Below are 1,153,433 nucleotides of genomic sequence, written 5' to 3' on the forward strand. Positions count from 1 at the left end.
GGTTGTTAAAACGTGCGAACTGTGAAATATTGCAGGAAGACCTTAGGAAATTGGAAGACTTGACATCCAAATGGCAGATGAAATTTAATGTGGAGAAATGCAAGGTGATGCACATTGGAAAGATTAATCCAAATCATAGTTACCTGATGCTAGGGTCCACCTTGGAGGTCAGCACTCAAGAAAAAGGTCTAGATGTTGCAGTAGATAATACGCTGAAATCTTCTGCTCGGTGTGTGTCGGTGGCCAAAAAAACAAACAGGATGCTAGGAATTATTAGGAAATAGATGGTAAATAAGACCAAAAATACTTTAGTGTCTCTGTATTGCTCTATGGTGCGATCGCACCCTGAATATTACATTCAGTTCTGATCGCCATATCTCAAAAAAGATATAGCAGAATTAGAAAAGGTTCAAAGAGAGACCAAATGATAAAGGAGAGGGAACTCCTTTAATGTGAGGAAAGGCTAAAGAGGTTATGGCTCTTCAGCGTGGAAAAGAGACAGATGAGGGGAGATATGATTGAGGTCTACAAAATCCTGAGTGGTGTAGAACAAGTAGAAGTAAATTGATTTTTTATTCGTTCCAAAAATACAAAGACTAGGGGACACTTGAGGAAGCTACATGGAAATACTTTAAAAACAAATAAAAGGAAATATTTTTTCACTCAACGAATAGAGGATATGGTAACAGTGGTTAACATATCTGGTTTTAAAAAAGGTTTGGACAAATTCCTGGAGGAAAAGTCCACCGTTTGCTATTGGGAAAGACATGGGAAAGCAAATGCTTGCCCTGGGATTTGTAGCATGGAATGTTGCCAGGATTTGGATTTCTGCCAGGTACTCGTGACCTGGCTTGGCCACTGTTGGAAACAGGATACTGGGTTGGATGGACCATTGGTCTGACCCAGTATGGCTACTCTTTTGTTCTTATGTAACTAAAATGTAATGAACATATATAACTATGCATTTATTTAAATTACCATTTTAGTGTTAATAAATATAGAGAGCACATTAACCAGAAAATTGTTCCCACTAAAACAACACTACAGCTGTTTATTTCTTGATACTATTATGAAGCAGGTCCAGTAATATGTATGTTGCTCTTGAAATATTTGAGATTTTACTGAAATTCTCAACATCAACACATAAAAAAAACAAAAACAAAAAAACCCAGGAACTTCAACAGTTCCAAGAATCCAAATCCAAGTTTAGTCCAAACAGAAACATCACTCTATAGACATATTTATATAGGTGCTATGTAAATAATACATTCTACAGTCAGGGGTGGACTGATCACTGGGACAATAGGGCAATGTCCGAGGGCCCTTAATAGTAGCATAGTAACATAGTAACATAGTAGATGACGGCAGAAAAAGACCTGCACGGTTCATCCAGTCTGCCTAAGACAAACTCATATGGGTATACCTTACCTTGAATTTGTACCTGTCCTTTTCAGGGCACAGACCATATAAGTCTGCCCAGCAGTATTTCCCGCCTCCCAACCACCAGTCCCGCCTCCCATCACCGGCTCTGGTACAGACCTTACAAGTCTGCCCTCCCCTATCCTCGCCTCCCAACCACCATCCCCTCTTCCCCCCACCTGCTCCGCCACCCAATTTCAGCTAAGCTTCTGAGGATCCATTCCTTATGCACAGGATTCCTTTATGCATATCCCACGCATGTTTGAACTCCGTTACCGTTTTCATCTCCACCACCTCCCGCGGGAGGGCATTCCAAGCGTCCACCACCCTCTCTGTGAAAAAATACTTCCTGACATCTTTCCTGAGTCTGCCCCCCTTCAATCTCATTTCATGTCCTCTCGTTCTACCACCTTCCCATCTCTGGAAAAGATTTGTTTGCGGATTAATACCTTTCAAATATTTGAACGTCTGTATCATATCACCCCTGTTCCTCCTTTCCTCCAGGGTGTACATGTTCAGGTCAGCAAGCCTCTCTTCATACGTCTTGGAACGTAATCCCATACCATCCTCGTAGCTTTTCTTTGCACCGCTTCCATTTTTTTAACATCCTTCGCAAGATACGGCCTCCAAACTGAACACAATACTCCAGGTGGGGCCTCACCAACGTCTTATACAGGGGCATTAAAACCTCCTTTCTTCTGCTGGTCACTCCTCTCTCTATACAGCCTAGCAATCTTCTAGCTACGGCCACCGCCTTGTCGCACTGTTTCGTCGCCTTCAGGTCCTCAGATACTATCACCCCAAGATCCCTCTCCCCGTCCGTGCCTATCAGACTCTCCCCGCCTAACACATACGTCTCCACTGTGCCCTAGCCTCCAAGTAGTTTAATTACTTTTGATAAGTGGTTAGTGGCCCATGTCCCTTATTGCCTGGGGTCCTAAATCACTATCAGTCAGCTCCTGCTACATCTCACACCTCAACAACGTATTGCATTTTGCTTAGTGGACGATAAATAATGCAGATCTTCTGCTCAGAACAAGTACCTGTGTGTCACACAATCCTTTTTCCCAGAATAGCTAATTAAGGGGAAGATTGTCTTGGGGACCACTGAGTTGCATTAGAGGCAGAAACAAATAGAGAAGGGTGGAGCTGACACTTTAATGAAGGAGCAGGGCGGTGGGGGAGGGGGTCGACCCTCCTCATATGTATTGCTTTTTCAGTAAGACATTTACAATTAAATGCAAGTGAAAACGATGGTGATGCTTCGTTTCGGCGCTCGCTCTGTCTCGTAGGAGAGAGCCGCTGTTAGACTGACTGGTCCTGAGCCACACTGGGGCTCTCTGCTCTTGGAGCTGTTGGCCCCGTATTTGTTGCTCTGTTTCCTTTCTTGCTTTTGTCAGCTGTGCAGCCGGCGGTGTCGATCCCTCCTCCTGAGCTGCTGCTGTCACCCGCACATCGACATACCGCCCATCCTGTCTGGCCACACGGTGCTTGCGGCCGCTTTCTAGTTTTCGCTACAGCAGATCCCCATTGAGCTAAATGGAGCTGTACGGAAAGGTAAGAGTGGTAGAGCCCAAACTGGGAGCCCGACTAAATCCATTACTAGAATTAAATTAGTAGCACACCGTGTCACTTTTGTCAAATTATTAGGGGGAGCTTAGCTGGTAAAATCTGAAAAACGCGCACGGCTCAGCTGCCTTGTTGTACTAACTGCGCAAATTGAGAAAACCCAAAAGTGCACTGTTTTTAGGCACTTGTCAAGAGGAAACGATTGTAGCCCCGTGCTGGACCCGGAGAGGTTTGGGTGCACTTCCCTGTGCTGGCGGCGGAGGGCGCACTGAAGAGCTGCTGAGCGATGACAGCCTTCAGGCGCTTAGGATGACGGGAGTTGAAGTCCTAAGGGACCGCCCGCTCCTCTCTCCAATACAGCGACTGGGGAGTGCAGGACTACCACCAATTGCTGAGAGCGACGTCGGCGTGTGCTGAAGACCTGAGGCAGGGACAGCTCCGGTGCTGATGCTGAAACCGGGATCTTAGCAAACGCCGAGCTCGAGCGAGTGAATTATTCTCTAGTATCCTCTCATAGTAGCGCCGATTGAAGAACATAAAAGGGCGTCCTTTTCGCGACAATGCGACACGAAGCGTCTATGCAGGTTTGTTGTAATAGATTGCGTTGGCTCGAACCAGATAGCCTCTTTCGAGCAGATATCCAACTAAGTAGACACACAGCTTTGGCCGTGCAAAGTGAAAACAAAACAAAAAAAAAACATCTTTTTATTCTGTGCTATTTAGACGTAACGGATATAATATACGTTCGATTTGCCGAAGGTCTTATGGGATCTTGACACTAGACAATAGTACGCATTTTCTGAAATAGTCTAATCTAGAAAGAGATGTTTTTCTGAGGTTTGTAGTCAAAATATCGAAGTTAAAGTAATTTCAGTTGAGCAAAGCAAGAGTTAACAAGGGAGCATCCTCTTCTAACCGGTTCCACAAACCCTAGTCATCCTAATCTGGATTAATTTGGAGTATATGTAATCAACTGACATTGTTACAGTTCATTATACAGTCAGAACTAAATCGCAAAAACAATGGTAGAAAATATTGCAGCTTTGTAAATCTGTGAATATATTTTAAAATTTATTTGTAACCTATACAGTATGCTGATTCAGTAGCTTAGTATCACTAAAGTACCCCATAGTACTACCTATATATATAGTGATACAGATATATTAGTCTATTCAGACATGGTTAGCTGTAAAACTTAATATACTGGGCATGAACATAACTATTCCTCACATGCATGCAAATGATATGATTAGTCATATTCATTGACTGATTTTATAATTATAGTATTACTTACCTGTACCTTCATAACAAGGAGAGGACATTCCTAACTAGAATCCTAGCTGAAAATAGGAATCACGTTTCAATTTTTTTTAAATCATGTTGACACTGGAAAGATAGCACTGTGAATAAAATAAAATAAGGAAATAAGAGCATAAAAATATGTTCAAATGTATCAGCTACTTAATTCTAATTTATATGAGCATAAACTGTTTTGTAGGTCAGACTGCTAGAACTCTGCTCCCATCTTGTTTTCACATCTATTTCATTGTTTCAAAATCAAATCTTTATACATAGCGATGTACACATATTAAATAGGAAATCAATAATGTTTAGATTCTATTTGAAGTACTTCGTGGCTTGGTTAATTGCACTCTACACACTATATTCTACAAATAAATCTCAATAAATAAATAAGTATGTCCTAAGTCATGTTCTTTATAGACACCTTATTAAAGCTGTAATAAGTTCAGTACTTCATAAATTTGTTGCTGGTTTTTTTTTTATTTCTTTAGGATTTAGCTAACACTTTTTTCAGTAGTAGCTGAAGGTGAATTACATTCAGGTACATTAGGTATTTTCCTGATCCTGGAAGCCTTGCAATCTAATTTTTGTACCTGAGGCAATAGAGGGTTAAGGAGTCTTTTTACTAAGCTGCAGTAAATGGGGGGGGGGGGGGGAACCTGCGTTAGCATCAGTGTGTGTTTTTAATGCGCGCTGAGGCCCCCTTTTACTACAGCTGGTAAAAGGCAGTCCTTTTTGGATGAAAAGAAATGGCCGTGCAGTAAGTGAACCACTTGCCATGTGGCCATGTCGTAGGTAGCATTTACCTCCACCCATTGAGGTGGCAGTAAGGGCTCCCGTGCTAACCCGGTGGTAACCGGGCAGTGCATGGTGCTGCCAAATTACTGCCGGGTAACCAATGGCACTACAGAAATGGAACAGAATAGCACTGGAAATGGCAAGCACAGGTGGTAGGATCTACTGCTGGGCTACCAGAATAGCGAGCAGTAAGCCCACATTGGACTTACCGATGCTTAGTAAAAGGGCCCCTAAGTGACTTGCCCAAGATCACAAGGAGCAGCAGTGGGATTTGAAGTGGGATTCCCTGGTTGTAAACTTGGTGCTCTAACCATTAGGCTACTCATCCGCTTAGTAAATCAACAGTAACAGGATTAGCAAAACAACAACAACAAAAATACATCTCCAGATCTCTGGAAAAACTAGGTACTTGTGAGAAGCATTGCTAATTTGTATCATATACAATTTTGCAAGCCATTGTGCGCCAGATGCATTGAAAGGATTTTCCCGTTTTGGGATGATATTATAAAAATGGTTTTCAAATATATATGACGGTTTACTTGCATAAAATGTGACAAAATTACCCATGCTTATTTATTTTTGATTAGAATAGCATGTTTGGGAGTGAATTGTAGGTGGAACATGGGCGGACTCACAATTTGCATGCAGTGTTTATAAAATGCATGTGTTGATAAGCCAGAGTAACTAAATGCAGCTTCACTACAGCCATGAATGCTGCAGTTTTTCAGGTAATAGGCACCTGATTGACCTCTGAATTTAGGCAACCTGTGATAAAATTGCCCACCACATATTTATTTATATTTATTTGTTACATTTGTAGCCAACATTTTCCCGCATAGTTGTAGGCTCAATGTGGCTTACATGGTACCGGAGCGGCGTTTGGAGACTCCGGTGAGAACAAATAAGTGGTGCTATGGTAAGGTAAAGTTTGTGTGGCACAGCCACAAATGGGAGTCATATGGGGAAATGCTTAGTAAATCTGGCCCAGTTTTATGAGCATACATAAATAGATGGAAATACAGGATACAGTCTAAAGTAATAATACCACCCTCGATATTGAATCCTGATTAATTGCTGGCTAAAAGTGCGGGGTACAAATGCAATAAATAAATATGACACTTTTAAATTAAGTTAAACATTAACAAAATATTACTAATGTAATCAATGTGAGGGAAAAGACATCAATGGCTCTCATAGCTCCAATAAGGAACATATGGAAAAAACACACAATAGCAGAACCATCACCGGTCTAAAAACCCTCCTAAATTACTACTACTACTTAACATTTCTAAAGCGCTACTAGGGTTACGCAGCGCTGTACAGTTTAACATAGAAGGACAGTCCCTGCTCAAGGAGTTTACAATCTAAAGGACAAATGTACAGTCAGTCAAATAGGGACAGTCAAATTGGGCCAGTCTAGATTACCTGAATAGGTATAAAGGTTAGGTGCCGAAAGCAACATTGAAGAGGTGGGCTTTGAGCAAGGATTTGAAGATGGGTAGGGAGGGGGCTTGGCGTAAGGGCTCAGGAAGTTTATTCCAAGCGTAGGGGGAGGCGAGGCAGAAAGGGCGGAGCCTGGAGTTGGGGGTGGTGGAGAAGGGTACTGAGAGGAGGGATTTGTCCTGTGAGCGGAGGTTTCAGGTGGGAACGTAAGGGGAGATGAGGGTAGAGAGGTAATGAGGTAATGACACAAATGAAACGGGCGCTAGCAAGGTTTTCCTCGGCTCCCCTGTAGCCACCCATGTCCAGCGACCCTCCTCTCCCCCCTGCCCCCCCTCCAGCCACCCATATCCAGTGACCCTCCTCTAGACATGGATCAGCTGTGAGGCATGTTCCCCCCCCCCCCCCCCCCCGGGTTCTGAAGTTGACATCATAATGGCTACGATGATGTCAGCCTGATCTACGGAGCCTAGCAGACCAACTCGGAACGAGCCACGGTCCCAGGCAGCAAGTCAGAACACTGGAGGTGAGAATTATTATATAGGATATAAACTTTGCCAATAACACACTATATTAGATCCACTTAAATTTCACCAATACTACTTATTAGAAATAGTGAGCAATTTGAAATTAGTTGTACTGTTTAAGAAATCAAATAAGCTGAACACTTACCTTTAAGCTGACGTAAGCTCCTGTTAAAGATGTTAACTTAATTTAAAATTGTCACATGATCAGTTAGCCAGCAATTAAACATGATTCAATATTGAGGGTGCCATTTTTATGACAGAACATGCATGACACACATTCTATAGAATCTCTACTTTTCAGAGGGAAAACCAATAAAATAATCCGGCCATGCCTTTCCCTTCTCATTGATTGGAGGATCACATTATTTGTTTAGCCAGTTGTATTGCTTTATATTGTTAGACCAGGGGTTCTTAACCCAGTCCTTGGAACACACCCTGCTAATCTGATTTTCAGGATGTCCACAATGAGTTTGCATGAGATATATTTGCACACATTACTTCCATTGCATACAGATCTATCTTCTGCATATTCATTGTGGGCATCCTGAAAAGCTGACTACTGGTTGTGTCCCAAGGATTCAGTTGAGAACCACTTCTTTAGACAGACAGAACTCTGTAAATCCTGGACCTCCCAGTCTTGTCCTAAGAACTGCACAACTAGTCAGGGTTTCAGGACACTGACATTAAATATGCATGAGATATTTTTTGAATATAGTGGATGTATTCATTGTGGGTATCCTGAAGTCTGACTGGCTATGGGGTCCACAGGACATTTTTGGGAAACCCCACTGTAGTGTAGTTTAGTCAACACTATAGAGTTTGCGATGCTGTCTTTTTTTTCATATCTTTTTACTGAAGCGTCATGTGAAGACAGAATTAGCACAAGTCAAGAGTTTAAGGTTGTTAGTGAAAAGCTACAGTGATACAGATGCTTAAACACCTAAAAGGTATTAATATGCCAACTCATTTTTTCAGAGATGGGAAGCGGTAGAACTAGAGGTCATGAGTTTAGGTTGCAGGGTGGAAGACTTAGAAGCAATGTCAGGAAATACTTTTTATGAGAAAGATTGGTAGATGCCAGGAATTCCCTCCCACAGGAAGTTGTGATAACAAAAATGGTGATGGAATTCAAGCATGCATGGGATACACACAGAGGAACACTATATAAAAAAAGAATGGAATCTAATGTAAAGCTTAAATAACATCATAACTGGAGTGAGCTTTGGTGGCAGCATCAGAGGTGGGGAAAGTAAGACTAATGCTTGGCAGACTTCTATAATCTATGTCCCATAAATGGGAAAAACCAGATCAGGATCAAGGCTAGAGGGGGCTTCAACAATAACTCCAGTAGTTTGGAAGTAGGACTGATGCCAGGCAAAGTTCTATAGTCTGTGCCTCAAAACTGGCCAGGAGAGAGAGGGAGAGAGAAATTAATGAAGACGTGGAACTGGTGCAGAGTGCTAGATTCAACTCTGACCATCTTGTTAGGCAGACTGGATGGACTGTATAGATCTTTATCTGCCAACATTTACTATGTTACTATATGTATTCACTGATTTGAGGGCTAAATATGTGTTGGGTTTTCAGGCTATCCCTAATGAATATGTATTCTAAGTATTTTATTGACTCTATTCTGCCCTCATATGTAAAACACAAACTTTTATAATTAATATTTGTTTGTTTATTTATTAGGATTTATTTACCGCCTTTTTGAAAGAATTCACTCAAGGTGGTGTACAGTAAGAATAGAACAAACATGAGCAATAGGCAATTACAGCTGTAAAGTATTCAAATAACAATACAAAATATGGCATGGTATATTACTTACAATGTCAACATGATACATAATAGAACATTTTAATTGATAGTGAAGGGTAAAGCAAAGATGTAACATATAGATGGGTAAGAGAGTAAGAAGAGTTAGAAAGTAAGGTGACTGATTTAAAGAAAGTTGCACACAAGGTCAGAGAGATGGTTAAATATTATGTCAGCTAGGGTAGGAGTGGATAAACATGTCCTGCTGCAGTATGTGCAGTATGTGCAGTATGTGTGTGAGTGAGACTAACAAGTTAGTTACTTCTTCCATTAAAGGTCTGGTTGAAGAGCCAAGCTTTCACCTCCTTCCTGAAGTAGAGATAGTCTTGTGTTAGGTGGAGCCTTTCAGGCAGTGCATTCCAGAGTGTGGGGGCTACTCCGGAGAAGGCTCGCTTGCAGGTATCACATCATGTAATGTCTTTTGGAGAGGATGTGGTTAGTGATAGTCCTTGGGAGGGCCTTAATGTCCTTGGCGGTGTGTGGAGGATCATCCTATTCTTCAGGTACTTGGTGCCTTTCCCTTTCAGGACCTTGAAGATCAGACACAGAGTTTTAAATTTAGCCTTGTATTGTACTGGTAGCCAATGAAGTCTTTGCAAAAATGGTGGTCATGTCACTTGCAACCTTCTATGAGTCTTGCTGCTGCATTCTGAATCAACTGGCGCTGGTGCAGACCCTTTGTAGTCAGATCACTGTATACTGCATTGCAGTAATCCAGTCTTGATGTTATCATGGCATGCACAACTGGGATAAGATTTACCTTCTGAATGTAAAGAAAGAGGCAGCATATCTGTCGCAAATAGTAGAAGCAGCTCTTGAAGGTTGATTGGATTTGGGGAATCTAACTGTATTCCAAGGTTCCTGACTTGTTATTTGAGGGGGAGTTCGTACTTCCCAAAAGGGATTTTGATGTCAGGTATATATCCACTTGTGTTAGGGACTCAGAGGAGCTCAGTTTTACTTGGGTTCAGGCAAAGTTTGTTGTGGTTAGCCCAATCTTGAATTGATGTTAGACAGGTATGGAATAGGTTTGTATGTGTTGTATATGATCTCAATTGTGTGCAGTTCTATCACTTGCATATTTATTACTTATGTACTAACTACAAAATTACATAGCACTTCTAAATATATTACAACATCCAACACTTTATTATGAATCTTTTAAAACCACTTGAATAGTAACAAACTGGCTTAATTGCAATTTAACTTTGATATCATCCTTTAAACAATCCTTAGAGTTATATCATTTAAGAACTTGCCGCTCTCCTCTGCTTCAGCATGAAAACTCATCTTCTTGTCCTTCCTCAGCATTACAACCCGCTGGATTAATGGCAGTCTTAGAACTCTACATCACTTGGCTGTTAATGTACAATAGGTTTTTCTGTTTTCCATTCAAAAAATACAAAGCCGCTATCCTTGCCTTTCAAACACCCAACACATCTAGATTTTATTCAACCTCAGTTCTATATGGTGCCATGTTTTGATTTATTAGCATCTTCAGGAGCTAAGACTAAAAATAAAATAACATATACATACTGCTTTTATTCAATAAATACAAAATAGACCCTCAAAACATGTAAACGTTTTGATAACTGCATCTACTATCTTTACCTTTCAAACACAGGAATATCATTCCACTCAGACCAGCTTGTGGTTTTTCTCAAATGTCCCAAAGGAAGCATAGATTTTTGCAGCAGGTGTGTCCCAAAGGGGTGGTGGAAAAAGCTTATAAAAGAGCAATAAATGTGCAAAGGGAATGGTTATTTCATCAGGGTCCCCCCAGTAAAGGATACATGTTTGACTTGCATTCTTCCCTATTCTGATAAAAGTAAATCAAGTGAGTGCGATAATCCACAAGTATCGGGCCATGTTAGGGTTACACTCTCAATTTAGGGAACATCAGAGGATTGCCTATACTAGAAATCAAAATTTGGGGGAACTATTAGGTGATAGTAAATATGTAGGGATAAAACAAGAATTGAGTTTAAGAGAAAGAGGCCATTTTAAATGTGGGCGGTATGTGTATTGCACTTTCTGGTTGGAAACAGAGGGGCCCTTTTACAAAGGCGCAGGAGGGCCTATGAGTGTACAGGTCTAGCCAAATTGGCACTACCACCTGGCTATTGTGTGTGTGTGTGTGTGCTGGGCAGTAATGCCGAATTTGGCATGCACCAAATCCCACGGCAGAAAATAATTTTCTATTTTCTACCATGGGCCGCTTACCTGACAGTAAACAGTAGTTGGAGTGTGCTCCATGCTTACTGCACAGGTAGTGTGTGAGACCTTACTGCTAGGTCAATGGGTGGCAGTAAGGTCTCAGGCTGAAAATGGATGCATACTGGTTTCAATTTTAGCACACGTCAATTTTCCAGCCCCTAAAAAAAGGCCCCTTTTCCTAGATGCAGTAAAAAATGGCCCAGCGTGCACCTAAAAGACACGCTCACACTACCGCAGGCCACTTTTTTTTACCACAGCTTAGTAAAAGGACACCAGAATGAATTACAATACCTCATTCACAGAAAGACTTCTATTAATGAGATAAAACAAATTGCAACCCTAAGAATGTGGTTTATGGCATTGCATACCCATGTGGGAAGTGGTATATTGGGTAAACAGTAAATTGCCAATAGTGTGACATTTAAGCAATTTGAGATTAGGTCAAATGGAAGCGCTATTAGTTTCTCATTGGTAGCAATTCAGTCATTTACCAATAGATTTGAGGTTTGTGGTGTTAATGAGAGTCAACAGTCCTGGGGGGGGGGAGCAATGTATCTAAGCTCTTTTTTAATAAGGAGCAATTGTGGAACCTTTGGGGTTAAATAAAGAAATAGGTTGGCTGCTGTTTGGTTGACAATGACATATAAATAAGGAAGTGGATACGGAGCCATCCAGACGCTCCACGGGATAGATTCCCGTGGGACATTTCAGTGAAACCATAAGCTGGTCTGAGTAGAATGATATTCCTGTGTTTGAAATGTAAAGCTAGTAGATGAAGTTATTAACAAGTTTAAATATTTGGGGGGGGGGGTCTATTTTGTATTTTTTGTATTTATTAAATAAAAGTAGTATGTTTATAGTATTTTATTTTTAGTCTTAGCTCCTGAAGACGCTAATAAAGCGAAACATGGCATCATGTAGAACTGAGGATGAATAAAATCTAGATGTGTTGGGTGTTTGAAAGGCGAGGATAGCGGCTTTGTATTTTTTTTGAATGGAAAGCAGAAAAACCTATTGGACATTAACAACCAAGTGATATAGAGTTCTAAGACTGCCATTAATCCAGCAGGTTGTGATGCTGAGGAAGGACAAGACGATAAGTTTTCATGCTGGAGCAGAGGAGGGCGGCAAGTTCTTTATTGATATAACTCTAAGGACTATTTAAAGTATGAGATCAAAGTTAAGCTGCGATTAAGCCAGTTTGTTATCATTCAAGTGGGTTTTAAAAGATTCATAATAAAGTGTTGGATGTTGTAGTATATTTAGAAGGGGTATGTAATTTTGTAGTTGAATGGTATGTGAACCAAGGTATTTGTATTGCATATTTATTAGGGATATCCTGAAAACCCAAGCTGTTTAGAGCCATTGAAGATCTGACATAACCACCACTGCATTAGATCTTAGAAATATTTAAAGGCTTTTCACCCAGGGATTCTGATTTTCAATGGATGCAGTGCATGGAAATCTATGTTATACATATTCATTGCGGAGATCCTGAAAGGCTAAATGGGTGTGTTCTGAGGACTGGGTTGAGAACCACTGTGCTAAAATGTGAACATTTTTGTTAAAAGAAATTTCATGTTCATTTCTTTCAGCTATTTTTATTCTAATCAGCAATGTATTCATACTCAAGTGCTTTATACTGTGAAATTCTAATCTAAACTTGTTTTAGATTAGTTCATCTGTAAATGCTGATATCCGGGGGAAAATGCTGATTTTTCTATGAGAATTGGCCAGTTTGTCTATCAGATGATGCTTCCAACTGATTTTATATTGTGCACTATGGCAGGAATGAAAGTCACTTTTAATTAATAGTTTTCTATATGCTTAAAACATAAAACATGTATCTAGGAAATCAAAGTAAAATAAAGTCAAGGCACCTCTTTTAGCACCTTACTGAAGATAAACATTAGTATTGGTTAATTTTATGCAGTAACATAAACCAGGACTCAGTAGTAGTAGTAGTAGTAGATTTACTAAAGTGTGTTCATGTGAGTTCCATCAATATGCATTATTAGTAAACAGGTCTCATTGAGGGGCATAATTGAACGAAAACGTCTATCTCCATGGGCGTTTATCTCCGAGAACGGGTCCGTGAAGGGGCCGACCGAACCGTATTTTCAAAAAAAACAGACGTCCATGTTTTATTCGACAATTTGTGAGCTGGGCGTTTTTGTTTTTCAGTGATAATGGAAAATGAAAGCACCCAGCTCAAAAACGAATAAATCCAAGGCATTTGTTCGTGGGAGGGGCCAGGAGTCGTAGTGCACTGGTCCCCCTCACATGCCAGGACACCAACCGGGCACCCTAGGGGGCACTTTTACAAAAACAAAAAAAAAGATAAAAGAGCTCCCAGGTGCATAGCACCCTTCCCTTGTGTGTTGAGCCTCCCAAATCCCCCTCAAAACCCACTGCCCACAAGTCTACACCATTACTATAGCCCTAAGGGGTGAAGGGGGCACCTACATGTGGATACAGTGGGTTTGGGGGGGGGGGGGGGTTGGACGACTAAGCATTAAGCAGCACAATTGTAACAGGTAGGGGGGGATGGGCCTGGGTCCACCTGCCTGAAGTCCACTGCACCCCCTAACAACTGCTCCAGGGACCTGCATACTGCTGCCAGGGAGGAGGGTGAAAATAAAAAGTTGTGAAACATCATTTTTTTGTGGTGGGAGGGGGTTAGTGACCACTGGGGGAGTCAGGGGAGGTCATCCCCAATTCCCTCTGGGGGTAATCTGGTCATTTAGGGCACTTTTTGGGGCCTTATTCATGAAAAAACAGGGTCCAGGAAAAGTGCCCTAAATTCTAGCTACAAACGCATACTTTTTTTCCATTATCGGCGAAAGGTGCCCATCTCTCCTCGGCCGATAAACCACGCCCCAGTTCCACCTTCGCCACGCCTCCGACATGCCCCCGTCAACTTTGTACGCTTCCGCGATGGAGTGCAGTTGAAAACGTCCAAAATCGGCTTTCCATTATACCGATTTATTCGTTTTTGTGAGATAAACGTCTATCTCCCGATTTGGGTCGAAATCTAGGCGTTTTTCTCTTTCAATTATAAGGTGGATTGTATACAATGGAACTCACAGTAAACAACATACTTCAGTGTGTGCTATTGTGTAGTAACATTAGCATCTTATAGTACATCTAGCCCTAAGACTATTATCCTGTGCTTTGCCCTCTTTGAACTCCTCTCAGATGACCCTCATTTATGGTCCTCTTTCAGTTTAGCTTCCATTTTCTGAGGACAAGCAGGACATAGGATACTCACAAATAGGGTGAGTGGGTGATGTTCCCAAATGGAGGCCTGGTGCGAATGCTACCCTGCATTCCAAACAAACTTCTAGAAGCCTTTGGTAGGCCTGCACTGCGCATGCACAAGTGTTGTCCCACCTGCTTGAGTCATGTGGGACCTGAAATTTCACTTTCTCCACGGAGCTGAGAAGCACGTCTTCAAACGGTCCCCATGGCTTCTGGAGCTGGACCAGACACTGTTGATGCATTGGCTTCGAGGAGGTCTCCTTCTGCCTTGACATTAAGTGCTGGTAGCGGCCGACTGGGAGGGAAGAACTGGGCCCCGCACTGCCCTGGTTGGAAGTCAAGGATGATTCCAAGGCCAAGCTGTTGGCTGTGATTGATTATGACTTTCCTCTTAAGGAGGCTGTGACAGTACCCATTCACAATATCTTGAGATATGTGCAAATGAAAAATTGGGAGACCCTCTCTCTGTGCAGGTGGTTCCTAAGAAAGCAAACTCTAAGTGTGAAGTCCAGAAGGCCCCCAAATTTGAGAAGCCACAGTTGCTGCACCATTCCATGGTGGTTGAATCTATCCTCAAAAGAGCCAGGAGTGCAAGGACCCATGTCTTGGCTCCTCCAGACAGAGATGCTCATAATCTGTTGGGAGGAAAGCTTGATGCTCATTTCACACATCTGGACCTACTAGCACTACATGAGCATTTACTTGAAATCCTTGGTGGGCATTGTGCTTGAGCTTGTGGACAAGCTCCCATCAGAGCAGGCCGCACACCTTCACCATGTGCAGAAGAGTGCAGAAAGCATCTGGCTTGGGCTACTTTTGATACTTTTGATGTGGCATCCAGGCTTTCCACTGTTGGTGTTGGAATGCGTAGACTCTCATGGCTGCATGTCTGCTGAGCCAACGGGTCAGGAGAAACTGGTGGATGTCCAGTGCTAAGGTAATAACCTTTTTGTGGACAAGGTGGAAGAAGTAGCAGACTTCATTAGGAAGTGAAATGATACCTTCTGTAACATCCATGTCTCAGAGTTTTTCAGGTGGGAGTAGAAAGAGTGGCTACTACTCACAAAGGCATAGGTTCATCTATTCCTCCTGTCCTCAGCAAAAGGCCCAGCCTCCCTGCTCCATCCTTGGCAGCAGCAGACTTAGAAGACCCAGCCAGCTCCCCAGTCAAAGCAAGGGACGAGTTTTGACTGACTCCAGCAGAGCATAGCCAAAATCATAGAATCCATCCTGGATGACCTACCAATAGGAAAGAGGTTGTTTTTTTCCAAGAAAGGTGGTCCCTTGTAGCTTCAGATCAGTGGGTTCTACAAATAGTCAGGGGGAGTTACAGTCTCAGTCCTCCAACTGCATTGCCGCCAGTGGGGGGAGGGGGGCTGTGCTTCAATATTGTATTTTCAGTAACTAGGGACAGGCAGATTCCCTGGAGTTCTGCAGAGCTTGCCTGTCCCTCACTATTGAAAATGTAATAGTGAGACAGCACCCTCCACTGGCAGAACAATAGATGGAGGACGCCCACTTAGCTTAGAGGGAACAGTGCATCAACACAGGGAAGTGATTGCAGAGGAACTCGCCTCCCTTCTAAAGGCCCATGTGGTCGAGCCTCTATCACCAGGGGAAGAAGGGAAGGGATTCTATTCCAAGTACTTCCTCATGCCCAAGAAGACGAGAGGTTCCATCTTATCCTAGAACTAAGGGACCTGAAAAAAACATATGATCAAAAAAAAGTTCAGGATGATTTCCTATGATTCAGAAAAATGATTGGGTATGCTCTCTGGGCTTGAAGGATGCTTATATCCACATTCAGATATGTCCAAGAAGTATCTCAGATTTTGAGTGGGGAAACACCACTACCAGTATCGCATCCTGCCATTTAGCCTCATGTCCAAGCCTCATGTCCATTCCCAGAGTGTTCACAAAATGCCTAGATATAGTCATGGCATCGCTATGCAGACTGGAAGTTCACGTGTTTCCCCACCTGGATGATTGGCTGGTCATGAGTACATTGAAGGAGGGTGTAAAGAATCAATGCAGAGATCAATTCCGGTGTTGGAACTTCTAGGGTTCGTTATCAAATACCCCAAATCTCTTCTGCTTTCAGTACAGCAACTGGAGTACATTGGAGCGTCAGGTGTCAGTGGATGCCCTCATTGCCATCACCACTCAGGTTCTGCGCAGCTATCAGGTCACAGTTTGGCAGATGTTGAGAATGGTGGGCCACATTGCCTCCACAGTGCATGTAACGTCCATGGATCTGTAGAGATGTCAAAGGTGTGTGCCACCCTGTGTGCATCTGAGGCCTACATCCACATACAAGCCTGAACCTGAATCATCTGCGTGAACAAGAGTAAGATGGCTGTTTGGACATTTCCTGTTTATCAACTATGTCTGGCTGACCAAAGACACTGTTATTACAAAGACCATCTGCATGTCATCTGAGGGAGCGAAGCAGCTTTCTGGACAGATTTATTACCCCCAGGTATGCGATAACGCCAATGGGTCCCTTTTGGAGGTGCCTATGTGCCCAGAGAGAGTGTCTGGATTCACATTGGACTTCTTTGTTCATTTAGGCCTGAATTCTATCATTCTGGACAGCAGGAATGCATGTTTGGATTGGGCCAGAAGGGTCACCTGAGCACTATGGACCAAGTTCTGCTTGGTACCTGTGCGAAACAAAGAAATCAGATTGCATTTGGGACAGAAAGCGAGCGGTCAGGTTTCCTGATAGCTCCAGAGAGAATTCACTTGGCTCAGAGAGAATAGTCATAGTAACGTGCCGAGGGGCATAATCGAATGAAAACGTCTATCTCCATGGGCGTTTATCTCCGAGAACGGGTCCGTGAAGGGGCGGACCGAACCGTATTTTCACAAAAAATAGACGTCCATGTTTTATTCGACAATTTGTGAGCTGGGCGTTTTTGTTTTTCAGCGATAATGGAAAATGAAAGCGCCCAGCTCAAAAATGAATAAATCCAAGGCATTTGTTCGTGGGAGGGGCCAGGATTCGTAGTGCACTGGTCTCCCTCACATGCCAGAACACCAATCGGGCACCCTAGGGGGCACTTTTACAAAAAAAAAAAAAAAAAAGGTAAAAGAGCTCCCAGGTGCATAGCACCCTTCTCTTGTGTGTTGAGACCCCCAAATCCCACAAGTCTACACCATTACTATAGCCCTAAGGGGTGAAGGGGGGCACCTACATGTGGATACAGTGGGTTTGGGGGGGTTGGATGACTAATAAGCATTAAGCAGCACAATTGTAACAGGTAGGGGGGGGATGGGCCTGGGTCCACCTGCCTGAAGTCCACTGCACCCCCTAACAACTGCTCCAGGGACCTGCATACTGCTGCCAGGGAGGTGGGTATGACATTTGATGGTGAAAATAAAAAGTTGTGAAACATCATTTTTTTGTGGTGGGAGGGGGTTAGTGACCACTAGGGGAGTCAGGGGAGGTCATCCCCGATTCCCTCTGGGGGTAATCTGGTCATTTAGGGCACTTTTTGGGGCCTTATTCGTGAAAAAACAGGGTCCAGGAAAAGTGCCCTACATTGTAGCTACAAACACATACTTTTTTTCCATTATCGGCGAAAGGCGCCCATCTCTGTTCGGGTGATAACCATGCCCCAGTCCCGCCTTCACCACGCCTCTGACACACCCCCGTCAACTTTGTACGCTTTCTCGATGGAGTGCAGTTGAGAACGTCCAAGTTCAGCTTTCGATTATACCGCATTATTCGTTTTTGTGAGATAAACGTCAATCTCCCGATTTAGGTCGGAACTTGGGCGTTTTTCTCGTTCAATTATAAGCAGCACAGTAACATAGTAGATGAAGGCAGAAAAAGACCTGCACGGTCCATCCAGTCTGCCCAACAAGATAAACTCATATGTGCTACTTTTTGTGTATACCTTACCTTGATTTGTATCTGTCATTTTCAGGGCACAGACCGTATAAGTCTGCCCAGCACTATCCCTGCCTCCCAACCACCAGCCCTGCCTCCCACCACCGGTTCTGCCGCCCAATCTCTTATTGCTCTAAGAGACACTTTCCCTCTTAGTGCCAAAGCTTGGGCCTTCCTGTACAGTCTTTTGCAAGAAAGAAATCCAATAATCAGTGCTAATTACCTGTTCTATGGACCCAGTGCCTAGGCTGAAGGATAACGGTCACCTCCATCCTGCTAAGCTCCCAGAGCTGTGAACAACTCTGCTCCTGCCCAAGATAGCCTGCAGCACATCGAAGGGTAAGATTTACAGCAGTGTTCATTTCTACAGTTTGGGGAAGACAGATTTTTATTTCTCTTGCCAAAGGCTGAACTAGAGTCTAGGGGCATGGATATATATCCTGATATATATTTGGTTGTAGTTCTCAGATATAATTCTCTGCACTGTCACAGAGACATAGCTATATGACTATATATATTTATCCTTTGTGTAATCTAATGGTATTTACTGTGTGTTTGCTTTCTAGTTCCACTGAGTATTATATTCTGTTGTTATTTATACAATAAATAATAGATTTCATATATTGGCATAGTGTTTCTTGGGAAAGAACCTGCTGAATAAGAACTTGGTTAGGTGCTGTTTTCTTAATGTAGTGAATAATCCCCTAGACACTGAGAAGTCTATATAATTTATTTATTTATTTGTGACATTTATATCCCACATTATCCCAAACAAGTATGAGTTCAATGTGGCTTACAATAAACAGTATAGGATACATAACAAAGAATAATGCATAAGAAAGTAATTTGTTTTGGTTGAGCCGTGCACAAAGATTGCTGCTTGAATCATCTACTCCTTTTTACTTTAATGAAAAGCGGTCTTAGCGACTTGTTTAGCAACTGAATTTTCTTCTTTAAGAACCCTCTATATTGCTCTGAAGTTCTCTCTTATAATGACGGCAATTAAATCGGGGAAAATCGAAACCTCAAGTCTGATCTCGCCAGGAGCTAAGCACACTAAGCAAGATCCTCTATCTCCACTCAAGATGGCGACTGGGAAAAATAATGCTTTATCATCAGACACATTAGTGGAAGAATTAAGAGCTTTAAGAGAGCTAACTTCGAAACATTATGATACTACACGTGAGCTTAAATCTGACTTACAATCTCTTAATTATTCGCTCTCGACTTTTCAGCTTCGGGTTGAAACACTTGAAACGAGAATGGATCAGGCGGATCTCCACATGGCACAGCAAAATACACAAGTGCAAAAACAACTCAAGGGAATGGAACAAGAGATAGAGGACCTCTCTAATAGACATCGTCGAAACAACGTTCAAATCCTGGGTTTACAAGAGGGAGCTGAAGGTGAAAACATGATTACCTTCCTGCAGTCATGGCTACCGGATGTTCTCCATTTTCCTGCCGAGCCTGTTTTGGAATTTGAACGAGCTCATCGTACTCCATCAAAGTTGAAGCCAGGCTTGGCACACCCAAGACTGGTGGTAGCTAAACTTCTCAGATTTCCTCAAGCGCTTAATACTTTGACTACAGCTCATGCTATTATGGATCTTCGGTTTGAAGGGAAGAAAATTATCATAGTGCCTGACTTAGTGAAAACTACAGCAAGAAAGCACAAATCTTTCTTGTAAATGAGAGCGCGATTAAAATCCATGGGAGTGAGGTATGGTCTCCAATATCCAGCATGTATGACAATTACTATGAATAATACAACCAGATCTTTTGACTCCCCAGGAATATCTTCCTGAATATCGTTTATGGAGTTACAACTCTCCTAAAATGGCTCACATGTGGTCACCATCGAACTGGGTTCATCAGTTGCTTCGTACATTTCATAAAATGTGTAACTTTAATACCAATATTACTTATGATAACATATATATTGGTTTCATACAGGTTCACAGAAAGATATGTTGTGCTACTTGTTTGGTTATTAATGCTTAAGACACTGTTCTGATATAGGGGTAGTTTATTTAAGTGGCTTCTTGTTCTCACTTAACAACCCCATTTTTTAAATTTCTCTGGTTGAATTTTTTTTTTAGTTTTTTATACCTTTTGAATTTTACCACTCTCCCATGTATTGCATCTTTCCCATGGTCTTTTTCTGGACCTTTTTTCAGTCGTTAGTTAACGAATATGATCAGGCTATTGATTTGATTATTATTTTTGATATCACAATACTAATAATGATGTTAATATAATTTCAAGGAATATTAATGGTCTACACCATCCAATTAAGCGTAAAAAATTCTTTTATATCTCAAAAAGCTTCATCCACATATTATATTCCTTCAAGAAACTCATGTTTCTACTACTGACTTGTTTATTAAGGGAGCTAGTTGGATTGCCAATTCTTATGATGCTCCTTCTGAAGGAAGGAAGCATGGAGTATCTATCCTGATTCATAAAGATACTCCCTTAAAAGTATTGGAACAAGATGCTTACCCCCATGGTAGATGGTTAATACTAAAAGTCTCTCTTTATCAAACCACAATGCTTCTAGTTAATATTTATACACCGAATAGTGACTCTTCTGAGTTTTTTCTTTCTGTGTGTCAGAAATTTCAATTATATGACTCAATATCTATCATTATGGCAGGAGATTTTAATTTGCCTTTAGATATTTGGATGGATAGACATTCTAAAACTAAACTTTCTCCTGCCAAGGCTTCTACCTCTCTATAATCTCTTATTTCTCTGTTTAATCTACAAGACCCTTGGAGACTACAACATCCCACAGATAAAGATTATACTTTGTTTTCAGCACCTCACAGTAGTTTCTCCAGAATAGATTATTTTTTAACCTCACAATCTTTAATATCCTCAGTATCTCGCACGGATATATCTCCAATTATAGTTTCAGACCATGCTCCTGTCTCTATTTCTTTAATATGACAGCCTCCTTCACTTCCTAGATCCCCATTATGGAGATTGCTGATGAGGCCATAAAATCTAGAATTCAACAGTTCACTCAGGAATTCTTTCTGCTCAATAACTCCTGATATCTTTCTCCTCACTACTTGGGAAGCTTACAAAGCTGCTTTGAGAGGAGAATTGATATCTATCAGTGCTCATAAGCATAAAGAAGAAAGTGCTCAAATGACTTTGTTATGATTGGGGACTGAACCCCTCTCAAACTTACCTCTTTCCTGGGAGTCGGCTTCTTAGCTGGCTTCTGTTTCTTTCTCTGTCCTTTCTGAGCTGGCTCTGTCTCTCTGTGCTGGCAGCTTCCAGCAGCAGGGCTCTAATTGTTTCACTATACTGCACCTGTGTGGGTAGTCTGAGTTGCTCTTTGGGTGTACTGGCTTCAAGTGTTTCACGGTTTTGCATTGGTGTGGGTTGGGCCTCTCTGGGTCAGTGTGCTTTTGCCTAGGTCTAGGGAGTGTGACATCATCAGGGAGGGCCTTGAAAAGGAAGTGGTGTTGTTTCCTTCAGGGCCTTTGGAACAGTGGTGTTTGTTTTAGGTAGGGTGGTGCAGTGTGTACTTCTGACGTTGTGTCTAGTTTCCCTGCTTGCTTTTGCTAAGGTCCAGGTTAGTGTTAGTGCAGTGTGCACTGGTGACTGTGTGTTTAGCTTTCCTGCTTTTCCCTTATGGTTCCCCTGCTTTTCCCTCTTGGTTTTGGAAGCATTGCTGTGTGTAGGGCTTTGGAAGCTCTGTTGCTGATAGAAGTACTTCAGGGTTTGGTATTGTTAGGAACACTGCAGAGTTTGCTGTTAGAAGTACTTCTGGTGTTTGTGCTATTGGGAGCATTGCAGTCTTTGCTGTTGATGATTGGTGATTTAGAATCACTTTTGGCTTATGTGTTAGCTTCCCTGCTTTTTCCTTGTGCCTCCCCTGTCTTCCCTTTTAGTGCTAGGAGCTCTTCTGGTTGCTTACCAGAGTAGTGCTTGGGAAGCACCTTGTTAGTTGTATCTAGCTTGCTAGAGCAGTGCTTAGGTAGCTTGGTAGTTTTGTGTTAGCTTATTAGTGTAAAGCTCTGCTTGTAGCTTGGTGCTTAGTAGCACCTGTGTTAGCTTTGTGTTTAGTTCCCTGCTCTGCTAGTTTAGGGCTTAGGAAGTCCCTTTCTTGAGCAGGGATTAGGAGCTCCTGTTTAGTATAGGGCTTAGGAAGTCCTTTTGTCAGTTTACTGTTAGGAACACTCCTGCTGGTTTAGGGCTTGGGAGCACGTAGATCAGTTTAGGTTTAGGAGGACTTCTGTTTCCAGTCCTGGTCCCTATGTCATCCGGTATCCAGTAAGTCCTGTCGGTTACTCAAACCCAGGAGCTCAACTTCTGGGGGGCTTAGTAGCTAAGTGCAGGTGAAGCTGTGCGGACCAGTCCAGTGTGCTCCAGTCCAGTGTGTTCCGGTCCGGTGTGTGTTCCAGTCCTGTGTCCTCCAGTCCGGGGGATTGCAGTCCAGTGTTCCGGTTCGCTGGGCAGTGCCTGCAGTCCCTGCCGGTGTGCTTACCCAGTGTTGGTTGGTGGGTTTTGCCTGCTGCTGTCGCTCCTCGTCAGCAGCCCAAGGGCTCACGTTTGCTCCAGAGCCCAGCCCCGCGGGCTCTGAACATGAGAACCTGACAGACTTCTTTAGAACAAAACATTAAAAAGCTTGAAAATGAGTTTTTTTTTATTGTCAATGACTCATCAGTATTAAATAAGATATACAGAGCCAAATTAGAGTTAAACAAATTGATTAGTGTTAAAGCTGGTCAACAATTATTTGATTATCATTGCAAACATTACTCTGAAAAAGATAAAAGAACCAAAGTGCAGATATCTGCTATACAATCACAATCCTCTGTTGTCCACTCTTCTCTGCCAGAAATTTCTCAAGCTTTTCTTAGTTTTTATACTGCACTGTATAAATCTGAGACTACTAATCCTGAAATGTTTATTAAGCACTTTCTGTTCTCCTTACAAGGTCCACACATTTCTGTCTCAGACTCTGATGATTTGAACAAACCCATTACTGATACTGAAATTATGCAAGCAATTCAACATATCTCCAGTGGTAAAACTCCAGGCCCAATGGAATACCGATTGAATTCTATAAACTGTTTAAAAAAGATTTAATTCCCCAATTAATTCCTCTTTTTATTTTGCTGTCTCCAGACGGTATACTTTAGAATCATTTCTCAGAGGTTATTATCACAGTAATACCCAAACCAGATAAAGACCCCTTACTGGTTCAAAATTATTGACGTATTTCTCTACTTAATGTAGATTATAAGATTTTTGCAAAGATCTTAGCTTCTAGATGAAAGAAGATTATAGGCTCCTTAATTCACCCCAATCAAGTTGGCTTTATGCCAAGCCGTCTTATTACAGATAACTCTCGTATATTCTTTCATCTCTCTCATATTGTCCAATCACAACTTAACCCTCTGATTGCCTTGTTTTTAGATGCAGAAAAGGCTTTTGATAGAGTTGAGTGGATTTTCCTCTTCCCTGTCTTAGAATGGTTTGGTTTTCCTGCCTCCTTTATCCAAAAAGTCAAAGTGCTTTATGCTAATTCTTCAGCAAGAATTTTAACCAACAATTTACTTTCTCAGAATGTATATCTGGAAAGAGGAACAAGACAGGGCTACCCTCTCTCACCATATTTGTTTAACCTTGTATTGGAACCCTTGTTAATGGCAATAAGGCAACATCCCCGTATTACGCGTATACCGTTTGGAGACAGTGAAATCAAAATCACAGCCTATGCTGATGATGTTCTTGTATATCTATCAAACCCAGAAGAAACTATTCCTATTCTTTTTCAAATTATTGATTCTTTTTCATTCTTCTCGGGGTAAAAGATTAATCAGCAGAAGACTGAAATCCTTCCCCTGAATTATCTTGCTAATATGGATTTAGCTAAAGCCTTTAATTTAACATGGGCTAATCTTAAAATTAGATATCTCGGTATTGATTTGTATACTTTACTATCTGATACTATTGATAATAACAGTGCATTGATACTTCAACTTGTAAAGGCATTACTACACACTTGGCATCCTCTTCACCTTTCTTGGTGGGGAAGAATGGCAACAATCAAAATGATGATTACTCCCAAGATTACCTTTATATTAAGTATGATCAAAGTGCTGTTTCCACTTTCCTTTTATGTCACATTGGACAAATTATTAACTCAATTTCTTTGGAAAAACAAGCAGCCTAGAATAGCACTAAAGAAACTTAATAATCTTAAAGCACAGGGTGGTATTATGTTTCCTGATTTTCTTTGTTATCATAAGGCTTTTGTACTACAACAAACATGTTTTTGGTTTCACATTAAGTCCGGATATAAACCACTATGGTTAAACATTGAAGAGTCCTTTGTTTCTCCATTGTTACCACAATCTCTTTTGACTGCTTCAGCACTTCCTAACAAATGTTTGAATCCCATTCTCCAGTGCTCTATCTAATGTTTAAAAGAGTTGGATTCCACACTGCAACATCTAATGCATACAACTATCTCTGCTTCGTTATGGTTCAATCCTTCTATAAAGATTAATAAAACTCCTTTTCTATGGAAAGAATGGATTGATAAAGGCATACGAATACTGCAGGATATTCTTATGGAAGATAAAGCAATGTTGTCCTTTACTTTATTGCAACAAAAATATCAGTTGAAAGAAACAAACGTATTTAAATGGATGCAACTCCAACATTGGCTCTCCAAGAAGGATTCTATTGAAAAATTCTCCTTAGAGGAACCCTCTATATTTTCTCTTGCTGAGACATTGCTATCTCTGGACATACTGCCTCAGCTCTCTGTAAGCTATTGCTCTCGAAAACGTTACATACTAATTCATCTCTTCGCTCAGTATGGGAAATAGATGTTGGTCATGATTTATCTGAAGACGTCTAGAGTTCCTTTTGGCTCTCTGCAATGAGGTCTTTAACATCAGCATCATCACAACAATCTCTTTATTTCTTATATCACAGATCCATTTGGACTCCGAATAAACTTTGTAATGCAGGTTTATCTACAAATAATAAATGTTGGTATTGTAAGAGTTCTGCAGGAACTTTACTGCATATGTTATTTGAATGTCCTTTAGTTCAGTCTTTTTGGACACAGATATGGTCTGTAATTCAATCTATATTTTACCTAGATTATGATATCTCTTTCTCCATTGTGGTCTTTAAATCATATTCTCCTCCTGTAGCCTTATCTAGCACTGATGCAAAACATTTTAATGCTCTTCTCACTATAGCACAGATTACTATTTTAGCTAACTGGAAAACTGCTAACCTGTTAAATGTGCATTTTTGGTGGAACTCAGTGTTACAACACCAAAAACTGGAGTTAGGGAGTTAGCTGTGGCAGGGAAATATGGTTTCCGCCCTGTTAAAAAGAAACTGTGGTCTCCTATTGATGATTATTTGCAAAATATCATTTCTTCATAGTAGGCTATTAACCAATAATTTAGATATTTAACTCTCTATTCTCAGTGTTTTTGACTTGACTGACTTGATTTTCTTTTTGCCTTTTCTTTTTCTCTTCCTAATTTGTATCTTTATTGTATAAGATGATGCAGTGAATTTGATTAGTGGTGTTTCTATCCTCTTTTGAGGACTTCTTTCTTTGTTATTTCCCTTTTGTAATGTTTTCCTAAAAATTCAATAAAAATTTCTGGATAAAAAAAGTACTTTGTTTTAAGAATCCAATTTTACAATTCAGTATCATAAACATACTGAGATAACTATGGATGTTAACATTTAGAAATCTGTTATGAATAAGAAATTGTACATGAAGCAAAGAGAAAGTTAATGGTAAATAGAGTAATAACCAATTCAGGTTATTAGTTGAACGTGGTCACTGGGTTTTTGTTTACTATGATTAGCAGACAGCATTCCTATTACAACATGCCTTCGTTTGTGGAATGCCTAATGGACCCTTGCTTCTCAGTAATGCCAGGCCATGGGAAACCTTGAGGATGTCATCATGGTTACACTAGAGTTAGCCCAATCACTTCTCTGGTGGATGATTTGACCCAACCTGACCTTGGGATTCCCATTCCAAATTGCTCAGCTCCAAAAGGTTCTGACTATGGTTGCATCCACCATGGGGAGCCTATGTAGGTAGGCTTCACATTCAGAGGCTCTGGTCTGCTCAGGAGACCAAGCTTCAACTCAACCTCCTACATCTCCAGGCAATCTGGAACACTCTAAAGGCTTTCATAAGTGCATAAGCAGTGGTGTGCTGGAGCTGGCTCACTCCGGCTCGCAAGAGCAGGTTCTTAAATTTTGCTCAGACTTGCGAGCCGGTTGATGAAAAGCGCGAGCCGGCTCTCCCTCCCTCCTCCCTCCGGATCTGGTCCCTCACCGACCCTGCCAGCGCTGACTCTACCCCACTGCCGGTTCGCGCAGGGCCGGTCTGCCACTTATCTGCCCACCCTGGCGCCCTCTTCTCCCCCCAAGGATCCTTTTTATTTTATTTTAAATTTACGGGCTCTGTCCGAGTCCGACCGCATGGGTAGCAGCATCACTGGAAGCGCTCCCCTCCGTCCCAAGTCCCGACGTCGTCTCTAGCAGAAGCTTCCTTATTCGTTCATTCTCAGTGTCCCGCCCTCGAGGGCGGGACACTGAGAATGAACAAATCAGGAAACTTCTGCTAGAGATGTCAGGACTCAGGAGGGGAGCACTTTCAGTGACGCTGTTGCCCATGCGGTCGGACTCAGACGGAGCCGGTAAATTTAAAATAAAATAAAAAGGATCCTTGGGAGGAGAAGACGGCGCCAGGGCGGGCAGGCAGTTGGACATGGGAGTGGGAGGGCAAGGGAGAGAGGACCATCTGGACATGGCAGGGCTCAGGGAGAGAGGGGAATTGCTGGATAGGGATGAATGGAGGGGGCAGGGGACAGATGGGCATGGATGGGAGGGCAGGGCTCAGGGAGAGAGGGGAATTGCTGGATAGGGATGAATGGAAGGGGCAGGGGACAGAGGAGCATGGGAGGGCAGGGAGAGGGGAGAGGGGAATTGCTGGATAGGGATGAATGGAGGGGGCAGGGGACAGATGGGCATGGATGGGAGGGCAGGGCTCAGGGAGAGAGGAGAATTGCTGGATAGGGATGAATGGAGGGGGCAGGGGACAGATGGGCATGGATGGATATGGATTGCAGGGCAGGGCTCAGGGAGAGAGGGGAATTGCTGGATAGGGATGAATGGAGGGGGCAGGGGACAGATGGGCATGGATGGATATGGATTGCAGGGCAGGGCTCAGGGAGAGAGGGGAATTGCTGGATAGGGATGAATGGAGGGGGCAGGGGACAGATGGGCATGGATGGGAGGGCAGGGCTCAGGGAGAGAGGGGAATTGCTGGATAGGGATGAATGGAAGGGGCAGGAGACAGAGGAGCATGGGAGGGCAGGGCTCAGGGAGAGGGGAATTGCTGGATAGGGATGAATGGAGGGGGCAGGGGACAGATGGGCATGGATGGGAGGGCAGGGCTCAGGGAGAGAGGGGAATTGCTGGATAGGGATGAATGTCTGGGAGGGCAGGGGACAGAGGAGCATGGATGGGAGGGCAGAGCTCAGGGAGAGAAGAGAAATTGCTGGACATAGAGGGGAGGGAAGAGAGATGAAGGAGATGAAATGAGGGAAAAGGAAGAGAGGAGAAAAACTGCACATGGATGAAGAAAATAGGCAGAAGCTGAGGACCAGAAATGAAGAAGAAAGGAGGAAAGGAAAGAAATAAATGGAAAGGAAGCCCTGGGAATGGAGTTAAGAGAACAGATAGCAGCAGAATCGGATACTGGGCCAGCATGATCAGAAAAACAGTCACCAGACAACAAAGGTAGAAAAAAATCATTTTATTTTCATTATAGTGTTTGGAATATGTTCACTTTGAGAATCAGGTGCTCAACATTAAAAATTTATATTTATTTACTTATTTATGGCATTTTATCGCACATTAAACATGAATTAGATTGGAACCTGGGATCATTTAATTTTTTTCCCTGGAGTAATGCATTGCCGCCACCCCCCCCCCCCCCCCTTGTGTTTTAACAACTTTCAATAACTTTGTGTTGTCTGCAAATTTAATTACCTCACTAGTTATTCCCATCTCTAAATCATTTATAAATATGTTAAAAAGCAGTGGTCCCAGCACAGACCCCTGAGGAATCCCACAATCTACCCTTCTCCATTGAGAATACTGACCATTTAACCCTACTCTCTGTTTTCTGTCCTTTAACCAGTTTTTAATCCACAATAGGACACTACCTCCTATCCCATGACCCTCCAATTTCCTCTGGAATCTTTCATGAGGAACTTTGTCAAATGCCTTTTGAAAATCCAGATGAACAGTATCAACCGGCTCGCCTTTGTCCACATGTGTGTCACCCCTTCAAAGAAATGTAATAGATTTGTTGGCTCTGTCTCATTAATCCATGCTTTTGAATATGCTCTGTAATTTTGTTCTTTATTATAGTCTCTACCATTTTGCCCAGCACTGACGTCAGGCTCACCGGTCTATAATTTTCCGGATCCTCTCTGGAACCTTTTTTTAAATATCGGCATTACATGGACTACCCTCAAATCTTCTGGTACCACACTTGATTTTAAAGATAATTTACATATTACTAACAATAGTTCCGCCAGTTCATTTTTCAATTCTATCAGTACTCTGGAATGAATACCATCCAGTCCAGGAGATTTGCTGCTCTTCAATTTGTCAAATTGTTCCATTACATCCTCTAGGTTTATAGAGATTTCATTCAATTTCTCCTCAGCTTCGAATACCATTTCTGGCACCAGTATCACTCCCAAATCTTCCTCGGTAAAGACTGAAGCAAAGAATTCATTTAATCTCTCCGCTATGGCTTTGTCTTCCCAGATCGCCCCTTTTACCCCCGGTCATCTAAATGGGGGAACCACACCGGATACCAATATGTGAGTCCTGGCTAATTTTTAGCTGAGACCAGAATAAATGTCTTATGCAGGTGTCAGTGCTTGACTGAATATTGGCCGGGACCCGCATATGTATTTTCACCTGCCTTGAGTCCAATCAGGCCCAGATATTCAGTGCCGGCACCCACACATGGCCCAGCCCTGAATATTCAGGTTTAATTTAGCCAGCAACAGTGTTGTAAAAAAACGCTGCCTGCCACCAGCTGAATATTGACTGGTTAACTATATAATGAAGAAAGAGCACTTTTTGAAATGCCTTTACTTTTTCTGATTGTCCATTTCTACAGTATATGATAAGCTAAGCAGCAAAAATGTAAAGAAGCATCCTAAGGTAAAACAGATATCTACCAAGCTGCTACATCCACATGGGGCTCTGTGGTGTTTTATATGTTCCATTTGATTTCATTTAAAATGTGAAAACTTATTCCTGTATGTGTCTTTGGGCTTTTTGTCATTTCATTCATGGTAGTGTTTCCTATTCAGTTTTTAATTGTTGCTATAACAAGAGACCCAGGTAAAGTAATGCGCCATATGTTTTTCTTCTGGGTCTCTCATTATGATTTTTTATCATAAATGCAAAATGAGAGAAAACTATTACCAAATAGAATTATAAGTGATTTACTGTCTGCTCTGCCCTTCAATTAGCAGATTTAGCAATGAGGCTGTGGACTGGCCAAGCTAATTGATTTTTTTTAAACAAAATTAATCAAAAAGGAAGACTTTCCATTTATCTGATTATATTTCTAAATCTTTAGATGCATCTTCTGTTTTATAATTCTGTGGTTTTGAAGTATTAAAAAAAAAGCTAAAAGCTGCAAAGGTTAGGACATTAAATCAGGCATGGATGTTGTTTAAAAATACCGTCTTGGAAGCCCAGGTTAAAAGGTGAAATGAAAGAGGCTATTAGAGCCAAAAGAATGTATTCAAAGAATGGAAGAAGGACCCAAATGAAGAAAACAAGAAGCAACATAAGCAGTGGCAAGTTAGATACAAAGCTTTGATAAAGAAATTTAAAAGAGAATATGAAGAAAAACTTTCCACAGAAGTAAAAACTCACAGTAACAACTTTTTCAGGTACATCAGAAGCAGACAGCCTGTGAGGGAATCGGTGGGACTGTTAAATCATGAAGTAGCAAAAGGGGCACTCAGGGAGGACAAGGACATAGTGGAGAAACTGAATGAATTCTTTGCTTTCGTCTTTAAAGAAGAAGATGTAAGCAATCTATCTATACCAGAAATGGTTTTCAAGGGTGATGATGCAGAGGAATGGAAAGAAATCTCGGTGAACCTGAAAGACGTGATGAACCAAATCTACAAATTAAAGAGTAGTAAACCACCAGGACTGGATGGCATGCATTCCAGGGTACTGAAAGAATTCAAACATGAAATTGCTGATCTGCTGTTAGTAATCTGTAACCTGTCGTTAAAATCATCTATAGTACCTGAAGATTGGGGAGTGGTCAATGTAATGCCAATTTTTAAAAAGGGTTCTAGGGGTGATCGGAAAATTACAAACCAGTAAGCCTGATGCCAGTGCCAAATAAAATAGTGCAAACTATTATAAAGAGAAAAATTATGGAACACATAAACATGGTTTAATAGGACTAACTCAGCATAGTTTCAGCCAAGGGAAGTCTTGCCTCACCAATTTGCTTCATTTCTTTGAAGGCGTGAATAAACATGTGGATAAAGGTTTGCCGGTTGATGTAGTGTATCTAGATTTTCAGAAAGCTTTTGACAAAGTTCCTCATTAGAGACTCCTGAGAAAGAGAAATTTAAAGAGCCATGAGATAGGAGGCAATGTTCTGTTGTGGAGTAGGAATTGGTTATTGGACAGAAAACAGAGAGTAGGGTTAAATGGCCATTTCTCTCAAAGGAGGATGGTGAATAGTAGAGTGCCACAGGGATCTGTACTAGGACTGGTGCTATTTAACATATTTATAAATGATCTAGAAATTGGAATGACATCTGAGGTGACACAAAACTATTCAAGGTTGTTAAAACACATGCAGATTGTGAAAAATTGCAGGAAGACTTTAGGAAATTGGAAGACTGGGCATCCAAATGCACATTGGGAAGAATAATTTGAATCATAGTTACCTGATGCTAGAGTCCACCTTGGGGGTCAGCACCCAAGAAAAAGATCTAGGTGTAATTGTAGACAATATGCAGAAATGTTTTACTCATGTGTGGCAGCGACCAAAAAAAGCAAACAGGACGCTAGGAATTATTAGGAAAGGGATGGTAAATAAGACTGAGAATACTATAATGACTCTGTATTGCTCCATGGTAACATAGTAGATGACGGCAGAGAAAGACCTGTACGATCCATCCAGTCTGCCCAACAAGATAAACTTATATGTGCTACTGTATGTGTATACCTGACCTTTATTTGTATCTGCCATTTTCAGGGCACAGACCGTAGAAGTCTGCCCAGCACTAGCCCCACCTTCCTTCCACTAGTCCCGCCTCCCACCACCGGCTCTGCCACCCAATCTCCGCTAAACTTCTGAGGATCCATTCCTTCTGAATAGGATTCCTTGGTGTGACTTCACCTTGAGTATTGCATTAAGTTCTGGTTGCCATATCTCGAAAAAAATGTAGCGAAATTAGAAAAGGTTCAAAAAAGAGCGACCAAAAGGTAAAAGTATACGGTAGTACCTCAGAGTTGTTAATTGTATGTTTTTCTGATCTTTTTCTTTTCTCTTTGTGGTTACGAGAAAATTCATATGCCTGCATTTAACGGTGTTCAATCAAAATGTCGTTTTGAGGCTATGTTCTCTTTCTGAGCCATTACAATCTGGAATGCACTTTCTTTATTCGATCTGAAGCTGGTTATATGCAATTGCGTAAAAAACTAAAAACTTTTTTATTTGATTAATTTGATTGTGTTTAATCATTTTTTTCCCTGTGATTTCTCGTGTTGTTCAGAGTTTTCTTTCATGTTAACCTCCTTGAACCTCCCATTGGGACTAGTGCAGTCTACAAGTCTCGGATTAGATTAGATTAGAATTATTTAAAGTCCCTCTCCCTCTGAATCTATAAATGGCACCCAAAGTTAGGTGTGCAATTGAGCACATGATTATAGAATAGGGTCCTTTGTGTACATAAATGAATTAGCCCTATTGGCACTTAATTGGTGATAACCATCAATGATTGGCTTTAACAATTACTAATTGGTACTAATTAGAAATTACACATGTAATTGATCTATGCCTCTGTTCTCTAAACAGCACGCCTAATTTCTATAGCACACATCTCCTAAGGGGGTATGGCCATGGGAGGGGCATGGGCAAGTCAGGGTGTGGCCGGCATTTAGGTGTAGTTTTATAGAATACTTGCATTTACATGCCCAAATGCCAGTAGTTAGGCACAAGCATTTATGCCAGATTTGGCTGGCGTAAATGCTTGCACCTAAAGTTAAATCACCTTGAGTGGACCTGATAGTATTGATGTGGGGACTTACTTTACATATGATTTACTTATGTCCCAATCATCCACAATTCTACATATATCACAGAGAGAAAACTAACAACTTATAGCAGCAGCTTCAGAGAGCATTTTCCATCTCACAGATAGGCTGCAGAGAATACCTTCTCCTGCTTTAGACTTAGCCTGGCCTCAGAATGACATCCTATAGTATATCTCCTATCACCTTCTCCCACTACTCCAACCAGAGTTACACCTAATCACACTGACCACCCTTCAACATCTTCTGTCCTTCTGTGACTGTTCTCTTGTGCTTGACTGCTTAAATATTTTAAATTTAAATGCTTTACTTTTTGTCTATTAGATTGTAAGCTCTTTGAGCAGGGACTGTCTTTCTTCTGTGTTTGTACAGCGCTGCGTACACTTTGTAGCGCTCTAGAAATGTTAAATAGTAGTAGTAGTAGTAGTAGTTCCTTAGTAATACATAGTCTATACTTTTTTAATATAATGGGGATCTTTAGAATATTCAACAGCAGTTCCCATCTGGGCACAGCGTCCCATATACTTATGGCGCTGTATACATCTTCATTGATCAACCCGATTTTTCAAATTATTTTTTTCTTTTTCTTTTCTTATCGCTAATCTTCAACAGTCATATTCCACAAACATTGATTTTTAGCTTTGAAAATAACAAAATAGTAAAGTACTTAACTTTGGCAGCACTTTTACAACGAATCAACGAATCAAACCTCTGCCGACATGGCCAGGTTTCGTAGTTCAAACCAAAAAAAACAAAAAGGCACACAACTGCTTACAAAACAGTAGATAAAAAACAACAAAGCAGTGGAATCAAATGCATTTATTTGGAATAATACCCCACGTGGCCACGTTTCGCCCTCAGGCGGCGTCAGGGGTACAAACTATAAAAACAAAACACAAATGTAAAAACATATATAACCATTTAACAATGTCATAAACATTGGATGTTGTTTAAAAATACCGTCTTGGAAGCCCAGGTTAAAAGGTGAAATGAAAGAGGCTATTAGAGCCAAAAGAATGTGTTCAAAGAATGGAAGAAGGACCCAAATGAAGAAAACAAGAAGCAACATAAGCAGTGGCAAATTAGATACAAAGCTTTGATAAAGAAAGTTAAAAGAGAATATGAAGGAAAACGTTCCACAGAAGCAAAAACTCACAGTAATAACTTTTTCAGGTACATCAGAAGACAGCCTGTGAGGGAATCGGTGGGACTGTTAGATCATGAAGGAGCAAAAGGGGCACTCAGGGAGGACAAGGACATAGTGGCCAGGTTTTGTAGTTCTTCATCAGGGTAGAGGTTTGCTCATAATCTGCTCTTGCAAATGAAAAAAAAATGGCTGCCATTTAGGCATGAGTATGTGGACTTAAGCTAGCAGTTCTACATGAAACTGCCATTATAGAATTTATGCTTAGTGCCCTGAATCTTGGGGCTTATCTTTAGGTGCCATTTACTGAAGCTACCTCTCTCTGTTTGACAGAATGTGTGTCTGTCTGTGTATCTTATGTTTTGTTTGAACTTTTGTGTCTATGTTGTGTGTGTTCTCTGTGTGCTTCTATATCCATATTTGTGTGTTTATATCCTTGTGTATTGTCTAGATGTATGCCTGTTACTGGAGAACATAACATAAGAACATAAGCATTGTCATACTGGGATAGATCAAAGGTCTATTAAGCCCAGTATTCTGTTTCCAACAGTGGCCAATCCAGGTCATAAGAACTTGGCAAGATTCCAAAAGAGTAAAATAGATTTTATGTTGCTTATATCATATCAGATATAGGCAGTGGAGTTTTCCCAAGTGTTTGTCCAGACTTTTTTGAAATCCTGCTAAGCTAACTACTTATATCACATTCTCTGGCAATAAATTCCAGAGTTTAATTACATGTTGAGTGAAGAAATATTTTCTCTGATTTGTTTTAAATTTACTACTTATAGCTTCATTGCGTGCCCCCTAGTTTTAGTATTTTTGGAAAGAGTAAACACGTGAATCACGTCTACCCGTTCCACTCTACACAGTATTTTATAGACCTCTATCATATCTCCCCTCAGCCGCCTCTTCTCTGAGTTGTAGAGCCCTAGCTGCTTCAGCCTTTCCTCATAGGGAAGTCATCCCGTTCCCTTTATCATGTCCATTGCCCTTCTCTGTACCTTTTCTGTATCTCTCTGCATTATAGTTAGCTCACAGTACTAAATAGGTGGTGGGAAGTGCATCCACAATGAACGTCTGTACACTTACCCCTGAATTCTATATATGGCACCTAAATTTGGATGCGCTGCTGTTATGTGTGTGTGCAACCCCCCCCCCCCCCCCAAAAAAAAAAAAAAAACCTGGTTAACAAGCTTTTAGCCATCAATAATTGGGTACAAACAACCAATTATTGATTTTAATTGGCACTCACTAAATTTTGTGCCCACATCTTGCTGCTTGCTATTCGATACGACATGGGGCCTAACCCCCATAGCATGTAACTCAAAAGGGAGCATGGCCATGGGTGTATCATGGGTGTTCCGAAAACCTCAGCATGCCTAACTTGGGTGCCATCATTTATACCAGGTTTCAACAGGTGTAAGTCTGGCGCATAAGGTTAGCTAGAAAAATCAGCGCTATGTGCTATTCTATAAAGGTTCCTACTTTTATAGAGTAGTAGTTAGTGCCTATTGTTTTTTCAGCACCTATTTGTGACTCTCTCTGGGAAAATGTGACTAAGGTACTGGATCCAAAAAGTTGAGAATGGCTGATTTTTTTCATGTCATTGGTCTATAAACAGCCTGTAAAACTTTCACGTTTGAACTTCTGTAACTTTTGTATTTTTCAGGGCCAGCTTAACCATTGGACCAGGTGAGGCTGTGGCCAGGGCACAAGCCAAAATACCCAGCCGCTGACTTCACCAAGCCTTTTGTTCCATACCCCCAGGCCCAGTCTTTACCCTTTTCTCTTCTCCCCTTCGCACATGGATCCGGCACTGCTCTCTCACCTCTCTCACTCCCCAGTGGTTCTGTAAAGTTTACATCAGTTGCTGGTGACAGCAGCAGCAGCATGACAGGCTGCCTTTGGGTCTTCTCTCTGCCGTGTCCTGCCTCCTGTGATGCAATTTCCTGTGGGTGGGACCTGGAAGAGGGAAGGCCCAGGGGCTGGCTGAAGGCAGCCTATCATGCTGCTGTTGCTGCCACCGGTGACTGACATAAACTTCACAGTACCGCTGGCAAGTGAGAGAGGTGAGGGAACAGTGCCACACCTGCAGGGAGAGGGCCAGAGGGGGAAAGAGAGAATAGACCTGGGGGAGGTAAGGGAGGGGTGCTAAAAGTAATATGGTGGGGGGGAGGGACCACCCAAGCATGTTGGTTCAGGGTGCCACTCTCCCTTGAGCCAGCCCTGGTATTTAGTTACCTTTTTCCAGAGATGGTTACATTTTTGAGCACCGTTTACTGAATCTGGTCCTTACTGCAAATAAAGTACTTTTCCGGACATGCTGGGAATTCCGTCAACAGTTGGTGCACAGACTTTGCACTTACCATGCATTAATTTTTGCATTTAGGGTGCTGTAAGTGCAAAGTATTACCATACTTCAGTAAACAGGTCTCTTAGATTAAAAAGGAGCCGACTGATGTGGTAGCAATGGCTGTGCAAACCACACAGGGTATAAAATTGCTCCCAGCACACCATCTTCTCTCATTGGCAGTGGCAGTGACAAGGTGGACGGGGGGGGGGGGGGGCACCAATAGGCAAGTTGCACAGCTTACAACTATAGCTCGGTATTGAGCTACTGTTATAGAATAAGGGGGATATGTTCCTAATTCAGGTGTGTAAATATTCACCACATTTCACTTGGTGCAAATGGCTATGCCTAAAGTTAACATACACACAGAAGAACCAAAGCCCTTGCAGACTTGAAGACACACAGAAAACAGTGAAGGTGACTCAATAAGATACGCTGATGATTCTCTAAATGTCTAAAAAGTTTATTGTCCAACACAAAGACTTGACACGGCCGTGTTTCGACCCACTTGGCCTGCCTCAGGAATCTCCTAATGTTATCTGTATCATCAAACAAAATGCTGCTGGATAATATACTGTGGAATCTTATTATCCATCACTAGCGTTAAACTTGTCGGGAACCACTGCACACCAGAGTATACGCCAGGGGCGTAGCCAGATTTCGGCAGGAAGGGGGGTCCAGAGCCCGAGGTGAGGGGGCACGTTTTAGCCCCCCCCCCCAACGCCGCTGACCCCCCCCCCCCACCATTGCCGACCCCGCCACGCTGCCACCACCAACTTTGCCCCCCTGCCGACAACCCTCTCAACCCCCCTCCCACTGCCAACCCGCCATCGCCTACCTTTGCTGGCGAGGGACCCCAACCCTTGCCAGCTGAGGTCCTCTTCTTCCCGCGCAAGGCTTCCTTCTGTTTCTGACGTCCTGCACGTTGTAGGTACAGGACATCAGAAACAGAAGGAAGCCTTTTGGAGTGGAGGAGTGGCCTAGTGGTTAGGTTGGTGGACTTTGGTCCTGGGGAACTGAGTTCGATTCCCACTTCAGGCACAGACAGCTCCTTGTGACTCTGGGCAAGTCACTTAACCCTCCATTGCCCCATGTAAGCCACATTGAGCCTGCCATGAGTGGGAAAGTGCAGGGTAACAAAGGCAGGTGACAGCGGGAGGGGGGTCAAGAGGGTCATCAGCAGGGGGGTCCAGGGCAAAATCTGCAGGGGCCCAGGCCCCCTGGCCCCACATAGCTACGCCACTGGTATATGCAACTGTGCCATCCACTGTTCACAAGACAACAGCACCATTTGTCTTGTGAACAGTTGATGGCACAGTTGCGTATACTCTGGTGTGCAGCGGTTCCCACCAAGTTTAACGCTACCAATGGATAATAAGATTCCACCATATATTATCCAGCAGCATCCTGTTTGATGATACAGACAACATTAGGAGACTCCTGAGGCAGGCCAAGTGGCCGAAACATGGCCGCATTGAGTCTTCGTATTGGGCAATAAACCTTTTAGACATTTGGAGCATCATCATTGTATCTTTTTGAGTCACTTTCACTGTTGTCTATGCACCTAAAGATAAGCAAGATTCCCGGGCATAAGCGCTATTCTATAAACCATGCCTAACTTTAAGCAAGGCTCATGGAATAATGTTTTTTTTTCAGCGCTGATTTTTTTTAGGCGCCTTATATATAGAGTCTAGCCCTAAATGTTAACTTAAAATAGCTATCTTTAGAGCTTATGATGATGTAGGTTCACTCTACTGGCATCTTTAAATATCCTTTTATTTTGACTTCCAGATGGCTTCTGCTCAAGATTCCAGATATGGACAAAAGGACACATCTGACCAGAACTTTGATTACATGTTCAAACTGCTCATTATTGGCAACAGCAGTGTTGGGAAAACCTCCTTTTTGTTCCGTTACGCTGATGATTCATTCACATCTGCTTTTGTGAGCACAGTTGGCATTGATTTCAAGGTAAAAACCGTGTTCAAAAATGAGAAGAGAATCAAGCTACAGATCTGGGTAAGTTCTGAAACCTGCTGTCTTTCAGTTACTGGTGTTGGTGCGTCTTTTTTTTTTTTTTTTGTCCTCTACACGGAATGCTCACTCTGGGCTCCCCTGCACTGTTTCTGCTACCAGGGCACTCTTGGTCCAGTATGTGTCAGCTGCCTTGCTTGCTGGAACATTACAAATGTATTTTGGAATTCAGCACAACATATCATGCCAGGTGTGGCTTGTAGGGGATGTGGATGGATGCTGGGTCATATGGCAGACACTCTTCGCAGGGCCTCAGGGGTTAAAAAGCAGGGCAAAAAACAAGACCATGTGCAAAAAATGCAGTTGCTCACTGGCAGTGAATGTTTATACATTTATTTTATATACAGGCAGATAAGAGAGAAAGATATACTGCACATAATGCCATTCCACGGCATATTTTCAGCATTTATTTTCTTATCCAAGCTGTGAAAGAAACATTGGGGCCCTTTTACTAAGCTGCATAGGCACCTGCAGGCGTACAACGCACATCAGTTTGGAACTACCATCCGCTACCGCGTGGCCCGGGTGGTAATTCCATTTTTTACGCGTGTCCGCTACACGTGCCCGAAAATATATTTTTATTTTCTAATCCACGGTGCTAGCTGGGTGGTAATTGGCATTGTATGTGCGCTGACAGTTACTGCCCGGTTAGCGCACGAGATCTTACCGCTAAGTCAGTGGGTGGCAGTAAGGTCTCAGACTCAAAATGGACCCGCGCCAATTTTTATTTTGCCGCACGTCCATTTTCAGCCAAAAAATCCCCAGGCCTTTTTTACAGGCACACTGAAGAATGGATCTGCGCGCGTCCAAAATACATGCCTACACTAGCGTAGGCCATTTTTCAGCGCTCCTTAGTAAAAGGACCGCATAATCGCTATGAGAAAAAAGTGCCATTGGTCTAGCATTTTCTCAGTTTTGCAGACTAGTGTGATGCAGACTGAGTTCGATTCCCGGCACAGGCAGCTCCTTGTGACTCTGGGCAAGTCACTTAACCCTCCATTGCCTGCCGCATTGAGCCTGCCATGAGTGGGAAAGCGTGGGGTACAAATGTAACAAAAATAAAAAAATTAAAAAAATGCAGATGAAAGATGGTTTCTCCGGATGTGTTTAAATACTTACAATACACCTGCTTGAAATGGAGCTTTTCATTTTGGTCATATCAGGCATAAAAATTGAAAACAGGATTGGTGATGGAAACATCCCATTCTGTAATAAGTGAGGGATTAAGGAGGAAAGAACCCTTGGGCATCAACTCTGGTGCCGGAACAAACACTGTCTAGTCTACAGCAAACAGATCATTCAAAAGGATTTTACTGCTTTGCCTCAAGCCCAGAGGCTACAATTCTTTCAATGGGTGACATAAAACAATCAAGTGGCAAGCTGCAATTACTGTGGCTTGGATCTGGCTTGCTTTATGCCTGTCATTGTTAGCACCTTCTGGTCTGGCTGGGCTATATTTAATTGGTTTGTCTTTATCTGCAGTTCTGTCGTGGGTGGGGCCATATGCTGTCTACGTAGGTATAAGGCTTCTGGACTTGAGACGTGCTGGGTGACATTACACCTGGATAGATTGTGCACTTTGGGCAGGAGATATTATTTTTGTATAGATTCAGCAAGCTGTCTCCTTCACATCTGCTGCCCTGTGCATGTTTCAGTCCCTGTAGAAGAAAAGAGAGCGAGAATCCCTTATGTATGAGTGTCTTATAAGAAAAAAGGCTTCTGGGTACTGGATTGCAGTGCCATTAATCTTATATTAGTAATTTAAAAAGCTGCAGCCAACTAGATGGCACCCGAAATATTTGCAAAAGTCAAAAATAGTTTTATCACTAGATATCCCATTCATGGTCTAGAACAGGAGTGAATAACCACTGTCCTCCAGGGCCACAACCCAATTGGGGTTTCAAGATTTCCACAATGAATATGAATGAGATTTCTTTGCATACAATGGAAGCAGTACATACAAATCAACAGGATCAGCACGAACATACCTAAATCTCCACTACCCAAGCTGCAAAGGACTCAAATACAAATCAACTTACGCATCCAGCTTTTCCAATTTAAACGCACAACTATGGAACGCACTGCCAAAAGTCGTAAAAACAACATATGACCAGCTAAATTTCTGGAAATCACTAAAAACAAACCTGTTCAAAAAGGCATACCCCACTGACCCAACATAAAAGCCTGAATACCTGCAACACAATGAAACCAAAGCTCGTAATGGACATAACTCAACTCTTCCTGTCTAAGATCCCACAATGTGTCTATCACACATGAACCTTATTCTACCACAATATCACCTTGTATTTGTTCATACTGGAATTGGCGAACGCTGATACGGTACTATGTAAGCTACATTGAGCCTGCAAATAGGTGGGAAAATGTGGGATACAAATGTAACAAATAAAAATATTCATTGTGGAAATCTCGAAAACCCGACTGGGTTGTGGCCTTCAAAGACCATGGTTGCCCACCCATTGTCTACTATTATTATTATAACATATGCCGCATTATCCCGAAAGTAGGTAATGATTACAACAATATAGAAATAATAATATTCTACAGAGATGGAGAAATATGGCAATTTGTAGGAATTGATGTAATTGATAAGTGAACCGCTAAATTTGTTACTACTGAATTGCAATAGAATAAGAAAATGTTATTTTACTGTTTGTTAGAGTAAACTTTAGTGAGATGGATTTTGAAATGAATTTGAAAAGAAATGAGCTTTCAATAATTTACGGAATTGTAGGTAATCTGAATGAGATCTAATAGATTTAGGAATAGAGTTTCAACAGTTGAAATAAGTCTAGAATAAGTTGGGGGGATTGTTCTCAAACAATTTCTTGCATTTTAGCTGTGAGCCATTTAGTCAGGGCAGAGAGTGGTGAGAGCAGAAATACTTTGTAGTTTTGAAAAACGTGCACCTGTGTGGCATATGACGAACCAGGCAAAAGGGGCTGAATTACCACTCATTTGAAGCTTGAGAGCAGTAGTACTGTTTGTTGCAGCATCAGCCCAAGCATGTTGGCATTTCATAATCATAATTCATAATTCAAGTACATTACAAAAATAGAAATAAAAGTATGAAAAGGGCTACAGCCCTGAAAACTCCAGAATCAGCCTTTCACAGCTACTGGGATGAATGAATGAAGGATAGACTTGTATGCTTGAAACTTTCACTTAGGGTGTTGAAAACAATGTTGATGCAGCCCTCTTTTATATAGTACAGAAACAGTTTAAATTGGTGCAAACTTTCTATATATTGATGGAAAACCTGTTTGTGTGATCCGTATTTTGGGGCTCTTTTGCTTAAAGGCGCTAGGGCTACCGTGCAGGTAGACAGTATGTGGCAAAACAGCACTAGCACTGGGCATGTCCAGATACCCAGTGGTGGTTTTGTTTTTGCTGCGCTAGAAAATAATTTTGGGGTCCTTTTACCGAGGTGCGGTAAAAAAAACCCTGCGGTAGTGGCGGGGGCCGTTTTTACTGCAGTATGTAAAAAATCCCTAAAAAGGCATGGCCATGCGGTGATATTTCTCTTAGGGCATGGCCATGCAGGGGAGGTGGGAGCACTTACTGCCACCCATTGAGGTGGTGGTAAGGGCTACCAAAGCAACCCGGCAATGACCGGGCAGCATGCAGCGCTGCCCGATTACCACTGGGTTAGCGCTATGCTAGAAATTATGGAACTGTTTTTTGTAGCACTGGAAATAGCACGCAATCAAGGTGGAACTACAGCCGGCAGCTGCGTTGGGCCGGTGGTAGTTCTGGGTAGCCATGCGTCAACCCTTTAGGAAAAGGGCACCTTTGTATTTTCTAGTGTGGGGGTGGGAAGTAGGTATGCCCATCGGTAATCAGGCACCACGCAGCACTGCCTGATTAGCACTGGGTTAGCACGTGAGCCTTTATCGCTTGCTAAATAGGAGGCGGTGAGGGTTCAGGCAGTAAATGGCCATGCACAAATTTTTTTTATTAGCTCATGGCCATTTTCAACCTCCGTATAAAAAATAAGGTTTTTACTGCCACTGTATTAAGTGGCCTTTGGTGTACAGCAATTCCACACACCCAAGTTACCACAGGCCACTTCCTACCACAGTTTAGTAAAAGGACCCCTTAATTTGCAGGTACACATACACACTTGCAGACACTTATTTATTTATTTATTACATTTGTATCCTACTTTTTCCCACCTATTTGTAGGCTCAATGTGGCTTACATAGTACCAGAGGGTGGTTACAGACTCCGGTGTGAACTAATACTGAGTGGATAGATAGTACAATTGATTTGATTTGGAGAGGTTTGTCCCATGCAGGTTGCAGGGGTGGGATTATGTGTCAAGGGATCGAGAATTGTCCGTTTCTTAGTTTTTAATTGTTGTGTTTTGTTGTTCGGTGTTTATTTTGGTTCTGTGGGGTATGCGTTTCTGAAAAGGTGAGTCTTCAGGCTTTTTGCGGAAGTTGAGATGATTATTCGTGGTTTTCAGGTCTTTTGGTAGTGCATTCCAGAGATGTGTGCATATGTAGGAAAAACTCGACGCATATGTTGATTTATATTTCAGGCCCTTGCATCTTGAGAAGTGAAGCTTTAGGTACGTTCTTGTGTTTCTGGTTGGTAAATCGATTAGTTTGATCATGTAGCCCGGAGCTAGGCCATAGATTATTTTGTGGACCAGAGTACAGATCTTGAAGGCAATTCACTCTTTGATTGGTAGCCAGTGCAGTTTTTCACAAAGGGGTTTTGCACCATCAAGAACAGAGGATAAAATCAAAACATAACTTTCAAAAAGAAAAGTGTACGAAGAAGGATAATAAAAAGGGGTTTATTACAGCGCTTTTCCTGAACAGCTAGAGGAATGGTCCGCAAAATGTTTTACTCCTTTCTCTTTTCCTTCTGCCTTTTAAAAAATGTTCAACAGCTGTAAGAGCCCCACATGCTCTCCCAAATGTTTCAGTTATGCAGAGTGGCAGTGACATGATTTTTCCAGTGCAGAGCAGAATTAACTCATTAGTGGGTCCTAGGCCAACAAGGGCATTGGGCCCTCCATTGTAGTAGAAGCACATTTTATAACTCCCAGAAATTGGGTGCCACCTGGTTCAGACTGCAGAGGAAGCAGCTCTGACAACTCCTGCTGACTGGAGGACAATTCACATGGCCTGGGGATAATAGACAGATCTTGGTGGGTGGAGATGGTCCATAGATGATGTTCTTGGGCAAAAAAACTGGCTTAGGAAGCATTAAATTAGCATATCTGAGTGGGCCTCTGCTAAACATTTGGGGTGCCATTGGGCCCCTGCTAAACATTTGGGGTGCCATTGGGCCCCTGCGTCATCTGAGTAGGCCCTCTGTCCCACTCTGTGGCCGGCCGTACACTCACAGCCAGACCTTCTCTCTGTAGACTTCCTGGAATTCGACAGGCTTGGGAATGGCACTGGATTATGTAAGTGATAATTAACTGGGTCAAGAGATTCTTCCTTCCACTCCAGCTGCAATGGGGAAAGGAAACAAGTTCAGAAAGGTTCTGGCAGAAAATTATCATTGGATTGAAGGAATAGCCTAGTGGTTAGTGCAGGGGCCTGAAAATCAGAGGAACCGCATTCAATTCCCACTGCCTCTCCTTGTGACTCTGAGAAAGTCACTTAACCTTTCAATGCCCCAGGTACAAAATAAGTGCCTGTATATAATATGTAAACTGTTTGAATGTAACCACAGAAAGGCGGTATATCAAATCCCACCCCCCAAAAAAATCAAAGCAAAAGTACACACAGGTTTTTGCTTAGATTTGAGCCCTATTGCAAACTCCATGGACAGAGGTACCATGGAGTTTGCCACAGAGTAGGCTGTTTTAATTATTGCCCTCCCCCCCCCCTTGAAAATTAACATGCAGATTGCACCTGCTTCTTTTAAACATCATTTTTGTACCAGAAAATACATGCATAGTTTTAATGAACCAAAACCATACATGTTTCTCTCATTCTCACCCATCATATCCCACCTCCCCCCCATACCACCATCTCACTCCATGGGTAAAAGTATTCTCATTGTCAGATAACATGCATACTTTTACCTACGGACAGCTTGGGTAACAATCAAAGCCCTGCTTTCTATGAATAAAATGCTATTTTACCTGTGGAAAATTTAGTTTATGACATTTGCAGCTGGTACAAAATACCGCTGCAAGGTTGGTAACTGGAGCTAGAAAATCAGATCATATTACACCAACCTTATATGAATTGCACTGGTTACCTGTTGAAAAATGGATGGAATTCAAGATGTTGTGAATTTGGGTTGCCCTTCATGTGGATTGCGTTCGTCTCAGAAAGGACTTCTTAAACTACCTGGTTTGGACATTGTCAGGTTGACGTGAACTCGAAAGTGAGCGTTTCCTTATATTGGACCCTTATGGAACTCATAGTTGCAGTGTTTTTCTGACTGTTGCGGCCCGTTCTGATTGTTCTTCATATTATGGCTTTCAAAAAGCTTTAAAGACCTTACTGTTTCAGCAATATTTTAGTTGATTCCTAAAAATGTTTTAATGATGTAGTTCTCTGTATGATTTATACACGCTGTGTGATGTATGTTTAATTATTTTGTTGTAAACTACTCTCCATCAAGGAGGAAATATTGACTGTACCAGTTGTCAGGATCTTTGTCTTCATGTTAAGGTGCAGGCCCATTTTGAGACTATGGGCCCTTTTTACTAAGGTGTGATAGAGATTTTAGCGTACGCTAAAAATTAGTGTGTACTAAACCTAGAGACACCCATATATCCCTATGGATGTCTCCAGCTTTAACATGCGCTAAAAACGATAGCACATTTACAGCATGGCTTAGTAAACAGAACCCTGTGTTTCTTCATCTTGATAATCAGATGTTTCATATCATCTTCACTTTCAGCCAATAATGTGGTCTCATTGGCATAGTGAAGGTTGTTGATGAGTTTTCCGCCAATTTTCACACATCAGGTTTCATTATATGGTCCTACTTCTCTGATGATTTGTTCACCATATAGATCAGTGATTCCCAAACTTTTTCAGCCCGCCACCCCCTTGATTCCATAAATGTATTACAGCACCCCTCCCCCCCCCCCCAAACCATTGAGGCTTATACTGAAAACAAATTATTCAAAATTTTGATTAAGGTTTTTATTTAATTAATAACATAAATAATACCATTTAATAATATTAATGATGAGATTGAATTTTTTATTTAATTTACAACACAAAAATAATTCACATTTTTCAAAAGACAATTTTAATAAAATAATGTACCACCTACTTGATCTATTAAACATGTTTATTGGGATGGATGGGCTTGATACTAGTTTCTCAATGTCTGGTTTAAAAGGTACTGTGAGGATATTAGTAAATGGAATTTCCTTGTCCTTGAAAAATTGCTCAACAACACGAAATAATGACTTCCCTTTTGTCTGTTATTAGTTGCCTTGCAAATAACATTTCTTGAGTTCAATTTTCATCTTTTATGAAGTGCACATAAGTGAGAAGCAAGGATTCATTGCCTGGCAAAGTTGATTTGCCCAACTGTAATGCAAATTCTGTTGTTCTTAGTGTACTGCACAATGAGGGGGGTGGGATTCTATATATGATGCCTAAAAAAATCTGCGCAGAAAACATTTCCGCCTAAACCTATTCTATAAGCCTTGCCTAGATTTAGGTGTGGTGTATAGAATAAGCTTGGGAGGAAATTATAGCACCTAAATCAATGCACTTCCGTTTACACCAATGAAAATGTGGTGTAAATCCCGGCACGAGGATTTAGGCACATTTTATATGTGAACTATGTTTTATAACAGCATGCATAAATTTTGGAATGCCCACGAAATGCCCATTTCCCAAACCTGGTCCTGGAGGCACCCCTGCCAGTCAGGTTTTCAGGATATCCACAGTGAATATTCATGAGAGAGATTTGCTTGCAGTGGAGGCAGTGCATGCAAATCTCAATCATGAATATTCATTGAGGATATCCTGAAAACGTGACTGGCTGGGGTGCCTCCAGGACCAGGTTTTGGAACCACTGATATGTTGCCTTTCTGTGGAACAATCAAAGTGGTTTACATGTTGTATTCAGGCACTTTTTCTGGCGTTAGGAAGGGAAGGAGATATTGAACACCTGGTGGAAGGAGGTTGGAAAGGGAACAAAAGATGTGGACACCTTGCTTTTGTAAAATGCTTTGCAAATTATGAATGTCCAGATTTGGGAGCCCGTTTTCTACCTGGGCTACGTATGGGCTTCGCATGTCTTCCGCAAATTTGTTCACCTCACTTATTTCTCCCTTTTCCAGATCATTGCTGAATATGTTAAAAACACATCTGTCCCAGCACAAATCCTTGAGGCACACAACTACTTATCTTCCTCCAATGGGAAAGCTGACATTTTAGTCCTACTTTCTGTTTCCTGTCTTTTATACAGTTATCAATCCAGACTAGGATATTGCCTCTTATCCCATGACTTTTTCATTTCTTGAGGTACCACTGGTAAGAGAAGGCAATCAGAAGAAAGAGGAGGGGAATGAAAGATCTGAAATGTAGGGAAGGGAAGGGAGAGATACATTTACTAAAAATATGGACAGTAGTCCTGTCAATCCTTACTCTTGAATTGTGCCAAGTACAAGCTTCCAATCCAAGCAGCTGACAGAAATGTGGATTAAAGTGCCATGTTGCTATCCTATAGATTTTCATTGTGACTCAATAAATGAAGTGCACTCTTTCAGCCATGTATCTCCGAGTTTTTCCTAAATGCCACAGCTGTCTACACTTCTTTTGTAAAGCAAAACTGCTGTAATTATATTTTTATTGCACTTGAGTTTTGAGTTATTTGGATTTCCTCCACCATTTCCTGTTGCTACAATTTTACTTGCTAAGCAGGATTTGGACAAGTACATTCAAACCACTTACACTCTAATTTGCTTTAGAACACAATAGATTTAGATGCCAGCCACCATTATTCTGCAATTCTTTCTGCACAGCGGATCATTATTTGGATAAGGGAGGCTATGGCAACAGATGAACACATTTCTTAGGAGCAGCATCTAATACCTGCTATATTGTACTGCTTCTGGGGATCATTTTGGTTGAGCATGACAACTTTCATCAGGATGCATCTGTATTCAGTATATTAGCGTTATCATTCTTTCAAAGGTTTGTTCTCTGTCTCCTTACACTCATAGTGTACTAGTTTAGGGCCTGATATTCAAAAACAGCTGAATTCCTACATCTAGGAATTGAAGGGGCCCTTTTACTAAAGGTTTGGCACGCGGAAACAGGTTGGCTGTGTGCTAATCCGGATCTATTGCCAGAGCTCAGCAGTAGTTCCCACCCCCAGTGCACGCTATTTCCGGTGCTACAAATATATATTATATTTTTGTAGCGCCGGTGTGGCGCTGTCCGATTACCACTGGGTTAGCACGGGAGCCCTTACCGTCATGTTAATATGTGTTCTAGCTTGGGACCTATCCACTGGAATGGTGGTGGGCCAAGCTACACAGCTTAAAACAGCTGAAAAGCACTAACTTGAGAGTTGGACGTTTGGTCCCAGTCGAATTGTTATTCATACCCCGGCATTGTTTGGAGGGAGTTTAGGTTTACAAGTAGAGCAGACTGAAGTGCCCCTGGTGAGACCAGAAACTGGTGAAGTAGTGGATTTCTGGTTAATCACATACACCGTGTTGAACACTGATTGGATACCTTTTTTATTCATTAGAGAGGTAGGATTAGGACCTTTGGAGGTATTTAGCCTTTTTGAAATAAGTAGTCCCACCGAAGAAGGAGCTACTAGAATTTACCCCCCCTACACAAGTAGCCCCTGATGATATATCAAGCCTTGGTATATTTTGGAATAGTGATAGTTGTAATTGCAGCTCTTGCTAAAACCCTAGGACTAATTCTGTTACTTACCTTAATCATTAGCCGTCAATTGCCATTCTTACAGTCCTGATACAGTGTTTAATCATGAAAACTACCAACATGATGTGCCTAGTCCTCCTGCTGTGTGTGTTCACCATGCCCAATGTGCAAGGAACGCAGAGTTTAGAAAGTTTTCTGCAGAAAATAATACCCAACTACAAAATAACATTACCCACTACTAAGGAAACGATTACAATAACCCTTGATGTATGTGCCTACACTATGTGTGGTGAACATCCTGTGCAGCAGTATCTGTCAGCTTCTGAGATATACCTGTGTCCCTTTTCCACATGCGGAAGTTGGGCACAAGTATGGTGGTACACAGGTACATGGGTTCCCTATTCAGGTAATGAAATTACAGATCTCAAAAAGAGTATTTCTATTATGAAACTACGAGTGTTTAACAGTTGTCCAATGACCAAGTGTAATCAGGTGGCTATCACTTTCAGAGGAATAACTGCTGTTACGTACAGAACCTATTCCTTAGGAATTGATACCACAGGCAGGGATCCTGTTGGAAAATTTCAGATTATTCCCCCTCCCCAACCAGAACAGAACCCCTTGATGCCAACCAAGATCCCAGAAGTAACGATTCCCTATCAAATTGTACCGATTAATAATTCCAAAGATTTAATGGCACTAGAAACAGGGTTTGGGGATACTAATCTGTGGCTCGAATGGGCCCATTATACTACAAAGAGTTTGAATGTTTCTAACCGTTATTTTTGTGCCCATGCAAGGGCAGAACCAACAGTTGTCCCCTTTCCTTTAGATCTTTACAATGATCCAGATGGTTTTTGGTGTATGTTAGAGCTATTACAGGTAAAAGAAGAAATTAATCAGTCTTGTCAACACCTTGACAAACATCACCCCTACTTACCCCCTCGGATGAGGGTACCACCTGCATTCAGGATTCCAGATCCTGCTACCAGATATCAGACTTGTCTGGAACGATATGGGGTTAGAAATACACGGTTTCTGGGAAATTTGACCAATTGCAATACTACCCTAGAAAGAGGGGCTCTGCGAGGTCTGAACCTCACAGACTTTTCACAGGCTAGAGCAGATGTATGGTGGTATTGTGGAACCCACACCATCCACCATACACTTCACAGAAGTTGGACAGGCAGATGTGCCCTAGTCAAATTGGTAATTCCAATCATTATAGCATCCTTGATTCCTCCTCATAGCAGCTCTTCCTCATGAGTGAAGAGACATGCAATGCCTGGATCCTTTGATGATCGGGTCTATATAGATGCAATTGGAGTTCCAAGAGGGGTCCCTGATGAGTTCAAAGCCAGAAACCAGATTGCTGCAGGGTTCGAATCTGCCTTCTTTTGGTGGTCTACGATTAACAAAAATGTAGATTGGATCAACTATATATATTACAACCAGCAGAGATTTGTAAATTATACTAGAGATGCGGTTCAAGGAATTGCAGCGCAGCTAGACGCCACTAGCAGAATGTCGTTACAAAATCGATTAGTGCTTGACCAGATTCTGGCGGCCGATGGCGGGGTGTGCCACAAAATAGGTACACAGTGTTGCACCTTTATCCCCAACAATACTGCTCCAGATGGATCAATTACCAGAGCTTTGAAAGGCCTTACCTCACTGTCGAAGGAATTGGCTGAGAACTCTGGTGTTGATACATCTTGGACTGGTTGGATGGATAAAGCCTTTGGTAAATGGAAGACATTTATCATTTCAGCAGCCACCACCATAATCATAGTGGTTGCAATTTTTGTATTAGTAGGATGCTGCATAATCCCTTGTGCTAGAGGCTTAGTAGAACGCTTAATTGAAACTGCCATAACAAAAAAGACAACCACAGGACAATATGTCCTGTACGAAAATCTCCTTCCCAACACCACAGGAGATAACACATTGGACTATCTCCCTATGAGATGGACCAATCGCTATGCAAATGCTAGAGACAATGTAGAAATGTCTGCAACTGTATAATCAGGTAATAGCACACAGGGATGCAATATAATAACATAAAGCTTTACAAAATGATGTGATCAATAATCAATATGACTATGTAATCCATGCAAATGTATACTCAAGATATAATCAGTATATAACCAAAGAATTAATGATTGTTAGCAATATATATATATATATACACACACATATGTAAGAGTAAGATTAAACCTGCATATTAATAGGTTGAAAAATATTATTGTTGTAATTATAGTATGTAACTTAATCGCAGATATGGGTAAGCCCCAAGAAAAATTGGAGTAACCGAAGTAGTGCCTATGTTATGACCTGAATTCCAAAATTTAGACCATACTGGTTTTTAATTAGACTCTCCAATTCAATAGTGTTATAGGATACCTTCTGGAATGGATGGTACCATGGTACGTTAACCCTGGTGTCACCCTATGAGATAGGGTGAAGAGGGGAATGTTAATATGTGTTCTAGCTTGGGACCTATCCACTGGAATGGTGGTGGGCCAAGCTACACAACTTAAAACAGCTGAAAAGCACTAACTAGGCCTGATAACCAGCTGATGGCCTTATAGCAGAGAGCCTGCAAGAGCAGGACTGCTTGGTGAGTCTTAATGAAACCTGGTACAACTTTCAAATTGAGTGTAACACTTAAGATGTAGAAATTAATGACAAAAATGGTAAAAAGCTTGGTTCTTAAAATGGAGTTTGTCTTTATAAAATGGCTTCCAGTATCACAAGATATAAAGACACAGATCTCTCTCAGTATTACGAAAGAGGTTTTAAAAGTGTTGAAATTGGCACTATGAAGAAATCTTTGAGAGGAGGGGCAGGTGGGCACCTGATCTGCGGTTAAGTGTGATTCAGAGATGAAGCAAGATTAGAAAAAAAGTCCCTCTCCAATTGAGTTGTATGGGGACCAAATACTATATAAGAAGTGGGCATCAGAGCTATCGTTGGAACGTTTTCCCCAACGCATCTCAGGGAGCGAAGCTCTGGCCGGTTGAATCCAGAATCTGTCCGATGAATGTACCAAACTGAAGTCCTGATTTGGGTGAGAATAAAAAGACTATTTCTTTCACTAAACTGTTTCTGTCTTTGTTTCAATCTATTCTCTCTCCTCCACCTGTTTCACAGAATACTACACACACACAGAAGTAAGATTTCTCACTCACATACATTTCATGTGGGAACATAAATGGCCAAAGATTCACTTAGATCCAGATAGACAGAAAGCTGTGGTCATGGGAATTAGATTTGAACTGCGCCTTCTGTTACCCCCCCAGCGCCGATACCCATGGAATGGGGTGTCACTGGAATTCAGGGAGGCGGTGAACAAGATCTTAGAAGAACAAACCCTCTGTACACCTCCGTGGGGAAGGGTCCTGCGGGGGTCTAGAGAGGGGTAGATAAAAACAGTCACCTCAATGGGTGGCGGTAAGTGCTGCTCCCTGAAATGGCCATGCAGCAAGTGGTTCACTTACCGCACGGCCATTTCTTTTCCAGAAGAAAAGACAACCTTTTACCTGCTTCGGTAAAAGGAGGCCTCAGTGCGTGTCAAAAACACGCGCCGATGCTAGCGCAGTAAAAGGACCCCTAAATTAGGTTCCTAAATTTGTGCCCTATTTTCAGCCCAACGTAAGAGTGTTAGCTTTCAGCTACAGATTCATCTTAATTTAGGAGCTTAAAAGTTATGTTTATAATTGTAGGCCTTTTTTTCACTGCTTTGTCAGTACGATTGACAGAATTTGGATTCTTTTTTTACATGTCTTTTTGTTTTCGCCTTATTGATGCCCAGAATCACAAGGCTTTTTACCATCTATGATCCATTGAGACTTCTGATGCAAGCACATTAGCCGAAGAAACAGTGCTGTATCAAGTCCTTTGAGTACTTTTATGCAATAAATTTGTTTTTACATATCTTCATTGTCCACATGGTTTCTTCTGGTAGTGTCTTGTTGACTACACTACTTTGTTTTTCCAGGATCTACCCTCCATAGTGTTCTACGTTCCTCCACTTTGTGGTACTCCTTTATGTATAATTTTAGGCCTGACATTCATTTGCCTAGATTTACGAGCCTAGTGATGAACTTCTAAATTTTTCCCATCCTACAGTAAATCCACCTGTTGCCACCCACTTTTTATACTCCTCAATGTATGAGTTTAGTGAAATTTCAGTCACGCATTTGATAAACTGTGTTTCTGTGGTACAACCAAATTGGTTTACATATTATGGGCTAGATTTTGTATATGGCGCCTGAGAAATCCACGTAGAGAAAAAATATGCTTAGGCGTATTCTGTAAAGTATGCCTAAATGTTATAGGATAGGCTTAAAGTTCCACGTGGTATATTGAATAATGCTGAGCACCTTTCTCATGTCCAAATTTAGTCACATCCATTTAGGCCATGTTTTACTTGGTGTAAATCCCAATACCTAAATTAGACACAGAGCGGGTGTATTCTATAATAATGCGCATAGATTTTTGAAACACCCTTACCTGCCCATTCCATGCCCATAACCACATCCCCTTTTCAACTGTGCTACTTGCAATTTACACACAGTACGTTACAGAATATACTTATCGAGTTCTGCACATACATCATAATGCCAATTAGTGCTGATAATTGCTTGTTAACATCCAATTAACAACGCTGATTGGCTAGTTATGCACATTGTTATAAAATACGCTTTGTTTCCCACTTGGGTAGAGAGGTGTAGTAGCCGTGTTAGTCCACTTTTAAAGGTAATCAATTGAAATCAAACAAAATAAAACATGGAAAAAAAATAAGATGATACCTTTTTTATTGGACATAACTTAATATATTTCTTGATTAGCTTTCGAAGGTTGCCCTTCTTCGTCAGATCGGAAATAAGCAAATGTGGTAGATAACAGTATATATAAGTAAAACATCCAAGCATTTCATTGATAGTCTAACAGGGTGGGGGTGGGTAGGAGGTATGCATGGGAACATCAAAGCATTTCAGAGATTAGACACAAATCGGAAGATGGCCGGCCTTCTCCTAAAGCCGGCCAAATCGGTATAATTGAAAGCCGATTTTGGCCGCCATCAACTGCTTTCCGTCGCGGAGCCGGCGAAAGTTCAAGGGGGCATGTCGGCAGGGTAGTGAAGGTGGGACAGGGGCGTGGTTAAGAGATGGCCGGCTTTGGCCAATAATGGAAAAAAGAAAGCCGGCCCTGATGAGCATTTGGCCAGCTTTACTTGGTCCATTTGTTTTCACAACCAAGCATCAAAAAGGTGCCCGAACTGACCAGATGACCACTGGAGGAAATCAGGGATGACCTCCCCTGACTTCCCCAGTGGTCACTAACCACCTCCCACCCTGAAAAAAACAACTGCAAAAACTTTTGTCTTTTTTTTTTTAGATTATGTCCTTTGCTATACCTCCATCCCTGCGACTGCAGTTGAGGACGTCCAAAATGAGGATGTTTCTGTGAGAAGGACATCCATGCCTGTGCTATGCCTCTGATACCCTCTTTATTTATTTGGATTTTGGATCACAAGTAGCAACAGTGGGATTTGAACCAGCCACCTTTGGAGTGCAAGACCAGTGCTTTAACCACTAGGCCACTCCCTTCCCTTGAAATTTGGCCATTCTTGTGGGGGGGGGGGGCAGTATGCAGGTTCCTGGGGGAGGGAGGTATGTATGTGTCAGCGAAGGCATAACAAGGGCATGGACGTCCTTCTTTCAAACATTTTGGACGTCCTCAACTGCCCCTCCCCCCACAGGGACGGCCAAATTTCAAGGGAGTGAAATAGAGTGGCGGAGTGGCCTAGTGGTTAGAACACTAGTCTTGCAATCTAGAGGTGAGCAGGTGGCAGTTTAAATCCCACTACTGCTGCTACTTGTGATCCAAAATCCAAATAAATAAAAGAGGGTGTCAGAGGCATAGCAAAGGCATGGATGTCCTTCTCACAGAAACATCCTCATTTTGGACGTCCTCAACTGCCTCTCTTCCCCTCCTTAGGAACGAAATTATGTTCAAATGAGCTAACAGCAAACAGCTCATTTGCATGCAATTTCCTTCATGCATGCCTGTTCCCTTCTGGATCGGTAAGGGAAGGACTTTTTCCATTCAGTTAGTGGGACCAGTGCACTATGAATGCTGGCTCTTCCCACAACCAAATACCTTGGTTTTAGCCGGGTTTGAGATGGCCGGCCTCGGTTTCCATTATCGGCGAAAACCAAGGCTGGCCATCTCAAACCCTGCTAAATCCAAGGCATTTGGCCTGCCCCAACTGTATTATCGAAACGAAAGATGGCTGCCCATCTTTTTCGATTATACAGGATGCCCCACCCCTTCGCGGCGCCGTCCTCAGAGAAGACCGCCCTTATAGATGGACGGCCCCATTTGATTATGCCCCTCAATATCAACTTTACACACAAGTATAGCAGTATTTTGAGCCGATTTTCCCACATTCATATCCAATTCTTTATGGCTATCCAGAGAGTTTCCAGGGTCACCACCTTGGGGGCAGCTAACTCATCAGCTGCCCTACCATTTCTTTGCTCAGCCACCAATTCCACGGGAGAGGTCCTGCCACCTCCAGCCTCTATTCCTGCTTGTGCTACTGAAGCTTCAGTCACCACCTCCACTTTGGCTGCCATTGGACAAGGCAGGTATTAGCCGCTGGGGGGGGGGGGGGGGGGACAACGAAGTGTCATGCCCCAAATGATCAGGCAGTTCTTCATCTGACCTCAAAGCAGGGCCTTCTCCTCAGCTAACTGGTTGGAACTGAGCAGTGTGGTATTCCAACACTTGCTGGAGCATAGGTTGAAGTGGGGATGACACCACTGTGGGCGGCTGAACAGCTTTCACTGTCCCCTTTCTCTTAGTATGTGGCATAGCAATTAGAGGAAAAGAAAACAGAAGTATCACACCAACTCATCAGGAATGAGAAACCACTGCAACACGTCCGGTCGCCATCTTGACCACACACCCACCTAGGCCCTTTGTTTTTAATGCAAAATCCAGACACTTGTATAATCCGTACATGTAAGGAGGTGGCCCGGTTATCTGTTTTAATCATGTATTTTATTATGACTGTTCTGTAAGCCACTGGGCACATTGAGATTGTGCAGGTTATAACTATTTTAAATAAATAAATGACAGTACCTCGCTTCCAGACTCTCCTAAATCCAGGCTAGCAGACTTGGTTAGCTGAGAGCCAGGCGACTGAGCTAAATCCTGTCAAAGAAAAAGGGTAACTTAATATACAATTAGTACCAGTAAAACTTTATACCATTTCCTATTTTACTCAAAGAAGTATATATTTTTAGTTTTTAAGATGCAGTGCTCAGTGTGCATGAGTGTGCCAATATACCATTAATGTTGGTATAAACATTAAGCACAACCACCAATTACCATCATTGCACCGAACCTTCCTGACCTGCCTCCTTGATTGAATTATAGAGTGGTCTGATGTAACTAGCCACCACTGATCGAAAATATACAAAAAAGCCTGAGTACTTAGCTTTTCTTGGCTGCGTGTTGCTGCTGTGTCTCTGTGTTCAGTTAGTGCTGTTAAAAACGGATTAAATCAACTCTTACTTTCTCTTCAGAATGAACTCTTGTAATTCCCTATAATGAAAAAGGGTAGCCAGGTTCTTGAGCCAAGTCTAGGTAGTCTTGGTAAGTGAAGGACACTGAGGGTAACCCTGCTGGCATAGTGGAACCCTTAACCTCACTCATATCATTATACTGTCCACCATGCATGGAACCTGAACTTTCTAAGACGGCACTCCACATAGTACCAAACTATACCACAAACACTAGGGGTTTCTGACATATAGGGGCAGGCAGTACCATTGCAACCATCCCTGGAAGGGGGGGGGGCTGTAATTAGATAGTATTTACCTCCTCTACTCTTACTTGGTATGATCCTGGGTGCAGAAATGTACAGGGATAGTTAGGGTCCTGCAAGGATCCTTAACATATATTTATCCTTACTGCAAAAATTTAAATTTTGGTATATGTTTGAAACTGTACTGTTCCTTTTAATTGTGTATTCTGTTTAGAAAATGTGAAACCTCTAATAAGGATGTCTGGTTTCTGGTTCAGAGAACTGGTGGGCCTTTGTTGGCTCTTATCTGAATCCCTATCAAATGCATTTGATTTAAATTAGAATTGAATTGTATTAGAATCAATGCTGGAAAATGAAAACCGAGGACATCTTCATGAGGAATGCCATGTCACTGTTCCAGGCTTTAAGTTTCCTTAAAGCCTGCTCGTGAGTACTGTTGATTAGATTGGAAACTACCTCATTTATTTATTGCAGTCTTAAACATTACATTTATTGGATTAAGTTAATAAAAGCAAAAGTCATTTGGAATCATCAATCGGCATGGGATTTATGTTTCCTGAGAGAACAGTCTGTCATGCTGAGTGTTGCACCCCAAGTTAAAAAATCTAAAAAGAAAATCTACATTTAATTTGTGTGCTTGAAAGCGAACCTTGTAACAACATCTAAAACTGCACAAGACTCAGGTGGTACAATTTTGGCACCTACCCAAACAGTTTGTTGGGGCATTGCAGCAAGGTTTCTGCCAGTTTGTATGTTCTTTTAGGGGTCCTTTTACAAAGGTGTAGGTGGGCCTACGTGCATACAGCATGTGCTAAATCGGAACTACCGCTCGGCTAGTGCGTGAGCCAGGCCGTAATTCTGAATTTAGCGCACTCCGAATCCCTTGGTAAAAAATAATTTTCTATTTTCTACTGCAGACCGCTTACCCGTTGGTAAACAGCAGTTGGCGCACGAGTAAGCTTAGGAGGAAATTATAGCACCTAAATCTATGCACTTCCGTTTACACCAATGAAAATGTGATGTAAATCCCAGCAGGTAGATTTAGGCACATTTTATATGTGAACTACCGCTAGATCAATAGGTGGCAGTAAGGTCTCAGGCCAAAAATGGCCACACGCTGGTTTCAGTTTTAACAAATTTTCTGGCCCCTTAAAAAAAAAGCCCTTTTTCCTAGACGAGGTAAAAAATGGCCACGCGTGCACCCAAAAGATGCGCTTGCACTACCGCAGGCCACTTTTTACTGTAGCTTAGTAAAAGGACCCCTTAGTTAATAACTGCTGCAAGGGTGGTTTGTTGGAGTTGGAGGAAGAAAACAGATGCACCTGTCCCAAATGATGTAGAGGAAGCGATGGCATACAATACAATACAAGACAATACTACACTTATATTTGCAATTACACTGAAATGGTCCAATGCGGATTACAATAAGATGGCCAGCTAAATGGACTGGGAAAAAAACAAAGAGGACATTAAAATTTCCAGAATTATTCTTTAAAGTATTTGTTAAACAAGTATGTTTTTAGATTTCTTTTAAATCCCAGATAGTTTGTCTCCAATTTGGCAACTGTTGGCAGAGCATTTCAAGTTAAAGCTGCCTGATAGGAAAATAAGAGATTATAAAATCGCTTATATCACATTTGTGCCAAAGTGGGGAAAGGAAGAGTTAGCAAGCCTTTTGAGCACTACTTGGATTTAAAAAAACAACTTAATATAGATAAGAAGAGCAGCTTTTTCTGAAGTTATCCCTACATATGGGAAGGGAGAGGAAAGACTACATAAAAGAGAGGAGTTCAATAAATGGCTTGAAGCTTGGTGTAAAGAAGAAGGTTTCACTTATATAGGAGGATGGAGGCTTGCTGACACAACTTCCTGTGGGAAGTGGCAGAAGGAGGGACTTGCCCAGAGTCACAAGGAGCTGCAGTGGGACTTGAACCCAGTTTCCCAGATTCAAAGCCCACTGCACTAAGCATTAGACTACTCCTCCACTCATGGTGAATAAGAAAAGGATGGCAAGTACCGAGGGTAGAATTGTATTGATGGGGAGCGGGAGAAAGAGAAAGGAATAGGAGGCCAGGGAAGGAGTGAGACAGGAGATGTAGGAGTGAGAGGAGGAGATGAAAAGTTGATAGGTACTGAAAGTGAAATATAGGTGGAGGACTGAAGAGTGAGAAGGTGAAATTTGAGGGGAGAGACAGAAAAACGAGAAAGAGGAAATATATCAGAGACAGATATAGTGAGAGAATAGAAAAATATAAGAAGAATGTGGAGAAAGGATAAATGGACCACATTCACTGGAAAAAGAACAGAAGACAGAGAGGAAAATAGAAAAGAAGAAACTGGGACCAAGAAAAGTTCCCAGACAACAAAGGTAGAAAAAAGTGTTTTATTTTGAATTTATTTGGTGGAATATGTTTGTTTTGGAAAATGTGCATCATGGATGTGTTTGTATTTTTTTTCTTTCAGTACAAGAGGAAATGCATTTCTGTTTTTATTTCTTCTATGTTGTGGTACACACCGTGTTTGACTTCATGGATTTCCCAGTTCAATTTTGTCTTTATATTTCTAATTTGCGATCCCTTGTTCCTTATTTGGTATGTGACCGAGGTGTGGTATTCTGTTGGCAAGCAGCTTCCACGTAGAACTCTGTAGCAGTCCCACTTGTTCTATTTTACTAGCAGTAGACATATTGGTATTCTAGGGCCCTGTGTAATATTTGTAGTGCTGCCTGTCTTTAAGTAGGCTTCTTCTTGTTTAAATCATAGGAATCAGTGCTACTGTTCTATGGTAGATTTGCTACATGGCTGTTGTGTTAGGATTTTTTCAGGTTTTGTGTTATTTTGACAATATGCCTGGTAGTGGAGAGATGTGTTTCACTATTACTGAGATAACGTGAGAATCAGAATTTTTTAAAAAAATGTTGTATGGTGACTTCCATGGTGAAAATGTGTACTTATGATCTGCACCTTTTAATATATAAAAACTGACCTTCTGTATCAGACCAAAGGTCTAGGAGGATCATGTATGCAGTGTGTCACAGATGCGAGCATTGTGCATGAAGTGTATCCTGACTGAAAAAAGGTTGACAGCCACCGATATAAACGAATAATGAGCCTGTAATAAAACTCCCATTTTCAATGTCCACATACATCCTTGAACATACCACAACCAATGGTATATAATTCCGGGGCAGAGGGAGCAGGGAACCAGCGGAGGCGACACCCCCCCCCCCCCCAGCGGCGTGCACCCAGGGCGGACCGCCCCTCCCGCCCTCCCTTCCTACACCACTGACTTGAACCAATATCCAGTGTTCAATGAGAGATAAAGCAAACACCCCTGTAGTGAATTTAGGCTGAAAATAATAGTATCAGCAAACTTCACAATCACAGTCAATTACATGGTAATGAACAAACAGAGGCTGTACTGAGAAAATCCCTTTACTCTGTCTAGAAAGGGCTCATTTGTGTTGAATCTTAAATCCCCTTTCATTTTGGAAAGTTTGCCTCTATGCTTCCATATTTTCAAAGGTGTATACACAAAGGGGTCGATATTCATAAGGTTTGAACTAGGCAGGAAAGGCTCCTTCCTGGTCAAATCCTGCTGAGCTAGGAGGGGAAATTGTAACCCATACTAATTAACAAAAATGTATCCTTAATACAGTGTTTAAACTTTTAGTTACCTTGTTTCTTTAAATCATGTGATCTGTTAGGCATCTGATGTGGAAGAAGCAAAGCCTCTAGTGAGATCTGATGATTATGGACTTTCCAGTTTGGAGAACTGGTGGGTTGGCCCCAGCTGCATCTGATTTAAATTTATATAAATATGAATGCTGAAATGTGAAAGCTCATAAGGTCTTGATAAGTAATGATGGGTATCCCTTTATGTGTCATTATTTCAAGTTTTAAGCATTCTTAAATGCCATCTCTTTCGAATACTAAAGCCTTGGACACAGGAAGGGTAATTTTCAATGTTGTTTCTGCTGGTGCTCTTCTGTAGAAATGGGCTTTCATAAAACTGCTTGCCTCATGTTGGTGAAATGAATTGCATCCAGCCTGTTTGCGCCAAATTTTACCCCTCTAAGAGGGTCTTTTACTAAAGCTTAGCTCAAGTTATCTGCAGCAGGGCCCATTTTATTCCTATGGGCCCTGCTGCAGATAACTTTTACTAAAAAAAAACCTCTTTTACTAAAAGACCCCCTAATTGAGGAGGTGTTCCCGGGGGTCGGATTGGGGAGGGTTAGTGCTTGCACACATTCTTTTGAAAATTCAAACATGCGTGTGTATTTTCATCCAGAAAAATTATACACCCTAAGTAGCAGTGTGATTCAGTGTTGATTGTGTGTGTACAGTTTTTCTGGGATAACTTCACTGTGAAAGCACACACTTTTTTTTCTTGACAAACACAGGGCGTTACAAAATGACCCACTAAGAAGACTGCAGGCAATGATGTTTTTTTTAAATTAATTTTTAACTCTAAAATGGCACCCCGCTAGAACCTTTCTTTCCTTGTGCTTCTGCCTCATTAATAGGTTTTTACTATGCAAGAAGAGCTCTGATATTTTAACATCACTGACCCATTTTATCTACTAACGATGCATTACTCCAGGGTGTATACTGTTGTGCTTCAGTCTTAATTCTCTGGCGGCTGAAGTCAATTGATATTCAGTGTCATATTATATTACACAACAACCTGAAACTTGTCTGTAACTAAAAACCCAGCTTTTCACATGTGATTGAATGATTAACTGCAATCAGAGTAACGTTGGAGCTCATGTACACAGACTGAAGAATATTTCATCCAGGGGGCGTAGGTAAAAGATCCATACTTCTCTGGTTCATTTCTGATAGATATTTTAATAGATAGTGAATTAGCGTTCACTGTTACTGCACAATACACAACTGTTACCAAGCTGGCATGAGGACGTATGCTAACTTTCACAGTAACTGAATGCTATGTAAGGAACAGGGTAGGTTTCGAGTGGAGAAGGGACTGCACATTGAAGCTTGCACATGGTACTGACCAGGGGCATAGGCAGACTTCGGCGGGAGGGGGGGTCCAGAGCCCGAGGTGAGGGGGCACATTTTAGCCCCCCCTGGCGCTGCCGACCCCCTCCGCCATTTTTGACACACCCCCTGGCGCCAACCCTTTCTACTCCCCCTTCCCACCACCACTGTCACCGTTGGGTACCTTTGCTGGCGGGGGACCCCCAATCCCCGCCAGCCGAAGTCCTCTTCTCTGGCGCGGCTGTGTTTCTGGCTGATCTGCAACTTCGTTCTGTTTCTGTGAGTCTGATGTCCTGCACATTGTATGTGCAGGACGTCAGACTCACAGAAACAAAACGAAGCCTTGCAGATCAGCAACGCGGCCGCGCCAGAGAAGAGGACCTCGACTGGCGGGGGTTGGTGTCCCCTGCCAGCAAAGGTACCTGACGGCAGTGGCGGGTTGGCAGCAGGAGGGGGGGGGTCGAGAAGGTTGTCGGCAGGGGGAGCCAGGGCCAAATCTACGGGGGCCAATGCCCCCGTGGCCCCACATAGCTATGCCCCTGGTACTGACCGCCCACTCAAGAAGAGGCGATAAGTGCATCCAGACTAATTGTGAATAGTCTTAATGTTCAGTAAAGAATCTTTTTATTGTTTTGGTGCTTAAACTGCAGAAGACATGCTGGGCATGGCCTGAACAGTTCACACACAGCTTTTGCACTAAAACTTACCACACACTAATAAAAGAGCCTCTAGGATCCTCTGTTTTACCATAGATGAGATTTGTTGCTTTGTCTACTTGTAATTATTGAATATCACTCACATTTCCTCTACTCTTTAGCTTTTGGATTTCCATAAATAGTATGAAACAAAGACCACAGAATGCAAAATCAGGAAAAAAACAAAACTGAGAAAAAAAAGGCATGGGTCATGAAAATACGTAATACAAAAAAGAAAGATGGTGTCAATTATATCAGAAGTCTAGTATCAGTATACAATATATAATTTTATTCTCTTTGGACTTTCATTTAACCTGTTACCTTTGTAGCCATTTTCAGGTGTGTGAAACTCTATGTACATACAGGTGCATTTTAGGCAGGGCCCTCGAGAGGGGGAGCGGGGGGGGGGCAAAATTCCCCAGGCCCGGGCCTCCAAGGGTGTCCCAGCACCGGGGGCTCTCTCTCTCTGTCCTGCTCCTGACGGGACCTCGGTGATTGTGTCCCATCAGGAGAGCAGGAGAGAGAAAACTCCAGTGCCAGGCCCCCCTTGCATTGCCTGCCAAGCAGCTCGGGGCCCTCAGGCCGCGCATGCTCAGTTTTGAAACCGAGAATGTGGGACCTGAGAGAAAAGCAGCCACCGGGGCAGGCAATGTGGCAGCTGGAAGAGGAAAGAACAGCACTGCCTGGGGAAAGACTTCTGCTGGCGGGGCCATGGGATCCTGCCAGCCAAGGTTCTTGCAGTTCAGACGGGTGGGGGAGGCAGCAGTGATCCTGAGGGAGGGGGGCGGGCGGCGGCGATGATCCTGGGGGAAGGCGGCCCTGCCCCGGGCCCGGCTCAGTCTCTCGGCGGCCCTGGTTTTAAATGTTTGTAAAAAAGCAATTTGCAATGTTTTATATGTAACTTCAGAGGACTATCATGCTGTTTGCCTTCTTTGGGTAGACCAGATATTAGAAGGAATTCAATGCCTGATATTCAAAGAAATGTAACTGGACAGGAGAAGCTTCTGCTCAGTTAAATAATGCTGGGCAGGTCAGGAAGAGAATATTCAACAGCACTTAATTGGACAGTACCACTAAATATCTCTTCTGACCACCTGGCACTGCATGGGCAGTGTTGGGGCACTCCAGGGGCAGAGTCTGGGTGCAGGCACAATGCCACTGACCACATAGTTATCCGGGCAAGTCCGGGAATGCTTAATTGGTGTTCTGGATGCCGCCGCTGACCCTGATATTGTGCTGGTGCCTAGATATGGCCCAGCCATGAACATCTGGGTCCAAATTAGCCAGCATCAGTCATTCTTTATAAAAACACTGACCACTACAGGTTCAGTATTGACCTGTCAGTTTTTAATGTGGTGGCATCCTCATGTTGGAACGCTTTGCCTATATATTGGAGATTTGAGACATCCTTCTCTAAATTTAAAAGTAACCTAAAGACACATTTAGCCATAGAGGGTCAGATTCTATATATGGTGCCTAAAAAATCCACACGGTAAACCTTTCCGCCTAAGTGTAATTTATAAGCCACGCCTAAATTTAGGTGAGGAATATATAGAATACACATAGTTGATATCCCAGTGCCTAAAACTACATACGTCTATTTATACCAATGAAAACATGGCGTAAATCCCTGTACGTAGATTTACACGCACTGGGCCATATTCTATAACTATGTGTGTACATTTTGGAACGCTCATAAAATACCCATTTCCCTGCCTATAGCCATGTCTCTTTTGAACTACATGCATTAGAATTTAGGCACAATACATTACAGAATATTCTTAGGGATGTGTGTATGTAAATTCTAATTATTGCCAATTAGTGCTCATTATTGCTTGTTAGGTGCTCTTAACAACTTTGATTAGCTTGTTATGCCAATTAAGTTATGCACGTTGTTATAGAATACGCTTAAACATTTGCGTGGACCTCTAGGCGCACTATATAGAATCCAGGGGAAAGGGGCAGTTCTATAAATTGGTGCTCTGATGTTGCTTGGTGAAAGCTTATTCTACAATGTCCAGATTCCATTATAGAATGTGAGTGTTTTATGTTTATTTAAAATTTTTTAATTGCCTTTTATAATGCATAAGTTAAAGCGATGTACAATAAAAATATAATCATCAATGTAAAAGGAACATCAAAGTCTGACAGAAAAGATCACACTCAAAACAATAACATGCACATCATAAAAAATGTACCTCAAATTATCCTTTCATCCTTTCTCAGTGACTTTGATGCCTTGCTTGCCTTCTTCCATGATCCTTCCTCCCCCTCTCTCATCCTTGGTGACTTTAATATTCCTGCTAATGATCCTTCCAACTCTTATATTTCCAAGTTACTCGCTTTAACATCCTCCTTTAATCTCCAACTATGCTCCACCTCCCCCACTCATCAAAATGGTCACTGTCTTGATCTCATCTTCTCCTCCAGCTGTTCACCCTCTAGTTTCCTTGCCTCTTACCTTCCCCTCTCTGATCACCATCTTATAGCATTCACACTTAAATCTCCTCCCTCCCAGTCCCGTCCTATCTTATCTAATTTATCTAGGAATCTTCAAGATATTGACCCTTCATCTCTATCCTCCCATGTTTCAAACCTCCTCTCTACTGTGGCACCATCCACGTCTGTCAACGAGGCTGTTTCTTCTTACAACAATACTCTATCCTCTGCCTTAGACACTCTTGCACCTTTGATGACCCGCCCTATAAGGCGTACAAAACCCCAACCTTGGCTGACTTCTAATATTCGCTACCTATGTTCCTGTACCTGCTCCGCCGAACGCCTCTGGCGGAAATCTCGGGCCCTTGCTGATTTCTTAAACTTTAAGTTCATGCTGACCTCCTTCCAATCTGCTCTTTTACGTGCCAAACAGGATTATTATATCCAACTGACCAACTCTCTTGGCTCTAACCCTTGACTTCTCTTCACCACATTGAACTCTCTCCTCGAGGTGCCCCCTCCCCCAACTCCCCCTTCATTATCTCCTCAGACCCTTGCTGAATTCTTTCACGACAAGGTTCAAAAGATAAACCTTGAATTCTCTACCTCGCCACCTCTCCCTCCACTAGTCCGTTCCCCTCTCTCTCCTTCCCCTCATTCCTTTTCCTCCTTTCCTGAAGTTGCTATAGAAGAAACTACACTTCTCCTTTCTTCCTCAAAATGTACCACCTTTTCCTCTGATCCCATTCCCACCCACCTTAATGCCATCTCACCTGCTCTTATTCCTTTTATCTGTCAGATTCTCAACCTCTCACTTTCCACTGCAACTGTCCCTACTGCCTTTAAACATGTTGTGGTCACACCTCTCCTTAAGAAGCCTTCACTCGACCCTACTTGTCCCTCTAATTACAGACCCATCTCCCTCCTCCCTTTTCTCTCCAAATTACTTGAGCGTGCTGTTCACCACCGCTGCCTTGATTTTCTCTCCTCACATGCTATTCTTGACCCACTACAATCTGGTTTTTGCCCTCTCCACTCAACCGAAACTGCACTTACTAAAGTCTCCAATGACCTATTAATGGCTAAATCCAGAGGTCTCTATTCCATCCTCATTCTTCTTGATCTTTCCGCTGCTTTTGACAGTCGATCACAGCATACTCCTCGATACCCTGTCCTCACTTGAATTCCAGGGCTCTGTCCTTTCCTGGTTCTCTTCCTACCTCTCCCTCCGCACCTTTAGTGTTCACTCTGGTGGATTCTCTTCTACTTCTATCCCTCTACCTGTCAGCGTACCTCAGGGCAGTGGCGTAGCCAGACAGCCAGTTTTGGGTGGGCCTGAGCCCAAAGTGGGTGGGCACAAAATTTTCTGTGCTCTGCCCTCCCTCCACCACTATACCCACCATTTCTCCCTCCTCTCCACCCCTATGTCTACCATTTCTCCCCCTCCCCACCTATTCCCCTCTGTATGCAGCATGTGTCCCTCCCCTCCATCTCATACACAGCCAAGACTTTCCCTTCCTCACCCCTCCACCCTTTTGCTGCATCTCTTCCTTTTTCCCCGTGCATCTCCCTCACCAACCAACCAAGCCTCATCTTTCCATCTTCCCTCCCCCCTGTGCAGCATCTTTCTTTCCATCTTCCCTTCCCCCTGTGCAGCTGCTGTGTCCCCCGTCTTCCCTCCCCCATGCCACATCTTTCCCCATCATCCCTCCCCCCCCCCCCCCATGCAGCTGCAGCATCTCACCCTCCTTGCAGGCCCACCCAGCAGCAGTGTTCCTGACGGCGATTCTACTCGCAGGCTCCGCTCGCAGTCGCAGCAATTTCCACACGCTGCCTGCCGGCTGCTGCTCAACAATCTCCTTGCGCTACTAAGCGCTAACCCGGAAGTCTCTCCTGCGTGTAGGAATCGCTGCGACTGCGAGCGGAGCCTGTGACTGGAATCGCCATCAGGAACTTTGCTGCTGGGCGGGCCTGACCTGAAATTGGGTGGGCCCAGGCCCGCCCGTGGCTACGCCCCTGCCTCAGGGTTCTGTTCTTGGTCCCCTCCTCTTTTCTATCTACACTTCTTCCCTTGGTTCATTAATCTCATCCCATGGCTTTTCCTATCATCTCTATGCTGATGACTCCCAAATCTACCTTTCTACCCCTGATATCTCACCTTGCATCCAAACCAAAGTTTCAGCGTGCTTGTCTGACATTGCTGTCTGGATGTCTCAACGCCACCTAAAATTAAACATGACCAAAACCGAGCTTCTCATTTTCCCCCCCAAACCCACCTCCCCACTCCCACCGTTTTCTATTTCTGTTGATGGCTCTCTCATTCTCCCTGTCTCCTCAGCTCGAAACCTTGGGGTCATCTTTGACTCTTCTCTCTCCTTCTCTGCTCATATCCAGCAGATCGCCAAGACCTGTCGTTTCTTTCTTTACAACATCCGTAAAATCCACCCCTTTCTTTCCGAGCACTCTACCAAAACCCTAATCCACACCCTTGTCACCTCTCGTTTAGACTACTGCAATCTGCTTCTTGCTGGCCTCCCACTTAGTCACCTCTCCCCTCTCCAATCGGTTCAAAACTCTGCTGCCCGTCTCGTCTTCCGCCAGGGTCGCTTTACTCATACTACCCCTCTCCTCAAGTCGCTTCACTGGCTCCCTATCCGTTTTCGCATCCTGTTCAAACCTTAAGCTTAAGACTTTAGGAATGTCTCCCCTGTAACCTATCTGAAGAGCTGCACTTAAATTCACCAGAAGAAATATCCAGGTGTACAGCTCTAAGGACTGGGACATGCAAATCACAATTTTAGCAGAGTATGTAACAAAAAAACAGGAAAGATATAAAGATATAAATGCAGAATTAAGCCAAAGCCAGAACAATTCTTATCTGTGTGTATCCTTTAGGCAGAAGTCAGTAAAGACCATGTGGTTTAACTGCTCCTCCTTCAAACACAAGCTATCAGCCTCACCTTAACCTACAGATTTACAAGCCAGATGGGGGAAGGGTACACTTTTAGGGAGCAAACAAAAGATCTAATTCTTTTGGTAGTTTTCAGATTAAACAGATATCAAACCAGTTTAAAACACAGCAAGTAAATCACAATATTAGCAGATATACAGGTTTTTTTTTTCTTTTTTCTAGGCAAGCTTAAGACTTTAGGAAGTGTGCTCGCCGAGGGGGGGGGGGGGGGTGTGCCGTGCTGCACCCGGGGGGGGTGCGCAGCGGCGACCCGCCCAGGTGTCAGCCGCCCTAGCTAAGGCACTGGTGCTCACACTGCTGCAGGCCACTTTTTGCCATGGCTTAATAAAAGGGCCCCTCAGTGACTGCAGATTGTGCACAGGAACATAAGGGATAGTGAGATTTGATAAATAGGTAAACTAGTATGGATCGCCTTAATAGCCAACGTAAGATTCTTACACCTAATCCTAAAATGAACTAGGAGCCAATGAAGTCTCTGAAGTAATGGGGTAATGTGATTCCGTCAACTAGTTTGGAAGCGAGGAGCCCAACGTAGATGACATTACAATAATCTAATCGAGATCCAACAAAAGCGTGATATAGCATATGCAGAACATCAAAATCAAGAATACTCTTTAATGACCAAAGTCTGCAGAAAGCAAAAGACCCAGACTTCACAACTGAGGAGATTTGGGCAGGGAACTTGAAATTGGAGTCCAAGATGAGTCCCAGATATTTAAATTGGGTAACTGGATTAATTGGTGTACTGACGAGAACAGGAACAGTTGAAGGGATAGTGTAACCCTTGCATTTCTGTGCCAGCATTTACACCAGCTATAGACCTGACGTAACTGTGGTTGTGTGTAACTTATAGTATTCTGTAACTTATGTGTGTGAGCCTTGCCCATATCTCACCCATGCTCTGCCCACATATACACCCCTCCTTTCATGTACATGTGCCCCTACACAATAGCACTTAGGTGCCCTGCTGGCACTTTAACGGGTAAGTGCTAGTAGTCTGTACATTAACATGAGCAAGGGGTGCGTAAAGCACACACCAAGATTATAGGATTGCCCTTCACGAGTTTTGACCTCTAAATACTTCAACAGTTATGCTACTTAGGATAGAAGAAGCGGAGAACCTGGGATTAACAGCTAAACAACTACTACTACTACTACTTAGCATTTCTATAGCGCTGCCAGGGTTACGCAGCGCTGTACAAGTTTAAACATGGGGAAGGACAGTCCCTGCTCAAGAGAGCTTACAATCTAAAGGTAACAAGCTATGTAGTCAGTATAGGTATCATGAATGGGGAAGGTGGTTAGGCGCCAAAAGCAAGGGAGAAGAGATGGGCTTTGAGTAAGGACTTGAAAATGGGCAGGGAGGGCGCATGGCGTATGGGCTCGGGAAGTCTGTTCTTTTACTTAGTGGTAAGGTCTTATGCACTAACCGGGCGGTAAGCATCAGTGCATGTAAAATGCCGATTACCACCGGGTAAGCCCCATGCAGTTGAAAATAGAAAAATTTTCTACTGCATGTTTTAGATGCACATCAAAAATGGAATTACTGCCTGGAGCACGCGGTAGCCAGGTGGTAGTTCCAATTTGACGCATGTTGGATATGCGTAGACGCCTATGCGCCTTAGTAAAAGGGCTCCCCAATGTTAGAGATCTGAGAACTCCAAAGAATATCACTAGCAACTCAAATGAAACTAAATCTTAGTGCTGGACACCCCTCACAGGAGACAATTCTCCAAAATAGGGGCTATAGCTAAATAATCATTGATTCAAAAGCTTCTTTGAACTATCCATTTATATGATTATTATTTTATTGACACAGTTGTTACAAATATTAAAGGCAATAGTGGAGAAAAAAAAAAGGGAACACAGATAAGTAATGAGATATATGACCATCTCTGAGAAAAGAGGACTAAAATCTCCACAAACAAAAAATGAAGTTTTAATTAAATCTGTTACAGCAAACATCCTTTTGTGTGAAAAAATAAAAATGCAACTGGAATTCAAACATTAAGTTTTTCAAATTGATTATGGACCCATGACATGAAAAATCAGCCATTCTTGACATTTTGTATCTGAGACTTTAGTCATCTTTTTCCAGAGACAGTCACAAATTATCATTCTATATAAGAGCATAAGAATAGCCATACTGGGTCAGACCAATGGTCCATCTAGCCTAATATCCTATTTCTAACAGTGGCCAGGTCACAAGTACCTAGCTACTTGTATGGAAGGTTGATGTCTATCATAGACTATTGGATATTAATTAATATTAATTAACAGGATGATCCTGTACACATCGCCAAGGACACTAAGGTCCTCCCAAGGACTATTACTACCCACAACCTCTCCAAAAGACATTACATGATGTGATACCCGCAAGCGAACCTTCTCCAGAGTAGCCCCCACACTCTGGAATGCACTGCCTGAAAGGCTGCGCTTAATACAAGACTATCTCTACTTCAGGAAAGGTGAAAGCTTGGCTCTTCAACAGGTCTTTAATGGAAGAAGAAACTAATTTGTTAGTTTCATTCACACACACAAGGAGTGACACAGGCTACACATACTGCAGCATGACATGTTTATCCACTCCTACCCTAGCTGAGATAATACTTAACTTACTTAGCTGTAGCCCCTATTTTGAAGCATTGTCTCCTGTGAGGGGTATTCAGCACTGAGGTTCAGTTTCATTTGAGTCACTATTGATATTCTTTGGCATTCCCAGATCTCTAACATTGGGTGATATAATTGAAGGATTCACCTTTTGGATCAACTGTAGCATCCCAAGTGATCCAAGCTGGCTGGAAAAGAAAGCAGAAATAGGTGAGGGAATATATCAAGAACCTTTCGCTTTCATACTGTGTCATTATTTAGTGCTGTTTTTTATTTCCAGTGTATCACTCTAATTACAGTAGTATTACCTAAACAGGTGGCAGCTGTTCCTATTAATGGAAGAACAGCGTAACCTGGTTACATCGTGGTCCCTGTATCCCATAGCTTAGACTTTACCTGTACACACAAGGAGACTTGAAGGAGCATTCAAGGGAGCCAGGGAGCTGCAGAGATGGCATTAGTCCCAAGGTTTCATAAGTCTAACCTCTACATTAAACTATCATTGCAGAAAAAGCAGTTGGTCTGGGGAAAATAGATAATAGTAATTTAACTAGCAGAAAATAAGCACTTAAGATCTATGTGCCCAATATTCAAACGGGTTTAATTGGGCAGGAGAGGCTTCTACCCAGTTAAACAGTGCTAAGCAGGCTGAGGGGGATATTGAGCGGCCTGTAATTTGCAGAGCTTCTGAATATCTCCTTTAACTTGGCTGGAGTTAGGACGGTCCTGAAAGTTGTGAGGGTGCTGGCAATATTTAGTGCCAATACCCACATAGCTAACCGGGTAAATTTTGACTGTTTTAGAATGTGCGTATAGCACTGAATTTTGCAGACCTAAAAAGAGGCACTAAGTGTCTTGCAGAAATAGAACAGAGCAACACCAAAGCAGACAATGTGAAGTCCAAAAGAGTCCGACATGGCCACGTTTCGCCAAATAGGCTGCATCACGGGTAAACATAAACAACTAACCAAGGTTACACAAGATTTACCCTGGCAGAGAAACTGAGCATCCATGATGACTTTAATGCAGCTTATTTATCCACAGAGGGCACAGCAACAACTTCACATGTCTAAGCAGGAGTGACCCTGGTTAGTTGTTTATGTTTACCCCTGATGCAGCCTTTTTGTCGAAACGTGGCCACGTCGGGATGGGTCTGAATAAAGACTCTTTTGGACTTCACAGTGTCTGCTTTGGTGTTGCTCTTAGAACTGAATATTGGCCATACTCACAAACATATGGGTATCACTAATGCCTCGCATTTTCAGTGCTGGTGCCTGGACGTGGCCTGGCATTGACTATCTGGGTCTAATTTAGCCACTGACTGAATATTGACCGGTATATTGATTTTTTTCAGTTTCTTATGGAATATAGCTTTATAACAGCCTTGCGCTTATTTATTTATTCACTGTCCACTTTCCCAAGGCAGCAAGTAGGAGTTCATAAAGCAGAACATAAGAACATTTTTTTGGGCGCACACTAGGCCACTTTTTACCGCGGCTGGTAAAAAGGTCATTTTTAATGGGCCAGGAAATGGGCGTGTACAAAAATTAAAACTAGCACGCGCCTATTTATGGCCTGAGCCCTTACCGCGAGCCATTGATTTAGCAGTAAGGGCTCGTGCTACCCGTGCGGAAACCATGCAGCGAGCGCAAACATGGCCACGCAACCAATTTGGCACATGCTACCCATGCATTAGCCCTCCTGCACCTTTGTAAATGGGCCCCTAGATATTCTATCACTATTATTCTTATGTCATATTATATCTCTGTTATTTGAATTTCAGTGCTGATAAATGTGTATATTTTTGATCTTGTTTCATGGTAGTCCTATTATTATGCTTCAATTTGCCGTTTTCAATTTTTCCTCTTTCATTATTTATGTTTATATTTGGTCATTTTACTATTGTTATGCTGTTAACAAAATTGTAAGTTTGATGTTAAACTGTACCTACTGTGCACGGCCTTGGGTGAATCTCTTCATAAAGGCGGTTAATAAATCCCAATAAATAAATAAGAACATAAGAACATAAGCATTGCCATATTAGGACAGACTGAAGGTTCATCGAGCCCAGTATCCTGTCTCTAACAGTGGTCAATCCAGGTCACAAATACCTGGCAAGATCCCAGAACAGTAAAACAGATTTTATGCTGCTTATCCTAGAAATAAGCAGTGAATTTTTCCAATTTCATCTTAATAATGGCTTATGAATTAACCTTGCTAAGCTAAATGCTTTTCCTACATTCACATTGAGTGAAGACATATCTTCTCTGGTTTTTCTTAAATGTACTACTTAGTAGCTTCATTGCTTGCCCTCTAGTCCTAGTTTTTTTGGAAAGAGTAAACAAACAATTCACGTTTGGCACCTAACTCTTACCGTTCAGTAAATCCAGACTGCCCCAATTTGACTGCCCCTATCGGACTGACCGTTCACTTGTCTTCTAGATTGTAAGCTCTTTGAGCAGGGACTGTCCCTCTATGTAAATTGTACAGCGCTGCGTAACCCTAGTAGCACTTTAGAAATGTTAAGTAGTAGTAGTAGTCTACCCATTCTACTCCACACAGTATTTTATAGACCTCTATCATATCTCCCCTCAGCCATCTCTTTTCCAAGCTGAAGGTCCCTAGCTTCTTAAGCCTTTCCTCATTTTCGTCGCCCTTCTTGGTAGCTTTTCTAAATCTGCTATATCTTTTTTGAGATGCAATGACCAGAATTACTCACAACATTCGAGGTGCGGTCGTACCATGGAGCGATACAAAGATATTATAACATTCTCATTTTTGTTTTCCATTCCTTTCCTAATAATTTCTAACATTTTATTTGTTTTCTTAGATGCCACTGGACACTGAACAGAGGGTTTCAACATAACATCAACAATGACACCTAGATCCTTTTCCTGGCTGGTGACTCCTAATGTGGAACCTTGCATCACCTACTGTGGTTTCAGTTCCTCTTCCCACATGCATCACTTTGCACTTGCCTGCATAAAACATCATCTGTCATTTCGATGCCCAGTCTCCTAGTCTCTGCCCACAAATACAATGAAAGAACAAAATCGTACCCAAGAATGCAAACAACCCAACATACAGCAACCTTAGCTAAAGACACAACTCTACTCAAACTCCCCAAAAGGCAACACGGACTATATAAGCAAAATAAGGCATTTCAAAGAAAGAGGCTTTCAACAATCCTCAAAGGGAAATTCTGTAAAAGACAGAGTTTACTAAAAAAATGTATTCCTTAACAGTGGGACACAGTGCAAAAAGGCTCTATACCTCAGTGTACCTAATTTAGTCTTTTACCCCAAAGGCACAATAAGAAGAAATAATAAATGCCAATAGTCCGGCTATACACTATTTTATGAAAAGGTATGTACATACTGTGGCATGTAGATTGCAGGTGGGTATACATGTGGATGGGGTACACACTTACATGTATAACTTAAATACTATAAGTTGCACACAATTTTCCAGACTCTAAGCACAAACATTCATACCAGCTCTATGGGCTGCCATATGGGCTCGCACCTACATGCATATGTGTATATACCAGCTTATGCTGGTGTTTTGTAAAATAGGCACCTACTTTCCATTATGGAATAGGCTTCAATTAGGTGCCTCTTTAGCACTTATACATAGGTGCATCATTAAGAATTTGGGCACCATTAGACTCGTGCTGTGCTAAAATCATCACCTGGACTCAGGCTAATACAACTTAAATACAATGATCACCATTATTGTTTTTTCTTTTATTATCTTTTAGATCTTCTGGACGTTAAACAAGCAATAAGTGTATTTTTACATCAACTATAATGGATGCTTTATGTTTTCTTTTTTGTTCTGTTTTATGGTTAATTTTCTTGTTGTAAATATTATAAAGAAAAACATTCTCAATAAGATTTTAAAAAATGTTATTTATAACATTTCTTATATTATACATTCAATAATCTAAATTGAATGACAAGAAATAAAATTAAAACAGACTAGATAGATATAGATATATAAAGAGGAAATAACAATCAAATATTAGTCCACAATAGAAGGACCGAGAACATGGTAAAACAAATTTTGCAAGCTGGTTACAGATTAACTATAGGAACTACCAAGACATTCCATCCCCCCCCCCCCCCCCACACACCTTTACTATGTCACGCTAGCAGCCAACACAGCCTATTAGCACACCGGCAGCTGCTAGCGCGGCTTTGTAAACAGGGGGGGGAGGGGGTTTACTGAGCCTTCTCCATAATAATAATAATAATAATAAAAGAATCCTGAAGCTGATTAGGGGTGTGGGAAAGAGAATGTTATCCACCATATGGTACAAAACAGAAACAAGCAAATTAAAAAATAAAATCAGTTGTCCCATCCAAAACCAGGTCTCAAGTTTTTAAGGCCATAGCATTAACAGATAGACTCCAGAAGGCAAAACAGGGTCTTTATTCCCAACCCCCTCCCCAGTTCCCACACACCCATAAATAACTCTTCATTTATAGCCAGTTATTCTAAATAGGATAAGAGTAGAGTTTTTATTAAAGTTTTAATTACATTTAATTAGTTTCTGACAAGCAAACACTAAATAAATTACATATTATACCATATAATCTTAAGGCTCTTTATATTCATCTGATATCCCTAGTACCTTAAGTAGTTTTAATTAAACAACTCTTTTATACTAAGATACAGACAGCAGTCCAGAAGCAAGAGAGGTTCTACCCAGTCTTTTGCATTGAGTGTCACATGTATGACTATTTCCCAGTTGGTGAGAGGTTATATGTGTGTGCTCGATGCAAAGAGCTCCTAGCTCTCAGAGAATGGGTCCGTTGTTTTGAGGCTAGAGTAGCAGATTTGGAGGAGCTGATTGTCAGACTTGTGAGTTCTTGTACCAAGTAGAGCACTGCTGAGCCCAGTACTCGGACCAGGTTCTGCTTGGTGGCCGGACAACCCCGGGTTTCACCTGCGCTGACCGCTGTTCCCCAGAGGTTGAGCCCCTAGGTGCGGGTGGCCTGCAGGACTTACAGGACGGAGCTGGAAACGGGGTGATGAATGTATCGGCCAGGAAGGCAGCAGGTCAAGAGAGTAATCCAGGTACAAGCGGCAGCCAGTAGGCAGGCAGCAGGCGGCAGGCAAGAGATTACTCCAGGTACAGGCGAAAGTCAGTAGGCAGCCGGCAGGCAAGAGAGTAATCCAGGTACAGGCGAAAGTCAATAGGCAGGCAGCAGGCAAGAGAGTAATCCAGGTACAGGCAAGTCAGTAGGCAGGCGGCAGGCAAGAGAATAATCCAGGTACAGGCGAAAGTCAGTAGGTAGGCAAGAGAGTAATCCAGGTACAGGCAAGTCAGTAGGCAGGCGGCAGGCAAGGGAATAATCCAGGTACAGGCGAAAGTCAGTAGGCAGGCAAGAGAGTAATCCAGGTACAGGCGAAAGTCAGTAGGAAGGCGGCAGGCAGAAGGGTAAACCAGGTACAGGCAAAGTCAGCAATGCAGGACCAGTCGATAAGAAGCAGACTACAGAGTTAGAAACACCTACCAAAGTAGAAACCGAAGCATGGAGTCCAGGAAGAGCTCAGCTGATAAAGTGCTGGCATGTGACATCACAAAAATTATCACTGAGTGTGTATGGATGAGTGTGTATGAATGTGACATCAGCAGGGAGAAGGGGCACAGCCATAGGACAAGAGCAGGGGAAGGAGGAACTGGAAGACCAATAGGAGAGAAGCATGGGAAGCCAGGCAGAGGAAGAGCAGACCCAGGTGGGTGGAAGCAAAGCAATCAAGGAGCCTGGAAGCCAGGCAGAGAGAGACAGCAGAAACAGGTGCATGGAAGCAAAGCAATTAAGGAGCCTGCAACCACCGCTCTCTGAACAAACCCAGAGAGGACTACACACACATGGCTCAGGCAGTGCCAGTCAAGTGTGCATGTCGACGGGACCCCACGCAGCCTGAGGACGCTGCTTGCGTTGAGGTGGGGGACATGACACTATGAGAGACAGAGAGGTACATAGAGGAGGCCTGCAGGGATGTTGTAGGGAAGTCCCACTTCCAGTCTGGCAGCCCCTGTTCTACCTTGGAGGAGAGAGGTCTTCTAAAAGGAGATCATCACCCTGGTGAAGCTGGAAGTAATCTTGTAGCCAGGGCCAGCCCACTAGGGGATGCAATATCCTCTTACACCAAGGATGTGTTTTCAGGAGCTTCTGCCCAGGAGAGAAGGGTTAGGATGGCTGTTTTAGTTGGTGATTCGATTATTAGGCATGTAGAAAGCTGGTGGACATGAGGATTGCCTGGTCATTTGCCTGCCTGGTGCGAAGGTGGTGAACCTCACATATTACCTAGATAGGATTTTAGATAGTGCTGGGGAGGAGCTAGCTGTCTGCGTGGGATAAACACAAATGAATCCTGTTTAGAAGGAATAGATCTACGGAATCTTAGCTGACATTAGGTGGCAACGCCAGTAATTAAAGAGTAAAACCAATGCTGGACGGACTTTTACGGTTTATGCCCTGACCATGGCTGAATAGATATGGATGGGCTGGAGTGTAAATTTTAAGGGGCTTCAACGTTAGCTTCAGAACTTTTAGTACAGGAACAGTTCTGGGCAGACCTTTACAGTCTGTGCCCTGAGAAAGGCAGGAATAAATCAAACTCGGGTATACATGTAAAGTATCACATACCATGTAAAATGATTTTATCTTGTTGGGCAGACTGGGTGGACCGTTCAGGCCTTTATCTGCTGTCATTTACTATATGTTACTATGAAAATGTGGGAGGGAGATTCTGGAAGCCAAATATAGGCTGTTAGGTAGAAAGCTCAAATCCAGCATTTTCAGAAGTGCTCGCCATTCTACGTGCAGGGCCCAAGAAAAGCAGAGCTCCAAAGTCTCAATGGATGAGGCGATGGTGTAGGAAGAGGGTTTTAAATTTGTAAGGAACTGGGCAACATTTTGGGAGAGGGGGAGCCTATTCCGGAATGATGGGATCCACCTTAACCAAGGTGGGACCAGGCTGCTGGCATCGACATTTAAAAAGGAAACAGAGCAGCTTTTAAATTAGAAACTGGGGGAAGGCTAACAGTTGATCAGAAGTGCATAGTTCGGAATAAGGTACCTTTCAAAGATATCACCAAAACAGGGAAAATAGAATATCCCGATAGAGAGGTTGCAATAGAGACCATACTAGACCAGGAGGCGCCCAAGGATATCCCGGTAAAGGGGCGGGGGAAACCTGTATTATCAAAACAAGATGGACGTCTATCTTTCGTTTCGATAATACAGTCGGGGACGTCCAATTCTTGAAATTCAGATCATCCCTAAAGATGGTCATCCTTAGGTCGTTTCTGATTTTCGGCGATAAAGGAAACTAAGAATGCCCATCTCAGAAACGACCAAATGCAAGCCCTTTGGTCATGGGAGGAGCCAGCATTCATAGTGCACTGGTCCCCCTGACATGCCAGGACACCAACTGGGCATCCTAGGGGGCACTGCAGTGAACTTCAGAAAAAGCTCCCAGGTACATAGCTCTCTTACCTTGTGTGCTGAGCCCCCCTCAAAAACCCACTCCCCAAAACTGTACACCACTACCATAGCCCTTATGGGTGAAGGGGGGCACCTAGATGTGGGTACAGTGGGTTTCTGGTGGGTTTTGAAGGGCTCACAACACCACAAGTATAACAGGTAGGGGGGGTGGGCCTGGGTCCACCTGCCTGAAGTGCACTGCACCCACTAAAACTGCTCCAGGGACCTGCATACTGCTGTCATGGAGCTGGGTGTGATATTTGAGGCTGGAAAAAATATTTAAAAAAAATATTTTGAGGGTGGGAGGGGGTTGGTGACCACTGGGGGAGTAAGGGGAGGTGAACCCTGATTCCCTCCAGTGGTCATCTGGTCAGTTTGGGCACCTTTTTGTGGCTTGGTCGTAAGAAAAAAAGGACCAGGTAAAGTTGTTCAAGAGTTCATCAGGGACGCCCTTCTTTTTTCCATTATGGGTCGAGGACGCCCATGTGCCAGGCACTCCCAAGTCCCGCCTTCGCTACGCCTCCGACACGCCCCCGGGAACTTTGGTCATCCTCATGACAGAAAGCAATTGGGGATGCCCAAAATTGGCTTTCCATTATACCGATTTGGACGACCCTGTGAGACGGACACCCATCTTGCGATTTGTGTCGAAAGATGGGCGTCCTTTTTTGAAAATAAGCCTGCAGGTGTCTTTAAATAAAATGCAGAAAAAAGATTTCAGATGATCACTGTCAACTGCTGAGTAAGATGTAAATAGGAACAACAAACATAGTTTGAAATGTCTATATGCAAATTCCACAAGCCTAAGAAATAAGATGGGAGAGTTAGACCATATTGCACTAAATGAAAAATTTGATAAAATAGGCATCTCTGAGACCTGGTGGAAGGAGGATAAACAATGGGACACTGTCATACCAGGGTATAAATGATATTGTAGTGATAGAGTGGATCAAATTGGTGGAGGGGTATCACTGTATATTAAGTTAGGCCTTGAATCCAATAGACTAAAAATTCTGCAGGACTCAAAACACATCTTAGAATCGCTATAGAGCAGCTGGTACAGGAGCCAAAAAGAGGTGGAAAAATTCTAGGCCTAGTCCTTAGTGGAGCATATGATTTGGTGCAGGAGATAATGTTGCTGGGACTGCTTAATAGCAGTGATCATAATATGATCAGATTTGATATTAACTTTGGAGTAAGTACACACAGGAAATCCAATACATTAGCATTTAACTTTCAAAAAGGAGACTATGATAAAATGAGAAGAACGGTGAAAAAAAAACTTAAAGGAGCAGCTGCGAAGGTCAAAAATTTACATCAGGCATGGTTGCTTTTCAAAAACGCCATCCTGGAAGCCCAGGCCAGTTATATTCCATGTATTAAAAAAGGAGTAACGAAGTCCAAACAACAGTTGGCATAGTTAAAAAGTGAGGTGAAGGAAGCTTAATAGCTTCCTTCACCTCACTTTTTAACTAAAAGAAAATCCTTCAGAAAATGGAAGAAGGATCCAACTGAAAATAATAAGAAACAGCATAAGGAATGGCAATTCAAATGCAAAGTGCTGATAAGGAAGGCAAAGAGAGACTTTGAAAAAAAGATTGTGGTGGAGGCAAAAATGCATAGTAAAAGTTTTTTAGGTATATTAAAAGCAAGAAGTTGGCAAAAGAATCAGTTGGACTGCTAGATGACTGAGGGGTAAAAGGGGCACCTAGGGAAGACAATGCCATAGTGGAGAGATTAAATGAATTCTTTACTTTAGTCTTCACCAAGGAAGATATGGGAGAGATACCGGTGCCAGAAATGGTATTCAAGCTGAGGAGACAGAGAAACTGAATAAAATCTCTATAAACCTGGAAGATGTACTGGCACAATTTAACAAACTGAAGAGTAGCAAATCTCCTGGACCGGATGGTATTCATCACAGAGTACTGACAGAATTTAAAAATGAACTTGCAGAACTATTGTTAGTAATATGTAATTTATCTTTAAAATCAAGCATAACACCAGAAGATTGGAAGGTGTCTAATATAACGCTGATTTTTACAAAAAGATTCCAGAGGTGATTCAGGAAATTATAGATCTGTAAGCCTGATGACATAGTAACATAGTAAATGACGGCAGAAAAAGACCTGCATGGTCCATCCAGTCTGCCCAACAAGATAAACTCTTCAGGCCACAGACCGTATAAGTCTGTCCAGCACTATCCCCGCCTCCCGCCACTGGCTCTGCCACCCAATCTCGGCTAAGTTCCTTAGGATCCATTCCTTCTGAACAGGATTCCTTTATGTTTATCCCACGCGTGTTTGAATTCCGTTACCGTTTTCATTTCCACCACCTCCCGCGGGAGGGCATTCCAAGCATCCACTACTCTCTCCGTGAAAAAATACTTCCTGACAATTTTCTTGAGTCTGCCCCCCCCTTCAATCTCATTTCATGTTCTCTCGTTCTACCACCTTCCAAAATGGTAGGTGGTAGAACCACCTAAGCAAAATGGTAGAGACTATTATAAAGAACAAAATTACAGATCATATTCAAAAGCATGAGACAAAGCCAACATGGATTTAGTGAAGGAAAATCTTGCCTCACCAATCTACTACATTTCTTTGAAGGGGTAAACAAACATATGATAAAGGTGAGCCGATTGATATTGTTTATCTGGATTTTCAAAAGGCATTTGATAAAGTACCTCATAAAATACTTCATTGGAAATTGGAGAGTCATGGGATAGGAGGTAGTGTTCTATTGTTGGTTAAAAACTGGTTAAAAGATAGAAAACACAGAGTAGGATAATGGTCAATATTCTCAATAGAGAAGGGTAGATAGTGAGGTTCTGCAGGGGTCTGTGCTGGGGCTGCTACTTTTTAACATATTTATAAATGATCTAGAGATGGGGGTATAATACTCTATGAATTCTGCCCCTCCCCCCTAATTTATTGTAGTCTAATGAAGCAGAGATCGATTATTTCTTTTCCTAAACTGAAGCATGTAGTACTCTTTGATTATTAATTTTAATCACTCTATTGCTTGTTTCTGTTAACAAGTGGATAATTGTGAATTTTGTTACATTGACTAAATATAAACAACAAAATATATCATTCTGCTGCAAAATTTGCTAAGATCTAAACTGAGCTGAATGGAGTCCTAAGCAAATAGCTTTTATCAACCCTCACTTAACCATAGAGCTTGGAGACACCTGTTTGTAGGTAAATAGAAAGTATTTAACTAGACAGGTGCCCCAGCAGCTGTCCCAAGACAAAAGGATAGTGCTGGATCTGTTTCCATTTTTTAGTGGTGGTGAAAGAAGAACTCTAGAAAGAGCTCCAGTGACCATATTGTTACCAAAAAGAACTTGACTTTCTGCAAACTGTGAGATCTTTTATTAGTGAAAAGTTGAGGATGCATTGATCCTACTCTCTTCTGAAATGCATGATAAAACACATGGCTTATTCCAGTTGCTTTTTGGCTTACTAGCTAAGATCAACTGCTGCATCAAACATTGGGTTTTGAACTATCCCCCTCATCCTATGACTTGGCACCTATATTTACACATTGATTGCATGCATAAATTTATAGACTACTAACACACCAACATAATTGCTAGTTGAGCACTAAGCACAATTATATCTTTTAGATACTCAACTTGCTTAGTGTGTAAATGCAACAGGAAAGGCATGGGTAGGTCAAATATTTATATGCCTTTTAGAATACTGGAGGATATGGTATCATTGGTTAGTGTATCTGGGTTTTAAAAGGTTTGGACAAGTTCCTGGAGGAAAGGTCCATATTCTGCTACTGAGATAGACATGGGGGAAGCCACTGCTCATCTCTGGGATCAGTAGCATGAAGCTTGCTACTATTTGGGTTTCTGCCAGGTACTTGTGCCCTGAATTGGCCAGTTTTGGAAGCAGGATACTGGGCTAGATGGAACATTGGTCTGACTCAGTATGGCTATTCTTATGTTCATATGTTTTTAAGTTATGCACATTAAGTTCTGCATTTAGATGCACTCATTTACACCTCCTAGATTCTGTAAATGGCACTCAAAGATAGGCGCCAAATTGATGCGCGCCAGGCTAGTATTTGGTAAAGGGCATTTTGTGTGGAATGACCTTTACAAAACACTAGTTTATTTCACATTTCACACCTAATTTTGGGCACAAGCATTTACACCTGCCAAAGGCTGGTATAAATGATCGTGACCAATTGATAGCAGTTAAGTGCACAAATGCAAGCATTCTACAAGATTGCGCCTAATTTCTGGGAAAGCCACTGATCCACCTATGCCTATCCTATGATCATGCTCCCTTTGAAGTTGCACACTATGAAATTTAGGTTCACATGTTATAGAATGGGTGTAGGGCAGTTCTGCACATAATTCGTAATTTCTGCCAATTAAGTGCTTATTAACAATTATTCATTGTTAGCATCTAATTAGCAAATTGGTTTATTTATTGATCTGTATATTTTGGGTGACCTATACAGAATCCAGCACATCAATGGGCACGCTTAAATGTAATGCATGCTAACACTAGCATTCTATAACGTTACCATTGCATCTAGGTTCCAAACTTGTGGTGTCCAATTATAGACTTGCTTCCTATTCATTGTTAGCATCTAATTAGCAAATTGATTTATTTATTGATCTGTATATTTTGGGTGACCTATACAGAATCCAGCACTTCAATGGGCACGCTTAAATGTAATGCATGCTAACATTAGCATTCTATAACGTTACCATTGCATCTAGGTTCCAAACTTGTGGTGTCCAATTATAGACTTGCTTCCTACAAGCTTAGAACAATCTGCTCTTGGATTCACAGCTGTTGAGTATAAAGGACATGATGTTGTGATGACCATTACTAAAGCCAGGGATTAAACATAGTAACATAGTAGATGACGACAGAGAAAGACCTGTATGGTCCATCCAGTCTGCCCAACAAGATAAACTCATATGTGCTAATTTATGTGTATACCTGACCTTGATTTGTATCTGCCCTTTTCAGGGCACAGACCGTAGAAGTCTACCCAGCACTAGCCCCGCCTCCCAACCACTAGCCACACCTCCCACCACCGGCTCTGCCACCCAATCTCCGCTAAGCTTCTGAGGATCCATTCCTTCTGAACAGGATTCCTTTATGTTTATCCCATGTATTTTTGAATTCCGTTACCGCTTTCATCTCCACCACCTCCCACGGGAGGGCATTCCAAGTATCCACCACTCTCTCCATGAAAAAATATTTCCTGACATTCTTCTTGAGTCTGCTCCTCTTCAATCTCATTTCATGTCCTCTAGTTCTACCGCCTTCCCATCTCCGGAAAAGGTTCATTTGTGGATTAATACCTTTCAAATATATGAATGTCTGTATGATATCACCCCTGTTTCTCCTTTCCTCCAGGGTATACATGTTCAGGTCAGCAAGTCTCTCCTCATACGTCTTGTAACGCAAATCCCATACCATTTTTGTAGCTTTTCTTTGCACGCTTCAATTCTTTTTACATCCTTAGCAAGGTACAGCCTCCAAAACTGAACACAATACTCCAGGTGGGGCCTCATCAACACCTCCTTTTTTCTGCTGGTCACACCTCTCTCTATACAGCCTAGCAACCTTCTGGCTATGGCCACCGCCTTGTCACACTGTTTCATCGCCTTCAGATCCTCAGATATTATCACCCCCAAGATCCCTCGCCCCATCTGTACATATCAGACTCTCACCGCCTAACACATACGTCTCCTGTGGATTTCTACTCCCTAAGTGCATCACTTTGCATTTCTTCGCATTGAATTTTAATTGCCAAACCTTAGATCATTCTTCTAGCTTCTGCAGATCCTTTTTCATGTTTCCCACTCCCTCCTGGGTGTCCACTCTGTTACAAATCTTAGTATCATCCGCAAAAAGGCAAACTTTACCTTCTAATCCTTCGGCAATGTCACTCACAAATATATTGAACAGAATCGGCCCCAGCACCGATCCCTGAGGCACTCCACTACTCACCTTTCCCTCATCCGAGCAAATTCCATTAACCACCACCCTCTGGCGTCTGTCCGTCAACCAGTTCCTAATCCAGTTCACCACGTCGGGTCCTATCTTCAGCCTGTCAAGTTTATTCAAGAGCCTCCTGTGGGAACCGTATCAAAAGCTTTGCTGAAATCTAAGTAGATTACGTCTATAGCACGTCCACGATTCAATTCTCTGGTCACCCAGTCAAAGAATTCAATGAGATTTGTTTGGCACGATTTACCTTTGGTAAAACCATGTTGTCTCAGATCTTGCAACTTATTGGCTTCCAGGAAATTCACTATCCTTTCCTTCAGCGTCACTTCCATTACTTTTCCAATAACCGGTGAGGCTTACCGGCCTGTAGTTTCCAGCTTCTTCCCTATCATCACTTTTGTGAAGAGGGACCACATTCGCCGTTCTACGGTCCCACGGAACCTCTCCCGTCTCCAAGGATTTATTAAACAAATCTTTAAGAGGACCCGCCAGAACCTCTCTGAGCTCCCTCAATATCCTGGAGTGGATCCCGTCCGGTCCCAAGGCTTTGTCCACCTTTAGATTTTCAAGTTGTTCGTACACACTCTCTTCCGTGAACGGTGCTATATCCATTCCATTCTCATATGTACTTTTGCCAGTCAATCACGGTCCTTCTCCAGGATTTTCTTCTGTGAAAACAGAACAAAAATATCTGTTTAGCAAATTTGCTTTTTCTTGTGTACCTCGCGCTTTCCCACTCATGGAAGGCTCAATGCAGCTTACATGGGGCAATGGAGGGTTAAGTGACTTGCCCAGAGTCACAAGGAGCTGCTTGTGCCAGGAATTGAACTCAGTTCCTCAGGACCAAAGTCCACCACCCTAACCACTAGGCCACTCCTGGAGGAGCATCTTTCAATCTCACAATTCCCTTTTTCGCCAGATGTATCTCTCTCTTGGCTTCTTTCAGTTTCATCCGGTATTCCTCTACACGTTCCTCTTCTTGAGTTTTTCTGTATTTTAGGAATGCCAACTCTTTAGCCTTTATTTTCTCAGCCACTTACTTGGAGAACCATATCAGTTTCCTTTTTCTCTTGCTTTTATTTACTCTCCTTACATAAAGGTTTGTGGCCATATTTATAGCTTCTTTCAGCCTGGACCACTGTCCTTCCACTTCTCGTATGTCCTCCCAGCTCATCAGCTCCTTCCTCAGGTATTCCCCCATTTTACTAAAGTCAGCATGCTTGAAATCCAGGACTTTGAGTTTTGAGTGGCTGCCCTCTACTTCAGCTGTCATATCAAACCAAACTGTTTGATGGTCACTGCTGCCAACGTGGGCACCCACTCAGACATTTAACACACTATCCCCATTTGTGAGCACCAGATCCAGCATCGCTCCCTCCCTCGTGGGTTCTGTCACCATTTGTCTGAGCAGAGCACCTTGAAAAGCAGCCATGATCTCTCTACTTCTTTCCGATTCTGCAGATAGAACCTTCTTATCTACATCCAGCAAATTGCAGATTGTAAACCTCTTAACAAAAGACAAAGAGCTCTTTCCATGTCAGACTGCATAGTGTAAAATCTTCAGTCTTTGAAAACAGAAATTTGTTTTCACTTGAGTCAATAAGAACATTACTGGAGCTGGTCATGTTAACCTGTAAATGTAGCCTGAATAGAGGACAGGCCTCTGTTTGCATAATGCTGCAGGGCCACCAAACCCCCAAAGTGCAGGATATGAAGGTGAAGAGTTAAAAAAGAGATGGTGACTGCAACAAGATAAGAAAATATAAAAGATTAACTCACGCTAGACTGCAATAGTGCTGTACTGTCAATTATGTTGCTTCTAGTGTCAGATCAGCTAGTAAGAGAAATCGAAACCTGTCTTCAGAAATAATGTTTTGACTGTTCGAACAGCTGTCTTTATCTCTTGACTTACAATCCTTTGATGGAGCAAGCAGAGCAATGTTGATGCTCTGAAAGAGGAATGAAATGCATTTCACCCCGTGTCTCCTGTCTTTTGTTTGTTAAAAATGTGCACCTCATAGCAATGACTGCTGGGTTGGTTTCAGAATTGCTGTAATAGAAATTGTAAGAGCTGTTCTGATTGCCTGACACTTCTGCCACCCTATCTATTTTTTTTTTTTACTTTTTATTTATAAGATTATATCATAGAAATTCCAAGACAATTATTCTTGTAACAGAAAAAGACGAAATAAAAGAAAAAAATACAGGAAAAAATACAAAGGAAATAGCTCACTCTTAATCCATTTTATAGTCCACAATAAAGGCCGGGAACAAGACAGATACCAAGAAACTACGCTTTACAGGAAATAGAAAGGGAAAAGATCCATCAATTATTAATTTCAGAGTAGAGGTGGACACTCCCAAAGAAGGACGGGAAACAATAGCAGGTGACTTATATAACACCCCCTTACTGAGTGCTCCTGGATTCGGGGTCCAACCCAGCTGGAGCCTCCCGAATGCAGTCTTCATCAGTCCCTTACTTATTTGGTGCTCCATGCCTCTACCTGAGGAAGAAAAATGTTAGCAGGTGGGGTTACCCTCTTCTCCCTGCCGGAAAAATAAAAGAAGAAGGGCTGTGAACAGGGCTGGCTGATAAATTAAACAGGTTTTATTGAACTATTTACACACACACACACACACACACATGGAGATCTCAAGAAGAAAAAAAGGGAAGCAAGAAAAGGCTTAACACTAACCCACAAGTTCTTCATGCCCTAATCAGAACTTAAACAATCTTCTTGAGCTCTATGAAAGACTTTAATTGTTCAGGCAAGAAGAAAACATATTTAATCCTTCCAAGCTGTACCAAACATTTACAAGGATAGACCAGCAAAAATGTAGCCCCAATACTCAACATCTCTTGTCATAAGACAAGAAAAGCCTTTTGTCAATCTTGTATTGCTCTAGTGACGTCAGTATCTATCCAAGCCTTCTGTCCTTAGACAAGAACCTTAGGGGCCCTTTTACTAAGCAGTGGTAAGCCCACCGCGGGCTTGCAGCATGGCATTCCGAAACTACTGCCAGCCTAACGCGGGCACCGGTGGTAGTTCTACCCCCAACGCACAGCATTTCTGGTGCTAGCGGAAATATTTGAAAAATATCTCCGCAGGGGGTTGCCTGGTGATAATTGGGCAGTGCTGCGCGCTGTCCAGTTACTGCTGGGTTAGTGTGGGAGCCCTTACTGCCACATCAATGGGTGGCGGGAAGTGCTCCCCCCCAGAATGGCCGCGCGGCTAGTGCAAATGTACCACATGGCCATTTCATTTTTAGCCTCTTTTACCCACTGAGGTAAAAGGGGCCCTAGCGTGTGGCAATATGCATAAACTTGATCTGCATACACTGCCTCCAGTGTATGCATAGTCATGCATACTCATTGTGGATATCCTGAAAACCTGACTGGCAAGGGGTACTCCAGGACCGGACTTGGGAAACACTGGCTCAAACCATGCTGACGCTCAGATTGCTAGATTCTGTGAGTAACATTTATTGTATACATTCAAATAGGAGCTACATTTAGTTTTCCTTTCAAGAGTTTATACAGCTACATCTGCACTTATGCTTCTTTTTAAAGGATCTATGTGTCCCTGCACTAGGCAAATGACTGATAGAAGTCTCCAATAGCAAAATCATTATACAAGGAACATAGTAAGTGACAGCAGTCCATGCAGTCTGCCCAACAGTCATACTCATTATCAATTCAAGATTCAATCAACAATGAACATGAGATTATATACTTGATTGTGGTCTTTCTTTGGTGTTTCTGGGATGACATGGTTTAAGAGTAGCTGGCTTGTTATTTATGCTAATGCTACTGGGTAATTGCCACTGCTAGCTAGTCAAATTGACTGCATTATGATGATAAAATGGCTAATGGCACATGTTCCCATGCTATGCTTCAGTACAACCCACACTCTGGCACTATTTTTTAAAATATTGCTCTTTTTCTCTTTGTGCTTCTGTTTACAGTCTAATGACACTCTTAAGATTTGTGCTACATTCTTTGCTGATTAAGCCAGACCATATGTGACTGGAAGCACTTATGCGTGCCTTTTGAATCACAGCTTATCAATGGCATGATTTGCTACAGCTTACACAAAGGTTGACAACATCGAGCAACCGTGAGCCTGTTGTCTGCGCCAGTCAAAATATTAGAGACTATTAAAAAAAAGCAAAATTACTGAACATATCTAATATAATAATTCGCACCTCCAACATTCTGAAGCTGACTCCATGGCAGGGTGGCAGTGAAGCTGTGTAGTGTTCCTGGGGTTCATAATCGCCCCGCCCTTGAGGGAACTCTATATAGTTGCCAGGGAAACAAAAGCGACGTCAGAAGGAGAAGGGACCAAACGCAGGCAATCGCACTCGCTCTCACTGCCCCGCCCTCGGAGGGAAGGGAAGGCTGCATAGCAACCCGCAAACAAACGTCACTCCATCCTGAACAGCCCTGATCCCCTGCCCCCCCTCCAGCCACCCAGCGATTCTCCTCGCTCCCCTAATTACCTCCGTCGAAGCGGCCGCGTCATTGAAAGCCCTGCCCGTCTCCAGCCTTCCCTTCGAGTTTGTTCCCTCAGAGTCCCGCCTTCTGACGTCATTTCTTCTTTCTGCGAGGGCGGGACTCTGAGGGAACAAACTTGAAGGAAAGTCTACAGATGGGCAGGGCTTTTAATAACGCGGCCGCTTCGACGGAGGTAATCATGGGAGCGAGGAGAATCACTGGGTGGCTGGAGGGGGGGCAGGGGACAGAGGAGAATTGCTGGGTGGCTGGGGGGGGCAGGGGAGAGTGGAGAATCGCTGGGTGGCTCGAGGGGGAACAGGGGACAGAGGAGAATCGCTGGGTGGCTGGAGGGGGGCAGGGGACAGAGGAGAATCACTAGGTGGCTGGAGGGGGGTTCAGAGGACAGAGGAGAATCGCTGGGTGGCTGGAGGGGAAGCAGGGGAGAATCGCGGGGCAGGGGAGAGAGGAGAATCACTGGGTGGCTGGAGGGGGGCAGGGGAGAGAGGAGAATCACACACACTCTCTCTCACACAGACACACTCGCACCCAGTCTCACTCTCTCTCTGTCACACACACACTCGCACATTCACTCTCTCTCTCTCATACAGTCACTCTCACACACTCTCTCTCAAACATACACACTCCGAGGAAAACCTTGCTAGCGCTCATTTCATTTGTGTCAGAAACGGGCCTTTTTTACTAGTATCTCTGTATATAAAACGCACCTCCAACGTTCTAATGAAGCCTCACTTTCCCAACGTTCTAAAAGTAAAGTGGCTGAGATTGTTTTCCTCCATGAGTGTCTGCCCCGCCGTCGCGTCCCAACATGATGATGTCGAGGGCAGAGCACTGACACTCAACCAATCACATCGCTCAACCTATTTGACACGTTGGAGGTGCATTTCACATAGACAGATGACGTCCCATAGCAACATTGGAGACGCAGTATCCGCCCTTCGCCACGCCCCCACAAAGTCGCAGCACCTCACCCCTACACCCTCCCAAGTTGCCACCACTACCACCCTCCCCCCCACATGTTGGCACTGCTCCCCCCACCCAGCCCCCGAGGTCGCAACAGCCACTGCTCCACCCTCCACACCCCCCAAGGTCACACCATCCACTGCTCCACCCTCCACCCCCCCAAACAGGTCGCTGCTGCTCACCCCCCCTCTGTCCTACATCAGCTCAGCGACGCTATCCCCCCTCCGTCCGATACAAAAACAAACAAAAAAAGGAAACTGCAACTACCACCCTCCCCCCCCCCCACATGTTGGCACCGCTCCCCACTCCACCCCCCCAAGGTTGCAACAGCCACTGCTCCACTCTCCACCCCCCCCCAAACAGGTCGCTGCTGCTCACCCCCCCCCTCTGTCCTACATCAGCTCAGCAATGCTACCCCCCCCCTCCGTCCGATACAAAAACAAACAAAAAAAGGAAACTGCAACTACCACCCTCCCCCCCCCCCACATGTTGGCACCGCTCCCCCACTCCTCCCACTCTACCCCCCGAGGTTGCAACAGCCACTGCTCCGCTCTCCACCCCCCCCCCAAGGTCGCAACAGCCACTGCTCCACCCTCCACCCCCCCCCAAACAGGTCGCCACCGCTCACCCCCCCCCGTCCTACATCAGCTCAGTGACACTACTCCCCCCCCTCCGTCCGATACAAAAACAAACAAACAAAAAATGAAACTGCAAAAAAGATTTTAAAAAGGAAGTGGCGCACCGCAGGCAGCCATCGGCTGTCAGCTGTGCATCCGCTCCTCCTCTCACCTCTCACGTCGCTGTGCAGTGCGCTCCTCTGGGGTTCTTCTCCAGGGGCAGTGATGTCAAAGGTGAGAAGAGGAGCGGATGCACAGCTGACAAACAATGGCTAGCTGCAGGGCCCCGCTTCCTTTTTAAAACCATTTTTAAAGGTACAATTTGATTTTTTTTGTTTTTGTATCGGACGGAGGTGTGTGTGGGGGGGGGGGGGGTGAGCGGTTATGAGCTGATGTAGGACGGGGGGGGGGTGACCGGCGGCAACCTGTTTGGGGGGGATGGAGGGTGGAGCAGTGGCTGGTGCGACCTCGGGGGGAGGGTGGAGCATTGGCTGGTGCGACCTCGGGGGGGAGGGTGGAGCACTGGCTGGTGCGACCTCGGGGGGTGGGTAGAGGGGGGGAGCGGTGGCAACATGTGGGGGGGGGTGGAGGGTGGTGTGGTGGCAACTTGGGGGGAGGGGTGAGGGGCGGCAACTTTGGGGGGGCGTGGCGGAGGGCGGATACTGCGCCTCCAATGTAGCAATGGGACGTCATCTGTCATCCTGAGGCCAGAGGGGAGGGGGTTCAGTCCTGAGAGGGGGGAGGGAGATGGAAGAGGGAGGAGGAGGAAGGGAGAGGGGTCCTGAGACCAGAGGGAGAAAGGGGGGAGTCCTGAGACCTGAGAGGAGGGGGAGAGGAGGAAAAGAAGGGGGAGGGGTCCTGCGACCACACAGAGGGAGGGGGGAGGTATCTCTGGCACACACACAGTATCTCTTTCACTCTCATACACTGTCCACCACACACTCTATGTCTCACACTGTGTCACATTCACACACACACTCTCTCACAGACACACTCACACCCATAGGAGCCAACTTTTCAAAATGATTGGGGGTGCTAAGCCCAATGGAAATAACCCCTCCCTAGACACATACAAGGAATTTTCGCAATATTGGGGGTGCTCAAGCACCCACAGAGTCGGCTCCAGTGCTCACACCCACACTCACTCTCTCTTTGTCACACACACACATTCACTCTCTCTCTCACACACAGTCACTCTCACACACACTCAAACATAGACACACCGAGGAAAACCTTGCTAGCGCCCGTTTCATTTGTGTCAGAAACGGCCCTTTTTTACTAGTATATATATAAGCATGGACTAATGGGACAAACCTAATATGGATTTAGTCAAGGGAAATCTTGCCTCCCCAATCTGCTATGTTTCTTTGAAGGGGTGAATAAACATGTGGATAAAGGTGAGCCGGTTGATATTGTGTATCTGGATTTTCGGAAGGCATTTGACAAAGTACCTCATGAAAGACTCCTGAGGAAATTAGAAAGTCATGGGAAAGGAGGTAATGTCTTATTGTGTGTTAAGGACTGGTTAAAAGATAGAAAACAGAGAGTAGGTGTCATGTCCCCTACCTCAATGCAAGCGGCGTCCTCGGGCTGCACAGGGTCCCGTCGACACGCACACTTGACTGGCACAGCCCTGAGCCATGTGTGTGTAGTTCTTCTCTGGCTGCAGGCTCCTTGATTGCTTTGCTTCCATGCACCTGGTTCTGCTCTCTCTCTGCCTGGCTTCCAGGCTCCTTGATTGCTTTGCTTCCACGCACCTGAGTCTGCTCTCTCTCTGCCTGGCTTCCCTTGCTTCTCTTCTATTGGTCTTCCGGTTCCTCCCTCCCCTGCTCTTGTCCTATGGCTGTGCTCCTTCTCTCTGCTGGTCCCTGCTGATGTCAGACGCCAGCACTTTATCAGCAGAGCTCTTCCTGGACTCTATGCTTCGGCTTCTATTTTGGTAGGTGTTACTTGCTCAGTAGTTTGCTTCTTCTCTACTTTGTCCCTCGTTACTGACTTTGCCTGTACCTGGATTACTCTCTTGCCTGCTGCCTGCCTACTGACTTTGCCTGTATCTGGATTACTCTCTTGCCTGCTGCCTGCCTACTGACTTTGCCTGTACCTGGATTACTCTCTTGCCTGCTGCCTGCCTACTGACTTTGCCTGTACCTGGATTACTCTCTTGACCGGCTGCCTGCCTATTGACTTTACCTGTGCCTGGATTACTCTCTTGCCTGCTGCCTGCCTACTGACTTTGCCTGTACCTGGATTACTCTCTTGACCTGCTGCCTGCCTGGCCGATACGTTCACCACCCCGCCTCCAGCTCCATCTCGTAAATCCTGCAGGCTGCCCGCACCTAGGGGCTCGATCTCTGGGGAACGGCAGTCAGCACAGGTGAAACCCAGGGTTGTCCGGCTGCCAAGCAGAGCCTGGTCCGAGTACCGGGCTCAGTAGCGCTCTACTTGGTACAAGAACTCACAATTCTGACAGTAGGTCTATATTCTCAATGGAGAATGGTAAATAGTGGGGATTCCACAAAGGTCTGTGATAGGAACGCTGCTTTTTAACATATTTATAAATGAATTAGAAACAGGAATAATGAGTGAGGTGATTAAATTTGCTGATGATACAAAATTATTCAGAGTTGTTTAATCACAAGTGTGAAAAATTGCAAGAGGACCTTACGAGACTGGGAGACTGGGTGTCTGAATGGGAGATGATGTTTAAGACTAAATTCTAAATAGCAAAAAAGCACCAAGAGCCTTCAAAATCAAGACACAGTTCCTTTAATTGTATAACTTGAACATAAATCTTCCATAAATGACCCAACACAGGCTATGTTTCGGTTCACAGTGCCTGTGTCAGGGGTCTGTATCAAACATATCCAACATTGTAAATTGAACATAACAAATAAAGGTGTTTTTCTCAAGAAAACATATGTGAATACCAAAGAAGATATTAAAATATATAATGAGATAATTAACATATATGAAGAAAGTGAATATGCATGTGTATTATTTAATGCTTTATACGTGCACAGTGAAAATACATGATCAGCATATTTAAATGTTACGAGTTGAGTGTATTTGTCAAATAGTTTAATAAAAATTGAGGGTGTTTAGTGAACAAGGAAAACAGCATATTAAAATTTGTAAATTTCTCTTAATAATGGTTTATTTACTCAGCAATTTGTTGACAGAGAATGTGATAAAAACAGTTAGATGAGCAGGGTTTTTAAAAAGTTTTGGTCAAGTTCCTAAAATCGAAGGCCATAAACCATTATTAAAATGGACTTGGAAAAATCCACTGCTTATTTCTAGGATTGAGCAGCATAAAATCTGATTTAATTGGGATCTTGCCAGGTACTTGGACCTGAATAGACCGCTGTAATAAACAGGATACTGGGCTTGGCTTGATGAACCTTTGGCTGTTCCCATCTGGCAATGCTTATGTCCTTATATAGTAATTTGTCCAGCAGCAATGTATAAATGTCAGCTAGAGGTATCAACATGCACTATCATGCTCTTAACATGCATTTAGTAACTAGGGTCCCAATATTCAAAAGGGTTTAGCCAGACAGGAGAGGCTCCTCCCTGGTTAAACCACTAAGCTGGCCATCTGCCAATATTCAGAGGCACTTAAGTGGATAGTTCTGTTGAATATTCCCTCTGAGCAATCGAAGAGAGGGTCCAAAAGTACACAAAGAGGGGCATAATCGAATGGGGCGCCCAAGTTTTCATGAGGGTGTCCTTGCAGGATGGCCCACGAAGGGGTGGGAAAACCCATATTATCAAAACAAGTATCCACCACCTTCTCTGTTAAAAAAATACTTCCTGACATTACTCCTGAGTCTACCCCCCTTCAACCTCAATTCATGTCCTCTAGTTCTTCCGCCTTCCCATCTCCGGAAAAGGTTCATTTGCAGATTAATACCTTTCAAATATGTGAATGTCTGTATCATGTCATCCCAGTTTCTTCTTTCCACCGAGGTATACATGTTCAGGTCGGCAAGTCTCTTCTCGTACGGTTTGCAATGCAAATCTCATATCATTTTTGTAGCTTTTCTTTGCACCACTTCCAGTCTTTTTACATCTTTAGCAAGATACGGCCTTCAAAACTGAACACAGTATTCCAAGTGGGTCCTCACCAACGACTTGTAGAGGGCCATCAACACCTCCTTTCTTCTGCTGGTTATACCCCTCTCTATGCAGCCTATCATCCTTCTGGCAATGGCCGTCACCTTGTCACATTGTTTCTTCACTTTAGATCCTCGGACACCAACACCCCAAGGTCTCTCTCCTGAGTCAAGTTTAATAATCTCTTCCCTCCTATCTGGTATCTCTCTTTTGGGTTTCTGCACCCCAAGTGCATCATTCTACACTTCTTGGCATTAAATTTTAACTATTAGCTTTATACAGAAACCATACATATGGTTTCTGTATAAAGCTAATGGTTATCCTTTAAGAAACCGAAGAAGTATTTAAAATCCAGGATATTTACTAGAATTAAATTTTAACTGCTAGATCGCTAGTTTGGAGATCCCTTCTCATTGTTACTACTCCCTCCAGGGTATCCACTCTATTGGCTATTTTCATGTAATCCGCAAAAAGGCAAACCTTTCCTTCCAACCCTTCAGCAATATCTCCCACAAATATATTAAACAGAGTAGACCCCAGCACCGACCCCTGAGGAACTCCACTGCTCACCTTCCTTTCCTCCGAGCGTATTCCATTTACCACCACCCTCTGCCACCTGTCGGTCAACCATTTTCCTATCCAGTTCACCACTTTTGGTCCTAAATTCAACCTTTTCAGCTTATTCACGAGTCTTCTGTGGGGGACTGTATCAAAGGTTTTGCTGAAATCCAAGTAGATTACATCTAGGTCACGTCCTTCGTTCCTGGAGGAAAAGTTCATAGCCTGGTTTTGAGATGGACATGGGGGAAGCCACTGCTTGCCCCGGGATTGGTAGCAAGGAATGATTCTACTAATTGGGCTTCTGCCAGGTACTTGTGATCTGGATTGGCCACTGCTGAAAGCAGGATACTGGGCTAGATGGCCCAATAGTCTGACCCAGTATGGCTATTCTTATGTTCTTATGTACTAGTACAAATGGCTGAAAACAGCGAACATTAAGGCATGATCTCTTACATCAGTCCTGTAGTTGGTATAAGTGCTGGAACCCAGATGTTAACATGTATGTGTATAATTAATAGAATTCTATCATTTATGTGTGAGCCTATGCTCTCCGCCCATGCTGTGCCTAAACTCCATCCATGTGCATTGCCACAGGCAAAGTATGTATCATCAAATCATAGTGTGCTCAGTATTATACAAAAGGTCACTTATATGCCCAAGTGGCTAGAATACTGCCATATACACACCTCTCTGCCACCTAAAACTAGGCATCTTCTTCTACAGAGTGGAATCGATATACCTGAATCGCTTGTTTACTCTTTCCAAAAATACTAGGACTAGGGGGCACGCATTGAAACTACAAAGTAGTAAATTTAAAATAAATCAGAAAAAATATTTCTTCACTCAACGTGTAATTAAACTCTGGAATTTGTTGCCAGAGAATGTGGTAAAAGCAGTTTGCTTAGCGGGATTTAAGCAGCATAAAATGTACTTTACTGTTTTTGGATCTTGCCAGGTACTTGTGACCTGGATTGGCCACTGTTGGAAACAGGATACAGGGCTTGTCCCAATATGGCAACACTTATGTACTTATATAGGGTTACGCTATGAATATCTATGTATGTACATCTCTATCTATCTATTTATATATGGAAGAAATATCTCAGTGCTACTCTTGCAGCCAACTTCCCCACCATCAAATAGGTGTCGATTAAAAGTGCTAATAAAGAAGAAAATGTGCAATGTAGAGAGCAGCTTAACTAAAAATAAAACTTCCTGTGAAAAGGCTGATGCTCCGAGAAGATGGAAAAGCCATGTTCATACTATTCAGGTAGCTAAAAAGTCACATGCAATATAAAAGGTAGTTTACTGCTTTACAAATAAAACTTTCTTTGCAAAAGAATAGGAAGTGAACAGTAAGGAAACTAAGGGCCCGATATTCAGCCAGTGGTGATCAGCATTTTGTTGACCATCGCCAACGTTATATCTGGAAATTCAATGCCGGGCCATGTCTGGGCTCCAGCATTGAATTTCCAGATATACAGAGCCCTACTATGTGGAATAGCCTACCATTAAAGCTGTAAAAAAATACAAGAAGTAAAACAGTTTAAGCAAGAGCTAAAGACATCTCTTTATACAGGCGTATGGAGTTGTACAAGATTAAAACTGAGTTGCCAGAAATAATTAGGGGGTCCTTTTACTAAGGTGCACTGAAAAATGGCCTGTGCTATTGTAAGCGCGTGTTTTGGACACGTGCAGATCCATTTTTCTGTGTACCTATAAAAAATGCCTTATCCGAAAATGGATGTGTGGCAGAATGAATATTGGCACGCATCCATTTGGGGTCTGGTACCTTATTGCCACTCATTGACTTAGCGGTAAGGTCTCATGCGTTAACTGGGCGGTAATGATCTACACGCGTTGAATGCCTTTTACCGCCACACACTAGAAAATAAAAATTATTTTCCATCATGCGTAGTGGATGTGTGTTAAAAATAAAATTACCACCCGGGCCACGTGGTACCCAGGTGGTAATTCCAAATTGACATGTGTTGGGCGCACAAAGTCACCTATGCGGCTTAGAAAAAGGGCCCCTTGATCTTTTAGATTTTTATTTGATTTTTACTCTGATTTAGTTTATTTGAAGTTTTATGTTTGTATGATTAATTGTTTTTGATTTTGTATATGTATATTTTATTACCCGCTGAGAACTTATGGATTGTGCAGAATAGAAATGTTTCAATATATAAATAAATAACCAGCTAAGTGCAATATTCGGCACTTAACCATCTATGAAAACTGCATAAATATAGGACTGTATTTGATGATGTCCTATTTATGTAGTTATTTTAGCTGGTTATGTGCTGAAAGCCAGCACTTAACCAGCTACATGCCAACTTCGCCCCCAGAATGGCCCCAAAATAGCCAGTTTGGGCTTTGGCACTAACTGGGCATTTTCAGTGGTGTTGTCTGGTTGTGCCACTCAAAATGCCCATTTAGCCCTAGAAAGGTGATTTAAACAGTCAGTAGCCTCTCCTAGCCATTTCAATCATTTTGAATATTGGGCCCTAATGAAAAGGGGGGATAAAAAGGATATATTTATATTTGGGGAATTGCATTAACCTGCACTGTATACGATTTAAGGACATGTGCTCAGAACATAAGGACCAGATTTTTACCAATAATGTTTATTTATAATACAGGTAATGCAGTTTTTAGGGATTTTAACAACAAGGGAAATGTGCCACAAGATAAATATTGTTAGAAAGTCTGAATTATTAATTTGGCTGGATTAATAGTAACTCACTTTGATTGAGGATCAGATGAATTCTTTCTGCTGCTGGCTGGAGTGGTGAAGGAGGTCCTTGCTGGAAAAGAAATCTTTTTGGCAGATTTGGTGGTGGAGCTCTTTTGGCTGGAGTGCTGAAGGAGCTCTATTCTCTGTAATTGGATGGTCTTTGATTGAGGTTCAGATGAATTCTTTCTGCTGCTGGTTGGAGTGGTAAAGGAGGTCCTTCCTTGCAGGAAAAGAAATCTTTTTGGCAGATTTGTTGAGAATGGAATCTGGCTTATCCCAGAGAGATTCATTGAAGGTCCAGAGAGATGCAGATCATCCAGCAGGCAGGGTATAGGGAGACGAGAAGAGCAGGGGTAGACTGTGTTCTAGGTGTTATAATTTATTGTTGGGCCAGAAGGCTGAAGTCAGGTGGGGTGTATTGATCCAATGAAAACTCAGGAATAGATGAAAACTAGTTCTATCTAGTTTTTGAGATGGAGCATGGTAGCTGGTTACATGCTTAAATTACATCATAATGGTTCATGGCTGGCCATCTGCTGTGGTATACACCCAGAAGGTACTTGACAGGATTGGGTGGGTCATTGTCTGTGAGTTTCAGATAGATGGGCTTTCTTTTGTCAGATTAGGTGGGTCATGATCTGGGAGTTTCACTGTCTTTTGTTAACTCCAGTCTCTGTGATTGCTATCAATATGCAGACTTTATTCTTTTGAGATGTGGAGATTGTATCCACCCAACTTGTTGTATTGTTACAAGCTATCAGTGGCCTTCATGGGGCCAGTTTCTGATTTCTGTTCAAGTTGCTATATATATATATTTTTTTAATTAATTAATTTTTTTTAAATATATATTTGTATCTGATTCCAGCAAAATCAATAACTCTGAAAATTAATTCATATCATGCTACACTAAAGTTATAGCTTATGTAAAGCCACAGGTATAACAAAAATGCTGCTGTGTAAGATTTTGTTAATAACCTGTGTGAAAAGCAGTTGATTGCATGCACTGTCCACCAATTTTATCATGGTTTTTAAATTAGTAATTATATCAGTTACCTTTTTTTCTCTTCAGATAGCCAGGGCAGGTTAATTTTATTAAAATTCTAAGGTTTGTAAGGAGGTCAGGTCTGGGGCCAGCATTCACTGAGAGGTCGTTGACACAAATCCACTGACTACACTCCTCAGTCACACAAAAAGTAAGTCCAGGCCAGAACTGGTGTTCTGAACCAAAGAGTTTATTTAAAACTAGGAAAACAGGCCCATTTCAGAAGCAAATGAAACGGGCGCTAGCAAGGTTTTCCTCCTCAACCCCCCTTCTCCCTCCCTCCCTACCGACCCCTTCGTCGCCCCCTTCTCCCTCCCTACCTACGGACCCCTTTGTCGTTCTGACGGCATTGCTCCGCATTCCGCACCTGCCTCTTGGACGCACCGAACGCCATTGCTCCGCCCTCGACGTCATGGCGTTTGACATGAGGGTGGGGCCCCTAGCCTGGGCGATTTTGGTGGTTTCACCACCATGGTCTTACGAACCGTTCTGGAAGGAAGTGACAGTGACATTACTGTCCTCAGAACGTTGAGGGTGAGTTTTATTATATAGGATAGTATTTAAACAAAATGGGACAAAATCTGAACAATATAATCTAGGCAGAGGCAAAGCAAAAATAGATTACAACCCTTACATTCTCTTATGTGTTTCCTCAGAGCTCTCTGTGTTTGAAAGGCTCCTTAAAAATCCTTACTACAGTACTTTCTTTGGGTTGTGTATGGTACCCAGCTGGTTAGTTTACTTATGGAGTATGACCCCATGAACTTCTCCTTTCCATCTGCTCCTGTAGGTTGGGTCTTCTGTACCTTCTTTGTTTCTCCTACTGCTTTCTCCTGAACTCTCCTTTGCAGAACTCGATGGTGGGCTGGTTCCCTGTTCCAGCTTACCTCTATGGACTTCGTGCAGTACTTCTCAATCTAGTCCTAGGGCATACCCAGCAAGTCAGGTTTTCAGGTTATCTACAATGAATATGCATGAGGTAAATTTGCATGCATCACTGCCTCCATTGTTTGCAAGTTTAATACATATTCATTGTGGGTATCCTGAAAACCTGACTGGCTGGTTGTGTCCTGAGGACTGGCTTGAGAACCTCTGCTCTTAACAAATCAAAGAGCCCCTGGGAACAACCACTACCCACTTTCCATGACCCCTTGGAGGTAATTCTATAAGGATCACCTAAATAACCTCTTATGAAATATCAACTAGCAGATGGACATGCACCTGAGTGGAATTTGGACAGAGAATGCGTGGGGTGCACAGTTACACACATCAATTATGAAATACAGTAGAGTCTCAATTATCTGATTTAAATGGAACCAACAGCTTCATGGATAATCAAAAAGTCAGATAATACAGAAAACTGGATGAGGGGATAAAATATAAGTATATTCTGGATGATATTTAAAGCTATTTAACTGGCCAGCTAAGCGCTAAATTTCAGAGCAAAATAGCCACCAATATCTGCTGAATATTACTTCTTAGCGGCTGGCCTGGTCACTGACCATGTCTAGCTTTGGCCACTATAACTTAGCCAGTCGGTCGATGAATATCGGCTTAACCAACTATGGGCTCTGTTTAAAAATGAGCACTAGAGTTTTTAGTGCACGCTAACCATGTAGACACCCATAGGAATATTATGGGCATCTACACGGTAAGCACACACTAAAAACACTAGTGCACCTTTGTAAACAGAGCCCTATATTTTTAGTGGCCAAAAAACCCCAGAAATTCAATACCAGTCACCGGATACAGCCCTGGCATTGAATTTCCAGGGTTGTTGCTGACCACAGGAGTTAGCCGGTCTCCTTCCCGTAGTCTCAATATCAGCCTTCTTGAATGCATGCTTCAAAGGAGGAAGCAGTAAACAAGAATTTAAAACTTAATGGGCCCAAGAATATTACTTAGTGTAGCCCCACATGGAAAATGAATTCAGACCTTACCTTTCAAAATGTAGTTGAGTCCACCGAGTTACCTCAGTCTGGATTCAATTTGCAGCAGAGGGGTAGAATAAAAAGAAAATACTCCAGCCTTTTAGCTGACACCGGGTGGACAAAAAGTATGTTTATTTATTGTGATGAAGTGATTTTGAGAATGAAATGATGCAACAAGATCATCACACAAAGTAAGCTTAAAGTGCTTGATAAAATATTTATTGCACTGAATAATTCAAAATATTGCTAATTAAAAGTTTCTTTAAAAAAATTAAGTTATTCAATAAATAGATTTAAAACATTTAAAAACTACTTACTGGATCCAGTATATAACATTCAAATAACTTTTCTTCTTTTACAGATAATCAAGAATTAAAATGTAGGTAAATATGATGTTGAGCAAATTATTCGACCTTAAGGACTTCTAAATAGAAGAACTTAATATTTGTCTTCTAATAACCTCTGTCCCTTTCTCTTACAGGGTGTAAATAAAATAAGTATAACAATTAAAAAAAACTATTCTTTAACCAGGTTCAGCTAGAACCTTTTAATTCATTAAATTTCTCTTTTCTGTAAGGGTTCAAGTTCTGTGTTGAAAACCTCAGGTAAGTATCAGGAAAGTCAGTTTTCTTTTAGTGTCTGAATGTTCCTAACATCCTTTATTTCTTCTTTACTTAACTTTGTTCTTCCAGCTCTCTTGATCTTAGTTTCTTCATCTGTCTCCCCAGTCCCGTCCAATCTTAACCAATACATTTAGGAATCTTCAGGCTATTAACCCTTCTACTCTGTCCTCTAATGTTTCTAATATCTTCTCTACCACTATGTTATCCAAGTTTGTCAATGAGGCTGTCTCTTCCTATAATACTATTCTCTCCTCTGCTCTGGATACTCTTGCTCCTCCCATTCCCCGTTCTGTAAAACGTACCAAACCCCAGCCTTGGCTGACCTCTAGAATCCGCTAACTACGTTCCTGTGCCCGTTCTGCCGAACGCCTTTGGCTGAAATCCCGTGCCCATGCTGACTTCATACATTTCAAATTCTTGCTGACCTCCTTCCAGTCTGCTCTTTTACTTGCCAAACAGGACTATTATATCCAGTTGACAAATTCTCTTGGTTCAAACCCTCGACGTCTCTTTGCCACACTGAACTCTCTCCTCAAAGTGCCTTCACTTCCAACCCCCCTTTCACTTTCCCCCCAGACTCTGGCTGAGTTCTTTCATGATAAGGTTCACAAGATTAAACTTGAATTCTCAACCAAGTCACCTCCACCTCTCCTTCACTTGGTCCATTCTCTCAACCCTCCAACCCCTGCCTCCTTTTCTTCCTTTTCCAAAATCACTGAAGAGGAAACTACACATCTTATTTCCTCCTCAAAATCAACTACCTGTTCCTCTGATCCTATTCCCACCCATCTACTTAACACTATCTCTCCTACTATCATCCCTTTTATCTGTCATATCCTCAATCTTTCACTGTCCACTGCGACTGTTCCTGATGCCTTCAAACATGCCGTAGTCACACCACTCCTTAAAAAACCTTCATTGGACCCTACCTGTCCTTCCAACTATCGCCCCATCTCCCTCTTCCCTTTGATACTTGAACGTGCTGTTCACCGCCGTTGCCTTGACTTTTTTTCATCTCAAGCTATTCTTGATCCACTCCAATCTGGCTTTCACCCCCTTCATTCAACTGAAACAGCGCTTTTAAAAGTCTCCAATGATCTGTTCCTGGCCAGATCCAAAGGTCTCTATTCTATACTCATCCTTCTCGATCTATCTGCTGCTTTTGACACTGTTGATCACAGCCTACTCCTTGATACGCTGTCCTCACTTGGATTTCAGGGCTCTGTTCTTTCCTGGTTTTCTTCTTATCTCTCCCAGCGTACCTTTAGCGTATAGTGAATCCTCCTCTACTTCTATCCCACTGTCAGTTGGTGTACCTCAGGGATCTGTCCTGGGACCTCTTCTTTTCTCCATCTATACTTCTTCCCTTGGTACTCTGATCTCATCCTATGGTTTTCAGTACCATCTTTACGCTGATGACTCCCAGATCTACCTCTCCACACCAGAAATCTCAACAGGAATCCAGGCCAAAGTATCAGCCTGCCTGTCTGACATTGCTGCCTGGATGTCTCAGCGCTATCTGAAACTAAACATGACCAAGACTGAGCTTCTCATCTTTCCCCCTAAACCAACCTCTCCTCCTCCCCCATTCTCTATTTCTGTGGATAACACTCTCATCCTTCCTGTCTCATCAGCTCGTAACCTTGGGGTCATCTTCAACTCCTCCCTCTCCTTCTCTGCACATATTCAGCAGACTGCTAAAACCTGTCATTTCTTTCTCTATAATATCAGCAAAATTCACCCTTTCCTTTCTGAGCACACTACCAGAACCCTCATCCACACTCTTATCACCTCTCGCTTAGACTATTGCAACTTGCTTCTTACAGGTCTCCCACTTAGCCATCTCTCTCCTCTTCAATCTGTTCAAAATTCTGCTGCATGACTAATATTCCGCCAGTGTCATTATGCTCATATTAGCCCTCTCCTCAAGTCACTTCACTGGCTTCCTATCCGTTTCCGCATACAGTTCAAACTCCTCCTATTGACCTATAAGTGCATTCACTCTGCAGCTCCTCAGTACCTCTCCACTCTCATCTCTCCCTACATTCCTCCCCAGGAACTCCGTTCACTGGGTAAATCTCTCTTATCTGCACCCTTCTCCTCCACTGCTAACTCCAGACTCCGTTTCTTTTATCTTGCTGCACCATATGCCTGGAATAGACTTCCTGAGCCGGTACGTCAAGCTCCATCTCTGGCTATCTTCAAATCTAAGTTAAAAGCCCACCTTTTTTATGCTGCTTTTAACTCCTAACCCTTATTCACTTTTTTTCAGAACCCTTATTTTATCATCCTCACTTTAATATTCCCTTATCTCTTGTTTGTTCTGTCTGTCTGTCCTAATTAGTTTGTAAGCTCTGTCGAGCAGGGACTGTCTCTTCATGTTCAAGTGTACAGCGCTGCGAACGTCTAGTAGCGCTTTAGAAATGATAAGTAGTAGTAGTTAAATGTGGTGTCTTTGTTTGTTTGCCTGCCTGATACAGGATGCCTTTACTGGATTTTTGCTTACTAAAATAAAATAAAACTTCCCCTATTTTGAGAAAATAAATCTTGTCTATCCTCAATTAAACTTGAACTTTCTTTCCCTCATTTTAACTATAGAGCGATGATGCTTCAATTTGTCTTGTCTTCTTTCTTCAGTGTGACACACATGCAGATTCCATTCAGTTTCTTAATCAAACCATACACTCAGTAGTGACAATAATCTCTTGACTTCAAAACATGAAGTTCTGAACTGCTTCAAATTTAGTCTGAGAAATGTCTTTAAATCTTCTCAGATTACATTACAGAGAGACTCTTTTAATAAATAGAGAACCTCCTATTTTTCTTTTGGTTACATTAGCACTGCCGCCTTTTTAATAAAACATGATGCCGGGAAAGGAAAATAGAAACCCTCATGTATCTCAGTGCCAATGCTGTGATGTCACCAAGATATGTTAAATAATCCAGAACATCGGATAAGTGAGACTCTACTGTGATGTAATTTACACATGTTCTAGTTCACAACTAGATATGGGCATAAGGCACCAATGCTTGTGCCTTAGATATGAGTGTATTTTTGGACATTTGTACTAGTATTCGATAAAGAAATGTAGGCACCTACTTTTCTTTACAGAACAGGCTTGACATAAGCGCCATAACCAGCATCTTTAGTTGGTGGCCTGTTTTTTTGGATAAGTAGAGGAATTTGATTTTTTTATATCACAGGACCAAGATTGTGGAATCCTTTACCTACCAAGCTTTGAGCCTCAAGAAATATGGACAAATTAAAAAAGGCTTTAAAAACTGCGAGTGTTTGATATTTCGTTTTAAGGACAAGTTTTGGATTGCTTGGTTACTGTTACATTTTGATGTTTTAAAACATATCATGATTGTGTTGTGTGTTTGTGAAATGTATATTATCATTATGAATGTGAATTGTTCCCCACTCAGGGTTGTACAAGCACTACTACTACTACTACTACTTAACATTTCTAGAGCGCCACTAGGGTTACGCAGCGCTGTACAAATTAATAATCAAGGACTGTCCCTGCTCAGAAGAGCTTACAATCTAAAGGACGAAATGTCAAGTTGGGGTAGTCTAGATTTCCTGAGTAGAAGTGTTGTGATTAGGTGCCGAAAGCGACATTGAAGAGGTGGGCTTTGAGCAATGATTTGAAGATGGGTAGGGAGGGGGCCTGGCGTATGGGCTCAGGGAGTTTGTTCCAAGCATGGGGTGAGGCGAGGCAGAAAGGGCAGAGCCTAGAGTTGGCGGTGGTGGAGAAGGGTACTGAAAGGAGGGATTTGTCTTGAGAGCGGAGGTTACGGGTAGGGACGTAAGGGGAGATGAGGGTAGAGAGGTAAGGAGGGGCTGCAGATTGAGTGCATTTGTAGGTTAGTAGGAGAAGCTCGAACTGTATGCGGTATCTGATTGGAAGCCAGTGAAGTGACTTGAGGAGAGGAGTGGTATGAGTATATCGGTCAAGGCGCAAGATAAGACGTGCGGCAGAGTTCTGGATGGACTGAAGGGGGGATAGGTGGCTAAGTGGGAGGCCGGTGAGGAGTAGGTTGCAGTAGTCAAGGTGAGAGGTAATGAGAGAGTGGATGAGAGTTCAGGTGGTGTGCTCAGAGAGGAAGGGGCGAATTTTGCTAATGTTGTAGAGGAAGAAGCAACAGGTCTTGGCTATCTGCTGGATATGCACAGAGAAGGAGAGGGAGGAGTCGAAGATGACACCGAGGTTGCGGGCAGATGAGACGGGGATGATGAGGGTGTTATCAACTGAGATAGAGAGTGAAGGGAGAGGAGAAGTGGGTTTGGGTGGGAAAACAATAAGTTCAGTCTTGGCCATGTTCAGTTTCAGGTGGCGTTTGGACATCCAGGCAGCAATGTCGGATAAGCAGGCCGATACTTTGGCCTGGGTTTCGGCAGTGATGTCTGGTGTGGAGAGATAAAGCTGGGTGTCGTCAGCATAAAGATGAAACCATGAGATGAGATCAGGGAGCCTAAGGAAGAGGTGTAGATTGAAAAAAGGAGGGGCCCAAGGACAGATCCCTGAGAAACTCCAACAGAGAGCGGGATAGGGGAGGAGGACGAACCATGAGAGTGTACTCTGAAGGTACGATGGGAGAGATAAGAGGAGAACCAGGAGAGGACAGAGCCCTGGAACCCAAAGGAGGACAGTGTGTCAAGAAGTAGGTTGTGATTGACAGTGTCAAAAGCAGCGGATAGGTCGAGGAGGATGAGGATGGAGTAGTGACCTTTGGATTTGGCGAGGAACAGGTCATTGCAGACTTTAGATAGTGCCGTTTCTGTCGAGTGTAGGGGGCGAAAGCCAGATTGAATCGGATCGAGGATGGCATGAGAGGAGAGAAAATCAATGCAGCGGCTGTGAACGGCGCGTTCAAGTATCTTGGAGAGGAAGGGTAGGAGGGAAATGGGGCAGTAGTTGGAAGGACAGGTAGGGACAAGAGATGTTTTTTTGAGGAGTGGTGTGACCACAGCATGCTTGAAGGTGTCAGGGACAGTTGCAGTGGAGAGAGAGAGGTTGAGGATATGACAGATGGTGGGGGTGATCGTAGGAGCGATGGTGCTAAGTAGGTTGGTGGGGATGGGGTCTGAGGAACAGGTGGTGGATTTCGAGGAGGAGAGGAGATGGGCTGTTTCCTCTTCGGTGATATCAGGAAAAGAGGAGAAAGAGGCCTGGATTGGTTGGTTGAGAGAGTGGGTTATAGGATGAAGAGGAGGAGAAGGTTTGGTGGTGAATTCGAGGTTGATCTTCTGGACCTTGTCACGGAAGTAGTCTGCCAGAGATTGAGGAGAGAGTGAGGGGGGGTAGGAGCAGAGGGCACTTTGAGGAGGGAGTTGAGGGTGGCGAAGAGACGACGAGGGGTAGAGCTGAGGGAATTAGTCAGTTGGGTGTAATAGTCCTATTTGGTGAGGAATAGGGAGGATTGGAGGGAGGATAGCATGAATTTGAAGTGAATGAAGTCAGTATGGGTGCGAGATTTCCTCCAGAGGCGTTCAGCCGAACGGGCGCAGGAGCGAAGGTATCGGGTGCAAGGGGTCAGCCAGGGCTGGGGATTGGTACGCCTTGTGGAACGGGAGATGGACGGGTCAAGGGTGTCTAGAGCAGAGGAGAGAGTGGCATTGTAAGTGGAGACAGTTTTGTCAACAGATTCGGAGGACATGATGGAAGGGAGGAGATCAGAGATACTAGAGGATAAGGTGAGGGTGTCAACAGCCTGGAGATTTCTGGAAGTAGTATTTAGTGTTGGGCGAGATTGAGGGGGAGGGTGCGGGTTATACATTTTTTAAATAAATGCATTAAATAAAAATAGAATTGTAGCCTGCAGGTAAGGAAATGCAGTAAGAACCTTTCACAGTTATTGCTTATCCTAATACTATGGCTTCCATGAATCTGTGTCAGTCAGACTCCAAAGCTCTGTTTTTTTTCACACTGGACTATGTGTTGCTGCTCTGACTCTGTCACAAATATATTCATATTTTAGTGACTTCTGTGGCTGAATGAAACAGAATTTTTCTCTTTGGAAAAATTACTGGAGTGACCCACCCTTAATGCTTTTTTTTAAGATGATGTTTTCTTTGTAATTTTCTTATATGCGTTTTGATTATTACAAAGCACCCTGCACTTTAAATCCAGAGCACAGTCAGACTGGAATGTTCTACGAATTTTAATAAACTCATTAACAACTGCGCAGGAGGAAGGCCATATGCTGTGCAGTTCACAGCTTCACAGCCCCCTCACACTGCAAAATTAACAGAAAATAGAATCACTTTAGGAGGAAAAACAGAGGGGGAAAGGCAGTAACAGCTTGTTGTTATTTAGCTTTCTAAAATAGGAAGTTGTGAAAGAGTTGGCAACGCACATCTAAATTCCCTCTGTAAATCTTGGTGAATTTATGTGAAGGCCTGTATTTTAGAAGCTTTATTCGCAATTTAGACATGTTAATTCAAGCATTTACACATGTATGTTGAATAAATATTGAAAACCTAATTTAGAAGCCAGGATGTTTAAATTTGTAATATGTGCATATGTTAAGGGAGCATGGTGTGAATGGGGTTTGGGCCAGACTAGGGCAGGACCAAAAAGTACACACATATACCCCCTAATTCTACAAAAGTTGCTAAAAATTGCATGCACAAATTTGGGGTTCATACAAGTTAATTGAATAACGAGGTAACTGGTGGCAATAATTGGCTTTTTAACAAACAATTATGGGCACTAATTAGATTTAATTGGGATATACGAGTGTAAATTTAGGCGTGGAATAAGCACCTAATTTTATGCTTTCAAAAAGGGGGTGCAGAAATGGGAGGGTCATGGACAGAATGGGGGCATTCCTAACATTTAAATGCATTGTTATAGAATGAGGGGGATATGCACCTACTGTAGGTGCGTACATTTGTACCATATTTCAGTTGGCTCAAATTGCTGTGCCTAAAGTTAGGCACAATTCCCAGGCATAAGCACTATTCTGTAAACCACACCTAAACTTTAAGCGCAGCTTATAGGATATACTTTTTTTGGCAACATATATAGAATTCACCCCATATTCCCCATTTTCAGAAAGGAATGCATGTGTTGATTACCAATATCAACGTTAGGATATACAGCTGTTCCCGGGTATCTATAGGTTTTGTTAAAGTGCTTGCCTCAGGCAGCGATTTACAGGAAAGTTTAGGGGACTGAACACCCAAAAAACAGCAGTTCCCCCCGCCAAAAAAAAAAATTGATAGTGCTGAATGATTGCAGACTCTGTAATTAAATAGGAACATTTAGACTTGTAGGTTTCCAAAATATAAGACATGAACCTCTATACTGTGGCACTTATATGTCTAGGGTGTGAGTACCCAGGGGTGGTCCAAGGCAATCTGCGGCCAAGGCAGAGATGAGGTGCCGCCCTGCCACTCCTCATGCCCCACCCCCTGTCCGGCTGACCACGGTCCAGCATCTCCCCCCTTCTATCCTCAACCCTCTCTCCACGTTTACCTTATTTTTTTTCTTTTACAAAAGGCGGCAGCTGCAGCGATTCCCATAGGCTGCCCTGTCGCAGTGCCACCGGCACTGGCCTCTTTGCTCTACTGCATCCCACCTCTAAGGAAACAGGAAGTTACATCAAGAGGTGGGCCGCAATAGGGAGAAGAGGCCGCTGCCACTGTTGCCTATTGGAAAAGAAAAAGTAAAGTAAACGTGGAGAAGAGGGTGGAGGAGGGAAGGGAAGAGTACTGCTCAAGGGAGAGTGCCGCCTGAGGCCCCCGCCTCAGTTGGCCTAATGGTAGGGCTGCCACTGTGAGTACCAATGTACAATGTAAGTTCCAAGTCTTAGACGTTTATGTTGACAAGTTGCCTCCATTGATGTTTTAGTTGTTGACAGGTGTAAAATGGTTGCTCCCATCACACCTAGCTGGTGCATTCCTGCATTTAGGGCTTCTTTTACCAAGCTGTGGCAAAAGGGGTCCAATGCTGTCATCGGCGCATGTTTTACACTTGTACCGAGGCCCCCTTTTACTGCAGCTGGTAAAAGGGAAGTCTCGCTTTCCTACAGGAAATGGCCGGGCGGCAAGTAAAGCACTTGCCGTGCGACCATTTTGGGGGGGGGGGGGGAGCCCTTACCGCCACCCGTTGAGGTAGCAGTAAGGGCTCCCATATTAACCCGGCGGTAACTGGGCAGCACGCAGCACTGCCCGATTACTGTCGGGTACGCTCCGGCACTACAAAAATAAATTTTTGTAGCGACGGAAACGACGGCACACAAGGGGTGGGAAGTACTGCTGGGCTGCTGCAGTAGCCCAGCAGTACTTCCTGTATAGCGAGTGGTAAGCCCGCATTGGGCTTATCGCTGCTTAGTAAAAGGAGCCCTTAGTTTAGAAAAGGGTCTATGTTGGCAGATCCTTTTCTAAAATGCTACCAGAATTTAGCATGTACTGACCTGAATGTCTCAATGTTGATTTGTGCATTCTATCTAACGTAGGGCTACATAGGTCTCCAATTCGTTTTAAATTTACTACTTTGTAGCTTCATCGCAAGTCACCTAGTCCTAGTATTTTTGAAAGCGTAAACAGATGCTTCACGTCTACCCATTCCACTCCACTCATTATTTTATAGACCTCTATCATATCTCCCCTCAGCCGTCTTTTCTCCAAGCTGAAGAGCCCCAGCCACTTTAGCCTTTGCTCATAGGAAAATCGTCCCATCACCTTTATCATTTTTGTCGCCCTTCTCCGCACCTTTTCTAATTGCACTATATCTTTTTTGAGATGCGACGATCAGAATTGAGCACAATATTTGAGGTGTGGTCACACTGATAATTGCCACTTAATAAGCAATTCCTGACTCTAATTGGCATTAATTAGAATTTACACGCAGAACTGTCTAAGTATATTCTATAACGTGATGCACATAAATTCTAAGTCACATAATTGAAAAGGGGTGTGTGGTCATGGATGTGGAATGGGCTGGTCATGGGCATTTCTAAAATTTATGTGTGTGGTTATAGAATACATCCAGTCTGTGAGTAACTTAGGCATTGGCATTTACACCAGGTTTTACTTGGCGTTAACTTCCCGCAACTAAATTTAGTTACACAGACAGACGCTCGGTGTATTCTATAAGTCATGCAGAAATTTAGGCTTATTCTATAAAGTACGTCAAAATTTAGGCATACTTTACAGAATATGCATAGGCATATTTCGTTTCTGCACCAATTTTTTACTCATCATGTACATAAGCACATAAGCACCACCATACTGAGAAAAGACCAATGGTCCATCAAGCCCAGCATCCTGTCTCCGACAGTGGCCAATCCAGGCTTCAAGAACCCATATATATTTTAATTTTTTAATAATGTTCAATGGACTTTTCCCTCAGGAATCTGTCCAAACCCCCTTTAAACTCCGTAAAGGCCAGCTGCTGTCACTACATTTTCCGGCAACGAGTTCCAGAGTCCAACTACACACTGAGTAAAGAAAAACTTTCTCCTATTTGTTTTAAATTTACCATATTCTAGCTTCATCTTGTGTCCCCTGGTTCTATTGTTGTTTGAAAGTGTAAACAAGCGCTTCACATCTGTCCGCTCTACTCCGCTCATTATCTTGTAGCCGCCTTTTCTCCAAGCTGAAGAGCCCTAACCTTCTCAGCCTTTCCTCATAGGGAAGTTGTTCCATCCCTTTTATCATTTTCGTCGCCCTTCTTTGCACCTTCTCCAATTCCTTTATATCTTTTTTGAGATGCAGCGACCAGAATGTATAGAATCTAGTCCTAAGTATATACCTTTATCAGCATTTATAGAGAGCAATTACATCAAAATCTGTTCCTTGAGGTAAAGCACCATTTTACCTCAGAAATTGGCTTTGAAAACTACCTTCGAAGTGGCCAGATATAGGACATAACACCCCCTCATTCTTTATAGTGTGGCAAACGTTAGGGGTCAGTTTGGTGCATCACTTCCATATTTCAGTGGCAGTTACAGACCATGATGGGGAATCAAATGGCATGCACATGGAACTACATTTAGGCACTATTCTCATTCTGTAACTTGGCACCATTCGGGGCAAGTCTGTAAACTGGCGCCTCAGTTTAGATATTCCTGTTGGATTATTTGTAGTAAATAATTAGCAGATTTTATACACACAGCTTCAGCTTTAGAAATGTTAATTTCTTTTCTTCATCTCTCTCATACACCCCAGAATAATTCACTGCTGAGTCACTTTAAAGTTGAAGTAACAAAACATCTGTTTACTCACAGTTTGTAGTTAGATTATATTCAGACAGGCTTATATATACATAATACTATACATTTGGATTATCAGCTCTTTCCATGTGCTTAGATGGTAATGGATGCTCACACCACCATAGATCCTCTCAGCTTAGGAGAGATCATGAGCTCCATGTGCTGTGCCTAACCCCCACAGGAAGTTGCATGGGTGTGACCTCTCTAAGTAATTCACATCAGAGGTCACAGAGTAATCACAGAGAAAAAACATTTCTGACAGGCAATGCATGTTAAATACAATACATTCCAACAAACCCCTTCTCATGCATAACTGTCATGCAATTATTAATTCACACAAAGTCCAAGCTTTATACGCAGATTCTCAAAACGTTCTCTGGGTAACGGTTTGGTCATTATGTCAGCTGTCATCTCACTGGTGTGACAATAGTGTAGACTGATGACCCCTTCTTTCGCCAGCTCTCGCACGTTGTGGTATTTCGTTGCGATGTGCTTGGTGCGTGACTGAACCTTGTCATTCTGTGACAGTCTGATGCAGCTCTGATTATCTTCCATTATCTGGATTGGTCTCTGTTCTGCTATTCCAAAATCCAGCAAAAGTTTTTCAATCCACATCAGTTCTCTGCATGCTTCTGATACAGCCACATATTCAGCTTCTGTAGAAGACAGACTCACAATACTTTGTTTATGACTGGCCCAAGAAATTTGTACATTTCTATACATAAACACATATCCACTTGTGGATTTATAATCAGAATGATCCCCTGCCCAATCTGAATCACAGTAACATATTAGTTTTGGATTACTATTGGCTGAAATCTTTAATTTACAATCAATGGTACCTTTTAAATACCTTACCATCCTTTTAACTGCAGTCCAATCTGATTTGGTAGGTGAGCTGACCCTTCTGCTCAAAATTCCTACTGCATTTGCTATATCAGCCCTGTATGTGGTAGTCAGATATAAAAGCTTACCTATGGCTGATCTATATTGGATGTTATCTGGTAAAGGTTCTCTTACTGTTTCATCCTTCAGAAAATCAGTGATCATGGGAGTGCTTACAACTTGGGCATCTTGCATACCTAAACTTTCAATAAGCTCATTTATTTTCTGCTTCTGGCTTAGAAGATAAGAACCATCATTTTGTTTCTCAATTTCTATACCAAGATAGTATGACACATTACCAAGTTCTTTTATCTCAACATTCAGGTTTAAATATTTTACAATGTCCTTGTACTCTTGCTCACTTTCGCTTGCAATGAGCAGATCATCAACAAAAGCTAAAATGTATGCATATTGTCCATTTCTGCACCTAGTGTACAAGCATTTATCTGCTTCACCTTGCTTAAAACCTAAATTTGTCAATATTTCATGCAATTTGTCATTCCAACATTTTGCACTTTGCTTTAATCCATAAAGACCTTTGTTTAATTTACACACTAGCTGTCTTTGTTTTGTATTTATGAAACCTGTTGGCTGTTCCATGTACAAGTCTTCAGTTATATCTCCATGAAGAAATGCTGTTTTCACATCAATGTGGTTGACTTGCATGCCTTTTGAGACTGCATTGCTCAGAAGTGTTCTAATTGTCGTGTGTTTCACTACAGGTGCAAACACTTCATCAAAATCTTCTCCATATTTTTGAAGATATCCCTTTGCGACTAATCTGGCTTTATACCTTTCCACTTTTCCTTGTGCATTCCTTTTTAACTTGAATACCCATTTGCATCCTATAGCTTTCTTGCCAGGAGGTAATTTTGTAAGAATCCAAGTATTATTTTTATCCAATGCATCAATTTCTTCTTGTGCTGCTTTATGCCATTCAGCAGCTTCTTCTGCTGGCATTTTCTCAATCTCATCCCATGTTAAGGGCTCTTGAGCTTCTGCTGACTTTGTTAGGTAAGACAGTCTTGGGGGTGGAACACCTTTGTTTTCCCTGGATGAGCGTCTGACAACAGGTTGGTCCGACCTTTCCGCATCCTCTAAATCTGAGAGTCCTTCTCCAATTGATTCCCCTTCTCCAACTGTACTGTCTCCTGTGATGATCCTTTCTGTGTCTGCTTCCTCTGCCTGTTCCTCGTTAGATACAGATGAGTTGCTTTCAGACATCTGCCTTGGTATGGCATTTATATACACTGGCATGTCTATTATGGTTCTAGTTTCATATTCTGGATGATAAGGCTCATCTGGGATAATCCAGCCTTTATCAACCCTTTTGTTTTCATCAAAATATGTAACATGTCTTATGCCAACAATGCCAGTTTTCAGATTCAAAATTCTATATCCTTTGTGTCCTGGAGCATAGCCAACTAAAATGCCCCTTTCTGTTGTGGAATCCAGCTTATGCCTTCTTTGCTTTGGTACATGAGCATATGCTGTACTTCCAAATGTTCTTATGTGTGACAGGTTTGGCTTCCTACCATGCCATGTCTCATGTGGTGTGCGCTCAGCGCCTTTAGTTGGCATTCTGTTTTGTAGGTACACTGCTGTGAGAATGGCTTCCCCCCATAGTCTTTTAGGGAGATTGCTATCTGACAGCATACATCTGGTCATTTCCACAAGTGACCTAAATTTTCTCTCTGCAACAGAATTTTGCTCTGGTGTATAAGCTACTGTTGTGATATGCTGAATGCCTTCTTGTTCTAGAAATGTGCGCATGCTTTGTGAAGTGAACTCACCACCATTGTCGGTCTGAAGAACCTTTGGTTTTCTTTCAAATTTATTGCTCACCATGGCTACGTATTTCTTCAGCATGTCTGTGACTTGACTTTTTTCTTTCAGCAAATAGGCCACACAGTATCTAGAGAAATCATCCAAGAATATTAGCACAAATCTGTTATTTCCCAATGATGGGACATTAAACGGTCCACATAAGTCACTGTGTATTAAGTCCAGTACTTTATTACTCCTATTTCCTGTGTATGCAGGAAATGAGGGTCTCACACCTTTTTGTGTAACACAGTCTATGCATTTCTCCATTTTACCAGTATCTGCATGTATTTGAATGCCAGTGGCAAGTTGCTTACTGTAAAGATCCTGGATCACCTTAAAATCACGATGTCCCAGGCGGCGATGCCAGATTTCCAGACTACATTTACCATTATTCTTCCTTACTTGCGCCAGATGTGAGGCTTCACCTGAAATACTCAGTTTATAAACATCATTATGCATAAAAGCTTCAGCATACACTTCATCATTTTTAGAGATTGTGCACTTACTGTTTTCAAAATGAATCGCAAATCCCTTCTTATCTAATGTAGATACACTAAGCATATTGCAAACTGCTTGGGGAATATACAAGACATCACTTACAGGAATTTCTTTAACTTCATTAGACACTTTGCATTTTAAGAATCCAATGCCTTTTGCTTGGATCTGAGTAGTCCCTGCGTTTGCAGTTTGAAGAATACCTTCTTCTGGACTCATTTCCTGAAAGAAATCCTTACAATTGGTTAAATGGCATGTGCTCCCCGAATCCAAAATCCAAGTACTTTCATTTGAATTATTATTTACCATAGTCAAAGATTTTTCTGCCATTAGAAAGCCCTTATGTTTATCATTGTCTTTCATACATTTCCTGGTTGGAGAATTCTTTTGTTCCATTGGCTTAGGTGAGCTAGAGGGAGTGTTTTGTGTTTCCTTACACCATTTAGATACATGTCCCTCCTTTCCACATGAATAGCAAATCAGCTTGCCCTTGGGTGGAGTTTTCCCATAGCTCCGCCTTCCTCTGTTCTTTGCCAAGAAATTTGTTTCATTTCTCTCTGACTGACTTTGAGAACACATCTCCTCAGAATCATTAATTATGCATTCCTGCCTCAGTTTTGATGCTGCCTGTTCAAAAGATTGCCCTTCAATGGCTTCATTTACAGACCTAAAAACATCAAACTTCTTTGATAGTGAGGTAAAAAGAAATGCTCTTTTCAATGCATCACACATGGGAATTCCAGAAAGTTCTAACTTTTGAAATGAAGACATAAGATGCATAATGTGATCATTACATTTACTTTTATCCCTTAATTTGGTTTCATTCAACTCTGCTAACCAAATTGGTTGCTGTTTTGCATATGTAGTTGCATACATAGTTCTCAGTTTATATAAAATGTCCCTTGCTGTATCTTTTGGTTCCACCAATATGGCTTGTTTCTCTGAGAGAGCTTCCAAAAACATGCACTTCACATAATAGTTTGCATTGTCCCATTCAGCCATATTTTCAGCTGTTCTGTTTTGGTCTAAGCATATATTTAATTTCTTTGCTTGAAGGAGACATATGAATCTTAGTTCCCACTGCTGATAATTAAATTCAGTTAATTTAGGCACCTTGAGAGAGTAGAAAAATGGTGAATTTCCTCCCTCAGCCATTTTCTTAGCCTTCTGTCTGGTGTGTGGGGGGAGAGAGAGACAGACTGAATCTTTCTTTTAAAACTTAAGAGAAAAATATGGCTTTTTTACTGCCTGGTAATATTTCTCTTCTTTTTCAATTCCTGGACCCTGGGCCCATAACCCTTTTGTTGGATTATTTGTAGTAAATAATTAGCAGATTTTATACACACAGCTTCAGCTTTAGAAATGTTAATTTCTTTTCTTCATCTCTCTCATACACCCCAGAATAATTCACTGCTGAGTCACTTTAAAGTTGAAGTAACAAAACATCTGTTTACTCACAGTTTGTAGTTAGATTATATTCAGACAGGCTTATATATACATAATACTATACATTTGGATTATCAGCTCTTTCCATGTGCTTAGATGGTAATGGATGCTCACACCACCATAGATCCTCTCAGCTTAGGAGAGATCATGAGCTCCATGTGCTGTGCCTAACCCCCACAGGAAGTTGCATGGGTGTGACCTCTCTAAGTAATTCACATCAGAGGTCACAGAGTAATCACAGAGAAAAAACATTTCTGACAGGCAATGCATGTTAAATACAATACATTCCAACAATTCCTAGAGCAACTCTGGTTACACCCAGGGCCGTGCCAACACAGTAAGTGCGGTAAGCGCTGCAGGGGGGCGCCTGCCTTCAAGGGCGCCGCACCGTCAAGTTGTATAAAAAAAAAACCTTACTCCTCCGCTCCATCCCCGATTCCCTGGCACTTTAAATTTACCTCGCTCTGCCTCCGACGTCTGCGCAGCGTCAGTGAAAGCGCTGCCTGTCTGACGTCTCTCCACCAGCCTTCCCTTCACTCGTTCGTTCCCTCTGTGTCCCGCCCTCAAGGAAATGACGTCAGAAGAAGGCGGGACAAAGAGGGAACGAACAAGCGAAGGGAAGGCTGGTGGAGAGACGACAGACAGGCAGCACTTTCACTGACGCTGCGCAGACGTCGGAGCCGGAGGCGGAGAGAGGTAAATTTAAAGTGCGAGGGGGGGTGCGTGCGTATGCGCGCGTGCCAACTGATGGTCTGCAGGGGGTGCCAGAGACCCTAGGCACGGCCCTGGTTACACCAGTTCATGGACTACTCCAGGAGCAACAGGCCCATATGTGGCAGATTCTAGTCTCCTAGTCCACAAACAAAATGAGAAAACCAGCACTTCCACAAATAAACCAAAGAAATATACAAGGGTGGAGGTGAAAAAAAATACAGGAAGATCAAAGTATACGGTAAAAAGATGGAAGACAATTTTCAGACCTTGGGAGTTAGACAGGCTACTCCCAGTCAGCACTGAACCCAGATATTTGGTCAGTTTATTTTTGGCCAGTTTGAAGATAACTCAGACTTAGCCTGTTATCTTGAAACTGGCCACAGATATTCTACAGTTTCAAGCAGCCAAATATGGCCACTAAACTCACTTAAAAAATCAGTGGATAGCCGATTATATCTTGCAATATAGCCAGCTAGCCACTAACCAGGGATATTCAGTGAGGATAGCCAGTGGTGGCGGGGGAGGGTTGGCGGCGGCGGGAAAAGGGGGTCAAAAGGGTTGGCACCGGGGGGGGGGGGGAGGGTCAAAGGTGGTGGTGGTGGCGGCGGAGGGTCAAAATGGCAGTGGGGGGTCGGCAGCACCTCACCTCGGGCTCTGAACCCTCCCTCCCGCCAAAGTCTGGCTACGCCCCGGTTAAGGTAACAGCTAACTTGGCAGACTTTACTGAAAGACTCAACAATTGGTTTGATCCAATCAATCTCAAGAGCCTTGCTTGTGGCTGCAAAAACAAAACAGCCTTCAAATAATTTGGTCCTTCACTATTCAGTGCACAATTAAAATACAAATTCTAAAAGCCACATATTGGGCAGTAGGGAGCCAATTCAAAGCAGCCAAATCTACACATATGATTACATATTCTGTAGTCAGATAACAGATGTACTTAGACATGCTGAACCATTTTCAAAGCTTTGGCAGAGGCTATTGATAAACTATAAAACAGAGAATTACAATAATCTAATCCACAAAGTGCCTGCAAAATAGTTCAAAAATCAGAGGGGATAATAATTAGATACAAAGCATGCAAATGCATGTAAAACAGCTAATTATCATGCATATTGAATAACTCTGCCCCCCCCCCCCCCCCACCTGAAGCAACCCTTCTTGCCCTCCTCCAAAGCCCTGATGGCCTCCTCAGGGCTACCTATTGGCCTAGGTGGTCTAGTGGTCCTTGAATCAGGAGCAAATCCCACTTGCTCTTGGCTCTTTCAGTGCAGTGAAAATGACCATATAACCTCTAGCGAGTACAGCAAGATTGTCACAAGAGATCGCAATGGTCATTGTGAGACAGGACACTCAATAGGTAGGAGCAAATTGGCACCACTCCTTCCTGCAGGAACTCTCTAAATCACCAGGGAGATTTTGGATAAGCCCAGAATGGTCTATGGCGATGAGGGGTGGGGTGAGAGCTCAGACAGGGCTTGAAGTTGTCTTTGGGAGAGAGGGAGGTGGAATTGGGACCAGGGTGGGGGATTGAAGGCTCAGACTGGGCTTGAAGCTATCTTTGGGGAGGGAGGGAGGGGGAATTTGGACAAGGGTGAGGGTTGAAAGCTTGGCAGGGATTGAATTTGTCTTTTGGGGAGAGGGAGGAGGATCAGAACTGGGGGTATGGGGGACTGAGGGCTCAGACAGGGTTTGAAGTTGTTCTTGAGGGGGGAAGGAGGGGGAAGGTGGTTTGAGACAGGGAGTAGGGGTAGAGGTGGGGGGGGGGGGAGGACCAAAGGAAATCTGAACATGTACTAAGGAGTCGCCTAATAGTTAGTGCAGTGGACATTGATCCTGGGGAACTGAGTTCAATTCCCACTGCAGCTCCTTGTGACTGAGCAAGTCACTTAACCCTCCATTGCCCCTGGTACAAAATAAGTACCTGAATATATGTAAACCGCTTTGAATGTAGTTGCAAAAACCTCAGAAAGGTTTCCCTTTCCCTTCCCCCCTTACTCATGTGGGTTCAAGCTGATATTCAGCCAGGGCCCACACAGGCATCTTATGTGGATCTCATAAGCACTGGTGGCCAGCAGATGTTGAATTGGCCCTGGATATTCAGTGTTGATACCCAGACATGGCTGGCATTGAATATTCGTGGATAATTCTGCCTCGACAGTCAGCATTAAAAAAAAAAAAACACTGAACATCAAGGGCTAATTCTTGACCAGTATACTTATAAATTTTGGCCTATCTAGATTTATGAGCCTAATTTATGAGCCACTGAAAACCAGTGCTAACTTTTCCCTTTCTTTAAATCCACCCCTGCTGTCACCCACTTTTTTATCAGTGCTTTTTTAAATAGGAAAATAGGTACCGGTACGCATATAGGGCAACCTTAGGGGGTGGGGTCACTGTGGCTCTGCCCCCATAGCAGCCACACCCACAGTAGCCACATCCCTTTTACCAGCCCTTGGAGCATATAACAAGGCATCATTGAAAACATTACACCAGTATAGGAGATGAAAAATAACTTGTCATGTTTTTCACTATAAATAATTTCTGTAAGCTGTTACAGCTGCAGTACATCCAAAATGACAGAAACCAAGCACACAGGCCAGGAATTAGGAGAACAGTCTTGCCAACCTGTATTATCAAAATCTCAGAACCTAACAAAAAAATCCCTATTCAGACACTTGGCCTTGCAGTCACACATGCAGAACACAGATAATCCCTCTTCAAATACAGGCAAAAAGAAGCCAGAGTCTACATGCAGCACAATTCTAGTAATTCAGAAATAAACTCGTATCCTCCTGCACAGTGCAAAATAAGACAGCAGATGTTAATTCTCAAATTACACATATTACACAGTAAAATGAAAATAAAATGGGCTTTTTTTCTCTGTTTATTGTCTGGTGACTGTTTTTCTGATCATGTTGGTCCCAGTCTCTGGTTCAGCTGCTCTATTTCCATTTCCAGGACCCCCTGCCCATTGATTTCTTTACTCTCCTATGTTCTTCTTCACTTCCTGCCCTACGACCATAAGTAAAAGCGGACTTGACTGGAAAGGGTATAGAGTGGATCCAGCTTTTGCTTATTTTCTCCTTCATGTGCAGTTTATCTCCCCTATTCCCTCCCTCTCTCCCCTTCTCTCCATCTATGTCCAGCAATTCTCCTCTCTCCCCTCCACCCATGTCCAACAATTCTCTCTCCCCTGCCCTCTCCTTCATCCATGTCCACCAATTATTCTTTGTCCCCATCTATGTCCAGCAATTCTCCTTTCTTATTATATATTTATTTGTTTATTTATTGGTTTGTAGCATTTATACCCCGCTCTTTCCCGCTCGATAGCAGGTTCAGTGCGGCTTACAATAAATGGGAACAATGTGTAACAGAGATAACACAATGTATGGATACATTAATTTACAGAGATAACAAGTTGTAAAGAGAATGAGAAGATGAAGGGATATGGGGGCAGGATAAGGTTTGGTTAATGTCCAGCAATTCTCCTCTCTCCCCTGCCATCCCCTCTATCCATCCATGTCCAGCAATTTTCCTCTCTCCCCTTTCCTCCCCTCCATCCATCCATCAATTTTCCTCTCTTCCCTGCTCTCCTCTCCATCCATGTCCAGCAATTCTTGTCTCTCCCCTGGCTTCCCCTACATCTATGTCCAGCGATTCTCCTCTCTTCCCTCCCCTCCATCCATCCATGTCTAAAATTATCCTCTCTCTCCTGCTCTCCTGTCCACTTATGTCCAGCAATTCTCCTCTGTTTCCTCCCGTCCATCCATGTCCAGTGATTCTTCTCTATCCCCTGCTTTCCCATCCCATCCATGTCTAGTGAGTCTCCTCTCTCCCCTACCCTGCCTTCCCAGTACAGCAATTCTCCTTTCTCCCCTGCCCTTCCCTCCCATGCATGTCCAGCAATTCTCCTCTCTCCCCTGCCCTTCCCTCCTATCAACGTCCAGCAACTCTCCTCTCTCCCCTCCCCTCCCCTCCTATCCATGTCTAGCTATTCTACTTTCTCCTCTGCCCTCCCATCCTGTCCATGTCCAGCAATTCTCCTCAAAACTTCCTCCTTCTTCCATTGCCTGCCTCTGAGATTCTGACCTTGGCAGTAATCAGCCAGTACAAGGCCTGGCACCAGCGCTGAGGAGCCTTAGTGCCAACCTCCTTGTTCGCTCCCATGCGCTTGGGATGGTCCTGTTAGTTCCGCCCTCTCTGACACATATGCATCAGAAGGGCATTACCAACAAAGCCTCCACGAGCGGATAGGCTCGAAGGCTGCGTTCTGAAGTTTGTGCTGGTGCTGGGTCTTGGACTGAGTGATTACTGCCAGGGGCCTGGCCTTTCAAGCAGGCAGCAAGAGGAAATGGGATCAGCAGGTGAAAAAAGGTGCTGGCATATTGTACTGGCACAAAAAAAGCCCAGCTTTTTATGCTCCTACGTTGAGGGGTGTAGTGAAATTTTGAGTATAAATTATACACTCAGCCCCAGTAAATTTTCAAAAAGGCCAATTTATGAGCATAACTTTCAAAAGTAGGAGCATAAATCCTTTGAAATATCAGGCAATGAATATTTTCCTTTCTCAAAGCTGTGATAGCATGGGTAAACTGAAGTTCTAGGAATCCATGACATGGTGCATATGCTTCCTTATAGAACTGACAGAGCCAGAATGTTTTAAAGGTTCATAAACTTGTAATGGTGATTGGATTGCATAAATGCTCTGGGATCAAAGAAGACAACGTTATGGGAGGATTATTGAGTGCACTGTGCATGGAAGTTCCTAGAATCCTTAATTTAACATAATTGTTTATAGACTCTGCACAACTGTTCTACAGTTTTATGTTTCCATACCCCTAAATGGATACTAAGGGCAGAGTGCTCTTAATGCTTGCACACTGGTTTGAATTTGTTGATTTATAAATTAATTAGTAGCTTTAGAGTGTTTTCTAAAGCTGGCTGGCGCATTTGCCTCATCTAGGACTGGATTAACAGTTTTTAAACCCCTTGGCAGAGACTTCCCTTCTAAGATCTGAAGAAGAGGAAGATGGATCCCACTCTGAAAATGCATGCTTTTTTTCCCCCTGACCATTGTGCATGACACTTCTGTGGCAGAATCACTTTCAGGTGGGACTCTCAATGGGGAGGTTGACCCAGGTACTACTGGGAGAGTGCTTACTCTACTAAATTACTAAACTGGAATCCCAGGCCTGGCTTGGTCCTAAGACATATTTCAAGACTGTCATTTTCTTCGGTCATTTGAATATGCAGGTGAGGTAAATTAATATAAGTCTATATAAAAATCATAGAACTTTATGATAGAAAATCCACCGTTTTAGTCCAGGCCCTGCATAAATGTTTCAGTATTTGCATTTTATCTTTAAATATGTGAAAGGGGAACAATAATAATGATTATTCTTCCAAGATCCTACCTACTGCTACCAGCATGAAAAATAATTCAGATATAAAACTTTTCATATTTATGGAAAAAGACTTTGATGATCCAGTCCAGTGGTAGATATTCTTTGGAGTATATGCTTGTCTATTTAAACAGCTTACAATTGCTTCAAATGTCAGTTATACATCAAGGGTCACATTGACATTACCATTGGAGTGGAGGAGTGGCCTAGTGGTTAGAGCACCCGTCTTGTAATCCAGAGGTGGCCAGTTCAAATCCCACTGCTGTTCCTTTTGATCCTGGGCAAGTCACTTAACCCTCCATTGCCTCAGGTACAAACTTAGATTGTGAGCCCTCCTGGGACAGAGAAATATCCAGTGTACCTGAATGTAACTCACCTTGAGCTACTACTGAAAAAGGTGTGAGCAAAATCTAAATAAATAAATATAATCCACCCCCTGCCAACTAGCTTTGGGATATGTAGAATTTGCAAAATGATTCTAATATAATGCTCTAGTTGATTCTTAATCAAATACATCAGCCTTTCATTAAGGCTCTCATCAAGGTTTGCCATCTTCCAATTCCAGTCACTGTTCCCTCTAAGCTGAGCAGGAGTCCTCCATCTACCATCTTGCAACTGGGGGGTGCTGTTTCAATATCACACTTTCACTAGTGAGGGGTGTCAGGATTTCAGAATTGCTGGACATACTTAAATTAATATGAAACCAACTCCTGATAACTCCTCCCTCCCTGATGAATCACTGAGGATGGCAAATGGACCAAATTCTGCCCAGCTTGTTTCTCAATTAACATACCTTTTGTCCTCTCTGGGCATCTGGGAGCAGGGCTCTTTGAGAACAAAAGAAAGCCAGACAGATAGGCTCCAAAACTAGGGACTTCAAAGAGTAAAACCTGTGAAAATGGTCACCTTGACTTCAGGAAAGTAAACTGGAGTTTGGCTAGGAAGGAAAGAAGTTATTTGATCCCTTTCTGTTCCTGAGGTATAAAAAGGAGAAGCACATGGCTCTGGGCAGCTTTTCTTTCTTTCTTTCTTTCTTTCTTTCTTTCTTTCTTTCTTTCTTTCTTTACACACACATCTTCAGCCCCTGGCACTGGCCCCCCCTTTCTCCTTCAGCCCTACTCAGAGCACATGGCTCTGTTTTGTTAAGCTCTTTTTCTTTGCACACACACATCTCCAGCCCTACCTCAAGGCTTCCCTCTTTCTCTGCACCCCCCCCCCCCCCCATTCTTACCTTTCTCTCATTGATCCCCATCTAAACCCACACACACAGAATACAGCATTGTAATATTTCCCTGTACTAAGTGCTGTGAGCCTATATATGTACCTACAATATACTTTCTATATATATTCAAACCCGTGTGGATTGTGTATTCTTTGGGAACCCACTGCCTCTACGAACCCACTGCCTCTGTGAATTGGACCCGGGACCATCCCTAGACAACAAATGCTGACAAGGGGCAGGCAAGCTATGCAGGACTCCAGGGAACCTGCCTGACCCTAGTAATTGAAAACACAATATTGAAGCACTACCCCCCACTAGCAGCAGTGCAGTTTATGAGGTTTATATTGTCTTATTAAACCTCTTAGGTATTGCATTATCTCTTTTAGGAGGGGATGAAGGGGGGGGGAGATGAAAGGGGAGTTAGGGGGTTGGAGAGTTTTTGAGGAGTCTGTGAAGGGGGGAAGGGTTAATGTTTTTGTCAGTGTTCCACAGTGGCAAAAGGTAAATGAAGAATACTGCGAGATCCTCGGGAATCCCCCAGATCCTGCTAGTAAACCTTTAAAAACTAACTTTTTTGTTCCACAATCGTTGAGATGCAGACTTTTTACATATATTCTCCATTTGGTTAAATACATTTAGATCTTTTTAGCACTGTGGACTATTCTCCTGGACTTTCCTGCTATCCCATAGAGTGGCGTACCAAGGGGGGGCGGTGGGGGCGGTCCTCCCCAGGTGCACGCCGCTGGGGGGGTGCCGTGCGCCTGTTGGCCGAGTCCGCTCGTTCCCTCCCTGCTGCTCCCTCTGCGCGGAACAGGTTACTTCCTGTTCTGGGGCAGAGGGAGAAGCAGGGAATGAGTGAACTCAGAGCTGACAGGCATGCGGCACCCCCCCAGCAGGTAAAAATGCCGGGGCGGGGGGGTTCGCGTTGCACCCGGGGGGGGGGGGGGTGCATCAGCGATCCGCCCCGGGTGTCAGCCAGCCTAGGGACGCCACTGATCCCATAGCATTCTTGTCAAGTGTGGCGAGCCTCCTTTCTCAATTGCAACACTATATTGTGGATTTCAGTGCTGCGCTATATGCCTTTTTTTTTCATCTCAAAAAGAGAGCAACAGCACCAACCCATGGCCCAGGTGCCTCAGTCTATCCCAGGGTTAGACTTCAACCGCCTAATGCAAAGCAATTTAACTGGGCAGGAAAGGCTCCTGCCTGGTTAAATCGCTTGTGGCTCGTGCTGAATATTGACTGTCAAATTTATGTCTTCCTCTCTCTCCGTGACTCTGCTCATTGTCCCACACACAGAACCCCCATTCCTCCTGGAAGCCTTTCACCGCTCCAAGTGCTCTGTGACAGCTTTTTTATTTGAAAGCTTCCCATATGTAATTCCTCTGTGTACATCCCTATGCTGCACAAGCTGGCATGTTTTTAAATATAACTGAAATAAAACAATGCACAAGGACAATGTGGATGCAGCAGCTGATAGTTTGTTTTGGACATACCAAGATGGTCGCTGTCCCCTATCATTAAACCTCATTGTTCGGTAAGAACCAGTTTCCAGCTTGTGGTATTCTCCTTCCTATAACCCTGGACCCTGAAACTATGGTCTCCACCCCTGGTAGTTGGTGCCAGTGGCAGGGTGAAGAGTAAGCCCTGTTCTTGTGGTGGGTCATCGCCAAAGAGGCATTTTTAAAGGGACTGCTGATTGTGTGTCTCTTCGCTATTGATGAGGAAACATTTTAAAACTGATTTTTATTAGATTGTGTTGTGTTTTATACATAGCAATATTTATAATGTTTATTCAAATGCAATTGCCTAATTATTTGCTGTTAGCAGCTTTGAAAATTATTCTAACTTGAGAACAAGGATATTAGTCAAATGTTGTTGGGCCTAAATCAAATATTGTTCATCCTTGTTTTCTTAAGTGATCATTAGTTTATTACACAAACCTTCTCATACTCTATAATTACACATACAACTCATACGCTATCACTCTCTCACTCCCACCAACTCCTTCAAGGAATGCCTCCGCCAGCCTCAGTCTTCCCACCTGTTCAGTTGTAGCTGCAGCAGGCTGACACAAAAAAATATTTTCAAACCTTTGTATTTCTTAATCTATTCTTATCTCCCTTTGTGTTTCCCCTTTTTTTTTTGTTCTATTATTTAGACATATTCATTTCCCTAGCCTTTTCTCATTAATTCATTATTCTTTTTTCTATGTTTCCTCTTTCCTCTTATTCCTAACTGCTCAATATTTAAATTCTGTGGTTGGCATTTTTAATAAAATGCCAGCTGAGGTGTTCAAACATTTACTTGAATATTTAAATATTTACCTGCTAGCTGATTATCTGGATATTAGCACTGAAGATCCAGATATAGCGGTGAACACACCTGTTATCCGAATGATGGTAATATTCACCACCATTATCCTGATAACTTAGGTCAGCTTTTTTGATGTCCTAAGATATTCTGACAGTGGCACTGAATATCAACTCTATCTGGATAATTCAATTATCTATCCTGTTGCCATCTCAGTTCATAATGGCTGTATCTGGGGTGGCCATGGTCAGTGGCATTTATCTGGGTAACAAGTGCCAGGCAGGAGCCCTTTTACTAAAGTGTGTTAAGTAGTTAATGCATGAATGGGCATAAGCTGTTCTATTATCGCTGAAAAATGTCCAGATTTTAAGCTCACCCTAGTCCTGCCCAAGTCCCACTCAAAACAGTCCTCCAGTATGCCTCCTTGTGATTTAAACAAAGTGTGGAGTTAAAATGTCCCAATTCAGAGTTTTGAATTCTCTTTTGAAAATGAGTACCCTAGGCTCTCAGCCTCAGTTGATTTTTTGGAGGGATGGAGGTTCCACTGGGAACCTCCTCATTCCTTATTTTTATTTGTTTGGTATCTCTAGCCTCTTGGGCACCTTTTTGAGACTTGGTCGTGAAAATAAATAGACCAAGTAAAACCGGCCAAATGCTCGTCATTGCCGGTTTTCTTTTTTCCATTATCAGCTGAAGCCGGCCATCTCCTAAGCACATCCACATCCCGCCTTTGCTACCCTGCCGACACGCCCCCTTGAATTTTGGCCGCCTCCGCGACGGAATGCTGGCAAGTGTGTCCAAAAATCAGCTTTCGATTATACCGATTTGGCCGGATTTAGGAGATGGCCGGCAATCTCCCGATTTGTGTCGGAAGATGGCTGGCGATCTCTTTCGAAAATAAGCCTGTTATTAAACAGGGTTCCTAGATTGTGAGCCCTCCAGGGATAGGGAAAATACCTAGCATGCCAGAATGCTACTTACCTTGAGTTACTACTGAAAAAGGTGTGGGCCATGGGCGTAGACTTGGGGGGGCGAGGGGGGGCTTTGCCCCCCCAAACGACGACGACTCGCAGCGGCGAACGGGCGGCCGGCAATAGTAAAGGCAGCAAGTAGCAGACAGGCTCGACTCCGCTTTCCTGCTCTCTCTGCGTCCCGCCCGAAAGGAAATGACATCAGAGGAAGGCGGGACGCAGAGAGGGCAGGAAAGCGGAGTCAAGCCTGTCTGCTACTTGCTGCCTTTACTACTGCCGGCCGCCCGTTCGCCGCTTCAACTTCGGTACCAGGGGCTGTTGGTAGCGGCGCTGCAGCGATTACAACAGTCTGCCTCGGTCTTCCCTGCCACACGTCCCACCTATGCGGAACAGGAAGTTGTACCAGAGGAGGCGGGACATGTAGCAGGGAAGGCCGAGGCAGACTGCTGTTATTGCTGGCTGGCTGCAGTGCCGCTACCGGCAGCGATCAATGCAAGTGAGTGAGGAGGAAGGAAAAAGGAGAGACGCTGGAACCGGGATGGGGGGGGGGGGGGTGAGAAAAGGAGAAAAATGGAGGTACTGTTCTTTGGGAGGAGCGAGGTGATGGAACCATGTGGGTAGGGGTGAATGGAGGGCAGAAGGAGGATCTACAGGATGGAGGGAGAGAGGTGCAGGTCTGCTGTGCTGGATATTTTTTTGGGGGGGGATGATGAACAGAGAGGAAGAGGTGATGGATTGGGGGGGAGAAGGGATTGTTAGATGTGGATTAGCTGGTAGGAGGGAAGAAGGGAGAATGGATGGTAGGAGGAAGGGAAGAGAAAAGAGAGTGTCAGGGAGACAGAGAAGCGAGATTGTGGTCATTGAGGGAGCATAGAGACAGGGACACAAAGGGACAATGCTGGACAGAGAGGGGATAAGGGCATACAGGGACAATGCTGGGAGGGAAAAAGGGATATTGGAAGATGATGGACATAGGGTGAGTAAGAAGACAGGGGAGATGCTGGAAATGGGGAGGTAAGAAAATGATGGGGGGGGGGTGTGCTAGACATTGTATGGGGATGGGGACAAAGAGGGGATATGCTGGACATAGGAGAAATAATGATATAATGGAGAAGCTGACATGGAAGGGAAGGGGACATGGAGGGATGCTGGATTGAAGTAAGGGAAGGAGGATATGCTGGACAGAAGAGGGTGAGAGAAAGAGAATATACTGGTCAGAGGAGTGAAAATAGGGAGAGAGGGTGCTGTACAGAAAGGAGGAAATAGAAAGAGAGGGTGCTGGAAGAGGGGAGAATTAACAAAAAACACAGGAATAACAGGATGAAGATTGGGGTGAGGGACACGTTGAGGGCAGATACTGAAACTCGAGGAAGGGTAGAGACAGGGCTACTGCATAAAGAAGGCACTGCATAAAACAGAAGACACTGGGACCAAAGCGAATAGAAAAACTAAATGATGAGACAACAAAGGTAGAAAAAAGTATTTTATTCAGAATTTATTAATTGGAATATGTCAGCTTTTGGAAATGTGTATCTGTGATATTTTGCATGTAAGTTTCAATTTTTCTGGTATTGCTGCATGCTGAGTCTGTCCTTGGAATTAGTGCTGTTATGGTTTAGTAAGAATATGAGTGTGTTTTTGTACAAGTTTGTGTATAGCGTTTTGCAGTGGAGAGATTGTGTGTTGGCCTTACTGAGGTGGCACCAAAACATCAGAAAGGGTGTAGAGCCTAAATCACGACACACTACCTCTTGAAGGATCTACATATAGAGCCTATGCATTTCTAAGGTCAACACTGATATGGTATGGGAAAGGGGGTCGGGAAATACTACTGGAGATGAAGAGGGAGTGCTGGGTAAGGAGGAAAGAAGGAAGGAAGGAAGGGAGAAAGAGCTGACTTGATATCTCATACATATTCATTATGGTTATTCCCCCAAAAAGCCAGCTCTTTTTCCCTTCCTTCCTCCATATTAGCATATTCATTTGCATATGTATATATGCAAATGAATATGCTAATATGCTCCGCCCCATCCCTTGCCCCCCCAAATAAAACAGTCAAACTACGCCTATGGTGTGGGCAAAATCTAAATAATAAAAAAAAAGACATGTTAAATTATAGACATGTCCCCTCTACCATAAAAAGTCCCTACCCCACAACCATTCACCATCCATACCTTTAAAATTCCTAAAATGTCATCAGCAACCCCTAGTAGACTCCAGTGAATTTTAAAAGTACTGGTGGAGGGTGTTTTGGGGGGGGACAGGGCTGCAGATGGAGGTGGATTGTTGCAGGGTAATCTGGGGGAGGGGAGGCTAGATTGTGGGTTGTACCTAAATGGCTTTCTGTGTGGGAGGGGGACAGGAATCTACAATTTAACATGTTGTTAATCCCTTTAAGAGACAGCCTGGTGGCTATATCATGGCTTGCAGCATATAGGCTTGGTGGTGTGCACAAGCTGCGGTGTGGGATTTACTTACTAACAAACAACTTTACATGAATATACATATATAACGTGGGTGACTTTTATAATGCTGTGTTAGGGCACCACACCCAGTGTCGGAACCTTTTAACACATGTTAAGGCGTAAATAACGCAGCTTAGTCCCCTATTGCAGCTTGATAACTGTCTCCTCCCCCCCCATGCATTATAACACAAAGTCTGTCTATTCGTTTCACAAACTGGGGCCCTTTTATTAAAGCATGTAGGCACCTTTGTGCATCTAACACACTTCAATTTGGAACTACCTCCCAGCTACCGGCGGTAATTCCATTTTTTATGCTCGTCTGATATGCACAGCAGAAAATGTTTTTTATTTTCTACTGCATGGTGCTAACCAGGCGGTAATCAGCAGTGTACATGCACTGGCGATTACTGTCTAGTTAATAACGTGAGACCTTACCGCTAAGTCAATGGGTGGCAGTAAGGTCTCAGGCCCAAAATGGACGTGCACTGATTTTTAGTTTGCTGCACGTCCATTTTCGGCAAAAAAGAGGCCTTTTTTGCAGGTTTGCTGAAAAATGGACCTGCGCGCATACAATACACGCGTCTATACCAGTGCAGGCCATTTTTTCAGCGCACCTTAGTAAAAGGACCCCTGATTTCAATTAGTAAAAGTTAAGGTTAGAGTTTTCTTTGAAGTGGTCCTCACAGTTTGGAATTGATACTATATATATAACATTGGAGTATCTGACCCAATATCATTGAAAGTTTAAAATTTGGTGATCACTTTTTATCAGCGGAGATGACCTCATGAAGTTAAATGGATAAGGCTCAGGTATTTATTGTGATGGATGGTGTGAATATTTTTTTTCTGTTCAAATTGTCTATCTCCAATGTTCAGGTGTTCTTGTATGCCACCTTGGGTAAGTTTCTTTAAAAGGGTGGTATATTCCTAATGAATAAATAAGTAAATAAAATTAAATAAATATAAACATAGATTTAACTTTCTATCATGTATTTTTGCAGTGCATCTTAAATGTTTGTTACCCATGTAGCCAAAGTGGTTTGATAATGTTATGTGGGCTGAAGCCAATAGGCAGAGTTTGTCGCCCTATTAATTTCATTATTTTGGGTGTACCAAGATGGCGGTGGCAGCAGCAGCATTGGGGAGAATTAAAACCTCCTTGGAGTGGGTAGAGACTGGATTCAGCTTTGTGACATCATGCTGTTTTGTCTTATCAAACCTCCTTGCATGTAGGCGCTGAAAATTGCTGTTTCGAATAATAACTTTTTGACCAGCCTCAGAATACCTTTTTGAAACTGATAACTTTGGCCATTTAGAATTTCTTTTACTAAGCTGTGGTTGAAAGTGGCGTTAGTGCTTCCTTATGTGGGTCTTTCCCATGTGCTAAGGCCATTTTTACCATAGCAGTAAAATGGCTGTTTTTCCATTTTTTCCTTTAATGGCCATGTACTAATGTTGCCATAAAGCAAGCACTCACTAAAAAAGATTGCTGCGGTAGCACTTATGGACACCTATTTTGTAGGCAGTAAGGGCTCCCGAGGTAATCCTGTGCTAATTAGTTAGAACACCACATTACTACATGTTAACTGCACACTCCCCACTTCCAAACATGCCCACTCCACCACGATTAAAATAAAATATTTTGCACCAATTGGAACTTACCACAGGACACCTGGGCGGCTCCCGCAGTAAGCCCTTAAAAGCTGTAGGTTTGTGCCCTTTATAGAATTGCACTTAGCCCTGAATTTTTTCAGACACCCAAATTTGGCCACCAGATTTACACCTGTTGACACCTGGTGTAAATGCTGGTGCCCAAGTTAGGCACACTGAGGTAGTATTCTGTAACAATAGGCATAACTTCTCAGAATGTCCATGACATTCCCATGCCCCTCCCATGGCTACACCCCTTTTTGAGTTGCATGCTATGGGATTTGGGTGCCATGTCTTATAGAATATTCTATAGCCAGATGTGCATGTGAATCCTAATAATAAACAAGATAAATGTAATTCACATTCTTGAAGTGTCCGAATGGAAATATTTGCTCACTGCATACGAGGAATGCAAAAAATAAAAATACAAACAAAAATCCCCTTAGCTGTTGTTAGATCTTAATGCAAGCAGCAGGACTTTAAAAACCCCTTGTATATCTAGGGTGATCCATAGTACAGATCTGCAGGAAACTCAGTATTGTACAATATAGAGAGTTTATTTCTCTCAGCTGGAGGTCTACAGAGCAGAGTGTGCTGCTATCCCCCGCTGCCTGAAGTGCTCTCAAGTGGATAATTCCTTTTATCACGGCCTGTGGCAGTGTACAGTGATTTACACATTTTGGGGGGCTATCTTTTGATACCTCCATCTGGTTCTAGGATGCCCTATTCGATTAACTGTGGAAGGGGCTTTGTTCAGTTCTTTGGCCACACTGGGAAGGATAATTTCTGGAGAGAAATTATTTTTGGAGAAAGCCTGTGTTTTTGGAAACAAAATGCATTTTGGCTATCAGAGCCCCCCCCCCCCCCCCAAATTGCATGAACTCATGCTGTGGGAATCCTGGGGGCCTCTTTGCTCTCCACGGAGATGAAAACATTTCCTATCAGTTTGGGGACAATATTTACAACAGCATTCTCCCAGCCAGTTCATAAAAAGGTTTGTCACAGAGCCATAAGCTTTTACTCTTTCTTGAGTTCAGTGAGTGGGTGGGAAGGGGACATGAGGGGGGGGGGGGGGGGGTTGGATGCTGGTAGAGTTCTTTGGGGCCTTAAGAATCCTGGCCTACAAAGAAGCTGTTATTTCCATTTCTTTACACTGTATTGATTGCACCTTGGTTGGTGATCTTTTGTTGGTTGGGGGAGGGGTTGGGCTGGGGATGCCTTGGGTTTTTATCTGTATTTTAATTCTTCACTAATTTCAAATAAAGAACCCTCATGAACTAGCCTTCTGGACCCCTGCCCAGGACGAACTTCAAGCTTGTTGTGGTCCAGTGGTGTCCTAACCCCCCTCCCCCCAGACATGACTCATAGCATAAATGTTTTTAAAATGGTCCACACAAGCCTCCTGGGGAACCTTAAGTAGTCAAGCAATGTCCTAATGACCCTGCAGCTCCAACCTCCTGTTGAGGCCCCGCCCTTTGAGACACATTAAAGCTGAAGGATGCCTTCTCCTCCCCACCCCTCCTGTAATTCTGAATTGTCTGGGAGACTTTGGAATCAGGACTGATTCTCACTTGATCATGTCTCAGCGGCTGCTGCTATCAAAATGGCACTATCTGACCCCTAATGATTATGCTGGAGTCAGGCAGAACCATTTTCCCAGTGGCAGCTACTGGTGCAAAAGTGAGTAGAGATCATTCCTGTCCCCAGCATTCTCTTGTTCCCTCAGGTGATTCTGGGAGTGGACCAGAAAATCGGGTTCAGTCCTCAGCTCTTGGATGTCTTATGAGCTGAGGGTTTAGAATGTGTGGGGGTGGAGTGGGGTGGGGGGAGGTGTTCTTGTAAAATGTGTGCCTTCATATAGGCCATGAAGGCCCTTTAAGTCCTTCTACTGCCATTCAAAATGGTGATTGTTTTCCCCTAAGCTCCAATAAAAATAAAATAACCACACTTCGAAAGGCTTTTTTTTTTTTTTTTTGCAAGCTCATTTATGCTTATTTTGGCATTAATGAGCTGCTTTGATGAATTTCCATCACAACAGCTCATTAATTCCAAATTGAAATACATTTTCACATGAAACGGACTTGCATGTGAAAGTTTATTACTGTAAAATGACCTCACATTCTAGTAGTACAGGAGGCCCTTTATTTGTTAGGAAATTGTATTACGTATATTAAGTTATTACTGTATATTTTTCTGATGCTATAATCTGTTTTGTACAACCCGTAGACTGAAAAATGCAGACTATAGGTCTTCAAATTGAATTAAATTGTCTCCAGCCTGCCAAAATTAAATTGAAAACAAACTAGCAAAATGGCTGGACAGAGACTATTTGAGGAAGGAAATACAGTCATTTTGAAAGCTTCTATATTTATGGGACACTTTTCAGAAGGTTTTCTCTGGGTTACCTATAGAAGCCCTTTTTGAAAACTGTTCTTTCTCTCCTCTATCCCCATGTATGAAAAAGATGTATACTTTTCATTACAGTGAAAATGGCAAAAGTAGAAATAGGGTCAGGGTAAGTCAGGGTAATTTCATTTTGGAATCCTTATATATACTTTATGCCGCCTGTACTAAAATAGGATAGGTAAAGAATCCTCAAAGCACCAGGGAAGTCATGTCTATTGACCTACTCAACTGGTCTTCGTTTAACAAATTAGCACAAACCATTCACTTTGTATTGGCAGTCTGTCTACATTTAATATTATTTTATTGAAGTATACAGTTCAGCCTACATTTTACTTCCATACTGTTGTACATCACCTTCAGTGAATCTCTTCATAAAGGTGGTTAATAAATCTTAATAAAAACTTACTATATTTCAAGTTAGTTTTTGATTGTTATTTAACACTGGATTGAAGTGCAAGAATATAACATAAGGTATACCATGCTAAGTAAGATCAAGGACCATTGAGCCCAGTAGCTATTACTCAGCAAATTCTAAAAACAGTTTACACTTTACAATTTATTACTTTTTTTTATTAAACCACCTTTCCAGAGACAGTTCAAAGCAGTTTACACTCTAAAATAGAGTTGGAAAAGAACACCAATTATAGATTGGAAAGATCACATACAAGAATACACAATTTATGTATATATACATATATATATATATAGAGAGAGAGAGAGAGAGAGAGAGAGAGAGAGACTGACTGCCACTGGAGGTCCTGACAGCCATTTTGAATGTGGGTCCAGCATGAGCGATTGGGGATTGCTCCTGCCCCAACTAGGCCACTAGACCACCGAGGCTTCCAAAGTAGGTCTGGGGAGCACTTACCGATAGTGGGAGAGTAGCGTTTCTGTTTAGGGGGGGAGCAGCTTTCTGTAGGGGGGCCTGGGAGGCCCGCTTTCTGTCAGGGGGACCAGGGGGCCCACTTTCTGTTAAGAGGTCATGGGGGGGGGGGCATGTTGCTCATTTTTGGTCCAGGGGGCCAACAGTTTCGGCTTTGTCTGAAACTATGCAGCAAATTTCGGCTGCAGATTTGATTTCAGTGAAACCAAAAACCCCAGTTTGGTCAATCTCTAGAGGTATTTACCTGTAGGCATTTGTCCAAACCTTTTTTGAACCCTGTGGAGGGGCATTTTCGAAAGGTCGTCCAAGTCTGAATTTGGACGTCCTCACGAAGTCATCCAAAATCAGGTAGGTATAATCGAAAAATAGTATGGACGTCCTTAGACATTCCAAAATCGCAGTGCAAAATGTCCAAATCAGGGACGTCCAAAGTGTAGTAAAAAAGGACGTGTTTCTCGCAGAACTGTAGAAGGATGTCCATCTTACAGAACCACTGTCCTTCAGCAGTTCTCCAAGAAACACGTCCTTTTTATTGTACTTTGTACTATGAATGTTATTTATATTTCACGTACCTGGATGTTCCGCAATTGCATTCACTGTACTTGCGGAACATCCAGGTACTAGAAATATAAGCAGCATTCATATTTTATTGCATATAAGAAGAGGTTTGCACACTTGATAATGATCCATATAAGGAAGGCTCCGCACTTATGAACACGTACTCATCCATATAAGGCCCTGCATACGTGACCACGGTCCATGCATGTCATAGACGACCATGGTTGTCCACGTGCGGACCCATCGTATATGGGCCAGGACATCCACATGCGGACCCATCCATATATGGGACAGTCATCCATATATGGAACTGTGCATGTAAGGACGTCCATCACGTATGGATGTCCATATAAGGCGATGCACGTTTTTCAACGGTTATTCAGTGAGATGGCGCTCCAACGAGAACCAATTTCAGCATCGCTGAGAGCCTGCTTCTGGTGCACCACCACCACCTGCCCCCCAGGACTGTCTGTATTCAAGCCTGGACTCAAATAAGAGACAGATTGGAAATGTAACTGTTTGTTCCCACCCCCCACTGGTCCTGGGCTATCAGGTCCCCCTCCTGTAGCTACACATATAAGAGCTCCCTCAGCAATGTAAGCACTAACTGTAGTCTGCATTCAAGGGTAATCAGTGATATGTGCACATGCACATTCATTAATAGAATTAATGTACTAGAAAGGAAAAACATTACTACTACTACTATTTAGCATTTCTTTAGCGCTACAAGGCGTACGCAGCGCTGCACAAACATAGAAGAAAGACAGTCCCTGCTCAAAGAGCTTACAATCTAATAGACAAAAAATAAAGTAAGCAAATCAAATCAATTAATGTGTACAGGAAGGAGGTGAGGAGGGTAGGTGGAGGCGAGTGGTTACAAGTGGTTACGAGTCAAAAGCAATGTTAAAGAGGTGGGCTTTCATTCCCACATCCCTACAATACTGCACACAAACAGTACTCTCTGTCCTCATGTCCACCTCAATCACATCACCTGTGTCAATGTAATGTTCCCCCCCCCCCCCCCCCCCCCCCATCATCAGTGTTGTGTGTCTCTACAATTTGGCTGCCAAATGAATTTGTGTTGTGAAGGCAAGAAGGGCCATCCCTGATTCCTGGTGTACAAACTAGTATCTTGCAGATGTTTTGGCAGGTTCCGCCGTATACGGCGGGACAACCCCAACATCATCAGGAGTGTGCGACGGCGCCTCAGGGCTCGACGTAAGTATTGTAAACAGGGCATCTGTACTCATTTGTAAATGTATTTATTTAATAATGCAAATGTCGTGTACAACATCAGTTTCCATGTGGCTAATAGGCAACTAGTAAGCCATAACACCTCTGTCCCAGATCAAGGCCTGAGGTTGCTGCTACCCTCCCATGAGTGTGGCTGTAACTTCCAACTAACCTCCTCTGAGATGAATGAGATGACATGCCTCACTTCTGTATCCCCCTTTCTGGAGTGGATACTGTTTCATGGCCTGATGTGCTGCTCTTAGTGGATGTCATAGCATGATTTGAAAGTAATGTAAAGAAATAGTTCTTCCCCCCCTCCCCCCCCCCCCAAAAAAAAAATGGTCATCCAACTATAGTCACAACTCAAAATGCTAACATGCTGCTGAGGAATGAGTGTGCCCTGCCAACACATCTTGTGTAATCCTTTTTCAGACCAGCTTCCAGGGTTCCCTGTCATGTCATCTCATGCATCTCACACCCCATGTGTATAGCCCAGGCCTCACCACTGACCCCACTTTTCCCCATCCCTGCGTCATACCAGCCAGCCAGCTCCTGCTCTATGCAATCCATGTTGAATGTGCTGATCTCAAGGACAATCCTTTTACATACACAGGGCGGCAGCAGCAGCAGCACCACCACCATCCTCAGGAGCAGGAGGAGGAGGAGGCAGTATTGGCCACGTTGGTGGTGGAGGAGGAAGAGGAAGTGGTGGCATCACCAGGGAGGAGGAGGAGGAGGCGGGAGCAGCAGCGGCAGCGGCAGAAGGGCCACAGTGTGTGGTGGTGGTGGACCAAGGGAAATGGGAGGTTCTCCCTGAAGACCCCTTCCAGGACATGCCTCGCCTTGAGGGGGATGAGGAGGAGGAGGATGTTATACAGCCCCCACCACCACCAGCCCTCTCCACACCATCACCAGCAGCCGCAGCAGCCGAGCAGTACAATGCTGCTGTATTGCACCTCCTGCAGTAACTGGTTGATACCCAAAACCAGTTGCTGCAGGAAGTGGCAGCGATGCGGCAGGCTAATGAGAAGCACTTCGGGGCACAGAGGCAGCTCCTGGTGCTGCTCGTTAGCTTGCTGCAAAGGGCCATGCAGGGAGGAGGACAAAGCCTCCCTTGAGAGACTTTAAAAAAATATATATTTGTACATAGTTCTATTTTTTTTTAATTAAATACACGTTTGATATTTTTCATATAACAGGGTGTGTGTCTCTACTTTGTGCACTACATACTATCAAATGCAGGGGTTGATGTGAGAGGAGGCAGCAATCTGGGTTGCATGACAGGTGAACTGTGACAGAGAAACTTTAGTACATATGTGTCATAAGTGTGGCCATACAGAAGACCACCTGTTCCTTCCAAACTGCATGGCTGTATGGTAAGGGGGGTGGGAGTCTGGGTGGGCATTTCTGTTCAGGAACAGAAATGCCCATCCAGCCTCTCCCTCCTTACCATAGAGCCCCACAGCACAGAGTTGTGTAAATAATAGCCTATTAATAGGTATGTTGTCTAGCACTAGTGATCTGCCAAGTACACACTTGCAGATAACCATAGGTAGCGGCTAGACTATGTTTGCTCTCTGATCACCAGACACCCTTACCCACAACCAAACCACATTGGTGAGGGCCAGGATGGAGCTACAAACAGCTGGGTCATCTTTTTGACATTGAATGTATAAGCAATGGTATATAGTGCTGAGGAGAAAAAGGAAACCAACAGTAAAAGCATTGGATGTTTAGTTCATCATAATTGCAATAGAATACATCAGGTACAGAAGGGCACAGGCTAGGGGAATTATATAGGCACCAGGCTGTAGCCACCTGCAGGTAATTTAGAATAGTAAATGTAACCAGAACCCCTCTCCCTCACCATGACTTAAGGGCTCAAGGCCGTGGTAGGCACACACCTGTGACCACCTTGAAAATGGTTTGCAGGGTAGAATTTAGCAATGTTGTTGTTCCATAACTATGGAGGATTGTAGGACTGTGTTCAATAATGTGGAAAACACATTCAGTGCATATATGCTCACCCCCCAAAAGCAACCTTGAAAATGGGTGGGCACTTCGTAAAAGGGGACTGGGGTTCACCACATAAAGAAGGATGGAACCTACCGGGGAGCGGTACAGTCCCAATGGGAAGCAGTACATCAGCTCCAACAGCTGGAGCACAGCATCGAGGGCCTACTGCGTGACCTGAAAGTACACAGTACAGCCCTGATGCAGCAACAAGTGGCGTCTCCTTCCACCACTGCACAGCAACCACCGGCAAACCTGGTGAAAATAGAGGTAAGATTTGAAAGCAGAGAACATACAGAGCATGGGGAGCCCATGCACACATCCATTCTCAGGGCCTCTCCCCCCCCCCCCCCCCCCCCCCCCCCCCACCATAGGCAGCCACAACTGAGTGTGTCCAATAGAGAACAAGACATCTGTACAATGAATTGGGTAAAAACAATCATGGCTCTCAGAGTCCAGTGTATTAGAGTCCACTGCTGTCCCTTGCAATCCTGTTGACCAGCTGCAGTGCAAGATGCAAGAAGTGTTTGTTTAGCACCTACATAGCAGAAGGAGAAGAGGTGGCTGAGAGGTATGAGCTTACCTTGAACTTGTGGTGCCAGAAATTGCCAAAAGGAACACCAATCTGTTTGCTCCAAGGGCCAGATGCTGGCTGCTTCAACTAAGGAGAGAGAATGGGGGGGTCAGTGAGGGACCGCATCAAACACAGCAAGCAGCTCCTGGAGGGTAGAGGATGGAAAGTTGGTCAGATGCAGAAAATGCAGAGTTATGCTAAGCTGCCAGCTAACACCCACTCAGAAACGTAGCCCACACACTTTGGGCTGTGTCGGCATTGCCATGCAGCTTAGTAAATGGGGGGGGAGGGGGGGGTTAATGATGTTTTCCCCAGTTCTGTGTAGGTAATTTGTGGTCTTAAATCTTTCCCCTGAAAAACTCTTTTTTTTTTTGTCAAGTCATGCAATTTAGTGCACCAAAGTTAGCAGCTTAATATTGAAATAATTTTTAAAAAAGCCAGTTCATAAAACATTCATGTCAAGGTATCACTGGTTAGAGGCTTTAAGCACAAGCAGTGGCTTCATTTAATTAGAATGGCTGGATGAGACAGTAGAAACAGCCGTGTCAAAATTTCAAGGCGTAAAGAGCCAGATTCTCTGTATGGCGCCTGAAAACTCTACATGAAATAAATTTCCATCTAAGCGTATTCTATAAGTGGCACCTAGATTTAGGCGCAGTATAAAGAATATGCTTAGTTGATATCACAGCACTTAAAACTACATGCATCCATTTACACCAAGGGAAGGGTGGCGTAAATACTGCTGCATAGATTTAGGTGTAGAGGGACATATTCTATAACAGTGCACGTAAATTTTGGTATGCCCGCAAAACGCCCACTTCACCACCTATAACCACACCCCTTTTGGGCTGCTTACATTAGAATTTAGGCGCTCTATGTTAGAGATTATGCTTAGCGAGTTGGGCATGTAAATTCTAATTATTGCCAATTAGTGTTCATTATTGATTGTTAAGTGCTGTTATCGATACTGATTAGCTTACTAAGCCAATTAAGTTATGTGCATTGTTATAGAATACGCTTGAATTTTAGCACAGAACACTAGGCATGATGTATAGGATCCAGGGGATAATGTGTTGAACTTTGTGAAATTTTCATATATGATGAGAACAATAAATTTGTATGCCTGTATTGTCAGGATGCTAAAGTTACAGGAAAATTTTCTACAGTGAAGATATAGGGTAATTTATGGAAGCTGGATTTCTTCAAGTGTGGCCTATCAAATAAGTCTCATACCAATGGTGTAATGTGACTTAGAAAGAAAAGCCCTTCTTATTGAGGGGGAAGGGAGTGACTAATTCAGACATGGTTTGGCTGAACTTCCTGCTGGTTTTGTGTGATTTGCTTTAGTCTACTTCTGCAGTTTCTATGGGGAAACGGAAGTGGAGGAAGCCTACCTTTCTCCCAGGCTGGCCCAATCTGTGCAGCTTTGCTAGTCTACCCTTACCTTGTCTGATGTTTCAACACCATGAATAGCCCAGTGCATGCTGATAGTCCCCAAAGACGGCTTTGGGAAATAAAGTAGTGTAGGGTTTACTTTGAGCCCTTTACAAGGAGCACCACCATTGCAAATTGGAAGCTCTTTACTCATCCAGAGTCTGTGGGAGGGAGGACATTTATCCACCTTCTATGGGCAGTTGTTTTGATGCTTAATATACCACTCTTAATACCCAGGATAACAGAGCAGTGTATATACAGATAATAGGATAAGTAAAATCAAAAAGTTAAAAAATAATTTAAAACAGGCAGAAAAAGAACACTAAAAATTGAAAGTACAGGAACGTTTCCAAACCAAAGTTGGTTTAATTATGAATTTATAATGAATATGACTGTTGGACAAACTGGATGGACCATTCAGGTCTTTATCTGCTGTTATCTACTTTTTTTTTTTTTAACTTCTCTTTTATTAATTTTTAACAATCATATACATTTATGAGTGATAATACACTAAAACAGAATCTTTCAACAAAGAAATAATACATTCAAAAACACAATAATATGTTACCTATCGTCCGCAAAAATAGGAAATTGATCCAAGAAAAAGGAAAAATCTTTATACTTAAATAAAGCAAATTTCACAAATAATAAATCAAACGAGCTGCTTAGTTCCTGATTTGTTAACTCTAATCTGCCATACAGTGTTACATATGTGACTAAACTTGTACATTGACTTCTTCTCTGCTCTTTAAGAAATCCTCCAACTGTTTTGGGTCAAAAAATTGATATTGTTTGGATTGAAATTTTATTCTACATATACAGGGGAATCTCAGAAGGAAATCTGCGCCAATTGCTATCACCCTTGGACGTAATAATAAAAACATCCTACGTCTCTTCTGAGTTTCCCTGGACAAGTCAGGAAAAACTCTAACTTTTGAACCCATAAAAAGAGAATCTAAATGTCTCAGGGAAAGTTTGAGCACTGCGTCTCTATCAATTTCCAAAGCAAATGTGACCAATAAAGTGGTCCTCTGAGTGATAACCTCAAGAGAGGATTCTAGGAATGTAGTGAGATTCATTGCACCTTGTACTGGTAATTCGTCGGATGTTTTCACATCTGTTTGAATATAATAAGCTCGTGTTATAGGTGGCAATGAACTCTCTAACATTCCCAGAATTTCCATTAAGTATTTTCTAGCCATTTGAATTGGCACTACTAAGGGAGATCTAGGAAAATTTATAAACCGCAAGGTAAGTCTCTTAGTTTGATTTTCTAAGTATTCCAGGCGTCTTAAGGTAGAGTTCTTGTCTTTAATTAAGGCTTGTTCCACCAAGTCCAATTTCTCCATTTTCTCAGACAATTTCTTAACCTCAGAAGCTTGGAGTTCAGAAGTCTGTATTTGGTTTAACACAGTCTCAGAAAGAACTTTAATTGTTCCCATATTTTTCACAATTAAAGATTGTAGAGCAGATTGGGTCGCAGAAGTTAGGTCCCACAGTGACTCTAAGGTCACTACGGCAGGTTTTGCTACTGTTCCCACTAAGAAATCCGGAAGAGGAGCCTTTGAGACCTGCTCCAGGGTACTCACGTTTTTGGATAAAACGTAAGCTGTTAGCATTCCCGGTCCTTGCTGCTCATCGGATCCAGTTGTCCTCTCAGGCCGGCTCCCTCTCCGCTCTCCATGCATTCCTCCTGGGATCATGGCGTCAGGGCTAGCACTCAGAGCTTCTATTCCAGGTTGTGGGGGTGCCGCACGTTCGGCGGGGCTCAGGGAAACCTCGTCTGCACTGCTGTCTGGCGTCAACGCGCCAGCTCCGGCAGAAGGAGTAGATGCCAAAACAGGACCGAAGGAAACTCCAAAATGCTGCAGTGTCGGCTGGTGAAGCTGGGGCGTTCCGCCCAGGACCTGGGGAGCTTCCCGAACTCTACCTCTCCTCTTCCCCATCGAAGATGGGTAAGGCGCTTTCACCAAAGTAGGCTGGAGCACTTTCAGAGCGCGTCCGGTTAAGCAGCTCTAACCGTCGCCATCTTGGATCGGCGGCCCTGTTATCTACTTTGTAAGTCTAAGTGCTTTGAAAAAATGCCTTCATTAGTCCAAACTTGAGGAGACTCACGTCAACTTGATGATATTAAGGGGGCTAACTTAGCCTTGATGAGAGATAAAGAATTCATGAAGCATAAGGCCAAATTTCTGGAAAATAATGGGAGAAGACTTACATTTCTATATTTACTCAAGTCTTCTCTTTGCTCCTGAGGACATGTTGAAGAAGTACTTTGCTGAAGCTTTGGTAATTTCTCCCAAGGTGATGGCATCTGTTCATTGTGTGTTTTATTTATCCCCTGGAAAAAGGGGATGCAGTGATGCAGTGAGAGGATGTGAATTTGTAAAGAATGTTATTGGATAATTTGGTCTTGATTGGATTATTAGAAACATTGCAAGAAGTGGTGACAACTAGAGAGACTCTGAAACAGCAGAGCACTGATCATCTGACATCAGCAAGACTGATAGGTGATTGGACAACTGAAAATGTCAGATAATATGGAAAAAGCATCAGGGCATCACCAGGATGCCATGAATCTGGCACCTCCATCACACTCAGTGTATCCATCTCTCCATCCCACTCCCAAACAGTAGCAGCCCCCCTCCCAAATTCCCACAAGAGGTCTCAGCAACCATTTTGAAACAGTTGCTGGCATGGTTAAGAGTGACTAGGGATTGCTCCTGCCTCAACTACACTACTAGACCACTAGGGATTGTAGTGTAATTGGGGGAAGGGGAAGGAGAGAGACAGTCAACTGAACAGGTCTGGGAGGTGTGTCTAATCCTGTTCAGGAAAAGGGGGTAGAGCCCAGTTTAGTGGCCATTTGATAAACCTGAATGTCAAACAAGCAAAGGTCAGATAATTGTGAATCTACTGGAGCTGCTTCTGTATTGGAGCCAGATTGAAATGTTGTATTTTGTTTATTGTAACAAGGGGTTAAGAATAAGAGGGGAAGGGAAAAAATAATAGAAATAAATTTTAAATACTTACCTGGGGTCCAGTTTTTGGGAGCGGAGGTTGTCTGGGGGTGCTGCAGGAAGCGGAGAGTTTTTTTTAAGCCCGGGGACAGTTCGGGACGTCCCCGGGTGAAAGGAGTTGGGCTGGGGGTTTTTTTCCCCCTCCGTCGGCGTTTCACGGGGGTTTAGGGTCCTGGTTTGGCCGGTCTGGGGCTGAAAGCGCTGTAGGGAGGCAGCGCTGAAGTTTTTGGCTCCCGGGGACGTTTGGGTACGTCCCCGGGAGTGAAAAGGAGGTCCGGGGCGTGTTGGGCCGGATTTGGAGGCCACACGGTCAGTTTCGGGGTCCGGGAGCAATGGAGCGTGTTCCCGGATCTGAAGAGGGAAACCGGAGGCCGGAGGAGCGCTGCAGGAGGCAGCGCGGAAGTTTTCCGGCTGGGGGGAAGCGCCAGAGTGGGTTTTTTAAAAAAAGAAGATGGCCGGCGAAGGTAGAATGTCGGCGCGAGTGTGCATGAGGCGGCGCGCCTCATGCACGAATCGCGAACGCGCGTCTTCGCGGCTAGGCCGAAGCCGGGGCCTAAATTTTGGGCCGGCTTCGGTGCTTTTTTATTTTTGGCTCCGATTTTTGACCAGGACGTCCGGGACCGGAACCAGGGGAAGTCTTCACGTGTGGGGAAAATCTACAATCAGGTAAGGGGGTTTTTAACCTGAAATTTTAATTTATTGATTTTTAAATTGTACAAATAGGGTTTTTGATTTTTAAAAAATCAGGGATTGGTTTAATTTAAATTTGGTTTTCAGTTTCGGGTTCCGGGGATTTTTCCTGATTTTTCCAGTGGGTTACATTTTGAATTTTAATATTTTAAAGGGGTCTTTTGGGAGGGGTCTGGTTTTAAGGGGTTAGGAAAGGGTTAACTGGTTAAATTCGACGGAGTAGGTTTAGAGGGGAATATTAAAATTTTTGAAATAGGTTTTAAATTTGTTGGGAATTTTTTCAGGGATTTTTAGAAGACTGTTGCGTGGCGGGGGTTAAATGTTGGGATATTTAAATTTTAAAAAAACCGTTTAATAGAGGATGGGAGGTTTAATTGGCATGGGCAATTTGGAGTAATTTGATGGATATTTATAGGGGTTTTATATTAATTGAAGAATTTCCCATTGATTTCTATGGGGATTTTTCAGTTAAAATGGGGATTGAGCAGTGCTGCTCAACATTCCGCTTGTCAGCAGGGAGAGTTGGAATGTTGAGCAGGACTAGGGATTGGCTGGCTGAGGGCGGAATCCCAAGCCAAGCAGCCGTCTCCTAGGTAACGGTCAGTGGGACAGTTGGCAGAGCGCTGGTGACTGTGGAGGTGGAAGGAAGTGTGTTTGGTGGTGTGGCTAATGTGGTGAGTTTGGAGTGATTTTGAGAAGGTTGGAAGTGGGATTTTGACTGAGTTTGGTGATAGGAGGGCAGTGTGTGAGGGGAAAGTGGTGAGTTGGAAGTGTTTTGTAATTTTGTTCTGGTGAAAGGTGTAGGAGGTGTATATATGTTTGTGCTCATTAGTTTAGGAAAAAAATAAGTAAGTTTAGGGGGTTTAGCGAGGGTATAGTTATTTTAATTTTCTTAGTTAAGTGTTGCCCAGTGTTATAAATTATATATATTTAAGTAATTTAGTGTGGGAAGGGGTTGGTTAAGAAGATAGGGTTTTCCTTCCATTTATTTTTATTAAGAGTGAGGTGTAGGGTGACGGGGTCAAAGACAGTGGAAAAGAAGTCTGGAAAACCTGAGCTCCCACGCAAGAAAGACCGTGAAGGATTCTGCATCAGAGGAAAAAACCACAGCTAAGTGACAACACAGTGACAGGACAGAGAAATAATTCTTACTTACCTGAGTTGGGTCACGGGGGTTGTCTTACGAGGACCTGTAAGAAAAGGGAAGAGAAAAAGGACACAAAGTATCAATTCTTTAAAGTTGAGGTACAAGGGAGAGCTAAGAAAGAAGTTAATCAGAAAGAAAAAATTTACACTTAATACTTATCTGACAAGAATCTTGGTATCGATACCAGAGAGGGAAATTCTGAAAAAGAGGAAAAAAAAGTTATACAATTGTAAAGTATATTTGTTTTGCACTAGAATATACATGTGGATATATTATTGTAATAGAGGGAAATTGGGGTATTGAAAAAGGAAATATACTGTTGTAATCCAATTCTATAAATTTAGGGGCTAAAGTATGTTAGTTAATAATTTATCCTTTTAGTATTTGAATTGAATTAAAATATTGTTGTTGTTGATTAAGCATTTTTCCCGTTTGGTTATTTCAAAAGCAGGACAAATCCAAATTTAGATTATTTTCCCCTCATTTTCTTTGAGATTTTGAGGCGTGGTTAGTGAACTGTCGGCCTCTCCGTCCTTGGTGAGGTGATTCTGGGTACTAATAGTAATTTTAAGTACTCAGGGACATTCTACACTGAGGAACGAGGGGGGTACAACGACATTATATTGTAGACATATTAATGATTGGTTTATAGGATTCTCTGTCCGTATTTGTCCTGATTTAGCAAGGGTTATCCAGTTAAGGCAAGAGTTCCTAGATTTCTGTTTTAGGACCCTTGCTTTGTGCACCTATTTTCAATCAAAATTTCCATGTAAATTATGTATTGTTTTGGGGGCTTGCTCACATTTGTTTTCATATCAAGCAGTTAAAATACTTCTTGTGTGCTCCTAGGATTGTTGTAGCACTAACATTTTCAAATGCACTACCCACATGATTCTGGGTGATGGCTTTCCTCTATATTATGTTGGGCTATTTCTTCTGACTGTTTCCTGCTGATTATTATTTTCCTTTGTTTTTTAATCTGATCATGTTCATGCCTTCAGATCTTGGTTTAATTTGCATGCACCTGTTTCCTTTTCCCTTGTTTTTTTTTAACATTATGTAGAGATTCTTGTAGTTCCTGTTTCTCTTTCTTCTTTCCTATTATGTAATCTTGTAATTTCAGTAGTTAAGCAATATGTTACTTCTTGTAATTATAATTCTATAAATACAAATATTAAGCAAAGAAAAAGAAATATGCTTCCTTACATGGAGGATTGCTTAGCATAATGCTTGAAACTCCAGCTGAAAAGAGATGGCAAATTAATCTTGAACAGAAGCATTCAAGCCCAGAAGAAACAAAGGTGCTTATTGACAGTGTTATGTTGGCAATTAAAACAAATAGTTCCATGCTGTCTGTTCAAGATATTAATGAGCATATGGAAAAATATGTCTGTATACCAGAAAGCTGGTGAAATAAAAACTATGAATTTCTTAAAATTATCAGTAACATTGTACAAATTATATCACGCATGAAGTAGCATTATTAGTGTTTCACAATGTAGCTGTTGATAGAAGCGCCAATGTATTTGTTAAATACTTGATCCTGTACTTTAAAATATAGGTAGCCTGTTAATGATTGTAACAATGTGATGCTGTTCCAATTGTTTCTGCAATCAAATAATTCTACAATGCAATTTAATGAAAATAGTAGTGTCCAAATCTGTGTTTAAACAAGCAAAAAATAGGGGTAACAAACTGATACTCAAGACTAAGCTAAGCCTACATTGAGGGGGTCTTTTACTATGATCTAGAGATGGGAGTAACTAGTGAGGTAATTAAATTTGCTGATGACACAAAGTTATTCAAAATTGTTAAATTTCAAGAGGATTGTGAGAAATTACAAGAGGACCTTACGAGACTGGGAGACTGGGCGTCTAAATAGCAGATGACATTTAATGTGAGCAAGTGCAAAGTGATGCATGTGGGAAAGGGGAACCCAAATTATAGCTATGTAATGCAAGGTTCCACGTTAGGAGCCACCAACCAAGAAAGGGATCTAGGTGTCGTTGATGATACGTTGAAACCCTCTGCTCAGTGTGCTGCTGCAGCTAAGAAAGCAAATAGAATGATAGGTATTATTAGGAAAGGAATGGAAAACAAAAATGAGGACATTATAATGCCTTTGGATCACTCCATGGTGCGACCGCATCTCAAATATTGTGTTCAATTCTGGTCGCCGCATCTCAAAAAAGATATAATGGAATTAGAAAAGGTACAGAGAAGGGCAACAAAAATGATAAAGAGGATGAGACAACTTCCCTATGAGGAAAGGCTAAAGTGGCTAGGGCTCTTCAGCTTGGAGAAAAGATGGCTGAGGGGAGATATGATAGAGGTCTATAAAATAATGAGTGGAGTGGAACGGGTAGACATGAATCATTTGTTTAATCTTTCCAAAAATACTAGGAGTAGTGGGCATGCAATGAAGCTACAAAGTAGCTAATTTAAAATGAATCAGAGAAAAGTTTTCTTCACTCAACATGTAATTAAACTCTGGAATTCATTGCCAGAGAATGTGGTAAAGGCAGTTAGCTTAGTGGGGTTTAAAAAGGTTTGGATGTCTTCCGAAAGGAAAAGTCCATAGTCCATTATTAAAATGGACTTGGGGAAAATCCACTGCTTATTTCTGGGATAATGTATTGAGCTTTTTTGGGATCTTGCCAGGTATTTGTGACCTGGATTGGCTACTGTTGGAAACAGGATGCTGGGCTTGATGGACCTTTGGTCTGTCCCAGTGTGGCAACACTTATGTACTTATGTAAAGCTTAGCTCGAGTTATCTGCAGCAGGTCCCATAGGAATAAAATGGGCCCTGCTGCAGATAACTCAAGCTAATCGTTAGTAAAAGACCCCCTAAGTTTGTTAATAAAGGCACCACTCACCCACGATTCTGATACAAAAATTATTTTAAATAAATGAAACTTATCTCCAAGTAGGGGGATTCATACAAATTTCATTTACCCACTACTGTATCAGGAGTCCAGTCATATCATTGGTTTTCATAATGGAGGAAAAAAAGAACCAATGTAAAAAACCTTCCATATTTTAATGAAGAAAAACAATTAGTTCCAAAAAATCCTTCAATACACAACTAAATAGGAATCAGTAAATGAATGCGCTTTAATACATTCAAAAAGGTTCTACTTTCTAAGACTACCATGCAACTTGAAAATAGCACTGAACAAGCAGGCCTGTTGTTAAACATTTACCAGCACACCACTGGTTTAGCGTACACATCTGTCTGTAGCATATTTCTCTCTTTAGAAAGCTACACATCTAAAAAAACTCAAATGTTCTTTATGATAAGTGCAATCAAACCGAATCGAAGGATGGCTCTGATTTATTTCTTGCACAAACTCCATCAATTGCTCCATAGTACCATTCTATAGTACAAAAATATCATCAATATATCTGCCCCAATAAGCCACTTTACTGTAACCTACTGAGGGATACACAATGTTCTTCGAAATCTCTCATGGAAAGATTTGAAATAGAAGGGGCAAAAGTTGCGCCCAGAGCAATGCCAGATATTTGCAAATACAATTTATTGTCAAACACAAAGAAATTATTTTTTAAAGCAAATTCTACCAGTTGCATCAAAAAAGTAGTAGGGACCTGCCAAGAATGCTATCAAGTTCCCAATGTTTTGCACAATTTACTTCAATTCTTTGAAGGAGTAAACAAACATGTGGACAAAGGGGAGCCGGTTGATATGGAGGGGCATAATGGAACAGAAACGCCTATCTCCATGGGCGTTAATCTCCGAAAACGGGTCCGTGAAGGGGCGGACCGAACCGTATTATCGATAAAAAATAGACGCCCATGTTTTATTCGCCAATGTGTGAGCTGGGCGTTTTTGCTTTTCAGCGATAATGGAAAAGGAAAGTGCCCAGCTCAAAAACGAATAAATCCAAGGCATTTGTTCGTGGGAGGGGCCAGGATTCGTAGTGCACTGGTCCCCCTCACATGCCAGGACACCAACCGGGCACCCTAGGGGGCACTTTTACAAAAACAAAAAAACAGGTAAAAGAGCTCCCAGGTGCATAGCACCCTTCCATTGTGTGTTGAGCCCCCCAAATCCCCCTCAAAACCCACTGCCCACAAGTCTACACCATTACTATAGCCCTAAGGGGTGAAGAGGGACACCTACATGTGGGTACAGTGGGTTTGGGGGGGTTGGACGACTAATAAGCATTAAGCAGCACAATTGTAACAGGTAGGGGGGATGGGCCTGGGTCCACCTGCCTGACGTCCACTGCACCCCCTAACAACTGCTCCAGGGACCTGCATACTGCTGCCTGGGAGGAGGGTATGACATTTGAGGGTGAAAATAAAAAGTTGTGAAACATCATTTTTTTGTGGTGGGAGGGGGTTAGTGACCACTGGGGGAGTCAGGGGAGGTCATCCCCGATTCCCTCCAGTGGTCATCTGGTCATTTAGGGCACTTTTTGGGGCCTTATTCGTGAAAAAACAGGGTCCAGGAAAAGTGCCCTAAATTCTAGCTACAAACGCATCCATTATCGGCGAAGGGCGCCCATCTCTGTTCGGGTGATAACCACGCCCCAGTTCCGCCTTTGACACGCCTTCAACACACCCCCGTCCACTTTGTCCGCATCCGCGACGGAGTGCAGTTGAAAGCGTCCCAAATTCGGCTTTTGATTATACCGCGTTATTCGTTTTTGTGAGATAAACGCCCATCTCCCGATTTAGGTCGGAACTTGGGCGTTTTTCTCGTTCGATTATAAGCTGGATTGTGTATCTGGATTTTCAAAAGGCGTTTGACAAGGTACCTCATGAAAGGCTACAGAGGAAATTGGAGGGTCATGGGATAGGAGGAAATGTCCTATTGTGGATTACAAACTAGTTGAAGGATAGGAAACAGAGTGGGGTTAAATGGGCAGTATTCAAAATGGAGAAGGGTAGTTAGTGGGGTTCCTCAGAGGTCTGTACTAGGACCGCTGCTTTTTAATATATTTATAAATTATTTCAAGATGGGAGTAACTAGCGAGGTAATTAAATTTGCTGATGACACAAAGTTATTCAAAGTCGTTAAATCGCGACAGGATTGTGAAAAATTACAGAAGGACCTTACGAGACTGGGAGACTGGGCGGCTAAATGGCAGATGACATTTAATGTGAGCAAGTGCAAGGTGATGCATGTGGGAAAAAAGAACCCGAATTATAGCTACGTCATGCAGGGTTCCACGTTAGGAGCTACGGACCAAGAAAGGGATCTGGGTGTCGTTGTCGATAATACACTGAAACCTTCTACTCAGTGTGCTGCTGCAGCTAGGAAAGTGAATAGAATGTTGGGTATTATTAGGAAAGGTATGGAAAACAGGTGTGAGGATGTTATAATGCCGTTGTATTGCTCCATGGTGCGACCTCACCTTGAGTATTGTGTGCAATTCTGGTCGTCGCATCTCAAGAAAGATATAGTAGAATTGGAAAAGGTGCAGCGAAGGGCGACTAAAATGATAGCGGGGATGGGACAACTTTCCTATGAGGAAAGACTAAGGAGGCTAGGGCTTTTCAGCTTGGAGAAGAGATGGCTGAGGGGAGACATGATAGAGGTATATAAAATAATGAGTGGAGTGGAACAGGTGGATGTGAAGCGTCTGTTCACGCTTTCCAAAAATACTAGGACTAGGGGGCATGCAATGAAACTACAGTGTAGTAAATTTAAAACAAATCTTAGAAAATGTTTCTTCACCCAACGCATAATTAAACTCTGGAATTCGTTGCTGGAGAACGTGGTGAAGGCGATTAGCTTGGCAGAGTTTAAAAAGGGGTTAGACGGTTTCCTAAAGGACAAGTCCATAAACCGCTATTAAATGGACTTGGGAAAAATCCACAATTCCAGGAATAACATGTATAGAATGTTTGTACGTTTGGGAAGCTTGCCAGGTGCCCTTGGCCTGGATTGGCCGCTGTCGTGGACAGGATGCTGGGCTCGATGGACCCTTGGTCTTTTCCCAGTGTGGCATTACTTATGTACTTAAGTACTTATAATTACAAGAGCCTCATCTTGTGGAATAGAGGTATACATAGAATGCACATCCAAAGTAACCAACACGGTCTGATCATTGATCCTTTGTTGTAGTAAAACTTTTTTAAAATGTGCAGTTTCTCGCAAATAAGATGGAATACTGACTTCTCAAGGTCACAGAAAAAAAATCCATATATTTGCATACCTTTTCCATCAATCAAAGAGGAGACTATAGATCTATCAGGGGGCTGTGAAAGGCTCTTATGAATCTTCTGGACGGTGTATAAAATAGGCATACTAAGATGTAGATGACCCAAAAATTGACGTTCTTTCTTTGTAATGGTGTTTAAATCTGACCATTTTACCCACACAGCTTGCACATGCATATTTAAATTCCCCTCCCCACACCCCCGCCTGCTGAAATCACCTAACCCCCGATATTCAGCAGCACTAAACTGGGAAGTGCCACTCGATATCAGCTCTAACCAGCCCCCCAAAAAGTGGGAAGGTCAGGGGTGGTACAGGTGGCAGCATTGGGGAAGAGCTAAGGGTTATGCTGGTGCCAGCAACATTCATTGCCAGGACCCGCATGGTTAAGTGGGTGAATTTAGGACAGCTCAAAAGCTAGGACTACTAGGGCTATTTGGTAGGCTTAGGGGGAGGGGGTTGGGGGGTTTGAGGCTCATGGGATGGGGAGGGGGAAGGAAGGAGGGAGGCTCTTTTTGGGGATGTTGAAGGGGATTAGGGCCACTTAAAAAGTAAAATCTAGTTATACAAGTCCCAGCTGATACTTAGCCGGGGCCAGCATAATTGTCTTATTCGTTTCCTGGCTGAATATCAGCTGAAACCTGCATAATCTACGACAGCCAGTCCCACCGGATTTAGCCCCCAATATTCAGTGCCAGTGCTTGAATATTGCCCATCACTGAATATTTGGGGCTAAATCCACCACCTGCTGAATATTGGCTGGATTATGTTTTGCATTGTCCTGACAACCTTTAAGCTAAAGCAGCAGTAGCTTCCTGCTAAGGCTATTTAATCTTCATTTTTATAGGTAGAATGTTGCAATCTGACCTAGTCTCTCCGGTCTCATTGTGGCTTTTTGACTTAGCCCAAGGTATAACCTTTAGACCTACTAGTCATTTCTGGAGCTCCTAGTTCTTGTGAGTCATCGATTACACTCTTCCCTCCAAGGCAAAAATTTTCATCTTGGACTTAGAAAGCAAATCATCCCATTGCTTTTCTTCCCTCTCCACCCTGGAAATTGCATCATATTTTTTGCCACACACAACCAGCATCCACTTCTTCCACTAACTCAACCCATCCATTCCTATACACAATCAACAGTCCATCCCTTCAGCAATTGCTCAACTAAAGTAGCTACAGAAAGGTTCATCGCATTTGCAATAAACCAAAATCTGTGCAGCACTCTTGGTTTCAATTATCTTCTGTAAGTTCCTTGCTTGCTTTTTATAATAGTTGAAAATTAAGAAAACAAGTCTTCTCATTGTAGTCTTCCCGTAGTACACTTGACTACGTATTATGTGAAAAGTACACTCACAGTGCCTCTGTGATGTTTGGCAGATCCAATGGTGTGGTGGTACAACTGAAACATATTACCCAACACTAGTCCAACAACATTGCATTGCACACAGGGAGGACTTGGGGAGTTTTGAGATGTGGAAAGAGATCAAGCATATAAGGGACTTTGAAACTTCAATGAGAACTGTTTATACAATGCTCTGTTGTTTGTCCACAAAAAAAATCCAAATTTCAAGAAATAGTGGATGTTTCTGAATTGGTGGATTTCAGGCCACTCAATGAGGTGTGCTGGATGTCTAGGCACTTAGCATTCCGGGCAATTATTTGCAACTATAGTCCTCTTCTGGAATATTTTGAGCCAAATAAAGATGATGATGCATTTTCTAAATATTGCCATAAAAGGCTGAAACAAGTAGAATACTGAATAACATTAGAAGTTTTGAATAATGGTTTGTCAGAGCTGGCTTCATTCCATAATGTGGCAGAAACAGGGCTTCACATGCTCTGAAGCTAGAGGTAGCCTAAACAAAAGCAGAAGGCAATACCTTGCAGAGTCAGTTTCATAGAGTGATAAAGACTCTTCTAGAAATGAACTCAAGGAAATATACTAGTTTCATAATATCTTTTATAAAAATCTTGAATGGCCATATGGTAGAAATATTTCCAAGATGAGGTCCAGGAGTGGTCTTCTTTTGGTTATGCAGCAATAGCAAAGTGTGACTTCAGTTTTGGAATACATGATGTCAAACTTCTGTGTTTGTCAAACTTCTGTGTTCAAAATACAGATAATTTTGTTGCTGAAGATGCTGTTATAGTCAGTCAGTACAGCAGGGCCAGTGTTAGGGGGTTGCAACCAGGGAACTTGCTTTAGGCCTCCATGCCACAAGAGGGCCCCAAGCCTGCCTGAAGCTGAAGGAGGCATAGCTTGGGAGCCTCCTTTCCAGTTTCTGCACTGGGGATCCTGTATGTCTAACACCAGCCCTGCAGTCCAGTGACTTCAAGTTTGCCATGGCAGGAAAAATCAAAAGCAATTGTTTTTAAGTTTTCTTGATATGGTCAGCAAAGTGAACAGTTTAAAGATCTTGTACAGTTGATGGTCATTCAAGGAACACTCATAGCATCCAGTGTAAGTACAGTCCCTTAGTTTAGAGCAGTCTACAAGCAGTATCACATCCCAGATCTCCACAAACATTTTTTGATCTCAGTCCTGTCCCTTTCTTCAATTGGTACAGGTGCACTTTTCTCCAAGAGAGCAGGTTCTCAAGGCCAGTGTCACCAAATGGGTTATTTTTACACATATTATAACAGTAATGATCCTTGCTCTTAAGACAGAATATGTGGAGTATGATCTTAGTCTCTCAAATTTACTGCTAGTGCTCACCATAGGACTTGCATTGTGCCAAAGACAGCTTCCTTCTAGAGTTCATAAGAGGTTACATGTATAGGCAATTTATCCAGGTGCACTTGGAAGTTCTTTTTAATGAGGTCCATGGCACCCAAAACAGAGGGAAATATTTCCATATTCTTCTGCCACGTTTTCTTGGTCTTAGACTGCATTTCTTGATACCTGAAGATCTTTTCTCTCTTTCACTGAGTAGTTGTTTGGGACTGACTTCTGTATGAACAATGCCATTGTGATGTTTTCTCTTTCACCACTATGTCCGGTTTCCTGGCACTCAACGTTTTATCTGTCATAATGGGGATGTCCTAAGTGATTATAACCTCTTCATTCTCCATGATTCTCTTAGGGTCATAGCCTCAATGCTTTTCCAGTACAGTGATATTGTAGTGTTTACAACGTTTCTAATGGATGAGATGTGTAACTTTGCTGTGCCTTTCTATATAGAGATTTTCTGCCTTCAGAACTATACAAACAACAAAAAGTCAATCCTAACAGTGTGAGAATCTGGCAACACTATCAAACGGGCATAAGTATAGAACTACTCAACTAAATTCCAAATAAAATAAATTTTAATACATTTTAATACATTTTTAAAAGAGTCCAAAGGAGAGTTCAGTATAGGTTGTACATACAGCCGAGCAACATTTCAGTGAGTCAAACTGCCACAGAAGCGGCTCACTTGAAAAGCTCTATACATCATGAGATACTCTCCAAACGACACTCAAAAGTTTTTATTCAGTGCATAAATACACAGTGCAATGTGAAATCACAACCAAATACAGAAAATAGAACTAATAATGTGCTCTACAAATGTCCTGCGTCACCAGTGTCCACCTAATGGAGGAGAAAAGTGAACTCCTTGTTATTGAGTGAAGTAGTCTTTACACTTCATTAGCTCAAGTGCACACTGGAAAATAGAGAAACAAACAGGAGCAAACTTATCTAAATTTTCAACTCGCAACTCCATTGCTCATTCGCTGTAAGTTTCAAACTTTTCTCCTCCATTAGGTCGACTCTGGTGATGCATGACATTTGTAGAGCACATTGAGGGGCATAATTGAAAGGGATGCCCAAGTTTTGCTGAGGACGTCCTCACAAAACGTCCTGATGGAGGGGTGAGGAAACCCGTATTATCGAAACAAGATGGACGTCCAACTTTCGTTTCGATAATATGGTCGGGGACGCCCAAATCTTGAAATTTAGGTCATCCTTAGAGATGGTCGTCCCTACACTTCGTCGTTTCTGATTTTCAGCAATAATGGTAACCAAGGACGCCCATCTCAGAAACGACCAAATGCAAGCCCTTTGGTCATGGGAGGAGCCAGGATTCATGGTGCACTGGCCCCCTTGACATGCCAGGACACCAACCGGGCACCCTAGGTGGCACTGCAGTGGACTTCATAAATTGCTCGCAGGTACTTAGCTCCCTTACCTTGTGTGCTGAGCCCCCCCAAAAACCATTACTCACAACTCTACACCACTACCATAGCCCTTACGGGTGAAGGGGGGCACCTAGATATGGGTACAGTGAGTTTTTGGTGGGTTTTGGAGGGCTCACATTTACCACCATAAGTGTAACAGGTGGGGGGGATAGGCCTGTATCTGCCTGCCTGAAGTGCACTGCACCGACTAAAAGTGCTCCAGGGACCTGCATACTGCTGTGATAGACCTGACTATGACATTTGAGGCTGGCACAAAATGTTTTGAAAGATTTTTTTTGAGGGTGACCACTGGGGGAGTAAGGGGAAGTCATCCCCGATTCTCTCCGGTGGTCATCTAGTCAGTTCAGGCACCTTTTTGTGCCTTGGTCGTAAGAAAAATAGGACCAGGTAAAGTCGTCCAAGTGCTCGTCAGGGACACCATGTGTTAGGCACACCCAAGCCCCTCCTTCGCTACGCCTCTGACACGCCCCTGTGAACTTTGGTCATCCCTGCGACGGAAAGCAGCTGGGGACATCCAAAATCAGCTTTCGATTATACCAATTTGGACGACCCTTTGAGAAGGACGCCCATCTTCCGATTTGTGTCAAAAGATGGGCGTCCTTCTCTTTTGAAAATAAGCCTGATTGTAAATCATAAATGATACTATTTTATTACCTTCTAATCACCCTTCCATCTCACCCCCATCCCCACCCCTACTTTTCCCCGTGAGACTGTCATTGGACTGCTGTTATGTTTCACTTATATATTCTGATATTGTCCTGACCTGTGGAAAAAGGTTCTGGCCTCTGAAAACTAGTGCTTTTTTTGTGCTGGAAACAGGATATTGGGCTTGATAGACCTTTGGTCTGTCCCAGTATGATGATGCTTATATTCTTATGCTTTGCTGGACTTATCACATTGATGTCCTGTTGTAAAATTCCTCCCCTCCCTGCCACTTGTAGGGCAGCAACACATACTAAGGAGAAAGTGATTGCAAGTGTAAGGTCTTCTGATAAATCATATATCATGCATCATTTTACTACATTTTCTAACTTTTAATGGGACTATGTGAGACATTACATTGCCAAAATGTGACAAATATTCTGTTCCAGCCTGATTCTTTATCATGCAGCTCTTTCTGTCTGGCTTATATTTCTGGGTTCATATGGTTTTATTTTTCTCAGCACCTAAAAATAATTTTCCATGTTTAAGTGGCTAGGCATTAACATGAAAGGGTTTGATTAATCATGTGAATTATTACCCTACTCCCTGAAATAGTATCATATAAAGCACATTATGCCTATTTAAGGAGCTTTCAAATTAGCTTGTACCCCTAGTAACCATTTTAGTAATTAAGTAGGAAAACAATGTGACGCAGGCTTGGGAAATATTCACCTCTACTGCCTGTGTCCAATTCAGGATGTTCACTGCTGACTTCCTGAAGTGCCAATACTGTGAACTATTTTGAACAGTATGTGTAATTGGCAGCCATAAAGTAAACCTTGTTCTGTGCTATAACCAACTGTTCAAAAGAAATGTAACCAACAGAAACCAGGGCCCTGCTGAGAGAAAATGGTGGATTAACATTTTCTGTGTTCTGAATGGTGTAAGATCTTGTGGCTGAAGATGTACATAGATCGCACTGCTATGACCTGGTTGTGCATTTCTGTTCTAGCTGGTTGAGGTTACTGGGCTCTGTACTTGATTTCTTTGTTATTCCGCCGTAGCTTGTGATCTGCTGTTTTTTCTATAGGGTGATAGTGTAATTTTCCTCATGATGAAAGCATTTTTGTAGGCACAGTTGTTTTTCAGCAGTGCTGCCGCTGTCCGCTCCATGGGGGGTGGGGAAGGGAGGGGGAAGAGTGACCTGTATCTACTGTATGATTAATGATACAGAAGCATTTATGCATATGTCAGTGAGCATGATGAATTCTCCTAAGGAAGAGAATATCTAAACCATTGAATGATGCATTCATAATTGTAATTTTGAAATAGAAAGATGAAATTGTGCACTGTTTTCTATAAACAAATTTGTCAGTGTCAGAATACTTAAAGGTAATTATTACAGACCTCAAGATTTTCTGCCAGCTTTTCAAAGAAATCTTTTATTGTCCCTGACCCAAAGAGGATCAGTTTCAGACTCTAGTGTATTTGACCTTGCTTTTGGTTCATGTGAACAATTCAGGCAGTGCATGAATAAACCTTTCTTAAGTGTGGCGTTTTACTAATGGTATAATGACAATAAGAAGCTATTTTTTTTTTTAATCTAAGCGTGCTAGTCTTTCAAGCTCAATGAATCTGATAGTTTAATTGAAAAAGCAGCAAGGCAAGTAGTCCACCAAATCCAACGCGGAAGATAAAACAAGGAGGCAGACCTTGTGGAAAACATACAGTCATTATTTGTTAATTAAAGGTTCCCAGGAATTTAAACATCTGTGTCAGACATAGCCATGTTTTGCCTGAAAAACCAGCTATGTCAGTGGCAAGATTACCAGCTGGTGTAAAACCACAGACTTCACCGTGGCTGATCCAACAGATAAAAGTGAAGCAAGCAGTGCTCCAGTTCCTCAGTGCTAACTCCCATGGTCGGCAGTCAGCCTGGGTTTTCAATGCCAGGCCGTTTCTGGTGACCAGCATTGAACATCCGCTTTATTTTTAGCCGGTTTAAACTTAACTGACTAGGTTCATATTCAAAGATAGCCGGTTAACTTTAAACCGGCTAAAGATATGCAAACTATTTAAGCAGCCCAATGTGGCTGCTTACAATAGCCGGATATGAATTGAATATTCAGGGATAGCCGGCTATATCACGTGATATATCCAGTTATCTCCTAGATGCTAACCGGGAATATTCAACAGGGGATAACCAGCTATCCTCCACTGAATATAGTCGGTAAAAGTGCCGTTTAACCAGCCAGATGCCGTTCCCGGCTGGTTAAATGGTTTTGAATATCAGGGAGTGTGTGTGTTTTCTACAAGGCCTGCCTCCTTGTTTTATCTTCCACTCTGATAATTTAAGGTCATATTGACCAATATTCAAAACAAGTTATTCACAGGTGGCCAGTGAATGCATAACTTGATTATCCCAATAGTATTGGGCTATTTAATCAGTAAAGAGCCAGATATTATCCATATAAGAAGTATCCAGATTTGGGGTGAGTGACCAAACCACAGAAATGGAAAGAACAACAATGTCCCATGTAATATCATAAAGCAGGAGGAGAGTGGGAACAGAATCAGGCTCTTCAAGGAACAGACCAAAGACATCTAATGTAGAAGTAAAATTTATTGAAAGAAGACTCAACATGGTACTATGTTTTGTCACTGAAAATGCCTTCTTCAGGAGTCTTGGTAACATGTACAAAAATTCCTTATGGACAAGGTGTTCAGAAGTTGATCTTTTAGAAAAAGTTGTGGTCTTTAAAAAGACATTTGTGTTGTATGGTATAGGGTATGGCTTCTCGGTGCCACTGGTTTGCAGATTTGGGGTGAGGCATTGTCATGGTTGTGGCCATGCCCTTATGTTCAGACCTACTGTTTCTCTGTATCTAGCTCTGTGACCTCTCCAGTCTGCCCTTTTTTCCTGTTGTTGTTCTTCCTGTAAGCCAAGCCTCGCTTTGGTCTACCTGCTTCTGCTTCATTTCCTGTTATTGTTCTTCCTGTTAACCAAGCCTCGCTTTGGTCTCCCTGCTTCTGCTTCATTTCCCTTGTGGCATCATCAGCCTACCTTATAAGGACCCAGGGAGCTTTCCTACCTTGCCTTTGCAAAAGGTCTCTTAATCTTGTGTTACCTGTTTAGCCCATTTCCCTGCTTGGCTTTGTTCCTAAGAATTTGGCTCCTGAAGGTCTGTTCTGTGCTTTTTTGAGTCTTGTGTTTCAATGCTTTGCTTTGTTTCTGTATCTGCTTTTGAACCTTGATCCTGAAAGCTTGGCTCTGGAGCCACACCCTGTCCTTGGTGTCTGTATCTGTTTGACTCTACCCTTGGCTCCTGCTTTTAGTCTAGCCCTGCTTTTGACTCTTGCTATAGTTAAGCTCAGTGTTTAAACCAACCTCTGTGTTTAGCCAAGCTCTGTTTCTGTATTCCCTGTTCTATTTCCTATGTGTGTGGTTCTTGTCTGTTTATTCCGAGAGTCTGTAGAGGACAGTATCATCCCTGATTACTTCTGTGTTATGCAGCTGTGTCTGCTGCCTCTCTGTCTGCCTGGCCTTTCCCTTTCCAGCTGTGGGTGCTGGAAATGGAAAGGCCCTTCTTTCTTTCTTTCTTTCTTTCTTTCTTTCTTTCTTTCTTTCTTTCTCTTCCCTTAGTCTGCTTAATCCTTTGCCTGCTATGTTTGCTTCCTGGTTTTTGAGTTCTGTTTCTGCTGTTCCTTTTGTATGTTTGAGCCAGATTCTGCCCCTGGTCCTGATCCCCCTCCTCCGCTCGAAGAAGAATGAAGTCCAGGCCTGAGCCCCCAATGCTCACCCCTGTGGGCACCCCCCCCCCCCGGCCTATTTTGAAATGCCCTGGTGGTTTGAGGGGTCATATTGAAAGGAGCAATGCCCACTTGCTCCTGCCCATTGCAGTTCCAGCCACAAAATGGTTACTGTGACCCCTAGCTATTGCTCCATTGATCTGGGGCTGAGGGTGACTCTCACACTAAACACCAAAAAGATTTTTATTTGTATTGTGGCCCAAAAAACACACATGCATCATCTCATCTCTAGTACACAAACTGGAAACTGAAGGGTTGTGATGAAATGGGAGAGAAAACACTCCAAGGGCTTAAGCTGGAACAAGGAAAACCTCCACAAATGATTTTTTATAAAAACTATACCCTTTATTGAACACTACACAGGCGAATAAAACTAAATAGCAGTAAATCAATCAAAGTAAGTAAACAGACAGTCCAAATGAAAGGAATGGCATAAGGGTAAAAAAACAAAACAAAAACTTCCCACTTTATCACAGTTCTCAGGTTGCCTTTGGGTCACTCAGGCATCTCTCCCTCTAGCTGGTGGATGCTTTATGACTCCTTTGTCCGCTCCTCTCCTCATCATGCAGGGTCTTTGCAGTTTCACAGAACTATTCAAAGTTGTTAAAACGCATGCAGACTATGAAAAATTTAAGGAAGACCTTAGGAATCCAAATCATAGTTACCTGATGTTAGGTTCCACCTTAGGAGTCAACACCCAAGGAAAAGATCTAGGTATCATCATGAACAATACACTAAAATCTTCTGCTCAATATGTGGCAGCAACCAAAAGAGCAAACCGAATACTAGGAATTATTAGGAAAGGGATAGAAAATAAGAGAAAGAATACTATAATGCCTCTGTATCACTCCATGATGTAACCTCACCTTGAGTATTGTATATAATTCTGGTCATCACATCTCAAAAAAAGATTTAGCGGAATTAGAAAAAGTTCAAAGAATGGCGACCAAAATGATTAAGGGGGTAGAACTCCTCTCATACAATGAAAGGTGTAAGAGGTTAGGGAAGAGTATACTGAGGGGGGGGATTTCATAAAGGTCTCAAACTCCTGAATGGAGTAAAATGGGTAAAAGTGAATCAATTATTTACTCTTTCAAAAAGTACAAAGAATCCATGAAGTTACATGGTAATACTTTTAAAATCAGCAAATAGTTAAGCTTAGGATGGTGGAGTCACTCCAAGGGAGTGACATTATCTCGCAGACCCAGGTCCAATGGAGACAGACCTTCTAGGGCTCAGGTCTCAGGAGCAGTAGAGGTTTAGTGGAAACAAATTCCTTTGTGTCTTTAGGCCTCCCCTCACTTATTCTGGGCAATTAGGTCCTGAGGCCTCCAGAGTGGGGTCCTGCATCTTCTGGTGGTCTCTCTCATGCAGGAGCAGGATGCGGAGGAGGAACTTGGTGCACTATTCCCGCATGGCTTCTCTTAGCACCTAGAAGGGACAAGGGCCATGAGTGGGAGTAAGTGAGGCTAACAGTTTCTTCTGTGTTTCCATCTTGCTTGGTTTGGAGGGGCCCAGGTCAGGGCCCTGGTACTTTTGATCTTGTGCATGGAAGCACCTGAGTTTCCCTCCAAGAGTTGAGGGTCCTTTTAGAATGTCAGCAGTTCTAGGATTAAGGCTCAGAGGCTGGCTGTGAGTTTTTATAAGGAGTCCTTCCCTTGGTTTCTCCTCCCCTCTCCCTCTTAGTGTTGGGCTTGGTTAGTTCAGCTACGAAACTGGTGGTGATACTGAGCGGGCAGCTTCTTTCCTTCTGAAAAACAGCAGGCATAAACTAAATGGATAATGCTGTTCTGATCACCAGTCAGTCTGTATATTCAGTGTTGCTACCTATTTCTGTATGTTCCCAATTTTCAGCCCATGATTATCTTTGCCTGATAACTGCACTGTTTATATGTCTTATATATATGCCTCTTCTTCTATAGGATGTCAGGTATTTTTATGCTTAATTTAATTTAATTCTGGCATTTATAATCTGCTTAACCATCATGTTCAAAGTGGAGAACAATCTCAGTGTTTTGTACCTGAGGCAATGGAGGGTTACTTGACTTTTGCCCAGGGTCACAGAGAGCTGCAGTGGGAATTGAACCCAGGATGCCAGGCTCAAAGCCCACTTCACTTACAATTAGGCCACTCCTCCCTCCCTAACCTATTTTTCCATTGTATGATTTGTGACTTTGTTTAAATTTAAAAAATAATAATAATAAAAAAATAATCTGTTCCCTGGGCACAGAATGAGAGAAAATACCAAGACCCCTGACTACAATAAAAATGAGTGTTCAAAACCAGGAAATGTTAATAATCTTATTTAAGCTTTTTCAGGAGCTGAACACTGTTAGTTAAATAACTTGATTCTATATGTCAAGGGTTTTAAAAATGAATTAAATATAGATGACCATAGTTCCTCAATAATTGATTAGCTCTTGCAGTTTGTTTGCAGTGTTTCCAACTAGCATTACACACTAATGAATGCCTGCAATTTTTCCTGATTAAAGCTCCTTTCCAGCAGTTGCTTCTCTAATATAGTTAATTATCTCATTCTCCTCAGATCTCCAGTTTAAACATTTTCCTTCATTTTGTGAACTGAAGTATTTCTTCACAGCTTCTCAGGGTAATGAACAGTAAAAGAGTTTAAAAAAGCATGAAACAAGCACAGATGATCCTTTGTTACAGGAGAATGAAGATAAAGCTGAGTATCAGGTAGTCTTAGAGGTACTGTATAGTAGGATGGGAACATGGATAAACTAAACAAGCCTTGAGGTCTCCATCTGCCATCATATAATATATTATGTTGTCATGAACTGGTAGCACTCATGTGTGTGCAGTCTTTCTACAAATCCCATTTATTACTGCTTCTAGCATTTCTGTTTCAAGGAAACCCTCCCATGCTGAAATGCTCCAATAAAGGGCTGCTAGAACTCCTCTTGCAAATAGTTATGCACTGATGAGAATATAAGGGCAAGAGCCTAGGTTATGGTTTTAACACAGAAAAAGCTATTTTTGCTTATAAATGCATGGGTATTGCTGTCTTGTTTAGGAATTCTTCTGTTTTGCATGAGGTTTAACTGTAGGAGCTGGCTCTTTGGGTTTCATTGGGAACTGAGCACCTTCAATACTGAGCAAGCTCCTTCACTGTATGCAGGGGAAGGTAATTTATATTGTGTTTGGCACCCTGAATCATTTTGAAATGTTGGTGCCTGTAGGCTTAATCATGATTTAAAGGGCCATTTTCACAGTGGTTTATAGAATTTGGGGAGAAACGTTTTGTACTATGCTGCAGTATTGGCAAATAATTACAGTTATAAATACAGTTACAGCTCTTATAACCCGCCAATCCCATTAACTGGTTCTATGCGGCTAAACAAAGAGTGGAAACATATCCACACCAAGTCATCTAATAACATAATTATAAAATTTCTTGTGTCATTGCTTCAGATACTTGTGAAATAAGAAGTGTTTTCAAAGTAGTACATAAGTGGATAATCATTTTACATACAAAGGAATCATATTCCAACATAAAACAGCCTGATAAGAAAAACACACTCAAAGATTTCCTTGTACCAGTTTCTCCTGGAAGACGGAGAACTCAAGATTAACTGATCTTCTGATCGAACAACTTTTTATAAGAAAACATTGATAGTAAGTCTCTCAGCTGAGCAAGAGAATCACAGTAGCACAGTAAATGATAGCAGATAAAGACCCACACAGTCCATTCAATCTTGCCATCAAGGTGGCTAGAGTCATGCCCACCATGTGGGCCCTAGTCAACCATGCTTAAATGCTGGTCATCAAGTCTCCACCATGCCAATCATATAGGCAGCTAAACATGATAGGGGTTATATATGGTTATAACAAAGACTCCATTGCTGACAGTGTTCAACTTACCAGTCAAGATGTCTTCCTCTCCCCCCTGAGCGGCACAGCACCCTCACAGCATGTGACAATAAAGTGCTCTACAACTCTAGAGTTGCCGAAGCTTCACCTGTCTTTTGCCATTTGCAGAGCACAGATCGGTATCAGCCTCAGTTCCCCCAGTTCTGGAGATGCTGAATCTTCCTTCAGTGTTTTGACATTCCCCCATGCTGGATTTGGCTAATTTCTTTCAGTCATTTGCCATAGGAATTAGTTACTGGACAGAAAACAGAGGGTAGGGTTAAATGGCCATTTTTCTCAATGGAGGAGGGTGAGTAGTGGAGTGCCACAGGGATCTGTACTGGAGCATGTGATACATAACATATTTAGAAATGATTTAGAAATTGGAACAAGTGAGGTGATTAAATTTGCAGATGACATAAAACTATTCAAAGCTGTCACAACATATTTGGGCTATAAAAAATTGCAGCAAGACTCAACATCCAAATGTAGAAAAATGCAAAGTGCTGCACATTGGGAAGAATAATATGAATCATAGCTAACTGATGCTAGGGTCCAACTTAAGAGTCAGTGCCCAAGAAAAAGATCTAGGTGTCATTATAGACAATATGCTGAAATCTTCTGTCCAGTGTGCAGCGGCAGCCAAAAAAGCAAACAGGATGCTAGGAATTATTAGAAAAGGGATGATAAATAAAACCAAGAATATTATAATGTCTCTGTATTGCTCCGTGGTGCGACCTCACCTTGAGTATTGCGTTTAATTCTGGTTGCTGTATCTCAAAAAAGATATAGCAGAATTAGAAAAAAGGTTCAAAGAAGAGCAACCAAAATGATAAAGGGGGTGGAGCTCTTCTCATATGAGGAAAGGCTAAAGAGGTTAGGGCTCTTCAGCTTGGAAAAGAAATGGTTGAGGGGGGATATGATTGAGATCTAAAAAATCCTGAGTGGTGTAGAATCAGGAAGAGTGAATCAATTTTTCACTTTTTCAAAAAGTACAAAGACCAGGGGACACTCATTGAAATTACATGGAAATACTTTGAAAACAAATAAGTGGAAATGTTTTTTCACTCAAAGAACAGTTAAGCTCTGGAACTCATTGGTGGAGGAAGCAGTAACATCAGTTAGCATATCTGGGTTTAAAACATGTTTGGACAACTTCCTGGAGGAACAGTCCATAGTCTGCTGTTGAGTAGACATGGGGAAGCAAGCCACTGCTTGCCCTGGGATTGGTAGTATGGAATGTTGCTACTATTGGGTTTTTGACAGGCATTTGTGACCTGGATTGGCCACTGTTGGAAGTAGGATACTGGGCTAGATGGACCACTCAGTTCTGACCCAGTATGGTTATTCTTATGTTCTTATGACTTCATCAGATTCTAGCTTAATTTGACTTGTAGAGCTCATAAAAATATTAATAGCATGCAATTGCCAATTAGTGCATTTTGATGCCAACTAATATGCATTAATTGGCCAATAACATGTTATTGCTGTAATGCAATTTAGAAAAGAGGTCTCTTAGACTGTGGACCCCTTCAGGCAGGGAAATAACTATTGTTCTTAAATATAACTCACCTTGAGCTCAGATTTGGAAAAAGAAACACGTAATTAAATCTAAAAATCCAAATCAAAAAAGGGTGCCCGAGCCCCAATGACGTGCCCAGCTTTTTTTGTTTTGTAAATTGCTTTGGGTGATTTTGTAGGTAAGGTGATACCTGAATTTAAATATATAAATAAATACCTTCCCTCTCCCAAACTCACAGGCAGATGATCAAAAGCCCCGCGCTGTTCCAAACAGCGCGGTACGCTATTAGACCTATGATCAGAGATAATGCAGTCAAATTTAAGCAGCGTAATTATCTCTGATTATGGGGTAGAAGTGTGGGAGAATTGTGCCTGAGCATGCGCTCAGCACAATCCTCCCACACTTGTTTGACAGATCTGGGCTGGAGACCAGTGAGGACGTCCTCAACTGCCCCATCACAGAAACGTCCAAATTTTGGACGTCCTCAACTGCCCTCGCTGGCAGGTTTGCTGTAGCAGGGAATGGGGTCCTGCCAGCATGCATGCTGGACAAGGCTCACCATTCCTCCCCAATGATCTGCAAACCCTAATGCCAGCTCGGAGCTGGTGTAGGGTTTGTCGCGGCCAGCGACCCAAATCTTTGGCACGCTGGATGCTGATCATTGGGGATGAATGCGTTAAGCACTGATTAGCATGCATTTGCGGGCTACTTGCGCTAAGAGCTACTTGCGCTAAGAGCATGCATTTGCATGCTACTTGTGCTAAGAGCCCTCGAGCACGTTGTTTCATGCGCTCGAGGGCTCTGATCATGGGGTGGTAGCAAACGCCGACGCTAGTATGGCACTAACAGCCTCTAGCGCCGGCGTTTGCTTTTGATCATCTGCCTGTCAGCATTAGAACTGAGGACCTCCTATAATCTGTCTACCTTCCATCCAATGAAATTGGATTACTAGGCTTGCAGGCCTCCCTTTGCTGTCTGAGTGGAAATAAACTTTTATAGTTGTATTTCAAGCTCCACTGTCATTTCTATCTATTTATTTATTCCATTATTTAGCCTAACCTCCTGATAGCACCCAGAAGAGGTTACAGAATTACATTCATAATATAATAAAACAGCACAACATATAACAAAATTAAATTAAATTAAACAATGGTTGCAGCCTGACAATTTCCATTTCAACTCATCAAATTGCTAGATTAAAACAAGTCATTTTAGCAGCCTTAGGAAATCCCAAAAAGATCTCACAGAGGGAGGAACCTTGTTCCACAACCAGGTCATAAAATAAGAGTAAGCTTGAGAGCAAGCACACTTTAACTGAAAGGATCTGGCAGGAGGTAAAAGAAAATGCCTCTCACTCTGAGAACTTAATGATCGCTTAGGAGTATAAATTGGCAGCTTATTGGAAACATATCTTTGTGTCATACCATGAAACACTTTAAATGCCAACCTTGGTGTTTTGAAAATGCAACATTTTTTTAATTGGACGCCAGTGCAAAGAAGAAAGATTAGGTGAGATATGATCTTGTAAAGCTAAATTCTTCAAAAGTCGAACAGCTGTACTTTGAACATGCTGGAGTCTTTTTAAACTCTTAGCAGGTAACCCCACAAACAATGCATTGCAATAATCAATGCATGAAATTACATAAGCATGAAGCAGCTGAGCAAACTCAGACTCTGTAAAATAAGTATGATTCCTTTGTAATTGGCATTGATAGTAAAATGAAGAAGAGACCAACTGAGAAATATGATTATCAAAAGTTAATCCAGCATTTAGCAAAACTCCCAGAGTACATACTTGGTGTTTCACCACTATATTAGACCCTTTCCATGATAAAGATGGATGAAAAAACTGATAATTACCTCTACAAATTCATAAGCATTTAATTTTGGATGCATTCAATTGCAACTAATTCAACATCATCTAATTTTTTATTTCAGAGAAATTCACAATTTCTCCAATTGGCCCTCTCAGGCTGATCCCAAAGAAATAAATAACTGAATATTATCGGCAAATTCCTTACTCTAATTTCAGTTATTCATCTCATTCTTTCTGGCTTCTCCTTCTTAATTCTCAACAGCCCTTCTCTGGCTCTCCTATGGCACTCCTTCAGTGTATCTCTCCTCTTTTCTCTCTCCTTTATCCACTTCCCTGGTTGTTTGCTTTCAGACTTCTATCACCAGTTTTTGACTTAGTTCCTTTCTTACGTCTTCTTCTGCAATTAGATATCTGCACAAATGCATTCTCTATAGTTGAAGTCATTGGTACAAAGAAGTGTATGTCATCTGCATAAAGACAAATGTTCACATTCAACACAGCAAACAGTTTAGAGAGGGGTTGAAAGTAGATATTCAACAGTGTAGCAGTGAGAGGAACCCCTGTATGATTCCTGTTTTTAATGTGTACCATGAGGACCTGCTGAGTTCATTGTTCCAAAATAACTTTAATTACGACAATTCTGAGGTAGATATGTGCAATTCAATAAGTCTTAATATCAGAACATCATGATTTATGGTATCAAATGTGGTGGAAATGTCAAAGCAAAACAAGCATGAAACTCCAGCCTGAATCAAAACAACAATGGATCACGTCTATAGTAATGGAGTCTCTGTGCCATAATCCCAAAGCTGCTGGATTGGTGGCCAGTAAGAACAGGAAGATAGTGGTTGTTCGCTATTCTCTTCTGAGAGGTACTGAGGCAACCATCTGCCAACCAGAAATGATGTCCAGGGAAGTGTGCTGTCTGCCTGGTGCCAAGATTTGAGATGTAGCAGAAAGATTGCCTAGACTCTTCAAGCCTACTGACCACTATCCTATGCTGGTCATCCATGTTGACAAAAATAATACTGCTAGGTATTCTACTGAACATATCAAACGTGACTTCATGGCTCTGAGTCAGAGGGTAAAGAACCTAGATACTTAGGCAGTGTTCTCATCAATCCTTCCTGTTGAAGGAAAAGGCTGAATGAGGGAAGCTCGCATCCTGGAGCTACATGTGTGGCTGTGTGAATGGTGCCAGAGTGCTTCGGTTTTCTAGACCATGGGATGATTTTCCAAGACCTACTGGGCAGTGATGGTGTCCATCTTTCAAGGAAGGGATGAAGTATCTTCAGTAACAGACTGGCTAAAGTACTTAAAAGGGCTTTAAACTACATTTGCTGAGGATGGGTGAGAAAAGCCCCCAAAGTAATTAATAACCCTCAGGAAGGTAAGATATCAAATACCCTTATAGAAAATGGAGAAAAAAGTAACATCTGAAGAGCCTTGTATATCAGTGCTCGTAGTATGAGAAACAAATTTCTAGCTCTAGAGACTGCAATGATAGAAGCCAACTTGGATTTAGTTGCGGTCATGGAGATATGGCTCACAGACAGAAATTACTGGGATATAGTTATACCTGGCTATAATCTATTCAGGAAGGACATGATAGGAAAAAAGGGTGGAGGAGTGGCATCATATGTTAAGAATAATATTAAAGTGACAGAATTGCAGGACGAATGGGGTATGGAAGAAGCACTTTGGGTTAAACTGCTAAGAGAGAAAGGAAAATGTATTTACGTTGGTGTATTTACGTTGGTGTAGGTCATCTTCATAGTCAGAAGAAATGGACAGAGACTTAATTGAAGACATTCACAAAATAGCTAGAAAAGGGGAAGTACTACTGATAGGTGATTTTAACATGCTGGGGTGTCCCTGCTGCACGGTCATCTAGAAGCAGAGATCTTGATTTTCTACAGGAAGAATTGTTTCAGCAGTGGGTAACGGAACCAACATGAGGTGGAGCTATCCTAGACCTGGTGCTCACAAATGGAGAGAATGTTTCTGATGATACTGTGGAAGAACATTTGGCATCTAGTGATCACCAAATGGAGAGGGTTATTCAAGACTGAAAGTCCTAGATTTCAAAAGAACTAACTTTGCAGAGATGGGGGAATTTCTCAGGAAAAAGTTAGTTGGATGGGAATTGCTGAAGGAATTACAATAGCAATGGGCAAAATTGAAATGAGCCATTTTAAAGGCAACAAACCTTTATGTTAAAAAAAATTACATAAAAGTAAGAGGAAAAGAAGGCTGCTCTGGTTCTCGAACACAGTTGCTGAAAAGGTAAGGGAAAGAAGATTAGCCTTTATACGTTAGAAAGAGGAGGACAGGCAAAAATACCTGGAAAAGCTAAGAGAAGCTGGAAAAGTCAGAAATATCAAGAGGCAAATGGAAGAAAAGATAGCTGATGTGGAGGGGCATAATCGAACGCAAACACCCATGTGTAAGAACGTCCATCTCCGAGAACGGGTCCATGAAGGGGTGGGCCGAATCGTATTTTGGAAAAAGATGGACGTTTATCTTTAGTTTCGCAAATACGGTTTGTGCCAGGCAAATGCATTGGATGTGGGCGTTTTTGAGATGTGGGTGTTTGTTTGAGCTGAGCGTTTTCGTTTTTCAGTAATAATCGAAACCGAAGCTCAAAAACGACCAATTTGGGTCATGGGAGGGTCCAGGATTTGTAGTGCACTGGTCCCCCTCATATGCCAGGACACCAACCGGGCACCCTAGGGGGCACTTTTAAAAAACAGGAAAAAACATTAAATTACTTCCTAGGTGCATAGCTCCTTTACCTTGGGTGCTGAGACCCCCAAATCCCCCCCAAAACCCACTCCCCACAACTCAACACCATTACCATAGCACTTAATGGTGAAGGGGGGCACCTACATGTGGGTACAGTGGGTTGTGGGGGGGGGGGTTAGAGGGCTCCCATTTACCACCACAAGTGGTACAGGTAGGGGGGATGGGCCTGGGTCCGCCTGCCTGAAGTGCACTGCATTACCCACTAAAACTGCTCCAGGGACAGGACTTGTTGCTGCTATATAACCTTGGCACAGCAGTTCACACCGTAAGACTAATCTAGCTGAAAACGTCCTTTATCACAGTTAACTGCAGATCAGAGGTTGTGCCCCACTAGCAACGAGTCTCCCTGGTACTAAGACTAGCAGTAGGTCAGAGCTGGCAGAATGGTGTACAATGCCCTCTTTCAGCCACATTCAAGGTAATAACGTTCTCTAACATGGGTAACACATGAAAGGAATCTAAAACTGGCTTACAAAAATGGCCACTACCTCGTGGACTACCGGAAACAAAACAGGGCACACTCTGACCCAGTAAGCAGAGGGAAAAGCACCATGGGAGAAGAGCCTACCAACTACCAACATCGTGAGACTGTAACACAAGCTAGTGAAATCACGGCGCCAAATACCCTACACCCACCACAATGCAATGCTGATGTGACCCTGCAGTGCACCCGAGAGCCACATCTGACCCAGGGAAAGGCTGTGAGAGGATCGAACACATTCTGCTGTCATGGAGGTGGGTACGGAATTTGAGGGTGGCATAGAGGCTGGGAAATAAGGTTTTTGCAAGTGGGGTTTTTTTTTTGGTGGGAGGGGGTTAGTGACCACTGGGGGAGTCAGGCGAGGTGATTCCCGATTCCCTCCGGTGGTCATCTGGTCATTTAGGGCACTTTTTGGGACCTGTTTGTGAGAAAAAACAGCCTCCGACACGCACCCGTCAACTTTATTCATTCCCGCGACGGAGTGCAGTTGAAGACGACCAAAATCGGCTTTCGATTATACTGATTTGGCCGCCCACGGGAAACGGACGCCCATCTCCCGAACATGGGCGTTTTTCTCCTTTCGAAAATAAGCAGGATAGTAAAATTAGGAGACAGGACATTTTTCACATACAGTGGGGGAAATAAGTATTTGATCCCTTGCTGATTTTGTAAGTTTGCCCACTGACAAAGACATGAGCAGCCCATAATTGAAGGGTAGGTTATTGGTAACAGTGAGAGATAGCACATCACAAATTAAATCCGGAAAATCACATTGTGGAAAGTATATGAATTTATTTGCATTCTGCAGAGGGAAATAAGTATTTAATCCCTCTGGCAAACAAGACCTAATACTTGGTGGCAAAACCCTTGTTGGCAAGCACAGCGGTCAGACGTCTTCTGTAGTTGATGATGAGGTTTGCACACATGTCAGGAGGAATTTTGGTCCACTCCTCTTTGCAGATCATCTCTAAATCATTAAGAGTTCTGGGCTGTCGCTTGGCAACTCGCAGCTTCAGCTCCCTCCATAAGTTTTCAATGGGATTAAGGTCTGGTGACTGGCTAGGCCACTCCATGACCCTAATGTGCTTCTTCCTGAGCCACTCCTTTGTTGCCTTGGCTGTATGTTTTGGGTCATTGTCGTGCTGGAAGACCCAGCCACGACCCATTTTTAAGGCCCTGGCGGAGGGAAGGAGGTTGTCACTCAGAATTGTACGGTACATGGCCCCATCCATTCTCCCATTGATGCGGTGAAGTAGTCATGTGCCCTTAGCAGAGAAACACCCCCAAAACATAACATTTCCACCTCCATGCTTGACAGTGGGGACGGTGTTCTTTGGGTCATAGGCAGCATTTCTCTTCCTCCAAACACGGCGAGTTGAGTTCATGCCAAAGAGCTCAATTTTTGTCTCATCTGACCACAGCACCTTCTCCCAATCACTCTCGGCATCATCCAGGTGTTCACTGGCAAACTTCAGACGGGCCGTCACATGTGCCTTCCGGAGCAGGGGGACCTTGCGGGCACTGCAGGATTGCAATCCGTTATGTCGTAATCTGTTACCAATGGTTTTCGTGGTGACAGTGGTCCCAGCTGCCTTGAGATCATTGACAAGTTCCCCCCTTGTAGTTGTAGGCTGATTTCTAACCTTCCTCATGATCAAGGATACCCCACGAGGTGAGATTTTGCGTGGAGCCCCAGATCTTTGTCGATTGACAGTCATTTTGTACTTCTTCCATTTTCTTACTATGGCACCAACAGTTGTCTCCTTCTCGCCCAGCGTCTTACTGATGGTTTTGTAGCCCATTCCAGCCTTGTGCAGGTGTATGATCTTGTCCCTGACATCCTTAGACAGCTCCTTGCTCTTGGCCATTTTGTAGAGGTTAGAGTCTGACTGATTCACTGAGTCTGTGGACAGGTGTCTTTCATACAGGTGACCATTGCCGACAGCTGTCTGTCATGCAGGTAACGAGTTGATTTGGAGCATCTACCTGGTCTGTAGGGGCCAGATCTCTTACTGGTTGGTGGGGGATCAAATACTTATTTCCCTCTGCAGAATGCAAATAAATTCATATACTTTCCACAATGTGATTTTCCGGATTTAATTTGTGATGTGCTATCTCTCACTGTTACCAATAACCTACCCTTCAATTATGGGCTGCTCATGTCTTTGTCAGTGGGCAAACTTACAAAATCAGCAAGGGATCAAATACTTATTTCCCCCACTGTATATAAATGACAGGAGGAAGTGCCATAATACCATTGTGAGGAGTAATAAGGAGTAGCCTAACGGTTGGTGCAGCAGGCCTTGATCCTAGCAACCTGAGTTTGATTCCCATTGCAGCTCCTTGTGACTTTGGGCAAGTCATTAAACCCTCTGTTGCCCCGGGTACAAAAAATTAGATTGTGAGCCCTCTACAGACAGAAAAAGTACCTGCGTATAACGTATACAGCACTGCGTACATCTAGTAGTGCTATAGAAATGATTAGTAGTAGTAGGCTTAAAGTTGAGGGGGAGGAATATGTAGAAATTGAGGATAAAGCTGAACTGCTCAACAATTATTTCTGCTCTGTGTTCACAGATGAAAGGCCGGGGGGGGGGGGGGGGGGGGAGGACCACAGAAAACAAATGCTAATGGGATTGGATGTATGGTAGACCGGGACTGATTCTCAGAAGACTGTGTTTGTGAGGAGCTAGCTAAACTAAAAGTAGACAAAGCGATGGGGCCTGATGGGGTGCATCCGAGGGTGCTCAAGGAACTCAAAGAGGTTCTGGCATCTCCGCTCTCGACATCTTCAGTGCTTCCTTAGAGTCTGGATGTCAGGCTGGTCGTGAGCCCTTGAGCCTAGGCCGATGCCTAGTATAGCTTTTAGGCCAAGGCCTAGGATGGACCGAACAGGTACTATACGCCACCCCAGCTACCAAGCCCTGCACACACACTCGCGACCAACTTGCACTACCAGAAAGGGGAAGATAGGGCATTCAGGTGGGCCTCACAGCCTATCGGGAACCCACTTGCTCAGAATATAGTCATACGGGCCTCACAGCCTAACCGGAACTGACTCAAACCCAGGGAAGGGAGAAAGAAAAAACGAGGGGTCCCCACGGGGACTAGAGCACCAACACATTAAGTGCTCGCTAAGGACACAAGGGAAAAATGAACTCAGAGAGGTAACTATAGGAAACCCGTCAAGCTGTACCCCACAGCACACAAAGGAAATGATGGACTGAGAAATATGGATACAGGGAGCAAGACCCACAGCAGACAGGAGAGGGAAGCCAGCAAAAAGTAGAGAGCCGAGCCTGAGACGCACCCCGCTCAGAAAGAGCAGTACACAGTAATAGCGAGGGTAGACAGCATAAAGAATAAAAATAGTCACAAGGGAAATACTGCTCCAAATACTCAGCTGCCAGAGGCAGGCAAAATACTGCAGTCAAAGGGTTAACCAGGCTCTGAACACACAGCTGCCAGAGGCAGGAACATTGCAGACAAGGGTTAAGGTAAACACAGGGAAGAACAAACAACCCCCAACACAGAGAGAAACAAAGGGTCCCCACCGAAGGGGAAGCTAAACAAACAAACAGGAACCGGACTGACGGAGGAGGTAGGAACTCACCACACAGCACCACAGCCAAACAGACGGGGAATCCCAGGTGCAGTGTAGAGAGAGGTAATTAGACACACACTAAGAGCAGCAGGCAGACAGAGACAGAGCAATAGAAAACTACAAGCAAGAAAAGGAGTAATCAAACTCCATGAGAGCACAGAGCTAACAGCTCAGACAGAGCACAGGTAAGGCTTCAGCAAGATAGGGATAACGCCAAAGCAGGGGTTGTAGGGAAAGGTAAGCTTAAGTAGATCAGACTGACATCAGCTCAGCCCCTGACGGACCAATCAGGAGTGATTCCAAGCATTTCCCTGTCTGACTAGCAGAATTCTAACAGAATCATAACACTGGAGTGGTCCTGGAAGACTGGAGAAGGGCAGATGTGGTCCCTCTGCACAAGAGCGGAAGTAAGGAAGAGGTTGGAAATTACAGACCTATCAGCCTGACCTCAGCAGAGTTGTGTAACATTAATCTTATTACTCAGCAAGCATATTGAAAAACTGATAAGAAAAAGATCAGACCAAGGCATATGTGCACACATCTACTAACAGATGCCTTATCTAACTAGATCATAATTCAAGAAAACAGGATTGAGAATGTACCCTGCAATATGTGCTAGTTCTTGGAAGGCTTGGTCCCAGTCCAAACAAGATAGCCTAGGCACAATTTTATAAAGATTTTTTTCTGTATATAAAGTTGTTTTGCATGTGGAAAAGGCCTTTCATACAATTACGCTGTGGTATACCTGTGTATAAGAACATGTGTTAACAAGACAGGACGTACTTGTTCAAGTGCAACAATTGCTGGTGTCCGATTTGGGTGCAGAAAGTAAAGAGTTGTAATGTATTTATAAACTATACAAGTACATGTGTAGAGTACACAGCAGGCCAACAGCAGATGGTGCTACTTCTTTATTAACAGTGGAAAAGATGAACACAACAATAAGAAAACCAGAATGATTTACAATGTACATGGGCATGTTCTGGTGCTACTTCTATGGCTGATTACAGGACTCTGTTGGAAATGGAGAAGCACGCATGGTCCTGGCATCTGCACTCTGGTTTTTAGTTGACACCACTGCTGATTTTCATCAATGTTCTCTGAAGCCAGAACAGTCTCTTCTGAGGAAGCAGCAAGGCAACAGCAGATGGTGGTACTAGTTGAGCCAATGGCAAGACTCTGCTGGAAATGGAGAAGCACACAAGGTCTTGGATTCTGCAGTATTTGACCAATGCTGTTGATGACATTTCTGAAGAGGACAGAGTCAGGCTACTTTGCAGTGGTAATAGTCTCTTCTGGGGAAACAGCAAGCCAGTAGCAGATGGTACTACCCACGGAGCTGATCACAGGACTCTGCTAGAAATGGAAAATCACAAATGCATACTTTTCCTATTTTAAAAGTCTGAATCTATTTCCAAATGACATTAAATGTTGGTATATTGTATACACATTTCTCCAGATATTAAAAGTAGAAATATAAGTATTTTTGGCAACTAAAATACACCAGAAGCTATAGACATCAATGAATGAGTGAACACCAAGGCCTATAAAATCTGAGAGTTCTCCCCAACACGTACACATACAAGACCTTAATTAGGAAACTGCCAATTAAACGTCTAATGACATAGTAGAAAGATGAATATTTTCTTTAATTAAACTATTATATTAGTGCTAATAGGCATGCATTTATAAGTAGTTAAAATATACCTTTTTACATGAATCATATTTCTTTACTTTTAGAGTAGTAAATCCCAGGGATTAGTTTGATATTTCATTTCATGTGCCATTGTTTTTGTCATTCCATTAATTTCATGCCATGTATTTCATTTATAAATTATTCACTCTGTGATCCACCTTAACCTCAACTTAATCAATGTAATTAGAAAACTATTTAAATATATTATGTGGTAGGCTACCGAAATCTGCTTTCCTATGCAGCTACAGGAAAAACATTCTGGGCTTCTGCTTCAAAAATGTGCCAATCAAATTTGAATAGCACGTGATCTAGTCTGAGAAAGTGGTTCAAAAGAATTAAGTATTAGCTTCTAAGGGGAAGTATAAAACTCTGAGTTCAGGGAGGAGCCTTTTCTTCCTCCCCTAGGGAGGTCCACAGCGAGGACAGATGTAGAACATCAGTAGGTGGGTTACTCCATTCTGGGGCCTATCTGAGCCCTGGCTTCCTGCTCTATTGGCTAAGGGGAACGGAGAAAATACAGGCATTGCCAGTGTGGTCCACAGCTGAAGCACAGAGGGGGTAATTCCATAAAGAAGGTGATAACATTTACTCATCAAATATGTATGTAAAAGACTTGAATACCGGCATACACGTGCATATGTGAGATCCATACAGTCCGCCATGAGGTCTGTGGATCCCTTGCTCCTACTACAGTCTACTACTGATTCTTATTTCCAAAGTGCTACTAGATGTATGAAGTGCTATACACAAACACCTAAGAGATGGTCCCTGCTCAACAGAGTTTACAATCTATTCAAGACAGGCAAACAGGCCAAATGTTTTTTATTTTATTTTAGTTATATTTGCATCCCGCGCTTTCCCACTAATGGCAGGCTCAATGCGGCTTACATATACAGATACTTATAAGGGATTGGAGTTATATTTATTATGGGAATGATTAGAACAACATGGGGAGTTAACAGCTCAAGAAGGGGGTTAAGATTTAAAAGGAACCCCAAAAAGGGGGCTTTTAGCCTGGATTTCAATAAGGCCAGAAGTGAAGCATGGTGTACAGACTCAGGAATTCTATTCCAGGCATACAGTGAAACAAGATGGAAGGTATGGAGTCTGGAGATGATGATGGATGTTGACTAAAGGGATTCTTTAAATGTGGTTCAAATCTGTTGAAAGATAAATATGAATGTTTATCATTTATTGAGAATTTTCTATACTACTGTAGGCTGAGCTAGCTACAGTAGTGCTTTTGTATGCACTATAAGAATGGGAAGGGTAAATTGTGTAACGGTAGCTGTTATCAGGATTTTTAAAACACTGTCAGACAAACTATACAAGTTCAAGTTCTATTGCTCCAAGAAATGACAAGCAAAGCAACGTGCCAGTTATAATAAAAATAAAGGCTATTTATTTACAAGCAAGTAAACTACCATAAGTGGAAATATGAATAATTATGTGTAAATGCGAGGTAACTCAGGAAAATAAAAGACAAAGGTTTATCAGAGAATTAGTCAGAGTTAACACACATTAAACCCTGGGTCAAGCACTAAAATCAGGCCTCCTATTGTTACATGTTAAAAATAACAGAGCTGGTATAGAACCTGGATATATATGAGGGTAACAGGTGATGTCAGCACAGGAAACCAGATGAACAGCTGGATGCAGGAGGGCTCCAGCAGGTCCCAGCAGTGCAGCAGAGAGGATGGCTGGTAACAACCTTAATGGTGGTAATTCAGGCCTTGGTTTCCAGCACTTGTTTTATGCGGAGGCACTATCCTTGAAAATAAGCAAGCTCCTCCCCATGTCCTGGACCTTCTGACCCTGTAAACCACAAGGATATCCAGTTTGTGTCATTAAGGGTAAAATTCCAAGAACCCAGACTCTGAACAATCTAGTGATGTGGGTGCTATGGCCTTCCCATGTCCAAAGGGCTAGGTCAGCCTGACCTGAGTTCTCCTTATAGTAAAAGAGGATCAGGTTACAGTCCACATCAGATGATCTGAGCAGTCCTTGAACAATTTCTTGGAAAAAGCAGCTCTCTTTGGGTTTATAGACCTTAACAAAATTGGGACACAGTTCATGCTGGGACCGAAGCACTGTTCACAGTAATAACACAAGGTTGTTATACCAAGCTTTCATTGTAGTTGTATAAGCAGGGGCTTTGCCCCTACACTGCCTTCTTCTGTTGAGTAGATCAGTGCAGTTCACAAAATTTTAAAAATATAAATGAAACATGAAAATAACTCCATTTGTGATATTAAAGAAACACAACTATATCAAAACAGAGTAAAGGCAGTCTAACAGAAACCAAGGTCACATCTTAGCTAGCAAAGTTCCAAGGCAACCCCATCTAATGCCTGTTGAAAATGTTGTTGTTCTTTTTTTTTTTTAATGAAGCCCTGAAAGTATTATAGATCATCTCTGATCAGCGGTCATGGGAAAGGGCATTCCATAAATCAGGGGCCAAACAAACAAAAAAAAGCATAATGTCTAGTTGACTCCAAACAAGCCTGAAATGTTGGCAGAAAGATTAAATGATGATCACTTAAGTGCTTATTGTAGAAACTCTATTCATGTTTTGGATGTCTGAAAACCGGCATTTAGATGTCCATATTATATGGACATCCAAATCCAACGCCAGAATATGGACATCTAAAACTGATGTACATTCATTTGGCAAGGGGGTATGGTCTGGGCATGTTTGGAGCAGGACTAGGGAGGGGCAAAATTGTGAACATCCAACTCAAATTGCAGATGGGGAAGGGACATCCATGTTCAAAAACATGGATATCCATAATTCAACCTGGTACTTAGCATATCGAGGTTCCCACTGATTGGAGTAAGGGAAGTAAGTGGATATTGTCCTGTCCCTGAAGGTCTCACAATTAGAAAAAACAATTACAAAAAACTATAGTGGAACTTTAACTGGCAACTTCTGGTTCTCTGCCTTGGTTCATAGCAGGCTGCTCTAACTACTAGGCTACTTCTTCACATGTATGGCTGTATAGCCATTTTATAATATGGAGTTCCTCTGCTGCTACCCAGACTTCCATGTCTCTTGTTTGGCCCTGTTCATAGTTTGGACATTTGAGCTTGTAAAATGGGTGTTCATGTTGGACATCCATTTCTTATGTATTGTAGAACTGGTTGTATGTCAGCAGATCCTGTTCTAAAATACGTGAGAAATGGACTTCCATATCTGATGTACAGACTTGGAAATCCATATTCTGAGTTGAATGTTCTTTAACTTTAAGTTAACTGACTATTAGCAGTCAGTCATCCATTGTTGAATCAGCACAGTATTACTAACTAGTTGGAATGGTCTAAACAATTGTCATTCACCAATAAGAGTTCACACTAGTTGCATATGGTGCAGACTATTCTGAAAGAATATGTCTTATATTTACAGAGCACACACGCATGATGGTTTGCACATACATAATGATTTGCAAATAGTGTGCTCTATTAATGACATTCATTTTGCAATGAGTAGGAAAAAGATGAAGCGAAAATTGTCTAGCTACCCATCCCTATGAAATAGTACATACTATAACTAAGTAGTTCAAATTATCAAATTTCAGTGGGGGGGGGGGGGAATCCTGTCATTTCGGGTAAAACATGACATGGGAAATGTTGGTAACATTTTCTCTGCCATTTCTAATGAATGTACATCCTTAAAAATTGCAGCTAATTATTGTCATATGCTTGTATCATTTCAAAGAGAACTTCCTTCTGGAGTTTATATGACGTAATTTGTACAGGCAACCTATCACCAGGTGTTTTTAGAAGCTGCATGTAATCAATCCTGTGGCTCCCATCACTTGGAAATATTCTTGTATCTTTTTACCACATTTTCATGGTACTTGAGGATTTTCTTCCTCTGCACCTGATTCACAGAATAATTGCTCTGTGATCAGTAGTGTCCTGGTTATTTTTACTTTATCACTATGTCCAGTTTTTTTGCATCCAGCTTTTAATTGAGCAGAATGTGAATGTCCCAAGTGACCATAACTATTTCTTTCTCCATAATTTTCTTAGGTTTTATGTATGGTGGACAACATGACTAGTATAGGAATGAAATTTGATTTCCAGCTGTCAATGCTAGTTGTAAGAGAGTTATAATGCTTTTGTCAATTGAGGTAGTTCCTGACTCAAGGGAACCTAGTTGAGGCTTGTTTGAGTTGTTGTGTTTGGTATATAAGGCAATTTATAGAGGAACAGTGCAATATATGGCAAGGATTATCAGCGTCCAGAATTAAGTATGTGTTTTGAGATTGTCACAGAGAGGACAGCTTCAGTTACCTCTTTCCGAAATTCATTTGTTGAACACAAGAAGATTAACATTACATATCAGGGGTCTGTTTATGACGGAGTTGAATTATCTTAGATTTTGCAAGAAAGTGAAGGTATGATATATTTTTTTTAATAACGTTATGCTATGAATTGATTTTACAGTTAGGTAAGAGAGGCTCAGTCTTTCATTATTGGATATTTACTGTTGTTTCTCTTTTTATTGAATGGTACATCAAAACTGCCTTGGGTGAGTGGTAGTTAAATAAAATCAATCAATAATTTCCAATCCTAGCATCCGCCATTCTTATCCATTTATTAAAAGCATTGCTATGGACTGTAGGAGGCAAGACTTCAACACAGGGTTTCCATACATCTAAAAATCTCAGCTTCCTCCTAGTTCTCCATTGTTATGGAATAAATTTAGTGTCAAAGGCAGATGTAGGCAGCAGGAATTGAACCCTGGCTTCCTTGGTTCAGCTTATGGCTATAACATCTTGGCCTTTCCCTCTAGATCACTGGGTTCCAATCCTGATCCTGGAGACACCTCAGCAAGCCAGGTTTTCAGGATATCCACAATGAATATTCACAAGAGAGATTTACATGCACTGCCTCCACCTCATGCAAATCTCTCTAATGAATATTCATTGTGGATATCCTGAAAACCTGACTGGCTGGGGTGCCTCCAGGCTCAGGTTTGGGAGCCACTGCTCTAGATTAAGGAAGGCCTTGTATTTGTTTTCCAGTTGAGTAGAAATGTCTTCCTCATAAACTGCTTCTGTGAGATAGCTTAGAATATGGGAATATTCTAGAAAAGTTCTGGTAATGGACTGATTTCACAGTCAAATAGATGTTGTGCATAATTTAATATTTAACACTTAAATAATAGATTTGAGGGTAAACCCAAAAGCTATGAGAAAAGATCCACTGATTACACTGCATTTGTTACATATATTGGTCACTTAACTTCAATATCAATCTGCCACAAAAATGTATAATGAACCACTGTCAACAATGTATATTCTACAATTTTACTGAAATTTCTAAAATTCTTTCTAACATTGCTGTTGTAATACTGGTCCCTGAATTGGTTTGCCACTTGACAGATAATTTTTCAGTGGCTGTCAGGGCAGAAACTTTTCTCAGTATCTGTACAGAATGAGGATAATTGTATAACAGGTAGCCTAGGTCAGGAGACCAAATTGACAGCTATTTTGAGGCTGTTTTATAAGAACACATAGGTGCCTATGGGGCTCATTTTTGAAACAAACATTCAAAGAATGGCACAAAGCAACAGATGAATGTTTTTTCCGCAAAACCTCCAAATCTCTATTTTCAAAAGTCATGTTTAAGACATTTTTTGATGCAGTTGTAGGGGGCATGTTGGAGGTGTGCTTTGGGTAGGACTAGGGTGGGCTTATGATATTGAAGTTTTTCTGTGATAATGGAACAGTGTAAAAAAAAAAAAAAAGAGTCCAGGGCAAAAAAATAGGACGTTTTTGGCTAGACTTGTTTCAATAACGACTAAGTGCCAAACAGGTGCCCAAACTGACCACTTGACCACTGGAAGGATAAAGACATGACCCCACCTTAATCCCCCAGTAGTCATTAAACCCCCCCCCCCCCTAAGAGGGAAAAGTGACAGTACATACCAGCCTCTATGACAGTCTCAGATGTTATAGCCAGTCCAATTAGAACAGCAAGCAGGTCCCTGGAGTAGCCTAATGGCCAGTGCAGTGGACTGTAGAGATAGGGACCCAGGCCCATATAATACTCTAACTGGTACATTTATGGTGGAAAGTGTGAGAGTCCCAATAACCACAAAATACCTACTGAACCCACATATAGATGACACCTGCAGGTATAAGGTCTATTCTAGTGGTGTATATTTGGGTACAGTACATTTTTTGCTATTCCTGGAAGGTTCACCATACAATGTAAGGGGGTTATTATGTAATGGGTACCTCAGACTTATTATGTGAAGTTCACTGCTGTGCCTCCTAGACTGCCTCACTGTTCTGCTGGGATGTCTGTGTGGCTAGTCTAGTAGGACTGCTGGCCCCCGGACATTCCAATGGCTTGTTTTTGTGCATTTTTCCCTTGGACATTTTTTTTAAATTTGAAAATGGCCCTTAAAGAAAGACACACCAAGCACAAAAATGTCAAAAACGTGATGATTTTTAAACCAATAAGATAGACATTTTTCTGGTTTGAAAATGACCATGTTTGGCACCGGATTTTGTGATGATTTTTGCAAAATGTCCAAAATTGGATTTGAATGTCATATTGAAAATAGCTTCACAAAACCTGTCAAACTCAGGCCTAACATGCAGCCATTCATTTACACCTGCTCAGGACCTATGTAAATGTATGCAGATACAGTAGGTGAGTATTTTATAACCTGCATACATACTTCATGACTCCACCCTGGAGTATGACAACTTGGCAGAAACAGTGAATTCTTCCAAAGTCTTCTTACACGTATTCCTCCACATTTATTTTTTAGTTTGTATGTTAATATTTTGCTCAAGTCTATTTGAAACTTTTTCACCTTGGCATGAAACGGGTAGATTGAAGTGGAGATGGCCTTCTGCAGTCCCCAAGTAACAACCCCCCTCCCCCCACAAGACATCCACACGCGCACACCCACACACACAGAGTCCAGAATTTCTCATTCAGCCTTCTCCCATTGCCACATGTCCTGGGACTGCAACAAAGCACTGCACGGAAAAGTAGGCTCATGTGCTGCTTGCTTAAGGTCTTGCTGCATCTCCTCCCCCTTTGATACAGATTTCCTGTTTGTGAGAGGTGGGATGTGACAGTGGCGTAGCTAGGGGGGGTGCCAGGGGAGCAGACGCTCCCCCAAATGGACGTCCGCCTATTTTTTTACACAACATGTTGCATTTAAAATGCATGCCGGTGCCAGTGGAAGTCCACTCTCGCACCGCTCTCGCTCCCCCGTGCCTTCAATCTGGCTCCGCTTCTGGGATGTGATAGGACCTTGAGTGTGTACATAGGCTCAAAAGCCCATTTCCTTTTGGTTTATCTTCTTGGCTGAGTCCTGGTTCTTCTTCCAGCAATTCCGTCTCCGCACACTTTCTTTTGGTGTTGCTTCTTGGTTGAGTCCTGGTTATTCTTCCAGCAATTCCCTCTCCACAGCCAGCATCCGAGAGCCATGGATCCCCTTGCCTCTTCGCTATGCAACTGACTGAGCTTAGAACTTAGTTACAGGCTTAAGAGACCACTAAGCAGTAAACACACATACTACTCTTTTCTAAAACTCCTTCCTAAAGTTTTGTGCAATTGCATAAAGCTTATTTTCTAACAGGAAGCCAGCAGCTTCTACCTATAATTCTCTGAAATCCCACAGACAAGTGATGCAAAATGGTTTCAGTTTCTCTTTATGTACTGAACTTCTTCCCTTTCAGGTTAAAAATGTTATCAGGTAAACCAGGATAGACATGCTGAAAAACTGCTTACTAGTGATTGCTCCTGCTCTTCCCCATCCTTCATCTCACTAGTTGACTCAAAATGCATCTATTGCGTCCCATGAGAATTTAATAGTGGATGGGGAAAAATTACAATAACAGTTTCTCTCATTACAAGGGAAAGGGATGGGGATTTGATATACCACCTTTCTGTGGCTACAATCAAAGCAGTTTACATATTATATACAGGTACTTATTATGTATCTGGGGCAATGGAAGGTTAATGGGCTCATTTTCGAAAGAGAAGGATGTCCATCTTTTGACATAAAACGGAAGATGGACGTCCTTCTCCCAGAGTCGTCCAAATCGGTATAATCGAAAACCGATTTTGGACGTCTCCAACTGCAGTCCGTAGCAAGGATGTCCAAAGTTCAAGGGGGCGTGTCAGAGGCATAGTGAAGGCAGGACTTAGGTGTGCCTAACACTTGGACGTCTTTGACCCATAATCGAAAAAAACAAGGACAACCCTGACAAACGCTTGGACGTTTTCACTCGGACGTGTTTTTTTAACGAATAAGGCACAACAAGGTGCTGGAAATGACCAGATGACTACCAGAGATAATCGGGGATGACCTCCCGTTACTTCCCCAGTGGTCACTAACCCCCTCCCACCCTAAAAAAACATATATAAAAATATGTCGTGCCAGCCTCAGATGTCATACTCAGGTCCATGACAGCGCATGCAGGTCCCAGGAGCAGGTTTAGTGGGTACTGCAGTGCACTTCAGACAGGCAGACCCAGGCCCATACTCCCCCTACCTGTTACATTTGTGGAGGAAACAGCAAGCTCTCCAAAACCCACCACAAACCCACTGTACCCACATATATTCCCCCCTTTCATCCGCAAGGGCTATGGTAGTGGTGTACAGTTGGGGGTGGTGGGTTTTGGGGGGGGGGGGGTTGGGGGCTCAGCACACAAGGTAACAGAGCTATGTTCCTGGGAGCATTTTATGAAGTCCACTGCAGTTCCCCCTAGGGTGCCCGGTTGGTATCCTGGCATGTCATGGGGACCAGTGCACTACAAATTTTGGCTCCCCCCACACCCAAATGGCTTGCATTTGGATGTTTTTGACATGGACGTCTTTGGTTTCGAAAATTGCCAAAAGTCAGAAAAGCCCATGTCTAGGGACGTCCAAATTTAAGGATTTGGACGTCTCTGACGGTATTTTCAAAATGAAAGATGGACATTCATCTTGTTTCGAAAATATGGGTTTCTCTGCCCCTGGATTTTGCCGTTTTGCAAGGATGTCCAAATCGCAACTTGGATGTTTCTTTAGAAAATGCCCCTCTAAGTGACTTGCCCAGTATCACAAGGACTGTAGTGGGAATTGAACCCAGCTCCCCAGGCTCTCAGGCCACTGAATTAACCATGAGGCTTACTGCTCCACTCCAAGACAAAACAAAAACACCCCATTTCATTGCATTTTGCTTCAAAAGACATTCACATCCCTGGTGTTTTCATTCTCCTTGGCATGTGTTCTTTTCCTTTTGTATGCCCTTTGAAGCTTTATTTTATTTTCTTAATTATAGGTCTAGAATTTCAGTTCTGCTTGAAAAGACATTTTATCCTACAGAGAAACAGTCCTAGATATGTCATATAATTGTCAGTACTACAGAGTCAGCATATCCTCCAAGTCTCTAATTGGCTTCTGTTCAGTAGTTTGCATAATTCATACCCTACAATTCTCTGACTCACCTGCTTCAGGGGTCCTTTTAAAAAGGCGTGCTGAAAAATGGCTTGCGGAAGTATAGGCACAGGTTTTGGGCGCGTGCCAATCCAATTTTCTGCACGCCTGTAAAAAAAGGCGTGCGGCAAAATCAAAATTGCTGCGCGTCCATTTTGGGTCTGAGACCTTACTGCCAGCCATAGACCTAGCAATAAAGAATTTGGGCGGTAAGGACCTATGTCAGATACCACTTTTGTGCGCGAAAATAAAAATATATTTTTCAGACGCGCGCCAAAAATGAAATTACTGCAAGAGCCATGTGGTAGTAGGGCAGTAAGTTCATTTTGGCACGCGTTGGGTGCATGTAGACACTTACATGGCATAGTAAAAGGGGGCCCTGAGTCTGCTAAGACAAGTATTGGTACTGCAGAGTTAAATATACTTCCATCCTTAACATGTCCCTTATTTACCCACCAATAGAGAAGGGATAATTCAGAAGATCCAAGGGATACAGTCCACAGAGGGATTGATTTAATAAAATCATGTATCATGCATAGTAGTACTGCAGTGTGCAAGAAAATAATCTCTTCATTTGTATTTTTCCTTTTAATAGACACACCTTTCATCTGCGGACAAAAATTTGAACTTGGCACAAACAGAAAACTTCAAATATAATTGACAAACTAAGGGCCCTGTTTACTAAGGTGCACTAGCGTTTTTAGAGTGTGCTAAAAATTATCACGCACTAAATGCTAGAGACACCCATATATTCCTGTGGGTGTCTCTAGGGTTTAGCGTGCACTAAAAACATTAGCGCACCTATAGCATGGCTTAGTAAACAGGGCCATAAGAGACCAAAGGGCTCATTTTCAAAACAGAAAAACATCCAAAAAGTGGCACAAAGCAGCAGATGCATTTTTTTTTTTGTCAAAACGTCCAAATCACTATTTTCAAAACCCATTTTTAAGACGGTTTTCTATGCAGTTCATATTCAGTGTGTCCAAATCACAAGGAGGGTGTTGGGGGCAGGATCTGGGTGTTCCCTAAATTTGGACATTTTTCTGCCATGATGGAACAAAGCAAAAATATCCAGGGCTAAAAGTTAGACGATTTGGTCTAGACCCAGTAAAGACTAAGTCAAAAAAGGTGCCTTAAATGACCAGATGACCAGTGGAGAGATTAAGGCATGACCACCCCCCCCCCTTTCCCCCCAGTGGTCACTGAGCCCCTCCCACCCCCCCCAAAGATGTGAAAGAAACAGTACATACCAGCCTCTATGACAGCTTCAGATGTTATGGCCAGTCCTATTAGACAAACAAGCAAGTCCCTGGAGGACCCTAGTGGTCGGTGCAGTGCACTGTAGAAAACAGGACCCAGGTCCATATCCCACTCTAACTGGTACACTTGTGATGGACAGTGTGAGCCCTCCAAAACCCACCAAAAACCTACTGTACCCACATATAGGTGACACTTGCAGGCATAAGGGCTGTTATAGTGGTGTATAGTAGGTTTTTTGGTGGGTTTTGGAGGGCACCCCATTCAATATAAGGGGGTAACGATGAGATGTGTACCTGAGACCTTTTATGTGAAGTCCACTGCAGTGCTCCCTAAGGTGCCCCGCTGCTCTGCTGGGATGTCAGTGTGGCCAGTCTATGAAGAATGCTGGCCCCCTATACATCCCAATGGCTTGTCTTTGTGCATTTTTCACTTGGACTTTGTTTTTTCCAAAAATGGTCCAAAAAGCTAGATGCACTGAGCACAAAAACATCTGGCAAATAGCTATTTTTGAAACAAAAAGTTGGACGTTTTTCTGGTTTGAAAATGGCCATGTTCTCTACTGGATTTCTGGATGTTTCCAAAAAACAATCAAAATCGGATTTAGACATCATATCAAAAATGCCCCTCCAAATCATGCAAACTCACATCACACAAGCTGATTCTCTTATCAAAAGACTTTTTCCAGACCATCAGAAAAGCAGCTCCAACATGTACTTTATTATGTTGAAGACTGAAGCATCAAAGTTGTCATAGGTCCAATTTTTAAAATACCGTATTTTTCGAACTATAAGACTCACCGCACCATAAGACGCACCTAGGTTTTAGAGGAGGGAAAGGACAAAAAAAAATTTTTGGACTATAAGACGCACTTTTTCCCTCCTCAAAAGCCTAGGTGCGTTTTATGGTGCGGTGCATCTTGTCCGAATGCAGGGCCCCCGATCTCTCCGTTTTCCAGGGGCCCCCCTCCATCCCTCCCTCCCTCGCTCAGTAATTCCATTTTGCAAGGTCCCTCCCTCCCTCCCTCGCTCCATTTTACAAGGTTTCCCCCTCCCTCGGTTTGCAAGGTCCCTCCTCCCTCGCTCCATTTTGCAAGGTCCCCTCTCGCTCCCTCCAAATTTTAAAAGTTTTACCTGGTCGTGGTTGGGGCAACAAAAAGCATGCATGCTGGGTGCGTCAGTCTTCCGTTCTGACATCTCTCTCTGCTCTGGTCCCACCCCTTGAGGGCGGGACCAGAGCTGAGAGAGACGTCAGAACGGAAGACTGACGTGCCCAGTGTGCATCTTTTTTCTGCTGCTGCCGCAACCACGACCAGGTAAAACTTTTAAAATTTGGAGGGAGCGAGGGGGGGACCTTGCAAAATGGAATTACGGAGCTTTTAAAACTACATTCAGACTATAAGACGCACCCCCCATTTTCCTCCCAAATTTGGGGGGGGGGAAAGTGTGTCTTTATAAACCTTTCCCATATTTTAATAACCAACTTCTTCACCAATCTAGTTATTAAATACAAAGTTATTATATTTAATATAGTTTAAAGTACTCATCTCAAAAATTCATGTTGGATAGATGTCTCCATGATGAACTCTTTTAAGGAGAATATTGTTTTCCTTAAAAGAGTTCATCATGGAGACATCCATCCAACATGAATTCATATTTCGCAGTGGCTGTTTCAAGGATAAGTCTCCTGAAAAAAATATGTACAAGTAGTTTTTGAATAATTGAGTATGACGCCAGTTCCTGTTAGTTATTTCAGCTCTATATAATGCTGAGCAGCTATTTTGTGGTAAGCTAAGCAGGATACTTGAGAAAAGCAGCACTCCGAGTGAATAATTTTAGCCACTATTTTGTTATAAAATAATTTGACAAACTATTTACTATGATGTTATCTTATTGTAGAGTGGCCCATGATTTTCCTTGAAGCAGCAGGCTGTCCCGCAAAACAAGGCCCTTTGTTGGCAGAGGGGACCTAGGTACTTTGATATGGCTGACTAAAGTTTGACTAATTAATAAGAAGTTCTGCTTGAAGCTGCTGCGACTTGTGCAGATACGTTTTAAAGTTTTGTTGAACCTTTTATTGGACATTTTGATACTCTATACCAGTAGTACCCAAACCTGGTCCTGGAGGCACCCCAGCCAGTCAGGTTTTCAGAATATCCACAATGAATATTCATGAGAGAAATTTGCATGCAGTGAAGGTTTGGGAACCACTGCTCTATACAAATGTTTGATTTCGATATATAAGATTATAAGATTTTGATATATAAGATAATATAAACATATCACGGAGATTTTTTGGCCAATGACTCAATTTGGTAAGCACAAGTGAGTGCTCTAATATGTTTCTAAGGCTTTTTCCTCTGCTGATATGATTAATCTTGCTTAGTGTATTAATATTAACACAAGTTTTAGTGGGTGTTGTTTATTTTTCATGAACAGAAATACCAGTCAAAGCACATTTAGTAGTTTGCATAAGTAAATGAAGAGTTCTGTCTGCATCTTTGGATATCAGGAACTCTGTACTAGTGCCCATCTTGAGAATACTTGCCTAAACAATCCAGGCTACTACTACTACTACTACTACTATTTAGCATTTCTATAGCGCTACAAGGCATACGCAGCGCTGTACAAACATAGAAGAAAGACAGTCCCTGCTCAAAGAGCTTACAATCTAATAGACAAAAAATAAATAAAGTAAGCAAATCAAATCAATTAATGTGAACGGGAAGGAAGAGAGGAGGGTAGGTGGAGGCGAGTGGTTACAAGTGGTTACGAGTCAAAAGCAATGTTAAAGAGGTGGGTTTTCAGTCTAGATTTAAAGGTGGCCAAGGATGGAGCAAGACGTAGGGGCTCAGGAAGTTTATTCCAGGCGTAGGGTGCAGCGAGATAGAAGGCGCGAAGTCTGGAGTTGGCAGTAGTGGAGAAGGGAACAGATAAGAAGGATTTATCCATGGAGCGGAGTGCACGGGAAGGGGTGTAGGGAAGGACGAGTGTGGAGAGATACTGGGGAGCAGCAGAGTGAATACATTTATAGGTTAGTAGAAGAAGTTTGAACAGGATGCGAAAATGGATAGGGAGCCAGTGAAGGGTCTTGAGGAGAGGGGTAGTATGAGTAAAGCGACCCTGGCGGAAGATGAGACGGGCAGCAGAGTTTTGAACCGACTGGAGAGGGGAGAGGTGACTAAGTGGGAGGCCAGGAAGAAGCAGATTGCAGTAGTCTAAACGAGAGGTGACAAGGGTGTGGATGAGGGTTTTGGTAGAGTGCTCGGAAAGAAAGGGGCGGATTTTACGGATGTTGTAAAGAAAGAAACGACAGGTCTTGGCGGTCTGCTGGATATGAGCAGAGAAGGAGAGAGAAGAGTCAAAGATGACCCCAAGGTTTCGAGCTGAGGAGACAGGGAGAATGAGAGAGCCATCAACAGAAATAGAAAACGGGGGGAGCGGGGAGGTGGGTTTGGGGGGGAAAATGAAAAGCTCGGTTTTGGTCATATTTAATTTCAGGTGGCGTTGAGACATCCAGGCAGCAATGTCAGACAAGCACGCTGAAACTTTGGTTTGGATGCAAGGTGAGATATCAGGGGTAGAAAGGTAGATTTGGGAGTCATCAGCATAGAGGTGGTAGGAAAAGCCATGGGATGAGATTAATTAACCAAGGGAAGAAGTGTAGATAGAAAAGAGGAGGGGACCAAGAACAGAACCCTGAGGTACGCCGACAGGCAGAGGGATAGAAGTAGAAGAGGATCCACCAGAGTGAACACTAAAGGTGCGGAGGGAGAGGTAGGAAGAGAACCAGGAAAGGACAGAGCCCTGGAATCCAAGTGAGGACAGGGTATCGAGAAGTATGCTGTGATCGACAGTGTCAAAAGCAGCGGAAAGATCAAGAAGAATGAGGATGGAATATTGACCTCTGGATTTAGCCAGTAATAGGTCATAGGCTGTTGTGCTTATATGGGCACACCACATTCGTATAGTAATCCAGAACTTTTTTGACATTAGCACTTTAAGTAGGACTGCCAGAAGGATATTAGTCACCTAGGCAAAACTTCAGCGTTATGCTCATTCTAATTAACTTTCAGATTCCTAGCCATCCCAACCAAGAATTTGATAATTAAACAGAACAATCAATCACCCAAACAGTACACCTCATATATCCCCCAATGCAAAAAAACTCTGGCACTGTAGGGAACAGCGCTGGAAAAACACAAATACCGGCCAATGCTCAACACTAACAGCATACAAATTATATGCACGCTGTTAGTTTTGAGCATTGATTGATAAAAAGGTACGAGCACCACAGGCCCACAAGAGCTGTGTGGTAGGCACAGCTCTTGTGGGCATACCAGTGATGATCAGACCCCTCGACCCCCCCCCCCCAACCTTTAAAACTCCTGATGGTCCAGTAGACCCCCCCCCCCCCCCCCCCCCCCTGCCCCCTCCCCTCCCCCCCCCCCCACACATAACTCAAAAAACTTGGTGGTAGTCTAGTGCCCCCACTCCTCCACAAACCTCTTGTGAAAATTGGAAGCAAGAGAGCAGGAGCAACACCTACTCCCTCCTGCCTCTGGGCCCTCCCTTCTCAAAATGGCGGTGTGCAGCACCATATAGGAAGTTTTCCCCCCATATATGGTGCTTAGCCCCTCCCAGTCCATCCCAGGATGCAGTGGGCAAAGGCTGGGCACCACCTTTTTGAAAAGGGTGGGCCCAGAGGCAGGAGAGAGTAGGCATTGCTCCTGCCATCCAGCCTCCAACTCTCATAAGAGGTATGTGGAGAGAAGGGGTAGGTTTTTTTTAGTTGGGGGGGGGGGGGATGAGCCTGCTGGACCACCAGGGAGGTTTCAAAGATTTTTTTGGGGGGTCGGGGTCCGCTGGACCACCAGGGAGTTTTAAGGTTAGGGGATCAGGAGGGGGCGCCACTGGACTACCAGGGATACCGTGCAAAACTTAATGACAGCTCCAGACCTGTTGTTAAGTTTTGCATGATAAAGGTAGGTGCTTAGTGCACGGAAATGCTTATTTTAATTCTGATGAGCTTGTTGTCATATATTTGCATTGGGTTATCAGTAACTGCTATGGGGAACGGCAACAAGGACACAGAACCTCTTTGTGCATTAGATGCTAAATATTGTTTGCTTTAGACTGGCTACAGCCAGTCTAAATCAAGAATTGCAAGCACAGTAAGCTTTGTGCATCAGGCCCATAGGCATCTTTTACTAAGGCGCGCTCACGTTTTTAGCACGCTCTAAAATTGTGGGTGCGCTAAACGTTAGAGACGCACATAGGAATGCATTGGCGTCTCTAACATTTAGCACACCCAAAATTTTAACACACGCTAAAATCGTGAGCACGCCTTAGTAAAAGGGGGCCTCAGTCAGTAACTTAATCTTGGACATATCTTTAAAGTATCACTGCTTACGTATGCTATTCCATTGTGTCGAAGATTAGTGAGGGATATAAAGATGACTGGGTAATGTAAATACGAGAAGTCTGTATTTTCTATTCTCCTACTAAGACGAGTGGATAGATGGTCATTTTATTAAACTACTTTCATTAGTTTCTTTTCACCTATTCTTTATTCACTTTGCTTTGGAATTTTAATCAATAAAGTGGACAGATTTGGCAAGATATGATAGAACTAGTGACCCACAGAGTAGCTTTTTTTTCCTTTGTTCTTCCAAGAAAAGAATCACCATGGAAACGTTCCCATTCTATAATACTCAAGTTTCCTCAGGTATTTTATTAGATTCCGCCTGGAAGAGATGTCAGTATAAAATACAGGCTTATGGTACTGTATTTTGAACTCAATCCTGATGCAAGGGTATTTAATTGGTCTAAAGTATTATTGTTCTCAAGTGAAAATGCAACTCCATTATTACAAAACTTTGGGATGATTTATGGGTACCAATATAAGGAATACCAGTCCAGTTCCTGTAACACAGTAACACACAGTAGCACAGTAAATGACATCAAATAAAGACCTGCATGGTCCATCCAGTCTGCCCAACAAGAAGGTCAGATCTGCACTCGCCTCTCTGTGCAGGTTATAGTCATTCATGCTTAAACAGTGGTTGGCAATTTGCCATCATGCCAACCACATATAGGCAGTTAAATATGATGGAGTCTTGGAACAATATATGTTATAACCAAAGTATTTCTAACAGTATTTAACATGCTATTTAAGATGTCTTCTCCTTCCCCTTGATTTGTACAGCACCTTCACTCACAGCATATGTCTTTTGCCATTTGCGGAGCCCAGACCATAGAAGTCTGTCCAGCATGGGCCTTAGTTCCCCAATACTGGAGTTGCTAAATCTTCATCTGTCTTTTGTCATTTGTGAGCACTGGTCTTAGTTTTCTAATCCACACTTGCCTTTTGAAATTTACGGGACTCAGACATTAGAAATCAGTCCAGCACTGGCCTTAGTTCCCACTACTCTTGCTCAACATAACACCTCAACAGCTATGTGTTTCCATCCTCTTTCTGTTCAGGCATCCCCTGTGTTTATCCCATGCATTTTTGAAATGCCTCTCTGTTTTTGATTCCACCACCTGTCGTGGAAGGGCATTCCAGGCATCCACTATTCTCTGTGTAAAAGTATTTCCTGATTTTATTCCTAAGCCCACTGCCCTGCAATCTCAATTCATGTCCTCTAGTTCTACCTCCCCTACATCTCTGGAAGAGGTTTGTATGTGAATTAATACATTTCAACTACTTGAATGACTGTATCATATGCAGATGCCAAACCTCTTACACAGGTTCTCGCTACTAGACTTAATGGGATGATAAGATCTATAATACATAAGGATCATATGGGGTTTATTAGTGGATAAGGTGTGCAAGGTCCTTAAAGTGATCAATTGGTCACAGCAGCAAGTTTCTCTTAAAGTGCTGTGGAGGACTCACAACCCATCTGCATATCCTCACAGCCTATTCTTGGGTAACACCCAGGTCCACCCATCCAGGGCCTTCACTCCAGGTGCCTAGCGCTTCCAACAGCTGCCTTCCAGGTGCTGTGAAGGACTTGCAGCCCATCTGCATATCCTCACAGCCTAGTGCAGGACAACTCCCAAGTCCACCCTGATCCATCCAGGACCTTTGCTCCAGATGTCAAGTGACGAAACATCTTCTCTAAACTCTTTGTATTTTCTCTCTGCTATTTCTTATGGCTCCAGTATAATTCCTCTTCTTTGAACTTTCCCTTCCCAATCTCTTTCTCCATCTGAAACCACTGTATATTGCAGGAACACATTGCCCACCTTCTGCTTTCATCATCTCACCATCCCTTTTGTCTTTTTCCTTCTCAGCTCTCAACCATCAACGTTTCCTTTCTTTCATTCAACCATCTCCATTCTATCTGAGTACATCTCATCTTCATCACTGTCATCATTCCTCTCCTACTCTTCTCTGTACTCTCTTGCTCCTTCTCCTGCTCTCCACTCGGGATATCAATCCCAATCCTGGTCCTCCACATCAGCTCTCTTCAGGTCACACAGTGATGTCTCCAATCTAATTTCTGTTCCTCTCATCTCCTCTTCTTCTCAGCCTTTCTCATGTGCTCTGTAAAATACATGCTCTGTCTGCAACAAACATTCCTACATCCACAACCTCTTTATCTCTCATACTCTCCATTTGCTTGCCCTAACCAAGACTTGGCTTTGCCCTGAAGACTGCTTCAGCTGCGGCCCTGTGTCATGGAGGTTACCTTTTTCCTCACACTCCTTGCCCGGTTGGCCGTGGAGGTGGTGTTGGGCTTCTACTCTCACCCTCTTGTAGATTTCAGTCTCTTTTTCCACCTCAGTCTCACTGCTTTTCTTCCTTCGAAGTCCATCCATCTATTCACATCCTCTACCTCTCTGAGTAGCTGTCATTTATTGACCCCCTGGTAAGTCCCTTTCTTCCTTTCTCACTGATTTTGACTCCTGGCTTTTCTTCTTTCTTGAACCTTCATCTCCTTCCCTTTATCTCCTTCATCTCCTTCACTTTAACATCCTCTTTCAATCTTCAACTGTGCTCCACTTCCCCTACTCACCAGAATGGCCACTGTCTTGATCGTATCTTCTTCTCCAACTGCTCACTCTACATTTTCTGTGCCTCAGCTCTTCCCCTCTCTGACCATCATCTGATAACTTTCAAACTTAAACACCCTCCCCCCCCCCCAATCGCATCCAATCTTCACCAATACACTTATGAATCTTCAGGCAATTGACTCTTCTTCTTTGTCCTCCAGTGTTTCATACCTCTTGTCAACCACTATGTTATCCAAGTCTGTCTCTCTTTGTTAAATTGTACAGCTCTGTGTAACCCTAGTAGCGCTCTAGAAATGTTAAGTAGTAGTAGTAGTATAATACTATTCTCTCCTCTGCTCTGGATACTCTCGCTCCTCCCATTCTCTGGTCTGTAAGGCATACTAAACCCCAGCCTTGGCTGACCTCTAGAATTTGTCACCTACATTCCTGTGCCCAATCTGCCGAACGTCTTTGGCTGAAATCCCGTGCCCATGCTGATTTCATACATTTCAAATTCTTGCTGACCTCCTTCCAGTCTGCTCTTTCACTTGCCAAACAGGACTACTACATCCAGTTGACAAACACAGATACAATCACACTCAGGAGCCACTCTCATGCACAGAAGTACCCCCTACTGCATTGCTCCCTTGGATTTTTACAGCCTAAATGCATGACCCTGTACTTTTTAGCATTAAATCTTAGCTATCATAGACTAGACCATTCTTTAAGTTTTGCTTGAACCATACCATTTGATGATTGCTGGATGCCAACTGTTCTCCCACCGTAACATCAGAAACATAAGTACATAAGTACTGCCACACTGGGACAGACCAAAAGGTCCACTGTTTCCAACAGTGGGCAATCCAGGTCACAAATACCTGGCAAGATCCCAAAAAAGTATAATACATTTTATGCTGCTTATCCCAAAAATAAGCAGCGGATTTTTCCCAACTCCATTTTAATAAAGGTCTATGGTCTTTTCCTTTAGGAAACCATCCAAACCTTTTTTAAACCCCGCTAAGCTAATTGCTTTTACTATACTCTTTGGCAATGAGTTCCAGAGTTTTCTCTGACTCGTTTTAAATTTACTACTTTGTAGCTTCATTGCATGCACCTAGTCCTAGTATTTTTGGAAAGAGTAAACAGCAATTCACATCTACCCGTTCCACTCCACTCATTATTTTATCAACCTCTATCATATCTCCCCTCAGACGTCTTTTCTCCAAGCTGAAGAGCCCTAGCCACTTTAGCCTTTCCTCATAGGGAAGTCATCCCATCCCCTTTATCATTTTTGTCTCCCTTCTCTGTACCTTTTCTAATTCCATTATATCTATTTTGAGATGCGGTGACTAGAATTGAACACAGTATTCAAGGTGCAGTCACACCATGGAGCAACACAAAGGCATTATAATGTACTCATTTTTGTTTACCATTCCTTTCCTAATATTACCTAACATTCTATTTGCTTTCTTAGCCACTCCCACACACTGAGCAGAGGGTTTCAAAGTATCATCAACGATGACGCCTAGATTCCTTTCCTAGTTGTTGACTCCCAATGTGAATCCTGCATTACGTAGCTCTAATTCAGGTTCCTCTTTCCCACATGCATCACTTTGCACTTGCTCATTAAACGTCATCTGCCATTTAGATGCCCAGTCTCCCAGTTTTGTAAGGATCTTCATGTAATTTTTCATAATCCTCTTGCAATTTGACAACTTTGAATAACTTTGTGTCATCAGCAAATTTAATTACCTGGTTACTCCCATCTCTAGATCATTTATAAATATGTACAGGAGGTGAGCCTTTTTCAAATGAAGGAAAACTCAGGTATGAGTGGGCATATGATGAAGAGGAAGTAGGCTTAGGAGGAAACTATTCACGGAAAGGGTGGTGGATGCGTGGAATGGCCTTCCGGTGGGGGTCATAGAGACAAGGACTATGTCAGGGAATTTAAGAAAGCATGGGCAGGCATGTGGGATCCCTTAGGAAAGGAAGAGTTAGTGGTTACTGAGGATGGGCAGACTGGATGGGCCACTTGACTCTTATCTGCTGTCATATGTCTATGTTTCTATGAAATGGATGAATCTCCATTTGTTATTGCCCCAGGTACAAAATAAGTACCTGTATATAATATGTAAACCACTTTGATTGAAACCACAAAAAGGCAGTGTATCAAAGTCCCATCCCCCTTCCCCCCTCCTTTTTTAAGAGTTAAACTGCACCATGTCTCAAGGTTCTTTTCAGAGGAAAAACATGTTATTAATTCAAGCACTAATATTATAGTGATTTTTGCATTATTACTAGTATTGCTGCTCTCTCTGTAAGTTAAGTAAGGTTGCAGCCTTACATGTACTGTATAAACTGGGGCTGTCATTAAATAATAGAAACATCAGCAGGATGCAGATTTTGTGTGTGAGTTTCAGATTTCACCCACTTTTGCACAAATCTCTTGAGTATAAGCTGCCAATTATGCCTAACTGCATAGTTGCTTTGAGATGTCAACAAATGCTCAGTACAGACTAGGCTAAATCTAAAGCAACCCTTTTCCCTTGGTATCCACCAAAGAGCAATCAATACCATAAATCACTATTGGACTCATTTTCAAAAGAGAAGGGCGCCCATCTTTCAACACAAATCGGAAAGGCATTCTCTCAGGGTCGCCCAAATCGGCATAATCGAAAGCCGATTTTGGGCACCCTCAACTGCTTTCTGTCGCGGGGACGACCAAAGATCCTGGGGGCATGTCAGAAGCATAGCGAAGGCAGGACTGGGTTGTGCTTAACACATAGGCATCCTCGAGTGATAATGGAAAAAAGAAGGGCGTCCCTGATGAACACTTGGCCGACTTTACTTGGTCCTTTTTATTTTTTACGACAAAACCACAAAAATGTGCTCTAAATGACCAGATGACCACCGGAGGGAATCAGGGATGACCTCCCTCTATTCCCCCAGTGGTCACTAACCCCCTCCCACCCTAAAAAAAAAAATTTTAAATATTTTTTCCAGCCTCTATGCCAGCCTCAAATATCATATCCAGCTCCATGACAGCAGTATGCAGGTCCCTGGAGCACTTTTAGTGGGTACTGCAGTGCACTTCAGGCAGGCGGACCCAGGCCCATCCCCCCTACCTGTTAAATTTGTGGTGGTAAATGTGAGCCCTCCAAAACCCACCACAAACCCACTGTACCCATATCTAGGTGCCCCCCTTCATCCCTAAGGGCTATGGTAGTGGTGTACAGTTGTGGGGAGTGGGTTTTGGGGGGGGTTGGGGGGCTCAGCACACAAGGTAATGGAGCTATGCACCTAGGAGCTTTTTCTGAAGTCCACTGCAGTGCCCCCTAGGGTGCCCAGTTGGTATCCTGGCATGTCGGGGGGACCAGGGCATTACGAATGCTGGCTCCTCCCACGACGAAAGGGCTTGGATTTGGTCGTTTCTGAGATTGGCATCCTAGGTTTCCATTATCGCCTAAAATCGGGGACGACCATCTCTAAGATTGACCTAAATGTTGAGATTTGTGCATCCCCGACCGTATTATCGAAACGAAAGATGGCCGCCCATCTTGTTTCGATAATATGGGTTTCCTTGCCCCTTCGCGGGGACGTCCTGCGAGGACGCGCTCAGGAAAACTTGGGCGCCCCGTTCGATTATGCCCCTCCACATCATCTAACTCCACTGTGGTTTGCTGTGTATTGATAAACAGGATAGGCTCTTCTTTAGGAAAGTGATAAAGAAATGTCAGGTCAATATAAAATGATCAAAGTGTGCAGCACTGGTCTCTTCACTGTCAAATTGTATCATACAGTTCACCTCTTTCCAATCTCAAGTGTGTGACTGCTAATGGTTGTATTCTCTAATGTATCTGGTATATCAATGGGGACTTCCAGAAAATGGAAATAGAAAAAGATTTTGATCAGCTTATTCTGAGATAGACAGTTAATGGGGCGGGGGGAGATGTAGCTGCCAACAGGGAAAAAAACATAGAATATGATACCAGATGTGGACTTTAAGGTAATGTAATGTGCCCTGTTTGTATCCCATTACAGTTTCATAAATACCAATTGATTTTTGACTTTCTTTTCACTTTGCAACTAAATATCCTAAGCTTATGTCCATGGCCTTGAATGTAAGCTTAACTTTGTGTGATACAGGATTATAATCCTTCAGTAGTACTTATGTGAAAAGACTCCCTTATGACATTAGATACATAGAGAGAGATATAGATTTTAGGGCTGCAAGTTAATCACACAGTTTACTCTATGATTAATGCATTAATTATTCATCATGATTTAAAACAAATTATCATGTTGCAGCATTGTCTGTCTCCTCTTAACATCTCTTCTGCTCTCTTCCATACCCAACCCCTATCCTCAGTGTGATCTGACATCTTACCCTCCAATTGTGATTCAACATCACCCCCCAACACACACCGGTCCACCTTAAAGTTGATCTTCTGTTGGTCTGTGGCAGCATCGAACCTATGTAGCCTGCAGCCTGGTCCAAAGCTTTCCCTCTGACTCATCTGGCCCTTGCAGAAACAGGAAGTGATGTCAGAGGAGGCCAGACAGGGACCAACAAAAGACTACCTTTAAGGTAGACCAGTGTGGGGGGGGGGGGGGATTGAGGGGTAGCAGATGCTGAACCCCGGGGAATGATCTGCAGACCCTTTGTCGGAGTTATGCTGGCTTGGGTGCCAAGATTCTCATGGTTCCCGGCACAAGTATGAAGATGTAACTCCTCCTCAGTGTGCAAAACCAGTTTTATTACATTGGCCCATAATAAAACACAGTCTTCTTACGAGCCATTAAGTTAGCTTTGCAGTATCCTACCCGGGCTTCCAACTCTATGCTCCCATAGGCCCCTCTTTTAGCCATAACTTCCACCAACCTAGTCTTGTAGCTTCCCACAGTCCTGGCAGTGCACTACTGTTCCAACAAAACACAATTACAGCTTCCTAGGGCAGATTCTCATTGCAGCACTCATGCCTCAACTGGCCTCCCCCATGGGATCTTAACAGTTTATAAAGTTCAAAAGCACTCAGCATAACCATTTCTTAGCACTTGAACAGTCCCACACTATCTTTCCAAGTAAAAAGTTAGCAACAGAAAAATATCCAGCTCTGGTGCTTTTCTATCACTGCCAGCAGAGCTGGAGCAGCCACCTCCCTTGCAGTGTTCAGTACACACGGCCCACCCACAGCTGCCTCAGGAGAAAAATAATACACAGTGGCCAGCACTCAGCGCAATAATAATAACAACCCAATAATATTTAGGGACATACCTCAGTTGCCTTTAGTGGTTAGCATCAAAGGAGGGGGGGAGTTGTATAAGTACATAAGTATTGCCATACTGGTACAGACCGAAGGTCCATCAAGCCCAGCATCCTGTTTATAACAGTGGTCAATCCAGGTCACAAGTACCTGGCAAGTACATTTTATGCTGCTTATCCTAGAAATAAGCAGTGCATTTTCCCCAAGTCCATTTTAATAATGGTCTATGGACTTTTCCATTAGGAAGCCATCCAAACCTTTTTTAAGCCCCGCTAAGCTAACTGCTTTTACTACATTCTCTGGCAACAAATTCCACTCTGGCTCACTGGCCTCTGCTAGGTCCATGTGCTCCAGCTTCATTCCTTTCCAGAGCTTCCTGGCTCAGTCTTACTTTGGGGTCCCTTCTTGCCCCGATTGGGTAGCCCATTTACTCCTGGCTGGCCTTTCTCTCTGTGAAGGGGCTTCAAGTTCTCTCACCACCCTCTACTCTCTCTCTGGGCTAGGGCTCTCCTACGCTTGTCCCACCCTCCCTCTCCCTCTCTCTGGCTGCTGGAGTCTTCCAATCCCTCCCTTCCAGGCCATACCTTTCTTTGATAGGCAGTTAGGGGCTTAGGCGCCTAAAAACTCCTCCCTTCAGGTATGCGCCCTGATTCCTACAGGGATCATTCTCCATCTCTGCAGAGACTCTCCCAGAATGCTTTATAACTCCTAGGTACTACTGCTGCAGGATAAGGAAACTCCCTCCCACTTTGACAGGATTTCATTTTGGGTTGCCCTTTCCACCCGGAGCTCTAAACCCTTCCTGAAGCTCCTTATCTGAATCTAAATGGAAGGAGGGTCACACATAGGGCTGAACTATCCCTTATACACCACACTGTGAGCAGAACTTTAGGGGCCACTGGAGGAAGCTGTGGACAAGGCAATGAGCTTCAGCAGCCACAAGTACAGCTTTATGTTACTCACCATCAAATTTGTGTTGCTGCTCTTGGGGGTGGAGCAAATGAAGGGAGAGGTGCTGAAAATGGGAGGGAGGGGAGAGAAGGAGTTAATGGACCCAAGAAAGATGATATTTGATATACAGTCATTCTGTGGTTACAATCAAAGTGGTTTACATATTATATACACATACTTATTTTGTACCTGGGTCAATGTAGGAAATGACTTGCCTAAGACTCCAGAAGAAATTGGAAAGTCATAGGATAGGAGGTAGTGATCTATTGTGGATTAAAGACTGGTTAAAAGATAGAAAACAAAGAGTAGGGTTAAATGGTCAGTATTCTCAATGGAGAAGGGTTCATAAGTACATAAGTATTGCCATACTGGGAAAGACCAAAGGTCCATCAAGCCCAGCATCCTGTTTCCAACAGTGGTCAATCCAGATCACAAATACCTGGCAAGATCCCAAAAAAATACAAAACATTTTATACTGCTTATCCCAGAAATAGTGGATTTTCCCCAAGTCCAATTAATAATGGTCTATGGACTTTTCCTTCAGGAAGCTGTCCAAACCTTTTTTTAAAACTCTGCTAAGCTAACCGCCTTTACCACATTTTCTGGCAACGAATTCCAGAGTTTAATTACACATTGAATGAAGAAATATTTTCTCTGATTTGTTTTAAATTTACTACATTGTAGCTTCATTGCATGCCCCCTAGTCCTAGTATTTTTGGAAAGCGTAAACAGACGTTTCACATCTACCCATTCAACTCCACTCATTATTTTATAGACCTCTATCATATCTCCCCTCAGCCGCTTTTTCTCCAAGCTGAAGAGCCCTAGCCGCTTTAGCCTTTCCTCATAGGAAAGTTGTCTCATCCCCTTTATCATTTTTGTCGCCCTTCTCTGCACCTTTTCTAATTCCACTATATCTTTTGTGAGATACAGCAGCCAGAATTGAACACAATATTCAAGGTTCGGTTACACCATGGAGCAATACAAAAGCATTATAACGTCCCCATTTTTGTTTTCTATTCCTTTCCTAATAATACCTAACATTCTATTTGCTTTTTTTTTTTTCTTTCTTTTTTTTTTTTGACAATTTCTTTATTAAGGGATGGTACATATCACAAATTGAACCTAACCATAACAAAATTTGTGTAACTAATTACTTAACAGTGTTCTTTCTATTCACAATAGACATGTAACCAAAAGGGCTAACCCACATTATTCCACCATATGATATGATTACCCTACTCCATTCCCAGTTTTTCTTTTTTCCTCCCCCTCCTACTTTCCCCCTTCCCTTCCCTCCCTTCCTCCCTCCCTCCCCTTCCCCCTCCCTCCCCCCTTCTTCCCCCCTTGCCCCCTCCCACCCCCTTCTTACCCCGCCTATCCCTTTCCCCTTTTCCAGGTGTTTCACGATAGTTAACTAGCTCTCATCACTGAGGTCCTCTGAGAAGCCCCTCCCCATCATACAACTGCATGTATGTTTTCCAGAGTTCTCTATACGCCTTGTGTCTGCTTGTTGATGTGAGCCCATACTGTAGTTCTACCCATGCTGCCATTTCATTCATCAAAGAGTGCCAGGTCTGACTTGGCGGCGGCATTGGCTCTGCCCAAAACTGCAAGATGCACTTTTTAACTAGAAGGGACGCCAAGAGGACAAACCTTCCTTTCACTTCTAACAATCCCTCCTCCCTAAGCTGTTTCATCTCTCCCAACAACAAAACCCCAAATGACCACTCAAACTGTTTCCCAATTACTTTTTCCATCGCCTCCAGGGAATGAGCCCATAGCCGCAGCAGCACACTAAGCAGAAGGTTTCAACGTATCATCAACGACGAAACCTAGATCCCTTTCTTGGACCGTGACTTCTAACGTGGAACCTTGCATGATGTAGCTATAATTCAGGTTCCTCTTTCCCACATGCATCACTTTGCACTTGCTCACATTAAACGTCATCTGCCATTTAGACGCCCAGTCTCTCAGTCTCGTAAGGGCCTCTTGTAATTTTTCACAATCCTGGGACCACTGCTTTTTAATATATTTATAAATGATCTAGATATGGGAATAACTAGTGAGGTAATTAAATTTGCTAATGACACAAAGTTATTCAAAGTTGTTAAATCGCAAGAGGATTGTGAAAAATTGCAAGATGACATTACAAGACTATGAGACTGGGCATCCAAATGGCAGATGACATTTAATGGGAGCAAGTGCAAAGTGATGCATGTGGGAAAGAGGAACCTGAACTATAGCTACGTGATGCAAGGTACCACATTAGGAGTCATTGACCAGGAAAAGGATCTAGGTATCATCATTGACGATATGTTGAAACCCTCTGCTCAGTGTGTGGCGGTGGTTAAGAAAGCAAACAGAATGTTAGGTATTATTAGGAAAGGAAAACAAAAATGAGAATGTTATAATGCCTTTGTATTGCTCCATGGTGCGACCACACCTTAAATACTGTGTACGACAGGGGGCTGAGCATTTGCCCTCTGTTTTCTTAGGGCAAATATGGTAACCCTAGAATTGAGACCCATAAAGAAATTACAAAGAAAATAACCTTACAGAGAAAGAGGGAATCATCTTGTCACTGTCGGAACCTCTAATATTGGATCTTTTGGTGGTCGGAGAGAGGAAACAAGCAATGTTCCCCAATTCTCCAATTTCCCTACAATAGAGTGGTCTGTCTTATACTCCTGTGTGAAGGCATTAAACTGCTACAGGAGTCACCTCTCCAACTCTGGTGTTATAGTTCAACTGCTCTACACAGAAAACTGAAAGCCATACAATTCATTGTTTCCTGGGAAATGCAGCCTATTTGAATATCTTCCCTGTAAATAAAGTCAGACTAGTTTGGAGCCACATCCTGCTGGGTATGCCTGCAATTACTAGGAAAAGTATCCATTATATTCACTTTGTTCCACCTGAGGCTCATTACAACTTTTGATCTATCTAGCTGTTAATGGACCCTAAAAGCGATCAAGCATTATCTCTGTGTCCTGGTTACAAACTCACAACAAATGACACAATGGTGTGGTGGGGATGCTTTCAGCTCTTTAGAGGTATGTGAAATTACAATTGTGACATTGGACATTGGGTCATAGCAATTTATGAGATAACAGTTCTCAAGAGAGACATCAGCATTCTTGACTTTTCATTAAGACTGTCTTTAGTTACAAAAGTTAAGGACAGGAGAAATATATTCCTGAATGCATTAGAAAGTAGAGTACCTTGTAAAACTCTTGACACACTTGTATATTTTTCTCATTCTGCTGTCTAAAATATATAGTTCAAAATGCATTAAAATAGGAATTTCTTTCATGGATCTATTTTTATTTCTTTAGTCATGGAGGAGGGTCCCTGAGCTTCTGTTAGGGACCTAGCACTGAAAATCAACAAGTTAAATTTAGTCACTCACATGAAATTTAATAGACATCAGTGGCGTAGCCAGAAGGCAATTTTTGGGTGGGCCAACAGGTTGGATGGATGGGCACTAGAGAAACACCTGCCACCTGATATGCCCTGCCCATGCCCCTACTCCTACCGCACATCTACCCCACTCCCAATAACTTCAATGGGAGTAGCAGTGCTGGCCTCAGTTACATTGAGAGCTAGGAGAAATATAAGAGGGTGCACTCTTCATCCTCCACTGAGCCACAGTGCTCTAACACACATATGCTTCTCTCAAATGTGCCCTAAATATTACAGTGGGGCCCTAAAATATCAATACATCTATGAAGAAAACTGAACAAGCCAAAGTACTATAGAATACTACATAGAAAATTGATGCTAACAGAATACTTTGGTCACACACACAGAACACAAATGCCAAATACAGAATAAGTGACCACAAACCATAAACAAATTAAATCAAAATCCCAAGAGGCCAGACCTTGCATTTAGCACAGCACAGAGAAATACAAAGAGATGCATTTTCTCCTATACTGTGCAAAATATGATAGCATGTGCAAGAGACAGTGTTAGGGGAGGTACAACTAGGGCACCTGCGTTTGGCCCCCTAGCCAGAGAGAACCCCAGGCCAGCTGGAAGCTGAAGAAGGTGCAGCCTGTTAGTAAGATTTGGGGTCCCCTCCTAAATATCTGCCTTGGGCCCCAGCCATATTCTAACACCAGCTCTGGCAGGATGCACATTTCAAATCTGACATATTCTAATTACAAAATAGAAAAATAAAATTCTTTTTTCTACCTTTTGTTGTCTGCTCATTTTATTTTTCCAAGTCATGTTGGTCCCAGGCTCTGGTTTCTACATCCTTCTGTCTTCTCTTAACTCACTCACCAAGGTCTTGTGTCCATTTGATATTTCTACTCTCTCTCCATGTCCACTATCCATCTTCTTCCATCTCTGTACCTCTATCTTCCTCCATGTTTAGTATCTTCCTTACTCTGTGTCCCTATATTTCTCTGTCCAGCTTCTCCCCTCTCTTTGTCCCCAGTGCCATTATATCTCTACCCTCTCTGACCCTACCCCATCCAGCTTCTCTCCCTCTCACTCCCTCCCCTTTCCAGCATCTGGTTTGGTTGCTTGATTCCCTGCCTGCCCGCCCTCCCTTCCTTCCTCCCTCACGCTGTAGGTTTAGTATTTGTTCCCTTTTCCTTAATCTCCTTGGTCTGGTATCTCTGTTTCCCTTCCCTCCCTCTTTGTGCTGTACCAGCAGTTCTCTCCCTTCCCTCCAGTTCTCCTCCCCCTCTTTCTCCCAAGTCCAGCAGCTCTCCCTTCCATCCAGATCCCCTCCTCCTCTTCCTCCCACATCCAGCAGCTCTTTCTCTCCAGCCCCCTCTTCCTCCTCCCACATCCAGAAGCTCTCTCCCTTCCATCCAGTCCCCTCCTCCTCTCCCTCCCATGTCCAGCAGCTCTGTCCCTTCCCCCCAGTCCCTTCTTCCTCTTACTCCCTTGTCCAGCAGATCTCTAGCCCCTTCCTACTCTCTCTCCCATGTCCAGAAGCTCTCCAGCCCCTTCCTCCTCTCCCTCCCATGTCCAGCAGCTCTCAGCCACTTTCCCTTCAGGCCCGCCCATCCAACATCCTTCGCTGCTGTGACGCTGCCTTTTCTCCCATGGCTCTGGGTATGGCCATCCGGGAGGCAGTGTTCTGTCCCCTGACAGCCTTGCACTAGTTCATAACATGATCCTGAAATGTGTGTAATGCCTTTACTGTTATTCCCAGTTCTAAGGACTATCATTGCTGCAGTTTCTCACTGCAAAGATACATGAGCAATGCACTGTGGGTAATGTATGTCACAGGCAGTGCAACCACTCTTGCTTGGCTGTGTAAGAACTATTACTACTGGTTGCGAGGCTGCACAGATCTCCTCTTTCTCTCTGCCAAGCTTGGCTCCTTTGTCTTCCTGCTATCATTTCCTGGTCATTCTCACTATCCCTGTCCTGGGAGGTCAGCCAGGTATGACCTCTCCCTCCAATCGAGGACCTTCTTCTAGGATCACCCCTTGCTACCCGATGGCAGGCTCTGTTCCCATTGGCCTCTATCTGCTCCTCCCTGAGCCTATGTGAAGCCCCAACTCCTCTTTGTCCTTTCAGCCATGAGGCTTTCTTTCACCATCTAGCCAGGGACATGGAGCATGCATCATCCTATGCCAGATAGCTCTGTCCTGCTGAAACTCCCTGTAACGAACCTGGATTTTACCTTGAATATATCTCCTCTCAAATGGGATATTGCACATTTCAGTCACCCAGCTTTGAACTGTTTCTGCCTGCTCAACTATCCTTCCCTCCCCTGCAATATTGCTACCTCTCTTCAGATCTCCAACCCCAGCAACCCTCAAATCAAGGAGTCTCTGTAACCTGAAGCAGCACCTTTGAACATCTGTCTGTGAGTAAATTATCTTTGATTTATTCAATAAAAGAGACTTCATAGAATTAATAGAGACTTTGGGTGGTTGATGTGCCAAGGTTATACTGCATGATATTGAGGTCTCAAGTTACCAAGCCTCAAGAGTTATGATAGGCAGCGTTCAGCATTGCCTACCTGCCCTGAAATAATTCTTCTCCCGAGGCTCCGCTGCATCGGTCCCTGCATCCTCTTTTTTGCCCGTTGCACAGCACTGCCATTCACACAGGCAGCTCCGCTCCCCCCTGACGTGTTCATCCAGCCCTCTCTATGCACTTCCTGTTTACGTAGGGCCAGATGGACGCAGCAGGGGGGAGCAGAGCTGCCTGTGAGAATGGCAGTGCTGCGTGACAGGCGAAAAAGGGAATGCAGGGACCAATGCCACGGAGCCTGGGGAGAAGAATTATTTCAGAGCAAGTAGGCAATGCTGAATGCTGCCTACCGGACGTCCATACCCAGAGCTGCGGTAGGAAATGCAGCGACAGCAGCGAAGGATGTTGGGTGGGTGGGCCTGGAGGGAAAGTGGCTGGGCCTGGGCCCGTCCAGACCTGCCCGTGGTTACGCCCCTGAAGACATGATGCCTGATTTTGCATGGGTCATCTATGCAGAGAAGGGTTGTCCAAAGTCAGGACATTCAAATTAGGGATGTGCACTTAAAACTTTTCATGTACATTTGATTTGGGGTTTAAAAAAAAAATTTTCAAATGAATGTCATCAAGAACACATACCATCTCCCAGATTCTATATTTGGTGCCTAGATATGGGTGCCTAACTTTGGGTGCGATTCCAAAATGCATGTGCAACATTACTGACAAACAAGCAATAATTAGCCACTAACAACTAATTATCGATGTTAATTGGCACCAGTTAGGATCTGTGTGCACATGTGATTTGGTGCCCAAATCACATAGAATGCAACACAAAAGGGGACATGGACATGAACAAGGACGGACTGAGAATGGTCTGGGCCCCCGGGCACTGAGGGTGGTCTGGGCCCCCCACCTGGCCGCTGCCTGACACCCCACTACTGCTGCGCTGCTGCCCCGTACCACTGAAGCCGAAGCCCCCGCTGCCCCAGTCCTACCTGAAGGGCTCTGGTGGTCTCTACAGGGAGTGATGCCACTGTTCCCCTACCTGCCGGCACCGCTGCAGTAGTCTCGTGGGTCTCAAAAGTCTCGCGAGCCTTCCACAGGGATTCTCAGCTGCCATTTTTACAATACGGTGGTGCTGGGCAGGGGAAATAGTGGCAGCACAAAGGGCAGGAAAGAACATGTCCATAACATCCAAAGTCTGACTTAGACGTCATTTCAAAAATGTTCCTCCGTGTAACTTTGTCAGCTTATGCGCTTTGAAAATGAGCATCATAGTGGGCCTGATTCTGTAAATGACATCTAAAAAATAAACGCATCCAAAGACAGCGCTTAGTGCTATTCTAAAGTTAGGCGCGGTTAGGCGCAGCACTTTATGCAACTGAAAACCTGGTGTAAATACCCATGCCTAAATTAGGTGCTGTTCCCCTGAAATCTATAACCACATGTGTAAATTTGAGGAAAGCCCCTGACATGCCCACACTCTTCCCATGGCCACGTCCCTTTTCAGCTACACGTGATGGAATTTACATGCTCCACTTTTTAGAATACACCTAAAATGATGCACGCGTAAATTCCAATTATTGCTGATTATTGGTTGTTATCGGCCAATTATCAGTGCTGATTGGCTCATTATTCATTTAAGTTGCATGTGTAAATTGGGCGCATGCCGAATTTAACACAGGCAGCCACACTCTTTAAGGAAAGTGCACACTATATACACATAGTGCATTCTCTTGATAGCAAACAACATTTGTTTCAAATGATGCCCATCCCTAATTTAGAATATTCAAGACTTATTACAAAAGGCTAATTGAAGTCAGAGCCCTTAGTAAAATATGTAAGAAGCCACAGAAAGCATGTGTGTATTCTGTAACATGTACTACATTAAAAACAAACACAAAAAGAGCAACACTGGGCTTCCAAGATCGGGATAATCAATGTCCTCCTTTACTAAGTGATGACCCGATACGGGCCGTGTTTCGGCGCACAAGCGCCTGCTTCAGGGGTCAGAAATTCTTGTTCGTGACTTTCTTAGAGATGTGTATATAGCCAAAAAAGCGGGATACAATGTCTCTAAAGTAGATAGTATCTCTTAACTCAGAGATCGCTGTGAACAAAAAACGCTGTCGACGCAGAAAAGCCCGCCAAATGCATTGTGTCTACAATAAAAACAGGCATTTTACAAAAAAGAAAGTAGCATTTCTCAGAGGTCTGAACTTCTAAGTAGTGTGAATTTTGCAGCCTGCAAGTGTAAGTGCCAGATTTTATCAAACTGCACATTCGGGGTGGGGGGGTGGGGGTGGAGCAGTTTGGAAGCTGAGTTGCAAAACTGAATTATTTGACTCTTTCAGGTAGTTTGTATGCAGAATTCCTGCTTGATCATTCCTCCAACAAGCACCAGGTCCAAGCAGGTGCCCTTATTAGGCAACTTGACCCTATAGCAAGACTAATGCTAGGAGTCAGAGGCATTGTTTTGATTCATGGCTGCTGCCGACGTAGGAGCAACAGAATGACTCCAGCTCCATGCCAGTCACTAGGGTTCCTCAGTAAGAGTCAGGAGAGTGTCAATGGATGGATGGGAAGGGGGAGGGGTTTGTGGAACTTTGTGAAAAATTACAGAAGGACCTTACGAGACTGGGAGACTGGGCGGCTAAATGGCAGATGACGTTTAATGTGAACAAGTGGAAGGTGATGCATGTGGGAAAAAAGAACCTGAATTATAGCTACGTCATGCAAGGTTCCACGTTAGGAGTTATGGACCAAGAAAGGGATCTGGGTGTCATCGTTGATAATATACTGAAAACGTCTGCTGCTGCGGCCAGGAAAATGAATAGAATGTTTGGTATAATTAGGAAAGGTATGGAGAAGAGGTGTGAGGATGTTATAATGCCGTTGTATCGCTCCATGGTGCAGCCGCACCTTGAGTATTGTGTTCAATTCTGGTCGCCGCATATCAAGAAAGATATAGTAGAACTGGAAAAGGTGCAGCGAAGGGCGACAAAAATGATAGCGGGGATGGGACAACTTCCCTATGAAGAAAGACTAAGGAGGCTGGGGCTTTTCAGCTTGGAGAAGAGACGGCTGAGGGGAGACATGATAGAGGTATATAAAATAATGAGTGGAGTGGAACAGGTGGATGTGAAGCATCTGTTCACACTTTCCAAAAATACTAGGACTAGGGGGCATGCGATGAAATTACAGTGTAGTAAATTTAAAACAAATAGGAGAAAATGTTTCTTCACCCAATGAATAATTAAACTTTGGAATTCGTTGCTGGAGAACGTAGTGAAGGCGGTTGGCTCGGCAGAGTTTAAAAAGGGGTTGGATGGTTTCCTAAAGGACAAGTCCATAGACCACTACTAAATGGACTTGGGAAAAATCCACAATTTTGGGAATAACATGTATAAAATGTTTGTATGTTTGGGTAGCTTGCCAGGTGCCCTTGACCTGGATTGGCCGCTGTCGGGGACAGGATACTGGGCTCGATGGACCTTTGGTCTTTTCCCAGTATGGCATTACTTATACTATAATGGGGTCTGGAGGGTAGGGAGTGTATTTAGAAGATGTTGATGTGTCTGTGGTGAGTGGGAGGGATTTTTGGAAGAATGTCTGGGGGCTAGCACACCAGCACCTTAGCTGGCAGTGGTCAGCATTTTGTTAAACACTGGCCACTGAATTGTGCCTGGATATTCTCTCCCAGGCCCTATATGGCTACTGGCACTGAATATCTAGGCAGAAGGTGACTGCCAATATTTAAGAGTGGTACCCAGATAGCTAAATGGTTAACAAGGTTCCTCTGAATTTTTATCTAAAAACTGGTTGAGACCCATTGCATCATCTCACTATGGGTAAGAGATTGAGGAAAAATTGTGACTGACCATAAAAGTATCAAACTTGTACAGTGAGTTGAGAAGTCTTACGTGCAAGGTCTGCAGTTTAAGAGGAGTAGAAGTAGCAGTGTTGTTCAAAGTACTAAGTCAAAGTACTTAAGTAAAAATAAATGTAAATTTTAATACTTAAGTAAAAGTACAGTAAAGAACACATTAAAAAATTTACTTAAGTAAAAAAGTTATTGCCTAATATTAAACCTTTTGAGTAAAAAGTACTGCGACTCAATGAGTGCAACTATTGTGAATGTTTTTATCCAACAACTTTATTGTTCTACAATTCAATCCACTTTGCTTTTAGTAAAACTATATTTTGAAAATGACTGTGAATCATGTGAGTGCGCTTTAGAGTCATTAATTTAGCACAGCTAAAAAGGTGTTGAACAACTACACTAGCAGGAAGTGGAGTGTTCAGTTTGATAAAATGTTCCTTCAAATCAGACAAGGCTGCAGTATTACTGATATCTTCTGATTGGGTCTGTAGGTATTGATCAGGAGAATCTCTGTCTGAAACACTTGATTTCCTTATAGCAAAGAATGCTTTTATCATCATTGTCATTATCATCTGCATTAAAAGTAGTTCTGTGTAATTCATCACTTGCATCTTTGTTATCATCATCATCATGGTGTCTAGTTACAGAGGAGGCTTTCACAAAGTTGGAATTGTTCTCTGTTGTTGTTCTAACAAATTTTCATCTGATGGCAAACTCTGAATTTTCTCCAAGAACATCAAATGTGTTGGGACTCAAGTCAAGACAAGGAGACTGTAAACACTCTACCAATTCAGTAGACAGTTACTACAATGTAGGATTTTCCATAGGATGACCAGCAGGTCTGTTGTGGTAGAGACATATATTTATTTAGATTGGATTTTGCTCACACCTTTTTCAATTGTAGCGTAAGGTGAGTTACATTCAGGTACACATGAGTGTTCCTGAGGCAATGGAGCATTAAGTGACTTGCCCAAGATCATAAGGAGCAGCGGTGGGATTTGAACTGGCTACCTCTGGATATCAAAACTGGTGTTCTAACCACTAGGCCACTCTTTCCTATATGTTCACCAAGAATTGCAACCAGCTTCAGCTTAATCTCTGCTTCAAAATGACCCAACTCATCAATGTTCTGCTTGGGAGGAGACCAGTAACCAGTTCAACAAACACAGGCAACTCCACTGCTCTTATAGGCTACATTCACTGAACAGCAAAATTTAAGATGAGATGATCCACTGTTTGGGTGATGAGGTTTGCAATAGCAAAATCCTGTTCCCGTCCACTTTTACTTTTTACTTTTAACTGCAAGCGTCAGATGTAACTACAGTGGTGGAAATAAGTATTTGATCCCTTGCTGATTTTGTAAGTTTGCCCACTGACAAAGACATGAGCAGCCCATAATTGAAGGGTAGGTTATTAGTAACAGTGAGAGATAGCACATCACAAATTAAATCCGGAAAATCACATTGTGGAAAGTATATGAATTTATTTGCATTCTGCAGAGGGAAATAAGTATTTGATCCCCCACCAACCAGTAAGAGATCTGGCCCCTACAGACCAGGTAGATGCTCCAAATCAACTCGTTACCTGCATGACAGACAGCTGTCGGCAATGGTCACCTGTATGAAAGACACCTGTCCACAGACTCAGTGAATCAGTCAGACTCTAACCTCTACAAAATGGCCAAGAGCAAGGAGCTGTCTAAGGATGTCAGGGACAAGATCATACACCTGCACAAGGCTGGAATGGGCTACAAAACCATCAGTAAGACGCTGGGCGAGAAGGAGACAACTGTTGGTGCCATAGTAAGAAAATGGAAGAAGTACAAAATGACTGTCAATCGACAAAGATCTGGGGCTCCACGCAAAATCTCACCTCGTGGGGTATCCTTGATCATGAGGAAGGTTAGAAATCAGCCTACAACTACAAGGGGGGAACTTGTCAATGATCTCAAGGCAGCTGGGACCACTGTCACCACGAAAACCATTGGTAACACATTACGACATAACGGATTGCAATCCTGCAGTGCCCGCAAGGTCCCCCTGCTCCGGAAGGCACATGTGACGGCCCGTCTGAAGTTTGCCAGTGAACACCTGGATGATGCCGAGAGTGATTGGGAGAAGGTGCTGTGGTCAGATGAGACAAAAATTGAGCTCTTTGGCATGAACTCAACTCGCCGTGTTTGGAGGAAGAGAAATGCTGCCTATGACCCAAAGAACACCGTCCCCACTGTCAAGCATGGAGGTGGAAATGTTATGTTTTGGGGGTGTTTCTCTGCTAAGGGCACAGGACTACTTCACCGCATCAATGGGAGAATGGATGGGGCCATGTACCGTACAATTCTGAGTGACAACCTCCTTCCCTCCGCCAGGGCCTTAAAAATGGGTCGTGGCTGGGTCTTCCAGCACGACAATGACCCAAAACATACAGCCAAGGCAACAAAGGAGTGGCTCAGGAAGAAGCACATTAGGGTCATGGAGTGGCCTAGCCAGTCACCAGACCTTAATCCCATTGAAAACTTATGGAGGGAGCTGAAGCTGCGAGTTGCCAAGCGACAGCCCAGAACTCTTAATGATTTAGAGATGATCTGCAAAGAGGAGTGGACCAAATTCCTCCTGACATGTGTGCAAACCTCATCATCAACTACAGAAGACGTCTGACCGCTGTGCTTGCCAACAAGGGTTTTGCCACCAAGTATTAGGTCTTGTTTGCCAGAGGGATTAAATACTTATTTCCCTCTGCAGAATGCAAATAAATTCATATACTTTCCACAATGTGATTTTCCGGATTTAATTTGTGATGTGCTATCTCTCACTGTTACTAATAACCTACCCTTCAATTATGGGCTGCTCATGTCTTTGTCAGTGGGCAAACTTACAAAATCAGCAAGGGATCAAATACTTATTTCCACCACTGTAAGTAGTAAAATTGGGCAAAGTATTACTTCAGTAAAAGTAAAAGTATAAAATATTTCCTGTACTTCTTTACAAGTAAAAATAATAAACTTTTACTTAAGTATAGTAACTAGTTACATTTACTTAGTTACAATTCTGGGAAATAGAGACCTCCAGCCATTGGGACCTTTACAGAGAACACAGCAGGGAGAAACCAACCATATAAAAGTAACTGCATAGGAAGTAATCTGCATATGTAAGGTGAAAAACCCAGGAAGAGAGAGACTTACATAGTCAATCTGGAGAGAATATACCACTGCTGTGCTGTTTATGTCTTTCTGCTTCCTGCTATTGCTGCTTCCTTTGTCCCATGCTACAACCACAATAAAAGATCACAGAGCAAAGCTGTAAGATGCTATGGCCTGCGCTTTCCCTGTGCAGCAAGACACCAAATGTGTCTTTCTGTTCAGTTACACAAGGAATATTCTGAGTCCCTCTTCAAACATGAATAGTAGGAGGTCTGTCCTGAGAATATGGCCCAGTAGCAGTGAACTATATCTTTTGGAGGAAAGGATAAAACACTTTAGCCTTTGGGGTTAAGGGGAAGCCTTTTCACTTTTCTTCCACAGAGGATGCCCAATAAGAAAAAGGTAAAACAGCACTAGGTGGAGTCTCCCACCTGGGGGCCTAGCTGAGCCTTAGGTCCCTCCTCTATGGGCTTAGGGAGAACGAAGGAGTTAAAGTAATTTCAGGGATTGCCAGATTGATCCATAGCTCCCTCCTAGTATACCCTGGAGCAGAGCAGAATATTTGTATAACTGATCAACTGTCAGCTTGGTTCACAGCTGCTCCTTAAGGAACTAGAGTGTCCAAAGGAAGAGGAATCTGGTCATGGGGAGATTTTATCCTGAACCTCTGTCAGGAAAAATTCAAAGGAGTCGAGCTGTTTACAGCTGACAGTCTCAGTCAGGGAAGGGACCAGAATGCTGAAAACAGTGGAACCAGAGAGGTGAGTGCTCCACCCAGGGTATTAACCTTAACCTGTTTACAGAGGGAAACCAAAGCACTTAGGGAACATAAAAGTCATTTGACAGAGACAGAGGGACCAGCAGAAAAATAAGAGTAGAGACATATCTGCCAGGAGATCTAAGATGGTGATGCAGTGAGATGCCTGTGTTTTACAGCTCCTGCTATAATATTATTACCTGGCACTTTGGTACCATTTTGTTTTGTTCTTGATGCCTAAGAGGAAAGGGGAGGTCACTGCAGCTGCTCGGCAGCCCTTGAACCCCAGAATGAAGCAGGCAGAGATCACCGGCTTCTTGTCAGCCATTTCACAGGACAATCTGGCTGGCCCGAACGTGAGGGAGAGTTTGGACCTCAGGAGTGAGGCGTCACTCGGACCAGTGGGACTGGTTCCTCCGCAACCACTGTGAGACGCGGCATCAGTGAGGTTACTCTTATCGATAGAAGAACTTGTCGGCAAGCCTATGTTGCTGAATTCACCTCAGGTAGAGTCAGGCTAGTAGACCTGACTCGGAGATCTGGTGTAGGAGAATCTTCACAAGAGAGTGGGCTTGGAGGGGTTATCCCCTCTTTTCCATCTATTCCTCCTATTCTGAAGCCTGTGGAGGTGACATTGGAGGCTATATGGTTAGCATTGACCCTCAACCACATTTAATCAACATTTACAGAGAACTGACAAATGTGAGGAACAGGGCCGTGCTGATGGGGTAAGCGCCGCAGGGGGGCGCTTGCCTTCGAGGGGCGCCACTGCCCTGCCGTCCGTCTGCTCACTTGCAAAATCTTTCACCTGAACTTGTGATTCTCCTATCTCCTGCTGCCCTCCCCTTTTCATGCAAAGGCGTAGTATTAATTGAGGCAGGCACGCTCTTCAAGTTATGTAAGAATACAACCAGATTGCTATTTATGCTTCGGTTTGGGGCTAGCTCCTCAGTCAGGGTGAGTTTCAGAGCTTGAAACAGCATTCAAATTAAAGAGAACCTGAAATTTTAAAAGTGCTAGAAATAAGTTTTAAAAGTATTTGCCTTAAATCTAATTGCAGAATTCAGGTGCTGGGAGTCTGTACTTGGTTGTCATATGCTCAGATTTGTTTAAATCATATGCAAATTAGTCCGGTGTTTTTCACTAAACATTCCCATGAGTGTCTGTATGTTAATCTGCATTCAAATAGAGCTCTCTGATTGGATGATCAGCTTCTGTTAAGAAATCTGCCCGGGAAGTGAACAGAGTGAGAGCTGTCCTTTGCCAAGAGAGACATCCAGCTATGACTTCTGTGTTTGTTGACTGAAGTTATAAAAGAGTGCCTGATTGTGGTAAATGAGAAAATATAAATGAAAAGAGATTGGTGGCGATTGAAGTTTCTCTAGTGAGAAAAGGATCTGAATATTTCAGGATTACTTGAAGTTTATGAAGAATAGAAAAGGGTGAATTTCAGTTTAAGAGTGTTTAAATCCTATAAGCTATATAAAGGCTAGGTAGATTTAAGTGACTGTAAGCAAGGAAACCTTAATATTTGATCTGAAATAAATATTTGATCTGAGATAGTTGATCAGAGATAAATGTTTGATCTGAATTATATCCTTTGGTGCAATAGAGTATTTCTTTCTGTTTACCAGTACAGTCAAATAATTCCATTCCACTTAAATAATTTTTTGTTATATATATGAGGGAGTAGTATCTGGATTTATTGTAAATCAAATTGATTCCATTCACAGGAATTCATATTCACCTTCATGCATTCATCCGATATTATCTTTTAAGGATGAAGTTTTATTTTATGTTCACTCTGTCTCTTGTGAGCTGAGCACAGTTAGTTTCCTCGGCTGGCACGACTACATATTAGAGGTATTTTGATACTGTGTGAAGTTTTACCACAGACGGGTGACATATATAAAACATTCTCCTTGGATAGGATGTGATATGTGAAAATACATTTTGCTTTAATGAAATTGCTAAACTTTAGAGTCAGAGACTTATCAATGAGGGATACATACAGTGCTATTTTTTCCTGAGGTCCGGCTTACTTGCCTGCTCCCTTCTGTTCCTGCTCTGCTGGACGGGGGGGGGGGACGCCAACCGATAGTCTGCAGGGGGGCACCAGAGACCCTAGGCACGGCCCTGGTGAGGAAGCTTTGAAAGCTAATTCAGGGAAGAGTCTCAATTTCATCAGTCCCAAGCATTTCAAGCTACTATGGCTCAGGACAAAATGTTTGTTTATTGAAGACAGAATTTTGATATTTATATGAGATATTTAAATTTACATGTGCTTAATTTTCCTAGACTTATGACTGCATCCCCAAAGGATCTCTTTTACAGATTTTTGAAGGAGAAGTTTAAGTATTCTGATTCAGCTTGTCCACCTCTTCATAAGATATGTGGAGGGGCATAATTGAACACAAACGCCCATCTCCATGGGCGTCTATGTTCGAGAACGGGTACGTGAAGGGGTGGGACAGACCATATTTGGGCGTCCATCTTCCGCTTCGAAAAAATGGTTTGTACGGACCAAAATGCCATGGATTTAGTCGTTTCTGAGCTGGGCGTTTGTTTATTTTTAGCAATAATAGAAACTAAAAACGCCCAGCTCGGAAACGTCCCAGTCCAAGCCATTTGGTCATGGGAGGGGCCAGGATTCCTAGTACACTCGTCCCCCTGACATGCCAGGACACCAACTGGACACCCTAGAGGTCAGTGCGGTGGATTTCAGACAACTGTCAGAGAGTTTCTGGCGGGTCCTCTTAAAGATTTGTTTAATAAATCCTTAAAAACGGGAGAGGTTCCGAGGGATTGGAGAACGGCGGAGGTGGTCCCTCTTCACAAAAGTGGTGATAGGGAAGAAGCTGGAAACTACATGCCGGTAAGCCTCACTTCAATTATTGGAAAAGTAATGGAAGTGATGCTGAAGGAAAGGATAGTGAATTTCCTGGAAGAAAATGAGTTGCAAGATCCGAGACAACATGGTTTTACCAAAGGGAAATTGTGCCAAACGAATCTCATTGAATTCTTTGATTGGGTGACCGGAGAATTGAACCGTGGACGTGCTATAGACGTTGGGCAGACTGGATGGACCGCGCAGGTCTTTTTCTGCCGTCATCTACTATGTTACTATGTTACTATCCTGCTTATAATCGAATGAGAAAAACGCCCAAGTTCCGACCTAAATCGGGAGATGGACGTTTATCTCACAAAAACGAATAAAGCGGTATAATCGAAAGCCGATTTTTGGACGTTTTCAACTGCAATCCGTCGCGGATGCGGACAAAGTTGATGGGTGCGTGTCAGAGGTGTGGCGAAGGCGGAACTGGGGTGTGGTTATCTGCCGAACAGAGATGGGCGCATTTCACCGATAATGGGAAAAAAGTATGCGTTTTTAGTTAGAATTTAGGACACTTTTCCTGGACCCTGTTTTTCACGAATAAGGCCCCAAAAAGTGCCCTAAATGACCAGATGACCACTGGAGGGAATCGGGGATGACCTCCCCTGACTCCCCCAGTGGTCACTAACCCCCTCCCACCACAAAAAATGAAGTTTCTCAACTTTTTATTTTCACCCTCAAATGTCATACCCAGCTCCCTGACAGCAGTATGCAGGTCACTGGAGCAGTTGTTAGGGGGTGCAGTGGACTTCAGGCAGGTGGACCCAGGCCCATCCCCCCTACCTGTTACAATTGTGCTGCTTAATGCTTATTAGTCGTCCAACCCCCCCAAACCCACTGTACCCACATGTAGGTGCCCCCCTTCACCCCTTAGGGCTATAGTAATGGTGTAGACTTGTGGGCAGTGGGTTTTGAGGGGGATTTGGGGGGCTCAACACCCAAGGGAAGGGTGCTATGCACCTGGGAGCTCTTTTACCTTTTTGTTTGGTTTTGTAAAAGTGCCCCCTAGGGTGCCCGGTTGGTGTCCTGGCATGTGAGGGGGACCAGTGCACTACGAATCCTGGCCCCTCCCACGAACAAATGCCTTGGATTTATTCGTTTTTGAGCTGGGCGCTTTCATTTTCTATTATCGCTGAAAAACAAAAACGCCCAGCTCACACATCGTTGAATAAAACATGGGCGTCTATTTTTTCCCAAAATACGGTTCGGTCCGCCCCTTCACGGACCCGTTCTTGGAGATAAACGCCCATGGAGATAGGCGTTTTCGTTCAATTATGCCCCTCCATGTAATCTACTTAGATTTCAGCAAGGCTTTTGACACGGTTCCCCACAGGAGGCTCTTAAATAAACTGGATGGGCTAAAGATATGACCCGAAGTAGTGAACTGGATTAGGAACTGGTTGACGGACAGGCACCAGAGGGTGGTGGTGAATGGAGTTTGCTCGGAGGAGGGAAAGGTGAGTAGTGGAGTGCCTCAAGGATCAGTGCTGGGGCCGATTCTGTTCAATATATTTGTGAGTGACATTGCCGAAGGGTTAGAAGGTAAAGTTTGCCTATTTGCGGATGATACTAAGATTTGTAACAGAGTGGACATCCCGGAGGGAATGGAAAACATGAAAAGGATCTGAAAAAGCTAGAAGAATGGTCTAAGGTTTGGCAATTAAAATTCAATGCGAAGAAATGCAAAGTGATGCACTTAGGGAGTAGAAATCCAAGGGAAACGTATGTGTTAGGCGTTGAGAGTCTGATATGTACGGACGGGGAGAGGAATCTTGGGGTGATAGTATCTGAGGACCTGAAGGCATTGAAACAGTGCGACAAGGCGGTGGCCGTAGCTAAAAGGTTGCTAGGCTGCATAGAGAGAGGTGTGACCAGCAGAAGAAAAGAGGTGTTGATGCCCCTGTACAAGTCATTGGTGAGGCCCCACCTGGAGTATTGTGTTCAGTTTTGGAGACCGTATCTTGCTAAGGATGTAAAAAGAATTGAAGCGGTGCAAAGAAAAGCTACGAGGATGGTATAGGATTTGCGTTACAAGACGTATGAGGAGAGACTTGCTGACCTGAACATTGTTTCTCCTTTCCTCCAGGGTATACATGTTCAGGTCAGCAAGTCTCTCCTCATACATCTTGTAACGCAAATCTCATACCATCCTCGTAGCTTTTCTTTGCACCGCTTCAATTCTTTTTACATCCCGTCTGTATTTCAAATATTTGAAAGGTATTAATCCGCAAACGAACCTTTTCCGGAGATGGGAAGGCGGTACATAAGTACATAAGTACATAAGTAGTGCCATACTGGGAAAGACCAAAGGTCCATCTAGCCCAGCATCCTGTCACCGACAGTGGCCAATCCAGGTCAAGGGCACCTGGCACGCTCCCCAAACGTAAAAACATTCCAGACAAGTTATACCTAAAAATGCGGAATTTTTCCAAGTCCATTTAATAGCGGTCTATGGGCTTGTCCTTTAGGAATCTATCTAACCCCTTTTTAAACTCCGTCAAGCTAACCGCCCGTACCACGTTCTCCGGCAACGAATTCCAGAGTCTAATTACACGTTGGGTGAAGAAAAATTTTCTCCGATTCGTTTTAAATTTACCACACTGTAGCTTCAACTCATGCCCTCTAGTCCTAGTATTTTTGGATAGCGTGAACAGTCGCTTCACATCCACCCGATCCATTCCACTCATTATTTTATACACTTCTATCATATCTCCCCTCAGCCGTCTCTTCTCCAAGCTGAAAAGCCCTAGCCTTCTCAGCCTCTCTTCATAGGAAAGTCGTCCCATCCCCACTATCATTTTCGTCGCCCTTCGCTGTACCTTTTCCAATTCTACTATATCTTTTTTGAGATACGGAGACCAGTACTGAACACAATACTCCAGGTGCGGTCGCACCATGGAGCGATACAACGGCATTATAACATCCGCACACCTGGACTCCATACCCTTCCTAATAACACCCAACATTCTATTCGCTTTCCTAGCCGCAGCAGCACACTGAGCAGAAGGTTTCAGCGTATCATCGACGACGACACCCAGATCCCTTTCTTGATCCGTAACTCCTAACGCGGAACCTTGCAAGACGTAGCTATAATTCGGGTTCCTCTTACCCACATGCATCACTTTGCACTTGTCAACATTGAACTTCATCTGCCACTTGCACGCCCATTCTCCCAGTCTCGCAAGGTCCTCCTGTAATCGTTCACATTCCTCCTGCGACTTGACGACCCTGAATAATTTTGTGTCATCGGCGAATTTAATTACCTCACTAGTTATTCCCATCTCTAGGTCATTTATAAATACATTAAAAAGCAACGGACCCAGCACAGACCCCTGCGGGACCCCACTAACTACCCTCCTCCACTGAGAATACTGGCCACGCAATCCTACTCTCTGCTTCCTATCTTTCAACCAGTTCTTAATCCATAATAATACCCTACCTCCGATTCCATGACTCTGCAATTTCTTCAGGAGTCTTTCGTGCGGCACTTTGTCAAACGCCTTCTGAAAATCCAGATATACAATATCAACCGGCTCCCCATTGTCCACATGTTTGCTTACCCCCTCAAAAAAATGCATTAGATTGGTGAGGCAAGACTTCCCTTCACTAAATCCGTGCTGACTTTGTCTCATCAGTCCATGTTTTTGTATATGCTCTGCAATTTTATTCTTAATAATAGCCTCCACCATCTTGCCCGGCACCGACGTCAGACTCACCGGTCTATAATTTCCCGGATCTCCTCTGGAACCCTTCTTAAAAATCGGAGTAACATTGGCTACTCTCCAGTCTTCCGGTACTACACTCGATTTTAGGGACAGATTGCATATTTCTAACAGTAGCTCCGCAAGTTCATTTTTTAGTTCTATTAATACTCTGGGATGAATACCATCAGGTCCCGGTGATTTACTACTCTTCAGCTTGCTGAACTGACCCATTACATCCTCCAAGGTTACAGAGAATTTGTTTAGTTTCTCCGACTCCCCCGCTTCAAATATTCTTTCCGGCACCGGTGTCCCCCCCAAATCCTCCTCGGTGAAGACCGAAGCAAAGAATTCATTTAATTTCTCCGCTACGGCTTTGTCCTCCTTGATCGCCCCTTTAACACCATTTTCGTCCAGCGGCCCAACCGACTCTTTGGCCGGTTTCCTGCTTTTAATGTATCTAAAAAAATTTTTACTATGTATTTTTGCTTCCAACGCTAATTTCTTCTCAAAGTCCTTTTTTGCCCTCCTTATCTCCGCTTTGCATTTGGCTTGGCATTCCTTATGATCTATCCTGTTACTTTCAGTTGGTTCTCTTCTCCACTTTCTGAAGGATTGTTTTTTGGCTCTAATGATTTCCTTTATCTTACTGTTTAGCCACGCCGGCTGACGTTTAGTCTTTTTTCCCTTTTTTCTAATACGTGGAATATATTTGTCCTGAACCTCCAGGATGGTGTTTCTAAACAGCATCCACGCCTGATGCAAGTTTTTTACTCTGCGAGCTGCTCCTTTCAGTCTTTTTTTCACCATTTTTCTCATTTTGTCGTAATCACCTTTTCTATAGTTAAACGCTAGCGTACTTGATTTCCTAGTTTCACTTCCTTCAATGCCAATATCAAAACCGATCATATTATGATCACTGTTATCAAGCGGCCCTCGTATCGTTACCCCCTGCACTAGATCATGAGCACCACTAAGGACTAAGTCTAGTATTTTTCCTTCTCTTGTCGGCTCCTGAACTAGCTGTTCCATGAAGCTGTCCTTGATTTCATCAAGAAATCTTATGTCCCTTGCGTGTACAGATGTTACATTAACCCAGTCTATATGCGGGTAATTGAAATCCCCCATTATTATTGTGTTGCCCAGTTTGTTTGCGTCCCTGATTTCCTTTAACATTTCCGCATCCGTCTGTTCGTCCTGGCCAGGCGGACGGTAGTACACTCCTATCACTATCCTTTTCCCCTTTGCACATGGAATTTCAATCCACAGTGATTCCAAGGAGTGTTTTGTTTCCTGCAGAATTTTCAATCTATTTGATTCAAGGCTCTCGTTAATATACAATGCTACCCCTCCACCAATCCGATTCACCCTATCACTACGATATAATTTGTACCCCGGTATGACAGTGTCCCACTGGTTATCCTCCTTCCACCAGGTCTCAGAGATGCCTATTATATCTAATTTTTCATTTAGTGCAATATATTCCAACTCCCCCATCTTATTTCTTAGGCTCCTGGCATTCGCATATAGACATTTCAAACTATGTTTGTTGTTCCTAAGTACATCATGCTTAGTACTTGACAGTATTAATTGGCAATGAGATTGAAGGGGGGCAGACTCAAGAAAAATGTCAGGAAGTATTTTTTCACGGAGAGGGTGGTGGATGCTTGGAATGCCCTCCCACGGGAGGTGGTGGAGACGAAAACGGTAACGGAATTCAAACATGCATGAGATAAACATAAAGGAATCCTGTTCAGAAGGAAGTGATCCTCAGGAGCTTAGCCTAGAATGGGTGGCAGAGCCGGTGGTTGGGAGGCGGGCTAGTGCTGGGCAGACTTATACGGTCTGTGCCGGGGCTGGTGGGTGGGAGGCGGGGATAGTGCTGGGCAGACTTATACGGTCTGTGCCGGGGCTGGTGGTTGGGAGGCGGGGATAGTACTGGGCAGACTTATACGGTCTGTGCCCTGAAAAAGACAGGTACAAATCAAGGTAAGGTATACACAAAAACTAGCACATATGAGTTTATCTTGTTGGACAGACTGGATGGACCGTGCAGGTCTTTTTCTGCCGTCATCTACTATGTTACTATATGTTACTATGTTATGTTACAACGCTCCCACATGCATAGGTCCCTTACCACGGGTGCTGAGCCCCCAACCCCCCTCCCCCAAAACCCACTACCCACAAATGTACAACACTACCATAGCTCTTAGGGTTGAAGGGGGCACCTACATGTGGGTACAGTGGGTTTTGGAGGCCTCCCATTTACCAGCACAAGTGTTACAGGTAGGGGGGATGGGCCTGGGTCCGCCTGCCTGAAGTGCACTGTGGTACCCACTAAAAGTGCTCCAGGGACCTGCATACATGCAGGCCTCTAGGACTTGTTGCTGCTGTATAATCTTGGCACACCAGTTGACACCTGAAGACTAATATCTCCAAAAATGTCCTTTATTGGAATAAGCACGTTTACTCACAGTTAACTGCAGATCAGAGGTTGTGCTCCACTGGCAAAGAGTCTCCGTGGTACTGAGATGAGCAGTAGGTCAGAGCTGGTAGAATGGTGTACAATGCCCTCTTTCAGCAACATTCAAGGTAAGAACTAAGTTCTGTAACGTGGCTAACACATGAAAGGGATCTAAAACTGGCTTACAAAAATGGCCACTACCTCATGGACTACCGGAAACAAAACAGGGCACACTCTGACCCAGTAAGCAGACGGAAAAGCACCATGGTAGTAGAGCCTACCAACTACCAACATCGTAAGCATGTAACACAAGCTAGTGGAATCACGGAACCCAATACCCTACACCCACTACAATGCATTGCTGATGTGACTCTGCAGTGCCCTTAACAGAAAAGGTGTCACACTCACCCGAGAGCCACATCAGAACCAGGGAAAGGCTGTCAGAGGATAGAACACATTCTGCTGTCATGGAGGTGGGTACGGCATTTGAGGCTGGCATACAGGCTGGGAAAAAAAGTTTGTAAATTGTCTTTTTTGGTGGGAGGGGGTTAGTGACCACTGGGGGAGTCAGGGGAGGTGATCCCCAATTCCCTCCGGTGGTCATCTGGTCAGTTGGGGCACTTTTTGGGACTTGGACTTGAAAAAAAAGGGTCCAAATAAAGTGGACCAAATTCTCGTTAAAAACGCCCTTCTTGTTTCGATTATCAGCTAAAGACGCCCATCTCTCCTCAGCCGAAAACCACTCCCCAGTCCCGCCTTCGCCACACCTCCCACACGCCCCCATCAACTTTGTTCGTTCCTGCGACGGAGTGCAGTTGAAGACGACCAAAATCGGCTTTCGATTATACCGATTTGTTCGCCCACGGGAGAAAGACGCCCATCTCCCGATTTGGGTCGAAATATGGGCATCTTTCTCTTTCGAAAATAAGCTGGATTATCTTCTAGTTCCTAGACAATATTTGAGTTCCCCAGATATTAATTCTGTTGTGGATGTATCTTCTGACGGTTTAAATGTTACTCAAATTCTTGAAACCTCCATGAAAGAAGTGGTCTCTAGATCTACACTTTTGATGACATTTGTTTTCCTACATGATAAAGAGGCTCTTTTGCACCTCTTTTTTAGGCTTTTAGATTCCATGTTTATCATTACCACCTTAGTAATTCCCTTATCTCTTATTTGTCCTGTTTGTCCTAATTAGATTGTAAGTAGTAGTAGGTAAAATTGCCATATTTCCTTAACTCTGCACAATGTAATCCATAACCAAGTTGTAACAAATTGTATTTCCATCATTTATATCATATTGTAAGCCACACTGAGCCCGCAAAAAGGTGGGAAAATGTGGGATACAAATGCAATAAATAAATAAATAAATATATCTAAATGGACTCAAATACATGGGAAGACGTTTCTAGCATATGTAATTTCTTTGGGAGCTAGGTTCCAATTGAGGATTCTTTGTAAGTGTTTACTTTTCTTGGATCAACGTAATTATGTATTTTTATAAACCCTTTCAGTTACAATTTTTCTTGGAGGGTAGAGGAGCTTTGTTGTCAACCTCCCAGACTTTTTGATCACCTACTAAGAACTAATTCTATAGTTAATATGGCATGGATATACTGCAGGTTTCCACTTTACTTTTATTCTTTACTTTTTGACCAGCTTCCTCAGGTATTTGGATTGGATTTTCTCCTTTAAGTGTGGTCATTTGCTGATTATGTTTAACTTAGATTGTTATGTATGATATTTATTTATATATTTATTTTGTATCATCATGCTTGCTGTGTTTTAGGATTTTCTTAATGTAATATAATTAAATGCTAAATTAAAAAAAAAAAAGAAAGAACAGCATAAAACTGCAGGGTGGTGGCTTGGAATTTTTAGAGGCGATGTCCTTGCTAGTGAGAGTAGGGGGGGGGGGGAGGAACACCTTGGTGAGAGGGTGAGAAGACCAGCTGGTATCAGAAACAGAAGAGGCATCTGTACCCAGGGAGAGCTGGTGGTAACTGTCTTTACTAACTTGTACCTGAACCTGTACCTGAACTGGATCCTAAGGAGCTTAGCCGAGATTGGGTGGCATAGCCAGCCGGTGGTGGGAGGCGAGGATAGTGCTGGGCAGACTTATACAGTCTGTGCCAGAGCCAGTGGTGGGAGGCGGGGCTGGTGGTTGGGAGGCGGGAATAGTGCTGGACAGACTTATACGGTCTGTGCCCTGAAGAGGACAGGTACAAATCAAGGTAGGGTATACACAAAAAGTAGCACATATGAGTTTGTCTTGTTGGGCAGACTGGATGGACCATGCAGGTATTTTTCTGCCGTCATTTACTATGTTACTATGTTACTATGTATCACCATAGAGTTGTTAAGATATATCACAGAGGAGTCAAGGTACTATGTGGAGGACTAAAGACTAGGGCTACCATATTTGCCGTGACAAAAAAAGAGGACACAAAATAAAATTCAACCTGCCCCTGTCACGCCTCCGCTCACTCCCAGTCCCTGCCACCACACCTGTCACACCTCAGCCCTACCCCCACCATGCCCCCTCACCAGAGTTTCACCTTGACCCCCCCCCCCCCCAAAGAAAGCCAGACTCTGTAAGCAGCAAAAATACTGGTAAAGTAACAGAAATGCATTTTCTTCCATGCTAAATACAAAATGAACATGACATACTCATGAAATGCTTAGACATGTACATTTCATGAGCATGTCCACCTTTCTTTTCCCTTCCATCCATGAGCAACATATTCCCCCTCTCCTTTTCTCTCCATCCCCTTCTATGTATTTCCCTTTTTTCCCTCCCTCTTCCCCCCATGAATGTCTTCTCCCTAATCTTTTTTCCAGCCTCCCTCTATCCACCCTTTTTTTACAGCTCCCTCCCTCCCTCCCTCCCTCCCTCCCTCCACCCACCCACATGACTCCATCCATATTCCATCCCATCCCCTCCCCTCCTGTACCTTATTGTGCCTGGTGGTCTAGTGGCCTCTTCAGGGGGTCTCATGGAAGTCTCACAAGGCCGCCGCTGGAACTCTTGGCATCCATTTTGAAGTGGCTCCGGCAGTGAGCGGTCTGCGGCAGCCCCGGGCAGGAAAGAAGGGGATTTTTCCTGCCCTGATGAGGGTACTAGACCACCAGGCATGATAAGGTATGGTACGGTATGGGAGGGGAGGACACCCTGAGACCCGCAAACCTGAACATATGGTAACCCTAACTAAGACCATGAGTAGCAGGCTACATCTGCCAGTGTTGTTGCTTTAGTTACTTATGCCTAATAAATTTGTTGAATCCTTCCTATGTGAATCCTCCTCACCAAGTGTGCATATAATTACAGAATGCTGGCACTTACGCATCTCAAAGGCGTCAGTAATGTGCATTTATGCAACTCGATGCTAGGCTCTACTCTAAGAAGTATGCGTCAATCACTTGGTGCATATCTGCAAGTGACATAGAATGGGCAGGCCATGAGTGTATCACCAATTTATGCATACAACTTATAGAATACTATCAGTTGCACATTCCACCACAGAACCTATCGTCTTAGGGAGAGGAGAGGAACCCAAACGTGTAAGAGTATTCATAGTTCTTTATTTAGACAAAGTGAATTAATTCAACTTCCCCCTGGCTGTAGCAGAGACAAAAAAGTAGAGAGCCACCACTGCACCAAGGGGTCCTTTTAGAAAGGCCCGCTGAAAAGTGGCTTGCAGTAGTGTAGGTGCGGGTTTTGGGCGCACGCCAATCCATTTTCAGCACACCTGTAAAAAGGGCCTCTTTTTTCCCGAAAATGGACATGTGGCAAAATCAAAATTGCCGCACGTCCATTTTGGGTCTCTGACCTTACTGCCAGCCATAGACCTAGCGGTAAAGAATTTGGGCGGTACGGACCTACACGCCTCAGATGCCACTTGGCGCGTGTCTGCTACGTGCGCCAGAAAATAAAAAATATTTTTCAGACACATGTATCAGACATGCGCCAAAAATGAAATTACCACAAGAGCCACGCAGTAGTTGGGCAGTAAGTCGATTCTGGCGCGCATTGGGCACGCGTAGATGTTTACCCGGCTTAGTAAAAGGGACCCCAAGTGACTCAGTTTGAATTGCAGATCATTTCATATTGTGTGAAGCACTGATGCTGTAAGAGGCAAGTGTGTGTGTTGTCAGATTATCCCCATTGGGTTTGTTTTTATGTTGAAACAAAGGCTTTGTCTTGGAACAACAGAATTCCTGGTGGGGTGTATTGATTTCAGTTCTGACACCTGAATGTCTAATGTCTGCACCAGTAGCTTCTCCCCTACAGAACTGAACCCTGCTGTTTATCGAATACTCATAAGAGGATTAAAGAAACCTTGGTATGACTTACAAGCAGGGAGTCTTTCCTTCCTCTTAGCCCTCTGTAAATGTCACATGGAAATATTGCACAGAATATGGCTATAGGCTTTCAAATTTACATTTTTTTTCACAAATAATTGTTACTGTAGGAATGAGGTGTTGAAAGTGAAGAAAAAAAACACATTAGAAGTGTTCATATATTTAAATTGCATGTTAATATGGTTTTGGATTACTTATTTGCAGTCAGTCATTTAAATAATATTTTACATGATTTGCTCCCTATTATTTCATTATTAAATATCATATAAAGAAATATCATATTTTTTCTTCTAGGACACAGCAGGACAGGAAAGATATCGGACTATTACCACAGCATATTATCGTGGTGCTATGGGGTTTATTTTAATGTATGATATTACAAATGAAGAATCTTTCAATGCAGTCCAGGACTGGTAAGTACAGTAAAACTCTTCATGTATATATCCTGGGTCTCAAAGTATGACTGTGGACATTTTTTATGGTTTTCAGCAGTATTTTAATTGACACATCTCAGAGGGAATAGATTTGGCATTGACAATAAAAACATATCCCATGTCATTGCATTGCTTAGTTAAAGGACCCCTTTGTGCTTTATCATGTGCCAAAAATAGTGCACACTTTTTCCCGATAGTGCTCACACGCTCAAACCATCATATGTGCCTGCACTATCGGAAAAGATTGCGTACACTGTGCAAAGAATATACGCTCTTTTGGAAATGAGTGTAATTTTATGACATTGCTTCTGTAACAAAAATAAATGGCCAAAACCCTCTGAATAAAATGAAAATTCCCAAAATGACACAGGAGATGAGACAAAATGAAAAATTTCTGGCTGCCTATCCCTAGTATAGATTTGGAGATTTTAGAGCAAAGGGACTTTAATACAGAGGGAAAACGTTTATTCTGAATTAGCTAAAAGGCAAGGGGTCGATATTCAGTCAGCGGTGGTGAGTATTTTTTAGCCTTTGCCGGCATTATTCCCGGATATTCAGTATCAGGCACCGGCATTGAATATTCAGGTTTATGGGGACAGCTATCTCTTAAGTGGTTTAGTGCAATATTCATCAACACTTCACCACATAAGCGACACCGCATAAAGATGCTAATTTCCCATTAGCATGTGGCCATTACCTCCGGGAGCCCTTACCGCCACCTATCAGTTGTTAAGGCCTCCTGCGGTAATAAGGTAGCACGCTGTAAGGTGCCTGCACTACTGTATTAGTGCAGGCATGCCGACTGTCTGCCCCCAGACACACTTCCTGCCACAAAAAAATATTTTTTGCCACGATAGTAGGGTACATTGCTGGCCAAACTACCGTGAGCTGCCTCAGCACGTCCTACGTTAGTGCCATTTTACCATGTGGTAGGCCACTATGCCTTAGTAAAAGGGCCCCTAAGTATGATATTCAGCACTTAACTGGCTATGAGGCACTGCATAAAGATAGGACTGACTTTCATGAGGTCCTATTTAAGTGTTTAACCTAGCTGGTTAAGTGCACAATATTGGCACTTAACTGGCCAAGTGTCGACTCCACCACCAGAACACCCCAAAATACTGGTTTGCAGTTCGGCACTAACCAGACATTTTCAGCACCACTAACCAGTTAAGTGCCACTGAAAATGACTGATTAGCCCTAAACAGGTGATTTAACTGTCCAGGAGTCATTTCTGGCTGGTTAAATCGCTTTGAATATCAACCCATGAGCTTCTAAATTTATGCTCCTAAATGTGTGGCCTGAAAATTCCTCTTAATTAGGAGCTTAAAAGTTATTCCCCTCATTCATAACAAGACCCCTACTCTTAGGTACCAAGTGTGCATATAATTACAGAATGCTGGCACTTACGCACCTCAAAGGCGTCAGTAATGTGCATTTATGCGACTCGATGCTAGGCGCTACTCTAAAATGTATGCGTCAATCACTTGGTGCATATCTGCAAGTGACATAGAATGGACAGGCCATGGGTGTATCACCAATTTATGCATACAACTTATAGAATACTATCAGTTGCACGCATTGCATGGTGTACTTAGGCGCACCAACTTATGCCAGCCATTGACCTGTGTGAAACCCTGAACGAGGGTTGGGGAGTGGGCCGGTAAAATAACACAGATGGACAACAGGGTGAAACCAAAATAAGTTATTATTCAAAGGAAACCTTGGGCCTGTTCCTTTCACAAGGCCTGAGATATAGGGTAGGAAAACCAGTGGCGTAGCTAAGGGGGGCGCAGGGGGAGCGGTCGCTCCCCTAAACAGATATTTTGAAAAAATGGTGCCTATGTGCCACATGCAAAATCTTTCTCTTCCTCCCCCCCCCTCCCGTGCGAGTCTTGCATCTGTTCTTCTGTCTCTTCTTCTGCCCGCTCCCTCTCCCATCCGCAGCACGTAGTAGTTTTTACTGACCTGAAGTCTTCTCCCTCCGGCACTGGCGATTGACACAGTCAGCTGTTTGCCAGCATCGGGGCCTCTCCTTAGGCATATCCCACCTCTGCGAAAAACAGGAAGTTGCATTAGAGTAAGTGGGACACGCCTGACGAGAGGCCCCGACGCTGGCAAACAGCTGACTGTGAATCGCCGGTGCAGCAGGAGGGAAAAGGCTTCAGGGAAGTAAAAATAACTATGCAGACGGGAGAGAGCGGGCTGAAGAGAGAGAGTTGGGGGTGGAGAAGGGAGAAAAAGCTTAATAGACAGGAGTGGAAGTGAGCCATCTAGTCCACTGTAAGCATGGAAGCCAGTTTGGTTGATTTGTTTCCACTCCCCCGCGCAGCCATCATTGCTGTTCACGCGAAACAAAGCAAGCCAAACGTATGAGCATCTGTGTATCCATGTTGTCGTTCTTTATTGTTGGTCCATGATCTGTCTGTAACAAATCTAAAGTTGTTTCAGTTGGATAGGCAGTGCCTTAAAAGCTGGAGGAGAAATGTAGTAACAATTGAATATCACTAAAACAGCTTCAAAAATTATTGTAGCTGGTAGAAACCGCAATTATAAACTCTATAGTTTGATTTTTCTTCACTGTGCAGGTACAATACAGATATCCAGATTTCAGTGAGGATATCCTGTTTTCTGATGGGTTCATCTTAACTGTTGTTGTAATCTGCCATGGGAAGATAGAATATATTGAAATTAAATGGAAGTAGAATTAAACTCTCCTTTCATTGGGGCACATGAAATTACATTTTCATCTGTTTTGTAGTTTACCTTTAGGTACACAAATGGATTATTCTGTTTTGAACATATTTCAGGGGCAAGTGGTTTTATAAGTCAAAATAAAAATAAATATTTTGTTTCATGCAGATCTCTTTTGCTTAAACATAAATGGGTTATAAATCCCTAATGCAGTCCATTGATTTTCTTATATTTTGTTCTTGTGATGACTTATACAGTGTCAAATCTAAAAGCTCTCTATTTGGTCGATAATAAAAGTAATACTATCTACCCTAAAAAGTTGTTTTGTGGCTGTACATGAGGAATTATGGTATTGAATAAATAAGTGTATATTTGTGTCCCTACTCAAGAAATCCAGTTAATCGTTTAACATTAGTGGAACATAGCCACAGAGGCATGGTATGGTCGCATTTTTAATATAGTAATACTAGGGCCCAGCTAAGGAACAGGTTATTTTGAGTTAGTCTTCACTGGACCAAACTTGCTTCCCTTGTACCATCACTATCTAGCAGGATACACAGAGGGGCATAATCGAACAGCGCCGGCCATCTAGATGGCTGGCGCTGCAAAAGGCGGTCCCGAACCATATTATAAAAAAAGATGGCCGGCCATCTTTCATTTCGATAATATGGTTGGAGCCGGCGAAATCTCAGAGATGGCTGGGTTTGAGATGGCCAGCATCGGTTTTCACTGATAATGGAAACCGAGGCCGGCCATCTCAAACCCGGCCAAATCCAAGGCATTTGGTCGTGGGAGGAGCCAGCATTTGTAGTGCACTGGTCCCCCTGACATTCCAGGACACCAACCGGGCATCCTAGGGGGCACTTTTAAAAATTAAAAAAAAATAAAAATAAAAATAGCTCCCAGATGCATACCTCCCTTACCTTGGGTGCTGAGCCCCCCAAATCCACCCCAAAACCCAAAACCCACTACCCACAATCGTACACCACTACCATAGCCCTTAGGGATGCAGGGGGGCACCTACATGTGGGTACAGTGGGTTTTTGGGGGGGATTTGGAGGGCTCAACACTTACCACCACAAGTGTAACAGGTAGGTGGGAGGGATGGACCTGGGTCCGCCTGGCTGAAGTGCACTGCACCCACTAAAACTGCTCCAGGGACCTGCATACTGCTGTGATGGAGCTGGGTATGACATTTGAGGATGACATAGAGGCTGGCAAAAAAATGTGTTTGTTTTTTTTTGGGTGGGAGGGGGCTGGTGACCACTGGGGGAGTAAGGGGGGGGGGGTCATTCCCCATTCCCTCCGGTGGTTATCTGGTCAGTTGGGGCACCTTTTTGAGGCTTGGTCGTGAAAAAAAAGGGACCAAGTAAAGTCGGCCAAATGCTCGTCAGAGCCGGCTTTCTTTTTTCCATTATCATAATATGATGTCTGTTTTAGTGGCCTTGACCAGGAGACAAAAAATCTCTGCACAGACAAGTTTTCCTCAGAGGTGTAGCCAGGTTTTGATCTCAGGGGGAGCAGACTTTTATAAAATAGTTGGTGTCAGCTACACAGCAGTGTCTGTGTTGTTGCTCAGGGGCTATAGCAGGCACTGATTAATACAGGCTGTCTCTGTTGTGTCTACTACTACTACTACTATTTAGCATTTCTGTAGCGCTACAAGGCATATGCAGCGCTGCACAAACATAGAAGAAAGACAGTCCCTGCTCAAAGAGCTGTGTCCTGCCTACAAGGAAACAGTAAGTTACATCAAGAGGCAGGACGCAGAAGAGATCCCTGGACTGGCCAGAGCAGGCAACCTGTCTTCTTAACTACAAAGTAAATATATTGAAATCCTGACCATCACCTCAGGAATAGCACACACATTCCTTCCACTGCTAGACACCTTGTTTAAATCAGATGGGTGTTTGTTTGTGTGATGATTCTACAGGATGTGAAGAACACTAGTCCTGAGCATTTTTATTTTAGGTCACAAGGGCCACTAAAGGCGGCCTTTGCCCCAGAGCCTACTTTCAAATAGGGCTAGACATTTTGTGAAATAACATAAACCCCTGCAAAAAGACACCCAAAACCTATACTGAAAACTTACCACACCATAACAGCCCTAATCCACCTACAAAAAGACAGTGCTATAAATATTACAATGGGACCTAGAGAAGTGTTTCCTAGGTGGTCCTGGAGTACCTCTTTGCCATCCAGGTTTTCAGGCTATCCACAATGAATCTGCATGAAAAAGATTTGCATGTAATGGAGACAGTATATACAAATCAATGCCATGCATATTTATTGTGGGTAGCCTGAAAACCTGACTGGCAAGGGGGTACTCCAGACCAGGACCAACTTGGGAAACACTGCCCTAGAACACAAAACTTACCACACCATAACAGCCCTAACCCACCTATGAACAGATAGTGCTATATATATGACACTGGGCTCTAGAGCACCAATTAACCTACTATTGGGAAACTGGAACAAGCTGCACTGTTACACATTCCTACACAGATGCTATGTGCTAGCAGAATCCTTCACCTCAGGCACACATGCAGAACATGGACAGACCCTCATCTATATAACATGAGTAGTCATACTGGGTCAGACCAATGGTCCATCTAGCCCAGTATCCTGTTTCCAATAGTGGCCAACCCAGGTAACAAGCACCTGGCAGAAACCCAAATTGTGACAATATTCCAATCTAATACAGAATAGGGAGCCACATCAAAATAAAAAAAAAAACAAACAAAAAGCCCAAAACAAAAGAAACCACCAACAACAACAAAAATTGAAATAGAGAACCCCCTCCTCTCTGCCCAAGGAAGCCAGAGTCTATAAATAGTGCAATACAAAAAATGTACATTTTACAAAGCAGGTACATCTCAGTCCTTACAGCAGGGTTGCTAATTTGAAGGTATCGGAGATGTGCATTTTCAAATACTGTCATATTCTTAATATCAAATTGAAAATAAAATACCTTTTTCTACTGTTTTCTACTCTGTGACCCTACCCCCTCCCCCTTTCCAGTAGTGCCCTGTGTCCCTATCTCCTCCCCTTTCCAGTAGTGCCCTGTGTCCCTATCCCCCTCCTTTTCAGTAGAGCACCTATCTCCCCCCTTTTCAGTAGTGCCCCGGAAACAGATGAGTCAGGTCCACAGAGGGGGATGGGCAGATCGAGGAGAGCGCTTCAGGCCCAGGATCTAGGCTGCACTTGACTTGGGGACCAGCAGTGCAGTGCGAGCATGTGGCAGACAAGGTGCTGGAACTTAGTAAAAGAAAACAAAGCCCTGCTTATACATAGATTTTTAGAACATTGTACACTACAGACAATATTGAACCATTAAAAAAATTATTAAATGGCCAGATATTGACTTTGTAATTATGGGTCAGGATGAGTGAGGTGAAGGCAGGCACAAAATTATCCACATAAGGGCAATGTTCGGCCACTGTCTGGATAAGTTAACCATTTGGGCTATGCCTGCGAATAGCAGGCCTAAACTAAGCAGAGAATGCCGCCACAGTGACTGCACAGCACATATTTTCAGTGCCACAATCTATATGGACAGCGATGCTGAATACACATACTAAGTTAAGCACCAGTGTCAGCACTTAGTACTGGCACCAAACCAGCTGAATATTGACTCCATTATCAATCTTCTGTAGAAAGGAAACCAGATTAGGGCCAGCTCTAGGCTCCAGCATAACAAGTACAAGCTTGAGGCTGAACATTTGGGGGGATGGTATTGCAGCCATCATTTGGACAAGACTAAAGATGTTCATTTGTTAGCATATATTCAATTCGATAATGTACCTTACAAATTTTAGTGTGGAAAAATCTATTTAACATGCATTAGCTTATAAATTAACATGTGTAGAATAGATTTGTGCATTTTAAAAAGTTCTAACACACTTTTCTGAAAGTGGAAAGGCATGGGTAAAAATCAACAAAACAATTTATAGAAGGAATAGCCAAAAATCTTTTGCTTGGGGTGGCAGAAAGCCTAGGCCTGGCCCGTGGTGAATGTAGCATTGTGCAGACACACATAAAAGATGATAACTGCTCCTTAGAGCTTACAATCTTGGTAAATCAGACAAGACACAAAAAAAGTACTGGGGGGGGGTCTAAATTGGTAAATTATAGGCAAGAATTAGGCAGGAGTAAATAAGAAAGAGGCAATTTTAATTGCTTCAAGGAACACCAGGTGTCTAACATATAACAAAGGAGCGCTCCTACTAAAATGAATTAAGTTTTGGGCTTAATGTGCCATTATGCAGGATTTTAGCACAGTAACCCAAAACTAATGTTGCTTCAAGAAAGAACATTCCCATTATTTTTAATGTAGGTGGTGCATTAACATTTAGGAGGCATTAAGTGGTCCCATGTTAACTCTACATTAACCAATTAATGTGCAGTAAGCATAAGGCACTAGCTGGCTAACGCTTCCATGCCCACTCTCTGCCCATGCCTGTTAAGACTTGCGTGAGGGAGTGGGTGGTATAGTGGCAGGTGTCCCTAAGAACACTCCCTCACTGATGTTGCAGTTTAGCCACCTTATGGCAGGTGGCGCTAAGCTGCCATGTCAGAGGGGTGGGGCTCAGACCGGGAGGTGGTTAAATGATGAGGCAAGAGGTCTCCAGGAGAGAAACCCCGAGCAGCGCAGAGACCTCCTAGAGGAAGGCTCCAAGTGAAGGAATCCTCTCTAAAGTATTGGCTGGGGTGCAGTACATGTGGGGGAGTCCCAGAGAAGTAAGGAGTTGCCGTAGTTAATAGGTTTTGCATCATATCGAAACCAAGAGATTGCATGAGAAGGAACAGAGTACTATTTGTTTATTTATCTGTGAAGATCCAGGTCCTGAGTGTCCTAGTTAGAGCCTAGCCTGGATTTATATACGAGTAACTGGAACTGTACTGAAGAAGATAAAGCTGTAAGAGAGAAGGGAGTAAATGTTAATGTGGTTGTTGCCTAGGGTGGAAGGGAGTCTGTAACAGGAGAACAGACTGTCTTGCTTTGATTACTAGTTCCCCAATAAAGCTTTTTCTTTGATTTTATTCTGCCCTTTGCCTGTGTCTGCGAGGTCTTGCAGCCAGCCATAAGCCATGATACCACCACCTGTTAGTTTACCATTAACTCATGCTATTTTAGCACACGTCCAATTTTGTGCAGTGAGACCTAGTTACTAATTACTGGGAATACCACTAAAACAGCTTGTCTTAAAAAGTAGCTCACGATCTGGGGACAGAGCTAAGACAGAACTTGGAGTTATCGTTCTGTCTTAGCTCTGTCCCCAGAATGTCCTGGATCAGAATGGTCAGTGGTATTTTTCAAAGGTATTTTCTAGACAATGCTGCAAAATATTGATCCTTATATTTTTAGACTGCTGTGGGTGGGATGCACAGTTCCATATATAAATTATAGAATGCTATAATTTACAAGCACTTTAGAGCGATCTAGGTGCAAGCGTTTCTGCCAGCTCTGTGGCTGGGGTAAGTGCCTGTACCTATAAATATAGGTGCATATTTGACCTTCTATAAAGCAGGGGTTCTCAACCCAGTCCTCGGGACACAGCTAGCCTGTCACATTTTGTTCCTTCACTATACAAACAGTAACAGGGCAGTTAGAAAAATTTTCAGACTGGCACTATGGGAATAATTCTATAAAGGGGTTCCTAAATTTAGATGCCAAGAAGGTGCGTAACTGGAACCTACTCTGTACAGGAAAGGAGGCACCTATCTTCCTTTATACCAGGGGTTCTCAACCCAGTCCACAATGAATATGCATGAGAGAAATTTGCATGGAATAGCTCCATTCTAGACAAATCCTCAATGAATATGCATTAGATGCCCCTCTGAGTTTCCTAATTGCACTCTGATTACACTTTTATATAACTGATATCTCACTGTAATCACGCTAAATTTTTACCACAAACTTTTATTCAAATGTCTATTTATTCTAATATATTTTTTATCATTATTACACAGACCAAAACATAAGTTATCCTAGTCCTTACATTCATTCATACCCTCATACACTCCTAACACAAGCTGTGTAAATTTAAATTGACAGCACAGTTTTCTCCAATGATGTTACAGCACACATGTATATACCTGCATTGAATACCCGGTTTAACTTTGGCCGGTCCAAATTTAACCGGCTAAGCTGATATTCAGTGCTGGCCAGTTAGTCTGGTCAAAATTATTCCACTTATTGTGGTGGCCAAATATGGCTGCCAAACATGACCAGTTTGACTTTTAAAATTGGTGGATAGCCAGTTATATCACACAATATAACCGACTATCTTTAAGCCACTAACCGACGATACTCAGGGACGGATAGTTGCCTAAGTGCCGTTTTAGTGGCCATATCTGTATGAATATCGGCCTCTATGTTTCTATGTACCTCTTTAGTTTTATTTTTATGGGTTTTATGGGTGAAGCTTTAAAACGTTTTGATAAGCTTTATTCTGGATTGCCTCCGTTTATGTATTATGGAGATGCAGACTCCATACTTCAACATTACTTCAGGTGAGATCTTAACCAATGACCAATACAGAGGCTTTAGTTTACTTCTTTGCATATACATCCTAGCATTCCTCCAGGTCTCAATACTTTCTTGTTGTATTGTTTGCTACCTACTTGAACCCCTCACGTTCTCATCTTTCTTTCTTTCTTTTGGTTGGTAGAGTCAGGATTTGCAGGATAATGTTCTCTCTGATTTTTGTCCCAAATGCATCCATTTACATTTATGCCTTAAATCACATGTGGAAGACTTCAGACCACTCCCCAAACTTTTTTCCACTGCTCATTATTTGTTCTACTCGATTTGGAGTATTGACCCTGTTGCAGGTCTTTTCTACAAAAAATGATGGAAAAGAATCAGATTATTAAATAATTCTACTCTCTGCTTTTCCATGATATGAGAGATATCTGCTCTCTGTAAAGATTTGATTTGAAAGCTATGACTTTTGAGGTGTCCTTGCTTGGACTGCCTACAATGATTTCTTCACTACTCTCACTATTCTCATGCAAATTATGTACCTTCTAGGTGTTATGATGTTGAGTTCCTATCAGATTCAATCTTGAAAATTATATCCTGTATCGGAAGCATGTTTCCAAAAGACTCCACATCAGTGGCATAGCCACAGGGAGGCCTTGAGGCCTTGACCCCCCTCCCCCCTTGGGCTTAGAACCCCTCCAAACCTGCAGCACCCTGTTAAATAGCTGGCAGGGATGCCCCACTAGCCAAAGAAATTTGGTGCCTTAGCTGCTTCCCTCCTCCTTGTGCTACTGTTGTAATGCTGAAGTCAGCAATGTGCCTCCAGCCACCAATGCTGGAACTTCTCTTCATGCATGCTTAGTTCACGCAATTACTGAGCATGCTCAGGGAGTCCTGAGTTGGTGGCTGGAGCACACCATCGCCATCAGCATTATAGCAGCAGCACAAGGATGAGGGGAACATCCTGGGTACCGAATTTCTTTGGCTGGCAGAGCTTCAGAATCCCCACCAGCAAAGGTAATTTTAATATGCATGGAATTGGGGAGGAGGGAATGCATTGCCCCTTCAGTCAACCCCTGGGCTCCCCCACACTTGGAGGGCTAGCTATGCCCCTGCTCCACATACCTCAAGAGGTTCTGGATCATTGGGGGGGGGGGGGGGGGGGGGGGAACAGGCTTTCTTATTAGACAACTTCAGCTATGTTCATTTCTTTAGGTAATAGACAGTAATTAAATGTAAGAATTTGGAATGCTAAATTTATGCACCACAAGCAGGAATGTGTTATCACGATGAGCATCTCTTTAGAAGTGATTTACTAAGTGCTGAATACTTATAGATCAGGATGTGGTTAGCTTCTTTTCCTACTCCATAGCTGGAAGATATATTGTTGTTTTCTGCAATTGTGTTGATCATCTCATATCTTTATTACTTACATAAAACAGCAGATTAGCATTAGAATATATTTTACATAGAAGACACAATTTGAGTTAATTGCAGACACCTCTAGCATACCTAGGGCTGGGCGATGGGGGCGGTCTGCCCTGGGTGCCGGCAGCAAGGGGGTGCATGAGCAGGTACGTGTCTGTTGGCTCTGCCAGTCCCTGCCAGTCCCTGCCCTGGCACAGGAAGTTGATGTCAGAAGGGGCAGGGGACCAGTAGAGCTGACAGCTGTGAGCCTGCTCCGCACACCCCCTTGCTTGGAATAAGGAGGTGTGCACTGCCCGGGGGGGGGGGGGCTCCACTCTAAGTGCCATATAAGATAGGTACGCCACTGGCAGACACTATTACTTTAACTGTCATAATCATTTGACAACCAAGAGGTATGAAATATTGCCTCTAATGCGTGGTGTTCCATTTCCCTCTTTTTTATGTTGCATTGTAGATGATGGCAAGCAATCTAAAATTGTAGTACTGTCAAAGTATTTATTTTTGTCAGTGATAAACGTAAAAAAAACTTTTGTGGCAATAATTATGTCTATTTTTAACAGAACCATTAACATACTTCCATTATCTCTCCAGAATGGTGTTTACTAACAGTTGTGTTGTTATTCGTGCATTTGCAAATACAGAGGCCCTTTTACTAAGCCGCGCTATGATACAGCTAATCGAACAATTCACAAAGCTAAGAAATTTGACCACATTACTCCACTTTTGAAGGAATCTTCATTGGCTACCTGTTGCCCATCGTATTACATATAAGTTTCTCATACTAGGCTTTAAAATTCTAGAGTCAGAAGAACCCTTTTATCTTTATCGCCTCCTATTGCAATGTACTCCCTCTCGATCTCTTCGCTCACAAGATCAGAATCTACTTGTAGTACCAACCTGCGAACAAATCTTTCATGAACACACACATGCTATGATTTTTTCTGTTCAAGGGCCAAACTTTGGAATCTCTTACCTATCTTTTTGCGACATTTTAGTTCTCAGCGTGTTTTCTCGTTTGAACTGAAGACATACCTATTTCAAGATGCATTTACTTAGGTCTGATAGTTTTCAAAATATGCCTATTTTCTCCTGACTCACTAAAGAGCATCCTTTCATTTGTTCTGTCCCTATCTTTCCTCAACCACTACTACTACTACTACTACTACTACTACTACTATAAATCACTTCTATAGCGCTACCAGTCGTACACAGCGCTTTACAATTGAACATGAAGAAGACAGTCCCTGCTCAAAAGAGTTTACAATCTAAATCAGGACAAACAGACAGGACCAAAAAGGGGAAGGGAAGGACAGACAGAAGGACACATAAGGATGAGATAAAAGTTACAAGTCAGGAGTCGAAAGCAGCATCAAACAGGTAGGCCTTTAGCCCGGATTTGATGGCAGCCAGGGATGGAGCTAGACGTAATGGCTCAGGAAGCCTATTCCAGGCATAAGGTGCGGCGAGATAGAAGAAGCGGAGTCTGGAGTTAGCGATGGAGGAGAAGGGTGCAATTAGGAGAGATTTGCCTAGTGAACAGAGTTCTAGAGAAGGAGTGTAGGGAGAGATGAAGGTGGAGAGGTAGTGAGGGGCTGCAGAGTGAATGCACTTATAGGTCAACAAGAGGAGCTTGAATTGTATACGGAAACGGATAGGGAGCCAGTGAAGTGATTTCAGGAAAGGACTGATATGGGCATAATGACTTTGGCAAAATATTAGTCGTGCGGCAGAGTTTTGAACAGATTGAAGAGGAGAGAGATGGCTGAGTGGAAGACCTGAGAGAAGCAAGTTGCAGTAGTCTAAGCGAGAGGTGATGAGAGTTTGGATGAGGGTTCTGATAGCATGTTCAGAAAGGAAAGGGCAAATTCTGGTGATGTTATAAAGGAAGAAACGACAGGTTTTAGCAATCTGTTGAATATGGGCAGAGAAGGAGAGGGAGGAGTCGAAGATGACCCCAAGTTTGCGAGCAGACGAGACAGGAAGAATGAGCGTGTTGTCGACAGAAATAGAGAATGGGGGAAGGGGAGAGGATGGTTTAGGAGGGAAGATAAGGAGTTCAGTTTTGGACATATTGAGTTGCAGGTGGCGGTGAAACATCCATGTAGCAACCAAATGGAATTCCTCCCCCTTTCCCTCACCTCTATTGTTGTCTATATCCACACTCTATTATCTTCCTCTTTTTTACTCTGAAATTGTAAGCCACCTAGATGGACTCGCAACTGGTGGATTAGTAGTGGATTTCCCCATGTGCTGAGGCCACTTTTAGTGTGACTGTAAAATAGTTGATTTTTCATTTCTTCAATTAATTTCTTCACTTTCCCAATTAGCACTGGGCATGCCTAATCTCCATCCCCAAACACGCCCCTTGTGCTAAAAAATACAAAATATTTTTTAGCGCATGGGAAGCATGCACAGATGCCAAAACTACCACGGGACACTGAGCTTGTCCCCCAGTAGTAAGTTTTCCCGCACAACAAGCATGCATTAGTGCTTACCCCTGCTTAGTAAAAGTACATAAGTAAAAGTTTTGCCATACTGGGAAAGACCAAAGGTCCATCAAGCCCAGCATCCTGTTTCCAACAGTGGCCAATCCAGGTCACAAATACCTGGCAAGATCCCAAAAAAGTACAAAACATTTTATACTGCTTATCCCAGAAATAGTGGATTTTCCCCAAGTCCATTTAATAATGGTCTATGGACTTTTCCTTTAGGAAGCAGTCCAAACCTTTTTAAAACTCCGCTAAGCTAACTGCCTTTACCACATTCTCTGGCAACGAATTCCGGAGTCCAACTACACGTTGAGTGAAGAAAAAATTTCTCCGATTCATTTTAAATTTACTACAGACCTCACAGTCTGTAGAGTAATAAAATATTAGTATGAGATTCATTTCATTGATGTACATATGAAAAGTAAACCATAATTTGTATATGGAATATACATCATAATTTGCCACAGCATAAATTAAATCAAGACAGGTCCTCCAGATCCACAAATAGGTTCTGATTTTCAGGATAGCTATACTATGCAAATTAATCTAACTGTTCAACCATGTATATGAAAATACAACTGATGAATATTCTTTGCAAATTTCCTGAAAATCAGCCCTGTTTGTTGCCTTCATCGACAATCCTGATTTATCAGAATGACTGTGCTGCTGACTGTAAGCAAAACAAAGTGACGGAGTCTCTTAAAATATTTGATTTCTTTCCCTTAGTTTCTTTAAAAAGAAACATTGACTCAAAAGCTCTTATAATACTCGTTAATACAGGTCTTTCCAAATCTGTTTTAATAACTTCATAGCCAGTCAAGTTTTCAAAACATCTGCAATGAGCAGCCACTGTTCCTGTACTTTAGTACATTGGCTCCTTACATTGTAACCCATATAACCAATGGCTAAAATTAATTATTTACCTGGAAGGCTGGGCTGTTGCTTAGTGTTCAATGGCTGTGTCCATTTGGGCATGACGACGTTATGGGAGGTGTTGCAAGGTTTTTTGTGGAGGCCTGGAATTGGGTGTTGGGCCAGTATTCGGCACGTGCATCTGTGAGTGTCTGATGTTACATACGCTTGATAAAAATTGGAAGAAGAGGACTGAGGTTGCAGGGATGGGAGAATGAGCCCTGTGTCGGGAAAGTTAGTGAAGGTTATAGTTTGAGAGCGCTGCCAGACTGGCTCTGGTTGAGAATGTGTGATTCCAGAAATTCAAGCATGTGTAATTTCTGCAAATGCACAGAAAATGAGGAAGACCCAGGACCTAACTGGGACAACAGGGTGAATTAGAAACTAGGAGCTGTGCATACATGTGAGAATGTACGTAAGCAGACCTGAGTCTGTCATAGGTAGAAAGATAGAGTTCTTATGATTGAGTCCTTTTTATGCAAATTAGATATGACAGAAGTACAATCTTGTTCTTTCCAACAGCATTATAGCATTACAAAACAACTGTGTTTTAACAAATCATCATACTTACAGTCAGGGTAAAGCACTATATATAAACCTTGTGGTACTGCAATGACAATCCAATAAGTTATATAACAAAAGTGTATATTACCCACACACCATGTATAAACAAGTAAAATGGTTCTGGGACATATAAATCAACATCTCATGCCAATTGCATATTTAAAATCCTACTACAAGCTATATGCGACAGTGTGATCCAAAATTTAACCCTCTGGGATGTTCTAGGGCTTCTACAGCCATCTGCTTAACAATGAAATCATTTGTGACCTCCATTGGGCTAGTGAGGCAGCATCTGCAGAAAGCCAATTTAGCATAATGCTGTTATGTGCCAACAAGGTAACATGCTTCAAAAAGCCCCTGGCTCCTTGAGGAAGGATCAGTTCTTATAAAGAAAAAAGGAGAAGATGAGCATTATGTGAAAGATCATTTTAAAGGAGTCTAGAGGGAAATTTACTGAAATTAAACTGGGAGCTTGCTGTGGAGAAGCCTTGAATAGTAAATTTTCTGTAGTTAAAACAAGAAATTAATATTTATTCATAAATATTTCAAATTTGTACAAATTTCAAAGCACTATTTAAGGGGTCCTTTTACTAAGTCGTCCCAAAAAATGGCATGCGCTGGTGTAGGCACGTGTTTTGGACACATGCAGGTTCATTTTTCAACGCGCCTGGAAAAAAGGCCTTGGTCGAAAATGGACATGTGGCAAAATTAAAACCAGCGCGCATCCATTTTCGACCTGAGACCTTACCGTCACCCATTGACTTGGCAGTAAGTGTCAGCATTTGAACACCGGTGCTTACTAAGTGGTTAGCGCCATGTGGTAGAAAATGTCTAACGCTTGATTTGTACGCATGTCAAAAATGGAATTACCAACCAGGGACCGCTGTAGTCGGGCAGTAGTTCCAATTTGGCGTGCGTTGGATGTGCGCAGGAGCCTAAGCGCCTTAGTAAAAGGACCCCTAAATTAGTTAATTATAAGGTGAAGGGGGTGACAAGATGGCAGCCAGACAAGTTGCAGCAACTGAGCATTCTTACTAAGCTGGAGTATTACTTCATTTTTTCCATTTTCCTCAAGCAATATGCGCCATACCAAGAGGAAGGGGATGGTAAAGACTGTGCCACCACCCACAGTGGCTTCGTCCTAGCTTCAATCTATGCTCCAGCAGGCTTTTGAATGTAGTGCTGCAAGATCCCAACTAGGTACTCCGGTAAGGGACCCTGCTTTGTGTCGGAGGAAGGAGCCTCCAACCTTTTGGGGCAAGACTTTTCTTCGTCTTCCCCGGAGGCTGTTGCACCTCCTTGTCCAGCGGCGATGAGAGAAGAGGCAGCAACCAAAACTGCAGCAGAAGCCACTGTAGCAGATGTCTGTGGTGGTGAGGTTTCTCGTTTGGGGATCGCAGCTGAGCAGAAGAGCTATAGGGCAGCTGAGGAAACCACTGCTCCCAAGGTGGTGACGCTGAAACTTCTTTGGACAGCAATCCAGAAGTTGGATATTACATTGGGAAAGACTGTAGCTGATATTTATTTATTTATTTACTGAAAACAGATCTGTTCAAGAAGGCATACCATAAACACCCATCTTAAACACCAAAAAATAAGACTTTACAAGACATAGACATAATTGAAATCTTATCACTTGACTGATCAACCTCCTTACCACTAATGAATAAGCATAACCACTTCAATCTCTGTGTCAAATATGGTCTCTCCATAGTCAATGACGATACAACCCAATTTCGTACTCAGGAACATTCATGTATTACTATAATTTATTCTTCCAATTTCTTACTCAGGAACTTTCATGTATTACCATAATTTATTCTTCCTTAACATATATATGCACGTGATATATATCTATACCATGATCTGTTCACATATGTTATGTTACATGTATGTTACCATGTATGTATGCAACTTAACACATTACCATTATAATTCTGTTACCTGGAAATGGCAACTGCCATTACGGCAAATGTAAGCCACATTGAGCCTGCAACTTGTTGGGAAAATGTGGGATACAAATACTACAAATAAATAAATAAAATTTATTTACTGCATTTGTATCCCACATTTTCCCACACATTTGCAGGCTCAATGTGGCTTACATTATGCCGCAATGGCAATAGCCATTAACGGAATGATACAGTAAGTATAGAGAAGAGTTACAATTAAGGTACATAAGAATATCAAGCAAATTAGATGTTAAAGATAAAATATCAAGTGAATTAGAAGTAAATAAATAAATAATTCATAACAGGAATGCCCACAACCTGCCCATGCTCCTCCCATGGCCACACCCCCTTTTGAGATCCACGTGGTAGAATTTACATGGACTACTTTATAGACTACGCTTAGCGAGTAGTGAGTGTAAATTCTAATTAGTCCCAATTAGTGCTGATAATTGTTTAACATCCAATTATGTGTGCTGATTGCCTCATTACTCAAGTTATGCACACAAATCGGTTATGCATGCTGATTTGCACATGTAACTCTAGGCACCATATATAGAATCCAGGAGATGGTAATCACTGTTCCCTCTAAGCTGAGTGGGAGTCCTCCAACTGCATTACTGACAGAAAAGGGGGGTGTGATGCAATCTTTTATTTTCAATTACCAGAGACAGGCAGGTTCTCCCAAGTCCTGCAGAGCTTGCTGGTCCCTCATTATTGAGAACGTGATAGTGAAACAGCACTTCCCACTGTCAGGGGGGTGGGGGATCGGTGGAGGACTCCTGCTCAGCTTAGAGGGAACAGTGATGGTAACATCACTGACATTGAATTAATGGATGCAACCCAAGAGAGGCTTGCTTTTATTTGTTTTCCTTACATAAAGGTCAGTAGTCCTTTTTATAGCCCCTTTTGTCTTAGCCCACTTTTTTCAACTTCTCTTATTTCCTCCTACCCTGCCGGCTCCTTCTTCAGATACTTCCTCATTTTACTGAAGTCAGACTGAAATCCAGAACTTTGAGTTTGGTGTGACTAGACTCCACCATAGCTTCTATATCAAACTACACCGTGTAGTGATTAGTGATGCCGAGGTGGACCCCACCCAGACATTAGACACATTTCTCCATTCATGAGTACTAAATCCAGCACTGGTGTGGATGTTAGTGCTACCTCCTCTTTCCAACATGATCCACAGGTCTTTCTCTTTTCCCCACACCACATGCATTTCAGCTACTTCAGTATTGTTCATGACAGAGAGCTACGCCCCCTCCCCCTTTTTGCCATCTTTCTATCTTGAATAGATTGGTTATGGTTTATGTATTCTGATATTCAGGTTGAGGTGGTGTACAACTAAAATAAGATCAAATAAAAATGGAAAGGAGGAGTGGCCTAGTGGTTAGAGTGGTAGACTTTGGTCCTGAGGAACTGAGTTTAATTCCCACTTCAGGCACAGGCAGCTCCTTGTGACTCTGGGCAAGTCACTTAACCCTCCATTGCCCCAGGTACAAATAAGTACCTGCATATAATTGTAAGCCACATTGAACCTGCTATGAGTGGGAAAGTGCGGGGTACAAATGTAACAAAAATAAATAAATCCCTTTCATGAGACTCATTGAACCATATCTCCATAACAGCTACAATGCCCAAATCCATTTCCATCATTAGGGCTCTCAGATCAGGAATTTTATTGCCAAAACTGGGAGTGTTTGTGTTCATAGCCTTCCACTAATTTTTAAGACTGTTCATAAGCACATAAGCACATAAGCACTGCCACGCTGGGAAAAGACCAAAGGTCCATCAAGCTCAGCACTCTGTCTCCGACAGTGGCCAATCCAGGCCCCAAGAACCTGGCAAAAACCCAAAATTTAATAACAATCAATGGACTTTTCCTTCAGGAATCTGTCCAGACCCCCTTTAAACTCAGCAAGGCCAGCTGCCGTCACTACCTTCTCCGGCAATGAGTTCCAGAGTCTAACCACACGCTGAGTAAAGAAAAACTTTCTCCAATTTGTTTTAAACCTACCAAATTCTAATTTCATCTTGTGTCCCCTAGTTCTATTATTGTTAGAAAGCGTAAACAAATTCTTCACATCTGTCCGCTCTACCCCACACATTATTTTGTAGACCTCTATCATATCACCCCTCAGCCGCCTTTTCTCCAGGCTTGGGTCCTAGCCGTCTTAACCTCTCCTCATAAGGTAGTCATCCCATCCCTTTTATCATTTTCGTCGCCCTTCTCTGCACCTTCTCCAATTCCTTTATATCTTTTTTGAGATGAGGCGACCAGTTATATTATGTAATGTTTTTATGCTGGTTATTCCTTCCCTTGTTACTGCTATGTGTATTGAGATTGTCTCTCTTGCTATTTTTCTCACCATCATTATGCTTTTGCTGGGGGAGACATCCTAATCTTGTTTTCTTTCACCTCCCACCATCTTCCTCTAGTTTAAATGTCTGCTAACATATTGATTGAACTTTTTTTTTCACTTAGAATCCTTTTCCTGCCTCAGAAAGATGTAGTCCACCTTTTCAGTACAGCCCATGTTGATCCATCTACCAGCAGCCTATATATCTAAAATCATCTTGCTTATACCAGGCTTGGAACCATATGTTAAAGCTGGTTAAGTGACATGGTCTGTCTTCTCCCTTACTTTGAGCAGGTAAACCTTCAAAAATGCTACAGAATTGATTCTGGGTTTAAGTCTAAGGGCTCTCTTTACAAACTTCATTGTCTACCAGTACAATACAGGGCTAAATTTAAAACTCTATATCTGATCTTCAAGGCCCTGAAAGGAAATGGCTCCGAGTATCTGAAGAATAGGATGATCCTCCACACACCGCCAAGGACACTAAGGTCCTCCCAAGGACTTTCACTAACTACACCCTCTCCAAAAGACATTACAAGATGTGATACCCGCAAGCGAGCCTTCTCCGGAGTAGCCCCCACACTCTGGAATGCATTGCCTGAAAGGCTCCGCTTATCACAAGACTACCTCTACTTCAGGAAGCAGGTGAAAGCTTGGCTCTTCAACCAAGCCTTTAATGGAAGAAGTAACTAACTTGTTAGTCTACTCACACACACAAGGATTGACTCGGGCTACACATACTGACATGTTTATCCACTCCTACCCTAGCTGAGATAATATTTAACCATCTCTCTGACCTCACGTGCAACTTTCTTCAAATCAATCACCTTACTTTCTAATTCTTCCTCCTTTCTTACTCATCTATATGTTACAACTTTGCCTTACCCTTCACTACCAATTATAATGTTCTAGTACATAGTGTTGTCATTGCAAGTAGTATATCATGCCATACTTTGTATTGTTGTTCAAATATTTTTACTGCTGTAATTGCCTATTGCTCATGTTTGATCTATTCTTACTGTACACCGCCTTGAGTGAATTCCTTCAAAAAGACGGTAAATAAATCCTAATAAATAAATAAAGGCATGCTAACGTTTTTAGTGAATGCTAAAACTTAGTGTGTGCTAATTGTGTAGACACCCATAGGAATATTATGGACATCTACACAGTTAAAGCATACTAAAAATACTACCATGCCTTTGTAAACAGGGCCCTAAGTCTTTATCTCAAATTTTAAAGTCTCTTGGTACATCTGCAATACAATTTCTAGCCAAGTCATTTGTTCCCAAATGGATAATTAATGAAAGCCGTTGGTCACCAGCTTATGGTTCTTTTTGTATCTCCTCCAAGCGGTGTAAATGACTATTCAGGGAACCAGAAAAAAATGTATATATATACTTAGGGCTCCTTTTACAAAGCCGGCTAGTGATTCCTGTGTGGTAAATGTGATGAAGCCCATAGGAACTGAATGGGCTTTGTCACATTTGCCATTCCAGAATCCTTAGCATAGCTTTGCTAAAAGAGCCCTTAGCTGTTATTTGCATGCAAGAATAGATCAGGCACTTGCAGTGTAGTCAGGTGCAAATGATACAGCAGACTTTTAACCTCTCTCTGCATATCTTCAGAAAGATGGCTGAAAGGGACTTGAAGGGAAAACACTTACAGAACAGTGTAAGTAAAAGCACACCATGAAGTACAAAGGCAGTAAAATTCTACCCTCTGTCTAGGGTACCAATGCTGGCAAATCAACCAATAGAAAAGTATAGGACCATAAAAGGAAGAGAGGAAAAATGCTTTCAAGCCCCTAGCATGGTGGACAATGGTGCTTGTTTTTGCATGCCTTTAGCACAGTGGACAATGGCCCTTATCAGATAAGAATACGCCAGTCTGCCTCTGTGCACCGATGGCACAATATATCAAATTGTAATAAACGTAGAAACTGTGCTAACCCCTGAGCCTCTCACAGGGCTAGAGGAGAATGGGAAAGACATTAACTCAGAAATATGAACTTTGCCTAGGCTTCTGCCTGTCTAGGCAATGGCCTAACTTTCACATGCTTTGTTTGTTGTAGTGCCCATCATTCCACCTCTTGAAAAGTTAGGCTGACAAACGTATCCTATACAACAGCACATAATGTACTTAAAAAGCAAATACAAATACAAGCAGGATAATTAAGCCTAAAGCCACTCATTGCAGGAGTCCTATTAAATTTAGGCGATCTATTGAGAATTACCCCCTAATAACTTGTCTTGTTAAAAAAATATAATCAGAACCAAATAGTGGAATCCATACTGAGTTGTCTGGTAACTGATAAATAGGTAATCTAAATCTCTTTCAGTGGAGGAGTAGCCTAGTGCTTAGTGCAGTGGACTTTGATCCTGAGGTACTGAATTCAATTCGCACTGCAGCTCCTTGTGACTCTGGGCAAGTCACTTAACCCTCCATTGCCCCTAGTACAAAATAAGTACCTGAATATATGTAAACTGCTTTGAATATAGTTGCAAAAACCTCAGAAAGGCAGTATATCAAGTCCCATTTCCCTTTCCCTTAATGTGCTTTAATGATTAGCTAGATTTTAAATAATTCATGTAATAAATAGAAATGATTTTGGCAGTAGTACTCTTGGTTGCTTTAATAAATGAGACTTAATTGTGCCAGTTGCCTGATCTCAAGATCTTGATATTGCTAGGAAAGGCATTGTTATGTTTTAGATAAATTGTCAACATGAATTATTTTCTTGGTTACCTAAGATCCCAAGTTAATTCAGGAATACAGCCGCTCATATTCTGCTTGGGTTCAGTCATTCTTAGCATGCTTTTATAAGCAAGCTCCTGCAAATTTAAGGACTATTAAGTCTGCAGGGAAAATAAAGCTTGGTAAATTAGGCCCTTGCTGTTAACAATGCAAGCCAATCATATTTTGAGATCTTTTGTTATTCTATATTCTTTAAGCTTGCCAGATGGTTTCAAGTCAGCAAGGACAAAAGAAGTAGTCCCACTTTCCACGCAAATTCTTTGTTCATATACTTAAAGAATTAGAAGCATGCACTTATTAAAGACATTCTCATCAACAATACATTAGCACTCCTTTAGGGCATTATTTATAAAACAATTTGAGAGGCAGGCTCAATTATAATCAAGCTATGTGCTGTAGACCCATGTTGTTGCAATCAAAGAGATCTAGGTATGTTACAACAGATTAGAAAACTACAACCACGAATACATACATCAGATAATATAACTATGTAGTGCACTAAAAGTTAAACACTAAAATGAAAGTTACGCACAACCCCCCCCCCCCCCCCCCCCAGATTCTATATATGGCAACTAAAGTTGTATGCACAACTTAAGGGCCCCTTTTACAAAGTGGCGGGGCTTACCATAGTAGCCCGTCAGTACTTCCCACCCCTAGCATGCCTTCATATCCATCATTTTTGTAGCACCGGTGTGTACCTCCATACAGCCAATGCTTACCTTTTACCTGCTGCAGTAAAAGGGGACCTTGGCGTGTGTTTTTGATGTGCGCCGAAGCCCCCTTTTACCGCAGCTTGGTAAAAGGGGCCCTAAGTGTTTAACAAGCCTATCAGCGCCGATTATTGGTCACTAACAAACAATTATCGGCACTAATTGGCACTACTACTTATATCATTTGTGGGGGAGTTCAGAAGGGAATTAAGAGTAGGAAGGAAGGTCTTAATACTCCAGTTTTATATGTCCAGTGCCTTCGACGTAGTGAACCATAATATACTACTTTACTTGCTAGACAATATTGGGGTAGGGGTAGCAGTGTTAAAGTGGTTGAGAGGTTTTCATAGACATAGGTCTTACCAGGTGACGACGCAGAATTCTATCTCCTCCCACTGGGTTTCAGAATGTGGTGTTCCCCAATATCACCAATTTTATTTAATATTCTGATGGCACCCTTGGGGAGGAAGTTAGAAGCAAGGGGCTTTAAGTCTTTTATATACGCAGATGATGTCATGAAATACATTCCCTTTATAGGAGAAATCAGTGATATACTTGCTGATATTCAATCAGGGTTGGACATCATGGAATTATGGGTTTCAACTTTTAGACTGAAGCTAAATAAAGAGAAGGCTAAATTTCTGCTAGTCTATACTGTCAAACCCCAGACTGTAGTTTCATGCTTGAACAAATCAAATATCCTTTGGAATCAAGGTTGAAAGGCTTGGAGATTATAATAGAACAAAAACTAAACTTTGATGCCCACAAAGTGTTTAGCTGCTCTTTTGCAGTTTGCCATGTCTGCAGCCTTTGACACAATTGATCATTCTTTATTGTTTCATAGGCTTGCGGAACAGGGTAGAGGTGGAAAATTAATAAAAATGGTTCGGAGAGTTTTTGAGTAAGAGAACATATGTGGTTCATAAAAATGATGCTCTTTCTAATTCTTAGTCACCTGGGTGCGGTGTACCTCAGGGGTCACCGTTGTCCCCTCTGCTATTTAATATTAATATGAGGCAACTTGGAACTTTGCTTAATTCTCTTGGGGTAGAAATATTGTCTTATGCAGGTGATTTTTTTTTATATATATAATGACCTGCATTGGACACTTTTGAGCATACTGTAGAAATGTTAATTAAAAATATCTCTATGATTGACTCATGGGCTAGTTAGAATTTTTAAAAGTTGAATAGGCAGAAGACTAACATTGTTTGGTTTGGGAATTGTTATTCTTTGCCACAGAAATTTTTACAACTTGCTTCAGGTGAAACTTTATCAATTACAAATAAGTCTAAGGTCCTGGGCATTATTCTACTACTACTACTACTACTATTTAACATTTCTAGAGCGCTACAAAGTGTACGCAGCGCTGTACAAACACAGAAGAAAGACAGTCCCTGCTCAAAGAGCTTACAATCTAATAGACAAAAAGTAAAGCATATAAATTTAAAATATTTAAGCAGTCAAGCACAAGAGAACAGTCACAGATGTTGAAGGGTGGTCAGTGTGATTAGGTGTAACTCTGGATTCAAGATTGTCTGGATTCAAGATTGTCTTTTGATGAACAAATTACAGCTCTCATGAAAAAATTTAATTTTCACTTGGGTCAGCTTATACTGCAATTTGATCCTATCTCAGTGTTGAAAGCTTCAGATGTATATAGCCCAGGCTGTTCTTCTGCCTTATCTCGACCATTGTAATTCTTTATATGGGGGACTTACCATGAAGCTACTACGAAGATTGCAGCTTCTTCAAACACAGCTGCCAGATTGATTTTTATAGTTAATAAATTTGAGAGAGTATCTCCTCTTTTTAAAACGTTACATTGGCTTCTGGTTTCCACGTGCATAAAGTTTAAAATAGCCTGTATTCATTTGTCTATCTAAGTATCTGATTCTTCTGTCTACTGGTAGGACTTCTTGATCTGCTCATTTAAATACTTTGGTGTTTCCAAATCCCCAAGGTGCTAAGTTTAAGAGCTTCTTGAGCAACTCTTTTCAACATTTAGCTGTAAAAATCTGGAATGATATCCCTCATCAGATTAGATACAGTCAATCTTGCTTTTCCTTTAGAAGACAGCTGAGGGCTTTTTTATTTTCTGATATTTATTCAGTTTAATTTTTAGATGGTATTATTTTTTAGGGTGCTGTTAGTAATTCCATCTGATTGAGATGCTGCTTTTCTTGTAATCTTCAATGAATCATGTGGAGATATAACAGAATATATGTTATAAATGGAATGGAAATTAAGGAGAATCAGAAGTGTTTTTTTCCACACAGACGTTTGTCTATTGGTTCAGACATTGACCCTATCTCAGATTGATTACAGTAATGAAGACTATGCAGGCTGTAAATATAAGAGTTTTAAAATGCTACAAACTGCTGAAAATACTGCAGCACACCTCATTTTTAAAGTCTCACGCTGTCAAAGAGTCACTCCTTTGTTGCAGGCTTTGCACTGACTTCCAGTGAAAGCTAGGGTTTATTTTAAAATCTTAGGAGCTCTGTTTACTAAGCTGTGCTGTAGGCACGCAAACTTTAGCACACACTAAAAATTAGTGCATGCTAACACTAAAGACATCCATAGGAATATAATGGGTGTCTCTATCATTAGCACACGCTAATTTTTAGCACGCGCTTAGTAAACAGGGCCCTTAGTCTTTGTTTATCAAATATTGTATGGATTAGCTCCAGGGCTGCTGAGAGACTGGGCCAGACCCGGGTCAAGGCCGCCCCCGGGTCCCTGCCGCCACCGCCTCCCCCTGAGGTCGTTGTCGCCGCCCCCCTCTGTCCACCACTGGGCCAGGCCCCCCTGAATTCAAATCATAGCGCCTCACCTCGACCTCGCTCCATGTGAAAGAAGCGCAGCAGTGGCAGTCTGCAGATCGCCTCCCTTCGGGCCTTCCCTCCCTATGTCCTACCCTCGTCTGACGTAACTTGCGTGAGGGCGGGACACAGGGAGGGAAGGCCCGAAGGGAGGTGATCTGCAGACTGCCGCTGATGCGCTTCTTTCACACGGAGCAAGGTCGAGGTGAAGCGCTATGATTTGAATTCAGGGGGGCCCGGCCCGGTGGTGGACAGAGGGGGATGAGTGGAGGGGACTGCGGCGCCGGGCCCCCCCTTGGAGGCCCGGGCCCGGTGAATTTTGTCCCCCCTGCCCCCCCTCTCGGCGGCCCTGATTAGCTCCTGATTATATGAGTGCTTTATTAGATCTTCCATTAAGGAACGCTTTGGTGGGTGCTCAAGACTTTTTATTACTTCTTTTTCCCAGTTGCAAGGGTGTAATCTACCAATCTATTCAGGATGCAGGGTTTTCTTATCTTGCAACAAAATTATGGAATTAATTGTTAGGAGAAAAGTTGGATAACTAATTATTATCCTTCCATAAAATGCTTAAATCTTAGGGCCCTGTTTACTAAGGCACGTTAGCATTTTTAATGCACCTACAATTAGCATGTGCACTGTGTAGGTGCCTGTACGGATATTGTAGTCGTGTGGGATACAAGTGTCAGTAAATGAAATGAAATAATTAGAATTTATGTGTATTCTGTAAAATGGTGTGGATAAATTCTAATGTTGTGAATCTCAAAAGAGGGTGTGGCCATGGGAGGGGCATGGACAGGTTGTGGGCATTCCTAAAAATTATGTGCACCATTACAGAATATGCCTGATCTCCTCATCAGTTAAGCGTGGGCATTTACTCCAGGTTTTAGTTGGCGTAAACGGTCACGCCTAAATTTCAGTCATGAAGATGGGGGCTATGTGTATTCTTTAAACTGCACCTAACTTTAGTTGAGGTTTATAGAATAGTGCTAAGTACATTTTTTCAACACCAATTTTTTACATGTCATATATTGAATGTGGTCCAAAATGGGGATAAATGGCAGTTATTTATTTATTTATTTATTGCATTTGTATCCCACATTTTCCCACCTATTTGCAGGCTCAATGTGGCTTACATAATACCGTGATGGCAATTGCCAATTCTGGTATGAGACATACAGAGTGGTATTGCATTAGAGTTCAAGAGTGACAAAGTAAATTAAGTAGTCAAGGAGGAAGAGTCAAGTTTTGTCCAGTTCTGTTATAAGGTTCGTTGTATTGCAGGGTTCAGGTGTTTAGGTTGGATCGTTTTGGTATGCCTTATTGAACAAGTTAGTTTTTAATGATTTCCAGAAGTTTGTTAATTCATGTATTGTTTTCAAGACGATTGGTAGTGCATTCCATAGTTGAGTGCTTATGTAAGAGAAGTTGGATGCATAGGTTGATTTATATTTTACATGCCTAATGGCACTTCGGCGCTATTCTATAAGCTAGTGCCTAAGGGGTCCTTTTACTAAGCTGCACTAAAAAGGGCCCTGTGCTAGCAGAGGGGGCCATTTTTGCCGCAGCGGGTAAAAAGGCTGAAAACAGCAATGGCTGTGCAGTAAGATTGCTCTTACCGCATGGCCATGTGGGGGAGGCACACTTACTGCCACCCATTGAGGTGGAGGTAAGGGCTCCCACTCTGACCTGGCAATAACCGGGCAGCAATTACCACTGGGTAATCCCCTGTGGAAATTGTTTTCAAATATTTCTGCTAGTGCCAGAAATGCCGCATGCTAGGGGTGGAACTACTGCTGGCGCCCACGTTGGGCTGGCAGTAGTTCTGGATTGCCAAGCGGTAAACTTGCTTTGGGCTTACCGCCGCTTAGTAAAAGGGCCCCTAAGTGCTTTAGCATGTAATTTCAAGGGGGCGTGCACATGGGTAGTGCATGGGCAGGTCATATGAGTGGAGGAGTGGCCTAGTGGTTAGCACACCAGTCTTGCAATCCAGAGGTGGCCAGTTCAAATCCTGCTGCTGCTCCTTGTGATCTTGAGCAAGTCACTTAGGCCCTCATGATCAAAAGCAAAGGCCAGCGCTAGAGGCTGTTAGCGCCATACTAGCACCGGCGTTAGCTACCGCCCCATGATTAGAGCCCTCGAGCGCATGAAACAACGTGCTCGGTGGCTCTTTGCGCTAGTAGCATGCTAATGCATGCTAAACAGGGCTCAGCGCATTCATTGCCAATGATCAGCGGCAAGCACACCAAAATTTGGGTCGCTGGCCGCGGCAAACCCTACGCCAGCTCAGAAGTCTAAATAAAATCGATTTGACATCTTTACCTTCTTTAGCAAATAAGTTCCCACTAAATTTTGATACACACCCAATAGATGACCAAATCAAAATATGGAACCAAGTTCTTTCAGCAGCCCTTGACGATATTGCACCGGAAAAAACAATTAATATAACAATGAAACGTTCCCAACCTTGGTACCATCCAGGATTAAAATTATGTAAACAACAGGTACGTAGAGCTGAACGCCAATGGCGTAAGCATAAGACCGCAGAATTACAAGAAAAGTGCAAACAGTGTAAAAAATACTATTTATCACAATTAAAGGATGCTAAAACTACGTACTTCTCAAAAGAGATAAAAGAAGCAGCCAGTTCGCAGAAAAAACTGTTTCAAATTATGAAACGTTTGACAACAATAACTAACGAAAAGAGAGAATCGCCTACTATTGACTCTGAAACTCTAGCAAAGTTCTTTAGCTCTAAAATCGAGAAACTAAGAGTCCTCTTCCCAAGGGTACCAAGGCTCGGTCATTCTGACAACTCCCCAAGTTCACAACTATTGGTACCTTGGAAGGATTTTGAAATTCCGTCTGCCGAATCATTATATACCTTGGTTGCAGGTTTATCTCCTACTTATAGTTCGTTGGATCCTATACCTTCTGCATGGTTGAAAAAACACTCGCTAGAAGTCCAGCAGTTTATGTACTCAATTGTCATGTTGAGCCTTTCTGATGGGATAGTTCCCACTATTTTGAAAGAAGCGCTAGTAAAACCTAGTCTAAAGAAAGCCTCATTGGATCCCTTATTATCTTCTAACTATAGACCAGTCTCTAATCTTCCTTTTCTATCCAAAGTTATAGAGACAGTAGTATTTAGACAGTTGCAAACTTATGTAGATTCAAAAAATTTGTTACATCCCAGACAATCGGGTTTCAGGAAAGGTCACAGTACAGAGACTATTCTGACTTCACTGTTAAGTGAAATCCATGCAAAATTAGAACTCGGTTATATTGCCCTGGTAGTTTCATTAGATTTGTCTGCGGCCTTCGACCTAATCAATCACAACTTACTCATTGATAGATTGAGTGAGATTGGTATTTCAGGGACAACTATGAAATGGTTTATATCCTTCCTAACGAATCGTTCATTTAAAGTAGTTCAGCAGCAATCCTGTTCTAGATCCTACAACTTATCATGTGGAGTTCCTCAGGGCTCGGTCTTATCTCCACTACTGTTCAACCTATACATCAGTCCCCTGGCGCTCCTCATTCAAACAATGGGTATCAGTTTTTACTCATATGCAGATGATTTTCTGCTTATCCATTATGTTAGACCATCGAACATAGATCTTACACCCATTCAAATATGCTTGGATAAAGTAGCAGACTGGTTGACAACACATCAGCTGGTACTGAACCCGGATAAGACTATAACATCTTGGATAGTAGGGCAAGGCACATATCCCTCTGTGGTACCTATGCTATTTGGTCAGAATATCCCAACAGTTAAGTCTTTTAGATATCTCGGGGTCATTATTGATTCCGCATTGACCTTTGAGGAACAAGTATCCGATGTAGTGAAAAAATCTTTCTTTCATCTGAGACGGCTTCGGTCAGTCAGAAATTCAATAAGTAAGGACTCTCTTAAAACGCTGACATCGGCATATATTACTTCACGTTTAGACTACTGTAACATTGTATATGCTGGGATTACTCAAGCAAACTTAAAGCGATTACAGAGAATTCAAAATACAGCAGCACGTATGATCTGTAGGGCCCGGAGGGATGATCGAGCAACACCTTTATTGCATCATCTGCACTGGCTCCCGGTCGAAGCAAGAATAAAGTTTAAGGCTCTTGTCCTGACACACAAAGCCTTTCACACATTAAACCCTAGCTACTTGTCGAATTTAACAATCCCCTACACCGCTATGCGAACTCTCAGATCCCTAACAGATAACAGGTTAGTCATTCCCCCTCTTACTAAGGCTAGGTGGGAATCTACACGGAGATCGGCTTTTTTCTACCTGTCACCCTCCCTTTGGAATAGCCTTCCAAAGGAGATCAGATTAGAGAAATCTTATCTCCATTACCGAAAACTTCTGAAAACCTTTCTCTTTATAAGCTACGTAGAACAGAACTTAGCATAATGAGATAAGGTCAAAAAGACAAAGAAAAATGGGATAGCTTAACTGGATATTAGATTTTTAACTTGTATTGATTTATTATGTAGTTTATCTTGATTGCTGTGCTTTCCTGTCATGAATTAGTCAGAAATTAAGAAATGAACTTATACATCAACTCTACAAGAAAAAAAGAATAATACAAACCCAAAGGGATGTAACCATGAGGAACATGGAGGAATTACATCCACACCTTATGAACCAACTTAAAGAGGACCTACACAACATCCAGGGAGAAAAACAATACATTGCTATCCGCAAAAAGGAAATAAAGCTATATTCTCTTCTTCAAAATCAAAGAGAGAGAAACTGCTTATCCTTGAACAGCTACAGCTCTGCAGAACCAACAGCTCCAGACACTTTGGAGACACTTGGATACACATCTGAGGCATGTGAAAATCAGAGCCCAAACAAACCAGGGAATACTGATCACACCTTTACAGATGCAAACCAAATGGGGATAATAAACCTCTCGAACCATCAATTATCACAACATGAGATCTCTGTGCTTTCCAAAGGGCTCTCATTCTGCCCATCGAATAACCTAGATAAAATCCAGCTATATTCAGACCTAGAAGAATTCTTCAGAAAAATGCGTCTTAAAGCACATTTCCACAATAGAGAGACATCAAATGATCCGAAATACAGTCTTAAACAGAAGAACACTTATTTCACCCCACAGGAGGGACAAAACTACAAACTGGATAACTACATAGAAAGTTTCAGACATAGGGTTAAATCACAACTCTCCAACAAACAAAAAAGAATTCTGTACAATCTTACCCCACCAGAAAGAGCGGCCATAAGAACCCTACAAACTAACGAACGCATTATCATCAAACCCGCAGACAAAGGAGGCGCAGTGGTAATTATGGACATACAAAAATACATTGAAGAGGGCCACAAACAGCTCTCAGACAATAAATACTACAGGAAACTAACTGAGGACCCCACACAGGACTACACAAAACAGCTGAAAGACCTTATCAAAACATTTCCTACACAAGCGCAACCTCACCTGAAGAAACTCATACCAAATCAACCTTCCGTTGGCACATTTTACATGCTACCCAAGATCCACAAACTGGGAAACCCTGGCAGACCAATCATATCAGGTATTGGCACACTCACGGAAGAAATATCTGGATTCATAGAGGGAATTCTGAAACCTCTCGTACACAAAACTAACAGCTTCATACAAGACACCACAGACTTTCTGAATAAATTGAAAAATATCAAGCAACTACCACCTAACACCCTTCTGGTCACGATGGATGTAGAATCACTATACAGCAACATTCCACATGTGGATGGCATAGCTGCATGTGGAAGACTCCTAAAAAAATCCACACTGGACCATCAATACTCTCCAGAAACTATTACAAAATTAATCAAATTCATTTTAACTCACAACTACTTCCACTTTAACAATGATATCTATCTGCAAATAATGGGCACTGCGATGGGCACCAGGACAGCACCCCAATATGCCAACCTTTTTATGGCTGAGCTGGAAGAGACATTTCTGAATACACACCAGACCAAACCTCTAAAATACTACCGGTACATCGATGACATTTTTATGATTTGGACGGAGGGTGAAGAAACTCTGAAACAATTTTATTCTGCATTCAATACATACCATCCTACAATCAGATTCAAAATTGACTACTCTCCAGAAAAAGTCAATTTTTTGGACACCACAGTCTCAATCAGTGATGGCTGTATACAAACATCTGTATACAAGAAACCCACAGACAGATGTAGCTATCTCCACAACTCCAGCTTCCATCCTTCACATACAAAAAGATCCATCATTTACAGCCAAGCCACAAGATACCACCGTATCTGCTCTGACCCAGGGGACAGAGACAGACACCTTAAAACCCTGACTGAATCCTTCAAACAGAAGGGCTACAACCCCCAAATAATCTCCAAGAATATTGCCTCCTCCCTCAAAACACCCAGGGAGAATCTGCTACAGTACAAAAAGAAAAAATCCACAGACAGAATCCCGCTTGTAGTGACATACAATCCAGAGCTGGAAAAACTGAGGAAAATCATAAGAGATCTACAACCTATACTCCAGGAGGATGAATTACTGAAAGAGATATTCCCATCCCCACCAGTACTGGCCTTCCGACAGCCACCCAATTTAAAACACAAGCTAATCAGAAGTAAACTTCCTTCACAGACTGAAAAGGAACAGAAGGGCACACTTCCCTGTAATTTATCCAGTTGCAAACTATGCCAAAATATTTCACAGGACCCCAAAGTCATCCACAAAGGAAAGACATTCAACATAAAGGGATCTTTCACTTGCTCATCTTCCAATGTGGTATATATCATTCAGTGTAAAAAATGTAATGAAGGATGCTATATTGGAGAAACAGGCCAGATGCTTAAGACAAGATTCAATTTACATAGACATCATATAAACAATGCTGGTGCCAGCAGGGTTCCCACGCCTGTTGGGCAACATTTTACAAGACCAGGACACTGCACCAGTGACTTCACAGTGAGAATCCTCAAAAGTAACTTTAAAACCATACAAGAACGTAAGACCTTTGAAGTCAGAATGATTGAATATTTTAACACCCAACAGAAAGGACTTAACAAGGACCTGGGGTTCCTAGCCCATTATAAACCATAAAGCTGTATGTCTCTGTTGATCACCCTCCCCTCACCTGTCCACACCCACCCTGTTAGAATACCAAAGATATACTTTGATGTCCCCATGCATACTTCCTACCCACCCCCATCCTCCCACCCTGTCAGACTGTCATAGCAATGCTTGAATGTTTTTCACTTATATACACTGTCAGCTAGCACATTTGCTTATTTCCGATCTGACGAAGAAGGGCAACCTTCGAAAGCTAATCAAGAAATGTATTAAGTTATGTCCAATAAAAAAGGTATCATCTTATTTTCTTTTCCATGTTTTATTTTGTTTGATTTCTATTGATAACCTTAAGAGTGGACTAACACGGCTACCACACTCCTCTACTGTCATGAATGGAATTCCTATGTCTGTTTATTTGTATATACCAATTTTTATATATATGTAAACCGTTCTGTTTTGCAGATGCAATAAGATACGGTATATAAATTAACATAAATAAAAAAAATAATAAATAGGGTTTGCAGATCATTGGGGATGAATGGTGAGCCCTGTCCAGCATGCAGTTGCATGCTGGCAGGCCCCCGTTCCCCCCCAAAGCAAACCTGCTAACAGGGGGCTGGAGGTCTGGTGGACCTCCGGTGCCCCCGATGATCCCACCCCCCACCCCCCACACCCAGGTTCAGTGAGGGCTGGAGATCCGGTGGGTCTCCAGCCCCCCAAACCCCCAGAAAATGATCCCTGCTGGTCTAGTGGCCGCCAGCCAAGCCCCCTCTCACCCTCCCACCTAGCAAGCGATGGGGGGGGGGGGCTGGAGGTCCGGCAGACCTCCAGCCCACCCCAACTCCCCCCCCCCCCCCAGCGTTGTCCGACCAATCCCTGGTGGTCCAGCATAAAGGACAACCCCCTCCCGGCCCCCCTACCTTAGTTGGAGGAGGGACACAGCCTGCCTCTCTCCTCGTCCTTGGGTTGACGCCGCCGCAAAATGGCGGGGCTACAGACCATGTAAGGGAGCGATTCCCTTACATGGTCTGTAGCCCTACCCAGTGCATCCTAATTCACCCGCACTTCTACCCCATGATCAGAGATAATTGCGCTGCTTAAATTTGCATGCATTATCTCTGATCATCGGTTCAGTAAAGCCCCGCACTGTTCCAGCGCTATTTTAGAGCACTGTTTGGAACAGCGTGGGGCTTTTGATCATCTGCCTGTTAACCCTCCATTGCCTCAGGTACAAACTTAGATTGTGAGCCCTCCTAGCTGAAATATCCAGAGTACCTGAATGTAACTCATCTTGAGCTACTACTGAAAAAGGTGTGAGCAAAATCCAAATAAATATTCTTACACACAAAATTTATAGAATGCTATAAGTTGTGCACACATTTACACCTGCTATAGACATGGCATAAGTAGGCACATTTAAATGTAGGTGCATCATTACCAAATACACTAGTATTCTACAATGGCTTAGAGCATTAAAACAACAGAGGGCTGTTCTGCAACCTATCAAACAGTGTTTTTGAAGATGTATAGGATCCAGCCTAATCTGATGTTAAATAGCAGTGAGTCAACAGGACACTTCTAGACACACCAAGGAGACAACAGTGGCTGCAAACATTCAAACATGTATATATATTCATTTGTATTTTATGCTGTCCTGAGGCAGGCACTCTGACCAAAACACGGTGCTGTGTTGAGTCAAAATATTCTATGGAATAAACTGTTTGCAGCCACTGTGGTCTCTTTGGCGTGCTTGGAAGTGTCATGATGACCACGTTACTTCATTGTTTGACTTGTTTGTATGCATAGTGGTCCTGTTTCCTCCACTTCAGTGATTGTTTTTCAAGTAGCAGTGAGTGTCATAGAAACAGAACTGGGTGAGGTTTTCTGTTTAGTGCTTCTGAGGAGTTGTTCACTATGTGTTGGCACAACTAAAGAAGGCAGAGAGCTGGAAGGTGTGTGTGGTCTGACGGGACAGTGGCGTACCAAGGGGGGGCGGTGGGGGCGGTCCGCCCTGGGTGCACGCCGCTGGGGGGGGGTGCCACGCGCCTGTCAGCTCTTCGTTTTCATGCTCCCTTTGCCCTGGAACAGGTTACTTCCTGTTCCGGGGCAGAGGGAGCATGAAAATGAAGAGCCGGCAGGCGCGCGGCGCCGGCACCCCCCCCCCCCCAGCGGCGTGCACCCGGGGGGGGTTCTTTCGCCGGGGAATCGGGGGTTCTTTCGCCGGGGGGGGTGTCGCGCTGTTCCGGGGGGCGCTGCACCCGGGGGGGGCGGGGCGCATCGGCGATCCGCCCCGGGTGTCAGCCCCCCTAGGAACGCCACTGTGAGGGGATGGTTGAGGTGGTGTTGGCACAGTATTATAGAACCTTAGAGGCTAGCACTAAGATTTTTAACAAGACTTTTTAGAATATTGGAAGCAACTGTAGAAGGTGAGTAAGGGGATCCTATGAATTTTCTCATACCGAGCAGCATTCAAGTTGCTGGTACTAGCTGATTTTTTTTTTTTGGGGGGGGGGCTCAAGGGGCAGAAATGGCATAATTGAAATACAGTAATTGAAAGACTGTTGATTTATCCACTGCTAGGACTTTAGCTTCCATAATGAACTTAGAATCCCAAGCTACAAACTTGATGGGTGGAGGAGTGGCCTAGTGGTTAAAGCACTGGTCTTGCAATCAAGAGGTTGCAGGTTCAAATCCCACTGCTGCTCCTTGTGATCTTGGGCAAGTCACTTAACCCTCTATTGACTTAGGTACAAACTTAGACTGTAACTCACATTGAACTACTACTGAAAAAAGTGCAAGCAAAATCTAAATAAATAACATGGTTCCTTCGATGACCTTGCGGTTTAGGTGGTCAGGCTCTATTTTTCTGATCCACAGTACTTCTGTCACTTGTGTGTTTAAGGCCAGATTCAGTCAATGGTGTTGAAAAATAGGTGCTGCAAAAAATCTGCACTGAAAGCAGTGTTCTATATAGAATAGCACTTAGAGTATGTTTACTAAGGCGATTTAGCGCTTCTAACACATCCTTAAATTTAAGGCACATTAAACGCTAACGCGCCTATACATTTCTATGGGTATGTTAGCGTTTAATGCACGTAAACAATTGACACACATTAAAAACGCTAATGCACCCATAGCGCACCTTAGTAAACATAGGCAATAGAGCAGATTCCTGCACCCAACTTTGGAAGCGAGGACTTACACCTACTGAAACCTGCTGTGAATCCTGGTACACAAGTTAGATGTGCATCCCCCAAATTCAGTAATACTACATGTAACTTTGTGGAATGCCTCTAACCCGCCCATGCTCCTCCCATGGCCACAACCCCTTTTGGGTAGCAAATAAGAAGATTTAGGTGCAGTTCTTTATAGAATCACACATAGGCAGTTGTGTATGCAACTACAAATTAGTGTTAACTATTATTGAGTGTTAATAGCTCATTAATTTAGATACACATGCAACTCAGAATCACGCCCAAATTTGTCTATTAATTTTGGCATATATAGATGACGATATTTTCCTTCCATGCTCTGCTTATCCCTTCCCTTCACTTGCTCTTCCTACCTTATGCACACTCTCCCTACCGCATGGCTCTTCTTCCACCAAAGGAGAACTTCCCTTCTTGTGCCAGCTAGGGTTGGGCCCCTACTGGCACACTGCTGCCACTACCATGGGAAATCTCCTCTTGTGCTTTAGTTTCCTACAGCATCCAGAATTTTTTTTTTTAATGTGCAAGAAGAGATTAATGAAAAAAGTACTGTGGACCTTTTAACCTGATGACTTAAATTTTAGGATTTTTTAAACTGGATAATTTTGGACAACTTTTTGCTTGAACAATATTAGTGGCAACAAATAGTGGGCCAGAAAGGAGTAGCTAGACTAAGTACCACATTCAAATCCCACTGCTGTTCCTTGTAATCTTGAGAAGTCACTTAACTCTCTATTGCCTCAGGTACAAAAATTCTATTGTGAGCTCTCAAGGGATAGGGAAGTTCTTAGTGCACCTGAATGTAACTCATCTTGAGCTGCTACTGAAAGAGATGTAAGCAAAATCTAAGTTAATAATTTCAAACTTGTCCAGGTAAACTGGCATGATCTTCTTAATTCTTTTGTTCAGTCCTGAACATTCATATCTGTAAAAGGCAGAAGGAATTAGTTTATTATCTCTGCTTAGCTCATATTGTAATGTGTATATTGAATTATACTGCCACAAAGTGGCATATAATTATATTTGTTGATCAGTCTATAACCTTTGATCTAGGCTCTGTGTATCTATCCTTATTTCTATTTCCACTTACTGCAAATTTTTTTATGTAATTGCTCTGTTAAAAAAATTGTTTTGGAAATTAAGAAATGAGTCTGTAAACATTTCAAATTAAGTGATACGTTTAAATATCTGTTATTCTGTTCAACACATGGTACAAGGGCAAAACACGATCTGAGAAGGCACCAAAACTCTGTACAAGACTTTACTGTAAAGGGAAGGGGATTTGATTTAACACCTTTCTGTGGTTACAATCAAAGTGGTTTCTGTATTATATACAGATACTTATTTTGTACCTGGGGTAATGGAAGGTTAAGTGACTTGCCCAGAGTCAAAAGGAACTGTAGTGGGAGTCAAACCCAATTCCTCTGATTCTCTGGCCACTGCACTAACCATTAGGCTACTCCTCCACTTCAACTGCACTCATGAGCCAAGTAATGCTAAAAGTGCCCAAATGTCTCTCATACTCACTTTCACTGGTACTTAAGAGATACTATCCCCAAATAAAAATAAAGTCCTGTTGACTTCGACATCATAACTTTAATTCTCCGAGGACAAGCAGGCTGCTTGTTCTCACTGATGGGTGACGTCCACGGCAGCCCCTCCAATCGGAAACTTCACTAGCAAAGTCCTTTGCTAGCCCTCGCGCGCCCGCGCGCACCGCGCATGCGCGGCCGTCTTCCCGCCCGAAACCGGCTCGAGCCGGCCAGTCTTCTTTTGTCCGCACTCGGTACGGTCGTGTTTTCGCCGTGTCGAGCCCCGGAAAGTCGACCTCGCGCGTCCAATTTGTTTTGAACGTGTTTTTTTCCTTCGGGAAAGCTTTGTCCTCGTCGGGAAGTGCTCCGGAAACCCCTCGCCGGGTTTCGTGTAAATCCTCCCCGTACTTCTAGCTTTTTCGCCCCGGTAAGTTTTCTTTCGTCGTCGGGGTAGGCCTCTTTTCGGCCTCGGTCGAGATTTTTTCTCCCTCTAAAATTTGGTGCTCCAAATTTCGCCATTTCGGCTTTTGATTTCGCCGGCGTGATTTTTCCGCCCATGACATCGAAGCCTTCCAGCGGCTTCAAGAAGTGCACCCAGTGCGCCCGGGTTATCTCGCTCACTGATCGACACTCGTCGTGTCTTCAGTGTCTGGGGGCCGAGCACCGCCCTCAGAACTGTAGTCTGTGTTCCCTGCTTCAAAGGCGGACTCAGGTAGCGAGACTAGCCCAGTGGAACGTGTTGTTCTCGGGCTCTTCGTCGGCATCGGCACCGGGATCTTCGAGTGCATCGACGTCGTCAGCGTCCAGACCATCTTCCTCGGCCGCCCCTGCATCGAGTGCATCGAGGCATCGGGCCTCTGCATCGGCGCCGAGACATCGGATAGCTGCATCGACGTCGGTGGTACCAGGACCTCGTCTGCTGATGTCGTCGGACGGTGGTGCATCGGGTGGAGTGCAGGTGAGGGCTGTCCATTCCCCTGCTGGTGGCGGTGAGCCCTCGGGTGGGTCTCCTCCTACCCTGAGGGCTCCTGCGGTACAGCCCCCCCGAGATCGACCTTCTTCAGTCTCGGCCCCGAGGAAGCGACGGATGGATTCGACGTCCTCCTCGTCGGTGCCGGGGAGCTCCGGTGACATGCTTCGGAAGAAATCGAAGAAGCATCGACACCGGTCTCCTCCCCGTGTCGGCACCGAGAGCTCTGGGTCGCCGAGGGATTCGGCACCCAGCAGGCATCGGCACCGAGAGGACCGCTCACCCTCTGTTCAGGAGGTGTCGATGCGCTCCGCTCTGGACAGCCCGGAACAGCCTCCACGCCCGGAACAGGTTCTGACGTCGACGCCTGCATCGACCTCTCAGCCTTTCTCCGCAGCCACTCTAAACGAGAGCCTCCGGGCCGTTCTCCCAGAGATTCTGGGAGAGCTGTTGCGCCCTACCCCTCCGGTACCGGCGGTGCTTGCGCCTCCGGTACCGTCAAGCGTGGCGCCGGCTGGCCCATCGCCCAGGTTGAGGTCCCCGACGTCGGTACCGCGTGCGGTGCCGACCGCGGCCACCTCCCAGGAAGGCTCCCCGACTACGTCGGCGGAGGGAGCTTCGCCGATGCGGGCCAGGGAGTCTACCTCTCGACGCCCCCATCGTGGACGTGGCTCCACAGAGTCGAGCAGGGCGAGGTTGCAGACACAGGTCCGTGAACTTGTGTCTGACACCGAGGGTGAGGCCTCGTGGGAGGAAGAGGAAGATCCCAGATATTTCTCTGACGAGGAGTCTGAGGGTCTTCCGTCTGATCCCACTCCCTCTCCTGAGAGACAGCTTTCTCCTCCCGAGAGTCTGTCTTTTGCCTCCTTTGTCCGGGAGATGTCTACGGCCATCCCCTTCCCGGTGGTTGTGGAGGACGAGCCCAGGGCTGAGATGTTTGAGCTCCTGGACTATCCTTCTCCACCTAAGGAAGCGTCCACTGTTCCCTTGCACCATGTCCTGAAAAAGACATTGCTTTCGAACTGGACCAAGCCATTAAGTAATCCCCACATCCCCAAGAAGATCGAGTCCCAGTACCGGATCCATGGGGACCCAGAGCTGATGCGCACGCAGTTGCCTCATGATTCTGGAGTTGTGGATCTGGCCCTAAAGAAGGCTAAGAGTTCTAGGGAACATGCTTCGGCGCCCCCGGGCAAAGACGCTAGAACCTTAGACTCCTTTGGGAGGAAGGCCTACCATTCCTCTATGCTCGTGTCCAAGATCCAGTCTTACCAGCTCTACACGAGCATCCACATGCGGAACAATGTGCGGCAGTTGGCGGGCCTGGTTGATGCTCTTCCCCCCGAGCAAGCCAAGCCTTTTCAGGAGGTGGTCAGGCAGCTGAAGGCGTGCAGAAAATTCCTGGCCAGAGGAGTTTATGACACTTTTGATGTTGCGTCCAGGGCCGCTGCTCAAGGTGTGGTGATGCGCAGGCTCTCATGGCTGCGTGCCGCCGACATGGAGAATAGACTCCAGCAGCGGATTGCGGACTCGCCTTGCCGTGCGGACAATATTTTTGGCGAAAAAGTCGAACAGGTGGTAGAGTCTCTCCACCAGCGGGACACCGCATTCGACAAGTTCGCCCGCCGGCAGCCTTCAGCTTCTACCTCTACAGGTAGACGATTTTTCGGGGGAAGGAAGACTGGTCCCTATACTTCTGGCAAGCGTAGGTACAATCCTCCTTCCCGACAGCCTGTGGCCCAGGCTAAGCCCCAGCGCGCTCGCTCTCGTCAGCAGCGTGCGCCTCAGCAAGGCCCCCCGGCTCCCCAGCAAAAGCAAGGGGCGAGCTTTTGACTGGCTCCAGCAGAGCATAGCCGACATCCAAGTGTCCGTGCCGGGCGACCTGCCAGTCGGGGGGAGGTTGAAAGCTTTTCACCAAAGGTGGCCTCTCATAACCTCCGATCAGTGGGTTCTGCAAATAGTCCGGCAGGGATACACCCTCAATTTGGCCTCAAAACCTCCAAATTGTCCACCGGGAGCTCAGTCTTACAGCTTCCAGCACAAGAAGGTACTTGCAGAGGAACTCTCCGCCCTTCTCAGCGCCAATGCGGTCGAGCCCGTGCCATCCGGGCAAGAAGGGCTGGGATTCTATTCCAGGTACTTCCTTGTGGAAAAGAAAACAGGGGGGATGCGTCCCATCCTAGACCTAAGGGCCCTGAACAAATACCTCGTAAAAGAAAAGTTCAGGATGCTTTCCCTGGGCACCCTTCTCCCCATGATTCAGCAAAACGATTGGCTATGCTCTCTGGACTTGAAGGATGCCTACACACACATCCCGATACTGCCAGCTCACAGACAGTATCTGCGATTTCAGCTGGGCACACGCCACTTCCAGTACTGTGTGCTACCCTTTGGGCTCGCCTCTGCGCCCAGGGTGTTCACAAAGTGCCTAGCTGTGGTAGCAGCGGCGCTTCGCAGGCTGGGGGTGCACGTGTTCCCATATCTCGACGATTGGCTGGTGAAGAACACATCCGAGGCAGGAGCCCTGCAGTCCATGCAGATGACTATTCGCCTCCTGGAGCTACTGGGGTTTGTGATAAATTACCCAAAGTCCCATCTTCTCCCAGTGCAGAAACTCGAATTCATCGGAGCCCTGCTGGATTCTCGGACGGCTCGCGCCTATCTCCCAGAGGCGAGGGCCAACAACTTGTTGTCCCTCGTCTCGCGGGTGCGAGCGTCCCAGCAGATCACAGCTCGGCAGATGTTGAGATTGCTGGGCCACATGGCCTCCACAGTTCATGTGACTCCCATGGCCCGCCTTCACATGAGATCTGCTCAATGGACCCTAGCCTCCCAGTGGTATCAGGCCGCTGGGGGTCTAGAGGACGTGATCCACCTGTCCACGAGTTTTCTCGAATCCCTGTATTGGTGGACGATTTGCTCCAATTTGACTCTGGGACGTCCCTTCCAAATTCCTCAGCCACAAAAAGTGCTGACCACGGATGCGTCTCTCCTGGGATGGGGAGCTCATGTCGATGGGCTTCACACCCAAGGACGGTGGTCCCTCCAAGAAAGCGATCTACAGATCAATCTTCTGGAGTTGCGAGCGATCTGGAACGCTCTGAAGGCTTTCAGAGATCGGCTGTCCCACCAAATTATCCAAATTCAGACAGACAATCAGGTTGCCATGTACTATGTCAACAAGCAGGGGGGCACCGGATCTCGCCCCCTGTGTCAGGAAGCCGTCAGCATGTGGCTCTGGGCTCGCCGTCAAGGCATGGTGCTCCAAGCCACATATCTGGCAGGCGTAAACAACAGTCTGGCCGACAGGTTGAGCAGGATTATGCAACCTCACGAGTGGTCGCTCAATTCCCGTGTGATGAGACAGATCTTCCAGGCGTGGGGCACCCCCCTGGTGGATCTCTTCGCATCTCAAGTGAACCACAAGGTCCCTCAGTTCTGTTCCAGGCTTCAGGCCCACGGCAGACTGGCGTCGGATGCCTTCCTCCTGGATTGGGGGGAGGGCCTCCTGTATGCTTATCCTCCCATCCCTCTGGTGGGGAAGACTTTGTTGAAACTCAAGCAAGACCGAGGCACCATGATTCTGATTGCTCCTTTTTGGCCGCGTCAGATCTGGTTCCCCCTTCTTCTGGAGTTATCCTCCGAAGAACCGTGGAGATTGGAGTGTTTTCCGACCCTCATCACGCAGGACGAAGGGGCTCTTCTGCATCCCAACCTCCAGTCCCTGGCTCTCACGGCCTGGATGTTGAGGGCGTAGACTTTGCCTCTTTGGGTCTGCCAGAGGGTGTCTCCCGCATCTTGCTTGCTTCCAGGAAAGACTCCACTAAGAGAAGTTACTTCTTTCATTGGAGGAGGTTTGCCGTCTGGTGTGACAGCAAGGCCCTAGATCCTCGCTCTTGTCCTACACAGACCCTGCTTGAATACCTTCTGCACTTGTCTGAGTCTGGTCTGAAGACCAACTCCGTAAGAGTTCACCTTAGTGCAATCAGTGCATACCATTACCGAGTGGAAGGTAAGCCGATCTCAGGACAGCCTTTAGTTGTTCGCTTCATGAGAGGTTTGCTTTTGTCAAAGCCCCCTGTCAAGCCTCCTACAGTGTCATGGGATCTCAATGTCGTTCTCACCCAGCTGATGAAACCTCCTTTTGAGCCACTGGATTCATGCCATCCGAAGTACTTGACCTGGAAGGTCATTTTCTTGGTGGCAGTTACTTCGGCTCGTAGAGTCAGTGAGCTTCAGGCCCTGGTAGCCCAGGCCCCTTACACTAAATTTCATCACAACAGAGTAGTCCTCCGCACTCACCCTAAGTTCCTGCCAAAGGTCGTGTCGGAGTTCCATCTGAACCAGTCAATTGTCTTGCCAACATTCTTTCCCCGTCCTCATTCCTGCCCTGCTGAACGTCAGCTGCACACATTGGACTGCAAGAGAGCATTGGCCTTCTACCTGGAGCGGACACAGCCCCACAGACAGTCCGCCCAATTGTTTGTTTCTTTTGATCCCAATAGGAGGGGAGTGGCTGTAGGGAAACGCACCATATCCAATTGGCTAGCAGATTGCATTTCCTTCACTTACGCCCAGGCGGGGCTGGCTCTTGAGGGTCATGTCACGGCTCATAATGTTAGAGCCATGGCTGCGTCGGTAGCCCACTTGAAGTCAGCCTCCATTGAAGAAATTTGCAAAGCTGCGACGTGGGCTTCTGTCCACACATTCACATCCCATTACTGCCTGCAGCAGGATACCCGACGCGACAGTCGGTTCGGGCAGTCAGTTCTTCAGAACCTGTTTGGGCTTTAGGATCCAACTCCACCCCCGAGGGCCCTGTTTGTTCTGTTCCAGGCTACACTCTCAGTTAGTTGGTAAATTTTTTAGGTCAATCTCAGTTATGGCCTCGCCGTTGCGAGGCCCAATTGACCAATGTTGTTGTTTTGAGTGAGCCTGGGGGCTAGGGATACCCCATCAGTGAGAACAAGCAGCCTGCTTGTCCTCGGAGAAAGCGAATGCTACATACCTGTAAAAGGTATTCTCCGAGGACAGCAGGCTGATTGTTCTCACCAACCCGCCCGCCTCCCCTTTGGAGTTGAGTCTTCCCTTGAAGTGTATTGTCTTGCTACATACTGGACTGGCCGGCTCGAGCCGGTTTCGGGCGGGAAGACGGCCGCGCATGCGCGGTGCGCGCGGGCGCGCGAGGGCTAGCAAAGGACTTTGCTAGTGAAGTTTCCGATTGGAGGGGCTGCCGTGGACGTCACCCATCAGTGAGAACAATCAGCCTGCTGTCCTCGGAGAATACCTTCTACAGGTATGTAGCATTCGCTATATGTGGTACTCCATGACATCTGACCTGTTAAAGCTTGCAATACCTACCCTAATATCTTCAAGTTCCAAATTGTATGTGTGTTGTCTTTCTGCCCCAAATATTGGCAAGTAATGATAGAGCAGTGCAATAATGTAATAGTCTAAAATCAGTGTCCAAATGTTTTTCACAAAGTTGTAGCTTAAATCTTTGTAATGCCACAGTGGAAACTAGGTCAGCATTCATCACCTTGCTGTTTGATGAAAGAAACGAACTGTTTCCAAGGTAACAAATCCCATCTCTAGAAACCTCAGTCCGCCATGCACCTGTTTTGCCAAACTGTCTCTCCTCTCATTTCCTGTCTCTGCCTTTCAGCTTTAGGTCTTACATCTAAGTAGATAGCAAATCAGCAATCTACTGCATCCCTCTACCACAGTCCTCCCTGCAAAGCAAATGAAAATATCGGGATGTCAACAATGAAACTGTTTGTGCAGCTGTTGCCCTGGCTTGTAATGTAGGACTAGTAGCCTAACCTTGAGCAAAATGCTTCCATGATTGCTATGACTAATACAAAAAAAAAAAATAGATTAAATTGATATGTTTCCTGTTAACAATAGTCTTCTGTCTTAGTGATTGTGTCATTTGTGCCTAGATAATAATGAGATCTTGTCAGAATGTAGATAACTGTGTTCAGTTTCTTAAACTTATTATAACTTCATTCTCTCCCACCTGTTTGGAAAACCTGTGGTACTGCACTTCATACGGAATGTAAGCAGTATTCCTTTTTATATATGAAAATAAGAACAGCTATACTGGGTCAGACCAATGGTCCATCTAGCTCTGTATCCTGCTTTCAGCAGTGTCCAATGCAGGTCACAAGTACCTGGCAAAAACCCAAATAGTGCCAACATCCCACGCTACCAATCCCAGAGCAAGCAGTGGATTCCCCATGTCTTTCTCAATAGCAAACTATGGACTTTTCCTCCAGGAACTTGTCCAAACCTTTTTTTAAAACCCAGATACTGTTACCACATTCTCCGGCAATGAGTTCCAGAGCTTAACTATTCTCTGAGGGAAAAAAAACGTTTCCTCCTATTTGTTTTAAAAGTATTTCCATTTAACTTCATTGAGTGTCCCCTGGTCTTTGTAATTTTTGAAAGAATGAACAATCGATCCACTTTTACCCATTCTACACCACTCAGGAATTGTAGACCTCAATCATATCTCCCCTCAGCTGTCTCTTTATGGAGCAGCTGGTACAGGAGCCAACAAGAGGAGGAAAAATTCTAAACCTAGTCCTTAGTGGAGCGCATGATCGGGTGCAGGAGGTAATGGTGCTGGGGCCACTTGATAGCAGTGATCACAATATGATCAGATTTGAGATCGGTTTTGGAGTAAGTACACAAAGGAAATCCAATATGTTAGCATTTAACTTTCAAAAACGAGACTATGATAAAGAACGGTAAAAAAAACAGAGGAGTAGCAGCAAAGATCAAAAATTTATATTAGACGTGGATGCTATTCTAAAATGTCATCCTGGAAGCCCATGCCAAATATATTTCATGTATTAAAAAAGGAGGAAGGAAGACCAAACGACAGCCAACATGGTTAAAAACTGAGGTGAAGGAAGCTATTAGAGCTAAAAGAGAATCCTTCAGAAAATGGAAGAAGGATCCGACTGAACATAATAAGAAACAGCATAAGGAACAGCAAGTCAAATGCAAAGCACTGATAAGGAAGGCAAAGAGGGACTTTGAATGCAAAAACACGTAGTAAAGGATTTTTTTTAAGGTATATTAAAAGCAAGAAACCAGGGGGTAAAAGGAGCACTCAGGGAAGACAAAGCCATAGCAGAGAGATTAAATGAATTCTTTGCTTTGGTCTTCACTGAAGAAGATTTAGGAGAGATACCACTGCCAGAAATTGTATTCAAACCTGACGAGTCAGAGAAACTGAATGAAATCTCTATAAACCTGGAGGATGTAATGGTGCAATTTGACAAATTGAAGAGTAGCAAAATTGTCTGGACCGGATGGTATTCATCCCAGAGTACTGATAGAATTGAAAAATTAACTTGCAGGACTATTGTTAGTAATATGTCATTTATCTTTAAAATCAAGCATAGTACCGGAAGATTGGAGGGTGGCCAATGTAATGCCAATGTTTTAAAAAGGTTCCTGAGATGATCTGGGAAATTATAGATCGGTTAGCCTGACATCGGTGCTGGGCAAAATGATAGAGACTATTATAAAGAACAAAATTACAATGCATATTCAAAAGCATGGATTAGTGAGACAAAGCCAACATGGATTTAGTGAAGGGAATCTTGCCAGGTACTCATAACTTGGATTCGGCCACTGTTGGAAATAGGATGCTGAGCTTGATGGACCTTCAGTCTGTCCCAGTATGGCAATACTTACGTACTTATATGTAATGCAGAGCATGGGACAAGAGGTAACTGTGTGGATCTGCTATTTAGGAAGAGTGTACATCTGTAGGAAATTTTACAGAACAGTCAATGTATAGTATCTATTTCATTGATGTACATTTTATTTAAGTTATGATCCAGTTGGCGGTGGACAGCATTTTTATGTCTGCAACTGGCACTAAAACCAGAAATTCAATACCGGATCTTGTGCAGGCTTCTGCATTGAACTTCCATTTTTTTAAGCCAGCTATCGCAATACCAGTTAAGTTAATATTCAGACTTAACAAGCCATGGGTTAGCACACAAAGAGGGGCATAATCGAACGGGGCGCCCAAGTTTTCATGAGGGCGTCCTCGCAGGACAGCCCCCGCAAAGGGGCAGGGAAACCCGTTTTATCAAAACAAGATGAGCGTCCATCTTTTGTTTCAATAATACGGTCAGGGACGCCCAAATCTCAACATTTAGATCGACCATGGAGATGTTTGACCTAAATGTTGAGATGGAAACCGAGGACGCCCATCTCAAAAACGACCAAATACAAGCCCTTTGGTCATGGGAGGAGCCAGAATTCGTAGTGCACTGGTCCCCCTGACATGCCAGGACACCAACCGGGCACCCTAGGGGGCACTGCAGTGGACTTCATAAATAGCTCCCAGGTGCATAGTTCCCTTCCTTCCCTTGGGTGCTGAGCCCCCCAAAACCCACTCCCCACAACTGTACACCACTACCATAGCCCTAAGAGGTGAAGGGGGGCACCTACATGTAGGTACAGTGGGTTTCAGGTGGGTTTTGGAGGGCTCACATTTACCACCACAAGTGTAACAGGTAGAGGGGGGATGGGCCTGGGTCCACCTGGCTGAAGTGCACTGCACCCACTAAAACTGCTCCAGTGACCTGCATACTGCTGTCATGGAGCTGGGTATGACATTTCAGGCTGGCATAGAGGCTAGCAAAAAAAAAAAAAGTATTTTTAGGGTGGGAGGGGGTTGGTGACCACTGGGGGAGTAAGGGGAGGTCATCCCCGATTCCCTCCAGTGGTCATCTGGTCAGTTTGGGCACCTTTTTAAGGCTTGGCTGCAAGAAAAAAATGGACCATATAAAGTCGGCCAAGTGCTCGTCAGGGATGCCCTTCTTTTTTCCATTATCGGCCGAGGACGCCCATCTCCTAATCACGCCCCAGTCCCACCTTCGCTACGGTGCCGATAAGCCCCCGTGAACTTTGGTCATCCCCGCGACGGGAAGCAGTTATTGATGCCCCAAACTGGCTTTCGATTATGCCGATTTGGGCGACCCTGAGAGAAGGACGCCCATCTCCCGATTTGTGTCAGAAGATGGGCACCCTTCTCTTTCGAAAATAAGCCTGACAGGCACTCTTTTGCAAGAATAAGCATGTATGAGCCAGCTGCATGCAGTAGCAGCACCCATCCTACAATTCAGCAGTATACACATCGTGCTGGCAACTGAAAACTCCACGCAGAAAAAAAATTACGCCTATTCTCTAAAGTACGCCTAAATTTTATAGAATAGACTTAAGTTTCCATGCGGTCTATACAATACGCTGAGCAGCTCACCACGCAACTAAATTTGGTTGCGTCCAATTAAGGCCCAATTTATTTGGAGTTAATCATGACACCTAAATTAGGTGCAGATTAGGTGTATTTTATAATAATACGCATAGATTTTAGAAACGCCCATGCCCCATCTGTGGCCACACCCCTTTTCAGCTATGCGACTTAGACTTTAGGTGCTTCACGTTATAGATTGTGCTTAGTGAGCTGCGCACGTAAATCTCAATTAATGCCAATTAGTGCTGATAATTGCTTGTTAACCTCCAATTAACAGCACTGATTAGCTAGTTAACCAATTAATTTATGCACATTGTTATAGAATACGCTTTGGTTTCCACATGGATGTTCAGGCGCCTTATATAGAATCCAGGGGATAAGGGCCAACATGTAGATGTGTCTAATCTGCCACTTTAGAAACCTGCATGTCTGTTTTCTCAATTAGTTAGCTTGAAAACATTTGGCACTATCACTTTTGGGAAGGTAAAAAATGTTGGAGGAGTAAGGGCGTGACCTCTCCTAATCCCTCTTGTGGTGCACTGTCAAAAACGAGCACCTTTAAAAGACCTAAACATCCCCAGGAACAGGTGTAAATCCTGACATTGATCTCAAAGGTCATAGACCTGCTGAAATATTGACTACATGTGTATTTTTAACCATACCCTTGTCCCACCTAAAACATGGCCAGACCACGCCTCCTTCCCATGTGTACTTATTGCAGATTTCCATGTGTAGACCCTGGCTTTCTAAAATTGGCTTTTCTAGATTGATTCAACAAAGACATGTGTATGACAGGATTTACACATTCAAATCACAAATAGGGCTTCTAAGATAACTATGATAATCCCTTCCACATCGAGTTTACAATCTAATTAAGACAACATAAACAACAAAAAGACTTTCGGAAATGAATTTATTACAAATTTAGTTAAAAGCAACAGGGATGTGAACTGTAGAAACAGGGTTTAAGATTTAAAAGCATCCTCAGAAGCGGTGACTTTTGAAACTGGATTTGAATAAGGCAAAAGGGAGTATGATTCAGTAATTTTCTATTCTAAGCATATAGAGTATCAAGATGGAAAGTACAGAGTCAGGTGCTGGCAATAGAACAGAACAGTGCAAATTAGAGTGAACTCCCTAGTGGAGAGAGTTTACAAGGAGGGGTGTTCAGAGAGATAAGAGAAAAAATAGCCAGGTGCTGCAGAGTAAAGCCTGAATTGTCTGCTGAAATCTCAAGCTGGGCAGACAGTTCAATGTATGGTAATTTTTAGGAAGGATTTCTTTATGTGTAAACTTTAAAATTTCAAAGGTTCAAATGTATTTGATATACTGCGTATTATACTTAAAACAGGGGCGTAGCCAGACAACAGATTTTGGGTGGGCCTAGTTAAGAAGTGGGTGGGCACCAAATGTTCTCCCCCCCCCCCCCCCCCCCCCCCCCACCACCACCACCACCAAAAAAATATCTCAGCCGGCAGGAAAATTGCACCTTGGCAATCTGCAGCAGGCATGTGCTGAAAACTGAGCATGCGCAGGTGCCAGTATTGTGGAGAGTAGAATTTTGTTACTATCAGGGGAAAGTCTTCAGCTGACAGAGCTTGGGATCTTCATCAGCTACCGCTAAACATGTGCTACTGTTGGGTGGGCCTAAGCTCTAAGTGGATGGGCCCTGGCCCACCCAGGCCCACCTGTGGCTACGCCACTGACTTAAAATTATAGTAGTTACAATGTTTCAATTAAAGGGAAGAAATATTTACAACAAAGACATATAATTATTATGAAAGGCAAGAGAGATACATAAGGATTACAAAGTAATTTAAAATACAATCCTAACGCAATACATTTTTTAATTAAATAAAAACAAAGGTGAAAAAAGAAAACAGAAAAAATATAAATAACTACCTAAGAAAATTTAAGACAACAAAAGGATGGGAAAAGGTCATAAGACAAAAAACAAGTCCCATCATTAGCCCACTGCAGCATGAAAGTAGGAAGACTAACCTAATACACATTTGTCCAAAGGCTGCCAATCACAGAGCTAAACACGCTGTGATTGGCTCAGAGACTTCCAGGTCTCTCTGCTGAGTGAAGGACGTCCAAAAAGGTCGTTTTTATTATTGCGGGGGGGGAGGGGGGGGGGAGACGTCCAAAAAGGACATCTTTTTGAATGGGCGTCCTCAACTGCACTCTCCTGCTACGATCGAGCCGCATCTGAGCCTTCCTGCAGCAGGTCGTGGAGGGGTGAGCGGCACGGCGTCTTCCTTTTGGCTGGCACAGGTTTTTATTAAGTGAAGGACGTTAAAAAAAACGTCTTTGGAGTGGGGGGGGGGGGTTTCAGGCGAAGGACGTCCAAAAAGGACGTCCCTGACGACATTTTTTTCTTCCGATTTGCCCCGAGAGGTGTAGACCTCCCATTAGGTTTTTCACGGTAAGGGGATCGGAAAATCGTAGTGCATCTCATTATAATAGCCTTGCAATAGCTTTTGGATCATCTGCATTCCGTTTTCGTTAACTGCTACCGTGGTCAGAAAACGGCTCAGAGAAGCCTTTAGTGCATGCCAGGGTTTACTACTTGCTCGTTAATGGCTCGTTAAGTTTAGTGCATCTGGCCCTTAGATAGGTATTAAATTTAAGCAAGGAAGGTTCCAGTCTAATGTTTAATGACAGAGAATTCCATGAAGTAGGAGCAATAACAGAAAATGCACTAGTACAAGTAATATCAAAATAGACCTTTTTGTGAAAAGGAACTATTAATTGTTGTAAAGATCAAAGAGATCATGTAGGAACATAAGGGATTATGGGGTCCTTTTACTAAGGTGCATGCGCCTGTAAAAAAGGCTTTTTTGCCGAAAATGGGTGTGCAGCAAAATAAAAATTGACGCACGTCCATTTTGGGTCTGAGACCTTACTGCCACCCATTCACTTAGTGGTAAGGTCTCACACGTTAACTGGGCGGTAATCGTCAACTTGCGTCCAATGCTGATTACCACCCAGTTAGCACCACGCGTAAAAAATGAAATTACCACCCGGGCGGTAGTTCAGAATGGATCCGCATAGGTACCTAAACACCTTAGTACATGATTAGAAAGAAAACTAGACATACCAAAATAGTAAACATGGTGTACAGTAACAAGAATTTTATAGGGGGAGACATAAGACGTTACAAGACGTATGAGGAGAGACTTGCTGACCTAAACATGTATACTCTGGAGGAAAGGAGAAACAGGGGTGATATGATACAGACATTCAAATATTTGAAAGGTATTATTAATCCGCAAACGAACCTTTTCCGGAGATGCGAAGGCGGTAGAATGAGAAGACATGAAATGAGATTGAAGGGGGCAGACTCAAGAAAAATGTCAGGAAGTATTTTTTCACGGAGAGAGTAGTGGATGCTTGGAATGCCCTCCCGCGGGAGGTGGTGGAAAAGAAAATGGTAACGGAATTCAAACATGCGTGGGATAAACATAAAGGAATCCTGTTCAGAAGGAATGGATCCTCAGGACCTTAGCCGAGATTGGGTGGCAGAGCCGGTGGTGGGAGGCGGGGCTAGTGGTTGGGAGGCGGGGATAGTGCTGGGCAGACTTATACGGTCTGTGCCAGGGCCGGTGGTGGGAGGTGGGGCTGGTGGTTGGGAGGCAGGGATAGTGCTGGGCAGACTTATACGGTCTGTGGCCTGAAGAGGACAGGTACAAATCAAGGTAGGGTATACACAAAAAGTAGCACATATGAGTTTATCTTGTTGGGCAGACTGGATGGACCCTGCAGGTCTTTTTCTGCCATCATCTACTATGTTACTATAAGGATACCTAGCAGCCAGTGCTCAATGATGTAGAGGCGTAACATGGTCATACTTTACATTATGACTCAAATACAAAATTCACCGCAAAGCTATCAGAGTCTTGCAAGATTTTTGCTGTTTTTTTCTCCCTAGTCAAGTATGATTCATAGAGGCCCTGGTTTGATCTCTCTGCAGCCAATGTGACTCCCATAGCTGATTGAGTATTAAATCCTTTTAACTAATGTATCTGAAATGCTAAAATAATGAGCCTAGACAGCATGCAAGAGCACTTGGCAAATTAATTAGCTCAAGTGCCAGCACCTTAACTTGCATTTCCAATATTCTGCATGGTCATGAGACAACATTTTGAGAGAGGAGAGGTTTATGAGACAAGAAAAAATGACTAACTAATAAAAAGACTTGAGCAGGGCTTTTTCTTTTCTTCTGCCAGCACTTTCTAGTAGTAAGTACTAGTATTTTTTTTATTAGGTATGTTTTAGTTGAGCAATAGGGCCATGGTTGAGAGTATGTCCATCTGTCTGTTTCTGCATCCTACTACTACTACTACTACTTAGCATTTCTATAGCGCTGCCAGGGTTACGCAGCACTGTACAAGTTTAGACAAGGGGAAGGACAGTCCCTGCTCAAGAGAGCTTACAATCTAAAGGTAATAAGCTATGTAGTCAGTGTAGGTATCAGGAATGGGGAAGGTGGTTAGGCGCCAAAAGCAAGGGAGAAGAGATGGGCCTTGAGTAAGGACTTGAAAATGGGCAGGGAGGGTGCACTGCGTATGGGCTCAGGAAGTCTGTTCCAGGCATAAGGTGAAGCGAGGCAGAAGGGGCGGAGTCTGGAGTTAGCGGTGGTGGAGAAGGGTACAGATAGGAGTGATTTGTCCTGAGAGCGGAGGTTATGGGTGGGAACATACGGGAAGAGGGGGGTAGAGAGGTAATGGGGGGCTGCAGATTGAGTGCACTTGAAGGTCAATAGGAGAAGCTTGAATTGTATACGGTAGCAGATCGGGAGCCAGTGAAGCGACTTGAGGAGAGGGGTGATATGAGAGTATCGGTTCACGTGGTAGATAAGACGTGCGGCGGAGTTTTGGACAGATTGAAGGGGGGATAGGTGGCTAAGCGGGAGGCCAGCAAGGAGAAGGTTGCAATAGTCAAGACGTGAGGTAATGAGCGAGTGGACGAGGGTTCGGGTGGTCTGTTCAGAAAGGAATGGGCGAATTTTGCTAATATTATATATATATATATATATATATATATATATATCCAGCAGACAGCTAAGACCTGTCGCTTCTTCCTCTCTGTTTCTGCATCCATCCACAGGAATCAGGTTTTAGGGGCAGATGTATATTGTGATGCCTAGTAAGCCGCCTAAGACTGCACAAAAGCTGGGATTCACTACTCAGTATACAGCATACAGGAAAAAGGCATCCCAACTACTTTCCAAGTATCTCAAATCCCCTCTCAAGCAGAACTAAGAAAGCAAGAGTTCAAAACAATAGAACAACTCATATTCAGGCCATATTTTCATTCCAATCATTCCAAGCAGTAAGCAAGACCACCACAGGTATTTCCTCCTCCTCCTCCTACAACTACTACTACTTATTATTTCTATAGCGCTACTAGACGTACGCAGCGCTATACACTGAACATGAAGAGACAGTCCCTGCTCTACAGAGCTTACAGTCTAACTAGGACAGACAAACAGCATTATTATTCAGGTAGTATGGCAAACTCAAAGGAACAGTTCTCAAAACTCATTCACCATACTCTCTTTACTGGCCAGGTGTTTTATCTTCAGTGCAGGGAACCACTGCTGCTGCTGCTGCTTTGCAGCATTTCAACTTTAAATGCTCCAGCCCCATTGGCTGACACCTGTTCTGTAGCAGCCGTTCATTGGCAGCGCTGCTGTAGCTCCCAACTCCAGTTCACTGTTGGCATTTGGACTCAAAAGTTCACTTGAAACAAGTTCTCCATTTCTAGACTCTTTAAATGGCTGCTGCCCCTTGCAGAACTCTGCTCTGGGCTTTCTCAGAGCAGAGGGGAAGACTCCACCCATTTCCCTTCACTTCAGGGAACCCTCCCACCTTCCATGGGCAAGCAGCAAAACAAAACCAAATTCAACAAGTGCTTCCTTCAGCACAAAGCATAGTGTTCAAAAACTAAACCATGGACTGGAGACTTTTTCATCAGTTTTCCTTCTCATTCAGTTAATATCCAAAAACACATTTCCAGCAGTACCTTGGAGTAACAACAAACAGACTCCTGAGGTCCAGCAGCTTAGCTTCTGGTCAATGCAAGCAAACTGTACCATACTCTTTTCCATGACCTGTATCACCTGGGAGTGTTTTTGCTCTCCTGTGGCTGCTTACATAGGCTACACCCCACCCAGGGTGGCCTAGCAACTCCTCCCCAGGGCTTCAGTTTCAAGGAGGTTAGATTGAGAACAGGAGACAGTATGAGCCTATCTAGCTCATTATATGGGCTGAAGCCAGTAGGCAGAGATTGCCACCATTTTCACTCACCCAAAACAATAGCAAAAGATTATTAGAACTAACAGACTGCCCGCGCATGGTTGATCTGTAAAAAGTCAAAAGCTGTTCCAGTTGGACAGACAGTGCCTTAAAGTGGAAGGCCCCTCTCCCTCCATCCCTCCCTCTCTCTCTCCCCAGGGAGTTTCAGGGTCCCTCCCTCCTTCCGAGTTTCAGGGTTGTCCCTCCCTCCCAGTTCCAGGGTTCCCCCATCCGTCCCTCCCTTCCAGGCCCCCTGCCTCCGAATTTAAAAAGTCATGTTGGACTTACCAAGTTGGGGTTACGTTGTCCGCCAGTAGTGCTAAAAGCCGTGCAGCCTCGGCCCTTCTCTCGCTGTCTGTCTCTCAGCTCTGGTCCCGCCCTTGCGGAAACAGGAAATGAGGGTGGGACCAGAGCTGAGAGACAGACAGCGAGAGAAGGACTGAGTCTGCACGGCTTTTAGCGCTACTGGCGGACGATATAACCCCGACTTGGTAAGTCCAACATGCCTTTCTAAATTCGGAGGCAGGGGGCCTGGAAGTGGAAGGGAGGGACGGACGGGGGAACCCTGGAACTGGGAGGGAGGTTAGGAAATGGTGTTTCCAACATTCCAATGTCTCTGGTGACGTCAGCTGGTGGTTACGAACGCAGCCAGAGACATTGGAACGTTGGAAGTGCAAATTATTGTATTAGATTAGTATGTGATAATATCTTAACAAAAAATGCATGTTGTACTTGCAGTCCTAAAGCTTTTTTTAACCAATCATTAAAAGTTCATCATAAACATCATTGTCTCTATAAGCATTTTCATTCCTTAGCCATTTAACTTTAATCTTACTTTATTGCACATGCTGTGTATGTGTTGTGTAAGCTTTGAAAGCTTCTAATTTAACTGCAGGTTTCTCAGCAGGGAGCAGATTAAAAACCTAATGCCCTTTGTTTATAGAGTGAATTAGCAGTCACTTTCTGTATGGTGAGGTATATCCAACAGCTTTATGCCTGAATATACATCTCTAAAATACAGGATATGCTAATTCTGATATTTATATTAGCATATCCTGTATTTTAGAGATGTATATTCAAGGCTATGTGGCCAAGAAAACAGCACTTGTTTTCATTTAGCCAGTGCAAGGCTCACAACCCAAAACCCTTAGGAGTGGAAGCTAACAAATTGAGCCTAAAGCTACAGGAGGTGTCTAATCCAGCTGAAAGCCAGTGAATAGTTACCCTCTGGGCAGCAGAAGGCGAGACATGCTCTTGGAGTAGTCCATTAGGCCAGCATTTGTGCTGTAATGAAGCATTTGTAATATGGCTTTTGAGTTTCTTTCTAACCCCATGCTTGTCCAGTGGCTTCTCTGGGTGGGGGACATATTGCTCTTTCTGCTGCCCAGAGTATAACTATTCACAGCTTAACTGTGCAGCTCATGCGGCTTAAGCTGTAATGAATTTTGCACCTAGTAGCCATGTATAGTGGAGATACCTTGGGAAGGGCCAGGGAAAAAGTAGAAGTTGCTTGATCTACATTATTTAAACTTTCTGACAAGCCTATCCCAGCCTCACTTCTTCCAAATCCTACAAGTGATGCAGGGCACTATAATTAAAGCGCGATATATAGAATTTGGGGGAAAGTGACCAAACAGAGCATATCAGTCTCATTTTATTAAAGCATTTCTGCACCAATGGCCCTATTTACTAAGCCGTGCTATAAGCGTGCTAGCATTTTTAGTGCATTTTTTAGAAAACAGCAGAGCTTTCATTTTCTCAGGATTAAGTTTCAGTTTATGAGAGTAAAACCAATTAGCAATAGTGCCTAGTTTTCGGTTAAGTACAGTTACAGCAGATGCATTGACTGACCCGATGCAAGAATTTATATTTGAAAGTTTGTTCAAAATTCCAACAGAGCCATAATATTCACATTCTAATATAATATAAATATTTGAATAACTGGAACCTCAAATTTCCTGATAGGGGAAATCATGAAGATTATATTACACTCTATCACATATAGGAGCCCTTTTTTTTATCATTGGCTCCCAAACTGTTTGGAGAAAAACAACTGGTTCTAAAAAAAAATCCCCACAAAACGTATTCAAAATAAAAAACTGAATAAATATGTCTCTATGTAAAAAAGATCAAACAATCTCATGAAATGATTGGAAAAGTGCTGAAAAATGCCAGCTGATAACAAAACCACTAGTGGAAATATGTGCACTTATCTGACAAACAGCAATGCTACTCTTAGACTCTTACTCACTGCCCACAGTCTTCTAATTCTCCAGTGGCTTCACTGTGCTGGATACTGCCCCACAGCTAAATTCCAAAATGTATTATATATTCCTCTACAAGAGCGCCTTGTTTCGCCATTCACTTATGCTGCTTCAGGAAGAATACCATCTCCACTCAAAATTGCCCTTTGCTCCTTTTTTTGGTGCTGTGGGTCTTCATGCCACTCTTAGGGCCTCTGTTACCAAGCTGCAGCAAAAGGGGACCAGCAGTGGCATCGGCATTTGTTTTACATGCACGCCGAGGCCTCCTTTTACCACAGCTGGTAAAAGGGAAGTCTCGCTTTCCTACAGGAAATGGCCGGGCGGCAAGTAAAGCACTTGCTTCAGCCGTTTCGGAGGGGAGCCCTTACCGCCACCTATTGAGATGGCGGTAGTGGCTCCCACGTCAGCCTGGCGGTAACCAAGCAGCACGCGGCACTGCCTGATTACCGCCAGTAATGACAATGCGCTAGGGGTGGGAAGTACCACTGGGCTGCTGTGCTAGCCTGGTGGTACTTCCTGTATACTGAGCGGTAAGCCCGTGTTGGGCTTACCGACGCTTAGTAAAAGGAACCCTTGGTGTCTTGTAGTGCTGTTGTCTCTTTGGGCAAATGCCTGCCAGCATGTTTTATACAATTCATTGAAACCTCTAATGTTAGAGTTTTCCTCATTGACTTTATTGGATTCAAATTAAATTGATAGCAAAACAAAATGAAAACAAAATGAATTTATTCATGTCTTTTGTTATACTTAAAATAGCATTAACTGAATGCTGATTGATCCAAAATGACCCAAACCAAATCTTTCCCATGCACATCCCTATTGCATTGGGTCCTCTGACCTCTTCTAGGCAATCACTGAAGTTATATAATTCTTGGCTTACCCAGAATTCTTCAGTGGTCTTAAAGAAACCTTCTTTAATTTATCACAAATGATGTCTTCAGGTTGCTGTCTTCAGGTGAGTTTGAATCATTTTAACAAGTTTTGTGTGGCAGTAATTAGTTTTCATTGGCATTGCAAACATAATTCAATTTCTACTGCAGATAGCTGCATCACCTGGTGTGACAAGATAAAGTAATAATGAGAAAGAAATATAGTCCCCCTCCTTTACTTGTTCAGCTAAGGCATGTGTGTACCAGTACACATGGATGTACTATCAGGAAAAAAGTGCACACTATTGTACAAATAATGTGCACTCTTTAAGAAATGGACACATTCTCCCCTAGATTCTAGAACTAGCAATAATTGGGTGCTCACAAACAATTACTGCAGTTAATTAGCTACAATTAGCATAAATCCATTAGCTTGCAACTGAAAAGAGGACGTGGCCATAGGAGGGACATGTGTGAGCCAGGAAAGTTCATTAAACATGCATGCAGTATTACAGAATACTAAGGTCTGTGCCTAACTTCCGCGCCAGGATTTAGTTTCAGGTTTCAGTTGGTATAAATCTTTGCACCCAAAGTTTGGCATGGATCCCAGTATTGTACGCTATTCTATAAAAGTTTCCCATCCCAGAGCGCCCTTTATAAAATAGCGCTGAACCCTGATATTTTGGCACCAAATTTTGAGCCCCATTTACTGAATCTAGTCTTAAGTATACGTGGAGGGGCATAATCGAATGGGGCTGGCCATCTATAAGGGCGGCCAACTCTAACAATGGCCCCGTCAAGCGGCATACCTGACTCTATTATCGAAACAAGATGGCCGGCCACCTTTCGTTTCAATAATACGGTCGGGGCCAGCCAAATCTCAACATTTGGGCCGCCCTTAGAGATCGCCGGTGTTAGAGATAGCCGCCATTGGTTTTCGCCAATAATGGAAACTAATGGTGGCCATCTCAAACCCGGCCAATCCAAGCCATTTGGTCGTGGGAGGAGCCAGCATTTGTAGTGCACTGGTCCCCCTCACATGCCAGGACACCAACCGGGCACCCTAGGAGGCACTGCAATGGACTTGACAAAATGATCCCAGGTGCATAGCTCCCTTACCTTGGGTGTTGAGCCCCCCAAAACCCACTACCCCCAACTGTGCAACACTACCATAGCCCTAAGGGGTGAAGGGAGGCACCTACATGTGGGTACAGTGGGTTTTGTGGGGGGTTTGGAGGGCTCACATTTACCACTACAAGTGTAACAGGTAGGTGGGGATGGGCCTGGGTCCGCCTGCCTGAAGTGCACTGCACCCACTAAAAACTGCTCCAGGTACCTGCATACTGCTGTCATGGAGCTGGGTATGACATTTGAGGCTGGTATAGAGGCTGGCAAAAAATGTATTTAAATTTTTTTTTTGAGGGTGGGAGGGGGTTGGTGACCACTGGGGGAGTAAGGGGGGTGATCCCCGATTCCCTCCAGTGGTCATCTGTTCAGTTAGGGCACCTTTTCGAGGCTTGGTCATGAACAAAAAGGGACCAAGTAAAGTCGGCCAAATGCTCGTCAGGGCCAGCCTTCTTTTTTCCATTATCAGCCGAGGCCAGCCATCTCTTAACCACGCCCCCGTCCTGCCTTCGGTACACTGCCAACACGTCCCCTTGAACTTTGGCCGGCCGTGTGACTGAAAGCAGTTGAAGCCGGCCAAAATCGGCTTTCAATTATACCGATTTGGCCGGCCTTAGGAGAAGGCCGGCCATCTCCCGATTTGTGTCGGAAGATGGCTGCCCTTCTCCTTCGTAAATAAGCAGGATAGTGTGCACTCTAAGCAGCGAATGACATTCATTTGAAACAACTGCCCATCCTTAGTTCTGCTCTTTTTATCATCCCACAGTTTCTAAACCAGAGGCTGTTTCTTCCTTCCTGACTGACATGGTTGGAGAATACATCCCTTAAGGGCTATCAATAGAAATCAAACAAAATAAAACATGGTAAAGAAAATAAGATGATACCTTTTTTATTGGACATAACTTAATACATTTCTTGATTAGCTTTCGAAGGTTGCCCTTCTTCGTCAGATCGGAAATATCAATGAAATGCTTTGATGTCCCCATGCATACCCCCACCCTCCCACTCTGTCAGACTGTCAAAGTAATACTTTGATGTTTCTCTTATATATACTATTTGCTACCTCATTTGCTTATTTCCGATCTGATGAAGAAGGGCAACCTTCGAAAGCTAATCAAGAAATGTATTAAGTTATGTCCAATAAAAAAGGTATCATCTTATTTTCTTTTCCATGTTTTATTTTGTTTGATTTCTATTGATAACCTTTAAGAGTGGACTAACACAGCTACCACACCTCTTTCCCTTAAGGGAAAAATCCAGGCTAGTATAAATACCCAGCCCAAAGAGGGGTTTCTTATCTCTGGTTCAGATCCCTGGCCAATGTACCTTCATACAAGGGGACCAAGGTTTGGCCCTAAGCAGTGCCGAAGCAAGGGCGGCTGACACCCTGGATGGGTCGCCGCTGCACACCCCCACAGGTGCAGCATGGCGCCCCCCCCTTAGGCACGCACCCTCCCCCCTCCGGAGCGCACCCTCCCCCCCCCCCCCCCCCCCCGGAGCGCATTCTTACTTGAATTAGGAAGCGAGGGGCGGGCGAGAGGGCCGATCCGCCCCCGAGTGCACGTCGCTGGGAGCTGCGTCGGCTCCGCTGGTTCCCTGCTCTCTGTTCCCCGGAACAGGAAGTAACCTGTTCCGGGGCAGAGGGAGCAGGGAACCAGCGGAGCCGACACCCCCCCCCCCCAGCGGCGTGCACCTGGGGCGGACCGCCCTACCATCCCCCCTTCCTACGCCACTGGCCCTAAGTCACATTTTTGATAAGTGCTCTCTGAATTATCTTTACCTTTTTTTAATATCTTTTTGGAAGAGTGACATCCAAAACTGAAAACGGTATCTTAAATAGGTGTCACTGACCACCTGTATAGGAGCCATTATAACCATTTTTCTACTGGCTAAAAGGTAAAATGTAAGAGGCTATTAGAGCCAAACAGAACATTCTTCAAAGAATGGAAAAAGGACCCGAATGAAGAAGCAACATAAGCGCTGACAAGTTAGAAGCAAAGCATTGATAAAGAAAGCTAAAAGAATAAGAGGCAAAAACTCACAGTAAGAACTTCTTCAGGTACATCAGAAGCAGAAAGCCTGTGAGGGAAATTGTGGGACTATCAGATCATGAAGGAGCAAAAGGGGCACTCAAGGAGGAGAAGGCCAAAGTGGAGAGACTGAATGAATTCTTTTTTCGGTCTTAATGAAAGAAAATGTAGGAGATCTACGTGTACCAGAAATAGTTTTCAAAGCTGATGATGTAGAGAAACTGAAAGAAATCTTGGTCAGCCTGGAAGATGTACTGAGCCAAACTGACAAATAAAAGTAGTAAATCACCTGGACCAGATGACATGCACCCTAGGGTACTGAAAGAACTTGGATATGAAATTTCTGATCTGTTAGTAATCTGTAACCTAGTGTCATCCATAGTACCTAGAGATTGGAGGGTGGCCAGTTTTTAAAAAGGGTTCCAGGGGTGATCCAGGAAATTACAGACCACTAAGCCTGAAGTTAGTGCCAGGCAAAATAGTGGAAACTATTATAAAGAATACAATTACAGAACACATAAATAAACATGGTTTAATGAGACAGATTCAGCCAAGGGAAGTCTTGTCTTACCAATTTGCTTCATTTCTTTGAAGTCATGAATAAACATGTCGATAAAAGTGAGCTGATTGATGTAGTGGGGCCAATTTTCAGACCACGGGAGTTGGCCAGGCTGACTCCCGTGGTTGGTGCTGAGCCCAGATATTCAATATCAGGCTGTTTCTGGTGACCAGCATTGAATATCTGGTTTATTTCGGCTGGTTTCAACTTAACCGGCTATATCAATATTTAGCGATGGCTGCTTAAGTTGAAACCAGCCAGAAATAGGCTTGCTATTTCTGTGGCCCAATCTGGCCATCAAACTTAGCCAGTGATGTGCTGAATATTAGCAGATAGCTGACTATATTGTGTGATATACCTGGTTATCTACTATGTGCCAACCACAAATGTTCAGCAGGAGATAACCAGCTATCTCACGTTGCATAGTAATGGATAGCCAATTAAGCGCTATTTATCCTGGCCGGTTAAATAGTGCTGAATATTGGACAGAGTGTATCTACATTTTCAGAAAGCTTTTGACAAAGTTCCTCTTGAGAGACTCCTGAGAAAATTAAAGAGTCATAGGATAGGAGGCAGCATTCTGTTGTGGATTGGGAATTGGTTATTGGACAGAAAACTGAGCGTAGGGTTAAATCTTACATTTTTCTCAATGGAAGAGGGTGAATAGTGGAGTGCCACAGGGGGACCAGTGCAATTCTGAAAATCAGAACAACAAGGGAGGTGATTAAATTTGCAGATGACACAAAACTATTCAAAGCTGTTAAAACACATGAGGACTATGAAAAATTGCAGGATGACCTTAGGAAATTGGAAGACTGGGCATCCAAATGGCAGATGAAATTTAATGTGGACAAATGCAAAGTGATGCACCTTGGGAAGAATAATCCAAATCATAGTTACCTGATGCTAGGGTCCACATTAGGAGTCAGCACCCATGAAAAGATCTAGATGTCATTGTAGATAATATGCTGAAATCTTCTACCCAGTGTGTGGTGGGAGCCAAAAAAGGAAACAGGATGTTTGGAATTATTAAGAAAGGGATGCAAAATAAGACCAAGAATACTGTAATGCCTCTGTATCACACAATGGTGTAACCTCACCTTGAGTATTGCATTCAATTCTGGTCACAGTATCTCAAAAAAGATATAGCGGAAATACAAAAGGTTCTAAGAGCGACCAAAATGATAAAGAGGTTAGCTTGACGGAGTTTAAAAAGGGGTTAGATAGATTCCTAAAGGACAAGTCCATAGACCGCTATTAAATGGACTTGGAAAAATTCCGCATTTTTAGGTATAACTTGTCTGGAATGTTTTTACGTTTGGGGAGCGTGCCAGGTGCCCTTGACCTGGATTGGCCACTGTCGGTGACAGGATGCTGGGCTAGATGGACCTTTGGTCTTTCCCAGTATGGCACTACTTATGTACTTATGTACTTATATGAGGAAAGGCTAAAGAGGTTAGGGCTCTTCAGCTTGGAAAAAAGATGGCTGAGGGGAGACATGATTAAAGTCTACAAAATCCTGAGTGGTGTAGAATGGGTAAAAATGAATCAAGTTTTTACTCTTTCAAAAAGTACAAAGACTAGGGGACACTCAAGGAAGGCTCCAGGGGAGATCCAGGAAATTATAGACCGGTGAGTCTGACGTCGGTGCCGGGGGAAATGGTAGAGGCTATTATTAAAAACAAAATTACAGAGCACATCCGAGGACATGGATTACTGAGACCGAGTCAGCACGGCTTTTGTGTGGGGAAATCTTGCCTGACCAATTTACTTCAATTCTTTGAAGGAGTAAACAAACATGTGGACAAAGGGGAGCTGGTTGATGTGGAGGGGCATAATCGAACGAAAACGTCTATCTCCATGGGCGTTTATCTCCGAGAACGGGTCCGTGAAGGGGCGGACCGAACCGTATTTTGGGAAAAAATAGACGTCCATGTTTTATTCGACAATTTGTGAGCTGGGCGTTTTTGTTTTTCAGCGATAATGGAAAATGAAAGCGCCCAGCTCAAAAACGAATAAATCCAAGGCATTTGTTCGTGGGAGGGGCCAGGAGTCATAGTGCACTGGTCCCCCTCACATGCCAGGACACCAACCGGGCACCCTAGGGGGCACATTTACAAAAAAAAAAAGGTAAAAGAGCTCCCAGGTGCATAGCACCCTTCCCTTGGGTGTTGAGCCCCCCAAATCCCCCTCAAAACCCACCACCCACAAGTCTACACCATTACTATAGCCCTAAGGGGTGAAGGGGGGCACCTACATGTGGGTACAGTGGGTTTGGGGGGCGGTGTGGAGGGCTCCCATTTACCAGCACAAGTGTAACAGGTGGGGGGGGGGATGGGCCTGGGTCTACCTGCCTGACGTCCACTGCACCCCCTAATAACTGCTCCAGTGACCTGCATACTGCTGCCAGGGAGGTGGGTATGACATTTGAGGGTGAACATAAAAAGTTGTGAAACGGCATATTTTTGTGGTGGGAGGGGGTTTGTGACCACTGGGGGAGTCAGGGGAGGTCATCCCCGACTCCCTCCAGTGGTCATCTGGTCATTTAGGGCACTTTTTGGGGCCCTATTCGTGGAAAAACAGGGTCCAGGAAAAGTGCCCTAAATTCTCGCTAAAAACGCATATTTTTTTTCCATTATCGGCGAAAGGTGCCTATCTCTGATCGGCCGATAACTACGCCCAAGTTCCGCCTTCACCACGCCTTTGACACGCCCCCATCAACTTTGTCCGCATCCGCGATGGAGTGCAGTTGAAATCGTCCAAATTCGGCTTTCGATTATACCGCTTTATTCATTTTTGTGAGATAAACGTCTATCTCCCGATTTGGGTCGCAATATAGGCGTTTTTCTTTTTCAATTATAAGCTGGATTGTGTATCTGGATTTTCAAAAGGCGTTTGACAAGGTACCTCATGAAAGGTCACAGAGGAAATTGGAGGGTCATGGGATAGGAGGAAATGTCCTATTGTGGATTAAAAACTGGTTGAAGGATAGGAAACAGAGAGTGGGGTTAAATGGGCAGTATTCACAATGGAGAAGGGTAGTTAGTGGGGTTCCTCAGGGGTCTGTGCTAGGACCGCTGCTTTTTAATATATTTATAAATGATTTAGAGATGGGAGTAACTAGCGAGGTAATTAAATTTGCTGATGACACAAAGTTATTCAAAGTCTTTAACTCGCGACAGGATTGTGAAAAATTACAAGAGGACCTTACGAGACTGGGAGACTGGGCGGCTAAATGGCAGATGACGTTTAATGTGAACAAGTGCAAGGTGATGCATGTGGGAAAAAAGAACCCGAATTATAGCTATGTCATGCAAGGTTCCACGTTAGGAGTTACGGACCAAGAAAGGGATCTGGGTGTCGTCATCGATAACACACTGAAACCTTCTGCTCAGTGTGCTGCTGCGGCTAGGAAAGCGAATAGAATGTTGGGTATTATTAGGAAAGGTATGGAAAACAGGTGTGAGGATGTTATAATGCCGTTGTATCGCTCCATGGTGCGACCGCACCTTGAGTATTGTGTTCAATTCTGGTCGCCGCATCTCAAGAAAGATATAGTAGAATTGGAAAAGGTGCAGCGAAGGGCGACTAAAATGATAGCGGGGATGGGATGACTTCCCTATGAAGAAAGACTAAGGAGGCTAGGGCTATTCAGCTTGGAGAAGAGATGGCTGAGGGGAGACATGATAAAGGTATATAAAATAATGAGTGGAGTGGAACAGGTGGATGTGAAGCATCTGTTCACGCTTTCCAAAAATACTAGGACTAGGGGGCATGCGATTAAACTACAGTGTAGTAAATTTAAAACAAATCGGAGAAAAGTTTTCTTCACCCAACGTGTAATTAAACTCTGGAATTCATTGCCGGAAAATGTGGTGAAGGCGGTTAGCTTAGCAGAGTTTAAAAAGGGGTTGGACGGTTTCCTAAAGGACAAGTCCATAAACTGCTACTAAACGGACTTGGAAAAATCCAAAATCCCAGGAATAACATGTATAGAATGTTTGTACATTTGGGAAGCTTGCCAGGACAAGATGCTGGGCTCAATGGACCCTTGGTCTTTTCCCAGTATGGCATTACTTATGTACTTAAGTTACATGGAAATACAGTGCACTCCATTTAAGTGCACGTTGGATAAGCTCATGCTCTGTTTAACTGCATGCCATACTTCGGTCCCGTTTTTGGCACCATCAATTTCTATGGGGACAAACTTTGGTTTAGCGCACCACTGATAAGTGCAAGATTCACCTAAATGCATGGTTTAACACCGCTCCTCTGCAGGAAAGACTCCGCATAAGTGCGCAGATGGAATATGGAAGCCAATTGGCGCTTGACAACCAATGAGATTTCAAATTTACCGCCCCTTTAACTGCCACAGGCAGAATAAGTGAAAAAATGTTGTTAGAGTGTACACTGGGGTTGTTGTCGTCACGGCAGCGGAACTGTAAGACTTCAACACTGGCTGAACGAATAGAAGTTCTTAAAAAATTAGAAAACAAACAAAGTCAAGCATCTATTGCTAAAGAATATGGTGTCAATCCCAGTCAAATTTCACGTGTCTTGAAGCAGAAAGACCAGCTTCTGGAAGACTGGCAAATGTTGAAAATTACTGCTTTGTACTCTTTTCTCCAGTTGTGTCTTCATTATTTGAGCTCAGATAATCACCTACTGTAGCTGATTACTGGAAACACTTTCAGCTTTGTCAAGTACCACATCTAGTATTGCCCTTAGCCTCACTGGTTCTGTTACCATTTGTCTGAGGACTGCACTTGAAAGGAATTCAGAATCTCTATTTCCAGCTGGTTTAGAAAGCAGACGAATTCTCATTTTTGCAGTTCACTCCTGGAGCAGGGCCTGTTCAGCCTTCCAAACAGAGGTGAATATTACGAAATGTGCATAAAATGAAGGAAACCATACTCAAGCAATGGGATACATTAACAGCATCATTCCGCTGTGCATGAACTTTACCATTATGTTTTTGATATGCAAAGTTGGTCAGCTGACATTCATAATATCTGGAACTAGACACAAAGCACATATATGATATGATTTATAGATTTTTTTCCTTTAAATATGACTTTATTTAGAAAAAAATGGCTCTTACTAAAGCTGGCGAATGTCAGCTACAGACCAGCTGTCATAGTGATAAATGTGTTCTCTCAGGCTATAAATCTGAGGTATATCTGAGCAAGCAACTGAGCCACTAGTGAGTGCTGAATTCAGTCTAACCCAGAGGTCTGTTCTTTCTCCAGTTCTTTTCAACCTATAAACCAGTGACAGCAACTTATAAATTTATTTGCACTGATGGTATTACATTAGCCACGTAATGTGATTCTATTAAGCCAACAGCAAAAGTGCTTGAAAATGATCTACACGTCCTAGAAGACCACTTACAAGCTTGGCATTTGAAACATGGTGCATCTGAGATGACTGTTTGCTTGCTTTACCTTAACCTGTTTCCTCATAGTCTTTTTTACATAGAACAGAAGAAAATCTATTACGAGTCAGGCTCTAAACCAGTGCAATTGCACTGGTCCCTGCTGCCTCATAAACATCAATGATGCTTGGACAGAGCCATCTTAAGACTTGGAGGGGCATTTTCGATATGACGTCTAAATCTGAATTTGGACGTTTTACACAAAACATCCAAATTCTGAACAGGAAAGAAGGTTCTTTTCAACAAAAAAAGGTCTATCTTTTTCTTTCAAAAATACTGTTTTGAAAAATGTTTTGTGATTTGGATGTTTTTCCTAATGTTTTTTTGAATTGTTTTTTTTTTTTTTTGGGGGGGGGGGGGGGGTTGATCCATTTTGGAAAAAAAAACGTCCAACTGCAAAATGTACAAAATCAAGCCATTGGGATGTAGGAGGAGCCAGCATTTTTTAGTAGACTGGTCCCCCTGACATCCCAGGACAGCAATAGGACACCCTAGGGGGCACTGCAGTGGACTTCATAAAATGCTCCCAGGTACACATCTGACCATTGCTCCCTTATCTTGTCTGTTAAGCCCCCCAAAACCCACCTAAAACCCACTACCCCCAATTGTACACCATTAACATAGCCCTTACGAGTGAAGGGGGCACCTATATGTGGGTACAGTGGGTTTCTGGTGAGTTTTGGAGGGTTCACAGTTTCCTCCACAAGTGTAACAGGACTGATTCTACAGCAGTTTGAACTTTATTATCCTCTATGAATGCTTTCCTGTGGTTGAAACTTTTCTTATGGTCTGTATCCTAATGGCTTGATTTTGTGCGTTTTGCATTTGGACGTTTTTTGTTTGAAAATGCACTGAAAAACAAAACGTCCAAATCACAAAACATTTTTCAAAACAGTATTTTCGAAAGAAAAAGATATACCCTTTTTTTTTATGGTACAGGCCACTGCTGACATCGCTCATAAACTGAGTCTTGTTGCAAATTGGCTCTCAGATAATGGTTTAAAGCTGAATGCCTCTAAGACAACTTCTGCTTTTTCTTCCATTGTGGTTCCTCGGTACTTCCCTGTTTTCCATCTATAGATGATGTTCAGATCACGCTGCGAGATTCTGTCAAAATAGTAGGAGTTACCATAGAGAACCATCTCACGTTTTCAGCTCACATTTCCACTGTTGTTCAAAAATCATTCTATGTCCTCCGCCAAATCCAAGCTGCACGATCTTTACTTGATCACAAACCTCTCCATTTATTAATTCATACTTTGGTAATGACCAGACTTGATTACTGCAATTTACTACTACAAGTCTTACTATAGTATTAACTGGGAAAGCTACAAATTATCCAAAGTACTGCAGTTAAACTCCTCTATGAAACTAAAAAATATGATAGTGTATCAGAGCTATTGATTAAGGAACACTGGCTTCCAAGCTCATACCATATTTTTCTTCACTCAATGTGTGAGTAAACTCTGGAATTCATTGCCAGAGAATGTGGTAAAGGCAGTTAGCTTAGCGGGGTTTAAAAAGGGTTTGGACGGCTTCCTAAAGGAAAACATAGACCATTATTAAAATGGACTTGGGAAAATCCACTGCTTATTTCTGGGATAAGCAGCATAAAATGTATAGAGCTTTTCTGGGATCTTGCCAGGTATTTTCGACCTGGATTGGCCACAGTTGGAAACAGGATGCTGGGCTTGATGGACCTTTGGTCTGTCCCAGTGTAGCAATATTTATGGACTTATGTACTCTTACCTATCAGTTTTTTCATTCTGTTACTCCATTTTTTAATTCAGTTTTCTTATGCCCTACACCCCTTAAAGGCCCCTTTGTTCTATGCATCAGCATTGGCCCATGATTCTAGCACATTTGCAGATTCTTTCTCAACTGGCCAGGACTGCTTGTTTTAGTACGAGAGCCTATACTTTATGAAACTCTTTACCATTGGATTTTTGGATAGAACTTTCATTGAAAAAATTTAAAACATTATTTAAGACTTACTATTTTAGGCCTTTTCATATACTAGTACCTCAGTCTAATGATAATACATAACTGCTATGCCTGTGGTTGTCCCAATGTAACTTCACCACGTGTCTTCAAGATCTTCTACACAGCCTACCCTTCTCTCATGTCTTAGATAGACAAATTCAGTTTCCAACTCATCCCTCTATTCCATTGATTTTCAACCTTTTTCATCTTACGGCACAATGATAAAGCACAAAGATTAAGGCACACCATCAGTTTTTTTATGGATATATATTTTATCATTTAACAAATAAGTATTAAGATTGTGTTTAAAGTTCAATAATTACATTTTTAATCATTATCCAGCTCATTTTCAAAAGTGATCGCCGGCCATAAATCGGGAGATGGCCGGCGATCTCGCAAAAGCGGCCAAATCGGTATAATCAAAAGCTGCTATTTTGACACCATCGCCGCTTTCCCATCGCAGAGCCGGCGAAAGTTAAAGGGGGCGTGTTGGCAGCAAATAGAAGGCGGGACATGGGAGGGCATGGGCGGGGTTAAGAAATGGCCGGCTTTAGCCCATAATGGGAAAAAAAAGCGGCAATGAAGAGCATTTCGCTGCTTTTACTTGGTCCCTTTTTTTCAGGTCCCAGCTTCAAAAAGGTGCCCCAACTGACCACATGACCACTGGAAGGAATCGGGGATGACCTCCCCGTACTCCCCCAGTGGTCACTAACCCCTCCCAATTAAAACAATCAATTAGAAACATATTGTGCCAGCCTCTATCACCAGCCTCAAATTCCGTATCCACCTCCATGACAGCAGAATGTGTTCTGTCCTCCGAAAGCCTTTGCCTGCTTGTGATGTGGCTCTGGGGTGAGTGTGGCACCGTTTCTGTTATTTGCACTGCAGACTCACATCAGCAATGCATTATGGTGGGTGTAGGTATTGGTAGTTGGTAGTCTCTACTCCCGTGGTGCTTTTCCCCCGCTTACTGGGTCAGAGTGTGCCCTGTTTTGTTTCCTGTTGTAGTCCATGCGGTAGTGGCCATTTTTGTAAGATAGTTTTAGATCCTTTTCCTGTGTTACCCACGTTAGAGAACGTAGTTCTTACCTTGAATGGTGCTCAAAGAGGGCATTGTACACCATTGTGTCAACTCTGACCTACTGCTAATCTTAGTACCAGGGGACTCTTTGCCAGTGGGGCACAACCTCTGATCTGCAGTTAACTGTGAGTAAAGGTGGTTATGCCAAGAAAGGACTTTTTCAGAGAGATTAGTCTTCAGGTGTTAACTGGTGTGCCAAAGTTATACAGCAGCAATAAGTCCTAGAGGCTGTATGCAGGTCCCTGGAGCAGTTTTAGTGGGTGCAGTACATTTGTGGGTAGTGGGTTTTGGTGGAGGGTTGGGGGGCTCAGCTCCCAAAGTAAGGGAGCTATGCATGTGGGAGCTTTTCTGAAGTCTACCGCAGTGACCCCTAGGGTGGCCGGTTGGTGTCCTGGCATGTCAGGGGGGCGAGTGCACTAAAAATGCTGGCTCCTCCCATGGCCAAATGCCTTGAATTTGGCAGGGTTTGAGATGGCCAACATAACTTTCCATTATCGCTAAAAAAGGAAACCAGCCATCTCAAACCCCGGCCAAATGCAATGCATTTGGCTGGCCAGAACCATATTATCGAAACAAAAGATGGCCGGCCATCTTTTTCGAAAATATGGTTCTGGCCAGCTCTTTGCGGCACCGCCAAAATACATTGCTGTTCGATTATGCCCCTCCACGTTATCTTTATAGTTGAATATTTTTATTGAAGACACACGTTGGCAAAAGGACAACAATACACTTCAAAGATAACAAAATTGGCCACAAATAATGTGCATTCAAAAACATGGAAGACACCATTCAAAAACTATTTTGATTCTCGTGTCAGCTGAGCTTGAGCAAAATAAACTCCACTACTAAGCATATTATGAAATACAAAACCTAAAAAAATCTTAACATTCAAGTACAAATATGTTATACAACAGTAGCAGTAATTCAATGATTCAAATAGCAAGAACTCTACATATGAATAGGCAGCACTATGAATATTATACTGGACCTAAAAACACCAACACATCTCCTCCTACTGTTAAAATGGAACAAGTGGGACAGCTACAGATCTTTACACAGAAGCTACATTCCCACAGAATACCATACTGTAGTCATACACAAAACACAGACCCTCACCAAATACAGAACGGGATCACAAATTAGAAAGACAAAAAATGAACTGGGAACCACAATAAGTCAAACTAGGCATGTACCACAACATAGGAAAAACAAAAATAGAAATGCATTTCCTCTTATATTGAACACAATACAAACACGTCAACGATGTGTATTTCCTAAACTAACATAGCTAATAATTTCCAAACAAAACACTTTTTTCTACCTTTTTTGTCTGGACATTTTTCCCATCATGTTGCTCCTAATTTTTCTTTTCTGCTTTCCTGTCTGTCTTTTGCTTTTTCCAGGGACTGCTGTCCATTTCTCATTTCTCTTTTTTCCTCCTGTCTTGTTCCGTTCCCTTATTACATCTGTCTCTGACATATTGATCTTTCTGTTTTAGCTCTTTCCTCCCTTTCTTTTTCTGCATCTCTGTCAACTCAGATTTCAACCATTTTCTCACCCCACAGTCCTCCATCTACTTTTTTTTTATTTTTACTTTTCAACTACCTATCATCTTTCTGTCTCCTCTCACTCCCTAGCTCTCCCAGTTCCCATCTCATTCCTTTCCCTGCCTCCTAATCTTTTCCATCTTTCCTCTACTCCCCATTACCTTGTTTTTACCCTCTGTGCATATTATCCTCCTCTCACTCATTACCTTGACAGCCCCTTCCTCCCTTATAGCCTATCTGCATGTTTCTTCCCTCCACCCCTCCCCCTCGGTATCTCCCTGTATCATTTCTCTCCCATTCCTCCCTGCCCCTGTGGCCCAACATCTCTTCCTCTCTCTTCCCTCCCTCCTTGCCCCTGTGCTCCTAAACAAATAAGTCTTCAGCAGTTTTGGAAATTTACCATAATTTGTCTGATGTCTAATCGCACGCGGAAGCTCATTCCATTAACTTTAAGCCTGACATGCAAACATTGCCGAAAAAAGCTTCTTATAAACAATCTTCCTGGGGTTAGGATATTGCAGAATTAAAAATTCCATAGATTCAGGACTTGAGTTTCTAACTGATAAATGAATAAGCGGAAACATACAGATAGGGGTATAATCATGCAGAATCAAGAAAACTAGTGAGCATAGCTTGAATATAATGTGTGGTTGTGCCAGCAGCCGGTACAATTGCAACAACAAAGGCTTGATAGACACATTTGAGCCCTCTCAAATTTTGAAGCTTTAAAAATCGTTTGGGCAATAGTTTTTAACAACGTCTGGATATTCTTTATAATAATCTCTTAACAGCCCAAGTAATGATGTTACAGTAATTGACATGGGCTAGTTCCATTGTTTGTGCAATCATTCTGAAAACATCAGGAGTGAAATTAGTTCTGATGTGTCTCAATTTCCATAATAGCTTAAAAACTTGCCATTACCTATATCTGAGGTTCAAATGTAAAACGCCTATTGAAAAAGTCTCCCAGAATTTTTAATGTAGATTCTATAGAAAAATTGATTCCATCAATGCGTAAATCCTTAACACTAGTCATGTTACAAGAACTTCTGAATAGCAAAAACTCTTGTTTTTTCCTTATTCAGCTTTAACTTTAAAGTTGAAACCTATGTTTCTAAAATGTTCAGCCCCAACTTTATATGTGGTATTATGTCCGAAATTTCGCCTGCAAATGGAATGAACATTATTATATCATCGGCATAAATTAACGGATGATAGCTGTAATTAGAAAGTTTCCTTCCCGAAAACACCATCATTAAATTAAATAATATTGGTGATATGGGGGATCCTGTGGGACTCCACAGCCAGGGTTCCGTGCAAGAGAGAATACGCCCTTCATTTTCACCTTGTAAGATCTGCTTAAAGGAAGCTTAGGACTCATCACCCCCTTGTGTGCCTGACTCAATCCTGCTTGCCAACAGTAAAAATATTGTTGTTCATCTGTGATAGGTGTTTTCCACAAGCAGTGAGATTGATCTCTCCCACCTCCTCCCTAAGAGTTTTCTTTTATTCATGAGCTTGGAACTAACTGAGCAGTTGAGGATTCTGCTGCACAGGAGAAGGACCTTATATGCTCAGAACTTCACACTGAATTCTGAGCTTTAGGGAATGTTGCTCTGTCCTGGCATTGTTTGGGGACTTCACCTTGTGTGCCTGTCAAAATCCTGCTGTCAATGGAAAACATTTGTTGCTGGAGAACAGCAATGTTTTTTCTTTTTTTTTTTTTTTCATACTGGGACAGATCAAAGGTCCATCAAGCCCAGCATCCTGTTTCCAACAGTGGCCAATCCAGGCCACAAGTACCTGGCAAGATCCCAAAAAAAGCACAATACATTTTATGCTGCTTATCCTAGAAATACTGAAAAAACTCCTAAGCCAAGCTCTGCTCTCTTCTCCAATAGTTAAAACAAATACAAAATAGCAGAGAATATTAAATGGGATAGCTTGATTGACTACGTGAGGTAGTGTCTCATATAGCTAACACGGCTGTTTTCATTTCACTCAACGATGAATCGATGCTCGTGTGTATATTTCAATCACTGACTCTTCCCCCACCTGCCTACATCTTTTTCAAATTTCTCATGGACATGCATATACTTAAGAGCACATCAATATGAACAGATAAGCGCTGTGTTATTAGAAAGTATTTAAGTATATGCACCTAATCTCCATACCTTTCAGGAAATCTAGACTGCCCCAATTTGATGACTCCTACTTGACTAACTGTACATTTGTCCTTTAGATTGTAAGCTCTTTGAGCAGGGACTGTCCTTCTCTGTTGAATTGTACAGCGCTGCGTAACCCTAGTAGCGCTTTAGAAATGTTAAATAGTAGTAGTAAGTATATGCATGTCCATGAGAAATTTGAAAAAGATATAAGCAGGTGGGGGAAGAGTCAATGATTGAAATATATACACGAGCATCGATTCACTGTTGAGTGAAATGAAAACAGCCGTGTTAGCAATATGAGACTCTACCTCACGTAGTCAATCAAGCTATCCCGTTTAATATTCTCTGCTAGTTTGTATTTGTTTTAACTATCCTAGAAATAAGCAGTGGATTTTTCCCAAAACCATTTTAATAATGGTCTATGGACTTTTCCTTTAGGAAGCCATCCAAACCTTTTTTAAACCCCGCTAAACTAACTGCTTTTACTACATTCTCTAGCAACAAATTCAGTAATGCAAAATGGCAAAATGATTAAGGGGTCCTTTTATGGCGCTAACATGGGCCTAATGCAGCAAAAATGGCCTGACACAGGAGCACTAAAATGTTCTGTGGTAGTTTTGCTATCTGCAGTTGCTAAGCGTACGGTATTAATTTATTTTTTTGTTTTCTTTTTTCTTTTTGGAGGAGGCATGTCAGGGATGGAGAATGGGCGTGGATGTGCTAAACAGCTAGCACACTGACATTACTGCCATGCTAACTGATTAGTTGGTCCATAACACAGGAGTTCTTAGGCCCAGATGATCAAAACCCTTGCCTTGTTCCGATCAGTGCTCAAAAATTAGCGCCACATGGCCCGCAACAGTGCAGATCAATAACACCCCTAGGATCAAAGATAATAGCATATAAATTCATGTGCAGTATTAGCTCTGATCATAGGGGTACTTCTGTGGGAGGATTGTGCCTTCCCTTATTTCGTAGGGAAGCCCTGCCCAGTGCTTCCCAAGATGCACTGGGCAGGGCAGTGTGCCACCATTTTGAAGGTGGCGCCGGAAGGAGGAGAGAGTGCTACTCCCTCCTCCATCATCTGAAGGTACCAGGAAGCGGGGTACATGGCCGCTAGACTATCAGGTGGGGGTTGGAAGGGGGGGTGGTTGGTCGGGTTCATCGGGGAAGATGGGGGGGCCTCTGCTAGCATCAGATGCATTCTGGACAGGGCTTCCCATTCCTCCCCCATGCTTTGTAAACCTTAACACCAGCTCCGAGCTAGCATAGGGTTTACAGCGGTAGCAGCACCCTTGTTTGGCACACTGCCTGCTGAGCTTTGGGGAGGAATTCAAATGTCTCTGTTTAGAAGGCATTTGCATGCTATTAGCATTCAGAGCCAGTGAGCACATTGATACACGCACTCGTCAGCTCTGATCCTGTGGCACAGGCAAATGCAGGTGCTAATCCAGCACTAATGGCCTCTAGCGACTGCGTTTGTCTGGTCCTTAGTGCCCCCTAAATAGAGTGTGGTAAGTACTCCCATGTTAATTTTTTTTTAATGGCTGCATGCTAATAATAACATTAGCACACAACCAGAAATGCAATAAATAGAAAAAAAGCCTTTTTTATGGCCACACTTGAAATGAGTTTAGCACACGGGAAAAGGCCCACGTAAAGGTGCACTAAACCCATTTACTAGCAGAGCTTAGCAAAAGGGCCCCTAAGACAGGTTTGCTAGGTTGACAGTGTCTAGTGTCGTAAAGATATTTATTTGTGTATGGGGGGGGGGGGGGTTCTATCCCAGTGAAAAATGTGCTCTGCCATGGTTAGTCAAGACTTGTCATGCTTAGTAAGTTCAGAGGTGATTGAACGTCTATCAAACCAAGGATGGTTATTATGAAATTGATTGGCTTATTAGCAGGTAAATAGTAGCCAATCCTACTATGGCAGTCCAGAATGAGATCATGAAAATTATTATTTTTTCTTTTGGCATTTAGTACTAACTGACTTTATCTCTGTTTTTAGGTCAACTCAGATCAAGACTTACTCTTGGGATAATGCGCAAGTTATCTTGGTTGGTAATAAGTGTGATATGGACGATGAGAGGGTAATCTCTGCTGAGCGAGGAAAGCACTTAGCTGAACAACTTGGTAAGGACTGAAATGGTAGGAGATCATTGTGATTCACGAATCGGAGAAAGTTTTTCTTTACTCAGCGCATAGTTAGACTCTGGAACTCATTGCCGGAGAAGGTAGTGACAGCAGCTGGCCTTGCTGAGTTTAAAGGGGGTCTGGATAGATTCCTGAAGGAAAAGTCCATTGATCGTTATTCAATTTTGGGGTTTTGCCAGGTTCTTGGGGCCTGGATTGGCCGCTGTCAGAGACGGAGTGCTGGGCTTGATGGACCTTGGGTCTTTTCCCAGTTTGGCGGTGCTTATGTGCTTATGTCAGAATGGATTCAAATTGCTACAGATCTGCTTTCGTAAATTCAAAAAGAAATCTGTATCTCCTACCTGTTGCTCTTAGAGTGGTATTAGAAATTAAGATTCTTTTTTTTTTAGCATTGACTTTCAGTTATATTCAGTGCTTTAACTGTTATTCGATGACATCCGCTTGAATTATTTAAAATATTCTAATTTATTATTTCACTGGTTGAAAATGAGTAGAGTTACTGTCCATGTATTGAGGCTTAAGAAAAAATCAATCCACCCTATATTTAAAACCATTTAACAGGCCAGGAACGGCTCCTGGACAGTTAAATGGTACTTAACAGGCTATCCGGCAATATTCAAAGGGAGATTGCCAGTTATCTCACATTGAATATTGCCAGTTAGTGCTTAGCAGATAACCAGTTATATCGTGCGAAATAACCAGCTATCTACCGATATTCAGCGCATCATCGGGCAAGTTTGGCATACAAATTCGGCTGCCCAAATAGCAGGCCTATCTTTGGCCAGTTTCAACTTAACCGGTCAACACTGAATATTGGCTTGGCCGGTTACGTTGAAACTAGCCAAAAAAAAACCTAGATATTCAATTCCATTTACCAGAAGTGGCCTGGCATTGAATATTCGGGCCACCAGACTTAAGCACTGATGCTCTGAATATTGATGAATAGCCAGTTATATCATGGAATATAACCAGTTGTTCGCTAAGCGCTAACTGGCACCTAATGTGCTCAAACCAGGTGTAAATGCCAGCACTTAAATTAGGTGTAGATCGGGCATATTCTATAAAAATGTGCATAACTCATAGGAATGCCCTGGAAATGCCCTCTAAACATGCCCCTTGAAATTACATACTATGGTCCAGATTCTGTATATGACGCCTGGAAAATCCGTGCAGAAATCAGTTTCACCTAAACAAATTCTATAAGATTTAGGTGCGTTATATAGAATACGTTTAGTTGATATCCCAGTGCTTAAAACTACGCACCTCCATTTATACCAATGAAAACATGGTGTAAATCCCTGCACGTAGACTTACATGGACTGGGCCATATTCTATAACAACACATGTAAATTTGGAAACGTCCACGAAATGCCCATTTCCCTGCCCATAGCCATGTCCCTTTTGAACTGCATGCTTTAGAATTTATGCGCAATTCATTACTGAATATGCAACTTCTAATTATTGCCAATTAGTGTTCATTATTGCTTGTTAAGTGCTGTTAAAAATGCTGATTGGCTTATTAAGCCAATTAAGTTATTCACGTTGTTATGGAATATGCTTAGATTTCGGCCAGGGCCGGTCCAACCCAGTAAGCGAGGTAAGCATGGCAGGAGGGCGCCAACCTCTGGAGGGCGCCACCACGCCATGTTTACCCTTGCCACTTACCTCAGCTCCCGGACCCCGACAGCAGCCCTGCCTTAGGTTTCCTGCTCTGGTACCCGCGCCGCCCAGGGGCATTTAAATCTTGTATTTAAATTTACCTCCGACGTCGCAGCAGCTGCACAACGTCAGTGAAAGCGCTGCTGCCCGACGTCTCTAGCTTTCCCTTCGCTCGTTCGTTCCCTCTCAGTGTCCCGCCCTCACAAGGAAATGATGTCAGAAGAAGGCAGGACTCTGAAGGAACGAGCGAAGGGAAGGCTGGGAGACGTCGGCAGCAGCGCTTTCACTGATGCTGCGCAGCAGCTGCGACGTCGGAGGTAAATTTAAACACAAGATTTAAACCAGAGAAGAGGGCGGGCAGGTGGACATGGGAGCGGGAGGGCAGGGGAGAGAGGAGCATTAATCGATGGACATGGATGGGAGGGCAGGGCCCAGGGAGAGAGGAGAAATTGCTGGACATGGAGGGGAGGGAGGAGAATTGCTGGATATGGATGGATGGAGGAGGGAAGGGGAGAGAGGAGCATCAATGGACAAGGATGGACATGGATGGGAGGACAGGGCCCAGGGAGAGAGGAGAAATTGCTGGACGTGGAGGGGAGGGAGGAGAATTGCAGGATATGGATGGATGGAGGAGGGAAGGGGAGAGAGGAGCATCGATGGACAAGAAAGGACATGGATGGGAGGGCAGGGCCCAGGGAGAGAGGAGAAATTGCTGGACATGGAGGGGAGGGCAGGGGAGAGAGAGGGGAATTGCTGGATATGGATGGATGGAGGGGAGGCAGCCGGGGAGAGGAGAATTGCTGGATATGGATGAATAGATGGATGGAGGGCAGGGGAGGTGCTGTACATGGGTGGATGGAGGGGAGGGCAGGGAGAGAATTGTTGGACATGGATGGAGGGAAGGGAAGACAGGTGTAATATTTTCAATGATGCCATGGCTAGTAAAAGGGGTGTGACTACTGTAGGGGCGGAGCCATAGTGATCCTGCCCCTGGATGGGTAGGGGCGCTGACTAATAGGCTGCAGGAGGGCGCCAGAAACCCTAGGGCCGGCCCTGATTTCGGCGCAGAACGCTAGGCACGATATATAGTCCTGGCTTTCCTGACAACAAGAACTTATCAAACCCCTCTGGCAGATGCAGGAGACATCAGCCAGGTACCCACCTCACAAGGAGAAAGGGAAAGGGAGTGAGACTTGATATACTGCCTTTCTATGTTTTTCGCAACTACATTGAAGGTGGTTTACATGGTATATACAGGTACTTATTTGTACTTGGGGCAATGGAGGGTTAAATGACTTGACCAGAGTCACAAGGAGCTGCAGTGGGAACCGAACCCAGTTTCCCAGGATCAAAGTCCGCTTCACTAACCACTAGGCTAGTGGATAGGAGTATGCGCACATCATTATAGATATGATGTGCATTTAACTCCCAATTAAAGTAATTTAACACCAATAATTGGTTAGCAGCCAATTATTGGTGCTGATTGGCTCATTAAACTATTAAGCTGCATGCATTTATTCACCATATATAGAATCCAGGAGATGATGTTTAAATTTGGGCGCCAAGTTATAGAATGAAGAGGTATCCCCCCAGATTCTATATAACACAACTTAAGTTGCACATGCAAATCTGGTCATATTCTGGATTTGCGAGCGCAACTTAATTAGTTAACAAGCCAATCAGCATTGATAATTGCCAATTAACAAGCAATTATTGACACTAATTGGCATTTATTAGAATCTACACAGACAACTGTCTAAGCATATTCTGTAACGTGATGCATGTAAATTCTAAGTTGCATAATTGAAAAGGGGGCGTGGAATGGGCAGGTTGTGGGCAGTTCTAAAATCTATGAGTGTTGTTATAGAATATACCCGGTCCATGTCTAATCTAGGCATTGGCATTTACTCCAAGTTTTCCTTGGCGTAACTGCCCTTGACTAAATTTAGTTGCGCAGACAGGTGCTCGGTGTAGTATGCTAAATTTAGGTGTACTTTATAGAATACGCCTAGGCGTAGTTTTTATCGGTGCTATTTTTTAAGTGTGATATTCAGAATCTAGTCCAATATGTATAGCACCACTTTGTATAAATATTTTAAATTGTCTAGATGTCCCACTGAAAACTGGCATCTGTATATGCAGCAATAAATAGACACAGTGCTGAGAAAAGGCTTGGGAATGCCAAGTATAATAATGAGAATTAGAAGTTCTTACCATGATACTATGGTTTAGTTGAAAACAGTCTTTTCTTGTAGAATAAAGAGGGTATAAATTAAACAGTTCTCTGTTTCTTGGGGTCCAATAATGTATAAAGTAGGAACAATAAGACAATTTAAAATCCCGTGTGTGAAATAGCAAATGAAGCTTTAGTTTCTTCAGTACAATTAATTGGCTAATTGGAACCAGGTGCTTAAATAATTGGGTATTGAGACAAAGGCAAGTGTAATACAGTACAAGCCCAATTCCTAATCCAAGTTCTCTGACAATAGATCACCTAGTGCCTTTCACAATTCATGAAAGGATTTACTGCGGCTAAATTACAGTGCACACTGATTGACATATGGTTAAAGTCTTAGATAAACAGTTACTTAGTTGGAGAGACATATTTTTTTAGGGAAAGATTGCAATTGATATTACATCACTCTTAGAATTGTGTTTACAGGGGATTATTTATAAAGCTTTTTCCACGTGTAAGCCTGTTTTATACAGAAAACAGTTGTTATAAAATTGAATGACTACATACAACTGTAGAAATAATACGCACGGACAGTGTATGCCTACTTTTATGTGGTCTGCATGCAGATATTTATTTTTATTTATTTGGATTTTTGCTCACACCTTTTCAATAGTAGCTCAAGGTGAGTTACATTCAGGTACACTGGATATTTCTCTGTCCCAGGAGGGCTCACAATCTTGGTTTGTACCTGAGGCAATGGAGGGTTAAGCAACTTGCCCAAGATCACAAGGAGCAGCAGTGGGATTTTGAACTGGCCACCTCTGGATTTCAAGACCAGTGCTGTAGCCACTAGACCACTCCTCCACTGGAGTGGAGATGGAATTGTAATGTACACATGTATTTTATATGTGCATCGATGTCCACTTTTGGAGCAGTTGTAAATCTGTGCATCAGTATTTGTGTTTTGTTTGGTTGGAGCAGGCAAATAGGTGTTTATGTTGCCTTTAAAAAATGGACACCGTTTTTGGACCTTACATAGGCCACAGATCACAGTACATAGATCTCTAACTACAACTACTACTAATAATAATTTTTATAGCACTACTAGATGTAGGCAGCGCTGTACACATTATATGCAGGTACTTTCTCTGTCCCTAGAGGGCTCACAATCTAAGTTTTGGTACCTGGGGTAATGGAGGGTTGAGTGATTTGCCCAAGATCAAAGTCCGCTGCACTAACCACTAGGCTACTCCTCCTCTGTCTATCCCCAAAGCAAAAGATTATAAATAAACTACAGCTGTATGATACATAGGAGCTCTTCTCTTATCGAGAAGTTATTCAGTTTATGCAAATCTGCTGTTCAAAGTCCAGGTCTCCGACTGGGTTGTGGAAGATGGCTTGCAGTTGGCAAGGCTACTGACAAGGGATATTTATGATACCTGTGCTCTCTCAAGCTGTCTTAACTCTATCCTGGGACAGTGAGTTGGGACTAATCAAGAATGGATTTCAGATGAATAATATGCAAAGGGATAGTAGATAAGAATGAGGTTCAGATGGGCATCATACCAAGAAAATCTTCTAGGGTGGAGACTATTCAAGCAGAAGTCTTTCAAAGTGGAAGATTTCTTTCTGTCTGAGTATTTGTAAAGACATTTATCTAGTCTGATCAGTTCTTTATGCAAAAGTCCAGTTTTTAATCCACAATAGAACACTACCTCCTATCTCATGACTCTCCAATTTCCTCTGGAGTCTTTCATGAGGTACTTTGTCAAACGCCTTCTGAAAATCCAGATACACAATATCAACCGGCTCGCCTTTATCCACATGTTTGTTCACCCCTTCAAAGAAATGTAGCAGATTGGTGAGGCAAGATTTCCCTTCATTAAATCCATGTTGACTTTGTCTCATTAATCCATGCTTTTGAATATGCTCTGTAATTTTGTTCTTTATAATAGTTTCTACCATTTTGCCTGGCACCGACGTCAGACTCACTGGTCTATAATTTCCCAGATCTCCTCTGGAACCTTTTTAAAAAATTGGCGTTACATTGGCCACCCTCCAATCTTCCATTACCATGCTCGTTTTAAAGGATAAATTACATATTACTAACAATAGCTACACAAGTTCATTTATCAGTTCTATCAGTACTCTGGGATGAATACCATTCGGTCCAGGAGATTTGCTACTCTTCAGTTTGTAGAACTGCCCCATTACATCCTCCAGGTTTACAGAGAATTCATTAAGTTTCTCCAACTCGTCAGCTTCAAATACCGTTTCTGGCACCGGTATTCCACCCAAATCTTCCTTGGTGAAGACCGAAGCAAAGAATTCATTTAATCTCTCCGCTACGGCTTTGTCTTCCCTGATTGCCCCTTTTACTCCTGGTCATCTAGCGGTCCAACTGACTCTTTTGCCGGCTTCCTGCTTTTAATATACCTAAAAAATATTTACTATGTATTTTGGCCTCCAACGCAATCTTTTTTTCGAAGTCCCTCTTAGCCTTCCTTATCAGCGCTTTGCATTTGACTTGACATTCCTTATGCTGTTTCTTATTATTTTCAGTTGGTTCCGTCTTCCATTTTCTGAAGGATTTTCTTTTAGCTCTAATAGCTTCCTTCACCTTCACCTCACTGGGTGTAGAAACCCAAAAGAGAGATACCAAATAGGAGGGGAGAGATTAGTAAGCTCGACTCAGGCGAGAGACCTTGGGGTGTGGAGGATATGAAGGTGAAGAAACAATGTGACAAGGCAACGGCCATGGCCAGAAGGATGCTAGGCTGCATAGAGAGGAGTATAACCAGCAGAAGAAAGGAGGTGTTGATGCCCCTCTACAAGTCGTTGGTGAGGCCCCACTTGGAGTATTGTGTTCAGTTTTGGAGGCTGTATCTTGTTAAAGATGTAAAAAGACTGGAAGTGGTGCAAAGAAAAGCTACAAAAATGGTATGGGATTTGCGTTACAAACCGTACGAGGAGAGACTTGCCGACCTGAACATTTATACCTTGGAGGAAAGGAGAAACAGAGGTGACATGATACAGACGTTCAAATATTTGAAAGGTATTAATCTGCAAACAAACCTTTTCCGGAGACGGGAAGTTGGTAGAATTAGAGGACATGAATTGAGGTTGAAGGGGGGCAGACTCAGGAGTAATGTCAGGAAATATTTTTTCACCGCGGGAGGTGGTGGAGGTGAAAACAGTAATGGATTTAAACATATGTGGGATAAATACAAAGGAGTCCTGTTTAGAAGGAATGGATCTACAGAATCTTAGCGGAGATTGGGTGGCGATGCCTGTATTTGAAGAGTAAAACCGGTGCAGGGCGGACTTCTACTGTCTGTGCCCTGATCGTGACTGAATAGATATGAATGGGCTGGAGTGTAGATTTTAAGGGGCTTCGATGTTAACTTCAGAACTTTTAGTACAGGAAGAGTACTGGGCAGACTTTTATGGTCTGTGCCCTGAGAAAGGCAAGGACAAATCAAACTCGGGTATACATGTGTTGCCTAGGGTAGTGGGAGATGCTCAGGTAGGGTTTGTGAGAGGTAGGCAATCAGTCCTTAATGTTAGAAAAGTGCTATTGGCCATGTCCCATTGTCAATCAGAGCATCAGCCGGCCCTAATTGTAAGTCTGGATGCTAACAAACCATCAGGTGGACTGGCAGTTCTTATTTCAGGTATTGCAATATATGGGTATTGGAGGCTGGTTTCTGGAAGCTGTTCAAACTCTGTACTCTGACCCTTGTATCATCTTTTGGTGAATGTGGTGAGAACCTCACTTTTTTGGATTTGTAGGGGTATGCGGCAGGGCTGTCCTTTGTCACCCTTATTGTTTATCTTAACATTGGAGCCCCTCTTGCTGATATTGGAGGGATTACCTTATATGGTACTCAAATCAAGGCACTTGCTTTTGCTGATGATATTTTGGTATTATTAACGATATTTTGGTATTATTAACAGATCCGCAGAGATCTTTGACTCAGCTGATTGCCTTGCTAGAAGAGTATGGTACTCTGTCAGGATTTTGTTTAAATTTCTACAAGTCCAAAGAAGCTATTCCGCTTCTGCCGAAGGTGCAGTCGGGTTAAGCTGGGGGGTTCCCTTTGTCCTGGGAAGGCTGGGTCCTCAAATTCTTGGGTATCTTTATACCAGTGGATTTGACCACTATTTTTGATATTAATATACGTCCCTTGTTATCTAGTAGGGTTCAACATCTGAATGTCTGGTGGGTATAGAGATTGTGGGGTAGAATTCATCTAGATAATATGATTCAGGATTCCGCTGGCTTTATGTTTTCCAAATGTTACCCCTCTATCTATACAGAACTGATGAACAAAAGCTACATAGAGCATTACAATGTTATTTGTGGGGAGGTAAGAGGCCTCGATTGCCTATTTTTGAAGAGAAGGCCGGCGATCTTCCCACGCAAATCGGGAGATGGCCGGCCATCTCCTGAAGCCGGCAAAATCGGTATAATCAATAGCCAATTTTCGCCGGCTTCAACTGCTTTCCGTCGCAGGGCCGGCCAAACTTCAAGGGGGCGTTTCGGCAGGGTATGGAAGATGGGACGGGGGTGTGGTTACGAGATGGCCGGCTTCGGCCGATAATGGAAAAAAGAAGGCCGGCTCTGACGAGCACTTCGCCAGGTTCACTTGGTCCATTTATTTTTAGGACCAAGACTCAAAAAAGTGCCCCAACTGAGCAGATGACCACCGGAGGGAATCGGGGATCAACTCCCCTTACTCCCCCAGTGGTCACCAACCCCCTCCCACCCCCCCCAAAAAAAAAAAAATTAAAAATCATTTTTTTGCCAGCCTTTATGCCAGCCTCAAATGTCATACCCAGCTCCATGACAGCAGTATGCAGGTCCCTGGAGTAGTTTTTAGTGGGTGCAGTGGACTTCAGGCAGGTGGACCCAGGCCCATCCCCCTACCTGTTACACTTGTGGTGGTAAATGTCAGCCCTCCAACCCCCCCCCCCCACAAAACCCACTGTACCCACATGTAGGTGCCCCCCTTCAGCCCTTAGGGCTATAGTAGTGGTGTACAGTTGTGGGGAGTGGGTTTTGGGGTGATTTGGGGGGGCTCAGCACACAAGGTAAGGGAGGTATGCACCTGGGAGCAATTTTTGAAGTCCACTGCAGTGCTCCCTAGGGTGCCCAGTTGGTGTCCTGGTATGAGAGGGGGACTAGTGCACTACAAATGCTGGCTCCTCCCACGACCAAATGCCTTGGATTTGGCCAGGTTTGAGATGGCTGGTATCGGTTTCCATTATCAGGGAAAACCAATGCCGGCCATCTCCAACCCAGCCATCTCTGACATTTGGCTGGCCCCAACCGTATTATCGAAATGAAAGATGGCCGGCCATCTTTTTCGATAATACGGTTCGGGACCACTGTTTGTGGCACCAGCCATATAGATGGCCGGCGCTGTTCGATTATGCCCCTCCACGTCTGTTCTACATAAGCCAAGAGCATAAGGGGGCATGGGTCTTCTGGACATATGAAAATTGAATATTGCCTGTGGCATTCATCATTTTAATGACTAGTTTTGCCATGAATCTCTTTTTTCAGTGACATCTATAGAGACAAGGATTGCCGGCAAAGTACACTTCAGCAGTTTGCTCCATTCCAATGGAGTTTATTCCTCTAGGGTCTTCAAAACATATCCTCACTTGGGCACTTACCGGGCGATATGGTGTTGGCTTTGTTGCTGCCACCGGTTTTCCACTGCTGTGACAATTTTTTAAAAATCAATACGTGGAAACCCAACATTTGCCCCAGGTACGACTTCTAAACCCTTTCGCCGTTGGCGGGTGGTAGGGATAAAATATTTGTTTCATGTGATTACAGAGGAGGGTAAATTGAAACCTTTTGTGGATTTACAAATTGCTTGTAACCTACGCGATACGAATTGGTTTGGAAATCATTAGTTGTGTCACTATGTGCTGGGATTGCCTTGGGAACATCTCTATGAGAATATACAGGAGACCTTGTCCACAGCACTTACTTTGGAATCTCAAATGAAAGCTCCCCTAGCCTTTCACCATTGCTATCTTCAGGAAACAACAGAGGGCATTGATTATTTGCGCCTGGCAGCGGCCTAGAATTATAACTTGCAGAACTCCTTCACTGGTGATTAGCTTCAGCAGTTTATGCAGGCTATCCGCACTGTTTCTGAAAATGTTCAACATTGGGAGATTCTTTATAAATTTACTTTATGTCTCTACATCTTCCCGTATCGAGCTCATCATTCGGGGTTGATACCTTTAGCAGAATGTCCCAAATGTGGCTTGCCGGGGGTGGACTTGAGTCACATATTCTGGCTGTGCCTTGTAGTGTTGACTTCTAGACACATTTATTGTCAACCCTTACTAGACTTTGTCACAGATAAATTAAGAGGGACCCTTTGATGCTTTTTGGACATTTCATTCTGGAAGATCCTACCCAGGTGGCATGAAACATTTCCTGAAGCGGGCCCTGTTGTTTGCTTTAAAGGCCATTTTGCACACTTGGCTTAGCCCTGAAGAATCCTCCCTACAACTCTGGTGCACTGGCATACTCACTATGTTATGTTTGGAGTGTGTACCAATCCATGACCTTGACTCGCCTGAGGGTCGGACTTTTCAAAAGACTTGGGAAAGGTTTTGGGCCACACACCAAGAGCCCAAAGTCGTTCACTTAATTTGTAAGAGGAGGGTTCAACCATCACTGGGAAATAATTTTACCAATTTTTACTACTTTTACCTTGTTACTTCTGATGTTTGCAGTTGAAAGTAAAAGTGGCAGAGAGACCTAAATGATGATTCCTCAGTAAACCAAATGAAACAGCAAAACATGGAACAGGATTTTGCAATTGCAAACCTCGTCACACAAACAGTGGATCATCTCATCTTAAGTTTTGATGTTCAGGGAATACAGTTTATGAAAACAGTAGCCTGTGCTTGTTGAATTGGTTTCAGATCAGTGATGAGTTCAGTCATTTTGAAGGAGAGATGAAGCTGAAGCTGGTTGCAGTTCTTGGTGAACAATCATGTCTCTATCATAACAGACATCCCATGGAAAATTTTACATTGACATGACAGTCCACTGGATTGATAGTCTGCTTGTCTGGCTTTAAGACTGAAGAGTTTCCATACATTTGACATTCTTGCATCAGATGAAAAATAGTTAGGACAACAACAGATAATGATTTCAATTTTGTGAAAGCCTTCTCTTTAATTGGACAGCATGACAATGATAGCAAAGATAAAAAAGAAAGTGCAAGTGATGAATTAGCACTACTACTAATGCAGATGATAATGACAATGATGATGGTAAAATATTCTTTGCTGTAAGGAAGTTAAGTGTTTCAGACAGAGATTCCTTTGATCAATACCTGCAGACCCAATTAAAAGGCATCAGTAATATTGTGGCCTGGTCTGATTTGAAGGAACTTCTTATCAGACTGAACAATACACTTCCCAATAGTGCAGTTGTTAAACACCTTTTTAGCTGTGGTGGATTAAAGACTCACAAGTGCACTCACATGAGTAACAGTCATTTTCAAAATTTAGTTTTACTAAAAGCAAAATAGATTGAATTGTAGAGCAATAAAATTGTTGGGATAAAAATGTTAACAATAGTTGCATTCACTGTAGTTATGGTAATTTTACTTTTTACTCAAAAAGTATTATATTAGGCAGTAACTTTTTTACTTTTACTTAAGTAACTTTTTAATGTGTTCTTCATTGTACTTTTACTTAAATATTAAAATATACATTTGTTTTTACTTTTACTTAAGTACTTTGACCTAGTACTTTCAACAACACTGCTGTTCTCCCACACAGGCCTGGACTAGGGGATAAAAGCAAATTTATCCTCTAAGCTGGCTGAACTTTATCAACTAGAATTTTTATTTTAATATGATTTTTATGAGTCAGTTTTATTTTGATACAGTTTGTTGATTAGTGGGTGATGGGGTGTTACTTTTTTACCTTATTTTATTCTTTTTTTTAATTGCTTGATTGTATTAATATTTTACAAGCAGGAAAAAAACGTCTTCCACAGGGATATTAAACAGCACGACACAAGAGTGGAATTGGATTGGATGAATAAACGACTTTCGGGCTTATTTTCGAAAGTGATCGCCGGCCATCTTCCGACATAAATCGGGAGATGGCCGGCGATCTCTCAAAAGCAGCGAAATCGGTATAATCGAAAGCTGCTTTTTTGACACCATCACCGCTTTCCCGCTGCTGAGCCGGCGAAAGTTCAAGGGGCGTGTTGGCGACGTAGCGAAGGCGGGACATGGGCAGGCATGGGCGTGGCTACCAGATGACCGGCTTTAGTGCATAATGGAAAAAAAAGCGGCGTTAATCAGTATTTCGCCAGGTTTACTTGGTCCTTTTATTTTCACGACCAAGCCTCAAAAAGGTACCCCAACTGACCAGATGACCACCGGACGGAATGGGGGATGACCTCCCTGTACTCCCCCAGTGGTCACCAACCCCCTCCCACACTAAAAAAAAATAAAAATAAAAACCTTTTTTGCCAGCCTGTATGCCAGCCTCAAATGTCATACCCAGCTCCCTGACAGCAGTATGCAGGTCCCTGGAACAGTTTTTATTGGTTGCAGTGGACTTCAGGCAGGTGGACCCAGGCCCACCCCCCCTATCTGTTACACTTGTGGTGGTAAGTGTTGAGCCCTCCAAACCCCCCCCAAAACCCACTGTACCCACATGTAGGTGCCCCCCTTCACCCATAAGGACTATGGTAGTGGTGTAGAGTTATGGGGAGTGGGTTTTGGGGGGGGCTCAGGACCCAAGGTAAGGGAGCTATTCACCTGGGAGGTATTTGTATATATTTTTTTTAATTTTTAGAAGTGCCCCCTAGGATGCCCGGTTGGTGTCCTGGCATGTCAGGGGGACCAGTGCACTACAAATGCTGGCTCCTCCCACGAGCAAATGCCTTGGATTTAGCCAGGGTTGAGATGGCTGCTTTTAGTTTCCATTATCACTGAAAAACAAAACCGGCCATCTCAAACCCGGCGAACTCTGGAATTTGGCTGGGCCAAACCGTATTATCGAAAGAAAAGATGGCCGGCCATCTTTTTCGATAATACAGTTCAGCCAGCTGTTTGTGGCGCCGCCAAAATAGATCGCCGGCAATCTATTTCGCCGGCGCCTTTTGATTATTCCCCTCTTTGTGATCTACTTGAGAATTGTGGTTGGCTTCTTCCACTCTTGTGTCATGCTGTATTAATATTGTAACATGCTTCAGACTTTTGATGAGGCATGATATCAAGTCATGTGAAGTACACCATTTGTGACTGCACAATCTGATGCTCATTCTTTGTTCTACAGGCTTTGAATTCTTTGAAACCAGTGCCAAGGATAACGTAAACGTCAAGCAGACATTCGAGAGGCTTGTGGATATCATCTGTGACAAAATGTCAGAAAGTTTAGAAACAGATCCTGCCATCGCTGCAGGAAAACAGAACACACGACTAACGGACAACCCTCCTCCACAGCAAACCAACTGTGGCTGCTAATAGTTGACAGAGGCAGCTCCCATGTGTGCTATTGCCAACAAGTATTGAATGTTCTTCAAGCTTTTTATTTATACTGTCTAATATTTATTTGGAAGAACCAAAATCTTTTTATTTTATAATCATTGGCTGGTACATGCATAAATTGTTTGAAGGGTCTACTATTGTACTGTATGGCAAGTATATGAAAACATCTACTGTTTGCTTGCAGATGTCATATATTTATTCTCTCTCTCTCTTTCTTTCTTTCTTTCTTTCTCTCTCTCTCTCTCTCTCTCTTTTTCTCTGATCACATCAGCTGGTGCTGCTTTAGCCTCAGTCCGTAAATGATCTGGAATTGTTTCATGTTGACTCCCTTATTGGTGATGACTACGTTTGTACTAAAAGTCTCTCTGATGCTACTTGATATCCATTTGACTGAAAAGCTGTGTCAAACTATTCCCCGTCTATTATAAGCAAACTAGTTTGGCTAACCAGTGATCATTGTGTCCGTGAGAGCTCTTTTCCTTATAGTTTTGAAAACATTCAACACAGGAGCTGAAGCATTTCTTTCTTAGATTTTGAGCAGTGTGATAGTAAGATCCTAGTTAAGCAGTTAAGCACAGAGCAGGTTTCATTGTGCTGTAATTCAATAGCACACCTACAGGTATGTTTGGAGACTGGAGGCAAGAAAGCCAAGTGATCATAATACTTGAAGATGTTAGGTTCTGATTGAATGTTATTGTTACAGGATTTTAAATCCAGCTATAAGGAAAAGCTGAGCTGCAGATATATTGTCATATTATATACAGTGCTGTGTATCCTTTGTGGGGAAAGATAATTGTGAAAATAAGGAATTGCTCCCATGCATTTATGGCTCATCAAGGGTGAAAGACAAAAGCAGGGAACATTTTTATTGATGGACTGAAAAAGAGATTTTTTTTTATTTCAGCTTTCTCAGTGTGTATCTTGTGTGGAATAGAATTTCTGGGCTGGGGATGAGTGTGTGCATACATGGATGTACTGTATCTTCCCTGAGATCCTTTGTGCGAATGTTCTTGTTTTTTAAAATACACGGGAGGTTTATCTTCATGTTGTTTCTTGCGTGTTGAATTTCAAAGGTATAGCCGCTGTACATAAACAAGAAAATCTCAGTCTGCAGAAATCCTCTCAGGGTTAGTAAAAGATGAAATTTTAAAATCTCCGAAACAAAAGCATTTGTGGCTGTGCTATTTGTTCCCACCTGTATGGTTTTGTCTCACGTTCCTTTGACAGCAGATAGAGACCACAAATGTTAGTCTGATCTGTTCTCTTCTGTCTCAGTGATATTACCTTTCTCTCTCCTCTTCCTTACATTTACACAGTGAGGTCCATGAGTCCCATTTCATTGGGGTTAAAGTGCAGGTTCTTCTAGCCCATTTGTTAGCCCGTCTATGGACTTCCTCTCCTCTCTTCACCTTTCATAAGTCTGATCTCCAGAATTAGACACAATAATCCAGTGATTTGTAGAGAGGAATTATTGCTACCCCTTTCTATTAGGAAGATCCCTGTGCACTCTAGGATTCCTCTGGGTCTTGTCACTGCCTTGTTGCACTGCTTTGCAGTCTTAAGGTTCTTAGATGTAATATGGCTTTGATTTTCAGATATAACAAGACAAACCCAATAAAAGCAATGCCCAACAGAGAGTTTGATTTGTACAGTTTTAACTGAAAAACCTTGAAAATACTCCTTCCTTGGGTGATCCGGATGCTCCTATCACAGCTAGATGATGTCATCAGAGCGGGCCTCCTCCTCTCCCCCCCCCCCACCCTTCCACAGCAGTTCACTGTTGTACAGCTGTTGGTAGGTTTGAGCTTCACCATGGGAGCTTCACCATGCAGGAACTCCGACACTGATCTGGCTGTGTCAAGTTTCATAAACTGCAGGCTATGAGACCAGCATTGGAGTATTCCACAGTGAAGACTTTAGAAGAACTCTTATTTTTTTTTCCACCAGTGAGAGCAGCAATAGCAGACATGAAGGGGAGGAACATTAAGCCTTTTGGTGGAGGTGGCTTGTTGAGGGGCAGGGGATTCTCTTTCTTGTGCATCCTACACCAGTCTTTCTTCTATCAGTTTCTTTCATCCATATCACTTTGTTCCAGCCCTCTCATCTCCTTTCTTCCCTCCTTGCTATTCTTTTACATATGTCCCTCTTTTCTTCATTTTTTCTTCCTCCATTAACACCCACCTCTTCCACTCACCCACATACCCCCTTTTTTTACCTTCTCATCACCCCTTTTCTGTCTCATGTTTCCACTGCTAGCACCTAAACTCTTCATCCTTTCTTTTCCTCTTCTCTGCCTCTCCCTTCATCTTCCTCTTCCATCAGCGCCTTTCCTCCTCCCAACCTCTCATTATTTCCTCACTCCTTTTCACACTGCTCTTACTAGAATGTTTATCTCTACCAGCCACACACCCCTATCTTTCCCAAGCTCCCCGTCCACCCTTTATTCCCCTTCCAGACACTCCCATCATTCTCCATGCAAACTGCTAGCTCCATCCACACCTTCCGTTATTCCTCCAAGTGTCACCTTCTTTCATCTCTTTCCTCTTCACTCCCACACACAATACCTCTGTCCTTTAATTCTCCATTTTTCACTGCCTCCAGTTCCTTCATTGCTTCCCAGGCCTTCCGTGAATATCATCCCATTTGGCCACCCCAACAAGGAGGAAAAGGTTCTATCAAGCTTGAGGTCCCACTGTTGGAAATAGGATACTGGGCTTGATGGACCTTCAGTCTGTCCCAGTATAGCAAAGTTTAAGTTGCCAGCAGGGCAGGAAGAAGCAGCAACTGTGATTTGTTCTGTTTCTTTCTCCCCCATGGGAAGAAGAAGGTATTGCTGTTTCATCTTCTATGGGCACCTCCTGTCCTGCAGGGTAGGCAGAGCCAGTGCAATATCTAATAACATAGTTTATCTTGTTGGGCAGATAAAAACCTGTACAGTCCATTCAGTCTGCCCAACAAGATAAACTCATTACACATGGTATGTGATACTTCATATGTATACCTGACCTTGATTTGCCCTTGTCATTTTCAGGGCACAGACCGTAGAAGTCTGCTCAGCACTGGTTTTGCTTCCCAATTACCTCCCAATCTCCGCTAAGCTTCTGTGGATCTATTCCTTCTAAACAAGATACCTTTATGTTTATCCCATGCATTTTTGAATTCCATTACCATTTTCATCTCCACCACCTCCAGTGGGAGAAAATTCCAAGTAGCTACCAATCTCTCTGTGAAAAAGTACTTCCTGTCATTATACCTGAGTCTGCCCCCTTCAACCTCAATTCATGTCCTCTACTTCTCTGCCTGCTCTTTTCTTTTTCTTTTAGCTTTTATGACTGCCCCCACATGAAGAAGAGAGGAGCTGCTCTGTCCTCACCCTTCTGACAGCTCTTGCCTTATCATGGTTGTTTCCTGTGGGGGGCAGCAGTGACTGCTGTGACCTGCACAGCTCCCAGAACACTTGACACCTGCTGCATCTGTTTTAACTAGGTGCCGGAATAGTGCTCCTAGCTGATCTCGCCCCACTTTGAGCCCATTCCAGGGCCCAGTACATTGAAACTCTTCTGTTTTATGCTAGCCACACACTCAAGTTCCTGTTAGAACATACCCTATCATCCCTTTGCCATCAACTCCTCAGAAAATATCACAGTTCTGCTAAACAATCTCCCCCTAAAGGCTTGAAGGCTCTTATACTACCATGCCTGATTCCTAGCTGGGTAATTTTTCCCCAGGTGAACAATGACATCAGTGTCTCTTTCCCTTTCTTCTACTCCAATTATCCTAAGAATCTACATTGCATGCTCTGTAGATCTTCAGATTACAATAAAGCCTTTTCCATGGGTAAAACACTTTTTCTGCTGTTTTACCAGCAAAAATGGGCTTTTTGATTATTTTCCACCTTATATGAAGGTCATAGTGCTGTTCTATAAAGTGTACTTTGATTGTTGTGTTTCTGCTGAACCACAGGTTGTTGCCTTAGGGGGGAACTTTTACACTGCAGATATTGTTGCAAAATCCTGGGGTATTTTTAACCCACAGATTTTGTCTCCATTTTCTAAGGGCTTGCATACTCTCACTTTGAAAACTGCCAAAGGAGAAGGTATCTGTATACATGCCAGCTCTTTCAGTGAGTACATTTTCCAGCCAAAATAATTCAAACTGATTAAATCCCCCCCCCCCCCCACCCCCCAGGAATGCTTCTGCTTAGTGCAGGCAAAAGAAGGGTTACCATACATACTTCTTCAGATATGTCCTCCAGGTTTTTTAATTTTTAGGAAAATACCCTTCTTTTTCTAGTAGTGTACCAAGGACGGGGCAGTGGGGGCGGTCTGCCCTGTGTGCAGGCAGGAAGGGGGTACATGGAGCAGGCTTACAGCTGTTGGCTCTGCCAGTCCCCTGCCCCCTCTGGCATTATTTCCTGTTCAGGGGCAGGGGACCAGCAGGGACGACAGCCACACACCTGCTGCGTGTACCCCCATGCTAGGAGGAAAGGTGGTAGGGTGATAGGGTAATGTGCTTCAGGGGTGTGTGGTGCCTTGGGGAGTGATGTACTGGAGGGGGGGCACAGTGTCAACCCATCCTGGGTGGCAAAAAAGCTAGGTACGCCACTGTCTTTTTCTTTTATGTGCCTATGACCAACACATCTATCCATATAAGAGAAACAATCCATGGCCTATTAATCTGGTCACATGGGGGTGCTAAAGAGAGAGGAAGGCATTGCTAATCTCTCTGTTTTACTGCTGGTTGAATCTGTCACAGGAATTTTGTTCATGCAGCACAACTTTAAGCATAAGTCATGCAAAGGCTTTCTCACATATCTCAGAAGCCATTTTCTGATAAGTACACTTGGGCTCAGACTCAGTCAAACTCAAATCCAGGAGTTTTTGAAAAGTAGATTATTGCCTACTGCTGTACTCTAAGTCAGTCACTATTTGATGTATGTTCATTAACTAAAAGGAGACAGTCTATTGCAAAAGCAGAACAGACAACCAAACAGCAACAGCGATCCAAGGAAGGAAAAACACTGCAAGAGTTTATCCAAATGTCAACTGTAATGGAAACAGGGCCGAACCTTACCAAGTTTCGGAAAAACCTTTGTCAGGGGTCACACAGGTTTCCACAATACATTCACAGATTCAATGCACGTACTGCAATAGCTACACAGAAGCAGCTCTGGTCCAGTTCCAAAAGTCAGTAACCATCAAGTCTCCAGCCCAAATTCAAAAAGCACAGTTAAAGGTGGCATTTCGATAAACTCTTACAGTGTTTGTCCTTCCTTGCATCGCTGCTTCTGTTTGGTTGTCTGTTCATTAACTAAAAGACATTTATACCTTTATTTTTTTTATGTCCTCTTATGTCTCTGCAAACCCTAGGCAAAAGCATCAGTTGTGGAACAGTGCACATGCTTTCATCTTGCAGGCAGGGGAGGAAAGGTTATCAAATAGTTCATTTCCACAAGCAAAAGCACTGTTTAACCCAATGTCCTTGACCCTGATATTGAGACAACAGGAGTTAGACCAGCTAACTCTCGCTGTTGTCGGTGAACCCAGAAATTCAACACTGAAGCCATATCTGGTCACCAGCATTGAATTTCCAGGAGGTTTTATGGCGCTGCAAACCTAGCCGCTTAAGACGATATTCATTGGCTGACCAGCTAGGTTCTAGTGGCCAAAGATAGGCCTGCTATTTACGCAACTCTATCTGGCCACTAAATCAGCAGTAACTGGCTATGTCACGTGACATAGCCGCTGACCAGGCTTGCCTCTGACAAGGATATTCAGCGGGAGATAGCCGGTTATCTCCCGCTGAATATCGGTCGATAGCCGGCTTGAGGGTATTTAACCAGCCAGGCAGCTTATCTTTCTCTCCAGTCCTAACTTCAGACCTATTCTTCTGATAATAGAGTCCATATCAGAAGGAGATAAGAAATGGACTTAAGAACAAGGTATGTGTACTTTTTGAGAAAATATGATTTCTTAAGATGTGGTTTAAGTGGATGAAAAATAGATGCAGTTTACTATAATTTCCAGTACAAATATTTAAAAGAACCATGTAATGGAGTACTGACATAGTTGAAATTGTTCAGTAGGGCGTCATAACAGGAAGAATAAAGAAAATTGGAACATTCAGCAAAATGGCTGATGTAATACAGCAGAAAATGTAGTGATTTCTAAATTGAAACAATTTGTTTCCCGTAGTAGTTAAAATAGTTACGCATAGGCAGTTGTATGGGATGGGCCACTGGATTCATGGTCTAACCCAGTGGTTCCCAAACCTGGTCCTGGAGGCACCCCAGCCAGTCAGATTTTCAGGATATCCACCATGAATATTCATGAGAGAGATTTGCTTGCAGAGATATAGTACAGTTTCTGATCCAAAAACCTAAAGGCTGCTATTAAAATTCCATATTTAGTAGTCTAGCTGCTGAAGTGTATTACAGCTAACATGTTCCCTAAAGCATATCTATGAATGACATTAATGCAACATTATTATCCCAACGCAGCCACAATAAAAATAATGTGGTTGTGTTACATTTTTAATATGGATGCCAGTTTAGATATGCAGATTACCATGGGAATAAACTCATTACTGTTGTTTTGGGTTTTGTTTTGGGGTTTTTTTTTGTTTGCACTGGCAGGCAAGAGTGACAGGCAATCACTTCTGCCTCTTTTTAACACCAGGGCTTGAGGAAGAAGTGGGGTGGAGGGAGGGGAGGCTTTTTTAAGCATTAGGCATGGGGTTAAAGTTTTTCTGAGCACTGGTGGTAGATAGACTCATAATAGCAAAAAATAATAATAATAAAAAGGAAATAAAACCCTGCCACTGATTAAATGAGCCCCCGGCCCCCCCCCCCCCCCCCCCCCCCCCCCCCCACCATACAGACACATTACTTCTAGTTGTTATCGTATGAAATATATATGAGCTGGCTGTTTTTTCTATCACTTATGTGTGTTAACCTGTTATCGGTGTGTTCATGCAATTTAGTGCATGTTAAATAATACAAACCCCATTATTCTTAATGGGGCATCTTTACTAACTACGAGCTTCACTTGAATTAATGCATCTTAATCAATGAGGCCCTATGACTGTTACCTGAACTAGTTTGTTTCTTTGCTCCATGTACTGCCTTTCTAGATTTCCAGCCTAGAGGAGAAAGTTTTATTCCCAGTCTGCTCAGCTCTGTATGTCCAGCTGGGTTGAATGCACTTTATTTACTAGGGATGTGCAGGGAAATTCGATAACAATACACCCATTTGTAGGCACCAAGAATATGAGTAAATGACCAGAACATACATAAATGTGCGAACATTTGCATATAAATGTCAATATTTCAATTATGTGCTGATCTATAAGTTGGCACCTAAATGCAATGGTATGCAGTTTGAAGTGGGTGGGTCGCACACTTATGTGCAGTGGCGCAGGCAGAAACTTTTAACCTGTGGCCCTCCGTGTCCCGTTCCCCCCCCCCCGTACCTTAAAATCATCTTGCTCCATTCCAGTCTTCACTGCGGCAGCGGCACTCATAGGCTGCCTGCGGCCTGCACGGGAACTTGTGAACCATCCCACCCTTCACCAAAACAGGAAGTTGCATCAGAAGAGGTGGGATGGTTCACAGAGAAAGTTCCCTGCAGGCCGCAGGCAACCTATGAGTGTCTTCTGCTTCCCAGGCGATGTTTTTAAGGCATGGGGAGGGGGGGGCAGTCTGGCAGATGGTGCATATGCAACCAAGCACTTGGAATAAATATACCACAGGTTATGTGAATGAATTTTAGAACAGTATAATTTATGTATTTTTTTGGCAATCTAGGTGCAAGTATTTACACCAGTTCTATGGCTGGTGTGCAAGCCTACGTCTAAGATATACCTGCCTATTTGTGATCACCTCTGTGAAATGGTGATTAAAAGTCACCAGAAACAAATTAATGAGGTTTTAATGAATTCCTAGGGCAAGCAATTTGTAATAGAACAGGCCAAACCCCATCCTTTTAGGTGAATACATTTTTAAAAAGTTACAGAAGCTTTTTCAGGCTGTTTATGAACATGAAAAATCAGCCATTCTCAATATTTTGGATCTGCTACTTTACTCACCTTTTTCCCAGAGATGGTCACAGTTGCCCTGCTGTGCTACTATTTCTATGAAGAAATGTAGGTGCCTGCTTTTCCTTTTAGCATAGACTCCAAATAGTTGCCTTCTTGGTACTTAAAAATAGACACTGTTAAATACCCCAAAGTGCTATATAAAGTCTTCTGCCTTTCACCTGAGAATTCTTTTTTTTTTTAAGTCTTCAGTAGAGAAGTAATAACCCCAGTTTTCCATCTCATGCTGCTTTTCTACCTTCAGAAAGAGAGGTAAACTAGTGGGGTGTTTCACATAACTCTGATCTAAGTATCTGAACGACTGAAAATATCCTCAGAATGTAGCGCCATGCATTCATGAACATATCGTCGACAGTGGGATATCACAGCTGCCTTGAAAGCAATTCCGCTGGAACATTCTGCCCCGAGCCCTTACACTTACTAAAGGTGCGTTAGTGTTTTAGCGCACCTATACTTAGCCCGTGCGCTAACCATTTAGGCGCCTTTAGGAATATTGTAGCATGTACATGGTAATGCACATTAAAAGTGTTAACACGCCTATAACGCTGCTTAGTAAACAGGGGCCCTAAGTGTGTGTGTTTCTTTTCCTTAGAAATACCTTCATGGAAGTTTGATCATCGCTAAAAGCTGTCACTCAGCAAAACAGCCATCAGCTATTCATTTTTGCCACAAAATTTGTGTTCTATAGAGTTATAATTTGCCCTGATTCAGTTTTGCGGGCATGTTTTTTTTGTCAGTGAAATTCCTCTAAAATAGTATTTTCTTATTGGGAGCTAATTGAATTATATATACAGACAGTAAAAAAAAAACAATGACACAAAAGCACCAGGAATCACGACTACATTTAGGTGTGACCATTTACACAATGAAAACCTGTAAATCCCCACACATAAATTAGAAGCGGATCCGCTAATTCTATAACAATGCACATACATTTGAGGAATGCCCTGACCTGCCCATGCGTCTTCATGGTTACACCCCTTTTGGGATCCACCTGCTGGAATTTACTCGCAACGCTTTCTAGAATATGCCTAAAAAAATGCGTGTGTAAATCCTAATTGTCAATTAGCACCAATAATTGCTAGTTATTACCCAATTATTGGCACTGATTGGCTCACTAATCTGTTAAGTCACACGTGCAGATTGGACACATGTCCAAATTTATGCATGCAACTCAAGCGCCTTGTATAGAATCCGAGGGGTTTGTGCCTAACTTTAGATGCTAAAGTTACAGAATGAAGGGGAGTTTGTTCAGAAAGAAATTGCTCTTCTTTCTTCCATTTGCTTGATGCTTTCCAGAAACAAGTGAAATTAAATATAAGGGCCCGATATTTAGCTGGTGAAGCTCAGCATTTTGCTGACCACCGCTGGTGTTATGCCTGGAAATTGAATGCTGGGCCATGTCCGGCCATCGGCATTGAATTTACGAGAGTGCGGAGCCGGCTAAATCATAGCCGGTTAAGGGGTCCTTTTACCAAGCTGTGGTAAAAGGACCCTGCAATAGTGACGGGTGCCATTTTTCTCATGCTCTAGGGCCCTTTTTACCACAGGGGGATAATAACCCCCCCCCCCCCCCCCCCCCCCCCCAAAAAAGAAATGGCCATGCAATAAGATTGTTCTACCACACAGCCATGCCAAGGGGGGGGAGCACTTACCATCACCCATTGAGGTAGAGGTAAGAGCTCCTGAGGTAACCCGGCGGGTAGCCAGGCAGCATGCAGCGGTGCCCAATTACCACCGGGTTAGTGCCGCATTAGAAATTTAGGAATATTTTCTGGCGCACCAGAAATAGCACGTGCTCAAGCCGTACTACTGCCGGCAGCTGCGTGGGCCAGTGGTAGTTACAAGTTGCTGGGTGGCAAGCCTGTTGCCACGTGGCAACTAATATTCAGCACTTAAATGGCTATGGGCACTACATAAGATAGGACTGACTTTTATGTGGTCCTATTTATGTGGTGGCCTTGGCCAATTACTGCTGAAGATCAGAATTTCTGACCAAGTGCTGACTCTGTCCCAGGAATGCCCCCCAAAATAGCCAATTGTGAGATAGACGCTAACCAGACATTTTCAGTGGCACTAACCAGTTAAGTACCACTGAAAATGACCGGTTACCCCCCGAACAGACAGTTTAACTGGCCAAGAGCCGTTTCGGCCAGTTAAATTGCTTTGAATATCGACCTGAAATCTATTTTACATGGGGAGTGACTAGTGCTTGCTTCCTCAGTGGCTGTTTAAGGTGATGGATGGACTGGGTATTCCTGATGTGTGCTGTACCACAAGCCTGTGTTGAATGGAAACCAGTTGTGGTGTTTGTTCTTGTTCACAGTGTGTGCTCGTACCAGATGTGATGTGATTCATGTGGACTGTCAGAATGTGTAACTGTTTCTTGGCGTTTGTGGAACTGCAGTGTGTTAAATGTTGCATGATAATATTTTCTAAACATATATCTTTTTTTTGGTATTCTTAATACCTCTCCATGGAGGAACCTGGGCCACTAAGTGCAATATTTAATGACCTACTAGTGCAAAAGTAAGCATGATGGGATCTGAATGTGTGATATGGGGAAATGAGTGTGGTTTGAAGATAATGCCTGCTGTAGCATAAATGTCTAGTTATAAAATCTATACTGTAAGTCATTCCATGTAATATAAGAATAGTCAAATACAGAATGCGATACAAATGTTTTACGATATAATCCATATGGATTTATGCATGTGCAGTTTTGAATTTACAATTGTGAGTGTTTTGAACAGGAGTTCGTGTGTGCAGCATAACTTAAAAAGACATCTTTCGTTTTTAAAAAAAAAACTTTCAGCATTTCTGACAACCATCCTAGGTTAATTTCTAGTTAAGATGTACATTTTGCCTAGAATTGACTTTTCTGAATTATTCCAGAAAAATATAGATCTGTCTTGGGAACCAATATGTGTCCTCAGAACATCAGGGTATGGTACTGGCCACTGAATCCTCAGACCAGCGCGCTTAGGATACAGTCTGATTTTCTTTTCACTTTTGTTATGGTTCAATGAATAGTTCATTGGGTGGAGTTATGGGGGTTTTCTCCTCAAGTATGCATTTATATTTTAGCTTAAGTGCATCCTGTATGCCAGGTTAAGGGCCCTGTTTACGAAGGTGCGTCAGTGTTTTTAGCATGCCTACACTTAGCGCGTGCGCTAACCATGAAGGCACCTATAGGGATATTGTAAGTACATACATGGTTAACGCACATTAAAAACATTAGCACGCCTATAACGCTGCTTAATAACAGGGCCTTTGAGTTTAATTACTTACCTCCATCTTTCCACAACCAAGCTTTCAAAGAGGCTGTTGGACTAGAGAGCACAGAGCTGCACAAATTTGTGTATACACTCAAATTACTAATAGTGGGCATTCTGTTTGTCAGTTTGCAGTTTATTAAAAATTTGATATACCTCCCATCCTTCTCATCTGAGCAGTTTACAATAAATAAAGGATAAGAAAGAGAAAAACAAAACATCTAAAATGTGTTTTAATATAAAGGAGAGAGAAAGCAATTTTAAAAATAATAAAGCACAGTGTTTCCCCTATACCATTCCACATATCTAGCTCTACCTTGGCACCGGACCTACGTATGATGATTTATATTTAATCAACCAGATTTGAAAAAAAAATGATTTAAGGCCTTTCTTAAATTTAGTCAGAGAGCACTCAGAACACTGTTATTGTCCAAATTACCGAAGCAGTTCATTAGCTATGAACACCATATTACATGCAAAAAATCTTTGAACAGGCAATCTTGCAGGAAGCATAAACTACACCTCAGTGTGACTCCCCCCCTCCCCCCCCCCCCCCCCCCAGAGTGCTTGTGTAAATGGGCCGATAAGAAAATCTAGAAATTAAGCTTTTGCAAAATTTCCATAGATTATTTGCATAAAAGACCCAGTGGCAAATAGCATACACTATTTACTAAATGTGTGTGCGAACTATAAAGTTAGCATGCCTCAGTACAGTGGTGCTCACTCTTCCTCCTCGAGGGTCGCCATTGGATCAGTCTCTAGGATATCTTTAATGAATATGCATGAGAGAGATATGCATACAGTGGAGGTGTTAAGCATTGCAAATCTCTCTCATGAATATTCACTGGCAACCTTAATGGACTGGAAGTAGAAACCAAAGCTTTAGTACTTCAACCTCTACAACCAATATTGACAGCCTCCAATGTTCAGACCTAAAACCCAGAGCTATTTTTGCCCCCTCAGATGAACAGATCTACCCTTCCCGTTCACCGATCATAAACCCATATATATATATATAATATATATATATTATATATATATATATATATATAAGACCATTTATTATACATTGGCACCTCAATGCCATGAGCGTAAGTAGCAATTCTATAATGGCATACTAGTGCCAAGATTCCATATAGAGTACTATCATAAGGTGGACTTTGATGTTCCCATGTTAGGTTTGCCCTCTTATGCCATGTCCATGGCAAGTGTAGTATTCTATAAACTACATGACTAACTGGGAGACAAGCCCATGGTCTGCCCATGCTCCACCCACTTTGTAAACCCCTTGCAGCTAAGCGCTAAGACATTAAGGGGCCTTTTTTTACTAGGCAGCGGTAGGCCACAAAACTACCACAGAAGCCCATCAGTAGTTCCACCCCAGCACACACCATTTCTGGCGCCTACAAAGTGATGTCCTATTTTTTTGTAGCACCAGAACTTAACCGGTGGTAATCGAGCGCTGCCCAGTTACCACCAGGTTAGTGCAGGAGCTCTTACCACCATCTCAATGGGTGGTGGTAAGAGCTTCCCACCAAAATGGCTGTGCAGTAAGTGGACAAAACCAAAAAGGCAGGAGAAGCCTCTACGGCAGACCAAAACCAATCACCAAGAAGTAGAGGCTGACTGATGAACAGACCAACTCAGGAGATGATGTTGAAGATGTTTAATAATCAACTTGCACAAAGGACCCGACACGGTCCGTGTTTTGGCACGAGAAGTGCCTGCCCCAGGGGTCACAAATAAAATTCAAACCTCTTGTTAACTGGGAATTTTCCTCTAAAAATATACGTAGTAAAATGAAAAACAAACGAGCTCCTCATCTGAATATGTGCATAAGTACATATACAGTATATAAGTAGATAAGTAATGCCACACTGGGAAGACCAAGGGTCCACCAAGCCCAGCATCCTGTCCACGACAGCGGCCAATCCAGGCACAAGTGCAGCGTTCTGTCAAGGAACCATCAACTCGTTTCCTTGACAGACGCATGTGGTTCACTTACCACATGCCCATTTCTTTTTCCCAAAATGGACAGCCTTTTACCTGCTGTGGTAAAAAGGGGCCTCAGTGCAAGTCAAAAACATATGCTAATGCTAGCGCAGGCCCCCTTTACCACAGCTTAGTAAAAGGACCCCTTAGGCACTAGCATATAGAATAGTGCCTAGTGCACCTAGGCATCAACTGTCACCTTGATGATGCCTTTGATGCACATAGGTGAACACATACCTTTAGGCACCACCTAAAAAAAAAGAGAGCAGCCATGCTTTCCAAATCCTTTATGATCAAAACCATACCATGAACTGAGAATCATAAGAAAAGGAAACAAGCAAGAGAACATTGCCTTTATATAGTAGAATCAGGACTGCCGGGGGGGGGGGGGGGCAAGATTCCCTAGGCCTGGCCTACAAGGGTGGGGCCCGACGCCAGCAAAATTTTGAGGGAGCAGAAGCTTCTTCCTGCCTGCCTACTTCTGGGTCTGTCTCTTTCCTACTCCTGTGTGCCGGGACCCGGATGATTGCATTAATGCGATAACCCAGGTCCTAGCACACAGGAGCAGTAGACGACAGACTGAGGGAGGGACAGACACCGAAAGGTAAGATAAGGGGGTGGGGCGGGGGGGCGGAGTATGGGAGGTAGCCCAAGTGTGTGGGGAGGGTGGTTGTGGCGGCAGCCCAGGTGGGGGGGGTCCTGTCCCAGGCCCAGCTGTGTCTCTCAGCAGCCCTGAGTAGAATTGTTTTCATGCAAGCTATCAAACTTGTAAAAGTCAAAAAGTATGCAATATGTGTATCACAGGGCATAAAGAGGGCAATTGTACAGCAGGATGCCTAGAGCTAGGCAGGCAGAGGGTGCCTATGTGCCATATGTTTTTATAAAGACGGCACCTACTTTCCTTTAAAGAATGCTAACATAATAGGTCAGATGTGCACCACTTACACCAGCCATAGAGCCTAAACACCAGAACTATGCATTTAACATAGTTTTCTATAAGTTAAACACATAAGTCTGAGTGCTGTCAGTGTCCTGCCCAGACTATTCACCCACCTGTCAAAGTAGAACTACGTAACGCTGAGCGAAATATTTGCATGTACGGCACTTTCACGTATATGCCATTATTCTAAACATCTATGTAAAGAATCAGCATGTAAATATGAGACCTACTTTACAGAATTACCCCTAAAGAGTGCAAGTGTTGAAAGGTTCAGTCCTTCTGTGAATTCAGTGCCATGTGCAACACAGATTCCTCACAGTTTGCCAGCTAATAAACTGCAGAACTCTGTACTGTATGTGATGTGTTCAAGATTGCATACAACCATTTTAATTGTTTATTCCCATACAAATGACTCAAATTGAGGAAAGTTATATACTGAGATAATACTATCGGCCTCTCAGATTGATACTGTGGCTTTCTTCTTTGTATAAATCCCCTTTTATCAGAGGACCAGGAGAGAGCATGCATATGAGAGAGAGAGAGAGAATTCATCAGGCAACACAAGGAAGCTACTCTAGCCATAGTGAAGGCTACTGTAATTTAACTGTACGTCAGTATCAGTGAAAACAGGTGCACTGGAAAGAACCGCCAAACACCCTCCAATGGTATTTTGTGTAAGCTGGTGCCATTGAGAAAGGTTAGATGGTTTCTCCCTACCCTGGCTGCTTTTCATTGATCATTAGTTTTTCACCACGGCTCCGCTTGTTTTTCATTCTTTGCCATAGTTTAAAATGCATGTGTTTGACTTCAGGGACAGCCTCTGCTTGCAAGCCAACACCCGTGGTGGTCGCATTTGCTGCCGCTGCTGCTGCTTCAGCTGTCTGGTTTGTATAGCAATTCACTGGCGAAGATCAGATGTAGCAGCTGGTGTTGGTTTTTCACCATTCAGTGCTGTAATCTATGACTGCCTTAAGAAACTGATGAGTTCTACTACCTGATTTTAAAATCTGCCCTCCCATTGTTCTTTGGTGCTTGCAGCCCTGCAGTTAGCAAAGAAAAAGAAGATATCACACGTTACAGAACACATTGAGACTGAGAGCTAATATAAGACCAAAAGCTTAGCTGCTTCGTGAGGGAATAGTTCTCAAAAAAAGATTTCCAGAACACTTTAAATAATAATGGGCATTCCAAACAATGGGCGAGCACCAGATGTGGTATGTTTTTATGACTGCAACTGTGCCAGAGTGAAGCTGAGAAAGGAAGATCATTGCTATAACTAATAATTGATACACTAACAATCAAATAGACCAGATGTTGGTGAGATATAACATACAGATCACTGAAAGACTTAGGATTGTGCAGGTTATTTATGTCAGCTAAGATTTTACCTAGAACCTTTGCATTCATCTGTCAGAAGTGTAAGGGGGTCTTTATTAAAGTGCGTTACATTGTTAATACGCAAATTATGGCGCATTGTTATCGCAGAAGTGCACTAACAGCTACCGCATATTTAACTACATATTGTGTTAGGAGGGTCATGGGTGGAGAATGGTGTTTACGCACTGCATAATGCAATGCGTAAATGGTACTTAACATGAGCTCATTTTTCATTGCCGCAGTTAGTGTGGTTTCACTTAATGCCTCCTCAGTAGTGTCAGTTATGGTCCCCAGAGGGTCAGATGTCAGCTTTGGCTTTCATCTGGATCTGGCTTCCTTTCTTTGGTCTCGGGTCCACTTCTCAGGAGCAGTGAGTTTTGTAGCACAAGATATAACACACAAGTGTGGCTTGGAAAAAGGTATTTTATCTAGAAATAGACATACAGCACTTAGGGCAGAAAAGTATTGCAGCTGTTTCTGGGTGTCTCAGCGTCTGTGTCCCTCTGATTCTGTGTGTGTGTGTCTAAGTGAATGTGTATCTGTCCTGTCAGGGCTAAGGAGGGGTGTGTTTGTGGAATGGCTCTCAGAGAAATAAGGTCAGGTCGGCAAGTAGGCTGAGGTGTGTGGGTGTGTGTGAATGTATGACTGTGGGTTTACATATCTGAATTCTTTTTCCAATCATCAGCCTGTGTATAATTTGATTTGATATCTCCTGATTACCAAGGAGGTGTGCATTCCTTTGAAGGCCCAGTTCTCAAAGATGGCCTGTCTGGCTACCCTTGTCAACTAATCCCTTCAGGCAAATTACTCCCATCAGGTAGAGTAATATCCTATCTACTTACAGTGACATCACCAGGGATCAGACCAGGGAGTGGGAGGAATGTCAGAGCTGCTTGCATTATTTCCCAGAGGCCTTTGGCTGACACTCTGAGTAGGCCCTGAAGCCTTAGTTAGGCTAACTTTCAGGTTAGGACACACTAATTTCAGCCGTGCTAATTGCGACCAGGTTATACATTCACTAATGCAGATGTCCATGTATAAATTAAAGAGGGCATGCTGGGAACACCTCCAATAATTAGCATGCAGCCGTTGCACTAACGCATGCTGATTTCAACTGTAAGGACACATTAAGTGCAAAACTTGACGCACTTCAGTAAAAGAACCCCTATAGCTATTAAACCTATAGAACCAAATACTTCCTCAGAACATAGTACTGCAGCTGCCCCACCCTTCTCTTTACTATCCCTGCTGAACTACATTTTAAAAGGACTACATGTTGAAGTACTTTCCTCAGAGATGGGTATAATTAAATTTACTTCTCTAGTGACTGTGGTTGAAAAAAAATATGTACGTTTTACAAATGCTTCTGAGTGACACTTTGACACACTTTGTGACCTATTTATGTTATAGTGTTTTATAAGAGCTTTTGTCAGGATGCAAAACTATTGCTTTATTCACGTGTAAGGGTTGAATCTTTTTGTCCGAGTTAGTTGCGTTAAAGATTGTGTACTAGATGGGATATTCAGTCTGTATGTGAAATTCTGTATCTCACACGTGTGGTTGTTTTGAGATGAAAATAAAAGAGATTATATTCATGAATTTCCCAGCCTTGGCAATGTGTTTTATTTTACCACGGTTTGCTCCTACTGTTCTCTGGACTTATAAAACTTCCAGTAAATAAACCATACAGTCAGTTAAAAGAAAACCAAGCAAGTCTGTTCATGCTTTCCAAAAATAATAGGACTAGGGGCTGCAATGAAGCTACAAGTAGTAATTTAAAACGAATCGGAGAAACCTTTTCTTCACTCAACGTGTAATTAAACTCTGGAATTCGTTACCAGAGAATGTGGTAAAGGCGGTTAGCTTAGGGAGTTTAAAAAAAAAGGTTTGGGACGTCTTCCTGAAGGAAAAGTCCATAGACCGTATTAAATGGACTTGGGGAAAATCCACTATTTCTGGGATAAGCTGTATAAAATGTTTTGTACTTTTGGGATCTTGCCAGGTATTTGTGATCTGGATTGGTCACTGTTGGAAACAGGATGCTGGGCTTGATGGACCTTTGGCCTTTCCCAGTATGGCAATACTTATGTACTTTTGTACTGAGGTTGCCTTTAGAATAGGGGCATTTAACCTGAGGTGCCCACACATTGATTGGGTTCAGGAAGAGGGCAAGCAGGCTGTAGAGAAAGATCTGAGGCAATTTACTGAAACCTTTTAAACAGAGTGAAGGCAGTTATTAGGACAGGTTTCAAAGAAATTTGCCCAGGTAACTTAAGAGTTAGCTGGATAAATTCCTCAGGTTGAGAACTTCACTTAGTATTCATTATGCAACAACATTTTGTATAATTTGTGTAGCATTGCAGCTTTAAGTGTGACATCATTGGTAGTATAACTATGTACTACTATAATTTTAGTGATGTTAGCAGTTTGCGTTGTAAGCAGCTAACAGCGACACATGTAGTTGTTAGTAGATCACTAGCGGACATGTGGTTTAGGAAGGGGGTGTGAGGGTCTCATTGATTAAATGGGTACAGGAATGAAAAACGGTTAAGAACCCCTGGTTTGGAATATAAAATATAGCAGGCAACATTAAAAGATCTCAGCATGGTATCAGGGCAGGATTAACCATTTGGTGGGGGCCCTAGGCAAAAAAAAATGTAAGATGACACATTGCCCCTCCTTAGATTCATACACAGATTTTATAACTCCCACCAATGTCCCCCATTTTTCCCTGTGAATGTGACTGCAGAGAAAAACCAGCATCCGAGGAAGCAGCAATTGAAAAGCACTGCTGACTCCTCTTTCAAACGGGAGGGGGGGGGCAATGACATAGGAGGGGGGGGGGGGTGAGGAGAGCACACAGAATGCTGAGGCAGTGATGGAACCTGCCTTGCCCCCCCTTCTTTGTACCCACAGTTAACTTGCCCAGGAAAAAATCTACCTTGGAAGCCATTGAATTGGCACATCAGAGAGATCTCCTCCTAACATCGTGTCCTAGCACATGTCTAGTTTTCCTATCATTTAATCCTTCCAGGCATGTTATAAGACCTGTACTAGTTCATATTGTTCCTTATCTTAGTATCCAAACCCCCTTAGATTTACGTCTGAACTTAAAAATGAGTTGCATGTATTTACTAAACTAAAATTCTCTCCTAATTTATTTGCAATATATACTGTACAGTATAAAGTAAGTCTGGCATGATCTAGAGGTGAAGGAAAGAAAGATAAAAATATACATGTTATTTATTAAGATTGATTTTTCATCAAAGGCAGTGTACAGTAGGTGTAATTGGACATAGGCAACGTACATTGTAAGTACAGTATAACTACAGTAAAATATTTATTTATTAGAATTTATTAACTGCCCTTTTGAAGAAATCACCCAAGGCAGTACTACAGTAAGAATAACATAGAGAAAGGTAATATGTGGTTAAAGCAGTAAATAGCATTCAAATACGTGGAGGAGCATTTTCGATATGATCTTTAAATCCGACTTTGGATGTTTTGTTCAAAACATTCAGAATTCAAGTGGTGAATATACTGATTTTTGAAACAGCAAAATGTTTATCTTTTTATTTCAGAAATGGCCATTTGCTAGACATGTTGTGCTCAGTGCAACTATCTCTATGGACCATTTTTGAAAAAAAAAAAAAGTCCAAGGAAAAACGCACAAAATCAAGCCATTAAGATGTAGGAGGAGCAACCATTCTTAGTAGACTGGCCACATAGACATCGCAGCAGAGCAGTGGGGCACCCTAGGGGGCACTGCAGTAGACTTCACCTAAAAGGTCCCAGGTTGAGGGTGGGTCTGTGAAATAACCCACCGTTATCCCCTTATATTCTTTGTGAGCCCTCCAAAACCCATCAAAAACTTAGTGTACCCAACTATACACCACTACAATAGCCCTTATGTCTGCAGGTGGGTACTGTAAGTTTTTTGTGGGTTTGGGGGGGCTGACACTTTCCACCACAAGTGTAACAGGGTGGATTATGGGCCTGGGTCCCCTTCTCCACAATGTACTACACCGACCACTAAGCTACTCCTAAGGGACCTGCTGCTCGAATAGGACTGGCCATAATATCTGAGGCTGTCATAGAGGCTGGTATGTACTGTTTGTTTCACATCTTTAGGGGTGGGATGTGATCAGTGACCACTGGGAGACTAAGAGGGGTCATTCCTTTATTCCTCCAGTGGTCATCTGGTCATTTAGGGTACGTTTTTGTGGCTTAGTTGTTATTAAAATAGGTCTACCTCAAAACATCTTAGTTAGTCCTGGACATTTTAGCTTTGTTTCATTATGGCAGAAAAATGTCCCAAGTGATAGGAATGCCCAAATCCCGCCCTTAACATGCATTTGACATGCCCCTGTGTGATTTGAATGCATTGTTGACGATCAGCATAGGAAAATGGCAAGCAAAACATCTAAAGGCCACTTTATGCCACTTTTTAAGTGTTCTTCTCTTTCAAAAATGAGCTCAATAAGTACATAAGTATTGCCATACTGGGAAAGACCAAAGATCCATCAAGCCCCAGCATCTGTTTCTAACAGTGACCAATCCAGGTCACAAATACCTGGCAAGATCCCAAAAAAGTACAAAACATTCTATACTGCTTATCCCAGAAATAGTGAATTTTCCCCAAGTCCATTTAATAATGGTCTATGGACTTTTTCTTTAGGAAGGCGTCCAAAGCTTTTTAAACTCCGCTAAGCTAACCGCCTTTACCACATTCTCTGGCAACAAATTCCAGAGTTTAATTACATGTTGAGTGAAGAAAAAGTTTCTCCAATTCGTTTTAAATTTACTACATTGTGGCTTCATTGCATGCCCCCTAGTCCTAGTATTTTTGGAAAGCTCAATATTATGCTACTTTCCATGTCAACACAATGCACATTAAAACATCTCTAGCTAATAGACAGCATGGGGATATGCAGAGGTGCAAACCCAAACAGGGAATAACCTCTACACCAGAAGATCCAAGCAGAAAAAAGTACAAGCTGATCAAAGGATGAATCCAACACTGGAGATGTAATTAAAGGCTACTTTATTAATGCAGATGTTCAGGGATCCGACACAGTTCGTGTTTCGGCGTATACAACGCCTACATCAGTGATCAAATTAATAATCTATCAGAGAGAACATGTAGATATGCTGTGAAAATCATAACAAAGGACTGCAATCCTATCAGGCTGGTCGAGAATCATACACAACTAGACCCACACTGACAAACTCTGCGGGGTCTGCTCCATATATGAGCGAACCCCGCAGAGTTTGCCAGTGTGGGTCTAGTCGTGTATGATTCTCGACCAGCCTGATAGGATTGCAGTCCTTTGTTTTGACTTTCACAGCATATCTACATGTTCTCTCTGATGGATTATTAATTTGACCCCTGATGTAGGCATTGCTATATGCCAAAACACGGACCATGTCAGGTCCCTGAACATCTGCATTAATAAAGTAGCCTTTAATTACATCTACAGTGTTGGATTCGTCCTTTGATCAGCCTCTACTTTTTCCTGCTTGGATAAGCAGAGGTGGGACATATAAACAGATAAGACAGAATAACAGGAGTAAAATAAGCATAACTAGCTTAAGAAAAAACTTTAGATGGAGCCATAAAAGGCGTATGTGTTGTAAGCAAGTCCTGCTGCAGTAGGGCACTGAAACTCAGAAGAAAATGCAGGCACTAGATGCCATTAGCGCAGGACTAGCGCACACATTTACCAGTGCAAAATGTTCAAAGGCCCTTACCACGAGAAACAATGAACTCACCTATGATCAATGCAAGTAGCATGCTAATGTAGTCAAAAGCATGCAAATGAGGCCATTTCTTATCCCTCTCCCTACCCCCAATGCTCAAAGAACAGCACAGGGAACAAGGGCACCCGTACCGCTGCACATCTTACACCAGCTCAAAGCTGGCATTAGGGTGTCCAGTGGGACCCTTTCCCTATTAAATTTTTTTTTAAACCTTGCATGGCCCCTGTGGTCCAGTGGAACCCTGGCCCTGGTAGTCCCGACTCCTGAACCCACCCACCCCTCAAATAGATAAACTATGGTGGTCTGGTGGATCCCTGATTCCCCCACCCCCCAAAAAAGTACATAAGATCCTGGTGGTCCAGTGAGAACCAGGCCACCCCCCCCCCCCCGAAGTCTACCCTGATGACCTAGTGGTGGCCCCTTAATCCCTTCATACTCCTTCCTGCTGGGCATGTCATCAAAATGGCTGCACCCTGCCTAACTACCTGTAAGGGTCCTGGCCTAGCCTGGGTCCCACTGGAGCACCAGGGTTTTTTCAAAGATTTTGAAGGGGGGGTAGGAGTCCACTGGACCACCAGGATTTTATCTATTGTGGGGGGGCAGAGGTCCACCGGACCACCAGGGCCAGGCCAAGGTTTTTTTTTTTTTTAAATTTAACAGGGAAGAGGTTGGGGTAGGTAAAGGACACCATGGCATGCTCTTAGCTTCCTGAAGCTCAATTCTAATAGTGAGCCTACTTTTCCATGCCATTAGTGTTGAGCATTAAGAAATTGTTTTGTCACGCTGCTCCAGTGCTATTTTTCTGGTGCTGTTCTGTACAGCACCAAAGTTTTGAGCTTCGGCATCTAAGTGCAGCAGATGTTAGTTCTTGTGTATGTGACTAGTAATTTGCTTCTTCCATTAAAGATTTGGGAGAAGAGCCAGGTTTTCACCTGCCTCTCGAAGTAGAAAAAGAGGGGAATTTTCGATATAACATCTAAGTCTGACTTTGGACAGTTTACAAAAAACGTCCAAAATCTGAACAGGTAAGAAGGTCATTTTCAACAAACAAAATCGTCTATCTTTTCCTTTTGGAAATACTGTTTGGAAAAACGTTTTGTGATTTGGACGTTTTATCTTTTGGTCCATTTTCAAACAAAAAATGTCCAAATGCAAAACGCACAAAATACACAGGAAAATTCACAATAGAGTGAAACCATTCACATGTTCTAAGTGTGGTAAAAGCTTTGGTTGTAATGTAAATCTCAAAGTGCACCAGAGAATCCACACAGGAGTGAAACCATTTACATGTATAGAGTGTAATAAAAGCTTTTGTTAGAACATAAACCTCACAATGCACCAGAGAATACACACAGAAGTAAAACCATTTACATGTTGGTAAAAGCTTTGGTTGGAAAGAAAGCTTCAAACGGCATCAGAGAATCCACACAGGGATGAAGCCATTTACATGCACTGAGAAGGTAAAAGCTTCAGCTGCATTGCGACAGGTAATTAGGGAATGTACACTCTTGCTATGAAATATGGGAAAATAGCACTCTGGTATTTAGATATATGTAATCAGACCTCCTTTTTATCTATAGATATGAATTCAAAGCTCAAATCTACTGATAAACAATAGACTCAAGGCTCAGATATTATAAAAATAAAATAGAAAGCTTGGCAACAGGTAGAATAGTGGAAAAGTGACATACTGTAAACTTTCCAGGAATGGGGAAATACCTACTGTTAGTCATCTTGAATTACAATTGAAAAAGGAGTGACCCAGTGGAGATGTAGGTTCACCAGATCCCAAGAATCAAAGATGAGACAAAGCTATGTGAACCCCTTTCTCCACCCAATCTGCCCATCTGCAGTGCTCTTAAAGAACTTCTGTCTTCAAAGAATGATTGCTAGAACTGTTAATATAGACAACAGAACCCTTCAAAGCTACTTTAATGTCATAGGATGTAACTTATGGCATCTAATATCCTTCTATATTTTAAACTTTTCTAGGTTTCCCACAGCAAAAACAATCTCCAGGATCTGTTCTTCTTCTTTTGCCTTAAGGCAGTAATGGGATCCATGCCTAAATTTTACGCATATAGAAAAAAGGGGATGTAGAAATTGGAAAGTCATGGGTATTTCGGGGCAGATCGGGGGCATGGTTTTGAGTTATGTGCGTAATTATAGACTATATTGGTGCAAATGGTGGCACCTAAATTTATGTGTGACCCCTGGGCATAAGCGCTATTCTATAAACCACACCTAACTTTAAGCACGGTAGAACAGTGCAAGCAGCAGTGAGATTTGAACCAGGCTGTTCTGGATCTCAGTCTGCTGTGCAAAACCTTAGGCTACTCCTCTACTTTCAAATGGTCCTTTGGGCCTTTACCTCACCCTATCACAGTCTGACATCTTCCAAGACATGCAGGCCTGAATCCTAGCCCTCCCTACTCCCTGACATCTTGATGAAGGGGCACTGGACCCTTGACCACAAGAACGAAAGCATGTCTCATTTTAACTACCTACCCTTTCAAAAATCTACAGCAGGAAGAAACATGCCTCCCTTTTCTCACTTTGGTGGGGGAATGAAAAACTAGTGCCCGACGATCTCATGTTTTGCTTTCCACTGAAACATGTGCTGTGGAGGCTGGAGGTGAATCAGGATGTTGGCAACAGAAGGGTGACTTGGGCTTGCATTTCTACATGTTTTTGGGAAGGATTTGGATTTATTACTCTCCTTCTCCAAAGGCAAACTGAAAGTGAGTACCTGATTTCCCTACCCAAAAGGGCTCACAATCTATGTTGTTTATGTTAGTGGGAGAAGTGGGATTTGAACCCTGTCTTCTCTGGTGCTAAGCTTGCTACTCCTCCATCTTTAGCTTAGAAGGGCATTGCTTGTCTATTGGGGAAGAGCTGGCAGGGAGGGGAGAGATTAGGGTTTCCATTAGAGCTCATGCTATCAGTAGCACCAAGACTCCTATATTGAAGGCAGCAGCAATGCTTCCATGTGACAGGGGCGTAGCCAGACACCTAATTTTGGGTGGGCCTGGGCCCAAGATGGGTGGGCAGAAGAACCTCGCCCCGTCCCACAGGTGATTTGGTCTCTCCTTCTCTCGCCTGCATGCCATATGGTCTCTCAAATATCCCCCCTCTCCCGTATAACTTTTAAATAGCAGATTTGCACCAGCAGCAAGCAGCAACTAATACACACTGCTCATGTTTTTTTGTTTTTGGTTACATTTTGTATCCCGCGCTTTCCCACTCATGGCAGGCTCAATGCGGTGGGCAATGGAGGGTTAAGTGACTTGCCCAGAGTCACAAGGAGCTGCCTGTGCCGGGAATCAAACTCAGTTCCCCAGGACCAAAGTCCACCACCCTAACCACTAGGCCACTTCTCCACCCTTCCCTCTGATGCAGCTACCTGTTTCCACCTAGGCAGAAATACATCAGAGGGAAGGCTGTGGGGCCGGTGCGAGCAGTATGTATATCACTGCTCACTGCAGGCGAAGATCTGCTACTTACAAGGTATGCAGGAGGGACACTTGTTGGGAGTTTTCCGCTGGTCGGGCTTGGGGATCTCTGCCAGCCACATCATAGGTATGCTGCTACTGGGTGGGTCTGAACCCAAAGAGGCCCACCCAAGCCCACCCTTGGCTACGCCACTGCCATGTGAATTTTATTTTTAATGCCAGATTCACTAAAGGCTTAACTAGGTTAGTAAACTAGGTGTTAAAATCACAATATAGCCTCTGAAGCAGAGGGCTACATTGGCAAGTAGTGGATAAAGTGGACGGTGCCCATAATGCCAGGTGATCAGAGGTTGGGGTGAGGGAAGGGTCCCTCTCAATGATGTGGTCAATCCAGCTGCTCAGGTGTACTCAAAGCAATGTGTACAAATAAAATGAAGTTTGATTCACTCCTTAAGCCCACCTTTCTCCTCCAACTCAGATTTCCCCCAACACTCTTTGCTCCCAATACACTCTCCCCCAAATCTATCACAATCAGTCTCAAATCCCACCAGCTTCTTCTCCCAGTCAGCTACCATCATCCTGTCCTCTGTCCTTCCAGTTTGGATCTCCCCTGGCTTGTTAATGCCCTCTGACCTTTCCCAGAGTCTTCCCAGCCATTCTGGTTTCTTCTAACATCATATAGCACTTCATGAGCTTATATGGTGTCCAAACTTCTCCACTGTTCACACATTCTTGCAAGTATAGCATGGGAATTTGTGCTCAGTTTAACTCAAACTCACTGAAAGCTGCACGGTTGGGGTGTGCAGTTCAAAAATTCTCATGTTGTGTCATTTGTTGGTGTTGTTTCTGGGAATGTTTTGTTTTGTTTTTCATTTTATCACAGAAGTAATGTCATTTAATAGTGCTCTTTTGAAACAGTGTGCACTGTTCATGAAGAGTAAGCTGTATTCACGGTGTGTAGTCTTTTATAATAGCGTAACACATACACAACGGTTCACGAATGCACACATTATTGGAAAAGAGTGCACACACTCTTATTTTTTTTTTTATGCTGACTGTGGTGGCTAAATTAGCCCTGGATATTTAATGTCAGGCCATGTGTGGGCAATAGCACTGAGTTTATGGAGTTTACTGTCCCAGAGTTTATGTGGGTCCCGGTCAATATTCAATTGGGGCTCACATAAGACATTAAACGGGTGCTGGCTGAATATTGGCCGACCCCACATAACAAAAAAAAAATCTGCAGATTCCCTCTGACCCCCTCTTTCCGGTCATGCAACTATCTTGCAATTTCAATCCCCCCCCCCCCCCTTCCCACTCATCCAACATGCAGGATAGCATCTTCCTCTTCCCCCGGCCTACCTGCAATCCCTGGTAGTCCAGCAGGGGCAGTGGGGGCAGGAGTAATGCCCACTCACTCCTGCCACTAGCGGCTGTCTTTCCAAAATGGCTACTGTGATCTCTAGCAGTAGCCTCATGATATTTCAGCAGTACCTCTCCTGCCTGCTTAAATTGCTTTGAATATCGGCCCCAGTGAATTTTTATGGGGGGTTTTCTGCTCACTTTCTTTTGCCAATAACACGAAACTACATGGGAAATGTCATTTCATACAAATGGACATTCTTACCACACACATCTGAAGGAAAATAGAGCAGTTGCTCTGGAGACAATGCCCACAGAAGCCTCTGGATATTGTGCGGGGAAAATATGTATTACTGAGAGAAGAGAGGGAGCCACATAGATTCAATGGGGGCACCACTAACCCCCCAGCCCTTGAAATGAAAAACACTAAACAGGGCACTGATTTTAATGTAGTTTAAGATTAATCTATGTAGCCTTAGAAACTTCCTGATATTGTTAAGATGAGTTAATGACTTCTGCATGTATAGTGTATGCTTATTTCTGTTCAATCAATATTAAACCACTTCTTAGCCTCTATTTTTAAATTTATCATTGTGGAAGAATAGTGCATTTTAAAGATCACAAAGAACAATATACAGATGTCAATATTTCTTCACTTCTAGGCTGGAATATACAGTGAAAAGGAGTGCAATACTGGGTGACTACCCTGACTTGGATCGCCCTCTGGTGTATTTTTACTGTAATTGCAGTTCATCTCATTGACAAATGATTTTGGGCTCCTTTTAAAGGTAATCAATAGAAATAAAACATGGAAAAGAAAATAAGATGATACCTTTTTTTATTGGACATAACTTAATACATTTACAAAGCCACGCTAGAGCTTCTGGTGTGGCAAATGCGACAAAGTCCACTGAATTATTCGTCACATTAGTCACACAGGAATTACTAGCATGGCTTTGTAAAAGGAGCCCTTTCTAGCTTGCAATCCAGTTCAATTTTCTGTGCACCTAATTTGTTCAATCTATCATTACAATTTAAAGTCAACAAGCTTCAAGTGATACCTACTACTTAACTGATTTGTAACACTCTTTCTTTCGCTTTGATAGCTATATATACCCCTGCTATTAGGTATACATACTTTTTTTGAGTTAAAACATGTGCATGTTTTGAATTTTCAGTTGTGCACATAAGTGCAAACCCTGCTCCACTTCACTCTCAGGAACATCTACACAATCTGCGGTTACTGTAACACACATACATCCTCTGTGCAAGTAACATTACTTAGTATTAGGACGGACAATTTTGTACAGTCAAATTCTGTGGAAAAAGCACTGTTTAACCCACAGAAGTGGCTTTAAATTCCTCTCCCTACAAATGTAGTCTAAAATAGACACTATGTATAAACAGATACATATTAATTTTTCTGTCATGTGTGAGCACCTATCTCAGGTGAAATGTATCCTGTTGTAAGCTTAAGGTTTTCTGTAAATTATGACATGAACATAAGAGCATAAGAATAGCCATACTGAGTCAGACCAATGATCCATCTAGCCCAGTATCCTATTTCCAACAATGGCCAATCCAGGTCATAAATACCTGGCTGAAACCCAGTTAGTACTGTAGCAACATTCCATGCTATCAATCCCAGGGCAAGCACTGGCTTCCCCATGTCTGTCTCAGTAGCTGACTATAGACCTTTCCTCTAGGAACTTGTCCAAACCTTTTTAAAACCCAGATATGCTAACTGCTGTTGCCACATCCTCCAGCAACAAGTTCCAGAGATTAACTATTCGTTGAGTGAAAAAATATTTCTTCCTATTTATTTTAAAAGTATTTCCATGTAATTTCCTTGAGTGTCCCCTAGTCTTCGTACTTTTTGAAAGAGTAAAAAAAATTGATTCACTTCTACTCGTTTTACACCATTCAGGATTTTATAGACCTCAATCATATCTCACCTCAGCCATGTTTTTTTCCAAGCTAAAGAGCCCTAATTTCTTTAGCCTTTCCTCATATGAGAGGAGTTCCATCCCCTTTATCATTTTGGTCACTCTTCTTTGAACCTTTTCTAATTCCGCTATATCTTTTTTGAGATACGGCAACCAGAACTGAACTCAATACTCAAGGTGAGAACGTACTATGGAGTGATACAGAGGCATTATTGTATTCTTGGTCTTATTTACCATCCCTTTCCTAATAATTCCTAGCATCCTGTTTGATTTTTGGGCCACCGCCACACACTGGGCAGAAGATTTCAGCATATTGTCTACAACAACACCTAGGTCTTTTTCTTGAGTGCTGACTCCTAAAGTGGACCCTAGCGTCAGGTAACTATGATTTGGATTATTTTTCCCAATGTGAATCATTTTGCATTTGTCCATATTAAATTTCATCTGCCATTTGAATGGCCAGTCTTCCAATTTCCTAAGGTCTTCTTGCAATTTATCATAGTCTACATGTGTTTTAACAGCCTTGAATAGTTTTGTGACATCTGCAAATTTAATCACCTCACTCGTTTTAGTTTTCTGATCATTTATAAACTGGGCAGAAGATTTCAGCATATTAACATAGTAAATGACAACAGATAAGACCTGAATGGTCCATCCAGTCTGCCCAACAAGATAAACTCATTTTACATGGTATGTGATACTTTATATGTATACCCGAGTTTGATTTGTCCCTGCCTTTCTCAGGGCACAGACCATAAAAGTCTGACCATCACTGTTCCTGTATTAAAAGTTCTGAAGCTAATGTCATAGACCCTTAAAATTTACACTCCAACCCATCCATATCTATTCAGCCGCGATCAGGGCGCAGACCATAGAAGTCTGCCCAGCATTGGTTTTACTCTCCAATTACCAGCGTCACCACCCAATCTCAGCTAAGATTCTGTAGATCCATTCCTTCTAAACAGGATTCCTTTTTGTTTATCCGACGCATATTTGAATTCCATTACGGTTTTCATTTCCACCACCTCCCTCAGGAGGGCATTCTATGTATCTACCACCCTTTCAGTGAAAAAAATACTTCCTGACATTACTCCTTAGTCTGTCCCCCCTTCAACCTCAATTCATGTCCTCTAGTTCTACCACCTTCTACAACGACATCTAGATCTTTATCTTGAGTGCTGAGTGAGTCCCAAGGTGGACCCTAACATCAGGCAACTATGATCCAGATTATTCTTCACAATGTGCATCACAGGCTTTCAATCTTCTATACTTTCAGCTGTAGCCAGTTGTATGTATTTATGTATTCAGCACCCCATCACACCTTCAAAAGCTGAGAATCCCAAACTGAACAGTTTGCATTTCAGTGAGCATGACTGTCATTGTCCAAGGTTCTGTAGAACATAGACGACCATAGCATGTGTCATCATGATTGTAATACCACCATTTTAAGTATTACTCACAAATGGAAATATAACTATTGTACCTGAATCTGCAATTGAGGTTGTAGGGATGTTTCTAGACAAAAGTATTTGGTGCAAGAGGGGACAACAAAAAAGTAAGGTAGGTTAGGTATGGCGGGGCATGAGTCAAAGTAACATATACATAAGAATATAAACATTGCCATACTGGGACAGACCGAAGGTCCCATCAAGCCCAATATCCTGTTACCAACAGTGGCCAATCTAGGTCACAAGTACCTGGCAAGATCCCAAAATAGTAAAACAGAATTTGTGCTGCTCATCCTAGAAATAAGCAGTGGATTTTTCCAAGTCCATCTTAATAATGGTCTATGGACTTTTAGGGAAGAAATCCGCCAGAGGATGGAGAACTCTAGACACCCCACGGACAACAACAAGAAATGAGATAAAAGTGGGAGGACGACCAAGGATTCCAAAGACTGAAAGGATGTATAATAATGAAGATATTTATTGAGGTATCAAGACTCGACACAAGCAGACACCATATATATATATACAAACATTTATTTTACAATGTTTTCTTATTTTGTAATGTATATATAATAATAACAGCTATATACAGAACAATTAAAAATTTTATTTCTAAATGTATTTTAAATAGATATATGGCGTCTGCTTTTATATTGTGTTTATAATTTATGTACTCAAAATTTGATTATAGACTCCTGATGCAGGCCTAACGGCCGAAACACGATGTTGTGTCGAGTCTTGATACCTCAATAAATATCTTCATTATTATACATCCTTTTAGTCTTTGGAATCCTTGGTCGTCCTCCCACTTATATCTCATTTCTATGGACTTTTAGGAAAATATCCAACCCTTTTTAAACCCTGCTAAGCTAACTGCTTTTACTACATTCTCTGGCAATGAATTCCAAAGTTTAATTACACGTTGAGTGAAGAAATATTTTCTCCAATTTGTTTTAAATTTACTACTTAGTAACTTCATTGCATGCCCCTAGTCCTAGTATTTTTGGAAAGAGTAAACAAGGAATTCACATCTACCCATTTCATTCCACTCAGTATTAGATAGACCTCTATTATATCTCCCCTCAGCCGTCTCTTCTCCAAGCTGAAGAGCCCTAAATGCTTTAGCCTTTCGTCATAAGGAAGTCATCCCATCCCCTGTATCATTTTCATTGCCCTTCTCTGTACCTTTTCTAATTCCACTATATTGTTTTTTCAGATGCAGTGACCATAATTGCACACAGTATTCAAAGTAGCCATTTTACACCAGTGCTGCAAGGGGCAGGAGCGAGGGGGCTGTGCTCCTACCCCCAGGATACAGGTAGGTCCAGAGGGAGGGCCTGCCTGCATGGCTGGGGGGGCAGGTCTTGATAATGGCTGGGAGGAGTGAAAGAAAGAAAGGGACGGGCCCAATATTCAGAGCCGGCACCCACATAGCTAAGCAGCCTTATTTAGGACAGCTCTTGAACACTGATTATTACTGGCACACGCATAACCTGGGGCTCCTCCCCATTGCCATCTCCAGCACCACCCCTGACCTCCCACTTTTAGTTTTAGCGGTCCCAGGGGATATTCAGTGGTATTGTCCGATTAAGTGCCACTGAATATCCTCTGTTAGGCACCGAGAAGCTACTTAAGCAGGCAGGAGAGTCTCCTGTCCACTTAAATCGCTTTGAATATCGGCCTCTTAATTTTTTTCATTTCCTAAAGGTAATAGCTTTAATAAAACTAGAGATCCATTTCGCTTGTTTCTCCCTTCTTTTTCTGGACTTAGATAGAAATGCTATTTTGAGGATTCTTTTATATATCAAGGTCCTTATCTTTGACTATCTCTTCCATCAGTTCTGCGTTCTCTGAGTTCTTACTATTTTTCATAAAGATCTGAAAACTTATTTGTTTAAACATTTTTTAGGTTAATTCTGTCATATTATATCTTTGTATTGTTACCCACTTTTAATCACTTTTTGTGGGGCTTAGTAGGATACAAGAGCCATATTACATTACATTACCCCAATAATACCCCAAAAAAGGGTTGTATCTTTATGCGCTCACATGTGGGAGTGGAGCCCCAAGCTGCAACCTTGTGTCTTGGTCTACCAACTAAGGGCCCCTTTTACTAAGCTGTGGCAGAAGGGGGCCTATGCTGCTGTCAGCACATGTTTTTCACATGCACCAAGGACCCCTTTTACCGCAGCAGGTAAAAGAGAAGTCTCTGTTTCCTGAAGAAAATAGCTGTTTGGCAAGTGGCCGTAAGGGCGGTAAGGGCTCCCATGCTAACCCAATGGCAATTGGGCAGCGTGAGAGCACTGCCCAATTACCGCCAGGTAAACTCCGGCACCACAAAAATAAATATATATATTTTTGTAGTGCTGGATATGATGGTGCGCTAGGGGTGGGAACTACCTCCGGGCTGCTGGTGGTACTTCCTGTTTAGTGAGGGGTGTCCAACCTCGGACTTCAAGAGTCGCAGTCTAGTCGGGTTTTCAAGATTTCCTCAATGAGGCTCTATGACGCTTCAGGTATTATGGACATTCTTAACAAAGCAGGAAGCAACTCTGAGGAGTAGTCTAATGGTTAGTGCAGTGGATTGTGAGCCAAGACACCTGCAAGCCTGAATGTTACTGAAGTTGTGTACAATCAGGTACAGTAGGTATTTTTCTGTTCTTGGAGAGCTAACAATTACAAAACAAAAGAGTTAAAGTGGGATTTGAACCTGGGCTTCTTGGTTCACAGTCTACTGCACTAACTACTAGGCTGCCTCTGTACAGATATCTGGGTGGCCATTTGCTAAGAATGCTGCCATAATGACTTCCATGTCCCTTGTTTCTCACTGTTCATAATTTGGATGTTCCAGTTTGTAAAATAACCGTTCATTCTGGACATTTCCAGCACATGGACGTCTATCTCATGTATTTTCAAGCAGTAAATCTTGACATATTTCCTGTTCGAAAATACCTGTGAGATGGTTGTCTGTTTTGAACATTATGACCTGGACGTATCTATTCTGACACAGGTGTCCTTTCGAAAATGACCCTCCACATGAAATGAAACAAAACCCTAAAACTCAATCGTAGCAAATGTATCATAGACTGAATATAAAGTATGGGTGGCTATAGGCATTTGGGGGGGGAGTACTCCAGAAATAATCAGAGGGTACATGGAGGCCAAACCCCAGATTACACCTGCAAGCCATTCTCCATCTTCAAGGATCTCCTACCTCACCTCTGAATTGCTGTGCTGCTCCAGTTGTCATGCAAATTGACTCCTGTCCCTTGGCAGCAGCAGCAGCTGTAGTCAGAGAATTCAGCTCAAGGCCTGCATGCACTCATATGCTTCTCATATGGTAGTTTCACCCTGTTGCCATGGAAACCTATGTGAGGACCAAGGTTGCCAGAGGACCTGTCAGCACAGGAATTGCAGATGCTGTGTGGCCAGACCAGGCTGTATGACAAGCAGTGCAGCAGTGGAAACAGGCCCAGATGGAGGCATGCAGTATTTCTCCCCTTGTTCCCTCTATCCCCATCCGGCATATCTCCATTACCTCCTCTCTCCCCATATGGCATTTCTCCCCTTGCCCCCTCTCTCTCCATCCAGTATTTCTCCCTTTGCACCCTCTGTCCCCATCCAGCAAATCTCCCCTTGCCCTGTCTCTCCCCATCCGGCATATCTCCACTTCCCCCTCTCTCTCCACATCCGAAATTTCTCCCCTTGCTCCCTCTCTTCCCATCCAACATCTTTCCCCTTGCCTCCTCTCTCCCCATCCAGCATTTTCCCTCTTGCCCCATTTCACCCCATCCAGTCTTTCTTTCCCCCTCTCTCCCTATCCAGAATTTCTCCCCTTGCCCCCTTTCTGTCCATCCAGCACCTTTCCCCTCTCTCCCATCCAGCATCTTCCCTTGCATTCTCTCTCCCCATCCAGCATCTCTCTGCCCTTACCCCTCTTTCCCATCCAGCATCTCTCCTGCAGCCACTGCTGCTTCTCCCAATGAGCAGCAGCAGCGGCGGCCAAATCAAGGAGTAAAAGGAATGGGGCCACAGTTCTCAGGTACATGCTGTCAGCTCTGCCCTGGCCCTCTGATGTCAACTTCCTGTTACAGGGCAGGGGATTGGCAGCATGTGAGTTTGCTTTGCCCGCTGCTGCTGCTGCTGCTGCTCATTGGGAAAAGCAGCTGTGGCCATGGGAGAGAGGTGGGAGATGGAGGGGATTTGCGGAGAAGGAAGAAAAAAGGTATTGGTACACTGTACTGGCACAAAAAAAAGCCCTAGGGTCTCATAATCAAAAGAAAAAAAAACCAAAAATGATCTAAGTGGCAGATTATATGTTTGATTATATGGTTTTCATGTGAGAAACCTGTACATGAAAACCATATAATCAAACACAAGAAAAGTTTAAGTCCGATATTCGCCAACAATGAAACATTTTCAGAAGTGGCATTTCAGGGGCCCATCATGGACATGATATGGGTGGCATTATGTGTTGGATAGTTTTTGCGATAATGGATAGCAAAATGACTTCCTGGGTTCGGAAAAAAAAGTCACAATTTAGACCTGCTTTAAAAGAGTCGAGATCAAGGCCAAAACTGTCTTTGAACCCATTTGTGAATTTGCTAGGTTGCAGAGTAAAAGCAGTTAGCTTAGTGTTATTTTGTTACATTTGTACCCCACACTTTCCTACTCTTGGCAGGCTCAATGTGGCAATGGAGGGTTAAATGACTTGCCCAGAGTCACAAGGAGCTGCCTGTGCTTGAATAGGGAATTGAACTCAGTTCCTCAAGACCAAAGTCCACCACCCTAACCACTAGGCCACTCCTCCACATTGTTGTAGTAGGGTTTAAAAAAAGGTTTGGATGGCTTCCTAAAGGAAAAGTCCATAAGCCATTATTAAAATGGACTTGAAAATCCACTGCTTATTTCTAGGATAAACAGCATAAAATGTATTATACTTTTTTGGGATCTTGCCAGGTACTTGTGACCTGGATTGGCCACTGTTGGAAACTGGGCTTGATGGACCTTCAGTCTGTCCCAGTAGGTACTTATGTACTTATGAGGTGGAATTGGTTGCTTGTGAGAAATAGTGGAGAGTTGCTGAGTGGTTTGTTACCTTTGTTTGCACCAGTCTGAACCTTTTGACCCTCACATTTCCTGCCTTGCCTCCTCTGTGTCTCACCACCTCAAATCCTTGCCCATACCTGGCAGCCCCCCAGCCACACCCACCCTTCCTCTGTATCTTGCCCCCTTCCCTCAACCAAACCCTCACTGTCCCCAAACCACCACACCTTCCCATTCTACATCCCTACCTGATTGTCTTCTGTCCAGTGGCGTTCCTAGGCTGGCTGACACCCAGGGCGGATCGCTGATACCCCCCCCCCCCCCCCCCCCCCGGGTGCAGTGGGCCCCCCGCGGCGAAATTATACCCCCCGGGTGAAGCGCGACCCCCCCCCCCCCCCCGAGTGCATTTTTACCTGCTGGGGGGGTGCCGCGCGCCTGTCAGCTCCAAGTCCGCTCGTTCCCTGCTGCTCCCTCTGCCCCAGAACAGGAAGTAACCTGTTCTGCGCAGAGGGAGCAGCAGGGAGGGAACGAGCGGACTCGGCCAACAGGCACACGGCACCCCCCCAGTGGCGTGCACCCCCCCCCTTGGTATACCACTGCTTCTGTCTATCATTGTCGCTCTGTTTGTTCACTATGTCCCAGTGAACAAACAGAGCATTCCCTATTTATCACTGTGCTCTATGCTATTGATGTTTATGTGAGGGCTGTGTGCTATTCCTGGAAGAGTGAGTGCTTTGTGCTGCTGCCATGTGTAAGAGGACTGTTTGCTGGTGCAGGGAGAGTGAGTGCTTTGTGCTGTGTACTAGTGGTGGGTCTCACTAGTAGGTGGAGGTGTGCACAATGGTGTTACTGGGATTAGTCGGTTGCACCTGTGGTGGTGGGACACCTGCTCGTCAATCATGGATGTGCTGAATGATATTGTGGCTGACGCTTTGCTGGAAGTGGATGAGAGTTTGGAGGGGAGGCCCCAGAGGAGATACCCCTATCTGAGAGTATTTAGGCCAGGGCTCGCTTCCTGAACCTCACTGGCCAGGAAAGCTTTACTAGGTACTGCTTTGATAGAGCTGCCATACAGCACTTCTATGACCAGCTACAACCCTTCCTCCAGGCCAGGACACGCAGGAATAATACAGTGCCAGTCCACCGTAAGATCACAGCCTCTCTTGCCTTTCTTGCAACTGGCATTTTTCAGTCAGTGCTAGCAGTCAATGCGGGCCTCACCCAGCCCGCCATCTCTAACTGTCTTGCCCATTTCCTCGATGCCTTCCTCACCTACACTTCACATTATATTACTTTCCTCAGTATCGCCCAGGCCCTCCAGAGCAACATGACTCAGTTGTACACCACAGACTGCACACACTTCGCACTCAGACCTTGCCCCCCTGGGCACACGAGGACAACTCCAGGAATTTAAAATCATATCATTCCATGAACACACAGGTCATGTGTGTTGCCAAGGGATAGATCGTGGATGTGTGTGCTCGCTACCTGGGGTCCACCCATGATGCCTACATAGTCCTGCATTTAGGAATCTACCACAGGTTTGACTGAGGGGAGATCACTGGGGCTGGCTCCTAGGTAAGAAGTATAGGGATTCTTAACTCCCATACCCCCTCCTAATGTCACCACACTCCCTCCCTCAAGATGCCACCACAACCCAAGGTCCCATACCAGCCAATACACACCCATGTCTGTGATTCCTGTTCCCCCCACAGGTGACAGAGGCTACTCCCTGCGAATCTGGCTCATGACTCCCATTGTCCACCCCCAAAATGAGGCAGAAGAGCAACATAATAAGAGTCATAAGAACACCTGCACCCCCTCCTCTCCTGCACACACCCTCTCTCCCAACCCCCTCACACCCTCCCCCCAGCACACACACACACACACACACCCTCCCCCTCCCCCAGCACATACTCCTCCATACCTCCTCCCCCAGCATATACTCTCCCCCTGCAAACACCACCACAGCATGTGAATTAGGTGCCTCACAGCCCTACCTCATCATCCCCTCCCTCTCTCTGTCCCCTCTGGGGCCACCTATCCTACCCTTCCCTCTAGCTGCTGGGGATAGTCCAGGTCTTGCAGGAACAAAAACTGTGTCAGTCCTCCCCTATGGTGCTCCCACTGACCTCAGAGTTGTTAGTACATGCAGGTGCCTCTGTTGCTCCATGGAAATCTGGTAACCTGGTTGCCTCTATGGCTGAGCTGCTGCCAGGCCCAGCACCCAGCAAGGCAGTCTGTTCTGCCTCAGAAGGCCCTGGCCTCAAGGTTGCCCCACTGGCTTGGGCTCCTGTGAGTTGCTTCTGTGTCTGTTTGGATGCTGGTTGATTGGCCACCGCTGAAGTGGTTGCTGTGAAGCTGCTGATGCCACTGGCCGCTGGTGCCACTTGCCACTGGTGTGGAGGGTGGTACTGGTGGAACACTGGCCTCACTGGGTCCAGCAGGAGGGCCAGGCACCTTCTGCATGGGCAGTGTGCTGGACAAGGCCTCAGTGTAATCATGGAGATCTTGCCAGATCCCCAGAAGCTGCTGCCAGATATTATGCCTGGCATCCTAAATTTCCAGCCTCATGGTATGCAGCACCTGCAGGCAGTCCTCTTGGGCTCAGAGCCTTTGCTGCTGAAGTTGTACACCCTCAAACAGCAGCTGTAGCTTCTGGCACCAGTAGTCAGACAGCTGCACATTTTGGCCCAAGAGTTTGGTGGCCAGCCACACAACCTGGAACCTGTGGTGGAAGGTTCCCCTATGAGCCAGCTATGGCTCCTCATCTTGCTCCTCAGCCTCTACAGGGGCATCTGGCAAATCCAGGTAGGGGGTGTGGGTTCTACCAGCAACTGTCCTGAGCCCACAATTTATCTGCCATGGTACATTCCTGTGAACCCTATGATGCCACTGACTCACCCTCCTCCTACCGAGGTGCCTGCGCTGGCTGTCAGTTCTGGCCTCTCCCTTGGAGTCTGAGTCTCATCCTCATCTGCATTGGGAAAATAGAAGAAATATGACTGTTGAATTAGCTAACCTGTCAGTCTTTTGCAGCCTTCCTGAACCTATCCCTCCATGTGCACTCATATACCATAGGACTGCCATTATCATACCACCACACGATGTATGCCTCCGCATTCCACAGTGCAGGAGCCGAGGGTTATGGTGCACTGTGTACCTCAGAAGCTAGGATGCCAGACAGCCACACAGTTAGGTGGGTAAAGGAGAAAGGATAGTGGAAAGGGGTCTGGCGGACACCATGACAGAGCCATAGATGTCTTGAAAGTAGGAATAGCCACTAGTTGGTGATGGTCCCAGGCAGAAGGGGAGGGGGAGGAGAAGACACCTAAAAATGACGAACACTGCAGGCCTCAAACCAGTGACCTGACCTAGACATTAACCACCACTTTAAGCTGAACTGTTAGGACATTGGCCCTGATAACCAGCTTTTCAGCCTGTAGTCTTCTTACCCCCTACCCCCACCTGTTGGATAACCTATAGTACAGTTGGGTTTCCTATAACCCCCCTAAAACTGTCTAAGCTTGATGGAGAGAAGGCTAAATAGAGAGATCAGCCAGCACATCTTTATTCTCCAAACCTTATCTGACTCCCCAGCCCGTGTGGAGGTGTCCTGGGTTCACAGGCCACAGATGCACTCCTTGGGATGGAGCCTGTGCACCATAAACTCCACAGATGTGAGGTTCATGGAGTCCACACTCAGCATGTTGTCTCCACCCTTGTGCTTCACAAGCCTCTTTATCTGCCACCATTTCCTTTTGCAGTCCTCCACCTCTTCTTTAACATGGCGGATTGTATTTAGCTTGTGGCATATTGCCACCCATTCTTTTTGCTTAGTATAAGCACAGTGTTTTTGTCCTTCTGGAGCAAAAGTATTAGCATGGTGTGCCACTATCTCTATCACCAGAAGCTCAATATCAGCATTGCTGAAGTTGACCTTCCTACTAGGTGGAGTTTTTTTTGGATGGCATTGCAAGGGCAAAATGTAAAAGTTTGATAGTAATGAGATGCACATCTTTATAGGGCACTTTAGTCAAGGGCACTTTAGTCATTTTAGCTGCAGGCACTTAGACATTTTGGGTATAGACTTTTATGTTTGATAAAGACCCACACATGAAAACATTTTGGGGAAATTGACGTCTCAGTCAAGCAATTTAGATGCCATTTTCAACCCTCAACCTTGCCTTAACACTGCTAAGGGGGAGGTGGCTTTTCAGCCTGCAATCTGCCATACCTAGGAAACCAACTCATTTGCTCTCCATTCTGTCTCCCCAGAATCAGGCAGCTGAACCCTGGAAGCCATGAGCCAGCTTGATTTCCCTTATGCCACCATCTCCAGGTAAGCAGAGACCTCAGAACCTACCCTTCCCTTTCTGGTAGGGAGATTAACTGAAACCTAGTCTGCCTTATGTTTCTGCTAAGAAAAGACTCCTTGCGTTTTGTAGGACCTGGCTGCTGGACAGCATAAAGCATAGGCACTGGTAGCAGGAACACAATGCTTTCGATGTATTTATTGTTTTAATGCTGAAACTATATAACTGTGGGGGGTATGTGCAGATTCTACTACCAAGGAGACACCCAGTTGTGGCTGCCTGCCTGTGAAGCTGGGGGGGTGGAGTTTCTGAAAACGGGTCTGTGCACCATGTGCTCCACAGGTCTGAGGTTCACAGGGTCCACATCCAGCCTTGTGCTTCACCTCCATCTTCAGCTGGCTTTTTTTTTAGGGGGGGGCAGTCCTCCACATCTCCTTTTATGTGGTAGACCGCATTTAGCTTGAGGCATGTGGCCATCCATTCCCAGTATTGAAGTTGGCAATGTCCAGCATCCTGTATCTTAATCCCTGTCCTGGCTCTCATGTTCAGTATATTATGAGGCCGGGGCCTTTGTCTTAGCTGTTGGATTCCCTATAAGTGGACTAGGAAGATCATTAAAGCATACCACATCACTTTGTGTGTCAGCTCCATAGTCTCGGTAATAAGACGTTGTGACACAGGCTCCCGATGAAGCTTAGATTGGTGAAATGGACTGCCCCATTGAGCCCAGTAGCTTAGATCAGTTTAAAAATAAGTGTTCAGCATATTTGATTTCTTAAGTGGAACAATTAATATCAAGTTGCTCACTATTTTTAATATGTGGCATTGATGAAATTTAATCCTATATAATGTGGGTTTATTGTAGTGTATTATTGGTGAAAAGGGTTATATTATTTAGTATTTGTGTGTATTTAGGAAGGTTTTAAGACTGATGATGGTGGTGTTAGTGTAAGGTTCTTCCGTGTGCTCCTTATTGGAGCTATGAGAGCCACTGAGGTCTTCTCCCTCATATTAATTACACTAGCAATATTTTGGTAATGTGTAGCTTAATTTAAAATTGTCTCATGATCAGTTATCTAATAATTAAATAGGATCCTGTATTTCCATCAATTTGTGTAGTACTGATTTTTTAGGTGCCATATATTGAATCTGGTCCCAAGTACTTACCTCACTTTAGTAACAGGACTCCAACGTATGTAGTTTAGGATTTTTAAACTAACTTGCATGCCTTTGGTTAGAAAAACCGCCCACAGAAAAAGGGGTTGCAAATCTCTGTGGGTACTTTTTCCATCACCAACTTTCAAGTGAAAAGTATGCTCAAATTTTCACTTTGAAAAGTAAAGCAAAGACCACGGTTAAAATGCCTACATGTACGCACTCTCCCCAGACATCTGTGTCATCATATCTTAAAATGGGAAGGATTGATTCTGAAGTGTTCAAACCAAGCCAGGTTTTGACTCATCACCCTCAATTATATGCAGGGCTTCTATTCTTAGATGTTTATAAATTAACTGTGGTAGTCAGTGTTTCTGCCAAACTCTGGCTGCCGCAGTTACGCTCAAAGCCGCTGGGGGGCAGGGGCGGGGCCGCCGCCCCCCCTCAGACTGCTGCCACAGTCGCTGCCCCTCCCACTTAGGCCACAGCTGCCCCCCCCCCCCCCCCGGCCGCCTTTCCTTCCTGAGTCTGCTTCTCCCTCAGTCTGTCGCTCTCCTGATACTGAAACAGGAAAGAGACAGACCGAAGGAGCAGAACCTTCTAGCGCCAGGCCCCACTTGGAGGCCAGGCCTGGTGAATCTTGGCCCCCCCTGCCCCCCCTCTCAGTGGCCCTTGTTACACTTAAATCGTATACCAGCTAGCATTGAATACCTGGTTTTGGCAGTGACCTGGAAGTGCTATTCAGTTAACAGCCATCAGACCACTAACCTGATAGCTACAGTAACCAAACAAAGTTAGGACACCCTTTTTCCTGTCTTAACTTCATCCAATTAGCTATCTGGTTAGCAGTCCTATTATGGCCAATTGCCGGTTAATCCACCCAAGATCCATCCACTGTTTGTATTTATGCCACTGAATATATCTCTCACCAGCAGTTATCTGCTTAAAAGCACCTAATAAATGGATACATGCCTTTGAAAATCTACCCCTATACATTTAGGTGTTTATTTTCAGTTAATTAGGATTTCTTTGAGGGTATAAAAAACACTGTTTTGCGGCATCAGGTACTATTGCTGGGTATAGGAGCCAGCTCTATGGATCCAGTGAGTGTTAAGCACTCCCAATATTGAACAAGCTCCTTCATTGTGTCCAGGGGGCCTGTTCAAGGCGGGACTTGGGCGTTCCTAAGACATGGACGTCTTTCAGCAATAATGGAACAAAACAAAGACGTCCAAGACTAAAGTTTTGAAAAATTGGGTAATAGCTCTTAGAACCACTTTCTTTTTGCATTTCCCTTGTAAATGTTTAATTACATTTCAGGGGAAACAATATAAAAAACACTGTTTTGCGGCATCAGGTACTATTGCTGGGTATAGGAGCCAGCTCTATGGATCCAGTGAGTGTTAAGCACTCCCAATATTGAACAAGCTCCTTCATTGTGTCCAGGGAAGGGTTATTTGTTTTCCCCTCAATAAATCAGCCCTATTTAACCGGCCAGAAAGGCTGCTGACTGGTTAAATAGCGCTTAACTGGCTATCCACCAATATTCAGCAAGGGATAACCAGCTATCTCCTACTGAATATTCCCAGTTATTGGATAGCTGGTTATATTGTGTGATATAACTGCTTATCTGCCAATTTTTAAAGCAAGTTTAGTGGCCATATCTGGCCGTGTGAAACCATAGAATATCTTTGGCTGGTTTCAAGATAACTGCTAAGTCTGAATGTAGAATTTAATGATGAGTACACCTTCAGAGGAAGCTTCTTTAAGCCACTCTGATAGAACTCCGCCACTCCAGCCAAGTATACTGACTAATTCTGAGGTACCAGTTCTGAATATGCAAGAGAAGTTGATGTGCAAGAGCAGGTCTGCCGAGAGGGGGGGCAAAATTCCATGGGCCGGGGTCTCTCTCTCTCCTACTCCTGCCGGGACCCAAGTGATGGCGTCCCAACAGAAGCAGGAGACAGAAAACTCCGGCGCTGCGGCCAGGCCCTCCTTGGAGGCTAGGGAGGACCCAGAGGAGCACCTCCAGCGCTGCTGTTCTGCCCAGCTGAGCGTGCTACTTTTCCTTTCAGGCACGCATGCTCAGTTTTGAAACTGAGCATGCCCTGAGAGGAAAAGCAGCCGCAGGGGCAGGCAATCGGCAGAAGAGAGCAGTGCTGGAGGAGGACATCGTCTGCTCCCCGCCAGCCAACAAGATATTTTGCGGCAGTTATCTGGGGGGGGGAGCGGCGATGATTATGGGGGAGGGATGCTAGCGGCAATCCAGGGGGGGGGGGGCGGCGGTGGCGGCCCTGCCCTGGGCCCGATGCAGTCTCTCTGTGGCCCTGTGCAAGAGAAGTTAATGTCCCCTAAGGTATCTCATCTACTCCCTAAAGAAGTTGTTATTTCACCAGTTAGTAACTTCATTTTCTAACAATGAGATTTCGCTTAAGGACATTTGGGCAGTTGTGATATGGACAGAATCTTTGCTGCAGGAAGTGGCTCCCCAGCTTTGTCTATTCACCACAGATTCTATTTTTAAGTTTAAAGATTTGGACACTAAGATAGAATAATTGTCTTCTCAATTGTAACTATGTTAAAACTAAGATCTCTTTTCAGAATGCTAGTGTATCAGAGATTAAGGATAGTCTATACTTATATCGTAAAGTAGAGACTCTAGAGAATTCTTTAAGAAATAGGAATCCAAGTTTTCTTAATTTTCCTATAACTCATTATTTGTCAGCAGAGATACTGATAAGGAAGTATTTTAAGGAAGTGCTTGATATGTCCAACTCTGAAGAGATTGCCTTGGTTAAATGTTACTATCAGACTCATTTTCAAAAGTCAGCATTTGGACGTTTATCTCACAGAAATGTCCAAATCTGTATTATCAAAACCTCATTTTGGAAGTCTTTCTTTGAAGTCTGCCAGAAGGATGTCCATATCTCAAGGGGGCGTGCCATGGGGCCTGTTCAAGGCGGGACTTGGGCGTTCCTAAGACATGGACGTCTTTCAGCAATAATGGAACAAAACAAAGACGTCCAAGACTAAAGTTTTGAAAAATTGGGTAATAGCTCTTAGAACCACTTTCTTTTTGCATTTCCCTTGTAAATGTTTAATTACATTTCAGGGGAAACAATATATATTTTTATTGATTCTATGGAATTGGAAACATTTTTTGCATGAGTTTGAATCTTGAAATAGCTAAATTGGGAAAGGAGTTACAGATTGTTTACAGTCTTGCATAATTTAGGATAAGATTTCTGATTTGATTTCCTATGTTTAAAAAAATGTTTCTTAAGTTCAGTTTACTCTCCTTTCATGATGTGGGATAAATGTAGGTGAATTTTCCTTACATATTTATCTGTTATGTAACTGTAAGATTTGCCTCTTTGTTATCTTTATGGTTTCCTCTATAATTATGGTGAAATGTAAATTTCATAAAGGCAAATTTTTTTAAAAATACTCATCACACAGTTTTTAGCAGCTGTTTTGTAAACATAAATACATGAAAATGCAAAAACTTGCTAGTACCATAAGGCCCCATTGGCATTACTTATTCAATCCCTAGGGCCTAATTTTTACATTTATGTGAACAACTTTCAGTTGCTGATACATATGGATTCTTTTGCACCATCTTTTCTCTCTGACCTTCTTTTTAGGTTGGATAGGATTGCTGACTGACTATCGACCCATGGGATGAAACAGAACCCAACTAAAACAGAAGCTGTCCTATTCATGTGGAGTAATTCCAACCCAGATTTGGACCACATTATCATACAGAGGATGAGGATAGTACTTTGAGATTCAGTGAAGATCCTTGGGATTATTCTGGATAAGTTTCTCACCTTTGAAACATGTATTTCTGGCTTGTTAAACGGTTCTATTTTACCTTGACACAAATTTGTTGTATCCATTTATTACTGGATCAGTTCTCCCTGAGGATGCTTTCTAAATTCATTGGTCCGCTCACATCTTTGATTATTGTAATTCTTTATATCACTTTATACTACTTGACAATTGCAGCTTGTACAAAATACAACAGTTAAGCTGCTTGTGGGTGCCAGAAAATATGATAGGGTTACTCCTGAACTAACCTATGAAGATTGGGTCCCAGTAGACCTTACAAACCCTCACAATTGCCTTTCCAATTCCATGATGGATCTCCACAGTTCCTTTTCAAAGCTCTTCCTTCAAACATTCCATCCCATACATTAGGCTCTTCTGAAATGTCTCTTTTGGTGATATCATCTCACTTGAGAATTAAATGGGACCACATGAGCTACTTCTGTTTTATAGTGTGGTTGCTCCCTCACTGTGGAATGCACTGTCACTGTATTTTAGTGTATCTAATCAGAGGTTTAAGACAGTGCTGAAAACCTACTACTTCTCTCAGGCATTTCCACCTGACTGTGTTTGCCATGACGACCCTGGCAATAGCACCATATCACACTGTCTGTATTCTGTCAATGGCACTGGCCATTGAGTAATTATAAAACTGTTGATTATTATTAATAATATGATGATTGTAATTCATGTCCCCTCAGTTGTTTCCCTGTCCTATCCCTTACATTTTTTTCAATTGTAAACCACTTAGATATACTTTAATAGGTGGTATATCAAATAAAGTTGAATATTGAACACTAAAGACTGTGGTGGCCATTTTGCCCGATCTTGCAATAGGCAAGAGCAAGGAAGCATTTCTTCTACCCATAGGACCCCCTAGACCACCAGGACTATCAACGGTGAGGGGGATCTATGGGGGGGAGGTGGCCTGGTCAGGGGCTCTTTGGGGGGAGGGATGTAGGACTCAGAGGGTTTGAGGGCACCTGCTTCCCCTTATGTGAATTCCTGTCGATATTCAGCCGAAACTATATGAGAGACTTAAGCGGGCATGGCTGAATATCAGCCAGGGCCTGTATAATATCCAGTACCCTACACATACAGGATAGCACCTAAAGCCAGTAGCCAGCACATAAAGTTAGGACAGCAAGGTAGCTGGGCCCTGGTCTGAATATCAGCTGGTAACCAGTTAATTTCCACATGACTGCATTTAGATGGATATTCAATGCCAGAGCCTGGACATGGCCTGACATTGACTACCCGGGTCTAATTCTGCCCACAGTGGTCAGTGTTTTAAAAAAAAAAACACTGACAGCAGCCAGCTTAATATTGACCGATTTTGTTTTGTGATGCCTGTGGTTTTTGCCTGCTGTTATTTTCTACTGAATATCTGGGCTTAATTCTGCCCACGATGGTCAGCATTTAAAAAAAACATTGACCATTGTTGGCTGAAGATTGACTGATTTGTTTTCTGCTGCCTGTGGTCTTGTGGAGGAGTGGAGACGTGGCCTAGTGGTTAGAGCACCAGGCTTGTAATCCCAAAGTGGCCAGGTCAAATCCCACTGCTGCTCCTTGTGATCTTGGGCAAGTCACTTAACCCTCCATTGCCTCAGGTACAAACTTAGATTGTGAGCCCTCCTGGGACTGAGAAATATCCAGTGTGCCTGAATGTAACTCACCTTGAACTACTACTGAAAAAGGTGTGAGCAAAATCTAAATAAATTGTGTTAGTTTCTATTTTTCTAGTGTTAGGCCACTGGGTGGCACTGTTCAAGTAAAAGAAGAAAATCATTGTACAGAAGAATATCACAACAAAGCCTCAGCTGGTGAATCATTTCACATGGGGACCTCACCTCTGCAGGGCCGTGCCGATGCGGTAAGCGGGGTAAGCGCCGCAGGGGGGCGCCCACCTCTGGAGGGCGCCGCCGCGGTGCTTACTCTCGCCCCGCGAGGCCTTTAAATCTTTTTACCTGGTCGCAGCAGCGTCAGTGAAAGCGCTGCCGACGTCTCCCTTCCCTTGCACTCATTGGTTCTCTCAGTGTCCCGCCTTCTTCTGACGTCAGAAGAAGGCGGACATTGAGGGAACCAAGAGCGCGAAGGGAAGGTAAACGTCGGCAGCGCTCCGCTTTCACTGATGCTCAGAGCTGCTGCGACCTCTTCGTTGCCGTCGCGTCGTCCCACCCCCCACTTCACGCGATTTGCGAACCGCGCTGCCGCTTAGCACTGCTTAAAAAAAAATTTACACGTCAGCAGGAACAGGCTGCTTCAGCCAATCCCAGGAGCCTTCCTTCAGCCCTCAGGGGCGGAACACGCTGAAGGAAGGCCCCTGGGATTGGCTGAAGCAGCCTGTTCCTGTTGACGTGTAATTTTTTTTTTTTAAGCAGTGCTAAGCGGTTCGCGAATCGCGTGAAGGGAGAAGACAATTTGCTGGAAATGGAGGGGAGGGGAGAGAGAGGAGGATTGCTGGCTATGGATGGAGGAGGGAAGGGCAGAGAGGGACAAGGATGGACATGGGGGCCCAGGGAGAGGACAATTTGCTGGAAATGGAGGGGAGGGGAGAGAGGAGGATTGCTGGCTATGGATGGAGGAGGGAAGGGCAGAGAGGGACAAGGATGGACATGGGGGCCCAGGGAGAGGACAAATTGCTGGAAATGGAGGGGAGGGGAGAGAGGAGGATTGCTGGCTATGGATGGAGGAGGGAAGGGCAGAGAGGGACAAGAATGGACATGGATGGGAGGGCAGGACCCAGGGAGAGAGGAGAAATGGATATAGAGCAAGAAATGAAGAAGAAAGGAGAAAAGTAAAGAAATAAATGGAAAGGAAGCCCTGGAAATGGAGTTAAGAGGACAGATAGCAGCAGACTCAGATACTGGCCAGCATGATCGGAAAAAGAAAGTCACCAGACAACAAAGGTAGAAAAAAATCATTTTATTTTCATTTTAGCATTTGGAATATGTCTACTTTGAGAATTTACATCTGCTATCTTATTTTGCAATGTATAGCAATTTGTTTCTAAGAATATTGCTGACAATTCCTGTCAGTGTAGCAAGTGGTGAGCGATCATTTTCACCGGGGGGGGGGGGCGCCAACTGATAGTCTGCAGGGGGGCGCCAGAGACCCTAGGCACGGCCCTGCACCTCTGCGTTTCACCGTCAATCATCATTGGCTCTCTCTTATCACGCTTATCAAGCAAATTTTTATCCCAACTTTCAATCTGTCAACTTTTAATTTATTTTAAATTAAGTTTTAATCAGTGTTAAAAATATCCAAAATGACTTATCTTAAGGACTGATGGCAAAAGTCTGCATCAGGTCTCATTCTTACAAAAAGCAAACAAAATATACTCACTAAAATATCTACAAAATTAATCGTTTCCTAATATTATAAAATAAACTCCCGTACCTGTGTAACTCACTTCTCACTGTAATACTTGCTGCTCTCACTGTCATGTTTTAGACAAGATGGTGGATGCCCTCTAACCCCTCCTCTGAAGACTTTAAACCGGTGGTGTCTACCACTCTCAAACGCACCAAGATTTATTTATTTTATTTATTAGAATTTATTTACAACCTTTTTGAAGGAATTCACTCAAGGCGGTGTACAATAAGAATAAATCAAACATGACTAATCGACAATTACAGCAGTAAAAATAGTCAAATAACAATACAAAGTATGGCATAGTATACTACTTACAATGTCAACACAATATGTAATAGAACATTTTAACCCATTAGTGCCCGATGTACCCATATGAGAACAAATCAATTTGTTCCCATATGGCTTATTATGGGAACATTGGGCACTAATGGGTTAATTGACAGTGTAGGGTATAAGCAGAGATGAAACTATAGGGGTCCTTTTACTAAGGTGCGCCAAAAAGTGGCATGTGCTGGTGTAGATGCATGTATTGGACGCGCGTAGGTCCATTTTTCAGTGCACCTGCAAAAAAGGCCTTTTATGGGGGGGGGCCGAAAATGGACGTACGGCAAAATGAAAATTGGTGCGCGTCCATTTTGGGCCTGAGACCTTACTGCCACCCACTCACTTAGCGGTAAATTCTCATGCATTAACTGGGCAGTAACTGTCAGCACATGTGCAATGCCAATTACCACCCAGTTAGCGCTGTGCGCAAGAAAATAAAATATATTTCCCGGCGCGCGTAGTGGATGCACATAAAAAATGAAATTACCACTCGGGCCATGTGGTAACCGAGCTGTAGTTCCGAATTGGCACATGTTGGGCGTCCACAGGCACCCACGTGACTTAGTAAAAGGGCCCCATGGATAGATAAGAGTAAGAGGTGTTAGAAAATAAGGTGACTAATTTAAAGAAAGATGCACATGAGGTCAGAGAGATGGTTAAATATTATCTTAGCTAGGGTAGGAGTGGATAAACATGTCTTGGCTTGGCCACTGCTCGAAACAGGGTACTGGGCTTGATGGACCTTCGGTCTGTCCCAGTGTCGCAATGCTTATGTTCTTAAGTGCAGCCCGTGTCACTCCTTGTGTTTGTGAGTGAGAAAGCATATGACCTGTAACAATAACCCAAATTAAATAAGTGAATCCCAATCAATTGTCATATTAAGCCCATCTCTATGCCTCATAATTTAGCAGACCATCCTTATCCCTTCCCTTCCCTCCCATCCCGTCTCAATCTTATCAACTATTTGCCACCTGATATCAGAAAGACAATGTCCCTTGTCTCACCAATGAGATACTAAAGGAGATGTTGATGTTTGTCCATCTGTCCTCAACATAAGTCATTTTGGATATTTTTAATGCTGATTAAAACTTAATTTGAAATAAATTAAAAATTGACACATTGAAAGTTGGGATAAAAATTAGCTTGATAAGTGTGATAAGAGAGAGCAGAGAGAGCCAATGATGATTGAAGGTGAAACAAGGAGGTGAGGTACCCATGTGAAACGAATCACCAGCTGAGGCTCTGTTGTGATATTCTCCTGTACAATGATATGACTCTATTTTCACATAATATCATAACGTTGGGTCTTGATGTATATATTGATTTGAGTATACCCTCACTAAAATATTTGACTGGGATATATTTGGTGGAAATCTTTCTCATGCAAACGGCCTAGCATGCTCTTAAGCAGGTCTTTCATGTGCACTAAGGCCATATTTACTGTGCTGTGCACTGTATCTTTTTAAAATACCTTAAACTTTTTTTTTAATCAAGTACTGATGTAACATTTCTTGTTCAATTCTTCATGAATTATTGAATTATTGCAACTTTAAGCAAAGAGACACTTAGCTTAACTGTCGTGCTCAATGGAGTTCTCCGTTTCACTCTTCAATCAAGCTTCATCAGGGGACTAAGTTCACGCCATTATTGCATGGTCATGAAAAAAAATTAGCACGTGAGCACTTACCAACACCTATTTTGTAGGCGGTAAGGGCTCATATGCTAATCCTAGGCTAATCAGATACACTAACTGATTAGTACAGAAACACCCATTCTCCGCCCTAAGATATGCCCAATCCCACAAAAATTACAAAAATATAATTTAGCGTGTGGTTTGTACGTGCAGATTCAAAACTTACCACAGGATGCCTGAGGTCACTTCAACTCTCGGTGGCCATTTTGAATCGGCTCCAAGGATCAGCAACAGGAAGGATGCATGCAGGGCAGTGCTCCGGGCAGGAAAGCGGGGGCTCTTTCCTGTCCCGAAGGCGGGTCACTAGACCACCGGGCACTAGTAAGTAAGGGGAGGGGAGGCTAGCAATCTGCCCGTTTGTCCGAATTTCTGGACAAACGGGAAAGCTGGCGGGTGGGCAGTCCTATAGGACAGCCCACCCACCAGCCTGCCCGTTTGTCCAGAAATCCGGACAAACGGGCAGATTGGAAAAACCCATCCAGTTGCCCGGACATGCCCTCAAAAAGAGGACATGTCCGGGTAAATCCGGACATATGGTAACCCTAGGCCCATCACCAGCAATAGAAAAAACACTTTCTTCAGGCTTCTGGTGGCAGAAGGCTGGATTAGTCTCCTGTCCTGTGTACCAGGTTATTGTGTTATCATGTTAACTCTGCTCTGCCAGCTACATCCCGCCTCCTATGTGAAGTACTTTCTATTTCCTCATAGGCAGGAGAGGATGTGGCAGGAAGAAAGATCCGTGGCTGGCAGAGCAGAGTTGTCGAGATAACCTGGCACACAAGAGCAGGAGACAGACCGAGTGAGTAGTAAGCTACTGCCAGGTGGAGAGCCGGGGGTGGGGGACTGTGGGGGAGCTTTCCTTAAGATTGTTTCCCCCTGGGCCCAGCTTGGTCTCTCGGTGGCCCTGAATGGATGGAGTTGGATGCATGTATGTGCAATCACTTTGTATTTGTTCATACCGGAATTGGCGATCGCCTTTACTATGTAAGCCACATTGAGCCTGCAAATAGGTGGGAAAATGTGGGATACAAATGTAACAAATAAATAAATAAATACTTTATAAAATTTGTACACATGCACCTGTTCTTTCTGGCACATACAGGTGTAGGAGGAATGACGTGATAAAAAGAATGAGGTATATTTGTGTTGCTTCATAGGGACTATGTTAGAAAAAAGCCCAATGTAAAAGTGAAGGATATAAACAATATTAGATTCTGTAACAAGATAAAGTGTGTAGAGCTTTTCTCTGGATTAGATTCAAGTTAGGAGGTAAAATATACAAGGTAACATGTGAGAGGTAATAAGCATATTGTTATTCATCAATTGGGATAATAGTAAAACAAGTGTAATAATTTTCTGGTGTCAGTAGATGTCAGTACGAGCAGTATATAAAAAAGGAGAACTGGCTTGATTAAGGCACGAGTCTTTTTTCTACCTTTTCTCTTGAAGAACAGAGGAGAAAGGAGGAGTTCATTCAATGAGAACGGATAACCACACTAGTCCCTCTCACCAACCCACTCAGTTAAGAAAGCCCCCCTCCTATAATTACCCTAACCACTCCCTTCCTTTCTTCCTTCTTCTTTCTTCCCTCACTTAATTTCTACACAATACTAAATGTATCTGCTATCCTGTTGGAATGGTATCAGTTTATTATATTTTGCTGGATTATATATACACCAATATATTTGTGCAGCTTTTATATATTTGACACTGCAGCAGAGAAAATAGTTTCATTTCAAGCCCCTCTCTCCCCATTCCTTTTTCTGGAAACTTCTGATAGCAGGGATAGTTAATTACAAACACTTAACAAAGACAAAAGAGAGATATATAACTCTCTCTGCCCTCCCACCTAAAAGGACTGAACAAAAGCATGACTAAGGTAGGTACCTGGACACTCATCAGGACATCTCTGAAAACCAAAGACCCAAGAGACCGAAAGTCTGGAGAGCCCATTGAAGACAAAGACTTCAGAGGGGAAACCATAAACAGGACATTTGCTTGTCAAAGGTATACCTGCCCCTCCCATCAGCTTTCAGACATGTGCAGAAAGGAAGGACTTATAATGTGGTCATGTGAACAGACTACATTAACCATAATGCCTTGCAAAATATCCAGGACATGCACACACCATGCTTCTCTGCTAACATTATAAAAGGCCGGGAAACAGCCCAGCTCGCTCTCTTGGAACCTGCCTCCTCTTGGGACCTGCTGCTCTCTTTGGGGTCCACTGATGCCTTGCTCCTGAAACATGTGCTCATCAATCAGCTGGACCACAGCATGCTTGTAACAAGGACTTGTAAGTAACATAACTTTTGATCTAGACCTGCTACTTTGCCTTACTTAAGCACAGATTATCTGTAAAGATCTCTTAAAACCTACCTCTCGTGTGCAATTGTATATTAAATCAACCTTTTTGAACCTAAAAATATGGTCTCTTTGTGTTCTGAGTATATGGTATCTTTTATATATACTTAATTTATTTAATTTATTGCAATTATCACCTTTGGTGATTGGTGGAGAAATTAATATCCTAAAACTTAAATTATAAACAGTAGCGAGTGCTCTCGACCTCTTTTCCCCAAGATAAATCATTTCTTGTAACACTGTAATGACAATGTTTACATACTATGTAAGCCACATTGAGCCTGCAAATAGGTGAGATAATGTGGGATACAAATGCAATAAATAATAAATAAATAAATAAATATATATATATATATATACATACTTCCTTTCAGCTGCCAAGGTGGGAGTGGAAGGGGGAGAGAATTAGGGAGCAGAAGACAGTGTCCGTGGTACAGTGGATTGGTGAACGACTAAGGAAAGAGCCTAGGCATGTTTATCTCTTGCCAAATTAAAGAGGAGGAAGATAGAGGCCTTTTGAAAAATGGATTCTAGGAGTGGAAGAACCACCATTCTAGCTCATGCTTGTGATGGCAGATAAAGACTAGTATGGGCCATCTAGTCTGTCCAGCAAGGTGACTAGAGATGTATCTGCAACTTTGTGCATGTTACAGCCCTCTATTTGAGTGCTAAAATGTTTCTGCATCCCAAAAGAGAATGAAGCTTTGGAAGAGGGAGAACCTTTGCTGCTCATTTGGCATAGCCGCCGAGGGGGGGGGGCAGGGGGTCAAAATTCCCCGAGCCCGGGCCTCCAAGGGGGGCCTGGCGCCGCAGTCTCACCCGCCCTCCATCGTCGACTGTCTGCCACGGGGCTGGGCCCCCTGCATTGAAATCACAGCGCCTCTCACCTCCATGTGAAAACGCTGCAGGCAGCAGATCGCCTCCCTTCGGGCCTCCTTCTTTCCTTGTGTCCCGCCCTCATCTGACGTAACTTCCGCGAGGGCGGGACACAAGGAGGGAAGGAGGGCCGAAGGGAGGCGATCTGCTGCTCTGCTGCCTGCAGCACTTTCACACGGAGGTGAGAGGCGCTGTGATTTCAATGCAGAGGGCCCGGCCCGGTGGCGGACGGAGGGGGCCGGGAGCGGCAGTGGCGGCAACCTCGGGAGGTTGGAGGGGGGAGCGGCGGGGATGGCCTTGCCCCAGGCCCGGCGGCCCTGTCATTTGGGGCCCATTATTACTGCTGAATATTACCCTTATGCTTCAGCTTGGTTTCTTATCAATATATCTATCTATATACATACATACACATGCCCAGAGTCTGTCCATGTACACGCCTGCATGTAAAATATGTACTCATTTTTATAGCACTACTAGACATATGCAGTGCTGTACACATTGGGGCTCATTTTCAAAAGAGAAAAATGTCCAAAAAATGGTATAACTGGCAGATATACGTTTTTCTCATGGAAAAACATCTAAAGTGTATAATCAAACTTACCAGAAAAAAAATGCCCAAGTCTGCTAGCCCCTGAAAAGAAGAAATTCCCAGAAGGGGGCATTTCGTGGCATGACATGGGCGTTATTACATGATGAATGATTTTTGCCCTTAACAGATAGCAAAACAACTTCCTAGGGGCGGAAAGAAAAATGTACGGAGTTAGACCTGCTCTAAAAGTGGCTAGGGTAAGGCCAAACCTGTCTTACATAGTAACATAGTAGATGAAGGCAGAAAAAGACCTGCACGGTCCATCCAGTCTGCCCAACAAGATAACTCATATGTGCTACTTTAAACCCATTTGTGATTTTGCTGAGTTGGAGAGTGGAGAGGAGGAATTGGTTGTTTCTGAGAAATAGTGGAAAGTTGCTGTGTGCTTGGTTACCTTTGACTGTTTGCCCCTGTCTCAAACATTTGACCATTTCACTTACCTCTTCTGTGTCTCACCTACTCAAGTTCTTGCCCATACCTCCCAGCCCCTCAGCCACATCCATCCCTTCCTCTGTATCTCACCCCTTTCCCTCAACCAAAACCTCACTGTCCAAAAAACCCACACGCCTTCCATTCTATATCCTTACCTGCTTGTCTTCTACCTCTCATTGTTCCTTTGTTTGTCCATTCCCAGTTTGTCACTGTGTTGTGTGCTGCTGCTGCTGCTGTTGTTGTTGTTTGTGTGAGGGCTGTATGCTATTCCTGGAAGCATGAGGCCCCGAGACTCAGAACCCACATGCTGTTCTGAACAGCGTTGTAAAAATACAGTCGGAACAGCATGGGGAATGAACTGCCCAATAATCAATGCTAATGACATGCAAATTTAAGCACAGTCATAGCGTTGATCATGAGGGAGATTTTGGAGCATTAAGGGAAGGTTTGTGCCTGGTCATGTGCTCAAGAGCATGCCTAGGCACAATCCTCCAAAAGGTTTGACAGGTCCAGGGGAGGGGGGATTGCACCACTAGTTGTTCCTGCTATTCATCCCCTGCAGGCGGCTCCTGGCTGGTGTCCTCTGGGTGCTCTTCCTCTCCCATGGTGCCCTCCTATAAGGCCTCAGGTGCCACTGATTTACTCTCCTCCTCATGATGTGGCTGCCCTGCCTGCTAGCTGCTAGTTCCAGGTTCTCCACCCAACTCCATGTCCTTGCCTGCACAGGGAATATAGAGGAAAAGTGTCTGTTGCACTAGCTAACCTGGCAGTCTGCTGCAGCCTTCCCGAACATACCCCTTCATGTGCACTTCTAGAACACAGCTGATGAGGAATGGCAATCCAAAGATGTATGCCTCTACATCCAATACTACATGAGCCAAGGGGTATGGTGCTCTGTGAACATCAGACGCCAGGGTGCCACAGAGCCACACAGTCAGGTGAGTACAGAAGGAAGGATTGTGGAAGGGGTGTGGAGGGCACAGTGAGAGGAACACAGAGGTGTGGAAAGCAGAAATTGAGATGGTTGGGTGGCGGGTCTAGATGAAGAAGTGGGGGGAGGGGAAGAAGGCACCTAAACATGATAGATACAGGAGCCCTCCACCCAGTGAGCTGAGTGGCCCCAGACGTGCCTACTAGCCATTACTTCCAGTGGAATTGTTGAGACATGACCCTTGATAACCAGCTTTCTAGCATGTATTCTGGTGTGCCTTCTTACCGCTTCCTTCACCTACCTAAGAACCTGTAATATACATGGGAATGGTATCAATGAGCCCCACCACACCGTGCCTTCTAGAGGAAGAGAAGGTGACACAGAGAGAACAGCCAGCACAGCTCGGTTTGCCCAAACCTACCTGACTCCACAGCCTGTGCTGAAGTGCCCTGGCCTCTTGGGGTAGGAGCCTATGCACCATGCGCTCCATTGGGGTGAGGTTTACAGAGTCTGCACCTGGTGGGTTGGCCACAGTTTTGCACCTCACTAACCTCTTCAGCTGCCTCCATTTTCTTTTGATGTCCTCTATAGATCTATGTGCATGTAGATCACCTTAAGCTTATCACATATACTGATCCATTCTTTTTCCCTGGTATATGTACACATAGTTTGACCCTTGGGAGCAAAGAGATTGTGATGCCGTACCATGATCTCCTTGACAAGGAGTTCAATCTTGCCATCACTGAAATTGGACTCCGTGCTCCAGGCCTTCTTTTTGAGTACCATCATAATAATGGGATATGGAAGACTGAAAAACCTGAGATGCTCATTTTTACAGGGCACTGGAGATGTTTCAGATGCAGCCACTTAGACTTTATGGAGATGGACTTTTTTTTTAAATTATGACCTACACACGGAAACATTTTGGAAAGAATGATATCTAAATCCTGTGATTTAGACGCCATTTTCAAACATCATTGTTGCCTTAGCATTCCTAAGGGGAAGTGGCTTCTCATCTTCCACACCTGGGAAACTAACTCATTTACTGTCCATTCTGTCTCTGCAGCATCAGGCAGCTGAACCCTGGAAGCCATGAGCCAGCTGGAGTCCCCTTTTCCCATTGTCTCTAGGTAACAGAGACCTCTGACCTTACCCTTCTCCTTCTGCTAGGGAACTGACCTGAGTCCTGGTCTGCCTTATCTATTAACAAAGGTATCCTTGCTTTTTGCAAGACCTGGCCGCTGGACAAGATAGAGCACAGGCTCTGGTCAGTAGGAACACAAGGGACAGCAGTGGACTGTGATACAAACTGCTTTCATGCTATTTACCTATATATTGTTGAAAAACTGATGCAATGGGACTGTGGGGATATGTGCAGCTGTGAATGTCATGGAGTTACCCATTTGTGGCTACCTGCTTGAACAGTGGGGGGGGGGGGGAGGGAAGGATGCCCTAGAAATGGGTGTGTGCACCATGTTCTCCACAGGCTTGAGGTTCACGAGGTCCACATCAGGTAGCTTCTCGCCAGCCTTGCGCTTCACTTCTCTTTTCTGCTGGCTCCTATGGTTTACTGCCAGTCCTCCACATCTGCATTTTTGAGGTAGGCCCCATTCAACTTTTGCCCATGTGCCCACTCATTCCCAGGGCTGAGGGGGACCATTTTATTAACGTATTGTAATTGCATAAAAAGTTCACTCTCCCCCACAAGCTTCAGAATTCCAGCTTCTATTAACATTATCCCTGTCCTTCCTCTCATGTTCAGTAGGCCCTGAGGTGGGGCCCCTCACCCTCTACAGGGCCATCCGCAAAATCCACAAGGGGGGTGGGTTCCTGCTTTTCCTCCCCTACAGGTAGCTCCTGGCTAGTGCCTACCTTAATCCCCTGCCTTCTGGCCTTATGAACACAGAGTAAACTCTAGTCTCTGCTATGGCCAAGGACACTTGCTGCTTACTACCAGACTATTGCTATTGTTATGTTATGTATTATGTTATGTTATACGTGTCTTCTATTCCACAAATACCAATAATAGTTCATTGCAGATCACACAAAAGAAGAAAACAAATCTGGATACAGCAGCTAGACCAATACATTAGCAACCATATATTACCAACAATGCAAAATTATACATGCTGTGTAAATAAAAATATCTTTAAGAGCTTTTTGAAAAATCAAATAATTAGTGAGTGAACGAAGTTGACAAGGCAGAGTTCCATGAGAGAACAGACATGTATATAATAGTTCCTTTCTCTTCTCATGTATATATCCCCACCATTGTATCTAGTTTGTTTCCTTCCCCCCCCCCCCCAATATCCACCACTGCTATAAATATATCAATATGTCGATATGAAGCAGCTGATTGCATATCTTCCAGAGTCCTCAGCCCCCATATTCAGTCTCTACAACAGGTAAGTCAGATTAAACTGTGACCTTTCAGTGTCCTTTTGCATAGGAGTGAAGACTTATCTTTGGTCTTTCTTGGAGCTTCTTCTTTCTTCTCCTTGCTTGTACATTAGAGCTCAGAATCTTCTCTTCCAGTACAGGAACCTACTGCCTCACACTTTAAATGAAATCAACAACAAAAAAACCTTCCTTCCTGACTAACAGCAGGAACAGCACTAGCTGGGATTCAGGGATAACTGTGGCTTGCTAACTAACAAAATAAATAATAATTGCATAATCTTAAATAGTTTCTCTGTTCTTGTACTGAGTTCCCTAACTAAGGAAGAACACTCTTCATTGGATCTTGTAGTCACACTGCCCACAGCAACTTGGTCTCTCCAAACTCATGCAATCTTCCACACTAGTACAACAGCAGACCATGCAGAACACACATATTGCAAGCCCAACCTTAAGCTTGGAAACCAGTTTTCCTAATGGCTTAACTGGAATTAATCCACTTGCATAAACCTGTTTTACACAACCTTGCACAGGGTCTCTCCACCACAGTCTTAACTGTAAAACTTTTAAACAACACACAAACAAAAAAAAACAGTTTAGTTCTTTCTTTCTCTTGTTCAAATCCAACACCTTTCACCTTTAGCTCACTTTCCCTGAATTCAGTTTTTCAGTACTAAACACTAACAGAGAAATTCCCTTTCAGATACTTAAACAGCACAGAAAACATCAGTTTTAGAACTTTCTTTCTCTGCTCAGATCCAACACTTTTCACCTTCAACTCTCTTCACCTGCATTCAGAGATTCAAAGCTCACAGAAAAACTTACTTTCACATACTTTCTACCTAGAAATCCTGTCATCATGCAGTCAGAGCTCTCTCAAACACATCTTTTCTCTTCAGTGTCTTCAGCCCCTCCTCCACTTCCTGGCAACTGGCAAGCTGTTGCCAAGGGAGACTGGGTCTCTGAGTCACCAGCTGACCTCTGCTAGCCAATAAGGTGTCAGAACACAGGGTGTTTGCCTCATGGACCCTAATTAAAATTTTTTTCACAATCTCCATTTTGGAATATAACTTTCCTAGGAAATAATAGAAAAGTTATATTTCAAGACAAAAACCCATCAAATTTCTATACAATCAGATCAAAATATCTTACAATCATTGGTGCCATCAAACTATACATACAGTGCATTTTTTATACATTTAAACACACATTTAAAGATATTTACAGACTTTTATCATAGATCTCGGTCAAAACGTCTCTAAAACTAGAAATGTTCACTCAAATTAAATTCTGCATCACCCCACATACACACCCAAGTGATGCCCACTCAAAAAAAACCCCCAATCCAACATTGAGAGCATTGGGGCAAACCGCAGGCAGCGCAGCTACACGCAGGAAGTCCAGAACCGCCTCTGGAGCCATAGCACTGGCCACCAACAATCTCTGGGAGCCCAGAGTCTCCCCCGGACCCCAGGTAAAAATAAAAAATAAATAAATATAACCCACCGGGTTACAACAAGGTGGTATTGGACCTTGCAAGAACCAAAGAACTAATGTCCGCAGGATTGAGGATAGGAACCTCGCCTGTATGGTGGACTCTTTAAAAAGACTAGTTCCACAGCTACCCCTCAACACTTTTGTGATTACCTTGCACTGCATCTACAGCCATGCGCCTGATGATATTGCCCTGTTGGGAAATGATCTCACCTTCCTCCAATTTCATTTGCCTGGCACCACTATTGGATTTGCTTCCTCTGGCTGAGCCCTGTGAGTTTGCTGGCTTGGATGTTTTCTTTTCAGCTTTTGACAGCGTGGACATTGCAAACATTCTTGCAAAATTGTTATCACACAGGGTGGGTTATGTCCATATCTCACAGCTTCACAAAAGTCATCACTGGGCTGCCAACCGGCATAGCATATTTCCATTGTTGAGTCCTAAAGGTAATGGGTGTCAGTTTGACTATCTTCCATCAGCTCCCCCTTTCTTTTTTTCCTTCTTTTTTATTTATTGATTTTTATGAAGGCGGCTTGTTTAAAACTAAGGACTGTAAACTGCAATGATAGACTAAGTAGTCAGAATGGATGTCTAGTAAGCTTTTACAATAAAAATAACATATACCTGCCAATCCTAAGATGGTCCAGAGTTGCCAAGTTACCCAATTCCAGGCTGGAGATTTTGGAACATGTCCTCTTGGATTACTGGCCACTCCATCCTGGTGCATCATGGGACTTGCAGCACTGATTTCAATGGTTAGGATCAGATACTACAAATCCAAAACTGCTTTGGGATATAAGTTCAAAACCAAAATTGCCCCAAAATCTCCATCTTGGAACTGAGTAACTTGGCATCTCTGAGGGTCAGCCTCCTTGATGCTGTCTCTGCGGTACTGCCAGTCTCAAGACGGCTAGTCCATTGGGACTAGGCCCCAGAATGTTATGTCATTCAAGTGGGCAGATTTGGATCAGGAATCAGGAAATAGTTGTCAAGCTACCCAGTTCAAGGTGGGAGACTCTTTGGCCAGTCCTGGTTTTAAACTTGCATCCCAAAGCAGTATGGTATTTATGGTCTCCTATGCATTGAAGTAAGTGCTGCAGGTCACATAATGCATCAGGATAAAGTTGGCAGAAATTCAGGACAGGCAATAATCTCACTTCTCGAACTGAGTAGCTTGGAAGCTCTGGGAAAGTGATATTACTTGAAAGGGGAGACTAGCAAATCTCCAGCAGGAGATGAGAGGCAGCAATGCAGAAAGGAAAAGGAAAGAGTGGCAAGGATCAGTAGGTCTGCAAACCACACAGACACAGCTCTGGAGCAGAAACCTGATACCAGCTCCCAGATTCAAAGCAATGCAAGGCTTTTCCCCTTTATGCAGCCCCCCTACCACCACCACCACCACCACTATGAACCTCTAAACTGCACACTCACCAGGCTCACATCTATGCACTCCACACATCCTGCTGGCATCTGCAGTGCTAGTATGCCAATGTCTTGTATCTACATCATAGACAGGGAGTTCCCTCTTTTGATGCCAGTAGGATTCATTTAGTATCAAGCAGTCTTATGCAATTGAAAATCTTTGGTTTCTTATTCTCTATTACTTTTTGGAATATTTCTATACTTGTTCTTTCACTCATCTGCTCCTCCAACCTAAGACCCCGATATTCTTCATCTCACCTCTCTAGCCACTTTCTGGGAAAGCAGGCTGGATAGTCTCCATGCCTCATTAGCAGGCTCCACCCATGCCAATAACCTCCCCATAACTCCTTCGCCCCCTCTCCTGCTTCCCCTATTCTGTCTTTCTTTAGCCTCTATAACACATGGACTTCTTTCAACCTCATCTCCTTTTCACTTCTTTGTGACACTGTCAAAGACATGAACCCATCTGCCTCTGCCCTAGATCCCTGGCCAGCTCATCTCTTTATCATTCATCATTCATTTATCATTTATTCATTTTATATACCGTTTCTTATTGCTATTTCAAAACAGAGCAGTTTACATTAAAAAAGAAATACTTCTCATACAAACAAACAAATAAGAACTCCGATCATTGATAGAAAAGCACAGCAATCCAAAAAGACAACGAAATACATTTCTAATAAAATCTACTACTCCAGAAAAACAAAAGCGTTTGTTCACCCATCAACTCCTCTAGCTCTTCCTCTCTTCCAGTTGAGCCTATCCCTTGGCATTCTTCTTACCATCTGGAAGCATGCCATTATCACTCGTTTACTGAAGAAGCCTATACCTGACCCCTCAATTCCCACTAATTTCTGACCCATCTCCAATATCCCTTTCCTCTCATGTCACCTCCTTTTTAGAAAAGTCCCTTATATGCACCCTCATCAAGAAGGTTTCCACAAAGGTCACAACCTACCGTTTTATTTCCATGACATAATCATGACCTTCATGGACCAACATTCCTCTGATGTAGTTGTCTCCATAGATCTCTCCTCAGCCACTGATCTTGTCAACCAGAACCTGCTTCTCGATCATCGTCACTCTGTTGGTATATCTGATACTGTATTCACCTGGTTTCACAACTTCTTCCCCAATGTTTCAACTATCTCATCTCCATTCTTTCTCCCCCATCTTCCAGTCACATTCTGGGTTCCACAGGGTTCAATCATAATCCTATACTGTTCAATCTTTTCCTTGTTTAATCTAAAAGATGCTTGCCTTTTTGCTATGCTGATGACAATCAGATCCTCTACCACCTCACTCCCTATCTGAGTACCCTCACTGACCTTAACTTAACCTTTATCTTGATAGTGTTTCCAGATGGCACAAAGGGAAAGGGAATGGGACTTCATATACCACCTTCCTGTGGTTTTTGCAACTACATTCAAAGCGGTTTACATAGTATATACAGGTACTTATTTGTACCTTAGGCAATGGAGTTACAAAGAGCTACAATGGGAATTGAACCCAGTTCCCCAGGATCAAAGTTCACTGCACTAACCACTAGGCTACTCCTCCACTCCAAAGACGACCTTCTCTTCCTTAACATCTCAAGGTGTGAGGTCATCCACTTCCCTTACCCCTATCATCACCTCCCTCCTCTGCTGACTGATGACCAACTCCTTCCCTACAGGAATTCCATTATGATCCTCGGCATTAACTTTGACTCCTGTCCCATATTCAAGCCACAAATAGACTCAGTTCTTCGGGCATCGTTCTTTGCTCTTCATCGTATCTGTGCAGTCATATTCCTACTTCCTTTACCTGAGGTTTGTTTTCTTATCCTCAGTCTTGTGATATCTCACCCTGATGACTGCAATTCCCTTTACCCTGGTATTTCCATTTACTCCATGAAATGCCTCCAACTCATCCAATCCACTGACATATGACTACTACACAACACATGTCCATTTGACCATGTCACCCCTCTCCTGCAAGCAGAACACTGGTTCTCTGTCTTAGCCCACATCAAGTTTAAAGTTTTAACTCTTTTCTTTAAGAGGTATCTTCAATCTACTCTGAATATATTAATAGACTACTCATTTCCTATGCTCCCTCCTACACCCTACGCTCAGCCATACAGGCCAATTCACTCTTCCACCTTCTTCTGTCCTCTGCCTCGACATAACTTGAGTAACTGCCCTTAGTTACACTGGCCCCAAATTTTGAAACTCCCCCACCCCTACTTATGCCTCAAGCCATCCAACCCGAAATTCAAATCCACCCTCAAAACTCTCCTTTTTACAATTTTGGTAAAGTTACCTAGACCTTATCTAGTGGTTAGGGTGGTGGACTTTGGTCCTGGGGAACTGAGGAACTGAGTTCGATTCCCACTTCAGGCACTTCAGGCACAGGCAGCTCCTTGTGACTCTGGGCAAGTCACTTAACCCTCCATTGCCCCATGTAAGCCGCATTGAGCCTGCCATGAGTGGGAAAGCGCGGGGTACAAATGTAACAAAAATAAAATAAATATCTGACCTCCTGTGAGACAGAGAGGAGGGACAGAGGGAAGGAGAGAGAGGGAGGGAGAGGGAGGGAGGGCCTGGAAATCGGAAGGGAAGAAAGGGGACTGTTGGACTTGGAGGGGACAGAAGGAGAAAGCAAGGGAGGGAGAGAGGGATAACCTTGCTAGCGTCCGTTTCATTTCATACCGAAACGGGCCTTTTTTGCTAGTTTTGAATAAACAGCAGCAACAAGTACTTTGCAATAAACTTGTTTCCGATGTACTTTGTTTTTCTAGCTTAGCTTCTCATGTGCTGCATTTCAACAGAGTCTGGCCAAAGACATTATTTGTAACTCTAGCAACCAAGTACTTTCCCTCTTGCTGAAGTTCACAATGAATAAATACGTTATAGATGATAATAACAGTGACAGATTAAACAATTGTGTAGGCGTTTTTGTAATCGGAAGTGGCGTATGACGGGGTGAGATGAGAGACGTAGTGCTTTTTGTGCATTCTTGTAATAACTTCCAAATTTGCTCTTATTTGGTAATGTTAGAGACTGATCTATAAGGTTCATATCAGGCCACACTTGTCCCAACTTCTGGACAAAATCAAATACAATTGTCTGCACTCCCTGAAAACATTTTCTTAACATAAAAGGGCTGGCTAAACCCCACCCCGAGAGACTAAGGGTGGCAGCTTCTGCAGAGAAGCAAAGAGCACCTGCAGCCAAAGTAAAATGACTGAACTAAGGGGCCAATGCAGAAAGCCTAATTGTGGAGCCCCTGACCGCACAGCTTCTACCATAAGCTTTCCGCTAAACGTGAGCTACGGGATGCAAATTACTGTAGCATTAAAACTGCAGCAGTAATCCGCAGCTCATTGAAAAATGTCATCCTACCCGTCAGTGCGTGAGAGATAATTGGCTCGCACACTGACAGGTAGGATGACCAAAAAAACCTACTGCTGGCAAAGTAACTCAACCTGATGTCCCTTCCCTTCACCTCCCCCTCCCTAGTAAAATTATAGTCTTTCTAGTGGCATCCCTGCTGCCCTCCAAAAATTAAACAGAAATAGTCCCTGGTGGTCTAGTGGGTCCCCCTCCAAACCCCAACATCACTGGCACCCCCAAAAGGACTAGTTCCCTGACATGACTGACATACCCCTCACATAATCAGCCCCCTCCCTCCCCCCACTGACCTGAATTTTAAAAAAGTTAGTCCCTTGTGGTCTAGTGGGCCCCCTCCCTTCACCTACCCCACCCTCACAGAAAAAAGTGGAAGAGTAGCCTAGTGATTACTGCAGCAGCCTTTGATCCTAGGGAACTGGGTTTGATTCCCACTGCAGCTCCTTGTGACTCTGGGCAAGTCACTTAACCCTCCATTGCCCCAGGTACAAATAAATAACTGTATATACTATGTAAACTGCTTTGAATGTAGTTGCAAAAATCACAGGAAGGCGGTATATCATGTCCCATTCCCTTTCCCCTTTCCCTGGTGTCTAGTAGCACCCACCCACTCCCAACCCCTCACCAAGACCCCCCAGACCCTCATACCTCAAAAGAGGGAGCAGCAATGCTCACTTGCTCCTGCCTCAGGTGCCACCATCTCGAAAATGGCAGCACCCGGACCTGAACAGTGATTCTGGGACACATTGGGTAGGGCCAGTCTGCCATATGAAGGATGATTTCATCCCCATTCATAAAAGTGGTAACAGAGAAGAGGTGGAAAACTACAGGCCAGTAAGTCTTCCCTCGGTGATGAGAAAAGTCATGGAGATACTGCTGAAGGAAATGATAGTGAACTTTCCAGTATCAAATGAATCGCAAGGTCTGAAGCAACGTGGTTTTACCAAAGGAAGATCTGATTGATAAATTTAACTGGATGATCAGAGAACTAGATTGAGGGATGCATTGGACATGGTCTACTTAGATTTCAGCAAAGCCTTTGATACTCTTCCTCATAGAAGAGTTAAAACTAAACGAGTGCCCTGGGAGTGAGTCCCAAATGGTTGACTGACAAATGATAGAAGGTGGTAATAAATGGAATTTACACAGAAGAAAGAAAGGTGAGTAGTGGTGTCCCTCAGGGATCAATCCTGGAACTCATTCTGTTCACAGAAACATAGAAAAATGATCTCTCTATATAAAAGGCAAAACCAACGTTCTATGAAGCCTCCAACCGGAAGTGTGAAGGGGGCGAGATATCCGGTTTCCCTATGAGTGTCTGCCCCGCCCTCTCTGTAACACAGTCAGTGAAGGAAAACAGCAGAGCACGAAATCAAATCGCTGGCTCTGTAACAGTGAAGGACTCAGAGGGGTGAGGGGAGAGAGGCCAGAGGGCAGGGACACACACACTCCCACATGCACACAGAAGAAAACATTGCTAGCCCCCGTTTCATTTGCATCAGAAACGGGGCTTTTTTACTAGTGGCAAATAAAGACCACATGTTCCATCAAGGCCATATAATCTTACTACCTACTATCCCTTCTTTTCCCTTAGAGATCCTACCTGCTTTTCCCCTGATTTCGTGAATTCAAATACAGTCTCACCTCCATCACCACCCTTTCTGTAAAGAAGTATTTCCTTGTATTACTCCTGAAACTATCCCCTTTCACCTTCATTCTATGCCTCCTTTTTCCAGAATGTCCTTTCAGTTGAAAGATACTTGCTTCCTGTGCATTTATGCCACAGAGGTATTCAGATGTCTCTATCATATTTCCCCTCCCCTGCCTTTCTTCCAAAGTATATATATTGAAATCTTTAAGCCTGTCCCCATACGCTTTATGATGAAGACTATTGACCATTTTAGTAGCTTCCCTCTGGACTGACTCCATCCTGTTTATATGTTTTGAAGGTGCAGTCTCCAGAATTGCACACAATACTCTAAATGAGGTCTCACCAGAGACTTATACAGAATCACTATCACTTCCTATTTCCTGCTGGCCATTCCTCTTCCTATGCACCCAAGCATCTTTCTGGTTTTTGCTGTCACCTTTCCTACCTGTTTGGTTACCTTAAGATCATTAGATACAGTCACACTCAAGACTCTCTCTTTTTTCATGCATAGAAGTGCTTCACCCCTTATAGTGTACTTCTCCCTCAGAATTTTGAAGTCCATATACACAGTCCTGCATATTTTTTTAGTATTAAACCTTAGCTGCCAAATTCTAGACCATTCTTCAAGCTTTGCTAGATCACTCTTCATGTTATCCACAGCATCCAGGGTGTCTACCCTACTGCAGATTTTGGTATCATCTGCAAAAAGGCAAACTTTACCTGCTCACCCTCCCACAATATCGTTTACCAAAATGTTAAGAAGAACTATACCAAGAACTGATCCAGGCAGCACACCACTGGTGATGCCCCTTTCTTCAACGTGAACTCCATTTATCACTACCTTTTGATACCTTCCACTCAACCAGTCTTTAACCTAGTCAGTCACTTAAGAGCCCCTCCCCAGGGCCGCCAAGTGACACCAACCCCATTTTAAGCACTGGCTACTTCCATATGTATCTTTGCTTTCCTGATTACATTACCAGTTTCTCTTAGCTCTTTCAGATATTGTTGCCTGTCCTCCTCTTTCTGCGATCTCTTGTAGTTTTTGAAGGTTAAGCACTTTTTCCTTACCTTGTCAGCTACTTTTTTTTTGAGAACCAAAGCAGCCTTCTTTTCCTCTTACTTTTATTGTATTATTTTTTTATAATTGATATGACTGAAAGGTTAAGTGGCAAAGTTTTATTTTTGCAAATGACATAACAATTTGCAGCAGAGTGCACACTCCAGAGGGAGTTGATAACATGAAAAGTGATCTACAAAAATTTGGAGCATGGACAAAAACTTGGCGGAGTGATGCATTATGGGTACAAAAATCCAAAGGAATTCTATACAATAGGAAGAGAAAAGCTGATGTGCAATGACCAGGAGACAGACCTTTGGAGGCTATATGTTGCTAAGGAAATAAAAATACTTGAAGTGATTCAGAGGAAGGGGGCCAAAATGTTATGAAGACTGAGCCAGAAGCCGTAGGAAAAGAGACTTGAAGACCTGAATATGTATACCTCTGAGGACAGGAGAGACAGGGGTGATATAACATAGACGTTTAATTAATTGAAAGGTATTAATAAGCAAGCAAATCTTTTTTCAGAAATGGAGAAGCTATAGAACTGGAGGACATGAAATGAAACTGCAAGGAGGTATGCTTAAAAGCAACATCAGGAAATACTTTTTCATGGAAAGGGTGGTGGATGCATGGAACACACTCCCAGTAGAGGTGGTTGGGACAAGAACAGTGATAGAATTCAAAAAGGCATAGGACATCAGTCCCCAAACTGTACACTGCGGCAGTGGCGATCCTAGCCGGCATGACACCCGGGGCGGATAGCCGATGCCCCACCCCCCCCCCCCGCGGTGAAATGACACTTCCCCCGGGTGCATGCCGCTGGGGGGGGTGCCGCGGCACGCGCCTGTCAGCTGACTTCGCTAACTTCGCTGCAGCTCCCTCTGTCCCGGCTGGAACAGGAAGTAACCTGTTCCGGGGCAGAGGGAGCTGCAGCGAAGTTAGCAAAGTCAGCGAACTCAGCTGACAGGCGCACGCTGTGGCACCCCCCCAGTGGTGTGCACCTGGGGCGGACTGCCCCCACTGCCCCCCTCCTTGGTACGCCACTGCACTGCGGCACCCTGGTGTGCCATGGGAAATCCTAACCTCCATCACACGAACTGCTACTGCTCCCCCCCAATCCAGTATCTGCTTCCTCTCTGTCTCAGCCCCCCCCCCCCACCCCACACACACACACCAGTCCCTGCCACTGCCATTGCTGCTTCTCTAGATGAGCAGCAGCAGCGGCGGCAAAACATGCTGCAGCCACATGGGGCCAGACACTTCATACATGCGGCTGGTTATTCTGCCCCCCAAACATCACTTCCTGTTACTGGGCACAGCCAGCAGCTATATGTATGGAGATTCTGGATCTGCTTGGCTGCAGCTTGTTTTGCTGTTGATGTTCATCTAGAAAAGCAACAGCAGGGATGTGTGTAGGGGGAGAGCGGGGACAGAGATGAGGATAAACAGAGAGGGAGATTAGGCTGGAAGAAAGTGGGGGAGAGAGAGGGCAGAGGCTGGATGGAAGTGGGGGAGAGGAAGGGTAGAGGCTGGATGGAAGGAGGAGAGAGAGCAGAGGCTGGGTGAAAGTGGCAAGCGAGAGGGACAGCAGAGGCTGGATGAAAGTGGGGATAGAGAGAGAGAGAGAGAGAGAGCAGAGGCTGGATGGAAGGGGGAAAGAGGAAGAAGACTGGATGACAATGGCAAGAGAGGGAGAGATGGAAAGGAGAGAGAAGGGTGGCAGATGCTGGATAAAAGGGAGAGAGAAGGAGGGCAGACGCTGGATGGAAGTGGAGAGAGAAAGAGGGCAGATGCTGGATGGAAGGGGTGAGAAGGAGGACAGACGCTGGGTGGAAGGGAGGAGAAAAGGAGAGCATGCATGGGAATGTAGGTTTTGGTGGTTGAAGCATGCTAACAATTTGTTTGCACAAGCAGCATGGTGCTTGGACTTCAGGCAGTCGATCTCTTCAGCTATTGGGTCTTGGGCATCACCACCAGCAAAGGTAGGACTCAATGCTGTTGGGGGTGGAGGCGGGATGGAGACTTGAGAAACAAATGTGTAGCCTAGTTGCACCGTCACCTGAGAAAGTTTGGGAACCACCAGCATAGGATAAACACATAGGATTAAATATACAAAAGAGGTGTGGAGATAAACAAACAAAAAAATTCAAATCCTAATAAATAATGTTGAACCCTTAACCAGTTCATTCTGTTAAAATGAAATTATTGGATGGAGAACGCCCCAGAGCCACAGTCAGAGTTTAACTTTCAAACTGAGTGACTTCATCGGCAATAACCTCAACAGCATCAAAAATGTGCCAGAGATATCACCAAAACAGAGAAGATAAGGCATCCCAATAGTGAGGTTGCAATAGAGACCATAGAAGACCAGGGAGCTCATTTTCAAAGCACTTAGACTTACAAAGTTCCATAGGTTACTATGGGGCTCATTTTCAAAAGAGAAAAACACCAAAAAGTGTCATAAAATACCATTTGGATGGATTTCTTCTCTAAACTTCCAAATCGGTACTTTCAAAACCTATTTTGCAGACATCTGTCTATGCATTTTGTCACCAGTGCATCCAAATCACAAGGGGGCATGTCGGAGGCATTTTGAAGGCGAGATTAGGGCGTGCCTAACACTTGGACATTTTACAGCCATAATGCAACAAAACCAAAATGTCTAGGGCAAAATCTTCAACAATTTGGCCTACACCTGTTTTTCTAACAAATAAGACACAAAAAGGTGCCCTAAATGACCACTGACCTTAAAAGGTAAACGCACAAAGCACAAAACCTTGTTCAAAATGGTATTTTCAAAAAAAAGACAGGCATTTTTCTTTTCTCAAAAATAGGTATATTTCCCATTTGGATTTGGAGAATTTAGCTCAAAACATCCAAAGTCCAACTTGGACGCACTACGTAACTTCTACGTAACTTTGTAAGTTTAAGTGCTTTGAAAAAACACCTTCAGGTGTCTTTAAATAAAGAGCAGACAGATTTTCAAGATTGCAAATTTTCACTGTCAACTGCTGAGCAAGTTGTAAATAGGAACAGCAAACATTATTTGAAATGTCTGTATGTTAAATACTAAAGCCTAAGAAATAAGATGGGAGAGTTAAAATATGTTGCTCTAAATGAAAAGATAGATATAATAGGCATCTCTCAGACCTGGTGGAAAGAAGATAACCAATGGGACACTGTCATACCAGGGTACAAATTATATCGCAGTGATAGGGTGGATAGAATTGGTGGGGAGAGAGCATTATATGTTAAGGAAGGCCTTGAATTGAATAGACTAAAAATTCTATAGGACACAAAACACATCTTGGAAAACCTATGGATAGAAATTCCGTGTGTAACAGGGAAAAGGATAGTGATAGGAGTATACCACTGTCCATCTGGCCAGGATGAACAGACAGATGCAGAAAAGTTATCAGTAATTAGGGAAGCTAACAAACTAGGAGGGGGAATCTTTTACTAAAGCTTAGCTCGAGTTATCTGCAGCAGGGCCCATTTTATTACTATGGGCCCTGATGCAAATAACTTGAGCTAAGCTTTAGTAAAAGATCCCCTGGGAAACACAATAATAATGGGTGATTTCAATTACCCCCAATACTGACTGGACAAATGTAACATAAGGGCATGCTAGGGAGGCAAAATTCCATGATGAAATCAAGGCCTGCTTTATGGAGCAGCTGGTCCAGGAACCAACAAGAGGGAGAACAATCCTAGACTGTGTCCTTAGTGGAGCGCATGATCTGGTGCAGGAGATAACAGTGCTACGGCCACTTGATAACAGTGATCATAACATGATCAGATTTGATTGAATCTCTGGAGTACATAAGTATTGCCATACTGGGACAGACCAAAGGTCCATCGAGCCCAGCATCCTGTTTCAAAACAGTGGCCAATCCAGGTTCCAAGTACCTGGCAAGATCCCAAAACAGTATAATGCATTTGATGCTGCTTATCCTTAACATTAGGAAAGGAATGGAAAACAAAAATGAGGATATTATAATGCCTTTGTATTGTTCCATGGTGCGACTGCGCCTCAAATATTGTATTCAATTCTGGTCGCCACATCTCAAAAAAGATATAGTGGAATTAGAAAAGGTACAGAGAAGGGTGACAAAAATGATAAAGGGGATGGGAAGATTTCCCTATGAGGAAAGGCTGAAGCAGCTAGGGCTCTTCAGCTTGGAGAGAAGATGGCTGAGGGGAGATATGATAGAGGTCTATAAGATGTGTGGAGTGGAATAGGTAGAAGTGAATCGCTTGCTTACTCTTCTCCAAAAATACTAAAACTAGGGAGCACGCAATGAAGCTACAATGAAGTAGTAAATTTAAAACAAATCAGAGAAAAGTTTTCTTCACTCAACATGTACTTAAACTCTGGAAGTCGTTGCCAGAGAATGTAATAAAAGCAGTTAGCTTAGCAGGGTTGAAAAAAGGTTTGGATGGCTTCCTTAAGGAAAAGTCCATAGACCAATTTTAAAATTGAGCTGGGGAAAATCCACTGCTTATTTCTAGGATAAGCAGCATAAAATGCATTGTACTTTTTTGAGATCTTGCCAGGTACTTGTGACCTGGATTGGCCGCTGTTGAAAACAGGATGCTGGGCTTGATGGACCTTCAGTCTGTCCCAGTATGGCAATACTTATGTAGTTATGCTTGTACACTGTTGATCTATGAGGTATTGTCTTAAATTGGTTTGAATCAAACCTCTGGAATCAGTCCTGTTCTATAAAACGATCAGCTTCAATACCCACTGTACATCCGTTATTTTCTGGTGTGCCACAGGATACAATTTTAGCTCCTATTCTTTTTTTGTCCCCAGTTCCATCACTAATTCAAAGCCTTGGGCTTAATTATTATATTTTTGCAGACCCTGACTCTTTTAAATACAGCCCTTGATGCTATTGGTTTCTGGCTGACATCACAGGGTATGAAGCTCAACACTTCAAAATCAAGAGCAATGTGGGTACCTTGATGCTCTCCTTTGCCAAATATTCAACCACAGATAAATAAGGAATCTGTCGTGTTTTCCAACTCCATAAGGATCCTGGGCTGTAAAACTGATTCCTACTTTACATTTGACTCTCAGATTTCATCAGTTATCAAATCATCTTATCTAGCTATTCATCAGATACGTTCTGTGAAACCTTTTTTCTCACTAGATCATCTGAAAATTCATGCTTTTGCATTCATTTTAAGTAATATTGACTATTGCAATTCTCGGTATTATGGTCTGAATCAGTCTGCTATTAAAAGGCTACAACTGGTCCAAAATACCACAGCTTGTGTACTGACATGCTGGGCAGATTTGATCACATCACATCACTCCTGCTTTACAGGGGCTCCCTTTGCCTGTCAGTTTCATTGAGGATCTGTTATAAGATCTTCTTTATCTTACACAAAGCCATTACTACATATTTAGCTGATTTGTTCATTCCTTATCATTCTCCATTTCCCACCCAAACACAGCACGTTTATCAGGTTGCCATCCCACTGTCTACTAGGTACCACCTCAGTACTATGAGAGTCCACATACTGAGATGAATCATTTACAGTTTAAGGCAGCTCTGAAAAGCCATCTTTTTTCCCCCCAAGGTTTTGGGGAAATAGGTTACAATGGCACGAGGCTCAGAACAAACTTGTTGCTATTATTTTCTTTCTTGGTTATTTTTTTCTCTATAACTTTGGGTTTCTTTCTTTTTTTGGGATTGTAACATTTTTCCTCCTTTTTCCTTTGCTATTATAATGTTATGAATGTAAACCAGTTTTGGAGGTAATGTGGTATAAATGTACTAAGAAATGTACTAAGAAATGGAACTCCCTTCCTAAGCGACTATCCAGCTTATTTTCGAAAGTTAAAGACGCCCATATTTCGACCCAAATCGGGAGATGGGCGTCCGTTTCCCGTGGGCTCCCAAATCGGTATAATCGAAACCCAATTTTTGGCGTCCTCAACTGCAGTCTGTCACAGAGACGAACAAAGATCACGGGGGGGTGTCGGAGTCGTGGCTAAGGCGGGACTGCGGCGTGGTTATGGGCCTAGGAGAGATGGGGGTCTTTAGCTGATAATCGAAACAAGAAGGGCGCTTTTGACGAGAATTTGGTCCACTTTATTTGGACCCTTTTTTTTCAGGTCCAAGTCCCAAAAATGTGCCCCAACAGACCAGATGACCACCGGAGGGAATCGGGGATGACCTCCCCTGACTCCCCCACTGGTCACTAACCCCCTCCTACCAAAAAAACCCTCACTTTACAAACTTTTTTTCCCAGACTGTATGCCAGCCTCAAATGCCGTACCCACCTCCATGACAGCAGAATGTGTTCTATCCCTTTCCCTGGTTCTGATGTGGGTCTCGGGTGAGTGTGACACCTTTTCTGTTAAGGGCACTGCAGAGTCACATCAGCAATGCATTGTGGTGGGTGTAGAATATTGGGCTCTGTGATTCCACTAGCTTGTGTTAAATGCTCACGATGTTGGTAGTTGATAGGCTGTACTCCCATGGTGCTTTTCCCTCTGCTTACTGGGTCAGAGTGTGCCCTGTTTTGTTTCCGGTAGTCCATGAGGTAGTGACCATTTGTGTAAGACACTTTTAGATCCCTTTCATGTGTTAGCCACGTTACAGCACTCAGTTCTTACCTTGAATGTTGCTGAAAGAGGGCATTGTACACCATTCTGCCAGCTCGGACCTACTACTGCTAATCTCAGTACCAGGGAGACTCGTTGCCAGTGGGGCACAACCTCTGATCTGCAGTTAACTGTGAGTAAAGGTGCTTATTCAAATAAAGAATATTTTCAGCGAGATTAGTCTTCAGGTGTGAACTGCTGTGCCAAGGTTATACAGCAGCAGCAATTCCTGTCCCTGTGGCACTTTTAGTGGGTACTGCAGTGCACTTCAGGCAGGCAGACCCAGGCCCATCCCCCCCCCCCCACCCGTAACACTTGTGGTGGTAAATGGGAGGCCTCTAAAACCCACTGTACCCACATGTAGTTGCCCCCTCCACCCCTAAGAGCTATGGTAGTGTTGTACATTTGTCCCTCCCATGACCAAATGGCTTGGATTGGGACGTTTCTGAGCTGGGCGTTTTTAGTTTCCATTATCGCAAAAAAAACAAACAAACGCCCATCTCAGAAGGGACCAAATCCATGGCATTTGGTCCGTCCAAACCGTATTTTCGAAACGAAAGATGGACGCCCATCTTTTTCGAAAATACAGTCTGTCCCGCCTCTTCACATACCCATTTTCGGACATAGACACCCATGGAGATGGGCGTTCGCGTTCGATTATGCCCCTCCACGTCATACAATTGACTATTTCATATTTCACAAATTGCTAAAAACATGCTTATTAAGATCATCTCTCATTGACGAAAGCAATGAATTCACTGTTCAGTCTTTAAGATGTACTATTCCTATTGATTTTTGCATTCTGTTATTGTTATTACATTGTACTCACATAAGTTTCTATTTTTATAACTAATGTAACTTGGATTTGTCATCAAATGTTCTACTTTTAATATGAGCCACAGTGAACCTGAACTTGTTTGGGATAAATTGTGGGATCCAAATGTCATAAATAAATAATATGTTTTCAATGAAACTAAAGTAAAACAAACCAAACCTCAATACACCAGAAACTTTCCAACTTCCAGTGGCAACAACAGATGTAGGGTCTACAGGATTCAACTCAACTGAGGCTGGTACAGTAATCTATGAAAAGCAAAGATCAGCTATCACCTATCAAGAAGTCATTCACAGCTGCAGAAGTTAATCTCTTTCCTTTTAATATGCTGAATACTGAAACCTAAAAACACGCCATGCATCATGAACAGCTGGCATGACAAAATCCATGACAAATAGCAATGAGTTTGGACTCAGGGCAGAAAAGACCTCAGAATCTGGACAGCATAGAAATCCAAATTGGCTTCCACACTGGTACAGCTCCTCACAACATATATATCATCTCTCTCATGATGCCCAGGTTTTACCAAAAGATGCAGAACATAACCATGTATGGAATGAGCACTATGAGGCTGCTAGTGATTTCTAAGGGGTCCTTTTAATAAGGTGTGCTGAAAAATGGCCTGCACTGGTATAGACACATATATTGGACATGTGCAGGTCCATTTTTCAGCGCACCTACAAAAAAGGCTTTTGTTTGAGGCCAAAAATGGACGTGCGGCAAAATAAACATTGGCGCACATCCATTTTGGGCCTCAGACTTTACCGCCACCCATTGACGTAGTGGTAAGGTCCCACTACCGATTACTGCCCGGTTAGCGCCACGCGGTAAAAAATAAAACATATTTTCTGCCGCACGTATCGGATGCACATAAAAAATTGAATTACCCCCAGGGCTCACAGTAGCCGGGCGGTAGATGGGCCCTAAGGATAAAAGCAGAAAAGGAGAGAATGAACAGAGAACCCAGAAGGTAAAGTGCCTAGGTGGTTTAGGGGAACCTGTGCTTGCCTCTTCCTAAAGGTGCATGTCCTGTCAAAGAATGATTACTAATCTATAAGGAAGATTCTTCCCTAAGCGAAACCATACCTTACTAATCTATGGCTTCCCTTGGGGAAGAGCCAGCATGGATTTAGCAAAGGAAGTCATGCCTTACTCATGTACTAAGGACAAGAAAGGGCCTGGCCAGCTTACTTCACTCTTCCTTTGCAAAGAATCCTTTGATCTCAGTCTTGGTATTCATAGATCTAACCTCACCCATAAGTCACTGTTCCTGCCTTGCTGTAAATTAGCACATTACAGTCTAAATTATTCATGCTCTGCCTCTGCATTATTTGAACAGATGCCTGTGTGACATTAATTGGAAACCCGACTGAGCTGTTTCCCTTATTTTTTTATTGTTTATAAAATATAACAACCAATCCGCACCACAGAAATGTTACTTTATAAATCAATCAATAATCCTTCTAACCTAAAGGAAGGTATACATTTCCTTTTAAAGATAATATGGCACATGCAAATGTTTTAACAAGCACTCATACAACTTTTTCCATTATCAAGTATCTTTTCCCCTTCTTCCACCTCTGAATTTGGAGACAAAATTCAAATGATTCATTAGCAGTGATTGTACCTCATGGCAAGATTTTTCCTACAGGCACAGAATGGGAAAAAGTCTGTTTTGAATATGTTCTATCTTTCTGTTCTGGCTCGTCACAGAATGTCTTGTTTATGGGCCCCTTTTACTAAGCCACGTAGGCGCCTATGCGTGAACAACGCATGCCACAATGGAGTTAGCACCCGACTACCATGTGGCTCTTGTGGTAATTTCATTTTTGGCGCGTGTCCGCTACGCATTTCTGAAAAATATTTTTATTTTCTGGCGTGCATAGCGGACGTGCGCCAAGTGGCATCTGACAGGCATCGGTCATTAGTCACAGAAAAAGTGGGAGAGCGACCAAGGAAGCCGGAGACTGGCGGATTTTCTCAGGCATCGGTCATTACCATCCAAATTCTTTACCACTAGGTCTATGGCTGGCGGAAAGGTCTCAGACCCGAAAAGGGACTCACAGCAATTTTGATTTTGCCGCAAGTCCATTTTCAGAAAACAAAGGCCTTTTTTACAGGCACACTGAAAAATGATTCAGCATTTAACCAGCCAGGTGCCAATCCTGGCTGGTCAAATGCTGCTGAATATTTGGGGGTCAGTATCAGATTTGCAATTTTGTGTGTTGGATATAACCCTGAAGGGAGAATGTAACTTCTCTCAATTTTTGATTGAAAAAGGAACAGTGCTATGGTGGCCATTTTAGAAACACTATTCCATCACCATGGCAGATCCCAACCCATGACTTTTATGTGGTGTAGGTGCTGAGCCTTTGTCCAGCCACAATGAAAAGATGTTTGCAGTGTCTCAACACTTCTCCCCTCCCCCCACACATGTACATTTCCTCTGAAATGAGGTTTCCCTTGCAGAACAAGAACTGCTGCTTTGGAGCCAGTACAAACCTTCCCGTACAGCTTCTATCAGAAATTGTAAAATTGCAAGCATGACGTTTAGATATACATTGTTAAATGTCTAGGTGGAAGGGCTGTAAAGGTTCCTATTTGGTATGTCCAAGTTTCTGAAACTGTCAGCAGCTCTAAATATTTAGGGCTGCAAAATGTCCATGCCTGCCATTTCACAAAGCCAGCTGCTTATCTGCAAGTTGTCTCCACCGTGTTCTTCTGACCCCCTGTTGATCCAAGGCCCGCCCTTCTGATCCCCCTCTCCACAGCCACCCCTTCCAACCCCCCTCTCAAGGTGGGACCCTCTTACAAGCCCTGGTGGTCCAGTGAGGAATCATCAGGGCAGGGGCAATGACCATTTGCTCCTGCCTATGGCTGTGGCCAAATCCAATATGGTGGCTATGATTTTTCATCCTAGTTTTTCAAGTTTAGGGTTAAAGGTCACAGTTGCCATAATGGATATGACCACTGTCATGAGCAGGAGCGAATGGAAATTGTTCCTATCCCAATGAACCACTAGGGATTGAGGTAGGCCTGAGGGGGCCTGCAGGGAGTTTTGGGGAGGTCATGTGTGGAGAGGGTCAAAAGGGGCAGCTGTGGGTAGATGAAACTCTGCTCATTATCATTTGCTAAGGACAGGAATCAACAGAGGAAATGTTGTTGACAGTTCTTCTGTCATTGTTAATGACTTCCCATCTTTAGAATATGTTGCAATTGAGCCAAACCATAAACAGTATACAAGATAGACTGATAAATAATCTTACATAGACAGGGAAAGTTAATGTCAACACCCTGGTGATGGAAAGCGGTATTACAGCTGATGCAATTTTTTTTAAAGTTAATATTGTCACCATTCTTTTAGGTTTCTCAATTTAGTTCTCACCAGCCAGAGTGTTGAACAAGAAAAAAAAAGTGTTTTATTTGCAAAAATTATTATTAGAATATCATTAAATGCGTTTTGTACAGGTCGTCAAAATTCGCACAAATTACAATAAGCAATTTCAACTAAATTCACTTTAACCCCCAGCTGAGGAACAAGAAACAAATTTTCAAGAAGCAGCTCAGATAAATAGCTTACATTCCTTCCTTTTAACACTCAACTCTTGTCTCAGACTAAATACTTTCACCTCTTTGGTTCTGACTCAATAGTTTTGATTTTCTTCTTTCTTTTACAGGTTTTCCTGGAGCTACACTCTCAAATGTCAGAACCCAGAATCCCGGATTAGGTAAGTTTACTCTCTCTCTCTCTCACTAAGGGGCCCTTTTACTAAGGCGCATAGGTGCCTATGCTCATCCAGCGCGTGCCAAATTGGAACTACCGCCCGGCTACCGCGTGCTCCAGGTGGTAATTCCATTTTTGATGCGCGTCCAAAACATGCGGTAGAAATTTTCTACCGCATGCCACTTACCTGGCAGTAATCGGCAGTGTATGCACGCTGATAATTACCGCCCGGTTAAAGTGTGAGACCTTACCGCTGTCAATGGGTGGCGGTAAGGTCTCAGGCCGAAAATAGATGCTCGCTGGTTTTAATTTTGCCGTACGTCCATTTTCAGCCACAACAAAAAGGTCTTTTATGCAGGCACACTGAAAAATAGACCTGCGCGCGTCCAAAACATGCGCCTACATCAGCGCAGGCCATTTTTCGGCATGCCTTAGTAAAAGGGCCTCTAAGTTTCTTCTTCTATTTCAGTGCTTCATATGGCTGTGATTTATGCTAGTGTGCATACATTTAGCTATTCTGTCTGTCATATAGCTGCCTTCTCTTCCCAGGACTTTCTTGAACGTTGGGCACCTTCATCCTCTTCCTCTGGTCACCACGATTAGGAACCTCCAATGACACTTTCGCTAGCACACCTGCTAGCCTGATTTTACCCAAATCAATAAAAGATTTTATCTCCCCAGCATTGTGTACTTCAAGGTGTCTCGGAACGAGTGAAGGAATAGCCTAGTGGTTAGCGCAGTGGTCTTTGATCCTGGGAAACTGGGATCAATTCTCATTGCAGCTCTTTGTGATTCTGGGTAAGTTACTTAACATTTCCATTGCCCCAGATACAAATACTGTAAGTACCTATATCCTATAATATAATTCTCACCTCCAACGTTCTGTGCCAGGGACCGTGGATCCGTGGTCTACGAGGCACCATCAGTGACGTTACACCTCACGCCCCTCCCACACTCTGTCCCCCTCCGCGTAACCTAACCGCCCATGCCGCCCAGCTGAGCAGAAAACCGCCGCCCCGACACTCCCGCCCTCCCGAAACTACCGCCCATTTGAGGACAATACCACCGCCCCAACATTGCCGCCCTCCCGAACCTGCCGCCAGCTGACCCGAATACCGCCGACCTGCTCTCCCACACTAACAACAACAAAAAAAAGAGAACAGACAGCTGACGTCTCTGCAGCCACTTCTCCTCTCCCCTTACGACGCTGCCCCTGGAGAAGACCCCGGAGGAGCGCAGCGACATCAGAAGGGAGAGGAGCAGCAGCTGCAGAGGTGCATTTTACTTTTAACAACTTTTTAAAAAATGTTTCTTTATGTTCCGGCTGTTGCTGCTGAACAGGAGAAGCAGCAGCAGCCACAGAGTTAGCATTTGCGGGTGCCGAGGGGGTTCATGTGGGCGGGGGGGAAGGGGCTTCGTTATGCGCCAGGGGGGGAGTGGGTCGGGTGAGATCGCCAGGGGGGGGGGGGGCGAAGGGGCTTGCAAACCGCGTGCCCACACCAAAAACCTGCAACAAAACCTATTTTAACCCCCTGACTTCACTACTGTAGCCTACTCTGAAGCCTGCCTGCCTGCCTGCCACTGCTGCTAAATAGGAAGATTCATTGGTACAGGCAACCCGCATCGACTCTATCGAAGGTGAACTATGCAGGGGGGGGGGGCAGGGGAGGCGGGACCTTAAGACCACAGAGGGGGGAAGGGGGTCCTCAAACCACAGAGAGAGGGGGGCCCTCAGAGCACAGAGAGTGGGGGTCCTCACACCACAGACAGGGGGGGGGGAAGAGGGGTCCTCAGACCTGAGAGGGGGAAAGCGAAGGACACTCACTGTCTTACACACACACTCGCACACACTCATTCTCACATAAACACACACTCTCTCACAGACACACTTGCACCCACTCTCTGTCTCACACACACACACTTGCACATTCACTCTCTCTCACGCACACAGTCACTGTCACAGACACTCTCTCAAACATACACACTCTGCCAAAAACCTTGCTAGCGCCCGTTTCATTTCAGCAAGAAACGGGCCTTTTTTTTACTAGTTTACAATATAAACCCCTTTGAATGTAGCTGCAAAATCCACAGAAAGGTGGTATATCAAGTCCCATTCCCTTTCTTGTACTTTCTCAGTAAGTGGTCTGCATTTAGCACAACTGTATGAACTACCTAGCCCAAAGAAATAAAATTTAAGGTAAGCAATCCCTAACTTTCCCACCCAGAATTTGATATTTTTCTGTTTTTATTATTCTCTCTCTCTCTCTCTCTCTCATTCAGAGACTATGAATGCCAATACCTTGTGTTAACTCAGTTCAAGCCAAAAAATAAAAAAAACCTTACAGTGTGAACATCTTCCTGTGGACTTCCACACACAGGAGGTCAGATTAGTCTTGCAGCTACAAGGCTCCTACAACCAAATTCTGACATGCTTTCATTTTGTGTCTGGTGCTCTGTGCCCTTAGTGTCCTCAGAGGAGTTACATGAAGCATAAAGCTTTTGGTGTAATTCTTTTCACAGTTTAATCTGCAAAAGCTTGGCACAGACGATTCACAATTTTTTTTCCCTTGGCAAGCCCTAATTCACAGCTTCAGATTCAGAGCTGAGCCATGCCTCAGACTGTTAGCTGTCAAAACCCCTCTGTGTGATTTCCAGTTCTCACAAGTTCTAGTTAATTATTTCCTCTGAATCTTTATCTTTTCTTAAAGCTCATACATTTCAGAGCAGACCTAACCCTGTGTTTCCTCTTTCAGCCACCCCTCTCTGTCACTCACCAGTCAGACACCTTACCAGGTTGAATCATTTCTCTTAGAACACACATCCAAAAACACTCTCCACTGAAGACACTTTCTAAAAGGGTTTCAGAATGAAAGCTCAAGGAATCAACCAGTTTCAAGCTCTGAGGACAGGATAACTTGGCACAGACCAGGGGCGCAGCCAGACCTCAGAGGGAGGGGGGTCCAGAGCCCAAGGTGGGGGGGGGGGGCACATTTTAGCCCACCTCCCCCAGCCGCCGACCCTCCCCCACTACTTTTGACCCCCCCCCCCCACTTGCCGCCACTGCAAGGTAACTTTGCTGGCGGGGGTCCCCAACCCCCGCCAGCCTTAGTCTTCTTCAGCACCGGTCTCAGGCGCGTTTGCTGATCTGTGCTGTGAGTCCTGACATCCAGGATGTCAGTACTCACAGGACAGATCAGTGAAGGCACCAGAGACCGGCGCTCGGCGGTGGGAGGGGGGTCAAAAGTGGCAGGGGAGGGTCAGAGGGGGGTCAAAAGCAGAGGGGGCCAGGACTAAATCTGTGGGGCCCCATGCCCCCATGGCCCCACCTAGCTACGCCCCTGGCACAGACTCCACACACTACTACCATCAAAGCTCCGTCCCAAATAACACAGTCATCAGTTTAGAAGGTTCAGCTGCTTGTCCCTGTCCCACAGCAGAAGGAGAGAGGTGCATCCGTGAGCCAGTGACAGGTCACAGACCCGTGTTCCTTAGCCCTTCTACTGCAGGTACCCAAGCAAGAAAACTGCCCTACATAAAACAAAAATCCCCGCCTCTGCAACCCTCCTTACCTTGCCAGGATCTCCCAATGTAGTTTTCCTCCTCTCTCCATCCACTCCGCTGCATGGCCCCGCATGCCAAACCAGCTTCAGAGATTCCACAGGGCCAAACTGCTTCCCTGGGCTGTGAACCACTAGCTATCCCTCACAGCAGACCAGGGAGAGCTTCCCCTAGCTCTCTGTACCTTGCTCTAGCTACTACACTGTCCTGGGGCCGAATGGGGCCCAAAGCAAGTTAAAAGTCAGGCCTCCTGGTGCGAACCAGCATCCAGCACATGTGCTGCTGTCATCACGCTCACATCCATGCCCATACACCCAACCAGCCAGCCAGCCACAAGAGGCAACTAACACCCAGCTCTTCCTCCCCATAGCCCAGCCCTTCATTATGCACATGAGCGCAACTCTTCAGGGTCCCTGGCTGCTCCCACCTCGGACTCCAGCTCCATCCCACAGCTTCTTGGTTCGCAGCTGCTCCTGCCTCTAGTGCACCACGTTTCTAACATTGGGGTACTGAAGCCCCAGGTATTTATTTTTAAACAAAACTCTATTTATATATAATCCCCCATTATAATAGGGATTACTGAGTGTTGTGAGAGCCCCCTCCCTGTGGAGTCACTGGGGGAAGGAAACTGGTTGGAAAGGGAGAGTTGATGCCCAGCCCCAAGGGGAGTGTTTGTGGGAAAGTGCTGAGGGAAAATGTTCTTGGTTGTTGGATGCCAGCAAGGGAGGAGTATAAAGTTAATAAATGTTGTGGTTGGGGAAAGCACAAGGTCTTTGGTTTTGCCTCTACCCCCGCCAGGATGCTGGAGGAGAGGGAGAATACTTGATTGATGTAATAAAACTAAAGCTGAATCAAGGAGAGGTTTTTGCCAGTCAAAGCAGTAATCATGAAGTAGAGATGTGCTCCAGGTGGGACGAAGGGGATCCCAGCCTGAGAGCAGGAACAGGGAAGAGCCAGTTAGAGCCCAAGGTAGTAGTCCTGAGAGGTATACCTTGGGGAAGAGTGTGGACAGACAGGGAGCTCTGGTCCATAAGATCATTTGTGGCACCAGTGCTGCAGGCACAATCAGTAGTGTAGCCAGAAGGCAATTTTTGGGTGGGCCAATAGGTTGGATGGATGGGCACTGGAGAAACACCTGCCATCTGATGCACTCATGCCCTACCCCTGCCACACACCTACCCCACTCCCATATGCTTTCCCCAACCAATGAGGGTAGCAGTGCTGGCTTCAATGGCTGCAGGCAACCTTGAGGGCTAGGTCAAGTACAAGAGGCTGCACTCTTCATCTTCCATTGAGCCACGGTCCTCCAACACACATATGCTTCTCCCCAAAATTCTGCATCCATAGAACCCCCTGACCCTCCCCCAACAGTGGATTCAGAGCGGAGCTAGTACACTTCCCTATAAAACTCACTACAAACCATAAACAAATTAAATTGAAATCCCAAGAGGGCAGACCTTGCATGTGCACAGCACCAGAGAAATAGAAAGAGATACATTTACTCCCACACTGTGTAAAATATGATGGTAGCACATGCCAGAGATGGTGTTAGGGTGGTACAAATAGGGCAACTGCCCTTGGCCTCCTGGTCAGAGAGAACCCCAGGCAAGCCGGAAGCCAAGGAAGGTACAGCCTGGTAGTAGGTTTTGGGGTCCCCTCCCAAATTTCTGCCCTGGGCCCGCCCCAGTTATATCCAACACCAGCTCTGGCAGGATGTACATTTCAAATCTGACATATTCTAATCACAAAACAAAAAAATAAAATTATTTTTTCTACCTTTTGTTGTCTGGTCATTTTACTTTTCAAATCATGTTGGTCCCAGACTCTGATTTCTGCTGCCCTCTGTCTTCTCTTAACTCACTCACCAAGGTCTCCTGTCCATTTGACATTTCTACTCTCTCCATGTCCACTATCCATCTTCTTCCATTTCTGTGCCTCTATCTTCCTTCATGCTCAGCTTTTCCCCTCTGTTCCTCCTCTATGCCAATATGACTATCTCCTCTCCAACCTTATCCCATCAAGCTTCTCTCCCTTTCACTACCCCCCCCCCCCCCTTTCCAGCATCTGGTTTGCTTGATCGATTCCCCCTCTGTCCCACCTTCCCTCCCTACCACTGTGGGTTCAGTATTTGATCCACTCTTCCTTCATCCCCTTGGTCTGGCATCTCTATTTCCATTCCCTACCTCCTTGTGCTGTTCCAGCAGCGTTCTCCCTTCCCTCCAGTCCCCTCTGCTCCTCTTCTTCCCACCAGTCAAGCAGCTCTCTCCCTTCCCTCCAGCCCCCCTTTCCTTTCCTTCCAGCAACCCTCCTCCCCCCACAAGTCCAGCACCCCTCTGCCTTCCTCCAATCCAGCTATCCCCAATCCAACATCCCTCGCTGCCTTTCCTCCCAGAGGTCCAGCCAGCCAGGATCATTGCTTCTTCCTGCCCCTGCCCTGCCACTGCCCACTGAGCCGGCAGCTTTCATATTCGGGCCATCGCTGGTAGAGATTCACATAGGCACTTCAGAGCCTTCCCTCTGCCGCATCCAGCCCTCTCTGATGCAACTTCCTGTTTATGTGAGGGGGTAGCTAGGGTGGCTATACGCCCCTGAGACACAGCATTAGATTGTTCCACCCTGAAAGGATAGGTAATGAATAGGAGGAGTTGTAAATATGTACAGACTGTAGGATCTACAAATTGGATGAGAGGATTTACACCATATCCCTGAGTTGGCTTGTGACTTGTTTGTACAGAAGCATCAAGTTGGATTACAAATCACCTGCATTACTTTGGAAGAATTTCAACTGCCTGTTGCAGCATTTTCAGTAAAGTTCCTGTTGTGTTTTATGAAATCCTGGACTGGAGTCTTTTCATTGTGTGAGAGAGAGGGTGAGTGACTCCTAGAACCAGTGGTGTGCTGGAGCCGGCTCGCACCGGCTCGCAAGAGCCGGTTGTTAAATTTTGTTCCGACTTGCGAGCCAGTTGTTCCTAAGTGTGAGCCGGGTCTCCTTCCTTTCTCCTCCCTCCCTCCCTCCGGATCTGGTCCCTCACCTGGCTGAGTCACCCTTGTCCAGAATTCTTCGGGGCAGGCAGTCTTGCCTGCCTGCTGCCGGCTTTGACCCTCCCCCACTGCCAGATCGCTCTTTAAAAATGGCCTCCGAGACTGCCAGGGGCGGCCTCGCGAGACTTCTGCTGAAGTCTTGGAGGCCGCCCTTGTAAGTCTCGGCGGCCATTTTGAAAAGCAATCCGGCAGTGGGGGAGAGTCAGCGCCAGCAGCGAGCAGGCAAGACTGCCTGCCCCGAAGAATTCGCTGAACAACTCAGTGAGGGGGTGGCAGGGGAGAGAAGGAAGTCGCTGGACATGGGTGGCTAGAGGAGGGGGGCAGGGGAGAGAAGGGAGTCGCTGGATATGGGTGGCTGGAGGAGGAAGGGGGCAAGGGAGAGAATGGAGTCACTGGACATGGGTGGCTGGAGGGGAGGGCAGGGGGAGAGAAGGGTCGCTGGGCATGGGTGGATGGAGGGCAGGGGAGAGGAGGGTCGCTGGGTATGAGTGCATGGAGGGCAGGGGAGAGGAGGGTCGCTGGGTATGGGTGGATGGAGGGCAGGGGAGAGGAGGGTCGCTGGGTATGGGTGGATGGAGGGCAGGGGAGAGGAGGGTCGCTGGGTATGGGTGCATGGAGGGCAGGGGAGAGGAAGGTCGCTGGACATGGGTGGATGGAGGGCAGGGGAGAGGAGGGTCGCTGGGTATGGGTGGATGGAGGGCAGGGGAGAGGAGGGTCGCTGGGTATGGGTGCATGGAGGGCAGGGGAGAGGAGGGTCGCTGAACATGGGTGGATGGAGGGCAGGGCAGGGAGAGAGAAGGGTCGCTGGACATGGATGGATGGAGGGCAGGGGAGAGGAGGGGAGAGAGAAGAAATGCTGGACATGGATGGAGGGGAGGGAAGAGTGAGGAAGGAGATGAGATGAGGGGAAAGGAAGAGAGGAGAAAAACTGCACATGGATGAAGAAAATAGGCAGAAGCTGGATCCACTGGACAGTCAAGTCTGCGGAGGACCAGAAATGAAGAAGAAAGGAGGAAAGGAAAGAAATAAATAGAAAGGAAGCCCTGGAAATGGAGTTAAGAGGACAGATAGCAGCAGAATTGGATGCTGGGCCAGCATGATCAGAAAAACAGTCACCAGACAACAAAGGTAGAAAAAATCATTTTATTTTCATTATAGTGTTTGGAATATGTTCACTTTGAGAATCAGGTGCTCAACATTAAAAGTTTATATTTATTTACTTATTTATGGCATTTTATCGCACATTAAACATGAATTAGATTGGAACCTGGGATCATTTAATTTTTTTTCCTGGAGTAATGCATTGCCGCCACCCCCCCCCCAGGCTCTCTCCCCAGCTATAGCCAGCTCTGCAATTTGGGGGGGGGGGGCGCAGAGGGGGACCAGGGAGAGAGCCTGTTGTTAAACATTTACCAGCACACCACTGCCTAGAACTATCAAAAATAAAGTAGTAAAGGTGGATAACTCAAACTCTATGGCCTACCGGATTTTATCCAACCCCCGCTTGCACCCAGCTCAGTACAAGGAGTAAGAAAGGAAGAAAGACTGTGGTTATTGTTGTGTGGCCCGGATCGAGGGTGCTCGACCCTGAGAGCCAGCCAGTGTCCAGGATGCTGGTGTGAAAGTGAGAACCTGGTTACATACACTAAGATGGGAAGTGGAACCCAAAGCAACCGCTCCCTGCTTTTTATCCAAAAATAACCTGTGCCTCAATTGTGAGGCTTTAGAGATGACAGGATAAATAGGTAAGTGTATTTTTAACCCTAGAACGCATATTGGGGGCCTTTTAGGCCCCCATGCTTACATTTTTGCTATTATCTGCAAAATTACTTTAGTTAGAATTTTGAAACTCAAGGTATTACTCAAGTATGTCATTGTTGATAATATCCAGTTGTTCATATAATTTTTTTTCATAGGCATTATGGTGTAACAATGCTTGTTTGGTGAAAACTACATCTGTACGAATTGGGGGCCTTTTAGGCCCCTGCTGTTTTTATCATGTTCTCAGAAGTGTTTGTGTCTCAAGTTACTTTATTTGTACTCAGTAATGCTGGTGGAGGGGCCAGGGTGTGGATAATAACATGTGAGGATGTCATGTGATTTTTGGAGGGAGTGATAAGGCCATGACATCACCTCAGGTCCTCTGAACACTGAGGACAGTATACACTGTGAGCTAATTGCTGAAGGACCTGTGATAAGATAAGCTGTTGAGAGGAAATCTGTTTCGTTTTCTAACATCTAGTCAGCAATGGCACAGTCTTCCTCCAAGTGTCTGACTGACCAAGAGATTGAAGCGATTATGTTTCAAAGCGATGATGAAAGTGAACTATCTTTGTCTGATGAAGAATATCTGCCACCAGCTAATCAAACATCCTCATCCAGTGATTCTTCTGATGATGAAGAAGTGAATCTAGTGGATCCTCAAGAAGTGATAAGTAGAACATTTTTTGGGACAGTAATCCTACATTAGTCGGACGTACTCCAATACACAATATTGTGAGACAGGCTCAAGGAGCTGTGGGAAGTCCCAGTTACTTTACCCCTAAAGATGTATTCTGTACTTATTTTTCTGACAATATTGCAGAAGAGAGGACCTCTTATGTTCAAACCTAGAAGGAAGACGTATCGCTTCAGCAAAAAATAAGTCCTGGAAAAATATCTCAAAAGAGGAACTTTATGCATATATTGGACTTTTCCTGCTGGCAGGGAGTCAAAAATCGTATGATGTCCCAATATGAGAATTATTTCTGGATCCATTTTCTGATCCACACTATAAGGCGACAATGTCAGTGGGCAGATATGAGGAAATTAGAAGGATCATTCGCTTTGATGATAAGCGAACTCATGCAGCGAGATTTGAAACAGACAAATTAGCCCCTATCAGTTATATCTGGAACATATTTATCAAAAATTGCACAAAACTTTACAATCCTAGTACTAATGTTACTGTAGATGAGCAACTTGTACCGTTCAGAGGACGCTGCAAATTCATACAATACATGCCCAGCAAGCCAGCCAAGTACGGTATAAAAATCTTCTGGATGTGTTATTCTGCAAATTATTATGGCATAAATGGCGTAATCTACTGTGGCAAAGAGGTTGGTGCACCAGTACAGAAGGATCTGGGGTCTGAAATAGTCAAAACTCTTGCTGTTCCAATATTCAATTCAGGTAGAAACATCACCATGGACAATTATTTCACCAATGTTGAACTAGGCAATTTTCTGCTTGCAAAAGCTATTACACTTGTTGGTACTATAAAGCAAAACAGACGAGAAATTCCAGCAGCACTCAAACACAATCGTCAGCGAGCACTTTATGAGAGTGTCTTTGGATTCAATAACAAAGCGACTTTGGTATCTTACAAGGCAAAGAAGGAGAAATCTGTAATTTTACTCAGTACCATGCATCACGATTGCAGTGTTGACAGCAATAACCAAAAATTGAAACCAGAAATCATCCTGCATTACAATGCAACAAAAGGAGGTGTAGATAAAATGGATGAGATGGTGGGAGAATATTCGTGTAAGAGGCAAACAAAACGATGGCCTGTAGTACTATTTTCAAATATGCTTGATGTAGCAGCCCTAAATTCATTCATTATTTATACAGAAACTCATCCTGAATTTCATGCACAGAGGAAGGACAGGAGATGCTTATTCTTGAAGGACCTTTGTCATGAACTTGTAATACCTCACATGATAGAGCGAAGCGACTTGAAATGCTTGCCAAAGAAAACTAAAGAAGCAATGAAACAGTGTGGCGTACAGTTTCAGATTACTCCAGAGCCAGGAGAAAGAAAACGAAAGCGTTGTTTCATGTGTCCAAGAAACACAGAGAGGAAAACTGAGCGATATTGTTCCACTTGTAAGGAAACTGTTTGCAAAGAACACTCTTCTGAAAAAATAACATGTCAGAATTGTTTGGAAGACTAATATAATAGAAAAGAAAGTTAGAATAAAAATGTAGCTGCAGCTAGTTTGCTATAGATTTCTATGCATTTTTGTGTGTTTTCATGTCTTTGCGTGAAATTTGGGAAAAAAAAGATTTTTTGGTGTTTTCTGTGAAAAATTATAATTAAAATGTTGTCCACTATTCATATTTTATTGAGCAATTTTGAAATAAACTTGTGAAAGTTATTTAAGTGTGTTTTTCTACATTATGTGCATGGGGGCCTAAAAGGCCCCCATGACGTTAATATGTATATTTTTAACATCATGCGTTCTAGGGTTAAGTGCTATGTTTGGATACATTATTCTGGTATTAGGACAGATCTTGCTCATGTTGGAAGGTATTTTGAATGTTTCAATTATGTGCTGAAATAGGATTTGACAGAGTTGATGTTTAGTTGGTGTTTGGCTAATTTTAGTACCAGGTGAGAAAAACATTGCAAGTAGAAACAGGATTTGTATTAACACAGCTTGCAATTTTTCCGAGTTCCTGCTGCACCGATTTCAAGGCACTGCACCAGGTTAAAACGTGCCTTTTCACGTTTTACTGGAACAGAGCTTCAGAGTTCTGCTTTCTGTATATTGTTTCATAAAACAGATGGGGCCTCATTTATTAACCTACATTAACAATTTAACTTAACATATAGGGGAATGTTTACTAAGCTGAGTAAAGCAGCTAGCGCAGACCCACACTAATGTCTACTGCATGTTAAAACAGGCAGCTCAGTAAAAATCCACAACTAGCTGCCTAATGCCAGTAGGGGCAGGAACTGGGCAGGTCAGAGGTTTGGTTGACTGTGACAGCTAGTGCAGGGGTCTATACCATAGGAGCCCACTTTTCAAAATTATTGGGGGTGCTAAGCCCAGTGAAAATAACCCTTCTTTGGATACAAAGAATTTTCTCAATATTGGGGGTGCTCAAGCACCCACAGAGTCGGCTACTATGGTCTAAACCACATGCTAGGTGTCATGAGGGCTGAAAGCGCGGCTGAACTCATCACCACCACCTGAAAAGGAGGTGGTAAGTGCAGCTGCTCTAATGGAAATCCAGTAGCACTAAGGTGAAATGTCGTGGCAATACACCCACTGGCCTTCCGATCCTCCCCCTAATGTCTAATTCCACCCCTCCCATGTCTGATCTCCCTCCCAACCCCTCCCCCCCATGTCAGATCATCTTCCCAGTGTCAGATCTACATCCCTCTGTTGTATCAAGGTCAGGGTTTCTTCTATCTGGTGGGGAGGAGGGAATCTGACCTGCGGAAGGTAGATTGGGAGGGATATCTGACTGGGGGGGGGGGGGGGTGAGGGGAGCCAGCTGTGGGGGTAGTATCACACAAAGGAGGAAAATCAGACAATGGGTTTTTGGGGTGGGTTGCACCATGGCTTGGTAGTTTTAATTTTTTATGTCTGGACTGGGCCCCACTCTGTTACCTGCAGTGGCAGATAGTGGGTGCTCTCATGCTACCTGCCACTACATGTAACTCTGTGTCTGTGCTCTCTGTGCCCTGTATGGTAGAAGTCACATGAATTTGGCCTCATTCTCTAGCTCACAAACCTATGCCCCCTCCTCTCAAACATTCAGGGATGCGCGGGTATATTTTCATACTACGCAGGCACTCAGATTCTCCCACGTATGGGACAGACTATAAAAAGGCATGTTCTCTCTTTGCATGAGGTCAGAGTGGTGTGTACTGCAGTCGAATCACAGAGAGTTTTTGGCTGCCTGTACCCTGACCAAAGGTCCCCATCCGATCTCACACCCTCTGGCCCTCCCAACTAAGAACTTGGGGCTGTTGCAGTCACGTCTCCCACAGCTACCTGGCTCAGGCACTGCGAGACTCCTCGACTGACTCAGAGAGAGACTCTCATCTGGTCTGGCCAGTCATATCAGTGAGTGATGATGACTAACTGAAGTGAGAGCTCAAGTGGGGGAACCTATAGTCAAATGATCCATGATGGCAAAGGCCCCCTCCCCCCGAAACTTTCCAGCACTTCCCACTGAGGACCACAAAAGTCTTCCACTATCTACCCCACCCCTCACCCCCAGGCCTACCTGAACGATGTCCTGGGGGTCCAGAGTAGATCAGGCAGCTGTGATCCCCAGTCTCTGTAACCTTGGAGGATGTAATGGGTCAGTTCAGCAAGCTGAAGAGTAGTAAATCACCGGGACCTGATGGTATTCATCCCAGAGTATTAATAGAACTAAAAAATGAACTTGCGGAGCTACTGTTAGAAATATGCAATCTGTCCCTAAAATTGAGTGTAGTACCGGAAGACTGGAGGGTAGCCAATGTTACTCCGATTTTTAAGAAGGGTTCCAGAGGAGATCCGGGAAATTATAGACCGGTGAGTCTGACGTCGGTGCCGGGCAAGATGGTGGAGGCTATTATTAAGAATAAAATTGCAGAGCATATACAAAAACATGGACTGATGAGACAAAGTCAGCACGGATTTAGTGAAGGGAAGTCTTGCCTCACCAATCTAATGCATTTTTTTGAGGGGGTAAGCAAACATGTGGACAATGGGGAGCCGGTTGATATTGTATATCTGGATTTTCAGAAGGCGTTTGACAAAGTGCCGCACGAAAGACTCCTGAAGAAATTGCAGAGTCATGGAATCGGAGGTAGGGTATTATTATGGATTAAGAACTGGTTGAAAGATAGGAAGCAGAGAGTAGGATTGCGTGGCCAGTATTCTCAGTGGAGGAGGGTAGTTAGTGGGGTCCCGCAGGGGTCTGTGCTGGGTCCGTTGCTTTTTAATGTATTTATAAATGACCTAGAGATGAGAATAACTAGTGAGGTAATTAAATTCGCCGATGACACAAAATTATTCAGGGTCGTCAAGTCGCAGGAGGAATGTGAACGATTACAGGAGGACCTTGCGAGACTGGGAGATTGGGCGTGCAAGTGGCAGATGAAGTTCAATGTTGACAAGTGCAAAGTGATGCATGTGGGTAAGAGGAACCCGAATTATAGCTACGTCTTGCAAGGTTCCGCGTTAGGAGTTACGGATCAAGAAAGGGATCTGGGTGTCGTCGTCGATGATACGCTGAAACCTTCTGCTCAGTGTGCTGCTGCGGCTAGGAAAGCGAATAGAATGTTGGGTGTTATTAGGAAGGGTATGGAGTCCAGGTGTGCGGATGTTATAATGCCGTTGTATCGCTCCATGGTGCGACCGCACCTGGAGTATTGTGTTCAGTACTGGTCTCCGTATCTCAAAAAAGATATAGTAGAATTGGAAAAGGTACAGCGAAGGGCGACGAAAATGATAGTGGGGATGGGACGACTTTCCTATGAAGAGAGGCTGAGAAGGCTAGGGCTTTTTAGCTTGGAGAAGAGACGGCTGAGGGGAGATATGATAGAAGTGTATAAAATAATGAGTGGAATGGATCGGGTGGATGTGAAGCGACTGTTCACGCTATCCAAAAATACTAGGACTAGAGGGCATGAGTTGAAGCTACAGTGTGGTAAATTTAAAACGAATCGGAGAAAATTTTTCTTCACCCAACGTGTAATTAGACTCTGGAATTCGTTGCCGGAGAACGTGGTACGGGCGGTTAGCTTGACGGAGTTTAAAAAGGGGTTAGATAGATTCCTAAAGGACAAGTCCATAGACCGCTATTAAATGGACTTGGAAAAATTCCGCATTTTTAGGTATAACTTGTCTGGAATGTTTTTACGTTTGGGGAGCGTGCCAGGTGCCCTTGACCTGGATTGGCCACTGTCGGTGACAGGATGCTGGGCTAGATGGACCTTTGGTCTTTCCCAGTATGGCACTACTTATGTACTTATGTACTTATGCTACCCATGCTGGCTCCAAAGATCAAAATGGTGGCTGCAATTCTCGCAAGAGTTCACGGCCACCATTTAGAACCGCAGAGCCAGAACAGGAAGCAGCGGCTGGGAATTGCTACTGCCGACCTACCCTAGACCAGCTGGGCATCAGTGTGAGTAGGTCCAGGGAGTGGGGGGTAGATAGTGGAAGACTTTGGTGGTCCTCAGCGGGATGTGCTGGGAGGGGGGAGGGGGAGGGAAAACAGAAGGATAATTTTTAGATGTAGGGAAGGAAGGGAGAGATGATGTTGGGAGTGAAGGAAGAGAGAGGGAGAGTTGTGTGTGGGTTGGGGGAGGGAAGGAGAGATGCTGCACAGAAGGAAGAGGAGCGAGAGAGTGAGAGAATTGTTGGACATGGGGGTGGAGGGGAAGAAGGGAGAGATGTGGCAAAGGGGTGGAAAGGGGCAAGAAAGGGAAAAATCTTGCATATAGTAAGCATGCCAAGTCACATGCCTTAGGCATGTGACACACTCATTGGGCTCCCTTCTCCAGCTCATATGAACAAGTGCTCTTTTCTCCAGCATTGGCACGTTGCATTTCTCCTCCCCTCTCGATAAGGTAGCAATCTCACTTCCCCAGTTTTGCAACACTCTCTCTTTTCCTCCCTCCCTCATTCCCCCCCCCCCTCCGTTCCTTTAAGCATGTCACCTAGATCGCCGGCAGCAGTAGTAGCAGCAGCTCTAAGAACGGGCTGCATCAGCTAGTCTGTGGAATGTTCTCTCTGCCAGTCTACGGAACCGTCCCTCTGCCAGTCCCGCCTCCTCCAGAAACAGGAAGTACATAAGTATATAAGTAATGCCATACTGGGAAAAGACCAAGGGTCCATCGAGCCCAGCATCTTGTCCACGACAGAATCAGAAGAGGCAGGGACCAGCAGAGGGAAGGTCCTGTGGACTAGCCAACACAGCCTGTTCTCAGTATGCTGCTTCTGCCGCTGACGGCAATCTAAGGTGAGATGCTTAAAGGACCGGGGAGGTGGAGAGAGAGAGATACAGTGTTACTGAACCAGGGAAGAGAGAGTACTGTCTTACTGCGAGGGAAGGGGAGAGAAAGGAGAGAGCTGCAATACCATGAGGGGAGGGGGAAAAGGAAAGGACTGAGCTATCATACCATGAGGGGAGGGAGAGAGTTCCACAACACAAGGGGAGGGGAAAGAGAGAGAAATGATGCCAAGATCTTTGGGGGAAGAGGGGGAAATACTGGGGTGGGATTGGGGGAAGAAAGGATGCCAGGAGTTATTTGGGGGGGGGGGGGAAGAAGAGAGAGCGATACTGGACCTCATGTGAGGTGGGGGCAGGAACGAGAGAGGAACGTTTAATTCCCAAGAAGGTGGGTAGGAGGAAGGGAAGAGAAAAGAAGAGATGTTGGACCCTGGGGATGGGGGATAGGGATATAGAGAACAGACAGAGGGACAATGCTAGAGACATGGACTGACAGGAATACAGAGGGATGATAATTGTTATGTGAGGGAGAGATAGGGACACAGAAGATAATGCTGGACAGGGAAAGAACATGGATGTATTGTTATAGGCAAGGTATACTTTTGCAGCAAAGTACAGTGTAGCTTAAACAGTCAGTATAAGCCAACCCCAAGTAGAAGCTTCACCAGTAGACTCTCAATTCTTAAGCAAATCTTCTTTATTGTAGTACTCAGAATAAACAAAGAAAATCCAACTTACAGTTCAGTTGCTTGTAAAAGAATTGTGGCCTTCTGCCCATAGAGTCTGTATCTAGCCACCTCAGTAGCAAGGAGATGGCCAGAACCTCAACCCAGCTGAGAGGAAAAGCTGTAACACTCAAGGAAAATAAGGGGGAGAACTCAGAGAAAATAAATGGGGATGACTTGGGTAAGTCTTGAGAAGAATGTCTTGAGGAGAATGCCTTGGGGAAATGACTTGAGGAGTGAGGAATGACTTGGGGAAAGCCTTGAGGCGATGGTGAAAACTCTTGATGGAATTACAACAGATTAAGGAGGAACCAAGCCCTAGAACAGCTACTGATGATCACAAAAGCATGATAGGAAGACTGGGCTCTCTCACACAGCCTGTAGGGGCAGAGAGGGAGGGCTGGCCCTAGCTCAGAGCTGACAGCCAATAGGAAAAGCTCACAAGGAGTCAATCATAGAAACTGCAAACTATAGGAAAAGCAGTCCTAATACTCTGTTCTGTCTATTATACAAACAATGCAATTAAATACAAATAATACTCATATTAAATATACACAACAATACACCTTGCCTCCATGAATATGGGGGCAGAACAGTGGACACAGAAGGGGGATACTCAACATGGTGGGAAGATGGTGTAGGGACACAGAGGGAAGATGGATGGTGGACAGTGAGAGAGAAGAAACGCCAAATGGACAAAGAGATCTTGGCAAGAGAGTTAACGAAAGACAGAGGAAAGCAGACACCAGAGACTGGGACCAACACAATAAGAAAAATAAAATGACCAAACAACAAAGGTAGAAAAAATAATTTTATTTTCTATTTATTGATTGGAATATATCTGTTTTTCGAATGTGCATCTGCCAGAACTAGCTTTAGATATGACTGGGGCCTGCGAGAAAAATATCATTCATTGGGTCTTCAATCTCCAGCATTGCAGTGGTAAATCTCCAGCTTTCGGATGGGCCACCATTGGCGTCTCTGTGGTAGATGTAGGGCAGATACTGTGTAAGCCCCCCACATTTACCACACATGCTTTGCACTTACCACATGTTAATTTTTGTTAACTTGCGGTAAATGTAATTTCTTACTGCATTTTCGTAAACTGGTCCCATAGTTAATATATAAGTCCCATTGTGAATGGGGCTTGAATTACTTAACATATGTTTGATCACTTTAATGCACATTAATAAATGAGGGCTATACATTTTTATTTTTAGGGTATAGATGCAGAGCCAAATATTCAAACAGATGCACATTCCCCAGTGGCTATTGAACATATAATTCTGTTATACATCCATTTTCAAACATATGGAAGGCAGTTCTATAACAGGGGGCCTATGTGGCACCTATTCTATAAAAGAAACTGGGCACCTACTTTCCTTTCTGGAATACTAGTGTAGCAGGTACATATAGTGGCCGATATTCAGACCGTGAGAGGTAGCCAGGCTGCCTCCCGCGGTCAGCGCTGAGCCCGGATATTCAGTGCCAGTGACTGGCATCAAATATCTGGGTGTTTTTTGGCCATTTACAATTTAACCATCTGAGCCAATATTCAGCGCTGTCCAGTTAAGTTAAATTCACTGAAGATATTCCAGCTATTTTGGAGGCCTAATTTGGCCACAAAACATAGCTGGTAATGTACTGAATATTGGTGGATAGTTGATTATATTGTGCGATAGAACCAGCAATATTATATTAAGCACTAACTGGCAATATTCAACAGGAAATAGCCAGCTATCTCCTGCTGAATATTGCCAGATATTCAGTTAAGTGCTACTTAACTGACTATGAACCATTCCAGGACAGTAATATCGGGTGGATAGAATTTAGACATGAACACTTACACCAGCTAGAGAGCAGGTACTTAATTATAGCATCAACAGTGGAATGGGGTGGGCCAACGGGACTATGGGCAAACCAATATTTTGCCCAACATGACATTAGCAATTATTAGAGAGTTTTGGGGGGTAGGACTAGGGATTGTTTTGTTTACACCTCCCCAAATAATAAGGTATTCTGCTGCCCCTGACTTATAGTATTCTATAAATTACATGCATAAGTGTGAGTCCTGCCTATATCCAGCCCAGACTGCACCCATGTATACACACATCTGAAAAATATGCACTGTGTAACATAGGCGCAAATATACAGAACAGTGTGTAGGTGGAATTTTGACATGTGCACACATATGAACATATATGCTATTATTCTAAACATCTATGCATGCAATTAGTGAGTAAATATGAGTGCCTACTTTGTAGAATGATCTGCTACATGCATAATGTCAGACACTATCCATATACTGAAGGAGTAGAGGGTAGATGGGGTGAATAACTGGGAAGGTATGATATATAGGAACAAGGATCTGGGGTTCCTAGCCCATTATAAACCATAAAGCTGTATTTCTCTCTTGATCACCCCATCCCTCACCTATCCACATCCATCCTGTTAGAATATCAATGATATGCTTTGATGCCCCATGCATACCTCCTACCCACCCCCATCCTCCCACCCTGTCAGACTGTCATAGTAATGCTTGAATGTTTTCACTTATATACACTGTCAGCTAGCACATTTGCTTATTTCCGATCTGACGAAGAAGGGCAACCTTCGAAAGCTAATCAAGAAATGTATTAAGTTATGTCCAATAAAAAAGGCATCATCTTATTTTCTTTTCCATGTTTTATTTTGTTTGATTTCTATTGATGAAAAAAAAAAAACTTCACTGACTACTAGTACAATGCAGGACTAAACTTAAAACTCTATGCCTGATCTTCAAAGCCATTAGAGGAAGTAGGCCAGAGGACCAGACGAACAGGATTTCTTTCTACATATTTCCAAGGTTGCTAAGGTACTCCCAAAGAGGGTATCTCTAGCCATACCCTCTCCAAAGGAATGTGACACCTACCAATAAGCCTTCTCTGAAGTAGCCCCTACACTCTATCTTGCACCCCCTGAAAAGTACATAAGTGTTGCTATACTGGGAGAGACCACAGGTCCATCAAACCCAGAATCCTGTTTCCAACAGTGGCCAATCCAGGTCACATGTTCCTGGCAAGATCCCAAAACAGTATAATACATTTTATGCTGCTTATCCTAGAAATAAACAGTGGATTTTTCCCAAGTCCATCTCAATAATGGCTTATGGACTTTCCTTTTAGGAAGCTATCTATCCTTTTTTTTAAACCCCACTAAGCTAACTGCTTTTACCACATTTTCAGGCACTGAATTTCAAAGTTTAATTACACATTGAAAAAATATTTTCTTCAGTTTGTTTTAAATTTACTACTTTGTAGCTTTATTGCATGACCCCTAGTCCTAGTATTTTTGGAATGAGTAAACAAGTGATTTACCTCTATCCATTCTACTCCACTCAGTATTTCATAGACCTTTATTATATCTCCCTCAGCCATCTCTTCTCCAAGCTGAAGAGTTAGCCTTTCTTCATATGGAAGTCATCACACTCCTTTTATCATTTTTGTCGCCCTTCTCTGTACCTTTTCTAATTCTGCTATATGTTTTCTGAGATGTAGTGACCAGAATTGCACACAGTATTCAAGGTGCAGTCGCACCATGGAGCAATACAAAGGCATTATAACATTCTCATTTTTGCTTTCCGTTACATTCCTAACTCCTAACATTCTATTTGCTTTCTTAGCTGCTGCTGCTGCAGACTGAGCAGATGGCTTCAATGTATCATCAACAATTAGATCCTATTTCTTGGTTGTGATTTCTAATGTGGAACCTTGCATCTCGTAGTTATAGTTTGGGTTCCTCTTTTCCACATGCATCACTTTGCACTTGCTCACACTAAATGTCATCTGCCATTTCGATGCCCAGTTTCCCAGTCTCATAAGGTCCTTTTGCAGTTCCTCACAATTCTCTTAGTGAGGTTTCCCAGGAGTCTGTGCTGGGACTGCTGCTTTTTAACATATTTATAAATGTTCTAGAGATGGGAATAACTAGTTAGGTAATTAAATTTGCTAATGACACAAAGCTATTCAAAATTTTTAAATCACAATCTACTCTTTTATTTTATTTGTTGCATTTGTATCCCACATTTTCCCACCTATTTGCAGGCTCAATGTGGCTTACAATGTTCCGTTTTGGCATTCGGCATTCCAGAGTAAAAGATAACAATTGGTGTTACATAGAGAACATGGATGACATGATAGAATTAAGCAAACAGATATAAGAAGAAAACAATTCAGAATATAAGGTAAAGTGGTGATGTGTTACATTTACAGTTATTGATTGTTGTGGTATGCCTTGTTGAAGAGATAGGTCTTCAGGGATTTACGAAATTTAATTAGCTCGTAAATTGTTTTTAGGTTGAGTGGCAATGCATTCCACAACTGCGTACTCATGTAGGAAAAACTTTTCCATTGAGGATACTGACCATTTAACCCTACTCTCAGTTTTCTATCTTTTAACCCATTTTTAATCCTCAATAGGACACTGAGGGGCATAATGGAAAGATCGTCCAAGTACGATTTAGGACGTTCTTACGAAAACGCCCAAAAATAGACATGTATAATGGGAAAATAGTGTGGGCGTTTTTCGATAATCGATTATCCCTGTAAGAAAACAATCAAATGACGAGCGCATAAGCATGACTAAATTGGGCGCCCTAACACGGTCGATTATTGCAGGTGCAAACGACCAAATCACGTGGTGTGTAAAATAATCTACATAGGTGTATCGCAAGTACAGTACATGTTGTTCAGGCCATCCAGGTACGGGAAAATATGAGGAACGCGTATATGTGTGAGGTAATTAAATTCGCCGATGACACAAAATTATTCAGGGTCGTCAAGTCGCAGGAGGAATGTGAACGATTACAGGAGGACCTTGCGAGACTGGGAGAATGGGCGTGCAAGTGGCAGATGAAGTTCAATGTTGACAAGTGCAAAGTGATGCATGTGGGTAAGAGGAACCCGAATTATAGCTACGTCTTGCAAGGTTCCGCGTTAGGAGTTACGGATCAAGAAAGGGATCTGGGTGTCGTCGTCGATGATACGCTGAAACCTTCTGCTCAGTGTGCTGCTGCGGCTAGGAAAGCGAATAGAATGTTGGGTGTTATTAAGAAGGGTATGGAGTCCAGGTGTGCGGATGTTATAATGCCGTTGTATCGCTCCATGGTGCGACCGCACCTGGAGTATTGTGTTCAGTACTGGTCTCCGTATCTCAAAAAAGATATAGTAGAATTGGAAAAGGTACAGCGAAGGGCGACGAAAATGATAGTGGGGATGGGACGACTTTCCTATGAAGAGAGGCTGAGAAGGCTAGGGCTTTTCAGCTTGGAGAAGAGACGGCTGAGGGGAGATATGATAGAAGTGTATAAAATAATGAGTGGAATGGATCGGGTGGATGTGAAGCGACTGTTCACGCTATCCAAAAATACTAGGACTAGAGGGCATGAGTTGAAGCTACAGTGTGGTAAATTTAAAACGAATCGGAGAAAATTTTTCTTCACCCAACGTGTAATTAGACTCTGGAATTCATTGCCGGAGAACGTGGTACGGGCGGTTAGCTTGACGGAGTTTAAAAAGGGGTTAGATAGATTCCTAAAGGACAAGTCCATAGACCGCTATTAAATGGACTGGAAAAATTCCTCATTTTTAGGTATAACTTGTCTGGAATGTTTTTACGTTTGGGGAGCGTGCCAGGTGCCCTTGACCTGGATTGGCCACTGTCGGTGACAGGATGCTGGGCTAGATGGACCTTTGGTCTTTCCCAGTATGGCACTACTTATGTACTTATGTACTTATGTACTTATAACTACAGACATATCATGCTGCTCCACCCATACTTTCATCATATGTGCCCATCTGAATGTCCGGATCTGCATGCACTGTACACCTACTGAACATGCAGCTATATGCATATTGTGTATATGTGAAAAGGATCGGGTGGGGTGCGTCATACTCATCTATATAAGGCACGTTCCACACACGTGCAGGCATGTGCACGTCAAAGACGTCTATGCTTACGAGGGCGTCCACGTGCTGATAGGGGCCATATATGGAATGGTCATCCATATATGGAGCTGTGCATGAAACGACGTCCCTCACGCAAGGTCGTCTATATAAGGCACTTCTTTTCCAACACGTGGAAAAATGGCACAACGGCGAGAGCCGAATTTTGGAGAGCAGGAGAGCTTGCTGCTCGTCCGGCTGTGCCTAAGGCACCGCCATCGCCTCTTTGTGCAGCACCACCACCTGCCCCCCAGGCTGCAGGCCATGCGAGCCTGGTCCCGCATCCAGGACAGGCTAGAAAGGTAAGGTTATGGCCCAACCCCCCTCCCCTCCTGTACCTACACATATAACAGCTCCGTCATCAATGTTACCAGCAGTAACTGGAGTGTCCATGCAAGGATCATGAGTAATATAGGAACATGCACAATCACTAATAATTTGTATGTTATTGAAACGACCACCATTCCCACATCCCTACAAGAATGTATTTCGTTAGGTTAGGTATTTGACTATTCTATTAGTGTTATGTGACAATTTCGTTAGTTATGTGAAGGCCACATTTTCCAACCCCTCTTTGCAGCCAGTGGGTTACAACGCATCCGAATAGTGGAAGCATGAGACCAATGAAACCTATACCATACTTTATAACATGGTCATGATAACACATATCAAGTAGTTTAACAAGCATACATTATAATGTATACAAATGGTACTGTCTGGCCTCATGCCCACCTCTCTGGCATCATCTGCATAGGAACCAACTCGGTGGCTGCTGTGGGTGCTTGACCACCCCACCCCCAATATCAAATATGTATGGAGGGAGGGGTCATCTCCACTGGGGGTTCCACCCCCCAAAATGTTAAAAAGGTGGCTCCTATGATTCACTACCAATGGAGGTGGCCCCCCCCCCCCCCCCAACACTGTAGACCCTCTCTCTCTGGTATGTGAATAGCAAATGAATGTGTGCAGAGGACAAAAAGGACCAACCCCCCTGACCCCTGCTCTACAAACTTATATCTTACAGACGCTTTGGAGTCCACCGGGACCTGGAGTCCCTCAGGAGGCGGTTCCGCCGTGTGAGGCGGGAGAGGCCCGACCTCATCCGGGCGGTGCGAAGGCACCTCAGGGCTCGCCATAAGTATTCAAAAACAGGACACCTGTACAGATTACTACATACATTTCATGAATAATGCAAATGTGTTGTACAATATCAATTCCCATGTGCCTAATAGCCACCTAGTAAGTAATAACATATCTGTCCCAGATCAAGGATGCAGGTTGCAGGGGTTCTCCCATGAGCGTGCCTGCAACTTCCGACCATCCCCCTGAGATGAATGAGATGATATGCCACACTTTACTATTCCCCTTACTGTGGTGGCTGATTAGTGTGTCCTGGTACAGCTGCCTGAGGCCCTACTTTTACTGCATGTTATGGCCTAACTCACATAAAAGAATTGTGCTCAACACCCTTCCCACTGCCCCCCCCAATAACTCCTACAACAACTGCCCATCAACCCCTCGTTGCATCTCACAATGCAAACATGCTGGTCAGCAATCAATTTGGTATGGCAACATGTCCTGCGTGGTGTGTGTCAGAGGAGGGTCCAGGGTTCTGTGTCATGTCATCTGATGCAGCTCATTCCCCATGGGCATAGGCTACGCCTTACCACACCCTGCCCCATCCCCTGCCTCACGCCACCCAGCTACTGCACTATGCAAGCCATGTTGTATGCGCTGATCTCAATCACACTCCTTTTACATACACAGGGCTCCACCAGCAGGAATCCGAGCGGGAAGATGAGGAAGGCCACCACCTCCAGGAGGAGGAGGAGGAGCAGGAGCAGGAGGAGCAGGAGGAGCAGGAGGAGGAGGAACACCAAGAGGAGGGGCACCTGGATGAGGAGGAGGAGGAGCAGCCAGGCCAGGAGGCGGGCCACCAGGAGGAGGAGGAGGAGGAGGAGGAGGGGGTCCTCATCATTGATGAGGACATACATCAGGACCCCTCCCCACCTGCACCTCCGTATGAGGCATCTCCCTCCCCTCAGCCATCTCCATCCCCTGAGGCACCTCCATCGCCTCAGCCAGCGCCATCGCCTGGCCCACCTCCATCTCCTGGGCCATCTTCAATGTCCCCTGGCCCACCTCCAGCCCTTGGCCCTGCAACAGTGGTGCGGCTCCTGCAGCAGCTGGTAGATGGCCAGCAGCAGCTTCTAGTTGGCCAGCACCAGCTGCTGCAGGAGGTGAGAGCCCTACGGCAGGGCAATGAGCAGCTCCAGGGCCCACTAAGGGTACTGCTGGGCCTGCTCATTGCCCTGCTACAGAGGGCCTTGCTCAGAGGGCGTGGCCGCCCTTAATTTAAATAGGGGGGGCCTGTTGGGGGTGTGGGGAGTGGGTGGGGGAGGGAATTGTTGGGGTTGTGTGTGTGGGGGGAGGAGGGAATTGTTGGGGTTGTGTGTGTGGGGGGAGGGAAATGTTGGGGGTTCTGTGGGGGGGGGGAGGGAATTGTTGGGGTTGTGTGTGTGGGGGGAGGGAAATGTTGGGGGTTCTGTGGGGGGGGGGAATTGTTGGGGTTGTGTGTGTGGGGGGAGGGAAATGTTGGGGGTTCTGTGGGGGGGAGAGAATTGTTGGGGTTGTGTGTGTGGGGGGAGAGAAATGTTGGGGGTTCTGTGGGGGGGGAGAGAATTGTTGGGGTTGTGTGGGGAGTTGTGGGGGGGAGGAGGGCATTGTTGGGGGTTATTTTGTAGGGGTGGGGGTGGGGGGGAAATAAATGTTTCTCTTACACTATAACTATCAGGGTGTGTGTGTGTGTTTGTCTCCCTTGTGCATTACATATCACCAAATGGTGCTGTTCAGTTGAGAGGAAGGAGGCAGCAATATGCATAGCATTAAATGTGCTGTGTGAATGAGAAGGTGATGTATGTCTGAGAATGTTGGCCATACAGAACGCCACCTGTTCATTCCAACCTGCATGGCCATATGTGCAGGGGGGTTGGGCCGGGGAGGCTGGATGGATATTTGTATTCATGAATAAAAATGGCCAGCCAGCCTCTCTCTCTCTCTCCCTCCCCTCCACCATACTGACCCACAATACAGAGTGCCATCAATAAGAGATTAATAGTGTACCACGTGTGATCTGCCAGGTACACACTTCCACATAACTCCAGGTACCACATACACAGTGTTTGCTGTCTGATGGACACATATCCTTACCCACAAGCCACATTGGTGGGGGGGGGGGGGGGGGGCAAGAAGGACCTACAAACAGCTGGCTCATATTTTCACATTGAATACATCAGCTATGGTATATAATGCTGAGGAGCAAAAGGGAAACAATGGGAAACCCAATAGATGGATGGTTACTTCATCACAGTTGCAATGTAATACTTGTGTTAGAGAAGGGCACAAATAAAAATGGTGCTCATTATTTGCAGCTGTGATCACACTTTCTCCAGTAGTCGATCAAGGTGTGTTACATTCAAGTATTCTGGGTTTGTGTCAAACTTTGTCCCTGAAGTGACTTGCCTTAGGTGGGATTTGAACCAGCAACCTTATGATTATAAGGCTGGTGCTCTAACCACTAGGCCACAGTAGCCACCAGGCTTTAGCCACCACCAGTTACTTTGGGTTGGTACCTGTACACACACCCCTCTCCCTCACCACCACGTCATAGGCCTCAGTGGCACTACCTGTAGCCACCTCGATCATTTTGTCCAGGCTACCGATTAAAAACAATGTGCATGTTCCCTACTACCTATGGAGCAATTTAGGAAGGTGTTCCATAATGTGCTATACACATCCATTGCATTAATCATTCTCCCCTCCCCCGCCTATGGACCTTGAGAATGGGTGGCCAATCATAAATGGGGACTGGGGTACACCACATAAACAAGGAAGATGGAAGCTACCGGGAACCAATACAGCACCTCCAACAGCTGGCCCACACCACTGAGGACCTGCCAACCCCACAGTACAGTGCACAGGAACCTGGTGAAAAGAGAGCTACCTAACATCTGACTCCAGACTACATACATACAGTGAATGCACACTCCTTGACTATGAGAACAAAGAGAAGAGGTGTCAGACAAATGAGAGCTTACCATGAACGTCTGTTTCAAGACTGTACAGTGCGCCTTTTATCTTCTGGAACATTAGCTGCACATCTCCCTGATTGAAATGACCCTTACCGAGGGGTGCTTGATTTGGGCCGACTGTACTAAATTCTTGGCCCCCACACACTGCCTGCTACAACCAGGCAGAGAGAATGGGAGAAAGGAAGGGAGCATCAGGGGATGTGGAAGAGAGGAAACGGAAGGCATGGTGGCTGAGGGCCAATAATAATTTCCCCCCCCCCTAAATACACAGGTGTACCCAAGCCAGGGGCGTATCTGCGTGGGGCCACAGGGGCCTGGGCCCCCGCAGATTTCGCCCTGGCCCCCCTCCCCGCCGTCAACCCTCCCCCGCTGCTTACTTTTGCTGGCGCCGAGGTCCGACCCGCAATCTCCGTTTTTCGTCTTCCTCCGTGGCCATGCTTCCAGGAAGTAACGCTGCAGTGCTGATTCGTTGAATCCAGTTCGGCGTCTGACGTCAGACGTCGAACTGGATTCAACGAATCAGCACTGCAGCGTTACTTCCTGGAAGCATGGCCACGGAGGAAGACGAAAAACGGAGATTGCGGGTCGGACCTCGGCGCCAGCAAAAGTAAGCAGCGGGGGAGGGTTGACGGCGGGGAGGGGGTGGAGAGAGGCGGCGGCGGCGGCGGCGGCGGGGGGGGGGGGAGGGAGGCAAAAATGTGCCCCCCCTCTCTGGCTGTGGCCCCCCCTACCGCCGGATTCCAGATACGCCCCTGACCCAAGCATACATTGCTAAACACATACCTTCATATAAGTGAGGGTAAAACCCTGTAAATGATTATTACGAACAACCGGCAAGGTCTCAGTGCAGGAAATGGCAGGTTAAATGGCAATGAAGAAAGGGAAGGCAGGTGGAGACGCCCATACTTATCTACTCAATCGAAATCATGTGCTCCTATTCGCTATCTCAGCTGGGCACGCTTAGGAATTATGTGTATAATTGAACAACAAACGCCCATATCAGAAACGCCTATGCCCCGTCTCAATGGGCGTTCTTGGCGCCTATATAAACGCCCACTCCGTATTTTCGATAACCCCATTGGTACAATGCCACCACGCATGCCGCCGACCCGGAAGGGTAATTTTGTTGAAGCAGAGGTGGAGCTCCTGGTGCAAGAAATAGTACAGCGGCACCGGAGTCTGTTTGCTCCCACAGGGCAGAGGCTGGCTGCAACAACAAAGCAGCGCGAATGGGAGGCAGTACGGGACAGCCTGAATGCTGTCTTCCATGCTGGCAGAGACGTGGAGGATTGCAAGAGGAAGTGGCGGAAGCTGAGGAGGGATGTTCGGAGGAAGGCGGGGGCCAATCCCCCAGGCAATGACACTGCCAACCTCACGCCCATGGAGCTGATGGTGCACTCCCTCCTACCCCAGGAGGGCATCCATGGGATTGGCTCCCAGGACACCTCGGGCCAGGCTGAGGACTCAGGTAGGTGTTTCATTATGCAGTTGGGGTATCTGTTGTGCTGCAGTACACTTATGTTATAGAAGTTGGGGTCAGGGGGAGGGAGGTGAGGAGTGGGGGGCAGGAGGAGGGAGGTGGGGGGGGAGTGTCTCTGGCTGTCCTTATGTATATTAACAGGCCACCTTTATGATGCTGTTGTGACCTGGTAACCCCTACTCACTAGCTCTTTACCCTTACTCCCTATCCCTACCGTTGTCATTGGGTTTCCTCTTACTTGTCCTGTGTGCCCATATTTATTGAATTGTAAGATCTATTTGAGTAGTGGTAGTGGTCATGTGTGTTATAGGAGCAAGCAGACAGGGTGGGTGCTGTGTGTGTGTGTGAGCACCCCCAATATTGAGGAAAGATCATGTAGCTGTGCAGGGAGGAGTGTTGGTCACTGGGCTTAGCACCCCCAATACTACTTTCCAGTTGGCTCCTATGGGTGTGTGTAGGTTACTACTGTGGCAGAACTTTGGGGGCCATCCTTCCCTACTACTCCCTCCTATTTTCCCATTAACAAAATGTGCCTAGTTCCTCCTGTGACCTCTGTGCTCTACTGAGTGTGGGCCACATGCATTCAACTGAAGGAGCCTGTAATGGGGGTCATAAAGCAGTTCTATGCAGTTTAGCAAGTCAGTAGTAACACAACACATGCTGCAATGTTGTTCAATTTAACAATTATACAACTAACAGCTTGTCCACAACGTTGTGAGTGGTGTCCTTCTCTTGGCTGCTCATCCACAACCTCTACCCAGCTGCCTGTGGGGCTCTCTCTTTCGCACCCGTGTCAATTCCATTCCTCCTCACCATCTCTTTGCTGGGTCATCAGGTTGGGGGACATGCCAATGTATATGAATGCTGAAAGACAAAAGTGGGTTATTTGCACCAACACTATTCCTCACTCTTGTGCTATACAGGTGATGACTCAGAGGAGGCTGGCCCTAGTGGCCTGCAAGGCCAACGCCCTACACCAGCAGTCCAGCCTCAACCTCCACAGCCTGCAGCACCAGCAGTCCAGCCTCCACCACCTGCACCAGCTGTGCAGCCTCTGCGTCCACCACCACCTGCACCAGCTGTCCAGCCTCTGCCTCCACCACCACCTGCACCAGCTGTCCAGCCTCTGCCACCACCACCACCACCTGCAGCACCAGCAGAGGCCGCACCTCCAGCACCGGAGGACTTTGGTGAGGAGGAGGGCCCAGCTCCCCGCCAGAGGCCATCCGGCCAAAGGAGGCAACTCCTGCGGCTGGCCACGGAACTACTCCGCCACAACGTGCGCTTGGAGGAGTACCGGCAGCAGAAACTCGAGCTGCAGTGCCAAGCACTGGAGGCACAGCAGCGAGGTCACCAGGAACTCCTCCAGGCGCAACGTGAAGGCCACCAGGAGGTGCTCCAGCAACTGAAACGGCTGGAGCAGAGCATCCAACACCTGCGCCCTCAGGGCACCGCACCTACTCCAACCCCCGTGCTGCTGGAGCAGCCCCTGCCATCAACATCCTCCTCCACTGACCACCACCAACCACCAGCTAAGAGGTGGGTGTTGCGATCATCAGCCTCTGCACCCACTCCTGCAGCACCCACCAAATCTGCTCCCATTCTGGGTCCTGTGGCCAGACCACTAGAACCAACAAGGTGGCCTGATTTCCACGGTGCAGCCGAAGCCGCAGGCTGCCGTGGGGATAGGGAGGAGGACACTGGGAGCAGCAGCTCAGAAGAGGGTGAAGAGACTTCCCGTGCAGCACCAGCTGCAAAGGAAGGGTGTGGGAGGGGTAGGAGGGGACGGGGGAAGGGAAGGGGAAAATGATTGGACATGCTGTAGGGTGAGGGTTGGTGGGAGGGGGTGGGTGTGGGAGGGGGGTGGTGGTGGTGATGGTGGTGGGGTTGAACACACACATGCACTTAATGTAAAAAATAAATGTTCACTTACTTTCACCTAAAACTTGTTTCAATGAGTCTTTGTCTTGCTCTTACGCCAAGCTGGTAGGCATTGAGCTCTGCTCTGTGGGCTGGGGGTGGAGGGGGCTCCTCTTCCAGCTCATCTGGGGCCTCTTCTGGTGGTGGCTGTGGCTCCTATGGGAGAGGCTGTCCTCTGCGCTGGGCCAAATTGTGTAACATGCAGCATGCCACAAAGATCTTGGTCACCTTTTCTGGACTGTAGAGCAGCTCTCCTCCAGACCGGTCCAGACAGCGGAACCGGTTTTTCAACAAACCAAAGGTGCGCTCAATGATCCCCCAGGTGCTGCGATGTCTCCTGTTGTAGGTTTCTTCTGGCCCTGGTTGTGGGTGGATCAGGGGGGTCATGAGCCATGTCCTCTGCGGGTAGCCTCGGTCACCTTTGCAGAAAAGCAGAATGAGATAGATGAGTGTGTATCGCTTGGAGCAGGTACAGGGGGGGCGGGGGGATTTGGATAGTGGGTTGTGGTGGAGGAAGCCAGGGCGGAGGGTTGCCCAGTGGAGGAGGTCTAGTATGGGTGGTACATGCATGTTGCACTTACCTAGTAGCCATCCACCAATGAACTCCCCTCGCTCGAACCTGCGGAAGATGCCCGAGTGCTGTAGGATGTAGGCATCATGGCTGGAGCCGGGGTACCTGGCACACACGTCTAATATCTCCCCCTGGGCATCACATACAACTTGCATGTTCATAGAATGAAATGCCTTCCTATTTCTGTAGGTGGCTTCGTGTGGCCGGGGGGGTCTGAGGGCTATGTGTGTGCAGTCTATCACACCGATGACTGAGGGGAATCTAGCAAGAGCATAGAAGGCGGCCATGTTGTTGTGCAGGGCCTGGGGGGTGGTGGGGAAAGTGATGTAGTGTGAGGTGTGAGTGATAAAGGCATCCAGGAACTGGGTGAGACAGTGTGAAATAGAAGCCTGGGTGAGGCCTGTGTCAGCAGCTAATACGGATTGAAAACTGCCAGTGGCCAGGACAGAGAGAGCGGAAGTGATTTTGAGGTGGGCAGGGATGGGGTTATTCCTACGTGTCTGGGGCTGAAGGAGGGGTTTCAGCTGCTCACACAGCTGACAAATGGTGGCCCTATCAAACCTGAACCTTGTTAGACACTGCTGGTCAGTGAGTTGTAGGAAGGTGGTGCGGGGCCTAAACACTCGGGGCCGTGAATACCTCCTGCGGTGGGTGGCCTCTTCGTGTAGCATGCATGCCACAAGTGCATTAAGTGCATCCATATCCCCACCACCACCATTGCAAGTATTAGGACTAGTAGTCAAACAGCAACACACACAGATCTTTCACTTCCAGCCACCACGCCCTCTGGCCACTCACTCGCCAAACAGTACAGGAACACAGAGACAAACGGAGGTCAGGGAATAGAGTATAAACGTGGGAAGAGTGAATGGGGAGGGGAAGGGGGCGATGGAGCAAAGGAGTAGGAGTAAGGAACGGTGAAAGGGTATGACACAAAAAGAGGCAGGGCACACAGACGACCGTCACAGGTACTCAACACGCTCGGCTTTCTCTCTGCAACCACCACTTCAGCTCTTCCACCAACAATATCGCCACTCTCCAACTACACACAATCGCTAATGGGTCTAAAGACGCTTTCCCCCTTGCTCTGGTCGCTTTTATTTCGGGTCCATCATATTACGCCCATCTTCCCGCTCAACCAGAGCCATTTCGCTATTCGTTATACGTTGTACCCGTCCACGTCGTATCACCGCCCCTAACACGCCCCCGACACGCCTCTTATTTGGACGTTTTTACGTGAACGTACGAGCGACACGGACGCACTGAAACATTGGTTTCCATTATATGGATTTACTCGGTTTTGTGAGATAAACGTCCATCTCCCGATTTAGGTCGGAACTTGGGCGTTTTTCTCGTTCGATTATAAGCAGGACTACCTCCTATCCCATGACTTTCTAATTTTATAAGTAGTCTTTCATGAGGTACTTTGTCAAGTGTTGTTGAAAATCCAGATACACAATCTCAACCCGCTCATCTTTATCAATATGTTTATTCACCCCTCCAAAGAAATGTAATAGATTGCTGAGACAAGATTTCCCTTTGCTAAATCCATGTTGGATTTGTATCATATATTCATGCTTATATGTATGCTTTGTAATTTGCTCTTTATAATAATCTGTACCATTTTGCCTAGCACCGACATCATGCTCACCGATCTATAATTTCCCAGATCATCTCTGAAACCCTTTTTGAATATTGGCATTACATTGGCCACCTTCCAATCTTTCACTACCATATTTGATTTTAAATTTAAATTACATATTACTAATATTAGCTCTTCAAGTTTACTTTTCAATTGTATCAGTACTCTGGGATGAATACCATCTGGTCCAGGTGATTTGCTACTCTTCAATTTGTCAAATTGTTCCATTACATAAATAAATATGTGCATAAATGGCTTCCTATAGAATATCAACTAGTGGAAAACATGTGTCATGCTTGGATGACATGCATCTTGCCAGCAGGTGTGGATATTGTCAGAGTTTGGGCAGAACATGAGCAGACCACACAGAATGCATACACCTAGGTGTTAAATTAAATATCACCCAGATAGCACACTGTACGATTGAATGAACATAAATTTCGCATAAAAAATTCTATTCTGTCAGCACCCTTGGTACAACATTGGGTAGAAAAGGGGCACTTACTTTCTGATCTCAAATGGAGGATCATTGATCAGGTTAGTATGGGGTGGGAGGGTGGTAACATTGCTCAATTTTTAAATTTTAGGGAGCAGCAATGGATATTCAGGTTACAGACTTTAGCTCCTGACTGGCTCAATTCGGAAATTGATTGGTGGTCGATGATGTAACTGCATGGGCTGCGATTTCATTGGTTGTTTGGTGTGGACTATTGTATCTAATCGCATTGCTCTTTTTCTGATCAGCTGTAGCTCTTTATTAAGTAAGGTTCGCGTAGAAACGCCGCGGCTATTTTCTGATATACAGGGTCATATGCAGGATGAAACGGTAATAAGCTTATTTTAATGTGGGAAAGTTGATGGTTGTTTTTGTTTAAGTGTGAGCAGTAATGTTTATATGGTTTATGTTGCAGAGAGCCTCTTCCTTGATAAAGCACTATGCGAAACTTGGCCATGTCGGCGGGGGTTCCCTGTTACTGTTAAATCGCTGCCTTTTACAGATAAGTGAATGCTTAGAAATAATGTATATATTTATTCATGTGAATTTGCACAGTTTTGGTATATAAAGGATGCAAGAATACCGATAAAAGAAAAAAGAAATAAGGGGATTATATGAGGTTTTGCTCCACGCCAGTTCGCCTGTGCGAGAGAACAATATTGTTCATATGGGTGTGGTAAGCAGTTAATCTGATTATCCCCATGCACTAGATGGTGTGCTGTAAAATCCTGCTTTTGATACAATTGTTTGGGACATTAACCATTTGCTTACACCTAGGTGTTGGCATTTACACTAGTTGTAGGGCTGATATAAGTGGTCAGACCTAGATGTACATGTGTTCACTGCCACCTGCCAATATTCTGTAAAGAACAGTAGTCACCTACTTTTCTAGACTTTAAAATAGGCACCACAGCCTGCGTCTATAGTAGATACTCTGTTATAGTTTCTGAGGTTAACCAAAGTACATGACAATGATCCCTTCGTATGCTCCAACCAGCTTGAAGAACCAATGAAAAGTACACTGAAGAGTGATGTGAAATTCATTATTTGAGACTGGAATTCAAAGATTGGAAAGGATAACACCAGATATGAAAGCAAGATGGGAAAATATTGACCTGGTGAAAGGGATGAAAAAGACTTGAACAGCTCCTGGATTTTGCAAAGCAAAATGGTTTGTATGTGGAGAACACCAAATTCCAAGGCACAGGAAAGTCAAAGTGGACATGGAAATCACCAAATGGCCAAACGAGGAACATGTTTGACTTGATTCTAGTTGAAAACAAACTCACTTACATTCTGATGGAACATAGTATGTATGATATCAAAATCTGAATAAAATTTGCTGACCCCCCCCCCCCCCCCAAACAGGCCATTCTTCTGACATGGAAACCTTTGAATACAAATTTTTTTTAAGATTTATAATCACATTGACACTATATATATAGATATATAAAGGCTCAAGGCAACCAGTGTCTTATATCTACTCATACTCTTTGATATTCACAGAAAACTACCAATTTATTATGTCTCTGTATAGCATCTCCTTTCTTTTTAATGTTTTTAGTATTTTTTTTCATAATTGTTTTAATAGTTCTATTCACTTGAACATGTAATGTATTTATCTGATGAAATGTCATTCTGTATGCATGTTTTTGTTACTTTACTTTAAAAAAAAATAATAAAAAAGATTTGAACTCTGAAAATAAACTCACTAAGATAGTAACACAATCCTCCAGCTTCTCGGGATATTGTATCAGATTACCAATTAGTGTTATGCAATATCAAATTGCAGCTGATGGGAAAAGAAACAGCAAAGTAGAGCCAAAAAATATGACAGGATCAAATTACAAGAGAAAAAGGAAGTGGTGAGCAAGAGTGTCAAAAAGACTATGGAAATGGAGGACAATTTAGGTGTGGAAGAAAGGATACACAAGATAACAGCACTCTGTGAGAAGTCACAGCTGGAACTGAAGACGTAAGGAAGTCGAGAAAGCAGCAGATAAGCAGGGAAACATTGAACTTTGTGGAAGAAAGGAGAAAAGTAAGGAGAAGAGTTGTAGATGAACCAATAAGAGAAGGGGAGTAGAATGAGTTGTCCAAAGCCATAAAGAAAAGTGTAAGAGCAGATAAGAGGAGGTAGAATAAAGAGCAGTGAGATGCAGCAAAAAAGATGACTGGAAGTTGTAAGACATGAGAAGTGTTAGAGTTGATCAACAACCTAAAGTGAGTCATCAAAGTCATGAGAGTAATCAAAGACCAGGAAAAGTTCTCATAGATGATGATCAGATGTCTCAAAGATGGGCCAAATTCATTGAACATCTCTATAAAGATACAAACTGTTATAGCAGCAGTGTCTTAGAAGAGCTGAAGAAAAGATACAGCAGGCCAAAGGAAGTGAGCAGTGAAGATGTCATACTGAAGTCAGAAGTAGGAAAAGCAATCAGGAAGTTGAAAAACAACAAAGATGCCCACATTGAGCTTACAGCCACTTTGTAAAAGGGCCCCTCAGTGCCTTAGAATTTGATGATTCTAAGGCACTTTTTGATTTCTGAGGACACATTTCACTTTTCAAGCAAATTAAAATCATTTAGATTGCTTTTTGAGAAAAAAAAATAGAAAAATGATTAGATGTTTTTGAATTTAATTAATGTACCTGGACCGTAAGATCCAGGAATATAGGATTTTGATACTTGGTATTTTCATTGTTTGAAATCCCTAGGTAACTATAAATGAAAGTCAATGGCAGTCTTACACTAAGTACTTGGACTGTGGTGGGTTCTGAGTGGGCTGAATATAGTAACAATAGCAAGAGGAAGCATAACAATTAATTTTCAAAGTGTGCATTTATGTTAGCTATAACTTTACAAGTAACTTAACCCTGCTCTCATGCGTTTAAAGTACAGCATAGGAAAAATGTGATGCTGTAAAAACAAACAAATTCTGGTTCTCTGCTTGCTTCCTTCCTTTTTTTCTTTTGAAAAGTGTCTGTATGAGTGCCGCAATCTCTCACTGTGAAATGGAGGAGGAGGAGGAGTAGGCAGCAGGTGTAAAACAGAAAAGTATGCAGTTTATATTTTTACCATCTCTTTTTCTAGTTTGGCAGTTCTTTTAAAACACACAGACTTACAGCTTTAATGACAGTGTGCCATGCTAGCTGCAAAAACGTTCAGCAGACCCAGGATTGCAAAGCATGTATATGCCAAATAACATGTCAAGACCAAGAAAATATTTCAAAAATCAATGTTTACCAGTTTGTACATGGATTATTTAGGAAACAACTCCCCTATCTATACTTCGCTCCTCCTTTTCAGTAGTAGCTCAAGGTGAGTTACATTCGGGTACAGTAGGTATTTCCATGTTCACGAATAGCTTACAATCTATGTTCAAACAAAACTATTAAAAAGAACAAAACGGGTTGCATGGGTGTTGATGTGTTGAGTGACACTTAGATGGTGACTCCGGCTGTGAAGAACTAAAGCTGGTGCCAGGCAAGGTACTTCTGGAAATGAGTTAGTCCAAAAGAGGGGAAGAGAAAGAAAAGATACCCGGTTAGGAAGAACCAAAAGCTAACATAAAAAGCCAAGTCTTTAAGGCTACTTTAAATTTATCATAGGATGATTCACATCTGATTTCCTTTAGTAAAGAATTTCAGTGAAAAGGGGTGGCGAAAAAAAAAAGCGCAAGTGGTGTGTGGACTCCATGCTGGCCTTTTTTTGGCCCAGGGAGAAGCAAATGGTGATCGTCGATAGAGTGTAAAGTGTGAGCAGGAGAGCAGAGAATGGCAAGATTCGAAAGATAGCAAGAAAGACCCAACCTAAACGCCCTAAAAATGAGTGTTAGAAGTTTAAACATGACTCTTTGCTCAACAGGGAGCCAATGGTGTTTTTTTTTTAACAAGGTTGATAAACGCTTAAAACGACATGCGTAACAGAGGACATGAATAGCAGTGTTTTGCAGAGTTTGGAGTTTTTTAATTGATAGCGGGGAAAACCAAGATAGATAATGTTACAGTAGTCGAGCCTTGTTATTACAAGGGACAGTATGAGACAGTGAAAAGCCTGAGGGTTGAAATACCGATGGATAGAGTGCAACTGACGTATGATAAAGAAACCAGTTTTGCAAACAGTAAAAATATGGGGTGCAAAGGAAAGTTGGGAATCTAGAATAACCCCTAAATATCTAAATAACTGGAAATAATATGGATTTATATGTGCATCTTGCTAAGCCTTATTCTATAAAGATGCACATGTAAATCTTTCAGCGTGCAACTGTATAGGGAGTGTGGCCATGGGAGGAGCATGGGCAGGTCCAGGGCATTCACTAAAGATGCATGCAGTTTCATAGAATTCGGGGGGGGGGGGGGCGGGGGATCCATACTTAATTTACAAGTGAAGATTTACACCAGGTATCAGTTGGTGTAAATCCTCACACCCAAAAAGTTGGGCATGGATCCTGCTGCTACATTCTATTCTATAAATGGTGCCCAATTTAGAGCTCTGTTTATAGAAGAGCGCTTGAGACACATTTTTTTAGTGCCCAAATTTGGGTGGTATTTACAGAATATAGTCCTATATACCTATGGGCTTCTTAGAATGTAGATAGCAATAAAAATTAAGCATCCCAAATTTTTTGCACCAAGACAGTATTCTCTAGCACAATATAGGTGCTCAGATTTTTGTTTTAGAAAAGAGCCTAAATTGGCATTTGGGTGTAAGTGATAGTAAATGTTGGCATCCAGGTGCTCAACTTACAGTATCTATAAATTTGGCCCCACCCATATGCACAACCCCTTTGCAGTTACCTGTTAAGGCAGTAGAAGTTAGCATCATATTCTTCAACATGGATATTGCAATTTACACCAACCATTATCTTGCCCAAATGGAGACGACTCATTGCAGTGCATTCTTTTTTGCTGTCCCCCCATCTTTGGAACTCCATGCCTCTACCTCTGTACAGTAAACTTAATACTAAGAAATTTAAGGCTATGTTGAAGGCTTGGTCATTCAAGCAAGCTTACACTGGTTGATTGAAACTGCTTGTTGTGAGTATCAGTACCTGGGAGAGGGAAGACCTATGTCTGCTTCTAGTGGCGTGCTTGATTCTGTTTGTGTGTTTGATTACTTTCCTGTCAAAACACTGTACTTGTTTTTCCTTGCTTATCCTGCCTTGGTTCGCTGCTGCTGTTTGGTTGTCTGTTCTGTCTACCCAAATTTGGGCACCAGAATCGGCAATACATGCCCTGTAGAATAGCGCTGGGTTCCATTTACTGAATCTGGTCTTTAGTGCATAATTGTGAGGGGGCTTACACAAGGGCAGAGCTAGAGTGTGTTGCCAAGTGACACATGCAACTTACCGAATACTATCAGTTGCGTGCATTGCATGGTGTACTTAGGTGTATCAATTTGTGCCAATGAAGCTTTGTACTGTTATTCTATAATGGTTTAGAAACACCTAAATGCTGTTATAGACTTGGTACTACTAAGCACACTCCACTGTGGTGCCAAGTTATAGAATTGTCCCCTATGTGGGAGATTCTGTATATGGCGCCTGAAAAATCCAAGTGGAACTCATTCTTGCCTAAGCGTATTCTATAAGATTTAGGCGCAGTATATAGAATGCACTTGATATCCCAGCGCCTAAAACTAAGTGCATCAATTTACACCAATGAAAATGTGGCTTAAATCTGTGTGCTTAGATTTATGCGGACTGGACCATATTCTATAACAGTGCACTTAAATTTGGGAATGCTCATGAAACATCCATTTCCCCACCCATAGCCATGCCCCTTTTGAACTGCACACTTTAGAATTTATACGCAGTCCATTACAGAATACGCTTAGCGAGTTATGCACATAAATTATTATTATTGCCAATTTTGTTAAGTGCTGTTAAAATCACTGATTGGCTTGTTAAGCCAATTAAGTTATGCATGTTATTATGGAATACGCTTAGATTTTGGCACTCATCTGTAGGTATGCTATATAGAATCCAGGGGTATGTGTAGGGTTACCATATGGCTCCAGAAAAAAAGAGGATAGATTGAGCCAGTCCAAATTTTAGTTCCATTGAAAGCAATGGAAGTAAAATCCAGACTGGCTTAATCTGTCCTCCTTTTTCTGGAGCCATATGGTAACCCTAGGTATGTGACTTGCCCAAGATCATAAGGAGCATCACTGGAATCGGAACCTGGAGTTCTCTGATTCTCACTATGTGTAATCCATGATGTTCTAAATTCTGTCATGTTGTTCTGTTCTATATAACTAAGCTTTCATGCATATTACTAATGTAGAAGGCCACTTACAATCATGCTAGGAAGCTGCAGATCACATGCCATAATGATCCTGGAGTAAATGATGCCATCCAGAGACCTGGTTTCATTCCTAGGTTTGATGTTCCAGAAGTATTAACATGAATAGGGTTTCATAGTCGGCTCCATAAAGAATCTCATTCACATCTAATCCTTCAGAAATGCTCCAGTATGAATAAAACAGGCAGTACTTAACCTAGCTGAATAACAAACTGTGGGATAGGGCATCACCTTCACTTTATGCATTTCACTGGTTACTAGTGAAAGCTAGACTTCTATTTAAAATCTTGTGTTCAGTGTTTAAAGTAATTCATGGAATAGGCCCAAATTATTAAAGAAGTAATTTAAAACTTTGCATTCCACAGAGAGACCTGCATTTCATCAATGTGCAGAACCTAGAACTGCCATCAGTCAAGGAATTTAGATTAGTATGAGAGTGGGTGTAATGTTTTCCAGAGGCAGTTCCAGGACTCTGGAATAAGCTCCCTGTTGATTTAAAGAACTTACAGAATTATAAGAATTTTAGGAAACAGCTGAAAGCTTGGGTTTTTAAAGATCATTATTATACTTGATTTAGAGGGTGGCGCAAATTGTTTTAAATAAAGTAGGTTACGTGAGGGTTCAGGGAGGTTTCTTATATGTTGTACAGCATTTAAATTGAAAGTGGTGGGCTATAAAACTTTATATTAAATTCAATTAAATAATGGAGTAACTAATCGAAGTACAGAAGGGTCCGTGTGTGCAACCAGTACTGGTGACGGAAATGTGAAATTAGCTAGCCTACTTTTGATTGCAACCTTCTTGGAATTAGCATTATGGCGACAGTCTACATTATTTACTGTAGGTATTCCTAAAGTTCCAGTATCGCTATCAATTCTCTGTAATTTAAAGCTACTGTTATTCTGAAGAGAAATCAGTTGGGAAGAAATAGCTCTCAGTAAGATTACAAGTACCAGTAATGCTACCATTTGCTCTTCCATGCTATAATGGGAATCAATCTCAAAAGTGCAATCGTGCTACTTGGTACAAACTATCAAGATCTCTGCTGTTTTAAACTGATGACTTGAAAATGCTATATAAATTAGCGATGGGCTGTAACTTATGATGAAATGTCATTTGCCAATGACACTGTGCACTCTTCTCAAAAAGTGTGCACTGTGGGGGGAACTCTATATATGGCGCCTTAAAAATCGGTGCCGTAAAACCATGTGGTTAATGTGCATAGTTTTTTGAAAAGCCCACAACCCACACATTCCATGCTCCCTTTTGATTGTGCGCATTAGAATTTACGTGCATTGTATTATAGGATATGCCTAGAAAGTTATGCATGTTAATTCTAATTAAAAACAATTAGTGCTGCTAATTTAAATACCAATTATCAGCACTGATTAGCTTAAGTTACACGCTCAATTTGGCCATGCAGCCAAATTAGCATGCACAACTTAAGGCACTATACATAGAATTTGGGGATATGTACAAAGAGGGTATACTCTTCTTGAACTATGTGAAAAGGGTGTGCTCTTCTTAAAGAGTGTGCACTATGTGCAAAGAGGGTGCACTCTAATTAAAAGAGTGTGCACTATGGGATAGATTCAGTAAATGGCACTCAAAAATTGATGCTCAACATTAGTCTATAATGGGCACTCAAAGATGAGCATCCATTGTAGAATAGTGTTGAGTGCCAATTTGTGCACCCAAATTCAGGCACCATGACATACACCTCCTGAGATCAGGTGCAATTCCCAGCACATATCCCCAGTATTCTATAACACTGTGTGCAAATTTTAGGAACATCGCAACCCACTATTGCACCTCCCATGGCCATGCCCCTTTTGGGCTGTATGCTATAGGATGTTGGGGCACATTTTATAGAATAGTGCATAGCAAAATGTGCACTCAACTCCAAAATTGCTACCAATTAGTGCTAATTAACTCCCAATTATTGGCACTAATTGGGCACACATATTGGATCAATGTCCAAATATCTGCACCCAATTTTATGCACGATATATAGAATCGAGGGGTATGTACAGAGGGTGTGCTCTTCTTCAAAATTCTGCACTATGTGCAAAGAGGTTGCGCTCTTCTTAAAGAGTGTGCACTATGTGCAGAGAGAGTTCACTCTACTGAAAGAGCATGCATCATGTGCAGAGAGAGTGCACTCTTCTTAAAGAGTGTGCACTATGCGCATAGAGGGTGTGCTGTTCTTAAAGTGTGTGCCCTATGTGCAGAGGGTGCGTTCTTTTTAAAGACTGTGCACTTTGTGCAAAGAGGGTGTGTTCTTCTTAAAGAGTGTGCACTTTGTGCAAAGAGGGTGTGCTCTTCTTAAAGAGTGTGCACTATGTGCAAAGAGAGTGCAGTCTTCTTAAACAGTGTCACCATCTCTTGGATTCCATATAGCTCAACTTAAGGTTGCATGTGCAATTCCGGACATATTCTAGATTTGCACACACAACTCAGTTAACAAGTCAATCAACGCTGATAAATGCCACTTAACATGCAATTGACACTAATTGGCATTAATTAGAATTTACATGCACAGCTAAGCGAATTCTGCAATGTGATATGTTTAAATTCTAAGTCGCATAGTTGCAAAGGTAGCATGACCTTGGGTGTGAAATGGGTGTGTCATGGGCATTTCTAAAATCTATTTATGTTGTTAAAGAATACACCTGGTCCAGGCCTAAATTAGGTGTCAGGATTTACTTGGTTTTACTTAGTGTAACTGCTCATGACTAAAGTTTAGTCAAGCAGATGGGCGCTCAGCGTATTCAATAATGCACATGGAAATATAGGCTTATTCTATTAAGTACTTCAAAATTTAGCCTTACCTTATAGAATACACCTAGGTGTCTTTTCTTGGCATGGGTGCACTCTTCTTAAACTGTGTGCACTATCTTAAAAGAGGGTGCACTTTTCTTAAAGAGTGTGCACTATGTGCAAAGAGGGTGCGCTGTTCTTAAAGAGTGTGTACAATGTGCAAAAAGGGAGCGCTCTTAAAAAATGTGCACTATGTGCAAAGAGGGTGCGTTCTTTTTAAAGTGTGCACTTTGTGCAGAGGGTGCATTCTTCTTAAAATGTGTGCACCATGTGCAGAGGGTGTGCTCTTCTAAAAGAGTGTGCACTATGTGCAAAGAGGGTGCGCTGTTCTTAAAGAGTGTACACTATGTGCAAAGAGAGTGTGCTCTTAACAAGTCTGCACTATGTGCAGAGGGTGTGCTCTTAATGAGTGTGCACTATGTGCAGAGGGTGCATTCTTTTTAAAAAGTGTGCACCATGTGCAGAGGGTGCACTTTTCTTAGAGTGTGCACTATGTGTAAAGAGGGTGTGTAAAATTAGGCATACTTTACAAAATATGCCTAGAAGTCTTTTTTTTTTGGGCATGGATTTTTCAGATGCCATATATAGAATCTAGACCTATTTGCAGTGATGGTGTGCTCTTCTTAAAGAGTGCATACACTTTCTTTTCCATAGTGTGTGCATTCATGATGGTTTGCCTATGCATGCAAAATTGGGACATGAATGCACATTTATTAAGAAGTGAGTAAGTAAGGAGGAGTAGCCTAGTGGTTAGTGCAGTGGACTTTGATCCTGGGGAACTGAGTTCGAGTCCCGCTGCAGCTCCTTGTGACTTTGGGCAAGTCACTTAACCCTCCATTGCCCCTGGTACAAAATAAGTACCTGAATATATGTAAACCACTTTGAATGTAGTTGCAAAAACCTCAGAAAGGTGGTATATCAGTCCCATTTCCCTTTCCTTCCCCTCTTTCACATAATGCACACTCAAAACAATATTCATTCTGAAACAACAGACACAAATTTTTGGCTGACCATCCCTAATATAAATTTAATTTATTAAAAACTTACATACCATCAATTTGGCTAAGAGTTAATCAAAGCAGTTTATAACATATACAAATTTAAAAAGTCATCTACTAACAAGCTTCTTAAGGGAAAGGAAAGGAAAGGAAAGGGGATAAGGACATGATATACCACCTTTCTGTGGTTACAATCACAGCGGTTTACATATTATATACAGGGGTCCTGTTAATATGGCGCACTGCAAAGTGGCCTGTGCTGGTGTAGGCGCATGTTGTGGATGTGCGCAGGTCCATTTTTCAGCGCCCGGAAAAAAAGGCCTTTTGTGGCCAATGGATGTGCGGTAAAATTAAAACCAGTGCGCTCCCATTTTTGGCCTGAGACTTTACTGCCACCTATTGACTTAGCAGTAAGGTGTCACGCTCTAACCGGGCCGTAAGCGTCAGCACGTGTAAACTGCCGATTACCGCCAGGTAAGCACCACGTGGTAGAAAAAGCGTGTTTTGGATGCGCGTCAAAAATGGAATTACCACCCGGGACATGTGGTAGCCGACTGATAGTTCCAATTTGACATGTATTAGATGTGCGTAGGCACCTATATGCCTTAGTAAAAGGGCCCCATGGATACTTATTTTGTACCTGGGGCAATGGAGAGTTAAGCGACTTGCCCACAGTCACAAGGAGCTGCAGTGGGCATCGAACCCACTTCCTCAGGTTCTCAGGCCAATCATTCCCACACATACTCTAGCATACAGTCAAATATATATCACATGATTCAAACTCTCTTACAGGAAAAGCATTTTGAGTCCAGAACTACTAAAGATTCTTTTCATACTGGTAGCTTCTTCTCCAACACTCGGTGCTCCCACAGAAAAGCTGTGTTTCTCCATTATAAATGAAATGATCAGCTTGCTCTTAATGCAACACCAATCCATCAGAGTCTGCTTTATGCATCACACTGGTTGCCATTAGAAGCTAGAATTCTATAGGCCCTGTGGCTCCTTGCTGATCAGCAGTGTTGCCAGGTGGAAATTTTTTTTCCCACCCAATCCAGCATAAAACCCGCCCAAAACCTGCCCAAACTCAAACCCCGCCCCTGACACCCCCACCCCCGCGTCATCAACCCCGCCCCCGCTGTCACCGGCCCCGCCTCCCCCGTCACCGGCCCCGCCTCCCCGTCACCGGCCCCGCCTCCCCCGTCATCGGCCCCGCCTCTCACGTCACTAACCCCGCCCAAAACGTCACTAACCCCGCCCAAACACGTCACTAACCCCGCCCCCCGCGGCCGAAAAAGCCGCCCAAAAAACCGCCCCGAAGCCCAAAAAGCAGCCCAAAAAACCGCAACCCGCCGCGGGCAAAAATTTCCCACGGCGGGTTGCGGAAAACCGCCCAATTGGGCGGGAAAACCGCCCATCTGGCAACCCTGCTGATCAGGTAAAGTCTAGGAGGTTAGATTTAGAACAGGAGACGGTATGATGTCGATGTCAAAAAGATGAAGCCAATTAGGTTTGTCTCCCTTTCTCTCTCCTCTGTGCAGCTGTCATCCCCATTCACCCAAAATAAAGCAAGCAAACCTATGAGCTGCTGTATCCACGTTCTTGTTCTTTATTGTTGGTAGCAATTTTATTTGTTCTCATTTATATTTTCAAACAAGCTGGCATCTGCAGCATACGGATGTACCTCAAGGAAGTATTGGTTAGAAAAGTAGTTAAAGATGAATCCTTTCTCTCTTTATTAAAACAATCCACTATGGATTATTTTAATAATAATAACCTTACTGATTATCCTATAAATATCTGGTGGGATGCTTATAAGGCTACTATACGTGGAGTTATAATCAATTATGGTGCAGGAATCACTAAAAAGAAAAGGAAAGAGCTGGATGATCTTGAACAGAACATTAAATCTCTGGAAAATGCTTACTTGTATTCGCAAGATTGTAAAATTTATCAGGAGTTGCTTAAAGCTAAGTAAAAGTTTAATACAATTCTAAGTAAGGAAGCAGTGTCATCTATTTTTCTGCAAAAATCCTTTTATTATACAGAACATAATAAAGCAGGACATATTCTTGCACAGTATCTTAAGACTAAAACAAACTGCTCTAGGATCTCTCACATTACAGATGCTGATGGTATAACAAGTTACACAGATTCAAAAATTGCTCAGCAATTTGTGGAATATTATCAGCAACTTTATAACTCTGAAATAACTCCTTCTGACTCACTTTATCAATCCTTTTTAAGTAATCTTGCTCATCCTCTCTCCCTTGAACAAAGAGCATCTCTGACATCCACGGCACCCCCAGGATCGGAAGATCTTCCTAGCAACAGAAGATTGCTAGCTCTCACACGATCCACGTGCATCGCACATGCGCGACCGTCTTCCCGCCCGAACGCGAGCATGCTCGCCAGTCTAGTAAATATCAAAAACAAGGGAAGACACAACTCCAAAGGGGAGGCAGGCGGGTTTGTGAGAACAATCAGCCTGCTGTCCTCGGAGAATACCTGCTACAGGTTAGTAATCTCGCTTTCTCCGAGGACAAGCAGGCTGCTTGTTCTCATGATTGGGGTATCCCTAGCCCCCAGGCTCACTCAAAACAACAAACATTGGTCAATTGGACCTCGCAATGGCTAGGACATAACTAAGATTGACCTAAACAGAACCAACTAACTGAGAGTGCAGCCTGGAACAGAATAAAAAATGGGGTGGAGTTGGATTCTAAACCCCAAACAGATTCTGCAGCACCGACTGCCCGAACCGACTGTATCCTGCTGTAGGCAGTAATGAGATGTGAATGTGTGGACAGATGACCACGTCGCAGCCTTGCAAATCTCTTCGATAGTGGCTGACTTCAAGTGGGCCACTGACGCTGCCATGGCTCGAACACTATGAGCCGTGACATGGCCCTCAAGAGTCAGCCCAGCCTGGGCATAAGTGAAGGAAATGCAATCTGCTAGCCAATTTGAGATAGTGCGTTTCCCAACAGCCACTCCCCTTCTATTGGAGTCAAAAGAAACAAACAATTGGGCGGACTGTCTGTGTGGGCTTGTCCGCTCCAGATAGAAGGCCAATGCTCGCTTGCAGTCCAATGTGTGCAACTGACGTTCAGCAGGGCGGGTATGAGGCCGGGGAAAGAATGTTGGCAAGACAATTGACTGGTTAAGATGGAACTCCGACACCACCTTTGGCAAGAACTTAGGGTGAGTGCGGAGGGCTACTCTGTTATGATGAAATTTGGTATAAGGAGCATGAGCTACTAAGGCCTGAAGCTCACTGACTCTACGAGCTGAAGTGACTGCCACCAAGAAAATGACCTTCGAGGTCAAGTACTTCAGATGACAAGAATTCAGTGGCTCAAAAGGAGGTTTCATCAGCTGGGTGAGAACGACATTGAGATCCCATGACACTGTAGGAGGCTTGATAGGGGGCTTTGACAAAAGCAAACCTCTCATGAAGCGAACAACTAAAGGCTGTCCCGAGATAGGCTTACCCTCTACACGATAATGGAAAGCACTAATCGCACTAAGGTGAACTCTTGCAGAGTTGGTCTTAAGACCAGACTCGGACAAGTGCAGAAGGTATTCAAGCAGGGTCTGTGTAGGACAAGAACGAGGATCTAGGGCCTGGCTGTCACACCAGATGGCAAACCTCTTCCATTTGAAAGCATAACACCTCTTCGTGGAATCTTTCCTGGAAGCAAGCAAGACTCGGGAGACACCCTCAGAAAGACCCAAGGAGGCGAAGTCTACGCTCTCAACATCCAGGCCGTGAGAGCCAGGGATCGGAGGTTGGGATGCAGAAGCGCCCCCTCGTTCTGAGTAATGAGGGCTGGAAAACACTCCAATCTCCACGGTTCTTCGGAGGACAACTCCAGAAGAAAAGGGAACCAGATAGGACGCAGCCAGAATGGAGTGATCAGAATCATGGTCCCATGATCCTGCTTGAGTTTCAGCAAAGTCTTCCCTACTAAGGGTATGGGAGGATACGCATACAGGAGGCCCTCCAATGAAGGAGAAAGGCATCCGATGCTAGTCTGCCGTGGGCCTGAAGTCTGGAACAGAAATGAGGGACCTTGTGGTTGACCTGAGTGGCAAAAAGATCTACCAAGGGGATGCCCCACACTTGGAAGATCTTGCGTACTACTCTCGAGTTGAGAGACCACTCGTGAGGTTGCATTATCCTGCTCAACCTGTCGGCCAGACTGTTGTTTATGCCTGCCAGATATGTGGCTTGGAGAAACATGCCGTGCTGGCGAGTCCAAAGCCACATCCTGATGGCTTCCTGACACAGGAGGCAAGATCCGGTGCCCCCCTGCTTGTTGATGTAGTACATAGCAACCTGATTGTCTGTCTGAATTTGAATAATTTGATGAGACAGCCGATCTCTGAAAGCCTTTAGCGCGTTCCAGACCGCTCGCAACTCCAGGAGGTTGATCTGAAAACCTGCTTCCTGGAGGGACCAACTCCCTTGACTGTGAAGCCCATCGACTTGAGCTCCCCACCCCCGGAGAGACGCATTCGTCGTCAGCACTTTTGCCGCTGAGGAATTTGAAAGGAACGTCCCAGGGTCAAATTGGAGCGAATTGTCCACCAATGCAGGGAGGTGAGAAAACTCGTGGACAGTTGGATCATGTCCTGAGTATAGGTGTCCTTTAAGTCCAGAGAGCATAGCCAATTGTTTTTCTGAATCATGGGAAGAAGGGTGCCCAGGGAAAGCAGTTTATAACTGCTGTTATAAACTCTGTATTTTGTGCTCATTTTTCTACACTGAGCTGTTTTACCAGCTACAATAATTTTTAAAGCTGTTTTAGTGATATTCAGTTTTTATTTCATGATATCTATATCTACACTAGTAAAAAAGGCCCGTTTCCGAAACCAATGAAACAGGCGCTAGCATGTGTTTTTTTTTGTGTGTGTGTGTATGTGTCACGGAGTTATTTTGTGTGTGTTTGTGTGTGTGTATGTGAGGGTGTGAGGGTGTGGTGTGTGTGCAGGTTGTTGATGTGTCTTTTTTTGTTTTATTTTGTTTTTTGCTTGGGGGTTGGGGGATGTGCTGTGATGTGCTGGCAAAGTGGGTTGGATTGGTGTGTGGCTTTGAGGGTGTGTTTCTGTTGTATTGTGTGTGTGTGTGTGGTTTTGTCTGTCAAGGAGGTTTGTGGAGGGGGGTCTTTCTGTTGGTGAAATGTAAATGTGGTTGTAGGGGGGTCAGCCTTTGTTGAGTGTTGTTTTTTTTTTCCCATGTTTTTTTTTTTTGTGTTGTGCTGAGGCAGCAATGTTGTTTTAGATGGGCGGAAGGTAGAGGAGCACGTTCTTTGTCGGTATTTTTTGGCCGTTTCAGGGCTGCTGTAGGGGAATGCTGGAAGAGAAATGTGCTCTTGGAAGCAGCGCCATCTTTTTCCATTGGGCTGGGGTTCTGGGCATCCTGGAGGTGGGTGACGGCTTGCCTGAGGACGGGGATGGTTGTTTTAAGTTGGCGGAAGGGAGAAGAGCACGGTCTCGGGCCGTCGGGGGGTGATCCAATATGTTTGGTCCATTTCAGGCCGGCTGCAGGGGAATGCTGGAACATTTATGCGCTGCAGGAATCAGCGCCGTCTTTTTCCGGGTGCTCGGGGAATCCCCGAGGTGGGAGACAGCTTGCCTGAGGCTGGGGATGGTTGGGCACGTCCTTGGCCGCTTCGGCAAAAGGGGAAGAGGAAGGGGGTGGGGAGTTACCTGCAGCCACCTGAGAAACCATGTATTCTTTGTTTGCTTTGTATTATTAGTTTGCATTTCTGTTGAAGAAAGAGTGGATGCCTTTCTAATGATGGAGGTGGTGCGTCGGTGTGCGGTTGTTTCGTTAGTTTGGCAGCCAGTCTCCAGCGATTCCTGGGCAGGGAAGGAGTAGGGAAACACGCTCCACGTGTTTCCCTACTCCTCCCCCTTCCTTGGTCGCTGTTTGCTGCTGGCTGGGTCGCGGGTAATCCTTCCAGCTGGGCCGCAGCTTGTCCTGTTCGTCCACGTCCCAGATGGTGACGGGCACGTTGTTTTCCGGCTCCTCTGACTCCATGTCAAGCGATCCCAAATATAGTCTGTGTTATAGGCCCTCTGGCACTCTTCAGTACTGGCATTAGGCATTTAAAAATTCCCCCCCCCCCCTCTCCCCAGGTCTATTTTTGCACATACCCACAGCAGGAATATTCTTCTCTCGTTCCAGCGGTGGTTCTGTGCTCTCCGTGCTGCACAGATATTGAGCCATTCTGCTGGGGAATGCTCCTCCCTTATTGTCAAGTAGTTTCCTCTGATTGGTCCGTCTTACGTTGCCTAGTGTTGCCTGGGAACGGTGTTGTGATGGTCCTTTGTGTTTCAGAATGAGTGTGTTTTTTCTGATTGGTCCGCCATGCGAGGACGGGGCAGAGAGACATGGTCAGTGTTCTGGCTTCACCACCATGAATCCATGAACCCTTCAGTGAGTGACTGAGTGACTTCAGAACGTTGTCTTCAGAACGTTGAGGGTGAGTTTTATTATAGTAGATATGGGAAGCTTTCAAAAGAAATTAAAAAGCTCTCAAATACGTTTTAAAAAATTGTCCTCCAACTTTTAAGACACTGCCTATGCAACTGGAACAGCTTTAGACTTTTTTTTAACAGATGGACCATGCAAAGGCAGTCCCTTATTTCTAATAATCTTTTGCTGTTGTTTTGGGTGAACAAAAATGGTGGCAATCTTCGCCTACTGCTTGCAAGCTCCTCCTACTGGCTTCAGCCATATAATGGGCTAGATAGGCTCAAACCATCTCCCGTCTCAATCTAACCTCCTTTGGTAAGATACTCTTTTCATCCTACACTTGTGCTTTAAACCCTGTGGTTTTAGGTACCTACACATTTTGTACTAAAAATAATCACTGCTATGATGCATTCTTCTCTGGTGGTGGTTCAAAAGCACAAAAAAGCAAAGCGTGCTTTGCATAATTTAAATGATAATGCACAGTGTATGCAGGAATAAGGGCATGCCCTCTTCACTGGGGGCAAATTAATATTATTTACACAATCATATCATGATCAGGCACCTCACAGGTATCTACTTAAATGGCTGATTTGGTCAATGAGAAGCACTGAGTTGCCAAAATCAACCACTGATATGCCAACATGTGACCATCTTTGGGAAACGGTTAGAAAATGGTGACTAAAGTAACCAGAAACAAAAAAATGAGGTTTTAATGAATTCTGTTAGAGTAAACAATTTGTAACAGGAGTCCAAACCACCTTCTTTTATGTGAAAAACTAGAACAGTTCCACAAGTTCAAACATGTAACTTTTACAGTCTGTTTATGGATCCATGACCTGAAAAATCTGCCATTCTCAACATTTTGGATCTGCTGCTTTAGTCACCTTTTCCCAGAGACGGTCACATATGATTCAGTCCCTTCCTTTCAGGAGGGAATGTGTACAGTGGAAATATCAAATGATCGCTTAACACAATATGAAGAAAAGACAAACCATAGTAAATAGGCAGAATCAACCCATGCTTTATTTCTGTTGCATATAAAAATTTCATATGAAGGTATTGATGTACAGTACTATCCCATAGGCTGTAAGAGAGGCTAAGAAACCTTTGAAAATCATTTGCAGTCTCCACACAAGCTGCCATTCTAAAGACATACCAAAAAAAAACAAAAAACCAACCAACCAACCAAAAAGTACAACAAAAATCATTCAGGATTTTCATAGTTATAGTGTCCCTTTTATACTGTTTAAAACAAAAGCAATCAAATTTCCTTTGGACCAGGGCTGCTGAAATCTACAGTTTGTGTGTCAAAAAGGAGGCTCCATTTTCCCTTGAAAAAGAATCTCCCCTTTTACTGAACAGTCACATGCTTGTAGGGCTGGGCGTCAATGGAATGGAGAAGAGGTATTTCATCTTACACTAGGAAATACAGTATGAGCAGAAATTCTGACCTCCCCGCTGCAGTAGCGGAATTCTAGGGGTGCGGGTAGGGGAAATCTAGCACTGCACTCTAAGGTCTAGATCCTATATATGTTGCCTAAAAAATCGGCACCGAAGGAAAACAATCTTAGGCGTATTCTAAAAATCGTGCCTAAAGTTAGATGCAGTTTAAACAATACATCTAAATCTGTCTATGCGACTAGAAGTTAGGTGCAACCAATTATGCCAATGAAAACCTGGTGTAAATGCTCACACCTAACTTTAGGCATGGAGTGGGTTATTCTATAACACTGCGTATAAATTTTTAGAACACCCACAACCCATGTGCCTCTCATAGCCATGTCCCCCTTTTGGGGTCTACATGGTAGAATTTATGTGGACTACGTTATAGAAAACCCTTAGTGAGTAGTGTCTATAAATTTTAATTATTGGCAATTAGTGCTGGTAATTGCCTGTTACCATCCAATTATCGGCACTGATGGGTTTGTAATTAATTTACGTGTACAAACCGGTACGCATGCCACTTTACACACGTAACATAAGGCGCCATATATATAATTAGGTGGCAATTGTGTGACCGGTACTAGTGCTGAGAGAAAACAGTTTAAAGTCATTCCTCAGCTAGTGCATCTATGTATTCCTGTGCAAAGCTATCTAGCTATATAAAATAAAAGGTCTGGCATTCTTACAACACTAATATTAGTGTTTGAAAAGGAGTGGAGAAGATGTGAAAAATTCTTTAGCTCTTCTATTTCTATACATGCAGCATGACAAATATTGAATAGGAAAGGCCAGGCAAAAGAATGAGATGTATGAATTATGTATTACTGGGTGAGATCTGTTCCCCTCTCCCCCATATGCGTAAATGCCAAAGGCTTTTCATCATTCGTTATAAATATTGCATGTGAGTGGCAGTGTGTATGAAGCAGAAAAAAAAATGAAAAAGGCCAACATAGGACAACTGAACACAGGCCGGTAAATCGGTCATATCCCTCACCACTGCTGGCCATGAAGGCCCGAAGATCAAACACTGCCCAAAAAACAGGAGGGGCAAGCAAACTGTAATGTTGTGCATATTTTATCTGGCACCAGTTACCCAAGGAATACCAAACGCCAAAATAATGGTGATGTGCCCAGCCCCATTGTCACACTTATCTCACTATCAAATGCAGCAAAACAGAATAAAATATTGTTTAAAGTTAAGGCACAGCCCTGGGACCAAAGACCTGCAGCTTTTAAATTATTATTATTATTATTATTCATATATGTATACATATATATATATAGTTATATATATCTTTATGAATTTGATATTTTCTCAAATTTCCATAAACAAGCTCTAAGGTGACATATACTATATTACAGAAGAAAAAAAATGTACAAGGTGCTCTGTATACACAATTTTCATTCTCTCACCAAGAGTATTCAAATACAAGACACCACCCAGGCTGGGGTGATGTGATATAATAAGAATTATTTTACAAGTAACATTACAGTATGTACAGAAAAATAAATACATAGTTGTAAACAGAGACAAACAAGACTGCATTACAGGTAAGGTCATCTGGTGAGGAAAAAAAAAGTCGCATGGCACAAAACAATACAATAAATAAATGCATTTTAAAAAGAATAGCTGTAAAGCTCTCTGTAAAAGCCATTTCATTCAAGTTTTTTTTTCCTTTGAATGCAATTTGTTCTACCTACAGTCTTTCATCACAAATCTTTAACGATGATACAAAGAGAAAAATAACTTTATTAACGAGAACAGTAACATGCAAGCTAAAGTGTAGTGTTCTACGCACACCAAGGTTTCTTTCCACACAGTACCTCCGAGGTTGCTTCCTACATAGCTATTGATGAGGCCCTTTCACTAAACTGCATTAAGTGCAAAATAATGCTGAACACAGGAAAAATGGCCTAACAAAGGATGTGGTAAAGCATTTTGCCATCTGCGTGCACCGACTGTGCGGTATTTATTGTTTTGTATATTTTGGGGGAGGGGCGTGTCAGGGGTGGAGAATGGGTAAAGAAATGCTATACAGCTAGTGTGCTGACATTAGTGTCACTGCTCCCTTTAAGCTGAGCCTGAGTCCTCCAACCACTTTGCTGTCAGTAGGGGGTGGTGTTTCCATATTGGGTTCTATTGCTAGAAACAGGCAGGCTCTCTGGAGTCCTGCAGAGCTTGTCTGTCGCTCACTATTGAAAATATGATCATGAAACAGTGCCCCCCACTGGCATAACTGTAGGTGGAAGACTTCTGCTCAGCTTAGAGGGGACAGTGATTAGCACACGCTAACTGAGGGGTCCTTTTACAAAGCTGCGGCAAAAGGGGGCCTGCGCTGGCACATGTTTTGCATGTGCATCGAGGCCCACATTTACCGCAGCGGGTAAAAGGCAGGTCTTTGTTTTTTTCAAGAATGGCCATGTGGCAAGTGAAACATTTGCCGTGTGGCCATTTTGGGGTGGAGCACTTACTGCCACCCATTGAGGTGGCAGTAAGGGCTCCCACGCTAACCCAGCGGTAACCGGACAGCTCATGGCTCTGCCCGATTACTGCCGAGTACACAATGGCACTATAAAAATTGAAATATTTTTGCAGCACCGGAAATGGCTCGTGCTGGGGGAGGGAACTACCGCCGGGTTGCTGTGATAGCCCAGCGGTACTTCCCTTTTAGCCAGCGGTAAGGCCATGTTGGGCTTATTGCCACTTTGTAAAAGGGCCCCTGAATAATGCTGCCTTAACACAGGGGCCCTTTGCACCTCCCAAACAGGAGGTGGAAAGTGCCGTGTTAATTTTTTTCAGCGGCTGCGCATTAATGCGTACAGTAACGCACAGGCAGAAAATAACTGAAAAGGCCAAATTTACAGCAATGCTACAAATGGTCTTAGCACGAGGGAAAAGTCTTACGTAAGGACGTGCTAAGCACATTGACTAGCGTAGCTTAGTGAAAGGGCCCCTAGGTCATATAGCAGGGATCTCAAGCTCTGCTCCTAGATGTCTGCAAACCAACTGGATTTTCAGGATATCCCTAATGAATTTGCAAAAGAGAGGATATGCAGACAATGGAGGCAGTGGACATGCAAATCTATCTCATACATAGTCATTAGGGATATCCTGAAACCCTGACTGGTTTGTAGCCTTCAAGGAGTGGAGTTAGGACCCCTATTATACAGCCACATCTATAAATATAAAGCTACTTGTAACTGATATAGATTTACAGTTCTGTGCAATGCTCCAACACACTTTGGCAACATAAAAGAGAAAGGATTGTACAGTGCATTAAATGTCCAGCTCTACAAAATACTATCCTCCTTTCATGCTCTCTGATTGTCCAAGAATGGATACTTTTCACAAATGCTGTGTAATTCTGTTTTGAAAGTTTACCATTAGTATGGTTACAAACCCTTGCAGGTCTGCATTTCTTTTTGGAATTTATATTGCTTTTTTAAAATTAATAGTAACATTTGAGGCACTGCAGGAGGTGTTGGGGGACATGAGAAGAAAACAAGAGTGAGAATGTACCTAAAGCTTCCCCTTCCCCCCACAATCCAGTATTTTCAAAATCTTTCCCGACTTTTCTTCCTTACATTCTTCTGACTACAGACTAACATAACCTGTTGGGGAACCTTCTAACTGGGCATTCTGGTTTACAGTGCGGAGCTGGAAATATATTCTAGGGGAGAATGCACTTACTGCCGGATTCCATAGAGCGTGCTTAGAGTTTTGCGCCAAAATCAAAGTGTATTTTATAATTATGCGCTTAACAAGCTAATCAGCGTTTAACAGCACTTAATAAGCATTAATTGGCAATAATTAGAATTTACGTGCACAAATCCCTAAGCGTATTCTGTAACGTACAACGCCTAAATTCTAATGAACGTAGGTCAAAAGGGGTGTGGCTACGGGCAAGGAAATGGGCATTTTGTGGGCGTTCAAAAATCTATGCGTGTAGTTATAGAATATGGTCCAGTGCCTGTAAATTTACATGCACTGATTTATGCCACGTTTTCACTGGTGTAAATGGACAAGCGTACTTTTAAGCGATGGAATATCAACTTAAGCGTATTCTATATACCGCAACTAAATCAAGGTGAGGCTTAAAGAATATGCTTAGTCAAAAATGTTTATCGTGCAGATTTTTTAGGCGCCATAAACAGGCATCTTAGGGGTTAAGGGGGCAATTCTATAACTGAACATCACAAGTTAGGCATCTTGATGCAGGGGGTTGATTGCTAATTCTATAACGGCATCTGGGCACTCAGATTCTGTTATAGAATACTGAAGTCTGCATCTATGTGCTACATTTAGGCATACCCATATACACCATGTCAACAGCAGACATAAATACGTGTGCCCTAAATGCAGAAAATTAGCACATTACATACAGTATACTATAGGTTAGGCATTTAAGTGGAATCCCCACTTATGTCCTCAGCCGTGCATACGCCCCCTTGCATTAACGCACTAATGGGCCCTTTCACTAAGCTGCGTTAGGCGGTAACGTGCACCTAATACAGAAAAAAGATCTTAACACAGGCCATGCTAAAGCATCCCGTGCTAGTTTTGGCATGTGTGCGGGCTAACCCCCAGATTCTATAAACGGTGAATAAAGTTGCACACACAGTTAATCAGTGCTGATAATTGGCCGCTAACAAGCAATTATTGGCACTAATTAGAATTTACGCCAACAACTTTCTAAGCATATTCTGTAAAGTGTAAATTCTAATGCGCAGATCACAAAAAGGGGGCGTTGCCATGGAAGGGGCATAGACAGGTCATGGGCGTTCCTAAAAATTACACGCAGTGCTACAGAATATGCCCAATCCATGACTAAATAAGACATGGGCATTTACACTAGGTTTTAACTGGCATAAATGGCTGCACCTAAATTTTAGTCACGGGGACGGGCGTACACGTATCCTATAAACTGCATCTAACTTTAGGTGAGGTTGCTAGAATAGCTCTAAGCGAGGTTTTTTTTGGCGCCATATATATATATATATACATATATATATAATCTGATTCTAACTGTGGAAATTTTTTTTTTGAAGGGGGCATGACAAGGGCAAAGAGTGGGTGTTTCTGCTCTAACTGGTTAGTGCATGATTAATGCAGGAGCCCTTACCGCCGCCTAAGTGCTCAGGCAGTAATTTTTTTTTAAATGGCCACATGCCAATGGTAACATCAGCACATGCAAAAACATGGCCACTAATGAAAATAGTTCAAAAACGGGGGCGTAGCCAGACTTCGACAGGAGGGGGGGCCAGAGCCCAAGGTGGTGGTGGTGGTGGGGACATTTTGGCCCACCTCCCTGCCGCCGTCACATCTGCCCCCTGCTGCCGCCCCCTCCTGCTGTCACTTCTGCCACTCCCCCGCCAACGAAGGTACCTTGGCTGGCGGGGGTCCCCAACCCCCACCAGCTAAAGTGTTTGCCCCACACTGGTCTCACATTGCCTGACATCCTATCCTATTTTCAGTAATTTAAAACGAGCGTGCACAGCGACTGAAAACAGGACAGGATGCCAGGCAATGTGAGACCAGCGTGGGACAAACACTTTAGCTGGTGGGGGTTGGGGACCCCCGCCAGCCAAATTGGGGCCCCAGAGCCAATTTGGGGGGGGGGGGAAGACTTCTGTGGCCCCCCGTAGCTAAGCCACTGGTTCAAAAAGAACCTTTTTGCCAGTCCTGGTAGAAATGGCCTTTGTACGTGAGAAAAATCCGCAGAAGGGCACACTGAGATCAATTCTTACTGTAGGTTAGTAAAAGGACCCTTGAGTTGTGATCATCAGTTCTAGAATACTACTTAGCACCGACCTCGTACTTAAGTACATAACCGTTAGTATTCTCTAAGTTTACCATGCAAATAATGCTTACATTTCGGTGCTAATATTACACAATGTGTACGTTTCACTCCATGGACTCTGCAGGAGTTTCTAAGTATAAGTACTGTGCATTTTCCTAACTACAAGGCTGTGCATACTTTTGAAAAATCAAAAGTATGAGCATTAATTCCAAACTCCAACCCTGCCCCCCAGGAACAGTGGGTACAAGGGAGCAGAAAACTGCACTAAACATGTACGATTACCCGCATACAGGGCAGGCGATTTTACAAAATCCCATTCTTGTGGGAAAATCACTGTTTTACCCGGGAAATGGCTTTGAATATGACCTTTTTCAAACTCAACTTCAGACTTACTAAGGCTTATATTTACCATGTTCTCCTTTGAATCTGATTTACTTTCTTATTTCGATGTACCAAAGTTCATCAAAGAACTGTTTGCTTTTAATTCAGCTTGGCAAATTGACATTGGAGTTTTTTTCTGACACAAAAAACAAGTCTCCACTTTGCCCCAGCAGTTGTCCATTACTATCACTTTCACTCCTCTGTACAGCTAACGTTGAGTTAATAAAGGTTAATGTTTGCCTGTGTGACCATGAGAATGCCCAAACCACTAATGAAAGTCTGCACTAGAGTAGAAATTGGCCGTATTACATTCTCTGCATTCAAGTCTCTAAGTGCAAGTCAACTCAACTTCTCTTGGACTGTTAAATCTTTCTTGAACACAAGCTGAATGACCAAAAATATTTTGGATGTTTTCCAGGGGGTAATCTGGAGGGGGTAGCAAAAGAAATCTCAATTATTCTATGTCTAAAGCATTATCATTTTCAAAACACGATGTATGAAGAGAATGTTCTTCCAGGCATTATGATAAGTGTAGAAAAATGGACATAAGGTATATCTACGACACAAAGGTGCTACCAGTGAATTTTATGGGAATAAAAGTCAAGGAAATGCCTGAGATTGGAACAAATTTAGCATGGCACAATGCAGGGTGAGGGTCCTTTCTGGGCAACAGTGTTTGGAAGTACCACCAGACCCAATATATTGCAACAAAAAGAACTCTCAAACTCCTTTACCTTAGGGGAAGAGGGGGTAGGTAAAGCATAACATTTTTAGCATTTTAAATATCTTTAGTACTCCCACACCTCCCATCCACTTATGGCCAAAAATGAAATATAGCTTATATGGAGGTGGTAGAGTCTAGGACTGTTCCAGAATTTTAAAAGGCATGGGATAAGCATGTGGGATCGCTTAGGAACAGGAAGAATTAGGGGTTACAGAGGATGGGCAGACTGGATGGGTCATATGGCCTTTATCTGCCGTCATGTTTCTATGTGACAGCAAATGTTTAATAAAGGAAAACGCTTTACTTATACAAAATGAGACTTCACCTTTTAAAGTCTCAGGGTAAGTATCCAATGTAGTTTTGTGTGTGTGTGTGTGTGTGTGTGCTAATCTACGGATGGTAGGATATCAAAACCAAAAGTGATACCGCACTGAAAGGGTTACTGCATGCAAGAATCTTTCTGTAAAGTCTTTCTCTTTCTTAACTAAAACAATGTATTTCTGCAGCTCATTTAATTGCTATGAAAATTTAAGGTGCAAAATAAATCCTAAAACTAGAAGTAGTATCCAGTGTAGCACAGAAGTGTACTGAACCTTGCAAGTTACTCTTTGGAAATGAAATTAACCAGTGGCCAATGAAGTTTTGAACAAGATACTAAAGGCAAATTCTACAAAAGATCTCTGTTTTACATATGATACAAAATGCAGAGGTCAGTGTAACCCACTGAGCCACACTTGATTTTTTTTTTTTTGAGTCACGCTTCAGGAAGACTTGAAATTAGAAAATTATCCACAGCTCATCTTCTTCCGAGTAACAGATTCACATTGTGTCCCATTTGTAATGTGCATTTGCTTTCTGTTACAAACATTCACATGCTCCGGCTGTTTCTTAAAAATCTTAGGATGGATGGATATAATTTGAGGACTTTATATTTATGAGCTAAAAATAAAGGATATATAAAAGAAAAATGAACCCACACATTACGCTCTGCTGGTCAGTTACACTCCTCGGAACAACACTCTGGCGTAGCTATTCTTAACTTGGCTGACCAGATTTGCCAGGCTGGGGACCGATTAAAACATTCACAGACGTGTTTCCTCTTGTTTTCTACAGCCTTGGAGGTGAATTCTAGTACAATATTCCTGAGTGCCAAACTGATTCATTTTTGTCAGTTTTGATCGACAAACATCCTGGCAGATGACCGTTAAAGTGTGCCGTGTTTGTGGCATGAGACACACGCTTTGGAAACCATTTTCTAATTTAAAAGAAAGAACGAGAGTAAGTAGGGGAGTGAAGATGTCTTCGTACTGTTACGTGTCAGGAGAATGCTCATCTTGTGATAGACACGGGTCCATGTGGCACTCCCCTTCCTCCTCCTCCTCCTCTTCCACTTGCTCGTCAAATGGAATTTCGGTGGATTCCGAGTCCTGGGTGCAAAGGGTTTTGGAGTCACTGCAGCTGGTGTCCTCTTCCGCTTGACTTCCACTGTCCTTTTCTGTGTCTGACTCACCGTCCTCCTCCAGTGTCAGTTCAAACTGGAATTTTTCAGTCTGGCCTTGGCGGCCTTCTTCCTGCTCATCGGGTGCAGGGGAGGGGCTCTGAGGGATTGTGCTCTGGTACCACTCACGATTGTCCTCCAGGGTATCCAAGATGTCCTGGGCATCAGGGTGTACAAGGTCTGCCCACGTCTCCCACAAAGGATGGACAATGTAGTCTATAAAACCCACCTAAGAACAAGTACCATCAAGAATAACTATGTTAGTAGTAGCAGCTGTTTTTCAACAGAAAAAAAATACTTTGCAACAAAATACTGCAGAACAAGAAAAAGTCCTCCATTGCACCCTGCTTTAAATTACACTGATATTTATTTATTTAGGGCTCTGCAAACCAAATGTAGAAAGAACAACTTCCCTCATCCCTCCCCTTTCTCCTACTCCTTCCCCCCCCCCCCCCCCCACCCACAAAGCTGTTGTCTGGCCTGATGAAGCACAATTTCTTGACCTAGGGCCCAATGCAGAGAAGTCCCCGTTAAAAAACGTGTGTGTTTAGATCCTCGGTAGAACTTACCGATTTAGAAATAGTGAGCGATATTCAAAGGAAATCGCATGCAAATGAGTTGCACAGGATTTTAGCAAGCAGCTCGGTAGGGAAAGTGACTAGCATATGTGCAGAACAGTCTCTTGGTAAGTGTCCCTGTTCTGCACATGTGCTAGGGTTGGTTTCCCCTGCAGTACTTGCTGGATCCACTGACCCCCTGTCTCTTTTCCCTTGCAATGCTCTGGTGCTGGCTCCACCTTCCTCCTGCAACTTACTTGCCTTCCCTCTGCCCTCCCCCACCCCCCATGATTTCGCTTGGGAATCTTCTCTTTGCTGAAAGCCCCCCTAGCTGACATTATAGCGGCCATCACAGGTGCTTTCCCCAGCCGATTGGCTGTCTGCTTGTTTCTACGCCCATGTGATCGCTAGACTGGCTAGTACCAGTTTAAATCAGACGTTGCTTGCATGGTAAGCTTTAAGCATCGCCCCCCCCCCCCCCCCCCCCTCTAGTTTGCTAGGAGCTATTTTGCTTCCAGTAGCTTCTTACCTGTGATTTTTCGACCGATGCATTGTGCTTATCACACATAGGGCTGATCTCCATGCCTCGCTCTCTTTCGCGGTCCCCTTGCCTGAAGAACTCCTCCATTATCCTGTCGGTCCACTGGCGGTACAGTTGGAGGGGCTTGGTCGGGTTGCTCAGATCTGCACAATGCACCATGTTCTGCAGAACCTAAAATAAACATGAAGACACACGGCTGGCTGAGCACCTGCTGTGCTATTACACCAGAGAGAGAAGGTTTAGGGTCTTCATTTACACATTGGCTGACTGTGAAATCAAGGCTGGGAGAGGCACAGAATGCAAGGTTTATTCTACACTGAAAGACATCACAATGTGTCTGGATATTTCTCACACTTGCATTAATAGTCACAGATCATCACACTTTGGGCTGCATGGAGTCTAGTTTGCTCCAGCTTTTCTGTTTTTATGATTAAACAGAGATAAATACAGACAAAACTGAAATCTCAATCTCAGTTGCATATTTTCATCCAAATGAAACAACTGAAAAACTGCAAGCCCAAGAACATAACTGAAGAACATGATGGAGACAGAAAGCACCTCTCTCTGCATAAACCACTAGAGTACGAAAACACGTTCAACTTGATAGATTTTTCACTTTATCCCAAGATGGAGCTGTTAGGGATGTGCACAGGGAAAAATGCTTGCCTCATTTTTAGATTCTTGGCCATTTATGGACTTTCTACCAGTCTGTTTCATATATTAGTGTTAATGAAAAAAACCTGAGCAAATCGATTTTATGAAAGCTAATTCACAGGCTAACCTGCACTACATCAATATTTTAAGGCGCGCTAATAAACCAAATGTATGCTAATAAATACACATCCCTAAGAACTGCACAATTGTTTTTTTTTTTTTTTTTTTTGGGGGGGGGGAACAAAAATTTCGAACATGCCTTTAAAAACAGCAACATTTCACAGTTCAGCAGTACAGGGACAGGTTGGCAGGTAGCGACTCTACACCTTGCACCAGCCTCTCTCTCTCTTATTCCCCACCAGCCCTGCTTCCTCACTACCCTCCTACACACGTTTCAGTCCTCCTCGGTCCCTTTTTCTTCTCTCACCTTCCACACTCTTTCTCCTTTATACCAGTTTCTGTCCTCTCTAGGTCCCTCTGATCAGGCTGTCTCTGCCTTTTCTCTTTCCCATCTCTTCCCCTCATCCCACCAGCTTTTCTCTTTCATCCATCAGCCTCTGTATCTCCATTGCCACCCCCATTTGCCTCACTTCCCTACTTCCTGCTATTGCCTGGATGCCAGTCCCTATGGATCAATCATCCTGCTGCTGCCCTATGCCAGTCCTGACAGGCCAATCATCTTGTGTTGCTATGAAGGAGTTACCCTTGACTGATTTATTTGCCCCATCCCCACTACATTTCTGCCAATCTCTCTATGTGCTGTCAAGAGCTCCTATTTGCACTTTTCGCTTGCCCTCTTTGCCCCCACAGCAGTCTCTCTTCCCTCTTCTTCCCTCTCCCTGTCCCCTATCTCCTTTTCCCACCAGTGCCTATGCCTACTTGCCATCGCTGCTGCCTCCCTGCAGATCCTCATTGGCCAATTGGATCCCTGATAAAGTTTGTTAAACAATAAAATTAAACAAAATTTGTCTGAATTGGGCCAGTTTCCCCTGGAACATGATTCAAAACTAAGGGGGAAAATTATCAACACGTGCTACCGTTAAGATGTGTTATTTTACTGTTAACCCCCAATTGTTAGTAACTAGGTCTCATTGTATAAAATGAGACCTTTGCTAAAATAGCACAAGTTGGAGGTAAAATAACACATCTTAACCGCGGCACATATTAATAACTATGCCTCTAAATCTCTGTTTCCTCCTGAAAGCGCTGCCTTCAAAATGGCAGTGCTCTGCCCGATTCATCCTGGGATGCACCAGGCGGGGTTTTCCTACCATATAAGGGAGTTTCTCCCTTATGTGGTAGGGAAGCCTTGGCCAACGCATCCCAGGATACACCAGGCAGGGTGCTCCCATTTTGAATGCGGAAGTGCTACTCCCTCCTCTTGCTTAAAGGTACGGGGTGTGGTTGGGGGGATTGCACTATGCCACCAGGTTCGGGGGGAGGCATAGGGTCCTGCTGGACCACCAGGTATTGCATGGGAGGGTTGTGTGTGTAGGGGGGGGGGGGGGGGGGTCTGGTTTGACAGGTCCATGTTTTGGTTTTTTTTGACAGCCCAGTCCTAACAACTTCTGTAGGAGGATTGTGCCTTGGATGCATGCCCAGGTACAGTCCTCCTGCAGAAGTCCCCTGAAGATCAAAACTAATAGCGCATATAAATTTGCATGTTATTAGTTTTGATCATTGGGGCTTTATTTCCCCACACTGTTCCAGTGCTAATTTTACAGCACTGTTCAGAACAGAGTGGGGTTTTTAATCATCTGTCGATGACAGCCTTGGAATCTTGGTCTAAGTATTCATTCATTCATTATGCAAATAAAGAGATAGAATCCCAAAGTAAATTAATGTGGGAGAAAGGGGGAATGAGAACAGTGGAGGAAGGGAAGCAACCCCAACTCTCTCACCTGAATTCTGTCTGAATAGTTGTCCAGAAGGAGAACCCCTGAGCTTGTCACTTTCTTTGTCTCTACCATAGTCTTCAAATCAGCCAGTAAGTTCATATGTTTAGACATGTCTGTTGCAAGCACCTTGAGAAGGAAGAAAGCAACCTGATCAGAGAAATGCCAATTCTAAGCAGAATTTTGCAACACTGCAGAACAGCAGATCGTATGCAGCTGTGAAGAATACATACATTACAGTGACACCATTACATAGTAACATAGTAAATGACGGCAGAAAAAGACCTGCATGGTCCATCCAGTCTGCCCAACAAGATAAACTCATATGTGCTACTTTTTATGTATACCTTACCTTGATTTGTACCTGTCCTTTTCAGGGCACAGACAGTGTAAGTCTGCCCAGCACTATCCTTGCCTCCCGCCACCAGCTCTGCCACCCAATCTCAGCTAAGCTCCTTAGGATCCATTCCTTCTGAACAGGATTCCTTTATGTTTATCCCACGCGTGTTTGAATTCTTTTACCGTTTTCATTTCCACCACCTCCGCGGGAGGGCATTCCAAGCATAAGCTCATGAACATTCAGTATGAAACCTCAATAATATAGTTAGACTCAAGGGTGTCTGTCAGCACTCCACCGTGAGTCTCTGGGTCTCACTATGCCTACAGCTACCCTTCCCAGAACCAAAAGTGGGTGTGAGGGCTCAGGGCAGAAGCATAGCCAGGTTTTTATGTCGGAGGAGCATACCTTTTGTAAAACAGATGTCAGTGTGAAGCTGATCCACATGGGCATCATATTATTCAAACTCCGTTTGGAAGAGCAGCGGCTCCCCTTGCACCTCACCTAGCTACACCTCTGGCTCAGGGGTGTTTGTCAGCAGCCCACCAAGAGACTCTGGGTCTCACTATGCCTACAGCTATCCTTCTCAGAACAGAAAGTGGGTGTGCGGACTCAGGGATGTCTGTCAGCATTCCACCATGATACTCTGGGTCTTGCTATGCCTATAGCTATCTTTCCCCAGAACTAACAGGGTGTGCGAGCCAGCAGATATAGCTACGATGGCTCCAAGGAGGAACACAACAGCAAAGCCAGTGGGAAGGCAGGAATAGGGAGAAATCTGGAAAGGCAGTGTTGTGGTTAGGGAATAGGTTCTGGAGGAGTCAGGTGGCCATGTGGCTTATGGGCCTCAGGGTGCCTCTGTGAGAAGTCCAATGAGATGCGTATTAAATATGTATCCAGATCCAGTTTGAACAGTGTGCAGAAGCTGATGTGCACATTTATACCTGTTCCAAAGAATGTACTCACACCTCCCTGTGAACTCAATGAGCTTGGGGGACTAGGCATGGCTTTCTGTTTTTGGCAGTTTTGTCAAGGGTGACTAGAAAAATGTTAAAAATAAATGCTGGCAAAAGCAGCGTGGCAATACTCACAATGTCAATGACCATTTTCCTCAGTGATTGTCTCTGCTTTTTGGTCAAATTCTGGAAAATGTCACAATTCTCCTCCTGTAGCAACTTGAAGCCCACAGCTAAGTGATGATTCTCCAGCACTGATGAATCATTGTACATCAAGGCAAGTTCCGAGTCTGCAAGTAACCCAGCAGGCAGAGGGTTAACAAGGAGCTTTTTCTTTTGCAGTCGGCACTACAAAAAACCTTTTTTTAATAAGTAAACACTGGAATCTTTTCTGAATGTGGCAAAATATACCAGCTACAATAAACCATGGAGCAATTCTCAAAAACAGTCTAATTGGCTAGGGGGCTCTTCAAATAAAGCTTAGTGTCTGCTAAGGGACACATGGCCCACAGGTATAAAATAAGATACACTGCATTTAGAGCATGTTAAGCTTTAGCAAAAGGGCCACTAAGGAATTAGAAGGCAAGATTGGGTGTTTAAAAAATTGCCCCGAGCTAAGCAGCTGAATGGAGCCACCTAGTGGAAGATGGGGAAAGGGAGACATGTGTGCATATGACATTACAAATGCACAAATTTATTTCACAGTGTACACTCCCATCCACAAATAAAGCAAGATATGCACCTCTGGCTACTTTCTGAAAATTTGCCTGTTTGCATCCACATATCCCTTAACCGATTTGAATGTAATTGCAAAAACCAAAGAAAGGCAGTATATCAAGTCCCATTTCTCTTCCCTTATGCACGTCTTTCCCGTATACTTAGGCCATTTTTACCGCAGCTGGAAAATGGTCATGTTTCCATTTTCCCAATTAATGGCCAATTAAATGAAAGACAAAAATTAAACAAACATAAGTCAAAAAACTATTTTTGTCTCTAAAGCAAGAGAAGGAGCACTGTTTTAAGCACCAATGTTATAATTAATCCTTAAACAAATGAGCCTCAACTGCCCAAAGGTGTATGCAGGCAATATACTGCACTGATAACAACCTTAGTAGGGCTCTTATCATAGGCTCAGTTAAATGAAGTGCAAAAATCACTGTGATAAGCAACTCTCCCCCCCCCCCCCCAAAAAAAAAGAATAAACATACCAAAACTGTGTCTTTTTTTACTCAATCTACAAAATTGCTAAAAATACATATATATACTCAATTCAATATTAAAGTTCCTCCTCCTGAAGCAGAATTTGAAACAAGTAGGCCTTTGTCAAGGTAAAGGATTTACAAGTGGCGGCTCTTTATCTTGACAGAATGGATGAGTTACGGGAACATTTGGAAGATTTCCCAACCTTTTATCCTTGGAACTGAGTATATATGTATTTTTGGCAATTTTGTAGACTGAGTAAAAAGGATACAGTTTTGGTATTTTTATTCTTTTTTTTTTTTTTGGGGGGGGGGGGGAAGAGTTGTTTATCACTGTGGCTTTTGCGCTTCAATTGATTCAGCTTATGATAAGAGCCCTACTAAGGGCAGTTGAGGCTCATTTATTTAAGAATCATGCGCTAATGTTGCCACTAGAACACAGCCATTAACAAAAAGTAGTGCACGAGAGCTCTTATTTCCACCCATTTTGTAAGTGGTAAGGGCTCACGCACTAGTTTTGTGTTAATCAGAACGTGATTACAGTATATGGCTGCGCTAACTGATTCACGCTCACACTCATTCTCCACCCCCAAAACACCTCCTCTGAGAAAAATTCTGAAATATTTTTTAGCACGTGGTTTGCAGTAAGCCTTTTAAAGATGTGGTAAACGCATACTAGCGCTTACTGCAGCTTAGTTTAAGGTCCCTTAAGTATGACAACCCGTAACAGTACAAAAATAAAATTTTTTAGACCTGTTATTTTCACCTGCCACTGTACACAGAAATTGGCACGCTCATCACAAACCTGTACATTGACGATATAAGTACATCAGTACTTGCAGTACTTTATTTACTTGGGTTTTAAGTTCCTGAATGTTAGCATTACAAAAGCAATTCTGACTAATGAAAAGACAACCATATCCTGTGTGAACTACGCAATATTTCATAAGCACTGTACAAACAAGCAGCAAGGATTTCACTCTGTGTTCATTAAACTGTTGACTGCTAAGCCATTAGTTTTGAAAACATTTCAGCTGCACTTATGCAATCCACCTGAATGCCTGGGAGTAGCCAGCAGAGAATGCTTTGCAATGATTACTGACGATTTTACTAGAACATCAGACTGAGTAATTGCATCACCGCCTGATTTGGGGATGTCAGTTCAGGTTGAATCTCAAGCTGTGTGTCTCCTCAGACGTTCCCTACATATTCCTAGGTCTGAAAGCCCCCCTGGGTCCTCCAGGTATCTGAGATATGTTCCACATATTTACCAGATAGAATAATCTAGCATTGCAAGCTTGAAGCCTGATGTTTCTTCCTGAATGAGGAAGCTTCCTCTTATCAGCCACAATGTCCTCGTTTCAAAGGATGTTTGGATGTGGGAACCACGGCAGTCCAACCCTTAATGCGTGGTGTGACCCAAGATTCCCAAATTCAGTTGATGAAATTATACTGTTGCTTTGTCATAACACCAACCAAATAAGGAACCAGGGATGCCAAACTGTCTTAGTGGAAGAGGTATCTGAGAAATTTGGGGTTCAATGGACAGATGCTGCTTAAGATGTGGTCAAAAGCATAATTTAACTTGGGATTTCTTGCCTTGTAAATGTTCAGCGCCAAGTCTGTCTCTATTTCTATCATCTTCAAGATGGCAGTATTAATAGTATGCAAAGATCAGCTACTGCATATGAATTCAAATTCTGCTCTGATAAAAATGATCTTCAAAAGAAAAAGGCAATTCATTAATTTCTTCTTTTTTTTTTTGTCAAGAGAACCTTGCTTTTCATTTGTATTTTTCTAGCTTAACCTGATTCATAGGAGGCATGGCCCTGAAGTTCAAGAGTAAATTTGCAAGTCATACGAAGATATAAACTCATAGGCCTCTAAACTTCACTTAGGGGTCCTTTTATGAAGCTGCAGCAAAAGAGGGCCTGCGCTGGCATTGGTGCATGTTTATGATGCATGCTGAGGCCCCCTTTTGCTGCAGCGAGTAAAAGGCAGGGTTTAAAAAAAAACATTTCGGGTGGAAGCACTTACCACCACCCACTGAAATGGGTGATTACTGCTGGGTACAAACCAGCACTAGAAAAATTAAAATATTTTTGCAGCACCGGAAATGGTGTGCGCTGGGGGCGTACGTCTAGTTGCACTATAGAAATGATAAGTAGTAGTAGGAACTACCACCGGGCTACTGAGGTAGCCCAGTGGTACTTTCCTTTTAGCGAGCGGTAAGCCCGCATTGGGCTTACCGCCGCTTTGTAAAAGGGCCCCTTGATTTTGTAGTTTGCAAAACCAGACTCTATAATGGTGCTTCACCTAACCAGCGCAAGAAGGCTCTCATTTGTTATGTCATTCCTCCCATGCCAGGACACCAGCAGTGTGACTGGAATTCAATGTAGGGGATTCTGCTGAGCCTCCCCAGACTATCAGTGTATTGCCTCTGCCCCCTTCTTTGAAACTCATGTTTCTTCCAAGTTCAGAAATGAGAGATGATAGAACAGAAGGAACAGGTAGGGCACAGAGTGCCATAACGGCAGTGTAGCCTAATGCAGGGATATAGGAGTTCAGGCCTTGAGTGCAGCAAACTGAGCAGGTGGTTCAGAATATCCCCAATAAATATGCATGTATAGTACTCTCACAACTATGTATAATCTTCAAACATTTATTATATATTAAAAAATATATTTAAAATATCATAACAGCAAAGGTATCATCATAGTGCTGCTTCTTCAAATACACATTAAACACTGAGCTTCATTTAAGACATATACCACCACACCCTACTACCCGGAACAGGCCTCACTCTTAACCCACAGTGATGTCCATAAGCCAGTTCACAATACCAAAATATGGCTTATCCAGTCTTCACATGATGTTCCACAGGTCACTTGACAATACATTCCAACACTGTATAAACCAAATCTATCTGTCAAATGACTGCTTGCCCTGGGATTTGTAGCATGGAATGTTGACACGATTTGGGTTTCTGCCAGGTACTTCTGATCTGGCTTGGTCACTGTTAGAAACAGGATTTTGGGCTAGATGGACCGTTGGTCTGACCCAGTATGGCTACTTTTATGTTCTCATGGATATAGAAAAGGTGAGCAATTGTTTCTAAAATCCAAATCCAATTTCCAGTCTGAAGCTGTTCTGTTGAATTACTCTTTCAGGGCAATGATGTGCTCCCGAAACAGTACACCATACCTAACGGGCACATAAGCCTCACAGAACCCAGGAAATATCTGGAGAGACTCCATGGCCAAGCAATAGGATTCCTTGTGTTGAAAATGTGTCTGCACTAAATATGATGAGCTGTTTCTATTTTCTATTGCCCTTGGAATGATAGTATTAATAGTAAGCAAAGGTCAACCACTTCCTAGCGTGTGCGTGCAAAGTTTGGTTTGATCAAAAAATAAGACATTTCAAAACAAAATATATTTGACGTTTTTTCTTATTGCAGGTTATCATCACAATATCAGTCCTCCAGCAGGGATTTCATTTTAACACTCTACACAGTTCTAGGGTATTTAAATATTAATTCATAGCAAAAGCTCTAGTTCAGAGGATTTTCTGATAGGAATTTTGAAACTCCATCATTGAGGCAAAAGAACTGCCATCTGGAACAAAGAGGCCCCATCTGTCCCACTGTACAAACAACTCAAGGACCTATCAATTCTTTTAAAAAAAACAAAAAAAAAAACTCAACATTCCTGTCTTTTACCTTTCATCAATACAAGGGCCAACTGCTTTCACCACAAAAGGGGGGGCGGTTCAACAATTCAAGATTTATGTGGTTAAAATCAACTTGCAAAGTATAAATCAATCGCAAATCCCCCTCCCCCTCCCACCCATCCAATTAAATCTGTCCATGCTGAATTGCTGTGGACCAGGATGTGCGTACGGTGTGGTTTTTCACCTGTGGAGAGTAATTTTACCTAGGCTAGCTACATTGAGGTGCGCACTTGAAAACTGGACCGTGTAAATGTGCACCAGTATTTTATAAACTATGAAAGGACCAACACAATTTATAAACTAGGGGTATCCCCATTTTGTAAAATATCCACATTATTTGGCAAAAGTACATTTCAGAAGGGTGATTTCAGCAAGGATTAAAGAGAAACAGAGCAGCACAAGCCACAGCCACAGTTTTCTGCCACTGCTGTGTTCTCTGGCAATATACAACCAGGGTACAGAGTAACCAATAATTTCAAAACGAGTTGCTACATTCTCTCCTTCAGAAACCACTCAAGACCCTACAGATGAGAGAAAAAAGATTAGATGGTACAAGAATGAACAGAACATTCAGAACCCAGCCTTCCCTTTCTCCTCAGCCCAACTAAATCTCGGATGGTCCCAATAAAGCCTTTATCCTCATAGTGCAGCTAAACACGACTTGATGCCATAAGAAAGAAACAGTGTGTGAAGACCTGTCTGACCACTTGAGAGCTCATTGTGTCACATAACATAGTAACATAGTAGATGACGGCAGAAAAAGACCTGCACAGTCCATCCAGTCTGCCCAACAAGATAAACTCATGTGTATACCTTACCTTGATTTGTATCTGTCTTTTTCAGGGCACAGACCGTATAAGTCTGCCCAGCACTATTCCCCGCCTCCCAACCACCAGTCCCGCCTCCCATCACCGGTTCTGGCACAGACCGTATAAGTCTACCCACCACTATCTTCACCTCCCAACCACCAACCCCTCTTCCCCCCAACAGCTCCACCACCCAATTTCGGCTAAGCTTCTGAGGATCCATTCCTTCTGCACAGGATTCCTTTATGTATATCCCACGCATGTTTGAATTCCGTTACCGTTTTCCTCTCCACCACAGATGATTCTCTGGCCTGTGATTCATTCTACTCCATGCTCGCTCATGTACTTTGTACTTGGTAAGACAATGGCAAAGCGTTGCCAACATTACCAGTCCCTGGATACAGTGGGGTCAAGCCAGCACTGAAGCAAGCAAATCTGAAAGACTGCAGGCTGTAGTTCAAGTACACACATGGTCAGAAGCAGGACCAGCTACCTATGGGATCCGGCAACAAATAGTCCATTTACAAAGGGTTAAATGAAGTCAGGGTTCTACATTATATGGCCAAGATACAAAAAAAGGCCAGCCCCACAGTTTTACACATATGCACCTTGATAGCCATTTCAAGGAGTGAACAATAATGCTGCAGGTAGGATATATAATTGGTATGCCTTTAAATGCAAATATATTAGAGTTTCACCACACATCTCTATTCCTTCCTGAAGCTTCAGTAGTTATTGCTGCCTCTAGGCTCTTACAGCTCTCTAGAATACATCACTAACAAGGAAAGTAGACATAAGACCCAAAGGTTTAATCCGAAGAAGTACCTGCTTATCTGAGGTGTTAGGGCATTGAGTGATTGAAGTAGACATGGCGGCTGGTGTCCAGAGATCTGTATAATTTGCCCACAATCTTTCCAGGTGTGTTACAGAACGTATCAGGTACTAGTTAGAGCAAAGGAAGCGCAGCAAAACCTGGGCCCTTTACAGAAAAAGTTTCCTCAGCTACTCAGATGGCTTTATCATTACTATAGAAAGATTGGCACCCTCAGCATCTAGCTCAGGAGCTATTGTAATGCCAGACAACCCAGGAGAACTAATAATAAAGCACAGGAAAACCTAGGCACAAGCAGATCAGCTTTAAAAAAAAAAATAAAGTTGGCTAAAGCAATTGGACTGGATAGCAAGTACCTGGATAAAGCCTGAAATAAGGAACAGGCATCTAAATGCCTAGGACTCGGCCAAAATAGGCATAGTAGGTATCCCACATAAAAGTTACACCTTTGTTATCAATTCCAGCACAGGAAAACTAAGCTCCCTTTGATAAGGCACATGTGCACCTAATTAACATCTGATTAGATGCATACATACCTATATTTTATAAGTGGATGCATGCTGCTGATAAATATATACACAATAGCTGTCAAGGGAAAAGCACTTCTCTGGAAGGCTAACTTTGTGCCAAGAGATTTCCTTCCTGGTGAATGAGGTGATTTAACATTTTGAAGTTCTCTATGGTCCCACTTCCATGAAAGTCATAACATAAGGCAAACAAAGCGTCAGAGAACATTTGTACAATCTGAATGCAATCATTCACAGTAACCATAACTCTGAAGATATCCCGCTGAAAGAATGAAACCTCAGGAAGAAAGCCAATGCTGAACAGGCAGACATGTCTGAGATAGCCCTGTAGCCAGGTAACTCTGCCCCTGACTGAGTGCCAGGTCCTATTCAGACTGAGAGAGGACCAGGCTACATTGGTACCTTATGCTCTGCAGAAAGAGAACAACAGACTAGTCTTCCTGCCAAGCCTAGCAGCAGTCTGAAGGCCTCTATCTCAGAGATGCCTTAGACACCAGGGTGCAACTCAATTGAAATAAGAACTTATTTGCACTTCATGTTGTGAGAATGGGCAGTGTTTCCACAATTTTAATGTGAGGTCCTCCAATGAAGCCGGTCAGCTGAAACAGGTGCCTGTCAGGACTCTCACCAGACAAAGATAAGTGTGATTTGATGAACAATTATGCTCAATGTTAGCAATGAAGAAATGACTATGTTTTAAGGATTTGCACAAGAGCACAGTGCGGTTCGGAAATGAAGAATAGGTTCAGTTTCAAGATATTAAAATAAAGTAGGAGGTTGTTTTAGCCTGATGATTATTCGGGCTCATGATATACTATAATTAGCCACATAGTGGATGTGGCAAAAACCAGCCATACGTTGAATGTGGCTGTTTATCCTGTAGCATTGTCTGAAGTCCTTCTTACCTACATTTAAAAAAATTCTCTTTGGAGTAATGTTGGAAATTGGATTTAATTGTACATTATAAGTTCTTATTTCATTTGAGTTGGGCACTATCATGTACGGAAGAACTTTAATTTAAGCTACTTTTAGTGTAAGTAGTCTTGAGGTAGCCAAAGGGGGAAAATTTAGACATCTCAGAACCTCTGATGAGAAGAGTGCTGTCCCAGGCAGGGCCTGCTGTTCTATTCCTGATGGTACAGTTTGTCTGATGGAAGCCCTGGCCTGAGGGTTTAGGGGGAACAAGTGTAGGTGAGGACAAGGGATGTGCTGTGCATACAGAAGTGCACAGTGCGTTCGTAGCAATATGCGACTTTGTTGAAGCAGGGCAATTATGCAGGTGTGTCTCTCATGTACCTGTCTTGCCAACCAGATAGCTCTTTTTGTTTCTTACCTACGTACAGAAAAAGAACCAGGCAAATACACAGTGAAAGTGGCAGATGGAAAGACAAAAAGATCAGGTGGTCACAGAGACACAAGGGCAGACAGAGGGAAAAGAGAGTAACGAGGGATTAGTAGACGGAAAAGGAGGGTGGGAGGAGGATGAAGACAAAGTATAAAAAGGAACACAAATTTCTCAAGAGACCAGTTATTTGAGGTTCAGGCATCATTTACAGCAGGTGTAAATATGTGCACCATATTTTTTTCAGATATAGCGGCGTGCTTGCATTATAAAATACAAAGTAAGCACCTCCTTTTGCCTCCTGTCCAGTAGACAGCCACTTCACATCTGGAACACATCCCTTTTCTAGCAGCAGACCTCTCCACATAATGGCCTATGCATCCACACATTCCCTCCGTCTCTTAGAAAAAAGTTTGTAAAGCATAATCCTCAAATGTACATGCACACATGCCATTTCTATACTCACACATGCCAATAAGCTCTATGGGGGAGCCAGTTCTATAAAGACACATAGGTGCTTGCGTGTCTTTGCAAAACACCAAGGGCAAACCAGAACACGCCTACACCTGGATCATGAAAAACTATTTATTTGGATTTTGCTCACATCATTTTCAGTAGTAGGTCAATGTGAGTTACATTCAGGTACACTGGGTATTTCCCTGTCCCTGGAGGGCTCACATGTAATTTTGTCTGCACATATGCTTGTAAGTGCCTACCCTAGTAGGGTAATTTTATAAAACCAAGTTTTTACACACAGGAAATGTTTAAAAAAGGTTTGGACATGTTCCTGGAGGGAAAGTCTATAGTCTGCTTTGAAGACAGACATGGGGAAGCCACTGCTTGCCCTGGGATTGGTACCATGGAATGTTGCTACTATTTGGGTTTCTGCCAGGTACTTATGAACTGGATTGGCCACTGTTGGAAGTAGGATACTAGGCTAGATCGACCATTGGCCTGACCCAGTAAGGCTATGATTGTGAGCCCTCCTGGGACAGAGAAATATCCAGTGTGCTTGAATGTAACTCACCTTGAGCTACTACTGAAAAAGGTGTGAGCAAAATCTAAATAAATATTCTTATGTTCTTAAAAAATTATAGATATTTCTACGATATTCATCAGCAACTGTCCAAAAGAGTGTAGTCATCTAGACTGAACAAATGGCTGTCCTAAATATAATCACTGCACAAAACTTGTGAGATCTAACCAGATAATTAGCTGCAACTTCAGCTGGTTAGCTACTGCTGGGTTCCTTCAGGGCTCAGAGGTGTTTTGGATAACTACCTCATCCTGTAGTGCTTAAGTCATAATGTTAACATCCACAGACTGCTGATATCACTCATGCAGAGCCTGCCACCCTTAGAACAAATTAAGTTCCCCTGAATGAACTATGGATAATACACACACACACACATCAAACAGCAACCATTAGCACCTCTGGTTACTGACCCTTAGGTTTCACAGATAGCTGTTAAGATTTGATGAAGCTCATAATGGATTATTTGGTGGTGCTTGGAGAGACATTATTCATTTTTCCACAGTTTCTGCATATGAAATAATTCACACTGCAAAGACTATAAAGCTAACAAGAAGTGAAATGGTTTAATTAAAAGTGGCTCTATTTCTGTTGTATATACTGCTAACTCTCCCAAAGGATTCAAAGCAATTTACAGAAAAGAGTAGCCTACCAATCTGAGGGAAGTTTACATCAAAAATTATACATCAACAATATTTAAAAATTTGCATCCGCTAAACAATTTCATAGATTCATTTCTTATAATTGTAGTGCTGTTAATTAAACAGAAATGTCTGTAAGGCTTTCCTGAAATCTAAATATGATGACTGGAATCTAATTTCCAGAGGAAGTTTGCTTCAAATCTTGAAAGGTTAAAATGAAAATGAGCTCTCATGGATAGATTTTAAATGTATATTTTTAGGATCCAGAAATCACATTTGTAAGGTACGCCAGAAACTGATGCTACTCCTAATGGTTAGAAAGTTCAATAGCTCCACCACATTCTCAGAATTCAAACCGTGAAGCAATTTAAAAATCAAGCAGGCAATTTTAAATGTAACGCACTGCCGAATAGGTAGCCAGTTTAAATCCCTCATAGAGGCAATAACAGAGTCAAAGCGACCTTTACCAAAAATCAATCTAACTGCTGTGTTCTGCAACAATTGTAGAAGGCACTGTAATTTTACAAAAATACCAAAATATAAAGAATTACACACAAAAACCACTAATGTCTTTCTATTTACAGATGAATATTTTGCTGGGGTATTTTACAGCCACAAAGGGCTCAATTCAAACATGGTAGTCAAAAATTGATGCCCAGTGCTATTCTATAGAGGGCGCGCTAGGATGAGCACTCTTTACAGAATAGCATTTGTTGCCGAATTCCACACCCAACTTCGGGCGAGAGGACTTACACCAACTGAAACCAGATGTAGATCCTGGCACGCATCCACAGTATTCTCTAATACTGCATGCAATTTTCCAGAACATCCTGTCCTGCCCATGCCCCTCCCCTTTGCAGTTACGCGCAAACACTCTTAGGTGCTATCCTATAAGGAGTGGCCTAGTGGTTAGGGTGGTGGACTTTGGTCCTGGGGAACTGAGGAACTGAGTTCGGATTCCCACTTCAGGCACATGCAGCTCCTTGTGACTCTGGGCAAGTCACTTAACCCTTCATTGCCCCATGTAAGCCGCATTGAGCCTGCCATGAGTGGGAAAGCGCGGGGTACAAATGTAACAAAAATAAAATAAAAAGTAACGGGGCACGCAAGTGTATTTCTGCACCGATCTGCCGTTTCAGCACTTTGCATCCATTAGAATGCGTTTCCATGCTGAACGTTGAGTGCGGAATTAGTGACTAAATTTAGGTATCATTTATAGAATTCCTCAGAAACAGTACCACTTTCAATGACTCGGGTCTAACAGAGATAGAAGCCTTCAACTATGTAAGCTACTTTCAGAGGCCTAAAACTTAACTCTTTCCACCTAGGCTAAATGGCTTGATTCAAAAATTATCTTTTCCCCTTTATGAAGGCAATTCTATAATAGTGTGCCTACATTTTCGTACTTATGTAGTCCCTATTTCTATAAAGCAGTGGTTCTGAATTCACTCCTCAAGGCACACCCAGCTAGTCCATTTGTCAGGATATCTATAATGAATATGCATGAGATAGATTTACGTAAGAGACAAGCAGTGCATGAAAATCTCTCTCACTGGATATCTTGAAAACCTCACTGGTTGAGTGTACCTTGAGGACTGGGTTCAGAACTACTGCTATAAAGGAAAGTAGGCACCCCGTGATATGAGCTGCCGACAAGCAGAGAAAATTTTTCTCTGCCCATCTCATGATGGAAGCCGCCTTCACTGCCATCAGATGACTGTGGGTCCCACCTTGCTTGTTGATATAAGCCACCGCTGTTGCATTATCAGAGAAAACTTGGACCAAGGCCACCGCCAGAAAGGGAGTGAAATTGCATAAGGCATTCCACACTGCCCTGAGCCCCCAGCAATTTATTGCCTACTGAGACTCCTGTTCCATCCAGGTGCCCTGGAATTTGTAATGAGCTGCCCAACCCGACATGCTGGGGTCCATTTTCACCACCTTCCACTGTGTTATCGGAAAGGGAATGCCGACTGTCAAATTCTTGGGTGACAGCCACCACTGTATACCACTGGCAGCCAGCATCGAAGGAAGATAGAAATCATTTTTGTGACACTGGCGGCCACATATGAGCCCTTGACATTGGCACAACTTCCGCACCCACTGTCATTGCCACGAAACCCTAGGTCTGCCTTCACCAAGGAGAAAACAAATCTGTTAAACCAGCTTCGACCTCCTGCACTCCATGAGGACAATCAACTCCAGTACTGTGTCGAATAGAATGCCAAGATAATCCAGCATCTGCAATGTAGTCTGCTCTTCACATATGTGATCACGCAACCCAATGACTGCAGAAGACAAGACAACTTTGTCGCCATCATGCTGTCTGAATAGAACGACACACAAATGAGCCAGTCGTTGAGATACAGATGGACTCTGATTACTGGTTACTGAAGGAAGAATACCACCACCACCCTAACCTTCGTAAACGTTCTTGGAGCCATGGTGAGACCAAAGGGCAAAGCCCTGAACTGGAAGTGACGGCCCAGCACCACAAAATGTAGAAACCTCTCATGAGGCAGCCATAAGGGTATACGCAAGCATGCCTCCTTGAGATCGAGAGCAGTAAGAAATTCTCCCACTTGAACCAAGGCTATGACTGCTCCATGTGAAATTGGGACATTTGGAGACAGCAGTTTAGACCTTTGGGTGCCTTCCTTCTTTGGGACAATGAAGTAGATGGAGTATCTCCTTGTCCCTGTTCAGTTCGGCCTGGGGAACTGGAACAATGGCCCAGAGTGCCAGCAAGGAATCTATAGTGCCCTGAACCTTGACCGCCTTGATGCTCCCTATTGACAAGAGATTGTAAGAAGAGAGGAGTGACTGTGCAGGAGAACTCCACTTGTAACCTTTTGTAAAAATATCCAGAACCCACTGGTCTGAAGTGATTTTGGCCCACTCCTCCTAAAACTCCTGAAGTTGTCCTCCCACTGGAGAAAGAGAAAAGTGGATCAGCCTTGCATCACTGCGAAGCTCCAGAGGCATTGGACACTCTAGCTTACTGAGAGGAGGACTTCCTGTCTGCACGAAAGGAAGATTGGTGTGTCTGAAAGCGGGACTTCTGACCACATTGCTGTGGACCAGACCAATACAGTCTGCTGTCTCATAATCAAGATTGAGAGCCTCCTGAAGATGGATGACAAGAGGCTTTTCACTTATTCTCCAGCAACTGCTATGGCTTAGTTTTCCCCAGTTCTTTCACCCAGTTACTGCGATGTTTTACAAATAGCCACTTGCCCCAAAAGACTGGTTTAACTAAATGTGACTAATGATGCATCCGCTGCCCAATCCCACAACCAGAGCTACCAATGTGCTGTGACAGCCAAAGACATAATGCGAGCTGCAATCTGTAACACATCATAAATAGCATCCACCAAGTAGGCCAACCCTGCTTCCATTTTTCGGTGCGCCTTAGTAAAAGGGCCCGAGTTGGGTGCTGTTTAGCGCCGGGATTGGTTCCCAACTCTGGGCATGAGGATTTACACCAACTGAAACCTGGTGTAAATCCTCATGTGTAAAGTAGGCATGGACCTTCCAAATTCTATAATACTACACACATCTTTATTGAATGTCCCCATGCCCATGTCCACTTTTCAGCTGCATGGTAAAATATTTATGCGCGCATCTTTATAGAATAGCGCTTAGCAAGATGCAAGCACAAATCCAAATTGTTGCCAATTAACACCAAGAATTGATTGTTAGCACCCAATTATTGGTGCTAACTGGCTCATTACTCAATGAAATTGTGCACGCAAAATTAGATGCATGCCCAAATTTCACACGATATATAGAATCTGGGGTTAAGCGTGCAATTGTGTGTGCAAGTTTATAGCATTAGGGGTTATAGTGACAATATCTACTTTACTATCTGGATAACTTAGGGCAGACAGAAGGCTGCCCTAAGCTACCTGGACAGAAGACTGAATATTGTCACTACCTGGATAAGTAACAAACTGATCATCTTATCTTCTGGACACTCAACACTGGCTGCTGTCCAGACAGTGGTGCTGAACATTAAAACGCTGCCTATAGTAGGTGAATACTGACCCGTGTATGTGAACACAGTTAAATTACATTCAAACCATTCAGATTAAGTAAAGAAATCATTTGTATAATAAGATGCTAAAACTGCAGCAACCTAGGAGCATACAAAATAAAACGCACAACGGTGTTCTGGTTTTCGCATGGTACATAACTGTAGGTATTCTAGGACCTGCATATATACTTGCTAGGCAAGCCCCTACCCTGGTTATGCCCTCCCAGATCCACAACTCCCTAGCAGTTGCTTGCAATGGATTTTGCGTGTGCAATTTGCAGAATCCTAACAGGATTTATAAATTTAACTGAATTAGTGTCAATGAATACCAATTCTAGGCAATGATTAGTAGTTAATGCCAAGCAGCATCTAATTATTCAATTATGTTACGTAGGTAACTGACCTTATTCTATAACTTGGACATGCAACTTTGTGCACTAAGCATCAAGTTGGGTACACAAGTTTAAAGAATGAGGAGCTAACTGCATTACTTGCCCTGTCATATCTGCTGCATTAACTGTAAACAGCAGATCCTGCCCATTTCCTGTCCATACAATGCCCCCTTACACATTAGATGGTTAACATGGAAATTAATTGCTAAGGTGCAGCATTAACCCCCGAATTCTATAAAGCCCGACTTCAGTTGCACATGCAAATCCGATTGTATTCTGGATTTGAGCACACAGCTTAATTACTTAAGCCGATAATTGCCAATTAACAAGTACTGACACTAATTGGAATTAGAATTTATGAGCGCAACCAAGTGTATTCTGTAACGTGATGCGCATAAATTCTAAATTGCATAGTTGAAAAGGGGGCGTGGCCATGGGTGTGGAATGAGTGGGTCGTGGGCATTTCTAAAATCTGTGTGTGTTGTTATAGAATACATCCGATCTGCATCTAATTGAGGCATTGACATTTTCATCAGGTTTTACTTGGCATAATTGTCCACAACTAAATTTAGTCACACAGATGGTCGCTCAGCGTATTCTATAAACCACATGGAAATTTAGGCGAATTTTATAGAATGCGCCTGGGTGTATTTTTTTTCTGTGGCAGTTTATTTAGGCATGTGTGAAGGGGTTTATATAACACTGCCCCTCACCCTCAAGTATAGCCCTTCAGAGAGCCTGAAGCACCTTAAGATCACTAGTCCCGCCCCTGGAGGAAGTGAGCCCGGATGGGTGAAGTCAGAACCAGGAAATATAACAGCAGTGCTTTTTTTGTGCTGGTATGCAACGGTATGGCGTACCAGCACCTTTTTTTTGCCCCCTCCCCCCCCCCCCCCCCGGCGACCCTCCCGACAAGACCTGCACTTACTTTTTTTTTTTTAAAAGACGCGGAGGCGCGAACGATGGAGATGAGGGAAAGGGAAGAGAGGAGAAAAACTGCACATGGATGGAGAAAATAGGCAAAAGCTGGATCCACGTTATACCTCCTCCAGTCAATTCCACAGAGGAGGACACAGCTTTTACTTATGGATGTAGGGCAAGAAATGAAGAAGAAAGGAGGAAAGTAAAGAAATAAATGGAAAGGAAGCCCTGGAAAGGGAGTTAAGAGAACAGATAGAGAGCAGCAGAATCAGAGACTGGGACCAACATGATCAGAAAAACAAAGACATCAGACAACAAAGGTAGAAAAAATCATTTTATTTTCATTTTAGTGTTTGGAATATGTCCAATTTGAGAATTTACATCTGTTGTCTTATTTTGCACTGGGTATACTGGAGCTGTAAGAGCTTACAGAAATTATTTATAATGAAAATAATCATGTTATTTTTTTTCTTCTATACTAGTATAATATATTTTCAATGATATCTGTTTATATGCGCCATGGCTGGTATAAGGGGTGTGGCTATCATAGGGGTGGAGCCATATGTGGTGGCCCCGTCCACAATGAGTACCGCACCTTTTTTTCTACAAAAAAAGCACTGTATAACAGGCAGAGCCAGGCTGGGGATAAGGAGGCCCAGGGAAGGAAGAACTGAAGCCCTAGCATATGCCGCTACAACTTATGTCTAGTGATCATGACCTGACTGAGGTAAGCCACTTTTTAAGACTTGCAAGCTTTGCTCTGAGGTCTGGCTGGAACTCAGAAAAAGACTGAAAGAGAACTTTTAGACTGTGTTTGGGGCAAGGCAACCCCACCAGCCACAGACTGTGTTCTGGGCCTTGTCAGCCACACAACTAGATTCACTGAACTACAGAGATGTTTCACCTTTTGTCTCTGGCCTTGTGACGTAACAGGCCTCAGTTTTCAGTTAATAAAACACTTGTTTCACTTCTATACCTTGGGCCGGCTGTGTTATTTCGCAGGCCCACCCTCAACTCTCGCTCGCGATATCACAGCATGATATATAGAATCTAGCCCTAACTGTCAGCATTAGCAGCAAATGCATCTTAGTAAGGAGACTAGGGCTGTACTGAATATTCATATTCGATTCGGCCCTGAAACTATTATTTGTGTTTGACATAATAGTGACTTAAATTCAAATAATCCTGGGCTCTACCGTGCTGAATCCTACTGAAATAAACACTTGATCTCTGATTTTACTTTGCTTCTTTTATTATTTGTTATGTTAAAGCTCAATGCCCATTATTTGTATTTGGTATTCGACTGAATAATATTTTTCATTATTTGTATTCGGTCGAATAATAAAATATGCTATTCGGTACAGCTCTAAAATAGACCCCAAGCACTTTATGTTCTTCACAAATCCTGTGTGCTGCTCTCTCTGGATAACATTTGAGAAAATAGAAGGTTTATATTTACATTTAATTCTATCAGACTTACTTGTGTTGATAAGAAATTGGTTTGAGACCCCGGGATGATCTACATCATGTATTGCACTGGCAAAGATTGCAGCAAGAATTTCTAGATCCGTAAAAACTGCCTAGAAAAACACAAAGATGAAATTTAATTAATCCCTAAGGACGCAACCACATACTTTTCCCCACTGCCAAAACCAGCCAGGTCGGCACATTGCCAGTATACAAAAACATGATCAGTCACTTCACCTGGAAATTAAAGAGTAATTCTATAAACAAGTTGTCAACATTTTCATATGAAATGCACGCTATGCATTTGGTTAGAATTCCAGCATATATGTGCATGTTTGTGCACAAATGCGTGTAAATGCCAAAAATCCACTTAAGCGTTATTTTGTAAATTTGTACATACATAGAGTGCATTTGATGGGTTGGTACATACACAGGAAGAGTCTGGGCAGAGTGTGGACAGGATTTATACTTACGTGCATCTCTCTGGTGCCTACTTTCCTTTGTAACAGCAATTCCCACCCTAGTCCTCAGGTTTTCGGGATATCCACAATGAATACGCATGAGACAGATTTGAATGCAACTGATGCAGTAAATGCAAATCTATCTCATAAGTATTCATTGTGAGACAGTGAACCATATGCACATACTTTTCTCCATGTAGACTTTGCAAGACTTTGAAAGCAGATGTATACTAGAGAGCTGCAAGGGAATGAGGATTGTGGGAATCCAGCGGCACCCGCAGAATTCCCGAAGGAATGGAAGAAGTTGACACAGGATTCTTGTGAAAGAGTAGTCAATATCTCTGGTGATGCTAGAATGAGGCTTGGAATGCACTAAAATAAGGAACTGAAGTGCCGGAATAGGCCTGGAATTCTCAGAGGCAGCCGGAACACCAGACTGAGGCTTGCAACACTAATGGGTTGAATAGTGAATACCGTCCAAAACACAGCGGGAGGCTGAAGGAGTCAGGAGGAAATGGAGGGCTGCGAGTGAGTAAGTAATAGCGTTGACTCCTGTGGGTACAGGTGGTGATAGAGGAGATCAATTGCAGGGATAGGTGGGGATGGAATGGATCTTAGCGGATTCAGGTAGGTATGGGTTAGATTCCATTCGGGATGGGTGCAATTTCTGTCCCCAAATCTCTAATTTACACATATACTTTTTCCTTAAAAATTACCCTGGGAAAACCATTAGTATACATTTACACCTGCTCTTTAGGGTGCACAATTTTTCTGGGTTAATTTATGCACATGCAGTCTATTTGTAAATGAACCCCCCCCCTTTCCCGACCCTGCCCTTGGAAGCACCTTCCAAAAAATCGGGTAAACTTAGGGGGTGCACAGGCTGCAGTGCATATGAAGTGGCCGCTTTGTGACTGGTTATTTCTGTGAATGCAGCTGCTTTGGTGTTAAATTGTGGAAAGCAGAATATTAAATTAAATGAACTAAAAAGAATTCTACTGACAATAAAGGATCTATGGCAAGCATCAGCTCCTCTGTCTAACATATGGATATCCTGCAACTGAAATAATGTACATAGAGAGAAGTCAATGGCTGCAGAGTATCATGGAGGTAATTCTGTAACTTGGTGCCTTGAATTAGATACGTCGGTGGAGTGGGATGAAAACTGAATCTATAACTGCACTTGGGCATACTTAAAATGTGTCTTATGCCAGGTCAAGAATGGTCTAAGTGGGCGTGCCTAGGTGTGCCAATCAACGAGTACAAGCGTATGTTGCATGCATTGTTTGATGCATATGCCCAAGGACTGCTCATGTGTACAGTTAGGGGCTACTTTACAGAACAGTGAGTAGTGTATTTTGGCGCATAATTGCCAATCAAGGTGACACTTATACATGCAAAGCCCGTGTAACTGCACATGCCATTTACAGAAGTGCTTCCTAGATCTGTCTTTCAGAAGCAGAACATTATGAATCCTTTGACAGCGGTTCCATCAATTCTAAAGTGCAGACTTTCACACAGAATGAAAGCATAGAGTATGCCTGCATCTGACCTGTTATCAAGTCCAGTTCACCTACGCCCAATAGAAATTGGGCATCAAATAAAAGAAAAATACTATTGCCACACATTACATTACATCAAGGACTTCTATTCTGCAATAACCTGATCAGTTCCATGCGGATAAAATAGTTAAAAAGAGAACCAGAACAACCATTTGGGAATTTACAAAACCTGAAAACAATACCTCAAATATAACCATTTCACATATCTATATAAATAAAAGGCACCACTGAAGCCTCCAGCCGGAAGTGTGAAGCGCCAGAGATATCCGGTTTCCCCATGAGTGAAGGAAAACAGTACAGCAGGAAATCCCACGAAACTGTGAAGGACTCAGAGGGGGGAGGGGAGAGAGATGCCCTCACTCTCTCTGTAACAAAAACACAGAACAGCAGGAAACAACACTGAAGGACTGGACTCCGAGGGGGGAGGGGGAGGGGGAGGGAGAGAGGGCAGAGGGCAGGGACACACACACTCCCACATGCACACTCTGAAGAAAACCTTGCTAGCCCCCATTTCATTTGCATCAGAAACGGGATTTTTTTTTACTAGTTTTTAAATAAAACAGTCTTCAGTTGTTTAAGGAAGTACATAAGTACATAAGTAATGCCATACTGGGAAAAGACCAAGGGTCCATCGAGCCCAGCATCCTGTCCACGACAGCGGCCAATCCAGGCCAAGGGCACCTGGCAAGCTTCCCAAACGTACAAACATTCTATACATGTTATTCCTGGAATTTTTGATTTTTCCAAGTCCGTTTAGTAGCGGTTTATGGACTTGTCCTTTAGGAATCCATCCAACCCCTTTTTAAACTCTGCTAAGCTAACCGCCTTCACCACTTTCTCCGGCAACGAATTCCAGAGTTTAATTACACGTTGGGTGAAGAAAAATTTTCTCCGATTTGTTTTAAATTTACTATACTGTAGTTTCATCGCATGCCCCCTAGTATTTTTGGAAAGCGTGAACAGACGCTTCACATCCACCTGTTCTACTCCACTCATTATTTTATATACTTCTATCATGTCTCCCCTCAGCCGTCTCTTCTCCAAGCTGTATAGCCCTAGCCTCCTTAGTCTTTCTTCATAGGGAAGTCGTCCCATCCCTGCTATCATTTTAGTCGCCCTTCGCTGCACCTTTTCCAATTCTACTATATCTCAAGAAAGGACCACAAATGAAGCAGAGAGAGGACAGAAGAAGGAAGAGAATTCCACATTGTTGAGGCTTGATATGGAATTGAAGCCAAAAGTTGTTTAAAATATTTAACCGACTTAACTGTAGGAAAATAACAGAAATATTTGCCCCCTCAAAAGCTGTCTTTTCAATACAGAGAAAAATCCCACCCATTAAACAGGAATATTTCCTTGTAGAGTCTGATAAACCACTGTACACAACTTAAAATGACATCTTGCTATAATGTTACATTAGTTATGTTAAATGGTCAAATATTGCTCATGAACAGATGCATAATTTCTTGATGTCATATATTTCATATTTCCTACTGACAGAATTGCATACAGAGTAATAATTACATTTTTCTAATGAAATAAAATGAAGGACATTCACCAATTTTATTCATGAATAGTATATGCCTTCTAAGCAGTGGTTATATCAAATTTATAAGGCTGCTACTGCGTGAGAGATGTAATACGAGTTCCTCACTGTCTATTGATTTTCCTTTAAGAAATAAAGCAGTCAGCAATTCCTGTAGCTCCACTCCACTGGTGCAGGGCAGTAATCTGCTTACACCTTGAATGACAAGTTACGTTAAACTGATTTTGCACACACTAATGGGTCAATTTTCAAACAGGGCATTCAGGGGCCCTTTTACAAAATGTCTGTAAGACCATCACAGCAGCCACCAGCGAGTGTGCACCATTTTCGGAGAATTTTAAAAAATTTTATAGCATGGCACTAACCTGGCGGTAATCAGGCATCGAAATGTGCTGCCTGGTTACTGCAGGAACCCTTACCACCCACCTCAATGGGTGGCAGTTAAGTGCTCTCCCCGCATGGCCACGTGGTAAGTGTAATCTTACCGAATGGCCATTTTTTAAGGGCTTTTTACCTGCTGCAGAAAATAGGGCCCTGGCGCGCAGGAAAAACGGCCCTTTTTCCCCGCAGCTTGGTAAAAGGGCCCCTCAGCCATAGCTACTATTTTGCACATATACCCCTGGATTCTATATAGGTCGCTAAAAGCTGGGCGCCTCATTCTGGGCACATACCTAATCTAATCAGTTAATCATATGATAACCATCAATTATTAACATTGATTTGCATTAATTAGGATTTATACAAGGATCTGTGATCTGTCCCGTGCCCTATTTCACAACATGTGTACCTCAATTTTATTGTGCACAAACTCCAAAGGTGTGTAGCTATGGGAAGGGCATGAGTGGATCAAGTGGTGTTCCCAGAAGTTATTAGTGTTGTTACAGAATACTATCAATTGCGTATTTGACTGCTGTAAATTGAGCGCTGGCATTTACAACCAGATTTTGGCAGACGTAAATGTTGGCGTCCAAAGATAGGCACAAAATCCACACTGAGGTGTTATTCTATAAAGGGTCTAGACATTATGGCACCCAATATCAGCACCTACATATACAGTGGGGGAAATAAGTATTTGATCCCTTGCTGATTTTGTAAGTTTGCCCACTGACAAAGACATGAGCAGCCCATAATTGAAGGGTAGGTTATTGGTAACAGTGAGAGATAGCACATCACAAATTAAATCCGGAAAATCACATTGTGGAAAGTATATGAATTTATTTGCATTCTGCAGAGGGAAATAAGTATTTGATCCCCCACCAACCAGTAAGAGATCTGGCCCCTACAGACCAGGTAGATGCTCCAAATCAACTCGTTACCTGCATGACAGACAGCTGTCGGCAATGGTCACCTGTATGAAAGACACCTGTCCACAGACTCAGTGAATCAGTCAGACTCTAACCTCTACAAAATGGCCAAGAGCAAGGAGCTGTCTAAGGATGTCAGGGACAAGATCATACACCTGCACAAGGCTGGAATGGGCTACAAAACCATCAGTAAGACGCTGGGCGAGAAGGAGACAACTGTTGGTGCCATAGTAAGAAAATGGAAGAAGTACAAAATGACTGTCAATCGACAAAGATCTGGGGCTCCACGCAAAATCTCACCTCGTGGGGTATCCTTGATCATGAGGAAGGTTAGAAATCAGCCTACAACTACAAGGGGGGAACTTGTCAATGATCTCAAGGCAGCTGGGACCACTGTCACCACGAAAACCATTGGTAACACATTACGACATAACGGATTGCAATCCTGCAGTGCCCGCAAGGTCCCCCTGCTCCGGAAGGCACATGTGACGGCCCGTCTGAAGTTTGCCAGTGAACACCTGGATGATGCCGAGAGTGATTGGGAGAAGGTGCTGTGGTCAGATGAGACAAAAATTGAGCTCTTTGGCATGAACTCAACTCGCCGTGTTTGGAGGAAGAGAAATGCTGCCTATGACCCAAAGAACACCGTCCCCACTGTCAAGCATGGAGGTGGAAATGTTATGTTTTGGGGGTGTTTCTCTGCTAAGGGCACATGACTACTTCACCGCATCAATGGGAGAATGGATGGGGCCATGTACCGTACAATTCTGAGTGACAACCTCCTTCCCTCCGCCAGGGCCTTAAAAATGGGTCGTGGCTGGGTCTTCCAGCACGACAATGACCCAAAACATACAGCCAAGGCAACAAAGGAGTGGCTCAGGAAGAAGCACATTAGGGTCATGGAGTGGCCTAGCCAGTCACCAGACCTTAATCCCATTGAAAACTTATGGAGGGAGCTGAAGCTGCGAGTTGCCAAGCGACAGCCCAGAACTCTTAATGATTTAGAGATGATCTGCAAAGAGGAGTGGACCAAAATTCCTCCTGACATGTGTGCAAACCTCATCATCAACTACAGAAGACGTCTGACCGCTGTGCTTGCCAACAAGGGTTTTGCCACCAAGTATTAGGTCTTGTTTGCCAGAGGGATTAAATACTTATTTCCCTCTGCAGAATGCAAATAAATTCATATACTTTCCACAATGTGATTTTCCGGATTTAATTTGTGATGTGCTATCTCTCACTGTTACCAATAACCTACCCTTCAATTATGGGCTGCTCATGTCTTTGTCAGTGGGCAAACTTACAAAATCAGCAAGGGATCAAATACTTATTTCCCCCACTGTATAAGGATATAGGCCCTTATTTCAGGGACGTAGCCAGACTTCGGCGGGAGGGGGGTCCAGAGCCCGAGGTGAGGGGGCACATTTTAGCCCCTACCGGCACCACTGACCCCCCCGCCCCTTTCGACCCCCCGCCGCTGCCAATCCTCCATCGCCACCACCAGGTACCTTTGCTGGTGGGGGTTCCCAACCCCCGCCAGCCGAAGTCCCCTTCAGCGCCGGTCTCAAAGTCCAGCAGGACGTCAGGACTCACAGAAACAAAATCCAGATCAGCAATGCGCCGGAGACAGGTGCTGAAAAGGACCGGCTGGTGGGGGTTGGGGACCCCCGCCAGCAAAGGTATCTGACGGCGGCAGGAGGGTCAAATGTGGCGGGGGAGAGTCAGCAGTGGCGGGGGGGGGGGGGGGGAGCAGGAGGGCCAGGGCTAAATCTGCGGGGGCCCATGCCCCTGTGGCCCCACCTAGCTAAGCCCCTGCCTTATTCTACAAAGATTATGCTCCTAAATTATAAATGTAATCTATGGGGTCACGTGATGCGCTGAGAGGGCAAGACGTTAATCGCTGCTCTCCGAGGCCAAACACCTAAAACCGACATAATTCGGCATTCAAACTGCACAGAAATAGCTGAAAAGACCTCAACAGACCAAGGAGAAGTCGTGGATGGACAAATTTGTCGAAAAATCGAGTAAAACAATGCCTGCTCGGAGCGTCAAAAAGGAGTCAGAGAAACCGCGAACAGCGGACTCGGGCGCGGAGCGTCAGACACCATGCAGCGGGCTCTCCTTCACAGAGGAGCAGCTGCTACAATTAACTACCGCGGTGACCCGAGCACTGGAACCGCGCTTCGAGCAACTATCAGCACAGTTTGGAAGCTTTGAAACCAGGCTAACAGATGTCACGAAACAGGCGGGTGAATTAGAACACCGACTCTCAGATCTGGAAGACACCCACCCCCCGCTACAGCAATCGGTCACACAGTTGCAAGAAACAGTGAAGGCGCTCAATGAAAAACTAGATGACCTCGAGAACAGGTCAAGGCGCAGCAACCTGCGGATAATTGGCTTACCTGAGTCGGTCAGCGACACTGCCCTAGCTACGGTAGTGGAAAACTGGCTGAAGTCAGAATTTGCCTTGTCAGATCACTCGGGGGCCCTATGTCTGGAACGAGTACACAGAGTTGGAAAAATTCAAGATGGCCGCCAGACCCCTCGTGCAGTTATTCTAAAGGTTCACAACTATTTGCACAAACTAGAGATCTTGAGAGGCTATAAATTAAAGAGGGAAACAATAAAGTATGATGGACATCTCATACGAATTTTTCAAGATTACTCAGTTTCCCTGCAAGAACGACGGAGGAAGTTTAATCCACTCTGCCGCCGGCTGCAAGATCTCCAGATAAGATTCATGTTCACCTATCCTGCAACGCTCCGCATCCGCCATAATGGAGGATGGAAAGCATTTGATTCCGATCAAGCAGCCAAAGAATTTATCACTGGACTGGAGAACGCGAGGCCAGAACAGAAGGGCCGGGAGGCTGGGAATGACATAGCGTAAGCTGACTCTGGTGGCTGTAACTGGTGCAGTAAGTAATGTTAGATGAGAACATGTTAATAGCATTAAGGTGAGAAGCCTCGTGCATGGTAGGGACTTCCAAGTTAACACAATAGGTAGATGGATAGGGAGATAGGGGAAGGAAGGAGTTTGGGGAAGGATAGATCGGGGGGGAGGAAGGGGGGGGAGGAATTACATAGGGGGACAACACAAGATATAAACACGTGTGAAGGCACATACATCTGGGTCAGTCTGACACTTCAAATAGTTTCACAGGAAGCAACTAAGAGACACACAAAGGAGCGGTGTGCAGTGGGAAGAGAAGAACCCCGGAGCAAGGCTGGGTGCCCTGGGGCAATAAAACAACAACAATCTTCGCGACTTGAGAACCACATAGATATAAATGTCGATGGGTAAGGTACGTTTGGCCTCTTGGAATGTGGGGGGTATTTCCTCCCCGATCAAGAGAGCTAAAATTTTGGCAGCCCTCAATCGACACAAAGTTGGAATAGCGTGTCTCCAAGAGACGCGACTCTCCCAGGAAGAACATGAGAAGCTTAAGCGTCACTGGGTGGGAGAGGTGTTTTGCTCCCCGGCCACAGGTCGCAGAGGGGGAGTAGCCATTTTAATTCACAAAACACTCATGTGCTCCGCAGCTCTGTGGTTTAAGGATGGAGAGGGAAGACTGGTGGGAGTCAAACTTAACTTGCAGGGCAAGGAGTTGCTACTAGCATCGGTTTATGGGCCCAACGCACGTGCTCAACAATTCTATGCCCAACTGTTGGCACGCTGCCAGAGTCAAGGAATGCAGCCATTAATACTAGCTGGAGATATGAACTTGGTTATGGATGCAGATTTAGATAGATCACACACATCGAAGCAGCGTGCGGTTCTCTCCCCCTCCATTCTGGAACTCTTCTGTCAGGAACTAGGATTGGTGGATCCTTGGAGGACCCTACATGGAGAGGAGAGAGACTACACACACACTTCCAGAGCACATCAAACACAATCGAGAATAGATTACATCCTTGCCTCCCAAGATATTTTTGCCAAAATCACGTCAGCCACGATAGGACCAGAAGAGATCTCTGATCACTCCCCCATTTGGGTAGAGATTGAGTCTGGGGCATCTTCGCAGGGGGCGCCAGGGTGGAGGTTTCCAGCATACCTGACCTCCTCCAGGGAGTTCCAATTACATTTACAGAAGAAATGGGAAGAATTCACAGAACACAACTCTGAGCACTCAGAGGACTCTATTTTGTTTTGGTCCACTGCCAAGGCGGTGCTCAGAGGCGAGATAATCGCATATGTAAGCAACCGGAATAAAAAGATAACACAGAGAATAGTGGCTTTGGAAAAGGAGTTGAGAGGGGCGAGAAGAAAATACACCAGGGATCCCACCCAGCCCCACTTTGAATTACTCATGTCCATCAAAGCAGCCTTAAATAGTTTAATACATGAAAGGACAATGAAATCCTTGCTGTTTAGGAAATACCAGCTCTATAAATTCGGGGATAAAGCAGGCAGGATGATGGCCAGGCTAGTGAAAGGCGCCCGGAAACCACACTTTATCCCAGCTATAAGAAGGAAGGGGGGCGGGATCACCAATAACCTAAAAGAAATTGCCCAGATATTTTTCACCCATTTCTCCACATTATATGGGGGAAAGCGAGAGCACAGCAGCAAAGAGACAGCTATTAAGGCTTATTTGCAAAACCGAGAGTTGGGGGATGTCCTGACAGCCCACCGGGACTTGTTAAATCAGCCAGTGGCGGCAAAGGAGCTACAGAAAGCCATAGGGGCCTTGAAACATCATTCTGCACCGGGTCCCGATGGGCTGTCCGGGGAATTCTATAAAATGCTGAAAATGCAGATTCTAGGCCCACTGACGGACTACCTTAACTCGGTGGTGGAGGAGGGCAGCCTCCCACGACATGAAAATATGGCCGCCATTTGCCTCATTCCCAAAAAAGACAAGGACCCCCTAGAACCTAGCTCCTACCGGCCAATCTCACTCATAAATGTAGAAGTTAAATTATTGTCACGCATACTGGCAGATAGGCTGGCGCCCCTAATGCCACAACTGGTGCACGAGGAGCAAGCCGGGTTTGTGAGGGGCCGCCAGTCTGTCCTTAATGTCAGGAAACTAATTTTAGCAGTGCTGTCAGGGGAACATCCAGAGACAGAAAAGATGCTTGCGAGCCTAGACGCGGAACGTGCTTTTGACAGAGTGGAATGGCCATTTTTGTTTGAAGTCCTGAAGGACAGAGGAATGTCAGGGTGGTTCCTTCAAGCGGTGAGGTCATTGTATACAACTCCACGGGCTAAGATTAGGGTAAATGGGGTCCTCACAGAAAGCTTCGCCATTGAAAGGGGCACCAGGCAGGGCTGCCCCCTGTCCCCATTGCTTTTCTTGTTAACGCTCGAACCGCTGCTGGCGGAGATTCGGGAGAATACAGACATAAAGGGCATACAGGTGTCCGGGAGGGAAATAAAGGTGCTCGCATATGCGGATGATGTGCTGATGTTGCTGAGCGAGCCGCAAAGTTCATTGCCGGCTCTCCTCTCCGTTCTAGATAGGTATGGACATCTCTCGGGCTACAAGCTCAACCGAACAAAGTCCCTGGCCCTACCAATTAGTGGGACAATGGAACACACATGGAGGGGCCCGTTTCCACTATTATGGGCAAAAAATCAGATCAGATACCTGGGAGTCATTATACCAGCAGATATGACAAAACTATATGAGATCAATGTCCTTCCCCTAATAGAGACAACCAGGAGATTACTACAGATGTGGGGCGCATGTCCTCTCTCTCTCGCGGGTCGGGTGGGTCTTTTTAACATGATGATCGCCCCAAAATGGCTTTATACGTTTCAGATGTTGCCCCTATATCTGAAGTCAAGGGAGGAGCGGGTCCTTAACCATTTGATACAGCAGTTTCTGTGGAATCGGAAGAGACCCAGACTGCCAATACAGGTGATACAGAAACCGAAATCACATGGGGGGATGGGACTGCTCAGCATTAGACACCTAACGATAGCGTGTGCCATGAGGCACATCAGAGATTGGCTAACGGGAGCACAAGATTTCTCGGCCACGCTCTTAGAGATGGGTTTGGCCCCCACTGCACACCTAGGATGGGGATTACATTCTTCAGGGCAGGGATTGGAGGAGGAGTTTGGAAAGCACCCGTTAATGACAGCAGCCAGAGCAGCATGGCAGTGGCTATGTAAGAGACATCATTTCGAATGGAGGGCGACCCCGTTCCTACCACTGTTTAACAACCCAGACTTCCCGGAGGGGACTTCCTCGGCAGCCTTCGCCAGATGGAGGAGGAATGGAATAAGATTCATTTGTCAGTTGGTGTCGGAGGAGGGCAAGACGCGAACATTTGCAGACCTGCAACAGGAATTTAAATTGACTGAACGTGATCGGTTTGCTTATTTACAAATCCAGCATTACATCACAGCTTTGGGCTGGAGCAACCTGAGCGAAGACGTACAGGATACCTTAAACACTGCCCTGACACTGGGAGCACAAAACTCAGTGCCGTTAAAATTCCATCATAGATTCCTGCAGGATTCTACAGAGGACATAGATTACCATACCAGAGCACAAAAATGGGCGGTCGACCTGCAGGTCGAAATTACAGGAGAAGTATTGAGCAGATTTTTGAACTCCATACGCAGAACATCTCTTTTCACTCGATTCTGGGAGATGCAATATAAATTTGCTTTAAGACTGCATGTCTCCCCAACGAGGGCCTTTAAGGCAGGCTTTGGTCTTTCAGCTGCCTGCCCATGGTGTGCGGGGGCCCCGGCCTCGTTGGCCCACATGTTTTGGTTTTGTCGACATGTGTCCAAACTGTGGACTCTCATTCTTGGGGAGACGAAGAAATACTGGGGGCGCACTGTTAAGAGACAACCTTTACTTCTTTTCGGAGACTTTAAGCAAACTAAACCCACATTGCCAGGTTTTTGCTCGTTTGTTCAGCGGGCTGTCCTGATGGGAAAACGGGTCATCCTCCTCCATTGGAGAGAACACAGGGGACCATCTATTGGAGCATGGAGGTCACAAATGATAGAACTGCTGAAGTTGGAGAGGCGCGGAGTTCAAGATCTGGATTCCATAGAGGGTCGGGGGTTTCAAAGAACATGGGCAGGCTTTTGGGACACACTGCAACCCCTAGCACGCAGTAGGCTTTTGAATTGATAGTGTCATAGGAACGAAGGACAGACTGTTGAACGTTATCTTGTGTTGCGGGCCCGGGGGGGGGGGAAGGGGAAAAGGGGGGGAGGGGGGGCGCTCTATTTGGGAGGGGGAGGGGGGGGAAGGGGGGGTGGGGAGAAAATAGCACACCGTTGTTAGTCAGACACATTTGAACCAGTGGAGATGTTTGTATATGGACTATGTCTGTCAAGTTTGGTTATGACTTTATAATAAACAGATTTAAACATAAATGTAATCTATGCTCCTACATACATTTAGGAGCATAAATTATGCTCCTAAATTTATGAGCGTAAACTTATGAGCATAAACTATGCTCATAAAATTAGGAGCATAAACTTTGTCGAATAAGGCCCATAGTGGGCCCCATGTGTACACAGAAGAAACAAATCTCCGCAAGGATATGCAATATATAACAAAACCGCAAAGGTGACTCAGGAAAAGAGTAAATGATGCAGCATCATCTACTCTTTTCCTGAGCCATAGTGGGCCCCACACAAGAATGCTCTTTTATGCCTGTTTTTCTGTACGCATAGAACTATGCACTACCAGACAACACAACTGGTTTTCTACACATACCTCAGCTGACAATTAAACTGAAGCGGCACTGAGATGTCCAGCACAGTGCCAAACGTCTAAGGAGTAGAGGAGTGGCCTAGTGGTTAGGGTGGTGGACTTTGGTCCTGGGGAACTGAGGAACTGAGTTCGATTCCCACTTCAGGCACATCTAAGGAGTGGAGGAGTGGCCTAGTGGTTAGGGTGGTGGACTTTGGTCCTGGGGAACTGAGGAACTGAGTTCGATTCCCACTTCAGCCAAAGGCTGCTCCTTGTGACTCTGGGCAAGTCACTTAACCCTCCATTGCCCCAGATACAAATTAAGTACCTGTATACAATATGTAAGCCGCATTGAGCCTAGTGGGAAAGTGCGGGGTACAAATATAACAAAAACAAAAACTGACCTCTAAATATTTTAAGGCAAACTAATGCAACAACACCCGAATTCTATATAGCGCAACTTAAGTTGTGCATGCAAATCCAATCGTATTCTGGATTTGATTGCGCAACTAAGTTAACAAGCCAATCAGCGCAGAAAATTGCCAATTAACGCATAATTACTGACACTAACTGGCTTTAATTATAATTTACATGCAGGACTGTCTAAGCGTGTTCTGTAACGTGATGGGCGCTAATTCTAAGTCGCATAGTTGGAAAGGGGGCGTGGCCACGAGCATGGAATGGACAAGTCATGGGCATTTCTAAAATCTATGTAGGTTGTTATAGAATACACCCAGTCCGCACCTGATTTAGGCATCGGCATTTACACCAGTTTTACTTGGCGAAACTGCCAATGACTAAATTTAGTCAAGCAGACAGGCGCTCAGCATATTCTATAAACCACACATAAATTTAGGCGTATTCTAAAAAGTACACCTAAATTTAGGTGCACTTTATAGAATATGCCTAGGTGTATTTTTTTTTGGCGTTGATTTTTTAGGCATGATATATAGAATCTAGTCCCAAATGTAAGCTAACAAATGCCTATCCCTAGGGAAAAGGGAACTGGACACCGAGTCATTTCCAAGGCATTTTTACTTACCTCCAAAGCAGGGGTTGATAGCAGCACGTGGGTAGACTGTGCGACATCTGCAGCATGTATATTGTTATGATATGCCACATCAGCATGGTAATGGTCTTCTAGAGTCATCAAGTATGTAATTAAAGTGTCTACTGGAATTTTAAAGGTTTTCAGCAAATCCCGTTCCTGAGGAGTAATAAGATTTGTTTCAAGGTTAGCTTGACAATGCAACTGATAACAGGAAGAGTTTACACAACTCCGTCATATTTGATGGAACTAAGTTCTTCACCTTACCTGAAAAATGGTGTGCGTGACCACTGTCAGAGGTCTGTTTCCAGAAAACTCTGCTACTTTGAAGATATTAAGGCCCCATTTGTTCACATCTTCCAGTTCCTAAGATTAAAGGATACAAGACAAAAGCTAAATACAATATTTTGCTTTTTAGCATTTTAAATTTGCATCGAAATATCCAAAGTATAACACAAACAGAAAATCAGACCATGGAGACCCTAACTTAGGGGAGAAGTTATCAACATGGGCTATGCTTCAAACATGATATGTTGCTGTTAACCCCAGTTATTAGTAACTACGTCTCACTGCATAAAATGGGACCTGTGTTAAAATAGTACATTAGTAGTAAAATAACACAACTTAACGGCAGTTCATGTTGATAACTACACCCCTCTGAGCCATTACAAAAAAATATGACCTGACTTCGGCAGCTAATGAATTCTGCTGAGAGCTTAAGCAGTTCTCTTCCGTAAAGCCCAATAGCTCCTTGTGTGCACCACCCTGGAAGCAATAAGGGCGAATGGCTTGTACAGAGTCCATTAATGGGGAGGGTGGGGTGGGTAGATCCTTACCTCTCCACATCAGGCTGGTAAGCGGTGGAGGCTTCAGGTCTCGCTGCCCAGGCCGATGGAAGAAGAGTTGGTGTCGGGGGGGGGGGGGGGGGGGGTTGAAGCCACGCAAGCAGCAAGAACAAGAATGGCTCTGATTGGAAGCGACTTTTGAATTAATGTGCAGCGGGAAAAATTCCCAAATGGGAATTCTTCTTCAAGCCTTGGGGTGGGACCAGACAGAGGGCTTAAAGAGAGGGCAGTCTCCTCAAAGCTGATCCTTCCTGCTCCTTGAAGGCGTCCTGTTTGCCCATCCACTCACCTTGGTGTAGGCGTTGTTATTGTCGCAGCTTTTGGAGCTACCCCAGCTAGGAGCACCTTCAAAGTAGGCCTTAACATTCACCAGGTGGTAAATGTTAGGCCTATGCTTGTAAGTGTAGACCTGAAGGTTCAGGTCTCCTTATTTTGCTCTTGCTGTTGTGGCGGAGCAAGGTATTTTGACTGTTTGCGTTAATTCTTTGTTTACAATTGCTGTTGTGGAAAGGCAAAGAATTTTGGCTAATTCTTGTTTAATGTTTTATTGCTCGGGTAATATGTTGTAACCATGAAGCTGTGGCCTTGTGTTTATACCAATAAATATTTGTTAAAGAATGTGGTCTGGTCAAATTGCTGTTGTTTAAATTATTGTCAGGTATAGGAGATGTCTCACATCCCCTGTTAATATATAGCTTACACTTAAAAGTCAAGGTGTACTGCAGTATAAAACAGTACTGTATGCCTCTGGGAGAGCACTCAACAAATTAAACTTTTGAGACAGCTATGGTGGTGGCCACTGTTCCCGAGCAGGAGTCTTCCAACTGCATTGTTGCCAATGGAGGGTGCTGCTTCAATATTGTGTTTTCAATCCCTAGGGACAAACAAGTTCCCTGAAGTCCTGCAGAGGTTGCCTGTCCCTCACTATCCAAAATGTGATAGTGAAACAGCACCCCCCCACTGGCAGGACTGTACGTGGAGGACTTTTACTCAGCTTACAGGGAAGAGCAATGGTGGCTACTTAACAAAAGTTGCCGAAGAACTTCCGAAAACTCTACTGTTTCCTTTTGCAGGAGAATGCAACAATCTCGCATTTCCCAGAATGAGGCTTAAAGGGACTATACCCTCAAGAATGGTTCCTTGGACAGCTCAAAAAAAGCATCATCATTCAAGACAATATGGAGTGAGCAGAAAGATCGTGCACTGGAGAGGTAGAACAACAAAGCTGGAAATCACATTGGACCTGAACTATGAAATTGGAAGAAATAGGCAAACTAGATTGGTTTTGAAATTTTTATCTTACATCATATTCTGTTTCCACCTGTCATACGAATGTATCACATGCACCACGTTTACTGAGCTTTATTTACGCCTGTTAGAAACTGGAGCTGCAGAATTTCAGAAGCTTACCAAAATTGATTTGGGCTCTTCAATAACACATTGCTTTCATAAGTGAGTGGAATCTTTATTTTAATGCCAGCAATGAGTTGTTAACAATGCAGTTCACCCAGGGGTGGACTGACCATTCGGGCAACCAGGGCAGTGCCCGAGGGCCCAAAGGCTCTAGGGGACCCAGAGGCTCTGCCCAGATGCCCGGTGCGCTGCTGGTGATCTAGTGGCCTCAGCGGGGGGAGGGAATGTTCTTTCCTGCCTGGTCTGCCACTATTCCCCCCCACCCGACACCACCGTATTTTAAAAATGGCAGCAGAGACTGTTGAGACCTGCGAGACTACTGTGGGAAGTCTCGGCCACCATGTTGAAAACACAGCGGTGCCGGCAGTCGGGGGAATAGCGGCAGCGCAGCAGGGAAGAAAGAACATGCCTCCCCTGCAGGGGCCACCAGTCTACCAGGACCCCTCAGGTAGGACCGGGGCAATGGGGGTGTTGGCTGCAGTGCCAGGGGTGGCTCGGGCAGCGGCCGGGCACAGACCACCCTCAGTGCCCGGGGGCCTGGACCACCCTCAGTCCGTCCCTTAGTTCACCCATGTATAGGTTACCATACACAATGCAGGTATTGTATCCATAAGGAAATAGGAATATTCATTTTAACTTTCATTAGGTCATGTACAAGAACAAATGAAATTCTTCAAAGGATACCATCCTGTTCTAGGTTTCTTAAAAAACAAAGGCAGGACTTCAGACATGTCTTACCTTGGCTAGAACCTCTTCCTGTTCAGTTTTGACTCCAAACCTTGGGATACTTGAATTTGTTAAACTTGAGCTGTGCATGAGTTTTTTCACCCCACTAATCTGCGACATAGGCCTCTTCTTTTTCTCTTTCTCTTTTTGTGCTGGAGAAGGTATTTCCACTTCATGCTGCTTGTCTAAAGTTCAATACAAATAAAGCTGATTAACACATTAAAAAAAATGAAATAAGAGAAAATAAATACTAATTTTTTTTAATCTGTTGTATTTGGATGTACCTGCATGAAGAAATAAATATTGTTATTGTACACCATTACCATAGCTCTTACGGGTGAAGGGGGGCACCTATATGTGGGTACAGAAGGTTTCTGGTAGGTTTTGCAGGGCTCGTGGTTTCCTCCACAAATGTAACAGGTAGGGGGCTAAGGGCCTGGGTACACCTGTCTGAAGTGCTCTGCACCTACTACGAAACTACTCCAGAGACATTCATGCGCTGTCATGGACCCGAGTATGACATCTGAGGCTAGCATAGAGACTGGCAAGTAATATTTTTAATCATGTTTTTTGAGGGTGGGAGGGGGTTAGTGACCACTTGGGGAGTAACAGGAGGTCATCCCCGATTTCCTTCAGTTGTCATCTGGTCATTTCGGGCACCTTTTTGTGCCTTATTTGTAATAAAAACAGGCCCGGGTGAAAATGTCCAAGTTTTAGTCCTGGACATCTTTGCTTTTTTCCATTATGGCTCAAAGACGTCCAAGTCTTAGGAACGGCCAAGTACCGCCTCCACCACGCCTCCTTGAGATTTGGACGTCCTTGCGACAGACTTCCAATAGAGACGTCCAAAATCAAGTTTTGATTATACCAATTTGGACATCTCTGAGAGATGGACGTCCAAGTGCCGATTTATGTCACTTTTTGGACGTCCATCTCCTTCGAAAATAAGCCTGATGGAGAAGATGCAATTTTCCACCAGCTGGTAACTTAGTCCCTGATGCAGCTGTTTCAAGGCAAAACATAGCCATGTCACGCACAGATATGTAAATCTCTGGAAGCCTTTGGATTTCAAATAAAGACCATTTATCTTCTTATTACATCTGCCTTTTGCTTTTATCTTTCACGTTGGATTTGGTGGAACGTTTGCCTTGTTGTTTTCTCACGCATGAAAAATATCTGTGAATAAAATTAATAGCATGGATCTGGAGGTTTCCTTATGAGTGTCAGCATTTCCATGTGGAAGTGGCAATTTTGCAACTCCCATGTACATATAACATCTCTTTCAAAATTACTCTAAGATAAGATGAATTTTTTTTTATTCGTACCCCATGCTTTCCCACTCATGGCAGGCTCAATGTGGCTTAGGTACTTATTGGTACCTGGGGCAATGGAGGGTTAAGTGACTTGCCCAGAGTCACAAGGAGCTGCCTGTGCCTGCAGTGGGAATCAAACCCAGTTCCCCAGGACCAAAGTCCTCCACTCTAACCACTAGGCCACTCCTCCATCTTGTTTGCAACTTTAGTGAAGATAAGCTGATGTAATACAAAAATATAAGCTGTTTTAATATTAAGCATTATAGTGCCCTTTTTATAAATACGTTGGAGTGCTGGGATAGAATTGTGGTTTACTGATAAGCCCCATTTGTTTACCAAATTGGAGTGACCTATACAAGTCACTTTGCAACTTTAGTGTAGGTATTTTCTGGGGCAGAGCATGGTTGGAGCTGCAATTTATCCACACACTTAATAAAACAGATGTGATCATAGGCGGTCACTGGCTCCTCTATATGGGGAAGCTAAAAGGGGTGAGGGGTGGGGACAGGGCAGAATTGGAGTTCATAATTGTCTGCCAACCTGCAGAAATAAGGATCAGTAAAATAGTTGCAGGTAACATATTAAATTTAGATACAAAAATATGTATCAAATGCCAAAGAATAAAGTGGCAAGAAAATTAAACAGTGCGAACTTCAGTAAATATTTATATATAGGTTTCTTAGGCAATTGAATTCTCCATAGAGGCCTGCAGCCAGTCTGCCTCTCTTCTCTCTTACACATCCCACTTGCCCTTAGCCATCAGATCCTGTCTGATGTTATGACAAAGTAAAAGTTTTGAAGTCACAATCCTTCCACTGCAAAACACTATATACAAACTTCTGCAAAAACACACTCAGAATGTCATCAAGATACCAGCAATAATTCCCCGGACTCAAAAAGAAGAACCTTACACATGAAAGGGATGCGAGCGCTGAATCATTTTTCAGCGCACATATAAAAAATGCCTTTTAAAAACGTTTTGCCGAAAATGGACATGTGGCAAAATGAAAATTGCCGTGTGTCCATTTTGGGTCTGAGACCTTACTGCCAGCCATTGACCTCACAGTAAGGTCTCATGCGGTATCTGGGCGGTAATGGTCTACGCACGTAAAATGCCGATTACCGCCCGCACGCCAGAAAATAAAAATATTTTCTGGCGTGCGGGCGGTAATCGGCATTTTATATTTTCTGGCAGACGTAGTGGATGCGCATCAAAAATGAAATGAAATTACCGCAAGGGCCACGCGGTAGCTGGGCGGTAACTCAAAGCTGACGCTGGGCGTGCGTAGGCACCTACGTGGCTTAGTAAAAGGGCCCTTAAATTCTGCGGGGGTGAGAGGAGGGCTGGGTATGGATCCTAGTCTTGGGGGTATATAGCTTGGGGGTATATAGCTTGGGGGAAGCTGATGGGGGTGTGCATCTGGCGATTGCAATGCATGCATTTTATTTTTAACACAGGAGCCCAAGTCAAACGCTTCAGGAGATGGCATGGGTGCATCAGCATGATCTGCAGTATTTGATGCGAGACTCCTGTATTAAGTGTCCACCCTGTACAGTAAATGTTGGGCAGGTGCTAACCACATCACCAACATTTACTACACAGGTTTTGTACTTACTGCACCTTAAGCTTTGCCTCTAAGATGTGGTAAGTGCAAAAATGTAGTGCACTCTAGTAAACATCCCCTTGAGTGAAGCAGTGGCCTAGTGGTTAGAGCACTGGTCTTGCAATCCAGAGGTGGCCGGTTCAAATCCCGCTGCTGCTCCTTGTGATCTTGGGCAAGTCACTTAACCCTCCATTGCCTCAGGTACAAACTGAGATTGTGAGCCCTCCTGGGACAGAGAAATATCCAGTGCACCTGAATGTAACTCATAGGAGCCAACTTTTTAAAATTATTGGGGGGTGCTAAGCCCAATGGAAATAACCCCTCCCTGGACACATACAAGGAATTTTCTCAATATTGGGGGTGTTCAAGCACCCACAGAGTCGGATCCAATGATGTAACTCACCTTGAGCTACTACTGAAAAAGGTATGAGCAAAATCCAAATAAATAAATAAGTCAGCAATGAACTTTTAGAATAGGTTTTCTGACACTGCAGCACAGTGAGGTTGATTCACTTATGCTGGAGCTGGAAAGGAGGATGAGATGAATAGCTGTTTGGGCAGGATGGCAAATAAAAACAAGCTGGAACAGAAGCTGTGTGGGAGGCTGGGAACAAAGACAAATGGGAAACACATGAAGCAAGTGAAGGAATACATTATTGCCTCATGTCTCTATGCATGAGCCCAATTATCCCATTTCTGACATACTGGGGACAATTATATGAAGTGGGCACCGACATCTATGCACCAATTACATGCGTGAATGTTTCAAACATTGGCATATATGTGTGCAAACGCCAAATGCTGCCTAAGCACTATTCTGTAAATACATGTATATTTGCGGTATGAAAGGAGCAGATCACACAGGAAAAGGTCCTTTGAGAAATTCTTTATTTATGTGAGGTCTATAAAAAAGCCCAACACTGGCCGTGTTTCGCCCAAGCAAGGGCTGCGTCAGGGGCTAAAGTAACCGACAACAAATAAAACAAAACATATTATTTAACAATGATAATTATTATTAAATAAACAATTGTTAATATACATAATAAGAACATAAATACCAATTCTAAAATAGCATAACATGTCAAGCCAAATAAAGTGAATATTTTAGAATTGGTATTTATGTTCTTATTATGTATATTAACGATTGTTTAATTCTCAAAGTACCTTTTCCTGTGTGATCTGCTCATTTCATACTGTTGTTTTGGATCTTGTGGGTCACTTGCCCTGCTGTTTCCTTAATACATACATATCTTACATAGCTCAGATCTGACGGATGGGCATACATATAAGCTATAATTTATGCGCTTATCTCCGGCATGTAAACGTGACTGCTTACACCAGCTCTACAATGGATATAAGTAAATGCTCCCAAATTATAGGCACCTGCTATGCTAGTACTTTAGAAAGGAAAGTAGTAGAATGGGCTGTCATTTGAAATGAGCATTGTCCGCTAGTAATAGTGCATTCTGTGGCAGTGAGTGTGCACATGCTAAAAAAATAGGTTTTACTTTTTAGCAAGGGAGCGTGTTTGGAGGACAGTAGGTGTGCCCTGCATTAACTAGGTAGCCGAGGTAAATCCCTGCTGATAAGCACAGGGTTAGCACATAGTAAATGGAATGAAGGAGTAGCCTAGTGCTTAATGCAGGGGCCTGAGAACCTGAGGAACTGGGTTAATTGCTACTGCAGCTCCTTGTGACTGTGGGTAAGTCACTTGACCCCATTGCCTCAGATACAAATTAAGAGCCTACATATAATATGTAAACTGCTTTGACTGTCATCCACAGAAAAGCAATATATCAAGTCCCATCTCCTTTCCCTTAAAAAAAAAAAGATATAGGAAAGGTTCAAAGAAAAGCAACCAAAATGATAGAGGGGAAGGAACTGCTGTCATATGAGGAAAGGCTAAAGAGGTTAGGGATCTTCAGCTTCGAAAACAGATAGTTGAGGGGGGAAATGATTGAGGCCTACAAAATCCTGAATGACGTAGAACGGGTAAAAGTGAATCGATTTTTAACTCATTCAAAAAGTAGAAAGACCAGGGGACACTCAATGAATAGGAGGAAACATTATTTCACTCAAAGAATAGTTAAGCTCTGGAACTTGTTGCCGGAGGATATGGTAACAGTGGTTAACATATCTGGGTTTATAAAATGCGTGGAGAAATTTCTGGAGAAAAAGTCAATAGTCTGTTATTGAGATGAACATGGGGGAAGCACTGCTTGTCTTGGGTTTGCTAGCATGGAATTTTGCTACTAACTGGGTTTCTCCTGGATTGGCCACTGCTGGAAACAGGGTACTGGGCTAGATGGACTTTTGGTCTGAGGTATTCTTTTCTTATGCAGCTATTTTACAGCCATGCTAAAAGTGGCCTAAGTATATGGGAAGGGCCCCTTAGTATGTAAATGCAAGTGGTGTGCTCAGTAGGGAGGAGTGTGGACACGGCTTGCACGTGTATTGCTTATAGAATATTGTAAGTTGCACACACATTTACGACAGCCATTAACCAGGGGTAATGGGGTGTTGTGTCGATTCCAACTATGGCATTCTGGCGCACAGATGCCATTACAGAATTAGCACTCACTGTGTGGCACTGGCACGCCTTACAGAAAGGTGCCCAACTATAGAACTGCCCCCCTAAATACCCTGCAGAATCTTAAGTGATTTGATTCCCAGAGTGTTTTGTTATGCAGAATTGAGGTCAGGCGTGTAAAGATGAGAGGTGCACTTTCTGTCACTGGTTTACATGATCCCAAGCTCCAAAGGGAGAAACCAGGAAGACAAATCTTGGAAGAGAACCAACATGTGCAGAATCACAAAGTATCTAAGCTTTCAATGGTCTCAGACCCACCAGTGCACCTCTCCATTCAGAGGAAAACCTGTGCCTCTGATCCTCTGCTATTTACTCTCCGCCTTCTCTTTCTCTTAAAGGTTTTGCTATTTTTTCTTTGCCTGTGCAGCACAAAAGAGGGTGGATCTGATTCTGCTGTTCTGCAGTTACAAATAATACACTTCTACATCCCCAGCTCCCCTGCTCAGGGCTCTTTAAAGACCATATTTCAATGCACTATCCCAGTATCAGATTTCCCCAGACCTCCTCTCCCTGGCATGGCTGCCAGCTTTTAGAGATTCTCTCAGCAGGGATCCATCTATTCAAACTTACATATTTAGCAGTCCTTCTATCTGAAGACAGGGGAATGTCAATAGAACACTAATGCATACACTCAGCTCCAAAGAGTTTGGTATCTGTAAGGGTCGCCTCCGGAGAGCAATCTTCTAAGAGCACACAGTGTAAACCAGGTGAACAAGAGAAAAAATGATCACTCAGATGAGGGATTAGGATACTCTTCAATTGCTATATCTTGATACATAATTTGCTACAGATTGGACAGTGTCTATGACATTCCGAAAAGACCTAATGGCTGACCTTCTCTTCTACAGGATGGATAACGGTATCTGAACAAAATGGTCCCTTAAATTTAACTGAAGCAAAAATTGAAAGAAATAAAAAAACATTAGTTCTCTATCCAGCTTATTTTCGAAAGAGAAAGACGCCCATATTTCGACCCAAATCGGGAGATGGGCGTCTTTCTCCCGTGGGCGTCCAAATCGGTATAATCGAAACTGCAATCTGTCGTGGAAACGGCCAAAGTTGACGGGGGCGTGGTGAAGGCGGGACTGGGGCGTTTATCGGTCGAGGAGAGATGAGCGTCCTCAGCCGATAATCGAAAAAAGAAAGGCGTTTTTAGCGCGAATTTGGGTCACTTTTTTTGGACCCTTTTTGTTTCACGAACAAGTCCCAAAAAAGTGCCCTAAATAACCAGATGACCACCGGAGGAAATCGGGGATGACCACCCTGACTCCCCCAGTGGTCACTAACCCCCTCCCACCCAAAAAAACAACTTTAAAAACTTTTTTTTTCCAGCCTGTATGCCAGCCTCAAATGTCATACCCAGCTCCATCACAGCAGTATGTAGGTCCCTGGAGCAGTTGTTAGTGGGTACAGTGGACTTCAGGCAGGTGGACCCACGCCCATCCCCCCCCCCCCCACCTGTTACACTTGTGGTGGTAAATGGAAGCGCTCCAAACCGCCCCCAAAACCCACTGTACCCACATCTAGGTGTCCCCCTTCAGCCATAAGTGCTATGGTAATGGTGTAGAGTTGTGGGGAGTGGGTTTTGGGGGGGATTTGGGGGGCTCAGCACCCAAGGGAAGGGAGCTATGGACTTCAGAGGTAGTTTGCTTTGTTTTTTTTAATTGTTACAAGTGCCCCCTAGGTTGCCCGGTTGGTGTCCTGGCATGTCAGGGGGACCAGTGCACTACGAATCCTGGCCCCTCCCACAACCCAATGCCTTGGATTTGGTCGTTTTTGAGCTGGGCGCCTTTGGTTTCCATTATCGCTGAAAAACGAAACCGCCCAGCTCAAATCCGCACAAATCCGATGCATTTGGCTTGCACAAACCATATTATCGGAAAAAAGATGGACGCCCATTTTTTTCGAAAATACGGTTTGTCCCGCCCCTTCACTTACCCGTTCTCGGAGATAGACGCCCATGGAGATGGGCGTTCACATTCGATTATACCCCTCTATGTATCCCATAAGAATATAAGGATAGCCAAACTGGGTCAGACCAATGGTCCATCTAGATTAGTATCCTGTTTCCAACAGTAGTCAGTTCAGGTCACAAGTACCTGGCAGAAACAGTAGCAACATTCCATGTTACCAATCCCAGGGCAAGCAGTTGCTTCCCCATGTCTATCTCAATAACAAACTATGGATTTTTCCTCCAGGAACTTGTCCAAATCTTTCTTAAACTCAGATACACTAACCGCTGTTACCACATCCTCTGGCAAAGAGTTCCAGAGCTTAACTATTTATTGAGTGAAAAAATATTTCCCTTTATCATTTTGGTCACACTTCTTTGAAAATTTTCTATTTCTGCTATTATGAGATACGGCGACCAGAACTGAACACAATACTCATGGTGGGGTTACACCACAGAGCGATATAGAGGCATTATAGTATTCTTGGTCTTATTTACCATCCTTTTCCTTTTAATTCCTAGCATCCTGTTTGCTTTGCCGCACACTGGGCAGAAGATTTCAGCATATTGTCTATATTGACACCTAGATCTTTTTCTTGAGTGCTGACTCCCAAGGTGGATCCTAGCATCAGGTAAACTATAAGATTCAGATTATTCTTCCCAATGTGCATCACTTTGCATTTGTCTACATTAAATTTCATCTGTCGTCTGGATACCCAGTCTTCCAATTTCCTAAGATCTCCCTGCAACTTTTCACGGTCCACATGTGTTTTAACAACTTTGAATAGTTTTCTGTCATCTGCAAGTTTAATCACTGCACTTGTCGTTCTGATTTTCAGATCTTTTATAAATATGTTAAATAGCACCAGTCCCAGTACAGATGCCTGTGACACTCCACTATTCACCCTCCTCCATTGAGAAAAATGGCCATTTAACCCTACCCTCTGTTTTCTGTCCAATTCCTAATCCACAAAAGAGAATTGCTTCCTATCCCATAACTCTCAAATTTTCTTAGGAGTCTCTCATGAGGAACTTTGTCAAAAGCTTTCTGAAATCTAGATATGCTATCAGGCTTATTTTCGAAAGAAAAGGGTGCCCATCTTTCGACACAAATCAGGAGATGGGCGTCCTTCTCTCAGGGACACCCAAATCGGAATAATCGACAGCCGATTTTGGGCGTCCCCAACTGCTTCCCATCATGGGGACGACCAAAGTTCCCAGGGGCGTGTCGGAGGTGTAGCGAAGGCGTGACTGGGGGGCGTGTCTAACAGATGGGCGTCCTCAAGCGATAATGGAAAAATGAAGGGCGTACCTGATGAGCACTTGGCCGACTTTACTTGGTCCATTTTTTCTTACGACCAAGCCTCAAAAAGGTGCCCGAACTGACCAGATGAACACCGGAGGGAATCGGGGATGACCTCCCCTGACTCCCCCAGTGGTGACTAACCCCCTCCCACCCTGAAAAAATAGCTTTAAAAACTTTTTTTGCCAGCCTCAAATATCATACTCAGGTCCATCGCAGCAGTATGCAGGTCCCTGGGGGGGGGGGGGGGGGGGGGGGTGAGGTGTGTGTCAGCGGAGGCATAGCGAATGCGTGGACATCCTTCTTTCAAACATTTTGGACATCCTGAACTGCCCCCACCACATGGACGGCCAAATTTCAAGGGAGTGGCGTGGAGTGGCCTAGAGCACTGATCTTGCAATCCAGAGGTGGCCGGTTCAAATCCCACTACTGCTACTTGTGATCCAAAATCCAAATAAATAAATAAAGGGGGTGTTGGAGGCATAGCAAAGGCATGGACGTCCTTCTCACAGAAACATTCACATTTTGGACGTCCTCAACTGCCCGTCGCAGGGATGGAGGCATAGCGAATGCGCCTAACATCTTTCACCCATACTCAAAAAAAAAGACGTCCTGACGAGCACTTGGACGTTTTCACCAGGACTTGTGTTTTTTTAAGGTTGTAGACAGCAATTTATTTAAGGTTGTAGATGGCTATTATACACGCAGCTTGTCTGCGTGTATTGCCATCTTTGGTATGCGCAGAGCAGCCACGCATAACGCTTGGTTGCTCTGCACTGGCTTCCCCTCCTTAGGAAGGAAATCGTGTGCAAATGAACTAACAGTGAGCAGCTCATTTGCATGCGATTTCCTTCATGCATGCCCGTTCCTTTCCGAATCGCTAAGGGATCGGTAAGGGAAGGGCTTTTTCTGTTCAGTTAGTGCATCAGTTAGTCCACTGCAGTGCCCACTAGGGTGCCTGGATGGTGTCCTGGCATGTCAGGGGGACCAGAGCACTACGAATGCTGGCTCCTCCCACGACCAAATAAGTTGGATTTGGTCGTTTTTGAGATGGATGGCCTCGGTTTCCATTATCGCCGAAAACCGGGGACAACTATCTCTAAGGTCGACCATCTCAACAAGTATGTCGACTATCTCTAAGGTCGACCTAAATGTTGAGATATGGGCGTCCCCGACCATATTATCGAAATGAAAGATGGCCGCCCATCTTGTTTCGATAATACGGGTTTCCCCGCCCCTTCCCTCAGGAAAACTTGGGCGCCCCGTTCGATTATGCCCCTCCACGTCAACCAGCTTACCTTTATACATACGTTTATTCCTCAAATTACAATGAACCTCTGCCCACAGTACAGCTTACAAAAGACAAGAACTGAAAGAAGTGTGCTTTGCATCTCCACCAGATCCATGGTATAAATCCCCCTCCCACATACACATACATATTAGAGAGAGAAACAATCATTTCAGCAGGATTCAGCTTACCTAAAAATGTGTTGGATATATATTCAGAGACCTGGTTCCCAGACCGGCTCATTTCAGATAAGTGGGTTAGCTCCCGGTTGAGCATTCTTTTAAACTGGAAAGGAAACACAAAGGTTGCAGACATGAGTATACACAGTTCAACATGCTTAAAGTACCAGAATATTTTATAAAGCAGGAGAAAATGAACATATTAAGAAAAATATCTGCCTTTTTTCTAACAAGTGCAATAACCGTATTTTTAAGAAAGTAACTATTCAAGAGAAAGAACTGTATTATTACTATTATTGGCCTTGCCAGCTCAGCAGTTTTTTAGAAAAATTCAGAAGTCATTTTAGAAGGCTGGCATGGATTTTAGACATGTAACTGGCAGCATTTACACGATTCAGTGATTTAAACATATTGGTGCTGGTTTTGTAATGCTGCTGTGTTCACATATATATCCCACAGGGCACATAGCAGGGGCAGGCGGACTGATAGTGGTTGGGGCCCCCAGGCAGTAAAGGTCATTGGGGCCTCCCCACCTGCACCGTCGCCACCCTCCCCGGTCCTAGCTTGAAGGGCCCTGGAAGTCTAATGGCTTCTTCAGGGGCAGGAAAGAACCCCACTCTTTCCTGCCCGCTATCGTTACTATGCTCGGTGGTGGTGCCGCTGTGTTTTTCAAAATGGCTGCTGAGACTTACCGTGGTAGTCTCGCGGGTCTCGGCAGGCATTTTTAAAGCACAGCAACACCGGCGCCACCATGCACAGTAGTGGCAGCGGGCAGGAAAGAGTGGGATTCTTTCCTGCCCCCGCAGAGGCCAACAGATCACCAGGGCCCTTCAAGAAAGGCCCGGGTAGGGCTGTAATGTGTGGCAGCGGCGGGAAATTGGGCAGAGCCTCTGAGCCCCCTAGAGCCTCTGTGCCCTCAGGCACTGCCCAGTTGCCCAAATGGCCAGTCTGCCCCTGGCGCATAGATGTGTTTTGGACATGGCTTGGAATGCCCAAAAAATATGGGTGTACTTCCATTCTACTACAATGGGAATACATTTCATATTTTAAAAACAATTCCCCTGTTAGCATTTACACCTGCTCTGAGATAGGGGTGTTTCAGCTACCTGCTCATTTGGACCAGGGAACTTTACTAGGGATTAAGGGGACAACTGTTTGCAGACCTCTTTGAGATTCTCAGATGCTTCATTTTCCTAATCCTAGAGACATTCGTTCGAAAAGATATTTTGAGAATAGGTAGAGAATTCCAGACAAGATCTGCCTGGTAATAACACATCTTACCAGGCAGATCTTGTCTAGAATTCTCTACCTTTAAATCTTAGAACAGCAAATTCTTACCTTTTTTTCTAAAGTATCTGAAATCATATCTTTTTAAGAGAGATTTGAAATTCTGATAATACAAAACAAAATTTAAAGCAAATATTACTATTAGTTTTTATGTAGCACCCGATTATAATCGGTTAAATTAACTGGGATCCGCATCGAACCTCATGGTATTTGCATAATATGAGCATATTTTGTATCTGTAGACACTACTTTAAATTTTATTTAAAAAAAAAAGTTATTCCACTTTAGCCACTTGACTTCTTGTATGTTTTGTTTTGTGAAATCCAGCACTCACGTGTATATTGTGAGACTGCTGCTCATACATGTATTTGCCAGCACTCATGGGAAAAAACTGAGTGATGCTGCTCTTTTTCAGTGATTTTCTTTGTAAAATGGATGCTGCCATAGGACATACCAACAAGTGCATGTTTATTTCCCAGTGTTGTTATATGCATTTCACAAAAACATTCCACATTCAGCGGAGCCTTTTATAAAATACCCAAAGAATTGGGAAAGTCCTGGCCTCAATGTCCCATTTCCTTCCTAGAAGCCCTATGTAAAATCGGGCTTCAAATACTAGTGGTGTAGTCAAAGTACCTGTTGAATGGTTGGCAGGGGTGCCCAATCCACACTAGCCAATGAGATCCACTGCCCAGAACTGCCCTAGTGCTGCCTCAGCAGTGAGCAGCCTCCTTTCCAGCTGCCGACACTGGTATTCCTCACTATTGGGATGAAGGATGCATCTACTCTTCAAGTGTTTTTGTGGAATTTTAAGATGGATCTGATTTATTGATCCCAGCTCTCCAAAGCGCCCTTTCACAACGTTGCAGTACAGTTACCATAGCGATGGCGTCAGCCAATCCGGAACTACTGCCGGCCAACAGCGGGAGCTGGCAGTAGTGCCATCCCCACCATGCACTATTTCCGACATGATGAAAATTCTTTTTTTTTTTCTTTTTTGCACCAGGTGCTTACCTGGTGGTAATCGCCACTGCCCAGTTACTGCTGGGTTAGCGAGGGAGCCCTTATCGTCTCCTAAATAGGTGGTGGTAAGGCCTCCCCCGGAAATGGCCGTACACAAATGTGCACTTATCATACAACCATATCCTTTTTTTGCCTTTTACCCACTCCGGTAAAAAGGGCCTCGGCACATGGCAAATCCACTTGCTGATGATACTGCAGGGCCCCTTTTACCGCAGCTTGGTAAAAGGGGTCCTAAGTATTTTAATTTTAATATTATATTTAGCTTTTATCTTGTACAAATTAGAGCTGTCAAGCTTTACATTCAAGCTATTAGTCATGACTACAACCAAATTAATAGGCAGAACAAGGCAAACATTTTCAAATCTATAATTGCAATGCAATTATTTTTCTATATATGAAGAAAGGAATGCATGCTGCTAGTCTCTTCTTTCATCCACCCCTCTGAGAATAAGCATTATGTAAAATGTATGCTACACCCTCAAGCTTCAAGAGAGCACCAGACTTCACTAGCAGAAGGGAAAAATGCACTCGCATCTCACTCAAGTGGACACAAGAGTTGTGCAAAAAACTGCAAGTCAAATTTGTACCAGAATAGCACAAATTTGATGGAAAAGTGGACTTTCCTGATATCCCCTAAAAAACATTTGTTGGATGTTCCCTAGTACATCTAACAAAAAAAAAAAAAACCACCCTGATGAGGATCACTGAAAACCCAATTCACAGAGGATCTCCTCCATTCCATTTTGAATCTGTGAAGGAGCCACTTCAGATTTTACTGAGAATATGGGGCTTCTTTTAAAATTAGATGGACCATGTTGATTTGCAGCCATGATGCAAGATTGCAGTTCTACAAGCACTGTCTGTAGATTTTTACAAATTTAGATTATTTGCTGCTGGGGTTTTTTTTAAACTGTAAGAACAAATTATCATTTAAAAAAAAAACTTGCTAATTAAACCAATTTGAGGAATCTTTTATTCAGCTCTCAGCAATCAGCAGTTTTTAAGTCACTGACAGCCACAGGTAAATTTAAGCCTGGAAAATCAATGCTGGGGCCATTTCTGCCATCCTAAAGAACCATTTTTTATATAATCACTCCACTATTTTTTTGGGTTTTTTTTGAAAAAATTTTTATGACCATCAGAAGCCGCTGTGTTCAACTGTCCCTATGCAATCCCAGACCATGACACCGCCAATTAGATACTTTAATTTTAATTTCATATCCAAGAATCCAAAAGTTATTTTTAAAAAATATAAAATTATCTGGTGCTCAGATAAGTTCACAATTTTTTAAAGTAACTTTTGTACATAAAATTAAACATATAAACGACAAGGAAATATAGTGGTGTTGTGGTCCTGGATTGAATAGAGACAACTGAACAGAACCACTTCTAATGGTCATAAAAAAGAATGTCAGAAAACAACAAAAAATAGTGAATGGAGTGATATATAAAAATGGTCCATTAGGATGCTGTTTATAAAATCTATTTAAAAAGTCTTCTGCAATAATATATGGTAACCTGGAGGGGCATAATCGAACAAAAACGTCTATCTCCATAGGCGTTTATCTCCAAGAACGGGTCCGTGAAGGGGCAGACCGAACCGTATTTTCGCAAAAAATAGACGTCCGTGTTTTATTCGATAATTTGTGAGCTGGGCGTTTTTGTTTTTCAGCGATATTGGAAAATGAAAGCGCCCAGCTCAAAAACGAATAAATCCAAGGCATTTGTTCGTGGGAGGGGCCAGGTTTCGTAGTGCACTGGTCCCCCTCACATGCCAGGACACCAACCGGGCACCCTAGGGGGCACTTTTACAAAAACAAAAAAAAAAGGTAAAAGAGCTCCCAGGTGCATAGCACCCTTCCCTTGTGTGTTGAGCCCCCCAAATCCCCCTCAAAACCCACTGCCCACAAGTCTACACCATTATTATAGCCCTAAGGGGTGAAGGGGGGCACCTACATGTGGGTACAGTGGGTTTGGAGGGCTCCCATTTACCAACACAAGTGTAACAGGTGGGGGGGGGATGGGCCTGGGTCCACCTGCCTGAAGTCCACTGCACCCCCTAATAACTGCTCCAGTGACCTGCATACTGCTGCCAGGGAGGTGGGTATGACATTTGAGGGTGCAAATAAAAAGTTGTGAAACGGCATATTTTGTGGTGGGAGGGGGTTTGTGACCACTGGGGGAGTCAGGGGAGGTCATCCCCGATTCCCTCCAGTGGTCATCTGGTCATTTAGGGCACTTTTTGGGGCCTTATTCGTGGAAAAACAGGGTCCAGAAAAAGTGCCCTAAATTCTCGCTAAAAACGCATATTTTTCTTCCATTATCGGCGAAAGGCGCCCATCTCTGATCAGCTGATAACCACGCCCCAGTTCCGCCTTCACCACGCCTTCGACACGCCCCCATCAACTTTGTCCGCATCCGCGACGGAGTGCAGTTGCAAATGTCCAAATTCGGCTTTCGATTATACCGCTTTATTCGTTTTTGTGAGATAAACGTCTATCTCCCGATTTGGGTCGCAATATAGGCGTTTTTCTTTTTCAATTATAAGCTGGATAGTAACATAGTAGATGACGGCAGAAAAAGACCTGCACGGTCCATCCAGTCTGCCCAACAAGACAACTCATGTGTGCTACTTTTGTGTATACCCTACTTTGATTTGTACCTGTGCTCTTCAGGGCACAGATCGTATAAGTCTGCCCAGCACTAGCCCTGCCTCCCAACCACCAGCCCCGCCTCCCTACCACCGGCTCTGGCACAGACCGTATAAGTCTGCCCAGCGCTATCCCTGCCTCCCACCACTGGCTCTGGCACAGACCGTATAAGTCTGCCCCACAATATCCCCGCCTCCCAACCTCCAGCCCCACCTCCCACTACCGGCTCTGCTATCCAATCTCGGTTAAGCTCCTGAGGATCCTTTCCTTCTGAACAGGATTCCTTTATGTTTATCCCACGCATGTTTGAATTCCGTTACTGTTTTCCTCTCCACCACCTCTCGCGGGAGGGCAATCCAAGCATCCACCACTCTCTCCGTGAAGAAATACTTCCTGACATTTTTCTTGAGTCTGCCCCCCTTCAATCTCATTTCATGTCCTCTTGTTCTACCGCCTTCGTATCTCCGGAAAAGGTTCGTTTGCGGATTAATACCTTTCAAATATTTGAACGTCTGTATCATATCACCCCTGTTTCTCCTTTCCTCCAGGGTATACATGTTCAGGTCAGCAAGTCTCTCCTCATACGTCTTGTTACGCAAATCCCATACCATTCTCGTAGCTTTTCTTTGCACCGCTTCGATTCTTTTTACATCCTTAGTGTGGGGTGTTGGGGTGTTGGTGATTTGTGATATTTCCCTCCACCTTGAGGTATTGGGACCATTTAAATTTTACTGTTGGGGCCATTTCTAGGCATCAGCGTTGAATATCCTGGGTCCAAGCGCTGACCCGAAAGATATGCAGGTGCAATCCTTGCACACCTAAGTGGGCAAAACTATCTCCATGCTTAGCTACACGGGCACTACATTTGGCCAGTGTCCACGTAACTGCTGGCTCCTCCCTGGCATTACCCGAGCACTGCTGCTGTTGTCCAAACTGATTAACTGGGCAATACCACTGAATATCGGCAGCTGGCCCGCTCAGTGTGGTTTAAGTGGGTAGGAGCCTCTCCCATCCTGGTTGAGTGATGCAGAATATCGGCACCCGTTTTCGTGATACAAGTAGCGCTGCTCTACTACATTGCTCTCACCGCTGTATATAAATATTAATAAAATCACATACTGCAAGCAGCGTTAGGGGTAAGAGGCGTTATTCTGAACCTGGGTGCAAATGGAGCATCTGGGGATCACTCTTGCCAACAATGACCCCATGCAAACCCCCAGGAGGAGCACCATGTTACAGAATGTCCCCTTAGGGTGTAATCTTATTAGGAGAGCAACAAGATTTAGGTACCAAGAACTTGCATAAATAACCGGAATACCGGCATTTACACCCCCATCTGCACATAAAAGCCAATATTTTGGCTATGTGCTATTCTGTAAAATAGTGCCTAAATGCAGTGGTGCACAGTTTGCAGGTGGGTGTTCAGGTAGGTGGTGTTTGGGTAAAGTGTGGTTGAGGTAAACATTTACATACATAGATTCAGGGCTGCTCAAGGGACCATGGCACCCTGAGCCAATTTTTGGTTTGGCACCCTCCCATTGGCGCACACCCCACTCAGGCCATCTTCTCCTTGGCCTACCTTTAAAGGCAGGCAGTACCCCCCTCCTGAATACCAACAGCATTTCACCTAACGCTACCCACGTCTTCCCTCTGCCGTGTCCCTGTGGAAACAGGAAGTTATGTCAAAGGATGGGAGGGGGAGGGGCGGGCAGGGTGTGGCAGAAGGAAGACTTCAGGGCTGATGCAAGTATTTATTTATTTATTTGGATTTATTTACCGCCTTTTTGAAGGAATTCACTCAAGGTGGTGTACAGTAAGAATAAATCAAATATGAGCAGCAATTACAGCAGTAAAAATAACAATGAAAGTATGGCATAGTACACTACTTACAGTGTCAACACAATACATAATAGAATATTTTAATTGGCAGTGTAGTGTATAAGCAAAGATGGAACATATAGATAGGTAAGAGGAGCTAGAAAGTAAGGTGACTAATTTAAAGAAAGGTGTACATGATATATGTGCATCATGTGATATAACCAGCTGTCCACTAAATGTCAATATTCAGGGGGAGATAACCGACTATCTCCTGTTGACTATCACTGGATAGCCGGTTAAGCACCATTTAACCGGCCAGGTGTTAGACGAAATGCTGTCGGTGTTTGAGAAGGGAAAACTGCCTTTAAAGGTAGATGGGGAAAAGTTGGCCCGAGACAGAAAGAGGAAGGGGGCTCTTCTTTTTTCCCTACACATACAACGCCACCAGGTAAGCTCTGGCCAGCTTAACCTATAGGGCCAGTGACATCACAGGCTCAGGCATTTGGCACCCTTTATCTCCGGCGCCCTGGGCCAAAACCTCACCTGGTCCATAGGTTAAGCCGGCCCTGCATAAATTATAGAAATATAAGATTCTATAATTTATGCAGGGCCGGCTTAACCTATGGACCAGGTGAGGTTTTGGCCCAGGGCGCCGGAGATAAAGGGTGCCAAATGCCTGAGCCTGTGATGTCACTGGGTCAAGGCACAAGCATTTATAGCTGCTCTATGGCTTGTGTCAGTGATCACACCTAGAATATGGGCACGTTCTTGGCATGTTACTCTGGTATTCTATAAAGAGAAAGAGTTATTTCCATTTCTTTATGAAACAGGCTCCAAGTGGGTCACTGTAGGTGGCTAAATGTAGGCACTACTTTATAGAATTACCCTCTTAGCTTGTGAATTAGTGCATGCTGTGCCTTGCTGTGAGGTAACTGTTACCATAGACATGCTCTAACAGGGACCGCATGCCAATTCTGCTCACTGCACTTTAATGAATAGAGCCCCTAAGTACAACAGTGGGGTTATATAGAGAGTAGATCAAAATGTAAATTGAGCTGTGTAGAAAATCAGAAATCAAATTGCAGTAGTCTAGCCTCACAGACTATCATATAATAGAAAACCTTGCTATGGAAACCATAGGCGTGTGCACCGCACCTGCCTCCACACTGCAGTGCTTCAGTGGAGGTGGCGTAAAAAGCGGATTCTGCCACCGATTACAGACTGTTTAACCACCTTTGTGAAAAAAGCTAATGCTTACAGATCTGCACAACCCTGCATCAAACAGTACTGCTCAACATTAGGAAAACGGCCATTACAAAAAGAAGTCATCTCTTGACAACTGCATATTTCCTACCTCCTCTATCAAAGCTAGATATATTGCTAAATAGACGTCTCTGGCACAATAAGCATTTCATACTGTATCGTCTGCATTTGTCCATTTTAAATGATCAAAATGCTTCTGCTTAATTCATTGCTTTACTGTCAAACAGAAAAGTAAGATTGGGTTAAGAAGATCAAAACAGTGTCCGTGCTATGTATATACACACATATGTACCGCTTGAAATGATGCAGGAAGAGTAAACCTCTGTGGTTCATTAGTAAGCTTTTGATCTGCTTCCATTTAGGTCTTGGGGACTGTTATTAGTATGCACCGTAACCCATTAAATAGAAGCAATCAAGTAACAAATCGTCAAAGTACCTGATAAAATTCAATTAACAGACGATCTGAAGTGTGCTTCAGAGTCAAATAAGACAAGTGGACAAGGTGTTTATGCCATTCTCCTTCACCACGCCAGAAAAAGCAAGTGCAGCACAAGTCACTGTTAGGATTTGAGGAAATGTGTCTGAAAGGAGACATTTTCCATCAATGCTTCACTGGAAGGAAGCACAAAATACTTTTGCTTTATTTGACTTTGACTAATCAGTGCCAGAATCCAGTTAACCTTCTATGCTGCTGATTGGAAAACTGCCTCTATGTGGAAGCCTTTTGGTATCTGAAATCAGACAATCGGACCAAAGACTTTCATTTTTATATGTCACAACTGTTGGTGGACTTTGTGCATGCTGGGTCACGTTCCCCCCCATGAAGAAAAAGCCAAGAGTAATTCAGAACAGGTAAGATTAATGTGAGGTGTTTAATCTAGATTTTATAGCTTTGCTGTTTCAGACAGTTCAAGAGAAAAAGGTTGCAGCTACATGGATGCTATCAAATATGACACTGTCACAAAGGGAATACCAACGAACACTAAGAACAGCTCAAATGAGGTTCAATGTCAAGAAAATTCTTTCAGCTTAGTGTAGTTACTTATGCAGTGCAGGTACCTACACTAGAATTCAAGTATTTTCACAGCACATATACAGTTCCTGCCTTTAAATATAAAGTACAGCCCATGGTAAGTATTCAAACAAGGTTCCCTGTATATCAACAACATATGAGCCCATTAATAAAAGACCAAATGTCCTTACAAAATTATTAAGCTGTAGTAAATGCTTACCTTTATGTAGCCCCAAGAAACAGAAAGCAAATAATTTGCTTCAGGCATCTTGAAGGATTTGATTTTTTTTTTAAATACCAGCAATAAAACTAAAAAAAAAAGGTATGATCAGTTCCAATCAGATAACAGGGTCACTAAAAGAGAAGGGTTTTTTTTTTTCGCTTTTATGTCTTCCTATGGATTTGCAAATGCTCTGAAATTAAGTGCACATGAAACATGCTGGCATGAAATTCCTTTGTGCTCTCTTCTGATTGTGTAAATGCCATCTGTACAAATCCAAAGAGCTGTTATACTCCAGGGTTGGCTTGAGGGGACAGACTGCATGAGGAGAAGAAAAATCCAAAGCGCCGAGGATATGCATCTTCCTGGAGCACCAGGGCTTAATGAATAATGTATGCCAAGATACTCAGCTGCTAGAAAGACCTATTCTGTTAAGAACAGCCAAATAAGGACTTAGAAGGGAAGCCAGGAACAGTCTAATCTAAGCCCACCCATTACCACACCTCCTACAAGCCAATCATATTTCTCAGGCTATAAGAACAAGGGGCATATGTTTTGATGTACGCTATTTTCTGATTGGTCGAAACTGGAGAACCTCCTGGGAAGAGGGCAATTCTCTGTTTCTTTGGTAAGTGGTATTTACTAATGGCATCCCTGTGGGATCGGACAATTAATTAGCTTAGTTTTCCCTTTTGTGCTCTACAGTTGCTTTAAAAGCTCACAGTGAGGTGGTCAGGGATTAAGGTTACGGGCAGTGATTCATGATGCTGCAACAGCTCAACAAAACTGTTCCTTACGGCTAAAACAAGGATGTTAAAGAACACTCCACAAAATACTATGGTAATTAAGCAATTAAAGGACTCTGGACTGAAACCCAACCTCTCCCTTAAATATCTTTCATCTATGAATTCTTCAGATGCACATATCTGATCATTTTGATAGTGTCAGAGAGCAGTCTTTGTGTACAATGAGCATCTTTCTGCTCGCCTGCAAGCCCTTCAGCCTTGAACAAGCATGCTGCTCTCTCCACAGCAATCTGAACAACCCTGTCTGCAACAACATCTCCTTCTAACGTAGGGCACTATTACAGCTCATCAGAGTTCAGTTTACAATTTAAGCCATTTTTAACGGTTTATCAAGTCCCGGTGATCAGTGACTGTAGTGTAGAACATATGTGCTACTACTTCAAAATATCAGGCAGATTTGGCTGTGCTAAAGGATGGAAACGGTTGGAGACGCGTTACATGAGAAAGCAGTGCAGAATTCAATCCACCCCCTGACTTTGCTGCATCAGTTGCAGACATCTATCTACAAGAGCTGAAGATCTGTGCGGCTGTATGTTAGCACACAGCAAGAAGGCAACAGCATCTGATGAAAGGGAAATTTGAATCATAGTGCAGAGAGAGACTCCTTTGTACCAATATAAGTTCATATTCTGCTGCATATACAGATGTAAGCTTAGGCACATTATCAACTGCTACTACATGCTGGAGATTTGGGATGATAGTTTGCATCATGAGATCTTTATCCAAAAAGGAAGAGATCCAGCAGTTTGAATTCTGTTCCCCCCCCCCCCCCTCTCTCTCTGCTTTATTTTTATTTTTAATCTATCCTATATAATAATTCTCACCTCCAACAGGATGTGCTTGGGACCGTGCCTGCCGGAAGTGGTCTGCTAGGCAGGCAGGCACTGACCTCAGTGACATCAGTGACAGACAATTTGGCAAAGCAAAACAATCTGAGTGCTGGCCATTAGGACACAGGGTTGATAGGAGAGTTTTAAAAGACTGAAGGAACCGAAAGTGTTAAATGGGGGAGGGGGGAGTTCTGAAGGACTGAAAGACATGAACATTTGGGAAAGGAAAACAATCTCAATGCTGGCCATTAGGACACAGGGTAGATAGGAGAGTTTTAAAAGACTGAAGGAACCAAAAGTGTTCGGGGGGGGGGGGGGGGGGGAGGGGGGGGAGTTCTGAATGAATGAAAGAAATGAAAATTTACAAGAGGAACACAATCTGAATGCCGGGCATTTGGACACAGGGTAGATAGGACACTTTTTTAAAAAATGAAGGACGTGAAAGTGTTACATCTTGGGGGAGGGGTGAGGAGGAAAGCGGTGGGGTATCCGGATACTGGGCGTTAGGGCCACGGGGGTACATAGACTTTTGAAAGCCTTAAGGAACCCAAAGTGTGGGAAGGAGGAGGAAAAGGAAGGGAGGGAACGGGGTGAGGGGCATTAGAAACAGGGGAGAGGGCCCTGCCACACACTCTCATTCTCACACACACACTGTCACACAGACAGTCTCACTCTGTCACACACCCGCACATTCACTCTGGCTCTCTTTCTCAAACATACACACTCCCAGGAAAACCTTGCTAGCGCCCGTTTCGTTCGTTCCAGAAACGGGCCTTTTTTACTAGTTTGTAATACATCCTTTGGTTGCCCTGCATATGGTCTCTGTTACCTCCAAAACAAATGAGAGAATTTTAACTAAAAAAAATTAGATGAGAAAAGTAGATGAATTCCATTGCAAGGTAATTCCCATCCAAACACAAAGCGATACAAAAAAATCTTTTCAGTATTGCTAAGATGTTTCATTCAATCCATTTGAACAATACATACCCCCTATATCTAGTTATATAGGGACGTGCTCATATGTTTTCAGAGGACAAATACAGATTCAAAGATCTTCAATATTGTCCAAGCATATAACAATAGCACAATTTATTTGTTAGTGTAAAGAGTTGCCTCTAAGTGACGTGTATTTTTTGTATAAGCCAAACACTATTTGTATAAACCAATTTTCAGAAACACTTTCACTTAACTTTAAGATTAGAAATGGGTCCCGACATGGTCCATGTTTCGTCGAAGCTGTTTCAAGACACCTGCTGCCTGGTCTTTAAAAGCTTGTAAGGAAAGGCATCCCTGGCTGTTGCGTCTGCACTCTAATGGAAAGTTGTGATAGATTGGATGTAACTAGGTAGTAAACTTTACTCAGTTGAGGGGTAAAATAATAAATATGTATGAGAGAGATCTGCATAAAATGGAGGTGACAGGCATGCAAATCTCTCTCATGCATATTCATTAGGGTTATCCTGAAAACCCAACTGGCCTGTGGTCCCCCAGGACAGGTTTGAATACCCCTGCTTTAAAGATTAAAGATAACAATTCTAATATTTATCAATGATTAATAAATAGGAGACCACAATCCATTACCTAGGAGGTTTCCATTTGAATAAACTTTCAAACAACATCATAGTCTTTACCTGTGAACCTTTATTACTCTTAGCCCCACTATGCTCCACGTATGCTAAACTATGCTCCACGCATACTAAAACTCTCGCTCTCGCTCTCATATTACACTCCTCAAAATTCAAATCCGTAACATACCACACTGCACAGATGACCTCTGTTATTTCTGGACAAGAAGCATCAAAACCTCCAACCCAGACTCTGTTCAACCCTAGTCACAAGCATCTCTGTAGCCATACCAAGTGTTCACCCACGTAAGAATTCCCTGCATATCAGCAAAACATAAACACTGAACCAAGAACCAGTGGTCCTTATAACATGCATGGCACAACGCACTCTCTTTGCTGTACTTCTGAGCTGAGCAGTGGCATGAGGGAGTTCTTATCCGTTTGCTCTGCAATCTATTTTGTCTCGGAGCTTTGCTTCTGGCGTTTTGTGTTGGAAGGAGGGCTGTTTTTTCTACCCACCCCTCCTGTCTTAAGGTGAAAAAGAGGAGGTTTCTGAGAAGACACCCAGGGTGCCTATTTTTAGGGATCAAGAAGGCACATATTTGGATCCTGTCCTATAAAGGAAAGTATGTGCTTACTTTTCATTACAGAATACTAGCGTAGCACTGCAAATATGCCCTTATATTTTATGCACAACCACTCAGAGAATCCAAAGAGCTGGTGTAAATTCTTACTTCTACATTGCCAAAAACCACATATAAATAATAGTACTCTATTACTTAGGCGTGTAACTGTGTGCCCTGCTCATGCTCTGTCCTTGGGTACACCTCCATTCAATCCAAGCACCATTGCACTAAGTCGGCATTTTATAAAATAGCCCTGTGAGACTCCGGGCGAGGTTGCTGGGGTGGCCCTAGGAATAACTCAGCCAGGCAAGGTATATAAAGGAGAAAGTAAATATTTTTATTTGCCTAAGCCCTGGGACCTGTTACCTCACAGGCCAGGAATTTCAGCTGCAGCAGTTTCTCTGGGTTAGTAACAGTCTTGAGCAGGCCTCTAGCTAGCAGGCCAAGCAATCTGTGGCTGGCAGGGCTGCCCCATCACAAACAGAGCCTGTGAACTCCCAGGTCTTTTGAGAGCTCAGGTCTGGCCCCAGCCAGACATTAACAAAGCTTGCAAGTCTTAACCAAAAAAAAAAGTTGGGTTATCTCAGCCTGATTACAGCAGCTACACGCTTTCAGTAAAAGCATAAACTTGGGCTTCAGTTATTCCTTCCCTGGGCCTCCCTAACCTCAGTCTGGCCCTGTCTTTTAAACTCCCAAATACTGACTCTGCCCCTTACGGCTCACTTCCTCCCGGGTTGGCATCATTGTTCTTAAGGTGGCCCTGGCAAGTTAGAGAGGGAATTTTTTAAAGGGTGAAGGGCAGTGTTCTATAAAACCCCTGCAAGCCCGTAACCAGAGTATTGGCATTTACCCATGTACGAGCGCATAAAAGCTCAGTGGGGAAAAGATTCTTTGGTTTAAGTTGCATCTGCTGAGTAAAGTGAAGCCCAATGGGGGAACTGTATCAATGGTGCTAAAAAACTGGCACTAAGCGCCATTCTATAAAGGGCGCTTAGAGCCAATTCCTGCGCCCAACGTTGGGAGCCGGTATTTACGCCTGTTGAAACCTGGAGTAAATGCTGGCATCCAACTCATGGCATTTGGGTGCGGAAATGGCTGCATGCAACATTTCAGAATGCCCCATCCCTCCCCTTCTGAGTGCACGCTAGGGGATTTAAGTGCCCAGTCATATAGAACGGCATGCAGGCGGATGCGCATGTAAATCCTAAATATTGCCAATTAACTGCAATAATTGATTATGAACATCAATTTATTGCTAGTTAATGACTTGTTAAACAATTCATTTGGGGTTACGTGACTGCAGAGGATTTTCGGACTGTAGCTGAGGCTATGATCTTGAGTAAACTAGACTGTTATAGCTTGCAACACCTTGGGATTAATATTTCTACTATGAAATCATTGCAGATAATACAGAATGCTGCCACATGATTGATTTATGGTGCTTTGCAGTTTCAATCTATTACTTTACATGTTAAAAGATACATTAGGTACCACACAATCAAGAATTCTTTTCAAAAGTTTGTTGCACTGAAAGGGGAATCAGCTTTTTACCAGTTAAATGTCCTGAAGGCATATAAGCCAGTGAGAACATCGAGATCAGAAAACAAAACTTGCATCTTTGGATTACTTCCTTGAGTAGAATCCATTATGAGGAAATGAGAAGGACTTCTAGCACTGGTCCCACTGAATGAAATAATCTTACTTTTCATTTGAGAACAGTGTCAGGTATTGTGGTTTTTATAAATAGGTGGAAGAGCTATTTGTAAAGGTATTTGGTGCTTGCGATGTTAGTCTTCAGTGGGATATGTTTCAGTTAAGTTGTCAGAGCTCATGGACAGTTTAGTAGATGGGGTTGGTTGGGATACTGTAAGTAAAGATGGATTTGCCTTTATATGAAGCTTCGAGAGTATGAGACCTCTGCTACAAAATCTATACTGGCTACCTACCAAAGCACACATATCCTTGAAGATCTGTTCTTTGGCCTACAGAATAATCTTCAGCTTCACGCCGGAATATATGGCCGGCCTAACAGACCTAACAATATGCAATACCACCAAAAGCGCGAGATCTTAACTCACCCTTCACTTCCCCAGATGACAAGGCCTAAAATACAAATCTAGATACACAACCAGCTTCGCCTACATCTCCACCAAACTTTGGAACTCACTACTAAAAGACCTAAAATTTATGAACAATTACCTAACATTTCGTAAACACCGGAAAACCTACTTTTCCCAGAAAATTCCTTCCTGAAGACTCCACTTAGTCAAGCAGACCATCGGCCAACACTCAATCAAGCTCATGGTCAAAACAGAACTAGGCATGCGCCACCTTAAACGTAACCATTATTTCTTAACTTTAATGTAAGCCACATTGAACCTAGCAATAGGTTGGAAAATGTGGGGAACAAATGCAGACATAAATAAAATAAAGACTAATTGGCAGGAGGAAAGCAATAACTTTATTTCTAATTTCTGTTCTGAATATTTTTATATTATGTATGTAAGATTTCTGGGATCTCTGGTTAAAGCGGAATAAAAACAAACATATTCTGGTCATTTACACATAATCTTGGCACCAGGAGGCCTGGAGGAAACAAGAGAGAGTTCAGGACTCCACCCAGGCACTGAAGTAGAGGACATTCCTCAAGAATCCACCGAGACCTGAAGATCGGAGGAGAGAGCTTTCACAGATTCTGCTGTGAGGGGAGGGGAAGCAAGGAGTATTCTAAGAAACAGAAACTGTACTGGATCTCAGCTATGGAAAGGGATTTTTCCACAGAAGTAGGATTTTCCTACTCCCACAAAAGCACCAGGATGCCCAGGACTCAGGAACTACTGAAGGGAATACAAACAAGAGGTTTGGGCAAAAGGATTACAGACTATAGGAGCCCAGGAATCGGGAGGGACCAAGGGAGCTTCTGAAACTGTAGCAAATGGGTTACAGATAAATATCTTGCTTTGTACAAAAGTTTGAAACTGGAAAGACTAAGTCTTGAGCCTTGAAGAGAAAACCCCTCCTTCCTTTCACAGAATCCATACCAGATCCTGTGATGTGACTGATTACAGGGACTTGTGTTTCTTCTCCTGGACACTGAGATCCCCTTGGAGACAATGGGCTAACAAAGGATGGAGCAAAACCCTCTTATTTTTTTACCTTTTCATAAAGGAAGGTTGTACTAGCTTTAAGAAATGGTCCACCGTAAGAGGACTGAACAGGCATCTGTCATAGGATATTTAACAGCAGTCTGCATTACCTTCTATAATTTGACTTTGGAAGAACTATTACCTACAGCTGGATGCTTGTGTCTACTGTAAATATTATGAAGAGATGTGATACTGATTTTACTATTTTTTTTATATAAGTTAATTCACAATGGATTATAAAAGAAAGTTAATTTATAATTAATTATCCATGTAAACTTGTGTAGGGTGCTGCTATTGTTGACTGCTCTAAATGAATTTATTTGTACATCACTTTGAGCCCCCCTATCCCCAAGGCTAGGTGATTAGCAAATAGTATCAAATATTGCAAGACAGTAGAATGCCCAGTGGTGGCTTGAGGGACAACAGTCTATGTGGGATCAATGTCTTGCGTAATCCACCTACTCGAACGCCACAGGCTTCTGAATATTTCTAATTAAGCACAAAGAAACGCGGATGTGAGGATGTGAGAGAGAGGCCCACTTCCTCTGTTTCTATGTAATAAACTACCAAGAGTTAAAGTTTTAGGCCTCTGGCAGTTTACTAAAGGACAGGACTTCATATTGTAGCAAAAGTGACAGAGGCTGGCAACACCTTAAGATTAATGAGGAATGAGCTTAAATGGACAAAAGGCCATTAGCCCCTAAATTTGATATATTGCGGCCAGATTTGGGCATGATCCTGAAATATGTTTGCAACTTAATTGGCTAAGCAATTAATGAGGAATGTTAATATGTGATCAAGCTTGGGGCCTATCTACTGGAATAGTGGTGGGCCAAGCTACATAGCTTTAACCAGCTGAAAAGCACTGACTAGGCCTGATAAGCAGTTGATGGCCTTATAGCAGAGAGCCTGCAAGAGCAGGACTGCTTGGTGAGTCTTAAAGAAACCTGGTGCAACTTCTAAATTGAGTGTAACACCTAAAATGAAGAAATTAAAGACAGAAATGATAGAAGTTTGGTTCATAACATGGAGTCTGTCTTTAGAAGATGGCACCCAGATCACAAGATGATATGAGAAAGATTTGCCCATGTTTGGATATTAGTCTCCAAGGAGTTGTTTACAAAAAGGGAAATTGCACAATAAGTTGCAATACTAAAACGGAAGGAGAGGTGGGCACCTGACCGGCAGTTGAGTATGATTCAGAGGTTATGCAAGATTAGGGAAAAAAAAGTCCCTTCCATAGACTTGTATTAGGACCAGATACTATATAAGAGATGGACAGCAGATAGATCGTTGGAGTTTTTCCCCAACGTTTCGTAAGGTGCGGAGCTCTGGCCGGTTGGACCCACAATCTGTTTGCTGAATGTACCTGACTAATACCTGATTTGGTAAGAATAAAAAGACTATTTCTTTAACTGAACTGTCTCTGTCTTTACTTCAATCCATTTTCTACTTTTCATCTGTCTTACAATATAACACACCCATAAGTAAGATTTCAAACTGTAACAGTGTTATAGATATCTTATAGATTTAATGCGGGCACATAACTGGCCAAAGATTAACCTAGATTCAAAGAGACAGAAAGCTGTGGTCATGGGAATTAGACTTGAACTGCGCCTTCTGATGCCTCCCCAACAGCGATACCCATGGGAAGGGGTCTCACAGGAATTCAGGGAGGCGGTCCACAAGATCATAGAAGAACAGACCCTCTGTACACCTCCGTGTGGAAGGATCCCACGGGGGTCTAGAGAGGGGTAAATGAACAGGAACAACCAATTAGTGACGTTAATTGGCACCAATTTGCACACACATCTAGCTGCATGCTATTCTATAATGCACAGGCAACTCAAGGCGTTCCAAACATTTGCATGCTTTGTTACAGAATACTAGGCCTCAGCACTCAATTTGGGCCCAAGCATTTACGCCAAGTTTCAGCAGGCATAAGACTGGCACCCAAAGTCAATTTATGAGTTATTATTTTTATGGATTACATTCATTTTGAATTTGTATGCTTCATTTGTTAGTGTTGTGTTCAATCCCTGATGCAGCCATTTTGGTGAGACGTGGCCACATCGGGCCTCTTTCGATAAAGAATTTTCTGGACTTCTGGTTTGCTCTGTGTTCTATACCAGTTTTTGAGCACCAATTATAGAATCCGACACTAGATGCATCAAGTCTATAAGTTGCCTGTCTCCATCATTTTGCTACTCGAGACTAACATGCTGGCCACACACACACACAAAAAAAAGTTCTTCTGTTGCAGCAGTGATTTTCTAAGAAACAATATAGGACATTCAGCAGAGGAATGGAATTGAAGAAAATGTACTGTCATAAACTGCACTCCATTTGCACTGCAGGATTTTGGTACATTTCATTTGCATTAAATTGACAAACCACCTGTTCATGATCTTTCAATACTGTAACAGGAGCTAAATGTTTATAGCAGTGCAGTCTTCATAGGAATAAAGTATGTCCTGTCATGCCACGGTATATTCTGCCAGGCCGCTTGCAGCCACCTGCTAGGGATGTGATGCACTGGCAAGGCCAAGTGACTATGGCATTGGCAGATTTGGGACCCAGCTGCCAAATGGCATGAGGTGGCACATTGCAGAAGATTCTGAGCCATGACTCTGAGAAGAGAAGCTCACACTCACCAGAGGATAAAGGAAGAAAGATGATAAGTTTTACTACATTTCACAGAAATAATATTGACCATCCTAACTGTTCAACATAAACTGTACATGGCACAGAGAGTCAAGGGCTCAGCTACCCAACTGTAACTTTACCCAGACTTCAAACCTCCATGAGACATATACTAAAGAAAATAAAATAAAAACATTTTGGAGGCACGTGTCATTATTTATTCTTTTGCCCCACACTTTCCTCCCATTTCATTTGGTTTTCAGTTTACTCAAGAGCTAGCAAAGGTCAGTACTGGACTCTAATATGATATTCTAGGACTTCAGGATTTCCCTCCCCTTCCCTCCAAATCCTCAGAGTCATTTCTACAAACAGAGAAGTACTTTACACACAGAAATGGCCAATATGAGAGTAAATGTATGCACATAAAACGTGTGCATGTGTCTGTTTATTCACTAGCTGAAGAAGCATTTCTGAAGCAGACCTTGAGGAGGGGTTTGTATTACCGTTCCCTCTCACCTGAGCAGTCGTCTGCCAACTACATTGCTGCCAGTAGGGGGTGCTGCTTCAATACTGTATTTTCAATCCCTAGGGACAGGCAGGTTCCCTGCAGAGTTTGCCTGTCCCTCATTATTGAAAATGAGTTAGTGAAACAGCAACCCCAGCTTAGAGGAAACAGTGATATTTTAAGCACATATTGTTGAAAATGTAAACATATGTGCTTTATTTAACCCAGCAAAACTGTGCACCCCAAATAACAGGTGTACATGTAAGCGCACAGTTTTGTTGGGGAGATTTGAAAACAGAAATATATGTATATTTTTGCTTTGAAAATTCAGAAAATGTTTTCACTGAAATGTTACCCATTCCTGTGGTTATTATATTATCCCCACACAACTCTCCCTAGACCACAATCTAGCAAAGATGCTGCAGGGACTGACCTGAGGATCACAAATCAGACAGTATGCAAGTCATCTGAGTCTGACCACTAGGTGTCACTGATGCCACACGGCAAAACTGACACAGCTCATTCAAAGTGATTGGGATGTGTCTGCATTAGCACACCACCAGCCGCTAGTGCAGCTTAGTAAACAAGGGAGGGTAAAGCTTTAGAGGTCGTTTCTGACTGAAAAGTGGAATAGTATTTGCATTTGTAGTTACATCTTTGTGTGAGACAATTCTTACTGGTATATCAGATCTTTTTATGTATTTTGGGTGGTCTTAATAGATTTGGTTGCATCTCTTTTTGCAAGTGAGAACTGCAGCACATTCCCCACATCCCCTGAAGTTTCTTGTTCAGTGAAAAGTTATTTTCTCAAGTCATCTGCAATCCATGACGAGAGAGCTACAGGATTTCAAAAGAAAGACTCAGAGGAATCATCTGATATGTGCTGTTCAGTGTTCAGCACTGATTTTATGACGTTCAGACAAAAAGAATGTCATCAGCACACGAGGTACAGACTATGGTTTTTACAACCACACACAGGAAAGGACTGAGGTAAGTGGTCAGAGGCACATAAAAAGAACAAGATAATTCTCTTTATCATTACAAATATGCAATAACCCTTAAGATACTTGTCAGACCAAAATCCTGTACTGGGAAATAAAAAGATAAAGAACCACCACATCTAAACATTCAAGACTCTTCCGAAGAGGGCAACGTCTGCATCAAAGACATTAGAGCCAGGTTTGTCTAAGTTCAGTCCTCAAGTGCTGCAAGCAGACCAGGTTTTCAGGATATCCCTAATGAATATGGCATAGCTCCGGTGTAATTGGAATGAAGAGAGTGGGAGTAAATGATGATATATCTCCGACTTTATCTTTATCGGTGTGAAGAAAATGTGAGCAATTGACGTTTCATCTTTTAGACGCTTGATGTGGATAATTGAGGTTTGAACTAATTTTGAAAGAATTTGAACTATTCTCTAAAGAAATGTAGAGACTAGTACTCAATGTTTTATCCCCTACATAAAGGAGTGATCTAATGTACAATGATGATGTTTGTTCTGAGTATGAACTACAATGTATTAGAACAGCAAAGTGTTTTAAGAATTTTATAGTTATAAGGGATGTTGGGATATAATAAAGTTTGAATATTTTGCAACAGTTGTGTTAATAATTATGGTAGTTATAATGAATATGCATGACAGATATGCATACAATAAACATAGTGGGCATGCAAATCTTTCTCATGCATATTCATTAGGGAAATCCTGAAAGCCTAACACGTTTGCAGCCCTTGAGGACAGAACTTAGATGATACTGGGTTGGGATAAGACCAAGGGGCAGGAGTGGAGGGCAGAAAGGAATACTGTACCACTGATCAATACGAAAGAGGTGAAACAATTCTTTCAACTTCAGAATTAGGCATACAAGCCAGAAGGAGACAGGCTTAGGTGCAACAGCCACATATTCAGGCTGCCAACAGGGAAAGAGATAGCTGCAACGTCTTCAGCCTAATGGGCTAAAGGACAAAAGAAGGCACTATGGAGAATGTGGGAGCTTGGCATGGTAGCAGAAGATGGAATAGAGAACTACACGGGAATGGGATTCCCACAGGGATGGAAGCAATTCTGCGGGGTTCCCTGCGGGGACGGAAGCAGTTCTAAGAGGTTCCCGCGAGGACAGAAGAAGTTCCTGTGGTATTCCTGTGGGGATGGAAACAATTCCTGTGGGGTTCCTGTGGAAGTGTAAGCACACAATGTAAGGGAGCTATGTACCTGGGAGCAATTTATGAAGTCCACTGCAGTGCCTCCTAGGGTACCCGGTTGGTGTCCTGGCATGTCAGGGGGACCAGTGCACTACAAATGCTGACTCCTCCCACGTCCAAATGGATTGCATTTGGACGTTTTTTACACGGACGCCTTTGGTTTCGAAAATCGCCAAAAGTCAAAGACGTCCATGGCTAAGAATGCCCATCTCTAAGGACATCCAACTCCAAGGACGTCCTTGGTATTTTTGAAACGAAAGATGGACGTCCATCTTTTTTCGAAAATATGGTTTTCCCTGCCCCCCGATTTGGATGTTTTACAAAGAAATCCAAATCCCAACTTGGACGTTTCTTTCAAAAATGCCCCTCCATAGCTATTACCAGGATCAAGAGTGTGACTAAACTGAGTCTGACTGACTAGGGTTGAAACGGTGAGAGAGAGAGAGAGGCTGGTCTAGAAAAAGGATAACTGAAACACTGGTAATTAGAATGGGTGGGTGAGGGGAAAGGCTACTTAGACGAGAAGGCAAAGATGGAGGGAAGGCTAGATATAAGAAAGAGAAAGATGAGCGAAGCTGGTAGGGGAGAGAGTGAAAGGAAAGGCTGCTGGAAGTGAGGAGGCTGGCAAGAGTGGGGAGAAAATTTAGTTGGGGACAGAAAGGGCAGAGAAAAGGCTGGTGGGGAGAGAAAGGAAATGATGACACTGGAGATGAAGTGGGGAGGATGAGGTTTATGGAGAAAGAAGTCTTTGGGATAAGCTGGGAAAATAGGGTGGGAAGGATGAATACAGACCTCAAGAGGGACCCGTACATAAAAACAATTAAAATTCTACATATTTTACTTTCTTTCTGGTGATGGGAAGGAGGCACAGAACTTCCAAACCAGTAAAAATGTGTTGTATGTAGATGGAAGAGTGGCTTTGAAGAGCCGTTGCAGGGTGTTTGCTGCTGGAAACAGAAGCGCCACAGCGTCCCCTCCCTTCCTGGGACTTCTGCTCTGGGATTCTCCAACCACAAAAAGGAGCTCCAATTCCGGGAAAGAGCGGAGGAGGGGCAGGCTTACACATCAAAAAGATTCTTCCCAGCTCTTTAAAGGAACATTAATTTTTGTGGTAGGGCAGAGAATGCACAGCATAGAGGGTATGTGGTTAACACTAGGTATTCCATTTTCCTGGCAAAACATACAGCACTGAGAAACATTCCATCAAGCAGTAAACTGAATAGTAAAGCTCTATAGACTTTTATTATTTTTTAAAAAATGTGTGCCTAAAGTCAGGCGTGTAACTAAAGACTTGCGCAATTGTCATTATAGAATTTGTGCTTACTGAAAAGCAGCCCAGTGCCCAACTTTGGGCAACCTATAGAGAATTACCCCTGTTGCAGGTAAATTTATAACAGGAAGTCCAAATAGATGTCCATTTTAGGCCTATTTTATAACAGCAACACGAGTGCTAATGTACCTTAATAAAACCGGCTCTCAGAACCAGCCCCAATAGCAAACAAAATACCCATGTAGAATTTTACTCCTGCTCCAAGGAAGGTGTAAATAAATGTATTTATCTATCAAACTTATATCCTGCCTATCCAGTCAATCTAAGCAGGTTACAACAAACACTCATAAAAGCACAACACTTATAACAAAATACACAACATAAATCAACAAAACATAGAATGCAGAAAATACCAAATATACAACATTATTCAATCTGTAACTATATTAAAATCCATAATCTGGCTTCACTAAACAAATAGGCCTTCAGTCACTTTTTAAAAAGTGACAGAAGCAATTTGGCGCATTTCCACAGAGTAGGCTCAGCTACAGAAAACATATGTAAGCAGTCTTCTTTAAGACCGACCTGAAAAGAACGAAGGAACATTTAAGAAACACCCACCCTTAGACCTAAAGACCCTTGATGGATTATAAGTCTTCAGACACTGCATAATGGCCACAGGGGCAAAACCATTCAGTGCCTTTAATACTAACAATAACATTTTAAACTGAGGGCCCCTTTTACAACGCAGTGGTAAGCCCAACATGGGCTTACCGCTCGCTAAAAAGGAAGTACCGCCGGGCTACCACAGCAGCCCAGTGGTAGTTTCCATTCCCACCACGCCATCATATCCAATGTATACCTAGTGGTAAGCGGATAGTGTCACGCGCTGCCCGGTTACTGTTGGGTTAGCATGGGAGCCCTTACCGCCTCCTCAATGGGTGGCAGAAAGGGCTCCTCTCTCCCCCCTCCCAAAAATGGCGGCACAGCAAGTGCTTCACTTGCCGCACAGCCACTTCCTCAAAAAAAGACCTACCTTTTACCTGTTGCGGAAAAAGGGGGCCTCGGCGAGGATCAAAAACAAGCACCAACACCAGCGCAGGCCCCCTTTTGCTGCAGCTTGGTAAAAGGGGCCCTTAATGCACCTAACTACCGGAAGCCAATGCAACTTAATCAACTGAGGAATAACATGGGCCATCCTACACAATGCAAGTGTACTTCATCTGTGGAATTCTATATATGGCGCAAATGTTAGGCACTACTTCCACACTGAAGTTTTGGCGTGGAAAAGCGTTCTAATGGAAGCAAGGCACCGAAAAGGGACAGAAGCAACAGATCTGTTCAAAAACCCATTGATAGACCAGCGACTAAATGTTTCCATGCAGATCTGTAAAGGGGGTGTGGCCAAAGGAGAGGCATGGATGGGTCAGGAGTGTTCCCTTAAAATGCACGGTGTAACAGAATAGTGCAGATCTGTATCCAAATTGCGCACTGGGATATACACATCCAAAACTGGGCGCAGATCCCAGCGCTAGGCACTATTCCGTAAAGGGTGTCGATCCCGGAACATCCATTACAGAATACCGTTGTGCCAAATTTTTTTGGCGCTGAATTTTGAGAGCCAGTTACTGAATCCAGCTCTATGGACTAGATTCTATATATCCTGCCTAAAACAATCAGCACCAAAACAAAATATGCCTAAATTTAAGCATACTTTATAGAATACGCCTAAAGTTCCGCCAGTCTGTGTGACTACATTTAGTCACAGGCAGTTATGCCATGTAAAACTTGGTGTAAATGCCAATGCCCAAATTAGGCATGGACTGGGTATATTCTATAAAGACTCGCATAGCTTTCAAAAAAGCCCACAACTCGTCCATTCCACGCCTCCAGTTCAACTATGTGACTTAGAGTTTACATGCAACACGTTATTGAATACACTTAAGACAATTGTGTACATAAATTATAAATAATGCCAATTAGTGTCAATAATTGTTAATTGGCAATTATCAGCACTGATTGGCTTGTTAACTAATTAAGTTGTGCACGCAAATCCAGAATATGACTGGATTTGCATACACAATTTAAGTCACGCTGTATAGAATCCAGAGGTATATACTGTATATATTTTAGAAAATACACAAATCACAAATTTGAACGCACGCTTTTAATGCAGGTTGCGCCCTTTTTTATATGTAAAACAAACTTTATAGCACTTTAGAAAATTACTCCCTCACTCTCTCCACACCTAGAAAAAGGCATACGGATAAAGTAATAATATTGGCCCCACTGTGTCTGTTCCACGCACGTATGAATTTTAAGTAGCAGCATAGAGAGATACCATGTGCTGGTGAATACGGAATAAAAGTTGCATCTACTGGTGCTCACGTCTCCTCCTGGCACTGCATAATCAAAACAGAACATCCTGTACCTGTTTTCCACATCATTTCTCCAAATTCAATATGAGCCTATTATTTTAAGGTATTAAGAATTCAACAGCAAACTTGAAAAATAAATCTCAGGCACAGTTAATCCAAATTATTCCCAATTATGCTACTTAACAAGCGGTGCCTCGGCACATATGGCTATCTTTATTCTGGGCAAGTTCTCATTAGTAACGTTAGCACTCAAAAAAGTCCCAACTTTCCGTAGTTTGTTCTAATTGGAAAATACACTCTTGGCCCTGTGGTTCACACTGAAGAGACCGCAGAGAAAATTGCCTGACTGAATGGAGTATTTTTGGCACTAAAGAATAAAACTTAACATTCAATCAACCTGCAGTTATGTAACAGCCATCTTCTCAAGTTAATTTGGGGAGGAACTGTGAGCTGTAAGCTGGGGTTTCCATTGCTAATGCATGGTCCCCCTTGGATATACTGGTATTTGCTGACCTCTTGTGGCAAGAAAGGCTTATGGCACATGATATTCTTTGCTAGAAATCTGGGTAAGTACTAGTAGTTATACAAGTACTTATATTCCATATTTACCTTATAAGTCTAAGGTGGATTACAAACAAATTGGACATAATCAAGATAATACAATATATATAATTCAAATTCTAAATATTAACATATCTCTTCATTTCTACCCAATACAGTGAGTTAAGAGCAACATTTATGGGATCTCACCGATTCCTGACGAAGGCATTCCAACTGAAACACAGCCGTGTTGAGTCTTCTTCTTCAGACCATGTTCTCCCCTTGTTGATATTTGTCAGGTTTTTTAAACTATTTTAAATATTTTATCTTCATTGAGTTCTCTTTTTGCTTACTCCCACTTTGTTTTTTTGTCGTCTTTTTATTTCTTGGGTTGACACTACACAAGTTCAGCTTTCCAAGGCCACTGAGAGACAGGGCCAAGCTCGGGGCAGGGCCACTGCCACAGCAGCTACTGCCACTACCCCCTTACTTTCCTGCATTTGCTCCTCCCTTGGTCTGTCACTCTCCTGCTCCTGTGTTCCAGGGCCCAAGTTATCGCGTTAATGCAATCACCTGGGTCCGATACACAGCAGCAAGAGAGAGACAGACTGAGGGAGCAGAACCTTCTGGCATCAGGCCCCCCTTGGAGGCCAGGCCCTGAGAATCTTGCCTCCCATGTCCCCCCTCTCTGCGACCCTGAATACACAATACAAAGGAGGGGCAATAACATAAAACATTTTCCCCTCTCTCTTGATGCCCAACAAGAGAACAGTGCCACCCAGTGGTCTTTCAACAATAGACTTTAACATCACAAATTATGGCTGTTTTACCTCTCAACAAATAACAGGAAAAGTAGGGGGAAAAAAAGAGTCAAAAGTGACTGATAAAATACCTGAATAATAGTACTCAACATTAAATTTATATTCTGTAGGAGGGTCCCAAAAAGCAAGTAGGCAAGCAGTCTGCTAAGTCCAAAAGGAAGGAAATTGTGGAGGCAGACACGATGAGAGATAGATACACCCAATCTCTAGCCAGCCTTATCAGGCATTTTTATTTTAATTCTACTACTAATAAAGATTTTTAAGATTCCATCTAGCTCTCATCATGTCCGACTCAACGTTTTCTTTAATTCTGTAGAAGGCATGTCCATTTTCGACAAAATTTAAAAAAAGGCATTTTTTACAGGTGCGCTGAAAAATGATTCTGTGCGCGCCCCAAATACGTGTCTATATTACTGCAGGCCATTTTTCAACATGTTTTTGTAAAAGGGACCCTCAGAGTCGTTCTAATTACTCAAGGTTTATGTAAATGGAAAAAAATTCCTCACTAGAGCATTAATCTGATATTCATAAGTCTAGAGTCCAAAATTATTCCAAGTATTTTAGATTTGGAATCAAACTTTAGAGAAATACCTGAAGAAAGATTTGGAGGGGCTGATTATATGGACACCCTAACACGTGTTGTATCTTGAACAGATTTTTTTTTCTTCTGGTACAGGGCCACTAAAACAGACATGTTATGAGAGTCAGGTCCTCAACATTCAGAGTTTCTATTTATTTACAACATTTATATCCCACATTAAACATGATTTAGGTTGAAACCTGGGGGAAAGTAAAATCTTTTTTTTCCTGTGCCTAGATCAAAAGAGATAAATGGTTTGTGGTGGGAACTTGACCCTTTTGTTTTATGGATAGATTATGAATTTGTGCTAATTATAATGGTGCTGCAGATTATGGTGCTGATTGTGCTAATTATGTTGCTGCTGATTATGATTCTGATGATTTTGCTGCTGATGATTCTGTTTATGATGACTGTGGTTACTTTATTAATATCCATATTGACCTTATTACTAGGGCTGGATTTGGGCTGGAAAAACTTTTGCCATCTGGCAACACTGCAAAGGTATGATGTGGCAGTGAGGGGGGGGGGGGAGAAATGCTTGGCCTATCCCCAAGTCCACCCCAGAGCCCCCTCCAAAATTAAGTTCTGGCTATGGCTATGCCCCTAGTTCACAATATTGCAAGGAAGGAGAGGCAGGTGTGATTACATGTATGCTCAGGAGTGCCTGCACACTTAAGAGCTTCTGCTAATCTCTCATTCCTATGAAAGAGAGAGAGAGCAGAGCTCATGTGCTGGTTTAGATCTCAGTGTTGGGCACTGGTCAGGGCCGTGCTAGGGTCTCTGTTGCCCCCCTGCAGACTATCAGTTGGTGCCCCCCCCCCCCCCCCGGCACAAGATGCAAAGGAAATAGGAGCTGAAAGATGGAGTGCATCTTTGTGGGACTGCTCAACAAATAGAGGGTTTACAACCACTTAGCTTTTCGTGCTTTCATGTTCACTGGGCACATATATCATTCTCAACAGCAATCATGGCACGGCTTACAAGCCTTTCTTGCGAAATACTGGATCACAAATAATTTTTTATGATTTTTAACCGTGAAAATGATCGCTCACCACTTGCCACACTGACAGGAATTGTCAGCAATATTCTTAGAAACAAATTGCTATACATTGCAAAATAAGATAGCAGATGTAAATTCTCAAAGTTGACATATTCCAAACACTAAAATGCAAATAAAATGATTTTTTTCTACCTTTGTTGTCTGGTGACTTTCTTTTTCTGATCATGCTGGCCTAGTATCTGATTCTGCTGCTATCTGTCCTCTTAACTCCGTTTCCAGGGCTTCCTTTCCATTTATTTCTTTACTTTCCTCCTTTCTTCTTCATTACTTGCTCTATATCCATAAGTAAAAGCTGGGTCCTCCGCAGACTTGACTGTCCAGTGGATCCAGCTTCTGCCTACTACTACTACTACTATTTAACATTTCTAAAGCGCTACTAGGGTTACGCAGCACTGTACAATTTAACATAGAAGGACAGTCCCTGCTCAGAGAGCTTACAATCTATTTTCTCCATCCATGTGCAGTTTTTCTCCTCTCTTCCTTTTCCCTCATCTCATCTCCTTCCTCTCTCTTCCCTCCCCTCCATCCATGCCCAGCATTTCTTCTCTCTCCCTTCCCCTCCATCCATGTGTCACGTTTTCAAAGCTGGAAACTGGTTTGTGAGCCCTTGGGCCACTGCCGAGCGGCAGGGGCAGGTAAAACCACCCCCACACCGGAGACAAGGCAGAGCTTAATGAACAGTTAGGCTTCACCTGCACCTGGCCACTTTTCACCAAGGGTTGAGCCCTTGGCTTCAGGTGGCCGGCAGGACTTGTAGGACAGGGCAGGAACAGGATCCCAACTATACTGAACAGGGACTGAGGGTCAGAGGGGAAAGGAACATACAGGGACAGCAGGGCAAGGAAAGGGTAAAATAAAGGACAGACTGAAAGCTGTAAACAGCCACTAAAACAGGGAGCAACACACTGACTAACAAGACACAAAACTAAAAGCTGCAAGCAGCCCCAAAGCCAGAACACACACAAACAGAAACTAAACACAGAATTACAAACAAGAAACCAGGCAAGGAAAGCAAGTAAAACCTAAACTAAACACAGACTAACTAGAAACAGGCAAGAATCTCAGGCAAACAACCGGACTAGCAGAAGTGCAACAAGCACCAACATACCAGGGCCTTAGACACAATGCAAAGGCAAAGCAGCAAGGTTTCAGAATGGCTAATAAGCCCAGCAGCACCTGGAGCTCAGCTGCAACCATCACCAGGAAACTACAGGTGCTGTGTAGGTTCAATCCAAGCAAGCAAGTCTGGCAGCCCAGAAGATCCGGACCAGACTGAGCTGAAATCTGGAACGGGTGACAATCCACAGCAGCCACCGGTTCTGGCTACCAGAGGGCGAGGTGAGCACAGACGTGACACCATGTGCATCTCCTTCCTCTGTCTTCCCTTCCCTCCATCCATGTCTAACAATTCTCCTCTCTCCCCTCCATGTCCAGCAATTTCTCCTCCCTCCTTGTCCCTACCCTCCCATCCATGTCCATCCTTGTCCCTCTCTGCCCTTCCCTCCTCCATCCATATCCAGCAATTCTCCTCTCTCCCCTCCCCTCCATTTCCAGCAATTTCTCCTCTCCCTGGGCCCTGCCCTCCCATCCATGTCCCTCTCTGCCCTACCCTCCTCCATCCATATCCAGCAATTCTCCTTTCTCCCTTCCCCTCCATTTCCAGCAATTTCTCCTCGCCCTGGGCCCTGACCTCCCATCCATGTCCATCTTTGTCCCTCTTTCCTCCATCCATATCCAGCAATTCTCCTCTCTCCCCTCCCCTCCATTTCCAACAATTTCTCCTCTCTCTGGGTCCTGCCCTCCCATCCATATCCTTATCTGCCCTTCCCTTACCTCAGCTCCTTGCTGCGCCGCCCTGGGGGCTTTAAATCTTTTACCTCCGATGGTCGCAGCAGCTGAGCAGCGTCAGTGAAAGCGCTGCCGATGTCTACAGCCTTCCCTTCACGCTCGCTCGTTCGTTCCTTCCTTCAGTGTCCCGCCTTCTTCTGACGTCATTTCCTTGTGAGGGTGGGACACTGAGGGAACGAACGAGCGAGCGCGAAGGGAAGGCTGGAGACGTCGGCAGCGCTTTCACTGATGCTGCGACCGTCAGAGGTAAAAGATTTAAAGCCCCCAGGATGGCGCGGAGCTGAGGTAAGCGGCGAGGGTAAGCACTGCAGCGGCACCCTCCAGAGGTCGGCGCCCCCTGCGGTGCTTACCCCGCTTACCGTGTTGGCACGGCCCTGGCACTGGTGACATTTTTCCTGTGGCATACCTGATCAAATTTGAGGACACATCAGTGCACCATGGCACACTGGTTGGGAAACAGTAGATTCACATGGCAAGTGAAACCCTAATAATGTGTCATTCACAATTTTTCCCAGTACATCATTAACTATTTTTAAAGAAGTCAGCATGCATATCAGTTTCAGTGTCAACCTGGAAGTGGGCATATCAAAAAATCCAAAATCACCTAAGTTAGGGGAATCCCTCTTTTTATTTATTTTTTTTATTTGACTAAGTCAGCTATTTCTAGAGGCTTCTGTGGAATCTGCTCTCTGCCTAACTCGAAAATAATGCATACTCTCCATTCCGATGAACTCCTGTAGGAAAATACAGTGACGTCAAAAGAGCTGCCTCCTGGGAATTGTTCCAGTTTTCCATCTGTCACTCTTCCCTACTCATTTCCAGCACAAGAAATGTTCCTTAGTTTCCGCTTAAATCATAAACGCAATCTGCTGCACTCATTCGGCCCGAGCCATTGCTGTTTCAATGAAATCTCCTGATCACTTGGTGCACAAAAGTATATGCACAGAACATGACTCAAAACAGTGATGTATGTTACTGTGTATTCACTCCTCACACTTAATACTATCATTCAATGGCCATTGGACATTACTACACAGCAATAGCTAGTGTCGAAATGCAGTGCTAAATATTCTCTAGCTGAAAGACTTTCAAAACTCTGTAACACATAATGCAAGGGTAGAGATAAGAGGGAAACCAAGGTACCATCAAGGGAGCTGTATGCATTAGACAAGTGGAGAAAGAAGAATTGCTTGGGGAGAAAAGACCCCTAACTATTTCTTCTAGGAGCATAAACGCTGCCGGCTGGCTCCTGTTATTTCTGCTGATAAATCCTGAAAATGAGAGGGGCCTACTTTGGAAATATGTCCTATATTGATTATAATAAATCCATATTCTGATTGGCAAACACAGGATGCACCTGATATGTTTTTAAAATAATAAGCTGCTGATAGTGCTAGCTCAGGATTCAGAGGGGTTTAGTCCTCCACAGCACAATAAAAGAGCAGACACATACTGCTAGGTAGCGCAGGATTAATGATTCCTTTCAGCCACCACTGACCTGATTTGACATGAAACTAGGCCTACTCTTTCCTGCATAATGCCTCTTCCAACCAGTTTAGAAACTACTGGACTCATCTGTTTTCCCCCATTCCCTCCCCTTCCATATGTATACCAGATGTTGGTGCACTGAGAAAATGCCATTCTTTGTTTAATTTACTTAATTTTGAAAAGCTTGTGAGGAATAAGAGCTCTCATTTCTAAGCCACCCTAGTATCAGGAATTTCTCACTCATAAGCTCTTTAATACATAAAGGGGAATGGGACTTGAAATACTGCCTTTCTGAGGTTTTTGCAACTACATTCAAAGCAGTTTACATATATTCAGGTACTTATTTTGTACCAGGGGCAATGGAGGGTTAAGTGACTTGCTCAGAGTCACAAGGAGCTGCAGTGGGAATCAAACTCAGTTCCCCATGATCAAAGTCCCCTGCACTAACCACTAGGCTACTCCTCCACTTCTCACTTCTGCTACAGACTAGTTAGTTACTCTCAGAAGGGGTAGATTTAGTAGAAATCAAGCATATTTCAGTGGTGGAACCCACATAAATTTATTTATTTTTATTTTATTTATTCATATTTGTATCCCACAATTATCCAAAAACAAGTTTCGGTTCAACATGGCTTACATTTAACAGTTGTTAGAGAATACATTGATTTAATTACATTTACAAGGTTGTATGATGCTGTGTTTTACATTGATTGGCAAGACAAAATTTGCTAAGCTTAAAACTGTGGCAGAAAATCCTGAACACAACTTGACCTCACAAGAGGAAAATATGACAATTTTCCTTTGGAAATAAATCTAACAGCAGAAGCATTAAAAATATTCATGGCCCCTGGACCACCTGTCTTCAGAAGGTAGTCCTTCTGAACGTGGAAGGTTGCCATAAGAACAGGCGTTTGAATGGCTAGGGGTGATTGGTGTCATGCCCAGAAAATAGGCTTGCCACTGTTTGCCACCTCAACCTCCTGAACTCTAATCTGGTTTGGGTGGAAGTTCGAACACTAGCTCTAGTTCTGGCCACAGGCTCCTCCTCTCTCCTATGACCACATGGTTGAAACATTCTCTGTTGTAACGAGGCTCTGTATCTGAGGAGGCTTGCATGATTTAACTAATATCAAGTTTGAACCACACCGGCTCCTGTGGGTGAAATATATTGTAACATAGTAAATGATGGCACATAAAGACCTGCATGGCCCATCCAGTGATGTCTGAACCACATGAGACTCTCTATATAAGGAGCCCTGTGTTTCAATTACACAGCTACAGAATGGAGAAGGCACCTGTGACGGAAGTCAGACCAAGTTAGAGGGGCTGGGCCAAGGAACAGAGATTTAGAAATTTGAGAGTGGGGTGTGGAAGGGAAGCATGATTCAGATCCTGGTTGGGGGAGAAGGAAAAACAGGGTAGGGAGATGAGAAGAGGAAGGATGTAATTCGGGGATCTGGAGACTGGAGATAGGATGGAGAGCAGAGGAAGGATGGAACTGAGAGATTGGGGGGAGGGGGGAATCAGAGGAAGGATGGGACTCAGGGACTGGAGTGGAAGAGGGAGAAGAGGAAGGATGAGACAGGAACTGGGATGGGGGCAGAGAAGAGGAAGGATGAGACTCAGGGACTGAGATGGAGGCAGAGAAGAGGAAGAATAAGACTCACAGACTGGGATGGGGAGGGAAGAGAGCAGGAAGGATGAGACAGGGGCAGGGGTAATGGGGCAGAAGGAGGATGGGGCTCAGGTACTAAGGTGAGAGGCAGAGCAAAGGAATTATAGGACAGGGACAAGGACTAGGGTGGGAGCAGAAGGAGGCTGGGACTCAAGGACTGGGGGGGGGGGCAGAGCAGAGGAAGGAGGGGACAGGGACTGGGGGGGGAGGAGGATGGGACTTTATTAAGAAGTGGAAGCACAAGGGAAGATCAGGGACTTGGTTACTCTATGAGAGAGCAGAGAAATGAAGATACACTGAAGGAGTATTTTGTGATAGGAGAGAGTTGGGACTCAGAGACTGAATAGGAATTTGGAGGGGAAATGGGGACCTGGCAACTGCGCACATGTGAGAAGGTGTGTGGTTGGATGGACTAGGGAGGCTGGATGTTTCCCCTTCCAACTTCATGTATCAACAATAAACTGCAAATAATCACTTAGAGTAATTGAAAGACTTAAATACTTTTTTACTCAATTAGTCCTTTTTTTATATTTTTACTTTATGCTCCTATTTTATTGTTTTTGTCATATTTTTCTTGTAATATTAATATTTTTATTTTTTTACTTTTTCAGAGTGTGTGCCTTGATATACGTTTATGATGAAGTTCATCCTGGCACTGGGGCAAGAGAGCTTTTCATCCGAAAAAGTAAAAAATAAAAATATTAAGATTTCAAGAAAAATATGACAAAAACAATAAAATAGGAGCATAAAGTAAAAATATCAAAAAAAGGACTGAGTAAAAAAAAGTATTTAAGTCTTTCAATTACTCTAGGTGATTATTTGCAGTTTATTGTTGATACATGTATTTGAACATTCTGCAAAGGAGGGATTTTGTTAGAAGTCCCCTCCCAACTTGCCAAACAAAAATTATAAATATTAAAACTATATTATATCCCATCCTGTACAGGCGCCAGACTTTACTCCCATATAGAAGAATTAACTGAATGATAAGGATGTGGGGTTGGTACACCAAACCTTTGACTCTGACTCCTCTAATTTTCTACTGTTCAACTACAGCTCCTACCCCGACTCCTATGATAGGCATGACATTTTTTGTTCTAGATCTAAAGTACTTTACCAGTATTTTAGATCCAGGACAAAGATATATATATATATATACACACACACCCGCACAAGTAAAAAAGGCCCGTTTCTGACACAAATGAAATGGGCGCTAGCAAGGTTTTCCTCGGAGTGTGTATGTTTTAAAGAGTGTGTGTGTGAGAGTGACTGTGCGAGTGTGTGTGTGACAGAGAGAGAGTGAGACTGGGTGCAAGTGTGTCTGTGAGAGTGTGCATGTGAGAATGACAGTGTGTGCGAGTGCGTACGTGAGACACAGTGAGTGTGAGAGAGAGTGTGTTTCACACAGATACAGTGTGTGTGAGAGAGAGCGAGTTTGAGAGTATGAGTGTGATTCACAGACTCTTTGTGAGACCGAGAGCGCATGAGACCGAGAGTTTGCAGAACCCCCCTCCTCCTCTTCTTCCCCCCTTCCCGAGTTCCAGAACCCCCTCTCACTTCTTCCCATCCGAGTTCCAGGACCCCTCTCCCACTTCTTCCCATCCCCCTCTCTTCCCTTCCCGCTCCGCCTCTTCCCCCCTCTCTCAAGGGCGGGACCACAGGAAAAGCTGAAACAGAAGCAAAAGAAAAGGCTGACGGAAGCAGCGTCCCTGCATGCAGGAGGTAAAAACTTTTAAGGAGCCAGCTCTTACGAAGGGGAGGGCCAGAGAGGGGTGGAGTGGGAGGGGGGTCCTGAAAAGACAGAAGGGGGGAGGGGGGTGTTTGTAGCACCATTATCGTCGACAGAGCTCCTTCAGCAGCACTACCAGTAATTCTCACCTCCAATGTGCTTTCTTGCCTGGGACCGTGGCTCTCTCGGAGTTAGTCTGCTAGGGTCACGGCATAATGCGGCCAGTGACGTCAGTCTGATCTACGGAGCCGTCCTGAACAACTCCGAGGGAGCCACGGTCCCAGGCAGGTCAGAACGTTGGAGGTGAGAATTATTATATAGGATATATATATATTAGTAAAAAAGCCCCATTTCTGATGCAAATGAAACGGGGGCTAGCAAGGTTTTCTTCTGTGTGCATGTGGGAGTGTGTGTGTCCCTGCCCTCTGCCTTCTCTCCCCTCCCCCCTCTGAGTCCGTCACTGTTACAGAGAGAGCGATTTGATGTCGTGCTTTGCTGTGTTTTCCTTCACTGACTGTTTGTGTTACAGAGAGGGCGGGGCAGACACTCATGGGGAAACCGGATATCTCTCCCCCTTCACACTTCCGGCTGGAGGCTTCATAGAACGTTGGTGGTGCCTTTTATATAGAGAGATATATAACAAAACAATAAATTTACCATATATCCTAATTTATTTTATTAATATTGAAACTGGAGTTAGAGTTGGTACATTTTTACAGACACTGACTCCGACTCCGAGACAACCCAAAATTGTTTCAGACTCCAACTCCATAGCCCTGCTTATAATGATAGTTTTACTGGGTGGCTGAAACTGGCTGGGGGTAGGGTTCTTTATACATACAAGTCTACTCCTTTTTGTATTATCTCTGATGGCTAATATATAGGTTTGGTAGGATGGGGCATGATATGTAGAAGTGTTACTTTGGCTCCGCACCATATTTGGTTTGCTCTTTCTGTTGCACACTCCCCCCCTTCCCCACAATGCTACTGTCTAACAATGCCACTGGTCATAGAGCTGGAGGACCCTTGTACAGCAGAACACTTTCCTGATATATGTAACATGCAGCCTAGCTCTCACTTAGCTTTTCTGCTACTCGTTCAAAACTGGCTTCACATGAATGGAAAAAATCATTGGTTTTGCAGTGTGAAACCAGTTTCCAAACTTATAGATGAACGAAATTAAACAGGGGCCTTGGCTCAAACACGAGCAGATGCCAACAATACTCACATCAGAAATGTTCAACATTAAAAGCCATACTGCAGAAAATATTTCTTTTGCTTTCTCAATTCTTCTCATCAAAGGGAAAAAAATGTTCTTCCTCATATACGAAGAAGCAATTCTGTATGTGGGCACCTCAGGCACCCTGACGGCAGACAGTAAGGCCCATTCTATAACGGAACCTGGCATTAACTTGATATCGGTAGACTAACATTTAGGTGCCCGTAGTTACACCAGCCACAATATGGCAGGGATACGCCTATCTTACAGTATTTTATAAGCTACCTAGATAAGATACACCTATGTCCCGCCCATGTGTTGCAAATATGTACTATGTAAATCAAGCAGGTATTTGCAGAATAGCAACTAGGTGTCCTGCTAGGTTGCAGGATACCTTGTAAAGAAGATGAGGACACTGCAGAATGTGGCTATTAGGTTACAGAGGAACCTTGGTTGGAGAGATCATGTGACCCCTTTGTATATCACTGGCTGTCTGTGGAATATAGTTCACTGTACAAGGTTTTGATTTTGACACATAGAGTTTTGCATAAGGGACCACGAGATTGGGTGGCAGAGCCGGTGGCGGGAATGGTGCTGGGCAGACTTATACGGTCTGTGCCAGAGCTGGTGGTGGGAGGCGGGACTGGAGGATGGGAGGTGGGGATGGTGCTGGGCAGACTTATACGGTCTGTGCCCTGAAAAGGACAGGTACAAATCAAGGTAAGGTATACATAAAAAGTTGCACATATGAGTTTATCTTGTTGGGCAGACTGGATGGACCGTGCAGGTCTTTTTCTGCCGTCATCATCTACTATGTTACCTGAGTATCTGTTGCCAATGATACAACCTTATGTACCTACTCTGCCACTGAGATCTGCTGCTGCATCATTGTGGGCTCTTCCTGAGGTGACTCAGATTCCCCTCACAGTTACTTGAGAGAGATTGCGTTCTTTTGGCGAGTGTCATTTCTGTGGAATCAACTCCCTCAGAAACTGAGGGAAGAGGTAGCTTTTAAAGAGTTTAAGGTTAAACTGAAATCTTCTTTCTTTTTTTTTTTTTAAACAAGCACTTGGGTTGAATGCCTAGCCGGTCTCAGACCTGCATAATGATTGGCTGATTGACCTGACTTTATTTTGATTATGTGTGTGGTGAGTTCTGTCCTATTTGTAGATTGGTGTCCTGATTTGTATTTTACTTTAAACTGTAAACCACTCTAATATATGTGGTATATCAAGTGTTTTAAAACTATTAAACTAGCACTTACATGGTTATGTGCACCATATGTGTCTAAATGCTAATGTTCTAAACATTTATGCAAGTAACGCGCCTGCAAATGTCAGCACTTTGGTTATAGAATCTGTAAGGAATATATGGGAGATTATCGCTATATTATTTAAAAACAGAAGAACAACAATAGAAACAAAGACTTTATTTGCTGCCCAGGCAAAGCTAATGACAGAATGAGAAAAGCGACGTATTCAAAGCAATATTCTGGGAGAAAAACTGATGAAAAGAGGGGAGAAAACTATGGGCAGTGGAACAGGGTGGGCCACAGGGGCCATAGCTCTACCAATTTTTTTGCCCACACAGCATCATAAACCGCAGGAGATTGGCGGGCAGGGACACAGCAAGATCTGTTTGGCTCTCCCAAGCAAAAAGATGTTCCACTGCCCCTGCACAAAACAATATTCTTCTATTCTCAAAATACATTCAAAATATAGCTTGAAGGGTTTTTTTTCTAGATATAGTACATGAATTTCTTAACTATTCACAGCTAGAAATCAATAATCATAAGTATTGTCATACTGGGACAGACTGAAGGTCCATCAAGCCCAGCATCCTGTTTCCAACAGTGGCCAATCCAGGATACAAGTACCTGGCAAGATCCCAAAACAGTACAGTACTATTTTATGCTGCTTATCCTAGAAATAAGCAGTGGATTTTCCCCAAGTCCATTTTAATAATGGCTTATGGACTTTTCTTTTAGGAAGTTATCCAAACCTTTTCTAAACCTCACTAAGCTAACTGCTTTTACTACATTCTCTGGCAACGAATTCCAGAGTTTAATTACACGTTGAGTGAAGAAATATCTTCTCTGATTCATTTTAAATTTACTACTTTGTAGCTTCATTGCATGCCCCCTAGTCCTAGTATTTTTGGAAACAGTAAACAAGCGATTCACGTCTACCCGTTCCACTCCACTCATTATTTTATAGACCTCTATCGTATCTCCCCTCTGCTTTCTTTTCTCCAAGCTGAAATAAGGATTTGATTGATCTAAACCAGCTAAAATTATCGATTCAAGTGACTGCTATCTCATGAACCAGATCATTTCCCCTTCTCTACCCCCCAGACAGGTTTCAAATAAATGCACTGCATGTACATATTTCCGGAGACGTATGCAGAAGTAAATCTCTCTCTACACATATATATTATACATATACATATATATAAGTATATAAGTACATAAATAATGCCATACTGGGAAAAGACCAAAGGCCCATCGAGCCCAGCATCCTGTCCACGACAGCAGCCAATCCAGGTCAAGGGCACCTGACAAGCTTCCCAAACGTACAAACATTCTATACATGTTATTCCCGAAATTGTGGATTTTTCCCAAGTCCATTTAGTAGAGGTCTATGGACTTGTCCTTTAGGAAACCATCCAAACCCTTTTTAAACTCTGCCAAGCTAACCGCCTTCACCACGTTTTCTGGCAACAAATTCCAGAGTTTAATTACACGTTGGGTGAAGAAAACATTTCTCCTATTTGTTTTAAATGTACTACACTGTAGTTTCATCGCATGTCCCCTAGTCCTAGTATTTTTGGAAAGCGTGAACAGACGCTTCACATCCACCTGTTCCACTCCACTCATTATTTTATATACCTCTATCAAGTCTCCCCTCAGCCGTCTGTTCTCCAAGCTGAAAAGCCCTAGCCTCCTTAGTCTTTCTTCATAGGGAAGTCGTCTCATCCCCGCTACCATTTTAGTTGCCCTTCGCTGCACCTTTTCCAATTCCACTATATGTTTCTTGAGATGCGGTGACCAGAATTGGACACAATACTCAAGGTGCGGTTGCACCATGGAGCGATACAACGGCAATATAACATCCTCACACCTGTTTTCTATACCTTTCCTAATAATACCCAACATTCTATTCGCTTTCCTAGCCGCAGCAGCACACTGAGCAGAAAGTTTCAGTGTATTATCGACGACGACACCTAGATCCCTTTCTTGGTCCGTAACTCCTAATGTGGAACCTTGCATGACGTAGCTATAATTTGGATTCTTTTTTCCCACATGCATCACCTTGCACTTGCATATGTGTGTGTGTGTGTGTGTGTAGATATAGATAGATCTCATTCCCAAAGTTAGCATTATGTGGCAGCTTGGTGGTTCCTGTCAGTGTAAATAACAGCAGGCAGTCAAGGAGTGCTAGGTAACCCTCCTAACACTAAAACAAACAAACCCATAGGACTGGTCACATGCATGCCATAGCAAGTTCCCATAAATCACCCTGACTGGATATCAGCATTTCAAAGGCATATGCTTTACACAGGCTTATTGATTCAGGCTCCAGTTGCTCTGACTATAGCTCCTGGTATCCTTTTCTAAAGAGGTGCTTGGCTGGATTTAGTATCTCTTTAGGGACCAGATTCAGTACTGGTCCAAATGCAAAGAAACACTGGGCTTTGCTTTAAGGAGAAACAGGGTCGAGTGTATCGCTGTGATTATTTATGAGAAACTTTACCCACCAAATAATCCTGCACCCTTCAAAAACAGCGTTAGAAATGACCAATGGGGTTCTTTCACTAAGGTGCACTAATTGGCTGTGTGGCATTTAACATGTCCTAATCGTTAGAGCACCTGAGTAAAAGGACCTCTATGTTTCATATGTTGCTTTTCAATATATCAAGTGGGAAAATTATGCAGAGCATAGGTCATATAATTCTTTCCAATCTCACTATTTTTATGTATGTGTGTGTGAATGTCTGTGTGTAGGATGTGGTCCAGGGTTTAATGTTTAAATAAAAGTTTGATATACTACATTTTCCAGCACGTGGGTCAAATGGTATACAATACTAAAATACATAACATAAAAACGAAAACAAAAATAGAAGAGCTCCGATAAAATAAATAGGAAAGATTCACATTCATCAAAGGTCAGTGTACTCCCAAGGAGTTGCAGAGCTCATACTTTGCAAGCTGAATGTGGCACCAAATCGCTGAAGGCCATTCTAAAAAAGTAAGTTTTAAGTATTACTTCAAATTTGGAGGAGGATTGTTAAGATCAGATGTTAGGTGGGAGGTTGTTCCATTATTTCAGGGCCAAAAAAAGCTTGTTTAGGGTTTTGGAAGAACCAGTCTATGCAAATTTAATGATCTGAGGGCAACGGGAGGAGATATAGGTGATAGTGAGGGAAGTCAAATAGGCTGGTTTTCCTGAGTAGTAGGTCTTATGTGTAAGAAAAGAATTTTAAAGGGAATTGAATAATGAATAGGTAACCAATAAAAGCAAGTGAACAGCGGGATTAAAGGATCGAATTTATGGGTGTCAGAGATGATGGATGGCGATGATCTGAAGGGTTTGGAGTCGCCTAAGCTGTTGGGATGAGATACCTGCACATACCACATTGCAGTAATCTTATTGGGAAATCAGAAGGGCGTAAGCAAGTGTGTGAAATGAGTCAAAATCCAGAAAAGGGCGTAGATAGTGTAGTCTGCGAAGAGTAAAACAGCCAAGCTGGATAGTGTGGGAGATATGGGAGTGGAACGACAATTTGGAATCAAGAATAATGGCAAGGTAACGAAATGATTAAACTGTTGGAAAGGGGAGGCTGAAGAAAACTGGAATAAGAGAAGGTCACCTGTTGGATTACCTGGTAAGCCAACAAGTGACCGTTTTGTTGGGACTGAGTATGAGACAAGTTTCTGGTCCTCCAGCCAAGAGGTCACAGAATCAAAATAAGCTTGGAGTGAGATTTATATGGATTGGTGAACACTGAAAAATCAGTAGGATACCATCTGCGTAAATGATGTTTTCATATTGAAGGATTGAATAAGGATGACCAGAGGGCTGATGAAAATGTTAAAGAGGATTAGGGAAAGCACTGAGCCTTGCAGGACTCCACAAGTGGCAGGGTGTGATGGACAAATAGTTGAATGGTGGGTGACAGTGAAGGTCCAGTCGGTTAATAAAGAGGTGAACCAAGTCAGGACCATCCCTGACAGGCCTAAATGGGCAAGGCGTGAAAACAAGAGGAAGTGATTAACTAGGTCAAAGGCAGCCACAAGATCGAGAGGGACAACTAGGGCTATATCACCAGAGTCAAGGACAGCATGCAATTTGCTAAGCAGAAAAGCCAGGATAGTCTCTGTGCTATGAAAAGGACAGAAACTGGCCTGTCTGGGGTGAAGGATGAAGAATCATAAGTTGCTTGATGTGATAGGACAGTTCAGACTTTCTCGAGCAATTTTACTGCTATTCTTTGTGTGGCAATGTTATGGTATATGTTATAAATGGTTGCTCTGTGGGGTGGTGGGGAAGTTGTAGGTATATTTTAGGGATAGGGCTGTATGTGGTGATGGAATAGTTGTGGGGGTAGTTTTTGGGGTGGGGCATTTAAATTTTAGGTGGAAGGACAGTTTGTGAGGTGGTTAGGCAGTTGCAAGTGGCATTTTTGGGAGATGGCAGCAGTTTGTGGCTTAGTGGGCTGGTTGTGTGTGTGGGAGGGTTGTTTTTAAGGATGGATAGTTGCAGGGGTAGTTTTTAGTGGGGCAGTTAGGTTTTGGGTGTGAGGGCAGTTTGCAGGGAAGTGGGGCAGATGCAGGGGGTACTTTTGGGGATAAGGCAGTTTGTGAAGTAGGAGGCAATTGTGGGAGGGACTTTTGGGGGGAGGGTCAGTTTGCAAAGGGCACATTTTGGGGGTGGGATACTTTGTGGGGTGGTGGCGCAATTGCAAGGGGTAGTTTTTGTGGTTTGGGCATCATTACAGAAGTGTGTTTAGGAACAGAAATCTATATCTAAGGCATAAACATCTGGTAAGTATAGGCGCCACGTATAAGAGGCTTGGGGAGGCCAACCTCTCCCGGACCCACTGCCTCTCCCATACTGTCATACCCTGTTTCTCTCTCCCTCCAATTTCATACAACACAATATCCCTCCCATTGCACCTTGCGGGTCTGCGCTAATAAACGAGCAAGGCAGTGGTGCAGGACCGCAGCTCTCTGCCTGCCGCTACTGCTTGCTGTGCCGGTCTCACTTCCTCTTAAGGTAAACTTCCAGGCCAGCACAGGAAGTAGTAGCGGCAGGCAGAGAGCCGCGGTCCCGCACCTCTGCCTTGCTTGTTTATTAGCGTGGACCTGGTGAGGTGCAACGAGAGGGATATTATGCAATATGGCGGCGAAACATGAAAGGGGAGGGAGAGAGAAATGGGCAAGACTGGAAAGGAGGGGAGAAAGAATGCAATGCTACATAGGAGGAGACAGATAGACTGAATACTGGATGGTGGAGGGGGAACGCTGGATGTGCTGGAGAGCAACAGACAGCAGAGAGGGGCAGTCCTCCATAGGAGGGGGAGACGGAGGGGCAATTCTGGATGGGGGGAATAGAGATAGGCATGGGAAATACTAAATGTTCGGGTGGGTGAGGGGGGGAGAAGCGAAACAGGGGCAGTGCTGCATGCATGCATGGATGGATGGGCTGCAGACAGAAGAGAGGGGAAATACTGCAAAGAACAGGGAGGGGCAGTGCAGGATGAGAGAAAGAGAGATAAGATGTAGCAATGCTGAATGGAGCAGGGAGGAAGGTGGGTGGGAGGGAAGACAGGGGCAGTGCTGCATGCCAGGGGAAGGCAATGCTGGGGGTGGGGGGAGGGGAGGAGAGACAGAGGAAATACTTCATGGGGGGAGACAGAGAGAACGAGAGAGAAAAGAGACAGGGCAATGCTGAATGCTACAGGTGGGAGGAGGGAGAAAAGAGAGATGGACAATGCTGCATGACAGGAGTAGAGAGAGACAGGGGCAATGCTGGATGGTGGGTGCAGGGGGGAGAGAAATAGAGAGAAGATACTGGATGAGGAAGAGGGACACAAGAGAGGGGATGCTGGCTAGCAGTGGGGGAGAGAGACAAGCGAGGGAATGCTGGCTAGTGTGGGCAGGGGGAGAGACAAAAGAGGGATCCTGGCTGACAGGGAGGGGGAAGAAAGACAAGAGAAGATATGCTGATGGTAGGGGAGGGAGAGGAGATGCTGGATGGTCATAGGGTGAGGGAGAGACAGAGAAGATGCTGGATGGCAGTAGAGAGAAGATGATGGATGGAAGGGGGAGAGGTGAAAGACTGGGGAGTAAGAGGAAGGAGAATGGGAGGGCCAGAGTAGGCTAAAGAGATGGAAAGCTGTAAGTAGATGCAGTAAAAAGAGGGAGATTAAAATCTGGATAACATGAATGAAATCTGAATGGATAGGCAGAAAAAAAAAAGCTGAAAGGAACAGATCAGTGCTGGAGTTGGATGTAGTGGAGAAGGTGAAGAAGACAGAAGAGAAAAAAAGGAGACACTTAGAAAGAGTTAAAAGAAGACAGGGAAGCAGTAACCAGAGACTGAGGCCAACACAATAATAATAATAACAAAAAAAATTAAATGGCCAGACAACAAAGGTAAAAAAACAGAATTTTACTTTAGGATGAAATAATGTGGTGGCTATGTTAGTCCCCATAAAAAGGTAATACACATAAATAGAAAGACAAAAAAGGAAAATAAGGTGACACCTTTTTATTGGACTAAATTTATTATTATTTTTTTTTTTACTAGCTTTCAGAGGCCAAAACCACCTCTTTCAGGTCGGGACATTAATAAGTACACTTGTCCTAAATTACGGAAGGACGTTGTGGCCTCTGTAAACTTGTGGAAAACCTGTAATAAGTTAGTCCAAAACAAAAAGGTACAACCTTTTTTTCTGTTTTCGTTTTATGAGTAAATTTATAATGTAGCAATTGGACTATGTCAGTTTTTGAAATTTACATCTGCTCTTTTTATATTTGCACAGTACAAAGGGCATACTTCATTGTTTCTATTTCTCTGGTGTTGCACCATATGCAGAGTGTAGGTTCTTGGAGGTTCAGTTTAATTTCTGCATACATATTTCTATTTTTAGTTTTTGGTTACCTATTCTATACTTGAGGGTTTACCTGTGTTTGAAAAAGGCCAGGTATTCTGTTAGCATTGAGTCTGTGTAGGATTGATTTGTACTAATCCAGCTTGCTTAGTTTTCCATTAGGTGTATTGATGTTCTATTGCCCACTGTAATGCTTATGGGGCTGCCTTTTCCTAGGAAGCCCTTGTTGTGTGATGCTTCAAAGTTAGTACTGTTATGGTATGGTGGAATCGCTTTATGGGTCCTAAGTGATTTTGTAGGGTTTTTTTTTTTTATTACTTCATAGTATGCCAGTATTGGATTGTGGATTTGAATTTAGCTCATGCCTGTTTCAGCTGTAGCTCAATGCAAGTTACATTCAAGTACAGTAGATATTTTCCTGTCTCTGGGGGGAAGAGGGCTTACAATCTGTTAGTACCCGAGGTCAAGAAAGGTTAAGTGACTTGTCCATGATCTCAAGGAGTGGCAGTGGGATTTGAACCCTGGCTTCCCCAGTTCTCTGGCTAATATTGATAAAATATATTCCAAATATGTTTGTTAACTCAATAATAAAGGCCGGCAAACTGAATCCTAGTTTGCCAAAAAAACTGATAGGTAAATCATTTTATGGTTGCCATTAACCACAAAATATTTGTTACAGTATTGCTGGACATCACTGCTCACTTGATGAACAGGAAGATGCTGGAGTAGGGAGCTAAGTCTGTCTGGGAGCCAAGGGTTAAAGCACTTGCATATATTTCCAGAGTACTGTTCTCTTTAATATGTTGTATTAATTTGGTGCATTAGTTTTATTTTTTTTTTTACATACAATTTCTGGAGTATATTCTGTGCGCACATTACCATCACTAACAGAAGTACTGGGGAGACAGCTGATACAGCTGCAACAGATCCACATAGTGAAGGACTTGTTCCATGCTGTGTTCAAAAGTGTCACACTGTCCTTTTTCTGTTGACATAGGTAGGACATGGAACATCACCGACTGCCTCATCCATCACTACAGAAGTGTGTTTAGGAAGGTCCTAGGTGTGGCCTCAGCGCGTGTCAAAAACACACGCCAATGTCAGCACAGGCCCCCTTTTGCCGCAGCTTTTTAAAAGGGGCCCAAAAACTAAGCTCAGTAATACTTAATATATTGGGTTTCTATCAGAACCTGGGAGACAGAAACAGGTCTAAAAGCAAAGATCTTTTGGGCTGACCCAAAGATTCCAAGGTTATTGGTACTGAAACTGGATCCAGTACTAATGTCACAGGCTATCATACATTTCATATACAATTTATAAATATTCCAGCTATTTCTCCCATTATCAATTTGTTCATTGTTAATAGCTTTACTGAATTGACCATCTCGCAGTTAATAGTTTTGTAGTTAATACTACAAACTTCTGACTATAAAGTTGTGCAATAAAATACTATTTGCACATTTTTAACCTGTGTCTTCTTTAAGGATCTTATAACACTTTGTGATTCACCTTATTACAACATCCATCCCCACATTTTCCTGGAAAGTTTGGCATGTTCTCTGCCCCACACTGCCCGAAGTAATCGACCACTTGGACTATGACTTATCATTCTGGGTATACAGTAAGGGGTGCTGTTGGCAAAAGGCAGGGGTGTGGGTTAGACTTACTCCCCTAGTGGTTGCTGTCCCTTTCCCTCCCCCAAATTTTAAATTAGTAATGGATATAGAGTTCTATGACAGTTTCGGGAACTAAAGACATTCATGGTACAAAAATCATGTTTAAATTAACTTCTTAAAAGGCCACTATGAAGTCAGATGAGAACCACAGGACCCATGTTCAAATCTCACCTCAGCTGCTTTTTTTTTTTATTATTGTGAGCCCTCCAGGGACTGAAAAATATCTACCGTATTTGAACATATAAGAAACCTGCAAGCCTGAAGGTTATTGAAGCATTGTACATTCAGGTACAGTAGGTATTTTTCTGTCCCTGGAAGGCTCACGATTGTTTAAAAAATCACCAATCAGTCAGTGGGATTTGATCCTGAGAGTCCCCTGGCTCTCAACCTGCTGCTCTAACCACTAGGCTACCCCTCTGGCTCTGCATAGATGACTGGTCTATGGCCATTTAATTCTTAAAGACAACATCCCTTAAATTTTTGCGAGTACAACATCCCTTTAATGTTTCAACCAATAGCCGCTGTTTTGAATTAATGAGTGTTGACTTAAATCAGCGCCATTTTAAAACGTTTTCTGATATCAGCAGAGAGAAGACATGCTGTATTAGAACAAGTAAGGTTATATAGCATGCTTTATTTGATAGTGGATGCGGGCTTTTTTGAGGAACAGAGTTTGATAGGATCCAATTGATGAGCAAGCGTGGGGTTTAGCATGTATAATTTTGTTGCATAGATGTATATAAGCAACAAACACAAAGAGTAAAAGACAGCCAGATTGACGTGGTTTTATTCATTTTGTAGATAAAGCGCATTAGCAAGAGGTTCTCCTTGAAAAAGCCGAAACTGCGAGGGACCCCGTCAGATGGATAACAAAGACAAGTGCTATATGCTAAATGAATAATGACATTATAAGTGAATAATTTGACAAAAGTTTAAAAAGCATAAAAAATGAAAGAATAAAATGGAGATTTTTGAGCCAATGAAGAGTCCAACCCCAGAGAGACACAGAAAATATTGAAACAGTGACCGGGGACAAACAGAGGCTTTTTCCTCCATTAATCATAAAAATTAGTGAGTAACACGGTGTAGCAATCATTTAATAGCACCGACATTCCTCTGCTTCTACAAAGATGCTCATGTCCCTTGTTGTGTCCCATTCATAATCTGGACGTTTCAGTTTGTAAAATGGATACTCATGCTGGACCTCACCAGCACATGGTCGTCCATTTCTGTAAAAGTATGGTAAGTGTAAAAATACCCAACACATTAGTAAAACGACCCCTAACATAAAAGCTATAGTTAGGACATATGTACTACAGATGAGAAGCTCCTACTGAGTTACATACCAGTTACACGGCTCTACTAATGCAGCATGGGAAATGCTCTCATGAGGATTAGATGTTAACTATGTGGTTTTTTTTTTTTTTTTAATTAAAGGGATAATTTGGGGGAAATCCTCCATTTTTTCCATTTTAAAAGCAAAACATGCTGGAGCATTTCCTTTCTTGGATTTACAGCATATTCATGGGTTGTGTCAGTAGTCTCGGCAGTATTCTAAAGTGGAAGAATTTAGCTTTGTGTGGTGTTCCCAAGTCGGCCCTAGAGTACCCCCTTGCTAGTCAGGATATCCACGATGACTATCCCAGGTGCATAGCCATACCTCAATGTTTGGGGGGTCTGGAGCCCAAAGTGTATGGGGAGGAGCACAGTCTGGCCCGCCTCCCTGCCGCAAACCCTACCTCACCGCAACCCCACATACCTTGGCTGGCGGGGGTCCCCTTTCTCCAGCGCTGTTCTCTGCGCATTGCCTGCCCTGCTTCCCATCACATCACGTGCATGCTCGGTTTTAGTTTTATCGCGATGTGATAACAGAACTGGAGAAAGGCTTCAGCTGGCAGGGGTTGGGGTCCCCCACCAGCCAAACCAGGGGCCCGAATCCAACTCAAGGCCCCCCGTAGCTACACCACTGGAACATGCATGAAATTGATTTGCATATACTGCCTCCAATATATGCAAATCTTTCATGCATATTCATTGTGGATATCCTGTAATCCTGACTGGCAAGGGGGTACTCCAGGACTGACTTGGGAAACACTGGCATACTGGATAGAGCAACAGGTTGAGAACAGTGATGCCAATTTAACTACCCCTTGTGATTTTGGATGAGTCACTTAACCCTTCATTACCTTAGGTACCTGTGGGGCCCTTTTACTAAAATATGTTAAGATCTGAGCTTAAAACTAAGGACTTTCCCATGCATTAAACCCAGATTTTCCGTGGCAGTATTTAGGGCATTTTAAATAATAGTTTTCTGCAGGTCCTGGGCTAACTGATAAATTAGCAAGAGGGACTTGCAAAAAAATAAACTCAGAAGCACTAAGGACTAGATTCTATTTATGGTGCCAAAAAAATTGGCTTGGAAAAAAACACGCTTAATTCTACTGTAATTAGGGGTGCAGTTTATAGAATACACGTAGTGCCCAGACCTGCAACTAACTTTAGGCACGACCATTTACGTCAACTAAAACCCGGAATAAATGCGCACCTAACTTAGGCGCTGAGTGGGCGTATTCTATAACAGTGCACAAAAATTTCTAGAAACATCCATGACACGCTCATGCCCCTCCCATGGCTATGCCTTCTTTTGAGATCCATTGCATTAGAATTTAAGCGCACCACTTTACAGAATATGCTTAGAAAACTGTGCACGCAAATTATAATTAGTGCTGATAATTGCTTATTATTGGCCAATTATCAGCGCCAACTGGCTTTTAAACAATTAAGTTGTGCGCGCAGTTTGGCCACACAACTTTAGTTGCCATATATAGAATCTGGGGGTTACTGCCTCCTATTTAGGAAGTGCTAAAATGCTCCCACATTAAGTCCGCATTATCCACTTTGGGCCCTGTTTACTAAGCAATGCTGTAGGAACGCTAGTGTTTTTAGCGCATGCTAAAACTTCACATGCGCTAACGCTAAAGACACCCATATATTCCTATGGGTGTCGCTAGCATTAGCGTGCACTAATTTTTAGCGCAAACTAAAAATAGTAGTGCATCTTAGTAAACAGGGCCCTTAGTGTGCATTAATCAGAACACACTAGCTGGATAATGCTGGACTGCCCGTTCCCCGTATGTGACATCCCCTTCCTGAAAAAAGTAACAACCCTTCAAAAGTACAGTAAATGTTCAATGGCTGGTGGGGTAGCTGAAGCCCCACCAACCAAAGAAATTAATTTCCTGAGTCACCCCTTTCATCCTCTTACTGCTTCAGGAGTGAGGAAGTCAGCGGGGTGCCTCCAGCCACCAATGCTTGCACTCCTCGAGTATGCTCAGTTCCTTCCTGAACTGAGCTTGCTCGGGGAGTGCTGGCATTGGCAGCTGGAGGCACTCCGTTGACTTCCTCACTCCTGAGGCACAAGGAGGAAGGGGGATGCTTTGGCAGTGGATTTCTTCGACTGGATTCAGCATCCGCACCAGCAAAGGTATGATATCTAATGTGGAGGGGGGAGGAGAAAATGCATGCCCCTCCAGTCCATCCCTATGCCCCCCCCCCACCAATAAACAGCTGGCTATGCCTTTACTTTAATTAAGCAATTAATCACACTTAAAATTTTTAATCGAATGCAGCTGTAATTTTAACCCGTGACTTCTAAATATCTTACAGATCTATGTACCAGAACCATACTGTGCTACAGCTGTGCTTTATGTGGTTCCTCATTGGCACTCCCTGCCCCACCCACTTCATCACTACCAATGAAAGAAGACAATGGGCCAAGACAAATTTTTACATCTCTCCTTATCTGTATCCTGTGCAGCCATACCACTTGCACAGTTGTTGGTACAACTTTGCTGTGTACTAAAGTATGTTTGCATTAACCTGATAGTATTAAAGCAGTCTTACTGCAGTGTAATGCGAAAACCAATTGTAAATCTGAGCAGCACAGAAGTAAATGGAGACTACACTGCTCATGGATGATGAATGCAGGTTAGAACAAACTGTGTTAAGAAACCTGCTGGTAATGCTTAAACTTAATTACACTTCAGGAGACAACTGAATATTTAAAATTTTAGCGTTAGCCTTTGGTGGCTAATGCAAGCATGGTTGGAGTCTGATCCTTGCCCACATTGATGTTTCAAACAAGGACCTTCAATGGCTAACCCAGCGTTTCCCAATCTGTGCACTGTGGCACCCCAGTGCGCCGCAGCAAACTCACAGGGGTGCCATGGGACATTTGGGAGTTCATACGCCGAGTGCCTCTCTCCACCGCCCATCCGCTCGCTGCAGGCTGCCGGCAGTGATGTAAGAGCTGTCGGTTTGCCCCCAAAGCCTTCTTTGAACAGCATCCCGCCCACGTGGGAACAGGAAATAGCTGTACAAAGAAGGCTTTCGGGGTAGGCTGAAGGCAGTGCTTACACATTGCTGCTGATGCTAATAGCCAGGAAGTTTGGAGGCCTGCTCCTGCCCCAGGAACTTGACTGTTTATTACTCAGCTGTCAGGGAGGGAGGACGGGGCTGCAGGACATTATGTTGCCTCCCTCCTGTGCTCAGGTCCAGGCTCTTCTTCATCCTCCTCGCCCCAGGAACAAGGTAAAAAATGGATTATAATGGATTACAAGGGGGCATAGGTTGAGGGGGGGTTGGTACATGGGGGAGAGAGGGAGAAATATCGGACATGATGTGGGGCGGGGGGGCTGGAGACCTGTGTGGCCAGGGGGAGTTTGAGACCTGTGTATCTGGAGGGGGGCATGAAAAATTGCTCAGACACTAAGGGTGCCGTGTTCTGAAAAAGTTTGGCAAACACTGGGCTTAACCCCTTTTCCTCCCCTCCCCTCAGACTGCTTCAAACTAAGATCTCAGATGATCTAGTTTATTTCCTGTGCAGCTAAAATGGAAACAAATACATTTGCAGTACACTACCTAGGTCTTAGGTTTGGATGTTTTTGATGACTATATGCTTAAATTTATTTCTATATAATTTAAGTATTTTTTCTGAGGGGACAGGTGACCTTCCATGACCCTCTTTATAATGAGGAAGCTAAGAAAAAAAAGTTTTGTCATTTCATTTCGACAGTAGAAAATGTGTGGAAGAGAAAATGCTTGGGCAGACCTGATATTACTTTTTTTTAGACTGGTATGTGTTATTCTAGCACATAACTTGGTATTTTCAAACATCAGTGGACGTCTCTGTTTTCTGTGGAGTCCTGTTCAATCTTTCCTTCCCTGTCAAAATGTATCATGTCTTAGATATCTGAGAAACAAAAGGCTGATACCTAAAAACCTCCTTTTCTACACCCAGATCTCAGCTGCTTGTGCTCCTTCTCTGCTTTCTGCACATGTGTGCACAGCCTGCACACTGTCCTGATGACAGGCAGCACAGCTGCGCCTTGATTTAGTGAGATTCACAAGAACAGGAGCAGTCACATAAGAGGGGATTTCAACCACTCTTCAATTAAAAACAAAATCATTCACAAAACACACTCCTAATGATCTACTTTGTTTGAACTGCTTACTGCATTTTTTCCCAATGCTGCTATTTTAAAGCTAAAGTACCACCCATTTATTTGAAATCATCAATTTGCAGTGATTTTATTTTAAATATATTTAAAAAATCATAACATTCCCTTTGTGGGTTCCATTCCTAACTGACAGACGCTCTCCCGAGCCTGGCTAATCTGCACTGTGTGTGCTGGCAGAGGTCCTCTACAGAAGAGGTTCCCAATCCTATCCTGGGGGGCTCCAATGCAGCAGTGACTTGTAACCTTGCTTTTGTTAGGGAATCCAATGGGGATATCATAACCACAAGTCCCTGCATGCAATGGGGTAAGCCCAGGAATGGATCAACCCTGTCAGGGAAATCTGGATCTAGTTAGCAACCCAAACCTGTCCTGGGGACCCACAGCCAGTCAGGTTTTCAGGATATACGTAATGAATATTCATGAGATGAATCTGCACATACTGCCTCCTTGGTATGCAAATCTATCTCATTGATATTCATTGTGAATATCACCTGACTGACTGGGGTCTCCTCCAGGTCAAATTTGGGAACCACTGACAAAGGGCTCTTATTCCAGCAGTACTGAAACACTGTAGAGGTTCTCCACTCAAACACATAGAATGCCATGCCTCCTGAGATGCAGAAGATCAAAACTAGTCATCAAGTAAGAATTTCTTACCTGTATCCGACAATTAGCTGCATAAAACTTTGGCCATGCTTCATACTGCATGCAGCACAACATCATTTTATTGGGCAGGATTAGACTTTTTAGATCCTGGGGATCAGGCTGCTGAAGCCGCATGCTACAGGATAGATTTCCAGAAAGTCCATTTCATCATTTCCACCCTTAAGTATGCCATATATCAGTAGCTAAAAATTCGAATTGAAATAGACAAAAAAAAAGACAGTAATTTTAGGCTAAACTAACCATTAAGGATATATTGGTTTTGCTGCCTTCCTGCTGAAACAGGTTTTTAGACATTAAATTCTGCTACACAATTGAGAACTGGTTTCATACCCTGCCAGGCACTTTCGAGCATCTAGTAGAGCCACATGAGCCTGTATTTGCTCCAAAATGGCAGCCTCATCTCTGCTTGTTGCTATGGACACATCTTCCGTCAGGCCTGCACGTATCCCCCCTCCCCCCATTCAGACTTGTTTGTTTATGCCAGGCTTAGGTGCCGCTTCTTCTGATGCCTGCATCCGTACTGCATGCCACTGGCTGATAATGAGAGGCAGCGGCAGCCGGCGAGGTGATCAGCATGCAACGGAGGGCAGAGATGCTGTGGAATCTGAGCATGCTCACTGGGATGCTGCACAGGCTGTTTTTAAGTGCAGAGTACAGCCTTCCAGTCAGGATTCCTGCTCTTGCTGACAATGCTGATTACCAGCATCAGCATCAGCAGGCTAAAAAAGAAATAAGAGCAGTACACAGATTTTCTATTTGCTGTCTAGGTTTTCCCAGCAGCTTTGGCTGAAGTAAGAAGATTAATTACATTCTGGATACAGACCAGCCTGGTTATTCAGGGTTTGTGTCTTGATTGTAAAATCGCATAATCCACCTGATCAAAACACTAAGTTCTCAATGCTCAAAACTCTGGCGCTGGTCTGAATAGCGTCATACAAATACCGCCGGAACAGCACAGAACAATGCCCTAATGCTCAATGCTAATGAGATGCAAATATAGGAATGCTCATAGCGTTGAACACTAGGGAGTTCAGCAGGAGGATTGTGCTTTGGCGCGGGAGGATAGAGCTTGCGCATGCACACAAGAGTTCCGTGGTAAGCTCAGCCCCTGTGCACATGCGCCTGATAAAATCCGAACGTGAAGCACACATTGGTGTCTGTTTTCTGTGGCCTAAATATAAGCAGTTTTAATTTTTTTAGCTTGATTGCTTATATTTAGATGCAGGAAACATATGCCAATGTGTGTTTTCACTCTGGGTGTTTAATTTTATTTTTTTTTAGCATGTACGCTTTAAAGTTAGACGCAGGAAAGAGACACCAATGTATGCTTTCGCTTGGGTCTGCTGTTTCTCACGACCAGCGCTAAAGGGCTTGCAGGGGCTTCCTTCTGCTTCAAAAAGCAATCAAAACTGGTAGATTTTGCAGAAAGATTCATGAGAGAAGCATGAGAATCACGAGAAATCTCTCTTCCAACACCCTAGTGCCCTACTCCAACCTGGCATTATTTTCTGCAGCGGTAAGGCAATTTTGTTTCAGGTGCTCTTTTCTGAGCATTGGGGAGGGCATTGGGAAGGAATACAAAATGACCTCACTGACATGAGATTAACTACATTAGCATGCTACTTGCGTTGTTCGTCTATGTGCTCCGGATCTCTAAATATTCTGCGCAAGTAAATGCAGGCGCTACTACGGCACTAAAGGCCTCTAGCGCCTGCGTTTACTTTTCAGCATTGGGACCTTAGATCTGGACATCAGCAATAAAATAGCAGACTTGAAGTTCCAGAGTCTGGATTCATACAGAGTGAGAGCTGCAAGACTCATGTGCCCTTCTTCTACTCTGTGGCCAAACCCTGCCTGCCTGACAAAAGAATGGGAACTGAGAGGCTGAAACAGAAAGTCTTCTGGTAGAGCCACGCAGGCATGTCTAAGTGCTGGCTTCTACTGCGAGCGTAATATTGTACCACACAGAAAGTTACAAGTATTCTAATATTATGCATGGAAAACTTGCAGGTAATTGGGGGGGGGGGGGGGGGGGGGAACCATGCAAGACGCATGTGCAAAAATGTTTTGCTGTAAGCATGGGTTCTTCTGCACAAGAAAAGTTCAGTTCCAGCATAAATCAGCACCAGTTCTTCTAGAACTAAATATGAGCCTCACGTAAATTTATGTGTAAGCAATTTTTGCAAGGCTCATAGGCGCAGAACAACTGGTGCTGATGGGTGCTTTCACTTTCGGTATTTTTCAGACACACACATATATCTGTAACCTCCTGTCTGTCTTTGAACCTTGCAAAGGATTCTTTCAGGTTGCAAAAGGAGACAAAACAGGCAGCTAAATCTCAAAAACTGGCATGAAATCCTCTCCATGAACCCTTGTACACAGCAGCCTCAGACCTAGCAAAGCAATTCTCACAATAATCATGCATAAAAAAGCCCTTGTTTACCTTCCTACATTGCTGCAGACAACTCAATGGCCTCATTAGCATTCATTTTAATGCAATGTGCAGTGATATATTGCATGCAGATTAACATCTGTACTCAATCCCTCTCTGACTGCTCAGTAGGTAAGACCCTCAGTAACTGAGTGGTTAGGCCTCCAATAGCTTTTAGCATTGGCCCCTGAGACTGCAGGAAACAAGGAGAAAGGAGCTTGGGGGGGGGGGGGGTGGGGGGCACACATAGAAACCAAGGCCCCGATGCATCAACCATACGTAAAAAAAATCTAAAACGTAAAAGTGCTTACCGAATTTGAAAAAACGAAGAATGCCCCCAAAAAACAAGTCGTACATGTTCGGTGCGGTATTGTAAAGTACAATGCATTACAGATCCGTTAAACTGTTGTAATCCCCGTTGGTAATCAGCCCCTAAAGCATGCGCAGAGCAGCCAAGCGTTATGCTTGCTGCTCTGTGCATGCCACAAACATCAAAACAACAACCACCAAAAAAAACCCACAAACACATGGCTCTCCGCTTCCCCCTGCTTAAAATATAATATCAAACCAAAAATAAAAAAAAGGATCGGGAGGGGGCAAAGGCGCTCGTCAGAAGCGTCCTGTATGGACGGCCTTGCCCCCCCCCTGAGGTCGCCGCTGCTCCCCGCTTCCCCCTGTATTAAATAAAAAATCAAAACAAAAATCAAAAGTTTAGCAGCCCTGGCCCCCCTCCCTTCTTGTCTCTCTTTCTCCTTCTCCCACAGCTCCGCCTCCTGCCATCCTCTGCCCCCGTGCCCCGCCCCCCTGAGGTCGTCGCTGCCGCTCCCCCCCCCCCCCCCCCCCGCCTTACCGGGGAGAAGCGGGGAGCAGTGTCTGTATGACAGCTCAGGCCTTAACGACAGATCTGACTTCACGTTAAATATATCGCGGTAACTGATTCGGTGCAACCGTCGGTATGGTTAGTGCATTCCGAATTGTCCATATTACAATTGGAAGTGACTCGTTTGCATTCCGTTTTCGTTAGCTGCTAGCGTCGTCAGAAAATGGCCTTTAATGCATGTTACAGTTGAAAATTTCTTTGTTAAAGGGTCGTTAAAGTTTAGTGCATCTGGGCCCAAGAGAGGAAAGAAACATCAATAAGAATCAGCAGTCCATGCAGTGTAAATGATTTTAGAAAACTATTGTAGTAATGGCTGTTTCAGAAAAAAAATATGCACTAGCCATTTTCACCCATAGACCCCAAACTGGAGACTCCACTTTCATAATGTAACCTCCCTAATTGCCTGGATCAATCCGAGGACAGTTATTTTAACTTACAATATATTCATTTTGGTTGTGGGTCCAGGTCCCTGGGAGCTGCTGGCAAAAACAATCTACACTTTCCACTAGCACTCAACTCAGTCCAGGCCCAAGACTGGGGTTCTGAACCAAAATGTTTCCTTATAGTCTTTAAGCAAGAAGAACACTAATTACACAACAGGGTAAGGCAGAGAGCAAAAGTTACTCCAAAGCCATGGTAAAAAGTGGCCCATGGTAGTGTGGGCGCATCTTTTAGGCAGGTGCTGGGCCATTTTTTTTTTTTTTACTGCGGCTGGGAAAAAGGCTATTTTATAAATGGGCTGGAAAATGGGCCTGCGCTAACATTAAAACTAGCGTGTGCTCCTTTTACGGATGCTATTGTTCTTGCCATTGTGTGGTTCTAATAAAGATAAATAATTTTTTTTTAAAAACTAGCGTGCACCTATTTACGGCCTGAGCCCTTACCGCCACCCACTGACCTAGCGGTAAGGGCTTACGTGCTACCCCCACGATAACCATGCAGCGCACACCAACATGGACGTGCTGCCGGTTACCGCCGGGAATGCCCTCTGCAGTGGAAAACAAATTTATTTTCTACCACAGGATTCGGCGAGTGCCAAACTCGGAGTTATCACCAGGCGCACACACTACCCCGGCAGCACTGCCAATTGGGCATGTGCTACCCGTGCGTTAGCCCTCCTGCGCCTTTGTAAAAGGGCCCTTTAGTCACATTTCTTTTTTCTTTCTGGACTCTCTAGATCACTGGTCTTTGCTACTTGGCTCTTTTCTCGCAGTCCTCTCCTGTTTTCTCAGAACCAGTGACCTTTTGTTTTATTTCTTCTGTAGCTGCTCAGCATCTCTTTCCTTCTCCTGAGAAGCAGCAGTGTGCTGGTTTCCCATTTCCAGATCACGCCTCATGCAAATGCAGAACAGGGGCGTAGCCAGACTTCAGTGGGAGGGGGGTCCAAAGCCCGAGGTGAGGGGGCACATTTTAGCCCCCCCCCCCGGCACCGCCGATCCCCCCCTGCCATTGCTACCCCCCCCCACCAACTTTGACCCCCCCCCACCGCCGACCCAACGAACCCCCCTCCCGCTGCCGCCTATCTTTGCTGGCGGGGGACCCCAACCCCCGCCAGCTGAGCCGCCGCCTACCTTTGCTGGCGGGGGACCCCAACCCCCACCAGCTGAGCCGAGGTCCTCTTCTTCCCAATCCCGTGCAAGGCTTTGTTCTAGTCTGACGTCCTGCACGACGTCAGACTCACAGAAACAGAACTTGCAAGGCTTCATTCTGTTTCTGTGTGTCTGACGTCCTGCACATACAACATGCATGAAATCAGACTAGAACGAAGCCTTGCGCGGGATTGGGAAGAAGAGGACCATGGCTCGGCTGGTGGGGGTTGGGGTCCACCGCCAGCAAAGGTAGGCGGCGGTGGGAGGGGGTCGTCGGCAGGGGGTCCAGGGGCAAATCTACAGGGGCCCAGGCCCCCGTGGCCCCATACTGGCTAAGCCCCTGATGCAGAAGCTTAAGCAACCCCTGTCACGTTCACCACTTCTTCACTTCTCCTGGCAGTATGGCTGGGCTAGCCAAAATCCTTGACCCCTTAAAGGAACTGTAAAGTGGCCGAAGAATCAGAATCAGAGCTAAAGAAAGAATTCGACCAGAACTGAGGGGCCCTTTTACTAAGCAACGGTAAAAAGTGCCTGCGGTAGAGTAGGCATGTGTATTGGGTATGCAGCGGGCCAGTTTTTACCGCATCTACAAAAAAAGGGCTTTTTTTAATGGGGTGGGAAAAGGGCCTGTGGTAAAAATGAAACCACCACGCACCCAAAACCGGCCTGAGCCCTCAACGCCACCCACTGATCTAGCAATAAAGGCTCACGCGCTACGCGCACGGTGACCGGTTGGCGCACGCCAAGTGCTGATTACCACCAGAACTGGTGTGTGTGGTGGATGCTTGGAATGCCCTCCCGCGGGAGGTGGTGAAAATGAAAACGGTAGCGGAATGCAAACATGCGTGGGATAAACATAAAGGAATCCTGTTCAGAAGGAATGGATCCTCAGGAGCTTAGCCGAGATTGGGTGGCAGAGCCAGTGTTGGGAGGCGGGGCTGGTGGTTGGGAGGCGGGGATGGTGTTGGGCAGACTTATACGGTCTGTGCCGGGGCTGGTGGTTGGGAGATGGGGAAAATGCTGGGCAGACTTATACGGTCTGTGCCAGAGCTGGTGGTGGGAGGCGGGGATAGTGCTGGGCAGACTTGTACGGTCTGTGCCCTGAAGAGGACAGGTACAAATCAAGGTAGGGTATACACAAAAAGTAGCACATATGAGTTTATCTTGTTGGGCAGACTGGATGGTTCGTGCAGTTCTTTTTCTGCCGTCATCTACTATGTTACTATATCCACGCATTACGGGCGCATGCCAAATCTGAAGTTACCGCTAGGAAGGTGCGCTGGCTTGGCGGCAGACTCATTTGGGCGCACGCTGCACGCACGTAGAGCCTACCATGGCTTAGTAAAAGGGCCCCTGAGGTTTTTATATCAATACCCGTTTCCCTCCAAAAGGGGTCCCCTTCTACCATTCCTTCACTAGTTAGAAGAGCTTTCTCTTTCTTTTGGAAATTGCAGGAGTATTCACAAGTCAAAGTTCAACACTTTAGTACAGCTACTAGAGGTCTCTGCCATCCTCACAATGAAACTCCATCCCTATAATCAGAACTGCATGCATTACATTTCTATATGAACCATACGAGAACCACAGCTTCATAGAGAAATATACATATATCAAGCGACCAAGTTGCAAAAACCATTAACCCAGTAAACAAGTCTGAAAACTGTAATTTTACACATGGAAACCATCATCATCTATGCTTTGATCCATAAGAAAAAGTCAGCAGGCTAGGGAGAAGCGATAATAACTGTTTACTTTCAAAGGTCTGTACTGTACTTTTTTTCCCATAAAAAGTTGCAAAAAAATAAAACACAGGCACAAATCTCTAGAGGCCCAATATTTAGACCACGGGGGTTAGCTGGGCTGACTCCCGCGGTTGGCACTGAGCCCAAATATTCAATGTTGGGCCATTTCCTGCGACCGGCATTGACTATCCTGGTGTTTTTTTTGGCCTGTTTCAACTTAACTGGCCAAGCCGATATTCAGCACTGGCTAGTTAAGTTGAAACCAGCGAAAGGAAGACCTGCTAATTTGGCAGCTGAATTTAGCCACCAAACTTAGCTGGTGATGCGCTGAATATTAGGAGATAACTGGTTATACCGCGCGATATAACCGGTTATCCACTACGTGCTGACCAGCAATATTCGGCGGGAGATAACCGGCGATCTCCTGCTGAATATTGCCGAACAGATGGTTAAGTGCCATTGATCCGGCCAGGAGCTGTTCCTGACCGGTTAAATGGTTTAAAATATCAAGTAGTGTAGTATGTATTTTGATCTGGTCAATTTTCAAAGGAAAACTCTTTCCCTAGATTTTGTGCAAGTTCACAGGTAAAAGTGCCTTGCTGTTGTGCACCTGCCTGCAGAGTTTTGAACACCGCCACCCTTCACGTCCAAACAGTAGTGTCCTTACCTGAATTCATCTCACCCCTTTTTAAATACTGTTCTCACTTTCCATGAGTCTGCCACTCCACGTTAATCTGCCTAGCAGCTAACTACTGCACTCCAAGTCAATCTGTAACTGTGGACTCTACCATCAGATTAATCTCCTTCCTATCAGTCTTCCACTTAATTAGGTTCCAAGTGCTGTCATACTTTTCTTGCATACATTCAAAAAGAAAACGCTGCAAACTGCGTTGAGAACAAAATGATACAGCCTCCCCTATGGTGCATAATAGTTACCCTGTTCTCAAGCTTCAAGGAAAGGGTGGTGAATTTGTGAACAGCCTCCAGGTGGAGTAGGTGAAAACGAAGACTGTATTTCAATTCAAGGAAGCTTGAGACAAGTACATAAGATTTCTAAAGGAGAGAAAGGGATAGCAGATGGCATGGATAGGAAGACTGGATAGGCCATATGGTCTTTATCTGCCTTCATTCTTCTATGTTTCAACCATTCCTCCTGAGGATAACTGGATGAAAAAATGTGGGTTAAAGTTTACCATAATAGCTGTTACACCCTTGTTTATAGCCCCATCCACTTCTGCTACTCATATCATTCTTGAAACCTTTCCACTACCTTCCACAGCCCAGCTGTGGACAGAAATATTTTGTGGCATGCATGGATGTTATGTGCACATGGAAGTATGTGGGTCCAGTGTAGACGAGGATATTTCAGAATGACAAGCTGAATTAAAACCCACTGCCACATTCCACTTCTGTCCTCTCCTCTCTTATCCATCATAACTAGGTAAAGGTAAAGAGTCTCCTATAAGCAATTACCAAGTGGCAAACGACTATGGGGAATGCCACTTGCATGAGGGAAAATTAGGTTCTTACCTTGGTAATTTTCTTTCCTTTAGAGGGTAAAGATGCCCCATCGCCCTGGCCACTTTCAAGGGCCCCTCAGGGTCAGCCCATTGAGCAGAAATAAGCTCTTCGATGGAGTCATGCAAAGGAAAGGCTCGAGCAGGTTTCTTAGTACTCGCCATCCTCGGATTACCAGAGGAGGCCTCGCCTTTAACAGGATCATCAATAGAGAGGGCCTGTAAGACATCAGAGATAAGTGCTGGCAGCTCATCGCGGTGGAAAATCCAAACCGCAGTGGGATCATCCAGATCCAGTAGCAAACCGGCACCTTCCTCTGGCTCCTCAGACCACGAAGGCCTGCCAGATCCCTCAGAGTCCCCACAGCCCGACCACGGGGGGGGGGGGGGGAGAGGGGGAAGGGGGGTGCGCCACTCTCTGACGGGGAATTTACCCGTCTATGCTTAGCGTGCATCTAACACTCAGGGGAATCCACGTCTGACATCAGCCCCGGGCCATCATCAGTCAGAGGGGAACCAGGTAGCAACGCAGTGTCAGACATCAGCGGCAGAGCTCTTTTCAGCATGAAGGCTTTATGTAAAATAAGCACAAACTCAGGGGAGAAAAACTCACCCTGACCTCCCGTCTCCGAATTAGGAGCCACTGTATACTGTGGTCTGCTTAACTGATGTTCCCATCAAATGGACTTCTTCAAAGACAAGATAAATTTTGGAAGAGCTGCCTGGAAGGCAGTTCTACCACTTCTTTTCAGACTGCAGAGCAGTGGGGGGGGGGGGGGGGGTATTCTGCTCCAGCCCTTCTCTTCCAAGGAAGCTACAGCAAAGAGGAAAAGAAGGAGGACCAGGGGCGTATCTGAAAGTCGGCGGTAGCGGGGGCCGAAGCCAAAGTGAGGGGGCACATTATAGCCCCCCCCAGCCGCCGCCATTTCCGACCCCCCCCCCCCCCCCCCGCCGTGGGTACCTTTGCTGGTGGGGGACCCCAACCCCCACCAGCTGAGGTCTGCTTCCTCCTGCCGCTGCGAGGTTTTTTAAGTTCTTCATCGGGATTCGTCCTCCGTCACTCTGTGCTGCTGTTCAAAGAAGCTGCTAGCTGAATGCAGTTTCGGACTGAGTCTGACGTCGCTGCTGCACGTTGTACGTGCAGGACGTCAGACTCATGTACAACGTGCAGCAGCGACGTCAGACTCAGTCCGAAACTGCATTCAGCTAGCAGCTTCTTTGAACAGCAGCACAGAGTGACGGAGGACGAATCCCGATGAACTTAAAAAACCTCGCAGCGGCAGGAGGAAGCGGACCTCGGCTGGTGGGGGTTGGGGTCCCCCGCCAGCAAAGGTACCCACGGCAGCAGTAGGGGGGTCCAGGGCGAAATCTGCGGGGGCCCAGGCCCCTGTGGCCCCACGCAGATACGCCCCTGGGGAGGACACCAACAGCAGAACACAGAACAGTCACTCTGCTCCCTGATCCAGCTCCTCTTCTCCCGTAACTCCTGCTCTCCGCTGGCCTGTCTGCACCGAACAGTCCCACTGCTTTTTTTGCATTGAAAGACATCACCAATCCAGCTCTGAATGAATGATTACAGTAGCTCTGGAGGGACTTTTGCCAGTATATTATGTTTGATTCACAGTCATATATTTGCAATATCTTGTTTCACTAAAACAACAACAACAACAAAACCTTACAGAACCAATAACTGGGAAACAAAAGTTCAAACCAACAGGTGTTATAAAACCTTAAAAGAAATATAATGAAGCATTGCTCTGTAGAACTGCATCGATTTCCCAGTGCAGAATGGGAGACTAATATTACATTTGTCAGAGAGCATACCAATCCACCAAAGCAGGAGTAGGCAACTCCGGTCCTCGAGAGCTGCAGGCAGGTCAGGTTTTCAGGATATCCACAATGAATATGCAGGAGATAGATCTGCAAGCACTGCCTCCATGGTATGTAAATCTATCTCATGCATATTCATTGTGGATATCCTGAAAACCTGACCTGCCTGTGGCTCTCGAGGACTGGAGTTGCCTACCCCTGCCCCACAGGAATAGCTTTAGAACTACTGGTACTCTAAATATTATGTAGGTAACAGTTTTAGAAGAGTGCCTCATGGTTGAGGGGGTGGGCTTCAAACTGGTACACTTGTTTCTGAAGTGTTTTATTGCCACTTTTAAGTTTTGAAGTGAGGATATAGCTTTCAAGCAGTTGGCCTTCAGACAGAAGCTCTAGATGACCCTAAACGAGCTGCTGAACAAAGGTAGTCAAATTTGGTAAACTACTACAGGAAGATCTGTTAATGCTACTAGCCAATTAAACATCTATTCCCTTAATAATGGTACCATCTACAGAATTAGTTTACCAGGGCCAGCTCAAGGGTATCTGACACCTTCAGCAATGCACCCTTCACCCCCAAAGGGCGGCTCGTGCTCTTTGTCCTTCTGTCCAGCATCTCCCCCTCCCTACCTCTCCATAGTCTAGCATCTCCCTTTACTTCCCCTTCTTAGAAGATCAGCTTCTCCCTTTACCACACTCCCCCCATGTGTCCAGCATCTCCCCTGTTCTGTTTCTGCTGTCACTGCCATCCTCCACCAGCCAACTCTAAAGGAAAGCGAGAAAAGCTGGCATGGGACTTTCCTGTTTGGAGGAGGCCAACATGGCAGGCCTTGAATATGCATATCTGTTCAAGACCTTGGACTGGCTGCTATGCCTTTGTTTTAGGGCTGTGCAGAAACACCACACAGGTGCACCCCCACATTTCTGTCACCCTTGGTGGACACAGCCAATATTGTGGTAGGGCCAGCCCTGCAGTTACTGGATTTCTGTTTACTCATTTTAATTTTAGTGAATGAATTTGGTGCTTCCGCTCTACTTTAGAGAAATACAAATTATGAGCTCAGTCTCTTTGTAGAGACTCCTAAACATGTAATCAGATTCAAGTGTCAAAGTTCCTTTCCAGACAATTTTTCAATGACTTTTTGACAAAACCTCAATGTCTCTTCTATGCTCCCTCCACAGAACGATAATTTAGCATGCTTGAGTTTTCAAAGGCTATTCCCTATGCTGTGCCTATGGCAATAATTACTTCAAAACAGAGCCCAGTGTGACTCTGGGAATGCAGAGTGATGACACATTCTGTTCACACTTCGGACAGATTTAACCATTTTGAGTGCTGAAGACTAATCAGTAAAGTTCTTGGCACTGTATCACAGAGCTGACGTACAAAGCAAGAATACCGACCACAGGCAGTGAATTTATATCATCTGTCCCTTCGTTCATATAATAAATATCTAGAGAAAGAAGAAAAATGACATCAGAACCACTCTACATATTTTTAAATTAAAAAAAAAAAAAGAAGACCTCACAACTTGCAACTGTTTTTGGTACGGGATATCTCTTTCATTTTCTCTCTAAGTCACAAAAGGAGAAGTTAAAGAACAGTCTTATAGTTTTCTGGTAATTCCACATGGTGACTTCTGCTTTAAGCAGTGAATCTCACCATATCTGAAAGACTGAAGGATCGCACTCAGGCAAAGATAAGCAGATAAATATGAACACTTGATGGACTGATGTGACTATGTGAAAAGAGATGTTCTGTTTTGGTAGAAAACTGACTGCTTTCACTATGGAAAGAAAACGTCACCAGTTCTGATGTTCGATGCCAGAGGATTCTCAATGCCAATTACACAGCTCAAGGGATCATTGTTTTCACCTGTCTCTACTATAGTTTTGTGCTCCATGTTCAAAATGGCAGTGTGCTAACAGGAAACACCCTACCCTCCAGCAAACACTCCTTCCTGGCTGCTGCCGCCGTTTACAGAACCACACTTAGCGCCAATTTCTGTAGTGCCCTGCCTACTCTGACAGAACTTTCTGTTTCCAAACAGGATGCTAAATAGAAAAGATTCGGACAGGTGAGAAGCAGCATTATGCCTTCAGCATGGCAGCACTAAAAGCAAGTTCAGAGGGCTGAGAGGGTCGGGTAGACGGAGCTGAGAGTGAGAGGATGCAGACCGCGGTGGATTGTAGACTACTTCTCCCATCTGTTTGAGGGCTGCAATGGAGGCATTCTGGGGCAGCATACGCCACATGTTGGACACCACTTCTATAATAGCTTTCACATTATTTTTACAATTAGCGCATGCTAATGTGCCCATTAAAGGAATTTTGAGTCAGGGGTGGCAACCAGGTGAGGCAAGGGTGTAGAATGGGTGTGAAGTACAAACTGCAATTCCACGTGCTGACACCCCCCCCCCCCCAATAACTGCAGCGTTAATTTTATTTCATTAAATTTTAATCCTTATTGAATTTCCAAAATATACATTCAAGAAATTCTTGAAACAAGAAAAATAAGTGGCCATAGAGAAATAAACTAAACAATTAAGAAAATACAATTAAAGAGAGGAGGAGAAAAGAGATTTAACAATCTAGGGAAATAAAACAATCACCTCGAAAAGGAAATATCCCCCAGAGAGCAGAATATCAAAATCACTTAATAGAGAACATGCCAGGTGTCTCAAGGCTGCTGCTCAGAGGTCACCGAAGCGACAACTTGTCCCTGAACCACAATCTTATTACTCAGAAACAACACAACTTGAAAGGGTTCAAAGAAAATAAAAGATACCTTATATCTTGTCAAATATCTGCAAGGGAATTTTAACAAAAAAGTGGTCCAATGACCAAAACACGTGGTCGCATTAGAAGAAACTGCAACGTTTCTGAGTTGTCTTTGCCATATCAGGAAAAATTCTAACTTTCAAGGTACAAAAGATAGTCTCCATCTGCCTAAAATATAACTTTATAATCCAATCATGATCATAGTCCAATATCATAGTAACCACCAATGTATATAAAATGACCAGCTATTCTTTAGATGACTCTAAAAAAGCAGTCAAATTTAGACTGTCTCGAGAAATAGCAGAAAGCTGGTCAAATCCTTCCGCACCCATTTTCTTCTTAAAAGAAGGCAAATAGAAAGCTCTAGAAACAAGTGGCATAGATTACAATGGCACATGCAACATTTCAGTAGCATAATGTTTAAACATATCTTGAGCTGAAACTCCAGGTATATGGGGAAAATTTATCAAGCGAAGATTACACCTCCGTATCTGGTTCTCCAAGTTCTCACATTTCATCTCTAAATTAGTTTGTCCTTTAACCAAGCCAAACGTCCAAACGTTACACAGTAGTAGACACAGTTTCTGAAGAATTCTGAACTAAAGTTAGTCAAGAATCAAAACTGTGTCCAAAGCATAGATCTTACCAGCATGTGCAGCCATCTGTGATGTTATTGCCTGGCCCAGGGAAATGATTGTTTTCCGTATTTCCTCAAGAGTAAATGAAGCAGGTCTTATAGGTTCAAACATTGTGGGTAAAGCTGGTCCAAGTGGGCACCAATGGCCGGAGAACTGTCTGCCTCCATCGGGTCACTCGTTATGGTGTCTAAAATGACTGGGGATCCTCCTGTAGGGCAAGTGCCATCCTAAGACACAGGACCCAGTACTCCTGATGACCACAGAGCAGTACAGCCACTACCACAGCTGCTGGAACCAGCTACTCTCTGTTGTTACAATGCAGGGTTATCTAGTAGTTCTCTCTCCTGGGGGGATTGCGAAACACTACTTCCCAGGAGTGGCGAGGACATTTGTTCACCTTCCTCCACCCGCAACGGGACTACCCTGGATGATGGAGTGTGCAAGGTAAATACTTCAATCTTCTGTTGAATATACGATGGAGTACTGCAGCCCATCCCAGCTGGGAAGGCAGGTTTCCTTGGCCTTCTCTTAGGCATGACAGAATAGCAGAAAAGAGCTCCGTGCAGGCCTGCTCTCTAGGGCGTCATCTTGACTCCTCTGCTGAAGCGTTAATTTTTCACTTATTGCTCATTAATTTCTTGTGTTAAGGCACGGTAAGCGAAAAATCTAATTAATTTTAGTAAAAGGACGCCTAAATCTGTTACATTATAATCAGGACTGAAAAATTCCCAGACATCTGCTTAGAATTTGGGTACTAGCATCCAAAGGAACAAATATGGGTAGAGTATGAGCCAGCTCAGGGAGTGTGAGTTGTTACAGCTGCCAGTGAAAAAGCCAGAAAGCATTGGTTGCTACTGTTGGCAGGGTTAGAGAGAAGATATTGTAGGAACTGCCACCAGCAGGTCAGCTGGGGAGAGGACTTGGTGGTAACTGCTATAAGTGAAGCCCTACTGCTAGGCCATGGTGGAAGAGAATACCAGGAGAGAGGGTGCTTAGAACCAGAGAAATAGAAAGAGGAAAAATAAAAGTAAAAACACAGGAAAAAAATAGTTAAAAATAAAGAGGAAAATATCCAAGAGAAAAAGAAAATGCAAGACAAAAAAAAAAATACATTTCCCTGTCTGCTAAAACTTTTTACTTGGGGCCTAAATTTTGTTTATAATACTTTCCACCGTTAGTTGACTCACTGATTTTACAGAAAGATTTAACTGCTTTTGGAAAATTAATTTAACTGGCAAATGAGATTTAAGGTGAATAAGGGCAGAGTAATGCATTTGTGACAGCAGACTAGACAGGTGCACTACATACTGAATGAGGCCAAACTTGCTAACACTAATCAGGGGGGGGGGGGGGAAACATGGGCACATTGATTAACTAGCAGACAACTGCTGAACATTTGTGGCAGTCCCAGTGTCCTGTATGCCCTCTCTCCTCAGTACAGCTGTCTCCCCCTTTCCTGCTGTTGTGCTCTTACGGTTGCCTGCGCCAGCCTACCGAGCCAAAGATAATCTGCTAAAAAAACCTAAGAATTGCCATACTGGGTCAGTCCAAAAGTTCATCTAGTCCAGAATCCTGCTTCTAACAGTAGCCAAGCCAGGCCACAAGCAGCTGGCAGAATTCCAAAAGGTAGTGAGATTCCATGCAGGGATAGGCAGTGGCTTTCCCCTGGTCTACCTTAATAGCAGTTTATGACCTTTACCTCCAGGAATGTATCCAAACCTTTTTTAAAAACTAGCTATACTAGCTGTTTTTAACAAATCTTCTGGCAACCAGTTCTAGAGCTTAACTATATATTAAGTAAAATAATATTTTCTCCTATTTGTTTTAAAGACATTAACTTCATGAGCATAAAACAAATAGAAGAATTTTTTTTCACTCAGCATACAATTAATCTCTGGAACACAGCTGATAAAGCGCGGGATACAAATGTAATAAATAAATAAATAATTGAGCAATCAAATTAAAGGATGTTGTAACTAGAAAAGTGCCAGAACTCAACTACAAAGTCTGGTGACAGAAGACAACAACACTGAAAAAGACATGAAAATTAGAACTGGTAATAATAGCAGTATCAGTCGTGAACAGACGAGATTTGGGACAAAAAGAAGCTAATTCCTCAAATGAAAAGCATGTGTACAATAGTATTGTGATACCCATTCTGTTATATGGTACAGAAATCTGGCCAGTTAATGAAAACTCTCCAAAACTTGATTCAAGCAGCTATAACAGAATCCTACATGTCAAGTGGCAAGGTAAGGTTAAAACTGAATCAATAAGAGAGACAACTAAACAGCCACCAGTAAGATAATACACAACAGTGACGTACACAGTTTTGGACACCTACAGAGAATGGATGTATCTTGCATACCAAGGCAAATCATGAACTGGATACCAGAAGAGAAAAGAGGTCCAGGAAGGGCAAGACAGACGTGGCATCAAACAACTGAAAAAAGGCCTCACTGGGCAGGATATCAATTAGTCAGAAGAAGTTGATGAAACATAAGACAGACAAGTGAGGGAGATGTATTTGTCTGCCTTGTGTGCTATCTGGCTCAAGAAGACACAATCCCCCCCAATATTCAGCACTATTTAATCATCAGTCAGAAACAGCCACTGACAGGTTAAATAGCATTTCTGCGGCTAACCACGAACGTTTGGCGGGAGATAACCAGTTGCCTACCGCTAAACCGGATATATTGTGCAACTTATCTGGCTAGATGTGGATATTTATTTATTACATTTGTATCCCACACTTTCCCACACACAGCAGGTTCAATGCGGCTTACATAGTAAAAAAAAAAAAAAACACATTACAAAAATCCTGTAAGAAGAATATTACAACTGTAAGGACTATGTCATAACAAAACTCTGTAAGCCACATTGAGCCTGCAAATAGGTGAGAAAATGTGGGATACAAATGCAATAAATAAATAAATAATAAACATAATAATAGTAAGGTATTCAGGCCAGAGTGGATAAGATTAGCAGTTAAATTGGACCGCATAAGTAGCAGTCCTGTCTTTGACCGCTATAATTGAACTAGTCAATCGCTGAATATCGACTTAACAGGGTAAGTATTTAGCAGCCACAAAAATACCAGATATTCAATGCTGGTTGCCGGAAATGGTCTGGCACTGAATATCCAGGTTTAACACCGGTGGCAAGCAGATAAAGCGCCACCCACCGGCGGTTGAATATCGGGCCCAATAATAATAAAACAATAAACTATTTGTTTTAAATGTATCACTATATAATTTCATGGCATGTCATCAATGATGATACGTTGAAACCCTCTGCTCAGTGTGCGGCAGCTAAGAAAGCAAAAAGAATGTTAGGTATTATTAGGAAAGGAATGGAAAACCAAAATGAGGCTGTTATAATACTTCTCTATCTCTCTGTGGTGTGACCACACCTTGAATACTGTGTGCAATTCTGGACACCGCATCACAAAAAAGATATTGTGGAATTAGAAAAGGTACAGAGAAGGGTGATGAAAATGATAAAGGGGATGGGATGACTTCTCTATGTGGAAAGGTTAACGCGGCTAGGGCTCTTCAGCTTGGAGAAAAGATGGCTGAAGGGAGATATGATAGAAGTCTATAAAATAATGAGTGGAGTGGAATGGGTAGATGTGAATCGCCTGTTGATTTTTTCAAAAAAAATACTAGACCTAGTGGGCAAACAATGAAGCTACAAAGTAGTAAATTTAAAACAAATCGGAGAAAATATTTCCTCACTCAACGTGTAATTAAACTCTGGAATTTGTTGCCAGAGAATGTGTTAAAAGCAGTTAGCTTAGTGGGGTTTTAAAAAAGGTTTGCATAACTTCTTAAAACAAAAGTCTATAAGCCATTATTAAGATGGACTTGGGGAAAATCCACTGCTTATTTCTAGGATAAGCAGCATAAAATGTATTGTACTGTTTTGAGATCTTGCCAGGTACTTGTGACCCAGATTGGCCACTGCTGGAAACAGGATGATGAGCTTGATGGACCTTCGGTCTATCCCAGTATGGCAAAGCTTATGTTTGTACTTTTTGAAAGTGTAAATAAATGATTTGTGTTTACCCATTCCACTCCACTCATTATTTTATAGACCTCTATCATATCTCCCCTCAGCCATCTTTTCTCCAAGGGAAAGATGGCCTAGCCTCTTTTGGCTTTTCACATATGAGAGTCGTTCTTTCCCCTTGATCATTTTGCTTGCCCTTCTAATTCCACTACACCTTTTTGTAAAATGCAGCGACCAGAAATGCACCACAACACTCAAGGTACAGTTAATTATGGAGCAACAGAAGCATTATGATATTCTTTGTTCTATTCTCTATTCATTTCCTAATAATTATTAACATTCTGTTTGCTTTTTTGGATGCAAGGCACATTTTCATTAATTCAAAAGAACTGCCATACTGTATCAGACTAAAGGGCCTTGAGGGTCATGTATGAAGTGTGTCATGTATGTGAGCATTGTCCGCCAGGTGTACCTCAACTGAAAAAAGGTTGAGAACCACTGGATTAGATGATTAGTAAGAGTCTCTCTTTATGATAACAGAACTAATTCTGTGGAATGTGCTGCCAGATAATTTGCATCCTATTTCACTTCTGCTTACATTTAGGGAGCAATTGAAGGGTTATTTCTTTCAGAAAGCCTATGCATAAGTTGGAGAAAGGCATTAGAAATATGAAACTCTGCAATGTTTTGAATGATTGATGATTGTATTGTTAAATTTATACATAATTACTTCAAATAATACATGTCATGATTGTTTGCTGCCTTGATTTTTAAATAAGTGAGATATAAGAATTTCCTAACTAAATAAAATCAATAACTGAGATACTCCTGAGGAAATTAAAAATCCATGGGATAGGAGGCAATGTTCTAGTGTGTATTTGGAACTGGTTAAAAGACAAAAAACAGAGGGTAGAATTAAATGGCCAGTTCGCTCAACAGAAGAGGGTGAATAGTGGAGAGCTACAAGGTTCACTACAAGGCCCAGTACTTTTCAACATATTTATAAATGATCTGGAAATGGGAATGACGAATGAGATGATTAAATTTGCAGATGACACAAAATTATTCAGTTATTAAATCGCATGTCAACTTTGAGAAATAGCAGGAGGACCTTTCAAGGCTGGGCATCCGAATGGCAGATAAAATATAATATGAACAAGTACAAAGAGAAGTACATTGAGAAGATCAATACGAATTATAGCAATATGATGCACACTGAGCAGAAGATTTCAACACTGTCCTCGATGACACCTAGATCTTTTTCTTGGGTGGTGACTCCTAATGTGGAACCTTGCATCATCCATGATGCACATTTTCCAAAGCTAACATATGCTACCTAATAAATTCAAAACAAAATAAGTTTTTCTACCTTTGCAATCTGGACATTTTATTTCCCCAAGTATGTTGATCCAGTTTCTCTTTTCTGCATTCTTGTCTGCCTTCTGCTCTCTTTCCAGTGGGTGCTGTCCATTTGCTCTCTCTCTACTTTCCTCCTCTCTTCTTCCATTTCCTTAATACATCATCTCTGACAAATTTCCTCTTTCTCTGTTTTCTGTCTGCCCACTCAAAGTTCACCCTCTCACTCTTCAGTCCTCCACCCATATTTAATTTGCCCATCAACTTTCCATCTCCTCTTCTCATCCTCCAGCTCTCCTGTCTCATTCCTCCTACTGTGTCCTCTTTCACTCACTTCCTATTACTACATTTCTACCCTCTTTACTCACCATTCTCTTCTCACTCATCTCCCTGACAACCTCCACGGTCTTTCTCATGTTTTCACCATGCTAAGCATCTTCCCTCCCTCTTCCTTCTTACACTCTTGTAGCCCAGTATTTCCTCTCTCTTTCTCCACCGACACTTGTAGCCCAGCATCTCCCCATCCTGCTCACCTCTCTATCTCCTCCACCCCTATGGTTCAGCATTTCTTTGTTCCTTCTTCCCTTCCACCCTGTAGTGCAGCAGTCCCTCCACCTCTATGGTGCAGCAACTCCATGTCCCCCCTCCCTCCCCACCGCCTAAAAAGTGTATCTTCAATGTTCAGTAAGGCAGTGTTTTGGAGGGGAAGGCAACCATAGAAAACTCAGTCTGGCAGCAGATGTGGCTACAAAAATCCCAATGCCCTGCTCCTTCCCAGGTTGCGTAGGCAGCCAATCGTGCACCAAAAGTGAAAGTCTATTAAGTGTGGTTTACTGCCTACAGAACCCAAGAAAGAGCATGGCATCGGGGTCTGTGTAGCCACTTCTTCCCCTTCCCGTGCAGTCCAGCTTCTCTCTCATACTCATTCTCTCCCTCCCACAATAGTCTGACATGCACCCCTCTCCCCTGCCCCCAAAGCTACACCCTCCAAAGTCTGATATGTACCCCTGTTCTCAGCCACCAAAGCCCCACCTTCATTGTCAGACATGTGCCCCCGTCCCCAACCCCCACCCTCCATGGATTGACATGTGTCTCTCTCTCCCCAGCTCCTACCCCCCAAGGTCTGACATGTACCCACTACCCACCCTGTATGGTCTTGCATGTGCCCCTCTCCTCAGCCCCCACTCTTCATGGTCTGACATTTCCCCCTTCTCTCCCTTGTTCCCTCACCAAGATTTAGCATCTCGCCCTTCCCCACACAGGTCCAGCACCTCTCGCTCTGCCTTTCTACATCTCCCCTCTATTGGTCCAGCACCCCTCCCTTCCCTCCCGTGACCGGCAACTGTTCCTTGTTCTCCCTCAGCACCCTTGGTCCACCAAACCTGAGTTATTCGTTGGTACCGACAGCAGTAACAGGCTGCTCGGGCCAACTTGAACCCTCTCTTCTGCAGCGTCTGATCCCTCTGACATAACTTCTGTTTACAAGCAGGCAGGATGCTGCAGAGGAAAGGATCTGGGTTGGCCCAAGCAGCGTGTTACTGCTGCTGGTACCAGTGGAAAACTCAGGTTTGGTGGACTGGGGGCTTTGAGACAGGACGACAAAGAGGCGCTGGACTTGTGGGGGAGGGGGAAGGAGAGGAACAAAGATAAGAGAGAGGTGCTACATTATAAACTGAAAAAAAAAAGGCTGCTCTGTGTGCCAGCCCATGACACACTGGTTGAGAACCGCTGATCTAATCTGATGACCTGAAAAGAAGGAACATCAAAGCGATCCTTGTCTACAGAATCTAAAGCCTGTCCTGTTCTATAAATCATTAAGGCAGTCCTCACCCACAAGGGAATACAGTCATGCAAAGTTTTAATAATCAAAGCCAAAACTTTAAACCAAATTCTCTACACAACAGGGAGCCAATGCAATTTTTTTCAAGACAAGTGAAATATGTTCAAAATGAGGTGTTTCTATAGATCATGAGGGATTTTGTCAAAAGGTTTCTGAAAATCTAGATAGGCTACATCAACTGGTTCCCCTTTATCCACATGTTTATTCCATTCTTCAATGTCGCAGATAGGCAGGGCAAGACTTCCCTTAGCTAAATCCTTGTTGACTTTGTCCATTAAACCATGTTTGTCTGTGTGTTCAATAATTTTAATCTTTATAATATTTTCTATTATTTTGCCTGGCACTGGTGTCAGGCTCACTATCCTGCATTTTCCCCATCACCCCTGCAACCCTTTTTTTTTTGAAGTGCAAACAGGAGTTTCCCTGTCCCATATGCCACAGGAATCAGATGGACATGCCCCTTGATGGGATGTGCAGTGCATGTGAGCTGGTGTACACATGCACATACTGCCAATCGCCAGCAGATGCCATTTTCCTGATAAGCATACTATATATGGCATGTAGATAAACTGGGAATGACAGAGCAAAGCCAAGAGGCAGCAGTCACAGCTGTGAGAAGGTTGGCATGAATTAAGTGAAGGGTAAATACAAAGAATGAAGATATCAACCTCCCAATATATAATGACATTTTAACAGACTATATTTGGATCTCAGGGTTAAGTTTTGGAAACCAGTCCCCCAACAGGATATCCAAATGTAAGAAAAGGGAAGGGAATAAAGGTCCATTAAGCTAATAAAGGGGATGCCGAGGCTTAAGTATGCTGAAGAGCTGTCTAAATGAGGGATATTTACATTATAAAGAAATCCGCTTTAACATGAAATCTAATTACACTCAGCAAATTTATCAAACACTCTTTAGAATTTTTGCAGGTGATCTTTTAACCAACACAGCTATAAGGGGCATCCTTTAAAATCAAGGCATAATATTTTTCACCATCTTCAAAGAAAGTTGTATTTTACTTAAACACTCTCACATGTGCCTTATGCTCTTCACAATGGCCCTAATATTCATAATCAGACAATGCTTTCAGCTACTTTGGACCTCATTTGTGAAATTCTCTTCCTCTAAACTTTAGATGTGAACCATCATTGCAGAAATTTAACCCCCCTTTTACAAAGCTGTGTCAGCATTACCGCACCAGCAGTTGCTAGTGCGGTTTTGTAAAAGGGGAGGGGGTTACTCACCTAAGTTCCCCCCACCCCCATCCTCCTGGTCTCTATTTAATCATAGTCTCCCCACTTGCACAAGTGATTCCTTGAACCACGTTCCCCTTCTGGTTAGTTTCTGCATGAAGTAGACCTACAGTTCTGACCTTTGCTTTTCTTGTTTCTTTCTATTTCCTCTCTTTTCTTTTCTGTTCTCTGTCTCCCTCCATTTTATTATACAATAATTTCTAAAATACTTAGAAGTACCACCTTGTGATAGGCAGTATATTAAAATCTCTGTACATAATAAATAAACATTCTGAACATCGTTAGCAAACTCTATTATGGCTAAAATACTACTAAATAAGTTCAGAAAAAATTAGAGACTATTTTCCTGAGGAGAAGGATATTCTTGGATATGATGGGGCAGCTACACCAATGAAAAATGCCAATCACCACACTGCAGGGGCATATCTGCATGGGGCCACAGGGGCCTGGGCCCCCGCAGATTTCGCCTTGGCCCCCCTCCCGCCGCCAACCCTCCCCCGCTGACGTTGTTTACCTTTGTTGGCAGGGGACCCCAACCCCCGCCAGCCGAGGTGCGCTTCCGCATGCTTTTAAAAATAATTCTTCAGCTGGCGGGGGACCCCAACCCCCGCCAGCCGCCGAGGTCTTCAAAGTTCTTGTTCGTCGTCCTCCTCCGTCCGTGGCCATGCTGTACGCTGTTGATTTGGAGTCTGACGTTGCACCACGTCAGACTCCGAATCAACAGCGTACAGCATGGCCACGGACGGAGGAGGACGACGAACAAGAACTTTGAAGACCTCGGCGGCTGGCGGGGGTTGGGTCCCCCGCCAGCTGAAGAATTATTTTTAAAAGCAGGCGGAAGCGGACCTCGGCTGGCGGGGGTTGAGGTCCCCTGCCAGCAAAGGTAAACAACGTTAGCGGGGGAGGGTTGACGGCGGGAGAGGAGGTGGAGAGAGTCTCTGGCAATGGCGGGGGGGGGGGGGGTCGGTGGTGCCGGGGGGGGGGCTAAAATGTGCCCCCTTCCTCTGGCCCTGCCCCCCCCCCTACTGCCAGATACGCCCCTGCCACACTGGGGAGGAATTTCTTTTCTAATGCTGCAGAATTAGTAACAGATGAGTGTGCTGCTTCTCCTTCCCCTCAGCATAAATGTAATTTCAGGGCAAAACACCTAGTTTTAGCAGCTGTTACAGATTAGGGTTGAAGATTAGGGACGTCTACTGAAGTTGCCATATTTTTAATTTACATATTAAGTCGGCAGTTTGATCCAGCAAGGTAGCTCACTTTTTGAGTGAATTCCTTTCAAGGGATATCCAAAAGCATGTGCAGATACAGAGGACCTGGGGGGGGGGGGGGGGGGGAGCAGTTATCAATGTAAGCTGCTGTTAAATCAGGTTATTTTATGACTAGTCAGATTATTTTAACACAGGGTTCTATTCTATGCAATGAGTCCCTGTGCTAAAATAACCCAACTAAATAATCTGATTTAACAGCATACCACATTGATAATGTCCCCCGTTAATCTTTTGGAACATCTTAGTGTCTCCTCTGCCTGTGTTTGGCTAATATGAAACACTCAATTTGAGCGGTGAGCCGAGGACAGTTTCTTGTTGACCTATTTGCTGAGAATTAGAGAACCCATACCACAGTTTCCCATCCTAAAGTGAGGATATGAAATTATTTGAAACCCTTACTACACTGGAAGGATTAAACCAATCTCAGAAAAAACAAATGCTTTCATCATCATTTTCTAATTATACTTCCATTACAATACTCTACATTCATATAGTTCTGGTCAGTTAAAAGATCCTACAATCCACAGCAACACATAATTGGCTCCACTGAATCCAAAGCTGTTGCAACAGGTTGCCATAGCAACACTGCGGTGCACCTGTTGGAACCACCACAGATTCCCAGCACTTAAAATTGCAAGCACTGTTGCTACATTTCTTTGAAGAGGTAAATAAAACATATGGATAAATGTGAGCCCTTAACATTGTCAAATGTCTTTTGAAAATTCAGGTACACAAAGTACCACATGAACGAATCCTGAGGAAATTAGAAAGTCATGGGATAGGAGGTAGTGTCCTACAAGAACTGGTTAAAAGATAGAAAACAGAGAGTAGGGTTAAATTCATAGGCGTAGACTGGGGAGGGCGAGGGGGGGCAATGCCCCCCCAAACGACGACGAGGCGCCGCCGTGCGATTAGTTAAAAAAAAAACACATGCACGCACGCGCTCCTCTCCATCCGCTTGGCTTCCCTGCTCTCTCTGTCTGCGTCCCGCCTTCCTCTGACGTCAGAGGAAGGCGGGACGCAGACAGAGAGGGCAGGGAAGCTAAGCGGAGTAGCGGACGGAGAGGAGCGTGTCCGTCTACCCCTCTCTCTTCCTCCCTCCCTCCGCCGCAGGCAGCAGTCTTTTTCAGCGTTCCTGGCAGCGGTAGCGATGTACACGCTGCCTTCGGCTCTGCCCCAAAGCCTTCTCTTCAAGTTACTGTTCCCGCATAGGTGGGAACAGGAACTTGAAGAGAAGGCTTCCGGGGCAGACCGAAGGCAGCGTGTACATCGCTACCGCTGCCAGGAACGCTGAAAAAGCTGAAGACTGTTGCCTGCGCCGGAGGGAGGGAGGAAGAGAGGAGGTAAACGGAGTCACCATCTTGGACCTCGCGGGGGGGGGGGGGGGGGGGTGTGGAGCAGAGGGAAGATGGATGGTACTGGGAGGGGTGGGGAGCAGAGGTGATGGACCAGGAGATGGATGGGATTGGGAGAGGTCAGGCACAGCAGAGGGAAGGAGCAGAAGATGGATGGGATGGAGGGATGGTGAGCAGAGGGAAGGAGCAAGAGATGGATGGGACTGGGAGGGGTGGGGAGCAGAGGGAAGGAGCAAGAGATGGATGAGACTGGGAGGGGTGGGGAGCAGAGGGATGGACCAGGAGATGGATGGGATTGGGAGAGGTCAGGCACAGCAGAGGGACGGAGCAGAAGATGGATGGGACGGAGGGATGGTGAACAGAGGGAAGGAGCAAGAGATGGATGGGACTGGGAGGGGTGGGGAGCAGAGGGAAGGAGCAAGAGATGGATGGGACTGGGAGGGGTGGGGAGCAGAGGGATGGACCAGGAGATGGATGGGATTGGGAGAGGTCAGGCACAGCAGAGGGAAGGAGAAGAAGATGGATGGGACGGAGGGATGGTGAGCAGAGGGAAGGAGCAAGAGATGGATGGGACTGGGAGGGGTGGGGAGCAGAGGGAAGGAGCAAGAGATGGATGGGACTGCGAGGGGTGGGGAGCAGAAGGAAGGAGCAAGAGATGGATGGGACTGCGAGGGGTGGGGAGCAGAAGGAAGGAGCAAGAGATGGTGGGACTGGGAGGGGTGGGGAGCAGAGGGAAGGAACAGAAGATGGATGGGACTGGGAGGGGTGGGGAGCAGAGGGAAGGAGCAAGAGATGGATGGGACTGGGAGGGGTGGGGAGCAGAGGGAAGGAACAGAAGATGGATGGGACTGGGAGGGGTGGGGAGCAGAGGGAAGGAGCAAGAGATGGATGGGACTGGGAGGGGTGGGGAGCAGAGGGAAGGAGCAAGAGATGGATGGGACTGGGAGGGGTGGGGAGCAGAGGGAAGGAACAAGAGATGGATGGGATTGGGAGAGGTCAGGCACAGCAGAGGGAAGGAGCAAGAGATGGATGGGACTGGGAGGGTGGGGAGCAGAGGGAAGCCTACTGGAAAGAAGACACTGGGACCAAAGCGAATAGAAAAACTAAATGATCAGACAACAAAGGTAGATAAAAGTATTTTATTCATAATTTATTAATTGAAATGTGTCAGCTTTTTGAAATGTGCATCTGTGATATTTTGCCTGTAAATTTCAATTCCTTCCTCCACATTAGCATATTCATTTGCATATGTATATATGCAAATGATATGCTAATATGCTCCGCCCATTCTTTGCCCCCCCCAAATGAAACAGTCAAACTACGCCTATGGTTAAATTATCAGTATTCTCAAAGGAGAACGGTAGATAGTGGGGTTCACCAGGGTCTGTGCTGGGGTCACTGCTTTTTAACATATTTATAAATGATCTAGAGATGGGAGTAACAGTGAGGTAATTAAATTTGCTGATGACAGAAAGTTGTTCAAAGTAGTTAAATCATACGAGGATTGTGAAAAATTGCAAGAGGACCTTACGAGACTGGTAATGGCAGATGATGTTTTGAATACCTTCAATAACAGAGTACCTGGGGGAGGGAGGATCTGTCTTTGGTAATGGCAGATGGCGTTTAATGTGAGAAAGAGGCACCCAAACTATAGCTATGTGAGGGATGGGATGACTTCCTATGAATAAAGACTAAAGACGCTAGGCCTCGTCTGCTTGGAGAAGAGATAGTCAAGGGGAGATATGTCTATAAAATACTGAATGGTGTGGAAATGGTAGACAGAAATCGCTTGTTTAGTTTTTCCAAAAACACAAAGACTAGGGGGCATGCAGTGAAGCTGCTAGGTAGTAAATTTAGAACAAACCAGCAAAAATATATCTTCACTCAATGTTTAATTGAACTCTGGAATTTGTTGCCAGAGAATACGGTAAAAGCAGTTAGCTTAGCAGGGTTTTAAAAAGGTTTTGATAAATTCCTAAATGAAAAGTCCATAATCCATTATACAGATGGACTTGGGAAAAATCCACTGTTTTTTCTAGGATAAGCAGCATAAAATTTATTTTACTCTTTTGATATATTGTTAGATACTTGTGACCTGAATTGGCCACTCCTGGAAAGAAAATATTGGGCCTGATGGACCTTTGGTCTGTCCCAGTATGGAAAAGCTTATATTTTTATGACCAAATGCTGCTGTTCTATTTTGATGTTGTACAACAAAATTTGAAAATCAATTAACACGTTTCACAGTGAACCACCTGCACTGCACCATAGGGAAGGAATAATGTCTGTATAGTGCACTTCTTTGCACTGGTTAGTGCAGTGTGCTGAGAACCTGGGGAACTGGATTCAATTCCCACTGTAGCTCCTTATCCCTCAACTGCCCCAAGTACAAAAATTTTGATTATGAGCCCACTAGGAACAGAGAAAGTAACTACATATAATACATGTAAACCCTTTTGGTTTGGTTGGACTTTCAGTATGGGGACAAGTCTTTTCACCAGAGAGCATGTTAAGCTGCTTTGATCTTCAGATACTGGGCATTTATACTTGTTCTCCTGCTTGACTAATTTAAGCATTCTTACCGATTTTCAACTTTCTCTAATCCAATTTTCAGGAAGCAAAACCCACCACAGGGACTTCCCAGATCTGAAATTAATTCTGCTTGGCAGGATGTGATTAGTGGATTCTTTTCAGCAGGTAAAGGTTAAGCGGGGGGGGGGGGGGGGGGGGGGGCATGTGGGCTCTATGTGGATGGCTAATGCATTGCAGGGGTCATTAAAAAGAAGAAAGCTGCAATGTATACCTGCCCCCCCCCCCTCTTTCTCCCCCTACAGCTGCAAGCAACAGAAACATCTCTGCCCACTGACCAATCAGATAAAACGTTTAGGCACCTGGGAGATTATTTTCCAAGTACCCAGGGTTTGTGCTCTATGAAAACCAGTCCTGTAGGGTTTACATACATTTTATTTAGGATTTGATATATTGCTACATGGCCTGTCATAGCGGTTTTTTAATACATTAATCTAAACTACACTAAAAAGCAATAAAAGAATTAGGTAAAAGAAAATAATAGCTAAGCATTTCCATAGGCCAGAAATAGTACAGCAACAGTGTCACCAACATGCACCAACTGGCTGATCGTCAGAACCTCGCTCCCCCAGCCACTCTGTTATTGAAGGTAAAGACTTTTGAAGAGAAAATATTTAAGTTCCTTCTTAAATTTCTGATAGGATGATTTCACCCTCAGATGCTGTGGTAGATTGTTCCATAAAGAGGAGCTCACTTCAGTGAAAATGGCATTATGAGTAAAGTATAGGCTTATATGTCTAAATGATGGTACTGATAATAGATTTTGTGATCAAGAACATAAAATTTGAGAAAAGTTACATGGTATGAAACCCCAAGAAAAAAGAAGTGACAGACCAGATTAATTTATTTTATATACAAGGGCTGGAATTTTAAATATTATCCTATGCATAACTAGAAACCAGTGTTCCTCTTTCAGAAGAGAAGTAACATGGCTCTATCAGTTATACCACTCTATTTTGAAGCAATTGAAGAGACTGGAGATCAACTGATTGAAGTCTTTTGACTAAGGAGTAACAATAGACATGATTACTAATCGTAGTTAAGAGATTAGAGTTCTTGAGTGCTCTGCTGGACAGTAAAGGCCATACTGAATGGATTAAATTCATTCTGAAGGGAGATCACGTGGTGCCATGGGAGAGAGCAGTCGCTGAGAAGCGAAGCTCCCAACCCTCCAGAGAATCAAACTCACTAATCGAACAAATAAGGGCCTGATCCGACCCGAGGAAACGACTGGAACAGTGCGGAAAGTTAAAGAAGAGACAACCAACACTTACTGGGCAAAATTCGCTATAATGGCCTCCAGAATACCGAGGAAAGACAGGGACAAGCATAAGAGCGGGGAGAACAAAATGGCGGACGAACCTTGCTCCTCGGTGTGTTCAGCATGGACGGCGGAGATAACAGCGGAGGTAACCGCTGCAGTAGAAGCTGCGCTAGATAAGAAGCTGCAAGCCCTATATGATAGAGCTGAAGAAGCCCATGAACGGCTGGACGGTTTTCACTTAGACCTAGACCACCTGCAGCAGAGACTTAGTGATGTGGAGGACAAAGCTATAGAAACGGCGAAGCCTATGGAGGAGATGGTGAGAAAAATGGCCGAGCTTGAGCAAAAACTGGACGACTTGGAAAATCGGTCCAGACGTAACAATTTACGTCACATCGGATTACCGGAGCACCTGAGAGATTCAGAGCTGGTGGAGTTACTGGAGAGGTGGCTCCCGAAGGCCTTACAGCTAAACGTTGCGTTGGGGCCGTTAAGAGTGGAGAGGGCCCATAGAGTAGGGCCGAAAAGAAATACAAATAGCAGACCGAGAGTAGTGATCCTAAAGATTTTAAACTATGGACATAAACAAGCGATATTGAGAGCTATGCGATCGGGCCAAAAGCTTCAATATGAAGGGAACAACGTGCTCTGCTTTCAAGATTATTCGGCCAGAGTGGCGGCGGCGAGGAGGGCTTATGCGCCTATATGTGCTGAACTGCATGCCCGAAAGATCAGATTTGCACTGGTGTACCCCGCTAAATTACGGGTGACCCACGAAGGATCAGAGAAAGCATTTGAAGAATTAGCAAAGGCGCAAGAATTTGTTAACAGCTTACTGCCAAAGACAAAGGAGTAAAAAGATTGAAGGCCGAGAGTGACATGGAACTGGCGGACGGCGAGCCGAAGCACGGCTGGAATATCAAATAACATAACACTGGAATCAGACTTAAAACGGAGATTTACAGTAAAGTGCCTGGAACTGGTTACAGAAAGTAGTGACCAAGACATGAGACATTACGAATTGGGGTCTGAACATAAAACAACTAAGATATAGAACAACTATCCTGAATGGCAGAGAGAGTCCACAACGGGAACAACCTCCATTCAAAGGTCAAATGGATAATCACTGCTGAGTAAGGTTGCAGAGCGGAGACTAGTGACACAGTTCTTTGTTGACTGTTATATTTATTTTCTGTTATTTCTTAATTTGTTTGCGGGTTGTGCACTGTATAGCTGGGTGGGATTAGAAAGATGTTACCAGTTAAACATACAGAAAGTAATTTAAATGAAGGAGGGAGGGTGCCTATACGTGAGGAGTTCATATAGAACTCAAGGGGCAGAGGAAGGAAGGGAATATGGGGGATAAGGGAGGGAGGGGGGGGAGAGGGAGGGTTAGGGGATTTCAAAAGGCTAAGAGGAGGAGGATGTTACGGATAAAACGAGGGAACAATTTGTTACAAGAGAAAAATGGGAGGAGGGGTAAGCTGGGATACCTCTCTTCAACAGGGAAGTATAATCAACATGCCATATCAGTAGCCGAGAGGCTAAAAGAAACGTAATGGTAAAGGTAATTTCATGGAATGTGGGGGGGATACACTCTCCTCTCAAACGATCTAAGATTCTGCAAACATTGAATAGACATAAAGCGCAAATAGCCTTTCTGCAGGAAACACATCTAGACTCTTTGGAACATAGGAAGCTGGGTAAATGGTGGGTCAATGAAGTGATAGATAGTCCAGCACTAAATAAAAAGGCAGGAGTAGCAATACTGTTCCGCAAAGGATTACAATATGTCTTAAACCGTAAATTGGTAGACCTACAAGGGCGATATATAATTCAGCATATCACCCTACAAGGAAAACCTCTTTTGCTGGTTAATGTATATGCTCCAAATCAATATGACAAAGCATTTTACCAGACCCTTGTTAAGCAAGTGCAAAGTTTTGGGCGACTCCCAACGATCATGGGGGGGGATTTTAATATGGTGTTTGACCCACTGATGGATAGCACGGGTCCCACACGAGTAAGACCAGTGAATTACAGTAAGGGGGTACCCTGGATATGCTCGAGCCTGGACTTGGTGGACTCCTGGAGACTGCTGCATCCAGGAGAGCGAGATTTTACGCATCTCTCCAGGGCCCATGGGACGCAGTCCCGTATTGACTACATACTTACGTCACAGAATAGTGCTACACATTTGGTAGAGGCAGCGATAGGGCCCACACAAGTGTCAGATCATGCTTTGATTTGGGTTACATTAGAGTGGGGGGACTCACCAAAGAGACCGTTTAGGTGGAGATTCCCGAGGAAGCTTTACTATGATGCACAATTCCACTCCTTTATGAAGGAGAAATGGAAAGATTATGCAGAGCTAAATAGAGCCAGCTTTCAGTCTGACCCCGTGCTTTTTTGGGAGGCTGCCAAGGCGGTATTGAGAGGTCATATTATCTCATATTCCGCCCATAGAAAGAAAGTAAGAGAGGCTGAAATGCTTAGGCTGGAAGCAAGGGTACGCACGCTGAGGCAAACTTATGGGCAAACCCATTCTACTGCTCATAAAAAAGCATATTTGATGGCACAGATTGAATTAAATCATTTAGTGCACACCCGCACACAGCAATCTCAGACATATTACAAATACCAGTTGTATAAACACGCTAACAAGCAGGGGAAGTTATTGGCGAGGCTGGCGCAACAAGCGGGAGGCAGACGATGGATATCACATATACAGGATAAACAGGGAGTGAGTCATCACAAGAATATGGAGATTGGAAAAGTATTTGAAAACTTTTATGCTCAATTGTATGCACCACCTGTGGAGGAGGGGTTAGAGGCAAAGACATATTTAGAGGGGCTAAAACTACCACGGCTTCTGAGGAGTCAGCAAGAAGTCCTGGAGGAGGAAATCACAGAGGATGAAGTTAGTTGGAATATAAGGGCTAGTGCCTTGCATAAATCGCCAGGAGTGGATGGGTTCACAGCAGAGTGGTATAAAATTTTGGTGGAGGATATTACTCCCTGTGTGACTAGGGCACTTAACTTGCATGTCCTTGGAGGAGAGTTGCCGACCTCGCTGAGATTGGCACAAATAATTGTGCTGTTGAAGCCCGGGAAAGATCCCAGCAAGGCAGAATCTTACAGGCCCATTTCTCTGTTATCATTTGAAGCTAAGCTGTTGGCCAAGATACTGGCCAACAGACTGGCCAGATTCCTCCCACACTTGATATCAGACCCACAGGTGGGGTTTGTTAGGGAAAGATCAGTGGCAAAAAATCTGAGAAAGATACTACTGGCGCTGGAGCAGGTCAAATACATGAAAACCTCCTCACTCCTTATTAGCTTTGATGCACATAAAGCATTTGACAGAGTGAGATGGGACTTTTTGTTTGGGGTCTTAGAGGAATATGGTATTGGAGGATTTTTTAAGGAAGCCATACAGGCTTTATACAAGAACCCAATAGCAGAGATATCCGTAAATGGAGTGACCTCTTGTCAATTTTCAATTTACAGAGGCACGAGACAAGGCTGCCCACTTTCGCCACTCCTGTTTGTACTGGCGTTAGACCCTTTAATTCGGGATATTATGAATCTAGAGGAGATACAGGGAGTAAATATAGGGACGGAACAATTTAAAATCTCAGCATTTGCGGACGATCTGTTAGTCATTCTTAGGACCCCAAAAGACTCATTGGCAACACTTTTGGAAATTTTTAGGGAATATGGGGATTACTCAGGATTCTGCTTAAATTTAGATAAGTCGGAGGCTCAGGCCTTATGGATGTCTGAGGAGGAATGGGCAAACTTAGGGTGCCCCTTTAAGAGAACGAATTGTTCGTTTAAATATCTTGGCATACAGCTACCAGGAGATCCGGACAAATTGTACTCATTAAATATAGCTCAATTGTTAGAACATACGAAGCAGATGCTAGAGAGGTGGATAAATCTACCATTGTCATTATCAGGGAGGATCTCGTTGTATAATATGATCTTGTTTCCAAGGTGGCTGTATTGTTTTCAGATCTTACCACTGTATCTGACACAAAGAGATTGGAAAAAGCTGATGGGCCTCCTTTCCAGATTCTTTTGGACTAGGAGACGTCCACAGATCAAATGGCAAAACCTATTGGACCCATGGAGTAGAGGAGGATTTGGGGTGTTAGATTTAACACGCTACAACAAAGCGAGTTTGCTGAGACATATAGGGGATTGGGTGATGGGTACCTCACATTATACCCCAAGGACGATGGAAGAGCAGTGGGTACACCCCCTGAAATTACAATATGTGCTACAAGCAAAGTTAAAGTTGTTGCCAGCACATTTACGGAGGAGTGTGGTGATCAGACCCCTTAGATTGGTATGGCGAGATTTGGGCAGGATTTGGAAGTTTGATGAACACTACAGTAGACTACTGCCTATAATAGGGAATGGTGAATTTTTACCGGGTATAGATGGCCCAAGATTTAGACGATGGCAGCAGCACGGGCTTACTCTCCTCCAGGACATTGTGGAATCGGATGGGTGTGTCAAGAAATTGGAATCGTTAGGTTTGGGGGAGCTTCAGTGGATAGACAAATTTGCATATCGACAGATCTCACATTATATTGAAAGTCTACCACGCCAATCTCTAACTATTGATGTACTTACCATGATAGAAAAATTGTTTGAGGTACCTTCAGAGGAACCTATAACCATTTCTTTAATACAGAGACGACTTATGCTTAGTATATCACATAGAATGCAAACACACTTACAGGAGAAGTGGACAGAAGACTTAAACAAAGGAATCACTGCACAAAGAGTACTAAGTAGTATGAGGCATATTCCACAGAGAATAAGTAATGCAGAGTTAAGAGAGTGCCAAGGCAGAGTATTGTTCCGGGCCTATACCTCCACATATAGACTGTATTGTATGGGAGGAATAGACTCCCCGCAGTGTGGAAAGTGTGGAGGACCACAATGCACATACTTTCACGCCATGTGGGATTGCCCCAATATACAACAATTCTGGGGGGAGATACATAGGTTTATGACACAAATATTGCACAGACCTATCACAATGAGCCCAGAAAATGTATTATTAGGTAAGGAGACAATGGGAGGTCCTGGTGATGCCCATCTTGATCTTTTATTGTACAGAGCGTTTTTAATAGGGAAAAAATGCATTTTAACAAATTGGGTCAGTCAAGAGGCGCCTTCATATTGGCAATGGCGTAATAGAATACATGCGTTGTTATTCATGGAGCTGAGAGAAGTTCAATGGAACTTTAAGAAACAAAAAAAGTTCTATCTGATATGGAAAGCTTACATACAAGTTTTGGCCCCAAGGGCACGCAGTAGGGTTCTAAATCAATTAGGAGGTTTATGACGGTGAAACAGAGTACCATCAGCAATGAGCAAGTAACAACCACTCTTTGCATAGGAATACCAGGCCTTGAGGGGTAGAGGGGTAGGGGGGAGGTAAGGGGGGAAAGGGAATGGGGGGGGGGGGTATTAGGAGAAGGGAGAAGAATGTTATTGTCAATACAATGCATATGATGGGGAAGACAAATGTGATTTTGCGCAGTATAAGCTATGCTGGCAGACAGGGTCTGCATTATTCCACCTGAGAGGTGGTTAATTATCATTACGACAAAAGGATTAGCCTAGCTTTGGATGGTAGACATAATGTGATGTACCTCCCGCTGTATTGGAATGGGGATGTTTGTAAATGAGGGGGGTGGGAGGAAGAAAAATGTTGTAATTTATAGTTGGATTTCCACGAAAAATTTAATAAAAATATTTTCAATAAATTCATTCTGAAGAAGCAATTTTTTTGAAATAAATGATATGCAGTTTAAATGACAACTCATCTAAGATCACTCCTTCTGCTCATGGACTGATTTTATTAGTACATAAGTACCTAAGTATTGCCATACTGGGACAGACTGAAGGTCCATCAAGCCCAGCGTCCTGTTTCTAAAAGTGGCTAATCCAGGTCACAAGTACCTGGCAAGATCACAAAAAAGTACAATACATTTTAATGCTGCTTATCCTAGAAATAAGCAGTGGATTTTCCCCAAGTCCATTTTAATAATGGTCTATGGTCTTTTCCTTTAAGAACCCATCCAAACATTTTTTAAACCCTGCTAAGGTAATATAGATCATGCTTTCCGTATAATCTGATTTTGATGTTTCATACTCTCATGTTTGTTGATAATCACTGTAAATGTGGGAAATATATTACCAAGTTATGTTAAGGTGATGGTCATGCTAACCAGTCCAACGTGATGCTTGGTGCGAAGGACAGCAACTACAATCACCTTAGAGTGAAGGAAGAAATCACAGAGGCTATTTAAACAGCAATGTCAGATCGCTCAGACATATCCCCCCCCCCCCCCCCCCGTTTACAAAGCTGCACTAATGGCTGCCACGCGGCAATGCCGACACAGTTCATTCAAAGTGAATGGGCTATGTCGGCAGTACCACACCGCCAGCCGCTTGCGAGGCTTTGTAAACAGAGGGGATTACGTAGGTTAGAGGTTAAAGAAGTGCTACCATGTCACAAGCCAAATTTTTAAACACCATAGCTCCCATAAACTGCAGCTTGCATTTTTCAAAGAAGAGATGGTTCAGCAATTTTAAATGATGTAAACAAAAACACTACTCACTACGCATTTGAAACAGAGTCTACAGCACTATACAGAAATGAAATATACAGAAGCAACTGGAATTTAAATTCTCTGAACAGGACAGCATTATTCTTCCACTGTTACTGGAAATGGGTCAGACTGATCTAGCCCAGCTTAGAGGATACAGCATAATCCCAGAATGACAGTAGTTCATCTGCGTCCTTAAAAGCAGGAAACACCAATTCAAAACCACACTCGCCAAGTTAAAAATAACAAAAACAAACACACACACAGATCTGGAGATATGTTAGTGATCTGGCACAATCAGATATAATCACTGACGTAGAGAGGTTTGACAGGCAAGCATGAGGGTATTTATGGATTGGATTTGTTGGTGACAGAAAAGGGGTAGGGGGAGAAAGGGTGCGGCTGTGATCAACTGTCTTGACCATCATTGTACACTGTATTTAATTATGAATGTCCACTGTAACCCAGTAGGATGGATTACATACCCAATACATAGAGCGCGAGAGAGAAAGCCTGCCTATGCAAACGGGTGTCATTTGGTTGTTCAAGTCTTTCTCCCTAATTCTATAAACTTGCATACACAATTTTATGCTTAGCATGCAAAGTTGTGCACATAAGTTATAGAACACTGTCAATTAGGTGCACAACAATTTAATAATTAGAACTAGGAGGAACACAACAAAGCTATAAAGTAGTAAATTTAAAACAAACTGGAGAAAATCTTTCTTCACTCAATATGTAATGAAACTCTGGAATTCGTTGCCAGAGAATATAGTAAAAACAGTTAGCAGGGTTTAAAAAAAAGATTTGGATGGCTTCCTAAAGGAAAAGTCAACAGACCATTATTCAAACGGAGAAAATCTACTGCTTATTTTTAGGATAACCAGCATAAAATGTATTGTACTTTTTTGGGATCTTGCCGGGTACTTGTGACCTGGATTGGTCACTGTTGGAAACAGGATGCTGGGCTTAATGGACCTTCAGTCTGTCCCAATATGGGCAATACTTATGTAACCAATCGAAGGGCTTATTTCCCAAATCTGTTAAGTCTATATTACTTGCATTGGATTTAAAGGGAAATAAGCCCTTTAATTATTGGCTATAGCAGGTGTTAATAGTCACTAATTAGCAGTTACAAGTGTAAATACTACTACTACTATCAGTACTAATTATCATTTCTATAGCACTAATACAGGTTTGTTCAATCTATAGCCCGCAGGCCAGAACTCGGCCCAACAACCTCTTTTTCTCTCCCTGAAACCAGCAACTGGTTTCAGGATGTATTTGAGCCACGCAGCACTGAAAGTTGAGGTCTTATGCCCAGATGATCAAAAGCCCTGCGCTGTTCCAAACAGCGCCCTAAAAATAGCGCCGGGACAGCGCAGGGCTTTTCTGCATCGATGATCAAAGATAATGCATGCAAATCTAAGCAGCGCTATTATCTTTGATTATCATGTTGAAGTGCGGGAGAATTGCGCCCGAGCATGCACTCAGCACATTCCTCCCGCACTTCTTTGACAGGTCTGGGCTGTCAAAAGCCCAAAACTGTCAAAGTGGCCTGCCGATCCCCCAACAAAGAGGCCGCCGCCGGCGGCGGCCAAACCGACTCCCACCCTCCCACCCAGCGATGGGGGGGGCTGGAGTTCCGGTGGACCTCCGGTCCCCCCGAAGACCTCCCCCCCCATGTTCACGGAGGGCTGGAGATCCGGTGGTTCTCCAGCACCCCCCCCCCACGAACCCCCAGAGGACTTGGTTGCCGGCTTATCCCATCTGCGACGGGGGGGGGGGGGGGGCTGGAGGATCGGTGGGTCTCCAGCTCCCCAAACCCCCAGAAATCGTTGTGATCCATCGACGGGGGGTGGGGCCTAGAGGTCCACCGGACCTCCAGCCCACCCCAACTCCTCTCCCCCCCCCCGGCGATTCCCTTACATGGTATGTAGCCCCGCCCAGCGCATCCCAGGATGCAATGGGCGGGGCTGTGCGCCGCCATTTTGAAGCGGCGTCGAAAGGAAGAGGAGGGAGGCATGCAGGCTGCGTCCCTCCTCCAACAAAAGGTAGGGGGGCCGGGAGGGAGGGAGGAGGTTGGGTTTACATGTCACCACGGACCACCAGGGATTTGTTGAGAACGCGGGGGGGGGGGGAGGAGTTGGGGTGGGCCTCCAGCCCCACCCCCCTCGTCGATAGATTACAGCCCTTGGCCGGAGGCGGCCACAAGGATTTCTTGGGGTTTGGGGGGCTGGAGGCCCACCGAACCGCCAGCCCCCCCCCCCCCCCGGCGCTGGTGGGAGGGTGGGACAACGCTTGGCTGGAGGCAGCCACGAAGATTTCGGGGGGGTTCGGGGGAGGGTCGGATCGTCGGGGGGGGGGGACCGGAGGTCCACCAGACCTCCAGTCCCGTGTGCTGTTGCCTTGGGGAGGAACAGGGGCCTGCCAGCATGCAACTGCATGCTGAACAAGGCTCACCATTCCTCCCCAATGATCCGCAAAATCTAACACTAGCTCGGAGCTGGCGTTGATTTTGCTGCGGCCAGCGACCCAATCTTTGGCGCGCTGGTCGCTGATCATTGGGGATGAATGCGTTAAGCGCCAATTAGCATGCATTTGCAAGCTAATTGCGCTAGAAGCCCTGTTTAGCATGCATTTGCATGCTATTTGCGCTGAGAGCCCTCGAGTGCGCTGTTTCTGGCGCTCGAGGGCTCTGATCATGGGTCGGCTGCAAACTCTGGCGCTAGTATGGCATTAACAGCCTCTAGCGCCAGAGTTTGCTTTTGATCAAGAGGGCCTTAGACTTGAGACTGCAGAAAGCCTCAACTTCCAGTACAGCACAGCTCAACCTTGTGGTGGATCCTGTGGGAGGACTTCATCTGGAGCTTCTAGGGGCCACTCTCAACAGGGAAGCATGTCTCCATCAAAGGTGAGTGGTAGGAGACAATTTCAGTATGAAAAGGTGGTACTCCATTTTGAAAAATAACCTATTTCACCGAAATTTCTCTTATGACTGAACATAAAGTAGCCTTTCACTTTAATTGGTACGGGTTTTTTTGTTTGTTTTTTTTTAAGTATAAGGAAATCAGTGGCTTATTCTGCATTCCACTCAAACCCCATCTGAATCTCTATCACTAGCCTGATGGTCCCATACAATAAAATAAATAAATAAAAAGCATGCCCAGTTTATGTCCTCAGGCTGTTGATTAACTGAGGCTAGAAGTCTGCAACCTTTTTGTATAAACCTGGCAAATTCAAATTCATGATGCATATGAGTTAAAAAAAAAAAAAAAGGTAGTCCTGGGGAAGTCAGCACCAAAAACCTTAAATTCTATATATTTTTAAATTTATATATTACTAAGACACCAAATCATTTTTAGGTAATAACTAAGGGTTTTTTTTTTTTAGCTCATGCTACAAATCAGCTGGTGCTAAACACTGAGATGCCCATAAGAATATATTGGGTGTCTCATATTTTAGTGCCAGCTGTTTTATAGTGTGCTAAAAACGCTAGCTCAACTTAGTAAATGACCCCTTTAGATACTAATACAGGAAAAAAGTGCATGAGTGCATGCTTGCACGTGTGTTTCAGCCCTCTGAATGTTACAAAATATAAAGAGTGGCCCTCAAAAGGAAAAGGTTGGACAAGCCTGCATTAACAGATGTACGCAGCACTGTACACATTATCCCCACTTCTATAAAAGCTGCTAAATTTTTTGCATGCACCCAATTTGTATGTGCAATGTAATTGAATGAGCTAATCAGAGCTCATAATTGGGCCCTAACACTCAATTATTGGTGCTAATTGGCTTCAATTTGAAATTACGCATGTAAATTCAGGCGCCGAGATCTGAGGGCAAAAATTGCATGTAGAGCCAAAAAAAGGGGTGCGACCATAGGAGGGGTCATGGGTGGATCAGGGGCATTCCTTTAGTTTACGCATGTTGTTATAGAATAAAGGAGATTCGTGCCTAATTTAGTCACAGGGATTTACACCAAAGTTTTGCTGGTGTAAATGGTCACGCCTAAATGTAGTTGCTGTTCTCAGCAATAAGCTCAATTCTATAAATGGCAACTAAGTGTTGTTCATAGAATAGCACTAAGTGCTATTTTTTTCAGCACCAAATTTTTAGGCGTCATTTACAGAATTTAGTCCTATACGCAGGTACTTTCTCTGTCCTTAGTGGGCTTCACAATCAGTGGTGTTCCTAGGTCGGATGCTACCCAGGGCGGATCGCCGTGGCCCCCCCTGGTGCATCACCCTCCCCCTGCGAATCATGACACCACCCCCCGGCACATCACCTCCACACCCCCCAAGCACACTGCGCTTATCTCCAGGGGATGCAAGAAGCAGTCACATGGCTGTCGGCTCCCCCAGAACATGAAGAAACGTCAGAGGGAGCATGGGCCAGATTCTGTATATGGCGCCTGGAAAATCCGCAAGTTACGTCAGATGAGGGCGGGACACAGGGAAGGAAGGCCCGAAGGGAGGCGATCTGCAGACTGCCTCTGCTGCGCTTCTTTCACACGGAGCAAGTTCGAGTTGAGGCGCTATGATTTGAATTCAGGGGGGCCTGGCCCGGTGGTGGACGGAGAGAGGCGGGTGGAGGGGACTGCGGCGGGAAATTTTGTCCCCCCTGCCCCCCCCCCTCTCGGCGGCCCTGCCTTGCGCTCTCTTGCACCGTGCACCCGGGACAGACCACTCAACCGTCCCACCCTTGGTATGCCACTGATCACAATCTAGGCTTTGTACCTGAGGCAATGGAGGATTAACACCCCCCCCCCCCCCCCCGTTTACTAAGCCACACTAGCGACGGCTGTGCGGTAATGCCGACACAGTCCATTCAAAGTGATTGGGCTGTGTTCGCATTACCGCACCACCAGCCGCTAGAACGGCTTAGTAAACAGGGGAGTAAGTGACTTGCCCAGGGTCACAAGGAGCTGCAGTAAGAACTGACCCCGGTTCCCCGAGATCTCAGCCCACTGCACTAAGCATTGTGCTACTCCTGCATGCAAAATCCATAGTGCGCAACTGTAAGTCGGAAGTGGACCCAGGAGGGGTATGGGCGTGCCTAGCACTTACACGTGTTGGTTCTAGAATATTATCAGCTGCTTGTGTAACTGATAGCAATAATGAGCACTAATTGTCAATAGTTAGAATTTACATGCTTAACTCGCTAAGCGTATGCTGTAATGAACTGTGCCTAAATTCTAAAGCATGCAGTTCAAAAGGGGCATGGCTATGGGTGAGGAAATGGTCATTTTGTAGGCGTTCCCAAATTTACACGTGTTGTTATAGAATACGGCCCAGTCTGCGTAAATCTAAGCGCAGGGATTTATGCCATGTTTTCATTGGTGTAAATAAAGGTGCATAGTTTTAGGTGCTGGGATATCAACTAAGCATATTTTATATACCGCACCTAAATCTTATAGAATACACTTTAGGTGAAAATTATTTCCATGAGGATTTTCTAGGCGCCATATACAGAATATGGCCCAAAGTTAGAAAATGAGGACTTACACTAGTATTCTGTAATGGCTATTATGTGTGTAGTTGCTGATACAGAATTCACGTTAGGAGTCACGGACCAAGAAAGGGATCAAGGTGTCGTCGTTGATGATACGTTGAAACCGTCTGCTCAGTGTGCTGCTGCGGCTAAGAAAGCAAATAGGTATTATTAGGAAAGGAATGGAAAACAAAAATGAGGATGTTATAATGCCTTTGTATTGCTCCATGGTGCAATCGCACCTCGAATATTGTGTTCAATTCTGGTCGCCGCCTCTCAAAAAAGATAGAGTGGAATTAGAAAAAGTGCAGAGAAGGGCGATGAAAATGATAAAGGGGATGGGACGACTTCCCTATGAGGAAAGGCTAAAGCGGCTAAGGCTCTTCAGCTTGGAGAAAAGGCGGCTGAGGGGAGATATGATAGAGGTCTATAAAATAATGAGTAGAGTTGAACGGGTAGATGTGAAGCGTCTGTTCACGCTTTCCAAAAATACTAGGACTAGGGGGCTTGCGATGAAGCTACAATGTAGTAAATTTAAAACGAATCGGAGAAAATTTTTCTTCACTCAACGTGTAATTAAACTCTGGAATTCGTTGCCAGAAAATGTGGTAAAGGCGGTTAGCTTAGTGGAGTTTAAAAAAGGTTTGGACGGCTTCCTGAAGGAAAAGTCCAGAAACGTTATTAAATGGACTTGGGGAAAATGCACTATTTCTGGGATAAGCAGTATAAATGTTTTGTACTTTTGGGGATCTTGCCAGGTATTTGTGATCTGGATTGGCCACTGTTGGAAACAGGATGCTGGGCTTGATGGACCCTTGGTCTTCCCAGTATGGCAATACTTATGTACTTGTGTACTAATTCGTGCTTAGCACGCTTCAACCTGGCGCCTAACTTTAGGCAACCGTTTGAGAATTACCCCCTTTGAGTGCTTCAGTACACAGGAAATGTGGTACAGAAAAGGTTTTAAATAAACAAATTAATACGGAAAAATACCAAAGGGATTTGGGGAAGCCATGTATCCAAATGGGTTGTGTGTCCCTCCTGCAGACCTGTAAATATTAGCAGGTCACTATTTAAATTCTGCGCTCAGCATTTCTTTGAAACGCCAGCTGTAATTTTTTAATTATTCATAGGATATTCAGCACTGATGTTTGGATAGTCAGCAGCGTTGAATATCCATATCAAGCAGGGACTGCCGCCAGTATCTGAATCACAGTGATATTCAGACCGCCAGGATAAATTCATGACAGCAATTTTTCAGGCCTAACTTTATCCAAGTAATTATTCAGATAGCAGTTTAAGTATCACCCCTTTCTGAACAACTTCCAACTCCATCCTGGCGCCATCACAGAGGCAATCTGTAAAAGGATATTCGGCAGCACTGTACCTTTTCCAGTTCCAATACATCTTTGAGCTGCAGCGACCAGAACTGCACACAATACTGAAGATGGGGGGGGGGGGTCTCACTGTGGAGCAGTGGCATAGCTACAGGGAGCCTTGGGGGCCTGGGCCCACCTAAATTGGATCCGGGGCCCCTGGTTTGGCTGGTGGGGGTCCCCAACCCCCACCAGCTGAAGCCTTTCTCCAGTGCTTTTCTCTGTGCATTGCCTGCCCTGCTTCTTCTCAAGTCGCATGCATGCTCGGTTCCCCCCCTCCCAGCCAAAGTATATGGGGTTGCAGCGGGGCAGGGGTTGCGGCAGGGAGACGGGCCAAATGTGTCCTCCCCAATTTTGGGTTCCAGCCCCCCCCCCCCCCCCAAACATTGAGGTCTGGTTACGTCCCTGCTGTGGAGCGATGCAGAGGCATTATGATATTCTCTGTTTTATTCTCTATTCCTTTTCTAATAATTCCATATATTGTATGCCCTTTTTTGGCCACCACCGCACACTGAGCAGAAGATTTCAACATACTGTCCATGAAGACCCTTAAATTCTATTCCTCCATGGTGACTCCTAATGTAGAACCCAACAACGTGTAGCTATAATTTGGGTTATTCTTCCCAATGTGCATCACTTTGTATGTGTCCACTTTGAACTTCATCTGCCATTTGTATGCCCAGACTTCCAGTCTCCCAAGATCCTCCTGCAATTTCACACAGTACACATGGGATTTCACAACTTTGAATAGTTTTGAGTCATCTGCAAATCTGATCACCTCATTCACTGTTCCCATTTCCAGATCAGTTTTAAATATGTTGAAAAGCATAGGTCCCAGTACAAATCCTTATGGTACTCCACTATTCACTTCCCTCCATTGAGAGAAATGGCTATTTGACTTTACTCTGTTTTCTATCTTTTAACCAGTCCCCAATCCACCTATCCCATGGATTTTTAATTTTCTCAGACGTCTCTCATGATGGACTTTGTCAAAAGCTTTCTGAATATCTAGATACACTACATTAGCCGGCTCCCCTTTAGCCAAATGTTTATTCATACTTTCAAAAAAATGTAGCAAATTGGTGAGGTAACACTTCCCTTGGCTGAATCCATTAATCTAATGAGTTACACATGTAATCCACACATAATTGTTAGTGCGCACTTTACAGAACTGCCCTGCACATGGGTTGAGTTCATCTTTCATCAAGCTGAAGTAAGCTGTAACTTCTCTGTCACTCTGATATAGTTTGTTAGTGAGAACACGTTTTCTAAAGGGAACTTGCAAAATACATAAAATGTTTACCAAAACAATCTCTTACTACCCAGCAGCTCAGAAATTGCCTGATTTGAAAGAAAAACTGAGGTCTGTCCAGTGAGTGTGGACAGCAGCTTGTGGCTCTGGACAAAGATATCAGGAAAGTTGCAGGAGAACGGCTCAAAGAACTTCAATAATCACAGCAGCAAGAATAACTCCTCCTAAGCTGAGGGAAACTGGCTTCCATGTGAAGTTTCTCTCTGTGCTTCACAGCACTCTGCTTTTCACAAGGAATATCACCAATGGGCACTTTTCCTTAGCTTACAGTAAACAGCACTGGCTCTAATTCACAACCCAAAACTATGGCTGGCTGAACAAAGGTGGCTAAGATTACAGGGCAAGCTCCAAGTGTTGTTTTTTTAAAATTTCATATTTCATTCATCATTTCATAAACCCATACACCACAGGAAAAGGAGCTATGCGTATGAAATAAATTGCAAAAACAAAAACTCCAAAAGTTCACTAAAGCTCTGAATTTTTCTACACAGACATTGTTAGACCATATTTCATTAAACAGCCCGAAGCTTTAGCCTCTGACAATTCTGCACAAGTTCCAGAAAATGAAGAAAGGTAAACCAGAAGTCAGGTGGTCCATGTCTTCATCCTTTCAAAAGCCAATCTCATACACAAAGATTAATAATATTACACAATACTACCAAATGTCTCGAGAGACCTGGCCAGGAGCCAGGTGGCTGTCAGGGGTAGAATATTTTACACAGTCTAACCATGACCTCCGCTGAGCCTAAAACGCAGACCTCGCTGGTGGAGAAAGGAATCCATCAGCAAGCCCTGGTTTGAAGTTTTCGCTAACAGGCCTGCCCGCTATGACCGTGTGCTGTGTACAAGTCTGCTTACTAACTTCTGCAGCCAAAAGCATCAAAGGAAACTGGAAAGTGCTACATTTATTCTCAGAAACTCAGGGCATATTTCTCTTCAAGATCAGCCATGAGCGTAGGGGAAAGTCACTTAGTGGTGGCACAGAATTTATAACTAAAAACATATCTGAAAGTTAGACAGTTAACATGACAGTTTGCAAGAACCAAACGATATAGACACTCACAAATACTGTCACAATGCTATTATATAAACCCATAGGAGAAGTCTCCAAGAGTTCTATTTACTGAATTATACTGACAGTTGTATTTTCAGTTTGCCCACTGCATCCAGTTTTCCAATGTCTTTTAAACTGGATTTGTGAATGCATAGTTCAGCTGTATGGAAAACAGTGGTTCTCAGCTCAGTCCTCGGGATACACCTGGCCAGTCAGGTTGTCAGGATCTCTACAATGAATATGCATGAGATAAATTTGCATAAAATGGAGGTAGGACATGAAAATATCTCTCATGCATATTCATTGGAGTAGATCCTGAAAACCTGACTAGCTTGATGTATCCCAAGGACTAGGGATGAGAACTCCTGCACTAGACTGATGCCACCACATAACTAAATTAGTCTACCATTATCCTCATATACATCTATTTAAAGCTAATTGCAATAATTAACACTCTGTATATGTTTGAGATCTCAGATGTATAAGGCCTCTGGACAACAATGATAATGATATGCCCTGTCTTATTTCTAACTGTGGCTAGAAATGTATAAAACTGAGGCTCCTGTTCCTGAGATTCAGGAGAAGGGTTTGTCCCATTCTATGCCTACATTCAAACTCCTCTTCTGACAGGACCCCTGCTGTATACTCAGGAAGGTCCTCTGAGAAAGGTCTGTGGCAGTTCTGCAGCAGTGCAAACACCAGCACCAGTGAGCCAGGGAACTACCCTCGGAGAGATCAAATGCCGGGGTAAATCACAGTGAAATGTATTTATTTATTAGGATTTATTTACTGCCTTTTTGAAGGAATTCACTCAAGGCGGTGTGCAGTAAGAACAGATCAAACATGAGCAATTGGCAATTACAGCAGTAAAAATATTCAAATAACAATACAAAGTATGGCATAGAGGGGCATAATCGAATGCAAACGCCCATCTCCATGGGCGTCTATGTCCGAGAACTGGTACATGAGGGGGCGGTACAGACCGGATTTTCGAAAAAAATGGGCGCCTATCTTTTCTTTCGATAATACGGTTTGTGCCCGGCAAATGCATCGGAGTTGTGCAGATTTGAGCTGGGCGATTTCGTTTTTCAGCGATAATGGAAACTGAAGGCGCCCAGCTCAAAAATGAACAAATCCAAGGCACTGGGTCGTGGGAGGGGCCAGGATTCGTAGTGCACTGGTCACCCTCACATGCCAGGACACCAACCGGGCACCCTAGGGGGCACTTGTAACAATTAAAAAAAAAGTTAAATACCTCCCAAGTCCATAGCTCCCATCCCTTGGGTGATGAGCCCCTCAAATCCCCCCCAAACCCACTGCCCACAACTTTACACCATTACCATAGCCCTTATGGCTGAAGGGGGGCACCTACATCTGGGTACAGTGGGTTTTGGGGGCGGTTTGGAGGGCTCCCATTTACCACCACAAGTGTAACAGGTAGGGGAGGTGGGCCTGGGTCCACCTGGGTGAAGTCCACTGCACCCACTAACAACTGCTCCAGGGACCTGCATACTGCTGTGATGGAGCTGGGTATGGCATTTGAGGCTGGCATACAGGCTGGAAAAAAAAAGTTGTTAAAGTTGTTTTTTTATGGTGGGAGGGGGTTAGTGACCATTGGGGGAGTCAGGGGTGGTCATCCCCGATTCCCTCCGTTGGTCATCTGGTCATTTAGGGCACTTTTTTGGGACTTGTTCTTGAAAAAAAGGGTCCAAAAATGACCCAAATTCACGCTAAAAACGCCTTTCTTTTTTCGATTATCGGCCAAAGGCGCCCATCTCTCCGTGACCGATAAACACGCCCCAGTCCCGCCTTCACCACGCCTCTGACGCGCCCCCATCAACTTTGTCCGTTTCCGCGACAGATTGCAGTTGCAGACGCCCAAAATCAGCTTTAGATTATACCGATTTGGGCGCCTTCGCGAGATGGGCGCCCATCTCCTGATTTGGGTCGAAATATGGGCGCCCATCACTTTCGAAAATAAGGCTGATAGTATACTACTTACAAAGTCAACACGATACATAACAGAACATTTTAATTGATAGTGAAGGGTAAAGCAAAGATGGAACATATAGATAGGTAGGAAAGTAAAAAGAGTTAGAAAGTAAGGTGACTGATTTAAAGAAAGTTGCACATGAGGTCAGATAGATGGTTAAATGAGGCTCTTTGTAATTTCTGTAACCTCCAACTTGTAGAACTGTGGCTACAGTCATCTCACAGAAAGAGGAAGCGGTTTCAGTTCTTCTTCTGAACAGCTGGTCAGTTAATGCGTACAGCATACACAAAAATCAGAAAATCAGGGAGTTCTTACACTCCGCTCAGTTCCTGTTAAATTCTAAGTAGATATATCAATAAGAGGTCTTTCATATGTTAATTATCTAGATAAAAATTACACCATATCTTAATCACCTAGATAGAAAGTCCCAATAAACAAGTCTTTAGAGCAGGGATGTCCAACCTTGGTCCTCGAGGGCCGCAATCCAGTCGGGTTTTCAGGATTTCTTCAATGAATATGCATGAGATCTATTCGTATGCACTGCCTTCATTGTATGCAAATAGATCTCAAGCATATTCATTGGGGAAATCCTGAAAACCCAACCTGGCGAGGGCTGAGGTTGGACACCCCTGATTTAGAGCTTTTCTAAATATAATGGGGCCAATATTCAGACTGCAGGAGGAAGCTCGGCTAACTCCCGTGGTCGGCTTTCAGACCAGATATTTAATGCTGGGCCGTTTCCAGTGATCGGCATTGAATAATATCCGGTTTATTTTTGGCCGGTTTAAAAACTTAACCAGCTATGTTAATGTTCTGAGATAGCTGGTTAAATTTAAACTGGCCAAAGATATTCTAGCTATTTACATGGCCCAATCTGGCCACTTACAATAGCCGGCTACATCATGCAATATAACCGGTTATCTTATAGCCGTTAACCAGGAATATTCAGTGAGGGATAGCTGGTTAAGTGCCATTTAACTGGCCAGGTGCCGTTCCTAGCTATTTAAATGGTTTTGAATATTTTTTTTTTTGGGGGGGGGGGGGGAGGGAGGCGACTATAGGGCTGATTTTCAAAGCACTTACAAAGTTCCACAACTACAAAAAACTTTGACTGTGAGTTCCCTAGGGACAAAGAAAGTACCTGCACATCATGTGTATAGCGCTGCGTATGTCTAGTAGTACTACAGAAATGATTAGCAGCAGTAGCAGGTTACTATGTAACTTTGTAAGCCTAAGAGCCCTGTTTACTAAGGCGCATTATCATTTTTAACGCACCTACAATTAGCGTGCGTGCTAACTGTGTAGGCGACTATAAGGATATTGTAGGCATGTACACGGTTAACACATGTTTAAAACGCTAACGCGTCTATACTGCGGCTTAGTAAACAGGGCCCTAAGTGCTTTGAAAATACGCCACTATATGTCTGAAGTGGAGGAGTGGCCTAGTGGTTAGGGTGGTGGACTTTGGTCCTGGGAAACTGAGGAACTGAGTTTGATTCCCACTTCAGGCACAGGCAGCTCCTTGTGACTCTGGGCAAGTCACTTAACCCTCCATTGCCCCATGTAAGCCGCATTGAGCCTGCCATGAGTGGGGAAAGCGCGGGGTACAAATGTAACAATAAAAAAAAAATAAAAAAAGTTCCCAAATATATCAAATGTTCACCATATCAAAGGGTAGTTAGTGGGGTTCCTCAGGGGTCTGTGCTAGGACCGCTGCTTTTTAATATATTTATAAATGATTTAGAGATGGGAGTAACTAGCGAGGTAATTAAATTTGCTGATGACACAAAGTTATTCAAAGTTGTTAAATCGCGACAGGATTGTGAAAAATTACAAGAGGACCTTACGAGACTGGGAGACTGGACGGCTAAATGGCAGATGACGTTTATTGTGAGCAAGTGCAAGGTGATGCATGTGGGGAAAAAGAACCCGAATTATAGCTACGTCATGCAAGGTTCCACGTTAGGAGTTACGGACCAAGAAAGGGATCTGGGTGTCGTCGACGATAATACACTGAAACCTTCTGCTCAGTGTGCTGCTGCGGCTAGGAAAGCGAATAGAATGTTGGGTATTATTAGGAAAGGTATGGAAAATAGGTGTGAGGATGTTATAATGCCGTTGTATCGCTCCATGGTGCGACCGCACCTTGAGTATTGTGTTCAATTCTGGTCGCCGCATCTCAAGAAAGATATAGTAGAATTGGAAAAGGTGCAGAGAAGGGCGACTAAAATGATAGCGGGGATGGGACGACTTCCCTATGAAGAAAGATTAAGGAGGCTAGGGCTATTCAGCTTGGAGAAGAGACGGCTGAGGGGAGACATGATAGAGGTATATAAAATAATGAGTGGAGTGGAACAGGTGGATGTGAAGCGTCTGTTCACGCTTTCCAAAAATACTAGGACTAGGGGGCATGCGATGAAACTACAGTGTAGTAAATTTAAAACAAATCGGAGAAAATGTTTCTTCATCCAACGCATAATTAAACTCTGGAATTTGTTGCCGGAGAAAGTGGTGAAGGCGGTTAGCTTAGCAGAGTTTAAAAAGGGGTTGGACGGTTTCCTAAAGGACAAGTCCATAAACCGCTACTAAATGGACTTGGGAAAAATCCACAATTCCAGGAATAACATGTATAGAATGTTTGTACGTTTGGGAAGCTTGCCAGGTGCCCTTGGCCTGGATTGGCCGCTGTCGTGGACAGGATGCTGGGCGCGATGGACCCTTGGTCTTTTCCCAGTATGGCATTACTTATGTACTTATGTAAAAAAAGACTCCTCAAAAAGTAGCAGCGAGCCCACAGTATACATTTTTGAGATTATACTGTGAATTTCTCCTGTATCCAGTGGCAACTTATTTTAAATTTTCACTCCTTGATACAAAAATGAAGACTCTAAAAATGATTTGTCACATATCTTTTTCACAGATGGTAATTTAACTTCAAGCATCGTTCTTTGCGAGCTGAACACAAAGATGATGGGAAGGCATGATAATAAGCTAGGCGACTAGAATTGTCCCCATATAAAGATTTAAATACTAAACAGGCCAATTTAAACATTTTATCCTAGAATCGACAGGAAGCCAATGCAGACTTTGCAACAATGGGGTGGCCTTCTCAAATCTTCCCAACCCCAAAATTAGTCTCACCATGCCCAGTACAGATGCCCTGGAATGTATTCACATATTGTCGAGATGTTGATATGAGAGAACCAGTTATTATTTCTACTATGCAACCCGAGCAGGCCTAAAAGGGCTGATTCTTGCCTTGGCCAGTATTTTAAAAGTAGTAATGTACACAAAATATTCTAATGTGGCATCCTTTGAAAGTATTCTGGAGAAAGGAAATAGTAAAAGATGCACTTGCTAGAGTAGCAATTCCCAAACAGGGTTCCTCAAATTCTCTACTTGGGGGGGGGGGGGGGGGGGGGGGAGGCAAGTTTCCTCAAGAAATCAGATTGTAGAATCTGTTTGTATGAACATATACATGTTTACATAAATTGAGGGTTCCCTGTGTATGAAAAAAATATTTTAGGGTTTCTGCCATCAGTATGCTAGAGGAACAGCATATGCTAGAAATATTATTTTTACAGTGCTGCTCAACAGAGAAGCATTCAAGTATGACAAGTCCCCTATCAATGAAAAGCTTACAGCTTCTACCCCATAGCTTTCAACACAAGGCCATTTCCTCCTTCCTAAACAGGTTTGTACACTCCCTTTAAATGGGACTGATCTGCTTAGATTTGACTCTCTTGCCCAATTCAATCATTTTCCCACAATCTGGTATTTCCAGTACACATAAGTAAAAGGGTAATGTTGCAATTCTGCTCAAACTGGTCCAGGCCTAAAGCACCAGGAATTACCCCCTGAGAGCTAGACAGGGCTAAGTGAGGCACTGTGCCCCACATCCAGAAGAATACCAGAGAGAAGAGTCTCTTAAAGTGCAATTCTGTAACAGGGCCCCCACATTTACATGCCCTTGAGTGCAAAAATGCACAGAATACTAATGCAGCATGTAAATGTACAGGCAGGGCAACTCAGTGCTAATCTGTAAACAGGGTGCAAGCGGCATAGTGCAGAAATGCAAGGGCAGAACATGGCAGCATGGGTGGGAGCTCTCAAGTGTGTAACTTACAGAATACTGTCAGTTACACGCATCCCTGCTGCATTTACATGACCACAGTTACGCTGATACCAGGTTACGCAAGCATTTTATACCAGAATCTGGACACCCAGATGAGCTGATGAGCTACAGAATAGGCTCTCGCTACATATAGAACCGCCGACAAGGAGAACTGCCTCATTAGAATTTTGAGGATCAGAGAAATCAAAACCAATAACCACAGACAACCCATCTCACGTCTGTAACGACGACAAAAAGTCCAGTGGCAACAAGCAAATAAACTGTATTGCCACATTCTGGGGCTCATTTTCAAAGCACTTTGAAAGCCTAAGTGCTTTGAAAATATGCCTCCAAGTGTGCTAACTCTTAATGGATCTGGCCATTTATAAACTGATTGGTGACACAGGGTCTTTCTTCTGCTGTTTAACCCTCTTGGAATGTCAAAGCCTTAACACCCCTAAACACTGATGAGATATGCATATTATTTATTGGTTTTGAATCCCTCTTGTCTCTGATTGCTTGCTTCATTCTGTACTCCAGTTTTTAATGTTCTGTAATTTCACCCCCCCCCTCCCTTTTCTACTCCTCCTTTGGTAACTTATGTGGTTGTATCATTTTAAATTGTTGTAATTGTTATTGCTCTGCTTTTATTATGTACAACTACCTTGATGTGTCTTATGAATGGCGTTACATCAAACATAAATAAAAGTGGAGTGATTAAAGAAATAATACTTATTGAAAGTATTCTTTTATTCCTTAAGGTTAATGTCTTCTATCCAGCCTAAAACAAAGGATCCCTATCAAATGATTCTACCCATGTACTTGCTGTATCTGAAGATGTCACCTTGAACCACTATTGAAAACGAATGAGCTGAATAACACCACTTGTTGTCAATAAATTATGACGTATACATATATATATATTTTTTACATTTGACCAAATTACATGGAACCACTGTTCCCTCTAAGCCAGGGGTTCTCAACCCAGTCCTCAGGACATACCTAGCAAGTGAGGTTTTCAGGATACCCACAATGAATATATATAAAATAGATTTGCACAGAATGTAGGTTGTGTATGCAAATTTATTGCATGCATATTCATTGTGGATATCCTGAAAACCAGATGGGACAAGGTGTGTCCCGAGGACTGGGTTGGGAACAGTTGCTCTAGCAATTGAAAACACAATATTGAAGTACCACCACCACCCACCCCCACCAGCAATGCAGTTGGAGGATTAGAGGTCTCTTGCTCAGCTTAGAGGGAACACTACATAAAACTGCTGTCTTTAAGGTTCTTATTTTATACAGCTCTCCTCATAAGAAGGGAAGGATGCTCGGATTCTAAGACAAATCCTAATCTTCACTTGGCCAGTTGTTTGAAAGGAGCTAGATAAGAATTACAGAAGCAGCAACTGAACCATTAGGGACACAGAAGATAATTCTGCATTTCTTTTTAAAAACAGAGCCCCCAGTCAAACCTATTCAAATCAACATGTAGCAATGCCACCATCATAAAAAAAAGACCAGTTAACACTCCAAAGGAAACCAGTAAATGCAAAGCATCTATGCTGTCCCTGTATTCACACTTGTTTTCTTTTTTGCATCAAGAACACTATTATTCAGATCAACAGGGCAGCCAGAGGAGCTTATGAACATTTTACATCGATAAAAACAGGAATACAAATTGCTTGAAGCATCTCTCTATGTATGAGGGGAGAATGTAAAGCTACTCAGTGTGTGACTGCAATATAAATTTATAGATCTGATGTAAGGTGTGGCATCATTCCAACTGACCTTCAGATTGGCTGTGACAAAAACCCATCATAGGTCTCTCATTAAATGCCTTGTCAGAGCTCCTGTTTTTGAAGAATTAAAGAGACCAAGCACCTTTATGAAAACATTGGGGTTTTTAAATCTCATTCCAATATGCCAACTGCGATGTTTGCTTTCCATACTGGCATCTGTGACAAAACTGGGAAGCTTTTTAACTGCACATGCGCACGCTGACAGGAAAGCATGAACGGCGGTAAAGGTGCAGTCACAAAGTGGTGACTTTCCCAGATAAAGATGATCACTGGGAATTTTTGTTTTGCCAAAAATACCTGGTGCTCCCCAAGGTAAATGGTGTTGTTAAAAAGAAACATTGAGTTCTAGTGATTTCAGTCATAACCGTGCAAATGTATTTTGCTCTTGATTTTTCGGTGAGCCTTGAACTGTTAAACATGCTCTAATTATTCTCTCCAAAATTATTTTACAAGACTCATATTTTTCCCATCATTCAAGGGGCACCCTCACCAAACCCACATCGTTATTCTACTGCATTCTTTTGAATTATACATTTCTCCTCAGCTCTACTACAAATGTCTCTGCAGTGGATATAGAATGGTACAGCAAACTCTGTGAATGCAACTTCAAAACGTTGCATAAAAAGTATTACCTACTGCACTTTATTCTGATGCAGAGTGTAAACGCTGCAACCGACATCTTGCCATATTCCTCCAAAATAAACAAACCAAACCCGTATGATGCATTTACCCACTGGAATATTAGACAAGAGTACACCATGTCTACAGCTAACTTAAACAGCAAGGAAAAGTGAAATAAATGGCAGCTTCCCACTTCTTTTAGAAACACAGCATCTTGTTGCAATCCAGTCTTGAGGGCCAACCTCAGGACGTTCACACAGAACTTTTCCAGAAAAGAGCAGCAGCACCCCCTTCCCTCTTTGATCTCTAGGCATGCAACTGTTCTTTAATGGGAAAAGACAGCCCACAGTATAATACTGCAACACATGAACATTAGCCTTCAGGTCTTCTGCTTGCAGTCGCAGAAGCAAAACAGGCACAACTTTTGGAACTCAGACTCACTATGCAATTCTGTTCCCAAATCGGTAAAGGCTATCCTGTGCCTATCTACTACTCCTGTACCGCCTGGCCAACGAGGTGTACTCCTAATAGTAACATCATTCAGACGGATTCACAGCTAATGCAAAAATATGCTACACATGCTGCCTCACAAGTGTGACTACACAGACGTTATATGCCCTATCTATATCTAGATATACATGCAAGATCCTTGACTATTCTCAAAACTGGTACATTAGTCACTTATATGATGTCTCAAGGAACATACTTGCTGGCAACAAGTGGGGTTTCTTGGGGAGGTGGGGGCGTTATATTTTGCACACACAGATTATTTTCATACTACAAGGTTTCTGCAGGCCATCGGGATAGGGGAGAGGGAGGCAGCAGGAAATCGGTGTCCCACGCACACATTTTGGGGCCAGAAGATGCATTTACTGTGACGTCTGGGAGCCATGTGCACCGTTTCCCACTTTTCCTCCCACCCGATCTGCCCCTATTCCCCACGATTCCCAAGCAGGGACATGAATGGCAATTACAGAAGCAATGCAAAAACCTACTGATCCCATTACAAAATACACAAATACGGGGTATGTGGGGAGGGAGAGAGAAGGTGACAGACAGAGGAGAGGGAGCTGCGTGCTCGGTCCTACCTTATTCGAGGCCATTTCGCTGACGGAGTGGCGGGTCTGCAGGGTCTCCAGCTGGTCCAAGCACCAGTCCAGCTCCTCCAGGGTCTCGCTGGCCAGCTTCTGGTAGGCCTCCTCTGCGAAGAGATAGGGAAAAGGACACTCAGTTCTCAAGCGCTTGACGGGGCTAACAGCGAGCTCCAGAGGGTCCATCGCGGCGTAGCCAGCCATGCTCGGAGCACCAGGGCTCACACATGAGCGCTCCTTCATAATGTTAACCCAGACTGGGGGGAGGGAGAGGGGGGGGGGGTCTAGCAGGCGATCGGCCCCCGGGAAGCAGTGGCCGGCATGCCGATCTACACTGCGGAGGGGAGAGCGCCTTCCCCGGCTCCACAGGCTTCAGAGCATCCTCCTCCTCCTCCGGCAAGGAAACAGCCTCCAACCACAAGGCAAAAAGGGGGCCGGCGGTAGGGAAAAGCCGGCGCGGATAAGCCGTGCAGAGCGGGAGCAGAGCTTGCCGCACTCTCAGGCTGACGCTCGGCACTGAGCGCTGCCTGCCGAGTGGTGACTTGCACTGAGTCACATCCTGTTAGTGTCAACAGCACGCCAGCCTGGCAGCCTTTTACTCAGGCTGAAGGGGGCTTTCTGAGGCCAAGTCCCAGGAGCAGGGCTCTTTGAGCCGACCTTGTCATAAGAACATGTGCATTTCTGAACTTACAAGGAATAAATGATACATATTCAATTGTACGTAGTCAAGAGAAGCACCTAATGAGGCCAATATGTTTCGCTACAGCCCTGATCTCTTCAGAAAGGCCCTTCTGATGGGTTAAAAAGCCCTTGAAAAGGTCACAAGGGGGTAGTTTTATAACAGGGCACCTAGGTGAGAAGTCCCAAAAGACACCTATGGACGCCTATTTTATGTTGAAGCATATTTTCAAAGCACTTAAACTTACAAATTTTCACAGTAACCTATGAAACGTTGTAAGTGCTTTGAAAATGAGCCCCTATTTAAAATCACCTAGCTACCTAAATAAAATAGGCAGCCAGAAAATGATCCGATAGCGTGCAAATTCACACTTGTAAATTTGTGTAGGTATTCTACATGTATACCTATGTTTTGTTTTTTTTAATAAAATGCACATAGTAACACTGCCTCAGTTCCACCCAAGCTATGCCTCTGGGGACACCAACACAGAAAACCCCTCATAAAACTACCCCCAGGGAGTCTGAATTTTTGGTTGGTTTCTACTGTGGCTGAAAACTTCTTATAACACAGAAGGCTGAAAGCACTGACCTAAATTAAAATATTAATTGCAATTCACTTGTGCTGCTAAATGGATACCTGCTATTTCACATGAAAATAATTCCTAAGTAAGGGATAATAGGAGAGAGATTGGTTTGACGACTGAGCTAACCAAGGCTTCAAGTTTTGCTGATATTTGCAAGGGCCTCTGGCACATCATTAGAAGCTTTTGGCCTTTACGGTATTTGTTTTCAGGTGTCTGCCAATATGGAAATTTTGCAGCAGACCGGCAGCACAGGCCCTTCCCCGGCACAGATAGATCAACCCCAGCAGACCTTGCTAATATTAGCTGAAGACAGAGCAAACCCATCTATTAAAAAAAAAAAAATCAGCATATAGGGCTGTGCGTTTCAACCTTCTCCTAGAAACACACTTAGCCAGTTGGGTTTTCAGGTATACTGCAATGAATATGCATGAAATATAGTTGCTTAGATTGGACACCCATTGTGGAGGAGTAGCCTAATGGTTAGTGCAGTGGCCCAAGAACCAGGGGAATTGGGTTGAATTCACATTTCAGCCCCTTGTGACTTTGGGCAAGTCACTTAACCCTCTATCAGTGGCGTTCTGAGGGGCGCTGACACCCGGGGCAGATCGCCGATGTGCCCCCCCCCCCCCCCCCGTGCAGCGCGACCCCACCCCGGGGAAAGGACACCCCCCACCCCGGCAAAAGAACAGGTTACTTCCTGTTCCGGGGCAGAGGGAGCATGGAAACCAACGACGCTGACCGGCGCGCGGCACCCCCCCCCAGCGGTGTGCACCCGGGGCGGACCGCCCCCACCTTGGTACGCCACTGCCCTCCATTGCCCCAGGTACAACACAATGACCTGTATATAACATGTAAACCATTTTAATTGTAACCACAGAAAGGCGGTATATCAAATCCCATCCCATTTCCCTTTTCCAAATCTATCTCAAGCATTTTCATTGTGGTAATCCTGAAAAATTGACAGGCTGGATGTGCCACTGATTCAGGGCAATGTTAGATTCAATATATAGAAGACATTGTTCCCAGAGGCATTGGTGTGCTGAGGGTCACAATAAGCAGGTAGTGGGGTTTGATAGCAATCTAGAAGCACTGATTTCTTATGGCTGGGAAAATGAAATAAATGTCATTCCCCTTCTTGAGGGACACCAATGCTCAGCTTTTCAGGATATTCCCAATACATATGCACGAGAAAGATTTGCATACAGTGAGGTAGTCAGTGAATCTCTTCATAAAGGGAGTTAATAAACTCCAATAAATAACAAATATTAATTAGGCATACTTTGAAAACCTGACCCATTATTAGCCCTCAAGGATTGAGAGTGAATTCAAGGTCTTAGTGTAAGCAGAAAGATGTAATGGGAACTTAGACAGGAAAAAATCAGGCAGGCAATTTACCAGGCCCCTTCTCCATGACATCATGATCAGATTCCAAAACAAAAAATCTGGGGCCCGATATTCAAAGTACTTGTGCGCCTCATTGTGAGGGTTATACTCATAAATTGGCTTCTTTGAAGATTTACTAGGGTTAAGTGGAACATTTAGACTCAAAATTTCAGCAAACTTCTAAATTTAGGACCATAAAAAGTGTGTGCAACAGTGGTGGTTTTATATCAGGGGAGAAAAGATTATGAGCTTAACAATGAATTTCAGCACTAGGGGCCAGATTCTATAAATGGTGTTGAAAATTCAGCACTCAATACTATTCTATAAAGGGCATTTAGGATAAGCACTCTTGATGCACTGAGCATCAAAATTAGCACTCAAACTTGAGCGTGAGGACTTATGCTAGCTGGCGTAAATTGTGGCACGCAAATTGGAGGCAGATCCACACTATTCTGTTACACTAAACACCCCTGACACATCCATGCCCCTCCCATGGCCACACCCCCTTTTGAGTTCCACACGATCCAATTTAGACACCCATTGTAACAGACTAGCACGTGGCCAGATTATTATTATTATTATTTGTTGCATTTGTATCCCACCTCTTTGCAGGCTCAAAGTGGCTTACAATACATCATGAGTAGTGGAAGAATGTTAGAAAATAAACATTTAGTATTGCAGAAGGATCTTGGTCAGCATGATGATAATAAAACATCCATCAGCACCCAAATCATAATTAGTGCTAATTAAGTGCTTGTTGGCAAGGCCGCCGAGAGACAGAGTCGGGTTCGGGACAAATCTGCCCCTTCCCTGCCTGCCCCCCCCCCATGCGAGCATCCGCCACCCCCTATCTTCCCGCATCTTTTCTCCTCTCTTGGTCTGTCACTCTTGTTAACACAGCCGCCCGGGACCTGACATACAAGAGCAGGAGAGAGACAGACCCAGCATTAGGACCCCAAGGAGACCGGGCCCAGGGAATCTTGCCCCCTCCTCGGCGGCGCTGTTAGCTCCAAAAATTACATTGTTAGAGCCCATTAGCTAATTATCTTGGGTGCCAATCTGGGACCAGCGCCCAATTTTGGAAGACCTTTATAGAATCAGGGGATAGATTTATAAATGTAGGCAAATGAATGACAGGTCAAAATTTAGGAGAATAACTTTTGGGCTCCTACATTATGATGAATTTTCAGCTGAAAACTTTGGGGCCCTTTTACTAAGGGCCCTGTTTACTAAGCCACGCTGTAGGTGCGCCAGCGTTTTTAGGTCATGTTAAAAATTAGCATGCGCTAGCACATTTTTTTATTTGAAAATTTATTACAAAGTACTTAAAAAGAGACTGACAAACAAACATCACAAAATCTACATCTTTTATCTTGTTGGGCAGATTTACTATCCAGCTTATTTTCTCGAAAGAGAAAAACGCCCAAATTCCGACCTAAATCGGGAGATGGACGTCTTTCTCTTGTGGGTGCCCAAATCAGTATAATCGAAAGCCGATTTTGGGCGTTTCCAACTGCACTCCATCGCGGGAACGCATAAAGTTGACGAGGGCGTGTTGGAGGCATGGTGAAGGCGGGACTGGGGCGTGGTTATCGACTGAGGAGAGATGGGCGCGCTCGGCTGATAATCGAAAAAATAAAGGTGTTTTTAGCCAGAATTTAGGACACTTTTTCTGGACCCTGTTTTTTCACGAACAGGTCCCAAAAAAGTGCCCTAAATGACCAGATGACCAATGGAGGGAATCGGGGATGACCTCCCCTGACTCCCCCAGTGGTCACTAACCCCCTCCCACCAAAAAAACCCGAACTTTAAGCACTTTTTTTCCAGCCTCTATGCCAGCCTCAAATATCATCCCTAGCTCCATGACAGCAGCATGCAGGTCCCCCGAGCAAATTTAGTTTAGTTGGTGCTGCCCGGACCCATGCAGAGAGCAAAAATCAGAAGGAAAAAAAAAACATGCAAGTGCAGTTGGGGACGTCCAAATTAAAAATTAGTAAAAAAAGAGATTTAAACCAGCCACCTTCTGATTCCCAGGCTAGTGCTCTAAGCACTGCACCACAGAATCAGTTGAGTAGACATCCTTCCCTTTCCATTAAGTCCCTCCAAGTTTCTGTCAGCCAATCACAGCTCCTTTAGCTGACATTGTGTCAGCTAAACAGCTGTGATTGGCTGACAGAAACTTGGAGGGACTTAATGGAAAGGGAAGGATGTCTACTCAACTGATTCTGTCGTGCAGTGCTTAGAGTACTGGCCTGGGAATCAGAAGGTGGCTGGTTTGAATCTCCCTTTTACTAATTTTTAATTTGGAAGTCCCCAACTGCATTTGCATGTTTTTTTTTTTTCTTCCGATTTTTGCTCTCTGCATGGGTCCGGGCAGCACCAACTAAACTAAATTTGCTCGGGGGACCTGCATACTGCTGTCATGGAGCTTGGAATGATATTTGAGGCTGGCATAGAGGCATCTCAGGGGGACCAGTACACTACTAATGCTGGCCCCTCCCACGACCAAATGCCTTGGATTTGTTCGGTTTTGAGCTGGGGCGCTTTGGTTTCGATTATCGCTGAAAAACGAAAACGCCTAGCTCAAAAAACGTCCAAATCCTATGCATTTGCCCGGCACAAACCGTATTTTCGAAACTAAAGATAAACGTTCATCTTTTTCGAAAATACGATTCGGCCCGCCCCTTCACGGACCCGTTCTCGGAGATGGACGTTTTTACAAATGGGCGTTCGCGTTCGATTATGCCCCTCCACGTTATGTTACAAGAGACACCCATATATTCCTATGGATGTCTAGTGTTAACACATGCTAATTTTTAGCGTGCGCTAAAAACGCTAGCACATCTTAGTAAACAGGGCCCTAAGTAACATTAAGCAACTATCATAGGTTTACCACACAGTACCATTACTGCAAACTCGCCGTAATGCCTACCATATTTTAAAACTAGCCAGCATAGTAAAAATCCTGCGCTAGATGCTTAATACAGGTAACAGCAGTGAGCTTGCGCAACAGGGACCACGTGAAGGGGTGGCTTGTTTTGACAGCTAGTGCGTGGAGTTGAACTGCATGCTTGCTGTCCTGACTGCCGATAGCGTGGCTATACTTGCTGCCAATTCAAGAGGAGGTGGTAAGCACAGTCTCACTACCAGCAGCTTATTCTCCCTTTTGATCCCTCACTGTTCTGATTCCCCTACAGAACTGCTTTTCCATCCAATCTGATCCTCCCAAAATATCGCCCCACCATCCAATCTGATACCTGTGAAACACCTCTCCCACCTGACCTGATCCCTTGATGTCCTTACTTCAGAGCAGCACAGCCCCACGCCAGTCTCAAACCTTCCCCCCCCCCCCCCCCCCACCCAACTGGAATCCATTGGTTTTTTTATATTAACATACAGTAAGTGCAAACACAGTACTTGAAAGGGCAACTTCGGCTCCTAAGTTTGGCTGAAAACTGGACACAAGTTTAAGAGCATAAATTTAGAAGCTCAACTTTTTTTGAATATTGTGCTTCTGATAGATTTCATATCTGCAGGATACACAACAAAATTATGCTTAATGAAAACAGAAATATAATTATTATTGTACTAATACTCAGAGCTTCTTCCTATATTAAGGTATTTGAAATTTTGATACATTAGCTCATGAGTCTATTCCATTTTAATGATGTATACTACAATGGTAACTTGCCATTTTCAGCCCATTATAAAATATTTTGTTTATAAATTTAAAAAATACAAATAAAAGCCACAACACACAAATCAAGCAGTCTTAATCCCAAAGAATTGTTCTCATATTGCAATTCTGCTATGATCAGTCTTCTCTGTGCCACATCATTTCTCAGTTAAAAACAAGGATTAACTTCTGTAACTAAGGTTGTGGAGGCTTATTTTTTAAGCCTCCACAACCTTAGTTGTGGGGTGAGATCCCAGAACAGTAAAACAGATGTTGTACTGCTTATCCTAGAAATAAGCAGTGGATTTTCCACAAGTCCATCTTAATAATGGTTTATGGACTTTTCTTTTAGGAAATTATCCAAACCTTTTTTTAAACCTTGCTAAGCTAACTGCTTTTAGCACATTCTCTGGCAAAGAATGTCCAAATCACCATTTTGCAAAGGCAGAAAAGGGAGGTCCAACACTTCAGTATGTCCAAATAGCAAGGGCACATGTTGTGGGTGTGTTTTGGGAAGGACATCCAACTTTATTTTAGGGTTTTATAACCCACTTTTTCCCAAAAAAGGTTCAGAGTTGGATAACACTTCAAAGAGATTAATTCCATATTCAATTAGGATAGTACAATGAAAACAAACTAAAAACAGGAATGCATCAATTTCATAAATTATTGTTGAGCAATAAAGATTTTCTACAAAAATGATGATTTTAGTAATTTGTGAAAGAAAAATAAGAAGCATAGTACACATTTTCACAGGTAACAAATTCCATGTCCTTAGAGCCTAATAATAAAATTAATGCTCATGATGTGACTTCAATCTCAAACCACTTACAGAATGAAGACACAGAAAAAAAAGTTCTATATTTTCACAAAAAGTATTAGAACCTAACAATCTAATAGAGGAACAAAGGGTCACGCCCTACTTGTGCAGTAATCAGGCTGCGGGCGGCAATACGGCCATACAGCCAATTATTGCTGGGAATACCCCTAGCGCTATAAAATAGAAAATTATTTTCTACCACAGGAAATTGCGTGCCCCAAATTCGGTACTACTACCGGGCGCCCGTGATACCCAAGCAGTAGATCAGATTTTGCACACGCTACTTATGCGGTAGGCCCACCGCAGCTTAGTAAAAGGGCACCTAAGCATCATATCTTAAACAGCACTCAAGCTCTGACTGGCAACCAATGATGGTGGATCAACAACAGAGTCACATGGTTATATCTTGATTTTCTAAGTAGTAAAGGAGCAGCAATATATTGAATTTTATGTAACAATGTTGCTGAAAAACCAACATATATAGAGCATTACCATAGTCGAGTTGTGAAAGAACTACTGATTGGACAACAGCAGCAAAATGTTTTTCTACAAAATAAAGGCCCTGTTTACTAAACTGCGCTAACGCTTTTAGCACGGGCTAAACGCTAGAGTCACCCATATGTTCCTATGGGTGACTTAGCGTTTAGCACACAGGAAAAAACACTAACACACCTTTAGCGCTGCTCAGTAAACAGGGCCATAAGAATGTATTAATCAAAGTTTCTTAAGTTAAAAAATGCTTTATTCCTCAAACTATTAATCTGTGGTTCCATACTCAATGTAGAATCCAAAATTTGTCCCAAAACCCTTGATGTCTTTTCCACCCTCAGAAAGGTCCCCTCATCATTTAAAATACAATTAGGAATATCACCCAAATTTGAGTTAAACCACAAGGAGGAAATGTCCAAGTCAGGAGGACATTCTAAGTTAGACCTGTGTCAGTCACTCACAGTTCAGAGTACAAACAGGTGCTCTGAATGAGCAGCTGACCACTACGTTTTTATTAGGCAATCTTATCAAATATGACTGTAGAAGACCCAAAGAATATCAAACTCTTCCACTATATTGGGTCCTAAACATAAAAATTGATTCTCCCTCTTACTACTTTCCAATACATGAAAACATTTATATGTTTGTTTTTATCCACTTATCGCCTCAGCGGTGCTCATCACCAACAATTTTTATGGCAATGGAAATAGCACCCACCTCTTCATAGGCTTTTCTAAAAGCTAAATTATTTTTATTTCTTTTGATTCTTTTAATTCATTTTAAAGCTTTAATTATCATAAGCACTTATCTGTTGTACTAGTCAGACTGGGGGTTTCAGCTTGTCCAACATGCATGTTTCGCCTAATTACTAGGCTGTATCAAGGACTTCCCCTGAAAAATAAAAAATAAAAACGTCTCCACTCACAATGTATGAGTCGCAATTTCCTCCTCCTACGTAATGATAGTTTCTATACCTATTCAAAGCTTAATATATTATCTATTTACCCTCAGCCGTCTTCAGCGCCAGCCTTGCCTTTCACTCTCGGGATCACCCCTAGCAAAGATGGCAACGGCGTGCTAATATGTTCTTTTAAATATTTCCTGTCATGACGTCTCTTTCCCTCCCCTTGGTTCTCATTAGATGCTATGAGTCTCTTCTACATAAGTGACGCCCATTCTAGTTCGGCATTCAAGCCAGCCGGGGTCACTGTTCTAAGTGTGTATATATTATTATTATTATTATTTGTTACATTTGTACCCCACATTTTCCCACCTATTTGCAGGCTCAATGTGGCTTACATAGTACCAAACGGCGTTCGCCAATCAGTTAATAACAAATTCAAGGTTGTTTTGTGGTCAGATGAGGTAGGTGTGTGTCAGGCACCGTGAAGGTCGGGGGGAATGAAGATTGTATATTGTCCAGTACGATCATTGGTTGAGCTATGTTGCTGGGTGTAGGGATTTACGTTGGGTCAGTGGGGTAAGCCTTTTTGAAGAGGTTGGTTTTTAGTGATTTCCTGAAGTTTAGGTGGTCATGGGTTATTTTTACAACTTTTGGGAGTCCATTCCTCAGTTGTGCACTTACGTAGGAGATGCGTAGGTTGTTTTATATTTAAGTCCTTTGCATTTTGGGTAATGTAAGTTTAGATATGATCGTGATGATCTGATTCTGTTTCTGGTTGGTAGATCTATTAGGTCTGTCATGTACCTGGGACTTCGCCGTAGATTATTTTGTGGACAAAGGGGCAAATTTTGAAGATGATCCGTTCTTTGATTGAGAGCCAGTGCAGCTTTTCTCGGAGGGGTTTGGCACTTTCGAAGCGTGATTTACCAAATATCAGCCTGGCAGCTGTGTTTTGGGCGGTCTGGAGTTTTTTAGCGAGTTGTTCTTTACATCCTGCATAGATTGCATTACAATAATCTGCATGACTTAGGACCATTGATTGTATTAGGTTTCTAAAGACTTCCCTCAGGAAGAAAGGTTTTATTCGTTTAAGTTTCCACATTGAGTGGAACATTTTCTTTATTACGGAGTTTACTTGGCTCTCAAGGGTAAGGTTGCGGTCAATTATGACGCTGAGTATTTTAGGCTGTCTGACGTAGGGAGGGTGTGTTCTAGTGTGTTTATGGTTGTGGGTTTGTACTTGTTATGTTGAGATGAGAGGATGAGGCAGTGTGTTTTTTCAGTGTTCAGTTTCAGTTGGAATGAATTTGCCCAGGTCGTCATTAATTTCATTGGTTATTTCTGTCAAGTCATGACTGAAGGGAATGTAGATTGTGACGTCATCTGCGTAGATGAACGGGTTGAGGCCTCGGTCGGATATACCATTGTTCCCTATAATTTAACAATCTATTTAAAGAGCCACCTTCACTACCCTGATGTATATGTTCTAACACCCTCCATCTTATATCCTCTGTATTACGACCTTTTTCCACCCAATGTTCTACTAGGGGGGCCTGGGTATTATTAGTAGAGATCCTAGATTTATGTTCGGTTAATCATGTCCTAATGGATCGCTTACTTCTAACAATGTAAACCAATTTACATGGGCATTGTATCGCATATATAACATTCTTAGTTTCACAATTTGTAACCTCCCTTGTTTTCAAGATTTTATCTGTGCCTGGTATTGTCCATTGAGGCCCTGTGATAACAGATCTACACCACTGGCATCTGCCACACGTCTGATGCTGCCCCTTATTTTCTTTATTTATGGGAGGCCTAAACTTATTACCTGCCAACCTTTCTCCTATAATTTTTCCTTTAGTATAAGATATCATAGGAAATTCTTGAAAGCATGGGTATAACTGGTCTATGTGCCAGTGAGTTCTCATAATCCGTACTATCTTCTGGCTAACTTCAGTAAATGGGAGGATGCATGTGAGACCTTCATATTCCTCTTTTTTACAATCTTTTAGAAGTAAGGAGCGCTGAGCAAATTGTGCCCTAAGATAAGCTTTCCTAATAGCTGATTTAGGATATCCCCTTGTCTCAAACCTCTGTCCAAGTTCCTTCGCCCTTTGTTTAAAATCACTCAAGAGATGAGCATACACTTCTTATTCTTAAGAACTGGCTGACTGGGAGTCTATGTTTTAACTGATATGGGTGGAAACTTCCAAAATGTAAAAGAGTGTTTCAACTCACTGGTTTCCTATACCAGGAAAAGAGACATCATGACAGGAAATATTTAAAAGAACATATTAGCACGCCGTCGCCATCTTTGCTAGGGGTGATCCCAAGAGTAAAAGGCAAGGCTGGCGCTGAAGACAGCTGAGGGTAAATAGATAATATATTAAGCTTTGAATGGGTATAGAAACTATCATTATGTAGGAAGAGGAAATTGCGACTCATACATAGTGAGTGGAGACGTTTTTCTTTTTCAGGGGAAGTCCTTGACACAGCCTAGTAATTAGGCGAAACATGCATGTCGGACAAGCTGAAACCCGCAGTCTGAGTAGTACAACAGATAAGTGCTTATGATAATTAAAGCTTTAAAATGAATTAAAAGAATCAAAAGAAATAAAAATAATTTAGTTTTTAGAACAGCCGATGAAGAGGTGGGTGCTATTTCCATTGCCATAAAAAATTGTTGGTGATGAGCACTGCTGAGGCGATAAGTGGATAAAAACAAACATATAAATGTTTTCATGTATTGGAAATAATAAGAGGGAGAATCAATTTCTATGTTTAGGACCTGATAAAGTGGAAGAGTTTGACACTAGAGGAATTAAGGCATGACAATTCCTTAACCCCCACGTGGTTGCTGTCCCCCTCTCTCTTCCCTTAAAGTGAAACTGAAAGGGGATACTAGGCTCTTTGACAGATTCAGGTATTATAAGCATTCTTAAAAAAAAGAAAAAACAATTTTTGACTAGTAGCTTAGTGGTTAAAGCAGAGAACTGAAAACTAAGGGACTCAGGTTTGGACTCTGGTTCAAATCCCATTAACATTTTTTTAAATTTATTGTGAACCCTCCAGGAACAGAAAAATACTTACTGTACCTGAATATATAAGACATCTGCAAGCTTGAAGGTTATTGAAGTGTTGCACACTTAGGTACACTTTGTATTTTTCTGTTTCTGGAGGGCTCACGATTACAAAATTCTGATTAAACTCGAATCCCTTTGTTCACAGTCCAAACCACTAGGCTGCCCCTCTGCTCTGCATGGACATCTGTGTGGCCATTTGCTAAGAACAGACCTGCGAAGTCTTCCACTTTCAGTGGGAGACTCCTACTTTGACGGGGTCATCTCCTCCACTCCCGCCAAAACGGGAAATTCTTCCACTGATCCACTGTCACCACCATGCTGCTCTTTCTCCCAATGAGCAACAGCGGTGGCAAACCAAGAAGAACCAAGTGTGGGACCTCAGTGTTCAGGCGCATGCTGTTGATTCTGCCAGTCCCCTGTCCTAGAACAGGAATTGACGTCAGAGGGGGCAGAGGACTGGCTGAGCTGACAGCGCATGCCTGAACACTGTGACTCCGTGCCTACTTCTCTTGGATTGCTGCTGCCACTGCTACTCGTTGGGAGAAGGAGAAGCAACAGCAGTAGTGGAGAAAAAACACTGGAGGGAGGGGAGGGGGAGAGAGGGGAGGACTTGGAGAAGCTGAATGGAAGATGGATGAAAATGATGGATAGAAGAGGAGACACTGGATGAAAGAGACGAGAGAGAGAGAGAGAGAGAGAGAGAGTGAGAAGATATGGAGAGAACGGGGACATGCTGGATGGAAAAATGTGTGTGAGAGAGAGTGCTGGATAGAAGGACAGGGAGAAAGAAGTGAGACACGGGATGGAAGGGGGGACAGAAAGAGGGAAGATGCTGGAAGGACTGGGAGAAAAAAAGAAGAGACACTGGATGGATGGATGGAAGGAAGGGAGGGATAGAAAAAGGGGAGAAGCTAGATGGAAGGATAGGGAGAGAGAAGATACTAGATGGAAGGATAGGGAGAGAGGGAGACACTACATGAAGGGGAGAGAGAGGGAGACAATGGATGGACAGATCTGAAGAGAAGGTAGATATTTATTTTATTGCATTTGCACCCCACATTATCCCACCTATTTGCAGGCTCAATGTGGCTTACAGAGTGTTGTTATGACATAGTCATAACAGGATCTTGTATACAATTGGTATTAAGCAGAAGATGTATGAGGTATTAGAGAAGGAGATAGGGTGATGTAAGAGGTGTATTTTGATACTTGGGTGAGTTGGGTGGTGATTTGTGTCGTTAAGGGTTCTTTTTGTAGGCTTTATTGAAGAGATGTGTCTTCAAAGATTTGCGAAAGTTGATTAGATTGTCCATGATTTTCAGGGCTGTGGGTAGTGCATTCCATAGCGGTGTACTTCTGTACGAGAAGGTAGTGGCGTATGCCTGCTTATATTTAAGTCCTTTACAGCTGGGGAAGCTGAATGGAAGGATGGGGACTGAAGGAGGAGAGACTATATGGAAAGGGGGAAGAGGATAGAGTTGGAAAAAGTGAGTAGGAAGCTTACATCAAAACACCATGATCAGTGGTTTAACTGGAGCAGTATAAAGATTATAGTCTCAATCTGTATAGGAAGATGAGTTCTGCTGAGCACATGGTATTGCTCCTCTGAGTGTAGGAAGGGGTGTTTCACTGTTAGGGAAGCATGAGAAGAGATAGAAGCTCTGTTTGTGTGTGTAATGAAAACGGTAATGGAATTTAAAAAATGCGTGGGAGAAACATAAAGAAATCCTGTTCAGATGGAATGGATCCTTAGCAGAGATTGGGTGGCAGCACCGGTGGTTGGGAGGCGGGGCTAGTACTGGGCAGACTTCTACGGTCTGTGCCCTGAAAATGATAGATACAAATCAAGGTCAGGTATACATATAAAGTAGCGCATATGAGTTTATCTTGTTGGGCAGACTGGATGAACCGTACAGGTCTTTTTCTGCTGTCACCTACTATGTTACTATGTAAGTTAATCACTTTGCTTCAGTCCTGCATAGTTTTTCATCTCTGTAAATAGCTGAATGTCTAGAGATGTTGAACAAGCAACACAAGACTCTTTGATTGGTCTAGGGCATTATGTAGTGCTACTTCCTAGATATGGGCTCCTGTGCGTAAGACTTTGTACATTTCTTAGTGTAACATAACAGAGGCCTGCCTGAATAAAACTTTTCAGTCAGATTTTTGTCACATAAAGAGGGAGGAGGAGGAGAGGCATAAAGGGATGTCACATCTAATACATGACCGTTCTTTGCACAACGTACGGACACTGGCTGCTCTTGAAACAATAGCAACTATTGCGGCACTTGCTGTTGGCTTGAAAAGGTCTCGCCTCAGAGACTGTGATATAATTAGCTAGGGGTATTATATCAAACCTAAGAGATCGCTGAAGCCCTCATCCCCCCACAACCAGAGAAAGCTATCTGTCCCGCCATCCAAAAAATGAAGACTGTGTGAAATATTAAAATACTTCACACAATCATTTTAATTTTGGGGAAGTAGATATTATTAGATCAGGGCTGCTGAGAGACAAAGTCGGGCCCGGGGCAAATAATGTTAAGGGGCCTGCCGCCACCGCTCTCCTCCCCCACACCACCACCACTACCACCACCATGCCCCCACCCTGGTCCTCTACTTGCCTGGAGTCATTGAACGGCAGGCAGCAGTGATCGAGAGAGACTGCTCTGCCAACCACAGGTCCTTCTTCTTGCCACATCCCGCCTCCTGTGAAGTAACTTCCTGTTTCCACATCTGCGGGATACAGCAGCAAGAAGGACCCTTGGCCGGGAAAGCAGTCTCTCTCGATTGCTGCTGCCTACCATTCAATGACTCCAGGTAAGAAGAGGATAGGGGGTGGGGAGGGGGAAGATGCTTGATCTCACCTGGGTGTGCCAGGCTCCCTCCCCCCCCCCCCCCCGCGGCCCTGTATTACATTGTGATCTCATTTGATTTAATATTTTTGGAGGTTCCAATTAATGCTCCCGTCTTTATCCTTGTGGTTAAAGTCTTTTCCAGCTTCCACACTATCCCCCTCATTCTATAACTTTAGTGCTTACATTTAAGCGCCATCAGCTCGCTAAAATTATAGAAGAGAAGCACTTAACATGGATAAGTGTTTTTTTACACACATGAAGGGAATGCAATAAATGGCAGCTAAAAAACTGGCACTGCAAAAAGCGCGTAGCAGTATTCTATATATAGCACATAAGCCCAGAGATTGCGCCTAAAGTTAGGCGCCATATGCACCAAAGAAAATGTGGTGCAAATACCCACACCTATATTTAGGCGTGGAATCCCTTACTCTACAATTACTCACATAACTAAAAGTCATGTCCCTGATCTGCACCCCTTTTTTCGATTCACACCCATATTTACATGCATACATGTTAATTGAGGCTAATTAGTGTCAATAATTGCTTGTTAAAAAGAAGCAATTATCGGCACTAATTAGCTCATTATTCACTGAAAATCTGTGCGCAAATTGGGCACGTGCCCAAATTTGCGTACACATTTTGAGTGCTTTTTGTAGAATTAGGGGGATAAGTGCTATATGCTTGCTTAGGGCTAGATTCTAAATTGGTGCAAAAAAACCCATGCTAAGTGTCATTCTGTCAGCCGTGCCTAAAGTTAGGCACTGTTTATATGACCCTCCTATTTCCATGCTCCCTTTTTCAGTATTTGTGTAAAATTTAGCCGTGGATCACACACCTAAATTTTCATGCGTAATCTTGATTCCAATTAGCGCCAATAATAGCTTGATAAAAAGCCAGTTATTGGTGCTAATTGGCTAATTATTCAATTAAGATGCACACTTAGGGGAGGAGAAAGAGGGGGGGAGGGCAAGGGAAGGGCCAACAATTACATGCATAACTTGAAGAATACTTATGTGCTTAGGTGCATTTACACCGGCTATTGACATGGCGTAAGTGGGCATGCCTAAACGTAGGCTCAAAGAAGCTGACTTACACTACTATTCTAGAACAGAATCTTGGTGGCCACATGCCACTACAGAAATAGCACTCAGTGTACTCACAGGCCAATGATCAGAAGCAAACACAAGCACTAGAGGTTAATAGCACCATCCTAGTGCCTGTGTTTGCTCCCGCCCAATTATTACAAGCTTGTGTAATAACGCGCTTGCTGGCTCTGAATGCTAACTGAATGCAAACAAGAATCCCTCGCATTCCTCACTCATGATCAGCGGGCAGCACGCCAAACAAGGGTGCTGCTCCCACTGCAAACCCTACGCCAGCTCGGAGATGGCGTTTGCCAGAGATGGAGGAATGGGGGAGACCCACTGAAGAGGTTTGACAGGTCTGGGATTTTCTCCGGACCTGTAAAACATAAATCTATCCCCCTCCCAAACGCAAGACATGGAAGACCAGTGGATCTCCAGGCCCCCCACCCCTGAAACACAAAACTCCTTTCAGTGGGACCACTAACTTCCCCCTCCCATCCCTCACATTGAACAAAAATGACCTGGCGATCCAATGGGACCGCTGTCTGTCTATCTAGCTAGCCCATCCTCCCTCCCTCCCGGTGGCCTACCTCTTTGTAGTAGTAGTTGGAGGAAGGAGGGACTAGCACTCCCTCCCTCCTCTTCAGGTGCCTTTCCAAATTGGCGGTGTCCCGCCCTACCCAGTGCATCCTGGGATGTGCTGGGCAAGACTTAACTTCCATATGCACTGGGAAGGGTGGGACACCACCATTTTGAGAAGGTGCCCGAATAAGAGGCAGGGACTGCTAGTCCCTCTAACTACTACTATGGAGAGGCAGGCTGCCAGGGGGAAGGAGGATGAGTTAGACAGATAGCGGTCCCAGTGGACCACCAGGGCTTTCTGTTCGACATGTGGGGTGGGAGGGGGGAAGATAGTGGTCTTGCGTTTGGTGGGGGGGTGGGGGGGGCAGGCTTAGGTTTGACAGGTCCAGAGAAAATCCCAGACCTGTCAAACCTCTTCTGCTGTTTGACAGGTCCGGGCTGTCAAACAACTTCTGCAGGAAGATTGTACCTTGGGTGCATGCCCAGGCACAATCCTCCCGCAGAAGTACCCCTATGATCAGATCTAACAGTGCGCATAAATTTGCATGCTATTAGCTTGGATCATTGGGGCTTATAGCCCCACGCTGTTTCGGCACTATTTTTAGAGCGCTGTTTGGATCAGTACAGGGCCTCTGATCATCTGTACCTCAGTGCTTCCAGGCACCTAACCAGCACCTATATTTAGGCACAGTATATAGAATATGCTTAGCTGATATTACAGTGCCTAAAACTATGTGCCACCATTTACACCAACAAAGGTGTGGTGTAAATCCTGGCATGTAGATTTAGACGAACTGGGACATATTCTATAACTACAGGCATAAATTTCAGAACACCTATTTCTCTTCCCATAACCATGCCCCTTTTTACCTGTGTGCATTAAAATGTAGGTGCAGTGTGTTATAGAATACACTTAGGGAGTTGTAAGCGTAAATTTGAATTATTGTTGATTAGTGCTCATTATTGCTTGTTAAGTGCTGTTAACAATACTGATTGGCTTTATTCAATTAACTTACGTGTGCTGTTACAGAATATCCTTGGATTTCAGCATGGATCTCTAGGTGCGCTATATAGGATCCGGGGGTACATGACTGAGATAATCTTCAGCACCACCCGCAGAGCAGACTCCTCAACAACACATGTGAAAGTGTGTGTCAGTATCATGATGGAAATATTAGCGCCCATTCTCCTGCTGTCACTGGTGAACCTGAAATTGTGGTGACCTTTTCAGAACAAGAAAGTGCTCTGAATATTGGTTCAAATTCATCTTTAAGGTTCCAAGAAAGTTTGAGCATGTGCTTAAAATGGCACAAACAATTTGCTCTTGTGAACAGCCACAAGAAAGGGCAAGTGGATTGCTAAATAATCTCCAGCTGAAATGCAGCAAAGCACAACAGAAAATATTGTTTTATATAATAGGGCTAGAAGTTCATAAGGAGTTTTGCACAGGGCAACCCACTTTACAACTCAGTTTCATAATTTAGTGAAAATCTCAATGAAGTACTTAACCTTTATTGTCTTGTCTTATGACAGTTTCCATTTCTTTCTGGATCGCTTCGTTTCCCTGCATTCTCAGCACATCCTGCCCTCGAGGAAAGGAAATGACATCAGAGGAGGGCGGGACATACTGAGAATGCAGGGAAACGAAGCAACGTGATGCAAGGAAGGAGGTGAGCCTGCCTGCTGTTTGCTTTCTTCAGTCTTCAGGCTGCTGGTTCGTGACTTCGGTAAAAAAAGAAAAGTTTTATAAGGCAGGGATCACGGCCGGGTGCAAACAGCAGGGAGCGGGCAGGTGAGTTACGGACCCAGAAAAAAAGGTGTACCGGCGCATACCGGCACAAAAAAAGCACTGAGTCCTCTGCAATTGGGATAATGGAGGTTTAAGAAAGTATGTGATGAACTTTTGTTGTTTCTCTCTGGTAGATCTATAAGGTCTGACATGTAAGATGGGGCATCTCCATAAATAATTTTATGAACTAAGGTGCATATGTTGAATGTAACTCGATCCTTTAGTGGAAGCCAGTGTAATTTTTCTCTAAGGGGTTTAGCACTATAGTATTTCGCCTTTCCGAATATCAGTCTGGCTGCAGTGTTCTGGACAGTCTGGAGTTTCTTAATGGTTTGAGCTTTGCATCCCGCATATAAGGAATTGCAGTAATCCAAATGGCTCAATACCAGTGATTGCACATTATTTTTCTAACTCAGGTCTGTATGTTATCCTGTGCCTCTTTCTCTTTTCCACCTCATTTGTCTCTGAATCTGCAATTCCTTCTTCCTTCCCCTCAGCCTAGTCATCCTGTTTGTCTCTTTCCTCTGAAGAGATCTTCTTCTTCCTGTGTGGGAAGGAGTTGTGACAAATAATATGGGTAATCGTGTTAGTATGTGCTGTTAGTGAATGACCCTGCATATGACTTCAAGGTAATGTACTGCTCCATGAGGAAGATTCTTAAGTGTGTTAATCAATTTATTTCTGCATGGTTTGACTTACTATTATTCTACTTTTCCTGAGAGGTTATTAGTGTATGTTTCTATTTTAGAAGAGTGGTATAGCAAAGAGAGGGAACAAAGTACAAGCAAAAGCCCAAACAAAGAAAACAGAAGCAAGGGCCTTAAAAAGAGAAACACAGTTCTTTAATTATAAACTTTGATAAAAACAGTCATTGAAGAAAGACCCGACATGGGCCGTGTTTTGGTTCTCCGCACCTGCGTCAGGGGTCTACATAAAATACAAAACAATTAAGAAAATAACATGAATAAAAATTAAATAGGAACCTGTGATAGATAATGTAAAATAATAATAATAAAGTTGCACTCATCAAAACAATTAATATCATTTCAAAAAGAACTTCACATTGGTATATAAAAAACCCTATGCTGATATATAAAAAATTACATAATAATATAAAACTATTCAAAAAAATGACATAATGGTATATAAAATATAGAAAATAATGCAAGGGATGAATATTTAGGAAAATAGCTCAGGAAATCTACATAATAAGATGGGAGAGTTACATAAAAGAATCCTACCATAGTCCAGATAACGTTTAAAATGTGGCAAACATTTCATATAATAGTTTTTTCAAAACCATATCAAACAATCAAAAAAAATTATATATATTGATTCATCAAAAATAGGATACCTTAAATGTGAAACACAGATTGTGTAATCAATCAGTGTGAACAGTATATTGTGAAACATTTAATAAAATTAAAAAAAACTCACCACGATGATGACGGGGAGAGTATTTGTAGAGTAACTCGAAACAGCTAATAGTTGTCAGATATGTCTACAGTATATGTTCCTTATAAAGATAAATGTCATGTTAGTAGAGATGCTTCCCAATGCGGCAGGTGTTGATAAATTAATCAGCAAAACTTATATTGCTAAAAGCAGGAATATATTACATCTAGCCGCAATGTATACAACTTGCAATAAAATCTGAAACAGTACGACCGCGATGCGTAAGTCTGGTAATAGTAAATATCACACTCATAAATAACAGGCATTGAAATTCGAAAACGGTATATTACAGCCTACAGCGATATTAGTGATATCGTGTAGGAAGCTTTGATGCAATGGCGTAGCCACAGGTGGGCTTGGGTGGGCCAGGGCACACCCATTTATGGCTCAGGCCCACCCAACAGTAGCACATGTTTAGTGGTAACTAGTGGGAATCCCAAGCTCTGCCAGCTGAAGATTTCCCCTTGATGATAACAAAAACGCTACTCTCCACGACACCGGCACCTGTGCATGCTCAGTTTTCAGTGTATTCCTGCTGCCAAGGTGGAAAGAAGCGTTTTCCCACCAGCTGAGATTTTTTTTTTTTGGAGGGAGGGAGAACACTTGGTGCCCACCCAATTCTTGCCTAGGCCCACCCAAAATCAGTTGTCTGGCTACGCCCCTGCTTTGATGGGCTATATAAGAGCAGTGCAGGGGGTAACTTAAACCCTATGTGTTTCATGTGAACAAATTGTAAAGGATATCCATTAAAGATATATTGTAAAAGAAACCCTTTAAAAACAAAGGGACAATAAACTGCAGGGTCTTAAAGGGCATCCATCTATTTAGACAGAAAGCTGCAGGGTTTTAAATGAAGCAAATTTAAGAGCGGAGAGTTCAAAAATTAACATACATAAGTATGACTGACACATAACGAAAAAGAAAGAAACAAAAAACTACTGTGCCCAGTCTTGAATACTAGTTTAATGCTATCAGTTCGGCGTTATCTATGTGTTCAGTGGTCAAAAGTGAATGAAAGCGCTTACCTCCACATATTCGGGAAAACAGTACTCATAAGATACAGAGCTAGTGCTCTCTGTCGATACTGGTGTCCAATAGACGAAAAGAGTACTTTTTACAGAACCCGGTTTAAATGTATACAACCTAGTGACGTCAATGATGACGTTTGACGTCCTGTATCTTAAGAGAAATTAAAAATAGCGATATAATTTAATTTTCAAAAGAAGTTTTTTGATTCATAGTGAGGGGCATAATCGAACGCGAACGCCCATCTCCATGGGCGTCTATGTCTGAAAACATGTATGTGAAGAGGCGGGACAGACAGTATTATCGAAAAAGATGGGCGTCCATCTTTCGTTTTGAAAATACGGTTTGGACAGACCAAATGCCATGGATTTGGTCCCTTCTGAGATGGGCGTTTTTTTTTTTTTTTTGCGATAATGGAAACTAAAAATGCCCAGCTCAGAAACGTCCCAATCCAAGCCATTTGGTCGTGGGAGGGACAAATGTACAACACTACCATAGCTCTTAGGGGTGAAGGGGGCAACTACATGTGGGTACAGTGGGTTTTAGAGGCCTCCCATTTACCACCACAAGTGTTATGGGTGGGGGGGGGGGGGGGGATGGGCCTGGGTCTGCCTGCCTGAAGTGCACTGCAGTACCCACTAAAAGTGCTCCAGGGACAGGACTTGTTGCTGGTGTATAACCTTGGCACAGCAGTTCACACCTGAAGACTAATCTCGCTGAAAACATCCTTTATTTGAATAAGCACCTTTACTCACAGTTAACTGCAGATCAGAGGTTGTGCCCCACTGGCAACGAGTCTCGCTGGTACTAAGATTAGCAGTAGGTCCGAGCTGGCAGAATGGTGTACAATGCCCACTTTCAGCAACATTCAAGGTAAGAACTAAGTGCTGTAACGTGGCTAACACATGAAAGGGATCTAAAAGTGTCTTACACAAATGGCCACTACCTCATGGACTACCAGAAACAAAACAGGGCACACTCTGACCCAGTAAGCAGAGGGAAAAGCACCATGGGAGTAGAGCCTACCAACTACCAACATCGTGAGCATTTAACACAAGCTAGTGGAATCACGGAGCCAAATACCCTACACCCACCACAATGCATTGCTGATGTGACTCTGCAGTGCCCTTAACAGAAAAGGTGTCACACTCACCCGAGACCCACATCAGAACCAGGGAAAGGCTGTCAGAGGATAGAACACAATCTGCTGTCATGGAGATGGGTACAGCATTTGAAGCTGGCATACAGGCTGGCAAAAAAAGTTTGTAAAGTGGGGTTTTTTGGGTGGGAGGGGGTTAGTGACCACTGGGAGTCAGAGGAGGTCATCCCCGATTCCCTACGGTGGTCATCTGGTCAGTTGGGGCACTTTTTTGGGACTTGGACCTGAAAAAAAGGGTCCAAATAAAGCGGACAAAATTCTTGTCAAAAACGCCCTTCTTGTTTCGATTATCAGCTAAAGACGCCCATCTCTCCTTGGCCGATAACCATGCCCCAGTCCCGCCTTTGCCACGCCTCCGACACACCCCCGTGATCTTTGCTCGTCTCCGTGACGGACTGCAGTTGAGGACGCCAAAAATCGGGTTTCGATTATACCGATTTGAGCGCCCACAGGAAATGGACGCCCATCTCCTGATTGGGGTCGAAATATGGGCGTCTTTCTCTTTCGAAAATAAGCTGGAGTGTATATTACAAACTGCAGTACTAATATCCTGAATAATGAGATAACTATAACTTAAGCGCTAAGAACGTCATTGATGACGTATAGATTCAAATAGCCTGCTGTTTATGTATAAGTTGTAGCTCCCGCATTGGTGAAATTAAAACAACATAAATGATAATGTAAAATCATATCAGAATGACTTAACGGAGTCAAGGCGATAATAGCCAGGATAATAACAAAAATGTTTTATTAAAAACGTCGACAATGACGTATGAGTACATTTATTTACTGCCAATGTGTAACTTCTGGCTCCCATGTTAATAACGTCTTCTGATGTCAACCTTATGGGTGTTTGGGAGATTAACAACCTTGTTTTCCTGTGTATAAAAGGAAAATTGGAAAAACGTAAAAATTAGAGAAATGTGTATCATCCTAAGTACTCATCGCGGTGTTATGTTAAAACAGAGTGCATCATGTTTGATTATCAATTTACAATTTAAACAAAAGTGGCATGCTTCATAAATACAAAATCCCTGTGTGTGCATATGAAAACAAACAAAAAATCTCATAATAAGTAAAAAGAGGTACATAAAACAAGTTATACTGAGTGTCACATAAAAAATAATTAATATTCAAACATTTATCAGATAAAAACAACTAACGGTTGAAAAGTCCTCCAAGTGACAAAACACAAAATATATAATGAATATATTAGATATTTAAGAAGGCATAATATATTCATAAATAGGCAAAACATAATATGTATCCTTTTGTGCTTAGATGTGCCATAAAGATACAGATGAAAATGCAATAAATAATAAAATAATAGACTAAAGATAAGAGCAAACATCTAAAAAAAATAAATAATAAAAGGGATTAGAAAACAGACAAATCAATTTCCTGGTTAAGACCAGCTGGAGTGACCGTGTTCATTTAAAAAATAACTCTTTGTTCTCTTTGTAGCAATAGCAGGTCGAGATCTCCGCCACGCTATGGTGCCTTAACTACTTGATAGATGAAGAACCGAAGATCAGAGGGGGAATGTGATAGATCCATAAAATGTTGAACAAGTGGGGCATTGAGATTGCCCCGCTTGATATTACTCCTGTGTTCAACAATGCGTGTCTTGATCTTTCTTTTAGTCTTGCCCACATAGAACAGTGAGCAAGGACACATGATGACATAGATAGCTTGTGCAGTGCTACAGTCCGTATTTTTGCACAATTTATGGATTTTACCGGTCTGTGGATGTTGAAAAGTAGTGATAGAGGTATATAAAATAATGAGTGGAATGAAACAGGTGGATGTGAAGCGTCTGTTCACGCTTTCCAAAAATACTAGGACTAGGGGGCATGCGATGAAACTACAGTGTAGTAAATTTAAAACAAATCGAAGAAAATATTTCTTCACCCAACGCATAATTAAACTCTGGAATTCGTTGCCAGAGAACGTGGTGAAGGCAGTTAGCTTAGCAGAGTTTAAAAAGGGGTTAGACGGTTTCCTAAAGGACAAGTCCATAAACCACTACTAAATGGACTTGGGAAAAATCCACAATTCCAGGAATAACATGTATAGAATGTTTGTACATTTGGGAAGCTTGCCAGGTGCCCTTGGCCTGGATTGGCCGCTGTCGTGGACAGGATGCTGGGCTCGATGGACCCTTGGTCTTTCCCAGTGTGGCATTACTTATGTACTTATGTAAAATGCAAGAACTGATTCTTATCTATTGGTTTCTTGAAGATTAATATATCAAACCCATATTAATGCTTAATGATATTTCTATCCAGAAATGGAATAGATTGTTGGTGATGGTGCACGGTGAACTTTAGGTTGGGATCCCGGGAATTGAGCCAGGTGTGGAATGTATGGAGTTTTTCAAGATCACCCTTCCAAAACATCAAAATGTCATCAATGTATCATTTCCATAATTTTATTTCATCTTGGAATGGATGTATTTCCAGGAATTCCTTTTCAAGTTGTGCAACATATAGAACTGCTATATCTGGAGGCATGGTCGCTCCCATGGCTGTTCCCTTTGTCTGCTTATAAAATTTTCATTGGAAGCATAAAAAATTCTCTTTCAGTGCTAAAGTCGCTAACTCTATGATGAAAAATGTAGGGACCTGCATAGTATCTGTACGATCATTAAGGATATCAGTGAGTATGCTAAAAGCCTAATCTTGAGGGATGTTCTTATACAAGTTCTCAATGTCAAATGTCACAAGTGTAATATTCTCATTGTCACCTTCAAACTCCTCTAAGAGTTGAATCACATGTGCAGAGTCACGTATATATGATTTAACTTGTAGGATGAAAGGTCTCAAAAAGACATCTACAAGTTTGGATAATGGCTCCAAAAGCGAACCAATAGCTGCAACAATATTACACTTGTGACGTTTGACATTGAGATGTTGTATACGAACATCCCTCAAGATAAGGCTCTTAGCATACTCACTGATATCCTTAATGATCGTACAGATACTATGCACACACAGGGATTTTGTATTTATGAAGCATGCCACTTTTGTTTAAATTGTAAATTGATAATCAAACATTTTTCTAATTTTAAAAATTTTAAAATTTTCCTTTTATACACAGGAAAACAAGGTTCTTCATCTCCCAAACACTCATAAGGTTGACATCAGAAGACGTTATTAACATGGGAGCCAGAAGTTACACATTGGCAGTAAATATATGTACTCATATGTCATTGTTGACGTTTTTAATAAAACATTTTTTTTTAATTATCCTGGCTATTATCGCCTTGACACCGTTAAGTCATTCTTATATGATTTTACATTATCATTTATGTTGTTTTAATTTTATCAATGTGGGAGCTACAACTTATACATAAACAGCAGGCTATTTGAATCTATACGTCATCAATGACGTTTCTAGCGCTTAAGTTATAGTTATCTTATTATTCAGGATATTAGTACTGCAGTTTGTAATATACACTATGAATCAAAAAACTTCTTTTGAAAATTAAATTATATTGCTATTTTTAATTTCTGTTACAATACCGGACGTCAAACGTCATCATTGACGTCACAAGGTTGTATACATTTAAACCGGGTTCTGTAAAATGTACTCTTTTCGTCTATCAAACACCTATATCGACAGAGAGCGCTAGCTCTGTATCTTATGAGTACTGTTTTTCCGAATATGCGGAGGTAAGCGCTTTCATTCACTTTTGACTACTGAACACATAGATAACGCTGAGCTGATAGCATTAAACTAGTATTCAAGACTGGGCACAGTAGTTTTTTGTTTCTTTCTTTTTCGTTATGTGTCAGTCATACTCAGTGCGTTTTTTCTAGCAAAAAAAGGTGCCTGTACTCAAATGCCAGGCCACCCTTCAGGGATGTGGTGATCACTGAGAGACCCACCCCACAATAGCCAGGCCCCCTGCAACCAGTCACAGAATCTTTGACAAGGCAGAATTGGTGTGTAGAGCCTGAGCTTTTTCATAAAAACTTGGGGACCATGGGTCAATTTTAGTAGACAATAGAAAAGGTGCTGGTACTCAGTACCCCCAAGTACCCCCTCAAAAAAAGCCCTGGTCATACTTATGTACGTTAATTTTTGAACAATCCGCTCTTAAATTTGCTTCATTTAAAACCCTGCAGCTTTCTGTCTAAATAGATGGATGCCCTTTAAGACCCTGCAGTTTATTGTCCCTTTGTTTTTAAAGGGTATCTTTTACAATACATCTTAAAATGGATATCCCTTACACGTGGAGGGGCATAATCAAACAGGGTGTCCAAGTTGTCATGAGGGTATCCTCGCAGGACGGCCCTGTAAAGGGGCGGGGCAACCCATATTATTGAAACAAGATGGGCGTCCATCTTTTGTTTCGATAATATGGTTGGGACGCCCAAATCATGAAATTTAGGTCGACCTTAGAGATGGTCGTCCTTAGGTCGTTTTTGAGATGGTCATCCTCTGTTTTCGGCGATAATGGAAACCGAGGACGCCCATCTCAAAAATGACCAAATCCAAGCCCTTTGGTCGTGGGAGGAGCCAGTATTCGTAGTGCACTGGTCCCCCTCACATGCCAGGACAGCAACCAGGCACCCTAGGGGGCACTGCAGTGGACTTCACAAATTGCTCCCAGCAGCATAGCTCCCTTACCTTCAGTGCTGAGCCCCACAACCCCTCCCCCAAAACCCACTCCCCACAATGGTACACCACTACCATAGCCCTAAGGAGTGAAGGGGGCACCTACCTGTGGGTTTTGGGGGGGGTTTGGAGGGCTCAACTTTTATCACCACAAATCTAAGAGGTAGGGGGTGGGCCTGGGTCCGCCTGCCTGAAGTGCACTGCACCCACTAAAAACTACTCCAGGGACCTGCATACGGCTGTGATGGAACTGGGTTTGCCATTTGAGGCTGGCATAGAGGCTGGAAAAATGTTTTTTTTAATTTTTTTTGGGTGGGAGGGGGTTGGTGACCACTGGGGGAGTAAGGAGAGGTCATCCCCGATTCCCTCTAGTGGTCATCTGGTCAGTTCAGGCACCTTTTCGAGGCTTGCTCATGAAAAAAAAATGGACCAAGTAAAGTCGGCCAAATGCTCATCAGGGACACCCTTCTTTTTTCCATTATCGGCCAAGGACGCCCATCTGTAAATCACGCCCCAGTCCCGCCTTCAGTTTGGTGTCGACTCGCTCCCGTGAATGTTGGTCGTCCCCACGACGGAAGCAGTTGAGCACGCCCATAATTGGCTTTCGATTATGCCGATTTGGGCGACATTGAGAGAAGGATACCCATCTCTCGATTTGTGTTGGAAGAAGAGCGTCCTTCTCTTTCGAAAATGAGCCTGACAGGGTTTAAGTTACCCGCCTGCACTGCTCTTATATAGCCCATCAAAGCTTCCTACACGATATCACTACTATCGCTGTAGGCTGTAATATACCATTTTCGAATTTCAATGCCTGTTATTTATGAGTGCGATATTTACTATTACAAGACTTACGCATCGCGGTCGTACTGTTTCAGATTTTACTGCAGGTTGTATACATTGCGGCTAGATGTAATATACTCCTGCTTTTAGTGATATAAGTTTTGCTGATTAATTTATCAATGCCTGCCACATTGGGAAGCATCTCTACTAACATGACATTTATCTTTATAAGGAACATATACTGTAGACATATCTGACAACTATTAGCTGTTTCGAGTTACTCTACAAATACTCTCCCCATCATCATCGTGGTAAATCTTTTTTAAGTTTATTAAATGTTTCACAATATACTGTTCACACTGATTGATTACACGATCTGTGTTTCATTTTTAAGGTTTCCTATTTTTGATGAACCAATATATATAAGTTTTTTGTTTGATATGGTTTTGAAAAAACTATTATATGAAATGTTTGCCACATTTTAAACGTTATCTGGACAATGGTAGGATTCTTTTATGTAACTCTCACATCTTATCATGTAGATTTCCTGAGCTATTTTCCTAAATACTCATCTCTTGCATTATTTTCTATATTTTATATACCATTATGTCATTTTTTAATAGATATATATTATTATGTAATTTTTTATATATCATCATAGGGTTTTTATATACTAAAGTGAAGTTCTTTTTGAAATGATATTAATTGTTTTGATGAATGCATCTTTATTATTATTATTATTATTTTATATTATCACAGGTTCCTATTTAATTTCTATTCATGTTATTTTTATTCATGTTATTTTCTTAATTGTTTTGTATTTTATGTAGACCCCTGATGCAGGTGCGGAGCACCAAAACACGGCCCGAGTTGGGTCTTTCTTCAATTACTGTTTTTATCAAAGTTTATAATTAAAGAACTGTGTCCCTCTTTTTAAGGCCCTTGGTGCTGTTTTCTATTTTAGAAGAGGCAATTTATTAAATTTAGAGCCCCACTTAACACAGAACGTAAATATTGGAGATATTCTGCATCTACCAGGCCCTGTGACCCAAGGGAGCTGTGTTGCTCCAGTGACCTTCAGCCTTAGGATGGAAGTCATGGGGAAAGCCTTTCTACTGACTGAAGGCCATTTCCCAGCTCATCACTGAAAATCTGCACTGCATCTGGAATTCAAGACTAAAAAGTTCATAATTTGCCAAGTCTGAGACAAGTACTTCTATCAGATTACCAGTCATTGCAAATTTGGAGATTTGAGGGCCCTTTTACTAAGCCGCATAAGCGTCTACGCATGCCCAACATGGACCAAAATGGAGTTACCATGTGCCAATTTCATTTTTAGTGCGCGTCCAATACGCGTGACCGAAAAATAATTTTTATTTTCGGACACACTTATCAGACGCGTGCCAGGTGGTATTTGACGAGCGTAGGTCATCACCGCCCGGTTACCGCATGAGACTTTACCGCTAGGTCAATGGCTGGTGGTAAGGTCTCAGACCCAAAATGGATGCGCATCCATTTTCGGCAAAAATTTTAAAAAGGTCTTCTTTACAGGCGCGCTGAAAAATGGATTGACGTGTGCTCAAAACCCATGTCTACACTACCACAAGCCATTTTTCAGCACAGCTTAGTAAAAGGTCCCATCAATTAGCTAGTCAAACTATATGAAACAGCTATTAGATTGAATAATATCCCATTTATATATATGGTTCTTTTTTTTTTTGGTATGCTTTTCTTAAAGTAGTTGCTTAAGTTTCAATTGTACCATGGTTTAAATCAAGCTCTCAGGAAGAGACTATGTTATATATTGTTTACACCACAAAACTTGCCTGAATGCTTTGATATAAGCTTTACTGTACATAAAATAATGTGTATATTATGATTAGTTTTATTTGCTTCGGCTTGTACTATTTTAGAATAAATAAACTGATGGACTGACTGACTGCTGAATCTTTGAAACCCTACACAATGCAGTAAGTAGACTAAGTCAGTGCCAGTAACCACACGTTTTGATCCACAGAGGATGGCTTATTCTGATAAACACACGAGAGAGCAGATAGAACCGATTGTCGGCTGTCTAAGGAAGTGATAGAGAAAGACAAAAGTAATGATACAGTGTCTGGCATAGACTTGACATTGGGGCCCTTTTATTAATGTGCACTAAGCAGTTAATATGCAAAGTACTGAGTGTTAATTGCTTCTACACAAGCGAGCTAACTGTTATCGTAGTGGCATGTCAGTTAGTGCACACTACATTGTGCGTTAACTCCATGGTGTTAGGGGGCAGGAACTAGGCGGGCCATGGGCATGGATTGCATAGTACATTTAGTGCACTGTGCTTACCATGCACTGTCACTTTTGCAGTTAGGGGCCCTTTTACAACGTGTCAGTATGACCAACGCGAGCTTACTGCTCGCTAAAACGGAAGTAGCATCGGGGTACCGCAGCAGCCTGGCGGTAGTTCCCACCCCCCAGTGCACGCCATTTGTGGTGCAACAAAAATATTTTAATTTTTGTAGTGCTGGTGTCTGCCTGGCGGTAATCAAGCAGTGGTGCATGCTGCCCGGTTACTGCCAGGATAGCGCGAGAGCCCTTACCGCCACCTGAATGGGTGCTGGTAAGTGCTCTCCCCGAAATGGGCACACGGCATGTGCTTCACTTGACACACGTCCATTTCTTTTTAAAAAAAAAGACCTGCCTTTTATGTGCTGCGGTAAAAGGGGGCCTTGGCAAGCGTCAAAAACACATGCCAGCGCGGGTGCCCTTTTGCCGCAGCTTCATAAAAGGACCTCTTTACATGGCGCCTGAAAATTCCACACAGAAAAAAATACACCTGCCTATTCTCTAAAGTACGCCTAAATTTTATAGAATAGGATTAAATTTTCACGAGGTATATAGAATATGCCGAGCGCCAGTCCATGTGACTAAATTTAGTCATGGTGAATCATGCCAACGAAAACCTGGTGTAAATCCCAACGCCTAAATTAGGCACGGAGTGGGTGTATTCTATAACAACGTGCGTAGATTATAGAAACGCCCATGACCTGCTCATAACCACAACCACTTTTCAAGTATGCAATTTAGAATTTACGAGCACCATGTTATAGAATACGCTTAGCAAGTACTTCGCATAAATTCAAATTAGTGCCAATTAGTGCTGATAACTGCTTGTTAATATCCAATTATCAGCGCTGATTAGTTTGTTAAATAATTAAGGGGTCCTTTAATAAAGGCATGCTAGCATTTTTAGTGCACGTGAAAATTACGCATGTGCTAAACATTAGAGATACTCATATATTCCTACAGGTGTCTCTAGTGTTTAGCATGTGCTAATCATTAGCGCTAAAAATGCTAGCATGCCATTGTAAAAGACCCCCTAAGCTATGCGCATTGTTATGGAATATGTTTCCATTTCCATGTAGGAATTTTGGTGCAATATATAGAATCCTGCGTTAAGTGCATTATGGTACATATAACTAGGTTTACGCACACTAGTGCAGTTTCAGTGGAGTAATGCTGAGGACATCCTGGGCACACTCCCAACAATTACGTACTGATTTGCTACTCTATATTTTGTCAAATTGCTCACTACATCTTCCAGAATTGAAAAACGAACTTGCAGAGCTATTGTTATTAATATGTCATTTATCTTTAAAAATCAATCATGGTACCAGAAGATTGGAGGCTGGCCAATGTAGCACCAATTTTAAAAAGGTTTCCAGAGGTGATCCGGGAAAATACAGACCAGAGAACCTGACACTGGTGCTGGGCTAAATGATAGAGACTATTATAAAGAACAAAATTACAGAGCATATACATAGGCACGGACTAAAAAGATAAAGTCAACATGAATTTAGTCAACGGAAATAGCAGTTTGAAAAACACTGTCTTAATAATATAGCCAATATGACTTTTCATGGACAGTATAGTGTCCCTGGAGGTATGTAGAGGGTCATCCTGTTCTTCAAATACTTGGGGCCATTTCCCTTGAAGATCAGACACAGAGTTTTAAATTTAGCCCTATATCTGTACCTGTATTGTACTGGTAGCCAATGAAGCTTTTGCAAAAATGGTGTGATGTGGTCATGTCGCTTGCAACCTTCTATGCATTCTGAATCAATTAGAGCTGGTGCAGACCCTTTGTAGTCAGACCATTGTAGACTGCATTACAGTAATCCAGTCTCGATGTTATTATGGCATGCATAACTGGGATAAGATTTTCCTTCTCGATGTAAGAATAGAGGCAGCTAGTTGTCGCAAATAGTAGAAGCAGCATGTGAAGGTTGCTTGGATTTGGGGAATCAGAGTAAGTGTTGAATCTAACTGTATTCCAAGGTTCCTGACTTGACACAATTCTGTTGCAAACTGCACTTTGTCCTCTCCTGACAAAGACTTTTGCCAGGTAAGCTCTAAATGCCTCAAATTCTGTTTTAAAACTTGCAGCTCTGGAATAAACCAAGGAGCAATAACTGATCTATGCATGTACCTCTCCTCCAATGGGGCCACCTGATCTAAAGTTTGTGACAATGAGGAATCCCATTTCTTTACTGCATACTCCAAAGATAACAACTGAAGGTTTTAAGTTTCAGGTAACCATGCAGCTAAAATATCAGAGATAAACCAGAGATTCTCAATCCAGTCCGTGGGGCACACCCAGCCAGTCAAGGTTTCAGGATGCCCATAATGAATATGCATGAGATAAATATGCATCCCTTAATTCCATTATGGATAAAAAATTATGGAAAAACAAGTTAATTCATACAAGTAGATTAATAATACCAGGAAATCATATTATTCAAATTTGGTAGGTATCATGAACATCAACCCCAATTGTTTTTTTTACATGATTTCACAGATACAGCTAAATTATCAAAGCACGAAATGGAACCAGATGCTGACACTTTAGAAACATACTTCTCAGAGCAATTTACCCTTTTAAGATAATCTTTAGTTCAAGAATCAGATACATATATCAATCAGTCAGCAATAAAAGACACAGCTAAATCTGGGGCCCTTTTATTAAGGCACAGCGCACCTGTAAAAAAAATGCCTTTTAAAAATATTTGCCGAAAATGGACGTGCAGCAAAATGAAAATTGCCGCGCATCCATTTTAGGTCTGAGAACTTACTGTCAGCCATTGACTTAGCAGTAAGGTCTCACACGGTAACTGTGCGGTAATCGTCTATGTGGTAATCGTCTATGCACATAGAATGACGATTACTGCCCGGTTCTTGCCACGCATCAGAAAATAAAAATTATTATCTGGTGTGCGTAATGGATGCACGTCAAAAATGAAATTACCGCAAGGTCCACGTGGTAGTCAGGAAGTAACTCAAAATTGACGCACATTGGGCACGCGTAGGCGCCTACGTGGCTTAGTAAAAGGGCCCCTCCATGGGCGTAGATTGGGGGGGCGAGGGGGGGCATTGCCCCCCCAAACGAGTCGCACCGGCGAACTGGCGGGGCTTAATTGTGTCTTCCCCGCCGGCGCTGCCTCGGTCTCTGACTCCCTGCAGCATTTTTGTCTTCACCCGTCCTGTACCCGTCGCCGTCAGCGCTGCCATTCATTCTCACAGGCAGCCTCGTTCCCGCTCCCCTTTGCCGCGTCCACTCCTCCGACCGGCTCTCTCTGATGCACTTCCTGTTAAACAGGAAGTGCATCAGAGAGAGCCAGAGGACGCGGCAAAGGGGAGCGGGAACGAGGCTGCCTGTGAGAATGAATGGCAGCGCTGACGGCGACGGGTACAGGACGGGTGAAGACAAAAATGCTGCAGGGAGTCAGGGACTGAGGTAGCGCCGGCGGGGAAGAGCGAGGCAGCATGCTGGCTGGTGGCAGGGAGACAGGGAGAGACAGTCACAGGAGCACTGTTGAGGTGATGGGGTAATGCTAGGTAGAGGTGAGCGAGAGAGGTGGGGAATGTTGGTGGGGGGAGATGCATGGGGGAGAGAGAGGGAGAAATAATACTGGATGTGGAGGAGGAGGGAGGGACAACAAGAGAAAAGGGGAAATGTTGGAACATGGAAGTGGGAGGGAGGGAGACAGAGAGAGATGCTGTATGGGGATGGGAGAGATGCTAAAAGGGGAAGGAAGAGAATGAAAGAGATAGATGTTGGGCCCAGGGTGCAAGGAAGGGAGATACTGAGAGTGATGTGGGCAGTGAGAGAGAAGAAGGAGGGAAGAGAGGTTGTACATGGGGATGGATGAGAGGGAGGGATAGATATACACTAGAGGGGAAAGAGAAAAAGAGGGAGATTGTGGATCCAGGGACAGAAGGGAGTGAGGGAGAAATGCTGGACAATTGGAGGGAGGGAAGAGAGAGAGGAAGAAATGCTGGACCAAAGGGAAGTGGGGGCTGGAAGATGCTGGGGTGTGGGTGTGTGTGTGGAAGGGACAGGGAGATATTAGGCTACAATGGGAGAAAGGGAGCAGGCGTGCTGGGCTAGAAGGTTGGAGGGAGGAAGATGCTGCTGCAAATGGTGAAACTATTTGGGAGAGGCCAAAGGGGAGGTGGGAAGGAAACAAATGAGAGGATGATAGTGTTGGGGGGGGGCAGAAATGTGGTAAGGGAGAGTTGATTAAAGATGAAAGGAAATGAAAGGTTGGAGGAAGGACTGAGAAGAGGAATGGGGCAGCTAGTGGGTGAGAGAAAGAAATGGAATTTGATAGCTGAAAACTAAAAAGGAGAAGGATGAGGACGAGGGTGAAATTTAAGTGATCAGAGAGGCAGTAAAGAAACAAAACAGAGAGGAAAGAGCTAAAAAAGAAATAATGTGTCAAAGGTAGGTGTAGTGAAGGAATGGAATAAGACAGGAGAGAAGAGAAAAGACAAATGGACAGCAAGCAGTTGAAGGAGAATTAGCAGAAAGACAGGAAAAGAGGAAACTGGAACCAGCATGATTGAACAGTAAAATGTCCAGACAACAAAGGTACAAAAAAGTATTTTATTTTGAATCTATTAAATGGAATATCAAATGGAAAGAAGACACTGCATAAAACAGAAGACACTGGGACCAAAGTGAATAGAAAAACTAAATGATGAGACAACAAAGGTAGAAAAAAAGTATTTTATTCAGAATTTATTAATTGGAATATGTCAGCTTTCTGTGAAATTTTGCATGTAAGTTTCAATTTTTCTGGTATTGCTGCCTGCTGAGTCTGACTTCTTAAGTTAACTTTCCAGTTCAGTATTTTGCCTTCATATTTTTTGCTTTCTAGTTCCTTGTGTCATGTCTGTTGTGTCATGTGTTTTTCACGAGGTAGTGTATTGGTGTTTTAGAGCCTGGTGTAATTACAGTTCTGCCTTTTCACGCATAAGGTTGCAGCTCGTCCTGTCCTTGGAATTAGTGCTGTTATGGTTTAGTAAGGTTATGAGTGTGTTTTTGCACAAGTTTGTGTATAGTGTGTTGCAGTGGAGAGATTGTGTGTTGGCTTTACTGAGGTGGCACCAAAACATCAGAAAGGGTGTAGAGCCTAAATCATGACACACTACATCTTGAAGGATCTACATATAGAGCTTATGCATTTCTAAGGTCAACACTGGCATGGTATGGGAAAAGGGGTGGGGAAATACTACTGGAGTGGAAGAAGGAAAGAAGGAAGGGAGAAAGAGCTGGCTTGATATCTCATACATATTCATTATGGTTATTCCCAAAAAAAGCCAGCTTTTTTTCCCTTCCTTCCTTCCTCCATATTAGCATATTCATTTGCATATGTATATATGCAAATGAATATGCTAATATGCTCCGCCCCATCCTTTGCCACCCTAAATGAAACAGTCAAACTACGCCTATGGGCCCCTCTGAAATTTATGTAGACAGACACTGTTCTTTACTTACTACAGTCAATCAGGAAGATGCTCTACCTATACTAAATAATTCTAAATCCTCTTGTATTTTAGAACTTTGTCCAGCTTCTCTAGGAGTAGCCTTGTGGTTAGTGCAGCGGACTTTGATCCTGGGGAACTGGGTTCGATTCCCACTGTAGCTCCTTGTGACTGTGGGCAAGTCACTTAACCCTCCATTGCCCCTGTATATATATATGTAAACCGCTTTGAATGTAGTTGCAAAATACCAAAGAAAGGTGGTATATCAAGTCCCATTTCCCTTTCCTTTGGAAATTATATGTTGGATTACCTTATTTATGACTAAGATTATAAGCAGTGGCTATTTTGGACTTGCTATTGGAGATATTATTCTCACTCCTATTCCAAGATCCCAAACTGTGGATTTATCATCACCAAGCAACTAGAGACCTGTAGCCAGCATCCCATTTTTTACTAAATTACTAGAAACTAAGGGGTCCTTTTACTAAGGTGCGATGAAAAATGGCCTGCGCTGGTGTAAACATGTGTATTGGACGCGCACAGGTCCATTTTTCAGCGCACCTGCAAAAAAGGCTTTTTTTGCCAAAAATGGGCGTGAGGCAAAATAAAAATCAGTGCACGTCCATTTTGGGCCTGACACCTTACTGCTACCTATTGATTTAGCGGTAAGGTCTCACGTGTTATCTGGGCAGTACTTGTCAGCACGCGTACACTGCCGATTACTGCCTGGTTGGCGCCACGCGGTGGAAAATAGAAATTTACATTCATCTCAATATGGCATGAGCACTACACAATATTGAGTCTCTTTTGTTGACGTTAGTTTCTAAGGTTAAAATGCTACTTAGTGTGGGCTCATACAGATAGTATTATTCTAGTTTGATTTATTAGCCGCTATCGACCAGTGCTGTAGCCAAGGGTGGGCCCAGGCCCACCCACTTTGGGCTCAGGCCCACCTAGTAGCAGCACACCTATGATATGGCTGGCAGAGATTCCCAAGCCCTACTAGCTGAAAACTCTCAACAACTGTCCCTCCTGCATACCTTGTAAATAGCAGATCTTCGCCTGCAGCAAGCAGCAATTGATACATACTGCTTGCACTGGCCCCACAGTCTTCCCTCTGATGTATTCCTACCTATGAAGAAACGGGAAGTTGCATCAGTGGGAAGGCTGTGGGCCCATTATTAGCAATGTGTATTAGTTGCTGCTCGCTGCTGGTGAAAATCTGCTATTTAAAAGTTACACGGGGGATGTTTGAGAGACAATATGGTCAGCAGGCGAGAGGAGACCAGATCACCTTGGGATGAGGCGGGGTTCTTCTGCCCATTCATCTTGGGTACAGGCCCACCCTAAATTGTGTGTCTGGCTACGCCCCTGCTATCGACATGGTTGACCGTGCTCTCTTACTTGACAAATTGGAAGAACTAGGCATTTCAGCTCTTGTTTTGAACAGTTTTTTTTTTTAATTGGTTAACAAGAAATATATTGTTAAAATGAAGGTTACGTGTTCTCAAGCTTGGCAACCAGTCCGTGGAGTCCCTCAGGGATCACCTTTGTACCCAATTGTGTTTAATGTGTTTATGAGTTCTCTTAATGCTACCTCCTTAGCAGAAGATGAAATTCTTCTCTCTTATGCTGGTAACATTTTCATTTTAGGTCCAGTTCTACCTGATCTAAAATACTCTTATTCCAAAATAGTTACTTGTATTAATAATTAGAGTACTGAGTAGCATATTTTCCTATTTGCCCGAGTATGAATACAAAATACAAACATCATTGAGCTTTAGCGTAACAAATAGTAAAAGAAGCAACGTGAAATCAGAGATTAAGGGCTCTGTTTACGAAGGTGCGCTAGAGTTTTAGCTTGTGCTAAAAATTAGCACGCGCTAATGTTAGAGATACCCATAGGAATATATGGGTGTCTCTAGCGTTAGTGCGCGCTAAAAACGCTAGTGCGCCTATAGTGTGGCTTAGTAAACAGGGGCCCAAGTGTTTATTTAAGTAGAATTTAGTACAGTAAAGCCCTGGATTATTCATGTTTGAATTTAAATCACTATTTGGCTGAACACAAATAATGTATTTGGGGCCAAATCAAATACAAATATTCGGTACAGCCCTATTTCTAAATGTAAAGACTGAGCATTACATCACATGTTAAAACTGAACTTAGACAAAATAAAAATACTTTGATTTAGCAAACATCAGGAGTCCCTGCCAGAGACAATTTCAATTGGCATAAATGAAAAGTTGAGAATGAAGAAATCATCAAAGTACTTGGTGTAATTTTAGGTTCCACTCTGTCTTTTGATTTGCAAATAAATTACATGTTTAAAAAGGTTGTTTTTTTTTTCAAATTCAAACAACTCAGAACTATTCGTTCATATTGTCATGGAAATCATTTCAGGCTATTGGTTCAGGACCTAATATTACCTCACTTAGGGGCCGTTTTACAAAGGTGTGTTAGGCTCTACATGCATGCAGATTGTGCCAAAATGAGACTACTGCCAGGCTACCACGCCCCCCCCCCCCACCCGCAGTAATTTCAGATTTGCCATGCGCCCATAACACCTGGATAATTTATTTATTTCCTCCCACGTGACATGTTTCCAGCGGTAATCGTGGGTGTAGAGCTTGAGCCCTTACCTCTAGATCAATGAGTGGTGTTAAGGGCTCAGGCTGGTTTTAGGCGTATGCTGGTTTCAGTTTTATGCATGCCCTTTTCCTCTCCCATTAAAAAAAAGCCCTTTTCTGCAGACGTGGTAAAAACTGATCCGGTGCACGCCCAAAACACGCGTGTACACTACCGCAGGCCACTTTTTACCGTGGCTTAGTAAAAGGACCCCTCAGATTACTGTAATGTACTATATCTGAGCATTTCAATAAAGTTACAGCATAGACTTCAATTATTACAAAATATGGCAGCTCGCTTAGGGCTTCTTTTACAAGCCGTGCTAGTGATTCCTGTGCGGCAAATGAGAGGAAGCCCACAGGAAATGGACTTCCTCTCGCTTGTCGCGCTGGGAATCGCTAGCGTGGGTTAGTAAAATGACTCATTTTCAAATTTGACCATTTATCACCTTTATTTCTAAATTTATATTGGCTTCTGTAAAAGCTTGAAAACTTATCTATTTGGTAAATATTTGACTAGTGATCAGTCAGTTTAAATTTATGAAGTGTATACCATGTACTATTCAATATTATCTTTTGTACAATGTTATTAATGAAATAAACCATACACCGTTTTGGACCTAACTTTAAGAATTAAGCAGGTTACAAATGTCAAATTAGATTAGATTAGGTTAGATTGTATGCAAATCAACCTCATGCATAATCATTGTGGGTATCCTGAAAACCTGACTGGGTGGGTCCCAAGGATTGGTTTGAGAACCCCTGGTATACATCAATTTATCAATGGAATACTTTTTGAGGCCTTGTCTCACATTAAATAAAGTTAATTCCTTCTAGGTATGTTCTGCTACTCTTTCCTGTACAGCTAATGCCTTTTCCCATTCCTATATGTTCTTCATAAACTGGCATGTACATTACTGAAGTGCTTTCCCATATAAATAACAAAGCAAGCAGTCACATCAGAAGCATGTGGTAGCTTTTACAGACTGTCATGCTACACAGTCAGTCAACCAATAGCTAGTGAACACATTCATTAAAATCTTTAGCTTGTGTTCAAGTCAGGGGGAGCATTATGCCAACAGGAAAAAAAAAAGCCAACGCATCAGACCCTTCAGCACGGTAGCAACGTGCAGTTACTCATGCAAACAGCACCCCTTCATCTTCCACTGCCTTCAGAGGAATGTGAGGACATGCATTCTGGCTATGTGTAGCAGTCCTGGACAAACACCACAATGTCATGTACAAACAGTGAGTAGCACAGCAGTGGCTGGAAAAAAAAATGGCCATAGCGCAGTGCTGTCAGTTTCATTACAGAGCGGAACAGCCTTGAGTCGTCTGTAAGCTCTGAGACAAGCAAAGTTTTTAAACATGTGAGCCAAAATCAATAAGAACAATAGGGAAAGGACCAGAGAGGAGTGAGTTTTGACTACAGTTCAACAATGACCAATCCACACATTTTGTTAAAAATCCAGCACCTGTAACACTGTGACTAACACACATATACACAAAAGGAACTAACATTTTCCAATGCAAATCTCACACTAATGACTGTACTGTTTCAATATCCCATTTTCAATAGCAAGGGACAGGCAAGTTCTGCAGAACTCCAAAGGACTTGCCTGTCCCTAATGACTGAAAACACAATATTGAAGCATCAGCTTCCACTGGCAAGACTCCTGCCATAGGAACGCTGCAGGGGAGGTAGTGCCTGCATATTCCATTTGGATATCCTGAAAACCTGACTAGATTGCTGTGCTCGCAGGACGGAGCCGAGAACCCTACCACAAAAGAAAGTATGTGCCTATTTTGCTCTATAGAATAGATCCTAATAAGCACCTCTTCACAGAACTGCCTATGTGCATTACAGAAATGTATGTTAACTGCTGAATCACCTTCTCTTTTCGCCCTCCCTAGCCCATATTAACACAGTGGTGTAGCCATGAGGGGTGGTCTTGGGAGCCTGGGCCCCCTAATGTGGATTCAGGCTCTCCCAAAATCGAGGCGCTGTCTTCCGTTTTGGCTGGCGTGGGTCCCTGAACCCCTGCCAGTGGAAGCTCTCCTCCAACCAAAGCCAACTGCATTTCCTGGGCTAGTGCTGCACTAGCACCCTACCCCTACACACACTTGTTTTTTTGTGAAACTGCTCATGTGCGAGGAAGACCCGTATCCCACACATGCACGAAAACTGAGCATACGCAGGAGGTGGGCCTCTCATCCACAGAGGGTGGAAGGTTTGCACAGTGGCGGTGGCCCAAGAAAAGTGCCAGGCTTCATCTTGAGTAAGGCTTCTGCCAGTTCAGGTATGTGGGGACGCTTGGGGGATGGGGCCAAATTTTGTGCCCTCCATTTTAGGCTCAGGACCTCCAAAACCTGAGGTGTGGCTTTGCCTCTATATTAACATAAAATGTCATGCTGTTTAATGTGGATATTGACATGTGTTCTTTATTCCATTATATCCAGGGCTGGTCTTAGCAATTGCGGGGCACTGTGTAGACCAGTTCGGTGGGGCCTCCCATTCCACCTAGCCCCACCCCTTGTTGACAAGGTGTGTTTTAAACATTTTTTTAATTTCAAATAAAGAGAAATCAAGCAAAACTTGTACAGAAAAACTAATTCAAATATGTAAAATGCTATCATAGGAAACTTTTGGGTTTAAAAAGCAAAACCACGTGCATGTAAGGACTGGATAAATGAATTAAAACGTAACCCCTTAATATGTAATACTTGGTAGCAATAATGAAACGGTGATTGAATATTCACATAGCAGGCAACCTGAGCCAACAGATTTATTTTCCACTGAATATAATTAACTTTGTATGAACTTGGCTGCTAATAGTGTGCTGTACTGGACAATGTTGGCACATTTAGCCACACCCCTTTTACTAGCCATGGTGCATATAAACAGTAATCACTGAAAATATTACACCAGTACAGAAGAAAAATATATATTTTTTCATTATAAATAATATATGTAAGCTGTTACAGCTCCAGTATACCCAACATGACACAAACCAAATTAGCATACAGACTCTGCATGCAGCACAATACCAGAAAAACAGAAAGAAACATATTGCTGTACATTGCAAAACAAGACGGCAGATGTAAACTCTGCAACAGGGTGGACACCCTGGAGGGTGTGAATGACATCAGGAAGGACCTAGCGAAGCTAGAGGAATGGACCGATATTTGGCAACTATGGTTTAATCCCAAAAAATGCAGGGTCATGCACTGGGGTCGCAAACATCTGAGGGAACGGCACAGTATAGGGGCTGAAGTGCTTCAGTGTACGAAGGACGAGCGGGACTTGGGGGGTGATTGTGTCTGATGACTTTAAAGCTTCCAAACAGGTAGAAAAAGCGACGGTCAAAGCCAGAAGGATGCTTGGGTGCATAAAGAGAGGCATGACCAGCAGGAAAAAGGAGGTGATAGTACCGTTGTATAAGTCTCTAGTGAGGCCCCATTTGAAGTAATGTGTGCAGTTCTGGAGACCGCATCTACGGAAAGATATAAACAGGATGGAGTCGGTCCAGAGGGCGGCTATGAAATTTGTAAGCGGTCTTGAATGCAAAAATTATAGGGACAGGCTTATGAACCTCAACATGTATAAGCTGGAAGAGAGGAGGGAGAGAGGAGACATGATAGAAATGTTTAAATATCTCAAGGGCATTTATGTACAGGAAGAGAGCCTTTTTCAAATGAAGGAGAGCTCTGGAATGAGGAGGCATATGACAAAGTTAAGAGGGAATAGGCTTAGGAGTAACCTAAGGAAGTATTATTTCAGAGAAAGGGTGGTGGAGGCGTGGAATGGCCTCCCGGTGGAGGTGGTGGAGTCTAGGACTGTTCCAGAATTTAAAAAGGCATGGGATAAGCATGTGGGATCGCTTAGGAACAGGAAGAATTAGGGGTTACAGAGGATGGGCAGACTGCAGTACCCACTAAAAACTGCTCTAGGGACCTGCATACTGCTGTGATGGAGCTGGGTATGACATTTGAGGCTGGCATAGAGGCTGGCAAAAAAATGTTTTTTATTTTTTATTTTTTGGGTGGGAGGGGGTTGGTGACCACTGGGGGAGTAAGGGGAGGTGATCCCCGATTCCCTCCGGTGGCCATCTGGTCAGTTCAGGCACCTTTTCAAGGCTTGGTCGTGAACAAAAAGGGACCAAGTAAAGCCAGCCAAATGCTCGTCAGGGCCGGCCTTCTTTTTTCCATTATCAGCCGAGGCTGGCCATCTCTTAACCACACCCCGTCCTGCCTTCGGTACACTGCCGACACGCCCCCTTGAACTTTGGCCGGCCCTGCGATGGAAAGCAGTTGAAGCCGTCCAAAATCGGCTTTCGATTATACCGATTTGTGTCGGAAGATGACCGCCCTTCTCCTTCGAAAATAAGCAGGATAGGTGCCTATGGGGTTAATTCTATAAGGTAAGTGCTAACATGCACCAGTTATGCATTTAAATCTTTAGAATACTAGCATATATGTGAGCACTTAGGTACATTTCCTGGATGTGAATGCGTAATGCTATTCTTTAACTATATACACATATCAAGTAGCATGTAGTTTGCAGGTGGGCTTACATATGGGTGGAGGTCTGGGCAGAGCAGGGGCATGGATGCAAAATTATACACACAACAGAGAATCTTATAAGTTATGTGCAATCTATAAATGGTGCCTAAAATATCGGTGCCCAAAAAAATGCATAAGTGGTATTCTATAAGCTATGCCTAAAGTTTGGCACGGTTTATAAAATAATGCTTATGTAGAGAGGTCGTACGTAAATTTAGGTGCTATTTGCACCAACAAAAACGTAGTGCCTAAATTTACATGTGGAGCACCCGTATTCTATAATTACAGGCGTAACTGAAAACCGCACCCCCCAATCCCCTATGAAGAAACAGTGTGTTTTAAGCCTGTAAAATGAATTGGATATTTTCCTGTCTTAAATATGTCTGAAGTGTATTTGTCATGTTTTGCCAGCAGATGGTGTATGTTAATGCTTAAAGCTGTTACAGAGGACTGACTTCTCTTTCTTTTATTTGGCACACAGATCATAGGAAGTGCCTGTAGTGATGTAACCAGTTTCTATTTGAAACTTGACTGTTCTGGGCTCTGATTGGCCTGGAGTTTTGAAAATTACCCAGCAGTGACTGGCTGTTGTTTCAGTCTTAGCCTGGAAGAAGGGGGAGACAGATCTTTTTCCTAAGGCTCTGAACAGTTCAACAGATAACAGTTATATGTCCTGATATTCCACAGCAAGGCAGACAATCTGCAAACTCCAAGATGGAAACCAACTAAGAAGATCAGTAGGAGATAAACACAAATTTGTGTTTATCTCCTATTGATCTGTTTCGTTGGTTTCCATTCTGATCTTCCCAGGTACTGTTTAGACAGTATACAGATGTTTAGTTAGTTTTCTAATTGATCCATTTTTCAGTTACCTGTTACTGTTTGCTATTTGAACATTTTTGTCCACTGTTCAATATTTTTATGAGAATAAACACAATCATTTGTTCGTTCTCCCTGTCTGGACTGAAAGAATCCTGGTGGTTTGTGTGTTGGGTCTGTGAGTGCTCTCTGGGAACTGTGGGACTACTGGGAGTGTGGCCCCAGTAGCCTAGAAATCACTGGGAATAATTTGAGAGCAGGAGACTCGCCCAGAGGCGGTTGTGACTCAGTCGGAGGGAGGAGGGTGCTATTGTAGAGCACAAGCAGCAGGTGCAGGCAGAGCAGAGCTGTGTTGGGGATAGACCCTCTAAGTGGCCATGGGGTAACCTCAGGTGGGTGGTTAGGCATTTCGTGACACTGACCATTTCTGTGACCCCTTTTTCAGGCCATATGTAAATTTTAGGCATGGATCCCACACTAAAATGTATGCACATAAGTCCCAATTAAATCTAATTAGTGCCAATATAGAGTTATTCCCTATGGTGGCAGTTCTAAAAAGGGAAACAGGGTATAGGGAAAGGGCAATGTTATTAAAAGTACTAGGTCAAAGTGCTTAAGTAAAAATAAATGTATATTTTAATACTTAAGTAAAAGTACAATGAACACATAAAAAAAATTTATTTATGTGAAAGTAAAAAAGCTACTGCCTAATATAATTCTTTTTGAATATAAAGTAAAACTACCGTAACTACAGTGAATGCAACTATTGTTAACATGTTTTCCCAACAATTTTATTGCTCTACAATTCAATCTACTTCACTTTTAGTAAAACTAAAGTTAGTGCACCTACAGCACGGCTTACTAAACAGGGTCCTAAATTTTGATAATGACTGTCATTCATGTGAGTGCATTTGTGAATCATTAATCCACCACAGCTAAAAAGGTGTTCAACAACTACACTAGCAGGAAGTGGATTGTTCAGATTGATAAAAAGTTCCTTCAAATCAGGTTAGATTGCGATATTAATGATGTCTTCTCACTGGGTCTGCAGATTTTGATCAAGGGAATCTCTTGAAACATCTGACTTCCGTATAGCAAAGAATGCTTTATCATCATTATTGTCATTATCATTTACATTAGAAGTAGTGCTAATTCATCACTTGCATCTTTATCATTATCCTTGTTAGCCTCTCTGCCACTTTTACTTTTTACTTTTAACTGCAAGCAACAGAAGTAACTAGGTAAAAGTAGTAAAAATTGGCAAAATTATTACTTTGGTAAAAGTAACAAATGTTTCCTGTACTTCTTTATAAATTAAAGTAAAAAGCTTTTACTTAAGTATAGTAACTAGTTATATTTACTTATTTACTGTACAACACTGCCTGAATGAGATCTATTTGCAAGAAATAGAAGCAATGAATGCAAATAGATCTCATACATCTTCATTGTGAAAATCCTGAAAACCAGGCTGGGATGTAGGCTGTGAGGGGGTTTCTAAAACACTGCGCCTCACCCTTAAGAAAAGTAACTAGCCTAGGTCACCTTAAGGGGCCCTTTTACAAAGCCACGGGTAGCGTGTGCCAAATTGGCACTACCGCCGGGGTAGCACATGCACCCATTGGAAATTCCGAGTTTGGTGCATGCTGAATCCCGTGGTAGAAAATATTTTTCTATTTTCTACCACAGGGGCCATTCCTGGCAGTAATCGGCAGTGCAGCCATGTTGGCACACACTGCATGGTTACCACGCAGGTAGCGTGTGAACCCTTACTGCTAAGTCAACGGCTGGCGGTAAGGGCTCAGACCGTAAATAGACATGCGCTAGTTTTAATTTTTGTGCACGTCCATTTCCCGGCCCATTAAAAAAAATAGCCTTAAGTACATAAGTATTGCCATACTGGGAGAGACCAAAGGTCCATCAAGCCCAGCATCCTGTTTCCAACAGTGGCCAATCCAGGTCACAAATACCTGGCAAGATCCCAAAAAAGTACAAAACATTTTATACTGCTTATCCCAGAAATAGTGGATTTTCCCCAAGCCCATTTAATAACGGGCTATGGACTTTTCCTTTAGGAAGCCGTCCAAACTTTTTTAAAACTCCGCTAAGCTAACCGCCTTTATACCTCATTCTCTGGCAACGAATTCCAGAGTTTAATTACATTTTGAGTGAAGAACACATTTCTCCGATTCGTTTTAAATTTACTACTTTGTAGCTTCATCTCATGCTCCCTAGTCCTAGTATTTTTGGAAAGTGAAAACAGACGCTTCATATCTACCCGTTCAACTCCACTCATTATTTTATAGACCTCTATCATATCTCCCCTCAGCTGCCTTTTCTCCAAGCTGAAGAGCCCTAGCTGCTTTAGCCTTTCCTCATAGGGAAGTCGTCCCATCCCCTTTATCATTTTTGTCACCCTTCTCTGCACCTTTTCTAATTCCACTATATCTTTTTGAGATGCAGTGACCAGAATTGAACACAATATTCGAGGTGCGGTCGCACCATGGAGCGATACAAAGGCATTATAACATCCTCATTTTTGTTTTCCATTCCTTTCCTAATAATACCTAACATTCTATTTGCTTTCTTAGCCGCAGCAGCACACTGAGCAGAAGGTTTCAACGTATCATCAACGACGACACCTAGATCCATTTCTTGGTCTGTGACTCCTAACGTGGAACCTTGCATGACGTAGCTATAATTCGGGTTCCTCTTTCCCACATGCATCACTTTGCACTTGCTCACATTAAACGTCATCTGCCATTTAGATGCCCAGTCTCCCAGTCTCATAAGGTCCTCTTCTAATTTTTCACAATCCTCCCGTGATTTACCGACTTTCAGGCTTATTTTTGAAAGAGAAGGGCGCCCATCTTTCGACACAAATCGGGAGATGGGTGTCCTTCTCACAGGGTCGCCCAAATCGGCATAATCGAAAGCCACTAACTACCCTTCTCCATTGAGAATACTGCCTATTTAACCCTACTCTCTGTTTTCTATCTTTTAACCACTGCACCCCCATAAGACGCACCCACACTACCGCGGGACATTTTTTACCACAGCCTTGTAAACGGTACACTAAGAGCACTGATCCTGCCCTGGGAGGAAGTGAGCTGGGAGGGGCTGTGCCCATACCAGGAAGTTTAAAAGACAGGGTCAGTCTCAGGTTAAGGAGGCCCAGGTAGGGAAGACTTGAATCCCCGCTGTAAGCTGTTGAAGCTCCTGCTCTATTATCGCAACCTGACTGAGGTAAGCCATTGTTAATGTTGGACTGAATCTTGCAAGTTTTGCTTTGAGGTCTAGCTGAAGCCACACCTGGACCTCAGAGGAAACCTGAGAACTTATAGGTTGTGTTTGGGGCGCGAGAACCCCAGCAGTCACACACACTGAGTTAGGCCTGCCGCTGGAGGCCTGCTTAATACAATGTTTTCTGACTTGAAGTGGTTCTCCTACCCTGTATCTCGGCCCTGTGAGGGAAAAGGCCTGAGGATTCCTTTAAATAAATACTTATTTTTGTCTTCATCCCTTTTGTCCGGCTCTGTTATTTCACCAGCCCACTCCCAACCCTCGCTCAGGGTGTTACATTGCCCTTGAGGACTAGATTTGAACACTACTGGCATGTGGAGTGCCTATTCTATAATGGCATCTGGGCACCCAGATACTGCTATAGAAACCTAGCACAAACCGGCATCGGCATGCCTAAATGTAGGCACCCATGTATGCCAGGTCTATGGCAGGCGTAAATGGGTGTGCCTAAGTGCATCTAGCAATGTGTGTAGATGAGAGTATTCTAGAAGTTGAGCAAATATGTGGGAGACATGCCCATTTGCTGCCCATGAATACGCCCCCTTGCACTTAAGCGCAGTAGCACTTTCATGTGCCCTTACAGAATAAGATGCTTATATTTGTAAGCAATAAGATATTTCGACCATAATTCCTTCCATTCTCTTATTCTGTCCCTATTAGTTACCAGGTTAGATTACTGTAACGTAGTTTATATAGGATGTTGCCAAACAAATTTGAAGCAATTACAATACCTGCAGAACACTGCTATTTGTCTCTTATGACATGCCTGAAGATGTGCCCCTGTTACAGAAGTACCACTGGCTTCCTGTTGAGCAACCCGTAAATTTCAATCTCCTCACACTTACCTTTAAAGCATTTAGAGTGGGCCTGCCTCCCTATCTAGCAACTTTCACCATCCCTTCCTCGCCAGTCTTTCTGCTATGATCTATTAATGATTTTCATTTAATCTCTGTAGGCCCCAGAAAGGCTCAGCTTGAGTCCATGAGACACTTTGCTTTCTTTTTTGCAGCACCTTCTTTCTGGAATTCTCTTCCATTCTCAATCAGTGCTGAACTGTCTTTCAAAAATTGTAAACTTGCTTTAAAAACTTGGCTTTTTAAAGTGGCCTTTTCACGAAATTAGGACTGTTTCTGCTAAACCTATTTTCACCATCGGTTGTTCCTTTTTTTTTTTTTTGTTGTTACATTTGTACCCCATGCTTTCCCACTCATGGCAGGCTCAATGCGGCTTTCTTGCCCTCTTTTTTCCCTTTTCTGTCTCCCTTCCCAACTCTCTCTTCCACTTTTTGTCTTGTGTGTTGCTGATTGATTGATGGCTCTCTTCTATCAAAACTGGAGTTCTTTCTTTTCCCCATGATTTTTGTTTTTATACTATAAACTACTAGTTACTGAAGGCAGTATAGCACATTTTAATAAACTATATAATTAATCCTGTATTTATGAGTGCAAAGCATACATATGTACAGGAACACAGTTATAGCACTGCCCTTCATGCGTCTTTATAAAATAGCTCCTCTTAACCTAAGCATCCAGCAAAGGTCGACCACCTCCTGGCTCTCCTCCCCCCCACAAGTCATAGCAGGCCCCCCTGGACTACTTGAAGAGGTCTGGTGGTCTAGTGATGGTTGGAGAAGGGGCAGAATCTAACTCCACTCACTCCTACCCCTAGTGACTGACTACAAGACTACCAACTAGAGGTCATGGCAGCCATTTTTAACTGGAGTTGCAAGCAGTGGCGTAGCCAGACAGCCAATTTTGGGTGGGCCTCAGCCCAAAGTGGGTGGGCACAAAATTTTCTCTCTGCCACGCCCTTCCTCCCCCTATTCTCCATCTCTCCCCCAGCACCTCCCAACTCAAAATAGAAACAGAAACACTTTAGCTCATGAGGAAAGTGACATCCGCTATGCACATTTCTCAAGCTATCATATTTCAGTTAAGATTCAAAATAAAAAAATGCCTTTTCTACCTTTGTTGTCTGGTCATTTTCTTTTTCCATCATGTTGATCCAGTTTCTCTTTTGAACTTTCCAATCTTTCTGCTATTTCTCCTTCAAGCAGCTGCTGTCCATTTGTCTTTTTCTCCTCTCTTGTTCCATTCCCTCATTTCACTTGCCTCTGACATATTAACCTTTCCATTTTAGCTCTTTCCTTTCTTTTTCTTTTCTCTGTCCACCCAAATTTTATCCTAACCCCTTTTCCTTTGTTTTACTTTTCAGATACCTGTCAGATTTCCATTTCCTTTCCACACACTAGTTCTCCTATTCCCCATCTCTCTACTTCTCCAGCCATCCATTCCCTTCCATCTTCAATCTATGCCCTATTACCATATTTCTTTCCCCTGTAATCACCATCTTCCTCACGTTTATTTCCTTGCCACCCCCTTGGCCTCTCCCACATGGTTCCACCTTTCCCAGTGTCTTTCTCCCTCCACCCTTCTAGCCCAGCAACTGCTCCCTCTCTTCTCCCCACCCTTCACCCCCTCCCAGCATCTTCCTGTCACTTCTGTCTTTCGTCTTGCCCCCTTTGATCCAGTGTGGCCAGGATTTCCCCCACTCATTCCCTGATGCCCACACACACGTCCAGAACCTCTCCCTTCCCTTCAGCCCGCTCCCCTTTGTCTTCCTCACTTCCCCCCCACATGCCCAGAACCTCTCCCTTCCCCCACACACATCCAGAACCTCTCCCTTCCCTTCAGCCCGCTCCCCTTTGTCTTCCTCACCCCCCACACACATCCAGAACCTCTCCCTTTCCCCACACACGTCCAGAACCTCTCCCTTCCCCCACACACGTCCAGAACCTCTCCCTTCCCTTCAGCCCCCTCCCCTTGCAGGGCGAGCAGACCACTGTCTTCCTCACCCTCTCCCACCCCCGCCTCAGCACTTGTATTCGATGCTATCGGTGCTGCCTCCTCCACCTCATAGTCTCCGTCTCCCCCCCCCCCCCGTGGCAGCGCTTAGAATTTGCTATCGGCGCTGCCTGACATCACAGACACGGAGCCGACGACCTGCTCCAGGACCTTCCCTCTGCCGTGTGCGTTCTTCTGCCCTGCGTAAACAGGAAGTTGAATCAGCGTGGCAGAGGGAAGGCCCCGCCACGGAGCAGGACGTTGCGCCATGTGTCAGCTGTCAGGCAGTGCTGGTAGCAAATCGCAAGCTGCTACGGGAGTGGGAGACGGACTCGGAGACTGTGAGGTGGAGGAGGCAGCGCCGATAGCATTGAAGACAAGCGCTACGGCGGGGGTGGGAGAGGGTGAGGAGACACGGTGACATCTGGGTGGGCCTGACCAAAAACTGGGCGGGCCTGGGCCCATCCAGGCCCACCTGTAGCTACGCCCCTGGTTGCAAGAGGTAGGAGTGAGTATGGTTTGCTCCTGCCCTGATTACCACTAGACCAGCAGGCTTCTTCAGGTAGACCTGGGGGGAACCTGATATGACTTGGGAGAAGGGCTGGGAGGGCGGTCATACTTTGCTTGGGGGGTGGGGAGTCCAACTATGTTAGGTGGGAGCAGGTTAAGTCTAATTTAGCCAGCAACAGTCAGCATAAAAAAATGCTGACTGCTGCTCGCTTAATGTTGACCGGTCAGTACCTATGTTCCATTAAGGCACCTAGAGCTATCTCCAGTTGCGTAAAAAATCCTCACGCACATAGTTACACCAGCTCTAAAGACAGGGTAAATATGTGCATGTGCTTTATGTGTTTACCCAACATACCTTGTAATTCTATAATCTGTCATACAAAGTTGCACATCTAACTGGCACACAATTAGGGGAGATGAATCCAGTTATGTGCTGCATGGCACCTATATTTGCAGTTACACCCATAATAGCACTTAGGCACTATGGGTTATTCGAGTTGAGCCGAACTCTCTCAATTTTCGCAAGAAGATTAAAACACACTTATTTGAACAAGAACTAATTTCCTCTTGATGTTAGACTAATATGTTGGGACTAATGTTGGATTAATATGCTGAATTTCTATTGTTAAACCATATTACTTATCCTAGATTCCACATTTGTCTTTTTTATGTTTTATATATTTTATTATTATTATTTGTTTTAAATAGTGTACATGATTCTAATTGGTTGCTTTATGATGAAGGCTAGACTGCCAAAACACAGCCCATGTTGAGTTTGAATATCAACACTTTGCTGTATTTACTGGACAAATAAACGTTTCTTGATCCACTGGAGATTGTGTCTGGCGCCTTCCACTTTTGTGCTGTGCTCGTGAATTTCTATTATTACATTCACTCTGTATTTTCCTTTTTAACATGAACCCTAATTTAAGGGAAACAGTGGTTTAGAAGTGGCACTTGACATTGACATTCTATTAGGTCATGCCTAAATGTTACAGCATGTAAATAAGGGGGCATGGGCGGGTCGTACACAAGTGCAAAGCTTATAGAATAATGTAAGTCACATGTTTAAGTGCCAATATTTAGGTGTGTACATTTATGCCTGCCATAGATCAGATGAAAGTGGCTATGTATAAAAATTGGCACCTCTATATGGTCTTAAGCTGGTATTCTATAATGGAATCTGGCCACCCAGATGCTCTTATATAGTAGTGCTGGGGCAAATTCAGCAAATGGCACCCAAAGTTAGGTGCTGGGATGATCCACACTAAGCTAGTATTCTGCAAAGGGTGCTGTGCACAGAATGGCCTTATCGCGTATTTCTCGCCTAACTCTGGATGTGAGCATTTACCCCTGGCAAAGGTTGGTACAAATGCTGGTGCCCAACTGAAGCAGTTAGATGCACAAATGCAGGTATTCTATAGCACTGCACCTAAATCCTGGGAACATCCCTGACCCACCCATGTCCCTCCCATGGCCTCGCCCTTTTGGAGTTGTGTGCAATGAAATCTAGGTGTGCATGTTATACAATAGAATGTAGGGCAGATCCACTCATAACTCCTAATTACTGCCAATTAAGTGTTTGTTAAGTCCAATAATTGATTGCTATTGCCTAATTTAGAAAGATTAAAAAAGAAGGAAGAAAACTCACAACATGACAATTGCAGGCAAAGGAGCAGAACTGTGGAACTTACTGTCGCGAGAATATCTATATTTCAGACGCTCAGTTAAAACTTGGCTCAACCTCAGGAAAACGAGCCCCACATCTACACAAGTAAGCAAATACTTACATCTCTGTACACACAAAGAATTTACAGTGATTAACTACTAAAGAAACAAGCCTCAGTAGGTTAGAAGCTCTTGATGCCACAACTTCTAAAACACACGTACACAACACTCACCCACCACAGTTTCTGCTAAAGTTCAGCTACTACTCTGCAATCTCCAAAGGAGAAGAAATTTAAAGAGATGGATTAGTCATTACAAGCAGAAAATGGCAGCACAATAACAGCCTATTCTATCCTTATGTTAGATTTTCCTGTTGTATTTTAGAAATCAGCATTTTATTTCTTAATGGAATTCCCCCTTACAGTTGTTTTTGGTTAAATTTTTCTTCTGTTTCCATTATGCTTCAATCTAACATTTAAGTTCACCATCGCTTTATCTTTCAGGAATTCTTGGTGGAGTATTTAAAACTAGATAAAGAAAAAGGGAACTACATTTGAAAAGCTAGGATTTGCTAAGGTATGGCCGCCAATGATCTTTCCAGGATCCTTTCAGATCTTAGCAGTACCTCTTCTGAAGCGTTAAGGAATACCGACGTAGATGCAAGATATAGCAATCTTAGATCTAAATCAAGAAAAATAAATACTCCATAATAAGAAAGTGAAAAAAAAAACCGAATAGAGAATTCTTCTTGATATACAACATATTTTAAAATGTGCTTTCCTAGGACTCCAAGAGGCTATAAAAATAATTTTGATCAAATATTCAAAGGGGTTTATATGCTTAGCATCGCTAAGTGTACAACAAGTAAGATTATAGCACAGAGCTAGCATAGAGGAGTTAATTTTTATAGCATCATTGACAAGAACATAGCCAGCAGTGTCTTCAGATGGGGTACACCCAGCAGTTTGAGAGTTCAGTTGAGTGATTCTCATTATCCTTGAACAACATGATCCATCTGTTTTTCAGAATATATGCATGAAATGGAGTGGCATACAATAAAGGCAGTACATCTGTGCACTTTGCCATAGTATTTGCCTTCTATTTTGTATAGATTACAAGGGTGTGATTGTATGCTGTTTGAGACTGTAGTCTTATTTCCCCCTTCTTTAAGGCTTCGACCTACATCAGTAACGAAGCTGCACAACTCAATAGAATGTGAAAGCATTCGGGTTTTACTTATAACAGCAAGCCTTTAATGGAAGAAGTAACTAACTTGTTAGTCTCACTCACACATACAAGGATTGACTCAGGCTGCACATACTGCAGCGGGACATGTTTATCCACTCCTAGCCTAACTGAGATAATATTTAACCATCTCTCTGACCTCATGTGCAACTTTATTTATTTTTATTACATTTGTACCCCGCGCTTTCCCACTCATGGCAGGCTCAATGCGGCTTACATATTGTATACAGGTACTTATTTGTACCTGGGGCAATGGAGGGTTAAGTGACTTGCCCTTTCTTCAAATCAGTCACTTTACTTTCAAATTCTTCCTACTATCTTACTCATCTATATGTTACAACTTTGCCTTACCCTCCACTACCAATTATAATGTTCTATTACGTATTGTATTGTCATTGCAAGTAGTATCCCATGCCATATTTTGTATTGTTACTTGAATATTTTTACTGCTGTAATTGCCTATTGCTCATATTTGATCTATTCTTACTGTACACCGCCTTGAGTGAATTCCTTCAAAAAGGTGGTAAATAAATCCTAATAAAAAGTAAATAAATAAACAGTTGCAACAGTTTACTCATAACATATAAGAAAGGGTTCTAGATTTATGTAGTGGATTTATTTGCATTCTGCAGGTTGTGCTGAGAAGCACTTACTACTACTACTACTACTACTTATTTCTATAGGTGAGCCGGTCGATATTGTGCATCTTGATTTTCAAAAGGCGTTTAACAAAGTACCTCATGAAAGACTCCAGAGGAAACTGGAAAGTCATGGGATAAGAGGTAGTGTCCTATTGTGAATTAAAAACTGGTTAAAAGATAGAAAACAGAGAGTAGGGTTAAATGGTCAGTATTCTCAATGGAGAAGGGTAGTTAGTGGGGTTCCCCAGGGGTCTGTGCTGGGACTGCTGCTTTTTAATGTATTTATAAGTGATCTAGAGATGGGAGTAACTAGTGAGGTAATTAAATTTGCTGACGACACAAACATCTTCAAAGTTGTTAAACTGCAAGAGGACTGTGAAAAATTATAAGAGGACCTTACGAGACTGGGAGACTGGGCATCTAAATGGCAGATGATATGCAAAGTGATGCATGTGGGAAAGAGGAACCTGAATTATAGCTATGTAATGCAAGGTTCCACGTTAGGAGTCACCGACCAGGAAAGAGATCTAGGTGTCGTCGTCGATGATATGTTGAAACCCTCTGTTCAGTGTGTGGCGGCGGCTAAGAAAGCAAATAGAATGTTGGGTATTATTAGAAAAGGAATGAAAAACAAAAATAAGGACGTTATAATACCTTTGTATCACTCCATGATGTGACCGCACCTCGAATATTGTGTTCAATTCTGGGTGCCACATCTCAAAAAAGATATAGTGGAATTAGAAAAAGTACAGAGAAGGGCAATAAAAATCATAAAGGGGATGGGAAGATTTCCCTATGAGGAAAGGCTAAAGTGGCTAGGACTCCTCAGCTTGGAGAAAAGATGGCTGAGTGGAGATATGATAGAGGTCTATAAAATAATGAGTGGAGTGGAACAGGTAGACATGAATCACTTGTTTACTCTTTCCAAAAATACTAGGACTAGGGGGCATGCCATGAAGCTACAAAGTGGTAAATTTAAAACAAATCTGAGAAAATGTTTCTTCACTCAACAGGTAATTAAACTCTGGAATTCGTTGCCAGAGAATGTATTAAAAGCAGTTAGCTTAGCGGGGTTTAAAAAAGGTTTGGATGGCTTCCTAAAGGAAAAGTCCATAGACCATTATTAAAATGGACTTGGGGAAAATCCACTGCTTATTTCTAGGATAAGAAGCATAAAATGTATTGTACTTGTGACCTGGATTTGCTACTGTTAGAAACAGGATGCTGGGCTTGATGGACCTTCGGTCTGTCCCAGTATGGCAATACTTATGTACTTATGGAAGATGAAACACAAAACCACCTGCTAAACCTAGCAGAACACTCACATGGAACCTACACTTGTCCCAATAAAAATATGAAAGGGTCTACATTATAGACTATGAGTTTCAAAGACTATCAAGTTTCATATTAAATATGATCTCACATAAACAATTATGCTCAACCATGTCTAACTAGTTAATAAGATGTAATGTAATATTTTTACTGTATACTGAACTGTTCCACCATAAGTTATTACTAATTAATGTTAGCTAATCTTTTGATAAAGTGAATGATACATACCTGTAGCAGGTGTTCTCCGAGGACAGCAGGCTGATTGTTCTCACGACTGGGTGACGTCCGCGGCAGCCCCCACCAACCGGAAAAAAGCTTCGCGGGACGGTCGGCACGCAGGACACGCCCACCGCGCATGCGCGGCCGTCTTCCCGCCCGTGCGCGACCGCTCCCGCCAGTTGAATGACTAGCAAAAGATGAAACACACAACTCCAAAGGGGAGGAGGGAGGGTAGGTGAGAACAATCAGCCTGCTGTCCTCGGAGAACACTTGCTACAGGTATGTATCATTCACTTTCTCCGAGGACAAGCAGGCTGCTTGTTCTCATGACTGGGGTATCCCTAGCTCTCAGGCTCACTCAAAACAAGAACCCAGGTCAATTGAACCTCGCAATGGCGAGGGTACAACAGAAATTGACCTACGAAGAACAACTAACTGAGAGTGCAGCCTGACCAGAATAAATTCGGGTCCTGGAGGGTGGAGTTGGATTTACACCCCAAACAGATTCTGCAGCACTGACTGCCCGAACCGACTGTCGCGTCGGGTATCCTGCTGGAGGCAGTAATGAGATGTGAATGTGTGGACAGATGACCACGTCGCAGCCTTGCAGATCTCTTCAATAGTGGCTGACTTCAAGTGGGCCACCGACACTGCCATGGCTCTGACACTATGAGCCGTGACATGACCCTCAAGAGTCAGCCCAGCCTGGGCGTAAGTGAAGGAAATGCAATCTGCTAGCCAATTGGAGATGGTGCGTTTCCCAACAGCGACCCCTAGCCTGTTAGGGTCGAAAGAAATAAACAATTGGGCGGTCTGTCTGTTGGGCTGTGTCCGCTCCAAGTAGAAGGCCAATGCTCTCTTGCAGTCCAATGTGTGCAACTGACGTTCAGCAGGGCGGGTATGCGGCCTGGGAAAGAATGTTGGCAAGACAATTGACTGGTTAAGATGGAACTCCGACACCACCTTCGGCAGGAACTTTGGGTGGGTACGGAGCACTACTCTGTTGTGATGAAATTTGGTATATGGAGCATGAGCTACTAGGGCTTGAAGCTCACTGACCCTATGAGCGGAAGTAACTGCCACCAAGAAAATGACCTTCCAGGTCAAGTACTTCAGATGGCAGGTATTCAATGGCTCAAAAGGAGGTTTCATCAGCTGGGTGAGGACGACGTTGAGATCCCATGACACAGTAGGAGGCTTGATAGGGGGCTTTGACAAAAGCAAGCCTCTCATGAATCGAACGACTAAAGGCTCTCCAGAGATGGCTTTACCTTCCACACGATAATGGTAAGCACTAATCGCACTAAGGTGATTCCTTACTGAGTTGGTCTTGAGGCCAGACTCTGATAAGTGCAGAAGGTATTCAAGCAGGTTCTGTGCAGGGCAAGAACGAGGTTCTAGGGCCTTGCTCTCACACCACACGACAAACCTCCTCCACTTGAAAAAGTAACTCTTTTTAGTGGAATCCTTCCTAGAGGCAAGCAAGACCCGGGAGACACCCTCAGACAGACCCAACGCAGTGAAGTCTACGCCCTCAACATCCAGGCCGTGAGAGCCAGGGACTGAAGGTTGGGGTGCAGCAACGCTCCGTCGTTCTGCAAGATGAGAGTCGGAAAACATTCCAATCTCCACGGTTCCCCGGAGGACAACTCCAGAAGAAGAGGGAACCAGATCTGACGGGGCCAAAAGGGCGCTATCAGAATCATGGTGCCGCGGTCTTGCTTGAGCTTCAGTAAGGTCTTCCCCACCAAAGGTATGGGAGGATAAGCATACAGGAGGCCGGTCCCCCAATGGAGGAGAAAAGCGTCCGACGCTAGCCTGCCGTGTGCCTGAAGTCTGGAACAGAACAGAGGCAGCTTGTGGTTGGTCTGAGAGGCGAAAAGGTCCACCGAGGGGGTGCCCCACTCTCGGAAGATCTTGCGTACCACTCTGGCATGGAGCGACCACTCGTGCGGTTGCATGACTCTGCTCAGTCTGTCGGCCAGACTGTTGTTTACGCCTGCCAGGTACGTGGCTTGGAGGAGCATGCCGAACCGACACGCCCAACGCCACATCCCGACGGCCTCCTGACACAGGGGGCGAGATCCGGTGCCCCCCTGCTTGTTGACGTAATACATTGCAACCTGATTGTCTGTCCGAATTTGGATAATTTGGCAGGACAGCCGATCTCTGAAAGCCTTCAGTGCGTTCCAGATCGCTCGGAGCTCCAGGAGGTTGATCTGCAGATCGTTTTCCTGGAGGGACCACAGACCCTGGGTGTGAAGCCCATCGACATGAGCTCCCCACCCCAGGCGAGATGCATCCGTCGTCAACACTTTCGTGGGCTGTGGAATTTGAAATGGACGTCCCAGTGTCAAATTGGTCCGGATGGTCCACCAGAGCAGTGAAGTGCGGCAACTGGTGGAGAGGCGGATGGCATCTTCTAGATTCCCGGTGGCTTGGAACCACTGGGAAGCTAGGGTCCATTGAGCAGATCTCATGTGAAGACAAGCCATGGAAGTCACATGAACTGTGGAGGCCATATGACCCAGAAGTCTCAACATCTGCCGAGCTGTGATCTGCTGAGACGCTCTGGTCTGCGAAGCCAGGGCCAGGAGATTGGTGGCCCTCGCTTCGGGAAGGTAGGCCTGAGCCGTCTGGGTATTCAGCAGAGCTCCTATGAATTCCAGAGACTGGGTTGGCTGGAGATGGGACTTTGGGTAATTTATCACAAACCCCAGCAGCTCCAGAAGCTGAATAGTGCACTGCATGGACCGGAGGGCTCCTGCCTCCGAGGTGTTCTTGACCAGCCAATCGTCGAGATATGGGAACACGTGCACTCCCAGCTTGCGTAGGTAGGCCGCTACCACCACGAGGCACTTGGTAAACACTCGTGGGGCAGAGGCGAGCCCAAAGGGCAGCACACAATACTGAAAGTGCCGTGCGCCCAGGCGGAATCTGAGATACTGTCTGTGAGCTGGCAGTATCGGTATGTGAGTATATGCGTCCTTTAAATCCAGGGAACATAGCCAATCGTTTTTCTGAATCATTGGCAGAAGGGTGCCCAAGGAAAGCATCCTGAACTTTTCTTTGACCAGGAATTTGTTCAGGCCTCTCAGGTCTAGGATGGGACGCATCCCCCCTGTTTTCTTTTCCACAAGGAAGTACCTGGAATAGAATCCCTGCCCTTCCTGCCCGGGTGGTACGGGCTCGACCGCATTGGCGCTGAGAAGGGCGGAGAGTTCCTCTGCAAGTACCTGCTTGTGATGGGAGCTGAAAGACTGAGCTCCCGGAGGACAATTTGGAGGCAGGGAGGCCAAATTCAGGGCGTATCCGCACCGCACTATTTGGAGAACCCACTGGTCGGAGGTTATGAGAGGCCACCTTTGGTGAAAAAATTTTAACCTCCCTCCGACCGGCAGATCGTCCGGTACGGACACTTGTAGGGCGGCTATGTTCCCGTGGATCCAGTCAAAAGCCCGTCCCCGGCTTTTGCTGTGGAGGCGCAGGGGGCTGCTTAGGCGCACGCTGTTGACGAGAACGAGCGCGCTGGGTCTGTCCCTGTGCCTGACGAGGCCTTCGGGCCGGCTGGTTGTACCTACGCTTCGCAAAAGAATAGGGTGCAGCCTGCCGGGCCCGGGAAAAACGTCCACCTGTGGAGGTGGATGCTGAAGGCGCCCGGTGGGAGAGCTTGTCAAGAGCGGTTTCCTGCTGATGCAGTTGGTCCACCATCTGCTCGACCTTCTCACCAAAAATGTTATCCCCCCGGCAAGGGACGTCGGCCAGTCTCTGCTGGGTGCGGTTGTCCAGGTCAGAGGCACGCAGCCATGAGAGCCTGCGCATCACTATACCTTGGGCCGCAGCACGAGATGCCACGTCACAGGTGTCATAGATACCCCTGGACAGGAACTTTCTGCACGCCTTCAGCTGCCTGACCACCTCCTGATAAGGCCTGGACTGCTCCGGCGGGAGCTTCTCGACCAGGTCCGCCAGTTGCCGCACATAGGTCCGCATGTGAATGCTCATATAGAGCAGGTATGATTGGATGCGGGTCACGAGCATGGAGGATTGGTAGGCCTTCCTCCCAAACGAGTCCAGAGTGCGAGACTCCCGCCCCGGGGGCGCCGAGGCGGTATCCCTCGAACTCCGTGCCCTCTTGAGAGCAGAATCCACGACCGCTGAGTCATGGGGCAATTGTGGCCGCATCAGCTCCGGGTCGGAGTGGATCCTGTACTGGGACTCTGCTTTCTTGGGAATGGTGGGGTTAGTTAATGGTCGCACCCAGTTCCGAAGCAGCGTCTCCTTAAGGACATTGTGCAGCGGCACCGTGGAGGACTCTCTAGGTGGTGATGGATAGTCGAGGACCTCGAGCATCTCGGCCCTCGGCTCTTCCACAGAGACCACGGGGAAGGGAATGCTAATAGACATATCCCGCACAAAGGAGGCAAAGGAGAGACTCTCGGGAGGTGAGAGTTTCCTGTCCGGTGAAGGCGTGGGGTCCGAGGGAAGGCCCGTAGACTCCTCTGAGGAGAAATATCTAGGGTCCTCCTCTTCCCCCCACGAGTCCTCATCCTCGGTGTCGGACGTAAGCTCATGTAGCTGAGTCCTGAACCGGGCCCGGCTCAACGTCGAGGCACCAAGGTCTCGGTGTCGTCGAGCGGTGGACTCCCGCGCCGGCGGGGACGGAGCTCCCTCCATCGACGTCGACGGGGACTCCACCTGCTTGGCGGTCGAGACCGGCACCGCAAGCGGCGGCGGTGTCGACGGCCCCAGCGCCGGGCTAGAGCTCGCCGGCGCCAGAGTCATCGGCGCCGAGGGCGCAAGCACCCCCGGCGCCGGCACAGCCTGGCGCATCAGCCCTTCCAGGATCCCCGGAAGGATGGCTCTGAGGCACTCGTCCAGGCCCGCTGCCGGGAAAGGCGGTGGGGCCGGTAGGGGTGTCGGCGCCAGAAGCTGCTGGGGGCCAGGAGACGGCACCGAGGTGCCGGAACCCCGACGCGTCGGTACCTCCACAACCGACGGAGACCTCTCCTCTCGACGATGACGCTTCGGCGTCGCCTCCTCTCCGATATCCGGATGCACCGAGGGCGACCGGTGACGACGCTTCTTATCTTTCTTACGATGCCCGTCACCGGCGCCGGAAGGCATGGAGGAGGAGGAGGTCGATCCCCCTCGGTCTCGAGGTACCGGGTCAGACAGGGTTCGGTCCCGTGGCCCACGAGCTGAGGGAGTGACCGGGGCCGACTGCCCACGCGGCCTCTCACCCCCACTCTCACCGGAGGACCGGCGGGCCGACGGGACCTGTTCTCCTGGGGTCGCTGCCATCGGTGCCGATGTCTCGGGCATCGATACCGGTACCGAAGGGCCAGGCGTCGATACCGATGCCTTCGAGGTCGACGTCGAGGGGCCGGCGCAAGTTCCAAAAAGATGGTCCCGCAGAACTTGCCTCGCAACCTGAGTCCGTTTCCGGAGACCGAGACACAGAGAACACGACTTGATATTATGCTCCGGCCCGAGGCACTGGAAGCACCAAGCGTGGGTGTCGGTCTGCGAGATCGGCCGGCCGCAGCGACCACACTTTTTAAATCCACTCGGGACCTTCGAGGACATCGACGGAAAAATCGCGTCGGCGAAGTCAAAGTCGTCAATGGTGGCTGAAATCACACCACGAAAAGGAAAACGACCGTGCGGCCACTAGGCCGCAACGCAGCGTCCCCGCTGGAAGCGAGGGAAAAAAGGGAGCGCGTGCTCCACACGCGCAGGGTTTCTTTTTTTTTTTTTTTTTTTTTTTTAAAAGAAACCAGACGGTAACTAAACCTAAATAAACAAAGAAAAAGCACGATCGGCGTAAACGCGATCGAAAATCCGGCGGCTGAATCAGAGAGAGCGGCGGGGCACGACTCTCTCCAGACGCGGAAAAAAAGGAACTGGCGGGAGCGGTTGCGCACGGGCGGGAAGACGGCCGCGCATGCGCGGTGGGCGTGTCCTGCGTGCCGACCGTCCCGCGAAGCTTTTTTCCGGTTGGTGGGGGCTGCCGCGGACGTCACCCAGTCGTGAGAACAAGCAGCCTGCTTGTCCTCGGAGAACAAACTGTTAAATGTAAACCACTTAGAACTTGTCAGTAAAGTGGGTTATAAATGCCAAATTAAATTAAAAATAAACGAATTAGTTTACAGGCAGATCTGTGATCCATGCCCAACTTTGGGCAATCAATACAGAATCTGGTGGTTAGTACCCACCATTTCGTCCACATTATGGTGCCTAACAACGTGGTCTAAACTGAACTGCCCTCAAATTATATATAAAATAAATGTGTACATCCCACCTCCACCCAAATTATGCCTCCCAAGAAAACTTGTGCATAGCATGCATTGTAAGGACACACTGAGGGGAAGTTTTGATATGATGTTTTGCACAAAACATCTAAAATCTGAATAGGAAAGAGGGCCATGTTTGAAAAAGAAAAACATCTATTTTATTTTTTTAAATACTGTTTCATGTAAGGTTTTGTGCTTTGGATGTTTAGTTTTTTGATCCATTAAAAAAAAAATAAGTGAAAAACGTAGAGATTCATGCCATTGGGATGTAGAAGAAGCCAGAATTTTTAGTAGACTGGCTCCCCAGACAACTCAAGAGAGCAATGAGGCACACTAAAAGGCACTTAGTGCACTTCATAAAAATGCTCCCAGGTACACATCTCACCTTTGCTCTATTATCTATTATCGCACCAAGGATATGTCTCCAAGTGCTGCCCGGGAGGGAAAGGTTAGGACAGCTGTTGTAGTTGGTGATTCGATCATTAGGCATATAGATAGCTGAGTGGCTGGTGGACGTGAGGATCGCCTGGTGACTTGCCTGCCTGGTGCGAAGGTGGCGGACCTCACGCGTCACCTAGATAGGATTTTAGATAGTGCTGGGGAGGAGTCCGCTGTCTTGGTACATGTGGGTACCAATGACATAGGAAAATGTGGGAGAGAGGTTCTGGAAGCCAAATTTAGGCTCTTAGGTTGAAAGCTCAAATCCAGATCCTCTAGGGTAGCATTTTCTGAAATGCTACCTGTTCCATGTGCAGGGCCCAAGAGACAGGCAGAGCTCCAGAGTCTCAATGCGTGGATGAGACGATGGTGCAGGGAGGAGGGTTTTAGATTTGTTAGGAACTGGGCAACATTCTGGGGAAGGGGGAGCCTATTTCGAAAGGATGGGCTCCACCTTAACCAGGGTGGCACCAGGCTGCTGGCATCGGCATTTAAAAAGGAGATAGAGCAGCTTTTAAACTAGAAATGGGGGGAAGGCCGACAGTCGCTCAAAAGCGCATGGTTCGGGAAAAGGTATCTTGCAAAGATACCTCACAAACAGGGAAGATAGGGTTTCTGGATAGTGAGGTTGCACAACAGACCGTGGTAGACCAGGTGCCCTTAAATACAACTAAAGATCAGACAAAAGATGTCAAATCAATAGTGTCAGGTACTAAGCATCATGCAAATAAGAACAACAAACATACTCTGAAATGTCTATATGCAAATGCTAGGAGTCTAAGAAATAAGATGGGAGAGTTGGAATATATTGCACTAAACGAAAAATTGGATATAATAGGCATTACTGAGACCTGGTGGAAGGAGGATAACCAGTGGGACACTGTCATACCGGGGTACAAAGTATATCGTAGTGATAGGGTGGACCGGACTGGTGGAGGGGTAGCATTGTATATTAACGAGAGCCTTGACTCAGATAGATTACAAATTCAGCAGGACACAAATCACACCTTTGAATCATTGTGGGTTGAAATTCCATGTATAAAAGGGAAAAAAACGGTGATAGGAGTGTACTACCGTCCGCCTCGCCAGGATGAGCAGGTAGACACAGAAATGATAAAAGAAATCAGAGACGCGAACAAAATAGGCAATGTGATAATAATGGGTGACTTCAATTATCCAAATATAGACTGGGTAAATGTAACATCGGGACACGCTACAGAGTTACAATTCCTTGATGAAATCAAGGACAGCTTTATGGAGCAACTGGTGCAGGAGCCGACGAGAGAAGGAAAAATTCTAGACTTGGTCCTTAGTGGAGCGCATGATCTGGTGAGGGACGTTATGGTACTGGGGCCGCTTGATAACAGTGACCATAATATGATCAGTTTTGATATCGACCTTGAAGTAACTGTACACAGAAAGTCAAATACATTAGCGTTTAACTTTAAAAAAGGAGACTATGATAAAATGAGAAGAACGGTAAAAAAAAAAACTTAGGGGGGCAACTGAGAGAGTAAAAACTGTACAACAGGCGTGGACGCTGTTCAAAAATACCATCCTGGAGGCCCAGGCCATACATATTCCGCGAATTAGAAAAGAAAGACGGAACTCCAAAAGACAGCCGGCCTGGTTGAAAAGTGAGTGAAGGAAGCTATTAGGGCTAAAAGAAACACCTTCAGAAAATGGAAGAAGGAACCGTCTGAAAATAACAAGAACCAGCATAAGGAGTGTCAAAGCAAATGCAAGGCACAGATAAAGAAAGCCAAGAGGGATTACAAAACAAAGATAGCATTAGAGGCAAAAAAACATAGTAAATTTTTTTTTCGGTATATTAGAAGCAGGAAGCCGGCAAAAGAATCGGTTGGGCCGCTGGATGACCGAGGGGTAAAAGGGGCGATCAAGGAAGACAAAGACGTAGCAGAGAGACTGAATGAATTCTTTGCTTCGGTCTTCACCGAGGAAGATTTGGGTGGGATACCGGTGTCGGAAATGGTATTTCAAGCGGACGAGTCGGAGAAACTTACTGACTTCACGGTAAACCTGGAGGACGTAATGGGGCAGTTCGGCAAACTGAAGAGTAGCAAATCTCCTGGACCGGATGGTATTCATCCTAGAGTACTGATAGAACTGAAAAATGAGCTTGCGGAGCTACTGCTAGTGATATGCAACTTATCCTTAAAATCGAGCATGGTACCGGAAGATTGGAGGGTGGCCAATGTAACGCCCATTTTTAAAAAAGGCTCCAGGGGAGATCCAGGAAATTATAGACCAGTGAGTCTGACGTCGGTGCCGGGGAAAATGGTAGAGGCCATTATTAAAAACAAAATTACAGAGCACATCCGAGGACATGGATTACTGAGACCGAGTCAGCACGGCTTTTGTGTGGGGAAATCTTGCCTGACCAATTTACTTCAATTCTTTGAAGGAGTAAACAAACATGTGGACAAAGGGGAGCCGGTTGATATTGTGTATCTGGATTTTCAAAAGGCGTTTGACAAGGTACCTCATGAAAGGCTACAGAGGAAATTGGAGGGTCATAGGATAGGAGGAAATGTCCTATTTTGGATTAAAAACTGGTTGAAGGATAGGAAACAGAGAGTGGGGTTAAATGGGTAGTATTCACAATGGAGAAGGGTAGTTAGTGGGGTTCCTCAGGGGTCTGTGCTAGGACCGCTGCTTTTTAATATATTTATAAATGATTTAGAGATGGGAGTAACTAGCGAGGTAATTAAATTTGCTGATGACACAAAGTTATTCAAAGTCGTTAACTCGCGACAGGATTGTGAAAAATTACAAGAGGACCTTACGAGACTGGGAGACTGGGCGGCTAAATGGCAGATGACGTTTAATGTGAGCAAGTGCAAGGTGATGCATGTGGGAAAAAAGAACCCGAATTATAGCTACGTCATGCAAGGTTCCACGTTAGGAGTTACGGACCAAGAAAGGGATCTGGGTGTCGTCGTCGATAACACACTGAAACCTTCTGCTCAGTGTGCTGCTGCGGCTAGGAAAGCGAATAGAATGTTGGGTATTATTAGGAAAGGTATGGAAAACAGGTGTGAGGATGTTATAATGCCGTTGTATCGCTCCATGGTGCGACAGCACCTTGAGTATTGTGTTCAATTCTGGTCGCCGCATCTCAAGAAAGATATAGTAGAATTGGAAAAGGTGCAGCGAAGGGCAACTAAAATGATAGCGGGGATGGGACGACTTCCCTATGAAGAAAGACTAAGGAGGCTAGGGCTATTCAGCTTGGAGAAGAGACGGCTGAGGGGAGACATGATAGAGGTATATAAAATAATGAGTGGAGTGGAACAGGTGGATGTGAAGCGTCTGTTCACGCTTTCCAAAAATACTAGGACTAGGGGGCATGCAATTAAACTACAGTGTAGTAAATTTAAAACAAATCGGAGAAAAGTTTTCTTCACCCAACGTGTAATTAAACTCTGGAATTCATTGCCGGAGAATGTGGTGAAGGCGGTTAGCTTAGCAGAGTTTAAAAAGGGGTTGGCCGGTTTCCTAAAGGACAAGTCCATAAACCGCTACTAAACGGACTTGGAAAAATCCAAAATTCCAGGAATAACATGTATAGAATGTTTGTACATTTGGGAAGCTTGCCAGGTGCCCTTGGCCTGGATTGGCCGCTGTCGTGGACAAGATGCTGGGCTCGATGGACCCTTGGTCTTTTCCCAGTATGGCATTACTTATGTACTTATGTACTTATCTTGTCCCCTGAGCCCTCCAAAACTCACCCAAAACACATTGTCCCCACTGTACACTACTATGTTAGCTCTTATGGGTGAAGGGGCACCTATATGTGGGTACAGCAGGCATTTGGTGACTTTGGGAGGGGTCACAGTTTCCACCACAAGTGTGAGAGGCAGAGGGAGATAGGGACACGAGTCCCCCACTTCATACTGCACCACTACTCCAGGGACCTGCATGCTGCTCTAATAGACCTGACTTTAACATCTGAGGCCGTCATAGAGGCTGGTAAGTCATATTTTTATTCACATTTATGGGGGGTGGGAGGGGGGTCAGTGACCACTGGGGGTGTATTGGGGTCACCCCTGATTCCCTCCAGTGGTAATCTGGTCATTTAGAGCACCTTTTTGTGCCTTATTCATTCTGCAAACAGGTCTAGACCAAAACATCTTAGTTTAGTCCTGGACATCTTTGTTTTGTTCCATTATGGCTGTAAAATGTCAAAGTGTTAGGCATATTTTAATCCCGCCTTTGAAATGCTCCCAATACGCACCCTTGTGATTTGGACGCAGTACAGACGAATTAAATAGATAAACACCTGCAAATTAGGTTTTGAAAATACTGATTTGGACATTTTGAGAAGAAAAACGTACAAATGGTGCATTATTATACTTTTTGGACATTTTTCTCTTTCGAAAATGAGCACATTTATATATGCATATTCAGCCACATGATATTACAAGAGCCCTTTTCCAAGTGAAAAATTACACCCATATTCCATAATACAGGCAATCTTTCTAATTGTACCTTCTCTTAGAATCTTTCCTATGCTTCGCTTGACTCTGTATTATGTGCCCACCACTGTTTTAGAAAATGAAGAATTAACCTTAGCAAACTTTGAGATCAGAGGGCATTTCTGCAAACTTTCCAAAATCATCACAGACTCCCTCATCCTGTGTTCAGTATACTGCTCATAGACAGTTCCCTCTCCAAACACCATATCTTCATGGACAAGAGGCCACTTGTAATTTGGTATTTGGTTTGGGTGTCAAACTTTAAAAAGCCAGACCCCGTGGCAAGAGAGACATTATGGGAATGCACATTCAAGAAATGCAAAGAGAGGAATGAAGCCTCACTGGTGCGACTGCCTCCTAGATAAGTCTTAGTTACACAGCTTGTACTTACACAGCAGATACCGTAACCCAAGCTTTGAGCTACTTCGGCACCGCTGCTGGGGAAATCCTTTCACAAATGGGGTGTCTTCTTACACACATTCTAAAATGTCTCATGTGCAGACCACGCTTTTCCTTCACACTGGTTTCTCCTTTAAACACCCCTCCCCAGATTGCCTCATATAATTCCAGTATGAATGGTTAGGACAATTCTTCTTGCACTGGATCTTCTTCACAATGGAGTATGGAAATCCAAAAAAATGGGGCACAATTGTTCATGCACCTTTTCTTCTCATTGTGCCTTTGTACAGTCACAACAAATATTCTAGTACAAAAGATTCACTGCCTGATATAAAGACCCCTCGTTTACATGTTGTGGAATTTCCTCCAGCTCGAGATGAAGGACCTGCTTCGCTAAATGCTTTTCTCCACATTCTGTATTTAATGATAGAAGCTTAGGGGTAAATTCAATAATAGTGGCAGTTAGGCTTCCAATCGCTAGTCTTCTATAACCTGCATGCGTAACTCATGCCGCTCATACCCTTCCCAAGGCCACACCTCCTAGAAGTTGTGCATGGCAGAAACTGCACATTGCAGTTTCTAGAATAGTAAATAAAGTTAGTTACATATACAACTGCCAATTGGTGCCAATATTAAATTAAGTTGCACGCGCACCTGACCTTATTCTAGAACCTGGGCGCCCAACTTTGCGTGTACAATTTTATAGAATTAGGGAGCATGAACATGTGTGGGGAAATCTTGCCTGACCAATTTACTTCAGTTCTTTGAAGGAGTAAACAAACATGTGGACAAAGGGGAGCCGGTTGATATTGTGTATCTGGATTTTCAAAAGGCGATTGACAAGGTACCTCATGAAAGGCTACAGAGGAAATTGGAGGGTTATGGGATAGGAGGAAAAGTCCTATTGTGGATTAAAAACTGGTTGAAGGATAGGAAACAGAGAGTGAAGTTAAATGGGCAGTATTCACAATGGAGAAGGGTAGTTAGTGGGGTTGCTCAGGGGTCTGTGCTAGGACCACTGCTTTTTAATATATTTATAAATGATTTAGAGATGGGACTAACTAGCGAGGTAATTAAATTTGCTGATGACACAAAGTTATTCAAAGTTGTTAAATCGCGACAGGATTGTGAAAAATTACAAGAGGACCTTACGAGACTGGGAGACTGGACGGCTAGATGGCAGATGACGTTTAATGTGAGCAAGTGCAAGGTGATGCATGTGGGAAAAAAGAACCCGAATTATAGCTATGTCATGCAAGGTTCCACGTTAGGAGTTATGGACCAAGAAAGGGATCTGGGTGTAGTCGTCGATAATACACTGAAACCTTCTGCTCAGTGTGCTGCTGCGGGTCGGAAAGCGAATAGAATGTTGGGTATTATTAGGAAAGGTATGGAAAACAGGTGTGAGGATGTTATAATGCCGTTATATCGCTCCATGGTGCGACCGCACCTTGAGTATTGTGTTCAATTCTGGTTGCTGCATCTCAAGAAAGATATAGTGGAACTGGAAAAGATGCAGCAAAGGGTGACTAAAATGATAGCGGGGATGGGACGACTTCCCTATGAAGAAAGACTAAGGAGGCTAGGGCTTTTCAGCTTGGAGAAGAGACGGCTGAGGGGAGACATGATAGAGGTATATAAAATAATGAGTGGAGTGGAACAGGTGGATGTGAAGCGTCTGTTCACGCTTTCCAAAAATACTAGGACTAGGGGGCATGCGATGAAACTACAGTGTAGTAAATTTAAAACAAATCTGAGAAAATGTTTCTTCACCCAACGTGTAATTAAACTCTGGAATTCGTTGCCGGAGAACATGGTGAAGGCGGTTAGCTTAGCAGAGTTTAAAAAGGGGTTGGCCGGTTTCCTAAAGGACAAGTCCATAAACCGCTACTAAACGAACTTGGAAAAATCCAGAATTCCAGGAATAACATGTATAGAATGTTTGTACATTTGGGAAGCTTGCCAGGTGCCCTTGGCCTGGATTGGCCGCTCTCATGGATAGGATGCTGGGCTCGATGGACCCTTGGTCTTTTCCCAGTGTGGCATTACTTATGTACTTATGTTATCATAGGTCCCATTCCATGCAGAGAGTTCTAATTTCTAATAATGCATTTAACAGCGAGAACGCATTCTTGTAAATCTAGACACCTCACCACAGAATTAAAAAAATTTTTTTTTCAGGTCCCATTCAACAAACTTTCCTAGAGATGGATAAGAACATGAGCATTGCTATACTAGAAGAGACCAAAGGTCCATCAAGCCCAGTATCCTGTTTCCAACAGTGGCCAATCCAAGTCACAAATACCCGGCAAGATCCCAGAACAATAAAACAGATTTTATGCTGTTTATCTTAGAAATAGTAATCAAAAACTAGAAAAATGGCACCACTCCAACCTAATCTTTTTGAAACACACACAACCAATGGTGGATGGAGCAAAACAAGCTAAATGAACAATCTATTATTTAATAAAGGGACGTCTCATACTGTCACTTAAGCACTATTGTCACATGCTACATCAAAGCATACGCTTTTGTGACACTTTATAATCATGGACAGCCCCCAACCTCCGATAGTACATAACTATGCTTGATCAGTGTCTCTTAAAATCTTAATATTTTCAAATGTCAAATATCCCAGTGAAATAATTTAAAAAAATGTTTTTATAAATTTTTTTAATGCAATATCGACATTCAAAAAGCTTTAAACTCTGTTCAGGAAAAATCAACTTATCTTAATGTTTGATGAAAGCTACACGCCTCACTGTCGTTCTTAGATCATGCTGTGGTTTTAAACATCCTGCACTTTCCGGATCTCATTAATCAACGTTCAGTTCTAGTCCTGGTATATGTCAAGTCCTGACAGGAGGTTCTCTGCTGGTACCGGTTGCTGTTGAAGTATGTGCGAATCGTCCCTTGACAAAGCGGTGTAATGCGAAACAGGCTCCTGTCGGGACTTGATATATACCGGGACTAGAACTGAATGTTGATTAATGAGATCCGGAAAGTGCAGGATGTTTAAAACTACAGCATGATCTAAGAACGACAGTGAGGCGTGTAGCTTTCATCAAACATTAAGATAAGTTGATTTTTCCTGAACAGAGTTTAAAGCTTTTTGAATGTCGATATTGCATTAAAAAAATTTATAAAAACATTTTTTTAAATTATTTCACTGGGATATTTGACATTTGAAAATATTAAGATTTTAAGAGACACTGATCAAGCATAGTTATGTACTATCGGAGGTTGGGGGCTGTCCATGATTATAAAGTGTCACAAAAGCGTATGCTTTGATGTAGCATGTGACAATAGTGCTTAAGTGACAGTATGAGACGTCCCTTTATTAAATAATAGATTGTTCATTTAGCTTGTTTTGCTCCATCCACCATTGGTTGTGTATCTTAGAAATAAGCAGTGGATTTTGCCAAGTCCATCTTTAATAATGGCTTATAGACTTTTCTTTTAGGAAATGATCCAAACCTTTTTAAAAACCTGCTAAGCTAACTGCTTTTATCACATGCTCTGGCAATGAATTCCAGAGTTTGATTACACGCTGCGTAAAGAAATATTGCAGGCAGCCTATGAGTGAGACTGCCACTGCCCAGGTGAAGACTGCAGCACTGCAAGCAGGATTTTAAGGTGGGGGCAGGGCCAGGTCTGATGGGGGTGCATGCGCCACTGACACACCTTTATTAAATACACCTCCGATCAATTATTATTATTATTAACATTTGTATAGCGCTACCAGATGCACGCAGCGCTGAACATCCAACATAGAGAGAGAGACAGTCCCTGCTCAAAAGAGCTTAGATGAAACCTAGATCCTTTCCCTGAATGGTGAAGTGGATATATGTTTTTACCGTAATTTGCTTAGTTTTTAAGCAGAATATAAATTAATAAAATAAATAACGTTGTCTTCTACTTCTTACTCAAGGAACAAGGGAAGTTTTGTTAACATCCTTTATTGAATTCAAACAAAGAGCTAATTTTAGGAAGAAGGTGCAACGAGCTTCCTTGTATTTTCAAGTGATGTAATCCACAGGCTAAACAATTACAATAGATTAAAGATGCAACTGAGGGAGGTTTTCTTCTTTGGCTTCGGAACAGTATCAGTAGTTTAAAAAAAAAAACAAGTGCCATATGAGGAAGAGGTCTCGATTTACCAGAAATTTGCTAAGACAGTAAACTATCACTGCGAACTTTTATGTTTTGCTTACTCTGAGAGTCACTATAGAAAACAGAATGGAATGAGGGAAGTTGCATTGTGAATCTTCAGAGCTGCACCTTTTTAAATAAATGACACATCAACAAATACCACGTTTTCAAATCCAGAAATGAAAGCTTTCTATGGTAAGGTAACATATATAGATTTGAGCAAGACGGTATTAAAAATGATACAAATGTTGTCAGCATGACACTATTTTGAATCCCCTTTCCTCTTATTTAGAACATTCAAATCCTTTCACTATGGGACTATTTTTTCTGCCTTTATATAGCATCCTAAATGAAGGCATGTCACAATAAATGTAGAAAACTGCAATTCCTTAAGTCAGGGCACCATGCAGTTTTGAGCACCCATTGGGAAAAAGCACAAAATGGAAATAAGTAAGCTCTCCTAGACATACGAAAGTTGATATCACTGAAAGTGTCTCTCTCATGGTTGAGGGCACTGTTTACTGGGATCTGCCTGTGCCATCAGTTGGAAATTGTCATGCCACTTACAGCGCAATGTGAGAGTTTGTGCTGGAGGTGGCAGAGGTCAGGAGAATGCAGGGATGAGTAGGAGATCATCTGGTATCCAGTGATCAACAGATGGTGTGGTTTAATATTAAGATAGGTGTGGAGAGGGTTCATTCAAAAGTAAAGATTCTAGACTTCAAAAACACTTAACTTTGTACAGATGGGGGATTACCTCAAGGAATTGTTGTCTGGATGGGAACATCTGGAAGAAGTTGGAAATCAGTGGGCAAAGCTATTGTAAGGGCAACAAAACTTTTTGTAAGGAAAGTAAATAAAAGTTAGAGGAAAAGGAGCTACTTTGGTTCTCAAAAGTAGTAGCTGAATAAGTAAGGAAAAAGAGGTTTGCCTTTATAAACTACAAGAGATTGCAGAAAGAGGAAGACAGGTGACCATATCTGGAAAAGCTTAGAGAAGCTGGAAGAATAGTCAGGAAAGCAAAGATGGAAATGGAAGAAAAAAAATAGTGGATACAGTAAAATGGGGGGGAGGGGACAAGACATTTGTAGATATATTAGTGATAGGAAGAAGTGGAATTGTGAGACTCAAAGGTGAAGGGGAGGAATATGTAGAAGCTGATAAAGATAAGGCAGAATTGCTTAACAAATAGTTTTGTTCTGTGTTCACAGCTGAAGGGCCGAGAGCAAGACCACAGAAGACAAACACAAATAGGAATGTAGGGGTGGTAGTCCCTGAACAATTTTCAGAGGACTGTGTTTGAGAGGTGCTGGCTCAACTAAAGATGGACAAAGCGATGGGATACATTGAGGGTACTGATGGAACTTAGGGAAGTTCTAGCAGTTCTGCTAGCTGACCTTTTCAATGATCTCTAGAGTTGGAAGTGGTCCCAGAGGACTGGGGAACAGCAGACATGGCCCCTTCTCCACAAAAGCGGAAGTAGAGGAGGGGAGGGCAGGGGGGGAGAGGAGAATTGCTGGACATGGATGGATGAATGGGGGCAGGGGAGAGAGGAAATTTGCTGAATATGGATGGATGGATGGAGGAGAAGGCAGGGGAGAATGGAGAGTTGCTGGACATGGATGGATGGAGGACAGGGGAGAAAGGAGAATTGCTGGACATGGATGGATGGGGGTCAGGGGAGAGAGGAAATTTGCTGGATATGGATGGATGGAGGAGAGGGCAGGGGAGAGGAGAATGGCTGGACTTGGATGGATGAATGGGGGCAGGGGAGAGAGGAATTTTGTTAGATATGGGTGGATGGAGGAGAGGGCAGGGGAGAATGGAGAGTTGGACATGGATGGATGGAGGGGAGGGAAGTCAGGAAGGAGATGCACATGGATGGAGGGTAGGGAAGAGAGGAGAAATGCTGGACATGGATGGAGCAGCGGGCAGTTAAGGGAGGAGAAATATTGGACAAGGATGGTGGGAAGGAAAGACAAAGGAAGGAGATGCACAGGGATGGAGGGGAAGGGAGACAGGAGAAATGCTGGACATGGATGGAGGGAAGTGAAGACAGAGGAAGTAGATGAACATGGATGGAGGGGAGGGGAGTGAGGAGAAATGCTGGATTTGGATGGAGGGGAAACTGCTGAATTTAAGGACTGGATTGGAACACTTTGAGGGCAGATACTGAAACTCGAGGAAGGATAGAGACAGGGCTACAGATGATAGACAGGACGCATAAGGACACATGAGGATGGTGGACATGGTGAGTGAAAAAATATCAAATGGAAAGAAGACACTGCATAAAACAGAAGACACTGGGACCAAAGTGAATAGAAAAACTAAATGCTTAGACAACAAAGGTAGAAAAAGTATTTTTATTCAGAATTTATTAATTGGAATATGTCAGCTTTTGGAAATGTGCATCTGTAATATTTTGCATGTAAGTTTCAATTTTTCTAGTATTGCTGCATGCCGAGTCTAACTTCTTGAGGTAACTTTCCAGTTCAGTATTTTGCCTTCATATTTTTTTTATTTCTAGTTCTTTGTGTCATATCTGTTGTCATCTGTTTTTCATGTTTGATCAAGGTGCAGTATTCTGCTAGCGTGCAGTATTTGCAGCCCTTTTTGTTTTGTTTTGTTTTCTTTCACTTGGTTGTGTACTGGTGTTTTAGAGCCCGGTGTGATTACAGTGCTGCCTTTCCACACATAAGGTTGTAGCTCGTCCTGTCCTTGGAATTAGTGCTATTATGGTTTGGTAAGGTTATGAGTATGTTTTTGCACAAGTTTGTGTATAGTGTATTGCAGTGGAGAGATTGTGTGTTGGCCTTACTGAGGTGGCACCAAAACATCAGAAAGGGTTTTAGAGCCTAAATCTTGATACACTACTTCTTGAAGGATTTACATATAGAGCTTATGCATTTCTAAAGTCTACACTGACATGGTTTGGGAAATGGGGTGGGGAAATACTACTGGAGAGGAAGAGGAAGTGCTGGGTAAGGAGGAAAGAAGGAAGGAAGGAAGGGAGAAAGAGCTGGCTTTTTTGAGAATAACCATAATGTATATGTGTGAGATATCTCATACATATACATTATGGTTATTCCCAAAAAAGCCAGCTCTTTCTCCCTTCCTTCCTCCATATTAGCATATTCAGTTGCAAATGAATATGCTAATATGCCCCCCCTCATCCTTTACCCCCCAAATGAAACAGTCAAACTACGCCCATGGCGAAGTGCGTAAGGGACCGATGAAGATTGTCTTCGGGAGGCTCCAGTCAGGTCACACCTCAACTCCAGGTGTGCCCAGTAAGAGAGCGTAAACATAAGGAGAGTTTGGAAACTACAGATCAGTAAGTCTGACTTCTGTGGTAAGTAAATTAATGAAAATGCTTTTGAAACAGAGAATAGTAAAGTTTTTTGAGTCCAATGGATTACAATACTCAAGGCAACATGGTTTCACTAGAGGCAGGTCTTGTCAGACAAATCTGATTAATTTCTTTGACTGGGTAACCAGAGTGGATCGAGGGACAGCGCTTGATGTGCTGTATTTAGATTTTAGCAAGGCCTTTGACAAGGTTCTGCATAGACAACTAAGAAATAAACGGAGTGCCCAATAGGTTGACCGGCTGGTGTCAGTTGATTAGGGAGCAAATGCAATCCCCCCACTTAAAATCACTAGCTGCTGCGTGGAGTGAGGATACTGTGGAAGAGGTGTCGGTGGAGAGATTGAGCGCAGTCTTCCGAGGTCTGTGGGGGCTCACATCGAATGCGTCTTTACAAGACACACAGTATAGAATCCTTTACAGGGTACATATCACTAAAGTTAGGGGGAAAGCCCTGGGAATGTGGGATAGTGACACATGTGACAAGTGTGGGGGGGGGGGGGGGGCAGTGGGCACCTTTTTGCACTCTTTCATGGAAAGTCCTACTCTGCAGGAACTATGGTCTGGGGCGCTAACAACCTTAGAAGAGATATTACAGCGCTCAGTGGAGTGGCAATATTCTATTACATTAATGGGTTGTGGGCAGGCTCTTAAGGAGCAGGGGTTGAGAGTCTCACAATGTAAATTTGTTTTGTTAGCCTTGATTTTGCTTAAAAAGTGTTTGCTGAAACAGTGGGTGCAGAGAGAGCCCCCGGCCCTTGCAGTGTGGAAACATAGTATGCTTGAGATGGCTCATTGGGTGGCTATGAGATATAAATTTGTGACCTCTCTGGGTGCTCGTCAATATCGTGACCTGTGGGGAAGAACATGTGCCTTGTTCATGATGCCTACATAAGAGCATAATTGATTAAGTCTGTGTGCTGTTTAAGTGATAAAGGATAGGGGGGAGGGGAGGGGGAGGGGTCTTTGCTGGGGGGGGGAGAAACGGGGGGGGGGGGAATAAAATAAAACATGGAATTCAGTAGATTGTTGGCAGAGTTGTCAGGACATGCTTTGTTGTTTGTATTAATGTTGCTCTTGATGCCTGTATATGAATCCATGGAACAATAAAAACATTTATAAAAAAAAAAATAATAATAAACTGAGTGCCCTCGGTATGGGCCTTAACGAAACAGACTGGGTTAGGAACTGGTTGAGTGGAAGGTGATAGAGGGTATTCGTAAATGGAACTCATTATGAAGAAAAGGATGTTACCAGTGGTGTGCCACAAGTTTGGTTCTTGGGCCGTTTTTAAAAAAGCGTTCTTGTAAGCGAATATTGCTGAAGGGCTGTCTGGTAAGGTCTGCCTCTTTGCAGATGATACCAAAATCTGCAATAGGGTAGACACCCCTGATGGTGTGGATGAACATGAGGAATGACTTAGTGAAGCTGCAGGAACAGTCTGGAATTTGGAAGCTAAGGTTTATTCTAAAATATGCAGGGATATGCATTTAGGCTGCAAAAACCTGAGGAAAAAGTACAGTTTAGGGGGTGAAGAACTTTTTTACACGAAAGAGGAGCGGGATTTAGGTGTGATTGTATGTGATGATCTTGGGTGTGATGTCCAAACAGGTAGAAAACGTGACGGTGAAAGCAAGAAGGATACTTGAGTGCATAGGGAGAGGAATGGCCAGTAGGAAAAAGGAGGTGATGAAGCCCCTGTATAAGACTCTGGTGAGAACTCTGGAGACTGAATCTTCAAAAATATATAAACAGGATGGAATCGGTCCAGAGGGCAGTTACTAAAATGGTCAGTGGTCTTCATCATAAAACGTATGGGAACAGACTTAAAGACCTCAATGTGTATACTATGGACGAAAGGCGGGAAAGGGGAGATATAATAGAGACATTTAAATACCTATGCGGGATAAATGCACAGGAGGCAGGTCTCTTTCAGTTGATAGGACATAGGATGAAGGTGAAAGGAGATAGACTCAGAAGTAACCTGAGGAAATACTTCTTCATGGAAAGGGTGGTGAATTCATGGAATGGCCTCCCAGTGGAAGTGGTAGAGACAAAAATTGTATATGAATTCAAGACAGCTTGGGACAAATACATAGGATATCAAAGAGAGTGATAAGGTGAGTAGATGACATGGATGGGCAGACTGGATAGGACATACGGTCTTTATCTGCCTACATTTTTCTCTATTTCTCTGTTTATATAAAAACCTATTGACAGTTAAATCTTTCCTAATATGTTTTGTTATTCTATTTTGTTAGTTTCCTCTTTGCACCTTGTTCCATTCGATGTCTGTGTCTGGCTTTGTGGTCAGTCCTACATATTTTGGCCTGGAAAGCATACTGAGGAGTCTCATTGGAGAAAACATCTTGGTCTTGCTACCATGGGAGTTACCATTCATTGGCTGGGATAGCATGGAATGTGTTGGGAGCAGTTGCTATCGTCATTGTTTGAAGCTCAACGTTTTTCTTACCCAGACTTAATTTTGATTCATTTAGGTGGTAATGATCTTTTTCATGTGAAGGGTGTCAATTTGATCAAGGTAAGGAAAAGGACCTTTCTTTGCTTGACGTGTCAGTTCCCTTGTGCTTGATTGGTCTGGTCCCAGATTATTCCTCATTTGGTGTGGAGGGATGCTAAGCGCATGCAGGCTAATGAGTGCCTTTGCAAATAGGTTAATGGGGAGCTATCCAAATTTATGTGCTCTTTAGGTGGTAAAGTGCTCACTCACAAATTATTAACATGATTGTCCAGGGATTTTTTGCCAGGATGGTATTCACCTATCTGATATAGGGTTAAATATTTTTCTAAGTACAATTCAGGATTTGTTAGAAGCTATTTTTCAATCCAACTGGCTGCAGCTGAGCAGATTTTTATTTTTTTGGGGGGGGGGCGTGACAAGTTCTAGGCTGTCACTGCTTTGGTGGAGAAAACATGGGTAATTCCTCAAGTGGCCTTCATTTATAGGAATCATAATAACTGAGTGACATACTTGGGGGTGTTATTGGGTTGTGTGTGACACCACCACAAGCACAGGTGAGGCCTTGATGACACTTGAGAACTCATGGAAAAAGGCATGGTTTAAATAAATAGTTTAGTGATGAATAAGCATGGGCTACTAGGTTGTCACCAACTAGCTGCACAAAAGAAAGAGTTGATAAATTGAATTGAAGGTCACTTGATAATAGGAAAAGAGTTTAAAGAAGTATATTTGAATATGTGTTAAACTGATTTAAATAAAGCTGCGGCCAAGTTTATATCCACAATAATAATAATTGTTTAGATATTTTGTGTGAATGAGCATGAAAGCAATGAAAGTGTCAATGTTATGAACCTGTGTATATTTTCACCTACTCAGAAGCAGGGATCAATGTACATATACTACTACTACTTATCATTTCTAAAGCGCTACTAGACGTACGCAGCGCTGTACACTTGAACATGAAGAGACAGTCCCTGCTCGACAGAGCTTACAATCTAATTAGGACAGACAGACAGACAGAACAAACAAGGGATAAGGGAATATTAAAGTGAGGATGATAAAATAAGGGTTCTGAACAAAGTGAATAAGGGTTAGGAGTTAAAAGCAGCATCAAAAAGGTGGGCTTTTAGCTTAGATTTGAAGACGGCCAGAGATGGAGCTTGACGTACCGGCTCAGGAAGTCTATTCCAGGCATATGGTGCAGCAAGATGAAAGGAACGGAGTCTGGAGTTAGCAGTGGAGGAGAAGGGTGCAGATAAGAGAGATTTACCCAGTGAACGGAGTTCCTGGGGAGGAATGTAGGGAGAGATGAGAGTGGAGAGGTACTGAGGAGCTTCAGAGTGAATGCACTTATAGGTCAATAAGAGGAGTTTGAACTGTATGCGGAAACGGATAGGAAGCCAGTGAAGTTGACTTGAGGAGAGGGCTAATATGAGCATAACGACACTGGCGGAATATTAGTCGTGCAGCAGAATTTTGAACAGATTGAAGAGGAGAGAGATGGCTAAGTGGGAGACCTGTAAGAAGCAAGTTGCAATAGTCTAAGCGAGAGGTGATAAGAGTGTGGATGAGGATTCTGGTAGTGTGCTCAGAAAGGAAAGGGCGAATCTCCCTGATATTATAGAGAAAGAAACGACAGGTTTTAGCAGTCTGCTGAATATGTGCAGAGAAGGAGAGGGAGGAGTCGAAGATGACCCCAAGGTTACGAGCTGATGAGACAGGAAGGATGAGAGTGTTATCCACAGAAATAGAGAATGGGGGAGGAGGAGAGGTTGGTTTAGGGGGAAAGATGAGAAGTTCAATCTTGGTCATGTTTAGTTTCAGATGGCGCTGAGACATCCAGGCAGCAATGTCAGACAGGCAGGCTGATACTTTGGCCTGGATTCCTGCTGAGATTTCTGGTGTGGAGAGGTAGATCTGGGAGTCATCAGCGTAAAGATGATACTGAAAACCATGGGATGAGATCAGAGTACCTAGGGAAGAAGTATAGATTGAGAAAAGAAGAGGTCCCAGGACAGATCCCGGAGGTACACCAACTGACAGTGGGATAGAAGTAGAGGGGGATCCACTAGAGTATAGTCTATAAACATCAAACACAAACATAGTGAAGGTGACTGAAACAATAACCAGATGTTGTAAAAAGTTCAAATATTTGGCTTTACTTTGATTTCAGCACCTGACATTACTGCTGTTTATAGAGAAAGAGCTCAACTAACCTCATTGTTGAACCAATATTTGTTCTCCATTTAGTGAGAACCGGTGTTGCTGCCGGAGCTTTACGATGACTCCTGAAGCAGGCCTAAAAGGCCAAAACACGGTCTGTGTTGAGTCTGGAATGCTAATAAATATTTGAGCTTTTTACATTGTCTAGTCATTGTTTCAGTCACTTTTGCTGAGTTTGCATTTGTCTGGCTAACTGCGAGGGTTTTGTTCTTTTGTATCCACGTTAGCTTCTATAAACATCACTCATTATTCACAACTCCGCTCATGCTCTACCCAACTCTGACCATAACTATACCTGGGTCGTGTAGAAGTATGTGTGTGTGGTAATTTTATAATAGACCTTTTATATAAACCTACAGACAAATATTTGGAAAAAAGTTTTTATAAAATCACCCCTGTGGTGTCAGAAAGCATCAGCTGGAAGTATATTTCCTAAATGAAACACTTAAGATTATCTGTGGTCACAGCAGGATGCATTATATTATGCTACTCTAATTAGCCCCAGTAACAATGCCATAGATGAGCTCAAACTCAACAACAAACAAACTCTAAGCAGACTCAAGCTTGCCTGGGACTGGATTTTGAAACCACCAGGAAAGATCAGGCACTGTAGCCTGCAGAAGGCATAATGTCCCTACTGTGGTGGGACCAGGATCTCTGAAATCTGGAATGGAGTAGGTACTTACCATCACCGCTCCAGAGATGTCATGTTACCCAGTTGGAGTCAGTCCTGGATTTCTGACCACTCCATCTAAGGGAATCACAGCAGTACAAATCCCATAATGCTTCAGGATGTTAAGTTCAAAACCAGGACTGGGCGAAAAGCCTCTAGCGAGGAACTGGGTCAGTTGGCAGCTCTGCCACTCTCATCAGGCAGTTTTGTAGTTTATGTGACATCACTGTGACTTTTCTATTTCCTATTCATATCAAATATGTACCATGATTTGTCTGATAAGTTATGATAATGCTGTGTCTGTACCTTTGAAAAACCCTGACATACTCTACCAGACTCTTGCTTTTGCACAGGGAATCTGCTTTGAATGTAATCATGTCTATGATGAACTTTCTTGCTGAACATGAGAGGGGGCTCCTGTGCCTTAGACAAGAATATCATTCTATATTATATCACATGATGTGCACAGGGTTCTGGCAGCACTATGTAAATCATGAGACTGAAGGTCAAGTGTATTCTTATGTCACCATAACCCCAAGGTGTTCCTTCTGTTTAATAGTTTTTCCTGGCATCCACTCATGTATTCATTCATTTTACTTATCCATTAACTGCTGGATTCTATATAGAGTGCCTAGAGAAGATCTATGCCGATTCTATAACAATGTGTGTAACTTAACAAGCTAATGAGCGCAGATAACAGCAGTTAACAAGCAATACTGAGCACTAATTGGCACTAATTAGAATTTAGGAGCAGAACTTGCTAAGCGTATTCTGTAACAATGTTCACCAAACTTCTAACATGTGCAGGCAAAAAGGGGCATGGTTATGGGCATTTTGTGGGTGTTCCGATATTTGTTTGCGTAGTTATAGAATATGGCCCTCTATGCACAGGTGTCAGACCTGCAAGTTCTTGTACCAAGTAGAGCGCTGCCGAGCCCGTTACTCAAACCAGGTTCTGCTTGGCAGCCGGACAACCCCGGGTTTCACCTGCGCTGACCGCCGTTCCCCAGAGGTTGAGCCCCTAGGTGCAGGCGGCCTGCAGGGCTTACGAGATGGAGCAGGAAGCGGGGTGATGAACGTGACAGCCAGACAGGAAGCAAGAAAGAGAGCGATCCAGGTACAGGCAGAGTCAGTAGGCAGGCAGCAGACACGAGAGTAATCCAGGTACAGGCAGAGTCAGTAGGCAGGCAGCAGACACGAGAGTAATCCAGGTACAGGCAGAGTCAGTAGACAGGCAGCAGACACGAGAGTAATCCAGGTGCAGGCAGAGTCAGTAGGCAGGCAGCAGACACGAGAGTAATCCAGGTACAGGCAGAGTCAGTAGGCAGGCAGCAGACACAAGAGTAATCCAGGTACAGGCAGAGTCAGCAACGAGGACCAAAGTAGAGGAGAAGCACACTACTGAGCAAGTAACACCTACCAAAGTAGAAGCTGAAGCACAGAGGCAAAGAAAAGTTCAGTAGAAATAGTGCTGGCGTCTGACGTCAGCAGAAACCAGCAGAGAAGGGAAGCTGCCATAGGACAGGAGGTAACAAGGAGACAGACAAGGGCCAATGAGAGAGAGGCAAAAGGGAAAGGGAAAGGGAAATGATATACTGTCTTTCTGAGGTTTTTGCAACTACATTCAAAGCGGTTTACATATATTCAGGTACTTATTTTGTACTAGGGTCAATGGAGGGTTAAGTGACTTGCCCAGAGTCACAAGGAGCTGCAGTGGGAATCGACTCAGTTCCCCAGGATCAAAGTTCACTGCACTAACCACTAGGCTACTCCTCCACTCACTCAAAAGGGAATCCAAGACAGCCAATAGGCTGGGGATCAACAGAAGAAGTAGCCCAGTACCCTGAATGTCGGGGTTGGCCAATCCTCAGCAAAGCAGAGGGTGGACCGCAGGGCGAAGCGCTGGGAAGATGGACGGCAGTGCCGAGGACATGGGTGGATCAAAATGGAGGGGAGTCCTGCGCTTCTGGAGGTAACCGCTGCTGCCGAGGCAGGAGAACTTGCACTACCGAGGGAAGTCGCGCAGCAGGCAGGGGCCGGTGAGGAGCGTGACAACAGGGTGTAAATGTAGACGCTGTACACATTATATGAAGGTACTTCTCTGTCCCTAGTGGGCTCACAATCTAAATTTTTGTACCTGGGGCAACAGAGGGTTAAGTGACTTGCCCAGGATCACAAGGAGCTGCAGTGGGACTTAAACTTGGTTCCCCAGGATCTCAGTTTACTGCACTAACCATTAGGCTACTCCTCCACTAGCCTAAGTGTGAATTCCATATCAGCAATTGCACATGCAGTTGCCATTATAGAATACTAGTGTCAGCCTGCATTGACACATCTAACTTTAGGCGTGAGCTCCAGTAGCGTATCAATGGCAGGGCAGACTGGTGCACACAGCAAGGGGATGCACAGAGCAGGCACGTGGCTGGCAGCTCTACTGGTCCCTTGCCCCCTCTAAAGTTACTTCCTGTTCCAGGGCAGGGGACCAGCAGATCTGACAGCCGCGCGCCTGCTCCACACACCCCCTTGCTAGGAGGAAAAGGTCTGGTGATATGCTTCGGTGAGGGATGTTGTTGTGTGTGTGTGTGTGCGTGTGGAATGCACTTTGGGGAGGGTGATGTGCTGGGGGGTGCAGCGGCAACCAGCCCTGGGTGGCGAACAGGATAGGAACGCCACTGGTGAGCCCTTATACCATCTCAATAACTGGTTTAGCTGTAGGTAGTTAGGCATGTAAGTGGTAGAGTTCTATAAACTGAGCACACGACTACTAGGCACTCCCCTGACCTGTCCTTACCCCTCCCATGTCCACAACTGCCTTGAAGTTACACATGCAATTTGTGTATGCAATTAATAGAATAGAGACTTGCACGGAAATGGGGGTTCTTGGGAATCCCGCAGTCCTGCGGGGTTCCCGTGGGGACAGAAACAATGCCTGCGGGGTTCCCATAGAAGTGTATGCTGCACTTGCGCCAGCCTCTCACTTACTGAGTACCAAGTTCTTTGAGTGCTGTAGTCTCCTCCTCCTTGCTTTAACAGCACAGATGCGGAAAGTCTCTATTGTAGAGGTGATAGAGACACAAATGGTGATGGAATTCAAAAAGGCATGGGATGAACACAGAGGATCTCAATTAGAAAATGGAAGTCATAAAAAATCTAAGCTTAAATGGCTGCATGTGTATGGATGTGTTGAGTGAGGCTAAGATGGTAACTCCGGCTGTGATGAACTAGGGCAAATACCGGGCACTTGTATGGTCTGTGTCTCGAATATATGTCATTATAGACAATACGCTGAAATCTTCTGTCCGGTGTGTGGTGGTGGCCAAAAAAAAAACAGGATGATAGGAATTACTTGGAGAGGGATGGTAAATAAGGCTAAGAATATTGTAATGACTCTGTATCGCTCCATGGTGCAACCCTACCTTGAGTATTGGGTTCAATTCTGGTCGCCATATCTAAAAAAAGATATAGTGTAATTACAAAAGGCTCAAAGAAGAGCGACCAAAATGTTAAAAGTGATGGAATTCCTCTCATATGAGGAAAGGCTAAAGAGGTTAGGGCTCTTCAGCTTGGAAAAGAGGCAGTTGAGGGGGGATATGATTAAGGTCTACAAAATCCTGAGTGGCGTAGAACAAGTAGAAGTACAAAGAAGTACAATGTTTCCCAAGTCCAGTCCTGGAATACCCTTGCCAGTCAGGTTTTCAGGATATCCACAATGAATATGCATTTACCTGATTTACATACACTGCCTCCATTATATGCAAATCTCTTTCATGCATATTCATTGTGATCGCCTGAAAACCTGACTGGCAAGGGGTACTGTAGGACGGGATTTGGGAAACATTTGACTAGGGGACACTCAATGAAATTACATGGAAACACATTTAAACAAATAGGACGAAATATTTTTTCACTCAACAAATAGTTAAGCTCTGGAACTCATCAGTGGTTAGCATATCTGGGTTTAAAAAACAGGTTTAGACAGGTTCCTGGAGAAAAAGTCCATAGTGTGCTATTGAGATAGACATGGGGCAGTCACTGCTTGCCCTGAGATTGGTATCATGGAATGTTGATACTAATTGGGTTTCTGGTAGGTACTTGTGACCTGGATTGGCCACTGTTGGAAACAGGATACTGGGCTGGATGGACCAGTAAGGCTATTCTTATGTTATTATGCTAATTAGTGCCACTTAGCAGCAATCGAAAGCAATTATAGCCAATAATTAACGCCAATTTTCGTGCATAACTGATACTATTCTAGAACTTGTGAAATAACATTGTGCACATAACATTATAGAATTAGTGGGTTTAAGGGCAATTCTTTAGCATACTAGTGCATACATGTGTATGTGCAGGGCACCTAAGCACTATTCTGCAAATAACCGCTTAATTTACAACATAGTAGTTATTTGCAAAGGGGTGGGGGGTGTACACAGGGGCAGAGCATGGGTAGGACTTAGGCAGGGCACCCACTTACACATGTAATTAACATAAGCACATAGATGCTAGTCATTCACACACATTTTTTAGTGCCTAAATGTAGAGGTCGACTGAATTTTGGTTTTGCTGCCGAAACTGGAATTCTGGTGCAGAACATAGGTGAGGCCCCCCTCCTCCCTCAGAGCAAAGGCAAGGCTCCCCCTGGGCTCTCCCCCCCCTCGCCTGTTGGGCCAGACCTCCCCATCCTGAGGCTTACCTTAAAAGCATTGGTGGTGCATTAAGGGCAGGAGTGATCAGCACTCATTCCTATCCCTGCTGGCTCCATTGTCAACATGGCTGCAAGGACTTCAAACAACAGTATCGCAAGACTGGTGCCAGAAGTCACAGTAGCCATGTAGACAACGGAGCTGGCACGGGTGAGTATGGATTGCTCCTGCCCACACTCCACCACCAGTGCTTTTAAAATAAGCTGGGGGAGAGTCCAGCCCTATGGGTTGGGGGATCCAGGGGGAGAGTTGCCTTGCCTTAGTTCTGGGGGGGACCTGGGCCTTGGATGTAAGCTGCTCCTGTTTAGGGAAATAGCGGGAGGGGTGCATGCAGTTTAGTTTCCTGTTTCCGTTTCAGCCAAAACCGAGCAACAAAATTTGGTTCCGGGTTCGGTATTGGCCAAAACAGAAAAAAATGGTTTTGGTTGGCCTATACCTAAATGTTGGCACCCTCCTTACTGAATAACCCTGAATTGCATAAATATATGTATGTTCTTGTTGGCAAATTTAATTCTACACATTTGCATAATCTCATAAGAGCTATTTTCTCATACAACATACTTAACGAGTAGAAAATGCTTTACATTTCTCCACTACGAAGTTAATTTTTAAAACGTGTTCACAGCTGAAACAGGGCTTTAACTCAAGAAAATAGCCTTTTATAAAACTTCCCTTCCAATATGGGTAATTCTATAACAAAGACACATTCACCTGCTTATTAGGTAAATGTTTAGAGTAACTTACACATTATTTGCATACATATTCACATAAATGCCAACATTTTGCTTAAACGTTATTCTATAACTACACAATTAAGGGCCAGGTTCTATAAATGGCGCTCAAAAATGGGTTCTGGAAAAGTTCAGTGCTAAGTGCTATTCTATAACGGGCATGCGCCCTTCATAAAATAGCGCTTAGTGCCGGTTTCCACGCCCAACTCTGGGTGCCAGATATACACCTGCTGAAACCTGCACCTAAGTTGCACGCAGAGATCCATTATTCTACTATACTATGTGCAACCTTTTGGAATGCCTGTGCACCTCCGATGGTTGTGCACTATGGGATTCAGGTGCCCTGCATTACAGAAATAGCGCACAGCAGATGTGTGCACAGATTCTAATTGGTGTCAATTAACGTCAATTTGGGAGCCATATATAGAATCCGGATGCTACCTTATATAGCACATATTTGTTGGGGAAGAACATATGGACAGTGCCTGGGTGTCTCCCTGGCATTTAGGTGTGAACACTTACACCAGCTCCATTGCCAGCTGCTGGGGTGTTCCCTGTCTCACCTTTTGTAGGCCTGAGGCCTGACTTGGCCGTGAACCATATATTCTGAGGGTGTAAGTGCTCGCACCTGTTTAATCATTGCCCACCCCCAATTAATATCTAAAATTCTCAGGATCATGTAAAACTCTGCAGCTCATTTGCAGGGTCTGAGCAGGCTTTAAGACAGGATTGGCTAGGAGTCCTCTGGCCCTGGGACTCATTCACTCCCTTGCATCCCACTCCAAAAATAGGCCACAGTTCAAGTTTTGTTCCAATCCGGAAAAGATTTAATGGCAAAAATAATGAACACAGCAGACCCCGTGGGGACAAATTACAAAGAATTCAACATCAGCAAAATCCACAGCTCACCCATTCAGTTACTCTTTCACTTCTGAAGCAGGAAAACCACATAATGCATAGACCAAATCCCACATCCAAAACCCCGTCCAGGAAGAAAAGACATGCCAAAAGCATAGAAGGCCCTTAAATGAAAAATAGCAAAGGGAAATGCAGAGATCAACTGTTATCTTGCAAAAGAAAACAAGTCTGGACAAACCCAGAGCCTGATTCACAGCTTTATTTCCATCCACAGAGAAATGGAGAAAGGATTTAATGAATCAGGCCTTAGAGTGGCCTTAAGGTCTTTATTGGTCGACATAAAGCCCAATTTTTCTAAGGTTTTCTAGGTGAGAAAATGGACATTCACATAAGGGCATACATACTTGCCACTGTATGTACTTATATACATGGGGGCAGAGAGTGCACTTGAAAGTGTGAATCAGTTAGCACAGCCACATTACCGTGTGCTGATTAGTGGCAGATTAGCTCATGCATGCTCAATTTCACTAAAAACGAGCAAGTGCGCCAGGCGGGAAAGCAGAGTAGGCAGCGCAGTGGTGATTATCGCCGCAGGAAAGCTTCTTCTGGCAGGGCTTGGGGACCTCCACCAGCCACTTTTTCACTGAATTATATTTACAGGATGCTTAATGTTATATTTACAGGTATTTACAGCTTCTCCTGTCCATGCCTGTCCTGCAGAAAGATATAATCCCCAAAGGCTGTGCTCCTCTTCTTTGCACTGATTTACTTTTGTGGGCTCAGACTCCCCCCATTCCCAGCAGTGTCCTCACCTTTGGTCCACCCTGGTTCTGAGATGAGCTCTCCTTGGCTCCGGTTCCCTGATCCTGGGCTGGGCCTTCTTCTACCCACCTGTAGCACACTATAACGGACGCAGGTAGGTCATTACCGCCCAGATTCTTTACCGATAGCTCAATGGCTGACGGTAAGGTCTCAGACACAGAATGGACGCACAGCAATTTTGATTTTGGCGCATGTCTATTTTTGGCCCCAAAAAATAGGCCTTTTTTAAAGGCGCGCTAAAAAATGGATTGGCGTGCGCCCAAAACCCACGCTTACACTACCGCAAGCCATTTTTCAGCGTGCCTTTGTAAAAGGACCCCTAAATTAGACTTCTAAATCTAGACAAATAAATGGCAATTCTAAATCTTGGTGTACATTATGGACTGACTTCTATAAATGGTGCCTAAAAAAATTGGAACAAAAAAAATGCACTTAGTGCTATTTTATAAACAGTGCTTAAAGTTAGATGCCGTTTATAGAAGAGAGCTTAGTGCCGGGAACCACAACTACATTAGACGTGAACATTTACATCAATGAAACCTTGGTGTAAATCCCCGCATATTCTGCCCCCATATCCATGGAGGCAGGGTACATTGTTATATATATTTAATATGAGTACTAATTGTATTTTATTGCATTGTCTGTGTAATAGATAGTACTGTGTACTGGGGTATTCTCCTTCCCCCCTTTCCTCTCAGTGTGGCTGAGGTTCTGGCCATCTCCTGGCCTTTGGGGTGGCTAGATTGAGACTCTATTGCAGAAGGCATCAATTCTGTCTAAGCAACTGAACTGTAAATTGGATTTTCTTTGTTTATTACGAGTATTACAATAAAGAAGATTTGCTTAACAATTGAGGGGCCCTTTTACTAAGCAGCAGTAAATAGTGGCCCGCAGTAGTGTAGGCGTGTGTATTAGGCGTGCGCCAGGCCAGTTTTTACCGCATCTACAAAAAAGGGCTTTTTTAAAAATGGGACAGGAAAATAAAAATGAAACCAATGCGCACTCAAAACTGGCCTGAGTCCTTAACGCCATCCCATTGATCTAGCGGTAAAGGCTCACACACTACACGCACGGTGGCCCGTCAGCACATACCAAATGCAGATTGCCACCAGAACTGGTGTGCGTACCTTTAGTGTATAATCTAGTGGATCCTCCTCTACTTCTATCCCACTGTCAGTTGGTGTACCTCAGGGATCTGTCCTGGGACCTCTTCTTTTCTCCATCTGTACTTCTTCCCTTGGTACTCTGATCTCATCCCATGGTTTTCAGTATCATCTTTACGCTGATGACTCCCAGATCTACCTCTCCACACCAGAAATCTCAGCCAAAATCCAGGCCAAAGTATCAGCCTGCTTGTCTGACATTGCTGCCTGGATGTCTCATCGCCATCTGAAACTAAACATGACCAAGACTGTTTCTAAAATCTATGCATGTTGTTATAGATATATCCGCTCCATGCCTAATTTAGGTGTCAGGATTTACACTAGGTTTTAATTGGAGTAATTGACTGCGACTCTGCGGTGCCAGCTTCCTGTCTAATGGAAACCATGTGGTTATTAGGACCAGACTTTCTCCAAAAACTTGACCGCACATTTCCAGTGATAAAGAATTCTTTTGAACTTATAGATCCTGTAAGATGACCTTATGAGACTGTGAGACTGGGCATCCAAATGGCAGATGATGTTTAACATTAGCAAGTGCAAAGTGATGCATGTGGGAAAGAGGAACCTGAACTATAGCTTTGTGATGCAAGGTTCCACGTTAGGAGTCACCGACCAGGAAAAGGATCTAGGAGTCATCGTTGACGATACTTTGAAACCCTATGCTCAGTGTGCTGTGGCAGCAAAGAAAGCAAATAGAATGTTAGGTATTATAAGGAAAGAAATGGAAAATAAAAATGAGGATGTTATAATGCCTTTGTATCGCTCCATGGTGCGACCGCACCTTGAATACTGTGTGTAATTCTGGTCACCGCATCTCAAAAAAGATATAGTGGAATTAGAAAAGGTACAGAGAAGGACGATGAAAATGATAAAGGGGCTGGAACGACTTCCCTATGAGGAAAGGCTGAAACGGCTTGGGCTCTTCAGCTTGGAGAAAAGACAGCTGAGGGGAGATATGATAGAGGTCTATAAAATACTGAGTGGATTGAAACAGGTAGATATGAATCACTTGTTTACTCTTTCCAAAAATACTAGGACTAGGGGGCACATAATGAAGCTACAAAGTAGTACATTTAAAAATAAATCAGAGAAAATATTTCTTCACTGAGCATGTAATTAAACTCTGGAATTTGTTGCCAGAGAATGAGGTACAAGAAAGTTAGATTAGCAGAGTTTTAAAAAAGTTTGGCTAGCTTCTTAAAAGAAAAGTCCGTACGCCATTATTAAAATGGACTTGGGAAAATCCATTGCTTATTTCTGGGATAAGAAGCATAAAATATATTGTACTGTTTTGGGATCTTGCAGGATAAGAAGCATAAAATACATTGTACTGTTTTGGGATCTTGCCGTTTTAATCTTTTCACATAGGCAACCTGTTTTAAAATGAGCCCACATGAGTACAGATTATTTAAAAATTCACATAGGTGTGAAATTCTCTCCTCCAGACTGTTTAGGTTTATTGCCAAATTTGATACACTGCTATTCAACAAATATAAACACAGTTTATAACATACTCAGGAATGCCTCTTTTCACCACAACAAACAAGTGAGCCACCTGAAAATCCACTTAGGAAGAGCCAGTCCTTCTGTCTGCATTACCTCCGTTTTTACCCCCTTCCCCCATAATTCCCAATTTGGCATTTGAAAATGTACCATTATCTTTCAATCATCACACCACTGAATCTCTTGCATTTGCTCAATTTAAGGAGCTTGCTGAGACAAGTTTCTCACTTATTTACAGCTCGGCAGTTTTAATATGTACAAATATGAGCCAGCTGAACAGGATGAACCCTGTGCACCTTATATTAGTCATATCTTTGACAGGACAATGTCTTTTACAGTCAACAAATTACTTCAATTACACTTCCTTGTAGTATCTCCTCGGGAAATCATCCTTGCAGCTACTGAATCTTTAGACGACACCCTAATCTAGGTTTCTAATCGGGCTTGTACATGTTGTGAAAGAGTCCACAGGAAGAGTGGTTGGTTTTGCATGACAGGTCTGACACATGCGAACATAATATCATAAAATGATACCACAACACAAAAGAAGTTTCAACCAGTTTTATTTGCGTCAGGGATATGTTAACACACATGACTTTTTATCAAATGAATTTCACCAGAAACGCAACAAAGCACTTCTGGCACTGTCACGTCTTGGAGAGGAGGCAGCAGAGCTGGCCACCTTTTTGCTTGTGAAGATGAGAGCTGGAAGTGAAAGTACACTGACAGAAGTCTGCTTTATTCAGAAATAATCAAGTATGATTTTGATTGGACACTAGGGGACCCTTTCACTAGGCTGTGCTAAGCAGCTAGTGTGGGTTTTAGCACATGTTAAACATAAACGTGGGCCTGCGCTAATGTACATTAAAATAGATAAGAGTGGTAAAAGCCCATGCTAGCTGCTTCATGGAGGCAAGGATAGTGTGTGGGCATATTAGGCAGTGGCGTAGCCACAGGTGGGCTGGGGCCCATCCACTTAGGGCTCAGGCCCACCCAACAGCAGCACATATTTAGTGCTAGCTAGTGGGGATCCCAAGCTTGGCCAGCTGAAGACCTCCCCCTGATGGTGCTGAAAACACTGCTTTCCACTTCAGCAGTCTAAGCTTCCTAAGCTGCTGATACTGGCCTCATCGCATTGGGGGGGGGGGGGGGGGGGAGAACACTTGGTGCCCACCCACGTTTTGACTAGGCCCACCCAAAATCTGCTGTCTGGCTACGCCCCTGATATCAGGGATAGAATGGGGAAACGGCCAATGGTGACAGTGCATATACTGGTGGGGGTTAAGTGCAGACCAGTAACAAGGCTGCTCAAAGAAGAAAAGCCATGAACCCCCACCTGAAAACAAGCCCTGCCCCCACAGCCTGACCCTCCTCCCCCTCTCATGAACACACTGATAGTCCAGTATGAGCCATGGCACTGTACCAGGATCCAAAATGACTCTAATGTCCTCTAGTCTCATGGTACCTTACATGTAAGGAAGGTTCCTTGCAATAGTACTGCATAACCTCTGTTAGAGACCGTTGGTACAAATCGTGTTGGGAGTGGAGTAGGGCTAATCCCACCATGGGCCACACTAGACCACTAATGCTACTCCTGGGTAGGTCCCGGAGGGTTGTGAGAGGGTGTGGATAAGGTCAAGCTCTGCGGTTGGGGGCTTGTTTTCAGGGGGTGGGCTCTATGTTGGGGGATCAGAAGGCAGGGGATTGGTCTGGAAGGGGGGTGATGGAATTCAAAAGACAGGAAAAAAGGGGGCGATGAGAGGAGATAAAGCACAAGAAGCATTCTCTGGTGGTATATTAAGGGCCTGATTTATTATGCATTCTTATTCCATAGACAAAAATAATGATAATCAGACTTTGCCCGGGGAGGAGGAGGAACAACACTGTGACAGAGGTCTAAGCAGCTGGCTCTTAAATTCAAAGAAAATGTATCAAGTTCTGGGTTACTCTGTAGGGAACTAGTGTCGGATTACAGAAACAAGTGATGGTCTGACTGCACTTTGAGGCAGATGCACTAAACGTTTTTCATCGTTAAATGAGCCCTCAGGGAAGAATTTCCTATCCTTTCCATGCACTTAAGCCTATTTTCCGACGACAGTAGCAGCTAACGAAAACGGAATGGAGATGAGCAATTAGTGTGAAAACCCCATTGAAACGACATGCACTAACCTTTTCCGATTGCCTTTACGCAGGAAAAAGGCAGGAAAACTAACGAGAGGTCTGGACCTCTCGTTAGGACAGCTCTGTGCCAGGAAAAAGTGTTAATTGAAAAAATAAACAAACTTTGAGCCAATCCCAGCGCATTAGCAGAGCTAAAAGCGCTGTGATTGGTCCAAAGGACCTCAGAAAACACATAAAAAAATAAAAATAAAAAAAGGATCGGGAGGGGGCAAGGGCGCTCATCAGGAGCGTCCTGTACGGACGGCCTTGCCCCCCCCCCCCGCTGCTCCCCACTTTCCGCCGCTCCCCCCACCCCGAAAAAGCAAACTTCTAGAAGCCCCTGCCCCCCTCCCTTCCTCAGTACTCTGTCACCTGTGCTCCGCCTCCCGACATCCTCCGTCCGTGCCCCGCCCCCTTTTGGGGTCGTCGCCGCCATTCCCCTCCTCCATCGGGCCCCCCTTCCTCTTACCGGGCCCGTGCAGCGCCTCTCTCCTCTGTCCGAAGGCGCTGCACGGGCAAGAAGAACGCTGAATCAGCTGATGCCTGCCTTCGCGATGGCGCGTCTTTCTCCTCCTGGGCCCGCCCCTGTCTGACGTCAGTCGGGAGGCGGGAGGCGGAGCACAGGTGACAGAGTACTGAGGAAGGGAGGGGGGCAGGGGCTTCTAGAAGTTTGCTTTTTCGGGGTGGGGGGAGCGGCGGAAAGTGGGGAGCAGCGGGGGGGGGGCAAGGCCGTCTGTACAGGACGCTCCTGATGAGCGCCCTTGCCCCCTCCCGACCCTTTTTTTTTATTTTTGTTTTTATTTGGGAGCCATGTGCTTGCGATTTGACTGTGTTGTGACTGTTTGTGGCATGCGCAGAGCAGCTAACATAACGCTTGGCTGCTCTGCGCATGATTTGGGGGCCGATTAACGATGTGTATTGTGATTCTTTGATACATTGTACGTTTCACTACCGATCTCAGCATGTGTGACTTTTTTTTTTGGTGCATTTTTCGTTATTTTAAAATCGTTAGGGACTTTAACGATTTAGATTTTTTTACGTTTGGTTGCTGCATCTGCCTCTTAGTATCTACAAAATTTGTGCTGTTTACTATAAAGAAAAATCACTTTGGTTTGTGACTAACATAGGAGAGCAATTTTCATAGCACTTTCTGCAGGATGACAGGGATTTACCAGGTAAATCCATTATCTGAAAATTGCCCCTCCAGTATGCAGGTGAAAATATTCACACGGATCTGCAATGCATGTGCTTTTTCCAGGGTCAGTGTTAGGTTAGAAGAGTAAACAATATGCATAGTTTTTGGATTGTTTTAGTAGGCAAAAATACCCACAGGAAGAAGGAGATGCAAATCCTTCTGAGTACTTTTCTTCTTTCAGCAATTTTCTATGTTTAAAATACAGGTAGATTTTGTAGCAACGGGGCAGTGTGAAATGTTCTCCCTATACCTTTACTCTGTGTGTTACACTATAAATCTGCCTTTGAATTCAATTATAAACTGAAGTAAAGGTGGATTCAGTGACTCGGTGGTACTGTTTCCATTAATTAGATGGACTGGTGCCATTCTACAGAGCAGATAAACCCTGAAAAACAGAACCATAATGGTCACCCTGTAATAATCAGCATAAGCTGCCGGTCTGATATCCTGCCACCGTAAAACCTAAACACTTCACTTTGTTATTAAAGGCTTGAAATCTCAATTTGGTCTTCTATTTCCAACTGTAATAGACTGACTCCAGTTTAAGAATATGAAAAGTCATCTTAACACTATGGAGGTCATTTTAGAAAGGCGTTTCCACACGTCAAGCCTCTTGCGCAGATGAAAGTTATCTCTTCTAACATACTGTGGCTACGTACATGTGCCACATGACAGCATTCCTAGGGCAGAGCAGAGCTGTGATATACGTGTGTACTTTATATCTTGCATGTGCCTATTACCACGTTTTCAAGCAGATATAAGTTTGTGTGTTTGCATTTGTGAGGAAGGCATATGGGTCCTGGCTCATGTATGTAATTATTTCCAACCTACTAGAAGTGCGTGTGGATGAATGTATCTGTGGTAAAAAATGGCCTTAGCGTGTGGGAAAGACCAGCGTAAGGACAATTTTTACCGTAGCCTTGTAAAAGAACCCGTTTGTTCTTTATAAAATTACCCCCATAATGGCTGAATATCTCCACCATCCCATATAACTTCTGGTAACACCAGTAGGCCAATCCTTGTCTCCCCCCCCCCCCCCCCCCCCCCCCCACCAACTTCATATGAATATATTTTGGCACACTGTTACTTTAAATGACTACAATTTAACCCTTGTTCATGCCAGCAAAAAAGGAGGCGGTTATGTAGCCAGCCTCCAATGCTAGCTGCATAAGTGCTTTTGAATATCACACTGATGGTGTATAAATGTTATATATCAGCTGACATGAAGAAGTAGTTTGCATTTACATGGCTTGACTTAAAGGAATGGATTAATACTACTAATTTGAGGAAGCTCAGACTGTTTATTAGGTGATTTGCTGTGAGAAAATGTGTTCCTGAAAGATAGCACTGACCTCAAAGGTGTATGCTAAAGCTGGATGCTTACAGTCATCTGGCTCAAGTGCTAGCTCGTAGTGCACAAACTTTAAAAGAGGATTTTGTGTCTATCCACCCCCCCCCCCCCTTCCTGACTTTTAGCAGGGTGTTCACTTGATTCCATGGCTCTCTTCCAAAACCTGGTATGGATTCTCTGATGGGGAAAACAGATTCTCCTCTCCAGGGCCCAAAGTATATTGTTATCAAGTTCAAGGAGCTACTTGAAACACAGCAGTGGTGTTTCACAATAAATGACTTCCCTGGCACATGTTTCTGCAAAGTAATAGTCTATGAGAAGAGATTAAATTGCAGTGTTACAGCACACAAATACAAAATGCAGAACAGGGATTATGACCCTTTCTTCCACACAATTCTGGGACACAGACCTTCTCTTCTTTTGGGCTTTGGCTGGCTGATATTCAGCCCATGGCAGTCAGCATTTTAAAAATTTGTCCTAGATATTCAGTGCCGGGTCATGAACAAGCAACAGCACTGAACATCTGGGCCTAACTGACACAACAGTAACTGCTAAAGCTTATGCAGGTACTGACCGGTATTCAGCCGGGGTCTGCATAAGATAGTTATGTGGACCCTGGCTGAATATCGGCCTGGACCCTAATAACAATAATTGTCTTGATGCCTTCCGATCCCCCTCCCATCCCATGATGAGATCCTTAGCCCCCTCTCCCAATCCCTCTCCAATAAGACAAGAGCCCTCCCCACAGATCCATGTCTGCTCCCATCCCCACCCTCCACCCCCGACTTAGATTAAGCCCATTCCCGGGGCTTACCTGATTGGTGGTCCAGTGGGGCGATAGGTACAGCGCAACCCACACTTACTCCTGCCTCTAGCGACTACCTTTACAAAATGGCTGCCACAAACTCTAGAAGCAGCCTTTTGGTAGGCACTGGGGATGGGAAAGGGTATAAACCTGTGGGGGGCGGGGTTAGGCGTGTCTTGTCGGGGTGGTTTGGAGGAGGGCTGTGGACATCATCAGGGGGTTGGGAGGGAAACAAGACAATTTTTGTTATGTGGGTCCATGCCAATATTTGCTGCTGGGGCCCGCATAGCTACCTGGGTGAATTTAGGACAGCTTTGAAGATGTCCTAAATACCATCCATGACCTGCCCACTTTTGACACTGCTGTTATGCCAATATTCATCTGCACTGCCTGGTTAAGTGCTTCTGAATATCGACCGTTAGGCAGCCACAGGCAATTTAAGCAGACAAGAGCCTCTCTGCACACTTAAATATCAGGTGGTGGGTTTCTACCAGGCTCCAGGGCCGGCTCATGGACTCTGGTGCCCTGAACCAACTTTTGGTTTGGTGCCTTCTCATTGGCGCACCCTCCCCAAGCCTACCTTTAAAGGCAGTTTCCCCCTCCTGAATACTGACAGGGTTTCACCTAATGCTACCTGTATCAGCCTTTGCATCTTTCCTCTGCTGCGCCCCTGTGGAAACAGGAAGTTATGTCAAAGGATGCAAGGGGCGGAGCGCGGCAGAAGATGCCGGGGCCGATGTGGGTAGTGTTAGGTGGAACACTGTCTGTGTTTGAGAGGGGAAAACAGATGGGGGAAGGTGACCTGAAACAGAAAGAAGGGGGCTGCTGGCTTTTCTTTTTTCTCTGCATATGCAATGTCACCAGGTAAGCTCTGGGCCAGCTTAACCTATAGGGCCAGTGACATTATAGGTTTAGGCTTTTGGTGCCCTTTAACTCTGGCACCCTTGGCGAAAGCCTCACCTGGTCCATAGGTTAAGCCAGCCTTGCTGGGCTTCCTCACTCCACAAGGACCTGTTACTCTCAGAGGTTGAATCTCTGCTTCCAATGGTCTTTCCTCTCCCTTTCTCTCTCAAGCATTTCCACACAGTTGGGTACCTCTGGACAGGCACCTGATACACACTTCTCACCACTGCATAGATCTTTGTTCTCTTCTGGAAAACAAATCAGTGTCTTCCAAGATCAAACCCAGCTTTGGCTGTGCCCTGTGCAATTCACCTAGCCCTACTGCTTTACCATTGGCAATGAGAGAAGATGGTAAGCTGGGAACAATTATTGAGCCCCTCCACATTTGCACATAGCTCTTGGTATGGCACTGAGATCTTCCCTTCCCATAAAAGAGATTCAGAGTGACAGATTTACACTCTTGGAATTGGGACATACTCCACTCTATGGCTGGATCCTTCAGGAACACCTTTCTTAAGTGAAATGACAGAACCACCACCATGGAGACCATCATCTTCTACATGAACAGGGCTGGCCTTTGCAATTGTGGGGCCCTGTGCAGAACAGTTTGGTGGCCATCCCCACCCCCACTGAAGATTTCAAATGAGGTATAAGGGCTGGCTGTCATGTGTAGTGGGAGGAACGTAAAGCATTAGTGCTGAGGACCATGATTACTAAGGGGAGGGGGAGGGAGCTAAAAGAGGGAGTCAGAGATGGAAAAGAATCCTTTACTTTTGATCAACCGCCAGCTACAAAGCTGACTCAGTTAAGTATGGGGCCCCATGTGGCTACCCTATTGCCATTCTTAAGGCCGGCCCTAGCAATAAATACCAGAAATAGGAGGCATACTTCCTCCTCGCCAATTCCAAATCCTTCCTTGCATGTGGAACATCTCTCTCACTAGAATCATCACATGCATTATCTCATCCATCCGTGGGCTATACTATTACAGTCACTTGTAGCAGGTAGTACCAGTGTGACCTTTATGCCAACACAGATGGGGTCAGCAGTCTGGGCTCCCCTGTGTCACTGGTAGATGAGCATCAATTTGGGGCATCAGCCCCTCTGCTCAGTGAGCCACAATAAGGTACCATCCCTCCTTGATGTCAATATGACAACCATGTAAGGTTTCCCTGAAGAGAGGACAATGGGTTGAGTAAATAATAAGGGAGCACAGATGTGTCTCTCGGGGGAAGGAAAGGTAGGCAAAAACCATATAAGGTAGAATTTCAAAAGATTTTATTTGGTTTCTTAGAATGAGATAAATTAAATCAGGATAAGAAAACTACATTTAGTTACAACAAAAGTAGTAAAATCAAACATGAACACATTTCATAATATTTACATTTCATAATATTTAGCAGTAGTATCAAAGCTAAACAGGAATAATAATTATTTATTGGGATTTATTAACTGCCTTTATGAAGAGATTCACCCAAGGCGATGCATAGCAGGTACAGTTTAGCATAAAACTTACAATTTTGTTAACAGCATACACATATAAGCACAAATAAGCTTTTAGAATAAGCAGGGCCAGTTTTAGACATGGTAGGGGGCCCAGGGCAGAAATTAAGGAGGGGGCCCCTGATCCCCTCTCCTCCCCCTCCCCACCTGCATTGCTACAATGTAGTCCAGGCATCACTTACCCTTCTCCACACCATGGTCCCTCTCTCTCCCTTCCCCTCACCTTGAGGTCTTCTTAAAAAATGTATTTCCCTTCTCAGAGGGGCCCCAGCGCAGCAGCCATCTTCACAAACTACCTCCAGCTGCCCCAAAGCTTCCCCTCTCTGCCGCAATTCGCACAGGTGGAAACCGGAAATTGCATCGGAGGGGGGTGGATCGTGGCAGAGAGGGAAAGCTTTGGGGCAGCCGGAGGCAGCTTGTGAGGATGGCTGGTGCGCCGAGGCTCTTCTGAGAAGGGAAATAAGAAGATCGAGAAGATAAGGGAAATAAGAAGATCGAGAAGATGACAGAAAGAGAGGAGGAGATGGGACAGTGGTGGGGAGAAGGGGAAGAGATGCCTAGACTGTGGGGCCCCCTGGAGCTGTGAGGCTCAGGGCAGCTGCTGTATTAGCCCCCTCTCCCCCTAACGCCAGCCCTGAGAATAAGGCCTCCCTTCAACAACTCAAGGGATCCTTCCATTCCTATATGAACTCTTACAGCAACATGGAAAGTCAACTGGTAAATCCCTGTTTCCTTTAAGGTCCATTTTACATAGAACATTGAGACTGAACCTGAGACATCCAGGTCAGAATGTGTTCAGTTCTGGAGGTATTCTACAAAAGGCTGTGTTGAACGCAATATTTTATAAAAGACTATGCTAAGTTCTTTGGGTTGTAGAATATGGGGGATATTTTTATCCCTGCCCTGGTCTCTGTGAAGGCTTCTTTAAGGCTGCTAAGGCCTCCTGCACTCTGGAACTGGCTCAGTGATCTGGTGTTCTCTCTTCTCAGTTTGTCACTCTTGCTTGAGGCCTCCTGCTCCTCATGGCCCACACTCTCCGACTGTCTCTTTCTTGTGGCTGCCGCTGCAGCTACATGCCCCCATGTCTCTTCACTCCTGCCGTCACATTGCTTTATTTTTTTTTTTTCATCCATCTCCTCCAGTGGCTCTCACTGTTTCTGCTGCTCCTGCTCTGGCTGTTGTGGCAGCCCTCACTGCTTGCTGTCGCCTCCTGGGGCAGTTGGCAGGCCTGGTCTGCTGCTGTGGGAAGGTGGAGAAAGTGCTGCACTTCAGCTCCTCCTTACTCTGCAGGGCAAACAAACATCCTGGCAACTCCCACTTCCCTCAAGGTAAATACATTTGTGAACTGTTTAGAGTAGCAAAATGATTCAGTCTGCTCTATTCTCACAACTGTTAGACCTTAGTAATGGGTACAAATACCTCTTTTTATGTGATTACCACACAAATCAAACTGAAAACCATGTGTGTAGTTGTGCAGAAGTCAAGTTCATAACGTGTCAGCAATGGATAAAAGAATTTTTTAAAATGTTTTAACAATAATCAGCCAGTGTAATTATTGTCTTGGAGAAAAACTTTCCCTACAAATGCTAGAGAGTTCATGTTTTCTGTGAAATGTACCCTCCCTTCTGCTCAAACAGCTTTTGCCTCTATGCAAAGCTTGAACACTTTCTCATGTCAAACAAAACCTTAATGCTCTTTCGTAAATGACTAGTAAACATCAACTTATTAAATTTTTAAAGTATGTTTGCAGATCTCATTTAAACAGCTGGCCTAGCAGGTTTAATGTTCATATAATGTATCCCTTGTGTGCTTATGTACCATGTATTTACAACATAAATACGCATGGAGCAAGGCCACAAAATGTTCCTCTCTCTTTTGAATGAGGACATTTCTGAAGCCTGTACACCTAAATCTGCTGAGTACTAGAATGATGAACAGAATGACAGGTTAGTTTAGTTTATTCCTCAACTCTCTTGACCACCTTTCTTAACATAATGTGAAAGTGGATTATGATAGGATTATAAACATAAAACAGAAGGGTTAATACAAAACAGTACAAACAAACATAAACCATTAAATAAATGGCATGGAATAATAAGCGCAAAATAAAATAAAAGCGAGACCCACTTCATCACCTTAGTTGCTAGAAGATGGCACCCCCTCAAAGGTTGCATAAAACTAATTTTTTTTTTCATATGAAGTCTTATGTAAGAAGTTCCAAAGAAAATGAGTGTGATATAATGTCTGTCCCAGTCAGTGGGGTGTTCCCTGCATAATTTAAAGCTGGGGAGTAGTTAGAGTTGGTTGGCAGAGACCAGGGGCTCTTGGCTTGTATTGCTTTATGAGTCATCTCCCTTTTCTGTATGGCCTGCTAGAGTCAGGATTAGCCCAGTCATTAGGGATGACTAGGCAGTTGCCTGGGGCAGCAGCTTCCAGGGGTAACAAAAAGCAGCTGTAGTCAAACCAAAACCATAAAATCCTGTCAGCCACCTGAACAGAAAGAACCTCCAACTCTATGACTGTCTCTTTCTTGTGGCTGCCGCTGCACCATAATGTCCAGTTTTGCATTTTTAATGAATTGTTGTAGGGTGATCATGATTGTAGAGTTTAATTATCAAACTCTTGGAGGTGGAAGCTGACAGGCTTGGGGGCCTGAAAATAATTGGAGGGAGGGGGATAAGGGTGAAGGTTTGCCTAGGGTGCCAAATATTTTTGCCCAAACCCTGGCTAAGCCTGGCACCAAAGAAGATGTTTCAGGCTGGCTGTATCTAACAGAGAAAGAGGGGTGTAAAGAGTAGCACAGACAACAGGGGACCCGGAGAATTGGATGTTCAGGACTAGATTCTATATATGGCACCTCAAAAATCTGTGCCAAAAATATTTCCGCCTAGGTGTATTCTGTAAACCACACCTAGTTTTAGGCGTGGTTTATAGAATACACCTAGCCAGTTTATAGAACATGTCTACTGGCTATACCTATGCCTAACTCTAGGTGCGGTCATTTACACCAAGTAAATCTTGGTGTAAACACTGACATGTAAGTTAGGCATGGAGCAGGTGTATTCTATAACCATGCGCTTAGATTTTCAGAATGCCCATGGTCCGCCCATTCCATGGCCACGCCCCCTTTTTGGCAGTGCACATTAAAATTTACGCGTCCCAATTTCAAGAATATGCCTAGCAAGTTGTGCACAAATTCTAATTAATGCCAATTAGTATCAATAATTGCTTAAGTGGCAATTATCGGTGCTATTGGCTTGTTAAGGGGCTTTTCCAAAGTTGCGGTAAAAAGTGGCCAGCAGTAGCGTGGACGCGTCTTTAAGGCACGTGCTGGGCCATTTTTTTTCACAGCTGGAAAAAAGGCTATTTTTTAATTGCCCGTGAAATTTGCGTGCGCTAATATTAAAACTTGTGCGTGCCTATTTATGGCCTGAGCCCTTACTCGCCACACACTGACCTAGCAGTAAGGGCTCACACATTATCCACGCGGTAACCATGCAGCTCACGCCAATGTGGGTACTCTGCCAGTTACCACTGGGAATGCTTCTCGTGGTAGAAAACAGAAAATTATTTTCTACCGCGGGATTTGGTGTGCACCAAACTCAGAATAATCACAGGGTGCATGCGCTACCCTTGCAATAGTGCCAATTGGGTGCATGCTATCTGCGCATTAGCCCTGCCATGCCTTTGTAAAAGGGTTCCTAAGTAATTAAATTGCACACGCACATCCAGAATACAATTGGATTTGCGTACACAATTTTGGTCACGCTATATAGAATCTGGGGGTCAGCGTTTAAAGAGGGGATTCCTGAATTGTATAGGACTGAACATGGTGCATCCTGTACAGCTAGTCAGGGAAGATTATGGAGAGTCTGGGATATTTTTCTTGTGCTTTTACAGAGGGGCTGATGCTCAAAGCTTACCGGGCTTTCCATTTTGACCGGTTTTGCGTGTTTGTTATTGTGCATCTACATAGTAACAAAGTAACTTAGTAGATGACGGCAGAAAAAGACCTGCACGGTCCATCCAGTCTGCCCAACAAGATAACTCATATGTGCTAATTTTTGTGTATACCCTACTTTGATTTGTACCTGTGTTCTTCAGGGCACAGACCGTATAAGTCTAATGTGCAAAGGGTTTCGGCACTGCTTTTACCATATGAAAAGCGGCGGCCAAAACCTAGATGCAAATTTATTAAAATAAGCTCATTAGTATTAAAATGAGCATTCCATGTGATGCAAAGAAGGGGTTGCCTCAAAAATTTCTGGCAGGTCTGAGGTGGCGTTGCATGTGAAAGGGTAGCTTCTCAGTGGTCTGTGTTTTTAAATAGTATTTGCACTTTTCATGAATGTGTATCGTATGCATTTGTGTTCCGCACAATGTGACAAAATATCACAGGTAGTAATAAAGCATGAAAAAAACGCCCTCAAAGGGTGAAATCTTATTTAGATACTTACCAAAAGCAATATAAAATAATTGGAAAAAAAACAACAAAAGAACAACAACAAAAATCTATGGCAGGTACCACTGCAAACTGCAAAGAAGCACTGTCCTCCACAAGGAGAAAAGAATCCTGGTACACTGGCAGAAAAGCTAACACAGCTGATGTGAACTGCAAAAAGGTCGGTATAAAATTAGAATTGATGCTTATGACGCATGCTTTTACGCCAGAGTCCATAGAGCAGTTGTTGCCATTTTTCAAGTAAGGTTCTGCTTTTATTTTGTCTTGTTTTGTATTTTATTTTATTTCAGCTTTTTTCCTGTATAATGGAGCACATCTACTGCACTCGTTTGCCCCACTCCCTCCCCTGCTTCCCATTCCTCTGGCCAAGGCATGCACAGAATGACAACACTTACCACGAGACTGTTCTGTGCATGTGCCTGGCGCTTTCCCTACCAAACTGCACGTAGACTTTCTTCGCATCTCATTTGCATGCAATTTCCTTTGAGCACTGACCGCTATTTCTTGCTCAGTAAGTTCAGCTGCCTCTATAAATGCACATGGCTACTAATGATGACTTTTGAGCACTGTCCCAGAGAGGTGAGAAGAAATTATGGGCTACTGGAGAAAAGGGCCTTGGCACAAACACAACCAAGTACTCTGTCCAGGCACTGGAAGAATTGTTAAAGGTTCTGGAGCATCTACTTTATAAGTGTCTTTTAGATGAAGGAAGAGACAGAGTCTCCAGGAGACCAAGAACAAAGAAAGAAGAATCAGTTTTCTAAAGAAGATCAGAGACAGAAAGAACAGCAAGCGCTTTTGTTTCAAGCTGAAGGAAGAATCAGGAAAGAACTTGTCCAGCTACAACCATAGAACAAATCCCTGCTACAGAGGTGTAAGTCTAAGCAAGTGTGATCTTGAATTGCTCTCTCCTTATTGCATTCTTTTTTGATCTGTGTATGTTTTGCATTTTGTGAACGTTCACAAAAAAAGGTGATATTTGTGGAATTGCTTTTTTTTTTTTTTGAACAGGGGGTGAAAAAATCAGATAAGGAGGGCTTTGGGGTAGTTGCCTCTCACTGCCCATCAGGATCTTTTCCCTTCCATAATCTATGCAGTATGGAATCTACCGAATTAAATTTATATAAAAATAATATATATCTATTAGGATTTAATTAGCACCTTTTAGAAGAAATTCGCCCAAGCAGGTGTATAGCAAGAGCAATCTGGATATAGGCAAAAATTATTTCAGTACAAAAATCATTTAAATAACAGTGCATATTATAGCATAGTATGTTACAAGGTCAGCATAATGCACATTAAAACATCTTAACAGACAGCATAGGGTGTAAGCAGAAGTGGAACATATAGACAGATAAGATGCAATGTGATGTCATTAAGTGGTTCTAGGGTTTCCTAATGGCTAGGTACTATCGGGTAAAATTGTCTGGTTGTACCTCATCCCCCTGGACTTCCTGACTGCGGTGTATCTCAGGGCTCTCCTCTGTCGCCCATTTTATTTAATGTCATGAAGGCACCTTTAGGTAGGCTATTGGAGGCACAAGGATTCCAATTCCTTTATTTATACTGATGATGTCACAATTCACATCCCTTTTACATAAGACTTTCAAAAACTTCTGTTAGTGGTTAAATCAGGTTTAGACCTGAAGGCATCTTGGGCATCTGATTTCTAATTAAAATTGAGTAGGGACAAAACAAAAATCTTGGTCCTCACTAATTCTTTTGATCATACACCTTTAGACAGTTTTATGATTGACCACACTGCTTATCCATTGGAGTCTACACTAAGGGACCCCTTTACAAAGGCACGCTGAAAAACGGTCTGCGGTACTGTAGACGCATGCTCTGGGCACGTGCAGAAGCAGAATCATTTTTCAGTGCACTGTAAAAAATGCCTTTTTTTATTTTTGCCAAAAATGGACGTGCGGCAAAATGAAAATTGCCACGTGTCCATTTTGGGTCTGAGACCTTACTGCCAGCCATTGACCTAGCGGTCAGGTCTCATAAGGTAACCGGGTGGTAATGGTCTACGCGTGCAGAATGATGATTACTGCCCGATTACCGCCCGCGCGCCAGAAAATAAAAATATTTTCTGGCGCGCCTAGTGGACGCATGTCAAAAATGAAATTACCACAAGGGCCATGTGGTAGCTGGACGGTAACTCAAAATTGATCTAAGTTGGGCCTACGAGGTTTAGTAAAAGGGCCCATAACAGTTCTGGGAGCAGTTGTTGATCATCACCTAACTTTTGAGCCACAAGTATCCAATGTTGTGTCCAAATCCTTTACAACTTCATGGAAACTGTGACCTTCAGACTGTTAGGGCCATGTTTACTAAGGTATGCTAGCGCTTTTAGCGCATGCACAAAATTAGCATGTGCTGTGTATACACTCATAATATTATAGGCGCCTACACAGCGTGTGCTAATGGTTAGCAAGTGTTAAAAATGTTAACACGCCTCTAGCACAACTTAGTAAACAGGGCCCTATGTGCAGATGCTTGTTTTGTCACAATTAGACTATTGCAATGCAATCTATGCTGGTTGCAGGGAACTGCTGTTAAGAAAACTCTAAACTGCCCAAAACACTGCAGCTCAGTTTATCAGTAAAGTTTTGCATTTTGAAAGGGCATCTTCACTGCTATCTAAGCTGCACTGGCTCTCAATAAAAGCAAGAGTCACTTTTAAACTTTGTGCACTTATCTGCCAAATATTGTATGGTATGGCCTCTGGCTATATGTTATCTCTTGTTGATCGTCCACTACATAATGCTGTTCTTCGGTTTAGAGATTATCTAGTACTTCATTATCTAAGTTGTAAGAAAATTGTTTACAAATCAGTTCTTGTTTTAAGCAGGATTTGCTTATTGGGGCATGAAATATTAGAACTCCTTGATGAAGTCAATGATTACATGATATTCCGTAAAATGATAAAAAAAACTTTCCTCTTTGGAAAACGTTTAGGTTCTCTTTTCTATTGCAATGTACTATGTATTATAGTCTACTACTTTGTTCACTTTCAGGCTTATTTTCAAAAGAAAAGGACAGCCATCCTTTGACACAAATCGGGACATGGGTGTCCTTCTCCCAGGGTCGCCCAAATCGGCATAATCGAAAGCCGATTTTGGGCGTCCCCAACTGGTTTCCGTCGCAGGGATGACCAAAGTTCCCAGGGGCGAGTCGGAAGCGTAGCGAAGGCGGGTCTTGGGCGTGCCTAACACATGGGCATACTCAACCCATAATGGAAAAAAAGGGCGTCCCTGATGAGCACTTGGATGACTTTACTTGGTCCTTTTTTTCTTACGACCAAGCCACGAAAAGGTGCCCGAACTGACCAGATGACCACCGGAGGGAATCGGGGATGACCTCCCCTGACTCCCCCAGTGGTCACTAACCCCCTCCCACCCTCAAAAAAAATTTTAAAAATATTTTTTGACAGCCTCTATGCCAGCCTCAAATATCATACCCAGCTCCATGACAGCAGTACGCAGGTCCCTTGAGCAGTTTTAGTGGGTGCAGTGCACTTCAGGCAGGTGGACCCAGGCCCATTCCCCCCTACATGTTACACTTGTGGTGGTAAATGTGAGCCCTTCAAAACCCACCACAAACCCACTGTACCCACATCTAGGTGTCCCCCTTCACCTGTAAGGGCTATGGTAGTGGTGTACAGTGGTGGGTAGTGGGTTTGGGGGGGGGGTTAGGGGGCTCAGCACACAAGGTAAGGGAGCTATGTACCTGGGAGCAATTTATGAAGTCCACTGCAGTGCCCCCTACAGTGCCCGGTTGGTGTCCTGGCATGTCAGGGGGACCAGTGCACTACGAAGGCTGGCTCCTCCTATGACCAAAGGGCTTGCATTTGGTCGTTTCTGAGATGGGCGTGCTTAGTTTCCATTATCACCGAAAATCAGAAACGACCAAGTCTAAGGACGACCATCTCTAGGGACGACCTAAATTTCAAGATTTGGCCATCCCCGACCGTATTATCGAAACAAAATATGGACGCCTATCTTGTTTCGATAATACGGTTTTCCCCGCCCCTTCGCCGGGACGTTCTCAGGAAAACTTGGGCACCCCTTTCGATTATGCCCCTCCACGTGTTCTGTATGATGTGATTTCGCTGTATTGTTAGCCACATTGAACTCAGGTTGCTGGGATAATGTGGAATATAAATGTCATGAATAAATAAATAAATAAATAAATAAATAAGCGTATAAAGGATAATCACAAAGAGGATAAGCAAGTTCTGCTACAGTATGTGCAGTCAGTTTTTGTGTATGTAAGTAGCTAGTTAATTGTTTCTTCCATTAAAAGCTTGGGAAAGGAGCCAAGTTTTCACCTGCTTCTTCAAGTAGAGATAATTTGGCACTGAGTGAACTCTTTCAAGGAGTGCATTCCAGAGTGCGGGGGCTACTCTCTACAAGGCTTGTTGGCGGATGTCTCATACTGTGATTTTCTTTGGAGAGGGTGTGGTTAGGGATATTCCTTGGGAGGATCTTAGTGACCATGAAGGTGCACAGGAGACCCTGTTCAAGTACTTCATGTCCATTTCCTTTAAGAGCCTTGAAGATCAGAGTTTTAAATTTAGCCCTGTATTGTACTGGTAGCCAGTGAAGGTTTTGCAGAAATGGTGTGATGTGATCACATCACTTGCAACCTTCTATCAGTCTTCCTGCAGAACTGAATCAATTAGAGCTGGTGCAAAACCCTTTGTAGTCAGACCAATGTAGAGTGCATTACAGTAATCCAGCTTTGATATTATCATTGCATGAAACACTGTGACTTGCCTTCTCAGTATATATAAGAGAGGCAATGTACTTGTCGCAGATAACAGAGGCAGATCCTGAAGGTTGCTTGGATTTGGGGGACCAGAGTAAGTGTTCTGGAAGCACAACGGAGAAGTTTAGCAAAAATATAATTTAAGGTCAGGTAATGTTTACCGTGCAATCTGTGTTTTTAAAAGACAGTGACATTTATTGCAGAATTATTTTAAGTAAATTTTTAAACAGCATAGCACTAAGATGGAGGTGCCATCGATATGAGAAATGATAAACGATCATATTCCTTTCAGGCTGCTTTTCTGTTTGCAGATGGAACTAAGAACTGAAAATTTGGCGGTATATCAAGCACACAAATAAACATAACCCCCCCCCCCCGCCCCCGATATTCAAAGCTATTTAACCGGCCATTCATGGGCACTGACTGGTTAGATAGCATATAGGCGTCTAACTGCAGATATTTAGCGGTCACTCAGTCTTATAGGGGCCCTTTTATGAAGCAGCAGTAAGCTCAATGAGGGCTAAAAGGGAAGTACCGTCGGGCTACCGCAGCAGCCCTGCAATAGTTCCCACCCCAGCGCATGTCATTTCCGGTGCTGCAAAAAATTTCAATTTTTGTAGCACCAGTGTGTACCCAGTGCCATGTGCTGCCTAGTTACCACTGGGTTATGCGGGAATCCTTACCGCCACTTCAATGGGTGGCGTAAGTGCTCCCCTCTGAAATGGCTGCACGGCGTCAAAAACATGTGCCAATGCCAGCGCAGGCTCCCTTTTGCTGCAGCTTTGCAAAAGGACCCCCATAGTGTCTTACCACCCCTTCCAAAGTTGCAAAATTGAGAGCTGGTGGTTCTAATAAATGCTGGTCTTGTGGGTCTGCTGTGGGAACTCTATCTCATATACTGTTTGCCTGTATGAAGTTTGGGTACCAGTATGGGATAGAGTTATAAATGTGTTAGGAATTCAAGCTGAGCTCGGTTATAAGGTTGTTGTGTTGTGATCAGTCATTTTATTTCATTTAGGGCCCTGTTTACAAAGGCAAGCTAGCGTTTTTAGCACACATTAACCATGTAGGTGTCCATAATATTCCTATGGGCAAATACACGATTAGCATGTGCTAATTTTTAGTGTGCACTAAAAACACTAGTATGCCTTTGTAAACAGGGCTCTTGTTAAGTAAGGAACAGGCTAAGCTAAGCAATTTACTGATGGCTATAGTTATACAGTCTATATTGTCTGAGGGGAAATACAATATAGTCTGTAAATGTGTGGTGGAATACTGTCTCACTAGGAAGTGTGAAGAAATTGCTGCAGTTAAGAGACAGAGCTTTTCAGTATTTAGAAAGATCTGGGATTATGTATTGTGGGGCCCTTTTACTAAGCTGCACAACGTACGCCAATTCGGAACTACCATCCAGCTACCGCGTGGCCTGAGCGGTAATTTCATTTTTTATGCATGCCCACTATGTGCGGCATTGTACGTGAGCTGACGATTACCACCCGGTTAATGCATGAGACCTTACCACTAAGTGAATGGGTGGTGGTAAGGTTTCAGGCCCAAAATGGGCTCGCACCAATTTTCATTTTGCTGCACGTCCATTTTTGGCCAAAAAAGTGCCTTTTTTGCAGGTCCGCTGAAAACTGGACCTGCGCGCGTCCAATACACACCAGTGCAGACCACTTTTTAGTGCACCTTAGTAAAAGGACCCCCTGTATTTGTTAGACCTGGGGCTTTGGTGAGGGTGGGAAGGAGGTCTATGTTAAATGGATTTGTGTTTTGGCACCCAGGTTTGTAGAAATAAAAAGTTCAAACTAAAAAAAACAACGCCCGATGATATGTTGATATGTCATATGCTACTGGATTCTTTTCTGCAGGAGATTCCTCTCTGTTCATGGGCTTTATGATTTTCCATACTCAGCATTTGCAGCAATTCCAAGCAATACATGTCTGTACAGGCCTCAGGTAAACTTCTTCCTGATGAAGCATATGTGAAAGGCATGCTGGCAACCAGAGCTCTAAGCAGCAAATGATTTAAACTGAATAATAAGATAATAATAAATCATTTCAAATGGCTTCAGTAAGTGTTCAATCAGCACATTATTTACATTAATGACAAATTCAACACTTCTTAATACAGATACTTAATCAATGAATTCTTAACATGTTGCCATAAACATCATACTTAATAATATATTTTAAGTCTTATTTAATTTTAAACTGTATAAGAGGAGAATCTTTCTCTATAATAAATGGAACTCCCATCTTTCACTGTCCTTTTTGTCTCTCTTTAATAGATTGTAAGCTCCACTAAGCAGGGACTTTCTCAGTGTTTGAGTACAACACTGTGTATGTTTAGTAGCGCTATAGAAACGATAAGTAGTAGCCAGGGATGTAGCTACGTGGGGCCATGGGGGCATGGGCCCCTGTAGATTTGGCCCTGGCCCCCCCACCGCCAACCCCTTCGACCCCCCCTGCCGCCAACCCTCCCCCGCTGTCGGGGGAGGGTTGGCAGCTGTGGGAAGGGGGGGGTCAAAAAGGTTGGCGCCGGAGGGATCAAAAGTGGTGGTGTTGGCGGTCAAAAATGGAATGGCGGGAGGGGGGGGGGGTCGGTGGTGCCGGGGGGGGGGGCCAAAAGGTGCCCCCTCACCTCAGCCTCTGGACCCCCCTCCTGCCAAAGTCTGGCTATGCCCCTGGTAGTAGCTAGTAGTAGGCAGTTCAACTGGAAGAAAGGCATTATGCTGCCTCGGTGATAAGCTTTAGATCAAGGCTTATATGTATGTCTTTATTTACAAATACTTGATATTCTGCCTTCTAGAAATGAAACAGCAAAGCAGTTATATACAATCTTTGTGACACTATGTATCAGGGGCGACCCAAGGCAATCTGCCACCTGAGATGAGGGCTGAGCCAGCATGCCACCCCCTTGGTCATGGTCTTCTTTCTTCAACCCCCTTCCTCGAGCCTACCTTTGTTTTCCAAGATGGTGGTGGCAGGATTCCCGTAGGCTGCCATAAGTACATAACTATTGCCATACTGGGAAAGACCAAAGGTCCATCAAGCCCAGCATCCTGTTTCCAACAGTGGCCAATCCAGGTCACAAATACCTGGCAAGATCCCAAGAAAGTACAAAATATTTTATACTGCTTATCCCAGAAATAGTGGATTTCCCCCTAGTCCATTTAATAACGGTCTATGGACTTTTCCTTTAGGAAGCCGTCCAAACCTTTTCTTAAACTCGACTAAGCTAACCGCCTTTACCACATTCTCTGGCAACGAATTCCAGAGTTTAATTACATGATGAGTGAAGAAAAATTTTCTCCGATCTGTTTTAAATTTACTACGTTGTAGCTTCATCGCATGCCCCCTAGTCCTAGTATTTTTGGAAAGCATAAACAGACACTTCACATCTACCCATTTCAATTCCACTCATTATTTTATAGACCTCTATCATATGTCCCCTCAGCCGCCTTTTCTCCAAGCTGAAGAGCCCTAGCCGCTTTAACCTTTCCTCATAGGGAAGTCGTCCCATCCCTTTTATCATTTTCGCCGCCCTTCTCTGCACCTTTTCTAATTCCACTATATCTTTTTTGAGATGCAGTGACCAGAATTGAACACAATATTCGAGGTGCGGTTGCACAATGGAGCGATACAAAGGCATTATAACATCCTCATTTTTGTTTTCCATTCCTTTCCTAATAATACCTAACATTGTATTTGCTTTCTTAGCCGCAGCAACACACTGAGCAGAAGGTTTCAACGTATCTTCAACGACGACACCTAGATCCCTTTCTTGGTCCGTGACTCCTAACGTGGAACCTTGCATGACGTAGCTATAATTCGGGTTCCTCTTTACCATGTGCATCACTTTGCACTTGCTCACATTAAACGTCATCTGCCATTTAGACGCCCAGTCTCCCAGTCTTGTAAGGTCCTTTTGCAAATTTTCACAATCCTCCCGCGACTTTGAATAACTTTGTGTCATCAGCAAATTTAATTACCTCACTAGTTACTCCCATCTCTAGGTCATTTATAAATATGCTAAAAAGCAGCGGTCCGAGAACAAACCCCTGGGGAACCCCACTAACTACCTTTCTCCATTGAGAATACTGACCATTTAACCCTACTCTCTATTTTCTATCTTTTAACCAGTTTTTAATCCACAATAGAATACTACTTCCTATCCCATGACTCTCCAATTTCCTCTGGAGTTTTTCATGAAGTACTTTGTCATTTTCCCATCATAGTGCTCAGGTAAGGTCCAATATCAATAATTAAAGATAACATAAGACGATAAAAACTAGCAACCAGTAAGCGGAATTAAATTACATTGACATTCACAGGTTTACACACGCGTGCTTTGAGCAGAATCTTCCTAGTGCTCAACAATCAGACTTGGCAGCACTTCTCCTTAAAGCCCTAAAGAAATAAGATCCGTTGATAATTTCTCTCTTAAGTCAAGATCCCCAGTCACTGGCAAAGGAATATCAGGAACTGATTACCGTGGGCACCTTAGTTGGCTCTAGATCAGTTCCCACCTGAACAGTTCCCACCCACCAATTCCCATCTGGACAATTCCCACCTACTGGAAACAGGAAGAAGAGGAGGTCCACGCCTTCCACAGAAACGCAAGCACAACAAACCAAGGGTGGAAGACAACCAAATCCAAATGACCAGCCCAGACAAAAGAGTAAGAGCTTCAGAACAAGTTTATCGGGACCTACAATTCCCACCTAGGACAATTCCCCACACGAGGGAGGAAAATTCCCACCCATAACCCGAAAAACACAGTAGGACAAATAATCTCCCTGCCTTTCTCGTCAATATTGTTTGGGGGGCCAGTACAATCTCACCCCCCACAACATTATCTTTCACATCCCTTTCCCCTTCCAGACATGCAGTTCATATGGGGGGGCAATGCCCCCCCACACCCCCCAAACTAGATTTGAACCTAATTCATGTTTAATCTGGGATCTAAATGTCATAAATAAATAAGTAAATAAATAAATAGATAAATACAAAGTGCAGTTCATGTGGGGGGCAATACCCCCCTACACCACCCAAACTAGGTTTCAACCTAATCCAGCCCCTCAAAATGACACACTGATTACGATTTATAACAAATTACTACTCTACCTATGAAAAGTTATTCCATTGTTATACATCCTCTGTGTACATCCTGCTCTAACCTAGTTTCAGATGCCGTTTAAAAAAAAAAAAAAAAACCACCGCCGTCAGGACTTATGGGACCCAATACAAGAAAGAAGCTGCAGGCTAGGGAGGGGGGGAAATGGGGGGGGGGGGGGGGGGGGAGGTCCTTGATGGGAATTGTCCTGGGGGGAATTGGTGGGTGGGAACTGTCCGGGTTTTGTCTGAAACCCCTTAGTTGACATGTATTTCACAAAAATATTAATCCTTGGACTCTTTATATGGCACTAAAAGATACATACTGAATTTTGCAAGGGATCCTGAGATGCACATGCATTTTAATTGCTTAACGAGCCACTTAATGCCAATAATTGAATGTTTTCAATCAATTATGGGTGTTGATGGGCCTCAGGAGTTTTGCGTGTATTTTGCTGTGTATTATTCTATAATATTGTGTGCACAAACCTCATGACACGCAACTCATAAGGGAGTATGGCCATAGGAGGGGCATGGGAGGATCATGGGTGTTCTCTAAAGACGCGTGCAGTGCTATAGAATTTAGGGGATCCGTGCCTAACTTACACGCCAGGATTTACACCAGGTTTTAGTTGGCGTAAATCCTCGTCACCAAAGTTTGGCACGGGAATCAGCTCTGAGCGGTACTTCATGAATGGTGCGCAACTCGGAGCACCGTTTATAGAACAGCTCTCTGTGCCAATTTTTTTTGTACCGTTTTTTCTAGCACCATTTACTGAATCTAGTCCAAAATGTATTAAAATGACTTAAAACAGAAATAAGATAAACAAAATGACACATCGTTTTGGAAGGGCAGTGGCAGCTGTGGGAGTTTGACCAGTGTTTGACTTCCACATGTATCTCCCTGTTCTTAGAAACAGAAGAAGCTGGGAATGTTATGGAGAGAGCAGGGTTATGCATTCATTAGTGCACATTTCAGTGGTTAAAGCACCTTAGCAATTTGAGTCCATAAATGAAATGTGCATATTTCCATGCATAAGAAGTGAGTGAAGGAGTAGCCTAGTGGTTAAGTACATAAGTATTGCCATACTGGGACAGACCAAAGGTCCATCTGTAACATGATATGAGAATAATTGTCAGAATTATTGAAATATGTAGCAGAATTATTGATTGTGCTGGATCAGATACAAATATAAAACAGCTTTAAACACTCATTGAGATCAGCTAGCCTGGCTTTCATCTCCCCCTCCCTTTCCCTGGGGAAACTTCTGATCGCAAAAACTTGGCTAGGTGGTTACCTAAAGCCATTAACACCTCTACTACTCTTAACAAAAGGACTATTCAAATACAAACAAGTAAGAGGCTATTTCAAAGAGTTTTTTTTAAACTTCCTCCCTTCCTCTGATCAAAAAGCCTTCCTGAGGGTGAACAAAGTATCAAAGAGCCAAGAGACAGAAAGGCAGGAGAGGTGTGACCCTTGCTAGTAAAGACAAAAGGACTCAGAGGAAATCATAAACAAGAGGCCATTTGCTTGCTTTTGCTTCAATAGACCATTTGTCAGCAGAAGTCCAGACAGGAAGTCTTATGATGTCATAAAACATGAGACCAGGTACCATGATTCTTTGCAACTACCCAGGGTCCAGTGCAACCAGGAAGCAACTGCTGAGATTCATGTGATCATGTCTTCCTGCAACTTGCAATGTATAAAAGGCAGGAGCTGTTCCACACAGAGACAGATTTCTTCTCCTCTGCTGCAGCCCTGATCGTCTCCCTGCCACTGCTACAGAGACTCTCCCTCCTCCTGCAACCATGTGCTCATCGCTCAGCTAAACAGGCAGGCATCTCCAGACAGACTCTCTTCTCTCCTGCTGCACTTTTCTTCCATCACTGACTGCAGAATGCCTGGGCTCCTCTTACCTCATGCTACTCATCAATCAGCTGGACAACAACAAGGACTTTTTGTAAGTTAACCTTTGATTTAGACCTGTTACCTTGTTTTAAAGCACAAATTCTCTGTTCCAAGATCCGTTTTAAAAGACTACCTCTTGCTGCAACATTGATTACATTAACTGTATTATAAATAATTTTTTCTAAAGCTAAATATATGGTCTTTTCCTGTTCTTTGCACATGTTCCTAAACCTGGCAATGAAGGTTAATGTGATCCAATAAATAGAAATATAATATTCAATTCATCTTTATTCTTGCAATTGTGAATCTTATTACCTTAATAGGTAATTGGTGGAGAATTAATCAAAATATATATATCCTAAAACTTATAAATTCAGCGCATGTTCTTAAAATATAAAAATACAGCACATGCTCCGAGTAATTCCCCGTTTTTAAATATTTCTTTTAACACATCAAGCCCAGCATCCTGTTTCCAACAGTGGCCAATCGAGGTCACAAGTAACTGGCAAGATGCCAAAACAGTACAATACATTTTATGCTGCTTATCCTAGAAATAAGCAGTGGATTTTCCCCAAATCCATTTTAATAATGGCTTATGGACTTTTCTTTTAAGAAGCTAGCCAAACCTTATTTTAAACCCCGCTAAGCTAACTGCTTTTACTACATTCTCTGGCAACGAATTTCAGAGTTTAATTACACGTTGAGCGAAGAAATATTTTCTGTAATTAGTTTTAAATTTAATAATTTGTAGTTTCGTTGCGTGCCCCTTAGTCCTAGTATTTTTGGAAAGAGTAAACAATTGATTTACGTCTACCCGTTCCATTCCACTCCATTCATTATTTTATAAACCTCTATCATATCTCCCCTCAGCTGTCTCTTCTCCAAGCTGAAGAGCCCTAGCCACTCTAGCTTGTCATCATAGGGAAGTCGACCCATCCCCTTTATCATTTTCGCACTTCTCTGTACCTTTTCTAATTCTGCCATATCTTTTTTGAGATGCAGTGACCAGAACTGCAAACAATGTTCGAGGTGCGGTCGCACCACGGAGCAATATAAATGCATTATAATGTCCTCATTTTTGTTTTCCATTCCTTAATAATACCTAACATTCTACGTGCTTTCTTACCTGTAGCCGCACACTGAGCAGGGGGTTTCAATGTATCATCAACGATGACACTTAGATCCCTTTCCTGGTCCGTGACTCCTAATGTGGAACCTTACATTACGTGGCTATAATTTGGGTTCCTTTTTCCCACATGCATCACTTTGCACTTGCTCACATTAAATGTCATCTACCATTTGGATGCCCAGGTTAGTGCAGTGGACTTCGATCCTGGGGAACTGGGTTCGATTCCCACTGCAGCTCCTTGTGATTCAAGGCAAATCACTTAACCCTCTATTGCTCCAGGTACAAATAAGTGTCTGTATATACTATGTAAACCACTTTGAATGCAGTTGCAAAAAAAACCACAGGCGGTATATCAAGTCCCATTCCCTTTCCCTCTCCTCTGTGCACATGCACCAGGTCATGAACAGCCTACAGGGGCCAACACAAGCAGGATGGTTTCCATGTCTGGTCCTATGTGGAGGAGGTTCCAAGCACCACCTCTGGCTATTCCAAGATAATGAATGGTTTAGTGGCTTTCCCAAGGCCACAAGGAGCTGCTGTGGGATTTGAACCTGAGCTGTCTGATTCCCAATCTGCTCCTCCTCCACCCATAACCAATTCTAAAACAGGTTTAATACTTTTTACAAAGAAGCATGTTTGAAATGAAATATATATATATATATGCAATCTGGAGAAAAAGCCACATTTTCTGAAAACAAGTTGAAAATTGTTTGCCTGTGAATATCCTAAGGAGGAAAGGAGTTTCATACCTATTGTTTCATTTGTGTTGTGTTCAAGAGGGCATCACAATTTGTGACCCTGAGGCAAAGAGCAGTTACTGCAATGGGAAGGAGGTGAGGGAAGAAAAAAATGGAGGAAAATTCTGGGTAATTGTGAATAAAAACTCCTGAAAACACAGCTCAAGGTGTTGCAGGATCTGACTGAGCTGGGATGTCCATGGAACCAGAGAAAGCAGCAAGACAGAAAAGGACATATGGAGAAGGCATACTGGATTTGGTTCACCCACCTCTAGCACTCAGAATCAGGTACAGGTCACAGTAATTTACAGAGTTGAAAAAAAAAGTTTGTATCCTAAACATATAAACATAAGCATCACCATACTGGGATGGCCCAAAGGTCCATCAAGCCCAGTATTCTGTTTCCAACAGTGGCCAATTCAGGACACAAGTATCTGGCAAGATCCGAGGAATAAGCAGAGAATTTTCCCAAGTCCACCTTAATAATGGCTTATGAGCTTTTCTTTTAGGATCTTGTGCAAAACTTTTTAAAACTCTGCTTAGCTAACTGCTTTTACCATATTCTCTGGCAAAGAATTCCAGAGTTTAATTACGATGAGTGAAGAAATATTTTTCCAATTTGTTTTAAATGTATTATTTGGTAGTTTCATTGCATCCCTCCTAGTCCTTGTAATTTTGGAAAGAGTAAACAATCAATTTACATCTACTCCATTCAATATTTTATAGACCTCTATCATATTTCCTCTCAGCCTTCTCTTCTCCAAGCTGAAGAGCCCTAGCCTCTTTAGCCTTTCCTCAAAGGGAAGTCATCCCATCAATTATGGGTGTTAATGGGCCTCAATTGGGAGTTTTGCATGCATTTTGCTGTGTATTATTCTATAATATTGTGTGCACAAACCTCATGACACGCAACTCATAAGGGAGCAAGGCCATAGGAGGGGCATGGGCAGATCATGGGTGTTCTCCAAAGATGTGAGCAGTGCTATAGAATTATCATTTTCATAGCCCTTATCTGTACCTTTTTTAATTCCACTATACCTTTTTTTGAGATGTGGTGATAAAAATTGCACATAATATTCAAGGTGGAGTCGCACTATGAAGAAATACAAAGGCATTATAATATTGAAAAATGCAATCACAAATGTTAGCAAAGAGGCCCTGTATGTTTTGAAAAAGCCAAATGAAATTTGCTGGCCCCACCCTCCTGTGCATAATACATTATTGGCTTCATTATAAATGATCCTGAGTTTCATTAACCATTTCTAGACATCCATGTCATCCTCCTGATATCAGGAACACGGAATAAGAGGTAGGAAGCACCTGAAGCTTGCTCTTGACATGTCAGCATGAATTAAGGTCAAGAGGCCAAACATGTCTGTCCATTCTTCAGTCACCCCATTTATTGACTCTCCAGAGCAAAAGCAGGTCATCTCCACTTTTTGCATTTGTAAGCAGAAATGTATCTTCACTTTTAGAAAAATTACAAGATATTTTAAACACTCTATGACATTTCAGTAGTAATAACAATCACTATCCAATCAATGCAAGTTTTAACAAAACTGAGCTGGATCAATTTAAACATGAAGACATTACAAAATGGAGGAAAAATACTTCAGATGCTCAGAAATCTGTCCTGCTTCCAACTCGCTGAACTCGCGGCTGAACAGCTTCCTCATGAGAATTTTAAATCCTCCATTTTCTCTTCTAATTCTTCGTGACTATATCCACCACTTCTTTTTTAACCATTTAACCTTTCCAACCTATAGACAACTGTATTTTTTTATTTGTGCTGTAATTCACATTGAACCTGGACCTTTTCCTTGGAAAAGTATAATATAAAATTTAAATTAAATTATATGTATTTATACAGTCCTGCATTCTTCTAGTAGTGCTTTAGAAGTGGCCTTTACTAGACACAAGCAAGAGAATATGGGACAATTTTTAACCATTTTTTAGTTTACAATAAAATTACAAACATTTCCTCTTTTAGAATTCTCGTGTATATACAGTGGGCACTTATCTTGATTGTGTTGCCGATTCGCTTTACAGTGTGTCACCATACACTTCAGGCTTCCTCAGGAGTGACAATTATTTTCGGCACCAACAGTATCCATACTTTTTTTCTCTTCAATGGGAAAAATGAGAAGAGAAAGTATGTTGTGCCGAAAATGATTGTCGCTCCTGAGGAAGCCTGAAGTGAAACGGTGATGCACTGTAGAGCACATTGACTATACAATCAAGATAAGTGCCTGCTATATATACTCTTCACTAAAGTTCTAAAAGTAGAAACGTTTGGAATTTTAAACTAAAAAAAACGGTAAACAATTCACAAGAAAGAAGTGGTGGATATAGTCATAAAGTATTAGAAGAGAGAAAGGAGGTTATTTTTAAAAACTCATGAAGAAACTGCTTAGCCACTATGTCCAGTGAGTTGAAAGTAGGACAGATTTTTGAGCTTCTGATTCTGAAGTCTTTTTTCCCTTCATTTTGTAATATCTTCATGTTTAAATTGCATTGACTAGATAGTGATTATAATTTAACAGCAAGTTAATAGCCTTTTTGATAGTTAAGTAGTAAGAACAAGAAGTTAGGGCTCTTCAGCTTGGAAAAAAGACGAATGAGGGGAGATATGATTGAGGTCTACAAAATACTGAGTGGTGTAGAACGAGTACAAGTAAATCAATTTTTTACTCGTTCCAAAAGTACAAGACTAGGGGACAATTGAAGTTACATGGAAAAACTTTTAAAACAAATAGGAGGAAATATTTCTCACTCAATGAATAGTTAAGCTCTGGAACTCTTTGCCGAAGGATGTGGTAACAGCGGTTAGTGTATTTGGGTTAAAAAAAGGTTCGAACAAATTCCTGGAGGAAAAGTCCATAGTCTGCTATTGAGACAGACATGGAAAGCAACTGCTTGCCCTGGGATTTGGGTTTCTGCCAGGTACTTGTGACCTGGCTTGGCCACTGTTTGGGAAAACAGGATACTGGGCTAGACTGTCTGACCCAGTATTTCTACTCTTACGTTCTTATGTTAACGAACAATGCCTGAATCGGATTTAGTCTGTCGGCAATCTACACTTTTTCTAAAAGCGAAGTTCTGCTTAGAAGTGAACAAACTGGCCATGGCCTGCTTTTGCTCTGAAGGGCTCATATGTACACCATCTATTACAAGAAAACAGTGGTAGAAACTGAATCATTAAAAGGGAAAAGGAAATGTGATATCCTGACTTTGAAATCAACAGTAATATTAATAAGAAACTTGACACCAATGCTCTAACATTAATTTTAAGATTAGTCACGTATCTTACATTCAAGTCATTTACAAAATGAAAGTCTCTGCCTATGGGCCAAATGTAGTTACAATTTTTCTCACTCCAATGAGGCTTCACCCACCTGAAACTAATATAAAGTACTCCCCCCCCCCCCTAACAAAAGCCAAAAGTAAACCCACCACAATTCCAGATTATTACCGATACACAAATTGATTAGTAAAGTGTTTGTTGAAACACATTTATTTGCTAAATAGGAGACAAGATCACACTCTCTATCTGGGTTTGGAAATTATCCCCCTCCCCAACCCCTCAGTTAGAGAATCTCCTTCGGGATAGAATGAGAGAGATAGACAAGGAATAAGAGGCCCATGCAGGAAGCTTGTGTCAGACGTCAATAGCTGATGGATTCTAATGCAAACATAACATGAAAGTTTTGCTCTTCCATGTACAGTAGTAATCTAATGGTATGCAAATTACCACCATATTAAAAATGTGTGCTGTCAGAAAAAAAAACATGCACATTGCTGCAGTACTATGCAGACCTTTGATGCATTGAAGAGCAAATTGTCTCCCTTCCTGTCAGTGTGTATTGACAGGAAGGGAGACATTAAAAGAAAATCACTGCCTCCACTCCCTCCACCAAAAAAAAAAAAATCAATCCTTCATCCCCAATCCCTCATCACTGGTAGTCTAGTGGACACCCCCACAGAAAGAAGCCCCATGCTCCAACCCCTCCACCCCCTTCAGGATATAACTCCTGACCCCAGGGATGATCCCCTTAATACCTCCCCAAATTCCCGATTAGTCGTGGACCCCTGACCACAGATATGACACCCCCATGCCGTGACTCACCATCCCCCAGGAATAACTCATGATTCCCCCGACACACCCCAACAATTCCGTTACACTAGTGTAGTCTGGTGGCTTTCAACCTCCAGTCCTGCAACCCCTAGAGCTTCTCAGATCCCCCTCCCACATATTTGAACAAGAGGCAGGAACCTGTCTCTGCACCATCACCTTCCAAAATGGCAACACCTGTCATGCACGATACATCTCAGGGTCCATTATTCTCTACCAGGGGTTAGGGGTGTTTGGGGAGGATTAGAGTTTCAGATGGTGGTGGTGGTGGTGGGGGTTTACAATAGACTTCTTCCATGGATTCTGGGGTAATGTTGAGGGGTGAACAGGGTGGTGTATCTCTGGAGGATTGGTCCCTTCTGGGTTAGGGAGCAAGGGCTCAGAGCATGGGGAGGTCCTTTTTTGGGGATCAGAGCATCAGGGGATGGGGGGGGGGGAGAAAACCTGAGGCAGTGGGTAATAAGGCATTAGCTATTCTGCCTTGCTGCAGGTGGGTAAATCAAACTCATTGTGAAGGGAGCAGCAAGCAGCCAACCCCCCCCCCCCCCCCCAATCCTACAGCAGAAAACAGAATATGAGAGTCATATAGAAAAGCTATTTACGTGCATAAAACAGACAATTATGCTCAGAAATGGCTGTTTTTTAAGTTGCTGGACTATATGTGGCTAAAAGTATCCAAATAGAGAATAATGATATCACTGAGCGCTTAGGTTAAAGCGACAGAAATGTGTCTATTTCAAGCCTATTTTATATATATCTCCCTATATATATTTTTCTTTGTAAAATGCTAACTTAAGTGGCAGAAAATGAACCTTGCACTAAAGGCATGATCACTTCCACCAGTCCTAAGCAGTGGTGTAGCTACGTGGGGCCAGGGGGGCCTGGGCCCCCGTAGATTTGGCCCTGGACCCCCCCTGCCGACATCCTTCTCGACCCCCCCCCCCTGCCATCGCCTGCCTTTGCTGGCGGGGGACCCCAACCCTCGCCAGCCGAGGTCCTCCTCTTCCCACGAAAGGCTTCCCTCTGTTTCTGACGTCCTGCATGTGCACGTGCAGGGTCCCCCGCCAGCAAAGGTAGGCGACGGCGGGTTGGCAGCGGAGGGGGGGGGGCAAAGTTGGTGGTGGCTGCGGCGGCGGGGTCGGCAATGGCGGGGGGCTCGGCGGCACCGGGGGGGGGGGCTAAAATGTACCCCCTCACCTCAGGCTCTGGACCCCCCTTCCCACCGAAGTCTGGCTACGTCCCTGGTCCTAAGGATTGTGTACATGCTCACATCTAGATAGTAGCAAAGAGGCACATAAATGATCCTATTTTATCATTTACACACATACATGCACATAACTATGCTCTGCCCAAACTCCATCCATGTGCATATGTACAGTAAAAGTACACATCATGCAAAGAAGGTGCATATTTTTACACTGATTAGTGTTTTATAAGAGGTCATTTATAGGGATGACCTAGGAAATATCAACAAGAAATCTCATGAAGCTGCATGTTGTTAAGAAAAAAAAAAAATGCATTTTACCCTATAGTTTGCAAACGATATCAGATGTCAGGGCTGGCATTGGAGGGAGGGGGTGCAACCAGGCAATTGCCCCGGGCCTCCAGGCCAGAGAGGACCCTAAGCCTACCTACAGCTGAGGACAACATAGACTGTTAGTGGGCTTTTTGGTCCCCTCTCAAATTTCTCACCTGGACTACAGCCATGTCTAACACCAGCCCTGGCAGATACCGTTGTTATTCTATTTGTGTAATTATGTTGGTTACAGGCATTGGTTTCTGTTTTTTTTTTCCATAACTCTGTTTTCAGGGTCACTGGTCCACTGGCCACTTCTCTCTCCTTCTGTCTTCACTTCCTTTCTTACATCCAACATTGATCTCTTCATTTCAGCTTTATTCCATATATTTTGTCTGCTTCTTTGTCTAGATTTCACACCTCCTTTGTATCAAGTAGTTCTCAATCTTCCTCTTTTTACTGCTCTTATCTACAGCCTTCCATCTTTTTTCCTCACCCCAGAAAATCTATCTCCAATCACTCTCTCCTTCCCCAGTTTCTCAATAATTCCCCCTCCTCTTCTTTCCTCCCAAATCCATCATCCCCCCTCTTTCCTCCTCCCTGGATCCACATCCTCCCCCTTCCCCCAATCCAATGTGTTACATCCAGCTTCCCCTCCCTGTCTCCATAGTCCCCTCTTCCTAGGTAATCCAGCATCTCCCCCATCTGTATCCCTAATTCCCCCTTTCAGTGCTGTATCATGTCTAGCATATCCCTCCAACCTCTTCACTCTCCACTCCCAGAAGCGGAGCCAGGTTGACGGCGCGGGGGGAGCGAGAGTGGTACGAGAGCGGACTTCCGCCGGCGCTGGCACACATTTTCAATGCAACACATTGAGAAAAAAAAGGCGCCGGAGCTGGCAGAACTCCGTTTGGGGGAGCGGCCGCTCCCCTGGCACCCCCCCTGGCTATGCCACTGTCCACTCCATGCCCTCAAGCTGACCATCTCTCTTTCCTGCCTGTGGCAACACTCCAAGCCTGCAACTGCAAGAGCCGTGATAGAAATAAAAGTCGTGCAGGACCTGCCTTTGGCCCCAGTACGCTAAGTAATGCTGGTGCTATCCCCACAGATAGAAGAAGCTTGCGTTTGTGCAGAATGCAGGTCCAACACATCTTTTACTTCTATCATGGCTCTCCACTAGGCAGGAAAAGGAGACTAGGACAGCAGCTGCAGTGCAGCACTGCCCTGAGGGCTAGATGCGCTAAAGTTAACGAGCCAGCAACGTGGGTTTTAAACTGGTTCTAGCCAGTTTAACGTGCAAGTAGTAAACCAGGACATGCACAAAAGGGCATTGTCCTGTCGCGGTAGCAGCTAACAAAAACGGAATGCAGATGAGCAAATTAGTATTATAATGTGTAACATTCGTATTGTAATGAGATGCACTTCCGTTTTCCGATCCCCTTACCGTGGAAAACCTAACGGGAGGTCTGCACCTCTCATTGGGGCTGCTGTGAGGGAATCGGAAAAAATAAAAAGAGAAACCGGTCTGCTCTCTCCTCTTTTTCTCTCATTTCTTGCAAATATCCCATACCTGGCGTTTCAATTGTGTTCTTTTAAAAGAGGGGGAAAGTAACAAAAATACCCATCGGAAAGGATGCTGCCGTTGCTGGTGTGTTTGTCCCGGTACTTTCCTGCTTTGCTCTACTACTGTGCGTGTTGCCTGCCCACTCGCTCTGCATGTTTGTTTTACACAGAATGAAAATTAGTTGCGTGTCCTAGGAGTAATATAATGGGAGTCTGCGAAGACCCCCTTCCTTTTACCAGTCTGGCTTAACACAGTAATTATTAAATACACTGCCGATTCATCTTCCATACACTTTATTCCATTAGTGAAGCCAAATGGACTGATAGGAAAGGGATTTAAATGTTCTCTTTCCCCGGTGATTTTTAAAAGCTGATTGTAGTTTTGTGCGGAAGGGGTGGGGGAAGTAAATCTAGAATTCAGATGTGAGCAGTGTGAGCATTTCTCCTGGTCCCCGCTGTATGTTTAATGTCTTTTTTTTTTCAACAGGCTTTCTGTTACAACTTGTTTTTTTTTTTAAGTCCTGCTGACTCGCAGCCAGTGAAAGCCATCCTGTTCCCAGCTTGCGCCTGCTTCGGGGGTGGGGGGAGGCTTGGGAGTCCCAGCAGCATGTGAACGCAGCTCTGCTTGATGCCACTCACAGCCTCTCAGCCAATCACAGTGCGTTTAGCTGACACCAGTGACAGCTAAACGCGCTGTGATTGGCTGAGAGAGACCTGGAGGAGGGTTTTTTTTTTTGTCCCATCCAAGTGCTCGTCAGGGACGTCCTTTTTGGTTTTGTGAAGGACGTCCATGTTAGGCACTTTAGAAGGACATCCCTGACGAGCACTTGGACATTTTTTTTTCAAGATTGTCGTCCTTCTCAGATGTTTTATTTATTTATTTATTGCATTTGTATCCCACATTATCCCACCTATTTGCAGGCTCAATGTCTCCCCGTTTTTTTACCCACTTTGCTGACATTTTTAAAGGTATGAAATATAAACACACACCACCGCCGCCTATCCCTATAGAGTAGACAGCAGTCCCGCGAGCTGCGCCTTCCGATTCCCACACAGCAGCCCCAACAAGAGAGTATTACAAACCTGTGAAAGACGCCTACTCCCTAGACTTGCGTGAAGGATGTCCATAAAGGACGTCCTTGGCATGCGCAGAGCAGCCAGCATAACGCTTGGTGCTCTGCGCATGCTCAGCTGGCCGACTGGCTTAGAAGGAAATCCCATGCAAATGAGCTAGCAGCGACCAGCTAATTTGCATGCGATTTCCTTGCTGTATGCCTGTTTCTTACCGATTCGCTAAGGGATCAGTAAGAGAAGGACTTTAACAATTTTTTTAGTGCATCTACCCCTGAGTTTGGTAGTGATCATCAGAAAACCTACCCTAACATTAGTCACGCCTACCCGGATAAGTCCTGCTGAGTGTCATCCCCATTCTGTCCTGAGCCCTCCATACTACCTTTCTGTGCAGTATTCTTATTTATTGAATTATTTTATTTTCAAAATTTCTATTCCGCACTACCTTTGGAATTCTAGGCGGATTACAATGCAACATTCACGATCTAGTACATAAAATACAAAACAAATTACACAATATGATAACCAACAAGTTCATGATTTAAGATTCATAAAATCAGATCATGAAAGTCAAGTATGCAGTCTGAAAGCCTGACTAAGTAAAAAAAGGCTTTAGAGAAACCTTTAAATCTTTCATGTCCCTCACAGAATGGATATTCAACAGTAAACCATTCCACAATTTGGGTCCCACTATATAGAATATAGACACTTGATTATCTTCAAGATATATCATGCAAAAAGAAGGCACATCAAGCAAATGGACAGCTGCAGACTGCAAAGTACGTGAGTGCATAGGAGCCAACTTTTCAAAATTATTGGGGGTGCTAAGCCCAATGAAAATAACCCCTCCCTGGACACATACAAGGAATTTTCTCAATATTAGGGGTGCTCAAGCACCCACAGAACCCACAGAGTTGGCTCCAATGCGTGAGTGTTGATGCAAATGTAAAGTGGATGATACAAATGGAGAGATCTTATTAATCAAAACCTTGAATGCCAACAACAATATCTTGTAATGAATCCAAAATTCAATTGGCAACCAATGTAATGCCATCAGAACAGGTGTAATATGTTTTTGTCTAGAATGTCCTGTAATCAACCTCGCAGTTGCATTCTGCGCAATTTGTAAAGATTTCAAAACTTGTTTCGGAACACCCAATAAAAGACTATTACAAAAGAGAAAATGAGGACATATAACACTTTGCACAACCATTCTTAGGGTTACCAGATGGCTCTAGATCATGGAGGACAGATGGAAGCAAAACCTGGACTGGCTCAATCTGTCCTCCATTACCTGGAGACATCAGGTAACCCTAAGTATTCTTATGCCACTTGATTCCTGAATGGGGATAGAAATGCATATCATAATACAGTGACCTCATTTTACCTTTAAGTTAGAACTACTGTGACTGCTAAAAGTTTACAGGGTGTATGTAGCACAAGAGACAGACCCTGCTTTGAGGTGCTTACATTCTAGTCAGGCTAGAACAGATAAGTGTTTGAGGAGAGGCTGAGAAAAGTTTTAAAGTCTGAAAGGTACATTAATACCAGCAGTTAAAATGAAGATAGGGACCGCTCTGCCTAACTGGGTAAATCAGTGAGAAGTTAACTCTGTCCTTGAAGAAGAAAATGAAAAGGGGTGTGAGGTTATGTGGGATGATCTTGCAGTGGTTCCAGGACTTCCTTAAATCTAGAACTTACCGCTCTCTTTTACTCCTTCTCTTACTCTCAGCCGGTGACATCAATCCCAATCCTGGCCCCCCTCACCAACTATTATCCCAACTCTACAGATCTCACCGCGACCTCTCTAACCTCATCTCTATTTCTCTACTCCCCTCCTCTTCTCTGCCCTTCTCTTGCGCCCTATGGAATGCCCGCTCTATCTGTAACAAACTCGCCTATATCCAGGACCTCTTTATCTCGCATCACCTCCATCTACTCGCCATAACAGAAACCTGGCTCTGCCCTGATGACTCTGCTTCAGTCGCAGCCCTGAGCCATGGCGGTTATCTATTTTCACATACTCCTCGCCCTGCTGGCCGTGGGGGCGGTGTTGGAGTACTTCTCTCTCCCTCCTCCAGATTTCAACCCCTTCTTCCACCTCAATCTCACTGTTTTTCCTCCTTTGAAGTCAACTCTATCCGCCTTTTCTCTCCTCTGCCTCTTCGAATAGTGGTCATTTATCGTCCCCCTGATAAGTCCCTTTCGTCCTTTCTCAGTGACTTTGACGCCTGGCTTGCCTTCTTCCATGATCCTTCCTCCCCCTCTCTCATCCTTGGTGACTTTAATATTCCTGCTAATGATCCTTCCAACTCTTATATTTCCAAGTTACTCGCTTTAACGTCCTCCTTTAATCTCCAACTATGCTCCACCTCCCCCACTCATCAAAATGGTCACTGTCTTGATCTCATCTTCTCCTCCAACTGTTCACCCTCTAGTTTCCTTGCCTCTGATCTTCCCTTCTCTGATCACCATCTTATAACTTTCACACTTAAATCTCCTCCCTCCCAGTCCTGTCCTATCTTATCTAATTTATCTAGGAATCTTCACGATATTGACCCTTCATCTCTATCCTCCCATGTTTCAAACCTCCTCTCTACTGTGGCACCATCCACGTCTGTCAACGAGGCTGTTTCTTCTTACAACAATACTCTATCCTCTGCCTTAGTCACTCTTGCACCTTTGATGACCCGCCCTGTAAGGCGTACAAAACCCCAACCTTGGCTGACTTCTAATATCCGCTACCTACGTTCCTGTACCCGCTCCGCCGAACGCCTCTGGCGGAAATCTCGGGCCCTTGCTGATTTCTTACACTTTAAGTTCATGCTGACCTCCTTCCAATCTGCTCTTTTACATGCCAAACAGGATTATTATATCCAACTGACCATCTCTCTTGGCTCTAATCCTCAACTTCTCTTCACCACATTAAACTCTCTCCTCAAGGTGCCCCCTCCCCCAATTCCCCCTTCATTATCTCCTCAGACCCTTGCTGAATTCTTTCACAACAAGGTTCAAAAGATAAACCTTGCTTTCTATACCTCACCACTTCTCCCTCCACTAGTCCGTTCCCCTCTCTCTCCTTCCCCTCATTCCCTTTCCTCCTTTCCTGAAGTTACTATTGAGGAAACTACACTTCTCCTTTCTTCCTCAAAATGTACCACCTGTTCCTCTGATCCCATTCCCACCCACCTTCTTAATGTCATCTCTCCTGCTCTTATTCCTTTTATCTGTCACATTCTCAACCTCTCACTTTCCACTGTGTCTGTCCCTGCTGCCTTTAAACATGCTGTGGTCACACCTCTCCTTAAGAAGCCTTCACTCGACCCTACTTGTCCCTCTAATTACCGACCCATCTCCCTCCTTCCTTTTCTCTCCAAATTACTTGAGCGTGCTGTTCACCACCGCTGCCTTGATTTTCTCTCCTCACATGCTATTCTTGACCCACTACATTCTGGTTTTCGCCCTCTCCACTCAACCGAAACTGCGCTTACTAAAGTCTCCAATGACCTATTACTGGCTAAATCCAGAGGTCAATATTCCATCCTCATTCTTCTTGATCTTTCCGCTGCTTTTGACACTGTCGATCACAGCATACTTCTCGATACCCTGTCCACACTTGGATTCCAGGGCTCTGTCCTTTCCTGGTTCTCTTCCTACCTCTCCCTCCGCACCTTTAGTGTTCACTCTGGTGGATCCTCTTCTACTTCTATCCCTCTGCCTGTCGGCGTACCTCAGGGTTCTGTTCTTGGTCCCCTCCTCTTTTCTATCTACACTTCTTCCCTTGGTTCATGAATCTCATCCCATGGCTTTTCCTACCATCTCTATGCTGATGACTCCCAAATCTACCTTTCTACCCCTGATATCTCACCTTGCATCCAAACCAAGGTTTCAGCGTGCTTGTCTGACATTGCTGTCTGGATGTCTCAACGCTACCTGAAATGAAATATGACCAAAACCGAGCTTCTCATTTTCCCCCCCAAACCCACCTCCCCGCTCCCCCCGTTTTCTATTTCTGTTGATGGCTCTCTCATTCTCCCTGTCTCCTCAGCTTGAAACCTTGGGGTCATCTTTGACTCTTCTCTCTCCTTCTCTGCTCATATCCAGCAGATTGCCAAGACCTGTCATTTCTTTCTTTACAACATCCGTAAAATCCGCCCCTTTCTTTCCAAGCACTCTACCAAAACCCTCATCCACACCCTTGTCACCTCTCGTTTAGACTACTGCAATCTGCTTCTTGCTGGCCTCCCACTTAGTCACCTCTCCCCTCTCCAGTCGGTTCAAAACTCTGCTGCCCGTCTCATCTTCCGCCAGGGTCGCTTTACTCATACTACCCCTCTCCTCAAGACCCTTCACTGGCTCCCTATCCGTTTTTGCATCCTGTTCCAACTTCTTCTACTAACCTATAAATGTACTCACTCTGCTGCTCCCCAGTATCTCTCCACACTCGTCCTTCCCTACACCCCTTCCCGTGCACTCCGCTCCATGGATAAATCCTTCTTATCTGTTCCCTTCTCCACTACTGCCAACTCCAGACTTCGCGCCTTCTGTCTTGCTGCACCCTACGCCTGGAATAAACTTCCTGAGCCCCTACGTCTTGCCCCATCCTTGGCCACCTTTAAATCTAGACTGAAAGCCCACCTCTTTAACATTGCTTTTGACTCGTAACCACTTGCCTCCACCTACCCTTCTCTCTTCCTTCCCGTTCACATTAATTGATTTGATTTGCTTACTTTATTTATTTTTTGTCTATTAGATTGTAAGCTCTTTGAGCAGGGACTGTCTTTCTTCTATGTTTGTGCAGTGCTGCGTAGGCCTTGTAGCGCTATAGAAATGCTAAATAGTAGTAGTAGTAGTAGTAGAAAATGGCGGGCGTCCTCTCTCCTCCTGGTCCTCGGAATGTGGCGTACCACAGGGTTCGCCTTTGTCTCTGATTTTATTTAAAGTAATGATGGCACCTTTAGGAGGTAGGTTAAAATCTGCAGCTTTTCAAACTTTAATCTATGCAGATCATATCACAATCTTTATAATTTTTAAAAGTGACCTTCAGGACATTACTCACAGGATCAAGCTGGGTCTTGGTTTGGTGGAATCTTGGGCCTCAGAATTTAAATTAAAGCTACACAAAGACAAGATTGAACTCCTCACTTTGACCAGAACCTACACAACAGTTTTTCTATAGATAGTATTTCCTACCCACTGGAGCACTCTCTGAGAATTCTGGGTATTATTAATGACGTATCTCATGGCTGAACCTCAGGGTTCCTCTGTGGTTAGTAAATGGTTCAAATCCCTTTGGAATTGAAACATATTAGACCCTTTTTTAAATCCTTCTGATATCTTCCTACCCCTGGAGCACTCTCTACGTATTCGGGGTATCATTATTAACAGGTATCTCATGTTTGAACCTCAGGTTTCCTCTGTGGTTAGTAAATCTTTCAAATTCATTTGGAATTGAAACGTATTAGACCTTTTTTTTTCCTTCTAATATCTTCAGATTACTAATACAATCTCTAGTCCTAACTCAATTTGATTACTGTAATGCTATATGCACAGGATGTAAGGAGAGTGTCCTCATAAGATTACAAACAGCCCAGAACAAAGCAGCGAGATTGATCTTTCAAGTTTCTCGCTTTGAAAGGGCTACTCCTTTATTGTGTAAGCTGCATTGGCTCCCTATTAAAGTTAGGGTAATCTTCAAGCTCTGTGACCTACCTTTCCAAATAATATATCGTGTAGTGTCAGATTATATGCAGCCTTTGGTAAGGCTCTTTCTGCATAATGTTCGCTTTCGCACCAGAAATTATTTTTGACTTCATCTCCCGGATTACAAGAAAATCACTTATAAATCAGTGCTTTCTGCTGATTTCTCTTTTCAAGGTACCAAATAATAGAATTCTCTACCACATACCATTAAATGTCAAGATAAATTACCTGCAATTCTGTAAACCGCTGAAGTCATTCCTCTTTAGGAAATTTCTTTCTGAAGCTGATCTTCACCTGGCTTAGTTTAGGATTGTAGTTCTACACAAGTTTGTGGTATCTCGGCGATGTTTATCTCTGGAATGGTTTTGCACATTTTGATATTAAGTGCATTGTGTTATACATTGTTTTCACTTATCTGCTTGTTCTCACTGTGCTTTGTAAGCCACATTGAACCTGAGGTTGTTTGGGATAATGTGGGGTATAAATGTCATAAATAAATAGATAAAAATAATCGCACAGCTGACTTTTTAAAGGATTCCTCAAATAATTTAGCAATCTTCTCTCTTAAATCCTCCCATACCCCTCCCCCGTTAACTGTGTTCTTCAGGTAAATCACTCTTATCTGTACCCTTCTACTCCATTGCCAACTCTAGATCCTGTTCCTTCCATCTTGCTGTGCTGTATGCCTGGAATAGACTTCCTGAATCTGTACGCCAAGCTCTGTCTCTGGATCTATTCAAATCTAGGCTAAAAGCCCACCTTTTTGAGGCTGCTTTTAACTCTTAGCCCCCTAGTCACCTGTTCAGTTCTCATATTTGGTTTAATCATTCCCACAATAAATTCTCTAATCCCTTATTTGTCTTGTTTCTCTGTTTTGAATAGATTGTAAGCTTTGTTGAGCAGGGATTGTCTCTTACATGTTTTGTGTACAGCACTGCATATGCCTAGTAATGCTATAGAAATGTTTACATAGTGGTAGTAGTAGTGGTACCTAAGACCCATAGTGAATGAGAACAGTTGGGTACAATTTTCAAGACTTTTATGCAGAATGAAAATACAAATGTATCCCCTTCCCCCCCCTCCCCCCCCCCCCCCCCCACCAATATTCAGCCCATGGCAGTCAGTTTTCTTTTTTTTTGGTTAACGCTGCCTTCCACAGGATTTTTATTCACAGATATTGAGCACAGGCATCCAGGTACTGGCTGGCACTGAATATATGGGTATTACCTGGATGGGTGCTGGCAATATACAGAATGATAACTGGAGAAGTAACCAGATATAGTTAGGACTACCTTTTTTGTCCTCTATTGGGGCAGTTATCTAGTTAGTGGACTGATTATTGCCACTAACTGAATAACATATACATAGTATACGATGGCAGATAAAGACTTGCATGGTCCGTCTAGCCTGCTCAATACGGCATCCAGAGCTGCACCTGCCACTGCATGCAGGTTATATTCAGTCACGACTAAATATTTGCTTAACAAATAGGGCAGTCACACAATAATGGAAAAGTGGTTTTATAATTTCTGACAGTCCCATTTATTGCCAATACTTCAATAACCAAAAAAACAAACAAACAAAGAACCAATCCACATGCAAAGCCCAGCTTAGAATCACAAAACTGCAGAGCACAATACACCTTTGCAAAATAGCAAGTTTTAACATAGACTCTTTCAGTATGAAAATCACAAAACCGATTTTTTATAAACATTCATGTTTAGACTTACAGGAGGGAAAAAGCCTCAGCAGACATCGGCTATTTGCTGTGGAACATTAACTTTGTCAAATTTACTCCCGAAGGAGAACCACAGCTGCCTCTTGATGTGAACCAATCACTGACAAAACCTCCTGAAATTTTTTAAATTTTGCACTCGTGACAGAATATTTAAAAAAATCAGAAACGCCGAGCCCACGATAACAAGAAGACTCACCACGACCTCAGTTTCCCCTGAAGAAGCCAGTGTTGGTGAAACGGGACCCCGTTGGCATCGGGTTCAAGATGGAGCGTTTCTCAAGTTAAGTGCTGTTAAATTACATGATCGGATATTGATAAACTTAGATGAATGAGCATACATATTTTGGTAATTTGACTGCAAAAAACAAGAAGGTTATTATATTTAAGATTTAGGAAATTAGTGAAAACTTGGCTTTTTTCTCATTGTTATACTTCAATTTGTGATTTTTGTTTTATTATATATCACTGTACATTCTGATTCATGATTATGGCTTGATTTTTTTGTATTATATATTATTAGTTGCTTTTATGTAAACTGTTCTGAGCCTTTCAGTCAATACGGTGTATAAGATTTCCTATGTTATGTCATATTATGTTATCAGCTACATTGTCTCTATATACCACCAATATTGCTGCTTTAATCTTTGCTGTAGGGGAACCTAGCTGGAGCTGATAAGGGTTCTAGAAGATCTTGTGTTGTAAAATTTTGAAGAATATTACGTATTGGAACTGCTGCAGGTTCAGTTCCCCCACATATCTGCCTTTCTTTTCCTTTCTCTCTCCATCCCCAAGGGGCCCTTTAACTAAGCCGCGTAGGCACCTATGTGTGCACAATGCGTGCCAATTCAGAACTACCGCCCAGCTACCACGTGGCCTGGCTGGTAATTTCATTTTTTACGTGCGTCCAGTACACACACCAGAAAATTTCCAGCAACCGACGCTAATGGGTGGTAATCAGCAGGGTACGCACACTGACAATTACCACCCAGTTAACACGTGAGACTTTACCACTAAGTCAATGGATGGCGGTAAGGTCTCAGGCCCAAAATGGACACGCGCCAATTTTTATTTTGCCACACGTCCATTTTCATCCAAAAAAGGCCTTTTTTTTGCAGGTGTGCTGAAAAATGGACCTGTGTGCGTCCAATACACGAGTCTACACGAGCGCAGGCCATTTTTCAGCGCATCTTAGTAAAAGGACCCCCAAGTTTCTTCTTCTTCTGCCATTTTCCTTCCTGTTCTCTACTTTTTTTTTAAATACTTTTGTGAACTGCTTAGCTTAACAGCATCAACCTTTGCAAAGAAAAAAAAGAAAGAAAATAACCCCCCACTTCCTGCAAATGTGCCTCAATCTGAATCCAGTTCAGATGTTAGGAAATTATTAAGAAAGGAAAAGAGAAGAAAACAACAAATACCATAATGTCTCTGTATCACTCCATAATGCGACCGCACATTGAGTACTGTGTCTAGTGCTAGTCGCTACAACTTAAAAAAGATATAGAGGAATTAGAAAAATACAAAGAAGAGAGACCAAAATGATTAAGAGGATGGAAGGTCTCTCAGATAAGGAAAGGCTAAACAGGTTAGGGCTCTTCAGCTTGGAGAAGGGAAGGCAGCTGTAGAGGTGACTGAAGTCTCAAAATCCTGAGTGGAGTAGAACGGTAAACACTTATTGTTTACTCTATCAAAAAGTACAAAGACAAGTGGACACAAAATGAAGTTACTAAGTGGGGAAGTTATCAATGTAGGATACTGTTAAGTCAGGTTATTTTACCACTGGATCTCATTGTACAAAATGGGACCCTGTGCTAAAATAAACTGACAACAGTAGACTGCATTGATAACTTTGTCTCTGAGTAGTACATTTAAACAAAGTGCAGAAATACTTTTTCTTTCACTGCGTGGTTAAGCCCTGGTACTGGTTGCCGAAGGATATGGTAAAAGTAGTTAATGTAGCTGGGTTCAAAAAAGATGTGGACAAATTCCAGGATAAAAGCCCATAAACCATTATTAAGACAGACCTGGGGAAGCTACTGATTATCCCTAGGGATACGTAGCATGGAATCTCACTATTTTGTTGGATTCTGCCAGGCCCTTGTGACCTAGATTGAATACTGTTAGAAATAGGAAACTGGACTAGATGGACTTTTGGTCTGACCCAGTATGGCAGTTCTTATGTTTACCAAGATACAAGTTTTATTGTTCATTATCTATTTCTAACACACTGCCAAAGCTCACTGTCTTTTAGAAGGTTTTAGAAATTCTGTCCATGTTTTTGCAATGGCTAGTCAACTGCATGTCAAGAAGACTTGCAAGTTTCTTTGTGTAACTGAAATCAGGTGGAATTAGAGGGGACTTTGGCTCAAATCTTAGCAAGAACCCAAAGTACTTAGATTTTTCTCAGTCAAACTGAGGCTCTCCTTGGGGGAGTTGGGGGGCTAATTTCAATATAAAGTCAATCTTAATTCTTGAAACAGTACTATCCTTTTAGCTGTTTGAGTCTCACACTCAGAGGGACATATGTCTTCTGGTGAATAAATTAAGTTCCAATTCCTTGACCTTGCAAGAATTCCAGTAAACTGGTTCCTATTGAATTCTCGACTTTGCAGACGCTCAGACTACTGTCTCTTGGTCCCAGCCTGTTTGTTAAACATACAAATAGCCAGCCAACAGGAAAGGCAAGTTGCCGTTGCAGTCTGGCAGAAAGCTTTGGATTACAGGTAGCATACGGTGTACACCCAAACTGTAAACTTAATTGATAAACACAATATTTGAGCTGTTCCATGAATCTGAAGCCAATTATTCTTGGATCACACCATTATCATCCCGTCCAAGTCACCAGCACTCACATGTGGAACACTGCCACTCCAAACAAATCAGCCTTTTCATTAATCTTAATGGATGCAAAGTCTCAGTGCAGTTAACAAGGTTTTGGTGCACATGGCATTTAAACTAACTGAAGCATCATGCGTATCTGCAGTGTGGTATCTTTTTTGGCAGGGGCATGGATCCAAAATTTGCTGCTGATATGAAGACAAAGAATTATTGCAGCAGACCTAGATCAAGGAATAGTCAACACAGGCAACTGCCTTGGGAGACAAAATTTTGATTTACTTGAAGACCATGTGTATGAGTACTAAATTTAAGAAGTGCAACTGTGGCACTATAGCCTTTCTGTTCTCCTCTCCAATTTTTAGGATCATTGACACCCCTCCCCCCTCTGGGCTCTCTGGGATCTGCTGTTCTGTTTTGCTTGTGGGTGCCAAAATCTTCAGTCTGGTCCTGCATAACAATGAGTGTCAGCCTATCAGTCCACCCAGTGAATAAGAAGGTAAAAGGAAACCCTTTGTCTACGTGACACTCCTGACTTCATTGGACATTTGAGCTCTGATAGTCACTGGGGAAACCATCTTTCCAAATTTATGTCTTGCCAATAATTCTCCCAAGGAGGGAGACTCCTGTGGACAAAAAACACACCAGATTTGCTGTCACTTCTGAAAATGAGATTTTTATGATTTTCAATAGTTATTTTTTGATGTGTGATGCCACTGAACTCCATAGAGGGGAATGAATCAGGAAGGAGATACTTTCACTGAATTCCCAACCAACCTTGCTGAGACTTACCTACTATACCTCCACAGGCTTTTATGCTCTGTAGAAAGAAACATCTTAGTAAATCTCTCTCCCCCTCCCCCCCATGCGCCTTGAGGTTACTTGCTGCAGCATCTTCTCTTACCTTGTTCCATCTCAGTGGATTTCACTCCCACATGATCTGAGAAATTAATCTTCCTATCTAAATTTAAAGCTGTCCTTAAATGTTCTCTCTCAGACCTTTTAAGACTCCACTGTAAAATGATTGGCAAAAGCACAGCCCTTGTACTGTTGGGAGCAGGGTCTCAAACCCAGGCCTGGTTTTACATATAAGCTAGACAGAATACAGCTTAAGGTGAGGCTGACTGAATTTAGTTTCGGTTTTGGCGCCAAAACTGTCCTGAAATCCGGATTCAGTCATGCTTCAGTTTCGGCTGAAAATGCAAGTGCATTTTGGCTGAAACTGAAACTCCTTGCTTCGGCCCCCACAACCACTCTGTGCTGCCCTCTCACCACCCATAGGCCCTCCTCTGGCTTACCTTCAAAGCCCTGGTGGTCTAGTGGCCTCTTTTGGGCAGGGGCAATCACAAGTCAACCCTGCCCTGCTGGCTCTGCAGCCATTTTGGCTGTGGGATGAGAAGGGAATTGGACTTGATATACACCTTTCTGTGTTTTTTGTAGCTACATTCAAAGTGGTTTACATAGTATATACAGGTACTTATTTGTATCTGGGGCAATGGAGGGTTAAGTGGCTTGCCCAGAGTCACAAGGAGCTGCAGTGGGAATCAAACTCAGTTTCCCCAGATCAAAGTCCACTATACTAACCACTTGGCTACTCCTCCACACCACTGTGGAGCTGGCAGGAACAGAACAGAACTCTGCACAGGAATGAGGATTGCAGGATTCCCACATATATGGAAGAAGTTGCCACAGGATTTCTGTGGGGGATAAAAGAACTTACCAAGGGATTCCTGAGGGAGTGTAGTCAAAATCTCTGGTGACTCTCAGAATAAAGCTTGGAATGCAGTGTGAGAGGCAATTGGTGCACCAGAATGAGGCTTGGAATGCCCAGAGAGGCAGCTGAAACACCAGACTGAGTCTTAGAACACTCATTGGCTGAATAGTGAATACTATCCAAGAAACCATGGTAGGCTATTGTGGTTGGGAGGAAACAGAGGGCTGCGTGCAAGTAAATAAAATCATTGACTCCTGCGAGAACAGGTGGGGATGGAATGACTCTTAGTGGGTTTGGGTTAGATTCCATCTCTCTGACCTCATGTGCAACTTTCTTTAAATAAGTTGCCTTATTTTCTAACTTTTCTTACTCTCTTACCTATCTATATGTTCCATCTTTGCTTATACCCTTCACTGTATTGTGCTGGCATTGTAAGTAGTGTATTATGCCATACTTTGTATTGTTATTTGAATATTTTTACTGCTGTAATTGCCTATTGATCATGTTTGATTTATTCTTACTGCACACCGCCTTTAGTGAATTCCTTCAAAAAGGCAGAAAATAAATCCTAATAAATAAATACAAAATAAAATTCCACTACTGGTGGGTGGGGATGGGTGAAATTTCTGTCCCCATGTAACTCTATAGAACAGAGAGACTCAGAATCGCTTCTGCCCTGAAGAGGCTACTAGACCACCAAGGCTTCGAAGGTAGGCCTGGGGAAGGTAGAGTTTGTGGTCAGGGGAGTGGTTGGCCAAGGGAGAGTTGCCAGAATCATGGTATGGGGGAGAGGGTGAGATTCCAAACCTAAGGGATTGGGGGAGGAAGATACATTGGACTGTGAGAGGAGGGGAAGAAAGAGGGAGAGAAGGAATGGAGGGAAGACAGAGAGAGAGAGAGAGAGAGAGATGAGGCGAGGTGCTGAACCCACAGTGGGAGAAGAGGGAATGGAGGGATAAGAGAGAGAGAGAGAGAGAGAGAGAGAGAGAGAGAGAGAGACTAGATCTGGGGATGAGGGAAGAGAGGAAAAGACACTGGACCAATGAAGGGAGGGACCTTCAAGAGCAGTTTCTATCACTTGTGACAACTATGCTGTCTGTCTCCTTTCATTGAGAAGGCAAGCCTTGTCTCAGTTGTGCATGCCATGATAACATCAAGACTGGATTATTGTAATGCATTTTACACTGGTCTGACTACAAATGGTTTGCACCAGCTCCAATGCTGCAGCAAGACTAATAGAAGGTTGTAAGCGAGGTGACCACATCACACCATTTTTGCATAAACTTCACTGGCTACCAGTACATTACAGAGCCAAATTTAAAACTCTCTGTTTGACCTTCAAGGCCCTTACAGGAAATGGTCCAGATTACTTGAAGAACAGGATCTCCTTCTACACACCTTCAAGGTCACTAAGGTCCTCCCTAAGAGTTTACCTAACCAAACACTCTCCAAACCCACATGATCTGATACCTACAAGTGAGAGTAGCCTCCATGTTCTGGAATGCACTCCCTGAAAGGCTTCGCTTAACACAAGAATATCTCTATTTCAGGAAGCAGATGAAAACTTGGCTTTTCAACCAGGTCTTTAACGAAAGTAGTAAATGACGCTGGCTGCACATATTATAGCTGGACATGTTTACCCATTCCTACCCTAGCCAAGATAATGTCCAAGCACCTTTGTGACCTCATTTGCAACTCTAACTAGTCCCTTATTTTCTTACTCCTGTAACTCCATGTTATCTATCTATGAGGCCCTTTTACTAGGACGCGTAGGTGCCTACGTGTGTACAACACACATCAAATTAGAACCACTGCCCGGCTACTGCGTGCCCCAGGCAGTAATTCTAATTTCTACACATGTCCAAAACAAGCAGCAGAAAATAATTTTGGCACTGTACATATGCTGACGATTACCGCTCGGTTAACATGTGAGACCTTACCGTTAAGACAATGGGTGGTGGTAAGGTCTTAGTACCAAAATGGACGCACGCTGATTTTTATTTTGCCACATGTCCATTTTCGGCAAAAAAGGGTCTTTTTTGCAGGTGCGCTGAAAAATGGACCTGTGCATGTCCAATACACGTGTCTACACCAGCGCAGGCCATTTTTCAGTGCACCTTAGTAAAAGGGCCCCTATATGTTCCATCTTTGCTTATACCCTACGCTGTCTATTAAAATGTTTTATTGTGTATTGTGTTGGCATTATAATATAGCACACTATCAGGCTCATTTTCAAAAGAGAAGGACGCCCATCTTTCGACACAAATCGGAAGATGGGCGTCCTTCTCACAGGGTCGCCCAAATTGGTATAATCGAAAGCCGATTTTGGGTGTCCCCAACTGCTTTCCGTCACAGGGACGACCAAAGTTCACGGGGGCGTGTTGGAGGCATAGTGAAGGCGGGACTTGGGCGTGCCTAACACATGGGTGTCCTTGACCCATAATGGAAAAAAAAAGGGCGTCCCTGACGAGTGCTTGGACAACTTTACCTGGTCCTGTTTTTCTTACGACCAAGGCACAAAAAGGTGCCTGAACTGACCAGATGTCTACCGGAGAGAATCGGGGATCATCTCCCCTTACTCCCCCAGTGGTCACTAACCCCCTCCCACCCTCAAAAAACATCTTTAAAAATATTTTGTGCCAGCCTCAAATGTCATACTCAGGTCCATCACAGCAATATGCAGGTCCCTTGAGCAGTTTTAGTGGGTGCATTGCATAAGTACATAAGTAGTGCCATACTGGGAAAGACCAAAGGTCCATCTAGCCCAGCATCCTGTCACCGACAGTGGCCAATCCAGGTCAAGGGCACCTGGCACGCTCCCCAAACGTAAAAACATTCCAGACAAGTTATACCTAAAAATGCGGAATTTTTCCAAGTCCATTTAATAGCGGTCTATGGACTTGTCCTTTAGGAATCTATCTAACCCCTTTTTAAACTCCGTCAAGCTAACCGCCCGTACCACGTTCTCCGGCAACGAATTCCAGAGTCTAATTACACGTTGGGTGAAGAAAAATTTTCTCCGATTCGTTTTAAATTTACCACACTGTAGCTTCAACTCATGCCCTCTAGTCCTAGTATTTTTGGATAGCGTGAACAGTCGCTTCACATCCACCCGATCCATTCCACTCATTATTTTATACACTTCTATCATATCTCCCCTCAGCCGTCTCTTCTCCAAGCTAAAAAGCCCTAGCCTTCTCAGCCTCTCTTCATAGGAAAGTCGTCCCATCCCCACTATCATTTTCGTCGCCCTTCGCTGTACCTTTTCCAATTCTACTATATCTTTTTTGAGATACGGAGACCAGTACTGAACACAATACTCCAGGTGCAGACCCAGGCCCATCCCCCCTACGTGTTACACTTGTGGTGGTAAATGTGAGCCCTCCAAAACCCACCAGAAACCCACTGTACCCACATCTAGGTGCCCCCCCTTCACCCCTAAGGGCTATGGTAGTGGTGTACAGTTGTGGGGAGTGGGTTTTGGGGGGGCTCAGCACACAAGGTGAGGGAGCTATGTACCTGGGCGCAATTTGTGAAGTCCACTGCAGTGCCCCCTAGGGTGCCCAGTTGGTGTCCTGGCATGTCAGGGGGACCAATGCACTACGAATGCTGGCTCCTCCCATGACCAAAGGGCTTGCATTTGGTCGTTTCTGAGATGGGCGTCCTTGGTTTTCATTATCGCCGAAAATCAGAAACGACCAAGTCTCGGGACGACCATCTCTAAGGATGACCTAAATGTCAAGATTTGGGCGTCCCCGGCCGTATTATCGAAACTAAAGATGGACGCCCATCTTGTTTTGATAATATGGGTTTCCCCGCCCCTCCACCGGGATGTTTTGCAAGGACATCCTCAGCAAAACTTTGGCGTCCCTTTTGATTATGCCCCTGCATGCCATACTTTGTATTGTTGCTTGAATATTTTTACTGCTGCAATTGTCTATTGCTTATGCTTGACTTATTCTGTACACCGTCTTGAGTGAATGCCTTCAAAAAGGCGAAAAATAAATACCCCCAGACCTCTGCATATGACAATCTCTGATTTTGATTTTGTAGTTTCTAATGATGACTAGTTATCTTATGTTGTTATTGCATTTTTCATAGAGTAATTGATTTGGAGGCACTGTGTTCTAAAGGACTTCACCTATTTCTGCTTATGACCAAAAGTAGAAAAAAAAAGAAAAGAAACACAAGTCAAAAAGATAAACAACAAACAAAAAAGACAAACAACAACAACAAAAGAAAATCCCAAGAATGTTGGGTCCATGACATGCAGAGACAAAGGCCAGGTAGTATATTACCTAGCTCTCTGGGGAAGGATACACCATACCTGTACATAATTTGTTGTGCATTGCTCTTTAGAATGTTATATAGTGCTTCAGGAAATATTTATTGAGCTGTTTTAACTGCATTGACAAACATTTCTCAAAACAAGAGTTTTCACATGTGCCTCTGAGACTGATGTGCAAGAAGTGTTTTGTTAATACCATGTTGATTATGAGTGCTCTTTTGCGATATGACAATAAGATGTTTTAGAATTGGTATGGTTAAAACAATTACAATCTCTTTAGGCTTGCTAGTTTTACTGTAAGTATCTGTTCTGATATTGTTTTGGTAGTACTACTGTTAAAGGTCAGTGGTTGTCATTTTGAACCCAGAGCCAGGCCAGAAAGTGGCACCATGGATGACCCCCAGATAAGTCCTGGGAGGAGTATGGAGTGGAAGGATCAGCAAGGTAAATGGGGGGGGGGGGAGGGTGTTTTGATGTTGGGGGGGATTGGGTAGCAGGTTGATTATTGAAGAGGGGAAATGTACTTTCAAGAGTTAGGAAAAGGGAAGGGGACTTGATATACCGCCTTTCTGTGTTTTTTGCAACTACATTCAAAGTTGGGGCAATGGAGGGTTAAGTGACTTGCCCAGAGTCACAAGGAGCTGCAGTGGGAATTGAACCCAGTTCCCCAGGATCAAAGTCAACTGCATTAACCACTAGGCTACTCCTCCATGGGAGTAGGTGCAGGGGGCTTGTTAACTAAAGAAGGGATATGCACTTTGGGAGGATCAGATGGGTGATGGGAGGGGAGGGGTCTGAATAGAGGGGAACAGAAAGGAGGAGTGCCCAAGGCAGCTGATAGCTCTGCTGCACCTACTGTCTCCTCTTGAATTGGCAATATTTGCAGCAGCGCTATTTGCAGTTTTGACAGCTCGCATGCAGTCATGACCCACATGCCAGCTGTCACAGATGGCCACACCTCAGCTCCACCTCATCACTCACACACTAAGCTGTGTTAAGCAGCAAACATAGTTGTATGCCACACTAGCTGTTTTAACATGTGTAAGAGGTAACCGCTAACTCCCAGTAACCCCCCCCCCTCACACACTAGCTCTTAACACAGCCCAATATGTATGCCTCTTAGTAGCCACTTTTTGAGTAGCACTGCTATACTTATTAACATGAGCACACTTGTTCGATGATTTTCCATTGGTAAAACAATGTTTTATGTACTGAAGTAGGCTTTGATAAACTTGCCCTCCAGATAGGATATTAGTTTACCAGGGCTTGGTGGAGAGGCTCCTGGGAGTGATGGTAGGGATTAGTCCCACAGGGATCCCCACTCTCACCGACCTTATACAACTTAATGATGAAACCCTTGGCCAAACTACTATCAAACCAAAACCTAAACCCATACATATATGTAGACGACGTAACGATCTACATCCCATTTAAACAAGATTTAAAGGAAATTTCCAACGACATCAACCAAAGTCTACATATCATGCATTCATGGGCGGACGCATTTCGGCTGAAACTCAATGCACAAAAAAACCCAATGCCTAATACTCATCTCTCAATATAACACGAACAAATTCACCACCATTAACACACCTACACTGAATCTTCCAATCTCGGACACTCTAAAAATTCTTGGAGTCCACCATTGATTGACACCTAACACTTGAGAATCATGCGAAAAACACAACCAAGAAGATGTTCCACTCAATGTGGAAACTAAAAAGAGTAAGACCTTTCTTCCCAAGGACTGTCTTCCGAGGCCTGGTACAATCAATGGTACTTAGTCATTTAGACTACTGCAACGCATTCTATGCTGGCTGCAAAGAACAAATAATCAAGAAACTTCAGACCGCCCAGAACACGGCAGCTAGACTCATATTTGGTAAAACAAAATATGAGAGTGCTAAACCCCTACAAGAAAAGCTGCATTGTCTCCCTCTTAAAGAACGCATCACGTTCAAAATATGTACCCTGGTCCACAAAATCATTAATGGAGATGCCCCAGCCTACATGTCAGACCTGATAGACTTACCACCTAGGAATGCTAAGACATCATCCCGCACATTCCTCAACCTTCATTTCCCCAACTGCAAAGGGCTAAAATACAAACTAATGCACGCGTCAACCTTTTCCTACTTGAGCACACAATTCTGGAACGCGGTGCCGCACGACTTAAAATCGATCTATGAACTAACTAACTTCCGCAAACTATTGAAGACCCATCTCTTTAACAAGGCATACCACAAAGACCAACAAATATGAACTCCTTCACATATATCCAGAATTGTCTTTACTATTTGCTTGTTATATTAATAATCATGCGTTATCATTATTATGTTACCCAAGATCCTTCTGTAATACTAAATGTTTATTTCATATATATCTCCACTATTCATGATGTATTGTAAGCCACATTGAACCTGCAAAGAGGTAGGAAAATGTGGGATACAAATGCAACAAACAAACAAACAAATAAATACATAAATAAATAAATGTATACATTTTAGAAAACATGAGTGTAAATTGACCTGGTAAATTTCTAGAGGTCAAACAGCATGTATAAATATATATGCATAAATGTCAAGGGGGTGGGTGGGGGGGGGGGGGAGTATACAGGCATTATTTATGCATCCACACCATTGTAAGATTATCCTGTACAGGGTTGATATTCAAAGCAATTTAAGCCCCAAGGAAAGACTCCAGGTCATTTAAATCACTTGTCTGGAGCTAACCATTCAAATTCAATGGCACTTAACCAGTTAGTACTGCTGAATATGCCCAGATATTATAGATTCATGACATGTTCCTAACTTTTTCTGATCGGTATTGAAATCAAATCAAATCAAATCAAATGATCAGCACAAAATGGATGGCCTGGCCTGGCCTACCCTACAGCTACTAAGTACGGGAAAAGCTGAGGGTACTGGAAATGACAGTCAGTTTCTTTATAGTCAGATGTTTGTTTGTTTTTTAAAGATACAGTAAAAAGGAGGAAGTGTGAGAAATAAAGAGGGAATGAGTTTTGTTTGTTCTTTTTGAGGGACATATAAACTAACAAAACGACTCCAACTTTTGACATAAGGAATCGAGAATGGAAGCCAGGAAAGCAAGTTTCCCTTGAAACAGCTTTAAGCTCAACAGCTCTGCTCTAGATCTAAAGCAAATTCTGATGAAATACTTTAGCATTAAGTCATAGCTGGGTTATAGCCACTCCAAACTAGACTTACAGCCAGCTCTTTGATTTGGTTTGGGGAACTGCCTTGTGACCTGCATAACTAGAGGCAGAAGCCAAACTGACATATAGCTGGCTCCCCTTGTTTCACGTAGCACAAGACGTTGTCCAAAAAGCCTCCAGGAAAAACTAGTCGCAGGCTGACTGGCAACAGAATGAATTTCAATACATTTCATAGGAATAGCCACACTGCCTACTTCCACGAAACAAACAAGTAAAATGAAGGCGTCTACTTCTTGTAAAACTAAGACTGCAATTTCTCTGTGAGGAGGGGAGGGAGTTGGAGGGAAAGATGAAATTATAGGGTTTCACCATCTCGACTTCAGTGACAGCCTTGTGAGAAAAGCATCACCTGACAGTTACCAAATAATGCTAGCTAACAATTTGTTTTTCACATCACTTTTTGTCTGGAAATTATCATCCTGTCAATCCAGCAAAACACATCTTAATAATAATAAAACTACTACTACTGATAGGGCCAATATTCAAAAGAGGCTACATAATTAGTGGCAGCTACTAAACACATAGGTCCCTTATCCATGAATTTTCAGTGGTACTATGGGGCGATTCTATCAAGTAGATGTTGACATTTACAAGCCAGTGATGCATGTACATGTTTAGAATACTAGCATATATGCAAATATTCTGCCTTAGTGCTATCATGTAATTATGCGCATATCTTCAATAATGTGTAGTTCATAGGTGGAAGTATATATATATATAGGGCCCAATTCTATATATGGTGCCTAAAATTAACGCACATTAGGCAATTGTGCCTAAGCAAATTCTAAATACCGCACGTATTTAGAATACGCTTAGGTGTAGTTCATGCGACCAAAATCTACACAGGCCCATTTACACCAACAAAAAGCTGGTGTAAATCTCTGCGCGTAGATTTATGCACACTGGCCCATATTTTATAACAACGCACATAGATTTTAGAACACCCATTTCCATGCCCCTTTTTGCCTGCGCGTGTTAGAGTTTGCGTGCAGTACATTACAGAATACGCTTAGCAATGTACGTGTTGTAAGTTCTAATTTTTGCCAATTAGTGCTCACTTAACAGCTTGTTAAATCAATTAATCTATACGCGTAGTTATAGAATACGCTTAGATTTACACATAGAACCACATATAACTAGCAGCACTATATGGAATCTGGGGGTTAGGGGTGAATTCTATAAAATCTCACCTAAAAATCGGGGGTATTTTACAAAGGCGTGCTAGCGGTTTTATGGCATGCTAATCATTAGCATGCACTGACCGCTAGCAACGCCCATAGAAATATATGGGTGACTCTAACGTTAGTGCATGCTTATTTTTAGTGCACGCTAAAAATGCTAGCATGCCTTTGTAAAAGGACCCCTTGGAGCGGAACCCCCCTCCCCCCCCCAACACACACACAAGCACTATTCTATAAACCACACCTAAAGTTAGCTGTGGTTTATAGAATAATGCTTATGTCCTGGGGGCTGTGCGTAAATTTAGGTGCATCCATTTGTACCAATGAAAATGACGTACAAATACCCTGCCTAAGGGGCCCTTTTACAGAGCGGCGGTAAGCCTAATGTGGGGTCTTACCCCATGCTAATCTGGAACTACGCCATCCGAACGTGGGTGCCGGTGGCAATTCCAGCCGCTCAATGGAAAATGGCTAGATATTTTCTGGTGCAGTGGAGGAAATCTCGCACCCATACCGACTTCATTCATTACAAATTCATGCTATCCTCCTTCCAGTCCTCTCTATTCCTTGCCAAACAGGACTATTACACCCAATTGACTAATTCTCTCGGCTCCAACCCTCGTCGTCTCTTCGCCACCCTCAACTCCCTCCTCAAAGTGCCCTCCGCTCCCACCACCCCTCACTCTCTCCTTAATGGCTGGCTGACTACTTCCGCAACAAGGTGCAGAACATCAACCTCTAATTCACTACCAAGCCACCTCCTCCTCTTCACCCTTTAACCCACTCTCCCTCAACCAACTAACCCAGGCCTCCTTCTCCTCTTTTCCTGATATCACCGAGGAGGAAACCGCCCACCTTTTTTCCTCCTCGAAATGCACCACCTGTTCCTCTGATCCCATCCCCACCAACTTACTAAACACCATCTCTCCTACTGTCACCCTCCCCATCTGTCATACCCTCAACCTCTCTCTCTCCACTGCAACTGTCCCTGACACCTTCAAGCATGCTGTAGTCACACCACTCCTCAAAAAACCATCACTAGAACCTACCTGTCTTTCCAACTACCGCCCCATCTCCCTCCTACCCTTCCTCTCCAAGATACTTGAACGCACCGTTCACAGCCTTTGCCTTGATTTTCTCTCCTCTCATGCCATCCTCGATCCGCTGCAATCCGGTTTTCGCCCTCTACACTTGACAGAAACGGCACTCACTAAGGTCTGTAATGACCTGTTCCTTGCCAAATCCAAAAGTCACTACTCCATCCTCATCCTCCTTGACCTATCCGCCGCTTTTGACACTGTCAATCATAATCTATTCCTTGCCGCACTATCCTCATTTGGATTCCAGGGCTCTGTCCTCTCCTGGTTCTCCTCTTATCTCTCCCACCGTACCTTCAGAGTACATTCTCATGGATCTTCCTCTACCCCCATCCTGCTCTCTGTTGGTGTTCCTCAGGGATCTGTCCTTGGATCCCTTCTTTTCTCAATCTACACCTCTTGCCTGGGCTCGCTGATCTCATCTCATGGTTTCCAATATCATCTTTATGCTGACGACACCCAGCTTTATCTCTCCACACCTGACATCACTGCGGAAACCCAGGCCAAAGTATTGGCCTGCTTATCCGACATTGCTGCATGGATGTCCAACCGCCACCTGAAACTGAACATAGCCATGACCGAACTCATTGTCTTTCCACCCAAACTCACTTCTCCTCTCCCTCCACTCTCTATTTCAGTCGATAACACCCTCATCCTCCCCGTCTCATCTGCTTGCAACCTCGGAGTCATCTTCGACTCCTCCCTCTCCTTCTCTGCGCATATCCAGCAGACAGCCAAGACCTGTCGCTTCTTTCTCTATAACATCAGCAAAATTCGCCCTTTCCTCTCTGAGCACACCACCCGTACTCTCATCCACTCTCTCATTACCTCTCGCCTTGACTACTGCAACCTACTCCTCACTGGCCTCCCACTTAACCATCTATCCCCCCTTCAATCCGTTCAGAACTCTGCTGCGCGTCTTATCTTCTGCTTAGACTGATGTGCTCATATTACCCCTCTCCTCAAGTCACTTCACTGGCTTCAGATCAGGTACCGCATACAATTTAAGCTTCTCTTATTAACCTAGAAATGCACTCAATTTGCAGCCCCTCATTACCTCTTAACCCTCAACTCCCCTTACGCTCCTACCCGTAACCTCTGCTCACAGGACAAATCCCTCCTCTCAGTACCCTTCTCTACCACCGCCAACTCCAGGCTCCGCCCTTTCTGCCTCGCCTCACCCTATGCTTGGAATAAACTCCCTGAGCCCATACGCCAAGCCCCCTCCCTGCCCATCTTCAAATCCTTGCTCAAAGCCCACCTCTTCAATGTCGCTTTTGGCACCTAACCATTATTCATCTATTCAGGAAATCTAGACTGCCCCAATTTGATTGACTGCACTTTTTTGTCCTTTAGATTGTAAGCTCCTTCGAGCAGGGACTGTCCTCTGTGTTAAATTGTACAGCGCTGCGTAACCCTGGTAGCGCTTTATAAATGTTAAGTAGTAGTAGTAGTAACCCGGTGGTTAGTAACCCACTGGGTTAGTGTGAGAGCCAATGGGTGGTGTTAAGTGCTCTTCCCCCATCATGGCCACACAGTAAGTGAAATCTTACTGCATGACCATGCCTGTTTTTGGTCTTTTTACCCACTGCAGTAAAAATGCCCACAGTGCATGGCAAAAAGGGCCCCCCCGCTGCTTGCGCAGGGCCCTTTTTACTGAAGCTTAGTAAAAGGATCCCTAAATTTATGCACAGAAATCCCTTATTCTATAATTGCACACTTACCTCAAATCCACTCCCTGCCCTGAAATGCCCATGTCCCTCCCATTTCCTCACCCCCTTTTCTGGGACGTGGGCAAAATTTAGGTGTGGATCATGCACCTAAATTTATACATGCATATAATTGCTTTCAATTAGCACCAATAATTGCTTATTAAAAATAATTTGTTAGCACTAATTGGCTCATTATTCAGATAAATTGCACAAGCAAATTGGCGGCTTTTATAGAATTAGGGGGATGGGGGCATCTGGGTGGAGTGTAGGGCATACAATTACACATGCAACTTATTTATTTATTTATTTATTTATTCATTCAGATTTTGCTCACACCTTTTTCAGTAGTAGCTCAAGGTGAGTTACATTCAGGTACTCTGGATATTTCTCTGTCCCAGGAGGGCTCACAATCTAAGTTATAGAATATTGTACATTATATGCATGCCACTGGAACATAGGCACACGTATCTATATCAGCTTTATGGCTGGCGTAAATGCTCATACTTAAGAGAATATGCTTTTTGAGTGCCTACATACAGGCACACAATTATAAAATTACCCACTATAGATTAAATTCTAGATTCAGTGCCAAAAAAACCCCAAACAAACCATGCTAAATGCTATTCTATAAATGGCGCTGAAAGTTAGGCTATATCAAAAATTAGTTTATTAATATAGACACATTCATCCATAACTACATAAGTACATAAATGTTGCCATACTGGGAGAGACCGAAGGTCCATCAAGCCCAGTATCCTGTTTCCAACAGTGGCCAATCCAGGCCACAAGTACCTGGCAAGATCCCAAAATAGTACAATACATTTCATGCTTATCCCAGAAACAAGCAGTGGATTTTCCCAAGACCATTTTAATAATGGCTTATGGACTTTTCTTTTAGGAAGCTAACCAAACCCTTTTTAAACCCTGCTAAGCTAAATGCTTTTACCATATTCTCTGGCAATGAATTCCAGAGTTTAATTACACATTGAGTGAAGAAATATTTTTCTGATTCATTTGAAATTTACTACTTTGTAGCTTCCTGTGGAGTCCTTTTACTAAGGTGCGCTGAAAAATGGCTTGTGGTAGGTAGTGTAAACATGGGTTTTGGGCGCGCGGCAATCCATTTTTCAGCGTGCCTGTAAAAAAAGGCCTTTTTAAAATTTTTGCCGAAAATGGACGTGCAGCAAAATCAAAATGCCGCACGGCCATTTTGGGTCTGCGACCTTACCACCAGCCATTGACCTAGCAGTCAAGTCTCACACAGTACCTGGGCGGTAATGACCTACACACACCAAATGCCACTTGGCGCGTGTCTGATATGCATGTCTGAAAATAAAAATGCGTATTGGACACGTGCCAAAAATAAAATTACTGCAAGAGCCACGTGGTAGCTATGTAGTAACTCCATTTTGGAGTGCATTGGGCGCGTGTAGACGTCTACGCGGCTTAGTAAAAGGGCCCCCCGTGTTTGGTATTTTAATAAATGAAACCTCAAATCCCCAGATAGTGGGTAAAAAAAACTCTATTAGGAGTCAAGTTCATATCATTGGTTTCCTAGCACAGGAATAAAAAAACAGTGTAAAAAAAACTCCAAATCTTGGAGAAAAAAATCTGGTTCCAAAAAATCTTCAAATTTTCTATTAAACAGGATTCCATGAATTTGAGGACTTTTTGGAACCAGTTGTTTTTCTCCAAGATTTGGAGTTTTTTACACTGGTTCTTGCCCCCTCCCCCCCCCCCTCTATTTGGAAACCAATAATATGAACTTAACTCCTAATATGATAGTGGGTAAAAAAAACCCCTCTTCTATCTGGAGATTTGAGGTTTCATTTATTAAAATACTGAACACAGGAATGGTGGATGAATGTGTCTTTATTAAGAAACTAATTTTTGGTATAGCATAGTTCATAGTAATAGTTTACTTTCTCTATTTACTGTTTGAAAGTTTGGTACTTTTTATAGAATATGCTTAGCACCGGTATCGGCAACTAACTTTAGACGTGAGGATTTACATCAGTTAAACCCTGGTGTAAATCCTCGCACCTATATTAGGCATGCATCCCCCTTATGCTATAACAGCGCGGATAGAACACCCTTGATCCGCCTATGACCCTCCCATGGTTGCATCCCCTTTTTGGAGCCATAATAAAATTTACTAACAGCTCTCTGTGACTAAAAATGCACACATAAATTTCAATTAATGAAATTAGAACCAATAATTACATAAGAGTAGCCATACTGGGTCAGACTCACCTAGCCCAGAATCCTGTTTTCCAAACAATGGCCAAGACAGGTCACAGGTACCTGGCAGAAACCCAAATCGTGGCAACACTCTATACTATAAATCCCAGGGCAAGTAGTTGCTTCCCATGTCTGCCTCAATAGCCGCTAATTAACTCATTAATCAATTAAACTGCTTGCGTAAATTTTAGGCGCCATTTATAGAATTTCAGGGTATATGGATACTGCTGCTGGAAATTTCCTTGTGCTACCCTGACAGTGCCTGGACCGAGTGAAGGTATTCCATCTAACTATCCAGATAGACGATTGGAATATACATCATTTTTAAAATGCTGCTGGTGGCGTTTAAAAAAAACCTAACCATCCCAACTGAATGGTGACCCAAAAAATTGAGGGGCCCTTTTACTAAGTGTTAGTAAGCCTAATGCGGGCTTACCGCTCATTATGCCAGAACTACTGCCAGGCTACCGCAGAAGCCCGGCGGTAGTTCCCACACCCTGTGCATGCCATTTCCGGTGCTTTAAAAATATGTTGTAGTTTTGTAGCGCTGTTGCTTACCCGGTGGTAATCGGGCAGCATGCCGTAGGGTTAGCGTGGGAGCCGTTACTCCTGCTAAAATGGCCACACTGCAAGTGGTTCACTTACCGCATGGCCATTTCTTTTTGACCAAAATAGGCAGCCCTTTATCCGCTGTGGTAAAACGGGGCCTCAGCGTCCGTCAAAATCTTGCACTGACACTAACTCAGGCCCCCTTTTACCGCAGCTTAGTAAAAGGACCCCTGAGTTTATTAATTTGATATACCACCTTTAAATTTGATAACAAAGCATTTTACAAAAATATACAATAGAGGAAAAAACAAGAAGACCTAACATAAAAAGAAGGAAAACAATCAAACTCAACAACAAAAGAAGAAAATTGGCTTGGGCGAATCTCTTCATAAAGAGAATAAAATACAATTGTTATTTGTTATAATCTAAATAAAAATAATAAAATAAAATATGCCAACAGCAATTCTATAAAGTGTGCACATATTTTCAGAATAATAGCACTTCTTTAAAAATTTATCATTGGTTGCTGGTTGAATTTCATATAATGTTCAAGGTTCTTCTGCTTGCATTTCATGCCTTTCGCCAAGGTACACCATCCTATCTGCTGGCTCCGACGATTCCATATTCCCCAACCTGAGTATTAAATCCTTAAATGACCATTGTATGGTCTTACCAGGTCCCCACAGAGCCCAAATGGAGAGCACTCGCCACAGTGCTTTCTTTTTTCTAGCCTCATTCCTGTGGAACTCCCTGCCTCTTTGAGAATTGAAGACTCATTAAAGAAATTCAAGTTGTTATTAAAGGCATGGCTTTTTGAGCAAGCCTACTCCACGTATCCAGTTTGACAGCGTTACCTCTGAGGCACAAACAGGAAAACTTGTAATTTATCTCTTTTGGTATTGCATGTGTTCCTTCCTAACATTATTTTGTAGATCCTTTATTCCTTTTGGATTAGTATATACCCCCCTTTGCCCTGTCTGCCAGTTAAAGTGGTATAGAAAGTGTGGAATAAATAAATAAATAAAATTGGCACCGATAATTAGTAGTTACGAGCATAAATGATAGGCGCTATTCTATAAAATGTGCACACAAGTCCCTTGGGGGCCCTTTTACTAAAGTGCGGTGAAATCTGGGCTTAATATGTTTTAATGAGGGACTTTCGCTTGTGTTAAGCCCAGATTTAGTGCGACATTGCATACAGTTAATGCGGGAGCATTAACTGCCTCCTATTTAGGAGGCGCTAAGTCCTCATAATGCATTAAGGACTAAATCCTATAAATGGAACCTAAAAATAATCAGCACCGAAAAAAACGTGCTTAGTGCTATTCTATAAACCTTGTCTAAAGTTAGGCGCAGTTTATAGAATATGCGTAGTACTTGTCCCAGTGACTAAAATTTATGTGTGACCATTTATACCAACTAAAACCTGGTGTGAATGCCCACGCCTAATTTAGGCGCAGATCAGGCATATTCTATAACAGCGCACATAATTTTCAGGAATACCTACGGCCCCACCCATGCCCCTCCCATGGCCACACCCCCTTTTGTGATCCACACATTAGAATGTACCTGCACCACTTTACAGAATATGCTTAGAAAGTTGTGCATGGAAATTCTAATTAGTGGCAATTAGTGCTGATAATTGCTTGTTATTGACCAGTTTTCGGTGTTCATTAGCTTGTTAAGCAATTTAGTTGTATGAGCAATTTGGCTGCATGCGCTGATTTGCGCACACAACTTTAGTCACCATTTATAGAATCCGGGGGTCACTAGTTAATGCAGGAATGTCCACTTTTGACCATAGCGCGCATTAAGGGTTTACCCCCAGATCTTACCCCCAGATTCTATATAGCACACCTAGAGTTACACGTGATTCTGTGTGTAAATCTAGGCGGATTTTATAACTACGCATGTAGATAAATTGTTTTAACAAGCTAAGTGTTGTTAACAGCTCTTAACAAGCAATTAGAATTTACGTGCATGCATACTTTGCTAAGCATATTCTGTAATGTACAGCACCTAAATTCTAACATGCAAAGGCAAAAATGGGTGTGGACATGAAAGTTTTGTGGGCGTTCCAAAATCTATGTGCGATGTTATAAAATATGGACCAGTGCGCGTAACTCTACGTGTAGGAATTTACACCAGCTTTTTGTCTGTGTACACGGACACGTATAGGTTCAGTCGCATGAACTAAAGCGTTTTCTAAATACCGTGCATAAATTTACATGCAGTATTTAGAATACGCTTAAACGTAATTGCCTAGCACGCACTAACTTTAGGTGCCATATACAGAATCGGGCCCTTAATGCCCTTTAGTAAACAGGCCCCATAGTGCGCAACTGCATGGAGGTGTTAACATAGGCAAATCATGGTATGTCATGGGTGTTTCTCCTAACAACACACAAAACTTATAGAATAGCATAAATTGTGCATACGGCGTGGACCTGCCATTGAGTTGACATAAGTGGCCACATCTATATTTTGGTGTGAAAATGCCGCCTTATGCCTATATTCTATAACAGCTTAGTCATGGTTGAGTGCCGTTACGGAATTGGTGTTAAGTGCGCCTTTTATGTGGCATCTTATTTATGGCGCCAATATATAGAATTGCCACCATGTTAGGGAAGCTGAGGAAATAGATACAGAATTCATCATAATTTATAATGGTTCATTCAAACACTACTCTTGGCCACACTTCAGTTTAATACTTTAGCAGTTTAGTTGCACTGGGCGATGCGTTTAAGTGTGATAAATATATTACAGGGCTTTCTCACAAAGGCCCCTACCTCTCCTCTGCCCAGTTGTTCAGCTGGATGATCAAAGCCCTTCTGTAAAAAGGACATTTCAGTCTTTAAAAATGGACATTTGGACTGAGCTTCCATGGCTAAGGTGTAAGGCGATACAGGCCATCACTTACACAGCACACAGTTGGGTGAACTTTGAAAGTCAAAAAATAGCTTCGGAGTTCTGAGATACACAAGGCCCCTTTACATTGCGGGTGAAGGAGGTTAGCATTCCACGCAGAGCTGGGGGTACGGTATCCACCTTTTTTTTTTGTCTCTGCTTATATCATGGGCATCTTCGTTTTTCTTCCTCTGGGAGCTGCTTTAGTGTTTGGTGAGGAGTGAAGTGTAAAAAAAAAAAAAAACATAAGGAAACCATACAGTAGTATTCAGTCTGCAGAAAGCACACAGGAAGCCCTATACTACATAGAAATGTAGAGATCAGAATTGGGACGTCCAGCTTAGGATGTGCTCAGATCTTGTGGTATTTTAGAAAAAGATCTGCTCACGTACAGGCTTTTATAAACTACCAGCAAGTGTGCACAGGGCTGGTGCTAGACATGATGGGCCCCAAAACTTGCTTGTAGATTGTCTCTCTTTCAACTTTAGGCAGGTTTGGGACCTCCACTGACATGGGGACCCAGGACAATTGCCCTGTTTGACCACACCTAACGCCGGACCTGAGTGTGCACATGTATGCACTAGCAGGTGCAGCAGGAGCAGCCAATTTAGAAAGATACACACTTAAAAAATGAATGGCAGGGACCCATCAGCTTCCAGGTGGAGGTGTTGGAACATCCATGTTTTTTTTTTAATTAGGATTTTGCTCACACCTTTTTCAGTAGTAGCTCAAAGTGAGTTACATTCAGGTACATTTCTCTGTCCCAGGAAAGCTCACAATCTAAGTTTGTACCTGAAGCAATAGAGGGTTAAGTGACTTGCCCAAGATCACAAGAAGCAGCAGTGGGATTTGAACTGGCCACCTCTGGATTTCAAGACCGGTGCTTCAACCACTAGGCCACTCCTCCACTCCCACTATAATTTGGATTCTTCTCAATGTGCTTCACTTTGCACTTGTCCCCATTAAATTTCATCTGCCATTTAGATACCCAGTCCCTTGTAGTGCCTTTCAGAACTTCCATGTGCAAGTGATACTGTTTCCATGAGTAGCTGCCCCATTTTACAAACCTGAATGTATAAGTGTTATATATACGTGCAGGTTCGTAAATGCAGTGTTGCAAATTAAGGAGCAAGGCCACAATTTTAACTTGGGTTCAGTTTGGAGGTGGAAATAAACTGCACGAGAGTAAGGAGAACATCTTTTTTATTCCCTCGTGTAAAGCCATGGCCGAAACAAGTACTTTTTAAAAACTTATACGTGTCATTAAGCAGGTGTAAAAGTCAACATGGAACATCATCCCCCCCCCCCCCCCCCCCCACCACACACACATATATCCGGTGTATTCCCTTTGTAAAATGGGGAATACATGTGTGGATCCCACCTAGACCCTGCCCCCTTGAAATTTTTATGAATTATGGATTTCCATGTGTAAATAGCAGCTTTATCAAATCGTTTTTTACATGTGTATGTAACATGCATGTGTGACTACCAGTACTTCCACATGGAAATCACAAATAGAGCTTTTAAAATAATTCCCAGCATCACTACCTAATGCAATCCTGACCATGTCCTTGGAAATCATGAATTCAGAATGCAGCATGTATGTTTTTTTCTGAATGGAATGTATTGTGTTTGTGTGATTTAAATGCATTAATTTAGTGCAGACATTATCTGTCGATATGCTCTCATTCAGTAGTCATTTTTGTATTGTTGCTTTTCTGTTTCCAGACTTATGCGTATGTTAAAATCAGAGCTACCTAACTGGGTCATTTTGAAAGACTTCGGGAACACTGCAGGAGTACAATAAAGCATGCTATCCCACTGATCCCATTATTAACCCACCCCAGTGCTGTGCTATTTTTACTGGGATCTGACAATGCAGAATATTTTCCAAAAACACTAGGCCCTATTTTTGAAAAATATATGTCATAGACAGAAACTGAAAACAAAACAGTTCATGCTGCCAAACTAACAACATACGCAGATCTTTTTTCTAATCTGAATCTATAGAACCCTACTGCTGCACCTTAATGATACTCCCTCAAGGTGGCAGATCCACCTGAAAACTCACAGTTCCGCCTAAGAGGGAAGTGACACGGGAAGGGTGGAGCCAGGTGAGTTTGGTCCAGGAAGTATAAAAACTCAGGGCACAGCTAGGTTAAGGAGGGCCAGCGGTTTCCCCGGACATGTCCTCTTTTCCAGGGTGCTGTTGGGCATCTGGGTGGTTTTTAAAATTTTGATTGTTTTTGGCAAAGCAATATGAACATACAGTAGCTGCAGACTGTCACCAGGTCCCCCTTCCAGTAGTAGGCCTGGGCTGCTCACCACTCATCTCCTCCGGGATACACATATCCACCACACTCCAGCTCACATGTGCCTCCAGGTAGGGAGAGGTAGGGAAAGAGAGAAAGAGACTCCTCCAGCCGGGCTCCGGAGTGCCCTCCAACACGACAAGATAATATCTTCACGCTTGCACTTTCCAGGGTATGAGGAGATTTATTGGTGTCCGCAAAACACAAAAGTTCACACATGCACAGGTTCAATAGCTTCAATATAAAGAAAAACAAAAAAGAAACACTACGCTGTACCAGTCCCTCCTGAGGAGGTTTATCTTCAGGTAGGTTCAAACTCAAACTTTCAGTCCTTCACAGTTTCAGCATGACATCAGTCCCCACCTTCCCTTATTGCCTCTCTCCTCGTCCTGCTCTGAGCCGTCCCCACATGCTCTTCCAAGGGCCTTTGATTTGGGAAAAACAAGGCAGCTGCCACAGCTTGCAATTTACCTCCTCTTGGTGTTCGGGCTAGAGCTGAAGTGTCCATAAGTTTCCCACCGCTCTCCTCTCCTCTATTGTCAGGTGCCCACTCCATAAAATCCTCCCCTCCAGATTCTAAGAGCTGACTCCCCTCCTCCTGATTAGTATCCGTTAGCCAATCATCATCCACCTCCTCTGCACCTGGGGCCTTCCAGTCCTCTTTTCCCTCCTTCTCTGAAAGCCCGTCCCCCCTCCGAGATCTCTGGGAGTTGTAGTCCCCTTTCTTCCCCTTCCCAGCAAGCCTTTCTCCCTGCTGGAATCTCTGGGAGTTGGAGTCCCACTTCCCTCTTTCAGCGTCAGGCAATCCCTGCCTCCCAGGAACTCCACCCCCAGGGTACTGGGATTTCTGGGACCTGTAGTGAAGATTCCCCAGAGGTTGTAGGGCCCTTCTACCGCTTCCCCCCAACTCCTGCCTCAAGCGCCCCTGGAGGGTTCTCACAAGACACACACGTATGCACCAGTATTACTGCAGAGGTCACCTGATCTACTGGCGCATGTGTGTGGCTGAGTTCTGCACCTTCTTGTGCACTGCACATGTCACTGTCAGCAGTCAAGGGCCCAGAGGAGGTTGTTGGAGAGAGGGGCCGGGACTTGTGCTCACCACTACTGTTTACTGACTGCCTCAGCCATTCCTGCAGGACTCTGTTGTGACTCTCTGGGAGTCTCTGTCTGTGCTGCTGCTGTGTGCCCTCCCCCCCCCCCCCCCCCCCCCCCTGGTAACACCACATAACCATTCGGCATAGCCAGCCCAAGCTGGAGAGACTGTGATCCTGCAATGCGCTCAAGATGACAAACTGGGAGACTTTTTGGGGCTGGGGCTAGGACCGGGACTGGAGGGCGGGGGGAGGGAGGGAAAAGGAATGGAGCAGGAGTTGAACATAGGGAAATATATATATATATATATATGCAGGAGTTTTGATTGTTATGATTATAGATTGTAAACTGCCTAGATCTGCTAGTTAGTTAAGGTGATACTGCAAATTTCAGAAAAACATAAACATACTGGAAGGCAACCGATGTTTCTTGTGTGTTAATTAACACAATCAATGTTTCTTGTGTGTTAATTAACACACACAAAAAAATTAATTTACACATTTGCTACAATTAAATATTTTATTTTATTTTTTACATTTGTACCCCGCGCTTTCCCACGCAGGGCAGGCTCAATGTGGCTTACATATTGTATACAGGTACTTATTTGTACCTGGGGCAATGGAGGGTTAGGTGACTTGCCCAGAGTCACAAGGAGCTGCCTGTGCCTGTAGTGGGAATTGAACTCAGTTCCTCAGGACCAAAGTCCACCACCCTAACCACTAGGCCACTCCTTCACAAAGGTAGCAACCATTTTATTTTTCATGCCTTCTTTTTTGATTCCACAAATATGGTAACCCTACTCCGCCATATATGTGTGAACTAGAACTGTGACAGTCAGGTAGGCCAGGTTCAACTTGGGTCTTAAAGAACTGTATCTCTGACCTGGGCAGAGGCCGGTTGACATATTATTTACTAAAGATTGTATTGGTCACTCTGGGGACCCAGGCTAGAGTCAAGAGAGTGCTGCCTGGTGGAGGGCCAACAGGGCACAACATAGCCTTGCAGGAACAGGCCACAAGAGAAGGTTCCTATAGCTAAAGACTAGTTTTATGTTTATGTTCTCCAATATAAATGAACTGACCAGAACCCTATACCTGACACCATTAATAAAGTATTAAAGACTAGGGAGGCCAAACATTTCCTCTCATTTCTCCCCTGTCCCTCACCTGAATCATACTGCTGGTGGGATGCTCAAGCCCCACCAGCCAAACAGATTTTCTGCTTGAGCATGTACTGCAGGAGGGGGTAGGTCCCTGAGGCCCTCCTGTAGCTATGCCACTGGGGCCAGTGCAAGGGTGGTGGGTGCACTAGGCAAACATTCAGCCTTAAGTCCCCCCCCCCCCCCCCATTAACTTGCAGTCTACAGCCTCTCCAAGATTTTGAGAACTGAACTCAACAGCCAAGATTATCACATAAGTATCCTATAAAAATGCAGGTTAAAGGATATGCTGATGGTTCTTTGAGTTTGTGTGGTTGTCAGGACTTATTGTTTTGCTTTTACTATAGTTATGTTTTGCTTTCCCTGAGAAGCTGCTGCCCTATCTGATGGGACTGACCTCAAGGTTGAAGGGGCCACCCCTACTGCAGTCACACCAACACATCTAAAGCTCATTCTAAAACAGGCTGGTGGCAGAAGAAGAAAGATGCCGATGGGGCATTAATTTCTTCCCAATAAATTAGAAATCTCAAAAGCAAGCAGGCTCAAAGTGAGCATGGCTTCTATGAAAAGTCTCACATCTGAGGATGGTACCATACCCCGCTAAAAGTTAAAGATGGCCCTCAGCTGCACTTTTGACACAATGGAATTCACCATAACCAGGCTTCTGAAAAGCGTGCCTAACTTAAGTAAAAAAAAAGATTGCACATGGAGTCACAAAGCCCCAGATTCTATATAGGTTATCCAAAGTTGGGAGCACAAATTTAGGGGGTCTTTTACTTAGGTGCGCTGGCGTTTTTAGCGTGTGCTAAAAATGGGCACGCACTAAATGTTAAAGATGCCCATAGAAATACATTGGAGCCTTTAGCATTTAGCGCTCGCTAAAAACACCAGCACACCTAACGTAAAAGACCCCCTTAGGTGCTGATCACAGATCCGTGTGTAATTTAATTAGCTAATGTGGTCCTAACAATTAATAAGTGATGATAATTGACAGCAATATAGACTTACATACACACATCTGCCCTAGCTTTATTCTATAACACGCATGGCTAAATTTCATAGCACACAATGCCAAAGAGGGTGTGGCCATGGGAGGGGAATGGACAGGTAAATGGCATTCCCAGAAGTTAGGCGTGATGTTATAGAACACTGTCATTTGCATACCTAACTGACATAAATCGGGCAGGGTGGGGGGGACGACACACATTTGTACCAGCCTTTGGAAGGCGTAAATGCTCGCGCCCAAAGTTAGGGGCTCAAATGTATGCTAAGCTAATAGTAGTAAAGGTTGTTCTGTGCAGAGCACCTTTTGCAGTATACTACTGTAGATCAGCACCAATCATTTTGGGGCTTAAGTTTGGGTGCCATTTTCAGAATTCCCTCCAAAACATGTTTGTGTCATAAGCATAAGCCATGTTGTAGTATCTGTAGCCAATGTTAGTCCTTGTGTGTGTGACTATCTAGTTAGCTGCTTCTTCCATTAAAGGCTTAGAAGAAGAGCCAGGCTTTCACCTGCTTCAGGAAGTAGAGATAGTCTTGCACTAAATAAAGCCTTTCAAAGAGTGCATTCCAGAGTGTTGGGTCTACTCTGGAGAAGGCTCCTTAGCTCTGTCAAAGCGTGTGATTTCCTTTGGAGAGGGTGTGGTTATGGATGCTCCTTGGCATAGAGCAAGATCCTGTTCTACAAGTACTCTGGCCCATTTCCTTTAGGGACCTTGAAGATCACACATAGAGTTTTAAATTTAGCCCTGTACTGCACTGATAGCACCTGAAGTATTTGAGGAAATAGTATGATCATCGGCCTAGAGAAACTCAGGGTCTCTCCTGAAATCAGATTGAGCAGTTCTTGCACAGATGATGTGTTGTGAAGTGTTCAGTATAGCATAAGCACCCAGATTGGTTTCTCCTTTTCTAGCTTGATTAAAAGGAGGCTCTGATTCAGTTAGACGAGGGATGTTGATTCTGTGCAGTTTGTTCCAAATCATGACTGCTATCCCTCTGCCCCATTTCCCTAGTCTTGGCTGATATTGGGAAGTGGTAATCCTACCTCACTGCATCAGTATTTTGTCAGGATCCCAGAAAGTATCTACAGTTGCCTTCTGAAACTGTCCCAAATAAAGAAAAAAAATAATAAATATGCACAGGAAATCTACAGCACTTACTATGAGAGAAGACACTTCTTTAGAAGCGTCACTATTTTCAATCATTCAAACTTTTCTGAATTGCATGACCTGATATAGATACACAATTTCACAGAAACTGATCATTTGTATATGGGGAAAAAAACAGAGTCAATGAACACTGTGCTGCCCATTTCTCCGAGACATTTAACTTGATTAACTGTGTGTTTATGTATTATGTAGCATGTGCTACACTGAAATATGGTGACATGATAGCAATTAACATGCTTACTGTGAAAATGTGATATACATTAAAAAAAATCCTTTTACATTTTCTTACTCCATTCCTTTTGATAGACACTGACAAATGATCCTGCCACTCATAATAAGATAATGCACATGCTATCCTTTGAAGTGATGGGGCCTATAGATAAAGACACTCTATATGTGAAGATTGTTAAACAAAATGCTTGTTTTTTACATTTCAATATTTTTTTCCAAGGTTCAGTACGCCCTTTATTTAGCTGGCCATTTTCTCTTTCTAGCCATGCGATTTTTTTTTTTTTTTTTGAAGGGTTCCATGTAAGTTATTTGCATTTCCACAGATCTGCATCTGATCAGTGACTGCAGTCAGTCTGCATTATTTTTGGGGTGGATTATGCTGGATTTGGATCAGGAGTGATTTTATATTTTTTTTCGAGAACACTGAAATCCCGTAAGGAAGCATTTTTATTTTTTTTAAATTAGCACCATCCTCTCACTGATTTGTAACATCACTGCACAATATACAAGAAAAGAAAAGAGCCCAGCTGCAGCCAAAGCTGCCACTTCCCCTGAACCCCCACTTCCCCACACCAGCTTTTCATTTTCCAAGCCCTGCAATTCCTTGGTGTGGTTTCAGGAGCAGGAGTGCCATTCTCACAAATGATGACTCTGCTGACGTCAATGGCATTCTTATCATGCTTACTGGGACATCAGAAACCAGCCTTCAGATGCTACCATCTTCAGAGTGACTGGGCTCGCAATAATCTGTGGACTGGACCCTCTAATGGAAAGGAATTCTTCTTTTCCTTTGCTGATAAACTTGCTAAAATAAATTTGTTTGCCATGTTTGTGCACACTTGCCACCCAGGAGCGTATTATTCTTTTAAGTTAGGCTTGCTAGACATTTCTGATGAATTTTAATTGTAACCAAATTGCCTGTGTATGTTATTTGCTTAATTTAATCAAAGGCTTAACACTGGGACTTTTGCGATCTGCCTCACATGGGCAACTTCAAATGTAGATTTTATGTTATTTAGAGACCTCTGGGGGAATTCATCCCTCAAACTGCCTCCCTTGTATTATAGGGCCTAAAAGTAATTGTGATCTTGTAAAATAGCAGACAAGCATCGTACTGAAGGAGATGGAAAGCTCAACCAGTTTTTAAAGTTATGCATTTTGTTCCCATAACAAGCAGGCACAATTTTTTATAAAAACATCAATGTATTATTAACTTTTTTTTTTTGAATGACTGTAAACCAATTGCATTGTTTATATTTTCTTCTGAATTCTATAAATGGTGCTTTAGATTACATGTGCAAATTTGGGTGTGTGCCCAACTTGCATGTGTAATTTAATTGAACAAGCCAATTAAAACTGATAAATAGATTTTAACAAGCAATTAATGGTCCTAATTGGCTTTAATTAAAATGTACATACCTAAATTAAGGCATGGGATCCATCCAATTTACGCACTGGTCCAAAAAGGGGGTGCAGTTATGGGAGGATCAGGGGCTGATCAGGAGCATTCCTATAATTTATGTGTGTGCTATAGAATTTAGGGGATTCACGCCTAATTTAGGCATGGGGATTTGTAAATGGCTGTGCCTAAAAGTAGTCATGGTTCCCGGCGCTTAGTGCTTGAGCACTGTTTATAGAATAATGCTTACCACTTTATTTCTTGTGCCAATTTTTAAGGCACCTTTATATAGGGAAAGGGAAATGGGACTTGATATACCGCCTTTCTGAGGTTTTTGCAACTACATTCAAAGTGGTTTACATATATTCAGGTACTTATTTTGTACCAGGGGCAATGGAGGGTTAAGTGACTTGCCCAGAGTCACAAGAAGCTGCAGTGGGATTTGAACTCAGTTCCCCAGGATCAAAGTCAACTGCAGTAACCACTAGGCTACTCCTCTACTATATGTAACCTGGGTGTCAACCATGCACTAGCTCTGGGCCCAGGGCCACAAAACAGATGTTCAGCTCAGTTTCACATTCAGGGCCAATCTCCCTTCACTCATCCGTTCCAGCACACAAGCATTCGAGCTTCGGAGTGAGTCAATGGTCCAGAATAAAGATCCATGGGTTTGAGAGGCCACACTTTAACCTATGGAGCTGATCGGGTTTCCCAGCTCCTTCCACAAACCAGGCAGTACTCAAAAAGTCTCAAACAAATGCAACTCTTTATTTGAACGCTTGCAACAGGCAAACAGCAACTAGCAAATTAATCCAAAGTACTCCCTGCCATAGGAGCCAACTTTTCAAAATTATTGGGGGTGCTAAGCCCAATGGAAATGACCCTTCCCTGGACACATACAAGGAATTTTCTCAATATTGGGGGTGCTCAAGCACCCACAGAGTCGGCTCCAATGCTCCCTGCTGTTATTCCCAAAGGGGAACTCCCTTTTCCACTTCTCCCCGAATTCTATTTACAAGATACTTAATGTTATATTTACAGGTATTTGCAGCTTCTTCTGTCCCTGCCTATCCTGTGGAGAGAAGGCTGTACTCTTCTTCTTTTACACTGATTTATATTTTGGGGCTCAGACCTTGTTTCACCTGCATAATTTTTTTAAAATTGTGATTAATGATTAATGCATTAATTGCAGAGTTAACTACGATTAAAATGCAGCCGTAGTTCATTCTGAACAGTGTGGACTGGTGGTGCAACCCATGTTATTGTCCCAATTGAATTACAGTACAGCCTCGATTATCCAACCTTCGCTAATCTGACCATCCAGCATATCCAACAGACCGTTGCCATTAAGAAGTGTGTAGGTTCTCTTCCTGTCTTCCGGCTTTACATGCTGCTGGTTAGTGTTAATAAACAATACTAGATACCTATGCCTGTTCTTTATGCATAAAGTATGTTTTCAGTGCATTTTTTAATGGGTTACCATTGTTTTCCATATTATCTGACTTTTTACTTATCTAACAATGGCTAGATCCCATTTACATTGGATAATCGAGACTGTACTGTATTGTAACATTGTATATTTGGGCACATACTAAATCATTACTGAAATGGTTACTAGAAAATGACACGGGGACAAAGCTTGTGCCCCATCCCCATGAACTCTGTCCCTGTGCCTGCCTCGTACCCGCGAATACTATAACAGACCTGTCCTCACGAGCACTGTCTGATCCCAACAGCAGAAGCCTCGAATAGTTATGATTTTATATTTAAATCATTAAAATATAAAAAGAAACAATATTCCCTAGACCTATTACTTTATAAATCAGAAACAATATAACAAGGATCAACATAACCCCCTGTCTCCCCTCCCCCCTCACAACTATCCCCCCCTCTACTATCAGAAAACTGAACATGCCAAATTACTACAGAATGTTACACAGAAAATTCATGCTAACAAAATACCTCAGTCACACACACACAGAACACAAATGCCAAATATATAATGGCTGACCAAAAAATGATAAACATATATTAAACCAAAACCCCAAGAACCCACATCAAAGAAATAGAAAGAGAAGCATTTCCACTTATACCGTGCAAAATATAAAGATCACATATGCCAGGGATGGTGTTAGGGGAGTGCAACTAGGCAATTGCCCCCTGGCCAAAGAGAGTCCTAAGCCTGTTGGAAACTGAAGAAGGCTTGGAGTGGTAGTGGGCTTTGGGGTCCCCTCCCACATTTCAGCCACATCTAACACCAGCTCTGGCAGGATACACATTTCATATCTGACATATTCTAATCACAAAACAGAAAATAATTTTTTCTACCTTTTTGTTATATGGTCATTTTATTTTTCAAATCATGTTGGTCCCAGACTCTGGTTTCTGTTTCCCTCCGTCTTCTCAACTCACTCGCCAGGGTCTCCTGCCCATTTGACATTTCTTCTTTCTCCATGCTCATCATCCATCATCCATCTCTGTATCTTTCCCCATGTTCAGCATCTCCTTTCTTTATGTCCCCTTATACTTCCCTGTCCAGCATCTCCCCTGTGTCCATTTCCCTGAAATTCACCATCACTAAGTCCCTATCCTCTCCCCGTGTCCAGCATCACTCCTCTGTGTCCATATGACCCCCCCATGCCCAGCATCTCCCTTCTGTGTTCCTATTCTCCCCCATATCTTGCATATTCCTTCTGTGTCCATATACCCCTCCCATGCCTGGCAATGCCCCTCTGTGTCTATATACTATCCACATACAGCACTTCACCTTTGTGTCCCTGTCCCTATGCTCCCATCTATGTCCATCATCTCCTGTTTCTGTATACCTCTGTGTCCAGCTTCTCCCCTCTCTTCCTCCCCCATATCAAGGTGTTTCTCTCCCTCCCTCCACTGTGTGTGTTCAGAATTCCACTCCCTCTTCCATCATCCCCTTGGTTTGGTTCTCTCTCTTTCCTGTCCCTTCCCTTCTCTGCTCTCCCCCCTGCAGGTCCGGCACCTCTTTCCCTTCCCACCTTCCAGCACCCCCTCCCCATGGGACTCCAGCACCTCTTTTCTTTCCTTCCCTCCCTCTAGCCCCCTCCCCAATGGGACTCAAGCAGCTCTCCTTCCAGCCCCCTCCATGGGACTCCAGCACCTTTGTTCCTTCCCTTCAGCTCCAGCCCCCCTTGCAGCTTCAGCACCTCTATCCCTTCCCTTCAGCTCAGCCCCCACTCCTTCTCCCATGGGTCCAGCACCTCCGTCTCCTACAGCTCCCCTCCCTCCCGTGGGTCCAGCGCCTCTGTCCCCTTGAACTCCAGCCCTCCCTCCCTCCCATGGGTCCAGCATCTGTGTCTCCCTCAGCTGCAGCAGGAAGTTACATCAGAAGGCAGGAGCCAGCAGAGAGAGGATGGAAAACCCCAGAGCAGGCCTGTGGGTGATCCTCCTTGCAGTTCCAGAAGGTATAGAGATGTGGCAGGGAGGAGGGAGGAGGAAGGAGGAAGACAGGAAGAGATGCTGGACCCGTGGTAATCACATTTTTTTTTTACTACAGGAGCAAGGCTTTTTACCACTCCCATACCCACATTAATTTCCATTGTTACCACGAATTACTGCGGGTCTCCATCCTTGTGTCATTCTCTAATGGTTAAAAACAATTCAGAACACTGCGATCAGGCTCATTTGTCAAGTAAATATGACAGAGTAATCCCTTCATATATGGAATTACACCAGTTGTTGATGGAAGTGAGGGTCTTACATAAATTAATATAAGAACATAAGAATAGCCATACTGGGTCAGACCAATGGTTCAACTAGCCCAGTATCCTGCTTCCAGGCCAATCTGGGTCACAAGTACCTGGCAGAAAACCAAGTAGTAGCAATATTCTATGCTACCAATCCCAGAGCAAGCAGTGGCTTCTCTACGTCTGTCTCAATAATAGACTATAGACTTTTCCTCCAGGAACTTGTCCAAACCTATTTCAAACCTAGATATGCTAACTGCCGTTACCACATCCTCCAGCAACGAGTTCCAGAGCTTAACTATTCTTTGAGTGAAAAAAATATTTCCACCTATTTGTTTTAAAAGTATTTCCATGCAATTTCATTGAGTGTCTCCTGGTTTTTGTACTTTTTTTGAATGAGTGAAAAATCTTCGCGTCCACCTAATCCACACCACTCAGGATTTTGTAAACCTCAATCATAACCCCCCTCAGTTGTCTCTTTTCTGGTTATACTGTATGATCTTCAAGATCATTAATGGTCAGGCATCTAGTTATATGCATGATCTGATTAATCTTTTTTTTCTAGTTCCAACAGAAGTTCAACTACAAATTGTTTATCATTACAAATCCCAAGGACTTATCAAGTAGCAAGGGATTAGAATGTATTACCAGCTCACAGACAAAATCAATTTAACTATATGTTATTTAAGAAATCTGTAAAAACTATTCTATTCCAGAAATATGTTGTGGATAGATGATTTTCAAGCTGATAATTAGATACTGGATGTAAATTTCAAGTTATTTTATGGAAAATGTTTTCATATCAATGTAAGGGCAGGGAGTGAAAAGTAAGGCAATGAAACAAAGAGCAAAATAACCGTCAATCCAAAATGTCAGTAGACCTTGAATTCACGATTCATCAATAGGTATATGTGGCACAGAAAAGGAACTCAGTAGTGTTTCTGCGAACATATGCCTGTGACAGGAGTCATGCAAATCTAAAACGTGTCACACACAGGGCAAGATGTATACTCATGAACTGCCAACCAGGATGAACTGCCAACCAGGACTATTGCATATACGGGAACATCCAACTATTTAGAGCAGTACTGACATTAAAAATCACATGATCACAATTCATCGAATTGTAACACCTCACAGGTCATTTATGACATTCTTAGTTACAAACAGATAGTAACTTTAAGCATTGGACAGAAAAGTGCAAACAGACTTCCACCTGGCTTCTTGGGTTATCGTCCCAATCTCTCTTAATATAAGTACATAAATAATGCCACACTGGGAAAAGACCAAGGGTCCATCGAGCCCAGCATCCTGTCCACGACAGCGGCCAATCCAGGCCAAGGGCACCTGGCAAGCTTCCCAAACGTACAAACATTCTATACATGTTATTCCTGGAATTGTGGATTTTTCCCAAGTCCATTTAGTAGTGGTTTATGGACTTGTCCTTTAGGAAACCGTCTAACCCCTTTTTAAACTCTGTCAAGCTAACCGCCTTCACCACATTCTCTGGCAACGAATGCGTTGGGTGAAGAAAAATGTTTTCCGATTTGTTTAAAATTTACTACACTGTAGTTTCATCGCATGCCCCCTAGTCCTAGTATTTTTGGAAAGCGCGAACAGACGCTTCACATCCACCTGTTCCACTCCACTCATTATTTTCTATACCTCTATCATGTCTCTGCTTTGAACTAATTGGCATTAGTGGAATATGAGATAAATGTAATATAATGTCATGGGTGGAGCATGAAAGAGACATAGGTGAAGTACACAGATACATGCACAACTTACAGAATATGATACATTCTGTGCACAATTGCCATATTTGTGTGATCGCATTTAGGCCAGGTCTATGGCTGGTGTAACTGCGGGCACCAGAATCACAGCATATTCTATTAAGCTGCATTGGCTCCCCATTGAAGCTAAGATACTATTCAAATTAGGATGTTTATTATTTAAGTTTATATGTGGCTTGAATTTTTAATATATGATTTCTATTGTAGGCTATTCAAAATTAGGACAGCATTATAATACTCAAAAGATCATTCTCATTTTCCTTTCCTTGTTCCTGGGACATCACCTCGAAGAAATTGTATACCTGTTTATTTGCATATCAGGCAACTAGTTTATGGAACTCCCTTCCATTTAAACTAAGGTATATTCCTACTTATGATATTTTAAAGAAGGGATTAAAGACATTGTTATTTTATAAATATGTAATATATTGTAGTTACATTGTAGTTACTTTAGTGAATATGTGATTGTTTGGTTTATTGATGACCTTAAGATTGACACTCATGGCAACTTTGGATTAATATTGTTACATCCTAGATTTATTTTGATCTAGTATTTTAGTTGTAATCTGCTATGAACTATGTGATTGGTATTAGCAGGCTATAAATGAACTATTAGCGGGTTATAAACGTAATCTGGGTGACCAGATGCTGTTACGGATCAGGCTTTTTCTGCACGCCACTGGGCTGCCTAAAGAGGGTGCCCAGTTACAGAATTACCCCCTATCCCCCAGATTCTATACATTTCCAACTAGTGAGCAAATTTTGGCACACAACTTACAGAACAGTGCCAGTTGCACGCCTAAGTTAATTGTTAAATTAAATGCCAATTCGCCTTAAATACCAATAATAGCCCTTAAGTGGCATTAATTGCAACTAATTTGTAGTTATGCGTGTTTATTCTATAAACTTAGGGCCACATTCTATAAATGGTGCATCAAAAATTGGCACTGAAAAACCATTCTAAAAAGACATAGTTTATAGGATATGCTCATGTGCCGATTAAAATTTAGATGTGGCCGTTTAGTTCACCTAAAACCAGGCCTAAATACCTGCGCCTAACTTAGGTGCAGATTGGGTGTATTCCTAACAGTGTGCATAGTTTTATGAAATGCCCAAGACCTGTCCATTCCACGCCCATGGCCATGCCCCCCTTTCAGCTTCGGCATTAGAATTTACGTACACCACGTTACAGAATATGCCTAGACAGTTGTGTGCATAAAATCTAATTGAAGCCAATTAGTGCTTCTAATTGTTTAAGTAGCAATTATCGGTGCTGATTGGAGTGTTAATCAATTAAGTTATGAGCGCAATTTGGCTGTGTGGCCAAATTAGGACGTACAACTTAAGGCACCATTTATAGAATTTAGGGATTAGTACCTAAAACCTTTAGTGGAATCTATAATAGGGGCATGCACATGGGTGGATCAGGAGCATGTCTTGCAATTGCATGCATATGTTATAAAATACTATTGCTTATGCATATAACTGCTAACTTCAGGATTGACCAATTACATCAGCTTTTGACATGGCGTAAGTGCTCATGCCTAACATTAAGGTACGCGTATGCTGACTTGCGCTCTATTCCATAATGGCCATTTCACACACATTTGCCATTACAGAATTGGAATTGACCCCAGGATTCCATATATAGTGCCAGGATTTGCGCAACCAATATGAGCATGAAAATTGAGTTACAAGCCCTTATTAAACCACAACACCCAGATTGCACCCGATCCCATAGATCTCGGAAGCCAACCTGGGTTGGGCCTGGTGAGTATTTGGTTAGGGGACCGCCTGGGAATACCAGATGCTGTATTTTATAAATAATAAATGGCGTGGAACGGGTAGATGTGAATCGCTTCTTTACTCTTTCCAAAAATACTAGGACTAGGGGGGGCACGCAATGAAGCTACAAAGTAGTAAATTTAAAACTAATCGAAGAAAATTTTTCTTCACCCAATGTGTAATTAAACTCTGGAATTCACTGCCAGAGAATGGCTTCCTTAATGAAAAGTACACAAACCATTATTAAAATGGACTTGGGGAAAATCCACTGCATATTTATTTATTTGTTACATTTGTACCCCACATTATCCCACCTATTTTCCGGCTCAAAGTTTGTGTGTATATATTTCTAGGATAAGTAGCATAAAAATGTATTATACTTTTTGGGGATCTTGCCAGGTACTTCTGAGCTGGATTGGCCACTGTTGGAAATAGGACGCTGGGTTTGTTGGGCCTTTGGTAAGTCCCAGTATGGCAATACTTATGTACTTATAACTATCAACAACAACTGAAGTTTACTGGCTCTCATTAAAATCTGCATGCATATCTTGCTGCATACTATTCTATAAGGTAACTCGTCTAACTCTACTAGCACATAACTGAAAAGGGGGTACGGCCTTGGGTGGGTCGGGGGAATTCTGAAACGTTGCACACAGAGTTATAGAATAAGGCCTCAGTGTGCCTAACTTGGATGCTAGCATTTACACCAGGTTTCATCGGGCATAAGTCTGATGCTTAAAATTAGGAGCAGGAATCAGCACAAAGCGGAATTCTATAGACCCCTTTACAGAATCACGCTTAGCGCCAATTTTTTCTGGCACCGAACTTTGAGCACCGCTCACAGAATCCCCTCCTTAGTGCCCATATTATTCGCACACTTTCTTGAATCTACCCCAATGGGTCTATAAAACGGCATCACAAAATCTTGCAGAAATCACAATCACTGACCTACTTGGGAGCAGGTACCTGTATACGTTTTAGTATGTCAAGGGCCCTGTTTAAAAAAGGCGCACTGATGTTTTTGGCATGTGCTAAAAATTAGCACGTGCTAACCGTGTAGATAATGTCCTATGGACATCTACACGGTTAGCGCACGTTAAAAACACTAGTGCGCCTTTGTAAAGCGGGCCCAAAATATGCATATGCTTTGTAAAATATTCATATGAATCATAACTGTGCTCATGCTCCTCCTAAATTCCTCCTGTGAGCATGCCTACTCTACAAACACATGCCGACTTGTAGGTGTGACCTAATTTTATAAGATCAACTAATATCCAATGAAGAGACTGAATATTAATAGGAATATATTATAAAACTTATACTCAACCATACAGTTGTCTACTGAAAACGCTTTTGGCGAAACACTGGACCGTATAGAAATCGGCAAACAGTGGCAAAGATCTTTGAGACCGGTAATTTTTGGTAGAAAGTATTTGAAGATTGGAATATATGTTTAGATTCATCTTATGAATGGATATGAATTGTGACTGCAACCACGTGGAGACTACTGCAGGAAGATAAAGCACAGACATTTGGATTTATAAGTGATGTCTCCCAGTGAGCCCTTAGTTCTTGTTATTTTCTTGAAGATATCCATTTGATTCTTTTTGATTGGAGAGCAAATATATATTTTTTTCAATTCTGATAGGATACTTTATTTTTGGACTCTTCAAGTTTTCGTTGTTGCTGTAGTTTTTAGATTTTTTGATACAGTGGTGATTTTTTGCACACACAATTTTGGTCGAGGCACTTTTTTTCACAGAAGATTCCTTTGACGATTGAAGCACAAGAGATTCATGGTGGTCATATTGGAAGCTCTACTACTACTACTACTTAACATTTCTAAAGCGCTACTAGAGTTACGCAGCGCTGTACAGTTTAACATGGAAGGACAGTCCCTGCTCGAAGAGCTTACAATCTAAAAGACAAATGTACAGTTAATCTGATAGGTCAGACAGATTGGGGCAACCTATATGTTCGAAAGGTTAGGTTCTGAATGCAGCATTGAAGAGGTGAGTTTTAAGCAAGGATTTGAAGATGGGTAGGGAGGGGGCTTGGCATAGGGATTTTAGGAAGACTGTTCCAGGCATAGGGTGAGGCAAGGCAAAATCAGCGGAGCCTGGAGTTGGCAATAGTGGAGAAGGGTACTGAGAGGAGGGATTTGTCATGTGAGCGGAGGTTACGGGCAGGAACGTAGGGGGAGATGAGGGTAGAGAGGTAGTGAGGAGCAGCAGAGTGAGTGCATTTGTAAGTAAGGAGGAGAAGCTTGAATTGGATGCGGTATCTGATCGGAAGCCAGTGAAGTGACTTGAGGAGAGGGGTGATATGAGTATATCGGTTCTGGCGGAATATGAGACGTGCGGCAGAGTTCTGAATGGATTGAAGGGGGGATAGATGGCTGAGTGGGAGGCCAGTGAGGAGCAAGTTGCAGTAGTCGAGACGAGAGGTAATGAGAGCGTGGACGAGAGTTCGGGTGGTGTGCTCAGAGAGGAAAGGGCGAATTTTGTTGATGTTGAAAAGGAAGAAGCGACAGGTTTTGGCAGTCTGCTGGATATGCACAGAGAAGGAGAGGGAGGAGTCGAAGATGACCCCGAGGTTGCGGGCAGATGAGACGGGGAGGATGAGGGTGCCATCAACTGAGATAGAGAGTGGGGGAAGATGAGAAGTGGGCTTAGGTGGAAAGACGAGGAGCTCGGTCTTGGACATGTTCAGCTTCAGTTGGCGGTTGGACATCCAGGCAGCAATGTCGGATAGGCAGGCCGATACCTTGGCCTGGGTGTCTGCGGTGATGTCTGGTGTGGAGAGATAGAGCTGGGTGTCATCAGCGTAAAGATGATACTGGAAGCCATGAGATGAGATCAGTGAGCCTAGGGAAGAGGTGTAGATAGAGAAGAGAAGGGGTCCAAGAACAGATCCCTGGGGAACTCCAACAGATAGCGGGATGGGAGTGGAGGAAGATCCATGAGAGTGCACCCTGAATGTGCGGTGGGAGAGATAGGAGGAGAACCAGGAGAGGACAGAGCCCTGGAACCCAAATGAGGCCAGTGTGGCGAGAAGTAAATCGTGATTGACAGTGTCAAAAGTGGCAGAAAGATCAAGGAGGATGAGGATGGAGTAGTGGCCTCTGGATTTGGCCAGGAGCAGGTCATTGCAGACTTTAGAGAGTGCTGTTTCTGTCGAGTGGAGAGGGCGGAAACCGGACTGGAGTGGGTCGAGGATGGCATGAGAGGAGAGAAAATCAAGACAGTGGCTGTGAATGGCGCGCTCAAGTATTTTGGAGAGGAAGGGTAGGAGAGAGATGGGGCGATAGTTGGAGGGGCAGGTAGGGTCGAGTGATGGTTTTTTGAGGAGAGGTGTGACTACGGCGTGCTTGAAGGTGTCAGGGACAGTTGCAGTGGAGAGATTGTTATCCAGCCCCTCGATCAAATAAGTGGCTTTTATTTAAGTATATAACATTCCTAGAACCACTACTGGTGCAATGATTGAATGAGGGGTCAACAGCTTTAATCGTACCACAGAGCTATGTCAGTTAAGACCACCGTTGATTACTGAGCACCTATATTATATATTTTATAGTTAAGTATTTGAAAATTGTATGATTGAGTATAAGTTTTATATTATATTCATATTAATATATTCAGTCTCTTCATTGATATTAGTTGATTTGTTATCTACGATCCTCATTCATAATTAATTATCTAATTTTATAAGAGGCATTGTTACACGTGTAGCATTTTACATGCAATTTTTTTCTTTAAATAAATAAAATTGCTCTTTAAATATATAGAGAATCCACAAACGTGAAGAACTCAAAGAACGGATAATTACAAAATAACAGAGAAGTGGGTAAAAAACCAGGAATCCCAGAGACTGGATCGATATACTGTTTAATAAAGTTTAGTTCATTTTCATTGAGATCCAGTCTCTGGGATTCCTGGTTTTTTTAACCACTTTTTATTTTTTTATTCTTTAAATACATGACTCATTCTGGTGCCATATAGTAAAGAGCACCTTCCCATATCCTAACTTACTATTTCACATGTGCCAAACCCCAAATCAAACCATGCTGCTATGAGAACAAATCTCATATGTAACAAATGTTACATATTTTTCCATACCCTCGCCTCCCTTATACCTCATCCAAACCATAGTTTATATATTGACAAAGTTACTTTACAGGAAGAAATTGCTAATACATTTTTGATTCATTATGGAAATTATTTTTCAGTCTCATCTTAAACATGGTATAATTAACAATATCAGCTATATCAATAAAACATCACCTTCATCATATGGTACCGCAGTCTCAAGTTCTGTATATACTGTGGCCTCAACTATTTGGGTGTGTGCTGTTGGCTTCCAGTATTCCATCCACAGTTTGTGTGATTTATACAGTACAGAATCACTTTTCTGAGGTTTGGTTCCAGATTTCACAAATGAAATTAGTATGTAGAAGTTTCTATTGGATGACAAACTTCCATAGTAGCATAGTGCTTCAAGCTGTTCTTTTAATCTTCTTCAAGGAATATCCACCTATTGATTTTTGCACTTTCAGAAATTTCTGCAATCTTTGCATTAAAAAAAAAATCCAAACATCTGCCACATAAAATCTCAGTGCTTTTTGCTGTTAGCTCATTCACCAGTTCTGAGCAGCCTAGAGATAAAAATGTTGCCTGTGCCTTCCTCTTCTCAAAACTTGAAAGACCAAAGTCTCCTTTTTCTTGAAAAAACTAGAATGTGGTCACATTCAGCGAAATCATGAAAGCCAGAGAAATCTTTGTATACTGGGGATCCCTAGTGTTGAGCTAGCTTTGGGGGCCTTTTACTAAGCTGCAGTAAAAGGAGGCCTGTGGTAGTTCGAACGTGTCTTTTGGGCATGCGCTGAGCCATTTTTTACCTTGAGTAGGTAAAAGGGCCTTTTTTAAGGGGCAAAAAAATGGACGTGTGCTAAAACTGAAACCTGCACGCGTCCATTTTCACCCTGAGACCTTACTGCCACCCACTGACCTAGCAGTAAGGTCTCATGCGCTACCCACGCAGTAAGCATGCAGCCCGCGCCAACTACTGTTTACTGCCGGGTAAGCGGCCCACTGTAGAAAATAGAAAATTATTTTCTACCGTGGAATTCGGCATGTGCCAAACTTAGACTTACCGCCCGGTTCATGCGCTAGCCAGGCAGTAGTGCCAATTTGGCATGCGCTGTACGCGTGTAGGCCCTCCTGCGCCTTTGTAAAAGGGCCCCTTACTGTGGTAATGTGAGAGAGGGTGGGCCGTGAGGCAAGGTAAAACAAGCCACACACATTCAGCAAGTTCTGGTGAAACAAATTACAGGTGGCAGGTAAGGGCTCTTGTTCACTTCACAGGAAAGGAAAAATCAATATTCAAAATAGTTCTGTAATATAACAATGTCCTCAGGTGGCCTGCTCCTGCAGGGCCCCAGAATACATTAATGTCTTTCTCTCCGCAGTAGTTCTTACTGGTTTCTGCCCTGGTCCCTGGATCCAGAATTACTAGCACAGTCTCTAGAAGGCACATAAGGCTGACCTGCAGCTGGCCAAGGTCAAAACACAAATTTTTCTAGGTTCCAAGCTGAACTTGGCCTACCTTAACAGTGACTGCAGTTCTCAGCTTCAGGGTGGAGGCATCTGCTGTGGGCATCATTGCTTCCTTCTGGGCCTACTTAACCTAGCTCTGGCCCGGCTTTTTATATTTCCTGGGTCATGCCTTCTTGGCTCCACCCCTCCTATGCCACTTTCCTCTTGGGCAGAACTTGGGGTTTACGGTGGCCCTGATATTGTGAGAATGTTTTTCAGCAGAAGTGGCAGAACACTCAAACATTTATTTTGCAATGTTTGATATACCTCATTTCAGTTTGGAAATCAAGGCGGTATACAACAGGATTTATGCAGAGAAAACAATTACACAAGAAACAAATAAGACACATATCATATAATAATAAAAAAAAAACAGGAAGAAACAAATATGCCAATGTTAGCTATATGTAAACTGTTATGAAATCTCAGGCGCAGAAATGAGGTCACTTTCCAATTTCATTGAAGCACTGATAAAATGACGACTTTGAGACAACTTCAGTGTAGCTTCTAGGGAAAACATGAAAGACTGATGAATATGTCTCCCTCCATGGTCCAGAAATATTATATGCTACATGGAATGAAGTTTTCAAAATCTCCCACAGTGTGGATGTCCGTATACACTGATATGAAGCTAGGGTTCCTAACTGATTTACTATATGGCAATACTGTATGATCAAACAAACAAGGCTGAGACAACAGGAGTATTTTAATAACAGATGACCCGAGACGGGCCGTGTTTCGGTGTTAGACAATGCCTGCCTCAGGGGTCTAATAACAAAACATGTAAAAACATATAAATAACCATAATAAATGATTAAACAATTAAAAATTGTGAATTTGATAAAACAATATTAATGAAAAAGATACATAAAATATATAATGTAATAGAAAATGTAGAAAGAAAGCATCACTATGAATTACGTATGTACAAGGGTATTGTTGTAACTTCATCTCAATAATTAATAATAAAAGGATATTTTTACGTATGATGTGGTTACTGTTGCACTACACATTCTCCTACCTTATGCGGTCACTGTTTGATCATTCTGTGTAAATTATTAGTAGTTATTAATGAGTGATCTTATTTGCCATCTGACAAAAAAGTGGGGGGAATTCTATGTAGCAGGGTTATCTAAATCTTTTCTTTTTATATTGTATTTCTTTTCACTTTCTGTACTTTTTTTATATGTAAACTGCTTTGATGGCACAACTCTAGGCAGTTAATCAAATGAACACAACCTTGAACCGGGCACAGCAATGCATTGTGGGAAGTACCTTTTCTATAATGACATCTGGGCACCCAGATACCATACAGAATATTTGCATAAACCCTCTTCGCTGTGCCTTAAAATGTAGGTGCTCCAAATTAAACCAGGCCTAATGGATGCACCTAAATGTGGCAGCAACATGTACAATGATTCTTTAACTTGGGAGACACACCCACACCCCGTCCACAGGTATGCCCTCCCTACATTTACATACTAAGTCACTTACATGCACCCTTAAACTGTAGAATAGTGCATAGGGCTTGTATGCTTGTAAGTGATGTTTTTTTTCCTGCATTTACACATGCAACGCACAGGTAGCTACAGGTGCACAGTTACAGAATTTCCTTTCACATGTAAATTAATGCCTCCCAACTTGCTAACCTTTACAAAATCATGTGTTGGAATGCCCTCTGGATATAGATGGTTCACGTAGATTAGGAAGACAACACATTCCATCAATTAATGAGCAGGTTGACAGGTGGCTCCTAGGAATGCGCACATGCAAAAAACTTCTGGTTCATTTTCAGAAAATTTGCCTTTTCTCTAATTTGTGTAAATTTTTTCAGCTTGTTTCACACAATCATTTTAGTAAAAATGTTTTAATATACACTAGAACTTTTTAACATGTGCAAATTGATTGTGTGTGTGTTAATGTACGTGAACCCCCAAATTCCATAAAGTTGGTTGCCGAACTTAATGTTTACCCCCGGATTCTATATAGCGTGCTCAGAGATCTGCGCCAAACTCCACATGGATTCTATAACAGCGGGCGTAACTTAATTGGCTTTACATGCTAATTAGCATTGATAATAACACTTAACAAGCAATAATGAGCACTAATTGGCAATAATTAGAATTTAATGCACACAACTCGCTAAGTGTAATTTGTAAGGCACTGTGCCTAACTTCTAATGCATGCAGTCAAAAAGGGGTGTGGTTATGGATGGGGAAATGGGTGTTTTGTGGGTGTTTGAAATTTACACTTGTACGTACAGAATATGGCCCTCTGCACCTAAATCTACACGCTGGGATTTACGTCACGTCTTCGTTGATGTAAATAGAGGCATGTAGATTTAAGCATTATGATTGCCGCCTAAGTGTTTTCTATGTACCTTGCCTAAATCTAGGCGCAGCTTATAGAAAATACTCTTAGGTGGAAATGGTTTTTAAGGCACCATATATAGAATCCCCCCTTAGCATGCAAAGTAGTGTGTGCAATTTATAAAATAAGGTCTGTTATGCACCTAACTTAATTGTTTGATCAGATGATAATAGATTTTAATAACCAATTATTGCTAATTATTGATGTTAATTGGCACTAATTGCTTCTAATTGGCAGTTGGTGTGGACCTGGGAGGAGCATGGGCTTGTCAGGGACAAGCAGGTTATAGTGTACTAGCAGTTACATGCCTAACTGCCTACAGGTTAGGCACATTTGCACCAGTCATTTGACTAGTGCATGTGCTCGCGCCTAAAGTTTGATACGGAACTGCGGACTTGTGCTAGTATTCTGTAATGGAAGTTCTGCACAGAACTGTTGATACAGATTTTGCATTTGGCATGCTTCATCCGGGCACCTAGATTTCAGCAACCTTTTCAGAATTTGCCCCCAAACCAATGTTGCACATACTAAATTTTAAAGGCACACTAATCAACCAAATGCATCTTAATGAATGCATGTTCCTAACTGGTAATTCTCCTTTAAGAAACCCTTAGAAGAACTGATTTCTCAGTTGACATCATGGTGGTTTTCATGTGATACAGAGTAAGTGGCAATAAGATTAGGGGCTACAACACTAGAACTAGGTAAATTCCAGAAAACTTCTTTCCATCTTGGCTTCAACAACCTTTTTATCATTTTGTTTTCTTCTGAATGATGAAAATTACTTATTTTATATTTTTAATTGCTTGGTTGACATGAACTGGATCTTCTCAACAGCTTCATCTCCCTTGTGCACCAAATACAATGGGAAATCAACTGTAATGGCAGATCCAGTTTTTTCAAAGCGAAGGACGAACAACAGTCAAGGTTCAGTGTTATCATGAATCAGTATTAGATTGTATTCAACTTTCTCTGTAGTACTTTCTCAGTAATAGAATGTAATGCGAGCAATTTGTTCCCATGTTGGCAGGTTCCAGTTCAGCTGTAACATCTTTCCGTTTGTCCAAATCCTTCATACCTATTTTGGAAAATACTTGTCCTCATTATATGGCTTCATGCCCACCTATGCCTGGCAAATAGTAAATTGGTGAAAGCAGAATGCAGAAATTCCTGTTAGATGACTGCCTGTTCCAATGTCAGGTTGACAGCAGATCATGAGACATTCTTTCCTGTTTGACATATGGACAGGGCACCTTTTATGAAGCCACGTATGCCAGGATGAGTCATCTCCACTTTCAGTATGCTTTCTTGTAGATGACCAATCCAACCGGAATAGTTGGGTTTACTGAAGATGGAGAACAAGCTCAGCATATGGCCAAGGCAATATGCAAGGAAGATACTGCTACTAGTGTGTAGGCTAAAGAAAACTTGTTCTGGAAACTGTTCTGTTTGCCTGCGCTTTGAACATTTTTGATATCTACCCATGAAATATTTCAGTTCTTCTGTCAAACCTTCCTTGACAGAAATCATGTTTCAAAATAGCTGACGCTCCACAATTGTGTTAAACAGAACTGATCCATAACTGTAGCTAACAGTAAATATATCCACTATAACGGATACCCTGTTACAAATCCATTCAGTGATCCCTTCTGCCAGCACTCCAAATTCTGACAGAGAGGGAGAACCATCTGTTTCTTCAATACACTTCCCCACTACATTGAAGTAAGCTACACAAATTTAAAATCCATCAATATTGTGAACTGGTTAAACTCAGGACTTTCTTCTGCTTATACTACTACTACTACTACTATTTAGCATTTCTATAGCGCTACAAGGCGTACGCAGCGCTGCATAAACATAGAAGAAAGACAGTCCCTGCTCAAAGAGCTTACAATCTAATAAACAAAAAATAAAGTAAGCAAATCAAATCAATTAATGTGTACAGGAAGGAGGAGAGGAAAAGTTATACAACGGTTAAATAATATGGCACAATAATATGTCTTTCCTGGCTCTCTTCATCAGTTTTCAGAGACCTTCTCATAGCTTCCATCACAACCTATGAGAATGTTGGAGATCTGTTAATATGTGGCAAATACATTATTTTCTGTTGGGGGCACTTTTGGAATTCTAAACTATCCATACTGAAGTTCCTTTTATCTTACATGCCAGTATAGCAGGTAACTGCAAAGAGTAATTCACATGGGAGGGGCATGAGCAAGGCTGCCACTTATGCACACAACTTACCAGGGGTAGATTGACCATTCGGGCAACCGGGCAGTGCCTGGGGGCCCAGAGGCTCTCCTCCCGCAGCCGCACACACTAAAGCCCCCCAAACCTCAGTGGGCCCTCCCTGGTCCTGCTTTGAAGGGCCTTGATGGTCTAGAGGCTCTATCCTGCCTGCTGCCGCTATTCTGTCCAGTGCCGCCATGTTTTCAAAATGGCTGCCGAGACTCCCTGCAGCAGTCTTGCGAGACTGTCAAGACCCGCGACACCCATTTTGAAAACATGGCAGCGCCAGACAGAATAGAGATAGAGGGCAGGAAAAAGTGAGGGTTAAACTAGTATTCTATAATGCCATAAATAGAAAAGGCTGTCACTGTGTGGCATCAAGGTGCTTAAAAGGAGGTACCCACTTATAGAATTGCCCCTATTTGTTGTGGGACCCCACACGTACTTTCAAGTGAACTATAGGAGGGAAATTTTAAGACAGTCAAATTATATAGGCAAATGCCTTTGAAAATTGACCTCTGATATGTCTCAACATCATGTTACTGTTCTGTGCAAATCTTTCGATGTTAATCTTAAATAGTATTGATGAATATGTACCTAACTTTTGCTTCGCTTCTTCCTTGATGTGTAGTGAATTCTTTTAGTACCTGCATATAATAAATGTAAAGCACTTTGGTTGTACCACAGAAAGGTGGTATATCAAATCCATGACCACTAACCATGACTCAAATACCCAGGCCTTTTTTTGAGGGGGTACTTGGGGGTACTGAGTACCGGTACCTTTTCCATTGTCTGCTAAAATTGACCCATGGACCCCAAGTTTTAATGAAAGAGCTCAAGTGTTACACACCAGTTCAGTCTTGTCATAGATTCTGAGACTGGTTGCAGAGGGCCTGGCTATTATGGGGTGGGTCCCTTAGTAATCACCCCACTCCTGAAGGTTGGCCAAGCATTTGAGTATCGGCACCGTTTTTTGCTAGAAAAAACGCACTGCAAATACCTGATCAAGTTTTGATGTTGGAACTACTGAACTGAAATGAGCGTACTGCAGTAGGATGAACAGCACATGCTGAAGTCATTTGTTGATGCTTCAGCTGTAACACTGGCTTTGGAATACACTGGGGATAGTTTTATAACAGGACACATACAGGACACCTAAGTACTGTTGTAAACTAGCCACCCAAAACTATCCCCAATCAAATTCAAACTCTCATGCATAAATTTACTGCTTCCAGCAGTGGCCAATCCAGGTCACAAGTACCTGGCAGAAACCCAATTAGAAGCAACATTCCATGCTACCAATCCCGGGGCATCAGAGATTTCCCCCATGTCCATCTCAATAACAGACTATGGACTTTTTCTCTAGGAACTTGTCCAAACCTTTTTTAACCCAGATATGTTAACCACCGTTACCACATCCTCCAGCAATGAGTTCCAGAGCATAACAATTCTTTGAATGAAAAATATATCCTCCTATTTGTTTTAAAAGTATTTCCATGCAATTTCATTGAGTGTTCCCTGGTCTTTGTACTTTTTGAATGAGTGAAAAACTGATTCACCTCCACCCACTCCATACCACTCAGGATTTTATAGACCTCAATCATATCCCCCTCCCCAGCTGTCCCTTTTCCAAACTGACGAGCCCTAACCTCTTTAGTCTTTCCTTATATGGGAGGAGTTCCATCCTCTTTATTATTTTGGTCATTCTTCTTTGAGCCTTTTCTAATTCCGCTATATCTTTTTTGAAATACAGTGACAAGAATTGAACACAATACTCAAGGTGCTCTTATCATATATTTGCATAGTTTATAAAATTCATGCGCTAAATATTCAAAATGATTTAACCAGTTAGGAGAGGTTCCTGTCTAGAAAAATCACCTTGGATGACAGTCAGTGACACATGACCATACAGGTCATTGAATACTAGCTATGACTGCCATGGCACTATGCCATTAGTGCTGGAGTGGCCCAGGAGAGAAGTCAGGGTACAGAAAGGACTTACCTTGCAATTTTCAGTTTGCTGGAGGTTGTGGCAGCCATTTTGACAGAGGAGACAGCATGAGCAGGAGCAACTGGAGATGCTCCTGCTCCAATTATGCCACTAGGCCACCAACAATTGTAAGGTAGACCTTGGGGGAGGGGGGAGTCTACAGTTGGTTCCGGGTGGGCTGGAGGGCGTGGGGGATACCTCTATTCAAGGGGAGAGAGAAAAGTGGAGTGAAGCCTTGGGAGGAGGCTCTATGGGAACACAGCACAAAATTTCAGATTCAACTGAAAATACAGTGGTATTTTGATCTGAATACCGATTTTGGACCAGTTTCAGTGCCAAAACCAAAATTCTGTAGGGCTCAAAGTGTACTTATAGGTACACCATATGTAAGTGTTCCAGGGGGAATCGTGTGCAGAGCAGTGGAGGAATTGAGATATCCATACATATTTTCTAAAATAATTTTGAAGAGATTGTTCCACAAGTAAAGGCCTTTTAATAAGTGTGGGACTGTGCACATGTATAAAATGTATACACATGGAAAAGTGTGCACCTTCTTTTTACTCAGTTGGCATATATGTATTCCCAGTAGCATAGTTTGTAAGCTACATTGAGCCTGCAAAGAGGTGGGAAAATGTGGGATACAAATGCAACAAATAAATAAATAAAATAGTTTGAGTGGTGTGCAGGAGGATTTCTGATTTGTGAGCATGTTTTATAAAATACATGTGTATACACATATGAAGGGCAATTCTATCATCTAGGCATCCCCATTTAATGTACTCCTAGCATGAGTATTTCGCGAACACTAGTACTTACAAGCATAAGTGCACACTTACCACAAAAGTGCCAGCAGGATGCCTAAGCTTTTTCTTTAATGGCACGGGTAACTTACATAGGGCTCGACGCAGTAAATGGCTCTCAAAAATCGGCACAAAAAAAAATCAGTGCGCAATGCTAATCTATAATGGTTACTCAAAGATAAGCATCCTTTAAAAAATAGCATTGAGTGATGATTTCGGCACCCCAATTTGGACACCAAGTGTAATTCTAGGTGCCCAATTTAGATGCACAGCCCCAGGATTCTATAACACTGTACACAAATTTTAGGACTCACCCATGGCCTCACCCCCTGTTGGGTTGTGTGCTATGGGATTTGGGTGCAAGTTGTTATAGAACTGCATGTAGCTCATTAGCCAATGTAGTTGGGCACATATTTTCGATCAGCACCATATATATAGAATCCATGGCACAGTGTGTAAATGTAAGCGGTTGTACACATGGGTGGAGCATGAGTGGTAGACAGGTGGCACTCTCAGTTACATATTTAACTTGCAGAATACTATAAGTCAGTGTTTCCAAAACCTGGTCCTGCAGGCACCCCAGCCAGTCAGGTTTTCAGGATATCCACAATGAATATTCATGAGAGAGATTTGCATGCAGTGGAGGCATATTAGCTCATTCATATAAGCCCTCTCCTCAAGTCACTTCATTGGCTCCATATTCGTTTCTGCATACAATCCAAACTCCTCTTATTGACTTACGAGTGCATTCACTGTGCAGCTCCTCAGTACCTCTCCACTCTTAACTCTTCCTAAATTCCTCCCCGGCAACTCCATTCATCTGGTAAATCTGTCTTATCTGTACCGTTCTCATCCACTGCCAACTCCAGACTCCGTTCCTCTTATCTTGCTGTACCATATATGCCTGGAATACACTTCCTGAGCCAGTACGTCAAGTTCCATCTTTGGCCACCTTTTTGATGCTGCTTATCATTCCTACCTTAGTAATTCCCTTATCCCTTATTTGTCTTGTTTGTCTGTCCTGATTAGATTGTAAACTCTGTCGAGCAGGGACTGTCTCTTCATGTTCAAGTGTACAACGCTGCATACGTCTAGTAGTGCTATAGAAATGATAAGTAGTAGTAGTAGTAATTTAGACCATAGGGTTCCTGGCTTAGGACCAAAGAAACTGCAACCTAAGGCTTTGCATCGCCTATGATGGTGACAAGATGGCAGGATCACTCTCACAGCCGCATACCTGAACATGAAATAGACTGTGCAAACAAAGCAGGTAGAAAGGTCAGGACAGATTGCCACCAGGGCTTTTTACCTTGCTAGCACTTTATAAAAATATCAGTCATGCAAAACAAGAGTGAAACTCTCATGCCACATTCTTCACAAGGATTTAACATTGCCTGAATAATTAATACACGATGGCTGCAATATGACACATTGAGTTGGTTTATCAAGAGATCACAGCTATTGGCAACTAGTATAACAGCATTAGTACTAGGAACCACTGGAAAACCTTTCTGTCATTAATAGTCTTCTATTTTATTTTAATTAGATTTCACTCTCATTTTTTTCAGTAGTAGCTCTAAGGGAGTTACATTCAGATATCTCCCTGTACCTGGAGAAATTATAATCGAAGGGATTTAACTGGCCAGAAATAGCTTGTTCAGGGCCACCATAACTGTTCATATTCAGTGGATTTAACTGGATAAGGCTAATGAAAATGTCCAGTTAGCGCAAAACTGGCTATATTGAAGACATTCTGAAAGCAGAGTCAGCACTTAATGAGTCAAAGTAACTGTATAAAAAGGAGGACCACATAAAAGTCATCCTATCTTTATTCAGTTTGGCATAACTGGTTAAGTCAAAGATTTTTAAATTTTTTTCATCTCAAGACACACTTACATGGCGCTAAAATTGTCAAGGCAAACCCCCACAGTTGGTCCGGGGGGTGGGGGGGGGGGGGGCGGCAGTGTGTGGGCAGCGGCGGTAGTGGTGGTGGGGGGCCCAGAGTACTCTCAGTGCCTGGGGGCCCAGAGTACTATCAGTCCGCCACTGCAACTGGGATATCATAGAGAGACAGGCAAGTGCACTTCTATAGCTAGTACACCAGTTCCTCATCACACCTCTCTGTAAAGCAGCCAGCAGTCCCAGACAGAGCAGGAAGGAAGGTGAATAGTTTGGGGCAGAGAGAGAGAATGGTAAGGAATGGAATGCGGGCAGTGAGAGTGACACACTGGGACAGAGAGCCACAGCAGTGAGGGAGTATGTGTTGACTGTTCAAATGCACACTTTGTTGAGTTTTCAGGTTGAAAATCATCCTCGGAAAAATGTCTGCACATTTAACTTGCTCACTTACATGAATACTTTTTTCCTGTGGTAAAATTTGCATTTAATTTCATAAATTCAAAGCCTCTTCAAAATGCAGGTAAACTTACGCATATACTGGAAGCATCTGCATAGTTTACCAACCCTTATGGCAGGTAGGACAGATTTAAAATTTTGGTGCCCACAGACAAGACCAGACAGCAGATTCAGAGGGTGCAGATCTGGGGGTGTCAAAGATTTGGAGAGGCAGAAGAGGAACAGAGGAAGGGTCAGTGGTTTTAGGAAGTGCATGGCCCTAGAGCAGGGGTTCTCATCCTAGTCCTTGGTACTCACCTTGCCAGTCTGGTTGTCAGGATACCCACAATGAATATGCATGAGACAGATTTGCATAAAAAACATCTCACACATATTCATTGTGGATATTCTGACACCCTGACAGTCTGGGTGTGTCCCCAGGACTGGGTTGAGAACCTCTGCTCTAAAGGAAGCAGAAGGTGGCTCATTTTGGCCTGTGTATTTGGCACTCTAGGTTACCCATGTTGCCTATGTCTCAGTCCGAGCCTGATGGTGGGCAATTTTCTAAAAGTCCACTTGCTTTAATATGGAAATGGCTTTTAGAATTGTCCTGACTATGTACTGCTTTGGCAACATATTTATAAATTATCATGTGAATCATTTTCTTGACTCCAAATCAGATACTGCCGCAAGGCTCCCCATCCTAAGGGAGAGAGATTACAAAGTTCACTGATAAAAGTAAGGAGTTGTAGACACAGCACCTTCTTCTCCTGCTTTCTACCATATGCTTTCAATGTGGTGCCAAGCACTGATGAATCCTCCTTGAGGTGCTCACTGATTTGTTTGGGTGGAGAGGTAGGGGGCAAGAATAGTTGTGATGCTGTCCTCAGAGAGACCATGGGTCAGTAGACACTGGTGAAGCTAGGTTGAACTTGTATTATTGTGATCCAGAGGAGACTGACATGGAGGGACCTTAGACTGCTACTCAGTTTAGCAAGAGAGAGAGACTGGTGCTTGGTCTTCACTTATGATGACAGAAATTGGTGACTGGACATTGTCTTGACGAAAGACCAAATAATTATACAGGAAGTCTAGAAATAAGGAACAACTTTGATATATTTGAAAACATATTTTGCTTAGCTTTTATATTTCTGAAAATTATGTACTTATTTCAAAAATAATTTATATTATTAATCAGACTGAACAGTCTGCCCTTCCTATCCCCCTATCCCCTGTCCTCTGCTCCCCTTTTTGTTGGTGTCGCACTCCTCTCTCTTACAAGTACATGTTGCTGATTTATTTGGCACTGTTCCCAAAAACATTACTGACCTCCTGATCTAGGATTACAGGTAATGAGCTGCCTGACAGTTTTCCAAGATTTTATATTTCAGACTGATGCTGGTGAGGTCATGGGCCAAGAGAACAGCTGGAGCAGCCAGGATACTGGACCCCCGGCTGCAGTGGCTCCTGTTTAGTGAGTGGTGATGAGTACATTTTTCCTGCTGTAAAAGGCTATGTGTGAGTGCCTGAGTGCCACAGTGAAATCATGTGTCATTCGTAATGCATGCTTGAGTAAAAGCACAGCTCATGTGTCTGAAAATGAAACCAGCCCCGCTGTTACTCAATACCAAATTTTAGTTGCTGAGCTGTTCATGCTGCATGCATGCAGTGGTAGGTTTTATTTGTTTACTGGGCACGCGCTTGTGTTCTCTGAAGTTTTATTAACTTTTTCACCCTCTTCTAAATATCAGAATTGATTGGTTGTAGCAAAGCTATAATTACTGCACTTGGGGTGTTCTAAGCAGGCACTATATTAGTACTCCGAAAATGAAAAGGAGAGGCTGCTGCAAAGTACAATAAAAACCCACGTGCCAAATTATAGCATTGTTATAACCAAATGTATTGGCTATAACGATGCTTTTCCAACCTTTTTCTGTTTAAAGAATCCTTTAATACATTCTGAAATTCTGAGGAACCAACCCTCTCTCTGTCTTGGAATTTCTGCCTCTGTGAGTATAGTGGCACCCCTCCGCAGTCTCCATTGTTCCCCTCCTTCTGTCACAGTCATTCAACACTTAATTATTATGCCCACACAATCTATCTGCAGTATATCTCTCACCCCTGCTATCCTTTCAACCACCTGCAACCTCCCATCTATTTACAAAACACCACCTTCACCCATTACTCCATCAATGCATAATCCAGCTCTTTCTTCCCCACCATCTATCAACAACTTAACTCCGCCTCCAAAACTAGCTCATGTTCTGTGGCCACAGCTCTATGCCTCCTGGGGAAACCCTTGTAGCCCCAGTTCATAATCCAGTGTTTCTGGCTCCTTTCATAGAGGCTGCTAGCCCATTTTTCTAGCAAATCCAGCTCCTCCTGAAGAGCTAGCAGTAATTCCATTCCTGCTGTGCAGACCCCAGTTCACACTCCAGTAATCCTAGTTTTAGTTTCTCCTGCTCCTCTTTTAATTCTAGTCTCAGATCATGATCCCTGTTTCCTCCCACTCCAGCACCATAGAAAGTATAAGCAAGAATGTTTTGGAGGGAAATGGGTTTCTCTCTCACCTTCCTTCTGCTAAGCTGTCTGGAAGAGTGCTCAGCTCCCTACTAAGCATCTGCCTCGTTGGTTGAGGAAATGGGGAACCCTTTGTATCCCTTCTGTGATACGGAGGGGAGAGACTGGAATATATATATATATATATATATTAGAAGATACTTCCTAAAACAAGATGTTTCTTGTAATAATTTGAATAATTGAATAAATAAAAATAAAAAAAGGTTTGGCTACTTTCCTAAAAGAAAAGTTCATAAGCCATTATTAAAATGGACTTGGGAAAATCCACTGCTTATTTCTCGGATAAGAGACATAAAATCTGATTTACTCTTTTGGGATCTTGCCAGGTACTTGTGACCTGAATTCAGTCTGTCCCAGTATGGCAATGCTTATGTTCTTATGTTCTGAGGACCCTTGCTGACTTAGATGGTAAAACTTTCTTCAGTCCAGCAGATGTTCCTGGACTACTAGTATATATATATATATATCTACTAGTAGTCCAGGAACATATATATATATATATATATATATATATTTTTTTTTTTTTTTTCCAGCAAGGTGATCTGGAATATTTCTGTCTACTAGTAGTCCAGGAACATCTGCTGGACTGAAGAAAGTTTTACCATCTAAGTCAGCAAGGGTCCTCAGAACATAAGAACATAAGCATTGCCATACTGGGACAGACTGAAGGTCCATCAAGCCCAGTATCCTGTTTCTAACAGTGGCCAATTCAGGTCACAAGTACCTGGCAAGATCCCAAAAGAGTAAATCAGATTTTATGTCTCTTATCCGAGAAATAAGCAGTGGATTTTCCCAAGTCCATTTTAATAATGGCTTATGAACTTTTCTTTTAGGAAAGTAGCCAAACCTTTTTTTATTTTTATTTATTCAATTATTCAAATTATTACAAGAAACATCTTGTTTTAGGAAGTATCTTCTAATACATTTACATAAATCTTTCTCAGAAAAACATAATCAAGAAAAGTAAAATAATTCACTCTTCATAAGAAATTGACACTCAAGTCCATAAATCAGGAATCCAAAATGTAGGAAAAATACTGGGAATAAACAACAGAAAAAGAAATATAACTGGATATCGCACTACATTAAGTGGGGTTGCCTAATTTCTTTATCACTTATCCAATTTCGCTGAGGCTATAAGTGCAGATACATGAGCAGGTTCCATAAATACATATTTTTTCCCCCCAAGCCTTATTATGCACTTGCAAGGGTATCTTAAAAAAAAGGTGCCCCCCAAGTGCAAAACTTCAGGCTTTAGGAGTAAGAATTGTTTCCGCCGCCGTCTAGTCTCCTTAGAGACATCCGGAAACAGGAGAATTTTAAACCCTAAAAAAGGTTTTTCTTTATTACGGAAAAACATGCGGAATATCCAATTCTTATCCGGTAATAATGCCACAGTCGCCACCAAAGTGGCGGCTGAGGCAAGTTCAGAGTCAGTAGTTTCAAGCAAAAGAGAAATGTCTATCGTTTTTTCAGGTATTCGATTCAGGTCTTTCCCAGGAATATAATAGACCAAAGTAAAAGATGGAAAGTTCTGTTCAGGAATGTCTAAAATCTCACGCATATAGCGTTTTAGCATTTCCTGAGGGGTTACATTTTGTACTCTGGGAAAGTTGACAAATCTTAAATTATGACTTTTAGTATAATTATCAAACACTTCAGTTTTCATCCTAAGACTGGTCAAATCTTTTATCATCGTAGATTGCATTACTTCAAAATTCGAAATTTTTTGATCAACTTTTTCCTCCAATTTTCCAAATTTGCCTTCCAGGCCTTTAAACTCCTCTTCTTTTTTTTGAAGATCAGTCTCCAAAGATTTTAATCTTGGTAACATCTCATTATTTTGCTTAAGGAAGGTTTGTCCCAAGTTAGACACCAAATCCCATAGAGTATCTAATGTCACTTCCTTTGGTTTTTCTATTAACACTTTAGGAATTTCAAACCTTATAGAAGTCTGCTCAAGAATCCGACTCTGTTCCTCAGCTCCTCTCCCCTCACTCCGCGGCGTCATATTGGGCAAATTGCCCTCCGTTCCCTTCTCCGATGTTAGCTGTGCTTCCGATCGACGCTCTACAGGGCCCTCTGTACCTTCCGGGGTGGCAACTAAAATTTAATGCCAAGAAATGCTGGGTCATGCACTTAGGTCACAAGAACCCGAGGGAACGGTACAGTATAGGGGGTGAAGCACTTCTGTGTACAAAAGAAGAGTGGGACTTGGGGGTGATTGAGTGCCACCTTTTCTACCTGTTTGGCCACCTTGCGGTCATCAGACACAAAGCCAGAAGGATGCTCGGGTGCATAAGGAGAGGGATGACTAGCAGGAAAAAAAAAGAGGTGATAGTGCCCTTGTATAAGTCTCTGGTGAGGCCCCATTTAGAATACTGTGTGCAATTCTGGAGACCGCAACAGGATGGAGTCGGTCCAGAAGTCGACTACGAAATTGGTCAGTAGTCTCGGTCATAAAACATATAGGGATAGTCTAATGAACCTCAACATGTATAAGCTGGAAGAGATGTGGGAGAGAGGGAATATGATAGAGACATTTAAATACCTCAGTAGCATTAATGTATAGGAGGTGAGCCTTTTTTTAAATGAAGGAAACCTCTGGAAAGAGAGGGCATACGATAAAGTTAAGAGGAAATAGACTTAGGACTAATATGAGTAAATACTCTTTCACGGAAAGGGTGGTAGAAGCGTGGAATGGCCTCCCAGTGGAGGTCATGGAGACAAAGACTGTGTCAGAGTTTAAGAAGGAGTAGGACAGAGATGTGGAATCTCTTAGGAAAAGGAGGAGTTAGTGGTTACTGAGACTGGGCAGACTAGATGAGCCATTGGCCCTTATCTGCCATCATGTTTCTTAATTATGTTATGTTATGATTGCAAATAACTTGTATCTGAGTCTCAGAGCAAAGCTAACATCTGAACTTGTTAAGTGATTACTAGAACAATATTGATCTCCTACTACCCACAGTAACAGGCTTAAAGGAAAAAGGATTTTGGACTTTCTCTGAGCTAAAGAATTAAAGAAATCAGGTATCTGAGGCATTTCAAATAATTCTTGCTGCCACTTGTTGCCGCTTGCATTTTGCCTACCTCTGCCACATTCTATTTGTTTGCCTGAAAAGACTTAAGTAAACCACTGGTTCAGAACAACTTTGGTGTGGACTAAATTCTTAAGAGAGTGACATGGATTAAGAGTGTGGGAGCTGCAATACTGTTTATTTGTACAGGGGTTATCCATATTCCAGATACACACTAGGCAACTACCTACCAAATCACAAAAAAAACCTCCCACTACAATTCATTACTGGTCTTTTTTCTCAGTAATTTATGCTGGACTGCTGCTCATTCCAACTCCTAGCAGCGGCGTTCCTAGGGGGGCTGACACCCGGGGCGGATCGCCAATGCGCCCCACCCCCCGGGTGCAGCGCGCCACCCCCCGGCGAAAGAACCCCCCCGGGTGCACGCCGCTGGGGGGGGGGGGGTGCTGCGTGCCTGTCCGCTTCGTTTGTTTCCATGCTCCCTCTGCCCCGGAACAGGAAGTAACCTGTTCCGGGGCAGAAGGAGCACAGAACGAACGTAGCGGACAGGCGCACAGCACCCCCCCCAGCGGCGTGCACCCGGGGTGAACCGCACCCACCGCCCCCCCCCCTTGGTACGCCACTGACTCCTAGATATTTATATATACCTTCTTGTTCAAGTTCCTTTATGGCACAGTCAGAGAAATATTTTCATTTTTGCTCAATTTTCTCCTAGTACAAAATAAGAAGGGATTACTAGAAAGAGATGTTGAGGTTTAGTAAGAAATTCAAAGGTGGTTTCAAAGGGTATGCAAATTTTGGTTTGTTTGGGGGTTTTTTAAGTTTGGGGGCGGAGCAAAAGAGCACAAGAATGTCAGGAAAATTGGTGGGGCTCCGGGCTGAGGAGAATTGATGGGCAGCAAGGAGGAAAGCTAGTTGAGGGAACTGAAGCAAGAAATTTCATCCCACCCAATCCCTCCCAAACTTTAGAAGAGTGAGAGTTGGGATTGGGATCTTGAGTAATTTTGTAGTTGGGATAGCAATGTTTAGGGATGTTAAAAGGGGTAGTTTAAGTCACAGCTGTGGTAATTTAAATGAGAATTTTTCAAGCAGTCTTCATTTAAGGACAATGAATTTACTGGCTATATGGATTTTACAGTGTAATCTGCTTGTGTGCGAAACCGCCAGAAGCAGATGTGAGGCCTTGACGTCACCGCAGGTCTCACTTTACAAGGTAGATCATGGAGTATTAATATATTTGATGGAATAAATATGTGCAGCTAGGTCGGCACCAACTAGCTTTATAAAAGGTAATAAGAAAAGTGAAGGTTGCATTGAAATATTGATAATAACATTTTTATTTGTGTTGGTTATGAATTTTTGATTGGTTAATAATGCTGCGGCTAAAATTATTTTTCCAATTTGTAAGGTTGTCATAGTATTCTTTGTTCATGTGTATATCAGGAACGAATGCAATGCAAGTGCCAATATTAACAATAAATGTGATATTCCCTCTGGCTCTTTTTTGTACTGAAAGGATTAAGTGCTATGCAAAACAAAAGTGGGGAAATGGAGTCTCCTTGAAACATTTCTCACTGGATCTTGATGTTAGTTACAATTAACTGTCCTTCTTCATACGGTAGATGGAATATGGTGTGCCACATTTTCATGGTGCAGTTAATGTACCTAAACAATTTAATTTTCCTGTTATATATATATAACTCTCTGCCAATAGTAAAGTTACATATGTAAGTTACTGTGCAGATGCAGATGAAAAACAATACAGACAGAAAAAATTGTTGGGCATATAAGGTAATCCTGTAGTTACTCTTAAAGAAAGCATAAAATAATATTGTGATTTAGTCTTTTTGGCAGCTTGAGGATGTGAATATTGCCATCAGGGACAAGTTTCACACTATTAGAACAAAGAAACAGGAAGACATTAAAAATAAGGGGTGCAAGGGTGCAAGTGATTATTGTATTAAACCAACATTTATAAATCCCCCTGGGCTACTACCTTTTTCAAGTTTAAAAAGCACTATGGTTTTCTTTATGTCGGTATTACAAAGGGATAGATTCAAACTAAGCAGGTCAGGGCAAAGTTCCCAGGCAGAGATTGAATTGAGCTGAAACACTTATGGCAGAACTCCAAAGGTGTATATATGTTATGCTTTTAGCACCTCTCTGGATTATTAAAAAGCTTACTTTTCTAACTGACCTCTTGCCCATCCAGATGTCAGCAATTTCCAGTTTTTCTCATCATTTACTTATCCTAGTCAGGTCTGCAGCAACTATGCACTTATAGGCCGATGATCAATTTGCACATGCTATTTCGATCAGTGCAGTAAAAAAATTAAAGACAATAAGGGAAGAGGGAAAGGAAACCCAAACATGGGAACACAAAAATGGCTGTGAAAAATCACCGCAAAGGCACAAAAAAGTTCTTTTCGGACCGAGCTGTGAAGAGCAGCCACAGAATGCAGCCACTCCTCTCTCTGGTAAAAGAAAAAAAAAATGCGGTAACCACGCTCTCGTGGTGAGTGGAAAGGCACTCATGCATGCACAATGGAGCATGTCTCGCACTCCATAGACCTTTTTTCAACTTGTCATAAGCTCTGGACCGGGCAACGCAGAATCGCATTACTCATGTGTGAGAATACATAGGTCTGCTTGTCCTCGGAGAAGTTAATTTAAGCAAGTGGTAAGTAGATGCGGTTATTACATTCTTACAGTCCCACACACTAATTGCCCCAGCATAAACAGAGCCTATAACAAAGACAAATAATCTCATATCAGTTTAATGATATATGTGAATATAGGTATAATATAATGTTTATACACACACACTTACATTTATACTAGCTATTACTCAGTTTTGTTCAGAATATCCAGTATCTAATGGTTGATGTTACACAATGTTCAGAGTAACCTAGGGGCCCTTTTGCAAAGCTACAGTAAGCAAAAAATGCCTTACCACAGGGCGTGCTCAGGCATCCCGAGTTCATTTTGGGATCAGCGTGCACTACCCATACTGGGGGCGGGTCTAGATGCGGAGAGTGGTTGTGTTCTGGGCTAATCAGTTAGCACAGCCAATTAGCACGTGAGCTCTTACCACCTACATAATGGCAGTAGAAATTAAAATGTGGCCATTATTAAGAAAAGTAGAAAAATCGGCCATTTCACTGAAGGGGTAAAAAAAGGCCTTAGCCCATGGGAATGACCTGTGTAAGCACATGCTAAGGTCACTTTTTACCACAGTTTGGTAAAAGGCCCCAATGTTTGTAAAATATATATTCAATCAGATTTTTATTTCTCAACACTGGATACAACGTATGTTTTAGTGTTAGGGCTGACACAAGCTAATTTTTTACCCAACACAAAGCTGACCATGAAAAAAGGCATAGGTTAATGCCTGCTACCTTACAGTTTAAGTGACTGTCTGTGAGCGTTAGTGATTGTACTGTCCTCACTTGATTACTGTAATGCGTTGTTCTGGGGCCCATCAAACATGTGGATTCATTGGTTATGGTTGGTCCAAAATGCTGCTGCTCAGTTACTGTTGGGCAAGTTAAACATCATAAGTGAATCTCTACTATGCTGTCAGAGCTTCATGGGTGTCTGATTTTGTCAAGACTCAGATTCAAGATTTTATTGTTAACTTTTAATGCAATGAAAATGATTGTCCTCGATACCTAAATGAGAAACCGAAAAGGTATGTTCCAAGGAGGTCTTTGAGATTGAGCCAAGATTTGGTACCGGAGGTTCCAACCATTAAGGAGCTATAAGGTGAAATAATGAGATCTAGAATGTTCTTGTTTAGTGGAATAGTCTAGAGAGGGAGCTTCAACTAGAGAACAATGTGATGAAATTTAAAAAACTATTAAAAATATGTCTTTTTCTGTGTTTAGTTTAATAAAGAGGTTATCATAAGTTGCTGTTGATCTGTGGAGAGTGTAGTTTTAGTTATTGTCAGTTTTTGTCTGTGTGTGGGGGTTGTGAATCTGTATTTTTATTTATGTGTATATGTAAACTGTTTTGTTAAGTCATTAACTTATTTTGTGTAGGGGTATAAAAGATTCTTTAATAAAGATAAATAAAGACAAAGCGGCCTTTTTACCAAACTGAGGTATAAAGTGGCCTTAGCACATCCTTAGACAGGTCATTCCCATATGCTAAGGCCCTTTATACTGCCGGGATAAAATGGCTATTTTTTCTATTTACCATATTAATGGCCACATGCTAATTTTCTGGTTAAGTGGAAAAATTAGAAAGTCATGGGATAGGAAGCAATGTCCTTCTGTGGATTAGGAATTGGTTTATTGGACAGAAAACAGATGGTAGAGTTATATGGCCATTTTTCTCAATGAAGGAGGGTGACTAGTGGATAGCCAAAGGGATCTGTACTGGGACCGGTGCTATATAATATATTTATAAATGATATGGAAAGCGGAACGACGAGTGAGGTGATTACATTTGCTGGTGACACAAAATTATTCAAAGTTGTTAAAACACATGTGAATTGTGAAACATTGCAGGAAGACCTTAGGAAACTGGAAGACTGGGCATCCAAATGGCAGATGAAATTTAACATGGACAAATGCAAAGTGATGCACATTGGGAAGAATAATCCAAATCATAGTTACCTGATGCTAGGATCCACCTTAGGAGTCAGCACTCAAGAATAAGATCTAGGTGTCATTGTAGAAAATACTCTGAAATCTTCTACCCAATGTGTGGCAACAACCAAAAAAAGCAACCAGGATGCTAGGACTTATTAGGAAAAGGATGCAAAATAAGACCAAGATTATTATAATGCCTCTGTATCAATCCATGGTGCAACCTCAACTTGAGTACTGAATTCAATTCCGGTCGCTGTATCTCAAAAAAAGACATAGCGGAATTAGAAAAGGTTCAAAGAAGAGCAACCAAAATGATAAAGGGGATGGAACTCCTCCCATATGAGGAAAGGCTAAAGAGGTTAGGGCTCTTCAGCTTGGAAAGGAGATGGTTGAGAGGGGATATGATTGAGGTCTATAAAATCCAGAGTAGTGTAGAACGGGGAGAATTGACTAGATTTTTCACTCTTTCAAAAAGGGGACACTCGATTAAACTGATTTGAAAACTTTCTTATTTCATGATGCTTATGACTAGAATAAACCTGCCCCTTCCTATGCGCTGAGGATTGGATGCACTGGAAAACCACTAATACCCCTTCCTTTTGTGTTTTCCCTTCCCAGCTTTTCTTTTAACATTATATTTCCTCTCCCTATCCTCATGGTTTTGTTGTCAATTACACTTCCCTTCCTTTTTTTTTTACTATTTTATTGTAAGCCGCTCAGATATTTTTTTGATGAGCGGGATATAAATCCCTAATAAATTTGAAACTTGAAATACTTTTTAAAACAAATAGGAAGAAATATATTTTCACTCAAAGAATAGTTAAGCTCTGGAACTTGCTGCCGGAGGATGTGGTAACAGCGGTTAGCGTATCTAGGTTTAAAAAAGGTTTAGACAAGTTCCTGGAGGAAAAGTCCACAGTCTGTTTTTAAGATGGACATGGGGAAAACCAGTGCTTATTGTGGAATTGGTAGCGTGGAATGCTGCTATTATTTGGGTTTCTGCCAGGTACTAATGACCTGGATTGGCCACTGTGGGAAGCAGGATACTGGGCTAGATGACTGGTCTGACCCAGTATAGCTATTCTTATGTTCTTATGGTAGAATTTGAACTTGGCCCTACTAGCAAGAGACAGCCAATGTAAAAGTAGTGGATATGATCAGACACAGGGGCAGACTGATAGCAATCTCGGCCCCCAGGCAATAAAGGTCATGGGCCCCTAACTACCTATCAAGAATGATTAAAATAGATAGAAGCTAGAGGAGAGTAGGCTCCCTACTGCTATGGGCCCTCAGGCACTGCCCTATTGTCCCAATGGTCAGTCTGCCCCTGATCGGACAATTTCAGTTTTAATAGAAGGGGCAGCATTGCACTTTGCAAGAGCTGAAGACAATAAATTTGTGTTTTTTGCAATCCAACAAATAATAAGTCGCAGTAATCTACCCTCATAGTAACCAGTGCATGCATCACTGATACTAGGTCATCTTTTGCATAATATAGTCTCAAATTTCAGACATTATGCCACTGCAAAAATAATGCTTTGACTACCACTGAAATTTGAGACTGTATGGACAGATATGAATCTACAATTACACTTATTATTTTAAGCGCCACTGCGTACAGGTAGAACTTTGTCTTCTACTAGTTTAGGTGAGCTGTTTTGGTTATCCACAACAGATCTCTTTCAGAAAGATTAAAGATGTATTTGTTATTCATCATCCATATGTGAATCTCCTTCAAATACGCCAAACTTTTTTCTCTCACATGGGGGTTTTAAAATCACTTCTCCCACTGGATGTGGTGAGACGTTAATGCACACTCCTGCATATCCTTGTATGCATTTTACAAGAAAAATACACTGGGAATTTTCCAAGTCTCAGCTCCCCCCTCTTCTACCTATCTGTACTTGGTCTTTAAAGTGATATAAAGCTAATATTCCAACTAGATAACAACAAAGAAAACAATTTGGAAATATTGCAAACCTAGCATTTTATCTTTATTTAAACATTTACATATCACTTATACCAACAATCAAATGATTATTTGTTCAGGGCGGTTTACAAGTAAACATTCATAAAATCAATACAATATAACATGAAAAACACATACAGATTCCACAATAAAAACCCATTAATTTCCTCTCCCCCAACCCCAGAGATTCATACTTCCTCCCTACTTAAAATAACCAAATTTAACCCCCTGTTTACTAAAACACGGTAGCGGCTGGCGATGCGCTTATGCCGGTCCAGCCCATTCACGTGAATGGGCTGTGTTGGCATTGCTGTGCGGCGTAGTAACCCGGCAGGGGGGGAGGGAGGGTTAGCATTTTTCTGATTCTTCAATAAAAAAAAACCCTCCTAAATTTGCTTTTCACTCTAATAAACATCTCTTGTACAGGAAAACTGCCATGGGCCAAAGCAATTTAAGCTGTATATCAGCACTAAGGGGGAGATTATAGAAATGGCGCCTAAAAAAATCGGAGCAGAAATCAGTGTCAACTAAATGTATTCTATAAGCGGCACCTAGATTTAGGCGTGATATATAGAACATGTTTAGTTGATATTTCAGCGCCTAAAACTACCCGCATCCATTTACACCAACAAAAATGTGGCGTAAATCTTTGTGTGGGTAATATTTTATAACTATGCACAGAAATTTCAGAATGCCCACGAGATGCCCATAATGATACCCCTTTTTGCCTGCGCATGTTAGAAGTTCAGCGCACTTTGTTACAGAACACGCTTAGCTAGTTGTGTGCATAAATTCTAATCAGTGCCAATTAGTGCTCGTTATTGCTTGTTAAGTGCTGTTATCAGCGCTCATTAGCTTGTTAAGCTATGCGCATTGTTATCGAATCCGCGCTGATTTCGGCATGGATCTCTAGGTGCACTATATAGAATCCGGGGGGATAAAGGGCTATTTTCAAAGATGGCAGGAGTGAGATGTTCTGGGGGCAGAGGTAGAGAGGAGCCGGGAGTTATGTGGGTACCAGCAATATTCACTGCTGGTGCCCACATAGCTAAAAGGGCATGTAGGAACACATAAATAACAATCTTAACTGCCCGGTTAGCTATGCGGGTGTGGCACTGAATATCAGTCAGCACCCGCATAACTTCTGAATAGCAGCCTGAAGGAGCATATATCGTTTTCCTTCCTCACCCCCTCCCAAAGAGCAATAGGCCCCCTCCTAAAGCCAGCCAATCTCTCTCCAGCCTACCTTACCCCGCTCTGGTGGTCCAGTTGGGTCTTGGGGTAGGAGTGATTCCCAGTCGCGCCTGCTATGCCAGCTGTAGCTTCAGAATGGCTGCAGCAGTGAGAGGGAGGGAGTTGGCCTATTGCTCTTCAGATGGAGTGAAAATTAGGTGGGAGGGGGCAAGGGACAGTGTATTTAGGTCACAGCTGAAATTCAGCCAGGTGCATAAATGTCTCATGTGTGTCCCAGCTGAATATTGGCCAGGACCCACATAAATCCAAGACACCAGAAATAGCCCAGTCAGACCTGAATATTCAATGCCGGTGCCTGGACATGGCCTGGAATTGAATATCCAGCTCTAACATAAAACAAAATGGTGTGTGCCACCAGCTGAATATTGACTGGCAAGTTTTTAACATTCTCCTGAATTCTTTCAAATCCTATTCAACTGGATGGCCTTTGGTAGTTTATTTTACCATGTAGGGGCCATAACAGAATACATCTCCCCTAATCCCTTCCCCTTTTACCATTTTTATCATAGGGTTTTGCAGCAGAAAGTTCTGACTAGATCTAAACTGATGACTCTCTCTACACCTTTTCAATCATCCTGGTCAGAGATAACTATTGCAGAGCTACCACGTTACAATTCCAGGAGAGAGACTTTTTGGACGGTCCTAGTTCTAAACCTATATCCCAAAGCAGTGTAGTACCTTGTAGTCCATGATTCTATCCATTGAAATCAGTGCTGCAGGTCCCATAATGCACCAGGATGAGGTTGACAGAAATCCAGGACTGCCAAAAGTCTCCTTCCTGGAACGGGTAACTTTGTAGCTCTGCTACTGACACGTCTGCTATAAAGTTTAAACACAATTAAATGAGTCCATATATATCTATATACAGACAGACAGACTATAACAAAAACCATTATGGAAGCCATTTGTAACATTAATCAAAAATTATTGAGAGAGTAAAAGTCTTGGTTTACCCTCCTCAATTTGATAAAATTCCAGTGTTCATCTTAATATATCAGACCCACCTTACAATCTGGAAGAAAAAAATATTACCAGATCCACTTTAAATTAGGATAAATCTATTATTTACTCCCATTCTTCAAATAAAGGCATTATAACCAGGGTTTAGGAAATGATCCCTGGCTAAGCAGCACCCCACCTGCTTTGCAGTTCGTCAGTCAACATGGGTCCATTTTGATGATTTTGTTGTCAGGGGTTCAAACTATAAAATCTAGCTCTGATAGCCATGGGAGCAATGAAAGGCAGGAAAACCCCAAATAATTCCATATCTTATTCCATATATTTCTTAAGCACTTTTTGGATATATGAAAAGCAGCAGAGATTTAATCAAATTTACATTTCTGAAGTCGCTTGTAGCACAGCAAACAGGAAAACATCAAAGAGTAAAGTGCTGTTCAGTGGTGCACCAAGCGCCAGGGCCTTGTGGTTAACTTTTCCCTCAATGCCAGAAAGTGCTGCTTCTGACATTCTTGCCATTCTAATTGGTAAATACAGAGTAGCTGCTCAGCCATGTCTCATCAGAATCTCTTCTGGAAATAATGGCGTAATCTTGTAACTTAAATACCACCAAACAATAGAAAAGTTTTATGTTACAAGTTTCAGGAACTCGTGGGAAGTCTGATTCGGCAAGTCTTATAATAAAGGCTGGTCATAGCTGGTCTAGGCTGAACGCTTGCCTGGCAAAGAAACTTCAGAGAATAAACATAGTGTGTTGGTTAGGCTACAGCAAAATAAAGAAAGAGTTAATAGATTCCAATGCATGAACCTTATTAGTACCACTGAAGCTGCTTCTCCAAGTTTACATTCAGGGGCTACTGAGAGTTCCAAACTTACAGTGCCTACCACAAAATACAATAAGCTCAAAATTTACATTAAGTGTGGACTATGTAACAGCTCTCATACTTTAAATTAAGTACGATTATCACAAAATATTTTGCTTCTTTAATTATATTTCCTTGTACTTTCCATTTGCTGGCTTGCTTATTTAAATGCATGAGTAGATCTTCTGTTCTGGGGTATAGTAGTGGGGGGCAGATCAATATTGTAAAGTGTGCAAACATGGAATGCTCTGACTAGCCCTACTGAAAGGAAAGATCCAGTCTTGTGTATGACAAAAGAGGGTTTTAGACAGGGTGTGGTCTGCCACATACGCAATGACTGAATAAGAAATGTAATCCCAGCAGCTGACAAAAAACACTGACTGTGGAAGATGAATCAGATTGGGGGAAAAAAAACATTAAACTAGCCGAAGCAGACATATCCATGCTGTTTCAGTTGAGGATTTAGCAGGATTGTACTCAGAGATGCCAAGTTACCCAGTTTCAGGAGGGAGATTTTTTTTTTGGCCAGACCTGGTTTTACACTTAACATCCAAAAGCAGTATGGGATTTGTAGTCCCCAATTCTATCCACTGACATCAGTGCTTGCACCAGGATGAGACTGTCAGAAATTCAGGACTGGCTTGAAACTGCCATCCTGGAACTGGGTAACTTGGAAGCTCTGCTGTACTCAGAGCTTGTATGTATTTCTTTTAAAACTTGGTTGTATAAAATTTACAGAAAATTTCAAGCGCCGGCATTTTTACCACTGCACAGTTTTGCATGCAGGATATGTCTGATTAGAAAAATTCTGAAACAGTAGCTGCCACAGGTATACAGGGAATACAACTGGAAAATCAGAACTACAAGTCCCTGTATGCAATGGGGTAAATCTAGGACTAGATAAAACCTGTTGGGCAAATCTGGATCCAGTTGGGAACCCTATGTGTAAATGGCAATAAGCCCACAATTTGGCCCAGCTGCTCAAGTGTTTGCTTTGTACCATTTGGAAGTTGGGTCCACTGCCCTTTTTATTTTATTTACAGGTTATGTTGATGTCCTTGAATTTCAGATAGGCCAAACATACTAAAAGGTTTTTATTCCCCTTTAGGAGATAATTTTATAACTACACATTAATGTTAACAGTACACACAATACTTTTCACTGTGCAGACTTGGTCAGATGTTCAAAGTGAACGTACACACCCCTCCCCCGATATTCAGCTCTATTTAACCAGTCAGCAATGGCCGCTGACCGCTTACATAGTGCTTAACCAGCTAACAATGAATATTCAGTGGGAGATAATCAGTTATCTCCGTTGAATATTCACAGTTACGCATACCCCCGGATTCTATATAGCGTGCCTAGAGATCCACGCCAATTTCTATAACAATGTGAGAAACCCAATTGGCTTAATAAGCTAATGAGCGCTGATAACAGTGCTTAACAAGCAATAATGAGCACTAACTTGCACTGATTAGAATTTAAGTGCACAACTTGCTAAGCGTATTATGCAACGATGTGCGCCAAACTTCAAACGCACGCAGGCAAAAAGGGGCATGGTTATGGGTGGGGACATGGGCATTTCATGGGTGTCCTGAAATTTATGCACCTACTTGTAGAATATGGCCCAGCGCGTCTAAATCTATGCACCAAGATTACGCCATGTTTTTATTGGTATACATGGATGCGCATAGATTTAGGCGCTGAAATAGCAATTAAGTGTATTCTATAATCGGCGCCTAAATCTAGGTGCCGATTATAGAATATGCTTAGTCGGCACTCATTTCATTGCCAAGTTTTTTAGGCGCCATATATAGAATCTTCCCCATAGCACAATATAGCCAGTTAGCGCTGATATTCAGTCCTGGGTTTAGTGGTTACACAGGACCACACAAATAGCAGTCCTATCTTCAAGTGCTAGGAACTTAACTGGTTAGCACTGAATATCGGCTTAACTGGTTAAGTTCTGGTGACCAAAAATGAAACCAGATATTCAAAGCCAGTTACCGTAAATGGCCCAGCATTGCATATCCAGGATCAGTGCCAACCACAGCTCTTACGCAGGCTGCCTCCTACTGGTTGAATATCTGCTTAGAACATTACCCCAAAGAAACCAGGGCTGGCTCAACCTATGGACCAGGTGGGCCCTGCTCCAAAATCCCGGTCCAGAATTTATCCCTCCCCCTCCATGGCTCGCGAACCAGTATCACCTCTTTACTCTCCCCCTCCACAACCTACCTTAACACAGTGTTTCCCAAGTCCAATCATGGAGTACCACATGCCAGTCAGGTTTTCAGGATATCCATAATGAATATGCATGAAAGAGATCTGCATATAATGGAGGACCAGTGGCATTCCTAGCTTGTTCACCACCTGGGGCGAGTTGCCGGGTGCATCCCCCCCCCCCCGAAGCGCATCACCCCACCACCTTTCCTCCTACCAAGGGGATGCGCAGAGCATGCGCATGGCTGTTAGCTCTGCCAGCCCCAGTCACGGAACAGGAAGTAACATCAGAGGGGGAAGTGACCGGCAGAGCTGACAGCCATGCGCCTGCTCCGTGCACCTCCTTGGTGCCTGTATCTGGGGGCGGACCACCCCCACCGCCCTGCCCTTGCTACGCTACGGCAGAGGACTTATATTCTAAGGATCTGAATTTATAATAAAATGCCTAAGTGAGAAGTCCAGAAAGGCATCTATTTTAAGCTTATATTATAAAGACACAGGCACCAATGTGCCTTTAGCACATAGTCTCCCAGATCCAGCTTCTGTGACATGCAAATGATAATGCTCTGAGGCAGGTGTGTGTGTGTGTATTTTACGCATGTGTTGATGTATTTTATAAAACATGCATACACATCGCAAGTCCATTCTTGCTCCACCCAACCTACTTCTCAGGGAATGCCTACATACGGCACACGTATAAACAACCACCACTTTTTATTTTATGAAAGTATATATAAATAATAGCTCTCTCTACAAGTCTATAAGTTAATGAATATTGACAGTATGAAATGTTATTGTTTGTTATTGTTGGTGGTCTTTTTATATTATGTATGTTTTTATTGTTACCTGCTTTGATTTAAAGCAGGATATAAATTTTTTGAAATAAATAAGAAATAAAAATACCAGTAATTATATGCACATATACCACAACGCAATTTTATAAAATGACTTTTCCACATGTAAAAACAGGCTTTACACCGAGAAAACCTTTTCTAAAATAATATCCTAAGATGCCCTTTTACAAAACAGCGGTAGGGCTACCATGTGTGTCAAATCAACACTACCACCCGGTTAGTGCACCCAACCAGAAGGAATTTCAAAGTTGGTGCACAATGTTTTCTGTGGTAGAAAATATTGGCTAGATATTTTATCTGAAGCATGCAGATAAAAACAGACATATTGTTGAACCTACTTTTACCCTCGCTGGGGTTAATTTCACAAGTGGACACCTAAATGAAAAGTCCAAAAGCATAAGGCAATCCAATATCTAAACAGCTTATAGAGATTTAAGTATCACCACCATGACACATAACTCTCTGTAAACACAATTCTCAAAAGTTATTACTGCAATAAATTTCACTATTCAGATAGTTGAATGAACCTTCATGTAGAGGGAGTCTCATTCACCACTGGGGGGAGGGGAGTAATCCTCAAAAGGTTGCCTAAAGTGAGACACCTGGATGATCCGCGCCAAGCGTTAATTCTATAACGGCAATTGTGCATGTAATTGTCATTACAGAATACTGGAAGCAAGAAGAAAATGGAAAGGAATCTCACGTGGAACGTAATAGGCAAATGACAGTGGGAAGGTGGAGAAGGCTTGAGAAGAACCAGGTACACAAGATAATCATCAATGGCAAAAACATTTTATTGCTTATACTTGCAATAACAAGCAGTACCCGACACGGCACCGTGTTTCGGAACTAAGGAGAAGATTCTATGTTTGTGCAGCGCTGCGTACGCCTTGTAGCGCTATAGAAATGCTAAATAGTAGTAGTAGTAATATACAAAATCTCTCGTTTTGAAAGTGCCTCCCCTTTATTAATCAAATTACACTGGCTTCCCGTCAAAGCCTTCAAATTATGTACCTTTATCTATCAAATCCTAAATGGCACAGCTCCAGACTATATGGTTCCATTAATAAACTTATCTAAAAGAAATGCTAAATATGAGGCAAGAAACTATCTCAGACTACACTTCCCAAATCGCAAAAAAGTGATCTACAAAACTGTCCACTCATCAGACTTCACTTATCTAGGAACCAAATGGTGGAACTCCTTACCACCCAAAATAAGAAATATACAGGAATATACTAGATTCTGCAAAAATCCTCAAATCGTTCCTATTCAAACAAACCCTCACAAAGAACAATACCTCCAACAACTAATTATTACTTGAATTGGTTATTAATCTATTTACCATTAACCTTCTCTTTGCTTCCTGTACAATTTCTCATTCATAATACATTTTATAAATGTTACACATCTGTTTAGGTTTGGGGGTTTTAAAGTTGGCTTGGATAATGAAAATTCAACATGGCTGTTATACGCTGAACTGTTTTATTTTGTGTTTGTGATGTAATATGCAGCATATGTTGTCAATAAAAATGATTATACATAAATGTTACACATCCATAGCTATCCCAGTATGTTTATGATACTGCATTGTACAAATTACTTTCTTATGCATTATTCTTTGTTATGTATCCTATACTGTTTATTGTAAGCCACACTAAACTCAAACTTGTTTGGGATAATGTGGGATATAAATGTCACAAATAAATAAATATTCCTGGGTAAAATGCTGTTTTGCTCCTGGAAACGGCTTTGAAAATTACCCTTCTTTACCCATGGTCACAGCCATGGTCACAGAATGGGAGAAAAGTTTCAGTGAATCAGACCTATAGTGTTAATTTTCAAATCTCAGTTTTCCATCAAATAGCTTCACTCTACCACTAATGAAATTCAGAGATTTCAATAGTAGCAGCAGGCTTTTCTCCCTAATGAATACAATCATAGACTGTGGAGGCAGATTAACTTGGTAAATGCAGGTGAAACATAGTACTGGCCAGGATATTCAAATAATATAGTGCCTCCTACAAAGTTTATGAAGTAACATGTATATATATAGAAAACAGCTGCGACATCTGTATGTACTGCTACCTTGTGGTCTTTTCTGATACATAAGAACATATGTGTTGCCATACTGGGAAAGACCGAAGGTCCAAACCCAGTATCCTGTTTCCAACAGTGGCAAAACCAGGTTACAACTACCTGGCAAAATTATAAATCAGTACAATACATTTTATGCTGCCTATCCTAGAAATAAGATGTGGATTTTCCTAAGTCCATCGTAATAATGGCTTATGGAATTTTCTTTTAGGAAGATAGTCAAACCTTTTTTAAACCCCGCTAAGCTAACTGCTTTTACCATATTCTCTGACAATGAATTTCAAAGTTTAATTAGATGTTGAGTGAAGAAATATTTTCTCCAACTTGTTTTAAATTTACTAATTTATAGCATCATCTTGCATTTTCTGGACGGACATGATTAAGTTCATAGAAAATTTGCCTAATTGTCTTTTTCAATAAAGGCAGTAAATAAATCCTAATTTATAAATAAATCCACACATCGTGCACATCAAAAACACTACAGTATTGCTAAAATCCATCCCTTCCTCTCAGAGCATGCTACCAAAATGCCCATTCACGGACTATTGCAAACTATTCCTTGCATACCACCTGCAGAACCTTATATCTCCACTGCAATCTATTCAATAATGCATCTGCATGGCTTATCATCCTGGAGCTGAACTACAATGCTGTAGCTCTTCAGCTTCTACTGCTTCCCTACATGTGCATTCACTCTGCAGCATATTGTTACTTCTCTGTCCTACACTCTTCCTCATGAACTCCATTCATATAGCAAGTCTCTCTAATCTGTGCCCTTCTCCTCTGTTGCTAACACATGACGTCACTCTTTCAACCTTGCTGTGCTGTTTGCATGGAACAGGCTTCCTGAGTTCATGTGTCATGCTCCCTCTCTGAAAACTCACCTTTTATATCTTGACTACCCCTCTACAATATGTTCTCCTAGACTCTTTTTTGTCATGCATGTTTGTATGGACTAGAATGTAAGCTCGAAAGAGCAGGGACTGTCTCTGCAGCACTGCATATGCCTGGTGGTGCTTTTGAAATGGTAAGCAGTAGTAAAGTCTCTACAAGTAATTATTTTAACAGTGAAAACCAAGCAACTGGACCACCCACTATTGCAGCCGAGTAAGTAATAAGCGAAGAAATATATAACAGCTGTATAGTGCTGATCCAGATAACCACCACTATGAAGCTTTCCTGCCAACTGTTTCCACAAATGAGAGTAATATGACCCCTTGAATGTGAAGAAACTATAAAGCAAAGGGAGATATAGATGGAGATGCAGAGAGGAGAAAATAGCAAAGAAAAGGATTGCAGGTAACCACAAAGCAAAGAAAAATACAACTACAAAATTAATTGCATAGAAGAGAATCATAAATAAAAGGGAACTATAACTGGGAGGGGTTGGTATTACACATTCACTATTCTATGCTACAAAACCAGTCAAGCCTCTGTTGGCCAACGTACAGTACATGTTCCCAAGTTTGATCAATATTTGATGTACAGCTCATTTCATGAGGCATTCTAAGTGGTATACAAACTTTTTAAACAATTTAAAAAAATAGCATGAAAAGAAATCCATCATTGACAGAATAGAGAAGAAACAAAGGCAGAGTAACTGCATGCAGCTCCCGTCCACCTTGAGAAGTGCTTGAGAAGCCAACCAAGACCACTAGCCTCCCCCAGAACTATAGGCACCCCTTTGTAATAGTACATATCTTTCTACCTGCTGTGTATAGTGCATGCATACTGAACGTGAACCTGAAATTTGTGTAGAAACTTCAAATGGGTCATAAAACCCATAGGTGGGCTGTCCATAGGGCCAAAACAAGGAACAGGCAGAAAAATCTACGTCAAGAAGTCCAAGCAAGGAGAAGTAGAGGCTGACCAAAAAAGGCGAATCCAACAGTGGAGATAATGTGAAGAAATACTTTATTGTTGTTGATACAGGGTGACCCGACACGGTCCGTGTTTCAGCGCCACAACATGCCTACATCAAGGGTCATGCAATGGTTCGTTTGAAATCATTTTATATTCAAACCAGTCGGGGGATACCCACTCAGGGGACTGTGGTGCAACCAAACTGGCCAAAAGGCATGAGCAAATCAACGGACTAACATAGGAACCATTGAATGATCCCTGATGTAGGCGTATTGTGGCGCTGAAACACAGACCGTGTCGTGTCACCCTGTATCAACAACAATAAAGTATTTCTTCACAATATCTCCAGTGTTGGAGTCGCCTTTTTTGGTCAGCCTCTACTTCTACTTGCTTGGGCTGTCCATAGGTTCATCATTATTCTGCACTGGGAAGAGGAATGGGAGGAGTGTCGCACAATTTTATTTGGCCTGTTATTATGAGGTCACAGCCTCAAAATGATTGACAAGCATTGCCCTAAGGATCTGCTCCCTTATGGACTTGCAGAGCGCTCTAGTGGCTCTACCTGAAAATTGACTTTCTGACTTTAGAATATCCCCAGAGCTTCGACATATGGAGGCTGACTCTTCTACTAGAGATTGACAGTTGTAGAAGGAGACACCCCTTGGAGGGAAACAGTGCTGGTATAAACACCCAGCCCAGTTTCTAATTCTTGTCTTTGGTTCCAGCTTCCCTAGCCATTGTACCATTACAGAGAAGGGGAGAAGCATGTCTCTGACTTCCCTAGCTGATGTTGATCTAATTAAGAGAGAAGAGGGTCTCTGGCTAACACAGCTACTACACCTGAACTTAAATAGTAGTGAAGAGTACTTAGAGTCTAATAAACTGCTGCCTCTGGTGATTGCTAAAAAGGGGAACCAATCCACCATCACACTGTATGAAGGAGAGAGGAAGAAAACTGAAAGAACAAGGCTTAAGGAAAGTCGAGAGACTCTGAAGATCTACAAGAAGAAAGAGTTCTAGTAGCTGAATTCCCATCAGGAACAGGATCACCTACTAAGGATTATAGGGACAATTCTGGAACTGGGTATCCTGTTTAAGGTATCCCAATGAAGTGCGGGAAGTGCCTAGTCTACAGTATAACAGCAACTGGGCAGCCAGACTCTGTTACTGAATACTAATGTAAATCTCACATTGGTGCTCTTAAAGTTAGGCATGCCCACTTACGCCAGGTCAATGGAGGGCATAAGTGGGTGTGCCTATAATATAGGGGTCCCACAGGGGGCAGCACCTTCTCTATGTAGTTTACTACTACTAATACTTAACATTTCTAAAGTGCTACTAGGGTTACGCAGCGCTGTACAATTTAACAGAGAAGGACAATCCCTGCTCAAAGGAGCTTACAATCTAAAGGACAAAGTGTGCAGTCAGTCAAATTCAGCAGTCTAGATTTCCTGAATAGGGTAAAATGGTTAGGTGCCGAAAGCGACATTGAAGAGGTGGGCTTTGAGCAAGGATTTGAAGATGGGCAGGGAGGGGGCTTGGCGTATGGGCTCAGGGAGTTTATTCCAAGCATAGGGTGAGGCGAGACAGAAAGGGCGGAGCCTGGAGTTGGCGGTGGTGGAGAAGGGTACTGAGAGGAGGGATTTGTCCTGAGAGCGGAGGTTTCGGGTAGGGGCGTAAGGGGAGATGAGGGTAGAGAGGTAATGAGGGGCTGCAGATTGAGTGCATTTATAGGTTAGTAGGAGAAGCTTGAACTGTATGCGGTACCTGATAGGAAGCCAGTGAAGTGACTTGAGGAGAGGGGTAATATGAGCATATCGGTCTAGGCGGAAGATAAGACGCGCAGCAGAGTTCTGAACGGATTGAAGGGGGGATAGATGGTTAAGTGGGAGGCCAGTGAGGAGTAGGTTGCAGTAGTCAAGGCGAGAGGTAATGAGAGAGTGGATGAGAGTTCGGGTGGTGTGCTCAGAGAGGAAAGGGCGAATTTTGCTGATGTTATAGAGAAAGAAGCGACAGGTCTTGGCTGTCTGCTGGATATGCGCAGAGAAGGAGAGGGAGGAGTCGAAGATGACTCCGAGGTTGCGAGCAGATGAGACGGGGAGGATGAGGGTGTTATCGACTGAAATAGAGAGTGGAGGGAGAGGAGAAGTGGGTTTGGGTGGAAAGACAATGAGTTCGGTCATGGCTATGTTCAGTTTCAGGTGGCGGTTGGACACCCATGCAGCAATGTCGGATAAGCAGGCCAATACTTTGGCCTGGGTTTCCGCAGTGATGTCTGGTGTGAAGAAATAAAGCTGGGTGTCATCAGCATAAAGATGATATTGGAAACCATGAGATGAGATCAGCAAGCCCAGGGAAGAGGTGTAGATTGAAAAGAGAAGGGGTCCGAGGACCGATCCTTGAGGAACTCCAACAGAGAGCGGGATGGGGGTGGAGGAAGATCCATGAGTGTGTACTCTGAAGGTACGGTGGGAGAGATAAGATGAGAACCAGGAGAGAACAGAGCCCTGGAACCCAAAAGAGGACAGTGTGGCAAGAAGTAAATTATGGTTAACGGTGTCAAAAGCGGCGGATAGGTCGAGGAGGATGAGGATGGAGTAGTGACCTTTGGATTTAGCAAGGAACAGGTCATTACAGACTTTAGTGAGTGCCGTTTCTGTCGAGTGTAAAGGGCGAAAACCGGATTGAAGCGGATCGAGGATGGCATGAGAGGAGAGAAAATCAAGGCAGCGGCTGTGAGTTCAAGTATCTTGGAGAGGAAGGGTAGGAGGGAGATGGGGCAGTAGTTGGAAGGACAGGTAGGGTCTAGTGATGGTTTTTTGAGGAGTGGTGTGACTACAGCATGCTTGAAGGTGTTGGGGACAGTTGCAGTAGAGAGAGAGAGGTTGAGGATATGACAGATGGGGGTGGGGGTGGCAGTAGGAGAGATGGTGTTAAGTAATTTGGTGGGGATGGGATCAGAGGAACAGGTGGTGCATTTCGAGGAGGAAAGAAGGTGGGCGGCTTCCTCTTTGGTGATATCAGGAAAAGAGGAGAAGGAGACCTGGGTTGGTTGGTTGAGGAAGTGGGTTAAAGGGTGAAGAGGAAGAGGTGGCTTGGTAGTGAATTCAAGATTGATCTTCTGCACCTTGTCATGGAAGTAGTCAGCCAGTGATTGAGGAGAGAGTGAGGGGGGGGGAGCGGAGGGCACTTTGAGGAGGGAGTTAAGGGTGGCAAAGAGACGACGAGGGTTAGAGCCGAGAGAGTTAGTCAATTGGGTGTAGTAGTCCTGTTTGGCAAGGAATAGGGAGGACTGGAAGGAGGATAGCATGAATTTGTAATGAATGAAGTCGGTATGGGTGCGAGACAAGCATTGCCTTAAGGATCTGCTCCCTTATGGACTTGCAGAGCCCTCTAAAAAACCACTGGGAGATTTTATTAAACAACTTGAATGGAAATTCTATATTTATGCAGATGATGTCCAGTTGATTATTTCAGTGAAGATGGCTTAAAGGGGGATAAAGCAGCAGATTACAGTGGAATTGAAAATGATTTTTGGGTGGTTCAAGGTCAATGGATTGGTGGTATATAAAGACAAAACAGAATTGTTGTATATAAACAAATTGGTTGAGTTGGGTTCTAAGATTCAGCTAACTTTGAATAGAACATTGATAGAATCAACTTTGGACTTGGGAGACTTGGGAGATTGGATAACCCTGAGCTTTGATATGGTAACTCATGTACAATGTATGGTTAAAACTGTTTATGGTAGGCTCCATTGGGTAAGGGGCTTAAAGACATATTTGTCGTCCCAGGCTATGAGAAATGTAATTGTATGTTTTCTTTACCTGTTTTTGATTATTGTAATACAATGCTGCTGGGCTTCCCAGAAAATTTGAAAAGATATACAAATGGTACAGAATGCAGTGGCAAGATTTTTGCTTGGTAGGCCAAGCTACTCAAGTGTATCTCCTTTGTTCAAGGAGTTGCATTGGCTCCCAATTCCATATAGAGTATAATTTAAGATCTTATTATTGACTTTTAAAGTCTTGCAGGATATCAAACCATATTATTTATTTACCAGATTGAGGAGATAAGTGCCAAACTGGACTCTGCATTCCAGTCAAGATTTCCTGTTGGAAGTACCCTCTGTAAGAGAAATTAAAAATGAACATTTTAGGATGTTCTCTGGGATAGTTCTCACCTGGTGGAATGCCTTGCCAAGACAACTAAGATTGGAATCTGATGTATATCAATTCAAAAGAAAGCTGAAGGCACTGTTTTACAAGGAATGTTTTTACTGAAACCTATATGAAGCCTTACAGTAAGGAGTGGGGCAGGATCACTGAGAGACAAAGCCAAGCCCGAGGAAAACACCCCTCCGGACCTGCACGCCGCCCTCCTCCGGGCCCATATGCCCCCAGGCCCACATGCCCCCCACCCTACAGGCCCATGTGCGCCTCCCCCCAGGCCTTCTTACTTGCTTTTCTTCTCTCCTGTTAGCTCCACTCTGCTGCACAGGTCCTTCTTCCTGCCGTGTCCAAACAGGAAGTACTTTACACAGGAGGTGGGACGCGGCAGGAAGAAGGACCTGTGGCTGTCACAGCAGTTTTAATGCCATAGCTCTGCGGCACACAGGAGCAGGAGAGCCATGCTAATGCCAAGCGGGCACCGGGCCTCCCCCTTGGAGGCCAGGCCCTGGGGAATTTTGCCCTTCCTGCCTCTCCTCCCCCTTGGCGGCCCTGGAGTGGTGTTGAGATTCTCTGTGTCGGAGGGAGAAGTGTTATTTAGGTTGTTGGAGGGAGAAGTGCTTTTATATTTTTAGGATGTTTTTGATAATATGAGTTACTTTAAGTATGATTTTGTTTTGGATTTTATGAATGTATCTTTGTAAACCTCTTTGAACTTACATTATTACAAGTGGTATAGAATCTTTAATAAAGATAAAGAAACAAGTAATGTGCATACCTTACAATAATCTATAAGTTACACATTTAAGTGGGAGACATGATCATGTCCCACCCATGTTTCGAGTGTATGTCTTCTGTGCAGATATGCACTAATGCACTTACATACTCCCTTATAGAAAAACTCATTGTACACTTATGTGTGCATAAATACACAGAGACATAGTTTATTCTGGGGGAATTCTGACCCCCCCAAAAAAATCAAAATTCTGCACCCTCTGGGGTCCTTTTATTAAGGTGCGCTAAGGGATTTAGTGCACACTAACGATTAGCACATGCTAAATGCTAAGAAGTCCATAGGGCCAGGGGTGGACTGGTGGGGGCAAAGCATGCCTCCCTCCTCCTCGTGAGGGCAAGCTAGGCATATCGAGCTCCACCAGCCAATAAATTGACTGCCACCACTCCCCAGTGCTTGTTTCTGGCTCTGAGCAGCATGCTGGGACTTCTCTCGCATGCATAAGTCCCAGCCTGATACTCAGAGCTGAAAACAAGGAGTGGGGAGCAGCAGCTGTCTATTTACTTGGCTGGCAGGGCACAGCACTCCTGCCAGCAAAGTAAAAGAGAATTCAGGAGGGGGCCCGAGCCCACATTTTGGGAACCAGTTGATAAAGTATCCATGGGGGGGCGGGGGCGTACTTTAACAACCAGCTCCCAAAATTCTTAAAATTTCACAAATGGCTCTTGCGAGCCCGCGAGAGCTTGCTCCAGCATACCACTGCCTCAAATAGTCTGCCACCACAGCTAGTGAGAACCAAAACTGTGACAGATTTCGGACAGGCATAGAGCACATTAGTAAAGACATAAACAAGTGAGGGATAACACAGGAGTGTAGCCAGACCTTGTGGTGGGAGGGGGCCAGAGCCCAGGGTGGGGGAGGGGCACATTTTGGTCTGCTGCCCCGCCACCATCCCCCCACCACCCTGCCACTCCCCACCCACTGCCACAGCAAATATCTTGGCTGTCGGGGGTCGCCAACCCCCGCCACCTGAAACGTTGTCCAGTGCCAGTCTCTGGCACCGCCATGTTGCCTGCCCTGCTCTGTCTTCCCCTCACATCCTGCACACTCCTATTAATAAAATTGAGTATGTTCAGTTTCACTAAAAGGAGCGTGCTGGACGTGAGGGGAAGACAGAGTAGGGCTGGCGCTGGAGAACACTTCAACTGGTGGGGGTTGGGGACCCCCACCAGCAAAACCAGGGGCCCAGAGGAAATTTGGTTGTGGGGCCCAGGCCCTTGTGGCCCCACGTAGCTATGCCACTGGGATAACAGGTAGAAAAACTAGGATTGGCTTGAATGCTTGTTTAATTGTGTGAAATTCAGAGAACCAGAAAGTGGGAAACAGAAGCACAGGAGCCAACTTTTCAAAATTATTGAGAGTACTAAACCCAACAGTAAATAACTCTTCCTAGACAAGGAGTTTGTTCGACACTGGGGGTGCTCAAGCATTCATAGAGCTAGCTCCTATGAACAGAAGCCAATGGGCACACAGTGGAGTGGAGGTTACAAATCTGAACAGCAGAAATTTGACATAATAACAGCTTTGTCAGCACTTAAATAACTTGTACAGAGCAGTGGTTACAGTCTAAACAGTGAAGTTATGATTGCATCAAACTTCCAAGAAGGCTGACATCATCTGCACCGAATGGCTGCGATTAAAAGCAAGTATGAGGAAACTGGATGTTCTTGGACAGAAATAAAAATCTTGTGAGCTGTGTAGAGAATGGTTACAAAATATAGTGGGAAGGCATGGGAGAAGACCTGGTTACTGAATGAAGCATTGATCTTGTAAGAATTAAAGAGGAAGATAGCAATGCCCACAAGAGCGTATCAGTGGGGGCAGTGGAGACTTGTACTCTAACAGAATTTGGACAGGCCAGAGACAGATATAGGGAGTAGTGGTAGCTAAAGGGATGAGAGCTTCAATCAAAGAGCTAGCCTCACTGTATCTTAACTCTGATCTGGAGGCACATCTGAGTTGGGTTTTTAGGATTTCTACAATAGAGCCCTAAAAAGGCTGCTATGCCTGCTGGTGGGCCAACCCAAACAGACCCCGAACTCACTGCAGGAGCTCGTGGCCTAACGTGAAATACTGGTCCAGATTGTGACAGAGCTCAGGACACTCTGTCAGGAGCGGCACCAGCCTCAATAAGGGCAATGGACAATACTATACTATATTATACTATCAGAGTTTTACATACCGCTAGCATTCCAAAAAGGATTCAAAATGGTTTACAATAAAAGAAAACTCTGACAATTACCAAACATTAACCAAACTAATTACACATAAAATAATAAATCTAAAACAAAATCCATAAAACAAAGCAAAACAAAATTATTTCTCAAATAGGTATGTCTTTAGCAATTTCCTAAATGAAAGATAAAGAGATACAGATCTCAGCTTCAGAGGAAGTGAATTCCATGCTCTAGCCTCCAAAAAAGGAAAATAAGCTTCCATGACATACTTTAAACAAATATTTTTTTTACAGATGGAAAACCTAGATTCACAAAAAAACAAGTTTCCTAACAACTGATGGAAATACAAACAGTTCGTTCAAACCACCAAGTGCTCAAACAAAATATTGATTTAAATATTAAACAAAAAATGTTGTTTAATGGATACGTTTTTGTATTGGCAACCAATGAAAGATGGGAAATACAGGGGATACACTTCCTTAATGCCCAATACCACTTATTAATCTAATAGCTGTATTTTGCATCAGTTGCAGTCACTTTAACTGTTTGGCAGATATCTAGGAGTAGCGCGAATTGCAGTAGTCCCATTGTGGTAGTCAAACGCCTGTGCCATAGTTCTGAAATCCGCTTTCATTAATAAAGATCTCATAGCCCATTATTGTTGGAGCTTGAAAAAAAAACCCTTTTACTAAGCGCACTTATCTGTTTTTCATATTTATGACATTTATATCCCGCATTAGCTCAAGTAGAACTCAAGTTCAATGTGACTTACATAACAATTAGCAAAGCATGAAAATGTATAAAATATAGAAAGTAAAATACATCATATAATGTTAGACCAGTAAAACTTGAGTTAGGAACATATGTAAATTAAATAGTTAGGGCCCTGTTTACTGAGGTGCGCTAGCGTTTTTAGCACGTGCTAAAAAGTAGCATGCGCTAACACTAGAGACACCCATAGGAATATCAGACATAAGTACAGGTGTAACAGTGCTGAATGGACATAACAGCACTGTGGAGGAGTAGATTAATGGCTAGTTCAGTGGCCTGAGAGCCAGGGGAACTCGGTTCAAACCCCGCTGCAGCTCCTTGTGACTCTGGACAAGTCACTTAACCCTCTATTGCCCCAGATACAACATAAGTACCTGTATATAATATGTAAACTGCTTTGACTGTTACCACAGAAAGTTGGTATATCAAGTCCCATCCCCTTTCCTTTTCTTCACTGCTGACTGGAGGAGCTAGCTATATAGATAGCTATGAGTAGGACAGTTTTCTGCTCAACATAGCAGCGAAACAGTGTTAACCACCCTTCTGGCTAGATTCAAACAGGAAATAGCAATTGGCAATAACGTACTTCTTCTCCAATTCGACATGTCTAGTGCATTCGACATGGTCAATCAAAATATATTACTAAGACTCCTAGATTACTTCAGGATTGGTGGAAATATACTCAAGTGGATCAAAGGCTTCCTAACCATCAGAACATACCAAGTGAAATCAAATTCAAATTTATCATCCCCGCGGAAAGCAGATTGTGGAGTACCTCAATGATCACCATTATCATCAACCCTATTTAACCTAATGATGACTCCATTAGCCAAGGCCTTATCCACTCAGGGCCTCAACCCTTTCATCTATGCTGACGACGTTACAATATACATCCCTTTCAAAAATGATTTGTCAGAAATCACCAACGAAATTAACCTCGGCTTGCATACCATGAATTCAGGGGCAAATGCATTCCAACTCAAACTTAATACTGAAAAAACACACTGCCTCATTCTCTCATCTCGCTACAATTCAAACATACCCACGAGCAGTGGCGTACCAAGGGGGGGGGGCGGTGGGGGCAGTCCGCCCCGGGTGCACGTCGCTGGGGGGTGCCGCGGCGCGCGCCTGCTCCGAGTTCGCTAACTTCGCTCGTTCACTGCAGCTCCCTCTGCCCCGGAACAGGTTACTTCCTGTTCCGGGGCAGAGGGAGCTACAGCAAACGAGCGAAGTTAGCGAACTCGGAGCAGGCGCGCGCCGCAGCACCCCCCCCCCCCCGAGCGGCATGCACCTGGGAGGGGGGGTGTCATTTCGCCGGAGGGGGGAAGGTGTTATTTAGCAGGGGGGGGCGCGCTGCACTGGGGGGGGCATCGGCGATCCGCCCCGGGTGCCATCCAGGCCAGGAACGCCACTGCCCACGAGCCTAATCACCCCTGACTATACCCTCCCTATTTCAGATAATCTAAAAATCCTCGGTGTTACAATTGACAGGAACTTGACACTTGAGAGCCAAATTAACTCTACAATCAAGAAAATGTTCCACTCAATGTGGAAACTCAAACGAGTAAAACCGTTCTTCCTGAGGGCAATATTTTGCAATCTGGTACAATCTATGGTCCTAAGCCATGCCGACTACTGCAATGGAATTTATGCCGGATGCAAAGAAAATCTTATAAAGAAGCTTCAGACTGCTCAAAACACGGCAGCCAGGCTTGTATTTGGAAGATCGCGATTTGAAAGTGCCAAACCCCTTCGTGAAAAACTACATTGGCTCCCAATCAAAGAACGTATTACTTTTAAAATCTGTACCTTAGTCCATAAAATTATCTATGATGATGCCCCAGGATATATGTCTGACCTCATAGACCTGCCAACCAGAAACTCAATCAGATCATCACGTACTTACTTAAATCTCCACCACCCTAGTTGCAAAGGACTCAAGTACAAATCTATTCATGGATCCAGTTTCTCATATATAAGCACACAACTCTGGAATGCACTTCCAAAAGCCGTGAGAACTACGTACAACCACCTCAACTTCTAGAAATCACTAAAGACCAACCTGTTCGAAAAGGCATATCCCACTGATCCAACTTAAGTACCTGAACCCAGCAATATAAAGATACCTAAACTTGTAATGAACACTACGAACTTCACATAACTTCCCTCTCTATGATTCCCTAATTGTGTCTGTACATACCTATTTCATTGAAAATTAACCTCACTCTGTATTTGTTTCTTCACCGTAGGTAGCTATCACCTTACAGTATTATGTAAGCCACATTGAGCCTGCAAATAGGTGGGATAATGTGGGGTACAAATGTAACAAATAAATAAATAAACATGTTGCCAACTATCCATAGAGCTAGGCAGAATGCCCATACTCAGCCTTAGCCCTATTCAAATAGTGTACTATCCAGAAAGTGCTGTGAAAATTCTCAGAAAGGGTGTAAACAGAGTACTTATCCAGAACAGCTGTTCAGATAAGTGCTTTTGAAAATCCACACTGTACTTAGATAGGGTCTTGGATTTAATATATCATCTTTCTGTGGTACAACCAAGTGTATGCAGGTAGGCCCTAGTGCAGTGGCATAGCCAGACAGCTAATTTTGGGCAGACTCTTTTATGGATCACTATTACAATGTACAATGAAATAATACCACAACCTGCAATGATAAAGTCTGGTTCTTCGTAAAAGCACTAAAGTTGTGGCAGGAAAATTTCACAAAAGAACTTTTGGACTCTGTTCCACTTTACTGGATTAAGGAATGTCATTTCAATGTTAAAGGTGTGGGGATTACCATCACTCCAACAACATAAGCAGACTCTGTGGAGGTTTAGTACGTCATCGAAGCCAAGCTATTTACTAGGCTTTTAATCCTATTTCTCATTTAGCCATCTGCTCTCTCTCTCTCTCTTTTCATTGCTTATATGAAAGCTCTATTGCATAATTGGACATTATGTAACTCAAAAAACGGAAAAGGCATCTAAGTATTGTGATGCTACCCTCTCATTTCTAACTTCAACTGACCCAGGATTCCTCTCCTATATGAATTAATTTACCCCAATATTCCTCGAATGAAAACACCTGAAATACACTATTGAACACTTTATCTTAATTGCTTGTTTAAAAAGACTAATAGAACAAAAACATAATTGCTAATATTCATTCACTATAGAAAACAGCCTTTACTTTAATAAGAACAGGTCTGAGGGGCTGGGGAAATTGAGGGAGAAAGGATTGGGGGGAGGGGGATAGAAGGATGGGTCACATGACCATTTATTTGTTTAGAAAAGTTGGTTACACTTTGGTACATCTGGATGTTTCTGTCTATGAGAAGAATGTTCGGTACATCTTGTAGGTCCCAAAAGTTGCGCAGTTTCATAACTGGGGGTGTCTTAAATTTATTCATGTCCTCATAGAGTTAGAGAGTTTAGACATGTAGGTTCCATGAAAACTTTTTAAAATTAATCCATTTATGGGCATTTTTCAAAAATAATGCAGATAGGTAAATAGTATATAGCTACTATTCCCTGCGGACTCTATCCCAATACATACATTCCTTTTGAAAATGGCCTAGGAAAAATTCCCACATAAATTTACAACCTACTATTCATGTTGATATTGTTCCCTTCAAAAAACAATCTGCTGGATTCTATATAGCACGCCTAGAGATCTGCGCCAAAATCCAAGCGTACTCTATAACAATGAGCGCAACTTAATTGGCTTAACAAGCCAATCAGTGTATTTAACAACACTTAAAAAGTAACAATGAATTTACGCACACAACTCACTAAGCATATTCTGTAATGCAGCAAGCCTAACTTCTAACACGCGCAGGCAAAAAGGGGCATGGTTATGGGCGGGGAAATGGGCATTCTAAAATTTATGTATGTATTTATAGAATATAGCCCAGTGCGCATAAATCTATGCAGCGGGATTTATGCCACATTTTTGTTGGTGTAAATGGAGGTACTGGGATATCAACCAAGCATAATCTATATACCGTGCCTAAATCCAGTCGCTGCTTGTAGAATATGCTAAGTTGCAAATGCTTTCTGCATGGAAATTTTAGGTGCCATATACAGAATCTGGCCCAATATGTATAGCTTTGAAAATGCAAAACCATGTCCACTGTTAACTTGCATGATCTAACCTCACTGAATTTTCCTGGAGGTAAAAATGTTGCTGCCTTTGACCTAACCCCACTGAATTTTCCAGGGGATAAGAGTATGTGCATTATTGATCCACATAGATACTCCATGTCCATTTTATAATTCCCACCTTAAGTAATTCCCTTATCCCTTATTTGTCCTATTTGTCTGTCCTGATTAGATTGTAAGCTCTATCAAGCTGGGACCATCTCTTACATGTTTAGTGTACAGCGCTGCGTATGTCTAGTAGCGCTATAGAAATAAGTAGTAGTAGTCTTTGGGATTCTAGAACCTTGCTACTCTTTGGGATTCTGCACAGAATCTTGCTACTCTTTGTCCTTATTATTTATTTGTCCTGTTTGTTTGTCTTAGATTGTAAGCTCTGTCGAGCAGGGACTCTCTCTTACATGTTCAGTGTACAGAGTTGCATATGTCCAGTAGCGCTATAGAAATGATAAGTAGTAGTATTTTGGAGATTTCACACAATTTTTGGCTGCTGGGCATAAGAACAGTATAATGTGCCTGCAGTCCCAGCTGTGTGTGCCAGGGCCATGAGCCTGAACCGACTCACTGTCATCTGCTAACCAAACATATATGTGAAGTTCATGTGCCGCACTGTAACATGCCAGTTCAGTACAGAGTCTCATAAGAAAAACCCGGTCACTGGAGCTGTGCAAAACAGCATCACAGAACAAACTCTCCGTTCCACCTGATGCTTGATGCATACGTCACCTTCCAGGCTTTGTGCCCTTTTGTTATGAACACCTGAGGGAAGCAGACATCGAACGTCATGAGAAGTGGCGAGTCCTTGCTGGGATCTGGGAACTGTTTTGCAATGAAATTTGCAGCCTTTTCACCATTTACTGGATCCAGTGTTTATGTTGGTGAAGCACATAAAGAACTGGCACAGCTGAAGGCAGCGGGTATCCTTCGAATAAGCAGGCAGTGTACAGGAACACACGTGCCCTGTCTCTCTGAGGCATAGACCTGTGGTTTCTTCACTGTGCTCTCTCCTATCAGTCACTCACACTTTGCTATTTAAAGTATATATTATTTATTAAACATACATGCATTTGGGCTTTCTGCTTCCATTCTTACACATACAATTTCTTTCTTACACTGTACAATGCTCTCATGCTCTCAAGCGTATGGATGATTATATTTTCTCTGACCTAGACCCACAGTTATTATGAGCACATATGATTTCACTGTAATACACACGTGTTCCCTCTAAGCTGTGTGCATGTGTGAGCGCACACAGATTGTGAATCCAGTCAATACGGCTATATATTTTTAAACTATTTGATGTTTTCCAATTATTTGTAACAAATGACATGCTAAAATGACTTAGGGGCATGTTTACTAAAGCACCAGTAGTGTAGTCAGACTGCCAATTTTGGGTAGGCCTGAGCCCAGAGTTGGTGGGCACACAATTTTCTCTCTTCTCCCGCCTCTTCCTCCCCTCACTCTCCACCCCTCCCCTGGAACCTCCCACCTCAAAATATACTTTAGCTCATGAGGATCCTCAAAGCTCAGTCAGCTGAAGACTTCCTCCGAAGATGGCCAGAACTCCCTTTTACCAAGCTTAGCAGGCAGCAGCAACTCCTTGAGCACCGATGCCGGCACCCCATGCATGCTTAGTTATTGGTGGCTCAAGGATGTTGCCATCGTCTGCCAAGCTTAGTGGAAGGGAGTTTTTGCTGCCTTCAGAGGATGTCCTCAGCTGATGGAGCTTGGGGATCCCTACAAGCTACAGCAAGGGTCAGGACTGGTATAAGACATGCTAGGTCCCAGGGCAGAAAATAAAGAAGCTACCTCCCCACACACTCCAATTCCCTCTCTTCACTGCCTCTCCTCCAATCTTCCCATTACAATCACACTGACAGACCTTCACCAAATACAGAATAAGGGATCACAAATTAGAAATAAAAATATGTAGACAAAAACTGAACCTGGAACTTCGGCATGTTCTGCAACAGTGGAGCAATAAAAACAAACGTTATTTCCTTTTCTACTGAACACAATAAAATGACATCCAATATGCACATTTCTCAAGCTAACATATTTTAGTTAATAAATTCAAAATAAAATGCTTTTTCTTCCTTTGTTGTCTAGTTATTTTTCCATCTTGTTGGTTCCAGTTTCTCTTTTCCATTTTCCTGTCTTTCTGCTAATTCTCCTTCAAGAAGCTGCTGTCCATTAGTCTTTTCTCCTCTCTCATTCCGTTCCCTCACTACACTTGCCTCTGACATATTGATCTTTCCATTTTAGTTCTTTTCTCTCTTTTTGTTTCTACTCTCTGTCCACACAAATTTGACTCTCTTTCTAACCCCTTTCCTTCTTTTTTACTTTTCAGATGCCTATCAGAATTCCATCTCCTTCTTCCACCCCCTAGCTCTATTCCCCTTCTCACTCCTTCCCCAGTCTTCCATTCCCTTCCATCTTCAATCTACTCCCCATTTCTATGCCCTGAAATCACTATCCTCCTAACTTTCATTTCCTTGCCACTCTCCTTGAAGAAAGGGAAATCTACAGGACACAGCCTGTATCTCAGAAACCTGACATGCTGATGTAATGGCCACCAGAAAAATTGACTTCAGCATAAGATCTTTCAAGGTAGCTTTCCTGAGAGGCTCAAAGGACGCTTTCTGGAGTGCCCGGAGCACCTGATTAACGGGCTGATGTACTAAAGTCCATCCGCCATTTCCACCCTAGTAAAAATTACTGAAGCACAAATAGCAGGTGATTCACTGAATAAAATGCGTGCAAATGAGCTGCACAGACTTTTAATATGCAGCTCGGTAGAAAAGGATGCCAGCGCATGCGCAGAGCAGTCAATAGCTAAGCGTGGCTGTTCTGCACATGACCTGAACATGCTTCCACAGCGTTTCAACACACAAGCAGCTGGATCACTGCCAACTGGGGTGAAAAGCATGAAACCTGCTGCTTTGTTCCTCTTGCCTTCTGACTACATAATTGCCCTCTATTCTGCTCTTTAATTTTACAAGCTAGTGTTAGCAAGTTGTGGGGGAATCTGCTCCTTGCTGCTTTCTCCCTGCCTTCCTCTCTTTCTGTCTCCCCCCTCCAACCCCCCCACCCCAGATGGCACAGGCATCCTGAAAACCTCTTGATCTTACTCTGTGAAGCAGAGTGTGAGATCCATAAATGTGCCATTTCTCCTGCCAGTCAGATGATAAAAGAGCCAGGAAATGAGTCCTGCAGTCGGGAGGTCAGGATTCAGCAGTACTGACAGCTCCTTACCTCCCGTAAAACTTTCCCCATATAAGGCTTCTGTGCATCATTCAGAAACAGCTGTGCATTGCTTGGAAAGCACATTTGAATACTGCTGGACGTATTAGCATACTTTTGCATGCAATTCTCATTGTCTGTCACCGTGGAGGTAAAGGAGCCTGCAGAACCCCTTTGTACATTGCTGAATACCGTGTTTGCTAAACCAGCTGAAGCCAATCAAAAACACACGGTACTGGTCCGGTAAGTTTTGTGCATCAGGCCCTAAGTCTCCACTCAGGACACAGCCTCTGTTTCAGAGGTTTCAGATGATTCACCCCCTTCAGAAAACATACAACATCGGGATGAGAAGCCAGGGATATGTTAGAAACCCTACCCCGATAACAGGCAAGAGCGAATTGAAAGCCAAACCCTTCTGCAGTCCTTCCTGCAAGAAGGCCAGAATCTGTGAAAGAGAAGAAACAAAGGGTGAGATAGACAAATCAGAGTACCAGACGTCAAACACGACACACTCGTGCACAAGCTATAGTGGTAGAATTCTTCTTTGCCTGAAACAAAGATGTAATTACGCTGTCTGAATAATCTTTTCTCCTTAACTTTGACCTCTCAAGATCCAAGCCGTAAGCCCCTGCCTGAGAAGAACAGGAGATATGGGCAGACAAATCAGCTTGTCCACCAAGATTTGGACAAGATCCACTTACCACGGATGCTGCAGCCAATCCGGAGCTATGAGGATGATGAGGCCCTGGTGCTGAAGAATCTGGTGTAGCACCTTGTTGATCATAGGCCATGAAGGAAAGACATAAATGACAGCCATCTCCGGCCACGGCTGAAGCACAGCATCTATTCCCTCCGATCTCTACTCTCATTTCCTGTGAAAAATCAGGGAACCGTGGTATTATTGTGAGTCGCCAAAAGATCCAGAACCAGAGTATCTCACTTCTGGGTTACCAACCAGAAGATGGAGTGAGAGAGCTCTCACTCCCCAAGATCCAGTGTTCCTGCAGAGATAATCCACTTGCACATTCAGCTCTCCTGCAATGTGAGCTGCCGAAAGCTGCTGCAAGTGAGACTCTGCCCAAACTAAGAGGAACTCTGCCTCCTCAGAGTGCCACTCTGATGATGTAAGCCACCATCGTCATGTTGTCATGCCAACTGTCCACACAGGAGAGGCTAGAGGAATGACACAGAGAAGGTTGCTGCAAGAGAGATATCACCTTGGACGTGGCCCATAGACTCTCCTGCTGCGAGGATGCCCGTATCACCAATTGTCCACACAGGGATGGACCCAGGTGGCCTCCTTTCGCAAACAGCTTCCACTACCTTCATAATCTTGGAGAATGTCTGAGGAGTCGTGGCTAACCCGAAGGTCATTGCCCAAAATTGAAAATGGAGTTCCAGCTCCGCAAACCGGAGAAACTTCTGATGCGGAGGCCAAATTGCAATATGCAAATATGCTTCCTTGAGGTCCAATGCCATGAGAAACTCCCCTAGCTGAACTGTTGCCATGACCAACAGTAAGGTTTTCTTGGAGAAATGCCTGATCTTTAGAAATTGATTGACCTTCAGGTCGAGATCTGGCAGGAACGACCTTCCCTTTTTTGGAACCATAAAATAAATGGAATAACGGACCTGTCCGCATTCATGTCGAGGAACCGGAACCACCGCAAGCAGCACAGAGCAGAAAGCACTGCCTCCTGCTTGCGCAAAGCAAAGCAAAGCATGGGGATTCCAAGAAAAAAATCTGTGATGTGAGTGGAGAACTCTAACTTGTAGCCATTTCAAATAATATCGAGGACCCACTGGTCAGTAGTAATTTTGGCCTACTCCTTGTAAAACAGGTACAGCTGTCCCCCGATGAGAGTGAGCCAAGACCCCATCATTGGGAGGGCCAAGCCCAGGAGGAGGATCTGGAAGCCTTAGTGGCACTGTGCTTGTCAGCATGAAGGGACTGCTTTGGCTGATACCTTGACTTCTGAGGGCGCTAATGCTTGCTATCTTTAAAATGGAGATGAGCATGCACCAACTTAAAGGAGGGTCTAGCCTTATCCTACAGAAGATGCTGGGACCTGGAATCTCCCAGGTCCTTCACCAAATTCTCTAATTCCTTGCCATACAGCAGCTTGCCCTTGAAAGAAAGCTTAACCAGTCACAATTTCCAGGCCGTATCTGCAGCCCAGTGATGCTTTGAATGTAGTTTCAAAAACCACAGAAAGTGGTATATCAAGTCCCATTTCCCTTTCCCCCCTTCCCTTTCAGAGGTGTCAACATTTCAAAAGGATTGGGGTGCCAAAAATAATACAAAATTCCCCTCCCTGGACCCAGTGGCGCAGCGTGCTGAATATTGGGGGTGCATCCCTAGAATTGGCTCCTATGTTTCATTTCTTCATTCTATAAATCTCTTATTGTTGGCAATAGGCTTGAATCAGAAATCTACAAATCACCTGCAAAGGATGAGCTGCTGCTTTCAGAGAAGGTTCTACTTCAGTGTCAGTTAGGGATGCGCATTTGTTAGTACCGCTGGGTTCCTTAGAGCACCTTAAAACTTTACTGTGTAATTAGATTGATTTAATGCATGTTAAGTAGTAGTAGTAGTAGTAGTAGCTAACATATGAATTATCCTGTTGCTCAGTGTTCCATAATTGGTTTAGAAAATCTAGGGTGAAAATAAAAATTTGAGCAAAAATGGGTTATTTAAGTCGATTAGAGTGCCCTAGAAAGTTCTAGCACACGTTAAAAATGTTGATTAAAATATATGCCTGAGAACAACCAAAAAATGCACTAAAATCAAGAAAAAAAATCCCAAATGAACTGAAAATGAACCAAAAATACTAGCCCTGTTCACATTGCTACTATCAATATTATCCCTCTGTTTAAAAGTCCACGATCAGCAAATATAAAACAAAAATAATACATATAGTTATCAAAACTAAATATATTAATGTTATATGAGAAATACCTGCTGCATAATCAGCTTCAGAACAAACAAGGAACGTTTTGTCTACCTAAGAAAAATGTCAGCCTATATTTTGTTCTCTGCTGCCATCTGCTGCATTTCCCTACAAACTTTCTCAGTTATCTCATTTGAAATCCAAATGTGGGACACCAATAATAATTCATACATTTCTAATGCTTTTCAAGAGGATAGAGTCACAGCAAAATTCAAATGGCTTTCACACTATATAAAAACCACAACTAAAATGTAAATCCTGTGAAAAAAAAGCGAAATACTTGTAAAAAAAACCCACTTCTCTCAGTTTCACAATACTGCTCACAATTTCACTGTCGGTAGGAAAAGCCTTCAGAACAGTGCTAACTGCCCAAAATTTGGCAAAAAAGCAACCCACTTAGTCAGCCAACATTAGTCGCTTCATAAAAAGCCATAAAGGGGTGTAACCTGCACAAAACAGTGGGTATAACTGTTTAAAAAAATCATAGAAAGATGTAACCTGCATGAAGTAACAGGTACAACTCTTGCTGGCTTATTGGACAGACTGTCCAATAAGCCGGCAAGAGTTGTACCTGCCAGGTCTGACCATGTTGGTCTTCATCTGCCATCATTTACTATGAGGGAAGTTTTCGGCCTGTGGCAGTCATTTTGTTTTTCAAATGCTGATCACCATCACCAAAATTAAGCTTGGATATTCAATGCAGGGCCATGTCTGGGTACTGGCATTAAATATCCAGTTATGTGTGGCCAGTAGGCACTTAACCAGATAATTGCCAATATTCAGCCCTTAACTGGTTAAGTTAAACCGGCCAAAGATAGGGCTGCTATTTATGCAGTCTTATTTGGCCAGTTTAACTCAGTGGCGTAGCCAGACCTGACATTTTGGCTAGGCCCAGAGCTAATATAAGTGGGCACTAATATATATATAGGCATGAGTAGTGCGCCCTACTTCCAGCATTTTTCCTCTCTCTCCCTCCTTTCATCCAGCATTTCTCCTGTTTCTCTCTCCATCTGACCAACCAAGGTCTCCCCCTTGCTCCCCTTCCTTCTCCCCAATAGCTTGTCTCTCCCCTGCCCTTTTCCATGTCCCCTCTTTCCATTCGTCTATCTCTCTGTACCCCTCTTCTATCCAGCATCCCAACTCTTTCTTTCCATCTAGCATGTCCCCTTTCTCTCTCTCCCTTCCACCAACATCTTCTCTCGCTCTCCACCTTCTGTCCAGTGTCTCCCTCCTTTCAACCATCTCCTCTTCCTCCTTTCATCCAATGTCTCCCCTTTTTCTTTCCCCATCCAACATCTTTGATCTCTCTCTCTCCCCCCCCCCATGCAACATACACCCTGACACACTATCTTCCTCCTCCCCTTCCAAACAAAATATTTTTCCTCCACTCCAGCATCCACGCACCTTAGTTCCCCAGGCACCCAAACAGCTGCTGAGATCAGCTCAACTGCATCCCTTCTACACGCTGCCACTGTGAGCAGCCTCAACAAAAGAAGAAAATGAAGCGTGGGGCCACAGCAGCCTTCAGGCATGTGCTGTCGGTCTGCTGGTCCTCAGCCCTCGTCGGAACAGGAAATTGACGTCAGCAGGGGCAGAGGACGGCAGAGCTGATAGCGCATGCCTGAAGGCTGCTGCGGCCCCGAGCTTCATTTTCTTCTTTTGCTGAGGCTGCTCACAGAGAAGCAGCGGCAGCGGAGGATCATCGCAGCGGCGGCGGAGGATCATCGCAGCAGCAGCGGGAGACTTTCCCGCTTTGGCGGGAGTGCGGAAGATGACCTGCCAAAGCGGGAGTCTCCCGCTGAATGTGGGAGACTTGGCAGGCAGGCGGGCGGGCGGGCCTGAGCCAAGATTGGGCTGGCCCGGGCCCACCCAGGCCCACCCGTAGCTACGCCCCTGGTTTAACTTAACCGGTTAAGATCTGTATAATGACATTTATCCGGTTAAGTGCTGACTCTGCCCTGACTCCACCCCTAGACACCCACACAATAGCCACTTTTGGCTTTAGTGGTTAGAGAGGATATTCAGTGGCACTATCTGGGTATTACTGAATATTTCCTCAGAGCCCACTCAATGTAAGTTAACCGGCCAACGAGCTCTCCTGCCCGGTTAAAGATGGCGTCAAATGTGATCACTCACATTTGATGCCATCTTTAAGCAAGAAACATGATCTTGAAGGAGAACAGTCTGACGACCACCCTTGAAGCAGAGACAAAACATGGTCCATATCGGTGGTCTACATGATTGTATTCAAAATGTTTATATAGATGAAGATATTAAATTATTTTCTAATAGTGCTGGGAAGCTTCTGTTATAGTTTTCATTTCCTCTGCTTGAAATTCACTTCCTATTGACTTAAATTTGATTTACCAATGAATTCACAAGTTTAATTACACGTTGAGTGCAGAAACACTTTCTCCAATTTGTTTAAAATTTACTATTTAGTAGCTTAATTGCATGTCCCCTAGTCTTTGTATATTTGGAATAGGTAAACAAGTGATTCACATCTACCTGTTCCACTCCACTCAGCATTTTATAGACTTTTATCATATCTCCCCTCAGCTGTCTCTTCTCCAAGCTAAAGAGCCCCAGCCTCTTTAGCCTTTCTTCATAGGGAAGTCGTCCCATCCTCTTTATCATTTTCATCATCCTTATCTGTACCTTTTCTTGGTGGTGTAGCAAGGGGGGCTGCCACCCAGGGCGGTTCGCCAATGCACCCCCCCCCCCCCCCCCGGGTGCAGGACGATGACATCCCCCCCCCCCGACCCAGTGCCTACCCTGAACTCCATCTAAGCTCCAGCACCCTACCTTTAAAAAAACTCAGAAACCGAGGCGAGGCGCAGCACCTCGCGCCTGCAAGTAAAAGAAGTATGGATGGATCGTCTCATCGTTGATCGGGCCTTCCCTCGCTGTCTGTCCCGCCCTTGCGGAAATAGGAAGTTGCGTCAGCGGAGGGCAGGACAGACAGAGCGAGGGAAGGCCCGATCGACGATGAGACGATCCATCCATACTTCTTTTACTTGCAGGCACAAGGCGCTGCGCCTCGCCTCGGTTTCTGAGCTTTTTTAAAGGTAGGGTGCGGGAGCTTAGACGGAGTTCAGGGTAGGCACTGGGTCTGGGGGGGGGGTGTCATCGTGGTGCACCTGGGGGGGGGGGAGCTGGCAAGAAGCACCCCCCCTTGAGCTCACACTCGGGGCGGACCGCCCCTCCTGCCCCCCCTTGCTTCGCCAGTGCCTTTTCTAATTCTGCTATATCTTTTTTGAGAAGCGGTGACCAGAACTGCACACAGTATAAAGGCATTATAACATCCTCAGTTTTGTGTTCCATTCTTTTCCTAATAATACCTAACATACTATTTGCTTTCTTAGCCAGCGCTGTACACTGAGCAGAGGGTTTCAATGTATCATCAACAATGACACCTAGGCGATAACTCTTAATGTGGAACCATGCGGCGATAACTCTTAATGTGGAACCTTGCATCATGTACCTATAAATCTGGATTCCTCTTTCCTAAATGCGTCACTTAGCACTTGTTCACATTAAATGTCATCTGCCATTTGGATGCCCAGTCTTCCTTTCTCATAAGGTCCTCTTGCAATTTTTCACAATCGTCTTGTTATTTAACAATTTTGAATAACTTTGTGTCATCAGAAAATTTAACTACCTCACTAGTTACTCCCATCTCTAGGTCATTTACAAATATGTTAAAAAAACAGTGGTCCAGCACAGGCCCCTAGGGAACCTAACTATCTCCATTGAAAATACTGACCATTTAACCCTACTCTCTGTTTTCTTTTAACCAGTTCTTAACCCACAGTAGGACACTACCCTCCTATCCCATGACTTTCTAATTTCCTCAGGAGTCATTCGTGTAAATGTTGGCACCCAAGTTAGGTGTGCTGAGGCAGTATTCTATAACTATGTGCACAACATTTTGGAACAACCATGGCCATGCCCCCTTTTGAGTTACATACTAGAAGAGTTAGGCACTATGCCTTATAGAATTGTGCATAGCCAGATGTGCATGCAAATTTTAATGGGTGGCAATTAACCTCAATAATTGGTTTGCACAAAATTATTGACAATCGGTTCGTTATCCAATTAATTTGCACATGCATCTCAGGAGTGTGCTCAAACTTTGGCACACAAATCCAGGTGCCATATACAGAATCCAGGGGTTGCTGTATTAATCATCTCTGACAGAAACCTTGAGATGATATACAATAAATAAAACCAATAACATCACATCAGTAAAACATACAAATAAAAATCCATATCATCAATAAGACACCATTAAGTGAAATAAACCAAAACACATCAATTGAAAAATACCATTGTTTTCAGTACAGAGCATGTGGAGGGCAATTCTATAATTTTGCGCCAATAAACAGATGACCACACCCCAAGCCAGCTTTCAGCGAAAAATAGCCTATGTTGGTTGCAGGTTCCACAATTGCGGGGAAGTTCCAAGTGTGGGGAGATAGAACGAATAAGGTGCAACACCTAGTTCATTTGTAATGAGCGAGCTCTGGACCAGGGAGAACAAGCCGATGATTATTGAGATAGCGGAGCACTCATGCAGGGGAATACGGAATAGTGAAACAAGCAAGATAGTCTTGTAGCCCTATCTTAAGGACCTTAAAAGTTAAGAGGGCTTTCAGCATTCAGTTAAATGATTTGCTTCATGTCTTATTGACGTTGTTTGCTTTTGCTGCTACTGTTTGGACACTGTTGCTGGGAAGCTGTTTGCTAGACTGGAACTATGTTATCTTACTTCTGTGGAAGATCTAACTGCTCTGCTTGATGTTTGCATCTTAAAGACTTCTAGTGGAGTTTTTTTTAATGACTGATGATTGAAGGTGCGCCTCTTTGCTATTTGCAGCTGTATCTTTGGGGCTCCTGAGTTTTCCGAGGTTTTTTTTCTCCACTATTTTATAAGCAGTGTCGGCTGGCTCTTGCCTTGAAGTAGATGAGAGGTGATTTTGATTTTTAATGATTTAATCCACCTCTTTTCCTGGATTGTATTTCTATTAGGAGGTAATTGAAATCGCCCATTATTATAGTTACCAATTTGCCTACTTTCCTAATTTCTGTAAACATTTTTTCATCTGTATGTTTGTTCTGTCCCAGTAGATGGTAGTACAGCCCAACAAGAATACTCCTTCCCTTCACACATGGAATTTTTATGCATAATGATTCCACACTGCTATCTGTTTCATGTAGAATATTTATTTTGTTTGACTCAACTCCCTCTTTAACATATAGTGCACCCCCCTCCAATTTGATCCCCTCTATCATTGCAATATAATTTATACCATGTTAACATAGAGGCATATTTTCAAAGCATTTAGACTTAAAAAGTTACATGGAGGGGCATTTTTGATATGACATCTAAGTCTGATTTTGGACGTTTTGCACAAAACGTTCAAAATCTGATTAGGAAAGAAGGTCATTTTCAAAAAAGAAAAACGTCTTATATTTTTTTTTCAAAAATACTGTTTTGAACAAGGTTCTGTGATTTGGACGTTTTGTTTTTTGGTCCATTTTCAAAACAACAACAAAAAAGGGGTAAAACAGAGAGATTCATGCCATTGGGATGTAGGAGGAGCCAGAAGTTTTAGTAGACTGGTCTCCCAGACATCCCAGGAGAGCAATGGGGCACCTTAGAGGGCTCCCAGGTACACATCTCACTTTTGCTTCCTTATCTTGTCCCCTGAGCCCTCCAAAACCCACTGTCCCCACTATATACCACTACAATAGCCCTTATAGGTGAACGGGTACTGTAGGGTTTTGGTGACCTTGGGAGGGGTCACAGTTTCCACCATAAGTGTGACAGGTAGAGAGAACTAGGGACCTGGGTCCCCGACTGTGTACTGCACTGACCACTACACTACTCGAGGGACCCTGCATGCTGCTCTAAGAGACCTGACTTTAACATCTGCTGCCATCACAGAGGCCGGTAAGTCATATTTTTATTCACATTTTGGAGAATGGGAGGGGGTCAGTGACCACTGGGGGGTATAGGAGGGTCACCCCTGATTCCCTCCAGTGGTCATCTGGTCATTTAGGACACAATTTTGTGCCTTATTTATTCTGAAAGCAGGTCTAGACCAAAACGTCTTGGTTTGTAAAACATCCAAGGGTTAGACTAATATAAAAGACTAAAACTACTACTACTACTTAACATTTCTAAAGCGCTACTAGAGTTACGCAGTGCTGTACAATTTAACATAGAGGGATGGTCCCTGCTCAAAGAGCTTACAATCTAAGAGACAAATGAACGGTCAGTCCGATAGGAGCGGTCAAAATGGGGCAGTCTGGATTTACTGAACAGTAAGAGTTAGGTGCTGAATGCAGCACTGAAGAGGTGGGTTTTAAGCAAAGACTTGAAGATGGGCAGGGAGGGGGCTTGGCGTAAGGGCTCAGGAAGGTTGTTCAAAGCATAGGGTGAGGCGAGGCAGAATGAGCCGAGCCTGGAGTTGGTGGTGGTGGAGAAGGGTACAGAGAGGAGGGATTTGTCCTGTGAACAGAGGTTACGGGTGGGAACATAAGGGGAGATGAGGGTAGAAAGGTAGTGAGGGGCAGCAGACTAAGTGCATTTGTTGGTAAGAAGAAGAAGTTTGAATTGAATGTGGTATCTGATTGGAAGCCAGTGAAGTGACTTGAGGAGAGGGGTGATATGAGTATATCAGTTCTGGCGGAATATGAGACGTGCAGCAGAGTTCTGAACAGATTGAAGGGGGGATAGATGGCTAAGTGGGAGGCCGGTGAGGAGTAAGTTGCAGTAGTCAAGGCAAGAGGTAATGAGAGCGTGGACGAGAGTTCGGGTGGTGTGTTCAGAGAGAAAAGGGCGAATTTTGCTGATGTTAAAGAGGAAGAAGCGGCACGTCTTGGCTATCTGCTGGATATGCGCAGAGAAGGAGAGGGAGGAGTCAAAGATGACTCCGAGGCTGCGGGCAGATGAGACGGAGAGGATGAGGGTGTTATCAACTGAGATAGAAAGTGGAAGAAGAGGAGACATGGGTTTTGGTGGAAAGACGAGGAGCTCGGTCTTGGACATGTTCAGTTTCAGGTGGCGGTTGGACATCCAGGCAGCAATGTTGGATAAGCAGGCTGATACCTTAGCCTGGGTCTCTGTGGTGATGTCTGGTGTAGAGAGATATAGCTGGGTGTCATCAGCATAGAGATGATAATGGAAACCATGAGATGAGATCAGGGAGCCCAGGGAAGAGGTGTAGATTGAGAAGAGAAGGGGTCCAAGGACAGATCCCTGGGGAACACCAACAGATAGGGGGATAGGGGTGGAGGAAGATCCATGAGAGTGAACTCTGAAGGTGCGGTGGGAGAGATAGGAGGAGAACCAGGAGAGTACAGAGCCCTGGAACCCAAATGAGGACAGTGTGGCAAGAAGTAAGTCATGATTGACAGTGTCAAAAGCGGCGGATAGTTCAAGGAGGATGAGGATGGAGTAGTGGCCTCTGGATTTGGCAAGGAACAGGTCATTACAGACTTTAGAGAGTGCTGTTTCTGTCGAGTGAAGAGGGCGAAAGCCGGATTGAAGCGGATCGAGGATGGCGTGAGAGGAGAGAAAATCAAGGCAGCGGCTGTGAACGGCACGCTCAAGTATTTTGGAGAGGAAGGGTAGGAGGGAGATGGGGCGGTAGTTGGAGGGACAGGTAGGGTCAAGTGATGGTTTTTTGAGGAGAGGTGTGACTACGGCGTGCTTGAAGGTGTCAGGGACAGTTGCAGTGGAGAGAGAGAGGTTGAGGATATGACAGATGGAGGGGGTGACAGTATGAGAGATGATGTTAAGTAAGTTAGTGGGGATGGGATCAGAAGAGCAGGTGGTGCATTTTGAGGAGGAAAGAAGGCGAGCGGTTTCCTCCTCGGTGATGACAGGGAAGGAGGAGAAAAAGGCCTGGGTTGGTTGGTTGAGGGAGAGGGTTGAAGGGTGAAGAAGAGATGGCTTGGTGATGAACTCAAGGTTGATCTTTTGCACCTTGTCACGGAAGTAATCAGCCAGTGATTGAGGAGAGAGTGAGGGGGGTGGGTGGGAGCAGAGGGCACTTTGAGGAGGGAGTTAAGGGTGGAGAAGAGACGACGGGGGTTGGAGCTGAGAGAATTGGTCAATTGGGTGTAATAGTCCTGTTTGGCAAGGAATAGGGAGGAGTGGAAGGAGGATAACATGAATTTGTAGTGAAGGAAGTCTGAATGGGTGCGAGATTTCCTCCAGAGGCGTTCAGCAGATCGGGCACAGGAGCAAAGGTAACGGATGCAAGGGGTCAGCCAGGGCTGGGGATTAGTACGCTTTGTGGGACGGGAGGTGGATGGTGCGAGGGTGTCCAGAGCAGAGGAGAGAGTGGCATTGTAAGCGGAGACAGCCTTGTCGACAGACTCGGAGTACATGATGGAAGGGAGGAGATTAGAAATATTGGAGGATAGGATGGGAGGGTCAATAGCCTGGAGATTCCTGGAGGTAGTGGTTAAAGTTGGACGGGGCTGAGTGGGGGGTGAAGAAATGTGAAGGTGATTAGGTGATGATCGGAGAGAGGAAGAGCTGAAACGTGGAAATTGGAGGGAGAGCCGGAAGAGGAGAGGACGCGGTCAAGACAATGGCCGTCTCGGTGAGTAGGGGTGGTGGAGCAAAGCTGGAGGTTGAAGGAGGATGTTAGAGTGAGGAACTGAGAAGCGTGAGGGTCGGACTGGTCATCAACGTGTATGTTAAAGTCTCCGAGAATGAGGGACGGAGATGAGGGTTCAAGAAAGACGGAAAGCCAGGCATCGAAGTCGGTGAGGAAGGAAGAGAGGGATTTATTAGGGGGGCGGTAAATGACTGCCACTCTGAGTGGTAATGGGTAGAATAGCCGGATGGAGTGAGCTTCAAAGGATGAGAAGCAGTGAGATTGCGGTAGGAGGAGGGGTTGGAAACTACAGGAGGGCGAGAGTAGTAGCCCGACGCCTCCACCACGGCCAGCTGAGCGGGGAGTGTGGGAGAAGAGATAACCTCCATAACAAAGGGCCACGACTGAGGCAGAGTCGTCAGGGGAGAGCCAGGTTTAAGTTATGGCGAGCAGTTGAAGGGAACGAGAGATGAAGAGATCGTGGGTGAAGGGCAGTTTGTTGCAGACCGAGTGGGCATTCCACAAGGCACATGAGAAGGGGAGGGAAGAGGGGGGGAGAAGGGGAATAGAAACGAGATTGGAGACATCACGGAATCGTTTGCATGGGTAGGAGGAGGACAGGTGAGGGGGGCCTGGATTAGGATTAATGTCTCCCGCGGATAGCAGGAGGAAGAGCAAGAGAGTGCGGAGGAGGGTGGGGGTGGTCGGGCGACGAAGACGAGGTGCACTTAGGAGGAATGGTGATGGGTTAATGGCAGGAAGGAGGTGTTGAAGGTTAAGGGCTAGGAAGGAGGAGGGGGACAAGAGAGATGGTGATGTGGTGAGGGATGGGGGTGAATAGGGTATTGTCGGAGCGAGCAGGACAGGAGGGAACACGGGTGGGCAATGAGTTCCAGCGGTAGACAGCGGTATGGGGAGTGGAAAGAGATTAGGAAGGGATAGGGCAAGGAAGATAATGTGGACAGGGACCATAAGTAGTGATTGCGGTGTAACAGGTGTAAGTGTAGTGACAGAGGTGAGAAGCAGATAGATAGAGCGGAAAGCCTTTAGATGGTATATGTTGTGTAGTGTTTGCTTCTCAGAAAGTAAAGAAATATGCTTAAATTTCTGTAATGAGGACTCCTCTCTTGTTATCCTAATTAGAATAACTGACTATAGATTAAGACTATAAATGAAGAGTTATGCTAGGCGTAGGTAGAAGTTGGGGAGGGTGGGTGGTTGGGAATGAAGACTAAACTAGGCCCTGCTGTGCCTTCTACAGACTATCTGTTAATGCTGTAGGCTATGACAGAAAGTTTTCCACTATGGAATCTTAGGTGTGCTGTAAACTAAAGTTAAAACTCTCAACTTGAGTTTCCTGTGACTATCAACTCCGTATTCCTTTATTTGAACTGGCTAAACTGTGCAGCAAGCTAAAGTTAAAACTCTAAACTGGGGTTTAAGTCAGAGAGATAGCATGGTGCATCAACTGAGAAACTCTATTTCAGGCTTACAGTGCAGTGAGTCATTAAGCACAAGTCTGGAGTGTTGATGGAGGAGAAGGGCATAGATCAGAGAAGTTTGCACATGGAATAGAATTCAAGAGCAGTATATGGATGTCAGACAGATAATATGGAGCTATATTTGTAGTGGGGACGCAGGTGGGGAGCCAATAAAGTGAAAGAACAATGGAGGAAGCTATGGTTCTCAGAGATTATAGTGAGGATAGGTGGGGTTCAATGGGAGACCTCTAAGAAGTAGGCTGCAACAGTCTAATGGATTATTTTAAAAGGACACTTATGTGGAAAGTCCAAAAAGGCCTTTATAAGATAGGTACCCTGTGGTGTGCAAATTCACACACACAAATTTATAGATAGTAACATAGTGTAACATAGTAAATGATGGCAGATAAAGACTTGTACGGTCAGTCTGTCCAACAAGATAAACCCTATTATACATGGTATGTGATACTTTATGTATACCCGAGTTTGATTTGTCCTTGCCATTTTCATGGAACAGACCGTAGAAGTCTGCCCAGCACCATAGGCGGTCGGTGGCCCAACTGTTTGGGGAGGCTAAAGGGGGTGGGGTGGGGTCAGGGGCGGAGCTTACATCCATGATTGTCTGACAACACACAGAACAAAAATAAGTAAAAATAAAATAGTCACAATACCTTTTATTAAATTTAGATATTAGATATGTATCATACATCAAAGAATAAAATGGTTGCTCAAAGCATATACTAAACACAATCACTCAACTGCAAAACACTATGCACAACTTTGTGCAAAAACACTCAGAACCTTACTGTACCATAAATATTACACTGGGCAGACCCTAATACACCAATATACCACCCATACGGAAAATGCAGACAGTCAACAATATGAAACAAGGGACCACAGATCAGTAATAGAGATATGAAGGCAACAAAACCTGAACTGGAACCTCATGAAGTCAGACTCTGCATACAGCAACACTATAAATACAGAAACAAACCCAAAAGATTAGAATACACATTTCAAAAAACTAATATAACAAAACAGCAAGGAAGACCTAGAAAGAGTCCCCCATGCCTCTATCCTTCTCCCTATCATCAGAAATTCGCCCCGTGTCCCTAGTCCCCCTCCCCGCCCCCCATGACCACAATTGTCCCTCTGTCTCTGTGACCCTAATCTCCTGCATGCCCTACTCTGGGGCCAGTATCGCTCCCTCTCAATTCCCATCCCTTCATAATCCAGTATTTCTCCCCCCCCCCCCCATCTTTTTCATCCAGCATTGTTTCCCTTCCCCCCAGTTGTCTCTCTACTCTCACTCTCTATATCTCTCTATCCTCCCCTACTCCTCCTGAATTCAGCACCTCTTCTACTACTACTATTAAACATTTCTATAGCGCTACTAGATTTACGCAGCAATGTACCTGTCTCTACCTCTCCCCTACTCTATGGCTAGTAGCTGTCCCTCTCTCTTCCATTCCATCCAACATCTTTCCCTGTTTCTTCTCCTCCTCTCCCAGTTCAGCCTCTTTGCCTATTCCTTCCTCACTCATCAAAGCAGCACCTTCATATTTTCCTCCTCCTGCCTGTCCTCCTTCCCTACCCAGGACAATCAGAGCAGCACCTTAATCAGCTCTGGGCGGGATCTCTCCCAAAGGTTCAGTCAGTGAGCGCTCCTGCTCCTTCCCTCCTCCCCCTTTCAGTTTCTCCCTGTATTAGTCTCGCACTCTCACTCCTTTTCTTCTGCCCTTTCCAGTCTCTTTCTCTTAGTTTCACTCTTTCCCTCCCCTCCGCTCTCCAAAGAAGCAGTTTGATACTTGCCTTGAGGTTTGGCTGCCTTGGGAAGAGAACTTACTCACTCGACCTTCTTTCTGTGATGACGCATCCCTCCCACCCTCGCGGAAGCCGGAAGTTGCGTCAGCTGACGCGTGATGCATCAGAGCAGGAAGAAGGCTGAGTCCCCGAGGCAGGCCTGCTATAGGCTAGAACGAAGAAGACGTCCATGGCGCTAGCGAGAACAACAGGACGGGAGCACAGCACAGGAAAGAAGAAGCTGCTGCATGATGCTCCAGTACCCCGTCCCCAGCTATCGTTGGTGAGGCTTGTCGCGTCTGCTTTGGTAAGCCTCCCCAAGCCTCTTATACCGGGCGCCTATGCCCAGCACTGTTCTTGTACTAAAATTTCTGAAGTTAAAGTCGAAGCCCCTGAAAGTTTACACTCCAGCCCATCCATATCTACAACACAGATAGTGTAAATTTACATACAAACCTTCTACAAGTTACCCAGTTGCATAAGGGAGATTTTAGGTCAGCCCTAGCTTTTTACAACCCTATCATGGTGCAATATGGGACTCGTGTCATATATTCTAAAGGATAGAATAAGGGACTATAAATCCCACACTGATTTGGGTGGTAAGTTCAAAACCAGGGTTAGACAAAATATTAAGCTGTGGTAAAAAGGGCCCTGCGCTAACAGTGGCGACCATGTTTGCTGCAACCAGTAAAAAGGCTGAAAAAAGAAAAGGCCATGCAGTACGAATGAACTTTCTGTGTGGCCATGCGGTGGAGCATTTACCGCCACCCACTGAGGTGGTGGTAAGGACTCCAGCGCTAACCTGGCGGTAACCCCCTGTGTTAGGCCAGAAGTAGTTCTGGATTGGCTCACGGTAAACCCATATTGTGCTTACCGCTGCTTAGTAAAGGGCTCCAAAGTGAATTGGCTGTGTTGGCATTAGAGCATGGCAGCTGCTAGCGCAGCTTAGTTAATTGGGGGGGGGGGGGGGCAACTGTTGCATTGCTGGTATATCCACTGCTCACCCTCAGTATGGAACAAGTGACATTAACTTTATATCAGCTAGATAGAAAGAAACATGCAGTTTTCCATTGATGTGTGATCAATATTTTTCACAATTCAAAAGAACAAACCCAACAAGGAGCGGTAAAAGGAATAATCAAATATAAAGAACCAATCCTTCCCTAGAAAAGAACCAGAGATTGGAGACAAAAAAAAAATTGTTCTGATTAGCAAGGAAAATTCAGTATAGGCCGCACCCATAGCAGAGTCAATTTTCAAATACTGTGCAGAACTTAACAGCTCATCTTGATTGCTCTATACATCAAATTGCCTCACAACACGTGGTGTCTCCAATCTCTTGTTTTTTTTTATAGAGAAGGATTGATTCTTTATATTTCAATATTTTCCACAACCAATCAGTGCTTTTGGACTCCTATATTAAAATGCAACAGAAAACCAATGGGATGGTTCCTTTTTAGGCACAAAGTGATGAACATGGCACATCACAATTCTTACAGATCCACAGCCAGTCCTGCAGTGAGGCACAGAATATCAATTCCATTCACTACTGTCCTTTCTTACCTTCTACCATGAATAACTGCGTCTCATTCAAAACAGAATTCAAGGTTCTTACATCCAATTAAAGAATAGTTTTAAAATAAGAGTAAATAGTGCATTTGCCATACATATTCAATCGTCCATATATTCAAGAACCTGACAGTGCTGAGATTAACTCCTGTACCATACATCTGACAAATCTGCATCAAAACCAATTCAGTACATAAATATGACTATGTTTCTGATGTTGCCTACTAGACTTTGCTAGAGAAGACAGAGAACACAGAATAAGAGGTATCATTCCTAAACAAAAACATTTTAGTCATTTAAGTACATTCGTCAAAAAGATGCCAAAATATGAAAGTGTTTTTTTTTCATTGCCTCAATAGGTATCTTACCTACATCATGCATTTCTAGATATAAAATACTTGTGTGGGACTTATTACATTAAACCAAATGCTGTACTAGGCTAAGGGTCACTGAAAGCTTATGATTTCAAAGCAAAAAACTGAAACCAACCGTAAGTATTTCAAAAGAAAATAGGTGCACCTCAATAATTATTTCAACTTGGTTAACACAGTGCATTGTGGAGACAAAATAGAAATATGCAGAATTTCTCAACAAGAATTTATAGTAATGTAGATTCATGATATGACATTGCCTGAATTTATAACATTCCAAAGAACTCCTTCTGTACTTCTAGAAAACCTACCAGCATGCTAATGAGTGTGCAAAATGTAGCAAAGCCAGAGAAAAGACCTAATAATAAATAAAATCTTTCTATAACTCAGTGGCATAGCCACAAGGGACCTTGGGGGCCTCGGCCTCTCCACTTTGTGCTCAGGCCCCCTTCAAAATTGTGGCTGGCAGGGATGCTCAAGCCCCATCAGCCAAACAGATTCTCTGCCGGACTGCTGAAGCAGTGAGGAATCCAGCAGGGTGCTCCAGCTGACAGTGTCGGCACTTCCGCACATGCTTAGTTTATGCACTGGACTGAGCGTGTACGGGAGTACTGGTGTTGGAAGCTGGGGCACCCTGCCGGCTTCCTCCCTGCTTTAGCAGTACCGGTGTGATTCTGCCAGAGAATCTCTTCCACTGGCAGGGCTTGAGCATTCCTGCCAAAAGAAAAGTATGATTCGGGGGGAGGGGGGAGAAGAACTGATAGGAAATTCTTGGCATCCTCTTCCAGTCTACCCTTGTGCCCCCTCCAACTGAGTTCTGTTTACACCCCTGCTAAAACTCAGTGCCTACATTTACAATTCAAGTACACACAAGTTATAGACATTACTAGTACTTATGTGCGAGACTGTTACAGTGTAAATGCTAGCTAGCTGCTCAGTGTTCTATAACTTTAGCAAGTAACTTACTTAGGGGTCCTTTTACCAAGCAGTGGTAGAAAGGGACCTGCGCTAGTGGCAGGGGCCAATTTTGCTGTAAACTGATGTCCTTTTTACCACAGTGGGTAAACAAAAGGCTGAAAATAGCCATGGCCATGTGGTAAGTTGATCTTACTGTGTGGCCATATGAGGAGGAGCACTTACCGTCAGCCATTCGGGTGGCGGTAAGGACTCCCATGATAATCCGGTGGTAACCAGGTAGCACGTGGCGCTGCCTGGTTACTGCCGGGTTAGCACCACACTAAAAAATACAGCCCTATTTTCCCCAGCATGGGAAATGGTGTGCGCTGAGGCTGGAACTACAGCTGGCTCCTGCATTGGGCCAGCGGTAGCTCCAGATCAGCGCACAGCAAGCCCACGTTGGGCTCACCACCCCTTTGTAAAAGGGACCCTTAATGCGTACATGCAAGACTGAGGTGCATGGGTGGGGCATGGGCATGCCCAACATTTACATGTATATCTTACAGAATACTCTAAGTTACATACTAAAGTGCCGTATTTAGGTGCTCTTACTCAAATTTGCATGACGTCAATGGATGCAGACTTATTCTAGCATTCTAGAATGGAATCTGGGCTTCCAGATCTCGCTACAGAATTAGTGCTCAGGACACTGCATCTAAGCACCAAATCTGTGGCACCCAGTAATAGAATTGTCCCCCTGGTTGTGTTCAACTTCCTCATGTAGACTTATTAAACTTTATAACTAGTACACTGGTACTGCACTGCCTGCAGTATGTGAAAATGAGTTGCCAATATGTTACAAACTATGGGGATGATTTTTGGCAGGGGAGGGGCAGGCAGTTTGAAGGTCCATGGTAGGGTTGTGCATTCGTCAGCACACATTCAATTCTTTAGCACACCTTAAATAAATCTAGTGCATGCAAAAATCAGTTTGACCTCCATTAACCTGTGACTTGACTCTTGTACAATTGATTTGGGCACATTTATTGAATTGAACCTGAGAAACTAATGGGAAAAAAAAGAACCACCCAAACTTTAGAAAATTCCAGAAAATTCCAAAAACAAACCAAGGTTTTTTGTTTTTTTTTAATGCCTTGCAATTACCTAATGCATGGCTGCTTTTGTATTCATGTACCTCCAGGATCATTTTCAAAGGGAAATTACCTGTGTAGTTTCCCCCTTAAAAATTCACCTTTGCAAGGTTCACAAGAATTTGCCCTTGGGAGCACCCCTACTTACAGTTTAGTCTAGCCAGCTTGTGAAACCCAGCAGCTAAATTTAGCCACTGAGAGAGCAAGAGTTTCAGCCACACAGATTTACCCTGGTATGTGTTTAGTAAACTCAGTAAATCATAATGAAAACTGTCCTATATTAATCGTGAAATAATTGATGAGATAGCAGAGCATTACTAGCAAGTGCTGTTATATACCATGATTATAATAACCGTTTGAAATCTGATAATATCCTCCTCCGTAACATCAAACTTAGTCCACTATTATCACATTTTATGTTCTTTTTTTCAGAAAAGACAGGTAGGGGTTATTCTCTAACTGGACACCTCTATTATGGCATGCTGGGGCTATGAGGTAGGAGACTTATTCTATTACAGAAAGTAGATGCCTAGGTTCTGTTAGAGAATAGAAGCATAGTAGCATAATAACTAACGGCAGATAAAGACCTGTACGGTCCATCCGGTCAGCCCAACTGTCACACTCATTATCAATTCATGATTAAATCAACAATGAATGTGAAGTAAAATACTTGGGGTCCTTTTACTAAGGTTCGCTGAAAAATGGCCTGTGGTAGTGTAGGTGTGTGTTTTAGATGCGCGCAGATCCATTATTTAGCACCTTTTTAAAATTTTGACTGAAAAAATGGATGGGCAGCAAAAAGAAAATTGATGGACGTCCATTTTGGGTCTGAAATCTTACTGCCAGCCATTGAATTAGCGGTAAGGTCTCATGCGTTAACCGGGCGGTAATGGTCTATGTGTGTCAAATACCTTTTACCGCCCGGTAGCGCCGTGCACCAGAAAATAAAATTTATTTTCTGGTGCATGTACGGGACGCACATCAAAAATGAAATTACTGCCCATGCCATGTAGTAGCTGGGCAGTAACTCAGAATTGGCGCGCATTGATTGCGCATAGGCGCTTACACGGCTTAGTAAAAGGGCCCCTTGATCATGGTCCGTCTTTGGTATTTCTGGAACATAGACCATAGAAGTCTACATGGCCCTGTACTTACATTCCAATTACTTAAGTTGCTGTTTAAGCCCATGCCAGTCCATCTGTCCTGTCATTTGTGGAACATAGACCATAAAAGTCTGCCCAGCACTGTCCTTAGGTTCCAGCCACTGAAGTTGCTGTCATAGCCCTTTCCAGCCGGTCCCAAACCAGATTGCCATATATGGGACAAAGACAAGTCTGCCCGGCACGGCCCTAATTCATCACAGCTGGAGTCACCATCTAAGTGTCACTCGACACATCCACACATAATCCATTACTGGTACACACAACATGTAGGGGCCTACAGAGCTGGTTTAAGTGTGAGTGCCTGAATGCAGCAGAGGCACACCTAACTGGCAATATTCTGTAAGTTACCTGCATAAATGGGAGCTCCAGCTTCTTGCAAATACATGATATGTAAGTAAAGGGGTAATTAAAGAATAGTGCTAAGGCACAAGTGTGCACATACTTGTGGATATGGCATTATTCTGTACATACATGTCCATAACGTACATATACATGTAAGCACCCAGTTTATAGAACTGCCCTTCATGGGCAGATTCACTAAGGCTTTTCTCTCATTGTGTCCATGAGTAAAAGCTCCGTAAACAAGCCCTAACTCTTGTAGATTATCAGGAACACTAAAATGCCAGCTTTTAAGGTTGCAAAATGGCTAAAGCCTTCCTATCGATATAAAGCAGATAAAGTAATGTGAAATTCCACACTTATCCTCTGCCAACACCCTATGAGACAACCACTATGTAGCTTGCCTCTATTCTGATGACCACAGTTTGCTGACAACTTAGCACCTTGTCTGCCAGACAAAACTGATAAATTGGCTAGAAAGTGCAATGAAATTCATCCAGTAGGTAGACTTTGCTTCTCTCCCACTGAAGCCCTGATATTGTAATGAATAAGCAGTTAATAAACTTACCTGGTATAGCTGCTTTATTGATGGGTGGCTGGTTGCACATGGGTGACCGCCTGACAATTGAGAAAGAAAAAGAAGACATAAGTCATGTAGGTGCGCTGAAAAATAATTCTGCACATGCCCAAAACACGCATCTACACTACCGCAGGCCATTCTTCAGCGTACCTTAGTAAAAGGACCCCGCAGCTATCATTTGAATCCCATGTAAATAAACTCACTCAGTTGCAAATTCATTCAGAACACTGCGCTTTGTCTGATTTACTCTTTGAAAAAATATTATGATAGTGTATCTCAGTACTGTTCAATTTTTTTTTGTCTTATTTATAAAGAGGTGCCCCATTGTATCTCTTAAAAATCAAAGATCACTAGATCAATTGCTTTATTTATTTTTCCTTTTTTAAGAACTATAACAAGATCCAGGTTATTAGATAACCTTTTTTCATTCCAAGCTGCTCGCCTTAATAAAAATATTCAAATCCTTTTATCTACTACTTTAAATTTCCAGTTTCGAAAACATATCAAAATCTACTTATTTAGGAAATTCGTATCACAATCTAATAACTACCTTGGATTTATTTATATGTCCAGTTTTTTGTGAATTGTGAGCCACTTTGAACTCTGAGGTATTAGTGGACTCTAAGATATATTGTTAATGTTAATTGCCAATTATAAAATTAGAAAAAAAGCTTATACATGTAGGTGCAAGGAGGTACTCACTTGCTGGGTGCTCGATCTTGTAAGTTGGTTATTGCAGCAAAGTTATTCCTTACAGTGCGCAAGCTCGCCAGCACCTGCAAGAGAGACAGCAATCAGCTGTTTAATTATTGTTCAAACCGTCATTGTATTAAAATACAATGCAAATTGTATGCATAAGAAGTATTGCAGGATGTAAAATTCCCTGAGGCCTTTGGCAATTTATTTGTACAATTAATTTAAAATTAATTTCCAAATCTATTGTCTGAATTCCAGGCAGTAAAAAGTTCAGATTGGAAGTAAGCACTGTGGCATCTCTGTTACTGCCTGTTTTTTTCCCAATAATATCAGTAATGGTGTGGAAAAGTTAAGCCATGCAATTAACTGAAGGCAAATTAGCAGATGTAGGTATTTATATAATTACCCAGAGACATGAAACTAGTGCCAATTAACTCCTCTACTCCTTCACCCTGCTGATGCTTTAGACACACTTGCTCGCCATTTGCTCCTTGGCTTGTTGTCATTTGGATTCTGTACTTTCTCGAGTCACCTCTTTTCTGTTTCATCACACTGAGTAGATCCTCTGAAGGGTTGTCCAATCATATATCAAGCATTTGAATCTAGGCTCTTTGCTGGGCCATCCAGTCTTTCCTCTCTGCACTCAGGGGTCCTTTAACAAAGGCGCACCAAAAGGTGGCCTGTGGTAGTGTGAACCATTTCTCCACTGTGTCTGGAAAAAAGTTTTCTTTGTTTGGGCCAGGAAATGGATGTGCGGCAAAATTAAAACCAGCACGTCTACTTTCGGCCTGAGCCCTTAACAGCACCCACTGACTTAGTGGTAGGGTCTCATGCATTACCCATGCAATAACCGTCCAGCACACGCCAACTGCTGATTACTGCCAGGAAACACCCCCATGGTAGAAAATAGAAAATTATTTCTAATGCGGATTTTCAGTGCGTGCCAAACTTAGAATTACCGCCAGGCGCATGTGCTAGTCGGGTGGAAATGCTGATTTGACGCATGCTGCATGCATGTAGGCCCTAATGTGCCTGTGTAAAAGGGCCTCTCATTCTCTTGTGTTCTGATCTCCTCCTACAACTTTAGGCACCACATATATCTCAAATAATTTCCTGATCTGCCCCCCCCAACTGTCCAATCAGGCACAGGCAGCTCCTTGTGACTCTGGGTAAGTCACTTAACCCTCCATTGCCCCATGTAAGCCGCATTGAGACTGCCATGAGTGGGAAAGCGCGGGGTACAAATATAACCAAAAAAAAAAAAAATCATGACTAAGGGCCTTGTTTATTAAGCCGCACTGGAGGAATGCTAACATTTTTAGCACGCTCTAAAAATTAGCACACGCTAACACTAACATAGTAACATAGTACATGACGGCAGATAAAGACTTGTACGGTCCATCCAGTCTGCCCAACAAGATAAACTAATTTTACATGGTATGTGATACTTTACATGTATACCCAAGTTTGACTTGTCCTTGCCTTTCCCAGTGCACGGACCGTAGAAGTCTGCCCAGTAATGTACTGTTCTTGTACTAAGTTCTGAAGCTAACGTCGAAGCCCCTTAAAATTTACACTCCAGCCCATCCCTATCTATTCAGTCACGATCAGGGCATTGACTGTAGAAATCTGCCCAGCTTCCGTTCTGTTTCCCAATTACCGGCGTTGCCACCCAATCTCCACTAAGATTCCATGGAACCATTCCTTCTAAACAGGATTCCTTTGTGTTTATCCCACGCACGTTTGAATTCCATTACCGTTTTCATCTCCAACACCTCCCGCGGGAGGGCACTCCACATATCCACCACCCTCTCTGTGAAAAAATACTTCCTGACATTAGTCCTGAGTCTGCCCCCCTTCAACCTCAATTCATATCCTCCAGTTCTACTGCCTTCCCCTCTCCAGAAAAGGTTCATTTGCGGATTAATACCTTTCAAATATTTGAACATCTGTATCACGTCACCCGTTTCAACTTTCCTCCAAGGTATACATGTTCAGGTCAGCAAGTCTCTCCTCGTACGGTTTGCAACACAAATCCCATACCAGTTTTGTAGCTTTTCTTTGCACCACTTCCAGTCTTTTTACATCTTTAGCAAGATACGGCCTCCAAAACTGAACACAATACTCCAAGTGGGGACTCACCAATGACTTGTAGAAGGGCATCAATACCTCCTTTCTTCTGCTAGTTATGCCCCTCTCTATGCAGCCTAGCATCCTTCTGTCCATGGCCGTCGCCTTGTCGCATTGTTTCTTCACCTTAGATCCTCAGACACCAACACCCCAAGGTCTCTCTCCTGAGCCGAGCTTACAAATCTCTTCCGAGCCGAGTTTACTAATCTCTCCCCTCCTATCCAGTATCTCTCTTTCAGGTTTCTGCACCCCAAGTGCATCACTCTACACTTCTTGGCATTACACTTCTTGGCACTAGAGACACCCTTAAGAATATATGAGTGTTTCCAGCATTAGCACATGCTAAAAATTAGCATGCACTAAAAATGTGAACACATCTTAGTAAACAGGGCCCTTAGTAACTAAAACGTGCCCTAAATGAACAAATGACCACTGGAGGATTAAGGCGTGGAGGGGCATAATCGAAAGGGGCACCGAAGTTTTCCTGAGGACGTCCTTGCAGGACATCCCGGTGAAGGGGCGAGGAAACCTGTATTGTCGAAACAAGATGGGCCTCCATCTTTCGTTTCCATAATATGGTTGGGGACGCCCAAATCGCGAAACTTAGATCGACATTAGAGATAGTCATCCCCGATTTTCGGAGATAATGGAAACCGAGAGCGCCCATCTCAGAAACGACCAAATGCAAGCCATTTGGTCATGGGAGGAGCCAGAAGTCGTAGTGCACTGGTCCCCCTGACATGCCAAGACACCAACCGGGCACCCTAGGGGGCACTGCAGTGGACTTCACAAATTTATCCCAGGTGCATAGCTCCCTTACCTTGTGTGCTGAGCCCCCCAACCCCCCCCCCCCCAAAACCCACTACCCACAACTGTACACCACTAATAACTCTAAGGGGTGAAGGGGGGCACCTACATGTGGGTACAGTGTTTTGTTTTTTTTTTGTTACATTTGTACCCCGCGCTTTCCCACTCATGGCAGGCTCAATGCGGCAGGCAATGGAGGGTTAAGTGACTTGCCCAGAGTCACAAGGAGCTGCCTGTGCCGGGAATCGAACTCAGTTCCTCAGTTCCCCAGGACCAAAGTCCACCACCCTAACCAGTAGGCTCACATTTACCAGCACAAGTGTAACAGGTAGGGGGGGATGGGCCTGGGTCCACCTTCCTGAAGTGCACTGCACCCACTAAAACTGCTCCAGGGACCTGCATACTGCTGTCATGGAGCTGGGTATGACATTTGAGGCTGGCAAAAAATATTTTTAAAAGGTTTTTTTTAGGGTGGGAGGGGGTTAGTGACCACTGTGGGAGTAAGGGGAGGTGATCCCTGATTCCCTCTGGTGGTCATCTGGTCAGTTCGGGCACCTTTTCGAACCTTGGTTGTTACAAAAAAAGGACCAAGTAAAGTCACCCAAGTGCTCGTCAGGGACACCCTTCTTTTTCATTATTGGTCGAGGATGCCCATGTGTTAGGCCCGCCCCAGTCCCGCCTTCGCTGCGCTTCTGACACGCCCCCATGAACTTTGGTCGTCCCCGCGAAGGAAAGCAGTTGAGGACGCCCAAAATTGGCTTTTGATTATGCCAATTTGGGCGACCCTGGGAGAAGATGGGTTGAAAGATGGGCGCCCCTCTCTTTCGAAAATAAGCCTGATAACTCCCTTTACTCTCCCGGTGGTCACTGACCCCCACCCACCCACCCTCAAAGATGTAAAAGAAACACTACATACCAGCCTTGGTGACAGCTTCAGATGTTATGGTCAGTCCTATTAGGGCAGCAAGTAGGCCCCAGAGTAGCCTAATGGTCGGTGCAGGCCCATATCCCACTCTACCTATTACACTTGTGGTGGAATGTGTGAACCCTCCAAAACCCACCAAAAACCTTCAGAACCTACATATAGGTGAGACCTGAAGGCATCAGGGCTATTGTAGTAGTGTACTGTTAGTTACAGTAGGTTTTTTGGTGGGTTTTGGAGGGCTCACCATACAATATAAGGGGGTAATGCAGAAATGGGTACCAGGGTCCTTTTATGTGAAGTCCACTGTAGTGCTCCCTAGGGTGCCCTACTGTTCTGCTGGGATGTCTGTGTGGCCAGTCTACTATGAATGCTGGCCTCCCCTTATATCCTAATGGCTTGTTTTTGTGTATTTTTCCCTCAGATTTTTTTTAATGGTCCTAAAAGATAGATGAGATAGATGCACTGAGCACCAAAATGTCTAGCAAACAGCCATTTTCGAAACAAAAAATTGGATGTTTTTCTGGTTTGAAAATGGCCACGTTCGCTATTGAATTTTTTGATGTTTTTCGCAAAACATCCAAAATCAAATTTAGACGTCATATCGAAAATGCCCCTTCACATCGCCAACTACTTAAAAAATCATCCTAAAAACTGACGCAGGCAACATTGCCAAAACACGGCCCATGTCAAGTCACTTCCCATTGAACCAGTACCAGTGTTGACCATTTGTAATAAATGTTATTTTAAGAACCTGTTTCCTTGGATGCCTTTTTTTAGGACCTCACTCTTTTTTACTCATTTGTCCTTGAGGATCCTTTTTCTCCTTTTTTTGTCAGCTATAGCTGCTCTCCAGCAGTAGATGTCACTATCTCATTGTGAATTCACTGCCATCATACAAGGAACTGAGTGAGATGCCACATATATCTTTCAAATGAGGTCATCCTTACCTGAGCAAATGGTGTTACAATCAAGTCATCTCCATGTCTGCAAAACAAGCAAAACCAAGTGTTAGAAGACACAGTCGCTTCACTTGTGTTAATTTATATCAGGCACAAAGTCACTTTCTCTGAGGTCCAGATTCAAAAGAGGCTTCACACTTAAGATTCCTAAGTCAGATATCTATTTTCAGCACATAATTTAGGAGCTGAAGTTTGGCTGAAAGAAACCCCTTAAAGTTTAGGAATTCATTTTAGAAGGGCTTGTATCACTTTTACACATACACAACAATGTTTACATGTATAAATTTCACATGTCACATTTCAGGTTTATTTAATATACTACAAATAAAATAATTACCTAAGCGGTGTATAAAGATCTAAATTAAAATCACTGCTAGGAAAGGGAATAAGATATCAGGATGCCTAGGTTACAAATGACAATTATAAAACTAATATGAAATACCATAATTACCGTTGTTAATCTAAGATACACATAGAGAGGGACAGTAGTAAAAAGGGTGACTCAAACAGTACATTATAAAGTCTTTCTGCAAGGCGTAATGAAAAAGACAAGAAGCCATTTGAATACAGGAGGAAAAGCTTTAGAGAACAAAATATGCATTAAGAACAGTTTTAAATTTCAAGAATGAAAGCTCTAACCATATGCTGAGAGAAATATTATTCCGGAGGGTAGGGGAGTCAACAGAAAAGGAGGGTGATCTAGCAGAGTGGGAATGGATTTGAAGAAAAGTAAATCTAGTTTTTCCTACATAAGCACACAACTGTGGAATGCATTACCAAAAGCCTTGAAAACAACGTACGATCACCTAAACTTCAGGAAATCACTAAAAACCAACCTGTTTAAAAAGGCATACCCTACCGATCCAACTTAAATGCCTAATCTCTGCAACACAACCAAACTATAGCACATAATGGACATAACACAACTCTTCCGTTCTCCGATTCCCTAATGTGGCTGTGCCACATGATGTTGATCTTACCACAACAGCACCCTGTATTTGTTCACACCGGAGCCTGAAAAGGTCTCTCTGGTACTATGTAAGCCACATTGAGCCTACAAATAGGTGGGAAAATGTGGGATACAAATGTAACAAATAAATATAATAACTAGAGGAATAAACAGCTACTTTTTGCATGTGTAGATCTGTGCCATGCACAAATTTCAAAGGAGCATGTTCTTGGTGGGCTTGAAAGGTATGCCTGCAAAAATTTTAAAATGGCGATACACACTATACATCTGGAATTTGGCCTTTACTCCAGCTTTAAGGCTAGTGAATGTTTCAGGTATTATTTAGTTAGGGCTCCTTTTACTAAGCAGCGGTAAGCCCAACGCGGGCTTAGTGCTCGCTATACAGGAAGCACCGCCGGGCTACCGCAGAAGCCTGGCGGTATTCCCACTCCTAGCGTGTTGTCATTTGCCATTTATTTTTGTAGCACCGGAGTGTACGCAGCGGTAATTGGGCAATGCCTCGCTGCCCGGTTACCACTGGGTTAACGTGGCAGCCCTTACTGCCACCTCAATGGGTGGTGGTCAGGGCTCCCTCCCTGAAATGGCTGCGTGGCAAGTGCTTTACTTAACGCATGGAGACTCCCCTTTTACCAGCTGCAGCAAAAGGGAGCCTTGGTGCACATGTAAAAAACGCGCTGATGCCAGTGCTGGTCCCCTTTTGCCGCTGCTTGGTAAAAGGGGCCCATAGTTAGGTACAGAATTTGAATCTCTAGGTATCTCTTACCATATATATGCGATGTTCAGGGTGTTCAAGGTTTACCCCTCCCCCGGGTACAGGCTTTGGGTCATGGTTTAGATATTCAGCTGAGATTTTATATGGAATGAGTGAGGGTTTGGATGATGAAGAATGGTTTGGTCTTGAGTGTTGCTAAGACTGAAGTGATGATTGTGGGGAGAAGTGAGCAAGATATGTGGCCTGATCGCTGATCGTATGAATTTAGGGGATAGATACAGTGCTGTGCAAAAAGAAATGAGGTTATTAGGTGTTCATTTGGATAGTACATTGAATATGAGTGTGCAAGTTTGTACGAATAACTTATAACTTATACCACAAGAGGAAAAATAGATCCGTCAACTTTCTGGCAACAATTCTATAATAATGAATGGACTGAACTAACAGAATCTAACCGATTTATTCAAGAATGGGACAATAGATGCAGAAGCATACTAGACAACATAGCACCACTCCAATCCAGAACCTCATATAGAAAAAACTCAATACCATGGTTTAGTGAAGAACTGAAAAAACTAAAAACACAAGTTAGAAGGTTAGAACGAGCATGGAATAAAAAGAAAGACGAATCCGCACTCAATGCTTGGAAGCAACTACAAAGAAAATACAAATACACCATTAGACAAACTAAAAGATCATATTACAAAGCTAAAATTGGACCAGACTACAAGGACAAACATAAACTTTTCCTACTCGTGAACAAACTACTAAACACTACACTGGTTACTTCTAACAACACAGTCACACCAACAGCAAACAATCTTGCAAAATACTTCAAAGAGAAAATTGTAAAGTTACGACTCACGATACCTGTTAATACCATTGACCACGCAATACTCCTCGATTGTCTAGACCCAATTCCTGGTGAATACCCAGCTGACAGAACCTGGACTAACTTCGACACAATCTCGGAAGACACCATCTCCCTAGTGCTCAAAAGGTACGCCAAGTCCCACTGTAAAATAGACATATGCCCTAATAACCTTATCAAGTTCGCCCCTCAACAACTCATATCAGACCTTATAAAACATTTGAACTATATGCTAAAAAATGGACTCTTCCCAAAGGAAAAAGGAAGTATTCTACTCACCCCTATACCTAAAGACGCAAAGAAAAGTACAAGTGATTTAACCAACTACCGCCCAGTAGCATCTATTCCTCTGATAACCAAACTAACAGAAGGTATGGTGACCGAGCAGCTCACCAACTACTTAAATACATTTTCAATACTTCACAACTCCCAATCAGGATTTCGGTCTAACCACAGCACCGAAACGTACTAGTTACTCTCTTGACTAAATTTAAACAAGCTATCGCAACTGGCAACAAAATATTTCTCCTACAATTCAACATGTCCAGTGCTTTTGACATGGTTGACCATGGAATTCTACTACACATCCTAGAATACTTCGGAGTTGGAGGTAATGTTCTTAATTGGTTTAGAGGTTTCTTGACCACAAGATCATACCAAGTTATAGCTAACTCGAATACATCAAACCCATGGATACCTGAATGTGGAGTCCCTCAAGGATCTCCCCTCTCGCCGACCCTCTTCAACATAATGATGACACCCTTGGCTAGGTTACTATCCAATCAAAACCTTAATCCACACATATAAGCAGATGACGTCACGATCTACATCCCGGTTAAACATGATTTAAAGGAAATCACCAACGATATCAACCAAAGCTTCCAAATCATGCATTCATGGGTGGATGCATTTCAGTTGAAACTTAATGCCGAAAAAACACATCTCATACTCACTTCACAACACAAGCAAATTCACCACCTTAACCACACCAAACTTCTCCCTTCCTGTTTCAGACACCCTGAAAATTCCTGGAGTGACTATCGATCGAAATCTTACACTTGAAAGTCATGTGAAGAATACAACTAAGAAGATGTTCCATTCGATGTGGAAACTTAAAAGAGTAAGACCTTTCTTCCCAAGGATCATCTTTCGCAATCTGATACAGTCAATGGTGCTGAGTCACTAGACTATGGTAATGCACTCTACGCTGGTTGCAAAGAACAAATTATCAAGAAACTTCAAACAACTCAGAACACTGCAGCCAGACTTATATTTGGAAAAACAAAATATGAAAGTGCAAAACCCCTAAGAGAAAAATTACACTGGCTTCCAATTAAAGAACGTACTGCATTCAAGGTATGCACTCCAGTTCATAAAATCATTCACGGAGATGCCCCGACCTACATGTTACACCTGGTTGACTTGCCACCCAGGAACACTAAAAGATCATCCCGCACATTCCTTAATCTTCACTTCCCTAGCTGTAAAGGTCTAAAATACAGACTCACACATGTGTCCAGCTTTTCCTACATTTTTACTCAGTTGTGGAATGCATTACCGCTTAACCTAAAAACAATTTACGAATTAACCAACTTTCGTAAATCTCTGAAGACCTCTCTCTTCAACAAGGCATACCACAACGATCAAGGAATGAAAATGTAACACATCATCACTTTACTTGATATTCTGAACTGTTTTCTTCCTATATCTGTTCGCCCAGCTCTATTATGTCATCCATGATCTCTACATAACACCAATTGTTATCTCCTACTCTGGAATGGCGAATGCCATAACAGAGCATTGTAAGCCACATTGAGCCTGCAAATAGGTGGGAAAATGTGGGATACAAATGCAACAAATAAATAAATAAATAAGGTAGTACAGATTAGGTTTTTTTCAGTTGCGTCTTTTGCATACATTAAGACCTATGTTAACTTCATATGATTTTAGAATTGTTGTGTAGAGAGGCGTGGTAGCCGTGTTAGTCCACTTTTAAAGGTAATCAACAGAAATAAAACAAAATAAAGCATGGAAAAGAAAATAAGATGATACCTTTTTTATTGGACATAACTTAATACATTTCTTGATTAGCTTTCGAAGGTTGCCCTTCTTCGTCAGATCGGAAATAAGCAAATGTTGGTAGATGACAGTATATTTAAGTGAAACATCAAAGCATTCCAGTGACAGTCTAACAGGATAGGGGTGGATAGGTGAGAGACAGGAAGAGGGACAGGGGATATGCATGGAGAAAGGATGACAAAGCATTGCTGTGTATAGTTTGATGCTGTCTCTGTTGGACTATTGCAATGACTTGTATCTTGGTTTGTCATCTCCTTAAACTCAGGACATTGCAGGTGGTGCAGAATGCCTCAGCAAGACTTATTGTGGATGTATTGAAATATTCACCTGTTCTTAAAGGGAAATCGCCTTTCTGTGGTTTTTGCAACTACAATTAAAGCAGTTTACATAGTATATATAGGTACTCATTTGTACCTGGGGCAATGGAGGGTTAAATGACTTGCCCAGAGTCACAAGGAGCTGCAGTGGGAATCAAACCCAGTTCCCTAGAATCATAGTCCGCTGCACTATCTACTAGGTTACTCCTCCACTAAAGATTTGCACTGGTTACTAATTTTGCAGTGTATTCAATATAGTGTTGGTTTTGGTGCATCAAACTATTTATTCTGTTTCTCCCATATAGTTTCAACAAGTCCTCAAAAAGTATACTCCAAAAAGGCATAAGATCGGAAAGTATGATGCGGCTGTCTTTAGAACCAGTGGTGCAGACACGTTATGCGGAAACCAGAACCTCTTCCTTCATTGTTGCAGGTACTCAATCAAAGGACACTTGAGGCTTTGCAGCAATGTGATGTGACTGCATTTTATTAAGTCTTGGAACATTATGTTCTTTCATGAACTGGTATGGTGACCATTATTGATAATGTGTTTTTGTATGTAGGACATGATTATTTATGGGGGGGTTTTTAAACCACTTAGGGCCCCTTTAACCAAGCTGTGGCAAAAGGGGGGGCCTGCACTGGTGTTGGCATGTTTTTTGACATGCACCGAGGCCCTCTTTTACCGCAGCAGGTAAAAGGTAGGTCTTTCTTTTCTTGAGAAAATGGTCATGCAGCAAGTGAAACACTTGCCATGTGGCCATTTGGTGGGGGGGGAGCCCTTACCGCCACCCATTGAAGTGGTGTAAGGGCTCCCACGCTAACCCAGTGGTAACCGGGCAGTGCGCAGCACTGCCCAATTACCACCAGGTACACACTGGCACTACAAAAATAAAAAGTTTTTGTAGCGCCCGGATATGACAGCGCACTGGGGGTGAGAACTACCCCCGGGCTGCTGTGGTAGCCCAGTGGTACTTCCTTTTTAGCAAATAATAAGCCCGCATCGGGCTTACCGCTGCTTTGTAAAAGGGCACCTTAGTTATTAGGTGGAATATACATTTTTTAAAATAATTAAATAATAGTTAGTTGGGTTACGCTTTCTTCAAGGTGAGTTACATTCAGGTACAGTAGGTATTTCCCTGTGTCTAGAGGGCTTAAAATCTAAGGGATCCTTTTCTTAAGCTGCTACAAAAATTGGTCTTTGTGCACCCTTATAGAGGTCTTTCCCACACGCCAAAGCCATTTTCAGTGCAGCCATACAAACCCCAATTGTCTATTTTTTGCATTAATGGCCATATGCTAATGTTGCCCTACTACTACTACTATTTAGCATTTCTATAGCGCTACAAGGCGTACGCAGCGCTGCACAAACATAGAAGAAAGACAGTCCCTGCTCAAAGAGCTTACAATCTAATAGACAAAAAATAAATAAAGTAAGCAAATCAAATCAATTAATGTGAACGGGAAGGAAGAGAGGAGGGTAGGTGGAGGCGAGTGGTTACAAGTGGTTACTAGTCAAAAGCAATGTTAAAGAGGTGGGCTTTCAGTCTAGATTTATGTTTCAACGCTTTTTTATTGATGACAGTTCATAATACATATAAGTGCAATCAAGGTGTACAAACTCGCAGGTATATAAAAGCTATCAACTAAATCAGTGAACAACATGCCATCATCAAATTATTAACATGTGCCCCCCTTCCCCACCCCCCCATCGCTCTCTGTTAGTCCCCTTATCTAAGAACTCATCTTCAACTAATCTTCCCCCCATTCCCCCCTCTGCCTTCCCAACCCTCCCAAAATAGGTGATGAGAATGCGAGAATTGTCGTAACATCCACCATTTCTATTAGATCTATATCTGTGAGACAGCCACCCCAAGAGACAGCATCCCTCTACCTCCTCTGGATGACACTCCGTTTGATCTGGCCAGTGCTTAAGTGTATTACTTCGCAAGAGGCTTTGTTTCTGATAGCCTCCCGCATGCCCACCAGACCTGGTATCTGCTCCTTGAGACAGGACAAGTGTTCCAAAGAGGTTGACGTCTCGCATAATGGAGCTATATTACCCAAATGATTCCCAAAAGAAAAACCCCCTCCTTCTCCCTTCTGAGGGAAAAAAAAAAAACCACCTTCAAAATCTATTTTCAGTCTAGATTTAAAGGTGGCCAAGGATGGGGCAAGACGTAGGGGCTCAGGAAGTTTATTCCAGGCGTAGGGTGCAGCGAGACAGAAGGCGCGAAGTCTGGAGTTGGCAGTAGTGGAGAAGGGAACAGATAAGAAGGATTTATCCATGGAGCGGAGTGCACGGGAAGGGGTGTAGGGAAGGACGAGTGTGGAGAGATACTGGGAAGCAGCAGAGTGAGTACATTTATAGGTTAGTAGAAGAAGTTTGAACAGGATGCGAAAACAGATAGGGAGCCAGTGAAGGGTCTTGAGGAGAGGGGTAGTATGAGTAAAGCGACCCTGGCGGAAGATGAGACGGGCAGCAGAGTTTTGAACCGACTGGAGAGGGGAGAGGTGACTAAGTGGGAGGCCAGCAAAAAGCAGATTGCAGTAGTCTAAACGAGAGGTGACAAGGGTGTGGATGAGGGTTTTGGTAGAGTGCTCGGAAAGAAAGGGGCGGATTTTACGGATGTTGTAAAGAAAGAAACGACAGGTCTTGGCAATCTGCTGGATATGAGCAGAGAAGGAGAGAGAAGAGTCAAAGATGACCCCAAGGTTTCGAGCTGAGGAGACAGGGAGAATGAGAGAGCCATCAACAGAAATATAGAGCAGTGCTTAGAGTGGATTCCCGACTCACACCAGCTGAAACCTCATTAGATCCTGGTGCACAAGTTGGGCGCATAACCTTGGTATTCTATAACACTGTGACTACATATTTGGAATTCCCGGACTCGCCCATGGTCATAGCCCCTTTTGGGTTGCACACAGGACATTTGAGGTATGCAGCATTATAGAATAGTGCAAATGCAGATGTGTGTGCAAATTTTTTTTATTTTTTGTTACATTTGTACCCCGCACTTTCCCACTCATGGCAGGCTCAATGCGGCAGGCAATGGAGGGTTAAGTGACTTGCCCAGAGTCACAAGGAGCTGCCTGTGCCGGGAATCGAACTCAGTTCCTCAGGACCAAAGTCCACCACCCTAACCACTAGGCCACTCCTCCACTCCAAATTTGTGCCAATCAATTCCAATTAACATCAATTGGTTGTTAGCACTCAATTGACTAATTAGTTTACACATGTATCTTACATAATTCTGCTGCCCGTTTCCTTTGCTCTGCAAAACAATCGGATCATGTAACCCTTTTATTACTCTGTCTCCACTGGCTACCTTTACCTTATTGGAATTTTTTCAAGGTCCTCTGTTTGGTTCACAAGGTCTATCTTAACCATGACCATCCCTTACACTCCCTTCCAGGTCCCTTCGTTCTTTAGACTCTCACCGATTACTCCTCCCTCACCCCAAAGAGGCTCACCTAGAATCTACCAGGCATACTGCTGTTTATTTTTAGGACCAAAATTCAGCAATGACCTCCCTCCAATCATTCAAGCCGAACCATCCCTTAAGACTTTTAAATCTTTGCTCAAGACCTTTTATTGTTCCCAAACTTTTGGGACTTGGCAGTCATGAGTTATTTTTTTTTCCAGCATTTAATGTTTTTATTTTCATAAAACATGGATGTTTTTTCTGCCATAATGGAACAAAGCAAAAACATCCAGGGCTAAAAGATGTTTTGATCTAGACCTGTTTCAATCACGCCTAAGTCACAAAAAGCTGTCCTAAATGATGAGATGACTACTGAAGGAATTAAGACATGACCCCCCCCTTACTCCTCTAGTGGTCACTGACCCCCTCCCACCCCCAAAGATGTGAAAGAAACAGTGCATACCAGCCTCTACGACCGCTTCAGATGTTATGGCCAACTCCTATTAGGGCAGCAAAAAGGTCTCTGGAGTAGTCTAGTGGTCGGAGCAGTGGACTGTAGAGAAGGGGACCCTGGCCCATATCCCACTCAAATTGGTACAGTTGTGGTGAAATATGTGAACCCTCCAAAACCTACCATAAACCTACTGTACCTACACATAGATGAGACCTGCAGGCATAAGGGCTATTGTAGTGGTGTACAGTTAGGTACTCTAGGTTTATAATGGGTTTTGGAGGGCTCACTATACATAACAAGGGGATAACAGTAAGATGTGAACTTCCTGTGATATCACCAAAAGGGGTGGGGTTTGGGGAGATGGCTGTGTAAAAGGGGTGTGGTTTGGGGTAGGGCTATGCAAATAAGGTGGAACAATGGGTGTGGATACGCAAAAGGGGTGGGGTTTGGGCAGGGTCTAGGCGTCATAACTGATGATGTTGGGGGAGTGGGCAAGGCTTGGCCATGTCCTCACTTCTGATTGGCTGAAAACCCGAAAAGTGTGCATGTCACCTGTCAAAATCAATTAATTTTGACAAATGTCAGTGAGATTCACTATTTATATAGTACAGGCATCAAACAAGGGCTGAAGCTCAGCCACCAGCTCAGCTGCCCATACTGCCACTTTGCATGGCATGCCTCAATTTTTTTAATGTTCTTGTGAACCATGTCCAAGGTAGGTAATAAATCTACTATGAAGTAAGTGCCATCTTTATCTTGTATGAAGAATCATCTGGTGAGGAGATAGTGAATGGTACCATAGATGAAGGTTTTCATAGTCTTATCTTTCCTGTTCCTGCCGCAGAGGATGAGTCCAAATTGCCATACAGAAGCCAGAGAGTGGCAGAACATGATCACAAACATGCAACTGGGCATCTCAAAACTAATTGTGCTTAATATCTTGGGCTATAAATTAACAGCACGAGTACAGATTTGGGGATTAGGCTTTTCTTGTACTCTGTCTCTTAAATTTGATATATTTGCAGTGAGGTCAGCTTTGGCATGCTTTTTTTAGACGTTTACATTTGAAACTGTTTTCATCTCATGAGCCAACTAATCAGTGTTTGGACATTTCATCTGAGTCCTCCCTTGCTGCTGTTGATCTGTACATTGGTGTTTTTGAGGATCTGGTAGTTAGAGAGCTATCTAAACCCTCATTTATTTAGATTTTGCTCACACCTTTTTCAGTAGTAGCTCAAGGTGAGTTACATTCAGGTACACTAGGTAGTTCCCTGTTCCAGGAGGGCTCACAATCTAAGTTTGTACCTGAGGCAATGGAGAAGACCAATGCTCTAATCCTAGGCCACTCCTCCACTCCAGCAATGGATATCCCAATGTATTAGTTTATCCTCAACATGCTTTACAACTACTAAAAGATTGGAAAGATTTTACAATTAAGCTTGCTGATAAAGGCCTGTGGTCGGCAAACCGCTTGAGTGCGGCTCTTCCCACGAGTCCGCTCCCCACCACTGTCCGGCACTCACAGTCAGTCCATAGGCGCCCGCCCTCAGCTCCCCGACAGCCCTCCGTCCTTTTTCCGTTCCTGCCAGTGGCCGCCCAGCGTTTAAACTTCTTTATTTTAAGTTGCAGCGATGGGCCGACGGCTCACCTCCTCCAGCCTTTCACTTCCCGCTCAATGCCCCATCTTGCTGATGAGGTATTTCCTGTTTCCGCGAGGGCAGGCGGGAGTCACTGAGCGGGAAAGGAAAAGCTGGAGCCTGGAAGTAAGCCGTCGGTCGCTACGACTTAAAATAAAAAGGTAAAGTTTAAACCTTGGGTGGCCACTGCCGGCAGGGTGTTGGGGAGCTGAGGGTGGTGGGCAGGTGGGGGCGGGGCTGGGTAGCAGTGCACCTCAAACTCATGCTGCGTGGGGTGGGGGTGGAGTTATACAGTTTCCTTGAATGGTTGGTTTTAATGCTGTAATTCTGTTAAAAGTAGTGAATGGTAGATACTGTTTGCACAAGTTCCTTGCACTTTGAAATAGCCAAGACAACTGAGTGAGTTCAGTCCTACTGCACAATGCTGGCCAGGACTGAGTTTTTAGCAAAGGCCAGCTTAGGAGTACCCTAATTCAGTGGCGTAGCCAAAAAGCAATTTTTTTGGTGGGCCAGCAGGTTGGATGGGTGGGCACGCATGCTCTGTCCCTACCCCATTCCATGCTGGACCTCTACCTTACTCCCCACATAGTCCACATCTCTCTCCTTTCCCTTCAGCGATCCCCAATCCCCTGCATATCCAGCACCTATCCCAGCCCCCCTTCTACATGTCCAGCACCTCACCTCCCCTTTCCCGCCAACCCCCCACCCGCATATGCAGCTCCTCTCCCCTTCCCCCCTGCAAATCCAGCACCTCTCCATCTCCCCTTCCATGCAACCTCCCCCCTGCAAATCCAGTGCCTCCTCACCTCACAGTTTTCGTGTCCTACCCCCGCTGCAGCGCTTGCAATTTGCTATCATCAGCGCTGCCTGACACAGCTGAGAGACACGGCACGACATCCTGCTCTGGGGCCTTCCCTCTGCTGCGCTAATTCAACTTCCTGTTTATGCAGGGCGGAATGCATGCAGCATAGGGAAGGTCCTGGAGTAGGACGTCTGCGTCTGTCAGCTGTGGCAGCGTGCCGACGATAGCAACTTGCAAGCGCTGCCGCGGGGGTGGAAAACGGAGACTGTGAGGTGAGGAGGCAGCGCCGATAGCATAAAAGGGAAGCGCTATGGTGGGGGTGGGAGAGGGTGTGAGGAGACACGTCGGGGACAGAGGTGTTGGGAGTCTTCTCTGGATGGGCCTGAGCCCAAACTGGGCGGGCCTGGGCCCATCCAGGCCTACCCATAGCTACACCCCTGCCCTAATTAAGTTAATAACAATGTACCTACCTATATAGTTTAAGTTTTAAAAAATTGGCTCTCAAAAGAAATTTAAATCATTGTACTGTTGATATTTGGCTCTGTTGACTGAGTTTGCCGACCACTGATAAAGGCGGCACTATAGAAGTCATGAATGCAGTTGATTACATCTAAGAAGTGGAACGTCAATTATCTGACACCGCATTTCATCAGACACTGTTCACGGATGACGACATTTAGAAGGCAATTCTATAAAGAATGTGCACCATTTACATACAAAGTGCCAGCATAAACACACATTTGCGTGCACATAAGAGTGTAAATATCAAAACTCCATGTACAATCTATAAAAGGCAATAGTGTGTAGATGGAAGGTAGGCATACACAGGGGAGAAGCGCACAGTTACACACGTGAATCATAGAATACTATGACTTACCTGTGGGTTTCAGCAATTTAGGTATGAGCATTTAAACCAGCTCTTTGGTTGGCATATGTGCTAGTGTCTAAATGGTAGACCCCTAATTCTATAAAGGGCACTTTGAGATGCATGCACAAATTTCTGCACACACCCAAATAGCATGCACATTTTAATTGAATAATTAGCCAATTAGCACCAATAGCTGGCTTTTTAACAAGCTATTATTGGTGCTAATTGGAATCAATTAATATGTACGCATGTCAATTTAGGTGCATGATCTGCGCCTAAATTTTATATGCATCCCATAAAAGGTGGAGCAAAAATGGGAGGATCGTTGGAGGTTCAGGGCGGATCGTGGGTGTGGTTTGTGGTTACAAGTGCAATTATAGAAGAGGGCTCTACGTCTAATTTAGGTATGGGCATTTGCACCACATTTTGATTGATGCAAATGGATGCACCTATATTTAAGTGCAACCCCCAGGAATTCAATGCTATTCTATAAACCACGCATAACTTTATTTATTTATTGAAATTTCAAAGTAAGTACAAACAAAGAGCACTCAGAAAAATATTAGTCCACATCACAGAAAGGGGAAAGAGTACAAAAGGTAATAAACAAAATTAAATACAAACATCATTCTTTCTGGCTTAATCCTATGGCAATCTTACAAATAAAGCACCACCCTTTCCAGTTGATCTGGTTCAAAGAAAACATACTGAGTGTCAGGAAAAGAAACCAGATATATGCAAAAACAAACCAAACAATCCTTGGTCAAAAATATATCATATACTGCTGAAAACCAAAGAACTACACTGTTATGTACACAACTACAAATCGGGCCAACAGCTGTACACAGCAGTGTAGTTCTTTGGTTTTCAGCAGTATAGGAAAAGAAACCAAACATTTAGAGGGAAATTTCAAAAAGAAAGTGTCACCTAGGGCCAAAACTCTTGATTTAAACTAAACAAACTGTTTATGCCTGGCCTGAGTTGCTCTAGAAACATCGGGGAATATCTGCAATTTCTTTCCACAAAAAAGGATCTTTTTTCTTACAATAAGCTTTCAAAATTATTACTTTATCGCCATCCAAGGCAAAAGATACCAGCAAGGTGGAGTGCTGAGCAATATCATTCTGGGAATTCTCTAAGAATGTAGTCAAATTATCCAACATACTAGCCTGAGGTGATAGAATATTACGCTCTCCCACCTGCTGAGTCACCAATACTCTGTTCGGTAGATAATAACATTTAGAAATTAACATTGAATCAGCATTAGGCAAAAGTCAATACTTCTTTGAAATATTTCCTCAATAAGATCTCAGCAGACAATAATGGATAAACCGGAAATTTTTAGAATCTCAGATTAGATAATCTCAACTGATGGGGGCGGAGGGGGTTGGGTTCTGCACCATTTATAGAATCTAGCCCTAGAGGGATATTTTATTTGTTATGCTAGTATTCTATAAAGGAAAATAGGTACCTACTTTGATTTATAGAACAGATGGCTAAATACAGGTACAATGTTACAGAACTGCCCTCCACAGGCTGAAAATGATATGGTTTTGATGGTTGCTTTACATGAAAGGTGAATTACAAAAAGGAGGGTTAAGATTTTATCAGTTTCTCATATAGTGATTTCTGTTATACATATGTTGTCTGAGATACACAAGAACTTATGATGACCACAAGGCTGGCAAATTATTTTGTCAAACATTCTTGTGTTTCTTGATTTGAAGGATCAGTTGTGCAGATAGTGGTTTTGTCTTTACCATTTTTAAGAAGAATAATGATCAAAACACTATAATACATTTTTCTATTGCGCACCCAAGACAACTTAGGGAGAAATACTGGTGAGTGAATTTTTGAGGCTCCAGTGTACTCGTTCATCGGATTCTGAGCAGAAGCTTAAACCTGAACAAATGACTCGGAGAGTTTTTCAGAGAGGCTAAACATATCAGTGCATTAGAAAAGCCTTTCAAGAGGCAAAGTATTCCAACACATCTTTATTGTTACAGTCACAAGGCTCAGCAAAACACATCTTTAACATATGTTCTACCCAGTGCATTTTGTCTAGCAAAAAAGGTGCCAGTACTCAAATACCAGGCCACCCTTCAGGGTTGGAGTGATCATTGAAGGACTCACCCCACAATAGCCAGGACCCCTGCAACCAGTCATAGAATCTATGACAAGGCAGAATTTGTATGTAGAACCTGAGTTCTTTCATTAAAATACGAGGACCATGGGTCAAGTTTAGCAGACAGTGGAAAAGGTGCCGGTACTCAGTACCCCCAAGTACCCCCTCAAAGAAAGCCCTGGTTCTACCATTTTCTACACATATTTTTCAAAGTGCAACAAATTATTCAGAAGTTTTGGTATGTGTTGCAATGACATGATGTGTTTCAATGGTTAACTGTGTAGGCTTACAAATAGTAGATGATGGCAGAAAAAGACCTGCACGGTCCATCCAGTTTGCCCAACAAGATAAACTCATATGTGCTACTTTTTGTGTATACCCTACTTTGATTTGGCACAGACCGTATAAGTCTGCCCAGCACTATCCCCGCCTCCCAACACCTGCTCTGGCACGGACCGTATAAGTCTGGCCAGCACTATAACCGCCTCCTAACCACCAGTCTCGCCTCCCACCACCGGCTCTGGCACAGACCGTATAAGTCTGCTCAGCACTATCCCCGCCTCCTAACCACCAGCCCCGCCTCCCACCACCGTCTCTGCCACCCAATCTTGGCTAAGCTCCTGAGGGTCATGAGGACAAAAGAAATTGTTAGTGCATTCAGCAATGTTTGATCCACCGCCATTTGAAGTGATGGATTTTCAGTCATAGTAGATGACGGCAGAAAAAGACCTGCACGGTCCATCCAGTCTGCCCAACAAGATAAACTCATATGTGCTACTTTTTGTGTATACCTTACCTTGATTTGTATCTGCCATTTTCAGGGCACAGACCGTAGAAGTCTTGCCCAGCACTAGCCCCGCCTCCCAACCATCATCCACGCCTCCCCTCAACGGCTCTGCCACCCAATCTTGGCTAAGCTGTTCCCACTGTATGCTTTGCCCCCAGGAACAATCAAACAGAGGTGTCCTTTTATTAAGGTGTGCTGAAAAATGGCCTGCGCTAGTGTAAGCGCATGTTTTGGACGCGCACAGATCCATTTTTCAGCGCACCTGTAAAAATGCCTTTTTAAAATTTTGACCGAAAATGGATGTGTGGCAAAATGAAAATTGATGCGCATCTATTTTGGGTGTGAGACCTTACCGCCAGTCATTGACTTGGTGGTAATGGTCTACACACATCAAATGGAGGAGTGGCCTAGTGGTTAGAGCACCGGTCTTGCAATCCAGAGGTGGCCGGTTCAAATCCTGCTGCTGCTCCTTGTGACCTTGGGCAAGTCACTTGACCCTCCATTGCCTCAGGTACAAACTTAGATTGTGAGCCCTCCTGGGACAGAGAAATATCCAGTGTACCTGAATGTAACTCACCTTGAGCTACTAATGAAAAAGGTGTGAGAAAAATATAAATAAATAAATGCATTTTACAGCCCGGTAGCACCACACACCAGAAAATACAAATTATTTTCTGCTGCGCGTAGTGGTCATGCACCAAAAATGAAATTACTGCTCGGGCCATGCGGTACCCGGGCAGCAACTCAGAATTGACACACACTGGGCGCGCGTAGGCACTTATGTGGCTTAGTAAAAGGGCCCCTGAGCTACCAGGATGAAGACATACATATTGTAAGGAGGTTGGAGCGTCTAAGCGGGTCAGGAGGAGGTATGGGGCCAGACTACATTCCCCATAAGGCCCTGAGAGAAGGGATCGGGGGGGGGGGGGGGGGTAGGTCCCAAAACCCGTGGAAGGGAGGGGGAAAAGGACTGGAAAGAGCAGCTGCTATGGCAGACGAGGGCCAGAAGGGGGTGCAGGGATGACAAAACTCAATTCCCTTGGGTTAGAAATCAGTACAAGATTCCTTCCACCTGGAAGGGGGAGGAGGTCTCCCACCAACAGCCTAGCAGACAAGCAGAGTTAATGGAGTGCTTGGAGGAAGGAGAGTCTGGAGGGCCCAGCACACCCGGTTTGGAGGAGCCAGTTGACATGGACTGTAATTGTACTTTGGGGTAGATTTGCAGGGACTGAAGGCAGTGGGTGGTCACAGGAGTCAATTAGCTGTGTTGTGGGCGGTGTACTACCATTCTGCAACCACCCAAGCGGAAAGACTTTTAAAACTGAAACCCAGCTGTTGAACTGGGGAGAACTTGGATTTAAAGGGAAGTTTTTTTCTTGTTACTTTGTTTTGGAAACTGAAGGGACTTTAACCCCTGGAACTGAGATTTGTGGAGGAGGGGAAATAAACTGTTTGGAACTAAAAGCTGTGTTGTCTGGAAGGACTGTGTTTGTGGACTGCTGTAGCGAGCCTACCACCCCCTGAAGGTTGGCTACCGGGATTACAGTTATTACAGTGGCACCGCAGATGGGACTCGATTGAAGCTACCACAGAGCAGCCGGAGTGAAGCTGACAAGGCCACTCTTAGCAAAGCGAAGACCAGCGGTTACTCCAGGTAAGAGGTACCTGAAGGGGGATCAATGCTGGAGTGAAGGGTGAAGCTAAGGGGGGAACACAGGTCATGCAAAGGAACCCAGGCGGGGTCGTGTAAAAGGGGAGTGGTGGGAGAAGAGTGGTACAAATTAGTAATTAGTGGAAAAAAAAAAGTGGTATCGCACTTGGTGTTTTTGGTTTTCTTTTCAGGGTATTCCAGACTGGCAGGATGGAGCAGAAAGAAATGCTTCACTGGATGGCTGTGCAGTTTCAGAAGCAGCAGGAGGGGGCTCAATAGGCCGTACAGCAAGTGGTGGAAGCCGCCAAGGAACAGCATGTACCTCTGCTCCAGGCAGTGCAAGGTCAGATGCAAGCCATAGGGAACCTGTTGGATAAAGTTGCAGCCCCGGGTACAGTGGCCGGTTTACCCATGGGGGTAGGAACCCCTCCGTTTGGACCCTTTTCTTTGGGACGAATGGTGGAGGGTGATGATGTGGATGACTTTATTGCTACCTTTGAGAGGATCGCAAGGGCAATGCAATGGCCGAAAGAACAGTGGGCTGTTCGACTGGCGGGAAGCCTAGCTGGGGAAGCTCTGGCTGCATTCAGGGCCATGCCTGCGGACAGCTCCATGGATTATGAGCAGGTAGTGGCGGCCATTAAAAATAGATTAGATCTTACTAGAGACCATTATAGGAGACTTTTTAGGGAGACTACTACGGGGAGGGAAGTGCGGCCCCGGGCTTTTGCCCAGAGACTGAAAGACTTAGCCTATAAATGGCTGGAGCCACAACAGAAGACTGCAGAACAGGTTGTGGAGGAGATTATAGTGGAACAGTTTTTGTTTGCCATACCCACCCCAGTGCGCGAGTGGCTCATTAAGCAAGGGGTGCGCTCATTGGAAGGGGTGATTCATGGAGCTGAACTGTATTTTGAGGCAGGAAGACATCCTACTAACCCCTTTCTCCCTAGTAGCAAAGAGGGTGTGGGTCAAGGGGGAAGTACTCATGCCAATACGGGGACCGGTGGGAAGAGGGAGGAGGGTCGTAGGGACCCTGGTCCCAGTCCAGGGGGAAGAAGGTGTTTTAGATGTGGGAAGCCCGGCCACATGCTGAAGGAGTGTAGGGAAAGACTAGGGTTTGCGGGCACATATGGGAACAGACCCCGAGGATTTCTTCTTCCTGGAGGTTCAGGTGGGAGGGGTGTCAGTTAAGGCCCTGTTAGACTCGGGGGCCAATCAGTCGATGATGTCCCGGGCCCTGTGGAATAAGATCCAGAACACCGCCATGGGGGAAGAGGGCGGACAGTATGTAGGAATGATTCGGATTAGGTGCATACATGGGGCTTCAACCGCCTACCCTGTGTTCAGGATCCAACTACGGAGCCCTCTGGGGAGAGGGTGGCTTAATGTGCCAAAACTGCCTTTTGACCTCATTTTGGGGAGGGAATGGGAGCTGTTTGTACGGGGGTTGAAAGGGGTCACAGGGTGGGTGACTACCCGGGCTCAGAAGGGTTGGGGTGGGTGCAGGATAGGGGGGAGGATTCGGTAGGTCAGCTCTTCTCTTTCCATGAGGAGATAATGGGAGAACCGGGTAAAGGGAGGAAGGCTAGAGAAACACGGCAGGCGGAGAGGCATAGCCGGGCTAAGGCCCTAAGGAGGTTGGGGGAAGGAGAGGCTATGCCATGGAGGCCACAAGAGGTGGTGGAGAGATTTCCCGCTTTTGGCCAGGAGCAGAGAGATGACCCGGTGTTAAAGAGGGCCTGGGAACAAGTGGAAGGGGGGGGGGGCCTTCAGGCGGGTTTCCCCAGTTTCGGGTGGTGGAGGGATTGTTGTACCGGGAAATACAGGATCCGGTGGGGGGGCCCGTGCGAGGCCAGCTGGTAATTCCCAGGGTCTTTAGGAACCTTATTCTAAAAGGGGCCCATGATCATCCTTTAGCAGGGCATAAGGGCTCCCAGAGTACGTTGAAACAGGTGCTGGAGCGTTTTTATTGGCCTGGCGTACATAGGGAAGTCCAGAATTATTGCCAAAGTTGCCCCTCCTGTCAGCGGTTAGTGGACCGATACCCTCCCAGGGCGCCTATGGTACCATTGCCTATTATTGGGGAACCTATGCGAAGTATGGCTATGGACATTGTGGGACCCCTCATCAGAACACCTAGGGGTTTTGCATACATTTTAGTAGTCATGGATAGTGCCACTAGGTTTCCCCTGGGCCTTCCCAATGAGAAATATACGAGCTACTGGTACAGCGACTGACTTGGTCAAGGTTTTCTGTGAAGTGGGATTCCCACGAGAAATGCTTTCGGATCAGGGGACCAATTTCAAATCTAGACAGTTAAGAGAACTGTGGGAAGCTTTTAACATACGCCACATTACCACAGCTGCCTACCATCCCCAGACAAACGGGATGGTAGAGCGATTTAATAAAACCCTTAAGCAGATGTTGAGGAAAGGCTTGAAAGGGAAATATGAGGATTGGGACCAGTTGTTACCCTATGCTTTATATGCATGTAGGGAGAATATCCAAGCATCCCTAGGGGTATCCCCCTTTGAATTGGTCTTTGGATGATTGCCGCGGGGCATTCTGGACATAATTCAGGAGGCATGGGTAGAGAGAGAGGAAGAGCCAAGGGAGGTTAGTACATACCTGAGGGAGTTAAGAGCAAGGATTCAGAGGGTCACGGCGTTTGCGCAGGACACCCTGGGGCAGAGCCAAGAGAGCCAGAAAGGGTATTATGACCGGGGCACAAAAGTAAGGAAATTTCAAGTGGGAGATAAAGTGCTCATCATGGTGGCCTCAGACCCCCATGTTTACTTCTCAGTGGAAGGGACCTTGCGTGGTGACAGCCAGAGTAGGCCCATGGACATATCGGGTAAGGCATGCGAAAGGTAGGATTCAGACCTACCATGTAAATATATTGAAACCGTGGCTAGAGAGAGAAGGGTTTGTGGCGGTCCCTGAAGAGGAGTTGGGGCCCCAACTAAGTAATGTACAGGAGGGGGGAAACCCGTTATTGGCGAGTCTCTATCCCCGGGGCAGAGGCAACGGGTAAGGGAAATGATAGAGGAGTTTCCTCTATCATTGGTGGCCCCATGATATCATCACCGAGCCTGGTAGGATTGTAAGGCAGAGGCCCCATAGAACACCCGAATTTAAGAGGAAGGAAATTATAAGGCAGGTACAGGAAATGATGGACTTAGGTATCATAGAGGAATCAGTTAGTCCCTGGTCCAGTCCAGTAGTGTTGGTACCAAAGAGTGATGGGTCTCAGAGGTTTTGTATAGATTTACGAAGGGTGAATACCATATCCCGGTTTGATGCTTATCCCATGCCCCGGATAGATGACTTACTGGACAAACTGGGGCGTGCTCAGTATTTAACTACCTTAGATCTTACGAAAGGGTATTGGCAAGTGCCGCTGACAGAGGAGGCTAAGCCCAAAACAGCCTTTGGCACCTCTATAGGGTTATTCCGATTTAGACGAATGCCATTTGGGTTACATGGGGCGGCGGCGTGCTGCCAACGATTGGCTGATCAGTTGCTGAGGTGGCATTCGGACTACGCAACCGCATACATGGATGATATTGTCATTTTTAGCTCAGATTGGGAGTCCCATTTGCCCAAAGTCAAAGCTGTGCTAGAATCCCTCAGGCGGGCGGGCCTAACAGTGAACCCAAAGAAGTGCGTGTTTGCTAGTGAAGAGGTAAAATACTTGGGATACATTGTGGGAGGGGGAGTTATCAAACCCTTAAGGGATAAAGTGCAGGGAGTGCGTGATTTTCGGCTGCCCCACACCAAAAAACAAATTGAGGGGGTTTTTGGGGCTGATAGGATATTATTGCAGATTCATTCCTAGATTTGCGGAGAGGTCAAGCACCCTTACTGACATGCTGAGGAAAAGGTGCCCTAATGTCTTAAAGTGGACAGAGGCAGGGCGTGGGGAGTTCCAAATATTGAAAGACCTCCTGTGTCAGGAATCGGTCTTAAAAGGAATAGATTTTGAGAAGCCCTTCCTGTTACAAACAGACGCCTCCGAGATGGGCTTGGGGGCTGTGTTATCCCAAGAGTTTGAAGGGGAGGAGCACCCTGTCCTTTTTCTGAGTAGGAAACTGCACCCAGCAGAGCAGCATTATGCTGTTATAGAGAAGGAGTGTTTGGCTATAAAATGGGCTATAGAAACTCTGAAATACTATCTGCAGGGCAATCCTTTTGTTTTGATTACTGACCACGCGCCTCTGAAATGGCTCCAACAAATGAAGGGGCAGAATGCCAGGCTCACCCGCTGGTATTTAGCGTTACAAGCTTTTTCCTTTGAAATACAGCATAGGGCGGGGAAGCTTCACGGGAAAACTGACGCCCTGTCCCGAATTGCGAACTCCCCAGCAAGTAGCCTGGAGGAAGCAGGGAGTCGCAATTATTTGAAGGGGGGGGGGTGTAAGGCGGTTGGAGGGTCTAAGCGGGTCAGGAGGAGGTATGGGGCCAGACTACATTCCCCACAAGGCCCTGAGAGAAGGGATTGGGGGGGGGGGGGTAGGTCCCAAAACCCAGTATGGCCCCCACGTGGAGGGGAGGGGGGAAAGGACTGGAAAGAGCAGCTGCTATGGCAGACGAGGGCCAGAAGGGGGTGCAGGGATGACAAAACTCAATTCCCTTGGGTTAGAAATCAGTACAAGATTCCTTCCACCTGGGAGGGGGAGGAGGTCTCCCACCAACAGCCTAGCAGAGAAGCAGAGTTAATGGAGTGCTTGGAGGAAGGAGAGTCTGGAGGGCCCAGGACACCCGGTTTGGAGGAGCCAGATGACATGGACTGTAATTGTACTTTGGGGCAGAGTTGCAGGGACTGAAGGCAGTGGGTGGTCACAGGAGTCAATTAGCTGTGTTGTGGGCGGTGTACTGCCATTCTGCAACCACCCAAGCAGAAAGACTTTTAAAACTGAAACCCAGGCTGTTGAACTGGGGAGAACTTGGATTTAAAGGGAAGTTTTTTTCTTGTTACTTTGTTTTGGAAACTGAAGGGACTTTAACCCCTGGAACTGAGATTTGTGGAGGAGGGGAAATAAAATGTTTGGAACTAAAAGCTGTGTTGTCTGGAAGGACTGTGTTTGTGGACTGCTGAAGGGAGCCTACCACCCCCTGAAGGTTGGCTACCGGGATTACAGTTATTACAATATAAAGTTTCACTGCAATAAAGAATTGCAGATGCTATTTAGGCTATCATATGCCTCAGTTTGTTAATATATTTAAGACAAACTAATCAGAGGTTCTATCTGCAAACAAATACATATACAAGCTGCACTGTCAACCAAGGGAAGAAAGTGCTGATGGTGGCTTACTGCAATAAGTAATGCCACACTGGGAAAAGACCAAGGGTCCATCGAGCCCAGCATCCTGTCCACGACAGCGGCCAATTCAGGCCAAGGGCATCTGGCAAGCTTCCCAAACGTACAAACATTCTATACATGTTATTCCTGTAATTGTGGATTTTTCCCAAGTCCATTTAGTAGTGGTTTATGGACTTGCCCTTTAGGAAACCGTCTAACCCCTTTTTAAACTCTGCCAAGCTAACCGCCTTCACCACGTTCTCCAGCAACGAATTCCAGAGTTTAATTATGCGTTGGGTGAAGAAACATTTTCTCCGATTTGTTTAAAATTTACTACACTGTAGCTTCATCGCATGCCCCCTAGTCCTAGTATTTTTGGAAAGCGTGAACAGACGCTTCACATCCACCTGTTCCACTCCACTCATTATTTTATATACCTCTATCATGTCTCCCCTCAGCTGTCTTTTCTCCAAGCTGAAAAGCCCTAGCCTCCTTAGTCTTTCTTCATAGGGAAGTCGTCCCATCCCCGCTATCATTTTAGTCGCCCTTCACTGTACCTTTTCCAATTCTACTATATCTTTCTTGAGATGCGGCGACCAGAATTGAACACAATACTCAAGGTGCGGTCGCACCATGGAGCGATACAACGGCATTATAACATCCTCACACCTGTTTTCCATACCTTTCCTAATAATACTCAACATTCTATTCGCTTTCCTAGCCGCAGCAGCACACTGAGCAGAAGGGTTCAGTGTATTATCAACGACAGCACTCAGATCCCTTTCTTGGTCCGTAACTCCTAACGTGGAACCTTGCATGACGTAGCTATAATTCGGGTTCTTTTTTCCCACATGCATCACCTTGCACTTGCTCACATTAAACATCATCTGCCATTTAGCCGCCCAGTCTCCCAGTCTTGTAAGGTCCTTCTGTAATTTTTCACAAACCTGTAGCGACTTAACGACTTTGAATAACTTTGTGTCATCAGCAAATTTAATTACCTAGCTAGTTACTCCCATCTCTAAATCATTTATAAATATATTAAAAAGCAGCGGTCCTAGCACAGACCCCTGAGGAACCCCACAAGCTACCCTTCTCCATTGTGAATACTGCCCATTTAACCCCACTCTCTGTTTCCTATCCTTCAACCAGTTTTTAATCCACAATAGGACATTTCCTCCTATCCCATGACCCTCCAATTTCCTCTGTAGCCTTTCATGAGGTACCTTGTCAAACGCCTTTTGAAAATCCAGATACACAATATCAACCAGCTCCCCTTTGTCCACATGTTTGTTTACTCCTTCAAAGAACTGAAGTAAATTGGTCAGGCAAGATTTCCCCACACAAAAGCCGTGCTGACTTGGTCTCAGTAATCCATGTCCTTGGATGTGCTCTGTACTTTTCCATTTTCCCCGGCACCAACGTCAGACTCACCGGTCTATAATTTCCCAGATCTCCCTGGAACCTTTTTTAAAAATCGGTGTTACATTGGCCACCCTCAAATCTTCCAGTACCATGCTTGATTTTAAGGATAAATTGCATATCACTAACAGTAGCTCCGCAAGCTCATTTTTCATTTCTATCAGCACTAATTTGCAGGAACGTTTGTCAGGGATAGATCGAATCCAGCTGCTGTGACTTGTGGTACCTCAAAGGTTGATCTTTCTGAGCAACATCTCCAAAGAGTCAGAAGCTTTTTTTTTGACAGGTTCTCCAAAAGTATGGAACTCCAGATATTATAAGGTAATACGTCTGCATAATTAAGTCAGGTTGAAATAGCCTGCACCCATAAACATTTGGTTTAAACTAAACATAGTAACATAGTAAATGACGGCAGAAAAAGACCTGCATGGTCCATCCAGTCTGCCCAACAAGATAAACTCATATGTGCTACTTATTGTGTATGCCCTACTTTGATTTGTACCTGTCCTCTTCAGGGCACAGACCGTATAAGTCTGCCCAGCACTATCCCCACCTCCCGCCACTGGCTCTGCCACCCAATCTCGGCTAAGCTCCTTAGGATCCATTCCTTCTGAACAGGATTCCTTTATGTTTATCCCACGCGTGTTTGAATTCTGTTACCGTTTTCATTTCCACCACCTCCCGTGGGAGGGCATTCCAAGCATCCACTACTCTCTCCGTGAAAAAATACTTCCTGACATTTTTCTTGAGTCTGCCCCCCTTCAATCTCATTTCATGTCCTCTCGTTCTACCGCCTTTCCCTCTCCGGAAAAGGTTTGTTTGCGGATTAATACTTTTCAAATATTTGAACGTCTGTATCATATCACCCCCATTTCTCCTTTCTTCCAGAGTATACATGTTCAGATCATCAAGTCTCTCCTCATACGTCTTGTAACGCAAATCCCTTACCATTCTCGTAGCTTTTCATTGCACCGCTTCAATTCTTTTTACATCCTTCGCAAAGTACGGCCTCCAAAACTGAACACAATACTCTAGGTGGGGCCTCACCAACGACTTATACAGGGGCATCAACACCTCCTTTCTTCTGCTGGTCACACCTCTCTCTATACAGCCTAACAACCTTCTAGCTATGGCCACCACTTTGTCACACTGTTTCATCGCCTTCAGATCCTCAGATACTATCACCCCAAGATCCCTCTCCCCGTCCGTACCTATCAGATTCTCCCCGCCTAACACATACATCTCCCGAGGATTTCTATTCCCTAAGTGCATCACTTTGCATTTCTTCGCATTGAATTTTAATTGCCAAACCTTAGACCATTCTTCTAGCTTCCTCAGATCCTTTTTCATGTTTTCCTCTCCCTCCCGGGTGTCCACTCTGTTACAGATCTTAATATCATCCGCAAATAGGCAAACTTTACCTTCTAACCCTTCGGCAATGTCACTCACAAATATATTGAACAGAATTGGTCCCAGCACCGATCCCTGAGGCACACCACTACTCACCTTTCCCTCCTCCGAGCGAATTCCATTCACCACCACCCTCTGGCTTCTGTCCGTCAACCAGTTCCTAATCCAGTTCACCACTTTGGGTCCTATCTTCAGCCCATCCAGTTTATTTAAGAGCCTCCTGTGGGGAACCGTGTCAAAAGCTTTGCTGAAATCTAAGTAGATTACGTCCATAGCTCGTCCCTGATTCAATTCTCCTGTCACCCAATCAAAGAACTCAAAGAAATGTTTTCTTTTCATGCAGTTGCTATCTAGAATAACTTACAGTGGTGGAAATAAGTATTTGATCCCTTGCTGATTTTGTAAGTTTGCCCACTGACAAAGACATGAGCAGCCCATAATTGAAGGGTAGGTTATTGGTAACAGTGAGAGATAGCACATCACAAATTAAATCCGGAAAATCACATTGTGGAAAGTATATGAATTTATTTGCATTCTGCAGAGGGAAATAAGTATTTAATCCCTCTGGCAAACAAGACCTAATACTTGGTGGCAAAACCCTTGTTGGCAAGCACAGCGGTCAGACGTCTTCTGTAGTTGATGATGAGGTTTGCACACATGTCAGGAGGAATTTTGGTCCACTCCTCTTTGCAGATCATCTCTAAATCATTAAGAGTTCTGGGCTGTCGCTTGGCAACTCGCAGCTTCAGCTCCCTCCATAAGTTTTCAATGGGATTAAGGTCTGGTGACTGGCTAGGCCACTCCATGACCCTAATGTGCTTCTTCCTGAGCCACTCCTTTGTTGCCTTGGCTGTATGTTTTGGGTCATTGTCGTGCTGGAAGACCCAGCCACGACCCATTTTTAAGGCCCTGGCGGAGGGAAGGAGGTTGTCACTCAGAATTGTACGGTACATGGCCCCATCCATTCTCCCATTGATGCGGTGAAGTAGTCCTGTGCCCTTAGCAGAGAAACACCCCCAAAACATAACATTTCCACCTCCATGCTTGACAGTGGGGACGGTGTTCTTTGGGTCATAGGCAGCATTTCTCTTCCTCCAAACACGGCGAGTTGAGTTCATGCCAAAGAGCTCAATTTTTGTCTCATCTGACCACAGCACCTTCTCCCAATCACTCTCGGCATCATCCAGGTGTTCACTGGCAAACTTCAGACGGGCCGTCACATGTGCCTTCCGGAGCAGGGGGACCTTGCGGGCACTGCAGGATTGCAATCCGTTATGTCGTAATGTGTTACCAATGGTTTTCGTGGTGACAGTGGTCCCAGCTGCCTTGAGATCATTGACAAGTTCCCCCCTTGTAGTTGTAGGCTGATTTCTAACCTTCCTCATGATCAAGGATACCCCACGAGGTGAGATTTTGCGTGGAGCCCCAGATCTTTGTCGATTGACAGTCATTTTGTACTTCTTCCATTTTCTTACTATGGCACCAACAGTTGTCTCCTTCTCGCCCAGCGTCTTACTGATGGTTTTGAAGCCCATTCCAGCCTTGTGCAGGTGTATGATCTTGTCCCTGACATCCTTAGACAGCTCCTTGCTCTTGGCCATTTTGTAGAGGTTAGAGTCTGACTGATTCACTGAGTCTGTGGACAGGTGTCTTTCATACAGGTGACCATTGCCGACAGCTGTCTGTCATGCAGGTAACGAGTTGATTTGGAGCATCTACCTGGTCTGTAGGGGCCAGATCTCTTACTGGTTGGTGGGGGATCAAATACTTATTTCCCTCTGCAGAATGCAAATAAATTCATATACTTTCCACAATGTGATTTTCCGGATTTAATTTGTGATGTGCTATCTCTCACTGTTACCAATAACCTACCCTTCAATTATGGGCTGCTCATGTCTTTGTCAGTGGGCAAACTTACAAAATCAGCAAGGGATCAAATACTTATTTCCACCATTGTACATGTATGATACGACTAGATCAGAATTATATGCATCTGCATAGGAAGTTGAAAACTTTATTTGATAAATATGATGGTTAATATCTTGCTTTATTGTATAACTGACTTTGTTGCAATTTTGTAATTTCTGAGCCTCTTTTACTGTAAACCACCTGGAACCTCCTGCTGGGACAGAGCGGTATACAAGATATGGATTGGATTGGATTAGTTCAGCACACTTTAACTGGGTAGAAGGAGGGCTCCTACCTGGTTAAATCACACTGACCGGGTCCGGCACTGATATGTAGTGGTATGGAACTGGAGAGTGCCCCTGAATTTCAGCATTCTACAGTTAGTGCCAGGGTGATCTAAGGATGGAGCATAGGCACAAACAAACGTTATCTGGGCAGCACTAATATCCAGTTAAAAGGCTGTCTAATCTGAACCAATAACTCTCTGGTATCCAGATAACTTTCGGAGTTGTTGAAGACTCGGATATTTGGGGCCAAATTCAGTAAATGGTGCCCAAAATTAGGCGCTAGAAAGATCCATGCTAAACTCACATTCTATAAAGAGCACTTCGCAATGAGCACACTTTACAGAACAGCGTTTAATGCTGATTCCCATGTCCAACTTTGGGTGCGAGGACTTAACCCCAGAGGCATAGCCAGACCTTGATTTGGGGGGGGGGAGGGGGGAAATGAGTCCAAAGTTGGGGGGGGGGGAGCACATTTTGCCCCACATCCCTGCTGCAACCCCATATACCTGGGCTGGTAGGGGTCCCCCAGCCCTGCCACCAGAAAGCCTTTCCGTAGTGATACTTGGTGCCGTGCTGCATGTCCTGGCACGCATGCTTGGTTTTAGTGAAATTGAGCATGCACACAAGGGAGGGGGAAGCAGAGCAGGAAGTGCAGCAGTGACTATCACCACAGGAAAGCTTCTGCTGGCGGGACTTGGGGACCACTGCCAGCCAAACCAGCAAATTTTGTGGGCCCAAACGCATATTGTGGGGACCCAGGCCCCCCGTGGCTATGCCACTGTTTATGCCTGCTGACACCTCATTGGATGTGTGACCCTGCTATTCTATAGCACTGAGCCTAAATACTTGGAATGCCCCTGACTCGCCCATGGCCACGACTCCTTTTGGGGTTGCATATGAAACACTTGGCACACAGTGTTATAGAATAGCAATAAAATCCAAATGAGCGCCAATTAACACCAATGATTATTAATGGATCGTTAACTAATTAATATGTGTGCAGATCTTGGGATCACACCATATATATAAGATCCAGGGATTAGTACCAATATCTGGATACGGAACAGCAATAAATCCCAGATCTAACTCAGATCATGGTATTTAGCATGTTTTAAAACGTAGGCTGAATATTGCCTAGCAAGATTTTAGAAAGGGCCTTAAAACCTAGTTCTATTTAAGCTTATCTTAAATTGCATATTTAGTTTTTCTAGTAGACACAGTGTGTTTGTTTGTTTTTTAATATCAATAGTGTGTATTATTTCTATGTTCATTTTATCTTTGCAATGTATATTGTTTTATGTTTTTAAACATGTAAACTGCCTAGTTATGATGTTATTAGGATTGGGGGGGTTCATAAATTGTTAAATTCACACAGTTTAGTTTTTTCCAGTTTATATTTGACTAGATTTTTTGCTTATTATCCAAGATCTCACAGTGAAGTACATAAGTACATAACAGCCGTACTGGGTCTGACCAATGGTCCATCTGGCACTGCCTCCAGCAGTGGCCAGTTCAAGTAACCTGACAGAATCCCAAACATCAAGTAGCACATATACAGGTACCCAGTTTATTAAAAAGCCAGTGATTTACGCAGGGCTTTTTTTGAGGGGGTACTTGGGGGTACTGAGTACCGGCACCTTTTCCGTTCTCCCATGGTCCTCAAGTTTCTACACACCAATTCTGCCTTGTCATAGATTCTGTGACTGGTTGCAGGGGGCTTGGCTATTGTGGGGTGAGTCCCTCAGTGATCGCCACACCCCTGAAGGGTGTCCTGGCATTTGAGTACCAGCACCTTTTTCACTAGAAAAAAACACACTGTCAAGGTGCTTTAACATAACTTGTGTAGAAACAGTAGCTGTCTGGCTGTGTTATTTCAGCTTCTATTTAGCTTCCTAGCATTAAAAGACTAGGCAAAAATGGCACTGAGGCTGGTATGCAGTGCTGCTGAAAAACTTGTGAAGATGCCACACTTCTGGCCAGCCTCCTATTCCACATCTATATCAAAGTAACAGAAGGAGGAGGAATGTAAGGACTGTGCATGGCTCACTTCTAAAAATAGTCAGGGCTATTAGCTGTGATCTATGTTGCCTCACCCCTAGCTTTAAAGGTTAACACTCACAGAAGATTTCTGTTAAGGTGGAAGAGTACTCTATTACAGCTCTTTCTTTCTCCACATTATCGCTCATCCTTTTACCTTTCCTATCAATTTCCATTATTTGACAACTACAAATTTCAGCCACGGCCAGATTTTAATTTGTAAACTGCCTTGTTATTTTGTAAGGAAAGGTGGAGGGGCATAATCGAACGAAAACGTCTATCTCCATGGGTGTTTATCTCCGAGAACGGATCCGTGAAGGGGCGGACCGAACCGTATTTTCAAAAAAAATAGACGTCCATGTTTTATTCGACAATTTGTGAGCTGGGCGTTTTTGTTTTTCAGCTATAATGGAAAATGAAAGCGCCCAGCTCAAAAACGAATAAATCCAAGGCATTTGTTCGTGGGAGGGGCCAGGATTCGTAGTGCACTGGTCCCCCTCACATGCCAGGACACCAACCGGGCACCCTAGGGGGCACTTTTACAAAAACAAAAAAAAGGTAAAAGAGCTCCCAGGTGCATAGCACCCTTCCCTTGTGTGTTGAGCCCCCCAAATGCCCCTCAAAACCCACTGCCCACAAGTCTACACCATTACTATAGCCCTAAGGGGTGAAGGGGGGCACCTACATGTGGGTACAGTGGGTTTGGGGGGGTTGGATGACTAAGCATTAAGCAGCACAATTTTAACAGGTAGGGGGGGATGGGCCTGGGTCCACCTGCCTGAAGTCCACTGCACCCCCTAACAACTGCTCCAGGGACCTGCATACTGCTGCCAGGGAGGTGGGTATGACATTTGAGGGTGAAAATAAAAAGTTGTGAAACATCATTTTTTGTGGTGGGAGGGGGTTAGTGACCACTGGGGGAGTCAGGGGAGGTCATCCCCGATTCCCTCTGGTGGTAATCTGGTCATTTAGGGCACTTTTTGGGGCCTTATTCGTGAAAAAACAGGGTCCAGGAAAAGTGCCCTAAATTCTAGCTAAAAATGCATACTTTTTTTCCATTATCGGCGAAAGGCGCCCATCTCTGTTCGGGTGATAACCAAGCCCCAGTCCCGCCTTTACCACGCCTCCAACATGCCCCCGTCAACTTTGTATGCTTCCGCGATGGAGTGCAGTTGAAAACGTCAAGTTCGGCTTTCGATTATACCGCGTTATTCGTTTTTGTGAGATAAATGTCCATCTCCCGATTTAGGTCGGAACTTGGGCGTTTTTCTTGTTCGATTATAAGCAGGATAGTATATTAAGAGGGGCATTTTCAAAAAAATGTCTGTGCAAAAAACCTATCTATCTCACAGCCATAATCAAACAGGAAAAACGACTAGATTTCCTGATTGATTATGGCTATGAGATGGACATTTTTGCACTGAAAATGTCTGGAAAGAATAGCCATTTTCCAAAGTGAAACGTCCAACTTTTGAAGGACAATAAAATAAAACCCAGGGACATGAACCCGTACCTGGCATCATTTTCAAAAATATGGCCACACAGATGTCCCTGCAGAACAGAGTGGCAGCCTAGTGGTTAGAGCAGGGGACTGTAAACCAAGGAACACAGATTCAAACCTCACTGTAACTATTTTTTTGTAAATTTGATCCCTCTAGGACCTGAAAAATACCTACTGCACATGAATATACACCATTTCAATGCCTAGGTACAGTAGATATTTTTCAGGTCCTGGATGGATCACAAAAATCTAAGCGTATTTTTAACAATGCACGTAACTTTGGAAGGCTCCGAATTCTTTAAAAAAAAAAATCAAAAAAGAATCAAAGTATGACTTGAAGCTGGGTCCCTTGACTCACAGTCCACTACACTAACCACTAGGCTACTCCTCTGACCTACTTACTGCTTTGTTCAGAAATAATACCTGGCTTTCCTTTTCAGTTTCACTTTCAGCGAAGAGGTGGGGTCAGCAACCACTGGGGGATTAAGGAAGTCTTAATTCCTCCAATGGTTAGCTGCTCAACTCGAGCAACTTTTTATAACTTGGATGTGAATGAAGCACCACCTAGGAGCAATTTCTGAAGTCCACTGCAGTGCCCACTTGGGTGCCCGGTTGGTGTCTTGGCATGTCAGGGGGGCCAGTGCACTATGAATGCTGGCTCCTCCCACGACCAAAGGACTTAGATTTGTTCATTTCTGAGATGGGCGTCCTTGGTTTCTATTATCGCTGAAAATCAGGGACGACCATCTCTAAGGTCGAACTAAATTTCGCAATTTGGGCATCCCTGACCGTATTATCGAAATGAAAGATGGACACCCATCTTGTTTCGATAATACAGGTTTCCCCACCGGGACGTCCTGCAAGGACGTCCTCAGGAAAACGTGGACGCCCCTTTCGATTATGCCCCTCTTTGATATTCCACCATATGGTCCATGAGCTTAAAGCAGATTATAAAGGTTATAATCAACTATACATCAATGAACTAACTACAAGCCAAACACAATCTTATTACCATCTCTCCCAGTAGACTACAAGACAGTTTACAGATTAAAAAACAAACTACATTAAAACATAATCCCCCAGATTCTATATATCGCACCTAGATTTCTGCATGGAAATCCAAGGGGATCCCATAACAATCTGCATAACCTAATTGGTTAGCAAGTCAATCAGTGTGTTGTTAATTGGATGTTAACAAGTGATTAGGAGCATTAATTGGCATTAATTTGAATTTATATGCAGAACTCAGCGCATTCCATAACATGGTACACATAAATTGTAAAATGGAATAAAAGTGGGAGAGTGACCAAGGATACCAAAGCCTAAGAAGATGTAGAATAGTAGAAATGTTTATTGAAGTATAAAAACTCGACACAATGTTACATAGTAACATAGTAACATAGTAGATGACGGCAGAAAAAGACCTGCATGGTCCATCCAGTCTGCCCAAGACAAACTCATATGTGTATACCTTACCTTGAATTGAATTTGTACCTGTCCTTTTCAGGGCACAGACCATATAAGTCTGCCCAGCAGTATTTCCCGCCTCCCAATCACCAGTCCCGCCTCCCAGCACCGGCTCTGGTACAGACCGTATAAGTCTACCCTCCCCTATCCTCGCTTCCCAACCACCACCCCCTCTTTCCCCCACCTGCTCCGCCACCCAATTTCAGCTAAGCTTCTGAGGATCCATTCCTTCTGCACAGGATTCCTCTATGCATATCCCATGTTGTGTTTCAGCCTTTAGGCCTGCATCAGGAGTCTAAAATAAAATTTAATACACAGGAGTCTAAAATAAAATTTAATACACAGATAATAAAAGAGCATGATAAAAATACAAATAAGTTACTTACATACATTTATAGTGTATAAAAATGGAATATATAGATATGCAAACATTTGAAAATTTTTGAAATATACCTATACTTTACTTAAAATAAATTTAAACACGTCTGCCTCATCTATAAACATGCCATTAAGTTTGCCATTTATTGTCCTCTTTTACCAAAATTCGCAGTTATATTATTTATATATATATATATATATATATATATATATTTTTTTTTTTTTTTTTTACTTTTTTATTTTATATGGTTCTTTTTGTTTTAGATAAACATTATTCTTTTATCTAAAAGACTACTTTTAAATGCACCTTTGAATGTAATTGTTTTTATGTTTATTACAATACCAAAATACTATACACTTCAAAATTTGCATATGCACACCAATTTATTTCCTATGTTCTTAATATCTTCTTCAATATGGTTTTAAAAGTATGATATATCATTTTAATATATAGGAGGACTATACATTGTGAATGTTTTTTACGCATTCACTTTCTGATATCTATTTATTATTTTATATACATGTGTTTAAATTTATTTTAAGTATAGGTATATTTCAAAAATTTTCAAATTTTTGCATATCTATATATTCCATTTTTTAATATCTATATATTCCATTTTTATACACTATAAATGTATGTAAGTAACGTATTTGTATTTTTATCATACTTTTTTTATTATCTGTGTATTAAAATTTATTTTAGACTCCTGATGCAGGCCTAAAAGGCCAAAACACAACGTTGTGTCGAGTCTTTATACTTCAGTTAATATTTCTACTATTATACATCTTCTCAGGCTTTGGTATCCTTGGTCGCTCTCCCACTTTTATTCTGTTTTGTTGTTTTCCGTGGGGTGTTTTGAGTTCTCCATCCTCTGGCGGATTCTCTTCCTACACATAAGTTGTAATGCCCGTTGTCAAATCGGGGCATGGCCATGGGCGTGGAATGGGTGAGTCTTGGGCATTTTGACAATTTACACGTAGTGTTATAGAATATACCTGATCTGTGCCTAATTTAGGCGTCAGGATTTACACCAGGTTCTATTTGGTGTAATTCGTGACTAAATATAGTCGTTTGGACCAACAGCAGCATATTCTACAATCCGTGTGGAAAGGTTGTAGAATACGCTTAGGCAAAAATGATTTCCACAGGGATTTTCCAGGTGCCATATATTGAACCAAGCCCAATAAGTGTTAAATTTCAAAGGGTCTGTTTGAAGCAGTCCCCTTAGAATCAAAACTATATAGAGAGGAAAGGTCCTGGGTAACCATTCTCTGAGACGTTCTGGGAGAAGAGAACATTTCTCTGGGTAAGTGAGCATTATTTTGCTCTGTGCTTTGGTAATTTAAAGCTTGGGGGAAAAAGAGAAATTGTAGATTTATTGACAAAGACAGTTTGAATTTAAAAAAGCAAAACTTTATTAACTAGTTTCCATAGTTTTAAATTTGAAATTTCTGCCAGGTAGAAACTTTACTGTAACAGACCACAGCATTACCAGATAGCCTCTAGAACACGTAGCAGGGTCTAGTTCAGGCTCCTAGGTAGAAAGCTAAAAACTAGGACCTCCAGGGTAGCATTTTCAGAGTACTCCCTGTTCTACACTGTGATAATCACAGGACTGCCCTACCCTAAGGAGGCCACCAGAGGGCGCTCTCCTATAGAAAGTCAGGGGAAATGCCCACTCTGGTCACTAGAGGGAGCCAAGAGGGGTACGTCCATGTAGTGCCCTGAAGGGACAGCTAGGGGGCGCTCAGGATATAAGACTGGCTCTTCCTTGAAGAGCCCACCAGGGGGAGCCCTCAGAGTAGGTGAGGAACAGGTGGAGATAATTATGGGCCTGGACGTTTCTGGAATCAGGGGGAGGGGCCTAAAGAGGTGGGGTGGATTATTGGCCACCCTATAAAGAGCGCCCTCCAAGACAATAGAGGAAGAGGAGATGGGGACCTGGAATGAAGAAAGTCAGAATGAGAAAGTGAAGGAAGAGACCTGCTGGAGGAGAATTGGAAGCTGAGAGAGAAGGTTCCCTCAAAAACCCAGAAGAAGCCAAGTGCTAGTGAGGCCGGGAGGAGAGTATGTGAGACAGGACAAGAGCCACTAGAGAGCCTCAGCACACGTGAGAGACCTCTGGGGGATTACAACACACAGGACCCAAAAAGCAGGCAGAGCTCTGAAGTCTCAATGCATGATGATGCAGGAATGAGGGATTTAGATTTGTTAAGAGCTAGGCAACATTCTGGGAAAGGGGGAGCCTATTCTGGAAGGATGGACTCCACCTTAACCGGGATGGAACCAGGCTGCTGGCGCTAACATTTAAAATGGAGATAGAGCAGCTTTTAAACTAAAATGGGAGGGGGGGGGGGGGGAGGCAACAGTTGACCAGAAGCACATGTCTTGGTGTGGAGTATCCTTGAAGTATACTACTGAAATAGGACATTCAGAAAATCTTAATAATGAGGTTTCAACAATGGCGAAAAAAAGTCAGGAGTGTTTAAGGTGAGAGCAAAGGATGCAAATTATCCTTGTCAGCTTCTAAGCAGCTAGTAGATGCAAGGAAAAAACACAATTTGAAGTGTTTGTATACAAATGCTAGAAGTCTAAAAATAAGATGGGAAAGTTAGAGTATATAGCACTAAATGAAGAGGTAGATATAACAGGCATCTCAGAGACCTGGTGGAAGGAGGACAATCAATGGGACACTGTGTTAACAAGGTACAAATTATATTGCAATGATACAGTGGATTAAATTGGAAGGGGGTTGAGATGTTCAAGATGGAATGGAGTCTAACAAAATAAACATTCTATATGAAACAGATAACGTGGAATCCTTATGGATAGAAATTCTATGTGTGAAGGGAAGGAGTATACTGGTAGGGCTGTACTACCATCCGCCAGGACAGAACGGACAGATGAAAAAATGTTTACAGAAATGTGGAAAGCTGGCAACAGTATAATAATGAGTGATTTCAATTACCCAAGAAATATAGAAAGAGGAAGAATGGAACAATACCAAATATTTAATAATAATCCATTCTGTTCCAATATGGGCCTGAAATCATACAATAAATATGTAGAGAAAAAAAAGACCTCAGTCAATAGGAGTCATACTATCTCAGTATATATCTGGCACATAACTGTATGCTCACTAATAATCATATATCAGAAAAAAAACTCCACAACCCCAACTAAATAATAAGAATGGTGAAACAAACTCACATTAGATCAACAATGGAAAGGCTTTATAACATCCATGGTTTGTTTTTCAGTGGAAAGTTCAGCTTAATAACAGTCAATTGATTTCAAAGCAGCAACCTCACAGTCTCAATATAAAAAAGACTTAAGTACTCATCTAGCATAAATTCAATGCTATTGTAGAAATCCCAAGAATACCTGTTTCTCCAGAGTGCGTCTTTAGGAGAACATCACCAAGATCCAGCCTGGAAGCAGCCAAAAAACAGAAAATAAGGTGATACCTTTTTAATGGACTAATGCAATATATTTTGTGACTAGCCTTCAGAGGCCAAACCCACATTCTTCAGGTTAGATTTTGACTTCTGAAAGCTAGTCAAAAATGATTCTAATTAGTCCAATGAAAAGGTGTCACCTTATTTTCTGGTTTTGTTTGGGGTTTTTTTTTGCTTGTTTTATTTTAATTTACTAACCTTTAACCTGGACTAACAGTGCACCTACACTGCTTCCAGGCTTGATGGATGTTGCTACATCAGGGAGTGCTAGGGAGGTAAAATTCCTAGAAGTAATATGTGACTGCTTCTTGGAGCAACTGGTCCAGGAACTGACAACAGGGGGAGCTATTTTAGATTTAGTCCTTAGTGGAATGCAGGACATAGTACGAGAGGTAACTGTGTTGGGCCCGCTGAGAAACAGTAATCACAACACAATGAAATTTGAGATAATATCTGGAGTGAAGTCACAAAGGAAATCCACTGTATCAGCATTTAAGTTTTGAAAGGGTGACTGTGATAAATGAAGAAAACGGGTAAAAAGAAGCTAAAATAATCAGCTACAAAGGTTGGGACTTTAAATCAGACATGGATGTTGTTTAAAAATACCATCTTGGAAGCCCAGACCAGATCTCTACCTTAGTGTGTATTTTCCACCAGATTCTATATCAGTGACTAAAGTTGCGTGTGCAGATGTGACAGTACAGCCAAATTGTGCATGCAACTTGTTTAACAAGCCAATTAGTGCCGATAATTGGCCAAAATGAGCAATTATTGACACTAATTGGCATTAATTAGAATTTATGTGTGCAACTTTCTATGCATATTCTGTAAAGTGGTGTGTGTAAGTTCTAATGCACTGATCTCAAAAGGGGGTGTGGCTATGGGAGGGGCATAGGTGGGTCACGGATGTTCCTAGAAACTATGCGCACTATTATAGAATATGCCTGATTCACGCCTTAGTTAGGCATGGGCATTTACACCAGGTTTTAGTTGGTGTAAATGGTCACACCTAAATTTAGTCGCAGGTCTGGGCACTATTCTCTGGATTCTATATAGCACACCTAGAGATCCACACCAAAATCAGCGTGGATTCTATAACAACGTGCATAATTTAACAAGCTTAACAAGCTAATGAGCGCTGATAACAGCACTTAAACAATAAAGACTACTAATTAGAATTTAGGCACACAAGGTGCTAAGATTATTCTGTAATGATGTGCACCGAACTTCTAATGCACGCAGGCAAAAAGGGGCATGATTATAGGCATGGAAATGGGCATTTTGTGGGCATTCCAAAATTTACGCACCTAGGTATAGAATATGGCCCAGTGCGCCTAAATCAACATGCTGAGGTTTACACCACGTTTTCGATGGTGTAAATGGATGCGTGTAGATTTATGCGCTGAAATATCAACTAAGCGTATTTTATAATCGGCATCTAAATCTAGGCACTGATTATAGAATACGCTTAGTAAGCACTGATTTCAGTGCTGATGTTTTAGGCACCATATATAGAATCTCCCCCTGTGCATATTCTATAAACCATGCCTAATGCTATAGAATAATACTAATCAAATTAAAACCCACAAAAAAGCAAGTATGGGGACTATCACTAAGTAAAGTTATATAGAATAACACTAAGCATGTTTTTTCCACACTGATTTTTTCGGCATCATATATAGAATCCAGTCCTTTGTGCATAAGATGATTTTAAATTGAAACATTATTGGTCACGCCTGAGCAGCAGGCGTTGTGGGAACAGGTTCCCGAACCCTCTGGTTCTTACCTCTATATAGCACCGTCTTTCTCACAATGTTTTGCCATTAACGAGTGGGGAACTTCTCAAGACTAGATAGATACCTTCCTTTCTTCACATAAGATATCCATGACGTCCAGGCCTCCTCGTACTGACAGGGACCACGCCCGTCAACTAAAATCTAAGATGGCGGAGGAGCCGCCAGCGGGACTATCACAGGTCAGCTCGGCCTGGGTCTCGGACGTGGCCCTAGAGATTTGCACAATGTTAGAAACCTCCTTAATTGTGGATAAATTAGATCAGTAGACTCTAAACTAGAAGCCCTCCAGACCGATCTCCAGTCACTGCAACAGCGAATATCAGATGTTGAAGACACATTGCAAACACAGCCAACGAGAACTGCAGGCCAAGCTAGATACACTGGAAATTGGATGACTTGAAAAAGAGATCCAGGAGGCATAACCTCTGCTTGGTGGGACTCCCCGAAACTATCAGAGACATGGAATCCTGGCTACTGAAAACATTGAAACTGACCAATGCACTTGGCCCATTATGCATTGAGAAGGCCCACCACTTAGGGCAACTGAAAATGCAGGACTCGAGTCCAAGGACAGCAATATTTAAAGTCCTCAACTTCGCTCACAAACAGGACATTTTGAGAGCCATACAAGTGGAGGGCTCACTACAGTATGGAAACAATAAAATTCTGTGCTTTCAAACTTTTTCTACTATGGTTTCTACCAAATGGAAGGCTTTTTCTACTGTGTGTTCTGTACTGCATGCTAAGAGGATTCCTTTCGTGTTACAGTATCCCGCTAAACTAAGGATTACCTGTGATGGGAGACATCAATATTTTCTTATAGCATCAGAAACACTCCAGTACGCCAACCAACTGCCAGATATGACACAAAATACATGAAGATTTGGAGAGTATTAAAACTTTGGTTCGAGGTTTCCTTTGAAGAATAGGGTTGAAAGCTTTACTTTGATTTCTTTCATCACATGTGGTTATTTCCAATCTGATGTGTGCTTTTTGAGCAGTACCGACTGGTTCAGTATAGCCACAGTTTTTGATTTATGTACTCTGGAACTAATGCAGACACAAAAACTACTTCATCTCCACATCTCTGTTTCCTATGGTTTGCACTCTGCCAAATGGACTACATGTGTTCATCTATCCCTGTCGGAAGGCAAACCATTTTATTACAGACAGATTTATAGTTAATGCTCTCTGCTTTCAATTGCTTTAAGAGAGGAAGCCTCGTCTCTCATGCACACTGGAATCTATGTAATATAGAACTGATTTTTTACTACAGATAAGGTCTATGGTTTCTTCCACATGCTGCTTTAGGAATGTCCCTGGATTAGTTGGCATATGTAGGTTGTTATTTTTCTAGATAAGAGGGATTTTGAGGAAAACAGTTTGTAGAATATTGCTACATACTTTTTTCACTGAAAGTCAGCAGTCGTATTTACCGTTTTATTGTTGAGCTGTTATTTGTTTTTCAAATCTTTTTTTCAATTACAAATAATTAAGTTGTCCTCCTATACATTATCCAGAATAATATCAGACCAGACCAGAGTCGGCCGTGGCAAAAAAGACTGAGCGTTGGAATGAGCAACTAGGAGTCCAAATAAAGATAAGTGACTCCGGATTGACATATTGATACAAACAATAATGGAAAGGAGGTTTTTTAAGCCAGTGATGACAGATAGAACTCCTATGAATTAAATAGCCTTAGAGCTAGGTTTCAGGAGTCCGTTGAGGCTTTTTCCTCCTGTAGAGGAACACACAGGAACGTAATATATGAATACCTAGGTACTGTTTATAGATACATTAAATAATTGATCCTAGGTTCGCTAGATTAGAGGAGATGGATTACTGTTTGCCATGGATGGGTCTGAACATCTTACTGTGAAACTTTTGGTTTTAAGGGTTACACTAGTTTGGTAGACCTGGAGCAGTGTTTCTTTTGCTAAGAATCTTAGGACCATGGCACACGAAATGATTAGAATGGTAGACTGTCAGGGATGGGGACATTCAGTGTATGGTATGTCTTCATGGAGAGACATTAAACACTTCTGTGTTCTCCTATTTATTTTTCCCTTTGTTACTGGAGGGGGAGGGATGTCTCATTTCCTGGTGGCCTGGGTCAAAGTTGTAGATGCTAGGAACTGTTTTGGCGATGACTATTGGGGACTTTATTATTATATTTTTTTTTATGCTGTTTACCTGAAAATCCAACAACCATGGTTTGGCTGTGCTTCATTGGAGGGGAAACTAGAAGAGTTCAGTATATATGCATTCAAGTTTGTACTTCGGGTTATAGATACCACTACTTAAGATTATAACTTGGAACATTGGAGGAATAACTTCTCCTATTAAACATAAAAAAAATATTACAGGCCTTCCATAGGCAACGAGTAGATATAGCTCTCCTCCAAAAGACCCATTTATCCTCCACAGAACATAAAAAATTTCAGACCTGGTGGGTGGGGGTGATAGTAGTTTCCCTTGCATTACAATGCAAGGCTGGAGTACTTATATTGTTTTATAAGGTCTTGGATCTCCAGATTTAAAATATTTATCAGGGTTCTGACGATCGATATGTATGCACCCAAGTGTGGATAGCCGGTCACATGCTCTATATCTGTAATTTCTATCACCGAATGTATATAGGTCTAAGACTTTTAGTAGATTGATTAAATTTCTCTTTTCCCTTTCGACTAATAACTTAATGCTTGCTGGAGACTTCAATACTGTCTATAATCCATCTCCAGATAAATCTAGTCCCTCTGCTCGAGCCCGGTTAGAAACACATAAGGGACTCCTATTACTATGCAGCACGTTGGATTTGGTAGATGTGAAGAGGGTTCTGCACCCAGTGAGAAAGACTACACACATTTATCTCATGTGCATTCCACCCAGGCTAAAATAGATTATATGCTGATGTCCCATGCACTGTTTTCTGGTGTGGTTCAGGTGGAAATTGGACCGTATGAAATATCTGATCATGCGCCAGTGTAGATGCAATTATGATTGGGGTCAGATCAATCTGCACCCAAATCTTGGAGTTTTCCTTTAGATTTATATGGAGATATTCACTATCATGACTTTATATAAAAGAAATGGAAGAATACTCCTTACATAACCAGCAGTATCTAGATAATCCCATACTGTTTTGGGAAACAGCTAAAGCGGTATTACGTGGAGAGACGATAGCCTATTCTGCTATAAAGTGGAAAGCTAGAGATTGCAATATTTTGTGATTAGTATCCCTGGAGTGTCAATACAGAGTCCGATTTGGCCAATCACCCACTATTTATAATAAATCCTTACTGTTTACTACTCAACAGGAATTAAATGAGCTATTGCATCAATGTATGGTCAAATCCATTAATTATTATAAATATCAATTGTTTCAATATGGTAATGAGTGGTAGGCTTATGTCTCATTTAATTAATGCCCAGACAGGGCGTCCACAAGATATTCCAACTCCAAGAGCCCAATGGTTCTATAACTAGTTCTGATGTTACCATAACTAAAACTTTTGAAATTATTTTGCCACATTACATAAAGCTTCTGACACTATGCCGAGCTCTATATATCTGTAGATTTACAAAGTCACTTTGGCTCAGTTGACAAGATCAAATGCACCTATTGAATTAGATGAAGTTCACTTTGCGATATGTACCAGCGCATCGGTTAAGACACCGGTGGCCTGATGGCTATCGTGCTGGATTCTATAAACTATTAGACACACCTATAGGCCCCCACTTAGTGGCTCATTTCAGCGCAATCTTTACATCTCTCAAGATGATTGTGTTACCCAAACCTGGTAGGGACCCGTTATTGCCCTCTTCCTACTGACCTATTTCACTTTTGAATTTTGAATCAAAATTGCTGCTAAGATATTGGCTAATAGATTGTCCAAGATACTTCCATCCTTGGTTGACGAGGCCCAAGTGGGCTTTGTTAGGGAGCGGTCAGCCACTAAAAATATTAGGGCAATTTTGGCTTCCTTAGAATAGATCCATAATGAAAGCATCCCTTCTCTGTTAGTCAGTTTTGATGCAGAGAAGGACTTTGACCGGGTTGATTGGGATTTCTTGTTTACTACTTTGGAGGCTTATGGGATTCAGGGTCTGTTTTTTGACGGCTTTAACAGTGTTGTATTCTGATCCACAAGGTTTGCTTTCAATGAATGGCCTAGACTCTCAACCATCATCAGGGATGTCCCTTCTCACCTTTACTTTTTGTTTTGACCCTAGATCCATTAATACGATATATCCAGCACAACCCAGAAATCCAGAGGGTACAGATTCATACAGTCTGTTTCAAAATTTCTGCTTTTTAAAATGGTTTATTGGTTCACATTACTAATCCACATGAGTCATTGCCTGTTCTCTTGGAAACGTTTACAGAATATGGAGATTATGCAGGTTTTAAAATGAATTTTTCCAAATCATTAGCTTTATCCTCACAATCACAACCATCACCAATGGCCAGAGGAATTCCCCTTAAAATGGACACATGACACATTTCGCTATTTGGGTATACATTTGATGATATATACAACACAATTATATTGACTCAATGTAGATAAATTATTATACTACACTAGAAATACTATGATTTAGTTATTCAAAATGGTGGTATTTCCTAGATGGCTATATACGCTCCAGAAGTTACCTTTTAAGCTTTTAAAGAAAGATCTTCGTGTGTTGCAATGTATTTTGGCAAAAAAAAAATTGGGGGGGGGGGGGGTAGAGTCAAACCTAAATTAAAATTTCAGTATTTGATTGGCTCTTTGAAGTCAGGTGGTCTAGAATTCCCTGATCTTAGGGAGTACAATTTAGCCTGTTTACTCCGCCATCTGGCAGATTGGATTTTGGAAGCCAGGACTACACTTCCTTGTCTTTGGAATACATTTATTTTCACCTCTGGCATCCACTGTATCTTTTGTACTGGCCCATGAAGAAACTGCCGGTAAAGGTAAAACATAGCATTCTCCTTCACCCTTGACAAGGGGCTTGGAGAGACCACACCCGTTATTGGGGTTTGTCATCAGAGTCTCAGATCTCATCTCAATTAGAGGCAATGCTGAGTTTATGCCAGGCAGTGATAATTCTGTTTTTTGCTTCTAGCACACCCTGGGTAGCTCTCAATTATGCCATGTTGAGGGCCAATTCAAACCATTGCATAATTTGGGAGAAGGCACACTAGGCAGGCCTCAAGACATATATGTATACGATAAACTCCAACATTATATTTCCTCATTAGGTCTTCACAATTTTACTACCTCTCATTGAAGTTTCACGAATTTATAGCAGCGGCTGGGGAGGATCGCTGATCGCTTAAATACAAATCTACCTACACATCTAGCTTCTCCTTCATAGGCACACAGATATGGAATGCACTACCCAAAAATCTTAAGATCAATTCAGAACCATCTAAATTTCAGGAAATTACTGAAGACCACCCTGTTCAAGAAGGCCTACCTTCCAGACTCAACTTAAATTACTTCTCCTTTGTTACAGCAAAATTCATGGACTTTATCATCTTTAATTATCTTTTATTATCTTTGTTGTCTTATACGTTGCATAGTTGATTACTATCTTATTATTACATTGTTAAATTGTATTTTACTAACTGTAGCCTACACTACGGTATTGTGTAAGCCACATTGAGTCTACAACTAGTGGGAAAATGTGGGGTATAAATGTGTGAAATAAATAAATAAATAAAAAAAAATATCTACTTTACATAAAGTCTTTATGCAATTGCACCCCCCTACAGATCTCTCACTCTTAACAGCTCGATGGAGTGCAGACTTGCAAAAAACCACCAACTGCAGTGAATCTATTTTCTTTGCTTACGAGAATCCCTACCTTTACCATGAATGTGGACTTTAGGGAATGCCAGTTTCGTATTATACATAGAGCATATCGCACTCGGAAACACCTTTTTAAGATGGGGCAGGCAGATTCTCCCATCTGCCAGAAATGAATGTGGCAATCCATACCTTTTTTCATGCTTTTTGGTCCTGTTCACATATAAGGGTTTTTTTGGAAAAATATTGTATTATTCTTGGAGGATGAGTTGGCTCTTCATATACCAATCTCACCAATAGGCCTTCTATCTAAGTGAGGTTTTTATCTCACAAAAAAAAGGGGGGGGGCTACACTTTTTCTTAGGAAGGCCAGCAAAGTGGGGAAAAAGGTGATTTTGGGGGTGTGGACAGTGGTGGATTCTCCATCTTACTGGACGTGGTGTAATAAACTACATTCCTTAATGTTATGGGGTGGAACATGGCAAAGCTGTCTCCCAGATGGAAAAAAGCTTTCTTCAGGTGTGGGAGTCTTACATTCAGTCCCTTTCACCACATGCTCATAGGTGCATTTTAAACACTCTTTAATGGTTGTTTGGATCCAGATATGCCCTATAGGGGATTTATTGGGGGGGAGGGGAGGGAAGGGAAGGGAAGGGGAAAAGCTGTTTACTGCTTATTGTTCACACAGGGGGGGGGGGGGGGGGTCATCAGAGAACAGGCTCCCTGTGTTGGTTATTATTCGGTTCAACATAGTTTAATGGTGGCAACTTGGGGGAGGGACAGAGGGGGGCTTATAGGGTTAGTTTTGAGGTTTAGGGTTGCGGTGGGGATAAAAATGTTAAAAGTTTGATAACGGCTTATCTCATGGTGTTTTTACTGTGTATGTTTGCTATTTGAATTTCTGACTACTGCTATTATTGCATAAATTTATTTTAAATTGTCATCAATAAAAATGTTGAACTATAAACTGAAACTTATTATACATATTTCTTTTGCAGTGGACCTCTACCCTGAAGAAGAGACTGAAACCTGGCAATGTCGGCAGAGGCTCCAGTTTTTCTAAGCTAAGTAGCTTTGCTTTTTTTTTTTTTTTTTTTTTAAACATAAGAGTACAATGTTATAAAAGAAGATTACAATTTGGATCAATGATGATCACACAGCACTGCATAAAAAGTCTTATAGGATGCAGCATTTGTGCTGTGACATCTTAAAACCCTTCTAAAAAATGTATAAAGTATGATTTGAAAAGTACACTGAAAACGGTGACATTTAATGAGATTTAATTGCTGGGATTTTACTTTAGTATTAACTTTGGATGCTAGCATTTACTCCGGCCAAAGGCTGGTGTAAACGCTGGTGCCCAGCTCATAGCAGTAAGGCATGTAACTGCTAGTATTGTATAACATTGAGCCTAAATCCTAGGAAAACTCCTGACCAGCCCATGCGTATCCCATGGCCATGCCCCCTTTGGAGTTACACGATATGAAATTTAAGAGCGCATGTTACAGAATAGGGTATAGGGCAGATCCACGCATACCCTGTAATTCTATACAGTGCCACTTTAGTTGCATGCGCAAATCCGGTCATATTCTGTATTTGTGCACACAATTTAATTAGTTAATAAGCCAGTGATAATTGCCAATTAATAAGCAATTATCAACTCTAATTGGAATTAATTAGAATTTGCATGCACAAATGTATAAGCATATTTTATAACGTGATGTGCGCAGATTCTAAGTTGCATAGTTGAAAAGGGGGCATGGCCATAGGCATGGAATAGACAGATCAAGGGTGTTTCTAAAATCTGTGCGCATTGTTATAGAATACACCCAGTCTGTGCCTAATTTAGGCATTGGTATTTATCTTGGCGTAACAACCCACGAATAAATTTAGTCACAGGCGCTGGGCATATTCTATAAACCACATGGAAATTTAGGCTTGTTCTATAAAGTATGCCTAAATTAAGGCGTGCTTTATAGAATACGCTTAGGCTCTGATATATAGAATCTAGTCCATAACTCCTAATTACTTCCAATAAAGTGCTTGTTAACTTCAATAATTGATTGTCACCACCGAATTGACTACTTAGTTTATGTGTGGATCCCGAATTTAAGTGACCTACACAGAATAGTGGGGAAAAATATTAACAACTGACCTTTTGCTTAGGGGTTGATGTAGAAAGCTAATGCAGACAGCAGTGTGTGATTAACACAATATCTACCCATAATTTTCTGATGGAGAAAAGGCTTTTGCACAGAAGCTAACCCTGCACAAAACCTTGTGTAAGACACCAGCACATAGTATATTAAAATCAACGGCAATGAGGTTATTAGCTATTTCTCCCTAATGCAGAGAAAAGCACAGAAGACTTTAAAGGCAAGCAAAATGCAGAAACTTAAACGCCAGGTCCGAGGAGGCATAGAAGGATTAGCTTGTTCTTCTGCAGTAGCATCTGTGAGGATTTAATGCATATTTCTTTTTTTTTTTTTTGCTCTGAACATAACAGTACTCACAACTTTTTTCATGGCCTCCATGAACAACGTTGGTAAATAAATAAACAAACAGGGGAGATGACAGCTCTGCACACAGGTCTAAATATAAAAAAATGGTATCTATGCATATTCTTTAATGGCATTCTGGGCATAAATATAGGCATGGCACAAAAATATTTATTAGAACAATCTATTTCTGTGAAGAATATTTACAGCACGAGTGCAGGTGTGTGCCAATACTTATTTCTGATTGGACATGTACATAGTACTAGCTGTCCTTAGCGCAGTAGCTTGGGCGCATGTGTCCACTGTACTGTCCCTAACTAGTGCACAAGTTCTGCATGGATCTAATTTATATATAGTTTGCTTACTGGGCATTATATTTACATTAGCACAACAGGACTGATGCAGAAAGCTCGCGTTAGTGCTTCCATCTATGCGTAACAGGTTTCTTAGATCATCATACAGTTGAGCTTCAATTACTTACATGTCACTTGCGATGGAGGAGTTCCTGGACATGGACTTTGGAGAGAGGTCATAGTCGCTATCTGACCTGTACAGGAAGGATTCCCTGCGTTGACTATGGACAAAGTTAGCTTGTAGAATGAGTCCTGATCCAGGACTTGTCATGGGATCCAAGGGACTCCGTCCCGAAGATGTGCCATTGTCCACATCAAAGCTGTAACAAAAGAAAACAATATGTATTGATGTGTCTATACTTCGGACTTCTTTTACACAGGAGATGTGTTTATCAACAGAGTTTGTTTATTTATCAGCCTTGAATACACCAACCTCTCAAAATCATGTGCACCTGTAGGACTGGAAACTGATTTATTATCCATAAGCAAACAAAATGAAATGAAGTAACATCACTCCTCCATGAAAGTTTAGGGGCCTGTTTACTAAGCCACGCTATTGGCGAACTACAGTTTATAGCATGCACTAAAAATTAGCACGTGCTAAATGCTAGAGAAACCCATATAGGAATATATGGGTGTCTCTAGCATTTAGCACGCACTAAAAATGCTAGCGCACCTTAGTAAACTGGACTCTTAGTGTTTTGATAACATGGGGGTCCTTTTACTGAACTATGGTAAAAACAGACCTTAGCGTGCCCTTACAAGAGTCTTTCCTGTATGCTAAGGCCATTTTTACCATGACCATCAAAATTCCAATTTTCTATTTTTTGTATTAATGGCCTTGAGCTGTTACGATTAGCACACAGCCATTTCTAAATATTACTGTAGGAGCACTTTCTGACTTCCTGTTTTGTAGGAGAACAAGGGCTTCTGCGTTATCCATGTGTTAACCGGTTAGGATGCAATAATGTAGATGCACTAACTGGTTAGCACAGGAATGCTCCTATCCACCCCCCTGACACGCCTCCTCAAAAGAATTTTAAAAATTAGAGAAAAATGTTAACATGGGATTAGTGCATGCACATTCTAAAACTACCATATGACACTGTAGCGCATCCTGCAATAGGCCACCGTCTTTAATTTTTTATTTTCAGCACTTGATATACCCCAAGTGATCCGTGAGCAACTGTACAGTTTACAATTTCTATTACAGTACTTTGCACTGTCCCTAATGAGCTCACAATCTAACCCCCCATTTACAAATCCACGCTAGTGACTGCCAGTGCACTAATGCCGACACAGCCCATTCACTTTGAATGAGCTGTGTCGGCATTGCTGTACGGCTTTGTAAACAGGGGTGGGGGGTGGGATAAGTTATGTATTGAACCTGGAGAATGGAGGGCTAAGTAACTTGCCCAGGATCACACAAAGCTGCAGAGGGAATTGAACCTGATCCCCCAGGATCTCAACCCACTGCCGACCGTCAGGCAGCAGTGGGAATCGAATCTGGTTCCCTAGGTCCCATTGAGCTAACCATTAGACTCCTCCTGCTTGATTCATTAGGCGCATGTTAGCACCTAATACAGCTTAGTAAAAGGGCCCCATGGTTAGAAACATTTCCCTTTTGTTCTACCATCATTTCACCGATACTGATATTTGGACAAGACCGGTAAGTCAAATGACTCACTCAGGAGCCCTTTTACTAAACTGCGGTAAGCAATAATGCTTGCTTACTGCAGGTTAAAAACCACTGCCGTGGGGCACGCTCAAAATTATTTTGGGGATTGGCATGTGCTTCAAATGCACTAAAAAACAGATTTTATTTTTTAGTGCTGGGAGCTTGTCAGGGGGCAGACAGTAGGTGCGTACTGCACTAATAGAGTGTGAGTTCCTGCCACCTAGAAAACAGGTGTCGGTAAGTAGTCACATGCTAATGGGGAAATTAGAACGTGGCATTTATAAAGAAAATGGGGCCATTTTACAGCCACGGTAAAAGTGGCCTCAGCGCACGGGAAAGACCCCGCTGGCTACTTTGTAGCACAACTTAGTAAAAGGGCCCCTCAGATTCTGCTGTGCTACTGCTGTTCTGTGATAAATGGGGTACACCAAACTTTTTTTCTGCTGAACATGAAGTTTGAGATGCTGTTGAAGTTAGTGGTACGTATGTACCACTGGACACTATTATGCCACACCCATGGTTTGCTCTTTAAGTCTTGTTTTATTCAGTCATTGGAGCTCTACGACTCATTAATTTCTTTGTTTAACTTGCCGTGGGGCAAGAGAGGAACTCTTACTTTGGGAGGGTCTGGAATAAGAAAGGGGCTCTTTTACAAAGTGGTGGTAAAAGGCACTAACCACGAGATGCATTCAGGCATCCCGCAGTACTTCTGGGATTGACGCGGGGTGGGAGGGGTTGTTTGGAGGTGGAGAGTAGGCATGCCCTGTGCTAATTGGGTAGCGCAGGTAAATCACACAGTGCTGCCCAATCAGCATGGGGTTAGCATGAGAGCCCTTACTGCCTAGTAAATGGCTGTCAGGAAGGGCAAGCTAATATTCAGCGCTGGCTGGTTAGTTTAAACCAACCAAAGATAGGCCTGCTATTTCAGTGGCCCAATTTGGCTGCCAAACTTAGTCAGCAACGTGCAATTAGTGGATAGCAAGTTATATCGCTCAATATAACCAATTATCTGCTCAGCACTGACCATGAATATTCAACAGGAGATAATCGATTATCTCCCGCTGGATATTTGCAGATAACTGGTTAAGCGCTATTTAACCAGCAAGGAGCTGAAGGAGTAGCCTAGTGGTTAGTGCAGTGGACCTTGATGCTGGGGAACTTCCCACTGCAGCTCCTTGTGATTCTGGGCAAGTCACTTAACCCTCCATTGCCCCTGGTACAAAACAAGTACCTGAATATATGTAAACCGCTTTGAATGTAGTTGCAAAAACCTCAGAAAGGCCCATTTCCCTTCCAGGCCCATTAAACAGTGCTGAATATGAAGGTGGGGGGGGGGGGGGGGGAATGTTTTGAATTGCTATCTTATTAGGATGAAATTGAATAAGGGTATAGGCACTCATCAGTAAGTCTCCTGTCTACAAAAGCCGTGTGGCAATGCCGACACAGCCCATTCAAAGTGAATGGGCTGTGTCGGCCTTATCGCATCACCAGCCGCTAGTGCGGCTTTGTAAACAGGGGGGTAAAAGATTTAAGAAAGGCAACCCAGGCATCTATGCATCTTTATAAAATAGGCTATCAAAAGTATCTGCAGTAATAGACAAAGTTGTAAATATGTGCATGCACTCTATGCATGATTTTGCATATTTTGTGAATTACACAAGTGCACTGCAACTCTGCCTCAGTGCTGCCCAAACTACGCCCTGGGAATGCCCACGGACAGATCATTTAGAAGTGTGCATGCTCTTGTCAGCAAACATAGGGGCCCTTGTACTAGAAATTAGTGCACATTAATGGACATTAGCATGTAATAAGTGCTATGTGGCCCTTAAGTATAAAGACAGGATGTGCAGCATTTAGCAAGCGCTAATAACCATTAGTGTGCACTAAGCTTTAGAAAAAGATCTCCTTAATTTTATGCACGTGAAACCTGCACACAATTTTATAAAAGGGTCCAAAAAAAAAACCAACAGGACAGACAATCCTCAAACTCCAAGATGGAAGAAAAAAAGGGCAGATCAGTGATACATGTAAACAAACTTTGTCAATTCGCATATAAAACAATGCCCAACGCAGGCCGTGTTTCGCCCAGCAGGGCTGCGTCAGGGGCTAATAAAAAATAAAATTTGAAAAATGTATACATACACAAATATAGAACATACTAAAAACAAAAACAACCAAAGGTGCTAACATACCACATAAATACAATAATACCATGACATAAAGATAAAACATAATATCTGATTACTATAATGTTGTTGGACAGCCCGTGGATGAGTAAATAAGAGACACACAGAATATATTTCAGAAAATAAATATCAGAAAAATAATATCAAAGCCAACATGTAAATAAATATATATCCAATTAATAAAATTATAAAATATCTAGGTTAAAAGATATCCAACTGATGAAATTATACATATATAAAATAAGAAATACAATTAACTATGTTTATTCATGTATTTTTACATATTTAATTATACCATAACATTTTAGTGATCAGATGCTATGTTTATCTTTATTATATAGGATCTATCAGATTTCTCTGTACCACCATTCAGGCTAAATGTGAGCCAGGCACTTTTATGGTGGACAGATATTCCTCAATTCGATCCCATTAGATCCCAACTTATATTACAAATTTAATCAGGCTTTAATTTAATTTAAATTCCACTTAGCTTTAAAATTGTAGTATCACTATATTAGTATTTCTTCCTTATTTCTACTACGGAGACATACAATTTTAAAGCTAAGTGGAATTTAAATTAAATTAAAGTCTGATTAAATTTGTAATATAAAGTTGGGATCTAATGGGATACGAATGAGGAATATCTGCCCACCATAAAAGTGCCTGGCTCACATTAGCCTGAATGGTGGTACAGAGATATCTGATAGATCCTATATAATAATGCCTATGTGAATGCTATAAAGAAGCTGCTAAATAATATGTGAGTAGGGTACCATATAGTGAATTGTACTGACTACCCCCTCTTTGAAAAAATCAAAGTGATACTGTTTAATTGGATGTTTATCTTTATGTCATATTATTATTGTATGTATATGCTATTTTAGCACCTTTGGTTGTTTTTGTTTTTAGTATTTTCTATATTTGTGTATTTATATATTTTTCTAATTTTATTTTTGTAGCCCCTGACGCAGCCCTGCTAGGCGAAACACGGCCTGTGTCGGGTATTGTTTTATATGTGAATTGACTAATAAAGTTTGTATACATCTATCACTGATCTGCTCTTTTTTTCTTCCACAATTTTACAAAAGCCATATTATAGAAATGAAACATGCTTCTATACCATGGAAATGTGCTTTAAAATTACTCCTTAATGGCTAACAGGTGACCCTGATAACTCACATTGATCATATCTCAAAGTCTCAAATTCAGTTTTTGGCTACTGTGGATTCCCATTCCCAATGTCTTATGGGTTTGATATCAAAAAATGATTTATGTGTCTTAGGGGCCCTTTTACTAAGCAGCATAGGCGCCTACACATGCCTAACATGCGTCAATTTTGAGTTACTGCTCGGCTACCGTGTGGCCCTTGTGGTAATTTCATTTTTGACACGCATCTGCTTCGCGTGCCAGAAATATTTTTATTTTCTGGCAATCGGATGGTAAATCAGGCATTTTACGCACATAGACCATTACCGCCCCAATTACTGTGTGAGACCTTACCGCTAGGTCAATGGCTGGCAGTAAGGTCTTAGACCCAAAATTTTCATTTTGCCATATGTCCATTTTCGGCAAAATTTTTAAAAAGGCATTTTTGACAGGTGCGCTGAAAAATAATTCTGCGTGTACCCATAACATGCGTCTACACTAGCGCACGCCATTTTTCAGTGCGCCTTTGTAAAAGGCCCCTTAATACATAATAATAAAAAAAAATTCAGAGGCAGTCAGGGCCAAAATTCTGTAAATATTGATCAAAAATGGGCAACCAACCCCAAATATTTGAAGGTAGAGAAGCTCCAATATATATTCCATATGGTAAAATTGTCACAAACAACATCTGAACTTCCCAAAAACAGTTTTTCAAAGAACATTTTTTAAATGTGCTCATATGTTCTCAGATAGGATTGCCACAGACCTAAAGGCCTTAAACTACATCTTAAGGCATCTAATCATCACACAGTTCAAACTTTTTCTTATATATGTGCCAACGCATGCGATGTGCTTATGAATCAAACAAAGTACTTAACTGTTGAAGTGCAGATTTTAGGGTCCCGACATAGACCCATTTGCAATTGCTATTTCAAGAAACTCAACTTCTCATTTCAATAATACTGGATAGTTACTATTGAAGTGAGAAGTTGGTTTTCTTGAAACAGCAATTGCTGGCTGTCATTTCCTCTTCTTTCTACCTTTGTTAATATGTGAAATGCATCTTGTCTGGGCTTCCAAGATGTATTTTTAAACATTGTCCATGCCGGATTTAATGTCTAACCTGTTTTTTTTAACCATTTTCTTCATTTTATCATAGTCGACCTTTCGAAAATTAGATGCTGCTATAGTAGATTTCCTTTGTAGCATTATTCCAGATAGTAGCTCGGCTAACTCCCACGGTTGGTGGCCAACCCGGAAATTCAATGCCAGGGCCATATCTGGCAATTGGCATTGAATTTCCAGGTTTTGTTGTCAATTAACCTACACTATCCGGATTGTTTTGGACTCAAATACAAATCTATATATGCCTCCCAACTTTCCTTTCGTGGGTACTCGATTATGGAATGCCTACCTACATTAGTTAAATCAACCCAGAACTATCTAAGTTCAGAAAATTGTTAAAATCCATCCTATTTAAAAAGGTTTACTCTCCAGAAACAACATAATAAGATCAATTTCTTGGTTCCAGATAATCCAAAAACACTTAATTTAGTTTTCTCTACTATTCTGCTGTTTAAGATAATGCCAACTTTAAGTTTACTGTCTGTACTGTTTTAATATACTATTGTACTGTAGTCCTGTTATAGCTGATGTAAGCCACATGAGCTACAACCAGTGGGAAAATGTGGGATATAAATACTTTAAAATAAAATAAATTAAAAACATAGTAGGTTAAGTTGATATTCACCAGCTGACTGGCTATGTTATAGAGGTCAAAGATAGACCTGCTATGTACGCGGGTCTATCTGGCCGCTAAACTTATCCGTCAGCCAGTGATATTGGCGCTCACCTGCTATGTCGCGCAACACAGCCATGACAAGTAGCCACTACGCAGTAATATTCAGTTGAGATAGTGGCTATCTCATGCTGAATATTAGTGCTTAACCGGCTTAAGTGTATTTAACCGACCCGACATGAGCCATTCCTGGCTGGTTAATAGTTTTAAACATCGGCTGATGTGTGTTTGAGATCTGCTGTCTACTGCTTTGCTGGCACAACTTGGATTGTGATATTTGTTTGGAGCAGTGTTCCACTACCATACCACTGAGGCAGCTCATTAGTGGGTTTGAAACGTGGATCATGTCAGGTACTCAGAGTGACCCTAGTGGTTAGGGTGGTGGACTTTTGGTCCTGAGGAACTGAGTTCGATTCCCACTTCAGGCACAGGCAGCTCCTGTGACTCTGGGCATGTCACTTAACCCTCCATTGCCCCATGTAAGCCGCATTGAGCTGCTATGAGTGGGAAAACGCGGGGTACAAATGTAACAAAATAATATATATTAATAAAGGATTTCTGAACTGCCACATTTGGATATGCCTCTTTCTTCATCCCCATTGTCTGTGGATTGTAATACATTTCTTGTTTGCTGTATGCATGAAGTGTGCACTATTCACTGTGTAGCCTTTCTTGATAATACATGCATGTGTGAACCGTTGTGCATTAGTGAACAGTGAAAGCATGAGCACTTTATCGAGAAAGTACGTACGCCCTTTTTGAAAAGTGCACACTCTTCATGAAGGCTGCATACCCTTTTGATAAAGAGACACTACTTCTGCGTCAACATAATGAAAACAAATCCCAAAGAAAACCAACATTCCTGGAAATGACACAACACAGAAAATTCTGGGCTGCACACCCCTAAGACAAATAAGTCATCTGCTTATCTTTATGCGTTGGCTGGCTAACTAAACATGGCCCTTTACCGATTCTCTCTCCTGTTCGCTTACCCTCTGCTTCTAACTATGTAGAGACACAGTATGCTGCCCTTTGCACAGCCCTTCTCCTGGCTACTGAAAGGATTTTTCAGCATTTTATTAGTCAGAATATGAACTGTGACATCTGTTGGGAAGGAAGAAATGAGAATTGGAGCTTAGCCACAGTTGATCTGAGTACTTGCCAACTGGGTCGAGCAGATTTTTATTAGATGTAATAGACAAATCAAAACCGGGATTGGTTTGAATAATCAGCTCAAAAGGGTCACATCAAAATGTAATTACCTTCACCAGTCCCTAGTACAGTAACTAAGTAAACTGGCACAAATAGTACGGCTACTACTGATTTCTATAGAACTACTTGATGTGTGTGGAGCTACACAAATACGCATAACAGACTGTCTCTACTCAGTAGAGCTTAAATCTTATCAAGACAAACGTAAGAAAACTAGTGCTGTCCACTGAACTTTCTCCCTGTATCCCTTACCTTTCCCCCCTTCTAAACTGTGCAGAATTTGATCAGCCAAAGGTGACCATCCAGTGAAATTCAAGGGTCCTAACAACCCCACCAATTTTCAAGGGGCTCTTTCAAGTATGTCTGCTCTTTAATTCAAGACACCTGGTCTGCTATTGCCTTTATTGCAAACTCTCTAATTTTCCTGCTTTGACGATATATTGCAAAGATACCTCATTCCAAACCACGTGCTCTTGAGTGTTTGCTTTCCCCTAGTTCTAGTTTAAAAGCTGCTCTGTCTCCTTTCAAAATTTTGATGCCAGCAGCCTGGATCCACCCTGATTAAAGTGGAGTCCATTTTCCACAGAATGTTGCCCTGTTCCTAACAAATTTAAATCCCTCCTCCCTGCAAGATTGTCTTATTCATACACTGAGACTCCAGAGCTTTAGTCCAGCACACTGTTCAGGCACCATTTCAAAGAAAGCTAATCTGGAGGTTCTGGATTTGAATTTTCCAAGGGCCCTGTTTACTAAGCAGCGTTATATAGGTTAATGTTTTTAAGGCACATTAACAGTAGTAGTAGTAGTAAGCGCTTTAACCAAGTACGTGCCTTACAATATCCTTACAGATGCTTACATGGTTAGTGCGCGCACTAATTGTAGGCATGTTAAAAACACTAACACGCCTTAGTAAACAGGGCCCTAAGCCTAAATTTAATTTCTATAACCTCCCTCTCACATTTTCCTAGGTCACTGGTACTGGCATATACCAAGATAGCAAGCTCCTCTTCAGCACTGTCTAAAATCTTATATAGGTGATGAGCGAGATTTGCCATCTTCCTACAAAGGTGAGCAAGTTACCAAGGGAGATTTATAATCCTAACGAGTGAGATTTATAATTGAATTGGGAAATACCATAAAACATGAAGCACCTCTGCCAGCCACAGACGACGTAAGCTATAATAATTTATGTTTATGATACAGGAAGTTTCTATAGTAGTTTTTTTATCAAACGTAATTTTGTCATTTTGCAGCCGTATTGGAAGCAGTGGTTTTGAAAGACTACTGTGGTTCATTTTTAAGAAGCTTTGCTATAACAAACTTGAGCCTATTACATGAAAGTAATTATTGTGACATTGCCCTAAGAGAAGTTATAATCTAATGTAACAAATCATACTTATATAAACACATTCCCTGGCTTCCAGCCTGTTTAGCTATTGCAAAGTTAGTATATAATCAGTATCCCTCCAACTCTAAAGAAAAAGCAACGAGTATTTGATCCAAATTAACTGTAGCTATAATTTAATTATTAAACAGCATCAAAATTGTTAAATGTTTGTATGTACTGTGACACTCTGTTCCCTGGAACACTTTTAGGAGAACGCAGGCTGCTCAGCTCTGTGTGTACATGTTGTCCTTGCTTTATTCGGTCTGTCCTATGCCTCTGGGTTTGTTGCTGGACTGTCTGTGGTAATAACTCTCACTGGTCATCTTTGGATAGCATCACTAATTTCCTAAGGGGGTCCTTTTACTAAGCTGTGGTAAAAAGTGGCATGTGGAAGTGTGGACGCTTGTTTTGGGGCATGCTGGGACATTTTTTACAGTGGCTGGGAAAACGGGCTTTTTTTAATGGGCCGGGAAATGGGCATGCACTGAAATTAAAACTAGTGCTTGCCTATGTACGGCCTGAACCCTTACCACCACCCACTGACTTAGCAGTAAGGGCTTAAGCGCTACCTGAGTGCTAACCATGTTGCACGCACCTACTGCTGATTACCGCCGGGAATGCCCCCGTGGTAGAAAATTATTTTCTACCTTGGAATTTGGCGCATGCCAAACGTAGAATTACCGCCTGGTGGTAGTGCTGATTTGGCGCACGTTACCCGCATGTTAACCCTCCTGTTTCTTATTGAAAAGGCCCCTTGATAATATTTTATTTAGATAACTTAACATGGATTAATTGTTCTGTGCAGTTTAAATAAAAGAATACGTAAAATCAATCACAAACAATGTGTACCTCAAAACACCATAAATAAATCACTGCAGCGGAAAGGCCTCAGCAAACAAATAACCCTTCAACAACTTCCTGGATCTTCTCAAATCTGTTCCCACCCTAACCTCAGCAAGCCATTCAATCCACAGCCTGGAAAAGGAAGTTGCCCTAACTTTTCTACCTTTAATGAGGATACAACAAGAAAATTTACTGAACCTGAGTGAAACATATGCCCTAGTACGTATGAGTTTTAAGGTAACATCTAAATCTTCACTCAACTCTAAACACTAGACAGCAGATAATAAATTTAATTCTTTGGCTATATTGGTAGCCAGTGAAGCGAAATGAGGAAGGGAGTAATGTGTTCTCTCAAATATCCTGTCAGCAATTTTGCTGCCAAATTCTGTATCACTTGAACCGAGTATAAAGATGGAAGACATTTGACAAGCCAAAGGGGCTCTTTTGCTGAACTACAGTAAGGTTTTGCTCTTACAGTGTATTATTAGCAAAACCAGTGGTCAGTAAATGCAAAGCCCATGTGGTAAATACACAGGGGGGGGGGGGGGTATCTGCTCTTCATTTATTGCACAGGGCAGATACATGCCACATGACATTTTGTTACCTGCAGTGCCAGATTGAGACTCACACTGTCACAGCAGATGACATGGTGAGGGGCCTAAGCATAAATAAAAATGAGCTACATAGATCTGCCATGGTGGTGCTCCCTCCCCTAACACATTCTCCCATCTAATACCCCTTTTCAACACCACCCCGATTCAATTTATTTTAAACATTTCTAACCTGCCTATTATCTAGACAGGGTGCACTGTACATACATATTATACAATAAATAATAAACAGTGAAAAAACCCCTCTGCACTTTTCAAGCAGCCCACTGCCCTACCCAAATCAGTCACAGAACCTGGATCCTTTAGCCATGAAAAAGATTGAAGAAAGAAATATGTTTTAAACTGTTTTTAAATTGAGAGATGGTGCATCCATTCGGGCAATTGGTTCTGATCTCACCAAACATCCTAATCCCCCCAACAGACCCCCACTCTCAACCTCCCCATCACAAGCCTCTGCCCTCCAAAAACTCTTTGATTCCCTGACACAACCAGATCCCATCATGCTGCTAAGCCCCTCCCTGAACCCAAGCCCCACCCATGTGTCACTGGAAAACCTCCCCACACCCTTCCCAACACCCTTGAGACTTACCCAGAGGTGCATAAGTACATAAGTTACTGCCATACTGAGACAGACCGAAAGCCCATCAAGCCCAGCATCCTGTTTCCAACAGTGGCCAATCCAGGTCATAAGTACCTGGCAAGATCCCAAAACAGTACAATACATTTTATACTGCTTTTTTAGATTGTAAGCTCTTCGAGCAGGGACCGTCCTTCCATGTTAAACTGTACAGCGCTGCGTAACCCTAGTAGCGCTATAGAAACGTTAAGTAGTAGTAGTAGTAGTAGTTATTCTAGAAATAAGAAGTGTATTTTTCCCAAGTTCTTTTTAATAATGGTCTATGGATTTTTCCTTTAGGAAGCCATCCAAACCTTTTTAAACCCCGCTAAGCTAACCGCTTTTACTACATTCTCTGGCAACGAATTCCAGAGTTTAATTACACGTTGCGTGAAGAAATATTTTCTCCGATTCATTTAAAATTTACTACTTTGTAGCATCATTGCGGTCCCCTAGTCCTAGTATTTTTGGAAAGAGTAAACAAGTGATTCACGTCTACCCATTCCACTCCACTCATTATTTTATAGACCTCTATCATATCTCCCTCAGCTGTCTTTTCACCAAGGTGCCCCAGAGTATTCCGTCTGACTACCTCAGCACTATTCGACAGTCCCAGGGCAGTCAGTTGCTCCCTCCCTGCTCTGCGCAGACTCTGCCCCTGTGTATGCCTACCTGTAAAATAGGGCTCCTTTTACTAAGCTGCGGTAAACCAGAGCATGCTTACTGCAGCTTAAAAGGGTTTGCCATGGGACCCACTGAGGCATCCTGCAGTAAGTTCCAAATGTGTGCACGCAAACCATATGCTAATTTTTTAAAACATTTTTCTTGGAGAGGTTGTGTCTGGGGCAGAGAGCGGGCATTTCTGTGCTAATCAGTAGCGCATCTATATTACCGCATGCTAAACTGATTAGTGCATGAGCCCGTACTGCCTACAAAACAGGCGTCGGTAAATGCAAATGCACTAATTTTTGGTAATGGCCGCGTGCTAATGGCAACATTAGCACATGGCCATTAATTTGGAAAATGGAAACTCAGACATTTTCCGGCTGTGGTAAAAATGGCCTTAGCATAGGAAAGACTCACGTAAGGGCGCATTAAGGCCACTTTCTACTGCAGCTTTGTAGATGGAATTTAGGCATATGTATGTGTGCGTATATGCCATTACTCTAAAGACAGGCATGCGTAATCAGTGTGTAACTCTCCACACGTCTTATAAAGAAGTACCCAGCATGTGTGTGCTAAATGGATTTAACACACATTAACCTGAGTAGTAACAAATGTCTGAGATCTTAAAATGCTTGTTGGTTTAACAAATATGTTCCAGGTGATATGTACTGCAGAAGACATTGAGAAGACACATTTGCCAACACCAAAATCTTTATCCTAATTGAAGCTATTATGGAGGCATCCCAAGTTTGTTTTGGAGACCCTCCGGATGTTATGACTCCTGATGCAAGTGTTATCGCTGAAACACGAAGCCGTGTTGAGTCTATCCATTATGGCAAGCCTAATGGTGCAGTGTTGTATTGTTTACAATCTGAAGTCTTTTGACTCTTAAGTAATAAAATAATTTTTTCCTTAGCCTCTGGTAATCCTGTACTTTGTTACACTGGGAAGACCAAAGGTCCAACCCTACTCTTTTGCTTTGCCAAGCGATATTCAGCCTATGCAGAGAATGTTTTTATAAGCCACTTAGAGGCTTATTTTCGAAAGTGATCGCCGGCAATCTTCCGACATAAATCGGGAGATGGCCGGCGATCTCGTAAAAGCAGCAAAATCGGTATAATCGAAAGCTGCTTTTTTTACACCATCGCCGCTTTATCGTCGCCGAGCCGGCGAAAGTTCAAGGGGTCATGTCAGCGGCGAAGCGAAGGCGGGACATGAGTTGGCATGGGGTGTGGTTACCAGATGGCCGGCTTTTGCGGATAATGGAAAAAAAAGCAGCGCTAAGTAATATTTCGCCACTTTTACTTGGTCCTTTTATTTTCACGACCAAGCCTCAAAATGGTGCCTGAACTGACCAGATGACCACCGGAGGGAATGGAGGATGACCTCCCCATACTCCCCAGTGGTCACCAACCCCCTCCCACACTAAAACAATAAAAAAAAAACCTTTTTAGCCAGCATGTATGCCAGCCTCAAATGTCATACCCAGCTCCCTGACAGCAGTATGCAGGTCCCTGGAACAGTTTATGTTGGTTGCAGTGGACTTCAGGCAGGTGGACCCAGGTCCATCCCCCCCCCCCCAACCTGTTACACTTGTGGTGGTGCTAAGTTGTGTTGCCCTCCAAACCCCCCCCCCCCCCCCCAAACCCCACTCTACCCACATCTAGGTGCCCCCTTCACCCATTAGGACTACGGTAGTGGTGTAGAGTTGTGGGGAGTGGGTTTTGGGGGGGGATTTTGGGGGGGCTCAGCACCCAAGGTAAGGGGGCTATGCACCTGGGAGGTATTTGTTTATTTTTTTATTTTTATTTTTAGAAGTGCCTCCTAGGGTGCCTGGTTGGTGTCCTGGCATGTCAGGGGGACCAGTGCACTACAAATGCTGGCTCCTCCCACGACCAAATGCCTTGGATGTTGCCGGGTTGGAGATTGTGGGCATTTTTTTCCATTATTGCTGAAAAACAAAACTGGCCATCTCAAACCCAGCGAACTCTGGCATTTGGCCGGCCATCTTTTTGATAATACGGTTCCAGCCAGCTGTAGCGCCGCCACCAAAATAGATCGCTAGCGATCTATTTCGACGGCGACGTTCAATTATGCCTTTCTTGCCTGTATAGGCTCAATTTGGGGGATATCAAATGTCTGTAAAAATACACTGAGGCATTTGTGTGCATAACTTACAGAATACTACGCAGTGCACAGTTCACACATACGTGTTCCTGCTGGTATTCATTACACATACATGCAGATTGGGGGCCTGATTCGGAGCCAGATTCAGTAAATGGCGCCATTATGATCTGCTCTGATAGTCTTTCCAAAATACTAGGACTAGGGGGCATGCAATGAAACTATAGTGTAGTAAATTTAAAACAAATCGGAGAAAATATTTCTTCACCCAATGCATAATTAAACTCTGGAATTTGTTGCCGGAGAACGTGGTGAAGGCGGTTAGCTTCGCAGAGTTTAAAAGGGGTTAGACGGTTTCCTAAAGGACAAGTCCATAAACCACTACTAAATGGACTTGGGAAAAATCCACAATTACAGGAATAACATGTATAGAATGTTTGTACATTTGGGAAGCTTGCCAGGTGCCCTTGGCCTGGATTGGCCGCTGTCGTGGACAGGATGCTGGGCTCGATAGACCCTTGGTCTTTTCCCAGTGTGGCATTACTTATGTACTAAGTCTTCTGTACAGGGCACTCTGCACAGAGCGCCCTTTAGAGAATACTAGCTTGCTGTACTTTTCGCGCCTAACTTACAATGCAAACACTTACCCCTAACCAAAAGCTGGTGTAAATTCAGAGGCCCAGCTAATGGCAGGCATGCAAATGCAGGTGCTCTCTAACGTCACGCCTCGTTTCTGGGAATGCCCTTGGCCCGCCAATGCCCTCGTTTTGAATTGTGTGCTATAAAACTTAGGGGTGCATGTTACAAAACAGGGCATAGGGCAGAGGCATGCCTAACTCCTAATTACTGCCAATTAAGTGCTTGTTAACTCCTGTAAGTGACAGAACTTAATTGACTAATTAGTTTACTGTGAGACTAGGCCAAATTTGGATGACTTATACAGAATCTGAGTGTTGGTGCCAAGCTCTACAAACTATTGAGTAGTGTAGAACGAGAAAACGTAAATTGATTTTGTACTCTTTCACAAAGTACAAACACTACAGGGCACTCAATGAAGGTACATGGTACTACTTTTAAAACGTACGACTCAATAATCCTCTTCAAAATATACTGGCTGTATTTTCACTTTAAGTTGCTTACTTAATACTCAATTGCTAACAGCTAATCATCAATGGAAAAATGAAAAAAATGGAAAAACGAAGGAAAACGCCTCAAACGAGCTCCTTACAAATGTGGCTTCTAGCCTACTAGATCAAGGAGTTTTCACTATCATCGGCTAAAAAACCTCCAACAACCATTGAATTATATTCAGATGCTCACAAAAATTCTATGTAACAAAACTTATCTGAATATGATGCTCAGTGTTGTCCATGCACCACGGCCGACTATGACCAGAGTTTCAAACCTTCCTCAGGGTCCGTGGCGAATCGCATTCACTGCACTGGCCATCTGGAGCTTCAGAATTTCAGCTCTTCTTTTAAAACAAACAGGAGGAAATATTTTTTCACTCAATGAATAGTTAAGCTCTGGAATTCGTTGCCAGAGGATGTGGTATCAGCAGTTAGTGTGTCTGGGTTTAAAAAAGGGTTTGGATGAGTTTCTGGAGGAAAGGTCCATAGTATGCTATCGAGACAGACATCACTGTTTGCCCCTGGGATTGGTAGCATGAATCTTGCTACTATTTGGGATTCTCTCTCGGGTAGTTGTGACCTAAATTGGCCACTGTTGAAAGCAGGATACGGGACTAGATGGACCATTCATCTGACTCAGTATGGCTATTCTTATGCTCTTATCCCAGAAAACCTGTACGTGCTAAACAGCAGGTGTAACTGTAAGCCCATGAATTCTTTGTAAGCTCATAACTTCCATATGCCTACGTTTTGAAAATCTGTCAAAGGCTGCACAGTTTTACAGGTGCACCCAACTATTGACTTCCAAAGAACATCCCTGTGGAAGAAGCTGGAGAGGGACCACCTACTACTTTTTAGCCACAGAAGGGCGCCACAGTGCTTGAATGCACAAAGGGAGGGAATGGGGCAGAAAAAGAGCTCAATTGGGAAAAGTCATGTAGGAAAGTAAAAGGCCCTAAAGGAGCGAACAATGCAAACAAATGAAGGCCTGCCAAACAGAGGTTTCAAATGCTATCTCAGGTAGATCAGAAATGCTGATATCCCTGTCTGTTGTGCATTCACTTGCAAAAGGTGCCCCTTACTGGCAAGGGTTCACATGTGGAGAAATGATACAATCTTCAGGCATTAGCTGAACCTTTGGCTTCATGACTACAGTAACTAGGCCATCAGTCGATCTGAAGGAGTGACAGAGAGAATCTCATCTACAGTGACGTAAATCAGCCTTCAGAATGAAAAACAGCTGTTATTGCACTTCTGATTAAGAATTATGAGCATCAAGAAATCTGTAGCTGACAGATGCTGGATGTATTACTAAGAGTGGCTTTCCATTTTGTTCTTCTAGGCTTTTAACTACTTTATCTACGTACATTACACATTCCACATTTTAAAATGAAAACAAAGAGTTGCAGGAGGAGAGACAGCCGATATTATACATGAAAAGAGAACAAAAATGTTTCCTTTAATTGTAAAGAGAGAGTTTGTGAATATTTCTTGGGCAAAAAATATAACAAGAAGTGCTATATTTCTCTATAATTTGCAAATCTGTTTTATTTATTCCTATGTAGCAGGACAGCATAGTGTGCCCTCTGTGTTCAGACAGAAGAATATTCTAGAATGTCTACTCCTAATCTGACCTGTCTGGGGTATGAGGTAATGGAGAGTTGGACTACCTGTCAGTCACTGGTTAGGGGGTGTTTATGTTTCTTTTTAACTTGAATTTTTTAAAAAATTAAATTGAGCATAATCATACAAACTGGAAACGGTACAAATACAGTACTACACAGAACTTCCAGGTGCTGGAAGGGAACCAAACTCCTGCAAAGGAAAGGTTTAATTCTGACCTCTAAATCCCAAACTTCTCAACTATCGGGCTTTTAGGTGAGATACCTGATAATCTCTTTAATTTTAATGCTTATTGCTTATTAAATTTAATTATCACTGTGAAACCTCTCTTTCTTTCTTTCTTTCTTTTTCTTTCTTTCTTTCTGTTCCTGCCAAACTCTGATAGTGAGGAGAGGCATAATTATTGGGAATATTTAGATTTATTTAAAAGGAAAGTTAGTAATATCTAGGGCAGTTTTAAAAGTTAAATCAATTGAAAATTCTTTGCTGAGACTGAACCATTCGGGTCCATTCAGCTAGAGTATTCCCCAGATAACAGCACTTAGCTGACACTTTTGGGACCAAGATTTCCAACAGAGTGGACACCCCGGAGGGAGTGGAAAACATGAAAAAAGATCTGAAGAAGCTAGAAGAATGGTCTAATGTATGGCAATTAAAATTCAATGCAAAGAAATGCAAAGTGATGCACTTAGGGAGTAGAAATCCAAGGGAGACATATGTGTTAGGCGAGGAGAGTCTGATAGGCACGGACGGGGAGAGGGATCTTGGGGTGATAGTATCTGAGGACCTGAAGGCAACGAAACAGTGCGACAAGGCGGTGGCCGTAGCGAGAAGATTGCTAGGCTGTATAGAGGAGGAGTGACCAGCAGAAGAAAGGAGGTTTTAATGCCCCTGTATAAGACGTTGGTGAGGCCCCACCTGGAGTATTGTGTTCAGTTTTGGAGGCCGTATCTTGCGAAGGATGTTAAAAAATGGAAGCGGTGCAAAGAAAAGCTACGAGGATGGTAAGGGATTTGCGTTCCAAGACGTATGAAGAGAGACTTGCTGACCTGAACATGTATAGGAAACTGGAGGAAAGGAGGAACAGGGGTGATATGATACAGACGTTCAAATATTTGAAAGGTATTAATCCGCAAACGAATCTTTTCCGGAGATGGGAAGGCGGTAGAACGAGAGGACATGGAATGAGATTGAAGGGGGGCAGACGAAAGATGCCAGGAAGTATTTTTTCACAGAGAGGGTGGTGGACGCTTGGAATGCCCTCCCGCGGGAGGTGGTGGAGATGAAAACGGTAACGGAGTTCAAACATGCGTGGGATATGCATAAAGGAATCCTGTGCATAAGGAATGGATCCTCAGAAGCTTAGCTGAAATTGGGTGGCGGAGCAGGTGGGGGAAGAGGGGTTGGTGGTTGGGAGGCTAGGATAAGGGAGGGCAGACTTATACGGTCTGTACCAGAGCCGATGATGGGGGGGGACTGGTGGTTGGGAGGCGGGAAATACTGCTGGGCAGACTTATATGGTCTGTGCCCTGAAAAGGACAGGTACAAATTCAAGGTAAGGTATACACATATGAGTTTGTCTTGGGCAGACTGGATGGACCATGCAGGTCTGTTTCTGCCGTCATCTACTATGTTACTATGAGCCACCGAAGCCGGCATCCCATACATGCTTAGTTGTCAGTGGCTCAAGGATGCTGCCCCCGTCTGCCAAGCTCAGCAGAAGGGAGTTCTGGCCAGCTTCAGAGGAGATCCTTTTCTAGTAGGACTTGGGGATCCCCATCAGCTACAGCAAGGGTCAGGGCTGCTATTAGCCATGCTGGGGCCCAGGGCAGAAAATAAAGAAGCCCCCCCCCCCCCCCAATTCCCTCTCCGCCTCTTCTCCAATTTCCTCATCTGCCATTACAGTCGCACTGACAGACCCTCACAAATTACAGAACAAGGGATCATGAATTAGAAATAAAAATATGTAGACAAAAATTGAACTGGGAACCTCAGCATGTACTGCAACACTGGAGAAATAAAAAACAAAAATGCATTTCCTTTTCTACTGGACACAATAAAAAGACATCCGTTATGCACATCTCCTAAAGCTAACATGTTCCATTTAAAAGATTCAAAATAAAATTATTTTTCTACCTTTGTTGTCTAGACTTTTTTTTTCCATCAGTTGGTTCCAATTTCTGTTTCCTGCATTTCTGTCTGTCTTCTGCTAATTATTCAAGTGGCTGCTGTCCATTTGTCTTTTCTCTCCTCTCGTTTCATTTCCTCACTACACCAGCCTCTGAAATATTGATCTTTCCATTTTAGCTTTTTCCTTTCTTTTTTTTTTCTTTTCTGCCTCTGTACACTCAAATTTCATCCACTTTCTAAATTTTTTCTTTCTTTTTACTTTTCAGATATCTATCACATTTCCATCTCCTTTCACCCACTAGCTCTTCCATTCTCCATCTCTCTCCTTCCCAGGCTTCCATTCACTTCCGTCTTCAATCTACACACCATTACCATATTTCTACCCCCTGTAATCACTATCCTCTCATTCATTTCCTTGCCATCTCCTCTCTATGGGCCTCTCCCACACGCTTTCCACCATTCCCAGTGTCTCCCTCCCTCCACCCTTCTAGTCCAGCATCTGTTCTTCTCCCCTCCTCACTCTCGTAGCATCTCCCTATCCCTTCTACCCCCACCACCTTCCTGTCCCATCTCTCTCCCCTCCCCCATTGTCCAGCATTTCTCCCTTTCTCTTCCCTACCACCCATTGTCCAGCTTCTCTCCCTCACTCCCTTCTCCCCCTGGTTCCATCTTCCCTCCTCCTGTGCAGTATCTCCCCTTTCCTCTCCTCCACTTCCACATCCAACATTTCTCCCTCTCTCTCTTTGTCCACTATTTATCTCTCTCTCTCTCTCTGCCTTGAGCCCCTGGTCCAACATCTCTCTCTAACCCTCCCCCCCCCCCCCCGCCATGCAGAATCTCTCCATCCTTCCTTCCTCTCACCTCCATGCCATGTTCAACATTTCCCCTCTCATCTCTCCCTCCCATCCCTCCACTTCCATGTCATAAGTACATAAGTAATGCCACACTGGGAAAAGACCAAGGGTCCATCGAGCCCAGCATCCTGTCCACAACAGGGCCAATCCAGGCCAAGGGCACCTGGCAAGCTTCCCAACCGTACAAACATTCTATACATGTTATTCTGGAATTGTGGATTTTTCCCAAGTCCATTTAGTAGTGGTTTATGGACTTGTCCTTTAGGAAACCGTCTAACCCTTTTTAAAATTCTGCCAAGCTAACCGCCTTCACTACATTCTCTGGCAACGAATTTCAGAGTTTAATTATGCGTTGGGTGAAGAAAACTTTTCTCCGATTTGTTTTAACTGTACTACACTGTAGTTTCATTGCATGCCCCCTAGTCCAAGTATTTTTGGAAAGCGTGAACAGACGCTTCACACCCACCTGTTCCACTCCACTCATTATTTTATATGCCTCTATCATGTCTCCCCTCAGCCATCTCTTCTCCAAACTGAAAAGCCCTAGCCTCCTTAGTCTTTCTTCATAGGGAAGTCGTCCCATCCCCGTTATCATTTTAGTCGCCCTTCGCTGTACCTTTTCCAATTCTACTATATCTTTTTTGAGATGCGGCGACCAGAATTGAACACAATACTCAAGGTGCGGTCGCACCAAGGAGCGATACAACGGCATTATAACATCCTCACACCTGTTTTCCATACCTTTCCTAATAATACCCAACATTCTATTAGCTTTCCTAGCTGCAGCAGCAGCATACTGAGCAGAAGGTTTCAGTGTATTATCGACGACGACACCCAGATCCCTTTCATAACATAGCTATAATTTGGGTTCTTTTTTCCACATGCATCACCTTGCACTTGCTCACATTAAACGTCATCTGCCATTTAGCTGCCCAGTCTCCCAGTCTCGTAAGGTCCTTCTGTAATTTTTCACAATCATGTCGCGAGTTAACGACTTTGAATAACTTTGTGTCATCAGCAAATTTAATTACCTCGCTAGTTACTCCCATCTCTAAATCATTATAAATATATTAAAAAGCAGCGGTCCTAGCACAGACTCCTGAGGAACCCCACTAGCAACCCTTCACCATTGTGAATACTGCCCATTTAATCCCACTCTCTATTTCCTATCCTTCAGCCAGTTTTTAATCCACAATAGGACATTTCCTCCTATCCCATGACCCTCCAATTTCCTCTGTAGCCTTTCATGAGGTACCTTTTCAAACGCTTTTTGAAATCCAGATACAATATCAACCGGCTGCCCTTTGTCCACGTTTGTTTACTCCTTCAAAGAATTGAAGTAAATTGGTCAGGCAAGATTTCCCCACACAAAGCCGTGTCCAACACTTTTTCCTCTCTTGTCCTTTACAACTCCTATGCAGCCTTTCACTCCCTCTCCCTCTCCCCATCCCACCCTACCCATATCCAACAATTCTCCATCTCTTTTCCCCTGCATCTCTCCATTCCTCCCCATGTTGAATAATTATTACTCCACCACACCTATAGCATTACCCAGTCTTACTCCCTCATCCCAACAGTGCTCCTGTCTCTCCCCCCTCCCCCACCCCCCCCCCCCCACCCCCCCCCCCCCCCCCCCCCCCCCCCCCCCCCCCCCCCCCCCCCCCCCCACAAGCTACCCGCTGACATGCTGCAGGTTTTGGCTTCCTGCCCTGCCTTGCTTACTATCTCTGCCAGACCAGCATGCTGCAGGTTTTTTTCCCTTCCTCTCTCCAACCACCCGCTGGCATGCTGCAGATTTTTCCCCTCTCCCCCCAGCCACTTGCTGCAGGCTTTGTTCTCTCCGTCCCCTAGCCACATGCTGCAGGTTTTTTTTCCCTTCCTCTCTCCAACCACCCGCTGGCATGCTGCAGATTTTCCCCTTCCTCCCCCCAGCCATCCATTGCAGGTTTTTTTCCCTTCCTCCCCCCAGCCACCCACCAGCATACTGCAGATTTTTCCCTCTCCCCACAGCCACTTGCTGCAGGCTTTGTTCTCTCCGTCCCCCTAGCCACATGCCAGCATGTTGCAGGTTTTTTTCCCCCTCCTTCCCTTTCCATCTTGTTGGGCAGCACGTGGTATAATTCTACAGCAAAGCTGCATGGTACCGGGGCTGTCTGCATGCTGCTGCGACTGCTTCCTTCCAGCTGGCCCCACCTTCTCCAATACTCTTTCTGAGGAGGCGGGGCCAGCGCAAAAGGAAGCGTCGCAGCAGCATATGGACAGCCCTGGCACTAACCAATTAAGTGCTGCTGAAAATTAGCAGTTAGCTCTGAACAGGCAATCTGAGTTTGAAGAACACCCAACAGAGGTCGAGCCTTGAAAGCAAGTCCTTTCTGTGCACCTCACTCCCCCCCCCCCCCCCAAAAAAAAAAAAAAAGGAAAACAGACCTAAGGGTCAGGAGTGCTAAGTGCCAATCTCTAGCCACCAAGAACCCTGATTAGCATAGAAGGATCACAGCTTCACGGTTGCAGATGCATAAGTCGTACACACATAGCTTTCACAGTGAAATTACTAGCAAAGTTTCAAACCAAAATCATGCATATTTCCATTTTGAATATTACCTGCTCTGACCATCCACATATTTCTCAGGTTAATCTACACACATGCACAAATCAATCGCCATCAAAAACACTGAAACCAATTCATACCACTCCACATTATGAGGAAAATTCTAAGAACATAAGAATAGCCATACTGGGTCAGACCAATGTTTCATCTAGCTCAGTATCCTGTTTCTAACAGTGGACAAGCCAGGTCACAAGTAACTGGCAGAAACCCAAAATAGTGGCAACATTCCATGCTACCAATCCCAGGGCAATCAGTAGCTTCTCCCATGTCTGTCTCAATAGCAGACTAAGGACTTTTTCTCCATGAACTTGTCCAACCCTTTTTAAACCCAGGTACCACTAACCGCTGTTACTACATCCTCTGGCAAAGAGTTCCAGAACCCAGCCACTTGTTGAGTGAAAAAAAAATATTTACTCCTATTTGTTTTAAAAGTATTTCCATGTAACTTCCTTGAGTGTATCCTGGTCTTTGTAATTTAGGAACAAGCAGTGGCGTTCTTTGGGGGGGGGGGGGCGGTGGGGGCGGTCCGCCCCGGGTGCACGCTGCTGGGGGGGGGTGCGCGCACGCCTGTCCTTCATTCGTTCCATGCTCCTCTGCCCCGGAACAGTCCTGTTCCGGGGCAGAGGGAGCATGGAACGATCAAAGGACAGGTGCGCACGGCACCCCCCCCCCCAGCAGCGTGCACCCAGGGGGGTTCTTCGCGGGGGGTGTCCTTTCGCCGGGGGGGGGGGGGGGTCGCACTGCATCCGGGGGGGCGGGGCGCATCGGCGATCCGCCCATGTGTCAGCCCCCATAGGAACACCACTGGGAACAAGTAAAAAATCGATTCACTACTCATTCTACACCACTCAGGATTTTGAAGTCCTCAATCATATCTACCCTCAGCCGTCTTTTTTTCCAAGCTGAAGAGCTCTAACCTCTTAGCCTTTCCTCATATGACCTTTAGCATTTTGGTCACTCTTCTTTAATCTTTTCTAATTCCACTATATCTTTTTAGTCACCAAGAAGGCACCTATTTGGAGCAGTGGCGTAGCTACGTGTGGCCTTAGGGGGCCTGGGCCCCCGTAGATTTGGCCCTGGCCCCCCTGGCGACGATCCCCTTGAACCCCCCTCCCGCCACAACCCTCGTCCGCCCTGCCACCGCATCAGATACCTCGTTTGCTGCAGCCGAAGAGAGTCTTCTTTAGTTCAGCGCCGGAGTAGCACCTTCGTTCAAGGAAGTTCCTACTGTGATCAGCTGTTTCTGACGCCTTATGTCCTGCACGTAAGGCGTCAGAAACAGCTGATCACAGCAGGAACTTCCTTGAACGAAAGGCGCTGCTCCAGCACTGAACTAAAGAAGACTCTCTTTGGCTGCAGCAAAAAAGGTATCTGATGCGGCGGCGGGGGGGGGGGCGGCGGCGAGACAGGGGAGGGTTGGTGGCGGGAGGGGGGTCCAATGTGGCGGCTGGTGGGGGCGATGGCAGTGGGGGTTGGTGGCGGGAGGGGGGTCCAATGTGGTGGCTTGCGGCGGCTGGGGGGGCGACGGCGGGGGGGTGGCTAAACAGTGCCCCCCCACCTCGGGCTCTAGCCCCCCCCTCCCAGCGAGGTCTGGCTACGCCCCTGATTTGGAGCCTAGTCTATAAGGGAAAGTAGGCACAGCAGGGCAAAAATGTGCCCTTTATTTTAGGCAGGACCACTAATACCAGCACTAGAGATGGTATAAACAGTTGATGCTTAGATTTCTAACAAACACACAAATTATAGTATATCATTTATGGCACATAACTACACCACACACCCTACATTCCACCCATGTGTACACCCATCTTCAAACTACGTGAACATTGTATTTAGATACAACGATATAGAATGGTGTGTAACTGGAATATTGGTCTTTTCCATAGAGTGCACATAGACATGCATCTATGCCGATATCCGGTCAATTGTTGGCATATCTTCATAGAATTACCCACTGTATCCACCACCCGCTCATATTAGTTCCATGTAAAATCCATCCCTCTCGGAATATTGGCACCAACTGATTCATTTTAGCTTCCCTCCACCACCCCCACCCCATGACCTCTGAATCCTCCTTCACTTAACCAATCAAATTTAGCCAGGCAATGAATTGACCAATTACAACTTAAACTGTCACTGCAGCAGAATTTCTAAAGATAAAGATATGCTGGTTAAACTCCTGAACTGGATAATCTTCTAAACAGTGCCTCTTCCCCCATTTTTACTATATCTGTATCTATCTAGATACAGATTTAGATAGAAATTTTCTTCCTCGTTTATTGATGCCATATCTTGTGGGACCTTTATTTTCTGAACCAGTGGTCTATTTCAGACCATCCACATCAGCACAGAGCACTTATCCTCAGCACACTGGAATAGATAGGACAACATTAAAATCCTGCCAGTCTCACAGAAACACGAAGTAGAAGTATACGCACTTCATTAACAGGCCTTTTAGGATCAATTAAGCAAATATTTTTTTATTCCTGATGGGCGGCCTGGAAATCATTGTTTCCACAAGTAGAGCTCACAGGATGAGCTCTGGGAGGTGCAAACTAGAAAGAACCTGTACAGCTGAGTTCTGCTTCACAGAAAGCCACTGAGCTCTAATCAGTTACAAAGTGAGAATGAAGACCATTCATTGAAAATGCAGGTAAAAGCAGGCCTGCTTAGGAGCTGTGCAAAGCTAGCCCATTTAATGCCCTCCCAGCTAACCTTAGGACTCTTGTATTACATGTACGCATTTTTTATCAGGGGTGTCCAAGTGTAATCCTGGATGAATGGAATGCATCTGGTTTTCAGGATCTCTCTAATGAATATGTGTATTAATAATAATAGGGCTACTATACTTATTCAAATCAACAATCTAAATCAATTTTCCTATAAACTATTGTTGATCTGGATTTTTAATTCTATGTTATCTATGTTTAATTCTATAGAAATTTTTTCTTGGCCTTTAAGTCCTTTCGCAAGGACACACCTTTATCTCTCTCACTGCTGACTATTCAATGCTCCTCGACATGTCTATTGCGTTCCACTAATGATCATCGCATGGTCTAACAGGACCCCGTTTTGCACAAATGGAAAGTACTCGCCATAGGCTTTTTTCTTTATAGCCCCATATCTGTGGAACTCCATGCTATTATTCATACGCAGCGAAACCAATCTCAAGAAATTAAAGTACTCTTAAAATCATGGTTGTTACAGAGTGAGTGAGACATTTCTTTGGGTGCTGGTTCCCTGGGAAGGAATATGTACGATATAAGTTCTACTAGATACTCTTTGTTAATAGTGTAGCTCTCTTGGTAAGTAGTTTTACTTTTCTATCTGATTATGTAGTTCTTTTCTGTGCTTTTAATTTCTTTTGTAACCGCTTTGATCTGTCTGTCAGTTAAGGCGGTATATCAAGCCCTAAATATAATATAACTAGCCGTTAAGCCCATTAAAACGGGGCGAGATTTCCAGCTACCCTCCTTGCCGCCGCTCCCTCCCCCCTCCGTGCCGGCCCCTGCACTGACCTGACAGTGCCTCTCACCTCCGTGTGAAAGCGCTGCAGGCAGCAGCAGATCGCGTCTGCTGCTGCCTGCAGCACTTCCAGGACGTCATCACGTCTTGATTGCGAGGGCGGGACAGAGAGGGAAGTCTCTACTGTGCATTTGCAGGTGAGTCGTCACTTGCCGTTTATATGTTTTATATAATATAATATAGGTGCTCAGTACATCCCATAATTCCTCACTAGAATTTCATGGTGTTATGATAAGAATCATTGCACCCTTAGCATTTAACTATTCTTAATCTTTGTATTGAAAAAGGCATAACAAAAATAAATTTGTACTTATCTTGAGCATATATGCTTCAGGGATTCTTCGCTTTGTAAAAATCTATCTCAGATTGACAGACTGGGATAGAGTTTTACAAGGAGAAGAATCCATGAAGTGTATTTGCTCAAGATAAGTACAAACTTATTTTTTTTTACACCTTTTGTGATACAAAGATTATCTAGCTTATTTTTGAAAGGGAAGGACGCCCATCTTCTGACACAAATTTGGAGATGGGCGTCCTTCTCCCAAGGTCACCCAAATCAGCATAATCGAAAGCCAATTTTTTGCATCCTCAACTGCTATCCGTCGCGGGAGACGACCAAAGTTCACGGAAGCGTGTCGGCAGTGTACCGAAAGCGGGACTGGGGCGTGGTTAAGAGATGGGCGTCCTCGCCCGATAATGAAAAAAAAAAGAAGGGCATCCCTCACGAGCATTTGGTCGACTTTACTTGGTCCCTTTTTTTTCCACGAACAAGCCTCAAAAAGGTGCCCAAACTGACCAGATGACCACCAGAGGGAATCGGGAATGACCTCCCCTTACTTCCCCAGTGGTCACCAACCCCCTCCCACCCTAAAAAAAAAATTAAAAACATTTTTCCAGCCTCTATGCCAGCCTCAAATGTCATACCCAGCTCCATCACAGCAGTATGCAGGTCCCTGGAGCAGTTTTTAGTGGGTGCAGTACACTTCAGGCAGGCGGACCTAGGCCCATCCCCCCCACCTGTTACACCTGTGGTGGTAATGTGAGCCCTCCAAAACCCACCCGAAACCCACTGTACCCACATGTAGGTGCCCCCCTTCATCCCTAAGGGCTATGGTAGTGGTGTACAGTTGTGGGGAGTGGGGTTTTAGGGGAGGTTGGGGGGCTCAGCACCCAGGTAAGGGAGCTATGCACCTGGGAGCAATTTGTGAAGTCCACTGCAGTGCCCCCTAGGGTGCCCGGTTGGTGTCCTGGCATGTTGAGGAGGACCAGTGCACTATGAATGCTGGCTCCTCCCATGACCAAAGGGCTTGGATTTGGTCGTTTTTGAGATGGGCGTCCTCAGTTTCCATTATGGCCGAAAACCGGGGATGACCATCTCTAAGGTCGACCATCTCAAACATTTAGGTCGACCATCTCTAAGGTCTACCTAAATGTTGAGATTTGGGTGTCCCCGACCGTATTATCGAAACAAAAGATGGACGCCCATCTTGTTCGATAATACGGGTTTCCCTGTCCCTTCGCCAGAACATCCTTAGAGATGGTTGTCCCCGTTCGATTATGCCCCTCCACGATTCTCAACTGAGCACCTATATATTCATATATTTATATAATATTAGTAAAAGAACAATCTATATAAATATATATATATAAATAATTCTCACCTCCAATTCTGAAGCTCACTGTGTGGCAGGGAAACACTGAAGCCCTGTACTGTTGTAGGCTGTCAGCACCACTCACTCTCACTCTCACTCATACACCCGCCCTCAGCCACGCCCCATCCGGACATAATTCGCAACCCCAACGTTCTAATGAAGCCCCCAAGCTCCACCCACTTCCGTGAAGGTTTCGTAACTTCATGGTGGTGAAGCCTCTCCACTGCCCATGTCTCTCTGTCACGTCCTCGCGTCGAATGTGATGACATCGAGGACGGAACAATTTCGGGGAACGAAAGGAACGTGAGAAGAGAAGTTTGCCTCCATCAGCAGAGGTACGCATAGGCTTCGGGGGAGGTTTTCCAGACGAAAGGCTGGTGTCCAGAGGGTCGTGCCACGGGGGGGGGGGGGGGGGGCAGGCAGTAATGCCAAGAGGGGGGGGTCAACTCGGTGGGAGGTGCGTGAACGGGGCCTTGAACTGGGAGGGAGGGGGTCTGCAACTTGCCAGGGAGGGAGACATGGAGGACAGAGGGGGGTATGGAACTCGGCAGAGAGGGAGGATGGGTGGGGATTTCCCTTGCTAGCGCCCGTTTCATTGCATTTCGAAACGGGCCTGTCTTACTAGTTTTCTATAAAGATTTTTATGAGATAAGTATAAAATTTTAACATAGATCAAAAAATCAAGATCAACGATAGTTATTAGGATAATAAATATGCATGAGATATATTTTCATATTAATTTCAGATATCCTGAAACCTGACTGGGTTGTAGCCCTCTGGGATTGCAGCTTAATACCTCTAATTTAAAGGGCTAGTGCCTACTCATCAAGGAAGACCAAAACATTTCTTCTTTGCAATGTCGGACTAGTCTGTGCAGCAATGGATAGGGGAAAGGGCTTGATAAGATTGCCTTTCTGTGGTTTTTTGCAACTACATTCAAAGACCAGGCGACCCTCAGGAGCAGAAATGCTGGCTTCAGCCTAACTCCTGGTAAGCCTTTTCTGGGCTGGGAGGTGCGTGGTAGAGGTGCCCAGCGCTCCCACCAGCTACCTTCCAGGTGCCGTGGAGGACTTGCAGCCCATCTGCATATCCTCACAGCGTTCTCCGGGGTGACTCCCAGGTCCACTCCGATCTGCTCATGGACTTTGCTCCAGGTGCCCAGCACTCCCACCAGCTGCCTTCCAGGTGCTGTGGAGAACTTGCAGCCCATCTGCAATCCACACAGCCTTCTCTGGGATGAATCCAGGTCCACCCCGATCCTTCCAGGGCCTTCACTCCAGGTACCCAGGGCTTCCAGGTCATGGTGCCTTTTGGCTAAGATCTGGTGACTCTCAGAGGGAGGAATGCTGGCTTCAGCCGAACTCCTGGTAAGCCTTTTCTTGGCTGGGAGGTACATGGTGGAGGTGCCCAGCACTCCCACCAGCTGCCTTCCAGGTGCTGTGGAGGACTTGCAACCCATCTGCATATCCTCACAGCCTTCTCCGGGGTGACTCCCAGATCCATCCCAATTCTCCCAGGGCCTTCGCTCCAGGTGCCACAGGCCATCAATACACTTTGTATTTTCTCCCAATTGATTCTTATGGCTCCAGTATGCTTTCTCTTCTTGGTACTGTCCCTTCCCAATCTCTTTCTCCATCTGAAACCACTGGATATTGCAGGAACACATTGCCCACCTTATGTTTTCATCATCTCACCATCTATTTTGTCTTCTCCCTTCTTCTGAGCTCTCAACCTTCAACATTTCCTTCCTTCCATTTAACCATCTCCATTCTATCTGAGTACATCTCGCCTTCTTCACTGTAATCATGCCTCTCATACTCTCCTCCATACTCTGTTATCCACTGGGGATATCAATCTCAATCCTGGTCCTCCACATCAGCTCTCATCCTATTCGTGGAGGTCACACCGTGATATCTCCAATCTAATTTCTGTTGCTCTCCTCCCCCCTTCTTCCCTGCCTTTCTCATGTGCTCTGTGGAATGCCCACTCTGTCTGCAATAAACTTTCCTACATCCACAACCTCTATCTCTCATACTCTCCATCTACTTGCCCTGAGACTTGGATTTGCACTGAAGACTGTGGCCCTGTGTCATGGAGGTCACCTTTTCTCCCATACTCTTCACTGGTTGGCTGCAGAGGTGGTGTCGGGCTACTACTTTCACCCTCCTGTAGATTTCAACCTCTTCTTCCACCTCAGTCTCACTACTTTTCTTCCTTCGAAGTCCACTCCATCTATCTTATTCATGCCTCTGCCTTTCTGAGTAGCAGTCATTTATCGACCCCACGATAAGTCCCTTTCTTCCTTTTTCACTGACTTTGATGCCTGACTTTGATGCCTGGCTTTCCTTCTTTCTTGAACCTTCATCTCCTTCCCTTATTCTTGAGGATGTTAACATTCATGCTAATTATCCCTCTGACTCTTATGTTTATTGCTTTAACATCCTCTTTCAATCTTCAACTATGCTCCACTACCTCCACTGACCAGAATAGCCACTGTCTTGATATTATCTTCCTCTCCAACTGCTAACTCTCCAGTTTCTGTACCTCAGCTCTTCCCCTCCCTGACTATCATCTGATAACTTTCACACTTAAACACCCTCCTCCCCAGTCCTGTCCAATCTCCACAAATACATTTAGGAATCTTCAGGCTATTGACTCTTCTACTCTGTCCTCCAGTGCATCAAATCTCTTCTCTACCACTATGTTATCCAAGTCTGTCAATGATGCTGTCTCTTCCTATAATACTATTCTCTCATTTGCTCTGGATACTCTCGCTCCTCCCATTCCCTGTTCTGTAAGGCATTCCACACCCCCCAGCCTTGGCTGAACTCTAGAATCCGCTACCTACGTTCCTGTGCCCGCTATTCCGAATGCCTGTTGCTGAAATCCCGTGCCCATGCTGATTTCTTACATCTCAAATTCTTGATGACCTTCCTCCAGCCTGCTCTTTCATTTGCCAAAAAGGACTACTACATCCAGTTGACAAATTCTCTTGGCTCAAACCCTCAACGTCTCTTTGCCACACTTAACTCTCTCCTCTAACTGCCTTCAGAGTGCACCCAGAGAAAGGACAGATCCCGAGGAAGCACCCATGGAGGTGAGAGCCAAACACGAGAACCACTGTGGGTACACCTGTACGACAAAGCGCTGATCCACGTGCCCAAACACAGTGGTCTGTGGGCAGCTCATAAGGTCCCGGTTGAACCAATTAAAGACTTCAAAATATATTCCGGAGAAACCAAAACTTCTGAATACTCCCCGGGAACACAGAGAAAAGCTGATGCAGCTCTGCTGCAACACATTTGCCAAACAGGAAAGTCCACACAGTTAAGTGTTCTCTCTGTTTTTGTAGACTAATATTTCTGAAGAACTTCATGCTTTATGTAATGGAACTGGGATTTATATTGCCTTCAATTAAATGACTCTGTAATGAAATATGAAAACAAAACAAAAGATAAAAGAAAAATCCTACTGTGTTATCAATTGTGCCGAATCTTACTATTTTGCTGATACTATCTGCTAGTACTGTCTCGCTAGCATAATATAGCAGTACTAATATATAATAATCTAGATATCTTATACTATATTATACTATCTAGTTATTATCTGCTGTTGTTATCTTGCTAGCATAATAGTACCAAAATGTAATAATCTAGATATCATGTACTTACAATACCATCTTTTAATTATATGTATGATGATATGTTGATATCCTACTAACCCACATACACCCACTTTCCACCAGATATTTTACTAGATATCTTACAGCATGATTCTATTGAAAATAATTATTACCATCCATTCACTCGCTACAACTGAGGCAATACTTAAACCCCCCTCAACTGAACACAACATGACACCACTCCTTCAACACAACCTAAGTACTCACATAATACCCACTATCTCACAAAACAACAACCGCAGAAACCCACCTACAACTTGGATACCATCCTCAAAAATAGAAACAGTCCCACACAATCCCAAAACACCTAAAAGGAGACAACTTATCAAAATCAACCCATCTCTCCACACTGCTGATCCACATCTATCTGTTCATATAGGACATATCAATGCCAGATCAGTGGTAAATAAAAGCGAAATCATCACAGACTGGATCACCTCAGACAACCTTGACCTACTCTTCATTACAGAAACCTGGATCCGCAATCAGAAGATCCCATCATAAACGAGCTATGTCCTCCGAACTACAAAATATCACACTGGCCTAGAAAAGATAAAAGAGGAGGAGGAATCACTCTCATCTATAGATCCAACTTCTCTGTAGAACCCATATCAGAGTCCATTTCAGCTCAACTCGAAATTGCCTCCATAAAACTTTAGGGAGAAGGATTCAAAATGGCTGCCGACTAGATCGGACGCTCAGCAGCTCTTGGAGAAGATGCCGAAGAGAAGGGGCCGTGTGTCCTCCTCAGCTGCGCCGCCACGGCAAAATCCTCAATTAATACAATCTACTATGACCGCTCACCTCCTAAGAGCCCAGATACCGAGGACGTCGAGAGCGGACCCGCTAAGTCTATCGGGTGGAGAGGGAAACACTCCGGAGACTTCTGGGTTGGAGCTATCGCTCAGCCCCGATGCTAGACCACCTCCCATGCAACCCTCGGGAGTGAGCACGTCAACGCCGGTTTCCTGTGGGACGCCACTGACGAGTGAAGCAGTCCAACGGACCGAGGAGGGGAGTCATCAAGCGGAGAATGCAAGCCTAGGAGAGCAAGGCGCCTCCGGAGGGCTAGAAATAACATCTAATTACCAGGATTTGACAGAAGCTGGAAGTGAAAATAGAAAGCAACAATCCACAGAAGTTGCAGAGGTACAATTTCCTTTTATTCAAAGACCCACTGAAATTACAATGGAATCTCTTTGGACATTGATTGTGGACTTGGGGAAATCCTTAAGCCCACAAATAAAACAAGTTTCACAGGACATTGTTAGTCTTGACCAAAGGGTTCAAGTAGCTGAAATTAGGGTAGAGACTATGGTTACCCGACAAACAGAAATGGAGAAAGATTTGAAAATTGTACAGTTACATCAAGAGACTATGATAAAAGATTTGTGTACTTTAAGGAGACGAACTGAATTTCTGGAGAATGTAACTAGAAATAATAATATCCGCTTTTTGAATTTTCCTAAAAGAATGGGGGTCTTACCAAGAGAAATGCTTAGGAAGTATATTACAGAGATACTAGGTGTTTCTGAAGAAATGGTTCCTCCATTTACACAAATATATTATTTACCCCCAAAAAACCAAGTATCTCAGACAAATGTCCTAGATATCTCGAGGATTTTAGAATCCTCAGATACTGAATTAGTAAGCCCCTCTACTTTAATTGCCACTGTAGCCTTATCACCGGATAAAAACTGGCTGATGAGGCTTTTCTTCAAAAATAAAGATAAAAGCTTTCTTGGTTTGAAGGTCCAACTCTTCCCGGATGTTACTAAGGAAACTCAAAAACGTCGTCAGAGATTTTTACTTATGAGACCTGCTGTACTTCAGATAGGGGCAACATTCTTTTTAAAGTACCCCTGTAAATGCCTAATAAAGTATGAGTCTAATAAGTATGTATTCTATGACCCTTGTCAGCTATCATCTTTCCTGGTTGCAAAAGGACAGGGGAATAATTAGATCATAGTTCTAGGTTTAAAAATAAAAAAGGGTATCTTTAATGAGTAACCGATCTAATGTGATTTTCCTTAAATTATGTTTCCTTTATTTCCTATCGTAAATTTTGAATCTCTGTAATGTGGACTTTAATCAACTTGCTGTATGTAGTTGTGTTAAAATAATTTATTTTTTCTTGTTTGAGAATGTACAGCATAGTTATTTCTTGACAAGTATTCATTCTTGTTTAATGTTATATGTAAATGAATAAATAAATAATTAAAAAAAAACAAAAACTTTACAACCCCACGCTATACGAACACCTAACCTACATACTGTTCTATAGACCTCCCAACAACTGGAACCACAACCAAACCATATTCACGGACTTTATATCAAATACATGTGTTAACAACTCCAATATATTACTAATAGGAGACCTAAACCTTCATTTAGAAGACTCCAACTCTGCCCATACTCGAGAATGCAAAGACTTCCTCCAACTCTGTGATTTCAAACTTCCTCCAACAGTACCAACCCATATCAAAGGGCACTCACTCGACATCATCACACACAAACACTCTTCAGACCAAAACTTCCTCTCATCAGACATCCTCTGGACCGCTTCCCCCTGGTCCGACCATCACAAAGCAACCCTATCCATACAATGGCAGAAAAAAGACCAACCCAATCCACCTGACTCCATAACAGTTAACCTCAGAGGACGAATTGACAAAGAAACATTCTGGCAACAAATCTACAACAACAACTGGTCAATAGATCCAAACTCAGACCACTTCCTCACAGAATGGTACCACAGATGTGAACTTATTCTGGATGAAATTGCCCCGCTACATACCAAAACTCTACACACAAAGAAAAATCCCTCACCTTGGTTCAACGACGACCTAAAAAAACTAAAGAAAGAAACCAGGAAATTAGAAAAAACTTGGGTCAAAACAAAAACCGATCTCACCCTGAATGAGTGGAAACAAACAGAAAAGAAATACAAGAATGCCACTAAACGAGCCAAAAAAGCATACTTCACAAAACAAATCACAGCCACCGGAACAGACTTAAAAAAACAATACCAAATTATAAAGAATCTTCTCAACACGAATCCAGTAACAACTTCATCCTCAAACTGTCCATCCACTGACCAGATGGCCAAATACTTCAATGATAAAATCATCAATCTATGCAACACAATTCCCCATGATGCCGCCGATATCGATATTTTCCTTGACGAACTCGACCCCAACTCAGGAAAGATCCCGGCAGACCGCTCCTGGACAAACTTTACACCCCTCAGCACGAACGAAATATCCACAACATTATCCAAACTCTCCAAATCTCACTGCCACCTGGACCCATGCGTGAATTATCTAATGAAAAAATGCCCCAGCACGATTCATTATGGACCTCACCACCCACCTAAATTTCCTACTCCAACAAGGATCCTTCCCCTCCGAACACGGCAATATTCTACTCACACCAATACCAAAAAAACCCAAGAAACTAGCGAAAGACATCACTAACTACCGACCTGTGGCCTCCATCCCTCTACTAACTAAGCTAATGGAAAATAGAGTGACCTCCCAACTCAACGAATTCATACAAAAGTTCTCCATACTACATGAGTCACAATCAGGTTTTCGACCTGCACACAGCACAGAAACAGTATTACCCACCTTAATATCTAAGTTCAAACAAGAAATTTAAATTGGCAACAAAATACTTCTTCTGCAGTTCAATCTATCCAGCGCATTTGACATAGTCGACCACGATATTCTTACAAAACTATTGGACAAATTAGGAATTGGCGGAAACATCATTAAATGGATAAAAAGTTTCATTACCACCAGATCCTATCAGGTCAAATCAACATCATCAATATCATCTGCATGGTCATCAAAATGTGGAGTCCCCCAATGATCGCCTCTATCCCGATCCTTTTCAACCTTATGATGATTCCTCTTGCTAAATCCCTATCCAAATCTGGTCTAAACCCCTTCATCTATGCAGATGATGTCACTATATTCATCCCTTTCCAATCCAACCTTGAAGAAATCTCTGATAAAATAATCATTGGCATGAACATCCTAGCCTCCTGGGCCGACGCTTTCAAGATGAAAATGAACAAAGAAAAAACTCAATGCTTAATCCTCTCATCACAACACTCCACTCCCATCCACCCTGATCACCCCTGATGTTACAATCCCAATATCCGACAACCTAAAAATCCTAGGCGTAACGTTAGACAACCACCTGACTCCAGAAACTCACGCAAAAGCCATGACGAAGAAGATGTTCAACATGATGTGGATACTGAAAAGAGTAAAGCCATTCCTCCCCCCAAAACCTTTCCGCAATTTGGTACAGTCCACAGTACTCACCCACGCTGACTACTGCAACAGCATCTTCATTGGCTGCAAAGCCCAAATCTTGAAAAGACTTCAAACCGCCCAAAATACGGCAGACAGACTCATTTTTGGAAAAGCACGATTTAAAAATGTAACACCACTCCGTGAAAGACTCCACTGGCTCCCCATCAAAGAACAAATAAACTTCAAAGTCCACACAATGATCCACAAGATCCTCCACGGAGAATCTCGAAGTTACATGTCCAATCTGATCGACCTTCCAGCCAGGAACGGGTCCAAATCTTCTCAAACATATCTTAATCTACACCTTCCCAACTGCAAAGGTCTCAAATACAAAACCTACTACACATCCAACTTCTCCGTCATAGGCAGCCAACTGTGGAACTCCATACCAAGATGCATCCGATCTACCAACGAACACCTACCCTTCCAAAAGCTGCTGAAAACTTACCTCTTCAAACAAGCCTATCAAAAAGACCCAACTTAATTTTAAGCACCTAATACACACCATTAACACTACCCATACTTCAACCCCTCCCCCACACCTCTTCCTCTTTTCTACTCTATACAACTATGTAATCTTTGCTATACCTCTGTACCCATACATTGTAAGCCGCACTGAACCTGCTATTGAGTGGGAAAGAGCGGGGTATAAATGCTACAAATAAATAAATAAATTCACCTCCAACTCCCCCTTCACTTTCTCCCCAGATTCTGGCTGAGTACTCTCAAGATAAGGTTCACAAGATTAAACTTGAATTCTCAACCAAGTCACCTCCACCTCTCCTTCTCTAAGTCCATTCTCTCAACCCTCCTTCAACTCCTGCCTCCTTTTCTTCCTTTTCTGAAATCACTGAAGAGAAAACTGCACATTTTCTTTCCTCCTCGAAACTAACTACCTGTCTCTCTGATCCTATTCCCACCCATCTACATAGCACTATCTATCCTACTGTCACCTCTTTTATCTGTCATATTCTCAACCGTTCAGTTTCCACTGCTACTGTTCCTGATGCCGTAGTCACACCACTGCTCAAAAAATCTTCACTTGGACCCTACCTGTCCTTCCAATTATCGCCCCATCTCCTTCCCCCCTTTCCTATCCAAGATATTTGAATGTGTTGTTCACCGTCATTGTCTTGACTTTCTTTCATCTCAGGCTATTCTTCATCCACTTCAATCTGGCTTTCGCCCTCTTCATTCAACTGAAACAACGCTTGCTAAAGTCTCCAATGACCTGTTCCTGGCCAGATCCAAAGAATCACACTCCTGCCCACTGCCGCTACTCTGTCTCTTGTTTGCTCTTCTGCGCCACGCCGTGTTTTAAAAATGGCTGTGAGGCTTCCGGCAACAGGGTAGTGTGTGAGGGTTGTGGTATGCGGGAGGGGGATGGCAGTGACGGCAGCAACTGCAGCGGAGAGGGCAGCAGATTTTGGCACAGTATAAGACAAACCAATGAACTGCATTTATAGCCTATTTAGTTATGTTTAAGAAAATGAGAGATCTGCATGAAATAAAATATTTTTTATTTTGACTTACGCAAACCACTTGTCCCTGAAACGTGCTCAAAACAGAATAATCAATTTGTACAAAAGAGATGAGGTGAAGATGTGATTCCATGTGCCTCAATGAAAGGAGAGTTTAATTTTACTTTCAATCTTTATAACACCAGGCTTTCCAAAGCAGATTACAGCAAAAGTTAAGATGAACCCATCAGTAAACAAGATATCCTCACTGAAATTTGACCATACTGTATTGTAACCTATACTAACCTATAAATGTACTCACTCTGCTGCTCCCCAGTATCTCTCCACACTCGTCCTTCCCTACACCCCTTCCCATGCAGTCTGTTCCCTCGATAAATCCTTCATATCTGTTCCCTTCTCCGCTACTGCCAACTCCAGACTTCGCTCCTTCTGTCTCGCTGCACCCTACGCCTGGAATAGACTTTCTGAGCCACTACGTCTTGCCCCATCCTTGACCATCTTTAAATCTAGATTGAAAGCCCACCTCTTTAACATTGCTTTTGACTTGTAACCACTCGCCTCCACCTACCCTCCTCTCCTCTTTCCTCTACACATTAATTGATTTGTTTGCTTTATTTTTTGTCTACTAGATTGTAAGCTCTTTGAGCAGGGACTGTCTTTCTTCTATGTTTGTGCAGCGCTGCGTACGCTTTGTAGCTCTATAGAAATGCTAAATAGTAGTAGTAGTAGTACTAGTAGTATAGAACAGTGTAGAAAAAGGAGCACAAAAAATAGCCTTTATTAGTGGTTTTTCCACTAGCTACAATAATTTTTTAAGCAGTTTTAGTGATATTCAATTTTATTTCATGATAATTATATCTACATATGGGAAGCTTTCAAATAAATTAAAAAGCTGTCGAGTGAAAAAAACAAACAAACTTTTGTTCTTCACCTTTTAAGGCACTGGGTTGAAAAAGGGGACAGGGTGGGAGAAGGAGGGAGGGAGGGAGAAAAGAGAAAGGAGATGCTGGACTGGGGGGGAGGCGCAAACTGATAGTTTACAGGGGGTGTCACAGACCCTAGCACCAGCCCTGTTCAGTACCCATGTTTTATCATTCCCACCTTACTAATTCCCTTATCCCTTATTTGTCCTGTTTGTCTATCCTAATTAGATTGTAAGCTCTGTTGAGCAGGGACTTTCTCTTCATGTCCAGTGTACAGCGATGCGTATGTCTAGTAGCGCTATAGAAATGATAAATAGTAGTAGTGGTTTACATAGTATATACAGGTACTTATTTGTAAGTGGGGCAATGGAGGGTTAAATGATTTGCCCAGAGTCACAAGGAGCTGCAGTGGGAGTCAAATCCAGTTCCCCAGGATCAAAGTCCACTGTACTAACCACTAGCCTACTCCTCCACTGACCAAGTCATAACAACTCAAGCCAACAGTGACCAAATCATAACACCCCCACCACTACAGCAAACATGGAACGATCAGCTGGGAATATCTGACTATTCTACCACATGAAAATCAGTCTGACAAAACACACACAAATGACAGACAGACATTCCAATGACCACGTTCATTTCTGACCCTTAGAGCACCAGAAGGTTCATTACATCGCCCACATGATCCCAGCTATAGTAACAGAGCTGCCAGGAATCTTACTGAGTGATGAATAGAAAGAACAATATGCACTAAAGGCATGTGGAAGAGAGAACCAGCTCCAAGTCCATTTATGTTATACAGTATGTACCTCACAGAGCACGCAAGAGTAAAGTGGGAAGTCCTGTGACAGCCAATTCATAAGTAACACCATGATCACCTGTTACAGTGCCGTCAGAGGATCAGAAGCAGCTTCTCACTTAGCAGTGAACAGCTTTATTAAATGAGAAAACAGAGATTGGACGCCAGTACTTCCACCATTTCAATGTGAAGTTCTTAGGTTCTCATTCCTTTTAATGAACAATCGTTTTCATTGTGGCCTCTAAGTACATCTGAACCACACAGCGCTGCCAACACATGAGATGTGAACAGAAGGGACAAGGAAAAGGTGCCAAGATATTCAAGTCTATTCAAGCTTCATTTATATAGGAAGGAAGGCAACCCCTGAACTCTTGTAAGAAGTTTTTAACTTTCTTCCTGCAGGTGGAAGAAAATAACACGAGTTTGTGAATGCTCTTTTTTTTTTTACAATTCCTGGTGTTAGACGTTCAGGGGCCCAGGGCAGAAACTGGGGAGGGGGCCCCAAAGCTAGTCTTTAGTCTATGCCTTCTTCAGCTTGAGGCAGGTTTGGGAGCCCTTTGCGGTGTGGAGGCCTAGGGCAATTGCCTTGTTTGCCGCCCACCAACGCCGGCCCTGTGTACATTGTAAGTGGGTCGCAATGGGGGCTGCAGGACCCATTGCTTTCACCAAAATATATAAATTTAGCAGCTGGAAATCACCACTGGCTTGATGCTTTTAACAAGAAGTTAGACGAATCGCTGCCATTAACCCAAGCCAAACTGCACCATTCATTTTCTGTTTCAAGAAATAATTACTAGAGGCAGAGAGATTAATTATTTGTGCCAGACACATTTATACAGCCCGGATGAATGGCAAATGAGAACAGCACATGCCTGTAACGAGATGTTCTACAGCTGGATACAGCTCCGTTCTTAGAGAAGAATAGCCAAAGAGAGCTACACAGTTACTGCTTGAGAAAACAGCTAATGAACACTTGCCTGTCACATCTGATTCCCAAATAAAACACGAGTTCACAATAAATGCCAAATTCGTACTTGCCAAGTACTTTTCCCCAACGCAGTCAACATTCCACCTAAAAAGTACAGCACAGGGATTTAGAAATCAGCAGTAAAGATAAGGATAACACAGCGAAGATGTGTTATCTACATGCCCATCTTTCGACAACAAAAATCCAAACCCCCGAGCTGATGTAATTTACAGTACTAAATCATCACAGACAGAACCAAGGGAAAAGGAACCTATTACTGAACCTTTTAAAGTAAGAATGAGAGAACAGAATTAGCTTTTCTCCTGCCATTTACTGTTACAAAGATAGAGGACTTGGAAACCTGCTGCTTTTCATGGAAAGGGCAGGAAATAAACTGGAAGTGTAAAAGGCAGAAGGTAAAACAGGAAAATATGTCTTACCTATGCACATCTGCAGCCTTTAAGGAGCTGGTGGACCTTGATCGTGGCTTCATAACAATACTCATTTTGAGAAATCTTCAGGTAGTTTTGCCAGCAAAACTTCAGCTGTGCTGTGCTGTACATCCTATGTATTCCATGGCAAAAAAAGGGGGGGCTTTGTGAGTCCCAAGCACCATCCTGGCAGTACTTTGTGCTGAAAGACCCTAGCTGATCAGAAACTGTTGCAGCCTGGCTCTTTCCTTGTTCTCACTGGATATATTCCAGCCCTAGGCAGGCTGCAAGGAAGTGACACTGTTTTCTCTCCGCCGCCTAGTACTGTCTAGGGAAGAACAGTACAGTTTGAATCTGTTCTTCATTCAGGTCACATGGGAGCCGAGGCAGCTGAAAGAACCCTGTCTTGCAAAGTGCAATAGGCGGTTTTAAGGTCACTAGTCTGATTCCAAACCTACTGGGGTGCAGTGAAAGCAAACACAGGTGAACTAGCACCTCTCCAGCTCTGGAAGTACAGTGTTAGGTCACCATGAAAGACCAAAGACTGGGATCTGTGAATGTGGTGAAGCCCAGCACAGGGATCACACCTCTAAAGATAGTCTCTCTACCCAATTCTGCATAAGATAGAGCAGCAGTGAGGTGCTGCACTGAGCCTGCAGCAGTATTCCTCCAAAGGTACAGTCTGACGTTAGTGGGAAGACAGTTGAAACACTTAGGTTAAAAGAAAGCTGTTTGTTAGTGACCTGAAACTAATTGCCATTGTGCCTTAGCTGACTCAACAAGACGTCTGCCCACAATTTCAGAAGAAACCTTGCTACTGCTCTGTCTGTAAGACCTGTCTGAAATATGATCGGAAATCCTCAAACTTATCTGTGCTTGAATCAGCAGCTACAGTGTGCTTTTCAAATAATGACATTACTAATTTGAACAAACGAAAATATTGTTGTCAGTGCTCTGGCTGGAACACTAGGCTCATAACCAGGAAAGCTGGGTTCAAATCCCACTGCTCCTCCGTATGATATTGAGCAAGTCATTTAACCTCCATTGAATCAGGTACAAACTTAGGGGTTGATGCTCAGAACCTAACGCTGGCGTTAGTGCTGATTAACGCTGGACTAGTGTGGTATTAATCTGCGCAGAATGCTCAGTGGACATAAGTTCAGGAAACAACATGTGTGCCAAAGATGGCTACAAATTGTATTTAAATGTAGTGAAATGGATGTTAATGAGGTCATTTCGTATGCCGACTCAGAGCTGGGGTGGGGTGGGGGGGTTAAAGGGAAATGGGACTTGATATACTGTCTTTCAGAGGTTTTTGCAACTACATTCAAAGCGATTTACATATATTCAGGTACTTATTTTTGTACCAGGAGCAATGGAGGGTTAAGTGACTTGCCCAGAGTCACAAGGAGCTTCAGTGGGAATCGAACTCAGTTCCCCAGGATCAAAGTCCACTGCACTAACCACTAGGCTACTCCCCACTAACAAGAGAGGATTTCTTGTGATTTTCTCTTTAAAATCTGCCTGCGTGTTTATTTTTGGAAGCAGAAAGAAGCCGGCGCAAGCCTGTAAGCGCCGGTACTGGAAAATAAACATGCAACCGCGAGCAAACCCGAAAGTGAAAGTACACATTTTCGCCTGTTTTCTGCGCTTAAATGTAAGCCTTTCAACTGGGAAAAAAATTGTGAACCCTCCAGGGACAGGAAATGCCTAGTGTACCTCAATGTAACTCACCTTGCGCTACTACTGGAAAGCAGTGAGCTATATCCAAATAAATGTCTGTAGGGTTAAAGGGTTCTGTGGAATTGTAGCATAGGAGTTTTCAACTCTTTTCTCATACTCCATCTTTCCCACAGTGCTACCACCACTGCCCTGGGCCCAGGGCCGTGCCTAGGGTCTCCGGCGCCCCCCTGCAGTTGGCGCCTCCAGCGCCCCCCCCCCGTTGGCACCGCGCTGCCGCCGCCCCCCCCCCCCCCCCGTTGGCACCGCGCTGCCGCCGCCCCCCCCCCCCGTTGGCACCGTGCCGCTCCCCCCCCCAAAACGATCGCTACACTGCCCGCCCTCTTCTCCCCAGATCCTTTTCCTTTTTTTTTTGTTTAAATTTACCTCTGTCTGACGTCAGAAGAAGGCGGAACACAGCGAAGGGAAGAAGACTAGTAGACACGTTGGGGCGGGGGAGCACTGCCTCCTCACTGATGCTACGCTGCCGCCGCACAGAGGTAAATTTAAAAAAAAAAAAAAAAAGGAAAAGGATCTGGGGAGAAGAGGGCGAGGTAAGCATGGTGCGGCGGGGCGCCCCCTCAGAGGATGGCGCCCTCCTGCCATGCTTACCTCGCTTACCGTTTTGGCACGGCCCTGCCTGGGCCTTTCCAATAAGAGCACAAGTTGATCCTAGATCCTACTGTAACAGCCGTGACCAGCAGTTACTAATGCAAACTTAGGTCTCCTTTTACTAAGGTATGCTAATGGATTTAGTGCACACTAATGATTAGCATGCACTAAATTCCAAGCAGGCCATGGGAATACAATGTGCTGCAAAGCATGTAGAATGTGCTAATTGTTATCATGCACTAAATCCATTAGCGCATCTTAGTAAAAGGAGCCCTCATACTGTAAGCCCTCCAGGGACAGGGAAATACCTACTGCACCTACTTAAGAACATAAGAGTAGGCATTCTGGGTCAGACCAATGGTCCATCTAGCCCAGTATCCTGTTTTCCAAACAGTGGCCAAGCCAGGTCACAAGTACCTGGCAGAAACCCAAATTGTGGCTACACTTCATACTATGCCAAAAAATGATAGTCAAACTTAGTCATCCGAACTGCCTCCTACTACCGCACACAAGCTAAGTTTGACTATCATTTTATTGGCACAGTTTTTGCACGCATAAAAATTAACTGTTGGGGTTTTTTATGACCTATAATTGAAGTCAGCACTGTGATTAAGACGCTGTAACTGATTAACACAGTAGCGCAGGAAGTGTCACAGGCGTCTGAGGTCTTTTCCCCCAATGTTTTTTTTTATATAATATAAAAATAAGTGGTTGGTACAGAGAACACCTTTTTACACTCCATACTACAAATCCCAGGGCAAGCAGTTGCTTCTCATGTCTGCCTCAATATCAGACTATGGAATTTTCCTCCAGGAATTTGTCCAAACCTTTTTTAAACACAGATAAGCTAACCTCTGTTACCACATCCTCCGGTAAAGAATTCCAGAGTTTAACTATCCGTTGCGTTAAAAAATATTTCCTCCTATTTATTTTAAAAGTATTTCCAAGTAACTTCCTTGAGTGTCCCCTAGTCTTTGTACTTTTGGAACAAGTAAAATATCGATTTACTTTTACTCCTTATACACTACTCAGGATTTTGTAGACCTCAATCATATCTTCTGAATGTATCTCACTTTGAGCTACAACTAAAAAAGGTATGAGACAAATCCAAATAGAAAAATAAAGTGGTTGTTCAAGCCTCAACAATCTTCCCTCAGCTTGGAACATGGCCAATAGTGTATGTCACAGGGACACTGAAAGAACACACACACTCCTCACTGTCCCTTTGATGGTTCCTTTCCACCTCTCATCATGGCATCAGCTTCTGTAAAGGTAGAAAAGAGAGGGTTCCAAGTACAACAAGAAACCAGAGCAAAAGCTAAAAGCACAAGTGAGCCTTCAGGAACAGGACAAAAGAACTTCTTTATTAGAGGGACCTGACAGGGGCCGAGTTTCAGCCAATAAGCGGCTGCATCATGGGTCGCAACAATGTCAAATGTTCATATGTGTATGAATCACATAGTGTAATCAATATAAAGAGCTGGGCACAAATGTAATAATCCTGCATAACATAGGGAAATTAAAATTGCTTATGTATAAGTTTATAAAAGCAGATAAATGTGGCATTTAAAAAATCCACTAATGCAGCCTCAAAATCACTGTAAAAAAAAACATCAGCAAATTTCGCCCTTTCCTACCTGAGCACACCACCCGAACACTCGTCCACTCTCTCATTACCTCTCGCCTTGACTCCTGCAACCTACTCCTCACTGGCCTCCCACTTAGCCATCTATCCCCCCTACAATCTGTTCAGAACTCTGCTGCATGTCTTACCTTCCGCCAGGACTGATATGCCCATATCACCCCTCTCCTCAAGTCACTTCACTGGCTTCCGATCAGGTACTGCATACAGTTCAAGCTTCTCCTACTTACCTACAAATGCACTCGATCTGCAGCCCCTCATTACCTCTCTACCCTCATCTCTCCTTACGTTCCTACCCGAAACCTCCACTCACAGGTCAAATCCCTCCTCTCAGTACCCTTCTCCACCACCGCCAACTCCAGGCTCCGCCCTTTCTGTCTCACCTCACCCTATGCCTGGAATAAACTCCCTGAGCCCATACGCCAAGCCCCCTGCCCATCTTCAAATCCTTACTCAAAGCCCACCTCTTCAATGTCGCCTTCGGCACATAACCATTATACCTCCATTCAGGATATCTAGACTGCCCCTACTTGACATTTTGTCCTTTAGATTGTAAGCTCCTTTGAGCAGGGACTGTCCTTCTTTGTTAAACTGTACTGCGCTGCATAACCCTAGTAGCGCTTTAGAAATGTTTAGTAGTAGTAGTAGCACATTGTTTGCCCTGAGCGGCTCACACTTTTGTGCTCTCTGTGCTTTTGTTTTACAGTGATTTTGAGGCTGCATTGGTAGATCTGCTTTTATTAACTTTGGCTGAGACTATACTACTGACTCCTGAGGCGCCAAAACACAGTTCTGTGTTGAGTCTTTTTTTAACCAATAAATCATTTGTTTTGGAACTACATTGGTCTACTCCCTTCTCTTTCTTGTGGTTGTGTGTTTTTGTTAAGGGGGCTACTTTTGCTGTTTTTTGTCTGTTTATATATACACACACACATGCACCTATAAGAACACATGTACTTATATGTGAATCATTCCTGTGTGGGGGGGGGGGGTGGGGTGGAAGTAGGTTCAATTTATTTATATTTTGCTCACACTTTTTTCAGTAGTAGCTCACAGGTGCACTGGGTACTTCCCTGTCCCTGGAGGGCTCACAATCTAAGTTTGTACCTGAGGCAATGTCTCGCTGCACCCTACGCCTGGAATAAACTTCCTGAGCCCCTACGTCTTGCCCCATCCTTGGCCACCTTTAAATCTAGACTGAAAACCCACCTCTTTAACATTGCTTTTGACTCGTAACCACTTGTAACCACTCGCCTCCACCTACCCTCCTCTCTTCCTTCCCGTTCACATTAATTGATTTGATTTGCTTACTTTATTTATTTTTTGTCTATTAGATTGTAAGCTCTTTGAGCAGGGACTGTCTTTCTTCTATGTTTGTACAGCGCTGCGTATGCCTTGTAGCGCTATAGAAATGCTAAATAGTAGTAGTAGTAGTAAGTGACTTGCCCAAGCTCACAAGGAGCAGCAGTGGGATTTGAACCGGCCACCTCTGGATGTCAAGACCGGTGCTGTAACCATGCCTCCACCCCGATGTACTCATGTATTTTATATGATATGTGGGTAAATACGTAGAGTACTTGCACACATCTGTTCCGACTTGGGAGCCGATGCAAACTTGTATGTCAGCATTCGTGCACTATTGGGGTTGGTTCTGGATCTGGGAGACTATTTTATAAGGGGAAAAAGACACTTATGTTGTATTTATTAAATAGGTTTCAAATAGGCACCTTTTTGGACTTTTTACAGAAGCACCCTCTTCGGAAGTTACTCCCATGTGACACAAGATTTTGCATAAAGATTGCCAAGTTAGAATGCCATTACAAAAGGTCTTTAAGAACAAACTGGACATATGCTGCCGGATTCTATATAGCACACCTGGAGATCCGCACCGAAATACAAGCGTGCTCTATAACAACACACATAATTTAATTGGCTTAACAAGCTAATCAGCACTGACAACAGCACTTAACAAGCAATAATGACCACTAATTGGCAATAATTAGAATTTACACACACAACTCGCTAAGCATATTCTGTAATGAACTGCGCCTAAATTCTAATGCATGCAGTTCAAAAGGGGCATGGCTATGGGTGGGGAAATAGGCATTCCGTGAGCATTCCCAAATTTACGCACATAGATTATAGAATATGGCCCAGTGTGAGTAAATCTATGTGCAGGGATCTATGACACATTTTCACTGGTGTAAATGGAGGCACGTAGTTTTAGGCACTGGGATATCAACTGGAATAGGCACCGTTTACAGCATACGCTTAGGCGGAAATGTTTACCTGTGGAATCTTTAGGCACCTTATGTCAAATCTGGCCCATGCTACGTGATAAAACGCACACCTTTTATTTCACATACGAAACGAAAGGAGAATCAGAATCAAAAATCGGGCAGATGGGAAGGAAAGGAATCAACAGCTCTATCTTTTGAGGTAACACTGAAGAGCTGATCATTCTTTGCGGCTGCAAAAAGCAGAGACACAGGAGTTGTCATGACTCTCCAATAGTGACATTGAACAGCATAGAAACACAAGCATTTACAAGCATCCTTGCCTCTTCCTGTGTGTAACTGGTGTGTGACCTATTAAGTAGCTTCTCTGAAGAAGCAAAACAAATTTAGCTTAAATACATCAATGTTGGGTATTCAGCCTAGCATGTAAACCTTAGCTTTTGTTGCTAGTCGGCAGTCAAGTGTATTCTAGCTAAGAGCACACAGTATCTGTATACATCTGCAGCCACAAGCTCCCTGGCTGGTGACTGCATAAGCAGTATGTGCAGGCCATAGCTCCTGAATAAGAGCTCTGTTTACTAAGCAGTGTTATAGGTGCGTTAATCATGTACATGCCTACAATATCCCTATAGGTGCCTACATGGTTAGCGGACGCGCTAAGTGTAGCGCGCTAAAAACACTAACGCACCTTAGTAAACAGGGCCCAAAATGTCTTAATTGTACTCTTCTGCTTTATTTGCTCAATACAGATGAACTATCCTTATGCTGAACACAGAACTGACCAGAGATGAGCCCGCAGCACCCTATGCATGAAAACCTAATGGTTAGTGCAGTGGGCAGAGATGTGGGGAACTGGTTCGATTCCCACTGCAGCTCCTTGTGACTCTGGACAAGTCAATTACCCCCGGATTCTATATAGCAAGCCTAGAGATCTGCGCCAAAATCAGCGTGGATTCTATAACAATGCGCATAACTTAATTGGCTTAACAAGTTAATCAGCGTTCATAACAGCTCTTAACAAGCAGTAAGTACATAAGTATTGCCATACTGAGAAAGACCAAAGGTCCATCAAGCCCAGCATCCTGTTTCCAACAGTGGCCAATCCAGGTCACAAATATCCGGCAAGATTCCAAAAATGTACAAAACATTTTATACTGCTTATCCCAGAAATAGTGGATTTTCCCCAAGTCCATTAATGGTCTATTTTTCCTTTAGGAAGCCGTCCAAACCTTTTTTAAACTCCGCTAAGCTAACCGCCTTTACCACATTCTCTGGCAACGAATTCCAGAGTTTAATTACACGTTAAATAAAGAGCACTAATTGGCACTGATTGGAATTTACGCGCACAACTCGCTAAGCGTATTCTGTAATGAAGTGCTCCGAACTTCTAATGTGTGCAGGCAAATTAATGGGCGGGGAAATGGGCGTTTTGTGGGCGTTCTGAAATTTACACGTGTAGGTATAGAATATAGCCCCAGTGTGCGTAAATCTATGTGCCAGGATTTACACCACATTTTCGTTGGTGTAAATGGATGCGCGTAGTTTTAGGTGATGAGATATCAACTAAGCATATTCTATAATTGGCGCCTAAATCTAGGCGCCGATTATAGAATACACTTAGTTGGCACTGATTTCAGCACCGATTTTTTAGGATCCATATATAGAATCTCTTCCTAAATCCTCCATTGCCCCAAGTACAGAGAAAGTACTTGCATATAATAAAAATATAAACCACTTTGGTTGTTCCACAGAAAATGCAGTATATTAAATCCATCCATGACAATACAGAGGGGTACAGCACCACAAATCTTACATTTTCAGTTGAAATGCCAGTGATTCATTCTGACTACAGCAACTGTTAGGTTATTTTCCATGACTATAATAACAAAGTGGCATTTAAGTGAGAAACAGGAGACGCAGCACAACTTACAATGAAAAATAAATTGCTCAAGGAATGTAACATCCAGATGAAAGTGAAAATTCACCTCTGATTAACTCAGCAAATTTATTAGGATAGGTATGTCATTTTGGCTGCTCTAATCTGATCCAACACATTACAAGTCAGTCCTTATTTCATTTCCACCAATGTATTCCCAACTGGTTTCAAACCAGTTTTAAGTGCATTTCATGCTGAACAGAAATATCATTCCATAGTTTAAATCAATGTCCAGGGAACTGCATGGGTATTAAGTACCCTTATTGAATCTTCAGCCATGTATCTCCTTCTCAATTAACTTTTAAGCTCCTGGCATTCCCCTCTGCTCAAGATTTTGATAATTAAACTTGAGAATCATGATCATCCCAATATTATCACTCCCAGAACAATCTCTCTGCAGCTCCATGTGACCCTGGGCAAATCACTTAACCCTCCGTTGCCCGAGATACAACGGTAATACAATGTACTACCTAGACTGTGAGCCCAATAGGGACAGACCCAGTACCTGTAAAGTGAAGCTGTAAACCGCTTAGGTCTAAGCAGTATATAAATACTCAAATGAATGAATCCTATAAAAAAACATATATTTAGACATCATACTTTTAAATATTACACTTTGTGGGAGGAGGAGGAGGGTATCCAGATTCTACCTTACAGACCAAAGTTTGGATTAGAGTCACAAGAGGTGGAGCGAGGTGTGAATTGTCACACAGGTAGTATTACCAACAGGCTCTAGATTCACCCATGAGGGTTGATCCCATGCTGGGTTTATCCCATTGAATGCAGGGACTTGTAGTCTTACTTTTCTTAGGGAATCCATTTGGGAAATCAGAACTACATGGCCCTGCATTCAATGGGATAAAACCAGGACTGATCAACCCCGTCAAGCATATCTGGAGCCAGTTGGCAACCCTATATCCAGGTAACATCATCAATGGAAGCCCCAGCATTATTTAAATACTGCCCCATTGTAAAACAGTTGGAGGAGGAGGGTGTCCAGGTCCTACCTTGCAGACCAGAGTTTGAACTGGAGCCCAGTAGAGGTTGAGTGAGGTGCGGATGTAAGTTAGCTTGTTCCATGAGTGATATCATCAGCAGGAACCTCTGAACTCTTTAAACCCTACTCCACTGTAGAATGTTTGGAGAAGGACGGGTTAGGTCTTACTTCACAGACCTAGTGCTCAGTCTCCAGAAGAAGTATCCAACTTATACTCTTGGGGGAATTCTGTGAAAATTTTTGAAAATTCTGCAAAATTCTGCACTGTATTATTTGTAGAATTTTTGCACAGAAATTCCCTATCCTAAGGCCCAAAATTTCCACCTATATCTCTTTTCAAGCTCCAGCCTCCCCACCCTCCCCAAAGGCATACTCATCTTTGTCTGCTTCTCCTCTCACCTTCCCCAATGCCACGCTCACATTTCTCTGCCCCTTGATTGTACTCGTTGAGCTGGTTCTCCCCCTTCCCGCCGAGCTCACATGGCAGAAGGAGGAGGAGGAGGAAGTAAACCACTGCAGATTGGGTCACTTCCTCCTCCTCTACCAGCTTAGACCTCACTGATTATGTGAGCCACAGACCCCAGCAGTTCACATAAACAGTCTGGTCTAAGCCAGCAGAGGAGAAAGTAGTGACCCAATGTGTAGCGGTTCAACACCTCTTCCTCCTCCTCCTGCCACACAATCTCTGTGGGGGAAGGAGGAAATACCCGATACTGGCACTGAGCAGAATTCTGCACAATAACTGCAGAATTCTATGTGTTCTGCAGGACAGGGGGGTTCTGCATTGCGCAGTTGTACAGAATTCCCCCAGGAGTAAACTTAGGGGCCCTTTTACAAAGCTACTGCACATGTAGAGTATGCCAAATCGACACTACCGCCTGGTTAGCGTGCCCACCCGGCGGTAATTTCAAAGTTGGCATGCACTGTTTTCCTGAAGTAGAAAATATTTTACTATTTTCTAACATGGGGGGCTTTCCCAGCAGTAATCGGCAGCGTGGCCACATTGGTGTGCACTGCATGAGTATAGTGCATGTAGCATATAAGCCCTTACCGCTAGGTCAATGGGTGGTGGTAAGAGCTCAGGAAGTAAATAGCCGCACACTACCTTTAATTCTAGCACACAGCCATTTACTGCCCCCATTAAAAAAAGGCCTCCCCCCCCAGTCACAGCAAAAAAAGAATAACCCAGCGTGCGCCAAAAACACGCGCCCATACTACCACAGGCCACTTTTTACCACAGCTTAGTAAAAGGACCCCTTAGAGCTTTAGAGACTGATGACCAAAATGGAATGTTTTGTCTGGTTGCCCTATGAAAAGGAACATTAATGGTTTCGACTGCATCAGTGTATGCTGAGGGTCAAGAGTTAGTTAGAAGGCAGTAAGCTGAAGCTAAATGTGTCAAAAATATTTCCGAGGAAAAGGTTGGAGGGACACTGTGTATTGGGTGTGAGGAAGTACCTTGGGTACATGAGGTTAAGGTCTTGAGTGCGATACTTGAAAAAGATGGAATGGGCCAAAGGCAGATATCTTACGTTAAAAGAAAGACTTTCTGGAATTTAAGACTGATAAGATACTGCAACCTTTTTGAGATACAGGAGCTATGCAGGTAGTCGTATATACTCTACTGTTTGTTATTTTATTGCAACATACTGTATATAGGGATAACTGGAAAACTGCTAAAACAGCTGCAGATGATTCAAAATACAGCTGCTAGCTTTATTATGGGGAGAAGCAAACAGGAAAATGCTAGCCCTATATTTAGAGAACCGCACAGGTTGCCGGTTAAGAAATGGTACCTGTTTAAGGTGTTGTTCTACCTACTGTATCATTAGACACTGATCTATTTATTCAGGACTACTCATCAATATAAACCAGTTTATACACTTATGGGCCGATGATCAAAACCCGGCGCTATTCAGGATAGCGCTCTCAAAATACCGCCGTTCCACCACTGTACTAGCGCAGAATAGCAGTGCGGTCACGATCAGAGTTAATATATGCAGATATAAGCAGCATGATAAAATATGCTAAGCAGCCGGGGCGCACGCGCGCTAATCTGATGTGCTAAGAAGCCAAGAATGTGCGTAGGTGGGGAGCGCCATCATGTGTGTCCTTGCATAGGACAGCTTGTCGGTGTGTCGTAAAGTGCACCTGCCGTAAAGCGCGCCAAAAGATGCTGTCTGAAAATGCCATAAAAACATAGCTTCCCCTGTAGTTCTATAGGTAGCCTTAGTGTTTGTGTTCTTTGCATTGGCTTTGTTCCTCGTTTGACTGTGCTTGTAGTGCTTTCCTTATGGCTTTTTTGTTGCATCATAGACCAGTTTGAGGTAGTGAACAGACATGTGTATTTAAGTAGCCCCATCGTTTGTGTGGGAGGCTTAAAAGCAATGCTTTTTTGTTTTCTTTTTTTCGGGTGCCTGTCCTTGCTCCCATTGGCGGTCCCCTTCTTGTGCTGTTTTTGAACTTTAGAGGTTGGTGTTGATCGTGCTCAACACCCAAAAGATATACTGCAATCTAAGGGGTGGTGTGTGTGTGTGTGTGTAATAAAATCTAAAGGGGTGTGAATTTTAATTTAGCGTTCCTCATCTCTTTTATTTATTGGAAACCCCAAATTTAGCATCCTGTCCCAAACTGAAAGGGAGGAATAGGGCCCCTGAATGGTAGTCCCTAATTGTTGGAACAAACTGCCTACTGAAAAGCAAGATAGTGCAACACTAACTTCCGGTCGGAAAAAATTGATAACATATCTCAATAATAATAATAATTAATGCTATTTTTATGGTGTATTATGGGGTGGGATGAAATTAAATCTCTGTCTTATATTATCTTTTACTCTGTCTTTTATTGTATTGTGTTGCTATGCAAACCTCTTTGAATAGCTTGTCCATAAAGGTGGTATAAACTCTTATAATGAAGATGATGCTGTCTCAACTCTGTCACTATTCTGGGAGATAACCGTTAAAGTGACTGCTTAGGAGACTGAAGTGGACTGCTGAGCTATTATTCTAATAAGGTTAAATCCTAGAAAGCAATGTTGCCAAACCCTTATTAGGTAGAGGCCCTTATTTCCAGGGCCCTCACACAGCAGGACAACACAAACTTTCTAAAATTAAAAGCTTTAATGTCTCTCAATATAAAATACATGGTATTCCATATCACTAACTTGGAGTTCTCTGCTTGGAAGTTTCTATGTCTGCTTTAGCTTAATCAATAGAAATAAAACATGGAAAAGAAAATAAGATGATACCTTTTTTATTGGACATAACTTTTATTTTCTTTTCCATGTTTTATTTCTATTGATTACCTTTAAAAGTGGACTAACACGGCTACCACACCTCTCTGCTTTAGCTTAGAAATAACCCTTCTTTTATTACATTCAGACAGCACATACTCCTATTCCCCCTTTCATTTCCTGGTTTATATGGCATTCCGGACCAGGTTTTCTGACACTCCAAGCCCACACACAACATTGGGCTTTAATACACACTCCATGTGCTTGGACTGCAGTCTCTCTTTTTTCAGAACTATCCAGCTTTAACAGAACTTCCTTATTAAGCACCTTCACAGTAACACAGTAAATGACAGCAGATAAAGGCCAGCATGGTCCATCCAGTCTGCCCAATAAGGTAGCCAGAGCCATGCCTGCCACTCTGTGTGGGCCACAATCACCCATGCTTAAACACTGGTTTTCAAGTCTCCGCCATGCCAACTATATAAGCAGCCAAACATGATGGGGGCTGATGTGTGCTTATAACCAAGACTGCTGACAATATTCAACTTACCTCAAGATGTGTACCCTTCCCCTCAGCTGTATAGCACCCTACTACTACTACTATTTAGCATTTCTATAGCGCTACAAGGCATACGCAGCGCTGCACAAACATAGAAGAAAGACAGTCCCTGCTCAAAGAGCTTACAATTTAATAGACAAAAAATAAATAAAGTAAGCAAATCAAATCAATTAATGTGAACAGGAAGGAAGAGAGGAGGGTAGGTGGAGGCGAGTGGTTTGAAGTGGTTACGAGTCAAAAGCAATGTTAAAGAGGTGGGCTTTCAGTCTAGATTTAAAGGTGGCCAAGGATGGGGCAAGATGTAGGGGCTCAGGAAGTTTATTCCAGGCGTAGGGTGCAGCGAGACAGAAGGCGTGAAGTCTGGAGTTGGCAGTAGTGGAGAAGGGAACAGATAAGAAGGATTTATCCATGGAGCGCAGTGCACGGGAAGGGGTGTAGGGAAGGACAAGTGTGGAGAGATACTGGGGAGCAGCAGAGTGAGTACATTTATAGGTTAGTAGAAGAAGTTTGAACAGGATGCGAAAACAGATAGGGAGCCAGTGAAGGGTCTTGAGGAGAGGGGTAGTATGAGTAAAGCGACCCTGGCGGAAGATGAGACGGGCAGCAGAGTTTTGAACTGACTGGAGAGGGGAGAGGTGACTAAGTGGGAGGCCAGCAAGAAGCAGATTGCAGTAGTCTAAACGAGAGGTGACAAGGGTGTGGATGAGGGTTTTGGTAGAGTGCTCGGAAAGAAAGGGGCGGATTTTATAGATGTTGTAAAGAAAGAAACGACAGGTCTTGGCAATCTGCTGGATATGAGCAGAGAAGGAGAGAGAAGAGTCAAAGATGACCCCAAGGTTTCGAGCTGAGGAAACAGGGAGAATGAGAGAGCCATCAACAGAAATAGAAAACGGGGGGAGCGGGGAGGTGGGTTTGGGGGGGGGGAGGAAATGAGAAGCTCGGTTTTGGTCATATTTAATTTCAGGTGGCGTTGAGACATCCAGACAGCAATGTCAGACAAGCACGCTGAAACCTTGGTTTGGATGCAAGGTGAGATATCAGGGGTAGAAAGGTAGATTTGGGAGTCATCAGCATAGAGATGGTAGGAAAAGCCATGGGATGAGATTAATGAACCAAGGGAAGAAGTGTAGATAGAAAAGAGTAGGGGACCAAGAACAGAACCCTGAGGTACGCCGACAGGCAGAGGGATAGAAGTAGAAGAGGATCCACCAGAGTGAACACTAAAGGTGCGGAGGGAGAGGTAGGAAGAGAACCAGGAAAGGACAGAGCCCTGGAATCCAAGTGAGGACAGGGTATCGAGAAGTATGCTGTGATCGACAGTGTCAAAAGCAGCGGAAAGATCAAGAAGAATGAGGATGGAATATTGACCTCTGGATTTAGCCAGTAATAGGTCATTGGAGACTTTAGTAAGCGCAGTTTCGGTTGAGTGGAGAGGGCGAAAACCAGATTGTAGTGGGTCAAGAATAGCATGTGAGGAAAGAAAATCAAGGCAGCGGCGGTGAACAGCACGCTCAAGTAATTTGGAGAGAAAAGGAAGGAGGGAGATGGGTCGGTAATTAGAGGGACAAGTAGGGTCGAGTGAAGGCTTCTTAAGGAGAGGTGTGACCACAGCATGTTTAAAGGCAGCAGGGACAGTCGCAGTGGAAAGTGAGAGGTTGAGAATGTGACAGATAAAAGGAATAAGAGATGGCATTAAGAAGGTGGGTGGGAATGGGATCAGAGGAACAGGTGGTACATTTTGAGGAAGAAAGGAGAAGTGTAGTTTCCTCAATAGTAACTTCAGGAAAGGAGGAAAGGGAATGAGGGGAAGGAGAGAGAGGGGAACGGACTAGTGGAGGGAGAGGTGGTGAGGTAGAGAAAGCAAGGTTTATCTTTTGAACCTTGTTGTGAAAGAATTCAGCAAGGGTCTGAGGAGATAATGAAGGGGGAGTTGGGGGAGGGGGCACCTTGAGGAGAGAGTTCAATGTGGTGAAGAGAAGTCGAGGATTAGAGCCAAGAGAGTTGGTCACCCTCACTCACAGCACTTGACAAAGTGATCTACAATACTGGAGTTGCCGAACCTTCGCTTGTCTTTTGCCATTTGTGGGACAGAGACCATAGAAGTCTGTCCTGCTTCAGCCTTAGTTCCTTCCAGGGCCGCCGAGAGACTGGGCCAGGCCTGGGACAAGGCCGTCCCCGGGCCCCCCCACCACCACCTGCCACCGGGCCCTCTCTCCACCCCCGGGCCCACTGCACTGACCTTAAGCGCCTCACCTTCGAAAGCGCAGCAAGCAGCGGCAGACCCCTCCTTCCTTCTGTGTCCCGCCCTTGCGGAAGTTACGTCAGGCGAGGGCGGGACACGGAAGGAAGGAGTGGTCTGCCGCTGCTTGCTGCGCTTTCGAAGGTGAGGCGCTTAAATTCAATGCCAGGGAGCGACGGAGGGCGGGCAGGCTGGACTGCGGCAGCGGCGGTGCCAGGGCCCCCCCTGGAGGCCCGGGCCCGGGGAATTTTGTCCCCCCTGTCCCCCCCTCTCGGCGGCCCTGGTTCCTTCTTCTCTTGCCCAAGATAACACCTCAATAGCCATGTTGTGTTTCCATCCTCTTTCTATTTAGGCATCCCCTGTGCCTATCGCACCTCTGCTATATATCTCATATAATACCCCCTTCAGGAGCATCCCTGGGTTCGGGACTCAACATAGCAAGAGTCCCCTGGGCCAGTTGTGTTGCTGACTTGTACTCAACATAGCAAGAGTCCCCTGGGCCAGCTGTGTTGCTGACTTGTATGTGTAGCACCTGCTGCCTCCACCTGAGGTAGAGGAGCATTAGTGGGTGGGATTTCCTCTACCCCCCTCCCCCCCCCCAAAAAAAAAAAATTGCAGCATACACTTCTGTGAATTTAACTCTAAGACTTTTCCAGTCCTGTATGATCTGTGACCTGTGCTACTCTGACAGAATTTACAGATTCCACAGAGCACAGAAACCACTATGTATTCACTCTTTTGGAACCTCAGCTCTCTTTTGGACAAGTCCTATAACTACAGTTGTCCCAGCATTCTCCCTCCATTCAAGTACAGATAGAAAAAAAGCCAGAGATTTCCCTCTATTTTAGCTTCTTAAAAAAAAATTGCAATTGTTGCCTTTCAGCAACCTCTCTATCCTATACACACTCCACTTTCCTTATTTTTAAAACTCCCATATCCTATCACACAAACGCACACAATTCTCCTAGGGCCACTTCACTAGTCCTCTCTGCCTATCAGGGTGATGAATTTGCCTGACCATCAAAAACACTTCTGTTAGCCACAAACTGTGCAGGTGTTTCTTTAAATATGCCCTAATAATTTATTTTTATCAGTTATATTAATTTTATATGTGAAATTTGATCACAGCCAGTGACCTCTTTTCACACAGTAAGTTCAGTAATTTGCATATGTTGTGACCTTTCTCCTAGGACCTATAGTACACACGGAAATCAGAGTGAGGTTGCTAGGGGAAAACAGAAAAGAGAGGTTTCACTGGCAGCCTGTCTACAGCACACAAACATGTCTTATTAAAACTGCTTCACAAAGGGATCTCATAAACCAAGTGCCAGCCTATTTTTTTTTTACACAAAATCATGTCTCATTGAAAACCCCTCTATAGAGAGGTCTCACTCAGAACAACCTTTCCACATGCAGGTTTACCTAACCCAGTACAGTTTTTTTTACTGACACACCCTTAAGCTCCCCCCCCTTTCTTTCCTAGACTCTGGATAAAACGGTAAATTCTCCAAACTAGAGCCATAAACTCTGTATTAAGCTGATTCTCTGGGTATCTTCCTATTCACCCCTGCCCCAAAGGGCTTATAAATACCTCGATCCTTAAGCATCTACCATGGCTTCCTGCTAGAGGCAGAACTCTTCTGACTCCCAACTACTTTTTGTGGAAAGAAGTGACTTCCCAGGCTCATTTGTCTGTGCCTAAATGTAAGAAAACAAGCAAGGAGAGTTTGGCTAACCGGGAAACCCTTCCTCTTTTCCCTGTATACTGTGCACGTCTTCGAAGAGACCAGCACTCAACAACTCTCACACCATGAGCTTGCTAACTAAATAGCCCTTCCCCTTCCCCCATGTTCCTCATAGTAGCTAGCTCTGTGGGTGCTTGAGCAATTCAGATATTGAACAAACTCCTTGACTGTTTCCAGTGAAAGGTAATTTCTGTTGGATTTAGCAACTCCAATAATTCTGAAAAGCTGGCTCGCACATGCTCCTTCCAACTCCAGGCTACTGCCTGCTGGGAAATGTAGTCCAGCTTCTTCAAAGAAACCTGTGAATTACTCTTTCTTATGCTAAGGAGTAGAAGTTAACAACAGCTTCTACCCCTAGATTTCTCACATGACAAATGCCTCCTAACTGCTTGTCACAATGCCTTTAAAATAGGCTAAAAATAGGCCTTCCTGACCTATTAACCTAAATGCCCACATATCATTGGTAGAGCTTTGAAAATAATTTGCTTTTCAATTCATAACCAGTGTATATTATTATTTTTTTTTTTTTTTTTTTTTTTTTTTTTTTTAAATTTTTCATTTACATCAAACGATATAAAAATCAGCAATATCAGCAAAAAAAAATATAAGGAAATAAACAATACATCATTATCTAAGGTAAATAGTATTTCAAATTTGTCCACTATTAATTGAGTCAAGATACTAGGAAATCAAATATTAACAATAAACACATTATTTAAACGGAAGGGACATAGCAGATATTTGCAGCCAACTAAACAGCATTTCTAACTAGGGAGGCAAAACTCCAGGTACATTAGCACTCTGCTTGGAATCAATAAATTCTAATAGCTTCGAGGGGGTAAAGAATATATAGTTAACAAATTCAAAGGTAATATAACATTTGCAAGGAAATTTAAGCAAAAAAGTGGCACCCATTTTAAGAACTCTATTTTTATAAATCAAAAAATCTTTCCTCCTCTTCTGCGTACTCCTTGCCAAATCTGGAAATATTTGTATTCTTTGACCCAAGAAGATATCAGTCAAGTGGCGAAAGTAGAGTCTCAAAATATTATTTCTGTCCATTTCTAAAGCGAAAGTCACAATCAATGTTGTTCTCTCTGTGATAACTTCTAAAGAGTTCTCTAGAAATTCTGTCAAATTTAAATCAGGTAAAGTTTGATCTTTTGGAGGTTTGGAGACACCCATAATATATTGGGTTCTCGTTATGGGGGGAAAACCCTCCATTGAGATCCCCAATATTTGAATAAAATATCTTTTAAGCATATCTATAGCTGGTACTAAGGGTGATTTTGGAAAATTAATTAACCTAAGGTTATTTCTTCGAGAGTTATTTTCCAAATTTTCCAGTTTCTTTTCCTGAATTTCTTTTTCTTTAGTTAAGGAAAACGTTAGATTTTGAAGTTTTTCAACTTCAGCCTCCATCTTCAAGACTTTTTCTTTCTGTTCTTGTAAATTATTAAACAGATTATCACTGGTTTGTTTTAGTTCCTTAATTTCTCCCTTTATGGAAATATTCATTTGAAGTAGTGTGCTATTGACCCCTTGAATTGCATCCCATAATGAGTTCATAGTCACCACTGTTGGTTTTTGTAATCCACCATTGTTCCCGATAGTAACACTCCGGGGAGCAGGAGCCTCGACCCGCAATTGCTCCTGCATTGCTGTTTCTTTCCCCGGGGTTGAGGTGCCTGACGGTCCTCCTCCCAACGGTGTTGCGAATAACATTTCCAACTGCCGTGGTCCCTCAGGCACTCTTTCGCTTCCGGGTTGTGGTGGAACAGTGTGAGAAGGAGGACTCAACGTCGCTCCTTCAATGCTGCGGTCCGTATCCACAAAGGTCGAACCCGTCGAAGCAGAGATCCGCTCGCCATGGGTCCCAATTCCAAAGACCTCCAAAGTCGGCTGTCGAGAGGTTGGCGTCGTCGGTGGAATCGTGGAGGTAGGAACCACCGTCTTCCCCTTTCTCTTCCCCATTTTAAACGGAGAAAAAGAGAATTCCCTCGGTAGTCTAACGATGGGTCTCGGGAGCTTAGGAACGCACATCCGTTACTGACGCCATCTTGACTCTCCACCCAGTGTATATTATTTAACACCAGAGATATCAAGTTACCCAGTTTCAGGCTGGAGACTTTTTGGCTTGTCCTGATTTTGAACTTACATCCCATTGCAGTATGGGGTTTGTAGTGCCTGATCCTGCCGATTGAAATAAGTGCAGCAGGTCCCATAATGCATCAGAATGGGTGGTCAGAAATCCACGACAGTTCCAGAATCTCCAGCCTGGAAATGGGTAACTTACTTGGCATCTCTGTAACACTAGAGAGATGTGTTCTCTAAACCCATAACCTGTTAGTAGCAGAGCTGCCAAGTTACCCATTCCAGGAGGGAGACTTTTTGTCTGGTCCTGGTTTTAAACTTACATCCCAAAAGAGTGTAGTACTTGTAGTCAATGATTCTAGCCACTGAAATCAGTGCTGCAGGTCCCATAATGCACCAGGATGAAGCTGACAGAAATCCAGGACCAGCCAAAACATCTCCCTAGAATGGGTAACTAGGTAGCTCTGTAGTAGGACAGCTGCCTTATTATTTATTTTACCTTCTTCTTTTGTAATCCAAGATAGAAAAGGTTACAACAGTCCAACTAGATGTAAAATGTATAATCTTTGTAAAGTTATATTTAGAGAATAAAGAATGAACTACCCTCAGTTGTGTCAGGTGGAAATGGCAGCTCTTAACCACAGAAGATTTATATATTTTCATCATCAGAGCACTTATACCATAATCTAGACTAGAGTTAAAGATGGAGTCAAAGAAGATAACTCAGGGGCCCTTTTACTAAACTGCATTAGGCACTAACACACGTCTAACACAGCTTAAAATGGTGTATCATCCTGTGGTAACTGCCAAATCAGTGTGTGCTAATCACACACTAAAAAATATTTGACATTTTTTTGTTGAAGGGGCATGTCAGGGGGCAGAGGGTGGGCATTCCTAAGCTAATAAATTAGCGCAACTACATTACTCCACTCTGGTTAGCGCATGGGCGTAGTTTGTTTCGTTTGGGGGGGGGGGGCAAAGGGTGTGGCTTGGCACATTTGCGTATTCATTTGCATATATACATCTCATACATATTCATTATGACTATTAATAAAAACAACAAAAACACACGCACCAGACTAAAATGATGAATATGAAGCCAGCATAACAAAAACAATAGGGCCAGACACTTTATGAAATAACACAAAACCCTACAAAAAGACACTCAAAACCTATACAGAAAACTTAACACACAGCAGTCTTAACCCACCTATGAAAAGACAGTGCTATAAATTTTACACTGGACCATAGAGCACCAGTATACCTGCTACTGGAAAACTGTAACAAGCTGGACTGTTACACATTCCTACACAAACACTACATGCTAGCACAATCCGTCACGTCAGTCACATATGCAGAACATGGACAGACCCTCATGTGATACAAAATAGGGAACTAAATGTTATGCTATAGCTCTATAAGGTGACTATGTTAATATCGATAGATACATACTAAATAGTTTTAACAAAGGGGCCTCAATAGCCCAGGGTACCAACTCAGTGGACACACCTGATAAGGCTTTTATCATGGGCCAACAACCCTCTGACAAACCTACAGAGTGAAATAATTCAAACAATCTGTAGTAAAAAAACAGAAAGGTTTACAAAATAGGGAACCACAAAAAACATGCCCACAAAAACTGAAATATAGATCTTTTCAAGAAAGCCAGACTCTGTAAGCAGTGCCAATACTGGTAAAAGAGAAACAGAAATGTATTTTCTCCTGTACTCTACAAAATACAACAATAGAAAAAAAATGTACATTTCACAAAGCAGGCACATCTTAGTCCCCCCCCCCCCCCCCCCTACACACACACACACAATTTTCTCTCACTCTTTTGTCCTTAGTATCCATCTAACATAGTAACGTGGAGGGGGAATAATTGAACGTCGGCGGCCATCTCTGCGCCCGGCTCTGTAAATGGGTGGAGCCAACAGTATTTTCGAAAAAGATGGCCAGCCATCTTTTTCTTCGCTAATACGGTTGGGCCCGACCAAATATCAGAGATGGCCAGGTTTGAGATGGCCGGCATCGATTTTCGGTGATAATGGAAACTAATGCCGGTGATCTCAAACCCGGCGAAATCCAAGGCATTTGGTCGAGGGAGGAGCCAGCATTTGTAGTGCACTGGCCCCCCTCACATGCCAGGACACCAACCGGGCACCCTAGGGGGCAATTCTAAAAATTAAAAAAAAATAGCTCCCAGGCACATAGCTCCCTTACCTTGTTTGCTGAGTCCCCAAATTCCCCCCCAAAACCCACTACCCACAACTGTACACCACTACCATAGCCCTTAGGGATGAAGGGGGGCACCTACATGTGGGTACAGTGGGTTTTGGGGGGGTTTGGAAGGTTCCCATTTACCACCACGTGTAACAGGTAGGGGGGGATGGGCCTGGGTCCACCTCCTGAAGTGCAGAGCAGGGCCGGTCAAACCGGTAAGCAAGGTAAGCACTGCAGGAGGGCGCCTGCCTTCAAAGGCACCACTTTGCAAGCAATCAAGCTTTTGTTTTTATCTAATCTCTGCTGCTCATCTCCATCTGGCTCTAAAGCTGTCAGCTCTCTGTTCTGTTCTGTCCCGTCCCCTCCCCCCTCCCAAGCAGAGAAATATCCTCCTTGTGTTTGTCAGAGGATGTCACTGCTCCAACTGAATCTGGCTCTGAAATAACTTGTGGGAGCTCAGCTAACCTCTGCCCAGAGAGGGTTCAGAGACAGCACAGCAGAGCCTGGACCCTTGTTTTGTCAGAGACTGCTGTTTAGTGCTGCACCTGACCCACCCTTTTCCACCCCCCCCCCCCACCCCCAACACAGCAACTCACAGGACAGGAGGGCTAGATGCCTGCTTTCAATTCCTAACCATCACCTATCTCTCATTCCCACTTCAGTAACTCCTGTTAGTCTGTCCAACTCAGATTGTAGAATATGTTAGTTTATGCTGATTTAAGTCTGTCCTAGCTAGATCCTAAACTGTGCTCGATGGGAAGGCTATTGTGTTGCATGCAGAGTCTAACTTCTTAGGATTTCAGGTTAATTTTTGAAGAATTTGAAGAGGGGCTATCTCTGTTCTACATGTGTGACTGCAAGGCCAAGTGTCTGAATAGGGATCTGTTTGTTAGATTCTGAAATTTTGATAACACATTGTTTTTCAGAGTTGGCAAGACTGTCTGTTCTCCTAATTCCTGGTCTGTGTGCTAAGTTATTTTTCTTCTATACTGGTGTAATATTTTCAATGATGCCATGGCTGGTAAAAGGGGTGTGTGTACTGTGGGGGCGGAGCCATAGTGATCCCGCCTCTGGATGGGTAGGGGCACCGACTGACTGCAGGAGGGCACTAGAAACCCTAGGGCCGGCCCTGGTGCAGAGCACCCACTAAAAACTGCTCCAGGGACTTGCATACTGCTGTCAGGGAGCTGGGTATGACATTTCAGGCTGGCATAGAGGCTGGCAAAAAAAGTTTTTTTGTTTTGTTTTTTTTTTTGGATGGGAGGGGGTTGGTGACCACTGGGGGAGTAAGGGGAGGTGATCCCCGATTCCCTCCTGTGGTCATTTGGTCAGTTGGGGCTCCTTTTTGAAGTTTGGTCATGAAAAAAAAGGGACCAAGTAAAGCCGGCGAAATGCTCGTCAAGCCTGGCTTTTTTTTCCCATTATCGGGCAAAGCCGGCCATCTCATGCGCACGCCCCCGTCCTGCCTTCACTACCCTACCAACACGCCCCCTTGAAGTTTTGCCGGCTCCACAACGGAAAGCAGTTGAACCCGGCCAAAATCAGCTTTTGATTATACCGATTTGGTCGGTTTCAGGAGATTGCCGGCCATCTCCCGATTTGTGCCGGAAGATGGCAGGGGATCTCTTTCGAAAATGAGGTGGATAGTAACATAGTAGATGATGTACGGTCCATCCAGTCTGCCCAACAAGATAAACTCATATCTGCTACTTTATGTGCATACAGTGCTTTTTTTGTAGAAAAAAAACTGCCGGTACTCATTATGGGTGGGGTCACCACATATGGCTCCACCCCTATGATAGCCACACCCACATTAGCCACACCCCTTATATCAGCCATGGCGCATATAAACAGACATCATTGAAAATATTATACTAGCATAGGAGAAAAGAATAACGTGATTTTTTTAATTATAAATAATTTCTGTAAACTGTTACAGCTCCAGTACCCAGTGCAAAATAAAACAGCAGATGTAAATTCTCAAATTGGACATATTCCAAACAGTAAAATGAAAATAAAATGATTTTTTTCTACCTTTGTTGTCTGGTGACTGTTTTTCTAATCAGCAGATTCTGCTGCTATCTGTTCTCTTAACTCCGTTTCCAGGGCTTTCTTTCCATATATTTCTTTACTTTCTTCTTCATTTCTTGTCCTACATCCATAATTAAAGCTGGTTCCTCCTCCGCGGAACTGACAGGAGGAGGTATAACGTGGATCCAGCTTTTGCCTATTTTCTCCATCCATGTCCAGCGATTCTCCTCTCTCCCTTTCCGTCCCCTTTCATCCATGTCCAACAATTCTCCTCTCTCCCCTGCTCTCCCCTTCCATCTATGTCCAGCGAATCTCTCTTCGCTGACCTTCCCTCCCATCCATGTCCAGTATGTCTCCTCTCTCCCCTGCCATCACCTCCCATCCATGTCCAGTGATTCCCCTCTCTCCCCTCTCCTCCCATCCATGTCCAGCATGTCTCCTCTCTCCTCTGCCCTCCCCTCCATGTCCAGTGATTCTTCTCTCTTCCCTGCCCTCCCCTCCCATCCATGTCCAGCGAATCTCTTTTCGCTGACCTTCCCTCCCATCCGTGTCTAGTATGTCTCCTCTCCCCTGCCCTCCCATCCATGTCCAGCAATTCTCCTCTCTCCCCTGCCCTCCCCTCCCATCCATGTCCATCGATTCTCCTCTCTCCTCCCCTCCCATCCATGTCCAGCAATTCTCCTCTTTCCCCTGCCCTCCCCTCCCATCCATGTCCAGCATGTCTCCTCTCTCCTCTGCCCTCCCCTCCCATCCATATCCAGCGATTCTCCTCTCTCCCCTGCCCTCTCATCCATGTCCAGCGATTCTCCTCTCTCCCCTGCCCTCCCCTCCCATCCATGTCCAGCATGTCTCCTCTGCCCTCCCCTACCATCCATATCCAGTGATTCTCCTCTCTCCCCTGCCCTCCCATCCATACCCAGCGATTCTCCTCTCTCCCCTGCCCTCCCATCCATGTCCAGTGATTCTCCTCTCTCCCCTGCCCTCCCCTCCCATCCATATCTAGCAATTCTCTCTTCCCTGCTCTCCCCTCCCATCCATGTCCAGCATGTCTCCTCTCTCCTCTGCCCTCCCCTACTATCCATATCCAGTGATTCTCCTCTCTCCCCTGCCCTCTCATCTATGTCCAGTGATTCTCCTCTCTCTCCCCTGCCCTCCCATCCATGACCAGTGATTCTCCTCTCTCCCCTACCCTCCCCTCCATGTCCAGCAATTCTCTCTTCCCTGCCTTCCCCTCCCATCTGTCCAGCATGTCTCCTCTTCTCCTCTGCCCTCCCCTCCCATCCATGTCTAGTGATTCTCCTCTCTCCCCTCCCCTCCATGTCCAGCGATTCTCTTTTGCCCCCTATCCTCCCCCTCCCTTCCATGCCCACTGACTCACACCAGCCTCCACCTACCCCCGAGATCATTTAAACCCCTGCCCCACCTGTCCGCCCTCACTTGCCTGCTCCCTTCCGTTCGTGCATCCGGCCGTGCTCCGTGTTGAAAATCTTTTGTTTACCCGAAGTTGCGGTGAACCGGCAGTGAAGGCAGCAGGCAGGCAGGCTCGCCTCCTCATCGCTTCCCTTCCAATCTCAGCGCGTCACGCCCTCGTGGAAAGGAAATTACATCAGAGGAGGGCGGGACGCGCTGAGACTGGAAGGGAAGCGACGAGGAGACGAGCCTGCCTGCTGCCTTCACTGCCAGTTCGCCGTGACGTAAACAAAATATTTTCAACGTAGGGAGCACGGCCGGTGTGCACGAACGGAAGGGAGCAGGCAGGTGAGCCGGACCGCACAAAAAAGGTGCCGGCACAAAAAAAGCACTGTGTGTATACCTGACCTTGATTTGTATCTGCCATTTTCAGGGCACAGACCGTAAAAGTCTGCCCAGCACTAACCCCGCCTCCCACCACCGGCTCTGCCACCCAATCTCCGCTAAGCTTCTGAGGATCCATTCCTTCCGAACAGGTTTCCTTTATGTTTATCCCACGCATTTTTGAAATCTGTTACCGTTTTCCTCTCCACCACCTCCCACGGGAGGGCATTCCAAGTATCCACCACTCTCTCCGTGAAAAAAATACTTCCTTATATTTTTCTTGAGTCTGCCCCCCTTCAATCTCATTTCATGTCCTCTAGTTCTACCGCCTTCCCATCTACAGAAAAGGTTTGTTTGCGGATTAATACCTTTCAAACATTTGAATGTCTGTATCATATCACCCCTGTTTCTCCTTTCCTCCAGGGTATACATGTTCAGGTCAGCAAGTCTCTCCTCATACATCTTGTAACACAAATCCCATACCATTTTTGTAGCTTTTCTTTGCACCACTTCAATTCTTTTTACATCCTTAGCACGATACGGCCTGCAAAACTGAACACAGTACTAAAGGTGGGGCCTCACCAATGACTTATACAGGGGCATCAACACCTCCTTTCTTCTGCTGGTCACACCTCTCTCTATACAGCCTAGCAACCTTCTAGCTACAGCCACCGCCTTGTCACACTGTTTCGTCACCTTCAGATCCCTCTTTCTGCCTGTAAATATCAGACTCTCACCGCCTAACACATACATCTCCCGTGGATTTCTACTCCCTAAGTGCATCACTTTGCATTTCTTCGCATTGAATTTTAATTGCCAAACCTTAGACCATTCTTCTAGCTTCTGCAGATCCTTTTTCATGTTTTCCACGCCCTTCTGGGTGTCCACTCTGTTACAAATCTTAGTATCATCTGCAAAAAGGCAAACTTTACCTTCTAACCCTTTGGCTTTGACCATCTCCCTCTCATTCCCTCTCCAGCCCTCCCAGTCCCATCCATCTCCTGCTCCTTCCCTCTGCTCACCACTCTTCCCAGCCAGTCCCATCCATCTTCTGCTCCTTCCCTCTGCTCACCACCTCTCCCAGTCCTATCCATCTCCTGCTCCTTCCCTCTGCTCACCACCCCTCCCAGTTCCATTCATCTCCTGCTCCTTCCCTCTGCTGTGCCCCATCTCTCCCAGTCCCATCCATCTCCTGCTCCTTCCCTCTGCTCACCACCCCTCCCAGTCCCATCCATCTCCTGCTCCTTCCTTCTGCTGTGTCCCACGTCTCATAGTCCCATCTTCTGCTCCTTCCCTCTGCTCACCACTCTTCCCAGCCAGTCCCATTCATCATCTGCTCCTTCCCTCTGCTCACCACTCTTCCCAGCCAGTCCCATCCATCTTCTGCTCCTTCCCTCTGCTCACCACCTCTCCCAGTCCCATCCATCTCCTGCTTCTTCCCTCTGCTGTGCCCCACCTCTCCCAGTCCCATCCATCTTCTGCTCCTTCCCTCTGCTGTGCCCCATCTCTCTCAGTCCCATCCATCTCCTGATCCTTCCCTTTGCTTACCACCCTTCCCAGTCCCATCCATCTCCTGCTCCTTCCCTCTGCTCACCACCCGTCCCAGTCCCATCCATCTTCTGCTCCTTCCCTCTGCTCACCACCTCTCCCAGTCCCATCCATCTCCTGCTCCTTCCCTCTGCTGTGCCCCACCTCTCCCAGTCCCATCCATCTTTTGCTTCTTCCCTCTGCTGTGCCCCATCTCTCCCAATCCCATCCATCTCCTGCTCCTTCCCTCTGCTGTGCCTCACTCCTCCCAGTCCCATCCATCTTCTGCTCCTTCCCTTTGCTCACCACCCTTCCCAGTCCCATCCATCTCCTGCTCCTTCCCTCTGCTCACCACCCCTCCCAGTCCCATCCATCTCCTGCTCCTTCCCTCTGCTGTGCCCCACCTCTCCCAGTCCGGGCTGTGTCCCTTCCCCGCTGGCGCAGCAGTCTTCAATCTATAAAGGCTGAATAGCCTTTTAAGATAGTGCTTAAAGTGGATTCCCAAAGATGGACACAAGGACTGAAGCCAGCTGAAACTTGGTGTAAACCCTGGCCACAAGTTGGGTGTCTAACCTCAGTATTCTATAACACCGTGCTTAAATATTTGGAGCACCTTTGACCCACCCATGCCCCCTTTTGGATTGTGCATGAGGCACTTTGGGCATACAGCATTGTAGAATAATGCATATGCAGATAAGCACGTAAATCCAAATTAGTGCCAATTAACTTAAATTAACGTCAATAAGTGGTTGTTAGCACCCAATTGACTAGTAATTTCATGTGCACTTTTGGGCTCTGCACCCAACTTTGGGTCACATATAGAATTCAGGAGCTGTTTGTTTGGAAATATCGGGATTTGATTACAATGATCTTGTAAGCTCCAACAGATGTTACCAGCGGAGTTATGTTGACACAATAAGTATTTGGATGGCTCTTTAATGAGCAGAGACTACTATTGGTGAAGGATTTTTGAAGAGGATTTTATAGTGCTATTTTGAACAGTAAGGACATCAAAGAACATGAACTGGTATTTGAAGTGACTGTTTTTTTATTGGTTGCATTTGCTTCAAATACAATCTGAATCGAGTAATAAACCTTACATATATGTGAAAAATAATGAGTGAAGTGATATAAATCATGTTTAAAGTATCAAAATCAATGTTGTGTAAATGGGATATGTATTACTGGAGTTACTCAGATAGCAGGCATCCATAAGAGATTGTTTAAGGGTGTAGCTTTTAAATTTTCATTAAAATAATTTATCATATTTAACTATTATATCTTTAATATAACTAATCTTGTAGGGATTTTGATATAGAATCCAGGGAAAAATGTTGGTTTTGAGGGTTTGTGCAGCACTGTGAGGTAGTAACATTTTTATTCAACATATAACAACAGTAATCTACTAACACATATAGCTGTTGCCATACATAACACATGGCTTGCATGTCCTATACAACTTGGTAGACTTCTTTGTAAAATTTGTGTACCTCTATATCCCACATGGTATGTCATTTCTACCTGCCTAGTTGTGGTACTGTTAAGTACTGAAAAACGTTCTTGAAATTTCATGTGACAGAGGACCCAGCTGACCATGGTTGCTAAACCCTCCTTGGACTTAGCTTGCTATTGCATTCTAAATAGTAGCAAGTAGTTAGGGGGATCTATCTTAAATTTATGCTGCTCGGTATTATGTCAGAGCTGCTCTCCATTTGAATTGGAAAGAGCAGTGCCTGTGCTCATTCATCCTTTATTTATATGGCTACAAAGGGGACAGTTTACTGGCAGGCTGCTAAAAATCTGTCAGACTATTTGGAATTCCCTCAAGTTCCTTTGGATGAAATTTCCTTACATGGACAGATGTATAGCTGGCTCATTCCAGTACTGCTATAACCCATGTTCAAACAAAATATAACAGTTATGTCAACTGGCCATAGTCTCTGACGTCAGACGTATTACAAAGGCTTTACTGCTAGACAAAAGCATTTGACGGTCAACGTTTTACCAGACTGATGAATACTGTCTTCTGGTGATTGAAAAGCTAATAAAGTTATTCAAATTACATTCACAAACTATCAGTGGACCCTACAGATGAAATTTTGGGGCTCGTAATAAGGCGCTCATCGGGACCTTCTGCAGTCCTATGCTGGAGAGCCTGGCTATTCATTAGTATAAATTGTCTGGAGCCAGATTTGTATGCAGAAGTGTACATGTATATGTGTTTCATTTCTTTCTTGGAGAACTGTTTTTGTGTTATATTGTTATTAATAAAGATGATTTAAACATTAAAAATACTTATAACCCACACAATCCAAATTTATTTATTTTATTCTATTTATTTTGGCATTTATATACCACATTTTCCAATACACATTGTTTCAATGTGGCTTGCATTGTATTAGATTAGTTACATTGAGTGTAATAGATTAATTGCTGTGGGTGTAGGAGGGTTGACTGAGTTGCATGTTTCTGATGACTCAGAGTGTTTCTGTTATATTTACAATGAGGTAGAGTATTCCATTGCGAGCTAGTGATAAGAAATGATTTAATAAATTGTTCTCGGCGGCTTACAAATACAAATATTCATAATAAAAATGTACATTAAAAAACAAATCTATATATATAAAACTCACCCTCAACTTTCTATTGACTGCTGACGTCACTGAAGCCAAGTTTCGTATGTTCGAAGCTCTGAAGCCACGAAAATCACAGTCTCTGGGCCCCGCCCTCGCATCAAATGTTATGACGTTGAGGGCGGAGCAGATTCTCACCTCCAACGATCTACTCAGGCCACATACTCCGGATTTCCACACTGTAGCTCTGCTCCGCCCTCGCGTCAAAACGCGATGACGTCGAGGGCGGGGCACGAAAACCGCCACCCCCACACAGCTACAACGGAAACAGCAGCGGTGCACGCCATGAACCAGGTAAAACCGCGATGAGCCATGCAGCCATCAAACCCTTGCTAGCGCCCGTTTCATTGCGCTCAGAAATGGGCCTTTGTTTAATAGTAGACAATAAAGCAAACAAAAATAACATCAGTCCTAGACACAGCTCTTGCTCCTTCCAGCTAGAAAACAATATGGGATACAGTGAAAACCAAAGGTTTGAACAAAGAAGTGGAGTAGAGTGTATTATTAACTAAGGAGTCCTTTTACAAAGGTGCGCTGAAAAATGGCCTGCGGTAGTGTAGGTGCGGGTTTGGGGCGCGCGCGCAGAATCAATTTTCAACGCACCTTTAAAAAAAGGCCTTTTTAAAAATTTTTGCCGAAAATGGACGTGCAGCAAATTGCTGTGCGACCATTTTGGGTCTGAGACCTTACCGCCAGCCATAGACCTAGCGGCAAAGAATTTGGGTGGTAATGACCTATGCGCATTAGATGCCACTTGGTGCATGTCCGCTACGTGCGCCAGAAAATAAAAAATATCTTTCAGACGTGCATAGCGGACGTGTGCCAAAATTGAAATTACCACAAGGGCCACGCGGTAACCGAGCGGTAACTCCAATTTGGCGCGCATTGGGCACCTACGTGGCTTAGTAAAAGGGGCCCTAAGTAATTTGTTTTTTCAACATGACAAATGTATTATTTATTTATTTGTTACATTTGTATCCCATATTTTCCCACCTATCTGTAGGCTAAATGTGGCTTACATAGAACCGGAGAGGCCTTTGCAGGCTCCGGTGTAAACAAATACAGGGTGATGTTGTGGTAAGATCAAGTTTTTTGTTTGATAAAACCATAGAGAGCAGTGGAATTCTTCACTGCGCATATGTGGGCGTCTTTGGCAAGCAGGTGCCATGACAGGAGATGTTTGTTTTCTAGCTGGAAGGAGTAGTCGGTATGTTTCTAAAATTTATATTTAGTAAACATTTGGTAATTTTTGGTATCGGTATTACCTGTCATTTTTTGTTTTTTGCAGTTTGGTCTCCTGAAGAAGCAATAGTGAAACATGGCCCATGTTGACAGCGAGAGAAAAAAACATGCAGGAATGTTACTATAGCCTTGAGAATGTAATGGTTTTAACAGCGGATACTCAGTTGGTTTCAAGGCGGAAGGCGATATTGAATAAAGGTTTGTTTTTTAGTGGATGAACAGTAGCATTTTCTTGGAGCATTTTTTTTTTAATATAAATGACTATGTATTGAGAGTTTTTGAGGCGTTTGGACATTTTTTGGAGAACTTTGGTATTTCACTTTGGAGAATGCGTTCTGAGCAACACAGTCTGGGGTGAGATACATTTACTTTTCAGCAGAGGATTTGCATATCACGAATGTGGACACTTTGAAATATTGCAGTTTGCGGAAATTCAATTGGCATGTAATCCTCCCAACAGTGCATCATTCAAAATAAGTACATCTATTATCTTTTTTCTTTTATATTTAGTGCTATTGATACAGTGGTCATCATCCGTTACCATCATTATCCAGTGAGGATGTACTGAACACCATTATTATACATTTGTTTAAATTTGATTGAATGTTTAAGAGATTATTAGTGTATTTAGTAAGAAAATCAACAATTTTTAGTATTATCTGTGAAGAAGTAATTAGTTGATTTATAAGTTTTTGATAAGCCCAAATATGGTTAATATTTTGTTTTACCGTCTCTTTGGAAGAACCAAATTCACATGAGGAAAATTTAAAAAGCGCAAGTTACTTCTAACAAAATTTTCTAAAGCTTCATTTTTTTTCTTTTAAAAATAGTAATATCCTTAATAAATGCAGCATGGGCTGCCTTAAGTTCTATTATCTCCTTTTCTGTCTCTAAAATTATTTTGCCCATAGTTTTTCTATGATATCCCCATTCATTTAACATTCTAATTTTACCACTCTTAGAGAATTATTTTGCAGTAGCATTTTTCCCAAATCCACCAAAGTATAGGGTAAATTTGGATGGGGTCACAGTAAGGAAAGATGTTCTCTGATTTCAGTTCTAAAGAATCAAGCACCAACTGCTCCTTGAGGCAACTCCCCAGACCACTTCACCACATCCAATATGTGAGTGGAGTCCTCCAAGGCCTGCTCTCCATCTCTTGGGTGCTGTTCTATCTGCTCTTGCTCCAAAGCATCATTGCCTTCTACCAGTCCCTGCGGAAGTCAACCCAGTGAGTCTAGGAACTGCGGCTGGGAAGGAGGTAGCTGACTTTAGGCCCAAAAGGAGCTATTGACCCTCCACTCATCATTGACTCCTTGTGGGCTCTCAGTATTCTTCAAAAGCATCTGTGAGGTGAGTTTCTGCAAAACTTTCTCAATAGTTCCTGGCATGGGAGAGATGGCTTGCTGAGAGAAGTGAGCAGGCGGCCTTCCCCCAATGCTTGGGCATCACAGAATAGAAGAAGGAAAGAAAACATTGAGAAGAAACTTCTGCTTGTCAGGTCAGTCAGCCTTCCTGGATCCCCATCATTTAAGTTTTAAAAAATGGTTTCTTATTCAAGTTATTAACCTGGGGTTCCATGCTTATTATCCTAAAACTCTAGAAGATTTTTCTGCACTTAAGGAGCACCTTCATTATTTAGAATACAATTAGGGATTTCATTAACATTTGGAGTAGACCAAATAATCTTGGGGGGGGGGGGGGGGGGGGTTGGTGTTAAGTTTTAACAGATGAAAAAAAAGGCTAATCTCCCCCTGCCCATCCTTCCAGGATGCTCCTTTCATCTACTACTACTACTATTTAGCATTTCCCTTTTCACCCCTGGTATGGCATCTCACCTTCCATCTCCTGCCCCCACAGTATACCTTAGTTTGCCTTCTAACCCTCATTGGTGGTGATGGTAGTGGCAGTTCTCTGTACTGTGTCTCGCCCTCTCAGCTGTAACTTCCTGTTTCCTCAGGGGCAGGTCGCAGTACAGAAAAGACTCAGACCAGCAGTAGAGCAGCCTATGTAAATTTCCACTGCGTTTACTGTTAGAAGGCAAATGAAGGGTCTGGGTCCCATCAGGAAATAGGAGTGCACATCTGAGTAAGGGCTCATGCAGCCTAACAAAAAGCTGTTGTTACATTTAAGGTGGCAATGAGAAGATCCAGATCCGGAGGAGTCATTTTTTAAATTTTCTTCCACAAACGAAGGTTACTGGGGGGGGGGGGGGGGGGGGGGCGGGGGTTGAGAAAGAAATGTGTAGATGCCAGATCGTGGTGGGTGAGGGGGTGGGGGTTGAGAGAGAAAGGCAGAGCTGTCAGATTGCTGGGAGGGAGGGAGAGTCATGTTGGACAACAGGAGGGAGAAGAGATGTTGCCAACAGAAGGCAGGAAAGAAGAGATATTGGACTGGAGGGATAAAAGAGAGGGTAGAAGGGATGCTGGACAATGGGACTAGGGGATGGGGAAGGGAGGAAGAGATAGACTCAAGGAAGGGAGGGAGGGGTGATGTCAGACTTGGGGAAGGAGGAAGAATTGTAAGCTCTTTGAGCAGGGATTGTCCTTCTGTGTTAAAATTGTACAGCGCTGCGTAACCCTGGTAGCGCTTTAGAAATGTTAAGTAGTAGTAGTAGTAAGGGAGGAGGATATGTTGAGCGGAGGGGTGGAAGAGATGGAGGGATGTCAGGGGGCAGAAGGGAGAGGGAGATGTTAGGGGGTGGAAGGGATAGATGTCAGGGGGAGGAAGAGAGAAAGGGAGAGATGTCAGGAGGGAGAAGAAGGGAGAGGGAGAGATGTCGGGAGGGGCAGAATAGAGAGAAGGAGAGATGTTGGGTGGAAGGGAGAGAGGAAGTTCTAAGAGAAGAGCACATTTCTCTGGCAGTTATTGTCTGTTCCTTGGCTGCTGGAGAGGTAGCACATCCAGCAACCTCAATTAAGTGTTAATTAAGGTGTGGGGAAGTAGAATACTTGCATAGGTTGCTGAGTCAGCCTCAAAGAGCCTGTTTAAAAAAGGCCCCTTAGATTCAAAACTATTTAAAGAGGAAAGGTCCCACTGAACTTTCTTTCTGAGAAGTTCCGAGAGAAGAGGACATTTCTCTGGTAAGTGAACACTATTTTGCTTTGTGCTTTGGGAATGAAAGATTGGGGTTTAAAGGAGGAATTGTAGGTTAGTGATAGGCAAAATAAAAATATAAAAAGCAAATTTTATCAACTCATCTCCATAGTCTTTCCACTTAGGTTTAAAAACTTTGTACCATAGCATTAACAGATAGAATCTAGCAGGCACTGCAGGATCTAATTTAGTCTTCCCACCCACCCTCCCCAACACCCATGCACCCACCACCCGTAGGACAACTCTTCATTTATAGTCAGTTAGTGTAATTAGGGTAACAAACAAGGAGTGCTCTTACAGAGTTTTACATACATTTCATTACCATCTAAGAAGGAAACACTAAATAAATCATACAATACACTACATAAACTTAGAGACACTTTTATATTAGACTAATATCCTTAATACTGTAGCAAGTTTTAAATTATTGAAAAACTCAAAAACACTAAGATAGGGTCAGCAGTAAGAGGGGTGCTAGCCAGTCTTTTGCATTGAGTGTCACATGTATGATTATCTCCCAGTTGGTGAGATGTCATATGTGTGTGCCTGATGCAAAGAGCTCCTAGCTCTCAGAGAACGTGTCCGTTCTTTTGAGCCTAGAGTAGCAGACTTGGTGGAGCTGAGGGAGACAAGCAGACTTGGTGGAGCTGAGGGAGACAGAGAGGTACATAGAGGAGACCTACAGGGATGTTGTAGAGAAGTCCCACCTCCAGTCTGGTAGCCCCTGTGTTACCTTGGAGGAGGGAGGTCTCCTAGAAGGAGAACATCACCCTGGTGAAGTAGGAAGTACTCCTGTAGCCAGGACCTGCCCACCAGGGGATGTACTATCCTCTCGCACCAAGGATATGTCTCCAAGTGCTGCCCGGGAGGGAAAGGTTAGGACAGCTGTTGTAGTTGGCAATTCAATCATTAGGCATATAGATAGCTGGGTGGCTGGTGGACATGAAGATCACCTGGTGACTTGCCTGCCTGGTGCGAAGGTGGCAGACCTCTATCGTCACCTAAATAGGATTTCAGATAGTGCTAGGGAGGAGCCGGCTGTCTTGGTACATGTGGGTACCAATGACGTAGGAAAATGTGGGAGAAAGGTTCTGGAAGCCAAATTTAGACTTTTAGGTAGAAAGCTCAAATCCAGATCCTCTAGGGTAGCATTTTCTGAAATGCTACCCGTTCCACGCGCAGGGCCCAAGAGACAGGCAAAGCTCCGGAGTCTCCATGCATGGATGAGACGATGGTGCACGGAGGAGGGTTTTAGATTTATTAGGAACTGGGCAATATTCTGGGGAAGGGGGAGCCTATTCCGAAAGGATGGGTGCCACCTTAACCAGGGTGAGACCAGGCTGCTGGCATCGGCAATGAAAAAGGAGATAGAGCAGCTTTTAAACTAGAAATGGGGGGAAGGCCGACAGTTGCTCAAAAGCGCATGGTTTGGAATAAGGTATCTTTCAAAGATATCACCAAAACAGGGAAGATAGGGTATCCTGACAGTGAGGTTGCAAAAGAGACCGTAGTAGATCAGGTGTCCTTAAATAAAAATAAAAAGCAGACAAAAGATTGCAAATTACTAGTCAAGTACTGAGCATGATGTAAATAGGAGCAACAAACATAGTTTGAAATGTCTATATGCGAATGCCAGGAGTCTAAGAAATAAGATGGGAGAGTTAGAATATATTGCACTAAATGAAAAATTAGATATAATAGGCATCTCTGAGACCTGGTGGAAGGAGGATAACCAGTGGGACACTGTCATACTGGGGTACAAATTATATCCTAATGATAGGGTGGATCGAATTGGTGGAGGGGTAGCATTGTATATTAATGAGAGCCTTGAATCAAATGAATTGAAAATTCTGCAGGAAACAAAACACTTCTTGGAATCACTGTGGATTGAAATTCCATGTGTAAAGGGGAAAAGGATAGTGATAGGAGGGTACTACCGTCCGCCTGGCCAGGATGAACAGACGGATGCAGAAATATTAAAGGAAATTAGGGACACAAACAAACTGGGCAACGCAATAATAATGGGTGATTTCAATTACCCCGATATTGACTGGGTAAATGTAACATAGGGGCACGCTAGGGAGGTAAAATTCATTGATGAAATCAAGGACAGCTTTATGGAGCAGCTGGGACAGGAGCCAACGAGAGAAGGAAAAATTCTAGACCTAGTCCTTAGTGGAGCACATGATCTGGTGCGGGAGGTAATGGTGCTGGGGCCACTTCATAACAGTGATTAATATGATCGTATTTGATATTAGCTTTGAAGTAAATATACATAGGAAATCAAATATGTTAGCGTTTAACTTTAAAAAAGGAGACTATCATAAAATGAGAAGAACGGTGAAAAAAAAACTTAGAGGAGCAGCTGCGAGGTTCAAATATTTACATCAGGCGTGGATGCTGTTCAAAAACACTATCCTGGAAGCCCAGGCCAAATATATTCCATGTGTTAAAAAAGGAGGACGGAAGACCAAACGACAGCCAGTGTGGTTAAAAAGTGAGGTGAAGGAAGCTATTAGAGCTAAAAGAAAATCCTTCAGAAAATGGAAGAAGGAACCCATTGAAAATAATAAGAAACAGCATAAAGAATGTCAAGTCAAATGCAAAGCACTGATAAGGAAGGCTAAGAGGGACTTCAAAAAAAAGATTGCGTTGGAGGCAAAAACACATAGTAAACATTTTTTAGGTATATTAAAAGCAGGAAGCTGGCAAAAGAATCGGTTGGACCGCTAGATTACCGAAGAGTAAAAGGGGCGATCAGGGAAGACAAAGCCGTAGCGGAGAGATTAAATTAATTCTTTACTTTGGTCTTTACCGAGGAAGATTTGGGTGAGATACCAGAAATGGTATTCGAAGCTGACGAGTCAGAGAAACTTAATGAATTCTCTGTAAACCTGGAGGATATAATGGGGCAGTTCTACAAATTGAAGAGTAGCAAATCTCCTGGACCGGATGGTATTCATCCCAGAGTACTGATAGAACTGAAATATGAGCTTGTGGAGTATTGTTAGTAATATGTAATTTATCCTTAAAATCGAGCGTGGTACCAGAAGATTGGAGGGTGGCCAATGTAACGCCGATTTTTGAAAAAGGTTCCAGAGGAGATTCGGGAAATTATAGACCGGTGAGTCTGACATCGGTGCTGGGCAAAATGGTAGAGATAATTATTAAGAACAAAATTACAGACCATATTCAAAAGCGTGGATTAATGAGACAAAGTCAACATGGATTTAGTGAAGGGAAATCTTGCTTCACCAATCTGCTACATTTCTTTGAAGGGGTGAACAAAACATATGGATAAAGGTGAGCCGGTTGATATTGTGTATCTGGATTTTGAAAATGAACTTGCAGAGTTATTGTTAGTAATATGTTAATTTATCTTTAAAATTCAGCAAAGGTACTAGAAGATTGGAGGTTGGCCAATATAACATCAGTTTTTAAAAAGGGTTCCAGAAATTATAAGACAGGTGAGCCTGACATCAGGGAATAGAAGGCTGGGGAAAGAATGAGAGAGGGGTGGGAATAGAAGGAGAAGAGAGGAAAATGCCGGTATGGTAAGCTTCTGAGTGTCTATTTGAAAGGTTTTGTCTTACATCACACAGTGCCTGGTAGTAGAGGGAGTTTGTGTTGCTATCACTGATTTGAAACCAGAGTTTGTATGATAAGTTGCAAAGTGAAACATTCTACTTCTGATCTGTACCCCCTTTGTGAGGGGGTTTATAGGACCCTGCCCCTCACACCCTTAGGAAAGGTCCCTCTGATAGCCTGGGCCACCTTAAGAACTGTTCCTCCAATAGTTTGGGCCACCTTAAGAGCACTGGACCCACACCAGGAGGATGTGAGCCTAGAGGAGCAGAGCCCATACCTGGGAGTATAAAAGACAGGGCCAGGCTGTGGTTAAAGAGGCCCAGGGAAGGAAGAATTGGAGCCCCAGTCTACGCCCTAACTGAATACGTCTAGTTGTGATCTGGCTGAGGTAAGCTAACCCTGTGTTTTTGATAAAACTTGCAAGTTTTGCTTTGAGGTCTGGTGAGAGCCAGGCCTGAACCTGCCAGAGACCTGAAAACCTACATCTGTGTTTGGGGCATGGCAACCTCGGCAGTCACAGACAGTGTTTGGCGCTCGGGGGTCTCACACCCTTACTACAATTTTATTGTTTGACCTAGGAATGCCCAAGTGAATGAACAATTATATTCTACTAGTAAAAAAAGGCCAGTTTCTGGAGCCAATGAAACGGGCGCTAGCAAGGCTTTCCTCTGGCCCCCCCCCCCCCCACCCAACGCACCTTCGTCGTCAGTGGGTGGCCCATTGCGCCGCCCTGACCGCCGTCAATGTGAGTGAATTGCTCCGCTCTCAACGTCATAACGTTTGACGCGAGGGCGGGACCCCGAGACTGTGATTTTCTTGGCTTCAGAGCTTCGAACTTACGAACCTTGGCTTCAGTGACGTCAGACAATAGAACGTTGAGGGTGAGTTTTATATATATAGAAATACTTTACATACAATTGACTTCTTTGTGAGTACTTGTGCTCCTCATACCAGGCCTCACAAGTTTGCAGTCAGGCCTTGGCGACTACCAGTACCAGAGGGCTCTACTGTGGTAGAACAGACTGGGCATTTTTCTTGTGTGTGGTTCGACTCCATCAGGCTGTTCAATTTTGGATATATATATATATATATATATATATATATATATATATATATATATATATACACACACACACACATTTTAATGATTTTGTAAAAATGTAATTGTTTGTTTTCTTTGCTTCCCAACCCCCTTTACTCCCTGATAGTAGTTTTGAGGATGAGCCAGGTGGGGGGAGTCAGCCCAAGGCAATCTCAGGCTGCAGGATTTCCTTGGGCCGCACCTATTCATTAGTTTCATTTAACTGTACCCCATTATCTTTCATTTTAGGGATGGTGGCAGCTTCTCCTGCATTAAATTGCCTGATTGACTGGAGCACCAATCACTCCTTCTGGGAGCTGTTGCTGAGAGAAACCTGAGCATTGTAGTTCATTTCAGATCACAGCTAGCTAAATCTAAATTTAGGCTTAACTTAAAAATGCTAAAAAGGCCAACACAAGATTCTCAGCTCAAAATAAACCAGACATTTTTAATTTAAGAAGAATACTAAACACATTGCTTAAAACACTAATAACCTGCCAGCATTTAATAATTTATGATGTGATTATTCCAATAAATATGGCAGTTTTGTTTAAACTGAAATAACAATTCTTTCTAGAAGAAATCAGTGCTTGGCTTTATCTGGCAGAAATAATTCCAGAAAATAATTTTCAGCTGCACAGCATGTTCTATGCATCCAACCCCCAACTGATAAGTAAGCTGGCTCTACCTTTCTGAATGAGGAAAGCAGCCTGTGTCCCAGTTAGACCCCTATCAACATTGACTATATGTTTTTATGTTTCTCATTTAAAACAGTTCACCAAACTATAATAGATCCTGAGCCAGTTGTTTTTGTTGGTTGCTCTGAGTCAGGAAAGAAAGAGTTGTTTTGAACAAGCTCTAAAGCACTGAAATATTAAGCAGATACTCAAAAGATTTAGTTATCTCAGTTTTAAGAACCTAAAGCTGAGTGTCAATTTTCAGCCCAAACATAGGTGCCTAACATTGAAAGAAAATAAGTGCTTCAGTCAGCTGTCTTTGAATGTCAACCTCTATGAAATCAACTTCCAACTTTTCATGTCTACTTTTATATTGCATTTTCTCAGCCTGGCTGACACTATGATAGAGACACACACTGAACAGATAGAATAAGTGTCACAGCTCCCACTGTGATCGCACCCTGACTTACCTCCTGATGCCATGGGGGTGTTGGGACTGGTCCCGTGCTTCTCTCTGGCCCTCTTTCAGGTGGCAGCCCACTTCTGTGCGTCTGCTGTTTGGGGACATCAGCTCTCCTAAGCACACATGCATGCTGGTAGCGCAACTCTTAAGGACCCAGTGGCGAGAATTCCTGCAAGGGCGCATTGGGAGTGGAAGTCGGGCTTGGGCATAATTAAAGGAGGCCCAAGCCCTTTTCGGGGCCTTCGCAATGCTTCTGTATGGGGTCTTCTGTTCCAGCCTTGCCTTGTGTTTCAGCCCCGCTCCTGGTTCCTGCCAAGCCTTGTTCCTGCTAAGCTCCAGCCCTGCTTTATCTCCATGTTCCTGCCAACTTCAGCCCTGCCTTGTCTCTGAGTTCCTGCCTAGCTCCAGCTCTGCTTGTCTCTGAGTTCCTGCCAAGCTCCAGCCCTGCCTTATCTCCAAGTTCCTGCCTAGCTCCAGCCCTGCCTTGCCTCAGAGTTCCTGCCAAGCTCCAACCCTGCTTTGTCTCCGAGTTCCTGCCAAGCTCCAGCCCTGCCTAGTTTTTGAGCTTCTGCCAGGCTCCTGCCTTACTCTGCCTCCAGACTTTGTCCTCTTTTGGACCAGGCTAGTCTTGCCTTGGACTCTTGGGCTTGCCCCGACTAGTTTGGTTTTTGCCTAGACCTTGCCTTTACAGTACCTTGTTGTGTCTTTAGCGTCTAGTCTCAGTCTTGTCCGTCTTGCTCATTGCCTTGTCCTGACTGGTCCAGATCCAGTTCTTGCCTTGCCCTTGTCTTGCCTGTCTGGGCCCAGTTTTAGCCTAGTTTCTTGTCTTGCCTTGTCCTGTCTGTGTTCCAGTTCTAGCACCTCTGCTTGTTTCCCTTGCCTCATCTAAATCTGGTCCTTGTCTCATCTGTCATGCCTTGTTCCTTGTGTGTTGCCTAGTCTAGCCTTGCCTTGCCCAGTCTTGTCTAGTCCAGACTTGTTTAGTCCTACCTTGCTCAGTGTAGCCCTGTCCTGCCTTGGTTCTTGCCTGGAATCACCTTGCCTTGTGCCAGCCCAGGGGACTTGTCTGCCGCAGTCAGGGTCTGGCTACAGTCCAAAAGCTTGCCGTCCTGACTCCATGAAAACGTCTAAAAGCTTGCCAGCAGTGTAATGCTGCAGAGCTGCACAGACTGAAGCTGTAATTGGTGGGCCCATGTGACCTCGCTTGAGACTGTTTAAATTATTAGTTTCCAAAATGTCTTTCTCAGGACCTTGTGGAAGAAGAATTTACATCTCAAGACCCGCTGAAGCAAAAACACTCCTTCCTCTCTTTTCCTCAGCCCCCCATTTTTTGTCTCACTCCTTCCGTTCCCCAGCCCCCTTCTCTCACTATCATCACAACCCAAGTCCATTGCTTACTAGGGATGTGCAATTGCTTTGTATCATTTTTTGCCAAAAGCAACAGGGAGAAAATCTAACTGTTGTTTTTTTTGTTCTGTATCTACCTACAGACCTGAAAACAATCGACGAAACAACTATCTTTTGCAAATCTCTGAAGACATATTTCTTCAACAAGGCCTACAATGAAAACCCATAGCCTCACTAATCCACCTCACCAACCCACTCAGTTATGGAAGCCCACCTTCTATACTTACCCTAAACACTCCCTTCCTTCTTCTTTCCTACCTTACTTAACCTCTGCACAATACTAACTGTATCTGATATCCTGGAATGTCAATGCTAACAAAACTATGTAAGCCACATTGAGCCTGCAAATAGGTGGGAAAATGTGGGATACAAATGCAATAAATAAATAAATAAAACAGTGTGCACTCTTCCAAAAGTGTGCATATTATCATACATTATTTGTGAAGAAGGGCTACATGCTCAGTTTTCTCAGTGGAAAGGGGTGAATAGTGCCTCAGAGATCTGTACTGGAATTGGTGCTTTTATATTTCTAAAAAATCTGGAACTTGGAATACAGAGTGAGGTGATCAAATCTGTATATGACAGAAAATTATTTAACTTTGTTAAAACACAAGCAGAGTGTGAGAAACTGCGAGAGCTTGGGAGACTGGGCATCTAAATGCAGATGAAATTTAGCTTAGTTTCTACAGTACACTACAGGGACAGCAAATGTCATGAAAAGAAAGAAAAATAGAAGAGACATGTAACAGAGCAAGATCGAAAGCAAATATCAGAGTAGGACTAAAAGGGGAGTACATATAAATACATAAGTATTGCCATACTGGGAAAGACCAAAGGTCCATCAAGTCCAGCATCCTGTTTCCAACAGTGGCCAATCCAGGTCACAAATACCTGGCAAGATCCAGAAAAAGTACAAAAACATTTTATACTGCTTATCCCAGAAATAGTGGAAGCCGTCCAAAACCTTGTTTTAAACCCCACTAAGCTAACCGCCTTTACCACATTCTCTGGCAACGAATTCCAGAGTTTAATTACATGTTCAGTGAAGAAAAATGTTCTCCGATTCATTTTAAATTTACTACTTTGTAACTTCATTGCATGCCCCCTAGTCCTAGTATTTTTGGAAAGAGTAAACAAACTATTCACGTCTATCCATTCCACTCTACTCATTATCTTATAGACCTCTATCATATCACACCACAGCCATCTTTTCTCCAGCTGAAGAGCCCTACCCACTTTAGCCTTTCTTCATAAGGAAGTCGTCCCATCCCCTTATCATTTTCATCGCCCTTCTCTGTACTTTTTCTAATTCCACTATATCTTTTTTTGAGATGTGGTAACCAGAATTGAACACAAGATTCAAGGTGTCAGTGGAGAAACAAGAAAGTACAGGGAAAAGACAGACAAGAAGAATAAAAAGGAACAAGTCACTGCGGACAAGTGCAACGTAATGCTCAGTCATGTGCAGAGAGAAGAACAGCCTACACGCTAGCTGCATGATATGAGGTTCCATATAAGGATCCAGAAAAAGGATCTACACATCGTCATTTATTTTATTTATATTTCAGTACTGCATCTTCAAAGATGCTATTTGTGGTGAGCAATAGTAATAAAATACAGTTTAAAAAGTTAAAATAACAAAACAAGGAAAGCATACTCCCTCAACCCAATCACCATTCACCCCTTTCTTGCATAAGCTCTCTATTAGGTATATTAGAAGCAAGAAGCTAGTAAAAGAATCAGTTGGACTGCTAGATGACCGAAGGCTAAAAGGGACAGTCAGGGAAGGCAAGGTCATAGCAGAGAGATTCAATGAATTCTTTGCTTTGGTCTTCACTGAGGAAAATGTAGGGGAAATACCTGTGCCAGAAATGGTATTCAATGCTGAAGAGTAAAAAAAAACTGAAGCAAATCTCTATAAACCTGAAAGATGTAATGGGGCAATTTGACAAACTGAAGAGTAGCAAATTGCCTGGACCAGATGGTATACATTCCAGAGTACTGACAGAATTTTAAAAATGAACTTGCAGAGTTATTGTTAGTAATATGTTAATTTATCTTTAAAATTCAGCAAAGGTACCAGAAGATTGGAGGTTGGCCAATATAACATCAGTTTTTAAAAAGGGTTCCAGAAGTGATCTGAGAAATTATAGACAGGTGAGCCTGACATCAGTGCCGGACAAAACAGTTGAGACTATTATAAAGAACAAAATTACAGAGCACATACATAAGCATGGATTAATGAGACAAAGGCAACATGGATTTAGTCAAGAGAAAACTTGCTTACCAATCTACTACATTTCTTTGAAGAGGTAAATAAACATATGGATAAAGGTGAGCCAGTCAATATTGTGTATTTGGATTTCAAAAGCCACATATTTATTCACCCCTTCAAAGAAATGTGGTAGATTGGTGAGGCAAGATTTCCCTTAAATAAATCCATGTTCGATTTGTCACACTAATCCATGCTTCTATATATACTCTGTAATTTGTTTCTTTATAATAGTCTCTACTGACATCAGGCTCACTGGTCTATAATTTTCCGTATCACTTCTGGAACCCTTTTAAAAAATTGGTGTTACATTGACCACCCTCCAATCTTCTGGTACCTTCCTGAATGTCCTTCAAAGAAAGGAAAAAGGACACTAATTAAGAACATAGGAAACAATATAAGCACTTAGGGGTCCTTTTACTAAGGTGTGCTGAAAAATGGCCTACGGTAGTGTACGCGCGTGCTTTGGGTATGCGCAGATCCATTTTTCAGCGCACCTGCAAAAAATGCCCTTTTAAAAATGTTTGCCAAAAATGGACATGCAGCAAAATAAAAATTGGCATGTGTCCATTTTGGGTCTGAGACCTTACTGCCAGCCATTGACCTAGTGGTAAGGTCTCACATGTTTACCAGGCAGTAATGACCTACGTGCATCAAATGCCACTTGGCGTGCATAGCGGACGCGCACCAGAAAATAAAAATGATTTTTCGGACATGCATATTGGACACACACCAAAAATGAAATTACCGTAAGAGCCAATCGGTAGCTGGGAAGTAACTCCAAATTGGTGTGAGCTGGGCAAACATATATGCTTACGCTGCTTAGTAAAAGGGTCCCTCAAAGAGAATATGAAAATTGCCACAGAGGAAAGAACTCACAGTAACAACTTTTTCAGGTACATCAGAAGCAGAAAGTCTGCGAGGGAATCCATGGAACAGTTAGATCATAAAAGAGCAAAAGGGGCACTCAGAGGACATGGTCATAGCGGAGAAAATGAATGAATTCTTGGGTCTTTACAGAAGAAGGTATATGATATCTAGTGTACTGGAAATGGTTTTCAAGGCTGATGAAGGAGATGAACTGAAAACTCTTGTGAACCTGGAAGACTTACTAAGCCAAATTGACAAATTAAAGAGTTCTATATCACGTGGACCAAATGGCATGCATCCAAGGGTACTGAAAGAAATCAAACATGACATTTCTGATCTGCTGTTAGTAATCTATAACTTGTCATTAAAGTTGTCCATACTACCTGAAAATTAGAGGGTGGCCAATGTGATGCCAATTTTTAAAAAGGGTTCTAGGGGTGATTTGGGAACTTACAGACCAGTAAGCCTGACGTCCGTGCTGGGTAAAATAATGGAAACTACTATAAAGAATAAAATTACAAAACACATAGACAAACATGGTTCAATGGGACAGAGTCTGCATGGATTCAGCCAAGGGAAAATTTGCCTTACCAATTTGCTTTATTTCTCTGAAGGTGTGAATAAACATGTGGATAAAGGTGAGACTGTTGATGGTATATCTAGATTTTTAGAAAGCTTTTGACAAAGTTCCTCATGAGAGATTCCTGAGAAAATAAGAGTCATGGGATAGGAGGCAATGTTCTGTTGTGGATTATGAATTGGTTATTAGACAGAAAACAGAGGGTAGGGTTAAATGGCCATTTCTCTCAATGGAGGAAGGTGAATAGTGGAGTGCCGCAGGGATCTGTACTGGGGCCAGTGCTATTTAACTTATTTATAAATGATCTGGAAATTGAAATGATGTGTGAGATGATTAAAGTTGCAGATTAAATGTGTTGTTAAAACACATGCGGACTGTGAAAAATTGCAGGAAGACCTTAGGAAATTGGAAGACTGGGCATCGAAATGGCAGATGAAATTTAATGTGGACAAATGCAAAGTGATACACATTAGGAAGAATTATCTGAATCATAGTTACCTAATGCTGGGGTCCACCTTGGGGGACAGCACCCAAGAAAAAGATCCAGATGTCGTTGTAAACAATACACTGACATCTTCTGCCCAGTGTGTGGTGGCAGCCAAAAAAGCAAACAGAATGCTAGGAATTATTAGGAAATGGACGGTAAATAAGACTGAGAATACTATAATGCCTTTGTATCGCTCCATGGTGCATTCACACCTTGAGTATTGAGTTCAGTTCTGGTCACCGTATCTCAAAAAAGATACAGCGGAATTAGAAAAGGTTCAAAGACTAAAATGATAAAGGGGATGGAATTCCTCTCGTATGAGGAAAGGTTAAAGAGGTTAGGACTTTTCAACTTGGAAAAGAGACGGATGATGGGAGATATGATTGAGGCTACAAAATCCCAAGTGGTGTAGAACAAGTTCAAGTGAATCGATTTTTTACTTTTTCAAAAAATACAAAGTATAGGGGACACTCAATAAAGTTACTTGGAAATACTTTTAAAACAAATAGGAGGACATATTTTTTTCACTCAATGAATAGTTAAGCTCTGGAACTCTTTGCCAGAAAATGTAGTAAGAGCAGTTAGTGTATCTGGGTTTAAAAAAGGTTTGGACAAGTTCCTGGAGGAAAAGACCATAGTCTGTTATTGAGACAGACATGGGGACGCCACTTCTTGCCCTGGGATTGGTAGCATGGAATGTTGGTACTAATTGGGTTTCTTGTGACCTGGATTGGCCACAGTTGGAAACAAGATACTGGGCTAGATGGACCACTGGTCTGACCCAGTATGGCTACTTTTTTTTGTTCTTATGTACTTCATGAATGACTCATGAGGAAATTAGAAAGTCATGGGATAGGAGGTAATGTCCTATTGTGGATTAAGAACTGGTTAAAATATAGAGAACAGAGAATAGGGTTAAATGGTTAGTATTCTCAATGGAGAAGGGTAGATAGTGGGGCTCCCCAGGGGTCTGTGCTGGGACAGCTACTTTTTTTTACATATTTATAAATGATCTAGAGAATGGAATCACTAATGAGGTCATTAAATTTACTGATGACACAATGTTATTCAAAGTTGTTAAATCCCAAGAGGATTGTGAAAAATTACAAGAGGACCTTACGAGACTGGGAGACTGGGCATCCAAATGGCAGATGACGTTTAATGTAAGCAAGTGCAAAGTGATGCGTTTGGGAAAGCAGAACCCAAACTATAGCTACGTGATGTAAGGTTCCACATTAGGAGTCAGCACCCAGGAAAACAATCTAGGAGATATCACTGATGATACGTTGAAACTCTCTGCTCAGTGTGCAGGAGCAGCTAAAAAAGCAAATAGAACATTAGGAATTATTAGGAAAGGAATGGAAAAAAAATTAGAATGTTACAATGCCTTTTTGTATAACACTCCAAGGTGAGACCGCACCTCAAATACTGTGTGCAATTCTGGTCACTAAATCTCAAAAAAAGTTATAGAGGGGCATTTTTTTAAGAAAAATTTTTATTTATAACCATTTAAATTTTTACAAGCGAGAAAACAACTTGCTAGAAATACAGAGAAAGTAATATGTCAGAGGGGCATTTTTTATATGACGTCTATATTCAATTTTGGACATTTTGCTAAAAACGTCCAAAAATCAAGTGGCAAACATAGCGATTTTTGAATCAGAAAATCTTTTTGTTTCATAAATGGCAATTTGCTAGATGTTTTTGTGCTCAGTTCATCTATTTTTTGGACCGTTTTCGAAAACTAAATGTCCAAGGGAAAAATGCACAAAAACAAGCCATTGTGATGTATGGGAGGGCCTGTTTTCTAAGTAGACTGGCCACAAGACATTCCAGCAGAGCATGGGTGCGCTGCAGTGGACTTCACATAAAAGTTCTCATCTACACATCTCATCATAAACCCCTTATATTGTATAGTGAGCCCTCAAAAACCCACCAAAAACCTACTGTACCCAACTGTACACCACTAGAATAGCCCTTATCCCCTGGATTCTATATAGCTCACTGCACTGATTTCAGCACTGATTTTTTAGGCGCCATATATATAGAATATCCCCCTATGTGGGTACAGAAGTTTTTGGTGGGTTTTGGATGGCTCACACTTTCCACCACAAGTGTAACAGTTGGAGTGGGATATGGGCCTGGGTCCCCTTCTCTACAGTGCACTGCACTGACTACTAGGCTACTCCAGGGACTTGCTTGCTGCCACAAACCATTATTAAGATGAACTTGGGAAAATCCACTGCTTATTTCTAAAATCTATTTTACTCTTTTGGGATCTTGCTAGTCACTGGATTGGCCACTGTTGGAAATAGGATATTGGGCTTGATAAGCATTCAGTCTGTCCAAATATGGCAATGCTTATGTTCTTATGTCCTCTCAAAAATATAAGCCCTTAGCCCTTGTCTAAAGATCCTCAACTTGCAGCCCATCAGGAAGTGGTGTTGCCAGCAATTTTGTTTTACAAGGGGTACATCTCCCCCCCCCAGCCCCTTAAAATTTTCTCTGTTGCAGTCTTCCCCTGGGCAGCTGCAGCAGCACTCACGACTTCCTCTCTGAGCCGTCTCACCCTTCACAAAACAGGAAAAAACAGGAAGTTGGGTCAGAAGGGGTGGGGCGGTTCAGGGAGTAAGTCCCGCTGCTGCAGCTGCAGCAGGCATTCTATGAGTGCTGCTGATCGGGTGAAGACTGCAACAGAGCAAATTTTAAGGAACAGGTGGGGGGGGGGGGGGCTCTTATAGGGAGTGAGTACACAACACATGCCCCTACTATAAATACGCCACTGCCATCAGGTAGGTTGGAAGCCCATTCCACAGCAAAATCACTTAAAAAGAAAAAGTCTTAGTGTCAGGTCAGAGATCTATGAGAAAAGTGTGCCATCAGTCTAACAACAATCCTTTTCCTTGCAATCACAATGCTCTTCCTGGAACGTAAGGGTTCAATTTAGCCCAGTCCTGTATACAACAGTACTTTATATTGTACCCAAAATTTTACTGGCAACTAGTGAAGCTGGATCAACACTAGGGATTTACAGTCAAGTTTCCAGAGCTTTTTAACAAGTTTTGCTGCAGTATTTTGCACCAGCTGCAGACATTGGAGATTCCTATCCGGAAACCCCAGCATGGAAAATATGAAATGCTTCCCTCAGTGTACAGTGGCAGCCAGAAAAGCAAGCAGAATTTTAGAAATCACTATTAAAGGAATGGAGAATATAACTGAGAATATCATGACACCTTTGTATGCGTTTGTAGCTAGAATTTAGGACACTTTTCCTGGACCCTGTTTTTTCACAAATAAGGCCCCAAAAAGTGCCATAAATGACTAGATTACCACCGGAGGGAATCGGGGATGACCTCCCCTGACTCCCCCAGTGGTCACTAACCCCCTCCCACCACAAAAAAATGATGTTTCACAACTTTTTATTTTCACCCTCAAATGTCATACCCACCTCCCTGGCAGCAGTATGCAGGTCCCTGGAGCAGTTGTTAGGGGGTGCAGTGGACTTCAGGCAGGTGGACCCAAGCCCATCTCCCCTCCTACCTGTTACAATTGTGCTGCTTAATGCTTAGTCGTCCAACCCCCCCAAACCCACAGTACCCACATGTAGGTGCCCCCCGTCACCCCATAGGGCTATAGTAATGGTGTAGACTTGTGGGCAGTGGATTTTGAGGGGGATTTTGGGGTCTCAACACACAAGGGAAAGGGTGCTATGCACCTGGGAGCTCTTTAACGTTTTTTGTTTTTTTGTAAAAGTGCCCCCTAGGGTGCCCGGTTGGTGTCCTGGCATGTGAAGGGGACCAGTGCACTACGAATCCTGGCCCCTCCCATGAACAAATGCCTTGGATTTATTCGTTTTTGAGCTAGGCGCTTTCATTTTCCATTATCGCTGAAAAACAAAAACGCCCAGCTCACAAATTGTCGAATAAAACATGGATGTTTAGTTTTTTCGAAAATACAGTTCGATCCGCCCCTTCACGGACCCGTTCTCGGAGATAAATGCCCATGGAGATAGACGTTTTTGTTCGATTATGCCCCTCCACATCAAACCATTTCTGCAAAAACTTCATTGGCTACCAGTACAATGCAGGGCTAAATTTAAAACTGTATGTCTGATCTTCAAGGCTCTAAAATGAAATGGCCCTCAAGAATAGGATGATCTTCTACACCCCGCCAAGGACACTAATGGCCTCTCAAGGACTATCACTAACCACACCTTCTCCAAAACACATTACACAATGTGATTTCCGCAAGTGAGCCTTCTCCGGAGTAGCCCCCACATTCTGGAATACACTGCCTTAAAGGCTCCGCTTAACACAAGACTATCTCTACTTCAGGAAACAGGTGAAAGCTTGGCTCTTCAACCAGGCCTTTAATGGAAGAAATAACTACCTTGTTAGTCTCACTCACACACACACACACGAGTGACTCGGGCTGCACATACTTCAGCAGGACATGTTTATCCACTCCTACCCTAGCTGACATAATATTTAACCATCAATCTGACCTCATGTGCAACTTTCTTTAAATCAGTCACCGTACTTTCTAACTCTTCCTACTTTCTTACCTATCTATATGTTACATCTTTGCTTTACCCTTCACTATCAATTATAAGGTTCTATTACGTATTGTGTTCATATTTTAAGTAGTATACCATGCCATACTTTATACTGTTATTTGAATATTTTTACTGCTGTAATTGTCTATTGCTCATGTTTGATCTATTCTTACTGTACACTGCCTTGAGTGAATTCCTTCAAAAATGGAGTAAATAAATCCTAATAAATAAATAATTTCCACATTACGGGCATTTTGTGTTATGGGGTGGTCAAGAGGCAGATCATGAACAGAAAATGGTCAGGGAGAGTATACTGCGGTGTGATAATGTGTGCCCCACCAGGGCCTGGAGTCCTCATAAAACACACAGAGGGCAGTGCAAATGGGTCAAAAGGAAAGGCTTTATTCTGTACCACAAGAAGGATAAGCATGCTTGTTTGCTTGTTCCTCACTGGCTTCTCACTCTTAGTAAACTCAGTCAAGCGCAGTCCTGGAACCTTGTCCCTAACAGGTGCCGCACTTCAATATACACGCTTTTCCTTCTTGGCTCAAAGTTCCTGCACCTTGTCCCTGACACAGGTTCCACAGGATAAATATACAGTCAATCTGAGGTTCAGGGAAACTTCTCCTACCTCCTTGAAGCTTGACCTACTGACAACTGCATGATTCTAGGAATCCTCTGCACTCAGGTTCCTGCTTACTCGCTCTCTCAGAAACCTCTGTATTGGGCCTCTCTCAACTGTTCTGCCTCAGGGCTTTTAGCTCCCGCCTGATGTGAACCTCGCCCCTCTGACTCAGTATATTCCTCAGGCTCCGCCTCAGTAGACTAGTGCCACCTGCTGCAAGGGGGCTGAACTGCACCTGGGAGGGAGTGTTTCTGCCCCTACATCACTCACTCCCTCACATGCAGTTAGTGCATGGCAAGGGAGTGGAGGAGTAGCCTAATTTATTTATTTAAAAAAATTTCTAACCTGCTCCATCTACCATTCTGGGCTGTTTACAAAATAACATTCACAGTTATATTGACATAATAACTAAAACATATCAATAATATACATAAAAATAAAATCATTACAAATGAAAACTCACAACCATCAAAAACCTGCTTAAAAAAAAAGGCCTTTAGCTGTTTTCTGAAAGGAAGTACTAATTGAATGTGATGCAGTTGTCATGGTAATGTATTCCACAATTTATAAGCTGCCACCATAAAGATCTTTTCCCTGTAAGTATCAAATTTCACTTGCCGAAAAGATGGAACCTCGAGTAAATTTTGAATCTGGGATCTCATTGCATGTGCTAGAACATAAATCTGCAATGCACTTGCAAAACAATCTGGTGATTGATCATATAGCACTTTAAAAACCAACATAATAATCTTAAAATTGATCTGTCAAATAATAGGAAGACAGTGTAATTGTTAAAAAAAAAGGAGAAATATGCATAAAACATGAACAACCTACAATTAATCATGCTTAGAATTCTGGATTTACTTGGTAATCCTATAAACAAGGCATTACAGAAATCAAAAAGTAGAAAACCATATGCTTGAACCACCTTGCGAAAATGTTCAGCATTCAGAAAATCACATAAATTTCTTAAACATTTAAGTTTAAAAAATATATTATGACAGACACTCTTTAGGTGAGGTTTCAGTTTCAAAGCAGAGTCTAATATGACTCCCAAATGGTACCGGAAGATTGGAGGGTAGCCCATTTAACGCCAATATTTAAAAAAGGTTCCAGAGGGGATCCAGGAAATTATAGAACGGTGAACCTGACGTTGGTGCTAGGCAGAATGATAGAGGCTATTAGAAAGAACAAAATTACAGAGCATATTCAAAAGCATTGGTTAAATGGGACAAAGCCAACATGGATTTAGTGGAAGGAAATCTTGCCTCACCAATCAACTACATTTCTTTGAAGGGGTGAATAAACATGTGGACACCCCTCTCCTCAAGTCACTTCACTGGCTTCCGGTCAGGTACCGCATACAGTTCAAGCTTTTCCTGCTCACCTACAAATGCACCCAATCTGCAGCCCCCCCCCCCCCCCACCTCTCTACCCTCATCTCCCTTTACGTTCCTACCCGTAACCTCCGCTCTCAAGACAAATCACTCCTTTCAGTAACCTTCTCCACCACCGCCAACTCCATGCTCCGCCCTTTCTGCCTCGCCTCACCCCATGCTTGGAATAAACTCCCTGAGCCCATACGCCAGGCCCCCTCCCTGCCCATCTTCAAATTCTTGCTCAAAGCCCACCTCTTCAATGTCGCCTTCGGCACCTAACCACTATACCTCTATTCAGGAAACCTAGACTGCCCCAACTTGACATTTCGACCTTTAGTTTGTAAGCTCCATTGAGCAGGGACTGTCCTTTTTTGTTAATTTGTACAGCACTGCGTAACCCTAGTAGCACTCTAGAAATGTTAAGTAGTAGTAGTAGTGGACAAAGGTGAGCCGGTTGATATTGTGTATCTGGATTTTCAGAAGGCATTTGACAAAGTACATCATGAAAGACTCCAGAAGAAATTGGTGAGTCATGGAATAGCAGGTAGTGTCCTACTGTGGATTAAAAACTGGTTAAAGGATAGAAAACAGAGAGTAGGGTTAAATGGTCAGTATTCTCAATGGAGAAGGGTAGATAGTGGGGTTCCCCAGGGGTCTGTGCTGGGACAGCTGCTGTTTAACATATTTATAAATGATCTAGAGATGAGAGTAACTAGTGAGGTAATTAAACATGCTGACGACACAAAGCTATTAAATTGCGACAGGATTGTGAAAAACTACAAGAGGACCTTACGAGACTAGGCGTCTAAATGGCAGATGACGTTTAATGTGAACAAGTGCAAAGTGATGCACGTGGGAAAGAGGAACCTGAACTATAGCTACGTAATGCAAGGTTCCATGTTAGGAGTCACCGACCAAGAAAGGGATCTAGGTGTCGTCGATGATGATATGTTGAAACCTTCTGCTCAGTGTGCTGCGGTGGCTAAGAAAGCAAATAGAATGTTAGGTATTATTAGGAAAGGAATGAAAAACAAAAGTGAGGATGTTATAATTCCTTTGTATCGGTCCATGGTGTGACCGCACCTCGAATATTGTGTTCAATTCTGGTCGTCGCATCTCAAAAAAGATATAGTTGAATTAGAAAAGGTACAGAGAAGGGCGACGAAAATGATAAAGGGGATGGGACAGCTTTCTTCAGCTTGGAGAAAAGGTGGCTGAGGGGAGATGTGATAGAGGTCTATAAAATAGTGAGTGGAATGGAATGTGTAGACGTGAATCATTTGTTTACTCTTTCCAAACATACTAGCACTAGGGGGCATGTGATGAAGCTGCAAAGCAGTAAATGTAATACGAATTAGAGAAAAGTTTTCTTCACTCAACATGTAATTAAACTCTGGAATTTGTTGCCAGAGAATGTGGTAAAGGTAGTTAGATCAGCGGGGTTTTAAAAAGTTCTGGACGGCTGTCTAATGGAAAAGTCCATAGACCATTATTAAATTGACTTGGGGAAAATCCACTGTTACTTCTGGGATAAGCAGCATAAAATGTATTGAAATTTTTCGGGATCTTGCCAGGTATTTGTGACCTGGATTGGCCACTGGGATTGGCCACAGGATGCTGACCTTTGGTCTGTCCCATTGTGGCAATACTTATGTACTTATCTGCTATACTTAATTTGTAAATTATTAAAGCAATTTGAAGAAAGATAATAAGAAAGGCTCTGGGTTGCATACAGTAATTATATGTACTCCAATTTTGTGGTAATCACAGCCAGCTAATCCTCTTTTTCTTATCTCATCCTCTTTAATACTGTCCTGTGAATGGTTATGAACACCAAGCTATGTTTTTCTTGAGACAATCAGATAATTTGATAGTAATTATTTACTGATGTCACAGTTTGGCATTCCACAAGGCATTCTTAGAACGCATTCACCAGTCTTCAATCTGACATATATAGTCAAGCAACTTCTTACATCAATGGAAAGTAAGCAGATATGTCTGGTTAGTTAAAAGTTTGTTAGTCCATTGGCAAAATGACAAGAAAACAGAGACTGTGCTCAAGAAGAGTAACAAATTTAAGCAGTGACACACTCTTGGTTACCCAGAAATCAATGCTGCCACAAAAAGCCAGAACACAGTAACTCAAATTTTTGAATCACAGCATGAATAAGAACATAAGCATTGCCATACTGTGACAGATCGAAGGTCTATAAAGTCCAGTATTCTGTTTCTAACAGTGACCAATCCAGGTCAGAAGTACCTGGCAAAATCCCAATAAAGTAAAACAGATTTTATACGGCATATCCCAGAAATAAACAGTGGATTTTCCCAAGTCCACCAAATATTCGCAGTCAGCACTTAGTGAATAACTGGCTATGTCGTACGATATAGCTGGTTATCTGCTAATATTCAGCGCATCGCCAGCTAAGTTTGGTGGCCAAATTGGGCTGCCAAAGTAGCAAGCCTGTGTTTGGCAGGTTTCAACTTAACTGGCCAGCACTGAATATTGACTTGGCTGTTTCAGTTGAAACGGGCCAAAAATAAATCGGATAGTCAATACTGGTCACTGGAAATGGCCTGGCATTGAATATCCATGCCCAGCTAATTTCCGTGGACTAAATATTGGCCCCACTGTGTTCAGGATGTGAACTGATTCAGTAAATTACTGTATTTTCCAGTATTCCAGACTGTCACTGAAATGCTTTGATGTTTCACTTATATATACTGTCATCTACCAACATTTGCTTATTTCCAATCTGAAGAAGAAGGGCAACCTTCTAAAGCTAATCAAGAAATGTATTAAGTTATGTCCAATAAAAAGGTATCATCTTATTTTCTTTTCCATGTTTTGTTTTATTTCTATTGATTACCTTTAAAAGTGGACTAACACGGCTACCACACCTCTCTACTCAGTATTCTCTTAGAATTATCTAGAAATAGAATCATATACAAAATTCTCCCTATTTAGCTATGAATAAAGTCAATTATTATAAACCATTCTATTAATATGAAGCAGCTAATATGTCTTGTAATATGTACCTCTTACTTTATAACAGTCTAGGTTGACAGTATCTTAAGACAAATTTATATTCAGATGAGCCAATGTTCTTGCACAAAATATAAGCTACCACCTTCACAAACTAATTTAAGATGAGTTCTTGCATCTTCGGCTAAAGGGTCATGGATTTGACATACTGGCTTTCTATGGTACAACCAAAGTGGTTTACATTTATAATATGCAGGTACTTTCTCTGTCTCTAGTGGGCTCACAATCTAAGCTTTGCACCTGGGGCAATGGAGGGTTGGGTAACTTGCTCAGGGTCACAAGGACCTGCCTTGGGAATCAAACCCAGTTCCCCAGGTTCTCAGTGAACTGCACTATTAGGCTACTCCTTCACTTTACAGTTATAATTTGTACATGTTTCTGTTGTCTGTTATTCCTTGATCTTGGTCTATTTTTTATCAGTAGCATACTAATTGTGCTGAGACTTTAGCCAGTGCACACAGCGTTTTTCTCCCTTCCGTTCTTCCAAGTGTAGGGTAAACAAAAAATGCACAATAAATTCAAAATTCAATAGTTACGACCCCCCCCCCCCCCCCCCCATTTCTAAACAAGCAACACAGACTGATTGATACAGACTGTTATATATCTCCTTACTAATAAAGCTCTAGAGTTGTGAATAAAAGTCAGGCTAGCTGAAATGCATTTTTTCCTGTCTGAGCACAGTGCATTCTACAGAATTTTCAAATATCTTGCTACAATTGATATTGCTTGGGAGAACTGGCCAAAGTCTGGGAACTGTTTTCTCACTAAAAAGAAAAAAAAAAGCCTCTAATGAGCCATGATATAGAACAGCAGTTTTGCTAGAAAGGGGGCATGGGAAATGTACAAGAAAATCCATTTCAGCACACTAGTCAAGGACACTGCTTGACATTCAATGTACTGGTGTATAAAGACCCAGACGACCCACAGCATTTTTAAAGATCTTTGTCTCCTTTTAGTTGAGCACTGGGGTTTTATAGTAAAGTTCACTTAGAGAAATCTTTCTGCAGCACTGAAATAAGAGCAAATTAATTAATAAACCTAGAAACAAATTTAGATGGAACACCTGCACAACTACCCAAGGAAGAGAAGTATTAAAAAAAAAAAAAAGAAAGGGAAAGGGCAATGGGACTTGATATACTGCCTTTCTGAGGTTTTTGCAACTACATTCAAAGCAGTTTACATATATTCAGGTACTTATTTTGTACCAGGGGCAATGGAGGGTTAGGTGACTTGCCCAGAGTCACAAGGAGCTGCAGTGGGAATTGAACTCAGTTCCCCAGGATCAAAGTCCACACTGCACTAACCTCTAGGCTACTCTTCCACTCATAGAAAGTGAACCTAATTTAGGGGGCAATTCATCAAGCTGGTCCTTAAGGCGTGTTATTTGGGCCTTAATGATATTAAAGTTGCTGTGGGTTAGGTAGTAATGAGATGTAAAATATGCAAATACATGTCTTTATCATGCATGTAATTATGCAAAAACCCCAATGTGACTTGCAAAGCTGTGGACTGATGCTCCCAGGCTGCCAGATCAGGGTCCCTCCCAGGCTTATGGCACCCCTCCTCCAACTTGCACAAGGCCTGCCCAACCCACACAGGAACAAGCCCCCACCCATCCATCCATCTCTTTGTATCATTGGTGGTCCAGGGGGGTCTTCAGTCAGGAGTGATGCCTAGTTGCTCTGCCTGGTCCTATGCCACCTTCAAAATGGTGCTCCTAGCAGTTGTCTTGGGATCTAGGGCTTTGCCCTTACACCAGATGGGGAAACCTCCTCCGTTTGAAAGAGTAATACCTCTTAGTGGAATCTTTCCTGGAAACAGCAAGACCCTGGAGATACCCTTAGGAAGATGCAAGGAAGCAAATTCTAAGCTCTCAACATCCAGGTTGTGAGGGCCAGAGACTGGAGATTGGGATGTAGAAGAGATCCCTTGTTCTATGTGATGAGGGCTGGAAAACACTCCAACCTCCAAGATTCTTCAGAGGACAACTCCAGAAGAAGAGGGAACTAGATCTGCCTGGGCCAGTATAAAGCAATCAGGATCATGGTTCCTCTGTCTTGCTTGAGTTTCAGCAAAGTCTTCCCCACAAGAGGAATGGGAGGATACGCATACAGAAGACCAGTCCCCCAGTGAAGGACGAAGGGATCTGATACTAGTCTGTCGTGGGCCTGGAGCATGGAACAGAACTGAGGGACTTTGTGACTAAACTGAGTGGCAAAGAGGTCCACCGAGGGGGTGCCCCACAATTGGATGATCTCACAGGCAATGCCTATGCTAAGTGACTGTGTGGTTGCATGATCCTGCTCAGTCTGTCAGCCAGGCTGTTGGATTTGCATGCTAGGTAAGTGGCCTTGAGAAGCATCCCATGCTGTACTGCCCAGTGCCACATACGGATGACCTCCTGACACAGTGGATGTGATCCTGTACTCCCCCCTGCTTGTTGAAGTAGGACATTGCAACATAATTGTCTGATTGAATGAATACAATTTGGTTGGACAGCCAATCTCTGAAAACCTTTAGAGCATTCCAGATTGTCCGTAGCTCCAGGAGGTTGGTCTGAAGATCTGATTCCTGAGCTGACCAAGCTACCCTGGGTGTGAAGCCCATTGTTTCCCGAGGCCTGACACAACTGGGAAGCTAGGGTCCACGGGGCAGTTATGTGAAAACATGCCATGAGTGTGACATGGATAGTGGAGGCCATGTGACCTTACAGCCTCAACATCTTCTGAGCCAAGACCTGCTGGCTGGCTCAGACCTAAGTGGCAGAGTGTCCATCCTTGACACAGGGAGAAAAGCCCACACTTGCTGCATGTCTAGCAGGGCTCCTATGAAATCCAATTGCTGAACACGGTGGAGATGGGACTTGGGACAGTTTAAAACAAACCCTAGTAGCTCTAACACTCGAGAAGTTTTCTGCATGGACTCCTGAGCACCATCCCTCGATGTGCTCTTCATCAGCCAATTGTCCAGAAAGGGGAACACATGGACTCCCAGCCAGCACAGTGTGGCTGCGACTACTGCAAGACACTTGGTGAAAACCCTGGGAGCCAACTCAAGGTGGAAGTGATGTGTCCCTAGCCAAAACTGAAAATACTTCCTGTGGCTTGGACATATTGGGATGTGAGTGTAAGCATCCTTTAAGTCCAGAGAGCACAGCCAATCGTGTTCCTGAATCATAGGGAGAAAGGTGCCCAGGGAAACCATCTTGAACTTTTCTTTGACTAGGAATTTGTTCAGGGCCCTTAGGTCTTGGATTGGATGCATCCTCCCTGTTTTCCTCAGCACAAGGAAGTACGTGGAATAGAATCCCTTCCCTTCTTGTCCTGGTGGAACGGACTCGACCAGAAGGGTCTTTAGATAGGCAGAGAGTTCCTCTGCAAGTACCTGCTTGTGCTGAGAGCTGAAGTGAGATGCTCTCGGTTTGCAATCTGGTGGTCTTTGACACCCTCGTCCTCCATCTTCAAACAAATGGGAATAGAAGCCGCCATTTCCATGAGAAAGCTGGGGAAGGAAAGGAACTCAGGTGGAGACTTCCTCCTTTCCTCTGGAGGGGAGGTCAGATGGGATACCATGGATCTCCTACTTCGAGAACTACCATGGATTCTCATCAGATCTCTCATGAGCCCTCCACATCAGTGTCAGCAAATAACTCTTTATGGGAGGGCCGAGACCAAGCCTGCCTCGATAAAGAGGAACCATGTCCCAGAGAGGAACGTTGAAGTGTCAGTTTCATCCTCGACTCCGGCAAAGCTTCTTCAACTGATGTTGAGGGGGTGCCAGCATGGGTGGCATGTGACACCGGTGTCAGTGACCTCACTGCAGGGTAAGGGTCTTGCAGGCCAGCATCAAGAGGCATGGCTGGTGCAGGCACACCAGATGCCGATGCAAACTGTTGTAAAATCCCCACCAAGTGCTCATGGAGCATTACCCAGATGCGCTCATCATGAGAAGCCATCAGGAAAGGCTGGAGTGTCAGCTCAGAGAAAGACTGCTGAACTGCAAGGGTTGAGGGGAAGCAGTCCTCCCAGTGCTGATGCTTCTCAGGGACTCAATCCCTCAGTACCCTGGAGCTCTGGGCACTGCGCGTTCAGGGGGATCGATGCTAGTCTGACCTAGTATGGCTACTCTTATGTTCTTATGAGAAACTAATGGCGTAGCTGGGGAGGGGGGGCTTTAGGAGACTGGGTCCTCCCACTTTAGGCTCAGGATCCCTCCAAACCTTAAACAGCTGGAGGGCATGCCAGAGCCCCTCACAAGGGTGTAGCCAGCCCTCCAACTATGGGGGGGGGGGGGGACCTAGGGGTAAACTAGGGGGCAATTCATTCCTTCCCTCCCCCCTGCCCACATGTGTGTGTTAAACATATCTTTGACGGTGAGGATGCCTGAGTGGTTCCCCTCCTCCTTGCACTGCTTCTATAATGCAGAAGCCCGTGGCTTGCCTTCTGCCACCCACACGGGACTTCTCAATTCGTGCAAGAACTAAGCATGCCCCTAGAGTCCTGTAGTCTGAGGTTAGAGGCATGCTGATTACTTCCACATTAGAGGGCTGGCTAAGCCCATGTGAGAAATATGAAGCACAGTGAGACCAGAGTGTATTTGTTAGCACACATTCAATTCATTAGCACACCTTAAAAATTTAAAGGGCAATTCTATAAATTGGGGCCTAAAGCTAGGCAACGGTTACTGAGAAAGTGTGTGAACATTGATATTGTTCACAAGAAAGGCTTGTTTCGTCATGGAGCCTTTGTGTTGATATCATCATTTTTTGTTAATTGAAGAACTTGATGACCCCTGATGCAGGCAAGTGCCGAAACATGGCAGTGTTGGGTCTGGTTTTATCTTCAATAAAGTTCCATTTGGACTGACCTCCACCCTTGGACTACCTCTGCTGTTGGTGTTGATTTCATTTGTACTGCAGATGTCTTTACTCCTGATTTTTCTTGCCTAAAGCTAGGTGCCAATTGTCCATATAAGGACCAGAATAGCAGCACTTAAATGCATGATTGGCACCACTATTTGGCAATTACACACATAAGTGCTAGGTGGAATTCTAGAACATGCATGCCAACATCAACATGAGTGGAATATGGGCAGCTCATGGGGATGTCTCCAAGATACATACATGCCTTATAGAATACTAGACATTACATGCACTTCAGAGCACAACTAGAAGCCAACAGTTACGCCACTGACTTGGTGTAAATTTTGGCACTTAACTTTGGGATGCTGATTTATGCTAGTATTCTATAATGGCATTTTGGTGCCAAGAAGCCACTACAGAATTGGTACTATGCCCATGGCACAGGAGTTCCTAAATCTTGGAGCCAATTTATAGAATTGACACCATAGCGTGTGCAAATCTACTACTACTACTTATCATTTCTATAGTGCTACTAGACGTACACAGCGCTGTACACTTGAATTTAACATGTATTAACCTATATGATTTAACAGAGGTAAAGTTGATTTGCACATGTTAAAAAGTTTAATATTTTTTGCTAAGATTAATTTGTGAAATGAACCAAAAATTCCATTGCAAAACTGAGAAAAATGTTCTCAAGAGGAAACCTGACCCTAGCAGTTGCCAGTGCCATTTTGAACTCAGCACTGGCAAGGGCAGGTGCGACTGGGGATTGCTCCTACCTGGACCCCATTAAACTGCAAGAATATGAAATATAGGCTCGGGGGGGGGGGGGGGCTACCATGGGGTGATGCATATTTGGGCAGTATTTACAAGGGGCTGATTTTGGATGGAGCTTCAGAGTGGGTGGTATTTCCAGGTAAGGGACTTCATTTAGATAGTTTTTGACCTATGGGAGTCTTGAGGGGGCCCTTCAGGAAGGGAGTTGCAATGGAGGGTCTCAGGAGCAGCTTACTTTACTTTTGCCCATCCCCTTGAAGATGCAGCCTGATGCTCCCAGGACGGTAAAATAACTCCAGCTTTTTGCTGGAGTTATTTTTCCAGCTGCAATGAGGCTTACAGTGCTGACCACAAGCTGCTTTATGGAATTTGCAAAGTAATGAAGTGTTTTGCAGACATTTGCATCACATTGCTATGTACTTATGGTATCTTAAAAATGCTGCATTCCAGCTTGAAACTTGGGTTAGAGCCATTTAACACGTTAAGCGGCAAATAATGTGTGTATAGCCATAATGCAGCTTGATAACTCTCCCTCTTAATGCTGACAAGTGTAAAATGATGAATGTAGGAAATAACTGAAATTACAGCTACATGATGCTAAATTCCACCTTAGGAATCACCACCCAGGAAAAAGATCTTGGTGATGATGTGGACAATACATTAAAATCTTCTGCCAAAAATACCCCCCCACCAAGCGTCTATAGTTATGGATGATGTCATACACGCCTTGAGACAGCCCACGGTAACGAAACTCTGGCCACAGTCGGTGTGACTGACCCACTTTGCAGTTGTGTCTACTATTTGAAAGTTTAAGTAATTTTTTTACACTTTTCTGGATCCACGAACTGTTATTCCTGTGAAGTTTTAGCAATAAACAGTATAAGAGATAAGGGTTTTTTATGCCAATGAAGAAATTATTTCCTCCATACCCTATTCCAAAAAAATATATAGGGTGGAGGTTGGGGTACAGAGGCTTTTTCCCTTTCTCATTAATTATTTTGTTGCACTACACAGGTATATAGTTCTATACAAAGTATCTTGCAATTTATTTGAGAGATTTTTTGTATATATATATATATATATATATATATATAGCACTTCTTCTACACATGCCAGCAGATACTGAGTTAACATCTGAAGATGAAGACATTGTATTGTTTTTATTACATGTACTCTTTTTTATTGTATTGTATTATATGTATTTTAATTTTATTTATGTTAGAAACTGCCTTTTATCCGTGATAGGTAAATTAGATAAAGATAATTAATCAAAAATTAGCAAGGGGTTTTCTTACTCTCTGTTACGTATGCATCACCAGAGTAAGTCAGGAAAACCAGCAACAGTAACCAGCTCAATATTGTTCTAAAATTTGCAAATATGTTAACTGTAGTAAAAGATTTGCAAAATAGCTTGACTGTAGCAAATCCATAATCAGCCCTTTTTTTTGTAAATGTAAATATTTCCAGTGCCTTTATAAACTATGAGAATGATGACGCACACACATATGGCAGTGTGATGTTTCCATGCACTGATGTGATGTCTGCTTGTGCTTTTGACAAGAGATAATGCAGCAGCACCCCAGTTTCTCACATACACGGCAGAGGGTATTGTTCAGTAGGAAGAGCTTTCAAGCTCTTTAGACATTAATTTCTCTTCGGAAATTCAAGCCAAGCATGAATACAGAAGGAGGCTGAAGCTGGGCACCAGACAAAGCAGTGAAAGCTAACACATCAAGCTCAGCCAGTCCACATCTTCTGTTGACAGTGAATTCCGAGGCCCTTGGCGCTCTTTACTTTGCAAGTGAATTTTTGTTATATCCATTTTTTTCTACTTCATGTCAACTTGATGAAGAACAGTCCTGGCTCTCACTGTAATCTAATCAATCATAGCCATAAATATCTCACATCCAGTTCAGAAATAGCTCATTGGATCAGCAACCAGCAATTCAAATATCAAGAGTGTACAATTATCATACATAAAAATAATCACGTTTCAAACCTTTAAATGAAATAACTGTTGTGACCATCAGCAGGGGTGGACAAATAACCCAGTCCTAGCACTAAACATAATTTGGGACTGGGCTGCTGAACCTCCTCAGCTGTTGACTGTCATGGATATGCATTTTTAAAAGTTTTTAAATAAAGTATTATTTTACCTGCCTAACCTGCAGCATATTTACAGTTGATCTCCCCCACTTTTCCCTTTCTGTTCTGCCCCACATCTTCCACTTCCCTTTCCTCCTCTTTCACTTAACCTTCTGCACTGAATTCTCTTTCTCCTCCCCCTCATACCCCACCTTTCTTATCTTTCACCCCCTTATCTTTCCCCTGTATGATCTGCATATGGCAAGCCATTTCCCCCTGCTACCTCAGCCTCAGATTGTCTGACCATGCTGAATGTCCAGCCATGGGCCACCTGCTTTATTATCACTTTAACCATGAACGATAGCCACCCATGTCTCTGTCTCTGCGGCTCTCACTGCTGAACACCACGGTTTCTGTACCCCTGAACCATAACCTGTAGCTGCAATGCAGCTAGGGTTACCATATGTCCGGATTTACCCAGACATGTCTTATTTTTGAGGACATGTCCAGGCAACTGGGCGGGTTTTGCCAATCTGCCCATTTGTCCGGATTTCTGGACAAACGGGCAGGCTGGTGGGCGGGCCCTAGCCTCCCCTCCCCTTACTTACTACTGCCCTGGTGGTCTAGTGGCCTCTTCCACTCTCAGCAGCCATTTTGAATCAGCGCCGAGATCAGGAACAGGAAGGATGCATGTAGGGCAGACCTCCGGGCAGGAAAGAGGGGGCTCCTTCCTGCCCCGAAGAAGTCACTAGACCACCAGGGCAGTAGTAAGGTAAGGGGAGGGGGGTAATGGGGAGGGGGAGTGATGGGGTGTGTGACGGGGGGAGGGGAAATGTGATAGGGGCGGAGTAAGGGTACAAAAGGGGGCGTGGTGGGTGTGAAAGGGGGCATGGCAGGGGAGGGGCATGTGTGCTCCTTTTTGGGGGACAAAATATGGTAACCCTAAATGCAGCTTAACTCCTGCCAGGATATATGTGGCTTACCTCTATCATACCCAACTCTCTTTCACTTTGTGCTCAAAGGATTATGTGCTACCACTGGTTCAGCTAAATCTACAATTCAAGAAAACATGGGAAGTACACTACAGTTTAGGCAATGTTGCCAGACATACTGTATCATGTGCACTTGTAAGCTACACAGAGAGAGGAATAACCAGCAAAAGAAAGGAAGTGTTGATGCCCCTGTACAAATTGTTTGTGAGGCCCCATTTGGAGTATTCTGTTCAGTTTTAAAGGCCGTATATTGCCACGGGCATAAAGAGATTTGAAGCGCTTCAGGGAAAAGCAGCAAAAATGATTTGAGGTGTGAACCAAAAGATCCAGAAGAAGAGACCCAAGGGCCTGAATTATGTATACCCTAGATGAAAGGAGGGTTAGAAGTAATAAGATACAGACATTTGAAAACTTAAAAGGTATTAATATGCAAACAAACCTTTTTCCAGAGAATAGTAAACGGTAGAACTAGAGGATATTAATTGAGATAATGGGGAAGGGGGGGGGTCGACTTAGAAATAATGTTAGGAAATTAACCCCCCCCCCCCAAAGGGTAAGGTTTAAGGAGAAATTGGGGCGAGAAGAGACCTTTCATCACAGTGAGTTTCAGAAGCACATTTTCTGTCTGTATTGCATTGAGAAAATAAGAGAGGTTTCTGTCATCTTGCCTGAGCAGCAGCATTGTAGTAGAAATGTATCAATTTCATAAAATGTTACATCACTGAGCTAGGCAGAGAGGGAGGTAGGCAGCACCTTATGTTAATTATTCACTGAAGGAAAAAGACAAGCAAACTGATAGAGACAAATTTATACACTTTGGGAATATTACCCACCAAATGGGATAAAAGTAAAAGTGGAAGGGTAGCTGAAGCTAATCAGGGGGGTCAGAGAATTTAATCACCATAATAAAAGAGGAACATATTGACAGTGACCTGGTAACTGGGCAGGGGATCTTGATCTTCAGGTCCCTGCTACTCAGAGATTTTGGGGTTGGCCTTTTGGCTGAGCCAGAAGGTTATTCCCATTTGGGGAAAAAACTGTTCAATAAGAAAAGTAGAAATTCCACTTCAGAGGCTCAATAATTAATTTCTATTAAAAAAAAAAAAAAAGCTCTGCAGCGTCACTTGCCCGTATGAATCACAATCAAAATAGTAAATGGAGAAGAAAAAAAAAGACCACCTCAGACCAACAACTCTTTCAAGACACCAACCATCTTGAGTAGAGCGCCAAAGTATTAGAGGTCAGGAGAAAAAAACTCCACTTACCCCACCACTTCATCAAGAGGACAGTGAAAGCTGTAGTATCGGCAAAGAAGAGGCCATAAACATGTGCACCAGGATCATAACTTCAATCCACAATCCATATCAGACTTATCTTCTCAAACAATATTCCATAGAGCACAGCTTCACTTTCAAAACCCAACAGAGAATCTCCATTTTGCCTTTCAGCTGCTTCAGGGGAATCACTTCTGATTTTGGACCATTCAATCTCCAACAATGGTGAACACTGACTAAAGATGTCAGCCATAATTTAAAGCCAACCCATAATGCCTTCAATTACCACAACCAATCAATGGAAAGAACCCTATCACGTGGTCATCTAAAAAAATGCAGATAATTGAATGCGTATATTTAACCCTTGCATGTTAAAAGAGCCAAAAAAAAAATCCATTTCTGTTCTATCTTCAAAATTTACTAAAATGTCCTTTGCGAGATGAACACTGCAACTGCTCCAATACAATAAATTTCAAAGAGTCGTAAGAATGCAAATGTATGCAGTGTGCCATCATTGGAGCCTCCATTCTGTCCAAACGCAAGCAGGACAGATGTTCCATCAGCCTAGCCTTCAGGCTTCTTGATGTCTGTCCAATATATATTGATCCACAAGGGCATTGTACTAAATAGACCACTCCTGCTGAATCACATGTAGTGGAGTATTTTAATACACAGGATTTACCAGTCTTTCCACGAGTAAAGACACTGGCACCGAGCTCCTGCCAGGGATGTGTGTCTAGGGAGTAATGCAGAATCCAACGCTGGTATGTAAAGAACAAACATCCATTGTGACTAACGAACAGGTAGGAGATAACTGGGTTTCCATAGATTGTAAGATTTGCAAAAAGTAAGTTAACCCCAATGAGACATGGTTGCAGACTCTTATCTATATACACGATCTTTCAAGTAACGAGTTTCTGGCCGAAACTATCAGCCTACCAGGGGGATTTTCCAAACATTAATGCATTTTAAGGAAGCAGATAAAAGATGAGCACTTTAAATTTATCATAATTCAGAAATCGAAACTCTTTTTCTGTCAAACACCCCTGCTCCTTACCCTCCTTGGTTACCGCCAGTATATTCTGTGTAATTTGATCTGCAGGATCTCCTCGAAGTTCTACATAGTTCTCTTCTTTAGATAATTGCTCCAAAGCTTCTTTAAAATATTCTTCCTTGTCCCAAACCACTAAAGCGCCTCCTTTATCAATGCAAACTCAAACTGTAAAGTGCTTCTGGTTCTTCCTTTGTCAAATTGGCTCTATTGGGGAAATTGTGTTACTGCTGTTCACAGAGCCCTGTTAAGGGCTGGTATTCTGGACACTGCAGGGAAAAGTACCATATGGGCTCTTTCTGAACAGTGGTGGAGAAAAGCTTGCCCTCAATGGGGGAGTCCTGGGACTCTTTGTTAAGAGCTGGTTTTCTGGGCCACAGCAGGATTCCTAAAGGCACCTTGAGAAAATGGGAAGCTCAGCAACCCTTGGAAATGGCTCATGGTGATGTGGAAGGCCTGGGGATTCATTCAGACCCCAGGTCCAGTAGCAGAAGAGGCCTTTGGGAGTGGGCTTTGGGCATCTGTCCCTGGGAGCCAACTCAGGGCAAGGACTTTGGAGGCATGAGGGGGTGACCAAGGCCCAGTGATGGAAAGCTTCCAGGGTGTGGTCAGCACTGGTAGCAGAGCAGCAGCTCACAGGGTGCAAATCAGCACCAGGAACCCAGTGAAGGAGGTAGCTTCAAGGAGTGCAATCAGCACCCAGAGCTTGGAGGAAGGGATTGGCCAAAACCGACCTGGCTCAATCAGCCCAGAGTGCTCCAGCAGGAGGATGAGACTTTGGGACTTGGTAAGACAGGACCAAGTAAGGACATAAAAAAGAAGTAAGAGGTGGGACAAGTATTTTTTTCACAGAGAGGGTGGTGGATGCCTGGAATGCCCTCCTGCGGAGGTGGTGGAGATGAAAATAATAACGGATTTCAAGAATACATGGGATAAGCACAAAGGATTCCTAAATGGAAAGAGAATGAAATCAAAACAACCCAACTGTGCTTAAGCAGTAAATTAAGTAGTCGGGAAGTAAGGCTAGTGTTGGGCAGACGTCTATTGTCTGTGTCCTGATTATGGACAGATAGATCTGGTTGGGATGGAGCGAGTTTCAATGGCAACTCCAGTAGTTGAAAATTAAGCCAGAGCCGAGCAGACTTCTACAGTCTGTGCCCTGAAAATGGCAAGGACAGCTCAAGAATAAGTATGCATAAGTTGGGCAGACTGGATGGACCACAAAGGCCTTTATCTACCATCATCTACTATGTACAAACACATAAATAATAAGAATTGGTTGAACCTCCACAGGTATAAGGATACTCTGGATGCATCCATTAGAAGATTAACCCCCCAGTTTATAAGCTGCGCTAACGGCTGCTGTGCGCTAATGCCGACACAGCCCATTCACTTTGAATGGGCTGTACTGGCATTGCCGCGTGGCTTAGTAAACGGGGAGGGGGGGAAGACTTTGCCTCACATCACTCAATAGCAACTTTTCTAGAACTGAAAAATTACATTAAAAATTACAGTACAATGTATTCAAGATTTCATTATTAATAGTTAGCACAAGGTGTCTGTTATAATCACCACCTTGTGGCCAATGCTACTATGAACTTGCACAGATAGATGGATACCATTCCCCAATTATATAACAAGATATGACTTATAATTTATGGTATTTGTGGAGGCTACACAATAAGGGCCCTGTTTACTAAGCCGCGTTGTAGCACGCTAGTGTTTTTAGCGCACGCTAAACATTAGCACGTGCTAAACACTAAAGACACCCATAGGAATGTATGGGTGTTTTTAGCATTTAGCATGCACTAATTGTAAGTGTGCATAACAAACACTAACACATCTTAGTAAACAGAGCCCTAAATGTCTAATGACCAATAACAAAGAAGCTAAGAATGCAGATACTATTATTTTTAAAATAACAATTTAATTGCCTATTGGATTATTAAAAATGTTTTTGTTGGTACTGCTGCTTTAACCAATCAGAAGTTTGTTTTATTTGAAAAGAAATGAAAAGTTATAAAAAGTCCTGAATTATGTTTATACATACTAGATGACTTGTTACTGCTTTTAATCCTGTATTTAATCCTGTCCGGCTTCTTATAATGAGTACTGGCCAGCATCTTTCCTCGACACTAAACCAAACTATAAAAAGATGCTTTTGCACAAAATGTTCTTTTTCATCCTTAAAAAATTCAAACATTGAGCTTATACAGTAGATCAATTCTCCCGCGCCACCCTAACTTCTTAATGCCATAATTGATAGTGAGTTAAGCACTGGCTATTGGAGCACAACTAAAGCAGAAAATGGAACAGCTGGAAATCCTAACTCTTGGGCTCTCCACTTTATGACAAAGATATACACTCTCTACTCAATGGGATTTAAGATTTTAGACTCTCAAGCAATCTGACCTTCTTCTGATGCATTACAAAAGGGCACTGCTTGCTTACTCCATAACATTAGTTGGTATCATCTCAGGACACACACCACTTCAGCTGACTTCACTTCTTGTATCTTTGTTTGCAACTTTTAAAGAAGCTTTCTATGAAAAACGTCACAGAGGAGGAATTCAAGGCTCTGGTTGCCTCTTTCAGAAGCTGACATGATCCAACAATGTTTAATGATTGTGGTTCCTGTAGTCTCCTAAATCTAAATGAAGTCTCCTAAATCTAAATGAATGAGAAAAAAATAATACATTTTGGTAGTGTAGTTATATACTTCGATCTGTCTCTATAGGGTCATTCCCCGAAATACGTCTACCCTACATATGGTCAAGTAACTGTAACTCTGAATTTAATAGGCAATCCAACAGGGTCAAAACTTCAAGAACAGACATGTGTCAAGCTGAGCAGCAGCATAACATAAGAGCATAAGCTTGCCGTACTGGGAAAGACCAAAGGTTGATCAAGCCAAGTATCCTGTTTCCAACAGTGGCCAATCCAGGTTACGAGTACCTGGCAAGATCCCAAAAGAGTAAAATAGAGTTTAGAAATAAGCAGTGGATTTTTCCAAGTCCATCTTAATAATGGTTTATGGACTTGACTTTTATCCAAACCTTTCTTAAACCATTTCGTAGTGAGTCCATGTGAGACAGTGGAAGTAATGATGTGAACATCAGGAAAATTAGGTTTAGATTATGATAAGAGATGATAAGCGTGTTGTCAAGAGTCTAGTTAGGAGATTGTACCAATGAATTAATGGCACTTCCATGATGGGAAGTGTCTGGTCTGGGCTTATGTCAGTCTACAGCAGAAGTACTGTGGGGTCAATATTCAAAGTGAGTTAATCCGTTAAGAGAGGATTTTATCTGGTTAACACAAACTGTCCAGGCGCTGAGAGAATGTTCAGCAGCTCTTACCTGGAGAGCGCCACCGAATAATTCCCTCTAACCGCTACAGCCAGCTATTGAGTGGGCAGTCTAGAGGCAAAGTCAGGGCAGAGTTGGTACTTAACTGAATATGTAAATCAGCAAAGCATGTATATTTGCCTGTATATGTAGTAGAAGAAGTCATTTTACAAATATACATGCTGAAAACCTGAATGAAGAAAACAGCAATTTATACCTGTATGTTGGTAGTGTGCAATCCACCAGCCATTCCCATCCCAGTCTTCGGGGCACACCTAGTCCCATTGGGTTTTTCAGGATATCCGTAATGAATATTCTTGAGTTGGATCTGTATGCAGTTTTATAGCACATGCAAATCTATGGATATCCTGAAAACCCAAATGAGACTAGTTGTGCTCCAAGGACTGGGATGGGTATGGCTGATATAGGTTGTACACTACCAACATACATGTGTAAATTGCTGTTTTCTTCATTCAGGTTTTCAGCATGTATATTTGTCAAATTGCCTCTTCTACTACATATACAGCAAAATACATATGCTTTCCTGCATGCATTTCAGAAAAGGCTCTAGATTGGCAGATCCTTTTCTAATATAATAACAGATCTGGGAACATCCATTCTGATTTCTACACATATAAGTGTTGGCACTTTTTTTTTTTTTTTTGGCTATTGCATTCAGGTGCATTAAGTGTTTTCCTGTCCCCAGAGGGCTTACAATCTAATTTTGTACCTGAAATGGAGAGTTAAGGGGGTCTTTTAATAAAGATTAGCTCGAGTTATCTGCAAGAGGGCCCATAGCAATAAAATGGGCCCTGCTGCAGATAACTCTCAAGCTAATCTTTAGTAAAAGACCCCCTAAGTGACTTGCTCATGATCACAAGAAGCTACGGTGGGATTTCAGTGGGGCTCCCCTGGTTTGCAGCTTACTGCTGTAACCACTAGGCTACTCCTCCATGTACATGTGTATGCCTGCCATTTTGCAAACTTTGGTGATAATCATGCCACACATTAAAATCAGGGCCTCAGTCCTTATTTATTTTCAAATGTTGGGAATAAGGGAGGGGGGACTCCCTTAACCCTTCCTTTTAAGGGTTGACACAAACAAGCACTTTGTACAAATCTGCAAAAGGAACAGCTATAAAACTGTACATTGATATATTGGGACAAGCACATGCATTCCCATTCTGAAATGGGGAATACACATGTAAATTGCAGATTTACCCAAGACCCACCCAAACTATGACCCTTTGCAATCTACATGTAGTACAAAAATACATGTGTAAAATACTGCCTTTCTATAATCGGGTATGTGTGTGTATGTAATAAACACATGCTAATGCAGGCATTTACACATGTAAACCACAAAGAGGGTTTCTAAAATCTGGGGCAAAATCTAGCTTTCATCAGTAGTAACATGCAGTCAGGAGCGGCCCAAGACAGTGTGCATCTGAGGTGCAGGGATGGTCTGCTGCCCTATCTCCACCTCCCCCCCCCCCCCCCCCAGGATCCACTCCGCTCCGCCCAGTCTGACATCTCCCCCTTTCTTCCTTTCCCAGCTTTCCAAAAGACAGAGTGGCAGCATTTCCCATATGCTGCCATGCTGCCAGCCCTGGCCCCTTCTCTCTACTGTGGCCTGCCCTGCCTCCCAGGAAACAGGAAGTACATCAGAGAGGCGGGCCTGTAAGAGAGAAGGGGCAGCAAGCGGCAGGGCAGCATATGGGAACTGCTGCTGCCTTGACTTTTGAAAAGCAAGAAAAGACAATAAATTTGGGGAAGGAAGAGCAGGGGTGATGCCAGAGCATGGCAGGCATGGGGGTAGATGCTGCTCCAAAAGAGTGCTGCCTGAGGCCCCTGCCTCAAGCAGCTTAATGGTAGGGCCACCACTGTATGCAGTGTGCTTCCACACAATAATGGCCATGCCCATTTCAGTGTAGCCCTTTAGTATACAGCACAGTATTGCTGGACAGGGGAGGGGCTACCACATATTACAATCGACAGACTAACCAATTTTAATGCAAGCTAATACATGGATTCCTAAAACCATTCATGTACAGTGTTTTTACATAATGGGACCTATGCAATAAAGTGTAGAACGGCACCTCAGAAAGGACATCCATGTGCTGACTTCCAGCATGAATGTCCATTTTATAAACGGAAACTTCCAAACTATGAACAAAGAAAAAGATGGGATAAGGACATCTTTGTAGCAGCATAAGAATGTCTTGCTAAGAGCTAGAAGACCTTGGTTCACATCCCACTGCAGGTCTTTGTAATAATTTTTATTATTTTTAATTGTGAGCCTTCTAGGGAAATAAATACCTACTGTACCAGAATATACACTGCTTCAGTAGTCTTCAGGCTTTTATGGAAGATGTGTACAGTAGGTATTTTTCTGTCCTTGGAGGACTCACAAAAAAAGAAAAGCACAGTGCTGCAACTGAGATTTGAACCAAGATCCCCTGGCTCTCAGCCACTGCTGAAACCAATAGGTTATTCTTCCACTCCTTATGGAAGTCTTTGGGGCTCATTTTCAAAACAGAAACATGTCCCAAAAAGTCATAAGGTGGCAGAAGGATGTTTGTCTCTCAAAAACATCCAAGTTGTGATTTTTGACACCCCAATTTTAGATGTTTTGTTCCACAGTTCATCCAAATCTTAAGGGGGCATGATGGGGCATGTTTTGGACGAGACATGGCTGGCACCAAAAGATAGACATTTTTCTGTAATAATGGAATAAAATGAAAACATCTAGCTTCAAAATTAAGACATTTTTGGCTAGACTTGTTTCAATCATGACTAAGTGACCAAAAGGTGCCCTAAATGACCACGGGATGGATTAAGGCATAACCCCCCTACTTCCCCAGTGGTCACTGACTCCCTCCCAGCCCCTTAAGATATGACAGTGACAGTACAAACCAGGCTCTATGACAGCTTCAGATATGAGGGTCATTCCTATTAGAGCAGCAAGCAAATCCCAGGAGTAGCTTAGTGGTCAGTAGAGAAGGGGGCCCAGGCTTATATCCCACTCTTAACTTGTACACTTGTGGTAGAACATGTGAGCCCTCTGCAAAACACTAAATACCTACTGTACCTACATATAGGTGACACTTGCAGGCATAAGGGCTACTGCAGTGGTGTACAGTTGGGTACAGTAGGTTTTTGGTGGGTTTTCGAGGGCTTCCAATACAATCTGAGGGGGTTATAGTAAGATGTGTACCTGAGACCTTTTTATGTGAAATCCACTGCAGAGCCCCCTAGGATGCCCCACTGCTCTGCTGGGATATCTGAATAACCAATCTACTAAGAATGCTGCCCCCTTCCCCCACATATCCCAATGCCTTGTTTTTGTGTGTTGTTCCCATGGACTTTTTTTTTTTTTTAATCAAAAATGATCCTAAAAGATAGATGCACTGAGCACAAATACAACTAGAAAATGCCCATGTTTACGTTCTCCTTATAGGTCGTTCCTCTGATAAATGCATTGGCCTGCGTAGCTGTTGGGAAGAGGATCTCCAGAAAACCATTACAGACCACAGTTGGGAACAAATGTGGTGTTCTCTCTTTAAGTGTTCTTATTCCTCTTCAGTAATTCAGTCACTTTATTTCTTCGCACACAGATCGCTTTGGACTCCTCTTAGATCGCATACGATCGATCCTTGCGTTTCCAGTATGTGCTGGTCCTGTCAGGTGCAGCAGGGTACCCTTAAGCATCTTATTTTTGACTGTAGGTGTGTCCATAACCTCTGGAGTAATGTCTGGCTCACTTTGACAGAGATCTTTCATTTTACTTGTCCAATGCTATACAAGTATTTGGTGTTCAAGGGTCAATGTTTTACTGATATGCTCAGTTCTGATGAGTCTATGCTGGTCAGTACTATGCTTTCTTTAGCCATGAAAGTGGTTTTTACCCACTGGAAGGCACCACATCTAGCTACTCATCAGGAATGATGGAGTCTGTTGCTCCAAACTTATAAATTTGAAATGTATTTGGCTAAAAAACAGCCACGTTTTGTCAAGTTTAAGGGAAAATGGTCTGTGTTAGCGTTCTATCTCTCAAGACTGAGCTCAGCGTAGTTGCATGTTCCTTGGCCTTATCTGCATGAACAGTCCTGCCTGTTGAATATATCCTCAGCTACTATGTGTCACCCTTTTTTTTTATGTCTTCCATGACCTCTTGCACTTGTACCTGATTGCTGTATTTTGCTGTACTGTGTATTTGTGCAGTTGTTGCTTTTTGTTTTATAACAAAATCAATAAAGTATTTACACCAGAAAATGTCCATTTTAAAAACAAAAAGTTGGATGTCTTTCTGGTTTGAAAATGGCCATCTTCGCTACTGGAATTTTGGACATTTTTCGCAAAATGGTTTGGGGAAGCTAATTTTCAGTTTGCTTACTGTGCTTGCAGAGTCATGGGAATTAGCACCTGCAGGCCTGAAAGAAGTTTCCCCTGGAGTTCCCATTTCAAAATCACATTATGGAGTACTGATGTGGGGATTCATCTCATATACTTTTCAGGTACAAAACATTGGGGATAGAGGAGTTATGAGGATTTCAAAATGAAATTTCTGCATTTGCTTCATCTAGCCCACCCTAACCGATTTCCCAGTTTCACCTCTTTGCACATAAAAATTTCTTTGAAAACTGCACCCTTGTACATTATTTTTGTTTTTTCCCATTATTATTACATCATTTCCTAAATTTAATTTATTTCTCATTTTATCCTGCCTTCAGCTTCTGTTTTGGAGGCTTGTAAGTCAAATACTTAAATTCTTCATTTGCCATTTATTATGGACCTGATAATGCTAAATAGAAAACCTCTTCCCTCCCCCCCCCCCCCCCCCCCCCCCCAATTTCTTAATACAAAGATGAAAGAGCCAGGTAGACACCTGTGAATGGAGTGGCAGGGTAACTTATCTTTTCTTTCCTATGTATGAACTATATTTCAGTTTTACTCCACTTCTTTCTCCTTTTACTGTTTATTTAGTATACTGTAAACCATCTGGATGGCTCAACTATAGAGCAGTTTATCAAATAAAAAGAAACTCAAATGTAGAAACATGACGGCAGATAAAGGCCATATGACCCATCCAGTCTGCCCATCCTCTGTAACCCCTAACTCTTCCTTTTCCTAAGTGATCCCACATGCTTATACCAACAGGCAAGCCTGCCCCCCCCCCCCCCCCCACCCCACCCCAACACAGACAATACTGCAAAAAGAGGATCAGCAGTCCTATGGACTCCATCAGAGCATAGATCAAAGGGCAAAGTTTACTGTTATCATTTACCTTGACATTAAAAGTCAGCTTACTCCTTCCTGTCCTCAACATTCTTGTTCAGCAAGAGAGGGTAGGAGGGAGACCTGTCTGGGAGAGGGCCTTTATCAAGGCATGTAGACCTTTGATCATTTCAACAGGAGGGAATCAGGTTGGGGAGGGGCATAAAGGCCTGGAATCCTTGATGTTTGCATTGAGGCAGGAAGGAGAGTCCATCAGGGCATGAAAAGGTTAGGATTAACCCTCTGGGAGGTCCTAGGTGAACAAGCATGTTGGGTCCCCACTTTTCCGAAGTAGCCCCCACACTTTGGAATGACCTCCCTAAAAGGCTCCGCTTAACACATGACTATCTCTTCTTCAGGAAGCAGGTGAAAGCTTGGCTCTTCAACCAGACCTTTAATGGAAGAAGTAACTTTTTAGTCTCTCACACACACGGAAGAAGTGACACAGGCTGCTCATGTGCAACTTTCTTTAAATTTGTCACCTTGAGGCTCATTTTCGAAAGAGAAGGACACCTATCTTTCGACACAAATCGTCCTTCTCACAGGGTCTTCCAAATCGGTATAATCGAAAGCCGATTTTGGATGTCCCCAATTGCTTTCCGTCGCAGGGATGGCCAAAGTTCAAGGAGGCAATCGGAGGCACAGTGAAGGTGGGACTTGGACGTCCTCGACCCATAATGGAAAAAAAAGGGCGTCCCTGACGAGCACTTGGACGACTTTACCTGGTCCTGTTTTCCTTACGACCAAGGCACAAAAAGGTGGCCGAAATGACCAGATGACTACCGGAAAGAATCGGGGATGACCTCCCCTTACTCCCCCAGTGGTCACTAACCCCCTTCCCACCCTAAAAATGCATTTTTTAAAATATTTTTTGCCAGACTCAGATGACATACTTAGGTCCATCACAGCAGTATGCAAGGTTCTTGGAGCAGTTTTAGTGGGTGCAGTGCACTTCAGGCAGGCGGACTCAGGCCCAACCCCCTCCCTACCTGTTATGTTTGTGGAGGAAACAGCGAACCCTCCAAAACCCACCAGAAACCCACTGTACCCAGATCTAGGTGCCCCCCTTCACTTGTAAGGGCTACGGTAGTGTTGTACAGTTGTGGGTAGTGGGTTTTAGGGTGAGTTTAGGGGGCACATCACACAAGGTAAGGGAGCTATGTTCCTGGGAGCATTTTATGAAGTCCACTGCAGTGCCCCCTAGTGTGCCCAATCAGTGTCCTGGTATGTCAGGGGGACCAGTGCACTACAAATGCTGGCTCCTCCCATGACCAAAGGGCTTGCATTTGGTCGTTTCTGAGATGGGCGTCCTTGGTTTCCATTATCGCCGAAAATCAGAAACGACCAAGTCTAGGGACGACCATCTCTAAGGATGACCTAAATTTCAAGATTTGGGCATCCCCGACTGTATTATCGAAACGAAAGATGGACGTCCATCTTGTTTCGATAATACGGGTTTCCCCGGCCCTCCATCGGGATGTTTTGCAAGGACGTCCTCAACAAAACTTGGGCTTCCCTTTCAATTATGCCCCTCCTTATTTTGTAGCTCCTCTTACCTGTCTATATGTTCCATCTTTGCTTATACCCTATGCTATTAAAATCTTTTATTATGTGTTGACATTGTAAGTAGTATACTATGCCATACTTTGTATTGTTATTTGAGTATTTTTACTGCTGTTATTGTCTATTGCTTATATTTGATTTATTCTTACTGTACACCGCATTGAGTGAATTCTTTCAAAAAGGTGGTAAATAAATCCTAACAATAAATAATAAATAATTATATTTTGGAGATCCCACATGGCTCTAACTGCAGGGGAGATCAGAAAGATGAGACAATAAGTGCATCCTACTTAATACAGAACAATGCACAGGGTATAGGGAGAATGGAAACTATGAAGACTTGTTGGATTATTATCTCCCTCCCCTTTTCCTTACTATGTGCTGATGACCTGGGACCTCTATCCTGTCCCTTCCTTTGCCCTTCTCCCTCCCCCCACCCTTTCTCTTTCCTAATTCTCTCATATTATAATTACTGTACACTGCTATGATGGCTTTCACCTTTTAGCGGTATATCAAGAATAAAGAAACATCTTTGCAGGGATTAACTCCAATTCCACCTCATTCTTAACTTCCAAGGACAAAAGCTGCCTTGAGGAGCCTCTGAATTAGCATATCTGATAGGGCCCTGGGCCTGTGCCTAGTTTACTCATGTCTTCATCCTTTTCTGGGCATAGGACCTCTTGCTCTTAGCTTCAAGGGTCGGGGGAAGTGTTGTGCATGTTAGAGGAATTAGCCATCAAGCACCTTCATCTTGGGGGTTGGGGTGGAATGGGGTAAAGAGATGAACTGACGCATACAAGGCCCTTCATTTTTGTATAAGAGAGGGTGTGGAGGAGGATGAATTTTATAAAATGCAGTAAGCTGCACTTTATTTAAAAACTGATCACTTCATTTGAAAGATTCAGGGCAAGTAGAAGTTAATGATTTCATTCTGACATAGTACATACTGAAATAGTGTCAACATGTTTACCTGCCATAAAGGGTTTCAGATCTGCTTCATAACTCTATTTATAGTATGCCTTGGAGGATCTGTCATATAGTATAGAAGAGTAATGTAAGTCACAAGGACTTGACAGAAAGTGACTGCGTAGAGAAAGCTTTCAAAGTTCAAATGGTAAAGCTAGGATGGTAAGAACAGGTCACCAATTTATTGGTTTATAACAAGTACAAATATGTAAATTCATACAAATACTTAATATCATATGACCTAAAATGTAGGAAAGTATTTGACATTCAACCCCATGTTTCAGAGTCTGGAAAATCTCTTATGAGGAGACGAGTTACATCTGTAGAACTAAACTACAGCCAGCACTGACAGCTACCAGAATTCTTCACTCACATGCCTCTTCATCTGTTTTATTTTCTTTTAGGACATAATTGGAATTTTAACTAAGATCTGGGACAAAGCAAGAGTTCCCTGAGCAAGTGGAACATCTCCTGGTGTAGCTATCAAAGATAATAACTATCTGAGTTTTTAAAAGGTTTACTGTCAAATCCCAACACTGCTGACCTGTTTTGGTAATATCTAGATTTATCAAAATATCCTATATAATAAAAAGCACCTCCAACATTCTGAAGCCAGCAGCCTTGCAGTGAAGCCTGAAGCCTGAGGTGTTCGTAGGCATCATAATAGCTCCGCCCACATTCTCAGCTGATTCCATAAAAAGCACCTCCAACGTTCTGAAGCCTGAGGTGTTCGTAGGCATAATAGCTCCGCCCACATTCTCAGCTGATTCCATAAAAAGCACCTCCAACGTTCTGAAGCCAGCAGCCTTGCTGTGAAGCCTGAAGCCTGAGGTGTTCGTAGGCATCATAACAGCTCCGCCCACATTCTCAGCTGATTCCAAGGCAAGGGGAGGAGTAGGGAAACACGCTCCGCGTGTTTCCCTACTCCTCCCCCTGCCTGGGAAACAGCTGTCACTGCGCCGCTCCCTACCACGAGTGGCACAACAACCTCCCCCCCCCGCTCGGCGCATCAACAAAGCCGTCACGTACCTCTGCTGAGCTGATGGATCCGAAGTTCTGTTCTCGGCTGTGGCTTCATGATTGAGCATCAGTGGAAGTTTCTGTGTGTGCGTCTGATGTCAGACGCACGCACATAGACTTCAACAGATGCTCAATCATGAAGCCACACCCCGCAGCTGAGAAAGAACAGAACTTGATCCGTCAGCTCAGCAGAGGTACGCGACGGCTTCAGTGGAGGTATTTCGGAGGAAAGGGTGGTGTACAAAGGGTCGCGGTAGGGGGGTGCAGGGGACATTAAAGCTGAGGGGGGGTTTTGAATGTGAGGGAGGGGGTAGTCTGGAACGCGGTGGGAGGGGCTTGACGGCCCTTGAACTGGGTGGGAGGGACATATGTGTGGGTGGGTGTGTGGATGTGCTTCGGGTGGGGCCTTGAACTGGGAGGGAGGGGGTCTGCAACTCGGGAGGGAGGGAGTTCTGCAACTCAGCAAGGAAGGAAGGGAGGGGGAGGGGTATGGAACTCGGGAGGGAGGGGGAGGGGTATGGAACTCGGGAGGGAAGGAAGGGAGGATGGGTGGGAATTTACCTGCTAGCGCCTGTTTCATAGTGTTTCAAAACGGGCCTTTATTTACTAGTGATTTATAAAAAGACACCAGAGAGTGTTCAATAAATGCAGCCCAACTTTCTGGAGCTTTAGAAAGAGAAGAAACTCTGCATCATAAGGAGAGGCGATGAAAATAATTAAACTAAAAACCTTCATGTAGATTTAAAAAAATGAATCCTACATTTATATGACAGCTTCCACATTTTTTAAATTTTTAAATAACAAGTATAGCTGCAATCCTTGAAAGCAGGTTGAGTGTGTGATCAACTGGAATCCCGTGATCACGAAATGGTGTAATTAACCCCCCTGTGAACTAAACTATGCTAGCGACTGCCGGTGCGCTAATACCAACACAGTCCATTCACTTTGAATGGGCTGTGTTGGCACTGCAGTGCGGCAGTCACTAGCATAGCTTAATAAACGGGGGGGGGGGGGGGGAGTGTTATAGGACAGGCAACATGGTTCATTCAAAGGCTGGCATCTTAGACTACAACACAACAAAGGGGCAGTTTTACAAAGTTGTGGTAAAAGGGCTCTGTGCTGGTGGCAGGGATGTTTTTGCCACACACTGAGGCCCTTTTTACCGCAGCGGGTAAAAAGACCATAAAAAGACATAGCTACGCAGTAAGATTGCTTTTACTGTGTGGCCATGTGTGTGTGTGTGTGTGGGGGAGCTCTTATTGTCACCCACTGAGGTGGCAGTAAGGGCTCCCGCGCTAACCAGGCAGTAACTGGGCAATGTGCGACACTGCCCGACTGCCGCCGGGTAACCCCTTGCAGAAATATTTTTTCAATATTTCTGCTAGCACTGGAAATGCTGTTTGCTGGGAGTGGAACTACCACCAGTGCCCGCAATAGGCCAGCGGCAGCACCAGATTGGCACGGGGTAAGCCTACAGTGGGCTTACCATCACTTAGTAAAAGGGTACCCTATCTTTGTTAAGATGAGATAGTGTCTCAAGAAATCATTAGCTAGATAGGAACATCTAGAAGAAAAGCAGTGGACACAACTGAAAGGAGATATAGTAAGGGTAATGATCCTTTAGTTAGAAAAGTGAATAAAGGTAAAAGAAAAAAAAAAAGCGCTATATTTTTTAAAAAGAAGTAGCATAAAATGTAAGGGAAAAAAAGTTAGGGGGTCTTTTACTAAAGCTTAGCTTCAGTTAACTGCAGCAAGGTCCATAGGAATAAAATGGGCCCTGCTGCTCATAACTCAAGCTATGCTTTAGTAAAAGACCCCTTAGTGTTCATAATGTAAAAGAGATTAAAGAAACAGGAAGACAATTAACAATGTCTTGCAAAAGGTGGGAAGTAGTCAGGGGATTAAAGATGCAAAATAGCTGAAATGGAAAAAACTAGGGGGACAAGACTTTCATTTTAGATATATTAATGAGAAGAGGGAATGTAAAATTGTGAAATGTGAACAGAAGGAATATGCAGAAGATGAGGAAGTAAAAATAGAATTGTTGAACAAATATTTTTGTTTATTGGGGAAGGACTGGGAATAGATCGCAGAAAACAGACAGAAGTGAGGTAGACCTTGAATACATTTCAGAAGGCTGTGTTCATGAGAAGCTAGCTAAATTAAAAATAGGCAAAGTGATAGGGCCAGATGGGATATATTTGAGGCTGCTAAGGGAAGTTATGCTAGCTCTGCTGTCTGAACTTTTTTTTAACTTTAATTTTTATTGAAAGATTTATAGTCTGTGCATTCAAATTCAATAAAATATGTCCAACATTACAAATAGAACTCAGAAAAGGTTTTTGTGAATGAAAAACTCCTAGCCACTTTAGATCCCTTTCCCTCCCCTCCACCAGGTATGTCATGAAAACCCCATTCTTCCAACAAAGAAAAGTGATTAAATCATACATAAACAGCATTATCTGGACACCCCCACTCCTTAAAGCACAACACAGTCTTGTGTAGTAGGAGGAATATGCAAACACACCCTCCCCAATATCCCTAAGAATACCAGTCAACAAAAGGTTTCTAGAGTTTTTCAAAATGCTCCACTCTCTCTTGTTTTTGTGCAACAAGTTTACAAAGATAAAATATCTGCCACAATTTATGTTTATCCACTCCTACCCTAGCTGAGATGACCTCATGTGCAACTTTCTTTAAATTAGTCACCTTACTTCCTAACTCTTCTTACTCTCTTACCTATCTATATGTTCCATCTTTGCTTTACCCGTCACTATCAATTAAAACGTTCTATTATGTATTGTGTTGACATTGTAAGTAGTATACTATGCCATACTTTTTATTGTTATTTGAATATTTTTACTGCTGTAATTGCTTATTGCTCATGTTTGATCTATTTCTACTGTACACCACCGTGAGTGAATTCCTTCAAAAAGGCAGTAACTAAATACTAATAAATAAATAACTGTGGAATACTCACAGTTTTCCAGCACCTTTTCAAGGCTTTCTTGCAGTCTGGAGGAGTTCTGTATGACTGAAGGCAGGTGAACGAGGTTCCTGTCCACAAAAGTGGAAGGAGGAGGCTGGGAACTAAAGGCTGATTGGTCTAATCTTGGATGGTGAGTAAATTAATAGAGGTGCTGCTAGAGAAGGTTAGCGCAGTTTCTGGAATCCAATGGATTACAAGATCTGAGGTTCTATGGTTCTGTCAGAGGTAGGTCTTGTCAGACAAATCTTGATCAATTTCTTTAATTAAACGACCCAAGAGCTGGATCACAAGAAAACACTAGATATGGTGTATTTGGATTTTAGCAATGCCTCTGACAAGATTCAAAAAGGTGATCTAGTGTAGAAGACCAGAGGTAGCAGAAGGATACCAAAACACAACAGAACACCAGCATGGGATGAAGAATGTTTACTGGACGTGCCCAACGCATCCATGTTTCGGCAAATGCCTGCATCAGGAGTATAATATCCACGTTCAATAAAAATGGATTTACAAATACCACTTACCTAGGTTTATTAAAAAATTACTCTCAAATATAGATATAATGGAGATTAGTCGAAGCACTGACTAAGCTCCGTTATATCTACACTTGAGATGGAAAACCCTTTTTGTTGGTATCTACCAGTATTCGGCCAAAAGAATATCTTTCAATTGATATGTTTGATTTTTTTGCATTTTTCTTCCTGTGGAATGCTATAAGGCAAAACATAGGACTACGTACTGAAAAAGAGCCAAATTTGAGTGGATTAAAACATTATGGATATTTCTTAATCATGTGTGGGACATTTCACTATTATGGGCACATCTGTTTTCTCTCTCATAACATCTGCATCACAGTGAGGGGCATAATCAAATGGGGCGCCCACGTTTTCCTGAGGGCGTCCCCACAGGACGGCCCCATGAAGGGGCGGGGAAACTGCTATTATCGAAACAAGATGAGCATCCATCTTTCGTTTCGATAATATGGTTGGGGACGCCCAAATCTCAACATTTAGGTCGACCTAAATGTTGAGATGGTCGTCCCTGGTTTTCGGTGATAATGGAAACCGAGGACGCCCATCTCAAAAACGACCAAATCCAAGGCATTTGGTTGTGGGAGGAGCCAGCATTCATAGTGCACTGGTCCCCCTCACATACCAGGACACCAACCTGGCACCCTAGGGGGCACTGCAGTGGACTTCACAAATTGCTGCCAGGTGCATAGCTCCCTTACCTTCGGTGCTGAGCCCCCCAACCCCCCCCAAACCCATTCCCCACAACTGTACACCACTACCATAGCCCTAAGGGGTGAAGGGGGGCACCTACATGTAGGTACAGTGGGTTTTGGGTGGGTTTTGAAGGGCTCACATTTACTAGCACAAGTGTAACAGGTAGGGGAGGGGATGGGCTTGTGTCCGTCTGCCTGAAGTGCACTGCACCCACTAAAACTGCTCCAGGGACCTGCATACTGCTGTCATGGAGCTGGGTATGACATTTGAGGCTGGCAAAACATTTAAAAACATTTTTTTAGGGTGGGAGGGGGTTGGTGACCGCTGGGGGAGTAAGGGGAGGTCATCCCCGATTCCCTCTGGTGGTCTCTGGTCAGTTTGGGCACCTTTTTGAGGCTTGGTCGTGAAAAAAAATGGACCAAGTAAAGTCGACCTAATGCTCGTCAGGGACACCCTTCTTTTTTCTATTATCAGCCGAGGACGCCCATCTCTTGAGCACGCCTTCGCTACGCCTCCGACACGCGCCCATGCACTTTGGTCATCCCCGCGACGGACTGCAGTTGAGGATGCCCAAAATTGGCTTTCGATTTTGCCGATTTGGGCGACCCTGATTTGTGTCAGAAGATGGGCGCCCTTCTCTTTTGAAAATGCCCCTGAGTGAATTTACAACTGCATGACTACATGAAGTTTGAAATTGGCGATTAGATAATTTAAAATATGTACGCACTTTTACAGTATAAAATTTTTTTGCTATTAAGATTCAAGTTATATGCCATCTCTCTCTCTCTCTCTCTCTCTCTCTATATATATATATATATATGAGGTGATGGCAATGTGATTGTTCAATCAGAGAGTTGGAAAGGGCACAAGCAATTCTGAGCACATTCACATACATTTGTATATGATTTGTTTTTTGGTCTTTGTGATATACTTTTTTTTTATTATTATTGAGGAGGTAATAGACAACAGTTGTACTGGTTCCCTGCATTTTGTTGTTGATTTGTCAATTTATCAGGGAACAGATTTTTTTAATATTGTTTAATCCAAAATAATTTTTTTTTGTAATCACAATGTCACATTAACAATAAAGAATGCTATTTTCAGTTTTAATTCAGTTAGGGGGTCTTTTTACGAAGGTGTGCTGAAAAATGGCTTGCAGTAGTGTAGGCACGGGTTTTGGGCCAGTGCCAATCCATTTCTCAGCGTGCCTGTAAATAAGGCCTTTTTAAAATTTTTGCCGAAAATGGATGTGTGGCAAAATCAAAATTGCTGCGCGTCCATTTTGGATCTGCAACCTTACCGCCAGTCATTGACCTAGCAGTAAAGTCTCATGTGGTAACTCGGCAAAAATGACCTGCAAGCATCCAATACACACATCTGAAAATAAAAATTATTTTTCGGACGCGCATATCGGATGCATACGAAAAATGAAATTACCATAAGAGCCATGCGGTAGCCGGGCTGTAACTCCATTTTGGAACACATTGGGCATGCATAGACGCTTACGTAGCTTAGTAAAAGGACCCCATAAACAGTTAACATGGGGCCCTATTTACTAAGGTGCGCTAGCGTTTTTAGCGCACACTCAACAATAGAGTCTTTAGTGTTTAGTGCATGCTAATATTTAGCATGCACTAAAAACACTAGTGTGCCCTTAGCTCAGCTTAGTAAACAGGGCCCTTGGTTAGAAAATACCTATTTCTTTTTCTTTTTTTTAAAACTTTGTATTTATTAATTTTCAAAACACTTACAAGACAACTAGGCATGATTCACTGATATCGTCATTGGTCATTTAAATTCCTCACAGAGATTTTTAATGTATCTTACAAAACTTTTTTTTATCAAACTTTTTATATAGAATAAAAGCTAGGTAGCTTGTACCTCTGAAGAACCCTCATTTTTATGGCAATGGTCAAAGTGACCCTTGCTGTTCTACCAGACGCCATTAAGTATATTTTTATGGCCTTATCAATCTTGCATATAAATGCCAGGATTCTGGAAGTAGTCACATTGATTGGTTATACCAGAGCTCACTGGTACCAAATAGGCAAATCAGAAATTTTTCTTTAATGTTCAATCACGTGCACAACTGAGCCAGGTGATGAGCGCCTGACGCCGGCAAGAAAACCTGCTTACTGCAGTTCTTCAAGTCTTCTTGGTAGAAATACTGTTGTTTCTTAACAGTTGTCAAAGCTACATACAAATTCCTACATTTCCTTTGAGGTTATCTTGTTCATGAACAAAGAACCATGTCTCTTTTTCACAGCAGTATTTTTAGGTCTCATTTTTAGAATAATGCCGAGCAATTTTTGCTTCAGAGACTCCATGCTTTATAGTTCACGTGGCATACAGCTCAATAATAGATGGCACAGACTGTATTCCATACAAGGAACATCACATCTGATGATATTAAGACAGGTAAATAGGCAAATTAGACAGAAACAGAAACTAGAAGTGGGTCAACAATGAGAAGAATGGCCAACAGTTAAAAGGAGATAATAGTTCTCATTGTAAGTCTCTGGTGAAACGTCATTTGAAGATGTGTGCAGTTTTGGAGATTGGCACTTTCAAAATGGTATAAATTCGATGGATATTGATCCAGAGGGTGGCTACTGCAATCCTCTACAGTCTTCATCATAAAACACAGAGGGACATACTTCAAGATGTAAACATATATACCTCGGAGGAAAGGTGGAAAAGCTGAGATATGATAACAAATATCTCCAAGACATACATGCACACGAGTTGAGCTGTTTTCAATAGAAAGAAGGAGCTAATGGTCATAGGATGAAAGTGAATGGGAGTGGGGGAACACGGAAGTAATCTAAGGAAATATTTCTTCATCGAAATGATACAGAATGCATATAATAGACCTCCAAAGGAGGTGGTGAAGATGCTGGGAGTAGAACTGAAGATCTCTGGGGGAAAAATCTTATACTATATCTGTAATTGGACACCATTGTAAACCCTCTAGATGGCTTAACAACAGACAGTGTATCAAATAAATATGAAACTTGAAACTTTAATCAGTGGTTCCCAAACCTAATTCTGGAAACACCCCAGCCAGTCAGGTTTTCAAGATACTCACAATGAATATTTGAGAGAGATTTGCATGCACTGGCTCCACTGCATGCAAATCTCTCTCATGAATATTCATTGTGGATATGCTGAAAACCTGACTGTCTGGGGTGCCTCCAGGACCGGATTTGGAAACAACTACTTCAGGGGCTTGGAGGCCGGGCTGTTGGTTTGGATGAACAAGCCATATGGTCTTTTTCTGTTTCCTCACTCTGTGGATAAAAGTTTTCATCAGAAATAGCTGTGCTGCCTGCTGGCTGTATGGAGTCATGTCTGGCTCTGTGACTTTCCAAATTATAATTCTCCACAACCAAATATATGGAACATAAATAACAGAGTTATACTCGCAAGTCAATGTAGCTGGTTTCTGGCTGGGTATTCTGCACGAAGACAACGGTTCAGACTAAGCCAAATTGTTTTGGCTTCTTAAAACTCTACTGGAAAGAGGCAATAATCATAGCACAGGTTACTCTGGATGAAACAATCTGGCAAATCAAAAAATATTGCAGTGCTCCAATATTAGATGATGTCAAAGGCTTTAATGGCAGTTCATGTGCTTTCCATTTACGAGCCTTTCACTGAGCTTATAAAACTATTCATAGAGGTTGTGGGAAATACTGAAATCTTACTCTAGTTTATAATACTTCTTTATAATGTTAATTAGGAGTTCTATAGACATTAATCAGACAAGTTTAAGGAAGGTCTTTGATTGTTTAATCTGAGCTCCTCCTATAATTAAAAGAGTTAAAACTGAAAGCCATTAAAACCATTATTCAGAGGGCTTTATTTTTATTTCAGCAGTTGCATAGCCTGTAAATCTAAAGATATATTTAGAGCCAGTATAACACATTATCTCCCCAGATTCAATAAAGGGCATCCATATTTGTGTGCCCAAATTTGGGCACGATCCTAAGATATGTGTATGACTAAATTAGGTGATGAGCCAATGAACAGCAATAATTGGGCGCTTTCAATTATTGATGTTAACGGGCATGAATTTGGATTTGCGCATGCATCTTGCTACATGCTATTCTATAATACTGTGCCCATATTTCATATTGTGCAACCCCAAGGGGGCGTGGCTATAGGAGAGGCATGGGCAGGTCAGGGGCATTCTGGAAGGGCTCCAGCAATGACACCTGTTCTCAGCAATAAGTCCTGGCGCCCAAATCTGTGCATGGGAATTGGCCCCGAGCGCCCTTTACAGAATAGCACTGGGCACCTGTTTTTTTCCGGCGCCATTTACTAAATCTGGTCCCATATGCCTACAAATACATACTAATTTATAAAAATGCACATTATTTGCCCAAAATACACAAATTCTTTTACTGCTCCTTGATCTTGGGCAAGTCACTTAACCCTCCATTGCCTCAGGTACAAACTTAGATTGTGAGCCCTCCTAGGACAGAGAAATATCTGTAACTCAACTTGAGCTACTACTGAAAAAGGTGTGAGCAAAATCTAAAATCTAAATAAATAAATAAACTAATAATGATATGGTGGATATGTAGAATGCCCTCCCGCGGGAGGTGGTGGAGATGAAAACGGTAATGGAATTCAAATATGCGTGGGATAAACACAAAGGAATCCTGTTTAGAAGGAATGGTTCCGCAGAATCTTAGCGGAGATTGGGTGGCGACGCTGGTAATTGGGAAACAAAATGGGAGCTGGGCAGACTTCTATTTTCTACTTCTATGCCCTGATTGTGACTGAATAGATAGGGATGGGCTGGAGTGTAAATTTTAAGGGGCTTCGATGTTAGCTCTAGAACTTAGTACAAGAACAGTGCTGGGTAGACTTCTACGGTCTGTGCCCTGAGAAAGGCAAAGACAAATCAAACTCGGGTATACATATTAAGTAACACATACCATGTAAATGAGTTTATCTTGTTGGGCAGACTGGATGGACCGTACAGGTCTTCATCTGTCGTCATTTACTATGTACTATGAGAGGCAAAGTCATGCAACTCTATGTATAGCAGCTGATGATCATGCAAAATTCTATTCTGGCAGGGTGTGAGAATTCTTTCCGAGGGGGCCAGAGCATTCTGGATGACTTGCAACACCCTGAGCTGATGTTTCCTGATACCCAGAAACAAACCATTGCAACCACACTCTGTACTACAGTATGAAGATTCTCCGGACTCGGCAGACCTCTTAAATGTTGCACTGTCTTCAGTTTAAAAAACACATTTCTAATCACTCTACTTCTCGCTTGTATTGCAATTTACTTCTCACTGGTATTCCGCTCAATCATCTTTCTCCTCTCCAATCTGTCCAGAATTCTGCAGCTCGACTTATTTTCCGCCAGAATCGTTATGCCCACACTAGCCCACTCCTCAAGTCACTTCACTGGCTCCCTGTCCACTTCCATATACAGTTCAAACTCCTCTTACTGACCTTTAAAAGCATCCACTCTATGACCCCTCACTACCTCTCCTCTCTCCCTACATTCCTGCCCGTGAACTCCGTTCTCTGAACAAATCTCTCTTGTCGTCCCCTTTCTCCTCCACCGCTAACTCCAGACTTCGTTCCCTTTATCTTGTGGCACCTTATGCCTGGAACCATCTTCCTGAACCCATACGTCTAGCTCCATCTCTACCTGTCTTCAAATCTATGCTGAAAGCTCACCTTTTCACTATTGCCTTTGGCTCCTAACCGCTACTCATTTGCCCTCCTCCCCTGTTTAAAGGGGGTCTGGACAGATTCCTGAAGGAAAAGTCCATTGATCGTTATTAAATTTTGGGGTTTTGCCAGGTTCTTAGGGTCTGGATTGGCCGCGGTCGGAGACGGAGTGCTGGGCTTGATGGACCTTTGGTATTTTTCCCAGCGTGGCAGTGCTTATGTACTTATGTTCCTCCTCTTTACCCTGTAATTTCCTTGCCCGTAATGTCTTGTCTGTTTGTGTTACCTAGATTGTAAGCTCTTTGAGCAGGGACTGTCTCTCTATGTCAAATGTACAGCACTGCGTGCGTCTGGTAGCGCTATATAAATGCTATTAGTAGTAGTAGTATCCATTATCACCCCCAAATTGCACATTTTGTTAACAATAGGGATAAATTCTCCCTCAAAAACAAACTCCTTCAGAAACCTAGAGTCCAACTTGTTAGCTAAAAATAAGATTTGCGTTGTGACAACATTCAATTTCAAGTGATTTTCAAACATCCACTTTTGAATCACAGATAATACTCTTTTTAGATGTAAGGGGGTGGAACAAGATGGCATTGTCTGTGCTGGTCTGAGGCAGCTGCAGAATCTTTTTCCTCACTGACATTTCTAAACATGTCTTCCACCATTATGGGTAAAAGGAAGGGTCTTACCCCATCTAGTCCAGTCGTTGGATCAACTGACAATTTGTGTAGACCACAGCCAGAGCCAGATGAAAGCTCTGGATGGGAAGCTGCTAGGAGGACCGCTGGCTCTCCAGGCCCTCAATACTATGCTGAATCCCTAGGAGTGCAGGATACCTCCTCCTCCCCCTGCTGCGATATTTACAGAACAAGTTAATGGAGGCAAAGAAGACCCTTATCAGGCTGGCACCCTGCAAAATACTGGTGAAGAAGGAACTGTTCCCGTTTCATCGGGTTTGGCTGGAAGATCTAATTCACCAGAACGCAGTCATAATAGTAAGCTAAGTACAGTCTCTATATCATTTCCTGGGAACGAAGGTGCCTTTTTAGAAAAACTTTCAGTGGTGACACTTGAATCACTCTGATTAGCTATGATATTTTTGGGAAGGTACTTAATCAGAATCTTAAAGATATGAAAGGTGAAGTTACTAAACTATCTGCTGTTACACTCTGAAAAAAATTGGCTTCTTTGGATCTGAAGTATGAATTTAAAAATTGTTTATTAAGAACAGCATTGTTATTCAGAGGAAATGGAAGCAATCACAAAAATGTTTCTTGCAGTAGAAATGTACATTTTATAAACTTGACACAGTTGGATGGAATTTCACATAAGGATATTCTGCTTAGAAATAAAAACCCATCTCTTCGACAAGTTATACCACAAAGATCAAAACATGTGAAACTCCCACTTATATCCAGAAATGTTAAGAATGCCTTCTATTATATCACGATCGTGTATTCCATTACCATACAACCCAAAATCCTTCTGTAATACCAAATGTCTATTATCTTCTCATTTCCACAACCCATGATGTATTGTAAGCCACATTGAGCCTGCAAAGAGGTGGGAAAATGTGGGATACAAATGCAATAAATAAATAAATAAATAAATATATGATTGAGATATTAAAAATATTTGTGGAATCACTAACTCACATTAATAAAGCATATTATGTTCCAGCGTCTAAAGAATTAAATCATAGATTGAATGCTTCTGATGAAGGAAAAGATCTCGTTCTCACCTTTAAGGCTTTTAGGTTCAGGACCCCAGACTATTTATCCAACCTTACTATACCCTACTGCCCTAGAAGGACCCTTCATTTCCTTAACGAGGACCGCATCGTATTATATCTCTGTTATTTGAATTTCAGTGCTGTTAAATGTGTATAATTTTTGATACTGTTTCATGATAGTGCTATTATTAGGTTTCAATTTGCTGTTCTCAAGTTTACCTCATTGAGGGGCCCTTTTACAAACAGCAGTAAGCCCAATGTGGGCCTTCTGCATGCCCATGTGGAGACACTGCCAGCCCAATAAAGGCGCCGGCAGTAGTTCCAGCCCCAGCGCATGCCACTTCCCATGCTAAGGAAAATTGGCTTGTATTTTTTAGCATGGCGTTAACCCGGCAGTAATCTGCTAGGTTAGCAGGGGAGCCCTTACCATCCCTTCAATGGGTGGTGGTAAGTGCCTCTTCCTCACATGACCACGCGGTAAGAGCAATCTTACTGTATGGCCCTGGCCAGTGGCTCCCAAACCTGGTCCTGGAGGCACCCCAGCCAGTCAGGTTTTCAGGATATCCACAATGAATATTCAAGAGAGAGATTTGCATTCAGTGGAGGCGGTGCATGCAAATCTCTCTCAAGAATATTCATTGTGGATATCCTGGGAACCTGACTGGCTGGGGTGCCTCCAGGACCAGGTTTGGGCAGGGCCACCAAGAGGGGGGGCAGGGGGGTAAAATTCCCTGGGCCCGGGCCTCCAAGGGGGGCCCGGCACCAGGGTCAGGCTGCCGGCGCTGCAGTCCCCGGTCTCACCTGCCTGCCTCCACGGCTCCGGGTCCCCTTCATTCAAAGTGGCAGTCGCAGATCGTGTCTTTTCTGGCATTCCCTCCCTGTGTCCTGCCCTCGCGGAAACCGGAAGTTACATCAGACGAGGGTGGGACACAGGGAGGGAAGGCCAGAAGAGACACGATCTGTGACTGCCGCTTTGAATGAAGATGGCCTGGAGCCTTGGAGGTAGGCAGGTGAGACCGCGGACTGCAGCGGCGGGGGGGGGGGGCGTAGGCGGGGCGGCCTTGCCCCGGGCCAGGCCTAGTCTCTCGGCGGCCCTGGGTTTGGGAACCACTGGCCATGGTTATTTTCAGCCTTTTTTACCTGCTGCAGTAAAAAGGGTCTCAGAGTACGGCAAAAACGTCCCCCGCTGCTAGCACAGGGCCATTTTTACCGCAGCTTAGTAAAAGGACCCCTTATTGTATTCATGTTTATATTTGTCCATTTTTACTATTATTATGCTGTTAATAATACTATAAGTTTTATGTTAAACTGTACGTGCTGTACACAGCTTTGGTAGAATCTCTTTATAAAGGTGGTTAATAAATCCCAATAAACAGGCCTATGGACAGACCTGATGGGGAGTCTTGAATTGACCTGCATAGCTCTGTCTAGCTCTAATCAGTGCAGTTTAGTGTCTGTTTCCTTTGAAATTTTTGGCTTAATGCCTCCTTTATTTATCACCTCTCCCTCTATTTCGTTGACTTTAGTACTGAGAAAAAAAAAGTTGTATTTCGAATAGAATTGTTGCTTCTTATTTTCATTATTGTTTCCTGAGAAATTCTCCATTTTCCTTTCAAGTGTATACTTGTATGACAAGACTGAAATTTCATTTAAAAAAACGTATCCACAGTAAGGGTCCCTTTTATTATAATGTGTCAATCACTTAGCACACGATTTGACACACGCTGGTGCACACTAGTGGCTTAAGACATGGAGGTAGATTTTAGACGGACCATGAGGGTAATTCACACTGTAAACTAGGTACAGAACTGCATTTTAAAGTCTCTGCATGTACAGAGGGAGCAGCAATATTAGAAAGATGCACATGGGAAAAACTAAAATACAAACCTTTTCCACACAGACATGGGAGCAGATATCTAAAATTGCTGCTCCTTCTGTAATGGGTCCCGCTCACAGCATTGGTGCCCCCCCATAGGCAGATCCCTTGCAATTGTAGCTGTCCCACCCCAATTCCAGCTTTCTGCATCCTCACTAGAGCCCTCCCAGAGTAACAACCCCCCTATAGAACATACTCTCCCATAGCAACCCTCTTGCAGCACACAAGCCACCAGCTGCAGACACCCCCCCCCCCACCCCGTCAGGGGCTGGCAATAAACTGTGTGTGTGTGTGGGGGGGGGGGGGGGGGACGGACAAAAAGGGCAGCTTCCCTGGCCTCACAGCTAAAAGAGTCCCTCCTGAGCATGTAATATTCTGGATGGTGCAGGACAGCACCTATTCTCAGCCCAATGACCTTTTGCCTGCCCACATTTGGATTAGAACTCCTATCAGCCCTGGTGGCTCTACTACTACTATTACTACTAATCATTTCTTTTTTTTTTTTTTTTGAAATGTTTTTATTCAATTTTTCATTCCATACAATAACCATTTTAACATATTATCAGTTATACATCAAGCGTTCAACTGAACCAATAAACTTCACATGAATAAACATTATGTGTATAACATCATTCAGGCCCCCCTCCCCCGCACCCTAAAACTGCCCCCCTCCTTATTCCGCACTGTATTAGTCTGGACCTTGTCCATCCCCTTCAGTTCCTGTACCCAAAATAGATTCTAGAGCCCTCCATTCCTTTGCCTTTGAGGTATATCTTCCCCTCTTCTGGTCTGTTAGTTTTTCAAGTTCTGTCAAGGTCCGGAGCTTCAATCTCCAACTATATATTAATGGCCCCATCCTTTGTTTCCAGTGTGCAGCTATGACTGCTTTAGCTGCCGCCAAACCCAAATCTTTTAATTCTATGCTCCCACTTCTGTCCTTTTTTTATTGCCTCATCCCAAGAGGCACCATTTTGGGTCCATAGGGAATTTTGTATCCAAAACTGATGTCAAAGAGTTCGTAATAGCTTCCCAAAAGGTTTTAAGATTTTCGCAAGCCCACCACACATGGAAATAAGCACCTCCTTGCTCCACTCCACATCTCCAACATTCATCCGTAGCAGTAGGAAACATTCTCTTCACTTTATCAGGCATATAGTACCACCTGCTTAACACCTTGTATGCATTTTCTTTTATTAACACACAAACTGATGATTTCAATATACATCATTTCCCATTTTTTCAAGCTGAACTCAGTGTGCAGATCTTTCTCCCATAATCTCATAAATGGTAATTTCTGTGTCAAACCCCCCCCCCCCCCCCCCCCACTAAGGTGTCTATATAACCTTGAAATGTCCCTCCCTCCCATGCCAAGAGTCGCCCACAGATTTTCCACCACCTCTTTTTTTTAATGGGTCCTCCTTAAGCCAGCCTTGCCCCCTTATAAAGGTTCTAACCTGCAAATAAGCAAATTGGTCTGTGGCTGGTAATCATTTCTATAGTGCTACTAGATGTACGTAGAGTTGTACACCTTATATGCAGGTACTCTACCTGGGGCAATGGAGGTTTAAGAGACTTGCCCAAGGTCACAAAGAGCTGCAGTCGGAATTGAACCCAGGTTGCCTGGCTCAAAGCACAGCAAAATAATGAGCTACATCACATGCAAATGCATGCAAAATAGCTATTTACTTGGCTGAAGAGTTAACTCAGCTCATGCTAATCCTTTCGCTGTGTGCTGTTGAATCTACGACTCTAATAGTCAACTTTTAGAAACAAGCATTCAAGATTCTTAAAGGGGCTGAGCAGAATTTTAAAAATCCTCATCCATCCAGTGCTCCCTTCTCTCCCATTGCTTCCACCTTACAGTATGTCCTAGAAATTTCTGATGGGTCAGTGGCATCCCTCATTCATCCCTTCTCCACCCTAGCATCAAAGGCAAGCCCACAAATCCTATATTAGTAGCAACAAAATCGTGAGTGACCCAAACACCATCCTCCTGGCTGCAGACTGGGGCAAAAGGTTGTAAAATATGTCCTTCTTCCTTTGTACCTACCCATGACCCCCAGAATAAAGTCAAGTGAGACCACCTGTTCAGGCATCCTCTTATTCAGCAGAATGTACCACTAGGGATTAGGTGTTCCCATTTTGAAAGATGGCAGGTTAGGGCAGAAGCAGCATGTTAAATTTTGCTGTTAAGACGTGGTAAGTGCAAAACCTAATGCTCATTAGTAAAAGGGCCTCAAAAATAGCTTCATTCTAAAAATCAGTGTTTACAGATGTAAGTGACATTTGTGTGCTTACATGTAGAACTGTCAAACAAAGCTTCTAAAATGACCTCAACATATCCTTCAGGTTTTACAAGCTTTATGATATGTGTTAGATTCTGATGAAGATTGATATAGGCGGACCTTGATTTACCTACATGCATAGATCCAGGGGCATAGCTAAATGAAAACTTAGCATGAGAAAGAACAAAGAAATTCACTAAGCATTCCCTAACTTGCAATCTAATTATCTACAAAATATTTCCTTCTACTGTTATAATTCACTACAAATTATCACCCAAACATCAAGTGACAAGTTACGTGTGAATCTAGCATTACTGAAGGGGATTTTTTTTTCCTCATGTTCTTTTGTTTATCATGTCACATTTCCTGTGAGTTATGTTGACCTGACTTGGTTGTGACAAGGTTGTTTGCCAACAATATTTTCACTGAGCAAATATCAAAATTCATACTTTGACCCAATATAAGAGCGTACATTATTTTTACTTATGGACATGAAATACCTCAGCGATTTACTGAAACATGTTCATAAACTAACCGATCCTTTCAATAAACTGCTAAATCGGCTCAGTGTATTAGAAATTCAGCATATTTAGGGGTCTGTTTACAAAGCAGCGCTAGCGGCTGTCTATGCGTAATGCCAACACGGCTGATTCAAAGTGAATGGACCGCCGCTAGCACTGTTTAGTAAACCGGAGCATTACAGACTGACCCCCCCCCCCAAAAAAAAAAAGCATTTTTGAAAACCTTTACTGCATTAGTATCTTATTACCAATTCATAGCGGAGACAATGACATCTACAACTACCATTATTTTATTGACTGCATCCTGCAGACCATAGGTTGGGAACCACTGGTTTAGTGCATTGCACATAAAATAACATTTCTGCATGCATGAGACTTGTTTAGCATGAATTTTAGTGCAACAGCTCCTAAGCAAGTGGGTAGAGGACTGGAGAAGAAACATTTGTAATACTGTTGTATTCACCATGTCAGAATAGTATTGGTGATCTGTCAAAGAAGATAGCACTCCTATAAGGAAGAATTCTACAAATGGTGCTCAAAATTTGGTGCTAAGCGTAATTCTATAAAGAGCATGCACCTTTTATAGAACTGCGCTTAGTGCCGATTCCCACGCCTAACTTTGGGTGCCAGACTTATGCCTGCTGAAACCTAGTAGAAAATGCTGGCGCCCAAAGTTAGGTGCGCTGAGACAGTATTCTATAACTACACATGCAACTTTATGGAATGCCCCTCACATGTCCACTTTTGAGTTACATGCTAGTAGAGTTAGGCACCATGCCTTATAGAATAGTGCGCAGCCAAATTTTAATGGGTGCCAATTCACTTCAATAATTTGTTGTTAGCTCCCATTGGGGTGATTCTAGGTCAGCTGCCATCCAGGGCGGATCGCCGCTGCGCACCCCCCCCCCCCGGGTGCAGCGGCATTCGCCCCCCCCCCCCAGGGTGCAGCATGGCGCACCCCCCCCCCGGCGCAATGACACCCCCTCCCCGGTGCATCAAGCCCCCCCCCCTTGGGTGCATTCTTGGCTGCTGGAGGGTGCAGAGAGCAGCGGCGCGCCTGTCGGCTCCACTGGCTCCTACCTCCTTCTGCCCCGGAACAGGAAGTAACCTGTTCCGGGGCAGAGGGAGCAGGGAACCAGTGGAGCCGATAGGCACGCAGCTGCTCTCTGCACCCTCCAGCAGCGTGCACCCGGGGCGGACCGCCCCCACCGCCCCGCCCTTGCTAAGCCACTGGCTCCCAATTACTGACATTAATTGGCTCATTATCCAATTTGTGTGTGCACTGCAGGAGCATGCCCAAATTTTGGTGCAAAAATCTAGGTGCCATATACAGAATCTGGGGTAAAGTGACACATGCTGCGTAACCCTAGTAGCGCTTTAGAAATGTCAAGTAGTAGTAGTAGTAGTAGCATGCTGTTCCAAGCAAGACTGAAGAGCTCCTCTGATAATGCTACGGGTATCTCTTCCAGTTGAGGAATTCCGGAAACCAACTCAAGGATGACCGAGAACAAGAACTTTTAGAAGTAAAAACATATGCAAAACTAAGATACAGCATGAAAAGGTCTATGTCCTCCCCATTCTTGAGTGGTTGAAGAGTCATCCATATGACTTGAGTGCTGCCATATGCCAAACTACTGGAACACTAACTAGATGAGATCTAACGGGATGCAGAGAGCATATGCATTACAGGAGGATAAAAAGTGACAAATAGACTGTACTATGACTAGTCTAAAGCAATATTCCTGCTAAGCAGCTGGAAGCTGCATTCCTGCAAGTGGGGGTGGGGGTGCAAACATATCGTGCTTTCATTTGTGAGAGACAGGCGGAGGATTAAAAGCAAATTGAGAGCAAGCCTGTCTCTGGTGACTGAAAGCATGACATTTTTGGACCACCCCCTCCCCCACTGGAGGACTCCGGCCTTGCTTCCAGTAGTTTCATAAGAACGCTGGTCTAAGCATAAATGAGTACATAACATATTTTCTAATGGCTTTTCATTAAGACTGGAACATCTGTTATCCTCAGTTGGACGACAAACATTATGGGCACTGCATAACTTATGCTATATCTTCAGATTTGACATCATTAAATGAATGACATTTTTCAATGCAGAGGTGTCAACCAGACATATCTGTAAAAACTGTGGGTATGATTTACTCACAGGCTTTAAACATTAATTTTTGTACATATTTGTCCCCCAAGTAAAATTACACACATACTTTGGAAAATCTAAAAGTATCCACACAAGTCTACACCCCACCCATCACACCTCCAAGAACACTATCTCTACCTGTGGCTTAACTTTACGCATAGCTCTAGCAGTAGTCTTGTGGTACTACTGCCTGAGGAAGGCCTTCCATAACACTACAGCTCGAAGAAGCCATTTTAGCTGATGGAGCCACTAGGGGAAGGACTGAGTTGTTTATGTGGTCCTATTTGGTTCCTTACCTACCTGGGCACTGGCACTGACATAACTGCAAGTTCCGCCCTGATGTGTCTCTCCTGCCTACTTTGTAAATGGCCGGTTAGTGTCGATATTCACTGGCACTGCCCAACTAAGTGTCACTGAATACTGGCGGCTGGCCTGCAGATTGTGATTTAAGCAGGCAGGAACCTCTCCTTCCTGTTTAATTCAATTTGCAGTGTATAATCCAATCAAAGAAAAGGAGAAAGAACTCCATCAAACTAAATAGGAAACCAGAAAAGAAATAAGCAGGATCTCCAGAAGGCCCCAGAAAGGTGCACTGACAAAATGAAACCTAATCTTCTCTGGGCAAATCAATTGCCCAGGGAAGTCAAGAGAAAATAAATGAGTTTTAAGACTAGCACTAAATTGTCAATAGAAGAGTTCAGCTCTCAAGATGAGGAAAAGTTCATTGGGGGAGGGGGGGGGGGAATGGGATTGGGAGGAATGAAGAAGAAAGTGTTCAATTTGAGCCTTGCTCGTGACACAACAGGGACATCTAGTAGATGGTCTCTAAGGGCCAGATTTAGTAAATGGTGCTCAAATATAAGTACCGGGAAAAATTTGTGCTATGCACGATTCTATACAGGATGGTGCAGGTCGAGCGCTCGTTGTAGAATTGTGCTTAGAATGGATTCCTGGGCACAAAGACTTATGCCAGCTGAAACTTGGTGCAAATCCTAACGCACAAGTTGGGCACGCAACTCTTGTATTCTATAATGTTGTGTCTAAATATTTGGAATGCCCTGACCTGCCCATACCCCTCCCATAGCCATGCCCAATTTTGGGTTGCACATGGGAGGCTTTGGGCACTCAGGCAGATGCATACGTAAATCAAAATTAGTGCCAGTCAAGTGCCAATTAACTCCAATTAGTGTCAATACTTGGTTATTAGCACACAATTGACTAATGCAGTAACCTATTAGCATCAGAGCTCCACACCCATTCAAACATAACTACCATACTGGGTCAGACCAACCTCCATCTAGACCAGCATCCTTTTTCCAACAGTGGCCAAGCCAGGTCACAAGTACATGACAGAAACCCAAATAGTAGTAACATTCCATGCTACCAATCCCAGGGCAAGGAATGGTTTCCCTATGTCTGTCTCAATAGAAGACTATGGACTTTTCCTCCAGGAACTTGTCCAAACCTTTTTTAAACCCAGATAGACTAACCGCTGTTACCGCATCCTCCAGCAACAAGTTCCAGAGCTTAACTATTTGTTGAGTGAAAAAAATATTTCCCCCTATTTAAAAATAAGTCAATGTAACTTCCTTGAGTGTCCCCTGGGGTCAGTGAACAGAGTGAACAGGTGTGTGTGTGTGTGGGGGTGGGGGGGGGGGGGAGTACACCACTAGGTATGGAGGAGTGGCTGTTGGTCATACCTAGAAGTTTAAAGTGAATCCTGAATTTAATGGAGAGCCAATGATGCTGGAGGAATAAAAAGACAACATGATGGAAGTTGCATGTACAGCACAGAAGCCAGAGTGCTATATTTTGGACAGCCTACATCAATAGCTGGGTGAAACTGACACATTAGCCCAGTGTCCTCAATGTACTCCAATGACCTAAACTCAATATACAGTATATGTAAAGGACCATAATGCAGTCACCTATTAACATATATGTTGACTCAATATTAAAGCAACAGAATTAGCAAAGGGAAGCTATAAACAAAAACACAGCTGAACCTGATGCAAAATGACTGTGGTCTGCTGTTGTTGAAATCCAGTCAACCACAACATCATGTAGGACCTGAATGTTCTCCCCGGGGGCTCTTAAAGCATTCAACATAAAGAACACAAGTTCTTCGTAACATCCCCTGTGCCTTCCTTGATACCCAGCAATTCCCTGTATTATACCATAAAACTGCAGGACACATTTGTCCTTTTATGTGTTTTAATTTCTTTTCTTGTAAACATGCTGCCAAATCAAGAGTTTTGATACATGTTTCCTTGAAGGCAGCCTGGAGAGCCACACAGCAGCTGAAAAGGGCACAGATCGCATGCTGTCTGGACTGCATAACAAGCCATGGCCTCTTAACTATGAAAACTGACACTGAGACACATGTGTGCCACAATAAATCCATGCCCTTCACCAGCATACCTTCTGTTTTTTTTTTTTGCCATGCATATTTACTTTTAAAGAAACTTTCCCTGCTTTTAATTTTAACTGAATGTTACTTGATTGTGTCCCATTTATCCTACTGATAATATGCGTGCTAATCTGTTTTGTTCAAGGCTTAAAAAAAATGATTAAATAATGAAAAAAACAATCCCAGCTGTAAATAAGCATTTGATCCACATGTAGTTATACGGTTACTAAATCCAGCTGTTGCCTGTTTTAACTGTAAAATCCTTCACTCTCAAGTGCTCCAGACAAATTGCAGTCACATTTTCAGACATTTCCAAGTGCCTACAGAGTGACGCTGATGGACACAATGAATTCTAATCTCAGTGGCTAAATGGGTTGCTCAGATGGGCTAAGGGGTGGGAAGTGCACGGAGGGAAAAAAACAGAAGAAGAAGCATTAAAGCAACTACCTGTAGGACTTCAAAAAACGTAACTTCTTCTTGGTTCTCGGAGACAAACGAGGGACGATGGCTGCCAGAGGATCCCAGAATAAGGCCATGCAAAGGGCAGTGTGAACGCAGCTCCAAAAACCTGCTCCAGAGGGAAAATGGGGAAACCAAGGCAGAAGTCGCCTGCAGCAAGCATGGATCACTTGTAACTGTGGAAGGGAATTTCCTTGTGTTGTGGTATGCTCTGGCAAAAGGTCTACTCAGCTGAGAGCAAGCGCTAGAAGGGATAACCAGGATTTCCTGCTGTGTGACATCTGCCCTCTATATGAGTTTTTAGCCCCTGCAAGCCTGGCAGTTAGCACTGGGATACTCCTCTACAATAAGCCTACTAACAAATGCAAACATCACTCAATACAAAATACAGATATATCATTTAAGAAGCCTCTTCTAGTTACAAAAATAATATTTGTCTATCAATCACAGAAACAGATCATTTCATCACATTTCATCTATTTTGTTTGTAAGCCATGTGGAAACAATGTAAATTGGAAAATGTGGGCTATAAATGCCAAAATAAATAAAATACAATAAAATAAAATAAATTGAATTGTAGATGCATTATGCATGTAAAACAGAAACTTGGATAGCTCTCAGTCTCCAGCCCAGGAGCATCAGGACATAGCTTTGTGACCTAGTGCTCCCGGGCAGCTGGAATAACGCTGCTTGTGAGGTAACTCACAAACAGCATTATTCTTTTACCACAGGCTTCAGCAACCTGTGGTACTAAGATCCCGCAGGTTGCTGAATCTGATGGTAAAACAAGGTGTGGTACAAGGTGATTTTTTGCTGCACATTGATGAATTCCCTTCTTAGTTACTCTAGACCATCCTTCTCCTAGATCATCAGCTACTTGAATACTTTCTTCTTTGAGGGGCCCTTTTATTAAAGGCTTGCCATGCAGCAACCCAGATCTACTGCTGGCCCAACGCGGTTGCTGGCAGTAGTTCCACCTCAAGCATGCACCATTTCCGGCACTATGGAAAACCTGTAATTTCTAGTGCGGCGCTAACCCAGAAGTAATCCGGTTACTGTGGGAGCCCTTACTGCCATCTCAATGGGTGGTGGCAAGTGCTGCCCCCTGCATGGCCACGTGTTAATCATACCGAATGGCCATATCTTTTCTTATTTGTATGCCTCTTTCCATAGGACACCTATGATTCTGTATTTTCTAGATTCCCCCCCCCCAAAAAAAAAAATTATGGAAAGGGTATTCCTAAGTACCTCCCTCTTTTTCACAAATCCCAAAATGGATCATTTTCAGATTGTATTCAGTATTTTATCTGTAGCATAGCACTACTAATGCCCTGGTTTCAGTGCTGAGTGGATTCAACAAATCAGGCTCCCCCACCCCATTTTCTCATATACATCAGAGACATATGCTGGCTTTCATTCACTCTGTCAACTTTTGTTTAAAATTCAGTTTCTCAAACTCACTATTCCATTCACCCACTTTCAGGTTAAAATAAAATAAATATATTTATCCTTCTCTTCTAGGACAATGTAGTTCCGTACAATTGCAGTCAGTCTTGTTCAGACTGACTTTCACTGTAGTTTCTGCGGCACATCTCATAATAAACCGCAGTAGAACCTTGAGAAGAAAAAACAACAGCCACGTTCCTTTTTTTCAAAAAAGGAATTATGGGGTCCTTTTACTAAGCCGCGGTAATAACTGGCTTTAGCACACCTTTTTGTGGGTCTTTTGGCCACACGCTAAGCCATATTTACTGCAACTGTAAAAAAAAAGCTTTTTAAATATTATTTCATTAACAGCTATGTGTACTGTCACCTATTTAGAAGGCAGTGAGGTCTCCCACATTAACTGTGCATTCATTGGTTAGCACAGTCATGCCCACTCTCTGTCCCGGGCACACTTCCCCAAAAAGTAATCACAAAAAATTATTACTGCTTAGTTAACATGCATAGATGTAAAAACTAACATGGAATGCATTTGTATGCCCCACATTAGGCTATTTTTGCTGTGTTAAGCAGGTGTGAACACTTAACACAGCTTAGTAAAAAGTTCCCTATATTTTTTCTGCTCAGAGCTCATAATTTCAGATTTTTATAAATAGTTCTCACTTTCAGGCAGCTTCACACAAGCTGGATACTTTTGGGTTTAAGCCCCACAACTCATGTACTCACACTTTCACACAAAGATTTGGAGGGCTGCATTACACAGGTGGGTGCAATGGGAGTTTACATTGCCCTTATAAAGATGGGTGGATCTAGTCAACTAGGGTGGCATAAGGATAGTAAGCTACTTTTTATTTCAGGAGGTGCTTTGCCAGCCCTTGCCCTCTGTAGGCAAATTACATGCTAGTCAATCATTTTTTTATGTGTTCCATCCTAAGAGGGTCTTTCACTAAGCCGCAGTAGTGTTTTTAACTTGTGGTAGCAATCAGCTGGCGGTAAATGTCAAGGCGTCCTTAGGAATATAATGGGCATCTTGGCGTTTACCACCAGCTGATTTCTACTGTGAGCTAAAATTGCTACTTCGGCTTAGTAAAAGACCCCTAGGTCAATTAGTTCTGATGTACCACAAGGAGCCAGTCTGGAAAATGAGGGAGTGTTCCCTTATGTGGCTCACTGTCTGAAAATACAATCAACATAATAAGATTGAAAATAAAAACAAGAACAAACAAACACAACCTCGAAAATACAACTCTCACCCACTCCCCAGTAACACTGTTAGAATAATATACCTCAAGCACGGAGTACACCACCTTTTCTTTAAAAAGGCAGCAAATAAATCAAAATAAAATAAATAAATACAATAAAATAAAATAGAATTAAATTGTTACTACTCTGATAACACACCATAAATAAAGCCATGATTTCAATGATTCTCTAAACTTCAGAAAATAAAGACTAACTCGTAATGGTATGTTCTGACATCTTGTCGGGGGTCAGGTGCCACCATTTTGCAACATGGTAACAACCAGGGAAGGAAAACAATAGGGATTGCCCTTGTACTTTCACAATTTTAAGCACAGAAAGGGGGTGCGTCTAGGTACAGGGGGAAAGGTATTACCCAAAATATGAATTTCTTAGTAAGGGTGGAGTTAGGCAAATTGGAAGAGGAATTAATGGCAGACTCTTTTCTAAACTTTTGTCCCAGCCTGGGCTGAAGGGATCAACAATTAATTTAATTTTGGATTTCTGAGTGCAGGATGAGAAAATGTTTAGCATATTGGAGAATTTCAGGCTGCACCAGCCTTATCCCGGTGATGTCACTGGAATAGTTCAGTTTCTCTACCTCCTTCTGCTTGTAGGGAAAGGCAACCCATTAGTCTGGACTGGTCTAGCATGACTCAAGGAAAGGAAATCAACAGTTACGAATAAGTTTTACCTTTCAATATTCAAGCTGCTCAAAAAGACAAAGCTGAGCAGCCTTTAGCTTGGGAGTCACCCACTTGTGTCTCTGACCCTGTCTGTTGCTTGTTGAAGGCAAAAACCAGAATTGCTCGCCTGTAACAGATGTTTTCTATAGACAGCAAGATTGATAAGGAACATATCTCCCCAAGCGTTGTCTCACTTTCTGAGTTTAGAACCAGTTGAGGAGTTGATGAGACCACTGTTCTGTCCCAGCACCACTTGTGTGCTGTTTATGGGAAACATCTGTAACAGATGATTAACATGGCTTATCAATGTTTACATAATTGGTGTTAATGGTCTTATGGTTCCCATTTTAACATGGTAAATTACATCAGGAAAAAAACACACGGGTAAGCTTTTGTTGCTTCTCTTTAGGTTACAGTAACGTCATTGCCTTTATGTTCACCAAAGTCTCCTCACTTTGCATTTCTCAGAAGACCTAGCGGGTCTTTTACAAAGGCGCACTAGCATTTTTAGCATGCCCTGATTTGCGCATGCTAAATGCTAGAGATACCCATAGGAAAATATGGGTGTCTCTACCGTTTAACGCACACGCTAAAAATTCTGGCGGTGCCTTTGCAAAAGGGACCCCTAATGATTAAGGTTTTTGCATGCTTTCAGTCTTGGTAGCTGATGTGTGATATTAAATTAGATAAATAAATTGTACTGCACTCTGAGCACTGCAAACTCCTTATTATATACTCTCATCAGTATTGCCTCCAGTGCTATGTTTTCTCAAACTCTGATTCCCTTTTCACTGTCTGCAATGGCCTGGATTCTGGCCCTGAATGGATGAATAGCTTGCTCCCCCCCCCCCCCCCCCCAAAAAAAAAAAAAAATGAACAGAATACAACAGGTTTTAAGGACATTCAGATAAGATTGAATGACTTTGACGACACAGGGTAATTAAAAGCAGAATCTCCTTGGAAACAAAGCACTTACCAGAAAAGACATGTTTGGTAAACTTCAGTTATTGATATTTTAGTTCTTAGGCATTTATTTTCTTATGTGTTTTAAATAAATAAAATAAATAATGAGACACTTGACTGCTATGTTTAGAAATGACGACATATCATCCTTTCTTTTGAGGGAAACTATTGCTTCTCGTTTTTAAATATTATACAACACCAATATTAAAATGTAGAGAAAATGCAACAACTAGCTTTTGTCACAAGTCTATAATAATTTAACTGATTTTTGAAAACAAAATTAGTAAAAAGGAACATGAACACACATGATAAAACTACTGAAAAACATTTTGTTGTATCTTTATTAATAGAATTCCTTTATTCAGCAATGTATTGTTTGTTTACAGTGAAAGAGCAACAGGCAAAGAATAGGAGAACAGCAGGAAGGACAATTATCATAGGTATTTATTTGAATAAATAATAATTTAGGAGGTGTTATGATTGGGGTCATAACCCCTCTCAAACTTACCTTTTTCCTGGTGGTCAGCTTAGCTGGCTTCTGTTTCGTTTGTCTGTCCTGAGCTGGCTCTCTCTCTCTGTGCTGGCAGCTTCCAGCAGCATGACTCTAATGGTCTTACTTTACTGCAGCTGTGGGTGTTGCCTGAGTTGCTCTACCTCTCTTTGGGTGTACTGGCTTCAAGTGCTTCACGGTGCTGCATTGGTATGGGTTAGGCCTCTATGGGTTTCAGTGTGCTCTCTGGGTCAGTGTGCTGTTGCCTGGGGCTAGGGAGTGTGACATCATCGGGGAGGGCCTTGATAATGAAGTGGTGTTCTTTCCTTCAAGGCTAAGGTCCAGGTTAGTGTTAGTGCAGTGTGCACTGGTGTCTGTGTGTTTAGCTTTCCTGCTTTTCCCTTGTGGTTCCCCTGCTTTTCCCTCTTGGTTTTGGAAGCACTGTGTTGTGTCTAGCTTGCTAGGGTAGTGCTTAGGAAGCACCTTGATAGTTTGTGTCTAGCTTGCCAGAGTAGTGCTTTGGAAGCACCTTGTTAGTTTTGTGTCTAGCTTGCTAGAGTAGTGCTTAGGAAGCTTGTTAGTTTTGTGTTTAGCTTGTTAGTATAGGGCTTAGGAAGTCCTTTTGTCAGTTTACTGTTAGGAACACTTCTGCTGGTTTAGGGCTTGGGAGCACTCAGGTCAGTTTAGGTTTAGGAGTACTTCTGTTTCCAGTCCTGGTCCCTCCAGTATCTGGTAAGTCCTGCCGGCCACTCGAACCCAAGGGCTCAACCCTTGGGGGGGTAGTGGCCAAGCGCAGGTGAAGCTATACGGACCAGTCCAGTGTGCTCCAGTCCAGTGTGTTCCAGTCCGGTGTGTGTTCCAGTCCTGTGCCCTCCAGTGTTCCAGTCCTGTGTCCTCCAGTCCGGGGGATTCCAGTCCGTGTGTTCCGGCTCGCTGGGCGGTGCCTGCAGTCCCTGCTGGTGCCGGTGTGCTTGCCCAGCGTTGGTTGGTGGGTTTTGCCTGCTGCTGTCACTCCTTGTCAGCAGCCCAAGGACTCACGTTTGATCCAGAGCCCGGCCCCGCAGGCTCTGAACCTGAGAACCTGACAGGAGGTAGCAGGGGACAATCATGGGGTAGGTGTGTGTGTGCTCTCTGACTTGGGGGAGGTGTTGGTTAGGTGGAGGATGTGATGGGATGAAAGTGGAATGAGGGCAGGGGGATTATTATGAGGGTTGGAAAGAATGGATCTAAGGATCAGCTTCCTCCTTCCTTCCTTTTTTTTGAGTGGGCCAAGTTACTTGCTCTTATTTGAATGGGGTAGAGAAAGAACATTAGAACATAAGTGTTGCCATACTGGGACAGACTGAAGGTCCATCAAACCCAGTATCCTATTTCCAACAGTGGCCAATCCAAGTCAGAAGTACATGGCAAGACCCCTAAAAAAGTAAAATAGATCTTATGCTGCTTATTCTAGAAATAAGTAGTAGGTTTTCCCCATGTCCATCTTAATAATGGCTTATGGACGTTTATTTTAGGAAATTACCCAGACCTTTTTCAAACCCTGCTAAGCTAACTGCTTTTACCACCCTTGCAATGAATTCCAGAGTTTAATTACATGCTGAGTGAAGAAATATTATCTCCAATTTGTTTTAAATTTACTACTTAATAGTTCTAGTCCTAGTATTTTTGGAAAGAGTAAACAAGCGATTCACATCTACCCGTTCCACTCCACTTAGGGCCCTGTTTATTAAGCTGTGTTGTAGGTGCACAAACGTTAGTGTAGTGGGCTTTGATCCTGGAGACTTGGGTTCGATTCCTACTGCAGCTCCTTGTGACCTTGGGCAACTCAATTAACCTTCCATTGCCCCAGGTACAAATAAAACTTAGATTGTGAGCCCTCTAGGGACAGAGAAAATACCTGCATATAATGTATACAGCACTGCGTACATCTAGTAGCACTATAGAAATGATTAGTAGTAATAAGTTTAAGGGCCTTGTTTACTAAGGCACGTTAGTGTTTTTAACGCTCTTACAATTAGCACATGCGCTAACTGTGTAGGCACCTATAGGGATATTGTAGGCGCCTATACTGATAATGCATGTACATGGTTAACACGCGTTAAAAATGCTACTGTGCCTATAATGCAGCTTAGTAATAGTAGTAAGAGCCCTAGCCGCTTTAGCCTTTCCTCACAGGGAAGTCGCCCTATCCCCTTTATCATTTTTGTTGACCTTCTCTGTACCTTTTCTAATTTTGCTATAACTTTTCGGAGATGTGGTGACCAAAATTGCACATAGTATTTGAGGTGCAGTCGCACCATGGAGCGATATAAAGGCATTAAAACATTCTCATTTTTGTTTTCCATTCTTTTCCAAATAGTTCCTAACATTCTATTTACTTTCTTAGACTCCAATGCACATTGACCAGAGGGTTTCAATGTATCATGAATGATGACACCTAGATCCTTTTTTCTGGGCAGTGACTCCTAATGTGAAACCTTTTATCATGTAGTTATAGTCTGGGTTCCTCTTTCCCACATGCATCACTTTGCACTTGCTCATATTAAACGTCATCTGCCATTTGGATGCCCAGTCTCCTCTTGCAATTTTTCACAATCCTTCTGTGATTTAACAAATTTGAATAACTTTGTGTCATCAGCAGATTTAATTACCTAACTTGTTATTCCCATTTCTTGATAGTGCTGGGCTGAGAGATGGTGGTAAGATGGCAAAAAGGGAAGATTTGTGTCACTGAATATCGGGGAATAATTTGGGGCAGGCTGAGCGCCAGAACTTATGCAGGCCCGGCCGATACACAGCTGGGGTCTGCATAAGAGTTATATGGACCTGGCTGAATATCAACCTCCTTCTCGCCCCCCAGATAATGCCTCCTGTTTCCCTCCCCCAGCAATAAGAAGCCACTCTCAGAACACCTCCATCTCCCGCTGTCAAGCCCTAGTGGTCCAGCAGTGGTTCTCAGGGGCAGGAGCACAGCCCTCTTGCTCCTGCCTCTTACTGTGGCTATTCAAAATGGCTGCCATAACCTCTTGTGGCAGTTTGCGTTACTTCATGTACCTTGAAAGTGGGGGATGGGGGTTCCAGGGGGGCTTCTTATTGCTGAGGTCTGGGGGGAGGGGGGCTCTGTTTTTGTTTGGGTTTTTTAGTTGTGCGGGTGCCAGTAATATTCAGTGTCGGGACCCGCATAGATAAGCGGTCTTATTTAGGACAGCTCTTAAGCTTTCCTAAATTAAGCTGCTTAGCTACATAGGTGCCGGCACTGAATATTGCTGGCACTCGCATAACCTTGGACTCCTCCCCTGCGTCACTCCCAGCAATGTCTGTGACCTGCCCACTTTTTATTTGGGTGTCTGTGGAGATATTCAGTAGCACTCTCTCTGGTTTAGTGCTACTGAATATCCCCACTTTCGACTCCTGATACAGGCCTTTGGCCAAAACACAGGCCCGTGCTGAGTCAGAGGATGCAATAAAACAATGGACTGTTACAATGTCGTCTGTCCATTTAATTGGTATCTTCACTGTGGTTATGCATTTATGATATTATTTAACATTTATTTCTGGACCTGAACTGAGAAAACAAGACTCTAAAGGCAACTCAGCCTAAGGGTCCTTTCTCCATCCAGTTTTCTATCTTCTGCTCTCTAACCAAAATGCTGTTCCTACAACAGCCATATTACTTGTGCAGGTGATATGTGATTCCTGGACAAATCTTTTACTCCTTTTCCTGTCAGGGCCTTGGAAAATACAAAGTCAGAACTGACAGTTCCTGGGAAGGAGAGTCCAAGCCATCACATAACAGCAAGATCTGTTGACTAGCTCTAAATTTCAAAGGGAAGCTCAGTCCACACCTATCAGCTAGACATTGCATGAGGTTGGTTGGGTTATAGATAGCAGAGAGATTTAAAAAAACGAGTAAAAGCCCTAGGAGTCAGTCAGAATAATGAAATGAACTTGATACAAAGGAACAACGAGAATCTACACTGCACTCTATATTCCACTCAAATTACCTGCCAGTTATATTTATTTATTTGTTACATTTGTATCCCACATTTTCCCACCTCTTTGCAGGCTCAATGTGGCTTACATATTACCGTTAATGGCGTTATCCGATTCCAGTCTGAACAAATACACGGCATTAGGGCCAGTCTTAGCAAGTGCGGGGCCCTATGCAGACCAATTTGATGGGGCCCCACCCTAGCCCTGCCCCCATCCTAACTCCGCCCACCTAGCTCCACCCCCACCCTAGCTCCACCCCACCCTAGCTCCAGGGCCGGCCACCCCTCCCTCCGAGCTCCCGGGCCGCTCCCTCCGAGCTCCAAGGCCCCCAGCTCCAGGGCTTCCCCCCCTAGGGCTCCCAGCTCCAAGGCCCCCTCCCTCCCTCCCGGTCATTTTTTAACACCCCCTCCAAAATCCAGTACTAGGTATGCCGAGAATACAAAACACTCAGGACCTATAGAGCAATTCTACCATACCATAAGCAGTCATTTCTACGAATCACACAAAGAAAAGGAAAACATCTTAAAACACTACAGTGAGCACTAGAACATCAATTCACCTATTGTAAAATGAAACCAGACAGAATACACAGTCAATGCCAACTGAAAGCCATGTCTTTTTCACAAACACAGATACACCCTAATCCACTATAGAATAAGTAGTAATATTTAAACTTTCTATTTAGACAAAAATTAAACTGAACCCCCAAGATGCCAGACTCTGCATACAATGCAACACCACGGAAACAGAAAATGTCCCCTAGTACTGTGCAAAATATAAAGACAGCAGATGTAAATTTGAAAAAAAACCTAACAAATACCAATCACCACTTTACAAATTAACAAATAGAAATAAAACAAATATAGAACATAAAATAATACCATTTTATTGGACTAATAGATTTAGCTTTCAGAGGCCAAAACATCCTTCCTCAGGTCAATATAGTATAGTACTGTTACAGTATCCAATCCTGACCTGAGGAAGGGGGTTTTGTTCTCCGAAAGTTAGCCAAAATGTATTAAAATTAGTCCAATAAAAAGATTACCTTGTTTACATGTTCTATTATAAACATTTATTAACACATCTACAATACTACTTTATCCTTGAGCAAAAAAATAAAAATAAATATTTTATTTACAGTTTGTTGTCTCTGGTTTCTGCTTTCCTCATCTTCTTTTCACTGTCTTCCTTCCATCCAGCATCTGTCTTCGGTCTCTCTCTGCCATCCAGTGTCTGCCCTCTCTGCTGTTCCCTCCATCCAATGTCTGCCCTCTCTCCATGTACCTTCCATCCACATCTGCCCTCTATCTCTGCCCCTTCCATGATCCATCCACCATCTGCCCCTGTCTGCCCTCTCTCTCTCCCCCATCCATTCAATGTCTGCCCTTTCTCTCTGCCCCTTCAATCCACAATTTGCCCTCCCTCTCCCATCCATCCAGGGTTTGCCCTCCCTCTCGCTCCCCCATCCACGATCTGCCCCTCTCTCTGCCCCTTTTTTTCAGCACCCAGTTCCAGCCCCACTATCCCACCAGTCCCCCATTTCAGCCCCAGCCCTTTTCTCTCACCAGTCCCGAGCTTCAGCCCCCCAGCCACTTCTCCCTGTCCCCTTTTCAGTCCCCAGTCCCCAGTTTCAGCCCCTGCCCCTTTTCAGCCTCCAGTCCCAGTACTAGCCCCCTTATCCCACCTACCCTCCTTTTCAGCCCCCAGTTCCAGCCCCCTTCATCCACATGCCTTGTATTAGGGCCCCCTTTTTCAGAACCATTCTCCCACCTGACCCACGCATGCCCCATTTTCCCACCAGCCACAGGCATGGCCCCCATTTTCCCATATGGCCCCTTCTCAGACCCCAGTGCCAGTCCCCTTCTCCCATCCGAGAACCCCCTCCCCAGTCCCCTTCTCCCATCCAAGAACCCCAGTCCCCTCCCCACCCATCCCCTTCAACCATCCAAGAACCCCCTCCCCACCCCCTTCTTCCATCCGTGAACCCCCACCTCAGTCCCCTTCTCCCATCCAAGAACCCCAGTCCCCTCCCCACCCGTCCCCTTCAACCATCCAAGAACCCCCTTCCCCACCCCCTTCTCCCATCCGTGAACCCCCTCCCCACCTCAGTCTCCTTCCCACTTGAGAACCCCCACCCCACACACCCTTCTCCCATCTGAGCCCCTCCCTCGACCCACCTACCAGCTCCATTCTCTTGCCACCCACCACCCTCACTGCCTTTAAAAAAAACAATTTCAAAGTGCCGGAGTGACAGACAGCCTTGCGTCTGCCCTGCTACTAAAAATCTCTTTGACGTCGTTGGGCCTTCCCACAGTGAGTCCCGCCCGCCCTCGCAGTAATTGGAAGTTACCTCAGAAGAGGGCGGGACTCAATGTAGGAAGGCCCAACAACGTCGAAGAGATTTTTAGTAGCAGGACAGATGCGAGGCGCTGCCTGTCACTCCGGCGCTTCGAAATTGTTTTTTTAAAGGCAGGACAGGGTGTGAGCAGCGGGAGCGGAGCACCCCCCACCCGCTGACATCCGGGGCGGACCGCCCCACCACGCCGCTGTCACGCACCGTTCGGAGGAAGGGAGGGAGGACTGGAGCTCGGGCGGTCGGAGCGGGGCAACCTCAGGCACACCGCACAGGGCCCCCCTGAGCGCGAGGCCCTATGCGGCCGCCTCGCCTTAAGACTGGCCCTGCATGGCATGATTGAATGGATACAGTGCTATTGTGGTGGAATGAAGTACAAGTATGGTAGGTAAAATTGGGGGGATTCCCACTTCAGGCACAGGCAGCTCCTTGTGACTCTGGGCAAGTCATTGCCCCATGTAAGCCGCATTGAGCATGCCATGAGTGGGAAAGCACGGGGTACAAATGTAAAAAAAGAAAAAAAATGTCCAGGTATATTATGTTGGGTCGGTGGGATATGCTTTTCTGAACAGGTCTGCCCTTTAGTGCTTTCCAGAAGTTTAGATGGTCGAGCGTAGTTTTTACTGCTTTTGGCAGTGCATTCCGTAGTTGTGCGCTTAAGTAGGAGAAGCTGGATGCATAGGTGGATTTGTATTTGAGACCTTTATTGTTTGGGTAGTGGAGGTTTAGGTATGATCGTGTAGATTTTGTGGTGTTTCTGGTTAGGATTGTTCAGTGTATGAATAGGGCTGGTACTTGTACAGTAAAGGACAATGTACTGCACTGCATAATTCTCTCTACTGAAATGACCTGCTACTGACCTATCTCCATCCTGTAGGGATAGCACTACTTCTGTAGGAGAGGATTAGAGTATTACCTCAAGTACAGCCTCTTTTCATCCATCCTGTTCGCTACTAATTCTTCAGCAGCAGGTGAACAGAAAATATAAAGCCTGCCAGCTTTAAGGGGTGTTTATTTCATAGCAACATTGCAGGCTGTCTTAGCTCACTGCTTCTGAAAACCTTGCTGTGGATTTGGCTCACCTCATAACTGTAACACATTTCATGGTTTTAGCCCTATGACTACTCAACAATTACAAATTCACCACGTAACTGGTTATCTCTGCAATCTCTACTCAAGAGCAGGCAGCCAAGGTCAGTAAACGGGATGCTGAAGGCCTATTTTCAAGTGTTAATTTACAGAACAGCAATTTGCACAGCAGCTAACCACACACTACCACCTCTGGCCTGCTGCCAGTTTTGCACCTACCCTTTAATAAGAATTTCACTTCATGTTTCCAGTTTCCCTTGACCCAATCATAAGAAAAACAAGAAAAACAAAAAACAAAAAAAAAACCCAGCTGTGTGGGTCATTTTTGTTATATCTGTAATTTTTCCTCAAATAGTTATTTGAAAAATGCGTTTTTCTAAAAAGCCCAGGCTCTCAAATCAGCCTTAACTATTTATAGACCAGGTAAGGGCTGTCGTTTGAAACAGACGTCATCCACCGGCAACAGTGCTCCCCCTTCTTAAAGAGAGAGCACTGTGGGGTCCTTTTACCAAGCTGCGGTAAAAGGGGGCCAGCGCTAGTGTCAGCGCGTGTTTTTGATGTGTGCTGAGGCCCCATTTTACTGCAGTGATAAAAGGCTGTCTTTTTTGCTGGAAAAGAAATGGCCATGCGGTAAGTGAACCATTTGCCGTGTGGCCATTTTGGGGAGGAGCACTTACCACCACCCACTGAGTTGGTGGTAAGGGCTCCTGTATTAACCCAGCAGTAACCATTTTGTAGCTCCAGAAATGGCATGTGCTGGGGGTGGGAACTACTGCCAGGCTCCTGTGGTAGCCTGGTGGTAGTTCTGGATTGGTGCACTGCAAGCCTGTTGCCGCGCACCAACCCTTTAGGAAAAGGGACCCTCAGTGCACATAGAGCCGGATTCAGTAAATGGTGCTGACAAATTGGACCCGGGAAAAATCAGCGCTCAATGCTGTTCTATAAAGGGGTTCTGGGATTAGAACCCTTTATAGAATAGTGACTAGTGGAGATTCCCACACCCAAGTTTGGGCGCAAGGACTTGTGCCAACTGAAAATGGTGTAAAGTCCTGGCGCACTGACTGACTCTCCAATTTTCTCTGGAGTCATTCATGAGGTACTTTGTCAAACGACTTTTGAAAATCCATACACAACATCAACCAGCTCACCTTTATCCACATGTTTGTTCACCCCTTCAAAGAAATGTAATAGATTGGTGAGGCAAGATTTCCCTTCACTAAATCCATGTTGGCTTTGTCTCATTAATCCATGCTTTTGAATATGCTCTGTAATTTTGTTTTTTATAATAGTCTGTACCATTTTGCCCAGCACCAACATCAGGCTCACCGGTCTATAATTTCCCGGATCTCCTCTGGAACCTTTTTTAAAAATCGGCATCGCATTGGCCACCCTTCAATTTTCCAGTATCATGCTCAATTTTAAAGATAAATTACATATTACTAACAATAGTTCTGCAAGTTCATTTTTCAATTCTATCAGTACTCTGGGATGGATACCATCCGGTCCAGATCTGCCAACATGCCAACTGTACTTGAATGGACACCACTTCAATAGCCTTCAGGCTTGCAGATGTTATATCTTTAGGTACAATAAGCATTTTTCTGTTCCAGGAGGGGAGCCCCAGGAAAACAAAAATTGAATAGAGTTAAAGTAGAATTTGACCTGAGACTCTTGGCCCACAATCCACTTCACTAACCACTAGGTTATTCCTCTGATCTGCTTACTATTTTATTCTGAATGGCCATAATACCTGTAGCTGACATAAAACCTGATTTTCCTTTCTGGTCTCACCTTCAGGGAAGAGGGAGAGGGACAGCAACCAGTGGGGGATTGAGGAGGTGTCATGCCTTAATCCCTCCACTAGTCAGGTGCTCAATCAGAGCACCTTTTTGTAACTTGACTGAAACAGGCCTAGATTAAAAAAAAAAATCCTTCTTTTTACACATGGACATGTCTTTCCATTTGAAAATCGCTGTTGGACATTCTACTTGTGGGCCTCCCTGGTCCTGCCCAAAACACACACCTTTGCTACCTGGACAAACTGCAGTGTGACTTTCCAAAATCACGCTTTGAATTTTTTTGTAGATGGCATTTTGTTTGGCACTTTGTGTCCATCTGCTTCAAAAATGAGCACCTATGCTTCACAAAAGAACAAAAATGGTACTAGCCACTGTACTTTTTTTTTTTTGCATTTTCCACAGAACCATTTAATTTCATTTAATTTTAAAATGGGCACTTTAGAGTCTGCTTAACCAGAATTTTTAGTGATTAGTAACTAATACATGCATTTGGCAGGAAGAGTCACATAAACACTGTTTCAGTAATTCAACACTGCAGTGAATGTGACGTCTTAAAAGAAGTAAAATCTAAGACAGGTCACAGTCTTTGTGCTTGTTTTGGCAAAGTATTCCTAGTAACCAAAGAAATATGAGCACCCAGGAAAAATCTAGCATCAAACACTATATCCGAGTCTCTCATTTCTTCTGAACAGGAAAAGGGGAAAAAGTGAGGTGACTAAATCGACCAGTGAGATGATTAAATTTGCAGATGACACAAAACTATTCAAGGTTGTTAAAACATGTGCAGCCTGTGAAATACTGCAGGTAGATCTTAGGAAGACTGGGCATCCAAATAGTAGATGAAATTTAATGTGGACAAATGCAAGGTGATACACATTGGAAAGAATAATCCAAATCATAGTTACCTGATGTGAGGGTCCACCTCGGGATGCTAGGAATTATTAGGAAAGGGATGGTGAATAAGACCGAAAATATTATAATGCCTTTGTATCGCTCCATGGTGCGTCCGCAGTTTGAATACTGCATTCAGTTCTAGTCGTGGAATTAGAAAAGATTCAATGAAGAGTGACCAAAATGATAAAGGGGATGGAACTCCTCTCGTATGAGGAAAAGCTAAAGAGGGTAGGGCTCTTCAGCTTGGAAAAGAGACAGATGAGGGGAGATATGATTGAGGTCTACAAAATCCTGAGTGGTGTAGAACGAGTAGAAGAGAATTGATAATTTACTCTTTCAAAAAGTACAGAGAGTAGGGGACACTTAAGGAAGTTACATGGAAATACTTTTAAAACAATTAAAAGGAAATATTTTTTCACTCAACGAATAGTCACACTCTGAAACTCTTTGCCAGAGGATGTGGTAACAGCGGTTAGAGTATCTGGGTTTAAAAAAGATTTGGACAAGTTCCTGGAGGAAAAGTCCAAAGTTTGCTATTGAGACAGACATGGGGAAGTAACTGTTTGCTCTGGGATTTGTAGCATGGAACGTTGGTTTCTTCCAGGTACTTGTGTCCTGGCTTGGCCACTGTTGGAAACAGGATACTGGGCTAGATGGACCATTGGTCTGACCCAGTATGGCTACTCTTATGTTCTTATGTTATTATTTCACATAAAAGCTGCAAGTATAGGAACTGGCCCTTTTCCATTAATATATAAATGTTCTCTTTTTCTTTTGTTAAAAACCAACATTCAATTCTATGACTGGGTGTCCATATTTATATGCTCCTCACGCATGCTAATGTACAGAATACCAGCACTTAGGTACGTATACAGTATACTGTACCCTAAAAGTGCCAACAGGACACCTAAGCGCTATTCTGTAAAGATGCGCCTAAGTGGCATACCCCCAAATTCTATAAATTGTGATAAAATCTGGGCATGCAGGGGTCATTTACAGGTGTATCTAAACTAGCTAACTAATGCTACATTGGCATTATATACCAATAATTGATGTCAACAAGCACTAACTAATATAACAAAAATAATCCTAGCGTATTGCCTAGGTACTTATCAAATAACTACTATTGACACGTGGAACAAAAATCAGTCCCTCTTTCTAAAACATTTGGAGTTCCTGAGGAAGTTTGTCACGAAACACTGCAGTGTTGGACTCTTGATGCATTGAAGATATCAATATAGCCCAACCGGGGTGTTAAGATTTTCACCTCGGTGTGGCGCTCGTGGTGGAATACAATCAGTGGGAAGAAGCTTACGACAAGATAAGTGAATTTACACATTTTTTTCAGTGCCTCTTGAATATATGAACTATGAATTAGTCGATAAAACCTTACAAGAGGGATAGTGGCACAAGAGATACTGGTTGGACTGTTACTTTTAATATATATTTTTTGAAGTGTTTGAGCACTATTGTGGTTTTCGCAAAGGGAACACGTATTCAAATAAAAAAAGAATTTAAAAAACCACAGAGTGGCTCTATGATTGAGATGCTCAACCACCCAACGAGATGCACAGATGTTGGGCAAATTCTCGTGTTATAGGGTGAGTTATTACTCTGAGAGCCCTCCAAAAAATTCAAAACATATATAACCATTCAAAATTTATAACCATTTTAAGAGTATTTTATCAAACAATGGTTTAAAAGAGCAGTCCTTCTTTAATAGTACTCCCGTATCCACCAGCCGGGTCTCCTGGTAGTAGAACAAGCACTAACTGGCATTAATTTGTAGTTTCATGCATAAATGACTTATGCCTCTACCCTATAAATTTAGTGATTGATATTCAGACTGTGGGAGGCAGTCCAGTTAACTCCCATGTACAGCGGTGAGACCGGATATTCAATGCTGGGCTGTTTCTGGTGACCAGCATTGAATATCAGGTTTAAACTTAACAGGCCAAACCAATATTCAGCGCTGGCTGGTTAAGTTTAAACCGGCCAAAGATAGGCCTGCTATTTGGCCAAAAAAAAAAACTTAGCCAGCGATGTGCCGAATATTAGCGGACAGCCAGTTATATCGCGCGATATAAATGGAGAGCCCAGGCTCTCAAATCAGCCTTAACTATTTATAGACCAGGTAAGGGCTGTCGTTTGAAACAGACGTCATCCACCGGCAACAGTGCTCCCCCTTCTTAAAGAGAGAGCACTGTGGGGTCCTTTTACCAAGCTGCGGTAAAAGGGGGCCAGCGCTAGTGTCAGCGCGTGTTTTTGATGTGTGCTGAGGCCCCATTTTACTGCAGTGATAAAAGGCTGTCTTTTTTGCTGGAAAAGAAATGGCCATGCGGTAAGTGAACCATTTGCCGTGTGGCCGTTTTGGGGAGGAGCACTTACCACCACCCATTGAGTTTGTGGTAAGGGCTCCTGTATTAACCCAGCAGTAACCATTTTGTAGCTCCAGAAATGGCATCTTTCAGTCTCACAATTCCACTTTTAGTCTTCCTCCTTTCACTAATATACGTGAAGAAATTTTCTCTCCCCTCCTTACATTTCTAGCCATTTGTTCTTCCGCTTGCGCTTTCGCCAGACGGATGTCTCTCTTGGCTTCTTTCAGTTTCATACAGTATTCCTCTCTGTGTTCTTCTTCTTGAGTTTTTCTGTATTTCATGAACACAAACTCTTCAGCCTTTATTAACTCAGCCACTTGCTTGGAGAACCATATCGGTTTCCTTTTTCTCTTGCTTTTATTTACTCTCCTTACATAAAGGTTTGTAGCCAAATTTATAGCTTCTTTCAGCCTGGACCACTGCCCTTCCACTTCTCTTATGTCCTCCCAACCCATCAGCTCCTTCCTCAGGTATTCCCCCATTTTACTAAAGTCAGCATGCTTGAAATCCAGGACTTTGAGTTTTGAGTGGCTACCCTCCACTTCAACTGTTATATCAAACCAAACTGTTTGATGGTCACTGCTGCCCAGGTGGGCACCCACTCGGACATTTGATACACTTTCCCCATTTGTGTGCACCAGATCCAGCGTCGCTCCCTCTCTCATGGGTTCCATCACCATTTGTCTGAGTAGAGCACTTTGAAAAGCATCCACAATCTCTCCACTTCTTTCCGATTCCACAGATGGAACTTTCCAATCCACATCTGGCAGATTGAAATCTCCCAGCAACAGCACCTCTCTTTTCTTTCCCAACTTATTGGTATCTGTGACCAGATCTTTATCTAGTTCCGCCGATTGTGTCGGAGGTCTGTAGACAACACCCATGTGGACAGAGGTTCCATCATCTCTTTTAAGGTGATCCATATCGCTTCTTCCTTTCCCCAGGCCCCTGCCATTTCTGTCGCTGCGATATTGTTTCTCACATACAGAGCTACTCCTCCACCTTTACGACCATCTCTATCCTTCCTAAATAGATTATAGCCTGGTGTCTTTGCGTCCCATTCATGGGAATCATTGAGCCATGTTTCCGTGATTGCAACAACGTCTAAGTCTGCCTCTAACATCAGGGCTTGCAGGTCATGAACTTTGTTGCTTAGACTGCGAGTATTTGTGGTCATCGCTTTCCATCTAAATTTCAGTGGCATTTTTGTCTTCTGTTTAGTTTATTGTTTACCAAAAAAAAACTGTCCTGAAATAAACTGCATAGCTATATGTATAGTGCCTGAATATTGCTTTACTTTAATGCCCATGGAGAGTGGGAATTTCCAAATAGCCCATTATCCCAGGTAAAGAGCTTCAGGAAACTGAGGACCCCTTTTACTCAGCTGCTTAAGTGTCTGCTCGTGTCAGAGGATGTGGTAACAGCGGTTAGCATATCTGTGTTTAAAACAGTTTGAACAAGTTCCTGGAGGAAAAGTCCACAATCTGCTATTGAAATAGACATGGGGGAAAGCCACTACTTATACCTGGGATCGTGGAATCTTGCTACTCTTTGGGAATCTGTTAGGTACTTGTGACCTGGATTGGCCACTGTTGGACGCAGAATACTGGGCTAGATGGACCATCAGTCTGACCCAGTATGACGATTCTTATGTTCTTATGATGGTATTTGAACAGCATGGAGATCACAAAACAGAGACAAGTGCTGTGGTCAGTGGTTCTCTAACCTGTCCTGGAAGACCTCCAGTCATTCAGAACTGCCCTGTGATACATAAATATGTGGTAGTGTTTGTACAGACAGGAGTGCACTTAGGGACCAGATTGCTAATCTGTGCAGTCTTCTTACTGGGAAATGTGAGTGTTGCTATTCTTGTGTATATCGTTAAGAACAAGCTGTGAACAATCTTAAGTATACCAGATATGACTGATCAAGTTTCTTACTGTTTCTTGCCTACGGGGAAATTCCAACCACTCAAGGTGTACAGTCTAATATGTATTCCCTAACAAAGCATTTTTGTTTCAAAAGGCAAGCTGTGGTTTATGTGAGGTTCACACTGTGAAACATTGAAACCTTGAGCCTTAATTATTTAACTAACATTAGGTTCAAATCTCTACAAATTAATCAACCATACAATTAAAGTGTATGCAATAAATTATTATTAATTAGTTTTTATAATGCATTTCCCATAGAACTGCAAGTGGTATATAAATGTTAGTGCGGGGATTTCATTTTGTAGAATTAATCAGATGATTTTAATGAGGGCATTTTGACAGCCAGAATGAAATTTGCCATAATGCCTATTCTTGCAAATCCTCCCCCCCCCCCCCAAATAAAAATGGGCCTTGGAATATATCAAACATTTTGGCTTCACAAAAAGTCAGTGTGTGAAACTGAAAGGCTTGAATTCTTGACAGCAGTGGTTCTGAGATCTGTCCTGGAGGACCAGCCACTTGTTTTTTCAGGATATCAGAACAAGTAGCCTAATGGTTAGACAGCATTTGGGCTTGCACATGATATATAAGAAATAATAATAAAAAAAAACATGTCCACAATGAATATGCAAGAGAGATTTGCAGGCATACTACCTCCATCATATGCAAGTCTCTCTCCTGTGTATTCACTGTGGATATCCTGAAAACTCAAATGGATGGTAGTCCCCAGGACAGGTTAGAGCAGTGGTTTTCAACCCAGTCCTGAGGGACCACCTGTCCAGTCGGCTTTTCAGGATATACACAATGAATATGCATGAGATGTATTAACACACACTTCCTCCACTGCATACAAATTATCTACATGCATATTCATTATGGGTATCCTGAAAACCTGACTGGTCAGGTGGTTCCTGAGGCCTGGGTTAAAAACCACTGATCCCAGTGCTTGCCTTTGTTTTGTGACCTCCACTGTTTTTCAAATCCTATCTTCACCCTCTCAGTCACTGTTTAGTATAAATTAATAATTCTGGTTTCGCTGATGTCAATTTTCAGCTAGCACAAAATATACAACTTTATGGGAACCAATATTCAAAAAAGCACTTACACATTCAGCATTGCTCCAAACACATAAGCAATTTTTTTGAATGGGCCAACATGAAACCTGTAACCCAGGTATTCACATACATCATCCCATCTTATCAAATAACTAACCAGCTAAACTTTAGTGTCAAAACCCAGTTGCAGCTTTATTATTTACACATTTTATACGAAAATTAATTCAACACTGAACATTAATGTATAACTTGCAATTTTTTGTTAGTATTGAACTAACAATATTTCACTGACCAATCATAACACCTTATTACAAGGCTCTGCAGTGACGCAAGACTCTTCCTTTTACTTTCCCCTCAGCCAAGGTCCACATCAGAATCTTAACTGCTTCAAGAAAATTCTAATATTTATTGGAATACGTGTTGCAGATTAATTATTTGGCAAACAGTTTTGTTGTGCCATGACTAATTTTATAATATACTGATGTTTTCCAAGTTTAGTCTGTTTACACTTTGTCTATATGCTCTGCTGCCATCTGGTGATCTATCTAGGAAGTTGCATTAACATCTTATCCTTCAGGAGTTTTGGCCTATTAATCCATACAAAACTGTTTCAACTCTAACATTTAAGGGTTTCCTTTACATGAACAGTTTGCTTCAGGTCTCACCGCAACATTTAAGTAGGATTTGAATTGGGACTTTGATTTGGCCAACCCAAAACTTGGAATCTCTTCTTCACAATTTTTTGTAGCAGATGTTCTTGAAACTGAGCTTGCAACCGCTTTCAGCTCAGCTTCATTTCAAGGATAAGATGGTCTGACGTTCTTTAACTTTGCTGATATAAAGCAGAATTCTTGGTTCTGTCAATGATAGCAAGCTGTCCTGATCCTGATGCAGCAAAGCAATCCCAAATACCCATTATACCTCCCAACACCATGCTCAACAGTTAGGATGAGGTTCTTGCTTTGGAAGGCATTATCAAGTTTCCACCTTAAAAAAAAAACATTTACTACAATCTAATTTTGAATAATCTATCTAGAGAACTTTATTCCAGAAGACTTATGGGTCCATCCAGGTACTCTTTGAGGAACCAGAGTCAAGCAGCAATGTTCCCTTTACAGAGCAGTGATTTCATCTTACTGTACCCTCCCATGAACACCATTTCCATTTGGTGTTTTCCTGGTGGTTGTTGCATAAACCCTCACATCAGCATGTGTGGGGGTTTCAGTGTCAGAGGCTGGAAATGCACCACCAACTTCCTTGCTGTTCTGACAGCCCAGGGGGCTCTGCAGAGGACATCTTCAGCTAGCAGGACTTGGGGATTCTCACCAGCCATGGGGGAAGGGGGTAGAGGCAGAGGTGGAAGGGAAATGTGTGGTCTCACTGAGTCCACACCCAGGTTCACCCAGAAATACACTTTGGCTACGCTACTGATTGAAAGAAGAGGAATCACTTTGTTTTAAACAGATATAATTCATTTAACAATGTTCTTGAGTAGCCTAGTGGTTAGTGCAGTGGACTTTGATCCTGGGGAACTGAGTTCAATTCCCACTGCAGCTCCTTGTGACTCTGGGCAGGTCACTTAAATCTCCATTGCCCCTGGTACAAAATAAGTACCTGAATATATGTAAACCACTTTGAATGTAGTTGCAAAAACCTCAGAAAGCCGGTATATCAAGTCCCATTTCCCTTCCCTTCTAACCACTACTCCATAGCTCTGGAAGACTGTGGCTGCCCAATTCGAGTAGAGAGGTAGGGTTAGGGGGAAGAGCTATAGGGTTTCCCCCATCAATTTATGTTCACAGCCGGTGACGTGGGAACAACTTGGAACATCTAGCCCCAAATAAGACCATGAAGTGGGGCAAATTCCTGGAGGAAAAGTCCATAGTTTGCTATTCAAGCAGACATGGGAAGCAACTGCTTGCCCTGGTATTTGTAGTATGCAGTGTTGCCACGATTTGGGTTTCTGCCAGGCAATTGTGACCTAGCTTGGCCACTGTTTGGAAAACAGGATACTGGGTTAGTTGGACCATTAGTCTGACCCAGTATGGCTACTCTTATGTTCTTATCTCTTACAACCTTGGGGTTTTACATTATATCCACTTCTATTGCATAAGAAAAACTAGTTTCAATCAAATAAGGGTATTACGGTAAGAACCTGTAGTTGTCATCATTTTGGGGTTCACACACATTTTTTGAGCACTGCAGAACTATGGAAATGTTTTCCTATGAATTGCATTTTATATTGAGTGCACCAGAACTTTTCCAGGAAAAGACTTGGAAACTTTCTCCTGAACCCACAGCAGATAAGCACTACTGTCACCTTTAATGGGCAGAAATCCTGGAGCAGATTTACAGAGCAGTAGGTCCTCTTTTCTGACTCTATTAAATCTGTTTCTTAACACCGAAGGTAACTCTTCAAGAAAGAGAGTTTGGGAGTGGCCTAGAGGTTAGGGTGGTGGACTTTGGTCCTGAGGAACTGAGTTCAATTCCCACTTCAGGCACAGGCAGCTCCTTGTGACTCTGGGCAAGTCACTTAACCCTCCATTGCCCCATGTAAGCCTGCCATGAGTGGGAAAAGCACAGGGTACAAATGTAACAAAAAAAATAATAAATGGGTCTAACTTCCCTTTTAACCTTATCATAACACACAATAAGACAACCTTCCAGAAGCTACTGAAGACAAACCTACTTAAAGAGACTTATAAAACGAATCCTTCATAAAGACTTAACTTTAAAAACTACACCTGAACAAACCAACTTTGAACTTTTATAATTTAGTTACTTTAATCACATTATTATTATTGGATGTTATACCTTGTCCCTGATCTCATTTACCGATATGAATTATTTATTTATTTACTTCTACTCTACTTGATATTTTTATGCACCTTAATTGGAACTATGCTCTGAATTTCTCATTCCGTTTATGGTGATCGCCATTGCGGCATAATGTAAGCCACATTGAGCCTGCAAATAGGTGGGAAAATGTGGGATACAAATGCAGCAAATAAATAAATTATCTAAATGATTGATATGCAGTGTAATTTAATCAGCTAAATCTGGCTGACTGGGTCTAACATGAATTTTCAGGGGAACTGTGCCACTGAAAATTCAGGCAAACCAACTTGGCAATACCCAAGCAGTGCCAAGATGATTGGAGGCGGAGTCTGGATGGAGCAAGTTTTCCGGGTATCACTGATATTTAGCAGTTAACTTAGGATAGAGATAAGACTGTCCCGTTGCTGAATATCTGGATATAGTCAAACCTGCAGCGGCCAGTATTTTTTAAAAGTTGACCACCATGGGTTCAATATTAACCTGTTACTCTCCATACTCCTGGATGCCTGAGTGCTGTCTCTCCACCTTTATTGCCTTTCCCCCCCTTCTCATCCCAGTCTCTTATTTTTTTTCTCTTGTTACTAATAGTGCTAATATTACTAACAGATGCTCTGGTGGACCCAATAGTTAAGTGGAAGTGCTCCACATGGAAGGTCCAAAAGATGGTCCTGTCTGTATACTGTGAGAGCAAAATGGTCACAATATGACCCTTTAGTAAGGTTCTTTGAGCAGGATGGAGTTGTTTAAGATTAAGTCTCTCTGTGGGCACCAGATCACTGCTCACAATCAATTAATATGCTGTGTGTGCGTAAGAGGGTATATAATGGAGAAAGAAGTAGTTTGAAAGAGATTCAATTACTACAGGTCAGTAAAGTATACGAGATCAGGTAAGGCTATGATGCATACAGAAAGCACTGAATTACCTAAATGGAGCCATGGATAGAGTGCAAAGAAAAAAACACACTTTGATGTAGTACTAGAAAGCTTTCTTACAATGTTAATGTGCTTTTATCCTCACGACAAGAGGCTGTAGCAATATTTTTAGCTGCTCTCTCTACCTGTCTTAGCTCAAACAGGCAGCAATGGTATCCTTGTTGCAGCGTACTTTATTGCCCTCTAGTGTTCAGAATAATGAAGCTTACCAGCCTGAGCATATACATCTTCTAAGTTTGCAAGTATGCAAGGGTACAAGAACATCCCATTGCTCTTTTTGTTGTTATAGCTCTCAGAATTGGCTTCTTCCATTTCTCTTCACACTTTCCTTCCTTCTCATTGCTGACTTATAGAAACTCAGTTCTGTAAATGGGGCCCAAATTTGTGGAAACTCAAAAAAGTAAAACCGTTCTTCCCGAGATATATCTTCCGTACCCTGGTACAGTCAATGGTAATAAGTCATCTGGGCTACTGCAACTCACTGTACGCTGGCTGTAAAGAACAGACTATCAAAAAACTCCAAACTGCCCAGAATACGGCCGCCAGACTCATATTTGGAAAAACTAAATTTGAAAGTGCAAAACCCTTAAGAGAGAAACTCCACTGGCTCCCACTTAAGGAATGAATTGCGTTCAAGATCTGCACGATTGTACACAAAATCATTCATGCAGACGCCCCAATATACATGCTAAACCTCGTGGACCTACCTCCCAGAAACACCACAAGATCATCCCGCAAATTTCTCAACCTGCACTTCCCCAGCTGTAAAGGACTAAAATACAAGCTGATGCATGCCACTACCTTCTCTTACATGAGCACGCAGTTATGGAACACACTACCTACAGACCTGAAAACAATCAACGAAATAACTATCTTCCGCAAATCTCTGAAGACATACTTCTTCAACAAAGCCTACAATGAGAACCGATAACTGATAACCTCAATAATCCACCTCACCAATCCTCTCAGTTATAAAGCCCACCTTCTATAACTACCCTAACCACTCCCTCCTTCTTCTCTCTTCCCTACTTAATCTCTGCATAATACTAACTGTATCTGATATCCTGGAATGACAATGTTAACAAAACTATGTAAGCCACATTGAGCCTGCAAATAGGTGGGAAAATGTGGGATACAAATGCAATAAATAATAATAATGATAATAATTTGGGTACCAAAAAGAACGTGTGTTAATCATTATTCTATACACAGTGTTCAAGGTTTGGCATCATATATGGAACAGTGCTTAGCACCAGGATCTGCACCCAATTTTGAGCATGAAGATTTACACCAACTGAACTCTGGCCTAAATTAGGCGTGGATCCCCGAATTCTATAACAAAGTACGCAAATCCTAGAAATGCCCCTCCCATGGCCACACCCCATTTTCAGATACGCATAGAAAAATTTACACGCACATCTTTATAGAATAGCGACTATAAAGATGCACAAGTCAATTCCAATTATTGCCAATAAGCAACAATAATTATTAGTGCCCAATTATTGGCGCTAATTGGCTTATTAAGCAATTAGACTGCATGTACAATTTTGAGCACTATATATAGAATTAGGGGGACAGTGTGTATAGCATAGACCAGTGAATCTCAACCCAATCCTCGGGACACATCTGTGTAATCAAGTTTCAGGACATCAACAATTAATATTTATGAGACAGATGCAAATGCATTGCCTTACTTGCTTTATGCACATTCATTGTGGATGTCCTGAAACCTTAATTGGCTGGATGTGTCCTTAGCTCATGGTTGACTGCAGCCCTACAACTTTCATCAATGCCTCAATCAAATACCAGCTTCTAGAGTGTGTCAACAGCCCCACTGAGCTCCCGCAGGCCAAATTATAGCACCTTATCGTTTGGTTGATGTGGAGTGGAGGAGTGGCCTAGTGGTTAGGGTGGTGGACTTTGGTCCTGGGGAACTGAGGATCTGAGCAATTCCCGGCACAGGCAGCTCCTTGTGACTCTGGGCAAGTCAGTTAACCCTCCACTGCCTGCTGCATAGAGCCTGCCATGAGTGGGAAAGCACGGGGTACAATTGTAACAAATAATAATGATGCATTCTCCTAGAGTTTTTGGCTTTAGAAATTACAATCACAAATGAGGATTTTGTGACCCCCCCCCCCATTTATGATGGTGACCCACAGTTCAGGAGCCACTGATTTAGTGTTTAGGGCACTGAACTGGGATTCAGGAAAAGCACTGGGCTTGAAGCTCTAGGCCCACATCTGCGTTCAACTCACCACATAAGTCTATATATGAGTCAGGATGTCTCCTTGTCCATCCAGAACCTAGTATCAAAGAATGTCTTTTGCTTTAATCTCACTTCTGTGGTGAAACAGTAAATTTATTTGCACTAATACCATTCATTAAAGAAAGAAAATTAGCAGTAAAGATAGTGAAGATCAGTGGCATAGCCAGACTGCCAATTTTGGATGGGCCTGAACCTAAAGTGGGTGAGCACAACATTTTCTCTCTACCCCCCTTCCCCAGCAAAATTTAGTCACACTAATCAGATGCATTTGTCACACAGGGGTAAAGTGCTGCTTTTCAGTGCATCAGGTTTCAGAAAATAATTTATTTAATAGCCTAACACCCTTTTCAATGAGCTTTCAGAGGCCAAAACCTCCTGCCTCAGGTCAGTATAATGCTGTTATGGTATCCTCTCCTGACCTAAGGAAGGAAGTATTGGTCTCTGAAACTTTATTAACACAGGTACCATATTACTTTATCCTAAACTAAAAATAAAATTATTTTCTTTACCTTTGTTGTATGGCCATTTACTTTTTCTCATTGTGTTGCTCCCAGTCTCTAGATTCTGCTTTCCTTCGTCTTTCTCTTGCCAGGGTTTCGTCTCCATTCATCACCTATGGCTTTTCATCTTTTCCTCACCCTTGTTCTCCACATGCCCCTTCCTCTTATTCTCCAGTCTTTCCCTACTCTGTCCTCTCCCTCTTTCCATCCAGCAGCTCCCCTCTTTTTCTCCCCATCCTTCCAGTGCCTCCCCTCTTTCTTTTGCATCCAGCGTCTCCTTTTTCTCCCTACCCTTCCATCCAGTGTTTTCCCTCTTTCTCATCTCATCCTTCCACCCATCTACCCTCTCTCCTGATCCTTCCATCTAGTGTCTCTATCTCCCCTCTCCTTCTATCCAGTGTCTCTCTATCTCTCTGCCCTTTTCTGTTCAGTCTCCCCTCTCTCTCCACATCCTTCCAGTCTCTCCCCTTTCTCTCTGCATCCTTTCATTCATCTCCTCTCTTTCTCTCCCTATCCTCCCATGTCCAGCAGCTCTCTCCCCTCCAGTCCCTTCTTCCTCTTCCTCCCTTGTCCAGCAGCTCTCCAGCCCCTTCCTCCTCTCCCTCCCATGTCCAGCAACTCTCTCCCTTCCATCCAATCCCCTCCTCTTCTCCATCCCGCCCAGCAGCTCTCTCCCTTCCCTCTAGTCCCTTCTTCCTCTTCCTCCCTTGTCCAGCAGCTCTCCAGCCCCTTCCTCCTCTCCCTCCCATTTCCAGCAGCTCTCTCCCTTCCCTCCAGTCCCTTCTTCCTCTCCCTCCCATGTCCCAGTAGCTCTCTCCCTTCCCTCCAGTCCCTTCTTCCTCTCCCTCCCATGTCCCAGTAGCTCTCTCCCTTCCCTCCAGTCCCTTCTTCCTCTCCTTCCCTTGTCCCAGTAGCTCTCTCCCTTCCCTCCAGTCTCTTCTTCCTCTCCCTCCCATGTCCCAGTAGCTCTCTCCCTTCCCTCAAGTCCCTTCCTCCTCCCCCTCCCATGTCCCAGCAGCTCAGCCACTTTCCCTCCAGGCCCATGCATCCACATCCTTTGCGCGCTGTCGCTGCCCTTTTGTCCCGTGGAGGCAGCATTCAGCGTTTCCTTCCTGCCCTGTCTTCTCCCCAGGCTCCGCTGCATTGGTCCCTGCAAGTGGAATCCTTCTCCTTTTCGGCCGTCGCGCTGCGCTGCCATACACACAGACAGCTTCGCTCTCCCCCACCGCATTCATCCGGCCCTAAACAGGAAGTGCATCAGAGAGGGCCAGATGGACGTGGCAGGGAGCAACAAAGCTGCCTGTGTGAATGGCAGTGCAGCGCGACGGCCGAAAAGGAGAAGGATTCCAAATTTCCACTTGCAGGGACCGATGCAGCGGAGCTTGGGGAAAAGACAGGGCAGGATGGAAACACTGAACGCTGCCTCCGCAGGACAAAAGGGCAGCGACAGCGCTCAAAGGATGTGGATGGGCGGGCCTGGAGGGAAAATGGGTGGGCCTGGACCCGTCCAGGCCCACCCGTGGCTATGCCCCTGATGAAGAAGAAAACTGGTAACACAATTCAAAAGAATTTGAGGTAAGCACAGAAGATCCCTAGTAGTGCAGAAGTAAAGATCAACTGGTCTGAAAATTGACAAACTAGAAAGACATTGGATATATTTCTTTGTTACTTATAAATCAATAGATCAATATTCCAAAGCACTTAACCAGAAAGCAGAATCTGCTGGATAAGCACTACTAACAAGGATATTCATAGGCAATATACAGATAGTGCCACTGAATTTCCTTACAGACAACCTTGGCACCTTTCGGATAGTGCCAAGGTGGAGTCAGAGTGGTCCTGGAACTTATGTGGAAAACAACAATGTTCAGTCCACTATCCGAGGAATGAGGGGACCTTCCCTCATGGTTTTCTTAAAGGTAAGGGTTATGGATTTGATATACCACCTTTCTGTAGTACAACTATGATAAAGGAGTGGTTTGCCATTGCTTTTCCTGAAGCATGGAGGGTTAAAGGACTTGTCCAAGGCCACAAGGAGCCACCATGGTATTTGAACCTGGGCTTTCTGGTACCCACAACCAACAGCTCTAACTATTAGGCTAATCCTTCACTTCATAGTGGACTAAATATTGCCACTATCTGGATAAGTTCCGGCACTGACCGCATTATGTGGATATTCAGCACAGGCCGTGCTATCTGAAGAATGCCACTGAATATCTGAATATTTTTTGACCATCATGGTAGGCATTTAAAAAAGAAACCACTGAGCACAGAAGATGAATCAGTGATCTACAATGTAAAACTGCTTTAAATCACAACCATCTCCTCCTTTTCGAGGGTTCTTATATTATTAATAATATGTCCTCATGTACAATACCTTTTTCTTGACAAAATAAGAACATCCAGGTCAAACTTACCTGAAAAGAAGAAAAAGAAAAGTACAACTAAATTAGTACATCTGTTCTCAGACCTGGGATTTTTAACACTTCCTCTACAACAACAGAAATACGAGGCATGCTACAGTGGAATTTGAACATCAATAAAAGATATGGGGCATGCGTAGTGCCCATTCTATAATAGCACTTAGGCACACCTAAGCCATTCTAGAATAGGGAAGAGATGAAGTTGTTAATTGTGATCTTAGATACAGGGTCGGTTTTAGACATGGTGGGGCCCAGGGCTGAAAGTAAGGAAGGGGCCCCGATCCCTAATTCCCATCCCCACCAATCTCTCCAACTTCATTGCTACTACATGGTCCGGGCATCTCTTCCCCTTCTCCCCACCACAGTCTGTCTCCATCCCTTTCCCTCACCTTGTGGTCCTTAAAATTTTTATTCCCATTTTCTCACAGGGGCCCTGGCACAGCAGTCATCCTCACAAGCTGCCTCCGTCTGTCCCGAAGCTTTCCCGCTCTGCTGCGATCTACCCAGGCAGAAACAGGAAATTGCGTCAGAGGGGGGCAGATCGTGGCAGAGAGGGAAAGCTTTGGGGCAGCTGCAGGCAGCTTGCATGAATGACTACCATGTCAGGGCCCCTCTGAAAAGGGAAATAAAATTTTAAAGAAAATCGGGAAGGGAGGAGGAGACAGACTGTGGTGGGAGATGGGGATGAGATGCCTGGACCACGGGGCTCCCTGGAGCTGTCAGGCCCAGGGCATCTGCACTGTCCCCCCCCCCCCCCCCCCCCCCAAGCCGGCCCTGCTTAGATAGTAGGCTCAACATGAAAAGACAAGTTTGTAATATTGTGCAAACATCTTTTATGTATTTACATCTTCTGCACAAAGGGAGACCTATGTTGTCATTATCCTCCAGATTTTATATAGTGCAACTTAAGTTGCACGCGCAAATCCAGTTGCATTCTGGATTTGTGCGCACAACTTAATTAGTAAATAAGCCAATCAGTGCTGATAATTGCCAAGTAACAAGCAATTATCGACACTAATTGGTATTAGAATTTACATACACTAGTGTTTAAGCATATGCTGTAACATGATGCATGTAAATTCTAAGTTGCATAGTTGAAAAGGGGGTGTGGCCATGGGCGTGGAATGGGCAGGTTGTGGGCATTTCTAAAATCTATGAGCGTTGTTATAGAATACACCCAATCTGCACCTAATTTAGGCGTCAGCATTTACATCAAGTTTTACTTGTCTTAACTGCCCATGACTAAATTTAGTTTTTTGGATGGGCGCTTGGCATATTTTATAACCCATGAGGAAATTTAGGCATATTCTATAAAGTATGCCACAATTTAGGCATACTTTATAGAATACATATAGGCATATTTTTTTCAGCAAAGATTTTTTTAGGTGTGATATATAGAATCTAGCCCTATATGATTTTAGAAGTGTTGTTCAGGGCTTGGCTTTGTGCCACTGGACTACTGTAATGCTTCACAGCTGCAGGAGCCGTGCTGCGTGCCCTGACTTAGCCCTGCTCCCAGGGGTTGGGTTCCACAGTGTTCTTGGGGCCTGTGGTGGGTGGTTGGTCCTAGTGGGCCACTGGCACGGCCACCTCTGACATCCTGTGGGGATTGTCAGGCCTAATGGCGTTTCTTGACTCCGACTTCCTACGGCAGGATTTCCAGGATGGACCATTACCAGCCATTGGTGACACGACAGACTCTGGCTCCTCCAGGTCCAGACCCAGTGGCTGTGTCTGTAACTCCAGGCATTCAGCTTGTGACTCCACCAAGATACAACAGGAACCCCAAGGACTGTTGAAGAGCTGTCAACCAGTATCTAATAATTTTCGAGCTCCAAGCTAGAGATTCTCTTCTGATAGGGCCTGGGTGGCCTACATTATTTCCTTGTTGTCTGGTCAAGCTCTAGTGTGGGCGTCTCCACTCTGGGAATGGAATAACCCAGTGCTCAGTGACCTTCATGATTTCCTGGTACAGTTCAGAAGGGTCTTTGAGGAGCCTGGGAAGGTCATGTCGGCAGCTTCCGAGCTTCTCAGGCTGAAGCAGGGAACGTGGACACTCGGGAATTATGCCATACAGTTCCGCACCTTAGCTTCAGAACTAAGCTAGAACAATGAGAGACTTGTCATGGCCTTCTGGAGTAGGTGGGAACTTCACAGATGAAGCTCTTGTCTGTCATTTCAAAATTCCTACCCAGGATTTATCCAAGACCATTCTGGTCTCCTCAGTGTATGGGAATATTCTAGGACACCTTAAAACCTAAGCATTGGGGGGGGGGGGGGGGGTCAGTGAGGACATCATCCTTTAAGTTTTCCAGACATCCATGAAGCCCATCGTCTTGCGTTTACCATGACTACAAAAACACAACCTGACAATAGACTGGGCAAAGAGTGAAGTTATTGCCTGGAGCGATACCTGTTGTTTTGAATCCGTGATGCCTGCCATCACCCTAGCCACAACTGGTATTTTTGATGAATTTCCCCAGGCCAGTGAGTTTCAGGCCAAGGTATGCCTCAAGCAGCAAGCAGAAACATGTCCTCTTCGTCTGAAGAACAAGGATGCTGTGGATCTCCTGCTGGGAGGGAGACCGTTAGGGTAAGGCCTGCCCACTCTTAGTACCCAAGACCTAGGTCAGGGTTATTGACATGCCTGAGATGGTTCCCTCACCTGCTCCCCTATAGATTCAGACCTGGTCCCAGGAGAGGTGGCCCTTTGAGAAGAGGGTAATGTTATGGCTGCAGGGGCCACACCAAGTGCCCCGACTTACTTCTGTTCCTGGGGGTTGGGTAGCGTGGTGTTCTCGTGGACTGTGGTAGGTGGTTGGTCCTGATGGGCCTCCGGCATCCTGTGGGGGTCATCGGGCCCCATGGTGCTTCCTAGGACTTGCACTTACCAAAGACCTGCTCTTAAAGAAGCAGCATTCAGGACTTCTGGAACACTGGGGAGGCCCAGTCCTGGGAGTATTTGAATGAGGTTCCTGCCTCCCTTCAGTGCCTTCACAACAAGTCTCCCTTTTCAATCTAGCCTTGCCTCCAGACCTGCCTGTCTTGCCTTGCCTCCACACCTACCTGCTTTGCCTTACTTCCAGTCTGCCCTCAAGTTCCTGCCTTGTTTTCTAGCCCCAGCCTTGCTCTGTCCTGACTCCAGACCTACTTAGCTTGCCCGTCTCCAGTCCAGCCTGCCTCACCATCGGTTCTCAGCACAGTTATGTGTCTTGTCTGGATCCTAGCTCGAGCAACTTGCCTGAAGCAGTCAGGGCCCAGCTAAACTTAGGGTTGAACAGGTAGTGCCAACCCGGATGCGGCCCAAGGGGCTCACCTTTCCGTGAACTGTGACAAATGTTTTCTATCTCGGATTAATTGGTTTGAGTATCAGGGCATTGTAGGTGATTCAGAATGTGGCTGCAAGGTTAACTGTGGGTATGTCAAGGTTTGTCCATATGACTCCAAATCTTAAACAACTACACTGGTTGACAATAATTCAAAGGATTCAGTTTAAGGTGTTGGTGCTTGTGCACCAGACTTATTTATTTATTTTTTTATTTATTAACATTTCAAATTTTCCAACCAAGAAATCTCTTGTACAGCAAAGTATAGCTATCTAACATAATTAGTTTAATTTCTCTATTTATCATTAAAGGTATCCATTAAGGTAACTTAACTCAAGTCCACAACTTTGGATCAAAGATTGCATATGGTAGAGAAAAAAAGGAAATTTTAATTAAAGATTTAGCCCTGAAATACTAGGAAAACCCCCTTTGTAATTAGAGCCGTTTACCCCTCGATCCGTTTATCTGCAAGAAAAACAGCGAGTTGAGAAGGTTAAAAAAAAACATATTTTACATCTTGATGCCTAACTACTGTAAAGTGTATCCTCTTCCCTCAGCGGTTGCAGCTCTCCACAACCTGAAGAACACCTTCCAGTACTGCTCCTTTTTCCCTCAGAACAATGAGGCTTGTTATTGCCTAGGAGGGGCTTCCCTCCTTCCCTCAGTTGTGGCACCAAAACACAAAACAAAACACAGTTATCATTCACCTTTCTCAATCCGGTTAGTTTCCCAGTCCAGGCTTCCACAGCTGCTTCCTCTCCCTCCCTCTTGGGGAAGAGTAGCAGCAAATAATAAAAAAAAAAAGAAAAAAAATACCCTGTTCAGTGTAGCGGGGTTTTCCAATACACAGTTCACTTTTAGCCAAGCCTTACTCCACTGCTCCGTTTAGCCAGGCTTTCAAAATACAGTTCAGTTCTAGCCAAGCTTTCCAAAACACAGCTCAATTGAGCCAGGCTTAAAAAAAAAAAACACAGTGCAGTTCTAGCCAAGCTTTGAAAATACAGCTCAGTTTAGCCAGGCTTTCAAAACACAGTTCAGGTCTGGCCAAGCTTTCAAAATACAGTTCAGTTCTAGCCAAGCTTTCCAAAACACAGCTCAATTTAGCCAGGCTTTCAAAAACACAGTTCAGTTCTAGCCCAGCTTTCAAAAACACAGCTCAATTTAGCCAGGCTTTCAAAAACACAGTTCAGTTCTAGCCCAGCTTTCAAAAACACAGCTCAATTTAGCCAGGCTTTCAAAAACACAGTTCAGTTCTAGCCAAGCTTTCCAAAACACAGCTCAATTTAGCCAGGCTTTCAAAAACACCGTTCAGTTCTAGCCCAGCTTTCAAAACACACAGTAATGGCTTTGCGCGGGCTCAAAGCCTAGGGTCCCACCCTCTTGGTCAGTCATACTCCTACCTGACCTCCTCCCGCTTGAACCGGCTTGGCCCCGCTACTTCCTTGGCTTTCGCTGAGCCAGAGCTGAAAAGTCCATCGGCTCTTCCAGAGTGTTCTCCGGTTCAGTCAACTCCATAGGGCAAAGCTCACTCTCTGCCTCTCTCTCCTCAGGAGCCCAATCCATATTCTCCTCGCCCCGCCCTTCTCCCAGCTGCTCACCCTTTCTTTCATTAAAGCTCTTTGGTGTCTCTTCTTTCTCCACCCACCTGTTCCACCACCTCTTCCACCAGGTTGGAGAATCAGCCTTATTCCTTCCCCTGCGGCCCTCCTCTGGAGACTCCTGGGAATGCACATAGTTTCTCTTATCCCCGGTCTCCCTTGGGGCATGCTGGGAGTTGTAGTTCTTTATTTCTAGTTTTTTCCTGGTGAATGCCTGCCTATAACGGGGGTATTCTGGCCTATCCCAGGGTTCCTTTGGGGCCTGTCCTACATACTCTTTACACTACGCATTTACAGGGATATCGCAAGTAAAATGTAGCTCCTATCTGAAAGACTCCTGGTTTAAGTAAAAGAAATTGTCGACATTTCTTTTGGGTTTCCCTTGTTACATCTGGGAAAATTTGGACTTTAAAACCCCCCAAAAGATTTTTGTCTATTTTTGAAGAATAGTTTCATCAGCCAACCCTTATCTGGCGCAAGAGTAACAGTTACAAGCAATGTTGAGGATATCGCAGTCTGAGTATCAGAGGACTCCAAATGTCCGAAACATTTAAAGGCAAATTGTCCTGAACCAAATCTTTTTGCTGACCTTCTGAAGTTTTTTTCTGGCAAATAATAGACTTGAGAGAGGACGGGGGTATATTGTCTTCAGAAACCCAAATTTCTTTGATATAACGTTTTAACATCTCTCTGGGAGATTTAGAAAAGGTCTTTGGGAAATTCAAAAAACATAAGTTATTGGCTCTAGTTATATTCCCCAATGTCTCTGTCTTTCTATGGAGATCAGTTGTATCTTTAATTATAGATTCCTGCATATTTTCCATTTCTTTCTCCTGTTTTTCAACCTGTCCTTTTAATTGCTTAAATTCAGAGTCAAATATTTCCAACTTTTTCTCTTGAGAGACAATTTGTTGTTCTAATTTTTGAACTTGAGGACATAGCTCCTTACCCAGGTTTACAATTAGAACCCAAAGAGTATCCAGGGTCATTTCAGCTGGTTTACTACTCGAAAAAGAAGAAAATTGTGAGGAAGGCACCAAGTCTTGTGTCTGAGGACTTACTTCTTGTTCACTCACATTAGATGAAATTCGTGCTGCTTCAAGCTGTGAATCCGGAGAAACCGTTGATCCCTTGCCGGACGCTGGCTGGTTAAGGGCCTCTCGGCGTCGGGTCTCCTCCGCATTTCCTTGCAGTGGAGTACTTATCACCAACAGTGGTGAACTGCTAATTAGTGGCTGTGATGGGGGAGCTCTACAGGCGGGACTCAGGGTGACTTCCAGTCCAGATGACGCCTCCGGATCTCTATCCTCTCCAGGCATCTCAAGCAGGCTTCCTCGGCCTCACCACAAAAGACTCCATAGGACCAAAAACCTGCAGGGGCAGTTGCAGTGAGGCTCCAACCGCCGACTTCCCCCTGCATTTCGGCATCGCGGCTACTGAGAACAACCAGGAGAGGATCAGTGCATATCAGTTGCATGTTGCCATCTTGGATCCAGACTTTTTATTCTAGTGCACCATTTTATTTCCCACAGGTTTTGAATGTATATCATCCAAGAAGGTCATTAAGATCCAAGACTGCTATGCGCCTGTCTGAAGACATTGCTGTAAAAATACGTTCTGCCGTGATTAGAACATCTGGTAGTGGTGTTCTTATGGAATGCACTTGCAGGTCAGCTGCGTTTGTGTAGGGGCATTTCACAATTTAAAAAACTTTTAAAAACACGTTTTTTTGTAACAGCCTTTTTTTCTTTAAAGCTGAATAGATATGGCTGGGCTGGAGTGTAAATTTTAAGGGGCTTCGATGTTAGCTTCAGAACTTTTAGTACAAGAACAATGCTGGGCAGACTTCTAAGGTCTGTACCCTGAGAATGGCAAGGACAAATCAAACTCGGGTATATATATAAAATATCACATACCATGTAAAATGAGTTTATCTTGTTGGGCAGACTAAATGGACCGTTCAGGTCTTTATCTGCCGTCATTTACTACGTTAAGCTGAGTAGGCTGCATATTATACTATTTGCTGGACAGTTAATTTTTGGGTGGATTCAGTTTAGTTTGTATAGTGTATTTTTGGTTATTGCTTTGTGCTACTATCAGCCTTATTTTCGAAAGTGATGGGCGCCCAGATTTCTACCCAAATCGGGAGATAGGCGCCCATCTCGCAAAGGCGCCCAAATCGGTATAATCGAAAGCCGATTTTGGGCGTCTTCAACTGCACTCCGTCGCGGGAACCAAAAAAGTTGACGGGGGCGTGTCGGAGGCGTGGTGAAGGCGGGACTGGGGCGTGTTTATCAGCTGAGGAGAGATGGGCGCCTTCGGCCGATAATCAAAAAAAGAAAGGCGTTTTTAGCATGAATTAAGGTCACTTTTTTGGACTTTTTTTTCACGAAGAAGTCCCAAAAAAGTGCCCTAAATGACCAGATGACCACCGGAAGGAATCGGGGATGACCACCCCTGACTCCCCCAGTGGTCACTAACCCCCTCCAACCAAAAAGACCCCAACTTTAACAACTTTATTTTCCAGCCTGTATGCCAGCCTCAAATGCCATACCCAGCTCCATCACAGCAGTGTGCAGGTCCCTGGAGCAGTTGTTAGTGGGTGCAGTGAACTTCAGGCAGGTGGACCAAGGCCCATCCCCCCCTATCTATTACAATTGTGGTGGTAAATGGGAGCCCTCCCAACCACCCCCAAAACCCACTGTACCCACATGTAGGTGCCCCCTTCAGCCATAAGGGCTATGGTAATGGTGTACAGTTGTGGGCAGTGGGTTTGGGGGGGGGGGAATTTGAGGGGCTCAGCACCCAAAGGAAGGGAGCTATGGACTTGGGAGGTATTTTACTTTTTTTTTTTTTTAATTGTTACAAGTGCCCCCTAGGGTGCCCGGTTGGTGTCCTGGCATGTGAGGGGGACCAGTGCACTACGAATCCTGGCCCTTCCCATGACCCAATGCCTTGGATTTGTTCATTTTTGAGCTGGGCGCCTTCGGTTTCCATTATCGCTGAAAAATGAAACTGCCCAGCTCAAATCCGCACAACTCCGATGCATTTGCCGGGCACAAACTGTATTATTGAAAAAAAAGATGGGCGGCCATTTTTTTCAAAAATACGGTCTGTCCTGCCTCTTCACGTACCCGTTCTTGGACATAGAAGCCCATGGAGATGGGCGTTCACGTTCGATTATGCCCCTCCACGTGTGTTTTTTATGGAAACCACCTTGAGCTACTATTGAAAAAGGTGTGAGCAAATCCAAATAAAAAAATAATCAGGGTCTTTTGAAAAGGAAAATTAATCCTAAGAGCATCAATAGATGGTTTCAGTCTCAAAAATCTTCTCCATCTCTGTGATGTTTTTATTGCCAGGGGGCATTATGATCTCTGTTATACACTCTATTTAGCTGATATGTGCATGCTCAGTTCAGCCAAGCACAGCAAAGCCATGTGGATGCAGAAATGTTTCAGCAGCCGCTGTACTTAGTGGTGTGCTGGAGCTGGCTTGCACCGGCTCACAAGAGCCGGTTGTTACATTTTTTGGCATCTTGCGAGCCGGTTGTTCTCTGAGTGCGAGCCGGCTTGCCTCTCCTTTCCTCATCCCACGAGCTGCAGGGTCACAGACTCCCAGTGCCAGCTCACCTGCCCACCCTCAGCTCCCCAATAGCCTTCCTTTCCTTCCTGCCACCGCCCTGCCTTTATTTTATTTTCTACTACTACTACTTATTTCTATAGCGCTACTAGACGTACGCAGCACTGTACACTTGAACATGAAGAGACAGTCCCTGCTCGACAGAGCTTACAATCTAATTAGGACAGACAAACAGGACAAACAAGAGATAAGGGAATATTAAAGTGAGGATGATAAAATAAGGGTTCTGAACAAGTGAATAAGGGTTAGGAGTTAAAAACAGCATCAAAAAGGTGGGCTTTTAGCTTAGATTTGAAGAAGGCCAGAGATGGGGCTTGACGTACCGGCTCAGGAAGTCTATTCCAGGCATATGGTGCAGCAAGATAAAAGGAACGGAGTCTAGAGTTAACGCTGCAGGAGAAGGGTACAGATAAGAGAGATTTACCCAGTGAACGGAGTTCCCGGGGAAGAATGTAGGGAGAGACGAGAGTGGAGAGGTACTGAGGAGCTGCAGAGTGAATGCACTTATAGGTCAATAAGAGGAGTTTGAACTGTATGCGGAAACTGATAGGAAGCCAGTGAAGTGACTTGAGGAGAGGGCTAATATGAGCATAACGGCATTGGCGGAATATTAGTCATGCAGCAGAATTTTGAACAGATTGAAGAGGAGACAGATAGCTAAGTGGGAGACCTGTGAGAAGCAAGTTGCAATAGTCTAAACGAGAGGTGATAAGAGTGTGGATGAGGGTTCTGGTAGTGTGCTCAGAAAGAAAAGGGCAAATTTTGGTGATATTATAGAGAAAGAAATGACAGGTTTTAGCAATCTGCTGAATATGTGCAGAGAAGGAGAGACAGGAGTTGAAGATGACCCCAAGGTTACAAGCTGATGAGACAGGAAGGATGAGTGTTATCCACAGAAATAGAAAATGGGGGAAGAGGAGAGGTTGGTTTAGGGGGAAAGATAAGAAGCTCAGTCTTGGTCATGTTATCTTATGGGAATCAGATGCTCAACGTTCAGAGTTTCTATCTATTTATTTATTTATGGCATTTTATCCCACATTAAACATGAATTAGATTGGAACCTGGGAGCATTAAAAAAATGTTTTAGCTCAAGTCGCGCAGTGGTACTGAAAGCAGCAGGCTCGGCTCACCTCCAGCTTTCCCTTTCCTCTCAGTGTCCCGCTTTTTTCATTCTGATGTATTTCCTGTTTCCATGAGGGTGGGACACTGAGAGGGAAGAGAAGGCTGGAGGCGAGTCGAGCCTGCTGGTTTCAGTGCCGCAGTACAACTTGAGCTAAAATAAACTATTTAAAGGCAGGGCAGTAGCAGGAAGGAAAGGAAGTCTATCGGGGAGCTGAGCGTGGGCAGGTGAGCTGGCGCTGGGGGTTGAACCTGGAAATCGGGGGCTGAAAAGAGGGGCAGGTGGAGGCTGGGGTGAGTCACTGCACATGGATGGGAGGGGAGGATGGGGCAAAGTAGAATCGCTGTACATGAAAGGGAGGGGAGGGGAGGGGAGAGAGGAGAGCTGCTGGACATGGATGGATGGAGGGGAGGGCAGGAGAAATGCTGGACCTAGAAGGAGGAGAGGGAAGACAGGAAGGAGATACAAATGGATGGAGGGGAGAAAGGAGAAATGCTGGACATGGATGGAGTGGAGGGAAGAGAAGAGAGGAGAAAAGTTGGAGCCTGGAGGGAAGGAAACAGAGGAAGGAGAAAAGAGAAAATGCTGGACAAGGATGGAGGGGAGGGAAGACAGAGGAAGTAGGAAGGCTGAACATGAATGGAGGGGAGGGAAGAGAGGAGGAGATGCACATGGATTTAGGGAAGAGAGGATAAATCCTGGACATGGATGGAGGGGAGGGCAGACAGAGGAAGGAGATGCAAATGGATGGAGGGGAGGGGAGAGAGTTGAAATGCTGGACATAGGTGGAGGGGAGGGAAGAGAAGAGAGAGGAAGTGAGATGAACATGGATAGAGGGGAGGAGAGAGGAGAAAAGCTGGACATGTATCATGGAGGGGGGACAGGAAAAAAGCTGGACATGGATGGATGAGAGAGAAGAGAGAGGAAGGAGATGCATATGGATGGTGGGGAGGGAAGAAAGAGGAAGGAGATGTCTTGTAAGTCTCGGCAGCCATTTTAAAGAAGATGCGGCAGGAGGAGGATCAGCGCCGGCAACGGGCAGGAAAGACTAGAGATCTTTCCTGCCGCAAAGAATCCACTAGACCACCAGGGACGCTGCCTTCAGGTATGCGCTGGGAGTGGGACCCTTCGGCTCGGGGGAGCGGGGAGGAGGTCTGTAATAGGGGTGGGGAGGATAGAGTTAAATTTTTTAAAATGCTGCCAGCTTGTGCATAGGGATGTACACAGAGGAAGTATAATAAGGGAATAACTTTTCACAGGTAGAGTGGTAATTTGTTATAAATCGTAATCAGTGTGTCATTTGGAGGGGCTGGATATAGGAACACCTAACCCTGTTATTAGTGCAGAGATTTTCTTTTCTCCTGGTAAAGGGCTTCTAAAACAGACATCATCTTATGGGAATCAGGTGCTCAATGTTCAGAGTTTCTATCTATTTATTTACTTATTTATGGCATTTTATCCACATTAAAGATGAATTAGATTGGAACCTGGGAGCATTTAAAAAAATTTTTTCCCGGCGAGAGTAATGCATTGTTCCCCCCCAGGCTCTCTCCCTGGGTATAGCCAGCTCTATAATTTGGGGGGGGGGGGGGGCGAAGAGGTGAACCAGGGAGAGAGCCTGTTGTTAAAAGTTTACCAGCACACTACTGGCTGTACTACATATACTAAGGGTGATTCCTGAGTTCAGCTGAGGTTTACAGATTCTACACAGACAGACTACATCCCCTGGCCATTACACATTCCTAGGTAGAGGGCAGAGTGCTGGCTCTGGATTGGGTGCCCCCACATACTTTTACTACATTTTGAATAGTTTTCAGATAGTACAAACAATGTGGGCCAGACTACTCAGCCAGCTCCGTCCTTGGCACCACTATACAGTCAGCAGGGGTGATGGACAACTACACAGTTTCTAAAATTATTCAGACCTGCACCTTTCAAACAGCGTGTTCTAGTTCTAAGCATTTACAACTGAAAGCCCTAGATTTAAAGACCTTATGAGGCAATGCACATGTGGCTAATCAGTACTTTTCAGCTTCTCTTTATTATAGAGATTCATGTATGTTCTGATGCAGTACGTTAATTGCTAATTTATTCTCCAGAGATTTTGCCCTCAACAAAAAAAAGCAAAACAAGGAAAATCACTTTTGTAAAAATATAGGTACTATATCAAAGAAAAAAAAAATAACATAATGCATTGAAATATCAAATTAAACTCTCATAAGCAGGACTCAGGTTTCTGAGAAACAGATATTGTTATTAATGTGGTTCATAACTAGCATAGCATGTTATTATTACAATCATCAGCTCTGTATCTGTGGAGCTTTGTTGAAAAGAGAGGCAACTTCTTAAATGTAATATTAGCTCTATGTCACCCCTGTCAAATTATTGCTTCCTCACACACACTGTACACCACATACTGTACATGAAACATATTCAAACAGGAATTCAAATTTCTGTATGAGAGTAGAACAATGGCCAGAGAAATAAAAATCTCCAACTAGGATAGTCAAATCAGTTGCAGTGGAACAGCAAAAGGAGATATCCACCTTTAATTTTGCCCCCGAGTGGCGTTGTTGATATTTGTGGCTGTAATAGGCTGTAAAAAGGGGTGACAATGACGTAGAGAACCCAATTCCTTGGTCCTGCTTCATTTGGATGACATTAATTTTCACAAAGCCAACATGCGTGTTTCTTTTCAGGTGTGCCATTTTGTACCGAGAGGATATTATTAATAAGAATGTGTTCAGGTACCGGGGTTAATTCTTGCAACACACATCAACTGCTCAATCCCTAGGTTTGCTACATCTAAAGGATTCATCCAGATTTTCTCTACATTATGGGAGCCACTGGTACATAGTAACATAGTAAAAAAATGGTAGAGAAAGCTAAGTTACTTACCTGTATCAGGTGTTCTCCAAGGACAGAAGGAGTATATTCTCACATGAGGGGTGACATCATCCACGGAGCCCGGTGTGGACACTGCTATAGTGTAATGTCATTTTAAAACTTTGAGGCAGTGTCCCCCCTGTGCATGCGCAAGTGTCTTCCTGCCCAATGCTCGAGTGTTGCACCAGCAGTACAGTACAAAAGCTAACTCCAAGGGGAGGTGGGAGGGATGTGAGAATATATGCCTTCTGTCCTCTGAGAACACCTGCTATAGGTAAGTAACTTAGCTTTCTCTGAGGACAAGCAGGTATGATATTTTCACACTCACTAGCTGTCAGGCTCACAATATAATAATGAACCTGGCAACGATGTAGAAAGTGAGCCTGGTTGAAAAAACGGGCCGGAGGGCAGAGTTGACTAAGTACTAAAAACATTTTGCATGCCCAAACTGGCTACCCACCTAGAATGCTACTCCAGATAGTAGTGAGCAGTGAAGATGTGGATAGAAGACCATGTTGCCACCTTGCAAATTTCCTCAATAGAGGCAGAACAGAAATGGGCTACTGAATGCCATGGCTCTTACATTGTGAGCAGTGACATGGCTATGAAGAATCAGCCCAGCCTGAGCATATGTATAGGAGATACAGTCAGCCAGCCAGCCAAGTTGAGATAGTATGTTTGGTGAGGGGAAATTCCTAATCTCTTAGGGCCAAAGGATACAAAAAGCTGGGAGGACTTCCTATGAGATTTTGTATGCTCTAGATAATAAGCTAGAGCGTGCTTGCAGTCTAAGGTATGCAGTGCTGCTTCTATAGGATGAGAGTGTGGCTTATGGAAGGAGACAAAGTACAATGGAATGACTGAGGTAGAATTTAAATACCACTTTAGGGAGGAATTTGGATGGGTTCAGAGAAGAACCTTGTCATGGTAGAACCTGGTGTGCCACCAGGGCTTGAAGTTTGCTTACTCTTCTGGCAGAAGTGCTATTAAGAACAATACTTTATACACAAGGAACAGCAGAAAAAAGGAATGGAGTGGGTGGTTCAAATGGAGGTTTCATGAGAGCTGTGAGAGTGACATTGAGCTCCCATGCACCAGAGATTGTAAGCTCTTTGAGCAGGGACTGCCTTTCTTCTATGTTTGTGCAGCGCTGCGTATGCCTTGTAGCGCTATAGAAATGCTAAATAGTAGAAGTAGTAGGTGGTTTGATAGGAGGTTTGGTATAAAATAAACCTTTCATGAATCTAACTAACTGGAGTGGAGGAGTGGCCTAGAGGTTAGAGCACCGATCTTGCAATCCAGAGGTGGCCAGTTCAAATCCCACTGCTGCTCCTTGTGATCTTGGGCAAGTCACTTAACCCTCCGTTGCCTCAGGTACAAACTTAGATTGTGAGCCCTCCTGGGACAGAGAAATATCCAGTGTACCTGAATGTAACTCACCTTAAGCTACTATTGAAAAAGGTGTGAGCAAAATCTAAATATAAAATAATAATAATAACTAAATATGAACAGAAACTGGTTTATTATCAACCCTAGACTGAAAATCACTAATGGCACTCAAGTGTACTCTGACTGAATTAGTTTTGAGGCCAAAATCTGAAAGATGGGCAGGGCTGGTGTTACACATTCAGAGGCCCAGGGCAGAAACCAGGGAGGGACCCTGAAAGGTTGAGGCAGGCTTGGTATGGACAATTGACACCTGAGGGAGAGATGCATTATATTGTTTGCTCTCAGTTAAAGGAGGAAGGCTCAGCCCTGAGTAGTGTCCAGGAGAGCCCTGGTGAACAGTAAGATCTGAGCAGGTTGAAGATGTGATTCTCGGGAGGCTGCTTTGATTAACCTAGTCATCATGGTAGGGGAAGACATGTATGCCCCACTTTAGAAAGTGTTGCAGGTACTACTATCAGACACTTCGTGAAGACTCGCCGGGCCAAAGCCAAACCAAACAGCAAGACTTTCTACTGATAATGCAGTCCCACAGTGGAAGCATAGGAACTTTCTGTGAGCAGGGAGAATAGGTATTTGTGTGTATGCCTCCTTCAGATCCATGCAGCAAAGTCAGTCGTTGAGTTGATCACAGGGAAACTGTGCAAAATTGTTCTTTGAGTAGAAATTTGTTTAAATCTCGCAGGTTGAGAATTGGTTGTTCTTTCCCCATGTTTTTTGGTTTGAAAAAGTATCTGGAGTAGAACCCTCGAAGGAACTCGAGGAGGGAAGAGAGCTGTTCTCAAAGTAGTATGATCTGGAAGGAGTTGAAATGAAACTCTCTTGGTGGATGGTCGGGTGGTCTTTTTACCCAATGCAGAGTGTAACTGTGTTGTACAGTATGTAGCTCCCAATGGTCAGAGGTTATGAGCAGCCACCTCTGTTGAAAAAGGATGAGTCTTTCTACTACCAGTAGGTCACTTGGCATTGACAACTCTCTAGGAAGGAGTCAAAACCTGGATTTTTGTTTGGACTGAGGAATCAGATTTTTGTTCCTGTTGCTGCAGCGTACATGAGCATTGGGGCATAGTCCTTTGAGGTGGAGCAGGAGTGGTAGTGTAATGACACTAAAATGTATAGTAATTACAACATCAAAATCCTCCTGCTAATCTTCTAGAAGAAGAAAAGGCAACAGAAGTCTGTGGCCTGGATAACATTTTAATAGTATCTATATGCATTTTTATTAGACACAATCAAAAAAATCCCCAAGGGGATTTTAACCAAATGCTTCTTGGAAAAAGGATATCCACATGTATACTCTGGAGGAAAGGAGAAACAGGGCTGATATGATACAGACGTTCAAATATTTGAAAGGTATTAATCCGCAAACGAACCTTTTCCAGAGATGCGAAGGCGGTAGAACGAGAGGACATGAAATGAGATTGAAGGGGGGCAGACTCAAGAAAAATGTCAGGAAGTATTTTTTCAAGGAGAGAGTGGTGGATGCTTGGAATGTCCTCCCGCGGGAGGTGGTGGAGAAGAAAGCGGTAACGGAATTCAAACATGCGTGGGATAAACATAAAGGAATCCTATTCAGAAGGAATGGATCCTCAGGAGCTTAGCCGAGATTGGGTGGCGGAGCCGGTGGTGGGAGGCGGGACTGGTGGTTTGGAGGCGGGGAGAGTGCTGGGCAGACTTATACGGTCTGTGCCAGAGCTGGTTGTGGGAGGCGGGGCTGGTGGTTGGGGGGCGGGGATAGTGCTGGGCAGACTTATACGGTTTGTGCCCTGAAGAGGACAGGTACAAATCAAGGTATACACAAAAAGTAGCACATATGAGTTTATCTTGTTGGGCAGACTGGATGGGCCGTGCAGGTCTTTTTCTGCCGTCATCTGCTATGTTACTATGTTACTATCCAGATCATTTTCGAAAGTGATCGCTGGCCATTTTCTGACATAAATCGAGAGATGGTCGGCGATCTCGGAAAAGCGGCCAAATCGGTATAATAGAAAGCCGCTTTTTTGGCAACCTTGCCGCTTTCCCATCGCGTCGCCAGCCAAAGTTCAAAGGGGCGTGTCGGTGGCGAAGCGAAGGTGGGACATGGGCGGGCATGGGCGTGGCTACCAGATGGACGGCTTTCAGCGGTAATGGAAAAAAAAAACCAGCGATAAGCAGTATATTGCCGAGTTTACTTGGTCCTTTTATTTTCACGACCAAGCCTCAAAAAGGTGCACCAAATGACCACTGGAGGGAATGGGGGATGACCTCCCCATACTCCCCCAGTGGTCACAAACCCCCTCCCATACTAAAAAAATAAAACTAAAAACCTTTTTTGCCAGCCTGTATGCCAGCCTCAAATGCTGTACCCACCTCCATGACAGCAGAATGTGTTGTATCCTCCGACAGCCTTTCCCTGGTTGCGATGTGGCTCTCGGGTGAGTGTGACACCTTTTCTGTTAGGTGCCCTGCAGAGTCACATTAGCAATGCATTGTGGTGGATGTAGGGTACTGGGCTCTACCTCCATAGTGCTTTTCCCTCCTGCTTACTGGGTCAAAGTGTGCCCTGTTTTGTTTCCGGTAGTCCATGAGGTAGTGGCCATTTTTGTAAGCCAGTTTTAGATCCTTTTCATGTGTTACCCACGTTAGAGAACGTTCTTACCTTGAATGTTGCTGAAAGAGGGCATTGTACACCATTCTGCCAGCTCTGACCTACTGCTAATCTCAGTACCAGGGAGACTCTTTGCCAGTGGGGCACAACCTCTGATCTGCAGTTAACTGTGAGTAAATGTGCTTATTCAAATAAAGGACTTTTTCAAAGAGATTAGTCTTCAGGTGTCAACTGGTGTGCCAAGGTTATACAGCAGCAACAAGTCCTAGAGGCCTGCGTGTATGCAGGTCCCTGGAGCACGTTTAGTGGTACCGCAGTGCACTTAAGGCAGGTGGACCCAGGCCCATCTCCCCCTACCTGTAACATTTGTGCTGGTAATGGAAGCCCTCCAAAACCCACTGTACCCACATGTAGTTGCCCCCTTCACCCCTAAGAGCTTTGGTAGTGTTGTACATTTGTGGGTAGTGGGTTTTGGGGGGGGGGGGGTTGGGGGGCTCAGCACCCAAAGTAAGGGAGATATGCATGTGGGAGCTTTTTCTGAAGTCCATCGCACTGACCCCTAGGGTGCCCAGCTGGTGTCCTGGCATGTCAGGGGGACCAGTGCGCTACAAATGCTGGCTCCACCCATGACCAAATGCCTTGGATTTCGCCGGGTTGGAGATGGCTGGCATTTTTTCCCATTATCGCTGAAAAACAAACCCGGCCATCTCAAACCCGGTGAACTCCAAGGCATTTGGCCGGGCTAAACCGTATTATCGAAAAAAAGATGGCCGGACATCTTTTTCAATAATACGGTTCCAGCCAGCTGTAGTGCCGCCGCCAACATAGATCACCAGCGAACTATTTGGCCGGCGACGTTCGATTATGCCCCTCCATGTTACCTTGAACGGTCAAGCAGGCTTATTACCGCGCTCGTTATGCTAATCCAGACCTGCTATTAAAATACACTCACAAAGAACCACAAGATAGACAAATATGTGTTTTGTCCCATTCAGATAAATCAGCAATAATAGCTCAAAGTATTCAAACTCATTGCATGTGTTACAACTTCACAAAGTATTTCAGTCCCACCCCTGTATAGCTTTCTCGAGGGGTAAAAACCTCTCCAACCATCTGGTATCGTCTACATTTTCTTCTCAGTTTCAACAAGGACCCCGTAAGTATGAGGGTCACAAACCTTGTGGACACTGTAAAGCTTGCCCCATGTCTTTAAGACTGCAGGTTTGGCAACATCCTAACACCTTCAAAACATATAAATTGTATGTAGAGACCAACTGTTTATCATCTAGGGTGGTATATGTAATTATATGCCCCTGTCATAAAATTTATGTGGGACTCACAGGAAGACCTATTCGTCACCGTCCAGGTGAACATCGGAGCAGATTAAAGAATAAAGTTTTGACGGCTCCTATGGTTTACCATTGTATGGAGTCAGGCCATACTTTTGAAGACATGAAATAGTTCATTATTGAACAAATTATTTGAAATTTCAAGGGGATTGGGAAACCTATCTGTCTATGCGAGAACAATACTGGATCTTTGAGTTGCGTTCAGTGGTACCGGAAGGACTGAATGACAGTATAGAATGGACTGCAACTTTATGAAGTGTGCTAGCAGTGGACAATTTCCAAAATCTTGTCATGCAAATATAGCAGTGAAAATCCAAGCTATTCTTTTAGCAGCTTCGGTAATAATTGAAGGACATGTGGTCATGTGATTTATGTACTCAAACTTCCTATTTAAAGGGTACTTCTGTATTTAGCTGAAAATTACAAAATGGAGGAAAGGCACAGATGTACACTGGCGTCCCTGAACAAGAGCTTTGTTTTGAAACAGAAATTTCTGTAGGACGTGCTGAACACCTCAGTGAATAAACAGCGTAATCTAGAGCTCAGATAAGTCGGCTCCTGTGGGGTACCTTCATTCCAGTGTCTTTTTTGCAGTTAAATTAGGTCTTGTTAACAGTCAAGACTGGGCTCTATTATTTTATAGTGATAACTTGCTTTTTTTCCCTCAGGTGAACATTGGGGACACAGTATGCTTGGGAAGAACTTAAATATGATATAGATTGATATTTGATTTTTCATCACTAGGGTTTAAGCTTTCAGTTTATATAAAAATATAGTTGGGGGTTGATTTTAGAGGATATTTCATGATGTGTAGATTTGTTCAGGTGAGCTGCTTTTTAGTGGTGTGACTCACTGACATGTTGCTCGGCTGTATGTACAGCCTACACTGAATCCCCTTTCAACTCCCAATAACAAGAAAATATATAAAAATTAAATACAAGTGAAATACATACCCTTACAAGTTCTCTGCAGGCATTCTGTTTTAATCCATTGTTTTTCACCAGTACATTTATTAGTTTCCATTTTTATTAGGTCAGCTACTTTCTCAACTTTGTCACCTAATAAGTTATTTCCCCGACAAGGGATATCTACTAGACGCTCCTGGACAGCAGATTGAAGATCGGAGGAGACTCTGAGCCAGGAAAGATGCAGCATTGCTACTCCTAATGCGAACATGCAAGAAGAGAAATCAAAGGCAACAATGGCCTGTCTTGCCAGATATTTATGACAATCTAGAAGTTTCCTGTGAAGCTTCAGGAACTCATCAGTCTTTCCAGGAGGAAAACAGTCTGCAAAGGAGAGAGTATTTTGTACTTGAGACTTTAAGTAAATTGTGGCTTAAAGTTGATAATCTAATACGCAACTGGTTAGCAATGAGGCCTGAAATGTTCTTCTGCCAAAAAAGTCTAATGTTCTAGCTTCTCTGCCTGGAGGAGCAGAAGGATGAGATATCGCACTGCGAGTACATTTTAAAGTACATAAGTACATAAGTAGTGCCATACTGGGAAAGACCAAAGGTCCATCTAGCCCAGCATCCTGTCACCGACAGTGGCCAATCCAGGTCAAGGGCACCTGGCACGCTCCCCAAACGTAAAAACATTCCAGACAAGTTATACCTAAAAATGCGGAATTTTTCCAAGTCCATTTAATAGCGGTCTATGGACTTGTCCTTTAGGAATCTATCTAACCCCTTTTTAAACTCCGTCAAGCTAACCGCCCGTACCACGTTCTCCGGCAATGAATTCCAGAGTCTAATTACACGTTGGGTGAAGAAAACTTTTCTCCGATTCGTTTTAAATTTACCACACTGTAGCTTCAACTCATGCCCTCTAGTCCTAGTATTTTTGGATAGCGTGAACAGTCGCTTCACATCCACCCGATCCATTCCACTCATTATTTTATACACTTCTATCATATCTCCCCTCAGCCGTCTCTTCTCCAAGCTGAAAAGCCCTAGCCTTCTCAGCCTCTCTTCATAGGAAAGTCGTCCCATCCCCACTATCATTTTCGTCGCCCTTCGCTGTACCTTTTCCAATTCTACTATATCTTTTTTGAGATATGGAGACCAGTACTGAACACAATACTCCAGGTGCGGTCGCACCATGGAGCGATACAACGGCATTATAACATCCGCACACCTGGACTCCATACCCTTCCTAATAACACCCAACATTCTATTCGCTTTCCTAGCCGCAGCAGCACACTGAGCAGAAGGTTTCAGCGTATCATCGACGACGACACCCAGATCCCTTTCTTGATCCGTAACTCCTAACGCGGAACCTTGCAAGACGTAGCTTTAATTCGGGTTCCTCTTACCCACATGCATCACTTTGCACTTGTCAACATTGAACTTCATCTGCCACTTTCTATAAATAAGGAATGATGGGGTAACTGCGTTTTTTCAAACCTAGTGCATTTCTGAATCCTGTACACTATATCAATTTTCTTTGGAGCAACATGAACTGTCAGTGGAGTCTCCTAGTTTTTGATCAGAGTATTTTCCATAATTGTATCAGGTAGAACAGAGATTCTTTCTCTAGGAGGAGAGTCATATTCTAAAACCTCAAACAGTTCTAAATGAGGTTCTTCCTCTGTCTCCAATTTGAAAGGTATGGCTTGGGCCATCTCATAGAAATGCCAGGAAAGGATATATTTTCTGGAGGAGACTTACATCTCTCAGATTGCGGAGAAGGTTCAGATGGGACGCCACAAAACTCCTTAGCTGACAGGTCCTTTGGGTCCTACTCTGTCTCCCTGGAGAGGTCTAAGTCTGATTCTTCAAAGTACTGTTCTTGGGAAGTCAACTAGAGCGTTGACTCCGCATCATAGTGCATCAAGACAGATGAGTCTCTGGGGCTGGAGAGAGTTCCTCTGAACTGATGAGCATAGCCCGGATTTCCTACTGTAGAGTAGGTACCGGCTGAGAGAACGGTATGGATGCAGCCTGAGTTATAGCCTGTGCAGGCAAAAGAGATCTTGAAGACCTCGAAGGTTCTCAATGAGAAATAAGTGGGAGAGAAGGAGAGTGGTCACTGTGACACGGATGCTTCCCGTGCATCGAGGATGTCAATGCACGGGAGGTGCTGGCAGAGTGCCTGGAGGGAGAACGATGTAGATGCTTCTTAGGTTTTTTTACACTGCAGGTCCCTTGTTGCACATGGTACCAACGAAGGGGACGTAGAATCCTTTTGCGGTTGTGGTACCGAGTCCAATATCAGACCCTCTCGATGTTGTGTCAGTGCACCCAATGTCAATGCTAACACTGATGCAGGTTCCATGTCGAGTGCCGAATCTCCTGCCATGTTTGACACTGTATGTCCTGGTGCTCCTGACCTAAGCACTGAACACACCAGTTACGGGGGGGGGGGGGGGGGGGGGGGGGGGGAATTAACAAAATTAATAAGAAAAAGATCCCTATATCTCAGGTATCTGTTCTTTAGCCCCTTCCTCACATTCTCCATGCTGTCTTTCTCCCTCTTTCCCTGCATTCATTCCCTCTGCCTTTCTTTCTCCATCCCCCCAAATATCTTTCCCACCTTTCCTTCAGTGTTAGGTTAGTGTAATAAAAATCTCCCCCCCCCCCAAAAAAAAAAAAAAAACCATTCAAAATACCATAAATGTGAGTACAAAGTAATTAAGAGAAAAAGACCTCAAAAACATTTGCTCCTGCCACTACATAAAACATAGGTTAATGTGGCAGTTATTTATTATCATTGCTAAAAACACATAGACACACACATACCAAAAATATAATATTTAAAACATGTCTTCTTGAGGGAGAGTAGATTAGGTGCCTGAAAATTAATGGATTTTACTGACCAATACCAAAAGTAAAATATTAACACAGTAAGAAAATGATAAAAAGGATTTGCAAAACTAAGTCTGTAATTTCCGGTTTCGAGCCTTTAGTAATTATCCACTACTGAACTATGAAAATACTGTACCTTCAATCCAAACTCAAACATCCAGAGCACTCACTGAAATGACACTTGGGCCTCCCACTCTTCCCTTCCCCCCTCTTCCTCAGGGTGGCTATTGAAAGTCCCTAAATCCCTTTTCAAATATAAAAATCTTGACTCTTTCCAAACAGCAAATTAGACACCCACTTTCCAGGAGGAAAGGAAGAAGCACATTTTTCCCTCGAGTGAAGCCCATGAGAGCATAACCCCCATGTTTGTCCCTTTTGCTCCCTGATGCCTCTACCTCCAATCATGACACCCATACCTACTAAGTCATTCCTTGTATATTCTTTGTGAATTGGCAGCTCTTCCTTTAAATTGTAAGAATGTGCATTCATTAGCATGAATTCAGTTTGTTAGAGTGCTTTAAAAACTTAGGGATCAGTATTACTATTCAAAGACATTTATCTGGGAATAGGCCCTACCTAGATAAATGCTAATGAAAGGGATATTCAGTGGCACTAACTGGACAGTACCACTGAATATTTCCTCTGACAGCCTGTCGCGTTCTCGAGGGCCTTGGCATTCTGTCAGGTCCTCGAGGCAGGACTGGAGTTCATGAGCCCTTGGGCCACTGCCGAGGAGCGGCAGTGGCAGGCAAGTCCACCTCGGGACTGGAAACACAGAAGAGCAGTACTGGAACTCTGGACTGGAGTAGTACAAGGCAGGCAACTAGAACAGATGAGACAGGAACAGCTTCACCTGCTGTGGAGGAGTAGCCTAGAGTGGAGGAATGGAGGAGTGGAGGAGTAGCCTAGTGGTTAGTGCAGTGGACTTTGATCCTGGGGAACTGGGTTCGATTCCCACTGCAGCTCCTTGTGACTCTGGGCAAGTCACTTAACCCTCCATTGACCCTAGTACAAAATAAGTACCTGAATATATGTAAACCGCTTTGAATGTAGTTGCAAAAACCTCAGAAAGCCGGTATATCAAGTCCCATTTCCCTTCCCTTCCCTAGCCACCGTTCCTCCGGAGTTGAGCTCCGAAGTGCAGGCGGCCGGCAGGACTTGCAGGATAAGGCAGGAACTGAAGATCCAGAGGACCCACCCTGGGTCTGGGATACACAAGGGTGACAGGGCACGGAACTAGACTCAGACAGTGTGCTGCTGGACAGCCACTAGCAAGACCCAGAAGACAGACCAAGGAACACAAGGTGTACAGAAGCTAGCAGAAGCAAGGACTAGGGCAGCAACACACTAGGCAGAACGGGGATCCGGGAATACCCACAGGGTAAACCCTCTAGCTAGGTGGAGACAGGATACAGGAATAATCACCCAGGAAAACATACTAGCCAGACAGATACAGGATTCAGGATATACCCTCGGGATATACAAGCAGGGTAGGCACACAGGCTAGGCAAGGCAGGGTTCAGGGTAAAGAGAGCAAACTAGGAATAACAGGCCAAGGGACTTGGGCAGGCAGCACAGCAAACAGAGTAACCAGGAAGAACAGGCCAAGGGACTGAAGCCACAGCCGTTCCACACACTGACTGGGGAACCCACAAAGGCTGAGGCTTTGCATACAGACAGAGAACAAACCTGGACAAAGGCTTCACCCCAACCCAGGGTAAGCCAGGAACAGAGGCTTCACCCCAAACACAGGGTAAGCCAGGAAGGACCCGCAGTTCACAGACAGAGGCTTCACCCCAACTCAGGGTAAGCCAGGAAGGACCGCAGTCCACAGACAGACAGTGGCAGGGAAGACCCCCCACGAAAGGACAACAGAGACACAGACACAGAAAGAAACTGGGCTGGAACCCAGAGAGAGGCTAAGCAGTAGTGCAGCAGACACTTACTAACCTGACCTAAGAGCATAACACTTATGCAAAAGGCCCTGACTGCAAGCACAGCCCTTCCTTATGAAGGCTCTCACTGATGAGTCACCAGCAGCAGGACAGAAGTGTTGGAATGTAATTGTATTTTACATGCATTGCCTGTCACCTATTATTTCTCTGTGATTACTCTGTGACCTCTGATGTGAATTACTTAGAGAGGTCACATAGCTATGCAACTTCCTGTGGGGGTAGACACAGCACATGCAGCACATGGAGCACATGGAGCTCATGATCTCTCCTAACCTGAGAGGATCTATGGTGGTGTGAGCATCCATTACCATCTAAGCACATGGAAGGAGCTGATAATACAAATGTATAGTAATATGTATATATAAGCCTGTCTGATTATAATCTAACTACAAACTGTGAGTAAACAGATGTTTTGTTACTTCAACTTTAAAGTGACTCAGCAGTGAATCATTCAGGGGTGAATGAGAGAGAGATGAAGAAAGAAATTAACATTTCTAAAGCTGAAGCTGTGTGTACTAAAATCTGCTAATTATTTACTACAAATAATCCAACAAAAGGGTTATGGGCCCAGGGTCCAGGAATTGAAAAAGAAGAGAAATATTACCAGGCAGAAAAAAAAGCCACATTTTTTCTCTTAAGTTTTAAAGGAAAGATTCAGTCTGTCTCTCTCTCCCCCCACACAGCAGACAGAAGGCTAAGAAAATGGCTGAGGGAGGAAATTCACCATTGTTCTATTCTCTCAAGGTGCCTAGATTAACTGAGTTTAATTATCAGCAGTGGGAATTAAGATTCATATGTTTCCTTCGAGCAAAAAGATTAGATATATGCTTAGACCAAGACAGAACAGCTGAAAATATGGCTGAATGGGACAATGCAAACTATTATGTGAAGTGCATGCTTTTGGAAGCTCTCTCAGAGAAACAAGCCATATTAGTGGAGGGAAAAGATACACCTAAGGACATTTTATATAAACTGAGAACTATGTATGCAACTACATATGCAAAGCAGCAACCAATTTGGTTGGCAGAGTTGAATGAAACCAAATTAAGGGATAAAAGTAAATGTAATGATCACATTATGCATCTTATGTCTTCATTTCAAAAGTTAGAACTTTCTGGAATTCCCATGTGTGATGCATTGAAAAGAGCATTTCTTTTTACCTCACTATCAAAGAAGTTTGATGTTTTTAGGTCTGTAAATGAGGCCATTGAAGGGCAATCTTTTGAACAGGCAACATCAAAACTAAGGCAGGAATGCATAATAAATGATTCTGAGGAGATGTGTTCTCAAAGTCAGTCAGAGAGAAATGAAACAAATTTCTTGGCAAAGAACAGAGGAAGGCGGAGCTATGGGAAAACTCCACCCAAGGGCAAGCTGATTTGCTACTCATGTGGAAAGGAGGGACATGTATCTAAATGGTGTAAGGAAACACAAAACACTCCCTCTAGCTCACCTAAGCCAATGGAACTAAAGAATTTTCAAACCAGGAAATGTATGAAGGACAAAGATAAACACAAGGGCTTTCTAATGGCAGAAAAATCTTTGACTATGGTAAATAATAATTCAAATGAAAGTACTTGGATTTTGGATTCAGGGAGCACATGCCATTTAACCAATTGTAAGGATTTCTTTCAGGAAATGTGTCCAGAAGAAGGTATTCTTAAAACTGCAAACGCAGGGACTGCTAAGATCCAAGCAAAAGGTATTGGATTCTTAAAATGCAAAGTGTCTAATGAAGTTAAAGAAATTCCTGTAAGTGATGTCTTGTATATTCCCCAAGCAGTTTGCAATATGCTTAGTGTATCTACATTAGATAAGAAGGGATTTGTGATTCATTTTGAAAACAGTAAGTGCACAATCTCTAAAAATGATGAAGTGTATGCTGAAGCTTTTATGCATAATGATGTTTATAAACTGAGCATTTCAGGTGAAGCCTCACATATGGCGCAAGTAAGGAAGAATGATGGTAAATGTAGTCTGGAAATCTGGCACCGCCGCCTGGGACATCGTGATTCTAAGGTGATCCAGGATCTTTACAGTAAGCAACTGGCCACCGGCATTCAGATAAGTGCAGATGCTGGTAAAATGGAGAAATGCATAGACTGTGTTACTCAAAAAGGTGTGAGACCCTCATTTCCTGCATACACAGGAAATAGGAGTAATAAGGTGCTGGACTTAATACACAGTGACTTATGTGGACCGTTTAATATCCCATCATTGGGAAATAACAGATTTGTGCTAATATTCTTGGATGATTTCTCTAGATATTGTGTGGTCTATTTGCTGAAAGAGAAAGGTCAAGTCACAGACATGCTGAAGAAATACGTAGCCATGGTGAGCAATAAATTTGAAAGAAAACCAAAGGTTCTTCAGACCGACAATGGTGGTGAGTTCACTTCACAAAGCATGCGCACATTTCTAGAACAAGAAGGCATTCAACATATCACAACAGTAGCTTACACACCAGAGCAAAATTCTGTTGCAGAGAGAAAATTTAGGTCACTTGTGGAAATGACCAGATGTATGCTGTCAGATAGCAATCTCCCTAAAAGACTATGGGGGGAAGCCATTCTCACAGCAGTGTACCTACAAAACAGAATGCCAACTAAAGGCGCTGAGCGCACACCACATGAGACATGGCATGGTAGGAAGCCAAACCTGTCACACATAAGAACATTTGGAAGTACAGCATATGCTCATATACCAAAGCAAAGAAGGCATAAGCTGGATTCCACAACAGAAAGGGGCATTTTAGTTGGCTATGCTCCAGGACACAAAGGATATAGAATTTTGAATCTGAAAACTGGCATTGTTGGCATAAGACATGTTACATATTTTGATGAAAACAAAAGGGTTGATAAAGGCTGGATTATCCCAGATGAGCCTTATCATCCAGAATATGAAACTAGAACCATAATAGACATGCCAGTGTATATAAATGCCATACCAAGGCAGATGTCTGAAAGCAACTCACCTGTATCTAACGTGGAACAGGCAGAGGAAGCAGACACAGAAAGGATCATTGAAGAAGACAGTACAGTTGGAGAAGGGGAATCAATTGGAGAAGGACTCTCAGATTTAGAGGATGCGGAAAGGTCAGACCAACCTGTTGTCAGACGCTCATTCAGGGAAAACAAAGGTGTTCCACCCCCAAGACTGTCTTACCTAACAAAGTCAGCAGAAGCTCAAGAGCCCTTAACATGGGATGAGATTGAGAAAATGCCAGCAGAAGAAGCTGCTGAATGGCGTAAAGCTGCACAAGAAGAAATTGATGCATTGGATAAAAATAATACTTGGATTCTTACAAAATTACCTCCTGGCAAGAAAGCTATAGGATGCAAATGGGTATTCAAGTTAAAAAGGAATGCACAAGGAAAAGTGGAAAGGTATAAAGCCAGATTAGTGGCAAAGGGATATCTTCAAAAATATGGAGAAGATTTTGATGAAGTGTTTGCACCTGTAGTGAAACACACGACAATTAGAACACTTCTGAGCATTGCAGTCTCAAAAGGCATGCAAGTCAACCACATTGATGTGAAAACAGCGTTTCTTCACGGAGATATAACTGAAGACTTGTACATGGAACAGCCAACAGGTTTCATAAATACAAAACAAAGACAGCTAGTGTGTAAATTAAACAAAGGTCTTTATGGATTAAAGCAAAGTGCAAAATGTTGGAATGAAAAATTGCATGAAATATTGACAAATTTAGGATTTAAGCAAGGTGAAGCAGATAAATGCTTGTACACTAGGTGCACAAATGGACAATATGCATACATTTTAGCTTTTGTTGATGATCTGCTCATTGCAAGCAAAAGTGAGCAAGAGTACAAGGACATTGTAAAGTGTTTAAACCTCAATGTTGAGATAAAAGAACTTGGTAATGTGTCATACTATCTTGGTATAGAAATTGAGAAACAAAATGATGGTTCTTATCTTCTAAGCCAGAAGCAGAAAATAAATGAGCTTATTGAAAGTTTAGGTATGCAAGATGCCCAAGTTGTAAGCACTCCCATGATCACTGATTTTCTGAAGGATGAAACAGTAAGAGAACCTTTACCAGATAACATCCAATATAGATCAGCCATAGGTAAGCTTTTATATCTAGCTACCACATACAGGGCTGATATAGCAAATGCAGTAGGAATTTTGAGCAGAAGGGTCAGCTCACCTACCAAATCAGATTGGACTGCAGTTAAAAGGATGGTAAGGTATTTAAAGGGTACCATTGATTGTAAATTAAAGATTTCAGCCAATAGTAATCCAAAACTAATATGTTACTGTGATTCAGATTGGGCAGGGGATCATTCTGATTATAAATCCACAAGTGGATATGTGTTTATGTATGGAAATGTACAAATTTCATGGGCCAGTCATAAACAAAGTATTGTGAGTCTGTCTTCTACAGAAGCTGAATACGTGGCCGTATCGGAAGCGTGCAGAGAACTGATGTGGATTGAAAAACTTTTGCTGGATTTTGGAATAGCTGAAAAGAGACCAATCCAGATAATGGAAGATAATCAGAGCTGCATCCGACTGTCACAGAATGACAAGGTTCAGTCACGCACCAAGCACATCGCAACGAAATACCACAACGTGCGAGAGTTGGCGAAAGAAGGGGTCATCAGTCTACACTATTGTCACACAAGTGAGATGACAGCTGACATCATGACCAAACCGTTACCCAGAGAACATTTTGTGAATCTGCGTATAAAGCTTGGACTTTGTATGAATAAATAATTGCATGACAGTTATGCATGAGAAGGGGTTTGTTGGAATGTAATTGTATTTTACATGCATTGCCTGTCACCTATTATTTCTCTGTGATTACTCTGTGACCTCTGATGTGAATTACTTAGAGAGGTCACATAGCTATGCAACTTCCTGTGGGGGTAGACACAGCACATGCAGCACATGGAGCACATGGAGCTCATGATCTCTCCTAACCTGAGAGGATCTATGGTGGTGTGAGCATCCATTACCATCTAAGCACATGGAAGGAGCTGATAATACAAATGTATAGTAATATGTATATATAAGCCTGTCTGATTATAATCTAACTACAAACTGTGAGTAAACAGATGTTTTGTTACTTCAACTTTAAAGTGACTCAGCAGTGAATTATTCAGGGGTGAATGAGAGAGAGATGAAGAAAGAAATTAACATTTCTAAAGCTGAAGCTGTGTGTACTAAAATCTGCTAATTATTTACTACAAATAATCCAACAAGAAGCAGGAAGCACACTGACCCCAAAGAGAGGCTTGACACACATAGGAAGTGAGCCCACAGGAAAGACAGGCAGGAGCCATCTTGGAAGCTGGCACAGAGCCGGTGGCAGCCATCTTAGATGCTGGCTCCCCAGAGAGGCATAGCACACACAGGTGAGGTCTAGTGAAGTAATCAGCACACAGAGCCAGAGACAAGACTAACACAAAGACAGACAGAAGCCAGCAGAGCTGCTGGCCCCCAGAAATGAGGTAAGTCTGAGGGTGGTCACGGCCACAGACGTGACACAGCCTCAGCACTATTCAGAGCATGAGTGGTGCCAAAGATTACTGGGTTAATTGAGACTGCTAACTGGATGGCTATCCAAATAAAGTTAGGCAAAAAGGCTGGGTATCACTGTGTAAAGCAGGGGTGGGCAATCTTTATACACAAAGGCTCACATGAATGTCAGTACTACCCCTAGCAGGCCACAACCTTACTGAAATGAACAGAGCTCCATAGACCACCTGTGATAGATACATACATAAATAAAAATGTACCTAAGAATGATGGAAACAAACTGCTAGAGTGGCTATTCTAAAAATACTTGTGAAACACAGTATTTAAAATAGTTAAAACTCTGGTTAGTGACATTTTCCGTGTATATTTCCTATGGTCTCATGAGCCACATGAAATTCAATGGCAAGCCTCACTCAGCCCATGAGCCGCAGGCTGCCCACTCCTGGTGTAGAGATTAAGACAGCCACCAAATCTCAGAAGAGAAAGTTATGTGTCATGGTTGTGGCCGTGCCCTTATGTTCAGACCTACTGTTTCTCTGTATCCAGCACTGTGACCTCTCCAGTCTGCCTTTTTCCTGTTGTTGTTCTTCCTGTTAGCCAAGCCTCGCTTTGGTGTCCCTGAAGCCAAGCTCCTGCTTCATTTCCTACTTGTGACATCATCAGCCTACTCCTTTATAAGGACCCAGGGAGCTTTTCTGCCTTGCCTTTGCAACAGGTCTATTTTTCCCTTTTCTTGTTGTATGATTCTGAGGGAACTGGTCTTGTTAATCTGCGCCTTTGGGCACAGCCCTGAGCGAGAGGTTTTGGTTTGTTCTCAAACAAAGCCCTCTTCTGTTTCTCTGAGTGTGTTGTTCTGGTTTAAACCTGTATGGATTACTTGTCTGTTAACTTTGCTCCTCAAGCAAAGTCCTGTTCTGTGTGTGGTTCTGGTCTGAACCAGAATAGATTTCTTTCTTGTTTCTAGGCTCTCTAACTTAAACCAGTTTTGTTTCCTTGTGTGGTTTCCCTTGTTACCTTTCACTGTTCAGAGAGCTGGTTGTTGCCAGCCCAAGCTGCATTTCTTGATTACTTTGCCTTCACAGCCTAGCTCTTCTCATTGATTACCTTGCTCCCGTGCAGCCTGGGTATGCATTCTCTGCCAGCCGTTCCCTTCCCTACCTGGCTGGGTGTACTGGCTGAGTTTTGGTAAGAACATTGTTTGTTTTTTCCTTTATATGCTTTATTCCTTTGACTACAGTGTAAGCCCTGCTTCTTTCTGATGTGTATGTAAAGGCAGCTTTCCCTGTTTTCTTGATTTTTCCCTTTTTTTCTAGAGTCTTATTTGATTCTGTGGCACAGCCTTGTGTATTCCTATAGGTGATTTTCCTTTACCCTTTCCCTGAGTGCTGTAAGCAGGGTTGCCAGGTGGAAAATATTTTTCCAGCCCAAAGGAGCCCAAAATCCAGCCCAAAACCCGGCCAAACTCAAACCCCGCCCCTGACACCCCCGCCCCCGCGTCATCAACCCCGCCCCGCCGTCATCGGCCCCGCCTCCACGTCATCGGTCCCGCCTCCCACGTCATCGGCCCCGCCTCCCACGTCATCGGCCCCGCCTCCTGCGTCATCGGCCCCGCCTCCCACGTCACTAACCCCGCCCAAAAACGTCGCTAACCCCGCCCACCGCGGCCGAAAAAGCAGCCCAAAAAACCGCCCGAAGCCCAAAAAGCAGCCCAAAAAACTGCAACCCGCCGCGGGCAAAAATTTCCCACGGCGGGTCGCGGAAAACCGCCCAATTGGGCGGTAAAACCGCCCACCTGGCAACACTGGCTGTAAGGTACACCCTAGAGTGTTCCTATGAGTGGCTTCCCTTATCCTTGAGTTCTGTATGGCATAGCCAAGTTCTGTTCCTGTTGTGTGTTTGAGCTAGTTCTGTCCCTGCTTCCCTGTCAAGCCAAGCCCCTTTCCAGAATCCTGTTCCAGCCAAGCCCCGTTCCAGCCAATCCTGTTTGAGAATCCTGTTCCTGCCTTGTGTATTGTCTTGAGTGTGCTCTATTTGCCATGTCTGGTGTCTGGTTCGCCTCTGCTCTGCGCCTCCCCAGAGGACTTGTCTGCTGCATCCCAAGGGCTCACCATCTCGGGTTCCGTGACATTATGACATGCACACATGAAGGCACAGGCAATCAAATAGCCACACAAAGAAGAGAACTGTGTGGACATGTACAGGTAAAAACAACTGCACAGGTAGGATGAAGGACAGCAAAAGTGGTCAACGCTGGTTCTGGATATTCAGTGGCAGCCACTACCTGGCAGGGATGGGTAACCAGAAAATGTTCACTTTGTATTGTTTCCTGTGCCGTTTATGGGAATTTTTGCTTTATTCGGGGCTTTTGTTGAAGATATCATTACAGGAGCAATGTCATTAAGAGAGTGCCTTCTTTGCAAATAACGTACACTATTATTGGTACATACATGAAAAAACCCCCCAGAAAATGTTTTATTTTCTGCTTGTTTTCATTTGTTAAAGACGTGCAATATCATTGATATTCCCAATATTATTGTAAATGACGGCTCATCCACCCCTCCTATCATATACTGCTGCTGAATATGGCTATTTATTTTCAGTATTGGGGGGGGGGGGTAGTGCTTACATTTATGAAATCATTTGCTATACTGTGCAGGAAATATCACCAAAGTATTCTAAAGTGATTTTACATTCACTAACCAACAAATTATTATACATTAATTCACATTAAAACGTTACAGTGTATGTTTAAAATGTTCTTATAAAATGTAAGGGTGACACTAACTTAAGAACAAAACAGCAGAAAATCTGGAAAAATTTTAAGAAAAAACAAGAACTAACCAATTTGGGATTTTTTCCTGCACACCCCCTATTACATTTACAGCACTGCCTCTTAGGAATGTGCATTAGAAAGCATGCATCTGGTTTGGAAGTATGCCTTAAAAATTAGCACACACAAAATTGATGCAATCCACATTAAGCAACAAATTAATGTACTTAATGGGGGCAATTTTATAACCAGGCGCTGCCCAAATGACATGGTCTGTGAACCTATTCTATAACCCACAAATTCTATATATGGCATCTTAAGTTGTGGACTCTAATATAGACACACTTATAGAATTGCTCTTCACATGCCTCTTATAAAATTATACTGTGCATACAAGTACACATGATGAAAAGAATGTGTACAGAAGGGACACAGTGGAGATCACCAGTGATGACACAGCAGCCACCAATCATGTACAGCTATCTTTATTAACTTTTAGGATGACTCGACATTGGCCATGTTTAGGCTGTATGGCCTGCATCAGAAGACTTACGTATTTTTTTCAGAAGTATGGCAGAAGTGTAACTGTTTTACGGTGCTGTATTCAACATACCTCTGAGAAAGGGAGATGAAGCGTGTGCTCACAAACACAACATGGAGAAAGTCAGTGGGACAGGCCAAAATCAACCACTCATTTTTCAGCTGTACATGATAAGTGACTGGAGTGCGGGTGGCCGACAGGACTTGCAGGATAAGGCAGGAACTGAAGATCCAGAGGACCTACCCTAGGTCCGGGGTACACGAGGGAGACTAGGCTAAATACGGGACTCGGACTGAAAGCTGCATGCAGCCACTAAACCAGAAACACAAGACAGACCAAGGGGACAAGACATACACAAAGGCTAGGCAGAGACAGGATTCAGGATATACACTCAGGATATACACACTAGCTAGGCAGAGACAGGATTCAGGATATACACTCAGGATATACACCCTAGCTAGGCAGAAGCAGGACTCAGGATATACACACTAGCTAGGCAGAAGCAGTACTCAGTAAATACAAGCAAGCTTGGCAGAAACAGGACTCAGGGTATACAAGCAAGCTTGGCCGAAACAGGAATCCGAATATACAAGCAAGCTTGGAAGAAACAGGACTCAGGGTATACAAGCAAGCTAGGCAGAAACGGGATATACAAGCAAGTTTGGCAAGCAGACAGAAGGAAGCAACCAGGAACTAGCAGAGTCTTTGGGCAGGCAGCGGACAATAGAATAAACCAGGAGCAAATAGAGCCTTTGGGCAGGCAGCAGATAATAGAATACACCAGGTACAAACAGAGTCTTTGCGCAGGCAGTGGACAATAGAATAAACCAGGAGCCTTTGGGCAGGCAGCAGGCAGAGGAATAAACCAGGGATAACAGAGTCAGGGCTGAAGCTTCCGCAGCTCCAAACACAGACAGAGAGAAAATGGCTGAAACTTCAGACTACAAATGCAGAGCAAGGCAAAGGAAGGACTAGCAGTCCACAGACACAAAACAGAAGGGCAAAAGCCCACACGGAAGGACTAGCAGTCCACAGACACAAAGCAGAAGGGCAGCGCCCACACAGAAGGACTGGCAGTCCACAGACACAAATAGCAGATGGGCAAGAGCCCCAGAGAAAGGCTAAGTAGCAGTGCAACAGTGCTCTTACTAACCTCACAACCTTTTGGCATAACACTCTTACTTACTATGCAAAGGCCCTGAATGCAAGCACAGCACTTCCTTATGAAGGCTGTCACTGATGATGTCACCTACTGCAGGACAGGAGCAGGGATCACCCTCACACCAAGGAGAGGCTTGGAACACATAGGAAGAACAGGCAGGAGCAATCTTGGAAGCTGGCACAAAACAAGTGGGAGCCATCTTAGATGCTGGCTTCTCAGAGAGGCATAGCCCACACAGGTGAGGTCTAGTGAAGCAATCAGCACACAGAGACAAGACTAACACAGAAACAGACAGAAGCCAGCATAGATGCTGACCCCCAGAAATAAGATAAGTCTGAGGGTGGTCACAACCACAGATGTCTCACCCATGTTGGCAAATAACACCCTTTAATCATAAGCACACCTAAATAAAAATGTTTTCTATTTCCTCTTAAACTTATCCAAATCAGTTTCACAATGAAGATCCTCAGGGAAAATATTCCCCCACTGAAACAACCTTACTGCAAAATCCTCTCCTGGTACTTCCTCCTTTACAGTAGGTACATACAAAAGATCTGCTCCTTGAAGTTATAAACTATGACCCAGAATATAGTCCTACAAATAGACTGGAATCTTCCAAATTCTAGCCTTAAATGCCAACATCTGTAGATATCTACAGTATATATATCTGTATAAACTACCAGTACAAATGGATGCCTACTTGAAAGCAGGTGTAGACATACATATTTTATGATGTATGTGTGTAAATCAAACTCCACCCAGAACATACCCACATTAAAGTCACACACATCCTTTTCACAGCAAAGAAAAGAAGAACAAAACTCTACAAGTCTCAGCACACAGAAGGGACACAATAGAGATGAACAGCGATGACAAAGCTTGCTTGTATATCCTGAGTCCTGTTTCTGCCAAGCTTGCTTGTATTTCCTGAGTCCTGCTTCTGCCTAGCTAGTATGTATATCCGGAATCATTTCTCTGCCTAGCTAGGGTGTATATCCTGAGTGTATATCCTGAATCCTGTCTCTGCCTAGCTAGTGTGTATATCCTGAGTGTATATCCTGGATCCTGTCTCTGCCTAGCCTTTGTGTACATCTTGTCCCCTTGGTCTGTCTTGTGTTTCTGGTTTAGTGGCTGCATGCAGCTTTCAGTCCGAGTCCCGTATTTAGCCTAGTCTCCCTCGTGTACCCCGGACCTAGGGTAGGTCCTCTGGATCTTCAGTTCCTGCCTTATCCTGCAAGTCCTGCCGGCCACCCGCACTCCGGAGCTCAACTCCGGAGGAACGGTGGTCAAGCACAGGTGAAGTTGTTCTGGTCTGCCTGTTCTAGTTGCCTGTCTCAGTACTACTCCAGTCCAGAGTTCCAGTCCTGCTCAAGGGCTCACGTATTCCGGTTCTGCCTCGAGAACCCGACAATGGGCTTCCGTTAAGATGTGTCATTTTACCACTAACACATGTTATTTTAGCACAGGACCCATTTTATGCAATAAGACCTAGTTACTAATAATTGGGGTAAACATTGAAATAACTTCTACCCTAAATGTGGGTGGGAGGACTGTATTGCTCTAATCTGGGATGTTAAAACTATGTTTTGTAAGTTGCTTTTAATTACATCATGAACCATGGAGAGTGAATTAGATTTGTGGTATAAAAATTATAAATAAATCATATGAATAAATAAATAGGCTACAAATAAGTGAATTATTGCCCTTTCAGTCTAGGATCCTTATTATAAAATTACCCTGCACAGGCATTACTTTGGCAACCCTTTAAAATTCATCATGACAATAAATTATCTAACTCCAAATCTGGGAGGCTGGGGAGAGTGCTTGAGTTGAGGGAGCTGGAGATGCTCAGGAAAGTACAGATATGTTCAGATCTATCTGAAGAAAGTGCTGGGATCAGGAAAGTACATAGAAACATAGAACAATGTAGGCAGATAAAGACCATATGGTCTACCCATCTACTATCCCTTCCTCTCCCTTAGAGATCTGATATACTTGTCCCAAGCTCTATTGAATTCAGATACTGTTTTAATCTCCACCACTTCCACCTGGGGGCTATTCCATGAATTCACCACCCTTTCCGTGAAGAAGTATTTCTTCAGGTTACTTCTGAGTCTATCCCCTTTCACCTTCATCCTATGACTCCTTGTTCCAGAGCTTCCTTTCAACTGATAGACTCGCCTCCTGTACATTTATGCTGCATAAGTATTTAAGTCTCTACCATATCTCCCCTTTCTCACCTTTTTTCCCCAAAGTATACATATTGAGATCTTTAAGCCTGTCCCTATATGCTTTATAACAAAGACCACTGACCATTTTAGTAGCCACTCTCTGAACTGACTCCATCCTTTTTGAAGGTGTGGTCTCCAGAATTGTACATAATATTCTAAATTATGTCTCACCAGAGTCTTATACCTCCTTTTTCCTACTGCCATTCTTCTCCCTAAGCACCCAAACATCCTTCTAGCTTTTACCATCGCCTTTTCTACCTATATGGCCACCTTAAGATCATCACAAACAATCACACCCATGTCCTGTTCCTCTTTCGTACACAAAAGTCTTCACCTCAAAACTGTACCGTTCTCTTGGGTTTTTGCAGCTCAAATGTATGACCCTGAATTTTTTAGCATTAAATTTTAGTTGCCAAATTCCAGACTATTCCTCTAGGTTTAAGTCCTTCCTCATGTTATCCACACCAACAGGGGTGTCTACCCTATTATAGAGTTTGGTATCAACCACAAAGAAGCAAACCTTACCAGACAGCCCTTCAGCAATATCGCTTACAAAAATGTTCAGATACGTTCAGATCTATATGAAGAGAATGCTGACATCAGAAACATGAGATGTTGGGATCTACCTGGGGAGAGTGCTAGGGTCTGAGGAGATGTTGGGATCTGACCGGATAGAGTGCTGGGTTCAGGAAAAGCAGGAGGCTGGGGACTGGATGGAGAGGTAGATTGTTAAGGTCCAGTCAGACAGGGGAGAGTAATGGATCGTTACTTTTATATTATAGTCCCAGGCTACATAATAAAAGTACTAGTTTTTGATGCAGAATCCTCAGCATTGCTAAGTTTATTTAATTTTATTTTTAATTATATAGCCTGGAAATATAAGTTACGTTCTTTTTTTCCTGGGCAACAGCAGCACCCATGTTCTGGGTGAGAGGTGACACCCAAACAGAACTTTCTGAGAGAGCCCCCCCCCCCCTGTTCTGTGAAAGGAGCACAGGACTCCCTCTTCCCTCCCCCTCCCCATTCTGGTGCAGATGAGAGTAATAAAGTTGACCCTGTGTGAAAATGGTTTCCTCACCCCTTCTTCAGGCAGTCGTATAAAAGTATCCCTGATGTGATGTATTAGGAGAATCTCATTGGTACTTTAAAAACAATCTCGCTCTCTCTTCAAACAAGGAAACTATTGTACCGAGCAGCAGGGGTTAACCACAGACAACAAGATGTGACAAGCGGTGTCCTAGGCTATTTTTAATCTTAAATCAATATATTCAATTGAAGCCAATCAATTCTACTCTGCATGACAAATCAGTCATGTGACTGGCTGTTGCTTCCTTTGCAGAGTGACTTGATTTAATGCACCATATGTTTACCTGGAACCTCTGCTCACAAATAACTCTGGTTGTTGAAAAATACAGGCATACAAAATTATGGTGCCTGTACAGGCCAAGCTATTATTATTATTTTTTAAATTCTCAAATATCCATTACTTTAATTCTTAAAAAATAGGGAACTAGTGCTACACAGGTGACAGCCTTTCTCATTGAGTCTTAACAGTAAATGACACGATACTGTTTCACCTTATCCATAAAACAAAGTATTAATCTATGTTTATTTTGATGGAATATCGTATAACCTCTGAATTAAAAATGAACAATGTGGAACTGGACATTCACAGTTTTTGCTTGTGCGTCTTATCCATAATCATTGGCAGAGCTGTTGGTTATACAGAGCAGTGACTGGGAAATGATACTGTGAACCTGTATACAGTATGTAGAATTTGTTTTACAATATTCGCATTCAAAGACTTGCTCTCATTTTCACCCCCACTGTAAGCCGATCAAGCAGACCTTCCTTTGCCAGAGACAATGAATATATGCAGCGTAAAACTGCATTTTATTAACATTTCAGCTGTGCATGCTGTTTCATGGCAGGTTTATTCATAATTAAAGCCTCAAACTCGGATTTGTTTTTCCTAGGAGAGTGCACAGATTTCAACAGCCATTCAAGACACTAAGGCCCTGATGCTCAAAAGCAAAAGTGGGCATTAGAGGCCATTAGCGCCAGACTAGTGCCTGCATTTGCTACCGCAGAATGCTGACAGCCGACGAGCTCATGAAACGAGTTCGCCGGCTCCCAACGCAATCGGCATGCAAATGCATGTTAACCCTCTCGCTCCCTATTCCTGCATTTGCTACCGCAGAATGCTGACAGCCGACGAGCTCATGAAACGAGCTTGCCAGCTCCCAGCGCAATCAGCATGCAAATGCATGCTAACCCTCTCGCTCCCTATTCCTGCATTTGCTACCGCAGAATGCTGACAGCCGACTAATTTATGAAACGAGCTCGCCGGCTCCCAGCGCAATCGGCATGCAAATGCAAGCTAACACTCTTGCTCCCTATTCCTCTCCAGTGCTCACAGTACAGCATGCCAAACAAGGGCAATATTGCCGCTGAAGACCCTATGCCAGGGATAGAAGCAATGGAGTAGTATGCAAAACAAACAAACAAACAAAAAAAAACAAAAAACAAAATTTTGACTGCTGGCAATGAACTGGGGAAGCATATGTTATACTTTACAATGTAAATGTATTTTTGCATTAATTCCATATCACAAAATGCTTCTTGCACGTTTAATGTTTCTTTACATGGGTATTTGTTTTTCTTGTAAGCATCAAAGGGCACATTCTGACGATTCTTATTAGGCTGAGTGCATTCCTAACAGCAGCAAAAAAAAAAAAAAAAAATCAGTTTCTAAATAACTTTTCTTGACCTCAGAGAACTAACAGGAAAGGCTTGCCTTCAGTGTACCTCTCGCAACAGGCACATCTTACTCTTCCTTCCCTCCTTATTCTGTAAGTTACATACATAAATGGGAGCCCTGCCAATATCTTGCACATGTTCTACCCCTATGTATGCCCTCCCCCTTGTAAATATGCACTATGCAGAATAGTAGTAAGGCGGAATATATCATATATGTACAACTGTGTGCATATACACACACACATGCCATTATTCTAAACATGTATGCATGTAATGCATATGTAAATGTGAGTGCTTAGTTTACAGAATTGCCCTTAAAGATGTGGGAGTCAATATTCAATGCAATTGAATAGGCCATATATCACCTGTTTAGGGCTAACTGGGCATTTTCAATACTTACTCCAATCCCCAAATCCAAGCAACCTTCAAGAGCTGCTTCTATTATTTGCGACAGCTACGCTGCCTCTCTCCTTACATCGAGAAGGTAAATCTTATCCCAGTTGTGCACAGGGCTTTTTTTGAGGGGGTACTGAGTACCGCCACCTTTTCCATTGTCTGCTAAAATTAACCCATGGTCCCCAAGTTGTAATGAAAGAGCTCAGGTTCTACACACTAATTCTGCCTTGTCATAGATTCTGTGACTGGTTGCAGGGGGCATGGCCATTGTGGGGTGAATCCTTCAGTGATCACCCCACTCCTGAAGGTTGGCCTGGCATTTGAGTACCGGCACCTTTTTCGCTAGAGAAAATACACTGGTTGTGCATGACATGATAACATCAAGACTGGACTACTATAATGCACTGTTTAACGGTCTGACTACAAAGGGCCTGCACCAGCTCCAACTGGTTCAGAATGCTGCAGCAAGACTCATAGAAGGTTGTAAGTAATATGACCACATCACACCATTGTTGCAAAACCTTCACTGGCTACCAGTACAATACAGGGCTAAATTTAAACCTCTGTCTGATCTTCAAGGCCCTTAAAGGAAATGGCCCCGAGTACCTGAAGAATATGATGATCCTTTATACACCTTCAAGGACACTAAAGTCCTCCCCAAGGACTATCGCTAACCACACTCTCTCCAAAAGACATTACACGATGTGATACCCACAAGCGAGCCTTCTCCAGAGTAGCCCCCACACTCTGGAATGCACTGCCTGAAAGGCTCCGCTTTGCAGAAGACTATCTCTATTTCAGGAAGCAGGTGAAAGCTTGGCTCTTCAACCAGGCCTTTAATGGAAGAAGTAACTAACTTCTTAGTCTCTCACATACATAAGGAGTGACACAGGCTGCACATACTGCAGCAAGACATGATTATCCACTCCTAGCATAGTTGACATAATATTTAATCATCTCTCTGACCTCATGTGCAACTTTCTTTAAATTAGTCACCTTATTTTCTAACTCCTCTTACTCTCTTTATCTATCTATATGTTCCATCTTTGCTTATACTCTACACTGTCAATTAAAATGTTCTATTACTTATTGTGTTGACATTGTAAGTAGAATACTATTTTGTATTGTTATTTGAATATTTTTACTGCTGTAGTTGTCTATTGCTCATGTTTGATTTATTCTTACTGTACACCGCCTTCCGTGAATTCCTTCAAAAAGGTGGCAAATAATAAATCAATCAGTAAATTAAATTTTCAGCAGGACTTAACCAGATAGTACCACTGAAAATTACTGGTTAGTGTCAAACTGAAAACCGGGCTATTCTGGGGGGCAGAGTCAACACTCAGTCAGTTAATTGTCAATATTCATAACTTAACTGGCCAGGTTAACCACATAAATAGGACCACATAAAATTCAGTTTAAGATTTATGCGGTAACCCACAGCTGGTTAAGTGCTGAATATTGCAGAGTGGAGGAGAGGTGTAATGGTTAGTGCAGCAAGCTTTGATCCCAACATCTTGGGTTCGATTCCCACTGCAGCTCCTTGTGACCTTGGGCAAGTCACTTAAACCTCCATTGTCTCAGGTACAAAATAATGAGATTGTAAGCCCTCTAGGGGCAGAGATAGTACCTGCTTATAATGCCAGGGATAGAAGCAATGGAGTAGTAGTTCTCCAATTTGAACTTGATGGTTAAGTGGATTATAAATGCCAAAATAAAATTAATCTGTTATGTGCTAGTCAGCTCTGCAAACCCAGAAATTCAATGCCAAACATAGCAAAATACAGATTACTGCTGGTGTAATATCAGACCAAACAAATCTATATGTATGATTGTGCTCACACACACACACGCCACTATTCTAAACATTTACGTAATGTGTGTGTGTAAATGTGAGCGCTTAGTTTACAGAATTGCCCTTAAAGAGGATGGGGTCGATATTCAATGCGATTTAACCAGCCATAAACGACTCCTGGCTGGTTACATCACCTGTTCAGGGCTAACCAGTTATTTTCAGCGCCAAAAACCCCAGCTATTTTGGAAATGTTCTGGGGCACAGTCAGCAATTGACTGTTTAGGGAACGATATTCATCACTTAACCAGTCAGGTTAACCACATAAACAGGACCATATAAAAATCAGTTCTATATTTATGCGGCAACCCATAGCTGGTTAAGTGCTAAATATTGCATTGAAAATGGCCTGGCATTGAATTTCCAGGTTTAGCACCAGCAGTGGTGAGCAAAACGCTGGTCAACACCAGTTTAATATTGGGTCGAATAACTCTATAACAATATGCCACATATGTAGCACCTACTTTCCTTTATAGAATACTAGTAAAATAGGTGAAATATGTGTCTATAATTTAGGTATGGGCACTTATGCCAGCCATACAAATGGTATGCAAGATATAATAGTCTATAAATTATGGGGTTAATATTCAGTGTTTTGCTGACTGCCAATCGGCATCATGCCCAGAAATTCAATGCCACCAAAGTAGAGGAGTGTGGTAGCCGTGTTAGTCCACTCTTAAGGTTATCAATAGAAATCAAACAAAATAAAACATGGAAAAGAAAATAAGATGATACCTTTTTTATTGGATATAACTTAATACATTTCTTGATTAGCTTTCGAAGGTTGCCCTTCTTCGTCAGATCGGAAATAAGCAAATGTGCTAGCTGACAGTGTATATAAGTGAAAACATTCAAGCATTACTATGACAGTCTGACAGGTTGGGAGGATGGGGGTGGGTAGGAGTTATGCATGGGGACATCAAAGCATATCATTGATATTCTAACAGGATGGGTGTGGATAGGTGAGGGGTGGGGTGATCAACAGAGACATACAGCTTTATGGTTTATAATGGGCTAGGAACCCCAGATCCTTAACAAGGATCTGGTTATTGCCTGGTTAGCGTGGAAGCTCTTACCACCACCTTAATGGGAGGTGGTAAGTGCTCCCTCCCAGCATGGCCACACGGTAAGTGAACTCTTACCGCCATTTATTTTTGGCCTTTTTACCCGCTGCAGTAAAAAGGGCCTCAACGTGCAGCAAAAACGGTCCCTGTCACTAGTGGAGAACCCTTTTTACTGTAGTTTAGTAAAAGGAACCTTAGGTAGCTTTGCTCTGTCCTATGCTAGTGATATTTTTGTTTTAAATCCTTTACTTGATGATTATAAAAGAATTATTCAGGTTTTGCAACATAGCATTCATTTGGTAGATAACTGGGCATTTATAAATTCTTAAATTGAATAAACAGAAAACTAAAATTGAATGGTTTGGGGAATATGATAAATAGAAAGCCAGAAGACTGATTTTTGGGCTCATTTTCGAAAGAGGACGACGTCCATTTTTCAACATAAATCGGAAGATGGACGTCCTTTTCCCAGGGACGTCCAAATTGGTATAATCGAAACCTGATTTAGGACGTCTCCAACTGCACTCCGTCGCAAGGATGGCCAAAGTTCAAGGGGGCATGTCAGAGGCGTAGCGAAAGCAGGACTTGGGCATGCCTAACACTTGGGACATCCTTGACCCATAATCGAAAAAACCAAGGACGTCCCTGACGAACACTTGGACATTTTCACTCGGACGTGTGTTTATTATGACTAAGGCACAAAAAGGGGCCTGAAATGACCAGATGACTACCAGAAACAATTGGGGATGACTTCCCATTATTCCCCTAGTGGTCACTAACCCCCTCCCACCCTCAAAAAACATCTTTAAAAATATGTTGTGTCAGCTTCAGATGTCATACTTGGGTCCATGACAGCGCATGCAGGTCCCGGGAGCAGTTTTAGTGGGTACTGCAGTGCACTTCAGACAGGCAGACCCAGGCCCATACCCCCCCCCCCACCTGTTACATTTGTGGAGGAAACAGCGAGTCCTCCAAAACCCACTGTACCCACATCTAGGTGCCCCCCTTCACTTGTAAGGGCTATGGTAGTAGTGTACAGTTGGGGGTGGTGGGTTTGGGGGGGGGGGGGGCTCAGCACACAAGGTAAGGGAGCAATGGTCAGATGTGTACCTGGGAGCATTTTATGAAGTCCACTGCAGTGCCCTCTAGGATGCCCTATTGCTTTCCTGGGATGTCAGGGGGACCAGTGTACTAAAAATGCTGGCTGCTTCTACATCCCAATGGTGCCCGGTTGGTGTCCTGGCATGTCAGGAGGACCAGTGCACTACAAATGCTGGCTCCTCCCACACCCAAATGGCTTTCATTGACGTTTTTGACATGGACATCTTTGGTTTTGAAAATCGTCGAAAGTCAGAAACGTCCATGTCTAGGGACGTCCAAATTTAAGGATTTGGACGTCCTTGATGGTATTTTCAAAACAAAATATGGACGTCCATCTTGCACCCCTGGATTTTGCAGTTTTGCAAGGACGTCCAAATCGCAACTTGGACTTCCCTTTTGAAAATGCCCCTCCACCGCTTCAGGAGAGAGCTTTCAGATAGAAGGATCATCTAAAGTCTTAGGTGTTATCATAGATGCAAAACTTACCTTGGAAGCCCAAATCAATGACTTGGCTAGGCAAATTATTTTTTTAAGCTACATCAACTTAGGGCTATAAGATCTTTCCTAATCATGTCTAGTTTTAGGATTGTAGCTCAAGCTGTTTTATTACCTCAACTTTATTGTGGCATTTCTGTTAAATTATGTCATAGGTTGCAGTTACTTCAGAACACTGCCGCTAGACTGATTTTTGGAAAGGGTAGATATGAAAGAGTCTCTCCATTGCTTTCATATCGTCATTGATTACGAAGAGAACAACATGTTAAATTTTAAAGTTGCCACCCTTATTTTCGAATCTTAAGGCCCTGTTTACTAAGGCACATTAAGAGTTTTTAATGCGCCTACAATTAGTGCGCTCGCTAACTGTGTAGGCGCCTATAGGGATATTGTAGGCATGTACACGGTTAACGTGCGTACATGGTTAACGCACGTTAAAGATGCTAATGCACCTATAATGTGGCTTAGTAAACAGGGCCCTTAGAATGGATTGTGCCCTATGTCTTGCTCAAAATTTGAATTTTTTAGGTGTCTGCAATACTTCTTATTTTAAAACAACACTCAAATTGGGCTATTCCTCTATTAGGAATGTTTATTGTAAATCAATGTTGGAACATTCTTCTTTTTCTTTTCAAGGTTCTAAAATTTGGAATAGTATTACTATTGAAATGTGCTAAAAACCTACTTTTTTCTGATTGGATTAATAATTGATTAGTAATTAGTATATGTTGGCTGTTGTTACATTTCTTCAGTATATGGAAAATCTCTTAATCTGTACCCTGCCTTGACTCTTTTCATGGAACTAGTGGATAATAAATTGCTCAATAAAACAGAATAGAATAGTCTGATAGCTTTAGCAAAATTAATTTCTACTAGGTGGTGAGCATTTAGTAGTTGTGCACCTGCATTACGGACTTCACCTTCTCTAAGGCACATTCAGAAATGTATTATTTTTCCTTATTTTAAAATGTATTTATTTATGTGGTTTACACCATTTTTGTGGGAAATGTCCATTCAAAATGATTCACAGCACACACACTCGCAAAAAAACAACAATGATATTATAATAGAAAACAAAGCAGAACAGATTAAATTACAAAAAAAGCCAATACCAATTAACTTGCACAAAATTAGCGCACGCTGTATAGGCACCCATAGGAATATTGTGGGCACCTACATATTAACATAGTAAATGATAGCAGATAAAGACCTGTACGGTCCATCCAGTCTGCCCCTCATATTACATGGTATGCGATGCTTTATATGTATACCAGAGTTTGATTTGTCCTTGCCATTCTCAGGGCACAGACCCTAAAAGTCCCAGCACTGTTCTTGTACTAAAAGTTCTGAAGCTAATGTTGAAGCCCCTTAAAATTTACACTCCAGCCCATCCACACCTATTCAGTCACGATCAGGGCACACAAACTGTAGAAGTCTGCCCAGCACTGGTTTTGCTTCCCAATTACCGGTATTGCCACCTAATCTCCGCTAAGATTCCGTGGATCCATTCCTAATATCAGGTAGATATTAAGGTACATAGTGCATGCTAAAAATGCTAACACACCTCTAGCACGGCTCAGTAAACAGGGCCCTTAGTCAGTATGAGAGAATAGGAAGATTTTTAAACCTTTCTTGTAGGATAATACAGTTTGCGGGATCCTGAGTACTACAGGGAATTTTTTTCCCCCCACATTTCTGGACCAACAACCCTGAATGCTCTCCTCTTCCACTGTTCCTTTCTAAAAACCATAGTCTTAGGAATTTCTACCAAATATGTATGCAGTGATTTTAAGCATCTGCCTGGAACATACGCTTCATTATTCTCAATCAAATAGGTGGGTTTACTCGCATGTATTGCTGTAAATATTGAAACCAACAATTTAAACATTCAGAGGTGTGTTTTTAAAGCACTTAGACTTACAAAGTACATAGTAACCTATGGAACTTTGTAAGCTTAAGGGGGTCCTTTACTAAGCTGCAGTAGTGTTTTTAGCTCGCAGTAGAAATCAGCTGGCGGTAAATGCCGAGAATCCCATAGGAATATAATGGGTGTCTCGGCGTTTACTGCCAGCTGATTTCTACCACGGCTTAGTAAAAGACCCCCTAAGTGCTTTGAAAATGAGCCCCATAGTATTCTTTAATGGGTAACCAATGCAATTGAGATAAAAGTGATCACACACTTTCCCAGTGCTTCCTGTTCAACGATAGTCTTGCTGCAGTATTTTGAATCACCTGAAGTTTTTTTAAGCATACGTGGTTAAAGGACCACGTATAAAACACTGCAGTAATTCAAAATACTAATGACTAAAGCTTGAATTACAGTACCTAATGCTTTACAATCCAATCAATAAAAAAGTCAAGTCTTGGTTGTACAAGTCTTTGGCTACCCTCTTTGGACAAGGAGTTATGATAACTGGTACAACAGAGTTATTAGCATGTATTTTGTTCCTATAAATTACCATTTCAATTTTTGTTGATGTCATATTGGAGTAGAGGAGTAGTCTAATGGTTAGTGCAGGGGCTGAGAACTTGGGGAACTGGGTTTAATTCCAGCTGCAGCTCTTTGTGACTCTGGGCAAGTCACTTAAACCTCCATTGCCTCAACTATAAAACTTAGGGCCCTGTTTATTAAGCCGTGCTAGAGGCACATTAGCATTTTTAGTGCGTGCTGTGTAGATGCTCGTAATATTCCTATGATCTCTACTTTTTAGCTTTTTCCCCTTTTTTTGTACTGCTTCTCTGTTTCACTCAAATTTTACCCTCTTTCTCATCCTTCTCTTTTTTACTTTTCAACTACATATCAAATTCCATCTCCTTCTCTTACCCACTAGCTCTCTTATATCATATCTCATTCTTCCCCTAGCCTTCCATTCTCTTTCCTCTTTAATCAACTCCCCCATTACCATATTTCTACCCCCTGTAATCACCATCCTCCATTTCCTTGCCACCTCTACTTTGGCCTCTCCCATATAGTTCCATTTCCAGTGTCTTCCTCCCTTTACCCTTCTAGCTCAGCACCTGCTCCCTTTTTCTCCCCTCCCCACCCTTGTAGACTTGATATCTCCCCCTCTCTCTTCCATTCCCCCACTTCCAGAATCTTCCTATCCCTTCTCTACTCTCCTGCCCCTTACCCATGGTCTCGTATTTCTCTTTCGCTTCTCTCCCTCCAATTGTCCAGAATCTCTCTCACTCCCTTCTGCTCCTGGATTCAACATCTCCCACTTTCTGCCTTCCCCTTCCTGTGCATCTCTCCATCCCTCTCCTCCACCCCCATGTCCAGCCTTTCTTCCCTCCTCCCTTTATCCCAGGCTCTCTCTCTCTTCTTCTTCCTTGCACCCGGGGTCCAACATTTCTCTCTTTCTTCCTCCCACTCCCTCCTACAAGTTCAACATTTCTCCCTCTCTCCCTCTCCCACGCAGCACCTTTCCCTCCCACCCCACATCAAACAATTCTTCCTCTTCCTCCACCCCATGCAGCATCTCTCCCTTCCTCCCCCATATCCAACAATTAACCCTCTCTTCCCTCCCCCACATGCAGCACCTCTATCCTTCCCTCCCCTCCATGTCCAACAATTCTTCCTCTCTTTCCCATTCTCCTTCTCATTGTCCATACTTGGTGCTTCATCAAAGAATATTGTGTTTGTATCGATCAGCTCATTGGAAATCATTGAGTCATCCTCTATTTCTTCCTTTGTGCCATGCATTTCTCTACCAGATCCTTAGTCTGAATACTCCTCCCCCATCTACTTTTACAAAACTCTCTCAATAAAGGGTTGCCATCAGCAGCAATTCCTATACGCTGCTTGCAGCTAACCCAGAAGTCTTCCCTCTGCAGTGTCCTGTCCCCACTTGACGCAACTTTCTGTTTTTGCTTGGGCAGAACATTGCAGAAAGGAGACTTCCAGGTTGCTCCTTCCCATGCTGGCACTGTCAAGGGTGCAAACCTTCTGGGTGGGCCTGAGCCCAAAGTGGCTGGTATGCCGCTGCCACATTCTCAGCAAAATTAGATCAGAAACTAGGTAGAAGAAACTTAGATTCATACCACACCTCTCTATCATAGATCCTAGAGTTAGAGACAACGGACAAACCAGCAGAGGGGATGATCTTGGTATCATGGTATTTTCTATTCATTACAAGTGTTTTATTTGAGATTTCATTCCTCTCTTTTTGCGATCATCAGTTGTCACTTTTGCTATAGCAACAGTTCATTAAAGTCTAAGAGATTGAGCCTGCACTTGTTTAAAGGGACTGATAGTCTACAAAAGATCCTGCCCGTGTCCCAAATCAACCAATAAACTCCCTCACCATAACAAATTCCCCCATTCCAGATGAGCATCTTCACACAGACACCCCCTCAGAATCCAGGCCCTCCAAACTCTCATTCTCTCCCTGCACTTACTGGAAGTCTCCCTGGTGTCTAGCAGTGGGATAAGGGGAAGAAGTTTGGAGAAAAGGTGGCTGAGGGGAGATATGATAGAGGTATCACACCCCTCCCCTCCTCTTTGGCGGGACGCTCCGGCGGCGGGGGAACGCCCGCCGTCATAGCGGGTCCGGCGTTCCAGTCTGTGCGGCGCTCCCCCTCTCTCTCCTCGGCGCAGTGTGCGTACCCGGACCGTCACGTTGCCCTACGTCCTGTCGGCGCCACCGGGGCTGGTTGGGACCTTCGGCCCGCCTCCTTGCTCTGTGGGGATTGGCCCTCTCCGCGGGCGGACTCCTCCTTCTCAGACCATCTACCTATGGCAGCTCTCCTCTCCAGCTGATTCCCCTCAACATCTGAAGACCAGCACTACTTCTGGGGTGCTTTCCCTCTGCCTCATTGCTTCGGCTTCTATTTGGGGTAAGCATTTCTCTACCTTGTTTTCTTGCTTGTCTTGTTATCTTGATACTTAGTCTGCCTGTACCTGGATTACTCTCGTGTCTGCTGCCTGCCTACTGACCTTGCCTGTACCTGGATTACTCTCGTGTCTGCTGCCTGCCTACTGACCTTGCCTGTACCTGGATTACTCTCGTGTCTGCTGCCTGCCTACTGACTCTGCCTGTACCTGGATCACTCTCTTGCCTGCTGCCTGTCTGGCCATCACATTCATCACCCCGCTTCCAGCTCCATCCCGTAAGGCCTGCAGGCCGCCCGCACCTAGGGGCTCAACCTCTGGGGAACGGCGGTCAGTGCAGGTGAAACCCGGGGTTGTCCAGCCGCCAAGCAGAACCTGGTCTGAGTACCGGGCTCAGCAGCAATCTACTTGGTACAAAAACTCACAAGTCCGACAAGAGGTCTATAAAATAATGAGTGGAGTGGAACGGGTAGACGTAAAGCGTCTGTTTACGTTTTCCAAAAATACTAGGACTAGGGGGCATGTGATGAAGCTACAAAGTAGTAAATTTATAACGAATCAGAGAATTTTTCTTCACTCAACGTGTAATTCAACTCTGGAATTCATTGCCAGAAAATGTGGTAAAGGTGGTTAGCTTAGCAGAGTTTAAAAAAGGTTTGAACGGCTTCCTAAAGGAAAAGTCCATAGACCATTATTAAATTGGACTTGGGGAAAATATTTCTGGGATAAGCAGCATAAAATGTTTTGTACTTTTTTGGGGATCTTGCCAGGTATTTTTGACCTGGATTGGCCACTGTTGGAAACAGGATGCTGGGCTTGATGGACCTTTGGTCTGTCCCAGTATAGTTGTTTCTACCTCATAAACTGCCAGCTTCAAAATAGCATTGGTTTACATCTAGCTGTAGTTTCATGCAGTGGCGTAGCCAGACAGCCAATTTCGGGTGGGCCTGGGCCCAAAGTGGGTGGGCACAAAATTTTCTCTCTGCTCTGCCCCTTCCTTCCTCTACTCTCCACCTCTCCCCCAGCACCTCCCAACTGAAAATAGAAACAGAAACACTATCAGCTGAAGATTTCCTCTGAAGACAGTCAGAACCATTTTACCAAGCTTGGCAGGCGGCAGCAGCAGCAGCAACTCCTTGAGCTACTGATGCCGGCTCCCCAGGCATGCTTAGCTATAGGTGACTCAAGGATGTTGCCACCATCTGCCAAGCTTAGTAGAAGGAAGTTTTGGCTGCCGTCAGAGGAGGTCCTCAGCTTATGGGGCTTAGGAATCAGCTACAGCAAGGGTCAGGACTGGTGTTTGACATGCTAGGGCTCAGGGCAGAAAGTAAAGAAGGTCCCCCTCCCAATTCCTTCTTCTCCCTTTCTCCCCTCCAATCTCCCCACCTGCCATTGCAATCGCACCAACAGACCCTCACCAAATACATAACAAGTGATCACAAATTAGAAATAAAAATATGTAGACAAAACTTGAACTGGGAACCTTGGCATATACTGCAGGTTGTAGGTCCATTCCCACCTGGACAGTTCCCACTCACCAATTCCCATCTGGAAAATTGCCAACTGCTCCAGGGAGGACAATTCCCAACCTTAACAATCATGAAACATCACAGTCTTAAATTTATCTCCTTCCCTTTCCTCTTCCAGATCATTTTTTTTTTTTGGGGGGGGGGGGGGTAATGCCCTCCCCCCACACACCCTCAAATATTACCTTTAACACGCCACATGACACAAAAAAATTTAAAAATAAACCAAAATTCAAATTAATAACGAGCATAAAATATATCTGTAAAAACTTACACAAAATATTACCAACACATCCACACCACGAAATGACACTCCTCATAAAAAAAAAATACGATGCATAAGAAGAAAAAAACCAACAAAATATCAACATAAGAAAGAACAACAAAAACTACATGCCAGTAAGAAATAGCCAGGGGGGAACAGACCTAGGAGTGAATTATCCAGCCAGGAATTGGTGGGTGGCAACTAGCTGGATACCATAAAAACAGAAATATATGTCCTTTTCTACTGAACACAATAAAATGACATCTGCTATGCATATTTCTCAAGCTATCATATTTCAGTTAAGATTCAAAGTTAAATGCCTTTTCTACCTTTGTTGTGCATTTTATTTTTCCATCATGTTGATCCAAGCAGCTGCTGTCCATTTGTCTTTTTCTCCCCTCTTGTTCCATTCCCTCACTTCACTTGCCTCTGACATATTGACCTTTCCATTTTAGCTTTTTCCTCTTTTTTTTTTCTTTTCTGCTCTGTCCACCCAAATTTCATCCTCAGTCATTTCATCTGTTTGCCTTCATTTTACTTTTCAGATACCTGTCAGATTTCCATCTCCTTCTTTCACCCACTAGCTCTCTTATTCCCCATCTCACGACTTCTCCAGCATTCCATTCCCTTCCATCTTCAATCTACTCCCCATTACCATATTTCTACCCCCTGAAATTACTATCCTCCTCGCGTTCATTTCCTTGCCACCCCCTTGGCCATGGTTCCACCTTTTCCAGTGTCTCCCTCCCTCCAACCTTATAGCCCAGCATCTGCTCCCTCTCCTTTTCCCACCCTTTACCCCCTCCCAGCATCTTCCTGTCACTTCTCTCTCTTTCCTCTTGCCCCCTCTCCCTTGATCCAGTGTGGCCAGGATCTCCCCCTCCCCATGGCAAGGATCTCTCCCATTCCTTCCCTCATACCCAGCACCCCCTCTCTGTGACCTGCCCCTCCCTGTGGCCAGATTTCTACCCCCTAGCATGCCTTCTCACTGTCCAGTCCCTCCCTGTGTGTAGAATCCTCTCCCATTCCTTTCTTCATGTCTAACATTCCATCTCTATAAGCTTCTTCTTCCCCCACCCAATTTAGCATTTCCTTTTCATTTCTCCACCCTCCGATGTCCTTATTCCCCAACTCCGGTGCCCTTTACATGATCTAGGTTATATTTTCTGTCTGCCAAGCCATCCACTCCTCACCGCTCTCCCCTCCCTCCAGCTCTCTTATCTTCCTGTTCACTGCAGCAGCTCCTTTCCCCTGCAGCCTTGCTGACCCTTCATTAGTGCTTGCCTCTGGATCACCTGAAGATCTGTGGGGAGATGTCACCCATTCCTCAGACTGAAGCGCGGGACCAGCCGCATGCCTGCTAACAGCTTTGCAGCGTCCCGACTCCCGCCCCTTAGCGCACAAACTTCCTGTTTCTGTGTTGGAAACAGGAAGTTTGTGTCTTAAGGGGCGGAAGTCGGGACACTGCAGAGCTGTTAGCGGGCATGTAGCTGGTCCCGCGCTGCAGTCTTAAAAATGAATGACATCTCCCCATCTACTGATCTTCGGATGCTGCAGATTCATTGTCTGCTGACATGCAGCAGAGAGGGACTGCGGCTGCCTTCAAAGGATAACTTTGCTGCTGAAGCGGCAACAACAGAGGAGGGACTGACAGTGGCTGGTTTTCTGCCTTGTCTGGCTTCCTAAATTCGACCATTGAAAACTGGCCAGGCCAGTTGCTGCTGGGTGGGCCTGGGACAAATATGGATGACCCAGGCCCACCCCTGGCTATGCCCCTGGTTTCATGGTACTACCCGAAGGGGTCACATTACAAAAAATGATGAGCTCTGATGAAGAAATCAGTGTAGTGGATTTAACTTCTAATCTAAACTTCCTACCTCCCACTATCCTCTAGTTGGTGTGAAACTTTTCTTACTGCATACAGTTTTCTTCACTGACTTTTTCTTCACCCTGGCTTTGAAATTCAAAGCAACACTGTTTTTCTATGATACCACTGAAAATCCCCTCCCATTTGATGAGACAAAGAAACAGGAATTTTATTGGTAATGAAAGAAGCCTCCTTTTATCCACCTTATTGAGACCCTTTAATTTCACCTTTCATTTCCTACACATGTTCCTGATGAGAAAAGCCTTTTGTCTCTGGCTGGGTAATGCAAAACCAAATTCTTAAAATGAAAATTTTCTGGTAAACAAAAACTATCTAGCACAGGAAGAAAGTAGGAAGTTGAAAGCAGCGAACAGCTCTTTTATGTTCTCATACTGAGCAGCTTTGACAAATTTGGAGACCCTGCAAACTGCATTGCATTTTCTGCATTTAACTGAGTAGAGAGGTGTGGTAGCAGTGTTAGTCCACTTTTAAAGGTAATCAATAGAAATAAAACAAAATAAAACATGAAAAAGAAATTAAGATGATAAGTTTTTTATTTGACATAGCAATACATTTCTTGATTAGCTTTCGAAGGTTGCCCTTCTTCGTCAGATCAGAAATAAGCAAATGTTGGTAGATGACAGTATATATAAGGGAAACATCAAAGCATTTCAGTGACACAGTCTAACAGGATGGGGGGGTGGATAGGTGAGATATGCATGGAGACAGGAGGGTGACAAACAGAGCAATACAACTTTATGGTTTATAATGGGCTAGAAAACCCAGATCTTTGTTTCCTGTCTGGTGTGTGTCAAAATATTTAATCATTCTGACTTCAAAGGTCTTACGTTCCTGTATTGTTTTAAAGTTACCTTTCAGGATTCTTACTATGAAATCACTGGTACAGTGTTCTGGTTTTGTAAAGTGTTGCCCCACAGGCGTGGCATCCTGGCTGGCACTGGCATTTTTTCATGTGATGTCTATGTAAATTAAATCTTGGGGATTTAATTTACATAGACATCACATGAAAAATGCCAACATGGATTAAATCAAGGGTAATCTTGCCTCACCAATCTACTACATTTCTTTGAAGGGGTGAATAAACATGTGGCTATAAGTAAGCCTGTTAATAGTGTGTATCTGGATTTTCCAAAGGCATTTAACAAAGTACCTCATGAAAGACTCCTGAGGAAATTAGAGTCATGGGATAGGACGTAGTGTTTTACTGTGGATTAAACGCTAGTTAAAAGATAGAAAACGAGAGTAGGGTTAGTTGGTCAGTAATCTCACTGTGGCCTAGTGGTTAGGGTGGTGGACTTTGGTCCTTGGGAACTGAGGAACTGAGTTTAATTCCTGGCACAGGCAGCTCCTTGTGACTCTGGGCAAGTCACTTAACCCTCCATTGCCTGCCACATTGAGCCTGCCATGAGTGGGAAAAAGTGCGGGGTACAAATGTAACAAAAAAAAAAATGATAAATGGGATAGGATGACTTCCTTGTGAGGAAAGACTAATGAGGCTAGGGTTCTTCAGCTTGAAGAAGAGATGGCCGAGGGGAGATATGATAGGAGGTCTATAAAATGTGGAGTGGAGTGGAACAGGTAGACATTAATCACTTTTTTACTCTTACCTAAAATACTAGGACTAGAGGGCATGCAATGAAGATACCAAGTTGTAAATTTAAAACAGGAGAACATATTTCTTCACTCAATGTGTAATTAAACTCTGGAATTTGTTGATAGAGAATGTGGTAAAAGCAGTTAGCTTAACAGGGATAAAAAAAAGGTTTTGACAATTTCCTAGAAGAATAACTTTGTGTCAGCAAATTTAATTACTTCACTAGCTATTCCCATCTCTAGATCATTTAGAAATATATTAAAAATCAGCAGTCCTAGCAGAGACCTCTGGGGAACTGAACTAACTACCCTTTTCCACTGAGAATACTGTAGGGGTGTTTCCCCGGATCTCACCCTTGCCTACAATACTGAGCGCCTTTCTTTTCTTTACCACCATATTCTAATAAAAAAAAAGTAAACAAAAAAAAAAAGAAGTCACATTTCCTGAACACTTGCTGTTGCACATTCTATAGCAAAGAAAAGATACTGAAAAAAGTCCCTGGGACCTTTTGTCATATAAAGTGAGATGTGCACAAGGATAGGAACATTCTGCACAAAGTTAGATAAGAAATACAGCAGCAGGAAAGCTGCCATATTATAAGTGGCAGTCCTTTTCTAAAGCTTTTCCCTCCATTCTGTGCCTCTGGAGAATAAAATGCTTAGTAAATCAGGTGCTGAGCCATTCTGAATCTTAGCGTTGACACAGATAATGGGGTATAACACAAAACATCAATATAGTGTACGTGATGGATCTGAAAACAGCAAGGAACTCTGGCCTTAAAGGGCAGGCACATACTTCAAGCTTTTAAAAATAAAAATTTGAATCGGAAAGCTAAATGAAGAAATGCAATCTGAGATATGCTAAGCTCTCAAATAAAAAGGGAGTTTTACCTTTAATATGTGGATTGATTGAAGGATATGGTTTCAACAAATCACCACTGGTCTTTATTAATTTGCACTTTTAGATCGTATTTGATTTTATAATTTTTTTATTTGAACTGTTTTTATGAAAATTTTTGTTTGCGTAAATATTTCACATCTATCAACAAATACAGCAAATGTATTAAGGCACAACATGGCAGATTTTCATGGTTTTATCATTTTAAATTAAAAAACATAGAGATGTATTTTCAAAGCACTTAGACTTACAAAAGTTTAAGTGCTTTGAAAATGAGCCCCATAGTCTTGCAGACAGGAAGATATGAAAATTAGTCCAACAAAATACAGAATCTGTACCCTAACTCAGGGGTCCTTTTACTAAGCAGTGGTTTGGGGGTAGAGAGTTGACATGCCCAGCGCTAATTGATTAGCACAGCTGCATTGCCTTGCACTAACTGATTAGCGCATGATTAGTATGTAAGCTCTTACCGCCTAGTAATAGGTGGCGGTAAGGGCTCACCCACTAATAGCCATACACTATTGGGCTAAAAGTGGCCTCAACGCATGAAAAACACACGCACTAATCATACCACAGGCCAATTTTTAGCGCAGCTTACTAAAAGGCCCCCTCAATATTTAAAAAAATATTTTCACAAATGTATTTTCAGCATGTGCAATCAATAAGTATCTTTCATTTTATGTGCTGGTTCAGCTTTCTACATCTTCATAAGTCAAACACAGCCTCCACCATAATATTTATCACACAATCCCCAACAGGTAGACTACTTTACCACACTGCTCTTTATCCTGCTTCAATAAACATGCAGAGAAAGAACACAAAGCAACACGGAAAAAAAAATCAAAACTGCATTTACCGTCTCCTTTGCTGCTTGATATCGATGGGTTTATTGATAGCATAAGGTGATCCATGAATGTAGGCACTTCGGAACCGTGCTACTTTCTCCAAGGTCAAGTACTCACAGCTGGATGGTAGACTCATTTTCTTCTTGTACTAGCATTAGAAAGCTAACAGCAAAAGGTGCACATTCCTGTGAAAACTGGAAACCAGGTGCCAGGAACCCGCAGGCTGCAGTATTGTATTTCACACCGGTGCTACTTCCTTAGAAAACAAATGCACATTCTCAGCTGCATTGCCCTGCCTCAGTTTGCCCCCTCATGAGTGCAGGAAATCATCAGCTTGATTTCACTCATGCTCTGACAGTTGAGTCTAAGGTCTCTGTCACTAAATTCAGTGTGTTCTGTGGGCAGACAATGAGCACACTTTGATTGCTTTTCAATTCAACCTTAGAAAAGCTGTAGCTGACTGAGTTCAGGAGCAGTGGGTGGGGAGTCGGAGCTAGTTGTGCATATATAAAACAGCACAGCTAAGAGCGGATGCCATAGAAACACATGGATTCACACACATCTGTATTCTAGAACTCAGGGGCTCTTTTACTACAGCACGATAGGCTTTACATTTACGCACGTTAACAGCAAAACTTAATGTGTGGTAAGAGCAAAGCCTGTGCTGTAAATGCAAGGGGTATGAGTGCTAATTCACAGGCACCACACTACATGCCTGGACCGATAGTGCGGGCTCTCCGCAGCAACAGGAGAGCTACTTGCAGTGGTGCCGCCCATTCCCAGCTTCCCCAATCACCCACAGGTGAGCTCTCCCTACCAAACCCACCTTCCCTAATGTGACAGGCTGATCCGCTCACCTCCTGATCAGGCACCCCCCCCCCCCTTCTGATCATTCCACATTACCCACCCCCTCGATCAAAGACCCTTTCCAAACGCCCCTTCTGATCCTTCCCTCGTCCTTTGTTCAAAGACCCTTTTCATCCCTCCTGCACAAGCCCCTCCCATGTCATGTAAGCATTTCCCATGTTCCCACCCCTAGACCTCTCATCCACCTCCAAGACTTACTTAGAGGCAAGGCCTGGTGGTCCAGTGGCAAAATGTGGGAGTGGTCCCCTTCCAATCTCATTCTATCCAGTGCCAGGCTGAAAATGTCATCGTCGACCCCAACATTACTACCACAAGAGGTTAGCCTTCCTATGTTTTACCCCCTTTCTTGGCACCCATTCACCCTTTTATCTCCCATTTCCTTCAAAGATGTGTCCCTTTCCTTTTTCTCTCACCCTTTCCATAGCTTTATGCCCCTTTCAACTGCCTTCCACCAACCCCTATAGGTCCTTCAAATTGACTCCCCACCTCAACTTTCTGCACTCAGTCTTGCAGCCCTACTCAAACTCTCACCCAATAACTTAGTCCCTTTTGTTCTCCTAAGCCCAGTTCAATTTCTTAGTTCCCACTCCTTCTCCTACCCCTGCAACTACCACTCTGCCCTTCCTTTTCCATCTAACCCTGCATCTGCATCTGCTCCTGCTTCTCATATCTCCAAAGTATCAGTCATCCTTTCCCTTCTCACCCCTCCCCCCAGCATTTGCCAGCATCTGCCCCTTGTTCCCACTCCGCTAGCATTGTTCTGCTTCCAGCCCCATAGTCAACATCAGCATCAGCCTCCTGCCAGCATCAGACCCAGTCCCAGTCCCAAAAATCATCATTAGCTCCCTACCAGCTCCAGTCCTATCATCAGCATAAATCCTATGCTCACAATCCTAACACCAGCATCAGCCCCCTGCCAGCCCCAGCCACATATCCAATATTAGCATCAGTCCCAATCCACAAACCCTCTGTAGCCCTGGTCTTAGTCCCCTGAAAATGTCAAACAGTGGGAGCTTGCTGCTTTCCCCCACTGCTAGCTGTCTGCACCATTTTGGCTTTGCCCCACTGTATGCACAGATTGGTAGCTCTGATTTTCTCATTTATTGCCCTAAAATAGTCCATGAGACACACCTAGGCAGTCAGGTTTTCATGATATCCTCAAGGAATATTCATGAGATAAATCTGCATGCACAATGTCCATATGCATATTCATTGGGTATCCTGAAAACCTGACTGACTAGGTGTGTTCAAGGACTAGGTGGAGAACCACTGCTTTAAGAAAATCAAAACTACAATTCTCTGCATGCAGTGGAGAAATGGGAGGATAAAGCAAAGATACTTACCTGTAGCTAGTGTTCTCTGAGGAGAGCAGGTCGATTATTCTCACAACTGGTGATGTCACCTGACGGAGCCTGGTGTGGACACTGACTAGCAAGTAGAAAATTCTAGCAGCATCCTACCGCACATGTGCTGGTTCCTTCCCGCCCGACGCGTGAGTGTAGGTCCTCTAGTCAGGTGAAAAAGCAAACAGCATACAACTAAATTCAACTACTAGGGGAGGATATGTGAGAATAATTGGCCTACTGTCCTTGGAGAACAGATACAGGTAAGAATCTTTGCTTTCTCTGAGGACAAGCAGGCCTTCATATTCTCATATCTGGGAATCCATAGCTACCAGGTTCACTGAAAACAATAAATCTAGGATAATTTGAGTCTTGAAATGTTGAGACTAAAAGTTCAATCAACTTTAAACTATATACATACTTGCTGTGTAGGTGCATCCTGGAACAGAATAAAACAGGGCCTAGGAGGGTGGGGTTGGATTCTAGACACCAAACAAATTCTGCAGAACTGCCTGTCTGAACAGACTGTCGTATCAGGTATCCTGATCCAAACAGTAGTGGGAAGTGAATGTGTGGACTGAAGACCATGTTGCAACCTTGCAGATCTCTGCTATGGAAGCTGATCTCAAGTGGGTTACGGATGCAGCCACGGCTCTTACATTGTGAGCCATGACATGACCCTCAAGAGTTAGTCCAGCTTGGGCATAAGCAAATAGGATGCAATCTGCTACCCAATTTGAAAGTGTGCCGATGGCCACCCCAAACCTGTTGGGGTCAAAAGAAACGAAAAGCTGGGTGGACTGTCTATGGGCTTGAGTCTGCTTCAGATACAAGGCAGTACATTTTTGCCAGAAAGGATATGAGGTTTTGGAATGAATAATGGCAGAACAACTGACTGGTTAGGATGGAACTCCAGCACTACCTTAGGAAGGAACCTAGAGTGCGTGTGGAGGAGTACTCTGTTGTAATGAAATTTAGTGTATGGTGGTTGAGCTACCAGGGCCTAGAGCTCACTGACTCTGAAGTGACTGCCACCAGAAACACAACATTCCAGGTCAAAAATTTTATATGACAGGTATTCATCAGCTGGGTGAGGACTATGTTGAGATCCCATGACACTAGTCTGCCATGTGACCCGTGCCTGGAGCAGAACTGTTGTTGAGATGAGCGGCAAAAAGTTCCACCAACGGGATGTCCCACTTTCAGAAGATCTTCCAGGCTATGCCCATGTTTAGAGACCACTCATGCAGTTACAATATCCTGCTCAATCTGTCTGCAAGGCAGTTGTGCTTGCTGGATAGGTAAGTGGCACGGAGGTCCATCCTGTGAAGTAAAGCCACTGCCCAGTGGCGTTCCTAGGGGGAGCGGTGGGTGCGGTCCGCCCCGGGTGCATGCCGCTGGGGGAGTGCCGGGTGCCTGTCTGCTCCGCTCGTTCCGTGCTCCCTCTGCCCCGGAACAGGTTACTTCTTGTTCCGGGGCAGAGGGAGCATGGAACGAGCGAAGCAGACAGGCGCGTGGCACCCCCCCCCCCCCCCAGCAGGTAAAAATGCACCGGGGGGGGTGTCCTTTCGCCGGGGGGGGGGAGGTGTGTCCTTTCGTGTGGGGGGGGAGGTGGCCTTTTGCCAGGGGTGGGGGGGTCACGCTGCACCGGGGGGGGGGGGGTGGCCTTTCGCTGGGGGTGGGGCGCTGCACCGGGGGGGGGGGCACATCGGCGATCCGCCCCGGGTGTCAGCCACCCTAGGAATGCCACTGCCAATTCCCACTGCTTCCTGACACAAGGGGTAGGATCCCGTATCCTTCTGCTTGTTAACATAGAACACCGCAACCTGGTTGTCTGTTTGAAAAAGAACAATTTGGTTCTAGATTCAATCTCTGAAAGCCTTTAGAGTGTTCCAAATAGCCCTGAGCTTGAGGAGACTGATGTGGAACTGAACCTCCTAGGCAGACCAGTGGCCCTGAGTGTGAAGGCCATCTACATGAGCTCCCCAACCCAGGTTGGATGCATCTGTTGTCAACACCTTCCAAGGTAGTGGAATTTGGGAGTCCCAAAATCAAATTGGATCAAATTATTCACCAGATAAGGGCGTGGGCTAGTTCTGGTGGTATGCAAATGACAGCAGTTAGGTTCCCTGTCACCTGAGACCACTGGGAAGCTAAGGTCCACTGGGATGCTCTCAAGTGCAGCCATGCCATGTGAATGACATGCATGACTGAGGCCATGTGGCCCATCAGTCTCCATTTGCTGAGCTGAAACCTGCTGGCTGATGCTGACCTGCGAGGCAAGTGTTACTAAGGTATTCACTCTTGCCTAAGAAAGGAAGGCCAGAGCCTGCACCTTATCTAGCAGGGCTCCTATGTACTCCAGTTGACAAACTGGTTGTAGATGGGACTTAGTTTAATTGATGACAAACCCCAGTAGCTCCATGAATAGTCATCATCTTTGGCTCCTTCCTGAGACGCGCTCTTGACCAGCCAATCATCCAGGTAGGGAAACATATACACTCCCAGTCTGCATAGATACGCTGTGACTCCTATCAGACACTTGGTGAAAACTCAGTGCAGGCGCCAGACCAAAAGGCAGAATGTGATGGCCTTTAGGACCAGGATGGGCCGGAATCCCCCTGTTTTTTGGTCACAAGAATGTACCTGGAATAAAATCCCTTCCCTTTTTCCCCTGTCGGTATGGGTTTGACAGCTCAGGTCTGTTGAAGGGCAGAGATTTTCTCTGAAAGTACCTGCTTGTGCTGAAAGCTGATGAAAAACACTCTCGGTGGGCAATTTGGAGGTCTCTGATGCCAATTCAGTGCGTACCCAAGATGGATTATTTGAAGAACCCACCAGTGAGCCTCCCTCCAACTGGCTATGCTGTGCTGGAGACTGTCAAAAGCCCATTCCCTGCGTTGACTGGGGGACCGGCTAGGACGTTTGAGGATGGACTGGTTAGGCCTTGAATTCTGGGCTTGAGTCGCCTGAGTGGAATGAGTAGGAGGCGGGAACCTACACCTTTGAGAGTAGTAGTAGGAACACCGCCTAGACCCAGTCGAAAATCTTCTTGCCGAAGAAAATTCAGATGGAGTACACCTAGAGAGACTGTATCCATATGTTCCTTAATGAGGACAGTGACATCTTCCACTTTCTCTCCAAACAAGTTGTACCCTCAGCATGGAACATCTGACAATCTCTTTGAACTGCTGGTTCAAGGTCAGAGACACACAACCATGAGAGTCTGTGCAACCCTACACCCATTCCAAAGAGTCTGGTCACGACATCAAAAGTATCACAGGCACCCTTGGCTTGATAATGTCTACACTCCATCTTCTTGCTGGCTAGCTGGCGAAACTCTGCTGCGTCACTGAGGCATGAGACCATGAAATTTTGGCCCATTTGAGAGCAGATTCAACCACCATGGAGTTGTGCGGCAACTGTGCCTTCTCAAATCTGGAAGTTTGTTCGTGAGTGATTACTTCTGGTTACTCACGCATTGATACAGCACTTCTGTAGCAAAACTATGGCCAGAGTCGGCATGCTGAACCAATGATTTACACCTGACCCAGTTTCTACCTACTGTTCCATCCACTCCGCACGATCCAGCTTCTTCCTGCTTGTTCCAGTCCGCCTGCTCCAGCGTCCTGCTCATTCCAGTCCATCTCCACCACCCTGTTCCAGTCCGTCGGATCCAGCTTCTTCCTGCTTGCTCCAGCTTGGTCCAGCCCGCCTGATCCAGCTCGTCCAGCTTGTTCCACTCCATCTGATCCAGCTTCTCCCTGCTCGTTCAAGTCCATCTGCACCACCCGGTTCCAGTCCGTCGGATCCAGCTTCTTCCTGCTCGTCCCAGTCCATCTGCTCCAGCCTCCGTCGGATCCAGCTCTTCATACTCGTCCCAGTCCATCTGCTCCAGCCTCCATCGGATCCAGCTCTTCCTGCTTGTTCCAGCCACCTGCTCCTGCTGTTCCAGCCCACCTAATCCAGCTTGTTCCTGTCCGCCTAAACCAGCTTGTTCCTATCCGCCTGATCCAGCTTCTCCCTGCTCGTTCCAGCCCGCCTAATCCGGCTTACCCCAGCCAGCCTAATCCAGTTCCCCCTGCTCATCCTAGTCCATCTGCTCCAGCCTCCGTCGGATCCAGCCCTTCCTGCTCGTCCTAGTCCATCTGCTCCAGCCTCCGCCGGATCCAGCTCTTCCTAGTCCATCTGCTCCAGCCTCCGTCGGATCCAGCTCTTCCTGCTTGTTCCAGCCACCTGCTCCTGCCGTTCCAGTCAGCCTGATCCAGCTCTCCAGCCATCTGCTCCAGCCTGCCTAAACTTGCTTGCTCCAGTCAGCCTGATCCAGCCTCCCCTGCTCAATCCAGTCCATCTGCACCAGCTTGCTCCAGCCCGCCTGATCCAGCTTCCAGTCCATCTGCACCAGCTTGCTCCACCCCACCAGCTTGTCCAACTTGCCTGCTCACCCACTCCCTACCTTTCTCACTACCTATGGCCCCCTTTCACATTCTATTCCTCGCCCTATCCCTCCCCAATCTCTTCCCCCTCCCTCCGCTGTCTACCACACGAACTCACTACCCATCCCCCACGTCCTGCCCACTACTGCAATACCCTACCTACCCCTATCCCCCACCACCTCACCATCCCTACTATCCTCCTCCTCCTTCCTAGCTCTCAACCTCCAACACCTCCTTCCTGCCATGAACCCTTCCCCATTCCTCCTCAGCGCATCCCGCCTTCGTCGCCCTACCTCCCCCACCCTTCTCCGCTCTCTCTTGCTCCTTCTCCTGCTATCCGCGGGAGACATCAATCCCAACCCAGGTCCACCACACATGTCCAAGTCCTCGTCTCATCTATGCAAACGTTCCCACGACATCTCCAATCTCATCTCCATTCCCCTCCTCTCCCCTTCCTCCCTCCCCTTCTCGTGTGCCCTGTGGAATGCCCACTCAATCTGCAACAAACTTACCTTCACCCATGATCTCTTCATCTCCCATTCCCTCCATCTGCTCGCCCTAACCGAAACCTGGCTCACCCCCGACGACTCTGCCTCAGTCGCAGCCCTTTGCCACGGAGGCTACCTTTTCTCCCATTCGCCCCTCACAGCTAGCCGCGGTGGCAGCGTTGGCCTACTACTTTCGCCCTCCTGCAGTTTTCAACCCCTCCTCCTACCACAGTCTCACTGCTTCTCATCCTTTGAAGTCCATTCCATCCGTCTATTCCACCCGCTGCCACTCCGAGTTGCAGTCATCTACCGCCCCCCTGATAAGTCCCTCCCTTCCTTCCTTCCTTCCTTACTGACTTCGATGCCTGGCTCTCCGTTTTTCTTGAGCTCTCATCCCCATCCCTCATTCTTGGTGACTTCAACATACACACTTAAATCTCCTCCCTCCCAGTCCCGTCCTATCCTATCTAATTTATCTAGGAATCTTCACGATATTGACCCTTCATCTCTATCCTCCCATGTTTCAAACCTCCTCTCTACTGTGGCACCATCCACGTCTGTCAACGAGGCTGTTTCTTCTTACAACAATACTCTATCCTCTGCCTTAGACACTCTTGCACCTTTGATGACCCGCCCTGTAAGGCGTACAAAACCCCAACCTTGGCTGACTTCTAATATCCGCTACCTACGTTCCTGTACCCACTCCGCCGAACGCCTCTGGCGGAAATCTCGGGCCCTTGCTGATTTCTTACACTTTAAGTTCATGCTGACCTCCTTCCAATCTGCTCTTTTACGTGCCAAACAGGATTATTATATCCAACTGACCAACTCTCTTGGCTCTAATCCTCGACTTCTCTTCACCACATTGAACTCTCTCCTCAAGGTACCCCCTCCCCCAACTCCCCCTTCATTATCTCCTCAGACCCTTGCTGAATTCTTTCACAACAAGGTTCAAAAGATAAACCTTGCTTTCTCTACCTCACCAGCTCTCCCTCCACTAGTCCGTTCCCCTCTCTCTTCTTCCCCTCATTCCCTTTCCTCCTTTCCTGAAGTTACTATTGAGGAAACTACACTTCTCCTTTCTTCCTCAAAATGTACCACCTGTTCCTCTGATCCCATTCCCACCCACCTTCTTAATGCCATCTCTCCTACTCTTATTCCTTTTATCTGTCACATTCTCAACCTCTCACTTTCCACTGCGACTGTCCCTGCTGCCTTTAAACATGCTGTGGTCACACCTCTCCTTAAGAAGCCTTCACTTGACCCTACTTGTCCCTCTAATTACCGACCCATCTCCCTCCTTCCTTTTCTCTCCAAATTACTTGAGCGTGCTGTTCACCACCGCTGCCTTGATTTTCTCTCCTCACATGCTATTCTTGACCCATTACAATCTGGTTTTCGCCCTCTCCACTCAACCGAAACTGCGCTTACTAACGTCTCCAATGACCTATTACTGGCTAAATCCAGAGGTCAATATTCCATCCTCATTCTTCTTGATCTTTCCGCTGCTTTTGACACTGTCGATCACAGCATACTTCTCGATACCCTGTCCTCACTTGGATTCCAGGGCTCTGTCCTTTCCTGGTTCTCTTCCTACCTCTCCCTCCGCACCTTTAGTGTTCACTCTGGTGGATCCTCTTCTACTTCTATCCCTCTGCCTGTCGGCGTACCTCAGGGTTCTGTTCTTGGTCCCCTCCTCTTTTCTATCTACACTTCTTCCCTTGGTTCATTAATCTCATCCCATGGCTTTTCCTACCATCTCTATGCTGATGACTCCCAAACCTACCTTTCTACCCCTGATATCTCACCTTGCATCCAAACCAAAGTTTCAGCGTGCTTGTCTGACATTGCTGCCTGGATGTCTCAACGGCACCTGAAATTAAATATGACCAAAACCGAGCTTCTCATTTTCCCCCCCAAACCCACCTCCCCACTCCCCCCGTTTTCTATTTCTGTTGATGGTTCTCTCATTCTCCCTGTCTCCTCAGCTCGAAACCTTGGGGTCATCTTTGACTCTTCTCTCTCCTTCTCTGCTCATATCCAGCAGACCGCCAAGACCTGTCGTTTCTTTCTTTACAACATCCGTAAAATCCGCCCCTTTCTTTCCGAGCACTCTACCAAAACCCTCATCCACACCCTTGTCATCTCTCGTTTAGACTACTGCAATCTGCTTCTTGCTGGCCTCCCACTTAGTCACCTCTCCCCTCTCCAGTCGGTTCAAAACTCTGCTGCCCGTCTCATCTTCCGCCAGGGTCGCTTTACTCATACTACCCCTCTCCTCAAGACCCTTCACTGGCTCCCTATCCGTTTTCGCATCCTGTTCAAACTTCTTCTACTAACCTATAAATGTATTCACTCTGCTGCTCCCCAGTATCTCTCCACACTCGTCCTTCCCTACACCCCTTCCCGTGCACTCCACTCCATGGATAAATCCTTCTTATCTGTTCCCTTCTCCACTACTGCCAACTCCAGACTTCGCGCCTTCTGTCTCGCTGCACCCTACGCCCGGAATAAACTTCCTGAGCCCCTACGTCTTGCCCCATCCTTGGCCACCTTTAAATCTAGACTGAAAGCCCACCTCTTTAACATTGCTTTTGACTCATAACCACTTGTAACCACTCACCTCCACCTACCCTCCTCTCTTCCTTCCCGTTCACATTAATTGATTTAATTTGCTTATTTTTTATTTTTTGTCTATTAGATTGTAAGCTCTTTGGGCAGGGACTGTCTTTCTTCTATGTTTGTGCAGCGCTGCGTATGCCTTGTAGCGCTATAGAAATGCTAAATAGTAGTAGTAGTAGTAATACACACTGATAACCCATCTGACTCATACACTTCTCAATTCCTCACCCTAACCTCCTCCTTCAACCTCCAACTGAGCTCCACCACCCCTACTCACAAATCTGGTCACTGTCTTGATCTCGTCCTCTCTTCTACCTGCTCGCCCTCTAATCTCTGCGTCTCCGCTCTTCCCATTTCTGACCATCACCTGATCACATTCACACTTCATCACCCTCCCCCTCAGTCCCACCCAACTCTAACTACTACCTCCAGGAATCTCCAGGCAGTTGACCCCCCCCACCCTATCCGCTAGTATCTCTGATCTCCTCCCGTCCATCATGTCCTCCGAGTCCGTCGACAACGCTGTTTCCAATTACAATGCCACTCTCTCCTCCGCCCTAGACACCCTTGCACCGTCTGTTTCCCATCCCACTAGGCGCACTAATCCCCAGCCCTGGCTTAACCCTTGCACCTGTTACCTTCGCTTCTGCTCCCGATCGGCTGAACGCCTACAGAGGAAATCTCGCACCCATACTGATTTCATTCACTACAAATTCATGCTATCCTCCTTCCAGTCCTCCCTATTCCTCGCCAAACAGGACTACTACACTCATTTGACTAATTCCCTCAGCTCTAACCCTCGTCGTCTCTTCACCACCCTCAACTCCCTCCTCAAAGTGCCCTCCGCTCCCACCCCCCCTTCACTCTCCCCTCAATCACTGGCTGACTACTTCCGCGACAAGGTCCAGAAGATCAACCTCGAATTCACCACTAAACCTTCTCCTCCCCTTCATCCTATCACCCACTCCCTCAACCAATCAACCCAGGCCTCCTTCTCCTCCTTTCCTGATATCACCGAAGAGGAAACCGCCCATCTTCTCTCCTCCTCTAAATGCACCACCTGTTCCTCTGACCCCATCCCCACCAACCTACTTATCACCATCTCTCCCACTATAACCCCTCCCATCTGTCATATCCTCAACCTCTCTCTCTCCACCGCAACTGTCCCTGACACCTTCAAGCATGCTGTTGTCACACCTCTCCTCAAAAAACCTTCACTTGACCCTACTTGTCCCTCCAACTACCGCCCCATCTCCCTCCTACCCTTCCTCTCCAAAATACTTGAACACGCCGTTCACAGCCGTTGCATTGATTTTCTCGCCTCTCATACCATCCTCGATCCGCTTCAATCTGGCTTTCGCCCACTTCACTCGACAGAAACGGCATTATCCAAAGTCTGTAATGACCTGTTCCTCGCCAAATCCAAAGGTCATTACTCCATCCTCATTCTCCTCGACCTATCCGCTGCTTTTGACACTGTCAATCACAACTTACTTCTTGACACACTGTCCTCTTTTGGGTTCCAGGGCTCTATCCTCTCCTGGTTCTCCTCTTATCTCTCCCATCGTACCTTCAGAGTACACTCTCATGGTTCTTCCTCCACCCCTATCCCGCTCTGTTGGAGTTCCTCAGGGTTCTGTCCTTGGACTCCTTCTTTTCTCTATCTACACCTCTTCCCTGGGCTCCCTGATCTCGTCTCATGGCTTCCAGTATCATCTCTATGCCGACGACATCCAGCTTTATCTTTCCACACCTGACATCACTACGGAAACCCAGGCCAAAGTATCGGCCTGCTTATCCGACATTGCTGCCTGGATGTCCAACCGCCACCTGAAACTGAACATGGCCAAGACCGAACTTCTTGTCTTCCCACCCAAACCCACTTCCCCTCTACCTCCACTCTCCTTCGGTTGATAACACCCTCATCGTCCCCGTCTCATCTGCCCGCAACCTCGGTGTCATCTTCGACTCCTCCCTCTCCTTCTCTGCGCATATCCAGCAGATAGCCAAGACCTGTCGCTTCTTCCTCTATAACATTAGCAAAATCCGCCCTTTCCTCTCTGAGCACACCATCTGAGCTCTCATCCACTCTCTCATTACCTCTCGCCTTGACTACTGCAACCTACTCCTCACTGGTCTCCCACTTAGCCACCTATCCCCCCCTTCAGTCCGTCCAGAACTCTGCTGCACGTCTTATCTTCCGCCTGAACCGATACACTCATACCACCCCCCTCCTCAAGTCACTTCATTGGCTTCCGATCAGGTACCGCATTCAATTCAAGCTTCTGCTACTAACCTACAAATGTACTCGATCTGCAGCCCCTCCTTACCTCTCAACCCTCATCTCCCCTTACGTTCCTACCCGTAACCTCCGCTCTCAAGACAAATCCCTCCTTTCAGTACCCTTCTCCACCACCGCTAACTCCAGGCTCCGCCCTTTCTGCCTCGCCTCACCCCACGCGTGGAACAAACTCCCCGAGCCCATACGCCAGGCCCCCTCCCTGCCCATCTTCAAATCTCTGCTTAAAACCCACCTCTTCAACGTCGCCTTCGGCACCTAACCTCTACACCTCTACCCAGGAAATCTAGTCTGCTCAACTTGACATTTCGTTCTTTAGATTGTAAGCTCCTTTGAGCAGGGACCGTCCTTCTTTGTTTATTTTGTACAGCGCTGCGTAACCCTAGTAGCGCTCTAGAAATGTTAAGTAGTAGTAGTAGTAGTATTTCCCTGCACTTGCACTTGAAAGCTAACTTTGGATTTGATTCTTTCATGTTTTATTTGGATCCCTCATATACTCTGTGGAGATATGTAAAAAAAAACCTTTGATATACATAAATGCTATGACGAAAAATATACCCAACATTTACATACATAAAAACTCTACCCTTGTTATTAACTTATTTCTATTGGGTTGGAGGCTGGGCTTGAATCAGAGGCTTTTTCCCTTACCCTTTCAAACAATACGAATGCACCTCACAGAGTAATAGTTGTTGTGTTCCTTTGAGAGTTTTCTTTTGCCAATTACCTTGAGAGTTATATTTATATGACTGGATTTGGTACTTTCTTCCCTTTTATTGGTGATATGCCACTATTGATCCTGCCACCTGGTTTGTTCCTGCTGCTCTCCTTTGCTCTTAGTTCCACAGGGGTGAGGTATTCCTCTTAACCAAAGTGTTTCTCCTCCGCTGCATCTCTCTGGATATCAACGCAGCTTAATCCTGATGCCCTATTCTTTTCATAGTGCCTTGGTGTGCTTATGCCACTATTTGGGCTCCTTTGCCCTTCTCACAGTATCATGGAGTATTTTGCTACTGTTCATACGTTAAGGTGATCACATCACTATTTGGGCTGATTTATCCCTCTCTGTGGCTTGGGGTGCTGCCGTCTCTGCTGTCAATTTCTGCCTGCAAGCTTCAAAATACTTGGATAGAAAACCCCAAAGTTAGGGTCAAAAATAGGGAGAAGAGCTTCCCTCATTGACTTTAACGGGAAACAAAATGAAATGGCATGAAAATAAAAATAATTAAGCAATCAAAAATGGGAAACAAAATGCAATGGCATGAAAATAAAAATAATTAAGCAATCAAAAATGGGAAACAAAATGCAATAATGATACTAAACACATCTCTGCTGAAGAAACCATTTTGAAAGCAGACCCCCCCCCCCCCCCCCCCCCCCCAGTGCATGCACTAGAGGAAGACAGCTGGAAAATACCTAAAGGCTATTTGTTTATAAAGAAACATCTAGTAGTTCTACTAGACTGAGCTTTCCTTTCGAGGAGAATCCACACAGCTGCCAGCTGCAGAAGATGAATTTTCTGAATAACAGAATCTGGAAGTCCATTAATCACAACATTGCTATAATCTAATCCGCTAATTACATAAGCATGGACTGCACCCAGATCTGATGCTGATCATTGCCCTTTGAAGAAGGATCTCTTTTCTTTTTATTTAATTAAGAAACTGTACACATGTGGTGATTCATTACAACAGAAGAAATCTACAAATGGATTTGCAAAGCATAATCTTAATGCTATCTGTTTTAATTCCATAGTTTATCATAGGGTCTGATTTTCTAACAGGACACCTATGTGAGAAATCCAAAAAGGCTCCTATTCGAGGTGTGTTTTATAATAGCTGTGCTTTCTCTGAAAGAAAAAAAGTTTTTTCTAAAGAAAGGAATTTTAGTGATGCTTTGAAATTTTGAAACATACACAGCCATGTCCTGACGCAGAGCTTTGGCTCAAAATGTGATTGCATCAGCTTTTTTGTGGAATTGTATGTGCTGTTGTGCTGTACCCTATTTTCAAGAAACAGTGATTGCCAGATAAGTCATTCATATATATAGATATATCTATCTATCTTTGAAAACATCTTTTGCCCAAAATAATGCTGGTGGATAAATGACTGAAGACTGTTTTAAATATGCATTTTTAGAAAAAATGGGACTTATGATTATAACACAATTAAAGCAGTAAATGAGTAGGCTGTATTCAACACCGGTAAAAGCAGTTAGCTTAGTGGGGTTTGAAGAAGGTTTGGATAGCTTCCTAAAAGAAAAGTCTATAAGACATTATTAAAATCCACTGCTTATTTCTGGGATAAGCAGCATAAAATGTATTACTGTTTTGGGATCTTGCCAGGTAGTTGTGACCTGGATTGGGCACTGTTGGAAACAGGATACTGGGCTTGATGGACCTTCGGTCTGTCCCAGTATGGCATCATTTATGTACTTATCTGATTTACTGCCCTTTATATAATGGTCCCACAATACTAAAAAAAATATGAAAAAATATTCATATGAACTATCATCATTATGAGCTTATTTGGCATACTAATAGTTTATTTGTTTGAATTATTATATGGCTGGAGTGTTTTAGAGGTTTTTTGTGATATGTAAACATTCACTTCCCTTAAGATGAGAGATTATATATATTTTATAAAAGCAACACAGGTATCTACTTGCCATTATCAAATAGGTGCCCAGATCTAGCCAGCCCCAATAGCAAGCAAATGCTGTCACAAGAATTTAAACTGTTCCGAATCTAGGATAAATATGTACATGCAATATATTAGAGGTGTTGTTTTATCCATTTTTTTTCCTGCCCATGTTGCTGTTAAGGAGCAACACTGTTCTCTGATAAGTGTGCAGGTGAGGGAATGAGTGGTATAGTGGCAGGTTTTTCTAAGAACTCACCCTCATTGGAGTTAAAGTTGAGCCACCTCACAGCAGGTGCCACTAACCTGCTGAGTCAGAGGGGCAGGGCTCAGGCAGGGAAGTAGTTAAATGCCCTGAGGCAGAATAGATCAGAGAGTCCCCAAGAGAAGAAGTCTTAAGGAGGGAGTCCCCAAGTGGAAAGGTCTACTTGTGGAAGACCCAGAGTCAAGAAGTCTCCAAGGAGGAGGCCCCGAAGCAAAGATCTCCTGGAGGTCTGCTCCCTAGGCCGAAGTACCTGTAGGGAGTCCCAGGGAACTGAAGAGTGACCCTAGAGAATGACACGGTTACAGTTACTGCAGATGGCAACACTCTAAAAAAAAAAAAAAATTACTGCGGATGCGGGAACAAAACTTTTTACCACCCCGTAGGAATAGTAAAAAGTTTTGTTCCCATGGTAAAAAAAAAATCCTCTCCTCCCCATGGGTGTCACTCAGATCACTTACACTTTCCTGCAGTCAGCTGGTAGCTATTCACACAAGCCATCTCTGTGGCCTTCCTCCTGTCAAGTCTCGCCCTTTCTACTGCAACTTCCTGCTTAGCGTCAAACAGGAAGCTGCAGTAGAGAGGGTGGTACTTGGCAGGAGGAAGGCCATGGAGCCAGCCTTAGTGAATCGCTGCTGGCTGGCTGCAGGAAAGTTTAAGTGTCAATGCTGTGTCTTTAGTAATATAAGTGAGGTAGCTTTTGTCAAACTTTGGGGTAGAAGAGGTGGGGAGCGGAGTATGTGAGTTTTGCCATGGCCCATTGAGGCGTTTGGTAAGAATTCAGTACTAGAAACAGCAGGAAGATTTTGCAGAATGAGTGCACTTTTAAAACAGTAACTCCCTTTTTCATTGATGATTTATCTTAATCATTTTGTTTTTGATGTGTCTGTACTCAACTGTTTAAGATATTAAGTAGCTCTCGAAGGCTTGGGCTTTTTGGCTGGAAGACCATTACCTGTGAGTGCATGAGTCTGCAAGCTCGCATTGGAGTCTAGAGGCTTGCAGGTACTCTGGTGCAAAGATAGTTGCGTTGTCACCCTCATTTTGGGTGCTAAGCATTAAAGAAATTGGAAGAGGTTAAGCTTTCACGCTTTCTTCAAAGGGTAGGGAAAGAGGAGATTTTCCTATTCATTGGATGTTATTTTGGACTTCTCTAGAAAGTCAGACAGTGATAAAATTATTGGTACTATTGCTGAACCCTCCTTTGCTGAACCTAGGTGTAATCGGAGAGCAAAATGGATTGGAATAAAAAAAGATGATGCTTTGCTGCATAGGTCGACATGTAAATGCCGCTACATGCTTAAAGCAGTGACCTTTCATCTGATAATAAAAAGTAGTCACTCCCTTGTTTGCCAATTGTATCTCTGAAATAATGTACATGCTGGGGGTTGGCTGGGACTGCTGTAGTCATCTAAGGATGGGCTGCGTTCCTGGCTTTTGCTATCGCTACCTGACATTTAACAGCATCTCAGGGCAGGACAGAATAAGCAAAGGTTGACAATACTAGATTATTCTTGCACAGTATATGCTTATGAAAGCAGATGCAGTGACAAGAAGGCATTCTGTAATTTTGTAAACCACTTTGTCCTACTAGTTAGTAAAAGCGATACATCAAATATTTCCAATATTCATGAACAAATATGAATCATAAAAACATTCCGGTGATAGTCTGAAAGGGAAAAAGTGGGACAGAGGGACACAGAGGAGCGATATATGGGTGATCAGAAGGTAACAAAGCAGTATAATTTTGTGGTTTGTAATGTAATAGGAAGCCCAGGTCTTTGTCTTTTCTTAATAGTTTCAAAGTATCTGATCATTTTAACTTCAAAAGTCGTTTGTTCCTGCATTCTTTTAAAGTTCTCAAATAGTGTTCTAATGATAAAGGTCATTCAAAGAGTGCTGCAGTGGCGTAGCCAAGGATGGGCCCGAATGGGTCCAGGCCCACCTACTTTAGGCTCAGGTCCACCAGGTGGCAGTACACCTATGATGTGGCTAGCAGGAATCCCCAAGCTCCACCAGCCAAAAACTCCCAACAACTGTCCCTTCTGCATACCTTGTAAATAGGAGATCTTCACCTGCAGTGAACAGCAACTGATACATACTGCTCGCCCCGGCCCCACAGCCTCCCCTCTGATGTATTCCTTCCCGCTTATGTGGAAACAGGAAGTTGCATCAGAGGGAAGTATGTGGGGCCAACATGAGCAGTGTGTATTAGTTGCTGCTCATTGCCGGTGAAAATCTGCTATTTAAAAGGTATGTGAGGGAGGGGGGATGTTTGAGAGACCATATGGCATGCAGGTGAAAGAAAGAGAGACCAAATCACTTATGGGATAAGGCAGAGTTCTTCTGCCCACCCATACTGGGCCCAGGCCCACCCAAAAATGGGTGTCTGGCTACGCTCCTAGAGTGCTGTGATCCCAGAAGTGGCCTGAAAGGTACAGAAATATTCTCCATTTTTTTTGTATCTAACTATCATTTTGGTACTTGGGGATCTTTTTCTGTCTCCGCATGATGTATAGGTTAAACACGTGGCACTGAAATTTCTGTTATCTGTGCTGTTGTCCTGTTTTTCTCCTTGACCACTTTGATTTTCTTGCATCGCGGGGATGGGGCAGGACGGGGCCAGAGCTCGCAGGGATGGGGACCAACTTTGTCCCAGTGTCATTCTCTAAGTGGCCCTAAATCAGAGGTTTGCACCTTCTGTTAGAAGTAGATGCCCAGGGATTGCATGAGAAGAAACATAAGACTGCCAAGGTAAAAGAGAAACAGAGAAAAATAAAGGCAGATAAAGCCCTTATGGCCTATCCAGTTTGCCCAACCATGCCATCTATTCTCTCGTTCACTCCTTTAGAGATTCTATGTACTTGTCCCAAGCTTTCTTGAATTCTGATACAGTTTTTATCTTCACCACCTCCACCGTGAGGCCATTCCACAAATTCACCACCCTTTCTGTGGAAAAAGTATTTCCTCAAGTTACTTCTGAGTCTACCCCCTTTCATCTTCATCCTATGCTCCCTCATTCCAGAGCTTCCTGTCAATTGAAAGAGACTCACCTCCTGTGCATTTATGTCAAGTAGGTTATTTAAAATGTTTCTATCATATCTCCCCTCTCCCGCCTTTCTTCCAAAGTATACATATTGAGATCATTAAGTCTGTCCCCTTATGCTTTACGACAAAGACCACTGACCATTTTAGTTGCCCTCTGGACCAACTCCATCCTGTTTATATCTTTTTGAAGGTATGGTCTCCAGCATTGTATATGATGCATTACCTCCTTTTTCCTACTGGCCATTCCTTTCCCTATGCACCCAGGTATCCTTCTAGCTTTCACCATCACCTTTTCTACATGATTGACCCACACAAGGATGTTCTAAGGCCACTTTTTGCCACAGCTTAGTAAAAGGCATAATTGTGCTCCCCACCCATGATCCACTCAGACTCCCCCCATGTCTGCGCACCTTCAAACTATTTGTCATAGTAACAGAGTAAGTGACGGCACATAAAGACCCGCGTGGTTCATCCCAAAAAGGGATGTCTAATAACGTGGCCAGGGCTGCACCTGCCATTCCATATGGGTTAACACTCCTTCATGATTAAGCCCTGGTATCACAAACAGGGCAGTTGGCAATTCACTACCATGCCAACCACATACAGGCAATTGCATATGATGCAGTCTTGGAACACAATACCACAATAGCATGTTAACGAGCCAAAGATTGGTTTTATTATTATGACTGCAGAATAGTCCACTCAGTAACAATATATAATTAAACCAACAAGCCAAAACGATTGCTAACAACATTTTACTCACTAATTTCAACCTTAAGATTTCATCCAGTTTTTCAACAACGTTCATGTATTGCTTACAACAGCGGCCGTAATCTTAGAGACTATTTGGTGCGTTCCACATTGGACAAAGTGTCTGCATCACACATTAATAACAGAGGTCGCTGTGGCCAGTGCCAGTTTTGTGAACTATTTGTTGTACAGATTGGTGCCATCTGGGAACACAGAAGTGGTACAAGCTAAGACATGCTACAAATTGTTTGTCAGCATGTGTTGTATACATAATTCAGTGCCTGCGTGATTTCTTCTATGTTGGTCGCACCAGCAGACCAACGAAGACACATCTGGTGGAACATAAGAGCCGTTTGACTACTAATACCCTGATAGCTCCTTTAGTAGGACACTCTTTGCAATGTCATCATAAATTTCATGGTCTTAGTTGGTTCATTATTGATTATGTGCCAGTCGTTGTTTGCGGCGGGGACTGTAATTTTTTCTTGACCCATTGCGAACAATTTTGAATTGCAGTCTGTTTCTCCCTTGGGACTTAATGAATGTATCAAATAGAATACCATTATATGATGTATTTGTAATATTAATACTGTTTTCAGTGGAGAGAGGTGGGATTTTTTTTTAATGACAACTGTTGAGTCTGTGATTAATATATTCAACATTTTTTTGATAGCTTAAAACATTTTTTGGTGAGCAGGCTTGTTTTTATCTATGAAGTTCTTTCTTCCCCTCTTTGTTAGTAAAGTTTCTTTTAGTTGTGATGTCTCGCAGGAAGCATGCCTTTTGCTTGGAGACATATAAGAAGAGAGAAGGTGGGTGTTGTACTTCAGGCTGGCGATTTTCGTGTCTACGGGAGACTGCTGTCATTCGAGTCCCTGATGAAAGACTTGCAGTGAAACCCATGGTGTGGGGGGTTAAAGCAGGGGAGTTATGCTGTGGTCTCTGCACACCTCAGCATCTTGGCAACTATTTGCAACAGATAAGTAGAATGTTATTCTAATTTGTGCTCATTTATTTTTGAACATTGGATGTTATGAACTTAAACGCTAGCTTTTTGCAGTTTGAGACTGTTTTTTAAAATTTGAATGACTAAAATTTATTTAGTTAAAGCACTGAGGGGTCCTTTTACTAAGGTGCACTGAAAAATGGCTTGCAGTAGTGTAGGCACAGGTTTTGGGCATGCGACGATCCATTTTTCAGCACACCTGTACAAACGGCCTTTTTTGAAATTTTTGCAACCTTACCACCAGCCATTGACCTAGCAGTAAAGTCTCAAGTGGTAACCAGGCGGTAATGACCTACGTGAGTCAAATGCCACTTGGCGCGCATCAGATATGCGCGTCTGAAAATAACAATGGATTTTTTGGCCGCATGCCAAAAATGAAATTACCACAAGAGCCACATGATAGCCGGGTGGTAACTCCATTTTGGTGCACGTTGGACCAACGTAGACACTTACAGTGGGGGAAATAAGTATTTGATCCCTTGCTGATTTTGTAAGTTTGCCCACTGACAAAGACATGAGCAGCCCATAATTGAAGGGTAGGTTATTGGTAACAGTGAGAGATAGCACATCACAAATTAAATCCGGAAAATCACATTGTGGAAAGTATATGAATTTATTTGCATTCTGCAGAGGGAAATAAGTATTTAATCCCTCTGGCAAACAAGACCTAATACTTGGTGGCAAAACCCTTGTTGGCAAGCACAGCGGTCAGACGTCTTCTGTAGTTGATGATGAGGTTTGCACACATGTCAGGAGGAATTTTGGTCCACTCCTCTTTGCAGATCATCTCTAAATCATTAAGAGTTCTGGGCTGTCGCTTGGCAACTCGCAGCTTCAGCTCCCTCCATAAGTTTTCAATGGGATTAAGGTCTGGTGACTGGCTAGGCCACTCCATGACCCTAATGTGCTTCTTCCTGAGCCACTCCTTTGTTGCCTTGGCTGTATGTTTTGGGTCATTGTCCTGCTGGAAGACCCAGCCACGACCCATTTTTAAGGCCCTGGCGGAGGGAAGGAGGTTGTCACTCAGAATTGTACGGTACATGGCCCCATCCATTCTCCCATTGATGCGGTGAAGTAGTCCTGTGCCCTTAGCAGAGAAACACCCCCAAAACATAACATTTCCACCTCCATGCTTGACAGTGGGGACGGTGTTCTTTGGGTCATAGGCAGCATTTCTCTTCCTCCAAACACGGCGAGTTGAGTTCATGCCAAAGAGCTCAATTTTTGTCTCATCTGACCACAGCACCTTCTCCCAATCACTCTCGGCATCATCCAGGTGTTCACTGGCAAACTTCAGACGGGCCGTCACATGTGCCTTCCGGAGCAGGGGGACCTTGCAGGCACTGCAGGATTGCAATCCGTTATGTCGTAATGTGTTACCAATGGTTTTCGTGGTGACAGTGGTCCCAGCTGCCTTGAGATCATTGACAAGTTCCCCCCTTGTAGTTGTAGGCTGATTTCTAACCTTCCTCATGATCAAGGATACCCCACGAGGTGAGATTTTGCGTGGAGCCCCAGATCTTTGTCGATTGACAGTCATTTTGTACTTCTTCCATTTTCTTACTATGGCACCAACAGTTGTCTCCTTCTCGCCCAGCGTCTTACTGATGGTTTTGTAGCCCATTCCAGCCTTGTGCAGGTGTATGATCTTGTCCCTGACATCCTTAGACAGCTCCTTGCTCTTGGCCATTTTGTAGAGGTTAGAGTCTGACTGATTCACTGAGTCTGTGGACAGGTGTCTTTCATACAGGTGACCATTGCCGACAGCTGTCTGTCATGCAGGTAACGAGTTGATTTGGAGCATCTACCTGGTCTGTAGGGGCCAGATCTCTTACTGGTTGGTGGGGGATCAAATACTTATTTCCCTCTGCAGAATGCAAATAAATTCATATACTTTCCACAATGTGATTTTACGGATTTAATTTGTGATGTGCTATCTCTCACTGTTACCAATAACCTACCCTTCAATTATGGGCTGCTCATGTCTTTGTCAGTGGGCAAACTTACAAAATCAGCAAGGGATCAAATACTTATTTCCCCCACTGTATGCGGTTTAGTAAAAGGGCCCCTGAATGCATAGAATGCACATTGCATTGCACTTTTCCACCTGGAGTTTTTGGCCCAATGAATGAAATGCAAAGTTCACTCTTTTAGCCAGTGTGTTTTTTTCTAGTGAAAAAGGTGCAGGTACTCAAATGCCAGGCCACCCTTCAGGAGTGGGGTGATCACTGAGGGACCCATCCCACAATAGCCAGGCCCCCTGCAGCCAGTCACAAAATCTATGACAAGGCAGAATTGGTGTGTAGAGCCTGAGCTGTTTCATTAAAACTTGGGGACCATGGGCCAATTTTAGCAGACAATGGAAAAGGTGCCGGTACTCAGTACCCCCTCAAAAAAAGCCTTGCTTTTAGCGATCATTTACTCTGACTACCACATGGGTGTGTTCATAGGAGCCAACTTTTCAAAATGATTGGGGGTGCTGATTTTTTTTTTTTTTTACAGGTGGTGCATTCCCCCTTCCCCCTCCTCCAAGTTCCAGGCCGGTTCCAGACCCCTCCCTCTAAGTTCCAGGCTCCCCTTCCTCCGAGTGCCAGTCCCAACCCCAGCCCGACCTCTTCTCCCACAACAGTCCTCTGCCGGCCCGCCCTCGCCTTCCTGTGTGCCACCCAGAATTTTAAAAGTCATCTTACCTCGGGGTCCCAGCGGCAGCAGTGAAAGGCAAGCAGGCTCGGCACTTCAGCCTTCCCTTCTCTCATCTCAGCTCTGGTCCCGCCCTCATTTCCTGTTTCCGCAAGGGCGGGACCAGAGCTGAGACGAGAGAAGGGAAGGCTGAAGCACCGAGCCTGCTTGCCTTTCACTGCTGCCGCCGGGACCCCAAGGTAAGATGACTTTTAAAATTCTGGGCGGCACGCAGGAAGGCGAGAGTGGACAGGCGGAGGACTGTTGAGGGAGAAGAGGGCGGGCACCGGGCAGGTTGGGCTGGCGAAGGGAACTTCCGGTTCTGACTTCCGGCGGGTGAAAATATTGGGGGTGTCGAGCACCCACAGCACCTACGGAGTCGGCACCTATGGGTGTGTTAGTTATCTGAGGGCATTACTCCATATTTATTTAAATTGCTATCTGTATCTCCTGGTTATTTCTGTGCTATGTAGTTAGGTGCGAGCGTTTACACCAGCCTTTGGATGGCGCAAGTGCTCATACAGTTAAGTGCAGCAATGGAAACTTAAGTTTGTATTTTATAATGACAATAGCACGTGGAGCTGCTGTTACAAAAGTTACATTTCGAGTGCTGTATCCCAGCATCTAACTTTGGGCACCTTTTACTGAATCTACCCTGGAGTATAATGGAATATTGGCATTTACATACGTACTGAATATGTGCACATATACAGTGCAGTCTCAATTATCTGACGTAAATGGGACTGAGCCATTGTCGGATAAGTGGAAATTCAGATAATAAATAATAGATAATGGTAACCCCTTAAAATGCATGTAAAATATACTTTATGCATAAAGAACAGGAATAGGGTATCTGTATTTAAAATACAGCATTGCTTATTAACACAAACCTGCAGCATAAAAAAACAGAAAACAGGAAGAGAACCTGTGCACTTCTTAACATCAATGCAATGACATCACGGGGGGGGGGGGGGAGAGAGAGGTTTGTTGGATATGCCAGATGGTCAGATTAGCAAAGATCGGATAATCGAGACTGTACTGTATAATGTATATGACTATTTTGGCCATAAGTACATAAGTAATGCCATACTGGGAAAAGACCAAGGGTCCATCGAGCCCAGCATCTTGTCCATGACAGCGGCCAATCCAGGCCAAGGGCACCTGGCAAGCTTCCCAAACGTACAAACATTCTATACATGTTATTCCTGGGATTTTGGATTTTTCCAAGTCCGTTTAGTAGCAGTTTATGGACTTGTCCTTTAGGAAACCGTCCAACCCCTTTTTAAACTCTGCTAAGCTAACCGCCTTCACCACATTTTCCGGCAATGACTACATGCATCACCTTGCACTTGCTCACATTAAACGTCATCTGCCATTTAGCCGCCCAGTCTCCCAGTCTCGTAAGGTCCTCTTGTAATTTTTCACAATCCTGTTGCGAGTTAACGACTTTGAATAACTTTGTGTCATCAGCAAATTTAATTACCTCGCTAGTTACTCCCATCTCTAAATCATTTATAAATATATTAAAAAAGCAGTGGTCCTAGCACAGACCCCTGAGGAACCCCACTAACTACCCTTCTCCATTGTGAATACTGCCCATTTAACCCCACTCTCTGTTTCCTATCCTTCAACCAGTTTTTAATCCACAATAGGACATTTCCTCCTATCCCATGACCCTCCAATTTCCTCTGTAGCCTTTCATAAGGTACCTTGTCAAACACCTTTTGAAAATCCAGATACACACTATCAACCGGCTCCCCTTTGTCCACATGTTTGTTTACTCCTTCAAAGAATTGAAGTAAATTGGTCAGGCAAGATTTCCCCACACAAAAGCCGTGCTGACTCGGTCTCAGTAACCCATGTCCTCGGATGTGCTCTGTAATTTTGTTTTTAATAATAGCCTCTACCATTTTCCCCGGCACCGACGTCAGACTCACCGGTCTATAATTTCCCAGATCTCCCCTGGAGCCTTTTTAAAAAATGGGCGTTACATTGGCCACCCTCCAATCTTCCGGTACCACGCTCGATTTTAAGGAGCAGGACGTCAGACTCACAGAAACAGAACGAAGCCTTGCAGATCAGCCAGGCTTCGTTCTGTTTCTGTGAGTCTGACGTCCTGCACGTACAACGTGCAGGATGTCCGAAACAGAACGAAGCCTTCGCGGGAAGAACAGAACCTCCTCGGCTGGTGGGGATTGGGGTCCCCTGCCAGCAAAGTTAGCCCACGGCGATGGTGGGGGAGAGTTGGCGGCGGGAGGGGGGTCGAGAGGGTCGTTGGCAGGGGTCGTCAAAGTTGGCGGCGGCAGTGGGGGGGGGTCATCATTGGCGGGGGGAGGGTCAGCGGCGCCGGGGGGGGGGGCTAAAATGTGCCCCCTCACTTCAGGCTCTAGACCACCAAAGTCTGGCTATGCCCCTGGTTAAAACTAAATTGGAGGGAGGAGTGGCCTAATGGTTAGTGTAGTGGAATGCGGACCAGGGGAATTAGGTTCAATTCCCATGGCTGCCTGATGGTCAGCAGTGGGTTGAGATCCTGGGGAACCGGGTTCAATTCCCTCTGCAGCTCTGTGTGACCCTGTGCAAGTCACTTAACCCTCCGTTGCCCTAGGTACAACAGTAGTACAATGCACTACTTAGACTGTGAGCCCACTAGGAACGGTCCCAGTACCTGTAAAATGAAACTGTAACTGCTTAGGTCTAAGCAGGATACAAATCCTAAAATGAATGAAATGAAGTGACGTATCCCCACTCATGGCTGCTGACTGGATGCACAAACTTGCTGCTATCAAGGATGGTTACACACTCCTCATTACTGCCAATGCAAGACATTTAAACAATTAAATATAAAATCTCGGTAGGCAGAAAAACTGCTGACAGCAGCCATATTAATTCAGCTACACCAGTGCTCTACTTCTTAAACATCAGCTGCTATGTTTAGAAAATTGACCTGTTAAGCAACCAGTATTTTAATGAATAGGAAAAAAAAATGGTAAGGATCCATTTCAGCAGCTTTAAGTCAGGGAGGTTAATTTATGTATATTAGATGTGGAGCACATGTCCATTATCAAAACTTTTACTAAGTATTTGGCATGTCTGTAACTGGGCACCTATAAATAGGCACCCACATAGGCTAACATGGGGTGGGGCTGGGGTGAGAAATGGGGCAGGCAAAGCAAAGTAAGTTAAAATCCTTAGGTTAGGGGCAGTGGTGTGCTGGTAAATTTTTAACAACAGGCTCTCTCCCAGTCCACCTTGGCATGTCCCCCCCCCCCCCCCCGTCCACCACTGGGCCCCCCCCCCCGTCCACCTCTGCACCCCCCCAAAAAAAAAAATTGCAGAGCTGGCTATAGCCGGGGGGGGGGGGGGGGGGAGGGAGGCAATGCATTACTCTCTCCAGGAAAAAAACAAATGATCCCAGGTTTCAATCTAATTCATATTTAATATGGGATAAAATGCCATAAATAAGTAAATAAATATAAACTTTTAACTTTCAGCACCTGATTCTCAAAGTGGACATATTCCAAACACTATAATGAAAATAAAATTATTTTTTTCTACTTTTGTTATCTGGTGACTTTGTTTCTCTGATCATGCTGGCTCAGTATCTGATTCTGCTGCTCTCTATCTGTTCCCTTGACTCTGTTTCCAGGGCTTCCTTTCCATTTATTTCTTTTCTTTCCTCCTTTCTTCTTCATTTCTGGTCCTCCGCAGACTTGACTGTACAGTGGATCCAGCTTCCGCCTATTTTCTCCATCCATGTGCACTTTCTCTCCTCACTTCCTTTTCCCTCATCTAATCTCCTTCCTCTATCTTCCCTCCATGTCCAGCATTTCTTCTCTCTCCCTTCCCTCCCCTCCATCCATGTCCAGAATTTCTCTTGCCCTCCCCTCCATCCATGTCCTGAAACTCCCCTCTCTCCCCTGCCCCCCTCTATCCATCCATGCCCAGCAATTCTCTTCTCTCCCCTGCCCCCCTCTATCCATTCATGCCCAGCAATTCTCTTCTCTCCCCTGCCCTCCATGCCCAGCAATTCTCTTCTCTCCCCTGCCCCCCTCTACCCATCCATGCCCAGTAATTCTCTTCTCTCCCCTGCCCCCCTCTACCCATCCATGCCCAGCAATTCTCCTCCCTCCCCTCCCCTCCCGCTCCCATCCATGTCCAACGATATTCCATTGCCCCCATTCTCCCCTCCCTCTCCCATCCATGTCCAGCGATTCTCCTCCCTCCCCTCCCGCTCCAAACATGTCCAGCGATTGTCCATCGCCCCCACCCTCCCCTCCCGCTCCCATCCATCTTTTTTATTACCTCCGTTGAAGCGCCGCGTTAAAGCCCTGCTGCCGGTCTCTAGCCTTCCCTGTTTGCTTCTGATGAATTCGTGCCCTTAGTCCTGCCTTCTGATATCATATGTTATATGTCAGAAGGCGGGACTAAGGGCAAGAACTCATCAGAAGCAAACAGGGAAGGCTAGAGACGGGCAGCAGGGCTTTAAATAATGCGGCCCTTCAATGGAGGTAATAAAAAAAGATGGATGGGAGCGGGAGGGGAGGGTGGGGGCGAAGGACAATCGCTGGGCATGTTTGGGAGCGGGAGGGAGGTAAGCATGGCCTGTGATGGCGCCCTCCTGCCATGCTTACCTCATGTAATGGAGCCGGCTCGCCCCGAAGAACAACCGGCTCGCAAGAGCTGTCAAAATTTAACAAGCGGCTCTTGCGAGCTGGAGCGAGCCGGCTCCAGCACACCACTGGTTAGGGGACAATGCCTATATTAGTGGTAACAGACAGTGGGGCACTTCGGAACACAGTAAAGAAGGACTCTTTCAATGTATGGCTCTCCCCTCCCAGTACCTTTGTTTCTAATGGTGATATGCACATTGACTACACTCCAGGAATTATATGCCAAAAATATGAATATAAAGCACCAAAATGATACAATATATTAAACAGAGAAATATTTGCATTATTCTGAAAAGTTATTCTAACACTTGGCTTCCAGACACTCCTAGCCCCCCACCCCACCCCAGCATCTTCCTGTTGACAATGTGAACACTGGTGTACAACAGCACTATAACAGAAATCTTGTGTTTACTGGCAACTACACAATTATTTGCTGATCATTTCTTTTAGTAGGCGGCCATCTTTGGAATATATTTTATCTGTACTAGTTGTAACTAGTGATTAGAGCAACAGGCTGGGAACCAGGGAAGCTAAGATTCAAATCCTACTTCTGCTCCTTGAGATTTTGGAAAATCCTGCAGTGCTTCAAGTACAAACTTTACACTCCCCCCCCCCCCCCCCCCCCCGTTTACTAAGCCATGCTAGCAGAGCTGCCGTGTGCTAATTCACTTTGAATGGGCTGTCGGCATTGCTGCACAGCTTAGTAAACAGTATTTAGATTGTAAGGTCTCCAGGCAACAGGGAAATAACTACTATATTGTGAATGTAACTCATATTAAGCTACAAATGAAAAAAAAAGTGTGAGCTAAAGCCAAACTCAATCAGGGATATTGTGAAGTAATACAAAAAAAATACATAGGTCACTCTAGACCTGTAGAGCAACCATAATAGCACTAACTTTCAGGAATCACACAACAGGGGCCTACCAAGGAAAAGGCAGCATGGTAAACACTGCAGTGAGCAGAAGTACATCAAAACACCTACTGGGAAAACTAAACAAGATGGATAATTAATCTTACATAGACATTCAGTGCTAATACCTAGTCTCTTTCACAAAAAGACCCTCAGCAAGTATAGAACAAGTATCGAACACAAACCACAAATAGAAATATATAGCCAAAATCTAAAACAAACCTCCAAGAAGCCATCTCTCCCCCCCACCACCCCCATGCAGTATTACACCTGTCTTTATCTCTATTCCATCCAGTATTGCTTCTGTTTTCTCTGTCATTCAGAATCTCCTTTCTGTCTCTACCCCTCCCCCTCCAATGATCAACATTAGCCTGTGGTTCTGTCTCTAACAATGGCATGCAACATTGCCTCTGTTTCTCTCTCTCTCTTCCCCCATCCAGAATTTCCCCTATTTATCATCATATTGAATAAGCATTGCAACTTTTATCTTTCATCTTTTCCTATGTTATTGTGTTTTGTTGGTTCCCCATCATCATTTCATTATTCTGCAAACCGCTTAAATATTCTTTGAATTTCCAGTATATTAAAAGTTGGTGTTATCTCTCTCTCTCTCTCCATGCACACTATGCAGCATTGCCTCTGTCTCTGTATCCCCTCCCATCCAGTATTGTCCCATCTCTCTCTCCCTCCCACTATCCAGCATTGCCATGTCTCCTTCTCTGCCTCACATCTAGTATTGTCCCAGTTTCTCTTTCCCCATCCAGTATTGACTATCTTTCTCTCCCCCCCCCCCCTTCCATCAGCACTACCCTCTCTCTTTCTTTCTTTCTTTCTCTCTCACACACACACACCGTCAAGTATTTCTCCTGTATTTTCTCTTTATCCCTCCTACCTGTCCACCATCTTTTTCTTCACTCCCTTTTGCTGCCACCTACACTGGGCCTGCGGAAGTAAATAAAAAGATAAGCGAGACCATGTATCTCTGCATGCTGCTGCTTCTTCTGATGGCCCCCACCTTCTTTGATATGAACTTCCTCTTTTGGAGGGGGGACCAGCAGAGGAAGCTGTGTCATGCAGTGAGCCACAGTCCCATATGTCTTTGTATTTATTTACCACTGTGGGCCCAGGAATAGAGTTACCATATGTCCGGTTTTACCTGGACATGTCATCTTTTTAAGGACACGGCTAGGCAACCGGGTGGGTTTTGCCAGTCTGCCCGTTTGTCCAGATTTGCAGATGAATGGGCAGGCTGGCAAGCGTCCTATCCTCTCCTCCCCTCCTTTACTTTAGTGTAGTGCCCTGGTGGTCTAGTGACCTCTTTAGGGCAGGAAAGAGCCCCCTCTTTCTTGCCCAGTGCATCTGCAGACTGTCTTTCTCCCGGCGCTGATTCAAAATGACTGCCGAGAGTTCAAGCTTTGGCCTCATGAGACTTCCACAGTTTATGGCGTTCTTTTCTATCTTCTTACAAATTTTACTGTAAACCACTTTGATAAAATTTGAAAGGTGGTAAATCACGTTCTTTTAAGCTATTAAACTATTCTATATGACGCACATATGTCGGTGACACACCCATGTCCCACCCACCATGCTCCACTCATGTGTATGCTCGCTTGCACTTGCATGCTCCCATACAGAACAGCACATCATGTACTTGCTTGCATAAGTGACAATTAATGTGCCACTTACATATGCAAGGTGCATGTTTCTGCATTAGCTCAGTTATATGGTAGAATTGACTTGCCCCTTTCCCTTTAGAGAATAGGATCCAATTAGACA

The 1,153,433-nt window shown here is 43.5% G+C and overlaps 2 protein-coding genes across 2 annotated transcripts; one reads left to right on the forward strand and one right to left on the reverse strand.

Moving 5' to 3' along the window:
* The first annotated feature begins 3,508 nt into the window (after nt 1-3,508).
* On the forward strand, nt 3,509-315,068 carry RAB3C (RAB3C, member RAS oncogene family). The gene is made up of 5 exons (XM_030192278.1): nt 3,509-3,572; nt 37,938-38,165; nt 226,772-226,890; nt 301,530-301,654; nt 314,850-315,068. Exons 1-5 carry the CDS (start codon nt 3,549-3,551, stop codon nt 315,035-315,037), a joined length of 684 nt encoding a protein of 227 aa, XP_030048138.1. The 5' UTR covers nt 3,509-3,548; the 3' UTR covers nt 315,038-315,068.
* A 134,557-nt stretch (nt 315,069-449,625) lies between these two features.
* Nucleotides 449,626-939,835, reverse strand: PDE4D (phosphodiesterase 4D). The gene is made up of 15 exons (XM_030193159.1): nt 939,771-939,835; nt 899,490-899,681; nt 853,035-853,071; nt 848,232-848,305; nt 847,518-847,567; nt 605,617-605,729; nt 499,613-499,706; nt 489,385-489,557; nt 486,656-486,754; nt 486,383-486,547; nt 472,805-472,904; nt 455,999-456,153; nt 454,577-454,699; nt 452,010-452,192; nt 449,626-451,152 (listed from the first exon to the last, which is right to left on the reverse strand). Exons 1-15 carry the CDS (start codon nt 939,833-939,835, stop codon nt 450,736-450,738), a joined length of 2,040 nt encoding a protein of 679 aa, XP_030049019.1. The 3' UTR covers nt 449,626-450,735.
* Nucleotides 939,836-1,153,433: the final 213,598 nt, after the last annotated feature.

The sequence above is a fragment of the Microcaecilia unicolor genome, chromosome 2, assembly GCF_901765095.1.
Source record: "Microcaecilia unicolor chromosome 2, aMicUni1.1, whole genome shotgun sequence".
NCBI classification, from domain to species: domain Eukaryota; kingdom Metazoa; phylum Chordata; class Amphibia; order Gymnophiona; family Siphonopidae; genus Microcaecilia; species Microcaecilia unicolor.

Excerpts from the sequence above, each read along its gene's own strand:
- RAB3C (XM_030192278.1), top strand. The coding sequence starts at position 3,549 with ATGCGACACGAAGCGTCTATGCAG. Across the intron at positions 3,573-37,937 it reads GACACGAAGCGTCTATGCAG|ATGGCTTCTGCTCAAGATTC; the intron begins GTTTGTTGTAAT and ends TTTGACTTCCAG. Across the intron at positions 226,891-301,529 it reads TTCAATGCAGTCCAGGACTG|GTCAACTCAGATCAAGACTT; the intron begins GTAAGTACAGTA and ends CTCTGTTTTTAG.
- PDE4D (XM_030193159.1), bottom strand. The coding sequence starts at position 939,835 with ATGAGTATTGTTATGAAGCCACGATCAAGGTCCACCAGCTCCTTAAAG. Across the intron at positions 853,072-899,489 it reads TCCTCCATCGCAAGTGACAT|ACATGGAGATGACTTGATTG; the intron begins GTAAGTAATTGA and ends CTTGTTTTGCAG. Across the intron at positions 848,306-853,034 it reads TTGTAACACCATTTGCTCAG|GTGCTGGCGAGCTTGCGCAC; the intron begins GTAAGGATGACC and ends TCTCTCTTGCAG.